Genomic DNA, 1,151,616 nt, shown 5'->3' with positions numbered 1-1,151,616 from the left:
AACATCATCACTCTCCTTAACTCACTCTGATCTCTCTATCTCAAGTGTTTCAGCAAAACTGCAAAGTACAAGATTACATGGGGGACTGGTCATTAGAATTTGGCTAACTGACCTTTCAATTTCTTTATCAATCTCTCAACTCTGTATTTCACAGCTCCAACAGAGGCCTCCCTGCAACAGTGGCTTAAAGCATCCTCCGTTTCCAATAGCTCACTGCTATTATTTTTAACTGCAGCCAAGCTGATTATTTCCAGAATTTTAACTGCCTTTTATGGCGAATCACGGTGGCGTTCTTTCTAGAAATCTTCCAGTTATTTTTCCTCTTTTTCACTTTTGTTGTATTTTGAATACCAGCTCCCATTCACAGGCTGCATCAAGGAAGATAGTTCCAGCATTTACTCTACTTAAGGTGTGGGCCCAGACTTTCAGCTTGCAAAGACAAGGTCAAAAATCATATTGTACCAGGTTATAGTCCAATAGGTTTTATTGATAACACGAGCTTTTGGAGCTTCTTACCTCCTTCAGGTGCTAGTGAGAGAGGGAGACCTTAGACACAAAATTTATAAGTAAAAGATCAAAGAGTCCATACAACTGATGCAAACAAATTGAGCACCCCTAAGATGGCTGTTAATTCTGGCTTATAGGTTCTGTGCCTATGGTCTCCCTCTCTCACTAGCCGCTGAAGAAGGAGAGAGGCTCCAAAAGCTTGTGTTTTCAAATAAACCTGTTGGACTATAACCTGGTGTTGTGTGATTTTTGATCTTGTCCAACCCGGTCCAACACTGACACCTCCACAGCATAGCTTCCAAAGAGTTACAGGTGCATAAGACCTAAAGTTCAGATTGTTCAGTTGTTTTTCAGAAGCAGCCAATCTTGCCTGCTGGCTATGCCTCAACTGAATTCACAAAGATAAACTCAAAACAGAGAATCTCACTAATCCACATCCATATCCATGGCAATGTTACAGGCACGGCATGTTCCCAGATTAGAATGCAAATTAGCTACCTTTTTAATTCCAAAACCTTTAATTCCGTGAAATCACATAAATAACATACCCTTTACTTGAAGAACTGCATTTGTCACATCTCCAGGTCTTTAGCTCAGTAAGCCGACCGACTATTTATCTCTTGATTTGGAGATGCCGGTGTTGGACTGGGGTGTACAAAGTTTAAAATCACACAACACCAGGTTTAATTGGAAGCACACTAGCTTTCAGAGCGACTCTCCTTCATCGGGTGATAGTGGAGGGCTCGATCGTAACACAGAATTTATATCAAAAATTTACAGTGTGATGTAACTGAAATTATACATTGAAAAGTTGATTGTCTGTTAAGCCTGTATCTGTTAAAATACAGTGCTATTTTCACTTCTTTCATGTCTAAATCACAAAACCTTTTTTTAAAGTTGCATTCTCGTGTTCGCTGTTAACAATGGTGATAGCTAGACAATATATTGAAGGTGTTGGCCCCCGTGTTCTCTGTCTATGACCTGATGTTTAGATTGATTCTAATCTAAAAAGTGAGATAACAGAGTTTTACATAAATTCATGCAGTTTTTGAGCAAAGTACAATGTGTAACTCTGCAAGTATAAATTCACCCCACAAAATATATGTGTGCATGTGGGTCTTTGTCTGTGTGTGTGTCTGTCTGGGGTGGGGGTTGTGAGTGTGAGAATGTGTGTGTGTAGTGCGTGCAGAGTGTCGTAAGTCTGTGTGTGTGTGTGTGTGTAATGGTGATCACCTGTAATGTGACATGAACCCAAGGTCCCGGTTGAGGCCCTCCCTATGGGTACCGAACTTACCTATCGGCCTCTGCTCGGCCACTGTTCTCTGCTGCCTGTCCCGAAGTCTAGCTTGGAGGATGGTCACCCGAAGGTCCGAGACTGAATGTCCTTAACCACTGAAGTGTTCCTCAATTGGGAGGGAACCCTCCTGTCTGTTGATTGTTGTCCGGTGCCCATTCATCCGTTGTCGTAGCCTTTGTTCGGTTTCCCCAATGTACCATGCCTCCGGGCATCCTTGCCTACAAAGTATAAGATAGACAACATTGGCTGAGTCACATGAGTACCTGCCATGTACAAGGTGGGAGGTGTTCCCACGCGTAATAATGAACACAGGTACATACAGACGCGCACACAGACACCCACACACACACACAGATGAAAGGCTTAACAGACAATCAATTTTTCAATGTATAATTTCAGTTACATCACACTGTAAATTTTTGCTTTAAATTCTGTGTTACGATCGAGCCCTCCACTATCACCTGATGAAGGAGCGTGCTCCGAAAGCTAGTGTGCTTCCAATTAAACCTGTTGGACTATAACCTGGTGTTGTGCGATTTTTAACTTTGTACTATTTATCTAGCTGTTAGCTCTCTAAGCCCCAACCTCTCTAAGTGTAATTATCTCCAAGCTTATTTAATTTTCATTTACTTCAGGGCTACATTTGGTGGTTTCTCAAGCAGCTAATCCTTCTTTTGTTAAAACTTTAAAATGAAAAAGCTGTATTCTAACAGATGAATTATGACAATAGATATATGTGGCAATAGCACTGTCAAACATTTAAAAATATCTTATCCTGTGAAGTGTTATGAGTGAGTCAGAAGAAACATTTGCAAAGAACGACCACATTACATTCTTTTAGGTCAGTGTTCATTATATAAGAATGTGTACAAAGAATACCTGAAAACCTCTTAGAAGAAAGCTCAAAAAAATAATATAGTCCACAAATAACAAGAATGAAACACAAAACAGGAACATTAGATATAGAATCATGGGGGTCGAACATTGAGCACAGAGACTTGGTTCAGCCCAGCAAGGAGAAAAGAAAACAGATGATTTCAGATTGGTCTAGAAATAAAATAGTCTTTTTGTCTTTGTACAAACAGAATAAGAAGCTACGAATCAAGAATGTATGGTAAAGCATGTAAAATAATGAAACAAAAAATCTCTGGGCATAAAATGGCAGGTGCCGATGTTGGACTGAGGTGGACAAAGTTAAAAATCACACAACATCAGGTTTATTTGGAAGCACTGGCTTTCCAAGCACTGCTCTTTCATCAGGTGGCTAGTGGGACAGGATCATAGGACATAATTTACAGTTAAAGATCAAAGTATCATACAACTGATGAGATGTATTGACCAAACCTAGATTGCTGTTAAGTCTTTAATCACCTAGAATGGGGATGCAGGTTTTGATTGATTAATATGTAAATCCCTGAACTTCTTTAATCAAATGGCAGAGCATTTTTAAGAGAATGCAACTAAACGTGTAAAACTAAACAGGTCTGGCAGCATCTGTGAAGAAAGAGTTACTGTTTGGTTTGGACTCAAAATATTAATTGTTCTTTTCTGCACAGATGCTGCCAGACCTGTTGCGGTCTTCCAGCCCTCTCTGTTTTTATTTCAGGTCTCCAGTACTAGCAATATTTTGCATGTATCACAGAGCTAAAAACTTGAAGAAAAAGTGGCTTTGAAACTGAAGATGACCAGGAAAAAACATGTCTTATTTTGTACTTGTGGGAGGAGAGAAAGGTCAAGCTAACTCTAACCAACTTAACTGTTTATTTTCTGGAACCAGACCATTTGGTGGGAAGATGAGTGCAGAGAAGAGGGCTGAGCCCGGAACTCGTCCACTTTTTCTTCTTTTCTCGTCTTTTTGCTTTTGTTGCTTTTCCTTTTTTTTTCCCTTTGTTTTCTTTTAAGCTTGGCGACTGGTGAATGGAGGAGGAGCCCTCTGGCGGTGGAAACAGCCAGGATCTTCTCGCGAGCGAGGAGCACGTTCCAGGTTGACTCCCCTGGCACAGACTCGAAGGCTAGGCCAAGGCTCCAGCTCCGCAGCTAGACTGAGGCCTGAAGGAGCAGAAGGGACAGACAGCGGATTGGCAACAGTGGATGAGGAACAAGAGGCTTCCAGAGGCCCAATGTGGTGGTCCTGATTCAGCATGGCTGTCTTTATCCCAGCTTCATCCTCAGGGTATTCCATCATTCCTTAATCAGCTGTCCCTGAACCCATGAGCCGTCAACTGAACTGTGATGAACTTTGTCTTAATAATAGAAAGTAAAATTATGTATGACTTCTGTCATTAATGTTGGCGCCATAGTGTGGCAACTTATAAAACTTTTCACTATCTTTTCATGTAAAAGTTCACATGACAATAAAATTTCTATTTCTGTTCTATATTAAGAAATAAGTTGATCTGCCACAAAGCAAAGAAAGTGTAAATTTATTTCACAGCATCTGCATTTCAATTTTCAACCATGTTAAAACAAAGAAATATGCCAGTGAAGATCAAGAAAGTAAAATGGAACACATTTAGCAGGTAATCTCTTTCCCCAAGGCCTGGAGTGGTCAGAAGCCCAACCAAATTAATCATGAAATATGATCAAAGCAGTATTTCCATAGTCTGTGCTCTATTAATGTAGAGTGTATGGAATCTAAGCTGAATTACAGGATCGTGGCAAAGATATTCATATAGACCTGTGAAGCAAAGCAGAAGAGAAAAATTGTATAGAAAGACAAGAAATCTATCACATGCCTATCAGGAGATTGCTACAGAAAAAAAGAGAAGCAGTTTTGTATAAAGTAAATGAGGAGAGGAGGCTGGATTCGAAACAATCTATGGCATCTGCAAGACAATGGTAAATAAAGTCAGGAGTTCAGACAAGCAACCCCACTAACACAAAAGATAGCACTCATCCACGAACATCACATCATTAGTTTTGGCATAACTAATGCTTCAAGTGGATGATAAATAAGCTAAACATATTAAAGATCAAAAGGCTCAGGAGACCAGTAACCAGCCTACTACAGAACAATGCAAATCCCTTTTCTTTTAAACCCAAGAAAAAACATTTAACTGGTGAAATACTTCCATAAAAGCTTTTTTTTAAAATCACCTGACATCTCACATACATAATAATCTCCACACAAATTGAAGAAATCAACACATCTTTGACTGAATGGATGTCCATACTGATTTTGCAAGACCCAGAGAATTAAAAAAAATTAAATGTATTTGCAAGAGCCAGGGATCAGTGACTCTAACGTATGTCCTAACTGCTATTAACTGAAATGGAACATAACAATTTTACTGCCCTGACAAACAAGGGATAATTCCATTCATCGTAGTTGAATTTAACTTTCAAGAATCTTCCCATCAATTAACCAGCACATGTTTGAATCCTTCATAATGGACATTAGTCAAGAGGACCATACCCTGAGCAGGAATGAGAAATTCACCATGAGCTTCAGTAAGATCTTAATGTTGAGTGGAAATTTGGACTTTACCCTGAATGGGAGTGATGAATCCTCCCAAGCAGAAATGTGACCTTCATCCTGTACTAGGTAACAGAATTTCATCCCAAAGGAGATCCTGACTGTGAATGAGGAACTCAACCTGAGCAACAGTGAGGGGAGGGAGAAGCTGTCAGAGTAGTGGCTATGTCACTAGACCATAAAACCAGGTTCATGTCCTCTGGGCAGGCGTTCAAATCCCACCATGGCAAACGGTGAAATTTGAATTCAATAAAATCTGGAATTAATAAGTTCACCCAATTATGACAATCCATCTGGTTCACTAATGCCATCCTTACCTAAATGGCCAAATGGGACTCCAGACGCATAGCAAAATAGTTAACTCTTTACATAAATGATTTGTATGCGAGCATAAGAGGTCCAGTTAGTAAGTTTGCAGATGGCACCAAAATTGGAGGTGTAGTGGACAGTGAAGAGGGTTACCTCAGATTACAACAGGATCTGGACCAGATGGGCCAATGGGCTGAGGAGTGGCAGATGGAGTTTAATTCAGATAAATGTGAGGTGCTGCATTTTGGGAAAGCAAATCTTAGCAGGACTTATACACTTAATGGTAAGGTCCTAGGGAGTGTTGCTGAACAAAGAGACCTTGGAGTGCAGGTTCATAGCTCCTTGAAAGTGGAGTCGCAGGTAGGATAATGAAGAAGGCGTTTGGTATGCTTTCCTTTATTGGTCAGAGTATTGAGTACAGGAGTTGGGAGGTCATGTTGCGGCTGTACAGGACATTGGTTAGGCCACTGTTGGAATATTGCGTGCAATTCTGGTCTCCTTCCTGTCGGAAAGATGTTGTGAAACTTAAAAGGGTTCAGGAAAGATTTACAAGGATGTTGCGAGGTTTGGAGGATCTGAGCTACAGGGAGAGGCTGAACAGGCTGGGGATGTTTTCCCTAGAGCATCAGAGGCTGAGGGGTGACCTTATAGAGATTTACAAAATTATGAGGGGCATGGAGAGGTAAATAGGCAAAGTCTTTTCCCTGGGGTCGGGGAGTCCAGAACTAGAGGGCATAGGTTTAGGGTGAGAGAGGAAAGATATAAATGAGACCTCGGGGCAACTTTTTCACGCAGAGGGTGGTACGTGTTGTAATGAGCTGCCAGAGGATGTGGTGGAGGCTGGTACAATTGCAACATTTAAAAGGCATTTGGACGGGTATATGAATAGGAAGGGTTTGGAGGGATATGGGCCGGGTGCTGGCAGATGGGACTAGATTGGGTTGGGATATCTGGTCGGCATGGACGGATTGGACTGAAGGGTCTGTTTCCATGCTGTACATCTCTATGACTCTATGACTCTTAACTAGCCTTTAAAATGGTCTACCAAGTGAATCATTTGTATAAATCTGCAACAAAGCCTAAAGAAAAGAATGAAATTGAGCAAACCATTGGGCATCGGCATAAGGACCAAAAACAGCAAGGACATACACAATCAAGCAAGGTCCTCTTCACTAACATATAGAGTCTCATGCCTAAATTAAGAGACCTATAAAACCAAAAACTACAGATGCTGAAAATCAGAAGCAAAAACTAAAATTGCTGGAAAAAAATCAGATTTGGCAGAATCTATAGAGAGAATGCAAAGTTAACATTTCAGGTCCAGTGACCATTCTTTAGAACTGATTGTGGCTGGGAAAAGATTGATATATGTGCTGAATACAGAGTGGGGAGGAGTAAATGATAGGTAAAGATGGAGAGAGAGAGCAGTAATTGGGCAGGCGAAGGAATGGGTAAGGGTCAGCCTAAGAGAATCAACAGTTGGTAATGGGAACCGTTGGTGGTTGACAATGGGTTGGTTGTGATAGCAGCTCATCTGATTACAAGCCCTGGTGAGTGGGCATTGAGGTAGGGACATGGGAGAAGGTGTTCAAGCCCTAAAATTATTGAACCCGCTATTGAGTCCTGAAGGTTACAGGGTCCCCAACTGGACAATGAGATGCTGTTCTTCCAGCTTATGTTGAGCTTTGCTGGAGCACTGCAGTAAGCCTGAGACAAGGACGTTGGCCAGGGAACAGGGTGGGCTGTTGAAGGGTAAAAAGATAAAAGATGTTGAGATGTTGAAGGGTAGGCAACAGGAAGCTCGGGGTCATTTTTGTGGACAGAATGGAGGCGTTTTGCAAAGTGGTTGCCAGGCTGCCTTTTGTTCTTGTATTTTTGCTCCCTCTTCAGTGTGTGAAGCTGCAGCATGCCATCACTACCCAATCTGAGACATCTCTCTGCAACTGTGTACTCTCCTCTCAAATGAAGTTATGAGAAAGCTGTTGCCTTTTTACTCTTTCCAGTGAGACCTGTGGGTGAAATGTTGTGGGCCTCACTGAGACTATTGCTCTCCTGATATCACACAGGAGAGTGTCTCTCTCCTCTCAGAATCCATGGAGTCTCAGGGAGGTATCAGAAAAGTGTGTGACCATAGGGGCCACTTGCCCATGTCAGCCCTGGATGCCAAAACACACTGCTGCTTCATAGCTTCAGGCAACAGCAGGAACAATCACAGCTGCTCTTTTTACATTTTAAGGTTACTCTCCATAATTAAGTCCTATACTGAGGTTGCTCTTGAAGCTGTCAGTTCAGTGTTAAAGTTACCCTCCAAACCACTTAGGACTTTTGCATTTGAAAATGCTGATGTAGTACAGGGTTAACTCACAAAAACATTCTTGCAGTTCATTCCCCACCCTTGATCAAAAATCCAGCACAAAATATTGGCCAGTAGCTAGATATGGTAGTCATGAGTCCTTTGAGTCAGAATTTTCAGAAAATAGATTAATTTTCTTGGCAGTAGATCTTTAAAGCAAGAGTTATTGTGATTTTATTTTAGGAGGAAAGAAAATGGATAGGTCAATAATTATGCCAGAAGCAGCTAAAGGATGAATAGAATGTTCATGGAACAATGCTGATAATTCATAACATTTATAGAACAGGAGACAGTTTCCATTTTGAGTCAAAAATGTCTGAGGGGAAGGAGGATTGTATAAAAATGTCCACTAAGACAGATGGAAATTCTGATATCGAGCTCCAGGTACAATTCATTTAGCATTGAGACTATGAAACTAGAAACAGTTAGGAACTAGGCAGCAACTATAAATCAGAAACTAAGCAGATGGTGGCACCACAGAGGAGGCTGTAAGAGGAGATACCTTGAGGCAATATAAGATGATGGAACGGTATATCATAAGACCAAGTAGTGTGTATGACAAGTCAATGTAGTTAGGAGTAAACTAATTGCTGGAACTGGGACAATACCACAGATTTCTCAGCAAATCTACAAACATCTTATCGGGGGCAATGGTGAGATATGTGGCCCAATTGGCGTCAAGTGGGACAAGGTCCACCTCAAACTTAGGATCACTTTACACCAGACATTATGCTTCTCATAATCAGTATAGTAATATTCTTGCTAGACAGTGGCCATTTGCCAACTGATGGGCATTATTGACTATTAAATGCTTTATTAATGACCCAACACTCTTCAGGGACCCACGTTTGATTCCAGCCTCGCATGACTGTGTGGAGTTTGCACATTCTCCCTGTGTCTGTGTGGGTTTCCTCCGGGCGCTCCGGTTTCCTCCCACAATCACAAAGATATGCAGGTCAGGTGGATTGGCCACGCTAAATTGCCAATAGTGTTCAGTGATATGTAGGTTAGGTGCATTAGTCAGTGGTAAATATAGAGTAATAGGGTAGGGAGATGGGTCTGGATGTGATCATCTTTGAAAGGTTGGTGTGGACCTGTTGAGCCAAATGGCCTGTTTTCACACTGTAGAGATTCTATGTTATCTATGAAAAACTCAACAAGAAAACCAGAGCAAGCACTGGTGGATTCAGCTCACTGCTCGATCTGAATGACTTCCATTTTGGACACTGGGGCACCAAGATCTTAGAGGTAAAAACAATGACTGCAGATGCTGGAAACCAGATTCTGGATCAGTGGTGCTGGAAGAGCACAGCAATTCAGGCAGCATCCGACGAGCAGCAGAGGGCATGCTCTATGAGCACTGGTCACACATACATTCCACATCAATGGACACATGGCATAGCCTAGAAAACCTCATGGCACATCTCAAATCCACTTAAGATTATGCTTCTGCATTTCAGTGTTGTACCTCAGGCTGCAACAACAACTATCATTATAATGGTGCAGCATGGATACATTGTGGTCAGGGACGTGTACTCCACTCTGCCTCTCTAGATTCTTCACTCACTCTTGTACAGCTCACTCACTCTGAGCCTATCTGGATGCTCACAGCATCCCTGCCGAGCATTGCTCTGCCTTACCTTTTTGCATTTTGTCCTATTGGCTAGAGATCTAGATTAGAGTGGTTCTAGAAAAGCATCATAACATTTATAGAACAAGAGATAGTTTCCATTTTGAGTCAAAAATGTCTGAGGGGAAGGAGGATTGTATAAAAATGTCCACTAAGACAGATGGAAGTTCTGATATCAAGCTCCAGGTACAATTCATTTAGCATTGAGGCAATGAAATTAGAAACAGTTAGGAACTAGGCAGCAACAATAAATCAGAAACTAAGCAGATGGTGGCACCACAGAGGAGGCTGTGAGGAGGAGATACCTTGAGGCTATATAGGATGATGGAAGGGTATATCATAAGACCAAGTAGCCTGTATGACAAGTCAATGTAGTTAGGAGTGGACTAAACTAATTGCTGGAACTGGGACAATACCACAGATTTCTCAGCAAATCTACAAACATCTTATCGGAGGCAATGATGAAATATGTGGCCCAATTGGCGTCAAGTGGGACAAGGTCCATCTCAAACTTAGGATCACTTTACACCAGACATTTTGCTTCTCATAATCCGTATAGTAAAATTCTTGCTAGACAGTGGCAATTTGCCAATTGATGGGCATTATTGACTATTATAGAGTCATAGAGATGTACAACATGGAAACAGACCCTTCAGTCCAACCCGTCCATGCCAACCACCAGATATCCCAACCCAATCTAGTCCCACCTGCCAGCAACCTGCTCATATCCCTCCAAACCCTTCCTATGCTGTGGTTCTGTTCGCCGAGCTGGAAGTTTTTGTTGCAAACGTTTCGTCCCCTGTCTAGGTGACATCCTCAGTGCTTGGGAGCATCCTGTGAAGCGCTTCTGTGATATTTCCCTCGCCATTTATAGTGGCCTGTCCCTGCCGCCTCCGGTTGTCAGTTTCAGCTGTCCGCTGTAGTGGCACTGAGGATGTCACCTAGACAGGGGACGAAACGTTTGCAACAAAAACTTCCAGCTCGGCGAACAGAACCACAGCAATGAGCACCCGAGCTACAAATCTTCTCACAAACATTGAACCCTTCCTATTCATATACCCATCCAAATGCCTTTTAAAATTTGCAATTGTACTAGCCTCCACCACTTCCTCTGGCAGCTCATTCCATACACGTACCACCCTCTCGGTGAAAACGTTGCCCCTTAGGTCTCTTTTATATCTTTTCCCTCTCACTCTAAACCTATGCCGTCTAGTTCTGGACTCCCCGACCCCAGGGAAAAGACTTTGTCCATTTATCCTATCCATGCCCCTCATAATTTTGTAAACCTCATGCTGGCTTTTTAACTCATTACGGGTTCATGAACAGGCCGAGATCATTCCGACTTCTCGAGTCTATTCCACCAGCGTAGCTGATCTGTGATGTTACTCCATCTATCCGCCTTTTCACACATATCCCTAATTCCTTTGGCTCACTATCTGTCTCTGATCCATCAAGCTTCAGTCCTTCACTCACACTGAGTCAAGGGTAACCTCTGATACCAACCCAGAGCCTGATTACAGCAATCTGAGACAGGATCTTCTCCTCAAATCAGTGAAGTGGCTGAATGATGGGCAGCAGACAACCCATTTACATGTTTCTGGCCAATTGTGGGCAATTACCTTCCTGGAACATGAGAGAGGCAGGTTTTATGAAAACTGAAAGTAGGAGGCACAGTTGTTACTGTTGGTGCAGGTGGGGATGATGTCTGAGTGAGTGAGTGGGCATGAAAGGGCAGGCAAGGTTAATGGTGTTGGGGTGGGTGAGAGTGGCAAGAGAGAAGTTATAGAACTCAGTAGTGAGAGTGGTAAAACATGAGTTTTGTTAGGAAGTGCTACAGTAGATAGAGTGGATCAAAAACAGTACTATCGTGGGCCAAAGGCAGTACTGTGTTGTACTGTTCTATGATCGAAAAACAGAAATTGCTGGAAAAGCTCAGCAGCTCTGGCAGCATGTATGGACAGAAACCAGAGTTAACGTTTCTGGTTGAGTGACCCTTCCTCAGAAGTGATGGTAGCTGTGAAAAAGTTGTTCTTATGCAGAAGCTGGAGTTGGGGTTGGGGTTGGGGTTAGGGAGTAGACGATAAGTGGAGCTTGAGCCCAAAGAGAGAGAAGAACAGTTAGGCAGATAAAGGAGTAGATAACAATCAGCCTGAGAGAATGAATGGCTGCTAATGGGAACTATTAGTGGCTAATAATTGGTAATGTGTAATAACAGACCATGTGGTAACAAGGCCTGGGGTGTTGAAGTGGCAACTTCAATGGATAGGATGAGTGTTAGGAAATGGAGAAAGGATAGTGGTACTTAGTGAAGTGGAGAAGGACATTGACCAGACTGAATATTCCTCCTTACCACAGAGACAGCTTCAACACAGGTGGCAACTTGGACAAGATTAGCATGGTCTGGTATCATAGGCTCAACAGCTGGTCCTGAGGGTGGAAGACCACCCTCATTGACACCACTCCATCCAGGAGGATCTCCAGCACCATGCCCGCAAAGCAGGCCATCAGTTTCTCCCATCTGCCCCATTTCCAGGGCAAATATCAGAGGGGTACAAGGCAGTTCCTCGCTGACTGTCTGGATGCATCACCAGTTTTCAAAGATGGTACATACCAAAGGGATGATGGGCCTTTGGCAGATATCTGCTGAATGGCGAGTTTGTCTGGGAGCACCACATGGAGAGCTGGGGTGAAGACTAAGTGTGAGACACGCCAAAGGGGTAATTAATTAAATAAGTTTGGGAAGATATGGCAAAAGACTCATTGTGTCTCACAGCGAAAGCCTTCCAAAAGCCTGATGCAATTGGACTCAACGAAAGTCACTGAAGATGACCTTTGGATAACACAGAAGTTGTGTAGTGCTGAAAAAAGATTTATTAACCAGTGCATTTTCCATTGCAATGCTCTACTAACGGGTGTCCACTTGAGAACCAATCAGCACTCTCCTCTCATAGATGGTAAATGGGTTTTAGGGAGTTGGGAGAAAGTTACTTGCAACAGAGGTCTTCGTCTCTGACTTGTTCTTGTAATCACAGTACTTATATTGTCCAGTTCAGCTTCCAGTAATCAGTAACACTCTCGGTATCAAGGTTGTAGTATTCAGTAATGGTAATGCTATTGAATGTTAAGAGGTTATAGTTAGATTCTTGCTTGTTGGAGATAGTCCAAGATGGCTTAGTCCCTTCACACCAGCCATGAACACTCTTCTGGTGCTAGCCTTTGCAAAATCATTAACTTGTGTCATAACTCTTACCACACACCACACTCTACACAGATGCTGGAGATCACAGCGGGTCAGACAGCAGCCATGGAGAGAGAGCAAGCTAACATCTCCAGTCTAGACACCTCTTTATCAGGGCTGAAGTGAAGTGTGAAGGGGCAGCACTTATGGTCTAGTTTTCTTTGGTGAGGGGGAGGGGGGTTATGGTAGTTAATGGGTGTAGGGTGCCGGTGAGGAAAGGATGTTGATAGTTCAGATGAAGTGATCGGAACGTGAGAATGGCAGAATGATGGTGTGTGCAACTGCCCGGACTGGAACAAACAGTAAGTAGGATGGGGGAGGGGAGGATATCATAACAAGCAAAAAGAAAGGAAAGGAAGGTTCGCAATTTAAAGGAGTTGAACTGAACATTAAGTCCAGAAGGCTGTAAAGTGCCTGGTCTGGAGGTGAGATGTTGTTCCTCCAGCTTGTGCTGGGATTCACTGGAACACTGCAGCATGAGCAAGACGCAGTGTTAAGATGACCAGCTACAGGAAGGTCAGGGTCCTGCTTGTACACAGGCAGATATTCTACAAAGCAGTCACCCAGTCTGCATTTGGTTTCTGAAGAAGGGCCTGTGCCCGAAACGTCGAATCTCCTGTTCCCTGGATGCTGCCTGACCTGCTGTGCTGTTCCAGCAATAAAGTTTCAACCTGCATTTGGTTTCTCCAATGTAAAAAAAAAATCACACGACACCGGGTTAATGTCCAACAGGTTTATTTGAAACTGCAAATGCCACTGTAGGGTAGGCCACATTGGGTGCAGGGAATACAATACTCAAGATTGGAGGAAGTACAGGTGAAATACTGCTTCACCTGGAAAGATTATTTCGGCCCTTGGATGGTGAGCAGGGAGGAGGTGAAGGGGCATGCACACGTTGGTCCAAAGGGTCTGTTTCTGTGCTGTGTACCTCCATGACTTTGTATAACTCTATTTAGCCTCATGATCCTCGACCAGTTACAGCAGCAAGGCATTAAAAACAACTCATGCTTCTTCCAGAATTATGCAAATTGAATATTTGGGACTTCAGTAAACAGACGGTACTAGTGTATACAGCAATGACAACATACATGTCTTCTGCAACTGTTCTGCTTCCCTCACCCGTCCTAACTATCAACGTTTCTGTTTTTCCTTCAGATCTTTCCCAACAGTTGTAGCCCCTGAAATCCATAGGTGGAAAATACTTTTAAAGAGCTTGTCAACACAGACTGGTACAGAGCTGGGTTCAAGGTAACTCAGTCTGTACATGGTAAACCAACTGGTGCTGCTCAACAATATCAACTGCTTGAGATAGGGAGCGTCCAAGAGACATTTCATTAGAAGGTAATGCCTTCTGAGAAATGCAGAGACTGCTGTCAGACTCTTTGGGTTTTTACATATTGTGGTATTGGTGAAAGCTCCATTAGCTGCCTTGTTCAAACCCACGCTTCACCTTGGCAGAGAAAATGGATTTGAGTTGTGGGGGGAAGTTGACATCCATCTTTGGAACTGGGCAAAGCCAGCTGCAATAGAAAGGCACTGATTACAGCACAAGTCAAACAAATTGCCCTTGCAGGATCTCAGCATGCTTGTTCCCTTGTCACCCCTCAGTCAATGTAGAGTATGGTGCCAAATGGCCAGAGCTATAGGGAGAGGTTCAATAGGCTGGGGTTGTTTTCCCTGGAGAGTCGGAGGCTGAGGGGTGACTTTATAAAAGGGGGAATAGTCTTCACGGAAAGCAGATAGGGGTGAGGAGGGAAATATCTCTCTGGTGATGGGGTCCTCCATATACATCGCATCATCCTCCACCATTTCCACCACTTACAAACAGACCCCATCACCAGAGATATATTTCCCTCCCCTCCCCTAGCTGCATTCAGTAACGGCCATTCCCTCCATGATTCTCTTGTCAGGTCCACGCCTCCCACCAACTCCCCTCCCCACCTGGCACCTTCCCTGTCACCACAGGAAATGCAAAACCTGCACCCATAACTCTCCCCTCACCTCCGTCCAAGACCCCAAAGGAGCCTTCCACATCCATCAGAGTTTTACCTGCACTTCCATACTTGTTATTTACTGTATCCCAACGCGGATACAGTATCTTGTTGCTCCCAAAGCAGTCTCTAAATTGGGGAGATAGGATCCCTACTCACAGAGCGCTTCAAAGAACATCTCCGGATCACCCGCCCCATGGCAGAACACTTCAACTCACCCTTCCACTCCACCAAGAAGATACAAGTCCTGGGCCTCCTCCATCGCCATTCCCTAATCATCTGATGCCTGGACGAAGAACGCCTCATCTTCCGCTTTGGGACCCTCCAACCCCAAGGCATCAACGTAGATTTCACCAGTTTCCTCATTTCTCCATCCCCCACCTTATCCCAGTTCCAACTTTCCAACTCAGCACCATCCTCATGACCTGTCCACTCTATCTTCCTTCCCACTTATCTGCTCCGCCTCCTCTCTGACCTATCACCTTTAACCCCACCTCCATCCATTGCACTCTCAGCTATCTTCGCCCAGGCCCCCCCCCCCCCCCCCTCCTCCCGCCCCCCTCCCATTTATCTCTCCACCCCCTCGGCTCACAGCCACATTCCTGACAAAGGACTCTTGCCCGAAACGTCAATTCTCGCTCCTCGGATGCTGCCTGACCTGCTGCGCTTTTCCAGCATCACACGCTCAACTCTGATCTCCAGCATCTGAGGTCCTCACTTTCTCCTAAAAGAGATTATGCAATGTCCTTGACCACGATGGTTAAGGAGAATCCAATGGCACTTTATACATACATAGGATCAAGAAGGTAGCTCAGGAAAAACTAGAGTCACTCAAGGATAAAGGAGGGAGGTTAAATGTGGAGCCAGAGGAAATGGGTGAGATCCTTAATGAGTATTTTACATTCAGAATTCACCAAAGAGAGGGATGTGAGGAATGCTGAGGTTAGGCAAAGGTGTATGAATATTCTCGAGTATGTCAACATAATGAAGGAGGAAATGTTGGTTTCTGTAAAATACATGAAGGTAAACAAGTACCCAGGGCCAGGTGAGATCTATCCTGGGATATTGTGGGAGGCAAGGGGGGATTAGCTGGGGTCTTAACTGATACCTTTACAACCTCTTATTCCTCATGTGAGGTTCCAGAGGATGATGAATGGCCAATGTTTTTCCTTTGTTTAAGCAGGGAAACAAAGGGAATCCAGGTAATGACAGGCTGGTGAGCTTGATGCCAGTGGTGGGGAAGATACTGAGAGACAAGATTTATTCACATTTGGAAGTGAATGGACTTGTTAGTGATGGGCAGCATGGGTATGTGTGGGGAAGGTCAAGTCTCAATAACTTGATTGAGTTTGAGAAGAATGATTGATGAGGGAAGGCCAGTGGATGTTGTCAACATGGACTTTAATAAGGCATTTGAAAAGGTACCTCATTGCAGAGTCTCATAGGATCGGGAATGATCTGGCTGGACGGATATAAAACTGGGTAAAAACAAGGACTGCAGATGCTGGAAACCAGAGTCTAGATTAGAGTGGTGCTGGAAAGGCACAGCAGGTCAGGCAACATCTGAGGAGCAGGAAAATCGATGTTTCGGGCAAAAGCCCTTCATCAGGAACAGAGGCAAGGTGCCTGCAGGGTGGAGCGATAAATGAGAGGAGGGTGGGGGTGGGGAGAAAGTAGCATAGAGTACAATAGGTGAGTAGGGGTGGGGATGGAGGTGATGGGTCAGAGAGGAGGGTGGGGGAAGGTAGCAAAAAGTTCAATGGGTGAATGGGGGTGGGGATGAAGGTGATAGGTCAGAGAGGAGGATGGAGTGGATAGGTGGAAAGGAAGATAGGCAGGTAGGACAAGTCATGGGGACAATGCTAAGCTGGAAGTTTGGAGCTGGGGTGAGGTGGGGGAAGGGAAAATGAGGAAACTGGTGAAATACACATTGATGCCCTGGGGTTGAAGTGTTCCGAGGCTGAAGATGAGGCGTTCTTCCTCCAGGCGTCGGGTGGTGAGGGAGCAGCGGTGGAGGAGGCCCAGGACCTCCATGTCCTTGGCTGAGTGGGAGGGGGAGTTGAAATGTTGGGCCACAGGGTGGTGTGGTTGATTGGTCCGGGTGTCCCGGAGATATTCCCTAAAGCGCTCTGCTAGGAGGCGCCCAGTCTCCCCAATGTAGAGGAGACTGCATCCGGGAGCAACGAATGCAATAAATGATATTGGTGGATGTGCAGGTAAAACTTTGATGGTAGTGGAAGGCTCCTTTAGGGCCTTGGATAGAGGTGAGGGAGGAGGTGTGGGCACAGGTTTTACAGTTCCTGCAGTGGCAGGGGAAGATGCTAGGAAGGGACTGTGGATTGTTGGGGGGCGTGGACCAGATCAGGTAGTCATGGAGGGAACGGTCTTTGCGGAAACCAGAAAGGGGTGAGGAGCGAAATATATCCCTGGTGGTGGGGTCCGTTTGGAGGTGGCGGAAATATTGATGGAAGATGTGGTTTATGCGAAGGTTGGTAGGGTGAAAGGTGAGCACCAGGGGCATTCTGTCCTTGTTACGGTTAGAAGGGTGGGGTCTGAGGGCGGAGGTGTGGGATGTGGACGAGATGCGTTGGAGGGCATCTTTAACCACGTGGGAAGGGAAATTGCTTTCTCTAAAGAAGGAGGCCATCTGGTGTGTTCTGTGGTGGAACTGGACCTCCTGGGAGCAGATACGGCGGAGGCGGAGGAATTGCGAATACAGGATGGCATTTTTGCAAGAGGTAGGGTGGGAAGAGGTGTAATCCAGGTAGCTGTGGGAGTCGGTGGATTTGTCAAAAATGTCAGTGTCAAGTCGGTCATCATTAATTGAGATGGAGAGGTCCAGGAAGGGGAGGGAGGTGTCAGAGATGGTCCAGGTAAATTTAAGGTCAGGGTGGAATGTGTTGGTGAAGTTGATGAATTGCTCAGCCTCCTGGTGAGGAAGCGGAGGAAGAGGTGGGAAGTGGTACCGGTGTAACTGCGGAAGATGGACTGTTCTACAAAGAGACAGGCATAGCTGGGACCCATACAGGTGCCCATGGCTACCCCTTTGGTCTGGAGGAAGTGGGCGGATTCAAAGAAGAAATTGTTAAGCATGAGGACCAGTTCAACCAAATGAATGAGTGTCGATGGAAGGGTACTGTTGGGACATTGGGAGAGGAAGAAACAGAGGGCTTGGAGGCTCTGGTCATGGCAGATGAAGGTGGAGAGGGATTGGATATCCATGGTGAAGATGAGGCGTTGGGGGCCAGGGAAATAGAAGTCTTGGAGGAGGTGGAGGGAGTGGGTGGTTTCTCAAACGTATGTGGAGACTTCCTGGACTAAGGGGGATAGGACAGTGTGAAGTAGGTAGAGATGAGTTCAGTGGGGCAGCAGCATGCTGAAACAATGGGTCGGCCAGGGTGGTCAGGCTTGTGGATCTTGGGAAGGAGGTAGAATCGGGCAGTGCGGGGTTCCAGGCCTATGAGGTTGGAAGCTGTGGGTGGGAGATCTCCTGAGGTGATGAGGTTCTGTATGGTCTGGGAGATGATGGTTTGGTGATGGGGGGGTGGGGTCTTGGTCGAGGAGGCGGTAGGAGGAGCTATCTTTGAGTTGGTGCCTGGTTTCAGCGATGTCGAGGTCAGTGCACTGCGCCCCCTTTATCCGCTGGCTTGATGGTGAGGTCGGGATTGGAGCAGAGGGAGTGGAGGTCTGCGCGTTGTGAGAGTGAGAGGTTGAAGTGGGGGAGGGAGGGTAGACAGGTTGAGGCAGTTAATGCTGGCTTGGTCATAGAAGATAGAGAGTAGCGGTGGAAGGGTGCTTTTCAGCTTGGAGATCAGTAACTAGTGGTGTTTCGTGGGAACCATGCTGGGAACTTTATTGGTTGTAACATATATAAATGATTTGGAGGACAATGTAGATGGTCTGATTAGTAGGTTTGCAGATGACATGGAAATTGGCGGAGTTGCAGCGTTAGATTTTCAAAGGATACAGCAGGATAGGGATAGATTACAGATTTGGGCAGAGAAATGGCAGAGGGTGTTTAATCCAGACAAATGTGAGGTGATGCATTTTGAAGAATCAAATTCAGGTATGAATTTTACAATAAATGGCAGAACCATTCAGAGATTAGATTAGATTACTTACAGTGTGAAAACAGGCCCTTCGACCCAACAAGTCCACACCGGCCTGCCGAAGCGCAACCCACCCAGACCCATTCCTCTACATTTACCCCTTCACCTAACACTATGGGCAATTTAACTTGGCCAATTCACCTGACCTAGGTAAAAACAATGACTGCAGAATGCTGGAAACCAGATTTTGGATTAGTGGTGCTGGAAGAGCACAGCAGTTCAGGCAGCATCCGAGGAGCAGTAAAATTGACGTTTCGGGCAAAAGCCCTTCATCAGGATCACCTAACCTGCACATTTATGGACTGTGGGAGGAAACCGGAGCACCCAGAGGAAACCCACGCAGACACGGGGAGAATGTGCAAACTCCACACAGAGAGTCGCCTGAGGCGGGAATTGAACCCGGGTCTCTGGCACTGTGAGGCAGCAGTGCTTGCCACTGTGCCACCTGCATTGACATACAGAGGATTCTGGGTGTACAGGTCCACCAATCCCTGAGAGGGGCAACACAAGTGGATAAGGTGGTCAAGATGGTGAACTGCACACTTGCCTTCATCACCTAGGGCATGGAATATGGATGTTGGCAAGTTAAGGTCCAGCTGTATAAAACTGTAGTTGGGCCACATTTGGATTATTGCATGCAGTTCTGGTTAGCACACTCCCAGAAGGACTTGGAAGCATTGGGCAGGGCACAGAGGAGGTTCATCAGGATGTTGGCTGGTCTGGAGTGCTTTAGTTATGAGGAGAGGTTAGATGAACTCAGATTGTTTTCACTAGGAGGCTGAGGGACAACCTGATAGAGGTCTACAAAATTATGAGAGGCATAAATAGGGTGGATAGCCAGAGGCTTTTTCCCAGGGTGGAAAGGTCAACTATAAAAGGGCACAGGTTCAAGATGAGAGGGGGAGAAATATGGATTAAAATTTTTCACACAGAGGGTGATGGGTGCCTGGAACGCACTGCCAGTGGAGGTGTTGGAAACAGGCACATTAGCAACATTGAAGGCATATCTTGAGAGACACACAAACAGGAGGCAAACAGGGAGGTCGCAACTACATATAAATAAGTAGTGGGTCTAAATAAGGATTAGGAATTGGTGTAGGCATGGTGGGCCCAAGAGTGTTCCTGTGTTGTATTAAGTTTTTGGTGTCGACATTGACTGGCATGTTTTACATGGTATACCTGATCAGCCAGTGATAAAACTGAGGCAGAGAGCAAAGCAAAACCCTGTGTGGCATGGAGTCTTATTAACAGATTTAAGTATCATCTACCAATTCGGAGCAGGTTGGTAACTCGGTACCTTTCCCCTCTCTTTTAAAACTGGGAATGGGCAGCTTTGAAACAAAAATAGGGTTAAATATTGAAAGTTTTTACTGTTTTGGTTTGCATGTGTTTTGGGATTAACATTTTCCTCATTGTGTCTTCTATGCTCCAAGGGTCAACCACATGTTTCAAACATGACTTTCCCAATGGATCAAAGGTTACAGTCAATTCTTCTTTCATTATTACCTTACACTAAGTTAATTGTAACATTTTCACCCCTGTAATTTTCTCCTAGCTGTTTGAATATCACCTATTATTCTTAAACTAATTACAGCTATGAACTAATAGTCAGAAAATTACCTGTTTATTTAATTGTATTGTATTTCAGCTGCTTAGGTACCTAGTTATTCACAAGCATATGTAAGCCTGCAAAACACAGTTAACAAGAGGTTCCAATTAAAACTAATTGTGAACCTTTCCCACAAAATGACTTGTGTCTTCAAAAGCAATTGCCATCAATCTATTCAGCAACTTGGGACGTTGTTAAATTAGTAGCTAATATAAACAGCATTTCAAACACAAAAGGCATCTATTTGAATATAACTAAAGAAATTCAGGATGAGATACACACATATCTGTAACTCACACTTGGCCACGGCATCAGTTGTTCTATATAGCTATCATCTCTTTGACAATGACATCAACTTTGAGTGCAAAGCTTCTTCCAATTACCATTTCATTATTCTGAACATCTTGTAGTTTTAGAATTGCTCTCTTGTTCATCCTTTGGTTTCAATTAAGTTTCAATAAGTCTAATTACACCAAACTTTTCAATTGTTCAGTTATTTATTCGCATACTTTATTCTTTATTCCTTGTGTTCTAACTATTTGTAACATGCATTTTTTTCTTAATTTTGCTGACGTTATTCCCTGAATTTATTCCCCTGTTTACAGTCTCTACATGTCTGTGCATTGCTTTACCAAATTGCTTGTACAGCTGTCGGGTTTTGATCTCTCTGCCCTGCTACTCCCTAATTTATATAGAACACTACAGCAGTTTTCATGTTCTGCATCAATAATTTAACTTTAAATTGAATTAGGGAAGCCCAATCTTTGTAAAAACATTCTAAAAGTACACTAACAGTTTATTTCCACTCATTGTTGTGATTTTGAACTTTATTGTGGATATTGCGATATATAAGCCAGAGAAATTGTAAAGATCTTTTTAATCTTATGGTACTGTAATTCCTCCACTCTTCAAGTAATTGAAGTATTATTGCTGAATGTCAGCCCACTACAAATGTGGGTAGTATAAAACCTCCAGTGCAGCTCATCCAAGGCAATGCAACCCATCAAATACTTTAAGTATTCTGTTTGGTAGCCTTAGTTGTGTACTCCACAGTTAATACCATAAACAGAGTTGTTTGTGCTACACTGAGGGATTTGTCTGTGGGTGTACATCATGTTACATGTGTCTACCTTCATTGTGGAAAGAAAATCTCTCACTGGATGTGAAATGATAAAGGTCTAAGACAGTACAGGAAATCAAATATTTTTGTGAGGAATTTAGTTTTGGCAATGTTAAAAAATGATTCAAGAGCCTAGCCAGTGTGCTTGGAGACTATTTAACCAGGGCAAATCATTACGATAACCTCAGTCAACAATTTTATGATGTACTTTGCTAAAGCAGTTTCTGTCTCACAATCTGCAGTAGAAAGCCTGACTGTTCCTTGCTTTCCCTATCCTCAGACTGATTGATTAATACAATATTGGGAAAGTCAGCCAGGATGCTCTGGGTTAAACCTACATTCCCATTCTGAGTCACTCAGTTCCACAGTAAATAGTGTTTGTCAGTGGAGAAGCGGAACATTGCTATCTGTGCCTGAATTCTCTGATGGAGAAAGTGAGGACTGCAGATGCTGGGGATCAGAGCTTAAAAATGTGTTGCTGGAAAAGCGCAGCAGGTCAGGCAGCATTAAAGGAGAAGGAGAATCGACGTTTTGGGCATAAGCCCTTCTTCAGGAATGAGGAGGGTGTGCCAAGCAGGCTAAGATAAAGGATAGGGAGGAGGGACTTAGCCTGCTTGGCACACCCTCCTCATTCCTGAAGAAGGGCTTATGCCCGATACGTCGATTCTCCTTCTCCTTTAATGCTGCCTGACCTGCTGCGCTTTTCCAGCAACACATTTTTAAGCTCTGAATTCTCCGATGGCCAGACAGTCATTACTGTACTAGAAATGGGAGATCCCCATCGGACACTGCTGAATCCCCAATGTAGCAGATTTAGAACAGCGTTATAGAATTACATTACAGAAGGAGGTACATTGTGTCTGTACCAGCTAGTTCCATTCTCCAGCCCTATCTCTGAGTCCACTCAACTCATCACTTTCAAATCTATATCCAGATCTCCTTTGAAACTTCCTCTGGAACCTGCCTCCACTGCACTCCCCAGGCAGCACATTCCAAATCCTAACAACTGAGTGACAAAATTTCTCCTCATCTCACTCATAGCTGTCTCACTTGCAATCATGAAATTGTGACCCTTAGTTACTGGCATTCCAACTAGTGAAAATAGAATATCTTTCTTTATCCTGTCAAAAGTTTTGATAATTTTGAACACCTCAATAAGATCACCTCCTAATCTTCAGTGCTCCAAGGAGAATAAGCCTGACTTCTCATTTTTGCTTGTATCTAAAATCCCTCATTCCTGGTGTCATTCTAGATCATCTCCTTTGATCCCTCTCCATGGCTTTAAGAATCTTCCTTAAATAAGATGCCCAGAATCGAACACAGTACTCCAAATGTTGTCTGATCAATGATTTGTAAAGGTGTAACATCACTTCCTTGTTTTTATACCTTATGCCTCTATTCATAAACCCAAGGATCTCATAATCCTCCCTAACAACTGTTTCAACTTGCCTGGCCACTTTCCAAGAATTATGCACCTGAATCTGGAGGTCCATCTGCTCCTGAACTCTGCTCAAAGTTGTACTATTGAGTCTGTATTATCTCTCCATGTTTCCTGCAGCAAAATGCACTCCCTCTCATTTCTCTGTATTCAAACTCACCTGCCAGGTATCTGCCCATTTAGCCAACTTGTCAGTCTCCCTCTGAAGTTGCTCAGCATCTTCCCCACAATTCCCTATTCTCCCTAGCTTAGTATCATCTGCAAATTTAGAGATTTTGCCCTCCACACCTATCTCCCAAATCATTTGTATAAACCAGAAGAGATAAGGGTTCAAATGCCAATACCTAGGGAACTCCATGTTCAACTTGTCTCTAATCTGAGAAATAGCAATCCATACTGCCCTCTGTTTCCTATCTTTTTGCCAATGTCTCATCCACGCTGCCAGGGACCCATCAGTCCCAAATGTTTCTCATCTGTTTACCAACCTATCATGTGGCTCTGTTTCAAATGTTTTCCAAAAGTCCAAATATACAACATCCACTTCTTTACCATTACCCATGTCACTTTAATTAAATTTGTCAGACACAACCTGCCATTGAAAAATTCATGTTGATTGTCTACTATTAACTGATTTCTCTTGAAGTATATATTCACCTTCTCCTGTGTTATGGCCTCCATCGGTTTCCCTATTTTCAGTGGAATTGTTCAGGAAATGGAAGATTCTGCTGAGCAATTCCATGGAGCCAGGAACACTCTGAAAGTTTCTATTTAAGAAAGACAATGTTATAAGTTCTGTTGATGTTCAGTAAACAGTTATCTAGGAAGCATTAGAAATTAATAACTCTTGGGTAACTATTAAACTGAAGCAGGAAAAAGTGAGGACTGCAGATGCTGGAGATCAGAGCTGAAAATGTGTTGCTGGAAAAGCGCAGCAGGTCAGGCAGCATCCAAGGAGCAGGAGAATCGACGTTTCGGGCATGAGCCCTTCTTCAGGAATGAGGAAATTGTGCCAAGCAGGCTAAGATAAAAAGTAGGGAAGAGGGACTTGGGGGAGGGGCGTTGGAAATGCAATAGGTGGAAGGAGGTTAAGGTGAGGGTGATAGGCTGGAGTGGGGGTGGGGGCGGAGAGGTCAGGAAGAAGATTGCAGGTTAGGAAGGCGGTGCTGAGTTCGAGGGTTGGGACTGAGACAAGGTGGGGGGAGGGGAAATGAGGAAATCTGAGTTCATCCCTTGTGGTTGGAGGGTTCCTAGGCGGAAGATGAAGCGCTCTTCCTCCAGCCGTCGTGTTGCTATGGTCTGGCGATGGAGGAGTTCAAGGACCTGCATGTCCTTGGTGGAGTGGGAGGGGGAGTTGAAGTGTTGAGCCACGGGGTGGTTGGGTTGGTTGGTCCGGGTGTCCCAGAAGTGTTCTCTGAAACGTTCCGCAAGTAGGCCTACATTTCAGAGAACACCTCTGGGACATCCCTTACCACTTGCTGCCCTATCCTGATGGCACGTTACCCACTCGGTTCCCCGGCTTCCTGGTTATGTTATATTACATAACTATCCTTTCCTAAACAATGTCCAAGTGACAGTGCGTGATGCCAGACATTGAGGTCACAGACAATGGCTTCACCCAATTATCCTGTCCCATGGGAGTTTGCTCAGCTTTAAGGTACATACTGCATTTCTTCAGGAGCTCTGATCAGATCCAATGGTCAGAAATCCAGAGCTCTCCCCTTAGCATCGGAAAGTAGGAATGGAATAGCAACCTGAGAATGATTGCCGCTTTTCAGAAATCACGGCCCGTGATTTCCACAATAGTCCCTTTGAGCAGCGTAGTGACAGGTGGCAAGGTAAGAGTTCTTACATAGAATTACAGCAAATATCTTTAAAGTTATTTATCTATTAATGTACTAGGGATAGTGTATCTCTAACAGGGAAACATTAAGTGAACGTTATTTGTTAGTAATTCCGCATTTTAGTTAATATCCCAATTGTTTACTTTTTTTAAATTTTCTTTTGCTTTAATAATACGTAATTCGCAAAAAGAAATTGCAAATTTCATCACGATTTAAATCCTCTGTTTTCCTCCTAAGTGGTCTTCTGAAGCTAGTGTTAAAGTCAGCAGCGTGAGCAGGATGGGAGAGATGGTAATTATTTTTTTAAAAAGCCAATAGCAGATCAATTCACGAAGATATCAGCACCAGCGCAGCCAGAAATATCAGTATTGGATGTTGCAAACAGAATTCTGCTGATTTGAGCAAGCTATAGGCTGTTACACCAGTGTTCAGAGTGTCCTGTGCTAATAGCCTGTCCTTAAAACAAAGTTCCTTTTGCCTTCGTGAGGGAGATGTTTGTGTAATAACATCAGTGCATTAGTAATCCAAATGCCAAGCCTATTGCTCTGGGAACAAAGGCAGCTGCGATGATTTTAATTTGATTATTAAATCTGGAGTCTCAATCTCTATGAAATAGTGACAGCAATCCTCACATGGTGTACAAACCTTGCTGTTTGGTGAATGTCCTTTAGGGAAGGAAGTGTATAACTCTTAAATGGTCTGGTTTACCATAAAACCACAGGACCACAAGATATAGGAACAGGAGTAGGCCATTCAGCCCTTTGAGTCTGCTTTGTTATTCAATAGGATCATGGCTGATTCCACATTCCTCACAGCCATTTTCCTGCCATTTTCCCATTATCTTTGATACCAGCATTTATCAAGAATCTACTAGATCAGCCTAGTTAGATAGTCATGGGGACAGCCATCGGGATTGTGAGATATTCATTGGGATAGTGAGATAGTCATTGGAATAGTGTAATAGCCACTGAGATAGTGAGATAGCCACTGAGATAGTGAGATAGCCATTGGGATAGTGAGATAGCCATTGGGATAGTGAGATTGCCATTGGGATAGTGAGATTGCCATTGGGATAGTGAGATTGCCATTGGGATAGTGAGGTCGTCATTGGGATAGTGAGATAGCCATAGGGATAGTGAGATAGTTATTGGGATAGTGAGATAGCCATGGGGATAGTGAGATAGTCATTGGGATAGTGAGATAGTCATTGGGATAGTGAGATTGCTATGGGGATAGTTAGTCATCGGGATAGTGAGATAGTCATGGGGATAGTGAGATAGCCATTAGGATAGTGAGATTGCCATGGGGATAGTGATGCACTCATTGGGTTAGTGAGATAGCCATTGGGATATTAAAATAGTCATTGGGATAGTGAGAGAGCCATGGGATAGTGAGATAGCCATTCGGATAGTGCGATAGCCATTCGGATAGTGCGATAGCCATTCGGATAGTGCGATAGCCATGGGAGTAGTGAGATAGCCATGGGAGTAGTGAGATAGCCATGGGAGTAGTGAGATAGCCATGGGAGTAGTGAGATAGACATTGTGATAGTGAGATAGACATTGGGATAGTGAGATAGACATTGGGATAGTGAGATAGACATTGGGATAGTGAGATAGCCATGGGGATAGTGAGATAGCCATAGGGATGGAGAGATAGCCATAGGGATGGAGAGATAGTCATTGGGATAGTGAGATAGTCATTGGGATAGTGAGATAGTCATTGGGATAGTGCGATAGCCATGGGGATAGTGAGATAGTCATGGAGATATTGAGTTAGTCATTAGGATAGTGAGATAGCCATTGGGATAGTGAGGACGTCATTGGGATAGTGAAATAGCCATGGGAATAGTGAGATGTTCATTGGGATAGTGAGATGTTCATTGGGATAGTGAGATGTTCATTGGGATAGTGAGATAGCCATTGGGATAGTGAGATAGCCATTGGGATAGTGAGATAGACATTGGGATAGTGAGATAGTCATTGGGATACTGAGATAGCCATAGGGATGGAGAGATAGCCATAGGGATGGAGAGATAGTCATTGGGATAGTGAGATAGTCATTGGGATAGTGAGATAGTCATTGGGATAGTGCGATAGCCATGGGGATAGTGAGATAGTCATGGAGATATTGAGTTAGTCATTAGGATAGTGAGATAGCCATTGGGATAGTGAGGACGTCATTGGGATAGTGAAATAGCCATGGGAATAGTGAGATGTTCATTGGGATATTGAGATGTTCATTGGGATATTGAGATGTTCATTGGGATAGTGAGATGTTCATTGGGATAGTGAGATAGCCATTGGGATAGTGAGATAGCCATAGGGATAGTGAGATAGCCATAGGGATAGTGAGATAGCCATGGGGATAGTGAGATAGCCTGGGGATAGTGAGATAGTCATTGGGATAGTGAGATAGTCATGGGGTTACTGAGAAATCATTAGGATAGTGAGATAGTCATAGGGATAGTGAGCTAGTCATTGTGATAGTGAGATAGCCATGGGGATAGTGAGATAGTCATTAGGATAGTGAGATAGTCATTAGGATAGTGAGATAGTCGTTGGGATAGTGAGATAGTCGTTGGGATAGTGAGATAGTCATGGGGATAGTGAGATAGACATTGGGATAGTGAGATAGCCATGGGGATAATGAGATAGCCATGGGGATAGTGAGATAGCCATGGGGATAGTGAGATAGCCATGGGGATAGTGAGATAGCCATGGGGATAGTGAGATAGCCATGGCGATAGTGAGATAGCCATGGGGATAGTGAGATAGCCATAGGGATAGTGAGATAGTCATGGGGATAGTGAGATAGCCATGGGGATAGCGAGATATCAATGGGGATAGCGAGATAGTCATGGGGTTAGCGAGAGAGTCATTAGGATAGTGAGATAGCCATGGGGATAGTAAGACAGACATTGGGATAGTGAGATAGCCATGGGGATAGTGAGATAGTCATTGGGATATTAGGATAGTCATTGGGATAGTGAGATATCAATGGGCATAGTGGGGATAGTGAGATAGCCATGGGGATAGTGAGATAGCCATGGGGACAGTGAGATAGTCATTGGGATAGTGAGATAGCTAACAGGATAGTGAGATAGCCATGGGGAAAGTGATTTAGCCATAGGGATAGTTAGATCGCCCTGGGGACGGGGAGATAGTCATTGGAATACTGAGATAGCGAAGGAGAAAGTGAGACAGTCACTGGGATATTGAGATAGCCATAGGGAAAGTGAGATAGTCATTGGGATAGTAGGATAGTCATTGGGATAGTGAGATATCAATGGGCATAGTGGGGATAGTGAGATAGCCATGGGGATAGTGAGATAGTCATTGGGATAGTGAGATAGCCATGGGGACAGTGAGATAGTCATTGGGATAGTGAGATAGCTAACAGGATAGTGAGATAGCCATGGGGAAAGTGATTTAGCCATAGAGATAGTTAGATCGCCCTGGGGAGGGGGCGATAGTCATTGGAATACTGAGATAGTGAAGGAGAAAGTGAGACAGTCACTGGGATATTGAGATAGCCATGGGGATAGTGAGATAGCCATAGGGAAAGTGAGTTAGTCATTGAGATAGTGAGATAGTCATTGGGATAGTGAGATATCGATGGGGAGAGTGGGGATAGTGAGATAGCCATGGGGATAGTGAGATAGCCATGGGGATAGTGAGATTGTCATTGGGATAGTGAGATAGCCATGGGGACAGTGAGATAGTCATTGGGATAGTGAGATAGCTAACAGGATAATGAGATAGCCATGGGGATAGTGATTTAGCCATAGGGATAGTTAGATAGCCGTGGGGAGGGTGAGATAGTCATTGGAATAGTGAGATAGCCATGTGGAAAGTGAGATAGTCACTGGGATAGTGAGATAGTCATGGTGTTAATGAGATAGCCATTAGGATAGTGAGATAGTCATGGGAATAGTGATGCACTCATTGGGTAGGTGAGATAGGCTTTGGGTTAGTGAGATAGCCATGGGGATAGTGAGATAGCCATTGGGATAGTGAGATAGCCATTGGGATAGTGAGATAGCCATTGGGATAGTGAGATAGCCATGGGGATAGTGAGATAGCCATGGGGATAGTGAGATAGCCATGGGGATAGTGAGATAGTCAGGGGTTAGTGGGAAAGCCATGGCGATAGTGAGATAGTCATTGGGATAGTGGGAAAGCCATGGCGATAGTGAGACAGCCATGGGGATATTGAGATAGTCATTGGGATAGTGGGAAAGCCATGGCGATAGTGAGACAGCCATGGGGATAGTGAGATAGTCATTGGGATAGTTACCAAGTCATTAGGATAGTGAGATAAGCATGGGGATAGTGAGATAGTCATTGGGATAGTGAGGTAGCCATTATGATAGTGAGATAGTCATGGGGATAGTGATGCACTCATTGGATAGGTGAAATAGGCTTTGGGTTAGTGAGATGGTCATTGGGATAGTGAGATATCCATTGGGATAGTGAGATAGCCATTGGGATAGTGAGATAGCCATTGGGATAGTGAGATAGCCATGGGGATAGTGAGATAGCCATGGGGATAGTGAGATAGCCATGGGGATAGTGAGATAGCCATGGGGATAGCGACTTAGCCATGGGGATAGCGAGATAGCCATGGGGATAGCGAGACAGTCCTTGGGATAGCGAGATAGTCCTTGGGATAGCGAGATAGTCCTTGGGATAGTGAGATAGTCCTTGGGATAGTGAGATAGTCCTTGTGATAGTGAGATAGTCCTTGGGATAGTGAGATATCAGTGGGGATAGTGAGATAGCCATGGGGATAGTGAGATAGTCATTGGGATAGTAAGACAGACATTGGGATAGTGAGATAGCCATGGGGATTGTGAGATAGCCATGGGGATTGTGAGATAGCCATGGGGATTGTGAGATAGCCATGGGGATTATGAGATAGCCATGGGGATAGTGAGATAGCCATGGGGATAGTGAGATAGTCATGGGGATAGTGAGATAGTTATGGGGATAGTGAGATAGTCATTGGGATAGTGAGATAGCCTTTGGGTTAGTGAGATAGTCATTGAGATAGTGAGACAGCCATGGGGACAGTGAGATAGCCATGGGGACAGTGAGATAGCCATGGGGACAGTGAGATAGCCATGGGGACAGTGAGATAGCCATGGGGATAGTGAGATAGCCATGGGGATAGTGATTTAGCCATAGCGATAGTTAGGTGGCCGTAGGTAGGTGAGATAGTCATTGAAATAGTGAGATAGTCATTGGGATAGTGAGATAGTCATTGGGATAGTGAGATAGTCATTGGGATAGTGAGATAGTCATTGGGATAGTGAGATAGTCATTGGGATAGTGAGAGAGCCATTAGGATAGTGAGATAGTCATGGGGATAGTGATGCACTCATTGGGTAGGTGAGATAGGCTTTGGGTTAGTGAGATAGTGAGATAGATTGGGAATAGTGATACACTTTTCATCTAGACTAATTTACCATCTAACTTTTCCAATCTATCTGTAGATTAAACTCTCCCAGGCAGTTATTCATCAGAGAATATATCTGTCAGTCAGGACTCCCTGATTGAGGCTATTAATCAGGGAGCCCTGGCTGACAGGTATAAACAGGAGTGTCAGAGGTTCTGTTCACTCTGAGAGCTGGCTCTGAGGGAGCTGGATCAGTGTCAAGGACTCTCCATAGGTGAATAAACAGGGACTTGGTGATGGAATACCGGCCTCTGTGGAGTTGTTTCAGTGGTGACTTAAGAAAAGCACACTCCTGAAGATATTGGCTAGCAACAGTTCTTTTGAGTTGGGGTAAGCATTTCTGGCATCATGCAGTTATTTGGGAAGCTTGACTTGTTTGATCCTGTGTTAATGCATCCTGACAGGGAGGGGGAGAAAGTAATCCATTTACAAAAACAGTTGCCATTGCATGTAAATTAATGGCTTGGCAGGGTAGATGTTGCAGAGAGGGAAATGTCTGCCTAATGCTCCCTGCTAAGTTGCATCCGGACTCCACCCTACTCCTTGACAATGACTGAAGCCTATTTATCAAACTGCCTGTCTCTGAGGGACCATAGCCATCAGTGCTGTGATACATACCACCCCATCAAGGTCTTCATTGGCCTTCCCTGAAGCAAAATATGTTTTCTCTCTCTCTCACACTCACTCACACTCACTCACACACACTCTCTCTCTCTTTCTCTGTTCCCATTCTCCAGGGTGTAGCCCCCTCATGCTTGTAGATCTGTCACATACAGCTCCTACTTCCACAGTCATCTCACAAGTATGTGGCAATCCAATATTGACATTGCTAGCTGGAGGTGTTTGATCAGGTGACAGACCCTTTCCAATAGTGCTCTGGTGTTGACCGCTCTCTGTCCTCCTGGGATCGCTGTAGTTGGATTGGCAACAGTTCTCGGGTGTTTGAAAGCAGGAGTTCAAAAGAGAATGTTGTTGGGTGGAGAAAGTACAGTAGGTAAAACGAGATGTCCATAGCCTTACCTTCCAGCAGCTTGCTTAGCGTGCCAGATAGCAGGGTGAGGGGGGACTGAAAGTTGGGAAGGGACATAAGGCTAGTGCTATTTCCAGCCCCCAAAATCTTCTCTGTTTGAAGTCTAAAGTTTGACGGCCTGAATAGCAGCTAGCTCCATGATGCAGAAAGCCATCTTTTCTGGGAGATGTAAGGGATGCGAGTATCCGTGACTCCCACTTGCTTTCCTTCATTTTAATCCATCCTGTTCTGCAAACCGAGAAGCCGGGAGTACTGTAACTGTGTTACAGTACGGTTGAATGATGTGCCTTATGGGCTGAAATTTGTGAGAGTTGTGGGAACTGAAGGTGCACAAAACTGAGGTACAAGATCTAAGTGTCAGATGTGAGTCTTATGAGTGGATGTGATTGGAGTGTGGAGGAGTCATAGGCTGGAGGTTTAGTGGTTAGATAGATTTTTGAAAATGCATTCACTGACCTGACCATTTCCTTGAGGTTATTGGACTGCTGGTGACTTTGCTAATAGGTCCTTGAGTCAGAGGCCAGACACTGACCATTCTACATACCTACACACAATCCCTTCTGATTATGACACTCCCTAACAAGTCAAGTGTGAGGTTGTCCATTTTGGAAGGACAAATAAGAATGCGGAATACAGGGTTAACGGTAGGGTTCTTAGTAAGGTGGAGGAGCAGAGGGATCTTGGGGTCTATGTTCATAGCTCTTTGAAAGTTGCCACTCAGGTGGATAGAGCTTGTAAGAAGGCCTATGGTGTATTAGCGTTCACTAGCAGAGGGATTGAATTCAAGAGTCGTGAAGTGATGTTGCAGCTGTACAGGACTTTGGTTAGGCCACATTTGGAGTACTGTGTGCAGTTCTGGTCGCCTCACTTTAGGAAAGATGTGGAAGCTTTGGAGAGGGTGCAGAGGAGATTTACCAGGATGTTGCCTGGAATGGAGAATAGGTTGTACGAGGATAGGTTGAGAGTGCTAGGCCTTTTCTCATTGGAACGGTGAAGGATGAGGGGTGACTTGATAAAGGTTTATAAGATGATCAGGGGAATAGATAGAGTAGACAGTCAGAGACTTTTTCCCCGGATACAAAAGAGTGTTACAAGGGGACATAAATTTAAGGTGAAAGGTGGAAGGTATAAGGGGGATGTCAGGGGTAGGTTCTTTACCCAGAGAGTGATGGGGGCATGGAATGCGCTGCCTGTGGGAGTGGCAGAGTCAGAATCATTGGTGACCTTTAAGTGGCAATTGGATAGATACATGGATGGGTGCTTAAGCTAGGACAAATGTTCGGCACAACATCGTGGGCTGAAGGGCCTGTTCTCTGCTGTATTGTTCTCCTCTGTCCATCTCCATGAATAAGACCTCCTCCAGGGCCAGATCCGAGAACCTGCAAATGTTTTCTCTTTCAATGACCCATTTTCCTTGTCCAGAAATGCAGCTCCAGAATTCAGCTGCAGCTTCTGTGATTCTCTTTAGTGCACCTTCCATTTAAGAGGGACAGACTTACTTTATGGTTGTCTGTACATTTATTCCGTGCCAATGCTAGATGGCCCCAGGAATGGTGCCCAGGCGGGCAGCACCAGGAACACCATCTGACCAAGGTTACTGTGCGCTAAATGAGGAGGCACCCCAAAATTTCAATCTTCAGGGGCAAATCACAACCAGCGACTCCCGTGCCTAAAGGGTGGCATGGGCCAATATCCAGCCAGAGACCTTCAACATTAGTGCCTTCAACATAAGAATGAAATGAGAGTTTAGGAGAATTGAAATTACTGGAAAGCATTGTTAGAACATGGTTGATATTATGTAGTGGATCTTTCAAATTCTGCCTACTCCGTATAATGGTTACAAAGTTAAAATTGGAGACTGGAACTGAAGTGGCAATGGTAGCATGGGATACAAAATTATTTAAGAATCTGAAAGCAGAGGATAGTTGGCGAGGACCTTTCAGGCAAATGAACACCACTTCTGGCTGCAATGCCAACCTTGCAGAGTTTGTGCTCTCTGATATGTTGGTACCTCGAGGAGGCATGCTGTCTTCCTGGAATGGTATATAAATCTCACCTCATAATAACTGAAACCCCTTTCACTGTAAAGTGAAAATGGGGCCCAGGTGGAAGTAAGTACACTTCCAACATTTACCCAGCAGGGCGAGGAGCCCACCTTTAGTGTATAATCCAGATATTGAAAATATTGGTAAGATAGTCCCACAGGAACTGCCTCTTCTTCCTGATCTGATGATCCTTCTATACAACAGAAAGTGGTGAAATGAAAAACAAACAGCACCATGATACATATTGCTACTGGACTGACTGCATACTGTGCTTTGGCTTGATTCGTGACAAATTACTGTCAAGTGAATGCTGAAGACTACCAATGGGCAAACCCCCAGGAGTGTCAGCACCTCGATAAATATCAGCATCCTGCTGATCCCCTGTACGGAGTTAGAGCTGGAAGTTTTCAATATGGTAAACAGTTTTGTTTGTGGAATCTCAACACTGGCCATCCTACACTGGCTCTTGTTGAAGGTCATTTCATCTTTTAAAAAATGAACAGGGCCCTTTATCTCAGACAAAAGAAGATTCGTAGCACATTGGGCATGTTGAATAGGAGAGCCATATATCAAAACAGTTGAATTTCAAACAACATTAAAGGGACATTATGTTTTAAATTCAAACTGTAAATAAAAAGTCAATCTTTTTCATGGACAGCTTTACATGTTTTAGTTTGAATGCTTCTGATATCTTCCAACATGTGGTTCACTTTTGTGCTTTGCTTTGGGTGGGTTACTGGGTAATTACAAATTTTTAATGATCTCTGTGGTTAATTCCCTCATTTCCCTGGATTGCAAATTAGTTCAGCATCTTTTTTCACATTGTGTGACTTCTCTTGTACAATCATCTTGCGTTGGCAGAGGGCAATACCACATTTTACCCAATGCGCTGTCTACTGTGTCATTTGAGGGTCATCCTTTTCACCTGAGAAAATACATTGCATCATTTTCTTTTTAATTCATTCATGGGATCTGACTGTCACCAGCTGGGCCAGCATTTATTACCCATCTCTAATTGCCCAGAGGGCAATTAAGAGTCAACCCCATTGCTATGGGTCTGGAGTCACATGTACTCCTAACCGGGTAAGGAGGGCAGTTCCTTCCCTAAAGGGGATTAGTGAGCCAGATGGGGTTTTCCAACAATCAACAGCCATTTCATGGTCATCATAAAGACTCTTAATTCGAGATTTTTATTGAATTCAGATTCCACCGTCTGCCATGGCAGGATTTCTTTGCATCTGTCTTCAACAGAGTATTAACAGTGAAATGAACCATTTATATTCTTTGTTTACTCTATTAGGGCTTACTTTTATAATATACAATACAGATTTACCATATGCATATTATTTATAGTATATGGCAATTTGAATGGTATATAAATATGCAGCATTATTGAAATAATTTCTCAAAATAATTATTGTAACTAATTTGAACTCCAGAAAAAGAGCACTGAATGAAGTCTTTTTGTAACTGTTTTCAAAGTTGATTGACATTCCATCCATTAATTTAGCAATTCACTTGTTCCAAAAAAAACATTGGCAAGCTGTACCTTCAGTGTATAATGTCTACAGGATGCTGCATTAACACCAGAGCTTCTCTCAAAGCACCTGCAAAACCCACAATGTTCATCAACCAGAAGGACCCGGGAAACAGATTGAGCTGCAAGTTTGTTTCCATGTGGCACACCATCACGATTTCAACATCTACCATTCCGTCCTTGCCCCTGATTCAAATCCCTGGAATTGTCCATCTCACAGGTAATTTCACCAAAAAGACTATAGTTTTTCAAGAGGTTCACCTCCACCATCTGAGGATGTGCAGGTTAGGTGGATTGGCCATGGGAAATACAGGGATGGGGTTGGTGTGGACTTGATGGGCCGAATGGCCAGCGACTGCATGGATTCTGATTCTGGACAATGAGGGAAGACCAAAAAACATTTAGTATGTTCTGAGAACAGATTTAAAAGGAAGAAAAATACACCCCATAAGCAAACTTGTGGTGATTGGAACCAGGTGGATCTTATTGACTCAGAGATCCTTGATTGGCCCAGGTTAACATCCCCAATCAGGAAAGCTCTGGCTGACAGATATAAACAGGAGATTGGGTGATAATAAAAAAAGAAAAAAATATATAAACAGGAGATTGCACATGGCCATACTAGTCTGAAAATTCCCAATCTCATTAGATCTCGGAAGCTAAGCAGACTCAGGCCTGGTTAGCACTTGGATGGGAGACCGCCTGGGAATACCGAACCAGCATTGCCCTCTGAGAAGGGCACTGCTTGTCACTGGCCACTCGGGTGTTTCCTTTTTTTTCCTGGTGGCGGAATATAAATAAAAAAGAAATATAAACAGGAGTGTCAGAGGTTCTGTTCACTCTGAGAGCTAGCTCTGAGGGAGCTGGATCTGTCCATGTGTATATAAAGGGGGACTTAATGACAGGACTGGGCTCTGTAGAGTTATTTCAGAATTAAAAAAGTGTTGAAGCCCAACTATGCTCAATTGCCTCTAGTCATAAAAATAAACAGAAGATTAGGGGGCCTGGGGTAGTCCGGTCAGTCCGTGGGGCGACTGGGAGCTGGGTGGTTGACGACCAGCCTGGAGGAAAGCGGGCCTGGGGAGGGTCGGTAGTACACAGGGTGGCCAGAGACCAGAAGGCTGGACATTGTCCTGTAGGAAGGCTAGCCAAGGACAGTCTGATCAATATGTGGTGCAGACGGATGTTTGGTGTCTTTTATAGCTGTGTTGGGTCTGTGCTCTATGCACTGTTTCCCATTTGGTTGCACAGTCTTGTCTGTGTTTGTTACTGTTACCTTTGTCTGAAAGTGGGACTTGAGGTTTGACTTAATTTCCCTGAAAACTGGTTGAACGGTGGGGTTTGGGGTATGGTTTTTCTCCCCATTCTCCTGTATATAGTGGGTTTTTTTTTGTGAACTGCTGTTTTCTGTTTATTGTCAGCTGTATTTTGTACTATTTATTAAAATTTTAAAAAATAAACAGCAGATTTAGAATCTCCCCACATCAGGGATTGACTCTGAGCTGTCTGACCACAGCCAGTGAACTGTGCATGTGTAAATAAAGGGGGATTTGATGATTGGAAACAGGCCTTTGTGCCGTTATTTCAAAACTCTTTAACGTAAAAATGAAAGTTACATCTCCCTCCTGCATATCCTGACTGTTCAACAGAAAGGGCATATTTCAAATAACTGATGACATGCCAGCAATATAAGATTTAAAACAAAAGTCCCTCTCAAACTTTGACTGGGGTGACATGATGGCTCAGTGGTTAGCTCTGCTGCCTCACAGCATCTGGGACCTGGGTTTGATTCGCACCTCGGGCGACTATCTGTGTGGAGTTTGCAGATTCTCCCCATGTCTGCATGGGTTTCCTCCGGGTGCTCCAATTACCTCCCACAATCCAAAGATGTGCAGGCCAGATGAATTGGCCATGCTAAATTGCCCATAGCAATAGGTGCATTAGTCAGGCGTGAATGGGTCTGACTGGGTTACTCTTTGGAGGGTCGGTGTTGACTTGTTGGGCTGAATGGCCGGTTTCCATACTGTAGGGAATCTAATCGAGTAAAAATTAATTAACACTCTAAAAAGATCCCTATCTAAGCAACAATGTGAGGTTGTAAACTTCCAGTTGGATATTCTCGGTGTAGATTTCCTCCAACGTGACACCCTACTGCAATCAAAGTCAGGCATTTAAAGGACATTATGGAAATGTAGCTGAGAATTGTAATTAAGAATTCAAGTTAGTTCTGCTCACAGAATCCACAGCTGGTACAGCAAATCTGAGACAACCTGGCATGCCAGCTTCCATCAACATGCCAGAGATAATGCAAATAGAAAACTGTTTATTTTGCTTTCACATAAGCAAAGCAATTTTTTTCCCCCAATTCAAATGGAAAATGCTGCAATTTGGAATGAGCAACGGTCTGCTATTTCAGTTTTGTCATTGCGCGTAAGAGTTTAGAGCTTTACAAGCCATTTGTACAGCAAAAAACACTTCATTCCATAAAATAAATCAGCTGCCTGCATTTCAAATGCACCTCATCTATATTGGATTGTGATCTTATCCCTTTGCTGTAGTAGTAAATCATAGCTTTACACAGTTGCTTGGCTTTCTTTCTGACAATATTTTTGCAATTGATAGCCTCCACAGACTTTCTCCTTGATACTTTTTTAGCATTATTAATTCTCTGGATTATTGCTGCCGATCTTTGAATTGCCACTATAATACCAGAAATACTGCCAACACTGGAAATCTGAAATAAGAACAGAAGATGTTTGACACCATTAGTGGTTAAGGTAGCATCTATGGATAAACAAACAGATATAAAGGCTTGGATTCTGTAGTAGAAGTAATGGCTAATAATTTTTGCACTAAGCATTATTTTTAAATAAATTAAATAGCCAACATTCAGCAACTGTGTGTATATTGTAATATGTGGACATTGGAAAGTTGCTGTCTGTATTGGTCTGCTCCTCCAGCACCTTCACTATATTGGTTACTCACCAAGTGGAGCATAATGGAATAGTGTGAAATTACAGCAATTACTTTATAAACATTACAGAAAAAGTTCGAGCAGGTGTATTCAAGTATAAAAGATTTCTGAACAGTGTGATTAATGTTAATTTTTATGATAACCAAGCAACCTCTCTCGCACTGAAAATTTACCTTTAGTGTTAAATCACATTCTTCCAGATCTTATTACCATAGAATATTTATGAGAACAAAATAATCCTTTGTTTCTTCTCTTTGTTAATTGTCTCTTTACTTCCCCCGTTTCGTTCACCTTCTGTCTTGAAATTTAATATTCAAATAAATATTCTAACTCTTTGCACACATGACTCCCAATAACAATTGGCAGACTAAATTCCATTTTGGTAGAGTTTGGTCTATACTCCATCCCTTTCCAACTTGCCATCGGTATATTTTCCAGTTGCTCATTTCATGTCCATCTCTGTAATAAATTTGACAAAATTTTATTGACTACAATTGACTGATTTTTTTCTTTTTTGTTGGTCACACACTTTACCATGGGTGTTCTCCTGCTCTCCTTTCAGCATCACGGGTAAATCATGTTAGGTAAGGGATAAATGTATGGGTGGGTTGCGCTTCGGCGGGTCGGTGTGGACTTGTTGGGCCGAAGGGCCTGTTTCCACACTGTAATGTAATCTAAATCTAATCTAATCAGCTCCTTTCAGCAGCTTTCTTGGTCCAGGTTTCAGTGCCCAGGTATACCTTGACATGTGCCGCCCACTGGCCCTTACCACCACTGAGCTTGAGTAGGGGTAGCTTCCCCATCTCTGGGTTTGGAGCACTTGGCTGGTTTCATGGTTTACTGTCTGTGGTTTCACTTCAGGCTCTTAACACCCACTTCTGATTCTTTGGGTGCGATCACTGTTGCCGCACATAGTAATGGGTGAACAACGATAGGTTTAATTGAATGTAAATATATATAGAGGATGGTAAGTGAGGACAATCTAACCTTAGAAACATAAAATCCTGAAGGGTCTGGACATGCTAAATGAGGAAAGAATGTTCCCGATTTTGGGGAAGTCCAAAACTAGGGGTCACAGTCAAAGAGTAAAGGGTAAGTCATTCAGGACTGAGATAAGAAAGAATTTCTTCACTCAGAGTTGTGAATCTGTGGAATTCCCTCCTACAGGAAGCTGTTGGGGCCACTTCGTTAGATATATGCAAGAGGGAGCTGGGCGTGGCCCTTGAGGCTAAAGAGATCAAGGGATATGGAGAAAAAATGGGAGTGGGATACTGAGGTTTCATGACCAGCATGATCATATTGAATGGTGGTGTGCAGGCTCGAAGGTGCGGGAGTAGACCATTCAGCCCTATTTTCTATGTTTCTAACTCTATAGATTCAAGCTTCAGTTCCCTGTGACCTACATCTCTGTGGCCTAATTCCCTTGATATATGTTCATCAAATACTTGCAGAGTAAAGGTTAGGTAGCTTTTATTCTGGAGGAACTTTAATACTTTTAATGCAAATGAAGTACTGATAGTTATCTGTATTAAAATTAAAATTTTATCAGCTTTTAGATGCAAGCTTGCCTTCCTAAGCTCAATTTTTGCTGATCAGAAAATGATGCTAACTTAAGGATGCCAACTATTTTGTACTGATTTTGAACTAACTCTGAAGTAAAATCTTATCCGTGGTTATTTTGATGGAATGATAAGTTTAAAAACTGACAGTTACAATTTCTCTAAAAACAGATTATTTTTAAAAAACGTTTCAAGACAATTTTTTCTTACGATAGAACTTCCACATAATCACAGAAAAACTCCAATTTCTTACAAAGCTACACTTTCGGTAGTTTTATTTTGTGTGAAAAAAAAAACACTAGATTAGAACAACTGAACCTCATAAATTACAGCAAAAATGTGACTGTAAATTTATGCTGTTTATTTCATTTATATTTGATACTTTGCTGCTTGATAAATTGCATGAACCGTCCAACAAGAATGGACATTTTTAAAGGCCTTCAGAAATAGCTGAAAATTAAATGATATGTCATTGGTTTTGTGATGACAGCAGGCAGATGAGGCTCATTTACTGTAGAAGTTGTCAACTTGTGATGAAGTAACAGCATACATAAGCCATAACGATTGAGGAAGAATGGTAAGCAAACAAGCACAAGCAAGGAAGAATAAACATTTAAATGGCACCTTTCATAACCTCAGGATGTCCCAGTTGCTTCACACCAGCTAAGTAATTTTAAAATGTAATCACGACAGAAATGTACAGGAACATGGTAACCAATTTCAGCACAGCAAAATTCCATTTAAGAAATGAGATAATGATCATAATAATAATGAAGTACTGCGGATGCTGGAAATCTGAAAGCAGAAAGTGCTGGAAAACAAATAAAGGGTCGCTGGACTCAAAATGTTAACTTTGATTTTCTCTCTACAGATGTTGCCAGACCTGCTGAGCTTTTCCAGCAATTTCTTTTTTTGTTACTGATCAGATCATGCATTTTTCCCATTCATTCAGAGTGTGTGTGTCATTGCTTGCAAGGCTGGCATTTCTTGCACTTTCATAATTACCCTTCCCTGCCGTCTGGGAAGGTCCATCCACTGTGCTGCTGTGAAGGGACTTGTAGGATTTTGATCCCAAGACAGTGAAAGAATAACATTCTGGTTCTAAATCAGGACGCTGTGTGGCTTAGAGGGGAGACTGCAGTTGATGGTGTTATCATGCGCTTTGTGTATTTGTTCTTCAATCTCAATGTAGGAGAGGTAATGGACTCATGGTATTATCACTGGACATTGAAAACAGTTTAGTGACTGGAGCACCATTGAGGTACTGTCATTGTTATAATGAATTATGAACTGTTCATAGGTTGTGAACAGATTCTGTTGTTGAGTCCATTTGCAAGTCAATTTGTATGGAAGTCAGAATACAACTCAGGACAATATAAAGTAGCTGTCTGCAAGTGTAGAAATGTTGCATGTCAGATCTGTAAAATTACACCCTTGTATGGGATCGCATTCATAAGTAGAAGCGTACATAAATTGGGCGTTTGCAATTCTGGGACCTCCAATATTAGGCATGGCTTGCCCAGTTAGCAGATGTACCTGAATTCCATCTAGTGTATCCTTTATCATGCATTTAGGAAACTTGTCGCCAGGATTAAAATGTGGCACCAAGAAAGGCCTCCAATAATAAATAATCAAAGGTAGTGCAACAGAAGATTAAAAAAATCTTAAGGAAAAGCTCAAAAAGAAGGTCAAAGAAAACAGACAGTGCCTGTTTCCAGGATTCTTCCTGCTCTGTTAGAGTGACAGTATGATGCTTTGACAAATCAGACAATGGGAGCAGTTCTGATGTACCTTAAAGGTCTAAGCTGTCTGCTCTAAATATGGAATGACTGGTCCTCAAGATTGGAAATGGAGCTTGTGTTTCACAGAGGAGGCTAAGAATTCAATTCCATTGTACTTCCATCAGTGATTTCAGGTTTGCATTATTTAAGTATACATTACATTTTAACTGGAGGAGAAAGTGAGGTCTGCAGATGCTGGAGATCAGAGCTGAAAATGTGTTGCTGGAAAAGTGCAGCAGGTCAGGCAGCATCCAGGGAACAGGAGAATTGATGTTTTGGGCATAAGCCATTCCTGAGGAAGGGCTTATGCCCGAAACGTCGATTCTCCTATTCCCTGGATGCTGCCTGACCTGCTGCGCTTTTCCAGCAACACATTTTCAGCCGCATTATATTTTAACTGCCAATAATGTGTACTAAGAGCTTAATATTTTCTTTAACTTCTCATTCGATGAACTACAAGAGCTTATATTTAGTGCAAGCAACATGCATTACCTAACTCTTTGTTGCCTTTCAATTGGTTTTCTCATGCTCCATGTTCCATTTTCCCTTACCCCAAACACCTAAACGTTTAAAGAAATGTTCTCATAGTTCATTTTATTGAATTAATTGCCAAGATGTATGTACCTAACAACTCCTCCATTCTAGTTGTCTATCCACTTATTTCAAAAAAAAATTTCTGAATATGTCATGCAACATTGAATCAATTCCCGGGGCAAATTAATTTCCTGGAGCTTTCTGTAGGTGATGTCAGTGACCCTGCACCTTGAGTAGAAACAGGCACATGATTCCCATTTGAATGTGCTGAGAGAGCAGTGCTAAAGCCTTCCACCCCATCTCCTCACTCTTTCAAATCTCTGGGTCAACAGAAGGAAGGCTGAAGGCGTGCAGTGAAACAGCCCACATGCAGGATCTGCAGTGTTCCTAGCAATAGTAAACTTTGTCAAAACATCAGCAAAATGTTACAAAACATCTTTTTAGGATGATCTGAAGACCTCAGAGTCATTTAGTTCCAAGCCTTTTTCAGGCTTGCAGCTTAGATTCTGTTTTCTACCTGATGTTCCAAGCCTTGGAAAAACCACAACATCAACATACATAACACAACTGCATTATGCAAATGCCAAGAAAGGTATGGAATTCTCTGCCATGATAGAAAATAAAGATCTTTAGCTGTGCTCCTAACCTACTTTAGCTGGAATCATAGTGTAAAATGAGGCCATTTGGCCAATTATGCATCTGTTGGCTCTTTGGGACAGCCATCTATTTAGTCCCACCCACCTTCCCTTCAATTGTAATCCTATATAATTTTTCACTTTCAATTATAAGCTTTTGAAATGTATTTTTGAACCTGCTTCCAATGCCCTTACAAGCTGTGTGCTCCAGATTTAACAAACACTGGGTCAAAAAGGACCTTTTTGAGAATGAAAACGTCTTTCTCATGCTTTTGCCAATTGCATTAACTTCTAAATGTATCCCCCCCAAAAAAATCCATTCCCATTTCCTTGGATTTGGTGGTAATTTTATTTATGCATTTTCTACATTTTGATGTCACAGGATTGTGCCAGTGCTATGGTTCCAGATGGTGTCAGACTTCACTGAATTTCCAATTCCAGGAGGGGTGCGTAAGGATGTTGGTGCACATTGAAAACTGCATTTCTGGAGAGAATCATTCAATCTTGATTTTTCTGGAGAGTAATGTAATTTTTAAAGAGAGTAAGGCAGGTGGGATCTGCAATAGCCTATGAGGGGATAGCTATCAGACTAGATAGACCAGGAACTGATTTTCAAATTGGGCATCAGCAAATCTAAACAGTTAGTACATGGCAGGGAGCTGCAAAATACACCAGAACAGTTTTTTTGTGGACAGAGGCTTGTTGTGAGATCAGTCAAAGTAGCATTTGGCTCATCACTTTAGCTAATTCCCTGAGTACTGAAGCTTCAGGCCTGACAGATTCTTGCCTCATCTCTTATATAATACAATGGCTTATCCCATTGTGGGGACAGTCTCCATTTGACATTTCTTCTCCAACAAACATATCCTGCCTTCTCACTAATTTGGTCTTGATCCCACACCCAGCACAATTAGAGAATTAACATTTCTGGAAATTACCTGGGATGGTACATTCCAGACTACAGTCTGAAAATCAAATCCTCTGTACTTTTCTTGACACTTATACAGGGAAACTTTCTGAACAATCACACTTCATTTTTGAAGCTATTTTCAGAAATGGTAGATATATTAATTTCTCATGTGAGGTTCTAGTTCTATTCCTTATAATTGAGGTTTTAAATGAAATAACAGTAAAGGTATTGAAGTTCCCAAATAAATCAATATCTCAGATGAACTTAAGCTCATCTTGGTCTTTCTTGTCTGAAAGGCCAATCGCTAGTTGAAGCACTGGGTTGTACATGAATGGTACCGTACATTCCTAAATGAAGTAACTTGTAAAATAAAATAAATCATCAACGATGAAAGAAGTACTGACGTTAGATAGCATTCACCCACCTCTTTCTTCTTTAACAGTCCACAGTATTCAAGAATGACATGCTTTACTGCTGACTGACTGGTAGGTCCAATACACAGTTTGTAGAGTTTACCAGATGTGGAAGAATCAGGAAGATAAGTCATTTGGAAGGTTTTGCACTCAATCTAATCCCTTGACTTTACCTCTGCAAGCTCACAATAAAATCTCCGGACATGCTTTGTACCTTCTAGGAGAAAGTGAGGACTGCAGATGCTGGAGATCAGAGCTGAAAATGTGTTGTTGGAAAAGCGCAGCAGCTCAGGCAGCATCCAAGGAACAGGAGAATCGACGTTTCGGGCATGAGCCCTTCTTCAGGGAGAAGATTCCTGAAGAAGGGCTCATGCCCGAAACGTCGATTCTCCTGCTCCTTGGATGCTGCCTGACCTGCTGCGCTTTTCCAGCAACACATTTTCAGCTCATGCTTTGTACCTTCCCAAATTAACCTTTGTCTGTTTTGGTAAGGCACAAGTCAGGGATTTGAGGATGTATAACCTCTTCGGCAATGGTATAAGGATGTCCCTAAAGCACTTCTGTGGAAAGGACTTTGAGTCCATAATGCTTGATGCTGGGAAACTAATCAGGAGAGAGGATGCTGTCTCTTGATGGGCCATCTTTAATACAATCAGTTTTGGAGGATTTTGCAATGGCATCACAAAGTCATGCCTATATCTCCTGCAGTCTTAAAGACCTAACTGGCAGTGTGGGGATCACCATCCTCCAATGTCTTACCCTGAGTGAAGTAAAAGCTGAGTTGGCACATTGGAGGCAATGATGAATTATATCATCTGTGTCTGCCTTTGTCAAGAGGAAAATCACAAGATGTGGAGGAAACTGCACATTTTCCAAGGTCATGCCATTGATTTTAATTGCTGATAATTGGTGGTGGGTGAGGTGGGCAATGGGAGTGGTGCAGAGAGGTAGAGTTGTGCTGTGGCAAATATTTAAAGAGGGATTTATGTTTTCCACTTGTTTAATGAAAGGCCTGCATTCTTTGCGCTTTTGACATGAGCACAGTGTTTTAGACAAGGTAGAAGAGAATTCCTAAAACCTTTTTTCCTTTGCAACGGGCCATGACCAGTGTGCTCTTCAGAGGAAGATTTGTTAAACCCTGAGTGTGTGGGTAATCAGAATAACAAGTATCAAGCATTTCATGCATTTATATAAAGAGCAGGGATGTCTCACTCCAACATCTAATGCTATGGCATTCACTCACACAGTTACATAAACATATTCAAGTGCTATTGAGGGGAATAGTGCACTTTTACAAGATATAAATGAAGGAACAGTTTTTAATTAATGAGATTGTCGTATTCATGAAAACACAGCAGTGACCGTATAACTGATTGCCGTGTTCATTTTGACACTGCACTTGCTGTTTGGATCACCCATGGTGAACACTTTGTGAGCCTGCTAGAAAGGATATTTACAATCCTGAAGGTTAGTTTAAGTAAATTCAACATCTGAACTTATATGCCAAAATTGTTTTAGGATTCTGGAAAGGAGAAGTGCTTACTATCTGTAGGCAAGTGAGTTGCTTGTATTCTCATTACCAGGATGTCAATTTGTTGTATTGGTGGGCCAGAAAAGGAAGATGCTTGCACACATTGTGACAACAGCCTCCAGTTCTTTGTAAAGCCGTGGCGTTCCTGCCTTTCCTGCTGCTATGTCTTTCTTTCTGCAGTGTGTAAAGATCACAGAGACAATCATGTTACATCTCTCAGTGGCACTTTCTTTTCTGTATATGTTAGTGGCCTTGGGTCCTAAGACCATAGCCTGGTTTATTATTTGAAGATATATAATCACTGTCAGTGTTTCAAACAATACCTATTCATTTGGAATATCTTTCAATGGCTTCAGGATATGTAATGTTGCACTGAGATGTACCTTTCTGTCTCTGCTAAACAGTGAGTTAATTTCTGAATATGAAAGTGTATCTGACCTTTGGTGGCCATCTTTGAAGCTTATCTCCTTGTTTAAGGAAAAGTCCATTTCAAAGAGGCCACATTGAGCAACATTTGTATCTTAAACATTAAGAATATATTGCACTTTTCCAGGTATGACAAGACACACAAGCATCTTTTGCATACAGAAGCTCAAGTTCTGACGTTGGAGTGATAGCAACATAGGCTAGTCCTACTGGAAGTAATTGGACAAAAGGCAAGAATAGTCAATGACTTTAATCTGATCACCCTTAGATGAAGAGATCATTTTCTTCTTCTTCTATCAGTAATCTTCTTGTAACAGGTGATTTTATTATTGATTGATATTATTGATGCATGTTGAAAAGTACCATTGCCTCCTTAGTGAATTCAAAAGCTCTTAAAGGTTGTTTGCTTGAAACAGTCACAGTTGGTGTTTCAGTGCGATCTTCTACAACATATTAACTCTCGAGCTACATTGAGTATTCATTGTATGATTCTTATCCATGAGACTAAAACATATCCACCATGAAAACGTTCTCCACAAGCAAACTTTGCTCACCCAGATGTTGATTTCCTGTTGAAATTCCGAGATAGCATCACCAAATCCTCTGTGGTTTCTGATGTTCTTGGGCCTTGCTTTCTGTTGTACCCTATCTATAGAATAGAATAGATATTTATCGTCACGTGTACACGAAAAATACAGGAAAAGTTTGTAGAGGTTGCCTCACTACAGCATCTACACCATTGACAGAAGTCATACATAATATAAAGTAAAATTTAAGACTGAGTTCATCACAGTTCAGTTCAGTTAACAGCTCCTGGGCTCGGGGGAAGCCAATTAAGGAACAATGGAATACCCTGAACCTGAGACTGCCCCACCAGGCCGCTGGAATGCTGAGCCAAAAGCCTGCACCAAACAAGACCACCATGCTGGGCCAATGCAACCTGCCAGTCCACTGGAATACCTGGACTCTGAAGATCTTGTAACAACATACCATGAATCAGTGATTATTGCCTATACCTTTGTAGACATGCCTAAATTGGCTGGCAATCTTACATCTTTTACAAAGAAAACCACTCTGTCTTTAAATGGACATAGGGAGTCTAACCAATGGTTCTGAGTCACAGGACATCAAATGCCTCTGTCACAAACTTCTTTCCCTTCCTTTATAAACTCCACAGTAAGCACAGCTAGGTCTCCAAAGTGAAAGCAGGATTGCAAAGTCAGGAGTTACACATGTAATAAAGAAATGCTGAGAAGTACCAACTTTAATTTCCACTTGAAGAAAAATAATGTAAGGAAGCTTACTCTTCACATCAAACCCAACTGCAGCGTGGCAGGAAGCAGAGGGCAAGGGACAAAGAGCGTTCTGTGATTGGAAGTCTATATTTGCAAGGATCAGGTTGGGGCCCTTCCTGCTTGTGGTATGTATAAATGATTCAGACTTGAATGTGCGAGAGTTGGTCAGTGAGTTCACGGATGATATGAAAACATTTGGGGGTGGTAAATACAGAGGAACCTCGATTATCAGAAGGACATGGGCGGGGAGTATTCCGTTCGGTTAATTGAATGTTGGATAACCTAGTTAGCCAAGCATCGGGACCTTGTGATCTTGTTCGGATAATCCAAAACTCAGTTAATCGAATGCCAGATAATCGAGGTTCCTCTGTAGTGAGGAGGATAGCTTTAGATTATAGGGGGATATAAACAGGGCTGGTCAGATGGGCTGATCAATGGCAAATAGAATTCAATCCAGATTAGCGTGAGCTGATGCACTTGGACAGGATAAACAAGGGAAAATTTGATGAATGGTTTGGCAGAGTGAAGCACCATGGATTAGAGGGACCTTTGGCTGCATATTCACCAATCCCTTAAAGAAGCAGAACAGCTTGATAATGTGCTTACAAAGGCATATGTGAGACTTGTCATAATCAGCTAGGCATAGAATTTAAGAGCAAGGCGGTGATGTTGGAGCTATATAACACATAGATTAGATTTAGATTACATTACAGTGTGGAAACAGGCCCTTCAGCCCAACAAGTCCACACCGACCCGCCGAAGCATAACCCACCCATACCCCTACATTTACCCCTTACCTAACACTATGGGAAATTTAGCATGGCCAATTCATCTGACCTGCACATCTTTGGACTATGGGAGGAAACCGGAGCACCCGGAGGAAACCCACGCAGACACGGGGAGAATGTGCAAACTCCACACAGTCAGTCGCCTGAAGTGGGAATTGAACCCGGGTCTCTGGCGCTGTGAGGCAGCAGTGCTAACCACTGTGCCACCGTGCCACCCAAATATATAATTGTAGGTTAAGCTACAATTAAGGTACTGTAGTTCTGGAATCTACATTATAGGAGGGATGTGATAGCACTGGAGAGGGAGCAGAAGAGATTTATGAAATGATGCCTGGGCTGGAGAGTTTTAGTTATGGAGAGAGATTGGACAGACTGGGGTTGTTTTCCTTAGGGCAGAGGGGACTGAGCGGGGACATGGCTAAGATGGATAAAATTTATGAGGGACATAGACACGGAAGAAACTTTTCCCCTTGGTGGAGGGATAAGTGATCAGGGGGATTTGAGACAAGAGGTCAGAGATTTAGAGGGAATGTCAGGAAACCTTTTCTCACGTGGAGGGTGGGAGGAATCTGGAACTCACTGTCTGTAAGGGTGGGTGAGGCAGGAACCCTCATCACATTGAAGAAGAAGTTAGATGGGCACCTGTGATGGCAAGACATACTAGGCTATCAGCTGCATGTTGGGAAGCGGGATTTGAATAATTTGGTGTTTTTTTTAAACTGGTGCAGATCTCATAGAATCCCTAGAGTGTGGAATCAGGCCATTTGGCCCATTGAGCCCACAGTGACCCTCCAAAGAGCATCCCACCAAGACGCACGACCCCTACTCTATAACTCTGCATTTCCCATGCTTATTCCACCTAATCTACACACCCCTGGACACTAGGTGCAATTTCCCATGGCCAATCCACCTAACCTGCATATCTTTAGACTGTGGGAGTAAACTAGAGCACCTGGAGCGTATTCATGCAGACACAGAATGTGCAAATTCCACACAGACAGTCCCCTGAGGCTGGAATTGAACCCAGGTCCCTGGCATTGAGACAGCAGTGCCATTGAGCCACCGTACTGCCTCTGATTCAGAAAAAAATGTTCCTGTTGCTTTGAATGCAATTGAATGCCTTACCACAGACTCCAAAGTGGCACCAATCAGATGGCACAATACCACATTGGCTCCAATAGGAAACAGCAATAAGATAGATATCCCGACACTAAAGATCAAACAGAGGCCTATTGCATCCAGGGTGTTAAAGTGGAAGAACTTGAATAAGACAACTTAAAACAGGGACATTGTCTACATGCAGGATGCAGATCCTTATTTTTTAATAGAAAATAAATATCAATCATTAAGAAGGTAGGAAACGGTGTCCTGCAAGGTTTGGATCTGAAATCCAGCACTGAATAACCTGGCTGGAGTTGCCATGGAGACAAATCTTCTCTTTGAGATCGTACATCTTTCTATTCATCCGAAGTGTTCTGTGGCTTTAAAAATCCTAACTCCTGATTGGTCAAGAGCACAGAAAAGCACATTTTTTTTGTATTCTATATAGAACCAGTAGCAAAATTTTCAGAAATATTGCAAGCTATCATGAACAGGAAGCTGGATTGAAGAACTTTTAATACAATGAAATAATGGAAAAATGGGATTACAGCATGAATTTGATATAAAAAAAATCCAAATGTTCCTTTCAGATATATAACCTTTATGATAATGTTCCTGAATATACCCAGTCTACATTTATTGCTGTTGTGTCTACTTCAGCAGTTAACACAATTTCACACCAATTACATGTTGAGTAGATGTGCTGGACTTGAAAACTGAAAACAGGGTATTGTCACGAGAGCTTCTTATTTCTGCTCTACTTTCTGGTGGTACTATATAACTTTCATTGCTAGTTATCCAGCATAAGGATGTCTGCTATTTTCAGTTTTCCAAATTCACACCTATGCTAAGGGATCTTGCCCACCAAACACACATTTTGGAAATTCATATGAAGCGTGAAATTAAAAACTCACTAATCTAATGCCAACTATAGAGAGCCATGCTCCATTGTGGTCTCAAAGCCCATGGCTCCCTCAACAAATGTTGAAGAAAATTCCAATTGCCAACACAGTAATAAACTGGAACAGAAACTTAGAAAACCTTCCAGATCCCATTTCACAGTCTCTTGACCTGTTTGATGTATAGTTCACTGTCTTTCATTCAGCCCTATTATAGTCTTTCTCAAATACCATGGGATCCATAAAATAATTTTCATTCATCATGTCAATATAACAGAATTCTTGTCCATGCTAAGCATCAAATATAATTTGTAATGCAAATAGCCAGACTGCAGAATTTACACTGGCAGCTTCACCTCAGGTTTTTTTTTGTAAATATCACATAAGCTAGTGAACTCAGAACACCATCTAAACTTTTTCAACAAACCATTTAACATCAAGTATATACTAAATGAATGCATGAGATAAATAGTATCCACATTGTGGAACTGTAATTAATTTAGCCTCACATCATTAATTTATTTATGTTTAATTACTGCCCCCTGTCATTTATTCAATACCTGAACCAAGCTTGTATTCAGATCTTCATTAGGATGAAATGTATTGAGAAAATAAGCCTCTTTCACTGTAAGATCAGTAGTGTCACACACAAGTGAGTTGATCTTTGCACCTCTTCTTTGATTTTTCACTCCTGGTAAGCAAACCTCCGGTGAATTGGCTGTAGTGATAGGTGTATTAGTCAGGAGTAAATATAGGGTAGGGGATTGGGTCTGGGTGGGTTACTCGTCAGAGGGTTGGTGTGGACTTGATTGGCTAAATGGCCTGTTTCCACACTGTAAGGAATCTAATCTTCTAATTTAATCTCACAAATGTTATTATGTCTTTGATTTTGAGGTGGTTAATATGGTTGGAAATTAATGCAGCCTTGCTGTACCAGCACTCTAGGTGTGAAGCTCTGAAATCTGCAGTTTTCCAAATGTGGACACATTACACCTCAAAATACCATCTGGAAATACCTGTGATAATTATATCCTGCACATACTCATTAAGGGTCAAGAGTGTAGTGTTGGAAAAGCACAGAGGGTCAGGCAGCATCCGAGGAACAGGAAGATCGACGTTTCGGGCAAGAGCCCTTCATCAGGAAGCACCATACTCTCGACTCTAATCTCCAGCATCTGGAGTCCTCACTTTTGCCTACAAGCTCATGAAGGTCTCATGTTTAAATACTAGAGAATGTACCCCGAATATATTTTCAACACTCAAAGTCAATATAACATAAGAACTACATGAGATACAATTTCCTTTCAGTTTAATCTTTGCTGATAACTTTTCATTGGTATTTATTCAGGTTTCTGTGTTGTCTTCTGTTTTTCATTTTGTTAGTTATGAAGAAAGACTGGGATTTATTTCACTGGAGCATGGGAGATTGCAAGGTGACTTGAAAGAAGTGTATAAAATAATGAGAGGTGTAGATAGAGTTAGTGGTTGTTGTCTTGTCCCTAGAATGGGTGATTTCAAGACTAGGGGTACACTTTTAAGGTGAGAGGAGAGAGCTTTAATAAACACATGAGAGGCAAATTTTTTGCAGATTTTTGCAGAGAGTGATTTTCACTGTGAAATGAACTTCCTGAGGAAATGGTGGATGTGGATACAATTGCAGTGTTTAAAAGACATTTGGATAAGTACATGAATAGGAAAGGTTTGGAGGGATATGGCCAGGAGCAGGCAGCTGGGACGGGTTTAGTTTAGGATTATATTCAGCATGAACTGGTTGTTTCCATGTTGTATGACTCTGTTATATTGACTTTGCGAAACAAAAGAAGATAGCAAGATAAACTGGAAATATATGACTTTTCAACTTATGCAATGAAATTGTTTGCCGTGCCTGTTTCTCCAGGGGAAAGTTGCTTTGTGCTATGTGGTGTAATGCTCACAACTGTGAATGCCAGAAAAATCTGAAGTCAGAAGACCAGATCCTCAAAATCTTAATGCTATAGAGTTCCCATAAAATTGCAACAGAGAAACAGGCAGCCCATTCAAGATTCCATGGTGGTGTTTAACCTCCATACAAGCAAAGGTCTCAAACTATGATCTGCTCAGATGATTTTTTAACTCTTCTCTTTGCATCTGATTCTTTAATCAGGGCCTAGTTTCTTATATTCCTTTCTGCTGCAGTAAAAAATGGCAGCAATCCATTCCACAGCCTAACAACCACAAATGAAAACAACTTCCTCCTGCCTTTTGCCCTACAATTCTTACATTGAATTGTACATCCTGATGCTGGGAGAGCCTGTGGGCAGATGGATGCCTGGCAGCTCCCTTTGCTGAGGCCTCAGGTTTGCAGGGGCTGGATGGTGGATAGCAAGGTATATATTTCAAGGGAACCCCCCCCCCCCCATATTAGGTGCCCTCAGGCTTTATGCCTATGTGGGTGCATCCTTCAACACCACACCTCTCCAGCCCTGTGAAGACTCTACCCACTCATGGCTGTGTTCCCTTCCAACCATTGTTTATCAGGTGATACTCACAGGGAATCTTCAGCTCTTCTAAACATTATCTGTGTGGTCTTTCATCTTGACTACGCATACAGTCTGATGACTATCTAGAAGTTGCTTTGTTACAGGAGTCTCCTGAGTGTCATCCATATGTATGTGCATCAAGGTTATAACTCTGCAAAGTTTGCTGAACTTTGTCGATGTGTCTAGTTGTTGAGCTTTGTGCTGAGTCTTAGGCTATTTCTGATTATTAGAATTTCTACACATTGTTCCGCAGTGCCCTACTGGAGCACACAGCTTGCAACTATCATAGAATTCTGAACACCACTTTGGGAAATGGAATAAACATAATACTTTTCCCCGATGACAAAGTGCCTGCACAACCTTTTGGTCAGGAACCAATCTGTAATTAACTTCCACACTTGGCTTCATGAATAAACAAACCAGCATTTGTTCAGTTTTGCCATTTATACAATCTGTTACCCACAGTCCAAATGTCATCTTTAGTTCCCAGGTCCCAGTTGCAAATCGTAATTGAAAAAATATAATGAAAAGTCAGTGAGGGATCTAACAGTCCTCTGCATGAACTTTTTCAGACCTCCATATAAAATACGCCACTGATAATATCGAGCTATATTACTCCTGCGATTTCACTGTCAAGAGAACCTTTTGATATTATCCTTTCATCACAACCATGGAAGTAACATGGGATAGATGTACTTGAACACAGTAATATTTTCTTGATAATAGTGGTGACTTTTCCCAACAGATAGACAGTAACCAACTGCAGTCACATTTGTAAAGCAGTGAGATCATCTCTGAAGGAGATATTTACAACAAATGGAATGCCAGACCTTGTACTTTCAGACAATGGACTACGGTTCACAGTGAGTACTGTAAATGTTCATGTTATTCACAAGGGTTTGTCCATGCTGCCCTCAAATTAATGGTGAAGTTGAAGAAAGTGTGTGTTCAGTGAGAACATTGTTGAAGAAGAAGAATGATATCCGATTTGTGTGGCTGAGCTTTCGTTTGTACTTTGAATGTTCTTGTGGAAGATGTACCTTCAGCTAATGGGAAGCACTGGGTCACAGTGAATTAAAACATCAGGTGGCATCTACAATTCTCCCAAAAGACCTTTGTTGTGCTTCCTGCCTGTACCGCATGCCGTCTGGTCATTACAAGCAGTGGCTCATTGTTGATCGCTAGGTTGGACAGGAACTTTTCAACTGTTTTACCACATTTGGGGAACTCAGTCATATAGGAACACATGAACCTGAAACAGGAGGTCATTCCATTCATCAAGCCTGCTCTGACATTTAATATGCTCATGGCTGTCTGACATGCAAATTGTGACAGATCCATCAGACACTGGTGCCAGGACTATCCTCAAGCACCATCTTGTTGGTTTATCAGCAATGAAAGAACCCTAAGCTTCAGTATTGAGCCAGTTTCCTCCCTTACTTTTCTGGATACATTGACTTTGACTTTGCTTTGGAAATAGATTTATAGGGATTTCTAACCCTGTGAACAGCTGCATAATTCAACTGTAATGTTTTCTGGCTTTTCAGTTCCTGCACTTTGCAGATCAGCTACAAGTCAGTCTTGCTGATCAAGACTCTGGTTCTGAATGGCATGCAGCATCTCTGATTTCTTTCACTCACTACTCAAGGTTGCTTCCACTAATCCCATTACCTCAGTTCTATCCCTCCCAGCGCTGATAGATTTCTTTCCCATATTGGCTGAAGACAGCTTCTCTCCAACCCAACCGCAATTCATCATCACAAAGAATCAAAACTGTTACACCGCTCTCCAACTTACATTTGTTCCTTGTTTCCCTCTTTGAGGAGGTCAGCAACAGTAAATTCTGTTTGATTCCTAAATCACTCTTCGAAAAGACTCATCAATATCATAGATGGCATCTACCTTCATGGACATTGCCATGGTTTGAACTTACCCTTGTACACATTCTGTACAAGTTTCTTGCTATACTGCACAATCTGGAAGCAATCAGCCTTTTATTGCATAAATTACATACTGCCTCTTTAGCAGTGTGTTTTCATGCCTACGTTTGTCTTTGCCACACCAATTACAGTTGGCTGTTAATGGATGCTCTTCCCATCTCCTCAGCTTTTTTTAATGACACTTTCCGTTAATATATTTGACAGAGTCAGCCGATTCTGAGGTCAGTCTGTCCCTGTCACCTTGACCTCAGCTTGTCAGCTTAGCTGAATTATCTTTGCGAAGGTTAGATCACCTCTTGGGTGTAAGTAGTCAGGCAAAGCATCATCTAACAATGCCTTGACTGTCTCTGATCAGTTTATCTTACAAGCTGCAATACTGACAGTCCTCTGTACCTCTTTATGGATGCCTCAAAATGTCTTTCTGATGTTGAGTATATTTATTTAAATCTAGCCCCAATCAATAATAATATTCCCTCTCAAACTGAAATATAGATTAAGAGCTGAGTTTCCTTAATCATTTGATTAATTTGATCATTTAATTTGATTTGATTTCTTCCTGTCACATACCAAGATAGAGAGTGAAAAGTATTGTTTTGTGTGCTCTCCAGACATAGCGTTCCTTATATAAGTACATCAAGGGTAACAGAACAAGATGCAGAATATAATGTTACAGCTATGGCTTTCTCTTCATTGGTATCCCCTTTAATGAGGATATTATCAGTGCCCTCACCCACAAAATAGTGAATGTGTCTGGGGGGACACTTGACACAGGAGTTTATCGAACATCACCCACGTCTCGCTTATATCTTCCATGAGGCTACACACGAAACCATATTGTGATGGTGCATCACTACCTATATTGCCTGGTTTAGTAGCATGATTAAATTACAAACAATTCTATTTGTCAAAGTATTAGGATCAGGTTAAGTTGGTTAGTTATGGTGCAAAAATTCAACTTGATTTGCAAGGCAGAATCATACTCATCTGCCTTGTATTCAGCAGCAAATGAAATATCATCTATCATGCACTGTGACCAAAACAAAGCTTTCTGCATGATAACATTTTCCATGTCTATGGTGAAAATTCAGTCTAATCTCCATATGTATGAGTGGGTAAAAGGGCAAGATATATTCAAGCATTTTTTAATGTATGAAGACAGAATATCAGAGTTCCAGGTGTATATGTCATACACATGATTCCCTAGCATTTACACTATCTTAAATCTAAGACAAACTGGAGATCTCTTCAGGCATCCCTCTCTATTTTCAAATTTTGGGAAAAGGAGAAGGAGGATTACAAGATGTATGTCTCATGAGATCAATGAGGAAGCTTCCTTCTGCTGCTCGGCAGGTGCACAGGCCCAGACATTCACAGCTGGACATGTTGGCAGATTTCTGTCTGCACAGATTGTGCTTCTGTGAGCAGGTTGTCACTGAAATTTACTGCTGCCAGAACGGCAAATCACTTCAACAGCTGAAACAACTCTATCAGGTGCAGTTAAGGTGATCATTGCCCTTAGCCTTTTAAATAATGGAGTTGTTTCAAACAACAATAAGAGGGAGCTGCAGAATCACTCGACTGCCACCACATACTTGTATCATTCAAGTCAGGGATGTCTTGTTTGCTAAAGCATCCCAAACTGTCCACCTCTCCATAGAAAACACACAGCAACATGTTCAGTTTTAATCTGCAAAGTGCGAGCCATCAGCATTGGCAGGCATCTGATAATACAGAGCTTTCATCTCACATTTTTTTCTATTTCCTGAGCCTGAAAAGGCACCAATCTGTGTTTATAGAATTACAAATCAGAAGAGGCCCTTCCACCAATCAAGTCTGCACTGACAAACCGACTCTAAATCTACACAAGTACCACTTCCCAGCTCTTGGCCTATAGCCCTGAACATTGTGACATTTCGAGTGCTCATCCATCATAAAGGTGGTAAAGTTTCCTACTATCTTGCAATGCATTTCAGATTCCAACCACCCTGTGGGTGAATATATTTCTCCTCAAATGCCTTCTAAATCTGCCCTTCATCTTGAAAATGATGTCCCCTCATTATTGACCCCTTGATTAAGGGGGAAAGCTGCTTTGTATCTACCCTGTCCATGGCCCTCAATTTTCTACACCTATCCCAGCTACCACACCATCCAACCCATCCCCATCCCCTGCCCCACCCTATCAGCCATCTCTGCTCCAAAGAAAACAACCTGAGCTCATCTAGCCTCCCTTCATCGCTAAACTGCTCCATCACAGATAACATCCTGGTACATCTCTTCTGCTTTACCACCAGTGCAATCACATTCTTCCTATCGTGCAGTGACCAAAACTGCATACAGTAGTCCAGCTGTGGCCTAACCAAAGCTTACACAGCTCCAACATAACCTCCCTGTTTTTATTATATATGCCATGACTGATAAGAACAATTATTGGTTATGCCTGCTTCACGATCCCTTTTAACCTATTCTACCACCTTCAGGGATCTGTAGCTCAGCTTCACAAGAGGCATCTGAGCTTCCTAGCTTCCTGCCATTCACTGAGTACTCCCTCGCCTTCTTGTTTTTTTCCCAAAGTGCATCATTCCCATTTGTCAAGATTAAATTCCATCTGACCCAAGCTGTTCATATTCCCTTGAACCTAAGACCTTCTTCCTCACTATTAACCACATGGGCAAACGTCGTGTCATCCACAAAGTTTCTTCGATATCATTTATGTACATATTGCATGAGCCTGGAGAACAGGTACTGCACCTGACCCGATAAGGCTCGCTGCTCTGGAAATTATCACGTTAATTAACTTTATGACAAGTACCTGTTCCTAAAGAACCAGGAAACACGAATGGATGGCAAATGAGAAACCTAGCGATAGAGAAGAAGAATTGCGAACCATTGGTCTTTTACCTGATTGTATCATTGGCATAATGGGCATGGTGATGTGTCTTCTGTTGCATGGGCAGTCCATCTGATCAACCTGGTTGATGATCCTTAGACTTATGGGGCCTCCCCTAATTGGGCACTTTGTGGCCTGTAGAGGGACCTCTGAGGCAGCCTTCTAAAGAAAGTTCATTGGACCCAAAATGTTAACTCTGTTTTCTCTCTTCAAATCCTGCCAGACCTGCTGAGATTTTCCAGCAGTTTCTGTTTCTGTATCTGATTTCCAGCATCGACAGTTTTTTGTTTTTCTTATGTATAGCTGAGGTATTTCTGGCCCTGCCCTGACAGAATGTAGCTTACTGTGTATCAGGACTGTGAGTTAAGATGTAAATGCTGACCAGGGTATACCGCTGGGGAAAGTTCCTTTTGTTGTTTTTCAAAGTTGTGCCACAGACAATGCTCCTGTTGAACTGGGTGCATGCACAGCACTGAAGCAGTATCGTGCAGATCTTGTTCCATTGAAATGTCGCAACTGCATAGTTAAGACTCTCACATTTAAAACACTGATTGAGCACAACAACATTTTAAAGGGAAATTGGCCATGGATCTTTTATATTAACCTAAGAGGGTTTATCAAGCTCTTAGCTTAGTACTCTCAAGCAGATAAAGCCAGTGACATTGCAGCACCTCTGAACTGAATTCATTCAATTCATGTGATTGTGAAGATCCTGTTCCTTATGTAACTCATGTCCTCCATTGTACTATCACTGTGTTGGCATCTTCCACACTTGGATGTTGAGTTGTCACCCCCTCCCCCACCCACCAATCTTCTTCATCACTGGTGTCTCTCTACCCCAGCATGTTTCCTCCAATCCCCATGCTTCTTTCCTCCCAGCCTCCCTGCCACAGTAATGGACCCTGAGAAACTCTGATTGAACAGATCTCCAGGATCGCCCCAACCAGCAAATGACTGAGATGGACAGCCCCAGTTGATGTATGACTGGTCCCCTGACTGACCTCTGTGCATCTCCCCAGTTGGCTATCCACATTTCCTGACTGGTCACACACTGAACCTGCAGGACTGAGCATTGCCCAGGCTCCAGAATTGAGTGAGATGGACCCCTGACCCTGAGGAGAGTTCTGACCAAACCTAAGCCCCTGGACCGATTGGCAACACTGCCCTTGACTGACTGCACTGGGTGCTTTCCATCTCATGATAGCCCTAACCCGTCGACTCAACTATGGACTATCCTGCTTCAACCCGAAGGCATGGCCCTTTGTTAGATGCACACTCAATGTTTGCTGCATTGGCTGCTGCCACAGGCTGAGAGGGTGAGATTGACATATCATTGTGTCATACAGCAACATGTTGCTTGGCTTTAATTCTACACTAAACTGCAAGACAAGACAGATACAGTGTAATCCTTAAAACTGCAGGTAAGCAAGCAAAGTATTGAAAATCAATTCCAAGCAAGGCAGGAATGCTGGGAGGTAAATGAGAGAGAGCTGAGAGTGCAAGCAGGCAGTCTTTAGGTACAGCCCAGTCCAATCTGTGAACTGGGTCCTGTCTCTATGTGCTAAGTGTCCTTGCAGCAGCACACCGATAGTTGCTGCAGTTCCAGGGTGCAGCGTTAATGTGCAGTTATGTACTGTAAGTGGATCAGAGATGTACAATGATGGTGCAGAGAGACTGACACATATCATGTAGGTTGTGAGCAAACACTGCTAATAGAGCATGCCCTGATACATTGCCGCTCTGTGTCTATGGTACGGGTCAGGAGGAGCACATAGAATACAGGAGTGTCCTTGTTCCACCCTGACTTTCACGTCAGAATTCCCAGTCTCTCGTTTTTGTCCAGCGCCTGTTCGATTAGGAGACCACATATAAATGGGGTGAGATCGAGCAGCAATGAGTGACAACACGTGTCAATCCCCGTTAAGAGGCTTTTGTCCACTCACTGGTGAGAAGTTTGTCTCCAACTCCTGAACCTACTTCATGAATGTGTCTCATTGCTCCCCACATCACAAAAATCTTCACTGCACTTCTCAAGTGATTCCCCCAAATTCCTCTACGCAGCATACATCAGACACACAGCAGCAATGTCTCAGGGCATGCACAGTCAGTATTTTTTTTTCCCTCACAGCCCATGCCATTTAGATTCTTGTGGTACTGAGGCCCAGGAGGTGTCGGTTCAAGGCTCACATGCTCCAGAGGTCATAGGTACATAGTCTTAAAGCACAGAAACACACCTTGAGTCCGACTCATCCACACTAACCAGGCATCCCAACCTGACCTAGTCCCATAGACCGGCATTTAGCCCATATCCCTCTAAACTCTTCCTATTCATATATCCATCCAGATGCCTTTTCAATGCTGTAACTGTACCAGCCTCCTCCACTACACCTGGCAATTCATTTCATATACACATTACCCTCTGTGTGAAAAAGTTATTACAGATTACAGATGACATTACAGTGTGGAAACAGGCCCTTCGGCCCAACAAGTCCACACCGACCCGCTGAAGCGAACCCACCCATACCCCTACATTTACCCCTTAGCTAACACTACGGGTAATTTAGTATGGCCAATCCACCTGACCCTGCACATCTTTGGACTGTGGGAGGAAACCGGAGCACCCGGAGGAAACCCACGCAGACACGGGGAGAACGTGCAAACTCCACACAGTCAGTCGCCTGAGGCGGGAATTGAACCCGGATCTCTGGTGCTGTGAGACAACAGTGCTAACCACTGTGCCACCGTGCCGCCCATCAGGTTCTTTTTAAATCTTTCTCCTCTCACCTTAAACCTATGGTCTCTAGTTTTGGACTCCCTCACCCCCGGAAAACTACTTCGGATATTCACCCTCTCCATGCCCCTCATGATATCATAAGCTTCTATAAGGTCACCCCTCAGCCTCCAACACTCCAGGGAATCAGCCCCAGCCTGTTCAGCCTCTCCCTGTAGCTCATACCCTCCGGTCCTGGCAACATCCTTATAAATCTTCTCTATGCCCTCTCAGGTTTGACAACATCCTAAAGAAAGGCAGCCAGGACTGAATGCAGTTTTCAAAAGTGGCCTCACCAATGTCCTATGCAAATGCAATATGACCTCCTAACTCCTATACTCAATGTTCTGACCAGTGAAGGCAAGCATGCCCAGTGGCTGCTTCACCACCCTATCTACCTGTGACTCCACTTCCAAGAAACTATGGGTACACGTTCATAGGTCTTTTTGTTCGGCAACACTACCCAGGACCCTACCCGTAACTGTATATGTTCTGATTTGGTTAGCCTTACCAAAATGCAACACCACATATTTATCTAAATTAAACTCCGTCTGCCAATCCTCAACTCATTGGTCCATCTGATCAAGGTCCTTTGGAACTCTGAGGTAACCTTCTTCACTATCCACAGTGTCACCTGTGAACTTACTAACCGTATCTCCAATGTTTACATCCAAATCATTCATGTATTATGCTGACACTATATCTTTAAGAGGTGTATTTTGTCCTGGTTTTTGTCTGAACTGCAGTTAAACTCTAATTTCTCTTCACAGGTGCTGCCAGACTTGCTGAGCTTTTCCAGCAATTTCTGTTTTTGTTTCTGATTTACAGCATCTGCAGTTTTTGTAGTTATTATTCCAATTCCTTTCTCATTTTTGCTTATTTTAGCTATAGTGTGTGAATAAAGTTATGGGAAAAGTATTAGCATGGATAGAGGATTGGTTGACTAACAGAAAGCAAAGATTGGGATAAATGAGTGCCAACCAGAATAGCAATCAGTGACCAGTGGTGTGCCTCAGGGATCGGTGTTGGGACCACAATTATTCACAATTTACATCAATGATTTGGAGTTGGGGACCACGTGTAGTTTGTCAAAGTTTGCTGATGACACTAAGATGAGTGGCAGAGCAAAGTGTGCAGAGGACTGTGAAACTTTGCAGAGGAACATCGATACATTGAGTGAGGGAGGAAAAGGTCTGGCAGATGGAATACAATGTCAATAAATATGAAGTCATACATTTTGGTAGGAGTAATAATAAAAAAGATTGTTACTTGAATGGTAAAATGTTGCAACGTGCTGCTATGCAGAGGCACCTGGGTGTCTTTGTGCATGAATCACAGAAGGTTGGTCTGTAGGTACAACAAGTAATTAGGAAGGCAAATGGAATTTTATCCTTCATTGCTAAAGGGATGGAGTTTAAAAGCAAGGAGGTCATGTTGCTGGTGAGGCCACACCTGGAGTACTGTGTACAGTTTTGGTCTCCTTACGTAATAAAGGATGTACTGGCTCTGGAGCAGGTGCAGAGGGGGTTCAGTAGGTTGATTCCAGAGTTGAGGGGGTTGGCTTATGAGGAGAGACTGAGTAGACTGGGATTATATTCATTGGAATTCAGAAGATTTTGCAGGAATCTTACAGAAACATAAATTTATGAAGGGAATGGATAAGATGGAAGTAGAGAGGATGTTTCCATTGGCAGATGAAACTAGGACAAGAGGGCATAGCAAAAGTGCGGACTACAGATGCTGGAGATTAGAGTCAAGAGTATGGTGCTGGAAAAGCACAGCAGGTCAGACAGCATCTGAGGAGCAGGAGAGTCGACGTTTTGAACAAAAGTCCTTCATCAGGAATGAGGCTGTGAGTCAAAGGGGTGGTGAGATAAATTAGAGGGGACTGGGACTGAGGGGGGAAGGTAACTGAGAGTGCATTAGGTAGATGGATGTGGGGATAATGGTGATAGGCCAGAGAGGAGGGTGGAGCGGAGAGGTGGGAAGGAAGGTGGACAGGTCATGAGGGCGATGTCGAGTTGGAAAGTTGGAACTGGGATAAAGTGGGGGAAGGGGAAATGTGGAAACTGATGAAATCCTCATTGATGCCATGGGGTTGGAGGGTTCTGAGAAGGAAGGTGAGGCATTCTTCCTCCAAGCGTCAGGTGATTAGGAAGAGATGATGGAGGCGCCCAGAACCTGCATGTCCTAGGCAGAGTGAGAAGGGGAGGTGAAGTGTTCAGTCACAGGGCAGTGGGGTTGGTTGGTTTTGTTTTAGATTAGATTCCCTACTGTCTGGAACCAGGCCCTTCAGCCCAACCAGTGCACACTTGGAAGAGTAACCCACCTAGACCAATTTCCCTCTGACCAATGCACCCAACCTACATCCCTGAACACTATGGGGAATTTAGCATCACCAATCCACCTGACCTGTACATCTTTGGATGTGGAAACCGGAGCACCCAGAGGAAACCCATGCAAACACTTCACTCAGACAGTCACCCAAGGTTGGAATTGAACCCGGGTCCCTGGCACTGTGAGGCAGCAGTGCTAACCACTGAGCCACCATGCCACCCTAAAGAAAATTGTTCTCTGATGTGCTCTGCAAGTAGGCATCCTGTCTCCCCAATGTAGAGGAGACCGCATCAGGAACAATGGATACAGTAAATGACATGTACGAAAGTGCAGGTAAAACTCCGATGGATGTGGAAGACTCCTTTGGGACCTTGAACTGTTGTAGGGGGAGGAGGTATGGGCGCAGGTTTAGTAATTCCTGTGGTGGCAGGGGAAGGTGCCAGGAGGGGCGGGTGGGTTAGTGGGGGACATGGAACTGACAAGGGAGTCGCCGAGGGAATGGTCTTTTCAGAAAGTGGATAGAGGAAGGGAGGTAAATATATCTCTGGTGGTGGGGTCCATTTGTAGGTGGCAGAGATGGCGGAGGATGATGCAATGTATCTAGAGGTTGGTGGGATGGAACGTGATGAGTGGTGGTGGGGTGGGGGGTGTTCTATCCTTGTTGTGGTTGGAGGGGTGGGGTTCAAGGGTGGAGGTGTGGGAAGTGGATGAGATGCACTAGAGGGCATAGCCTCAAGCCTCAAGATTAGTGGGAGGAGATTTAGGACTGAACTGAGAAGGAACTCCTTCACCCAGAGGGTTGTGAATCTATGGAATTCCTTGCTCGGTGAAATAGTTGATGCTACTTCAGAAAACGTTTTTATAGCTGACGTAGATTTTTTTTATTTGAACAATAAAGGAATTTAGGGATATGGTGAGAGGGTGGGTAAATGAATCTGAGTCCATGATCTTACTGAATGGCGAAGCAGGCTCGAAGGGCCAGACGGCCTACTCCTGCTCCTAGTTCTTACTGTCTTCTGTTTCAAAGTGTGCTTTGCTTCAAATATAGTAGTTTGATCAATCGAATTACATCTGGAATGTATTGCCTGGCACTTATCTTAAGAATAAGAAAAAGTTAGGGCCTGGACTAATTTCTCAGAAGGTTTGATCTGGTCTATAGTATATGATGAAAAGCAGTGGATCCAGTACTGATCATTTTGACGTACCTCTGGTCACAGGACTCCAGTCTGAAAAACATCCCACCTATACCACCCTCTATCTCCTAACTTTAAACCAATTTTGTATGCAATTGGTTAGGTCTCCCCAGGATCCCATGTGATCTAGGATTAGTGGTGCTGGAAGAGCACAGCAGTTCAGGCAGCATGTGATCTAACCTTGTTAACCTGTCTACCATGAAGAACCTTGCCAAACGCTTTACTGAAGTCCATATATACAATATCTACAGCTCTGCCTTCATCAATATTTTTTGTAACCATTTCAAAAAACTCAATTAAGTTAATGTATCACAATTTCCCACACACTAAACCATGCTGACTATCCCTAACCAATCCTCATCTTTCCAAATGCATGTAGATCCTGTCCCTCAGAATCCCCTCCAACAATTTACACACCACCGATGTCAGGCTCACTAACGTTCCCTGCCTTTTCCTTACAGCCTGCCTTAAATAATGGCACTACAATAGCCAACCTCCAATTTTCCAGCATCCCACCCATAGCTATCTCAACAGGTTGATTAGAAAGACATCTATTGTGATACAGTGTCAATTGTATTTGCTGAAAAATGATTCATGCAAAATAAAGCCCAAGTCATTCAGGGAATGGGAAAATTCTACCCGGAGATTTGATCATTGCAGATTGATCATAGCTATTTCTGTGGAGCAAAATTAGTCACAGGTGACCTCAAATTTATCACCTTCCATCCACATTTCAGAAGTTAAGCCATGATCTCTAAGACAGAATAAGGGTACAGAGCTGAGTCCCTCACACCATGAACTGTACATATTTATCAATGTGCTCTCACATGCAATGTTGCCTTCCTTGCATGCTGTGGAGATGGGACTGGGGATGGAGGACAAAATACTAGCAATCCGACCACATATGTGATGGATGCTGAAGAGCAGCAACAGTCTTCCGAGGGGGAAGTTAAGGACATTGAACTTAGAATCCCTACAATGTGGAAACTGGCCATTCAGCCCAACAAGTCCACTCCGACCCTCCAAAGAGTAACCCATCCAGACCCATTCCCCTACTCCATCGCTCTACATTTCCCCTGACTAATGAACCTAACCCACACATCCCTGAACACTATGGGCAATTTAGCATGGCCAATTCACCTATCCTGCACATCTTTGGATTGCGGGAGGCAACCGGAGCACCCGAAGGAAACCCACACAGACACGGGGGGGGAACGTGCAAACTCCACACAGTCATCCGAGGCTGGGATCGAACCCGGGTAGCTGGTGCTGTGAGGCAGCAGTGCTAACCACTGAGTCGCCGTGCCTCCCTCACCAAGGTCGGGGATTCTTCAGCATGGTCGAGTAGTGCAATTGGGTGTAACAAGTCAGACTGGACTCAGCTTACACCTGGTCCCAATAGGTATGAGCAAGAACTCGTGACCATTCCTTGACTGTTCGCCTTTTGCAAAGCGCATGCTGTATCGATGTGTTCCTAGAAGATAATGCAGCATATTTTTTTTTTGGCTTGTTTTCCTTCACCTTTGCTGTTGTTAAGTAAAAGTGAACCTTTCAACCATTTGAGAGTTTTCCAGAATGTGACATTACCACATTGAACAATCTGAGCTTTAGGGAAAGAATAGAATGAACCTTAGACAGGGCCCTCCAAGGTTATATGGTACTAAGGATGGTTAACCTGGGTAGTTTGACACTTGTAGCTTCCCTTACAATGACAGTCAATTCAATGGCTGATGATATAAGGCTTCTGCTGCAGACAATTCTGGTTGCCCTGCTATAGCAAGTATGTTAGTAAACTGGAAAGGATACAAAAATATTTACTGAAACTGGAAGGTTTGACTTCTAAGCAGAGCTGGGTAGGCTGGGATTTGTTTCCCTGGAATGTTGGAGGCTGAGGGGCAACCTTAGAGGTTGATAAAATCATGAAGGGCATAGATAGGGTGAATAGCCAAATCTTTCCTCCAGTGTAGAAGGAATAGGTTTAAAATGAGAGGGGAAAGACTTAAAAGGGACCTGAGGGGCAGCTTCTTCATACAGAGGGTGGTATGTGTCAGGAACGAGCTGCCAGAGGAAGTGGTAGAGGGGGATACAATTGCAGCATTTAAAAGATATTTAGATAGGTACATGGACAGGAAAAGTTTAGAGGGATATAGGCCAAATGCAGGAAAATAGGACTAGTTCAGTCTAGGAAACCTGGTGGGGATAGGTGTGTTAAGCTGAAGGGTCTGTTTCCATGCTGTACAGCTCTATGAATCGGACAAATGAAATCTGTAAAATAGCAGTGCATTTACAAGATTGATGTATCTTTGAAATGAGGTGTCAGCTATGTGTCCTCTGAAGCTTTTATTTTTCTATCCCCCTCCCACTACACACACAGTGTTTGGTCTGGTGCGTGGCTGGGCTATAAACATGGTGCCAGCACCGCGATCCTGGGAACTGCCAGCAAGGGGGAATATTTCTGCCATTGCTGAGTGTACGAGAGGATGAACAGGTGGCAAAGAGACTGGCTCACGATGAGGTCAGCTACAGAGAATTGTGTGAGAAAATGCACTGCAGCTGATGGAAAGAAACCTCCATCAAACTCCCCGGAATTGAAACTTGTCTGATTTTTGGGAATGTTTAGCCCTCTGAAACCCTCCACCTACCTACCAGGGTTATGAATAATCTCTCCTGCCACGTTGGTCACAGAAACATCAAGTAATGATGCCCCATTGCCTCTATCACACTCCCCCTGTTTCTCACAAACGCAGTTACAACCTGTGCACACCACCATTAATCTCACAGGCTTGACATTGCTGAAAGGTTCATCTCATCGACGTTCCCACTCCACCCCCCACCTACTTTCCTCTGACAGCATCTCCAACCTCAACTAACTTCCAGTAATATGTTAGCTCTAACATATTCAGTGCTCAGAGTGGTCCTTGTGGTCAGGCCATGCATCAGCTAAACAATGTGTAATAGGTCGAGCTTTATTGTCATAACCAAGCTCTGGACCAGTGCTGCTTTTGTTACTTGTGAATTAACAGGCCCAATGTTTTAATCATTGCAGTTTATTCCAGGTAGCAAGTTGTCAGGCAATAACATGATTCAAAGCAAATAGCTAAAACTGTTCTACGCTATTACTAATATCAACTACATTTATAAAGCCATATTTATTGGACATCAGAGAAACCATTATCTCCTTATTGGAAGGAAGTAAACATTGCCTTCGAGACCATTTTGTTGAACATCTCCAAGTTATAAAATAAATTACCATGGAACATGAGGTCATACATTTTGAATCAATTCAGTTGCAGAGTGATAGCATCAGCATTTCTGGAGTCGACAAAGATACCACGGGAAATGATTATTTCAGGCCATCACATATTAGCAATATCATAAACCTGACAGATAAACCTCCTCTGATAGCAAATGCAAAATATATTATTTGAGCAATTTCTTTTACAAACATGGGAAATATTCCTGTAATGCTTTTTTAATGTCAATATTGATTGGAGACCAGAGGGAATCACTCTCTCCATAACTCCAGAGAAAACTATTGCAAAGGAGTTTGATGAAATATATCATTGACTCTTGTAAAGCAAAGTCAGTTTTCACCAATTTGGTACAAGTTAGCAAACCTGAGAAATCATTATCAAAACACTGAGACAGGCATTGAAGTTGTACTCCCAACAAGACTGTGACCTGTAGATGGCTAAGATATATCAGTGGATGTGAGAATGAACATAAAAATCAGAGGTCATGAGTTTAAATAATATTTGTAAAATGTGTGAAATTAAAAATAAAAGTATGGTGATTTGTGAATTGGTACCAGAAAATAACCATGCAAGTTGCTCAATTGTTGAAAGTCTGCTTTCTATTTCTCATTTTCCACTTGGGAACCCTGCAACCCTCAGGACTCGACATTGGATAGAGTAACTTCAGGGCTTTAACGCCTTTGTCCAGGTCCTTTACTCACACCCACACCCCGACCCTGTTGTTGTGGTTCTGTTCGCCGAACTGGGAATTTGTGTTGCAGACGTTTCGTCCCCTGTCTAGGTGACATCCTCAGTGCTTGGGAGCCTCCTGTGAAGCACTTCTGTGATGTTTCCTCCGCCATTTATAGTGATTTGTCTCAGCTGCTTCCGGTTGTCAGTTCCAGCTGTCCGTTGCAGTGGCCGGTATATTGGGTCCAGGTCGATGTGTTTATTGATTGAATCTGTGGATGAGTGCCATGCCTCTAGGAATCCCCTGACTGTTCTGTTTGGCTTGTCCTATAATAGTAGTGTTGTCCCAGTCGAACTGATGTTGCTTGTCATCTACGTGTGTGGCTACTAAGGATACTTGGTCGTGTCGTTTCGTGGCTAGTTGGTGTTCATGGATACGGATCTCTAGCTGTCTTCCTGTTTGTACATCTCAGTCCAACGCCAACTCCTCCACATCACCTTAGAAACAAGACTGAATGATATTTATTAATATCCCAAGTTGCCCTGAGAGCACAAAGTGAAATACACCTGATGGGACTGGAACCATGAGAATAGTGAGTATAAAGCACTTAAAACAAAGAACTGTGAATGCCGAAAATCTGAAACAAAAACAGAAATTGCTGGAGAAACTCAGCAGGCCTGCCAGCATGTGTGGAGAGAAAGCAGAGTTAATGTCTGGGTCCAGTGACACCTGATGAGAGTCCAAGTAAAATCCTGATGGGTCTGGACAGTTGAAATGCGGGAATAATGTTCCCGATGTTGGGCAAGTCCAGAACTTAGGGTAACAGTCTAAGAATAAGGAGTTAATCATTCAGGACTGAGAGGAGGAAGAATTTCTTCAGAGTTGTGAACCTGTGAAATGCTCTCCTATAGGAAGCTGTTGGGGTCAGTTCATTACAAATATTCAAAAGGAACTGGACGTGGCCCTTGCAACTAAAGAGATCAAGGGATACGGAGAGAAAGTGGGAGTGGAATATTGAGATTGCATGATTATATTGAATGGGGGTGCAGGCTTGAAAGGCCAAATGGCCTACTCCTGCTCCTGGTTTCTATATTTCTATGATACTTCATCAGAACTGCAACAACTATAGAGGCATCCCTCTCCTCAACACTGTCAGAAAAACCTTTGCTCGAGTTATCTTGACTCACCTGCAGAAACTGCCAGAATATGTATACCCAGAGTCACAGTGTGGCTTCCGAGTTAAAAGGTCAACAGTAGAATTGATCTTCTTCCTTCACCAGTTGTAGGAGAAGTACAGAGAACAGAAAAAGCCCCTGTATGTTGCTTTCATTGACCTCAGCAAGGCGTTGGACCTGGTCAGCAGAAACGGCCTTTTCAAGGTTCTACTGAAGACCAGCTGCCCACCGGAACTGCCGTGCTCCTGCCTTTGGCACCACAATGGAGGGGATTTACCTGTGCACTAGATCAGACGGCAGGCTCTTCGACCTGATCCACCTCAGAGCCAAGACAAACGTACGTGTGGCACTCATCAGGGACATGCTGTTTGCCAATGATGCTGCAGTTGCAACACACACTCAGCAGGAACTCCAGTTACTGATAGACCACGTCTCTCACGCTTGCAAGGATTTTGGGGCTGACTATCAATCTGAAGAAGAAAAGTGTTATGGGACAGGACACAGAGGCACTGCTGGTCATCACCATCGATGATTATGAACTCACTGTTGTCCATCAGTTTATGTACTTTGGCTCTACCATCACTGACAACTATCCCTGGACACAAAGATTGACAAGAGGATCAGGAAAGCAGCCTCAACTCTTGCTTGTCTCATGACTCGAGTATGCACAAATCCCAAGGTGACAGTAAAGACAAAAATGTCAGTCTACAATGCCTGCGTCATAAGCACACTGCTGTATGGCAGTGAAACATGGACCTGCACCTCCACACACATCATCTATTGTATCCTCTGCACCCGATGTGGCCTCCTCTATATTGGGGAGACAGGCTGCCTACTTGCGGAGCGTTTCAGAGAACACCTCTGGGACACCCGGACCAACCAACCCAACCACCCTGTGGCTCAACACTTCAACTCCCCCTCCCACTCCACCAAGGATATGCAGGTCTTTGGACTCCTCCATCGCCAGACCACAACAACACGACGGTTGGAGGAAGAGTACCTCATCTTCTGCCTAGGAACCCTCCAACCACAAGGGATGAACTCGAATTTCACCAGTTTCCTCATTTCCCCTCCCCCACCTTGTCTCAGTCAAATCCATCGAATTCAGCACCGCCTTCCTAACCTGCAATCTTCTTCCTGATCTCTCCGCCCCCACCCCAGTCTGACCTATCACCCTCACCTTGACCTCTTTCCACCTATCACATTTCCGACGCCCCTCCCCCAAGTCCCTCCCTACCTTTTATCTTAGCCTGCTGGACAAACTTTCCTCATTCCTGAAGAAGGGCTTATGCCCGAAACGTCGATTCTCCTGTTCCCTGGATGCTGCCTGACCTGCTGCGCTTTTCCAGCAACACATTTTCAGCATGGACTACATATGCCAGACAAGAGAGATGACTGAACACCTTCCACTTGAGGAGTATCCACCGTATCCTGGGCATATCCTGGAAAGACAGAGTGTCCAGTGCAGCGGGCCTATCTCACGCTGGCCTTCCCAGTACGTACACTCTGCTCAGGCAGCAGAGACTGCACTGGTTGGGCCAAGTCCACTGCATGGAGGATGGCCGCATCGCAAAGGATATCCTCTATGGAGAGCTCGCATCAAGGAAGAGACCCATTGGGTGTCCCCAACTACGCTACAAAGACGTCTGCATGAGGGACATGAAGATGCTTGATGTCATTACGGAGCCCTCGGAAAGGCTTGCAGCTGACTGCACAATATGGAGAAGCACCCTGAACCAACACCTCAACACAGGGGAAAAGAAGCTGATGAGCACTGCAGCAGACAGGCGGGCACCAAGGAAGGTGTGCAGCAGCTCGAGCAGATCAACAACAAGATGCAGATGTGACCTCTGCGATCGGGACTGTCACTCCAGCATTGGTCTCTTTAGTTACAAGCGATATTACTTCAGGGAAGCAGAAAGCTGGAATAACGTGGATGCACCGCGTGGTCAGCCATGACCGAAAGGGGCCTCACTCATCAGAAATAGAAATTTAACAAATTTAACAGGAAATAGCAGTCAGATAGTCAAAACTTGGAAAGAAAAATAAACAAATAAGTAAGAAATTTGGAAGAAGAGAAAAGTTCTGAAAGCCAAATATAATACTATTGAGGATAGAATTCAACGCCATTTTTATTATACATGTCTCAATTTTATCGTTTAATTTATTTCAGAATGAATAACCCCTCTCCCATTAATTATTAATTCTATTATTCTTGTATTAATCATTCATTGTCTTCTACAGCCTTGTTCAACAGTCACACTGTCACTGGATTAGCTATCCAGAACCCCAGCTAACGGTCTGGGGCCAAGACCCCACCACGGCAGATGGTGAGACTCGAGTTCAATAAAAATCTGGAATTGAAAGTTAATCTAATAACAACCGTGTAAACTTTCTCAATTGTGGTACACAATCAAGATGGAGATGCTTTGAGAGTTCTCAATGTTGACCCTGGACTGCATGAAGTTTCATGACATCAGGTCAAATACAAATCCTCTTGCTGGTTGCTATCAAACACGCCAGCTCTCACCTTGGTTGATGAATCAGTCCTCCAACACTGAGGGTGACAACGGAACACAATGTACACTGTGTGGGAGGCTTCCTTGTTCATGTGGCTCGGTGGCACAGTGGTTAGCACTGCTGCCTCACAGCGCTGGAGACCCGGGTTCAATTCCCGCCTCAAGCGACTGACTGTGTGGAGTTTGCACGTTCTCCCCGTGTCTGCGTGGGTTTCCTCCGGGTGCTCCGGTTTCCTCCCACAGTCCAAAGATGTGCAGGTCAGGTGAATTGGCTATGCTAAATTGCCCGTAGTGTTAGGTAAAAGGGGTAAATGTAGGGGTATGGGTGGGTTGCCCTTCGGCGGGTCGGTGTGGACTTGTTGGGCCGAAGGGCCTGTTTCCACACTGTAATGTAATCTAATCTAATCTAATCACTATGACTGACCAAGGTAACTGACTCCTAAATGACACAACTATTAAATTGCATCTGCAACAGTTGATGAGGAAACAAGATGGAAAACTTACTTGACGTTCCCCTCGCCAATCTATGGATGGGTCTGTCCATGACAGTATTGACAGGAGTGATCATTTCAGTACCATCATGGAGAACGTGAAGGGCTGCCTTCATTTTGAGGATATCTTCCCATGACATTACCACCATGCTACTTTGAACAGATCTAGTAACTCAAAGACTAAGCATCAACGAGGTGCTGTGGCCCATCAGTACCAGCAGAATTGTATTCTAACAATCTATAACCTCATGGCCTGGCATATCCCTGGTTTGTCTTTCCCATCAAGCTAGACGAGCAATCCTGGTTTCGTGAAAAGTGCTGGAGGGCACACCACAGGAGCAGCACCAGGAAAACCTGGAAATGAGATGATCCAAGTCAATGATCCATCAAACCTCTTCACAATCTGAAAAAGATGGCTGAGGGTACTGGATACTGTAAAAGCTGTGGGTCCTGACAACATTCTGGCAATAGTCCTTAAAATTTATACTGAAAACCCAGCTGCATCTCGAGCCAAGTTGTTCCAATAAAGCTACAACACTGGTGTCCATCAGGCAACACATTCATATATTTAGAATTAAACAAGGTTTTCACCTTTAGTTCTAAATGATGAAGAACTGGTGTAAATCGAATCCAAAATTCACCCGTATCATCGGTGCAATCTGATTTGCATAATTATTGATTGTACCATCATGATCTCAGATGTATCAAAAGAGGGCATAGTGCCAGGAGAAATAATTCGCACACAGATAAAATTTAAACTCTATTACAGTGGAATATCACAATGGAATAATAAACATTCCGAGAGCCTCTGGGTAGCCTTTAAAGAATCCATCCTAATCAGCGGGCTTTGTCAAGGAGGAAAATAGCTGAAATTAAGGAATTGGCAGCAACAGAGAAGAGAAAGACAAGCTAAGATGCAGCTATGAACCTGAACACAGGGAATGGATCAACTCTGACTTTGAATTCACCCGGTGAACATGACCAATTCTAACATCGCAAAGACAGAAATTGCTGGAGAAATTCAGCAGCTCTGGCAGCATCTGTGGAGAGAGTGGAGTTAATATGTTGGCTCCAGTGACCCCTACTTTTCAATATTAAAGTCCCTCCCATTGTGTATAAATTGCTCCACCTCTTCACCCCTCCTATTCCGGCAACTCCAATCCAACACAAATCTCCAAGACATGGGCGGCACGGTGGCACAGTGGTTAGCACTGCTGCCTCACAGCACCAGAGACCCGGGTCAAATTCCCACGTCAGGCGACTGACTGCGTGGAGTTTGCACATTCTCCCTGTGTCTGCGTGGGTTTCCTCCTGGTGCTCCGGTTTCCTCCCACAGTCCAAAAATGTGCAGGTTAGGTGAATTGGCCATGCTAAATTGCCCGTAGTGTTAGGTGAAGAGGTAAATGTAGGGGAATGGGTCTGGGTGGGTTGCGTTTCGGCGGGCCAGCATGGACTTGTTGGGCCGAAGGGCCTGTTTCCACACTGTAAGTAATCTAATCTAAGACTTCTAATTTCTTCAGTTCCGGCTGCTTATGCATATGCAACTTCTGTGCTTGTCAGCCTACAGCTGTTTTTGTCCTGCGTTCCAGATTTCCCTTCATAAACCTCTCTGTGTCTCTCTCACTTCTTTTGGGGTTCAGATATTAACAGTCTTATCTGTGAACGGATGTTCAACACCTAATCCATCAGACTGAGCACACAGTCTAATCTACACTCTGCTGTATTGCTCAGCTGTACTACACTGTCAGAGGAGCTCTCTTTCAGGTGGAGAATATAAACCATCGGCATTCTCTGGAGGATGAAAGAACAAATTAACAATTATGATTTTGTATTATGCTTTAGTAATCAAACTGTTTGCATGTTGTGCTTTATTTTACAGCAAGATTTGAATGAGACCATAAACTTTTCTGTTGTTATCAACTGCTGCTGGTGTTAAGTGAAATGTGCTGTTACTTTGAAAGTGTAACTTTAAAAGTTAGCAAGCAAAAGTGTGGAATTTTTAACTCACTCATCATTAATGCTCCATTTTTGGAAATGGACAAATGCTAAGAAGAGTGTTAAACACAGATGGACAACTAGTTTGCGCATTCAATTAGTCAGTTGCCAGCTTGTATTAATGCTTATTTTCTCAATAATATTACTCAACAGAGGACAATATGGTCCTATGTAGCTGCATTTTAAAGAGTTTTACAGATTTTACTCAACAATAGATTAGATAAAACATATTGCCTCATTCATACGTCAATTTAATTTATGCAGATAATTTAACTACTGTCCATTGATTCAATCCACAATATTACCTAGTATTTTGTTTGCTAAACTCAGACCTTGAATCTTGATTTGTTTTGTAATATGCTTAGATTCAGAACCATGGTGCCTCAGTGGTTAGCACTGCTGCCGCACAGCGCCAGGGACCTAGGTTCGATTCCAGCCTCGGGCGACTGTCTGTATGGAGTTTGCACACTCCCCGTGTCTGTGTGGGTTTCCTCCGGGTGCTTCAGTTTCCTCCCACAGTCCAAAGATGTGCAGGTCAAGTGAATTGGCCACACTAAATTACCGATAGTGTTAGGTGCATTAGTCAGAGGGAAACGGGTCTGGGTTGGTTACTCCTCACAGGTTCGGTGTGGACTTGTTGGGCTGAAGGGCCTGTTTCCACACAGTAGGGGATCTAATGTAATGTAACATTTTACAGAGGGGTGAGTTTTGCAGAACCTGTTGGACTGCCAAATGTCCTATGTCTTTTCTATTTTATATATGAAAAAATTTGTCTGATATAAGATGTTGAAATGATAGAATTAGGCAACACTGAAAAGCACAATCTCTTTAGTCACAATCATGTGTTTGAGCTCATTATGTAAAGGAAGAACAAAGAAGCATATAGTTAAGCTGGAAAGGGTTCAAAAGAGATTTACCAGGATGTTGCCAGGTATGAAAAGTTTGAGTTATAAATAAAGGCTGGAGAGGCTGGTATTTTTTTCACTGCAGTGTGGAGGTTGAGAGGTGACCTTACTGAGGTTTATAAACTCACGAGGGGTATAAATAAAGTTAATGGTCAATGTTTTTTCCCTTGGATGGGGGATTTTGAAACTGGGAGGCATATTTGAAGATGAGAGAAAAAATATTTTAAAAAGACATGAGAGGCATTTTTTTACACAGTGGGTGATTGGTGCGTTGAATGAACTTCCTGAGGAAGTGGTGGATGTGGGGACAGTTACAACATTTAATATTCTCTGAGATAAATATATGAATATTCAAGTATTGGGGGATGTGGACCAGGAGCAGGCAGGTGGGACTAGTTTAGTTTGGGATTGTGTTCAGCACGGACTGGTTGGAATGGAGTGTCTGTTCCTGTGGCTGTATGACTCTAAGATGGAGGACTTTCAATTATGTAGAGTCTTTTGTGACCTCAGGATATCTGAAAATGCTCAACAGTTCATTTTTTTAAAAACTGTAGTCAATGTTGTAATATAAGAAACATGGAAGATAATTTCAGCATGACAAAGCATGACACAACAATGAAATAAGTAACAGGTTGCAAAAGAAAACTTGATTGAGGGGTAAGCATTGATTCGGACATCAGGGAGAATTTCTGAGCTCTACTTTAGGGATCTTTCAGCTTTAAAACTGAAGAACTCTGTTTAATATTTCAACCAAAAGACAAAACCCCTGGCACTCACCCCCTCAGTACAAAAGTACTCCCACAATTCAAAGATGTGCAGGTTAGGCAAATTGGCCATGCTAAATTGCCCATAGTGCTCAGGGATGTTTATGTTAAGTGCAGTAGTCAGGGATAAATTTAGAGTAATGGGGAATGGGTTTTTGTGTAATGCTCTTCAGAGGGTCAGTGTGGACTTGTTGGGCTGAAGGGCCTGTTTCCACACTGTAGGGATTCTAAAACAAAAGGTGCAAGCCGTAAGTTCAATGGGCACTGGAGCAGCGGCTGTGTGTCCCGGTAATTTGGCTAGAGTCGCTCAGTCGGCCTGGGAAGCCTGAAGTGAGGAGTGGGCCCCTGGGAGCAACTGGGAGTGCTGGGGGGGGACTCTCTCAGGGGCATGATGCAGCAGCAGAGATGGAAAAGTTGGACTCTCTTGAGGTTATCTTTATTTAAATGTTTTTTTTTACCGTAGATTAGATTACTTAGTGTGGAAACAGGCCCTTCGGCCCAACAAGTCCATACCGCCCCACCGAAGCGCAACCCACCCATACCCCTACATGTAGCCCATTTTACCTAACACTACGGGCAATTTAGCATGGCGAATTCACCTGACCTGCACATCTTTGGACTGTGGGAGGAAACCGGAGCACCCGGAGGAAACCCATGCAGACACAGGGAGAATGTGCAAACTCCACACAGTCAGTCGCCTGAGTCGGGAATTGAACCCGGGTCTCTGGCGCTGTGAGGCAGCAGTGCTAACCACTGTGCCACCGTGCCGCCCATGTTATTCTTAGTGAATGTGAATGACAGCTACATATGGTACCGATACACTCGTTTCACTATTTTGCATTGAATACATGTGACAATAAAGGATATTTTATTCTAGTTTATCAGCCAAGCCCCTAGAGTGAGTCTAAACTCAAAACCATTGAGACTCAAAGATGGTGTTGAAGCCTACCAAAAATGTATCCCCTTTGAAAAAGAAATATCATGAACTCTGCTATTATGTTCCATGTTCTGAACCATGTTCCATGTTCTAAACCAATGCTTGTGGTGAACATAAATTTATGCTATCTAATAGCAACTCACCAATCTTGAGTTTTGCTGAACAGAAGGTTAATTGGAGTGCTGCACCCTGTTTTCGTGTGTTTTCCAAGATACAAACTCAAGGGGAACATCGATATTTATTCTACATGAGAGGAGGGGGTTGGTTGGTTGGTGAGTCTAATCTGATTGGTAGAGGTATTGCCATGAAGAATGCTGATGGAAAGTTAACTTTGCTTACAAATGCACAGAGTGACTCTGATTGCTCCTTTTCGTGGAGTTGAAATCAGCACAGTAGGCATACGTGTTCTTCCTGTCTGCGTCTGTCCCCACGTGCTGATATACATAGATTCACAATGAAACAGATTACAGATATTCACTGATTCATTTCTCAGGGCGAGGTTGGATTTTTCTTCCCATGAAATTGCAGTCTTGTGAAATGCCCTGATGAGTGCAAAGATGAAAGGCTTTAACAAAATGTGTCCTTTTTCAAAACTATCCAAGTTCTTTCCTACCAAACATTCTCCTTATTTACTTCTCAAACTTTTGAATCATAGATCTATGCTTCGCCTTCTTTTTAAAAAAATGCAGTTTCATTACCTTCTCCCTTTAACTAAAGCCACTCATTATTGGCATTAGCTTAATGATTTTTTTTTTAAAATGGCCTCCATGGCCTAATATCTTTCCTAAAGTAAGATCCATATCTAGGCAAAACTGCACAGCTTTCTTCTATCTTTGGCAATGGGATGACTCTCATGCTCCAATACAAGGCCATTTGCACAGGGCAGGAAGAGCATAAATGTTAATTTTTCATGTCCCTAAAATAAGGAGAAAATCAGAATGCAACTACAGGATTAACTGGGCAGCAACAGCTTATTTTATTCATTTTCTATCTCTTACAGAGAACGTTATATTGAAAGTGCTCCAATCATATGTCACAACTTCCATGTTTGAATCAAGACTTTTATTTCATATCTGAGGTCTACAGCATCCTGTTAAACATATCTTCTGAATTGGACTTTGAGTTCATCATTTTTTCCCATTACTGTTTCTTTAGTTATCCGATCTAATTGTTCCAGATCACCGAGTTGAACCTTTCCATTTCTATTACTTCATTATCCTGTAAAATATGAGGCAAAGTACTCATCTAGAATCTCTGCCATCCCTTTTATTCCCTGTAAGAAAGTTTAATTCAAAGCATAATATATTTTCTGTTTCCCTTTGTCACTTGTCAGTCTTTCTTCAGAACACCTCCTGGATTTTATAATCATTTTGGCTTTCCTTTTAAATGTTTTATTCTTGCTTGATTTTCTTTTATATAGCTATTTCCAGATACATCATAGCCTATTTCATTAAATCTTATTTTAATTATTAGCTTTCCCAGTCATTCCAGGAGCTCAGACCTTTGATGCACTGTCAGTAGATCTTGTGGAAATGAGTCTCATATTACAATCTCCATAGATACCATTATGTTTTAAAAAGAGATTAATTTTCCAATGACTGACAGAAACACCAAAAGACCACATTTCATGTACTAAAGCTTCCTGTATTACAAAGAAACTAAAGTAAATTAAACAGTACTCAACAAACAGCTAATGCTCCAAGCTAAAGAAAACGTACTTCTGCATTTATTCAGTGTTGCAATTGAGATATACCTTACATTTTCTTTTGCTGTATACTGCTCCCTTTGACAGATACATAGAATTACAACAGGACCTCAGTTATTCAGAGCTATCTAGCAGACTCACTTCAGCCAATGGACCAGGGTTTCAATTTCCAGTGTTTGTTGAAAGTTGGTCCATTCAGTCTGAGTCTCCTTGATCTGACTTCCATCAGTAAGACCCATCTTGGGTCCCTTTTGTTTAAAACTCCAAAAGTTCCACCTGTCTACTTCTGCCTTTTTGAACAGCGGATGAGTCATCACCAGCATCAGGTTTGACTGTTAATGCAAACATTGTCTTTCTCTGCTCTTCTCCAAAATGAGATGCTGTCTTGCTCTCATTCTCTGTCAATCCATAATGTATAAAGGCCATCACATGATTTTCAATCAGTTTCAGTTATGTTTCATTTCCATGGCAACCAGACCACATAGGAATTCTTCTTAAACGTTGCTATCGTATCTACTTTAATCACTTCCTCTCAGAATGTGTTCCAGGCAACTAACACCCTCTATGCAAAAAAAACTTCCCTTGCAGAACTTCTTTAAACTTCCTAACCCGAGCCTTAACCCTAACCCTAACCCTATCCTTAGCCTTAACCCTAACCCTAACCTGAGCCTTAACCCAAGTCGTAACCCTAACCATAACCCTAACCCTATCCTTCGCCTTAACCCTAACCTTAACCCTAGCACGAGCTTTAACCTGAGCCCTAACCCTAACCTTAACTCTAGCCTTAACCCTATCCCTCATCCTAACCTTAACCCTAACCTTAGACTTAACCCTAGCAATAACCCTAGCTCTAACCTTAACCCTAACTCTAACCTTTAACCTTAACCCTAGACCTAACCTTAGCCTTAACCCTAGCCCTCACCCTAACCCTTACCATAACCTTTAACTTTAACCCTAATCCTAACCATTAACCCTAGCCTAACCCTAGCCATAATCCGAACCCAAGCCTTATCCCTAGCCCTATACTGAGCCTTAACCCTAACCCTAACCTTAGCCTTAACATGCTCATGCCACACTTCAATCAAGAATCAGAAAACTCCACCCATAGTGTTCACAAATATCACGCGTAGAACTTCTTCAAGAACTCCAACATTTTCTAATCTGTTTTTTACTGTCCCTCAGCAGAGTTCGGATGTTATATATCTTGAAGCATTCTTTCTTCAGCATGATAACAGAGCTGCCAATCTAGTTTGTTCAGGTTTCTTATTCAACTCTATAGGAAACTAAAAATTCAGTCTTTGAGACTAGGAGAAATTCCAAATCACCCTGAAATTCCCCTTTATCTCCACAGGAATGATTAGAGAGACAATAACACCTTCAACAGTCAGTATCTTGTACAAGGTTGCAGACTGAAGTTTTAATTATTACTTGCCATTTTTCACAGCTGCTGTCTGTCTTGCAGTTATCAAAATCCACTCAATCCCAGCTATGTAAGTGAGATGCCATGGTAAAACCGCTATTGTCTAAAATCTTTCTTTACATCAGGAGGTAGGGGAACAAGTAATTTAATGAGAGGTTAAAGTGGCAGCTGCTTCAGAGGGCTAGGGATAGGTAAATGGGTGAAGGGATTGGGTGAGTTGGGGGTGGTGACTCGCTGATGAGGTCAGCCTGTGGGGGGGAGGGGGTGTTGCGACAATGTGAATGACAGGTTAGCAGGAATTTTGGATCGGGGAGCTGGCGAGTCAGATTTGAGGGTGAAAACTAGTGTTAGGGAGGGCTGAGGGGGTTGCAGGGAGATGGGAAATGGTTTTGGGTCAAGTCTGTTGGGTCAGGGTTGTCAAAGTTGGAAAGTTTGGGTGTCAGTTTTATTTACCCAGGAGTTACAGCACGTTGTAAATCCTTTGATCTTTCCAGGGTACCTATCCAGGTAAGTAGGCCCGAATCCTCAGAGCTCTTCAACAATGAGAATAGCAGTCTTTTTTCAAAGGATTTCAGATGTCAGGCAATTGCCCCTTGGAATTTTAAACTTCCAAAAAGTTTAAACCCAATGTAAGTTTGAAGTGATCATTTCAGGTTAATGAAACTTACCAATTTGAGTAAGAAAAATTGAGGTTTCAGTTAAGAAAAGGAAGGAAACATATGCCAGGTACAGACAGCAGGAATCAAGTGAATCCCTACAAGATGTAAAGGCAGTAGGAGTTTATTAAGAGGGAAATCAGGAGAGCAAAAAGCGGACATGAGATAGCTTTGGAAAAATAGGATTAAGATGAATCTCATTGGATTCTACAAATACATTAAGGACAAAACAGTTACCAGGGAAGAATAGGGCACCTTTAAAGATCAGCAAGGCAACCTGTGTGTGGAACAGCAAGAGCTGGGTGAGGTTAGATTAGATTAGATTACATTACAGTGTGGAAACAGGCCCTTCGGCCCAACAAGTCCACACCGACCCGCCAAAGCACAACCCACCCATACCCCTACATTTACCCCTTATCTAACACTACGGGAAATTTAGCGTGGCCAATTCACCTGACCTGCCCATTTTTGGACTGTGGGAGGAAACTGGAGCACCCGGAGGAAACCCACACAGACACAGGGAGAACGTGCAAACTCCACACAGTCAGTCGCCTGAGGCGGGAATTGAACCCGGGTCTCTGGCACTGTGAGGCAGCAGTGCTAACCACTGTGCCACTGTGCCGCCCACAAACTGTGCCACCGTGCCGCCCACTAAACAAATATTTCGCATCAGTATTTACTGTGGAGAAAGAAATGGAAGGCATTGAACATGGGTAAATAAACAGCGACATCTTGTCCATATCAGAGAGGAGAAGATACTGGGCGTCTTAAAACACATAAAGGGGGATAAATCCTGATGGTGTACGCTAGAACTCTGTGGGAAGCTAGGGAAGTGATTACTGGATCCCTTGCTGCGATATATGCATCATCAACAGTCACAGGTGAAGTGACTGGAGGTTGGCTAATGTTGTGCCAACTACTTACGAAAGGTGATAAGGACAAGCCAGGGAACTATAGATGAGTGAGCCTGACCTCGGTGGCGGGCAAGTTGTTGGAGGAAATGTATTAGGAAAGGCAAGGACTGATTAAGGATAGTCAACATTGCTTTGTGTATGGGAGCTCATGTCTCACTGACTTGATTGAGATTTTTGAAGAAGTAACAAAAAGGATTGATAGGGGAATAGGGATGGATGTGATCGATATGGATTTCAGTAAGGCATTCAACAAGGTTCTTCATGGTAGAGTGGTTAGCAAAGTTAAATCACACAGCATACAGGGAGAGCTAGATATGTGGATATAGAAATGGCTAGAAGATAGAAGACAGAGATCCACCCTATCTCAGTCCCAACCCACGGATTCAGCACCGCCCTCTTGACCTGCAATCTTCTTCTCGACCTCTCCGCACCCACCCCCACTCTGGCCTATCACCCTCACCCTCACCTCCTTCCACCTATCGTATTCCCAGCGCCCCTCCCCCAAATTCCCTCCCCTCTACCTTTTATCTCAGCCCACTTGGCACACCAGCCTCATTCCTGAAGAAGGGCTTATGCCCGAAACGTCGCTTCTCCTGCTCCTCAGATGCTGCCTGGCCTGCTGTGTTTTTCCAGCGCCACACTTGGAGTGCAGGTTCCTAGTTCCTTGAAAGTGGAGTCACAGGTAGATAGGATAGTGAAGAAGGTGTTTGGTATACTTTGCTTTATTGGTCAGTGCATTGAGTATAGGAATTGGTAGGTCATGTTGTGGCTGTACGGGACATTGGTTCAGCCACATTTGAAGTCTTGCATTCAATTCTGGTCTCTCTCCTATAGGTAGGATGTTAAGCAACTTGAAAGGGTTCATAAAAGAGTTATGAAAATGTTGTCGGGGTTGGAGGGCTTGAGCTATAGGGACAGACTGAATAGGTTGAGGCTATTTTCCCTGGAGCGTCAGAGATTGAGGGGTGACCATATAGAGTTTTGTAAAATCATGAGGGGCATGGATAGAATAAAGATCCAAGGTCTTTTTCATTGGATGGTGGAGTCCAGAACTAGAGGGCATAGGTTTAAGGTGAGAGGGGAAAGATAAAGAAGGGACCTAAGAGGCAACTTTTTCACACAGCGGGTGTGGCATGTATGGAATGCCAGAAGAAGTGATGGAGGCTGGTACAATTGCAACGTTTAAAAGGCATCTCAATGAGTACATGAATAGGAAAGATTTAGAGGGATATGGGCAAAATGCTGGCAGGATTAGGTTAGGATATCTGGTTAGCATCAACAGATTGGACCAAGAACCAGATTCTGTGCTGTATGTCTCTATGACTCTCTGACTCTAAGAAACTCAGCAGTTGACAGTATCACCGAAACACACCATCATAATAAGATTTGTAGAAGGTGTGAATTGTTGCATACATGATAGATATGCCTGGCTTTCAAATCAACGTTGCAAGATATGTATTAAGAAACACTATTAGCACTAGAGCAAAGGCTAACGCAGTTACAATACACCCTGCAATGACCCAAACAGAGCACAAGCAAATAATAGATTCCAGAGACTATAAAGGTAATCTGGCATTCCACTGGAAGCATATAAAAATTATAATCTAGTGATGTACATGACAAGGGAAAGAGTGGGAAGAATGTTTTTCACGTTGTCAATCTTGTGGAAAATCTCAGTCATCCAAGTGGCTAAAGTGTTGAAAACATTCAAACAATCTATCCTCAGGACATTGGTGATTATTCACCTTATAATATAATTGACACAGGACAAGTGTCAATATACTACCCCAGGGTGAATTCTAAATGACACACATACCCGCAGGCATAAGAAATCCATAACAAAGTATAGAAATGTAAAAGTTTTAGCTCACACTCATTCACAGATTCTATGTTCAGGATCAGTAGTTCCATCAGCCTGGGAGTCACAGATGTTCTACACTACAGACACTGCCAGACCAGAAACTGCAGCTCGACACTGAACACCAGTCCCACTTCATGGAATCAGTCAAGCATCAGAGACATTGCAGCAAATGATTCAAAGAGATAATTGCAGAACTGAATGTTAAACAAGAACAGAACATTTAATTTTCCTCTAAATTAGTGGAGCTAAAATCGCAGCTCTCATCCGTCGAATGAGGAATGAAAGCTCAAGAAGAAAATGTTGAATAATTAGATGGAGACACTTGAGAATGGCATCACTGAAATGACTTAGGGGAGACTTCTGCTCTACTCGCAAAGAAAGGAAGGAGGAATCAAGACAAGCTCCCCAGTGTAGGCAAATAAAAAATGAACTATTGGCATCCACTCTTGGGTGACTGTGCTATGCTCCTTTCCCAATATTTAGATCTGGGATCGGTATTTCAGGTGCTTTGACATTCCCGAGCAATCCAAGGTTTTTCTACCCAGCTTGTTGCTCAGAATGCTAAGCATTTTCCTAAAGAAGGACTGAGTTCATTGAGGTTTCTGTATCTGCAAGAATTTGCACAGTGTCCTGAGGGCCTTTTTGTGTGCAGTGCAAATACCAGGATCTCTCTCCCACCATTTTAAAAAAAATACTCGCAGGACTGCATTTTTCAAAACATCTGAATAAACCTTTCAGTTCAAGTTAATTGTACTTCACCAATCAGTTCACTTTCAAATACAGGCAAACAACACACTAGCAAAGTACAAGGCTGTGAGCAGCATTATGCTGCAAGGATCAGTGCTTTTTATAATTTATACCAACAATTTGGATGTGAAGATAGGAGGTATGATTAGTAAGTTTGCAGATGAAACCAAATTTGATGATATAGTAAACAGTGAAGGTTATTTCAGAATACGATGGGATTTTGATCAGATGGGCCGATGTGTTCCAGATGGAGTTTAATTTAGATATATGTGAGGTGCTGCATTTGGGAAAGGCAAATCAGAGCAGGACTTATACACTTAATGGATAGGCCCTGGGGAGTGTTGCTGAACAAGGAGATCTTGGAGTGAAGGTTCATAGTTCCTTGAAAGTGGAGTCACAGGTAGACTGGGTAGTGAAGAAGGCATTTGATACACTTGTCTTTATTGGTCAGTACATGGAGTGTAGGAGTTGCAATGTCACATTGCAGCTGTACACATTACTTAGCTACTTTTGGAATATTGTGTGCAATTCTGGTCTCCCTGCTATAGGAAGGATGTTGTGAAACTTGAAAGCATTCAGAAAAGGTTTACAAGGATGTTGTCAGGGTTGGAGGGTTTGAGCTATAGGGAGAGGCTGAACAGGCTGGGGCTGTTTCCCCTGGAGCATCAGAGGTTGAGCAGTGACCTGATAGAGGTTTATAAAATCATGAGGGGCACGGATAGCATGAATAGCCAAGGTCTTTTCCCCAAGGTAGGAGAGTCCAAAACTAGAGGGCATAGGTTTAAGGTGAGAGGGGAAAGATTAAAGAGGACCTAAGAAGCAACTTTCTCACATGGTGGTACAATTACAACATTTAAAAAATATCTGGATGGGTATCTGAATAGGAAGGGTTTAGAGGGATATGGGCCAAGTGCTGGATTAATAGGACTAGATTAATATAAGATATCAGGTCAGCATGGACGATTTGAACTGAAGAGTCTGTTTCTCTGCTGTACAGCTCTATGACTCAATGAATCGAAATCGAAATTATTATTTGGTGAATGATTCATAGCTTAATGCTTAACAACATGCTTAAGTGGGCGGCACGGTGGCACAGTGGTTAGCACTGTTGCCTCACAGCGCCAGAGACCCGGGTTCAATTTCCGCCTCAGGCGACTGACTGTGTGGAGTTTGCACGTTCTCCCCGTGTCTGCGTGGGTTTCCTCCGGGTGCTCCGGTTTCCTCCCACAGTCCAAAGATGTGCAGGTCAGGTGAATTGGCCATGCTAAATTGCCCGTAGAGTTAGGTATAGGGGTAAATGTAGGGGTATGGGTGGGTTGCGCTTCGGCGGGTCGGCGTGGACTTGTTGGGCCAAAGGGCCTGTTTCCATACTGTAATGTAATGTAATCTAAAACATGATAACTTATAACATCTTAACAATTTTATCAAATTTAATTAAACGTTTTATGAACCTTTGCAATAATGAGCTAATCGATGAGGTAAGCAAGATTTGCAAAGTCTGCAATGGAGCAAACTCAGAAAGAGGATGGAGAAATAAAGAACAAAGGAATAAGTATACAGGTATTACATACAAGTTGCTGTATCAGGATGGCAAAGTTGGACAAGGTTTTGCTTCAGGCTAGCCAGCAACAGAAATCTTCAAAGCTTGAGTTCGTGCTGAGCTTTTCATGGGCAGTGTAGTGACTGAAACAACATCGACAAACTTAGAAATATTGGTTCTTCGAGATAATTCAAAGAATTTGGGAAACACATGATTTATGTCAAGCCTCTTCCCAGAATGACAAGCAGTCATGGTTTCGCAAACCTTTATTTTTTTAGGGATTCAAATGTTACTGTTACATATTTTGTTGATTAATCAGTATTTTTGCTATAAAGGGATATAAGCCATTATATTCAGTGTTTCAATCTCGGTAAATTTCAGATGGTATTCATGATTTGGAGATGGCGGTGTTGGACTGGGGTGTACAAAGTTAAAAATCACACAACACCAGGTTATAATCCAACAGAATTGATTGGAAGCACTAGCTTTCTGAGCGCTGCTCCTACATCAGGTGATTGTGTGCACTTGATGAAGGAGCAGCACTCTGAAAGCTCATGCTTCCAATCAAACCTGTTGGACTATAACCTGGTGTTGTGCGATTTTTAACTTGGTAAATTTCAGGCAACACATATTAGAGATATGCCAAAAGAGAGAGGCCCATGACTTTAACTAAATTGTTCCACAAATCTCATCAAAACAAATTGGATGAACTGCTGATACCAAATAAATACCCCCATGTGGCTCCCTGGCCATTGTTGTACAAGTTTACTCACAGTAGGGACCAAAGGGAAGACACTGAGAGTGGGTAATGGTAAGGGCCAGCAAGGGTGAGGTGGTAAGTACCCTAGATGTTTTGCAGACCTGGAGGAGTGTTTATATTGTGCAACCTTCAGCAATTCCTTTTTAGGTCATTGCATAGGAGCTCAGAACCTCGGAGCTCCAGTTAAAAGATGCACGTTGCAAGTTCCAATCATGGCCTAACAACTTAGCCAGCTGGCTCTGAAATTAGCACAATATCCTTGTTTCAGCATTGACCCAAATATATGTAAGTGTTGATGCCAATGCAGGATGCAGTTGAAATTCATGCATTGAATCAAAATGAAGAACTGGATCATTGGATTCAGCTGAGAGGATGGAAACTGTTTTACATAATCTCTACTTTCTTTTTGTACATTATTTAAAGCTGAGAAAGGGAAGAAAGTTAACTCATTCCTTTGATCTCGCAACATGAGATAAAGAAACCATTCAGTTTCTAAGTGGTCTAGAAACAGAGAGAAAGACAAAGTTCAGCCCCTCAAATTGAAGGTCTGGTTGATTGATGAATCAAGCATTGCTAGACCCTTGACAATGTCTTTGGCATTAATTCTTGTAAATTGGAGATTATTTTTAAGTAACATAGTATGACTTGCCTAATCAGGCAAGGGTCTATCCAAACTCAATCACAGTACTTTTAATATTAATTACAGTCTCTAAAACCTGTCAGTGCAACCCTAACATATGTGTAAATGATACCTAAATGTTGAAAACATAAGAACTTAAGAACATTACAACCAGGAGCAGGAGTAGGCTGTCTGGCCCTTCGAGCCTGCTCTGCAATTCAATATGATTATGGCTGATCTTTTCATGGATTCAGCTCCCCTTACCCACCCTCTCAGCATAGCCCTTAATTCCTTTACCATTCAAAATTTACCTATCTTAGCTTTAAAAGGGTTCAATAAGGAAGCCTCAATTACTTCATTGGGCAGAGAATTCCACAGTCATATATTTTCAAACAGTCAGATATTTTCAGAAGACTCTCAGTGAACTGAAGTAACTCTGTTGTGAACTCACCTCAAGGTATTCATGCATTACTGAAGAAGTGTTACACTGTCAGAGATGCAGCACTTTGGATAAAATGCTAAACTCAGCACCTATCTGCCTTTCACAGCGAAATGTTACAGATTATATTGATGATACGAAGGAGGAATTCCTGACAACTTTTTGCTGATCCTAAAATAGGCACACTGATCATTTATTTAATTTCAGTTTGTGAAAGCTTGCCCTGTGAAGATTGATTGTAGTGTTTCTACAAACAGAAGTGACTGAAGTTCAAAAATATTGACTTGGTTGTAAAGCACTTTGGAAACCCTGGAGTTGTCAAAGGCACTCTGTAAATGTAAGTTCCATGTTTCTTTGGGCAGTCTCAATGTAGTCTCAGAATTTTAAGATTACAGATCAGAAGTCAAGGAGACCTTCGGCTAAGCAAAACTCGACACTCTGTTCTCATGCTGCATAAATCTCCTCCCCATTCTCTTAAAAAACAGGAAAATAAAGCAGCTATACTGATTCCATGTTCAGATTATTTATTCAGTTACTGCACAGACATTTACAGGATGGTTACCTCACATGCTGAGCTTCTAACAGTTTATCGAAAGCCCTATCTAAAGATCAGACAACACAAGCAATGTCTACAGATCTACATGTATCTTTGTGGCATAATCTGTCCTTCAGTTTTCTACATTACCCATTTCTCGGCGATAACCTTTACACAAGGGTGTAAAGATAAATCTGTCTCATTATACACTTAAACAACTTTACATGCTCTCTGTGCTGAAAAGGAGTAATAGCATTGGGGAAACTACCAATAATGGGAATGACTTAGCCCTAGATGAATCTCAGATACTTGTTTTGAGTCATTTGTCTTGCTAAATGTCCACTTCCTGAAGGTCTACAGTAAATATATCCCTTCAGCAGACAAACTGCATGCTCAAGGAGATCGCATTAAAATGTGTTACTTTCTAAAATGCTTGTTATGATGATCTGACGACAGGCTATGAGATTGGATTCCTTTGATCACGTGTTTATGACGGTATTTGCTGGTGTTTCTGGTGAATGCAAAGCACACAAGAAATATCAATCTGGTACAGGTCGTTCCGCTATAACGCCACAGCTGTGTTCCTCTGTAGTGTCGCGCTATAGAAAATCATGCTGTAGAAGATCGTTAATAGAAAATCATTGTGTCTATTCAATAGAAAGTTTGTGTTATCCAAACAACATCCACAATTCGTCAATCACGTTATAGCCAATTTGCGCTGACAAAACATGCGTTATAGCAGAACGACCCGTATTTCCAATGTCACAAGAGAGCGTGATCACAGAACTTTCTACATAAAAGCAGAACATGTGAGAAACATGCAGCAGAGTTAAAGTCCCAGCGAGGGTTTCTTTCTGCGAGGCCAATCAAGATCTCTCGCTGCACCTCAATCATTTCGTTGACAAGGTATTCCACACCTACAGTGCCCCTCATGTCCAATTCTCGCCCATTCTTACCAATTCTGTTCCCAGAAGGACTTGCCACTCACCAGATGTCCGCTGAACGATTGGTATCCCTAATGCCTGACCCATCTTTAAATGTTAAAAATCACACAACACCAGGTTATAGTCCAACAGGTTTAATTGGAAGCACACTTAAACCTGTTGGACTATAACCTGGTGTTGTGTGATTTTTAACTTTGTACACCCCAGTCCAACACCGGCATCTCCAAATCATATTTAAAAGGCTACTGTTCACCCATACAAGCGCTGGCATTCCAACACAGTTCCATGGATGTCCATTCATGGGAAAATGGTGCCGTGTTTCACTGACATGGGCCTACAGGAGTCCTGGTACTATGAATGGTCCCTAGACAGGCTGTTCCTAGAGGGCCAGGCAGAGAAAGCAATTTCACCAAACTCTAGCAGCCGGGTCTGAGCTCACCACACAGTTCAATGCTGTATCGACCATTTAGAGGAATAGCCAGCAATGCCGCAGGGAGATCAATGACCTTCCCCACTCCAACAAGATTACAGGCAAACTCTCCTCTCTGCACTATCACTCTACCTCCGCTGCTGCACCAAGATTTACTTGCAATATTTTCCCTCACTTGCTGTCTCTCCCACCAACACCCTCCCAAAACTATTAACCCTGCATGACCTTTACACTGCCAACTCCTTCACCCGAATACCTTACCACCTATGGCAACCTGCACCAACACTACCAGTTGTGCCAGCCACTTTCACCTCAGTCAATCCCTCCCAGTACAATAATACATTCACCACCTTGACTGAGGACTGCTGACCAGCAAAATAAGCTGCCTGGTTGTAGGACTGCACACACAGGCAAGGCAGGGATACTGTGGGTACACTGCCAAGCACAAACTGAGCAGCCCTGAGATGCAGGCTGGTCCAATCCTGGATACTAGTCCCCACATGCAAAGTGTGAGAATATAACAAAGTCCTTGTAGGCAGCAGGATGTGAGGAAATGTACACAAGGCAGCGAAAAGAGTCTGTGGATTTACAGTAATTTCACTTCATGCAACACAACTTACTTGCTTAAGACCGATGGATTTCTAACTTTTGCAGTTCAGATGTACTGAATCACTGGGCAGAAATTTGTGGATGAACACATCATTGGCTAGCCACCCGACGCGCAACATAGCCATGAAGTTCTGCATCATGCTGAATGAGTGCAGAGTGTCATTTCTGCCCCTCAATAGAGAGGCGATGTCCCATTGATGAGCAGCTCCAACTGTCCTACAGCCTCACCGTGCAGTGGGCATAGTTGGGACTGCAGGCTGGCCAAGAATGGGGACCTGGAACCTGGGTTTAGGAATGTCAGGATCATCAGATAGAGGAAGTTGGCCACCTAAAGGAGAGCAGTGGGTATTGAGGGGTAGGTATTAAAGTGCACGTGAACAGAAAAGATACAGGGCAAGTACTATCACCTGGGGGAGAGGTCCCTGATTGGCATGGAGCACTTGGATAAAATAGTAACCTCTTTCTCCTGATTGTTTCAGGAATGTTTTTAAAGGATCAGAGTTGCACTGTAACCCATCTGTCTTTGCCAACCATCCCCTAATGGTGTGATCAGGATAGTAGTGGAGTCAGTTGAGCTTTTTCAAATATCTGAATATTGCAAGATTAAGGAATTATTAATCATGTCATTTTGTTCTGAGTTCAGTCAACTATTGTTTTGAACAAAGTTTTGGTGTAATTAGCAGAATGAATTGATTCGTAATCTTTAATTGCACAACATTTATAATTCCTAGATTGACGCCAGTAAGTTCACTTATCTTTATTTATTTTAGACCACTTACCCATTAGACACTTGGTAGTACAGAAGTTGAGTATTCCTGAAAAATACGCATTTTACTAAAAAGATATCGCACAAATGAACAATGTCACACATTCATTTAAATATTGGTATCCAGTTACATGGGTGATACATCCTGAAGACTAACAGATCATATCAAACAGCATATCCCTTCAGCTGTTTGGAACAAGCAAGATACTGATTGTATTCAACCAGCTCATGCAAGACTGGCAGCACAATGTCGAATGTTCAATGTGATTTTGCAATTAGACATTTGTCAGATTATCCTAAGTGTGTGAAGAATTAAACAGGCAATCAATTGAGGATTGTCAGTCCAGCTCACCTAGTGGTAACTGTAAATACTAGAAGGTAAATATATTAATACACAGAGACCTGTTCTTTGCAATAATAGTAACTCATTGTTGATGGTGGAAAACTGAAACAATGCAAAAACAAAAAATGCTGGAGAAACTCAGAAAACCTGGCAGAAATCTAAAGAAGAGTCATGTCAGACTTAAAACATTAACTCTGTTTCTCTCTGTTGTTCAAAGTTTGTGCGAAGATTTGTAGTTCGGGTGCTCATTGTTGTGGTTCTGTTCGCCGAGCTGGGAATTTGTGTTGGAGACGTTTCGTCTCCTGTCTAGGTGACATCCTCAGTGCTTGGGAGCCTCCTGTGAAGCGCTTCTGTGATGTTTCCTCCGGCATTTGTAGTGGTTTGTATCTGCCGCTTCCGGTTGTCAGTTCCAGCTGTCCGTTGCAGTGGCCGGTATATTGGGTCCAGGTCGATGTGCTTGTTGATTGAATCTGTGGATGAGTGCCATGTCTCTAGGAATTCCCTGGCTGTTCTCTGTTTGGCTTGTCCTATAATAGTAGTGTTGGCCCAGTCGAACTCATGTTGCTTGTCATCTGCGTATGTGGCTACTAAGGATAGCTGGTCTGTTTCTCTCTCCACATCTGCTGAGTTTCTCCACTTTCTTTTTTTGTGTGCATACACTGTGCCTGTTTCAACTCAAAAAAATGGGTGACAGCCATTTGGTTCATATTCGGTTAGTGTGTTGCCTCCCAGGTGCCAGGGTCTGTGATGTCTCGGATTGTATCTTTGGGGTCCTGAATGGAGAGGGTGACTAGCCCCATGTTCTAGTCCATGTAGGTACCAACAAAATAGGTAGAAAGAGGGATAGGGATGGAAGACAGGATTTCAGGGAGCTCGGGTGGAGGCTGAGAGCTAGAACAAACAGAGTTGTTATCTCTGGTTTGTTACCGTGCCACGTGATAGCGAGGCAATGAATGGGGAGAGATATCAGCTGAACATGTGGCTGCAAGGATGGTGCAGGAGGGAAGATTTCAGGCTTATGGATAATTGGGACTCATTCTGGGAAAGGTGGGACCTGTACAAACAGGACAGTCTTCACTTGAACCAGAGAGGTACTAATATCCTGGGTGGGAAATTTACTAGTGCTTTTGGGTGGGTTTAAACTAGCTCAGCAGGGGGATGGGAATCTGAGGTGTAGTTTCAATGCACAGGTGGATGAGAGTAGGGAGAGCATGGACAGGATTTCACGGTCACAGGAGTGTGCTGGCAGACAGCAAGCTGGTTTGAAGTGTGTCTACTTCAAGGCCAGAAGTATCCAGAATAAGGTAGGTGAGCTTTCAGCATGGATAGGTACCTGGGACTTCGATGTTGTGGCCATTTCGGAGACATGGATAAAGCATGATCAGGAATAGATGTTGCAGGTCCCAGGGTTTAGATCTTTCATTAAGAACAGGGAAGGTGGTAAAAGAGGGGGAGGTGTGGCCTTGTTAGTCAAGGACAGTATAACGGTGGCTGAAAGAACCTTTGACAAGGACTTGTCTACCGAGGTGGTATGGGGTGAGGTTAGAAACAGGGGAGGATAAGTCACACTGCTGGGAGTTTTTATAGCCTCCACAGAGTTCCAGGGATGTGGAGGAGAGGATCGGCAAAACAATTCTGGGTAGGAGTGAAAGGAACAGGGTGCTCATTACGGGGGACTCTGACTTCCCCAACACTGACTGGAAATGCTATAACTAGTACGTCAGGTGGATCAGTTTTTGTCCAATGTGTGCAGGAGGGTTTCCTGACACAGTATATCAAAGGGCTGACAAGAGTGGTACTTGGTACTTGGTAATGAACCAGGCCAGGTGTTTGATTTAGTGGTAGGTGAGCACTTTGGAGAGAGTGACCATAATTCGGTTGCGTTTAATTTAGCGATGGAAAGGGCTAGGTACATGCCACAGAGCAAGAGTTATCAATGGAGGAAGGGCAATTATAATTCGATTAGGCAAGACTTAGGAGGCATAGAATGGGTTAGCAAAATGCAGGGGATGGGAACAATCAAAATGTGGAGCTGGTTTAAGGAACAGATATTGCGTGTCCTTGATAGGTATGTCCCTGTCAGGCAGGTAGGAAGTGGTAAGGTAAGGGAACCGTGGTTTACTACAGAAACTGCATCTCTTGTTAAGTGGAAGAAGGAGGCTTATGTGACAATGGGACAAGATGGTTCAGCTGTGGTGATGGAGAGTTGCAGATAGCTAGGAAGGATGTAAAGAGAAAGTTAAGATGAGCAGTCTTTAGCATGTAGAATAAAGGAGAACCCTAAAGCTTTCTATAGGTATGTGAGGAATAAAAGGATGACGAGGGTAGGAATAGGGCCAGTCAAAGACAGAAGTGGGAAGTTGTGTGTTTGCCCTGTAGAAATAGGAGAGGTGCTAAACGAATACTTCTCATTAGTTTTCACTCAGGAAAAGGAGAATATTGTAGAGGACAAGCATGAGATAGGAGATATTAGACTAGAAAGGATCGAGGTTAGTAAGGAAGAGGTGTTATCAATTCTAGAAGGAGTGAAAGTAGACAAGTCCCCTGGGTTGGATGGGGTTTACCCGAGAATTCTCTGGGAAGCTAGGGAGGAGATGTTGGAGCCTTTGGTTTTGATCTTTGAGTCATCATTGTCTACAGGTTTCATAGTAGAGGACTGGAAGATTGCAAATGTTGTGCTCTTGTTCAAGAAGGGTAGTAAAGATGACCCAGGTAATTATAGACCAGTGAGCCTTATGTCTGTAGTAGGAAAAGTTTTGAAAAGGATTATAAGAGATATGATTTATAATCATCCAGCAAGCAACAATTTGATTGCAGATAGTCAACATGGTTTCGTCAAGGACAGGTCATGTCTCACAAACCTCATTGAATTTTTTGAGAAGGTGACCAAGCATGTAGATGAGGGTAGGGCAGTTGACGTGGTGTACATGGACTTCAGTAAAGCCTTTGATAAGGTTCCATATGGTAGCTGTTGGAGAAAATACAGAGGCATGGGATTGAGGGTGATTTAGTAGTTCAGATTAGAAACTAGCTTTCCATAAGAAGGCAGCGAGTAGTGGGTGATGGAAAATATTCAGCCTGGAGTCCGTTTACTAGTGGTGTGCGACAAGGATCTGTTTTGGGACCACTGCTGTTTGTCATTTTTATAAATGACTTAGACGCAGGCATAGGTGGATGGGTTAGTAAGTTAACAGATGGCACTAAAGTCGGTGGAGTGGTGGACAGTGTGGAAGAATGTTATAGGTTGCAGGGGGACTTGGATAAACTGCAGAATTGGGCTGAGAAGTGGCAAATGGAGTTCAATGCAGTGAAATGTGAGGTGATTCACTTTGGAAAGAATAACAGGAAGGCAGAATACTGGGTCAATGGAAAGATTGTTGGTAGTGTGGATGTGCAGAGCGATCTTGGAGTCCATGTACATAGATCTCTGAAATGTTCTATCTGTTTTATGTTCCCTGATCAATCACTATCAACCTGCCTCATTTGTCATCGAAACAAAGCCTGACAATTAATAGTATATCATCAAAAACTTCTGAATTCTTTTTTTTTCTTTTTTTTTCACTACCACCTAAGTGCGGTAGTGCTTATTCTTTCCCCCCAGCACCCATGGTGTGTGTGTGCGCAGGTGTGAGACACAGTGAAAGACACAAAATGCACCAATCTTTATTCAATTTCCACCACCAGGAAGATAGGAAAACACCCGGGTGGCCAGTGACAAACACTGCCCTTCACATCAAAGGGCAGTGCTGTGTGATCAAAACAGTGAAGGGGAGGGTAGGGACTAAATCAAAATAAACTTCTGAATTCTTAATTGTAATGCCTTTGTCAATCATTGGCCACTTCCAACAAATTGGCTCTCTGTTTTTGTACAGTAGAAATGTTAGTTGTTCCCTTTATTGGTATTCTTGTGAAATGTCCTGATCAATGCAGACAATAACATTTTAGTTTAGTAAAAATAAATGCAATGTTTATTTATATTTACAACAGGGTTTCACTAAATTAACGTAAATGAGGGAGAAGATAATTGGTTCCGATAGCAATCCCATTCCCATTTCTGATTGTGCTTTCCATTCATGTTGTCAAAAGTTTAATTTTCCCATATGAATTAAAGAAAACCAATTTCAAACCTAATCACATTTTCATAAGAAAATTACGTTGGAACAACACAATTCTTTCATACCGCACATTAATTTTGCACTGCATTTGGATAAACTTCTACAAGATAGGATTTGTGTTTTAAATTATGAGAAAGGCTGTCTTCTAATTAACTTCACTTGTAGATGCAAATCAGTCTCTTTTGCATAATTCATTGGCATTATCTCTAATAACATGACATTTATACTCTCCAACTGTTTTATTGATAGAATAAGCATTCTTTGGGGTACAGGAAGTGGTTACTAAAATGATCCAGTGTCAGTTAATTTTAGTGACAAATAGTTGTTAATAAAACTGCTTTGAAGAATTAGTGAGTACAGTAAGTTATATTTTGAAGCATGTTATAAGTCTCAGCTTTATTGTGTGTTCTTTACTCATTTGTTTTACTCATTAATGAGCTGAATTTCCCTCACATTGATGTTGTGATGGAAATGCAGCCATTTCCTTAACCTGTTGGCATTCTGTCCCAAGGACCTTGTTTCCAGTGCAATTTAGGATGGGGGCATCTTTCTTCATAGTTTCATGAGAGGGAGGGCAATACAGCAGTATAGCACTTAAATTGAGGAATAGGTCTACACTTCGATTATGGGATGTTGGGTTGATCACAGTACTAGAGAAGACAACAGTTTCAGGGGTTTGTCTATTTTGTTGAAACTTTATTGCTGGAACAGCACAGCAGGTCAGGCAGCATCCAGGGAACAGGAGATTCGACGTTTCGGGCACAGGCCCTTCTTCAGGAATGAGCAGAGAGTGTTCAGCAGGAGAAGATAAAAGGTAGGGAGGAGGGACTTGGAGGAGGGGCGTTGGAAATGTGATAGGTGGAAAGGGGTCAAGGTGAGGGTGATAGGTTGGAGTAGGAGCGTCTTATCTTCCGACTGGGAACCCTCCAACCGCAGGGGATGAACTTGGACTTCACCAGTTTCTTCATCCCCCCTCCCCCCACCTTGTCTCAGCCGGATCCCTCCAGCCCGGCACCGCCTTCCTGACCTGCAGTCTTCTTCTTGACCTCTCCACCTCCATCCTACTCCGACCTATCACCCTCACCTTGACCTCTTTCCACCTATCACATTTCCAACGCCCCTCCTCCAAGTCCCTCCTCCCTACCTTTTATCTTCTCCTGCTGAACACTCTCTGCTCATTCCTGAAGAAGGGCCTGTGCCCGAAACGTCGAATCTCCTGTTCCCTGGATGCTGCCTGACCTGCTGTGCTGTTCCAGCAATAAAGTTTCAACTTTGATCTCCAGCATCTGCAGACCTCACTTTCTCCTTTGTCTATTTTGTTATCAATTCCTGGGATATGGGCTTTCTTGGTTTGTCCAGCATTTTGTACTCATTCCTAGTTGCCCCTGAGAATGTGGTAGTGAGCTATTTTCTTGAACTGCTGTTGTAGAAACATCTACAATGTTGTGAGGGAGGAAGCTGCAGGGTTGTGACCCATCAACAATGAAGGAATTGTGATATATTTCCAGGTCAGGATGGTGAGAGGTTTGGAGGGAAATTTTCAGTTGGTTGTGACCTCCTGTATATGCTGCCTTTTCTTCTGAGTTTGCAATGGTCATGAATTTAAAGGGTGTGATCCAAGGAGATTTGATTAATTTCTGTAGTGTACCTTGTGGATTTTACATATTTCTGCTATTGTGTTGTCAGTTATGGAGGGAGCAAATGTTTGGGGATGTGGTGTCCATCAATTGGGCTGCTTTGTCTTAGATGACATCAAGCTTCTTGAGTGTTGCTTGAGCTGCTAGGAGGAGTACTCCATCATACCCCTGACTTGTGCCCTGTCGATGTTGGTCAGGCTTTGGGAGACAGGAGGTGAGCTTTTCAATGTAGGACTTCTAGCCTCTGACCTGTTCTTGCAGACATTGTACTTATTTAGCTATTCTAGTTCATTTTCTGTTTATTGGTAACCCCCAGGATGTTGATAGTGGGGTACTCAGCAATGGTAATCTAATTGAATGTCAACAGCAATGCTTAGATTCTCTCCTGTTGGAGATGGTCATTCCTTTGCACTTGTGAGGCAGGCATGTGACTTGCCACTTGTTACCCCAAGCTTTGAAATTGTCCAAGTCTCCCGATAGTTAGACATGTATTTGAGGAGTTGTGAATTATGTTGAACATTGTATAATATCAGAACACGTCACTTGATGGAACTATCAATCCCACCTTTGGTGGAAGGGGTCACACCACAGTAGGAACTTAGTGGCACCATATTTAAACCTCAAATGCACAGCAGGACTACAAGCCAGGAACTGCCCTTATGCTGTGGTTCTGCACCATTCAAATAGAAAAAAACACCAATAAGGAAGCCAACGGGAACTTAGAGGTCCTGGTAGATGGGTAGTGACGAGAAGGACATGACTGTTTCCTTCAGATTACCAAAGGAGATGATAGCACCAAATACAGCCAGTCCTGATGGAAATAGCAGCCTGGTTCCATGGGGAATCCCAGGTGAAGAGCAACATCCAGCATTGCTTCATACCATAAGACAATGGAGCAGTGAAACAGTATGAAGGCAGGAAGGAGGCAGTCACATCATTACCATTCAGCCAATCTTCCCACCTCGTAATCTGTCACCAAAGATTGATTAAAATTTTAGCTTCTAAGCTCTTAACATAGAATCTAATCACTTCTTGAATAATTTCTAAAATTTTGCACCTGTACACTTTTCTATTTATTGCTCCTAATTTAAAAAAATGCTTCAGTTTCATCAGTCTTCAATTTGTCTTTTAGCAGTTATTATTCATTTTTTCTTATCCTATATGACTCAACTTGTAACAGTGCTTCAAATTAACCTTTTATTCAATGTAGCCTCTTAACATTTGCTTTAATTTGTCTGCTTTCAAAGCCGAAGGGTTTCATTGTTCAGTTATCTGTAATGAAGTCATCAACTTCATATCCCATCTTCACACTGCATATTGGGGTTTTGATGGTTTCTCATTTGCTTATTTGACTCGACTCAAATGCAATACTCACACTGATGTCTGATCAGAGCATTTAGCAACTTCACTAGTACAGTCTCAATCTTAAGCCTTATTGATTTACTCATATAGCCTAGAAGTCTGCTTAATATGCTGATTGTTGGTTTGTAATGGCACAACATGATTGGTATTTGGTCTATTACTCTCAATTTTTTTTCTCAGCCTCTCTCCTAGGTAGCTGACACCATTCATTACACTTAGGCATCACCTTTCATGACCTCAGAATATTAAAAAGCACTTTACCTTCAGTGAATTACTTCTTGAAGTGCAGTCACAGTGGTAAACAAAAATTGAGAAACACAGCAGCCAATTTCATCCTTCAACACTATTATCCCTCGAGACTGATTACTAAACTTGGTGATCTCAGACTAAGCCCCAATCTCTGCAACGGGATCCTCAGTTTCCTGACCCACAGGCCACAATCGGTGAAGATTGGGGACAATATTTCATCCTCACTAACACTCAACATTGGAGTCCCTCAGGGGTGTGTACTCAGCCCCCTATAGTACGTGCTGTATACCCGTGACTGCGTCACCAAATACCAGACTAATGGCATTTACAAGTTTGCTGATGACACCACCATAGTCGGTTGAATCTCAGATGGCGACAGTCTACAGACAGGAGGTTGAAAACCTGGAAAAATGGTGCACTGAGAACAACCTAGCTCTCAATGCCGGCAAAACTAGGGAACTCATTATTGGCTTTCGGCGGATGTTACTCATGCCCCCCTACACATTAACAGCGCAGAGGTGGAACGAGTGGAGAGTGTCAAGCTCCTGGAAGTGGTCATCCACAAAAAGCTTTCTTGTACTCTTCATGTGGACGCACTGGTTACAAAGACCCAACAACATCTCTTCTTCCTCAAGCAGCTGAGGAAATTTGATATGACGGTGAATACCCTCGCCAACTTTTATAGGTGCCCCATCGAGAGCATTCTAGCTGGATGTATCATTACCTGGTATGGCAGCTGTACCATTCAAGATCGGAGACAGTTACAAGAGTGGGTGAACTTGGCCCGGACAATCACAAAGGCCAACCTCCCATCCTTAGAATTCATCTATCAGGCCCCCTGTCAAGGAAAGGCCACTAGCATTCTCAAAGATCCATTCCCCCATCCTGGCAATGTTTTTCTACAACCTCTACCATCGGAGAGAAGATACAGAAGCCTGAACACACTCACCAGCCAGTTTTGAAACAGTTTCTACCCTACTGTTGTTGGAATATGATTTGGAGATGCCGGTGTTGAACTGGGGTGTACAAAGTTAAAAATCACACAACACCAGGTTATAGTCCAACAGGTTTAATTGGAAGCACACTAGCTTTCGGAGCGTTGGACTATAACCTGGTGTTGTGTGATTTTTAACGTTATTAGAATACTGAATGGACTCACAAACCCTTAACATTCGCCTGTACCTGTGTTTTTGTTTTTGCTGCTGTTTACCTATTATTTGCTTATCTATGCTACTTAACTCTGTGATCTGTCTGTATTGCTCACAAGACAAAACTTTTTACTGTGCCTGGGTACACATGACAATAAACTCAATTCAATTCAAGACACAGCACAATTCTCCAAGCAGCAACAAGATAAAGGAGCAGATAATCTGCTTCAGTTATGTTGGTTTTGGTATAAATAACAGCTGGTTAGGTTGTGTGAATTATAACAAGTGTTAAAATGATTGTTGTATGAATGTAGTTGCGCCCTTACAATTTTGCAGCAATGGTTTTTTAACATTTAAAGTTATCACTGTTAGGCAGTGAACCAAACATGCCTACCTAATCAAAATATGTTTCCCATTCTTTATTCACAACATAGAAACAAAACAAACATGCTTCCTTCAGTGCTGTAATAAGGTCAGTAAACTTTAACAACATCTAAATATATTAATCAATATTAACTGTTATGTCTATGTAATTTAGGACTCAAGAAGTTACCTGGCAATATATGCGTCCCTTGACAATAATGCCAAGAAAATAGCACATTATTCTACTTGTTCCAATACTCAATAGGATGAAACATTTAAGCTATCTCTAGAATATTAACTTCTGTTATTTAGATACATAGAAGTATAATATATCAATGTTACAATTCACATCCAGATGATTACGGTGTAGTAAATCCTTCCATAATCTTTGCTTCGTATTTAACAGCAATTAACATTACAGCACTACATGGGAAAAACTCACAAAATTCACACAAAAAGCCAGATTTTCCTTCAAGGTGACCTTATCAGGATGTAAGCTTGCTCACTGAGTTGGAAGGTTCGTTTTCATGAAAACTAAACTTCCAGCTCAGTGAGAAAGCTTACAACCAGAATCCCAACCTGAGCCACAAATCTTTTCAAAACTCGCTGACATTATCAAATCTGGATGTGGTGGGCCCCTTGCACAGTCCAACATATAAAAACATCATGCATTTATATAGATGCTTCAGCATTGCACAATGTTTCATAGAAAGCATACAGCGTGGAAACAGGCCATTTGACCCAACAATTCTACACCAACCCTCTGAGGAGTATCCCATCCAGACCCACCCCATCCTACCCCAACCCTGTAAACCTGCATTTCCCTTGGCTAATCCAATGAACCTACATGAATCTGGGCAGCACGGTGGCACAGTGGTTAGCACTGCTGCCTCACAGCGCTAGAGACCTGAGTTCAATTCCCGACTCAGGTGACTGTGTGGAGTTTGCACATTCTCCCCGTGTCTGTGTGGGTTTCCTCCGGGTGCTCCGGTTTTCTCCCACAGTCCGCAGAAGTGCAGATCAGGTGAATTGGCCATGCTAAATTGCCCCTAGTGTTAGGTGAAGGGGTAAATGTAGGAGAATGGGTCTGGGTGGGTTGCTCTTTGGTGTGGACTTGTTGGGCTGAAGGGCCTGTTTCCACACCGTAACTAATCTAAGCCACATATCTCTGAACACTATGGACAATTTAGCATGGCCAATCCACCTAGCCTGCACATCTTTGGACTATGAGAGGAACCAGAGCACCCAAAGGAAACCAACACAGACACGGGGAGAATGTGCAAACCACACAGACAGTCACCCGAGGGTGGAATCAAACCTAGGTCGCTGGCGTTGTGAGTCAGCAGTGCTAACAATAGAGCCACTGTGCCACACAGCATTTTACAAGAGCATTAGACTATTTAATCTATTTAAGAAGATATTAAGACAGATGACACCATTTTACCAGATCTTTTGCTGCAGAAACCGTGTATTTTATTACATCTAGGTTTAATTCTTACATGTTCTCCCAGCAGAACTCACACCTTACATCCTCTACCAGCCTAAACTCATCCAATAGTCTGCTGCTTTTGTCTTAACTGGCAATAAGTTCTGTTCACTCATCATATCTATTCTTGCAGATCTAGGTCCTGGTCTGGCAATATTCTGCTGTTGAAATTCCTATGATTGATTATCAAATGATACACGATCTCATTCACCTTTAGTTCTGTGACCTCACCCACCCCTTCAACACATCAAGCTCTCTGTGCTTTTTGAGTTATAGAATCATAGGGACATACTGCATGAAAACAGACCCTTCAGTCCAACTAGCCCACGTTGACTATGTTCCCAAGCGAAACCAGTCCCATCTGCCTGCATTTGACCCATATCCCTCCAAGCATTTCCTTTTCAACTATTTATCCAAGTGTTTTTTAAACATTGTAACTGTACCCGCATCCACCATTTCTTCTGGCAGGTCATTCCACACATGAACCACCCTCTGTGTAAAATAATTGTCCCTCATGTCCTTTTTAAAATATTGCCACCTTTCATCCGAAAAATATGCCCCTGGTTTTTAACTCCCTCACCCAGGGTGCTGAAGGAGGTGGCTCAAGAAATCATGGATGCGTTGGTGATTATTTTCCAGAGTTCGATAGATTCGGGATCAGTTCCTGCGGATTGGAGGGTGGCTAATGTTGTATCACTTTTTAAGAAAGGTGGGAGAGAGAAAGCAGGAAATTATAGACCAGTTAGTCTGACCTCAGTGGTGGGAAAGATGCTGGAGTCTATTATAAAGGATGAAATTACGACACATCTCGATAGTAGTAACAGGATAGGTCAGAGTCAGCATGGATTTATGAAGGGGAAATCATGCTTGACTAATCTTCTGGAATTTTTTGAGGATGTAACTCTGAAGATGGACGAGGGAGATCCAGTAGATGTAGTGTACCTGGACTTTCAGACAGCTTTTGATAAAGTGCCACATAGGAGGTTAGTGAGCAAAATTAGGGTGCATGGTATTGGGGGCAAAGTACTAACTTGGATTGAAAGTTGGTTGGCTGACAGGAAGCAAAGAGTAGTGATGAACGGCTCCATTTCGGAATGGCAGGCAGTGACCAGTGGGGTACCGCAGGGATCAGTGCTGGGACCGCAGCTTTTTACAATATATATTAATGATACAGAAGATGGTAATAATAATAACATTAGCAAATTTGCTGCTGATACTAAGCTGGGTGGCAGGGTGAAATGTGAGGAGGATGTTAGGAGATTACAGGGTGACCTGGACAGGTTAGGTGAGTGGTCAGATGCATGGCAGATGCAGTTTATTGTGGATATATGTATGGTTATCCACTTTGGTGGTAAGAACAGGGAGGCAGATTACTACCTAAATGGAATCAATTTAGGTAAAGGGGCAGTACAAAGAGATCTGGGTGTTCTTGTTTACCAGTCAATGAAGGTAAGCATGCAGGTACAGCAGGTAGTGAAGAAGGCTAATAGCATGCTGGCCTTCATAACAAGAGGGATTGAATATAGAAGCGAAGAGGTTCTTCTGCAGCTGTACAGGGCCCTGGTGAGACCACACCTGGAGTATTGTATGCAGTTTTGGTCTCCAAATTTGAGGAAAGACATTCTGGCTATTGAGGGAGTGCAGCGTAGTCCACGACGTCAATTCCTGGAATGGCGGGACTACCTTACACTGAAAGACTGGAGTGACTAGGCTTGTATACCCTTGAGTTTAGAAGATTGAGAGGGGATCTGATTGAGACATATAAGATTATTAAAGGATTGGACACTCTGGAGGCAGGAAACATGTTTCCGCTGATGGGTGAGTGCCAAACCAGAGGACACAGCTTAAAAATACAGGGAAGACCATTTAGGACAGAGATGAGGAGAAACCTCTTCACTCAGAGAGTGGTGGCTGTGTGGAATGCTCTGCCCCAGAGGGCAGTGGAGGCCCAGTCTCTGGATTCATTTAAGAAAGAGTTGGATAGAGCTCTCAAGGATAGTGGAATCAAGGGTTATGGAGATAAGGCAGGAATAGGATACTGATTAAGGATGATCAGCCATGATCATATTGAATGGTGGTGCAGGCTCGAAGGGCAGAATGGCCTACTCCTGCACCTATTGTCTATTGTCTAATGTCTAAAAGGCTTTTGCTATTCACCTTATCTATGCCCCCCATTGTTTCATAAACCCCCAAAAGAGTCCCCCCTCAGTGCATCTATAGTTTTAATCACTTCACCAAGGGTGGCTATGCTTTTAGCTGCTAAGACCTGAAGTCCTAGAGTTTTCTGCCTAAATCCCTTCATCTCTCTTCATCACTTCCTGTTATTGTGATGTTCCTTAATACGATCTCTTTGACCAGGTTTTTGAACTTGTTAAACATTGTATTGACACTAGTATCTCTTTGCCCAAATCATGATACAGTTAATGTGGACAGCTGAGTAGACATCACAGCCCATTTCTTTCAGTTTTCAGAAATGCAGGAAAGAAGCGCTTTCTTTGGAGGGTACCTCGTGCTCATCAGGAATACATGTCCTCCAAAGGTAGTAACCTCCTTCCTTCACACATGTGTCAATGTTAAAGCCCATCCCTTCACCCACCCTCTGTTAAGGTGGTCAAACTCTCCACATCCAATGCTCTTTACCTATTTGGGTAAAGGCATCCATAGTGCCTTCTACTTGAGACAGGCTGCAGGGCAGCATGGTAGCTCAGTGGTTAGCACTGCTGCCTCACAGCGCCAGGGACTCAGGTTGAAAACCCCCCACCCTACTCAGGCACCTGTTTGTGTGGCATTTGCACATTGTCCCTGTCAGATTTCTCCATGTGCTCCAGTTTCCTCCCACAGTCCAAAGATGTGTGGTCTAGATAGTTTGGCCATGCTAAATTTCCCATATTGTTCAGGGATGTGCAGGCTTGGTGGATTCTATGATTCTTTGATTGAAACTGCCCATTCTGAAGCTCTGGTGCCTTGCAATGGCCAACAGATCCAGAGGGTAGAACTTGGTCCTACTGAGGGTTTGAAGTCCCACCATCCATCAATATAGTCCACCCACTTGTGTAGTGGATGTGGAGCAGGGCTTCTTCTGAGCCTGTTGGCTAGCCACAGACTTAGCTCCTGGGGAGAGAGCTTGAGGGAGCAAAGCCTATAAATGTTGATTTTAGCAGGTTGTCTTACCTGCTTAATCCAAATTTCCCAGGCTCCTCTATCACCAGCCTTGGTCATGGTCTATCTCATGAGCAAGACACACTGACCAAAGATAGCAGGTGAGTTGGGATGGAAGGATCCTGAGAGTCTTCAATACAGAATTCTGAGATTGTACGAAAATGGTTGAAATGCTAACAAGGAATTCTAACCAGATCTCCTCGGCAGATGAATGAGCGCTCCTATGTTAGGAATGCCACTTAGAAGAAGGATGAAGGTATGCAAAATGAACTCTATGTGGGCAACATCAAAGTTTAATGCTAAGAATTACTCAGTTACACCACTACTAACTGAGCTGACCAAGTCTTGAAGGACATGTCCACCAGACTGAGGCTGCAGCATGTATTAAGGAAAGCAACAAGAAAAAAAAGCATACTTGATCTCAATCTTACCAACCTAACTGTTACAGAAGTGTCTACCCATTGCATTATTGGTTGGAATTGCCACTGCTCAGTGTTTCTGGAGATCAAGTCCTATCTTCACTTTGAGGATTCCCTTCACTGTGTTTTGTGGACTACCACCATGCTAAAAAAGATTGATTCAGAACAGATCTCACAGCTAAAAATGGAGTATCCAGCTGGCACTGTGGTCCTCTGTGGTCAGCAGCAGAATTGTATTCAACCACAATTTGTAGCCTCAGGATGCAATATAGCCACATTTCCCTATTGCTATCAAGTCAGTGGGTCAACCCCAGTTCAATAAGCAGTGTAGGATAGCATGCTAAAAGGAGCATTAGACCAACCAAAATGCCTACTGCACTCATTCGAAAGGCAGAACTAGGAACTCCAAAACTGAAAATTCAGGTCAAAGCTCTGCAATTCTATCACATCCAGATGATGCATATGAGTCTCTTAATCAGATCACCAGAATTATAGTTGTTTTGGACAGATAGTTTTCCCCAGCCTTCACAATTAACAGCCGGGAATATCTTCCAATCAGAAATTGAAAAAGAGGGAGCAACCTAAGAAAATTATACTTACCAGGGATGTAGTACTGAGTACGTTGTTGGAACTGTGAGTTGACAAGTCCCCAGGTCCTGGTGGATCTCATTCTAGAGTCTGAAAAGAAATAGCCAGTGAAATTGTTGATGCACTGGTTTTAATTTTCCAAAACACATTAGATTCATTTGATGTTTCTTGAGATTGGAAAATAGCTAATGTAACTTAATTTAAAAAAGGAAGGAGGAAACTTAACATCTACCATAGGGGAAATGTTCAAAGAAGTCATTATTAAAGATGTTATGACAGAGCACTTGGATAAGTTCTAGGTAACCAAGTAGAGTCAATATGGTTTTGTCAAAGGAAATCATGTGTAACCAATTCTATGGAGATATTTAAAGAAGTAACTTGTACTGTAGCTAAAGAGGAATTGGTGGCTATGTTGTATTTAGATTTCCATAAAGTAATTAAGATTAGTAAGATTTTGTGAGAAAATTAAAGCTCATGGTATGGGGCATAGTATTTTATCATGGACAGAAGATTGGTTTGCCAGCAGAAAACAGAGAATAGGAACAAACAGATCTTTTTCAGGCAGGCAGAATGTCACCCTCTGGTGTGCCATAGGGGTCAGTGCTGGGCTCTCAACGCTTTATAATTTTTATAAATGATGAAGGGACAGAAGGTATGGTGGTTAAATTTTCTGATGACATAAAGGTACATAGGAAAGGGAATTATGAAGAGAGCATTATTTTTTAGTGAAGTCATTCATATTTTCTAATCAACCTATTCAGAGATGTTATTACACTTGAGCAGCTGGGACTTGAACCTGGGTCTTTTGGTTCAGGGCTAAGGTTACTACCACTGTCAAGAGCCTACAAAGAGATATAGATAGGTTAAGTGAGTGGGCAAAGATCTATCAAATGGAGTACAATGTGGGACTGTGTGAAATTGTCCACTTTGGCAGAAAGAATTTTAAAAAGCATATTATGTAAATGATAAGAGATTGCAGAACTCTGAGATGCAGAGAGATCTGGGTGTCATAGTACATGAACCACAAAGGTTATCATGCAGGTGCAGCAGATAATCAGCGAAGTTAGCAGAATGTTGTTTTATTTTGAGGAGAATTGAATGCAAGAGTAGGGAGGGTCTATGCCTCAGTTTTACAGGTCAATTATGAGACTGCATCTGGAGAATTGTGTACAGTACTGGTCCCTGTATTCTCTGAAGGATGTTAATGTGCTGGAAGCAGTGCAAAGAAGCTTTACTTGACTAATACTTCGAATGAGGAAATTTATATTTGCAAATTAGATAGTGCCACATTGCAAATTCAGCACCTTGGACAGCAACCAGTGGTGCAGCCCTCCTCAGTGAGCATGGTTCTTCCTTCCTCCTTTTCCTTTCGATAAAATACACCTCCAGAACAGGTGCGATTAAAACCCAGGTCTTCACAGACCAAGGCAGGGACACTACCTCTGCACCACAAGCATCCTATCAGTTAGCTCCAACCCACGGCTTCCAGACATAACTTCAACCCATTCGTCCGAAATTGAGCAAACCACTGGGGAGACACCAGGTAACAATTGATATTAAGAAACCATCACAGGATCATTAAATGATTACAACACAGAAGCAGGACTCAAAGCCCATCATAACTTGCAAGAGCAACATAGATGGTCCTTTTCCATGGTCATGCAAATTTTGAGATTTGTTTGCTGAAATCCATTAGGGAAGAATACAGCATTTTGGAATAGATATAAGGTGACTGTCAAAAGGTACAGTGTATGGATAAGTGCAGGAGATGTCCTTGCTGAAGGCCATCGAGTCCAGAAACTCAAGCCACAAATCAGCACAAGCAAATGTTCAACTGTCTCAACTATTATAGAAAAAAAAGAGGTACTTTCATTTGTGCAGTATCTTTTTGTACCGTCCTGTGAACTTCCTCAGATATGTGCTAGACACAAACTAACAACCAGGTGAAAAGCTGGCATTGCTGTTGCACAGGAGAGAAGCAGATATGTAACTTTTTCAATGTTACATAGGCTGTGAATCTAGGTGGAAGTGTAATCATATCATAATTATTGCCTTAAACTGGCAGTATTCTGTAAGTGTACAAAATTAACAGGTTGATCCCATTGAAGAGTTTAAAATACCTTTTAAAAGTTAATAGAGTAGATGTGGAGTTTCTGCTGCTGGGAAAATCAAGGACAATAGGTCATCATCTCAAATTTGAGTGAAACTATTCAGGAATTAAATCAGGAAGTTCTTACAGATGTAGAAATTTCAGATCGTAGAAACCTGGAAATCTTTCAGCACCTCCCATTTATATAATGCCTTTTACATTGTAAAGCCTCCCATGGAGCATTATCAAAACAAAATAAAACTGACACCAAGTCAAAGAGGAGATATTTGAACTGGCAATCAAATACTTGATCAAAGAAGAGGATTTTATGCAGCATCTCAAACAAGGAGAGGAACGTGGAGAGGTTAAAATAGTTTGTTCAGGCAATTTTAAACTTTAGTTCTAAATGGTTCAAAACAAGTTCACCAATGAGGGGGAAAAGGGAATTAGAATGAACAAAAGGTCAGAGTTACTGAAACGCAAATCTCCAAAAGTTGTAGGGCTAGAAAAGCTTTAAAGTTACGGACAGATGAGGCCATGGAGGAATTTGAAGAGATAAATGAGAATTTTAAATTTGAGGTGTGGGTGTTTCTGGAGCTAAGGTAGGTCAGAAAGAAAGGTGAAACACTTTCAAATGACAGCTCAGGTTTATGGAGGTTGGAACATTTCATGGTGGCCAGAAGAGTCAAGACTGAAATCTGAAGGAAATAAATACATACAAAAGGTTTCAGTAGCTGATAGGCAAAGGAAAACTCAACGGTGATTATTGTGTGCAGCTATACAGGTCTGGGATGCTGCGACAATTGAAACTCCCAGGATTAATATCAATCCAGTTTAGATAAACAAGGATATCACAGAATATAGAGCAAGCAAAGAAAATTGAATTTGGGTTTTGGATCAGTCATTATCTAACCAATGTTGAAGCAGACTAAAGGAGATAAATGAACTATCTTGCTCCTGATAGCCTACAGACTCTAATTTGCTTACAGCAATTTAATATATCCAAAGTGTCTAACAATGTCCTGGCCAACTGGTACTGAACAAACTGTACTCTTGAATAACCAATGCTATTTAATGCTACTTCCACAACCCCAACAATCATTAACATTAGAAACAAAATTAAATTCTCAGTTGAGCAATGTTAAATTGATTCATCTGGACAGCAATGAACAGCCAGAGAAAGGTTCCATTCTTCAGCAAATGATTCCTGACTGACTTCTCTCTCTGAAATCTCTCCTGCCTGTAAGAACCTGTGCTTCAATTTACCTTTTGCCAGGGGTATGTTTATGGGATGTTACAGGAATTGGAATGGCTCCTTAGTTAAGTTACTTAATCGAGTCAGTTGAGTTTTCAAATAGTTAAGTTAGTCTAAATTCTGTTGTTTTTTGTTTGTCTTTCAACCGTAGTGTTTAAATAAATTCTGTTTGCTTTAAGCTGAGTGGTTTGACCAGTTGCATCACATCTGGAATATCCACTCCACATCTATCTTTAAAATAAAACAAAAGTTCGGGTCTAGGCTACCTTCTTAAAATAGTTTGAGGGGTTCTGGCCTGGACTATAACATTAGAGAAACAGACAAGTGTTTCATCGATCTATCTCCAGGATGGTTTGTTTGCCCCATGCATGGGTCAGCAATGTTTTGGGACATTGTTCCTGGGCAGGATCATAGGTAAACACCATGTGATTAGGAAGGGCATGTGGTTCAGCAATCCGAATTTAGGGAGCTAGGTAGAAAATTAGTCAGCAAGCACTCTAAAGGGGGCGGCTCTGGATGACTCCCAGTGCCATGTGCAAGTGAGTACTGAAGTAGGAAGATGAATGTGTAGCTAGAAAGATGGTGGAAGAGGGAAGACTTTAGATTCCTGGGAGACTGGGACTGACTCTGAGAAAATATAGCCTGTACAAGCTGGGCACATGCACTGGAACATTGCTGGGACAATGCTCCCTGGAGAGTGTTCTGCTAATGATGTTGGGGAGAGTTTAAACTAAGTAAGTAGGAGTGTGAGAACCAGAGAGAGTATTAGAAATCCAAAAGAGGGAAATAGCAGTAAGTAGAGGATAATATGTTAATAGATGAAATCAGGGATCGAGCTGAATGAAGGACAGACCTGGGTGTGAAATATTCCTGGTTACAAGTTGTACAGAAAGTATAGAAAAGGCAACAAAGGGGGAATGGCTAGTTTTGTCAAGTAAAGCCTTACCTCGCTAGAGAAAGAGGATGTGTCACGGGAAAAAAACAGTCGCTGAACAATGGATGACCTTCAAAGGGGCAAGGTACTTTCCCTCAAAAAGGGAAGGTGGGACATACAATTGTACAGCTTCCTGGATGATGAAGGAAATAGAAATTAAGTTAAAGAAGAAAAATTGCACTTTTGGCAGGTATCAATCAATAGACAAGGTGAATAGAGGACACTCAGGAAGAGGGGGAAAAGCAAACAAGAGAAGCAAAGACAGAATTTGAGAAAAGACCTCTGAAATAACCGCACTGAGACTGGTATCCCATCACCATATCACCTTATATCTACATGTACAAAGTACATAACACTGACCCAGCTAAGGCAGAGCTGGGTCCTAGAGTGAGCAGAACCTTTGACACTCCTGGTTATATCTGTTATCCAGGACAGCTGGGTGTATATGTATATTAGACATGAAGGAGGGCAGGACAAATTGAGAGAGCTGTTAATAAAACATACAGTTTTCTAGACTTCAGAAATAGGGGCATAGTTTACAGGAGCAGAGAGACTTATTTAAGGCCTCAACTGGTGCACTGTGTGCAGTTCTGACCAACATGTAGTTTGAGGGATATGAATGCTTTGGAGAGGGTGCAGAAGAGATTTACGGGAACTGTTCTAAGGATGAGAAACTTCAGTGATGAGGATAGATTGGAGAAGCTGGGCTTGGCTTGCTTGGAGAGGAGAAGATTAAGAAGAGATATAACTGAAGTTTTCAAAAATAGGAGGGAACTGGACAGAGTGGATAGGGAGAAACTGTTCCCACTCATAAATGAATCAAGAATGAGAGGGCATAGTTTTAAAGAGTTTTGCAAAAGAAACTATGAGGGGGGAAAAAGCTTTTCACACAGTAAGGTTCACAGAGGGAGCAGTGAGTTTCTGGTGTGCACTGCCTGGAAATGTGGTGGAGGCAGATTCACGGACGTACTCAAGGGGCATTGGGGAATTATTTAGATGGAAACAAAGTACAAGTTTACAGGGAATAGGCTCAGGATTGACACTAAGTCAAAACGCTCAGAGACCTAATGCAAACACAATGAATGCCTTCTTCTGGGTTGTAACAATTCTATGAATCTGTGATCCTGTGCATTAGAGTTTCCCATCTGAAAACACTTCACAAAATTTGCTTTGTACTGATATAAACATTTGTTTTACATCCCAGTTTCAATCATCCTGTCTCTGCAGTATACGTGGGTGCTGATTGTCATGATTTATCTGATGCATAAGGCATTTATTTATTATGATATCTTGAGTCTTAAAAATGAATGAATTGGATAAACAAATTAAAATGTCAGTCGAAAGGTACCAAAATATAGTTTTAATGTTGATAGACTATTAATTCTGAAGACATTCAGAAATATCCCAACTAAGGTGGTTATATTAGTTTAAGGACATGAAGGGACTTGGAGCTCAGGCATATAGACAGATTTGATGTATACAATTGCTGTAATCTGAGCTGAAAGTGTGAATAACATATTCCTGTTACTATGTTACTAAATATGTCCACCTCAATCTGTAAACCTTATTTTGAAGTGTTGCACAAATGCATTTTTAAAAGTTTCTTTGCCTTCATACAATATTCTTAAAAACCAATAATTTATTTTCAAAGAGTCAAGTAATTAGAGACCAGTTATCACGGTAACCTAGTGAGGCACCAAAATACTATTCAGCTTTTCTGACGAATTTCCATGTCCTGCTGGAGAACTGTGTAATAGGGAAAGAGGAGAAAAATTCTGTGCAGCAATGAGCAGCAGTTCCTGCTGCATTATGAACTGACATTTTCTGCTGTATGTCCACTCTTTTGCTTCTGCTCCTTTGAAAATCAAACTGAAGATCTTACATCAGATAAAGAACTCAATTGTCAGTACATGCCTGTAAATCCTGAAAGCCTCCCAGTCATTTCAATGTAAGCATCTCTGCTACTTTGGCAGTTACATTGACCATGCCTCAGTCAACTAATAGATGGAAAGTGAACTGATCTAAATCAACAAAAGGAGTCAGAAATTGTTGACAGAAAAATTTAATTAAACTATAGCAGTTTGATGTATTACTCTTCTAGTGAATGGAGGCTCTGTTTAGAGCATGCACTTCAGTGTACAACAGTCTGACATATCTTTCATTTATAGTGACAAAATTCACTGCATGCCTGTTCCTATTACAGTAGAAGTTTGCATTCATATATACAGCTGTTAGCGTAGAAGTGTCGTTTTGCTGGTAGCATTTCATGGAAGTGTTATCAGACAAAAACTGGTGCAAAGCTAAAGAAGGAAACATTAAAACACATTTGTAAAAAAGATTGTCAAAAGCAAAAGAAAGATTCAGTGAGAAAGAAGTGGCTGGAATTCAGAACAGAGGGATTAGATGGCTGCAGGCAACGCTGTGAATAGTGGGACACTGGATGTGTGGGGTGCCCAAGAGGCCAGAACTATATGACCTCTGAATAAGGAAGGAAGACTTTACTTAGATAGAAGAGAAGGAACATAAGGTGAGAACTGGAACATTGCGAGACTGGGAGCTTCCACCCTGCAGGCACCCTGCCTTTTTTCCTGATGAAGGGCTTTTGCCCGAAACATTGATTTTCCTGCCCCTCGGATGCTGCCTGACCTGCTGTGCTTTTCCAGCACCGCTCTGATCTAAGGTAGGCATCAATCAAAATGAGTTAGGATGTGAGAGGGATGGGGGTATCTATTTGGGGGGGGCTCAGCAAGGTGGACCATGGCAGGAGAGTATTTCAGTAGTCGAGCCTTAAAAGATTATAGCAGGGATGGAGGTTTTAGTGGCAGATGGGCTGAGGCAGAATGGAACAGACACTAAAGTAGAAATTTGCAGGTTTTGTGTGGATACTGAGGATAGTAGACTCAGATATTCAGCTCCCGATCACATACGACAGCAAGGTTGTGAAAAGTCTAGCTCAGCCTAAGGCAGTGCTCAGGGAGAGGACATCAAAGATAATGACTTCAATAGATAATCCATACTAATAATTCTTTACTAGATACCATCACAAACTGAGTATCATCTTTCACAATTCAAATTCATGTGAAGACCTGTGAAAATAAACAAGCAAATTAACTTGTTTCCTGAAACCTATTGGTTCAAATATCCACACCTGTTACCTCTGTTTGCATTTATATCACTCACTCAAGTATCAGTTGATTATGCTAACAATTTTCCCTCACCTTCTCAACAACAACTGGCATTTATAGTGTAGGGTGAGGACTGACAACATTTACAAGATTCCCGGGAGACCCGGCAGAAAAAGATACATCTACTGTCCAACTGTTTAGTGGAGTCAAGTGAGCAAGAGATGAATATGGTAGTTAAGGTAATCTCAGAGAGGGCAGGAAAGGAGGTTAATTGTGATATGATTAAAAATCCTGTCCGTGTGGATAAAAAGGAATTATTTGCTTCTGCCAGAAAGTGGGGTGGGATGTGGAACACTTAGGCAATCTACAGCTTTCTGGGCACAATATTGAGTTCAACAATTTTAACACTTGAGGCACCTTCTCCCCTGTCCTTACCCCAACCCCCACACACCAAGCCTTATTATCACATGGTCTGCTGTTACACACTACCCATTGTTGATTTAATTTGATTTGATTGATTTATTGCCATGTGTACCTAAGTACAGAGAAAATCATTGTTTACGAGCAGTGCAGGCAGAGCATGGTAACTGAGGTCATGCAGATCATAGGGTGAAATAAAAACTAGACAGAGATGTACAGGTTACATTGCACAGAGATGCATGAGACAAGATCAACATTAGTAAGGTCAGTATTATTTCAGGCAAGAGAATCCATTCATCAGTCTAATAACAGCTGGGAAGAAGCTGTTCCTGAACCTGCTGGTGTGTGGTTTCAAGCTTCTGTACCTTCTGCCTGATGGTAGAGGTTGTAGGGGATCATTACCGGGGTGCGATGGGTCTTTGATGATGTTGGCAGCATTTCCATGGCAACAAGAGCTGTAAATGGAGTCCATGGATGCAAGTGTCACAAAACTGGTTTCTTTTTTCTAAAAACTTTTCCTTTTCTCAAGGAGACTATGTCCTTGTTTCTTTTCAGAGGGGTAAAAAACCGCTCTCGGTGTTGATGAGTCTGGTTTGGTACAGAGATTAAAGGGTAATGAGAGGTCTTTTGTTTATATGTAAACAGATGAAACTTCAGGTCAAAGTGGTCATGTTTTAGAAGTGACCTGTAGAATGAAAGGTCAGCTCTCTATCTGAGCAGTTTGATTCAGTCCAGAACTGGTTGGGAGTTCAATAGTGAGCTGTGTGGAAACTCTCTCTTCTGCCCTTCTACCTTCAACTTTTAAGCATGTGACCTTTTCATGTACTGTGTTTTAAAGGAGGTTTAAGGACTATTGAGTATATTCAGAACAGCATACTTAAGTCAAATTTGGATAGACTAAGTCCTGTAAGGGTTCTTTATTCTGTTTTTCATGTTTCATTGTGTAATTTTGTGATTAATATTTTTGTCTGTTTTAAACCTGGTAGTCAATCTAACGAGCTTACTCTGGGTAATTTTCACTGTACACTCACTGAACCAAATTACAAAGTTTTGCTATGGGCTGCCTGCTTAAGAATGTGTTGAGTGGTCTGGCCTAATCCATAACAGAAGGACTTCTGTGATGGTCTGGCTGTACACACAACCTTCTGTAGTTTCCTATGGCCTTGAGCATAGCAGTTGCCATATCAGGCCGTTATGCACCCAGACAGAATGCTTTTAATGGTGCATCTATAAAGGTTGTTGAGGGAGCTTATGGATATGCTGAAATTCCCGAGCCACCTGAGGAAGAAGAGGCATTGTTGTGCCTCCTTGACCATCACACCTACCTGGGAAGTCCAGGACAGGTTGTCGGTTATCATCACTCCAATGAACTTGACGCTGTCCACCCTCTCAAACCCCTGCTTCATTGATGTAGATGGGGCCATGTTCTCCTCCTTCCTTTTTGAAGTCAAGAATCATTCTTTAGTTTTGCTGACCTTGAGAGAGAGAGGTGGTTCTCATTGCACTACGTCACCAAGCCTGTGTCTCCCTTTTTGTATTCTGACTCACCATTGTTTGAGATCTGTCCTACCATGGTGGTGCCACCAGTGAACTTGCAGATGGTATTTATTCAGAATTTGTTCACCAAACAGGGAGTACAGTAGGGGCCTGACAGCACATCCTTGAAGGGACTCCACTGTTGAATGTTACTGTGAAGGAGCTGCCATCACCTATCTTCACTGATTGTGGTCTATGGGTCAGAAAACTGAGGATCCAATTGCAGAGGCCGGAGCTGAGACCTAGGTCACGGAGTTTTGAGATCACTCTGGAGGGGATAATGGTGTTGAAGGTGGAGCTGACGTCACTGAGCAGGAGCCTGACATAGGTGTCCTTGTTGTTCAGATGTTCCAGGGATGAGTGCAGGATGAGAGATAGGGCATCCGCTGTGGGCCTGTTACATCGGTCGGCAAATTGCGTAGGATTGAGTTAGGCTGTGAGACTGAGGTTGATGTGGGCCATGACCACGTCTCAAAGTACTTCATGATTATTGAGGTCAGAGCCACTGAGCAGTATTGTATGTGCTTTCTCAGGAACTGAGATGATGGTGGTCACCTCGAAGCAGGAAGGGACCTCAGTTTGTAGGAGGGAAAGGTTGAAGATGTCAGTGAATACCTCCACCAGCTGGACCACACAGGATCTGAGTGCTCGGCCGGGGACACTATCTGGGCCCATCGCTTTCCTTGGGTTGACTCACAGGAAGACCGATCTGACATCAGCGCCTGTGTCCAAGGTATGTCCGGGGCTGTTGGGCAGGGGACACCATGCTGCTGGTATTCTGCTCAAACCAACCTTAGAAAGCATTGAGTGTTTCAGGGAGGGATGCGTCGATGTCTACTAACTTCCTCTGTTTCATTTTGTATCCTGTAAAGTTGTTTAGGCCTTGCCACAGCTGTTGGGTGTCTGTATAGTTGGTTTGGGCCTCTAACTCCGTCCAGTACTGCCTCTAGGTATCTCTGATGGCTTTGCAGAGGTCAGATCTTGATTTCCTGTATAGGTCTGGGTTGTCCAACATAAATGCTGTACATCAGGTCTTCAGTAGGGAATGGATTTCCTGGTTTATCCAAAGTTTCCGGTTGAGGAACATTCAGATTGACTTATTTGGTATGTAATCCTCTGCATATTTGCTAACCACATCCATGACTGTGGTGGTGTCTAGATTTCCCATTGAGTACTTGAACACAGTCCAGTCCACTGATTCCAAGTAGTCCCAGAGACTCAGACCAGCATTGGACTTCCAATTGTGAAGGATCCTCCCATTTCAGCTTCTGCTTGTCGGCTGGGAGGAGGAACACAGCGCTGTGATCCGGGTGTGGAAGAACAGAGCAGGAGGCCTCTTTGCTGGTTGTGTAGCAGTGTTCCAGAATGTTTGGTGCTCTGGTGGGGCAGCAGGTGTGTTGGTGGTACTTCGGCAGCACCCTCTCTCTCAAGGTTGGCACGGTTGAAGTCACTGGCCACGCTGTATAAAGCCTCCGGGAATTTCATCTCTAGAGTGTTTGTGGTGGTGTAAATCATGTCTAGAGCATCTTTCACAATGTGCTTAGAGTGGAATGTAGACTGCTGTCAGGATGGTGGAGGTGAGCCCTCCCGGTAAGGACAGCATTTTACTGTAGGGTTTTCTCAGTCTGGGGGTCAACAGCTTGTCAAGATCAGCACGCCCGAGCACCAGCAGGTGCTAATTATGAAGCATACCCCACTGTCCTTCACCTTGCCTGAGGGTGACATGCAGTCCATGCGGTGTACTGAGAACCCCTCAGCTTGCAAGGCAGGTATGGAGGAGTGAGCTAAATTTCTGTGAAACAGAGCACACAGCTGTTTCTCCGTTTCCTCTGGAAGATGAGTCTAGATCTGAGATTGTCCATTTTGTTATCAATAGCCTGGACATTCTCTAGGAGTATGCTAGGAAGGGGGTTTCAAACTCACCTTCCGACCAGCAGATTGGCCATTAATAATCCCCATTAGCAACCATTCATTCTCTTAGGCTGACTGTTACCCACGGCTTTATGTGTCCAACTGCTTTTCTCTCTCGTTGGGCTCCATCGTTTATTCCTTACCCTCTCCCCCCACTGTATCTTCTGCATTTAAAAAATCATTTTTCCAAGTTGTCATCAGTTCTGAAGAAGGGTCACTGGATCCAAAGCGTTAAGTCTGATTTCTCTCCACGAATGCTGCCAGACCTGCTGAGCTTTTCCAGCAATTTCTGTTTTTGTGATGAACAACGATGTGCCTTGTTTGCCAGGATTGGCTCACTTCTCCTGTCGTTTACTTTTACCTTAATTGAGTGCATGGTTTCTGAAAATTCAGCTTTATTTCTCCAAATAGTAATCATTCCCTTTTTACTGTCAAGAGTTTTAATGTAATTTTCTAATTCACCGCATCTAATTTCCTTTTCATGTTTTCATAATTAACGTTTTTTTACATGTAAGACCCTAGTTTCAGATTGAAAAACATATTTTTCAAACAGCATGGGTAATTCTCTCATACAATTGTCACGCCTCCCTAAAAAGTTTATTTTGGAAGATTATTTCTCATTGTATAATTATGGACATAAAATAGCCTGTGCCTTTACTTGGCTCCTCAGCTTATTTGTCAGAAACCGTCCTCAATGCATCCCAGAACATTTTCCTCCACTCATCAAATTTATCCAGCCTATTTGTAAATTGAGGTCACCCATGATTATTGCATTCCACTTGCTACTGCACCTCCAAGTTCCAGATTTACACCATTTCCTACATTACTGCTACTATTTGGTGGTTTGCAAAACTTGCCTTCCAATAATTGGCCTTTGCAGTTTCTCAGCTCCACCTAAACAGATTCTACATCCTGTTCTCCTTCTGAAACACTGACCCACTTCCTTTTGTCCTTCCTACATGACAAATATCCCTCAACATTCACTCCCCAGTCTTGCTCACCCTGTAAAGACATCTCTGTTATGGTAACCTATTCAAAAGCATTTACAGCTACCTGTATCCATTCACCCATCTTTCTGAAAATGCTGCTGGACATTAAGAAGGAATGTTTTTAAATCTAGCTTTTAACACTATACTATCAATGACAGAAATTGCTGGAGGAACTCAGCAGGTCTGGCTGCATCTGTGGAAAGAAAGCGGAGTTTCACATCCAGTGGCTATTCTTCGGAACTCTGTCTTTGACACTGGTTGATTCGACGATTTGTTTCTGCTGGTTTCCACTTTCATTTACAGCTTTCCTACTTCCCCTAAATAGTTTGATTTTTTCTTGATCTGAGCTCCTTCTTGGGTTTCTATCCCCTGACAAACTACTTTCAACCTTTCCCGATAGCATGCAGAAATTTCCCCATGAAGATATTTATTCCTATATTGTTAATGTGGGACCATCCACCTTATACAAGTCTCACCTGCCCCAGAACCACATCCCAAAGAATATCTCTCGTGTGCTATTTTTCCTGCTGTTGTCCATTCCCTCAATCTTCCTATTTTTACACTTGCTAGCATGTGGTTCTGGGTAAAATCTAGAGATTATTGCCTTCGATGTTCTGCCTTTCAAACTCTTGTGCAAGGAGGCAACATACCATTCTTAAGTCATATCTAAGCCACAGAGACGACTGTCAGCTGCCCCAACTATAGAAATGCCGAGCACTATTGTCCTTCCTCTCTTGCTGCCAATCCCACCTGTCTAGATACATAACTGGTGACAACACAAATTTAGTTCTTGCTACAATCCTCTGATGAACCATTGCCCTCACCAGCAGTAAAACCAGGTAGTGAGTGAGAAATTCTTGGGGGACTATTGCACTACCTGCCTGGTTAGCCTAAACTGGCTAGTGGTCTTTCCTTCCCACTCTATCTACCTGGTCTGCATCAGCAATGTAGGTAAAAACCATCACTCTAATCTAGAGTCTGCATCAGCAATGTGACCACTTGGATGTTGTCAGCTTTGTGGATATGCCACCATAAGTCCAACCTCTCCTTGAGTTCAACAATCCAGAAGAAGACTTCATAGCTGGAGATATTTCCACCAGGTCAGGAATAAGTTTTGTGAATCTTTGTTGCATTTTGTTATGGAAAATATATCCTTTCTAGATAAGGTGAACCAAGCTGTGCACAATATTCCAGGTCTGGTCCCAGGAAAGTTCTGTACAGTTGGAGTAAAATATCCTTACTGCTGTGATCATTGTGATAAAGAGCTTGCATAATAGGAATGCATTTTCATTGACTTATGAATAAGATCAGTCAGATGCCTTCAGACATCAATATTTCCAAATTTATTACGACTTAAGAACTATTCTGCACATCTTTTCCTTTTACCAAAGTGGATGACCTCACGTTTGGACCCGACATCCAGATATTTCTAATGAACCTGCTCAGAAATGTTATTACACACCTCTGGAGTAGGTGGGACTTGAACCTGGATCTCTTGGATCTGAGGTAGGGACCTTACCATGGTACAACAAGAGCTCTACTCCCCACGTTGATCTGTTGTGAATGGGGGACCCTTAATTTTTGAACAGTGATCCTTAGTTCTGGATTCTTCCATAAGAATAAATAGCTCCTCCACATCTACCCAATCAAAACTCCTTGAGAACTTGTGGTTCAACCAAGTCACCTCTTACTCTTCTCACATTTTCTTATCAACCTGTTCAGTGATCTTGTTACACAACTCAGGAGCAGATGGGACTTAAACCCCAGGCTCCTGCATCACAGGTAGCGACCACAACCACTATGCTACACAAGCAGTATTCCCCATGTCCAAATATCTGCTCAGAAATATCATTACACACCTCTGGACTAGGTGAGATTTCAACCTGGGTCTCCAGGCTCAACAGCTAGTGACACTACCACTGTGTCACTTAATCCCTATTCTCCACAACGAACTCATTGGTGTAGACTAGGAACAGCTGGGACTCAGATCTGATGCTTATATGAGCTGACTAGTCACAATTTGAGAATGACGTAGTTACTCCTATTCTCTATTTTCTTTCCATTAACCAATTTTCAGTCCACGTCATTAAAGTATCCATGATCCCGGCTGCTCTAACCCACTATCCTCAGCTTCCGGCTGCAGAGCATTCTGAAAGGGAAGGGTAAACAGCCAGTTGTCTTGATGCATATAGGCAACGATATAAGTAGAAAATGAGATGAGGTCCTGAAAGAAGAATTCAGAGAACTAGGAGAGACATTAAAGGGAGGACCTCAAAGGTAGTGATCTCGGATTACTACCAGTGCCACGTGCTAGCCAGCGTAGAAATGAAAAAATAGGCAGGATGAACACGTGGCTTGAGAGATGGTGTAGGAGGGAGGGGTTCAGATTTGTTGGACATTGGGACCAGTTCTGGGGAAGGGGGGACTATTACAAAAGGGACGGTCGACATCTGAACCAGACCAGAACCAATGTCCTTGAGGGAGTTTTTGCTTCTGCTGTTGGGGAGGTTTTAAACTAATGTGGCAGGGGGCTGGGAACCAGAAGAGAAAACAAGTGGGCAGCAAGGTGGAAGCTGGAGACTGTAAGAATCATGAAGTTAGCTTTAATAAAGAGATGAGTAGGCAGAGAGCAGATGAATGCAAAAGAACTGGTGGCTTGAAGTACATATACTTTAATGCAAGGAGCATAATGGGTAAGGTAGATGAACTTATGGTTTGGATTGGTGCCTGGGAGTATGACGTTATTGCAGTCACAGAGACCTGGTTGAAGGAAGGGCATAATTGGCAACTAAATGTTCCAGGATATAGATGCTTCAGACAGGACAGGGAGGGAAGTAAAAGGGGAGAGGAGTTGCATTGCTGGTCAGGGATGATATCACGGCTGTGCTAAAGGAGGACACTGTGGAGACGTTGGTTAGTGAGGCATTATGGGTGGAGCTGAGAAATAAGAAGGATGCAGTTACATTGTTGGGGCTGTATTACAGGCCTCCCAACAGTGAGCATGAGGTAGAAGAACAAATAGGTAAACAGATTATGGAAAGATGTAGAGGCAATAGGGTAATGGTGATGGGAGATTTTAATTTTCCCAACATTGACTGGGATACACTTAGTGTCAGAGGTCTGGATGGGGCAGAATTTATAAGAAGCGTCCAGGAGAGTTTTCGAGAGCAGTATGTCAATAGTCCGAGGGAAGGGGCCATATTGGACCTGGTACTGGGGAATGAGCCAGGCCAGGTGGTAGAAGTTGCGGTAGGGGATTTCTAAAACTTCTTCTGTAAGTTTTAGAATACTCATAGATAAAGAAGAGAGTGGCCCTAAGGGAAGAGTACTAAACTGGGCCAAGGCCAATTATATCAAAATTAGGCAGCAGCTCAGAAATGTGGATTGGACACAGCTATTCGAAGGGAAGTCGGCATTTGAGAGGTGGGAGGCTTTCAAAGATAGGTTAAAGACAGTGCAGGATAGGCATGTCCCATTGAAGGCAAAGGATAGGAAGGGCAAGATTCGTGAACTGTGGATGACAGGAGAAATTGTACAACTAGCCAAGAGGAAAAGGGAAGTGTACATAAGGTCTCTGCCTACTCATCTGCTCTCTGCCTACTCGTCTCTTTATTAAAGCTAAGGAAGTGTACATCCCGGACGAGCCCGTGTTTTATGTGGGTGGCACGGTGGCACAGTGGTTAGCACTGCTGCCTCACAGCGCCTGAGGCCCGGGTTCAATTCCTGCCTTAGGCGACTGAATGTGTGGAGTTTGCACGTTCTCCCCGTGTCTGCGTGGGTTTCCTCCGGGTGCTCCGGTTTCCTCCCACAGTCCAAAGATGTGCAGGTCAGGTGAATTGGCCATGCTAAATTGCCCGTAGTGTTAGGTAAGGGGTAAATGTAGGGGTATGGGTGGGTTGCACTTCGGCGGGTCGGTGTGGACTTGTTGGGCCGAAGGGCCTGTTTCCACACTGTAATGTAATCTAAAAAAAAATCTAAAATCTAATGTAATCTAAAAAAAAATTTAAAAAAAAAAGGTCTAGGCAGCTAAGAACAGAGCGGGTCCTGGAGGAATATTGGAAGAGTAGGACAAGTCTTAAACGAGGAATCAAGTGGGCTAAAAGGGGTTATGAAATAGCTTGAGCGAGCAGAATTAAGGAGAATATCAAAGCATTATATTCTTATATAAGAAGCAAGTGGGTAACTAGAGAAAGGATTGGTCCACTAAAGGATAATGAAGGAAGGCTGTGTGCCGAACCTGAGCGAATGGGTGAGATTCTGAATGATTACTTTGCATCAGTGTTCACTGAGGAGAGAACATGATGAATGCTGAGATTAGAGATAAAAGTTTGATTAGTCTGGATCACGTTGACATAAGTTGGGAAGATGTGTTGGGTAGGCTAGAGGTTATTAAGATGGACAAACCCCCAGGACCAGATGGGATCTATCCCAGGTTGCTGAGGGAGGCGAGAGAGGAAATAGCTGGGGGCCTGACAGATATCTTTGTGTCATCCTTAAATACAGGTGAGGTGCCAGAGGACTGGAGGGTTGCTCATAGAACATAGAACATAGAAGAATACAGCGCAGTACAGGCCCTTCGGCCCTCGATGTTGCGCCGATCCAAGCCCACCTAACCTACACTAGCCCACTATCCTCCATATGCCTATCCAATGCCCGCTTAAATGCCCATAATGAGGGAGAGTCCACCACTGCTACTGGCAGGGCATTCCATGAACTCACGACTCGCTGAGTAAAGAACCTACCCCTAACATCTGTCCTATACCTACCCCCCCTTAATTTAAAGCTATGACCCCTTGTACAAGAAGAGTAGTAGGGATATTCTGGGTAAGTACAGACCAGTGAGCCTGATGTCAGTGGTGGGAAAGTTGCTGGAGAAGGTACTGAGGGAAAGGATCGATTTATATTTAGAAAAGAATGGGCTTATCAGTGATAGGCAACATGGTTTTGTGCGGGGGAGATTGTGCCTTACCAACTTAATAGAGTTCTTTGAGGAAGTGACCAAGTTGATAGATGAAGGAAGGGCTGTTGATGTCATATACATGGACTTTAGTAAGGAGTTTGATAAGGTTCCCCATGGTAGACTCATGGAGAAAGTGAAGTCACGTGGTATGCAGGGTGTTCTGGCTAGGTGGATAAAGAACTGGTTGAGCAACAGGAGACAGACAGTAGTAGCTGAAAGGAGTTTCTCGAAATGGGGAAAGGTCACCAGTGGTGTTCCACAGGGGTAAGTGTTGGGGCCACTGTTGTTTCCAAATGATCTGGAAGAGGGCACTGTTGGTATGATCAGCAAGTTTACAGATGACACAAAGATTGATGGAGTAGCAGAAAGCATAAGGGACTGTCAGAGAATACAGGAGGATATAGATAGACTGGAGAGGTGGGCGGAAAGGTGGCAGATGGTTTTCAATCCAGACAGATGTGAGGTGATGCATTTAGGTAAGTCTAATTCTAGAGTGAATTATACAATGAACGGAAGAGCCTTGGGAAAATTTGATGGGCAGAGAGATCTGGGAGTGTAGGTCCATTGTACCCTGAAGGTTGCTGCACAGGTGGATATAGTGGTCAAGAAGGCATATAGTATGCTTGCCTTCATTGGACGGCGTATTGAGTATAAGAGCTGGCAAGTCATGTTAAAATTGTACAAGACATTGGTTCAGCCGCTTTTAGAATACTGTGTACAGTCCTGGTTGCCACATTGCCAAAAGAATGTGGACGCTTTGGAGAGGGTGCAGAGAAGGTTTACGAGGATGTTGCCTGGTATGGAAGGTGCTAGCCATGAAGAGAGGTTGAGTAGGTTAGGTTTATTTTCATTAGTAAAAAGGAGATTGAGGGGGGACCTGATTGAGGTTTACAAAATCATGAAGGGTATAGACAGGGTGAATAGAGACAAGCTTTTTCCCAGGGTGAAGGATCCACTAACGAGAGGTCACACTTTCAAAGTTTAAGGGGGATACACGCGGCAAGTACTTCAAACAGAGGGTGGTGAGCGTTTGGAATGCGTTGCCAGCAGAGGTGGTAGAGGCAGGCACAGTAGATTCATTTAAGATGCATCTGGACAGATGCATGAGTAGGTGGAGAGCAGAGCAATACAGATGCTTAGGGATTAGGCAACAGGTTTAGACAGTTGGTTTGGATCGGCTCAGGCTTGGAGGGCTGAAGGGCCTATTCCTGGGCTGTAAAGTTTCTTTGTTCTTTGTTCTTTCTTTGTTCCTATGTGGGTCTTTGTCTAGTACACCACATCCAATGATCCCTCACCTTAAGTAAAAATCTATTTCACACCAATTATCTTTTGTACAGTAGAATTCCTCACTTTGACCACCCTTTAGATCCACACTCCCTACCCTCCCAACCAATTAAATAACAGTCTGCCACGAAACTCAGCACAGGGGAGTGCAGAGGATTCTGCAGCATGAGTCTTTTATCACCAATCAGAGTATGATAACATTATTCCAACCCTTTGTCTCCTGTTGCTTAGCCAATAACTTAACCATCTTTACTGATAATTAAAGAGGTTCCACTTTAGCTAACAGTCTATGAGTGAGATTATTGAACACCTTCTGAAATTACATATCAATATCTTCCAAAGGTCACATTTGCATGGTTGTCAGACACAAGCCACTTTCTCCAAATCCATGTCAGCTTTTTCGACTCATCTGAAAAGGTTTAAGGTGTTCTGTCACTCTACGCTTAATTATAGACTTGAGTGGATTCCTGATAACAAATGCTATGCTAACCCTCTATAATTTCTTGGTTTCTCCCTCTCACTGTAGTTAAATGTTAAAATGGCATGTACTATTTGCTAAATTAAAAGGTTATGGTTAGGAAATCTCTAATGTTCTTATCATCCTCTCTTCTAAACTCCAGAATGAAATTCCCTGGTCCAGGAGATGTCTGACTGCATCCCACATTTCCTTCATCATTGTTATTTTGCTTACATTAATGTTGGTGGGTTCCTTTTCTTGATTCAATATTCGTTTGGAATCTTTGGCACGTTATCCTCTTCCTTCTCAAAATAATTATCCAACATGTCCACAATATCCTAACTTCTTGTTGCAAAATCACTGTGATCAGTTATTAAAGGGCTCATATGATTCCTGTTCATCCTCTTTGCATAATATAATTATACAAACATTGTGTTGGTTTTTATTATCACTTACAAGTTTCTTTTCATCTTGTAGCTCTTTGGTTCCTCACCTTATGTTGAACTTTTCATTTCAGCAAGTTGCCAGGATCGGTGCTATTTTGGCTTTTTTTTTGTTTTGCCTTTCCTTTAGTTTTATGTAATCTGTCATTGCCTTTCTTGCCCCCACTCCTTTTTGACACGTGAAGTTCTTGCCCCGAACAGTTATAAACTAGATCTGTATCACTCAAAATTCCTCCTGTATAATTACACAGCAGAACCGTTTCAATAGGCTGAATGATCTAGTTCCCTGTTGTTATTTTTTTCCAAGCATGAATGGATAAATGTGCGGAGCTTTGAGTCTGAGAGGATCTGACCTACAATATATGAAGCAGTTCGCTACACTGTCAACAGCACACATGTATTCAAATTAATTATAGGCTTAGTTCTTATGTTATTAGGGGAGATGAAATTTTCTCCTATTTTTACATTGCCCAAGCAATCACTGCAAATGCTGTGAACGTCTGCGGATTGCAGTCAGATCTTCCGAACCATCTGGAGTTCGACCTCATGTCGCAGGAAGCTCCTGTAACTGTGACACTCACAATAAGTTCACTGTCACACCTGCCACGCTTGCCTGTCTGGAGGGAAGGAGGCAGACTTCGACTGAAACAATGTGCCACGTATATTTCTCTCCAAAAAGATGAGAGTACTGTTTGCCATCATTTAGAAAAATAACAGCTAAAGACTGTAAACACAGCGAACCTGTATTTAAAAATGAGAAGGCAATCACAGTTTAGGGAAGATTTCAATTTAAATTTGGCTTGGGCTTAATTAACACATTTTAAATGTATATTTCTACTTCAGGAAACAATGCGTAGGAAATCTATATCATCCGAAAGGCATGTGAAAGCATTAGCAAACTTGCTGTGCTTCGATGTGAACGGGCCAGTGTTGGACTGGGGTGGCCATAGTCAGACGTCACAGGACACCAGGTTATAGTCTAACAGGTTTGTAATCATTTTGGTGGGTTCCTTTTCCTGATCCAAAAATCCTTTGGAATGTTTGGCATGTTATCCTCTTCCTTCTCAAAAGCTTTCTGAGCACTGCCCCTTCATCACGTGCCTGACTGAGGAGCTGCGCTCCGAAAGTTTGTGATTTCAAATCAACCTGTTGGACTATAACCTGGTATCATACGACTTCTGGCTTTCAGTGCGGTCACTATTATGAAATTTGGTGGGTTTCTGAAGAGCAGGAATATTTTCTTCTACAAATAAACCCCAAATTGTTGTTAATACAGGACTAAAGGTGGTCTGGTTTTATTAGGGTGATAAGTTATTTCTGAAAAATCAGGCCTGCATTTTATTTCTATTTATTTCTTGATATCCTCTAAGATCCTGCTGATATTGAAATTCTTATTATTCATTGTTACAAGATAAAGAGGAAAAAGATCTGAGGAAGTGCTTCAGACCATTCCTGCTGGTTCACAAATTCTCATAAAAAGTGATGGTCTCATCTGCAGTAACAAAGCTTTAATATGAGTCAGTTACTTCCTGTTGAAGCATTCTATATTAAATACATAAAGCTATAAAATAATTTCATAAGCCAACGAGACAAATGCTAATTGTTGAATAAAAAATGAAATGAAAAATATTCCGTCTATTGTAAAACAATTGAAAAGGTGATTCATGCCCATTAAAGCCCCAGAAAATAAGAAATTTGGAAACTTAAGAGTTATTAATGGAGATAGGTTATATATTGAGAACTCAAGGAAAACAAGCTATTTTAATGATCATTTATAGTGAAATTTATTGGTAAGCTAATAATACCAAATTCCATATATGTGCTCAATCTTTCATTGATCTGAGGTTGATGTAGCTCTCAGGGTACAGATACATTACTGGTTTTGTGTCAAGGTAAATGGTTTCCAATAAGACTATAGCTCCAGAGTTTCAGAGGTGGGTGGCGCAGTGGTTAGTTCAATTCTCAGCTTTGGGGGACTGTCTATATGGTGTTCTCATATTCTCCTTGTGTCTGTGTGGGTTTCCTCCCACAGTCCAAAGATGTGCCGGTTGGATGGATTGGCCGTGCTATATTGCCCATAATGTGCAGGATGGTGGATTAGCCATGGGAAATGTGGGGGGAGGGTCAGTGTAGAGTCAATGGGCAGAATGGCCTGCTTCCATGCTGTAGGGAATCTATGATCTGTAACTGAACTGAATTTGAAATGTAAATAGAGGAAGCCATTGTTTGACCTGGACAAACTGGAAATTACAGATTTATCACCTGGACATGACTGCAAGCAATTGAGAGAAAGATCAAAGGGACATTAAAAGGCAATCCTTTCATTTGCTATTAATACTTTAGTTTAGAAGGTATAAAAGTATTGCAGGTAGAAAAAGTTGGTCTGCTCTGAGAGATAATTTGATGAAACGTCTAGTGATACGTCCAATACAGTCGGCAACTCTACATAGACTAATCTGTAAGATCCAATTGGACTTAACATATGATCAACTGAGTTGTTAATTCTCCCACAAAATAAAATACTGCTGATGCTGGAATGTGGAAATAAGAACTAAGAAGCCTGGAAAAAGGAGGATAGGCAGCATCAGTGGCAAAACCAATTTGGTTTGAGGCCAGTGAAAGTGCAGCAGGGATTGGGGAGGGGGAGCACAAGAAATACATTTGAAATTATCATTGATCATGAGCGATTAGTAAGCCTGTTTGGCAATCCACCCTGCAAATCACCTACTCCAAACTGCTTGATACTCAAAACTACAAGAGTGAAAGTCCCCTTACTGAGTATCATCCACTTATTCAGAAAGCAGTGGGTTACCTTTGCAATATCCATTGTAAATAATCAGTCTTACTAGTCATGAGAAAAGCATTTCTGAAATGCAAATATATTTTGACAGTGAAACCAAGGAGCTGGACATCCTGCAGCTAGTTGTGCTGAAACTATAGGGTGTTCACTGTGGGAAAATGGAAGGTTTTGTACTTGCACAAGGGCATGCAAGGCATAGAAACCCCACTGTGTGGAATTGGCCATTTGGCCCATCAGGTCCACTCCATCCCTCTGAAGAGCATCCCATCCAATACTATCCCCATGATGCTGCATTTCCCATGGCAACCCCACCTACCCAGATACACAGGAGGCCTAGAGAACTCCAGCCTTGACTTCATTTCCTGGGGATGTTTAAGGGTCAGTGCTGGAAGGCTCCATAAATCCTGGGACACTGTGCTGGGTTCTGGAGAGGGACATGAGGGCAATCGGAATGAGACAGTTACTGCGGTGCTCACCTTCTTTGGGAGCAATGGGGTGACCTGTGTGGGATTCCTCAGTCACAGACACATCCAGGTAGCACATGATGCCCATCTATGTGAGATCACAGCAGGTCCTATTGTTTCCTGAGGACAAGGTCAGTGCTGCAGCCCAGGGAATTAGATGGCTGGCATCCCCCATGTCCAGGGTGCCATTGACTATATACATGTAGCACTAAAAGGGCAGAAATACTGTGGAATTGTTCAGTGGGAAGGGGTTCCATTTGATTAATACCCAGGCGATCTGTGGTCAGCATTACCACTTCCTGGAGGTATGTCTCCAATGCCCTGACAGCGACCACAACTTCTACATCCTGGAGATCTCTCATGTACCTGGTGCATTTTGGGAGTCTGGGACCATACAAACTGGTTACCGAGGGACAAGGAATACTGGGGCCATTGATCACGACATCATTGCATACGTTCCTGACTGGTGCAGAGCACATATTTAATACTGTTTATGCATTAACCAAAGCTGAGATGGAGGAGGTGATAGGGCTGCTGAAAATTTGGCTTCATTGTGTGGTCCATTCTTGGAAGGGCCCTGCAGTGTAGAATGGGCTGAGTGTGCTTCATCATCCTGGCCAGTTGAGCTCTGCACAATTGGAGCAAGCAGCAAGGCTGGATGTGCTAGATACTGAGGAGCTGGAGATGATCGGTATATTCATCCCCGGAGGATGATGAGGATATAGGGGAGGAAGAAGGTTATGCTATCCATGATAGAGTTCAGCTGCAACGGGTGCTACAAGCCAGACAGATCCTGATTGACGTTAGAAAGGTACAATGGCATAGTGGTTAGCACTGCTGCTTTACAGTACCAGGACCCGGGTTCAGTTCTGTCCTCCAATAACTGTCTGTGTGAAGTCTGCATGCTCTCCCCGTGTCTGCTCCAATTTCCTCCCACAGTCCAAAGATGTGCAGGTTGTGTGGATTGGTCATAGGAAATTTCCCCATGGTGTCCAGGGATATGCAGGCTAGGTGGGTAGCTATGGTAAAAATGCCATGCAGGGTTTTGCAGTGGTTCTTGGTGGGATGTTCTTCAGAGGGTCGTTCTTCAGAGGGTCAGTGCAGATTCAATGGGCCAAGTGGCCTCTTTCTGCACTTAAAATAAAAGGAGTTTGCATATTGTCTGCGTGGGTTTCCTCCCACAGTCCAAAGATGTGCAGGGGTTAGGTAAATTAACCATGGGTAATGCAGGATTAGGGTGGGTATGATAAGAGGTATGGGTCTGGGTAGAATTCTCTTCAGAGGGTCGGTGTAGACTTAATGGACCAAATGACCTGCTTCCACATTGTAGGGATTCTCTGACATCCAATTCCAAAACAAGGGAATTGGGTACAGCATGCAATTGTTGATGTAAAATTATTTGCTCATGATGTCAAAATTGCCTTCATTTCTGTTTCCTTTTCCTTTCTATAAGTAAAAGCTCACTTTTCTGCTTGCATTTGTCAAACTGTCTATGCTGGTCCCCTACTGGGCAATGGGGTCCACAGTGGGCGTTACGCACAGGGGAGTGTTGACTTAGATTGTGTTCAGATGGGATGTAGCCAGGGACTCGTAAGGAGTTTGGCACAGTGGTGGAACAACAACTATAGTTGTGGAATGAGGCAGTATGTGCAAGGAAGTGTCAGTCATGTCATGAATGGTGTGTCTTTGTGACTATTGTACCATGGCATGATTGGTGGGAGGCAATGCAGCATTCCAAAGGCGGTATTAGTGCAGGGCCACCAGTATTTTGGCAGATAGCGGTTCAGTGGCAAGTTGTTCTGGGAACACTGTGGGATAAGATGAGGTGGAAGTCAAACATGAGAGATGCTATTGTGGCAAAATAGGCAATTAATCTGGTGAGGAAATCCACTGGGCATTGTGACAAAACACAACCTCCATGAAATCTAATACAACTTGAACTAGCTAAAAAAATGTAAGCTTCAATCTATTGAGTTTTATTCTTTATTTGGCTCACATAAATTTCTTTTTAATCACTTGCAACTTGAGCAGCTGGGGACACATTCCCTCCTATAGCTATCCACTCCTCTTCCTGTAGCTCCTTCAAAGTGATCTAAGGAGGATATGAGCTTTTAATCTTGTTCCTCCTTTAGCTCGTTGCCGCTGTCCTCCCTTTCCAGTCACTGCAGCTCCATCACCAGCAATCTGCAGCTGCTACGACTCATCACGGTGGCGCAGTGGTTAGCACCATTGCCTCACAGCACCAGGTACTCTGCTTCAACTCCAGCCTTGGGCAACTGTCTGTGTGGTCATTCTCCCCGTGTCTGTGTGGGTTTCCTCCAGGTGCTCCGGTTTTCTCCCACAATTGGCCATGCCAAATTGCCCATAGTGTTCAGGGAAGCGTAGGCTTGGTGCATTAGTCTGGGGAAATGTAGAGTAATAGGGCAGTGGGAATGGGTCTTCGTGGGATACACTTCAGAGTGTCGGTGTGGACTAGTTTGGGCGAAATGGCCTGTTTCCACACTGTAGGGATTCTATGATGATATTGTTCGTTACTCAATACCTAAACCAATGCAGTCACATTGCCACTATCCTGATGCAATGGCACAGCCTTCTAATGAAATGAATAAGCAACTCTCACCAGATATACTTCCCCTGTCGGTAGTGTTATAGTCAGGGGTTACAGACAGAAATAAACTGTTTATTTTTTCATGCCTTCTGACTGAAGCAGAGTGGGTTAATTTCTGAATAGGCTGTGATGTGTTTATAAACTTTTTTTGGTGATGTTAATTTTAAATTGAGTCACAGCTTAATTCTTTAGGCATACTCAAACTTTAGCAACTTCAGACACCCCCACACACACTCACGCATGCACACACCTACACTCACACACACCCAAACACACACACACATTCACACACACACACTCTCACACACTCACACACACACACTCACACACACTGACACGTACACACACAATCACACACACACACCCAAATACACACACACCCACACACTCATATACACACACCCACACACACACCCACACACCCACACACCCAAATACAGACACATCCACCCACACACTCACCGACACACAGCCTCATCTACACACTTACCCACACACACTCATCCTCACACTCACCCACATTCGCACACACCCAAACGCATACTCACACGCACCCAAACACACACACATACTCACACATGCACCCACACACACATATAGACTCACACACACACCTACACACACACATAGTGACTCACACACACACCCACACACTCACACACACCCAAACACACACACTCACACACACACTCACACACACACCCATACACAACCCCACACACACCCAACACACACACCCAAACACACATACATCCAAACACACCCACTCACACCCACATACATCACCAAACACACATACACACCCATACACACACACACCCATACACTCACACACGCACACCCAAACGCACGAAGACACACATACACTCACACATCCACACCGACACCCACACACACACTCAAACACATGCACACACCCACATACACCCACACACAACCACACACTCACACACACCCACACACACTCATTCACACGCGCACACCAACTCACAGACTCACACACACAAACACACACCCCCAAACACACACACACCCCCAAACACACTCACACACCCACACACACACACACCCACACACACATCCACACACACCCCCACATACTCACACACATTTGAGCACACACACACACAAACCCCCAAATACACAATCTCACACAAATTCATACACACATGCGTACATGCACATATACACATAAGCATCCATCCTCCACACACACATGCACACTCTCACACATGTGCAAAAGCACACACACACACACGAAATAAACTGTAAGTACAAGACTTTTGGAACTAGGATTTGATCAAGCACACACGTCAGAGTCCAGTGAGGCTTCTATCATTCAGGAGTATGGTTCGGGGATATCCTGATGGATGAATTAAGGGTGTTGCAGAATTCCTTTAAAGTTGGGGATAATGGATCAAACTGATGTTTGTAGACATGAATCAGGCAGCTTTAAAGGTAAACATGAGAATCTTTCTGGAAACCAGGCCTTGAGGATGTTTTGATTGGAGGCAAGCAAGTGTAATAAAGTTCAATGATTCTCCCTTTGTTACCAGCCCCTTGTAGGGAGACACCCTGCCTGCTGCTCCTTTATGTTTGCTGGCTGTAATGTCCACACAATGAAATGGTGTGATGTCCCAGAAGGAAGGGATTTAAGCTCTTGTCCAAATACTCATGTTGGAATTTTGTTTTTGTTTTATTTTCTAATCAACTCATTCAGAGATGCTTTCAGACACCAACAGAGCAGGTGGAATGTGAACCCAGGCCTCCTGAGCTAGAGGTAGGTGCACTACCACTGCGTCACAAAAGCCCTCTGTTGGAATTTTCTACAATTGGAGTAAATTTGCATAGTGTAATCTGTGGTAGTCATGTTTGGTTGCAATCAAGGTTAAATCATAAATAGACAAGACAGTAAAGATTAATTTATTCAGTTGATTTTGATCTCTTTCATGTCTTATCAGAAAGCAGTTGTGGTTACACAATATTTATTTCCACATTTCTATGAGATAGATTGAATCCATCTTGCTGTAATGTTCATGACTTGCTTTCATTAGTGGATTTCAGAACGTCTGTCAAATTAGTGAATCAAATGAGGGCCACCTACCACAAATCACATTGCTGCCTACTATTCCGGTCCCTCCCTGGGAACGTGGGTGAAGTCCCTGATCACGCACACCATGGGACTATGTCCAGCCTGGGATGGAGCTATGCCTGATCTCCCACAATCCTCCAAGCAGCCTAGGCCTGGTCTTCCACAGGCCTCTGAGCAGCCTGGGCCTGGTTTCCCACAGTTCTCTGAGCTGCCTGGGCGTGGTCTCCCACAATCCTCTGAGCAGCCTGGGTCTGGTTCCCCACAGTCCTCCAAGCAGCCTGGGCCTGGTCTCCCACAATCCTCCGAGCAGCCTGGGTCTGGTCTCCCAAAACCCTCTGAGCTGCCTGGGCTTGGTCTCCCACAGCCCTCTGAGCAGCCTGGGCCTGGTCTCCCACAGTCCTCCAAGCAGCCTGGGCCTGGTCTCCCACAGTCCTCTGAGCAACCTGGGCCATTTCTTCATTGGCCAGCTGTGGAGTTGTTGCAGTGAGGTGCCCACCAGGTTGTCCTACCACAATTTCTAACACTAACATTTCCAATGAGGTGTTAGTACCTGAGCTGGGAGAGGCTGTGGGAGGCAGCTTTGCTCTTGCTTCCACTGAGACATCTATACTGTGACCCTCAGAGATCCAGGAAGTGGCTTCAGAGGTGGGGGCATGTGGGATCTAGGCATTCCTTGGTGGAGGGGCCAGAGATACTGATCAAACCTGCAAGACACAAGCGATTAAGGCTTTGTGGTCAGTACGTCGAAGTGAAGTACAATGAATGAGACAGACAATGGGGTTAACATGAGTGATGCAGTGGAATACAGAATGGTATTTCCTCAGTTAGTGGAAGGTGGACATCCTGACATCCCACAGGAGTGTTCCTGATCTGCTCCTGCCAGGCCAATACTCTTACCTTATCTAGGGTGGGGAATCTAATGTTGGGCACCCATTCACCACTATGGGCCTAGCCTGTCTTCTCCTGCTTTGAGAGAAAGAGAGGGATTGAGTGAGGTGAAAAAGGATAGTGTAACCATCAGTGCTGGAGCAAGTGGGTGGATGCTTGGTGTTCTGAAGTAGTGAGGAGGCAGCACAGAGGACCTGCAAGGTTAATGTGCATCAGGTTGGTGGTGGTGGGTGGGGATGTGAGTTAGGGAAGATTGTGCCCACAATAGTAAGATGGCAGATCGTGGGTCTCAGTGAGAGGTGGGTGCAGGAGCACAGATGAAGTGACTGTGTGCAGTGGCAGAGAGATGAGTGTGGTAATTTCCTGGTCAGTGGAGAAGGTTCTTGATCTTCTTGCAACTTTGCTGGTTTCTCTTGCAGACTGTGAAGATGGCACTAACCAACTTGGTTGCTTGACACCTGGCTGCCAAAATTTGGTGGCATAGCCTCTTCTCCAAATCCACTCGGAGAATGACAGCCTTCCCCTGCATTAGGCCCTTAACCAGGATCTCCAGCTTCCTGGGGATAATCATTTTGCTATCGTTTGCCCTGTCTGTCGTTTTGAGACATTAGCCCTTGGTTGAGTAAGTGGAATGCCAGTGTCTGTCTGGATCTGTGGGAGCCAGGAATGATGGTCTACAAGCGGGTATCTGATGAGTTTGAGTGATTCTGAATGGTGCATTGTGAGATGGGGCCAGAATTGTACTTAATGAACATCAGAGGGATGGAATAGACATTTAATGTTGTGATTCTGGTAAGATACAGTGAGAAAACTGGTCTGGTCTTGCCTCAAAAATCCTTCCAAGATGCTCAACACAACTTAGACTGAACCAAAAAGCAGAAGATTAAGCCCTTTTCTTCTCACTTAAAGTCGTGTGAAATTCTACTTTGTGTTTATTGTAGAAAAGCCCACAACTGAAAGACATGAAAACACTTCTCTAAACTGCATCATATTACTGACAGCCAAGATAGTCAGAGAAAGGGGAAAAGTTATACCAATACTCACTGTATCTCTAACAATGTACATTAATTAGCAACATATCTCTCCCAAGGAGTTGCGTGAATGCAATTTAATAGACTCAAGAAAAAAGCGAAAGTCAGCAGATTAGAGCTGTTTTCCTAAGGTTCTGACACTTTACGGGGTTTTAACCTTCTATCTTCACCCAAACCTGTGGTGTCCTCTGAAATAACATTTCTGCCAGAAGTTAACTTGTGGCTCAAACAACCCTAATGCATTAGAGGTTTATATTTCTGGAGATAAAATATTTGATAGTTATCCTGATTTTTTAAAAAATCGTAAGCAATAAGTGGAGACACTGAATCTGTTAAATTTTACAATTGCTGCCCCTGTTGATTACAAGAGGTTTCACAAAGGAAGGCTGAACATTCTAACCCTGTACTTTCTTTTAGCTTTCGTTAAATATTTATTACCTGTATACAGATGGACCATTATAATAGACTTCTTATAGCACTAATTAAATATACATATACATTAAATATACATTTACTCCCACGCAGAAGATAATGTGATTAAAATACTGCATCCTTAAAGATTTCATTAAATTTATCTCACAGTTCATCAGTACCATAACCCAATCAGCTAAGGAAACATACTTTCGCAAATGCTGAGGCTAAGGGTCAATGTATACTCAAACAGAGAAAAAAACTCCTAACTCTGTCTTTGAATGTTTAGATTCCAAATTTACACATTGTAGTTGTCATGACAATGGGTCAGATATTTGAGGTACTGTGAACATTTTTAGCCCTTAATTCCAAAAGATTTTTTTATTTAAAGAGAATGCTACAGGGACAATACTGCAGGTGTAAAAAAAAATGCATGGGATGTGACATGTAAATAAAATTCAGACTGGAGCGTGATCTCTCATGACTACAAAGCATACAAAGGGCTGATGAACCCCTGTGATGAACTATGAAGGCTGATGAACTATGGAATATATCCCAAACTACAGTCACACTTTGAAGACTACACAAAGACAGGGATTAAAAACAAAGTCAGAAGTTGCTGAAAAAGCTCAGCAGGTTTGGCAGCATCTGTGGAGAGGCATCAAAGGAAAGGTCACCAGACCCAAAACAATAACTCTGATTTCTCTCTACAGATGCTGCCGGATCTTTACAGCAATCGCTATTTTTGTTTCTGATTTCCAGCATCTGCAGTTCTTTTGGGTTTTACAATAATGAAAAGATTGATTTCAACACTACTGGAATGGACTAATGGGACTGATACTGTCACGTGTACCAGGTTAGGTTCAAGTATTAGCAAGCTGCAAAGGTTGCAGTCAGAGCTATCCTCCTGTTACCTTGGTCTTACTCCAAGTGCTACAAACCAGTTTTAAACAAAGAATCAGTGAAAAGGAACTTCAATCAGCCTACAAACCAAGGATCTCAAAAAAATAATTGTTCAATGTCAACACTATTGGTATCCTAGGACAAAGTGAGGACTGCAGATGCTGGATTTACCAGAGTTGAAATGTGTGGTGCTGGAAAAGCGCAGCAGGCCAGGCAGCATCCGAGGAGCGGTAGAGCAGCATTCCTGAAGAAGGGCTTATGCCCGAAACATTGATTCTCCTGCTCCTCAGATGCTGCCTGGTCTACTGCACTTTTTCAGCACCACACTTTTCAACTATTGGTACCCTTCACTGTAACCTTTTCAGCATTAAATTATCAGCTCTTCGCAAACAATTGTGAAGTTGATTTCTTTTTTTTTACTATTATCTTTTTGGACTCACCCCTTATTTATAATTGGTGTGTATTTGCATTGCATTCCCAGTTCTTCTCACAGATAGTAATTAATAAATGCACTGCTTTTGTGAATTCAACAAAGTCTGGTTCAATTTGTTCTTTTAAACACATGCATTCATTTGGATCTGGTGTTTTAAAAATAATCTTATTGCCACCAATTGAAGGGCCAGGTTTTTTTTAGATTAGATTAGATTACTTACAGTGTGGAAACAGGCCCTTCGGCCCAACAAGTCCATACCGACCCGCCGAAGCGCAACCCACCCGTACTCCTAAATTTACCCCTCACCTAACACTGCGGGCAATTTAGCATGGCCAATTCACCTGACCTGCACATCTTTGGACTGTGGGAGGAAACCAGAGCACCCGGAGGAAACCCACGCAGACACGGGGAGAATTTGCAAACTCCACACAGTCAGTTGACTGAGGCGGGAATTGAACCCGGGTCTCTGGCGCTGTGAGGCAGCAGGTGTATACAGAAAGAGAGCCAGTTTGTCCCTCCACTTCCCGGAGCTTTCCCGTTGGCGGTATCCGTCTGGAACCATAACAACAAATGGGAACCTCGCCTGGGGTCTGATGGAAACGAGGAAACCCAAACCAATGCATTTTCTGATCAATGATTCAGGGCTTGAAAATGGAAAACTCAAGCTAAAGGCATCTTCCAAATATTTGAACTCAGAAAAAAAAGTTGCAATACAGTCCACAAAACAATCACATCCATCTCTTGCTGACATTGCAGTTTCAGCCAGTCAATAGAATAGCTCTTTGTGAGACATTCTTGATGGACTGTGGAGGTAATAAGGAAGTATCAATCCCCTCTAATGCTGTTTGTGTCTGTATGACCGTGGCACAGATGGTGGCAGAGTTGTCTAGAATTTCAAGCAAGGTTGGTAATATTGCGGAGAGACAATTTGGCATTGAGTACTTTGAACTACTTTGGACAGAAGTGCCTCAGCAGGACAGGAAGGTCCCTTTGGTAGTGTCTTGCCTTATGCCATCTGCTGCATAATTCTATTCTCTCCTATCTATCTGTTAATTCTGACAAAATTCAATCTATTGTCTTAATCAGCGACAGCAATTGCCAGCATGATGATTAAGAAACAAAGCAGGCTGATCATATTGCATCCTTAGTTACCCAGCTATTTTTACTGCCTAGTGGAAGTGAAGTGGCAACTTTCCTAAACAAGATTCCTGACTAAGATAATTCACAAACCTACTCATTTCTATCATAAAATATCAGGTTATGAGTTGCGTAATCTACTTATAGGTTGATGAATGCAAAATCATGGGTTTCCTGATAAGTGCAGCCAATAAAAGCAAGCTATTTGTTGATGAAGCACAGTCAGAGATTTACACTTTTTTGACAACATCAGGCAGTTTTCATCCTTTTAAAAATGGTAACCATGTGAAGCAAACAGCAGGATTGCACTTACAATTCCATTTTCACTGGCAGCAAGGCCACTTTGCTGGAGGATTTAATTTGGCCAGTCTAGATTCCAAGTTTAAACAGGCCGAAACCACAGTAATTTGTAATGACAATGGAATTGTCATGCAACTTTCATATATATCCATAGGTCTTGCTGTGATCATAGCATTCACCAATGGGGGCCTTGGGTAAACGGTCAACAACAATCTTTACCAACAACTTATTCAGATTTAAAATAAGCATCTCCATTAATGCTTTTCAAAACACAACTCCTTCCATCTATGTCAAAATATCTATCCCACTTTGCACACCAACTCCTTTTAAAGCTCCGTGATGAGGGGATAGATTTCCAGGAATTTTGTTGGATTTTCCAACAAGGGAATCAGCTCATCATTATCATAGGAGAAAGTGGGGACTGCAGATGCTGGAGATCAGAGCTGAAAATGTGTTGCTGGAAAAGCGCAGCAGGTCAGGCAGCATCCAAGGAACAGGAGAATCTATGTTTCAGGCATGAGCCCATTCCTGAAGAAGGGCTCATGCCAGAAACATCGATTCTCCTGCTCCTTGGATGCTGCCTAACCTGCTGCGCTTTTCCAGCAACACATTTTCAGCTCATCACTATCATATCAATGTCGCCAGACTAATAACACACTCCAGACACTGCTTTCAGGGAGACAACAGGCTCACTCAACTTGTCTCTTACCCAATCAACATGATTTCTTAGTTGTTGAACCTAGCGCAGTTTAATGATCTGTTTGGGGCAAACAGTCTTTCCACAAGCAGCCAATTAGAAAAGTCTTATACAGGAAGCTATTACAGTTTAATCTTTCATGACCAGCCAAAGAATCCTGACTTCAACTGGGTTTAGGACAAACATTGGTCTCTATTCACTTCCTAATATCCTAATCAAGCAGTTTGTGCAGTGCATTTGTCACCAATGCTACATTTATGTCCAGAGATGAAATATTGTGGTCATGTGGAAAAAACTGAAGTGACAATCAATACCTTTCTCTTCACCTTACTTCAATCTGAAACTAACATAACAATACAGTGGATACATTGGCTTCCTAGTCTCGATCTATTCTGAAGGTATAGTTGTCAATGACAAGGCTGGCATTATTGCCCATCTCTGGTTGTTCAAGAGAGTTTGTGGTGGGTAACATTTCCCTACATTTTCTTTGATGTGTGTGATCTGTTTATTTCATTCTGTGGTATATTTAACTGTGGAGAAAGTGAGGACTGCAGATGCTGGAGATCAGAGCTGAAAATGTGTTGCTGGAAAAGCGCAGCAGGTCAAGCAGCATCCAAGGAGCAGGAGAATCGACGTTTCGGGCATGAGCCCTTCTTCAGCCCTTCTTTAACTGTGCTGGGAAAAGGAATGCTCACATACAATATCTTAAAAGCAGCTGATATTGTAACACCACAGTTGCTGTATGGTCAGCCCTGTGTGCAGCTGTGAGGGAGTACCTACAATGTGATGTGTTTGATAGATAGAGATTTAATAGCAAATCACTCATGGTGTGCCACAAGAATCAGTGCTGGGTCCATGGCTTTTCATCATTGAAGTAAATGATTTGGATGTGAACAACAAGTGCAATATCTTAAAAGCAGCTGATATTGTAGCACCACAGTTGCTGTATGGTCAGCCCTGTGTGCAGTTGTGAGGGTCTACATTTGGTGGGTCACTTCTTGAACACTAGTAAGACCTTCCTCCATCTGAGTGGTTTGCTAGACTACTTCAGCAAACAGTTAACAGTCAACTCCAGCAAGGTGGGACTGGAGTCACATATAAATCAGTCCAGGTGAGAAAGGCAGGTTTCATTTCCTCCAGGGCATTCAGTCAATCAATAGGCCTCGACAACATTGGATGTACTTGGTTTGTCATCGGATTGGACATTACTGAAGTTGCAACTGAAACAGAATCACAAGACAGTCTAATAATTTATATAGCAACTTTCACTTTACACTAAGTTAAGTATTTCTGAGTTACAGCCACTGTTGCAACACAAAAAAATGCAGCACCAACTTGCACGCAGCAAGATCCCACAAACTGCATGCACGGCAGGCCCACTAACTGCTACACTCATCCTAAATAAATGTTGTGGAGGGACCTTTCAAAAGGCAGCCCAAGCCAGCTAAATATGGTCAAGGCAAATTTAGCAGCAGCTTAAAAACACCTACAAAATGAGTGCAGGCAAATCCAGCTGCTAAATTTGACTGCACTAAACGTGATGCCCCCAAAATTGGTAAGATGGAATAAAAATCTGAAAGTCTAAGTAAACCACATCCACTGGCTTCCCCTCAACAATTTTACGATGTGCATCCTTGAAACATTTCAGTAGACATGTCAAGTATAATTTCCTATTTGTAAATCTATGCTGACTTTGCCCAATCTTGTCCAAGTCAATCTTGTTTTTCCAAGTCATAGAAATGTATAGCACGGAAACAGACCCGTCAGTCCAACTCGTCCATGCCGACCAGATATCCTAACTTAATCTAGTCCCATTTGGGGCAGCACAGTGGCTGAATGGTTAGCACTGCTGCCTCACAGCACCAGGGTCCCAGGTTCGATTCCAGCATCGGGTGACTGTCTGTGTGGAGTTTGCACGTTCTCCCCGTGTCTGTGTGGGTTTCCTCTGGGTGCTTCAGTTTCTTCCCACAGTCCAAAGATGTGCAGGTTAGGTGAATTGGCCATGCTAAATTGCCCGTAGTGCTAGGTGCTTTAGTCAGAGGGAAATGGGTCTGGATGGGTTACTCTTCGGAGGGTCGGTGTGGACTTGTTGGGCCGAAGGGCCTGTTTACACACTGTAGGGAATCTAACCACTTGACCCACATCCCTCTAAACCCTTCCTAATCATAAACCAATCCAAATGCCTTATGAATGCTATAATTGTGCCAGCTTTCCGCACTTCCTCTGGCAGCTCATTCCATGCACGCGCTACTCTCTGCGTGAAAACATTGCCTCTTAGGTCCCTTTTAAATCTTTCCCCTCTCACCCTAAACCTATACCCTCTAGTTCTGGATTCCCCCACCTCAGGGAAAAGACCTTGTCAATTATCCTATCCATGCCCCTCATGATTTTATAAGAACACTCCTCAGCCTCTGACACTCCAGGGAAAACAGCCCTAGCATATTCAACCTCTCCCTGTAGCTCAAATCCTCCAACCCTGGCAACATCCTTTTAAATCTTTACTGAGCTTTTTCAAGTTTCACAACATCTTTCCGATACGAAGGAGACCAGAATTGCACACAATAATCCAACAGTGGCCTCACCAATGTCCTGTACAGCCGCAACATGTGATCACCCAACACCTCACTTGATGCTCCGAATAATGAAGGAAAGCGTACCCAACGCCTTCTTCACTATCCTATCTACCTGCAACTCCACTTTCAACGAGCTATGAACCTGCACTCCAAGGTCTCTTTGTTCAGCAACACTCCCTAGGACCTTACCATTAAGTGTATAAGTCCTGCCCTGGTTTGCCTTTCCAAAATGCATCACCTTATATTTATCTAAATTAAAGTCCATCTGCCACTCCTCAGCCCATTGGTCCAGCTGATCAATATCCCGTTGTACTCTGAGGTAACCTTCTTCACTGTCCACGACATCTCTAATTTTGGTGTCATGTGCAAACTTACTAAATCTACCTTCTATGTTCACATCCAAATCATTTGCTTCAATGATGAAAAGCCATGGACCCAGCACTGATCCTTGTGGACACCACGAGTGATTTGCTATTAAATCTCTATCTATCAAACACATCACATTGTAGGTTTCTTCATGCAAGGTAAGCAACACCCATGATCTCAGGTGGCAAGCATTTTATCCCAAAGTAACCTACCTGCTTTCTTGGCAATTCAGCTGGTCAGGCAGCATCCCAGGAGCAGGAGAATCAATGTTTCGGGCATAAGCTCTACATCAGGAATGAGGCTTGTGGGCCGAGCATGAGAAATAATTGGGGGCATGTTGAGGGAAGGCATCTGAGAAAGCAATTATTGGATGAAGGTTAAGCAGAAGGTGATAGGTCAGAGAGGGGAGTGGTGGTCTGGAGGGCGGTGCCAAGTTGGAGGCTTGGGCCTGGGATAATGTGGGGGGAAGGGAAATGAGGAAGCTGTTGAAATCCACATTTATCCTTTGCGGCTGGAGGGTCCCAAGGCAGATTATGAGGCTTCCTCCTCCAGGCGTCAAGTGGTAACAGTTTGGGGATGGAGGAGACCCAGCACCTGCATGTCCTTGACAAATTGGGAGGGGGAGTTAAAGTGTTCAGCCACAGGGCGGTGGAGTTGGTTGGTGCGGGTGTCCCAGAGATGCTGTCTGAAACAATCTGCAAGAAGGCGTCCTGTCTCCCGATGTAGAGGAGTCGGTGATGGAGAGGTCCAGGAAGGGGAGGGAGGTGTCTGAGATAGTTCAGGTGGATTTGAGGTCAGGGTGGAAGGTGTTGGTGAAGTTGATGAACTGTTCAACCTCCTCGTGGGAACACGAGGTGACACCAATATAGTCATCAATGTAGCAGAGGAACAGGTGGGGTTGGTGCTAGTGTAACTGTGGAAGATGGACTGTTACACATATCTGACAGAGACGGGCACAGCTGGGGCCCATGTGGGTGCCCATGGCTACCCCTTTGGTTTAGAGGAAGTGGGAGGATTGGAAGGAGATGTTGTTGAGGGTGATGACCACTTCAGCCAGGCAGATAAGGGTGTCGGTAGAAGGGTACTAGTTGGTCAGCCAGGCGGATGAGTGTGTTGGTGGAAGGGTACTGGTTGGGCAGGCAGAAGGGATTAGTTTCATTTGATGTCATGTTCAGCGCAACATCGTAGGCTGAAGAGCCTGTTCCTGTGCTGTACTGTTCCGTGTCCTATGTTCTATGTTCTATGGCTGGCTGGGTGAAAGGTAATCGTGCTCCACTCTGGCCAGAAGATAATTAAGTACATTCAAGGAGCAATTAGTGTCAGTTTTATGAGCAGTTTCATGTTTTCTGAATAAAAGCCGAAAGAACTGCAGATGCTGTAAATCAGATACAAAAACAGAGATTTCTGGAAAAGCTCAGCAGGCCTTGCAGCATCTGTGGAGAGAAATCAGAGCTAAGAGGCACCCAAACCTGATGAAGTCCTTCAATATAGCCACCAATGACCTCTGTATTGCAGTGTTGTGCTGTGCGTGACACATACTGACATGGAGAGGGGAGAAACATTGAGCAGTGAGCAAATCCTGGAGCATCATCCCTCCCCTGAGGATAAGGATTTGATGGGGACTGGTGGTCAGGCTCAACAGGATGAAGACACCAAAGGAAAGCCATGAGATAGACAAAACAGGGCTCGCAACAAGCTAATACAGGCTGTCTCACATGAGCTTTGCGAACAGATCCATTCAATCCAATAAAGCAACAACTTTGTGTGCCCCTGTTACTGTTGCCTTGATTGTGCTAACCATTTCCCTGTATAAATAAACACATCACACAATAGCATAGGGAATGCTCTGTCCTCAGTAACTGTGCTTGATTTGATCACACCATTTACATGAAGCAGTGAGGTTAATAGAAGCTGATTTTATATAACAAAGCAATGGATTCTCTTTGTACCATCCCAGCATTAATTTGAAGCAAGTTTAGAGGAAATATGACCCTGTGAACCCAAATGTAGCCTTTTGGACGTTTTATGTGTTGTCAGTGGATGGAGGAACAATTATAACATTTAAAAGACATTTGGATAAGTGCATGAATAGGAAAGGTTTGCAGGGGTAAGGTGAGGAGCAGACAGGTGGGAATAGGTTAATTTGGGATTATGTTTGACATGGACTGGTTGGACCAAAGGGTCTATTTCCTTGCTGTATGACTCTGACTCTATGACTATATAGTGCTCCTATACTATCAAATCTTTAATTATTTGGATAAAAGTAATGTACAAGGGTATCAGGAAAAAGGAGGAGATTAGCACTGGGTTGTGATGCTCATTTAATGAATCAGCGTTAGCGTAATGTGCCAAATGGCCTCTTTCTGTGCCATAACAATTCAGTGATCCTGTGATGTAGAGATGGGTTTCTGACCTTGCTGCTGTGTCATTTTCAATTGTTCATTGACTGTGTGAGGCCTGGGGGACCATGGTACGTGAAGGGTCACTGTGTGCCATTTCTGTAACAGAGGATCATGAGGCTATGGTGTCCCCAGCAGAGAGGTCATGCCAGGAGAAACAAAACTCCAGGCACTACAAACAGCCGCTGATCCAACATTTCAGAGTTTGTCCTTTTCCATCTCTGGTGGAGAGCAGACCCAATGAGCAGTTATAATGTTAAAACATTTCTGGAAATGAGGGCTTAAAATATATTTTTAAACAAGTCCATTACACTAAAAGGCAACAGAAGATGCCATCTCTAATTCTCAACGATTCCTTGGTGAACATTGGTCATTCTTCCAGTTTCATACATTCCACATGAGTTGGCTGGGCTTGTTAGGTGACCATAGCAACCACTGAAGGTCAATAGTATCCTTTATACAACTATTTTAAGTTCATGAAAGCCTTAGGTATTCAATTCAAATAATAAAAGTTAAATTTTGATCATTCATTTTCACTGCAATTGTAACATTTTAGTGACTCTACCATCTCTACAATATTCTCCTTCAATGGCTTCAACATGAGATAGAATAAGTTCCTGCATCTGAAGTAAGTCTGTGACCCGAAAGACCTTAACTCCCTTCAGGAACGTATTCACTCTTTTTTTAGCTTTTCTCTGAAATGCTGCAACTTCTTTAGCCAAGACGACATCGTTCTGTCACTCCACAATGTCACTTTCTTTCTTTAAATGGTAAACAATGAATCGAAGCTGACAGGGGTCATTAAGAAACGGCATTAATACAAACATAAGAGTTCACTCAAAATTGGAGAAAGCTACTCAGTTCTTGAAGCCTGTTTTACTCAGTCTCCATAAATAAGGGCTCCTTTACGGATCATTAGAGCCAGACCTGCTGCTAACCAGGGGAACCTAGAAAATCAGGAAGATAGGATGGATCCCCTATTAACTTCTCTAGTAACTGCCAATTCCTTACAGGTTTTATGCCAAGAGACCAAAACTGACTCTATTATGTTTCAAAAAACTGGGCATAAGAAATTAATGCTCCTGTTTCTAGTGTTTAATCCTCCTGTTTTCCTGCGAAATTGACACAGAATGCATAAACCATTTTCAGGTATACTAACAAAGCGTAATCTGTTGCCTTTACATTTTACTTTGTCCTTACAAAACATTTAAGACTTGTTTATTTGTAGTTGAATGGTTGAAGGAAAACAGGCACAAAAACATGCTCATTTACGCACTGGAGTATAAATTTTTGTTCTAGTTTGATTGACATTGACCTATTAAATGTGACAAGCTGAAGAACAACTAAAAGCCTCGTGCATGCAAGCGAACTATCTGCACAATGAGAAATATTAATAAAGTTCTCTTGTAACATTAATGATCAAAGTTTCCTTGACATTTGCAAACTATTTGAATACAATTTAAAGCTGAACTGTATGTGTTAATACTTGTTCACAGGAGAGGCACTGACTAGACTAATTTTTATTGCCCATTTCTCATTGCCTTGTGATAGTGGTGGTAAGCTGCCTTCTTAAACTACTGCTCCTTAAACTATGGTGAAGGTAGACCACAGTGTTGTTAAACAGGAACCACTGGTATTTTGATGCAGTGCCAACGGAGAAATGTTAAGATAATTCCAAGTCAGGACTGTATGTGATTTGACTAATCTGTGAGACAACACAAGCCCCCACAATTTGTTTAAAGGTCTTTGCAAGAACAACAGGGCTGGATTTCTTGCTCTCATTTCTTCTCTTTAAATCTTGCAGCCGTTTGATACAACTAACTGGTTTGCAAGGCCATTTCGAGTGCTGGTTTCCATGTAGGTGCTGCGTTTCCGCAAGTGATACTGATTCATATTTAGAAAGTGCTGTTAACACAATTACAGCAATGCACCTTGTGTATGGTATCTTGTATACGGTACCTATGCTGCTGTTTTGTGGTAGTGATTAAGGAAATCATCTGAAGAATGCAGTGCTAATCAACCAGGAGGTAAAAACAATGACTGCAGATGCTGGAAGCCAGATTCTGGATCAGTGGTGCTGGAAGAGCACAGCAATTCAGGCAGCATCCGACGAGCAGCAAAATCGACATTTCGGGCAAAAGCCCTTCATCAGGAATCATTCCTGATGAAGGGCTTTTGCCTGAAACGTCGATTTTGCTGCTCGTCGGATGCTGCCTGAATTGCTGTGCTCTTCCAGCACCACTGATCCCTAATCAACCAGAAGTTTTGTCCTCAATGGTACAACTACCAGGATGTTGACAATGGAGACTTTAATTTCATTGAGTGCCAATAAGCAATAGTTAGATTCTGTTTTGTTAGAAATAATAATTGCCCAGTGTTTGTGTGAGAAAAATGTCATTTACTATTTAAAGGTTGTCTAGATCCTGCAGTATGTGGACATGACCTGCTTTAGTATCTGAGGAATTACAAATGGTGCTGAACATGGTCAATCATTAGCAAACATCCATACTTCTGACAATATGATGAAGATCATTGATGAAATGACTGGGCATGGTTGGGCCTAGGACATTATCCTGTTGAACTCCTGTGGTGAAATCCTGGGACTGAGATGATTGACCTCCAACAACTACAACCATCTTCCTTTCTGCTAGATATTTCTCCAAATTGTGTACATCATTTCCTCTGATTTCCATTGATTTCAGCTTTACTCAGGTTTCTTGATGTCACAACTTGCTATTAAGAGGTTTGTTAAATGATGTCTTGATGTAGTTAGTAAAGCATACAGCAACCTGGGCTTCATTAATTCAGCACAGAGTCTAAGAGTGAGGGGGCTATGCTGAACTTACACATTTCATAGTTAGCTGGAGTACTGTGTACAATTCTGGGTGCTACACCTCAGGAATGCAAGGATGTGAGAGCGGGTGTAGAAAGGTATAAGAAAATAGTTCCAGGAATGAGAAACATCAGTTACAAAGTTCAATAAGAGAAGCTGGAAGATCTATGTTTTCAGACAAGATCTGATAGAAGTTTTCAAAATCATGAGGGGAGTGGATAGTGTAGGTAGGGAGAAACCTCCCTGCAGAGAAAAGGATTGAGAATGAGAGGGCATAGACTTGAAATGATTTGCAAAAAAAGAAATGTGATTTGAGAAAAAATCCCCTCAAACATTGCAAGTGAATTGAGTCAGAAAGAGATTCACTTCCAAAGAGATTCAGAAAGGCTGATTTCTGGGATGAAGAGATTGTTGTATCAAGAAAGGCTAAATAGTTCAGACCTTTATTCATTACATGGCATTTTGCTATAGCATGCGCTTCGTTAACCCGAATTCACTAACGTAATTGACAAACTGGGGACGCTGTTTCTAAAGCATAAATGTTTAAAACATCTTGGCTATAAGGTAATTACATTGTCAACACTTTAAGTGCTGTTTCTGAAGTGAGATCTTTCTATAATGTGGGGTGAACAAGATCGCAACCATTGCGTTATAGAAGAACCACCTGTACAGTTTATAAGAATGAAAGGAGATCTCCTGAACCATACAAGATTCTGGGGGGCTTGACAGGTTAGATGTTGGGAAGATGTTGGGACCAGGGAGGGAATCTTGAACTAAGGACATAGTTACAGAATAGGGGACACACATTTAAAACTGGGGTATGAAAGAATTTCTTCTCCAAAATGGGAATGAATGTCTGGAAATCTCTACCCAGAGAGCTGTAGAAGCTAGACCATTGGAAACAGTTCAATCCAAGGTAGACTGATCTTTGAAATATCAAGGAGTTGGGACCTGGGATAGATCAGCCACAATCTTATAGAATGGCAGGGGAAGCCGATTGGCCTATCCTGCTCCTATTTCTTTTTTTGTTATGTAAGTGCAGTGGATGTAGATTCAATCGAGGTTTTAAAAGGACATTGGATGGTTATTTGAATAAAACCAATATGCGGGGGTGCAGGTAAAATGTAGGAGATTGGCAGTAAGTCAAATTGCTCATTCAGGGGGTAACATAATAGTCTAGAGTGTGATGCTGGAAAGACACAGCTGGTCAGGCAGCATCCAAGGAGCAGGAGAATTGACATTTGGGGCATAAGCACTTCATCAGGACTTATGCCCAAAACATTGATTCTTCTGCTCCTCGGATGCTGCCTGACCTGCTGTACTTTTCTTGCACCATACTCTTGACTCTGATTTCCAGCATCTGCAGTCCTAACTTTCTCCATAATAATCCAAACAGCCTGATTCTGTGCCATTCAAGTCTCTGTCTTTGTGATTCTAAAAATACAATCTTCATTTTCTTATACCTCATGTATGTCAGTGAAGACAATATTGCAAGTTGTTTTCATTCAAGGGACAAGGGTGTCTCTGGCTAGTCCAGTATTTATTGCCATCCCTAATTGCCCACAGGGTGGTTTAAGAGTCAACCACATTGCTGTGGGTCTGGAGGCACATGTAGGCCAGACCAGGTAAGGATGGCAGCTTCCTTCTCGAAAGGGCATTAGTGACCCAGATAGATTTTTCAAAAAATGATTCATGTTCATCATTAGACTTTTACTTCCACATATTTATTGAATTCAAATTCCATTATTTGCCATAGCAGGATTCTAACCAGGTCCCCAGAACATTCCCTGGGTCTCTGGACTAACATACCACTAGGTCATTGTCTCCCTTTGAATATATCATATATTGTACCTCATTGATCATATCAAATAAGCTTTGCCAATTAAATAAACTAGATCTAACTTCACTTGTTCAGTTCTTCTTCAGGTGTATCAGTGCTGACTCTGTCTCATTTATATAATGCATAGTCATAGTGAGACCAGGTCCACAAGCTTTGTTCATGATATCACCAGCCACAATGAGTACACCACTTTTGTAGGTATACAGATTCTTTCCAGTCTGCAGGATGGCCATTGTTGGTATGAATATCATTTGTGAGCATGTTATATCAACATTTTTTTATGCTGTAACCAAAAAGATTCCAACTTCTCCATGTTCAGCTGTTATGGAATGATGGGGAGCAATTATACAGGTCAAGAGGCAATATCCCAGTAACAGGGGTCTGTGCCAGTTACATTTAAACTAGCATGGAAAACTATGACTTCCTACAGCAGACCATTTCATTAGGGTGTTGCCTCACCAACCTCGGGACAACTTCAGCCACCAGTTGTAGGATGAACAGAGTGCTGGAGCTAGAAGAGGAGGAGAAAGATGAAATATTAAACATTTTTGCCTGGGTTGTCCCAAAACCAATTTGATTTTGATAACAATAACCACAGCGGCAACTCCACAGTGACCAATCTGCCTTGGCCATAGTTGAATTAAAGTGGTGGCATTATCACCAGATTTGTAATCTAGATCTCTGGGCAAATGTTCTGGAGACATGATAGATAGTGAAATCTGAATTAAGTAAAATCTGGACTTTAAATTAAATTGAATTATGGTGGCCATATCACTATTATCAATTGTCAAAAAACAGATCTACTTCATTCTTGCCCTCTCGAGAAGGAATCCAACATGTTTGCTTGATCTGACTCCAGTCCCACAGTAATATGGTTGACTCTTAATTGCCCATCTGGATGGGTTACTCTTCAGAGGTTTGGTGTGGACCTGTTGGGCCAAAGGGCCTCTTTCCATACTGTCGAGATTCTATGATCCCACTCACAAGACAGACCTTTGAGAGATGGCAGAAAGTCATCTTTCTCTCAATGAGAGAGTTGCCTTGGGAGTCCACAAAACCTACTAAGGATTCCAAGACATTTCATGGTGTTAAGTGAAACATGGGCATGGAAAATGCCTACCAATGATAACCCCCAGCTGATGAATCAGTACCTCTCCATATTACTCATCTCTTCAAGGAAGCATTAATTGTGCTTTGGGGGGGAGACTTAAATGTCCATCACCAAGACCGGCAAGGTAGCCCCACTACTAACCAAGCTAACTGATTCCTAAAGGACATAGCTATGAGGTTGTCAGTGGCAATTGGTGAGGAAACTAATAAGAGGGAAAATCTTACTGACCTCATCCCCACCAAGTGAAATGTGGTGGGGATGTTGCATCTGTCCATGACAGTATGGGTCAGAGTGACCAGTGCTCAGTCATTGTGGAGATTAAGCACCATTTTCACATTGAGAATACCTTCCATCATGTTTCATGGCAATATCACGATGCTCAATGGGACAGACTTCAAATAATACATCGAACAACTTAAAACTGAAATATTGTTGACCATCAACGTCGATGATACTAGTTTAAACCACAATCTGTAACTTGATCGCCTGGCATTACTATTAAACCTGGGAGCTCAATGCTGGTTACATGAAGAGTACAGATAAACGTGTTGACAGCAGCACCAGGCATACCTAAAATGAGTTACCAACCTGGTCAAACACCAGCACAGGGCCACCTGCCAAAGCAGCATATAACCAGTTCTATACAGACTCCCAGCTCAAGTGTTTGTAATGTGGCACTGTGGAGTCCGTAGACCATGTATATTCAGGGTGTGGGCGTCAGAACTCCCTTTTTAGTTTTCTTAAGGATCTTCTTTTATATTTTTGGTTGCACTTCAACCCAACACTCCTGATATTTGGGTACCCGGCACAGAGGGGAATGACAGATTATAGGACCTCCTCATGGGTCTGCTCCTGGGCTTAGCCAGGCTGGCCATAAATAGGTCCAGGCAGCAGGCTGTGGAGGGGGTCATTAGGGCCGATTGCCTGATCCTCTTCTGCGGTTATGTCAGAGCCCAGGTGTCCCTGGAGAAGGAGCACACATTGTCTACCAACACCCTCGCGGTTTTCAGGGAGAGATGGGCACCGCGGGGTGTGGAGTCTTTTATTTCCCCTTCCAACTTTATTTTAATTTAATCCCTAACACCCTCCCTTCATTTTTTCGTTCACATAGGCCCTTTGTTGAGGAGGGCACTGCTTATCATTGGGCACTCAGGTATTTCTTTCTTCCTGGTGATGGGATATGAATAAAGTTTTCTGTTCTCGATAATAAAAAAAATCTGTTCTGAGCTCTGGAGTCCTGCCACATCTAATCCTGAATGACGGTGGACAATTAAACAAAAACCAGAAGAAAGAGATTCCACAAATATCCCCATCCTCATTGATAGGAGAGCCTTGCAGATCAGTGCAAAAGATAAGGCTGAAGCTGATACATCCATCTTCAACTAGATGTACCAAGTGTATTATCCCTCTCACATTCCTCCTGAGGTCCCCAGACACACAGTTGCCAGTATTAATTCAATTCGATTTATTCCATATAATATCAAGAAACAGCTGAAAGCTCTGAATACTTCAAAGGCAATGGAATCTAACGTCCTGACGACATCCTGAAGACCTGTGCTGCAGAACTAGCAGTACCATGCACCAAATTGTTTCATGGAATCACAAATTGTTACGGCACAAAGGAAGACAATTCAGCCTATTGTGCCTGAACCTTTTCTATTCCCTCGTGCCAATCTCCTGCCTTTTTCGTGACATTCCTGCACATAGTTTCTATCTCAATAAACATCCAATGCTTTTTTGAATAGTAGATTCGCCAATTTTAAGTACATTTAAGTCATTATTGGACAAGCATATGGACGTACATGGAATAGTATAGATTAGATGGGCTTCAGATTGGTATGACAGGTTGGCGCAACATCAAGGGCCTGTTCTGCATTGTAATGTGTTATGTTCTATGTTCAATGGAACCTGCCTTCACCACAAGTCCATGAAGTGCACTCTATACCTTAATCACCCACTGTTTCTTATATCACCCTTGCTACTTTTGCACATCATTTCAAATCTAATCCTTGGTCTTTAACAAGCAGGAGCAGCGTCTCCCTATCCACTCCACCCAGCCCACTCATGACTTTGAAAACTTCTATCAAATCTCATCTCAGCTTTGTGTCTCCAAGAGAACATTTCTTAAAACAATCCACATATCTCTGAAGTTTCTCATTCCTGGAACCATTCTTGTCAATAGTTTCTGTTCTCTCTCCAATGCTTTCACACCTTTTCCATAATAAAACAGAGAACAGCATGATGCTGAAGATCTGAAACAAAAATAGATTTAAAAAAAAACAGAAAAACAGAATTCAGTTCTGATGAGCAGTCACCAGACACGATAACATTAACTCTGCTTTCTTCTTACAGATGCTGCCAGACCTGCTGAGTTTCTCCAGCAATTTCCGTTTGTGTTTCATATCTTTCCCATAAGCTGGCTCCTGCAACTTTAGACAATTCTCTTGCTGATGTCTAACAAGTGTCTAAGACAGGTTCAACATCACTCCAACTATTCCCCTATTACTAAAGCCAAGGACACTAAATGCACGGATGTTCAGTTATTGTTCCATCAGGGCCACTTTGCTCCTGACCTTATGACTGTCTCAGTCCAAACACGGATGAAAGAGAAGAAAGAGTGGTGTGTCCATGGAATGAGCTGCCAGAGGAAGTGGTGCAGGCTGGTACAATTACAACATTTAAAAGGCACCTGGATGGATATAGGAATAGCAAGAGTTTAGAGGGATGTGGGCTAAGTGCTGACAAATGGGACCAGATTAATTTAGAGATATCTGGTTGGTATGGACAAGTTGGACTGAATTGTCTGTTTCCATCTCTATGACTCTTTAACTCAAGGCATGAGATATGAGCAACTTCAAGGGTTTTGATTTCAAGGCAGCATTTGATCACTTATGGAGCCCTAGAGAAACAGGATTCAATAGGAATAAAGGATAAAACCCTCTACAAATTAGATTAGGTTAGATTCCCTACAGTGTGTAAACAGGCCCTTCAGCCCAACAAGTCCACACCGACCCTCCGAAGAGTAACCCACTTAGACCCATTTACCTCTGACTAATGCACCTATCACTATGGGTAATTTAGCATGGCCAATTCACCTGACCTGCACATCTTTGGACTTCATATCTTACACAAATGAAGATGTTTGTGGTTTTTGGTGGTCACTCAGTCCAAGGACATCACTGCAGGAGTTCTTCAGGACAGTGTCCTTGGGTCAACCATTTTCAGCATCGTAATCAATAACCTTACCTCCAATATCAAGCCAAGGTTGGGAAGCTCACTGCTGACTGCACAATGTTAAGTACCATTCACAACTCATCAGAAAACAAAGTAGGCTGATATCGATTTACCCCAAGATCTGGGTGGATAAGTAACAAACAACAAGTAACATTCATGTTAACAAGTACCAGGCAGTGAGAAACTTAACAAAGGTCAAACCTAACTATAATTCTTCTACATTCAATGGCATCACCAATGCTGAATCTCCCACTATCAACATTCGGGAAATGACCATTGACCAGGAACTGAATTGGATGAGTCATATAAATATTGTGTTACAAGATCAGGTCAGAGGCCAGGAATTCTGATTCCCAAAGACTGTCTATGATTGACAAGGGACAAGTCAGACCTCTGATGAAAGACACTGCTCGTGCCTGGATGAGTGCATTTCCAACAACATTCAAGAAGGCTGACAACATCCAGTACAAAGCAGTCTGCTTTATTGACACCCATCTACTGCCTTCACACCCTTTGCCACCAATGCACACTGTACTATCTAGTGAAGAAGGTGTTTGGTATGCTTTCTTTTATTCGTCAGAGTATTGAGTACAGGGGTTGGGAGGTCATGTTGCGACTGTACAGGACATTGATTAGGCCACTTTTGCAATATTGCGTGCAATTCTGGTCTCCTTCCTATTCGGAAAGATGTTGTGAAACTTGAAAGGGTTCAGAAAAGATTTACAAGGATGTTGCCAGGGTTGGAGGATTTGAGCTATAGGGAGAGTCTGAACAGGCTGGGGCTGTTTTCCCTGGAGTGTCGGAGGCTGAGGGGCGACCTTATAGAGGTTTACAAAATTATGAGGGGCATGGATAGGGTAAATAGGCAAAGTCTTTTCCCTGGGGTCGGGGAGTCCAGAACTAGAGGGCACAGGTTTAGGGTGAGAGGGGAAAGATATAAAAGAGACCTAAGGGGCAACTTTTTTACACAGAGGGTGGTACATGTATGGAATGAGCTGCCAGAGGAAGTGATGGAGACTGGTACAATTGAAACATTTAAGAGGCATTTGGGTGGATATATGAATAGGAAGGGTTTGGAGGGATATGGGCCGGGTGCTGGCAGGTGGGACTAGATTGGGTTGGGATATCTGGTCGGCATGGACGAGTTGGACCGAAGGGTTTGTTTCCATGCTGTACATCTTTAAGATTCAATTACTCTAAAAGATACACTTTAATCCAGCATGGATTGTTTCAACAGTACGTACCGAATACACCTCTGCCACCTACAAGGACAAGAGCAACTGATGCACAGGAGCACCACCACTTTCTAGTTCCCCACCAAGCAATGCACCTATCTTGACTTGGAGCTAGAACAGTTTGCCTTCAGCTCATCACTACCTCCTCCCCCAGGGCAATTAGGGTTGGCACAAAATGCTGGGCCAGCCAGCCACACCCAACTCCACATGAAAAAGTGCACAAAATAAATGTTCCAAAGTGAGTTTATGGGTCGAGGCAAGCCATGTCATATTTAAAAGCATCATCTTTGTGCTTCTCATTCATTCTTGTCATTCCTGAACCCTTACCTGCGCAAGGTTATTGATATTCGACTTCAGCAGAATAGCTGACGGAGGCTTGGTAAATGTGAAGGGTTAATGGGAGGAGGGGGAGGGTGGAGATTGCAGATGGCTTTGGAGGACGACCACAAGCAGTTCTGGGCTTGGAAGACCTGGCTGTGTGTTGCATCATCTTGGCATGGGCTGCAGCAATCTGGACTGGCTGGCTGACAGGCAACACCAAGTGTACTGGCAGAGTAACAGGGGTAGGAGGATAACTGCCCCTATGCTGACAGGGCATGACAGGTGGGCACTCCATGGAACCACTGCTACTTCCCTGGGGCTGTGCCTCAGTAATCATAGTCATTTGGTGCTGGACTGAGCCAAGAGCCTGCAAGTCACTTTGAACATTGTAATCAACAGTTGTGATGGTGACAGTTAGACCTTATATAATGGCAAGCTGATCTTGTTGACAGCAGTCTGAGTTTCCAGCATTAGGCAGCTGTGATATCAGTAATCAGGCAGGTTTCAAGGCTGGATTCAGAGATCTGTGGACAGTCTAGATCACACCAGCTTGCTGGGATGGATGGGTGTCACACTCTGCACAAAACGTTAGAACTGGGCTCCTGCATGCTGCTTCACATTAGATGCAGGGTTTAGAACAGGCTTCCCAATACACCAAGCATTTTGTTGTGCATAATCCATCAAGTTTCACTTCACAGGTTGCTGCATTGGTCTCTGACTTGATTAGAGACAAACAACTTGCAGATGCTGGAATCCAAAGTAGATACGCAGGAGGCTGGAAGAACACAGCAAGCCAAGCAGCATCAGGAGGTGGCTTCAGGAACTCACCCGAAACGTGGACTTCTCCACTTCCTGATGTTGCCTGGCTTGCTGTGTTTTTCCAACTTCCTGCCTGTCTGCATTAGCTCTGGAGCAGATCCTGCATGTGACCTCAGCCTTCACTACCTGCTGTATGCATGTTCTGTGCCCTACTTTTGCCTCTTGCCCAGCTGGCTTGCTCGTATGTTTTGGTGTCTCATAATGCGCAGACCTCACTGGGAAAGTGCAGTATCAATATCTGAACTGGTGGCTGGGATATGAAATCAAGTGACAATCCGCTGTGTCTTCATCCTCACACAATGTGTCCCCCTGCACTGTTTGGCTCGATTATACTTTTTCACTAGCTAAAAGAACAAGGGTATGTTTGTCATGAGATAAAGTAGAGTGGAGAAAATAAGTAAGGCATGCTCACTCCATTTGTAGCTTGTGTACCAGAAGAAACTTTGAGATGAAAGAGCGTGAAAAATGAGAAAGATTGGATAACAGGATATCACAGTCTTTGAAGGTTTCTGCTGTCCCACTGATGTGACGCTCAATAATGGACATTCCAATGAAGGCCAGCATTATCTACTGCATAGGTGCTGGGAGATGCAGGCACACCTGACCATTCCGGCTTTTGCAGTACATGTTAATGTGACACTAGCTAGGCTAGCATTTATTGGCATCCCCTGAAGAAGGTTGTCTTCCTGAATCATTGCAGATTTTGGGGTGGAGGGAAGTCCGTACTGCCCTTTAGAAGGAAGAGTTTGATCCAGCAACAGTGAAAAAATGGTGATGTAGTTCCAAGTCAGGAAATCTTGTGATAACAAAACTAACATGGCATTGCACTTTTGTGCATCAAAGATAAAACTAACTCCAGTAAAACAGGCTTCCTTTTTTTAAATTTGTTTTTATATAGAAACAGTTCTCAGGCATTTTATGCAGTCTAATCTGTAAGAACAAAGAACAAATTAAAATGTTAACGGTGAAATATCTTTTTTGGCTTTTAATTAAATTATATAATTCCTTATCATAAAACCCCTACACTATGGAAGCAGGCCATTTGACCCATCGAGTTGACACCTACCATCTGAAGAGCATCCCACTCAATCCCTGCATTTCCCCTGGCTAATCCACTAGCCAATACATCCCTGAGCACAATAGAAAATTTAGCATGACCAAGCCACCTAACTTGCACACCTTTGGACTCTGGAAAGAAACCAGAAAACCCAGAGAAAACCCACACAGGCACGGGGAGAATGTGCAAACTCCACACAGATAGTTGCCTGAGGCTGGAATCAAACCCGGGTTCCTAGCACTATGAGGCTGCAGTACTAACCACTGCGCCACCCCTGAAACAGAGTGAATAAGATTGGGGCAAAAACATTTCATTAGCTAATAGAAAGTTACAATACTTCTCAAATTTGGTGCACACAATCTTATATTCAACTTGGCGCATCAAATTCCTGAATTCCTATCATGCCTGCATCAGGAATGAACAACTCATCAATTGCTTGACAGAAAAGTATGTAATGCTTTCTTGATACAGCAACATAAGAAATGTTTATTCTTTAAGAACATTGATGAGTTGAAGGTTAATTTTCTATGTCAGATAGGCATGATTAGCCATTAAAATTTCTGGCATTGTACTGGACCACATTAGTATGTAACTAACTGTTGACCTCTCTCTTGTTTTAAAGGTAGGCAGTTTTTGGTAACAACCATCTAAACTTGTTATGTTTATGTGTGATTGTAGTTTTAAAAATAAAGAGTGATGATGAGATTGAGATTCCCTACAGTGTGGAAACAGGCCCTTTGGCCTAACCAGTCCACACCGACCCTCCGAAGAGTAGCCCACCCAGACCCACTTCCCGCTGACTAATGAGATTTCCTACAGTGTGGATACTTTTAGACGTTTGGCTGTATTATGCTTTTAAGTAGGTAATATATATAGTATATAGAATTCCTGTTGTTTAAATCAATGTAACTGTGGCTTCTAAGTTGAACACTCATCTAAATCTATGTTTATTTGTAATAATCAAGATACTTAGCCACCCCCAGACAATTTTAACTCCCATGGATTACTGATGTTCTGCTAATAATGTGATGTGCAGTTCTTTATCTTCAAATGATGTCAGTCACAGCTAGTGGCAATGAACGGCAGATCCCTGAACTACATAACGCTATTTTGTCTTTGTGCCACACAGCTGCATGTTTTTTTTCCTTCACCATACCACATTTATTATTGCTTTTCCTAATCATTTCCTCATTCTAATCCTATTTTAGGATCCATGAGGAAATTGTTGAAAATTATTATTATTATCCAAGTAAGCGTATGCAATTGAATGCATCTGTTAAGATTACTAAAGCAAGCAACCCGAACAAAAATCAACAGAACAAACATATTTGCAGAAGAGAATTGCAGGAATTAGTTGAAATATCAGTATGGCTCTGCCCATATAATAACTCCACTCAAACTTTGTATACCAGATAAATAGTTTAAAAGGAAAGTGTTAGTCGAAAGAGCAAGAGAATACAGGTGAGATGCAATAGCAGTCAGGTGGTCTGCAGGGAAGAGAGCTGCAGAGAGTGCAAATTCTTTGGGAGCACATTAAAACAAGATTGCATTTGGATAGCATCTTTCAGAATATTGGGACTCTGAATTAAATATATTCTATAAAATGTATTTGAAGTGCAGTTGCTGTAAGAAACAGTGCAGCCAATTTGTGTAGAGCAAGCTCTCACAAATGTGTTATGACAGTGTACAGATGATCAGTTTCAGTGGCATTGGTGAAGGAACAAATATTGGTTAGAACACTTCGGAGAACTCACCTCTTATTTATCAGAAGTACTATGGGATCTTTTTTGTTCAAATTGAGTTTAATATTTCACCTAAAGGGTAGTATCTTCAGTATTCAGGGCTCTCTCAGTGTTGCATTGGGGTGTCACAGAGATTTTGTGCTCAAGTCTCAGAATCTACAGGCTTGTGACTCAGAGACAACTGAACCATATCTAACATGAATGCTCAAGCCAGCTCTCCATATGTATGGAAGGAATACAACAGCTGGTATAGTACACTACTGCATTTTGAATGAGTTCAAATTGTGTGTGAAGAAGAGCAGCAGATTCAGATATAATTTCTTCTGCCTGTGTGACTCTTTGCCAGATGGTATCATTTCCTGGAACTCTATTACTTGTATGCAAACAGTCAAAGCAGATTTCTCTCTCTCTCTCATTTGCTGCACCAGGATTGTGATATTCCTTACCGTGAAGTTAATACTTTAACAATATTCCTGCCAGTCTATTCATATTTTTTCTAATGGTGAGAGACGAGGGGTTGTAGTGAAGCAAAGTGTTTTGGGTGTCCGTGTGTGCAATTCATTGAAAACTAATGCACAGGTACAAAAAAGGTAAAAAAAAAAAAGCAAACAACGTCAGCTTTTATCATGCAGCATATGAAATAGAAACTGGAGGAAGGTACTTTTCAGTTGTACACAGCCTTGGTCAGTTTTGGACAACACACCGGAGGATGGATATTTCAGCACCATAAGTGCACACAGTATCAATTCTCTACAATGGCTAGAGTAATTGTAGTCAAGGCATGGCTTGGAAGTCAAAAAATTAAAAATCTGAAACTAGAACCAAAATCACTTGAAACCCACCGACATTTGGCTCAAGTGTCAGTGGGATAAACAGTAGGATTATAATTGTTTTAGGAGATGAGCTGATTTTTGAGACATCATGCCTCCATTTGAACTAAACATACCGTAACGTTATTGAACGATAATCAAATGTTTCAGTTGCTGATGGGGACTGCAGGAGTGAAAGAGAAATGTCAAAATGACATTTTACTTTGATTTTGTTTATTTAAATGCATTACATTTTTTTAAAATCACTTGAGTGTTACTCACAATGGTCCCTTGGAACCACTGAGCAAGTCCGGCCTCTCTGATCCCCGATAGTTCCCTGTAGTGGCCTTCAGGAATCTGTGGTACAGGTATATGTAGGTTGTGTGAGGGAGCACCCCCTATTACATGACGCAAAGCAACTGCTCCTCAAGTTTTGATTGTACTTCAGCTCCAGGCTGCTGACCTTCAGCTGGGCTGGGAATCAGAAACCCTTCTCATAAATCTGTTCCTGGGCCTGCCCATGGTCGGAACAAGCAATGGCCCGGACAGTACATTATTGTGGGTATCAGACAACCTGATTTCTTGCCTCACTTTTTTGATTTGATTTAATTTATTATTGTCACATGTAACTAGGTACAGCGAAAAGTCTTGTTTTGTATGCAGTAAAGCCAGATCATACCACACAAAGTGCATTAGGGTAATAAAACAGCAAAGAATGCAATGTTACAGATGCAGAGAAGGTACACAAACAGTTAGTTCAACTTTAAGTTTACAATTTGAGAGGGTCATTACAGCAGGGAAGAAGCTGCCCTTGAGTTTGTTAGTACACGTGTTTAAGCTTTCCTATCTTCTGCCTAATCGAAGGGTTTGGAAGGAATTATAACCGGAGAGGGATCATGTTGGCTGCTTTTCTGAGGCAGTCAGAATTGTACATGAACTCAATGGGTGGAAGGTTGGCTTTTGTGATGGACTGGGCTGTGTTCACAACTCTCTGTATTTTCTTAAAGTCCTGGGCAGAGCGGTTACTCCTCTGGATATGCCTGCACTCATTTCCACAGAAAAGGGGAACACTGTGACTGTCAGTGAGCAGTGCAGAGCTTGGAATGTATCATTTACCTCCTCACAAAATGTTATTTCAATTTCACTTTAAAATTTGTTTCTTGTGTTACGGATCAGACCAAACCTCTCCTCAAAACATATTAAGAAGGTAGACTAGGCCAAAAGATTTTGATATTTTAAGTGTAAGGATTTGCCTTCCAGATGTAAGTCGATTAGTCAAACTTCTCAACTTTAAGCAAAAAGTTCATTAAAATTCAGACAAAATAAATATAAAAGAATTGGCTTAACTGTAACTATCAAAATGATTAATAAAATAATACATATATTAACTATTACTAATTAACTGCTGTACTGTTGTAACATCCCATAAACACACCCTTAGTAAAGGTACATTTAGTAAAATAGATTGTCTCACAAGCAATTCTAGCAGCAGAAAGAGAACCCTAGCTTTTAGCTAGAACAAAGAGATGGGAATAAGAGCTTCCACATCCAGCTTCAAGACCCCAGGAGCTGCAAATAAAATCTAAAAACCTGGTTCTGTGGGGGTTTAACCCCCTGAGGCAGTTCTTTTTTGTCCCAACTTTAAAAAAAAAGACCTCACAAACTGTTTTTCTTTATTGGCCTCAAGCAGACTGCTCAACACCTCTGTCTCAGTCTTTCTTCATAAAAAACCAGGACAAAATATACTTCTTAAAGTGATGGTATCAGCAAAACTAAAGAGCTGATCATTGACTTCATTAAGAAAGGGGGAGGAGACATCACTATCTACATCAATGGAGTTGAAGTGAAGATGATCAAGGGCATCAAGTTTCTGGGAGTCACAATAACCAACAATCTGTCCTGGTCCTCCCACATAGATGTGACGGTCAAGAAGGCACAACAACTCCTCTTCTGCCTCAGATAGCTTGGGAAATTCGGCATGTCTGTCGGGATCCTCAACAACTTTTGTAGATGCACCATAGAAAGTATTCTACCTGAGTGCATCATGATTTGGTATGACAACTGCTCAGCCCAGGATCGTAAGAATTTTTAGAGAGTTGTGAACACAGTCCAGACCATCACACAAGCCAACCTCCCATCCATGGACTCATAGAAGAATACAGCGCAGTACAGGCCCTTCGGCCCTCGATGTTGCGCCGATCCAAGCTCACCTAACCTACATTAGCCCACTATCCTCCATATGCCTATCCAATGCCCGCTTAAATGCCCATAATGAGGGAGAGTCCACCACTGCTACTGGCAGGGCATTCCATGAACTCACGACTCGCTGAGTAAAGAACCTACCCCTAACATCTGTCCTATACCTACCCCCCCTTAATTTAAAGCTATGCCCCCTTGTAATAGCTGACTCCATACGTGGAAAAAGATTCTCACTGTCGACCCTATCTAAACCCCTAATCATCTTGTACACCTCTATCAAGTCACCCCTAAACCTTCTTTTCTCTAATGAAAACAATCCCAAGTGCCTCAGCCTTTCCTCATACGATCTTTCTACCATGCCAGGCAACATCCTGGTAAACCTCCTCTGCACCCGTTCCAGTGCCTCCACATCCTTCCTATAGTATGGCGACCAAAACTGCACACAATACTCCAGATGCGGCCGCACCAGAGTCTTATACAACTGCAACATGACCTCAGTACTCCAGAACTCAATTCCTCGACCAATAAAAGCCAGTACGCCATATGCCTTCTTCACCGCACTATTTACCTGGGTGGTGACTTTCAAAGATCTGTGTACGTGGACACCAAGATCCCTCTGCTCATCCACACTACCAAATATCCGTCCATTAGCCCAGTACCCCATCTTTTTATTACTCTTACCAAAGTGAATCACCTCACACTTAGCTACATTGAACTCCATTTGCCACATTTCTGCCCAGTTCTGCAGCTTATCTATATCCCGCTGTAACCTGCCACATCCTTCCTCACTGTCTACAACTCCTCCGACTTTCATATCATCCGCAAACTTGCTCACCCAACCTTCTAACCCTTCCTCCAGGTCATTTATAAAAATGACAAACAGCAATGGTCCCAAAACAGATCCTTGCGGAACACCGCTAGTGACGGCACTCCAAGATGAACCTTTGCCATCAACTACTACCCTCTGCCTTCTTCCAGCCAGCCAACTCCTAATCCAAACCTCCAACTCACCGTCAATGCCATACCTCCGTATTTTTTGCCGTAGTCTACCATGGGGAACCTTATCAAACGCCTTACTAAAATCCATATACACCACATCTACCGCTTTCCCCTCGTCCACCTCCTTAGTCACCTTCTCAAAGAATTCAATAAGGTTTGTGAGGCACGACCTGCCCTTCACAAAACCATGCTGACTATCCTTGATCACATTATTCCTATCCAGATGTTCATAAATCCTATCCCTTACAATTCTCTCTAAGATTTTGCCCACAACAGAAGTGAGACTCACCGGCCTATAGTTACTAGGGTTATCCCTACTCCCCTTCTTGAACAAGGGAACCACATTTGCTAGCCTCCAATCTCCTCCCTTGCTTCCCAGAGAATCCTAGGATAAATGCCATCAGGCCCAGGGGACTTATCTATTTTCACCATTTCCAGAATTTCCAACTCCTCTTCTCTACATACCTCAAAGCCATCCATTCTACTTAATTGTGACTCAGTACTCACATTGACAACAATGTCCTGTTCCTGATTGAATACTGACGAAAAGTATTCATTCAATGTCTCCCCAATCTCTTCAGCCTCCACACACAACTTCCCACTACTATCCTTGACTGGACCTATTCCTACCCTAGTCATTCTTTTATTCCAGACATACCTATAGAAAGCCTTAGGGTTTTCCCTAATCCTACCAACTAAGGACCTTTCATGTCCCCTCCTTGCTGCTCTTAGCTCTCTCTTCAGGTCCTTCCTGGCTACCTTATAACTCTCAATCGCCCCAATTGAACCTTCACGCCTCATCTTTACATAGGCCGCCCTCTTCCATTTAACAAGGGATTCCAATTCCTTATTAAACCACGGCTCCCTCACACGACCCTTTCCTCCCTGCCTGACGGGTACATACTTATCAAGGACACTCAATAGTTGCTCCTTGAACAAGCTCCACATATCAATTACGCCCTTGCCTTGAAGCTTACTTTTCCAAGCCACACATCCTAAGTCATGCCTCACCGCATCATAATTTCCCTGCCCCCAGCTATAACTCTTGCCCTGTAGTGCACACTTATCCCTCTCCATCACTAAAGTAAAAGTCACCGAATTGTGGTCACTGTCCCCAAAGTGCTCACCTACCTCTAATTCTAACACCTGGCCTGGTTCATTACCCAGAACCAAATCCAGTATGGCCTCACCTCTTGTTGGCCTATCTACATATTGTGTCAGGAAACCCTCCTGCATCTACACTTTTCACAACCTCAGAAAAGCAACCAACTGACCTCTCCCATCCCATTATACTCTTTTCCAATCTCTTCTGTCAGACAAAAGATAGAGAAGCTTGAGCACATGCAACAACAGGTTCAAGAATAGCTTCTTCCCTGCTGTTATCAGACTGCTGAACCACCTATACAGCCATAACTGTGTATGCCTTGCTCTGTTCACTCACCCTATGATCTGTATGTCCTTGTATGTTGTGATCTGCCTGTACTGCATACAAAACAAAATGTTTCACAGTCCTTAGGTACATGTGACAATAATAAATCAAATCAAATTAAATACAGTATATATTTATGTGGTGGTTCTTCTGGTAATAAGTTTATTTTATAATTGCTATACACAAAATAATATGGAGAAACACAGAAACAGAAGTAGAGTCACAGATATATAAAAATTATATATTTCCCCCAATTTGCAGACCCAAGGTGACATAAAGCACAGACTAAATACAAATTACTACATATTACAAAGAAATAGTCTGCAGATACAGGTAAATAATTATGCACAATTAGCATATAGGTCTACTCATTAAATCTCAAATATCCTTATAAACCCTCCATTACACATGCACACCTGTGCACACATACACTTACATACACAGTAAAATGGGTGTTACGGACAGAGGGAAAACTGGAAAAGAAGATCACTGCTGCCTGATCACAGGATCTGCTGAGATGGTTCTTGTGCTGACAGAGTGCCGCTTCCTAGTATTTCTTCTCCAGATGCTTTTGTTAGTTTGCAGGAGACACAGGGTGGATGTTTCATGCTTATAAAAGATCTCTGACTCATTAATTAAACCTTAGAGCTTAAAGTAACTGCTGAAGGGAAATTAAATTTGGTTTCTTCGGGTTTAAAGTTTTTTTTTACCAGAGAACAGAAAGAGCTCCTGAGCTGAAGCAGATCTGAAGGCTCCTCTCTATTTTGTTCTCAGTCCCACACTATTCAACTACCCAAGAACCAATCACATTGTTGTTGGCAGGCAGATGGACCTTGTCATTAATAACAGGTCACTGTTCCATCGACCAATCAATTACTTCCAGCTGATTAATCTTCATCAAACCATCTGCTCCCTCTCTTACTCCTGCCTGAACCAGCTACTGTGTAAACAGCACTAACAATGAGGATCGAGTTACCTGCTTACAAAGCCTGCAGTAATGTTTCAGCAGTTCTTTGTTTTTAAATCAGCTCTGTTTTCATTTCAGTCTGCAGTCAAAAATACAGAAAAACAACAGGACACAATCTTTACAAAACTATTGTTTCTTTTTTTAGATTAATTCTCAGAGTGCAGATATCACTGATAATCCCTTCTTCCCCTGAGAAGTTGCTAGCTGTCCTTTATCTTTGAGCTAATTTAGCCAACGTGGTGAAGAAACACCCATAACGCTGTGAGGTAAGGAATTCCAAGATGTTGACCTAGTGACCATGAAATAAATGCAATTGTGTACCTCTGAAGTGAAATTGTCGATGATAGTGTTTCCATATCTCTGTTGTTGTTGTCCTTCTAGATGGGAGAAAGTGAGGACTGCAGGTGCTGGAGATCAGAGCTGAAAAACATTTTTTCAGCAACACATTTTTCAGTCCTTCTAGATGGTAGGGTTTGTGGATTTTGGGTATACTGCCAAGTATCTTTGGTGATTTGCTGCAGTATATCCTTTCAACCATATTATTACTGCAATATACGTATTTAATATACGTATTTTCTCAGCATTATGGTCTATAAATAAAGAAATTGAACCTAGCTGGTTCAGAAAGATAATTATATTGTCATTAAAATAATGTTAATCCAATTCACTTTTTAAAAGTGTGAAATTTGTGCCAATAGCCCTTCAGAAGTATTTTAAACCTTACTCAAAATTTGATTTCTGGCATATAAATACAACACATTTAAAAACACAAAAGCATTAATACATCTTTCAGCCATCACACAACTTGTCATTAATTATATTTAATTGATGTTTTAATCATTGCCCATAACTTTGCTATAGATGGATAAAATGTAATGCAGCAAACATGGACTTCCAGTGTTTATACCAAAAGTAGCGCTGTTAACATTGGGATCGTAGCCCTCCCCTTATAACATTAGCATTCAACAACATGCATCAATCTTCTAATTGCATATAAATGTAGTTGTCAGAACCTGAGTCAGTAAAATGCTCAAAAAGTTATTATAATTTAGTTCAAACAAAATATAGTCAAGATATCATAAGATGGGAAAATATAGAGGTCATAGAGTCATACAGCAAGGAAACAGCTGACCATGTTCCCAAACTAAACTAGTCCCACCTCCTGTGTTTGGCACATATCCTTCCAAACCTTTTCTATACATGAACTTATCCAAATGTCTTTTAAATATTATAATCATACCAGCATCCGCCACTTCCTCTGGCAGGTCATTCCACACACGAACTATTGTCTGCGTAAAAAAAGTTGCCTCTCATGTCCTTTCTAAATCTTTCTCCTCTCACCTTAAAATTATGCCCCCAGTTTGCACTATGTTTCCCCAACTCTTGGAAAAAGACCCTTATCATTTACTTTATCTTTGCTCCTCATGATGTTATAGACCTTTATAAATTGACCCCTCAATATCCTATGCTTCAGTGAAAAAAGTCCCAGCTTTTCCAGTCTATTTTTATAATTCAAACCCTGGTTCCTGGGGGGCACCATCCTGGTAAATTTATTCTCAACCTTCTCCAATTTGATAATATCCTTCCTATAACAGGGTGACCAGAACTGCACACAGTAGACCAGAAGAGGCCTCACCAATGTCCTGTTCAACCTCAACATGACATCCTAACTCCTGTACTCAAAGATCTCAGCAATGCAGGCGAGCACAATAAACACCTTCTTAGCCACTCTGTCTACGTGTGGCACAAATTTCAAAGAACTATGTACATGAACCCCAGGACTCTCTGTTCGACCACGCTCCCCAGGGCCCTACCATTAATTGTATAAGTCCTGTCCTTGCTTGCTTTACCAAAAATGCAATACCTCACATTTATCCAAATTAAACTCTATCTGCCCCTCCTCAGCCCATTGACCCAATTGATCAAGATCCCTTTGTAATCACTGTCCACTATGGCACCAGTTGCGGTAACATCTGCAAATATACTAACTTGCCTCCAATACTCTCATCCAAATCATTTATATAAATAACAAACAAAAGTGGATGCAATACAGACCTCTGTGGAATACCATTGGACACAGACTTCCTGCCTGAAGAACAACCCTCCACTACCATCTGTCTTCTACCATAAAGCCAATTTTGTATCTAATTGGCAATAAATTAAAAGTGTAATAAATTTCAGTCTTTTTCAAAAAAATGGTTTGCAGTTCTCTTCCTCAAATGCATGAAGATACTGTGATAATTGAAGTTAAAAATCACACAATACCAGGTTATAGTCCAACAGGTTTAATTGGAAGCGCACTAGCTTTCGGAGCGACGCTCCTTCATCAGGTGATTGTGGAGCGTCATCAGGAGCGTCGCTCCGAAAGCTAGTGTGCTTCCAATTAAACCTGTTGGACTATAACCTGGTGTTGTGTGATTTTTAACTTTGTACACCCCAGTTCAACACTGGCATCTCCGAATCGTGATAATTGAAGTTTCCAAGAACAAATTTGATAGATTTTGGTTGCATACCATCAACAAGAGAAGTGGAGCAAAGGCAGATAAATGAACTTGAGAGTCTAGATCAGTGTGGTGCTGGAAAAGCACAGCAGATCAGGCAGCATCTGAGGAGCAGGAAAATCAACATTTCAACAAAAGCCCTTCATCAGGGAACAAATGAACTTGAGATGCAGGTCAGCCATAACCTGAACTGAATAGATTATAGAATCCATATATTATGCAAGGAAACCATTCTGTCCATACCTACCCTCCGAAGAGCACCCCACTCCCTGTTCCTGCATTTCCCATGGCTAATCCACCTAACCTGCACTTCCCTGGTCACAGTGAGCAATTTCCCATGGCCAATTCACAAAGCCTGCACATCTTTGGACTGTTGGAAGAAACCATGCACTCAGAACATTCATACAGGTATGGGGAGAACGTGCAAATTCCACACAGACAGTCAACTGAGGCTGGAATTGAACCAGGCCCCTGGCACGGTGAGGGAGCAGTGCTAACCACTGAGCTACCCTGCTGACCACTGGCTCAGCTAGTTCCAGGAGTTCAATGACTTATACGTGTTCAGATTTTCTTATATTCATGTCAGGATTAGTAAGAGCTCATGTGTAGTCACTGTTTACATTGAATCCATTAACAGGGGGATTGAGTTTAAGAATCTTGAGGTCTTGTTGCAGCTCTATAAAATTTTGGTTAGACCGCACTTGGAATACTGCGTCCAGTTTTGGTCCCCCTATTATAAGAAAGATGTGGATGCTTTGGAGAGGGTTCAGAGGAGGTTTACCAGGATGCTGCCTGGACTGGAGGGCTTATCTTATGAGGAGAGGTTGACTGAGCTCGGACTTTTTTCATTGGAGAAAAGGAGGAGGAGAGGGGACCTAATTGAGGTATACAAGATAATGAGAGGCATGGATAGAGTTGATAGCCAGAGACTATTTCCCAGGGCAGAAATGACTAACACGAGGGGTCATAGTTTTAAGCTGGTTGGAGGAAAGTATAGAGGGGATGTCAGAGGCGGGTTCTTTACACAGAGAGTTGTGAGAGCATGGAATGCGTTGCCAGCAGCAGTTGTGGAAGCAAGGTCATTGGGGACATTTAGGAGACTACTGGACATGCATATGGTCACAGAAATTTGAGGGTGCATACATGAGGATCAGTGGTCGGCACAACATCGTGGGCTGAAGGGCCTGTTCTGTGCTGTACTGTTCTATGTTCTATGTTCTAGATGTGCAGTTTTACCATTTCACACTGGTAAAAGGTCAAGGTTTTATTTTGACAGGAATAATACAAACTCTGATTTCCTCCCAGCTTTCAGGAAAAGCATTCCTAAAATTCCTATTCCCATTCCCTTCTGACCGAAATTCAGAACTGGCAATATGTGAGTTTTGCATCTATGGCAGTACTGTGCAAATATCTTTCTGCTCATACCAAATTAACATCACAAATGTGGTGTCTGGCTATTTTTGGATTTAATTTTTAGCCTGGGGACTATCTAAATTGGATTCTCTTTCCAGGGTTCTGGATTAGATAATGCTATGAGTTCATATGCAGTTTTGCAATTGGTTATGTAAATTGAGACCTGGCCCATCATCAGATGTGAAATAATATCATCCTAAAATACCTTTTTTCTTCTTTTGCTGAATGCTCATCTATTAAAGTATTGGAGAATTCATCAATGGTATACAAACTATATCATTGACTTCATAGCAAACTCAGTCGTTCATTCAGGTAAGGAGCAAAACAGCGTTTAACTGCAAAGTTACGACACAATAGTCTTCTGAAGACTGAAGTCAGCAACCAAAACTTGATGCAGGTCAAATGTTAACTCAAAATTAAACTTGCATTTGCTTCCAAGTGTAACAACTGCTTTGGTAACTGCATTATCAAATAACACTGGACACGCGCTGCCAATATACAGGACACACTATTGGGAAAATCTGAAAAGGCTACAGGTATAGAAAAAACTCTCATCTGAAGATGTTGAATGAAAAGAATAACTTTTCAATTAACCAGGAAAAGCAACTTGTTTGGGTATTCAGAGCGCAAATTCAGTTACCTATAGAGATTCTCAGAGAGAACTGCAAAGCTTACCATATCCAGTTCTTTTGCCATATTAAGCAGATTGGAAATCAAATCAGAATTTAGGGTAAGATCTCTCTTCTCATTTCTTTATGTTAGAAACATCATGCACAAATTTAAAATATTTTCTATAAATTTCAATGAAATCTAGGCCCCTTCCTTAGCATTTCTTGAGAATAGAATTCCTATTCTAAAATATTAACTTTCAACATCCCTCTCCTAACCTGAGACATTCCTTAAAATTGAATGCTATAACCATTCTCAGATGTTGCCTGACCTGCTGTGCTTTTCCAGCACCACTCTAATCAACCTTTTAGCGTGGCATTCTTTATTTTCCTCACACTACTCTACAAATCCTTTCCAGGTATCTCTTGGCAGTATTCTTACCTGTGACTCAGAACATATTGCTTTCAGGTCCTACTCCATGGACTTTAGCTCATAATGTGACTCACTGGGGCAATACTGAGGGAGTGGCATCTTTTGGATAAAATGCTAAACTGAAATGAATGCCCTCTCAGTAGAGGCAGATGATACCATGGCATGGAACAGCAGTTTTCCTCCATGTCCTAATTGTCTTCCTTCCATCCACTGATAAAAACAGATTATTTGATCAATATAACATAGGAAGTTGTTGGAGTTTACTGAGCACAACTTGGCTGTTATGTTTCTAACATCTCAATAGTGTCTACAGTTCAAACACCTTTCTTCACATTGGGTCATCCTCGGTATTTTTTTAGATTAGATTACTTACAGTGTGGAAACAGGCCCTTCGGCCCAACAAGTCCACACTGACCCGCCGAAGTGCAACCCACCCAGACCCATTCCCTTACATTTACCCCTTCACTTAACACTACAGGCAATTTAGCGTGGCCAATTCACCTAACCTGCACATCTTTGGATTGTGGGAGGAAACCGGAGCACCCGGAGGAAACCCACGCAGACACGGGGAGGATGTGCAAACTCCACACAGTCAGTCAGTCACCTGAGGTGGGAACTGAACCCGGGTCTCTGGTACTGTGAGGCAGCAGTGTTAACCACTGTGCCACCATGCCACCAACATCATGAATGATTCTGTATAAATTCAAATTCTAGATTCTATATAAATTGTTCATTTGGAACATTCATCACCGTCATCAGTTTTCCCTGTGGAAGGCAAGTTCTTGACAATTATTTGCTGAACCATAGCTTTTTATTACGGATAGTGTGAAAAGACTGCCCCCAAGTCTGTCTCAGTCAGACCAGGGATCAAAATCAGGTTGTTGCCATTAACCTGAGTCATACACTGACCACTTGACCAATTCAGCTGTCCCAGACCCACTGAAACAACAAAAAAAATTTTAAAATATTGTGCTGCAAAGGTGATTTTGTTTTCCTGCTAACTCTTAGGAAGAGCATTGGTGGGCAATTGGGTGAGTTACCTTGTCAGTGAGGGTTAGAAGCTACCGACCACACTGTACACCCAATTTTATCAAGCTTTCACCCATAGGATGAAAGGTTAATCATTGCCATCCAATTGCTGTCCTTCAGTTTTTCTCTGGAGGCTCAAATGCAGAAGTGGACTGCCAAGAATGAGGGCATCGTGACTGCTATTGGGACCCTGAATATTCACCAGAATGATGTACTAAATAGGCTTTCACACCAGTTGAACATTGAGAGAATGGAATACGCTTCTATTGTAGTACGTCTGAGCATTGGGAGAAAGTGAGGGCTGCAGATGCTGGAGATCAGGGTCGAGAGTGTGTTGCTGGAAAAGCACAGCAAGTCGGGCAACATCCGAGGAGCAGTGTCCGGGCCGAAACGTTGATTCTCCTGCTCCTCGGATGCTGCCTGACCTGCTGTGCTTTTCTGGCAACACACTCTTGACGTATACCTGAGCATTGGCATATCGCACCCAGAAAGCAATGTGTATCAAGACAATGGCACCCTGAAACCTGCATTCCATGTGAATCTGGAAATTCTCTCTGCCGACTTCTCTTCGAGCAGGATAGACTTTTTTTTTCTTTATTCACTCACAAGGTGAGGGAATCGCTGGCTAGGCAGCATTTATTGCCCATCCCTAATTTCCCAGAGGGCAGTTAAGAGTCGAACACGTTGCTGTGGGTCTGGAGTCACGTGTAGGCCAGGCCAGGTAAGGATGGCAGTTTCCTTCCATAAAGGATATTAGTGATTCAGACGGGTTTTTTCAACAACCATCAATGGATTCATGGTCATTGTCGGCTCTTAATTCCAGATTTCTCTTTTATTGCATTCAAATTCCACTATCTGCCAAGGCAGGATTCAAACCATGTCCCTTGACCATTACTTGGATCTTTGGATTAACAGTTCAGTGATAATACCATTAGGACAGTGCCTCCCCTGAATGAAATGTATTCCGTTCTCTTGGACTATAGAATCTCATAAACCTCCCATGTTTACCCACTGTGGGGGGGGGGGGGGGGACCGCAAATGTGAGATGGTGCAAATATTCTTTCAAACTAGAAGGAGCACAAGGCATTAACTTTTATCACTGTTATCATCTGCACAACCAGAAACTATTGGCCTCACTTTGAGGTTGTGGGTATCGTTGCAGTAATTGGCTAATTTAAAGTGAGAGTCTTTGTAGTGAGGTAGAGACATCTGATAAATTGTTCCTCACTGAGATTCAGGTTGGAGGACTACTGTCTGCAGATTCTAGCAGATGTAAGCTCCAGCAGAGAAGACCTGTTCCAGACGTTTAGCCTTTAAATAGCCCAAGGGGAAATTGTGTTATACAGGTCTATATCTGTTTGTACAGTGGAGATGCAAACCCAAGATGTTCTCATTGATTGACTACTATAATATCCTCCACCTTCCCCATCCATGTATTATATCAGGTCAGGAGTCTCGGACTAGTTCAATGTAAATTATGATGAAATATTATACAAGATCCAAATGATTCCTTACTCTGTCTGATACTGTAATTTCAAGTTCCAAAAAGCCTTTCTTTCTCCTTCGGTACACTATTGAGCTACAGTTTTCCTCAATCACTTAAGGTGCTACAATCATTTTTCACCCAGATTTTCACATGAAAATATAGAAAAATGTGCCATAAACATTTCAATCACATGTTGGATCTCAGAAGAAATAAACAAGTCTGTGTGATCAGTAATTGTCCACTCCTAAAAAGTCTTTCTCTTACTTGAGCTTTGTGTTCTGTTTCGAAATTATGAAAACCATCAACATATTCAGCAACTTTTTCTGTCAAAATGATTCCTTTCATATTGTACACATTAATGAATTCATCCATCTTACCCAAGCAAGTGGAAGTTGTTAAAATTGCAACAGATTTTCTATTTAGCTTAGTTATCATAGCTTTGGATAGGAGAAAACAAATCATTATACAAGTAAATTAACTGTCAATACATTTATATTAGTCACTTTACATGCATAGTATTTGCTCCAACACTATACTACCCAATACATCATCTGAAAAGGTTCCTGAATCAAAATATATGGGGTAACCATCAAGGCACATGAAATTATTCTATTCCTTCATTTAAAGATTGCTAAATTAATGTATGAAAAATTTATTTGATGAAAACAAATTGTTGAAATAACTTGCAATTAATTACATGCAACAGTGGTCATTCAGAAATCCCGATGTAAAGTTCAGTGAAAAGGTCAAGCTCCAGATATTGGAGCGTGACAAAAACACAATGGGGGAAGAATTCCTCTGGCTGCTTTATATTAGTTGTGTCATCATCAAGTCACATGGTTTTGGAGGACGATCATGAGCAGCTCTGTGATAGAAGGCTAAAAAAGCCCTTAACGTAGGCAGCAGCAGCCCACACGGTCAACAGCAAGAACAACAGTAAAATTCCAATGCTGAGAGGACACCTGCAAGTGGACTGCAGGTTAACTCTGCACAGAACTTTTGTTAATTCGTTGTGCAGCACCTCTCCACTTAAAAGTGTTGATTGTGTGCAGGATCCACTTGCTGTCCAAAATACAAGTATTATATATTTACATGAAATGCAAAAAAAGAGCAAAGAATGAAAAAAGAGAGAAAGCCGGCTAGAAATATAAACCAGATGGTAAGAGTTTCTATAAATATTTAACAAAGGAAACAGTTAACAAAGTGAGTATTGGGGTAGGGAGTCTAGAGAATTAATATTGGAAGACAAGGAATTGAACAAGTTATTTTGCATAAATCTCCACTAAATAACATTTCAAAGCAGGTACATATGAGGAAATGGAATACAGGGAAGGACTCAGGATTACTAAAATCACCAGAGAAGTGGTTACAGGCTGACAAGTGCCTGTTTCCTGTTGGACTGTATCCTATGGTCTGAAAATAATTGGTTACTGAGGTAGATGATGATTTGGTTTAATTCTCTAAAGCTCCTTAGATTTGGGGATTAGAAGATTAGGAGATTACTTGATTAGAATATAGCGTAACTCTTTATTCAGAAAGGGAGAGAGACAGAAAGCGGGAAACCACAATCCAGTTGGCTAAACATCTGACCCAGGAAAAATGTTCAAAGAACTTATAGCAGTTCAGAACTTCAGTACAGTCCCTGTAATTAGGCAGAGTCAATATGGTTCTGTGAAAGGGAAATTATGTTTAACCAACCTATTGGAGTTCTTTGAGGAAATAAAATGTGGAATGGATAAAAGGGAGCTGGTGGATATACTGTCCTTAATAAAGTGCCGCACCATGGATATTGTAAAATATCAAAATTCAAGGTGCAGGGGTAGTATATTAGCATGCATAGAAGATTCACTGCAAAATGGGAAGCAGAGAATAGGCATGAATGAGTATTTTTCAGTTGAAAGGATGCAAAGAGTGGTGTTCCACAGGTTTCGGACTTCAACAGTTCACAACTTTTATCAATAACTTGGATGATGGAGTAGAAGGTACGATAGCCCAATTTGCTGATGAAGCAAGGATGGGAAGGAAACTAGACTGTGAAGATGGCGTAAGAAGACAACACAGCGAGAGAGGTGGCTAAGTGAGTGGGCAAAGATCTGGCAAAATAGACATCACGTGGGAACATGTGCATTTGTGCTGCACGAAGAATAAAAAGGCAGATTATCTAAAAGATGGAAGATTGTAGAGCAGATGGAGGTGCAGATGGGTCTGGGTATCCTTATGCATGATAGGCTCAGATGCAGGTACAAAAAGCAATTCATTAAGCTCCCAGTTATCATGTACTGTGAGAGGATTTGATTACAAAATTACCCAGGTCATGTTTCAGTGATACTGTGGGACCACAACTGGTAAGTGGTGTACAGAATAACTACCTGATTTAAAGAAGGATTTAAGTATGTTGGAGGCAATTCAGAGAAAAGCTATTAGACAAATGCCTGGAATAGAGTGAGTAAACTTTGAGGAAATAAAGATGCACAGCACGGTAACAGACCCTTCTCTCCAACTTACCTGTGTCAACCAGATATCCTAAACTAATCTAGTCCCATTTGCCAGCCCTTGGCCCATATCCCTCTAAACCCTTCCTATTCATACATCCATCCAGTTGCCTTTTAAATGTTGTAATTGTACCAGCCTCCATCACTTCCTCTGGCAGCTCATTCCATACACACACCACCCTCTGTGTGAAAAAGTCACTCCGCAGTTCCCTTTAAATGTTGGATAGGCTCAGCTTATAACCACTGGGGTTTAGAGGGGTAACAGGTGACTTAATTGAAACATTTAAGATCCTTGGGGATCTGGATAGAGTAGATTTGAAAAGAATTTTCCTCATTCAGAAAAATTTAAAACAAGGAGTCACTGTTTGAAAATAGTGGCTGCCAATTTAAAACTGAGTTAAGGCAAAATATTTTCTCACTGAGGGTAATGAGTCTTTGGACCTCCCTTCAGGAAAAGGCAATGGAAGCAGCACCTTTGAATATGTTAATGCAGAATTCAATCAATTCTTGGTAAACTAGCTTTTGAGGGGTATGCATGAGTACGGACCTGAGATTCTAAACACATCAACCATGATTTTATTCAAAGACAGTGCAGACTTAATGGGCCAAATGCCCTACTTCTGCTCCTTGTTTGTATTAGATATGTTAGCAATATGTTATTTGACTCCTATTGCATCCTGCAAGCACCTTTACGTACTGATAGCCCCAATGCTGATGCCAGCAGCATGACGTTGTGCCACAGTAAGATAAACATTCCTGAATTTGGTTTCACTGTAGCCGTCAAACACTGAGCAATGTTTAATGGGACATGCAGCCTTATCTCTCTCTCCCATTGGCTCAGCACTTCTGCCTTTAATTATTTGCCTTTGTCCTGAAAGACAAAGTGTATCAGTGAGCACCATGCCATATTTTTGAATTATATGGAAGTCAAGTTTGAGTAGCTGACAGGATATATTATACAAGTTAATGGGAAGGGAATAATATTTCTGTGGATCCACCCATTTTACTGATGTCCCACACAATCTGATTTTGTTCCTGGGTTGGGTGAACAGAGATAAGAGAATCCCCAGCTCTATGGGCTCAACCTTTAGAAATGGCCACACGCACCACTCATTTTTGATCCATTGGGGGACAGGCTGTGTTGGGAATTGGGCTGGGCCACGCTGTCAGTTTGCATTAACTGGCGCTTGCTTCATGGCAATGACTTTACTAATCAGAGTCTACTTCCTAACCAATCAGCACTCTTCTCTCACATAGTTTAAATGTTGTTTTCCTTTTTCTTTTGGTATTTCTTCTGAAATGGCCTGATAATGCAGCCTTTGACAAAATGTGACTTTTAGCAATACTCAAGTTCTGTGAAACCAAACAACAATTTACATGCTACAGTATGTGAGTGTGAAACTTGCACCTGGTCCAAGTGAGGACACAAGGTGAAGCTATGACCATTAGGTATGAGCTACGATTGAGAGAGATTATTGGTAGACAAGTCATAACAGCGTTATGTATTGAACAGTATGTGAGGCTAGTGGTTTCACTGATAGAAGATGGTATTGTTGTATGCATCAAATGAGCTTGATTACTCATGTGAGTCATTGAATGTCTTGCAACAGGTCACTGGTCCACTGATTTCTCAATGTTGGTACAAAGGCCATGTTGGCTGTGTTTAGATAGAAGGTATCTCTTGTTTTCCTGTTCTGTAACCAAGGCCTCCAGTACCATGTTGGAAAGTCTTTCAGCCATTGTTTGCCATGCTCTGCCATTCTTGTGTCTTCTCCAGGTCAAAGTCACTTTTGCCCTGCATCTAAAATATATCCCTTCTTTTGCAAGCTGCAGTCTGATTTTTAGATATTCAGGCCAGTTTGAAGTTTTTCTGGGCTCTCAGAGTTTTGTTTTGTTATTATCAGATGGTCTAGCCCATGGCCTGTCCCACTCGATTGAAAATGGCAGGGAGTTGCAGAGAGTCATAGAGTCATACAGCACAGAGACAGACCCTTCAGTTTAAACAGTCCATGCTGAACATAATCCCAAACCAAACTATTCCCACCTACCTGCTCCTGGCCCATATTCCTCAAAACCTTTCCTATTCATGTACCTATTCAAATTTATTTTTAAACATTGCATTTGCATCCACATCCACCACATCCACCACTTCTTCAGGAAGTTCACTCCATAAGTGGCCTCAGTGGCCATTTCTAAAGGTTGGGCCCATGGAATTGGGATTTCTCTGTTCATCCAACCCAGGAACCAAAATCAGACCATTGTCTCCATACCCAGAGTGTGTGGGGAGGAGGAGCTACTGTCACTTCAGAACCATCAACTTAAACAACAGATCCTGTCAGCTATGCAAACCCAGGGAATTTATTTATTTAATGTATTCAGTATATTGCCACTTATACCTCGGCACAGTGAAAAGTGATGGTGTTCCAGTGCGATCTTTGATTACAGAGTAAATTACTGAACAACTTGTATAAATGGCAAAATACTGAAAAAATTAATATTAAATTGATATTAATAAAACTGAAACAGCTTCAAAAGTTAATCTCTCCCTCTCCACAGCCTTCACTCTACTCCTTCAGTCGCTGTCGTCCGACATCGTTCCTGGGCCTGGGAAACCTGCTCCTTCTCTACCGTTACCAGCACCATCACTTCCATGTCCACCGCCTCCGAGCTGGAGATGCTCTCACTGTGTGGATTCTGCACCTCCTCCTCCGACAGGATCCTGGCTCCAAACAGACCGACAGGATTCTGGCTCCTAACTGACTGACAGGATCCTGGCTCCAAACCGACTGACAGGATCCTGGCTCCGAACCGACCAACAGGATCCTGGCTCAGAACCGACCAACAGGTTCCTGGCTCCGAACCGACCGACGGGATCCTGGCTCCGAACCGACTGACGGGATCCTGGCTCCAAACTGACTGACGGGATCCTGGCTCCGAACCGGCTGACAGGATCCTGGCTCCAAACCGACCAACAGGTTCCTGGCTCCGAACCGACCAACAGGTTCCTGGCTCCGAACCAACCGACGGGATCCTGGCTCCGAACCGACCGACGGAATCCTGGCTCCGAACCGACTGGCAGGATCCTGGCTCCAAACCGACCAACAGGATCCTAGCTCCGAACCGACCGACGGGATCCTGGCTCAGAACCGACCAACAGGATCCTGGCTCCGAACCGACTGACGGGATCCTGGCTCCGAACTGACCAACAGGATCCTGGCTCCGAACCGACTGATAGGATCCTGGGTCAGAACCGACCAACAGGATCCTGGCTCCGAACCGACTGACGGGATCCTGGCTCCGAACTGACCAACAGGATCCTGGCTCCGAACCGACTGATAGGATCCTGGCTCCGAACCGACTGACAGGATCCTGGCTCTGAACCGATTGACAGGATCCTGGCTCCGAGCTGACCAACAGGATCCTGGTTTGTATTCTGACGCTGCCACCCAAGATGGAGTGCGGATGGAGACACATAGGGCCCCATCATCCTGCAGGGGGACATCAGGAGGAGGCCCCCGAGCAACCAAAACAAAGGAAAGGTGACCGAGCTGGAAAGACAACGATGAGGCGCTGCATGAGCCATGAGCGACTGTGCTCTGTGCTCTGGAGACAGACATTGCTGACCCAAATGCCGCTATCTTGGAAGTAGGGTGCAGCATCTCAACAGTACACTTGCTGCTGAACAACACAGTTATTTAAATAAGCAAGAAGTACAAAGTTTGTCTGCTCCCTATATCAGAAGCAATGGCCACAACTAACTTCAGCATCACAATTCCCCACAGGGCCACTCCAATTTTCATTGAAAAGATCCTCAGTGAGTGTGTTCAGTGTGACACTGTGTTACGGAGAGAGATAGTTACAGCTGAGCTGCCAATTCAGCATTTGAGCTGAAAATTGTCTTATACACCAGCCAATCATAAAAGTCTATTTATCTTGGTCCTGCTGTGCTGCAGTGAAGAGGCAAAAATTAAAATGCATATTTCATGAAATGAGAAGGAGTTTGGCAGTAGCACCAAACTCAGGCTCATTCTCATTAAATAGCAGTTTAACCTGAGTGTTTTAAATCTCCAGTCCCCTATATCCTCATCTCAAATGACAAGTTGACAGGTGAAGAGCATCATCAACCTTCAGCAGCAATATTCACAGGAGGGTTCACTCATTTGGAGATAGCAATTATTTAGACAATAATGAAGAAGAAGATGTATATTTTATAATGGATTTTAGACATGGACTTTGTATGAAACAAAGAGATAAAATATATTTTGTTATTATAAAAAATTAATCACATACATCACATCCTGATCATATCTGCTGTTGGTTTAGGAGATTTTTTAAAATTATCCAAAACTCCTGGGCACCTGTGAACACAATGTTGTTGTTGTTGTAGATTTATAGACCTGCTTCAGCCAATCAAGGGATAGACTGAAACCCGAGATCAATCAATTTCTCAAAGTTACAACCGATGAGGTTCCAAATGCAATTATCCAAGTTAGCTGTGCTATCAAGGAATCAGATCTCTACACAGCAACACAAAAAATTTTGAGAAATACCTTTGGAGGATTATTTCTGCTCGGTCAATTCTGTAACACAAATGAATCACATTTTATGAAATATTTTTCTGCTGCATACACCCATGTTATATTTTCCCCTTTCACAGATTACTTGTTGGAAATAAAATTTCAAATTGAATGGAATGTAAAAACAGCAGTCACAGCATCGTTACAGCACCAAATGAGACCATTCAGTCAATTGTATTTGCACCAGAGCTCAGAAAGAGCAATTCACCTCGTGTCACTCACTTGCGTTTTCACTGTAACCATGGTGAACCCAATATCGAAGCATGGAACCATTATAGTGTAGAAGGAGACCATTCATATTATCATGTCTGCACCAGCTCTGTAAATATTGGAATGTAGTGTTGATTTTCTGTCTTTTCACCATTAACCCATACATTGTTCCTCCCTAAATAATCACCGAATACCCTCTGAAATGCCACAGTTGAACCTGTTTCCACCAGATTCTAGGCAAAGCATTCAATACCCAAACTACTTACTGCATGAAAACATATTTTGCACTTTGCATTTGCTTCTTTCGCAAAGTGCTTCAGAACTGTGACCTTTGGTTCTTGATCCTTTTACAAGCAGCAACTGCATCTCCCTTTCCATTCCATCCAGACGCTTATAATTTTGAAAGCTCAGTGATATCTCCTCTCGGCTTTTTTTTTTACTCTCAAGGAAAACAAATTCAACTTTTTCAATTTGTCCCCAAACCTGAAGTTCTTCAAAGAGTCACAGAAAACCTCTCCTGCACTCTCTCCAGTGCATTCCAATCCATCCAGGAATGGCACCCAGAACTGAGCTGAAATCTTGGGAATTTGGTCTCGGGTTACCTGCCTCTGTGGAGTTATTTCAACTGCTTCCTGACTATTCCAAATTCCATTCAACCACACGGCCATCCTTCAATCTTCTGAACTCGGCAAAAAAAAGTAGAGCAAAAAAGGCAAATAATGATCTTATCTCAAGTTTGGGTTGACAGACACACCAACCAGTAGACATAGCCCCATAATGTCCTCATCTTGGGTGTGTTAATATAAATGGGAGAAAGTGAGGACTGCAGATGCTGGAGATCAGAGTCAAGGGTGTGTTGCTGGAAAAGCACAGCAGGTCAGGCAGCATCCGAGGAGCAGGAGAATTAATGTTTCGGGCATAAGCCCTTCATCAGGAATTATGTGTTAACATAAATGTAAATCCAATTTTTACTCTTTGTAAAATCTGCCACTGAAACAAGCATCATAAAAACTGCAAATGTTTAATAAACATAATTACAGAGATCCATTTGGCAACAGCGTACTTTGAATAATTCCAAGTATCAACAATAGCTAAGATAATTACATACCAAAAAGGAAATGGAAGTTTAATAGGGCACATTGATTTTAAAATGTAAGCAATTCCTTGCACAAGTTTTAGAATTCTATGATATTATTAAATAAAGGCAAAAACAAAAAAAATTGATATTTCCTCAAGAAAGAATTGAAATCTGTGCGTGATAGTGACTCCAACATTAGTCTACAGGAAAATAACATGGGCGACAATAAATGAAAATGGGGAATAGTGAAATGTTTGTATTTACTGATGTACAAAAATGCATGCAATAGCAAATCATCCACAAACTTTTCTATTTTTATTGATGTTAACCACCGGCTGTAAAACAGGCAGCCGATTTGCTGTCATTCATTTTTAGATGAACAATAAAAATTCCCTGACCCAATGTATGAGGCATGCAGAAACAGAAGGAGGAAGGAAGGATTAGCAATGATAGAACACTGAAAGGCAGAATGAAGGAACAGAATCATAGAATCCCTACAGTGTGGAAGCAGGCCATTTGGCTGTTCAAGTCCCCACGCCCCTCCGAAGACCATCCCACCCACAACTACCAAAACCCTGTAACCTGGCAATCCCCATGGCCAATCCAACTAGCCCGCACATCCCTGGATACTATGGACAATTCAGCATGGCCAATCCACCTGACTTGCATAACTTTGGACTGGAAGGAAACCGGAGCACCCAGAGGAAACCCACATAGACATGAGGAGAATGTGCAAACTCCACACAGTCGCCTAAGGGTGGAGTCGAACGCAGGTCCCTGGCACTGTGAGACAGCAGTGCTAACCATGCAGAAAGCATTAAACAATAGGAGACAAACAAGGAGTTGCAGGAAATGAAACACAATTTCGTATTTCGCTTCCATGAGTAGTAACTAGTGAATAGTTACCTCCTTAGGGGGAAGTGATGGCCTAGTGGTATTATCACTGGACTGTTCGTCCAACGATTCCAGTAATGTTTGGAAGCTCAGGTTCAAATCTTGCTGTAGTACATGTTGGAAGTTGAACTCAATATTGTAAAAAATAGTTTGGAACTAAGAGTGTGATGATGATCATGAAACCATTGTCTATTGTTGAGAAAAACCCCTCTGGGTCATTAATGTCCTTTAGGGAAGAAAGCTACCATCCTTACCTGGTCGGGCCTACATGTGACTCCAGACACACAGCACTGTGGTTGATTCTTAGTTAGTCTCTGGGCAATAAATGTTGGCCTGATCAACAATGCCTTTATCCTGTGAATGAATTTTTAAAAATCACTATTCATAAATCTGTATATCACTGAACTGATGTTTGGACTGTATAAAAAAAAATTCCCAGTTTCATTATTAATGACTGCCAAATTATTTTTTTCAGCTAATAATCCATCCATTTCAATCATCCATTAACATGTATTTCGGGCAATTGGGAATTCAGCACTTCCATGTTTCAACAGAAAGCCCAGTCAGAGAAATAAACTCAGTACAAAGGCAGAGGTATCATTCTAATTCTCTGTCAGAAAATATTATGACATAAGCCACCTAGATGTGCAATTATACATCTGTTGTTTAAACTCAAGAATAGACTGATCAGATATCTTTAAGTAAGACATTCAAAAATTGCTGTTTTAAAATTCAACGGACTTTATCATTGTTTCCATTTACAAGTTAATCCACTAAAAATATTCCTTAAACTGTCTCAGAGTAAAGATGGTTTAAATGTTTCAAGTATCTTAAAGGTAATAACTTATTGAAACGATGCCTTAAAGTAGTATCTGCATGGATTAGTATTGCCTTGTCTTTATTTGCATTGGCAGGAACTTGTCTACTTACGTCTTTGATACACCCAATTTCAAGGTTCCAAGGTTAAACATGGAGACACACAGAGCACACTAATAATGTGAGAACTGAAGCATTAAATTCTATAACAATTGTAGATTATGGAATCCTACAAATGGCATATTCTGCTTTTCTATCAGAGGATATTTCACCAGATTAAAATTAACTACAAAAACCTATTATCTTCATTGTAGTATCATAAGAAATAGTTTCTGATATCAAAAAAATTCTGAATGCCAACTGAATGAATCATAGTACACTTTTTCACTTCAGTATTATAAAAATCACTTTGCTTTGAAAGTGCTTGAGTTAATCATTTTCTTTTCACATTCAACAGCACCAGGGCAGAGCAGTAGCTCAGTGGTTAGCACTGCTGCCTCACAGCACCCAGGACCCATGTTTGATTCTACCTTCTGGTAACTGTCTGTGTGGAATTCGTGCATTCTCCATGTCTATGTGAGTTTCCTCCGGGTGCTCCGGTTTCCTCCCACAGTCAAAAGATGTGCAGGTCAGGTGGATTGGACTTGCGAAATGCAGAGTTACAGGGATAGGGTAGGGAGGTGGGTCTAGGTCAGATGCTCTTCGGAGGGTGGGTGTGGACTTGATGGGCCGAATGGCCTGCTACTACACTGTAGGGATTCTACAACTCTTTATGAATACCAGATTTTAAAAAAATGATTTCATGTACCATTTCCTTGTCTGACATGCATATTCCAATTAGTTTTCTCTCTAACATGTTCATATGTTTCTCTGGCAGATGAGCAATAATTGTGTGTTTAATTATATTTTGAATTGTGGATAAAGTTACTGTATAAGATGCTTTGGCAACTAAACTTCAGCATATTCCATAGCTATAATAGGTTAGTACACACAACAAAGATGCAAGGTCAAGAGTCACAACAAGAAAGGAATCAAAATGGGTTTGTGAATTCAATACTTTCACACAGATAAAATGAAATCTGTTGCAATTTCTCCAAGTTGCAATGGCCTACAAAGAAGATGAAATCCATTAGTTCTTACTTTGTGGAATAATCAAAGCCACTTTTCTTATCCAGTGCAAAAGAGGTAAGCGTCCTCCTGTTCTCAGAGACTGATGTTCAAAGAACATCAGAGTAGACAATAGGCTGAAATCTGTATACTTGTTTTCAGTAGGGAGAGCGCGTAAAATAGGTCAGGTGATAGGTGACCACTTTCTTAGCTAGCCTTGAACTGGCTTCTACAGACTAATGTTCTCTGGTGAGAATATCTGTTATCTTTACCTAATATAGCCTAAAAATAACTCCACAGTAATGCAGTTGACTACTGTTTGAAGTGGTCTATCAGTGACTCAATACAAGGGGCAATTAGGGATGGGCAAAAGATGCTGGTCAAACTCATATTCCCATGAATTAATAAAATCTCGAAATTGTTTGATAACAGAGACTAGTTCTGCCCAAAGTTGTTTTAGTTTCCATGTATTCAACTTGCAAGCTCTGAGGTTGGCCCTCAGGCTGTCTTTCTATCTGAGTTTGAGACATCCTACGCAGTGGATTCTCATCCTCAGCAGCTGAAGGTGCTGCCTCCAGTATCTGGGACTCCTCCATGTGACCAGCCCAGCTAAGCTGAGCCCTGGTAAACATGCTCTCCAGACCAGTACTACAGCACTTCCCAAGAATGTTGCTGACTTGATGTTGCAAAAGGATCACAGACAGCAAAAATGGAAAGCCTCGAGTCGCTTTATATGACGTTGGCAGGTTGTCCAAGTCTCACATCCGTAACGAAGTGATATAAGGACCAGTGCCTGGTAGGCTTTGAATTTGTGCTGAGATAAACTTGTTGGCTCTTGGCAAATTCAAGGAGACCCTGCCAAATGTTGAGCTTGCTTTTGCTAACCAGTAGTTTATTTTGTCACAATTAGCTTTTGTACTGGTTGGGATATCACAGTACTGAAGAATCTGATAGGCCTTTATTACAGCTAAGTATTATGTATAAACATTACATTCTTCAGAGACATAAGTGACTGTGCTAATACTTAAACTGGTGTTACAAAGAACCGCATACATCCCGAGTGCCATGCTTCAAGAATTCTGAATAGGGTGGATTATGAAACCATTACACCCTCAGGTCATGTGTTCTGATAAAGTGATGACAACATGATATATCTCTTAAACATAAACTGACATACTTACAGTAAGATGCAACACAACAGGGTACTCCTACAATTGTCTTGCTGAGGTCATTATGGAAGGATTCTATGACCTCATCTCTGTGTGTCATTATTGACATATTTGAGTTAATGAGTGTTGCTTGGTGGTTACTGGCAAGTCTTAAATGGGGAACTGTGAGTCAGTCACTGATAACTATGGAAGTGAGTCAAATTTGCTGGGAATCACATCCAAACACGAAACTCAAGCGTGACTGTCTTGACTGACCCTTGATCATGCTAATCCAGTGGACCACATATATCTTGTACCAACCTCCTTGAGTTAAAACTCCACAACAAGCCTTATTTTGCTTTAGCCAGCTAAGTTGATGGTTATCTGCCTAGCATTATGGCTATGCATGGTGTTTTGCATCTGGCCTAGTACTATTGACAGGAACTGTTCTGACTTAATTTACTGTCCTAACTGATGATGATACTGGAGAAGTCAGACCTCAGAATGAAACCTAATTTGATAAGGTTTACTTTTCAGTTTATTACCATGGTAACCCTTCTCTTAGAGGGTTGTGAGTTTGTGGAACTCCTTACCGCAGACAGCTATCGGAGCCAAGTCCTCATGAATATTTAAGGATGAGATAGATACATTCTTAATCAATCAGGGAATCAGGATGATGGGAAAATGCTGAAAATTAGGCATGAGGAACTTCAGACCAACCATGATCCTATTGGTTTGAAGAGCCAAACTGCCGACTCCTGTTCCTATTTCTGATGGTCTAATTGTGGTTTTTCATTGACCATATTCAGACAATGTTGCCAATGTTCAGTTAACAAAAGAACACAAGTTTACCTCATGAAAGAACAATGCGTTTATGCTGATGTGATAGTTCGGTAGTTAGCACTGCTGTCTCACAGCACCAGGTGCTTGGGTTCGATTCCACACACAGTTAACCGTCTGTGTGGAGTTTGCACATTCTCCCCATATCTGCATGGATTTCCTCTGTGTGCTCCGGTTTCCTCCCACAATCCAAAGACGTGCAGGCTAGGTGGTTAGCCATAGGAAATGCATGGTTACAGGGATGGGAGGGATGAGTCTAAGTGGATGTTCTTTGGGGGGTTAGTGTGGACTCGATGGGCCAAAAGGCCTGCTTCTACACTGTAGAGATTCTATGTATGTATCTATGCATATGACAATTTAGAAATATCTTACATAGAGTCATAGAGTCATAGAGCTGTACAGCATGGAAACAGACCCTTTCGTCCAACCCGTCCATCCTGACCAGATATCCCAACCCAATCTAGTCCCACCTGTCAGCAGCCAGCCCATATCCCTCCAAACCCTTCCTATTCATATACCCATCCAAATGCCTCTTAAATGTTGCAATTGTACCAGCCTCCACCACTTCCTCTGATAGCTCATTCCATACACGCACAACCCTCTGTGTGAAAAAGTTGCCCCTTAGGTCTCTTTCCCCTCTCACCCTAAACCTATGCCCTCTAGTTCTGGACTGTCCAACCCCAGGGAAAGACTTTGCCTATTTACCCTATCTATGCCTTTCATAATTTTGTGAACCTCTATAAGGTCACCCCTCAGCCTCCGACGCTCCAGGGAAAACAGCCCCAACCTGTTCAGCCTCTCCCTGTAGCTCAGATCCTCCAACCCGGGCAACATCCTTGTAAATCTTTTCTGAACCCTTTCAAGTTTCACAATATCTTTCCGATAGGAAGGAGACCAGAATTGCATGCAATATTCCAACAGTGGCCTAACCAATGTCCTGTACAGCTGCAACATGACCTCCCAACTCCTGTATTCAATACACTGATCAATAAAAGAAAGCATACCAAACGCCTTCTTCATTCTCCTATCTCCGTGTAACTCTACTTTGAAAGAGCTATGAACCTGCACTTCAAGTTCTCTTTGTTCAGCAACACTCCCTAGCACCTTACCATTAAATTTCATTTGCCACTTCTCAGCCCATTGGCCCATCTGAGCAAGATCCTGTTGTAATCTGAGGTAACCCTCTTCACTGTCCACTACACCTCCAATTTTGGTGTCATCTGCAAACTTACTAACTGTACCTCTTAATCTCGCATCCAAATCATTTATGTAAATGATAAGAAGTAGAGGGCCCAGCATCGATCCTTGTGGCACTCCAATGGTCACAGGTCTCCAATCTGAAAAACATCCCTCCACCACCACCCTCTGTCTTCTACCTTTGAGACAGTTCTGTATAAAGAGTAAATGCAAATATTCAACCCTTTTCCTAGCAATATCCTTTATACTATCCATATCCAGTGAAGTATCAAACCTCTCTTAACTTCAAGAGTTCTTATTCAATTGATTTCTTCCATTTTTATATCCTACAGTCTTCTTTCCAGATTTGATGGCCTAGATTTATTTTCAGTCCTGACAGCCTAAACATATTTTCAGAAACAAAAACAGAAGTTGCTGGAAAATCTCAGCAGGTTTGGCAACGTTTATGAAGAGAAATCAAAGTTAACAATTCGAATCCGGTGACCCTTCCTCAGAACTCATACCTGAAACATTAACTTTGATTTCTCTCCACAGACACTGCCAAACCTGCTGAGCTTTTCCAGCAACTTGTGCTTTTGCTTCTGATTTACAGCAACCGCGGTGCTTTCGGTTTTTAAATATATTCTCAGTACTCACAACCTCAGGATTCCACCAAACTACACAACTGGAAATAGTCCTTCTGAACTGAAACCTGAAAATGGCCTCAGTGTAGGTCATAAAACTCACCATTGTAAACTATTTTAAACTCCCCATTCAACAATTGGTTGCGCAAGTATTGCAAAGATTGACGCATTTAACTTACATCATAGATTTTCTAGGAAATGATGCTTTTTGTTCACTGTTTCAAATAACTTTCTGACCTGCTAAAAAGATAAGTTACCTACACAGAACACAAACCAAAATCTCCTTTCCTTCGACTTTAAAACGCATATTCCACAATGATGAAAACATGCTTTAATTTTTTATCACACACAACATGACAAAGAAAGGAATGTGAAGAGTCTACATCAAAGGAAAAAGAAGAAATCTTGGAATGATTTCGAAGGAAGACAAGATTACCCAGGTCATGATTAAGATGAGGTCTGTTAGTGTACACGGGCTGAAAATAAATGGTGAGCACTTGTGATTGGTTGGTACATTATTTCTAATTTGGCTTTGCTGATTCTCTCCACACATTCATAGAGAGAAAAGACTTGGGCTATGTTCACAAATTGTGAAAGTGGCTTCATCACAGCTGGTTGAGTATCCTTCCTGCACTTTACCCTGTCGTTTCCCTATCAGCATACAAAGTTTACGACAAAGATAGCGTTGTGGGCAGCCCATTCTCATGACTGTTATGCAACGCAGTTGCATGTTGTTTGAACAGACAGCACTCTTTCAGAGCTGAACTTTGAATGGTTATGTGGGAGGTTTTTTCCATGCACCTCTTTAGAATTGTTCCTAACATTATCTCAGCAATGACAGAATGTTGTGAAAAGAGCTGAAGGGTATCATTATCTCTAGGCGAGCAACATTTTGATTTCAAAGATACTAGCTGTGGCTCAATAGTAACACTCTCAACTCTGATCAGTAGGTCTTAGGTTCACTTTCCACTCCAGACTCTTGAGCATAAAATCATCACTGAAGTGCAGTGATGAGCACAAATTGCTCTTCTCCTTATGTGGTTTAATTGGTGTCATAATTTATTTTCTAACGCTCCTGAGAAGCTTGAGAGTTTTTTTTTACATTAAAGGTGTTATGTAAATATCATTCTCGATTTTCCATCACTTCTATGAAATGCTAAACCAAGGCTCTGCCTTCCTATTTAAATATTTCATCATGGTGTTCAGTAGAAGTAAAAGATTCCATGCCAATATTTTAAAGAAAAACATCAAAGTTCTCTCTTGCATTCTTCAACCAAATTTAGTGTGCTATGGAAAAATTGTCCATTGTGCTTTCTAAACTATAATACTTCAAAATGTACTCACAGGCTGTAACATCTGCAGGAGTCATACAGTCATACAGCACCTAAACAGACCATTCAGTCCAACCAGTCCATGTCAATCATATAACTAGTCCCACCTGCTCATATCCCTCCAAACATTTCTTCTTCATACACTTACCTAAATGTCTTTTAAATGTTGTAACTGTAACCACATCTACCACACTCTCTGTGTAAAACAATTGACCCTGATACCTTTTTGAAATATTTCTCTTCTCACCTTAAAAATATGCCCGCTAGTCTTGACATCGCCCATCCTAAGGAAAAGGCATCTGCTATTCACCTTATGTATGCCCCTCATTATTTTATAAACCTCCATAAGGTCAACTCTCAACCTCTAATGCAACTTCAGGGTCATACAGCACAGAAAAAGACCCTTCGCTCCAACTCGCCTATGCTGATCAAAGATTCCAATCTGATTTAGACCCATTTGCCAGCTTTTGGCCCATATTCCTCTGAATCCTTCCTATTCATATACCCATACAGATGCCTTTAAAACATTGTAATTATACCAGCCTCCATCACTTCCTCCGGCAGCTCATTCCATACGCACATCACCCTCTGCGTGAAAAGAATTACTCTCAGGTCCTTTTTAAATCTCTCCCCTCTCACCTGAAACCCATGCCCTGTAGTTTTGGACTCCCCTATTCTAGGTATGAAGGTTTTTTTTTTAGCTTACTTACAGTGTGGAAACAGGCCCTTCGGCCCAATAAGTCCACACCGACCCGCCGAAGCGTGACCCACCCAGACCCATTCCCCTACATTTATCCCTTCACCTAACACTAGGGCCAATTATTTTTTTGGGGATTGTGGGAGGAAGCGGAGCACCCGGAGGAAACCCACGCATACATGAGGAGAATGTACAAACACCACACAGAGAGTCGCCTGAGGCGGGAATTGAACCCGCGTCTCTAGCGCTGTGAGGCAGCAGTGCTAACCACTGAGTCAGCGTGCTGCCCAGCTCCCCTTTCTTCAAAGTCTTTGATCACAGAAAAGCTTTAATTTATTTTTAGCATGAGGTTATAAGTCTTTACAATTAAAATGTAATTGATTTAAATTGGTCACAGATTGGCTACATTTCAGGAAACCAATCTGAAATTAATAATAATTAATAATGGCAATTGTGATGGCCAGACCTTGACTAATAATTAGAGAAAATATTGTGGTATTGTCTAAGTTGGTCATTCTCTGATGTTCCTAGAAGGAGGGAGGCCTCCCTGTTGATATTCAGTTCTGCATTCTACATTCCATATCATCTGGTCTGCCAAAAATAAAGTTCCTTGAAATAGCAGTTAATTTGGATCTTCTACACCCGTTAAAGTTAGATTTCTGACCTGATGTTTCTAGGCAACTTTTTATCTCCAACATGTGAAAGCTCTACACTGGAGTAAATCAAAAAGGATAGGAAAACATTTTAATGCTTCCAATGAAGAACTTGCCTCATTGATTTTGTGGTCCTTGGGAAAATGTCAAATTCAGCTCAGACTGTGATCAAGTTTATATCAGTTTCATGAAACTTAGCCAGCCTATGTAGAATGGGTGATTTCTGTGGCTATTTTAAATCAATGCTTTGGTTAGATTCCTTACAGTTTGGAAACAGGCCCTTCAGTCCAACAAGTCCACACCGACCCTCGGAAGAGTAACCCACCCAGAACCATTTCCCTCTGACTAACGCACCTAACACTGTGGCCAATTTAGCACAGCTAATCCACCTGCTCTGCACGTCTTTGGACTGTGGGAGGAAACTGGAACACCCAGAGGAAACCCACACAGACACAGGGAAGAACGTGCAAACTCCACACAGATAGTCACCCGAGGCTGGAATCGAACCTGGAACTTTGGTGCTGTGTGGCAGCAGTACTAACCACTGAGCCATCCTGCCACCCCCCCATGCTGACCAGATGTCCCAACCCAATCTAGTCCCACCTGCCAGCACCCGGCCCATATCTCTCCAAACCCTTCCTATTCATATACCCATCCAAATGCCTCTTAAATGTTGCAATTGTAGTCGCCTCCACTACTTCCTCTGGCAGCTCTTTCCATACATGCACCACCCTCTGTGTGAAAAAATTGCCCCTTAGGCCTCTCTCATATCTTTCCCTTCTACCCTAAACCTATGCCTTCTCATTCTAGACCCCCCCCCCGCCCCCCCACCCCAAGGATAAGACTTTGTCTATATATCCTATCCATGTCCCTCATAATTTACCAAAGTTATCTCATGTCCCCTTTTTGCCCTCCTGATTTCCCTCTTAAGTATATTCCTACTTCCTTTATACTCTTCTAAGGATTCACTCAATCTATCCTGTCTATACCTTCTTTTTCTTAACCAAACCCCCAATTTCTTTAGTCATCCAGCATTCCCTATACCTACCAGCCTTTCCTTTCACCCTGACAGGAATATACTTTCTCTGGATTCTCGTTATCTCATTTCTGAAGGCTTCCCATTTTCCAGCCGTCCCTTTACCTGCGAACATCTGCCCCCAAACAACTTTTGAAAGTTGTTGCCTAATACCATCAAAATTGGCCTTTCTCCAATTTAGAACTTCAACTTTTAGGTCTGGTCTATCCTTTTCCATCGTGATTTTATATTCTTGTATTTTGAGTCAAGATTTTTAGACATTGTGAAAGTTCCTTCTTGTACTAGTATTTAGTCCTTTTTTTTCCCTCTGGAAACTCAATATTCAATTGTTGTGAGTAATTTTACCCAGTGTCAGTATATAATCAGCTCACAAATAATTAGATAATATGATATCTGGACTTACTTGTCATTTTGGAGCACTGACAATAATCTGACAACTAATATAGCTAAAAACCGAAAGAACTGCAGATGCAGTAAATCAGAAGCAAAAACAGAAGTTGCTGGAAAAGTTCCGCAGATTTGGCAGCATCTGTGAAGAGAAATCAAATTTAATATTTCGGGTCTGGTTGAAGAGTCACTACTGAAATAATATAGCTATCTGCCTGAGAGCTCTTTTAGATTATTTCCTGTTTTGCTAATTTGTCAGATATTATGCAAGTTGCAAAATTTTATGGGGTTCGATAGAGGAAATTGAGGAAAGTGGACAGTTAACCACAAGTCATAAAAATAAGAGAATTGGCAGATGAACTGCCAAGGAGAGGAGGAGACATTAGCTTTTAGACAGCTGTTAGAACCTGGAACGTATTGCCTAAAAGGTTGGTAGAAATAGATTCAATGTGACTCTCAAAGAAATCTGGATAGTTCCTTGAAAATGGAACTTTTGCAAGGCTCTGGAGAAAGAATAAAGTAGTGAGATTAATTGCATAGCTTTTAAAACAGACACAATAGCCAACTGGCATTCTATGTTGTCTGATGAAATCATTTCCACAATTCTGATAAATCTCTAATCGCCAATCCGGACATCTTGCATTTTGGTGAAACCTGCCATTATTGTTTTTGAAAGGCGTTCTCTCACATTTTTGTATTTATTCAAAAAGACAAGCAGATTTATTGATAAAGGTAATATCAGTCTGTGCAATTGGTGTCAAACCAAACATTGGGACAAATTGAGAGAAAACTGATTAGCAAAGCTGCATTAATTAAAAACAGAGTTTGAAGCCTCTTGTTCAGAGATAAATGAGCTGATAGCAGAAAGTGTATGATAAAGAGCTGATTTTAATATCTATGACTGAAGTTTAACCAATAACACAACAACAAATCAATTGTACATGTCATCTTTATGAATGGAATGAAAATATTACTTAATATAATATCCTTTACCAGTTAATGTGATATTTGGTCAATTTGATATTGAAAATTAAAACAATAATGAATGTATTCTGAAATGTTTAACTGTTTTTGATTCCATGGGGTATGAAGTGAAGATCTCGGCTTTATCTACGTAAGGAGAAATCTAGCAGACTGTAGCCAGGTGAGTTCCCCAGCATCTAAAATGCTACTGGAATAATTTATGTGCTGGAGATGGGAATATAATTTCAGTGAGGGTTATTTGTCCGGACCTCAAAATATGTTAACTCCTTTACATATGCCCGACAATGATTGATTGCTTAAAATATTGGTATGTTAGAATAATGTTTGTCTGCTCATAGACTCAATGGTTTTGAATATTTTCATCATCATAAACAATAGCAATTAGTTAATGATATGTTGTAGCTATTTTAGTAAGTTTTTATAAGCAGTCAATTCATTTTCTCCAAAGTCACTTGGTCCTTTCAGGATGAATCATGCAATGCTACAGTTTCACAAATGGTTGTCCTGCATGTTATTACCTCTCCATTGCTCAAAGTTGTTTATGGCTGATTTGTTCAGTTCAAAGGAAAGACATGAACTTGCAATTTTCAATCTATATTGCATAATTCACTTTCACTAAATTATACCTGTCTCAAGTCTTCCATCAAAAGCCTAACATTAACATTTTATTCTGAATTTTCACACTTGTACAAAGCTAAGAAATCGTTTTGTCAGCTCGCCACACAGAACATTTAATATTGAAATCACAGATAGATTTTTACGGCAATTATTAATGCATGCAGAATCCTAATACCATGATATTAAATCCCAATCATCATAATATGTAATTTATTTCTATACAAAATGATTAATTATAATGATACCAAATTCATGGAGATAGTTCACTTTTGGCTCATTTTTAATTCATAAGGAAACAGTGAATGGCAGAAACTCTATATCAATTCCCTTTCCTTTTTCCTTATGTTGATTGTTTTTACATCTCTAATAATCTACATCAAATAAATCTTCAAAGTTCCCTAATTGAAGCATTCATTAAAAAATCTCCCATGAATACCATTTGCATTAAACTTACATATTTCCCCTTTTCATAATTTTCCATCATATTAATAATCACAAAAAAATAATTCTTTCAATTTCAGGATTGCTTGTGAGGATGGCTTTCATGGATTACCATTCTCAGTCGCTGTTGTGAAGGTGCTCCTGTGGTGTTTTTTACAGTCACAACACCTCACCTGGAGCCATTAGGATGAAGCATAACTCTGAATAATGGCACGTTGTGCCGAGTTTTGTATGTTTAGACTTTAGCAGTCCTATTGGCTCTGAAAGGAAGAAAGCCACTCAAGGATGTCATCTTTTTCTCAAAAGTCAGAAATATAAAACTTATTTAGCCAGATTGTAATTTTCCTGGATATTGTAATTTTCCTGGAGGCTTAAGGCTTAAGGTTGTAGGTGAAACTCCTCAGAAAATATTCTGCCACCAAAGGCCACAAGTGTGGAGCTCACTGAGCAGTCAATACTGAAAATTTCACAAGACAATTTAAATTTTAAATAAACACAGCAATTTAATGTTATAATAAAGCATGCAAATTTAATTGTTATACAAAGATTGTAAATCTCAAAGCTAAATAATATCCTGGAAAGATAGCTCGTTCTTATTTCTGTGGAAGAATCCAAATTTTAACTTTCACTTAATATAAATATACAACTTTAAAAGAAACAGCAAAGTAATATTGTCTTGATCTCTGAGGAGGATGAGACTTGTTAGGTTGAGAATGAATCTGAAGTGGAAGTGACTGATATCAAGAAATATCCCCTAATTAATCTAATCATTTAAGTTATGTTGGAATGTTTAGAAGGAATTTCTTCATGTTGGATAATTAAAAGGTGACATGGAAGATAGTCATTTAATCAATCATAGAACATCCATAATCATTATCCCACATCAGGTGACCTGCCATTTCGGTTCAGTTACCTGTTCAATTTCCAAGGATGTTTTTAAAATGTATTCTTAAAAACTTAGGGCTAGGAAACAGTCGTGTTGGTCAACTGTGTGGCGATGGTACTAGTAAGATAATAGGTTTCCTTGTCTGATTTTGGTTTTACTTGCCTAATCTAGCATTACATTCTAGTTATCATCACAAGGATCCCCAGGATAGCTACTTTCACATGTGTGTAATCTTTAGCAATAATTTCCTGGTGTTGTGAAGGGAATTACACCATTGTTATTTGTGACTGTAGAAAAAATGCAGCTTGATGAATGTTTTACAGATTAGTAACTTTTAGGTTAATTTGTCATGTCCATCCCATTATTTTAGTTCTTGTTCCTGCACAGTTGTGGGTGATCTTCTTCAATTGCTGGTTCCAGTAGTGAAGAGTTCCCACAGTGTTCCACTCCAGTATTTCAATCCAGCCATGATTAAGGAACTGTATTCTGATTCAAAGTCATGAGGTCATGTGACTTGGAGGGCAATGTGGGAGCTAATGTGCTGTCTTTACACATCCTACTCTTGTCCTTCCAGTTGCAAGAAGTTGTAGATTTGAGATTTGCTATGAAAGAAGCCTTGATAAGTTTTGATTTGGAGATACCGGTGTTGGACTGGGTTGTACAAAGTTAAAAATCACACAACACCAGGTTATAGTCCAACAGGTTTAATTGAAGCACACTAGCTTTCGAAGCGCCGATTGTCAACCACCTGATGAAGGAGCGTCGCTCCGAAAGCTAGTGTGCTGCCAATTAAACCTGTTGGACTATAATCTGGTGTTGTGTGATTTTTAACTTTGATAAGTTTCTGCAGTGTAACCTGTAGACCAAGCATGCTGCAGCCATACAATGCAAACAGTGATGAGTGTGAAAGTCACGAAAAGCCTTTTCCCCACATTTCCTTTCTACAGCAATCACAGTTGATGTTGATGAATTACATCTTCCAGCTGCCTGTATTTGGCACCTCAGAGATCAGAAAACCTCCCAGAGTCATAGAAATCTGCATATTTCAGGTAAAACCTGCTCAGATTACTGTGTAACTAGACTCCATGTCAGAGAAGTGAGGTGGGATGGAGAGGTTACATTATCACGTGGTTTAATGCCAGATTCTTGAGGTTGTGTTCCTTAGAGACTGTTTGAAGAGAAGACAAAGTTAACAACTGTCTTCAAACTTAACGTAACACTATTCATTTACAAATACCTCTATACACAGGAACCATAGTAATAGCTCTGATCTTAGTTATATTGGATAAGGACCAATCTGTCTTCTTTGTGTGTTCATGTTTTTGTTATTCTTGTTTGTCCATGTTTGGTCTAGTTTTTGAAGATGGATTACTGGACTCAAAACGGTAACTCTGCTTTCTTTCCACTGCTGCTGCAAGACCTGCTGAGTTTCTCCAGCATTCTCTGAATCTGATTCATGTTATGGTGGGACCAGCCTTGGGAAGGGGAAGGGCTTTCCAATCCAGCTCTCCTGCATCAGGAAGACTTCTTGCTGTGGGTCCAAAGTGTTGCCGAGAGCCTTGGTTCAGTCTGAAAAGCATCCAGAAGAATGTGCAATGCATTGTTTCCTGAGCAAGTTGTGCTTATAAAGATCCCAGAGGTACCAGCTTGTGTTTGGTGACATCCGTCTTTGTGCAACAAAATATCAGACTGAAAGCTGTCTAAGTATTCCATAATTTGCCCTTTCTGTCTCTTGTTGAAAAACTAGAATTAGTGCCTTAAAATGTTTTTTTTCCTCAAAGTGAATCTGTGCAGAGTGAAATCCAATTTGTTCATTATGCAACGGGTTATTGTTTATTTGCATGTGTCTTATGTTTTGCATTATTTAAAGAGGTAGGTATATGTATTTTATATTACAAATTAAGTGGATTAGCAGCTTTATATTTTCATTGAATTGCTTTTGTTTATAATAGATTATTAACTCTGGATTTATTACAGAAAACCTGGTTAATAGGTTTTTCATTTCAACTCTAATACGGAAAATCATACATTTGGACATTTTCGAAACTGGACAAATCAATTAAATTTGTGTTGACTAGAGAAAGGCAGTGGCCTGAAGGTCTAACCATTTTCAACTGTTTTATCAATGACCTTCCCTCCATCTGGTCTGAACTTGGGACGTCCACTGATAATTATACAATCTCCAATACCATTCACATTCCTCAGATACTGAAACAGTTCATTTGTAAATGCAGCAAGACCTGAACAATATCCAGGTTTGTGCTGAAAAGTGACAAGTAACATTCATGTCACGTAAATTCCAGACAATGGCCATTTCCAATAAGAGACAATCTAAGAGTCGCCCTTTCATATTCAATGGCATCATCATCCCTGAATGCTCCACTATCAATATTCTGGGGGTTTCCTTGATCCAGGAACTCAACTGGACTCACCATATAAACACAGTGGCTACAGAAGCAGGTTAGAATACTTCAGCGAGCAACTCACCTCCTGACTCCCCAAAGCCTGATCATTCATAAGCCACAGGTCAGCAGAGTGAAGGAATATTCCCCACTTGCCTGAATATGTGCAGTGCCAACAACACTCAAGAAGCTTGACATCATTTAAGACAAAACAGCCCATTTGATTGGTACCATATTCTCAAACAGGGTAGGACATATACAGTTAAAGGTATGACCCTGGGTAGTGTTGTCAAATAGAGAGACCTAGGGGTTCGGTACATAGTTCTTTGAAAGTTGTGTCCCAGGTAGGCAGTGTGTTTAAGAAGACATTTAGCATGCTTGCCTTCATTGCTCAGATAAATGAGTGCAGGAGTTGGGGCATCATAGTAACTTTGTACACTATGTTGGTGAGGCCACTTTTGGGGTATTGTATACAGTTTTGGTTGCACTGCAATAGGAAGTATATTATTAAATTGGGGAAGGTTAAGCAAGGATTTACCAGGATGTGGCCGAGACTTGACGGGTTTGAGTTATAAGGAGATGCTCAATAGACTAGGAATTTCTTGACTGGATCGTAAGAGGTCAAGGTGACCTTATAGAGGATTATAATATTATGAGGAGCATAGATAACGTGAATAGCAAAGGTCTTTTCCCTAGGGTAGGAGAGTTCACAACAAGGGTGCATATTATTAAGGTGAGAGGAGAGACTTGAAAAGGACCTGAGGGGCAATTGTTTCATACAGAGAGTGGTTCATATGTGGATTGAACTGCCAGAGGAAATGATAGATGTCTGTACAGTTGCAACATCTAAAAGTCATTTAGACTTGTAATGAATAGGGAAGGGTTAGAGCAACATGGGCCAAATGCAGGCAAGTGGGACTAGTTTAGTTTGGAAAACCAGGCCGGCATGGACAAGTTGGACAGAAGGGTCTGTTTCCATGTTCTATGTCTTAATGACTCAATGTACCACCTATGCTCAGCAGCAGCAGTGTGGTCTATCGACATGATACAGTGCAGAAATTCACCAAAGATTCTTAGACTCACCTTCCAATTTTATCCAGAAGGATAAGGGCAGTAGGTACATGGGAACACCACCACCTGCAAGTTCCCCTCCAAGTCACTCACCATCCTGACTTGGAAATATATCACCGTTCCTTCACTGTTGCTGGGTCAAGATCCTGGAATTCCTTCCCTAAGGGCATTGTGGGTCAACCCACAGCACATGGATTGCAGCGATTGAAGAAAGCAGCTCACCCCTACCTTCTCAAGGAGCATCTAGGGACAGAGCAATAAATGTTGCTTAATCCAGTGATGCCCCCAAAATGAATTTAAAACACCTCCCATGTTATTACTGCATTACTCTTTAACACAAAACTTAACTTCCTTCTCCATGTCTGCTCCTGTGCCAAAATTCCTTGGACCACAAGAAAGTTGCCTCTGATCTTCTTCCCCTCCTCACTGTATCAAAGTCAACTTATATACTGACTGAGTTTTGAAAAGATTTGTATCTCAGGTTCAGGTTCTGGATGTGAGTTTGCTCAAACTAACCAACACACTAAAACAGCAGCTAATGAACTTGAAAGACCCTTTACAGACAACAAGCAAAACTAATATCATTTACAAAACAACTTGCAAGAACTGCAACAAACACTACATTGGACAAACAGGCAGAAAACTAACCACCAGGATACATGAACACCAATTAGCCACAAAAAGACATGACCCACTCTCACTCTCACAAAAAGACATGACCCACTACTTACAGATGAGGAAGGACACCACTTTGACTGGGACAACACATCCATCCGAGGACAAGCCAAACAGAGATACGCACAAAAATTCCTAGAAGCATGGCATTCCAACTGGAACTCTATCAACAAACACATCGACTTGGATCCCATTTACTACCCTCTGAGAAAAAGAAGTGGAAATGACATCACCAACCCAAAGAAAGCTAAATACATAAATAGAAAGTGGGTCAAAACATCAGTGCTTCACTGGAGGCTCACTGATGATGTAACCTAGTATGGTGATGAAATGTTTGAAACTGAACCTTCCAGCTCAGCGAGCAAACTTAAATTATATAATGCCCATTCTCTCCTGATCAATTCCTACCTCAAGCCCAAACACAGTTTGATCAATTAGTGGAATCGATTCCCACCATCACTCACTATCAACTCCCTCTCTTATTAATTAGAGAAACAGCAAAAACAATTGACAGCACAGAACAAGGCCATTCCTCTCATCATGCCTGGCTTACCAGAAAAGAGCTATCCAATCCAATCACAACTTTCTTAACAATTGGTCTATTGCCATGGTCCTTGGAGTGCATGCCTTCACATTTCTGAGCCTTTGCAAATTGCTATTTTGATTTCCTTTACACTGCTGTGTTGTACATGCCTAAATGTCACCCTAGATAAAAAGAAAACCCTCAGTACAGGGATTTCTCAACTGCTCACATCTAGCACCATAGCTCATACATTGCATGTGGAAAAGTACCAGAAATAAACTATTTCAATGAAAAAAAGAGTTGACATCAACTTGTCGATATTGCCTTCCTATTACTATTTTGAGAAGCCTAATTACTTCTGCAAGGCAATGCATAATATATGTTTTGTGACAGCAGGTATTTAGAATAAGTACTTCTAAGTGTACTAAAGTGATTTTTGCTTTCATCTTGACACCATAGCTGCAACCATCTTAACATCAATTATGATCATTATGGCAATACTGAAATGGTAATAATAACAATAATTACCCTAATGCAGCTGATGACTTATATTGTGAACACGTTAAGGGAACACAAAGATTCTTTTGTAAAGTTTTGTCTTTCTCAGTCACTTTTCTCAATCCAATCAAAATCACAATTTCCTATCATACAGCCATTTTCCTGTGTGTTCTGTATCACTTCCTTTGCCTCATTTCCTCCATTTACTCTGCATTAACATTGACTCTATGGTAGGGTTCTTACTGCTGAATTCAATAGGTGTAAATTCAGGTCCCACTCTAGGGACTTCAGTGCATAATCTAGACTGACACTTCAACACAGTACTGAGGTAGTGCAGCACCATCAGGGATGCTACCTTTGGGATGAAAGGTTAAATCTTTTAGGGCGGCACGGTGGCTAGCACTGCTGCCTCACAGTACCATGATTCCAGGTTCGATTCCAGCCTTGGGCGACTATCTGTGTGGAGTTTGCACAGTCTTCCTGTGTCTGCGTGGGTTTCTGGGTGCTCCAGTTTCCTCAGTCCAAAGATGTGCAGGTTAAGTGAATTGGCCATGCTATATTGCCCATAGTGTTAGGTGCATTAGTCAGAGGGAAAAGGGTCTGGGTGGGTTACTCGTCGGAGGGTTGGTGTGGACTGGTTGGGCCAACGGGCCTGTTTCTACACTGTAGGGAATCTAATCTCACTGTCAATGTAAATAAAACATTCTATAAATCCACTCAAAACAGAAAAGAAGAATTATCTCCCTGGTGTCCCAGCTCACATCTATCTTACCGCCAACATATAATACAAATGACTGAAAACAAAAAAATCTCAGCCAGTCGGACATGGAGAGAAAGCAAGATAACATTTTGAGTCTCAATGATTCTCCTACATAATGCAGCTGGCCTGGTTATTTATTCACTTGCAGTTTGTGGGGGTTTACTGTATATACATTCTTTGTATTGCCTCATAAGTCAAACCATTAACTATCTTTAAAAAGGACATAATTATGGTAAAACATGTTGCCATTTTTATATAAAATGTAAGTAAACCAACAGGTACTTCCAGATTCATGCTGAATAGCTAACCATTCACTTCTGGCTAGTCTGCAATGATGTGAGACTAGTCTATCAGTACATCTTCAATGTAAACTCCCACACCATCTATCACACTTATGTATTCTCTACAAATTATTAAAGTGGTACCTGTCAATCTTCTGCATGTCCTGCTGAGTGGCAATCCATGTTGTAAAAGGTAATGCTATAAAAACTAATGAAATACTGGAGTACATTGTACCTAATACAAATGGATGACAACAACGGTTATATATAACGATGCCAAGTCCCTCAAGACCAGGCTGACTGTCCATTGCAGTTCAAATGAAAACTGAGTTCCTGTGGGTTCCATTTGACTTTTGAGATATAAGGCCTCATCTATCCACTCATCTGGATTTTTTAAAAGTACAATTGCACTATATTGAGGAACATCAGGAGTGTTATCATGTATGCTGAATATTTATTTTGTAAGATCATAAAATTGGATTTTATTTAATATTCAACACCAACCACAACCCACCACTGAATCTCTGATGTCACAACTTCAGGCATTCAGAGAGAGAGTTACGTTCAGACTGAGAAGATTGGTAGATCTCTAGGTGAAGATTGTTGACTTGATTCAGTTCCAGAAAGCATGAGGCCTGAATATTTCTTTAATTCTTACGTTTCTCCTTTGGCTTACCCATTAAAACAGTGGTAGAAACTGGATCCTTAATGAGATGAGATTCCTGCAGTTCCTCTGTATGAGCAACATAGGATCACTGCTGATATGCAGCTGCAACAATGTTATTTCGTTTCCTGTAAGGTTTTTCCATACATATATTGTGTGAAAGGTGGATATCATAAGAGAGAGTCAATACCTCTGAAATTATGGATGGATCCATACGAATTCTTTCTCATTTTCTCGGGGACTGTGGTTTGTGATTTGTCTCTATGATCACTTATAGACCATGGACATGTTCTGAAAAATCTCTGAGAAGTTTATGTGACTGACAGAGTTACGCAGTCACAGCAGACTGTCTTTCCATGTTGACAAGGCCCACGTTGCATGACAGACTCATTAACCACACACGGTTTAGTGCACCTGGAAGGGCACTGTAGCCTGTAGCTGAAATGTCTGCAGTTGTGGTGGTTTGGAAAGGACTGATTTTGTGGTGGGCTAGAATATTCACAGATACAGTCAGTTCATGATCCTCTGAAAAGTACCTTCCTGCATTCCAAGCCATCTCTGTTTCTCCAGGAGGTAGGAGAAACTTCTGTAGTATTTGCCAAGTGAGGAAAAATGTTTGTCAACTGGTTTACCATCCCTAAAAATCTTTGTAAGACCCAAACTGATTTTGTAGTGGGAAAATGGCTTTGTCTTCCTGTGGGTGTACTATCATTCCTTTGCTATTGACAATGTATCCAAGAACTGGAGTCCAAGAAGAATTCTTCCTTGTTAATATGGTGGGTCCTTCCATTGTACGTACAGCTTAGAATGTACGCTAGTCTTTGTTATCTATTGGCTCTGAGCAATTCCTTAGGCTTTTCTTCTCTTGTAGCCTGTTTTCATTAACCTCTTTGAGAAGGTAGCTCTTTGACTTTGTGTGTTACTGTGAGTGTGATTTACTTTGGCAAGTTTCCTATTAGTGAGCTGTTGTATTACAGCTAAAACATTCCTTTTTGATAGCAGGGCACTGCTTGATAAATAAAGGATTTCTAATTTGCAGTAATAGCAGTGCTGCTTCTCTGTGCTGCTACCTTTTGCATTTATATGGAGGTTTCCTGTCTTTTGGAGCTAAATGAAGGATTCTCCACTTCTGCAGATAAAATTGAGATTTCTGGCTTTCTCATAGCTTCTCTGGATGCATCTCACTATCTGAAACCTAAATAAATTATTCTGATTCTCTTAATAACTTTACTGAATGAGTCTCACTGCCTGTGGATTCAATAACGATGTACACTTTAATCATACTTTTTATTTTTGTTTCCCACTGTCTGTGACTCTAATAAAAAAAACATTTCTTTCACAATGTTTCCGACACAATTTCCCTGTCTGTGGTTAAATAAATGCCTTGTGCCTTTACCAATATTTTGTTTATTTCTGGCTTTTCCAGCCTGTGAATCTGTGTATTTTTCAAAGTTTTCTCTTGTCTGCCGATGATTTTAACTTCACTGAAGAAACGTCCGATGTCCATTCACTCTCTGGCCAAGCCTCCCTGACTCAGAACAGTTCCTAGAGATCTCCAGCACCTGATGTGATCTACAAATCCCTGGAGTAATTGGTTCCCTGGAGTATCTAAATCTTCTACCAGATTTGAAAGGCATTGATCTTTTTTGTTTAAGTTCTTTCATAGGCTATGGGCAACACTAGGTAATCTGGTATTTATTACCTATCATTTATTGCCTGTCCTTAATTGACATTCAGAAATTAGTGATGAACTGTCTTCTTGGACCTTTGCAGTCCATGTGGAGTTAGTACAACCACGGTGCTGTTAGCGAGGGAGTTCTATGATTTTGACCCAGCGCCATTGAAGAAGTGACAATATAGTTACAGGTCAGGGTGGTGTGTGACTTAAGGAGGAGCTTGCAAGTGTTGGATTCCCTCTGCATCTGCTGCCATTGTACTTTCAGATGGTAGAGGCCACAGATTTGGAAGGTGCTGAAGGATAAGCCTGGGTGAGTTACTGCTGGTGTGAGTTTGCCTCAACTAGTATTTTACCTGATGCAGCAGTGTCAATGTGAGAATCCTATAGTGTAAAAATCTGGATGTGGATATTGCGGTATTACAGAATCCAATAGTACAATTGACTACCGTGTACAAATTTTACATTCCTCTTACACATCAGGGTCTGGGATAATATTAGGCTACAACTGAGAAGCATGCTTTCTGTAGAGTGTTATGCTTCAATTATCTAAAATAAGATGGAGAATGAGTTCTTTATACCTTCAGAATGTCAGGGGTATGATCTGAATGCCATGTGTATTGGTGGTTGAGTGATGGAGCTGTGATGCCTTGAGCAGTTGAAGAAGTTTGTTGAGTGTGAGATGGGATGTATAAACATAATCACTCTCTTTGGCCACCTGAGTAAGATCATTTTATTATATGTGTATATGCTGTACAGCAACCATGTCTTCAGAGTCATAATCTGGCCATTAATCATCCTTTCACCCTGTTTCCTGCTGAGTTTGTGCCCTCTAACCGGTTCCATTCTGGACAGGATTGCTAAAGCAGGGAGAAAGTGAGGACTGCAGATGCTGGAGATCAGAGCTGAAAAAGTGTTGCTGGAAAAGCGCAGCAGGTCAGGCAGCATCCAAGGAGCAGGAGAATCAACGTTTCGGGCATGAGCCCTTCTTCAGGATTGCTAAAGCAGGGAGTTCATTTTCTGGCACAGTATAACATTTAACTCGTGTTAAATGTTACACTGAGTGTTACAAAGTCCTTAATCCAGAGCCTGCAATCCATGAGTGCTGCTTCCTCTTAAATGGGTACTGGGTCTTTATAAAAGAAGGCTGCATCACACTACAATCATGGAAATAAGATAATTTTCTTTGCTGCCTATTTCATTTCGAACTAGTGATCACAACCCGTATATGCAAAAACCAGAGCAAAGGAATATCCCTTTCGCTGCCTCTCTAACTGCATTGTTAGTATTATTTCTCATTTTAACAGGGTGAAACTACGCATACAATTGTAACAATACCTATCATAAGGCCAAGTGTATTTGCTATTTACTGAAAATACCGTTATGACATTGACAAATTATAATCTATAGACTTTCAGTCAGAGTCTCTGCCAATGAGTCAACTATAATTTTTAAAACCAAAGAATGTTTTTAAAAAAAGAAATCATATTGTACTAGAGAGAAATTTCCATTTCATCTCTATGAATCCTGTTGTAATAGTTTTGATTGTATTAAGAGTTTAATGAGAAAACTGTGAGGTGATTCACTTTGAAAGGAGTGATAGGAATGCAGAGTGCTGGGCGAATGGTAAGATCATTGGTAATGTAGATGAGCAGAGAGATCTCGGTGTCCATGTACATAGATCCCTCAAAGTTGCCACCCAGGTTATTAGGGTTGTTAAGTTGGCATACAGTGTGTTAGCTTTTATCGGGAGAGGGATTAAGTTTAGGAGCCATGAAGCTAGGTGCAGCTGTACTAAATTCTGGTGTGGCCACACTTGGAGTATTGTGTACAGTTCTGGTCACCGCAATTGTGGGCGGCACGGTGGCACAGTAGTTAGCACTGCTGCCTCGCAGCGCCAGAGACCCGGGTTCAATTCCCGCCTCAGGCGACTGACTGTGTGGAGTTTGCACATTCTCCCCGTGTCTGCGTGGGTTTCCTCCGGGTGCTCCGGTTTCCTCCCACAGTCCAAAAATGTGCATTAGGTGAATTAGGTGAAGGGGTAAATGTAGGGGAATACGTCTGGGTGGTTTGTGCTTCGGCGGGTCAGTGTGGACTTGTTGGGCTGAAGGGCCTGTTTCCACACTGTAACTAATCTAATCAAATTATAGGAAGGATGAGGAAGCTTTGGAAAGGGTTCAGAGGAGATTTACTTGGATGTTGCCTGGTATGGAGGGAAGGTCTTACAAGGAAAGGTTGAGGGACTTGAGGCTGTTTTCGTTAGAGAGAAGAAGGTTGAGAAGTGATTAATTGAGACATATAAAATGATCATTGGGCTAGATAAGGTGGACAGTGAGAGCCTTTTTCCTCAGATGACAATTTGCATGGGGCAATTTGCATGAAGGCAAATTGAGGGGTGATAGATATGTGATAGATGTTAGAGGTAATTCTTTTACTCAGAGAGTAGTAGTGGCATGGAATGCACTGCCTGCAACAGTTGTAGACGCACCAACATTACGGGCATTTAAATGGTCATTGGATAGGCAAAGGGACGAGAATGGAATAGTGTCGGTTAGATGGGCTTCAGATTGGTTTCAGGTCAGCGCAACATCGAGAGCCGAAGGGCCTGTACTGGGCTGTAATTTTCTATCTTCAATGAGTTAAGAGCTTGCCTGCTACAGTCATTTAATGTTTCAATCTCAGATATGTACATCATCCCTGCTTAGAACTTACACAAGTCAGAATTTCAAATGTCCACTGGCTCTGATGAGCCTCTTAAATGGTGGACCCCAACTAAACAGTTTTGCTTTCTTCAGCAGTGCCTGGTTACTCAGCAATTAAAAATTCAATTGCATTTCAGTGGCACTCAACATTTTAGATATTTCTTTCAAAGTGGCAAGCATCATTCTAATCTTCATCTTTACATCTTGAAACATGTGGCTCAGAAATCATATTTCCGAGAGAGGAGAAAACAACAAACATTTAAATGTACAGGAATTTGAGTCTCAAAATGTAAGTGCTATTTGCTAAATGTCTCTTAAAGAGTCTAGTCAGTTTGTAAATTGCCAAACAGAGATGGCACTCTAAATATGTCCTAAGATCAAAGCCAGATTGTCTAGCCAGTATTGGTGAGAACAATGGGTCGAATGGTATTGAGTGGAGACAGCAAACGTTAATTCTTCAGCAAGAAAGTCCTCTTATATGACAGCAAAAATGAATGATGAAAGTAAACTATGAACAATAATGAAATATTATCCATTATATCTTCTAGTTGAGAACATTGCAATTGTTTTGCCCTCTTATAATCCATATCAAGGTCTTGCTCTAATCCATATGTGCCCTTGTAGAAGAGAAAGGAGCAGTTGCATTAGTGAATCAAACCAAAGAAATAAATCCAGTTATACAACCTGTCTCTATCAATCATTCACAGCTCACCTTGTTACTCAGTAGACAGCCTTGTTTCAATCAATGATCTTGCAGAAGTCAGCAAAACAAGGCAATTCTTCAAATCAAACAGAACGTTTTCATCCCTAGATTGGTTACATTTGGATTTAAAATTCTACTCTAAGACTTTAAAATGTTATTGAGTCTTCATCCTTATTTTGTATTTAAAGAGTTGACTGAAAAATAATGAGTAAATGTCAGCTAATTCTGTGCACATCAGGTGGCAATTTTTTTCTAATAGAATTCTTAAATGTCCCCTTAAATTGTTTAAATCTGAAAATCGTGTTATTAGTCTTACTTTACAAATTACCCCACAAAGATCAATAATGCAATACCGTCTTCTCAGGGTGTAAAGCTCATTATCGACCTTCGGTAGATATTCATTATCAAGCATATCGACCAACAGTGGCTGTCATGACATCTAGAATATCAAAGCTATGATGTTCAAAACAATCAACCCACTTCATAATTTTCTACATTTCAGAAACACTGCAAACACTCAAACTTCTGATAAAGAAACCAACAAAATTCACTTTCACAATTTGTTTAAACTGCTCGAAGGCACTGACATTAATTGTTCTCTGTTGTGACAAACCTTTGCTGAATTACCCCTGTAAAATGCACAATTATTGAGCTACACACATATTGAAAATTGCAAGTAAATGAAATATCAAAGGCAGGTTAAATGGCAAAATATTTAGTTGTACTGCACGGAACAAGTAAAAGTTGTCATAAATGAGTTGAATATAATGAACAACATGGAGAAGTTTCCACTGAAAATTAAAAGGAAGCCAAAATAAATTAAGTTTGTTCTTAGGTCAATTGCCTTTATAGACATACTGAATAAACCAGTACAGAGTCGCATGTTAAGAAATCCATCAATGTTAGGTCAGAATTACTGAGTTAATATTCTCGCACTTGTTCATTTTCATCATGTGGGTGTTTCTGGCAAAATATGTATTTTTTATTGCACATTTTTAATTAACAATGAAGGTGATGGTGAATTGGCTTCCTGAACTACTGCAGTGGTGTATGTAGACCCCATAATGTAGACTTATGGAGAAAGCTTCAAGTTTTTAATACAGTGAAGAAATACAATATTGTTCCAGATCAAACAGAGGAGAAAGTGAGGACTGCAGATCAGAGCTGAAAAATGTGTTGCTGGAAAAGCGCAGCAGGTCAGGCAGCATCCAAGGAGCAGGAGAATCGACGTTTCGGGCATAAGCCAGATTCCTGAAGAAGGGCTTATGCCATAAACGTCGATTCTCCTGTTCCTTTGATGCTGCCTGACCTGCTGCGCTTTTCCAGCAACACATTTTTCAGCCCAGATCAAACAGAGTATGACTTGGACGGTAATTTGGGGATAACAGTGCTTCATGCACCTCCTGTCCTGGTCTTTCTTAGTGGTGGAGATTATTTGTTTGAATTGTTACTTGTTTGGAGGTTTGTTAAATATGAATCATGAAAAGTTGATTTCATAATGTTAAAACAATTAGTTTAGACAATATTTATGAGTTGTCTATATTAATAATTCTATTTTGTTATTATAAAGAAAAGGAACATGAAGGTTTAAAGGCAAAGCATTATAGTTATTTAATTAAAATTGTCCATTTTATTAATGTCGGAGCGTATGTATGTGTAAAACTGCACAGAGCTCACCATGAAAGGGCAAAGCTATACGATGAAGCTAATGGGTACTTTGCAGGTGTTACAGACTACAACGTTTTGTAAAAGATAGAATATTTAAATGATTTAACGAATTAGATGCTTTGTGTATCAATATATTGAGTACTTGCTTTATTATAAAGTTGTTTGTCACGGCTATATGCTGTAAAAACTTTGTTTTGTCCAAGATCAATGGTAGAGGTAAGATACAGACATGAGCAGAAAGACAGGAAAAGATGACTGTAAAGCTGTAGAATTACAGAAGTGATCTATTAACAGAATTCTGAATGCTTGAATCTTTAGAAAAACAGGAAACATCTGCAAAGGTCAACATAGTGGGGCATAGGGAATCAATGGACTACCATAACCTCCGATGACCCAGTCTTATTAACAAAGTCAAACTATGGCCTAACATATATCATGGTGAGTTTCCTGATGGAGATAAATAAAGCTGCAACAAGACATTGTTGCCATACATCCAGAGGAAGGATATATTAACACCACCGGAAGAAAGGCAGAGAACAGAAGACTCTGCTTCAGACAGCTCAGAAACAGTAGCCATTGGTGCTGAGCTTCATTGTATTTCCATTGCTGTTGCTGGGTATTAACTTTGCATCACTTTTTGAAACTTAGTAGCCTCTCTGATTTGCTTGAAGAAAATTAATCAATACCTGGTAATCATAATTAGTCAAGAACTCTGAGTGAAATGGTTTGGGGTATCTTCTATCTCACATAGATTATCATATACTTGAATTCCTTCTCTAGCATAGGTTAGAAAATTGATTGGTTAGTTGGGCAGCTGGTTTGGAATGCAAAGTGATACCAACAGCTTGGGTTCAATTCCTGTACTGGCTGAAGTTATCACAAAAGACTGTCCTTCTCAACCTTTCTGTTATCTGAGGTGAGGTGACCCTCTGCTTAAACGTCACCAGTCATTTCCCTCTCTAATGGGAGAGAGCCCTACGGTCTGGTAAGATTATGATGGCTTCACCTTTATTGAAGAGTGACTAAGTATCATTAAAAAGAGAATTAAGAATGAACATTAAAGAGAGTTAAAAATCACACTACACCAGGTTATAGTCCAACAGGTTTAATAGGAAGCACTAGCTTGCGCACAACCACCTGATAAAGGAGCAGCACACTGAAAGCTAACCTGGTATTGTGTGATTTTTAACTTTGTACACCCTAGTCCAACACTGGCATCTCCAAATCGTGACACCCATTGACATATTAAAGACAGCACTGTGTTTGTTCTTTTATTATGAATGACAAATGCAAATATATGTGTGTGCGTGTTAAGAAAATGATGGGTGGGAGGAAATTCAATCAGGTAACAGAAGAAAACAATATTGATGGATCAAATTAAAGTCCTGTGGAAACAAAATCAAAAATAGAAATCATCAACAGCAAAATGGTTGAACAAGGCCATAACTGTGTTTCCATTAATGCTCTCTATTGGTCTTTAAATTCTAAACTAGTTTGACAGCTATAATAGTTCCTTATATAGTACTATTACATTCATAGCAATAGTTAATAACCACCTTAGAAAACAATCTTCCTTTCATCTTATTTTGGTTTTCATGATACTGCTATGCCTTGGGGAAAAAAAAAAAGCATACTAGACAACAGAAAGACACAATTGCAATATCTGGCAATTCTCACTAATTCATTTTATCATTTCATACAAACACAATAAAAATAGTATTGAAAATAAATGTTTTTCTATCCTTCTGACAGCAGCCATTAAGTGATTGGAGAGATTGATCACAGAATCTTGTTGCAATGATAATGTCAGACTACAAGCTGCTGGAGCTAGGAAGAAAAAGAAGAAAAGAAACCGAGAGGGAGACAATAACAAATTTGCAACCAAACAACATATTCCCAGAGTGTTTCCATGAGACTATGAGATATAGGAACAGAATTAGGCCATTTGGCCCATTGCTAATGAATAACATGAATAGTTGTGGCCCCAACACTGACCCCTGCGGATCTTCACTAGACACCAGCTACCAACCTGAACAAGACCCCTTTATCCCCACTCTCTGCCTTCTGCTAGTCAGCCAATCCTCCATCCATGGCAGTATCTTGTCCCAAACACCATGGGCTCTTACCGTATTCAGCAGACTTCTTTGTGGCATCTTGTCAATGAATTTCTGGAACCCAAACAGTTCACATCCGCTGGCTTTCCTTTAGCTAACTTGTTCATTACCTCCTCAAAGAATAATAACACATTTGTCAGACCTCCCCTTGATGAAGTTGTGCTGACCCAGCTCTATTTGAACCATGCATTTCCAAGTACTCCACAATCTCATCCTTAATAATGGACTCTAAAATCTTACCAATGACCGAGGTCAGGTTAACTGGCCTATAATTTCCCTCCTCCTGCTTCTTAAACAGGGGTTTTACGTTAGCTATTTACCCATCCTCTGGGATCTTCCTACTCCAAGATTCCTGAAAGATCACCACCAATGAACTATCTCCTTCAGGACTCTGGTCCATGTAGTCCATCTGGTCTTGGTGAGTTATCCACCTTCAGGACCTTTCAGTTTCTTCAGCATCTTCTCCTTAGTGATGGCCACTACACTCACGTCTGCCTCCAACTGTCCTGAACAGAGTCTGGTTTTGCTGCTGTCTTCCACTGTAAAAACTGATGTAAAGTACTTTTGCAGATCTCTGCCATGTTTTTGTTCCCCATTACTACTCCAGTCTCTTTGTCCAATGTCCATTCCTGCTTCTTGCTTACCTTTTAGATATCTAAAAAATAATCTTGCAATCTTCTTTTATATTACACGCTAGCCTACTCTCAAATTTCATCTTCTCCCTCCTTATTGCTTTTGTAGTTGGCCTCTGCTGGTTTTTAAAAGCTTCCCAATTATTTAATTTCCCACTAACCTTTACCACATTGTTTACTTTTCCTTTTGCTTTGACACTGTCCCTGGCTTCCTGAAGAAGGGCTCATGCCCGAAATGTCGATTCTCCTGGTCCTCGGATGCTGCCTGACCTGCTGCGCTTCTCTTGCCTCTAATCTCCAGCATCTGCAGTACTCACTTTCTTCCATTGTCGGCCAAGGTTGCCTCGTCCTCCCATAAATATGTTCCTTCTTTGTTGTGGTTACTTTAACTCAATTTGTTACATCTAATTCCAGCTTCCCACCACCTCTCAAACTCCAGGCTGAATTCTATCATGTTATAGTCATTGTCGCCTGGAGGATGCTTTACCTTACATTCTCTAATCAAGTCTGCCTCATTACACATCACTAAATCCATAATTGCTAGGATTACTTCGCCACCAATTAAGTGCTTTAGAAGTTTTACTTTGATTATATAGAAAATACAGCAGCCAATTACAGTACCACATGTTCTTGAAAATGGCAATGTAATAATGACCAGGTAATATACCCTAATGCTGTCGATTGAGAAAGAAATATTGGTCCAGACTCTGGGTGATCCACCCTGCTCTTCTTTCAACAGTGTTAGAAAATCTTTAATATTGACCTGGTAATGCGCTGATGGGACTTTGATTTTAATGAGCCTTTTTCCTCGGATGGTGAAGGCTAACACGAGGGGACGTAGTTTTAAATTCAGGGATGATAGATTTAGGACGGATATCAGGGGTAGTTCCTTTATTCAGAGAGTAAAGGGAGCGTGGGATGACCTGCCTGCAACAGTAATAGATTTGCCAATGTTAAGGGTATTTAAATGGGCATTGGACACGCATATGGATAATAATGGAACAGTGTATGTTCGATGGGCATCAGATTATTTTCACAGGTTGGCACAACATCAAGGGCAAAAGGACCAGTACTGCGCTGTAATTGTCTATGTTCTATGTTCAGAAAGACAAGAGCCCAAACAGTGCAACATTGCCTCAGTACTGTGTTAGTGTGCCTGAATTATGTGCTCAAATTTCTCCTGTGTAGTTCAAGCCTTTAACCATCCAACTAAGAGAAAAATAAAAAGTTGTATTATTTTTAATTATAGAATAGTTTTACACGTCGTAGACTCTTATGTTAGGTCACTAGCAAAAAATACTGACTTCAGATTAAATACCCTAATCTTCAAAAGGACTCCCCTGCTACCACAGTTAAAGTGAGTAAATGTACCAGCCTCGATCGATTGTATGCATGAGCAGCAGCAGAAATGTAATGTAATGGCTCCCTGGTGGTTCTGTCAGTGAATGCACCATTGTATCACTGGGTCATACACCCCAGCAAGTCTCTAGCCTGAGCCCTGGTCAATATTCGCTTAAACTGACTTCTATTCTTGTGGTTGTAAGGCCAGAACTTTTAACTTCCATATCTATATGAAACTGAGTAAATAAATACTCACTGATATTCCTTCCTCCTAAAAGCTTCCCTGGAAAGTGACCAATTATAGGTACAATTTGTCAACATTACAACTTGAATGATATGGGTGGAATCTCATATGTGTTCAGGTGACGTGGGTTAGTGCAATATGTGGCACAATCAGGTGATGAGTACAGTGAGGTCCTTCTTGACATCTCAACAACAACACCACACCATCATGTATGTTTTTCACCAGAGGTGTGGCAGCATCGAGTTCCAGAGTGATTGTGATTATTACTGCTTGTGAACAGCCCAAATCACCTCATGAAACCTCCCATCTGAGTTAACTTTCCAAGTCAGCTTAACATCAGCAAACTTGACAAGAAAAAGGTTATAGGGATAGAGTGGGATGTTCTTTGGAGAGTCAGTGTGGACTCAATGGGCTGAATGGCCTGCTTTCCACAGTGCAGGGGTTCTATAATTCTATGAAAGCAGAGCAAGTACCTGGTGGTTCCAGCTCACCATCTGCTCCAAACGGCCTCCATGCCGGAAATCGGACAAAAGAATCACAGGTTGCACTTGATGGACTGAGGATATGCACTCCACATACACAGGCATCGACAACTAATGTACACAAGCCTCGAAGAATCCTCCCAACACGTCTCCCGCCACAGCACGCTTCCACATTTCAATGCAGCATTGCGTAAATATCAGTGTAATGCAAGGACATTTTGTACTTAGGGACATCACCCAGCTCATGGACTGGACCAGGCTACATCTCCGGGCTGTTTGCATGCTCTCATAGCGACTTGTCTTCAGGTGCTTTGGCTTCTTGGCCAGAGAGACATATTACTTCTGTTCCTATTGCATCTGCCTTACCTCACCGTCCGGTGCAAACACAAAGCCAAGAAACTTGGTACATTTGTCAGCTGGCTTCAGCCACGTCACTGCACAGAGTTCCAGGCACAGCAAGTCACAGGCAGCCTCTGATATCTGTCCAGGTCCTGCTCGGGGCCACTCAGAGTCAGGATTCTCTCAGTGAGGAGGTGAAGTATGGGCAGCCCACCACCTGCCATGACTCTTCCTGCTCTCATGGGGGTTTTATTCTCCTGGAATGTGAGAGAGGTTAGTAAGGGAGGTGAAAGTAGGTAGCCCAGCTGTGACTGTCAGCGCAGGGGGTGAGATATCCTGAGTAAGTGAGCAGTGCAGTGAGTATGCTGAATTAATGGTGTTGGCTCTTGACTTCGGAGACAGTGACTCAGGAAAATATTGCAGTGAGAATGGTAGAGCGTGTGACATGGTGTGGTACCTCAGCAAAGACAGAGTGAATGTGAGGGAGCAGAGAGAAATCTTGCTGTTGGTATTATCAAGTAACGATTTGGATTGAAAATCGGGGCCACAGCTGGGAAATTTGTCAACGACAGAAAAATTGACAAAAAAAGGACTGTGTAGAAGATTACTCTGTAGTAGATGGTGTAGAGGATTGTTGAGTTGTGGAAACTGTAGAGGATTGCTGTGTAATAGATAGTGTAGAGAATCGCTGTGTAGTGGATAGTGTAGAGAATCGCTGTGTGGTGGATAGTGCAGAGGATTGCTGTGTAGTGGATAGTGAAGAGGATTGCTGTGTAGTGGATAGTGTAGAGGATTGCTGTGTGGTGGATAGTGTAGAGAATTGCCGTGTAGTGGATAGTGTGGAGGACTGCTGTGCAGTGGATAGTGAAGAAAATTACCATGTGATGGATAGTGTAGAGGTTTGCTGTGTAGTGGATAGTGTAGAGGATTGCTGTGTAGTGGATAGTGTAGAGGATTGCTGTGTAGTGGATAGTGTAGAGGATTGCTGTGTAGTGTAGAGTGTAGAGGATTGCTGTGTGGTGGATAGTGTAGAGGATTGCTGTGTAGTGGATAGCGTAGAGGATTGTTGTGTGGTGGATAGTGTAGAGGATTGCTGTGTGGTGGATAGCGTAGAGGATTGCTGTGTAGTGGATAGCATAGAGGATTGCACTGTGGTGGATAGCATAGAGGATTGCAGTGTGGTGGATAGCGTAGAGGATTGCAGTGTAGTGGATAGCGTAGAGGATTGCGGTGTGATGGATAGCGTAGAGGATTGCTGTGTAGTGGATAGTGTAGAGATTTGCTGTGTGGTGGATAGTGTAGAGGATTGCTGTGTAGTGGATAGCGTAGAGGATTGCAGTGTAGTGGATAGCATAGAGGATTGCAGTGTGGTGGATAGCTTGGAGGATTGCTGTGTGGTGGATAGTGTAGAGAATTGCTGTGTGATAGATAGTGCAGAGGATTGCTGTGTAGATGATAGTGTAGAGGATTGCTGTGTGGTGGATAGCGTAGAGGATTGCTGTGTAGTGGATAGTGTAGAGGATTGCTGTGTGATAGATAGCGTAGAGGATTGCTGTGTAGTGGATAGTGTAGAGGATTGCTGTGTAGTGGATAGTGTAGAGGATTGCTGTGTGCTGGATAGTGTAGAGGATTGCTGTGTGCTGGATAGTGTAGAGATTTGCTGTGTGGTGGATAGTGTAGAGGATTGCTGTGTGCTGGATAGTGTAGAAATTTGCTGTGTGGTGGACAGTGTAGAGGATTGCTGTGTGATAGATAGAGTAGAGGATTGCTGTGTGCTGGATAGTGTAGAGGATTGCTGTGTAGTGGATAGTGTAGAGGATTGCTGTGTAGATGATAGTATAGTGGATTGCTGTTGAAAATGTGTCGCTGGAAAAGCGCAGCAGGTCAGGCAGCATCCAAGGAGCAGGAGAATCGACGTTTTGGGAATAAAGTAAGTGTACCAAGCAGGCTAAGATAAAAGGTAGGAAGGAGGGACTTGGGGGAGGGGCGTTGGAAATGCGATAGGTGGAAGGGGTTAAGGTGAGGGAGATAAGGTGAGGGTGATAGGCCAGAGTAGGGGTGGGGGTGGAGAGGTCAGGAAGAAGATTGCAGGTTAGGAAGGTGTTGCTGAGTTCGATGGTTGGGACTGAGACAAGGTGGGGGGAGGGGAAATAAGGAAACTGGAGAAATCTGAGTTCATCCCTTGTGGTTGGAGAGTTCCTAGGTGGAAGATGAGGCGCTCTTCCTCCAGCTGTCATGTTGCTATGGTCTGGCGATGGAGGAGTCCAAGGACCTGCATACCCTTGGTGGAGTGGGAGGGGGACCATAGCAACACGACGGCTGGAGGAAGAGCGCCTCATCTTCCACCTAGAAACCCTCCAACCATACAGAATTGTGGTGTAGTAGATAGTGCAGAGGATTGCTGTCTAATGGATAGTGTAGAGGATTGCTATGTAATGGATAGTGTAGAGGTTTCCTGTGTAGTGGATAGTGTAGAGGATTGCTGTGTAATGGATAGTATAGAAGATTGCTGTGTAATGGATAGTGTAGAGGATTGCTGTGTACTGGTTCGTGTAGGGGATTGCAGTGTGGTGGATAGTGTGGAGTATTGCTGTGTGGTGGATTGTGTGGAGGATTGCCGTGAGGTTGAAAGTGTAGAGGATTGCAGTGTGGTGGATAGTGTAGAGGATTGCAGTGTGGTGGATAGTGTAGAGGATTGCTGTGTGGTGGATAGTGTAGAGGATTGCAGTGTGGTGGATAGTGTAGAGGATTGCAGTGTGGTGAATAGTGGAGAGGATTGCTATGTGGTGGATTGTGTAGAGGATGGCTGTGTAGTGGATATTGTAGAGGAATGCTGTGTAGTGGATTGTGTAGAGAATTGCTGTGTAATGGATAGTGTAGAGGATTGCTGTGTAGTGGATTGTGTAGAGGATTGCTGTGTAATGGATAGTATAGAAGATTGCTGTGTAATGGATAGTGTAGAGGATTGCTGTGTACTGGTTCGTGTAGGGGATTGCAGTGTGGTGGATAGTGTGGAGTATTGCTGTGTGGTGGATTGTGTGGAGGATTGCCGTGAGGTTGAAAGTGTAGAGGATTGCAGTGTGGTGGATAGTGTAGAGGATTGCAGTGTGGTGGATAGTGTAGAGGATTGCAGTGTGGTGAATAGTGGAGAGGATTGCTATGTGGTGGATTGTGTAGAGGATGGCTGTGTAGTGGATATTGTAGAGGAATGCTGTGTAGTGGATTGTGTAGAGAATTGCTGTGTAATGGATAGTGTAGAGGATTGCTGTGTAGTGGATTGTGTAGAGGATTGCTGTGTAATGGATAGTGTAGAGGATTGCTGTGTAGTGGATTGTGTAGAGGATTGCTGTGTAATGGATAGTAGTAGAGGATTGCTGTGTGATGGATAGTACAGAGGATTGCTGTGTGGTGGATAGTCAAGAGGATTGCTGTGTAGTGGATAGTGTAGAGAATTACTATGTGATGGATATTTTAGAGCATTGCTCTGCCGTGGATTGTGTAGAGAATTGCTGTGTAGTGGATACTGTAGAGGAATGCTATGTGGTGGATAGTGTAGAGGATTGTTGTGTCGTAGATACTGTAGAGGATTGCTATGTGGTGGATTGTGTAGAGGATTGCTGTGTAGTGGATTGTGTAGAGGATTGCTGTGTGTGAATACTGTAGAGGATTGCTATGTGGTGGTTAGTGTAGAGGATTGCTCTGTGGTGGATAGTGTGGAAGATTGCTGTGTAGTGGATAGTGTAGAGGATTGCTGTGTGGTGGATAGTGTAGAGGATTGCTGTGTAGTGGACAGTGTAGAGGATTGCTGTGTGGTGGACAGTGTAGAGGATTGCTGTGTGATGGACAGTGTAGAGGATTGCTGTGTAATGGATAGTGTAGAGGATTGCTGTGTGATGGACAGTGTAGAGGATTGCTGTGTGATGGACAGTGTAGAGGATTGCTGTGTAATGGATAGTGTAGAGGATTGCTGTGTGATGGACAGTGTAGAGGATTGCTGTGTGATGGACAGTGTAGAGGATTGCTGTGTGGTGGATAGTCAAGAGGATTGCTGTGTGGTGAATAGTCAAGAGGATTGCTCTGTGGTGGATAGTGTAGAGGATTGCTGTGTGGTGGATAGTCAAGAGGATTGCTGTGTGGTGGATAGTCAAGAGGATTGCTGTGTGGTGGATAGTGGGGAGGATTGCTGTGTAGTGGATAGTGTAGAGAATTGCTGTGGAGAGGAGAGTGTGGAGCATTGCTGTGTGGTGGATAGTGAAGAGAATTACTATGTGATGGATAGAGTAGAGGATTGTTGTGTCGTAGATACTGTAGAGGATTGCTGTGTGGTGGACAGTGTGGAGGATTGCTGTGTGGTGGATAATGAAGAGGATTGTTGTGTAGTGGATAGTGTAGAGGATTGTGGTGTCATAGATACTGTGGAGGATTGCTGTGTGGTGGATAGTGTAGAGGATAGAGTAGAGGATTGCTGTGTAATGGACAGTGAAGAGGATTACTGTGTAGTGGATAGTGCAGAGAATTGCTGTGTGATAGATGGTGTTGAGTTTTGCTGTGCCATGAATACTGTAGATGATTGCTGGGTGATGGATAGTGTAAAGATTTGCTGTGTAGTAGATAGCGTAGAGGATTGCTGTGCAGTGGATAGTGTAGAGGATTGCAGCGTGGTGGATAGTGTAGAGGATTGCTGTGTAGTGGATAGTGTGGAGGATTGTTGTGTGGTGGATAGTGTGGAGGATTGCTGTGTAGTGGATAGTGTAGAGGATTGCTGCGTGGTGGATAATGTAGAGGATTGCTGTGTGGTAGATAGTGTAGAGGATTGCTGTGTGGTGGATAATGTGGAGGAATGCTTGTTAGTGGACTGTATAGAAGATTGTGGTGTGGTGGATAATGAGGACAATTGCTTTGTGATGGGTAGTGCCGAGGATTGCTGTGTGGTGGATAGTGTAGAGGATAGCGTAGAGGATTGCTGTGTGGTGGATAGTGTAGAGAATTGCTGTGTGATAGATAGTGTTGAGTTTTGCTGTGCCGTGAATACTGTAGATGATTGCTGGGTGATGGATAGTATAAAGATTTGCTGTGTAGTAGATAGCGTAGAGGATTGCTGTGTAGTGGATAGTGTAGAGGATTGCAGCGTGGTGGATAGTGTGGAGGATTGCTGTGTAGTAGATAGTGTAGAGGATTGCTGCATGGTGGATAATGTAGAGGATGGCTGTGTGGTAGATAGCGTAGAGGATTGCTGTATAGTGGATAGTGTGGAGGATTGCTGTGTGGTGGATAGTGCAGAGGATAGCATAGAGGATTGCTGTGTGGTGGATAGTGTAGAGAATTGCTGTGTGATAGATAGTGTTGAGTTTTGCTGTGCCGTGAATACTGTAGATGATTGCTGGGTGATGGATAGTATAAAGATTTGCTGTGTAGTAGATAGCGTAGAGGATTGCTGTGTAGTGGATAGTGTAGAGGATTGCTGTGTAGTGGATAGTGTAGAGGATTGCTGTGTGGTGGATAGTGTAGAGGATTGCTGTGTAGTGGATAGTGTAGAGGATTGCTGCGTGGTGGATAGTGTAGAGGATTGCTGTGTGGTAGATAGTGTAGAGGATTGCTGTATAGTGGATAGTGTGGAGGATTGCTGTGTGGTGGATTGTGTAGAGGATTGCTGTGTGGTAGATAGTGTAGAGGATTGCTGTATAGTGGATAGTGTAGAGGATTGCTGTGTGGTGGATTGTGTAGAGGATTGCTGTGTGGTAGATAGTGTAGAGGATTGCTGTGTGTTGGATAGTGTGGAGGAATGCTTGTTAGTGGACTGTATAGAAGATTGCGGTGTGGTGGATAATGAGGACAATTGCTTTGTGATGGGTAGTGTCGAGGATTGCTGTGTGGTTGATAGTGTAGAGGATTATTGTGTCGTTGATACTGTAGAGGATTGATGTGTCGTGGATAGTGTAGAGGATTGCATTGCAGTGGATAGTGTAGAGGATTGCTGTGTAATGGATAGTGTAGAGGATTGCTGTGTAATGGATAGTGTAGAAGATTGCTGTGTAATGGATAGTGTAGAGGATTGCTGTGTAATGGATAGTGTAGAGGAATGCTGTGTTGTGGGTAGTGTTGAGGATTGCAGTGTAGTGGATAATGTAGAGGTTTGCTGTGTGGTAGGTAGTGTAGAGGAATGCTTGTTAGTGGACTGTATAGACGATTGCTCTGAGGTGGATAATGAGGACAATTGCTGTGTGATGGGTAGTGTAGAGGATTGCGGTGTGGTGGATAGCGTAGAGGATTGCTGTGTGGTGGATAGCGTAGAGGATTGCTGTGTGGTGGATAGTGTAGAGGATTGCTGTGTAGTGGAGAGAGAAGAGGATTGCTGTGTGGTGGTTGGGTAGAGTATTGCTGTGTAATGGATAGTGAAGAGGATTGCTGTGGTGGATAGTGAAGAGGATTGCTGTGTGGTGGATAGTGTAGAGAATTGCGGCGTGGTGGATAGCGTAGAGGATTGCTGTGTGGTGGATAGTGTTGCGGATTGCTGTGTCGTGAATAGTAAAGAGGATTGCTGTGTGGTGGATAGTGTAGAGGATTGCTGTATGGTGGATAGCGTAGAGGATTGCTGTGTGGTGGATAGTGTAGAGGATTGCTGTGTAGTGGATAGTGTAGAGAATTACTATGTAATGGATAGTGTAGAGGATAGTGTAGAGGATTGCTGTGTGGTGGATCATGTAGAGGACTACTGTGTAGTGGATAGCGTAGAGGATTGCTGTGTAGATGATAATGTAGAGGATTGCGGTGTAGTGGATAGTGAAGAGGATTGCTGTGTGGTGGATAGTGTAGAGGATTGCTGTGTAGTGGATAGTGTAGAGGATTGCTGTGTAGTGGGTAGTGTAGACGATTACTATGTAATGGATAGTGTAGAGGATAGTGTAGAGGATTGCTGTTTATTGGACAGTGAAGAGGATTGCTGTGTAGTGGATAGTGTAGAGGATTGCTGTGTGATAAATAGTGTAGAGTTTTGCTGTGCCGTGGATACTGTAGAGGATTGCTGGGTGATGGATAGTGTAAAGATTTGTTGTGTAGTGGATTGCGTAGAGGATTGCTGTGTAGTGGATAGTGTAGAGGATTGCTGTGTAGTGGATAGTGTAGAGGAATGCTTGTTAGTGGAGTGTATAGAAGATTGCGGTGTGGTGGATAGTGAGGACAATTGCTGTGTGATGGGTAGTGTCGAGGATTGCTGTGTGGTGGATAGTGTGGAGGATTGCTGTGTCGTAGGTTGTGTAGAGGATTGCTGGGCAGTGCAAAGTGTAGAGGATTGCTGTGTAGTGGATAAGTGTAGAAGATTGCTGTGTAGTGGATTGTGTAGAGGATTGCTGTGTGGTGGATAGTGCAGAGGAATGCTGTGTAATGGATTGTGTGGAGGATTGCTGTGTAGTGGATTGTGTAGAGGCTTGCTGTGTGTTGGATAGGGTAGAGGATTGCTGTGTAGACGATAGTGTACAGAATTGCTGTATAGTGGATAGTGCAGAGGATTGCTGTGTAGAGGATAGTGTAGAGGATTGCAGTACAGTGGATAATGAACAGAACTATGGTGTAGTGGATAGTGTGTACGATTGCTGTGTAGTGGATAGTGCGGAGGATTACTGCGTAGTTGATTGTGTAGAGGACTGCTGTGTAATGGATAGTGTAGAGGAATGCTGTGTTGTGGGTAGTGTTGAGGATTGCAGTGTAGTGGATAATGTAGAGGTTTGCTGTGTGGTAGGTAGTGTAGAGGAATGCTTGTTAGTGGACTGTATAGACGATTGCTCTGTGGTGGATAATGAGGACAATTGCTGTGTGATGGGTAGTGTAGAGGATTGCGGTGTGGTGGATAGCGTAGAGGATTGCTGTGTGGTGGATAGTGTAGAGAATTGCGGCGTGGTGGATAGTGTTGCGGATTGCTGTGTCGTGGACAGTAAAGAGGATTACTGTGTAGTGGACGGTGTAGAGGATTGCTGTGTGGTGGATAGTGTAGAGGATTGCTGTGTGGTGGATAGTGCAGAGGATTGTGTGGAGGATTGTGTAATAGTGTAGACAATTGCTGTGTGGTGGATAGTGCAGAGGATTGCTTTGTGGTGGATAATGTAGAGGATTGCTGTGTGGTGGATTGTACAGAGGATTGCTGTGTAGTGGATAGTGTAGAGGATTGCTGTGTACTGGGTAGGTAGAGAATTGCTGTGTAGTAGTGGGTAGTGTAGAGGATTGCTGTGTAGTGGGTAGTGTAGAGGATTGGTGTATGGTGGATAGTGCAGAGGGTTGATGTGTAATGGATAGTGTAGAGGATTGCTATGGAGTGGATTGTACAGAGGTTTACTGTGTAGTGGGTTGTGTAGAGGATTGCTGTGTGGTTGATAGTGTAGAGGATTATTGTGTCGTGGATACTGTAGAGGATTGATGTGTAATGGATAGAGTAGAGGATTGCTGTGTAATGGATAGAGTAGAGGATTGCTGTGTAATGGATAGTGTGGAGGATTGCTGTGTAGTCGATACTGTAGAGGATTGCTGTGTAGTCAGTAGTGTAGAGGATTTCTTTGTGGTGGATAGTGTAGAGGGTTGTTTTGGACTGGATTGTGTACAGTATTGCTGTGTAGTAGATAGTGTAGAGGATTGCTGTGTCATGGATTGTGTAGAGGATTGCTGTGTGGTGGATACTGTAGAAGATTGCAGTGTAGTGGTTAATGTAGAGGATTGCTGTGTGGTGGATAGTGTACAGGATATCTGTGTCGTGGATAGTGTGAAAGAAGGCTGTGTAGTAGGTACTGTAGAGGATTGCTGTGTAGTTGATAGTGCAGAAGATCTCCGTGTAGTGGATAGTGTAGAGGATTACTGTGTGGTGTATAGTGAAGAGGATTGCTGTGTAATGGATGGTGTAGAGGATTGCTGTGTAGTGGATAGTGTAAAGGATTGCTGTGTAGTTGATTGTGTAGAGGATTGCTGTGTTGTGGATAGTACAGAGGATTGCTTGTGGTGGACAGTGTAGAGGATTGCTTTGTGGTAGATAGTGTAGAGGATTGCTGTGTGGTCGATAGCGTAGAGGATTGCTGTGTAGTGGATAGTGAAGAGAATTGCAGTGTAGTGGATAGTGTAGAGGATTGCTGTGTAGTGGATAGTGCAGAGGATTGACGTGTAGTGGATAGTGAAGAGGATTGCTGTGTAGTGGATAGTGTAGAGGATTGCTGTGTAGTGGATAGCAAAGAGGATTGCTGTGTAGTAGATAGTGTAGAGGATTGCTGTGTAGTGAATAGTGAAGAGGATTGCTGTGTAGTGGATAGTGCAGAGGATTGATGTGTCATGGATAATGTAGTGGATTGCTGTGTCGTGGATAATGTAGATGATTGCTGTGTAGTGGATAGTGCAAAGGATCGCTATGTAGTGGATTGTTCAGCGGGTTACTGTGTAGTGGGTTGTGTAGAGGATTGCTGTGTGGTTGATAGTGTAGAGGATTATTGTGTCGTGGATACTGTAGAGGATTGATGTGTCGTGGATAGTGTAGAGGATTGCATTGCAGTGGATAGTGTAGAGGATTGCTGTGTCGTGGATAGTGTAGAGGATTGCTGTGTCGTGGATAGTGTAGAGGATTGCATTGCAGTGGATAGTGTAGAGGATTGCTGTGTAATGGATAGAGTAGATGATTGCTGTGTGGTGGGTAGTGTAGAGGATTGCTATGTAGTGGATTGTACAGAGGGTTACTGTGTAGTCGGTTATGTAGAGGATTGCTGTGTCGTGGATAGTGCAGAGGATTGCTATGTAATGGATAGTGGAGAGGATTGCTGTGTGGTGTATAGTGTAGAGGATTGCTGTGTAGTGGACAATGCAGAGAATTGCTGTGTAGTAGACTGTGTAGTGGATTGCTGTGTAGTGGATAGTGCAGAGGATCGCTATGTAGTGGATTGTACAGCGGGTTAATGTGTAGTGGGTTGTATAGAGGATTGCTGTGTAGTGGACAGTGAAGAGAATTGCTGTGTAGTAGATAGTGTAGCGGATTGCTATGTAGTGGATAGTGTAGAGGATCCCTATGTAGTGGATTGGACAGCGGGTTACTGTGTAGTGGGTTGTGTAGAGGATTGCTGTGTGGTTGATAGTGTAGAGGATTGCTGTGTAGTGGATACTGTAGAGGATTGATTTGTAGTGGATAGTGTAGAGGATTGCATTTCAGTGGATAGTGTGGGTGATTGTTGTGTGATGGATACTGTAGAGCATTGCTGTGTGGTGAATAGTGTAGAGGATTGCTGTGTGATGGATAGTGTAGAGGATTGCTGTGTAATGGATAGTGTAGAGGATTGCTGTGTGGTGGATAGTGTAGAGGATTGCTGTGTAATGGATAGTGTAGAGGATTGCTGTGTGGTGGATAGAGTAGAGGATTGCTGTGTAGTGGATTGCTGTGTGATGGATAGTGTCGAGGATGGCTGTGTAGTTGATAGTGTAGAGGATTTCTTTGTGGTGGATAGTGAAGAGGATTGCTGTGTCATGGATTGTGTAGAGGATAATTGTGTAGTGGATACTGTAGAAGACTGCAGTGTAGTGGTTAGTATAGAGGATTGCTGTGTGGTGGATAGTGTAGAGGATTTCTGTGTCGTGGATGGTGTGGAAGATTGCTGTGTAGTGGATAGTGTAGAGGATTTCTGTGTCGTGGATAGTGCAGAGGATTGCTGTGTAGTGTGTAGCATAGAGGATTGCTGCGTGGTGGATATTGTAGAGGATTGCTGTGTGGTGGATAGTGTAGAGGATTGCTGTGTGTTGGATAGTGTAGAGGATTGCTGTGCAGTTGGTACTGTAGAGGATTGCTGTGTAGTGTGTAGTGTAGAGGATTGCTGTGTTGTGGATAGTGTAGAGAATAGATTTGGAATGGATTGTGTAGAGGATTGCTGTGTAGTGGATAGTGTAGAGAATTGATTTGGAATGGATTGTGTAGCGGATTGCTGTGTAGTGGATAGTGGAGAGGATTGCTGTGTAATGGATAGTGTAGAGAATTGATTTGGAATGGATTGTGTAGCGGATTGCTGTGTAGTGGATAGTGGAGAGGATTGCTGTGTAATGGGTAGTGTAGAGGATTGCTTTGTATCGGATAGTGTAGAGGATTACTGTAAGCTCCACTGTGGGTTTGTGGAATTGGCAGGAATACTTTAGATATAGTTCAACTCTGATAAGTGTGATGTCGTGCATTTAGTGAGTTGATTGAGTAAAAGGGTATACACAATAAATGGGAATGTATTGACAGGGAAAAATGTTGCTGTCCAAGTGTGCAGGTCCAAAAATGTAGCTATAGGGGTTGGTAAGTTTTTAAAGAAGACATAAGGAATATTCTCCATTGGCAGAGGTACAGAATACAAAAATAACGATATAATGAAGAAACTGTACAAGACATTGGTGAGGCCACGATTGGAGATTGTGCACAGTTCTGGTCACCACATTACAGGAAAGACATAATTGCTCTGGAGGGAGTGCAGAAAATGTCCTGAAAAACGGTTACACATGAAACATCGACTTCTCCACCTCTTCAAGCTGCCTGGCTTGCTGTGTTCCTCCAGCCTTCTGCTTGTCTGTTTAGAATATTGCTATGGCTGGAGAATTGTGGCTGTGAGGAGAGATAGGAGAGGTTGGCGTTGTACCCATGTAACCGAGAAGGCTGAGGGGTGAGATGATTGTGGTGCATACAGTTGTGAGATGAAGAAATAGAGTAGTCAGGAGGAACATGTTGTTCAAAAACTAGGGGTCGTTGATTCAGGATAAGTGGAAGAAGGATTAGAGGGGACATGAGGAAATAATTTTTAACCAGCAGTTGTTGGCATTTGGTAGAAACTCTAAACTATTTTAAAAAGTCCCTGGATCTGCACCATTCCTACTGAAAGCTGCAGGGTTATGGGCCATATGCAGGAGGATGGAATGAGAAAGGGCATCTGGGTGCTTTTGAGTCAGCATGGACAAGATGGGCCAAATGGTCCCCTTCTGAGCTGTATCATTTCTATAGTTCTAAGGCTCTAGAAGGTAGTGGAACCTACCCTGGTAGACTGAAGAAGGCCAATGATCTTTGTTTGACAGTGCTGGGCTTCCCTCTAGATGATGAGATTGCCTGAATCTGGTGGCAATCTCAGAGCAGACTGGCCATGGTCTGGTGGAGTGGCCTCCACTGCTGGCCCTCGGAGAGAAGAGGAAATCCTGCATTGGAACCAACCCATCCGGCAGAATCTTTAAGACACTGCCTACAATTTCCCATCCACCCAATACAGGGCAATTGTCAGGAATCCTGCAGGGCAGCTCAGGCCCTCAGAATGGGTTTTAAGGTAAACAATAGACTTTTATAGATGACCAGGTCCTAGGTATGTCTGCCTCTCAGCGGATATCTGCTGAGTGGTGAGCTGTTTTGGGAACAGCGTATGGTCAGATGGGGTGGAAATCAGATATGAGAGACGCCAAAAAGACATGGCAGGTAATTAACCAGGGGACATTGGCAAGGGATGTTGAGAGAAATCACTCAACCTTGCAATGCCAAACCATCCAAAAAATCTTGATTGCAACTCAGACTTAGCAAAACAAATCACCCCTTTGTAACCAACATATCTTTGCAAACACAGAGACTCTCATTGAACCCTGAATTTTGCAATTGTAAGTAATTGCATCCAGAAGCTCATCATTAAATCTTTAATGAGGTCCAAACAGCTGGGTGAATCTGCTTGATAATCCCTTTGTCCCATTAAGGGCTTTTTAAATCGGTGAGTATAGAGTAACTAATCAATGGTCCTTGTCTGGCAACTTCTACGCTTCTAGAGGAAAGTGAGGACTGCAGATGCTGGAGATCAGAGCTGAAAAATGTGTTGCTGGAAAAGCGCAGCATCCAAGGAGCAGGACAATTGACGTTTCGGGCTTAAGCCCTTCTTCAGGAATGAGGAGGGTGTGCCAAGCAGGCTAAAATAAAAGTTAGGGGGCAGGGACTTTTTTTATTAGATTAGATTAGATTACTTACAGTGTGGAAACAGGCCTTTCGGCCCAACAAGTCCACACTGCCCCGCCGAAGCGCAACCCACCCATACCCCTACATTTACCCCTTACCTAACACTACGGGCAATTTAGCATGGCCAATTCACCTGACCTGCACATCTTTGGACTGTGGGAGGAAACCAGAGCACCCGGAGGAAACCAACGCAGACACGGGGAGAACGTGCAAACTCCACACAGTCAGTTGCCTGAGGCGGGAATTGAACCCGGGTCTCTGGCGCTGTGAGGCAGCAGTGCTAACCACTGTGTCACCGTGCCGCCCACTTGGGGGAGGGGCTTTGGGAATGCCCTTCCTAGACCTCTCCATTTCTATCTCGGGCGACCGACTCAACACGGACATTCACTATAAACCGACCGACTCCCACAGCTACCTAGATTACACCTCCTCCCACTCTGCCCCCTGTAAAAACGCCATCCCATATTCCCAATTCCTTCGCCTCTGCCGCATCTGCTCCCAGGAGGACCAATTCCAATACCATACAACCCAGATGGCCTCCTTCTTCAAAGAGGAGAAAATGAGGTCTGCAGATGCTGGAGATCAGAGATGGAAATGTGTTGCTGGAGAAGCGCAGCAGGTCAGGCAGCATCTAGGGAACAGGAGAATCGACGTTTCGGGCATAAGCCCTTCTTCAGCTTCGATTCCTGAAGAAGGGCTAATGCCCGAAACGTCGATTCTCCTGTTCCCTAGATGCTGCCTGACCTGCTGCGCTTCTCCAGCAACACATTTCCATCTCCTTCTTCAAAGACCACAATTTCCCCTCAGACGTGGTTGACGATGCTCTCCACCGCATCTCCTCCACTTCCCGCTCCTCCGCCCTTGAACCATGCCCCTCCAATCCCCACCAGGACAGAACCCCACTGGTCCTCACCTACCACCCCACCAACCTCCAGATACATCGTATCATCCTTCGTCATTTCCGCCACCTCCAAACGGACCACACCACCAGGGATATATTTCCCTCCCCTCCCCTATCAGCGTTCCGGAAAGACCACTCCCTCCCCGACTCCCTCGTCAGGTCCACACACCCCACCGACCCAACCTCCACTCTCGGCACCTTCCCCTGCAACTACAAGAAATGCAAAACTTGCACCCACACCTCCCCCCTCACTTCCCTCCAAGGCCCCAAGGGATCCTTCCATATCCGCCACAAATTCACCTGCACCTCCACACACATCACTTACTGCATCCGCTGCACCCGATGTGGCCTCCTCGACATTGGGGAGACAGGCCGCCTACTTGCGGAACGTTTCAGAGAACACCTCTGGGACACCCGCACCAACCAACCCAACCGCCCCATGGCTGAACACTTTAACTCCCTCTCCCACTCCACCAAGGACATGCAGGTCCTTGGCCTCCTCCATTGCCAGACCATGGCAACACAATGCCTGGAGGAAGCATGCCTCATCTTCCGCCTAGGAACCCTCCAACCACAAGGGATGAATGCAGATTTCTCCAGCTTCTTCATTTCCCTTCCCCCATCTTATCTCAGTCCCAACCCTTGGACTCAGCACCGCCCTCTTGACCTGCAATCCCGACCTCTCCGCCCCCACCCCCTCTCCGGCCTATCACCCTCACCTTAACCTCCTTCCACCTATCGTATTCCCAATGCCCCTCACCCAAGTCCCTCCTCGCTACCTTTTATGTTAGCCTGCTTGGCGCACCTTCCTCATTCCTGAAGAAGGGCTCATGCCCGAAACATCGATTCTCCTTCTCCTTTGATGCTGCCTGACCTGCTGCGCTTTTCCAGCAATGCATTTTTCAACTTCAGCAATACTGACTTGGAAATTCCACAAAATCAGAAATGGGTACAAAGACTAAACCCTCCTGAGCTCATATCCTAGATGTGGAGTTCAGCCCCACACATCTGAAAGCACATGCACCTACAAGACTGAGATTACAGACCCTGGCAAGGTGACAGAAACTATTGAACCTGCAGTGAAACGCTCCCCAGTACAGCTGGTCTCTGCCAACCTACTCTCTACACAGAGAATGCTAAAGCCAACAACACTGGCCCTGTAATAGGTGGGCAGAGGCTCCTCTTCCATCACAAGGCAGACCAAGAAATCTGAGGCAAAAAAAATTCAAAGAACTATGGATGCTGTAGATCAGAAACAAAAGCAGAAATTGCTACGAAAACTCAGTAGGTCTGGCAGCATCTGGAGAGAGAAACAGAGTTAACGTTTTGGGTGCAATGACCCAGTCACTGGACTCGAAATGTTAACTCTGCTTTCTCTCCACAGGTGCTGAGATGGAAATGTGTTGCTGGAAAAGCGCAGCAGGTCAGGCAGCATCTAGGGAACAGGAGAATCGACGTTTCGGGCATTAGCCCTTCTTCAGGAAACTGAAGATTCCTGAAGAAGGGCTAATGCCTGAAACGTCGATTCTCCTGTTCCCTAGATGCTGCCTGACCTGCTGCGCTTTTCCAGCAACACATTTCCATCTCTGATCTCCAGCATCTGCAGACCTCACTTTCTCCTCTCCACAGGTGCTGCCAGCCCTGCTGAGTTTTTCCAACAATTTCTGCTTTTGTTTCCAAGAAATCTGAGGATTGGAAGGGGCAGATTTCTTGATTTCACTGGATCTCCTGTTGAAGGTGTTCACAGAGGTGTTATTGCACACCTCTGAAGGCTGTGGAACCTGAACCTGGGCCTCCTGACCTCAGAAAGAGGGATGCTACAACTGAACCACAAACCCCCAAGCTCCTGTTTAATTGTCTGGTGTTTTGCTATGTGAATCTGTTTACTATTAAAGCTCCTGTACTCAGTTAGCTAACCCTGAGTGTCGACTCAAAGAAAAGTAACCACAGCGGTAAAAAGAACAGAAAGCCAGACATTTTAAAGGCACTTTGCACAAATGCAGCCAGAAATATTTCAAAAATAGTTGAATGGAGGCATCAACATTACTCCTAGTTACATCAGCAAATTAAACAGAATTTACTAAATGTACAGCACTGATGACTATGGACCTGCAATCAAAGTAAAACAACAGCAACTAAAATATTCTATACAATATCTCTGTTGGCTCAGGTTTTTATCTGCTGACTCTTCCTTACATCTTGTGTTTCAATACCCCACCAGCCTCCTGACCTCAGAGGTAGAGACATTACCACTACACCATCAGACCCTATTATTTGGTGTAAGATACTTCCTAACTAATTTTACCTGAACCCAGACCTCCTGCCTCAGAGATACTGAAACTACCACGGTGCCACAAGTCTCCCACAATTATTTAGTCAGATGGTTAAGGCTTTTATGAGGTGTAGCTGTTATAACTCAAAGTTATCATACTGGAGATGTGGCATCCTCAATGATAATTGTCCTTGTCAGAAACTCATTATCCTATCTTTATAAGAGAACCACGAACCTTCTTGCATTGTAATGATGCTGTGGTTGACCATAGCTCACATATACACCTAGCTCAGCTCTATCCTATACTTGTTGGTGGAGAAATTTCAATTATTTCTACACACAACTTCATGCCTTATTAAAAGCAGAACATAGTGGATGCTGTAGGTTTGAAAAAAAGTGAAGGAGATTTTGGGTAAACTCTGAAAGAGTTCATATCAGAACTAAAATGTTAATTCTCTTTCTGTCTTCACAAATACTGTCAGATCTGCTGAGTTTCTCCAGCATTTTCTCTTTTTATTTCTTACTTTGCTATGTTGGTTCTCTCTCAACACTGATTTGTCTATATCTTAAAGTCATTTATACCATGAAAAATGTTGCGAAGTCAGAGCGTACATGGAAATGAACGTGACCTTTGTTCACTCAAGCATCTCACAAGAGCCAGAGGAATGGAAAGCTTCTGCAAGAGTGTGGGATCAGAGGGCGACAGGAGATTACCAACTTCAAGAGAGGTAAGGCAACAGCCTTACTGGGAGCTAACGTTGATCAGGAGAGAGTGAGGACTGCAGATGCTGGAGATCAGAGTCGAGAGTGTGGTGCTGAAAAAGCACAGCAGGTCGGGCAGCATCCGAGGAGCAGGAGAATAAACCTTTCAGGCAAGAACCCTTCATCAGGAATGAGGCTTGTGAGCCGAGGGGGTGGTGAGATAAATGGGAGGGGGTGGGGCTGGGGGAAAGGTAGCTGAGAATGCGACAGGTAGGTGGAGGTGGAGGTAATGGTGATAGGTTGAAGAAGATGGTCAAGGGGATAGGTGGGAAAGAAAATGGACAGGTAGGACAGGTCATGAGGGCAGTACTGAGTTGGAGGGTTGGAACTGGGATAAGATGGAGGGGAAATGAGGAAACTGGTGAAATCTACATTGATGCCATGTGATTGGAGGGTCCCAAGGCGGAAGATGAGGTGTTCTTCCTCCAGGCGTCAGGTGGTTAGAGTGTGGTGACGGAGGAGACCCAGGACCTGCATGTCCTTGGCAGAGTGGGAGGAGGGAGTTGAAGTGTTCAGCCACAGGGCGGTGGGGTTGTTTGGTGCGGGTTTCCCAGAGATGTTCTCTGAAGCACTATGCAAATAGGCATCCTGTCTCCCCAGTGTAGAGGAGACCGCACTGGGAGCAACGAATACAGTAAATGACATGTGTGGAAGTGCAGGTAAAACTCTGATGGATGTGGAAGGCTCCATGGGACCTTAGATGGAGGTGAGGGGGGAGGTGTGGGCACAGTTTTGACAATTCCTGCGGTTGCAGGGGAAATTGCCAGGAGGGGAGAGAATTTACGGAATGCAAATAGGGGTGGGGAGGGAAATATATCTCTGGTGGTGGTTTCCATGTGCAGGTGGCGGAAATGGCGGAGAATGATGTGATGTATATGGAGATTGGTGGAAGGTGAGGACCAGGGGGTATTCTGTCCTTGTTGCAATTGGAGGGGTGGGGTTCAAAGCCAGAGGTGCAGGCAGTGGATGAGATGTGCTGGAGGGCATCATCGACCACATGGGAGGGGAAATTGCGGCCTTTGAAGAAGGAGGCCAGCTGGTGTGTTCTGTGGTGGAATTGGTCTTCCTGGGAGCAGATGCAGTGGAGGTGGAGGCAGAGGAATTGGATGTTGATCAGCAGACTCTGGAGTGATGGGTGGGCCCAAATTGATAAGGATCGTAAAAAGAGGCAGCAGACTTTAGAATGAGCTGAAGTTTTTTTGTGGATTGAGGATGGTAGGTCACCCAGAAATGCTTTGAAGCTGTTAAGTCGAGAAGTGCTCGTGGATGGCTCGTGGATGTGAAAGTGGACTTTGTGATGGAAAAGGTAAAAGGTTGTATTTTTACTTCTGGGGCGAATAAGGCACCAGTTGTGAACAGTTTGTTGGACTTGAAGGAAATTTCAACCTTTTCTGCTCACTGTAAACCCGGTGGAATGAGGGCTAAAACCCAATCCCTGGTCTTAGCCACTCCTTACTGACCTGGCGTTTATTTTAAGGCTACTGTTTTCATGGGTAGTTGAGGTGTTGACCCTTAAAAATGTAATTGAGGAGAGTGCTAACTGCAGAGTCTTCTTAAAATCTGGCAGGCACACATGCAAATTAGGGACAGGATAAGACCACTCGGCCCTCAAGCCTGTTCTGTACTTTGATAAGACCATGGCCCATCTGACAATTATATTGTTCAGGAAAGCTCTGATATGAACTCAGGACCTCTCACGGTTAAGTCATGTAATTTTATAACAATTGCTCCTCCTAGACTCACAAAGAATGTTTGGTTCACTGTTACCTTTTGTGTGTAGTGCAGAACCAACAGCACCATGGCACCCCAGGATGGGGTGTAGAGCTCCACCAACCCTCAGTTCTATACTGGGCCTGAGAGTCTTTCTGGTTAACAGCAGAGGAATCACTGTTGAGACTTAATAAGATGAAGCACTTGTATCAATAAGATGCATTATTTTTCATGATTACAATAGGTACAGGTTACATTAGCAAGTTAGACATAAACAGATTGTCAAGAGACTCTGATGATAAATCTGTTTTGACCAGGATCTTGAGTTGGACTCCCCTTTTCCCCATCCAAGACATTCTGACACTATCAGATTGGGTGAAGCATCATGTAGTCTCCAACATTAAAAATTCTATAACATTTTCCTTTAAAACACCAGTCCAGCTTCATGCCCTTCCTCATTGCACAACTTAGCCTAACCCTCCTTTCCTTCTGTGATTGCCAAAACTGCTGGCCTGACAGATACAGGGCCACCTAACCTTCATTGACTCAATGTTTGCCTCCAGTCAATGATTTCCAAATGGAACTTGTCGGTCAAAATGGACCAGGTCTACAGCCACAGCAGTAGGGCAGGTGGTCTTTACTTCCTGCCCCTCCTGGCTTCTTGCCGAGGAGATCAATACCCCTAAAGACTGGAAAGGGGAATGGAATCATCGGCAATGTTACAGTGTTTGTGGTGGAACCAAAAACAATGGTTTTGATCTTCCCAATCTTAGCTGGGGCAAAGAGTAGTCCATGATTACATGTTGGATAAGCAGTCTGAGGAGCAATGGAAGGAGTGGTGGAAAGGCTTAGTGTCAATATGAATGTGAAAGCTTTGCCATTTCTATGGATAAGGAATAGCACGTGTTAATGTAATGGGGGGACCAATGATATGTCTTTATGGGGGGCATTGGAGCTGTTTGTGCAAAGTTGGGAAGATAAAGAATTGCAGAAGATGGACTTAGTCTAATGTCAGCCTATGGGTTAGATAATATTAGTTGTACATCTCATGTATCCGGGTTGAGTGTTTCACTAGGAGTGAATGAGTTTCTCTTATTCTCCAAGAACAATCCACTGACTCAGTCTGGTGGAGGGAAAAAATGTGGCTCCTTAGACTGTGGAAGTATGTAAGAGTCATGACAGTTACTTGGATACCCAGACAGAGTTGCATTATCTTTTTGCAATGGTCACATTGCGCATTAAACAGGTAAAGAATAGGAGGGGGGAAGTCATATTGCAGCTGTACAGAACATTAGTTAGGCCATTTTTGGAATACTGTATTCAATGCTGGTCTCCTTGCTAGAGGAAAAGTATTGTAAAACTTGAAAGTTTCAGAAAATATTTACAAGGATATTGCCGGGGTCGGAGGGTTTGAGCTAGAGGGAGAGGCTGAACAGGCTGGGGCTGATTTACCTGGAGTGTCGGAGGCTGAGGGATGATGTTATAGAAGTTTATAAAATCATGAGGGATATGGATAGGGTGAATAGTCAAGGTCTTTTCTCCAGGATAAGGGATTCTAAAACTAGTGGGCATAGGTTTAGGGTGAGAGGGTAAAGATTTAAAACGGACCTAAGGGGCAACTTTTTCACGCAGAGTGTGGTATGTGTATGGAATGAGATGTGGAGACTAGTACAATTATAATATTTAAAAGGCACCTGGATGGGTATATGAATAGGAAGGGTTTAGAGGGATATGGGCCAAATGCTGGCAAATGGGCCTAGATTAATTTAGGATATCTAGTCGGTGTGGATGAGTTGGATTGAAAGGTCTGTTTCTGTGCTGTACAGCCCTCTGACTCTATGACCCAGGTGTTCTGATGTGTCTTCATTGCCACATGAGTGCCATCTCGAATTCCCCGAACCTGTAAAAATCCAAGCAGCCAAGCAAAGCTGACATTCTTTGCATTTTGCTAGTCATTTCTGACTCAAGGTGAATGTAGTTGGTAAGCCCTTGCAGACAAAATGCTGGTGATCTGGCTGATGCCATGTGGGCTGCAGGTTGCAAGGTTTTGTAGTTATCATCAACCAATTCTTCGATGGACTTGGACACAAGAAATGGATGCTTTGGTTAACTTGACAGCCACAGCCAATACGTAATGACCCACTTTCTTTGAGCAGAAGTTTTCTTCAACTATAAGCCCAAGATCTAGAACTTTTGGAAGCATTGCATTTCTGGGAGATTGACAAAACTGACCCTTGGCTTTTAAACTCTGTGATGAGTATTTTACCTCCATTGATCTGCAGTCTGACAACTGTCTGTTCTATTAAAGTCAGCTTAATGTATCTGTGGAGAAGGCACCATTATCACTGCTCAGCTCAACCACCCAGGCAAACACAGAATATCTAGACCCCTTATTACAGACAGGTCCCACAGGCTATTAAATGAAATTACCCTCAGTAGAATCCAAGAAACTAGATATAATTTGTACAGATTCACTGCCCCCAGTAAATCAATGATTTTGTACTGAAAGAACAATTCAGTCAGCACAAGCCTTTCACAGTGACTAACTACAGGCATGCCAATTTCGCCCTCTAAGTGGATCATATTAGGTCAGCTCCAATCTTCCACAGGCTCTCACTATGAATGTCCCTTCTCCAATCCAATCAGTTGCAGGCACCATGAGTAACCCATGCATTGCCGAGAAAGAAGGATTCTGTGGTTACGAAGGTTCAGGCTTGCCCTTTAAGATGCTTCGATTGCTATCCCATCAGACCCACAGGATCTTCCGCTGGACCTGGGAGCTGCCCGAGGGAAAGCTGGAGACAAGCAGGATCAGCCAGGCCAGAAACCAATGCTGTTTTTTTTAGACTTATCCTGCCCCGTAAACTTTGGAACCATTTCCACAGGTTTGGGAAAATTCTCTTCAAAATCTTACCTGCCTGAAAATACAGGGTTGACATTTCGGACTTAAGCCCTTCATCAGGAATGTGGAGGGGGGATGGGGCTGAGAGATAAATAAGAGGGTGGGAGGTGGGACTAGGCGTAAGGGAGCTGGGATAGGTGGATGGAGGGGGTAAAGGTGATAGGTCAGAGGGGAGGGTGGAGCGGATAGGTGGGAAAGAAGATGGACAGGTAGGTCAGGTCAAGAGAATGGTGTCGAGTTGGAGGGTTAGTTCTGGGATGTGGTAGCGGAACGGGAGATTTGGAAACTATTGAAGTTCATGTTGATGCCGTGTGGTTGGAAGATCCCAAGGCAGAAGATGAGGCATCCTTCCTCCAGCTGTCAGGTAGTCTCCCCACCAACCTATCACACCATTGCATCCCAGATCCAACCCTCCAACTCAGCAATGCCCTCTTGACCTGACCCATCTGTCCATCTTCCTTCCCACCTATCCGCTCCAGCCTCCCCATTGACCTATCACCATCACCCCTACCTGCATCCACCTATCACCTTCCCAGCCCTCTTCTCTCCCACCCCTACATTCCTGATGAAGGGCTTATGCTCCTCAAATGCTGCCTGACCTGCTGTGCTTTTCCAGCACCACACTTTTCAACTCTGATCTCCAGCATCTGCAGTCCTCACTTTCTCTGAGTTGCTGAAAATAGAGGGGGCATGCCAACATAAAAAAAAATCTTATTTTCATAAATACGTCTTCAAACTTGCAAGTGGATGTCTAGAACAATGATCCAGCATATAGTTTCATCCCTGTCTATACATTTTTGACAGAAGACAAATTAATTAAGAACTAAGATAAAAGTTGTTTTATTTATCTGACATCCTTCCTGGTAGAACACCAGCAAGCATCTTCTCCAATGGCATCATGGTTCCTTCAAAGTATTTGGTGACATAATTCAGAGCTGTCTATAGATCGGCCCCTTTCATTATCACATAGATTGTCCTTATTTCACAGAATCTTCAATGGAGTGTAGAAATATTGAATCACATTTATATTGGATGTCAAAAGCAATGTAAGTAAATTGTAACCAGGCAACAACAGCAGCACAACAAGGCATTGAAGTTGACACACAACTTTGCATAATAGTTTAATCTGCTGCTAAAAGCTCAACAGAATGGCATGGAGAATAAATCAATTTGGAAAAGTTATGTTTACTTTATATCTTGGGCAATTTTAGCAAATACTGGATAACAATGTCCACCCAGGTAAGGGAATTTTTAACGGTGCACTGGAGCAAAAACAGAAACTACTGGAAAGGTCTGGCAGCATCTGTGGACAGAAAGGGAAGTTAATGTTTTGGGTCCAGTGACACTTCTTCAGAACATGACATGAGCTCCCCACCCTAGGTCATCCCCCATCATGTTACCAGCTGTCCCACCTCCCAGACCAAAGTATAGAGCTGGGAATATTCAGCCCAAAGTTTTTTTCATTTGTTTCTGGGACAAGGGTGTCATTGACTTGACCAGCAAATTTGCCCATCTCCAATGTCCCAAAGAGGATGGAGGGGAGTCTCCTTCTTGAATAACTGCAGACATTGTGGTGCAGGGACACACACTGTGTAAATAGAAAGGGAGTTTCTGGATTTTGACAAAGTGAGAGTAAAGGAACAATGATATATTTCCAAATCTGGATAATGCATGGCTTGGAGAGACACTCACAGATGGTGTTGCTCCTATGCATCTGCTAGCCTTGTCCTTCTTGATGGCAGAGCTTACTGGTTGGAAAGGTGTAGTCAAAGGAGAATTGGTGAGTTGCTGCAATACATCTTGGAGATGTACATCAGTGGTGAAGGAAATGACGGTTGAAGGTAGTGGAAAGGGAACAATCGAACGGACTGTTTTGTCCTGGATCGTGTCAAACACCTTAAAGGCTATTGGAGTTGCACTCATTCAGGCAAACATAGAGTATTCCGTCACATTCCTAACTTGTGCATGCTGATGGTGGACAGGGTTTGAGGAGTGAGGAGATAAGTTATTTCCAACAAGTCTGTTCTTCCCACGGTAGCTAGTTCCTAACCTACTAAGTACATGCAGCATTTTATGGTTTTAGAGATTTCACTCACCTGTAGCATTCTATTTTTTGTAATAGAAACTTTGAGATAAGACAGGGCCATGTCATTGTCATGGTAATGAGTCCCTCCCGCCCCCCCCCCCCCCCCCCCCCCCCCCCAATTCTCCCATTGAACAAGCAATCGTGCACTTTTTATATGCAGTAAACAAAAACTTTGTTCTCTAAGAATGCCAAAATAACAAGACAATTCTGTGCTCATTCACACCGTAAAATTGTTCAGTGAAACAGTCTTTCATAGCCAAATGTTACCATGGAGGCTCTGATTAGTCTATTCCCTATATTATCATCACACTGACTGTCAGCTGGCTTAAAGCAAGACATAGATAAATCATTCATAATTCTTTGCAGATCTATCATAACAATGGTCATTAAGGACTTTATCTGTCAAAACCTCATTAGTATGACAGCCATTTACAGTACTTAGACGCAAACAGTGCTTGGAATCAGTTCTACATCTACTCGGGGTCAGTGTATTTAAACTGAACAGATCAACTATTTCAGCATACTAGTATAATCAATTGACCTTGTTCTTTGCAGCCAATTTTAATGGAAACATATATTAACCATCTTAGGTCAATTCTCTTACATTGATTTTAATCTCAAATGTAAAGTAACAAAAGGAAATAAGGACCTTCAGTTAAATAACGTCTTTCACAATGTTCGGAAGTCTGAAAGAAGTATAGCCAATGAAGTACTTTTGAAATGCAGTCACTGTCTGTAATATCGGAAACTTGGCAGCCCGTTTACACGCAGCAAGGTTCGACAGCAAGACTGGGATAATGGCAAAACTGTTAGCAAAGCCGGCTGTCATAGCCAAATGTTATTGTGGAGCCTCTGATTAACCTATTCCCTCTTTAATCGTCAGACTGACTGTCAACTGGCACAAAGCAAGACCCAGATAAATCATTCATAATTCTTTGCAGACCTAACATAACAATGCTCAATAAAGATTGAACTGCCAAAACCTCATTAGACCAACAGCCTGAGACAGTACTTAGACACAAACGGTGCCTGGAACCAGACCTACATCTACCATGGGTCATTGTATTTGAACTGAACAGCTTAATTATTCCAGCATACTAAGACAAGCACTTGACCTAGCTTATTTGCAGATACTGTTTGTTGCTCATTGTTCACTATTTAAAGTTCATTGAACTTGTAAGGCGATTAACCAAAACAACTTTAGATCGGTCCTTTTGGGTTCTCCTCAAACAGAAATGTGGCTTTGGTTTAATATTTCCTCTAATCAATGGTATATCTCAGACAGCACCTTCCAAACCCATGACCACTTCCATGTAGAAAGATAAGGGCAACAGATACATGGGAACATCACCCTCTGCAAGTTCTCCTCGAAGCCACTCACCTTCCTGAATTCGAAGTATATTGCCATTCCTTCACTGGCTCTGTGTCAAAATCCAGGAATTCCATCCCTAATGACATTGTGGACTGCAGTGATTCAAGAAGGCATCTCACCACCTTCTCAAGGGGCAACTAGGGATGCCCACGGCCCATAACTGAATAAAAAAATCTGACAACTCTCCTTCAGCATTGAATTGGGAGTGCCAGCCAAAATATTGGACTTGATTCTTTGGACTGAACCCACAAAACAAATGATGAGACAGAGTACAAGAAGGGGATTGAGCGCTCAGCAGTATGGTTTAAGGACAACAATCTCTCCATCAATGTCAGCAGAATGAAGGTGCTGGTCACTAACTTCAGGAAGTGGAGTGGAGGGTCTGCATCAATGGTGCTGAGGTGGAGATGGTCGAGAGCATCAAGTTCTTAGGAGAGACGATCACCAACTATCTATCCTGGTCCACCCACGTTGACGAAATAGTCAAGAAACACAACATCTCTACTTCCTCAGGAGGCAACTGAAACTTGGCACGTCCACAAAGGCTCTTACCAATTTATTATGAAAGTGTAAGGGATATTGTACCTTTAAGAGAGTTGAAAACTAACAAGGACTTAGAGAGGCACACAGAGTACTGGAGAATTTACAATGTAACAGTTGGTCCAGCAACTAGCAGTACCTGGGTTGCTATAAGACAAAAAAAAACTCAAATTCAGCCATTCAGTTTAAATTATGCCCCAAGATACAAAACTCCAATCAAGTTTGAATTTGGTATTTTGACAAGATTAAAACCAATGAAATGATCCAATGCTTTGGGGTATAAGACCAGGAAAAATTGAACAGTTGGAAGAGAACTGCCAAAAGACCAACAGATGTAGGTTGCTAGTCAGAACTCTGAGAGGTCCCTATCTGAAGAAAGAATTTGCTCAGGAAAAAAAATCAACACTGACCTGGCGAGAAATCTACAGAGGAAGATACAAAGAGAAGATTCAACAGCTGATTGGGTTTGAAATTTGAATTTTTCAGTAAATCTTAATTGGGGGTTTTATCGGACTAGCATTGTGGAGGGGAAGGTAAAAGGTAGGTTTAGATAATTGTGTTGTAAATAGTTGTTAGTTAATTATTCTCTGTTAGACTTTAAAACAAGTTGTTAATTTTTACTTTAAATAGTGACTTTTGGGATAGTTCTTTGCCTCTTGAATTTTCACAGATTATAGCACAGGGTGAATCTTTTCTGGGTGTGGGGTTTAAATTAGCAGAAGGGGTTTACCCTTTGTCATATCAAATTTTTGTAGATGTGTAATAGACGGTATTCTATGCATCACAGAGCAGTATAGCAAATGCTCTTCCCAAGACCACATTATAGAGTGTCCTGAACACAGCCCAGTCCATCACACAAACCAGCCTTCCATCCACTGACTCCATCTATACTGCCTGCTGCCCTGGAAAACAACCAGTATAATCAAAGACCCCTCCCACTCCCTATTCTCTCTATGTTCATATACTTGCATTTAATCCTGATTCAGATATTATTGTTTTTTTCCCCTTTCTATAACATCGCCTGTGAACTTACTATTCTCTATTCTCATGCCATCTTTCTCTCTCAGTGTTTTGTATTTATCTCTGATACTCTCTCCTGGTTTCTACTTCCCTGCTGAGTTAATTCAAAATCCTCCAACAGCTTTGGCAAAATGTTCCTTAAGGAACTCAGTCCCAGCTCTGTTTAGGTGGAACCCATCCAGCTTGTACCAATGCCATCTCTCCAGCAGTCAGTCCCAGCGTACCAGGAATCTAAAGCCTTCCCTCTGGCACCATCTTTCTAGTCACACATTCATTTGTCTTATTTTCCTATTTCTGTACTCACTTGCACATAGCACTGGGAGTAATCTGAAAGCTGTTACTTTTGAGGTCCCGCTTGCTAATCCTTTTACCTAGCTCCCTAACTTCCGATTACAGGACAAGATCCCCCTTCCTATGTGCGTTTGCTGCTGTCAACATGGACCATGATCTCTGGTTATTCACTCTTCCCTAGAAGATTGCCCTGCAGTCATTCTGTTACATCTTTGATCCTGGAACCAGTGAAGCCACAAGCTATCCTGGAGTCACAGCTGTAGAAAAATCAGTTTGTTGCCCTAATCAATGAATCCCCTATTAGTATTGCTCTTCCTTTCTCTTTCCTACTTTCCTTTACATTTTTGTGTGCCACAATCTTGCCTCTGACAGTGCTCATGGACCTAACCAACTCCCTCACCAGTATTCAGAAGGGAAATTAATTAATAAGTGGGATGTCAGGAGATTTCTGCATGAACTGCCTCGTTCTCTTGGGCTGCCTGGTAGTCACCTGCTCCCTTTCTGCTTGCATGTTCCCAGCCAACAGTCTAACCATCTCTCAAAATGTGCTATCTGCTTGCCTGTCAGCCTTGTGGAATTCCTGATTCGGAGATGCCGGTGTTGGACTGGGGTGGACAAAGTTAAAAATCACTCAACACCAGGTTATAGTCCAACAGCTTTAATTGGAAGCACACTAGCTTTCACCTGATGAAGGAGCGTCGCTCCGAAAGCTGGTGTGCTTCCAATTAAACCTGTTGGACTATAACCTGGTGTTGTGTGATTTTTAACTTTGTGGATTTCCCATAGTGAATCCAGTCTCCACTCTTGCTCAAAAACTAAGTGCTCAGGTTTCTACAGTGGCAGTATTTTTTGAACATGTGGTAGACTCAGGCACTAATGGAGTTTATGATTTTCTATGTGTCACAGGGTAGGTACTCCATATAACTGATCTGTCTTACAACGTTTTAACTTTCCTTATGTTAACATCATTTTACATTTGTTGAGAGCGTGTTGCTGGAAAAGCACGGCAGGTCAGGCAGCATCTGCGGAGCAGGAAAATCAACATTTCTGGCCGGAGCCTTTCATCAGGAATGAATCATTTTACATTGGTTCACTTATGCCAATTATTTTACTGGCCTTGACTTCATTACTCACCACTATTCCTGGTGTAAATGGCTACTACTTTTTAAAAAAATGAAAAGCTTTACTAATTCACAATATTTAAGATCACCCATGTTTGGACATCTATTTCCCCACATTGCCTCTGAATCACATTAAACAGTCAACCGACTATCAACATCCTGCCTCTGTAAAATTGTTCTATTTACTTATTCTATCAAAACCATTCATGAGTTTGAACAACCGTATTAAGTAGTCTCCTTTTCAACTTCTCTACTCTAAAGGAAATATGCTCAGCCTCTTCAGTTTCTTTACTGAACTAAACTCTCTCCCTGATACTGTGCTGCACCATAACTATAGCTTTGACATCTTCCTAACTGCAGCACCAAGGCTGAACACAATTCTATAGCTGAGGCATTACCAATGTTTAGCCTAACTTCCTTATTTTTATACACTACACCTTTATTAATAACACCAAAGATCCCAGCCTTCTGAACCTCTTCTGCTACTTCCCAAGATTTAACCAGGTTTGAGAAATGTTTTTAAAATTATACCATTTAGCCTATATTTCCTTTCCTCATTCTTCAAGGCAAACTGTAGCACTTTGTATTTCTCTGCAGTAAATTGCACATGTCATGTAACTGCCCATTTCACTATTTTGTCTCTGTTTGAACTTTCAAAAATCATTGGTTCAGCCTCAGCTGGAGCACCGTGGGCAGTTCTGAGAATTCAATGACAGGAAAGATAGAGAAGCCTTAGAAAAGTATGGGGGTGATCTACCAGGATATTACTGGGGATGGCGGTCTTTAGCTATGAGAGGTTTGAACAGTCATAAATTCATAGATCCATAAAGAGCAAGAAAGGCCCTTCGGCCCATTGAGTCTGCACTGACATAGCTACCACTAACAGTGCACTAATCTCAATTTCCTGCACTTGTCCCATAACCTAGAATGCCATGATATTTGAAGTACTCATCCAAATATCTTTTAAAGGTTGTAAGGTTGCCAGTCTCCAACCTTCCCAGGCAGTGCATTCCATATTCCCACCACCCACTGAGTGAGAATGTTCTCCTTTAAACAGAGAAAGGTAAGTGATAATCTAATATAGGGTTCCAGGATAATGTGGGAGAGTGAAAGAGTAGATAGTGAAATATTATTCCTTCTGACAAGCAGATTAACACCCAAAGAACAGATCTGCAAAGATGATCAAGAAATGTGTACATTTCAACAGTAGTTATGATCTGAAACATCTGATCAGAAAAGGCATTGGAAGTCCATAGATCCCTCAAAGTTGCCACCTAAGTTATGGTTGTTAAGAAGGCATATGGTGTATTGCCTGTCATTAGCAGGGGGATTGAGTTTAACAGCTGCAAGGTTATGCTGCAGCCTGGTTAGACCACACTAGGAATATTGTGATCAGTACTGGCCACCTCAGTATAGGAAGGATGTGGAAGCTTTAGAGAGGGTGCAGAGGAGATTTACCAGGATGCTGCCTGGAGTGGAGGGCATGTCTTATGAAGAAAGCTAGGGCTTTTCTCATTGGAGTGAAGAGGTCACCTCATTGGTGAGAGGTGAATTAGTAGAGATGTTCAAGATGGTGAGAGGCATAGATAGAGTGGATAGCCAGAGATGTTTTTCCCCAGGGCAGAAATGGCTATCACGAAGGGGAATAATTTTAAGGTAATTGGAGGAAGATTTAGGGGAGCTGTCAGAGGTAGGTTCTTTTCACAGAGCGTGGTAGATGTGTGGAATGCACTGCCAGCGATAGTAATAGAGTCAGATACATTAGGGACATTTAAGCAACTCTTGGATAGGCACATGGATGACAGTAAAATGAAGGGTATATAGGTTAGTTTGATCTTAGAGGAGGAAAAAAGGTTGGCACAACATTGAGGGCCATAGGGCCTGTACTGTGCTGTACTGCTCTATGTTCTATGTTCTCTGTAAGTTGATTCCATTAGCAATTTTAAAAGGGACCAGGTACCTGAAGATTAGGAATTTACAGCATTATGAACAAACATATAAGGATATGGGATAAACCACACTGCTCTTCCAAATATTTAGTGAGTGTGCATGATGAATCCAATAGCCAGTTACTGTGCGGTAAATTTCACTGATTCTCTGTCCTCATGAAATATGTTACTATCACCTTCATTCTTTACTGCATTACAGACTATTGTGTCACCTGCAAGGGCCTTCCTGCTAGCCCCTACACAAGGCAACCAACTGATATCACTGACATGTATGCACATATCTTTTTCAGACAATGAGAAAACAAGCGATGTACCAAGAACAGAGAACAATCCTCCCAAACACAATCTCCAGGCAACAAGTACAGAAAATTCGAGAACAGATCTACATGTCCTTGACTCAAGCTTTGGGTAAATCAGCCAATGATCATGACAGTTCTGAACACAGAAAAGACCTTGAGATGAATGTTTAAAATGTTCATTTAAAAGCTGAATGTTTTGTGTGTATAGTGCTATGGCTATCAACTTTCTTATCATCTGTAAGCATATTATATACATTAGATACATTTTAATTTATAACGTGTGGGATTATTATTTAATTGAGGAGAGATGTCTAGGATATTTATTTGTATGTCAAATATAAACATTTAAATACTTGCTGATGCTAATATGTATATCATCATGGGAAGCAACTCAATACCTTAATGATTAGGTACTTTACACCTGAGGTACATGATTGCCTGTTGTGAATCATCAAGATTAACTGAAGAATAAATTCAAATTACTTCCTCAGTTACACACTGTTAAAACTAAGACCAATGACCAGACCACACAATACTATCAGCCCATACTCATTGCTAGCTAGGTAGCATTTATTGCTGACTCTGATTGCCCAGGGGGCAGTTAAAAATCAACTATATTGCTGTGGGTCCAGAGTCACGTGTGAGTAAGGATGGCAGCTTCCTTCCCTAAAGTACATTAGTGAACCAGATGGATTTTTCTGACAATTGTCAATGAATTTCTGGTCATCATTAGACTCTTAATTCCATATTTTTAAAAAAATTGAATTCAAATTCCTCCATCTGCCGCAGCAAGATTCGAATGTGGGCCCCCAGAACATCACCTGTGACTCACTGATTACCACAATGAGAATACCACAAGGCCATTGCCTCCACTGGGCTTTAGACCCTGATGGATGGAACTTATCACATGATATCAGTTAACCATTTAAGGTTCCAACTGCCTTATCTGTGATATATGTTTATGTGAGGTTACTGTTTGACTAGGTTTTGCAAAAGCATTTCCATCTCTGGTACAAGTCCTTAAGAAGTTATTGAGATGGACATTGCAGGGTTCAATGGGTTGATATGTCATTGTCATGTGTGAATGTAATGCCAAGCCTGAAGCTAAGTGGTCCATCCGATGTTATTCTCATACCTTCTCAGCAATTTGATATAATCGAGGGTGTTGCTGTGTCAGTTCACATGGCTGTTAAAAACCAAACACATTAATATGGCTCGCATAAATGGCCATATTAATGTGTTTGGTTCCTTCCCTAAACGACATGAGTAAACTAGTTTTGATGTACAGCATTCCAAGTATGTATTTTATTGGTCACCATTACCAATATTAGCTTTATATTCCAGATATATTCAATTGTCTTTCCTACTCTTATTAGGTTTTTAGCTTTTTCTTGTATTCATCATTCAAATTTTAGTGGAGAATGGAATTTCAACTCAGAGCTCCAACTTAGCACTTGATATTGTGACTGTATTATCCTTTCACAAGAACTGCATATGTCTCTGTAAAGTATCAAGTTAAGAGAGGCTAAATTAAACTATTAAGGACTTTTTTATAATACAAAAGCAAAATACTGTTGTTGTTATAAAATTGAAATACAAGCTCGAAATGTTAAGAATGCTCAACTGGTCTGACAGCATCTGTGAGGACAAAAGCAACTTCACCATTTCACATTAATGACCAGGTCTGAGATACACCTAACCTGGGCCGACAATCCAATGTACTACTGAGATACTATAGTGTCAAAGATGCTCTATCAAGGCAAGGCAAGGTAGATGTAGTATTAGCCTCATATTTCTGTCTGATGGGACAAAGTGCACATAGGTTAAGGCAAGGCAAAACAAGGCAAAACAAGGATCCAGGTGGAGTTTAGAGAGAGTGAGAGCTGGGACAATGAGTGAAGAGCTGAAGATGCAGTCTGGTCCAGTCCGTAAGTTGGGTCTGAGTCCCTGAATAATAGCAGCATTGCAATGATAACTAATACTGCAACTTGAGGTGCAGCATTGAAGTAGACAAGTTATCTGCAAGTGGATCAGAGGTGTGTCGTGAGACGAGCATGTGTCAGATTCCAATCTCTGTAAACATGGGGTGCAGGTGGCCAGTGCCCACAGATTGGGCCTTGAAATGTTGGTGCCCCCCAGTGTCTAACATGGATGGCCTTTGGAGCAGCAGAGAGCTGAATTTGTCAAGTATTTGCTCTGACTTCCATGGCGAGGTTTCTCATTGTCTGGCTTGTTTAATAACATGGGATGCTGAATGATAGTGAGGGGAATTGTACCATTAATAAGGTGTTTATCAAGCAATAGTACCACTTACCAGGCTGCTGTCCAGCAAGAAACCAGCTTCAATGCTCAACAAAAGTATAAAAGATGGAGCAAGATGCTCCCAACATCAAGTTAGGCCTGGCCAGGCTTCTTGTCTGAGACTGCCACAAATCTCATCCTAGTCCACGTTGCTCGAACTCTTTAAAATGCTGCCCCTTGTCACCCTTCGAAGAGAACAATTGAGTTTTCAAAGACAAACAAGAACAGAGCTTGCTGGAAAAGCTCAGCAGGTCTGGCAGCATCTGTGAAGAGAAATCAGAGTTAATGTTTCTGGTCCAGTGACACTTCCTCAGAGCTGGCTTTCAAAGTCCTGGTTATTTTAATTTCTTTCACAAACTGCATCACTAAATTACTAGTGAGAGTGTTTGCAATCCAATGTAAAGTTTGTTACAACAGCTACTAACAACTCCACCAGACCCAAAAACTTCTTACTTAAACATGTACTAGATAGTCTGCTGAATCAACACTATTTTAAATTAATTCAATATTGACTGATATTTAAAAGCACAATAAACTTTGCAGGCTGATCTATACTGAGTGAATTCATGCCACTTATAATATAGAACAGTTTTCACGTTCCTGGAGCTATAGTTTCGAGAGCAGTATGACAATTCAATGCTTATATCCTGTTATGTGTTTAACTGATGCATGAATTACTAAGTTCTGAAATCATTTATGTTAAAATGAAAGCAGAAAAATGCTGTTAAAATAAAAGTGAAGAAATATTGAGAATGCTCAGAAATAAGGAACACAAATGAAGACAAAAAAATTCTTCACAACATTCAAACACGCTATTATTTCCAGAATCATAAATAGTGTTTTACAGTACACTGAGCCCTTACACGGCACTGAAACTAGCTGTCTATAATTGAATGTCTGAAATATATAAATTGAAGCTGCAGGCACTGAACCCAAGCCCGTCAATGCCTTGACAATGGTCACAATCAAGTTGCTACACCTAGACCCATGGTTAATTACAACACAGGAGGAGGTAATTCAGCCTTTTGTGTCAATGCTAATTCTTTGCTTGAGAAATCCAAATCTAATTCCCTGGTCCTGCAGTTTCTTCTGCTTCAAATGATTATATGTTATCTCCTTAAAAGATAAAATTAGCAGCCTTAACTGTTCATTATAGCAAATTGGGTAGCATGGTGGCTCAGTGGTTAGTGCTGCTGCTTCACAGCTCCAGGAATCTGGGCTTGATTCCAGCCTCAGGCACCTGCACATTCTCTCCGTGTCTGCGTGGGTTTCCTCTCACAATCCAAAGGTGTGCAGGATTGGTCATGCTAAATTGCCCTGTTATGTGCAGATTAAGTGGATTGGCTGAGGTTATGGGGATAGAGTGGGGTGCCCTTCAGTGTGTCAGTTCAGACTTGTTGGGCCAAATGGCCTTTTTTCACACTGTAGGGGTTCTATGATTCAAAGCTGAACCCTGCATGAAGGATGTTTTTTTCTGCCTTCTCTTTCACATGACGATGATTTAAAAGTGAAGATTCAATACAGATTCCTCAAAAAAGTTTTTTTTTCCCAAGTTCTTCTATCAAAATCCTTTATAATTTTAAAATCTCCATCAAATCTTTAATTAGAGTCCAACCATAGTCTTGTATTAAGTAAGAATGATCTTTTTGCTCATACTGATAGACCTAGTTAAAAAACCTAAAATGCTATGTGTTTTTTCTGGACTTTCCACCCTTTAACCCCATAGGGATTCAATATATTTGTTGTTCCTTTCTGTTAAAGCACATGCTGCAATATCTTTGAACTAAACATTTAAACTAGTTAAATCTTGTGCAACAGTTGTGAATGATGTGAAGTGTTTTGGTATTCTGACATTATGAAATGAAAGTCTTTCTTGATAAGCAAAAGATGGATTCAATTTATTCAAAAGATTGCATTTATCCTAATTTTAACAATACCAGTTAGTTACATGGCCATATTTATCAATGTAAATTAACACTGAAATTACTGCAGAATCATCAAATGAAACACATATTACTTTGACTGTCAATTGAAATTTGTTCACAACACTGTATAAGAAACCTCGGCAAGTCTAAACGTCACTTGGCAGCACCTAATAACTCAACACATGTTCATCTCTGTCTGCTTATCGTATTTGGAATAGTGTGCAAGTACAATGTCAGATTAGCTGTTGGAAACAAGTAAAAGGTTAACCTAAGTCTGAAGAGAGGGGTTGAGATCTGCAACATCAGTTTGGTTCAAGTATCCTTTGTCTAAGTAAAGCTTAATAACTTAAAACTTCTGACAACAAGGAATATGCTTTCTTTTACTTTCGAGCACTGGGAGTTAAATAAGGAAATACTTGTACATATTTATGTCTCTTAAGTCAGAACATCATGGGGTTAAGTCACACTTCAGAGATTGAAGCACATCACTTAGACTTCATTTTATATGCATTATATTAGAATGTACTTAAATATGAAAGGTGTTCTATAAATGCTAGCCTTTTTCTGATATTTGTAATTAGTTAATCAATCAGGCATAGTCATGGACAGGATAACATATTGTTTTGACACAGAGACAGACAGACAAACCAAATTGGTCTTTCTTGATTTCACTTATTACTGTCACATGTACTGACATTCAGTGAAAAGTGTTGTTTTGTATGCTAACCAGACAAATCCCACCTTACAGAAGTACATCAGGGTAATAGAACAGAATGCAGAATATAGTGTCACACCTGCAAAGAAAGGGCAGAGAAAGAACAAGGAGGAGAAAGTGAGGACTGCAGATACTGGAGATCAGAGCTGAAAATGTGTTGCTGGAAAAGCGCAGCAGGTCAGGCAGCATCCAGGGAGCAGGAGAATCGACGTTTCGGGCATGATTCCTGAAGAAGGGCTCATGCCCGAAACGTCGATTCCCCTGCAAATTTCCAGTCAATTTCCTGTCGATTTTCCAGCAACACAGAGAAAGAACAACTCTAATAGATGTCAGAAGTCTGATAATAGCAAGGAAGAAATTGTTCTTGAATGTGTTGGTATGTGTTTTCAAGTTTTTGTATCTTTCGCCCCGATGGAAGAGGATGAAGGAGATTATAACCGGGGTGGGAGGGGTCTTTCATTTCCTGAGGCAGCAGGAAGTGTAGATGGAGTTAACGGAAGGAAGGCTGGCTTTTCATGGTAAACTGGGCTGTGTTCACAACACTCTGCAATTTCTTGCGGTCTTGGGAAAGCAGTTATCATACCAAGCTGTGATGCATCCAGATAGGATACTTTCAATGGTGCATCTGTAAGAATTGGCAAGAGTTTTTGTGGACATGGTGAATTTCCTTTGCCTTCTGAGGAAGTAGGGGTGTTGATGTGTTTTCTATAGCCTCTGTACTTGCAACACTGTAAACTCAAACAATCAAAAGCCACTGTCACTCCAATGGTTCCAAACCGGACTTTTGAATAAGCAATCCCAAACTTTGCAAATAATTTCAAGACTCTGACTTTGTATCTTAAGCAAAGGTTTAACTATTTATAAAATACATAATACTTTTAGCAGACAGAAAATTAAACAATAAGGCAAGTCTGTGTTTTAAGGCAGAAACATTGGTATCAGCACCCCCATTCACAAAAAAGACAGACAAACTAACACAGTGAAGCGATAAATGCAAGAAAATAGCAAAACTGGCTAAATTACTTAAATAGCTTTCTTGATGTGTTCTTTTCTGAAAAATTGATCAGGGTCACCTTCACACCTCACACAAGGAAAGGCAGTGATATTTCTAACACAGCTTTCGACTCTTTGGGCTTCTCAAAGCTGGTGTATCAGACTAGTCAGAGACCATTCAGATCTTTATGCTGTCTCAGTAGCAGCCCTGAGCAATCTCTCAGAAACCATAGTTAAAAAAAACTTCAGTTGTGGTTCCTCCCTGATAGACTGATAGCTGCTTAATCAATTACCTTCCCCCTCGCCCCTCCCACCTCCCACCGCCCCCCACCCATCCCACCTCCTCCCCCCACCCCCCAACGCCCCACGCCCCTCCCACCTCCTCCCCTGGCCCACCTCCACCATAAGGTCAGAAGTGGGATGTTTGCTGATCATTGCACAATGTTTAGCATCATTCACCATTCCTCAGATCCTGAAGCAGTCCATGTCCAAATGCAACAAGAGCTGGACAATATCCAGGCTTGGGCCGACAAGTGACAAATAACGTTTACTCCACAGAAATGCCAGGCGATGACTGTCTCCAATAAGAGACAATTTAACCACTACTCCTTGGCATTCAATGATATTACCATCATGGACTTCCATGTTATCAACATCAACTGGACTATTCATATGAATGCAGTGTCTTCAAGAGCAGGTCAGAGGCTTGGATTTTCGAGGAGGGTAACTCACCTCCTGACTCTACCAGCTACAAGGCACAAGTCAGGAGTGTGGTGGAATACTCCGCACCTGCCTCCAGCAACATTCAAGAAGCTTGACACCATCCAGGACAAAGCCCACGTGATTGGCACCACATCCACAAATGTCCATTCCTTCCTTCAGCCAGTAGCAGCAGCGTGCACAGTAGAACCTCAATTATCTGAACAAGAGTAGCGGGCAGTATTTTGTTCGGATAATTGATCATTCAGATAATTGATCTGATTGTAAACAAGCGATAATTATGAGTGCTGGTTATCCGAACATTTCCTGGTTATCCGGCAATTCATGCCATAATGCCGATTAACCGATAACTGACATATCATAAACAAGTGGTAATTATGAGTACCAGTTATCGAACATTTCTCAGTTATCCAGCAGTGCACGCCATAATGCCGTTTAATTGATAACTGAATGCTGAGTTGCCTAACGCCGTTTTTACGGGACCTTGAGGTCTTGTTCGGATAATCCCAAATTCGGATAATTGATGTTCAGATAATCGAGGTTGTACTATACTATCTCCAAGATGCACTACAGAAACTCACCTAAGTTCCTTAGGCAGCACCTTCCAAAACCCACAATCACTTCCATCCAGCAAGATAAGGGTAGCCGATATACTCGCATGTAGTTTCCTGAACTTGTGGGTGTTAGCACACAACATCTAATGTGTTACCTCCGACAACCATGAGCTTTCATAATCTGTTACACCCTTTGGTTTGACACCTTACTGTGCCTTTCACAACAGGACCCCTCAAAGCAGGGACATTGTAGATGCTTAAGAAATAATGTTCCCAAAGCAACCCTCTGTTATAAGTGCAGAACTGCCCCTGCACCTTGCATTCAGCCTCAGTGTCATCAATGTTAAAGTCCAAACCTTGGCAGCTGCCACCAACGTGATGGTTTAAGGATCCTTGGGACCTAATGTAATCTGCAATCAAGGAGTCAGTTGATTGTGAGAGATAATGCATTCTTGTCCATTCTAACTTCTTTCATCGTTGTAATGTTATCTCTCATAGGCTTCTAACTTCAAAAGTTCGGACTGATGATGAGAGAGAAAGTGAGAACTGCAGATGCTGGAGAGTCAGAGTTGAAACGGATGGTGCTGGAAACACACAGCCAGTCAGGCAGCATCTGACAAGCAGGAGAGTCAATGTTTCAGGCATACACCATTCATCAGGAATGAGGGGGTGGCCCAAGGGGGCTGAGAGATAAATAGGAGGGGGTGTAGGGCTGGGGGGAAGGTAACAAGGAAGGCAATGGGTAGATACACGTGGAGGGTGATGGTGATAGGTCAGAGAAGAGGGTGAAGCAGATAGGTGAGAAGGAAGATGGACAAGTAGGATGGTTCAAGAGGGCGGTGCAGAGTTGGAGAGTTGGATCTGTGATAAGGTGGAGGTGGGGAGAACAGGAAACTGGTGAAGTCAATTTTGTTGCCCTGTGGTTGACTGTACAGAACCCAGAAGAAGAAGTGAGGACTGCAAATGCTGGAGAGTCAGAGTCGAAAAGTGTGATGCTAGAAAAGCACAGCTGGTCAGGCAGCATCTGAGGAGCAGGTCAGTCAGGAATGACTAAGGGCTTATGCCCAAAACGTCGACTCTGCTGCTCCTTGGATGTTGCTTGACCTGCTGTGCTTTTTCTAGTGCCACACTTTTAGGCTCTACAGAGCCCAGGTCCACTGGGAGTATCCTACCCAGGTACAGATGCACCTTCCTCAGCTTAACATCACAGTTAGTAGGGAGGTGGGATTTCCTTAGAGCAAAAGGTGAGATCGAGATCCCTGATCCCTCTCTTGCCTTCCCAGTGATGCTGAGCAGCTATAGTTATAGTGACGGAGCAAAGGTCTGTGTGCATAGCCAGCAGACACTGAGTCTGCTCAACTGTCTTTCTCTCTCTCCAGGCTCCATCTGCACCTACTGTTTACTCCTCCCCTGATCTCCTTCTTTAGCGTGTATACCAATCTTTCACCCAGCTACAATCAGTTCTGAAAAATGGTCACTGGACCTGAAATGTTAACTCTGCTTTCTCTGCACAAATGCTGCCAGACCTGCAGAGTTTCTTCAGCTATGTTGTTATTGAGTCTGCTGGACCTGGGTTTCCACAGTAATATTGATAGACTTCTCTATCAGTTCACCAGCTGCCTCTGACAAACCTGCTGGTCCTATTGCTGGGCATTTTAACAAATTCACTAATGGCAGGAATGTCTTCAGCCTGGGAAGGGCAGGTTCCTGGTCTCAAGTATCCTCTACGTGCCAGATAGTAGGGAACCTTCCTTCATTGACCAGCCATGGAGATGTATCAGTGAAATGCTGCTGAGTCTAATCTAAAATGGGAACCTGCTGATGTGAATGCCCCAGAGCTAATGGAGGGTGCAGGCAAAAGCCGTTCCCTTACATCTTCTGAGGATTGAGTGCCTTCCATCTCAGCTGCTGACAGCATGACAGGCAAACGATGGAGCAATTTTAAAATCTGCTCATTTGGGGCCAATACAGGTCAGTGAACATTATGTTCATGGGTCAACAGCATTTGGTGGCAGTTGGAAAGGGTGGTGCTGGAAAAGCACAGCAGGTCAGGCAGCATCCAAGGAGCAAGAGAATTGATGTTTCAGATATAAGCCCTTCAACAGGAATAACACTTTTCGACTCTGATCTCCAGTATCTGCAGTCCTCACTTTCTCCTATTCAGTGTGAGTTATATAGCAAGCAGCATGACTTAAGCTTGAATTAACTTTCATTCAGGATTAAGAGGAGAAAATAAGTTAAAACTGAGTTTGATTAGGACGGTGAATTAGTGCGACTTAGAGGAAATTGAGAACCATAGAGTAGGGAAATAGTCTGATTGCTATGGATCTTTCCGTGTCATGTATATTACACAGATTAAAAGTAGCTGAATGGGAAGGGAAATAGGTTTAAATGAGATGCATCTTTGAAACAGACTAACTTTCTTGATTGAAACTGGATGAGATCATAATTGATATTGCATGCGAATACTAGATATTTGTTCCAATTGATAAACATTCAGTAATGAATTGCAAGGATAGGAGGAGATGAGATGTTTTGTTGTTGTATTGAGTCTCACAGTTTTCAGCTGGTAGCTGTGTTAATTCTCAGTGACTGGCCTGAGGCCATGAGAAATAAATAATTTTGTTTTCAGGAAGAGAAGAGTAATGAAACATTAAATTCAGTTACTACGCAACTAATCTAAGGATAAAGGAGTTAAAGGGAGGAGTTTAGTGAGTGATGGGAGCTTCTTCTCTTAAACTATAAGCTGTCAAATTATTTATTGGAGAGAGCAGTTTTTCTGATCCACTTGCATTATTGTAGCTCTTTATTTGAAAAGGTCAGGACTATGCAGGCAAAAAACTTCCCCGTTCACAATTGACTTTTAAAAATTAATTCATGTGATGGAGGCTTGGCCAGCATTTATTGCCCTTGAGAAAGTGATGGTGAGCTATCTTCTGAAACAGCTACAGTTCATCTGGTGTAGGTTCACCTCCAGTACTGTAGGGAAGGAGTTTCACAACTTTGAGCCAGTAATACTGAAGGAACAAAGAACAAAGAAAATTTACAGCCCAGGAACAGGCCCTTCAGCCTTCCAAGCCTGAGCCGATCCAAATGTACTGTCCAAACAGTGACATTTTTCCAAATCAGGATGGCAAGTGGCACAGGGGAGCCTGTAGACAATGGAGTTTCCATGAATCTGATGCCCTTGTTCTTCAAGATGGAAGTGGTCATGGGTTTGGAAGACCAGAGAAGCTTTGGTGAGTTTCTACAGTGCACTTGGTAGATTGTACACACTGCTGTTCCTGGGCATCAGTGGTGGAGCGAGTGGATGGTGGGCAGACATTGAGAGTCAGGAGGTGAGGTACTTGCTGAAGCATTCCTGCCTTCTGACCTGCTGCCGTAGCCATGGTGTTGATATTGCTCATCCAGTTCAGTTTCTGGTCACTGACAACCACCAAGATGTGATAGTGGGGGATTCAGGGATGGTAGTGTCACTTATTGTCAAGGGTCAATGTTTAGATTCTGTCTTGTTGGAGACGGACATTGTCTGGTATTTATGTGTCACAAATGTTATTTGCCACTTGTCGCCCCATGTCAGGATGTTGTCCAGATCTGTATTTGGACACAAACTGCTTCAGTACCCGGGGTTTCACAAATTTTGCACTCATTGCCGATCATCCTGATGATGGAGGGGAGGTGTTGATGAAGCAGCTGGCGATGGTTTGGCCTAGGACACTCCTCTGAGGGACTGGTTTATTTCACTGAAGTCCAGGGAAAATAAACCAAGGGTCAAAGTGCAGTGAAATAACTGTACTTCAGTGTGCAGTACATCACACAAAGAGGTTTCATCATTTTAATAAAAACAACTCTGTGAAGGAAGTGTTGATTAATTCTGATACAAATTAGACATGTTTCTTTCAATAATTGTGCACAGTAAATGAAATCCAACCAATTTGTACACACCCAGTGATTTATTTGGTTAGAAATTGACTATTCCAAGATGGCGGCGGTGGTACAGTAGAAGTGTTTGGGCTCCAGCCCGCCAGCCATGTTCTTCTGTCCATTTCTCTTTTTTCTCTTACTTTCTTTGTGCTTTTATTTTCTCTACAGCTCTCTCTTTCCTTTCGCCCGTGGGGAGATCGGCTGCAGAACCCATGGCATCGGCGAGATGGGTCCAGCAGTGAGTGATGGTGCCAGAATGGGGTGACTTTGACATTAGTGGGAGCAGCAGAAGCAGCTTGAGGAGGTGGCATCAGAGGCTGGAAACTCTAGCCTTACATTATCATTCTCTGAGCTGTTAACCACCTCCTTGGTAGCCCAGGTGATATTGTACTTGGAGAACATTTCAAGGCTGAGGTGAACAGATTTTTTCATCAGTAAGGAAGTAAATGTAATGTGGATAAGGCAAGAAAAGTGGAGTTGAGAATTATAGGATCACCCATGTCCTCAGTGAACGCCAGAACTCAGTGGGTTAAATAGACTATTTCTGCTTCTACCTGCAGCGGTCTTGTGTGGAAGGTTCGTGATGAAGGGCTGTTGCCCGAAACGTCGATTCTCCTGCTCCTCAGATGCTGCCTGACCTGATGTGCTTTTCCAGCCCCACACTCTCGACTCTGATCTCCAGCGCCTACAGTCCTCACTTTCTCATTACGTGGAAGACTGTCACTTCTGGGTGCCAGAAGATGTTGCACCATTATTGTCTGAACTGCTGATGTGACCCCAGGATGTGAAACTTGTGCAGCATACATATGTACTTGTTCATCCTTCTGCAAATATGCAACATGAGGATATACACTGAAATCTACGCCAACCTTCAATTGCAGAGCATGTTGAAGTACTGGAGTGTGTTTGTGGAAACCTGTTTTTCGATCTGCTGGATTTACTGCACCCTCACAGGAAGTATGGGGAATTAATAGGCCTGCCTACATGCAGGCTGTAACACACAGGGCAAAACCACTCAATACCATAGTAGGCTGCCTGACAGGCTGATCAATCCACTCAATGCCTTGGTGTGCACGCCAATCAGCACCTTATGTCATCAAGGCCCTCAGCAGAGTTGTCTGCAAGTGAATCCATTTGTACCTTTGTGTTCCTGTAAGCTGCAAAATGAACAATCTTTTACCCCTGGTCTGACTGCAATCTACACATGCCGAGGTAACTCATTCAAGGTGATCCCAACATTACACTCGTCTCCAGGGTATAGTGCAGTGTCACTATTTGATCTGGTATTGCAAGTGTTAAACTGAGTGATGGGGCAACTTCACCAACACTGGGCAGTTCCTGCTTCTTTTTGTCACTGAATTGTGCCTGTGACAAATGCCAACAGTTTCTTTCTTTTGGGAGAACAAGCAAAGTGTCACACTGTCAGCCACTTCCTCATCCTGCTACAGTGGAGAAACTGAGGAAGAAGATGATTATACATATTTTTATGTGGATGAGTGCCACAGATTCAATCAATAAGCACATCGACCTGGACCCAATATACAGGCCACTGCAGCGGACAGCTGGAACTGACAACCGGAAGCGGCAGATACAAATCACTATAAATGCCGGAGGAAAGATCACAGAAGCGCTTCACAGGAGGCTCCCAAGCACTGAGGATGTCACCTAGACAGGGGACGAAACGCCTGCAACACAAATTCCCAGCTCGGCGAACAAAGCCACAACAGGTAATTAGAAAACCTCAGAAAATGATAGAATCAGCACTCTTAAAACCCATTCCCGAATTCGATGAAACTTTTACAAGAGTCTTAATTCATTGCATAGGACCTAGACCCACAACAAAAAGTGGGAGGCAGTATTTGTTCGTAATGGATGTGTCTACTAGATTTCAACATTTATATCACCAGTAATATATCTGAGACAATTGTATATACTGATCATAACCCCTTAAAGTTTTTGGAAAAGTTTAAGGGTAAAAGTTCCAGACTATTTAAATGAAGCGAATTTTTGTGGCCATTCAATTTGAAAATTATACACATGGCAGGATGAGAGAACGTGTTGTCATGATTATGATAAAAGATGGTGGAAGAACTAGATTGAAGTGGACTGTAGTATTGAATGTTTGAATGCTTAGAGTCAATGTCGTGTATACATATTGCTGTGTACGAATAGCATAAGACTAAAGATTTTTAAATTCTGGATTAGTGGTGCTGGAAGAGCATAGCAGTTCAGGCAGCATCCAAGGAGCTTTGAAATCGACGTTTCAGGCAAAAGCACCACTAATCCAGAATCTGGTTTCCAGCATCTGCAGTCATTGTTTTTACCTTCAAGATTTTTTAAAATGAAACCATCTGTGTATATTGATCTTTCATTTTCTAAAAGGGGCAAGGTGGGACAACATTATGGCTTTATGAGGTGTATTTTGTCTTTTTTTTATGAAAAGAGGTTAAGACAGAATGTTATGTTCCACGCCTGTAAAGGAAATAGTTTGTGAGGCCTTGAGTTTTTTTAAAAGTTAGATCAGCATTGTTGGGATTTGGAGATTGCTATATACTTCTCCCTGCTACAGCAAAATATCTGAGTTCTTTATCTCTCTCTTTCCCTTAGAATGTACTTTCCTCTTGTACTGGAGAAACCTCACATATGGGACAATCTATTTCACTGAATTTGCCTTTGTGAAGGTTGTGCTTATGCAATTGGGAGATGCCGGTGTTGGACTGGGGTGTACAAAGTTAAAAATCACACAACACCAGGTTATGGTCCAACAGGTTTAATTGGAAGCACACTAGCTTTCGGAGCGACGCTCCTTCATCAGACAACCATCTGATGAAGGAGCGTCGCTCCGAAAGCTAGTGTGGTTCCAATTAAACCTGTTGGACCATAACCTGGTGTTGTGTGATTTTTAACTTTGTGCTTATAGGAAGTTATTATCTTAGAACAGCTAATCAGTGGTAGTTAACATATATATTACCTTGTTAAATATTTCAGTAGAGTTACAGTTAGGTTATTATTTTAAATTATTATTTTGTCTGTACATTAACTTTACTGTAAGAATTAAGTCTGGAGTCAAACAGCCGAAACAAGGAGGCAGTGAGGGTGACTTAAAATTGAAATATCCTCTGAAGACTTAAAACAATGGCACAAGTAAGTGGGATTATCACTGTCAGCACGGAATCACACCCCCGGCCTCAGTGTGGAATCACACCCCCGGCCTCAGTGTGGACTCACACCCCCCGGCCTCAGTGCGGAATCACACCCCCGGCCTCAGTGCGGAATCACACCCCCCGGCCTCAGTGCGGAATCACACCCCCCGGCCTCAGTGCGGAATCACACCCCCCGGCCTCAGTGCAGACTCACACCCCCGGCCTCAGTGTGGACTCACACCCCCCGGCCTCAGTGTGGACTCACACCCCCCGGCCTCAGTGTGGACTCACACCCCCGGCCTCAGTGTGGACTCACACCCCCGGCCTCAGTGCGGACTCACACTCCCCGGCCTCAGTGTGGACTCACACCCCCCGGCCTCAGTGTGGACTCACACCCCCCGGCCTCAGTGTGGACTCACACCCCCCGGCCTCAGTGTGGACTCACACCCCCCGGCCTCAGTGTGGACTCACACCCCCCGGCCTCAGTGTGGACTCACACCCCCGGCCTCAGTGTGGAATCACACCCCCCGGCCTCAGCACAGACTCACACCCCCGGCCTCAGTGAGGACTCACACCCGCGGCCTCAGCACAGACTCACACCCCCCGGCCTCAGCACAGACTCACACCCCCCGGCCTCAGTGCGGACTCACACCCCCGGCCTCAGTGCAGACTCAAACCCCCGGCCTCAGTGCGGCCTCACACCCCCGGCCTCAGTGCGGACTCACACCCCCCAGCCTCAGCACGGACTCACACCCCAGGCCTCAGTGCGGACTCACACCCCCGGCCTCAGTGCGGACTCAAACCCCCGGCCTCAGTGCGGCCTCACACCCCCCGGCCTCAGTGTGGACTCACACCCCCCGGCCTCAGTGCGGCCTCACACCCCCGGCCTCAGTGCGGACTCACACCCCCCAGCCTCAGCACGGACTCACACCCCCCGGCCTCAGTGCGGCCTCACACCCCCCGGCCTCAGTGTGGACTCACACCCCCGGCCTCAGCACGGACTCACACCCCCCTGGCCTCAGTGCGGACTCACACCCCCGGCCTCAGTGCGGACTCACACCCCCGGCCTCAGTGTGGACTCACACCCCCGGCCTCAGTGTGGACTCACACCCCCGGCCTCAGTGCGGACTCACACCCCCCTGGCCTCAGTGCGGACTCACACCCCCGGCCTCAGTGCGGACTCACACCCCCGGCCTCAGTGTGGACTCACACCCCCGGCCTCAGTGCGGACTCACACCCCCGGCCTCAGTGCGGACTCACACACCCCCGGCCTCAGTGCGGACTTACACACCCCCGGCCTCAGTGCGGCCTCACACCCCCTGGCCTCAGTGTGGACTCACACCCCCGGCCTCAGTGCGGACTCACACACCCCCGGCCTCAGTGCGGACTCACACCCCCGGCCTCAGTGTGGAATCACACCCCCGGCCTCAGTGTGGACTCACACCCCCCGGCCTCAGTGCGGACTCACACCCCCGGCCTCAGTGTGGACTCACACCCCCCGGCCTCAGCACAGACTCACACCCCCGGCCTCAGTGTGGACTCACACCCCCCGGCCTCAGTGTGGACTCACACCCCCCGGCCTCAGCACAGACTCACACCCCCGGCCTCAGTGAGGACTCACACCCCCCGGCCTCAGCACAGACTCACACCCCCGGCCTCAGTGTGGACACACACCCCCCGGCCTCAGTGTGGACTCACACCCCCGGCCTCAGCACAGACTCACACCCCCGGCCTCAGTGTGGACACACACCCCCGGCCTCAGTGCGGACTCACACCCCCCGGCCTCAGTGCGGACTCACACCCCCGGCCTCAGTGCGGACTCACACCCCCCGGCCTCAGCACAGACTCACACCCCCGGCCTCAGTGTGGACACACACCCCCGGCCTCAGTGCGGACTCACACCCCCGGCCTCAGTGTGGACTCACACCCCCGGCCTCAGTGCGGACTCACACCCCCGGCCTCAGTGTGGACTCACACCCCCGGCCTCAGTGCGGACTACACCCCTAGCCTCAGTGCGGACTCACACCCCCGGCCTCAGTGTGGACTCACACCCCCCGGCCTCAGCACAGACTCACACCCCCGGCCTCAGTGTGGACTCACACCCCCCGGCCTCAGTGTGGACTCACACCCCCCGGCCTCAGTGTGGACACACACAGCCCGGCCTCAGTGCGGACTCACACCCCCGGCCTCAGTGTGGACTCACACCCCCGGCCTCAGTGTGGACTCACACCCCCCTGGCCTCAGTGCGGACTCACACCCCCGGCCTCAGTGCGGACTCACACCCCCGGCCTCAGTGTGGACTCACACTCCCCGGCCTCAGTGTGGACTCACACCCCCGGCCTCAGTGTGGACTCACACCCCCCTGGCCTCAGTGTGGACTCACACCCCCCGGCCTCAGTGTGGACTCACACCCCGAGGCCTCAGCACAGACTCACACCCCCCGGCCTCAGTGCGGACTCACACCCCCGACCTCAGTGTGGACTCACACCCCCGACCTCAGTGTGGACTCACACCCCCGACCTCAGTGTGGACTCACACCCCCGGCCTCAGTGTGGACTCACACCCCTGGCCTCAGTGCGGCCTCACACCCCCGGCCTCAGTGTGGACTCACACCCCCGACCTCAGTGCGGACTCACACCCCCGGCCTCAGTGCAGACTCACACCCCCCCGGCCTCAGTGTGGACTCACACCCCCGACCTCAGTGTGGACTCACACCCCCCAGCCTCAGTGCGGACTCACACCCCAGGCCTCAGTGTGGACTCACACCCCCGGCCTCAGTGTGGACACACACCCCCGGCCTCAGCGCAGACTCACACCCCCGGCCTCAGTGTGGACTCACACCCCCGGCCTCAGTGCGGACTCACACCCCCCGGCCTCAGTGTGGACTCACACCCCCCGGCCTCAGCATGGACTCACACCCCCGGCCTCAGTGCGGCCTCACACCCCCCGGCCTCAGTGCGGACTCACACCCCCGGCCTCAGTGTGGACTCACACCCCAGGCCTCAGTGTGGACTCACACCCCCGGCCTCAGTGTGGACACACACCCCCCTGGCCTCAGTGCGGACTCACACCCCCGGCCTCAGTGTGGACTCACACCCCCGGCCTCAGCGCAGACTCACACCCCCGGCCTCAGTGTGGACTCACACCCCCGGCCTCAGTGTGGACACACACCCCCCTGGCCTCAGTGTGGACTCACACCCCCGGCCTCAGCGCAGACTCACACCCCCGGCCTCAGTGTGGACTCACACCCCCGGCCTCAGTGTGGACACACACCCCCGGCCTCAGCGCAGACTCACACCCCCTGGCCTCAGCGCAGACTCACACCCCCCGGCCTCAGTGCGGACTCACACCCCTGGCCTCAGTGCGGACTCACACCCCCGGCCTCAGTGCGGACTCACACCCCCGGCCTCAGTGTGGACTCACACCCCCGGCCTCAGTGCGGACTCACACCCCCGGCCTCAGTGTGGACTCACACCCCCGGCCTCAGTGCGGACTCACACCCCCCGTCCTCAGTGCGGACTCACACCCCCGGCCTCAGTGCGGACTCACACCCCCGGCCTCAGTGCGGACTCACACCCCCCGTCCTCAGTGCGGACTCACACCCCCCGGCCTCAGTGCGGACTCACACCCCCCGTCCTCAGTGCGGACTCACACACCCCGGCCTCAGTGCGGGCTCACACCCCCGGCCTCAGTGTGGACTCACACCCCCGGCCTCAGTGCGGACTCACACCCCCCGTCCTCAGTGCGGACTCACACCCCCGGCCTCAGTGCGGACTCACACCCCCGGCCTCAGTGTGGACTCACACCCCCGGCCTCAGTGCGGACTCACACCCCCGGCCTCAGTGTGGACTCACACCCCCGGCCTCAGTGCGGACTCACACCCCCCGTCCTCAGTGCGGACTCACACCCCCGGCCTCAGTGCGGACTCACACCCCCGGCCTCAGTGTGGACTCACACCCCCCGGCCTCAGTGCGGACTCACACCCCCCGGCCTCAGTGCGGACTCACACCCCCCGGCCTCAGTGCGGACTCACACCCCCCGGCCTCAGTGCGGACTCACACCCCCCGACCTCAGCATGGACTCACACCCCCCGGCCTCAGTGTGGACTCACACCCCCCGGCCTCAGTGCGGACTCACACCCCCGGCCTCAGTGCGGACTCACACCCCCCGTCCTCAGTGCGGACTCACACCCCCGGCCTCAGTGCGGACTCACACCCCCGGCCTCAGTGCGGACTCACACCCCCCGTCCTCAGTGCGGACTCACACCCCCCGGCCTCAGTGTGGACTCACACCCCCGGCCTCAGTGTGGACTCACACCCCCCGGCCTCAGTGCGGACTCACACCCCCGGCCTCAGTGCGGACTCACACCCCCCGGCCTCAGTGTGGACTCACACCCCCCTGCCTCAGTGCAGACTCACACCCCCCGGCCTCAGTGCGGACTCACACCCCCGACCTCAGTGTGGACTCACACCCCCGGCCTCAGTGCGGACTCACACCCCCGGCCTCAGTGTGGACTCACACCCCCGGCCTCAGTGCGGACTCACACCCCAGGCCTCAGTGCAGACTCACACCCCCCGGCCTCAGTGTGGACTCACACCCCCCGGCCTCAGTGCGGACTCACACCCCCGGCCTCAGTGTGGACTCACACCCCCGGCCTCAGTGTGGACTCACACCCCCCGACCTCAGTGTGGACTCACTCCCCCCGGCCTCAGTGTGGACTCACACCCCCGGCCTCAGTGTGGACTCACACCCCCCGGCCTCAGTGCGGACTCACACCCCCGACCTCAGCACAGACTCACACCCCCGGCCTCAGTGCGGACTCACACCCCCGGCCTCAGTGCGGACTCACACCCCCCGGCCTCAGCACAGACTCACACCCCCCGGCCTCAGTGCGGACTCACACCCCCCTGGCCTCAGTGTGGACTCACACCCCCCGGCCTCAGTGCGGACTCACACCCCCCGGCCTCAGCACAGACTCACACCCCCCGGCCTCAGTGCGGACTCACACCCCCTGGCCTCAGTGCGGACTCACACCCCCCGGCCTCAGTGTGGACTCACACCCCCGGCCTCAGTGCGGACTCACACCCCCCGGCCTCAGCACAGACTCACACCCCCGGCCTCAGTGTGGACTCACACCCCCTGGCCTCAGTGTGGACTCACACCCCCCGGCCTCAGTGTGGACTCACACCCCCCGGCCTCAGCACAGACTCACACCCCCCGGCCTCAGTGTGGACTCACACCCCCCGGCCTCAGCACAGACTCACACCCCCGGCCTCAGTGTGGACTCACACCCCCTGGCCTCAGTGTGGACTCACACCCCCTGGCCTCAGTGTGGACTCACACCCCCTGGCCTCAGTGCGGACTCACACCCCCCGGCCTCAGCACAGACTCACACCCCCTGGCCTCAGTGCGGACTCACACCCCCTGGCCTCAGTGCGGACTCACACCCCCGGCCTCAGTGTGGACTCACACCCCCCGGCCTCAGTGCGGACTCACACCCCCTGGCCTCAGTGCGGACTCACACCCCCGGCCTCAGTGTGGACTCACACCCCCCGACCTCAGTGTGGACTCACTCCCCCGGCCTCAGTGCAGACTCACACCCCCCCGACCTCAGTGTGGACTCACACCCCCGACCTCAGTGCGGACTCACACCCCCGACCTCAGTGTGGACTCACACCCCCGACCTCAGTGCGGACTCACACCCCCCGGCCTCAGTGCGGACTCACACCCCCGGCCTCAGTGCGGACTCACACCCCCCGGCCTCAGTGCGGACTCACACCCCCTGGCCTCAGTGCGGACTCACACCCCCCGGCCTCAGTGCGGACTCACACCCCCTGGCCTCAGTGCGGACTCACACCCCCCTGGCCTCAGTGTGGACTCACACCCCCGGCCTCAGTGTGGACTCACACCCCTGGCCTCAGTGTGGACTCACACCCCCCGGCCTCAGTGTGGACTCACACCCCCCCGGCCTCAGTGCGGACTCACACCCCCGGCCTCAGTGTGGACTCACACCCCCAGCCTCAGTGCGGACTCACACCCCCCTGGCCTCAGTGCGGACTCACACCCCCCGGCCTCAGTGTGGACTCACACCCCCCGGCCTCAGTGTGGACTCACACCCCCCGGCCTCAGTGTGGACTCACACCCCCCGGCCTCAGTGCGGACTCACACCCCCCGGCCTCAGTGTGGACTCACACCCCCCGGCCTCAGTGCGGACTCACACCCCCGACCTCAGTGCGGACTCACACCCCCGGCCTCAGTGCAGACTCACACCCCCGGCCTCAGTGTGGACTCACACCCCCCGGCCTCAGTGTGGACTCACACCCCCGACCTCAGTGCGGACTCACACCCCCCGGCCTCAGTGCGGACTCACACCCCCGACCTCAGTGCGGACTCACACCCCCGGCCTCAGTGCAGACTCACACCCCCGGCCTCAGTGCGGACTCACACCCCCGGCCTCAGTGTGGACTCACACCCCCCGGCCTCAGTGCAGACCCACACCCCCGGCCTCAGTGCGGACCCACACCCCCGGCCTCAGTGCGGACTCACACCCCCGGCCTCAGTGTGGACTCACACCCCCCGGCCTCAGTGCGGACTCACACCCCCAACCTCAGTGCGGACTCACACCCCCGGCCTCAGTGCGGACTCACACCCCCCCGGCCTCAGTGTGGACTCACACCCCTGGCCTCAGTGTGGACTCACACCCCCCGGCCTCAGTGTGGACTCACACCCCTGGCCTCAGTGCGGACTCACACCCCCGGCCTCAGTGCAGACTCACACCCCCGGCCTCAGTGCGGACTCACACCCCCCGGCCTCAGTGTGGACTCACACCCCCCGGCCTCAGTGTGGACTCACACCCCCCGGCCTCAGTGTGGACTCACACCCCTGGCCTCAGTGCGGACTCACACCCCCGGCCTCAGTGCGGACTCACACCCCCCGGCCTCAGTGCGGACTCACACCCCCCGGCCTCAGTGCGGACTCACACCCCCGACCTCAGTGTGGACTCACACCCCCCGGCCTCAGTGTGGACTCACACCCCTGGCCTCAGTGCGGACTCACACCCCCGGCCTCAGTGCGGACTCACACCCCCGGCCTCAGTGTGGACTCACACCCCCCGGCCTCAGTGCGGACTCACACCCCCGACCTCAGTGTGGACTCACACCCCTGGCCTCAGTGCGGACTCACACCCCCGGCCTCAGTGCGGACTCACACCCCCCGGCCTCAGTGCGGACTCACACCCCCCGGCCTCAGTGCGGACTCACACACCCCCAGCCTCAGTGTGGACTCAGACCCCCGGCCTCAGCATGGACTCACACCCCCCGACCTTAGTGCAGACTCACTCCCCCCGGCCTCAGTGCGGACTCACACCCCCCGGCCTTAGTGCAGACTCACTCCCCACGGCCTCAGCGCAGACTCACAGCCCCCGGCCTCAGCACGGACTCTGACCTTTGGCCTCAGCACGGACCCAGACCCCCGGCCTCAGCATGGATTCACACCCCCCGGCCTTAGTGCAGACTCACTCCCCCCGGCCTTAGTGCAGACTCACTCCCCCCGGCCTCAGTGCGGACTCACACCCCCCGGCCTTAGTGCAGACTCACTCCCCCCGGCCTCAGTGCGGACTCACACCCCCAGGCCTCAGCACGGACTCACACCCCCAGGCCTCAGCGCGGACTCTGACCCCTGGCCTCAGCGCGGACTCGGACCACCGGCCTCAGTGTGGACTCTGACCCCCGGCCTCAGTGTCGACTCTGACCCCCGACCTCAGCATGGACTCTGACCCCCGGCTTCAGTGTGGACTCTGACCCCTAACCTCAGCACGGGCTCGGACCCACGGCCTCAGCACGGACCCAGCAAGGCATCCTCTTGGGCTGGCGTGGCAGTCTCGCTGCCCATGATGGTCTTTTGGCCCAGCCTGACCTCAGCATGGACCTCTGAGGTCTTCCAGCCTCGTGGTGAAGCCCAGTGCAGTCTGGAGTCAATGCCTGGCTCAGACTGGAGACCAGGTGCCAGTGTGGATTGAGTTGGGAATTCTGTCATTCTGAACATTTAATTCTTCTATTTTCTAATTTATTTTTACAGTCTGTAATGCTGGACTTTTCTAATTTTTTTCACACAAACCTGTACTGAAGAATCTGTACCTAGATACCTTGTACCTACAAAGGCGGCATAAGTGATGATTTATCACCATACTCACATGATTGCACATGACATTAAAGCTAATTCATTCATTCACATGGACTTAGACTGCTTCCTTTTGTGCTCTGAAATTTGACAATATGTGAGAGGGAGGATGGAGAGAAAACTAAAGTAGGGGAAAATAACAGGGATAAGGGGCATTAATGATCTGATTAATGAATTAAAGGCGTAAAAAGTGGTATTGATCTCAGTACATATTATAAATATAAAGATAGTGCAGTACTTTATGTCAAACTGGGTGTTGATCTGGTGCCATGAGGCAACCAGTCAGTGTGTATTGCTGGAGAGAGCTCAGTAATTTGAGAGTGATCAGCAGGAGGAGGAAACAGCTGGCACTGAGATAGCTGAGAAGAGATACAGATCTTAGGGATTCCTTGAAGCTAATTTACTCAAAAGGCCCAGAAGTATTCCTCCTCCTACTACTGCATGATAAATATTCTCAGATATACTCTTCTTACCCACATCAATTAAAAATTGCGAATGTCTATGTGCTTATGTGAAGTTGATGAAGTGAGAATTCCAAGCAAGACAGAATAAATGCCGAATGTTTACAGGATTTCTAATGCTAGTGGAAAAGAGACCAATGAACAAGAATTTGTAGTGTTCTCCAGAGACAGGATAGGGAATGCTGGAGGCAGTAATGTGAAGCAGCATAATTTGCTATGTTTTCACTGAGACAAGTGAAGGTTGAAATTTAGGATAACTGCACACAGATTCTGTGCAGTGAACTACTAAAGGTTGGAAATAGAGTTAATTTACTTCATACTGAGGATATGGATTCTTTTTATTGCACAAAGTATTTCAAACAGGTTAATAGGTGGAAAACACATTAACCAAAATTCATCAGGCAGCTCAACTAATGCAAGATAGGAAGGACCAGAATTCATGGGAGATTATTTACTGATTCATAAATAAGCATGAGCAATGCGCTATTGATTGCCAAATATATTTAATACTTTAATATTGCATACAAACAATGTTGAATGGAGGAAGACAATTGACAGATCAAAGTTGAGTTAGGAATGTAGCCTGGAGGTATGTTCTGGAAGTATTTGAAAGGTCTGTTTCTCATTAGATATTGCAGTTCAAGAAAACTGGGCAATGTCATTGAACTTCTAACTAAACAAATACTATACATAGGCATGATGCTAACTTCTATATTGACAACTCATACTTGCTAATTTAAGACAGAATTGATACTCATGACTCAATAGTCAAGAACAGATTCTCTGAAAATCTAAAATAGTTCGAAGTTATGTTTACTTGAATGTAGAAGCCTGTCTTGAAGCAGCAGCGATCCCAGACTGAATTTACCATTTTCATCATACCATTGGAAGATAAAAATCAAAGGTAATTGTTATAGCAGTCCCTGGTCAAAGGTGGCACAATATAGTTGCACATTGGCATAAATATAACTGCAGTAACAGAATTAGCTTGCCTGATCCAGCATTAACGTGGGGCCATAAATTAGCACATTGGTAGCTTTGAGATTGGAGTTATCCCAAGGTACCAGGGTCAATGTTGAACAAAGAATCTTACAAATTAATATACAGGAAGTTCTGGAAAAACAGTAGTTGCAGGTGAGTACAGGTGACAGTTTGATAACAGCTGTGTGATGTTCATAGCAAGCATTAAAAATAAAGACAGGATCCCACCATAAGAGAGAGATATGATAAGATTAGGATTATGGCTCGTAAAAATCTAAGAGTTCAGAAAATTTATTGAGCTGTGAAATTGAATGAGTTTTAGTCTTATCAATGAAAAAGTTATTGTCTTATGAGGTAAAAAGTTAATCAGAGTAGAGGCAGTAAGTTCAGCTCAGAACACAGTATGTGAGTGGAATGAGTTAAAATGGAGCCACGAGATAGAGGGTAGTGTCCACCTGACCATCCGAAGATCAGGTGGAATCAAAACTGCTCACAACTCATTAGCTAAAGAACACAAACAATAGCTGTGAACATAAAACTTTACACATAACTAACTTGTATTAGGATTCTTATAAGGAATTAGTAAGAACTAACGTCATTTTGTATCCCCTGTGATTGGGCCAATGGGAAATATAAGATGGGTAACAGAATGAGACAGGAATAGCAATAAATAAAGTGAATAACAGATTTCAAGCAGCCCCTAGAAATAAGCAAGTCTAGGAAATGTCTGAAAAACAGTAAAATAATTAACTTGTATAATGGGGTTCATTGTCAGAACTCAAGGCCTAATGATAATGATGTCTGGTAAACAACATGAGATCTTGGGGAAACCTAGAGTTATCTGCAGGGGGTATGCATCATTGATCAGTTGTTTCACAGGATTGAATGTATTGATTAAGGGGGAAGGAACAATGACAATGTTACAAATAATTATTGTAACGTGAAATGTATAAAATGTTGTATCCCATTGGGGAAATCAGAGTGTCATTGATCTCTCTTCCAATCCAAGCTGATATTAAAAGGGCGACTGGGCTCCACGTAAAGGCCAGATTCGGAGTGGTTTCTGGCATTTCCAACACATGTGGAAAAGAGCTCGAATAAAGATTGATTGTACTTCTGACATTGAAAAATTGATTGTTAAGCCTTTCATCTGTTAGAATACAGTGATAGCTTCACTTCTTTCATGAACTGGGTTGGGTTGGGGAGGGAAAGGGTTGGGGAGGGAAATATATGGTGGAGTGGTGGGGTGCGTTTGGAGGTGGCGGAAATGTCGGCCATGATCATCTGAGGACATTTCCACCACCTCCAAATGGACCCCACCACCAGGGATATATTTCCCTCCCCACCCCTTTCCACCTTCCGCAAAGACCGTTCCCTCCGTGACTACCTGGTCAGGTCCACGCCCCCCTACGACCCACCTTCCCATCTTGGCACTGCCCCTGCCACCGCAGGAATTGCAAAACCTGCACCACACCTCCTCCCTCACCTCCATCCAAGGCCCTAAAGGAGCCTTACACATCCATCAAAGTTTTACCTGCACATCCACTAATATCATTTATTGTATCCGTTGCTCCCGATGCAGTCTCCTCTACATTGGGGAGACTGGACGCCTCCTAGTAGAGCCCTTTAGGGAACATCTCTGGGACACCCGCACCAATCAACCACACCGCCCTGTAGCCCAACATTTCAACTCCCTCTCCCACTCAGCCAAGGACATGGAGGTCCTGGGCCTCCTTCACCGCCGTGCCCGCACCACCCGATGCCTGGAGGAAGAACGCCTCATCTTCCGCCTCAGAACAGTTCAACCCCAGGGCATCAATGTGGACTTCACCAGTTTCCTCATTTCCCCTCCCCCTACCTCACCCCAGCTCCAGCCTTCTAGCTCAGCACTGTCCCCATGACCTATCCTACCTGCCTATCTTCCTTTCCACCTACACTCCACCCTCCTCTCTGACCTATCACCTTCATCCCACCCCCATCCACCCATTGTACTCTTTGCTACCTTCCCCCACCCTCCTCCCCAAACTATCACCTTCATCCCCACCCCCACTCACCTATTGTACTCTATGCTACTTTCTCCCCACCCCCACCCTCCTCTCATTTATCTCTCCACCCTTCAGGCACTCTGCCTGTATTCCTGATGAAGGGCTTTTGCTCGAAACGTCGATTTTCCTGCTCCCTGGATGCTGTCTGAACTGCTGTGCTTTTCCAGCACCACTCTAACCCAGAATCTGGTTTCCAGCACCTGCAGTCATTGTTTTTACCTATAACGGGATGTTGTCTGATTTTTACGTTTGTACATGCCAGTCCAACACTGGCATCTCCAAATCATGATTTAATTCTGAACTTTATATGCAAAATGATGAAAACCATACAAGTACAAAGCAAATGCATCGATTTTTCAATTCTCTCATCTGGAATTCTATGTGGTTGAAATGAATGGAAATGATTAAGTGGCCTGGAGTTTGCCATAATTAGGTGCTGATCAGGGATTGGTGGAGTTGGTTAGACATATAGTTTTCCATGTATTTTACAAAGTCAAACTGTATCACCCATTCTGTCACATGAAGACAAAAGAAAAACTCACCAGGTCATCTGATGACTACAAGAATCCAAACAGAAAGTACTAAAATTAAAAATGTTTTTTAGGGTGTGTATAAAATGACCAAAACGAGATTTTGCTGTTTCAGTAGTACCCTCTGTTAATTATAATTTGGCATCTGCAGATTTCCTTTAAGGAAGTAGTTTATTGTTAATAGTCCACAATGGGATGAACTGATTTGTGGAATTGGAATCAATTCAGAAGAGTTTGCTTTGATATGACTAAATATGTTCCTTCACTCCACCCCGGCTCAATCCCAGACCAAAAAGGAAAATGATCTTCTGTTGTTAAAAGGTATTTCCTGATTTAACAAAAGTCCTGGCTATCATCACTCAACTATAAGTCAGCATCCAAGTTTGGAAGCAGCTGCTCCAATTCATGTGCATTAGGCTTCTTGGACTGCCAAAGTGATGCTAAATCTGGCAGCAAGTGCCCACCAGATCTCTCATGAACAGGCTGCTTCAGAAACAAAGATTAGTATTGAACACTTCGCATGACCCATGAACATTTTAAAGAACATTATATCTTTCCTGAAAGAATTTTACAATCAATGAAATATTTTTGAAATGTGGTCAATTGTGAAAAGGAGACATCCAATTTGTGCACAGGAATCTCAGCTTTGGCAATGCAGCACTTTCTCAGTGCTGCACAGAGGTCCCTGTTTATTTTATGTGTCTATGTCTCCACACTGGACCCCACAATCTTCAATAGCATAGCCAATTCTCACATCAGGCTTTCTATCTAAAAGAGGGAATTTGCTGTTTAGTAGCATTTTTGTTCCTTATATGTAAATATGGGCTACATAAATATGGACAGACTTCAACTTATATTTCATGACCTTTGAAAGTGCCTGCCTCTTTGAGCTATTACATTAAGCATGTGCTCTGCGCACTTTGAACCTTGTTGCAATCCCACACAGATCTTGGGGAAAAGTAGAGAAACACTGGAGGAAGCAAATAAAATTCTTGCTTGGTATTAATAAGTCAGATTCAAATTGATATGGATACTCGCATATATGAAACATAGATTTGTGACAAATAGCAAAACAGAATGAATGGTTGAGCAGAGGAGGTTTCAGCTATCCTGTTCAATTGAAACTTCTGCTGATTTGTGACAAGTGTTAACAGCTTTATCAAATGCAGAATGAGATGGGAAACCCTAACATTTATATGAAGCAACATTTTAAATTAAACTGAGCTTGTCAGAATTTACGTGCTTATAAATTTAATGAAGTTAATATTTTTAAAAAGTTATCTTGCAATATGCTGCAATAAAGGACAGATTGCTTTAACATCCCATCCATTGCCTTAATGTATTTGGCACTCGTACATGAGATGAGATTAGAGAGAGTGGAACATGGAAACATAGAAAATAGGAGCAAAATTAGGCCATTCAGCCCTTCAAGCCTACTCCACCATTTATTATGATCATGGCTGATCATCTAATTCAATAGCCTGTTCCTGCTTTTGTCCTGTATCCTTTGATCCCTTTCGCTCCTAAGCGCTATATCCAAATCTGATGTGAAATCATACGTTGTTTTGGCCTCGACCACCTTCTGTCATTGTGAATTCCACCACTCGCTGGGTGAAAACATTTGTCCTCCTCTCAGTCCGAAAGAGTTTATCCCATATCCTTAGACTGTGACACTGGTTCTGGACTCCCAGCCATCAGCATTTACCCTGTCCAGTCCTATTTGAGTTTTATACGTTTCTATGAGATCCCCGCTCATTCTTCTGATCTCCAGTCAATTTTATCCTAACCACTTCAACCTCTCCTCATACGTCAATCATGCCATCCCAGGAATCAATCTGGTAAATCTTCACTATGCTCCCTCTATAGCTAGGACGTCCTGTCTCAGGTAAGGTGACCAAACCACATGCAATATTCCAGATGTGCTCTTACTGAGGCCCTCTTTAATTGCAGGACTAGGAGAAAGTGAGGACTGCAGGTGCTGGAGATCAGAGTCAAGAGTGTGGTGCTGGAAAAGCACAGCAGGTCAGGCAGCATCTGAGGACCAGGAGAATCGATGTTTCGGCATAAGCCTTCACCAGGAATTTCTGATGAAGGGCTTATGCCTTTTTAATAGCAGTAAGACATCCTTGCTCCCATGCTCAAATCCTCTCACTATGAAGACCAACATATTATTTAGTCTTCACTGTCTATTACACCTGCTCACTTTTAGTGACTGATATACATGAGGGCACCCAGGCCTCGTTGCATCTCTCCCTTGCCCCAATTTATCACGAGTCAAATAATAACCTGCCTTTTTGTTTTTGCTACCAAAATGGATAACCTCACATTTACACACATTATAATGGATCTGCCATACATTTGCACACTCACCGAACTTGTCCAGATCAGACTAAAGCATTTCTGCATCCTCCTCTCTGTTCCCCCACCCATCCAGCTTTGTGTCATCCACAAATTTAGAGGAATTACATTTAGGACCACCATCCAAAACGTTAAGATGCATTGTGAATAGCTGGGATCCTAGCACTGATCCCTGTAGTACTCAATAGTTGCTGCCTGCCATTCAGAAAAAGACCTATTTATTCCTACTTTTCGTTTCTTGTCTGCTAACGATATAACTATCCATCTCAATACATTACCATCAATCCTATGCACTTTAATTTTACACATTAATCTTTTGAAAGTCCAAATTAACCATGATGTGGAGGGGCCAGTGTTGGACTGTGGTGGACAAAATCAGAAGTCACATGACAACAGGTTTATTTGAAATCACAAACTTTTGAAGTGAACCTCACCTGACATAGCAGCAGCACCCAGAAAGCTTTGATTTCAAATCAACCTGTTGGACTATAACCTAGTGTCGGGTGACTTCAAATTAACCACATTCACTGGCTCCCCCTCATCAATTCTACAAGTTACATTCTTGAAGAATTTCAATAGATTTGTCAAACATGATTTCCCTTTTGTATTCCAGGTGGCGTCTGTCCAATTGTTCCACTGTTTTCCAAGTGTTTAGCTGTTAATTCTTGGCTGATTGGTGTACAATTCCTGGTTTTCTCTCTGACACCCTTCTTAAATATTGGTGTTACATTAGCTATTCATCAATTTCTGCGAACTGTTCTAGAGTCTACAGAATTTTGGAAGATGACCACCAATATATTCCAGATTCTAATCATTCATTGTGTGGAAATGTTTCTTCCTCAGGTAACTATTGTTGCTTTTGCCAATTCCCTCAGTTTCTTGATCCTTCCATCAACAGGATTGGTTCCTCCTGAACTACTCTGTCCAGACGACACATGATTTTGAATACACATTTCAAATCTCCGTTCAAGTTTCTCCTCCAAGGAAGGCAATACCAAGTTCTCCAATCTCCAAGATATAGGCCAGGTACTCACCCCCCGTCTGACAGCCTTGCTCAACCCTCTTAGCACCTCATCAATCGACATGGAGGATGCTTCTATGATTTCAACCTGTAGTTGTGGGCATATTAGCAATGAGCACTGAAAGGTTCTGGGTGCACTGGTTTCCTCCCACAGTCCAAAGATATGCAGGTTTAGGTGGATTGGCTATGCTAAATTACCCTAGTCTTGATGCTCTTCAGATTGCTACTGTGAATTTGATGGGCTGAGTGGCCTGTTACCACACTGTAGGAATTCTACGACTCTAGGAAGGCTGTTGCAAGGACACAGTGTGCTCAGGACCAGGCACCTAGCTGACGGGTTGAACCAGGGCTGCATCTCAGTGCTGCTCACTTCCTCCATTACTGCTCACACTGGAGTATCCCTGGATTCTCACAATGTCCCTGCTTTGTGTTTGAGCTCTTTGTGCTGCTCCCCTCCTGCTCAGCCAGAGCGGCCAGGCTCACAGTCCTTTGGCTTTGTTCAGGGCCAATGCAAAGCCAGATGCTTATTGTGGTCATCAGCAGTCTTCAGTCAAGTGAGACAGACTTCAGTCAGGGGTCCAGACACAGTCAAACAAGAGCAATCTCCTACATGAGTTGGAGGAAGAGTGGGGTGGGTAAGAGTGAGTGACAGAGTTATTGCACGTAACAGTGAAAACTGTTATCATCCATTGCATTTAGAGCTTCTCTAAGCGATTACATTAATTTTCAATGCACCTGAAAGCTTTACGTTTTAGAAACAGAAACAGTTCCAAGCCAAGGACAAAAATAAAATTACTTTAAATGTACAGAAGGTCAAAGGTGCATCTGATTTGCAAGGAAACACATTCACATTCACAGCTGAAAATTATTTGCCTCAATTCCTAAAATCTCCACCAGTGCCTATCTGAAGATTAGTCACAGAAACTGCATAAGAGGCATTTATAACAATAATTTAAGTTGCAATTGTCCTGGCAGAGCCATAAATCTTATGAAAATAGACCTAAAAATTCCAAGTAAAGTACCCTTACTGAGTAGATGAAAGCCAATACAGATTAAGAAAGGCTACAACTTTTTAAATTTAAATTTTTATTAAAGTTTTCATGCAACATTCAGCGAATACAAAACATCTCTCCTATCGCATACTGAACATGGCTATCCAGGCAATCATCACCTTGCTGCAACATTGAATACCCACTGCTGTAAAAATATAAAAACAAGCACTCAAGGTTAAAACGGAAATTATCAACAGCAATTCAAAGCTTATTGGCAAATGGGACTGAATTAGCAGATCCTGAGAAGCACAGATGCTGGTGTAAATATCAATTAAAGCATGCTGTAAAAATGTAAGAACTTCCACTTACATTAAGAGGTCATATAGAATCTCATTGATGGATTGATCCTGTCTTTCATTATGTGTCTAAATCCCATCACATTGTAGAAATTGCCTGTACATTATGCAAAATAGTAGTTTCCTTTCTCTGCCAGAGCAATCAATTTGCCCAATCAATCAGGACTTGCAATGCCTTGCACAATTTTGGAAACTTCAATTAGAGCACCTAAACTCACCACTTTTCTGAAGAATAGTGACCCACTTCCATTAACTTTTCTGCATAACTTAAACTTCCCTGATGCATAGATTGATCTCAGTTATTCTACCATTTCAATGAGATCACCTCTAATCTCCAGAGAATATAGACCCAATAAACTCAGCCTCCATACTGAGGGTAACCCCCTCAGCCAAGGCATGAACCTTTGATGTATTGCCTCCAATGCAAGTGGTGATCCAAACTGGATACAATATCCTGATGTGATCTCTCCAGAATCCTGAACCAAACCACCGTATCCTTGTGCTCAGTTCCCTTTGCAGTGAGGGTCAGCATACTACAACCAGGTTCTGGTCAGGGTTCCCTAGTTTATCCTATTTCCAGGGAGGAGCAAATTACTGCAGATAGAGTCACAGAGTCATAGATATGTATAGCACAGAAACAGACCCTTTGGTCCACCCTGTCCATGCCGACCAGTTATCCCAACCCAATCTAGTCCCACCTGCCAGCACCCGGCCCATATCCCTCCAAACCCGTCCTATTCACATACCCAACCAAGTGCCTCTTAAATGTTGCAATTGTACCAGCCTCCACCACTTCCTCTGGCAGCTCATTCCATACATGTACCACCCTCTGCGTGAAAAAGTTGCCCCTTAGGTCCCTTGTATATCTTTCCCCTCTCACCCTGAACCTATGCCCTCCAGTTCTGGACTCCTCCAACCCAGGGAAAATACATTGTCTATTTATCCTATTCATGTCCCTCATAATTTTGTAAACCTCTATAAGTTCACCCCTCAGCCTCCAACACTCCGGGGAAAATAGTCCCAGCCTGTTCAGCCTCTCCCTGTAGCTCAAATCCTCCAATCCTGGCAACATCCTTGTAAATCTTTTCTGAACCCTTTCAAATTTAATAAGTTTAAGGGCAGCACGGTGGCTCAGTGGTTAGCACTGCTGCCTCACAGCGCCAGGGACCCAGGTTCGATTCCAGCCTTGGGCAACTGTCTGTGTGAAGTTTGCACATTCTCCCTGTGTCTGTGTGGGTTTCCTCCAGGTGCTCCAGTTTCCTCCCACAGTCCAACGATGTGCAGGTCAGGTGAATTGGCCATTCTAAATTGCCCATTGTGTTAGGTGCAACATTCAGAGGGAAATGGGTCTGGGTGGGTTACTCTTCAGAGGGTTGGTGTGGACTGATTGGGCCGAAGAGTCTGTTTCCATACTGTAGGCAATCTAATCTAATCTAAACACCTTTCCGATAGGAAGGAGACCAGAACTGCACGCAATATTCTAACAGTGGCCGAACCAATGTCCTGTACAGCTGCAACATGACCTCCCAACTCCTGTACTCAATATTCTGACTCATAAAGGAAAGCATACCAAACACCTTCTTCACTATACTGCGACTCCACTTTCAAAGAGCTATGAACCTGCACTCCAAGGTCTCGTTGTTCAGCAACACTCCCTAGGATCTTATCATTAAGCGTATAAGTCCTGCTAAGATTTGCTTTCCCAAAATGCAGCACCTCACATTTATCTGAATTAAACTCCATGCTACTTCTCAGCCCATTGGCCCATCTGATCAAGATCCTGTTGTAATCTGAGGTAACCTTCTTCGCTGTCCACTACACCTCCAATTTTGGTGTCATCTGCAAACTTACTAAGGAAGGACTTTTACCCAAAACGTCGATTTTCCTGCTCCTTGGTTGCTGCCTCACCTGTTGTGCTTTTCTAGCACCACTCTGATCTAAACTCTGGTTTCCAGCTTCTGCGGTCCTCACTTTTGCCTTGCATACTTACTAACTCTACCTCTTATGTTCACATCCAGATCATTTATATAAATAGCTCATTTCTGAAGGCTTCCCATTTTCCAGCTGTCCCTTTACCTGTGAACATCTGCCCCGAAGCAGCTTTTGAAAGTTCTTGCCTAATACTGTCAAAATTGGCCTCTCTCCAATTTAGAACTTCAACTTTTAGATCTGGTCTATCCTTTTCCATCATTATTTTAAATCTAATAGAATTATGGTTGCTGACCCCAAAGTGCTCCCCCACTGACACCTCAGTCACCTGCCCTGCTGGAAACTATTGAAAACAACAAATGATGGAGATTACAGTGGGTCAGACAGCATCATGGGAGAGAACAAGCTAACGTTTCGAGTCTAGATGAATCTTCACTGGAACTGAAATGAAGGTGGGCCATTGAGAGCATTCTGTCTGGATGTATCACTACCTGGAATGGAAACTGTACCATTCAAGGTCGGAGACGTTTACAGAGAGGAGTGAACTCAGTCCGGACAATCACAAAGGCCAACCTCCCATCTATAGAATCCATCTACCAGGCCCGCTGTCAAGGAAAGGCCGCCAGCATTCTCAAAGATCCATCCCACCCTGGCAATGTTTTTCTACAACCTCTACCATCAGGGAGAAGGTACAGAAGCCTGAACACACGCACCAGCTGGTTTTGAAACAGTTTCTTCCCTACTGTTGTTAGAATACTGAATGGACTCGCAAACTCTTAACAATCACCTGTACCTTGTTTTTGTTTTTGCTGCTGTTTACCTATTATTTACTTATCTATGCTATTTAACTTGTGATCTGCCTGTATTGTTTGCAAGACAACGATTTTCACTGGGCCTTGGTACACGTGACAATAAACTCAATTCATTTCAAATCATGAAGTGTGGGGTGGGGGGGGGGAAGCATTATGCAATAGTGTGAGAGTTGGTTGGAGTGCTAGGAAGAAAGAATATTGCAGATCAAGTGATCAGAATGTGAGAATGACAGAATAATGGTATGCCTGACTACCCAGGCTGGAAAGGACTGAGTCCCACTGGGGTGGGGAGAGGGGAGAGGGGACATGGCGACAGAGAATGTAACAGGTAAAGCTAAAGGGAAGGAATCGGAGTTGATTCACAAGTCAAAGGTATTGAGCTCAATATTAAGTCCAGAAGTTTGTAAAGTGCCTAGCCTGAAGATGAGATGTTCTTCCTCCAGTTTATGCTGGGATTCACTGGAACAAGCTGAAAATGTGTTGCTGGAAAAGCGCAGCAGGTCAGGCAGCATCCAAGGAGCAGGAGAATCGACGTTTCGGGCATGAGCCCTTCTTCAGCCCTGAAGAAGGGCTCATGCCCGAAACGTCGATTCTCCTACACATTTTCAGCTCTGATCTCCAGCATCTGCAGTCCTCACTTTCTCCTATTCACTGGAACAATGCAGCGTGCCGAGGACATACACATGAGCATATTCCAGATGGATACTCTGTTAATTTCCAGGTGAGCTGGGATAAACTGGCTTCCCTTCTTTAATCACCCATCCCCTCTGTTGGTTGCATATAGACTAAATTACAATGGATTCCCTCCTCTGTGAATACCTTTCTCCCTAACCCAAATGAACTTTGAACCAAAAGGAGCCAATTTAACCTGGCTTTCTCCAATTAACAAAGAGCGAGTCTTTTGATTACTAAAACACCGTAATCTATTTGTTTCAAAAATACACTTCATTCATAATTTATCTATAAATTAATACAGATATAAACCAGTCCAGGGCAAACTTTGCAGAAAATACAATAGAATGTTGACATTCCTTATTAGAGATTCAATCCAGTTGCAATTAAAAAAAACTTTTATAATCATGAAATGAAACGACTTACATTCCCATTAAAGCTATCAGTGAATCTTGAATCGAGACTCATCATCGTTTGGCAGAATGACGGTGGTCTTCCATTTTGTCTTGGCAGTAGCTGCCTGATGCTTTCGTGTTTCCCTCAGCACGTAGTCCTGGACCTTGGAGTATGCCATTCTGCAGCACTCGGCTGAGGTCAATTCTTTGCACTGAAAGACCAACAAATTTTGGGCAGATCGATGTACATCTTTCATCAAGTTGATGGTTCTCTAAGCACAGTCAATATTTGTCTCAGTGTGTGTCCCGAGGAACTGTCCATAGAGCACAGACTCCTGTGTCACAGAGCTGCTTGGGACAAACGTTGACAAAAATCATTGTGCTCTAACGCTCAAAAGCAGATGGGCCGTGTGCATAAGAACATTCAGGCCTACTGCAGCAGCTTTGAAGCTGGCTTTTTAACCACTGCACTTGTATACTCCTGAAGGGTAAGATGGACATAGCTACAAGAGATGGCTTCCTGCCAATAATGGAGAGATATTCTGAAAATAACAAATGCTGGAAATCACAGCAGGTCAGGCAGTACCCATGGAGAGAGAGAGTAAGCTAACATTTCGAATCTAAATGACTCTTCGAGAGATGGTATCTCCCTTCTCCTAAATTCTTGCCCTGTTTGAAGTTTCCCTGAGAATTTACGTGCAACACTCCACTGGCTTTAAACAGGACTTTCCCAGACAGTCACTGAACGTAAATGCTCGGGTTTTTCTATTCTGAGCAGTCCTTCTTTTAAAAATGATACATTTTAGAATTAAAATTAAAAATAATCACCTCCGGATTCTAATCCATTTTCATGAAGAAGCCGTGCTCCAAAAGCCTGTACTTTGTAATAAACCTGGACTGTAATCTGGTGTCATGCCATTTTTAACTTTATCCGACACCTCCACATCATATTACTTCCCAGCTACTTTCTGTATCTGCAAGAGACCTCCCCTTGAATGAGCATACCCAAATCTCTCTGAACATTAACACTTGCAAGTGTATTATTGACAAACTTAGATTCAAGATTCTTTGAATCTTCATAATATCATTAAGGTAGCATGCAAATAGCTATGATCCCAGCACTGACGCTTTGCACTCGACTATCTCTGTCTATTAGCTTGAAAATACTCACTTATATATCCACTCTCTGCTTCCTAACAATTAACCAATCCTTTATCCACACTAATGCATTGCCCCTAACTCCATAAACCTAATATCACACCTATTAAGCTTAACTTATCAAGACCTTTTTGTAAATCCAGATTTATTACATCCACCTTAATAAGATTTGAAAGTCAGGTTGATGATAAATATGTAAGTTAGCTCACTGATTAGATTCCCTACAGTATAGAAACTGGCCATTTGGCCCAACAAGTCCACACCAACCCTCCTAAGGGCAATCCACCCAGACCCATTCTCCTACTCCATATCTACCTGTGACTAATACATCTAACACTAAGGGCAATTTACCATGGTCAACTCATCTGTACATCTTTGAATTGTAGAGGAAACCAGAGCATCCAGAGGAAAGCCACGCAGGCACGGGGAGAATGTGCAAACTCCACACAGACAGTCGCCTGAGGCTGGAATCAAATCCGGGTGCCTCACGTAGTGCTAACCACTGAGTCCCCCGTGCCACCCATAAGCTGAGCTGGGAGGTTTGTTTTTCTCACCATTCTAATCAGAATTTCATCAATAAACACATCAATTTAGGCCCCATCTACCTTCCCTTGATAAAAAGAACCAGAAATGACATAATCCACCTTAAGAAACCAAGACCTATAAATAGAGAGGTGGGTCATACGCCAGCGCTTCACCGGAGACTCTCACTGATTATATTACCTAGTCATGGTGATGAAACGTCTGAAAAAAAACCTTCCAGCTCAGCGAGCTAACTTACAGACTTATCCACCTTAATAGTTACACTTTCAAAAAAAAACTCCAAGGAATTTATCAATGGGATTTTTTTCAAAATCATACCACCTTGTTGTGATCATATTGCACTTGTTAGAACTTACTAAATAATAGATTCCAGCATTTCCCCAATAATGGACTTTGGGCTGACTGCCCTGTAATTCTCTATTTCCTTAGACGCAGTGTAACATTTGCTAACTGTCATTCTGATGTTGCCATAGCTACAGAATTTTTGAAAATCATAGCTAGTACATTCACGATCTCTGCTGCTATGTCTTTTGGAACCCTAAGGTGTAAGCCATCAGGTCCCAGGGATTTTCAAAATCTCTCCAATACATTTTCTCTGTTGATATTAATTTCCTTAATTTCTACAGCTCTATTAGCGTCTGGGTTGCCATCTGTTTCTGGAATGAAACTTGCTGTAAAGACAGACACAAAATATATGTTCAATGTCTCCGTTACTTCCTCACTTCCCGCAGTGATTTCTCCTGTCTCTGCTTCTCAGAGAACAATATTTACTTTACCTATAGTTGTCATTTTTATATACCTATACAGGCACTGACCATCTGTTTATTGTATTTCTGGGAAGTTTATTCTCATATTGTACTTTTTCCCTAATTATCAACATTTGTTTATAAAACAATCCTGATCTTCAGATTTATTCCTGCTTTTTGCAATATTATAACCCTCTTCTATCAACGTAATACTCTTGTTAACATCCTGAATGAGGTCTTTCTAGTGGAGCTGTTGTTTTTTTTTGATGGATTTTACGTTTGTTGTGCAATTTGAATTGTTTTTTGAAATGTTTCTCACTGTTCATTTCCAGTCATATCTTTCTTTGTGGAGTAATTGGTTTTGTTCACGTTCAAAGGATGTTGTTTGACTTTGGTTTATGTCACGTTCAGATTTAACATGGATTTCAAGGGTATTCTGAACACAATTTCCCAAGATTCCTTTGTGACAATATTACTAATTAACCCTGCTTCATTACACTGTACCAGATGTGAGGTAGCTTGATCTCTCGTTGGTTCCAAATCGCACCCAGAAACTGTCACAAAAACATTTGACAAACACATCTCCTATAGCATGCCTGCCAATCCATATTACGATTCAGGTCCCCCACAATTGTTATGCTGCTGCTGTTACTAGTTTCAATAATGTGTTTAATGCTCTGTCTAATATTATAACAACTCTGCCTATAAGCCGCTCCGATCAGGGCTCGCTGACTCATGTCATTCCGAATGTCCACCCATAATGTTTCTGCTTCATGATCATCTGAGGCCAGATCTGATCTCACTCATTGATTTATGTCATCCCCAGTTGGGCTACACCTCTTCCTTTGCTATTCTACCCCTCTCTACAAGATATTGTGCATTCTTGAGTATTTATCGCCCACCTCTTAGTCATAGAGATATACAGCATGGAAACAGGCCCTTTAGTCCAACCTGTCCATGCCGACCAGTTATCCCAACCCAATCTAGTCCCACCTGCCAACACGCGGCCCATATCCCTCCAAACCCTTCCTATTCATATACACATCTAAATGCCTCTTAAAGGTTGCAATTGTACCAGCCTCCACCACTTCCTCTGGCAGCTCATTCCATACCCATACCACCCTCTGTGTAAAAGTTGCCCCGTAGGTCTCTTTTATGTCTTTCCTCTCTCACCCTAAACCTATGCCCTCTAATTCTGGACTCCCCGACCCCAGGGAAAGACTTTGCCTATTTACCCTCTCCATGCCCCTCATAATTTTATAAACCTTTATAAGGTCACCCCTCAGCCTCCGACGCTCCAGGAAAAACAGCCCCAGCCTGTTCAGCCACTCGCTATAGCTCAAATCCTCCAACCCTGGCAACATCCTTGTAAATCTTTTCTGAATCCTTTCAACTTTCACAACATCTTTCCAATAGGAAGGAGACCAGAATTGCATGCAATATTCCAACAGTGGCCTAGCCAATGTCCTGTACAGCTGCAACATGACCTCCCAACGCCTGTACTCAATACTCTGACCAATAAAGGAAAGCATACCAAATGCCTTCTTCACTATCCTATCTACCTGTGACTCCACTTTCAAGGAGCTAAGAACTTGCACTCCAAGGTCTCTTTGTTCAGCAACACTCCCTCGGACCTTACCATTAAGTGTATAAGTCCTGCTAAGATTTGCTTTCCCAAAATGCAGCACCTCGCATTTATCTGAATTAAACTTCATCTGCCACTTCTCAGCCCATTGGCCCATCTGGTCCAGATCCTGTTGTAATCTGATGTAACCCTCTTCGCTGTCCAATTTTGGTGTCATCTGCAAACTTACCTGTATTCCATGAGATCTAACCTTGCTAATCAGTCTCCCATGGGGAACCTTGTCAAACGCCTTACTGAAGTCTATATAGATCACATCTACTGCTCTGCCCTCATCAATCTTCTTTGTTACTTCTTCAAAGAACTCAATCAAGTTTGTGAGACATGATTTCTCACGCACAAAGCCATGTTGACTATCCCGAATCAGTCCTTGCCTTTCCAAACACATGTACATCCTGTCCCTCAGGATTCCCTCCAACAACTTGCCCACCACCGAGGTCAGGTTCACCTGTCTATAGTTCCCTGGCTTGTCTTTACCGCCCTTCTTAAATAGTGGCACCACGTTTGCCAACCTCTAGTTTTCCGGCACCTCACCTGTGACTATCCATGATACAAATATCTCAACAAGAGACCCAGCAATCACTTCTCTAGCTTCCCACAGAGTTCTTGGGTACACCTGATCAATTCCTGGGAATTTATCCACTTTTAACCGTTTCAAGATATCCAGCACTTCCTCCTCTCTAATCTGGACATTTTGCAAGATGTCATCATCTATTTCCCCACAGTCTATATCTTCCATATCCTTTTCCACAGTAAATACTGATGCAAAATATTCATTTAGTATCTCCCCCATTTTCTGTGGCTCCACACAAAGGCCGCTTTGCTGATCTTTGAGGGCCCTTATTCTCTCCCTAGTTACCCTTTTGTCCTTAATATATTTGTAAAAACCCTTTGGATTCTCCTTAATTCTATTTGCCAAAGCTATCTCATGTCACCTTTTTGCCTTCCTGATTTCCCTCTTAAGTATACCCTATTTCCTTTATACTCTTCTAAGGATTCACTCGATCTATCCTGTCTATACCTGACGTATGCTTCCTTCTTTTTCTTTACCAAAACCTCAATTTCTTTAGTCATCCAGCATTCCCTATACCTACCAGCCTTCCCTTTCACCCTGACAGGAATATACTTTCTCTGGATTCTTGTTATCTCATTTCTGAAGGCTTCCCATTTTCCAGCCATCCCTTTACCTGCGAACATCTGCCTCCAATCAGCTTTCGAAAGTTCTTGCCTAATACCGTCAAAAATGGCCTTTCTGCAATTTAGAACTTCAACTTTTAGATCGGGTCTATCCTTTTCCATCACTATTTTAAAACGAATAGAATTATGGTCGCTGGCCCCAAAGTGCTCCCCCACTGACACCTCAGTCACCTGCCCTGCCTTGTTTCCCAAGAGTAGGTCAAGTTTTGCACCTTCTCTAGTTGGTACATCCACATACTGAATCGGAAAATTGTCTTGTACGCACTTAAGAAATTCCTCTCCATCTAAACCTTTAACACTACGGCAGTCCCAGTTGATGTTTGGAAAGTTAAAATCCCCTACCATAACGGGGCGGCACGGTGGCACAGTGGTTAGCACTGCTGCCTCACAGCGCCAGAGATCCGGGTTCAATTCCCGCCTCAGGCGACTGACTGTGTGGAGTTTGCACGTTCTCCCCGTGTCTGCGTGGGTTTCCTCCAGGTGCTCCGGTTTCCTCCCACAGTCCAAAGATGTGCAGGTCAGGTGAATTGGCCATGCTAAATTGCCCATAGTGTTAGGTAAGGGGTAAATGTAGGGGTATGGGTGGGTTGCGTTTCGGCGGGTCGGTGTGGACTTGTTGGGCCGAAGGGCCTGTTTCCACACTGTAAGTAATCTAATCTAATCTAATCAAATAACTACCCTATTATTCTTACAGATAGCTGAGATCTCCTTACAAGTTTGTTTCTCAATTTCCCTCTGACTATTGGGGGGTCTATAATACAATCCCAACAAGGTGATCATCCCTTTCTTATTTCTCAGTTCCACCCAAATAACCTCCCTGGATGTATTTCCGGGAATATCCTCCCTCAGCACAGCTGCAATGCTATCCTTTATCAAAAATGCCACTCGCTCTCCTCTCTTGCCTCCCTTTCTATCCTTCCTGTAGCATTTGTATCCTGGAACATTAAGCTGCCAGTCCTGCCCATCCCTGAGCCATGTTTCTGTACTTGCTATGGTATCCCAGTCCCATGTTCCTAACCATGCCCTGATTTCATCTGCCTTCCCTGTTAGGCCCCTTGCATTGAAATAAATACAGTTTAATTTATTAGTCCTACCTTGCCTGCCCTGACTGTTTGACTCACTTCTGTTCTCAACTATACCAGTCTCAGACTATCGATGATACAAATATCTCAGCAGTGCTAACCACTGAGCCACAGTACTGTCCAATATGTAGAGAATAGTGTTACTTCCTCTAAGCAGAAGGTTAGGTTCAAATCTCACTCTAGGATCTGATGGCCACAGAAAGAGCAGTCGTCCCACAGTGAGACAGGTTTTGTATGCAAATCTGTAAATCTAGCAGCCGATAATTGGCGATAAGAGCTGGTCAGTCAGGGTTTTAGCCCCTCAAACTATAATCTCTGGCTTCAGGTTAGCAAGCTTTCAATGTTGGAATTCTTTAAAATTCAGTGTTTTACATCACACCAGACTGCCCATTCGGAGCAAGGAAAACAGACATGACGTTAAATGAAACGATGGTTTTATTGTGAGTTTTAAAACCAAACGCGAAGCTTTCATTATCCATATGTACAATATAAATTAAGTGCTAAACTTCAGAATTGCCAGGACAGAATGGAAAATAAATGGCTCCCTCATGTCAAGTAAACAAAGCTGACTGCATGGTAAGTCATTCATAAATGCACAGGATTCATTTTCAGTAAGTGAGTTCAGTTAGCCTAACAGATATAGATACTGTAGATCATGCTTATTTTATTTACAAAGGAAGAAAGGCTCTGAATTGCATTCCCATACTTTAGCGAGATAGTTTTTGTAAGCTTTTCCTCTGAATAAAGTCTTTCTTGATTTTGTGCAAAGCAAGTTAACATACTAATGAGTGAACAGTTTTCTATCAGTTCCAGGCTTCAGACAAAATGTAAATGTTCATATTCTGAAAGGTATGGTCATGAAATATTAGGATGGCGCAACGTCTCAGTGATTAGCACTGCTACCTCATAGCACCAGGGACCCAGATCCGATTCTAAGTGACTGGGAGTTTGCATGTTCTCCCCATGTCTGTACAGGTGCTCCAGTTTCCTCCCACAGTCCAAAGATGCACAGCTTAGGTGGATTGGTCATGCTAAATTTTCCATAGAGCCCAGGGATGTGCAGGCTAGGTGAGTTATCCATAGGAAATGTAGGAGTAGGATGGGTTTGGATGGGATTCTTGTCCAAAGGTTGGTGTGGACTCAATGGGCCAAATGGCCTTCTTCCACACTAGGGATTCTATGTGAAAAGTTGTGTTGGCAACTTTATTTCAATTCAGAAATTGTTAAAGAAAATAAGTCCTGTGATTAGTATTATTTGTGTATAAGTTGACTGGCAATATGTGTTGTGGCAAAGCTATCATTAATCCATCATTAAAGAAATTCCTGATGAAGGTCTTATGTCTGAAACGTCGATTCTCCTGCTCTTCGGATGCAGCCTGACCTGCTGCGCTTTTCCAGCAACACATTCTCAACCCTGATCTCCAGGATCTGCAGTCCTCACTTTCTCCTATATCTTGAGAATTTCACATTACAAGTTGTCAGCTGATCTGAGTGATTCCATCATTAACAAGGTAAAAAAAAGCAACTAACTGTTAACGTCTCCATCATTTTCAGAAAGTTGCTGTGTTTACCACTTGATTACACATTAAACTCACCACAGAAAGGTAAGTCTAATAAGTATGGGTATACTCATCATTAATGTGACCATTCTTAATTATTGAAAATCAACCTCTCTAATTTAGAAGATACAACATTAAACTGTGAATTTCTGTCCCTGCAGATTATGAATTGTCACTAGAATTATTTTCTAACCTTGTCTTCTCTATTTCTCTTAATCCAATCTTTCTTTCAAATGCTTTATTTCTCTTTTCATATCTGATTTGAAAATTATTTCCATCAGCTGGGGTGGCTCAGTGGTGAGCACTGCTGCCTCACAGCACTAGGAGACCCAGGTTCGATTCCAGCCTCCGGCAACTGTCTGTGTGGAGTTTGCACATTCTCCCCATGTCTGTGTGGGTTTCCTCCGGGGGCTCTGATTTCCTCCCACAGTCCAAAGATATGTAGGTTAGGGTGAATTGGCCATGCTACATTGCCCATAGTGTTAGGTGCATTACTCAGCAGGAAATGGGTGTGGGTGGGTTACTCTTCAGAGGGTTGGTGTGGACTTGTTGGGCCAAACAGCCTGTTTCCACACTGTAGGGAATCTAATCTACAATCCTCCTTTTTCATCTTTTCTCACTCCTTTAACCTCATTGGTAATTGGAAAAACTTGTTCACCACAGTCTGAGATGCCCTCCTGCTCTCTCTAATGATACCATCACCGTCATTCTCTATAAGCAATGCTTTGAAAAATAATTTTAAAAGTCAAATGGTCACAATAAGTCGAGCTAACAGACATGTCACAATATGACCCACTTGAGCAGAATTTGGACCATTGTGTTTCATTGCTCACACAGTATTACGCTACACATGTAAAGAGAAGAGTATGTACAGAGGAACCTCGATTATTTGAACGAGATGGGCGGGCACTATTCCATTTGGAAAATTGATTATTCGGTTAATTGATTCAACGCCTCTCCCCTGGGGCTCAGAATTTTCTGAAGTTTCCTTTATCCTCGCTCTGCCTGTTTTGCTCCCGTGCTCTGTCTCAGGGTTTGTTTCTGAGCAGGGACACACTTGTGTGTAAGGGACCTGCAGCATTGCTGAAGCCACCCCCACCACACCTCATCAGTTCAATGGGATTGGCACAGTGAGCAGTTGCTGTTGTCCCTGACTGCCCCCACCCCACCCCCGTCCGCTCCCATCCAGCTCCCCGTCTCCCGGGCAGGACACCAACTGTAAGACTGCTGCTGCCTTTAGGGGTCAGTCTCAAAATGGCGCACACACACACACGCGCGCGCGCACACACACACACACACACACACACACACACAACTTTTGACAAGTTCCACCTTTGCCCTGTACAGGAAAATTTTGGAGAGATTACCTGGGGAAGGGGGTTTAGGGTACACCCCTGTGTAGAACTCCAGGGAAAGTGTGGGGAGAGAGAGGGAGGGTGGGAAATAAGTCATTTGGAGACGGTGCCTGGGCTCCCATCGATGTCCAGGATTGTTCTCGGCAGCATTTCAGTAAGCCGAGTTCATTTTTAATCATTGTAAACAAAAGACTCAATCAGTGTTGAAACACCTCTTTGATGTAATGTTTCTATCACGACCTTAAGATCTTCTTCAGATAATCTGAAATTCAGATAATTGATATTCAGATAATCGAAGTTCCTCTGTATTTTGCATTCCTTGACATGTTTTGTTGAGTCTTGATTCATCACTTTTTTTTAATCATAGAAGACCATTCCTTGAGTAAAGTTATGAGACAAATATGTAATAGGCTGGATGATGTACCAAGAGAATGCACCCCACACCCCATTGTAAACACAAACTAAGAATTTGTCTCCACTTGAACAGCTCGCCTTTCTTTCAGCCAATGAACTGTCAATTGTTATGAGACAGGATTCCGGTCTCGCTCCAGGGATAAGTCCTGCCTTTTAGAGTTGCTGGAGGCCCGTGGACCTACAGCACCACCAGCAGAGCACCAATGACACTAAGGAGGCTCACATCAATGGATAGGACCTTCAGTATTACACCAGCATTGGAGTAAACATGCCCCATTGAGGTAGATAGGAGTCGCACATGGGGGCAGACTGGTGGTGGTTAGGGGGATGGGGTGATGATGGATGTGTGATGGGAATACTACAGGGGAGACTCCACTTGTCACCAGGATCCCAGAAAGGAGGTACTGCCTCTTTCATTGCTTGGTAACCCATAAGGATGAACCCACTGAGTTGCACGTTGAGCACTGATTTTCATGCCACCCATTAAATGTAAGAGACAGCAATTTTAGGTTCATTAGTTGGCATTAATCACTTTCTTGTGGCCTTCAAATGGACTGTTGACTGGAAATTCAACTGATGCCATGAACACTGGAAACTCATTGCTGATGACACAGCGAGCTATTTTATAAGACTACCTGCCAGTTCCCCCAACCATAGGTGCTGGCTTTCAGTTTTAAACTACATTCAACCAACCCATTTAAACATCTTATGGCACACCTTCCAAGCAGTGGAATGAGAAACCAAACCTACTGGCTCAGAGTCAAAGACACTACCATGATCATACAACTTTCTGAGCTAGAGTTAGATGTGTTACTGTTGGATGACAAACTCACTCAAGAGCAGCTCTTCTCACAAGATGATTGCTCCGAAAACCAGTTCAACTGTGTGCCCTGACTCCTTCATGTTTAGACTGCCATCTGTATCCTACATAATTGGATTGTGGGGTATTGTCCTACAATTGGTCAGTGTCCTATATCAATCATGATTGGGCAATGCCAAACATCATCTATGATTGGATGTCACTCTATCACAGAACTAGCTGTAGCAGCTTGGTTACTCAATTGGCTGGAGGGTGGTCTCTGACCCAGATGGCACCAGTTGTGTGAGTTCAATTCAACTTCAACCATGAAGATTTCAACTTCTCCCCTCACCTGAAGTTAAACCACCACCAGTTCTCTCTCTCTCTAATAAGAAAGCAACCCTTTACCTTTTTTGTTGCTAACCATAATTGGAGTGTCCAATGTCCTTTACATTGTTTTGCCTGTCATTGCACCATGGCCTGTATTTCAAATTAGTTTGTAAAATTTATAGGACGAGTCGATGCAGCTGTAGCAAATAGTTAATACAATTAAAATTATCATAATGCTTAAAATGTGAAATCAATATGGATAGTGCATAGCTAATCATCAGTATCTGAAAGAAAAAGTTAAGTTAACATTTACTTCAGGCTTTTTGTTCAACCTCTCTGTTTTCAGTTTTTATAAAAGGAAGCTTGGCTGTACACTGTTCCATAATATAGAAATGAAAATACTGTGTCCATTGAATAGCAGATTTACAGAGCTGTCTATGAAACCATTAGGGAAATTACAATACAGATGGCACCTCTGTTGGATGATGACTTCCATTAACCATTTCATTGGCCATGTCTCATCATGCAGAAGTTCCCAGTATGGCACTAAATTCTCATTAGAATGAAGTTATCGTTGAATGTTGCTTTTGTCTCTTAATTACTACACCTTCATTTTTGCTGGAATTGCAATTGAATTGTATTTAGTTCTTTCACAAAGTAGGGCACAGTTAGAGCACAAAATACCAAATGGGGAAAATGTTAATCACGATTCAAATTTTTGTTTGCATGTAAATGAAATACAGACTGCACTCAAAAAAAGTTAAATCATAATCTGACTTTAGTTCCAGTGAAATAAATTAATTATTTCAAACAAGGGTTTTCATTCTGTTGATGCAAGCCTCAATTTGCATCTAAGAAACATTTCTTGTTTCTGACTCTCAACTAGCTATGCATCTGATAGGCAAGAATAGAATCATAAATATTATACAAGATACTGTTACATGAGTCCAGGTCAAAGCCTGCAGTTGATATTAATGACAATGTAATATATAAATAAAAATACTGCTGTAGAAGTTCATATTACCTGATTTACATAAGCAATGTTTCATGTCTATTATGAATATTGATGTATCTTGAGATATGATGTAATTTGAAAAACACAGGGAAGCAGTGACAGCAACAAGAACTGAAATAGCCAAAACACTCCCTATTATTTGTCCAAGGGTTGGCACTTCTTTTTAAAATTATCTCCAAAATAAATGTCACAAAGGAACCCCCTATCTGCAGTAATTCTCTCAAGGTTGAGTTCCATCAATTGGGGAAATCTGTGCGGCATATCCAGAGTGAACAATTTTCACTCGTGATTCATCACCAGGACGTGTTATGCTCTCTTGCACAAGTGAGAAATCAATGATATCCAGGAAAACTCCTCTTTGGGAAGCTGGAAGAAAAAAAAGTCATAAATAATACACTATCTGTTCAGCAGGCAGCTTGTTTCCTGACAGCTTTGATTCGCAACAGTTTTTTTAGCTCGCCAGAAGAGTTTTTTAGTCCCTCTGAGATAAGGTTCAACCATAAACTACATTTGAAATAAAGAGGTTGGCAGGAGCTGGTTTAAGTTTTTATACTGAAAAGTTACAGCACCACTAATGGTCACCTTCACTGAGGCTTGGCCTGGAAAACCTATTAATTTCAGTGCAACAGGAGAATGACAACCTACAGAATGAACCATTATTGATAGACCTGAACAAATACATGAATGCCGACACATGAATATAAATTGTCTGTATACTAAAGTTCAGAGCACTGTTTATCACCGATAATGTTACTTCAGTAAATGAATATTGGAGGCAGAGCAAAAACCTAAAAATATAAAAGTCCAGCTGCAATCTTAATTAACACAGTTGTCAGCTATTTATTCATCATTTATTTTATCGCTATTTTGTTTGATTCAGTCAAATAAACTGGTTAAGTGTATGGAAGAGAAGAATAATTTCATTGTATATGGTGCGATGATCAGAGAGAAAATGATCTCATAATATATAACTTTCATCATTTGACTTCATTATCTCAGAATTTAATGCACTAAAATTTATTTTGAAAAAGAGGTTACTGATCTATAATACCTGATGTGAGCACCTGACAAGACCAGGCAACCTACATGAAATATACAAAACCCATATCTTTGAAGTTACCATTTTGATCATTGTACTGAAACTCAATGAGGCATTGAAAAATTCACATGTTTCGTTTTGTTCACATTTGTATGATAAGTTCACATGTTGGGAGATGAAACATCATTTGTAGAATATTCAGTTTGAAAATGTCAATGGATCTAGACTTGGAATATATAAACAAATCATATTTTGGTAGCTTGCTATGAGCAGCAAAGTGACAGAAATTAACTTAGTCTAGAACATAGAATATAGAACAGTACAGCACAGTACAGGCCCTTCAGCCCTCGATGTTGTGCTGACCTTTTATCCTATTCTAAGATCAACTAACCTACATACACTTCATTTTACTGTCATCCATGTGCCTATCCAAGAGTCGCTTAAATGTCCCTAATGTATTTGACTCTACTTCCACTGCTGGCAGTGCAATCCACACACCCACTGTGTCAAGAACCTACCTCTGTCATCTCCCCTATATCTTCCTCCAATCACCTTGTAATAGCCATTTCTGCCCTGGGAAAAAGTCTCTGACTATTCACTCTATCTATGTCTCTCATCATCTTGTACACATCGATCAAATCGCCCCTCATCCTTCTTCACTCCAATGAGAAAAGCCCTAGCTCCCTCAACCTTTCTTCATAAGACATGCCCCCCCAGTCCAGGCAAAATCGTGGTAAATCTCCTCTGAACCATCTCTAAAGTTTCCACATCCTCTCTATAATGAGGTGACCAGAACTGAACACAATATTCCAAATGTGGTCTAACCAAGGCTCTATAGAGCTGCAGCATAACTTCACGGCTCTTAAATTCAATCCCCTGCTAATGAAAGCCAACACACGATATGCCTTCTTAACAACCCTGTCAACTTGGGTGGCAACTTTGAGGGATCTATGGACATGGACCCCAAGATCCCTCTGATCCTCCACACTGTTAAGAATCCTGCCTTTAACCCTGTATTCTGTATTCAAATTCAACTTTCCAAAATGAATCACTTCACACTTTTCCAGGTTGAACTCCATCTGCCACTTCTCAGCCCAGTTCTACATTCTGTCAATGTCCCACTGCAACCTACAACAGCCCTCCACACTATCCACTACTCCACCAACCTTTATGTCATCAGCAAACTTACTAACTCAACCTTTCACTTCCTCATCCAAGTCATATATAAAAATCACAAAGAACAGAGGACCCAGAAAAGTGCACTGCGGAACGCCACTGGTCACTGAGCTCCAGGCTGAATGCTTTCCATCTACCACCACCCTCTGTCTTCTATGGCCCAGCCAATTCTCTATCAGGACAGCAAAGTTTCCCTGTATCCAATGCTTCACTATTTTCTGAATTAGCCGACTATGGGGAACTTTATCAAACACCTTGCTAAAGTCCATGTACACCACATCCACTGCTCTACCTTCACCAACATGTTTGGTCACATTCTCAAATAATTCAATAAGGTTTGTGAGACATGATCTGCTCCTCACAAAGCTATGCCGACTATCTCTAATCAAGCTATAGCTTTCCAAGCAATCATAAGTCCTGTCTCTCAGAATCCTCCTCAATAATTTGTCCACCACAGATATAAGACTGATTGGTCTATAATTCCCAAGATTGTCCCTATTCCCTTTCTTGAAGAGAATAACATTTTCCACCCTCCGGTTATCTGGCATTACTCCAGTGGGCAGTGAGGACACAAAGAACATCACCAAAGGCACAGCACTCTCTTCCCTTGCTTCCTGTAGTAACCTAACTCTATGTTTTTCAAAATTTTCAGCATATCCCCTTCTTAACTATCAACCTGTTTGAGCGTATCAGTCTATTTCACACTATCCTCACAAATATCAAGGTCCCTCTCAGTAGTGAATACTGAAGCAAAGTATTCATTAAGGACCTCCCCTATGTCTCTGACTTCAGGCACAAGTTTCCTCCACTATCCCCGATTGGCCCTACCCTCACTCTGGTCATCCTCTTGTTCCTCACATGAGTGTAGAATTCATTAGGGTTTTCCTTAGTCAGATAGCAGCAAGGATACTGAAAGCTCTTCTCTTCCCCTCTCTCACATTCACAGAAATTAACATCAGTGCGAAACCACCAATCAAAGCAAATCAAGATAATCTGAGTCATTCTTGAGGGAATTGGGCCTTGCGAAACAATCGGGATTCAGGTTTCACTTCTGCAATTCGGGAATACTAAAACTTTAAATGTTAATTACCTTTACCTTCCTGTATGAAGAGACACTTTCCCCTTTTTTTCTCAGCTCAGTACCCATGGTCGCATCTGTTTCTGGTGACAATTTTCACTATTTTTTCAGGGTTGTAGATATTAAGGTCCTCTGTCTTTTCGTTCATGAAAGCTGAGGAATAACTCTTTAACTTTAGTTCAGTTAGCTAAGTTTTAGTTGAAGTGTGGTAGCTGTAAGCAAAAAATTAAGATATGTGTTGTGTTATGACATGGCAGTGAACCCTTCTGTTAATTAAACCAAACATCCAGAAAAGCTCACCTTGCCTCGTAATCTGTTAAAATATGAGTGACAGAGAACTCCCAAATCCCACTATTTAACAAAAATAATCAATTTATTCTTTTACTCTAAAAATGAACATTAAACAACTATTCACAACTCTAAGCCCCCTTTCACTTAATTGCTTATGACCTGCTTCCAACTCTATAACAATATACTGTTCCAATAAAACACTTACAAAAATTACATCAACTTAATTTCAAAACCATACAGCGGCTGTCATCATGGGTGTCTGTCTTCCTGCTGAAGTCTCCCTGGGTCATCTTCTTTCTTTTTACTGTGAAGATGTTTCATTAGAAAAGGTACCTTTGATTGTGTTTCAATGGCAGTTACTCTCATGGCAGTTGCTCCGTCTGACTTTCAAAATGTGTGCCTTTTTTATATCCCCAACATCAGATCATCTTGTTGGTTTGATGTTGGCACAAACAATAAATTCAAACTTGATTAGGTTTTAGTTTCCTGGGGCATAATTTAAACTGATTGGGTAAATTCAAATTGTTGTCAAAACAGCAACCAACTCAGGTATCTATTTCATAGCCAAATGTTTCAATTTTCCAATATACTCTGAGACTGCTAGTTAGATATATGACAGGTGCTTGTCAACTCTCAGTGCAAAACACTCAGTCACTCTCTCTTCAACTTCATTACAGTTGTGAAAAACAAAGAGGAGCCAATAAGTGGGGAGCCAATTACATGGCCATAATAATAGCACTATTACTGGAATAAAATGTTCCAATACTCGCCACAGCGAGGACAGCTCTCAGCAGAGTACAAATTTCACAACAAAATAAACAACAAAATGCAGATGCTGGAAATCTGAAACAAAAACAGAAATTGCTGGACAAACACAGCAGGTCTGGCGGCATCAGTGGAGGGAGAAATAGAGTTAACATTTTGGGTCAAGTGACCTTTCTTCAGGACATACTGTCATTTGATGATGAAATGTATAAAATCATAGAATTCCTACTGTGCAGAAGCAGGTCATTTGGCCCATCAAGTCCACGAGGAGAAAGTGAGGGCTGCAGATTAGATTAGATTACTTTACAGTGTGGAAACAGGCCCTTCGGCCCAACAAGTCCACACCGACCCGCCGAAGCGCAACCCACCCATACCCCTACATTTACCCCTTACCTAACACTACGGACAATTTAGCATGGCCAATTCACCTAACCTGCACATCTTTGGACTGTGGGAGGAAACCGGAGCACCCAGAGGAAACCCACGCAGACACGGGGAGAATGTGCAAACTCCACACAGTCAGCTGGAGATCAGAGCTGAAAATGTGTTGCTGGAAAAGCACAGCAGGTCAGGCAGCATCCAAGGAACAGGAGAATCGACATTTCGGGCATAAGCCCTTCTTCAGGACCACGTCAAGTCCACACCAACCCTCCAAAGAGCATCCTATCCAAACCCACTCCATCCCTGTAATCCTACATTTCCCATGGCTAACCCACCTAGCCTGCACATCTCTAGACACTACGGGCAATTTAGCACGGCCAATTCACCTAACCTGCACAGCTTTGGACTGTGGGAGGAAACCAGAGCCCCCAGAGAGAACTCACACAGACATGGGAAGAATGCGCATACTCCATGTGGAATCGAACCCAGGCCCCTAGCACTGTGAGACAGCAGTGCTAACCACTGAGCCATCTTGTAACATCTGAAATGGTGCAGGGTTTTTGGAAGTGCACATTGAGTTGATTTGACATTGAAATTAAAATAAACTGTATTTATTCAGCCACATGTTTGCACTTGGTATGTTTGTGCAGCACCAAGACCTTGATAATGAGAAAGTAAATATGTTGACATTAGATTTTCTTTCATTCTAAATGTCCAGGTAATACTTCCTGCTTTTATATTCTTGAAAAAGAGTTTAATGTTGATGGCTGAGGAATATTACCTAAATGTCACCAGATAAATAAATGCAATTCATGAAAGTCTGCTTGTGTTGCCTGGATTAATGTCCAAGTCAATGCAGGGTAAATACTGAAAGGATGTTTCCCCTCATGGGAGGGTCTAGGACCAGAGGCCATCGTCTCAGAATAGAGGACACCAATTTAAGACTGAGATGAGGAGCAATTTCTTCTGTCAGAGGGTTGAGCATCTTTGGAACTCATTGCCACAGAGAGGGTGGGCACAGTCCTTGTGTATATTTAAGGGTGAGAGATAGATTCTTGATCAGCCAGGGAATAAATGTTTATGAAGAAAGGGCAGCAAAGTGGATGTGAGGAATGTCAGATCAGTCATGATCATATTGTACCATGGAACAGGCTCAAGAGGCCAAATGGCCTACTCTTGTTCCTATTTCAATAGTTTTGTGGGTTTAACAGATAACAGAAACATTGGCAGGTTTAGATTGGATTTTTAAAATCATGCACCAATCTTAGTTCTGGCACCTTTCCATCTAAGAAAGATGATGAATATGCAGCAAATAAATTACTTCAGATGGAGGATTTTCATTTGTTGCACCTTTGATGGTGCTGCAGAGACCAACCATTCAGAGACTTGTTCCTTCTACATGTGCTTCGTGTGAAGGAACTAAATGACATTGTGTGAGATGCTGCTTTCTGCTGCAGCCTCTAGTCATTGTGGATGTGCACGTCAGTTCACAAGAGATATCATCATTTTCTTGTCATCAGCTGGTGTCTCCCAGATGGGATAATTGATGTCTAGGGCCTTCATGTCAAGCAGAGCTCTCAGCATTCTGCAGGTTGGCTGGCTCCGGTTACCTTCCCATATAGAAAGTCCTTGGACTTACAATCATTTTCCATTCTGCCAATGTGACCAAATCAACAAAATCACCTCTGTTCAGTGAGTGTTAGCAATCTTGGAAGTTCTGCTTTTTAGAGTACAATCACAATTTTGATTTTGTCCTACCAAGCTATCTCCTCAATTTGCAGCAGATAATGAAAAGGGTAATAGCTGGCTTTCTAATCTTGATATCTGTATTTTAAGAGGCCCTTGTACACCATCTGCATGGTGTTAGGAGTCTGCAAGACATTATTTCATGCTAATTTCATAAATCAAAGGTAGCAAATGTTTTCCCTAAGTGAGATTAAACTCTGCATTGAGGGACAAGTTCTCTGTCGAGAATTTGCTAACCATATTCAGCAGGATGTTATTTTGTGTCATTCCTAGTGGAGATGCAATACCTTGTCCCATGATGGTTTCCTTGATGCTTATGATCAAGGAGGAGAAAGTGAGGTCTGCAGATGCTGGAGATCAGAGCTGAAAATGTGTTGCTGGAAAAGCGCAGCAGGTCAGGCAGCATCCAAGGAACTGGAGAATCGACGTTTCGGGCATAAGCCCTTCTTCAGGAATCGAAGCTGAAGAAGGGCTTATGCCCGAAACGTCGATTCTCCTGTTCCCTTGGATGCTGCCTGACCTGCTGCGCTTTTCCAGCAACACATTTTCAGCTTATGATCAAGAAAAACTAGTCACAGATGAGTCTGGGTGTCCATGTGGCTGACTAGAACAGCGTTATCATGATCAGAATGTAATCTGTGTTAATGTCTGCTTTCAGTGTTGATTGATTGTAGGCCTTTCTGTTTGACCTAGAGTTCAAGTAGACTCCATTTTATAAATTTGATTTTAATACTTTTTCAATGAACAATTGGGTAATGATCCACATTTAAGGAATGCAGACACTCTGTTTAATTTGAGCGATTTGAGTTCACCTTGCCTTAGGCAGCTCTTTGAAAGAGTGTTAGACCTCACTCCAATCACTCTTTGCCCATTTCCCACAAACGTTGTGACAAAGATGTTAAAAGATTTTTCTTTAAATGTATATTGTTATTTTCATGATATCGGCAGCACTGACAAGCTCGGGAAGTATGCCTTATTTCTTGCTGCCCCAGAAAAGATGATGATGAGCTAGACTTTACACTTATTGCTGTCAGTCTGGTATAGGCAGATTAATAATACTGCAATGTAAGGAGCTGCAACATTTTGGGCCAGTTGCAATGGAGGAAGGGTGGTACTTATTCAAGCAAGGATGATGTGTGACTTGGAGAGAAACTGAAGCTGGTGATCACAGAGAAATGCTGCTAAAAGAAACCTTAGTGACTTTTAGTACATCTTGTATACAGTACATACAAGCATTCCTTCAAAGAAGTCTGGAATACACTGTGGTAAAAACAATGACTGCAGATGCTGGAAACCAGATTCTGGATTAGTGGTGCTGGAAGAGCACAGCAGTTCAGGCAGCATCCAAGGAGCTTCGAAATCGACGTTTCGGGCAAAAGCCCTTCATCAGGAATAAAGGCAGTGAGCGTGAAGCGTGGAGAGATAAGCTAGAGGAGGGTGGGGGTGGGGAGAAAGTAGCATAGAGTACAATGGGTGAGTGGGGGAGGGGATGAAGGTGATAGGTCAGGGAGGAGAGGGTGGAGTGGATAGGTGGAAAAAGAGATAGGCAGGTAGGACAAGTCCGGACAAGTCATGGGGACAGTGCTGAGCTGGAAGTTTAGAACTAGGGTGAGGTGGGGGAAGGGGAAATGAGGAAACTGTTGAAGTCCACTGTGCTGAGCAATGAAAAGGTCATTCACAAGCAAGAAAAATTCAAGGGAACATTGAATGTACTGCAGTAACAGTGGCAGAGGGCATGGATGTTAATAATGAACGATGGGTTCTTTGCAGCTTCAAGAGCTGAATATGCCAGTGAGCCAAAGACCAGAATAACACCACAACATCAGCAGCCACTCCAAACAACAGCGTAGTAGGCTAAGGATGTGTGCATACATTGTTGCAGCTGCAAGTTAACAGTTTGCCTGTTAAGTAAACCTTTTTTTATATTTTCAAGTAAATTAAACCAACACCAGTGGCTAATCAAATGCAAAAGTGGCAATTCTATGTTGAGGAACACAATGCATGAAGGGAACAGATTGCCAATTGAATTAATTGCTTTGTTAAGCCATGGGAAGTCAGAAAGTGAAAGACTTGTGGACTATTCAGCCTCTGACCCTGGTCTGGTGGCCACAGCCTTTATGTGGCTGGTACAGATGATTTTGTGGAAGGAGTATAATTACTATTCTGTGCTCATCCTCAGTTTTGAGTCTATTTCTAGTTATACCTCCTTCTGATTATTTTCTTCTTTGTAAATCTGAAGACACATTTTACTGATATGGTTAATCAATTCTGTGACCTTTATTCAAGCTTTCTTTTTCTGTTGTAATAGTTTTCTTATATTCAATTCAGTGAGTCCCTTCTTTCTCCCACCCACAGATCAGTAATTATCCTGTATTTAATTACTAATTCATTTCAAATCACATTGATTTAGTCTGAGTTTGTCAGTTTGTGGGAATATGTTTATCCAGCATGCAGTTTTCATTCACTCATGGGACATGGACACCACTGACTGGATCAGCATTAACTTTCCATCCCTCATTGCCTCTTGAGAAGGTGGTGGTGAGCTGCCTTCTTGAACCGCTGCAGTCCATGTGCGGTAGGTAGATCCATAATGCCAATAAGGAGGGAATTTCCCTTGATCTGTTTGATTATCAAGGGAGTCAATGATTATTGGGTGTAGCTGAAAATGTGTTGCTGGAAAAGCGCAGCAGGTCAGGCAGCATCCAAGGAACAGGAGAATCGACGTTTCGGGCATAAGCCCTTCTTCAGGAATGAGGAAAGGGCTTATGCCCGAAACGTCGATTCTCCTGTTCCTTGGATGCTGCCTGACCTGCTGCGCTTTTCCAGCAACACATTTTCAGCTCTGATCTCCAGCATCTGCAGTCCTCACTTTCTCCTCGATTATTGGATGTAAGCAAGAATATGGAATTGTAGCCATTATCAGATACCCATGATCACCTATGATCCTATGGAATAGTGGAGCTGATTGACCCAGCATTGCTCCAATACATATGTACATCAGTGCATTGCTATGTTTAATTATGTTTTACTGAAGTGTAGATGAACCACCATTCCTGACTTATTTGCTTTCATTGTCTCTTCATTTAACTGAATTTACCGTGGTTTTAGGTATTTAAAACTACCAGATGCCATTAGAGATCGTTGCTGAAGCGTGATCAGGGCAAGCAGGATACAGGACAAGTCACACTTCCACTTCTTTGGCAAGAGACTAAGTTCTTTTTGAACTCTTGGCTCCCATTTAAACACATTGGCTTTGAGCAGGAGACAGTGCCAATCAACATAGTGTCAAAGCTGGCTAGCAAGTGCAGGAAATCACACTGTCAGTCAGCCAAGAGAGCAATCCAGCATCAAATTAGTATTGGGAGGGAGAACGCAAGTTCAAAATGCTGATGGTTGTGGGAGGTGAGGGGAATCTGGAATCCTTGTAAAACCTTGAGGACCATTTCTGCTTCTTTTTGTCTCTAGGAAATTCTTGCAATAATGATTCCAAAATCCTAACTTTAGCCTTCTCTGAGTCTGCTGCTACTGCTGCTGCTTCCCACCAGTTTTTGCCCTCTGGCTTAGCGATTCCTGGATTTTCTTTAATTTTACGTTAAAATCACAGCATGATGTAGTCAAACCATGTTAATTAGGAGTTTACTTGCCTCTTGGGGTTTGCTGCGACTCTGCTAAAATCCTGTTAACTGAACTGGTATGAGATGGGAATATTGCAGGAACACAATACAGTGTTTCTGTCTGACTGGCATTATAACTTTATGCCTTTATGACTGCCATTCCTGATGAACCGCTTTTGCCCGAAACATCAATTTTCCTGCTCCTCGGATGCTGCCTGACCTGCTGTGATTTTCCAGCACCACTCTAATCTTGACTCTAATCTCCAGCATCTGCAGTCCTCACTTTCACCTGCCATTGTAACTTCCCTAAACCTTACCTTTCTCACTGGGCAGGCTGGATTAAAGTTGCAGCAGTGTGTTCACTAATCCAGGGAGGAGCTCGGGCTGGAATTTTATCAGCAAATTCTGAATCTTTTAGATCCACAGGAGCACAACGTTTCACAACTGCCTTCAATCCTGGGTCAAGATATCATTATGGATTGCATTTACCAGACAAGTATCTGGGGCATTTGTATTCCCCCAGCTTGATTGAATTCTCCCATTATGTTAACTTTTGTTTGCATATAACCTTCAAATTCTGATGGAGCAAGTCTTACAGCCTCTACATTTGAAATAAAAATAAATAAACCAACCTTCTAGAACCAAGCATCCTTATTCAGTTTCACACAAATAAGCAGCTCACTGGTTAGCACAGCTGTCTCACAGCACCAGAGACCCAGGTTTGATTCCACCTTCAGATGACTATCTGTGTGGAGTTTGCACATTCTCCTTGTATCTGCATGGGTTTCCTCCCACAGTCCAAACATGAGCATGCTGGGTGGATTGGCCATGCTAAGTTGCCCCTGAGTGTCCAGGAGTGTACAGGATGGAAGTGAGTCAGCCATGGGAAATACAGGGTTACAGGGATGGGGTGGATCTGGGTGAGATGTTCTTTGGAGGGTTGATGCAGACTTGATGGGCTAAACATCCTCTGCCTGCACTCTAGGGTCTGCTCCTCGGATGCTGTCTGAACTGCTGTGCTCTTCCAGCACCATTAATCCAGAATCTGGTTTCCAGCGTCTGCAGTCATTGTTTTTACCTGTTTATGGTTCTATAAAATGCTTATATCTTAAAGGCTGTTTGGCTTATTTTGATTTAAATCATCAAAAGGTTCAAAAACAAGGACATAACAAGGTCTGGTCAGAACTGAATAGATATTCAAAGGCACTCTCCTCTTAGTTTCAGGGTTAACTGTGCGATATGATGTAGAGGGCTCTTTCATTTTTTTCAACCTTAGCCCATATTTCATTCAAAGCCTGACTTCTGCTTGCAGATAAGACAGCTGATCATTCAAAGTACACAAAATTTATTAAATTCTTAGCTCATTTCACTGTGCTGGGTTGTATCAGATTTTTTTCAATCTTTGAGAAGCACTTTTCATAAGTAGACAAGTCAATACCATAAGAAATTTATATTCCAGGCCAAACAATTTAGAACAATTGATTAAAATCTGAACCAAGGAAGCAAGTCATTTACCAGAGACAGAAAGGTTTTGTTTAGAAGAGAGAAAAATTAGGAGTTATATGAATGTTGTTCCTTAAGCTGTTTTATGCCTTACTAATGAACCCTAGGTTTGGTTTTGAACATTTTAGGCAATTTAGTTTGGTGATGAATGTTACTTTGCATTTGATTTAACTTCAGGCATGTATTAAATGAAGCTGGCCAAATGTCTCTGCTAGGTCTCAAACACATTTGTTAATTGTTAGCAATTCTCTGCTCTATTTGGGGGCAGCACGGTGGCTCAGTGGTTAGCACTGCTGCCTCACAGCACCAGGGTCCCAAGTTTGATTCCAGCCTCGGGCAACTGGCTGTGTGGAGTTTGCACATTCTCCCCGTGTCTGCGTGGGTTTCCTCCGGGTGCTCCGGTTTCCTCCCACAGTCCAAAGATGTGCAGGTCAGGTGAATTGGCCATGCTAAATTGCCCGTAGGTAAGGTGCGTTAGTCAGAGGGAAATGGGTCTGGGTGGGTACTCTTTGGAGGGTCAGTGTGGGCTTGTTGGACTGAAGGGCTTGTTTCCACACTGTAGGGAATCTAAAATTGTCACATGTAAGAAACAGAAGCTGTAATAGGCTATTCGGTCCATTGAGCCTACTCCTCCATTCCAGAACATCATTATGGAACTCCTCCATTCACTCCAATTTCCCACTAGATCCATTGATTTCAAATAACTATCAGTCTCAGTCTTGAATGTACTCATTGACAATACTCTTTGGAGGGTCAGAGTGGATTTGATGGGCCGAATAGTCTGCTTCTAACTTTGGTATGCTTTCCCTTATTGGTCAGTGTATTGAGTACAGGAGTTGGGAGGTCATGTTGCGGCTGTTGGAATATTGCGTGCAATTCTGGTCTCCTTCCTATCAGAAAGATGTTGTGAAACTTGAAAGGGTTCAGAAAAGATTTACAAGAATGTTGTCAGGGTTGGAGGGTTTCAGCTAGAGGGAAAGGCTGAGGCTGTTTTTCCGAGACCATCGGAGGCTGAGGGGTGACCTTATAGCAGTTTACAAAATTATGAGGGGCATGGATAGGATAAATAGGCAAAGTCTTTTCCCTAGGGTGGGGGAGTCCAGAACTAGAGGGCATAGGTTTAGGGTGAGAGGGGAAAGACATAAAAGAGATCTAAGGGGCAACGTTTTTACACAGAGGATGGTACGGGTATGGAATAAGCTGCCAGAGGAATTGGTGGAGGTTGATACAATTGCAACATTTAAGAGGCATTTGGATAGGTATATGAATAGGAAGGATTTGGAGGGATATGGGCCGGGTGCTGGCAGTTGGGACTAGATTGGGTTGGGATATCTGGTCGGCATGGATGGGTTGGACTGAAGGGTCTGTTTCCATGCTGTACATCTCTATGACTCTATGACTCTATTTGTATGCTTCGTCTCACCCTCATGTACTTTGTACTGCTACAAAGTCACACCCAGATCCCACAGGACTGCCATCTGTTAAACCATGAGAGCCACCAACAGAAAAAACAGATTGCATGACTCTCATTGGCCCACCTACCCTCTACCTTACAGGGCACAGGCAGTGGATGCTAACTAAAAGGAGACAGGTGTAACTGGATATTCCAGCATGCTAATTGAAGAGATGTTTCTGGCCATGAATGGGACAGCAATTGCTGAGACTATGGCCTGTGGAAGGACTGATACTATTATGAGAATATTCTCATACCTATTGGGCAGCACAGTGGCTCAGTGGTTAGCACTGCTGCCTCACAATGCCAGGGACACGAGTTCAATTCCACCCTCAGGTGACTGTGTGTGTGGAGTTTGCACATTCTCCCCATGTCTGTGTAGGTTTGTTCTGGTTTCCTCCCACAAGCCAAAACATGCAAGTTAGGTGAATTGGCCATGTTAAATTGCCCATAGTGTTCAGGGATGTGGAAGTTAGGTGCATTCGTCAGGGCTAAATGTAGGGTAAGGGAATGGGTCTGGGTGGATTGCTTTTTGGAGGGTCGGTGTGGGCTTGTTGGGCCAAATGGACTGTTTCCATACTGTAGGATTCTATGATTAATCCTTCTTCTCACATGACACTTCCCCCTCAGTTCAAACTCCCATCAATTTCCAATTGATGGTAAGGGTGTACCTCTTATTTTACCCCCTCTCCTTGCACTCTAACCTGGTCAGGCTGTGGGGGAACACCAAGGATAGCGTGATGGTGAAGACACAAAACCTGACCCAATTTCTTATCTGCGAATCTGCAAAAACCTTAAAGGAGAAATGATTTTCTGCAGTATCTGTGGAGAGAAATCGTTAACTCTTTCTCTCCACAGATGTGGCCAGACTTGATGAGATTTTACAGGAATTTCTGGTTATGCTTCCAATTCCTAATACTACTGGGCCAATCAGAGGGGAGTCCAACCAGAAAGGGAGGGTAATGCTGATGTTGGTCACATGATGCTGCTCAAATGGAGACGCTCTTGGAGATATAAACCAAAATGAGAATTTCAGACTCATTAAACCAGTGAGCACCTCTGGACAAGAGAAAACCCTTTCAGCTGAAGAACATAGAGTCATAGAGATGTACAGCATGGAAACAGACCCTTCGTTCCAACCCGTCCATGCCGGCCTGATATCCCAACCCAAGCTAGTCCCACCTGCCAGCACCCGGCCCATATCCCTCTTAACCCTTCCTATTCATATACCCATCCAAATGCCTCTTAAACATTGAAATTGTACCAGCCTCCATCACCTCCTCTGACAGCTCATTCTATACATGTACCACCCTCTGTGTGAAAAAGTTGCCCCTTAGGTCTCTTTTATATCTTTCCCCTCTCACCCTAAACTTATGCCCTCTAGTTCTGAACTCCCCAACCCCAGGGAAAAGACTTTGTCTATTTACCCTATTCATGGCACTCATAATTTTGTAAACTGCTATAAGGTCACCCCTCAGCCTCCGACGCTCCAGGGAAAACAGCTCCAGCCTGTTCAGCCACTCACTATAGCTCAAATTCTCCAACTCTGGCAGCATCCTTGTAAATCTTTTATGAACCCTTTCAAGTTTCACAACATCCTTCCAATAGGAAGGAGACCAGAATTGCACGCAATATTCCGACAGTGGCCTAACCAATGTCCTGTACAGTGGCAACATGACCTCCCAACTCCTGTACTCAATATTCTAACCAATAAACGAAAGCATACCAAACGCCTTCCTCAATATCCTATCTACCTGCGACTCAACTTTCAAAGAGCTATGAACCTGCACTCCAAGGTCTCTTTGTTCAGCAACACTCCCTAGGACCTTACCATTAGGTGTATATGTCCTGCTAAGATTTGCTTTCCCAAAATGCAGCACCTCGCATTTATCTGAATTAAACTCCATCTGCCACTTCTCTGCCCATTGGCCCATCTGGTCCAGATCCTGTTGTAATCTGAGGTAACCCTCTTCGCTGTCCACTACATCTCAGGCTGAGGGCAATCCTTATTGGCAGCAAGCCACTCAGATAGAATATGAAGCTTCCAATAGCGTCACAGGAATCCAAGGAGCTAGCAGTTTCCACATGCAGCAGAACTCCAGCTAATGGGAGTTTAAAGCTTGTTGATTAGTTGCCTGACTGTGCTCCATAAGCCATCAATCCACTTCCCAGGCCACTCCTGGGAAACTCTCCGAGTGCTGAGAAAGTGGAGTCGTCCACATGGTCTCCATACTGTGCTCCTGGCTCCCATCACAGCCTACAAAGTTCAATCTATCAATCCTCAGGTCGAAATATTGTCCCCAATCCTCCTCGACAAATATAGGTTCTTACTGAGAACCCTTGACCCATGCCCCCTTCTCTTCCCTTTGCCAGGTATTTATCATGCTTTGTACGGTGTTTCTTAATGTTTAAAACATGTAGAAGTGTACTTGGTTAAGACAGGACCTCAGCTGAAGCATTGAGCTGGGGCCAAATCAGCAATGACCCTCTGCTTGATGATCAGCTTGCTCTGCATATTTGTGTTACATGTTGACTTTACATGCACTGACAGCACTCAATGTGACTCATCACAAATTGCGTGCACGTACCATTTTGGAGTTTGAAGGGCATTTGTAACACCTAAACATGGGCATGTGTATCATATTTCTTGCCCAAGGTAGTTGTGAATCAACACAACATGAAAATCCAGGCAATCACATCACTCAAACAGTGATGAGGATATTGAACACATGACCATCAGAAGTGATTAAGTTTAAAAAAAACTTTGATAACTTCAAAAGGCAACTAAAAGAGCTCATGAAGAGAAAAGGGAATTGAAGATATGCTGAAAGGTTGAGATAAGGGAGCTGGAGTGGAAAGAGAGATATGTAGACTACAATTACCAGTACAGTCTAGTTAAGATTAAATGGTCTACTGCTCAAATGCTTAATGCATTTGTATGAAACACCTTTACTTTAACAGAGGTATCGTCTTTTAAAATTTTAATTGACTCAAATTTTGTACTTCAACCCAACATTTCTATTTCAGATCAAGTAATAGTACTTTAATTGTTCTTTTTTTTAATTTACGTCTTGTCAAAGTACCAACTATTTATCCTTCTTGTTGAAGGGGAGTTTACAATTTCATGTGTCTGGTTATCAAGGCTGGTACTGACAGGCAATTTCCTCAACTGTTTTAATTGTTTATTCAATTGCCCCAGATTGTCAAGTCTGACTGAAACTCAAGTGTACAGCCTCTCTTTATGGCCAGGTTATCAGGGCCTACTTATTTTGCAAAACATACAAGAACATTGATTACAGTAAACTGATAGTCAGGAGCTTGTCTCTGCCCTGCACTGTGATTATATGGGCGGCGCCATCTTATTTTCAGGCATCTGCCAGTCTATGACCATGTGTTTGTGTGCGTGTGCTCTATTGTGCAGCATCCACAATAAACACAGCCATACTGGATTGAGCAACTGATGGCACTGAGCATCTCAGGATGGCTGGTACCACCCAAAAATTGTAACAGTGTAACAGCATGCTTAGGCAAAGTGTGTCAAGAGAAGACTATGAACTGGTGCTCAAGCAAGAGTCACACTGGGGCTGTGAAATGAGTCTGTTGTTGGGTTCCAAAAGGTATGGCAAAATATGCTTTCCTCAGTTTGAAATTTGGTTCTTTACTTGATGAGTTTTCTAATATAAAGGACATGGAAGTAATGTTCATTTCTGACATTCTGACCTTTTATTTTACCTTTTATGATGACTTTTTGCTCCTCTTTGATGATCAGTTTTATATCCAAATGGATCCTTTTCATTTTTGGCAGGCCATCAATTTAATGTACATTTAAGTTTTTTTTTACTTCCATTACACATTGCATGCAAATGATATTTGGTTACCTACACCAGTTGTGTTTTTTAAAAAGCTCTGTCAGGTGGTCTATTTGGAACTTGGAATGAAAAACAGGAACATTTGGAGCTGCAAAATTGCAGGAATGTAGGTGAAATATATTTATGTAATGCTAAAAGAACAGAAATATTCAGACAGAGAAAAAGGTTTCAGGTATTTGTAAAACATTTCTTGTTTGCATCCTATCCTGTGCAAGACAGATAGAACACCTCCCAAGTAAGGTTGCAACATTAAGTCTTGGATAGACTAGGCCTTATAGATTTTTAAATGACAGGTAGACTATGCAACAAGCATTTTACACAAATATATTAATTTGTGTGGCATGGTGGCTCAGTGATTGGCAATGCTACCTCACAATGCCAGGGACCCTGGTTTGATTCCACCATCAGGCAAACTGTGGAGTTTGCACATTCTCCCCGTGTCTGCATGGGTTTCCTCCCACAATCCAAAGGCTTAGTGAATTGGCCATGCTAAATTGCCTATAGTGTTAGGTGCATTAGTCAGGGGTAGGTATAGGGTAGGGGAATGCGTCTGGGTGGGTTACTCTTTGGAGGGTCAGTGTGAAATTGTTGAGTCTCAGGGCCTGATTCCATACTGTAGGGAACCTAATCTAATCCGGTCATACTAAATTGCCCATAGTGTTCAGGGATGTGTAAGTTAGTTGCACTGGTCAGTGGTAAATATAGGATAACAGGATAGGGGAATGGGTCTAGGTGGGTTACTCTTCAGATGGTCAGTGTGGACATGTTGCATTGAAGAGCCTGTTTCCACACTGTAGGGATTCTATGATTCTACAACAGACCTGTTTGACAAATCAAGTTTCTTAAAACTAAAACTTCAGCATTAAGGAAATGAAATTAGTTGAAAAACAAATTTTCAATTATTGAAAGATGAGAAAATTCAACTGTTGGTAGAAAGAAATCAAGAATTGTGAAATTGGAAAATTGACCAGAGCAGAATTTGCATTGTTCCATCACAGATGTAAAGATTCTGCAACATGAGATGTTGCTGACATCCCGGACAAGCAGGTCCTGAACCTGCTCTTGTTTGGCAGTGATCGTCCTGGAGGCATACTCTCTCTGGTAAATCAACAGCTTCACTGAAGGGCCTTGGAAGTGTGAATCAAAAATATAATCAATCAAGGACAAAGCCAGAAATCCATCCAGTGCAGAAGGAAACCCACCCTCACCTCCGCCATCACACCCCCAACCCCACCCCAGGAGGAATTGTTAAGCTGTTCCTGCCCAGAGCCCATTAATGGGATATGAAGCCTCTGACTTTGGTGGCCTACCCATCCTGGCAGAGGCAGGCTATTTCCATTGAGCTGCCAGAGGCTCATTCTGTGAGTGCCAGAAGACTGGTGAGGTCACCAAAGCATCCCTAATTGGTCACTGCCATGGAGCAAGCAGCTGATCACATCCCCTACTCAACCCAGGAAGAGTCCCTGGTCATCCAACAGCCACACCAAGACAACTCCCCTCCCAGTTTGCCAGCTGCTGTCTCCAAGTCACCCACCACCGGCCCAGAAAATTTATGCTCAGTCTGCACAATCTGAAAAGAGTTAAAGAATGTAGAGTGGACTTATCAGACTTTAATAATCCGACAATAACTGGAGGACGGCAATGCTGCAAGGAAGGGACAGAGCAGAAAAGAGATCAGAAGCTCTTCCTGAGTTAATGCAAAGTAGTCTGAGGATAGCCTTTCAATCACAAGGTAGAAAGAGTAAAGCAAGAGGAAATTGGATCCTCCTGAAGTGAGGGTTTTGATGGAAGAGTCATTGACTTTTTGAAGATTTTGGTATCTTTAGTCAAAGATTTCTCATGATTTCTGGTATCTTAATCTAATAATACCTCGTTACAAATTTACGTATCAGAATCATTCCTCATCAAAATCTATTCATTGTTCAGCACTATATTTTCAATGCTCTCAGATTTATACGTACCTGACATCTGGTAACTTGCTGGTCTGCTAAGTTCACATTTCATTCAATTCCTCCTGTTTCTATACATGTATTGATTACCTTCTTGCTCAGCAGCTGTGGATAGTTTTCTCCTGTCAAGTGAAAACCCCCCCAGAGAATGATATGTGCTTTGTGGAGTGTGCTTGAAATTTCAGCAAAATGGAAACAACAGTTCACACATATTTAGTTTGGTTTTGTTCCTTCCTACACTATTGGACCTACACTCTGTGACTTTCCCTCGTGCCATTTAGAGTTTGTAATTGTTCAGCAAAGGAATCTGCTGCCTCCACAAACACAAGCCTTAATTTCCCTCCACTTCCACAATCAGTTTTTCAAATGAATGCCCATATCATTTCACTGTGCATCTCTGACTCACATGAATGTAAAACATCTGACTATCAACATATAAATATGTGCAGAGAAGTTCCTTCATTGACCTGATTTTAATTTATTAAAATAAAATGAAGTAACAGGAAAATAGACTTCAAGGAAATTACTGTTCTTCATTGTTAGTCATTTATTTTCATTTCAGTAATTTTGTTCCATTTAACAACCAGACAAACACAAAGGCTGCAAACAGACTTCACAGCTAGATGCCAGCAACAAATAACAGAAATATTGGTTTCCCGTGAAGATGTGATCTCAGCACAGCCACATGTACTGACCTACCACCTGCTTGCTCTCACCTCAATCAACCAGCACCAAAGCCATCAAACCTTAAACCCTGGTACACATTTTCACTCACGCTGTTCAATATTGCTTTGGCCTGCCACAGTTCAGACAGATTCAGTTCTCCACCACCTGTTTCCACCTTTCACTGTGAGGAAAACTGCTGCGAGGCTTTGTGCCTTCTGACATCTGTAAACAGGTGCTAACTAACCAAGTACACAGCCTTGAGATTCACAGAGCTGTCAATACTCTGATGGGAAGTGGAGTTAATAGAGGGAACGCGAAATAAAGATACCACAAGCAAGCTGAGAAATTGAGGGACAAATAGAGAACTTTAGAAGTGACTTTTCTTTATAAAATAATCTTCTATTTGTTGTTTATTTCATATGTTTGAAGTGTCAATGTATAATCCTCAATAAATGTGAATAGATCATTTTTTAGTCCCTTTGCCTGGTGTCAAAAGACTCAACACTGACCTTAGCATGATCCTGATGATGTAACTAGCTCAATTCTGAAACAAATATTGTGTGTCTAAAATACTAATATAAGTCGTGATTCCCTGTTAATATTAAAATCAAGGTCCTTTAGTCTCAATATTCTCTGTGAACACAGCATTTATTGAGGCCTCAGTCTCTGGAGCTCCATCAGGAATCCTGTTCTATGGCTCAGTGCTCACCTTTTTTTCTTTTATTCACTCATGAAATTTGGGTATCACTGACTCAGCCAGCATTTATTGCCCATCCCGAGGTGCCCTTGAGAAGGGGTGGTGAGCTACCTTCTTGAACCACTGCAGAGCATGCATGAAGGTTTCAAAATGACAGAGGTCTCTTCATTGCAAGAGAGAGTCAGGTAGCTGGCACAATTCATCAGTTCATCACCCAAAAGTCAAAATTGTTCCTGTACAACTTAACTTGCCATTAGCTTTCACATTTGGAATGAACTCCGAGGTGGAGCTTATTCCAAAATACCTCCTGCTCAGCATGCCTTTCGGAGACATGGCTGTGATATCATCATTGTATCATAGCATGTGACCTCAGGATATAAAAGTATCATGCTTCATTTTACCTTGGGTCAACTGAAGCATGACACTCGATGGAAATCATGCTGCTCTGATGTAGCTGAGTATTGTGTCTAAGGAATGCAATGTTGTGAACATATAAGGTGGTTATCATAAATGTCTGTTAGATTCTTCAATACCATGATATCCACACACTGTTTCTTATGATATGGAGATAACATAAGCATTGCCACATCGAGCAGAACAACTTATTGGTGGCAAAAGTACATGGTGACAATGTTGGCCATCAATAAATCATCTCTCATATTTTGGTGGCAGGTACTTGGACAACAGAAAAGTCAGACAAGTGAGAGTTTCCTTCCATTAAGCAGCATCACTTTCTGTTATTACAGACAGGATTACAGCAAAACTTCGGCTACATTGTAATCTCTCTAGCCCTGAATTTTTGGGGCCAGGTCATTTCTGCATTCTGGATTACAGAGTAACCTTAGAATACCTAGCCACATGTGTGTGAATAGGAAAACACCAGAGATATGAAAATGTAAAACAGTGACTAAAAAATATTAGAAAGCTGGAGTAAAAGTTATTTTACTCATCCAAGTACAGTATCTTCCATGTTTGTGATCAGAAGATGTTGAGGGAACAAAAAAATCAAAACACAGAATACTTTTGCAATTGCAAGAGTAGGCTGAGGTAATGAACGTTCAGACTCACAAGATACAGATTCAGATAGGTTTGTTCTTTACACCAAGAGTAATCAATGCTTGGTATGGACTCACAGGAAGAGAAGTGCAAATAAAAATTCTGGACTCACCAAGGAAAAAAATCAGATGAAAGCAATGGGAAGCCTGTAGATATTTGCGGAGAGATTGATCAGGGTAAAGTCAAGTTATTTGGGTTAAACTGAGAATTAAGAAAGGGATGATCACCTTATTAGGATTGTATTACAGACCCCCGAATAGTCACAGAAAAATTGAGAAACAAATTTGAAAGGAGATTTCAGTTATTGGTAAGAAGAATAGGGCGGTTATGGTAGAGGATTTTAACTTTCCACAATGGACTGGGACTGCCATAGTGTTAAGGGTTTAGATGGAGAGGAATTTATTAAGTGCATACAAATTTTCTCATTCAGTATGTGGATGCACTTACTAGAGAAGGTGCAAAACTTGACCTACTCTTGGGAAATAAGGCAGTGACTGAGGTGTCAGTGTGGGAGCACTTTGGGGCCAGTGACCATAATTCTATTAGCTTTAACTTAGTGATTAGGCAAGAACTTTCAAAAGCTGATTGGGGGCAGAAACTTGCAGGTAAAGGGACGACTGGAAAATGGGAAGCCTTCAGAAATGAGATAACGAGAGTCCAGAGACAATATATTCCTGTTAGGGTGAAAGGAAAGACTTGTAGGTGTAGGGAATTGAGGGTTTGGTTAAGAAAAAGGAAGAAGCATATGTCAGGTATAGATAGGAGAGATTAAGTGAATCCTTAGAACAGTATAAAGGCAGTAGGGGTATAGTTAAGAAGGAAATCAGGAGGGGAAAAAAGGGGACATGAGATAGCATTGACAAATAGGGTTAAGGAGAATCAAAAGGGTTTTTACAAATATATTAAGAACAAAAGGGTAACTAGGGAGAGAATAGGCCCCTCAAAGATCAGCAAGGCAGCCTTTGGGTGGAGCCGCAGGAGACGGGGGAGATACTAAACAAATATTTTGCATCAGTACGTACTGTGGAGAAGGAAATGGAAGATATAGAATGTAGGGAAATAGATGTGACATCTTGAAAAATGTCCACATTACAAAGGAGGAGGTGCTGGATGTCTTGAAACTCATAACAGTGAATAAATCCCCAGGACCTGATCAGGTGTACCCTAGAACTCTGTGGGAAGCCAGGGAAGTGATTGCTGGGCACTTTGCTGAGATATTTGTACCATCGATAGTCACAGGTGAGGTGTCGGAAGACTGGACGTTGGCTAGCATGGTGCCACTGTTTAAGAAGGGTGGTAAGGACAAGCCAGGGAACTATAGACCAGTGAGCCTGACATTCGGTGGTGAGCAAGTTGTTAGAGGGAATCCTGAGAGACAAGATTTACATGTATTTGGAAAGGCAAGGACTGATTAGGGATAGTTAACATGGCTCTGTGCGTGGGAAATCATGTCTCACAAACTTGATTGAGTTTTTTGAAGAAGTAACAAAAAAGATTAATGAGGACAGAGCAGTAGATGTGATCTATATGGACTTCAGTAAGGTGTTTGACAAGGTTCCCCATGGGAGACTGGTTGGCAAGGTTAGGTCTCACAGAATACAAGGAGAACTAGCCATTTGGATACAGAACTGACTCAAAGGTAGAAGACAGAGGGTGGTGGTGGAGGGTTGTTTTTCAGACTGGAGACCTGCGACCAGTGGAGTGCCACAAGGATCGGTGCTGGGTCCTCTACTTTTTGTCATTTACATAAATGATTTGGATGTGAACATAAGAGGTATAGTTAGTAAGTTTGCAGATGACACCAAAATTGGAGGTGTAGTGGACAATGAAGAGGGTTACCTCCGATGACAATTGGATCTTGATCAGATGGGCCAATGGCTGAGAAGTGGCAAATGGAGTTTAATTCAGATAAATGCGAGGTGCTGCATTTTGGGAAAGCAAATCTTAGCAGGACTTATACATTTAATGGTAAGGGAGTGTTGCTGAACAAAGAGACCTTAGAGTGCAGGTTCATAGCTCCGTGAAAGTGGAGTCACAGGTAGCTAGGATAGTGAAGAAGGCGTTTGGTATGCTTTCCTTTATTGGTCAGAATATTGAGTACAGGAGTTGGGAAGTCATGTTGAGAGGACATTGGTTAGTCCACTTTTGGAATTTTGCGTGCAATTCTGGTCTCCTTCCTATCGGAAGGATGTTGTGAAACTTGAAAGGATTCAAAAAAAATTACAAAGATGTTGCCAGGGTTGAAGGATTTGACCGATAGGGAGAGGTTGAATTGGCTGGAGCTGTGTCCCCCCGGAGCGTTGGAGGCTGAGGGGTGACCTTATAGAGGTTTACAAAATTATGAGGGGCATGGAGAGGGTAAATAGACAAAGTCTCTTCCCTGTGGTGGGGGAGTCCAGAACTATAGGGCATAGATCTAGGGTGAGAGAGGAAAGATATTAAAGGGACAGAGAGTGGTGCCTGTCTGGAATGAGCTGCCAGAGGAAGTAGTGGAGGTTGGTACAGATACAACATTTAAAAGGCATCTGAACGATCTATGAATAGGAAGGGTTGAAGGGATATGGGCCGGGTGATGGGAAGTGGGACTAGTTTGGGTTGGGATATCTGGTCAGCATGGACAATTTGGACCAAAGGGTCTGTTTCCATGCTGTACATCTCAATGAGTCTATGACTCTGAATGGCTTTTCTCATTTACATTGGGGTTTTGTTAATATTCCACCTTTAGCAGATGGGTAGACTCCAGGAAGAGATCGTTAGTTCTAAACTTGCTGTCTGTTGACCTCCAGGCAAAAATGACAGAACTTTGCAAAGCTGACTCCATAAGATCAATTATTACGCTCTGTGCCTGGATAACAGAACCACCAAAGTCGACAACATGTGCAGCTCAGACACAAAAGTCAGTCACAGACTCACAAAAGACTTCTCAGAAAATCACTACAATTACTTCTCTCATTCGTACATTTTGTAGGGGTACTGGAGTAGAATATAATGGTTCACTGATACACTCTTCAGCATGGCATAAAGGGGTAACTAAAGAGATACATTCCTCAATCTTGCCTCCCAAAAGACCTATGTTAGAGGTTACAGAGGAACTGAATTTTCCACTTGGGCAACTCCTCGATGCCTAGAACCCTCTGAAAGTTTCCATTTCATTTGGAGACTTGGGAGGATTTTGAGGAAATTAAGTAAAATAGTTATTCAAAAAATGTTAGACAATTAAAACCCCTAACCCCAATTACAACCCCTACAGACTATTGACGCTTCAGACCCTGGCCTGACAACCCCACCCCACTCCACCCCACTCTGGGACATAACCAAACCTCCCAGCTTCTGACACCTGACACCACCCCCTCCCCAAGTCACAACACTCCTACCACCGGGGCAACCCGACTGACCCTTCACCTGCATCCCCCCACATCTGACTGATTCCTCAACCCCTACTCCCCACACCCGATTGACACCTCACCCCCTTCGCCCCACACATGACTGACCCTTTACGCACTTCCCTCCCCTCGACTGTCGCCTCACCCCTTCCCCCCTACACCCAACCGACCCCTCATCCCCTCAATATTCAAAACATAGTACAGTACAGCATAGAAACAGGCCCTTCAGCCCAATATGTCTGTGCTGACCATGATGCCATTCTAAACCAATCCCATCTCCTTGCGCATGGCACATATCCCTCTATTCCCTGCCTGTTCATGTGTCTGTTTCAATGCCTCCTAAACATTACTACCATATCTGCTTCTCCCACCCTCCCTGGCAGCGTGTTCCAGAGACCTAACCACCTCTGTGCAAAACGAGTATCTCGCATATCGCCTTTAAACATTGTCCCTCTCATCTTAACCAATGCTGCCTAGTATTTTGACATTGCTGCCCTGGAAGATAGACTCTGACTATCCACCATATCCACAAATTTCATAATTTTTATATACTTCTATCACAGAGTCATGCAATGATCCATTTTCAATACCCAGATACCCAGCTATATAACTGCACAGAACTTTCACTCAGTACTGAATACTGTTCATTGAACTTGGCCAAAACCAGCTCCTCTCTAATTTCCTGAAATATTAGCCGTGGTATTTCAGACACTGACTGCATTAATACCACTTCCAGTTCGATTCCCTCCTTCTGAAACCCACTGTGTAGAGCACAGCTAGAGTACCAGTAATCATTGCTTGTGTGCTGTGCAATTGTCTCTGCACAGTGAAATTTAACACCACCAGAAACATGAGGCACAGTGATTTAAGTAGAAATCTGCTCAAGGAAGAGAAGGCATTGAAGAAAGCCAAAATAAAAGAGAAATAAAGAGAAAGAACATAGTAAAAGATACAATTAAAGAACGAAACTAAAATATGGAATCAGTAAGGGTTTCTATATATATTTTAAGAAATAGTTAACAAAGTGAGTGTCACTGAACTGAAATGTTAATTCTGCTTTCTGTCCATGGAAACCGACAGACCTGCTGATTTTCTCCAGCTATTTCTGCTTTTAATTCAGATTTCCAGCATCCGCAGTTTTTTTTGTTAACAAAGTGGAGAATTAATAATGGAAAATAAGGAAATGGCAGATGAATTGGGCAGATGTTTTGCAATAGTCTTCACTATAGGACAAGTAACATCTCAGAAGCAGTGCTGAATCAGCAAGTGAAAAGGAGATAGGAACACTGAAAAATCACAATCACCACAGAAATGGCACTGGGTAAAAGTTTGGAGGGGCAGGCTGTTAAGAGCTTGGATCCTGATAGACTTCATCCTTGGTTCATAAACGATGTGGCTTGTGACTTGGTTGATGTATTAGTTTTACTTTTCCAAAATCCCTTGTTTCAGGGACAATCACTTTGTATTGGATGATGCAGAATGTGACTCTTGCATTCAAAAAAGGAGCAAGACAGAAAGCAGAAGACCACAGAACAGTTAACATCTGCCATAGGGAAGATAATAGAAGCCATTATTAAATTAAAAAAGAGACCGAAGGGGCAACTTTTTCACACAGAGGGTGGTAAGTGTATTGGATGAGCTGCCAGAGGAAGTGGTGGAGGTTGGTACAATGACAACATTTAAAAGGCATCTGGATGGGGATATGGATAAGAAGGGTTTGGAGGGAAATGGGCCGGCTGCTGGCAGGTGGGACTAGATTGGGTTGGAATATCTGGTTGGCATGGACGGGTTGGACCATAGGGTCTGTTTCCATGCTGTACATCTCTATGACTCTATGACTATAACTTATAGCAGGTAATTTGTATAATGTCAAGGTAATCAGGCAGAGTCAAAATGGTACTGAGAAATGGAAATCATGTTTGACCAATCTTGGAGCTCTTTAGGATGGTGATACACGGTCTGGATAAAGGTAAACCAGTCCAATGTACTGTATGTAGATTTCCAGAAGCCATTTGATAAGGTGCAACATCAAAGGTTATTGAAGAAAACAAAAATGCATGAGTGGGGGCTAGGATGGATAGGCTAGCTAACAGGAAGTAGGGAGGGAACAGTTGGCAAGATATAAGGAGAAGTGTCACCTAAAACTGTTTACAATTACAATTATTTGCAATTTATGTAAATGACTTGGAAGGAGGGACAGAAGTTATGTGTTTACCTAATTAGCTGTGAATTCAAGGATCGATCAGAAAGTAGGTTGTGAACGCGGCATAAGGAGGCTGCAAAAGACATAGGTTAAGTGAATGGATATAGATTGCACAAGTGGGAAATTGAAAAATTGTCCATCTTGTTAGGAAAAATATACAAGGATGTTACCTAACTGGTGAGAGATTACAGAGCTTTAAGATGCAGAAGGATTTGGGTTCTCTCACGCATTTATCATGAAAGATTAGTACACAGCTACAAAAAGCAATCTGGAAAGTTAATCAAATTTTATCATTCACCACAAGAGAAATTGTATGTAATAGTATAGAGATTGTTTCAGTTATACAGGACATGAGTGAGGCCACATCTGCAATACTGTGCACAGTATTGGTCTCTTTCTTTAACAAAGGGTGGAAGTACATTGGGCATAGTCACAGAAGGTTTACTGGACTAAAACCTGGAAGGAAATAGTTGTCTCAAGAAAAAAGGCAGGACAAGTTAGGGTTATATCTGCTGGAGCTTGGAAAAGTAAGAGGCAATTTGATTGAAACTTTAAGATCATGAGAGGTCTTAACAGGCTGATGTGCAGATGGTAAATCCTTTTCTGGAAGAATTCAGAACTCGGGTTCACTGTTTAAAAATCAGCAGTTCCCATTTACAACAAAGATGAGGCAAAATCTCTTCTCTCAGAGAATTAAAATCTTTGGGACTATTTCCTTGAAAAAGTGGTGGGAGCAAAAGCCCTCACCCCCTTACAAAAGTAAAGACATAAGGCGAGATGTAAATAGATTTTTATTCAGCAAAGAGGTGATAAGCTGTCAGGAGCAGGAAGTAATATAGATTTGAGGTTATAATTAAAGCAGTTATGATATTATTAAGTGATGAAACATTCTTGTTGGGGGTGAATGCCCCATTCATTCCTGCCACTAATTTGTGCATTTCTTTGTCATTGGGAAAAGAATGATAACAAAAAGGGAGGTCTACAAATGAGTCTGACAGTTGTTTGTTATGCTGACCACATTAGTTATTTCATAACCTTGAGATTTGACCTGTCCCACAGGACACACTCTTCCCTCACACACAAAGTAATACAATCAGCAGCTACTCATTAGATTAAATTGGAAGGCATGCTTATTCCAGAGTAAATGAGCAGGGACTGCAGGTTGTACATGCACGTTTATATTTCTGTGTGCAGAAGCTGACATGCTGCCCCTCTGCATCGTACTTGTCAGCAGATGAAGGAGAATGTGGTAGGGAGAAGTGTGACATTCGGTAAATTGTATTCATCACACATTTAGCAGCCAAACTGACTCAAAGATACTCCTCATGACATTATGGCTCAGCAGCAGGAAAATTATTCATTTTCAAAATAGGGACACATGTTGGAGTATCAAAGCACCATATGATGGGGTGAAGAGTGCCAGGTTCCCCAATAGGAAACAGAGGAGTTAATATTTAAATAGAATCACAAACCTCAATAAATAATTATCCAGCAGATCAAGGAGCATCTGTGGAGGGACAAGCAATGTTTTAGATTAATGACTGTTAGTCAGAAAGGATTTGTTGAAAGGTTACTTCCAGAAATATTGTCCTTAATTATAACCGACAAAAATAAGTTGGTTTCGATCGGATGAGTGATAACTTCTCAAAAATTTGTTCCCCAACACAAACTTGTCTCCGACTCACTCACTTCCAGCTTTAACTGAGGCTGAAATGTGAGTGGTCACCAAGCCATTCCCAGAGAGAGAGAGAGAGAGGGAGAGGCTGGTGCTGATGCTGATTATCACAGGGCTCCATGCTTTGAGGAGTAATCAGGCTTGAGCAACATCACACCTCTCTCAAGAAGGCCTCACCCCTTTACAAAAGTAAAGACTTTAGGCCAAATCTATCAAAAACAGTTTGCTCTCACTGTGACAATGTTTTCCAAATCTGGGTCATACAAGGAAGTGAAGACTTTGTAGAGAGGCAGTTGTGAGCTAATGTTAATATCACTCGGTTAGTAATACAGAGACCTAGATAACTGCTCTGGATACTTAGGTTTAGATCCTACTGTGGCAGATGATGAAATTTGAATTCAATTTAACACATCTGGAATTAAATGGCATCTGGTTCTTTAGGAAAGGAAGTCTTCCATCCCTAATCAGTCTGACCTATATATGACTCCAGACCCACTGAAATGCAGTTGACTTTTAAATGCTCTCATTCATTGTATCAACCTGCTATGAAGTCTAAAGAAAAGAATGAAGCCAAACAAGTCACATTGTGTTAAGCTAAGCACTGAATAGTCCATCCTACTAACGTCTGAGGATCTCTGTCAAAATCAGGAATCATACTTTACAGAAAACATCCCAGATACCACCACCATCATCCATGATATGCCCTGATATGAACATATGCAAACATCTTCAGCTAGAGGTGCTGAATGGATGGTTTATTTCAGCCTTCCCCAGAGGTCACCCACATTACAAATGCCAATCTTCAATGAATGTGGTTAACTCCATATAATATCAAGAAACAGCTACAGACGCTGGACACTGTGAGTGCTAAGAGCTTTTACAGCACTCCAGTAATAATACGAAGACATATGCTCTAAAATTACTCATACCACTGGACATGCTCAGCGAGTGCGTCTAGATGAGTGACTGTCCTGGACATCAAGGCTGCATTCAACTGAGAATGGCACCAAGAAACCCGAGCAAAATTAGGCTCAATGGGAATCAGGGGAAATTCTGCATTGGTTAGATTCATATCTAACACAAAGGAAGGTGAATGCTGTTGTTGGTTATTTGTTCAATAACCCATCACCCTCTTCACAGAATGGCTATTTTGCAGTTGTAAATATTCAATCTTCCCTAGATTTTATCTTTGTCAAAACTACCACCACCACAGAAGCTTCCAAAAATGTTGGGACCTTGATCACAGTGGAAACTGTTACTCGAAGACTTATCATTCTTCTCTTACCCTGGCCCATTCTCTGACTCTGATTGTTTGAGGTTGGGACTGTCTTACGATGCTTAAAGTTACAGCAGCCCTTTAAGTGCAATGTTAAACTGAACTGCCCTTCTTCCCAGTGGCAGAGATTCATTCAACAGAATTTCACCTGAATGAATCCATGTTTCATGTTTAATTGTTACAGTTCCTCCACCTCCCTCTAACAAGTCACACAAAGTAAATACACCCAGACCGCAGAGGCAAGTAAATGTCCTGTCCCCCAGACTCAATTTTTAGATGAACTTAGAAATAACCAGTACAGTGCCTCCTGTTCCAGTGGTGACCTTTTATAACACACAAGTTCAAAATTAGGTAGACTGGTACATAAAAGTGCACTAAAGGAAATTAGATTCATTGGAATTTTGTACTGTAGGTTGAAATTTTGCCCATATTATGTGACAACATTCGCTCTCCAGAACTTATGTATGTGACCTTTTGTCAAAAATTTATCATGCACTCACATTATAATTATACAGAATATGTAATTAATTTTGTAAATCACTTTGAATTTAGTTATGGCTATAAACCCTGCAAAGGGCAGTCTGTCAGTTCTCAAAGGCTCCTTCCATTTCAGCTCGTGATTTGGGAAGCCTTGATTAATTTGGTAAGCAAACCTTCACAGACCTTGGCAGCAAAATATCTCATTAATTTTATGTGTTCACGGGGAAGAAGTACACTCTTTGACAGTTGCCCCCTAAATATTGGCACTGCCTTCAGCTTGTACCTGTTAATCACCTCATCGGACAATTGACCAATTCCTCCAATGGTTTCAGCCACTTTCCAATGACTCAGCTGGATTGTTGTTAGAGTCAACTTTTATGTGTTTTGAATCTGAAGGTATCAAGCAGGAATGATTCTATTCTATCATTCATCTCCTAGTCCTTGAATCATTTTATTTTTTGGAGAACAAGGACTATCTGGTATAATCAATAATTCATGAGGAATCCACATCCAAGCAATTTATTGAATGTTGGACAATTTACCACTCAAATCCAAACTTTCACAGCTTTTTTTCAATGCCAAAACTGGAGAAGGTGGGCGGGTTATGTAGGTGCCAAAGGCCAGTCTTTATCACGGCTCAGATTTTGCAGTCAGTTAAGTGGCCAATCTAATGACTGAAATTTCAGTAGCACCAGCGCCAGCAGTGGTCGCTGTGCAGGTGGAGATGAGAGTGTTCTTAAGAACACGACAAAACCAGCAGCAAGCCTTTTACATACATCAGAACGAGGAGCAGGAGTAGGCTTCTGGCCCTTCGAGCCTGTTCCGCCATTCAATACGGTCATGGCTGATCTTTTCATGGACTCAGCTCCGCTTACACACGCTCTTACTGTAACCCTTAATTCCTTTACTATTCAAAACGATATCTATCTTAGCTTTAAAAATATTTACTGAGGAAGCCTCAAACACTTCACTGGGTAGGGAATTCCATAGATTCACAGCCAAAACTACATACAGTACTTCAGGTATGGCCTCACCAGCACCCTAAATGCTGCAGCATAACCTCCCTGCTTTTAAACTCAATTCCTTTAGCACCCTCAAGGCTGCTTCACCATTCAATAACATCATAGATTATCTGATCAGGCCCTCAGTTCCATTTTGCTTCCTGCCCTCCCTAACCCATGACTCCCTTGTATATCAAAATTCTGCAAAACTCAAACTTTGAAAGTATTCAGTAAAAGTAAGCTAACCTCTGCTGCTCTCTGAGATAGACAATAGCTAAGATTCTCAAACTGAGGAAATCAATCCCTCTACATTTCTGACCGGGGTTCTTGAGGTCGGGTGAGGTATGTCTGAAGTGCTGAGATTTGTCAGACAAGCCCTAGTTTGTGGGCTAACAGTTAAAGGAGAGTCCATTGGCCCTCAAGTGGAGGTGGGAAGATGCTTTTGGTTATAGACTCCAGGGACTCAATTAGTCCCATTGTGAGCAATTAATCTGGCACCTTTCCTGCCTTTGGAAAAATGGCATTGGCTTTCCAGCCTCCTAGACCATCGCTAATAGTCTCAGAATGTTTTAGTCATTAGCTCTGTTTCTTTCTGCACAACTGTTGCCTGACATGTTTCTGGAATTTTTTGTTTTCCTTTTGAGAAAGAAAAATGGGATAAAGACAGCAAGTGAGAAAAGAGATAATAGAAGATTTTAAAAACACATTTTTAAATTATTAACACTAATTACATTTTGAAGGTATGGGATCTACACTTATAAAATGCTATTTTCAGATCAAGAAAGACTATAACGATGATTTACTAGCTGTTGCTTGCTCCTGAATATACCAGCCCCATCATTGTTGATTGTGTTACATCCTTAGCTAGTGTGTCTACAATGTAAATTTGTGCTCTTACAGTCATTTCAATGTCAAATCTATTAGGAAAGAACTATTGCACTTTACCTCACAGATGAAGTGGGTAACTTGGATTGCAACATCCTGATTTGTGTTTTTAATTGCGCGTATGTGTACTCCAGAAGTAGTTGTCCAACATAATCATTAATAACAGTGAGTGGTGTTACGTTTGTCAATATTCACAATGCAAAATCTGCACCAAAGTATGAACCATGTTCCTATGTTTATTGGAGGGTAGGAATAATAATCATATTTATAACACAAATTAACTAACATGTATAAGTATATTCATGTCATTTTAGTCATGAGGAAACTACAAAAGAAATGAAAATTGAATGTGATTTACAACAATACTATTTTGCGGACCAAAGACCAATTTCACTTTCATTGAAGAGTTTTGCGACATGGGTGTGGAGCTGCACACACCAAGAATACATTATCTTGATTCAGGTTTCAGAATGGGGTGAAACTCTCCACTGGCTGGAGTTGTACTTGGTACACAGCAAGGTGATTATAGTTGTTGGAAGTCAATTATTTTAGTTCCAGATCATCTCGGTATGAGTTCCTCAGGGTAGTGTCCTAGGCCCAACCATCTTCACCTTCCTTCCATCGTAAAGTCAGAAGTGGGGATGTTCGACAATGGTTGCACAACATTCAGGACCATTCAGGGCTCCTTCACATACTCAAGCAATCCACATCCAAGTGTAGAAAAATCTGGACAATATCCAGGCTTGGGCTGAAATGTGACATTTGCACCACACAAATCCCAGGCAATGGTCATCACCAAAAGTCATAATCTAACTACCGCCCCTAGATATTCAGTGTTTCCATCTCTGAATCCCATTCTATCAACATCCTGGGGATTACCATTGACCAGAAACTTAACTGGAGTCATCATATAAACACACTGGCTAGAAGGATGGGTCACAGGCTTGGAATATTGTCGTGAGCAATTCACCTCCTGAAACCCCAAAGCCTGTCTATCAATTATTACACACAAGTCAGGAGTGTGATGGAGTATTCCCCACTTACCTGGATGAGTGCAGCTCCAACAACACTCAAGAAGCCTGATAGCATCCTGGACAAAGCAGCTCGCTTGATTGGAACCACATCCACAAACATCCATTCCCTCAACCGATGCTGCTCAGTGGCAGCAGTGTGTACCGTCTACAAGATGCGCTGCAGAAATTCACCAAATAGCTTCAGACAGCATCAGACAGGGGAGACAGGCCACCTACTTGCGGAGCGATTCAGAGAGCACCTCTGGGCCACCCGGACGAACCAACCCAACCAACCTGTAGCACAGCATTTCAACTCCCCCTCCCACTCCACCGAGGATATGCAGGTCATTGGACTCATCCACCGCCAAACCACAACAACCCGACGGTCGGAGGAGGAGCGTCTTATCTTCCAACTGGGAACCCTCCAACCGCAGGGGATGAACTTGGACTTCACCAGTTTCTTCATACCCCCTCCCCCCACCTTGTCTCAGCCGGATCCCTCCAGCCCGGCACCGCCTTCCTGACCTGCAGTCTTCTTCTTGACCTCTCCGCCTCCATCCTACTCCGACCTATCACCCTCACCTTGACCTCTTTCCACCTATCGCATTTCCAACACCCCTCCTCCAAGTCCCTCCTCCCTACCTTTTATCTTCTCCTGCTGAACACTCTCTGCTCATTCCTGAAGAAGGGCCTGTGCCCGAAACGTCGAATCTCCTGTTCCCTGGATGCTGCCTGACCTGCTGTGCTGTTCCAGCAATAAAGTTTCAACTTTGATCTCCAGCATCTGCAGACCTCACTTTCTCCTCAGACAGCATCTTCCAAACCCACAACCATTGCCATCTAAAAGGACAAGGATAGCAGATACATGGAAAAACCACCAATGAAGTTCCCTTCCAAGCCACTCACTATCCTGACTTGGAGATGTGTCACCTTTCCTTCATTGGCATTGACTCAAAATCCTGGAATGCCCTCCCTAGTGCATTATGGATCAGCATATGGATTGCAGAGGCCCAAGCACCACTACTTTCTCAAGGGCAACTAGGGACAGGCAAGGACATGTTGTCTCAACCAATGACATCCTATGAGTCAGCCTGTGACCAAATAAACAATTTAGTAAGAGATTACGGAATGAGTCTGTTCACATGTACATATAGATTTCCAATAGGCCAAGAGTGTATGTTTTTAAGAAGTGACCCTTATTTGTTATTGACGTTAGTGTGTCCCTTTAGAGTTTGAACAAGGTACAGTCCCCACTACTTAGAACAAACTAATTTCTGTTAGTGCAGTTTTCCCAGTATAGACACAGGTAACAAGTAAAAGGAAGGCAGGGAGTAGCGTGTGATTCACATAACCTGTCCTTTCAGTATAACAGCTGAGAAAATAGTGCTAATTACATTCAAATTAATGCTATCATCCTACATAATCTTGCTATTGAAGTGAACTGGATTTTCGATAAGAATGTTGAATATTTCAACACCATTAATAATGTTTCTATTAGTCATGCACTTGTTAATTTATACTTTTCAAAACATATCTCTAAATGAGAGGAGCTGTTATATACCAAGTACATCGTCTGGTTTTAAATACATGTACTTGCTTAAGTTACAACCAACTTAATAAAATGCACAGATTCTCAAGCCACACTACTCCCACGGTTACCACAAATGTTAATGGATTTAATCAAATTACACAAAGTCCCCAATTTCCTGAATGATGGAATCAAATTACAAAAGAAAACTGATCAGCCTCATGTACCTATCAAGAACTATAGTACTTTATTAATGAGTAAATTCTAAACGCAAGAAAACAATTATGAACTACCAACATATGGCTTCATTAGTTTAAGCTCGAACCTTTTTAAAATACATATACACACACAGACGCGCACACACACACATACACACACAGACAGACAACACACACAGACACGCACACACACAGACAATACACGCGCACACAGACACACAACACATAATATACACACAAATACACAGACAACACACACACAATCAGACAACACACTCTCACACAGACAATACACACATATGCACATACGGATGATACACACATGCACAAAAACAGACAACACGCACGCAAATAAACACATACAACACTCCCTCATACAAATAATACACACACGCATGCATAACACACAGACACAGACACATACACACACACAGATAAACAAAAATCTTTGGTTTTATGGTGGAAAGAAAAAAAAACACAGGATTCACTGAGATGATCTTTTTCACTTACCAGGTCCTCCTTTTCTTCAATGTATTTTTTTTTTCCCAGATTCCTTCACTTTTCTAGAGGGGGCGCAGAGTAATCGCTACACCAACTGCAAAATCTCTTAGTTACCAATGAGTGCCACAGCTTACAACTGGCAGGAGGAAATGGTCAATTATCTTCAGACTTCAGATGTTTTTTTTCTACAGAGATGTCAGATGGCCTTCCTTCAGTCCAAAAGCTTCTCCATGGATCATTTACATTCATAAATTGTTGAGCTATCCAGGAACCAATCAGAGAGTTGTCATCTGACTGGTGACCTTTGGCGTCAATGACTGGTCATAATTACAAAACACAATGGGACCATAAGATGTAGGAGCAATACTAAGCAGTAACAATGCTGTTCCACCAGTCAATGAGATTATGGTTGACCTGATAATCCTCAATTCCATTTTTGTGCCTTTTCCTCAGAGTCCTTGATTCCCTGACAAATTAAAAATCTGTCTGCCTCAGCCTTGTATATACTTATTGGCCCACACTCGACAACACACTGTGGTAAATAATTCCACAGATTCACTCCCCTCAGAGAGAGGAAATTCTTCCTTATCTCTGTCTTAAATGTGCGAACCCTTATTCTGAGGCTATGTCTCACAATGGAAAACAACTCTTCCATATTTACCCTGTCAGGCCCCCTGACAAATCTTATATGTTTCAGTGAGGTCACTTCTTATTCATCTAATTCCCAATGGCCCAATCTACCCAGCCTCTCCTTATAAGATAATCCCTCCACACCCATTATCACACTCCATCTTTAAACAGAGACCCTTTATTGTCAAAATGTGTCCCACAGTTCTAGCCCCTCCCTTAAGAAGGAATATTCCTTTAGCTTCCAACTTCCTCAGGAGCAACATGCTTCAATAAAACTATCTCTCATTCTTCTAAACTCCAATAGATCCAGGCTCAGCCTATTCAAGCTTTGTTCATAAGATAACCCTCTCCATCCCAGATCCTCCACAATCCTGATACTCTAGAGGATGGGACATGGGCTTGTCCTATTGGCAATGGGCATAGTGTTGCTGCTGAGAATGGGAGCTGCCAGCCTCTGATTGATTGACAGCTCTTATCGGGCAGAGGAAACTCCAAGGGAAGATTACTGAATGGCCTGTAGCTCAGCAGGCTTTCCCTGGAAGAGATAGCAGGGATCTCTTTCCAGTTCTACATCCATGGTCAACTCCTCTGAGGCCTCAGCAAAATTTCCCTCACGGATGCTGCCTGCCAGAAGATGGTGGGTTGTCAGTCTTGCTGTGGGATAGGGACCCCAAAGCAGTTCTGACCTTACTGTCCCAAAGCCCAAAGAAAGGCCCAGGCCTGGTGTGTTGAAAGTGAAAAGGCTGCAATGTGGATAAAGCCCCAACACCCACAGGCAATCTTTCACTTCATTATGGTCTGTGATTCTGTGATCTCTAACACCATTTGTTTCTCTGGAAGACGTTGGTTGTGGGGTTAACTCTTGTTGTGTACTATCAGAGTAGCGAAGAGGAAGTGGAAGGGGCAGCAGAGGAAGGTTGGTGGAGGATGCTGCTGAAAGAAGGAGCTGCAGGATGGTAACAGAGAGGACAATAACGGAGGTACATGGGTGTATGTTTTTCCATCTTCTCAAAGAGAGGGACATAGGCTCAGCTTTCTTGGATTACTGAAGAATCAGTGTTTCAGGAAAGCAGGTGGGCATCAATCACTGCAACATGAGGATCTACTGCCAGCTGAAACTGGCCAGCCATGCCGTAGTAGTGGCACTTTTACCAATATTTGTCACTGTCTGTTAAAAGGCTACTTGGTGCCTCAGTAGTTGGCACTGCTGTCTCACAGCGCCAGGTTCAATTCTAGCCTTGGCTGACTGGTTGTGTGGAGTTGCATGATCTCCCTGTGTCTGTGTAGGTTGCTACTGGGTGCTCCGGTTTCTTCCCACAGTCCAAGATTTGCAAGTTAGGTGGATTGCCCATGCTAAATGGCTCCAAATTGTCCAGCCTTGTCCCTGTATTGTTGGTTAGGGTGCTTAGCCTTGGTAAATGTAGGAATTGGATGGGATGCTCTTCATAGGGTTGGTGCCAATCTGATGGGCCAAATGGCCTCTTTCTGCACTGCAAGGATTCTATGAGTTTTTCCAATTGACAATAAAAATCAGAAAAGGAAAGTGTTGATAAGTGATATGCAGGGTGCTATATGCTGCACAATTGTAGTCATCAGGAAACTCTTGATTATCCAGGAACCATAGTGAATTCCAATCCATTTACAGACATCCCATGTGTAACTACATTGTTCATGCAGGAATGGGCCCAATACACATGGAGCTGCCATGACAGTTAAAGTTGCATCGCCTGCCCCTACCAATACCTCAGCTGAAAATGTGTTGCTGGAAAAGCGCAGCAGGTCAGGCAGCATCCAAGGAGCAGGAGAATCGACGTTTCGGGCATAAGCTCTTCTTCAGGAAATACCTCACCCCAATACCTCACCCCATTATGTTTTATCCTGAGACCTGTCTTTGAGGATGCCTGCTTGGGACAAGGGACATAACCCTTCCATTATGGGGAATCAGATCAGATCAGCATCACTCAGCAGTTGGTACAACAGTCACCACATCACAGAGGGATCATCATAAAGCAAGTGATTAAGAAGCCAAGGTTGACTGTAGAGAGATTTCTGATTGATACAGGACCCCCACTCTTTCACTGATTAGTAGGTGAAAGGTTAAATGTTGGGTTCAGCCCATGAATGGAAAGGAGCTTAAGTGCTCACTATTGGGTGCCCAGCTGACTATGCATTGGCCAGCGGTGAGCACATTGTCCTAACGTATCAGTCTTCCTCAATGTTTCCCAGCTCTTGGGCGGCCTGTAAAATTCACTCTTATCAGGCTCTGATCACAAGTCCCTGAGTGTCACTGACTGACACTTGATCCACTTGACAAAACTTATTCCCCAGAATCAGATCCCACATTATTTTTTTCCTCATTGGCCAGCAACGTACTGATCAAGAAGGTTCTAATGAACATCCTTCTAAAGTAGTTCTCCATCTCTGGCTTTTACACTCTTACTAAACCCAATTATATCAGAATAATTAAAGTATTCCATAATGACTACTTTGTAAGTTTTGCACTACTCTGTAACTTCTCTGTAAATTTACACCTCTAAATCTTCCCATTAATTGGTGTCTCACTGCACACATCCAGTGGTACAATGATCCCTCTATTGTTCCTTAACTGGAATTAAGTAAATGTTGTTCTTGCTTTCTCTTGGACATCCTCTCTCTTCAGCGTTGTATTTATTGTCCAGTCAAAATTGCTACCCCACCTCCTTTTTCTTTCTTCCCTTTGTTCATGAACACCTTGCATCAAGGAATAGCTAAACTCGAGCCCTATAGCTTTTTAAGCTATTTCTCTGATATCATAGTACAGTGCCTCAGTGGTTAGTACTGCTGCCTCACAATGCCAGGGATCCAGGTTTGATTCCAGCCTTGGGCGACTGTCAGTGTGGAGTCTGCACATTCTCCCCGTGTGTGCCTGGGTTTTCTCTGAGTGATCCAATTTCTTCCCACAGTCCAAACATGTGTAGGTTAGGGTGGATTGCCGATGTGCAGGCTAAATGGGATAACCCTGGGAAATATAGGATGGGTCTGGAGTGGGATGCTCTTCCGAGGGGTGATGTGAACTCAATGGGTTGAATGGCCTGCTTCTGCACTGTTGGGATTCTGTGATACCCCATAGAGTCATATTCTCATCTCTTTGTGCTGACATCTCACCAGTTTTACTTACCATGCTTTGTAAGCTAATTTCAATATTCTTGCATTGCCTCTTGCTCTGGGCTCACCTAATATCTTGCTATTTCTTATTCTAGAGCTGGCTACCAATCCTTTCTGGATATTCCTTCTGCTTTCATATGCTACATTTGGGTTCACAATTCCTATTAAATTAGTTTAAACCTCTCCTCGGATCACAACAAACTTGACCACCTAGTTCTGTTCTGGTGAAAATTATTCAGCATGTTATGGTACTACCCACCCGATTTCCCAAGGATCGAAAGCCTTCCTTCTTGTCATGTAGTCATCTGTGTTATCCTCCCATTTCATTCTCATTAACTTTAGGAGTAACCTAACCATGCTAACGCCGAGGACTGAGCATGTGCAAGGATCAGTATACTATCCTGACTTGTACTGTTGGAATTGATCCAGGGAATTTCAAATATAAATGATGTAAGAGGGTTAAGAAAAAGTTAGATGGGTCACATTGTAGTAGATGGGTAAAGAAGGATATGTGTTACTCTAATTAAGTCAGTGAACAATTTCTGTCATTGGATGTAGCACCTTGCCATTGTGTTTCTACCATTTACATTCTCTGTTGCTTCCATCCCTGTCTTCATGTTCTAACAGCAGATATTTTCATTCCCTTATCAGGAGTATATTTCTCTGCACTCAACATAACCTGCAGGAAACACCAAAATAATCTGGAAACCATATTCCTTCTTTCCAGCCATTTGAGCACTTATTACCTTGTATTCCTTGTGATTCCCCCCTCTGTTCTTTTAACCTTCCTTGTGTGAACATTTAAATAGATGACAGGGAACACACCATGTCAATGGTCAGTATCACCATGATAAGGATTGCAAAAGATTAGATTAGATTACCTACAGTGTGGAAACAGGCCCTTCAGCCCAACAAGTTGAAGCGTAACCCACCCAGACCCATTCCCCTACATTTTACCCCTTCACCTCACACTACAGGCAATTTACCATGGCCAATCCACCTAACCTGCACATTTTTGGACTGTGGGAGGAAACCGGAGCACCCGGAGGAAACACACGCAGACACGGGGAGAACGTGCAAACTCCACACAGACAGTCGCCTGAGGCGGGAATTGAACCCCAGTCTCTGGCGTTGTGAGGCGACAGTGCTAACCACTGTCCCACCATGCCACCCATCGCTTTATCTTAATGATGGCTAGCTGTCAAAACCATTCAAACATTCACAAAGTAAAATACAGTGACATCATCATCCTCATATATCACATACCCAGTAAAATTCATCACAATGATATACGGTGTATGATATTTGGTATATGGTAGATTGGATCTATTAAAAAGAATTGTAAGCAATTCTTCAGTAAACTTACTGTACCATATATATAAGCACTAGATCCTCATGCATACATCTATGTCTATCATTCATACCTGTGCAAGCTTCAAGTGAAGCAAGGTTTAATACAAGAAATAATTGGATCACAGTACACAGAAGGAAATTAGTCACATTTTCAATTCATGCAATACATCTATTTTGCACCAATCATTGTCAATTCCAATGACCATATATCCAATGAAAACTGTTACGTAAACTTGTCACTCTGTAATCACATTCTGCTGTCACAGGCTGATTTGGGACAGCATGGTGGCTTAGTGGCTTCACCGCACTAGGGACCTAGGTCTGAGTCCAGCATTGGGTAAATGTATGTGTCAAATCTTCACGTTCTTCCAGTGTCTGTGTGGGTTTCAACCGGATGCTCCAGTTTCCTCCTACGGTCCAAAGATGTGCAGGCTGTGCGGATTAGCAATGGGAAATTGCCTTGTAGCGCCCAGGGATGTACAGGTTAAGTGGGTTAGCCATGGTAAATGAGGGGTTGCAGGGATAGGGTGGGGTCTATGTGGGGTGCCCTTGAGCGGGTCAGTGCAGACCCGATGGGCCGAATGGCTTCTTTCCATGCTGTAATGATTCTATTCTCTAGGGTTGAGGAAGTATGTTAAGGAGGAAGAATTATGAAGAGAGTGAGAAGAGGAAAGAGTAAGGCTGGAAGAGGGAGGTGAAAGACACTGGTATCCAAAGGGAAGAAGACAGGAAAGTGCACACTTTAATATCCATCCCCACACCTTGTCCAATCTTAACATCCATTAGGGAGCTGAAATAAAAATCAGTTCGTGTTAATCTATGTCTTCCTCCCATTAACTGCCAATAGGAAACTAACTCAGAAGGTGTGGGTTCAATTCCCAAGATAAATTAAGCTAAAAAATCACAGCTGCCACACAAGAAAAAAACCGAAAGAACTGTGGCTGCTGAAAAATCTGAAATGGAAACAGAAATTACTGCAAAACCTCAGCAGGTTGGATAACACTTCTGGAGAGAAATCAGAGTTAATGTTTCAGCTCCACCGACCCTTCTGAATGACTGATGGTAGCTTGGAAAAGGATGTTTTTTTATATAGAAGAGAGGGTGGGGGGAGGGGAGAAGGATAGAGCCCAAAGAGAGAGAAAAACAGTTGGATAGACAATGGAGTGAATAATGGTCAGCCTGGGGAATGAATAGCTACTAATGGGAATTATTCTTGGCTAACAATGGACAGAGTGTAATAGCAGACGAGATGATGACAAGGGCTGGTTTGTGGGGGTTGAGGGAAAATCCATCCTCATTCCCAACTATTCTTCTCTCTTTGGGTTCTATCTAACCTATCGCTTCCTGTCCTCCCTACCCCCCCCCCCCACCCTATCTTCTGTATAAAAACCATCCTGTTCCTAGCTTCCATCAGTTCTGAGGAACAGTCAATGGGCCCAAAACGTTAATTATGATTTCTCTCCACAGATGCTGCCAGACCTGATGAGCTTTTCCAGCGATTTCTGTTTTTGGTTCTAATTTCAGAATCTGCTGGGTTTTTTTCGGTTTTTATCTGTGGTTCTATCAAAGACAGTCCACACAAATTTGCTAAAGGAAAGTTGTGTCTAACTAATAGGATTGTATTTTGGGGGGCAGGTAACAAAAAGGATTACGTGGTTCATATGGTCTACATGGATTTTTCACAGAAGTATGACAGTCTGCTCAGAGAAGTAGAATCTCACAAGATCCAAGGCAACTTGGTGAGTGGGATCAAACATTGGATCAAAGGCAGGAAGCCTCTTGCTTTTGAAAGAGATATTAAACGAAGGAGCTGATCTCCTGATTGTGAACATTCCATGATTTGAATCAGAGAAATAAGTTTCTCTGGTATATTCTGGCAAACATTTCCCTCTTAAACAACACCACCAACAGCAGAATATCTAAACCATAATTCATTTGCTGTTTGTGAAACCACACCATGTTAACATAGCTATTGTGTTTGCCTTTAGAAGTGTCCTGAAGGAGGGTTACACTCGAAACGCTGACTTCTCCACCATCTGATGCTGCCTGGCTTGCTGTGGTCTTCCAGCCTCCTGCCTGTCGACCTTGGATTCTAGCATCTGCAGTTTTTTTGTCTCTAACTTTAGAACAGCAAAGGCATTATTGGTCAGAAAGTACTTTAGATCTCTGAAAGATCCTATAATTCCTGAAGTGAATGGAAGTGCTTTCCTTCCTTCTTTTTCCCAGTGTTCTTTGTCATTTTTTCACTTATTTTTTTCTTTAGGTATCTTAAAAGTTTATGCAATATGTTGCACATCACATGAGTAGTTGATCCTTTATGTAATATTAACTCCTTCAAAAAAAGAGCTGCATAAAAACGTTGAAACAAAATCAGAGTCTGTAAATAAGAGTGTTTATTGGGATAATCAAATTGACCTTTCACACATGAAGATAAGACTTGCAGATGCTTTACTCTGATTGAAACACAGGAAATGCTGGAAATACCAGCGTGTGAAGCTCATTGTCCAGCAGGGTTTGGGTGGTGCTGGGGGAAGTGAGGATTAGAAGTTGTTTTTTCTCAACAACAAACTATTCAGTTTGAATGATAGCAACAACACATTCAGCGCTTTTGCTCAATTATCTTTGGAAATCAGTGTGTTTCTGCAAAGCATTACCTCAAGAGGTTTGATGGGAAAGGAAACATATGCTCCAACAATTTCTCATTGATTGTTACACCATCTGAGTTTAAATACATGGAAGAAAATCCAATTTTTCTAAAATGTAATCACTTTACAACAGTTTTTTTGCAGTTGCACAATAAACATTGACACTGCAATGTCATGTTATTACAGTATGACCCAATGCAGAGGAAGGGTTTTACTGCCCTCAGTGCCTATGGCAAACATTTCAAAGACTAATATAATTAGCCCCAAGCTCTGTGAATTGTTTCTGTTAAAGGATTTATACCAGTCCTGTTCAAAAATGTTTACTGAATCAACTTCCACTATCCTTTCAGGTGGACTATTTCAGTCGACAGTTCACTGTGTAAGAAAGTTTCACTTGTCACCTTTACTTTTTAGGTAATTGCCTTATTTCTGTGTTTTTTTGTGGCTCCTGATCTGAGGCCGAAAACAGTCCTCCATAGTTATCTTATCAATACCATCAACATCATCCCAATGGGATTTTGAACGCTTCTATCAAACATCACAGAAACCTCTCTGCTCAAAGAAGAATAACTCCAACTTCTCACGTCTATCCATGTAACTAAAGTCCAATTCACTGGCATACATCACAAAAAAACAAGGGACCTAGTATGAAGTCCTCCAGTACACCAATGAATATATACCCTCGGTTGGAGCGTTACATCAGGCCACGAGAGGCACTAAGTGAAAACACACGGATGAATGTTTCAGCTTATTTTGTACTATTGGATGTCTTTGGATAGAGATTGAAATGTTTTTCTTAATGGCTCTTATTGCAGGATTTTTATGAAGAGGATACTGAGTCAGGACTTTGCAAGTAGATGGGAATGTGGGGAATTGTGGACCCATGGTCAGAAAGTGGTAATCTCCCAAGGGAGAACAAAGGGGTCCTGAAAGCCTCTTCATTGTTATCTCCCTTTTTTCTTGTAGAGTCAGAGAGATTCACAGAGTCCTACAGCACAGAGATAGGTCCTTTGGCCCAAACTACTCCATGCTGACCAAAACGTCCATCCATGTTAGCCCCATTTCCCTGCACTTGGCCCATATCCTTCTAATCCTTTCCTATCCATATATTTGTCCAAATGTCTCTTCTTTCTCTTTCTGAGGTCTTCTCTGATACTTTGCAAATTTATTAAATTTCATATATTGAATTCATCAAGGGGTATGGAGATAATGCAGGAATATGGCGTCCAGATAGAAGATCATACTGAATGGTGGAGCAGGCTCAAAGGGGAGAATGGCCTGTTCCTAGTTTCTATGCCATGTGGCAAGGTTTGAGCCCTCATAATTGTGATATTGGTGAGGATGTTCTCACTTGATTGATGGCGGTGGTGTGGTTGGAACACTGTGCAATACTTCTCCGCCCTGTATATCATGGTGTATTTCATCTCTGAGTAGCCACCTCTGGTTTTTTTTGTAATTGACCCAAGTTGGGCCAACTTTCCTACTTTCTCCAAGGGCATCATTTCAAAAATGTCCTAAGTATTGAACACAATATTTTATCTGAGTTTTTTATTAAAATAAAACAAAGAACCATGGACGCTGGAGATCTGACACAAAACAAAATCTCTGGAGAAACTCAATAGATCTGGCAGTATCTGCAGGGAGAAAATAGAGTTAACATTTTGGATCCAGTGTCCATTCATCACAACCAGTAGTAGCTATTAAAAAGTGGTGTTAATTCTTTATGCAGGTTTGGAATAATGCTTTTGCCTTCATGATCCATGGGAAGCAGTTTGTGGCCTGGTCCATGGCAGAACTTGATAATTTATTAGTTTAAAACCCAATTAGTTGATTTCTTTGAGGAGAAAGTGAGGTCTGCAGATGCTGGATATCAGAGCTGGAAATGTGTTGCTGGAAAAGCGCAGCAGGTCAGGCAGCATCCAGGGAACAGGAGAATCGACGTTTCGGGCATAAGCCCTTCTTCAGGAATGGGGAAAGTTTGTCCAGCAGGCTAAGATAAAAGGTAGGGAGGAGGGACTAGGGGGAGGGGCGTCAGAAATGTGATAGGTGGAAAGAGGTCAAGGTGAGGGTGATAGGTCAGACTGGGGTGGGGGCGGAGAGGTCGGGAAGAAGATTGCAGGTTAGGAAGGCGGTGCTGAATTCAATGGATTTGACTGAGACAGGGTGGGGGGAGGGGAAATGAGGAAACTGGTGAAATCCGAGTTCATCCCTTGTGGTTGGAGGGTTCCTAGGCGGAAGATGAGGCGTTCTTCCTCCAACCGTCGTTTTGTTGTGGTCTGACGATGGAGGAGTCCAAAGACCTGCATATCCTTGGTGGAGTGGGAGGGGGAATTGAAATGTTGAGCTACAGGGTGGTTGGGTTGGTTCGTCCGGGTGTCCCAGAGGTGTTCTCTGAAACGCTCGCAAGTAGCCGGCCTGTCTCCCCAATATAGAGGAGGCCACATCGGGTGCAGAGGATGCAATAGATGATGTGTGTGGAGGTGCAGGTGAATCTGTGGCGGATATGGAAGTTTCCTTTGGGGCCTTGGAGGGAGGTGAGGGGGGAGGTGTGGGCGCAAGTCTTGCACCTCCTGCGGTTGCAGGGGAAGGTGCCGGGAGTGGAGGTTGGGTTGGTGGGTGGTGTGGATCTGACGAGGGAGTCACGGAGGGAGTGGTCTTTACGGAATGCTGATAGGGGAGGGGAGGGAAATATATCCTTGGTGGTGGGGTCCGTTTGGAGGTAGCGGAAATGACGGCGGATGATGCGCTGTACGTGGAGATTGGTCGGGTGGTAGGTGAGGACCAGTGGGGTTCTGTCCTGGTGGCGGTTGGAGGGGCGGGGCTCAAGGGCGGAGGAGCGGGAAGTGGAAGAGATGCGGTGGAGGGCATCGTCGACCACGTCGGGGGGGAAATTGCGGTCCTTGAAGAAGGAGGCCATCTGGGATGTGCGTTTTTGGAACTGGTCCTCCTGGGAGCAGATGCGGCAGAGTCGAAGGAATTGGGAGAATGGGATGGCGTTTTTACAGGGGGCAGGATGGGAGGAGGTGTAGTCCAGGTAGCTGTGGGAGTCGGTCGGTTTGTAGTAGATGTCCGTGTTGATTCGGTCGCCTGAGATAGAAATATAAAGGTCGAGGAAGGGGAGGGAGGAATCTGAGACTGTCCAGGTGAATTTGAGGTTGGGGTGGAAGGTGTTGGTGAAGTGGATGAGCTGTTCAACCTCCTCGTGGGAGCACGAGGTGGCGCCGATACAGTCATCGATGTAGCGGAGGAAAAGGTGGGGGGTGGGGCCAGTGTAGTTGCGGAAGATGGATTGTTCCACATATCCTACGAAGAGGCAGGCATAGCTGGGGCCCATGCGGGTGCCCATGGCTACTCCTTTCGTTTGGAGGAAGTGGGAGGATTGGAAAGAGAAGTTGTTCAGGGCGAGGACCAGTTCAGTCAGTCGAAGGAGGGTGTCAGTGGAAGGGTACTGGTCGGTACGGCGGGAAAGGAAGAAGCGGCCCCAAAGGAAACTTCCATATCCGCCACAGATTCACCTGCACCTCCACACATATCATCTATTGCATCCTCTGCACCCGATGTGGCCTCCTCTATATTGGGGAGACAGGCCGGCTACTTGCGGAGCGTTTCAGAGAACACCTCTGGGACACCCGGACCAACCAACCCAACCACCCTGTAGCTCAACATTTCAATTCCCCCTCCCACTCCACCAAGGATATGCAGGTCTTTGGACTCCTCCATCGTCAGACCACAACAAAACGACGGTTGGAGGAAGAACGCCTCATCTTCCGCCTAGGAACCCTCCAACCACAAGAGATGAACTCGGATTTCACCAGTTTCCTCATTTCCCCTCCCCCCACCCTGTCTCAGTCAAATCCATTGAATTCAGCACCGCCTTCCTAACCTGCAATCTTCTTCCCGACCTCTCCGCCCCCACCCCAGTCTGACCTATCACCCTCACCTTGACCTCTTTCCACCTATCACATTTCTGACGCCCCTCTCCCTAGTCCCTCCTCCCTACCTTTTATCTTAGCCTGCTGGACAAACCTTCCCCATTCCTGAAGAAGGGCTTATGCCCGAAACGTCGATTCTCCTGTTCCCTGGATGCTGCCTGACCTGCTGCGCTTTTCCAGCAACACATTTCCAGCCCCAATTAGTTGATTGACAAGCTTTAACAACCCTTTCCCAAAGCCACAGCATTACCATCACACCAGTGGGTTCACCAACTAATTAGGGAGTGCAAGCAACATGATCTACCTAAACGTGCAATGCAGGGTCTCTTTTTAAGGGAACCCCAACTGAGTTTGTGATGGCGGCACAACTTGAAGCACTGAAGATACTAGCCGGGAAAAGGAAACTGGTGCAGAATGGAAGCAAGACATTGGAAGACTGGTCCCAGCCTCCCCCATCTTGGTTCACAGACGTAGTCAATAGAAGCCATGTTGATCACATTGAAAGCAAGAAATTCCTATTCTCCAAAGACAGTAGTCAGCTTCACCATCAGGTGTTTTTGTAAAGAGAAAAGCTGCTGAGTAGTAGGAGTACAATGCCAAGTCTTGGATCCAGGGCCATAAAAGGATGAATGGCCAGCATGGTGAGTCCCCTATAACTCAGTTGGCAGTCATCGTTCTCTAACCTTCCCAGATTCTGCTGCATAGCATTCCTCAACACACGTTCCTTTCTCTCCAGTCTCTTCTCTAGATCTCCATGACAGCAAATAACACTCACCTTCCTTCCATTGCCCTCTCACACCCATTGCTCACTGTCACCCTCCTCAAATAGCCTCCATTCATCCTTAGCCATCAATTATCATCTTCACAACTCTTTGGTCTTATCTCTCTAAATGAGAAGAGAGCCCAGACCTGCAGAGAATCAGGGGTGGACCTGGAGCTATAATCACCCTGACTGCAATGGAGAAGGAAGACCTTGAAATGTGTCAGGTGGCATTAGTGTTGGTCATTGATGGCAGTGAAATGGGATTGGCCCATAGTCCTGGTAACAGCGTTCAGTGAAGTATTGTCACCAACACTCATGATGAATCAATGTCGTCAATAAATTACGTCATGATCTGCATCATGTATTTTCACTAAGTTATATCTTTCATCTCCCGTTGATGCATGTGCAGGCCCTGATGGAGGAGATGGAGTCACTACACAAGGGTAGCTCACCATCAAGTAGCATGGCTTCATGGGGACAGAGATGAACCATGGCAATGGTGAGGAGCACACGTATCCAAGACAGGGACAACAGTGAAGTGTAGCTATTGGAGGACACTGAACCTCAAGCTCTACTCAGATGAACACCAATACTGAGCCTTGGAGGCCATCAATGACAGGGATCGGCAGTGAGAAACATGTGCAGGGAATAGTTATAGCACAGGCAGAGGCCATTATGTGTTCTCTGCAATCACAACTCACCTGGACTCAATGTCTCTCCTTTTCCCTGCAGCACTCCAAATATTTTCCCTTCAGATAACTCCCTTATTCCTTTTTGAAGGCAACAATTTAATCTGCCTCCATCACATCATCCTAACCTTAAATAATCCTGCATGACAATAAAACATTACCTCACATGACTGGGGCTCCTTTTGCCAATCACCAAAAATATGTACTCTCTGAATCTTGACCCTTCCTCCAGCGGGAATAATATCTTTCTATCTACTCTGACTAAACTCCTAAATATTTTGAACACATCTATCAGCCCTTCTCCAATAATTCCATGTAACTGAAAGTTCTCACCTCTGGAACCATCCTCATGAATCTTTTCTGCATTCTACGTAAAGTATGGTGTGCAGAGCTGCTCACAAGGTTTGAGTTAATACTGAATCAGTGTTTATTTAGCTTACTCTTAATATTTTTTCTATTATGTGCCCTTATTTACAAAGCCTAGGATCCCACTGCGATTTTGACCACTTTCCCAAGAGACTTGTCACCTTCAATGCTTTGTACCCATAGCTCCCTTTGCTTATGCAACTCTATTAGAAATGTACTCTATATTTTCCACTATTTCTCCTCATTCTTTCTATCAAAGTGTATCATTTCACAGTTGTCTGCATTAAATTTCAGCTGCCACTTGTATGCCTATCCTTCCACATGTCTGTGTCCTCTTGAAATGTATCACTGTCCTCCTCATTGTTTTAAATATAGTGAAGTCCATTGTAAAGTGAATGCTGTGAGTCCAAAAACCTAAACTATGTCACAGCTGGGTTGTGGTATAGCAGCACCACATTAAGATAATTCCTATTTTCTCCCATTTTTAACCAGAACCATGAGGATTTAAATTCAGATTTACCACTTGTGGAAGCCATGAGACACTCACACTATTCGCAAATTCAGGCTATATTGAATCACTTATACTGGGCTTCCAATTTTTATGCAATCTGCTAACTCTCAAATTGTTTTTGTGGGCCCAAGTTATTAATATAGATCAAGCAATGCAGTATTTCTGACACCAACCCCTGGAGAACCCCATGTGAAATCTTCCTCCAATCTAAAACAATCACTTACTGCCGCTGGTTTCTATCACTCGGTCAATATTTGCTGGTGCTGTCACTTTCCTTCTATTGCATTGGCTTTAAGTTTGAAAAGAAGACATTTATCAGATGTTTTTAGAAGATCATGTCAACTCCATCAACTGCATTACCCTCGACACCCTTCTCTGTTACCTTATTGAAAAAGTCAAGCAAATTAGTTAAATGTGATTTGCCATTAATAAATTTAGACTGACTTTCATTAATTACTTAATTAATCTATATTTACCCAAGTGACTGTTAATTTTACCTCAGATTGGTCCCTGCTCAGTCACAGTGAAAACAATTTGAACATCACACTCAAGTTCAACAGGGCACAGAAAACACCACAATGATTATTCTACTGCATAATCAGCGTCACATTGAATTCCTTCCTCATAAAGCAAGGTTGGATTTCTATTTACCTTGACTTCAGGACACCACCCCTCTACAGAGTTACTATTCGAAAAAGTTTACATGACCTGCTCCTTGGAAATTGACCCGACCTGATGTGTATGTAAATGGTCAACTATTAATGAAGAAAATCATAATGCGTGCAAAAGAATCTGCAATTAATTATAAAGACATGTTGTGGAAATAGATCTTTTCTATAATATCAAGCCTTTCAATGTCAAAGTTTCACATTAATGTTTTTTGTTACGTTTTATCTTGATCAAAGTGAGAGCCTGCAACATACATTTTAGATGAGACAATTTGTACGAAACGCTGCATGTACTTCACAGTGACAGTATTGTGTAAGTAAAATTTATTATAAATTCAACAAACAAGATTGCTTTTTCAAGATAGGTGGTAGATCAAAGCAGGCGTAACTGATTTCAAGGAAATTTCTTATACACATTCCAGGATCCTGACAAAAATTATGCAGCAAAGGTGATATTATTGAAACAGCATGAGATTTATGTTGACAAATGCTCCTTTGCACATTCAACTAAAAATTTCTCTAAAAGCTATGAGCTATGATTTCAGTTACTAAATGTTGAGGAGATGCATTCGTGTTTCAGAAAAAATAGTGTCCCATGAGAAGTAATGAAATGTCAAGATTATTATATAATTAATGGAGACAGTGATACTCAAAGGAAAACAATACTTGATCAATTGAATAAGCAAGGTCCCCATGTAGTTTTGCCATCACTTGAAATTATGAAGTCATTGAACATTTTAACTTAAAACAGTATTCTACAATTTGATTAATTCTATTCCCACTATAGAAACACTGGCTTCAAAATTTAGCTTCATTTTTCCTATAGTTTCAGCACTGTCAGTCCTGGTCAATAGCTAATATTGTGTCTGGGCCACCCACAGAACTTTCTGGTTCAGGCTGAGCTAGATGCCAGTCTGGGTACAGCACATCAGTTACCATGTAATGTTGACTTGTCTTGAACAATCTCAGCTCTCCAGCTAATGTCCTCTCTTAAACACAAAGCTGCTCATGGGTTCAACAACCTGCAGGAATCCTCAGGCACCCAATTTCAGGTTAACTGCTGATCAATTTCTACTGGTTTGGCTGAGTTATTGAAAGGAGTTTGTGATTTGCACCATCCCTGGTGAACGCTTGTGCAGCATATGGTAAAGGGCTTGATGCAGACTTCAAGCTTTCTGCTCAGTCCACTGACTCCCTAGCACACACAACGTGATTTCTGGTTGGCAGCAGGAAGGGAAAAATGAATGGGTGGAACATGGCTGAGGTGAGCTTCTCAACGAAGGAGGGGAAGAAGGTCAGTCTGCACAAGTCATTATTGCACAGAATATGGGTGAACCATCAGGAAGACATTCTCCCAGAATGTTGAGGGTGGATACTCCTACCTCAACCTCAACAGGGACCAGTGTATTAAACCTCTCAATTTCAGGCAGGTGGCATTCACTGAAATCAGTTAAAAATCACACAACACCAGGTTATAGTCCAACAAGTTTAATAGGGAGCACGAGCTATCGGAGCGCCGAAAGCTAGTGTACTTCCAAATAAACCTGTTGGACTATAACCTGGTGTTGTGTGATTTTTAACTTTGTACACCCCAGTCCAACACCGGCATCTCCAAATCTTCACTGAAATCTGCCACTTTTTACAAGCAGCCCTCAGAGCAGGGAAGGTTGGATGTGCCAATGGCTATGTGGGTGACTGTTGCCAAACATCTTCACATGGAGCTCTTTCTAGGCTGAAGCAGCTCGCATCCCAATTCACGATTGAGTGTTATAGAAGGGAGGTGGTGCGCTGCCCATTAAGAGAATGGAATAAACTGTCTTCTGTCCTTCAAAGTTTCTGTCTGCAATCGGAACATGCATATGACCTTGGCAGGTCTTATTGAGTACATACACATCGCTTTGTTTAAATTCTGAGATGCATTTGCAACAATGCAGCTCTGCAGTCTATATGCAACTCTCCTCAGTACACCATGCATGTGAATGGCTGCTATCCTGGTAGTAATCGTGATGCCTTCATTCTGTATCAATACTGCACCAGTCCACTGTACTGAATAAAAGCCCCTGCAAATAAATATTCTGCAATTTCATTCAGTTCATTCCATATTCTACATAACTTATCAGCTTTGTGCATTTCCATGGTGCCTGTTCCCACGGTGTGGTTGGCTTGGTTTGTGCACTTATGCAGTGCTAGTTCAATGGCTGTAATGACTCGCGGGTAGCCATTCAGAATGACCTTGGCCAGTTTGGTCTTAGATAAACAATGTGACAGCAGTCCAGGCTATCTAACCGACATCCCATAGCAAAGCACTGGCAAAGTGGCAGAAGTGGGAGAACAAATGACTGTGAGAGGACAGGAGATTCACAGAGCCACTAGCACTTCATGGGATAACATCTCAGCAAGTCTCTTCATTGTGGGAAGACAGGCTGCTGGACTTCTATGAATTTCTGGCAGCTCCTTTCAGCGCAGATGCCCACAGCCATTTTAGCAGCAGTTTAAGCTCGCATAACAGTAAGTCCTGAAAACAGAGGTGTCAACCATCATGTGCTGCCTCATGATTGCATGCGTTCACATGGTACTGACCACCCTTTCTGTGCTAGAACACCTGGCCTCCAAGATGTATGCAAAGCTCAGTTCCCACTCCTCAATACCTCTTCCTAGTCAGAGTGGGCTTTCTGGTAGGCTTGTCTCTATACAATAACTTTGTATGTGAATGACTAGAACACCTCTCCATCAAAGGCCTTATCTGAGTCTTCTGCAGCAAAATTACTGTGTGGCTTCACTCTCCAAAACGCTCATAACTGAGCAACCTTTGCCCCCTGCCCTGGCAGCTGGGCACTCACACATGGTGATGTGCCATGTGCAGACCCTGCCTCTAGGCTGACTTGTACCTATGTGCGAGATTGAGTGACAATGCTTCAACACATCAGTCTCTTCTGCCACTCGTACTTCAAGATCCTGCACCATACATAGCACACTGAGAAGCAGTTCTTGGACACTTGAGAAGACTAAGGCACAAGTGTAGTGTCAAATACCCAAATTGCCCAAATCCAAAATGTATTTTTTCCAGTGTCTGTGCCATCAATGAATAGCAGCAGCCCTTCCCTGTCTATTCCATTTAAACTCTCCCTGATCCAGAAGATCTTCAGCAAATCTCTCCTCAAATCCTCCAATTGGCTAAAGAGGCAGTCCAGGAACGGTGTCCGTTCTCAATCCAATATGCCAGGCGAAGCAAGATACAATTGACCATTGTCACTGAATAGGAAGCACAGAAATAGCTCGAACAGGCAGTGCACTCATCACAGTGAAGAGCAATTGTGTGTTACCCTGTCCTATAATAAAGCAGCACTGCATCAGAGCATGGTTCAATATGTTTGACTTATGAGGCTTCCATAGATGAATAGTTGGTAGTGGATGGAATGTGCGGTCATGAGAATTGCAGCAGACGAGTTCTGGAATCATACAATGATTACAGTATAAAAGAAGGCTCATATCAGCTCTAAACAAGAACAGGTCAGCTGGTCCCACTTCCTCACCCTTCCCCCACAGCCTTGCAAATACTTACTCTTCAATTGCTTGTCTAATGCCCTTTCAAAAGTCATGTTTGAATTTGCCTCTGCCATGGCAATGCATTTCCGCTGTTAACTCTTCCTTGTGCACAATGCTTTCCTTCACACTGTTGCCTCCTTTCCCAAATATCTTTAATCTGTATCCTCTGGTTGTCCGTACTTCCGCCAATGGTGACTTTTCTTCTCCATCTGCTCTGTCCAGACTCCTTACAATTTTGAAGACCTTCATCAAAACTTTCCTCAGCTTCTCATCTCTTGAAGTGCTACAACCCATGTCTCCACCCTATCCACTTGGCTGAAGTCACTCCTCTCAGGTATCACTCTTGTAAATCTTTTCATGAACCCACCATGCTGCTACCACTTTCTTTCTGAAGAGCATTGGTTCCATTTTTGGCCAATGCTCCAGTTCAGTTTTATTCAGTTTTTCATCAAAATGTCCAGTCTTTGTAATTTGTTATGAATCTCAGGAGCACATAAACCTTTTCAACCACTTTCTGAAACTGTCCTGGCACCTTTAACAATTTGTGAACATAGACATCCATATCTTAGTGTACTCCTGCCTTTAGAACTGTTCCCTTGAGTTTGTATTGCCTCTCTTCCTCTTTTTAACCAAAATTTGTTGATGATACAAAACTTGGAAATGTTGTGAACTAAAAGGGGGATAATGATGAGCCTTCAATTGGACACAGCCAGCTAGTGAAATGGATGGATTTGTGAGAGATGAGGTTCTCTTAGACAAAACTGAAGTTATATATTTTGGCAATACAAGGAAAAACACCGCATGGATCTGAAGGTGGTAGAGTAACATGTATCAAGAATAGTGGTTTTTTTTTGGATTGAAGGAAAGTATGTAGAGGGTTTATACTTGTTGTATAACTAAGACCAGTACTAGAACACGGTACTTTTAGGACCAATGCATTCCCTGGTCGTTATTAATGGTCTCGGCTTGGATTTGCAGACCATATTAGAGAACAATAAAAGGAAGCCTATAAAAAAATTCTTGAGGGTCAATATTTATCGAGAATAAATTCTAGGCAAATTAAAGAACGTCAATGTATAATTTTGATTCTAATATGAAGTGCTGCAATTAAAAAGTCAAAGACTCAAGGAAACAATAAACTCTAATTTTCAGAAACAATGTAAAAATAAACAAAATTCCTCTATGGAGTTATCAGATGTGAAAGAGTCCAGTGATAATTTCTTATTGTTAACATAATGGATATGAATGGAGTCGAATCAATAAAATGAAGAGCAAGAGAGTGGGACGCTTTGGTAAACAATGAGGAAGGGAAGGATGATCTAACAATCAATTGCATTGATCAGGGAGAGACAAATAAATATCTTTTAGCGAAAGTTGTTAATCTTAAAAGGATAACGACGAGCAGAGTTTTACTGGCTGCTCTGGAGGTTCAGATCGAAGGAACAGGTCAGGAGGTCAGGAGGTCAGGAAACCCACAGTGAGCCAAGTCAGACCATCCGTGACCATGATCCACCTTCCAGGAATTATATAGGACATACTAATTTAAATATGTTGTCTGAGTTTTGCCAATGTTGGATATAGACTCTCCCCATCCAACCAGCTGGAGAGGCTGTCAGCTAAATTTATTAAATTAATTGATCATTTGGAGGTCAGTGCCAACACGATGGGCCAAATGGCCTCCTTCAGCACTGTTACAATTCTGCGATTCCATCAAATGGACACCAACTCCAAATGGGAAGCAGGAAGGAAGGTTCTTTTATTTGCTCATGGTATGTGGGCTTCACTAGCTAGGCCAGCACTTACCGCCCATCCTCAATCACACTGGAATTAAGTGGCATGTTAGGCCATTTCAGAGGGCCATAACACCATAGAACCATAAGCCATAGAGTAGGCTATTCAGCCCATCAGATTTCCCCCACCATTTAATGAGATCATGGCTAATCTGATGGTCCTCATTTCCACTTACCTGTCTTTTCCCCAGAGTCTTTGACTCCCGAACTGATAAAGACCTGTCTCTCTCAGCTTTAATGACACCACTTTGACAACCCTCTGCAATAAAGAATTCCATAGATTCTCTACCCTCTAAGAGAAGAAATTCCTCCTCATTCCTCATTAAACCAATAATCCCTTATTCTGAGATTATGCCTCTGGTCCTAGACTCTTCCACAAGAGGAAACAATCTTTCTGCATTTACCCAGTCATGTCCATTGAGAATATTGTATGTTTCAGTAAGGTTACCTCTAAATTCCAATAAGCACAAGACCAAACTACTCAACCTTTCCTCATTACAGAGTCCCTCCAAATGCCAGGATCAGCTGAGTGAACCTTCTCTGCACAGCCTCCAATGTCACTCTATCGCTCCTTAGATAAACCAGCAGTTAGCACTGCTGCCTCACAGCACCCGAGACCCGGGTTCAATTCCCGCCTCAGGCGACTCTGTGTGGAGTTTGCACATTCTCCCCGTGTCTGCGTGAGTTTCCGCCGGGTGCTCCGGTTTCCTCCCACAATCCAAAGATGTGCAGGTTAGGTGAATTGGCCATGCTAAATTGCCCGTAGTGTTAGGTGAAGGGGTAATGTAGGGGAATGGGTCTGGATGGGTAGCGCTTCGGCGGTTCGGTGTGGACTTGTTGGGCCGAAGGGCCTGTTTCCACACTGTAAGTAATCTAATCTAATAAGGGGTCCAAAGCTGTTCACAGTATTCCAGTTGCAATCTGACTGTGCAGTGGTCTGCACAGTTTTAACACAACCTCTGAACATTTATATTCCACCCACTTTGAAATAAAGCTAATATTTTATTTGCCTTCACTATTGCGCCAGATTTTGATTCTAACTTTTTGTGATTCACACTCATGGATATCTAAATCCCTTTTCTTGCAGCTTTCTGCAATCTTTCTCCATTTAAATATTATTCAGCTCATCTATCTCTCCTGCCAAAGTGGATACCCTCACATTTTCCAACATATTCCATCTGCCCACACATTGAACCTGTCTATATCCCTCTGCAGACACTATGTGTCAGCCTCACCCCCTGCCTTCCCACCTATTTTTGTGTCATCTGCAAACTTAATTTTGTACATTCACTTTCCTCATCCAAGTCATTAATATACATCAGAAATAATTTTGTCCCAGCACTGATCCATGTGTCACTCCACTACATAGATCCTGAAAATGCCCCCCTTATCCAACTCCCTGTCTTCTAGTAGTTAGCCAATCCTCTATTCATGCTCATATACTCCCTCCAACACCATGGGCTCTTATCTTACTAAGTAGCATAACATATAGTACTTTATCAAACATCTTCTGAAAATCCACATATGGCTAAGAGTCACCCACATTGCTGTGGGTCTGGAGTCACATGACCCGTTGCTGCGGTGAGCCAGGCAACATCATCAAAGAGGAGAAAATGAGGACTGCAGATGCTGGAGATCAAAACTGAAAAAGTCTTGCTGGAAAAGCGCAGCATGTCAGGCAGCATCCAAGGAGCAGAAGAATCAACGTTTCGACGTCCTGAAGAAGGGCTCATGCCCAAAACGTCGATTCTCCTGCTCCTTGGATGCTGCCTGACCTGCTGCGCTTTTCCAGCAACACATTTTCAGCCAACATCATCAAAGACCCCTCTCATCCCAGTAAATATCTTCTACAACCTCTTCCATCAGGCAGAAGATACAGAAGCTTGAACACACGCACCAACAGGTTCAGGAACAGCTTCTTCTCAGCCACTATTAGACTGATGGATGGACTCTCTATCTTCAAATAATGCTGACCTTGCTAATGTTGCTGGTGCTGCGTGTGCGATGTAACCTGTATGCCTCTGTCTAGTTTTTATTTCACCCTACGATCTGTATGCCCACACTTACCATGTTCTGCCTGTACTGCTTGTAAACAATGCTTTTCACTGTACTTAGGCACACATGACAATACCAGGGATATATTTCCCTCCCCTCCCCTATCAGTGTTCCGGAAAGACCACTCCCTCCGTGACTCCCTCGTCAGGTCCACACCCCCCACCAACCCAACCTCCACTCCCGGCACCTTCCCCTGCAACCGCAAGAAATGCAAAACTTGCGCCCACACCTCCCCCCTCCAAGGCCCCAAGGGATCCTTCCATATCTGCCACAAATTCACCTGCACCTCCACACACATCACTTACTGCATCCGCTGCACCCGATGTGGCCTCCTCTATATTGGGGAGACAGGCCGCCTACTTGCAGAACATTTCAGAGAACACCTCTGGGACACCTGGACCAACCAACCCAACCACCCCATGGCTCAACACTTCAACTCCCCCTCCCACTCCACCAAGGACATGCAGGTCCTTGGACTCCTCCATCGCCAGACCATAGCAACACGACGGCTGGAGGAAGAGCGCCTCATCTTCCGCCTAGGAAGCCTCCAACCACAAGGGATGAACTCAGATTTCTCCAGTTTCCTCATTTCCCCTCCCCCCACCTTGTCTCAGTCCCAACCCTCGAACTCAGCACCACCTTCCTAACCTGCAATCTTCTTCCTGACCTCTCCGCCCCCACCCCCACTCCAGCCTATCACCCTCATCTTAACCTCCTTCCACCTATCGCATTTCCAACTTCCCTCCCCCAAGTCCCTCCTCCCTACCTTTTATCTAAGCCTGCTGGACACACTTTCCTCATTCCTGAAGAAGGGCTCATGCCCGAAACTTCGATTCTCCTGCTCCTTGGATGCTGTCTGACCTGCTGCGCTTTTCCAGCAACACATTTTCAGCACACATGACAATAAATCAATCAAATCAAATCAAACATACAGGCCAGACCAGGTAAGGATGACAGATTTCCCTCCATAAAGGACAATTAGTGAATCAAACTGCTCTTGATCGAATTCACTGACCTCCCTTTTGAAACAATGGCACAACAATAGCAGTCTTCAAATCTTCTGGCACCACACCAGGACCCAGACAGGATTAGAAAATGATACTCATAGTCTCTGCTACGTACTCCTGTGTTTCATTCAGCAGCCTGGTGTACACTTAATCTTTCTCTTGTAATTTATCCACTTCCAAAGATGAGAATGATTTAACATTTTCCCTCTCACTATACTTATCTCATCAGATGAACAGTTTACAGTGATTTTAGATGGAGGATAAATATTGGCTTAGTTCACAATTTTTCTCATTTAAAATAATGCCTTGTAATCTTTTTGCCCGTCTGTGAAGGCACCTAGTAAACTTACTGTCTGAGGAACTGTGCTTGAATTGTGCACTGTGATCAGAGCGAATCTTACTTTAATTTTTTAATTAGTCAAAATATGTTTCCAGATTGAGTTTAGGACATTATGGGTGAGTGCAAGGATCAAACAGGAGTACATTTTTACTGAGTTATAAGTTATTTTATGCTGCAAGTCAGTTACAAATTGCACGGAGGCTGTAGCAGCATCTTTTGACAATCAATTTGCCTTTTATGACTAAGTCGATTGCCAAGTCATAAAATATTCAGAATGGCACAGATATCATAACCAAGTGAAGACGAGACTCCACTAAATGGTGCCATTTTGTTTATTTACAGAGCAGAAATCAACTAGCTGGATGCAAAGCCATTGATGCCGAGAAAGGAAATCAGACCCCAAACCAGTTAAGGACTCAAGAGGTAGTGAAAAACACATTCTCACTAGCTGACAGCTAATCATTTCATCAATTATTTTTACACATCAGATTGGCAACACGTTTTTCTCACAACTTTATAGGTGCAGATTTAGTAGCATTCAATATCATTACCCAGCAAAATATAAAGCTCCAAACAAATACTTGTACTGGGCTTTGCAAGGCAAACCTTTCATGTAAGGACCTCAAAGTTAACAAACACATGCATTCAACCTTCCTTTTCCATTCATGTGGTGTGGACACAATTGGCAAAACCAGATTTATTGATCATCCCTAATTGGCCTTGAGATTTCATTTTCTTATACAGCTGCTGTTGAAGCTTCTTCCTCAGTGCCGTTAAGACAGGAGTTTCAGGATTTTAACCCCTTGACAGTAAAGGAGTAGTAATGTGTTTCCCAATCAAGGTGGTTTGTGACTTGGAGGCAAACCCAGATGAGGAGACAATCCCAAGTTTTGGCAGCCCTTGCCTTAAAAAGCAGTAACTGCTGTGGATTTGGAAGCTACTGTCTCAGGTTCTGAAGCTTTGATCTGTATTTGTAGTCCATTCTTGTGGGTGGTACATATTGCTGATGAAGTATGACAGTGGTGGAGGGAGTGTATATTTAAGGTGCCGAATGGAGCACCAATCCATCTCCTGAATGCTGTTGAACGTCTTGAGCAATTCACATTCCTGACTCATAGACTCTTGCATTGTCTTTCCCTTTCTATTAACATTTTGATGGCCATTTGCTGGTTTCTAAAACACATGTGGCTGACAAGTATGTTTTGGTGAAAGTGGGTCCTGCAGATGCTGGAGATCAGAGTCTAGATTAAAGTGGTGCTGGAAAAGCACAGCATCCGAGGAGCAGGAAAATCAACATTTCAGGCAGGAGCCCTTCATCAGGAATCAGTATTTTTTTGCCACATTGCAGGCCATTGCTAATTTTTCCTTAACTATTCTTCACTTGCTTATGAAAACACAGATGAATTTTTCTTTCACAGGTTTTGCTTCCTTTTATTTTAATGTATTTTTGTTGAACGTTTAAAATCATTTATTTCTCACTGTTAGTAGGGATACTATGATTCTATGAACTTTTAGTCTATTTTTCTCATCAATATCAAACAGTTCTTCGTTAACATGTAATTGGTTTAGTTTAAGTTTCTTATTTTCAAATGCTCTTGAAGTTGAGTTGTAATGGCCCTGCGTCTGGTCCCAAAGATTTCAGTTTAAGTCCCAAAGGCTCCAGAGCTGTGTCAAAATATGTCTGAGCAGGATAGATAAAATATCGAAGATTCTTATTTCAAACAGGGGCATGTTGATTTCAAGTTTAATTCTTTCTTTTATTCTCTTGTGGGATGTGGGTGTCACTGGCTGGGCCAGCATTTATTGCTGTCCCTAACTGACCTTGAGAAGGTGGTAATGAGTTGCCACTTTGAACCACTGCCATCCACAAGCTGCAGATTGACCTACAATGTCCTAAGGGAGGGAATTCCAGGATTTTCACCTAGCGACAGTGAAGGAATGATGATATATTTTGAAGTCAGGATGGTGAGTGGCTTGGAGCGGAATTTGCAGGTTACAGTGCTCACATGTCCCTGCCGCTCTTGTCCTTCTAGTTGGAGGTGATCATGGGTTTTGGGAAGTGTTATCTAAGGAACTTTGATGAATTTCTGTAGGGCATCTTGTTAGATAGTACACACTGCTGTTGCTGAGTATTGATGGTGGAGGGAGCGGTTGCTTGTGGATGTGGTACCAGTCAAGCGGGTTGCTTTTTCCTGAAGGGTGTCAAGCTTAAGTCTTGTTGGAGCTGCACCCATCCAGGCAAGTGGGGAGTATTCCATCACACTCCTGGCTTAGGGTCTTGCTGATAGTGGACAAGGTTTGGGAGTAGGACGGAAGTTACTCGCTGCAGTATTCCTAGCCTCTGACCCGATTTTATAGCCATTGCGTTTGTGTTGCAAGTCCAGTTGAGTTTCTGGTCAATTGTAACCATGAGAATGTTGATAGTGGGAAATTCAATGATGGTGACACCTTTGAATGTCAGGGGACAGTGGTAGATTGTCTCTTATTGGAGGCGGTCATGGCCTAGCATTTGTGTGGTACGAATGTTACTTGCCACTTGTCAGCTCAAGCCTGGATATTGTCCAGATTTTATTGCATTTGCTTCAGTATCTGAGGAGTCATGAATGGTGTGGAACATTGCGTAATCATTGGCAAACATCCCCATTTCTGACCTTATGATGGACAGAAGATCATTGATGAAGCAGCTGAAGATGGTTGGGCCCTAAACACTATCCTGAGGAGCTCCTACAGAGATGACCTGGAGCTGAGATGACTGACCACCAACAACCATAACTATCTTCCTAAATGGAAGGCATGATTCCAGCCAGTGGAGAGTTTGCTCCTGTTTTACCAGGGCTCCTTGATGTCACACTCGGTTGAATGCAGCCTTGATGTCCAGGGCTGTCACTCTGCCCTCCCCTCTGGAATTCAGCTCTTTTGTCCATGTTTGAACCAAGGCTGTCATGAGAACAAGAGCTGAGTGGCCCTAGTGGAACCCAAGCTGGGCGTCACTGAGCAGGTTATTACTGAGCAAGTGCTGCTTGAAAGCAATGTTGATGACACTTTGCATTACTTCACTGATGATCGAGAGTAGACTGATCAAACGGTAATTGGCCGGGTTGGATTTGTCCTGCTTTTTATGTCAACGAGATACCTGGGCAATTTTCCACATTGTTGGTCAGTGTTGTAACTGTACGCTGGGGAGTTCTGGAACACCAAGTTTTCAGTACTGTTGCCGGAAAGTTGTTAGGGCCTGTAGCCTTTGGCGTATCCAGTGCCTTCAAACATTTCTTGATATGAGGTGGAGTGAATCGAATTGGGCAGGAGAATGGTATCTGTAATGTTGGGGACCCACTGGAGGAGGCCAAGATGGGTACTTCTGAGTGAAAGTTTCTGCAAAGGCTCCAGCCTTGTCCTTTGTCCTGATCTCCTGGGCTCCTCCATCACTGAGGATGTGGATATTTGTGGATCCTCCTCCTCCAGTGAGTTAATTAATTGTCCACCATCATTCATGACTGGATATGGTAGGGCTTGTAGGATTGTTTAGCTCTGTCTATCAGCTGCTGTTTATGATGCTTGGCATGCACTTATTCCTGTTTGGTGTCTTCACTGGATAAACACCTCACCTTCAGGTATGCCTGGTGCTGCTCCTGACATGTCCTCCTGCACTCTCCATTGAACCAGGGTTGATCTCATGTCTTGATGGTAATGGTTGAGTGGGGGATATGCAGGGCCATGAGATTATAGATTGTGCTGGAGTACAGTTCTGCTGCTGTTGATGGCCCACAGCATCTGATGACTGCCCAGTCTTGAGTTGCTAGCTCTGTTCAAAATCTATCCCATTTAGCACGGTGTTGCACAATGTGATGGAGGGTATTCTCAATGTGAAGGTGGGACTTTGTCTCCATAAGAACTGTGCAGTGGTCACTCTTACTGATACTATCATGCACAGATGCATCTACAGCCTCTTGATGAGATCCAGTATGATTTTCCTTTTTGGTAGTTCCCTCATCATGTGCTGCAGACCCAGTTTGGCAGCTGTGTCCTTTCGGATCTGATCAGCTTGGTCAGTAATGCTGCTGCTGAGCCAGTCTTGGTGATGGACATTGGAATCTCCAACCCAGATATTTTTTATGTCCTTGCCACCCTCCGAGTGCTATTCAACCTGGAGGTGCACTGATTCATCAGCTGAGGGAGTATGGAACGTAGTAATCAGCCGGAACTTAGCTTGCATGTGTTTAGCCTGTCACAGGACAACTCCCTCCTGACTGTATACCCACTGTGTCACCCCCTCTGCTGGGTCTGTCTCGCTGGTGTGACAGGACATATCCAGGGATGGTGACAATGGTGTCTGGGACATTGTCTGTAAGGTATGATTCTCTGAGGTTGACTGTGTCAGGCTGTTGTTTGACTGGTCTGTGAGACAGCTCTCCCAATTTTGGCACTAGCCCCCAGATGTTAGTGAGGAGGACAGAGCTATTTCTGCCATTGGCTTTTCCAATGCCTAGGTCGATACCAGGTGATCCACTCATTTTCACTAATTTGTTGACAATTAACTACATTACAGTACCTCTGGAATCTGTGGGTAAGGAGTTTGGCAGATTTCCTTCCCTGAAGGGCATCAGTGAGGCAGACAATCCACAATGGTTTCATGGTCATCAGTAGATTCCTAATTCCAGATAACCTTTATCGAATTGAAATTTCACCATCTGCTGTGGCGGGATTTGAACCCTGGGGCCCAGAACATTAGCTGAGTTTCTGGATTAATAGTCTGGTGAGAATACCACTAGGTCATCACATGCCTTAATGTGGGATTCAATTGCTCAATATTCACCTTTGCCTGGCATATCTTTATCCACGAGAACATTAATTAGCCCTGTCTCATTGCATTGTAATAGACCTAATGTACCTTTATTCCTTGTTGGTTCCATAAAATATGTTCCAGTTTCATTAGAAACAGAGGGACGTACATTGACTCCTGATCTGAATGCAATCGGATGGTAGCAGAGATAAAACGACACTGTACGGAAAGGTTAGGTGTGAATAAATGAAGAAAAGACAGAAGAAGGATTTCTGATAGGTGTGACAAATTGGAATGTGCTTTATTAATGACATCAATCTTTCAGAAAAGAATTATTACACAGCGTGTAGACAGAAAAACGTGTAAAATCAACCGTAGCAGAATAATTTAAAACTTGTGGATCTTTCGGAAAGAAATTAATTTTCTAATGCAGTAATTTTTTTTTGCAAAACATCCTGTTAAGATTTGAACTGTTGCGCAAATTCTAATTCTAATTCTACTAATTCTAATTGATCAAATCCTTGAAGGATTGAAGAAGAGATAAGGGTCAGTGAACATTCACAGGTAATGGCTTTCCCAACTGCTGCTGTGTTTCAAATAGAGAATTAATTGTGAGGCCAGCCAGAACAGAGTGTCAATAACAGTTGAATTAAGCCATGGCAACCAGTACCTCATCATCTTCCCAGAGATCCTTCAGAGAAATAAACAAAATGGCTGGGAATATAGCTGGACCAGGGGTTAATTGACATAGGAATGTTACGATTGATAATTATTATGATCTGATGCGATTCAGAGTGGACTTTGCAAGAATTATTTTCTCATCTTAAACAGCAGTAAACCCTTCGCAGAAAATCTAGAATACAGAAACTTCCAATATGGTCGAAAGAACGTTGCAGATAATTCTGGTAAGATGGTGTTGGAGGGAATTCTGAGCCCAAGGCTCGTCCACTCTATGAACATTTTGTTTCTTTATTTTTTCTCTCTCTTCTCTCATTTTTAACTCTTCTATTTTATTTTACTTACCTCTTGATGAAGGGCTCAGTCATGGCGGTTGTGATTGGGCCCAGCAGCGTGGATTCACGGTGACGGCATTGGCGGTTGTGATTGGGCCCAGTATCATGAATTCACAGTGATAGCATTTATGGTGGTGAGTGGGCCCAGTAGTATGGATTCACAGTGAGGGCATTGGAGTTGGTGATTGGGCCCAGTAGCATGGATTCATGGTGATGGCATTGGCGGTTGTGAGTGGGCCCAGCAGCATGGATTCACAGTGGTGGCAGAGGAGTGGAGTTTGGGCGCAGTACAGGAGCAGGAGCATCAGCAGCAGCTGCATCAGTGAGGTGGGCCTGAAGCCAACACATGGCAGCAGTGGAGGCAGGTTTCTGCCGGTTTGGTACCCAGCAGAAACGGTGGTGTCTGCATTGGCAAGGACCCATAATGGCAAGGGTGCCAGTGGAGGTGAGAAGGCACCAAAAACCGGGTAATTTTCCTTCCAGCGGGAGCGGTAGCATGGTGAAGGGGACTCGTTCCTGTCCACCAGGCCCATAGCCCATGACAGAGCACTTAACAAGAAGGAAGTGAGGTCTGCAGATGCTGGAGATCAGAGCCGAAAATGTGTTGCTGGAACAGCGCAGCAGGTCAGGCAGCATCCAGGGAACAGGAGAATCAACGTTTCGGGCATAAGCCCTTCTTCAGGAATGAGGGAAGTGTGTCCAGCAGGCTAAGATAAAAGGTAGGGAGGAGGGACTTGGGGGAGGGGCATTGGAAATGCGATAGGTGGAAAGAGGTCAAGGTGAGGGTGATAGGTCAGACTGGGGTGGGGGCGGAGAGGTCAGGAAGAAGATTGCAGGTTAGGAAGGCGGTGCTGAGTTCGATGGATTTGACTGAGACAAAGTGGGGGGAGGGGAAATGAGGAAACCGGTGAAATCCGAGTTCATCCCTTGTGGTTGGAGGGTTCCTAGGCGGAAGATGAGGCGCTCTTCCTCCAACCGTCGTGTTGTTGTGGTCTGGTGATGGAGGAGTCCAAAGACCTGCATATCCTTGGTGGAGTGGGAGGGGGAGTTGAAGTGTTGAGCCACAGGGTGGTTGGGTTGGTTGGTCAGGGTGTCCCAGAAGTGTTCTCTGAAACGCTCCGCATGTAGGCAGCCTGTCTCCCCAATATAGAGGAGGCCACATCGGGTGCAGAGGATGCAATAGATGATGTGTGTGGAGGTGCAGGTGAATTTGTGGCGGATATGGAAGTTTCCTTTGGGGCCTTGGAGGGAGATGAGGGGGGAGGTGTGGGCGCAAGTCTTGCGTCCACCACAGGAGGTGCAAGACTTGCGCCCACACCTTCCCCTTCACCTCCCTCCAAGGCCCCAAAGGAAACTTCCATATCCGCCACAAATTCACCTGCACCTCCACACACATCATCTATTGCATCCTCTGCACCCGATGTGGCCTCCTCTATATTGGGGAGACAGGCCGCCTACTTGCGGAGCGTTTCAGAGAACACCTCTGGGACACCCTGACCAACCAACCCAACCACCTTGTGGCTCAACACTTCAACTCCCCCTCCCACTCCACCAAGGATATGCAGGTCTTTGGACTCCTCCATCACCAGACCACAACAACACGACGGCTGGAGGAAGAGCGCCTCATCTTCCGCCTAGGAACCCTCCAACCACAAGGGATGAATTTGGATTTCACCAGTTTCCTCATTTCCCCTCCCCCCACCTTGTCTCAGTCAAATCCATCAAACTCAGCACCGCCTTCCTAACCTGCAATCTTCTTCCTGACCTCTCCGCCCCCACCCCAGTCTGACCTATCACCCTCACCTTGACCTCTTTCCACCTATCGCATTTCCAACGCCCCTCCCCCAAGTCCCTCCCTACCTTTTATGTTAGCCTGCTGGATACACTTCCCTCATTCCTGAAGAAGGGCTTATGCCCGAAACGTCGATTCTCCTGTTCCCTGGATGCTGCCTGACCTGCTGCGCTGTTCCAGCAACACATTTTCAGCACTTAATAAGAAGGACTGTACAGTTGGGCACTCTCTCTATTTCTTTGATTTTCTGCCCTTATATTCTATGTTTTAGTTTAATTTTCTGTGTTTTAAGATGGCGCTGGAGAGAGGTGACATTATACAACATTTTTCACTGTGTTTGTAACAAAATACACATGACCATAAATAAATCAAATGAAATCAAACCAAATAGTGTGCACTCACCTAATAATTTAATACAAACATCCTGTGTTTAAGAACAAAGAACAAAAAACATTATAGCACAGGAACAGCCCTGCGGCCCTCCAAGCCTGCGCCGATCCAGATCCTCTACCTAAATCTGTCGCCTATTTTCTAAGGGTCTGTATCCCTCTGCTCCTTGCCCAAGCATGTATCTGTCTAGATACATCTTACATGACGCTATCGTGCCCACCTCTGCCACCTCCGCCAGCAACACATTCCAGGCACTCACCAACTTCTGCATGAAGAACTTTTCACACACATTTCGCTTAAACTTGTCCCCTTTCACCTTGAACTCGTGACTCCTAGTAATTGAGTCCCTAACTTTGGGAAAAAAGCTTCTTGCTGTCCACCCTGTCTACACCTCTCATGATTTTGTAGGCCTCAATCAGGTCCCCTCTCAACCTCCGTCTTTCTAATGAAAATAATTCTAATCTACTCAACCTCTCTTCATCGCTAGCACCCTCCATACCAGGCAACATCCTGGTGAACCTCCTTTGCACCCTCTCCAAAGCATCCACATCCTTTTGGTAATGTGGCGACCAAAACTATACACAGTATTCCAAATGTGGCTGAACCAAAGTCTTATACAATTGTAACATGCATGACCTGCCAACTCTTGTACTCAGTACCCCATCTGATGAAGGAAAGTATGCTGTATGCTTTCTTGACCACTCTACTGACCTGTGTTGCCACCTTCAGGGTACAATGAACCTGAACACCCACATCTCTCTGTACATCAATTTTCCTCAGGGCTTTTCCATTTAGCATATAGTTTGCTCTTGAATTGGATCTTCCAAAATGCATCACCTCACATTTGCCCGGATTGAACTCCATCTGCCATTTCTCAGCTGTACTCTCCAGTCTGTCTATATTCTGCTGCATTCTCTGACAGTCCCCTTCGCTATCTGCTACTCCACCAATTTTACTGTCATCTGCAAACTTGCTAATTAGACCACCTGTACCTTCCTTCAGATAATTTATGTATATCACAAATAACAGTGGTCCCAACATGGATCGCTGTGGAACACCACTGGTCGCAGTTCTCCATTTTGAGAAACTCCCTTTCCGCTATTAATCTCTGTCTCCTGCTGCCCAGCCAGTTCTCTATCCATCTAGCTAGTACACCCTGAGCTCATGTGACTTCACTTTCTCCATCAGCCTACCATGGGGAACCTTATCAAACGCCTTACTGAAGTTTAAGATACATACCATTAAGAGTAAGGGGCTGGTTTGATAGGTATCACATGATGATAACATCACTGGATTAATAATCCAGAGGCCTAAATGACTGTTCTGGGAATATAGATTCCATCTTCACAATGGCGGTTAGTAGAATTAATTGCCAAAGTCATTTCATAAATCTGGTACTAAACACTAGATCTAATGATAGCCATGAATTGACTATAAATTGTAGAAACCCATGTGGTTCACTCATGTTCTTTAGAGTGGCAAATCTGCTGTTTGTCCCTGATCTGCCTTACATTAAAGTCCAGATGCATAGCAATATGGCAGTCTTGTAAAAGTTTATTGAAATGCTCAAGCCACTATGATGTCCAAGAAAAGGAACATAACAAGATAAACTTGGCAGCCTTGACCAATGCACTGGAAATAATGACCACAAAGACAGCTCTGTCAACCTTGCAAAGGTCTTCTTTACTTACATATAGGGCTTAGTGCCAAAATTGGGAGTGCTCTACCACAGATTGGTCAAGAGACAGCCCAACATAATCATACTTATGGAATCAGAAACAATGTTCCAGATCCATCCATCACCATCTTGAGCATGTGCAGTCCCCACTTACAGCACAAACCCACCAGAAATGACTGGCAGCACAATGCTATGCAGTCAGGAGGAAATTGCCCGCAAGTCCTCCGCATTGACTCTAGACCCCATGGCATCAGGGCAAACAAGGACAAGGAAACCTCATACTGACCAACAGCTGCTATTGGCTCTCAGTTAATGAATTAGCATTCCTCCATGTTGCATAGTCAAGGTTGGCAAATGCACAGAATGTCCTCTAAGTGGGGGCTTTTGGCTGAGACAGGTGGTGAGGAAACCAACAAGAAACCAAAACAAAAATACCAAAAATGTCCATTGGGATCAGCTGGCAGAAAATTGAGACAAGTTATGAAACCCATGCAGATTAAAAAAACTCTCTGCACTGTATTTTTATTAAAGGAAGTGAAGCCAGACAATCGGGTAAGCATCCATTTGCATATATATGCTAAGAGATTAAGTGCTTACCTATCAGTTAGCTAGTCTGGACGGACAATAGAGTTAAACTTGGGAATACACATTTGACTATATTTCAACAGCTACATTTGATCAGTAAGACAGAGAATAGAACACGAATCCAAATTAGGAAAACCTAAAAGGCTTTCCGTTTCTCTTTACCTGGTTCATCATCTTTAAAAAATGTGTCAAGTGAAGAAACAACATGGGATATCAACCATTCACAAAGAAGTTAAAATGTCTATATATTCTGCAAATACTGCAAATATGAATCAATAATTAATTAACAGTAGTTTCAGGTTTAATATATAATACCTCAAAGACTCTAAAGACTACTGAACCACAAAACTTTAATTATCCCTGTCTCCTCCAGAGACCCTCCTTTTTTTAAACTTATCACCTGTATTTGTGTGTATGGTTGAAGTCATGTTTTTTATTATTTCTTTCATAGGTTAGTAGATAATAAAATGCCTCTTTCTTTCACTCAGGAAAATCTTGGTAACTGACTCCTTTATTTTCTAATGAACTATGCTTCAATAGAATTGGGAAAACTGCTTGCAAAAAAAAAAGTAAAAGTACTTGCTGTGACTCTCCGAGGGGAGTGAAGAGGGGAGAGCTGATTCCCACTCCTCAGCTGGTCATGGCACTATATTGGTAGGAGTGATCACCACGTCATAGCACATGTGAAGATGAAACAACATCTAGCACCTAGTTGCTTAAAACTGGGGATTCATGGAATACTAGGGATGGTCAGCAGCAGCAGAATCCTATTCAATCACAATCTGTAACCTCATGACCCAGCATCACACCCACTGTACCATTACCATCAACCTGGGGAGTCAGGCCTGGACTGGTGAACAGTGTAGGAGTGCATACTGGGAGCAGCACCAGGCAACCCTAAAACTGAATGATCAAACCTGGGCAATACTGAGTCACCCTCCATGTCTCGAAAAGATTCAGCATGTGATACACGGAGCAAAATGACCTACAATGGACCAGTCAGATCTAAGCATGCAGTCCTAGCCAATCCAGTTGCGAATGATGTTGGAAAAATAAACAGCTAATAGGAAGAGACTTCACAAGTATCCCCATCCTCAATGATGAAGGAGTCTAATAAATCGATGCTGGAGCATTGTATCCAAATTCAGCCAGAAATGCTGAGTAGATCAGCCCTCAGCCTCTCCTGGAGATTACCAGCATCATGTCGGTCTTCAAACAAATTATTCTACTTCACATGGTATCAAGACAGAACTAAAAAAGACTATGAGCACTGACAACGAAAGAACAATAATACTGAAGATGTGCTCCAGAAACAACAATCTAACCAAGCTGCTCCAGTGCAACTACATTACTATAATCTACCCAGCAATATATAAAATTGCCCAGGCATGACCTGGGTACAAAAGAAAAGGACAAATTAACATCCTGAGGGTTACCATTGATAACAGACTGAACTAGACCACTCAGGAATCTTGACACCATCCAGGCCAAAGCAGCACTCTCCCCACCAATTTCAACATTCACTCCTTCCACCACCAACACACAGTCACAGTAGTACCATTTAAAATATGCCCTACTGTGATGTCCTTCAAACTTGCTACCAGACCAATGGGAGCACCACCAACACCAAGTTCCTCTCCAAGTCACACACCATCCTGATGTGAACCTATATTGCTGGTCAGCCATTGTTGCTGGGTCGAAATCCAGGAATTGCCGTCCTAGTAGTAATGTCGATGTAACAAACCTAAACCCCACCTTCCCACCTCAGCTCACTGCTGCATTTTCAGGGGTAATTAGGGATGGGCAATGGATCCTGCCCTAGCCAGCCACACTCAAATCCCACAAAAAAGAGAAACAAATAGACTATAGACAGGTGGTTTTCCCTTTCTCATAGAGAAGTGAGCATCGAGACAATGTTTCCCATTAGTGTGTTCAGTCTAACACTATGCAGGTTTGATGAATTTTAACTGACACACTGATCATATCATAAATGTGGTTTTACAGATAGCACAGGATCCGTATGACTAATGGACTGGAGCTGATTAACTGAGAGTAATTTTGCAGGGCTTTTCTTGGCTTATTTGGTCCTGGGTACTTCTTGTCTCTTGCAAGATATTAAGTGGATGGCAATCTTGACATAATTGATTTTAATATCAGAAAAGTCAAATAAGTTTTTAATTTCCTGCACAAAATAGCATTCGTAATCCCACAGGCTACAGGCTCACTGTGGAAATTATGAACATCAGGAGCAGGTGGAGGCCATTTGGCCTATCAAGACTGGTCTTGAGCACCATTCAACAAGACCATGCCTGAACTCTGTAGCCTTCATTTCATGCCTGCCCCGATGACTGCTGACTTGCTGTAAATTGAGAATTTGCTCAACTCAGCCTTAAACATATTCAACAACACCTGCTCACCACCCTCTGAAGCAGAGAATTCCAAAGATCTATGATCCTCTGAGGCAAGTAACTTTTCCTCATCTCTGTCTTAAACAGGACATCCCTTACTTTAACACTGTGCTCCCTCAGTACTAAACTCCCTCTCACAGAAATATTTTTCAGCATTTATACTGTTTTGTCCTCCTTGGAAAATTATATCTTTCCACAAGCTCCTGTCTCAATCAAATAAACTCCAATGAGCACAGGCTCAAACTTTGATCACAAGGCAAGCCAGGATTCAAACTTGTAGGCTTTTTATAAATTCAAATATATCTATTTGCCCCTCTTTATCTAATTTGCTTGTTACATCCTGGAAGAAATCTAATACATTTTTAAAAACAATTTCTCTGTCAGAAAACCATGTTGAGTCTGTGCCATTGTATGATGGTTTTATAAATTCCTTCTACTATTTCCTTAATAATGAACTCTAGCATTTTCCCATTGACAGATTTTAGACAAATCAACCTACAACTTCCTGCTTTCTGTCTCCTTCCTTTCTTGAAAACATATGTTACATTTGCAATCTACTGGAGCCATTCCAGAACCTAGCAACTTTTAAAACATCACACGATCACTGCAACCACTTAGTCTAAGACCCCAGGATGAACGCTATAAGGTGCAGGGAGTTTTCAGTCTTCAGTCCCATTAACCTTTTCTCCAATGAAGTGCATTACAAATCATTTTCCATTGCAACAGTTCCCAGATGTCAACCAAACCAAAACAGCAATAAAGCAGAATTCTGAACATAATTAAAATTAATGTATTACAAATCAATATATAATACATCTTATAAATTATTTTAAAAATCTGCATTTTTAAAATACTTATCTAAAAATGTTAAGATTTTATGTACTCACCAAATCTGAGCTCTTCCAACTCATGGATCTTGGCCATGAAGTAGTGGATATTACCCACACTCTCATTTGCATTCAGCGTTACTGATCTTTTACAACATCACACCAAGGTTCCCTAAAGGCATTCTTGACATAATTGATTTTAGCATCAGAAAAGTCAAACAATCTTTTAATTTTCTACACAAAATAATATTCATAATCCTAGAGGCTGCAGTTTCTCTGTGGATTCTGTTACGTACAATACAGCTTTAAACGTGGATTTAATTCACAAGGCAATAACTTGAGAGAATTTGGAGCAATGATTTATGGGGGAATTATTTCTGATCAGGCATCGAATGCCACATGGAACAGTCATTAGCCACACTCATACACGCGCACAGACACACTCTCTCTCTCTCACACACACACGCACAGACACACTCTCTCTCACACACACTCTCTCACACAGACACACTCTCTCTCACACACACAGACATACACACTTTCTCTCTCACACACACAGACATACACACTTTCTCTCTCACACACACAGACACACTCTCTCTCTCACACACACACACAGACACACTCTCTCTCTCACACACACACACATACGCACACAGACACACTCTCACGCACACAGACACACATTCTCTCTCACACACACATACATACACGCACACAGACACACTCTCTCTCACACACGCTCACTCACTCACTCACTCGCACGCACACACACTCACCCACTCACTGGTGACATATAGTGAGCTTTGAGAGTCCTCATCGCAGGCTAAGACCATGCTGCAGGCATAATCAATAAATGGTCTTGAGGAGAACAATAAATATTCTGGGGCCAGGCTGCCAGTGTGAGATTGAATAAATATTCCTGCTCAATTCAGGGAATCAACTAGATAAAAACAAGGGCTGCAAATGCTGGAAACCAGATTCTAGATTAGAGTGGTGCTGGAAAAGCACAACAGGTCAGGCAGCATCCAAGGATAGTAGTAACAGGATAGGACAGAGTCAGCATGGATTTATGAAGGGGAAATCATGCTTGACTAATCTTCTTGAATTTTTTCAGGATGTAACTCTGAAGTTGGATGAGGGAGATCCAGTAGATGTAGTGTACCTGGACTTTCAGAAAGCTTTTGATAAAGTCCCACACAGGAGGTTAGTGAGTAAAATTAGGGCGCATGTATTGGGGGCAAAGCACTAACTTGGATTGAAATTGGTTGGCTAATAGGAAACAAAGGGTAGTGATAAACGGCTCCATTTCGGAATGGCAGGCAGTGACCAGTGGGGTACTGCAGGGATCAGTGCTGGGACCGCAGCTTTTTACAATATATGTGAATGATATAGAAGATGGTATTAGCAATAACGTTAGCAAATTTGCTGATGATACAAAGCTGGGTGGCAGGGTGAAATGTGATGAGGATGTTAGGAGATTACAGGGTGACCTGGACAAGTTAGGTGAGTGGGCAGATGCATGGCAGATGCAGTTTAATGTGGATAAATGTATGATTATCCACTTTGGTGGCAAGAACAGGAAGGCAGATTACTACCTAAATGGAATCAATTTAGGTAAAGGGACAGTACAGAGAGACTGGGTGTTCTTGTACACCAGTCAATGAAGGCAAGCATGCAGGTACAGCAGGTAGTGAAGAAGGCTAATAGCATGCTGGCCTTCATGACAAGAGGAATCGAGTATAGAAGCAAAGAGGTGCTTCTGCAGCTGTACAGGGCCCTGGTGAGACCACACCTGGAGTACTGTGTGCAGTTCTGGTCTCCAAATTTGAGGAAAGATATTCTGGCTATTGAGGGAGTGCAGCGTAGGTTCACGAGGTCAATTCCTGAAATGGCGGGATTACCTTACACTGAAAGACTGAAGCGACTGGGCTTGTATACCCTTGAGTTTAGAAGACTGAGAGGGATCTAATTGAGACATATAAGATTATTAAAGGATTGGACACTCTGGAGGCAGGAAACATGTTTCCGCTGATGGGTGAGTTCCGAACCAGAGGCCACAGCTTAAAAATACGGGGTAGACCATTCAGGACAGAGATGAGGAGAAACTTCTTCACCCAGAGAGTGGTGGCTGTATGGAATGTTCTGCTCCAGAGGGCAGTGGAGGCCCAGTCTCTGGATTCATTTAAGAAAGAGTTGGATAGAGCTCTCAAGGATAGTGGAATCAAGGGTTATGGAGATTAGGCAGGAACAGGATATTGATTAGGAATGATCAGCCATGATCATATTGAATGGCGGTGCAGTCGCGAAGGGCTGAATGGCCTACTCCTGCACCTATTGTCTATTTTCTATTGAGCAGGAAACGTTGATTTTCCTGCTCCTAGGATGCTGCCTGACCTGCTGTGCTTTTCCAGCACCACTCTAATCTAGAATCAATTCAGGGAATGTAAAAGTGGGCAGAGAAAATCAGTAGCTCACCATTGAACATGTCAATGATAATGTTGACACCAGATGGGAGTCTCCTCACTGACTTGGAGAGAGGGAGAGAAACTGAGAGACGAGTATATCCAGGGTCAGGTAGGATTTTGCTTGGCCCTTGGTGGAGTTGCAAACTCAGAGCAGGAAGCTTATGACTCCATTCACTGCTTCTGGTCCTGCACTGAATCACAGAATTGTTACAGTGTGGAAGAAGGCAACTTGGTGCATTGTGTCTGACTTGGCTGTGTGAGTATTTTTACTTAACACCAATCTGATACCTTTTCCCCATAATCCTGCAGTTCGCTCCTATTTATATAACCATCCCATGCCCTCTTGAATGTCTTAATTAAACCTGCCTCTAACGACATGTTCAAGCAGTTTATTCCAGACCTGAACCACTCACTGTGTGAAAAAGTCTTTTTCTCGTCTTGCATTTGCTTTTTGTGTAAGACACTAAGTCTGTCATTTCTGGCTCTTGATCTATTTAAGAGTAGGAACAGTGTCAGCCTGTCTGATCTGCCCAGACTCCTCATCATTTTAAAAACTTCTATTAAGTCTCCTTTTAGGCTTCTCCTTTTCCAGGAAAACAATCCCAACCTAAAACCAAAAGAAACAGGATCAGGAGTAGGCCATTCAGCCCCTCGAGTCTGCTTCGCCATTCAATAGGATCACGGTTGATCTGACATTGCTCACATCCAGTTTCCTGCCCTTTCCCTGTAATCCTTGATTCCCGTCTGATCAGGAATCCATTGTCTCAGTCTTCAATATACACAAAAACATAGACAGCTTCTTCTCCAAACTTGCCTTATACTTGGAGTTTCTCAACCCTGGAACCAATCTTCTGCAGTCTCTCCAATGCAGTCTCATCATTTATAACGTGATGTCCAGAACTGTACGCAATACTCCAGCTGAGGTTTATCCAGTGTCTTCTACAAGATGTCTTCTTCTATAACCTCCCTTCTCTTGGCGTGTATACCGCTAAATATAAAGCTGAGAAAAATGTCAGCTTTATTAACAACTCTATCTGTCCTGCCATTTCCTACTGCCATTCTGAACCTCATGATACAATGAAGCCTGCCCCCTACACATTCACCTGCTGTCACATGGTTGACTTGGCACACCCCACTCCCAAGAACCTGGCTGAGAGGTGCCTTCTCTCTTATTGAATTGGACACCCGCTGTCGTATCAAATTCTCCAAAACACAATCTAGGAATGCCTGCTCCTTGCTGCCCCTTACACTTCTGCTATCCTCCTCTATACAAGGGTAATATATATCCCTCATTATAACTATTCTATCATGTGTACACCATTCTGTGACATCCTTGACACTAGCACCAAGGAGGCAACAAACCATCCTGGAGTCACACTGACAGCTGCAGAAATGCCTTTCTGATCTGATAACTGAACAATCCCCTACCTGCACTGACCTTCTACATTTCCTCCCTCCCTTCTAGCCAGCTGGACCATTCACTACACCAGAGCTGAAAATGTGTTGCTGGAAAAGCGCAGCAGGTCAGGCAGCATCCAAGGAGCAGGAGAATTGACGTTTCGGGCATAAGCCCTATGCCCGAAACGTCGATTCTCCTGTTCCTTGGATGCTGCCTGACCTGCTGCGCTTTTCCAGCAACACATTTTCAGCTCTGATCTCCAGCATCTGCAGTCCTCACTTTCTCCATTCACTACACCACTGTGTCACAGAACTGGCTCAACCGACCCTCCCTCGCAGATCTGATGCATCTTATCCCCAGAGGCCAATAAATGTCACGAGCCAGAGTCTGAGATTCCCTGCTCCAATGGGAGCAATTGTCCATCTTCATTGTTCCTTCCTTCACTATGAGGGGTGCTGCAAATGAGCCAATGATACATGACCCCATGTAGGCCTTTAAACAAGCAATTAAGTGTCTCATCCCACCACCACACTGGTCCAACCTTGGTAAGAAAAATTTAAAATGGGGCAAATTGGTCAACCTGGGATGGGCTTAGCCCCAAGATTTATGCCAGAGGTTTGGGACACATGTTAAGAGCGAGCTTTCCATCACCCAACATAAAGGTTGGGGCCATAGCCCACCTTATCTTTCTGGGCGAAAACCTTCTGTCAGTTTCCTGGAGGCAGTCCCAGCCCAGGGGTCATGGGCCAACTGGTGGCCAGCAGCTCTGCATCACAATAGAATGAGAGGCTGCTGCCAACATCACAGGTGGCCTTGGGTAACCATAGGCACTTGCTGTGTTGGCAAGCCGCGTCAAGCAATGTGTGTGGGGGAGGGCAGAGGGGGATGGGCAGTGGATGTGGGGACATCTAATTGGCAGAGGGGTCCAGGAATGAAACATCCACTACCTCTAACCCCTTCGTTGACAAGCAGGACGCAAGGTTAATTAAACCTGAAGGATATGTGGTGATGTATCCTTTCTCATTGCTTATTAAATCATAGTAGCAGCAGAATTGTTGGATTTTATTGGACACTAATTACCTACCGAAGGGCCTCAGTTGGGGCATGGGCCTGTGGTCCGTAGGTGCTTCCCCCAACATGGGTAAACATGTTAGGACAACAGCTTGGCATTGTACACAAATGTACATGTCAACCCCATCTGCCGTTATAGGTGGCCAGTAAAATCCAGCCTGGGATTCACACAATCCACCTTCAGCATAACTCCACACGTGTGTGTATTGGGACATATTTAATTGCTTTATCTTGCCCTTCCTTTCACATGATTGCATGTACTCCACACTAATAAATATTGTCAATATGATAATTTAGAGATTATAACAGCAACATAATTATCAAACATCCTTTACTGTGATGAGTGTACCTCAGAAGCTAATGCCTAGGTACTTGTTTACAGATTCAAAAAGCCTGTACAATCTAACTCAGATAGAAATAAATTAATTGAAGAGCTTGTTTCAACATTAATTAGGAAATAGATACCGCAGTGATCTGACTGTCCTCGATATCTTCACCCTCCTTCATTGGTCTGAAGACTTATATGTTGATACAGGAGATGCCTGGGGAGAAATTAGTTTCTATTAATTGAAGAGACGATGTTGTTAACAATTTCTGAAAAAAAAATGTAAGAGATATTTTAAACTGGAACTGTGCTATGAAAAGATAGCTACATTTCAGGCTACAGGGAGAAGACTTTGCTTTCACTAGATTCACCATAGGAATCCTGTTTAATTAAGACGACCAGATGTTAGCGAATGAAACAGACAGAAGGGTTAAAGTGCATGGCTGAATAAAGGATTTCTCAAGAGGACATGAAGATATCACTCCATTCCTGGTTTATATTGGTCTGGATTTTTGTTTGACTGGATGAAAATAAGGATGAGTGGGAGAATGGAAGCAACGGGGCTGGCAAGATAAGTATCCTCATCGGATTGACATCACATTGGGAAACTGATGAAGAGATCCTACAGGAATGAATTTCATCACTTTCCTTCAGGACTGTCTGCTTTTTGATGTGTCGATATTATTGATGGAAATTACAATAAAATAATAAAAGTACACATTGAGTTGACTGAAACCACTGTCCACTCTTATGTCACTGGTGGTGATCAAAACTGATTGCAATTTTAGGATTGTGGCTTGAGTTTCCAACTTAATGGGGCCTGTCGGAGCAGGCGTAATGGCAGGAAGACCAGGAGAATCCAAAAGGAGTAAACAGGAGAACAAACAACCCACTCTTGTACCTAATCCTCAGCCTTCCCCTCCCTTGCCAGTAATTTCTCGCAAGGGCCTCCATTGATTTCACTCTCCTTAAGCAGCTTTAGATATTTTATTCTATTAAGTGCGCTACATAAATGCAAGAGTTTGTCATTGTTAATTTTGTGAGTTGCTATGATGAGTGCACATTTTAGTTCTGCATTTAAACAACACTAAGAACAAGAAAATATTGCCTATGTTTAAAATGTGGTACGTATATGGAATGAGTTGCTTGAGGAAGTGGTGGAGACTGGTACAATTACAGCATTTAAAAGGCATCTCGATGGGTACATGAATAGGAAGGGTTCAGAGGGATATGGGCCAAGTGCTGGCAAATGGGACTAGATTAGTTCAGGATATCTGGTCAGCATGGATGAGTTGGACCGAAGGGTCTGTTTCCAAGCTGTACATCTCTATGACTATCTGACCCAGCTAAGAAACGCAAGGCCAATTTTGTCTACACATACCTGAGATAGGAAGGAATTTCTTCAGTGGTGACTCTGTGGAATTCATTGCTGCAGATGGCTATGGTTTTTTCCCAACAATGGATTCACATTCATCATTTTTTTTAGATCTTTCAAAAGTCACTGGAGTCAGGGAAAGTCCCGGATGATTGGAAGATCGCTGTTGTAACCCCCTTGTTCAAGAAAGGATCAAGGCAAAAGATGGAAAATTATAGGCAAATTAGCCTAACCTCGGTTGTTGGTAAAATTCTAGAATCCATCATTAAGGATGAGGTATCTAAATTCTTGGAAGAGCAGGATCGGATTAGAACAAGTCAACATGGAATTAGTAAAGGGAGGTCGGTCCTGACAAACCTGTTGGAGTTCTTTGAAGAGGTGACAAGTAGGTTAGACCAGGGAAACCCAGTGGATGTTATCTACCTAGACTTCCAAAAGGCCTTTGATAAGGTGCCACACGGGAGGCTGCTGACCAAGGTGAGGGCCCATGGTGTTCGAGGTGAGCTACTGGTATGGATTGAGGATTGGCTGTCTGACAGAAGGCAGAGAGTTGAGATAAAAGGTTCTTTTTCGGAATGGCAGCCGGTGACAAGCGGTGTCCCGTAGGGTTCAGTGTTGGGGCCGCAGCTGTTTGCATTATATATTAATGATCTGGATGAAGGGACTGGGGGCATTCTAGCGAAGTTTGTCGATGATACGAAGTTAGGTGGACAGGCAGGTAGTACTGAGGAAGTGGGGAGGCTGCAGAAGGATCTAGACAGTTTGGAAGAGTGGTCCAGGAAATGGCTGATGGAATTCAATGTGAGCAAATGCGAGGTCTTGCACTTTTGAAAAAAGAATGCAAGCATGGACTACTTTCTAAACGGTGAGAAAATTCGTAAAGCCAAAGTACAGAGGGATCTGGGAGTGCTAGTTGAGGATTCTCTAAAGGTAAACATGCAGGTTGAGTCTGTGATTAAGAAAGCGAATGCGATGTTGTCATTTATCTCAAGAGGGTTGGAATATAAAAGCACTGTTGTGCTACTGAGACTTTATAAAGCTCTGGTTAGGCCCCATTTGGAGTACTGTGTCCAGTTTTGGTCCCCACACCTCAGGAAGGACATACTGGCACTGGAGCATGTCCAACGGAGATTCACACGGATGATCCCTGGAATGGTAGGTCTAACATACGAGGAACGGCTGAGGATCCTGGGATTGTATTCATTGGAGTTTAGAAGATTAAGGGGAGATCTAATAGAAACTTACAAGATAATACATGGCTTGGAGAGAGTGGACGCTAGGAAATTGTTTCCGTTAGGCGAGGAGACTAGGACCCGTGGACACAGTCTTAGAATTAGAGGGGGTAAATTCAGAACAGAAATGCGGAGACATTTCTTCAGCCAGAGAGTGGTAGGCCTGTGGAATTCATTGCCACAAAGTGCAGTGGAGGCTGGGACGCTAAATGTCTTCAAGGCAGAAATTGATAAATTCTTGATGTCACAAGGAATTAAGGGCTACAGGGAGAATGCGGGTAAGTGGAGTTGAAATGCCCATCAGCTATGATTGAATGGCGGAGTGGACTCGATGGGCCGAATGGCCTTACTTCCGCTCCTATGTCTTATGGTCTTTTGGTCTTATTAGACCCTTAATTCCAGATTTTACTAAATTCAAACTCCTCCATCTGCCATAGTGGGAGTTGAACTCAAGTCTCCAGAACATTCCCTGAGTCTCTGAATTAATACTCCAGTAATAATTTCACTTGACCATTGCCTCTGTATTTAACACAGAGTTAGTTGGTAAGTGGATCAAGGGTTACAGGAGAAGGTAGGACAATGGGGTTGTGAAACATATCAGCCATGATCAAATGGCAGAGCCAACCCGAAGAGCTGAATAACCTAATTCTGTCCCTGAATCTTACAGCAGTAAAATGGGAGTTATTCTATGGCAAAAGTGACTGTAATAACTTTACAATAAATTTCCAGCATCAACCTAAAATAACCTTCTTGACCTCTTTCAAGAGTTACAAATACTTGAGCTTTTTGTAATATAGTTAATTTGGAGTTTCAAAAAGCTTTTGGCAGTAGTTGACAAGAAACACTTAATTAATTAAAAGCCACTGAAATGAGGGTAGAACATCAGACTAGATAAGACATTTATTTGAAAAGTAGGACACAGAGATTATTTGTGACTAATGTCATCATGGAAAGAAATATTTAATAAAGCCCCATAGGAATCAGTGCTTTGAAGCATATTTTTTGTAATGTTTACTTAATAATGAAATTTTACTAATGATACAGAGGCTAAATGTACACTTAAAAAGTTTGTGGTGATACTAGCAGAGAGAATACAGTAAAAGTTTTGAGAAACAAATAGATTGGGCATAGCAATGGAGATGTAAAATGTTACATAATAATCAAAAAAGTGCACAAATATACAGTAAGCAGTGTTAACTCAGAAAGGAAGAACTGGAAAGGAACTTGTGAGTGATAGAAAATTCATTATTTTCCACATTCAGAGACAATACTGATGCCATTAATAAAGTACATTAAATGACAGCAACAACAAAAACAAAAATTGTTGGAATGCTCAGCAGGTCTGGCAGCATCTGAGGAGAGAAATCAGAACTATTCTGAGGAAGGATCACCAGACACAAAATGTTAGCTCTGATTTCTCTTCACAGATGCTGCCAGACCTGCTGAGCTTTTCCAGCAACTTCTGTTTTTGTTTCTGATTTCCAGCAACCTCAGTTCTTTCGGTTTTTATAAATTAGCTGCCAAGTTGTGTAGCCAGAAGAACAGAATACAAAGCACAACTGTTCAAACCATCTAGAATAATCAGCTGACAATTTCCTCTAGTGGCAATCCCTTTGGAGGCTTGAGGGGGGTAGGACTTCTGCCTACACAGTTGCAAAGCAACTGACTTACGAATTTCCTGGAGTTTGGTTAATTAACATTTCGACAGACTGTTCTTCGTGATCTTCCAGTTCGAACCATCAACATGTCCCAGGAGGCAGGGAACAGCTGCTGAGAACTTCAGGCACCTGCATATCACAGTGGATGCAGCTGCTTGGATAGCAGTAAAAAGGAAAGTATCCTACTGTGTTTGAAATGTAGCAATCCAAGGGTGTGGAATAGTGTGGTCCTATTACAACACCAACAGTAAAGATTCACATCTAGAAATGTGATTATCATTCTAACTTTTTTTGGAAACCTAAAATGAGAGATTGTTTCTTTATTTGTTAGATGGATTGTTTATTTAATATTGAGTCAGCATGTTCAAGAAATAGACTTTCATCACTACCATTATTTTAGCTCATTCTTCCCCAAGGTGTGACTGTTTTCACTGGTCAGGACAGTATTTGCTGCTACTGCCTATAGCTCTTGATAAGATGACCTTCCTGAAACCCTGCAGTCCATTTGTTGAATCACACCTAAACCTGTTAGGGAAAGAGTTCCACAATTTTAAACTAGCAACAGTGAAGGGATAATTAAATAGCTGTAAGTCAGGATAGTGTGTGGCTTGCTGGGAAATTCGCATACAGTGGTGGTCTTACGTGTCTGCTTACTGATAGAGGGTATGAGCCTGAAAGGTGTGGCCAAGAGAGATTTGGCAAGCTCCTATAGTGCAGCAAGTAAGACCAAAAGACCCTTAGACATTGGAGCAGAAATTAAGCCATTCAGCCCATCAAGCCTGCTCTATCATTCAGTCATGGCTGACAAGTTTTTCAATGCCATTCCCCCATAATCCTTGATCCCCTTGATACTTAAGAACCTATCTATCTCAGTCTTAAATAAACTCAATGACTTAACCTTCACAGCCTTCTGGTGCAGTGAAGTAGAATGCTGACACTGTGCGTCAATGCTGGAGGGTGGGAGTATTTAGCGAGGTGGATCCCTGCTGGTTGAGCAGGTTACTTACAACAGCTTAATGCTCTTGAGACCTTTTTAAAGCCACACTCATCCAAGCAAATGGAGCATATTCCATCATGCGCCTGATTTGTCGACGGTATTCAGGCTTCAGAGTCAGGAAGTGAGTTATTAACAATAGAAATCCTAATCTTTGACTTAATCTTGTAGCCACAGTATTTACATGGCTCATCAAGTTAGGTTTCTGGTCAATGCTAATCCCCAAGAATGTTGATTGTTGGGGCTCCAGTGATATTAATGTTGAATGTCAAAGGGGGTGGATACATTGTCTCGTGTTGGAGACATTCATTGTCTAGCATTTGTGCGCTATGAATTTTGTAATTCTCAGTCCAAGTTTGAATGCTACCCAAGTTTCGCTGCACACAGGGACACATTGATGCAGTAACTCACGCTTCACAAATATTACTGAGCATTGCGCAATCATTAATGAACATCCCCACTCCTGACCTTACCATGGAGGGAAAGTCATTGATGAAACAGTTGAAGATGGTTGACAGTGCTATTGATTTCATTACTTTGCTGATGATTAAGTGTAGATTGGTGCAAAGGTAATTGGACAGATTGAATTTTTTTTCTACTTTGTGTAAATAGGACATACCTTAGCAATTTTCCACATTGACATGTAGACATCAGTGTTGTAGCTATACTGGGATAGCTGAGTTAATGGAGAAAGTGAGGTCTGCAGATGCTGGAGATCAGAGCTGGAAATGTGTTGCTGGAAAAGCGCAGCAGGTCAGGCAGCATCCAGGGAACAGGAGAATCGACGTTTCGGGCATAAGCCCTTCTTCAGGAAGGGCTTATGCCCGAAACGTCGATTCTCCTGTTCCCTGGATGCTGCCTGACCTGCTGCGCTTTTCCAGCAACACATTCCTAGCTGAGTTAATGGAAGAACTAGTTTTGGAACACAAACCTTCAATACTACAGCCAGTGTGATGTCAGGATCCATCGTCTTTCCTGTATCCAATACACTCACCAGTTCTTGATATCTCATAGGGTGAATCAAATTTGTTGAAAACAGCCACCTTGGGAGAAGGCCAAGAGGGTCATCAACTTAGCACTACTGGCTGAAGGTGGTTGCAAATGAGTCAGCCTTGTTTTTGCCCTAATGTACTGGACTCCCTCATCATTAAGCTTCTCCCTCCAGTTGGTTGTTTAATTATCAACCACCATTCATGACTGACCATAGCAATCTGAAGAAGGGCTTATGCCTGAAACGTCGATTCTCCTGTTCCCTGGATGCTGCCTGACCTGCTGCGCTTTTCCAGCAACACATTTTCAGCATAGCAAGACTGCAGAGCTTTAATCTAATCCATTCGTATATGATCTCTAACAGCTCTTTTATTGCATCCTGGTTATGCTTGCAGCCCTGTGCTGTAGCTTCACCTAGTTCGACACTTTGTTTTTAGGTTTACCCGATGCTGTTCCTGTCATGTTTCTGTGCATTCTTCATTGACTCGGCATTGATCCCTGGCCTGATAGTAACAATAAAATGAAGGATGTGTTGGACCACAATGTTAAGGAGGGCGGTTTGTGATGATACTATTGTTTTAAGGGGTGTATTTTGTCATGGTATTTTTATTTGAAGAGAGGTTTTCAGACAGGTAGAAAGCGGTCTATTGAAAACCAATAAACAGCTTATGAGGCCATGGTTTTTGTTTTAAGTTGGAACAATAGAAGAAGGCTGAATGGGTGGGTCAAGCTCCCACAGACCAAGATTTTTAGTTTTAGTTCTCAGTAGTAGTCGCTGTGGTTTTGATGCTGGATGTGGAAGCTGTTTTTCCTCCCATTGTGTGGTGAAAAGCTTCCTGCTGAGAGGTTACATGTGAGATAATCCATTTTTCTGATTTTGTCTTTGTCAAAGATGTGTTTATAGAATGTTACTATATTGGAACAGTTACTGTTCATTGTTAAATAATCTATTACTCTGTTAAGTTTTCCATTACAATTTCTTCTTTCTTTTGTGGTATTTTAATTATAGTGTATGAATAAGGTGTGTTTTGCTTAAAGTCAAGTAGATTGACCAATCAAATTGCATCTGGAATTTCCTTTAAATTAGGAAACATTTAGGATCGAGACTATCTTCTGAAATTTGAGGGGATTTGGTCTGGTACGTAACGGATGGAATATGACCCTCCGCTGTTAATGCTCCACAGCGCCTCTTAGATGCTCAGTGTTTAGCTGTTTGATCTATTAAGAGATTATTCTGCTTCGCACGATGGTAGTGCCAAACAATAGAACGGATTTTATGCTCAGTATGAAGACAGCACGATTTAATTAGTGTTATTTTATTGTTGCAGTTTATAATTAGCTGAAAATATTTCACAGAAGTAAAATTAAACAATTCTAACAAATGCATTTCTGTTTGTTTTCAAAAGAAAAATCTGAATTCTCAACACATTTCAGGCGAATGAAGAACATCTTACATGTGCTTATCTTGTTAATGAAATTGGAAGTTTATGCTCTTAATTTATCTTTGTGGTTTTGGAAGTGCTTTTTTATCTCAGTGCAGCAACTTGCCCTGATGATACTAGAATTCTACACACTGATGATCCCTTTTGCCACAGAAATGTTTGCAATTATGTAAGTAATCTTAAGCTTATATCAATTTAGATGACATTTACAGTTTCAAGATTGGTCTGCAGATTTGGGTGCGTGGCATTTTCACCTTTCTTCTCTGTTAGATGTCATTGTACACACACCACTTCCCAGGCCAAAATGCAGACACCACCTAATTCCAAACACAGCCAACAATATTCTGTGGCCAGACCCGAGGCATCTCTTTGTTTAAGTTTTAAGAAAACACTTTTGCCAGGCAATCTAGCTGACACCAAAAACTCACTCTGGGGGGTAATTATGTATGTGACATAATTGTATTGTATTTGTATCTTGAGATAAATCCATAAGATATTCTCCATTTACAGCACCTTAAATTGCTGTAATAAAAGCTATATTTCACAAGATTTTTAAAACTATCTTTGTCATTCCATACTCTTGATCCACCAAATCTTGACTGCAATCTTTTACAAGTTTGTTTCTTCCAGTACAGCCATTACATTGAACCGTACATTTGCAGTCATTCCACAACTCGATGGATTTCAGCATGTGTGGAGAATTTTGGACAGGTTTCAGGAAAATCCAAAAAACTCTGTGAATCAGATATTGACAGTTTCAATATTTCTCATATATGGCAGCACAAAAGCTATTGTCACACAGAGATTGCAAAGCATCAAGTCGCACTCAAGAAATGAGTGCTATCACTAGAACGACAGGAAAATTGCAATGAGGATAGGACATGTTACACTTAGATTAATCGTCCTGCAGGATCTCACTAAATCAATGCTATTTGTACTTTATGAATAAGTGTTGATTATGTGCTATTACAGGACAAGCTAGCCACCATATTAGTCTGGTTTTTCACTTCTTTTGTAACCAGCTAAAAACTACAGATCTTGTGCCCATTAATATGTTTTCAACAGGTAGGCACTGAGTTAGTTATAAATGATCATTTTTTACCAACTCTCCTCCTTTCAGACTACAGTTCCATGAGTTGTATGCAAACTCTGAATGATTAATCGAGAGGCCACATTCTACAAGTGATCGGAGGCAGTTACTGCTGGAAGACTGACCACTGGGCATCATAGACAGCTCAACCCCATCCTCAGCCAAAATCTGCACTTGGACGTCATCTGCAGAGAAAGACAACTGCTATAATTTTGTTTGATTATCCTGTTCTGATTCAAAGGTACTGAGACAAATTTCTGCCCCTTTGTTAAAGCCAACTCATCGAGAGCAGATCAAAAAATGGATGTGACATTGCTTAGTCTGTATGGGGAACCTGGTATTATAATTCCTCCTGCTTTACTCCATATCGATTTAAAATGTTCTTTAAACAAATTTGATCCTGCTATTTCATGCCTCCCTGTGTAATTTGCAAATACCAAACTTATTGCACAAGAGCAAAATACCAAAATTGTTCCCTGGTTTTGTTTGAGAGAAGGGTAAGGCCATAAGACTGTAGGGACAGAGGTAGGCCCTTCAGCCCTTCAAACCTGCTCCATCAATCAATGAGAACATGGCTGATCTGATAATTCCCAGATTTCACTCCACTGCCTTTTCACAACAATTCTTGATTCCCTTATGATTGAAAGTCTGTCTGTCACAGCCTTGAGTATACTTAATGACCCAATCTCAACAGCCCTCTGCAGTAGAGAATTACACAGGTTTATTACTGTCTGACAGAAGAAATTCCTCCTCATTTCTGTCTTATACATGTGACCCCTTATTCTGAGATTTTGCCTTCTGGTTGCAAACTCTCCGAAAAATGGAAACAACCTTTCCGTATCTACCCTGTCAAATCCCCCTGACAACTTGTATATTTCAATAGGTCACCTTTTTCTTCTGTATTGCAATGAGTACCACTCTGCTCCTTTTTAAAATGTCTTCACAAAGTAGCCCCTGCTTCTGTGACTGCTTGTATCATCCTCAATGCACTGACTGAACAGAAATAAACAATAATCCTGAACAATCAAATACAATGGGATCTTGATCAGACAAGCCAATGGGCCGAGGAGTGGCAGATGAATTTTAGATAAATGTGAGCTGCAGCATTTGGGAAAGGCAAATCAGAGCAGGACTTATACACTTAATGGATAGGCCCTGGGGAGTGTTGCTGAACAAGGAGACCTTGGATTGCAGGTTCATAGTTACTTGAAAATGGAGTCCCAGGTAGACAGGATAGTGAAGAAGGCATTTGGTATGCTTGCCTTTATTGGTCAGCGCATTGAGTAGAGGTGTTGGGATGTCAGCCCTTCCTGATGAAGGGCTCTTGCCTGAAACTTCGATTTTCCTGCTCCCCGGATGCTGCCTGACCTGCTGTGCTTTTCCAGCACCACTCTGATCTAAACTCTGTTTTCCAGCATCTGCAGTCCTCACTTTCGCCTAGTTGATTTTAACCTTATTGTGAATCCTCTTGCAAGGATGCCTACCTTGAAGAAGTTCTCCTCCTCTCTCCACAAGAATCTCAGTGAGTCTCTCTCTCACTGCAACCCCCAGGTCATCTCCTCTGCCCTGAAGCTCTTCAACCATGTTCTGAAACAGACTCGCTACCACAGCCACATTTGCTTTCTCAGTGCCTGCCTCCGTAACCAACTAAACCCACACGGACTCCGGACCACCTTTAAACCAGCAGAGTTCGGACCCGAACAGGACAAACAGTACAGACTACAGATTCAAAAACACCAGAAACAGTTCTCCTTCAGGATCCTCCGCTCCACGCTTGCAGCAATGCACCAGCACCTAACCTCTCTACAGTCAGCCCTGCCTCAGCTGAGGGCCACACTCTCTCAGAATTGCAAAGGACCCACTCTGTACTACATCCTCAGGAGAATTCATACTCTCAACAAACAGTATTTCAACACCATCTCAAACATCAAAAACTGTAAGTACAACAAACTTTTACACACCCACCTCCATAACCAGCACTCCTCAAACATTCCAGAAGATTCCCCCGGCCTCTGGAACTGCTCGGACGCCATTAGCCAAGCGGCTGGTACAGCTACCATCCCCACGGTGATCGATGACATCACTTCCGCCCCCATCATGGCCACTTCCACAGTCACTTCCGCCCCTCACAATTCCTCATGCACCACACGTGACATCACTTCCGCCCCCCCCCCCACGTCATCGCTGATGTCGCGCGCTCAGTGATTTCCGCCTCCTCTACTGCTGTATTCACCACCACTTCGGCCCCCACCAAAGCCACTCACCTGCATTCTGCCAACATGCCCCTCACAGATCCCACTGTCACCATCCCCGGCCCCCAGAACCCTGAGGGGAACATCACCCCTGCTCATGACTCCACCCCCATTCCCCTTAATACCACACCCACTCCAGTTACAGGCTCCATCCCCACTCTCAGCTCCACACCTACACCAGGTCCTAGCTCTCAGCCCTGCCAAGTTTTCACCATTCCCCTAGACCTTTCCCTCACTGAGGACGAACGATCAGTCCTCAGCAAAGGCCTTACCTTTATCCCCCTCCGTCCACGCAACAATGAATTTAATACGCATCGTGACGTCGAACACTTCCACCGCCTCCGAGCTTACTTTTACAATCAGACTCCCGCCCACCTTCCGAGGACTCCTTCACTGACTTCCAACACACTCCATCCACCTGGACACCCCATGCTGGCCTATTACCCATCCTCGACCTCTTCATTTCCAATTGCTGCCTGGACATTAACCGCCTCAACCTATCTACCCCCTCCCCCACTCTAACCTCTCACCCTCACAAAGCGCAGCCCTCCATTCCCTCTGCTCCAATCCCAACCTCTCCATCAAACCAGCAGACAAAGGGGATGCAGTGGTAGTTTGGCGCACTAACCTCTACACTGCTGAAGCCAGGCATTCCTGGTGAAGGGATTTTGCCTGAAACGTTGATTTTCTTGCTCCTCGGATGCTGCCTGACCTGCTGTGCTTTTCTAGCACCACTCTGATCCAAAAACAAGAGTTGGGATGTCATGCTGTGGCTGTACAGGACAGTGGTTAGGCCACTTTTCGAATACTGAGTGCAATTCTGATGTCACTCCTGTCGGAAGGATGTTGTGAAACCTGAAAGGGTTCAGAAAAGATTTACAAGGATGTTGCCAGGGTTGGAGGATTTGAGCTATAGGGAGAGGCTGAATAGGTTGGGGCTGTTTTCCCTGGAGCGTAGGAGGCTGAGGGGCGAGAGGCTGTGGTGAATAGAAAGGTCTTTTCTCAGGGATAGGGGAATCCAAAATTAGATTGCACATGTTAATGGTGAGAGGGTTAAGACTTAAGAAAGACTTAAGGTACAACTTTTTCATGACAATATTTAAAAAGCATCGGGGCTAGTATATGAATAGGACGGGTTTAGAGGGATATGGGCCAAATGCTGGCAAATGGAAGAGATTTACTTCGGATATCTGATCAGCATGGACGAGTTGAAGTGAAGGGTCTGTTTCTGTGCTGTACATCTCTATGACCCCAATTACATTGGATTGTTATTGAAGTGCCCACATACTGGAACTCTGTAGTCCCTCTTATAACAGGGCAAGGGTGAAGAACTGATTGGATAGCTGTTTCAAAGGGCTAGCCTGAACATGATGGGGTTAATGGTCTCCTTCTGATCCTAAGGTAACAGCTTTTTGAAAGGATGTAATATATCAAATGTACAATTTCCCACAAGATTGATTGCCAATAAACTTCAAACATTATTAAAATAAATGTTAATAAATTTAGATTTTGACATTGTACACAGATGTACGATTTGGTGGAAAAGGTCATTGTACGTTAGCTCTTTATTCCAAAGGTGAAAAGTAATTCTCAATCTTGATTGCTGTGTATGCAAGAACATTGTGAGTTGGTTGATGGGGAGGAGTAATGTAAATGAGAACATCTGCTCTCAAGAATAACAGCTGGCATGAAAATTGTTCAAATTGCTTCTTAAACAAGAATGTTTTTGTAATTTTACTCTCATCACAAGTTAAATTGATGCCAATATAAAAGAGAGACACACTAAAACAAAAAGATTCTCAGAAACAGGAAGCTATTAAACTAATATTCTTAGAAATTGAGTTGCCTGTATAGCACGCAACAATAGGCAGGAGATTGAAAGGTTGGAACTCTTCCCTTTCAGAAATGATAAAACCAACCATAACTTGGTAAATCAATTGTTTAAACACTTGACTTAAAGCAGAAGATAATATGTTCAACCCTAAAGACAGATATCACTAAAATAGAATCTGATAAAGTACACATGTACTCTTTAAACTACAGTATAGACATTTCTATTATAAACCCACACTATTCAACAAAATATTCTTTGCAAGTTCCAATAAGTAATGCCCAAGGCTCACCAAAAGTAACCTGAGATTTTATAGTACATTTTAAGATCATTCTTAATATAGTAACTGTGTGGTATGGTTTCTTGGTAGCCTGTCACATATTGGCCGGCTCATGCAGTGCCAAAAGAATAAATGAGAAAGAGGAACCAGTAGTTTTCTAGTTTGAATCTCATTTGCATTTCACAGGCTCATCTCACCTAATGGTGTTCCAATTGGTGTCACTGAGAAAGGGGAAAACAGCCAGGGTTCTCATTTTTGATCATTACCTATTGATTACATCTTGGGAAGTGTGGATACTAAGTGAAGGTTGGTTCAGATTGAGCTGTGATACTCTGCTTCCAACTCTCAGTCCCATGGACCTTCGACATGAAGAATGGATATGAGCAAAATTCCAGAAAGGCTTTCTGTGATTTGCAAAATTTTTGCTTCTTGAGCCTTCCGAATTAGGACATCTGGGCCAGATTTTCAACTTACAATTACTCACGCTGCCTAGTTTAACACAAGTGGGATTGTCAAAGTAACCATTCCATTAGCAAACTATATCTCTGTAACATTTTGCAGATATCATTCAGCACACCGCACACATTACAGAAATATATGATCCCATAGATTTGGTCCTTAAAATGAATGCTAATAATGAATTTGACATTGTACACAGATGTATAATTTTGTGGAAAAAAGTATTGTATTCAGTGCACTCAGTCCCACAGCCTTTCATTGTTGCCCTGTATCCATTGTGCTACACCTTGATGCAGGTTTGACATCTCATCTGGCAACACATTACTACATTACAGAGCTGGACAAGTTAAGACAGAAAACACAACAGAATCTCAGCAGACGTAGATCATTCAATCCCTTAAGCCCATTCTGCAATTCAATTGGAATTTTGATTTGTATCTTAAATTCATTTACCTGCCTTAGTTCCACATTCCTCGATACGCTTACAAGATTCTATGAATCGCAGTTTTGAAATTTTGAATTGATCTAGCCTCAACAATGATTTGGAGGAGTCTCAGAATTCTACTTTCTCTGTGCAAAGAAGTCCCTCCCTGATATCACTGAACAGCCGAGCTGGAATTTTAAAGTTATGAACATTTGTTCTACACTCCCTCAACGGGGGAAATAGTATCTCGATATATAGTCTTGTAAATGCTTTAATCCTCTTAAATACATCAATTAGATCGTACTTAATCCATGTTTAATGGAATACTAGGCTGGTGTGTGCAATCTGTCTGTAAAACTTAACTCTTTGAGCTCTGATATCACACTGATGAATCTACATTGTAAATTCTATAAGGTTAGTGCCTGTTTATTGAGGCATAATGCCCAAAACTGAACGCAGTTTAACCAGATAGTTATAGAATTGTAGCGTAATCTCTAGTCTTCATATTCTGGCTCCCTCAAGTAGCACATTAACACTCCTTTAGAATTGTTTGTCATCCGTCCAATTCATTTTCATGATATCTATACTTGACTCCTGAAGCTTCACAGTTCCTGAATTTATGATTTATAAAATATTCTGATTGCGCTTCTCATGCCTGGATTAGATCACCGTACATTGTGTTACCCCCTCATTTAAACTCTCAATGTGCTGTTGCAAATTTCTTGGCCTAACTACATCATTCTTCATGTGTGCTTAATGTCACAAGAAGACTTTGTATACTGGCAGTTCGCTGTTGCAAACAGGTTACATTCTGGAGTCCGCTCGCAAGTCAATTTGTACACATGTTGGAACACAATGCAGGACAATATAAAGGATCTGTTCATAAATGCAGGAAATGTTCATATGTTGAATCATTAAAATTACATCCCTGTTTGTGATCATGTTCATAAGTTCAAGTGTTAATAAGTCAGATGCTCAGCAATTGGGGACCCCTGTGTATGCATTCTTTCAGAGTCGAGAATGTGGTGCTGGAAAAGCACATCAGGTGAAGCAGCTTCTTAGGAGCAGGAAAATCGACGTTTCGGGCAAAAGCCCTTCATCATTCCTGATTCTCCTGTTCCTCGGATGCTGCCTGACCTACTGCGCTTTTCCAGCAACACACTCTTGACTCTGATCTCCAGCATCCGCAGTCCTCACTTTCGCCTATGTATTCCTTTATCCAAGTCACTTATAAATGTGAAAAACTGAGACCAAAGTATAGATCAATGGACGGTACCACCAATAGGATCCTCCAAAATGGAGTACATATTAATCCTATTTTCTACATTCAACCTGTAGTCCTGTTATCAATTGTAAACTAATCCTACTGTCTGTTTTGTGTCCAACAATGGTTTGTTAATTAAAAAATAATCCCACTGACTTATTCTCTTTCAATTATCTGCTATCAATGACATTCTGATTTCATTACCCCATTCTGTCTCCATTGTCTGATCACAATGTAAGACCTCTCTGCCCCTGATATCTCTATTTCCCTCGATTAATCCCAAACTAATCTCATAGTCTGCCCACTCTATGTAGCCTTGCATAATATGCTGCTTTAAACAAATCTGCACTTTTAATTAAAAATACAGTGGTCTCTGCCCAATAATTCCCGATGGCAAAGCATTTCATACTGCAACAATTCTCTGTAAAAGCTGCAAAATATATATGATGTATATTTACAAACCAAGCAAAGGGGAAAGATTGGGTGATTACTTATTGAATAATTTAAAGATTTTAATAACTGTTGATTTTTTAAAACCCTGCTGTGATTATCAAACAAGTTTTTATTTTCTAATGCTAATTACAAACGCTGATTTCATTATTTAATAAGTTTGATAAGTCAGTGTAATTTACATATACCAAACCAACAAATGTATGATTTCTCATTCACATGCAATGCTGACAAGCAGCAGTTAGAATAAAGATGTCGATAAAATGGTGACTCCCAATTTAATGTATGGCCATATATGTATACTGCTAAGCTTTAAAGTGGTTGGCATGGATTCATTCCCCATATTAATTTGTGTAATTTAAAAACAAAAATATTCTACTGAATTATCTAAGCCACTAATAGCTAAAAACTCATGCACGCGTTACATTATCCCTTGGGCAATGTCGTGTACCCACCACGACTTGCCCCTGAGATGAATTTAATTCCTGGAGAAACTTATTGCTATAAATAGCAAGACAGATAACTGTAGATTTCATCTCCTCTTGTTACCATAACTTGCGCTGCTTCAAGAATGTCTTAGAGCAGTAGTTTTGCATGTAAACGTCCAATGATGTTACAGTTTTGAACAGCACATTCCGCATGGAGTATAAGGAATTTGGGTCAAATTTGATGCGATCACCAAATCTGATGTTCATGATGTTATACAATGGGAACTAAATATAAAATAACTATTCCTAGACCATCCCTCCAAAACAAATAAAGTAGTAACAATGGACAGATGGGAGTGAAACACACTAGTAAGTTCACATTAAGCTCTCTTTAAAACAATTAAAAAGAGTGAAACAATTTAGAAGAATGCACTTGTTCTATAAACAATTTCAAAAGATTAAAATTGGACCTGATCAGAACTGAAGGCCTGAGTACAGAGAGTAGGAACAAAGTTTTCAACTCGCAGTCCCTGGTGAAAGGAGGAAAGCTACAGCATCTCAGCAATCGGATTTCTACCAAAGCTGACTGTGCCCTGATTGCACCTCTCATCCACAGAATTAACATTGCGCTTTCAGATTTTTAGGCCAATCAGAAAGAGTGGATCGGATCATGCATCAAACCTGACGACCTCTGGCAGGGTGTGAATGACAAGAGGAAATCCTGGGAAGCTGCAGAATGAAAATAAAACTACAAGGGAAAGTTACCCCAATCACTCTAACGCATCTCTGATATCACGATGGAGACAGTGAGAGCCAGGAAATAAAGTCCTTTTTCCTGGGCAAGGGAGGAGAAGACTGGGCAGCTGTGCAAAACTAACAGGATTGGTCATAGTTAAAAATCACACAACACCAGGTTATAGTCCAACAGGTTTAATTGGAAGCACTAGCTCTCGGAGCGACACTCCTTCATCAGGTGATTGTGGAGGGCTCGATCGTAACACAGAATTTATAGCAAAAATTTGCAGTGTGATGTAACTGAAATTATACATTGAAGAATTGATTGTCTGTTAAGCCTTTCATCTGTTAGAATACAGTGATAGTTTCACTTCTTTCATGTGTAAATCACAAAACCCTTTTTTTTAAAGTTGCATTCTCGGGTTAGCTGTTAACAATGGTGATAGCTAGACAATATGTTGAAGGTGTTAGCCCCCTGTGTTCTCTGTCTATGATGTTTAGATTGAGTCCAATCTAAAAAGTGAGATAACAGAGTTTTACATAAATTCATGCAGTTTTTGAGCTCAGAATTCTACATGAATGTATGTGGTTTTTGAGCAAAGTGCAATGTTACTCTGAAAGTACCAAAAAAATTCACCACACAAAATATATGTGTGCATGTGGGTCTTTGTCTGTCTGTGTGTCTGTCTGTCTGGGGTGGGGGTTGTGAGTGTGAGAAAGTGTGTGTGTGTGTGTGTGTGTAGTGAGTGCAAAGTGTCTTACGTCTGTGAGGGGGTGCATGTGTGGGAGTCTGTGTGTCTATAAGAGTGTGTGTGGGTGTCTGTGTGCGCGTCTGTGTGTATCTGTGTCCGTGTGTATGTGAGAGAGTGTGTGTGTGTAATTCGGCATCTCCGAATCAGGTTTGGTCATGGCAGGGTTGGTCATGGCAGGGATGGGTACGGCAGTGATGGACATGACAGGGACGGTCATGGCAGGGATGGGTACGGCAGTGATGGACATGACAGGGACGGTCATGGCAGGGATGGGTACGGCAGGGATGGACATGGCAGGGATGGACATGGCAGGAATGGTCATGGCAGGAATGGTCATGGCAGGGATGGGTAAGGGATGGTCATGGCAGGAATGGGTATGGCAGGGATGACATGGCAGGGATGGTCATGGCAATTATGGACATGGCAGTGATGGGTATGGCAGTGATGGGTATGGCAGGAATGGTCATGGCAGGGATGGACATGGCAGGGATGGACATGGCAGGGATGGACATGGCAGGGATGGACATGGCAGGGATGGACATGGCAGGGATGGACATGGGATGGTCATGGCTGGGATGGACATGGCAGGGATGGACATGGCAGGGATGGACATGGCAGGAATTGGTATGGGATGGTCATGGTATGGGATGGTCATGGCAGGGATGGACATGGCAGGGATGGACATGGCAGGAATTGGTAAGGGATGGACATGGCAGGGATGGTCATGGCAGGGATGGACATGGCAGGGGTGGACATGGCAGGGGTGGACATGGCAGGGGTGGACATGGCAGGGGTGGACATGGCAGGGGTGGACATGGCAGGGGTGGACATGGCAGGGGTGGTCATGGCAGGGGTGGTCATGGCAGGGGTGGACATGGCAGGGGTGGACATGGCAGGGGTGGACATGGCAGGCGTGGACATGGCAGGCGTGGACATGGCAGGCGTGGACATGGCAGGGGTGGACATGGCAGGGGTGGACATGGCAGGGATGGTCATGGCAGGGATGGTCATGGCAGGGATGGGTCTGGCAGGGATGGGTCTGGCAGGGATGGGTCTGGCAGGGATGGGTCTGGCAGGGATGGGTCTGGCAGGAATGGGTCTGACAGGAATGGGTCTGGCAGGGATGGACATGGCAGGGATGGACATGGCAGGGATGGACATGGCAGGGATGGACATGGCAGGGATTGTCAGTGGCACAATTATGGTGCCTAGGATTTGGACCTAGTGCCAGTAAAGGTTTCACTGTCTCATTTCTCATTCCCTCCAGAGATGCATATGTCCTGCAAATCTCAGCTGGTTGCCATCACTGTCTCATCTTTTTTTAAAATTTATTTATTTTAGTGGGATATGGACACCGCTGACTGGGCCAGCATTAATAGCCCATCCCTTGCTCACTTGAGACAGTGGTGGTGAGCTGGCTCTTTGAACCGGTGCAGAAAACTTGCTGTGGGTTGACCTACAATGCCATTCGGGAGGGAGTTGCAGGAATTTGACCCAGTAACACTAAAGGAACAGTGATGGAGTATTTCAAAGTCAGGGAGGTGAGTGGCTTGGAGGGGAACAGGAAGGTGGTGGTGTTCCCATATATGTTCTGACCTTATCCTTCTAGTTGGAAGTGATCATGGGTTTGGAAGGTCCTATCTGAGCATCTTTGGTGAATCTCCCAAACGTTCTTCATGTAGGGTTCCTCTGACTGACACACGTGCAGTTACCCAAATCCCTTTCACTCCAGCATTACCTCTCAAACCGTCTCACAATGATTCAACATTTACTTCAATTTTTTTCCCTAAACCTCCTGGGTTTTTTTTTCTCTTTTAACATTTTCTTCTATTAATTTCGAGAGGGCTAGAATACAAGAGCGAGGATGTACACTGAGGCTGTATAAGGCTCTGGTCAGAGAGTATTTGGAATATCGTGAGTAATATTGGGCCCTGTATCTAAGGAAGGATGTGTTGGTAATGAACGGGTCCAGAGGAAGTTTCCGAGAATGATCCTTGAGAGGAAGGGTTTGTCATTTGAAGAGCGGTTGAAGATTCTGGGTGTGTACCCAATGGGGTTAGAAGGATTCAGGAGAATCTACAGAGTGCAGAGAGGCCTGGCTAGAGTGGATATGGAGATGATGTTTCCATGAGTAGGAGGGACTAGAACCCAAGGGCACAGCCTCAGAGTAAAGGCATGATCCTTTAGAAATGAGATGATATGGATCTTCTTCAGCCACAGGATTGTTAATAATGTGGAACTCATTGCTGGAGAAGACTGTGGAGGCCAAGTCATTGTGTGTATTTCAGACAAAGATATAGGTGGGTAAGCAGGGTAAGGGTGAAGGCAGGGGAAGGAGGCTGAGGAACATACCAGCTATGATCGAATGGTGGAGAAGATGGGTTGAATGGCTTAATTCTGTTCCTATTTCTTATACAGGATATAAGATACCCTATATAAGATATAGCATATAAGACTGAGAATAAGATCCTCAGCAATCATTTTACTCCACGCACTTATAACTTTCTTGCTTCTTTCAAAAGCTAAGCAAAGGTAAAAAAAAAACTCGGGATAGACCTGCAGCTCAAACTACAGTGTCCACCATGGAGGAGGATGTCCTGCGGATTGGCAGGGTGTCACAAGCCATGGGCTGGCCCAACACCTATGAACTATTGTTTTCTTTTTGTAAGGTGACATGGATAATGGAAAAAGGGTACACAGCTGTGGGGAACCTTGCAGTCCTCTGACGGAGCCTCCTCTCAACTTGCCTCCACTCCAATGAGGGAGGATGCCACTGTGCAACTGCTGATGCGATAACGTTTGTCAGGGCCCTCAGAAACTTCAAATGCAGAGGGTTGCACAGTGGCTCAGTGGTTAGCTGTGCTGTCTCATTATACCAGGGGCCTGGATTCGATTCCATCCTCAGGCAGCTGTCTGATTGGGGCTTGCACGTTCTCCCCATGTCTGTGTAGATCCCCTCCGGATGCTTCACTTGCTTCCCACAGTCCAAAGGTTAAATGGACTGGCTAAGGGAAATGCAGGGGTAGGGCTAGGGATTGGTCTGGATGCGATGTTCTTCAAAGGGTCAATGGGCTGAATGGCCTGCTCCTACACTGTAGGGATTCTATGATCATGCACATTTTGTATGTTCAGAGCAGGAAATCAAGTGCCTAGCAATGCTGAAGCCACAGTGCCTATATCATGTATGGTTTATAATAGACGTGAAAATTACTTACTAGCATTACAAGGGGATTCACTTTCACATGTGTAGAAATGTTCCTTATGTTATAATAATCTTTATTTCAATAAAAGGAGTTGTACTCGTTCTCCTAGCCTCTGCTTTGTTGTTCTTGTAAACAAGGTGCCAGTCAGTTAAGGCAATGTACTTGAAGGCAGCTCACTATGATATCCTGAATCTGTCTCCTGCAAATTCTGGAGGGAGCTGGAGGCAAACAAGTTCAATGTTGTAGTAGCTATGACACCCCCTGGGGATACATGACTACCTCATCCTCTCAATAGAAGATAATAGGTGTCAGCCAGAATACCCTGAGCTTCCTGAAGCACAGTGACTCTGTCATGTTTCGAGGTCCTTTAAACCTGATGCTGGGCTGGAGGTTTCCATCTCTGCTGTCTGTCCTGTGGAACAGTTTGTGCATTATGGCTGTCCTTGTTATTGCTGCTCCTAGTTTAAATCATGGAGTCCCCACAGTGTGGAAGCAGGCCATTCGACTCATCAAGTCCACACCGACCCTCTTTACAGCATCCCACCTAGACCCACCTCATCCCTGTAACCCTGCATTTCCCATGGCGAACGCATCTAGCCTGCACAACCCTGGACACTGTGCGCAATTTAGCATGGCCAATCCATCCAACTTGCACATCTTTGGGCTGTGGGAGGAAACCTGTACAGACACGGGGAGAATGTGCAAACTCCACACAGTCATCTGAGGGTAGGATGGAACCCATGTCCCTGGCACTGTGAGGGAGCAGTGGTAACCATTGAGCCGCCATTTGCTTGTTAATATTGCTCCTCCTTAGAACCCCAAGTGACCACTATATACCGTCTTTCCATGCTGCAGGGAAGGATAATGATAAGGAAGATGAGATATTGCAAGGCACTTGGAAGGGAATGCAAAAGCTGCAAACTGAGCCTCAGATTTCAGGTTGCCAGAACAAATCCTGTACGTGCATGCCTTTTGTGGAAGTTCTTTCAAGCTTGTAATTTTAGTCTCTAAAGCCTTCCCAATACCGATATGGCAATGACCTTCCTGTCACACCTCCTCCAGGTATGCCCACATTGAAGAAGTTCTGCTCCTTTCTACCCAACCAACACTTTTCCAGCTACAATCAGTTCTGAAGAAGGATCACTGGACCCAAAACGTTAACTCCATTTCTCTCTCCACAGATGCTACCAGACCTGCTGTGTTTCTCCAGAAACTTCTGTTCTTGTTTAAAAAAGAGAAGCAGGCCAATGATTACACCATGTCCTTGTGTATGGGAAGAATCACAATGGCTTCATATGTGCATCTGCTATTGGGGAAAGCTCACTGGTACAAAGAGAGACTTTTCACTAATTTGCCTCTAAACAGAAGCGGCTATGCCTTAGTTTTGCCATTTTTACAATTGGCTAACTTCGTTGATAGCTGACATGCACAGAAAACCAATCAGCCCTGAATAATCATTTTTGTAAAAAAAAGAGATGCTGGAAATCTGGAAATTAAATGTTTGAAATACTCTTCGGGCACTTCTCTCCACTTCACCTGATGATGGGGCAGAGATCTGAAAGCTTGTGATTTGAAATAAACCTGTTGGACTATAACCTGGTGACTTCTGACCACCCCAGTCCAATACTGACAGCAAGTGCTTTAATGTGTACAGTGAATAAGAGTGAAGTTTTGGGTTTGGTCCCAACTGGAATGGAAGAACCTGTTTTATGGTCTCCATTTATCGGCAGACTTGCTGACTAATTCCAAAAACCAACTATTCCAAGACCAATCTAACAATACCGCACTTCGATCCAGAAAATGGGCTAAACTGGCCCAGCAACAAGTCGTCCTTCAATAATCTTGATGTGGAGATGCCAGTGTTGGACTGGGGTGGATAAAGTTAAAAATCACACAACACCAGGTTATAGTCCAACAGGTTTAATTGGAAGTAAAAACTTTCGGTATCCTATGATCCTGCCCCACTAGCTCCCTGACAAAGGAGCAGCAATCCGAAAGCTAATGCTTCAAATAAACCTGTTGGACTATAACCTGGTGTTGTGTGATTTTTAATTTCAATAATGTGCCCCTCTCCTATCCCTGGTGTTGTATGATTTTTAACTTCAATAGTATTCCCCTCTCCTCCCACAGCTTTCCTGCACGGGAGGGGGGGGGGGGAGAAAGGTGATATATACACTATCTTCAGGCTTTGCTACTCAAATGTACAGTATCGGTGAGGAAAATGCAGAGAAGCTTCAGTGAGATTAGGACAGGCTGACTGAGTGGACGAATGCATGGCAGATGCAGAATAATGTGGATAAAAGGGAAGTCAGCTACTTTGGAAACAGAAACACGAAGGCGGATTATTATCTGAATGGCTATAAACTGAGGAAGTGGAATATGCAACAGGATCTGGCTGTGCTTGTACATGCAAATGCAGTGACTGGCAAAGAAGGTAAATTGTTGTGTTTGCCTGCATACCCACAGGATTTGAGTACAACAGCAGGGAGGTCTTGCTGTAATTATACAAGGCCTTGGCGAAATCACATCTGAACTATGAATGCAGTCTTGGTCTCCATTTGTGAGGAAGGATGATCTCACTATAAAGGAGGTGCAGTGAAAATTTACCAGACTGGTTCCTGGCATGGCGTGACTGGGGTATAAGGAGAGGTTGAATCGGTTAGGATTATATTAATTGAAGATCAGAAGAATGAGAGGAGATCTCATAGAAACCTATAAAACTCTAACAGGCCGAGACAGGGTAGATGCCGGGAGGATGTTCCTGATAACTGCAGAGTCCAGAACTAAGGGTTATAGTATAAGGACTATTCAGGGATGAGGTGAAGAGAAATGTCTTGACCCAGGAAGTGGTGATTCTCTGGAATTTGCTCCTACAGAAAGTAGTTAAGACCAAAACATTGTATGACTTTAAAAATGAGTTGGAAATAGCAACTGGGGCTAAAGGGATCAAAAGATATTTGGGAAATGCAGGAGCGCAGGCTATTTGGAGTTAGATAATCAGCCATGATCAGAGTAACTGGTAGAGCAAGCCCAAAGGGATAAACCACCTGCTCCTCTCCTCTTCTATGTTTCTATGAGATCAGCTTCTTGACCTTTTTTTCGCTCACTCTGTTCAGTTTAATGTTTGTGACAGGAGCAGATACCTTTCCTGTTTTTAACAAGATATATTACACAAGAGAAACTTACTTTCCCTTAAATAAAACAAAGAACTGCGGATGCTGGAAACCTAAACCAAAAACAGAAATTACTGGAGAAACTCAGCAGCTCTGGCAATACCTATGGAGAGAAAATAGAGTTAATATTTTGAGTCCAGCAACCCTTCTTCAAAACTTCCTTTTCCTTGTTATCCAGAGTTGGGACACCTGTGCCTATCTTCATACATGTTGTTCTACTATAACGCATGTTTCGTTAAAGCTATTTCGCTATAACATGATTGGTGAACTGCGGGTAATGTTTCTATAGCACAAACTTTCAAAGCACATATTGGTTATAATGGAATTCTGGCTCCATTAGTTTAAATGATGCTGCTATTGTGCAATTTTCTTATAACATGGGGTTGCACAAGAACGGAACTACTGCATTATAGCAGAACTGACCGTACAAGAAAACGATTCAGTGATAGCACCTTTCCTTCCATTGAAAGGCTGTGTTTCGGTTCCCACTTGTGTTTTGAACACATGCTCTTGTGCTACGTTGCTGGAGGTGCTATCTTTTGAGTAAGACATTTCAAGGAGGTTCTTTCTACTTTCAGGATGTAAAGAAGTCTTTCAAATTTTGAAGTCGTGTTGCTGGAGTGACTTTCCCCATTGCCTTAACATTTTCATCCTTCAACCAACTTCATGGAATCATTGAAAGGCAAAATGAGAATGACTTCGGCAGACATCAATGTTGCATTTGACAGAGTGTGTCAACAAGGAACCCTTACAATACTGCAGTCAAGGGCAATGAGGCTGAAAAATCTCTGCTGGTTGGAGTCATAGCTGGCACAAAGGAAGATGGTTGTGGGTTATTGAAGGCCAGTCATCTCAGCTCCAGGACATCGCTGCAGGAGTTCGTTAGAGTAGTGTCCGAGGCCCAACAACCTTCATCTCCTTCATCAATGACTGCCCCTCCTTCAGAAGGGGGGGGGGATGTTTGCTAATGATTGCACATTAAAAAATGCCATTTGTGACTCCTCAGGTACTGAAGTAGCCCATGAATAAATGTAGCAAGACTTGGACAATTTCCAGGTTTGGTCTGACAAGTTTCTATTGACATTCATGCTGCACAAATACCAGGCAAATACCATCTCAAAAAAGAAAATATCTAACTGTTGCCCCTTGACATTTGTTGACATTACAATTGCTGAATTCCTCACAATCAAGTGGTTACCATTAACTAGAAATGAATTGGACTGGCCATGTAAATACTATGGTTACAAGACCAGGTAGAGGATAGGAATCCTGTGGTGAGCAACTGTTTAGAGGGAGCAGATTTAGGACTGAATTGAGAAGGAACTCCTTCACCCAGAGGGTTGTTAATCTATGGAATTCCCTGCCCAGTGAAGTAGTTGATGCCACTTCAATAAATGTTTTTCAAGCTAAGGTCGTTTTTTAAAAAACAATAAAGGAATTAAGGGATACAGTGAGAGGGCGGATAAGTGGATCCGAGTCCACGAAAAGATCAGCCATGATCTTATTGAATGGCGGAGCAGGCCTGAAGGGCCAGACGGCCCACTCCTGCTCCTAATGCTTATGTTCCAAAGCCTGCACATGAAACACAAGGCATAATTCAGAAGTGTGATGGAATACACTGCACTTGCCTGCAATGGGTGCAGCTCCAAAAACACTCAAGAAACTTGACACATCCAAGACAAAGTAGTCCATGTGATAAGCACCACATCCACAAACATCTACTCCCTCGATCGCTAGTGATTACAGCAGCAGTGTGGACCATCCCTGTAAAAATTCATCAAGTCTTCTTTAACAGAATCTCTGAACCCACCAGCACTTCCATCAGGAAGGACAAGGGCAGCAGATGCATAGGAACATCATCCCCTGCTAGTTCCCTTCCAAGCCACTCACCATCCAGACTTGGAAATATATCACCATTCCTTCAGTGTCATTGAGTCAATATCATGGATTGCGACTGCTGCAGTTCATAAAGGAAGCTCCCCACCACCTTATCAAGAATACTTACAAGTGGGCAGTAAATCCTGACCCAGCCTTGAAGGCCACCTTCCATGAACGAATGATACAAGAAATTATGTCAGTTGGTCATTGTTGTTCTTGGGAACTTGCTGCACATAAATATGATGGCCAGCTTCCTGTTTTCGAACAATGACATGCTGCAGCAATCAATTGGCAATGAAGAGCTTTGCAACTTCCAGAGCTAGTGAAAGACACAATTACAAGTTTTTACTGATTGGGGAGGAACTGAACAGGGAGGAGATTATATACTCGGATAGATTTGCCAATGACAGTATAAATACTGGGATGGAATCGGGAACACAAGAACTAGGAACAGTATGTCATTCAACCCCTAAAACAAATTCCACCATTTGACTTAATCATGGCTGATCTTATCTTGGCTGCAACTCCAGTTTCCTGCCTGCTTTCCACAACTCTTCAACCTGTTAGGAATTCAAAATCTGTCTGTCTATCTCATCCTTAAATTCACTCAGTGCCTTAGATTCACTCTCCTAATTTCTGTTTTAAATCTGGCCCCTTCCCCTCCAATCCTAAAATGATGAAGAGGTGAATGTGATACAGGCACTATTGTATTTTGTGATATTACACACTCAGGTCAGGTCTCATTTCACGGTACACAGCACATTGTTTTAGGGCTCTGGCCACGTTGAAAGAACCAAAAACATTTGAATACAGCAGAGAGAAGCCGCAAGATGAGAGAGAACTGTAAATTCACCAGCTTCAAATGCATTGTAATGTTGTGCAGTAAGACAGAATGCCCTTGTAAATATTTAGCAAATTATTTAGAGTCATAGAGATGTACAGCACGGAAACAGACCCTTCGGACCAACTCGTCCATCCCAAATAAATCTCATCCCATTTGCCAGCATTTGGCGGATATCCCTCTAAAGTTCTATTCATATACTCATTCTGGTGCCTTTTAAATTGTCCTAGCCTCCACCACTTCCTCTAGCAGCTCATTCCATACACACACCACCCTGTGAGTAAAACAAAAAATGCCCCTTACCTTAAACCCACGCCCTCTAGTTCTGGACTCCGCCACCCTGAGGAAAGACCGTGTCTATTTACCATGTCTCAAAATGATAACAAAAGCAAAACGGAAGCGTTTTCTTCATTGAAAGTAATGAACCAAACCTGCGTTATAACCCTCAGAAATCCTAAGAAATGTATTTCCTCTTACTTTAAAAATCTGTCACCTACATCAGATTTAAAAGCAAAAGTTCTAACGTTTACCGGATACAACATTTGGAATTAAAAAAGGCCTCCAGCATTTGTAGGTAATTTTGTTATGGATATCTGTGTCTGTGAGACGCTGCTCCCTAGACTGAGGAGCACGAATTACATCGAGGAGGGACGATATCATTGCAAAGAACAATCCTCTGGCCATTCATCACGATTTCAAGCAGAGGACAGAAATCGCCCAAAATTCTCCTGACAATTTTTTTTTGCAATTGGACCGTGCAGTGGGATATCAGCCAATATATTAGTCACTGTGCACTTTAATTGCAAATCAAACGGCCAATGAATCCAAATGCGCCGTGGAAAGGGACGTTTAACGAACAGGAATGCGAGTTTTTTTTGTTTTTTTAAAATGAACTTGTTTGATCCGAGCAGCTTTCAATCGCCTTGATTTCCTAAGGGAACATCATTTTATGTTAAATCCACGCACGCAGCAGCCACACACAAAAAAAATACTCCAATGACACGTGAAGGTCTTTCGTTTGGAGAATCACTAATATAACTGAATGATATGACAGGGCAGCCTACTCTCGCGTTATGGAAATGGACTGCGGAAAATACAGGGAGGCAGAGGGGATAAGAACCTACAAACTCGAGCGCTGGGCTGGACGCGATTTTATGTATCAGAAATTAACTTGCATCCATTCTGTGCTGTGGGGCTCAGGTTTGGTGGGGAAACAAAGCGGCTGTCCTTGCATCGTGACATTTTGTTACAATTTAAATCCAAGCTTGCTCTAAGAGTCATCTCTTGCAATTAAAACAATGACAATGTCTACGCGTAAACAGAGGGATTTTATCTTTCGCTCTGTGCTGTGGCTCACTAATTACGAGTGTCATATTATAAATAAAAGCATCTGTGCACGCTTAAGTCTAATGGGTAGCCCCTCCTGCACTAATGAATTATAATTGATGGCGTCCAGCGTGCTTTTAGCTTTCTTTGATGAGGTGGATGTGCCCTTCTGCTCTCTGTGAATAGAGTGTATGCAGGAGAACTGTAGGATACAGCTGGTCACCATACAGAGCGACACACCGTTCGACATTTCTTATCATCAGTCACTTCCCGCCATAGCGTCCCTGTAGCTTACTAATCAACTGTGGTCTGTGCTGTCAGAATTACACGGACAATAGCTTAAAATGCACTAATCGATTAAAGATATTGGAAACCTCAAATGTTGTGCAGATGAGATTTTTTTTAATGGCAATGTTTGTTTGTGCATTAAAACTCTTCTTTTAAAAAATAGTTATATGTGTATGAATTTATTTCCTAATTTTCTGCATCATGAGAATAGGTGTCCAGTATCAAACGGCATAGTTTTTAAAAAAATTATACACGTTGCTGCATTTAGAACTGAGGAATCCGCTTCAGTCATACTGATTGGTTAAAAACAAGTACAGAATATCTGCTGCGTAATTCAGAACACTCCACTTCAATAATTACATTGTTAAAACTGAGAAGGAAAGTTACATAAATTTCACTGACTTGTTGCTGTCATCACTGTTCAATATTCAAACTGTAGAACTGGGCTAAATTTTAATAAAAGGCATATTTCAATTGCAAAAATCCACCTACACTACATACCTTTGAACTGTGCAAGGTAACTCACACAGACACAGGGAGGATGTGCAAAACTCCACACACTGACCTGAGACTGGAATCGAACCCAGATCCCTAAGCCTGGGAAGTAGCAGTGCTAACCACTGAACCTCCTTGAAACGAATTTCCTGCTAGCCTACCAGCTCTCGTAGTGGTAAATCTTATCATCCCGAAAGAGTCGAAATGGCACCAGAACGGGTTGAGAATTTTAATTCAGTTCTGCACCTCTGAGAATAAAACCGTGGTAGCAGTAAAAGTGATCATGAAGATGCCGGATTATCATACAAAACAAACTGGTTCGTTAATTGCGTTTGGAAAGGCAAGTTGCCAACATTACCGAAGTTAATCCATACCTGACTTCAGTTCGACATCAGCGTTTTTATTCGCTGATGTGGTTTAATAAGCAACTCAGCTTTATTAAAACAGTGCATCACTGTGAGGCCACCTTAACCATATACACTGCGGCATTTCAAGGTGAATACACATTCTCACCTCAAGGCCAACTAGATATGAGCGGGACATTCCAGATTAGCTGTCTGTGTGACAACAAATCAAAAATGTGTTTTTAAAAAAATAACTGCAATCATTCTGATTTCGCTTGTTAGACTTACATATATTTATTCAACAACTGGTGACTGAGTTGGGAAGATTCTGATTGTTTGCTAACTAACTGGTCTGATTTTCGATTTGATTTATCATTGTCACTTGACCCAAGATCTAGTGAAAAGTAGTGTTTTACATGCTGTCCAGGCAAATCATAATGTGAATTCCCAGAATGAATCAGTGAGCCCAGCAAGCTGAAGAGACCTCGAGATAATCATACCGCATCTCTTTTCCTACTCATCTCAGAAATCAGCCAATATCACTCGCCAAAGATCAAGATTACCTTTTGAACTGTGACCATGAAACTGCTTGTGAACACCCCCAGCATCTCCTGAAAACAAAGATAGCAGATAACACAGCTGTTATGATTTATTTAACCAAACAGCTATTCATCATTGGAGAACAGAGGCAATCTCTGGTATGGGCCTGAAATACTTGTTGATGAATGTGAACGCTCCAGTAAAATTGACACCTGGAAAATGTTTTGTCCTCAGTCTATCACTTTGCATTTATGAAAAATGCCACAGCCAGTATGTCTGAGACCAAGCAGATGGGATGTCTTTTGAGAAAACATCGGATGATACTGATTAACACCATACATTCTGATTTAAGCAGTGCAAAAACACAAGTTAAACCATTCAGCACAGTGAAAAATCCATTTCACTATAATAGTCTAGTGTGTTGAGAGTTCTGTATTATTCACTGTTCCCAAACTACACATCAAAATTCTTAATTGGCTGTAAACTACTTTGGGATGTTTTGAGGCCATGAAAGGCCTTATATAAAAGCAATTCTTCTTGTGTTTTTCTTATTGTATCAATATATTTGGAGTGTTAGCAATGTTGGAAAAGATTTGGAGCTCAGATTGAGCTTTTGGATGTGAGTTTGCTCACTGAGCCAGAAAGTTCAGTTTCAGATATTACCATATTAGGTAACATCATCAGTGAGTCTCCAGTGAAGCGCTGATGGTATATCCAGCTTTGATTAGGTTCCCTACAGTGTGGAAACAGGCCCTTAAGCCCAAATCGACCCTCCAAAGAGTAACCCACCCAGACCCAATTCCCTCTGACTAATGCACCTGACACTATGGGTAATTTAGCCTGGCCAATTCACCTGGGCTGCACATCTTTGGACTGTGGGAGGAAACCCACACAGACACAGGGAGAATGTGCAAACTCCACACAGACAGTCACCCGAGGCTGGAATTGAACCTGGGACCCTTGTGCTGTGAGGCAGCAGTGCTAACCACTGACCCACCATACCGCCCTGATATGAATAGGAGGGATATAAGCCGGGTGCTGACAGATGGGACTAGATTGGGTTGGGATATCTGGTCGGCATGGACAAGTTGGACCAAAGGGTCTGTTTTCCTGCTGTACATCTCTATGACTGTAGTGTATTTATGGGGTTAGGTTTCTGTGGGAGGGTGATATCATTTCCAGTTCTTTTTCTCAGAGGATGGTAGATGGGGTCCAAATCAATGTGTTTGTAGATAGAGTTCTGGTTGGAATGCCATGTTTCTAGGAATTCTCGGGCATGTCTCTGTTTGGCTTGTCCTAGGATGGATGTTTTGTCCCATTGGAAGTGATGTCCTTCTTCGTCTGTCTGTAAGGATACTAGTGAGAGAAGGTCATGTTGTTTTGTGGCTAGTTGATGTTCAGGTATCCTGGTGGCTAGTTTTCTGCCTGAGTAACGAATGAATAAGCAAATGTCATTTACAAAATACCTTGCAAGAACTGTAACAAACACTACATTGGACAAACAGGCAGAAAACTAACCACCAGGATACATGAACATCAACTAGCCACAAGATGACATGACCCTCTCTCACTAATATCCTTACAGACAGATAAAGAAGGACACCACTTCGATTGGGACAACACATCCCATCCTAGGACAAGCCAAACAGAGACATACACATGTATTCCTAAAAGCATGGCATTCCAACCAGAACTCTATCAATAAACACATTGATTTGGACCCCATCTACCATCCTCTGATAAAAAGAACTGGAAATGGTATCACCCACCCAAAGGAACCTAAACACATAAATAGAAAACGGGACATACCACCGGCGCTTCTCTGGAGGCTCACTGATGATGTTACACAGTATGGTGACGAAATGTCTGAAAACAAACCTTCCAGCTCAGCGAGCAAACTCATCCATATTTGGAGTGTGGTGTAATGAAGTTACATTGCATTAATAAACATTTGTCTGCACACATATGCAGTGTAGTTGTGTTCAAAAATATGATTATCTACTGAGTATCAGTGTGTGTCTGTATATGATGTAAAATTCTAGTCACCTTTGGTATCATATACATTAAATCTGGTGTAATCTAAGGTATTGATGCTGTAGAACACTTATAAACATATTCAGTTTCACTTCACTCAATATAAGCATTCACTCAAATGGAGTCGTTAAAATGTAAGTTGTAGTTTTTAGGTTAATAGTAACAGGAGTAAAATGTTTTGGCATGGTGTTAATGCTGTGGAAAAAATGTTATCACAATATCTGCCACTACTCCAGAACAAAACCACATCAACTTTGAAACAAAAAGAATGGTAATTCCTGTTACACAGGGTAAACCTTTGCCTGGTATATTGATGGTGGAGTCAGAGGCAGACAGTCTATGACATTCATTTAAAGAGGCAGGAAGATGCTAATCCAGTATTTATCTGACTCATGCTGGATTACTTTGGAATGGGGTTGCCAGTGAGGTGCAGAACACTCAAAGGTGAAACATGCAGCCAATTAGGATAACTTCAAAGCCATTAAAGAGTTTTTTTTCAAACACATTGCACGCTGTGCTGCCAGCTCAACAAATTAAGGAAGGCGTGCGCTTAGCAGGAAGTCATTGAAGACTCAACCCAACATCACAGACAATCAATAGACCAACCACAGTCAGCAGTGGCTGCATCCAGAACAAGGTGCTCGCCTGCACACAGGCTCGATCACAGGACAGGTATTGATTTATTCACCCTGTTGGAGCAGCAGTGCCTGTGAAGGCTGTCTATGAATCATTAGGTGGTTGTTGATCTGTGCACTCTGCAGGAGGCTGACATCATGTCATTAGAAGCAGGCCGACTCCTATTGCTTTGTGGGGGTGGTGACCTTGGAATTTGTGCTCCCAGTCCATTTCTGCCACAGATCACTGCAGAATTCAAAATACACAACACACAATTGCATTATCCAGGTCAAGGATGCCTTGATTTGAGGACCTAAAAAATATACATTTAATCATGGATACAGCACATCAAAGCGGAGGGTTTAAAACTTCGTTTTGATGACTCTAGTTCCTGGGCCAAGGGAATAAGGAACTGGACCCCTGTGATGACAAGACTCCAAATCTTCATCCAGATATGTTTGATAAACTCAAAGGCTAAATGTATGACTGGTGAAAGAGAATCTTGCAGGTATGTGCTAAGTTTTCAGGGAGTGGAGCTGTCATTTTTCCTCTTCCCTCAGATCTTCCCACTTCCAGTGGCTTCTGAGGATGGCTCCTGGGTTCTTAGATAATCTGCTGAAGATCTTGCCGAAGACACCTGTGCTAAACCGGATCACTGAGGTATGAGTGCTCCAGTACAATGCTTCCTAAATACCAGGGCCAGAGTGGAGGAAGCCAATGGTTTGTTCAAAATGTGGTTCAGGTGCTTTTTGAGAACCACCGATCACTGCTGGACAGAAAGATAAAGGAGTAGTAAGCTGTACCCTGGCACTTACAGTGGAACGAGACATGGCACTGCCCTTTTCTACTGGTAAGATGGTGGTGGGGTAGGGCTTCTGAGACTGTGGCTTGTCTGCTCTGTCTGCTATTGCTTTGATTTCTCTCTTTTCTCATTTCTTTCTTCTTTTTTACTTACCTGTTGTTGAAGAGCTCAGTCACAGTGATGGTATCAGTGGCGAATGGGTCCAGCAGCACAGACCCGAGTGCGCCCAGCAGCACAGACCTGAGTGGGCCCAGCAGCACAGACCCGAGTGGACCCAGCAGCACAGACCCGAGTGGGCCCAGCAGCACAGACCCGAGTGGACCCAGCAGCACAGACCCGAGTGGGCTCAGCATCAAAAACCTGATTCAGCCCAGCAGCACAGACCTGAGTGGGCCCAGCAGCACACACCCGAGTGGCCCCAGCAGCACAGACCCGAGTGGGCCCAGCAGCACAGACCCGAGTGGACCCAGCAGCACAGACCTGAGTGGACCCAGCAGCACAGACCCGAGTGGGCCCAGCATCAAAAACCTGATTCAGCCCAGCAGCACAGACCCGAGTGGACCCAGCAGCACAGACCGAGTGGGCCCAGCATCAAAAACCTGATTCAGCCCAGCAGCACAGACCCGAGTGGGCCCAACAGCACAGACCCGAGTGGACCCAGCAGCACAGACCCGAGTGGGCTCAGCATCAAAAACCTGATTCAGCCCAGCAGCACAGACCTGAGTGGGCCCAGCAGCACACACCCGAGTGGCCCCAGCAGCACAGACCCGAGTGGGCCCAGCAGCACAGACCCGAGTGGACCCAGCAGCACAGACCTGAGTGGACCCAGCAGCACAGACCCGAGTGGGCCCAGCATCAAAAACCTGATTCAGCCCAGCAGCACAGACCCGAGTGGGCCCAGCAGCACAGACCCGAGTGGACCCAGCAGCACAGACCCGAGTGGGCCCAGCATCAAAAACCTGATTCAGCCCAGCAGCACAGACCCGAGTGGGCCCAACAGCACAGACCCGAGTGGGCCCAGCAGCACAGACCCGAGTGGCCCCAGCAGCACAGACCTGAGTGGGCCCAGCAGCACAGACCCGAGTGCTCCCAGCAACACAGACCCGAGTGGGCCCAGCAGCGCAGACCCGGGTGAGCCCAGCAGCGCAGACCCGGGTGAACCCAGCAGCACAGATCCGAGTGGCCCCAGCAATACAGCCCCGAGTGGGCCCAGCAGCACAGACCCGAGTGGGCCCAGCAGCACGGACCTGAGTGGATCCAGCAGCACAGACCCGAGTGGACCCAGCAGCACAGACCCGAGTGGGCCCAGCAGCACGGACCCGAGTGGGCCCAGCAGCACAGACCCGAGAGGGCCCAGCAACACAGATCCGAGTGGACCCAGCAGCATGGACCTGAGTGGGCCCAGCAGCACAGACCCGAGTGGGCCCAGGAGCACAGACCCGAGTGGACCCAGCAGCACAGACCTGAGTGGGCCCAGCATCAAAAACCTGATTCAGCCCAGCAGCACAGACCCGAGTGGGCCCAGCATCAAAAACCTGATTCAGCCCAGCAGCACAGACCCGAGTGGGCCCAGCAGCACAGACCGGATTGGTCCCAGCAGCACAGACCCGAGTGGGCCCAGCAGCACAGACCCGAGTGGGCCCAGCAGCACAGACACGAGTGACCCCAGCAGCACAGACCTGAGTGGGCCCAGCAGCACAGACCCGAGTGCGCCCAGCAGCGCAAACCCGAGTGAGCCAAGCAGCACAGACCCGAGTGGCCCCAGCAACACAGACCCGAGTGGGCCCAGCAGCACGGACCCGAGTGGGCCCAGCAGCACGGACCTGAGTGGACCCAGCAGCACAGACCCGAGTGGGCCCAGCAGCATGGACCCGAGTGGGCCCAGCAGCACGGCCCAAGTGGGCCCAGCAGCACAGACCCGAGAGGGCCCAGCAGCACAGATCCGAGTGGACCCAGGCAGCATGGACCAGAGTGGGCCCAGCAGCACAGACCTGAGTGGGCCCAACAGCACAAACCTGAGTCAGCCCAGCAGCACAGACCCGAGTGGGCCCAGCAGCACAGACCCGAGTGGGCCCAGCAGCACAGACCCGAGTGGTCCCAGCAGCACAGACCCGAGTGGGCCCAGCAGCACAGACCCGAGTGGGCCCAGCAGCACTGACCCGAGTGGCCCCAGCAGCACAGACCCGAGAGGGCCCAGCAGCACAGACCCGAGAGGGCCCAGCAGCACAGACTTGAGTGGGCCCAGGAGCACAGACCCGAGTGGACCCAGCAGCACAGACCTGAGTGGGCCCAGCATCAAAAACCTGATTCAGCCCAGCAGCACAGACCCGAGTGGGCCCAGCATCAAAAACCTGATTCAGCCCAGCAGCACAGACCCGAGTGGGCCCAGCAGCACAGACCCGAGTGGTCCCAGCAGCACAGACCCGAGTGGGCCCAGCAGCACAGACCCGAGTGGGCCCAGCAGCACAGACCCGAGTGACCCCAGCAGCACAGACCTGAGTGGGCCCAGCAGCACAGACCCGAGTGCGCCCAGCAGCGCAAACCCGAGTGAGCCAAGCAGCACAGACCCGAGTGGCCCCAGCAACACAGACCCGAGTGGGCCCAGCAGCACGGACCCGAGTGGGCCCAGCAGCACGGACCCGAGTGGGCCCAGCAGCATGGACCCGAGTGGGCCCAGCAGCACGGCCCAAGTGGGCCCAGCAGCACAGACCCGAGAGGGCCCAGCAGCACAGATCCGAGTGGACCCAGGCAGCATGGACCAGAGTGGGCCCAGCAGCACAGACCTGAGTGGGCCCAACAGCACAAACCTGAGTCAGCCCAGCAGCACAGACCCGAGTGGGCCCAGCAGCACAGACCCGAGTGGGCCCAGCAGCACAGACCCGAGTGGTCCCAGCAGCACAGACCCGAGTGGGCCCAGCAGCACAGACCCGAGTGGGCCCAGCAGCACTGACCCGAGTGGCCCCAGCAGCACAGACCCGAGAGGGCCCAGCAGCACAGACCCGAGAGGGCCCAGCAGCACGGACCTGAGTGGGCCCAACAGCACAGACCCGAGTGGCCCCAGCAGCACAGACCCGAGTGGGCCCAACAGCACAGACCCGAGTGGCCCCAGCAGCACAGACCCGAGTGGCCCCAGCAGCACAGACCCGAGTGGCCCCAACAGCACAGACCCGAGTGGGCCTAGGAGCACAGACCCGAGTGGGCCCAGCAGCACAGACCCGAGTGGCCCCAGCAGCACAGACCCGAGTGGGCCCAACAGCACAGACCCGAGTGGCCCCAGCAGCACAGACCCGAGTGGCCCCAGCAGCACAGACCCGAGTGGCCCCAACAGCACAGACCCGAGTGGGCCTAGGAGCACAGACCCGAGTGGGCCCAGCAGCACAGACCCGAGTGGGCCCAACAGCACAGACCCGCGAGGGCCCAACAGCACAGACCCAAGTGGGCCCAGCAACACAGAACCGAGTGGGCCCAGCAGCACAGACCCGAGTGGGCCCAGCAGCACAGACCCGAGTGGGCCCAGCAGCACAAACCTGAGTGGGCCCAGGAGCACAGACCGAGTGGACCCAACAGCACAGACCTGTGTGGGCCCAACAGCACAGACCTGAGTGGGCCCAGGAGCACGGATTTGGGCTCCTGGTGATGTCTGTGTCTGATGCAGGTTCATTGATGTGGCAGTGAGATGATGCTGTATGTTGGCGACTCTTAATCGAGCGGCAGAGCTACGAAGGGGATTGGTGCTTGGCCACCAGACCCATGGCGGAGCATTTAACAGGAAGGGCTGCATGGTTGAACACTTTATTTGTTTCTTCATTCCAGGATGTGACCTTGTGAACCTACGCTGCACTCCCTCAATAGCCAGAATGTCTTTCCTCAAATTTGGAGACCAGAACTGCACACATTGAAAAATACCTTGATTGTTTGTTAAGTCTCTCATCTGTTAGAATGACCATGATAGTTTCACTTCTTTCATATGTAAATCACAAAATGTTTTTTAAAAGTTACATTCTCAGGTTAACTGTAACAATTGGTGTCAGCCCAGATCATCTTTTGAAGGTGTTAGCTGTGATTTACATCTGAAAGAAGTGAAACTATCATGGCCATTCTTACAGATGAGAGACTTAACGAACAATCAAGGTATTTTTAACTGTATAATTTCAGTTACATCACACTGGAAACTTTTGCTATAAATCATGTGCCTTACAATCATGCACTCCAAAACCACCTGATGAAGGAGCAGTGCTCCGAAAGCTAGTGTGCTTCCAAATAAACCTGATGGACTATAACCTGGTGTTGTGTGGTTTTTAACTTTGTACACCCCAGTCCAACACCAGCATCTCCAAATCAGGAAAAGAGACAGCTTTCCTGAGATGAGGAAGATGACCATAACCATTGACAGTTTCAGTGATGTATTCCGACAAAGACCTGCATGCCAACAAAGCCTGGGATACAATTGCAGAAACATGTTCGGTGCCACTCCTGAGAACTGAAGCTCTCTTTTCCATCAATGAAGACAGGAAATGGTGTAAAGTCTGGATTATAAGTGCAGTGACCTTTGATGAGCTTCTATAGATGGGATTCACAATGTCATCATCAGGGCTGAGTATGAGTGCTGTCTGGGTGAATGAATGGCCGGAAACAAACCCTGACTCTCTCCTTTTTGTTTCTGCCAAGAGTTTTTTTTAACAGCCTTCCTGTACAAATAACTACAAATGAGATGACACTCACCCAGCAGCAGTCCTTAAAGAGAACTGCATTGTATTCAGGTCCTGAAGACTTCACCTCCTTAGCTATCTGCGGTCTCTACTGTTTACCCACACTAATTGGCATTCTTCACCCACTCTCAGGAAAGAATGCCTGCCTCCCTACACTTCCACGATTACTTCCCAGGAGCTGCCAGTGAAACATGTTGGACCAGTGACCTGAAATCTTTACTCTGTTTCCCACTTCACAGATGCTGCCAGACCTCCTCAGAATACTGCAGCATTTTCTGCTTTTATTCCAGCCCTTCCCCGTCTTATGTTCATTACCCGCAGCAGTAATCCCTGTCATGATCCCAAAGATCCCAATTGGATATCTTCTGGAAGATTGAATGGGAGGATTTGCTATCTCATATAGAGAGGCACACTGGCTCAGTGGTTGGCCCGGCTGCCTCACAGCACCAGGGTCCTGAGTTTGGTTCCAGCCTTGGGTGACTGTGTGTGGAGTCTGCGTGTTCTCCCTGCTGGGTGCTCTGGTTTTCTCCCACTAGGGATGTGCAGGCTAAGTTAATTAGTCATGGAAAATGCAGGGTTGCAAGTATGGGGTGGGTCTGGGTGAGATACTCTTTGGAGGATTAATGTGGACTTGATGGGCTGAATGACCTGCTTCCACACTGTAGGAATTTGCTGTTTCGAATGCAGAAATAGCTTCACACACATGACATTAGTCAGCATAATTCCATGTGTTTTCAGTGGAGGGATTCAATGGAGGTGCAAGTTTCAATTTAGTAAGATGTTCTTCACAGAACTTGTACAATGTAAAAAAAGTCTACACTTAAATACCATAATTAATTTTTGATAATGCATGGGAGCTTAATTTCCTTTCATAGCACTCTGCTGGGATCTTGGTATTATGTTCCTATTGCAATGTTTTAAAAGATTTATTTTATTTCAAACAAGATAAGATGAACAGTAGATGTGTTGAAAATGACGTCCTCATGAGAATGTAGTAGACAGGAAATGAAACTATTGTGAGTTCCAAAATCACTGCAAGTAACTTGAAACTGTTTGGAACAGTGGTATTTTTGATTTTCAGTTTTGAATATATTTCTGATATTAATATGATCAAGTTTAAAAGATAGAATTCTTTTTTTATTTATTCATTCTCAAGAATATTCCATTAAATGCATAAATGAAAGGAAGCCAGAGATTAAATCCATCGCAGTGAAACCATTACTCCTGAGTGTGGAGATATTGACGTTTTTTTTTGCTGAGAATTATTCCATTCTTTGTAAAAATAACCAAGTTAACAGTTTTATGAAGTTCAGTCGGATTCTTTCTCTGGATAAATACACATAAACAGCCAAAACGACTCAACAGTTTGAAGATTAAAAAATAGAAAAGCAAATAAAATATTCCTTTGGTGTGTACTTGCTCAGCATGACAACTTACAGATATACAAAAGCGAATTTTCCGAGAGCAGAAATTGAAAGAAAAAGCTTAGGGTGCCAACATTTTCACGGTAGCTAAAAACTCTGGCAGCTTTTAAAAAATATATAGAGAGAGTTATTGACTGTATCACTGTGAACCATTTTCTTTAACAGATTGGAAGAAAATGTGCTTCTTATATTGTCAAAGTTCCCAAAGGATCTGGTCAGCTCAGAACAAAAACATTCAAATTGTGTCACTCTAAATGCAGAAGCTGAAACTGGAATTTTGGGCTCTGGAGATGGATAAGGAAAACAAAACAAGGCAGGAAGCAGGATGCAGATGACTAGACAGCCTTCTGATCAGACACATTTAGTCACTTTACAGGATAAGAACCAGGATGAATCTTAAACAATGGCCTAACAGGAAAAATTTTAACAACCATATGCATTTGCTTCCTTTCAATCAACAGCTTGGCACGTACGCTGTCTGATAATTCTATATAACTAAGTAGCAAAACATTCCTACAGATGAGTAGATCTGTAAAGGTAATCTCAGGAGAGAGCCTTGTCAATATGTAACAATATTTTAAAATAAGGCCGTTTAAAAGCTATTTGCTTGACAGACCCTCGAGACAGACACGAGAAGTAATTCAATTCCAAAGTATTCTAACAGGAAAACATTTCAAAATTAGATAAGTTTAATGGGTCAAATACATAACTGAATAAATGTGAGCATAAACCCATCAGATCCTTGAATGTTTGTCCAAGGACATTCCAGTATAAATAAATAGTTTAAAATATATTGACATATATGAACTTCCACACATTGCATGCCACGTTTTGCATGAATATTACTTGAAGTCTATTGGTGAACTCATTCAATTTATAGTCAGATCGAATACATCAGCCAGAACTCTCAACCCACTGAGTGCTGAGAAATACACTGGTTTTAAAATAATTGACTACATCCTTGTCATGGCGCCAGGTAAAGTCACAGTTTGTCAGAGGAATGTGCAGAAAACAGAGGTTTGAGTCTATGGGATCCAGTGACTTTGTAGTTCTGAGGCGCTGAGTGTTGGAGTCCCAGAGTCTTCCTTCACAGAAAAGGGAAAGATTATTGCGTGAAAAACAAAACTGCTATGTAATTATATTCAACCTTTAATGTAGGACAAAAGGTGCTTCACAGAGGTGTAATTAGATAAAATTGAATACTAAGCCAAAAAAACTGTAAAGCAAGGAATCTAAAATCTTTGTTGAAAAATGTTAAATCAATGTTAAAGGAAGACAGGGAACTGGAGAGGCAGAGAGTTTACAGAAAAATAGCAGAGTAGGGGTCATTGAGATTTGAAGGCAGAGCCACCAAAGAGAGAGCATAGGAATCGATGGTTGGTGGGGATTATGGTTTACACCCGAAAGGCAAAGAAATTCTTGTAGCTCTTGAGCGCCTTTTAGTGGTTGTTTGTAGATTGCAGCAGAATGCAAAGCATGCTGACAAACTCTTCATCAGAAGAAAATTGTGGGATAGAGAGAGAGAGAGAAGGATGTAAAATGAAGGTGTGCTTGTTGTGGGAGGGAAGTGGTTGTAGTGGGAGGGTGCCAGCTGACCAGTAGCAAGGATTTTAAAGAAAATAAAATCTGCTATTTCAGTTGCATCTTATTCATTTTTCATGCATTAATGGCAAAAGCCACTCTTAGTGTCTCACTCCTCTGACAATTCACAGATTTTTCTCCATTAAACTCAGCACCTGCCAAGATTGCAACATGTTTTTCATCCTGCAGTATACTGTGAGCAGGTTTGACCCCTTTATCTAAGGACGGATATGCTGACCTTGAAGGGAACCCAGAGGAGGTGTACACGTGCGATCCTGTAGATGAAGAGCTTATCATATGAGGAGCGATTGAGGATGTTGGATCTGAACTTAATAGGGTTTAGAAGGATGAGAGGGGATCTGATTGGAACTTAGAGAATACTGAGGGTCTGGATAGAGTGGACATGGAGAAGATGATTTTACTAATGGGAGAGACTAAGACCTGAGGGCACAGCCTCAGAGTGAGGGACAATCCTGAAGAACTGAGATGAATTTGAATTTCTCCAGCCAGAAGGTGGGGAATGTGTGGAACTCATAGCTATGGAGGGCTGTGGAGGCCAAGTCATTGAGTCTTTCTGAGGGAGATAGATAAGTTCTTGATTGGTAAGGGGATCAAGGGTGATGGTGAACAAGGCAGGAGAATGGGGTTAAGAAACAGCTGTGATTAGAATGTGGAACAGAGTTGAACAGAATCATCATAACCTTCCACGTAATATCCACAGCTTGAGCAGGAATAATGAACTAGATACTCACTGAGACATCAGCTCAGGTGACGTCTACTTTATTCCAGTGTACATTTCTCTTGACAATACCCACTATACACTCCACTCCATCGTGGTTGATGCACACATTGCTAATTGTTTTGCTGTCTTCTGACCATAATCCAATCCATGTCCCTTTTTTTTCATTTCAGTTACCTGTAAACGAAAGCTGACCAAGCCAGTGGAGAAATAGGAGAAATAGGACCCGATACCCAGCATGAGCAAAACCAATGTCGTGTACAAAATCCCCATGCAAGGACTGCACAAAACACTATATAGGACAAACAGGAAGACAGCTAACGATCCGCATCCATGAACACCAACTAGCCACGAAACGACATGACCAGCTATCCTTAGTAGCCACACACTCAGATGACAAGCAACATGAGTTCGACTGGGACAACACTACTATTATAGGACAAGCCAAACAAAGAACAGCCAGGGAATTCCTAGAGGCATGGCACTCATCCACAGATTCAATCAACAAGCACATCGACCTGGACGCAATATACTGGCCACTGCAGCGGACAGCTGGAACTGACAACCGGAAGCGGCAGATATAAACCACTATAAATGCCGGAGGAAACATCACAGAAGCGCTTCACAGGAGGGTCCCAAGCACTGAGGATGTCACCTAGACAGGGGACGAAACGTCTGCAACACAAATTCCCAGCTCGGCGAACAGAACCACAACAACGAGCACCCGAGCTACAAATCTTCTCCCAAAATAGGAGAAAGGCAGTGAAGGTACAAGACACCTTCTGTCAATAGGGTTGACTTGCAGCCATCAGCTCAGACAGTGGACCTGTGATGCTAGGACTTTCCAGGCTCCAGTTCTGGAGGTGAAGTACATCTGCCTGCTGCAATGTTGGCATTACTGTGGCTAATTGCGTGAATGGGAATTCCATGGACAATGGGGATTGTGACATCTCTCAATGTGCAACATGGATTTGGCATCAGCAGTGACAATTTTGACCTGCTCACTTCAACTAATGACCTCTAATGAAGAGTCACCTAGACTCGAAATGTAAGCTTGCTCTGTCTCCATGGATGCTGCCTGACCCCACTGTGACCATCAGCATTTGTTGTTTTCAGTACAGATTCCAGCATCTAAAGTAATTGACTCCTAACCTCTCACTAAATCTGTGCTGCAAAACGTATTCCGCATCAGGAGGAATAGCTTTTTGAAGAGATCGCCAACTACTTTCCAATTAGTTGCTCATTGATTTCTGTTGGCTCCCGCTGTGGTTTGATGGTTTGTACTCTTATTTAAAGTTGTAAATGTAAAGGAGGGGTGTTCCATAACAGAGGCCTTCCTTCTGACTTCAAGGACCCTTGTTAACTTGCCCCCAGTCATGAGTGCTGTATTAAGCAACCCCTTCATCAGCAGCATATCAGAGCAATGAGTAGGGATAACATGGACAGGGCCAAAGTGGGAAAGAGCAAATAACTACATTTACATGTGAAATGGAATCAAGCAGATCATTGGAGGTCATCAGCAATGCCTCTGCTGTCTGATTGTTCTGGAAACATTCTGCCTATTTCCCCCCCTGTGGTTCACTGGATCTTGCACAACTTTAGCACAATGAGCACAATAGATCTACAAAATGCAGCTGCAGAGAACGTAGCCTCCACATCCCCTTTCTGACTGACCATGGGTTACTTCTCCAGCCATACTATCTGTGATCACAACCCAAATTTTCCACTTTAGTCTCCAACTCAAAACTTACCCTCCATCTGTTCCTGACTCCTACAGTACCCCCTTGGACACAATGGCAAGATAAAAGCCAATACAACCATGAAAACATCATGTTTATCAAACATATCATCTGATATTCCATACTATTCCAACTGGTTAACATTATGCACTCCTAGGTGTCTTTCTTCCCTATATCATATCCATGTTATTGTTTGGCTGGTGTGAGACTGAAGGACAATCCAAAGAAAGAAACTGTTATTCTAGAAGGTGTTTCATTGAATTGCATCACTTGAACATGGAAAGAGCAGTATTAGCTGACCCTCTGAGTCTCACTAGCCATGAGGCAGTGGTAGGAGGATGAGGCTTGTCATTTCCAACTGCGTATAGCATGTTTATCTCCACAAAGTATTGCCACGGCTCTGGGCTGAGACTCAGAAATTCTAGTTATAGGTTGGAGGACATATAGCTGGACAGCTGTGTGTTTGTGGTCGTATATTTAAACAGCCTTAGCAGCTATATCAGAATGCATTTTCATAGTTATAAGTTGAGCTTACATGAATTCAGGCTAGATTTCCATTGCAGTTCCCAAATATACTGTGGATTATGTGGATGGTACAATAGAAACAGCATCATTCACCATCAGGTGCTATATCATTGGTGGATCTACATGTATTCTCACACATTTTATCCAATTGGAAAGGATGTGCTCCAAGCACGCTGTAAAATCCTGTGGCAAGTTAATGATAACTTCCTCCACTTTCTTTGGCCACAGGATTTGTTGAAGGCCTGCCAACATACCCAGCCTTTTTTCTGCATTGTTATGATTCCAGCTGATGTTTTGACTAGACAAGTTGATGCTAGACTAATACTAGTGAGAGTTTGTTTCTCTTTTATAGCTATAGGTTTAATTTAGCTGTGTTTTTTTTTTCACATTCTGTATCTTGAGAGTTTGGTAGCCTCTTCTTTGATTATGTATAACTGAGTTTAGCCTTTCTCAGGTTCAATTAACCCCATTAGGATTCTAACCTGGTCTGGAATTTTCAAACTAAAATTCTACACTAGGGTAACCTGGTGTATAGCATTTTTAAACCATCTTGTTTTTCCCGGAGAAACTGCTTCACACATTTAACTTCCATACAGACCTCTACAAACTAAACAACAAAAGCTTTCATGCAATGGGTTTTTTCCTTAAGTAAAAAACAAAAAAATCCTGATCATTCTAAACAGAAAGCAAGCTGGTATTTCTTAAATTTTACTGTGGTTGTTAATGAAACTTATCAATGCAAACAAATTGCCTTTATCAGGCCAGAGTCACCCTTTTAAAAAAATCATAGTTCCAAAAATACTGACAATTTAATCGTTAAAGTCCCTTATACACAGAGACCAAAATCCACATGCCACTAGTTCAAAATCCAAATGCTAAAGTAATTTTTATTGAAATATATATAAATCACATACCTCATAGCACAGAATGCCAACACAATGATGCCTTCATCTATGTCCACTGCAATAGAAATTACATCTGACCTCTCCCCCTGGAGAACAAGTACATGACTAACCCTAGCCCCCTGCCCTGGTTGCAGGCCACCCACCCACACCATTGACTCAGTACCTGTCTCACTGTTATCCTGTTAAGTGTGAGTGACATCACTGTGTGAGAAGATGGCTGTTGGTGGGCAATCAAGTAACAAACCTTTACTGTCATTGGGCATTCTTCCTCTCGCACTTCATGCTCTTCAAACATTGCCTTCCCAGTTCTTCAGTATCTGAAAGGAGAAAGGCAGGATTGTGGTTTTATACAAGAAAATATCATGGAGGGGTGTGTGTGTGAGTGTGAGAGAGAGAGAGAGAGAGAGAGAGAGTGTGTGTGTGTGTTTGGGAATGGTGGAACATTAAATTCAAGAAGGAGAATTTGAAAGACTAATGTGATAGCCCAGAATGTGCTGAGAAAGGGCTCATGTTTTCAAAGCTTTCATCTTGTATTCACCGGGAAAACTCACACGAATTACCAGGTAGAGGGAAAACAGCATTTAAGGAAGTTGAGTGCTCTTTGGTTGGCAGTGGGAGTCTGATTGGTACAGGGGTTGCCATGGAGTAATTACCAGTGAGATGATGATTGACCATTCATTGTCAAGCTTTGCTTAGTCCTCAATGTTAAAGCAAGCAGGTTGACTCTGATTGCTCAGGGCAATTCCTTGAAAAATTAAGCAGAGAATGGCTGTTCCCAATTTTGATGAGTTGAAACAATACAGTGCATGTACATGTTCTTTCTGTTTGTAAAGAACAGGCCCCTCACAATTATATATGGGGCTTCCAGTACATGCAAGTGCACCACAATGCAATCCTGAATTGGTTATCAGCATAATTCTTTGCACATTCAGGATGTTTTAGTAAGTATTGTCCAATTGTGGATTTACATCTAGTTCCACTGCATCTTGAATTCAGCAGGTGTGGGCTGATTGGACCTGGTCAGTTGTGTAGTGTGTTAAAGTTTGCAGATGGTCAGGGATGGACTGATTGGGCCTGGTCAGGGATGGACTGATTGGGCCTGGTCAGGGATGGACTGATTGGGCTTGGTCATGGATGGGCTGATTGGGCCTGGTCAGGGATGGACTGATTGGGCTTGGTCAGGGATGGGCTGATTGGGCCTGGTCAGGGATGGACTGATTGGGCCTGGTCAGGGATGGGCTGATTGGGCCTGGTCAGCCACCACCTACTGGCTGTGAATAACTGAAGGAATATCCTGTTGAATATGTCCTGCCAGTCTTTGGGGTACAGGTCATACTAGTTCTGAAATTCGCACCACATTACTCATTTATGAGATGGACAGAGGATTTTTTTGGCTTGATGGCAGCATCTTGTTAGTGATGAACATCACTCATGTAACTATTGGACAGTAGCGGCTTAAGTCAGCCAGCTTCACCTGTCTCTCAAACATCTGAGATGTCTCACACTAAATCTGAGGTCGATTCAACACTTTCAGGACCAAGAGCGACTTCTAAAAAGCCATTCATGAGTTTGTACAGTTGAAGAGTGATCTGATCTTACTGCATTATCCTGCAGGAAGGTTTTCACAAGCACTATTTCAGCATCAAACCCAGGAGAAGAACAAACTGCCGTCTGCCAACAATCAGCACTCCACAAGATTTAGGTTTAGGTATAGGTGTAGGTATTCATTGTCATCTGTACTCAAGTACAGAAGTACAGGAGTACAGCGAAAAATGTATAATGTCACCACCCCCGGCATCATCTGAGGTACAAAGGTACCTAAGTACAAAATCTTAGGTACAAAAGTAGAAAAGTAAAGAAATAAGTTAAAAAATTCAACACAGTAGCCTCAGATTAAATGGCAGCTCTCAGCTGATGGGACTTGGGCTCCTGCCAAGTTAATCTTGGGGCCATATGCTGCCATCCAGCTTAGTGGCCATTAGTTTGGCAAGCCTTCCCGTAAAGAGATGGGTCAGGACTCTGAACAGTTCTATAGCCTGTGAGTGAGACCCCCTTTCACCCCCATTGAATCGCACCCCATGTGTAAGTTGGAGTACACACCTGGAAATGGCAGTGCTAGCACCAAATATGGTGTTGTATATTGAGTGACCATTTTCTGCCTATTCAACCTGCCACCAGCAATCATTAGAAGATTCTTGTCGTCTAATGCAAACAAATAACAAGATGTTTATACATATTATGACACTAACCTCAGCCATCAGTATCATGACTAGGAAGCTGGGAATGAAGGATGGAATGGTCTGTATCAGAGGACAATGCACTTGCAGAGAACTATATTACATACAAGAATGTACATGAAAGGGTTTACAGAAACCTACTAGAGTCCAACACTGGTTAGGTTACTGGCCACAAACTGCCATTAATACAAGGATAGTCCTATCCCCAATATGCACAATATAACCCCAAGGCCACAAGTCTCAAAGCAATACAAACCACCCTTTACCAAGATGGCACCCAGAACATTTCCCATTCAAAATAAGGATCACATTTTCTAGCAGGAGGCCATGTAGTAGCTAAAAAATTGATACTTTTACTGCCCAAATTTACAACCTTATATCTGTATATCTATGTTTGTTTTTAAATTTTGCAATGAATAACAATCAATGATTCAAAAGATGAAGATAGATGAGGACCTGGAAACAATTATCAGGGAAGAGGTAGTGTTAGGCAAGCTAATCGAGCTAAGGATAGACAAGTCTCCTGGCTCTGAAGAATGCATCCCAGGGTACTAAAAGAGATGGTGGGAGAAATAGCAAATGCACTTGTGGTAATTTTCCAAAATTCGCTGGACTCTGGGGCAGTTCCTGCAGATGGGAAAACAGCAAATGTAATGCCACTGTTTGAAAAGGGTAGTAGACATAAGATGGGGAATGAAAGACCGGTTAGCTTAACTTCTGTAGTGGGGACCATGCTTGAGACTATTATCAAGGAAGAATTAGCAAGGCAGCGCAATAGAAATTGTCCCATTGGGCAGACTCAGCATAGGTTCATGAAGAGCAGGTCATGTTTAACTAATCTTTTGGAATTCTATGAAGACATTTTGAGCAAGATGGACAACGGTGACCCAGTAGATATGGTGTTCCTAGATTTTCAGAAGTCCTTTGACAAGGTATTATCTTAAGCTGCCGCATAAGATAAAGATGCATGGCATTATGGGTAAAGCATTAGCATGGATAGAGGATGATTGACTAACAGAAAGCAAAGAGTGGGATAAATGATTGGCAATCAGTGACCAGCAGTGTGCCTCAGGGATCGGTGTTGGGACCACAATTATTCACAATTTATACAGATGATTTGAAGTTGGGGACCATGTGTAGTGTGTTAAAGTTTGCAGAAGACACTAAGATGAGTGGCAGAGCAAAGTGTGCAGAGGACTGTGAAACTTTGCAGAGGAACATTTTAAGTGAGTGGGCAAAGATCTGGCAGATGGAAGATGATGTTAGTAAATGTGAAGGCATCCATTTTGGTAGGAGGAACAGTAAAGAGGATTATTACTTGAATGGTAAAAGGTTGCAGCATGCTGCTGTGCAGAGGGACCTGGGTGTCCTTGTGCATGAATCACAGAAGGTGCAGATACAACAGGTAATTAAGAAGGCAACTGGAATTTTGTCTTCATTGCTAAAGGGATGGAGTTTAAAAGCAAGGAGGTTATATTACAGCTGTACAAGGTGCAGGTGAGGCCACACCTGGAGTACTGTGTGCAGTTTTGGTCTCCTTACTTGAGAAAGGATGTACTGGTACTGGAGGAGGTGCAGAGGGGGTTCACTGGGTTGATTCTGGAGTTGAGGGGGTTGGCTTATGAGGAGAGACTGAGTAGACTGGGATTATATTCATTGGAATTCAGAAGAATGGGGGGAGGATCTTATAGAAACATGTAAAATTATGAAGGGAATAGATAGGATAAAAGTAAAGAGGATGTTTACACTGGCAGGTGAAACTAGGACAAGAGGCATAGCCTCAAAATTAGAGGGAGCAGATTTAGGACTGAATTGAGAAGGATCTTCTTCACCCAGAGGGTGGTGAATCTATGGAATTCCTTATCCAGTGAAGTGGCTGAGGCTTCCTCAGTAAATGTTTTTAAAGCTAAGATAGATTTTGTTTTGAACAAGAAAGGAATTAAGGGTTATGGTGAGAGGGCAGGTAGGTGGAGCTGAGTCCATGAAAAGATCAGCCATGATCTTACTGAATGGGGGAGCAGGCTCGAAGGGCCAGGCGGCCTACTCCTGCTCCGAGTTCTTATGGTCTTATGAAAGTTTCCTGTGGATGATTGAAAAACCCTGAAACATTAAGACTGCCGAATGTGGAGACCTACAGTTTTTTTTAGTAATGCATTAGAGATGTTAAAATAGAGCAGTCATGGACTTTGGAGACTCACCCAATCCCCACTAGCCATTTTGGTTTCCTTGCATTCTCCAGCTCCAGAATATTCAATGTATTCTGTCAGAGCTGAGGTTACCAATCCACCTGGGATGGAATTTAAATCTCCAGGAAATGACTGTGAGTAATCCTGGAGAAAAATCATTGAAACATTAAAACAATTTAACTGTGTTGCTATTTTCTTTCAACATTTCCCACTACCAGATATAAGCATATTGATAATAGGAGGGTGAAAACTATTGGTTCACAATAAACATCACCCAATTAGTTATTGAGTCTTTTTGCTTTCCAATTAGCCTATGAAAACAGTGTGTCATAAAGATGAATGTGTTGGTGGGCTAGTGGCTGGAGCCTGGGGCAAGTCATGACATAAAAGCTCCAGGAATACATTGAAATACCACTGGCAACTCTGATCGGAGTTATAACCTGGAGTAAGAACACGCTTGAAGCCTGTCCAATCTCAGACTAAGCTCTTCTCTTCTTCCGCCACTCTGAAATCTTCAGCAAATGTGCCCAACATTCTCTGACAACATCTACCTTCCACTAGTCACTTGTGGCATCATTTAAAAAACCACGTAAAATATCCAGCTTCTCCCTCAATGGTACATGTCTGAATGACGGGAGAAAGTGAGGACTGCAGATGCTGGGGATCGGAGCTTTAAAATGTGTTGCTGGAAAAGCGCAGCAGGTCAGGCAGCATCAAAGGAGAAGGAGAATCGATGTTTCAGGCATGAGCCCTTCTTCAGGAATGAAGAGGGTGTGCCAAGCAGGCTAAGATAAAAGGTAGGGAGGAGGGACTTGGGGGAGGGGCGTTGGGAATGCGATAGGTGGAAGGAGGTTAAGGTGAGGGTGATAGGCCGGAGTGGGGTGGGGGCGGAGAGGTCGGGAAGAAGATTGCAGGTCAAGAAGGTGGTGCTGAGTCCGAGGGTTGGGACTGAGAAAAGGTGGGGGAAGGGGAAATGAGGAAGCTGGAGAAATTCGCATTCATCCCTTGTGGTTGGAGGGTTCCTAGGCGGAAGATGAGTCGCTCTTCCTCCAGGCGTCGTGTTGCCATGGTCTGGCGATGGAGGAGGCCAAGGACCTGCATGTCCTTGGCGGAGTGGGAGGGGGAGTTAAAGTGTTCAGCCACAGGGCAGTTGGGTTGGTTGGTGCGGGTGTCCCAGAGGTGTTCTCTGAAACGTTCCGCAAGTAGGCGGCCTGTCTCCACAATGTATAGGAGGCCACATCGGGTGCAGTGGATGCAGTAAATGATGTGTGTGGAGGTGCAGGTGAATTTCTGATGGATATTGAAGGATCCCTTGGGGCCTTGGAGGGAAGTGAGGGGGGAGGTGTGGGCGCAAGTTTTGCATTTTTTGCGGTTGCAGGGGAAGGTGCCGGGAGTGGAGGTTGGGTTGGTGGGGGGTGTGGATCTGACAAGGGAGTCGTGGAGGATATGGTCTTTTTGGAACGCTGATAGGGGAGGGGAGGGAAATATATCCCTGGTGGTGGGGTCCGTTTGGAGGTGGCGGAAATGACGAAGGATGATCCGATGTATCTGGAGGCTGGTGGGGTGGTAGGTGAGGACCAGTGGGGTTTGGAGGTGGCGATTGGAGGGGCGGGGTTCAAGGGCGGAGGAGCGGGAAGTGGAGGAGATGCGGTGGAGAGCATTGTCAACCACGTCTGAGGGGAAATTGCGGTCTTTGAAGAAGGAGGCCATCTGGGTTGTTCGGTATTGGAACTGGTCCTCCTGGGAGCAGATGCAGCGAAGGCGAAGGAATTGGGAATATGGAATGGTGTTTTTACAGGGGGCAGGGTGGGAGGAGGTGTAATCTAGGTAGCTGTGGGAGCAGGTCGGTTTATAGTAAACGTCCGTGTTGATTTGGTCGTCCGAGATAGAAATGGAGAGGTCTAGGAAGGGGAGGGAGGAGTCTGAGACGGTCCAGGTGAATTTGAGGTCAGGGTGGAAGGTGTTAGTAAAGTGGATGAACTGTTCAACCTCATCGTGGGAGCATGAGGTAGTGCCGACACAGTCATCGATGTAGCGGAGGAAAACGTGGGGGTGGTGCCAGTGTAGCTGCAGAAGATGGACTGTTTCACATATCCAACGAAGAGGCAGGCATAGTTACGGCCCACACACATCATTTACTGCATCCGCTGCACCCGATGTGGCCTCCTATACTTTGGGGAGACAGGCCGCCTACTTGCAGAACGTTTCAGAGAACACCTCTGGGATACCGCACCAACCAACCCAACCGCCCCGTGGCTGAACACTTTAACTCCCCCTCCCACTCCGCCAAGGACATGCAGGTCCTTGGCCTCCTCCATCGCCAGACCATGGCAACACGACGCCTGGAGGAAGAGCAACTCATCTTCCGCCTAGGAACCCTCCAGCCATAAGGGATGAATGCGAATTTCTCCAGCTTCCTCATTTCCCCTTCCCCCACCTTATCTCAGTCCCAACCCTCGGACTCAGCACTGCCTTCTTGACCTGCAATCTTCTTCCCGGCCTCTCCGCCCCCACCCCACTCCGGCCTATCATCCTCACCTTAACCTCCTTCCACCTATCACATTCCCAACGTCCCTCCCCCAAGTCCCCCCTCCCTACCTTTTATCTTAGCCTGCTTGGCACACCCTCCTCATTCCTGAAGAAGGGCTCATGCCTGAAACGTCGATTCTCCTTCTCCTTTGATGCTGCCTGACCTGCTGTGCTTTTCCAGCAACACATCACCAGCATCTGCAGACCTCACTTTCTCCTCGAAGATTTCAACCTATTGCGAATCCTCTTGCAAGGATGCCTTCCTTGAAGAAGCTCTCTTCTCCCTCTACAAGGATCTCAGTGAGTCCCTCTCTCACTGCACCCCCCAGGTCATCTCCTCTGGCCGGAAGCTCTTCAGCCACGTCCTCAAACAGACTCACTACCACAGCCACATCTCCTTCCTCAGCACCTGCCTACGGAACCGAGTGACCCTGCACGGACTCCGGACTATGTTCAGACCAACAAAATTTGGACCCAACCAGGACAACCAGTACCTACAACAAATCCGAAGCCTGCAGCAACAGACCTCCCCCAGGATCATCCGCTCCACGCTTGCAGCCATGCGCCGCTACCTACATTCCCTGCAGTCAGCCCTACCCCAGCTCAGGGCATCACTCTCACAGAGCTGTAAAGGACCTCTACTGTTCTTCATCCACAGAAGGATCCATACACTAAACAAACAGTTCTTCCTAGCCATATCGGAAATTAAAGACAGTAAGTACCAAAAACTTTCATGTACTTACCCCTACACTCCGGATTCCTCAACCGTTCAAGTATCTTCCATCGGCCTCCGGAACCACTCAGGCGCCATTAACCACGCGGCCGCTGCAGCAACCCGCCGCCGCGAACCATGATGTCACTTCCGCCCCCACCGACCATGCAGCCTCCGTGATCGCCGCCCAGACAACCGCCTCCACAATCACCAGGAAGACCATCCCCGACATATTCGCGGCCTCCGCAGGGTACACAGCCACCGGGAACAACACCGCTTCTGCCGTCGCCACAACGACTTCCGCCCCCGGAGTTGCCGTCGCAGCATCTACTTCCGCCCCCAGTGACGTCACTCGCCTGCACAATGACCATGCCGCATGCGTCTCTGCCCCCGCTCCGGTCCCCACCCCTCGCCGATCCCCGCCCCGTGCCGATCTCCACCCCCACGCCTAATCCCGCCCCTGCACCGATCCCTGCCCCCTCGCCGATCCCCGCCCCCTCGCTGATCCCCGCCCCTGCACCGATCCCCGCCCCCTCGCCGATCCCCGCCCCTGCACCGATCCCCGCCCCTGCACCGATCCTCGCCCCCTTGCCGATCTCTGCCCCCTCGCCAATCCCCGCCCCCTCGCCGATCCCTGCCCCTTGCCGATCCCCGCCCCTTGCTGATCCCCGCCCCCTCGCCAATCCCCGCCCCCTCGCCGATCTCCGCCCCTGGGCCGAACCCCGCCCCTGCGCTGATCCCCGTCCCCACTCCCAGCTCCAGCCCAACACCAGGTCCTAGCTCCCAGCCCTGCTGTATTTTCACCATCCCTCCAGACCTACCCCTCTCTGAGGATGAACGATCAGTCCTCAGCAGAGGCCACACCTTCATCCCCCTACGCTCTCGGATTAATGAGTTCAACACGCGGCGAGACATCGAGCATTTCTCCCGCCGCCTTCGCCTCCACGCCTACTTCTTCACCCAGGATTCTCACCCACCCTCTGACAACCCCTTCTCACGCCTCCAACACACCCCATTCACCTGGACACCCCGTGCTGGCCTCTTACCCGCCCTCGATCTCTTCATAGCCAACTGCCACCGTGACATTGACTGCCTCAACCTCTCCACCCCTCTCACCCACTCCAACCTCTCACCCTCGGAACATGCAGCTCTCCACTCCCTCCATCCAACCTCACTATCAAACCGACAGACAAGGGAGGCGCGGTGGTAGTTTGGCGCACCGATCTTTACACCGCTGAGGCTAAACGCCAGCTTGCGGACATCTCCTCCTACTGCCCCCTTGACCATGACCCCATCTCCCACCATCAAACCATCATCACCCAGACCATCCATAACCTCATCACCTCAGGGGATCTCCCATCCACCGCCTCCAACCTCATAGTCCCACAACCCCGCACCGCCCGTTTCTACCTCCTGCCCAAAATCCACAAACCTGACTGCCCCGGCCGACCCATTGTCTCAGCCTGCTCCTGCCCCACCGAACTCATCTCTGCATACCTCGACACGGTCCTGTCCCCCTTAGTCCAAGAACTCCCCACCTATGTTCGGGACACCACTCATGCCCTCCACTTCCTCCACTGTTTTCGCTTCCCCAGTCCCCAACGTCTTATCTTCACCATGGACATCCAGTCCCTATACACCTCCATTCCCCATCATGAAGGCCTCAAAGCCCTCCGCTTCTTCCTTTCCCACCGAACCAACCAATACCCTTCCACTGACACTCTCCTTCGACTGACTGAACTGGTCCTCAATCTTAACAACTTCTCTTTCCAATCCTCCCACTTCCTCCAAACCAAAGGAGTAGCCATGGGCACCCGCATGGGCCCCAGCTATGTCTGCCTCTTCGTTGGATATGTGGAACAGTCCATCTTCCGCAGCTACACTGGCTCTACCCCCCACCTTTTCCTCCGCTACATCGATGACTGTATCGGTGCTACCTCGTGCTCCCATGAGGAGTTGAACAGTTCATCCACTTTACTAACACCTTCCACCCTGACCTCAAATTTACCTGGACCGTCTCAGACTCCTCCCTCCCCTTCCTAGACCTCTCCATCTCTATCTCGGGCGACCGACTCAACACGGACATATACTATAAACCGACCGACTCCCACAGCTACCTGGACTACACCTCCTCCCACCCTGCCCCCTGTAAAAACGCCATCCCATATTCCCAATTCCTTTGCCTCTGCTGCATCTGCTCCCAGGAGGACCAGTTCCAATACCGAACAACCCAGATGGCCTCCTGCTTCAAAGACCGCAATTTCCCCCCAGATGTGGTTGACGATGCTCTCCACCGCATCTCCTCCACTTCCCTCTCCTCAACCCTTGAACCCCACCCCTCCAATCGCCACCAGGACAGAACCCCACTGGTCCTCACCTACCACCCCACCAACCTCCAGATACATCGGATCATCCTTCGTCATTTCCGCCACCTCCAAACAGACCCCACCACCAAGGATATATTTCCCTCCCATTCCCTATCAGCGTTCTGGAAAGACCACTCCCTCCACGACTCCCTTGTCAAGTCCACACCCCCCACCAACCCAACCTCCACTCCCGGCACCTTCCTCTGCAACTGCAAAAAATGCAAAACTTGCGCCCACACCTCCCCCCTCACTTCCCTCCAAGGGCCCAAGGGATCCTTCAATATCCATCAGAAATCACCTGCACCTCCACACACATCATTTACTGCATCCACTGCACCCGACGTGGCCTCCTCGACATTGGGAAGACAGTCCGCCTTCTTGCGGAACGCTTCAGAGAACACCTCTGAGACACCTGCACCAACCAACCCAACCGCCCAGTGGCTGAACACTTTAACTCCCCCTCCCACTCCGCCAAAGACATGCAGGTCCTTGGCCTCCTCCATCGCCAGACCATGGCAACACGACACCTGGAGGAAGAGCGACTCATCTTCCGCCTAGGAACCCTCCAACCACAATGGATGAATGCAGATTTCTCCAGCTTCCTCATTTCCCCTCCCCCACCTTATCTCAGTCCCAACCCTCAGACTCAGCACCGCCTTCTTGACCTGCAATCTTCTTCCCGACCTCTCCGCCCCCATCCCCTCTCCACCCCAACCCCATCACCTTAACCTCCTTCCACCTATCGCATTCCCAACACCCCTGCCCCAAGTCCCTCTTCCCTACCTTTTATCTTAGCCTGCTTGGCACACCCTCCTCATTCCTGAAGAAGGGCTCATGCCCGAAACATCGATTCTCCTTCTCCTTTGATGCTGAATGACGGGAGGCCTGGTGACACAAATGGGTAGCATTCCTGCCTCAGAGCCAGAGGCTCGGTGTTTAGGTCCTGCTCCAGCTCTGGTTGGCCAGAGAAAGCAAATTCAAAATGTCGCCAAACTGGTCAAGTGTCAACTTGTTAATCCTACAAAGACATGAGATGGGAGGTGATGGTCAGCCATGTAATGGTGAGAAACTGGAACGTCCAATATCACTGTCTAAATCTGACAACATTTAAAATGTATATTGCCACTGCAGCTCAGACTCCCTCAGGGCCACTTGGCTCAGGTGACTAGATAGCTGGTGCTTATGAGGTTCAATTCCTGTTCCAGCTAATGGGGATTTAGGACATGACCTCTTGGTGTGGAAAAAATTAAATTCCCTACAGTGTGGAAGCAGGCACTTCAGCCCAACAAGTCGACACCCGCCCTCCAATGCTTTGGGAGACCTGTATTTGGACAAAGAACTCAAGGCATAGCAGTTTTGGAGTCTTTTAGACATATCCCAATTGATACTAACAAACAAATACTTTGCCTTTATTTTTTGAGATTTTCCTCATGCTCATTTTCATTTGGATAAGAACCTCCAGAATACAGCAAAGCAAATCATCTGTAAACAGTTTTTATTAAGATCACATTAATTATTACCCAGGTCCCTATTTCCCACTGACAGGAGTATCACAGTGCCTACATTGTTGCTCTTTACTTGCCTGAGAACAAGTCCATGAAGCAAGTACTGATTAAAAAAAGCCAAAAGGTGACACACTTTTAATTAAATTTTTCTGTTCATAAAGCTGATGAAAGCTCTCACTGGGGAATTAGGCCCAAATGACATTTCAGGGCTCCAATTCAATCAGTGTCAAGAAGCCCCATGGCAACATGTAAAACTCCACCTGTTCAACCACAACAGTCTGCTACAGTCAGCCACTCTCTGTAAAGCACTCAGCATGAATGTCCCCATCAATGACCTTCGTGGAAATTTCATTTCATGAGATTAATTTAGTACCCACTTTGGAATACATTTGCCCCGTGGGCCCTAAATCAATGAGGAAAAAACATTCAAACTCTCCCAGCTTCATTCAGTTAGCAAACCGTTAGCAATCCTAACTGTCTGATATATTCAACAGGTCAGGCAGTGTGTGTGTGTGGAGACAGAAAGTCAAATGGCTGAAGCTTCTGTCTTTTTGGCAAAGTGCGAGTTGCACCAATTGTGGTGGAGAAGCTGAGCACATTGACTGAATTTACAGCATTTCTTGTTGTTACTGCCCCTCAGGGATGTATCACTCCGATGTCTGCCCATATTTATCACATGTCATTCCTAAAACAACTTACCAGTCACCGGTTATCTGCTCTGAGACCAGAGTCTGCATCCATTGAGTCCATGCCATCTCTGAAAGCCCACAGGCACTTGGGGCATCATCTGGCAACTGTCGGACTCTTTACTGGGGAGTGAGAAGAGACAGTCCCATTGTTTTCTGAGAAGGGACCTGTAGGTCCTGGTCAACAGGACAATGCTGAGGAGGACTATCCGACTTCAAAAGGACCAGCAGGGGAGGCCACACTATGCCATCCTGCTCAGAAATCACTACCTGGGTCAGTGCCATCTGAAAGGGTGCTGAGGATCAGGCTACCATACTGAATGAAGGTCATTGGCCTTCTTCACCCTGGCAGGGTAAGTGCCACACACAGCTCCCTGCCACCCAGCTGCCACCGATACTGACGCTATGACACCCCTTCTGTCACTTGCAATGTCTTCTCACAACCATTCGTATCACCCCCCCAACCCCTATCCTTCCACGCAGTTAACCTTGCATTCCCTCCACACTGCCTCCTCACTCCCTCCGAAAGCTCACCCCCTTGCTCCCCCCCCCCCACTCACATGCATCTGCAATAACAGCTGTGCCATCTACTTACATCAAGTTCAGTCACCCCCTTTATGTAACTTTAGGAGTTGGCATCCCATAACCAGCTCAGAGCAATGCCCCATCTGGGTCGGGGGGGAGGGACTGATACGGCATCCTCACCCCGTACAAGAGAGGATACTTGGCCGGACAGGACAGGAGAAGACCAGGACCCCTCTGCCAGGGGTATGGAGATATCCAAGGCCCAGCAGCACAGCAAGTGTCACTTGTTGTTGCACTGAGACTCTGACAATAGACAGGCAGGGAGTATCATGCATCAGGCACCTCTGATATAACCAGAGGCTGCGATGCCTTCTCCCTCTTGTGCTTATGGATGCAGCCAGTGTCACAACCACATTAGCAGAGAGCCCCCATCTCCCCCACACAGCACACATCCTCAAATTCGCTGTCTGGGGCCTGGAGGAAGCATCAACCATGCCTGCCTCCTGAACACCCCCTTACCACCAGCTCCAATATTTCAATGCTAGTTGGTTGTGTTCGGTGAACCGGGCGTGGCACCGCAGGTGGCACAGCACTTCACTGTTGTGCCAATGGGCCAGGGAGAAACAGCCGAGGCCATTGTCACTCGGAGGAATGCTGGAGACCAAGGCCCTTGAGCTGGGAAACACATCGAAGCATACCCCCACCTCACAGCCTCGCTGCAGCCCACCTCTCCATACCTCCACACGGAGAGGTTGATGTGATACAACCCTCCGAGATATCGGCTAGGGCAGTACGCAGATCACCTTTCGGGGTTTCTTCCTGTGAGGTTTGGTGCAGCTGTCATCATTCCACCAACACTTGGTGTTGTTGGCCAGATGGCACTTTGTGGGTTTCTGAAATCAAAGTAGAAAGTTAGTTTGAGGAAACAGGGTGCAATGTGAGAGATTCATTGTTTCACCAACAACAGCTGACAGGTCATAAGTTAGAAATATAGTGTTATCTTGAATGGTTTCAGTAGTACTGGATGTCGTGACCTCTGCACCATGATGCAGAGCACAGTCAGCTGAGGTGATGGCTGTCCAACAAGTAACCACAAGGGGGCCACATCTTACCTTCGGTATGTGCTCAAACATTACAATAAAGAAACATCATCCCTTCATAACAAGATGTATGTAGCACAAACAATACGGATCTTAATCTGAACACCTCAGTGAATTTTCTCATTCACAAATGCAGCTATTGTGCATTATCTGCAGCAAATCAAAATAAGTGAGAAAGCGATGTATCACTTTGTGAAGGATGGGATAGAGATTTTCAGACAATGCAATGATGGCAATGTGCTTTTTGAAAAATAGATGCTTCCTAACCCTTGTAGAGATATTGCCATTACCTTAATTATTAAAATACAATCTAAAAGGACATCTTTCTTTTTGCAGAGTGTGTAAGTGAGGGACGTTCCCCAAACGGTGCTGTCTCCATTTTTGTTTTCGTACAGGTGACTCCAAATGTTGTTTTGAAGCAAACTGCACTCATCATTTTCCTCTCCCTGACCTTTCCTTGCCCATTGCCCCTCGCCTGACCTCCCTGCTCCTTGACCCTCCCACTGTCTCAGATTGCACTGACCCTTCTGCTGGGTGCTTGTGTTCCACTGGCAAGTTGGAGGAGATACAGGTATTCCTCACCTTCTGCTTCTAACCTGCTCCCTGGAGGTGTTGGGCACTTTGTCTTGCAAGAAAGAAAAAAAAGATGTTAATGAATGCGTTGAGGTTTGTTGAGCTGTCCAGTGACTCACCTTACATACCCACCATAGCTGAGCAGCTGAAGGTATGTAAATGTAGGAAGTGGTGGGGGTGAGGCTGAGTGAGTGTCTGTGGTGGTGGTGTTGAAGGTTAATAGTGTGATGGGCAGACAACTTTTGAAAATGCATTGACCTTGAATTAACCCTCCTGACCATTTACTGTAATTTCCTTTGTTACATGTTCCATTAAAGCGTCTCGTCTCCTGTGGTAACACGACAGTTGGAGTTTTACTGGAAACAAGACAGTGTTACCACCAGAAGTGACAGCAATGGCTTAGTCTCGCAAACATCAAATGGATGTGAGAATGACATGTTGTCAGTGCCATGCAGGGCCGTAGTCAGGGGTATTATGCATCATGGGTGAGGGAGTGTCTGCTCCTGAAATGTTTGTGCCATCTACAATGGGTCGCCAACAGAACTTGTTCACCGTTGGCACAGCTGAAGGGAGTTCAAGAGTTGCTCTAAGATTCAGTGATGCCATCATGGTGAGAGCTGCCCAGCTGTAAAAGGGACGTTCGGTCCCATAGCGATGAAGAGGAGACTGGTTCACCATACCAAGTAGGTCAGGTTGGAGATACCTGATCTACAGGGGCTCAGCAACTGTGGAGCTGCCCCTTCGAGCTGGTCGCAGTGTTAACCGAGAGTCAATGACATGACGGGGTCTGACAAGGCAGCTGTAATGCATAGAATTCAGTTGCAGTCTGAAACATAACTGGAGGTGAATAAGGAATCCACCAATCTACTGGGCAATGAGACCACACCCTTTTATGTTTAGAAGTCAAACTAGAGATAGACAGCTTAGGCCCCAAGCCTTGATCACCCCAGGGACATGAGTGGGGAGCTGGCCCAAGATCAGGCTTTGGGTTTCACGAGCAAGGGCCGTGTGTTTGCTTCTGGTTGTGCACACCATGAGCTGGTCTCACTGGAGCTCAGAGCCTGGGTTTTCTTCCTCTCCCAGCCTGCCTTGTGGATCGGGTGTTAGGGAGGGAGAGGAGGAAAGAGGCAATGGAATTTGTGTTGAAAGCCAAAGATTCTGGAGATCACAGTGGGTCAGGCAGTATCCATGGAGACAGAGCAAGCTAATGTTTTGAGTCTCGATGACTCTTCATCAGAGCTGATGTGAGGTGTGGAGGGAGCAGCATTTACTCAACAGTAAGGGGGAGTGCTGGGAGAAGAAAGGGAGTTGATAGTTCAGGTTAAGTGCTTGGAGTATGAGAATGAACCTGCACTATCAGCATCTTTTGTCCTCGAGTCATCCAGAGTTTTGTAGAGTCATCGAGACTTGAAAAGTTAGCTTGCTGTCTCTCCATGGATGCTGCCCGGCCCACTGTGATCTCCAGCATTTTTTGTTTTCAATATGGATTCTAGCATCTGTAATAATTCATTCCTGTGACAAAGCTAGACTCTTTTTTTTCCGAAAAGCTGTACCTTGGCTCAATGATACGCTGTCCTTGACTTTTTTTCAGAGGGGCAATAAACCCGGCCGGGCTCCGATCAGTCTGGTTTGGATACACTGCATTCTGTCGGGGTTCTTTATTCCTTTCTTTGTGTTTCATTGTGTTATTTTGTGAATAAATTTTTGTCTGTTTCAAAATCTAGTCGTCAACCGAGCTAACTTATTCCGGGTAATTTTCAGTGTACACTTACTGAAACAAATTGCAAAGTTATGATCTGGGCTGCCTGCTTAACAATGTTTCAAGTGGTCTGGCCTAGTCCATAACATTCCTCAATAATATATGTTTGTCCAGGCTCAGCCCCAGGTTAACACTCTTTCTTTCTCCCTCCTTCTCTCACTTTCTCATTGATTTCCTTCATCAGGTCCCTTCTTCAGAGACTCATTCCATACGTTACAGATTTATCTTTTCACACTTCCTTACTAGCACCTACATCCCTTCCTCCTCCACTTCCTCCCCTTGTATCTGCAGGAAAATTGACATATTGGGAATAGTCAGCATGGAGATGTTGTCTCATAAACATGATTGAGTTCTTTGAGGAAGTGACAAAGATGATTATGAGGAAAGGGCAGTGGATGTTGTCTAAACGAACTTTACTGAAACATTTGACAAGGGCCCCCATGGTAGGCTGGTCCAGAAGATTAAATCGCATTTGGATGAAAATGTAGGTGACCTGAGTCATGAAAGTTGGTGGAGTTGTGGATAGTGAGGAAGGTTGTCAAAGGATACAGTGGGATATAGATCAGTTGGAAAGTTGGGTGGAGAAATGCCAGATGGACTTGAATCTGTACCAGTGTGAGATGATGCACTTTGGGATGTCAAATTGGGAAGGTACACTGTAATGGCCAGACCCTTAGAAGCATTGATATATAGAAAGATCATGGGGTCCAAGTCCATAGCTCCCTGAAAAGGGCAATACAACGAGTTACGGTAGGTTAAAAAGGATATGGCATGCTTGCCTTCATTGAGATTGAGGCATTGAATATAAAATTTGACAAGTCATGCTGCTGCTGTATATGACTTTAGTGAGGCCACATTTGGAGTATGTGTGCAGTTCTGGTCCCCACACTATAGAAAGGATGTGGAGGTTTACCAGGATGGTGCCTGGATCGGAATGTATGAGCTATTTTAGAGGTTGGACAAACTTGGATTGTTTCACTACAGCATTGTAGGCTGAGGGGCGGCCTGACAGAATTATCTAAAACTATGAGAAGCATGGATAAGGTGAACGGTCAGAGTCTCTTTCCTGGGGTGGAATGTTGAATATTCAGGTTTAAGGTGAGGGGGGGATGTGTGAGGAAAGTATTTTTTACACAGAAGGTGTCAGGAGCCTGAAATGTGCTGCCAGAGGAGATGGTAGAAGCAGATATGTTAGCAACATTTAAGGCAGGTACATGAACAGGCAGGGAAAAGAAGAACACGGACCATGTGCAGACAGATGGGATTAGTTGAGGATGGCATCATGGTCAACACAGACATTGTGGGCTGAAGGGTCTATTCCTGTGCTGTATTGTTCCATGTTCTATGTGTTTAAGCTCTTGTGCCTAAAAGGATCAAGGAATATGGGGGGAGTGTGGGATTCAGGTAAGGGGTTCGATGATCAGCCATGATCAGATTGAATGGTGGACCAGGTTGGAGGGGCAGAGTGGCCTACTCCTGCTCCTATGTTTCTATGCTCCTGTTTTATTGGCTAGGTCCAATGAGTTACCATGGTTGAAACTTTATTGCTGGAACAGCACAGCAGGTCAGGCAGCATCCAAGGAACAGGAGATTCGACATTTCGGGCACAGGCCCTTCTTCAGGAATGGGCAGAGAGCTTCTTCAAGGAAGGCATCCTTGTAAGAGGATTCGCAGTAGGTTGAAATCTTCGAGGAGAAAGTGAGACCCATTCCTGAAGAAGGGCCTGTGCCCGAAACGTCGAATCTCCTGTTCCCTGGATGCTGCCTGACCTGCTGTGCTGTTCCAGCAATAAAGTTTCAACTTTGATCTCCAGCATCTGCAGACCATTCCTGAAGAAGGGCCTGTGCCCGAAACGTCGAATCTCCTGTTCCCTGGATGCTGCCTGACCTGCTGCGCTGTTCCAGCAATAAAGTTTCAACTTTGATCTCCAGCATCTGCAGACCTCACTTTCTCCCCAATGAGTTACCATGCACAGCTCCTTATATTTGCCCTAGACATGGTAGACTGATAGCAATCAGCACCATGTACAATGTTTCTCAGGACCCCTACAGGATTCTGTTCCATTGTAACCTTCTATTTACCAACAGCTCACCAACTGAGCGCACTTCCTGAAACTTCCACTCAGCCTCCTCCTGGCTTCCTCTTTCATCTTGGCTTCTCCTGGTGCCTATCCCACTCCCTGGCTGCCAACATTTTGGGCTCATTCCTCTGCCCATACCTGCCCCACTCACTTGCAGGAATCTCCTGATCTTGACTCACCTGCTCACTGTTTTCTCCAGAATGTCCTGTGAGTGAGAACTCTGGCAATGAATCTAGTCTGAGCTCTTATGCTAGTTAATATTATTAACAGTTCTCTCTCCTCACATTCTGTTGCCCCGACTTTACATCTGTCATCATCACAACCTCCTCAAAAACAAATCTTGCAAATTGTCGCCCCCCATCTCAAACCCCCTTTCCTATCCAAAGTTCTTAAATATTTTGTTGCTTCCCAAATCTACACAAATTTGCTTTCGAACTGCATGTCTGAATCCCTTAACTAAGATTTCTTCAATATCCGTAGTATCAAAATGGCTCTAATAAAGTTACAAATGACATTCTATAGGACTGTGAGCAGGCAAGTCAAGAGCAGGAAATTCCTGCAAGTGATGTGGCAGGTAGGGGCAGAGGGACGAGCACAAAATGTTGGCAGCAAGGGACAATAGACAATAGGTACTGGAGTAGGCCATTCGGCCCTTCGAGCCAGCACCACCATTCATTATGATCATGGCTGATCATCCACAATCAGTATCCTGTTCCTGCCTTATCCCCATAAGCGTTGATTCCACAATCTTTAAGAGTTCTAACCATCTCTTTCTTGAAAGTATCCAGAGACTTGGCCTCCACTGCCTTCTGGGGCAGAGCATTCCACACACCCACCACTCTCTGGGTGAAGAAGTTTCTCCTCAACTCTGTTCTAAGAGTGGGATAGGCACCAGGAGAAGCCAAGGTGAAAGAGGCAGCCCGGAGGAGGCTGAGTGGAAGTTTCTGGAAGTGCGCTCAGTTGGTGAGCTGTTGGTAAATAGAAGGTTACAATGGAATAGAATCCTGTAGGGGGCCTGAGAAACATTGTGTATGGTGCTGAGTGGGAATAGAGTCCTAAGGGAAAGAAATGGTTCTCATGGAATGAGTGAGCTTGGAAAGGGCATTGAGGGAAGATAGAAGAGAAATGAGGAAAAAAATTGCCATTTTATGTTTGGGCAGATGGTATTTTAGTCTACATTGGAAAGGAGTTTAGGTTGAAGGATAAAGTTGAAAGGAGAGCACGATGATTATAATTTTGAGTGGTGCTGGAATAAAGAGACTTATTTATCATGCTGGTACAGTATGAGGTTAAAGAGAAGTGGTGGGATATTGGGTGGAGAGGACATGAAGTGAGTTCCATAATATCATGCACTAAATTGCAAACTCCTGCAATTTTAGATTCCCTACACTGTGGAAACAGGCCCTTCAGCCCAACAAGTCCACACTGACCCTCCAAAGAGTAACCCACCCATTTCCCTCTGACTAATGCACCGAAAATTACGGGAAATTTAGTATGGCCAATTCACCTGACCTGCACATCTTTGGACTGTGGGAGGAAACTGGAGCACTCGGAGGAAACCCACGCAGACGCAGGGAGAACATGCAAACTCCACACAGATAGTCTCCCATGGCTGGAATTGAACCTGGGACCTTGGTGCTATGAGGCAGCAGTGCTAACCACTGAGCCACCGTGCCTATGAAATAGTGGAATCAGAGATCATCAATGGAAGCAGAGATGATAAATGATTTTGAAAGAAAATTAGATAGGCATTTGAGGGAACAAATTGACAGACCTACAGGGACGTGGGAAATGGGACTGATGCATTGCTCCACAGAGAATCAGCAAGAACTAATGGCCTGTGGACTTTCTGATATATTAACTTTATGACAGTGGATTCCATGGTATAACGCACAAGTATTACTAAAGGAAGTTCTTATACACTGTAATTTATTGCAGTAGGCATGGGTATAATTCAAAGTTATAATGTAATATATTATTGTATGAAATCGTGATAAATTGGGTAACATCCTGCCTCTGAAATGGAAGCTCCAAGTTGGAGTCCCACTTCAGGCTTTGATGTCCAAGGTAGATGCATTATATTGCAGCAAAACAGATTGAGTATCAATTCCTTTCAACGACACCAATGACAGGCATTAAGAGCGGGAAAGATTTCTGGTCAGACATGTGATGAAAAGAAACTGGAGCTTCTACCATTACCGTTCTTAGCTCAAAGCTACAACATGGTGAGACACATCGTGTTGCTGTTCAACTTGGAGTCCTTGCAAAACCAGTTGCCTGGACAGCTGGGGTGGTTCACAATGGTACCTCTAGGTCTCCCTGTATTCCATGAGATCGAACCTTGCTAATCAGTCTCCCATGGGGAACCTTGTCGAACGCCTGACTGAAGCCCATATAGATCACATCTACTGCTCTGCCCTCATCAATCTTCTTTGTTACTTCTTGAAAAAACTCAATCAAGTTTGTGATACATGATTTCCCACGCACAAAGCCATGTTGACTATCCCGAATCAGTCCTTGCCTTTTCAAATACATGTACATCCTGTCCCTCAGGATTCCCTCCAACAACTTGCCCACCACCGAGGTCAGGCTCACCTGTCTATAGTTCCCTGGCTTGTCCTTACCACCCTTCTTAAACAGTGGCACCACGTTTGCCAACCTCCAGTCTTCCGGCACCTCACCTGTGACTATCGATGATACAAATATCTCAGCAAGAGACCCAGCAATCACTTCTCTAGCTTCCCACAGAGTTCTCAGGTACACCTGATCAGGTCCTGGGGATTTATCCACCTCTAACCGTTTCAAGACATCCAGCACTTCCTCCTCTGTAATCTGGACATTTTGCAAGATGTCACCATCTATTTCCCTCAGTCTATATCTTCCATATCCTTTTCCACAGTACATACTGATGCAAAATATTCATTTAGTATCTCCCCCATTTTCTGTGACTCCACACAAAAGCAGCTTTGCTGATATTTGAGGGGCTCTATTCTCTCCCTAGTTACCCTTTTGTTCTTAATATATCTGTAAAAACCCTTTGGATTCTCCTTAATTCTATTTGCCAACACTATCTCATGTACCATTTTTTGCCCTCCTGATTTCCCTCTTAAGTATACTTCTACTTCCTTTATACTCTTCTAAGGATTCACTTCATATACCTGACATATGCTTCCTTCTTTTTCTTAACCAAACCCTCAATTTCTTTAGTCATCCAGCATTCCCTATACCTAGCAGCCTTCCCTTTCACCCTGACAGGAATATACTTTCTCTGGATTCTTGTTATCTCTTTACTGAAGGCTTCCCATTTTCCAGCCGTCCCTTTACGTGCAAACATCTGCTCCAATCAGCTTTCAAAAGTTCTTGCCTAAAACCGTCAAAATTAGCCTTTCTCCAATTGAGAGCTCCAACTTTTAGATCTGGTCTATCCTTTTCCATCACTATTTTAAATCTAATAGAATTATGGTCGCTGGCCCCAAAGTGCTCCCCCACTGACACCTCAGTCACCTGCCCTGCCTTATTTTCCAAGAGTAGGTCAGGTTTTGCACCTTCTCTAGTAGGTACATCCACATACTGAATCAGAAAATTGTCTTGTATGCACTTAAGAAATTCCTCTCTATCTAAATCTTTAACACTATGGCAGTCCCAGTCAATGTTTGGAAAGTTAAAATCCCCTACCATAACTACCCTATTATTCTTACAGATAGCTGAGATCTCCTTACAAGTTTGTTTCTCAATTTCCCTCTGACTATTGGGGGTCTAATACAATCCCAACAAGGTGATCATCCCTTTCTTATTTCTCAGTTCCACCCAAATAACTTCCCTGGATGTATTTCCGGGAATATCCTCCCTCAGCACAGCTGTAATACTATCCCTTATCAAAAATGCCACTCCCCCTCCTCTTTTGCTCCCCCTTTCTATCCTTCCTGTAGCATTTGTATCTTGGAACATTAAACTGCCAGTCCTGCCCATCCCTGAGCCATGTTTCTGTAATTGCTATGATATCCCAGTCCCATGTTCCTAACCATGCCCTGAGTCCATCTGCCTTCCCTGTTAGGCCCCTTGCATTGAAATAAATGCAGTTTAATTTATTAGTCCTACCTTGTCCCTGCCCTGACTATTTGACTCACTTCTGTTCTCAGCTGCACCAGTCTCAGACCGATCTCTTTCCTCACTATCTCCCACCCCCCCCACCTTACTAGTTTAAATCCTCCCAAGCAATTGTACCAAATCTCCCTGCCAGTATATTAGTCCCCTTCCAATTCAGGTGCAATCCGTCCTTCTTGTACAGGTCACTTCTACCTCAAAAGAGATTCCAATGATCCAAAAATGTGAATCCTTCTCCCATACACCAGCTCCTCAGCCATGCATTCATCTGCTCTATCCTTCTATTCCTGCCCTCAATAGCTCGCAGCACTGGGAGTAATCCAGATATTACTACCCTTGAGGACCTCCTTTTTAAATTTCTGCCTAACTCTCTGTAATCTTCCTTCAGAATCTCAACCTTTTCCCTTCCAATGACGTTGGTTCCAGTGTGGACAATGACCTCCTGCTGGCCCCTCTCCCCCATGAGAACATTCTGCACCCTCTCTGAGACATCCTTGATCCTGGCACCAGGGAAACAACACACCATTCTGCTTTTTCTCTGCTGGCCACAGAAACGTCTGTCTGTACCTCGGACTACAGAATCCCCTAACACAATTGATCTCTTGGAAGCCGACGTACGCCTCGTTGCATTAGAGCCAGTCTCAATACCAGAAACTTGGCTGTTCATGCTACGTTCCCCTGAGAATCCATAACCCCCTACATTTTCCAAAACAGCCTACCTGTTTGAAATGGGTATATCCACAAAAGGCTCCTGCCCTAGTTGCCAACCTCTCTTACCCTTCCTGGAGTTAACCCATCTATGTGACTGTATCTGAGACTTTTCCCCCTTCCTGGAACTGCCATCTGTCACATACTGTTGCTGTTGCAAATTCCTCATCGCTTCTATCTCTCTCTCCAACCAATCCACTCATCTGATATGATTCGCATCCAGCAGCATTTATGGCAGATATAATCCGCAGTAACCCTTAAACTCTCTTTGAACTCCCACATCTGACAAGAAGTACATATCACTGCAAAGGCCATTTTGCTCCTTCACAATCTACAGACCCAGAAAATAACACTGCCTTATTCCTCTACAAATACTGCCCCAGGTTAAATTATTAGCTATGGCTTACATTTTAAGTTTAATCAAGAGACTTATCTCCAAAAACATATAATCAAGAAAGAACCCACTGTACTCACTAATACAGCCTTTCTCTTGGACAAACTTAAAACAACAATTAACTTATCTGATTATGTGTTGCCCAAACCGATTCCTCCAAGATTAGTTGTGGAATTCACAGTTTGTTAATTTTCCCAGATGCACTCCGAAGTCCAGTGACACATGAATTCAAAAACAGCAAAGGCAGGAACTGTGCAGGTTCTCTCTCTCTCTCTCCTCTGCACTGTCCTCACTATGTGCTTCCTTTGTCTGCTCTTCTCCCTTTCAAAACTGCTGTTGTTTTGACTTTTTTTCCCCAAAGTTTCCCATAATATAATGTAAGTGATAAGAGTTGAGAGTATAGTAGATGGTATCCAATTTATAATCCTTTGAAAAGCAGGTTCTAGTATGCACTGAAAATGAAAATGATGGAAATCACGATGGATCAGGCAGCATCTGTGGGGAGAGAGCAAGTTGACTCGAGATGACTCTTCATCAGGATGCTGCCTGACCCCTGTGATGTCTGGTAAGTTCTAATATATATTTTATTCCAGTGTGTTTAAACTTTGACAGTAATGGGAACAGGCAGATGCCAACACCCAAACCTGTTTCTTGAGACCCAGGGATTTTGGAAGTTGGTCGCTGTGTACAAGGTAACTTGTTCCACACACACCTGCCCAATGGGATTTTTTTTACTGTGTGACACCAACAGCTGATGGTAACGGCTGCTTTCACCAGATCGACAAGAACATTTTGTACTTTTTTGTCAAAGCATTCCCTCTGTATCTGAAATGCTCACAGCACTATAACCTGAGGAGTCTTATGACCTTTAAAGATGAGATAAAAATTTCAATCATACAGAAGATGACCTAAAATGTTATAATTATAAAATATTCCCTCTAGTTATCATCCTAGCCAACAAACACATGAGGTTCAATGAACCCATTAGTGTACAGCTGTTATCTCTGACTCGTGGCCAAAACAAACTCTATGCAGAACATACGATTACATATGTAAACGTTTACAGTTTAAAAGTGAATATTTCTGGAGAACTTCAAAGACAAAGATCCCAGAATGATTCACAATAGTTGGCTTTTATCATGGTCAATGATGAAATACAATTACTTTGAGAATAACCATGAGAATAACCATGCATCCAAGTGCAGTGAAACCTTTGCCCTCTGGAAAATTCCAGATCCTAAGTGTGCCAGAGCTCATCATCTGCAGTTACAGAACTTCATGTATCAAATAATGATGAATGAAGTGGGAAAGCTTCCTGCAAGATAAAAACCCTCCACTTTTTTGTTCTCAGTCATGTACATGACTGTTTTACTCTACGTCCTAACTGCAAATGCTTTCATAATGACATAAATTACACATGTCCAATTTTTGTTTCAACTGTGCACAGGGACTCAAAAGGTTTCAGACTTTGTCCACTAAAGCTATGACAAATACATTTTTTAATGTTTGAGCTTTTACTTTGCCCAACTTTCCAAACTTGTTTTTTGGTGAGCTGAGGTTTTGTGCATTTGTAGTCAAATCTGCATTCAGTATACTGGACGGTCCTCCCTAGGCAGCTAGCCTCGGCAAAATCTATGGAGACCTTGAGCTGCTCAAATATTGAATTAGAATTAGAATCCCTACAGTGTGGAAACAGGCCCTTCGGCCCAACAAGTCCACACCAACCCTCCAAAGAGTAACCCACCCAGACCCATTCCCCTACCCTATACCTATCCCTGACTAATGCACCTAGCCAACACATCCCTGGACACAATGAGCAATTTAGCATGGCCAAAACATGATATCCTTCCTTCCCAACTTCCCTGTTTGAGATACAAAGGAATATACAACGTCATATTTGACATCTGCTTTGTTGTAGGGGTTGTTGGAAAGATTACTGAATTAGGCATTAGTTCAGCTTTGGGCTCTACTCCAGACTTTCTATTAAGGTTTTCACCTTAATGATGTTTTCAGGAAAAGACGTGGTTGCAATGAACCAATTCCATTTTTAGTTTGTCATGCATGAATATGTAATATACAAATCATGTGGAATGAGTAAATTTCAACCTGGAAGCCCACATACTATATTAATTTTAACCAAAAAATTAAGTTTCTCAATATTTTTAGCATTTCCAGAACTTCTGGATTCGGAAGCAAAACAATAAAACATTTACTAAAAGCTTAACAAATGTGGTTGTTGAAGAATGTGTGGAAAGGTAACAATAGATAAAACTAAGGTGGTTGGTTTCATAAGGAAAGGCTTTCAGTCCAGTTGAATAGGAGAACAAAGATTGTACAAACAGCAGATAACTTGTTACATAATGTGACAGATAAAATTAATTCCATTTTATCTCCAAACAGTGGGTGTTACCTCAGCTCAGATTTGCTTCAGATTTTCTATAGATAAGATACTTACACACACAAAAAAGTATCATATACTCAAGTTTCAAACGTACTTCTCTACTTAATGGAGAGTGAAGCATTTTACTTTTAATATCTAATGAGTTTTAAGTCCAATTTTCTGGAACAGGAAATATGGAGAAATTAATGTCCATTGGGAATTGAAAGATGACACCTAGAGATTAAATCTTGTTGATTTTTCTGAATTTTAAACAAAAAAAAATTATACAGGAATAGGAAAGAATTTGACAACATCCGGGAACAGAGTGAACTAAATACGTTCTTAAGCCTGGTTTTCCACTGTCATTTAGCAAAATCAGACACACATTTACAGAAAGTCATTCACATCAACCACAGTTTTCTGTATGGTAATGTTATTTTAAAAATATCTGTTAGTTTGTCATCACAAAACAAGTCAAGTGCATGCTAAAGTGTTCAATCAGGCTATTTATATAATGCAAATAACAACGCGATTAGCACAGTTAATATTTTAGAATTTATTTCTCCACATGATTAGTTGTGCCCATGTTAATGAAAACCTAATGAGGAAAACCTTTACAGAGGTTCTGCTGCAAAGCCTGACATTAGGCAACTGTCCCCGAATGTTCTTTCCCTGCATAAGGTTATTCTGTTGTACCTAGGGGGTGGAGATGATGAGTTGCTGGTCCTCTTACTTGATTAGGAATCCACAGTCCCAGGATTCTGAGGGACCTGGTTATGAATCCCACATGGCAGACGGCAGAATTTGAATCCAATAAAGATTTGGAATTAAGAATCTAATGATGACATTGTCGATTGTCAGAAAAATCTAACTTGTTCACTTTAGGAAAGGAAGCTACCATCCTGTCCTGGTCTGACCGACATGTGACTCCTGACCCACAGCCTTGTGTAACCTCTGGGCAATTAGGGATGGACAATAAATGCTGACTTAGCCAGCAGCGCCCACATCCTGGGAATAAATAAACTTGTTGCCTCTTGTCAAATGTCATATGAGAGTGAAAACGTATTATGTGACAATTGGGAGCATGATCAACAACTAAGTACCCAACATGCTTAAATAACAAATAAAAACTGAAGGAACTGCAGATGCTGTAAATTAGAAACAAAACAGAAACTGCTGGAAAAGCTCAGCAGGTCTGGCAGCATATGTGGAGAGAAATCAGAGTTAATGTTTGAGTCCAGTGACCCTTCCTCAGCTCTGAGGAAGGGTCACTGGACCCAAAACATTAACTCTGATTTCTCTCCACAGATGCTGCCAGACTTGCTGAGATTTTCCAGCAATTTCTGTTTTTGTTTGTATTTGCTGCTCAAATTCCAGGCAATTTTGGTATTTTAAAAGCCTCTAAGACATTCCCATGTCAAGAGTTGGCAAGTTCTCAACCACATTAGGAACTGCCAACACATAAAACAAATCTGCACGTGCTCCACTGGAAGTGTTTTGTGTACATAAAGCTGTTATTAATGGTGTGTCACATCTTTGGGTCATGTCTACATTTAAAATATTCCTTTAAAGATAAATTATGATTATTATTCATGGATCGAGACAAGAAACGTTCCCTGCCAAAGCCTGATAATGGTCTGTTGTGTTGTCTACCTACATTTCTTTCATCCACCAACCAGCAAGCAGTACTCATTTTTGATTCGCTGTATTTAACAGGATCATGTTGCTTGTGGAATGTGAAGAGTTGGTGCTGAAGGAGTCGTAGGGAGAATTTTGCTGGTGAGAGGAAGGGAATATAAATTGAACCTGATGCTTGAAGCCTGATGAAGTGATCATGTGATCTTGAAGCATGCGCAACCATCACCCATATGTAGAAAAAAAAGCACTTTTCTGTTATCACATCTTAATCGTTCATTTGTCTATTTACATATGGTGTCCAAATGATTAATTCAGATAACTGAACAGTTTGCACAATGTCAACTTCAAATAAAAAGAAAGATTTGCATGTGTAAAGTTATTTTCATGATGATACAATATCCCAAAATATCCTATATCAAATGAAGTATTTTTGAAAAGCAACACTAGAAATGTAGCAGCCAATTTCTGAATGATAAATTCCCACAAACAGGAATGTGTTAATGACTCGATAATCTGCTTCTATGGTGTTGACTGAGAGATAAATTTTGACCGACACATTCCCTGTTCTTGTTCGAAATAGTGCCACATGATCCTGTATATTCACTTAACGGAGCGAGATGTAGCCTTGGTTTGGTATTTCATCATTTCTGACAGTACAGCACCTCCTCAGCGCTGCACTGGAGAACTGGCCTAGATTTCAGAAGTCAACATCTGGAGTGGCACTTGAACCTACAACCTTTTGATTTAGAACTTCTTCAAGTATCAGAAAACTTCCAACCTAAAAGCAACTTATTTTTTCATATTTTAATCTGCGCTTGTCACTTTGAAAGAGATACACAATAAATAAATTGCATCCGCAGTTCTGATGGTTTTTACATAATAAATAAAGATTAGTGTTCTGTGTAAATATAAAAACGGATGGAAATTTTGTAAAGTGCCATACTTCTGTTATTGCAATGGAATACCTCAATGTACAGTGTTGCAATTCCAAAAACTGCAATGCAAGTGATTTATATTTTCCGAAAATCTTCTGGATCATTTATGTCTTTCTGCTGAAAGAATTACTGAAATCCTAAAAATACATCATGCAAATGTCAGCACAGTCATTCCCATAAAAGACTGGCAAATGTAGGAGAATGTGGGAGAAGAGAGGACACAACCTCCTTTTTATAACATTAGTTGCCGAAGATAAGTTTGTAAAGCTCTCAAGTGTTTTAATGGTCTGCTGAGTGAATGAGTGAATTGGTGAGTGATTTGGTGGTTAACAGAGCAAGTCTGTTGACTGGGGATTCAGTGGGTGACCATGTCAGTGTAAATAAGTGGGTGGGTGTGTAGTCGGTAGGGATAGATGGATGAGCGAGAGAGGTCAGATTGGGGCACGGTCAAGTGCAAGGATATTTGAGTTGGGGAGTAGATTGGATGAAAGTGTAGTCGGGTTGTGGCATGGGAGTTATTGTGTTTTGTTGTGTCGCTCAGTTCAGTTATCCTGGTAAATCAGAGAATTAGACGAGGTAATAACCAACACCACATTTCCAGGGTAAATACTCCAGTAAATTCCTATGTCTCTGAGAGCTTGCACATTTTAAACCCACAAAGAACCAATTATCTTAAATATAAATTTAATTAAATTACACTTTCATTGACAATCTTTGTTGAGATTTTCTTCTATTTAATACCCCAGAAAACTATTAAATGCCCTACTGTGTGGAAACAGTCCTTTCAGCCCAACTAGCCCTCCGAAGAGTAACCCACCCAGACACATTTCCCGCTGACTAATGCACCTAATGCTATGGGCAATTTAGCAAAGCCAATTCACCAGACCTGCATATCATTGGATTGTGGGAGGAAACCAGACCACCTGGAGGAAACCCACACAGACACGGGGAGAATGTGCAAACTCCACACAGATAGTCGCCCAAGGCCAGAATCAAACCTGGGACCCTGGTGCTATGAGGCAGCAGGGCTAACCACTGAGCCACCGTGCCACCCTATCTTGGGTTTACATCAAAACATAACAATGAAAATAACAATCATAAATAAAAGTAAACTGTGAAAGTGTGACATCTTGGCATGTGAAAAAAGGAACATGTACGTGATGAAATATGTTCACCTTCCCTCGCTTCGTGATATTATTCATGCCCTTTCTTCTTTCTGGAGCTCAGTGTTGGTATCTTTTGTGGAGAGTTCTGGGAAACCAGCCCATCTGAAGTTTAAACTTTGGAGCCAGTTTCAGTGCCTGTGTGTGCATCAGGGCTTCCACACGTTCCTGATAATTGCCCTCTGAGATAGTCCAGATTTCATTGATCTGGATACTAGAGAGTTTGGGCCTTTGTTTTTGCAAAGTTAAACAGAAAGCAACATATGCCTGTCATATTCTGATTTTGAGTTTTTGATTTTGATTTGATTTTTGATGTCCACATGTACCTAAGTCCAGTGAATCATTTTGTTTTGTATGCAGAACAGGCAGATCATCCCATACCCTTGACAAAGGGTCAGTTAGACTCCAAACATCAGCTCTTTTCTTTCCTTACAGATGCTGCCAGACCTGCTGAGATTTTCCAGCATTTTCTCTTTTGGTTTCATCCGGTACAAAGTTCATTAGGGTCATAGAACAGAGGCAGGAATATGGCTGCAGAGAAAGTGCACAGTGAGTGAAATCAACATTAAATTAAAAATTTGAGAGGTCCATTCAGAAGTCTAATAACAGTGGGGAAGAAGCTGTTCTTGAACCTGTTGGTCTGTGTGTTTAAGCTTTTGTACCTTCTGCCCGATGGAAGGGTTTGGAAGAGATTACAACCAGGGTGGGAGAGGACTTTAATGATGTTGCATGCCTTTCCAAAACAGTGGAATCCATTCACTCACTCACTCACTCAATCAGTCACTCACTCAATCACTCACTCATTCACTCAATCACTTACTCACTCATTCACTCACTCAATCAGTCACTCACTCAATCACTCACTTACTCACTCATTCACTCACACTCATTCATTCACTCAATCACTCACTCACTCGTTCACTCACTCAATCACTCACTCATTCACTCAATCACTTACTCACTCAATCACTCACTCATTCACTCACTCAATCACTCACTTAATCACTCACTCAATCACTCACTCAATCACTCATTACTCAATCACTGACTCAATCACTGACTCAATCACTCACGCAATCATTCACTCACTGACTCAATCACTCATTCACTCACTGACTCAATCACTCACTCACTCAATCAATCACTTAATCAACCACTCACTCACTCAATCACTCACTCAATCACTCACTTACTCACTCATTCACTCAATCACTCACACTCATTCATTCACTCAATCACGCACTCACTCAATCACTCACTCACTCGTTCACTCACTCAATCACTCAATCACTTACTCACTCATTCACTCACTCACTCACTCAATCACTCACTTAATCACTCACTCAATCACTCACTCAATCACTCACTCAATCACTCACTCACTCATTCACTCAATCACTGACTCAATCACTCACTCACTCAATCACTCACGCAATCATTCACTCACTGACTCAATCACTCACTCAATCACTCATTCACTCACTCACTGACTCAATCACTCACTCACTCAATCAATCACTTAATCAACCACCCACTCACTCACTCAATCACTCACTCAATCACTCTCTCAATCATTCAGTAACCCATTAAAAGACCTGAAATCTTTAAAAGCTTGCCTGAATATGACAGCTATTATCATTAAAAAAGGCTGTGTCTCAGGAATGACTGTGTTGAAAATTCCACAATATATTTTCAATTTCTGTATTTAACCACACATCTGCTGTTGACTGAAATTACTGCAGTGTTGGGTATAAATAATGGTGAGCATTATTAGCATTTCCATTATTTTGACAGCAACCTTTCAGACATTATGTTACAGTAGCTGTAATGTGATTGTAGATCTGGGGATAGGATTCATATGATGGAAGGGTTTTAAAATTAGAATTTGCTTTATAAAATAACACGAAGTTCATTTATGATGATGCATGAATGACATATTTATAATAGATGGTATAACTGCTGGTCTTCATTACAGATTTGTAAATATTACAGCACCTACGTCAGAATAAGTGAATACTAGGCAGAAAGGACATTAATAATATCACAAAGCGAGGGAGGGTGATCATATTTCATCACACATAAATCTTCTTCTTTTACATGCTAAGATATAACAACTTCGCAGTTCACTTTTATTTGTGATTGTTATTTTCACTGTTATGTTATAAATGTAAATCCAAGATAGTTTGATGGAGTCTACAAAGGTTCTTCACATCTAAATGAAAACTTTGCATTTAATTCATGTTATACATGAGATAACTGGTCTTTTATGGGCTTATAAAATGCAAGGAAAAGTTTGTTTTTGCTAATTATGCTTCCTCTAACCGCGATGTATTTAATCATTTCATACTTGTACTTCGTAAAAACATATGTACAGTACTATATTAAAAAAATAACTAATATCTAGTTAACTAATATCAGAATATCTAGTTATTATAGCAAATACACCTGTTGATTAAAAATTTAAGATTTCCCCGGATTATGAGTGCCATTACTAATATATGATAAAATTCCCAACAAATTACACCCAAATTCCCCTGGAATCATTATTAAACATCAACCAGTCTTAGTTAAACTTGCTCTTGCCCATTTCAAATCTATATTTTGTCCTCCAAGCAGCTGTAAAATGTAAGAAGGAAATTATGTCTCTTTTTTAACACAGTCTTTGAATGTGAGTGTCACTGAAAAGGCCAGCATTGGTTGTTCATTGCTAACTGTACTTCAGAAGGTAGTTGTGAGTCACCTTTGAGTATCACTGCAGTCTCTAAGGTGTCGATACACCCATAGTGCTATTAGGAAGGGTGTTCCTGTGCTTTAACCTGTTACCAGGGGAAACTGCAGCTGATGGCATTCCTATGTCTCTTCCTTCCAGGTGGTAGAGGACACAGTGCTGCATAAAGAGACTTGGTGAGTTGCTGCAGAGCATCTTATAAATGCTATGCACTGCTGCCACTGTGTGCCATTGGTAAAGGGAATGTAGGTTTAAGGTGGTAGATGGGGTGCCAATCAAGCAAGCTGCTTTGTCTTCCATTGTGTTGAGCTTCTCGGCTGTTTGTGGTGACTCATCTAAGTAAGAATATGTAATCACACTATTGACTTTGCCTGTGGGCATCAGACAGACCTCTGACGGTCGAGAAGTGAGCCCTCAGAGAGTCGAGAAGTGAGTTATACGCTGCAGAATTCCCAGGCATTCGTCAGCTCTGTAGCTACACTACCTATGTGACCAGTCCAGTTAACTTTCAAGTCAATGTTATCTCCCAGGGTGTTAATGTAAAGTGGGGAATAAGCAATGGCAATACAATTGAATGCCGATGAGTGATAGTTAAACTTCCTCTTGTGTAGTAGTCATGGTCTGGCATTTGTATGGCAATGATATGACATTTTACTTGTTAGCACAAATTGTTGACCAGACCTTACATATAGACATGGACTGTATCATTATCTGAGGAGTGAATGGTCCTGAGCTCTGTGAAATGGTCCTGAGCTCTGTGAAATCTTTGCCAAACATCCCCCTTCTGACTTTAGGAAAGCTCATTGTTGAAACACTGAAGATATTTGGGCTGACAATGAGATCCCGAAGACCTCTGGCAGCATATCCTTAGATTGAGATGACTGACCTCAAACACCACAACCATCTTCCTTTATGGTGGGTATGACTAGCCAGTGGAGAATTTTCTTCAATTCCCTTTGACTTCAATAAAAGCAAAATATTGTGGATGTTGGAAACTAGGAATAAAAACAAGAAGTGCTAGAGAAAGTCAGCAGGTCTGGCTGCATCTGTGAAGACAGAGACAGAGTTAATTTGAGCTTATCAAACTTAAAACATTAACTCTGTTTCATCCTTTGACCTCAATCTTGCTAGTACTCTTTGCTGTCATTCTCAGTTAAATACTGTCTTGATGTAAAGGCCAGTTACTCCTGGCTCCTGTTTGAAATTTTTAAAATTCAATTGTGGGACATGAGTGTCAGTGGCTGGGCCCAGCATTTTCTGCCTGTCCCTAGTTGCCCCTTGAGAAGGTAGTGGTGAGCTGCCCTCCTGAACTGCTGCAGTTCATAAGGCTGCAATCCAGGGGTCTTATTCCTGTTTGTACTCAGGTTGTGATGGGGTCAGAAGCTGAGTTGTCCTGATGGAATTGAAACGCAGAATTGGTGAGCATTCCTGAGTAATTACTGCTTGATAGCTGTCAACTTTGCTGTTCATTCAGTGTAAATTGATGGGGTTACTTGAGGTGCACTGATTCATCAGCTGAGAAAAAAACAGCAGGAGATTCCTCATGCATGATTGATCATGCCGTGAGACTTGAGGCAAATTTTCTCCCCTGAATGGCGTCATTGAATAAGTTGGATTTCTATAACAAGCCAGTAATTTCATGCTTATTATTCTTAAAAATTGTGCCTTTTCTAGATTTAATACTTAAACATGAAATTCACCATCTGTGGTGAGACTTAAATACATATCTCCAATGTGATAGCGCAGACCTTTGCAATTCTAACTCAGTAAACTTTACCACAATAATATAAAACAAAAAAACTGTGGATGCTGGAAATCTGAAACAGAAACAGAAATTGGTGGAGAAACTCAGCAGGTCTGGCAGTACCTACAGAGAGAAGGGAGCGTTAATGTTTTGGGACCAGTGACCCTTCTTTGGAACAGATCAGAATGATGCATGCATTTGGAATCTGAGTAAATGGGAGTAACCGCGAATCTTCTTAACCAACCACATCAAAGAATTGTAATGTGAACAACACAGGTTCTGAATCAAGAAGGGTAAATTAGAATTTTTAATTTAATATTATATCAACCAGAATTAAAGTTATACAAAGAAAAATTGGATGAAAAGAGAGAGAAAATTGTGGGGAAGGACTGAGAAGGTGGGGCGATGGGATGTTGGGAATGTGGCTAATTTTAAATATTAGGCAGAACCTAATCCAGTCACCCATTTGGAGCTTAATGTTGGGGGCATTTAATCAGGTGGGAGACTGTCAGGTTGGGGCCCTGTTGCCATTTTTAAAATTTATTTGTAGGACTTAGGCATCGCTGGCTGGGCCAGCATTGATGGCCCATCCCTATTTGCTATTGAGAAGGTGGGGGTGAGCTGCCTTCTTGAACCACTGCAGTCCACCTACTGATGGTTGACCCACAATGCCCTGAGGGAGGGAATTCCAGGATTTTGACCCAGTAACAGTGAAGGAACAGTGATACATTTCCAAGTCGGGATGGTTTGGAGTAGAACTTGCAGGGGGTGGTGTTCCCAAGTACCTGCTGTCCTTGTCCTTCTAGATGAAAGTGGTTGTGGGTTTGGAAGGTGCTGTCTAAGGATATTTGGTGAATTTCTGCAGTGCAACTTGTAGATAATACACACCGCTGCTACTGAGCGCCTGTGGTGAAGGGATTGAATGCTTGTAGATGTGGTGCCAATCATGTGGGTTGATTTGTTCTGGATGGTGTCAAGCTTCTTGAGTGTTGTTGGATCTGCATCCATCCAGGCAAGTGGGGAGTATTCCATCACACTCCTGACTTGTGCCTTGAGGGTGGTGGACAGGCTTTGGGGAATCAGGAGGTGAGTTACCTGGTGCAGTATTCCCAGCCTCTGACCTGCTCTTGTAGCCACTGTGTTTATGTGGTGAGTCCAGTTGAGTTTCTGGTCAATGGTAACCCCCAGGATGTTGATAGTGGAGGATTCAGTGATGGTAATCCCATTGAATGTCAAGGGGCAGATGGTTAGAGTGTCTCTTATTGGTGAAGGTCATTGTCTGGCATTTCTGTGGCGTGAATGTTACTTGGCACTTGTCGGCCAAGCCTGGATGTTGTCCAGGTCTTTGAGCACGGATTGCTTTAGTATCTGAGAAGTTGCGAATGGTGCCAAACACTGTGCAATCTTCAGAGAGCATCCCCACTTCTGGCCTTATGACAGAGGGAAGGTCATTGAGGAAGCAGCTGAAGATGGTTGGGCCTAGGATACTACCCAGAGGGACTCCTGCAGAGATATCCTGGAGCTGAGATGACTGATCCTCTACAACCACAACCATCTTCCTTTGTGCCAGGTATGACACTAACCAGTGGAGTGCTTGCTCCCAGATAAATTGATTCCAGTTTTGCCAGGATTCCTTGATGCTATACTCGGTGAAATGCAGCCTTGATGTTAAGGCCTGTCCCTCTCCCCTCCCCTCTGGAATTCAGCTCTTTTGTCCATGTTTGACCCAAGGCTGTAATGAGGTCAGAAGCTGAGTGGCCCTGGGGGAACCCAACTGGGCGTCACTGAGCAGATTATTGCTGAGCAGGTGCTGCTTGATAGCACTATTGATGACACCTTTCATCACTTTACTGATGATCGAGAGTAGACTGATGGGGTGGTAATTGGCCGGGATGGATTTGTCCTGCTTTTGTGTACAGGACACACCTGGGCAATTTTCCACATTGTCTGGTAGATGCCAGTGTTATAACTGTACTGGAACAGCTTAGCTACGGGAGCGGCAAATTCTGGAGTACTAATAGTCTTCAGTACTATTGCCAGAATGTTTCAGGGCCCACTGCCTTTGCAGTATCCAGTGCCTCCAGCCATTTCTTGATATCACGTGGAGTGAATCAAATTGGCTGGAGACTGGTATCTGTGACGCTGGGGACCACTGGAGGAACCTGAGATGGATCATCCACTCGGCACTTCTGACTGAAGATTGTTGCGAATGTATCAGCCTTATCGTTTGCACTGATGTGCTGGGTTCCTCCATCATTGAGGATATTTGTGGAGCCTCCTCCTCCAGTGAGTTGTTTAATTGTTCACCACCATTCACCACTGGATGTGAAGGACTGCAGAGCTTAGATCTGATCTGTTGGTTGTGGGTTCGCTTAGCTCTGACTATTATTTGCTGTTTATGCCATTTGACATGCAGGTGGCCCTGTTTGGTGGCTTCACCAGGGTGACATCTCATGTTTAGATCTGCCTGATGCGGCTTCTGTCATGCCCTCCTGCACTTACCATTGAACCAGAGTTTATTCCCTGGCTTGATGGTAATGATTGAGTGTGGGATATACCAGGCCATGAGGTTACAGATTGTGCTGGACTACAGTTCTGCTGCTGTTGATGGCCCTCAGTGCCTCACAGATGCCCAGGTCTTGAGTTGCTAGATCGGTTCGAAGTCTGTCCCATTGAACACGGTGATAGTGCCATGCGACGCAATGGAGGTTATTCTCAACGTGGAGGTGGGACTTTATCTCCACAAAGTCAATGTGGTGGTCACTTTTACCGATACTGTCACGGGCAGATGCATCTGCAGCCAGCAGATTAGTAAGGATGAGGTCAGGCATGTTTTTCCCTTGTGTTGGTTCCTTTACCACCTGCCACAGACCCAGTCTAACAGCTCTGCCCTTTAGGACCCGACCAGTTCAATCAGTAATGCTGCTACTGAGCCACACCTGGTGGTGGACATTGAAATCCCCCACCCAGTGTACATTTTGCACCTTTACCACTCTCAGTGCTTCCTCCAAGTGTTGTTCAACATGGAGGAGTAATGGTTCATCAGCTGAAGGAGGACGGTACATGATAACCAGTAAGAAGCTTCCTTGCCCATGTTTAACCTGAAGCCATGAGACTTCATGGGGTCTGGAATCAATGTCAAGGATTGCCAGGGAAACTCTCTACCGACTGTATCCCACTGTGCCACCATCTCTGCTGGGTCTATCCTGCCGGTGGGACAGGACATATCCAAGGATGTTAATGGCGGTGTATGGGGTGTTATCTGTAAGGTATGACTCCATAAAAATGACTAAGTCAGGCTGTTGCTTGATCGGTCTGTGAGACAGCTCTCCCAATTTCGGCACTAGCCCCCAGATGTTGGTAAGGAGGACCTTGCACGGTTGACAGGGCTGTTTGTGGCTTTGCCATTGTCTTTTCCGGTTCCAAGGTCGATGCCAGGTGGCCAGTCCATTTTCATTTCTTTGTTGTGACTTTCTTGTGACTGATACAACTGAATGGCTTGCTGGGTCATTTCAGAGGGTCTGGAGTCACATGTAGGCCAAACCAGGTAAGGATGGCAAATTTCCCTCCCTAAGGAACATTAGTGAACTAGTTGAGTTTTCCGACAATTGACAATGGTTTCATGGTCATCAGTCAACTCTGAATTCCAGATTTCTTCTATTGAATTCAAATTCCACCATCTGCCGTGGCGGGATTTGAACCCAGATCCCCAGAGCCTTATTCTGGGTTTCTGGATTAATAGTCGAGCAATAATACCACTAGACCATTGCCTCCCCTTGCCTTGCCTATTCACCTCCAGCCTAATTTCACTTATGGCACAGAGACCCAATGAGAGTCTTCCCTCTCTGTTAAAAGCTAAAGTAGACAAACCACTTGAGGGCTCATCCCCCTGCTGCCAATATTACCCAGCAGAGGGCATGGTGTCATCATGTGAGGAATGCTGTAAGAAGCCCATCTTCCAGTTGCTGGTGAATTCCTGGAGTAGAGGTGTCCATCATTCAAACACAAGTTGTGCCCCACTGAGGGAGCTGGCATCAAGGGAGTACCTACTGACAATTACCCCCTTGCATCTACAGTCACTCTTTTTCCTGTGAGACCTCCCCCTCCCCCAACCTTGCACCACTAATCTCCCTTATTCCCACCATCACTCCCTCCACCATGTGACCCAGCAAGAATCCTGGGACTTTCCCCAGCGCTCCCTGACTGATCAGCAGCTGTCCTTGTGCAGGACTTCAATCTGTGTGTGGTCCTTGGTCCAGGGGAAGGTCTGCTGTCATCCAGGTAAGTGACATTTCATTCTCTCAAATGGAGATGTGAGACTTCCACTGGCTTTTCAGACAACAATCAACCCCAAGAGCCTTACCAATGCCATTAAATCCAATTGATTAAAGTCAACATTTTCAGGAATGATGAGTGGTAAAATTTTCAGTTGACTTTTGTATAGAACAGTTAATTTTGATTGCCAGACTTGTGTTTGAGTTGAGATGTTAAAAGTGGAGTAGCTTCTACTCAGAATCAATCCACGCTTTGATTTGAATAAAAAAGTTTTGAGTATCTCTTACTTGCCACACAATTATAATTTATTCATTATTCTTCCTTTCTGGTTAATCTCTTGTACGCACAACTCCAACAATGTGAAACATGTTGTAAGATTTCTGCAGTTTGCGATGAATCACTGGAAAGCGCATGAAATTGGAGATAAAATATAATCCTCACTCTGCCCTAGTTAACCAACCTGAGAATAATATACTGGCAAGAGCTGGTGAATTCAAACAATGGGTCAATACTGTTAGAGTTACAGAACATTATAACACAAACAGAGAGAGAATTTGGATCCAGTTTAATGCCAGAAAGATATTTTTCACCTAATTAATCCATCTTAAATTCATGTTCAATTAATTATTAAGCAAGTAATTAATTATGGCATGGGTCCAATTTACAAAATAGCCAATACTGGCACATAGACCAACCTCCCTGCTTTGTGAGCTGCCACTATAAATGTGCTGTCCCAGAATCTCAATCTTCTTCCTTGGGTAGAAGCTGGATATGACAGTCAAAGCTGAAACCATTATGCTAATGTCAACTCTACACTGGGGATCACTTGGAAAGGGCGGTAGGCAGCAAAGGTGACTCTGAGGGATCTGTGCTGGGTCCACTCTTGTTTGTCATTTATATAAACAATATGGATGAGAATTTAGGAGACATAGTTATTAAGTTTGTGAGTGACACCAGAATAGTTGGTACAGTAGTCAGTGAAGAAGATTATTTGAGATTACAAAGGGGGTCAATGCGTTGAGGAGTGGCAGGTGGAGTTTAATTTTGATAAATGTGAAGTAGTGTATTTAGGAAAAACAAACAAGGGCAGGACTTATACAATTAATGGTAGGACCCTGGGGAGTTTTGTCGAACAGAAAGACCGAGGGGTCCAGAGATGTAATTCTTTGAAATTTGCGTTACAGGTAGACAGGGTGGCTAAGAACACTTGCCTTAATTGTTTAGACTTCTGAGTAAATAATTGGAATGGAGTGTTTGAGTTATAAAAACAGGCTGGATAGGCTGTGACATTTTTTTATTGGAGCATAGGAGGTCAAGGGGTGACCTTACAGAGGTTTATAAAATCATGAGGTGCAAAGATAAGGTGAATAGCAAAGGTCTTTTCCTGAAGGTGGGGGAGGTACAAGGAGAAAGGATGTGAGGGGCAACTGTTTTACACAGAGTGGTTCGTGTGGGGAATGAAATGTCAGAGGAAGTAGTGAATGCAGGTATAGTTACAACATTTACAAGGCAGTTAGATAAGTTCATGAATAGGAAAGGTTTGGAAGGATATGGGCCAGGAGCAGGCAGGTGGGACTAGTTTTGTTTGGAACATGGCTGGCATGGACTGGTTGGACCAAAGGGTCTGTTTCCGTGCTGTACGCCTGTGTGACAGGAACGAGTCCACCCTTCCTGATGACAGCTTGTTTCTATTCTGGATTTTCCACGTCCCCTGGAGCATTCCACAGCAGATGGCATGAAGCTGTTCCGTGGGCCTTCAAGTGGAAACATAGATAGAAGCAGCAGGGACCTGTCCTACCATCCTTCCCCAAAACATTACATTGGGCTGGCAGTGATGTTTAGGAGTGTCAGGATTTCTGCTCAATGACGGATCGAAACTCCAGCTCCTGATTGGAAATGTGGTTGGCTTCGAGGGAGCCTTGTGGCTGCTGGTGTTACCATGGCCTTTCCAGCATCAGAGGGCAGGGGTTTGCAAAGTGCTGTCAAAGTAGGCTTGGTGTGTTGCTGTCAATAGTACACATTGCTGTCGATATGTGCCAATGGTGGAAGGTATGATGTTTAAGGTGGCAGAAGGGATACCAATCAAATAAATTGTTTTATTGTGGATTTTGCTGAGCTTCTGTGGTGTTGTTGGAGCTGTACCCATGCAGGGGAATTGGATAAATTATTTCCCATCACCCCCTGCTAACTTATACCTGCACATGGACTGGTTTTGCAGTGTCAGGAAGTGAGTTACATGCCATGACATTAATACTGTTGAAGATCAAGGGGAGATGGTTACACACTCTCTGGTTATAGAAAGTCATTGCTTGGCACTTTTACACATCTACATATGTTACCTGCTACTAATGTGCACAAACTGACAACATCATCTGAAATTAGTTGAAACAAAACTTCACTTGCCTCTTATGGTTTGCTGCGACTCTGCTAAAATCCTGTTAACTGAACTGGTATGAGATGGGAATATTGCAGGAACACAATACAGTGTTTCTGTCTGACTGGCGTTATAACTTTAAGCCTTTATGACTGCCATTCCTGATGAAGGGCTCCTGCCCAAAATGTCGATTCTCCTGCTCCTCGGATGCTGCCTGACCCGTTGTGCTTTTCCAGCACCACTCTAATCTTAACTCTAATCTCCAGCATCTGCAGTACCCACTTTCGCCTTCAATCCCACACCAGTCTATTTCTTATGAAAGCTCATCGACCTGAAATGTTAACTGCTTCTCTCTCTAGCTGCTGCCAGACTTGAGTATTTCCAGCATTTTCAGTTTCTTCCAATAGGTTTTGTCCCTGAATCTTAAATTACATGTGCATCACTGCAGCATTTTAATACTTTGCAATTGGGATAGAGCTTCAATTTTTGATGTGAATTATGCCATAAAAATGCATAAAAAAAACAGAAAATAGAGGAATGAGTCACCAGTCAAAAACATGAATCTTCCTATTCTAAACCCAGTTTCCAGCTTTTGGCCCATAGTTTGGATCGAGTCAGAGTTTGGTGCTTCCCATGACTGGGCAGTCAAGGTCAGGGGTCACAGTTTAAGGCTACAGGGTCGGTCATTGAGGAAGATGATTAGTTTCTTCACTCAAAGAGTGGGGAGCCTGTGGAATTCTCTGCCAGGGAAAGTGGTTGAGGACAAAACATTGAAGGGAGGAGTTACATACAGTTCAATATGCTAATGGAATCAAAGGGGAGAAAGTGGGAATGGGTTACTGAGTTGGAGGATCATCCATGATATATTGAACAGCAGAGAAGTTCAAAGGGGCTGAATGGCCTTCTCCATCTCCTAGATTCAATGTTTCTTTGGGAATGAGTTGCTGAGTAATAACTCAGACTTTGTCTTGATCGCACTTGCTATTTGATACGCACTGTGGGTATTTAATTATAGTCTGTTACCCATATTAACATGGTCATTTTGGATAATCTGGTAGTATTATTGATGGACCAACCAGAGAAATGCAATTGGAGCACACTAGTATGTGAAAGTTTCACGTGGAGGACTGGATGGGAGTAAAATGTCAAGTAATGGTTGGATATAATTCAATAACTTGTGCTGCTTTTTCATTGGGCAGTTCAGAGTCAGGCACATTGCTGAGGATTAGGAGTCACACATAGAGCAGGTCAGGTAAGGCAATCAGGTTTCCTTCCCGAAAGGACATTGGTGAGCCAGATGTGTTCTTCTGACATTTGGCTTGTTTTTAATTCCAGACTTTTATTGAAACCACATTTCACCATCTGTTACAGTGGGATGTGAACCCATGTCCCCAGAACATTAACCCGGGGTTCTGCATGACTAGCCAGCAAGGTTACAGCCATGACACTGTCCAGGTACTGTAGCTCCGCAAATAAATGACATCCAAAATTCCCCAGTATCTTAAATCCTGTAATTTGCTTGGACAGTGGCAAACCAGTCAAAATAGGATAAGAGTTCCGAATAAAAGTCCTCAGTGCAGAGCTGCAGCTGATTGGGTTGTGTATTGGCAATTTGAGTATAAAGGCCACTTTGTGATTTAACATTCACATGATTTTTTTTCCGTCCAGTTAATTTTAATGGATGAAGTATCTCTCAGGTTATCAATGGGAGTTAATAATCTGTGTTCAAATTCTTGATATGCATTTTTGAAACATGTATCGCTGCAAAAGTAATTGGTTAACATTTCCCCTTTGATTCTTGTCCAAGCTGTACATTATTATGCTTTAGTCAAGACATCACCTGGGTTCTGGCCACAGAGACACAGCGAAGCAGTCAAGCCGAGATAGTGGTGCGGTGTAAACACTATGAGACATGGTGTCAGCTGGCGGGAGAATTAATTATGGAGACATTTTAGAAAAGCTGAGATTCTGAGTTGGAGACATGAGGATACAATTGACTGTGCAGAGATATACAAATTAAGTGGAACAGAAATGTCAATCTTGAGCATATTTCATTTTAAGCAACAAAAGAAAGACAAGTAAGTATAGTGTAAGACTGATATCGAGAAGCACTTAATTATCTGAAGGGCCAGATTTAGATAATGTGATCTGCTGGACATATGAACAGATGAGTTTGGAGCCAAAGTATATTTGGCACTTGAGCCAGCTCTATTATTTGATAAGATCATTGTTGATCTGATTGTGACCTTAACCCACCTTCCTGGCAATTTCCTAAATATGTCTTAGAAATATTCAATGACTGAAAATGTGTTGCTGGAAAAGCGCAGCAGGTCAGGCAGCATCCAAGGAGCAGGAGAATCGACGTTTCGGGCATGAGCCTTTCTTCAGGAATGAGGAAAGGGCTCATGCCCGAAACGTCGATTCTCCTGCTCCTTGGATGCTGCCTGACCTGCTGTGCTTTTCCAGCAACACATTTTCAGCTCTGATTTCCAGCATCTGCAGTCCTCACTTTCTCCTAAAATATTCAATGACCCCAACTCCATTGCTGTCCAAGGAAGAGAGTTCTATGGACCCACAGTCCTTGCAGCAAATAAATCTCTGAATAATCCCAGTTTGTCAGAACTTCATCTGATTCCACCAGTTCCTGAGCTTTAATGATGGAGAAAGCAGGAGTCTGAAAGGGAAGGGCTGGTGGATGAAAGTAGAATGTTTGGAAAGAATTCTCAGTGCTGCCATCAAGAAGTGGAGGATATGTTGCTGCATTTCAGTGAGGCACTGTTGTACCAAGGTGAGGTAAGGTGTTTTTCCATCCTATTTGAAATAGCAGATAGAGTCACAACTCATTGGCCAGCATATACCCACTTACATGTCCATGTCACAATCTGGTCAGGGATCAGTTAGCCTTTTTTTCAAAAATAGACAAAATGTGAGATCCAGAGGACTTTAGAAGAGAATAAACAAATACATTTCCATGGTTTTGAACAAACAAAAATAAAGTTGTCTATGCAAAGTTTGCTAAACTATTTAGAATTCAGGTATAACTTATATTCTGATATCCAAAAATGACCATGTTAATATGGGTAACAGACTATAATTGAATACCCACAGTGCATATCAAATAGCAAGTGCGATCAAGACAAAGTCTGAGTTATTACTCAGCAACTCATTCCCAAAGAAACATTGAATCTAGGAGATGGAGAAGGCCATTCAGCCCCTTTGAACTTCTCTGCTGTTAATATGATCATGGTCCTATCCACCAACAGTAACCCGTTCCCACTTTCTCCCCTTTGATCCCATTAGCATATTGAACTGTATGTAACTCCTCCCTTCAATGTTTTGTCCTCAACCACTTTCCCTGGCAGAGAATTCCACAGGCTCCCCACTCTCTGGGTGAGGAAACTAATCATCTTCCTCAATGACCGACCCTGTAGCCTTAAACTGTGACCCCGACCTTGATTCCCCAATCATTAGACACATCCTTCTAGTGTGTACCCTGTCTAGTCCTGTCAGTTTTTTTGAGTTCTATGAGATCCTTACTCATTTCTAAACTGCAGTGAATATAGTTCTAACAGATCCAGTCTCCCTTCATATGTCAGTCCTGCCATCCCAGCCAACACTCCCTCCATCACCAGAATATCCTTCCTCAGACAAAGGATTGAAACTGCACACAATACTTGAGGCCTGGTCTCTTCAAGGCTGGTACAAATAAAGAGGATTGATGAGGGTAGAACGGCAGATGTGTGAGTTATATGGACTTCAGTAAGGCATTCAACAAGGTTCCCCATGGGAGATTGGTTAGCAAGGTGAGATTTCATGGAATACAGGGAAAATTAGCCATTTGGTTACAGAACAGGCTCAAAGGTAGAAGACAGAAGGTGGTGGTGGAGGGTTGTTTTTCAGACTGGAGGCCTGTGACCAGTGGAGTGCCACAAGGATCAGTGCTGGGTCCTCTACTTTTTGTCATTTATATAAATGATTTGGATGGGAGCATAAGTGGTATAGACATTAAGTTTGCAAATTACACCAAAATTGTAGTGGACAGCGAAGAAGGTTACCTCAGATTACAACGGGATCTTGATCAAATTGGCCAATGGGCTGAGAAGTGGCAGATGGAGTTTAATTTAGATAATGTGAGATGCTGCATTTTGGGAAAGCAAATCTTAGCAGGACTTATACACTTAATGGTAAACTCCTAGAGAGTGCTGCTGAACAAAGAGACCTTGGAGTGCAGGTTCATAGCTCTTTGAAAGTGGAGTCGCAGGTAGTTAGGATAGTGAAGAAGGCGTTTGGTATGCTTTCCTTTATTGGTCAGAGTATTGAGTACAGGAGTTGGGAGGTCATGTTGCGGCTATACAGGACATTGGTTCGGCCACTGTTGGAATATTGCATGCAATTCTGGTCTCCTTCCTATCGGAATGATATTGTGAAACTTGAAAGAGTTCAGAAAAGATTTACAAGGATGTTGCCAGGGTTGGAGGATTTGAACCACAGGGAGAGGCTGAACAGGCTGGGGCTGTTTTCGCTGGAGCGTCGAAGGCTCAGGGGTGACCTTATAGAGGTTTACAAAATCATGAGGGGCATGGATAGAATAAAAATAGACAAAGTCTTTTCCCTGGGGTCCAGAACTAGAGGGCATAGGTTTAGGGTGAGAGATATAAAAGAGACCTAAGAGGCAACCTTTTCTCGCAGAGGGTGTACGTGCATGGAATGAGCTGCCAGAGGAAGTGGTGGAGGCTGATACAATTGCAACATTTAAAAGGCATTAAAAGGGTATATGAATAGGAAGGGTTTGGAGGGATATGGGCCAGGTGCTGGCAGGGGGGACTAGATGGGTTGGGATATCTGGTTGGCATGGACGGGTTGGATTGAAGGGTCCGTTTCCGTGCTGTACATCTCTATGACTCTAAAACATTCTTGCTCCTGTACTCGAATCCTTTCGCTCTGAAGAATAACATACCATCTACCTTCTTCAGCACCTGCTGCACCTGCACACTTATTTTCAGTGACTGATGTACAAAGGCACCCGGGTCTCATTGCTCCTCTCCCTTGCCCCAATCTATCACCATTTAGATCATAATCTATCTTCTGTTTTTGTTTTCTTGGGGTATATCCTCATAATTATCCACATTATTCTGCACCTGCCATGTATTTATCCACTCATTCAGCCTGTACAAATCTCACTGAAGCATCTTTGCATCCTCCTCATTGTTCACTCTCTCATCCAGCATAGTGTTCTCCGCAAATGTGGCGATATTACATTTAGTTCCCTTATCTAGATCATTAATATATATTGTGAGATGTTAATAGCAGACCTTAATAACACAGTGGGTCATTAAATTTCAGTAAGCTTCACATGGGTTTACAATTAGTAATGTTTGCCAATCTGACCTTAAAAACGCCTCTCCTGAGCCATTCTGTCACAGACTATTCTGTCAAAGACTGCTCCAGTTTTGGTCGATAACATCTCTTTCCTGTGTCAATGGAAAGTGTACTTCGACACTTACTCACTGCTAGTTGGCTTCATCAAGCTGAAATTACCTCTGGTATTTTCCCTGAGCTGTAATCTTGCTCCATTGCACCAAGCAAATACTGCCTGTGGGCTTTTCAAACTGACCCAGTTATTACCACAGGGATTTTTTTTTTGATTTCTTTGAGACCTAACTCCATAGTGCTATCCAACTGCTGCGGAACTTCTCTGAGTCCCCAAACAGAATCTAAGTCACACAGGTCTGAGGAAGGGTCACTCAATCTGAAGTGTGAACCCTGATTTCTCTCCACCTGCTGAGCTTTTCCAGCTATTTCTGTTTTTGTGCCCATGTCATGCAGTTGCCTTTCTAAAAGTACAGTTAAAAGCTTCTCTCTCTCTCTCTCTTTCTGTCTCTCTCACACACACACAAACTTTCTGACTTTCCCATATGCCCATAACTTTTAACTGCCTTGATCTGCCACGAGTGACTAATTGAAAACCTTGCAACTAGCTCCATCCCAGCTTCTGGACAGAATTGTATGTAATTTATAATTTGGAATAGTCAAGTGTGGCAGCCCTGGAATTGAATATGTTCTGAACATTTGGAATCTCACAGAATGCAACTGAGTTTCCTGAAGAGGGACTGACCAGGCATGCCTGAATCTCCATGTAGGTGGACACTGTTTATATGGAGCTGGGCATTGGTGCAAATGCAAGGAACTGCATGTGGACTGTCTCTGAAAATTCTGACAGGAACAATTGCATTTCTATTCTGCTTCGCAAATTCCCTTTTCATGGAAGGACCCTGGACCAGCTGCTGCATCGATCTAAGCAGCGTTTTGGGGTGATATTAGACCTCCCAGAGGATCGCTCCACTGCCATCCCCATCACTGCACATGCAATATACATCTCACCATGTAATAGACTGGCCTTCTCTACTCCATACCCACCGAATTGTCTATATTTGCACTGATGCAGCACATGCCCAAATTATGTGATGATGCATCTGCAGAGTACTTGTCCTCCTCCAAGGATCCCTCTATCACCTTTGAGAGGTCTGTGGGAAATCAAAGGAGATGAGTTCATGCTGACATGGGTTAAGTCTACAAACTCTACATTTGCATTTCATGGGATTTCAGTTTATGGTGACATCAACTTCATACGAGTTTATTATATGCCAAATGGAGTTGAAATATCTTGTGATATCATTCAGTGCAAGGGACCCCCACCTTATAATGGCTAATCCTTGGGAGTGTGACACTCCGTAGGTTCAGAACTATAGACCTGTTTGTCTGACTCAGTGATGGATAAGTTGGAGGTGATTCTAAAAGATAGTATTTCTATACATTTGGAGAGACAAGGATTGATTAGGGATAGTCAGCATGGTTTTGTGCAAGAGAAATCATGTCTCACAAACTTGATTACATTTTTTGAGCAAGTAACCAAAAAGACTAATGAGCGCAGAGTGGTTTACTTGGACTTCAGTAAAGTCTTTGGTAAGGTTCCACAGGATACACTAATTAGTAAAGTTTGATCACATGGGATTCAGGGTGAGCTTTGGATAGAAATTGCCAATTGGATAGAAAATTGGCTTAGCAACTGGAGATAGAAGGTGGTGGAGTGTTGTTTTTCAGACTGGAAACCTGTGACCAGAGGTGCTCCGTGGGGATCGATTCTGGGTCTACTTTTCTCATTTATGTAAGTGATTTGGATGAGATTTTAGGAGGCATGGTTAGTAAGTTTGCAGATGACACCAAAATTGGTGGCACAGTGAACAGTGAAGAAGGATATTTCAGATTACAAAGAGATCTTGATCAACTGAGTCAATGGGTTGAGGAGTGGCAGATGGAGTTTAATTTGGATAAATGTGAGGTATTTCAGTTTGGTAAAACAAACAAGGGCAGGACTTATACAATTAGTGGTGGGATCCTGGTAGTGTTGTAGAACAGAGTTATAGGGGTTCAGGTACATAATTCTTTGATATTTGCAATATATGTAGACAAGGGTAGTTAAGAAGGTGTTTAGCATACTTGTCTTCATTGCTCCTTTGAGTATAGGAGTGGGAATGTCATGTTGAGGTTATACAGGATATTGACAACGCCTCTTGTGGAGTACTGTGCACAGTTCTGGTTGCTCTGTTATAGGGACGATATTATTAAATTGGATAGGGTTCAAAATGATTTAACAGGATGTTGCTGGGAATGGAGGGTTTGAGTTACTGAAATAGGCTGGGACTTTTTCATTGGAGCATAGGAGATGGAGGGGTGACTTATAGAGATTTACAAAACCACAAGGGGCATAGATTAGGTGAATTGCTAAGGATTGGGGTGGTTCAAAACTATGGGGCATATTTTTAAGGTGAGAGGACAATGATTTAAAAAGGAAGGAAGGGGCAACTCGTTTACATGTTTGTATGTGGAATGAACTGCCAGAGGAAGTGGTCGATGCAGGTACAGTTACAACATTTAAAAGAAATTTGGTTAAATACATGAATAGGAAAGGTTTGGAGGGATATGGGCCAAATGCAGGCAGTTAGGACTAGTACAGTTTGGGAACACGGTCAGAGTGGACTAGATAGATGGAAAGATTTCTTTCAGTGCTGAATAATTCCATGACTCTATAACATCTGTTCCCACACAGCTGTCTACGTTACTATGATTTGTTCTAGCACTTGAGGTCCAGTTTCCCCCATTCTTAGTTTCTTCCTGAAGTTCTGCACTGTTCCCTCAAACAATTGGAGAAAGCAGAGCTATCAGTGTGGCAAGTGGATTATATCGAGAGAATGGAATGACAGTATTTATAGAGGGGTTACTGTGAAGCATGGGTGCAACGTGTTGATTGGTTGGATTAGTGGGCAAAAACCTGTCAGAAAGAGTAGAATGTGAGATAATGTAAAGTTGTTCTCACTGGCAGGAAGAATGAAAAAGCAGTGCATTACTGAAACAAGAACTACCAAACCCCAGATCCACCATTCTGCTTTGGTCTTGTAGAAAACTTTGCAGCTCATTTACAGGGCTCTCATGATTAATAATTCCATAATGTTACATGAGAAGGATCATAGACCAAGAAAGCAAAAGGATGCCAAAAGAAAATTTATTACTTTTGTGATTTTTTATTATGTTGTTCTTCTTATGTTTTACTTGAAGACAGTTTCAAAATGTAGGTAGGTATAAGCTGAAGATTTTGCAAGGAGTTGCTGCTCCTCTGGGTGTGTACTGCTACAGGTTTACTGACGAGCCTATCAGGAGCAAATACATAAGAACCCAGTCACTGATTGGAGGAACAGCTTAATGCCTGAAGCCATGGCAGTGAGTCTCTGGCCTGGCTTTGGGAATAGGAGAATCTCAGGGAGAGGAAGGAAATGAGAGCTCTACCATGGGGAGGAGGCCATGAGTCGAACGGCAGAGGGGAACTCCCAGAAATCCAGTCCAAAATGGCAGCAGAGTTGGGCTCCTCTGCCAGAGCTCATCTGCTCTAAGCACTTTGCTTTATTTTTCCCTCCCTTTTCTTGTTTTCTGACTTATTTTCCTTGTCCTGGCTTGGACAACATCGACAGTGGTGAGCCCAGTGCTTGAACCCCAAGCAGTCCCGAGCTGGGACAGGGTGTAGGCCTCAGGTGGGCCTACTGCAGACCTTGAGTGGGCCTAGTGGGGAGGGCAGTGAGCTCCTACTTACTCTTCTGGAGGAAGCACTGGACCTGGAATTGGGGGCTGCTCCAATGTTGACGAGACAGGCCAGCGGCAAAACATGGCTCAGGATCAGTGACTTTGATATTGGTTGGATCTGGTGTAGATGGTGGCAGAGAGTTGGTGACACAGGTGTCCTTGACGATGATGAGCTGGTTCAGGACTAACTGATGGATGCTGTTCAAGCTATATTGTTCTTTAATTCTTAAATTATTCAAAATGGCACCATTTCATGGCAACAAATGAAAGCTTTTCACTGTATTTTATTGCAGTCTTATGTAAAATACACATGACAATAAAATTAAAGTTAAACTGTGAGCTGGGTTGTGACGATGAGTTTGTGCGCTAGGGGCATGATTCCATTAAAGTTACTCTGTAAAAGAACACCTTGGCCACTTTCATTTAAATGTGAAATGTTTGCTGGTGGGGTCAAAGGGTGGGTGAACATTTTTTGGAGTTCGAAGCCCCATGAATTATTTTCTTGAAGTGAAAGAAGGCAGTGTAAGTCAGGGAGAGTGAGAGAAGGGGAAAACAGAGAGAGTGAGAGGGGTAAAAGAGAGGGAAGGGGTGAGGAGAATGGAAGGTATGAGGATGAGAGAACAGGATAAGAGTGTGAGAGAGGGAAAGAAGAGTCGGAGAGGGAGAAAGCATGTACCTGTATTGAGGAGGAAACCGATTGAAAACCAACTAACTTTGAACTCTCACTTTTAGGTGTATTTCACCGAGATTACCTCTGAGTGAGCCCACCAAGGGTGACCCAAGGTCAGCAATAGTTAAGCCTAACTCCTTAGCTCAGTCCCAGCTGCTGCTCCCTTTCCCTGGTGATCATGAATTGAGGCTAATCCTTTCTCTCTCTTGCTCTGTTAGTTGCTCATTTGACTGATCAATTTACAGCTTTTGAGTTCATCGAATGGAGTTCCATGTTACTGTTGGGGTAGCCTTACCTTCCTGAAATGTGTTAATCCCCCCCAACCACAAAGAGGTGAGAAAATTGAAACATGTCTTGATAGACATTTGAACAAGCCTGACTTAGACGGAGAACAACTGCAGAATTCTGAGGTGAGGAGGTAGCAAGGTGTTCTATTGTGTATCACAGAAAGTAGCATGCAGCTGCAAAAGGTTGGCCATTTTGTATTATGACAAGAAGTGAACACAAAAGTTCTTATGGTGTCATTGAATACTTTCAAGGCAGAGTTAAATGGATTCTTGTTGGGGCAAGGGAATCTAAGGTTGCGGTGGGTAGGTAGTAATGTGGCATTCAAAACAAAACAGACCATCCACAATCTCACTGAATGGTGGGGCAAGCCTGAGGGGCTCTATAGTCTACTTCTCCTCATGTTTCATTTTAGCTGAGGGAAGTTGGGAGATGACAATCATAAGGTTTTCTTATGCGTATTTAACCTGATATCATGAGACCTTGTTGAGTACAGAGTCAATATTGAAGACTCTCAGGGCCACTACCAGCAAATTATATACCACTCTGCCGCAAGCTCTGCTGGACCCTGGACAATTGGTGTCTACACGACATCCCTTCCAATTTCGGCCCAGGTCTCCATTTGTTAATGACTGAGTTGGTTGGGCCAGGCACACCGTTTTCATTTCTGGTGCATCAATCAGTGACAGATGCTCAATTGAGTTTTATTCTGAAGAAGAATTCCATCCAGAAATGTATTCAAATGCTGGCCTTTATATCTAGACCGCTGGAGTCCAGAAGTTATTCTGCAGTTATCCAAAATCCTGGCTAGACCCCACTTGGAGTACTGTGAGCAGATCTGGGAACCACACTTTGAGAAGGATACAGTGACCATGCAGGGAGTATAACATAGGTTTACAAGAATGATATCTGGATTTCAGGAGTTATGAGGAAAGATTATACCAATTAAGCCTGTTTTCCCTAAAATTTTGAAGGTTAAACAGTGACCTGATTGAAGTCTTCAAGATATTAACAGGAAAAGACAGGGAATATAAACTATTTCCACAGGTTGGGGTTTCTAGAACTAGGGGCATAGTTTGAGATTTAGGGCCAGACTGTTTTGGAGAGACGTTAAGAAGCACTTCTACACACAAAGGGTGGGAGAGGTTTAGAACTCTCTTCCACAAATGACAGTGGGAGCAGATCAGTTGCGAATTTTAAATCTGAGATAAATGTTTGTTAAGCAAAGATATTAAGGGATGTTGGCCAAAGGCAGGTATATGGAGTTAGGTCACAAATCAGCTGTGATCTTGTTGAAGGGCGCTGAATAGCCTACTCCTGTTCCTATGTTCCCAAGAGTTGTGAAGCAGAGTCTTATCAAATTTGAAACATTAACTCAGTCTACAGATGCTGTAGACCCATTGAGTTTCTCCAGCATTTTCTGTTATTTCGGATTTCTAGCATCCACAGAATTTTGCTTTATTTGAGCTTTGTTCTTATTGAACTTCTCTGAAGCAGTTTGATACAGACTGGTGACTTGCTAGGCTATTTCAAGCAGCAGTTAAGAGCCAACTGCATTGCTGCAGGCCCGGGTTCACATGAAAAAATATAGCCGGGGGTTAAAGATCAGCCATGACCTTATGAAATGCCAGAGTAGAATCAATTCCTGCTCCTATTTGTTTATGTTGTGATCCATATAGTTTGGGTCTTCTTATCTAAGGAAAGAAGTACTTGTATAAGAGAGATTTAAGAAGATTTGATTGTTTTCTTTTGTGCGTGTGTGAAGTTGGAGTGGAGAATGGGAGGAAGCGGTGGTGGTCATATCCTCTGACAAAAGATTGATGAGAAGGGGCATCTAATCATTGGAGTTTAAAAGAAATGGGAGGTGATCTCATCAAACCGTATCAAATTCTTACAAGGCCTGACAGGGTAGATGTTGAGTGGCTGTTCTCCCTGGCTACAGAATATGAAGTAAAGGGAAATGTCATCACAAGCGGGCTAAGATTCTTTGTCATTCTCAACTTGAGAAGCCTGTGGCTGAAATGTTGGACAAACAAGTGTTTAAGATCAAGATTAATACAATTTTTGGGCACTAAAGGAGTCAATGGAGAGTGAAGTTGTAGAATTTCAACAATTAACTCATTCAATGTTGGATTAAATGCGAAGGGCTGCACCATTGACTTCTCTCCTATTTTTTCTGTTCTTAAGTAGCAGCACAAGTATAATTTTAATGACATGATCATCCTTAATGACTGCCACACAGCTTCTTTTGTTCAAAAGGTAAACATAAATGCAGTCTCATACCTTCAGGTTGCTAATTATTTCTGGATTTTTAAAAATATTGCAGTTTCTCAATCAACACCTGCTTTGGCATAAATTCACTGAGTGAGATCCACCTTATCAGTCAGTGTATTTCTCTAGCTTATGATCTCATTTGTTAGGGAGATACACTGTTTATCCCATTATTAACCAAGACACCAGATGCTTCCTGCTCTCTTGCTCCATCAGTTTCAATACCTCACAATGCAGGCAGTGCAGTACAATCCCTAGTTACTCAATATCAACACCACAAGTGCATCTGCTACTACAGGACACATTAACTCTTTGAAGATTAATATAATTTCAATCATGATTATCTTTGCTTTTAGAGCCTGAAATAGTCTAAGCGCACTGCAAAACTCAAGTTTATTTGACCAGAAACAAGCAATGGAACTTATAGAATTGACCCTTAATATAAATTCCTGAAGAAGGGCTCATGCCCGAAACGTCGATTCTCCTGCTCCTTGGATGCTGCCTGACCTGCTGCGCTTTTTCAGCCTTAATATAAATCAGTCAATTAAATGATAACTAAGATTTTTTAGCTATTTCCTTAAAGGAACAAATACAATGTATCTGTATAAGTCACATTTTCATTATAGAAATATTTCAACCCTACATAATATGCCTCATCCCTTATTCCAGTGAGTAATTTGCTAACCACTGCTTTTGGCAAATGAAATACAGGAAATCAGAGATCAGAGCATCAGGTATAATGATAATATAAAGTCACAACTTTAGGTCTGTCAATATTTTCGTTCTACAATGACACAGATACAAATGTCATACATGGAACCATTCTGATACATTCTTGGATGTATTGCATGGAAAGTCAAGATAATTTGCAAATATTAAAATTCCTTGCAAAGTAATTTGTGTCGTCCATTACAGAAAGAATTGCATAATTTCCTCAGTAACATACTAACACATTTTAATAGAATTAAGTTTTTAATTTATTTTGTGGAATATATTTACATTTAAAATAGCAAATGACCAGGTGGAATTACGTATCAGAATTAATGTCTGGTCCCATATTTGTCCTAATAGACCAACTACTCACACACAAAAGCCAAAAAGGACTTTTATAACAATCAGCTATACAGTCCTTGATCATTGATTACTTGGTGTAGCATATACAGTGTACCTTGTTCCATCAGCACCAGCACTGAAAAGTAGTGAGTCGTCAGTATGGAGAGGGATGAGCAACCTGCTTCCAATGAAAACAATACACTTGTGCTACAAGATCCCAAAGGATGACCAATTAAGCAAGCAAGGTAAAATTCAGATGGGAAGCTTAGCAATCCTGGCCACTGATTCTGAAGACCTAGCTCCTAGAATACAAACTGAAAACCAGAACATGAGATGAAGGAGAAGGAAAATAATTGGAAATCAGGCTGAATATTTAGAAATAACATACAGAAGAAAATGCTCTGGAAATTATCTTTATATTCATATATATTCAATTATAATTGATGCCAAAGTGTCAATACAATGATGGTAACCAATACCTTTCTGAATGGATCATGCAGAAGATAAAAACACTTAAAATATCCAAAATAAATTTCTCTCTAACAATCAATGACTATAACAATTAATAGAGAAAATATATAATATGTTTTTGTGCATATGAAAATATTCTAGGGATAACAAAGAAAAACTAAAGAAACTTTTGTTCTACAAAAGCTGATAATGGTATTCTTTGGTATATAAGCAATCATCTACTGTGCAATACTTGATAAGCATATATGCCACTGTAGTAGAATTATTTTTGAGATATGTTGGTAGTAAAGGAGGGTATAGTTTGTACTGGGTGTCTGCTGGAAATGTCTGTGTCAGTCCTGCAAAGGCACAAACTATATTACTTTATAAATCAAGATGGTTACAAGTATTAAAAATAAAACTCACCCAATTCACATGGCAAACACCAAATAAGTTTTATATTTAACGTGCATCTGCACGAATCAAAATGCATCAATGAAGCATTCACTGTTGCAACTGAATTAAAATTTTCATTGTAATGCAAATATAAAGGTGATTAAAACCATGAAGCATCAGACAAATGGTCTGATATGAAATCCTACTGACTTCCTGCAAATGCACTCCATGTGTCATATTGTGAATTGAAAACATTTGATGCATACATAACCTGATTTAGGGATAAGGTATTGTGCAAACAGCAAGGAAGAAGGAAGTCAATTTGGATAAGTAGACTTCCCATAGAAATTGGGCAAATAAATGCAAGCACACAAAGCAGATACAGAATTCCTGCTGCTTTGCTTCACCAGGACTGAAAAATAGATTCTGAACCGTAACCTCGTATTTTGTTATTATAGGTTCACCTCTATTCACAAAATGTCTATACGAGTTGTTCGGAAATTTGTATCTGACAGTGTTTATTACATTATTCAGAGCAACTTTAATATTTTTGGCAGCTTTTAAGTCATAGTTAGATCTCAATGTTAACTGAGGTTTATAGAGCACGTAACCTAGCCAGGAGTGCTTCTACTTCAGGAACAGCATTATTCTCAGCGTCAGAAATAACAGTTCCCATCTCCTTCTTCCTTAGGTCTGAAACAGCATGTCCGTCCCATTTCCTGACAGCTTTACTCCTTGTGTTGGATGAATATGCTTCTGTTTCATAACTGGGCTCCTTGGTAATTGGAATTCTAGCTGTGTTCACGTGGATATTCTGACCAGAATGTGACCTTTCCAGTTCAGCCTTTTGATTTTCTGCAGTGAGAAAAAAAAATATAAAGGGGAATGAAGTTACAGAAGAGCTGAAAAGCAACTATGTAATGTGGGGCAAACAGCATGCAAGTAGCAGAGGTGCAAACTGAAAGCGTTAGAAATGACAAGAAATGTCAATCATGCACAGAGTCACATAAATATCACTAGTTAAATACAGATTGAGCATAAATCTGATGATTCCAACTTAGCAATCATGCTTTTCCTCTCAGTAAATGCAGCTCCGGGGGAATGATGCCAACAAAAGATAATGCATCTTTAATAAACTGATGAACATTTACATGTCGAGTGAGACAGGTGGGATGTACCTAATAAAAATGTCAGTCCATCAACTCCCATTAATACAACAAAACTTTTTTTTATTTCAAACTGCAGTGCAATGAGACCCACCTCAAAAGGCTTCGAGGCACAACAAAAGCACAATTAAATTTTCAAACACAATCTATTTTCTATCTATCTGATATATTTGCGGTATGTTACTAATAATTGACAGTGATCTTGACTTATCACATCTGCTATAGTCGTCAGCTGTACAGTCAATGATTTAATGGCTTTGCCTGATAGGAGCAAAGAACAGAAATTTTATCAGCTAGTTTGCAGACATCTTGCAAACAATATGAATTATCCTCTCTCATATCTTCAACTAAAAAAAAGGGACACTCCATATTCATGTAACCTTGAGCATAGCCTGAAAACTGTCTCAACAAACTTGACATGACATTTAAAGTTTTTGGTTATTCTCTGAAAGATGTTCTACCATCCAAACAGTAATGACTTTGGAACAGAAGCAGTCACTCATGACTGTGTGTTTTATGTGGAAGCTGAAAATTCCTACAGAAAACAGCTTGTACTTTAAAAGGCTGCTGCTGAAGATATTTACTGCACTGTCATTTCATGACCAGAGGGCTCACGGTGATGGATGAACACTTTACACAGCAGCTTGGACAATCTCAGCAAACCTCTGTAGTATGATCACCTCTAGACCAGAGGCAAGAAAATAAACGTTTTTTTTTCTAAAATATAGCGGCTTTCTTGGCTAGCAGTATTTCAGAATGGGTTTTTGAGAAACTGTTGGCATGCAGGCAGTGACATGATATATTGGACTATGATGTATTGTCTCTCCGTATTGTAGCAAAGCTCAACCCAGAACCTGATTAAAAGTTCACCACTTTGCATTGAGTTAGGAAGAAAATAGAGGAGGAACTACCAGCACAGACTCGTACATTAAAACTTTTATATCAGTTTGTCCAACTTATTTCTTCCTGAGTGAGTTTAAATTTAGAGGGAAAAAAACCCTCAAAAATAGTGAAGTGTCGATGTCAACACTTCAAATGCCAGCTGGATATCAAGTAGATATTTTTAAAATGAAAGCTTCCACCTGATATTATTGAGGTGATTTAATAATTTTGACAGTATTAGGCAAGACCTTTCAAAAGCTGATTGGGGGCAGATGTTCAAAGGTAAAGGGACGGCTGAAAAATGGAAGCCTTCACAAATGAGATAACGACAGTCCAGAGACAGAATATTTTTGTTCGGGTGAAAGGAAAGGGTGGTAGGTGTAGAGAATGCAGGATGACTAAAGAAATTGAGGGTTTGGTTAAGGAAAAGAAGGAAGCATATATCAATATATCGATCGAAAAGATAGATCGAATGAATCCTTAGAAGAGTATAAAGGTAGTAGGAGTATATTTAGGAGGGAAATCAGGAGGGCAAAAAGGGGACATCAGATAGCTTTGGCAAATAGTTAAGGAGAATCCAACGGGTTTTTACAAATACATTAAGGACAAAAGGATAACTAGGGAGAGAACAGGGTCCCTCAAAGATCAGCAAGGCAGTGTTTGTGTGGAGCTGCAGTAGATGGGGGAGATACTAAACAAGTATTTTGCATCAGCATTTACTGTGGAAAAGGACATGGAAGATATAGAATGTAGGGAAATTGATGGTGACATCTTGAAAAATTTCCATATTACAGAGGAGGAAGTGCTGGATGTCTTGTATCACATAAAAGTGGGTAAATGAATTTATTGTCATGTGTACCGAGGCACAGTGGAAAGCTTTGTCTTGTGAGCAATACGGGCAGATCAGAGTTAAGTAGCATAGATAGTAAATAATAGGTAAACAGTGGCAAAAACAAAAACACTGGTAGAGGCGAATGTTAAGGTTTGTGAGTCCATTCAGTATTCTAACAACAGTAGGGTAGAAACTATTGCGAAACCGGCTGGTGTGTGTGTTGAGGCTTCTGTACCTTCTCCCCGATGGTAGAGGTTGTAGAAGAACATTGCCAGGGTGGGATGGATCTTTGAGAATGCTGGTGGCCTTTCCTTGACAGTGGGCCTGGCAGATGGGATTCTATAGATGGGAGGTTGGTCTTTGTGATTGTCCAGGCAGAGTTCACCACTCCAGGACCTGATCAGGTGTACTCGAGAACTCTGCGGGAAGCTAGAGAAGTGATTGCTGGGCCTCTTACTGAGATATTTGTATCATTGATAGTCACAGGCGAGGTGCCAGAAGACTGGAGGCTGCCTAACATGGTGTCAATGTTTAGGAAGGGCAGTAAGGACAAGCCAGGGAACTATAGACCAGTGAGCCTGACCTCGGTGGTGGGCAAATTGTTGGAGGGAATCCTGAGGGACAGGATTTACGCATGTTTGGAAAGGCAAGGACTGATTAGGGATAGTCAACATGGCTTTGTGCATGGGAAATCATGTCTCACAAACTTGATTGAGTTTTTTGAATGAATAATAATGAATATTGATAAGGGCAGAACGGTGGACGTAATCTACATGGACTTCAGTAAGGTGTTCAACAAGTTTCCCCATGGGAGGCTGGTTAGTAAGGTTAGATTTCATGGGATACAGGGAGAACTAGCTATTTGGATACAGAACTGGTTCAAAGGTAGAAGACAGAGGGTGAGGTGTAGGGTTGTTTTTCAGATTGGAGGCCTGTGGACAGTAGAGTGCCACAAGGATTGGTGCTGGGTCCTCTACTTTTTGTCATTTATATAAATGATTTGGATGTGAACATAAGAGGTAGAGTTAGTAAGTTTGCAGATTACACCAAAATTGGAGGTGTAGTGGATACCGAAGAAAATTACCTCGGATTAGAATGGGATCTTGACCAGATGGGGCAATGGATTGAAGTTTGGCAGATGGAGTTTAATTTAGATGAATGTGAAGTGCTGCATTTTGGGAAAGCAAATCTTAGCAGGACTTATACGCTTAATGGTAAGGTCCTAGGGAGTGTTGCGAAACAAAGAGACCTTAGAATGAAGGTTCATGGCTCCTTGAAAGTGGAGTCGCAGGTAGATAGGATAGTGAAGAAGGCGTTTGGCATGCTTTCCTTTATTGGTCAGGGTATTGAGTACAGGAGTTGAGAGGTTAAGTTGCGGCTGTACAGTACATTGGTTAGACCACTTTTGGAATATTGTGTGCAATTTTGGTCTCCTTCCTATTGGAAGGATGTTGTGAAACTTGAAAGGGTTCAGAAAAGATTTACCAGGATGTAACCACGGTTGGAGGATTTGAGCTATAGGGAGAGGCTGAACACGCTGGGGCTGTTTTCCCTGGAGTGTCGGAAGCTGAGGGGTGACCTTATAGAGGTTTATAAAATCATGAAGGGCAAATAGCCAAAGTCTCTCCTCAGGGGTTTGCGAGTCCATAACTAGAAGGCATAGGTTTAGGGTGGGAGGGGAAAGATATAAAAGACCTAAGGGGCAACCCTTTCACGCAGAGTGTGGTATGTGTATGGAATGAGCTGCCAGAGGAAGTGGTGGAGGCTGGTACAATTACAGGATTTAAAAGGCATGTGGATGGTATATGAATAGGAAGGGTTTAGAGGGATATGGGCCGGGTGCTGGCAGGTGGGACTAGATAAGGTTGGGATATCTAGTTGGCATGGACAAGTTGGATCGAAGGGTCAGTTGCCATGCTGTACATCTCTATGACTCTATAACAAGACAATCCATTTTGGAGATGCCTGATTTTTGTGAGGTGGGGAGATCTCAGTTAATGTTTAAAAATGGCAGGTGGGACCAGGATGTAGGAGTGTCAACCCCATTTCTGACATATTCAATTTTTGATGGTAACAGAACTGGACTGATCACTCATGAGGCAAACCCAAAGTCCACAAGGCCGTTTAAACTTGGTGCTGAGCTTGACTGTTGGAAGGCTGTTTGGCTACAAAATGGGAGTCGAAAAGGGTGGTGCTGGAAAAGCACAGCAGGTCAGGCAGCATTCGAGGAGCAGGAGAATCGAAGTTTCAGGCATCAGACCTTCAACAGAAATGGGAGTCATGAAATGATGAAGTATACACAAATACACTTGAAAGGCAGATAAAGTCTGTACAAATGTCATGATCTGATTTTGTTTTTAAATACCTTGCTCTTTAAACTACTTGCAAGTCAGCAAACATAAGAATATAAGCAGGAGTGGGTCATCAGGCCCGTCAAGCCTGCTCCGTCATCAATAAGATCATGGCTGATCTTTTCATGGACTCAGCTCCATTTACCCGCCCTCCCACCATAACCCTTAAATTCCTTTACTGTTCAAAAATATATCTGTGTTTGCCTTAAAAATATTCAATGAGGAAGCCACAACTGCTTCACTGGACAGAGAATTCCACAGATCCACAACTCTTTGGGCAAAGAAGTTCTTCCTCAACTCAGTCCTGAATCTACTTCCCCCTTATTTTGAGGCTATGCACCCTCGTTCTAGTTTCACCCATCGGTAGAAACAACCTCCCTGCTTCTATCTTATCCATTCCCTTCATAATTTTATGTTTCTGTAAGATCCCCCATATTCTTCTAAACTTCAATGAATATAATCCCAGTCTACTCAGTCTCTCCTCATAAGCCAACCCCCCTCAACTCCGGAATTAACCCAGTGAATGTCCTTTGCACCCCCTCCAGTGCCAGTACATCCTTTCTCAAGTAAGAAGACCAAAACTGCACACAGTACTTCAGGTGTGGCCTCACCAGCACCCTATACACTGCAGAATAACCTCCTTATTTTTAAATTCCATCTCTCTAGCAATGAAGGACAAAATTCCATTTGCCTTCTTAATTTCCTGTTACAAACCAACTTTTTGTGTTTCATGTACAAGGACACCTTGGTCCTTCTGCACAGCAGCATGCTACAAGCTTTCACCATTTAAATAATCGTCCATTTGCTGTTACTCCTACCAAAATGGATGACCTCACATTTACCAACATTGTACTCCATCTGCCAGACCATAGCCCACTCACTTAACCTATCTATATCCCGCTGCAGACTTTCAGTGTCCTTTGCACACTTTGCACTTCCTCCCATCTTAGTGTCATCTGCGAACTTTGACACACTACACTTGGTCCCCAACTCTAAATCATGTGCAAATGTAAACAATTGCAGTCCCAATACTGATCCCTGAGGCACATCATTGGCCACTGATTGCCAAGTAGAAAAATAGCCATTTATCTCCACTCCTGCTTTCTGTTAGTTAACCTATCCTCTATTCAAGCTGATAATGCCATGCACCCTTATGTTCTGCAGCAGTCTTTTTGTGGCACCTTGTCTAAGGTCTTTTGGAAATCTAGATACACCACATCTACCAGTTATCCACCGTACTTGTAATGTCCTCAAAGAATTCCAGTAAATTAGTTCAATGTGACATGTCTTTCATGAACCCCTGCTGTGTCCAACTTTTGGGACAGTAACATCCTGTCATAATGATTCAATTGAGTTATTATTGAGAATTTCCCATAGGCTATCATGATGTCAATATGAATGCTTACTTGAGTTTCAAAAGCTTAATAGCTCTGTGGGGGTTCTAAGCTCCAAGTTTAATTGAGTCTATTAAAAGACTACGAGGAGAAAGTGAGGACTGCAGATGCTGGAGATCAGAGCTGAAAATGTGTTGCTGGAAAAGCGCAGCAGGTCAGGCAGGGCTTCTTCAGGAAGGGCTTATGCCCGAAACGTCGATTTTCCTGTTCCTTGGATGCTGCCTGACCTGCTGCGCTTTTCCAGCAACATATTTTCAGCTATTAAAAGACTAACTGACTTGGAAGGTCAGTTTGAGTAGAAGTATTTTTTGTTTAATTAAGCGCTTAAGGAGATTTTAAAACTTTGAATGTATTTTTATGAGTGGGAGGCTTTTTCATGATCAAATGTATAAGGGTGAGAACTGTATTGGACTGTAAGACCTTTTTTTATCTCCACATGGTTTCTGGGGTCTACTGATGGTGGTGAGAGTGTGGAAGGCATGAGTTGGGGTGGAGGGCTTGGAGGGCCATGGGGGTTATGCAGGTGATGGAATGTGAATGTTCAGGGCATGCGAGCCTAACAACTAAAACAACCAAAGTCCAAAAGAACTGAAATGGGCTTTCTAACCATCCAGCCTCCCAGATCAGGGAAACCCCAGTCCCGTGCCCATCTCCACTCTGTTTCAGGTGTTTGGCAAGCCTGCCTTTATATTGCAACAGTCCTCCCCAGATGATTTTGCATTTCAGGTGAGTTTAGTATGAGCTGGGATATTCCCTGATTCGAGATCCCTGACTCACTGACAAAAATTTGACCATTTATTTCAAGAATTATTCAGAACTGAATCAGAACACTGAAATTTTTAAGTAGGGACGTTTTAGCAGGATGAAATGATAGTAATGACTTTATAAAATGGCACACTCTGTGTGATTGAGAAAGAACAAAAGTACATCATTTGCTTCTGAAATTCATGCAAAGAATGTTAAACAGTAGAAATGATGAGATTGTGTAAAATCTATTTCAATTTCACTTCACATACTCTCTGCTGATTGTTCAGACTAGCATGGATTTTACCTAGACCAACGTTCGATATTTGAAAGAAAGGTTAGGTATCATCAAGGGATGTTAATTATGCAAAAGCAAGCAAAACGAATTTGATCAGAAAGGGGTAGGAAGGTTCTATTTCTTTCCAACAGCTGAGGTTAGAAAAACATTTATGTTAATACCGAAGCATCTGCTGATTACATCTGAAGCTGTGGGACATCGACATTAAATCACTGAACCATTTTGGCAGCTTCTAGGTTCCTTAGCTCTACAGGGGCCTCATTTCACTGGTAATTTGCAAAGAATTTCACCAAAGTTTGACAGATGGCCAAAAAGATTTTGTTATAAGAAAGATATTTTTGATCATTTAAATGTCACATGATATTTAAAATAAGGCATGTTAAGCCTGCTGCAAGTAATCACTGGAGTCCGGCCCTTGTAAACTGTAGTGCTGTGCTTTTCCCCCATTGTGACTGTTCAGTGAGCAGTGCAGGAGAGAGAAGACCTGTGAAGGCAATGAGGAAGAGTTGCCCCTTGCCGTTTGTGACCCTCAAATTTCGCTTGTGATCCCACTTGGGGTAGTGAGCTACACTTTACTAGCTCTGTGGCAGTACTTTACAGGAGTATCAAATATTAATATTAAGATAGGTTTTCAAATGTTGTGATGCTCATTTTGGTGATAGCTATATTTATTCATTTTAATTAATGGTGTTTGCATCAATAAGTTTCAACATTGCATTCAGAAGGATCGTTTATTTGCATTTTACTGATCAGCTGTTTTTGGAGTGGCTTAAGTCAACACCAGCAAATGGCAATGCATAGATCTGAATGTGACATTGCAGTTAGCTTTTTAACAGCTCCTGACATATGCTTAGTGGTGTGGTGAAGCATTGCTGAAATCAGTATATATTACTTTTTAATAGTCAGTGGCTGCAAAGACGGATGTATGAATTTATACCAGAAGTTGTGCACTAACATACACTTAAAATAACACAGAAAGGGATAATGATACCTGTATCTAAAGCCAAAAGTGGATTTATAAAACATCTTTTGCATGGTTTATAACATCAGAAAGGGCATGAATAGGATAAATAACCAAGACTTATTTCTACTGTGGATGAGTCCAAAACTAGAGGGCATAAGTTTATGATTAGAGGGAAAGATATAAAAGGGATCTGACTGGCAACTTTTTCACACAGAGAATGGAATGAGCTGCCAGAGGAAGTGCTGGAGGCTGGTACAATTACAACATTTAAAAGGCAATTGGATGTGTACATGAATAGAAAAGGTTTCGAGAGATATGGGCTAAGTGCTGGCAAATGGGACTACGTCAGATTGGGATATCTGGTTGGCTCGGACAAATTGGACTTAAGGGTCTGTTTCCATGCTGTATGACGCGATGACTCTCTGGTGGTAAAGCAGTTTTGGATATGCATCAGTGGGAAAGCATTAGTATAACTTGGAAATCAGGCTGTTGTTCTGCCTCTTCACTGCACTGAAGCCAAGCTACATGAAACCTGCTCCAGAAAGCACTGTCATAACACTTTGGACTTCGCAGCAGATTGATGTATACTTCCAACCTGGTGTGAAGCCAATTTTAATAAGTTCTCCATTTGGGAAAATGGACCTACCAAACAGCTCCTTAAACTTGGTATTTCTTCTAATGTTTAGAAATTGACCACACTTCAATCTATGTTACATTAACATTAAAAATTAATATTTGATCACATATCAGTATAATCATGGACATTTGAGGAGTTATGTAAATATGTTAATTAAATGCATACAGTGTCAACTGAAGGCAGGAATATGGAGGATATCTGACAGTATGGTATCAAATGGACAACAGGGTCACATTAGAGTCGAAGAGTGTGGAGTTGGAAAAGCACAGCCAATCAGGCAGCATCCGAAGAGCAGAATTGACGTTTCAAGCGTAGGCACTTCATCAGGACTCCTCATGAAGAGCTTATGCTTGAAACATTGATTCCCCTGCTCCTTAGAGGCTGCCTGACCTGCTGTGCTTTTCCATCACCACACTCTCCTGACTGATCTCCAGCATCTGCAGTCCTCAGTTTCTCTTAGGATCACATTAGATGCTATTTGGAAATATTCTTCTACATATCCATTCACTAACATTGCATAATATTGGGTAGCACTGTGGCTCAGTGGTTAGCACTGCTGCCTCACAGTGCCAGGGACCTGGGTTCGATTACAGCCTCGGGTGACTATCTGTGTGGAGTTTGCACATTCTCCCTGTTTCTGTGTGGGTTTCCTCTGGGTGCTTTGGTTTCCTCCCACAATCCAGAGATGTGCAGGTTAGATGCTAAATTGCCATGGTGTTAGGTGCATTAGTCAGGGGTAGAGGAATGGGTCTAGGTGGGTTACTCTTCGGAGGGTCAGTGTGGACTTATTGGGCCGAAGGGCCTGTTTCCATACTGTTGGGAATCTAATCTAATCTATTAGTTCTCTCAGCTAGCTCATAAATAACATGTAGCCAATAATACTAATATATTTTGAAGTGTGATGGCCAACACAGAACAAGCAAACATTTCACATGTTCAGAAAACCTCTGCTGCATTCTGTCCTGAAACCATAAAAGATGTTGACAGAGAAGCAACCAAAAAAAATCATGAGAAGAAATTAAGCTGCAGAACACGCAGTTGCCAACGGAAACAGATTGATGCTTGCAATTTCCTACATCCTGAGTTCATGATATGAACAGAGCCATTTGGGGAGATGGCAGTAACTGCCCCAAAAAAAGGAAGGGAGAAGGAAAATAAAAATAACAGTAAAAGGTCGGCAATTCTGCCCCTTCTGTTAAGTCTTAGCAATAGACTGCACTATTAACAGCCTCAGAGCAGACAGGTTTGTCATTTTGGTCTAGGAACAGACCACAATCCCTGGAAGCATAAACTAAACATAAACAAAGGATATGGATACTTAAAAAAAATGTCCTTGGCAAATAGAAGACCAGCCTTATTTTTTTTTATAACTGCAGTATCTTCGAGGCTTGAATGTAAATCTAAAATATGTATTTTCATCCAGCAAATAGCACTTTAGACTTGGCAACAGCTTAGCACTTGACACAAAGGTCTAATGGATATGTTACCAACAATCAATAACCTAAACAAAATGCACATTTATTGCAATTTGAAAAAAAGTGTTTAATTTCTTGACATTTATTGGCATATCATGTTTAGTCAGGTACAATCTAATACTGAAGAGACGCAATAGTTCAATGAGAAAACTGCTCTGCTAGATCGGGTAGTGTGAAATTACTGAGGGAATCAGTTAGAAAGTAAGTGCAATATTAAAACCACAAAACATTTTAGAGAGAAAATTCAACAGTGATGTTTCCTGGCATACATATCTTTATTTCAAAACATATGTCAGAAAAAAATCGTATTATTGTTCAAAAGGACTCTGTTCCTGATGTATTCGCATAAACAATGAAAAGGAAAGTTTGGGATTTATATCAATTTTTATTTTCAAAAGTAAGTTTTGACCAGATACACAAACGCAATGCTATTTATTACATTTATACTGAAATTATGGTCTCTAGGAACTGGTAAAATATGTAATTATTAGACAAATTATTTTTATGCTGCTGGTGGAACTTTGATTCCAAAAGTTTAAAGAGACCACTTGAATGGTCATAGTATTTGTAACAAAACAAATTAATTAACGGAACCAATCGAGGTTATTGGCCATCTTACTACCACTTTGGAGACATGGTTACAAAGAGATAAAAGCTGAGAACTAAATATTCATAGGTACGTCACTTTTCAAACATACAGGCAGGCAGGAAAAGGTTGCTTTGTATATGCAGATGTAAACAAATAAGATAGCAAGAAAGGATCTTGGATCAGAATATATAGAATCTATATGGGTATACGCAGGAAGTAACAAAGGGAATAAGACACAGGTGGGAAGAGTCTTTAGTCCCCTAACAGTACTTATGTAGTAGTACAGAGAATAAGTCAGGAGATAATGAGGGCATGTAAAAAACAGGCATTAAATTAAACATGGGGACTTTAGTCTTTGTGAAGATTGAGAAAGACAAATTAGCAGATGTAGGGGGCGAGGAAAAATATGCATGTATGTGAAGAATGCATTTGGAATAGTTTCCAAGAACAATATGTTGTCAATCCAACCAGAGATCAGTCTATTTTATCAAAATGCAATACCTCATATTTATCCAAAGTAACCTCCACCTGCCACTCCTCAGTCTATTGATGAGATAAACTTTAATCTGGATTAATGTGAGGTATCCATTTTGGTAAAATAAACAAGAATAAGGCTTATATGATTTATGGTAGGACTCTGGATAGAGTTGTAGAACAGAGAGACGTAAGGGTTCAGGTGCATAATTCTTTGAAATCTGCATCACGTACAGACAGGTTGGTTAAGATGGCATTTAGCATGATTATCTTCATTGCTCAGACCTTGGAGTATAGGAATTGGGACGTCGTGTTAAGGTTGTATAGGAAGTTGGTGAGGCTGCTTCTGGAGTATTGTGCGCAGTTCTGGTCGGCCTGTTATAGGAAGGGTATTATTAAATTAGAGAGGGTTCAGAAAAGATTACCAAAGCGTTGCAGGAAATGAAGGGTTTGAGTTATAAAAATAGGCTGGGGCTTTTTTCACCGGAGCATGGGAGGTTCAGGGGTGACCTTATAGAGGTTTATAAAATCAGGAGGGGGCATAGATAAGGTGAATAGCAAGGGTGAATCCCTAGTGATGGAGTTCAAAACTAGGGGCATATTTTGAAAGTGAGAGGAGAAAGTTTTAAGAAGAGCATGGGGGCAACATTTTTACACAGATTGGTGCATGTGTGGAATGAACTACCAGAGGAAGTGGTGGATGCAGGTAGTTACAATATTTAAAAGACACTCTGATAAGTACATGAATAGGAAGGTTTGGAGGGATTAGGGCCAACCATAGACAAGCAGGTCTAGTTTAGTTTGGGTCGGCATGGAGTCATTGAACCGAAGGATCTGTTTCCCTGCTGTGTGACTGTATTTTGAATCCGACAATATGATATAATTCAGATTTAATAAAAGTTATCAGAGTAAAAGATGCCCAAGAAAACAATAAATGTAACATGGTAGAGTTTAGCATTCAGACTGAGAGGAAGAAACTTAGATCATTAACCATTGTGCTGCAATTATACTCCAATTAGCACCTCCCTACATTGTCATGAAACAGCCTCTTTCATTATTAATGAGCATCAGTCATCTCCGAATCATGACAACAAAAAATCTGAAGATCACAGTGGGTCAGGCAGCATCCATGGAGAGACAGCAAGCTAACGTTTTGAGTCTGAAAGACTCTTCATCAGAGCTGAAGTGAAGTGTGAAGGGGACAGCATTTATGCAATAGTAGGAGTTGAGATTAGAGTGCAGGGGGAGAAAGGATGTTGATATTACAAATTAAGTGATCTGAATGTGAGAATGACAGAACAGTGGTGTGTCTAACTGCCAGATTTGAAAGAATAGACAGTCCCACTGGACTGGGTGACAGTCATGTTCTGATACACTATTGGTATCGTTTTCAAATGCTAACTTCCTACTCCTTGGCTGAAAGATGGGTGTGGAGGAAGCCTGATGGATCTCTAATCCACCTATTTGCCAGTTAATGAACCAGCTATTCAAAGCCAGTTTAAGTAAACCTAGCTTGGACTCTGACTTAAATGTAGCCAATGAGCTGTGAGCATCAAGTGGATGCTCTGCTCCAGGTTTTGATCCAGAGAGAATAAAGAAAATCTCTGAGCTGAGTTAGCCACTGGGCCCAGAGGGGAGAATGACCTTAGGTTGGCTGCAAGTCACATTACGCTTATGGGGCCGAAGGAGCTCTGTTGTTCCCCTGGCTCCTTAATAAAGATGATTTGTGGCCCTTCGGAGACCAGTTACTGGTGGTTTCTATACAGATTCTGGCTTCTCTGCTGACATACTTAATGTGTTACTGTACAATGTTAACAGTATTATGTACCTTCAGTGATCACCTACAATAGAGTTGTACAGTCGACAGTAAAGAAGCAGGAGTTTATCTTCATTAAGCAGGGTGATCTGAGAGCCCTGTGTGGTGCTGGCAGAGGAACACTGAGGTCCAGTAGCACTTGACTGGATCCACCCAATGCTGGTGAAGTTGTTTAAAGCAAATGTGCACTAGATCTGTTCATTCAGCCACTTGCAGACCGCTTTTTGGCAGCACAATTAAGAAATTATGTTTCCAGACATTTTAGTCAAACCAATATTCCAGATGAAAGTGAGTTGATGGACTTCCTACCAAGTAGATTCAACATAACACAGTGTCCCATCTTAAGCAGCAGTCTGCATGAAAACATTATTTAATTCACCCTATCATTGTGGCCTCCAGGTTAGTCAGTAATTTGCAAATCGATGTTTTCAATATTGGACTTTAGACTGTGGGATCTCATTTGAAAAATAAAATGAACATTTGCTTCCAAATGTTTTACATTGCAATCTCTCAGCAGATCTAAAACATCTAACGGATTCAATCAAGTCTACCCTCTCACTGATTAAAATGTCGTTGTTCCAGGACCCAACACATGGCTAGATTCAGCCTTCAACATGCCATCCTCACTCTCCTAATGTTTGTTCATATAGAATCATACAGCACAGAAACATACCCTTTGGAGCAAGTTTCTCAACTAAACTAGTCCCACTCGCCAGAGTTTGGCCCACATCCCTTTAAACCTTTCCTGGTCATGTGCCAGCCCAAACGTCTTTCAAATGTTGTAACTGTACCTGCATCTACTACTTCCTCTGGCGGTTCATTCCATCCATTCATCACCTGACCAAGCTGAACATACACTAGCAAAAGTCTCCTTTGGGATTCAAACAATTTGAGATAAATGCCCCCTTGCTTCCAGGAGGTTGATGATACCACAGCCCAGCTAAGCATTACTTGGCCCTCAACTTGCACCTTGGTGAAGTATGAAGATAAATAGAAGAACATAAGACTGGCACTAGGTGATACTCAGTCAAATCAATTTGTAACATGAAGCACTTTGTTCAAACATATGTCATTTTTTTGGTTAATGTGATGCTCGTAAGCCACTTTATTCCCATTAGCAAATCTTTCCTGGTTTGCAGACGCTGGTGAAAGGATACTTCAAAACTGATGACGTTATTCTTTGGTGGAGCTTTAATGAACATGATTCTCATTCACATTTCATCCTGCTCTTATTTTGCCTTCGTATTGTATGGACTGTTCATAGTGCGTCTCATTGTTAGTGCGCCTTAGTAAAGGGTGGGAACAAAACAGTTCCTTGCCTAAAAATACTGAGAGGCCACTTGCAGACCGCTTTTTGGCAGCACAATTAAGAAATTATGTTTCCAGACATTTTAGTCAAACCAATATTCCTGATGAAAGTGAGTTGATGGACGTCCTACCACGACACCCAGGTACCTGTGGCGTGTATTTTACAATGACCATAATTTAGAATTGAAAGCAGGAATAGACTATTCAGTCATTTTGCCTGCTCCGATCTTCAATACGATCCTGGCTGATCTGGTTATGATCTCAACTCCACAATCCACTCCCCTTCTCTGTAAGGTTCAACTCTTTTATCTTCCAAAAATCTCTTTAACTCAGCCTTCTTGAACCACATGCTGTAGGTAAACCCACAATGCTGATAGAGAGCAAGTTCCAGGATTTTGACCCAGTGACAGTGAAGGAGCGACAACATAGTTCTAAGTTAGGATGGAGATTAGCTTGGAGGGGAACTTGAAGGTGGTAGTGTTCCCATGTATTTGCTGCCCTTGTCCTTCTTGATGGAAATAGTCATAGGTTTGGAAGGTGCTGTCTAAAGATCTTTGGTGAATTGCTGCAGTGCATCTTGTAGATAGTATACACTTCTGCTACTGAACATCAGTGGTAGGGGGAGTAGATGCTTGTAGGTTTTGTGGATGTGGTGCCAATCATGTGGGCTGCTTTCTCCTGAATGGTGTCAACCTTCTTAAGTGTTGTTGGAGCTGCATCCATCCAGGCAAAGGGAGAGTGTTTCATCACACTCCGGACTTATGCCTTGTAGATGGTGGACAGGCTTTATGGAGTCAGGAAGTGAATTACTCACTTCAGTATTCCAAGCCTCTGACCTACTGTTGTACCACTGTGTATATATGGAGAGTCCAGTTGAGTTTCTGGTCATTGGTAACCTCCAGGATGCTGATAACGGGGACTCAGTGATCATAACATAATTGAATATCAGGGGGAATGGTTACATTGTCTCTGATTGGAGTTGGTTACTACCCTGCATTTGTGTGGTAAAAATGTGATCTGCCACTTTTCATTGTTCAGGATACTGTCCAGTTCTTGCTGCAAGTTAGCTGACAGAAAACAGAGAGTGGGATAAATTGGCTTTTCTCAGTTGGCAAGCTGTAACAAGATGAGAGCCACAGGGATCAACGCCGAAGCCTCAACTATTTATACTTTATAGGAATGACTTGAAAGCAACTAAAAACCATTGCAAGAAAATTAATCCTCTTCATCTACATCTTAAAAGTGAAGCCTCTTATTTTTAAATTAGGTCCTATAGTTCTAGTCTCTCCTACAAGAGGAATCACCCTCTCAGAGTCTACCTCATTTAGTCCCCTCTGGATCTTATCTGTTTCACTAAATTCACCTCACATTCTTTGAAACTCCAATGATAAAAGCCGAAGCTGCTCAACCTTTCTTCAAAAGATAAAGCTTTCATCCGATGAATGAGTTAAGTAAACCTCTATGAGTTGTGTCAAATGCAATTAGAGTCTTTGTCAGATAAAGAGACTAAACTTGTACACAGTGTTCCAGACGAAGACTCACCAAGGCCCTGTACAGCTGCAATAGAAATTCCCTCATCTTATATTCTACTGCAATAAACACCAACATCCCATTTGTCTTTCTAGTCATCTGCTGAACCTACAAACTAAGTTTTTGTGATTCATGTACCAAGACACCGAGGTAACTCTGTACCTCTAGGTTTTGCAATCTCTCTCCAGGTAAATACTTATTTTTGATTCTTCCTGATAAAATGGATAGATTCAGATTTGTTCACATTGTACACAGTCAAAACTTTTCACGTACACCTGAACTATTTATAATCCTATAGGGACACTCCACCTCCTCCTGACAACTTCCTTACTTCCTTAGTGTTAATGATAAATTTAGCTACCATACATTTGGCCCCGAGATTATACTATTTGTTCTTAAAGTCTGTCAATCTTCAGACCTAGCACTAACTTTTGTAGAATTGAACAGCTTTCCTTTCAATTTGAAATTATTTTTAATTTCCTCATGTAATCATATACAAGGCATCCTTCTCAGTCTTTCTCTTCCACAGTTATTGATAAACTTTTGATGTGAGTCATCAAAAGTCTCCTTAAAAATCTGCCACTGTATCTGTACTGTGAAACATTTTAACCATGTTTACTGATTCACTTTAACCAGTTCTGCCTTCACAGCACTACAGTTTCCTTCACAGGACTATAGTTTCCTGTATTTCGAATTAAAACATGAGTCTTATGGCCAAACTTCTCCCCTTCAAACTGAATGTGAAATTAAACCAAGTTATTTAGCCTCAAAGTCCCTTTATTGTTAGGTTGTTGATTAGAAGCATAGGAACTCAGGAACCAGAATAGGCTATTCAGCCCCTTAAGCCTGCAGTTCTTTATCAAAGCTATTTCCTGTGCTATCCTCCATGATGTCATCAGTAATGAGAAATATATCAAATTCAAGTACAATATTTAGTTAACCATTGAGTTTTCACAAACTCTGCAATTGAGAATTTCGAAGATTCACCACACTGAGTCAAGACATTCCTCCTCATCTCAAACTTAAATGGCTTGCCTTTGAATCTGAGATTGTGTCCACTGAGTCTGCACTCCACAGTCAGGGGAAAAGACCAACATTTGAACAGGTGCAATAGGAGCAGACGTAGACCAGTTGGTTCCTTGAACTTACTTCACCATGTGATAAGATCATGGTGGATCACTTTGTGTTTTGAATTTCATAATCCCATCTACACCTGATCATCAGTGCCTATTAAGAATCTATCCAATTCTGTCTTAAAAGTAGTTAATGACCCTTTTCAATTGCATTCTGAGGCAGAGAGTTCCAAAGTTGCAGATCTCTTTGATATGACCTGTCTGAATTTGTGTTCATCAAACTCAAACTTAGCAACTCACGCAGTTGAGATCAGTTTCAATGGCACTATGTGTGCCCAATTAAATGGCATTGCCAATGGATATCCTCTAGGTCCAGCCCTTGATAACACCTTTGTTGGTTACCATGAGAAGCCCAGCTTTGATGGAATAGAACACCTACAGTGTGGAAACTGGCCATTTGGCTCAACAAGTCCACACTGACCCTCTGAAGAGTATTCTTCCCATATCCATCCCCTTAAACCCATAACCCTACATTTCCCATGGTTAGAACATAGAACATAGAACAATACAGCACAGAATAGGCCCTTCGGCCCACGATGTTGTGCCGAACATTTGTCCTAGCTTAAGCACCCATCCATGTACCTATCCAATTGCTGCTTAAAGGTCACCAAAGATTCTGACTCTACCACTCCCACAGGCAGCGCATTCCATGCCCCCACCACTCTCTGGGTAAAGAACCCACCCCTGACATCTCCCCTATACCTTCCACCCTTCACCTTAAATTTATGTCCCCTTGTAACACTCTGTTGTACCCGGGGAAAAAGTTTCTGACTGTCTACTCTATCTATTCCTCTGATCATCTTATAAACCTCTATCAAGTCATCCCTCATCCTTCGCTGTTCCAATGAGAAAAGGCCTAGCACTCTCAACCTATCCTCGTATGACCTATTCTCCATTCCAGGCAACATCCTGGTAAATCTTCTCTGCACCCTCTCCAAAGCTTCCACATCTTTCCTAAAGTGAGGCGACCAGAACTGCACACAGTACTCCAAATGTGGCCTAACCAAAGTCCTGTACAGTTGCAACATCACTTCACGACTCTTGAATTCAATCCCTCTGCTAATGAACGCTAATACACCATAGGCCTTCTTACAAGCTCTATCCACCTGAGTGGCAACTTTCAAAGACCTATGAACATAGACCCCAAGATCCCTCTGTTCCTCCACCTCACTAAGAACCCTATCGTTAACCCTGTATTCCGCATTCTTATTTGACTTTCCAAAATGGACAACCTCACACTTGGCAGGGTTGAACTCCATCTGCCACTCCTCAGCCCAGCTCTGCATCATATCCAAGTCCCTTTGCAGCCGATAAGAGCCCTCCTCACTATCCACAACTCCACCAATCTTCGTATCATCTGCAAATTTACGGACCCACCCTTCGACTCCCTCATTCAAGTCATTAATAAAAATTACGAACAGCAGAGGACCCAGAACTGATCCCTGCGGAACTCCACTTGTAACTGGGCTCCAGGCTGAATATTTACCATCTATCACCACTCTCTGACTTCGACCGGTTAGCCAGTTTTCTATCCAATTGGCCAAATTTCCCTCTATCCCATGCCTCCTGACTTTCCGCATAAGCCTACCATGGGGAACCTTATCAAATGCCTTACTAAAATCCATGTATACTACATCCACTGGTCTACCCTCATCCACATGCTTGGTCACCTCCTCAAAGAATTCAATCAGACTTGTAAGGCAAGACCTACCCTTCACAAATCCGTGCTGGCTGTCCCTAATCAAGCAGTGCCTTTCCAGATACTCATAAATCCTATCCCTCAGTACCCTTTTCATTACTTTACCTACCACCGAAGTTCGACTAACCGGCCTGTAATTCCCAGGGTTATCCCTATTCCCTTTTTTGAACAGGGGCACAACATTCGCCACTCTCCAGTCCCCTGGTACCACCCCCGTTGACAGTGAAGATGAAAAGATCATTGCCAACGGTACTGCAATTTCCTCTCTTGCTTCCCACATAGGATATATCCCATCAGGCCCGGGGGACTTGTCTATCCTCAAGTTGTTCAAAATGTCCAACACATCTTCCTTCCTAACATCTATCTCCTCTAGCTTACCAGTCCGTTTCACACTCTCCTCTTCAACAATACAGTTCCTCTCGTTTGTAAATATTGAAGAAAAGTACTCATTCAAGACCTCTCCTATCTCTTCCGACTCAATACACAGTCTCCCACTACTGTCCTTGATTGGACCTACCCTCGTTCTCGTCATTCTCATGTTTCTCACATACGCATAAAATGCCTTTGGGTTATCCTTGATCCTATCCGCCAGAGATTTTTCATGCCCTCTCTTGGCTCTCCTAATCCCTTTCTTCAGGTCCCTTCTGGCTATCCTGTATCCCTCCACTGCTCTGTCTGAACCTTGTTTCCTCAACCTTATGTAAGCCTCCTTCTTCCTCTTTACAAGACATTCAACTTCCCTTGTCAACCAAGGTTCCCTCACACGACCATTTCTTTCCTGCCTGACCGGTACATACATATCAAGGACACGTCGTATCTGTTCCTTGAAAAAGTTTCACATTTCCACGACATCCTTCCCCGACAGCCTATGCTCCCAACTTATGCTCCTCAGATCCTGTCTTACAGCATCGTAATTACCCTTCCCCCAATTGTAAAACCTACCCTGTTGCACGCACCTATCTCTCTCCATAACCAAGGTGAAAGTCACAGAATTGTGGTCACCATCACCAAAATGTTCACCCACTAACAAGCCCATCACTTGTCCCGGTTCATTACCGAGTACCAAATCCAAAATGGCCTCCCCTCTGGTCGGACAATCTACATACTGTGTTAGAAAAGCTTCCTGGACACACTGCACAAACACCGCCCCATCCAATCTACTTGATCTAAAGAGCTTCCAATCAATATTTGGGAAGTTGAAATCGCCCATGACTACTACCCTGTGGCTTCTGCAACTTTCCAAAATCTGTTTCCCAATCTGTTTCTCCACATCTCTGCTGCTATTGGGGGGCCTATAGTAAACACCCAACAAGGTGACTGCACCTTTCCTATTTCTGACTTCAGCCCATACTACCTCTAAAGGCAGATCCCCCTTGAACTGCCTTTCTGCAGCTGTTATACCATTTCTAATTAGCAATACCACCTCCCCTCCTTTTTTACCACCCTCCCTAATCCTACTGAAACATCTGTAACCAGGAACCTCCAACAACCATTCCTGTCCCTCTTCTATCCACGTTTCCGTGATAGCCACAACATCGTAGTCCCAGGTACCTTTCCACGCCTTAAGTTCACCGACCTTATTTCTGATACTCCTTGCGTTGAAGTATACGCACTTGAACCCATCTCTGTGTCCGCAAGTATTCCCTGTCAGTGCTACCTTCTTCACAGCCTCCCCACACACTTGGACATCCTGACAAACAGCTAGCCTACTTGCTGGACTACAAGTCCCGATCCCATCCCCATGCCAAATTAGTTTAAACCCCCCCGAAGATAGCTAGCAAACCTACCCCCCAGGATATTGGTGCCCTTCTGGTTCAGGTGCACCTAACCTACTATGGACAATTTAATATGGCCAACTCACCTAATTTGCACATCTTTAGACTGTGGGAGGAAAGCAGAGTATCCAGAGGGAACCCACGCAGACATGGAGAGAATATGCAAACCCCACACAGAAAGTTGCCCAAGGCTGGAATTGAACCTGGGACCCTGGCGCTGTGAGGCAGCAGTGCTAACCACTGTGCCACCATGGCACCTTGACCATGAATATCGTACCCCCGAAATATTTTTGATTTGGTGATTACACGCTTGTGATATTTGAATCCACAGATGCATTGAAGAATTTCTTAACATAAATTCTATCTTGACTAAAAGTTACCATTGTAATGGAGCAATCAAATGATCTCTCTTTAGTTGATAAATTTGTCAATGGGTTCTCAATTACTGTCTACCCGAAGCCTACATCACTGGTCAATTTACAGGTTGAGATTCCCAAGGTCCAACATGGTACATGATCAACCTTACTGGCCACCTTGATTGTATATCTCTTGCCAGATGCTCACCATGGACTTGACATAGGTCATATCAAAACTATCCAGCATGACAACAGATACCCTAATCAAATCATTACTTACTGAATGTCAATCTAATGAAAGTACAACATGCAACTCTTTTGGTCCCAAACCACGTGTAGTCTACTATAGAGTACACTGGAAGGGGGAGAAATCTCATAAATTTGACCAACAGGTTAGACGAGCTGTCTCACATTGCTACTATGCAGTAAACTCAATGGGTGGTTTTCCTCACTAACAGAATGTTGCCATGAAGCTAAAAAGGCATTCTGCCGACCACACAAATGAGGAGCTGTCAGAGAAAGTGGTGGAGGCTGGTACAATTACAACGTTTAAAAGGCATCGAGATGGGTATATGTTTAGGGAAGGTTTAGAGCGGCATGGGGCAAATGCTGACAAATGGCGTTTTGTCAGATTGGGATGTCTGGTTGGCACGGATGAGTTTGACTGAAGGGCCTCTTGCCAGGCTGTATGAGTATTGTAATATAGGAACTTTCGGTGCCAGAGTGATGCCAGGTATGAAGATGTACATTCCAATAACTGGCAGACCATATCAAACAATATGTCCCATTGATCATTTTCAGCAAGTAGCATACTGATGTTGCTCAATCAGCCCATGTTTGTAAGCCTCACAAATGTATATCCACCATCAGATGTCATTCTGCAACTGGAAATAATATACTAAATAATCCAGGATGTGCTAAAAGTTGCATCAGAAGCCAATTTAAGACTATCAGTGGGACTCAGTGTCATGTATTTGCATGTGCTAGAAGCTACACATATGTTGCCTGTTTAATGCAGGCAAAAGGAATTTGCCTTTTTCATAAACAAGAGGGTTCATTGTTGGAGATGGCCAATCTCTGTTGCATCCCCATGGCAGCACGCTGGCCAATCAAAATCTGCCTGATCTGAGAATTAAGTTTGACATTTAATAATTCTTGCTACAATCCATGGCAATGATATCCTGATCTGTTAGCATCCTCATCTCATGTGGCACATAATGTGCGCCTTCTTTCAAGTCTATTTCTTGTGTCCCAGTTCTGATGAGTGCAAGATAAAAAAGCTTCAAAACCCTGTCTCACTTTAGCAATGTTTAAACACTAGCAGAAAGATAAAATTCTCAGCTTTGCTCTAAAAAGGCAACCCCTAATTTTAAAATAGTGTCCCTGAATTCTGGAATAACCCACAAAAGAAAACATCGTTTCCATATATACCCATAAAGCCACTCCACAGGTACCTTGGACAAGTACGCCACCACCGTCACAGACTTTATCAGCAAGTGTGTGGAGGACTGCATAGCGAGGGAGTCAATCCAGGTGTTCCCCCACAGGAAACCCTGGACAAAGGAGGACATACGGAACCTGATAAAAACCAGGTGTGAGGCTTTCAGATCAGGAGACTCATTCAAATATAAGGAATCCAAGTATGACCTTCATTAAGACAGCCAAGGAACAATACTGATCCAAACTGGGGACCCTGGCGACTATGGCAAGGACTGAATGACATCACAGGTTCGAAAAAGAGATAGTGCAAGATAACAGACGATGACACATCCCTCCCAGATCGTCTCAACACCTTCTATGCTCGCTTTGAGCAGAATTTCAGCGGAGAGGTAACATCTATTCCGACAGGTCCTGACGAACCTATCCCAACAGTCACTGCATCAGAGGTCAGATCAGTTTTCCTTCGTGTGAATCCAAGGAAAGCGATGGGATTAGATGGAGTACCAGGCCGTGCACTAAGAGCATGCACAGATCAACTGGCAGAGGTCTTCTCAGACATCTTCAACCTCTCCATGCAGCAGGCCACTGTGCCTGCCTGCTTCAAGGGGGCCAACATCATCCCTGTGCCTAAGAAGGCTCATGCAGCATGTTTCAATGACTACCACCCAGTGGCCCTAACTCGGTGGTCATGAAGTTCTTTGACAGACTGGTCATGGCATTAATCAACTCCAGCCTCCCCACTACTCTTGACCCACTCCAATTTGTCTATCGGACCAACAGATCCACATCAGATGACATATCACTTGCCCTTCACTCGTCCCTAGAACATCTTGACACCATTTCAGCCTTCATCATTATTATCCCCTCGAGACTGATTACTAAACTTGGTGATCTCAGAACGAAGGACCCGATACCCAGCATGAGCAAAACTAATGTAGTGTACAAAATCCCATGCAAGGACTGCACAAAACACTATATAGGACAAACAGGAAGACAGCTAACGATCCACATCCATGAACATCAACTAGCCATGAAACGCCACGACCAGCTATCCTTAGTAGCCACACACGCAGACGACAAGCAACATGAATTCGACTGGGACAACATTACCATTATAGGGCAAGCCAAACAAAGAACAGCCAGGGAATTCCTAGAAGCATGGCACTCATCCACAAATTCCGTCAACAAACACATCGACCTGGACCCAATATACCGGCCACTACAGCGGACAGCTGAAACTGACAACCGGAAGCGGCAGGGACAGGCCACTATAAATGCCGGAGGAAACACCACAGAAGCGCTTCACAGGAGGCTCCCAAGCACTGAGGATGTCACCTAGACAGGGGACGAAACGTTTGCAACAAAAATTTCCAGCTCGGCGAACAGAACCACAACAACGAGCACCCGAGCTACAAATCTCCTCCCAAACTTTGGTGATCTCAGACTAAGACCCACTCTCTGCAACAGGATCCTCAGTTTCCTGACCCACAGGCCATAATCAGTGAAGATTGGGGATAATACTTTATCCTCACTAACACTCAACACTGGTCCCCCACGGGATGTGTACTCAGCCCCCTGCTGTACTCACTGTACACCTATGACTGCGTCGCCAAATACCAGACTAATGGCATTTACAAGTTTGCTGATGACACCACCATAGTTGGTCGAATCTCAGAAGGCGACAGTCTACAGACAGGAGGTGGAAAACCTGGAAAAATGGTGCACTGAGAACAACCTAGCTCTCAATGCCGGCAAAACTAGGGAACTCATTATTGACTTTCGGCGGGATGTTACTCATGCCCCCCTACACATTAACAGCACAGAGGTGGAACAAGTGGAGAGTGTCAAGCTCCTGGGAGTGGTCATCCACAAAAAGCTTTCTTGGATTCTTCATGTTGACGCGCTGGTTACAGAGGCCCAACAATGTCTCTTCTTCCTCAGGCAGCTGAAGAAATTTGGCATGACGGCGAATACCGTCGCCAACTTTTATAGGTGTACCATTGAGAGCATTCTGTCTGGATGCATCACTGCCTGGTATAGCAACTGTACCATTCAAGATTGGAGACGGTGACAGAGAGTGGTGAACTCGGCCCGGACAATCACAAAGGCCAACCCCCCATCTCGCAGATACCTCCTCCTACCGTCCCCTTGACCATGACCCCACCCCCCACCACCAAACCATCATCTCCCAGACCATCCATAACCTCATCACCTCAGGGGACCTCCCATCCACCGCCTCCAACCTCATAGTCCCACAACCCCGCACCGCCCGTTTCTACCTCCTGCCCAAAATCCACAAACCTGACTGCCCCGGACGACCCATCGTCTCAGCCTGCTCCTGCCCAACCGAACTCATCTCGGCATACCTCGACACGGTCCTGTCCCCATTAGTCCAAGAACTCCCCACCTACGTTCGTGACACCACCCACGCCCTCCACCTCCTCCAGGATTTCTGCTTCCCCGGTCCCCAACGCCTCATCTTCACCATGGACATCCAGTCCCTGTACACCTCCATCCCCCATCACGAAGGACTCAAAGCACTCCGCTTCTTCCTTTCCCGCCGTACCACCCAGTACCCTTCCACCGACACCCTCCTTCGACTGACCGAACTGGTCCTCACCCTGAACAACTTTTCTTTCCAATCCTCCCACTTTCTCCAAACAAAAGGAGTAGCCATGGGCACCCGCATGGGCCCCAGCTATGCCTGCCTCTTCGTAGGGTATGTGGAACAATCCATCTTCCGCAACTACACTGGCCCCACCCCCCATCTTTTCCTTCGCTACATTGATGACTGTATCGGCGCTACCTCGTGCTCCCACGAGGAGGTTGAACAGTTCATCCACTACACTAACACCTTCCACCCCAACCTCAAATTCACCTGGACAGTCTCGGACTCCTCCCTCCCCTTCCTAGACCTTTCTGTTTCTATCTCAGGCGACCGAATCAACACGGACATCTACTACAAACCAACCGACTCCCACAGCTACCTGGACTACACCTCCTCCCATCCTGCCCCCTGTAAAAACGCCATCCCATTCTCCCAATTCCTTCGTCTCCGCCGCATCTGCTCCCAGGAGGACCAGTTCAAAATACGTACAACACAGATGGCCTCCTTCTTCAAGGACCGCAATTTCCCCCCCGACGTGGTCGACGGTGCCCTCCACCGCATCTCCTCCACTTCCCGCTCCTCCGCCCTTGAGCCCCGCCCCTCCAACCGCCACCAGAACAGAACCCCACTGGTCCTCACCTACCACCCCACCAATCTCCATGTACAGCGCATCATCCGCCGTCACTTCCGCCACCTCCAAACAGACCCCAGTACCAAGGATATATTTCCCTCCCCTCCCCTATCAGCTTTCCGTAGAGACCACTCCCTCCGCGACTCCCTTGTCAGATCCACACCCCCCACCGACCCAACCTCCACTCCCGGCACCTTCCCTTGCAACCGCAGGAGGTGCAACACTTGCGCCCACACCTCCCCCCTCACTTCTCTCCAAGGCCCCAAAGGAAACTTCCATATCCGCCACAGATTCACCTGCACCTCCACCCACATCATCTACTGCATCCGCTGCAGCCGGTGTGGCCTCCTCTATATTGGGGAGACAGGCCGCCTACTTGCGGAGCGATTCAGAGAGCACCTCTGGGCCACCCGGACGAACCAACCCAACCACCCTGTAGCACAGCATTTCAACTTCCCCTCCCACTCCACCGAGGATATGCAGGTCATTGGACTCATCCACCGCCAAACCACAACAACGCGACGGTCGGAGGAGGAGGAGCGTCTTATCTTCCGACTGGGAACCCTCCAACCACAGGGGATGAACTTGGACTTCACCAGTTTCTTCATCCCCCCTCCCCCCACCTTGTCTCAGCCGAATCCCTCCAGCCCGGCACCGCCTTCCTGACCTGCAGTCTTCTTCTTGACCTCTCCGCCTCCATCCTACTCCGACCTATCACCCTCACCTTGACCTCTTTCCACCTATCACATTTCCAACGCCCCTCCTCCAAGTCCCGCCTCCCTACCTTTTATCTTCTCCTGCTGAACACTCTCTGCTCATTCCTGAAGAAGGGCCTGTGCCCGAAACGTCGAATCTCCTGTTCCCTGGATGCTGCCTGACCTGCTGTGCTGTTCCAGCAATAAAGTTTCAACCCCCATCTATAGAATCCATCTACCAGGCCCGCTATCAAGGAAAGGCCGCCAGCATTCTGAAAGATCCATCCCATCCTGGCAATGTTTTTCTACAACCTCTACCATCAGGGAGAAGGTACAGAAGCCTGAACACACTCACCAGCTGGTTTTGTAACAATTTCTCCCCTACTGTTGTTAGAATACTGAATGGACTCACAAACTCCTCACATTTGACTATATCTGTGTTTTTGTTTTTGCCGCTGTTTACCTATTATTTACTTATCTATGCTATTTAGCTCTGTGATCTGCCTGTATTGCTCGTAAGACAAAGCTTTTCACTGTGCCTCGGTACACGTGACAATAAATTCAATTCAATTCAGTTCACTCAGGATCTTAAACATTCTTTTTGTGTCTATTCTATCTCGTTACACATTTTGTTTTCCGATGAGATTGTCTCAAGTTCTACTGAATGCCACAGAATACAGGCCCAGATTCCTCAATGTCTCTTCATAGGATAGTACCACCTTCCCAGGAATCAGTCTGGTGAACGTTCCCTGCAGCCCCTTTACGCAAACATATCTTTTCTTAACCAAGGGGATGAGATTGCACAAAATACTCCCAATGCAGGGATCACTAGGGTTCAATACAAGTGAAATGGTATTTCTCTGAGCCTTCACTCAAATTGTTTTGCAATGAAGGGCCATTTGAATTATTGCTGCACCTGAATGCCAACTTTCGGTGATTTATGAACAAGAATACCTGGATCGCTTTGCACATCAACACTTTCCAATCCCTCACCAGTTAAATAAATATTTTACATCATTGTACCTCCCAGCAAAGTGCATAATCTCACACTTATCTACATTATATTCCAACTGCCATGCTGCTGCCCAGTCATCCAGTGCTGTCTAAATCTCCTTGAAGCCTCTTTGTATCATCTTCACAATCATATTCCAACCAAGTTTCTATCAGCATCAAAGTTGGAATTGGTCCCCAAAAGCAAATCATTGATATAGCTGTGAACAGCTGGAATCTAAGCACTGATCCTTGCAGTAACCCGCTGGTCAAAGCCTGCAAGCCTGAGAATGACCCACTCATCTCTATTAAATACTATTAGCCACTAACAGTCTCCATTAACAGCTATTCACCGTCCCAGCCAAGTCGTTATCGATTCCTTTGTCTGTCCAACTGTTCTTCTCTCTCTGTGGCCTCTATCATAGAGCCATACAGCATGGAAGCAGATCCTTCGATCCAATTTGTCCATACCAATCAAGTTTCCAAACTAAACAGGTCCCACTTGCCTGTGTTTGGTCCATATCCCTGTAAACCTTTTCTATTCATGAACCGCTCCAAATGTCATTTAAATGTTGTAACTGTTGTAAACATTTCATCTGGCAGTTCATTCCACATACGAATCACTCTCTGTTTGAATAGGTTGTCCCTCAGGTCTCTTTTGAATCTTTATCCTCCAACCTCAAAATATGCCCTTTAGTTTTGAACTCAACCATCCTAGGGAAAAGACCTTTGCTATTCACCTTATCTATGCCCCTCATGATTTTATAAACCTCAATAATGTCACCCCTCAACGTTCTACGCTGCAGGGAAAATGGAAAAGCCTTAATTAAAAGAGAAAGCAGCAAAAATAATTCCTGGAATCAACTAGGGTCAGCTTACCGAATAATATTAAAAACATTGTGCTGTGTCTACATGCATACAGTATTAAGAACAATATCGGTGAATTGATGGTGCTAGTTAAAGGAAATGATTTAAATTGTCACTGCACAGACATGGTTGCAAGGTGACCAATACAAGAAACTAAATATTGAAGGATATTCAACATTTAAAAGGGATAGACAGAAAATGAAAAGGAAATGGATTTGTGTTGGTAATAAGGGTCTAGTTCAGTGTATTAGTGAGAGAGGTTTACTCGTCAGATAAACAGGATGCAGAGTGTGTTCAGATGGTGTTAAGAAAGGACAAGGAGCAGAAAACATTGGTAAGGGTGTTTTATAGACCACCAAACATGTGATAACATAAGGCATAATATAGATCCTGAAAATCAGAGGTGTATGTGCAGGTGGAATGCAGTAATCATGGGTGACTTCAATCTACATAGAGTCTGGATAAGGCATGGAGAATGTATTCCTGAAACGTGCTTGAAATAATTTTTTGAAGCAATCTGGTGTTAAAATAAATCTGGACAGGCATATGGACGTACATGAAATAGTGTAGGTGGGATGGGCTTCAGATTAGTATGACAGGACGGTGCAACATGAAGGGCCAAAGGGCCTGTACTGTGCTGTAATGTTCTATGTTCTAAAATAACCAGGACACAGGCTGATCCAGTATTAGGGAATGAATAAGGGCTAATTGACAAGTCTTGATTACAGGTGGTATTCAGAGCCTTTAAGAAATAGTGATTGTACTCTGATTGAATTTTCTATTGAGTTTGAAAAAATAGATTTCAACTTGAAACTAAGAACTTAAAGAAGAGAAATTATGAAGTTACAAGGAGGAAATTGGCTGTGGTGGATTATATTTAAAAAATCATTAAAAGGTTCAACAGCAAATCAGCAATGACTCGTGTGAGATTAAAACATCTGTCAGAGCCATGGCTAACAGCAGAGATTAAAGATAGTATTACATCAAAGAAGGGCACTTAGAAAATTGCCAAAGTGCAGAAATATAGGAAATAGGTGCAGGAATAGGCCATTCAGCCTTTTGAACCTGCTCCACCATTCAGTACGATCATAGCTGATCATCTAACCTCAGTACCCTGCTCCCTGTTTATCCCCATATCTTTTGATCAATTAATTCTGGAAGAACCACATCTGACTCCTTCTTGACTTCAATTGCTTTCTGTAGTAGAAAGTTCCACAAATTCACCGCTTTCTTGGTGAAGAAATCTCAACTTTAGAAGATTTGCAAAGACAAACACAGTTCCATTACAAGAAGAAACAGGAGCATTTATAATAGAAAAGAGAGAAATAGTGGTGAAGCTAAATTCCTACTCTGCACAGAGGACAGAGGTTTCTCGAAAATAATTAAGCTCCAAGGGTCTAGTGAGAAACTCAGCAGGCCTGGCAGCATCTGTGGAGAAACAGTTAATGTTTAGGAGGTTCTGAAGCAGGGTCACTGGACTCGAAATGCTAACTCTGCTTTCTCTCCATGGACCTGCTGAGTTTCTCCAGCAATTTGTGTTTTTGTTTCAGGTTTCCAGTATCCACAGCTCTTTGTTTTATTAAAGAATGGTTAGAGTTAGAACAGTACATTGGATGCTGGAAGCGCAGAATTCAACAAAATATCTGCTCTAAAATGCTCAGTTTAAAAGTACAAGACCGCAGCTTAAGCAGCGGCCTATAGTTTAATATCCAGCAATTGTGATCTATATCATAAAATCCTGAAGAACTCTTTTGGCCTTATTTTGGAATATTAGCATATAGAGTGCCAACTACAAGTGTTTTTTAAAGATGAGCCAGTTGTGACATTTAAGAAGGAACTAGATAAATTCTTGAAAGAATGAAAACATTACAAGAGGTGAAAGGAAAGAATATTGAAAAAAATAGCTTTGAGTTGAAGCCGGCACCTAATAGACACCGTGAGCTGAATAATTCTTTGTAATTCATTTTTATTTCAGCTTTGCATAAAACAAATGAAAACTCAGCTTGTGTTCCCTGATATACCTGAAGGGTAAAAATGCTCCCTTTGTTGATCCTGCTCTCAGACTGGGTCTTATGACAACGTGAAAACAGTAATAATGGTGAAATTTAGCAATAAGCGGATGGATGGTGAAATGTACATAATCTGCTGGGTAAAATGGACATGGCATTTGAAGTTATTATGTAGCAAACACAATGGAAGATAGATCGTGTGGGCATATGTAACGTTCCCTATGCCACAGCAACATAGAATGGTATGTGTAGGTCATGCACAAGTCTGCTCCCTTAGGTGTGAGTAAGGAGCATGGTCAATGCACATGAGACCTCAGCAGTGTGAAGTTAAGGCCAAATGAGTATTCTGACAATACTGTTGGAAATTTCATTCAAAGTTGGAATTTGGTGAAAAGGGGGACAGAGATCCTTTCACTAGGGTTTATTGCAATAAGTAAACTGTCCATGCTGAGAGGTAAATAGAAGGAGACAGAAGGTGTGGATCGAGAGAGCGACCTTCAGCAGTGGATTAATGTCACAAACCACAGCATGACAAGTGCAAGAGAAGAAGCTAATTAGTGAGTAGGATTTAAAGTCAGCTTTGAAGTAAAAGGTCTTCAGTTTGTCTTCGGCTTTCCAATGCTTAGACCATAAGACATAGGAGTGGACATTTGGCCATTCGGCCCATTGACTACACTCTGCCATTCAATCATGGCCGATGGGCATTTCAACTCCGCACTCTCCTTTTAGCCTTTAATTTCTTGCGAGATCAAGAATTTATCAATCTCTGCCTTGAAGACAATTAGCTTCCCAGCCTCCACTGTGCTCCGTGGCAGTGAATTCCACAGACTCACCACTCTCCGGCTGAAGAAATGTCTCTTCATTTCCACTCTAAATTGACCCCTCCTAATTCCCAGCGTCTGCCGTTTCTAAGCAATACATTATCTTGTAAGTTTTTATTAGATCGCCCCTCAACCTTCTAAACTCGAATGAATACAATCCCAGGATCCTCAGCGGTTCTTCATATGTTAGGCCGACCATTCCAGGGATCATCCGTGTGAATCTCCGCTGGACACGCTCCAATGCGAGTATGCCCTTCCTAAGGTGTGTGGACCAAACTGGACACAGTATTCTAAATGGGGCCTAAGGAGAGCTTTATAAAGTCTCAGAAGCACATCGCTGCTTTTACGTTCCAACCCTCTTGAGATAAATGGCAACATTACATTCGATTTCTTAATCACGGGCTCAATCTGCAAGTTACCATTTAGAAAATCCTGGACTAGCACTCTCAGATTCCTTTGTACTTCAGCTTTATGAATTTTCTCACTGTTCAGAAAATAGTCTATGCCTGTATTCTTTTTTCCAAAGTGTAAGTCCTCGCATTTGCTCATGTTGAATTTTATCAGCCATTTTCTGGACCACCGTCCTCAACTATCTAGATCTTTCTACAGCCTCCCCACCTCTCAGTACTACCTGCCTGTCCACCTAACTTCTTACCATCAGCAAACTTCACCAGAATGCCCCCAGTCCCTTCATCCAGATCATTAATATATAAAGTGAACAGCTGCAGCCCCAACACTGAACCTTGCAGGACACCACTTGTCACTGGCTACCATTCCGAAAAAGAACCTTTTATCCCAATTCTCTGCCTTCTGTCAGACAAGCCACTCCATAATCCATGCCAGTAGCTCACTTCGTACACCATGGGCCCTCACCTTACATAGCAGCCTCCCGTGAGGCAATTTATCAAAAGCCTTTCGGAAGTTGAGATAGGTAACATCCACTGGGTTTCCTTGATCTAACTGACTTGTTACCTCTTCAGAGAATTCTAACAGGTTTGTCAGGCATGACCTTCCCTTACTAAATCCATGCTGACTTGTTCTAATCCAACCCTGCACTTCCAAGAATTTAGAAGTCTCATCCTTAATGATGGATTCTAGAAGTTTACCAACAGCTGAGGTTAGGCTCGTTGGCCTATAATTTTCCATCTTTTGTCTTAATCCTTTCTTGAACAAGGAGATTACAACAGCGATTTTCCAATCATCTGAGACTTTCCTGACTCCAGTAACGTTTGAAAGATCACAACCAACACCTCTGCTATTTCCTCAGCCACCTCCCTCAGCACTCCAGGATGTAGCCAGGTGTTTTATCAATTTTTAGACCTTTTAGATTTTCTAGCCCTTTCTTTTTTGTAATAGCTACCATACTCAACTCTACCCCTAACTCTCCTTAATTGTTGGGATGTTATTCATGTCTTCCACTGTGATGACTGACACAAAGTACTTCAGCTATTTCCTTATCTCCCAGCACTAGCCTTCCAGCATCAATTTGGAGTGGCCCAATTTCTACTTTTGCCTTTCGTTTATTTCTTATGTATTGAAAAAAATGTTTACTATCATTTCTAATATTACTGGCTAGCATATCTTCATATTTGATCCTCTCCTTCCTTATTTCTCTCTTTGTTATCCTCTGTTTGTTTTTGTAGTCTTCCCAATCTTCTAATTTCCCAGCGCTTTAGGCCACTTCATAGCTCTCTCTTTTTCTTTGATTCATTTCCTAACTTCCTTTTTCAGCCATGATTGTCTAATCCCCCCCTCCCTCCACCCCTGGATCATATTTCCTTTCTTTGAGATGAACCTCTGTACTGTGTCCTTAATTACACCCAGAAACTTCTGCCACTGTTGCTCTACTGTCTTCCCCACTAGGCTTTGCTTCTGGTCGATTTCCGTCAGTTCCTCTCTCATGCCCCTGTAATTACCTTTATTTAACTGTAACACCATTACATCCGATTTTGCCTTCTCTCTTTCAAACTGGAAACTGAACTCTACCATATTATGATCGCTGCATCCTAAGTGCTCTCTTACTGTAAGATCTTTTATAAAGTCTGGCTCATGACATAGCACTAAATGGAGCTCTCTTATGGGCTCCATCACAAGCTGTTCCAAAAGGTCATCCTGCAAGCATTCCATGAATTCCCTTTCTTTGGATCCACCGCAACATTACTCACCCAGTCCACCTGCATATTGAAGTCCCCCATGATCACCATGACCTTGCCTTTCTGACATGCCCTATCTATTTCCCTGTACACCTTGCACCCCTGGTCCTGACCACTATTAGGATGTCTGTACACAACTCCCATTATATGTTTTTTGCCTTTGTGGTTCCTCAACTCCATCTACACAGACTCCACAGCCTCTGACCTATGTCATTCAGTGTCGTAGATTTAATTTTATTCTTGGAGAAAGTGAGGGCTGCAGATGCTGGAGATCAGAACTGAAAATGTGTTGCTGGAAAAGCGCAGCAGGTCAGGCAGCATCCAAGGAACAGGAGAATCGACGTTTCGGGCATAAGCCCTTCCTCAGGAAGAAGGGCTTATGCCCGAAACGTCGATTCTCTTAATTTTATTCTTAACTAACAAGGCAACCCCAGCCCCTCTGCCCACCGCTCTGTCTTTTCAATAAGTTGTAAATCCTTCCAACTGCCAATCCTGAACTTCCTGCAACCATGTCTCTGTGATGCCTACCACACCATAATTATTCACAATGATTTGTGCTGTTAATTCAGCTACTTTGTTATGAATACTACGAGCATTCAGGTAAAGTGACTTAATGCTAATTTTCTTATCCTCATGATTTCCAACATCTCTAGTAATATGTCCAGTTATCCTTCTTTTTGCTTCATTCCTAGTCTGCCTTGAACTTAAACCCTGCACACATGCTAACCTGCTGTTTTTCTTTATACTTGACTCCATACTCCCTGTCACTTTCCCTCTCCCTTCCCCCGACTCACAAGTTTAAAGTCCTAGTGAACACCCTATTTATCCTTTTCTTCTCTCTTTTCTCAAAAAATATTGCTTAAGTATTACATTGATGAAAACAAAATATTATTACAGTGAAATGCCAAGCGCAGGAAGCCTCAAGTTGTAAGCTCAAATAATATGATAATGATGGCAGGATGGGCGATGTGGTACTACTGCAACATATGGAAGCTGGTGGATGCCAATGTGATCCAGAGTAAAAAACATCAGAATATGTACCCAAGTTGAGGCGCAGGAATCTGGGATGCAGACACTATTCCATATCAAGTGGCAATTGTGAGCCATAATTGTTGATTTCTACATCATAGTCCTGCTCTCTCCCCATACCCGCTGATACCTTTAGAGACGAGAAGTGTAGTTCCTTTTCAATATATTCAGTAACTTAGCTTTTGCAGATTATCTATGGCAGATAATTCCATAGGGGCAGCACCTTGACAATGTACTCTCGTATTTTCCCTACTACTGATGTGAGACGACAGTCTGTAATTCCCTGCTTTCTTTGTCCCTCCTTTTTTTTTAACATTTTCTATCCTCTAATCTGTGAGGACTGTTCCAGAATCTACAGAATTTTGGAAGATCTTATCCAACTTATCCTTAAATCTATAGCCTTCTCCTTCAGTACCCTGGGATGCAGATTATCAGTTTTTGAGGATTTATCAGCTATCAGTCCAATTGATTTCTCCTGCACTATATTTTGCTAATCTGAATTTCTTTCACTTACTTCTCCTCCATACAGCATTGCTGCACTAGTAATTCTGAAAAATTATTTGTCTCTTCTTCTGTGAAGGAGGAACTAAGGTATAAGTTTATTTGCTCTGTAACGTCCTTGGTCTCCATTATCAATGCTTTCAGACAGAAAGGGACCAACATCATTTTTGCTAATGCTTTTCTTTCTCCATACTTTTAGAAGCTCTAAACGTCTGCTTGCATTTTTAATGCAAGTTTCTTCTCATATTCCACTTCACGTATTTTAATCAATCTTTTGAACACTCCCCCTCCCCCATTGTTGAATTCTGTATTGTAAATGGGAGCTTATGGGTCATAAGCTCAGCCAGTACAATGTGTGGGGACAAGGGTGTCAGGAGAAGGGGTGGCTTACAGCCCCACACACTCTTCCAGGCAGGGCACCAGGGTTTCCCAGTGAGAAACTAACACCTTTTCTGCCCATTGGTGTTGCAGGTGACCAGGTTGGAAGTTGACCACTTAAGGGCCTTAAATGTTACTAGGTTACCATTATCGATGAGGTATAAGAGGATGAGTTTCTCTCTTTACATACTTCCTCTGCTTCCGTCTCCCAGAAGGTGAAAATCACATCTTGTGAGAACAGATGGGCAGCTAACATAAAATAAAATACAGAAGTCTTCTAAAGGCATATTAGAGGTGGTGCTGATCAGGAACCAAAAAAAGAGGTGTATCCATGGAGACAAAGAGAGTTGCAACCTAAGTTGTAGTGAAGGAGGGTGAGTTAATCATTATTAAACAAGAGATTTAAAATATTAAAAGGTCTGACTATTGTTAAAGTTAATAAGTCATGAAAACACAATGATTTGCAGCCTTATTGAAGAAAGTAAGAGTTGGAATGATAAAGGCACTTGCCATTAGCTTTCAATCCTTCTGAGATACAGGGGTGAAGCCAGAGGCCTGGAGAACTGCAAATGTTGCAGAAAGGCTTGATGCACCTTCTCCCATGTCTCAACCCCCATACACGAGGCTGTGATATCACATGGTCTGCTATTACACACTGCACATTGTTAGCCACTAACCGTTCCTATTAGCAGCCATTCATTCTCCCAGGCTGACATCATCCACTCCTTCGTCTGTCCAACTGTTCTATCTCTTTAGGCTATATCTCCACTTATAGTTCATACCCGCACCCTCTCCCCCCACCCCATCTTTACATAAAACCAACATTTTCCTCACCATCATCAGCTGTGAAGAAGGGTTACTGGACCTGAAAGATTAACTGATTTCTCTCCAGATGCTGCCAACCCTGCTGAGATTTTCCGATTTCTGTTTTAGTTTCTGATTTACAGCATCTGCCGTTATTTTGTTTTTTCATTTTACAAATCTTACACCATCATTTGAAGAAGTGTCGAAGAATATACCCAGCAATTACATGTCACAATTATAAAATATGCAGCTTGCACAAAACCAGAAGTATTGCGAACTGTGGGGAGAATAATGGTAAAATTCAAGAGAACATACATAGACAAATGGAATGAGCAGACATGTGGCAGATGAAATTTAACATACAGAAGTATAAAGTGATATATTTTGGAACAAAGAGCAAGAAAAGGCAATATAAACAAAGATTACATTTCAAATGGGTGCCTCAGGTATGGATCAAAATACTTGAGATTTTCTTGATTTTAATTTTTTACTTTTAAGGGCCGTTGTGTCATTTAATGGGTCATTTTCATTCTCACAAACTCATGTATTTAGTCCTGTAGTTACACAGTAACAACACCTTCTGTATTTGGACTCTCATAGAAGCAAAATTCAAAGAATTCATCATGATCCTCAATAATTATCAGTCTTCCATCGAATTTAAAATCATAATGCACAAGGAAAACATTAATTTCTTCGACACAACATTTAAACTGGCACAATAAAATTGGTAAAAGTTTTTTTTTTCAAAACAGCTGCTGCACTTTTCTATATAAAAAAAAACCTAAAACAAAATCTCTGTGGCCTGGTGATATCACATCAAATGCATTTCCATTGCATATGTGCATTGCTGGACATTTTAACCAAGCAATTACAACCCTTTTTACTGCATCTCAGAAAAGTTTAACATTTGTCATAATTTTCATTTCAATAACATCCACTACATTTTCCCCCATACAGTAGTACTTGAACTTATGTTGCTTTAAGCTGGAGATTCCACATTCATTTGCAAGGAATTCATTAAGTCAGTGATTTCACAATTTCCTGACTCCCCATTAGCTGAATATTCCTTTGTTGGAAGGTTCAAAATTGGTTTCTTTTGTTTGAAGCCTCCCTCTTCCTCTACCTTGCAAGTTCCCTTTCGCTCCTCCTCCCCCAGTAGCCTCCTAAACTCACAATTTTGAGACTTTAAAGGATTTTAAGGGAAGCAACAGCAAGTAGAATTGAGGAGAATAACTTAAGATTGGTGAATTCAACAACAAAGTTGGTAGAGAAACAGGTTAAAAAGGAATAAAAAAAAGGATAAAGAGAGGAAGAAAAATGGAAACAAACGGGAAAAAAAAATCAACATAAAATTTGACATTTTCAACAGCACTCTGAGCAATTCAATACCTGGAGGAATAATACTCCATTCTTATAATTGTTGATTTTCAGTGCCAGAGAAATTGTTTGGCATTTAATAATGATCACATCACCACTAAAAACCAATTTATGTTCATTCTTAGTCCTAAATATATGAAGATAATTTATTTCCATATTTCCTCATCTAAGGTTGTTGTACTATTTATTCATAAGTAACAGTAATGAAACTTCATTGATATTTTGCAGCAAATTCTGCCTAGCAGTGTTATAGGCAGCAATAGTGTGTGGTCTTAGAGCTGTGAGGAAACTCTGTGAGGATCTTAACCCTTCCCATATACCAACATGACTGCCAAAGAGATTCAAACTGAAGCTGTGAAGTATTTCATAAACAACAGTTCTTATGCAAACCGAAGATCAAGCGCATTAACAGCTCCATCTTATTTTACTCACTTTTGAAATATGGGAAACTGTAGAACTGTAACCATACAAGCTTATTTCAAAACAATATATGACAGCATATCAATGCAGATTCCATGAGAAACATGATCTCTGCAGCAATCTCCATTTTAATTTGCCACCAAAAATTGCCTCTGTAATTATCTACAAATAATACTTTAAAACATACAGTACATGAAATAAATTAATGGTATACTAGGAACAGTAAAATAATGGACAGTAAAATACAGAACACAATCTTTTAAAATTTTCTTTGAGAATATTAACTCCAGTGACTTAGATAGTTAACTATCTGCTATATGCTGCATTTCATTTAGCTATTAATGAAGAATTATTCCTGTGTGCTCTGAAGTCAGTCACTGATCAAAGATTTGCACTGCAGAGAATGATGAACTGGTCAAGATCTAAGGTCATATATGCTCTTGCATTCAAAACAGCATTTTTCATAAGACTTAAAATATGTCTCAGCATGCATCCCCTATTAGAAAAAAAATTCTTCCTGTGCAGACTAAATAGGGGATCACTGAGATGTGCCACAATGTCTGAGTATTTATTTAAATTAGAATTGGCTAAAAATTTTAAATGATGGAAATGTGTTGCTGGAGAAGCGCAGCAGGTCAGGCAGCATCTAGGGAACAGGAGAATCGACGTTTCGGGCATTAGCCCTTCTTCAGGGCTAATGCCCGAAACGCCGATTCTCCTGTTCCCTAGATGCTGCCTGACCTGCTGCGCTTCTCCAGCAACACATTTCCATCTCTGATCTCCAGCATCTGCAGACCTCATTTTTTCTTTAAAAATTTTAAATGTTGTAGGTGTTTGAAAATTGTTTTGTCAAGCTTAAATAATCTAAACTAGAGCTGAAAACAACTAGTTACTTATATGAGACTCATATTAGATTCCCCAAATTTCTTCCTCAATTCACATGAGCATGTTCTTTCCCCAACTAAATATTGTGTGCCTCTCAAATTAAATCAGAACATGCTGGAGAAACTCAGCAGGTCTGACGGTATCTGTGGAAAAAGAAACAGGTAAGTTTTTGAGTGGGATTAGAATTTTTTTGGAATGGTTCCAAAATTGCAAATCTGGAACTGTCTGCCTGTAAAAGTGGTAGAGGCAGAAACCCTGAATGATGTGCACTTGGGATAACAATACATAAAAGGGTATGGGGAAAGTGATGGAAAATGGGATAATATTAGAATAGTTTAGTGCTTGCTTTGACCGGTGCAAACATGATGGGCTGAAGGGCCTTTTTCTGTGTTATACACCTCTCCAACTATGACACCTTGTGCCCTGACAAGGAAGTCAAGAAACTTGCACAACATCTTGCTTATGTTGACAGCGTTAGTGCTGAATGTTTGGCATGAATACCAGAACATTTGCTGCCTACTGCAAATTTTCAGGACTTGTTAAAAGACTGGATGTTCATAATTATGAGGAAACAAAACCTTTAGCAACACATCAAAACGTATTTCCTACAATGGACAAACAGCACCTTGTCCTAATTATTTTTTTATTAGTCCATTCACAGCAGCCCAGGTTGAGCAATCATTTCACCTTAGCTGCACAACTGACTGTAATCTGGGCTGACAATGAGAGAATACATCACTCTCAGAGATTCAGCTCACAAAATGAAATCAGTTGCAAATTCAGTTCCCATTGTTATGGACCAGGCCAAACTCCTCAAAACATTTGAAGAAGGTAGTCCAAACCCTAACTTTGCTAGTTTTGTTTTAAGCAGGTGTAAAGTGGATATTCCAGGAGAGAATCAGCTGGTCAAACCACTTAGTTTTAAACAAAACAGAATTTATTTACAAGGTTACTGAATAAAACACAAACAACAGTAAACAGAATACCAAATAACTTAACCTATCCAAAAACCCAACAGACCATCCCAACTTAATGATGCTGTTCCTATTACTTGCAACAATCCCCATAAACACCCTTTGGCACAAAAGGTAAAATTAAACATAACTTCTTACAGGATAGAAATCAGAGAGAGTACCACCTGCTTCTGTGGGTCCAGCAGCTGTTTTTTCACACGACAGCTAAAAACTAAACCAAACCAGAGAAAGGCTGAACCAGGAGAACTGGCCATTCCCCTTTCATTATACAAGTATTTTTTTTAAACTTGAAAGCCTGTGCCTGATGCAGTCTCTGTTAGCTATTATCAAACTGGTCCTAAAACTCTTCAACCCCCAGATTTTTCCAAGTCTGTGTTGTTTACAAACTTTCTGAAAAAAAACCTAAGGACTGCATAACCATGTTAAAGGAGCAGCTTTGTCACAACATTTACATGTTCAAGACAGAAAATGTTTTGTGGCAACTATCAGAGGAGGGTGGGAGATTTCCTGGTGTTTTGGCCAACACCACCTCACTACCAAACCAAATCAGTTTCTGAGGCAAAAGTATGTTTGTATTGTCTGTGTATAATTTTGAAAATTACTACTTTGAAATGCTGGAAGCATTGTATCAGGGCTTGTGCAAACTAATGGATCACAGAAAACCATTCTCTCAGAACAGACAAGTTGTTTCTATTTTAATTTATTCTTTTGTGGGATACGGGCATCGCTGGCAAGGTCAGTATTATTTGCCCATCCCACATTGTTTGAGGTGGTGCGGTCCATCTTCTTGAACTGCTACAGTTCATTTGGGTTACCAAGAGCCACAACACTGTTAGAAGGGGTGTGGCTGGTAAAGAAGCAGTACTCAAAAGCTAGTTCACCCCAGTCCAACATCGGCATCTCCAAATCATGACTTTCCTCATAAGACCTTCCCTCCATACCTAGTAAATCTCCTCTGAACCCTTTCCAAAGCTTCCATATCCTTCCTATAATGCGGTGACCAGAACTGAATGCAATATGCCAAGTGCAGCCGCACCAGAGTTTTGTACAGCTGCAACATGACCTCTTGGCTCCAAAACTCAATCCCTATACTAATAAAAGCTAACATATCATATGCCTTCTTAACAACCCTATCAACCTGGATGGCAACTTTCAGGGATCTATGTACATGGACACTGAGATCTCTTTGCTCATCTACACTACCAAGAATCTTACTATTAGCCCAGTACTCTTTACTCCTTTTACTCCTTCCAAAGTGAACCACCTCACACGTTTCCACATTAAACTCCATTTGCCTCCTCTCAGCCTAGCTCTGCAGCTTATCTATGTCCCTCCGTAACCTGCAACATCCTTTGGCACTATTCTCAACTCCACCGACCTTAGTATCATCCAAAAATTTACTACCTCATGCTTCTACATCTTCATCCAGGTCATTTATAAAAATGACAAACATCAGTGGCCCCAAAACAGATCCTTGCGGTACACCACTAGTAACTGAACTCCAGGACAAACATTTCCCATCAACCACCACCCTTTGTCTTCTTTCAGCTAGCCAATTTCTGATCCAAACAGGTAAATCACCCTCAATCCCATGCCTCCCTATTTTGTGCAATAGCCTACCGTAGGGAACTTTATTAAATATCTTACTGAAATCCATATAAACCACATCAACTGCTTTACTCTCATCTACCTGTTTAGTCACCTTCTCAAAGAACTCAGTAGTGTTTGTGAAGCATGATCTACTCTTCTCAAAATTGTGTTGACTATCCCTAATCAACTTATTCCTTTCTAGATGATTATAAATCCGATCTCTTATAAACCCTTTCCAACACTGTACCCACAACCAAAATCAGACTCATTGGTCTATAATTACTAGTGCTGTCTCTACTCCCCGTCTTGAACAAGGGGACAACATTTGCTATCCTCCAGTCTTCTGGCACTATTCCTGTAGACAATAAAGACATGAAGATCAAAGCCAAAGGCTCTGCAATCAACCTCTCTGGCTTCCCAGAGAATCCTAGGATAAATCCCATCCGGCCCAAGGGAATTAACTATTTTCACACTTTCCAGAATTGCTAACACCTTCTCCTTGTGAACCGCAGTCCCGTCTAGTGTCACACAACATAATGGATGGTACCCTCAAATGGAAAGATGGGATTTAGCCTCCACAACTGCACGATGGGCACTCCTACCGATACTGGATTAGTGGTGCTGGAAGAGCACAGCAGGTCAGGCAGCATCCAAGGAGCAGCGAAATCGACGTTTCAGACAAAAGCCCTTCATCAGGAATAAAGGCAGAGAGCCTGAAGCATGGAGAGATAAGCTAGAGGAGGGTGGGGATGGGGAGAAAGTAGCATAGAGTACAATGGGTGAGTGGGGGAGGGGATGAAGGTGATAGGTCAGGGAGGAGAGGGTGGAGTGGATAGGTGGAAAAGGAGATAGGCAGGTAGGACAAGTCCGGACAAGTCATGGGGACAGTGCTGAGCTGGAAGTTTGGAACTAGGGTGAGGTGGGGGAAGGGGAAATGAGGAAACTGTTGAAGTCCACATTGATGCCCTGGGGTTGAAGTGTTCCGAGGCGGAAGATGAGACGTTCTTCCTCCAGGCGTCTGGTGGTGAGGGAGTGGCGGTGAAGGAGGCCCAGGATCTCCATATCCTCGGCAGAGTGGGAGGGAGAGTTGAAATGTTGGGCCATGGAGCGGTGTGGTTGATTGGTGTGGGTGTCCCAGAGATGTTCCCTAAAGCGCTCTGTTAGGAGGCGTCCAGTCCCCCCAATGTAGAGGAGACCGCATCAGGAGCAATGAATACAATAAATGATATTAGTGGATGTGCAGGTAAAACTTTGATGGATGTGGAAGGCTCCTTTAGGGCCTTGGATAGAGGTGAGGGAGGAGGTGTGGGCGCAGGTTTTACAGTTCCTGCGGTGGCAGGGGAAGGTGCCAGGATGGGAGGGTGGGTTGTAGGGGGGCGTGGACCTGACCAGGTAGTCACGGAGGGAACAGTCTTTGTGGAAGGCAGAAAGGGGTGGGGAGGGAAATATATCCCTGGTGGTGGGGTCTTTTTGGAGGTGGCGGAAATGTCGGCGGATGATTTGGTTTATGCGAAGGTTGGTAGGGTGGAAGGTGAGCACCAGGGGCGTTCTGTCCTTGTTACGGTTGGAGGGGTGGGGTCTGAGGGCGGAGGTGCGGGATGTGGACGAGATGCATTGGAGGGCATCTTTAACCACGTGGGAAGGGAAATTGCGGTCTCTAAAGAAGGAGGCCATCTGGTGTGTTCTGTGGTGGAACTGGTCCTCCTGGGAGCAGATACGGCGGAGGCAGAGGAATTGGGAATACGGGATGGCATTTTTGCAAGAGGTATGGTGGGAAGAGGTGTAATCCAGGTAGCTGTGGGAGTCGGTGGGTTTGTAAAAAATGTCAGTGTCAAGTCGGTCGTCATTAATGGAGATGGAGAGGTCCAAAAAGGGGCGGGAGGTGTCAGAGATGGTCCAGATAAATTTAAGGTCAGGGTGGAATGTGTTGGTGAAGTGGATGAATTGCTGAACCTCCTCGAGGGAGCATGAGGTGGCGCCAATGCAGTCATCAAAGTAGCGGGGGAAGAGGTGGGGAGTGGTGCCGGTGTAATTACGGAAGATCAACTGTTCTACGTAGCCAACAAAGAGACAGGCATAGCTGGGGCCCATACGTGTGCCCATGGTTACCCCTTTTGTCTGGACAGTCAGGCACCGATGCAGCCATGACAAGTAGATTAGTGAGTCTGATACCAAGTATGGTTTTCCCTCTTGTTGTTTCACTCAGTCTGCTAAGAACACAGCCTAGCAACTATCTCCTTTTGGACTCAGCGGCTCAATCAGTGATGGTGCAACTGAAGCATTCTTGATGGTGGGCATTGAAGCATTCCAATCCAAAGTACATTCAGCCCTTGCTGTTCTCAGTGCTTCTTCCAATTGGTGCTTAATTTGGAACTGTATTGATTCATCAGCTGACATGAGATAGTAGGTAGTACTCAGCAAGAGGATTTCCTAACTGTGCTTGACCTAATGTAGTCTGACTCCATAAGGATTAGAATCAATGTTGAGGACTACCAGGTAACTCAGTCCTTATTATATACCACTATGATGCCACCTTTGGTGGGCCTGGCCCGCTGATGGCACAGGATATACCCAAGGATGGCAATGTTAGGGTCATTGTTTGTAAGGTATGATTCCATGAGTGTGGCTATATAAGTCTAGTCAATGGGATAGCTCTCCCAATAATAGCAGAAGTGCCTTGATGTTAATAAGGAAACCATTGCAGTTTTGACAGGGGCAGATGTGCCTCTGCTGTTTCAAGTGCATAAGTCAATGCTGGGTTGTCTGTCCAGTTTCATTTCTCTTTTTAACTTCAGAATAGAATTCCTAGTGTGAAAACAGGCCATTCAGCCCAACAAGTCCATACCAACCTTCCAAAGAGCATCCCATGCAGACCCAGCCCCCCCATCCTATTTGTGTAACCCTGCATTTTCCATGGCTAATGCATCTAACCTACATATTCCTGAACACTAAGGGTAATTCAGCATTGCCAATCCATCTAATCTGCACACGTATGGACTATGGGAGGAAACCGGAACACCTGGGGGAAACCCACACAGACATGGGGAGAATGTGCAAACTCCACACAGCCTGAGGCTGGAATCAAACCAGGGTCCCTGGCGCTGTGAGGCAGCAGTGCTAACCACTGATTTACCATACTGCCCCAAATATAATGGCTTGATATAATTGAATGGCTTGTAAGTCAGAAGGCAGTTAAAAATTGACAGTTGTACTCTGGGTCCAGACTTACACATGGGCCAAACCAAAACTAAGGTCAGATGTCATTCCCTAAACGATAATAGTGAATCAAAGGTAACCTTAAAGAGTGTGTTCCAATAGCCAATAAAATTGCATTGACTACTCTACGTGGGATTTCTTCCCAGTTATTATTTGTGTTATCAAAGATTGTCCATTCTGTTTATCTTAAAATGTCTCGAGTTTCACAAAATTTTGCTTTCTTCAATCCACCCAGTTTAGTAGTGGATCACTCAGGCTTGGATATCTTAGAGTTGGAAGAGACTGGTGGTGCTTGGTCAAGGGGCATCTATCCAGGCATGCACATTAGATCCACCTGGTAAATGAACTTACACCTAGTTGGCCTCACTTGGGTTTTCAAATGAGGATGTATGCAACTTTATTATCAAATAAAAAGCACCACCCTGTCTCCTTGCAGTAGATTAATTGCCTGCTTATCATTTCTCCTTCATTAAAACCAGGCATTAGTGGTTGGAGGTTTGGGATGGGATTCAGATTCTTTTTTAATACTTCAAACTGCAGTTCTATTCAAATCAGCTTTTGAGTTAAAAATTCCCATTTTGGTTTAACTTTTATTTTCAGGCTGTAAATACAAATGAGTTTGTGATCAGATTTGTGCATTGAGGTTGATATTAAATTCAATTCTTTATTCCTAATTGGTTTAGAATAAGTCTCCACAAACAGGTTTTAAGCAATTTTTACTCTAAAGACAACCTGAAAAATGTTGTTTTGCTGATTAAAATATAATGTTATTTTACAACACAATTCACATTCATTTATTCAATTGAAATCTCATAACATTAAACTGTTTTTGCAGGAATCAAATAAATTGGTGACCACATTATCCCTCTGCCTATTTCATTACAGCTTCTTCCTTTTATTACTAAAAGAAAGCAAATTACTTTATTAAGCTCCAGGTGAAGAGTGACACTCTTTAAAAAATGCTATATGTAAATTGAAAAGAAGTTATTTCAAGGAAAATGATAATTTTAATTTATTCTTTGAAAAGAATTGCATTAATGACCCTTTTTAAATAAGTATATATGCTTAGATTCTAAATGAAGATTCTACTAGTTATGAAGAGAGGTTTAGAGGATAAGAATTTGACCTTTTACTTTTGCACAGTAACTAACTTCACAACATTATGAGTTGAGTTTACTTAATGTAAAGGAAACAAAATCACTTCTAGATTTAATTATTTTCATTCTAATTGTCACTTTCCATTCAGTAAATCATTTTAGTGAGCCTTATCCTTTTTTCAATCAAATTGACTCTAGTGGGAATATGAACAAAATGCAATTTCACAAGGGACAACAATCTTCAGGTACAATTTAGTTTTCTTAACAATAAAACAAGAATCATATCCAGGAGCTTTATGTTAATTTAATAGCCTAGTAGCACTTAATATTTCCTGCTTGATTGTTAAAAAAATTACCAAAGCTAAAATGAACAACAGTGGCATTACGCTGAGCTCGTGAGCAAATATTCTCAGCAATGGGTTAAATTCTTAGAGATAAGAGAATTGCAAAATGTATGATTACAACCTTTACACATTGCATTTAACCTCTTTAGAAGTTCCATAAATATTTCTGCTTTCCTAAATATGCAAGCTTTGCCTATTTCACATGTAATGTGTAGGATTTTACTGCAGGCCTTACTGTCAAGGCAAATAGCTGTCATTGGAAATATTTTGCAATTTTCCTGGAGGCAGCTTGCTAATTGATCACCTGCGGGCTCACTGACCAGTTATGGAGGATGAACGAGATCTAGGTGGCAGCGCAAGATGGACAGGTGGGCACGCTGAGGTACGTCTTGAATCAAGAAGATACGCTGACAGAGTGAAGTAAAAAATTTAAAATAAGCAGCCAAGGAGGTAGAACCCTTTGGATTATCTATTCGAGCTGTGGGGGCATTTGTCCCTGCCTCTTCTTCCTCTTTAGGACATGGTACGAGTGCTAATGGTATCTCTGGCCGGAGTGAGACCATTTTTATGATGTTCGAGATAAGATTCCTTGGCAGCGGACTGCAATGTTGAGGATGCTATTCAGCTGTGGCATCCACTATTTCCCCATTCCTAATTCTCCCATCGACCACCTTGTGACTTCAGGACCAAGAAAACCCCGGCCAGACTGTTTGCTATTGTATAATCTCATTAGGGTCAGGGAGAGAAATAACGTGCCGTGTGGCTTCTCCTACTTCTGGGCCACTTACTTCCACACAGGGCACTGTAACAAAATCAAGTTTCCAATGAAATTGAGACATTGTGAAGATGACTGTATTTTGTTTTGCGATAACTGGAAATATTTCTGCATACAGATTCATCACAATATAGTTTTCTCATCAATGATCCAGAACATTAACAAAGCTGTCCTGTTTAGGATAATGTATGTCCCATTGTGTTCTCCTTCATGAAAACATTTTCATAAGACTGGTCACCCAGATGGATCCAGAACTCAAGCCCTAGCCATTCTGACACTTCACAGGCGATTCTTCTTGATTTCCTCTATCTCCTCCCACACAATTACATTTCCATGCCCCTCCTGCTTGACATTCCTCTCCTGACTGTTCACTTGGAGCAAGAGCTTGGATGAGGGACATCAAGTAAGATGGAGTGATTAGGTCTGTCTTTTAAGATCAAGTAGGGGCACTTTACCATCCAGAGTGGATCTGTAGACAGTTGACACAATGCAACAGAGGAGCTGGAGCATTGCATTAGGAAACTGAGGCAGAATGAGGAGAGGCTGATGCTTTACATTGTACAACAGGTCTGAAGAAAGCACTCAGTGAATCATCTGCCATTTGACCCTCGACAAATAGCACTCCCCTCACATCAGTCAAGCAGGTAAGGAGGGACTGCTGGATTTAGCACATCCTAATCAGCTCATGCTCGATACAGTTCTGGCACTGTCTAAAAGGATCATCCTGACTGACAGGCTACTCAGCCAAAGATTGCTGTTGTTCTGGCAATGCATGGAAAACATGTGCTTGAGCCTGGGCCCCTGAAACTTGGGCACCCTCCTATTCTGGGAATGCATCTCACCTTGAATTGATGTAACAGATTTCACTCAAACTGTTTAACATATTTTACAAAAAGAAAGGCAGCACATCACATAAAACTACTGGTTCAATTACATTTTATGATGTTAGCAGGGATCCAAATACCTTTAGCAAAAATATTAAATGTGCCTTCTTCACTAATTTTTCAGATCATCACATACAATCTGTAATTTATCTGAAAAGTCATGACCCAACTTGAATCTGTTGCTATTTCAATGTTTCAACATTCACTGTTTACGCAGTCAAGAATGAAGACAAAGGCCACCTAGTGATACAGTACAAAATGGATTTAAGGAGTAAATCAAAATTAATCTGCTATTTGTGGCAAAGTATTTTTCTGAAGCAGCTATTCTATGTCCTCCATGGTATAATACTCCCTCCAGCATGTAAATGAAAATCTCAGGCAGAGTTGTAATTACTTTCTTAAAAGGAGAAAGTGAGGTCTGCAGATGCTGGAGATCAAAGTTGAAACTTTATTGCTGGAACAGCACAGCAGGTCAGGCAGCATCCAGGGAACAGGAGATTCGACGTTTCGGGCACAGGCCCTTCTTCAGGAATGAGCAGAGAGTGTTCAGCAGGAGAAGATAAAAGGTAGGGAGGCGGGACTTGGAGGAGGGGCATTGGAAATGTGATAGGTGGAAAGAGGTCAAGGTGAGGGTGATAGGTCGGAGTAGGATGGAGGCGGAGAGGTCAAGAAGAAGACTGCAGGTCAGGAAGGCGGTGCCGGGCTGGAGGGATTCGGCTGAGACAAGGTGGGGGGAGGGGGGATGAAGAAACTGGTGAAGTCCAAGTTCATCCCCTGTGGTTGGAGGGTTCCCAGTCGGAAGATAAGACGCTCCTCCTCCTCCGACCGTCGCGTTGTTGTGGTTTGGCGGTGGATGAGTCCAATGACCTGCATATCCTCGGTGGAGTGGGAGGGGAAGTTGAAATGCTGTGCTACAGGGTGGTTGGGTTGGTTCGTCCGGGTGGCCCAGAGGTGCTCTCTGAATCGCTCCGCAAGTAGGCGGCCTGTCTCCCCAATATAGAGGAGGCCACACCGGCTGCAGCGGATGCAGTAGATGATGTGGGTGGAGGTGCAGGTGAATCTGTGGCGGATATGGAAGTTTCCTTTGGGGCCTTGGAGAGAAGTGAGGGGGGAGGTGTGGGCGCAAGTGTTGCACCTCCTGCGGTTGCAAGGGAAGGTGCCGGGAGTGGAGGTTGGGTCGGTGGGGGGTGTGGATCTGACAAGGGAGTCGCGGAGGGAGTGGTCTCTACGGAAAGCTGATAGGGGAGGGGAGGGAAATATATCCTTGGTACTGGGGTCTGTTTGGAGGTGGCGGAAGTGACGGCGGATGATGCGCTGTACATGGAGATTGGTGGGGTGGTAGGTGAGGACCAGTGGGGTTCTGTCCTGGTGGCAGTTGGAGGGGCGGGGCTCAAGGGCGGAGGAGCGGGAAGTGGAGGAGATGCGGTGGAGGGCACCGTCGACCACGTCGGGGGGGAAATTGCGGTCCTTGAAGGAGGAGGCCATCTGTGTTGTACGTATTTTGAACTGGTCCTCCTGGGAGCAGATGCGGCGGAGACGAAGGAATTGGGAGAATGGGATGGCGTTTTTACAGGGGGCAGGATGGGAGGAGGTGTAGTCCAGGTAGCTGTGGGAGTCGGTTGGTTTGTAGTAGATGTCCGTGTTGATTCGGTCGCCTGAGATAGAAACAGAAAGGTCTAGGAAGGGGAGGGAGGAGTCCGAGACTGTCCAGGTGAATTTGAGGTTGGGGTGGAAGGTGTTAGTGTAGTGGATGAACTGTTCAACCTCCTCGTGGGAGCACGAGGTAGCGCCGATACAGTCATCAATGTAGCGAAGGAAAAGATGGGGGGTGGGGCCAGTGTAGTTGCGGAAGATGGATTGTTCCACATACCCTACGAAGAGGCAGGCATAGCTGGGGCCCATGCGGGTGCCCATGGCTACTCCTTTTGTTTGGAGAAAGTGGGAGGATTGGAAAGAAAAGTTGTTCAGGGTGAGGACCAGTTCGGTCAGTCGAAGGAGGGTGTCGGTGGAAGGGTACTGGGTGGTACGGCGGGAAAGGAAGAAGCGGAGTGCTTTGAGTCCTTCGTGATGGGGGATGGAGGTGTACAGGGACTGGATGTCCATGGTGAAGATGAGGCGTTGGGGACCGGGGAAGCGGAAATCCTGGAGGAGGTGGAGGGCGTGGGTGGTGTCACGAACGTAGGTGGGGAGTTCTTGGACTAATGGGGACAGGACCGTGTCGAGGTATGCCGAGATGAGTTCGGTTGGGCAGGAGCAGGCTGAGACGATGGGTCGTCCGGGGCAGTCAGGTTTGTGGATTTTGGGCAGGAGGTAGAAACGGGCGGTGCGGGGTTGTGGGACTATGAGGTTGGAGGCGGTGGATGGGAGGTCCCCTGAGGTGATGAGGTTATGGATGGTCTGGGAGATGATGGTTTGGTGGTGGGGGGTGGGGTCATGGTCAAGGGGACGGTAGGAGGAGGTATCTGCGAGATGGGGGGTTGGCCTCAGCGATGTAAAGGTCAGTGCGCCAAACTACTACTGCGCCTCCCTTGTCAGCTGGTTTGATGGTGAGGTTGGGGTTGGAACAGACGGAGTGGAGGGCTGCGCGTTCCGAGGGTGAGAGGTTGGAGTGGGTGGGAGGGGTGTGGGAGTTCAGGTAGCGGTTAATATCGCGGCGGCAGTTTGCTATGAAGAGGTCGAGGGCAGGTAGGAGGCCAGCACGGGGTGTCCAGGTGGACGGGGTGTGTTGGAGGTGGGAGAAGGGGTCGTCAGAGGGTGGGTGAGGGTCTTGATTGAAGAAGAAGGCACGGAGGCGAAGGCGGCGGAAGAATTGTTCGGTGTCACTCCGTGTATTGAATTCATTGACCCGAGAATGTGTGGGAACGAAGGTGAGACCTCTGCTGAGGACTGATCTTTCATCCTCAGAGAGGGGCAAGTCTGGAGGGATGGTGAACACACGGCAGGGCGGGGAGCTAGGACCTGGTGTGGGACTGGAGCTGGATGTGGGGGCGGTGTTAGGCCTGGGGGCGGGGACAGAGGACGGCGTGGGGGCGGAGTTGGACATGGTGATGGAGACCGGCGGGGGGGGCGGGGTTAGGCGCGGTGATGTAACTCGGCCGGGGGGCGGAGTTAGGCGCGGTGACGGAACGTGGCGTGGGGGCGGGGTTAGGCGCGGTGACGGAACTCGGCAGGGGGGCGGAGTTAGGCGTGGTGGCGGAACGCGGCGTGGGGGCGGGGTTAGGCGCGGTGACAGAACTCGGCCGGGGGCGGAGTTAGGCGTGGTGGCGGAACGCGGCGTGGGGGCGGAGTTAGGCGCGGTGACGGAACGCGGCGGGGGGGCGGGGTTAGGCGTGGTGACGGAACGCGGCGGGGGGCGGGGTTAGGCGCGGTGACGGAACTCGGCCGGGGGGCGGAGTTAGGCGTGGTGACGGAACGCGGCGGGGGGGCGGGGTTAGGCGCGGTGACGGAACGCGGCGTGGGGGCGGGGTTAGGCGTGGTGACGGAACGCGGCGGGGGGGGCGGAGACACATGCGGCGATGTGGTCCAAATGTAGGTTGCTGACGTCACTGGGGGCGGAAGTAGCTGCGGCGACCACGGAGACAGAGTTCTTCCCCATAGCCGCGGAGGTCGCCAATCTGTTGGCGATTGTCTTCATGACGATCGCAGAGCAGGTTGTCTGTGCGGCGATCCCAGAGGCGGTTGTTTGGGCCGCGATCATGAAGGTTGCGAGGTCGGTGGGGGCGGAAGTGACGTCATCGGCGGCGGCGTCTGCGGCTATTGCCGCGGGCGCTGTAGCGGCCGCGTGTGTAATGGCGCCGGACTGGTTTCGGAGGCCGATGGAAGTTTCTGGAACGGTTGAGGAATCCGGAGTTTGGGGGTAAGTGCATGAAAGTTTTTGGTACTTACTGCCTTTAATTTCCGATATGGCTAGAAAGAACTGTTTGTTCAGTCTATGGATCCATATCCGCCACAGATTCACCTGCACCTCCACCCACATCATCTACTGCATCCGCTGCAGCCGGTGTGGCCTCCTCTATATTGGGGAGACAGGCCGCCTACTTGCGGAGCGATTCAGAGAGCACCTCTGGGCCACCCGGACGAACCAACCCAACCACCCTGTAGCACAGCATTTCAACTCCCCCTCCCACTCCACCGAGGATATGCAGGTCATTGGACTCATCCACCGCCAAACCACAACAACGCGACGGTCGGAGGAGGAGGAGCGTCTTATCTTCCGACTGGGAACCCTCCAACCACAGGGGATGAACTTGGACTTCACCAGTTTCTTCATCCCCCCTCCCCCCACCTTGTCTCAGCCGAATCCCTCCAGCCCGGCACCGCCTTCCTGACCTGCAGTCTTCTTCTTGACCTCTCCGCCTCCATCCTACTCCGACCTATCACCCTCACCTTGACCTCTTTCCACCTATCACATTTCCAACGCCCCTCCTCCAAGTCCCTCCTCCCTACCTTTTATCTTCTCCTGCTGAACACTCTCTGCTCATTCCTGAAGAAGGGCCTGTGCCCGAAACGTCGAATCTCCTGTTCCCTGGATGCTGCCTGACCTGCTGTGCTGTTCCAGCAATAAAGTTTCAACATTTCTTTCTTAAAATACAATCGTCCATTGTGATCCACGGTAGGAATGGTCCACTTGGACACAGCTTGCAAATTCTTTAAGTTATCATAAGCAAGTCCAATCATGAATGTGAGACTGTATCTAATCCAGGTGCCGGGGCCTCAGTGCTGATTGGAGAGGTGGTGAGAGCCCCATATTGCCTCTTTTGGGGAAGCTCCACTGTATCAAGTGCCAGTCAGGCATTTATCTGGCCAGGAGCAGACTTTTCAACACTTGACAGGCAACCTTTCTTGACTTCCTCTACCTCCTCCCGTACAACCACTCCTTCTAGTCCCTCGAGGACCAGGAGACAGAAGTCCCATGCTGACAGCTGCTGGTCCAAGAGAAGAGGTGGCAGCAGTCCAGTGTATGCACTGCCAGTGGAAAGTATGGTAGCTGTCAGCAATGCATCCATCTGAGGGTCAGGAGTGGCAAGGTAGCTCGACCAAAGGAGAGTAAGGATTGGACGGAGTTCACATGTGCAGAAGGCCACTGCCTGGACAGAGTAGGAGTGGGGCTGAAAATGTGTTGCTGGAGAAGCGCAGCAGGTCAGGCAGCATCCAGGGAACAGGAGAACCGACGTTTCGGGCATAAGCCCTTCTCAAATTAATTTCGGGCAAATTAATATGCCCGAAACGTCGATTCTCCTGTTCCCTGGATGCTGCCTGACCTGCTGCGCTTCTCCAGCAACACATTTTCAGCTCTGATCTCCAGCATCTGCAGACCTCACTTTCTCCTCAGAGTAGGAGTGGGACAGGCTCCACAGAAGGGCCCGAGTCAGCTCTCAGTAGATCCCCTTTCTGGTGACGGAGCCCTCAGTCAGCAACTGAGAGAGTTTGCTTTATAGGTTTCTTGGGTAGCCTCTGTCCCATTCGCTGCTGGTTGAATACCATGTGCAGCAGACAAAGGCAACAAAGTAGCCATTCATTTTCCACTTCAAAGGCCTCAATCAGACTTCATTGAGGCACAGGCAGTGCATGATGGAATATTCTCAGTTGAATATTCTCACGTCTACAAACTGGCCTTGGTAGGGGGTATTCAGTTCAGCTCATAATTTGCAACTTAGCTTTTAGTTGTCAGACTTTAATGGAGAGATTTTTATCTGCTAGGATCTAGTATGAATTGTGAAAAACATTTTGCACTTGATTTTAACATGTCTGTGCAGATATTTAGAATTTGATTGTGCAGAACGCTTTATAAAATGCACAGGTACAAATTAATATTACAATCATGATAAACCAATACTTCTCAGAGGTTAACACATTGCCATTTTTAGGTTTTTTTTGTCTGTTTGTGGTGATATTCATTGTTCTCATCACCTTGTTTAGTTACAATCCTTATCATAAAGATCTAACACACTGCCTCTGTACAAAACATTTGTGTTCAACTAATACGGAGGTGTGTCACAGCATGTCTGAACAAGTTGATTTAAGAAGAATCAATGTACATCTATTTTCTACTTACTATGTCTGATTTTGAAAGATTGCTGACCTTGGTGGAACACACTCATTCTTTGAATAAAAGTTGCTTCAATTTAAGGCAATACATAGAATGGCATAGTCTATATGGCACAGAAACTGGTCATTTAGTCCAACCAGTCCAGACTTATGTTTGAGCTCCATTTGAACATTTTCCACCTTTCCTCACCTAAATCTATCACGTAATCTTTTATTCCCTTCGCCCACATTGGCTGGTCTAGCATTTCCTTAATGCATCTAAACGAATCAATCCAACTATTCCCTGTGGTAGCTAATTCCACATTTTCATCAGTCTTTGGATAAGAAGGTTTCACATGAATTTCTGATTAGATTTCTTGGTGCCTATCTTACATTTGGTATCCTATAGTTATACTCACATGCAGGAATATTCTCTCTGCACCTGCTCTATTCAAACCCTCCATAATTTTATTTATTGCATAAGGTCACCCCTCGGCTACATTTTTCAACTTGGAAAGAGAGCCAGCTTGTGTGTCCTTATTTGATATACTCACCCATTTCTTGTATCATCCTTGCAGATCTTGTTTTCCCCTCTCTTTTGTTTCAAGTTCTTTTATAATATGGCAACTAAAGCTGAACACAGTACACAGTAACCGAGCTTTGAAACAATTGTCACACAATTGTTGCTTGTCTTGAGTTCTCTCCCTCCAGGTACAAAACTTAGTGACAGTTTACTTTTTTGTGCCCATAACGTGGCCCACTTATCTGCGCTTGGCCCATATCCCTCCAAAACTTTCTTATTCATGTATTTATCCAAATACCTTTTAAATGTTGTAACTGTACTGGTATCCACCAATTCCTCTGATACTTCATCCACACATAAATCAACCTCTGTGTAAAAAAGTTGCTCCACAAATCCTTTTTAAAACTTTCTCCTCTCACCATCTAGATTTGCAAGCTTCAAATAATATTCTTCCTACCAAAATGTACTCCCTTACATTCTTCTGTGCTGAACTTCATTTGTCAATTGTTTGCCCACTTTTAAAATGGGTCTCCTGTAATTGGTTGCTTTCATCTTCAATATTGATTATCCTATTATCAAAGACATTTTTACATTCCAGTTAAATTATATTTACTGCATATTCATTGTCCACTCCATTATCTTTTCAGAAAATGCAGTCAAGCAAGATTTTCCCTTTCGAAATCACTTTCTAATTCTCCATTCATCTTTAAAATTACTAGATGTTTTCTATTTTATCCTGTACAAAGGACTCCTACCACTAATGTTAAGCTGACTGGCCTCTAATTTCCTGGACATGGTATGTTCATCTTCTTAAATACAGGAATTGCATTGGAAATTTGCCAGCCGTCTCAAACTACACCTTTTCCTAATAATTTTAAAGTCTGTTTAGGAATGTCTGTTACTTCTTCCCTATTTTAAAATATATGGACACAATCCATCAGATCATTGGATTTTTATTAGCTTATTTAATTCTCACCTTTTTATTTCAAATGCATTTTATCATTGCTCATCCTATCATTCAATGCCTTGTCTATCTGTTCTGCTTCCCTGATAAATACCAAAACAAAGCAACTATATAATATTTTCAAAAAAATTCTCTTGCTACTTATGGTATTATCCTCTCTCATTATGTTAGTATCTGACAGATTCTGTTGACAAATGTTAAACGTTAAATAGTTGAAGGTAATAAGAAACACATCCTTAGGTATTGATTTGTTAATCACACTTAGATGTGTATATAAAGAAGAGCACGAGAGGGGATTGTTACTGTTGACATTAGCTCCGTGGCAAGCAATAAAGAGTCTCCACCAAAGCATTCTGGTGTTAGTATATTCTTCACAAATAGGCTTGGAGGTCTCCAGCTATGGCCCAAATCCCATCGCAGCCATCTGTTTTTTTTAGTGATGTGCCTGTAAGATATTTTATTATTTTGTTTCATCTTCCTTGATAATTAAATTTCAATAGTTCCTTTTACCATCCAATTTTTTTTTACTTGTCTCCTAATTTCTTCACATTCTCCCTTATCATGCACTCCTCTGCTGTTGATGTGCTAAATATATGCCTCTTTCCTGGTACCTAATTGTTCCCTTATGCCTTTATTTATGCAGAAAAATCTCACTGGCATTTATTCTGTTCTTTCTTGTGAGCTGGATGTATTTTTCCTGCAGTCTGTTGAATATCATTTAATTTTTTTCCTAACATTGTCCTACATAGTTGATTGCCAAAATTGCTGCCTATTTCTTCTACTTTTTACTTTTCTTATATGCTCTGCTTCAGTCCCCATTATTTGATCTAACAGTGAATCTTACCTTGTTGGGTTTTTTACATATTATTTTATAAAAGAAAATCTCGTTCACATTTTAAGTACTCTATTTTCTTATTTCTTTTACTTACTTCTGTCTAATTAATTTGAAGGTATTTGAAATTTCCAACAGTCATTATTATTGTTCAGTGACTTATCCAAGTTTGAGCAACTATAATGCACTTCCAGGTTATCCAGGACACAAGAAATGTCATGGAAGAAATGGGTCTTAGCTGTCGCATCACGTTTCTGAAAAAACCTTTTCTGATCTAATTAAGTATTCCCATGATATGGTGGAGACACTTACTTGACACATGCACAAAAAGAATTGGATGCTTGATACATTGGCAAGCCTGCCCAACAAACAATTCTCACTGTTAAGGAGCATAGAGGAGTCTGGCTTCAATTTGGTGCAAGGGTTTGCACAGAGTTTAGAGCCCACCTATCCACTTTTGGAGGGGTGTGATAGGACTTGTGGATCTATCCAAGATACAAAAACTTAGCGAGTTTTGAAAAGGTTTGTAGCTCAGTTGAGGTTTTGGATGTAGGTTTGCTCGCTGAGCTGGAAGGTTCATTTCCAGAGGTTTCGTTACCTTACTAGGTAACATCTTCAGTGGGCCTCAGGTAAAGCAATGCTGAAAATTCCTGCTTTCTATTTATATGTTTGGTGATGTCATTTCCTGTGATGATATTATTTCCTGTGGTGAAGTCACTTCCTGTTCCTTTTCTCAGGGGGTGGTAGATGGGGTCTAACTCAATGGGTTTGTTGATAGAGTTCCGGTTGGAATGCCATGCTCCTAGGAATTCCCGTGCGTGTTTTTGTTTGGCTTGTCCTAGGATGGATGTGTTGTCCCAGTCGAAGTGATGTACTTCCTGACCTGTACCTTGCATGGTAAATCCTTGTCCTTACAAAATACTGTGCAAGGACTGTAACAGACACTACATTGGACAAACAGGCAGAAACCTAGCCACCAGGATACATGAACATCAACTAGCCACAAAAAGACATGACCCCTCTCTCACTAGTATCCTCACATACAGATGAGGAAGGACACCACTTCGAATTCCGAGAATATTTCATCATCTCTTACACTAGTCAGTGAAGTGTCCATCAAATAACTATCGGCTTTTATAGAATCATAGAATCCCTACAGTATGGAAGCAGGCCATTCGGCCCATCAAATCCACATCAACCCTCTGAAGAGCAAACAGCTAAACCCACCCCTACGCTTTCCCTGTAACCTTGTATTTTTCCATGGTTAACCCACCTAGCCTGCACATCTATGGACACTATGGGCAATTTAGCATGGCCATGACCTGACCTGCACATCTTTAGACTGTGGGAACAAACCAGAGCACCCTGCAGAAACCCACGTAGACAAGAGGAGAGTGTGCAGACTCCAGAAAAGTAGTCACCCGAGGGTGGAATCAAATCCAGGTCTCTGGTTTTGTGACGTAGCAGTACTAACCACTGAACACAGCAAAGTCAGTATGAAACCAGATGGAAATTTTAATTTCCACTAATGCAAAGCTTGTAAGAAATTATTCTGTAGAACATAGAGACATTAATTCGATGTTAATTCTAAGAGTATGAGATACAATTTACATGGAAATATGTTAACTATTTGACAGCTGTATATTGTTACAAAATTGCTCCATCTTCTTGTATTCCAGCTATAGGACAATGATTCATCAGCATAAATACGCTGAACTTGACTCAATTTATGTTCATTAATGTAGAATCACAACATTACATTGGATTGCAATGTTCAATGCTTAAACTAAAAGAAATTGACAATATACATCAACTGGAACAGCTGGCATTCTAGGAAGAGGGGCCTGGAAGATTTCTACAGTCTTGCAATTTCAATTCTGTGGCAGCATTGCTTCTTATTAAAAAACTTGGGATGTCAAAATACTATCTAATTATCCTATTCATATTATAGAGAAGAAAGGGAAGGGATCCCCAGTGAATACTGTCAACAGAGAGTTATCATTTAAATTCATAATTTGGAATGTCTTGAAACTAGTGCCTTATTACAACCAATGTTATTATGTATTTATTCCCATTCTTTAACTATTTCGTTGCATCTTAAGAATATAAAAAATGTTCCTACAAGTAGGGCAATGAAAATTGGTAAGAAAATCATAATTAATCAATTTAATACATGCACATGTAATCCCATGGTGTTACTACTAATGAGTTTTGAATTATCACTGTCTGCAAACTGATCTTTCCAGACCATCTCTTAAACTAAAGTGTTCTATTAACATGATTGAAAATAACAATCCTGAATTTAACCACAATGGAATAGCAGCATTGCCTCATTTCATCTGACATTGCATAGTTAATTAATCTTACAAACTCGGTTAATTTCATTATGTATGATCTTCTCCATGCTCTATCATCAGACCCACTTAGAGAACTGGAATATTTTGGTTCAGTGGTTGGATAATATTTGCACTTATTTTGTTGTCGATGAGAAACAGTTTACCTTCCTATGTCAGCATAACATACACTAGGATAACAAGTCTTTTCTGTTTGAAGGCTGCAAAAATATGCAACATGGAGTTTTTGAGCTCATCTCTTAAAGTTATATCTATTATTCAGAATAAATTACAACCACAGCTAATAATACAACTTGGTATTAGAATTGAGACTTAGCCACTAAGGAAGCAACGTACAGGACAATCTTTTCAAACGACCAGGCTCACTGTATTAATAAAGGAGAAACTACACACATGATTTAGTCACAAATAAGAGTGAGCTAAATGGGCTCTGGTGGCCAACCTCTCATTATATGTGATGTTAACAATGTTAACATGGATATATATATAAGGGTTGAGAAGTTTAAATGATCTATGCGAGATGGGAACAGTGAAATTTCTAGAAAGGAATCTATTGGAAATTTTCAAAAATAATGAGTTCATCTTCCATGATATTGATTACACAAGGGAAACCTTGGAGCATGTGGCAATTCAAACACAAGGTAGAGCAGGAAATGAATAGAAAGCAAAGTTGAAACCCGTTAACAATCAGAAGTGATGGAAAGCAATAGGTAAAAGAAGTGAATGGCTCAGCCACTGTTGGCAGTTAAGGAGATGCTTGTAAGGAAAGTGCTGTTAGGCAATGCCATGACCATTAAAAATTGCTTGAATCTGAATGCCATCTGTTCTCCTCCTTTTTCCTGCTGGACCATACCATCCCAAACAGGGCTCTGGGGCTGCTTCTGTTTCTGGACCCCTTGTTCCAACCCCTACTTCAGTTATTCAACTTTCCTTCTTGAGTGGTGGTCAGGTGGAGAGAATATGTCAGTCTGGGAAGGCTGGGGTAGATTCAGAGGGTCAAAGGAGTATCTGAGTTGAGTTGAGTTGGATAGCAGGTCAGATCAGACCAAATTGGTGTTGTGGGAGACAATCAGATGGTGAGGTTAGGCGTCAGGAAAGGGCCTGGTGAATGGGAGGATCAGAGAGTGTTAGCTGCGGGTTGGGTGGGGACTTCAGTTATATTGTTATCCAGTCGGAATCATGTGAAATCTCTGACTCTAATTCAAAGTAGAGAAACTTTCAGAGGGCACTGGAGTGCAGGAAAATTGCCAATGGTAGGTCAAACCACCCAGCCAACTCCCATGGGGTAAGTGATTTGCGGCTTCTGTGAGGTCCTAAGATGTACCTTTGAGGGTATGACCAGTCTCTGGTAGTTTAGACTATTCTCTGACATTCTGTTGATACAACTTGACCCAGTCTCACCTCCTACAATCTGGAGATTAGAAGATTTTGGCCTTTTAGGGACCAAGACAGAGTTAATAGGAAGGACCTATTTCCCTTTTAGACAGATCAACTATCAGACAGCATCGTAATTGGCAGAGGTTAGAGACGAGCCGCAGATCACTTTTACCAACCATGTAGTGATGAGGTTCAAAGTCTGTGAGAAGATTTGTAGCTCGGGTGCTCGTTGTTGTTGTTCTGTTCGCCGAGCTGAGAATTTGTGTTGCAGACGTTTCGTCCCCTGTCTAGGTGACATCCTCAGTGCTTGGGAGCCTCCTGTGAAGCGCTTCTGTGATCTTTCCTCCGGCATTTGTAGTGGTTTTAATCTGCCGCTTCCGGTTGTCAGTTCCAGCTGTCCGCTGCAGTGGTCGGTATATTGGGTCCAGGTCGATGTGCTTATTGATTGAATCTGTGGATGAGTGCCATGCCTCTAGGAATTCCCTGGCTGTTCTCTGTTTGGCTTGTCCTATAATAGTAGTGTTGTCCCAGTCGAATTCATGTTGCTTGTCATCTGTGTGTGTGGCTACTAAGGATAGATGGTCGTGTCATTTCGTGGCTAGTCGGTGTTCATGGATGTGGATCGTTAGCTGTCTTCCTGTTTGTCCTATATAGTGTTTTGTGCAGTACTAATGTAGTGTACAAACTCCCATGCAAGGACTGCACAAAACACGACATAGGACAAACAGGACAAAAAGATCAGAGAAGCGCTTCACAGGAGGCTCCCAAGCACTGAGGATGTCACCTCGACAGGGGACGAAACGTCTGCAACACAAATTCCCAGCTCGGCGAACAGAACCACAACAGTGATGAGGTTTTGGAACATAGTGCCTTAAAGGATGGTGGAATCAAAAACTTCAATGGCATTTAAAACTGTACTTAGATTTGCACTTGAAATACCATAGCAAACAAGAGCCTTTTTTTTATTCACTCATGGGATGTGGGCATCACTGGCTGGCTAGCATTTATTGTCCTTGAGAAGCTGGTGTGACTTTCCTTCTTGAACCACTGCAGTCCATGTGCCGTAGGTAAAACCACAGTGCCCTAAGGATGCAATTCCAGGATTTTGACCCAACAACAGTAAAAGAACAGCAATATATTTCCAAGTCAAGATAGTGAGTTACTTGGAGGTGCATTCATGTTTCTGTTATATCTGTTTCCCTTCTCCTTCTGGATGAAGTGGTAGTGGATTTGGAAGGTGCTGTCGAAGGATTTTTGGTGAATTTCTGCAATGCTTATGGACAGTTCACACTGCTGCTACTAAGTGTTGGTGGTGGAGGGAGTGGATGCTTGTGGATGTGGTACCAATCAAGCAGGCTGCTTTGTTCTGGATGGTGTCTAGCTTCTTGAGTGTTGCTGGGGCGGAACCCATCCAGGCAAGTGGAGCGTATTCCATCACACTCCTGACTTGTGTCTTGTAGATGACGGATAGGCTTTGGGGAGTCAGGAGGTGAGTTACTCACTACAGTATTCCTAGCTTCCAGTCTGCTCGTGTAGCTACTGTGTTTATGTGTCCAGTTGAGTTTCTGGTCAAAAGTAACTCCCAGGAAGTTGATAGTGTGGGATTCAGTGATGGTAAGGGGTGGTGTTTTTGCTGATGGTCATAGCCTTGCATTTTGTGTGGCATTACTATTACTTGCCACTTGTCAGCCCAAACCTGGATATTGTCTAGATCTTGTTGCATTCAAACATGGACTGCTTCAGTATCTGAGCAGTCACAAATGGTGCTGAACATTGTGCAATCATCAGTGAACATCCCCATTTCTGACTTTATGATGGAAGGAAGGTCATTGATGAAACAGCTGAAGATGCTCAGGCCTAGAATACTACCCTGAGGAGCTGAGATGACTGACCTCTAACAACTGCAACCAATTCCCTATGTGCCAGTGCGAATCCAACTGGTGAGAGTTTGCCCCCGATACCCATTCATTCCAATTTTGCTTTGGCAAACTCAGTCTTGATGTCAAGGGCTGTCATTTTCACCTCACCTCCTGAATTCAGCTCTTTTGTCCATGTTTGAACTAAGGCTGTAATGAGTGGCCCTGGTAGAACCCAAAATGGGCATCACTGAGCAGGCTATTGCTGAGCAGGTGCTGCTTGATAGCTCTGTTGACAACACCTTCCATCACTTTACTGGTGATCAAGAGTAGACTGATTGGGCAGTAATTGACTAGGGCTGGGTTTGTCCTGCTTTTTGTGTATGGGACATACTTGGGCGATTTTTCATATGGTCAGGTGGTTGGCAGTGGCGTAACTATACTGGAAACAAAAACAAAAACAGAAGTTGCTGGAAAAATCTAGCAGGTCTGGCGGCATCTGTGAAGAGTTAATGTTTTGGTCTGGTGATGTTCCTTAAAACTCTGAACTTTACCAACAAATTGTTTTTGTTTGTGATTTACAGCATCTGCAGTTCTTTCGGGTCGTAACTATACCGGAACAGCTTGACATAGGGGAACAGCATGTTTTGGAACACAAGTCTTCAGCACTATTGCCAGAATGTTGGCAGAGCCCATAATCTTTACATCGTCCACTGCCTCCAACCATTTCTTGATATCACTTGGAGTGAATTGAATTGGCTGAAGACTGCTGTCTACAAGACTATAAATCAAGAGTTGGAAAATGGGATGTGACTGGAATACTGCATAGCTGGCAGAAATAACCTCATTCAGGTGTTAAATTTTAATGATTCTAGTTGGATTTAACGAATCAGAACTGGGGATGTAGCCTGCATTGAAAAGATATCAGAAAGTTTGGACATAAACTTGGGTTGGTTAATGTTAGTTCCTTGAAGAGAAAATGAGGTCTGCAGATGCTGGAGATCAGAGATGGAAATGTGTTGCTGGAGAAGCGCAGCAGGTCAGGCAGCATCTAGGGAACAGGAGAATCGACGTTTCGGGCATTAGCCCTTCTTCAGGAATGAGGAAAGTTTGTCCAGCAGGCTAAGATAAAAGATAGGGAGGAGGGACTTGGGGGAGGGGCATCGGAAATGTGATAGGTGGAAAAAGGTCAAGGTGAGGGTGATAGGACAGATTGGGGTGGGGGCGGAGAGGTCGGGAAGAAGATTGCAGGTTAGGGAGGCGGTGCTGAATTTGATGGATTTGACTGAGACAGGCTGGGGGGAGGGGAAATGAGGAAACTGGTGAAATCCGAGTTCATCCCTTGTGGTTGGAGGGTTCCTAGCCAGAAGATGAGGCGTTCTTCCTCCAACCGTCGTTTCGCTGTGGTCTGACGATAGAGGAGTCCAAAGACCTGCATATCCTTGGTGGAGTGGGAGGGGGAATTGAAATGTTGAGCTACAGGGTGGTTGGGTTGGTTGGTCCGGGTGTCCCAGAGGTGTTCTCTGAAACGCTCCGCAAGTAGGCGGCCTGTCTCCCCAATATAGAGGAGGCCACGTTGGGTACAGAGGATGCAATAGATGATATGTGTGGAGGTACAGGTGAATCTGTGGCGGATATTGAAGTTTCCTTTGGGGCCTTGGAGGGAGGTGAGAGTGGAGGTGTGGGCGCAAGTCTTGCACTTCCTGCGGTTGCAGGGGAAGGTGCCGGGAGTGGAGGTTGGGTTGGTGGGGGGTGTGGATCTGACGAGGGAGTCACGGAGGGAGTGGTCTTTACGGAATGCTGATAGGGGAGGGGAGGGAAATATATCCTTGGTGGTGGGGTCCGTTTGGAGGTGGCGGAAATGACGGCGGATGATGCGCTGTACATGGAGGTTAGTGGGGTGGTAGGTGAGGACCAGTGGGGTTCTGTCCTGGTGGCGGTTGGAGGGGTGGGGTTCAAGGGCGGAGGATCGGGAAGTGGAAGAGATGCGGTGGAGGGCATCGTCGATCACGTCGGGGGGTAAAATTGCGGTCCTTGAAGAAGGAGGCCATCTGGGATGTGCGTTTTTGGAACTGGTCCTCCTGGGAGCAGATGCGGCGGAGTCGAAGGAATTGGGAGAATGGGATGGCGTTTTTGCAGGGGGCAGGATGGGAGGAGGTGTAGTCCAGGTAGCTGTGGGAGTCGGTCGGTTTGTAGTAGATGTCCGTGTTGATTCGGTCGCCTGAGATGGAAATAGAAAGGTCGAGGAAGGGGAGGGAGAAATCTGAGACTATCCAGGTGAATTTGAGGTCGGGGTGGAAGGTGTTGGTGAAGTGGATGAACTGTTCCACCTCCTCGTGGGAGCACGAGGCGGCGCCGATACAGTCATCGATGTAGCGGAGGAAAAGCTGGGGGGTGGGGCCAGTGTAGTTGCGGAAGATGGATTGTTCCACATATCCTACGAAGAGGCAGGCATAGCTGGGGCCCATGCGGGTGCCCATGGCTACTCCTTTCGTTTGGAGGAAGTGGGAGGAAACGAAAGGAGTAGCACTTCCTCCAAACGAAAGGAGTAGCCATGGGCACCCGCATGGGCCCCAGCTATGCCTGCCTCTTCGTAGGATATGTGGAACAATCCATCTTCCGCAACTACACTGGCCCCACCCCCCAGCTTTTCCTCCGCTACATCGATGACTGTATCGGCGCCGCCTCGTGCTCCCACGAGGAGGTGGAACAGTTCATCCACTTCACCAACACCTTCCACCCCGACCTCAAATTCACCTGGACAGTCTCAGATTCCTCCCTCCCCTTCCTCGACCTTTCTATTTCCATCTCAGGCGACCGAATCAACACGGACATCTACTACAAACCGACCGACTCCCACAGCTACCTGGACTACACCTCCTCCCATCCTGCCCCCTGCAAAAATGCCATCCCATTCTCCCAATTCCTTCGACTCCGCCGCATCTGCTCCCAGGAGGACCAGTTCCAAAAACGCACATCCCAGATGGCCTCCTTCTTCAAGGACCGCAATTTCCCCCCCGACGTGATCGACGATGCCCTCCACCGCATCTCTTCAACTTCCCGATCCTCCGCCATTGAACCCCGCCCCTCCAACCGCCACCAGGACAGAACCCCACTGGTCCTCACCTACCACCCCACTAACCTCCATGTACAGCGCATCATCCGCCGTCATTTCCGCCACCTCCAAACAGACCCCACCACCAAGGATATATTTCCCTCCCCTCCCCTATCAGCATTCCGTAAAGACCACTCCCTCCGTGACTCCCTCGTCAGATCCACACCCCCCACCAACCCAACCTCCACTCCCGGCACCTTCCCCTGCAACCGCAGGAGGTGCAAGACTTGCGCCCACACCTCCCCTCTCACCTCCCTCCAAGGCCCCAAAGGAAACTTCCATATCCGCCACAGATTCACCTGTACCTCCACACATATCATCTATTGCATCCTTTGCACCCGATGTGGCCTCCTCTATATTGGGGAGACAGGCCGCCTACTTGCGGAGCGTTTCAGAGAACACCTCTGGGACACCCGGACCAACCAACCCAACCACCCTGTAGCTCAACATTTCAATTCCCCCTCCCACTCCACCAAGGATATGCAGGTCTTTGGACTCCTCCATCGTCAGACCACAGCGAAACGACGGTTGGAGGAAGAACGCCTCATCTTCTGGCTAGGAACCCTCCAACCACAAGGGATGAACTCGGATTTCACCAGTTTCCTCATTTCCCCTCCCCCCAGCCTGTCTCAGTCAAATCCATCAAATTCAGCACCGCCTCCCTAACCTGCAATCTTCTTCCCGACCTCTCCGCCCCCACCCCAATCTGTCCTATCACCCTCACCTTGACCTTTTTCCACCTATCACATTTCCGACGCCCCTCCCCCAAGTCCCTCCTCCCTATCTTTTATCTTAGCCTGCTGGACAAACTTTCCTCATTCCTGAAGAAGGGCTAATGCCCGAAACGTCGATTCTCCTGTTCCCTAGATGCTGCCTGACCTGCTGCGCTTCTCCAGCAACACATTTCCATCATCTAATGTTAGTTCCTAATTTACATTGTTTTCTTTTAAATAGTATTTAGTGCACACAAACAGCCATCACGGTGCCCTGTACCAAGCAAGGCGTTTGGGTCTTCCATTTATTTTTCAATTTAAAAACAGTATCACTTGATCTCTACTTTTGCACAGTTCTACATTATTCTTTTCAAACCTCTAATTCCTACAAAGGACTTGTTAATTTTCGAAGGAATGTTTGACGTTGGTGCATTGTCATCTAAGGTACAGAAACAACATCAAGGCCTACATATCAGATGTGAACATACAAGTCAAGTACATCACAACAAAACTGATGAGCAACAGGACCACATGAAATCACTAGTTTCAAAACAGATGGAAATAGGGTTCGTTCCCTGCACAGGCATTGAGCCCAATATCTGTTTCAGTCGGGTTTCCGGGAGCATTAAACTGCCTAATCACTGTGCAGCACATTTAATTGGACCTTCAGTGCCTGTTTTTCTCCTGACAAGTTGCTCATCGGTCACAATGCACTAAGCTCAACATGTCTGCTTCCAACTTCCAGGTTTCCTGGTTAATTCTGAGATGCTACTTTTGTTTCAGCTTGATAAATTCTAGTTTAAAAAAGCAAATACACTGAAGACAATACAGTCAAATATAGACTCTGGCTGTGGCATAAAAGCAGCACCACAGCAGCTAATTTTATTTAAGTTGAAAACAATTGTCAGTGGCCAGTGTTCAAACCAGGCTCCAGGGATAAGTGGCCTGCTCCTACATATCTGCCAGATTACCAGTCAGCTTTGAATTATTGAACAGAGCTATTTTATTGAAAATTTCCTAAGCTCTCTGAATCATGAAAATTCTGGTTAGAGTAAACAGCATGTCTGGACATCCCGCTACCTCAGTTTTTCTAAATGAGTACAGTGTGATGCAAACAGCATGAGTTCAAGTTTAAGGTTACCATGAAGGACTCTCCTTCTCAACCTCTTTTCTCGCCTGAGGTCTGGTAGCCCTCAGTTAAAGCGCTTCTCTCTAATGAGAGAGCAGTCTATGGTCTGGTAAGACTATGGTGACACAATACCAATGCAGTACCACATGGCAAATACTTGCTGGTACTACTCTGAAGACAGAGTCACTGGAACATCTTGCAGGACAGTAAAGAAGTGACTCTTTATTGTTGTCAGTGTTCTGTATCTTCTTTGTTTCAGTAAGATCACCTCTCAGAGGTTTTGGAACTCTCTTTCCCCAGAGAGATGAGGAAATTAGGTCATTGAATACGTTTGAGGCAGAGGTAGATTCTTGATTCGTACGGGAATCAGAGGTTATCAGAGACAAACTGGAATCTGGATTTGAGACCACAATCAGATCAGTCACAATCTTCTGAACTCCAATTGATGCAGGCCCAACTTGACCAAACTTTTCTCATATGATAACCTACTCCCCCCCACCTCCAACCAAACTCTTCTTAGATATAAGTAAAATAAACCTTTCCTGAATTGCTTCTAATGCAATTATATGCTCTTTTAATAAAGGAACTGAAACTATAGATGTGGCCTCACCAACAAACTATATAAATATAGCAAATCATTTCTACTTCCATATTCTATTCTTCTTAAAATAAACAACATTCTATTTGCTTTCCTAATCACATTTAGTAGCTGGATAGTGACTTTTTGTGATCCATGTACCAGCACACCAAGAACCCCCTCTGTGTTAGAATTCTGTAATCTCTCTCCATTTATATAATATGCTGCCTTTCTATTCTTCCTGCCAAATTGGACACATTTTCCTACATTATATTCCATCTCAAATATTGCTTTCCAAATCAATTAACCTATGTCCCTTCATAGACACCTTATGTCTTCCTCACAATTTATTTACCTACCTAATTTTGTGTCACCAGTAAATTCATCAATGATACATTTTGTTCCTTCATCCAAGGCTTTTCTATGTCTTGGAAATAACCGAGGCTCCAATCTTATGGTGCAATTCTTGTCATATGCTGTCAGCTGAAAAATTATGCCCACGAGTCCCCAATCCTCTATCTGTGGTAATTTGCAACATCTTGACCATTAGCTCTTATTTAGAATAAATTCAAAAATCATGCAAACTGTTGGACTTCCACCCAGTGGTGCGCGATTTTTGACTTTGTCCACCCCAGTCCAACATTGGCACCTCCACATCTTATTTATCTTGTATATGTTAATGTGGTATTTTGTCAAATGCTTTCTGGAATCTAAGTACACTACATCCATTGGATCCTTGCTTTTTTAATCTCTGTTGCTTGTTACTTCTTCTTTCCTCAAAGAACTCTATTAAATTAGTCAAACATGATTAGGCTAACCAGCTTATACTTTTCTGCTTTCCATCTCTCTCCTATCTTGAATAGAGGAATCAGATGTGGCCTTGCCAGAATTTAAGGAAGTTTGGAAAATTTAAATCAATGAATCGTGAACAGTCACTTCTTGTAACATTCTAGGATGCAGTCCATCTGGCTCAGGGAACTTGTCACATTTTAGTTCAAATAATGTTCTCAGCACCATTTCCATAGATAGTAACTATTTCAAGTCTGTCGCTCACTTTCATATTTTAATTCACAATCATTTCTGGGATATTATTTGTATCTACTACAGTGAAGGCAGTTTTGAAAGTGTGTTCAGTTGCCAATTCTGTATTTTCTCAGATTCTCTTTCGTGAATGAACACTCACTTCACCTACTCTTTTCCATTTTAAAGAACATGTAGAAACTCTGAATATCTATTTTTATTTTTCTAGCTAGCTTTCTCTCATTGTCTGATATCTCCCTTCTTATTAATCTTTTAGTCAGTCTTTATTGTTCTTTATATTCTTCCAATCCTCTGGCTTGCCACTCTCCTTTGTGGAACACATACTTTTTCTTTGAGTTTGATAATCTGCCTCACTGACGTGACCTATTCTCCAGAAAATAGATTAAACAACCTTGACAATGTTTCATTGATGTGCTTACTGGAATGCTGCTCTAAGTGTGAATATCCTATTCCCAGCCTTGTTTTTTAATGGCTGGCACTTTGCCCAACTGACCTGCTCTTTGGCACTGACACTGTAACTAAACCATCCTTTAGTTATCCTGTAAAGATTCAGAGGTATAGATAAGGTTGCATATCTCTCCACCACTGTTACAAATGATTGGCACTGTATCTTTTCAACGGTTCTGTAAAGGATTGGTGCTGTGTAGAAGCCATCAACTTTATTCACCTTAGCTGCTTTGTGAGAGATTATAAACACAGATAAGGCTGCAAGTACACTCGCCTTCTTTGTGAGGGACTGCCAGTGTCCCCAATTGCTTGTCTATGAGGGATAATATGTGCAGAAATCTGTCATGCCCAGTCACCTGCTCAGTGCAGGACTGCTGTTGGGGAGAAACATGCATCCCCATTGATCTGCTCTAGTTACTGTCAACTCTGCATGGGAATCTAAATTTCTCTTCAACTTTATAATAACAAACCAAAAATGAATCCTCAGCAGATTTAGGTTGTAAAAGAATGAAACGAGTAAAAGTTGTATGTGGGTCACAGGGCGCAATGCTAAATTTATTTGAATTTGCCTTATGAACTCAGAACAGTACTTCACTTTGGTCAAGGACAATCATTAATATATTTATATTATTCTGGTTACTTGCTATTTAACAATTAATTGTTTACAAATTATAAAAATAGTGCATAACCTTGAATGAAAAAATGACATGAGTTTAATCACATATCTCACCACTCTTTCCTATTCGGTTTTTAATAAAATTTTTCTGAATATTGTCCATGTAAAAATGTTGCTAACCTTTTTATAATGAGCACTTGAGAACTAACAGTTACAATGCTAAAACTGTAGCTCATTTATTTCAATTTGAACATATTTATTTGTACAGGCCTTTTTATGTTTCTGTGTTGAAGTTGCAAATTTCCGAACAGGTAATTACTCACATTCACTGTTGACTAAAACCTTTCAACCAGTTGGTATTGGTAATAATATCTATGTATTTTCTCATTCTACCTCAAAATAATTTCCATTTCTTTCTCTCCTATTAAAACAAGTAAATAAATAATTTGCATCTGAAGAAAAAATTCAATTTGCTTTCATGCTACTCCTTTGCTTTTTTGTTATTCATTCATGGGATGAGGGCAGCATTGGCCGGGCCAGCATTTATTGCCCAGGGGGCAGTAAATAGTCAACCACATTGCTGTGGGTCTGGAGTCACATGTAGGCCAGATCAGGTAAGGATGGCAGTTTCTTTCCCTAAAGGGTATTAGTGAACTAAATGGGGTTTTCCAACAATCGACAATGGATTCACTGTCATCATTAGACCCTTAATTCCAGATTTTACTGAGTTCAAATTACACCATCTGCCGTGGTAGGATTCAAACTCGTGTCCCAGGACATTACTTGGGTTTCTGGATTAAAAGTCTAGTGATAATATCCTTCCTTGATAATTGGCTATCTAATAATAATAATAATAATTGCTATTGGCTGTGGTTTCAGTCAAATCAAAACATCAAATAAATTAACTCAGATCTAAATTATCTTGCAGAGGTATCACTGAGAACAATAACTATTATTCTTGGTAGCTAACAGTAAAACAGTCTTTTGTTATACTGACATTTATCATGTATGAATCTCAGTTTTATCAGTCAAAAGTATCTGTTAGCATTACACATTCTGTCTGTCCCAAACAGGTTTTGAAAATTCTTGGAAACAAATGTCAGTAAGTTACTTGAACACAATAGCTTGATTAATGAGAAATAAGTTAACATTGCAGTCAGGGAACTTTGAATAAAAATGACATTAAACACAATTTCCTAGATCTTCCACTTGTTGGACTCTGCAACGTTCTACAGCAAAAGGATAACGAACAGGCACTGGGGAGACAGGAGGTAAATTACTTGCTGCCGAATTCTTAGCTTCACACTGACTGTTGTAGCCACAGTATGTATAAGCTTGGTCGGTTTAGTTTCCTGTCAATGGTAACCCCAGAGATGTTGACAGTGGCAGATTTAGTGATGGCAAAGCCATTGAATTTCAAGAGATGGTGGTTGGACTCTCTCTTGCTGGACATGGTCATTGTTTGGCAATTGTGTGTCATGAATGTCATTAGCAACTGATCAGCCCAAACCTGATCCAGGTTTCAGCTGCATTTGAACATGGATTGCTTCAGTATCTGAGGAGTCGTGAATAGTGCTGAACATTGTGCAGTCAGCAAGTATCACTACTTCTGACCTTATTATGGAGGGAAAGTCGTTGAGGGAGGAGCTGAAGATGGTTGGACCTTTGACACTCCCCTGGGGAACTCCTGCACAAATGTCCTGGAGTTGAGATGACTAACCTCCAAACACCACAACCAACTTTCGCTATGCCAGGTAGGACACATGCAGCAGAGAGTTGACTCCTGATTCCAGTTTTGTTAGAACGATTGTCATATCAAGGGCTGTCACTGTCACCTCACTCTTTCGTCCATTTTTGCTGTAATGAGGTCAGAATCTGAGTGACCCTACCTGAAACCAAACTGAATATCTTTATGCAGGTTGTTCCTTTGCAAATGCATTTATTAGCACCCCTTATATCACACTCAAGAATAGAATGATAGAGTAATAATTGGCTACATTGCCTTTGTCCTGCTTTTTGTGTACTGGATGTACCTGAGCAATTTTCACCTTTTTGGGTTGGTGCCAGTGTTGTAGATGTTCTGGAACCACTTGTATATGGGTGGGGCTGGTTCTGCAGTATAAATTCATCTAGGGCCAAAGGGCCTGTACTGCGCTGTATTCTTCTAAATGTTCAGTGCTATTGTGTTAATGTTATTAGGGTCTTTGTCTTTGTGGTATTCAATGTCAGGTGCTGTATCCAGTTTCATTCCTTCTTAGATTTTGCAATGGTTTAATGGGCCATTTCAGTGGACAGTTAGAATCAACCACAGAGTTGTGGATGTGGATTCACATGCAGGCCTGGCCAGGCAAGGGTGATAGGTTTCCTGCCCGAAAGGACATATGCTTACTCGATGGGGTTTTATGACAATTGGCATTTGGCTAGCTTTTAATTTCAATTTTGTTTTTTCAAATTACTTTTGAACCCATGTCCCCAGAACTTTGACCTGTTCCAGATAAATTATAACATTATTTTTCTATTAAATTCAAACTTCACCATCTCCAAATGGGATTCAAACCTATGTATCCAGAACATTAGCCTGGAGTTTTGGAGTATTAGTTCACTGGTATTACAACTACATTACTGCTTCCCTCTTATTGCTGGGACAGTTATCCAGGAAATTGGAGACAGAAAAATCCTAGTTTAATGCCAGTGTAACCACAGAACTGGCAGTCCCTACTAATCACACACACTACCCATGACTCCCCCTCAATATCCCCTGATTTCCCACAACCTGAGTGAACTCCACTACCCTAACTTCCCTCAACCCAACCCAACTAACCCTAGCCCGGACCTGACCAGCCCCCAACACAACCTGACACCCTCCAATCTGACTAACCCTTTTGAACTAAGGTGACTCTCCCTTGGCCTAACTACCACCATATCCAGTTGCCCAGTTAACTCACACATGCTAGACCCTCACACACTTGCCTTTGCTCATAGGAATTTCAAAGATGCCTTTGGGGCAAATATGTTCACTACTTACTGGAATACAGCAGCTAGGGAAAATGATGATACAGTGATATTAGTGATATTAGTCCCAATCTAAAACTCAACCGACTTGGGTTCAAATCCCACCATAGTGGCTGATGAAGTTTAAATTCAAATTAATAAAATGTGAAAAATAAAGGTAGTGTCTGTAATAGTGACCATGATGACTATTATCAATTTACTTCATTAGTGTCCTTCACAGAAGGAAGGACATTGTCCTTAACTGTCTAGTCTATATTTGACTCCAGAGACAAAGCAATGTATTTGACTTTTAACTGCTCCCTAAAATAGCTTTGGACACCAACCAGTTCAAGGGCAATTAGGGATGTGCAACAAATGCTAGCCATTCCAGCAATGCTCACATCTCATGAAAGAATAAAAAGAGACATGTTATAGTGAGAACTCTCAGTGTTGTTTATTCATTGGAAGATCTCTTGGAAAAACCAGACAGAACAGCAAGTGAGTACTTATTTCTGTCTGATTGTGGTTGTAAATGGGGTTTCTAATCCTGATCAGAACATTGGAGCTAATGTTTCCAGTTTTATTCTGATAAACCATACAGTAATTAACTTTGCGATTACCATTCGGTTGACTCACTGTAGTCGCAGTATAAACGTGAAGTTAAAGATTATGAATGTATATCTTCTTGGAATAGAATTTTCCTAGAGCCAAGTAAATTAATTTTGTTTTGCTCTGATAATACTTCAATAGTTGCAAATAACACAGAAAAGACAGGATAGCCATGGCATCTGCACTTAAGCCCTCTTGGGTGTCTATTGTGTTTACTGCTGTGTTGATGCCTCCTAAAACAGTTGTTCTAATTTGACACAGACTCATCTCAGAGGAGCTGGTGTCAAATTAATCTTCCTGTCATCAGTCTCTTTTCCCCAAAAGATTCCAAACTGCATCCATTTTCAAGTCCCTAATCAACAATTGGCAGGACTGAAGCCAAGTGTACTTCTGCCCACACAGCAGCACTGCAAGCAACGCCGGCTGCTCGTACAATTTTGAACAGAGCAGCCGGTTGCTTTCAGCAGAAATGCTTCTGGGGGCAACATCATGCTGTTAGCCTGGAGATTCAGGCAGCTCTGCAACTGCGCAAGTTAAAGAACGACAGAAGGAACAACAAATGGCTGCAATTAGCATTTGCCCTGTTTTTGCAGCAGAATTCTATCTCCATGGCAACTACACTAGCCAGACAGGACCCTAGCTGAGACATGGGTAGTTCTCAGGCTTCATGGTTTGCACAATCCTGATGTATGAACTGATAATGTTGTGATACAACTCATAATAGAGATGTGGTCATTCACGCTCTGCTTACAGCAACTCCAATCGGTTTTCAAGGAGCCATAAAATGAGGCAGAGAGATGTTAATTGTTATGACTGGGAGCAATTTGATACCCCTATCACATCTGTTGCATGAACACAGAGTAGGCTTGGCATTTAGCCAGTGTGCCTGATGTACAGCTCTACACAAAATGCAAATTTGTATTCAGGTGGTGTGCCTTTGTTCAAGCTAGTTTGGGGAGAGGGAGGAATTGATATTAAAGAGGCAAAGTCACAAAAGCAACTGCTAGCAGTGACACAATTAGCTTGATGTATGTGGGTGGGCAATGGCCTTCATGGCAAGTAAAGATAAGAGCAGAGTACAATTTAATTATCCTGAAGCAAAGGCAGCAATCAATTTGAAATGAAATTCAATTATTCACAAATATTTTCCTGGGATTTTGAAAATAGAAAGCTCCAGAAATGTACAAGAATGTGGTATTCAACTCCAAACTACAATCTGAAATTTAAGGGATGTGACATTCTTCAACATCATAGACATCTAGAGTCATAGAGATGTACAGCATGGAAACAGACCCTACGGTCCAACTCGTCCATGCCGATCAGATATCCCAACCCAATCTAGTCCCACCTGCCAGCATGCGGCCCATATCCCTCCAAACCCTTCCTATTCATATACCCATCCAAATGCCTCTTAAATGTTGCAATTGTACCAGTCTTCACCACTTCTCTGGCAGCTCATTCCATACATGTACCGCCCTCTGCGTGAAAAAATTGCCCCGTAGGTCTCTTTTATATCTTTCCCCTCTCACCCTAAACCTATGCCCTCTAGTTGTGGACTCCCTGACCCCAGGGAAAAGACTTTATCTATTTACCCTCTCCATGCCACTCATAATTTTGTAAACCTCTGTAAGTTCACCCCTCAGCCTCCAACGCTCCAGGGAAAACAGCCCCAGCCTGTTCAGCCTCTCCCTATAGCTCAAATCCTCCAACCCTGGCAACATCCTTGTAAATCTTTTCTGAACCCTTTCGAGTTTCACAACATCCTTCCAATAGGAAGGAGACCAGAATTGCACGCAATATTCTAACAGTGGCCTAACCAATGTCCTGTACAGACGCAACATGACCTCCCACCTCCTGTACTCAATACTCTGACCGATAAAAGAAAGCATACCAAATACCTTCTTCACTATCCTATCTACCTGCGACTCTACTTTCAAGAAGCTATGAACCTGCACTCCAAAGGTCTCTTTGTTCAGCAACACTCCCTAGGACCTTACCATTAACTGTATAAGTCCTGCTAAGATTTACTTTCCCAAAATGCATTTATCTGAATTAAACTCCATCTGCTACTTCTCAGCCCATTGGCCCATCTGGTCAAGATCCTGTTGTAATCTGAGGTAACCCTCTTCGCTGTCCACTACACCTCCAATTTTGGTGTCATCTGCAAACTTACTAACTGTACCTCTTATGCTCACATCCAAATCATTATGTAATTGACACAAAGTAGAGGATACAGCACTGATTCTTGTGGCACTCCACTGGTCATAGGCCTCCAGTCTGAAAAACAACCCTCCACCACCACCCTCTGTCTTCTGCCTTTAAGTCAGTTCTGTATCCAAATGGCTAGTTCTCCCTGTATTCCATGAGATCTAACCTTGCGAATCAGACTCCCATGGGGAACCTTGTCGAACGCCATACTGAAGTCCATATAGATCACATCTACCACTCTGCCCTCATCAATCCTCTTTGTTACTTCCTCAAAAAACTCAATCAAGTTTGTGAGACATGATTTCCGACGCACAAAGCCATGTTGACTATCCCTAATCAGTCCTTGCCTTTCCAAATACATGTACATCCTGACCCTCAGGATTCCCTCCAACAACTTGCCCACCATTGACGTCATGCTCACTGGTCTATAGTTCCCTGGCTTGTCCTTACCACCCTTCTTAAACAGTGGCACCATGTTTGCCAACCTCCAGTCTTCAGGCACCTCACCTGTAACTATCCATGATACAAATATCTTAGCAAGAGGCGCAGCAATCACTTCCCTAACTTCTCAGGGAAGAGTTCTAGGGTACACCTGATCAGGTCCTGGGGATTTATCCACTTTTATGCGTTTCAAGACAGCCAGCACTTCCTCCTCTGTAACATGGACATTTTGCAAGATGTCATCATCTATTTCCCCACAGTCTACATCTTTCATATCATTTTCCACAGTAAATATTGATGCAAAATATTCAATTATTATCTCCCCCATTTTCTGTGGCTCCACTCAAAGTTCGCCTTGCTGATCTTTGAGAGGCCCTATTCTCTCCCTAATTACCCTTTTGTCCTTAATATATTCGTAAAAACCCTTTGGATTCTCCTTAATTCTATTTGCCAAAGCTATCTCATGTCCCCATTTTGCCCTCCTGATTTCCCTCTTAAGTATACTCCTACTTCTTTTATACTCTTCTAATGATTCACTCAATCTATCCTATCTATACCTTACATATGCTTCCTTCTTTTTCTTAACCAAACTCTCAATTTCTTTAGTCATCCAGCATTCTCTATACCTACCAGCCTTCCCTTTCACCCTGACAGGAATATACTTTCTCTGGATTCTTTTCTGAAGGCTTCCCATTCCCCAGCCGTCCCTTTACCTGCGAACATCTGCCTTCAATCAGCTTTCGAAAGTTCTTGCCTAATACCGTCAAAATTGGCCTTTCTCCAATTTAGAAGTTCAACTTTTAGATCTGGTCCATCCTTTTCCATCATTATCTAATAGAATTATGGTCACTGGCCCCAAAGTGGTCCCCCACTGACACCTCAGTCACCTGTCCTGCTTTATTTCCCAAGTGTAGGTCAAGTTTTGCACCTTGTCTAGAAGGTACATCCACATACTGAATCAGAAAATTGTCTTGTACACACTTAACAAATTCCTCTCCATCTAAACCCTTAACACTATGAATGAAGCATTTAATATGCTGGATGGAATTTAAATATCCCTCTTTGGTAAGTTTGGCAGTGGGATCAGTATGTGATGGATGGAGACTGGAACAATCTCCCACCTTCACTCAGATTAAGTCTGAGGCATGAGGACCCCTGGATAGTTTTCCTGCCCTGTTGGCCACTGAAAGGCCTCATCATGCTGTTATTGTTATTAACCCAGTGATAGGTGGAACATTCTTTATGCAGAGCAAAACCTGTGAGGGAATATTCCCTCCCAGTCCGGGAATACTTCAGTGGTCAAGGAAAGTCAACTTCTGATCTTCGGGTAAGTGTCCTCCAAGCTGGCCTTCGAGATACACAACAATGCAGAATCACCATGCAGAAACTGATAGCCAAGTTCCATACTACCAACGAAGATGGCCTCAACCGTGATATTGGGTTCATGTTGCGCTACATGTGACCCCACCATACTGTTCCGTACCCATAAAATCTTTCTTATTGTCCTGTTTTGACCCATCACCTTGACAAATTGTTATGATCTCTCTACTTTAGTTCATTTGTACAGCTGGATTATTTATTACTTTGGTTAGACCCTCGGCATCTGACTCTTATTCCTGTCAAGTTATTCCAGTTATTTGATTTATCTCCAGCCCCACCTCATTTTTATTTTTTTGTAATTATCTCTCTGCCTCATTTAATTGGGTTTTAGGTCATCCCTTTGCTTGTTATTCAGCTATTAACACTTTACTGACGTTGTCTGACACTTTTGACCACCTCAGAGAAAGTGAGGACTGCAGATGCTGGAGATCAGAGTCAAGGGTGTGTGCTGGAAAAGCACAGCAGGTCAGGCAACATCTGAGGAGCAGGAGAATCAATGATTTGGGCAAGAGCCTTTCATCAGGAATGAGGCTCTTGCCCGAAACATCGATTCTCCTGCTGCTAGGATGCTGCCTGACCTGCTGCGCTTTTCTAGCACCACACTCTCGATTTTTGATCACCTGTAGGGACTTATTATTTAACAATCCACTCACACCAGTTGTATGATCTTTTGATCTCTCTGCCTATAAAAGTCTGCATCTGTGTGCTTCTCTCTCACTTCATCTGATGAGGCTACACTCTGGACTATAACCTGGTGTTGTGTAACTTCTGACATTACAATGATGGGAATGGGTGCCTTTTCACAAATACTACCACTACCCTTCTAACCGTGGGCCCCTGGTGACACAGAAATATGTAGAACAGTGAATACAATGTTATTCATTGAAGTAACTACAAATGAACCATAGTGTCACTTGGGACTATGGAAGGTGGGAACAAAGAACAAGGGACAAAGAAAATTACAGCACAGGAACTGGCCCTTCAGCCCTCCAAGCCTGCACCAATCCAGATCCTCTATCTAAATCTGTCGCCTTTTTGTTTAAGAGGCTGTATCCCTTTGCTCCCTGGCCATTCATGTATCTATCATGTCCATCTCTACTACCTCTACTGGTAATATGTTCCAGGCACCCAGCACCCTCTGCGCAAAGAACTTTCCAAGCATATCTCCCCGAAACCTTTCCCCTCTCACCTTGAACTCATGATCCTTAGTAACTGAGACCCCCCATTCTGGGAAACAGCTTCTTGCTCTCCACCCTGTGTACACCTCTCATGGTTTTATAGACCTCAATCAAGTCCCCCTCAACCTCCATCTTTCTAATTAAAATAATCCTAATCTACCCAACCTCTCTTCATAGCTTGCGTCCTCCTGAGAACAGAGGCGATGAACGGATAGGTGGTGCATCTCTTGTGCGTGTCTGAAAAGGAGCTGGTTTTCGGCATGACGGAAATGTGGACCAGGATAAGATGGAAATAAGAAGTCACTTTGGAATGTTAGAAATGGAGAGGAAGGGACATATGTTTGGTAGTGGTGTTGACGTGAAAGTGTTAGAAATGGCATGGAGATTGTGAGGGTGCAAAGTTACATTAAGGGAACCCTGTCATTGTCCCCACTCCCTTCCAACATGGTCTGAACCTCTGGACTCTCTTAGACCCTCCAAAACACTTCTACACTGATTCCTACTCCACCACCAGATTCAAACACCACCACCTCAGATGATCAAAACATCCCCACGTGGACAAGAACCTCAACCTTTACTACAACCTTCTCCGAATCCCCATAGATCCAAACAATTGTGGACAGGATCCTTCCCCCAACCAGATCTGCTGGATACCTCCCCCAACCACCCTGCCTATATGATTCAAATTTCAAAGAATAATGTACCTGAATCCCGAGATCTCCCTGTTCTCCAACACTACCCAGAACCCTACCATTAATTGTATAAGTCCTGTCCTTGTTTGTTTTACCAAAATGGAATACTTCACATTTATCCAAATTAAATGCCATCTGGAGCCTTGGAGGAAATACAAATAACTCCAGGGACAGAACTGTCACCTTCCCCATTTTGCTCTGGCCTTTTAGCAGGTTGGGAATGTTTACCAGCCCAAGTGATATTTCATTCCCCATTTTTAATAAGGATAATTTGGACATCCGCCTTCATTGTATTTTTCTCTGGTGATACAGGGTTTTGGAAGACTATTAAACTAAAAGGCAAGTGCAAAGTATTTTCACATCTTCAAAGATCACTACTAGGTGCTGTATTACACTGTAGATATATCTGTATGCATGATTTATCACAGGGAACTACGCTGCCATGGTAAATTAACCCTCACATTTATCAGCATTGTGGAATTGTTCACATGCATTGCAGTCATTTTCCAAAGGAGAAAGTACCATGTTGTGTTCAAGAAAATGCCCTTTGGCTACGTTTTTTTAAGTGCTCTGAATTAATTGGATTGGCAGATTTAGCTGCTTCCGAAAAAGCTTTTGAAGGCAATAAAAAGGTCTGTATCTGCTTCTTTTCCATTTATCAACAGGCAGTCTGCTTTAACAGGTAAATCGCTATCTGCTCTGCTCTGTCAATGGAAATCAAAGCTTATGTTATAACAGCTGATCTACTATGACTTCTTGGCTGGGTTTCAAAAGCTTCATCTCATCAGGTGGTCTTATTGATATTAAGCTTATAAAAATAAAATATGCCTTTGATGTGGTTGTTTTACAAATGTGATAACACTTTGAAGGATTAAAATGATTCTTCCCTTGGGTTTTTGTCCAACGTTAATGAGCTTGGATTCTGGATTTTTTCTGCAATCTCAGAAGGTTAATGGTTTTCCATCAATTGAAAATAATAGCCAGTTTTATTGCATTGTTACTGAAAACCATACATGGCTCATACTGGATAAGTGGAGGCACAGGAGTGGCGTGGGCAAATGTGAGATAGGATGTGAGAATGCAAAGGGAAATGGGAGAATATGAGCTGGCAATACGTTGGATTAGGGTGAGTGGGTGGGAGGGTAAGATGAAGGTTTAAGAGGCCTGCAAACAATTTGGAGCTGCACTGCAATACTGCGGTACATAAGTGGCTCCTTTAACTGGATCGCCTCTGCACTCACACTCTGTGAGCACCACACTGCAGCTCACAAAATGCTCAGTGATTCCCATGACGAGGGTTGTATGTGCATTTTGTGAGCCTCAAAAGTGCACAGGTTGGCTTTGAAGCCCAGATGAAATTTCAGCTCTAGATTTTCCATTACTTCAGTATAACCGGCATCTTATAAGGGACAAGGTACCGGCATGGTTAGAGGATTGGCTGACTGGCAGAAGGCAGGGAGTGGGGATAAAGGCGTCTTTTTCAAGATGGCAGCCAGTGACTAGTAGAGTTCCACAGGGGTCAGTGTTGGGACCAAAACTATTTATACTATACATTAATGATCTGGACAAAGGAACTGAGGACGTTGTTGCTAAGTTTGCAGATAACATAAAGATAGGTGGAGGGCCAAGCAATGTTGAGGAAGCAGAAGCTGCAGAAGGACTTGGATATGCTTGGTGAGTGGGCAAAGAATTGACAGATGGAATATAATGTAAGAAAAGGTGAAGTTATGCACTTTGATAGGAAGAATAGAGGCATGGGCTAATTTCTAAATGGGGAAAGGCTTCAGAAATCTGTAGCAAAAAGGAGATTGAGAGTCCCAGATCAGGATTCTCCTTAGGTGAACATGCAGGTTCAGTTGGCAGTTAGGAAGGCAAATGCAACATTAGCATTCATTTCAAGAGGGGCTAGAATATAAGAGCAGGGATATACTGCTGAGGCTGTACAACGCTCTGGTCAGATCCTATTTGGAATATTGAGAGCAGTTTTGGGCCTCATATCTAAAAAAGAATATGGTGGCCCTGGGAGAGTTCTAGAGGAGGTTTATAAGAATGACCCTGAGGGTGAAGGGCTTGTCATATGAGGTGTGGTTAAGGACTCTAGATCTGTGCTCAATGGAGTTGAGAAAGATGACTGGGAATCAGATTGAAATGTACAGAATATGACAGGCCTGGATAGAGTGGATGTAGAGAAAATGTTTCCTCTAGTGGGAGAGACTAGGACCTGAGATCACAGTCTCAAAATGAAAATACAACTCTTTAGAACTGAGATGAGGAGAAATTTCTTCAACCAGAGGTGAATATGTGGAACTCATTGCCACAAAGGGCTGGGAGGTCAAGTCATTGAGAGTATTTTAGACAGAGATAGATAGGTCTCTGATTGGTAAGGGGATCAAGAGTTACAGGGAAAAGGCAAGAGAATGGGGTTGAGAAATCTATCCTGAAGAAGGGCTTATGCCCGAAACGTCGATTCTCCTGTTCCTTTGATGCTGCCTGACCTGCTGCGCTTTTCCAGCAACACATTTTTAAGTTGAGAAATCTATCAGCACTGATTGAAAGGCAGAGCAGTCCCGATGGGCTAAATGGCCTAATTCTGCTCCAATATAGTATGGTCTTATGGTCTAATTCGTTGTAACTAAGATCAAGGCCATCCAATCAGGTTAGCCATGTCCCTCCCTTTCACTTGTAATGATTTCTCTGCCTGATCTTGCACTGTTACTTCTGGTGTCCTCCCCAGAGATATATCCTTGGTTTCGTCCTAATTTGAAACTACTAGTTATCCCATGTCAAGATAATTGAAAAGCTCAGCATTATTTCATACATGTATGCTGACAATGCTCTGCTCTATCTTTCTACTATCTTTTTTGACTCATTCACTGTTGTGAAATTATCAGATTGCTGTCTAACATTCAGTACAGATGTGTAAACGTTTACTCAAACATTGGGCAGATTCAGCTGTTGGGGGCCTATTATGAAAGTGTTGGCAGGAGGGCCAGCATTGACTCCCTTCCAGAAGGCCTCCTGAATTACAAACCAATGAACTAATTATTAGGCCAGTGCTGGGTCGTCCAAGATAATGGAACCCCTGCTTTTGTCATTATTGATTTTCAAACCTCAAAGTTGGGAATCGCAATGGTTCTCTGACCTCAGTGTGAAGAAATTCTTCCTAATCTCAGTCCTAAATGGCAGACACTTATAAAGAGACTTGTGTTCTTTAGTTCATCACAATCCAGTCAACACTGACAAGCTCTGTAAAAATGTAATGTTTGTCAATGACTATAGCTTATTCTTCTAATCTCTAGAGAATAAAGGCCTGGTTTCTTCTATCGCTCTTCATAGCTCAATTTCCAAGAATGAGTCTGGTGAACCTTTGTTGCACTTGCCCCATGGCAAGTATATTCTCTCTTAGGTAAGAAGATCTAAACTGTATACAATACTCCAGGTATAATCTCACAATCACATACTTGTGCTATAACTGCTTGTTAACATACCCTCACTTCACTTTAGCTTCAGTTCATCTGCTGCTAAAATTTTATTCTTGCCTTTGATACCTTTGAAACCGAATAGTTCCAGCTTTAATCCTTGCACTAACTGGTGTCTTCCATTGTCTGGGCCCTAGAATTCATTCCCTACACTTCTCTTCCTATTTACTTTGCTTTTCTCCTTTTGAGGTACCTTCCAAATTAACATCTTCGACCACGCTTTCAGTCACTTGGCATATTATTTCTTTAAATGGCTCAGTGTTACATTTTATTTCAGAATGCTTTTATGAAGGACCGTTTTATTAAGTTAAAGATACTATATATAGTTGATAGCCTGTATTTTAAATATTGAGCTTGTTAATGATTGCTTTTTTATAGAATAGCCATAACATAACTATTTATTGCAACACATGATGAAAACTAATTTTTTTCTCTAAACATTTAAACTACTGATGCTGAATGAATCTCAAATGGGAGTATTTATATGTGGTGCAAATTAATTCAACACATCTGTACCCAGACTATAAGGACCTGTAGGCTATGTTCTGGGAAACAATGACTGGCTCTATATTTGTATGTGACCTGTTGTAAATCAATCTTAACATAATCGATGATCGCAAATCACATGCATTTGTAACTGCTCAAACAGTTTATAAAGTCACAACTGCTTATTGCACTGTTTAAAGTTTATGTTGGGGATTTGTTGATTTGTTTCATGGAACAATAATTTTGTTAAATGTACTGGCTTCTCTAATGTGACTTTTGTACAAGAGTTATAAACCAGGGTTGCCAAACCTTTTCACACAGAGAGCCACATTGCAAATTGTCATTCGCTTTACTCAGGTCCCTAAGAGTAAATTTTAGACAGGTAAGATTGGCACAACAGTAATCATGAGCTTCAGGGGGAGAAAAGAAGCAAAGCCAATAACATCAATAAATGACTAATTAATAAAACTGACAATTAAAAAGTGCTTGCAACAGAGTTAACTAATAAAACATTTATTGCCTTCTTGATTAAGAAGCAGAGCTGGAGACAGAAAGTAGCGAGACAGGGTAGACCCAATGTTCTGATTATCAGGAAAGGGGAGGGGACCAGGGTTGAGTTAAGATATTAAGTTAAACTAATACTAGACTTGCATTAGCCTCTAGTGAGGCAGAATCCAAGCTGGGCTCTGGACCTCATACCTCATACACATTGCCTTTCAGCCTGTGGTCTCCTCCATTCTCCATCTGCTTTATGGATAATGTTAGGCTATGGGAGGAGTGGAAGGGGTCGGGGGGAGGGGGGGGTGGGGGGAAATTGCTTTGGCTCACTCTCAATCTCACTCACTTGTGTGCACATAGTCTCTTTCTCTCCTCATTCACTCAGACATGCTCTATTCCTTCCTCAATCATTCTCTTTCTCATTCATTCTCAACCCCTCTTTGACCCACATACTCCACATGCCCCCATCCCACATTCAACTCACTCATTCATTCATGGTCTCTTCCTCGTTCATACACTCTCTATCCCTCACCGACACTCACTCACTCTCCATCACTCCTTTACCTTTAATCCCTCCATCATGTAGAGACAAAAAAAATTGCAGATGCTGGATTCCAAGATAGACAGGCAGGAGGCTGGAAGAACACAGCAATCCAGGCAGCCTCAGGAGGTGGTAAAGTCAACATCGCTGGTGTAATCCTCCTTCAGGGCTTGGGTTGGGTATAAGGGGAGCTGCAGATAAAGGGGGTAGATGGGGGAAGAGTTGTGGGTGAGGAGGGGGCGGAGTGATGAGGTAGTGATAGGTGAACATAGGTAGAAGGTATGGCCTGGTTGGTCGATGGGAGGAATGAATCCGGTTGGTAGCTGGAAGGAAGGGTCAGTCAGAGGAATGGAAGGGGTGGGGGGTGGGGGTCTGGAAAGGGAGTTGGGTGATGGGATGGGAGGTCATTTGAAATTGGAATCATCTGGGCTGTAGGCTGCCCAGGTAGAAGATGAAGTGTTGTTCCTTCAATTTGCAGTCTGATTTGCTGTGGTAATGGAAGAGGCCGAGGATGGTCATGTTGGAAAGGGAGTGGGAAGGGGAAATGAAATAGGCGGTGACTAGGTGGTCAGGTTGGTCCCTGGCTGAGGTGCTCAGCGAAATGTGCCCTGAGTTTACATTTGGTCTCCCTGATGCAGAGAAGACCACATCGGGAGCACTAGATACAGTAAGCTAGGTTGGAGGAGAGGCAGGAGAACTTCTGACTCACCTGGAAGGACTTTTTGGGGTCCTGGATAGAGATGAGGGAGGGTGCCATGCCGGCATCATTTACACACATGCTCTCACAATTACATCCTTATACATTCCCTGCCCCCCACCTTACTTACACACTCTACATCCTTCAGTTTCACATTCACACTAGTTATTGCCCTTCTTTGAGACTCTCGCTTTGATTGCTATATGCACACTCACATTCCAACCCTCCCAGGCACACATTCTAAAACGCTCGCTCCCTCTGGTGCACACTCCCTCATGCTCATTCCCTCCTGCTCTTACAGACTTCCTCTTTCGCTCACCCTCTGGACACTCACTTTACCCCCCACACAACTTCTTATGATCATTCTACACACACTCTTTAAATGCTCGGATCCTCGTGCGCGCACACACACTTGCACCCTTCCACACATACTCATTCTCACAGTTACTCCCTCCTGCATACTCTCTAAATGATAGCTCCTTTCCCCACACACTCTCTAAATACTTGCTTCCTTCCATATTCTCTCACATTAACACTCCCTGCTGCACACTGTCTCACCTGTGCTTCCTCCTGGATACTCTCACCCTTTGGCTCTCCTGGACACACTTACTTTCACATTTGCTCCCTTCTACACACTCTGCCTCACAAGCTTGTTTCCACCTGGAAACTGGCTTTCTCATGCATGCTCCTTTCTGCATACACTCTCACATCCAGCTCCCTCTTTATTACTCACTCAATTGCACAATCTCTCATTTTCCCTTATTCAGTTTCACACACACACACACACCACCCCTAGGCCCAGCTGTTCTGTTCTACCATCCTGACTGCTCCTTCAATGGGGCACTGCTTGAGTGGAGTACCATGTCTTCCTCCTGACCCATTCTTCAACTTTTCCCTCCACCTGTTAGACGTCTTGGAGCCTCTTTTCCTTGCTCTGCACTGGCATTTCAGTTCCTCTTTCTCCTGCAGCTGCCTGGCAAACAGCTCATTTTTTGCACTCTCTGCCCCTATTCTCCACCCTCCAGCCAGTCTGATGGCCAATGTGGTTACCACTTCCCATGCACAGGCCTCAGTTTACTCATAAGTGCACTGCAAACTGCCCTTCCAATCAGAGGCTGTACTTTCTCCTAAATGAAACAACAATCTGCTAGAAGGCTGCAACAAAAACAGAATATGCTGGAGAAACTCAGCAGGTCTAGAGCATTTGTAGAGAGAAAGCACATTTCAGAACAATTCTTCAGAATGGTCACTCAAAATGTTAACTCTACTTTCTCTTCATAAATGCTGCCAGACCTGCTGAGTTTCTCAAGCATGTTCTGCTTCTGAGCTATATTTTCTCCTGTATTTGCTTGTGAGTGAAAATCTCAGCAGTAAATGCAGGAGAGAAAAGGGTCTGATTGGAAGAGCATTTCCTTGCAGATTTGTCCACTTGCCCCTCCTGTGTTTGAAGCCTGGGTGGCTGGCTGGAGAGGATCACTTGGCAGGCTAAGGGTGGCTTATTGTTGCCCAAATTTGTTTTAAAGCCATTTACAATAGTGACATAATAGAAAGCTGTAGTCACCCTCAATTGAACATATGAAAACAGAACTAAGTGATGGCAACGAATGAATTTTGACATACCAAACAGGGAGATGTCCTGAACTACTCAAAATTCTTTATGAACATTTCCTTTATCTCTGTCATTGTTGTGATGATAGTAGGATCTTTTGCTCCACTTACATCATGAATAAATAAAATAAGGTAGGCAGGTGCTTGCTTTGGCATTACACCTTTGCCAACTATGCCTACATTTTTTATTAAAATGCACAAAACTAGAAACATTGACACCAACTAAGACTTATTCATAGATAGTGGAAATTAATTTTAAAAAGCCATTAAGAATATTTTACAGTAAAATCTAAAAACCTTACAGTATTTGCCTGAAATCTACTCCAGTTGTGATTGGTAAACATAGAAAGAGCTAACCTCAACCAGCAGGGGAAGCCTAGAGGTAAAGCAGCCAGTCAGCTATAACCAGTATGGGAGAATGTAGTTCACATTCAGTGTATTTTACCCTCACACAGTGGGTCCTTTTGCCTTGGAAATGTGTACTGTAATTCCCTTAAAGGACTGTGTCCTTCACTTATTTATGCTGCCAGATGTTTGTAATAAAAAAAACTTTTGACTTGTTTTGAGAAAAGAATGCCATTTCATATCAGGGAAACAAAGTGCTTATCCAAAGTGCAAATTTATCTTTAATTTTAATTATTCACAGAGGCAATGATGGTACATCACTGGAGGATGTTCAACAACAAAAAAGTCCAGTATTGATTTTAATGTTTTCATGGGATGCGGGCATTACTGGGAAGGCCAGCATTCATTGTCCACCTGTAATTGTCCTTAAGGTAGTTGTAGTCAGCTGCCTCCCTGAGCTGTTGCAGTACATGTGGTGTAGGGACTCCATCAGTGCTGTCAAGAAGTGAGTTCTAGGACTTTGTGACAGTAAAGGTTCAGAAGAATAGTCCCAAGGCAGCATCGTCTGTGGCTTGGAAGGGAGCTTGCTCCACATGCCTCCCTCTCTTTCATATGCACTCACTCGTTCTCTCACAGTGTTACCCTCCTACAATCTGTCCCTCACTCACATGCTCTACATCAATTACTTCCACATTCATATTAGTTATTGTCCTTCTCTGAGACACTCACTTTTCAATCTGACATGCACAGCTATCTCAACTATCTGCTGCCCTTGTGCTTTAAGGTAAGAGAGATCATGATTACAAAGATGCAGCTAAAGCAGCTTTTGAAAGTTGGAGCAATGCAACTTGCAGACATTAATCTCTTTCTAAGTGATCGATGTCTCAGGTCTGGAAGGTCCAGTCATAGAAGGCTTGGTAAGATATTGCATCTTGTATCTTGTAGAAAAATTGATCCCACTATGCATCAGTGGTGATCTCAAATTCTTATACCACACATTGTAGATTTACTCTGTTCCTGATCCCATGCTTGGTTGGTCAAATGCTACCTTGATGGCAAGGGTGGTCACAGTCATCTCCTCTCTGAAGTTCAGTTCTTTTCTCCATATATGGATCAATGCTGTACTGAGGTCAGGAGCTGAATGACCCTGTAAGGATTTAAAATGAGCAGATTCTTGCTGAGTGCATTCCTCTTGATAGCAGTGTTCATGGATGCTACCATCACTTTCCAATGACTGATAGCAACTGATGGGACAGTCATTGATGTTTCCTGCTTTTTACATAATGGACATACCTGAGCAATTTTCCACAATGCCAGTAGATTCCTAAGTGCAGCTGTACTGGAACAGCAGGACTAGGAGTTCAGGCAGTTGTAAAGCACAAGCCTTTAGCGCTATTGCTGGAATGTTGTCAGGGCCCATAGCATTTCAAATACACTGTACTTTTAGGTGTTTCTTGATTTCACATCGAGTGAATTGAATTGGCTAAAAACAGGCATCTGTGATGCCAGGAATCTCAGGAGGAAACTGAAATGGATCATCCTCTTGGCACTTCTGACTTGCACCGTTGAGACCCCCACATCACTGAAGATGATGGCGTCTCTTAAGAGTCATTGAGATGTATAGCACGGAAACAGACCCTCCAGTCCAATTTGTCCATGCCGACCAGATATCCTAACCTATTCTAGTCCCATTTGCTAGCACTTGGCCCATATCCCTCTAAACCATTCCTATTCACATACCCATCCAGATGACTTTTGAATGCTGGAATTGTAGCAGCCTCCGTATTTCCTCTGGCAGCTCATTTCATACACACAGCACACTCTGCGTGAAAAAGTTGCCCCTTAGATTCTGTGCCCTCGTCATTCGCAATACGTCTTCCAATTGAAATTTAACATGGAGGAACTCTGCATCAACCTGGGTGGAGGATAAGAGAGTGGATGTGATCAATAGCAGGCTTCCTTGCTCATGTTTGGCCTCAGGCCACAAGATGTTGTGGGCTGTGGTGTTAATGTTGAGGATTCCCATGGATAAGACATGCCGGTTCAGACCAGGACAGTTCCTGAGTAAACCAGAACCATGTGATAGCTGGAGCACAATAGCTTCCCCGCATTAAAGATGTCATGTGCAGGTTCTTCCCATGAATGAGTATCATTCTCATTCTGAAGGAAAAACCACACACAGTTTCTTCATGCTGAGGAATATTATCACTATGAATAGAACAGTTTGAAGCTTTATTCAGTAACAGAACCTGAATTTCTACAGCAAACATGAATTGATGCACAGTAAGATGATCTGTCCTTTGCCTCAATGATCTCAATCAAACCTCTGAGCAGCCTCTTTTGCTTCACCATTACCAGTGTTACATGCCACATGGCCTACACATAAGGCCTTTTGCAAGGAGGTTTCATTCAGTGTGTGTTCGTGTATGTACAGTTTGAAAAGCATGTAGTTGGGAATTAGATTGGAATTTGCTAGCACAATTTCACTTCATGTGCTTACAGCAAACAAAAACAGGAATATTGTCCTATGAAGAAGAATGTAGGTTCCTGAAGTGACAGCATTATTTATGGTCCATATTTCTGGTCCATAGCTTGACTCATTTTGGTGCACTCCTTGTCGGGTCTTTTGTGCTATACACGTTTTATTGTATGCTGACATTGCATATAAGTCAACTAATAGAGCAATAAAGTGAAATACTGTGGAGACTGGATATTGGAAATAAAAACAGAGCGCGCTTGAGGGACTCAGCAGGTCTGGCAGCATTTGTGGAGAGAGAAGGTCAATGTTTCCTGGGAATCCTCCACATTGAATTCAGTTCCAAAGAAGAGTCATATTTGACTCAAAATGTTAAATCTGTTTCTCTCTCCCAAGATGCTGTCAAAATAGTTAAGTTTCTCCCAGTAGTGAAGAGTGCTGGCTTGAACTGAACAATTATAAATATCCATCAAGGCATTTCCAAACCTTAGAAATTCTTTTATGAAAGGAATGAAGAAATGTCATTTATTCCAAATGATCAGGAATTTATATTTTAATAGATGTTAATACAACAAGGGAAATTACAGGCATTTTTTTCTTAAAGTATTAACTAGGACAAAACAAGTAACAAAGCAAAAAATTAAAAGCAGTAATTTGTCCGCAGAACGTCCACAAAATGCCATACCATAAAGATTAAAACTTGATAGTGGAGCTTCAATGATGTTGAAATGAATACTTGTGTTGTGAATTTTGATCTTGAAGTTTCTGTGGCTGTTGTAGTAGACTGGACTGAGATATTCAAAATCTGGAGGGGTCTGTGCAGAGCAAATAGGGAAAACCTCCATACGAACATAGGAAGTCAGAGCAGGTGTAGGCCACTTGATCATTCAAGACTGCTCCATCACTCAATAAGATCATGGCTGACTCTGGTTAACCCACATACTTACATGTCCCTGATTATTCTTCATTTCCTTGTTTATCAAGAATTGATCTACCTCTGCTCTAAGAATATTTGAAGTCTCTGCTTTTATTACCTTTTGAGGAAGAGAGTTCCAAAGATGGACGACTCTTGTGAGGAAAAAATGTCTCCTCATCTCTTCTTAAAAGAGTGGCCACTTACTTTTAAACAATAACGCCTAATTCTAGGCATTCTCAGAAGAGGAAACATGCTCGCCACATCCACCTTGTCAAGACTCCTCAGGATCTGAAATGTTTCAATTAAATCACTTCTTAGTCTTCTAAATTCCACTACACAGATATCTGGTTTCGCGATTTTTGACAGGATTTGTAGCTCAGGTTGATGATAAGTATGCAAGGTAGTTTGCTGAGCTTGAAGGTTTATTTTCAGATGTTTTGTCACCATACTAGGTATCATTAGTGAGAGTCTCCGGTGAAGATAGGATCTAAATTGATGTGTTTATTGATGGAGTTCTGGTTCGAGTGCCATGCCTCTAAGAATTCTCATGCTTGTCTTTGTTTTGCCTGTCCTAGGATGTGTGTGTTGTCCCAATCAAAGTGGTGTCCTTCTTTGTCTGTATGTATGGAAACTAGAGATAGTGGGTCATGTCACTTTGACTGGGATAACACACACATCCCAGGACAGGTGAAACAGACACGCATGAGGATTCTTAGAGACATGGCATTCTAACCAGAGCTTCACCAATAAACACATCAAATTAGATCCCATCTACCTGCCCTTGAAAAAAGAACCAGAAACAACATCACCTACCTTAAGAAACCAAGACCTATAAATAGAGAGGTGGAACATACCACTGCGCTTCACCAGAGACTCTCACTGATGATGTTACCTAGTATGGTGATGAAACATCTGAAAACAAACCTTCAGGTTCAGTGAGCAAACTTACATACTAGTCTGGCTGACCTCGTAAACCAACCTGCCTAGCCCAGGTATTAGTCTAAAAAGGATTTCCTAAACTGCTTCCAATCCATTTATACCTTTGCTTAACTAAAGACATTAATACTTTAAGTAACACTTCAGCTATCATCCAGTGTCTTGGAATAACAATCCTACTTCTGTGTTAAATCCCCCTGCAAGTAACAATAATATCTACTAACTTTTCTAATTATTTGCTGCATCTGGATACTAACATCTTACAATTCATAGAAACATAGAAATTGTCATAAATCATGGCCATTAAGCCCACTGAGCCTGCTCTGCCACTCAATGTGATTAAAGTTAAGCTTCTATCTCAATAACATGCTCAGATTTTCTCCATAACCATTGACACCTTTACTGCCTAGAAATCTATTTATTTCTTAGAACATTTTCAGAGACTTGGCTTCCATTGCCTTATATGATGGAGAATTCCACAGGTTTATCACACTCTGAGTGAAGAAATTTGGCCTCATCTCAATCCCATATGGTCTAGCTCATAACCGGTGACTGTGACCCCCTTAATCTTGACCCCGAAGCAAAGGAAAAACATCATCCCTGCATCCAGTCTGGCCAATGCTTCAGAAATTTATACTTTTCAATGTGATTCTTTACTCAGAGGGAACTGAATCTGTGGACTTCTCTACCCCGGAAAGCATTGGGGGCAAATTCATTGAATATATTTCATAACGAAATAGATTTCTAGAAGCTAAAGATGTCAAGGAGTAAGGGCAAGGAGTTGGCACTGAATTAGAGGATCAGTCATGGAAATCCAGAAAGGACACAAATGGGTGAGTGGCCCCTTCTATTTTCCATGTTTCCTACGTTCTATGTTTTCTAGATTTCCTTTCATTCTTCTAAACTGCAGTGACAACAGGCCTCATTAAGTCAATCTTCCCTCAAATCACAGAAATCAATGTAGTGAATCGTCACTGTCATCCCTCAATGGCAAGTATATATTTCCTTTGGTAATGGTGGGTGTTCACCAAGGCCCTGCACAGCCACAGCAAAACATCTTGGCTCTTGTACTCAATTTCTCTTGCAGTAAGGGTCAAATAGCATTTGCCTTACTAACTGCTTGCTAGATCTGAAGGTTTGCTTTCAGTCTCTGCTGTATATAGGTATCAACATTTCCCAATCTATCATCATTTAAGTAACAGTCTGTCTTTTTGTACCGAAGTGGATAACTGCCAACTTACCCATATTTTATTGGAATCATGAATGTGGATACCAAGATCCCTGTGCATCTCAGAGCTTTGCAGCCATTCACCAACTGGTTAATATTTCTTTTTATATTCTTAATTTACCAGATCATTGCCTACTCAATTACACTACCTACAAACCTTTGTAACCTTTTTATATCATCATCACAACTAACTCTTCTGCTTCTCTTTGTGTCATCAGCAAATTTAACAAAAGCATATCTTTGCTCTCTTCATCCAAGTGATTGATATAAATTGCTAATATTTGAGCTTCCAGCACTGATACCTGTGGTACACTATGTGTTGCATCTTGCCAGCTAGCAAAGGATTAATTTATGCCGACTCTCTTTTTTTCTTGTAGCTAACCAATGTTAATCATAAAATGGCCCATACAAAAATTGTTCTTATTTAACACTTTTATAACTTCTCATACAAGGCATCATGCTTAGAAGATCTCCAATAATGTCTTGTAACAAGCACCCATTCTTTTCTTCAACAGTTTAACAACTGGTGACTTGTGTTAATCAACTTTCTTTTGCAAGTCTCTTTTTTCCTTTCTAATATTTCCTTCATGCTAGGCAGGTCAATCCTCAATCTTTCCTCAGTGACACCCTATGTCAAGGTTAGAAATGTATGAGTAACTTTATTGAAACATCTAAGATACTGAAGGGTTTTGGAAGGATAGATGTGGAAAGGATGTTTCTTCATTTTGGATTATCTTGAACTAAGGGTTGCTTTTTTAAATGGACAATGCTTATTTGCAAACACAGATGAGGTGAATGTTTTTCTAGTAGACTTTACATACTTGAAACTCTCTTCCTGGAAAGGCAGTGGAAGAATCTTTGAATACTTTTAAGGCAGAGGTGGATGGATTCTTGGTAAGCTCAGAGGTGAAAGGTTATGTGTCGGTAGGTTTGTGATTATAATGAGTTCAGTCACAATCCACATGAATCTAGATATGAATGTACACTGTACCAAAGAAAGTCTAAGGAAGTGAGAGTAGTAATTGCAGAATAACCTTTCAGTCTCCCCTGGTCGCAAGGATGGTGCCAAAGGACTTGAATCATTCCATGAGCTCTAACTTTGCTCACAGGTCTGCTGTATGGTGCTATTAAACACCACTAATCTTCATAAAAGGAAATTTGAGTTGTAACTAAGTTAAAGAAGTCTATGTGTGCTGCATCATGTGCATTGCTCTCTTCAACCCCCTCTGTTATCTCGTCAATAAACTCCAGCAAGTTTGTTGAACATGATTTTCTATTAAATCCATGCTGGCTTTCCTTACTTAACCTTCATTCTTTAACATGACTCTCAATTTTGCATCAAATTAATGTTTTGCTAGCAAAAGCAGAAAATGCTGGAAAAGCTCAGCAGGTCTGGCAGCATCTGTGGACAGAAATCACAGTTCACATTTTGGGTCACATGGCCTTTCCTCAGAATGGGATATTAGAATGTTTCTCAAAGTTTACCCATGACCAAAGTTAACCTGGCTTGTGGTTGCTCGGCTTATCTTTCCACCATCTTTTTTTGAACAAGCTTAATTTTAAACCATTCTAATGTCTCACCAGACTCCTCTGTCATATTGCAAAATGAAAACTCTAAACATTTAATGAAATATGATACCTGCCGAACAAGATCAATGAAATATGAGATAAATAATTGCGGCATTAAGGAGGTTTGGTTGACCATTAACTCCATGAAATATATTACCTATGGGGTTGAAGAGGTTTGGAAATAGCCTGATAATATAATTTAGCCCACAGATTTCTTAGTTTAAAATCCTTCAAAATCTCTTAGCACACTTGCTGAATAAAGTATATCTTACTAGACTCTGATGACATGAACAGTGAAATTGTGTTAATTGAAAAGTGATTTGTAAAGAAAAGGAAGCTTTGAGTAAATCTCTCTAGTGTATAAACATTGAATTATAGAAATTTACATAGGTTCATTTTTGAGAAAACTCCTGCAAATAATTTAGGTGAGTTAGACCCAAGCAATGAAAAGAACATGCATATTAATATAGAATTTCTTTTTTTACCCTGGTTCCAAGATTTCAAAACAGGCCATTGTGATCTTGGACTTGTAGTCTTTTGAGTATCTGTAAGAGACATGATACAAATAAATGAAATCGATATGTCTGTTTAGATTAGATTAGATTTTAGATTAGATTACATTACAGCGTGGAAACAAGTCCACACCGACCCGCCGAAGCACAACCCCTACATTTATCCCTTACCTAACACTACGGGCAATTTAGCATGGCCAATTCACCTGACCTGCACATCTTTGGACTGTGGGAGGAAACCGGAGCACCCGGAGGAAACCCACGCAGACACGGGGAGAACGTGCAAACTCCACACAGTCAGTCGCCTGAGGCGGGAATTGAACCCGGGTCTCAGGCGCTGTGAGGCAGCAGTGCTAACCACTGTGCCACCGTGTCACCCTGTTAATATGGAAATATGTGCCAAATATGAAAAAGTTTATTTTTAGGATATCTCTTGGCATTACAAATAGCATGGATAGACATTAATCACTTTACTTATTGAGTGACTTTGTAAATAACAAAGAAAGAAGAACAAAGAAAATTTATAGCCCAGGAACAGGCCCTTCAGCCCTCCAAGCCTGAGCCGATCCAAATCTACTGTCTAAACCCTATAATAAGGTCGCCCTATTATAAGAAAGATGTGGATGCTTTGGAGAGGGTTCCGAGGAGGTTTACCAGTATTCTGCCTGGAATGGAGGACTTATCTTATGAGGAGAGGTCGACTGAACTCGGACTTTTTTCATTAGAGAAAAGGAGGAGAAGAGGGGACCTAATTGAGGTATACAAGATAATGCGAGGCATAGATAGAGTCGATAGCCAGAGACTATTTCCCAGGGCAGAAATGACTAACATGAGGGATCGTAGTTTTAAGCTGGTTGGAGGAAAGTATAGAGGGGATGTCAGAGGCGGGTTCTTTACACAGAGAGTTGTGAGAGCATGGAATGCGTTGCCAGCAGCAGTTGTGGAAGCAGGGTCATTGGGGATATTTAAGAGATTCTTGGACATGCATATGGTCACAGAAATTTAAGGGTGCATACATGAGGATCAGTGGTCGGCACAACATCGTGGGCTGAAGGGCCTGTTCTCTGCTATACTGTTCTATGTTCTATGTTCTAAACCTGTCAGTCAATTCCTAAGTATTTGTATCCCTCTGCTCCCCACCTACTCATGCATCTGTCCAGACACATCTTAAATGAATCTACCGTGCCTGCCTCTACCACCTCTGCTGGCAACACGTTCCAGACGCCCACCACCCTCTGTGTGAAGTCCTTGCTGTGTGTATCCCCCTTGAATTTTCCACCTCTCACCTTGAAAGCGTGACCTGTCGGAATTGACCGACAGTAGATTTGGATCGGCTCAGGCTTGGAGAGCCGAAGGGCCTGTTCCTGGGCTATAAATTTTCTTTGTTCTTCGTTATTGAATCCTTCACCCTGGGTCTCTATCCACCCTACCTATATCATTCATGATTTTGTAAATCTCAATCAGGTCCCCACTCAATCTCCTTTTTCTAATGAAAACAAACCTAACCTACTCAACCTCTCTTCATAGCTAGTTAATTTGATAGTTAATTGTATTAAAGCAAGAGATGGGTTGCATATGTTACAGAACATAAAACTTGTCATTATGAACACGAAGTTTACTTCATTGCATTGATTTGCAAACAAGTGCTGACAATAGCCAAGTGGAATTAACAACTTTCTGACAGGAGCCATCTGAAGAAGAATATTAAGTTATCTCCTGACATTGACAGGTTCTGTGCCCTGCCATTTCAATCTATTTTTGAAAATTTATCTTTTCTGGGGAACAGTATGAGCACAATGCACCTTAACTCCCTTTGAAACAACATCAAATAGGCACAGAACTCACCTTTAGGCCTTGCTGTCCGTTTCCTTCGGTCTCTGAATGCTTCACCTGACTGCAGGGCCTCTAGCAGGCTATCCATCACTCCTGTCTCATCACCCTCTGTGGGAAAGGATTGAGGGAATTTTATTAGCCCCAAGGGTTACCATAGCAATGTCAAATCGAACAGGGAAAGACCACTATGTTATGACTAAACCCAGCAATTTCAGAACCAGACAAGCCCTTAACTTAATCAGAAATCAGTTTTCCTTTTACCAAGGTTAGTCATGTTTTAGATTTGGTCATAGCCAATAAATGAAGATCGAAGTTGAATTGATTCACCTTTGATTGTTACTTTCAATGGGTAAAAACAGTTAGATTGAACAGATTTTGTCACACGATGAGTTGCATAACATCCAGAACTGCCTGGTAGCTTTTTGCATGTTAAAAAGCTTCACTTGTAATGGACTGCAGTGTTCGTTGAACAATTGTCACGAAAAATGAAAAGACTTATTTCACAGATCAGAAATAAAGGTCAACACAATCTACTATTTATGCCACATTCTTGTCATGTTCCCTCTCCACTTCACCAGTCACATAGATGATGAGGCTGGCATTAACACAATCAATCATTCTTTAACACATCTCAAAAGCTAATACTTCCTGTATTGGCATTTTGTTTCACAGACAGGCAGGCTTATACCACAAAGCAAAGGTTTTATCTAAATAAATCACCTGTGAAAGGTTGAGAAAATTGTTGACCTTTATTTACTCTACGCAATTTTAAATGGGATCATTGTCTCAGGAATCATCTGTCATTCGAAGCAAACAAATTATCTAAATATTATTTGAATTCTATGTTAGCTGATTTTATTTGAAACCCTACACAAAACAGCAAGCAAAGAAAATGATGAAGCATACATTTCTCAAATGATGTAGTAAATGGAATGCTTAATAACTATCTGAATAAAATAAATCAAAAATGGAGTTTGACATTGATACATAACATTTGTGCAAATATTTGAACACAAGTTTGAAACAATAAATCATAAATATTTTATTCTAGCTAGGCTCACAGGATTACTTTATTTTATTCAGTACAAAACACTACATAGCAAAATATTATAAAGAAGAGAAGAACAGAAAACGAGATAGTAACAGAAAACAGATAGTAAGAGATTGAAGAAGTATTTACAAAGGAAAAGAGTAACTAAAACTAGTGTTGGTTGCCAAATGAATGAGTTTGGGAAAGCTGGAGAAGATACTTCTCCAAAGAGTTGAACTGTCAAGAGGTAAATGCGATGGAGCAATGTAAAATCATAACTCTCATCAAGGAAAAGGTGCTGGAAAAGTATTAGATTAAAAGGCTGACAAGTCTTTAGGACTAGAGGGCCCACATTCTACATTCTCAAAAGTAATGGGTGAAGATTAGTGAGCCTAATCTTCCAAAATTTGTTTAGACTTGAAAGGGTCCCAGCAGATTAGAAAATTGTGCATTTAAGAAAGGAAAGAAACAAAGAGCAGGAAATTATAAGCCAGTTACCCTTACATCTATTAGAGGGAAATTACTTGAATGTATTTTTTTTGAGATTATAGCAGATTGTTCAAAAAAACATACTGTCCTGCTTTTTGTGCACAGGACATACCCGGACAATTTTCTACATTGCCAGTGTTGTAGCTGTACTGAAGTAGTTAAGAGTGGTACAGGCGGTTCTGGAGCACAGGTCTTCAGTCCATTTCAGATGCTGTCCATTTGGTGTAAGCAGACCCAAAATGATGTTAGTGAGGGAATTCCAGGATCCAATGTCTTTGAAGTTATGGTGATATATTTCCAAGTTACAATGGTGAGTGTCTTGGAGCAGAACTTGCAGTCAGTGATCTTCCCATATATCCCCTGTTTTATGTGGTTGTGATCATGTGCTTGGAGGGTGCTATGTAGCCTTGAATAATTTCTGCAGGGCATCTTGTAGATGGTACACATCACTACAATTGCTTGTGGAAGAGTGAGTATGTGTAGATGTAGTGCAAATCAATTGGACTGCTTTCTTACGGATTGTATCAAACTTCTTGAGTGTAGTTGGAGCTGCATCCACCCAGGCAAATGGGCAGTATTCCATCACACTCCTGATTCATGCCTTGTAGGAGCCAGGAGGTGAGATTCCATGCCTCTGACATGTTCTTTTAGCCACAGTTTACTTATGACTAATCCAGTTCAGTTTCTGGCCAATGGTCGCCCCAGAATGTTTATAGTGGGGGAAATCTGAGATGACAATGCTATTGAATGTCAAAGGCCAATAGCTAGATTCTCTCTTTTTGTAGATGGTCATTGTCTGGCACTCCTTTGTTTAAATATTACCTGGCCCTGTCAGCCAAAACCTGGGTATTGTACAGATGTGGCTTTTTTTGGACAGGGGCTGTTTCTGTATCTGAGGATTACAAATGGTGCTGAACATTGTACAATCATCAGCAAACATCCCAACTTCTGACCTCATGATGGATAGAAAGTTATTTATGAAGCAGCTGAAGATGGTTGGGCTGAGGACACAGGCAAAAATGTTGAAATATTTTATATTAATTTTTAAATGGGTTTATGCATTTGTAATACTAATACTGCAAACAAACCAACAGCACACCCATGGGATCTCCGCTATCAGGATTCATAGCAGAAGCGGTAATGCAAAAACTAGAACAAACAGCCCGACCAACCATCATAACAAAAATCTGGGTCCGCTAAGTAGATGACACCTTTATCATCACAAAACGAAACAAGATAGAAGAGACATTTAACATCATCAACAACACCCTCACAGGCATAAAGTTCACCAAGGAGGAAGAAACCGACAACAAACTCGCATTCCTGGACGTCACAGTCGAAAGAAAGGACAACGGAGAACTACAAACCTGCGTATACAGAAAACCGACAAACACTGACCAAATACTTAACTACACCAGCAACCATCCCAACACACACAAACAAAGCTGTATCAGAACACCATTCCAACAAGCCACCACACACTGCAGCACAGACGAACTTCGGAAAACAGAGGAGAACCACCTATATAACGTATTCAAGAAGAACTGACACTCAAAATATGCAGTCCGCAGATTCCTCAGGAAGAAACCACGACAAGCAGACCTAACACAGCCAGAAACCCTAACCACCTTACCATACATCAAAGAAGTTTCAGAAATGACAGCCAGACTACTAAGACCCTTCGGAATCCTAGTAGCACACAAACCCACCAACACTCTCAAACAAAAACTAACTTAAAAGACCCAGTACAACCCATGGACAAAATCAACGTCATCTACAAAATTCCATGCAAGGACCGCTACAAACACTACGTAGGACAAACAGGAAGAAAGTTAGCCACCAGGATACACGAACACCAGCTCGCCACAAAAAGACATGACCCTCTCTCCCTCATGGCCCTACACATGGATGAAAAAAACCACCATTTCGACTGGGACAACACACCTATCCTGGGACAGACTAAGCAAAAACATGCCAGAGAATTCCTAGAGGCCTGGCACTCCAACCACAATGCCATAAACAAACACATAGATCTAGATACCATCTATCAACCCCTCAGGAAACGAACAGGAAATGACATCACCACAAACCCCAGGAACCCCATCCAGGACAAACATTTAAATAGAAAGCAGGAGACAACAGCTTCGCTTCACTTGGAGGTCGCCACTGATGATGTTACCGAACCAGGTAATGAAACATCTGGATATCAAACCTACAGCTCAGTGAGCAAACCTACACCCTAAACCTCAACCTGAGCTACAAACCTTCACAAACCTTGTGATAGATATAATGGATTGTGAAGCACTTTCCTTTCTAGCCAGATATCTACCTGGCTTATCTCCAAATGCAAACAACCTTTGTTTGGCAAAACAGACCTTTTTTTGCCACCTGTGTGTGCACTGAGTTGAGAGCAACCCTGAGAGCCGTGACCTGCTGCAGCTTGACCACTGAAGGCCTATTATGATGTGCTTCTTCAGCTACCTTCAGCCGGGCCTCCAGCATCTGTTGCTGCTCCCCCCTCTGCCTCTTTCTAGTCGTTGAATATGAAATGATCAGGCTTCGTAAATATGCCTTAGTGGTCTCCCAAAGTACCGAATGATTACTGGCTGTACCCAAGTTGATATCCCAGAAGGCCCTGAACTCTCTTGTAATGTACTCAGCAAATTAGATATCCCTTAACAGGAATGGGTCCATGCATCAGTGCCCTGCATCTATTGCGCCACCCTTGATTTTAACATCTAAATATAGTGGTGCATGGTCCGAGATAGTTATATTGCCAATTTTGCAACTAATCTTCTGTCCAAAGAGAACATGTCAACTCGCTGTGGCACTTGTGTGGGTTGGAATAGAAAGAAAAGTCTCCTCCACTAAAGTGAACATACCTCCACACGTCCACCAATCCCAACTCCTCACACAAGTCCACCAACTGTGCAGCTTGCATGGGTGTGCTCGCCAGGCCCCTTGGCATCCTGTCTACCCCAGTTAAAATCTGGGGTATGCTTCTTTAACATGGCAGGTATTGGCTCCAGTGCTGCCTCAATTTTTCTCGGAGTTTAGCAAACACTGAGATGGAATTAAAATCCCCTCCTATGATCTTATGGCGCACCCCAAAATAATGTGGCAACTGCATCAATTAAAAATTTAAGAGGGTGCACTGTGCTCTTCTCCCCGTATTAGAGCTTTAAGAATGATGATCTATCCATGTTCATCCTTAATTTGCTCAGTTACCTGGAATGGGAGGTTCCTTCTTACCAGTATAACCAGTCCTCTACTTTTAGAGCTAAAGGGGGAAAAGAATAACCTATTATAATGCCCCCTGCTGCAATTTCAAATGTTTCTTATCAGTTAAATGCATCTCCTGCAGCGTGACAATGTCAACCCTTTCCTTCTTAAAGCTTGAAAACACCTTCTTTCTTTCAAGTGGGGGAATGGCTCCCTTTTACATTCCAGGTGCACCACCTAAACAGATCACTAGCCAAGGTCGTTCAGAGCAGCCCATGGCTTCCCAAGAGGAGGAAGCTTATCTGCGGTGCAGCAAGTGAAAAAAAAACTCTATAAAATCTAAAAACTACTCCTATGAAAACTACAATAACTAAAAGAACTAATCACTACATTTAACTTAAACAATAACCCAAATAAACCCCAATTCACTAGAGATCTCTCCCCATGCCATAGGAGGCAATCCTCCCAATTCTCACTACCATCCTGACTCCTTCCAGCTGAGGGCGTGCCTCAGTCTCAGGCAATTCGCAGACAAGGAAAACATGTTATTCACATTCCTGAGAGTTAACAATTGACACCCAGCCTCCCCCTCCACACCTCATCTCCATACACCTTAACCACAGATATAGCCACCCCCAATCCAGAAAAGAACAGCAAAAAAAACCCAGATAATAATCAGCCGACCTAAATGTTAAATAAATCAGGTTTTACACCAAGGCAGTCCAAAATCTATAAAACCGATAACCACAAAAAGGGAGAGTTTAAAAAAGGGCAGAGAAAGTAAAGAAAAACTGTACCATTGTCCATAATGGTGCCCCTTCCCCCCGCCCTCTGACCTGAGTCCTTTATTTCAAGGCGCATAAGCAGCCTTCAAACTCAACCCAAAAATCCAATTCAGCACTGAGACTGAACAATCAATACTGGCCTGGACATGAGGGAGAACTCCCTTGGCTGTACTAACAATGACATCTTTCTTTCACAGTCATCTGAGTTAGCCCCTTGGTTTAAGATTTCATCTGAAATATGTGGCAGCTTTGACACTAACTCTGCCGTCCCATCAGCGATGATTGCATGACAGAGTGGACTCGATGGGCCGAATGGCCTTACTTCCACTCCTATGTCTTATGGTCTTATGGTCTTATGGAGTTCACAAAGTCTTTTGTCTTTTCTGCCGAATCAAAATTATAGACCATTCCTTCGTAAGCAAAACACAAGACCGCCGGGTACCTCAAGGAATATTGAATGTTTAGGTCCCTTAATTTCCTCTTGGCTTCATCAAATGCCTTTTTCTTCTTGATTATGCTCCAGAGAAGTCTTGAAAGAACATTATTCTTGAGCCTTTGTATGTTAAAGCCTGTGGATCTCTTCCCAGTCTTCATGCTATTTCAATCATTAATTGTTTTTCTTTATAGTGCTGGAGTCACACTAAGACTGGGCGGGGGCATGGATCCAACAGAGACCTGGGCATTGCGATCCAGTAGGCCCGCTCCACACTAACCCCCAGCCATAGGAACATCGGGAGCCACTTCTCTAGGAATCCAACAAGATCCTCGCCTTCCTCACACTTCGGGACACCCATCAGCATTTTTCTTTTACTTTTATTTTCAAGGTCGTCCACTTGTTCCTGAAGGACCCAAACCTGGCCTTCCAGCATTTGGATCTGTCCTCCTGAGTCCTCCACTGCAGTCTCCAATGCTGTTGTCCTCTGCTTGACCGCTTCCACTCATCTGTCCAGTATTTGGATCGTCTGTTCATGCTTCTTTAGCATAGCAGATATCGACTTCAGTGCTGCTTCAATTTTTCTCGGAGTTTAACAAACTCTGAGAGCAAATGCTGCTGCCCCGTTGAATCCAAAGGGGCCGCCATGGGAGTTTGAACAGTGGCTGCGGGCACCCCCGACATAGTAAGGGAGTGCCCTGCCTGCTGTACTCCTTTCACCCCTTTCCTTTATTCAATTTCATCCTGATCTTAGAGCTTTCAAATCACAGTTTTAGAAGCTCTAGATATTTGTCAACTCTATATTATCAATTTTCTCCTGGGGTGGTTAGCAAGGTGGGGGCGTAAAGGTCCACCTTGCCCAGGAAATGCCACAGAGCCCAGCACAGCAGACCTCTCAGATCACCGCCATCTTGGATCTCCGATCTACAATTTTGAAAGGTGTACTGGTTCGTGACTGTCTGTTTGACTACTACACCAGATATTGGTTATTTCAGTAAATCAATCATTATTTGCACAAGTATCATTTTTAAGTCTGACGGACATTCCCCATATATTACAAGTATGTGCCAACTGCAAGAATATTAATTATACAGGAAAATGTTCTGGGAAAGTTTAACAATATCTTTTTTGGTCTGGACAAACTATGTAAGTGTACGTAAAAAAGATACTCTATTTCAGCTGCAATTTTTAACGTTATGTTTTTAAAAATTTCTAATTGTAAGTGTAGAGAGATAATTCAGAATAATTCACTGTTACTTTCATTAGTCGCTACCAATGTTGTTTCCAAAGTGTGGCAAAAATGATTAGATTAGATTAGATTAGATTACATTACATTACAGTGTTGAAACAGGCCCTTCGGCCCAACAAGTCCACACCGATCCGCCGAAGCGCAACCCACCCATACCCCTTTAACCTAACACTACGGGCAATTTAGTATGGCCAATTCACCTGACCTGCACATCTTTGGACTGTGGGAGGAAACCGGAGCACCCGGAGGAAACCCATGCAGACAAGGGGAGAATGTGCAAACTCCACACAGTCAGTCGCCTGAGTCGGGAATTGAACCCGGGTCTCTGGCGCTGTGAGGCAGCAGTGCTAACCACTGTGCCACCGTGCCGCCCAATGATGTCACATTGATTGATTTTTCCATTACATTATGATATATTTTTTAATTTTTTAATTTGGTGGGCGACACGGTGGCACAGTGGTTAGCACTGCTGCCTCACAGCGCCAGAGAGCCAGGTTCAATTCCCGCCTCAGGCGACTGACTGTGTGGAGTTTGCACGTTCTCCCCGTGTCTGCGTGGGTGTCCTCCGGGTGCTCCGGTTTCCTCCCACAGTCCAAAGATGTGCAAGTCAGGTGAATTGGCCAAGCTAAATTGCCCGTAGTGTTAGGTAAGGGTTAAATGTAGGGGTATGGGTGGGTTGCGCTTCGGCGGGTCGGTGTGGACTTGTTGGGCCGAAGGACCTGTTTCCACACTGTAATGTAATCTAATCTAATATTTTACCACCACAACAGAATTATAATGTTCTTTACACTCTTATCATATCAGACCAACTGATTAGTATTCTTTGCAGAAATCTTCAATAAGACGTGAGAAAAGGAGTCACTGCCTACTGATATCTTGTAAGAAGAAATTTATAATTACCAAAAGAAATTCCACTGTCCAAATATTTCATTCAGAACCTGATCTTCTAAACCTAGAAATAATCTGGACAAACGTGAGTGACAAAATCTTTTTCATGATCATACTATGTTTTTTGATGTACAGCTTTTCAGTTTTCTCAGTTGGCCCCTGTGACCAGGGTGATGGGATGTTATAATAGTGCAACTTTTAACATGTTTTTCACAATATGTATTTTTGCCTCACTCTAATTTAAATTTCTAACCACTGAATAGGTCAGATAACTAATCTGATAAAAGCTCCAGACAGAAGGTGAACTGTTCTGTTTACTCCGCAGAGGTTGGGTGCCAGAACTGCTGAGTACTTCGAACATTTTTTGATTCAGATTTCTTTGTACGTTTTTACCCACTGGATCACCTGCTGTCAACCCTGTCAATTGTACTTGACATTGATCATTGCAAAGCGAATATTGGGCAAGTAGCACTCAGAGTTTGTCAGTTAGCTATTTCAGAATGATCCAGCATGGAATCAACAATACCACAATTATCAGTTCAAACTTCGTATTGGCCAGTATTGCTTTTTATCCTGAGACCAATGAATATTCAATGCTGCTTTAGTTCTGGGCCCACAGACACGAATATGGAGTTAAGGATGTTGTAAAGTGAACTCTAACCACAGCTCATCCCATGGGAAGATCAATCTGGTACATTTGCACAAACCATCGTCTTTTTTGGTACGGTTCTGCAGGGTCCCCTTGGTCTAGAGTGATTGAGGAAAATCATCTGGTCTCCTGACAAGATGCTCTTGTCTTAAACAATGTGTATTGTGTTAATTGGTAACAACTACGTAGACAGTGGTATCATAGGCACTGTTAGTGATTCTATGAGGGAATCGTCAATTTTAGGTCCTACGCCTTTAATATCTAAAGCTAGTCCTCTTTCAGGATTCTTGTAACATCCCATTATTGTTAAGGGTGTTGCTTAATAATCTCCTCAGCATGAACCCTTTTCGACCCTTACTTCCTTACATAATACCTTCCCCAAAACTGTTCACAGATTTGTGTTCACTAATATATTTATCTCCCCCAAAGTCTCTGAATTCAACACTTCAGGCAAACTGGCGTTCACTATTTTCCCAGAATTTATTATCTTCAGATTTAAAGATTAGCCAGTCTATGGGTTGAAGACTGTTGATTTCATGGACTCATTAAAGTTTACAGCACGGGAGGAGGTGATTCAGCCCAACGTGGCTGTGACAGTCAACCAAGATCTGACGACACTAATTCCATTTTTCAGCTTTGGTCCAAAGCCATGGAGACCATGGCAATGTAAATGAATATCTAAACAAATCTTAAATGTTACAAGAGTTTCTCAACCCTCTTTCAGAGAAAGAATTGCAGACCGCTAACACCCTCTAAGTTGGAAACATTGCTCCTCAACTTTCCACCCAGCTTGTCTTGAATCTATGCTCACCAGTTATTGACCCCTTTACGAACGGAAAAAGTAACTTGCTTTCCAGCCTATCTATGTCCCTCATTATCTGATACACTTCTATCAGGTCCTCTGTCAAGCTTCACTGCTCCAAGGAAACCAACTCCAGCCCGTTCAATACATTTTGTATTCATTTGTGGGATGTGGGCATCGCTGGCTGGGTCAGCATTTATTGCCTGTCCCTAGTTGCCCTTGAGAAGGTGGAGATGAGCTGCCATCTTGAACCACTACAGTCCACCTGCTGTGGGTTGATCCACAATGCGCTTAAGGAGGGAATTCCAGGATTTTGACCTGGCAAAAGTAAAGTAACTCCTATATATTTCCAAGTCAGGATGGTGAGTGGCATGGAGGGGAACTTGCAGGTGATGGTGTTCCAATATATCTGCTGCCCTTATCCTTCTAGATGGAAGTGGTTGTGGATTTGAAGGTGCTGTTTGAAGATCTTCAGTGAATTCCTGCAGGGCATCTTGTAGATAGTACACATTGCTGCTACTGACAGTCATTGGTGGAGGGAGTGGATGCTTGTGCATGCAAGTGGGCTGCTTTACCCTGGATGCCATAATATATTTTTGGGGTTGCACTCATCCAGGAAAATGGAGGAATTCCATCACATTCCCAACTTCTGCCTTGTAGATGATGGACAGGCTTTGTTGAGTTACCCATTGTAGAAGTCCGAACTTCTGACCTGCTCTTACAGCCACTATGTTTATGCGGTAAGTCCAGTTGAATTTCTGGTCAAAGATAACCCCCAGGATGTTGATAGTGGGGGATTCAGTGGTGATAACACCATTGAATGTCAAGGGCAATGGTTAAATCGTCTCTTATTGGGGATGGTCATTACCTGGCATTTGTGTGTCACAAATGTTACTTGCCACTTATCAGCCCACATCTGGATACTCTCCAGATTTTATTGCATATGGCTACAGACTGCTTCAGTGTCTGAGGAGTCGTGAAATTTGCGGAATATTGTGCAATCATTAGCGAACATCCCCACTTTTGACCTTCTGCTGGAGGGAAGGCCATTAATGATGAAGATGATTAGGCTGAAGATGATTCAGCCTAGGACACTACCATGAGGAGCTCCTGCAGAGATGTTCTGGAGCTAAAATGACTGACCTCCAACAACTATGACCATCTTCTGAGGTGTCAGGCATGATTTTAACCGCTAAAACATTTGCCCCCAATACCCATTGATTCCAATTTTGCTAAGGCTCTTTGATGCCACATTGGGTCAAATATAACCTATCAAGGGCTGTCACTCTCACCTCATCTCTGAAAGTCAGCTCTTTTGTCCATGTTTGAACCAAGGCTGTCATGAGGTCATGGGCAGAGTAGGCAGAACCCAAACTGGTCGTCACTGAGCAGGTTATTGCTGAGCAGGTGCTGTTTGATGACTCTGTTCCATCATTTTACTGACGATTGAAAGTAAACTGATGGGCGGTAATTGGCTGTGTTGGATTTATCCTTTTTTTATGTACAGGACGTATTGGCCAATTTTCCATACTATCAGATAGATGCCAGTGTTGTAACTGTACTGGAATAGCTTGGCTAAGGGAATGGAATGTTCTGGAGCACAAATCTTCAGAGCTATTGCTGGAATGATATCAGGGCCTATAGCAGAGAATAATTAACTAACAACTATTTACAACTCCTTCCTCTAACCTATCTTTTACTTTCCCTTCTATAATATTAGTCGGATAAAAGCCCCAAGTAAGATTTACAGAAAAATTCAAATTTCAAACCCAGCCAGTTGTTGAATCTTCTCTTGGTATCTTCCTCTGTAGATTTGCTCTCCAGGTCGGTGTCGGTGCTTTTTCCAGTGCAAACTCCTTTTCCAGATAGGGACCTCTCAGCGAGAGTTCTCAATTGTAGCCTACATCCGTTAGTCTTTTGGCAGTTCTCCTCCAACTGTTCAATTTTTTTCTGGTTTTATACCTCAAAGCATCGGATTGTTTCAGTGTTTATTAATATTCTGGATTAGTGGTGCTGGAAGAGCACAGCAGTTCAGGCAGCATCCGAGGAGCAGTAAAATTGACGTTTCGGGCAAAATCCCTTCTTTTCCTGGTTATTAATATTGTCAATATACTAAATTCAAACTTGATTGGAGATTGGGAGTTTGAGGTATAATTTAAACTGATAGGCTGAATTTGATTTGTTTTTCTTGTCTCCAGGCAACCCAACGCTCTTAAAGGTACAGCACCCCTTACAACTTCATAACACTTTGCAGTATCCAATGTCTCCAACTGTTTCTTGATATCACATGTAGTGAATCAAATTGGCTGAGAACTAGTATCTGTGATGCTGGGTACCACTGAAGGATGCCAAGATGGATCATTCACTCAGCATTTCTGGCTCAAGATTTTGCACAGATATATTGGGATCTTTCGTCCTTGAGTCTGGGATATTTGTGGAGCCTCCTCCTCTAGTGAATTGTTTAATCATCCACCATTCACAATTGGATGTGGCAAGACTTAGATCAAATTAGATCTGATATATTGGCTGAGGGATCGTTTAGTTCTGTCTATCACAAGCTGTTAATGCTGTTTGACCTGCAAGTAATCCTGTTGGTGGCTTCACCAGGTTGGCAATTCATCTTCCGGCATGCATGGTGCTGCTCCTGGCACACCCTCCTGCACTCTCCATTCAACCAAGGTTGATCCCCTGCTCTAAAAGCAATGGCTGAGTGTGAGATATACCGGGCCGTGAGGTTACAGATTGTCCTGAAGTGCAATTCTGCTGCTGTTAATGACCCATAGATGAGTCTTGAGTTGCTGGATCAGTTTGAAGTCTGTCCCATTTAGTACAGTGATAGCGCCACCCAACACGATGGAGGGTATTCTCAATATGAAGGCGGGACTTTGCCTCCACAAGGACTGTGCGGTGGTCACTCTTACTGATACTGTCTTGGACAGATGCACCTGCAGCTGGCAGATTGGTAAGGATGAGGTCAAATATGTTGTTCCTTTGAGTTGTTTCCTTCACCAGCTGCCGGAGACCCAGTCTAGCAGCTATGTCCATTTGAATCTGAGCAGCTTGACCAGTAACGCTGCTGCTGAACCACTCTTGGTGGTGGACATTAAAATCCCCCACCCAGAGTACATTCTGAGCCCTTGCCAACATCAGTGCTTTTTCTAAGTGTTATTCAACATGGAAGAGTACTGATTCACCAGGAGAGGGAGGATGGTGTCTGGTGATCAGCATGAGGTTTCCTTGCCCATATTTAAACTGAAACCATGAGACTTCATATGGTCCAGAGTCTGTGCTGAGGAATTCCAGGACAACTCCCTCCCGATTGTATACACTGTCTCGCCTCCTCTGCCATCTCTGTCCTACCGATGGGAGATTACATTTCCAGGGATGGTGATGGTGATGTCTAGGACACTGGAGGGTATGATTTCATGAGTATGACTATGTCGGGATATTGCTTGACTAGTCTGTGATATAGCTCTCCCAATTTTGGCACTAGCCTCCAGATATTACTAAGGAGGACTTTGCATGGTCAACAGGGCTGTTTTGGCATTGTCTTTTTAGTCCCTTTACTTGAGGAGGAATGTAGCTGAATTGAAGGCAGTTCAGAGGCAGGTTCACAAGGTTGATTTCAGAGATGAGGGGGTTTTGTCTTATGAAGAGGGTTTGAGCAGTTTAAGCCTACATACTCTGGAGTTTAGAAGAATGTGAAGAGATCTAATTGAGATTTGTAGATACAAAATAGGCATGGAGAGAATATTTTCTCATGCAGGGTAATCTGGAATGAAAGATCATAGTTTCAGAGCAAGGGGTGGCAGATTTGAAACAGAGATTAGGAGGAATTGCTTCTCTGAAACCGTCATGAATCTGTGGAACTCACTCCCCCAGGGTGCTGTGGATGCTGGGTCATTGAGTAATTTGAAGGAGGTTATAAACAGATTTTTAATTAATAATGGGTTGAAGCGTTATGGAAAGGCATGAAAGTAGAGTTGAGGCTAGGATGAGATCAGCATTGATGTTAATAAATGGCAGAGCAGGCTCAAAGGGCTGAATTACTACCTTACATTCCTAGTTCTTATATTCTAAAAGCAGCTATAATGTCATCAGCTCCCATCCCAATTTATTACAAAAGTGTGCTTACTTTTCAATTTCTGATTTAATATCTCGTTTGTAAGTAATTGTTTACCTGAAGAATTGCTATCACCAAGATGTCCAATTCTGTGTTCTATTTGACATCATCATATTAGTTGGAGCTTAATGCACTTCTCGACATTTAACCTTTCAGACCGTTATATCCTTCTCCACCAGGGACCATGATCAGATCAGCCATCAACAATGTGGAGCAGAACCAAAAGGTTGATGGCTATTCCTGCTTCTCTTCCTTAGATTCTTACTTCACATTTTCTATTCTTCTACGTAAAAATGTCGAGCTTTCAAAATAGTATTGTAAAATTGACATAATGTACATTTTAAAATGAATTATTGATGATTTAGCAAAGTTATATTGCTATTGATAAAACTCTGGCATAATTTCCTATTATTCAATATACTAATATTTAGTATTAACTTTGCAGTTAACTTTAGATGACAGTTAATGTAATATGCACTTGTTAATAATCTTTACCAGATCACCAGGTAAATTAAACAAATTGCACTGTGATACAATCTGTGAACATATTTCTTTCTGAACTGCTGAGCATGCTAACGTCATAAAGGTTATAATTTCCAGGTTTTTTTCTTCCTATGTGGTATCTTTTTTCTTTTTTCAAATTTGTTATATTTCAGGAAAGGCAATATCGTAAAAGACTGCATGCTGTGAGCTGATAAAACATGATGATCAGAGGATTAGATAGGGTGAACAGTGAGAGCCTTTTTCCTCGTATAGTGATGAATAGCACGAGGGGACATAGCTTTAATTTGAGGGGTGATTGATATATGACAGATGTCAGAGGTAGGTACTTTACTCAGAGAGTAGTAGGGGTGCGGAATGCCCTGCCCGCAACAGTAGTAGACTTCCAACTTTAAGGGCATTTAAATGGTCATTGGATAAACATATGAATGATAATGCAATAGTGTAGGTTAGATGGGCTTCAGATTGGTTTCACAGGTTGGCGCAAATTCGAGGGCCAAAGGGCCTGTACTGCCCCGTAATGTTTTATCTTCTATGAAATACAAGCTATTTTTGTCCAGCCATTAGTATTACGTATCAGAACTGAATGCAATATAAAGGCATCCCTGAGATAATGAGTTATCAGTAATTTAAAAGACCTTTGTAATGCTGATGTTCTGTTAATTTTACCTCTGTAGGCATATCGTTATTTTTCTATAAATGTAACAATATGTTGTTATAACAGATTTTCCAAAACATAGATTAAATCAGGTCACACAGATATTCCCAACTGACAGTGCAATAATCCAATAAGCAAAGTTCTGTGGATATTGGAAATCTGAAGTATAAACAGAAAATAGGGAAATACTCAGCAATACTGACAACATCTGTGAAGGGAGAAACAGAGTTCATGTTTCAGTTCATGACCTTACTTTGGAACAGCTTCAGGATTGAAGTTTTGAACAAATTGCTTTATTTCCTATACTCCTGGTTTACGCTTACCATTTTATTGCTATGCCTATTGCACTATATAATACATAACAACTTTTAAAAATAAGTTTCCTGCAAGTTATCAAACTACCTTTTCAAAACAACCATTACCATTTAAAAACAAAAAAAAACTTAATAATATTGTATGACTGACTATCGATCTGAGTAGGCCCAGAGAAGAGGGAAATCAGATAGGTGTACTTTGAGAGACCCTTTCAGTTATTGAAATAGGTGATTGAAAAAAGGGTCTCAGAGCAGAGCCATTAAAAACAACCATTAATGGGAGAAAACATAAAATAAATATGCATCGGGACAAATCATTGAATCCCTAGAATGCAGAAATAGGCCATTTAGTTCATTGAATCCTGCAGTTGCCCTCAAAGAGAATCCCATCCAGACCTAGGCCCCACCCTATCTCCATAACCCCACATTTACCATGGCTAATCCATCTATCTTAGTGAGTTTTGAGAAGATTTGTATTCGTAGTAGATCCCATCTACCACACCCTGAGAAAAAGAACAGGAAATTACATCACCACAGGAAATGACATCACCAACCCAAAGAAACCCAAACAAAAAAATAGAAAGCCGGAATCATCAGCAATGCTTCGCCCAGACTCCCACTGAAGATGTTACCTAGTATGGTGACGAAACGTCTGGAAATGAACCTTCCAGCTCAGCAAGCAAACCTACATCCATTTATCCTGTTCATCCCTAGACAGTCCAGGATAATTTAGCATTGCCCACCCACCTAACCTGCACATTGTTGGATTATGGGAGCACCCAACGGAAACCCATGCAAACTCCACACAGACAGTCACCACACAGCTGGAATCAAACTTAGATCCCTGGCGCTGTGAGACAGCAGTGCTAACCACTGGGTCACCATGCAGACCCTTTGTATAATATCCAATTTTGCAAATTTTCAAATCAAAATGACAAGGGAAACCATCTGATCAACAGCAATGAAATATCATAATATACAAAACAAACTTCATTATTTTTCATCTTCAATATCAAATTTCACAAAATCATTGAGTCTTGAGAAAAGTGTAGTTGTGTAGTTCTGTAGTGCACCAAGGCTTAGCCAATACAAGATATATTCCAATACTGTCATAATTTTGATTTGGGTCCTGTTTGCCTTTGAATGGCTGAAGACCATATCTGGTCAATTAACTTCAATATTTCTGATGCAAAGAAAACTGAAGAGGCCAAGCCAACCAAGCAGGTTAATTCTATTAAAAATCAATAATGAGCAATAAAAATATTCTCCACTTTGGAGACAAGGATACATCTTTCCTACATTAGTAAAGTGTACAGAAAGATGTGGTGCATAGGTTGCCCAATGATATGCAAAAATTGTGCCTCAATTCATGTCAAAGAATAGCACCAACTGCTATATATTATTTTGATGTTGCCATCATCCATATAATCAATATTCTCCAGATTTTTGTTCCCAATTCGAGTAGTGAAACTTAGATAATATCCTGGCTTGATGCACCCATGTCAGGAAAAGTGTCTTGAATGTCACAATTTTAGCTCTGGATGATGGTGGCAATGGGTTGAAGTTGAGTCTGTAGATAGTGCTTTGTATTTATATATAGACACATCCCTCCAGATATGAAACACAATGTTTAATTTGATTTCATAACAATCTTATGAACTTGCAGTACTAGTTTAAATGCTTTGTATATCTCTAGATCTAGATTCAATTGTTCCTTTATCACATTTAAATGCTTATTGTTCAAGCATCATCTTATTAGTGCACTGTCTCACTTTTCTACATTGAAATGCATATTATTTGATAAATCCACATCCATTTATGAATGCCTTTTGTATTCTGTTGAATTTTTCATTAGTAATAATTATATTTCCCAAATTGACCTTTGTAAGATTTAAATTGTACTTTTGATTTTTGCATCTAATCAATATTAATATAAATCTTGAATAACAGTATCCCACTTAAGCATCTGGGAACTCTTGCCCCACAAAAAAATACTGCTAAAGTAGGTAAATTAAAAACGTAAGAACTGAAATTTCATTCAGCCTGGTTAGACAGAAGTATTAAAGATTAATTAAAAGAGGGAAGATAAAGCTAAGATACAGATCACCCGTGGTTTAATTGAGTGATGGAATGAATTTAATTGAACAAATGGCTTGCTCCCATTTCCATGTTACCTGAACACCAGTTAGTTGTGCAAAGGAAAAATTTCTGTAATTAAGGTTTAAATAGGATGAAAGGACTGTGTGGCATTGATAGAATACAGAACCAATCAAAAGAAGATTCACACAGTCAAACAGAAATTATGTGCAACAAAAAAGAAATGAGCAGTAAGAATAAATACGAAAATGTTAGCTCAATAGTAAAGCCATTTGTCAGTGGCATGAGTATTCAGTTTTGTTATTGATTCTTACTTGGTTTCTTCTCTGCATGGAATCTAAGAATAGATACAGCACAGAAGAAAGTTTACGTGGAGTTGTTTTAACTTTAAGTGTAACCATATAATGTACAAGCATGGTGATTTTCACACAGCAGGGGTAAGAGAAAGGTAAAACACCTAATGTATTGTAAGGATTTGAATTCAAAGGTTTAGTTAATTATTGTATCCTGTCAACATAACTAACTCGATCAAGTATCTAATTATAAGCATGAGAAAGCAAGAATATTTACTTTTAATGATTTATGCAACGATTGACAAAATGGTTAAATGATTGGATACAAACTGACTTTTACTCAGCCAAGATAAATTTTTTTTGTTGCTTTGGTTGAATAATATTCAGAAGAAACCCCATTGAAAATATTCTTGACAATATAGCTCCATTACGTCAAGCACAGTACTCAACAAGTGCCTCCAACTTACAAAGTCTGAAATTGAAGGAGAAAGTCAAATAATAATGCCAAAGCAGAAGTGCTTCGTAGCTGAGCAAACCAGTTTTCTAAATTACAAATGGAATTCTAGGAAAATGCAGTGAAACAAAAATCGGGATGACTTCAGTCTATTTTTTCATGATAATTGAATGACTGTGATCTACAGTGCACATTCAAGCAAATTAACTGATGTCAGCCAAAAAGATTGAATGCTTCCTTTCTTTTCTTTTACTTTTTAAAGGTTGAATGTTTGTTACCTAAATTTTTCTCCAGTAGAAGTCTTTTCTTTTGTTGCCTTTCTCGTTTCTCTTTCTCAATTTTTTCTTTGGCTAATTTGGCGTGTCTCTGTTTCTCCTCTGTCTCTCTCTGCTTTATGTTTTCCTTGACAGCTTGCTTTAATGAAAAGAATAAAGATTAGAATATGATCATATTGGATGGAAGAACAGGTTTGAAGAGATGAATGGCCTATTTCTCTTCCTGTTTCTTAGAAAATGTGTCAAAGATGAAATTGCGAACAAAACTGGAGATAACATTTATTGCAATTTCATTTGTGAAGTAATAACCACCTCTGTCATTAAGAGTAGCTTCAATTACTTGGCAAGCTAAAGGAAAGACAGCTTTGTATTTGATTACTAATTGAAGATAAATTTTTACTTTATGTAAGTCAATACAACTATTGGTACATATGGTTTGGAGTTGAGAGTGTGGCGCTGGAAAAGCACAGTAGATCAGGCAGCAGGAGAATCGATTTTTAGGCATACACCCTTCATCAGGAATGAGGCTTGTGGGCCGGGGGCTGAGAGATAAATGGGGGGAGGGAGAAGGTAGCTGAGAATGTGATAGGGAGATGAAGGTGGGGGAGAAGGTGATAGGTTGGAGAGGAGGGTGGAGCGGATAGATGGTTAGGTGATGGACAGGTCAAGAGGGCGGTGCTGAGTTGGAGGCTTGGGATGGGGAAGGAAATGAGGAAACTAGTGAAATCCATATTGATCCCGTGTGGTTGCAGGGTCCCAACATGGAATATGAGGCATTCTTCCTCCAGGTGTCGGGTGGTAAAGGTTTGGCGATGGGTGAGGCCCAGGACTTGCATGTCCTTGGTGGAGTGGGAGGGGGAGTTGAAGTGTTTAGCCATGGGGCGGTGGGATTGGTTGGTGTGGGGTCTCAGAGATGTTCTCTGAAACAATTCACAAGTTGGCGTCCTGTGTCCCTGAAGTAGAGGAAACCACATCAGGTGCAAAAGATACGGTAGATGACAGTGGAGGTGCAGGTAAATTTCTATTTGATGTGCAAGGATCCATTGGGGAATTGGATTAGAGGTGAGGGGGGAGGTGTGAGCGCATGTTTTGCACTTCCTGCGGTGCAGGGGAAGGTGCTGGGAGTCGGGGTTGAGCTGGTGGGTTGGGGTGGGGGTGGTGTGGATCTGACAAGGGAGTCACAGAGGGAATGGTCTCTACGGAACACTGATAGGGGTGGGGAGGGAAATATATCTCTGGTGGTGGGGTTCGTTTGTAGGGGCAGAAACCGGAGGATGATGCGATGTATACAGAAGTTGGTGGGGTGGAAGGTGAGTACTGGCAGGTTCTGTCCTTGTTGTGGTTGGAGGGGTGGGGTTCAGGAGGGGTGAGGTTCAAGGGTGGAGGTGCAGGAAGTGGATAAGATGCGCTTGAGGGCATCGCTGACCATGTGAGAAGGGAAATGCCCATCTTAGCCATTTTCAAAGGTGGAATTGGTCATCTTGGGAGCAGATGCGGCAGAAACGGAGGAATTAGGAATAAGAGACTGCATTTTTACAGGAGGTAAGGTGGGAGGAGATGTAGTCTGGATAGCTGTGGAAGTCCATGGGTTTGTAGTAGGTGTCTGTGGTTAGTTGTTCGCCAGAGATGGAGATGGAGAGGTCCAGGAAGGGGAAGGAGGTATCTGAAATGGTCAAGGTGAATTTGAGGTTGGGGTGAAAGGTGTTAGTAAAGGTGATGAACTGCTCAACCTCCTCGTGGGAGCACGAGGTAGCACCAATACAGTCATCAATGTAACGGAGAAACAGGTGGGGGTTGGTGCTGGTGTAGCTGTGGAAGATGGACTGCTCCATGTACCCAACAAAGAGGCAGGCATACCTGGAGCCCATGGCTACCCCTTTGGTTTGGAGAAAGTGGGAGGATTGGAAGGAGAGGTTGTTAAGGGTGAGGACCGGTTCAGCCAGGCGGATGAGGGTGTCAGTATCAGTACTGGTTGGGACGTTGTGAGAAGAAGAAACGGAGAGCTTGGAGGCCTTTGGTGTAGCGGATGGATGTGTACAGGGACTGGATGTTCATGATGAAGATGAGGCGTTTGAGGCCGGGGAAATGAAAGTCTTGCAGGAGGTGAAGGGCATTGGTGGTGCCCCAAACATAGATGGGGAGTTTCTGGACTAAGGGGGACAAGATGGTGTCAGGGTATGCAAAGATGAGTTCAGTGGGACAGGAGCAGGCTGAGACAATGGGTCGACTGGGGAAGTCAGGTTTGTGAATCTTCCATAGGAGGTAGAATCATGAGTTGCGGGTTCAGGGACGATGAAGTGAAAGGCTGTGGGTGGGAGATCCCAGAGTTGATAAGGTTGTGAATGGTCTTGGAGATGATGGTTTAGCGATGGGAGGTGAGGTCATGGTGAAAGGGGCAGTAGGAGGAGGTGTCTGCGAGTTGCCGCCTGATTGGAAAAGGCGGAGCCACTTTTTTAATCAAGACTCCCCCCACCCACTGAGGACCCCTTCTCCTGCCTCCAATGCACTCCCCCCCTCCTCCCCATCCACCTGGATACCCTGTACTGGCTGTTACTCTCCCCCCGACCTCTTCATTTCTAACTGCTGCCGTGACATCAACTGCCTCAACCTGTCCACTCTTCTCACCCACTCCAACCTCTCGCCCTCATAACCCACAGCCCTCTACCTCCTCCACTTCAACCCCAAGCTCACCATCAAACCATCAGACAAGGGGAATGCAGTGGTAGTTTGGCACATTGACCTCTACATCGCTGAAGCCAGGCGCCAACTCACAGACACCTCCTCTTACTGCCCCTCGACCACAACCTCACGCCTCCATCAGCAAACCATCATCTCCCAGACCTCATACAAAATAACAAGTAAGGTAAATAAAATGGTTGTTTCATTATTTCCAGAATTTCATATCCCACATAAACATACCATGAACATGGATCGGAAGTTACTTATATCACTAAAAAACTCCTCAGCTGTGACTTTCTTTGGATTGATAACAAAATAGTGCATCAAATCATGGTAAAGCTTCTCCATGTTTCCGTGCACGATGGCCAGTTTGTGGTGCTGTTCCTGGGCATGACTGGCAAATCTGTGATCTACTGTTAAGGAAATGTGTAGTCACTATGACCTTAAAGAGAGAAAGCGTGAGAAATAAACAGGTGCTTATAATTTTTATAGTTTACATTCACCCCAAATTTTTTCTCTTGTGCATCCTTGTTGGAATGTGAGAAAAAGACAAACATCAATATCATAATAACACTTCAAGACTAGGCTCAGAGAATTTTCATGGCTAGATTTTCCACATTCCCCTTGAAGAATGAAAAATGACCAGGGTTGGAGGAAAAATAAAGGCATCCGCTTGTCTTTTGGGCTAATTGAATACATTAAGTGGCCAAATAGGACTTCCTCTCAGCCCTGCTATAGCTGTGCCAGTCCCACAATTATTTCATTGGATGGGGGTGGCTCATATCATGTGGAAATCAGCAACTGAAGCTGCACAGGCTAGTCTTGGGAAAGTAGAGGGCGGGTGCATGAGTGTAGTAGCGAATTTCCTCTTGTTTCCCTGTTCCCACTGGTACAACCTCATCCCAAAATCACACTTTCCCCTTTACCTTGCACCATTGGATTCACAAACTCAGACTCCAACCTCACATGCCAGGGCTGCCAACCTGACATTCCAAAATTCCTCCTCAGTTGCCGTGGTTTCCAGCTCCAGTGATTATCTCCGCTGGGGTCAGCCTGTACTTCTAGCATTGACAACTGCTCCTGCTGGGGCATAAATCTCACCTCCAACCTAATAAGTAACAGCATTGTAACCCCTCTTCCCAAGTGGGCGCCCACCATAAGAGCAGAATTAGGCCTTTCAGTCCACTGACTGTGCTCTGCAATTTGATCATGGCTGGTATGTTTCTCAACCTCATTTTTCTGCTTTTAACCCTTGAACCTTTGGGGTGGCACGATGGTTCAGTGGTTAGCACTGCTGCCTCACATTGCGAGGAACCAGGGTTCAATTCCCACCTCGGGCAACTGTCTGTGTGGACTTTGCACATTGTCCCGTGTCTGCATGAGTTTCCTGCGGTGCTCTGGTTACTTCCCACAGTCCAAAGATGTGCAGGTTAGGTGAATTGGCCATGCAGGGGGAAATGGGTCTGGGTGGGTTGCTCTTCGGAGGGTCGGTGTGGACTTGTTGGGCTGAAGGGCCTGTTTCCACACTGTAGGGAATCTAATCTAATCCTCTTGCTAATTAAGAAGCTATCATTTTAGCCCAGGTGCAGACACCAGGTAACATCTAACACCACATTTAAGGACTGAGAATATTTTTAAGATAGTAAAAATCCTCTGTTTTTAAAGGAATTTCCATTGCTCTCCCTTCTAAGAATTAATATTTCCAAAAAGGACTGCCTCTGGACAATTTGTTCAGATTGAAGAGCTCTGAGATGGAGCAGGATCTGGGTGACCTAGTGCATGAATCACAAAACACTATTATGCAGCTACAGCAATAAATAGTAAAGGCAAATAGAATGTTATCACTAATCGCAAAAGAAATTGAATACAAAATCTGGGAGATTATTCTTCAATGATAAATAGCGCACCTGGATTACAATATTGATCACTTTCTTCAAGGAAAGGTGAAATGCATTTAGAGAAGACCAGAAGATGGTCTTATGAAAAAAGTTGAACAGGCTATGTTTTATTAGCATATGTTTAGAGGAGTAAAAGGCAACTTAATTGAAACATATAGACTAGACATGAAGAGGCTGTTTCCTCTTATGGAGAATTCAAAACTAGGAGTCACTTGTTAAAAATAAGTGGTCACACATTTCAAATAGAGATCAGGTGATATTTTTTCTCACAGAGGTCATGAGTCTTTGGAACTCTTCCTGAAAATGCAATAGAAACAGAGGTGAGCAAGTCTAGGTCAGCAAGGAGGTGAAAAGTTATTAAGGAAAGGTAGGAATGTGGATTTGTGAGCACAATCAGATTAATGATGACTTTATTAAGTGACAGATTGAAAGGCTGCATGGCATGCTCCTGCTCCACGTTCATTTGTTTAAGATGTTGGTGAATGACAATCTGAAAACAGCCAACCAGGAATGGTGTAGAAGTCTCAAGATACACGCGTCACTAATATGACCCCAATTTGGGGAATTACTTAGATTCTTCTCAATTCCTCAATGTGGTGATGTGAAGACTTCATATGCAGACCATTACAACTGCAATCTGCAGTGTCTCTGATTTGAGACCCTGACAGGATTCAGCTAGTTTGACATTATTATTGGGGAATTGATCTGACAAATATTGGGGGTAGAGAGGGCCATCTCAAACATCACCACGCAGTTCCATTTTGCAGTTTGTAAAAAATATAAGCTTGGGTGGCAGTGGTGTCTCTCAGCGTCAGGGACTTAAGTTCAATTCCAACCGTGGGTGTCTTATGTAGAGTTTGTACATTGTCTCGGTTTTTGTGTGAGTTTCTGCTGGGTGCTCCAGTTGCCTCCCACAGTCCAAACATGTGCAGGTTGGGTGGATTGACCATGCTAAATTGCCCTGTACTGTACAGGTTAGGTGGATTCACCACGGTAAATGCAGGACTTTCTGCAAGTCACCTCTTCTTCCTTTTGTCAACCATCAAAATTTCACTTGTACTTTCACCCATATCATTTATTGTATCTGTTGCTCACAATGCGGTCTCCTCTATATTGGGGAGACTGGACGCCTTCACACTGAGCGCTTTAGAGGACATCTCCAGGACACACACACCAATCAACCCCACTGCCCCGTGGCCAAACATTTCAACTCCCCCTCCCACTCTGCCAAGGACATGCAGCTCCTGGGCCTCCTCCATTGCCACTCCTCACCATCTGAGGCCTGGAGAAAGAACGCCTTATCTTCTGCCTCGGGACCCTTCAACCCCATGGCATCAATGCGGTCGTCACCAGTTTCCTCATTTCCCCTCCCCCCACCTTACCCCAGTTCCAACTATCCAGCTCAGCACCATCCTCATGACCTGTCCCACCTGTCATTCTTTCTTCCCACCTATCCGCTCCACCCTCCTCTCTGACCTATCACCTTTACCCCCACTTCCATCCACCTATTGCACTCTTAGCTACCTTCTCCCCAGCCCCACCCCCCTCCCATTTATCTCTCCACCCCAGAGGCTCCCAGCCTCATTCCTGATGAACAGGTCCGGCCCAAAACGTCGACTCTCCTGCTCCTTGGATGCTGCCTGACCTGCTGTGCTTTTCCAGCAACATACTTTTGACTCTGATCTCCAGCATCTGCAGACCTCACTTTCTCCCATCTTAAGACTGTGTTTGCTTTTTATCAGCAATTCCTCTCTAGATTATGGCTTTCATGATCTTAATCATTCTAATCTAGTTTCCTCTTTGCCATCTATGTTCTAAAGAGAACAAAGCCAGCTTCTCTAGCCTATCCAAACACCTCAGACTCATTCCTGCAACGATGCTAGTAAATCTCTTCAGGCCTTAATCCAAAGCTTTCACATCTGAAAGACGAAACACACACACCCTGAAGGTCATGAAACAGAGATCCTTTTATTCTACTGGCATCAGATCATCACAAAATTGAAGGGGAATTAAAAGTGAAAAATGGAAGACACAGTACTTACGTGAAGTTACCCTGTGGTTTAAATCTCGTTGAGGAAATATTTTGACTATCTGACTCTTTAACCCATGTGGATTCCTTCACCCAACACTACTATCTCCCCAGAAAGGATGCATTTACCTATTCCAGCTTCTCTGCTTGGCACTCCTCCTCATAGTCACCGCTTGTAGCTGGAGGTCTCAGCACAAGTATTCCAGATACCTGGTTCAGTGCCATTCCCTCACCAACACCACCTGCTCCTGGAAGTTCCCTCACACATTCCTCTGCTTGAAACTTCCCATTCCAATAACTACACATATTACACAGCACAAATATACCCAAACAAATTCAATGGGCGATTAAAAATTACTCACACCTGGGTCTTTAATGAGCAAAAGCTTGTTAATGTTTTTTTAAAAACAGTGAGAACAGTTCAATTTTTACACCGTGTTGCCTTCTGAGATACTGGTGACGTGTGGTGAAATGAGCGACTAGGGTACAGCCAAACTTGAATTTGTAACGTCCAGTCCAATACTCCAGTTGGGATGGAATCAGCATTCTGTATAGGCTTACACCAACCTTTTTTTGTTATCAATGCCTCTATGTTTTCAATCTCAGGATCATTAGCTGTTTTGCTAATCTGTCCCATCATCTTCAAACATTTGTGTGCAAACTGCTATGACAATATTGACCTAATATAGATTTCCTCTACCTCGAAAATAAACTTTTGCAACAAGTTGTAATATTATGTATGCTCAATGGACTGCCACAAGTTACTCACCAGAGCAGCTATTTCCAGAGTGCTCTCTTTCTTAGATGAATGAAAGCTGTTTAAATCATTACTGTAACAATAGTTGGAACTGATTACATTTAGATTATTCACCGTTATTTAGCTTTACAGTAACAATATACAGTAGAATTGTTTTTAAAATACAAAGTATTTCACATTTTTGCCTGCTTGGTTCTTTATCCAAAAATATTTATACTTTGAACTAGGGGCAAGTGTTTATCACTGAGACCACAAAAACAGTAAGAGATGTCTAATTTCTTTTTCAATAAAAAGTAATGTTGCTTGTTAAGCTTGGAAATGGACAGGGAGAATTAATTCCAGCCCTCTGGTTGGTTATTCAATTTCCATCTTATTATTTAATTATTACAATCTCGCAGGACAAAACCACACATCAACATATTGCGCAGGTTAACAGAGGTACACAAAATACACACACAGTGCCAGCACCAGAATCAATAACAAACCTGTTCCCTTTCAGTTGTTGAGTCCATAAGCTCAATTGCACCATTTTCTTTTCAAATGTAAACTGCAATATACTCTAATTACACCTCTGCGGAAACATTTCAAAGGGCAGAATTCCATAATGAAAATGTCTGAATTCCACTGAAGGACTGAAAGAGCTCATCCTTGCAATGACTAGAGAACACAGACAAGGTTTCAATCAAGAGATGCAGGGGGAATGAGACAAACAATGATTTTATGCAACGTGTGACAATGACTAGGAACTCATTGTCCATGAGGTCAGCAGAGTGGGCAAGATCAGTATTTTCAAGAAGAACTCGAATGGATATTTAAAACAAATTAATATGTACAATTATGGGGAAAGGGTGGGGAATGGAACCAACTGGAACATCCAAGGGGAGCCGGTATAGACTCAATGGGCCAACTGAATTTCTTCAGGGGCTGCATGGTGGCTCAGTGGTTAGTACTGCAGTCTCACAGCACCAGGGACACAGGTTCAATTCCAGCTTCGGGCAACTGTCTGTGTGGAGTTTGCACATTCTCCCTGTGTCTGCATGAGTTTCCACAGGGTGCTCCGCTTTCCTCCCACAGTCACAAAGATGTGCAGGTGGATTGGCCATACTAAATTGCCCATAATGTTAGGTGCGTTAGTCAGGGGAAATGTAGATAAATAAGGGAATGGGTCAGGATGGGTTACTCTTTGGAGGGTCGGTGTGGATTTGCTGTTTCTACACTGTTGGGATTCTAAGTTCTAAAGTTCTTCTATGCCGTAATTGAATCCATGGGTGAAATCCTGCTGAGGTGTGGGGTTCTTGCCCTAATGGATAGAGAGCTGGTGGGAGGCCTGCCCTGTCTCTCTTCAGCAAGGTACAACAAACCACAAACCAATCAGGCATTGGCAAGAACATTATAGAGCCTCCCCTAGGAATCAAGATCCCAGTGTAGAGATCTCACCAAATGAGAGCTTTTGGCCAATCAGCGGCTGGCATAACTTACGCACGGCAGCGCAGTGGAGGCAGCGGTAGCTGCAGGAGAAACATCTTCCAGAGTGCCAGGATGAGGAAGTGATCCTGGCCACAGGTAAATAATGTGTGCAGAACTGTGGGAGTAATGCAGAGATGGGTGTGGGGACCAGCAGCAAGGGCAGGAACGGTTCTTAGTTGGCTCAGCCCTCTCCTCAATATAAAGTCTGTTGGGAAATCTCCCTCACCACCTTCCCTTGCCTCCTAAGATAACAAGCTGACCACACAGTTTTAGCTGCTTTTTATGCCGGATAGCAACAGACATGCCTACTAGAGGATTAATACTGATGGTGGCATAAGGCCCTGACTCATCATTAAGTGGCCACTTAAAGGTCTTAATGGGAAGCAGGCTTTGAAGCTTGACCATGGGTCTTCTACCCAGGACTTAGTTCAGGTGGAGCTAAAGAGATGACTGTCTTAATGGTAGCCTCTATCCTGCCCAATGTTATAACCTTCCCTCCAAGCTCACCACCAACAAACAGAAGATTCTGCTCTTGACTCAAACTAATGTATTGACAGAGCGCTTTGCAAATGTGTGTGTTCTTTTGGTAGGGCATGTCATGTTGCTAATATTGGTGCAGACGAAAAATAAAAAGAATGTCTTTCCATTAAAATAGTATGAAGAAAGGAAACTGCAGCTTGTTCTAAAGGACAAAACTGGTGGAAAATATTAATGGATACCTTAAAGGCGCATTTTTAAAAAGCTATAATTTTGAACCTGTTAACTTGTGACAAGTGTTTTAAGCAAATGGAAAGTGTTAGGGAGCCTGATACTATCAGGTATACAATCACTCACCTTGGTCATCAACTACTAATGTAGTTCTGATGTTTTGTTAATTTCAGTCCCTGGCATGGTTTTACTTAGTTTCTGCTCTGTCTGTGTTTGCTATCATCAATCCGGTGAACTCAATGAGACACCGATAAATATGAGTAGACAAATGAATAAAATGAAGTTGAGTGCCATTCTTATATTAATTAATTTTTAAAGATGGTGCTCAGATCATAAAATGCTCTTCGTAAAGGAGAAGCCCAAAATGATTCAAACACAAACCATCCTATACTAACCTTGTACAACACTTCTTTCAAGCATTGCAATTTTACCCTGCAATTTATTTTCTTCACAGTAAATTATGTCTTTTCTTTTCCCAGGGCTACCAGCAAGGAAGCAGACAAGGTGACCTACTTTCACTGACTCCAGAAATACAGTTCTGAGCAGGGGGTGTCTATGAGCTGATTCTTCCCCTGAGGTAGAGTCTCAGTGATATCAGTCTGAATCCACATCATACCTCTGCATACTGCTGCAATAAAATACTGTAATTTTTTTAAAAAATTTCAACGTCAAGGTTTTATGCCTTGCACTCTTAATGATTACAGGACTGTGTCACAAGAATACTCTTTCAAAGAAAAAGATTTTCTTCCTTGATCTGACTTGAACTAAGTTTATGTTGAGAGAGTCTGGCTGCTTTAAGTGATCTGAGCAATAAGCTGCTGACTGCAGAGTTGAACTATTTAGTTAATTGCTTAATAAATAAAAGATCAGATAGACTGCTGTTTGCTTCTTTAAACAATTATCAGATATATGCAGCCAGGGGTTTCAGGGGCGGGGGGGGGGGGGGGGGGGGGGGGTTCTTATACTAAACAATGTACATTTAATTCTTCAAAATAAACAAAAAAATCTTTTTATTGAAGATAATGATTTATGCATTCAATTTATTTGAAAACCTTAATGTTTAAATGTGAATCATGGCTGAATGAAACTCAAATGTTGTTACAAGTGTAACTGGAAAATTACGCAACTAAATCAGGGCAAACACTTAACTCAGGTTCCAAACCATAGGCTATCATCCCCAGTGGAGTGACAGAATAAGATCTTGGGGTCAAAGCTCAAAGGCCATGATGGCAATGGTGGAATGGAAACTCTATCAGGAAAATCCTGGCATTGTCTTCAAGACTCAGTGGTATGTGTACTGGTTTGTTTTCTGAGCTTGCTGGGAGGAGAGGGAAGCTTCAGAGTTTCACAGGTAACCTCATTGTCTTCATGAGGATATCTTCTTTTTAAGTTCATATTTGGGAGCAAAGCAGAGTAAACTCTCAAGTGACAGCATGCATGACAGGATCACATCAAACTGAGGGAAACTGGATTGGAAGGTCAGTTAAATAGGCTGGGAGATCAGACTGCAATTGAAAGCTTGGGATGAGAGGGATGAAGCCTACTTCCTGATCTCTTCACTGCCACGGTACTCCTCTGTAATAAGGAGCTGAGCAAGCTAAGAGTTATATTACATCTAGTTAAAATGAGATCCTTTAAGTTCCTTTAAGAGACAAGCCTATTACATAATCAGTGTATCAGAGAATGTTATCCACATCTGTCTAGTTCTTATGTGACAAGATTGAACATAAGTATTGCAATATCGATAGTAATACCCTACTGGAAACAAAGCCCACATCGTGGTAGCAGGCCAAGAGCCATTTTGATAATTACCAGCAACTTGTAGCTCATGCCAAGAACAAATTTCTTTACAGACCTTCTACTTACAGCAAGTACAAGTGTTTCAAGCTCAAGCTCAAATGGGTAAAATAATTTTGCAAAAATATTATCTAAATTTAAGAACACAGATTTTATGTGTTTAAAATGGAATGTGTGCACTTTAATAATTAAATACTGATGGTTACTAGCCTGCTATGTTTAATTTAAATATCCTCCCCATCCTTCCTCATCAACACCTGCAGGTCACTGTTGCCTGATCAACAACTCACACCAGTCTCAGAATAGAAAACCATCTTTCTTCAATGTGATTTTTACAGAAGCCTTCGAAGACCACTACGGGCTGCATTTGCAATTCATTCCAAACAATGCTCATTTTAAGGTGCTGATCTCAGTCCAGAAAACAATCATCAGGGTTGGGTATGTGTGTGTTGTGGGGGAAAGATGGGCAAAATCCATCCCTGCCCCTCCATTGAGCCAAAATAGCACTGTTTAAAATCTTGTTAAGAGCTTGTTAAAGTTACAAATTCAATTTTTTAAGAGGCAGTATATATTAACCATGCTTTCAGAAACGGATCACCTGAAAGGAGGTGGGTACAAAATTGGGAGTCAGCTACGGTTGCTCAAGGGTATTATACTGGCCCAATAATGTGGTCAGTGAAGACAAAGGGGACTGAAGCCTGGTAAGGGACTGCCCTTAATAAAGTCAAGAGTGTGGTGCTGGTAAAGAACAGCAGGTCAGGCAGCATTCAAGGACCAGGAAAATCAATATTTCAGGAAAAGCCTTTCATCAAGAATGAGGCTGGGAGCCTCGGGGATGGAGAGATAAATAGGAGGTGGGTGGGGCTGGGGGGAAGGTAGCTAAGAGTGCAATAGGTGGATGAAGGTGGGGATAAAGGCAATAGGTCAGAGGGGAGCATGGTGCAGATAGGTCGGGAGGAAGATGGACGGGTAGGACAGGTCATGAGGGCGTTGCCAAGTTGGAAGGTTGGATCTGGGATAAGATGAGGAAACTGGTGAAATCCACATTGGTGCCATGGGGTTGGAGGGTCCCGAGGCAGAAGATGAGGTGTTCTTCCTCCAGGCGTTGGGTGGTAAGGGAGTGGCAATGAGGGACGCCCAGGACCTGAATGTCCTTGGTGGAGTGGGAGGGGGAGTTGAAGTATTTGACAACAGGGCAGTGGGGTTGGTTGGTGCAGGTGTCCCGGAGATGTTCTCTGAAGCACTCTGCGAGTAGGCATCCTGTCTCCCCAATATAGAGGAGACCGCATCGGGAGCAATGGATACAGTAAATGACGTGTGTGAAAGTGCAGGTGTAAAATGTGGAAGACTCCTTTAGGACCTTGTATGGAGGTGAGGGGGGAGGTGTGGGTGCAGGTTTTGCAATTCCTGTGGTGGCAGAGGAAGGTGCCGGGAGGGGAGGGTGGGTTGTTGGCAGGCGTGGACCTGACAAGGTAGCCCTTAATAAAGTACAGGTGACAAAACAGGATACGTATTCATCTCCTGAGCTTTGAATAGGGTCAGCTGCTATGTCACTACAATTATATCTCTTTCTTCATCCCAGCATTGAAGGAGGTAAGGGTAAGGTTAGTAATCTCGGACTAAGCCCCACTCTCTGCAACGGGATCCTCAGTTTCCTGTCCCACAGGCCACAATCAGTGAAGATTGGGGACAATATTTCATCCTCACTAACACTCAACATGGAGCCCCCCAGGGGTGCATACTCAGCCCCCTACTGTACGTGCTGTACACCCATGACTGTGTTGCCAAATACCAGACTAATGCCATTTATAAGTTTGCTGATGACACCACCATAGTCGGTCGAATCTCAGATGACGACGAAACAGACTACAGACGTGAGGTGGAAGACCTGTAAAAATGGTGCACTGAGAACGACCTAGCTCACAATGCTGGCAAAACCAAGGAACTCATTATTGGCTTTCAGTGGGATATTACTCATGCCCCCCTCCACATTAACAACACAGAGTTGGAACGAGTGGAGAGTGTTAAGCTCCTGGGAGTGGTCATCAAAAACAAGCTTTCTTGGACTCTTCATGTGGTTACAAAAACCCAACAACGTCTCTTCTTCCTGAGGCATGACAGCGAATACCTTGCCAACTTTTATAGGTGCGCCATCGAGAGCATTCTGTCTGGATGTATCACTACCTGATAACTGTATCATTCAAGATTGGAGATGGTTACAGAGAGTGGTGAACTCGGCCCGGACAATCACTAAGGCCAATCTTCCATTTATAGAATCCATCTACCAGGCGCGCTGTCAAGGAAAGGCCGCGAGTGTTCTCAAAGATCCATCCTGACAATGCTTTTCGACAATCTCTACCATCAAGGAGAAGGTGCAAAAGCCTGAACACACGCAGTAGCTGGTTTTGAAATAGTTTCTACCCTACTGTTATGAGAATACTAAATTGACTCACAAACTCTTAGCATTCACCTGTCCCTGTGTTTTGGTTTCTGCTGCTGTTTACCTATTATTTGCTTATCTATGCCACTTAACTCTGTGATCTGTCTGTATTGCTCACAAGACAAAGGTTTTCACTATGCCTCGGTACACGTGACAATAAATTCAATACAAATTCAAGGAAGTCGACAGACAGCTTTGAACAGAACAGTAATGTAAATGAAAAACAATGAAATGGCACAAAATTTGGTATTATCTTAGAGTCATAGAGATGTACAGCACAGAAGCAGACTTTTGGGTCCAGCTTGTCCATGCTGACCAGATATCCTAAATTAATCTCATCCCATTTGCCAGCATTTGACCTAACTCCCTCTAAACCCTTCCTATTTTTACATCCATCCAAATGTCTTTTACATGTTGTGACAGTACCAGCCTCCACCACTTCTTTTGGCAGCTCATTCCATGCACACATCACCCTCTGTGTGAAAAAGTTTCCCTTTTACTTCTTTCCCCTCTCACCTTAAACCTATGCCCTCTAGGTTTGGACTCCCCAGGCCTGGGGAAAAGATCTTGTCCATTTACCCTATCCATGATCCTCATGATTTTGTAAACCTCTATAAGGTCACCCCTCAGCCTCTGAGGCTCCAGGTAAAACAGCCTCAGCTTATTCAGCCTCTCCCTATCGCTCAAACCCTCCAACCCTGGAGACATCCTTGTAAATCTTTTCTAAACCGTTTCAAGTTTCAAAACATCTTTCCTGTAGCAGGGAGACCAGAATCACATGCAGTATTCAAAAAATGGCCGAACCAATGTCCTGTACAGCCACAACATGGCCTCTAAAGGAAAGATTTTGTAAACAACTCACTGCTGTAATCAGGGTAGAACAGAGTGGCAACCTGTTCCAGAAGACATGCCATGAGAATGGATTGACTATCTGAGACATATCCTGGTCCGCAGCAACCAGCATCATTGTGACTATGCGCTATTGCTTAGTAGTTTAATCAAGGTGTACCCCCCGCTAAATGGAATGCTACCCAAGTTGTTGTATGCTCTTGATTTCTTGGTGAACCTTCAGACCCAGGAAGGCTTCTGCTGGAAATCAGACAGGCTCTCTGATTTTGGGCCCAGTGTCAATGAAGGGAAATATCCTTCACAGGAATGACAGAAACCTGAGCACCAAGTATGCAAAGGGGAGAAAGGAACGGCAGGAAAATAATGGTGCTCAAGCCTTCAATACTGTTCACTGCTGCCCTTATTGCCAAAGATGGACACAACACTCACTCAATGGTAGACACAGACATACAGGGAGAGGGGTCTTTGGGTTTTGTATGGATTGCTGGATTCCCCTAGTACAGGGCATCATAGATTGCATCCATATGCCCATCATGGCACCCAAGTATAAAAATCATCCATTGGAAGGCTTCCACTCTTTCATGTTAAATTAGTCTGCAACAAGAGCTTCCCCATCTGAGCACTCATAGTCCCAGCAGCTAACATAATTGTTTCCTTCATCACCAGTCTACACTTCTTCAAACCTTCACAGCAGCATCAAAAAGTGTGGGGATAGATCCCTTGAAAAGATGGTAATTCATACTTCTACAGGAGCTTCAGACGGAGACACACAGGTTAAACCCCAATGTGAATGTCTTAGTAGCACAATAACTGAGCAGGTCTTTGGTCTCGGGGAGTTGTAGGTGGTGACTTTCAATACTGTCTACAAGGGTTTTGGTCAGAGTAGCATGTTAAGTTGTGATAGAAAGTACTGGGATAGATTAGATTAGATTAGATTACTTTACAGTGTGGAAACAGGCCCTTCGGCCCAACAAGTCCACACCGACCTGCCAAAGCGCACTCACCCAGACCCATTCCCCTACATTTACCCCTGCACCTAACACTACGGGCAATTTAGTGTGGCCAATTCACCTAACCTGCACATTTTGGACTGTGGGAGGAAACCGGAGCACCCAGAGGAAACCCACGCAGACACAGGGAGAACGTGCAAACTCCACACAGTCAGTCGCCTGAGGCGGGAATTGAACCCGGGTCTCTGGCGCTGTGAGGCAGCAGTGCTAACCACTGTGCCACCATGCCACCCACAAAGCAGCCAACATTTGTAATCTTTATGATGTTACTTAAGGGAGATGTACTAGTCAGGACTTTGGAGGAATTGACAAGATTTAAAATGGACTGTATAGATTTTTAGGCGGAGGTGGGTACTACAGGTGCTGCAGATTAGAGTCAAGATTAGAATGGTGCTGGCAAAGCACAGCAGGTCAGGCAGCATCCGAAGTGCAGGAAAATCGACATTTCGGGCAAAGCCCTTCATCAGGAAGCCCTGATTTTCCTGCTCCTCGGATGCTGCCTGACCTGTTGTGCTTTGCCAGCACCACTTTAATCTTACATAATTTTTTAAACATTCAACTGTACCACGAGAATCAGAGCAGGGGGCCTCGATTCAACATCTCATCTGAAAGACAGTTTCTGAATTATCATTATGGAACGAGGAAATAGGAGTCAGGTTTCCTTTTGAACTCTCTATCAATGGGTAAATGCTAGAAGTCCTGGTTTTCTCAGGGATGAGCCCTGAATTGGTTTGGAGACAATTACCTTCCATTCAGAGTCGGTGGGTCTGGAACAGAGGGGAGCCAGGCAAAAATGGGGCTTATTTGGACATTCAAAGCAGCCATCACTAAGACTGTTGCCTGCTTTTTGGATGAAATCCACTGATAGTAAAAACGCCTGCCACTCTAGCAGAGGAAGGAGAAATGTTACAGAGTAATTGGTAGCTGGCACTCACCTTACTTCATTGATGCTGGAGGCTGTGATGAGACAAGGGTAATTCTCTTCCCAGAAGATAGCAGGAGCTAGGATCAATGCCTTGAAACAAACACATGGCCTAGTACGAATAATTTTAGGGGCTCTCTGCCTCTGTATTCATCTTCAGGGGAGCTGAAAATTCAATCATTTCTGATCACATAGAATCCTCTCAATAGTGGATTAAGATTTAGTGTTCAAGACTTGGAGCTTCAAGATCATCAGCAAACGTGTCATAACCAAGTTAGGCTAGCATTTCGGCAGGCTTGTTCAATGCAATGGTAAGAAAAAATGTCTGAATAGACTTGATACTCAGAATGTGAACCAACACGGAGGTGTCCTCAATAAAACTGATGAACTACATCAGTAAAGAAACATAAAGTCAAAACAGCCGACTTTGGCTCAAAAAGAAACGGGAGAAAATTAAATGTGTATCGATCAATTGTTCCACATTGCTTAAGTGTGAACAATGCTTCTGACAAACATGATTAACTGTTTTAATCATGAGTGAAGTCTCTACAGAATCCCCAAAAAATTATATAATCCTACTGTGCCTTCATTGTTCTAAGGTCAGAACAATTTATAGCAAGCACTGAACTAAAGCATGAATTCTCTGTTGCATTTTAGTTTTATGTTAGTATTTTGGTTTATGCTTATAATCATCATCCTTGCACAATCTTCTTTTATTTCACTAGAAGGCAGTATGTGGCTCAGAGTCTAATCTATTGAACAGATCTATTAACCAGTAAATGGATAAGTGAAAAGGAACAATGGCATGCTGTAAAATTTATAGCGGTTATACTCTTCATAATTCCTTCTTGGAAGAAAGAAAATAAACAGTTATGACCATGGAGTTAAACTGCAATGTGAACCAAATCAACAGAGACCACTAAAGCATCTGCGTTGAAATTAGTATCTTTATTGCAACAATACGTCTGTAAAATCCCTAATCCATGCCACTTCATCCTTTCCAATCCACGTCACATCCATCTCATTTATTTCATCCCTCTCATATCATCTTTGTTCTATTCCCCATTCCACCTCTTCTGCCTGTGCCATTTCCCATTCCATCCACCCCTATCATTCCTTACCAATATCATATGTCCCAGGTCACACCGACAATCTCCCTCATGCAATTGCTCTTCCCTCCATGCTGTCTCCTAACCTCTATGCCTCCCTTACTGCCTTCCTTCTTTCCACACTGTTCCTTCCTTCATGCCTCCTTTTCAGTCCTTCGCACGCTGTGTTATTGCTCCATCCTGGGTATGTTGTCTCCTCTCAGTTTACAATTTGCATTTGCCTCACCCTGCTCCCGCAGTTATTTCTCCTTTTCCACGCCATTTTCCTTTCCCTCCACCACCCTTCCTTGTCAAGAGAACTGAGACCAGAGAATGGTAAGAGTTGGCAGTCAGTAAGTGAAGCAAGACGCTGGTGGGCTTGGAAATCAATAACCGAGGCTGGGAAGTGGAAACAACTGTGCATTGGAACCCAGTAAGTAAGACTGGGGAGTGACTGGGGCTAGTAACACATAACATGTATAGCAGGCTCTGTTTAGCAAATCAAACAACAGACAAATTAGAAAATGCAGAAAAATCAAGAATATAAAGTGTTGTAAATAAACTTGGAGCCATGACATGTATCCTATGTAAGACACAAGGCTGCAGGTGCTAATCTTAATTTGGTTATTTGTTGAATACCCACAGAGTCTCACTGGTGTATATATTTGTCTCAAATAACTTCAAATTTGTTTTGCATTGTCATAAACCTCGTGATTCAGGTTTTATTTTACACTTTGGAAAAAGTTCTGTTCTTATCTCTACTGATAATTTTTGGCGTGTCACGGTTCACCCTTACCTATGAGTCACTACTGTCTGGTTCTTGTATGTTTCTGGAAACTGGTATTGACCCTGCAAGTACATTTCACACATGTGCAGACTATTCCATCTTTTCTTCACACTCTCTTGCACACGACTGATATCACTACTTCGTTTTTATATGCATCACTACCTCAATAACATATCCATTCTTATGATTTAACAATGCTCACTATTCAGTTATTAGAAGAATGCATTACCATAATTTGACTGGAATAAGGAGGTTGAATATCTTTTGCAATCATATGTTAATCAGACATATATTTAAATAAGACCCATCCTTGTTTTGCATTTAAGTTGAACGTCTTGCTAAATCCCTCTGATATCTGACGTGCCGAACCATATTCCTAGCCAGTTTGCTTCAAAACAAACTGGGATGTTTACTGTAAAATGACCTGTCTTTAACACTACAGTTTTTCTAACAGAAAGAAAGAAACAGTATCATGATATATCAAGAATAGATCGTCAACAATAATTTACTCCAAGGCACTTAAGGAGATGTAGCCTAAAAGCATGGTAAAGTTATAGATTTTCAGGAATATCTTCAAGAAGGAGAGAGATTTAGAAGAAATTGTGGAGTTTAGAACCTTGATAGCTGAAATTGCAGCCATCAATGGTAGAGCAATTGAAGTCAGGCATGGGCAAGAGGCCAGTTTTAGAGAACTTCAGAGATACTGGAGAATGGCAATGCTGGAGAAGATTATAGAACAGAAAAGCTAGCAAGGCCATTGTGTGATTTGCACAACAAGAAAGAACATGTCAAAAGTGACATTGCTGGACCGGGACCAAATGTAGGTTAGCCATTATGGGGGAGAATCAGTGAATTGAGTTTTGTACTAGTTAGACCTGCTGCGCTTTTCCAGCAACGCATTTTCAGCTTTGTACTAGTTAGCATAACAGTAGCAGAACCACAAAGAAAAAAAATACCATAAACCAGACTTAAACCTTCCAAAACAATGAGTTAGATTTTGCTGCTTAATTAGGTGAATAACTGGGTAAGTGAATTCTTCACCAGGTTTCTTAAGACTTGAACTATTTCCATAGGTAAGGATACATTGGGTGGAATTTTCCCTAACTGTCAGTGGTGTGGGAGAGGTGAGAAATGTGGAAAAAATGAGCAAAAATATAAAAACACTGCTCTTCAGGTTGCAATGGTGAGTTCAGAATCTTAACTACTGAACAGTAGCTACCTCATTCCCATACAATCAAATCTCATTACTAACCCATATCTCCTCAAATCTATGCTTCTAATTCTCCTGTCCTTTCCTGAGAAATTATGCAGCGCTAATTCCTGAAATGAAAGCAACAGTAGTTGCTTGGAGGCAACAACTCATCATTTGAACCTTTGGTACTTCATCCAATGCAGTCTTCATCAGAATAAACCTTCATGCTCCATGGACATCATTCTCTTCCACCCCTCATCTACACAGGTTGCTATCAGCAAACCACCAGTCACACTATATCATCATAGTTAAATATCACACAACACCAGGTTATAGTCCAACAGGTTTAATTGGAACCTGTTGGACTATAACCTGGTGTTGTGTGATTTTTAACTGTGTACACCCCAGTCCAACACCGGCATCTCCGAATCATTATATCATCATAGCTTTCTTTAACCAATTCGCACACCACTTTAGCCCTTCAGGACTTCATTTTGGAACCCAGGAATACCTACAAATCGTGCATCTCTGCCATTTGCTTTGCATGCAGGACACACATGTATTTACATAGGATACATCTCATGGCTCCAAGTTTCATTTTACAACATTTACCAACTTTACACTGACTTGGAGGTGTGCCTTACATTGCTTTTCGCTGCACAGGCTGTTCAGTGCTAGGTTACAGGCTGTCAGCCTCTGTGGCTACATTAGAAATGCATCAGGACAGGCAGGCAGCTTATCATGGTTCTGAGTATTAAACAGTAAAGGGAATGGACAGGTTGCAGTGGAGAACTGTGTTATGTCAGTGTCACACTTACAGCATGAGCCAAACACACTGCATGCGCTTTAACCAAAAACCATGTGTGGAAGTCAAAATGGGTGCCGAGTTCTTACTGTCCAAGAAATCAGATTAAAAATTATAACCTCAAGCATTCATGATTGTTGTATTATCTCTATCATTTAACTTAATTTAATCAAGTCTCACCTGGGCTTAGCATTTCAGATTTACATTTCACATTGGAAGACCACACTGTCGATCTGTCACATTCACTATAAGTTTGCATTAGTGTAGTCTGTGATATTTGAGGATGGTTTTTTTGTTGAGTGGCCATTAGAGATGGTCATGCCCTGGTATTTATGTGGCATGAATTTTACTTGCTTCTTGTCAGTCCAAGTCTGGATATTGTCCAGATCTTGTTGTACTTAGACATGGCCTGTCTCAATATCTGAGGAGTCACGAATGGTGCTGATCATTGTGCAATAATCAATGAACACCCCACTTCTGATCTTATGATGGATGGATGAACTGATGGAGCAGCTGAAAACAGATGAGGCTAGGACACTCCCTGCAGAGATGTCCTGGAGCTAAGATGACTGCTCTCTAACAACCACAACCATTTTCCTAAATGCTAGGTATGACTTTGGCCAGCAGAGAGTTTGCCCCATGATACCCACTGATTCCAGTTTGGCGAGGGCTTCTTGATGTTTCACTCAATCAAATGCAGCCTTGATGTCAAGGGTTGTCACTCTCACCTTACCTGTGGAACTTAGAGCTTTTGTCTATGTTTGAACCAAGGCTGCAATGAGGCCAGGAGCTGAGTGGCCCTGGTGGAACCCAAACTGGATGTCACTGAGTAGCCATTGCTGATCAGGTGCAGCGTGATAGCACTGTGGTTGACACCTTCCATCACTTTCCTGATGATTGAGAATAGACTGATAGGGCAGTAATTGGCCAGATTGGATTTGTCCTGCCTTGGTGTACAGACTCTTCCTGGGCAATTTTTCACAATTGTCAGGTAAATACTATGTTGTAGCTGTGCAGGAACAGCTTGGCTAGGAATGTGGAAAGTTCTGGAGCACAAGTATTCAATTATATTGTGGGAATGTTGTAGGCCCCATAGCCTTTGCAGTATCCACTGCCTCCAAAGGTTTCTTGATATCGTGTGGAGTGAATTGAATTGGTTGAAGACTGATTCTGGAGACCTGTGGAGGAGGTCGTGATGAATCATCCATTTCTGACTGAAGATTGCTATCAATGCTTCAGCCTTACCTTTGGCACTGATGGCCTCAGCTCTTCCATCATAGAATATGGGATATTTAGGAAGCTTCTCCTCCAGTGAACTGTTTGATTGTCCACCACGATTTATGACTGAATGTGGCAAGAATGTAGAGCTTAGACCTGATCCGTTGGGGTGAAGTCGCTTAACTCTGTACTTCCTAAATCATATATCATGCACAGGACAAAACAATTATTTTATGCAATGTAAGCAAAAGCTAGAGTTTATAAACAAAAAAACTTCACTCCTTAAGTTACTTTGTCGGTAACTATGAAAAAAATCATGAGATTAAAAAAAACTGACTGCATCTGTGGACCCCATAAACTGGAATAATGTATCATAGATCAAGGAGCTACCAATGAAGAATGGCAAAGTTAAAATTGTCATGATGAAGTACATTTATGTCCCTCATTACACATTTAAAAGCACCTAGCCATTACATTCAACATTATAGATACATAATTGGGTAAAGATATCCTACACTTATAACAATGAAATTTGCAATTACTGATTTCTCTCATTTTCTGCCCATTTTAATTAATGCATATAAGTTATGCCATTCAAAACAAATGAACTAAATTTGGTTTTAGTTAATATATCATGTTGTATAAAATTAGTCAAATATGTTACATCATTTTCAATATTGCCCAAAGTATTAAGCATAACAATGTTGTTCTGGTCATTAATAAATGATTGTTGACCAAGTGCAGCTTGGATCACATTATATTTTTCACCCTCCCAATCTATTTATTGCGATGAAAGTAGCCAGAAGTGTACATATAAAGCCACTTTTAAGGATGATGAATTGTTCCATTAAACTAGTCATCCTTTTTGTATTTCTGAGTCTATTCTGACTTCTGTTGATAGAGTTGCTTTCCAATTATCTTTGCTTGTCTATTTTTATTAGAGATCGGTCTCTTTTGTTAAATATTGTCAAATAAATATAGCACTGATCCACTGATCTGAACATGATTAATTTGAAAGCTACAATACTCAGCAAATTTACAAAGCACCAGCACGAGTTTCTACATGAATTGTTTATGTTATATCACTTCATCAATTGGAATCTGAGTTCAACAGAAATGAATTCTTTACTGAGTCATCACATTTTTCATTACTACTCTTTGAAACATGGGGTCTATAAGATTACAATATTTTTGGGACAATAGTTTTAAATTTAGGGTAAATTAATTTTATCAGAAACCAAATATTATTCTGTTGAAGGAAATTCAGACAGTGTGAAAGTGTCAGAACCATTGAACTGACGAATGGCAAGGAATCTTCTCTCCCTCCTAAAATCTGCTATTTTGCTGGTCTACCTACCTGAGCAAGAAAACATTAGCTATTCAACTACAGAAGTCATTGTAGCTGCTGAATTTGGCTTCAGGTTTTCACCTCTTCATTTCAACAACATGAAATTCAAACAACAGGACCCTATGATATATTGCAGAGAATTACTGTGACCTTCCTTTCATAACTATGCTTTTGTCTTATCTGTACTTTTTAAAATTATAGTGTCTGTAATTCTAGTTAATAGTCTTATCTCTTAATTCTTAAACAAACTTCACCAATAGCTTAAAATAGACTAACTTTTAAACTGCTTAAATAAAAGATTTGAGTGCTGGTCTACTTTCACTTGAATCAGTTCAAATTAAAAAGGGGATCAACCACAGCTATTGTAATTCACTTCATTGGATATATCATGGACATGCCTGGTGATTATGCTGTAACATTTAAAGCTTAAAATGGAATTAGTAATGAATTGTACTTTACTTGTAAATCCTCTTTGGACAAAATAGAACTACCATTATTCTATAAGATAAATCAATTTTTAAAATTCCTTTATAATATTCCAGTGTTATACTAGACATTCATTCATTCACTCACATATAAAGGTGTCTTAAGTTTACAAAATGATTAAGATCCGTGATAATGCAGCTTTGCTTATGCATTTCAAGGAGAAAATTAAAAAAGTAAGACTTAACCAAACATTGTTCCATGAAGTGTTTAGTTGACTGAAAGGATATGGACATCTTTGTTACAAACTTATCATGCAGGTCCTGTGGTGGTGGAAAAGTTTCCAAATCCTTTTCAAGCTGGTGAAGCTGCTTTTCCATCTGCTTAAGGTTCTTCTCCATGTTTTCTGCACATACTATGAAAAAAGACAATATAATATTAAATTTTTTAACCTTCAAGATATGGAAAATATAAAGGCAACTATTTTCACTTATAAGAATTACAAATTCTGTTGTACTTCAAGACTGCACAGTGCACTGTTAATGCGTCTTCTTTCTGCATTGAAGAGAAACAACTTGTGTGAGTATGAGGACTGCAAACACATAACTGATGTGGTATAATTGAAGGAGAAAGTGAGGACTGCAGATGCTGGAGATCAGAGCTGAAAATGTGTTGCCGGAAAAGCGCAGCAGGTCAGGCAGCATCCAAGCAACAGGAGAATCGACGTTTCGGGCATAAGCCCTTCTTCAGGAATGAGGAAAGTGTGTCCAGCAGGCTAAGATAAAAGGTAGGGAGGAGGGACTTGGGGGAGGGGCGTTGGAATTGCGATAGGTGGAGGGAGGTCAAGGTGAGGGTGATAGGCCGGAGTGGCGTGGGGGCGGAGAGGTCAGGAAGAAGATTGCAGGTTAGGAAGGCGGTGCTGAGTTCGAGGGATTTGACTGAGACAAGGTGGGGGGAGGGGAAATGAGGAAACTAGAGAAATCTGAGTTCATCCCTTGTGGTTGGAGGGTTCCCAGGCAGTAGATGAGGCGCTCTTCCTCCAACCGTCGTGTTGCCATGGTCTGGCGATGGAGGAGTCCAAGGACCTGCATGTCCTTGGTGGAGTGGGAGGAGGAGTTAAAGTGTTGGGCTACGGGGTGGTTGGGTTGGTTGGTCTGGGTGTCCTAGAGGTGTTCTCTGAAACGTTCCGCAAGTAGGCGGCCTGTCTCCCCAATATAGAGGAGGCCACATCGGGTGCAGCGGATGCAATACATGGTGTGTGGAGGTGCAGGTGAATTTGTGATGGATATGGAAGCATCCTTTGGGGCCTTGGAGGGAAGTAAGGGGGGAGGTGTGGGCGCAAGCTTTGCATTTCTTGTGGTTGCAGGAGAAGGTGCCGGGAGTGGAGGTTGGGTTGGTGGGGGGTGTGGACCTGACGAGGGAGTCACGGAGGGAGTGGTCTTTTTGGAACGCTGATAGGGGAGGGGAGGGAAATATATCCCTGGTGGTGGGGTCCTTTTGGAGGTGGCGGAAGTGACGGCGGATGATACGCTGTACATGGAGGTTGGTGGGGTGGTAGGTGAGGACCAGTGGGGTTCTGTCCTGGTTACGGTTGGAGGGGGTGGGGTTCAAGGGCGGAGGAGCGGGAAGTGGAGGAGATGCGGTGGAGGGCATCGTTGACTACGTCTGGCGGGAAATTGCGGTCCTTGAAGAAGGAGGCTATCTGGGTTGTACGGTATTGGAACTGGTCCTCCTGGGAGCAGATGCGGCGGAGACGAAGCAATTGGGAATATGGGATGGCGTTTTTACAGGGGGCAGGGTGGGAGGAGGTGTAGTCCAGGTAGCTGTGTGAGTCGGTCGGTTTATAGTAAATGTCCGTGTCGCTTCGGTCACCCAAGATAGAAATGGAAAGGTCTAGGAAGGGGAGGGAGGAGTCTGAGACGGTCCAGGTGAATTTGAGGTCGGGTGGAAGGTGTTGGTAAAGTGGATGAACTGTTCAACCTCCTCGTGGGAGCACGAGGCAGCGCCGATACAGTCATCGATGTAGCGGAGGAAAAGGTGGGGGGTGGTGCCAGTGTAGCTGCGGAAGATGGACTGTTCCACATATCCTACGAAGAGGCAGGCACAGCTGGGGCCCATGCGGGTATAATTGAACCCTTAAACAGTTCAAAGGGTTGGAGAAACTCTCATCTCCCGAGGGAAACATTTGAGTTTGTTTGCAGTTTGCCTATTGAGGAACAAAACTGAAACACCAGTACCAAATTAAAATTACTGTAACATCAGAGATAACTTTATGACTGTCGTACATCAACTGTAATTAAACAGCTAAAACATGAATTGTATGAAGTATTTACACAGTTCATTGCTTCTATTGCTTATCCTCTTTAAACATTTTAATTTTCCTCATTTCATCATTTATTAATTGTTCCACCTCTTTTTCGAACTATTATGGCCTAGATCCTCTGGTCACTGCTGATACCACATGCACTGTCATTGCCGCAAAGATTTCTGCAACACAAGCTCTTTCTGATTCATCAGCCTTGACTACCTGTCCCGAAAAGGACAGCCATGCCCACTGAAGACCAACAGGTACTGCAGAAGATGTACAAAGGGAGGATATATCTACTTTTGATAAGATTAGCTACTGTATTTAGATGTGTTTTAAAGGTCACAAATCTTTCAGAGTGTTAATGATTGGGTGAGTGGATGGATTGAATGTGTGATGGACTTGGACTGACTCAGGAAGGTAGTCAGATAGTGCCAGGAATGTGGTGGTGGGAGATGGGGTTGGGGCTGGTGGTGCAGTGTCTATAACCTGGTTGTGTTAGTACAGGTAGGGAAGAATGTTGAGTCAGACCAGGGTGAAATTGCATTGGTCTGGCTTGAGTGGGTGATTGGGAACATTGGTTGTGGTGTTCAATTGAGTTACATTTGCAAATCTCTGAATTAGACATTGGTATTAAACAGTGTAAAATTTCCTGGGCAAGTACCTGGGTAAATCCCTGCATATCTGGACCAGGTGTCTGACCCTTGGTTCACTTTAGTGGAAGGTCTAGGGAATTGGAAATCAACCCTTTGGTAATTTAAACTTCCAGGACAGTTTCAGCAGACTCGAATTCCAGATTTCCTGTTGGGCCCTGATGTGCATCTCACAACTTAAATTTAGATTTTGACCAAATTGGGAATTGAATTAACTGCAAATGGTGCTATGGAATCTGTTGAGGTTCTTAAAAATGAATGTGCTCGAAAAAAAAAACAATTACAGAAACAGGGGGAGAAGTCACAAGTGACTGGTAAACAAACAGAGAGGGGGTGGCCCTTGGCAATCCAGAACATGACTGCCTTGATATTACTGAATATCAGACTAAAGTGTGAATGAACTTAAGAGACATACCATTGCATGCGGGAGCTCGGTTGTTTATCGACGGGTCCTCCCGGCTGATTGAGGGTAAAAGGCATAATGGATACGCTGTAGTAGACGGGATAGAGGGAAGTGGTATCGAGGCTGAAAGACTGCCTAACGGCTGGTCAGCCCAAACTTGTGAACTCTATGCCCTAGAAAGAGCTCTTAGAACCTTAGAAAACAAAAAAGGAACAATATGTACAGACTCCAAATATGCGTTTGGAGTCATATAAACGGACATCAGAAGGGGAATGAACCGGAAGTAAGGGGAAGTAGACTGGTCGATGAGGTAGTTAAAGAAGTGACCCTGAATCCACAAGGAGCAGTGATATACTCCCTAATACCTACAATTTTAGATCTTCAGGGTGCCCTGTTGTTTACTGCAAAGGGGGAAAAGGGACTAAAACATTTTGGAGCTGCAAAGACAGCAGATGGAGCAGCCTTATAGTAGTTAGTACCCCCCACCCCCCCCCCCCCCCATCAAGTCAGAACTGTGTTAAACCAAAAGTCAGGGAGATGGTTGACGAGGCCATCCTGATGGAAGAAGATGACCTGGTGTTAGCAACAGACACCTATCTAAACCCAGCTACCTTCTTATGGAAGGGAGAACCTTTAGACAAACGAGAATTAGAACATGATTGTTTAGATATCATAGAGTATCAAACCAAAATTAGACAGGACCTGAGAGATCTACCTTTACATGACGGGGACAGATTGTTTATAGATGGATCATCGAGAGTAGTGGAAGGAAAAAGACACGATGGATATGCAGTAGTGGACGGTAACAAAAACCAAACAGTGGAGGCAGACCGGCTGCCAAACACATGGTCAGCCCAGACCTGTGAATTGTACGTGTTAAACCAAGCTTTAAAACACTTAGAGAATCGGGATGGGACAATTTTCACTGATTCTAAGTATGTATAAAATAATAAGGGAAGGCTCAAAGGAGGAAGGAACTCAGGAGTGATACTCTTCCAAAGTATACAGGTGGATTACACTGAACTACCCCCAGTGGGAAAACAGAAGTACCTGTTGGTCTTAGCAGACCACTTAACCCGGTGGGTGGAAGCTTTCCCAATGTCATTAGCCACCTCAAAAGGAGTGGTGAAAACCCTCCTTGAACATATCATCCCACGATATGGAATAGTGGAAAGTATAGATTCAGACCAAGGTAGTCATTTTACTTCCAAGATCTTACAAGAAGTAATGGCTAGAATTCCACACCCCTTTGGCACCCACCCTCCTCTGGGTACGAATGAATCAAATCTTAAAGAAGCAATTATCTAAGCTAGTCCTAGAGACTCGATTACCATGGACAAAATATTTACCTATCGCACTGCTACGCATTAGGACTGTTCCTAGACATGATATAGGCCTCTCTCCTTATAACGTGATGTTTTGGATTACCTTTTTTGGGTGGAAGAGGGGAATTACCAACTGTAGAGGTCAATTATAAGTTTTTAAAGAACTATATTGTGGCGCTCAGCTCTTCCTTGTCTGTCCTTAGGAAGGAGGGTCTGTTGACCCAGATACCTCCACTTGAGTTCGACAACCGGATGATTGGGTCCTGATCAAGACCTGGAAAGATACCAAACTCCACCCGAGCTGGGAGGGACCATTCCTAACTCTCCTGACTACTGAGACAGCTATCCGGATTGCTGAGAAAGGGTGGAGTCATCACACTCGCGTCAAAGGTCCTGTGACGCCCCATTGGCGGAGTGGCACGCTCATCCTATAGACAACCCTCTGAAAGTTAAGCTGAGAAAGAGGGAATGAACTAAGATAAAAGACTCTTTTAATGTTTGATGATATATATATTGTATTTATTGTAAGGGTTGCGTGAACTCACCTCTCCCTGGTGCCTAAAGGATTAAGATAGGGTGATAGGCAAGATTCAGAGATGGGTGAGTACTGGTGTAGTATTATGACGTTAGTAGTACTACTGTTCAAGGAAGCGGGAAAAATCACTTCACTACACTATGCCAAAATTATGCCAAACAAGAGGGACTTGCCAAGTGTTGGGTCTGTGCAGAGGGCCCACACCATGGCGAATCTGGGATCCCCACCTCCGTAATACCGCTCACCAAAAGAGAAATGTACGACGTACAACAATTTGACTCGGGCTTAAATAATACAAAGTAGGAATCTTAAAGGAGCAAATATAACTTTGCGGGATGGTTCCCAAGGCCAGCCCTGAAAACCCAGGGTGTTATCGATAGCCTTAGAATTTCCCCACCAAAAGGAGCAGTAAATACCACCTGTTTCTGTAATCGGAATGATGCTGCACCCTTCCAATTAGGAAAATCATCTTGCATCCATACCAACCAAGCCACTGCCACGAACACTCCCCAAATATTGAATGGGACATATTGGGTATGTGGTCTGAAGGCCTATCCATTTATTCCCGGGGAAAAATACATTCGTGTGACCAAATGTGTGGAAATAAATGCATGTAATAAAATTGATGAAGCATTGCCTTAAAACAAGAAAGGCTAGAGTGGTTGCTGTTATCTTGCTTATATAGTCCCTCACCTCCGAATAGAAAAACATGAGCCCAACCTAAGAAAAGAGGGGGGTGATAAGACGTAAGACCCGAGAGGTCCCCGAAGGAGACCGTCTGCTGTGGACACTACTCCCAAACTACAGCACTACAAGGGCAGGGGTGGAAATACAGAAACTGGCAGCTGCTCTTGAAAATTTAATTAATGATACCACCGGTGCAATGGGAGAAACTCAATCCCAGATATCAGCCATAACCACCGAAATGATAGCAACAAGACTAACAGCTTTGCAGAATCAAATGGCTTTAGACTATCTCTTGGCCAAAAAAAGGGGAACTTGTGCGCTGATTGGTAAGGGATGCTGCACCTTCATCCCAGACACCTCTTCCACAGTGGAAGATAAGGCAGAAATAGTACAATATAAGAGAAATTGCGGATGAACTCCGAAAGGATGAAAGATGGGGAGGGGGTGACTGGAGACTGACCAGTTGAGGAAAATGGTTAGCTGATTTAGGCATACATGTATTACTAATAATTGTAGGTTTACTGTTAGGATTCAATGTATTAAAATGGATAATGACTAAGCTGGTAATGTCTTTGGGAGGACAACACTACAAGCGCAAGAAAGACAGAGTAGCAGATTACTCCTGGAGTTTGAAAAAGATAGACTTAAAAGGACAGAAATGGCAAGATTGTGAACCTCTGCACCATAGAGTGAAAAGAGGGCACAAAATAAAATTGCAAAAACAACAAATGGTAAAAGAAAAGAAATGGGGAAGTTGTTAGAAATGGGGAAAAGTGTTGTTTTTGCAGATATAGAAAAAGGATACAAAAAAGGGGTACAACAAGAGAACTATTAACTCTGCAGGTATTTAGGGAAAAGTATCTCTTCTTTTCAGTGCATAATTATGGATAATTAAGAACTAACTTTAATGTAGATTTATTAAAGAAAATAATTCCTTTTACCATAATGTTTAAAATAACAGTTTCAGCAAAAAGCGAAGCATGAAAAAGATACATTGTTAAGATGTATGTACAAGAACGAAATGTACCTAGGGACAATGAAAGAAGTTACAAAGGGAACATCGAGATAAGAGTTTAGCCTTATGACAGCAAGTGCAAAGGGGGAAAATTACCAACTTGGAAAGAAGGGGGCAATGGGCGTGGAGCATAGATGGCAGAGGCGAAATAGTAAGAAAGATTGCGTAATGTAGGGATCGGAAGAGGTGACCTCACGTAGCTCAAAAGTATAACTGTGTAATAGTTTGAATAATCATCACTTCAATTGCTTTCTGCAATTGGGGTCCTTTGTTGCAAGATCGTAGAATAAATTGTATTGTTTCCAGCTTTGGTGGTCTCGTCTAAATTTTATTGAATTTTGTTTCTAACACTAATAGTCAGAGGGAAATTGAGAAACAAACTTGTAAGGAGATCTCAGTTATCTGTAAGAATAATAGGGTGGGTATGGTCAGGGATTTTAACTTTCCAAACACAGAGATGGAAAGGAATTTGTTAAGTGTGTACAAGACAATTTTCTGATTCAGTATGTGAATGTACCTACTAGAGAAGGTGCAAAACTTGACCTACTCTTGGGAAATAAGGCACGGCAGGTGACTGAGGTGTCAGTGGGAGAGCACTTTGGGGCCAGCGACCACAATTCTATTTAAAATAGTGATGGAAAAGGATAGACCAGATCTAAAAGTCGAAGTTCTAAATTGGAGGAAGGCCAATTTTGACAGTATTAAGCAAGAACTTTCAAAAGCAGTTTGGGCACAGATGTTCGCAGGTAAAGAGACAGCTGGAAAATGGGAAGCCTTCAGAAATGAGATAACAAGAATCCAGAGAAAGTATATTCCTGTTAGGGTGAAAGGAAAGGCTGGTAGGTGTAGGGAATGCTGGATGACTAAAAAAATTGAGGGTTTGGTTAAGAAAAAGAAGGAAGCATATGTCAGGTATAGACAGGATAGATCGAGTGAATCCTTTGAAGAGTATAAAGGCAGTAGGAGTATACTTAAGAAAGGAATCAGGAAGGCAAAAAGGGGACATAAGATAGCTTTGGCAAATAGAGTTAAGGAGAATCCAAAGGGTTTTTACAAATACATTAAGGACAAAAGGGTAACTAGGGAGAGAATAGGGCGCCTCAAAGATCAGCAAGGCAGCCTTTGTGTGGAGCCGCAGGAGATGGGGCAGATACTAAATGAGTATTTTACATCAGTATTTACTGTGGGAAAGGATATGGAAGATATAGAATGTAGGGAAATAGATGGTGGCATTTTGAAAAATGTCCATATTACAGAGGAGAAAGTGCTGGATGTCTTGAAACGCATAAAAGTGGATAAAACCCCAGGACCTGATCAGGTGCACCCTAGAACTCTGTGGGAAACTAGAGAAGTGATTGCTGGGCCTCTTGCTGAGATATTTGTATCATCGATAGTCACAGGTGAGGTGCTGGAAGACTGGAGGTTGACAAACGTGGTGCCACTGTTTAAGAAGTTTGCAGACGACACCAAAATTGGACAGCAAAGAAGGTTATCTCTGATTACAACAGGATTTTGATCAGATGGGCCAATGGGCTGAGAAGTGGCAGATGGAGTTTAATTTAGATAAATGTGAAGTTCTGCTTTTTGGGAAAGCAAATCTTAGTAGGACTTATACACTTAATAGTAAGATCCTAGGGAGTGTTGCTGAACAAAGAGACCTTGGAGTGCAGGTTCATAGCTCCTTGAAAGTGGAGTCGCAGGTAGATAGGATAGTGAAGAAGGAGTTTGGTATGCTTTCCTTTATTGGTCAGAGTATTGAATACAGGAGTTGGGAGGTCATGTTACGGCTGTACAGGACATTGGTTAGGCCACTGTTGGAATACTGTGTGCAATTCTGGTCTCCTTCCTATCGGAAAGATGTTGTGAAACTAGAAAGGGTTCAGAAAAGATTTACAAGGATGTTGCCAGGGTTGGAGGATTTGAGCTATAGCGAGTGGTTGAATAGGCTGGGGCTATTTTCCCTGGAGCGTCAGAGGCTGAGGGGTGACATTATAGAGGTTTACAAAAATCATGAGGAGCATGGATAGGATAAAGAGACAAAGTCTTTTCCCTGGGGTCGGGGAGTCCAGAACTAGAGGGCATAGGTTTAGGATGAGAGAGGAAAGATATAAAAGAGACCTAAGGGGAAACTTTTTCACGCAGAGGGAGGTACGTGTATAAAATGAGCTGCCAGAGGATGTGGTGGAGGCTGGTACAATTGCAACATTTAAGAGGCATTTGGATGGGTATATGAATAGGAAGGGTTTGAAGGATATGGGCCAGGCGCTGGCAGGTGGGACTAGATTGGGTTGGGATATCTGGTCGGCATGGACGGGTTGGACCGAAGGGTCTGTTTCCATGCTGTACATCTCTATGACTCTATGACCATTTAGATACTGGAAGACTGGACCATCAGAAATCTAAAATGCATTTTTTTTTCATGTTATGTCAATGGTAAAAGTGAGAAATACTCATAGCAAGTAAAAAATCCTTGCATTGCCTGGAAATTGTTTTTAATGACTGTTTTTCGAGAAATGAAAAGACTTGATTGTGAAAATTGGCATGTATTTAGAACAAGTCAATCCTTGATAGGAATATTATATCGACTTTAAAACAGACTGACAAGTAAACTCACCTGGGTCATCCCTGCTTTAATACTACTTTATCTGCAGATTGAGTATTAAATGTCATGGAGGAGAAAATGAGGTGTGCAAATGCTGGAGATCAGAGCTGAAAATATGTTGCTGGAAAAGCGCAGCAGGTCAGGCAGCATCCAGGGAACAGGAGAATCGACGTTTCGGGCATAAGCCCTTTAGATTAGATTAGATTAGATTACATTACAGTGTGGAAACAGGCCCTTCGGCCCAACAAGTCCACACCGACCCGCCGAAGCGAAACCCACCCATACCCCTACATTTACCCCTTACCTAACACTACGGGCAATTTAGCATGGCCAATTCACCTGACCCTGCACATCTTTTGGACTGTGGGAGGAAACCGGAGCACCCGGAGGAAACCCACGCAGACACAGGGAGAACGTGCAAACTCCACACAGTCAGTCGCCTGAGGCGGGAATTGAACCCGGGTCTCAGGCGCTGTGAGGCAGCAGTGCTAACCACTGTGCCACCGTGCCGCCCATTCTTCAGGAATTCCTGAAGAAGGGCTTATGCCCGAAACGTCGATTCTCCTGTTCCCTGGATGCTGCCTGACCTGCTGCGCTTTTCCAGCAACACATTTTCAGCTATTAAATGTCATGTCCACTACAAAGTTATTGAAAATAAAATGTGTATAGAGAGAAAAATCAGATGTCTCATTCTTAGAATCTAAGGACACCTCTTTATTATACATTATGTGTAATTATTTGTTTGAACGTTACAAAAGAATACGTCTTCATAAAGAACTTGTGAATTTTTCATAAATACTGAGATCCATTTACTATATTTTTGTACATTATAAATACTTCCTCACTATAAAACATGCGGTGCATTCTTGCAGAAACACTGAGTTTTAGGAGCAACAATAAACCAACACAAATTTAGTCTCCATTTCTCAAACACAGTTTGTATAATGCTCCCTGCAGGATACATCAATTGCTTCTCTGATCCATGAACCATTCACCAACACAAGGTTTGCAATAACAGAAAACGTTCAAAGAAAGAAATGCAGATCATCAGCAACAACAATTCATGGTAACTGGTTCATTGCACCCATGCTTGCAGAAGACATGAAATGGCAAGTACATAGGAATACAAGAAATACAACTAGGATGAGGTCATTTAGTCCATCAAGGCTGTTCCATCATTCAATAAGATCAATATTGGCCTTCTACCTCAGCCCCACCTTCTAAATTATTCTTGCAAGCTTCAATTCCCTTAGTACCCAAAAATCTATCGTTCTTTATCTTGAATATGCTCAATGACAAAGTATTCATCATCCTTTGGGATATAGACTTCTGGAGATTCATAACCCATTAAGTGAAAAAACCACTCTACAAGTCCAAAATGGATGACCCTTTATTCTAAACTGTGACACTGGCCTGAATTTTACAGTCCAAGGTGATGGTTGCAAGCCCAACCTTGACATGCATGAAATGCCGATGTCTGCCTCTGAGAAATGTCTGATAATGTCTGCGATTGACCAATCAATTGCTGCAAGGCAAAAGTGAGGACTGCAGATGCTGGAAACCAGAGTTTAGATTAGTGTGGTGCTGGAAAAGCACAGCAGGTCAGGCAGCATCCGAGGAGCAGGAAAATCGACGTTTCAGGCAAAAGCCATTCATCAGGGCTCTGTGGAGTTTGCATGTTCTCCCCGTGCCTGTGTGGGTTTCCTTTGGGTGCTCCAATCTATTACCACATCCACAATGCAGGTTAGGTGAATTGGCTATCCTAAATTGCCCATAGTGTTCAGGGATGTGTAGGTTAGATGCATTTGTCGGGGTAAATGCACAGTAATAGGAAAAGGGAATGGTTTGGGTGAGATACTCTATGGAGGGTCGGTATGGACTTGTTGGGCTGAAGGGCCTGTTTCCACACTGGAGGGACTCTATGATTAATAGGTGCATCGAAAAACTAAAGCTCAAAATGGAGGTTGCGCATGGAAACAACATTAGGCATTGACTGATGTCACAACCTGTTCACTGTGTATGGTTCAGATCATATGACAGAAGGGTAGAAGTAGACCATTCAGTCCATCACGTTTGCTACACTATTCACTAAGATGATAGCTGATCTAATAATCTTCAACTTCACTTTCCTGCCTTTGATTCCCTAAAGATTAAAAATCTGTCTGTCTCAGTGTTGAATAAACTTAATTCCTTAGACTCAACTGCACTCTGTTGTAAAGGATTTCACAGATTCACAACCTTCTGAGCTCATTCCTGTCTTAAATGTGACCCCTTATTCTGAGATTATGCCCTGATCCTAGACTCTCCCAGAAGGCGAAACCAACCTTTCCTGTCAAGTCCCCTAAGACTCAGTATGCTTTAAAAAGGTCACCTCTCATTCTTCAATATTCCAACCACTTAATGGTAAGGTCTGGGGAGTATTGCTGAACATAGAGACCTTGGAGTGCAGATTCATAGCTCCTTGGAGGTAGAGTCACAGGTAAATACAATAAAGAAGAAGGCATTTGGTATGCTTTCCTTTATTGGTCAGAGCATTGAGTATAGGAGTTGGGAGGTCATGTTGTGGCTGTACAGGACAATGGTTAGGCCACTGTTGGAATATTGCCTGCAATTCTGGTCTCCTTCCTATTGGAAGGGTATTGTGAAACTTGAAAGGGTTCAGAAAAGGTTTACAAGGCTGTTGTCAGGGTTGGAGGATTTGAGCTACAGGGAGAGACTGAATAGACTGGGGCTGTTTTTCCTGGAACTTCAGAGGCTGAGAGGCGACCTAATAAAGGATTATAAAATCATGAGGGGCAAGGTTAAGATAAATAGACAGTCTTTTCCCCTGGGTGTGGGAGTACAGAACTAGAGGGCATAGGTTTAGGGTGAGAGGGGAAAGATATAAAAGAGACCTAAGGGGCAACCTTTTCGCACAGAGGGTGGTGCATGTATGGAATTAACTGCCAGAGGAAGTAATGGAGGTTGGTACAATTATAGCATTTAAAAGGCATCTGGGTGGGTATATGAATAGGAAGGGTTAAGAGATATATGGGCCAAGTGCTGACAAATGCAACCAAATTAGGTTAGGATATCTGGTCGGCATGGACGAGTTGGACCAAAGCGTCTGTTTCCATGCTGTACATCTCAACGACTCTGAGTTCAGGCCTAAAATAATCAACCTCTATACCTGCTAACAGCCTATTGAACCTTCTAGGATTGCTTCCAATGCCAGTACAACATTCCTTAGGTTCACAGTATTCCAGCTGTGGTTTTCAAATCTGTCTCCTGCAAATTATCTGCTATTATAAGGATAACATCACTGTGTTCAGCCCAAGCAAATTTAGCGCTTCAACAGTTAGCATGCCTGTCATCTTATTCAGACCATAGTAAAGATTGTTAAAAAAAAGGTTTTTCATGAGTTCTGTTTTTGAAACTTGTTGTAAACGCTACATAACTTTAAAAATTAAAACAAACTGTTCAACTACTTGGATGAGAATATTCTCTTATTCAACAATAAATTGTGAAGTACCTAGCTTTATGCAACAATTAATGGTGAATGTCATGAATGAGAATGGTCCAAATTTTAGGACAGAAACAAGAAGGTCACCTGTACTTGTTATTATTGAGTAAATTGTTGCCAGTCCCTAGTTGCCCTTGAACTGATTGGCCTTCTTGGTCATTTCAGAGGGTAGTTAACAGTCAACCACATTTCTGAGAGTTTGGAGTCACTTCTACATCAGGCCAGGTAAGAATGGCAGACTTACTTCCCTAAATGTCATTCATGAACCGAATGTTTTTTACAACATTTGCTCCTGCCGTCACCATGTTACTATTTTACTTGTCTGTACAATCACAAGCTTTGGTAAACTATTAGATTCAACATTCAAGGACATAAAACTGCTATATTCACTCTGTTATTGCACCAAAGAGAGTCATTTTGGTGCATTTTGATGTAAATTTTTTTCAACATACTGTAAATACTTCCGAACAGACATTTGGGCCTGACAATGTAATTTTACACAGTTTCATTGAGTCATACAGTCATAGAGGTGAATAGCATGGAAACAGACCCTTCGGTCCAACCCATCCATGTCGACCAGATATCCCAACCCAATCGAGTTCCACCTACCAGCATCTGGCCCATATCCCTCTAAACCCTTCCAATAAAGGAAAGCATGCCAAACGCCTTCTTCACTATCCTATCTACCTGCGACTCCACTTTCAAGGAGATATGAACCTGCACTCCAAGGTCTCTTTGTTCAGCAACACTCCCTAGGACCTTACCATTAAGTGTATAAGTCCTGCTAAGATTTGCTTTCCCAAAATGCAGCACCTCGCATTTATCTGAATTGAACTCCATCTGCCACTTCTCAGCTCATTGGTCCATCTCACCCAGATCCTGTTGTAATCTGTGGTAACCCTCTTTGCTGTCCACTACACCTCCAATTTTGGTGTCGTCTGCAAACTTACTAACTGTACCTCTTATGCTCGCATCCATATCATTTATGTAAATGACAAAAAGTAGAGGACCTAGCACCGATCCTTGTGGCACTTCACTGGTCACAGCCTCCAATCTGAAAAACCCTCCACCACCAGCACCTTCTACCTTTGAGCCAGCTTTGCTTAAGGTTTTGATTATTGTTGCAGACTGAAATTCTGTGCTATTTTATCCTTTCTTGATCTAATATTTTCTGCTTTACTTAGTGTTCTTAGAGAAGAATTTCCACTTATTTCTGTCTGAAATTATGCCCTCTGATCCTAGATTCTCCCAGAAGGGGAAACAATCTTTCCACATCTACCCTGATATGTACTTCAACAAGCTCACCTCTTATTCTTCTATACTCCAAGTATTCTAATTCATTTTTCATTTTTATAGAATCCCTACAGTGTGGAAACAGGCCATTCAGCCCAACAAATCCACACCGACTCTCTAAAGAGCATCCCATCCAGACTCACATTCAACACTCCCACCCCCCACAACCCTATACCTGTTAACTGCAATTCCCATGGCTAATCCATGTAAGCTACATATCTGTGGACACTGGGCAATTTTACCATGACCAATTCACCTAACTTGAACATCTTTAGACTCTGGGAAGAAACTGGAGCACCCAGAGGAAACCCACGCAGACACGGTGAGCATGTGCAAACTCCACACAGACAGCTATCAGAGACTGGAGTTGAACCCAGGTCCCTGGCACTGTGAGGCAGCAGAGCTAACCACTAAGCCGCCCTTAACTTCTTAGTTTAGACTCTATCGCTCAGTGATGATTCTTTGAACTAATTGAAGTGGAGCCTCACACACACCACAGCTCTCCTGCCAAGCAGCTGAAAATGTGTTGCTGGAAAAGCGCAGCAGGTCAGGCAGCATCCAAAGAGCAGGATCCTGCTCCTTGGATGCTGCCTGACCTGCTGCACATTTTCAGCTCTGATCTCCAGCATCTGCAGTCCTCACTTTCTCCTCTCCTGCCAAGCACACAGCATTAAGAAGCTCCACAATAATATCCGGTGCCTTTCAAAAACACACACAAAAAAATCAATGGGCCAGTGTAAGCATAATAGCACCTGCTTTTCCTATGCCAGTGACAACCGACCAAAGTAACTGGACAATTATTCTCAATTACATATGAATGGAATCAACCACACTTGAGCTTCTTTTATGCAAACTACTGAATAAAGTTTCAGATTTTGTACCACATCATTTACTTATTGAGTAATGTTCAAATTGGTAAGTCCCATTTATTTTATATACTGTATCTTCTAAATATATTAAATGGACATTATATGTTCTCAAAACAAATTATTGGGATTTTGCCTGCAGAGAGTATAATCTTACTTGCAAAATGCAAGTTCTAATTTGAACAAATAACTAAATTTTAACAATATGATTAAAAATATCAAATAACTCAAAAAATTATTCAAAATGTTAAATAGTTGTGCCATAATATTTTGCATTCTATACTGTATTATTAATAAAAATCTTTCTCTCCCTGATTTTATTTATTATTTTCTTTGCATGTTTGATCTCTTTTACAACTGCCAACCAAATGGATTATTGTGAAGCACATCAATGGCACACTGTAAGCAACTAATAGAAGTGGCATTAGAGGAAACAGTTCAATACACTAGACAGCATCAGGACAGAACAGAGACAGCCCTGTGTATAACCTTGTATTCAAAAACATGTCTTGGTCTGCAGGTACAACATATAATTAAGAAGGCAAATGGAATTTTGTCCTTCATTGCTAATGGTATTGATTAGATTAGATTAGATTCCCTACAGTGTGGAAACAGGCCCTTCGTCCCAACAAGTTCACACCGACCTTCTGAAGAGTAACCCTTCCATACTGAGTTTAAAAGCAGGGAGGTTATGTTACAGCTGTACAAGATGCTGGTGTGGCCACACCTGGAGTACTGTGTGCAGTTTTGATCTCCTTACTTGAGAAAGGACGTACTGGCACTGGAGGGGGTGCAGAGGAGGTTCACTAGGTTGATACGGAGTTAAGGGTATTATGAGGAGAGACTCAGTAGACTGAGATAATATTTATTGGACTTTAAACGAATGAGGGGAGATCCTGTAGAAACATAAAATTTTGAAGGGAATAGATAAGATAGAAATAGAGAAGATGTTTCCACTGGCAGTTGAAACTAGGACAAGAGGGCATAGTCTCAAAATTATGGGCAGTAAATTTAGGACCGAATTGAGAAGGAAGTTCTTCAAGGAGGATTGCAGCGTTTCAAAAAAGTGAAAAGTCAGAAATGACATACTAATTGTCACAGGGCGGAATGCAGAATGAGGGCAGCAGGGCGATAGGCAGAAATCCCAATTCCTCCTGCATCAGCTCCCAGGAAGTCTAATTCCACCATAGAATATCCCAGATGGTCTCCTTCTTCAAGGACTGCAATTTCCCCTCCCACGTGGTCAATGATCCCCTCCACTGCATCTCCTCCACTACCTTCACCTCCACCCTTGAACCCCACCCCTCCAACCACAACAAGGACAGAACACCACTGGTCCTCACCTTCCACCCCACCAAACACTGGATACAACCCATCATCCTTCGCCATTTCCACCAACTACAATCAGACTCCACCACCAGTGATATAGTTCCCTCCCCACCCCTATCTGTGTTCCGTAGAAACCATTCCCTCCGCGACTCCATTCCTTCCATGCCCTCATCAATCCACCCTGCACTCCTGGCACCTTCTCTTGTCAATGCAAGAGGTGTAAAACCTGCGCCCACACCTCCGCCCTCCCCTCCATTCAAGGCCCCAAAGGATTCTTCCACATCCGCAGAGATTTTCCTGCACTCTGACACATGTTTCCATTGCTCTCGATATGGTCTCCTCTACATTGAGGAGACAGGACGCCACCTTGTGGAACACTTCAGAGAACTTCTCTGGGATACACGCACTAAACAACCCCATCATCCCATGGCCGGACACTTCAACTCCTCCTCCCACTCCACCAAGGATATGCAAGTCCTGGGCCTCCTCCACTGCCAAACTCGGGCCACCCAACATATGGAGGAAGAACATCTCATCCTCCGCCTTGGGACCCTCTAACCACATGGGATCAATGTCAATTTCACCAGTTTCCTCATCTCCCCTCCCCCAACTTTATTGCAAATCCAACCTTCCAACTCAGCACCACCCTCTTGAACTGTCCTACCTGTCCATCTTCCTTCCCACCTATCTGCTCCACCCTCCTCTCCGATCTATCACCATCACCCCTTCATCTGCCTATCGCATTCCCAGCTGCCTCCCCCCAGCCCCATTCCACTCCCATTTATCTCTCAGCACCCTTAGGGCCCCCCCTAAACTCCTGATGAAGAGCTCCCGCTCGAAACATTGACTCTCCTGCTCCTTGGATGCTGCCTGACTGGCTGTGCTTTTCCAGCACCACACATTTTGACAAGGAACCTCTTCACCCAGAGGGTTGTGAATCTGTAGAATTCCATGCCCAGTTAAGTAGTTAACACTTCCTCATTGAATGTTTATAAAGCTAATTTTTGAACAGTAAAGGAATTAAGGGTGATGGTGAGAGGGCGGGAAAGCGGAGATGAGGCCACGAAAAGATCAGCCATGATCTTACTGAATGGCGGAACAGGCTCGAAAGGCCAGACGGCTTACTCCTGATGCTTGTTCTTAGATTCCTCACACTTAGTGAAGTTTCAGCATTTTAATGTTTTATGCTACTTCATAATTTTATTTTTAATAAAGCACACTAAAGACAGTTGATAGTCAGCACTAATATAAGGAAAAGTACCTATAGAAGCGTGGATTAAACTGAGCTTATATGAATGGAGATAATTAGTTTTTCAGCTGGCTGTGGCACATCCTTATTTTTCACATCAGGGATATAATTACTCAGCTTCTGGGACTGGTTTCCCACAAGTTCTTAACCTTATCTTCCAAAGCTCTAATGGGTAGGATTTTGATTGTCTTGAACAAAATGCAGTCCAAGTTTAAGAGGGAGAAGTTGCATTGTATTTAATTATGACTGATTATGTTATAAAATTGTGAGAAAGTTTGTATTGATATTTATTACAACACAGAAATAAAAACTATGTACACATCATTAGTAGAGAATAATGAACAAGAACTGAAACTTTTATCTATTTAACAAATATAATCCCTTTCTTGAGAACAATGCCACACCCGACTGAATGAAACTGCAGCAGTCAGTACAGGTGGAATCTCATGGAGAAAACAGCAGCCTTGGTCACTATCCCAATACCATCTCTTTCAGGGAAGGCTTCGACACTTGAAAGGCCAATGGTGGGCATTTCCCTTGGATCAAGGACCCGAGCAGGGGGGTTCTGGCAAGTCAGCTGAATGGCTGCACCACTGGTAAGGCAGTAGTTGCTACCAATGCAACACCAATCTTAGACCTAGGACGGTCACTGGATCCCAGGCCAGAGGTGAGTGGTGCAGGCTGTTAAGGTTGGGGGGGGAGGTGCTTTTCAATCCCAAGTCCCTTCATCAGACGAAGGGGGCCTTTGAATGAGGGGCAACACTATTCAAAACATGAAACCCAGTAGTAACCCTGGATGGGTTTGCTTGTCAAGCACCCTGAATGGTAATTCATTCACCTGTCGTTAGGTAATAGCAACAGAGGTGAGCATGAGTTACCCATTTAAGAGTTCCATTTGGCACTGTACATGGGTCTTCCCACAATGCACTTAGTTGAGATGAGGTGGGAAGGTAGCAGGGTCCTTCTCCTGCCCTCCCCAAGACCTTCTTGCTTGACTAACACCCAGCATTTTCGAACACCCAGCATATCATGATTCTGCCATTTGTATCTAGATTTGTACAGGAGCCAAAAGTGACTCATTGATGATTCAGGTTATCATTTGGAGCTCAAATAGCCCAGCAAATTTCAATCTTAATCTCTTCAAAAGATGGCAATGGAACATAATGAGAAGGATTAAAATATCCCTCACATGAACAGATGCATTCAAACTAATTAAAATAAAGGATGTCTTGCAAATGTACCATAAAAAGGTACAGAATTGACAGAGGTGAAATACATCAAAATAGATTTAATTCTGATACTTTCTATCATATGAGTGGTTATGTACGGTTATTAAATAAAAAGAAGACACTGGGAAATTTTGTTTGTAATATATCCAGTGGAAGAAGAGGTACAGTAAGGGCGGAATTTCACAGTCCTCTCCAGGCTTGTAGATACTGAAGGCAGCCTGTAATATTTTCTGGAGGGCCTTCCCATTCCCGTCATGCCTGTCCCAATGTGACAACAGGTTTACATTGGGCCTGCTTGCTCTTGCTGTAATTGGGATCTTTCAGTGGGCAATAGCACCCAGAGCTGAAAAATGTGTTGCTGGAAAAGCGCAGCAGGTCAGACAGCATCCAAGGAGCAGGAGAATCGACGTTTCGGGCACAAGCCCTTCTTCAGGAATGAGGAAGGAGTGCCAAGCAGGCTAAGGTAAAAGGTAGGGAGGAGGGACTTGGGGGAGGGGCGTTGGGAATACGATAGGTGAAAGGAGGTTAAGGTGAGGGTGATAGGCTGGAGAGGGGATTGGGGGGGTGAAGAAGTCGGGAAGAAGATTGCAGGTCAAGAAGGCGGTGCTGAGTCTGAGGGTTGGGACTGAGATAAGGTGGGGGGAGGGGAAATGAGGAAGCTGGAGAAATCTGTATTCATCCCTTGTGGTTGGAGGGTTCCTAGGCGGAAGATGAGGCACTCTTTCTCCAGTCGTCGTGTTGCCATGGTCTGGCAATGGAGGAGGCCAAGGACCTGCATGTCCTTGGCGGAGTGGGAGGGGGAGTTAAAGTGTTCCACCATAGGGCAGTTAGATTGGTTGGTCCGGGTGTCCCAGATGTGTTCTCTGAAACGTTCTGCAAGTAGGCAGCCTGTCTCCCCAATGTAGAGGAGGCCACATCGGGTACAGCGGATGCAGTAAATGATGTGTGTGGAGGTGCAGGTGAATTTGTGATGGATCCCTTGGGGCCTTGGAGGGAAGTGAGGGGGGAGGTGTGGGCGCAAGTTTTGCATTTCTTGCGGTTGCAGGGAAGGTGCCGGGAGTGGAGGTTGGGTTGGCGGGGGGTGTGAACCTGACGAGGGAGTCGCGGAGGGAGTGGTCTTTCCAGAATGCTTATAGGGGAGTGGAGGGAAATATATCCTTGGTGGTGGGGTCTGTTTGGAGGTGGTGGAAATGATGAAGGATGATACGATGTATCTGGAGGTTGGTGGAGTGGTAGGTGAGGATCAGTGGGGTTCTGTCCTGGTGGTGACTGGAGGGGCGGGGTTCAAAGGCGGAGGAGCGGGAAGTGGAGGAGATGCGGTGGAGAGCATCGTCAACCACGTCTGAGGGGAAATTGCGGTCTTTGCAGGCCATCTGGGTTGTTCGGTATTGGAATTGGTCCTCTTGGGAGCAGATGCGGCGGAGGCAAAAGAATTGGGAATACGGGATCGCGTTTTTACAGGCCTACCACCCTCACCTTAACCTCCTTCCACCTATCGCATTCCCAACGCCCCTCCCCAAGTCCCTCCTCCCTATCTTTTATCTTAACCTGCTTGACACACCTTCCTCATTCCTGAAGAAGGGTTTACGCCCAAAACGTCGATTCTCCTGTTCCTTGGATGCTGCCTGACCTGCTGCGCTTTTCCAGCAACACATTTTTCAGCTCTGATCTCCAGCATCTGCAGTCCTCACTGTCTCCTAATAGCACCCAGGGGCTGGTTGTACTTGGCCTCAATTTTGAGGTTGGCAGCAAAGCTTCATGGACAGGATGTTAGCCTGGAGAGACTTCAGTTGGATGGGCACCTCCTCCAATTCGGTCTTTGTATGTTGGGGGCATTCATTCCACCTCCATTCCCCAGATGCTCCCTATCCTTGAATCTGGTTGGTCATCATCTCTCTGGACGTGGAGTTTTCTCACATGTGAAGTCATATCACACTTAAATGTTGCTTCAATTTCTTTCTTTATAGATGTTGCCAGACCTGCTGAGCTTCTCCAGCAGTTTTGACTTTTCAACAATGGCAGCTTTTTTCTAACATTTACAAGGTATTGTTACAGATTCCAAGGACCTGTCTGCATTCCTTTGAAACCAACTATGATGGATTACACACTATATCTGGATGGCCCGAATGTCCCTCCCTATTTGGTTCTGTTTTCTCAACTCTACAATGGAAAGAGTTTCAGCAGAGGACAAACAAAACACTACCAAGATTATCTGATTTGGAGATGCTGGTGTTGGACTGGGGTGTACAAAGTTAAAAATCACATAACACCAGGTTTATTCACAATACCAGTATGACAGGGTTATTCAGAACCACCTGAAGGCCTAGCTATGACATGTCCATCCCATGAACTAATAAAAAAAAACTTATCAATTCACCTTTGTCAACAAATAATCTTTGCGAATCTTTAGGCCTGATCTTTGGGGTGGCATGGTGGCTCAGTAGTTAGCACTGCTGCCTCACAGTACCAGGGTCCCAGGTTCAATTCCAGCCTTGGGCGACTGACTGTATGGAGTTTGCACATTCTCCCCGTGTCTGCATGGGTTTCCTCCGGGTGCTTCCGGTTTTCTCCCACAGTCCAAGGATGTGCAGGTCAGGTGAATTGGCCATGCTAAATTGCCCAGTGTTAGGTGCATTAGTCAGAGGGAAATGGGTCTGGTGGGTTGCTCTTCGGAGGGTCGGTGTGGACTTGTTGGGCCGGAGGGCCTGTTTCCACACTATAGGGAATCTAATCTAATCTTATATCCTCCAACAGCTTCTGGAACTCACTCTGTAATCACTCTTCCCTTTCAATTTCAATCAGGTATCAACACAATACCCAAGCTGTTTACAGGATATGATTAGACCGGTGCTGGAAAAGCAAAGCAGGTCAGGCAGCATCCGAGGGGCAGGAAAATCGACATTTTGGGCAAAAGCCCTTCATCAGCAATGAGGCCTCATTCCTGATGAAGGGCTTTTGCCCAAAACGTCAATTTTCCTGCTCCTTGGATGCTGCCTGACCTGCTGCGCTTTTCCAGCACTGCTCTAATCTTGACTCTGATCTCCAGCATCTGCAGTCCTCACTTTTGCCCTGTTTCCAGAATATGTTGATGGAACTCTCATAACTTTGCTTGATATCAGAAAGAGTCTCAGAGCATTTAACTCATTATAAAGAGGGCATAAGAAAAGTACAGTCTTGGCATTGATGTGAAAGGTGCCAGGTTTGAGCCTTTGCAGTATTCAGAGCTTGGTAATATTGTATGAAATAGAGCACAATCTGCAACTAATCTAACCCGTAAAAACTGGTCAATGTGAAGTCTTCAGTAGTTCTAGAAGTACTATAGCATGCATTGATGAGTGTTCTTCTGTACAACATCGATTTAATCTGCACTTGTCAATAGAGTTGCCGTGCCAATCGTGGTGTACAGGGAAACAATTGCTTTAGCACTGCACCACCAACATTGTGGGTTTTTTTTCTGCAGCAGGCGGGGAGAAACACCAGAATATATATTTTGGGGTAAAAGCCAGATTGAGAATGAGAAGTCTTATGTAGAATTTAATCAAGTGCCTGCAGCTGACCTTCAGTGAAGTGTTTTGGAATGTCTTCTGATTTAAGCTTCTCAACAGTTTTCAAGGATGGGCACTTGCTCTTCCACATTTGCATTACCCTTGACTCTCTAGCATCTACCACAGCCACACATACTTATAACAATGGCAGGCAAGGAAAGATCAGGTTGTCATCTAAGTGTTGTCATGACCAGCACATAAAAAAAACTATGTCATCTCATAGGAAAGGCAAACAAAATCAGGTCCAAGAAGCAAAAGAGATCTAGAGAAGATACTCCAAGCAATTGAAACTAGTTGAGAAGAACACATGGATTTTCAAAAATACACAATGTTCAGGACTTTTCTTGAGTCTGAAGTTATGCTTCCACCCATATGCTGACAACTCTTAGCTCTGCACAATTTAGTTCAACCATTTCTGTATGGTCAGGTCGCTCCCCTATGGTACTCTATGATGGTTTGGCAACTATGGCTGACACTAAATTTTTAGATGAGCCAAAATGACTTCAAATGGACTATTCAGATAAGTCTAGTTATCAGCTTATATTGCTCATAAAAAGAATTCTGGTTTCTTTTCCATTTAATTCACCTCTATGGGATTCACTCAGGTAGTGTTGATGTTCATTTGATCATGAGCTAAGCCTTGAAGTCCAAATACTATTCATGGCCATGACAGCTTATTTTCAACACGGTAACGCATTTTCGGCCTTGTCCAGTCTCCATTAAAAACCTTATGCATTCTTTCACTACTTCTGATATTGATTTAGAAAGCATCTACCTTGCTGGTCTTCCACGTCTTTTCCTAGGTAAAAACAATGACTCCATATGCTGAAAACCAGAGTCTAGATTAGAGTGGTGCTGGAAAAGCACAGCAGTTCAGGCAGCATCCGAGGAGCTTTTCCTCATAAACTCTAGTATTTTCAAAATTCCAAACTCGCTATATTTTACACTAAGTCACATCCAGTGCAACAAAACAATTCAACACTGCACAGCTTAACTAACTTCCACAGCTTCTGAGCTTTCAGCCTGGAGAAACTCATCGCTGTATTAATGAAAGCTTGAGAGCTTGGCATAAATTTTTTTTTTAAAAATCATGAATTAAATGGATTAAAAATAAATGATTTTATTTCTGAGCTCGAGGGATCTGCTGATAGACAGACGCAGATTTGAACGAGGCAAAATCTGAATCAAATAATAAACATAACAGACCTGCTGTGCAAGAAAATTTGATTTGATTTATTTATTTGTTGTCATGTGTATAGAGTCATAGAGTTGTAAAACATGGAAACAGACCCTTCGGTCCAACCCGTCCATGCCGATCAGATATCCCAACCCAATCTAGTCCCACCTGCCAGCACCTGGCCCATATCCCTCCAAACCCTTCCTATTCATATACCCATCCAAATGCCTCTTAAATGTTGCAGTTGTACCAGCCTCCACCACATCCTCTGGCAGCTCATTCCATATCTGTACCACCCTCTGCGTGAAAAATTTGCCCCTTATGTCTCTTTTATATCTTTCCCCTCTCACCCTAAACCTATGCCCTCTAGTTCTGGACTCCCGACCCCAGGGAAAAGACTTTGCCTATTTACCCTATCCATGCCCCTCATAATTTTGTAAACCTCTATAAGGTCACCCCTCAGCCTCCGACGCTCCAGGGAAAACAGCCCCAGCCTGTTCAGCCTCTCCCTATAGCTCAAATCCTCCAACCCTGGCAACATCCTTGTATCTTGTTACAAAAAAAAGAGAAAAGTGCTATATAGTGTAAAATAATCTACTATCGAAAAGTTCCATCAAGGGACACCAGAGAATTATTTTAGATCTAAAACAGATGCATCATGCTCCAATATTAACAATGCAGAAGCAATTGACTCTGGATGTTGGATTGGAATTCAGACACTAGGGTCAGAAAAGGTCCCTGACTTCTCACAGTATTGGCAGTAGTCAACTAGCAACGAGTTGCCCTGGGTTGGGCAACTAGTGGCCAGACAGCCCTTCAGGATGGAAAGCTGGCTTTTGAAGCTGAAGAGCCCATGAGACCCTGCAACATGGAGAGTGCTGCTGATGGCTATTGCAGGTAAGGGAGAGACAGGATACCTCCATCTTGAGACATCTGCTTGACAAATGTTACAACCTTTAAATGAGAAAATAGCCAAAGTTGCAAGCTCATCATAAAGCAGAGTCGGGCCACAGCACTGTCCAGAAAAGGGAGTGCCTAAAAGCCTGCCCTTAGCCCTGGCTTTCTTCCATGTACGATCAGGAGGCTGGCTCCAAGCAGCTGGCATGTCCTTGACCTCATTGTGATGCCTGAAGACCAATTAGAAAACTCCAGATAATTGGCATTAACTGATCTATTACTAACCTTCGTTGCCTATCCACCACTTGTAGGCAAATGGATCTTTGGCCTTTGATTCTGCCTTTGGAAAGGTTGCAGTCGATAATATGGTGCTGACAAAATGGCACATTACCTGGCTGTGGGATGCAACATGCTGTCTGCCTCTGTTCACATCCTTATGTTGGCAAGAAAATTCCACCTTACATACTTTTCATTAATTCAGTGCCGTGAACATTAGAGTAGTAGCACTACAGTAGAAGTTATAGTAACAAGTTTTACCAATACTAACAAAAATGATAAGCTCTAGTTACAAAAGCATACATAAAATGAGCAAAATGTGTGGTGTACAGTATATGCATTGTTGTAAAAGATAGCATAAAACAAACTTTGGTAAATAATATCTTGAACTTTGAATTATTTCATTCCTAAGAACACTAAATGTTTCCCAAATTGAAGTGCTGTTACGAGATATAACTTTTGAAGCAAGCAGACATTGAAAGCATTTATAGAAATGAAATGTGACTTGTTTTGGTTGCTTCAGTTTTACGCCTTGTGTGTGCAGTCTAAGATATTGCTTAACCATAAGCAGGTAATTTTATTCTATCTCATGAGTGGGTACAACAAAAACAGTGATATAGAGATAAGATGCAGCAAGGTTTTACCAAAACCTGAAAAGAAAAAAATAGTACGAAGTATTTCAGGCAGAGTGGGAGCAAATGATGCAAACTCATGCAGTTCTGTCCTGATAGGGTAAACTATATTCCCCATTCAAACAAATAAGAAGGTGAAGAACATCCCTGGGCAAACGAAGAGCTATTGGACATTGAGTCAGTGTTATAATTTTTCCAGTTACAGTCACCAACATCAGTGCAAATGCGTTTTCTTCTACAGAGGAGGAGAAAACTTAATTCAAAACACTTCAGGTATGTTTAATAATAAAAATCAACAAATTTAAAATAAACACTTTTTCAAAATCTGCTTGCATTTCAATAAATCAAAGGTACTGTAGGAAATGAGAAATGTAACGTACATCAATTTTTAAATTAAATCATTTTCGACTAAGAGCAAATAAGGCTTTGCATTACTGGGCAAGATAAATACTGTTGTGTCTCATACCAGAAATGCAACATACTTTAAGGAACATGCCTACAATGTCATTATATCATGGCATGTGATTTTGTGGTATGAAGCTCCCGGTCTCCACCTTACTGAGTTTTGTCCTCTTGCAGCATGACACAGAGAGAAGTGTGCTACAAAACAACTAAGCATGAGCCCAGACACGGAAATGCTTGTGCTTGGAATGTATATATCGAGAAGATATGGGATGATGTAATGAAAGTTCATTGACTCACAATTCACTCATTTGTACTGGGAGCTAACCAAATTCATACCACGATAGTTACAGATCACCAGGTATCACATTGCACAACAAAGCTACATTGGCAGCATGGTAACTTGTGTTAATAAGTGTGACGCTGGAAAAGCACAGCCGGTCAGGCAGCATCCGAGGAGCAGGAGAGTCGACATTTCGAGCATAAACTCTTCATCAGGAATGTGGGAGGGGGACGCAAGGGGGCTGCGAGATAAATGGGAAGTGGGTGGGTGGAGGGAAGGTAGTTGGGAATGCGATAGGTAAATGGAGGTGGGGATGATGGGATAGGTCAGAGTGGAGGGTGGAGTGGATAGGTGGGAAGGAAGATGGACAGGTAGGACAGTGCCGAGTTGGAGGATTGGATCTAGGATAAAGTAAGGAGAGGGGAGATGAGGAAACTGGTGAAATTGACATTTATCCCATGTGGTTGGAGGGTTCCAAGGTGGAAGGTGAGGCGTTCTTCCTCCAGGCAATGGGTGGCTAGAATTGATGGTGGAGGGGGCCCAGGACTTGCATGTCTTTTGCAGAGTGGCAGGGGGAGTTGAAGTGTTCAGCCACAGGGCTCCAGCGGATCTCCTCCACTTCCCGCCCTCGAACCCCACCCCTCCAATCGCAATAAGGACAGAACCGCGCTCCCCCGTCCTTACCTTCCACCCCACAAACCTCCCGATACATTGCATCATCCTCTGCAATTTCTGCCACCTACAGTCAGACACCACCACCAGAGATATATTTCCCTCCCCAACCTTTCAGCATTCCGTAGAGACCATTCCCTCCATGATACCCTTGTTAGGTCCAAGCGCCCCCACCAATCCACCCTCCTCTCCCGGCACCTTCCCCTGCCACTGCAAGAGGTGTAAAACCTGCATCCACACCTCCCCCTTCACCTCCATCCAAGGCCCAAAGGATCCTTCCACATCTGGCAGAGATTTTCCTGCACCTCCAAACACGTCATCTACTGTGTCCATTCCTTTCCATGTGGTCTCCCCTAATTGGGGAAACAGGATGCCAACTTGAGGAAAGTTTGAGAACATCTCTGGGACACACGCACCAAGCAACCCCTCCGCCTTGTGGTTGAACTCTTCAACTCCCCCCTCCGATTCTGCCAAGGACATGCACGTCCTGGGCCTCCTCCATTGCCAAATACGAGCCATCCAACATCTGGAGGAAGAACACCTCATCTTCCACTTTGGTATCCTCCAACCACACGGGATCAATGTCAATTTCAACAGTTTCCTGATCTCCACTCACCCACCTTAGCCCAGATCCAACCCTCCAAATCAGAACCGCCCTCTTGAACTGTCTTACCTGACAGTTCCATCTTCCTTCCCACCTATCTGCTCCACCCTCCAATGTATCACCATTACCCCCCCCCCCACCTTCATGTACCTATCACATTCCTAGCCACCCTCCCCCCGCCCGCCCCCAGCACCGTTCCCTCCCATTTACCTCTCAGCCCCTTTGGGAGCCACTGCCACATTCCCGACGAAGAGTTCATGCATGAAATGTCGACTGTCCAGTTCCTCAGATTCTGCCTGACCTGCTGTGCTTTTCCAGCACCACACTCTTCAACTCTGATCTGCAGCCCTCACTTTCTCCTGTATTATGTCTGAAATCATAGACTAAATGTTGACAGGTGCAATAAGTTATCTTGCTGTCTGATAGAATGAACGGTCTATTTTAAAGACTGGGCCTTATTAGCTTACAGCCCCAATTTGCATATAAAAGAATCTACTGCCTGAAACACACAGATGCTTCAGCAGCCCAAAGTGGGAATATGACCATGCTTCTTGCATATAAAAGGTATTAAATAATTTATTGGCTTCTACTGACCAATTTACATTGGGTAGCTTTTGTTTTTTTAACCCTGTGTCTATGAGAGAATTGCACAAATTCCAGTAAGTTATAGTTTTCTTTTGTGAATAGACCTCTTTCCACTTACTGCACTATTTTACGGTGCAATTCATTTACATAGCTATATGCCACCTCATTTTTTTTTAATAGCTTGAATGCATTGTTGTAACTTTATTTTGCATTCTTGCTCTTGCTATTGAAAGGTACTTTTACTACATCTCAGTACTGTCAAGTCCAGACTTGCAGGACTTATAAATATAAAATCTCTCCCAGGAAACAGCCATCTGCAATGCCACACTTCTTTCTGCCCTTTTGATCTTTTGTGGATGTTTTCATTTTCCCCATTGACTATTAAAGGCACTGAACTAATCTGGTAGGAATTGCACAATGATTAAATAGCAACAGGATGTAAATTGATAGACATTCTCATGTGAAATGGCAGGTTTTTTTGCACTATATTGTAAGTAGCTTATACTAACTTTGAATGCATGAGACTGAATGTCTAATTTTGGAACAGGCATGAATTGAAGCCAGATCTACTTTAAGACTTGCCTGTTAGGTCAGTCAGTTATCACATTTCTAACCCCCGAGCAAAGGTAAAAATTATGAAAGTTTCTAACAAACATCCTATTTCACTCAAAATATTGTGAATGGCCTTACGACTGAACGTTAAATTTGGTAATCAGGATATTTGCAAAATCTTATGATAATGAATCATTTTTACAAAGTTGGGTTTTATTGATTCCCTTTTCCATTGTTACTAATAAAACACAGCTTTACAATAAGTCTCAGTAGTAGTGCACAGGTCCCCCTATTGGTGTATGCAGATAAATGCACTATACAGTACTGTTCAATGGCTCTTGCTTTAACAATATTTTTCATCATTGTCAGGGGAAGTGAAACTAGTGATGATTGCTAGAAACATTTCATAAAAGCTTGCTGAAGGGATTGTATAATTCATATATATATTTTTGTACCTGATAAGAAGCTGGTCTGTATTCTAATGTCTCAGATCATTGTCTCCAGAATATTCTAGTTGACGGAGTTCTGCTTATTTATGAGAAGCGTTATTTGTACCTCAATTTACTCAATCTTTTCACTTGACCAGAACAGTTATAAAACCAGAGAAAGTATAGTAACTGTAAAATAGTTGATATGATGTTTACGTTCTACCAGTGATCATTAGCCTTCGACTGCCTTATTTCCCACTGCAATTTACCATAACGTCTCATATGTCAGCGTCATGACTATAGCAGCAGTTCTGATATGCTGTACTTCTGTTGCTTGAGGTTGACTAGCTGATTTGGTACTATGGTGTGAAAGGCAATAAGAAATCTGAACATTGTTATTGTGGACCAGAGCAGTCATGTAGTCATTTGCTCAATAGTATGATCAGCAATTTATCTCAATATTGAATAAACAACATAGGAAAATGACAGTTTAAAGAATGCAAATCCCTAAAGAGAGAGCTCAGAAGAGCCAGGAGGCCTAAAGAGAGAGCTCAGAAGAGCCAGGAGGAGACCTGAGAAGTCATTGGCAGATAGGATCAGGGTAAACCCTAAGGCTTTCCATAGGTATGTCAGGAATAAAAGAATGACGAGAGTAAATTAGGGCCAATCAAGGATAGTAGTAGGAAGTTGTGTGTGGAGGCAGAGGAGATAGGGGAAGCACTAAATGAATACTTTTCGACAGTATTCACTCTAGAAAATGACAATGTTGTCGAGGAGATTACTGAGATACAGGCTATTGGACTAGGTGTGATTGAGATTCACAAGGAGGTATTAGAAGTACTGCAGAGTGTGAAAATAGATAAGTCCCCTGGGCCAGATGGGATTTATCCTAGGATCCTCTGGAAGCCAGGAAAGAGATTGCCGAGCTTTTGGCATTGATCTTTAAATCGCCATTGTCTACAGGAATAGTGCCAGAAGACTGGAGGATAGCAAATGTGGTTCCCCTGTTCAAGAAGGGGAGTAGAGACAATCCTGGTAATTATAGACCAATGAGCCTCACTTCAGTTGTTGGTAAAGTGTTAGAAAAGGTTATAAGAGATAGGATTTATAAACATCTAGAAAAGAATAATTTGATTAGGGATAGTCAGCACGGTTTTGTGAAGGGTAGGTCGTGCCTCACAAACCTTATTGAGTTTTTTGAGAAGGTGACCAAACAGGTAGATGAGAATAAACCAGTTGATGTGGTGTATATGGATTTCAGCAAGGCATTTGATAAGGTTCCCCACAGTAGGCTATTGTACAAAATGCAGAGGAATGGGATTGTGGGAGATATAGCAGTTTGGATCAGTAATTGGCTTGCTGAAAGAAGACAGAGTATAGTGGTTGATGGGAAGTGTTCATCCTAGAGTCCAGTTACCAGTGGTGTACCGCAAGGGTCGGTGTTGGGTCCACTGCTGTTCGTCATTTTTATAAACGACCTGGATGAGGGCATAGAAGGGTGCGTTAGTAAATTTGCAGACGACACTAAGGTCGGGTGGAGTTGTGGATAGTGACGAAGGATGTAGTAGGTTACAGAGAGACATAGATAAGCTGCAGAGCTGGGCTGAGAGGTGGCAAATGGAGTTTAATGCGGACAAGTGTGACGTGATTCACTTTGGTCGGAGTAACTGGAATGCAAAGTACTGGGCTAATGGCAAGATTCTTGGTAGTGTAGATGAGCAGAGAGATCTCGGTGTCCAGGTACACAGATCCTTGAAAGTTGCCACCCCGGTTGACAGGGTTGTTAAGACGGCATACAGTGTTTTAGCTTTTATTAATAGAGGGATTGAGTTCCGGAACCATGAGGTTATGCTGCAGCTGTACAAAACTCTGGTGCGGCCGCACTTGGAGTATTGTGTACAATTCTGGTCACCGCATTATAAGAAGGATGTGGAAGCTTTGGAAAGGGTACAGAGGAGATTTACAAGGATGTTGCCTGTTTCGGAGGGAAGGTCTTATGAGGAAAGGCTGAGGGATTTGAGGCTGTTTTCGTTAGAGAGAAGAAGGTTGAGAGGTGACTTAATAGAGACATATAAGATAATCAGAGGGTTAGATAGGGTGGACAGGGAGAGCCTTTTTCCAAGAATGGTGACGGCGAACACGAGGGGGCATAGCTTTAAATTGAGGGGTGATAGATATAGGGCAGACGTCAGAGGTAGTTTCTTTACTCAATGAGTAGTAAGGGTATGGAATGCTTTGCCTGCAATGGTAGTAGATTTGCCAACTTTAAGTACATTTAAGTCGTCATTGGACAAGCACATGGACATACATGGAATAGTGTAGGTTAGATGGGCATCAGATTGGTACGACAGGTCGGCGCAACATTGAGGGCCGAAGGGCCTGTACTGCGCTGTAATGTTCTATGTTCTATGATTGTTTCTGAAAAGTACACATGCTTGATTGAGATAAATACAGGGTAAAAGCAAAAATAATTTCAAAAATCTTTTAACTCATAATCTTATTAAAATCTAAAATAATACTCATCTAAAATGAACTCAGTCTGCTCATAACCAAATACATATATTACTAGACCATGAATGTAGATTCTAACCTCGTGATAACACTCAACCCTATAAAGACCAGAGGTAATGAAGGGAAAATAATTTCATGGAAAAAATTCTAATGCTCTTCCACCTATTAGAAGTAGATATACAAAAACAACTTTCATATCTGCTCCAACAATCATTTCACTTGTGTTTTTTAAGTCAATAAAAAAAATTAATTATTTGCAATAATGACTCTGAGCAAGGGGAAAATATTGGGAGAAACCACATCCTGTCTCTCAGCCCTCAGATATTGCTGTAGCATTTAATCTCTTCCTCTGATTTTGGTGCATTGTGTGACTGAAGTGGGAGAATTACATTTTACTAGGAAAAGTGGGAGCTGTATCATTGGAAGGGTCTTCACCTGACTGGTGTTCTGGTTAGTTGTATGAGTAGGTGATAGAGAAGATTTTAAACAAATAGTGAGGGTCAAGGATCACGTGAGGAAGATGTGGGAAAAGGAACACAGGAACTAGGGAAGGAAAAGGCAAAAGAGTAAGGTAGCAATAAGGCACATAATAATCAGAACACAGTACACAAGTTTAAGATTGCACCAACAGATAAGACTGGAGAATGAGCAAACTGCACCTTGTGCAGTGTCACAGGAGTCAGTGTTGGGGATTCAACTATTGATAATCTGTACCAAAAACCTGGATAAAGGACTGATAAATTGATGTAACAATGATAAGTAGATGAAAATACTGTGAAGAAGGCTTAAGGAATCTGAAAAGGAATACAGATAGGTAGAATAGTGTATTAAAGAAGGATTTGGGAATACTGAGACATGAATGACAAAATGTTGTAGGTGTAGCAAATGATTAGGAAAGCGAATGGAATTTTGGTATTTACTGCAAGAGGAATCAAATCTAAAAATAGTGAGGTTTGACTACCATAGTACAAGGTGTTGATGAGACCAAAAATGGAGTGTACAGTCATGGTTTCCTTATTCAAGAAATAAATATTACCACATCGGAAGCAGTTGGGAAAAGGTTCACTTATCTGAACCACAGATAAAAGGGCTATCTTACAAGGAAAGGGTGATCAGGTTAGATTTATATTAATTCAAATTTGGAAGATTTAAAGGCAATCTTATTGAAATATGAAAGTTGGCAGGGTTGTGCTGAGAGGATGTTTTCCTCCAGTGGAAGTGACTTGAACTAGGTGGCACAGTTTAAAAAAAAGGAATTTCCCATTTAAGATGGAAACAAAAGTTCTTTTCCCACAGAAGGTTATTCATGCATGGAATTCCCTTTCCCAGGCATCTGCAGAGGAAGGTCATGAAACATTTTTAAGGCTGAGTTAGATAGATTCTTGACTGACAAGGGTGCCAACGGGTATGGGGAAGGCAGAAAAGTAGAGTTGAAGCTACATCATATATTTTCAAAAGGGAATTCGGGAATGAAAGGCCTCTTTCCAGTTCAACTACAGACCACTCAATTTAACTTTGGTTGTGGCAAAATCAGTGAAAACATGAGCTGGATTTTTGAAAGACTGGCAATTGCCTGCAGACAGCCGCTCTGGCCTTTTATTTTGTAACAAGGGAAGAGTGCTCCATAGTTCTGAGAGGAGATTGTGATCTGTGTCTATGTTCTTCAGAAACGTGGGTGGCACGGTGGCACAGTGGTTAGCACTGCTGCCTCGCAGCGCCAGAGACCCGGGTTCAATTCCCGCCTCAGGCGACTGACTGTGTGGAGTTTGCACATTCTCCCCGTGTCTGCGTGGGTTTCCTCCGGGTGCTCCGGTTTCCTCCCACAGTCCAAAGATGTGCAGGTTAGGTGAATTGGCCATGTTAAATTGTCCGTAGTGTTAGGTAAGGGGTAAATGTAGGGGTATGGGTGGTTTGCGCTTCGGCGGGTCGGTGTGGACCTGTTGGGCCGAAGGGCCTGCTTCCACACTGTAAAGTAATCTAATCTAATCTAATCTAATCATACTTCCACAGACAGTTCTTGTGCAGTGCAGAATAGTTGGAGGAAGGCAAACTGCCTCTTTTCACAGCTTTCAACTGCTGTGTTATAACAGCTAAAGGCCATGGCAGTAACTGTGACATCGTAGTCAAATAGCAACTATATAAGGCAAGGTGTAAGGGTGCTAGCTGGGTAGGGGTAGTGTGTCAGGTAAGTAAAGTGCCATCTGGAGAAGGTGTAATGTTCCAGAAATAAGATGCCAAATGTCAAGGCATACGATGACAGGTAAATAGGGTAGGGGACCAGGGTGCAAAGTAAGTAATGCAGTTCTGGATGTACGTTTTCTCGCTGAGCTGGAAGGTTCGTTTTCAGATGTTTCGTCACCATATGAGGTAATCTCTTCACTGAGCTTCCAAATGAAGCACTGGTGGTGTAGCCCCCTTTCTATTTGTATGCTTGTGTTTCCCAGGGTTGGTGATGTCATTTCTTGTGGTGACATCATTTCCAATGGTGATGTCATTTCCTGTTTTTTGTCAGGGGGTGGTAGATGGCGTCTAACTCAATGTGTTTGTTGATAGAGTTCTGGTTGGAATGCCATGCTTTTAGGAATTCTCGTATGTGTCTCTGTTTGGCTTGTCCTAGGATGGATGTGTTGTCCCTACAGGAAAACAACATATACGGACCAAATATTGAACTACAGAAGCAATCGTCCCAACATCCACAAATGAAATTAGAAAGTGGGCTACACCACCAGTGCTTCATTCGGAAGCTCACTGAAGATGTAACCTAGTATGGTGACAAAACGTCTGACAACGAACCTTGCAGCTCAGTGAGCAAACCTACATCCTGAACGTCAACCTGAGCTACAAATCTTCTCAAAACTCGTGAAGTAATGCAATGTTTAAGAAACGTGGGGCGTGTCCCATCAATGCTGTAATAATGACTCTCTAGCTGTTGGAAAATAATAAATAGTCCTATGGACAAATGTGAGTTAAATAAGAAGAACCAGCATGGGTTTCCTAAAGGAAAATCATGTTCAATTAACATGCTGAAGTTTGTTTTTAATAAAGGAGGGCTGGAACATAGAAACAGGAATAGGCCTTTCAGCCCCCTCAAACTTATTCCACCATTCAATGAGATCATGGCTCATCTGTGGCCTAACTCCATATACCTGCTGTTGGCCCATATCCCTTAATATCTTTACTTAACAAAAGCTTATCTATCTCAGATTTCAAATTAAAAATGATCCATCATCGACCGCCATTTGTGGACGAGAGTTCCAAAGATCTGCAACCCTTTGTGTGTAGAAGTGCTTCCTAACATCTCTTATGTAAGTTGTGGCTATAAGTCTCAGACTATTCCCCATGTTCTAGAATTCCCTAACTCATGTAAACAGTTTCTCTTTATTTACCCTGTCTTGTCCTGTTAATGACTTAAAAATTTCGACCAGATCACCCCTTAACCTTGCAAATTCTTGAGAAAACAGAACTAATTTGTATAAACTCTCCTTATAACTTCTAGCCCTTGAAGTCCAAGTATCATTATACTTCCTCCAGGGCCGATACATCATTCCTGGGGTGTGGTGCTGTGATCCACCCCATCCATGCTGACCAGATATCCAACTCAAATCTAGTCCCACCTGCCAGCACTCAACCCATATCCCTCTAAACCCTTCCTATTAATATACCCATCCAAATGCCTTTTCAATGTTGCAATTGTACCAGCCTCCACTACTTCCTCTGGCAGCTCATTCCATACATGTACTACCCTCTTTGTGAAAAAGCTGCCCCATAGGTATTTTTATATCTTTCCCCTTTACCCTAAACCTATGCCCTCTAGTTCTGAACTCCCCCACTCCAGGGAAAAGACCTTGTCTATTTACCCTCTCCATGCCCCTCATGATTTTATAAACCTCTATAAGGTCACCCCTCAGCCTCTGACACTCCAGGGAAACAGCCCCAATCTGTTCAGCCTCTCCCTATAGCTCAAATTCTCCAACCCTGGCAACATCCTTGTAATCTTTTCTGACCCTTTCAAGTTTCACAACATCTTTCTGATAGAAAGGAGATCAGAACTGCACGCAATATTCCAACAGTGGCCTAACAAATGTCCTGTACAGCTGCAACATGACCTCCCAACTCCTGTACTCAATACTCTGACCAATAAAGAAAAGCATACCAAATGCCTTCTTCGCTATCCTCTTTCAAATAGCTATGAACCTGCACTCCAAGGTCTCTTTGTTCAGCAACACTCTCTAGGACATTACCGTTAAGTGTATAAGTCCTGCTAAGATTTGCTTTCCCAAAACGCAGCAGCTCACATTTATCTGAATTAAACTTCATCTGCCACTTCTCAGCCCATTGGCCCATCTGATCAAGATTCCGTTGTAATCTGAGGTAATTTTCTTCGCTGACCACTACACCCCCAATTTTGCTGTCACCTGCAAACTTACTAATTATACCTCTTATGCTCACTTCCAAATCATTTATATAATTGATGAAAAATAGTGAACCCAGCACTGAACCTTGTGGCACTCCACTGGTCACAGGCCTCCAGTCTGAAAAGCAACCCTCCATTACCACCCTCTGTCTTCTACCTTTGAGCCAGTTTTGTATCCAAATGGTTAGTTCTCCCTGTATTCCATGAGATCTAACCTTGCTAACCAGTCTCCCGTGGGGAACCTTGTCGAACGCCTTGCTAAAGTCCATATAGATCACATTTACTGCTCTGCCCTCATCAATCCTCTTTGTTACTTCTTCAAAAAACTAAATCAAATTTGTGAGACATGATTTCCCACGCACAAAGCCATGTTGACTATCCCTAATCAGATTCTGGATCAGTGGTGCTGGAAGAGCACAGCAGTTCAGGTAGCATCCAAGGAGCTTCGAAATCGACGTTTCAGGCAAAAGCCCTTCATCAGGAATCCCTAATCAGTCCTTGACTTTCCAAACACCTGTAAATCCTGTCCCTCAGGATTCCTTCCAATAATTTGCCCACCACCAACGTCAGACCCACTGGTCTATAGTTCCCTGGCTTATCCTTACCACCATGTCTACATATACGTTTGTATACAAGAATGTATGTGTGTGCATGTGCCAGTGTGTGGGTGTGTATTTGTCTGGATATTTGCTGGGACCATGCCTCTACTGTGATGCTTCCCTGGGTATGAAGCAATTTATGAACTGCACGTAGAGCAAAATGCTACCTCATGGGGCCATCTACGTACCTAGCTTGTGTCACACATCATCTATTTCCCTGTCCCCCAAAATTGTGATGAGTATAGGTGATCTGAATACAGGAAATGGCTCATTCAAACTGACTTGAAATTATTGACTTCATTTTATTTGGATTTATGTTTTAAAACTGTGAAATAACTCCCCAAAGGCCGGTATCCCATCACTAAGTCACCCTTTATTTATGATTTGGAGATGCCGGTGTTGGACTAGGGTATACAAAGTTAAAAATCACACAACACCAGGTTATAATCCAACAGGTTTAATTGGAAGCACACCAGCTTTCGGAGCGACGTTCCTTCATCGGGTGATTGTGGAGGGCTCGATCGTAACACAGAATTTATAGCAAAAAATTTGCAGTGTGATGTAACTGAAATTATACATTGAAAAATTGATTGTCTGTTAAGGCTTTCATCTGTTAGAATACAGTGATAGTTTCACTTCTTTCATGTGTAAATCACAAAACCCTTTTTTTAAAAGTTGCATTCACGGGTTAGCTGTTAACAATGGTGATAGCTAGACAATATGTTGAAGGTGTTGGCCCCCTGTGTTCTCTGTCTATGACCTGATGTTTAGATTGATTCTAATCTAAAAAGTGAGATAACAGAGTTTTACATAAATTCATGCAGTTTTTGAGCTCAGAGTTCTACATGAAGTTCTACAGAGTTCTACAGGTTTTGCTCAAAAACTGCATACATTCATGTAGAACTCTGTGTTACGATCGAGCCCTCCACAATCACCTGATGAAGGAGCGTCGCTCCGAAAGCTAGTGTGCTTCCAATTAAGCCTGTTGGACTATAACCTGGTGTTGTGTGATTTTTAACTTTGTACACCCTTTATTTACACTTGCATATTATTTGACACTGTTTCAGCTCTCTCAGAGCCAACTCCTCGAGTGAACAGAACCTCTGACACTCCTGTTTATATCTGCCATCCAGGACTCCCTGACTGGATCAGTTAACAGCCCCAATCAGGGAACTTATATTCTGAGTTTCACCTGGCTGACCTCAGTCCAATCATTACATCACCCCCCCACCCCCCCTTCTCTAAATCCTGGGATGTAGGAGAACCCATGGGTTCTGACAGCCTTGCCTGATGTTCTGAAGTACTGAGTATGTTTTGCTCCTGCCATGTTTACAAGGATACAGCTTTCATGTGGTCCACTTGCTTGTTCCGGTAGCTTCTCCTGAGGCATTTTTGCAGCAGATCCAATTCCTCTGACTCTGCCTTGGATACTGGTGGCATGCACCGGATCACAGCCCATCTCTTGTGCCTGTAGTGTCTCAGCCAGAATTCATCTTCGTCTTCAAGTAATAGTGAAATCGAGGCTGTGACATTGTCCATCTCTATCTCATCTTCAGATGGTTCTTCAATGCTCGGCAAAGGGGAAGAACCCAAGGGTTCTGACAGCCTTACCGATGTTCTGAGGGGCTGGGTATGTTTTGCTCCTGTCCCGTTTACAAGGTTGGCAGTTTTCATGTGGTCCACGTGCCTCTCCTACCCGACCTTTGTTTGTCACAGGACCTGACCTCGGGCTGACTATGCCTCATACCCATACAGGGCCATTCCCGTGGTTTTGACACCAAACTTCATTCCCTGAAGTAAACTGTCTCTGTCACTTGGAGGAGTCTTCTGCCTGATATTGGTGTTCCATTAGAACTGGGTGACCATTTAACCAGATGTTCATTTTCATTGGTCCTGATTTGATGTTGCTAAGCAAGTTAACTGTTCCAATGCCATGTGCAGGCGTACTTTCCAGGGTGTGCATTCTCCTGGATACTGTCTATGAGTTCTATTACTCAATTCAGGCCTAGTGGGACTCTTGCTGTCTTGAGTCCACATACCAGCAGCAACCACAGCAGCTGGCCCAGACCTTGGCAAAAATTGCAACCGTTTAGCTGAGGATTGGCCTTGTTTTGGGGTTTTGCTGAAGGCCAACCTAGCGTCCCTCTGTTCAGGATATGTTCTGAGTGAGACTATGCAATTACCTTCATTCAAGTGGTGTTCCCCAAGCACAGTTGGCCTGGTGAAGGTGACCACTTCCGTCAGAATACCCTATAACATAGGCTGTGCTTGCTGCATTTTCTAATGACAAAGCTAGTTGCTGTGCCTGTTTGAAGTCCAAATGGGTTTTTCCTGACAATCAATAGTGGTCATCATAGAGTCTTAATTCCAGACTTTTTTTTATTGGATTCAAATTCCACCATTTGCCATGTTAGGAATCAAACCAAGGTCCACTGAACAATACTTGGGTCTCTGACTACTAGCCTAGTGGTAATAGCGCTAGGCCATCAGCTCCCCATTGTAAGGCTGTTGCTGGGTAAAAACAGTAGAGCAAATTTGATTCTTTTCTGATGTTGAGAATGAAATATTTTCAATTTTTGTTTTATCTAGTATCATACAGTTCTTATTTTTTCTTGTTTAATAAACATCTTTTTTTGTGTTAAAGATGCAGTGGTGGCTTATACTGAACATGTTCAGTAACTGACTTTCACGGTTATAAAAAGAAACAAAGTCAGGATCTATTAAGTTCTGAAGAAGGGACAGTGGACCCAAAGCGCTAACTCTGTTTTCTCTCTACAAATGCTGTCAGATCTGCTGAATTTTTCCAGCAATTCCTGTTTTTGTTTCTGATTTCCAACCTTCACAGTTTATTGAGTTTTCAGGTTTAGAATCCATACAGTGTGGAAACAGGCTATTCGGCCTAACAAGTGCACACTGACGCTCCGAAAAGTAACCCACCCGGGCCAATTCACCTATTATTCTACATTTGCCCTGATTAATGCACCTGACATACACACACCTAAACACTCTGGGCAATTTAACATGGCCAATTCACCTAACCTTTGGATTGTTGGAGGAAAATGGAGCACCCAGAGGAAACCCACACAGACTCAAGGAGAATGTGCATCCTCCACACAGACAGTCGCCCAAGGTGGGAATCAAACCCAGGTCCCTGGCACTGTGAGGCAGCAGTGTTTAGCGCTAAGCCACTGTGCTGCACAGTTTCATTCTAGAGTCTGACTTGTCCAGTATTAACATCAGCTGGTATCATAATAATGTTTTTTTGGGTCTGGTAGAAGTTTTATATTGGAATCCTTTCGGGTTAGGGTTTGGATCTTTGTTTTTTTCTGTATATAAAAATGATATGGACCTTAGTGTACAGAGCACAATTTCAAAATTTATAAATGTTACAAAATTTGGAAGCATTGTAAAATACTTGAAGCATAGTGTAGAACTTCCGTAGGACATAGATAAGTTGTGGAATGGCAGATAGCAGATGAAATTCCATGTAGAGAAGGCTGCGGTGGGAGGAATATGCACAAATAATATTAAACCAAGGCTACAAACACTAAATGGGGTTCGGGAGTAGAAGCATCTGGGTGTAAATGTCTAAAAGTCATTAAAGGTGGCAGGATATCTTGAGACAGCAATTAATAAGGCTTAATGTATCCAAGGCTTTATCATAGAGGGTATAGAGTACAAAAGCAAAGAAGTTATTTTGAACATTTATAAGACATTAGCTGGAGTTTTGTGCCCAGCATTGAAAGAAGTGCAGAAGCAGTTTAAGAAAATTCCAGGAATGATGAATTTTAGTTATGAAGACCATTTGGAGAATTTGGGACTTTCCTTGGGCAACACTGTCAAAGCCATGAGAGATCTAGACAGAGTAGATGGGGAGAAAATGTTGCCACTTGTGAAAAGACTGAGAATGTGAGAATGTAGATTTGAAGTAATTAGTGAAAAAACCCAAAATGATAAGAGGAAATACGTTTTCATGCATTATGCAATTACAGGTTAGAATGCGCAGCCAGAGAGAGGACTGAAGGCCGATCCTAACAGGGCATTCAAAAGAGAATTAGACAGTTGTTAGAAAGGGAACATTGTGCAACAGTATGGAAGGCAGGAGAATGGCACTAAATGAGTTGTTCAATTTTTAAAGCCAGTGCAGACATAATGGGCTGAATGGCTTCCTCTGCGCTGTAGCAATTGCGTGTTTCTGTTATTTGTTTATTCATATGATCAGTAAGCGAAAATGCAAATCATTCCATACATCAATCTGATTGAAAGAATAAAATTTGGCCTGATTCATTTGGCATAGCTGTTTGCAATTGTTTAATAAAACATGAATGTGTATTTCAGAAGCTAGAATGTACGTCAGTTAAGTGCTTTGTCTGTATTTGTAATTACAATACACATATAGTTAGATAACATGAGCATGTGTTCATGAGCAGCAGGAAGGGTAGATTTGGTGGACAGAATAACAGAATAGCAATTGACTTAGCAATGCGAATTAAAGTGAATTAATTAAATTATAAATTTAAATTTAAATTAAATTGTAAATCAAGTAAATTAAATAAAACTGCAAACAAAAATATTCATTCATTCCTCCAGAATACCCGAAACCAAGAGAAAAGCAATATTGTATCTTATTTAGTTGCATTTGTAAAAGAATGTACTTTCTTTAGCAATACTATATGTAGTCAACTTTTAGATGAACTCAAAGTGATGGATTTTGGCAGATTTTTATTCAGTTGTGATTTTGCCTGGAGTGTTTCCTGCAGCAATAGGATATTACTGAAAACCCAGCACGCATTCTCTGGACAGTCAGTTTAAATTAGTCAAATGATATCTTTATTGCAAGTGAAAGGGTTATAATTGCAATGTAAGTTTGTTTTTCCTATCACGTAGGCTTATACATACAGGATTCAAGTAGGTCTAAAGCTCCCATTAACATTACTGTGAAATGATGGAGGAGATTTTATAGGCTTGCTTGTCAATTTCATGTGCTATTGCATTCAGGTTGTTCAATCAGTAAGATCAGGAGATGGAAAATTGAACCAAGGTTGAAATGAAACTGCAAAATTCAGGGGTGAGAAAGAGACTTTCGTCCAGAAAGATGGCAGAGCAATGCTATACAGTTGGGGACAGGGTGTATTGTACAGTGAGAGCAAGGGAAGACATTGGATGTTTCTTAGGTCTCAGAGAGGAGTTTGAGAGTTAAGGAAGAGGCTGTACTTTTGGGCATATTTACATTAATGAGGGGGAGAAAGAGAGATGAGGAAGGAGATCAGGCAGCAGGTTGGAAAGACAGTAGATAGATTAGGGAAAAGTGGGATATGGTGAGGAAATAGGGAAGAATAAGGAAATGTGCTTGTTAGGAAAGGAAAGGTTGGGGATGAAGTGTCAGAGAACAAGGGATATATATGAAAGGGACATGAATGATAATGTTCAAATGATGCAGGTAAGGGGATAGCAGAGGCGCGTGGTTTTAGGGGACAGAGGGGGAAAAAGGAGTCAGCGTGGGAGAAATAAGTCAGGAGGGGGATCAAGGTTCAAGTGAAGTCAAGAGATGGGAATCACAGTCAGTGCAGCACAAAAAAGAGGAAGTGACGGGAGGAGAAATGTGGTTTAGAAGAGAATGTGATAGCCAAAAATAAGAATTGAACTGAGAAAGCATGAATAAAATGGAGATGGGTGGTTATTAAACCTAAAGGGACCTTGCATGGAATCGGTATAGAAAAACATACTAGTTAAAATAATTCAAGAAAGCTGGAAAAATTGGTGTAGCTGAAATAAATAACAATGTAGAGTTAGTAAATTGAAAGGGTAATTACCAAAGTCTCCATTAAACTGTGTGGATATGTGACTGCACAGCAGCCTGAAAGTTACTCTGTCCTGTGATGTATGCACTGAACAGCAAATATGTTTAAAGGGACTGCACATGGAAAGAAACAAGCTACACATAGAAATTAAGTTTTAAAGGTCAATAGTGGCCATTATGCAATTATAATCTGAATTCATGAAAAACATGAACTTCAGCCAACAAAATCAAAGATCAGTACAATATCATGCTGCGTTGGGCAAAATTACTTAAGCACAAGGCCATTGGGCACTGGATTTGCAGGGATGGGGTCAGAGAAACAACAACTGGCTTTCCCTTTTGACTAGATTATTGAAGGTGGTGCCATTCACCAACAGGGCTACAGTCATGTTACAACTGCGAAGTGGGCATAATTCTGAACAACAGCAACTAAGTAGTAAGGGAGAAGAGCTCAGTGGCTAGGCTATGTTTAACAAATATTGGGGCAGAAAGTAGATGAAGCAGCAGAGATATGCTGTTAAACACTATGAAGCATCAAAAAGAGAAGTAACACATTCATCCAAGTCTACCTGCTCGCCAAACAATGGAAGCAGCACATAATAGAGCTAAACAATACCAAAACCAACAGATCAAACCTAATAAGCTCTACAGCCCTGTCCCATTTAGTCATGAATGGCAGTGCACAAATGTGAGGTGCGAACAGCTTTTTCACAATGCACTATTTGGGAGTGTGGTGGAGGCAGTTTCAATTGAGGCATTAAAGACAACATTGAATGATTATTTACATAGAAAGAATGTTCAGTAGAGAAGAGAATGGCACAAAGTTGAAATGCTCAGAGACCCAATGTATTCAAATGGGCCTCACTCTGCATCATAACAATTCCATGATTCACTGAGAATTAAATGACTACTGGAAGGGATGAGTCCAGCAATATTCCCAGTCTCTGAGGTCCAGCACATCAGTGTAAAACACAAAGTTGGTGCACTTGTAACCATTTTCAGCCAGAAATGCTGAATGGATAATCCATCTCTGTATTCTCAGCAGCATCACAGATGCCAGTCTACAGCTAATTCGATTCATTCGATAAGATATCAAGAAATGGCTGAAGGCACTGGATGCTGCAAAGGCAATGGGCCAGGACACATTGCAGTAATAGCACTGAAGACTTGATTTGATTTGATTCACTATTGTGATGTCTACTGAGGCACAGCGAAAAGTGTCATCTTACATGCCGATTATACTATACAAGTCCATCAGGGTAATAGTACAGAGTGCAGGACACAGTGTTATAGCTGCCAAGAAGATGAAGTGGGAGATCAATATCAACATTAAAGAGGTCCATTCGAAAGCCTGATAATAGACTTTGTCCACCAGGACTAGCTGTATACCTGACCAAGCAGTTTCAGTACTGTTACAAAATGCACTTCTACTGGACAATGTGCAAAGATGTCCCACTTACATTCAGTACACAACAAAGCAGGGCAAATCCAACTTTGCAAAACTGCTGCCCAATCAATCTATTCTTAAACATCAATAAATTGATAAAATGAGCAAGTGCGACACCAGGTATGTGCAGTCAATGGGAATTCGGGGAAAAACTTTCCATGGGTTAGAATTCTACCTAGTACAAAGGACACTGTTGTGGCTTTTTAATGTCAATCATTTCAGTCCCAGGACTTCACTGCAGAAGATCCTTCGGCTGGTTTTTGAATCTCAAACATCAATAATCTTCCATCCATTGTGAAGTTATAATGGGAATGTTTCTTCATGAATGCAGTGTTCAGCACATTTTGTAACTCCTCAAATTCTGAGTAGGCTGTGATCATATGTAGCAAGACATGGATAACAATGAAGCTTGACCTCATCAGTGGAATTTGGTTCCAAAAATGCCAAACAACCATATCAATCAAAAGAGAACCTAACCACACTTCTTAGTATTTGGTGGCATTACCATCAATGAATTTCACACTAGAATTACAGTTGACCAGAACTGAACTGGACAACCACACAAAGGCAGGTCAAAGACTAAGAGTTTTGAGGTGATTAATTCACCTTCTGACTCTCCCAAATCTGAACCATCCATTCACAAAGTACAAGTCAGGAGTGTGATGGAATGTTCTCCATTTTCCTGGATGAATGGAGCCTCAAAATCATCACCCAGAACAAAGCAGCCTGTTTCTTTGGCTCCCCATCCACCAATTTCAACATTCACCTTTTCCACCACTAATGTATGTGGAAGCAGTGTGTACCATCTACAACCGCACAACAGTAAATCACTAAGGCTTCTCATAAACCCATGACCTCTGCCACATAAAAGTTCAAGATCAGCAAATGCATGGCAGTACTAGCACCAAGAAGTTCCCCTCCAAATCACATTTGGAACCATATTACTGTCCTTCACTGTGATTGGTTAAGAAGCCTGAAACTCTCTTCCTTACACCCCTGTGAGAGTACATGAATCACGTTGATCGTGCTGGTTCAAGAATATGGCTCACCCATATATCCTCCTGAGCAATTGCGGTTGGGAGCAATAAATGTTAGCCTTGCCAGTGGCACCTCCATATTATTAAAGAATTCAAACAACACTGGGTCAAACACAAGAATACAGGTTTCTGCACAGAGCTCAATGGACTTAAAATTGCCAAGATATATAACACTTTCTGGCAAAGTATTGTTGAAGGGCAAATTTATGAACAATATTAAGTACAACAATTAGAACTAAAATGACACTTTAGTCCAGTTGATTGATGGTAATGTAACATTACAATGCATGACCATGCACTCAGCACCAATACCATTGAACAATGAAGATACCTACTGGTTATTTAACATAGTAGAATATTGCACATTCAAATAAATAAAAAGGGAAAATACTAATAGCATGGAACCATATTACATCAGATTTGTATCTCTTTCGTGCACTCACAAGAACTTCCAGTGGGAAGGGGCGTTTCTAGATGTGATACTATTCCTGTTGAAGAGCTTTTGCCCGAAACGTCGATTCTCCTGATCCTCAGATGCTGCCTGACCTGCTGTGCTTTTCCAGATCGCAACTCTGATCTCCAGCATCTGCAGTCCTCACTTTCCCTTTGTGACACTATTCTACATCCTTCATAACCCAGTCAGCTTAACAATAATGGGAAGAACACTATCGAACTCCTGTAGTTCCAGGATTTTGAGACAGAAGTATTAGAGGAACAGTGACATACTTCTAAAGCAGTGGCTCAGAGGGGAACTTGCAGCTGGTCTATTCATATGTATCTGCTGTCCTTGTTTTTCCAGGTGGAAGTGATTATAGGTTTGGAAGGTGCTGTCTAACCATTGTTGGTGAATTTCTGCAGTGCATCTTGTAGACAGCACACACTGCTGCTACTGCTGGAGGTAGAGGGAATGAATGTCTTTGGATATGGTGCCAATTAAGTGGGCTGGTTTGTCCAGAGTGGTGTTAAGCTTCTTGAGTGCTGTTGGTGTTGAACTCATCCAGGTAAGTGGGGAATATTCCATCACATTCCTGACTTGTACCTTGTATGAGCTGTACAGGCTCTGAGGAGTCAGGAGATGAATTACTCACTGCAGGATTCCTAGCCTCTGACCTGGTCTTGTCACCACAGTGATAATATGGCTAGTCCAGTTCAATTTCTGGTCATAGTGGGGTTTCAGCAGTGGTAATACCATTGAATGTCATGGGGCAAGGGTTAAATCATCTCTTGGTGGAGATGGTCATGGTCTTGCATTTGTGTAGCACAAATGCTTCTGCCTATTTGTCAGTCTAAGGCTGTACATTAGGTAAAAATAATGACTGCAGATGCTGGAAACCAGATTCTGGATTAGTGGTGCTGGAAGAGCACAGAAGTTCAGGCAGCATCCGAGGAGCAGTAAAATCGACGTTTCGGGCAAAAGCCCTTCATCAGGAATAACTTTTATTCCTGATGAAGGGCTTTTGCCCGAAACGTCGATTTTACTGCTCCTCGGATGCTGCCTGAACTTCTGTGCTCTTCCAGCACCACTAATCCAGAATAAGGCTGTACATTATCTAAGTCTTCCTACATTTGGACATGGGCTGGTTCAGTGTCTGAGGAGTTGTGAATGGTGCTGAACAATGTGCAATCATCAGCAAAAATCCCCACTTCTGACCTTAGGATGGAGTGTAGGTAATTAAAGAAAGGGGTGAAGATGTTTGAGTCAGTTACAGCATCAATTGCCACTTTTTAAAGATTAGTTTGTAGTATATGTATGTCACTGTTAAGACTTTGCAAAGATTATGAGGAGGCATCATCTCAAACTGCTGCAGTTTGTGAAGTGAAGGAATGTGAAGTCTTGCGTTTCAAGATTTTAATACAATGGAGAAGTAATGGTGAAATAGTTCGTGATTTCTAGAGGATTCCACAGGTGGTAGTGCTCCAAAGCACATTTATTTTTATCTTTATTCCACCATAGGATATATGGATTGCATCAGCATTTATTGCAGTCCTGAATCACCATAGAGCCGATGGTTCTAAGCCTCCATCTTATACTGCTGCAGTTCATATGGCATAGGTACACCCAGAGTACTTAAAGGAAGCAAACTCTAGGTTTTGTCACAACACAATGAAGGAACAATGACTTACAAGTCAAAATGATGTGTCATTTGAATGGGCACCAACAATTGGTGTGTCTGGAGCCTTTGTCCTTCTGCACTGTTTCTTGGAAATGGGACATGATGTTGCAAAGGTGTGCTGGTGATGTATGGAATATCAATCAACTGGACTGTCCTGGATTGTGCTGAGTTTCATAAATAGTGTTAGAGTTGCACTCATCGAGGCAAATGCATTTATCTCAGTGGAGAAATTTGTTGGCAGAATGTCTCGCCTCTAATTTGATTCTGGTTTTATGTTTTAGGCCCAGTTAAGATTCTGCAGAGATGAGAGGAGCCAAACTCAAAAAGTTCTGATTATTTTTGTGAAAAAAGAATTATGTATACATTATGGTGCCAAACATACGGTCAGTTGAGGGAGGTTGTGGGAAGTTGGGGGGCAGGGTGCGGGGAAAGAAGAGAAGTGGAGAAGAGGGAGGGGAGGAAGAGAGAGGACAAAAGAGGTGGGAAGAAAGAGGGCAGAAGGAAGAGGGTGGTGAAAAGGACAAGTTGACAGACATCAGAGAGGATAGAGAAAGACAGAAGGGAGTAGAAACCCCACATCTTGGTGTGTAGGCTGCCTTAACTTCTCCTCTTCAACCCATTATTGTTCCACTTGTCACAGATTTTGCCTCTGGAGGAGCTGCAAGGTCAGGGAAGTCAGAATCTGTCATTAGAGAAACAGTTCTGTTTCTCCCAAGTTTATAATAACAGAATTTTTCAAGGTCTTTGCACTATCCATAAATCACAAGAGAGGAATGTGATTAATCCTGGAAGATTTGCTTGGAAGAATGCACCTCTAACAACCTCATCCAGGACACCAATTGCTTGATCAATACTCCATCCACCACCTGAAATTCAGAGTATCCTCTATTTTAGGAAAGCCAGAACAGGCATTTAAGATAGTGGATTTCTAAGACGTGAGAGTCAGTAAACTCACATTCTGGAAACTTTCCATCTTTGTTTCTGGTCAATGTGAATGCAGCATGTTTATGGAAGAGGATTCACCAACAATAATGTTATTGCAATGGGCAGATTACTTCATTTCCCAGCACTTAAGTGATAATAACATTCATGCCAGATGTTAGTCTATTACTGAATTCTCTTCTAGCCTTGCCACAAGTGGACATAGACTGCTGTATTATCTGGGGAATTGGGAATTACTTTAAATATTGTAAAATCAGTTGCAAACATCCCCACTCCTAACATTCTCATGAAAGGAAATTCTCACTGATGAAGCAGCTACAAAGATGGTTGGACACATGATACTGTTTGGATAATCTCCAGTGATGTCCTGGGGCGAAATGACTGGCTTCTGATGTCCACAAACGTTGTCCATTCACCTATGCACAACTTTGGTGTGAACCTTTAGGACTGAGATGATGAGAAACATCTTCACCCAGAGAGTGGTGATCCTGTAAAATACACTGTCACAGAAAGGGCTGAGGCCAAAACAATGTATTTTCAAGAAAGAGGTAGATATAGCTCTTATTGCTAAAGGGATCAAAGGATAAGGGGGCATTGGCGAGATTAGGGTATTGAGCTTGATGATCAGCCACGATCATATTGATTGGTGGAGCAGGTTCAAAGGGTCGAATGGCCTTCTCCTGCCCCTATCTTCTACATTTCTATCTTTAATATTCCCATTGATTCTAATTTTATTCTGGTTCTCTGATGTCACGACATGGACGGATATACGAGTTAGAAAAGGGAATAGGTCATTCAATAAGATCACAATTGATCTGATTGTAACCACAAATCCATAATCCCACTCTACCCCAAGAACCTTTCAGCCCTTCGCTGAAAAAGATTCAAATGACCTCCACGACCTCCTTGAATAATAAAATATTCAAGCACTCTACTTCCACCACCATTTCAGGAAGATTTATGACCCTCTGAGACAAAGCTTTTTGCCTCAACTCCATTTTAAGTGGGCGACTCCTGATTTGTAAATAGTGACTCCTAATTCTATCTTTCCACATGCACCTTTTCAAAAGTCCTTGTGATCTTACATGTTTCAGTTACATCACTTCTTACTCTTCTGAACTTCTGTGCATACAAGCCTGGTTGTCAAAACGTTTCTCATAAGGCAACTCTTTTAGTCCACTTATTACTGTGGTAAACCTTCTCTGAACAACTTTTATTGTATTTACACCCTTCCTTTAAGAAGGTGCCAATTTGTGCACAGTACTCCAGATACAGTCTCGCTAGTGCTCTGTACAACTGAAACATAACCATCCCACTTTTGCATTCAATTGACCTCACGATAAATGATTACATTCTATCAGCTTCATTAATTACTTGCTGATAACCAAAAGGTGACTGATGAAATAGCAATTGGGTGGATTGCCTATGTCCGATTTTGTGAAAAGGACAGACATGTGCAATTTTTCACACTGTCGGGTGAATGCCAGTTTTATAGCTGTACTGGGAACAGCATGGCTAGTGTGCAACAAATTACTGTGCAAGTCTTTAGCACGTTGGCTAACATGTTGTGAGGGCCAGTCGCCTTCAATTTCTTCCTATCATGTGAAATGAATTACACTGACTGAAGGACATCTGTGATGGTGGAAAACACGTGAGAAGGCTAAGGTGAATTATCTATTTGCCAATTGTAGCTGAAGCTAGTTGCAAATGGTTTAGCACTAGATCTTTGGAGAAATGTATTAATGCTCTGGAATCATTGAGGACAGAAATTGGGCCAGCCCCCAGGCCTTGCTTCCCATTAATTGTTCACTTGTTCATTAGGAAGTCCTGTGGCAGTGACAGCATCTTTGCATACTGGTCAGAAAGTACAGGTTCCAGCCACAGCTCAGGATTAGATGTCCATAGAAATGTGTAGTAATGCAGCCAAACAGGTTGTCAATCTCTAAATCTTTGTTATATCTGGCAGACGGCAAGAGCAACAGTATTCCTATTTAGTCAGAATCAATGGTAAATGTGGCATAACAGTCTCCTAACATGAAGACACCTCATGTATAGGTTCCTACCTGCAGCAAACATTATTCCCACAAGGGCCCACAAGAAAGATAGAAGTGTCCACCACCATTTACAACTAAATGTGGCAGACAGAAGAGCTTTAATCTGATCCATTCATAATGGGAACACATAAATTCTCAATAGCATACTGTGTTTAGCATTCATGTGGGCATTAGATGTGAGAAATCAGTTTCTCCCGATGAAAGCAGTTAGTTTAAAACTGTTAAGACAAAGGTTATCTAAATGTAAGGAAGTTAATTTGAAATTGCTGGATTTGAATTGCTGAGATGGAACCCTGATGAAGTTATTTGGAACTGATAAAGTCACGGTTCAGTTGTCTGACTATTCAAGATTGAGGCTATCAACCTCTCAAGACCGGGAATTGAAATAAACAGTTAATCTAAATTTAGAGTAGAGAAGGGATTCTCTTTGGTGTTCGAATGCTGAAAAGAGATGCTAATGGGGAAAATGGGCTGGAATTTTACTGCGCATTTCAAAAACTTTAAAATTGTATTATATGTAAATAGTTTGGATAATTCTATTTGAACTTCACTTCTTTTGTGAAATAAACTTCTATTTTATTACTAAAATCCATTTTACAGGATTATACGCACATGTACCTGTGAAAGACCAACTTATTATATGAAAACACAACAAAATATAGTCTGTTAAGCCAGATATCAGTCAGGGAGCTCACTTGTCCAGTTGTAACGTTAGCTAGGATCATAATACGAGAAATTCAAGTGTAATGGTGACAAACAAGAAACTTTAGTTCAGATCAAAATCATGTTTGCCATGATTTTGTTGAAAGACAGACTCGACAGGGTACACTTTGCTGGCTTTACGTATGTCATTTCTGGATCTTCAGCTGGTTTGCTTTATTCTTATTCAACAATTTGGAACTGTTTGATACAACTGAGTATGTTCGAGGCCATTTCAGAAACCAGTTCAAAGCCAACTGTATTCAATCAAATTACTGTTTTACCATTATGACATCTAGCATTACCACACTACTACCACCTTTATCTTCTACACTGTCTCTAACTTGTCAGACTACTTGTTAGCCGTCTCGTACCAGAGGAAGTACTCCCTCCAAATATTGGCAAATTTGAAGCCATTGTCTTCAGTTCATACTGAACAACAAACTCCATTCTCCAGTCATTAACTTGATCCTTCTCCCTGTTCAGAACCTTGGCAGCATTTGACCCTGAGGTAAGTTTCAGACTGAATATCTAGGCCATCTTTAGGATTGCCTAATTCAATTTTTGTATACTGCCATTGTCGCAACTCATATCCTATTCAAACTCCCACACGTATCTTTTCTAGTTCTGGATTTCCCTGTTACAATTCATTCTTAGTCAGCCTCCCCCAATCTAATATCCAGCGGCTTAGGATCATCGAAAACTCTGCTGCTTGCTTGGTAACTCCCACGAAGTACTATTCATCCATGAACTGAGGCTTTGCTGATCCACATCTGCACTCTATTTAAGTGGCACCTTAATTTTAAAATCCTCCAACAGTCTCACCTCCATTGTCATGACCATAGGTCCGCGTGTGTGGCTACTAAGGATAGCTGGTCATGTCGTTTCGTGGCTGGTTGGTGTTCATGGATGCGGATCGTTAGCTGTCTTCCTGTTTGTCCTATGTAGTGTTCTGACAGTCCTTGCTTGGGATTTTGTACACAAGCCAGGGACACAGCCAGACAGAACGGATTCAGGATGATCCAGCTAATGATTGCAGACGCACACAACAGACTACACAAATACAGACAAGAAATTGCACGCCAAAAATCGTTAATTTCAAAACCACCAATGAGGAATGGACTCGGACCATAGAACAGGCCGTCACCATAGTACAGAACAGCACCACAAGCCGCAAAAAAAAAAGCACTAAAAGAAAAAAATGGCCAAACTAACACACAACAGAGAGGACACAACAACACACTCGTGGGTTAGAAACCTCTCCCACAGACAGCTCACAGATACGGAAAGAACAATACTGGCCAAGGGACTCAACTACAACCACAGGGACACCAAGACAGCAGACTTCCTAGCAGCACTAGAATGCATGCACAGGAACAATGGACTGACAGAAGAGACACAACAAACAGTGAGACAAAGTATCATACCCCTGATAACAAGGAAAAGACAATAGACAATAGACAATAGGTGCAGGAGTAGGCCATTCAGCCCTTCGAGCCTGCACCACCATTCAATATAATCATGGCTGATCATTCCTAATCAGGATCCTGTTCCTGCCTTGTCTCCATAACCCTTGATTCCACTATCTTTGAGAGCTCTATCCAACTCCTTCTTTAATGAATCCAGAGAGTGGGCCTCCACTGCCCTCTGGGGCAGAGCATTCCACACAGCCACCACTCTCTGGGTGAAGACGTTTCTCCTGAGCTCTGTCCTAAATGGTCTACCCCGTATTTTTAAGCTGTGTCCTCTGGTTCGGCACTCAACCATCAGTGGAAATATGTTTCCTACTGCCAGAGTGTCCAATCCTTTCATAATCTTATACGTCTCAATCAGATCCCCTCTCAATCTTCGAAACTCAAGGGTATAAAAGCCCAGTCGCTTCAGTCTTTCAGTGTAAGGTAATCCTGCCATTCCAGGAATTGACCTCGTGAACCTACGCTGCACTCCCTCAATAGCCAGAATGTCTTTTCTCAAATTTGGAGACCAGAACTGCACACAGTACTCCAGGTGTGGTCTCACCAGGGCCCTGTACAGCTGCAGAAGCACCTCTTTGCTTCTATACTCAATTCCTCTTGTTATGAAGGCCAGCATGCTATTAGCCTTCTTCACTACCTGCTGTACCTGCATGCTTGCCTTCATTGACTGGTGTACAAGAACACCCAGATCTCTCTGTACTGCCCCTTTACATAAATTGATTCCATTGAGGTAGTAGTCTGCCTTCCTGTTCTTGCTACCAAAGTGGATAACCATACATTTATCCACATTAAACTGCATCTGCCATGCATCTGCCCACTGACCTAACTTGTCCAGGTCACCCTGTAATCTCCTAACATCCTCATCACTTTTCACCCTGCCACCCAGCTTTGCATCATCAGCAAATTTGCTAATGTTATTGCTGATACCATCTTCTATATCATTAACATATATTGTAAAAAGCTGTGATCCCAGCACGGATCCCTGCTGTACCCCACCGGTCACTGCCTGCCATTCTGAAATGGAGCCGTTTATCACTACCCTTTGTTTCCTATTAGCCAACCAATTTTCAATCCAATCTAGTACTTTGCCCCCAATACCATGCACCCTAATTTTACTCACTAACCTCTTGTGTGGGACTTTATCAAAAGTTTTCTGAAAGTCCAGGTACACTACATCTACTGGATTTCCCTCGTCTAACTTCATAGTTACATCCTCAAAAAATTCCAGAAGATTAGTCAAGCATGATTTCCCCTTCATAAATCCATGCTGACTCTGCCCTATCCTGTTACTACTATCCAGATGTGCAGTAATTTCATCCTTTATAATAGATTCCAGCATCTTTCCCACCACTGAGGTCAGACTAACTGGTCTATAATTACCTGCTTTCTCTCGCCCACCTCTCTTAAAAAGTGGTATAACATTAGCCACCCTCCAATCCTCAGGAACCGACCCGAATCTATTGAACTCTGGAAAATAATCACCAACACATCTACGATTTCCCGAGCCACCTCCTTCAGTACCCTGGGATGCAGAGCATCAGGCCCCTGAGACTTATCAACCTTCAGACCTAACAGCCTCTCCAACACCAAATCCTGGCAAATATAAATTCCCTTAAGTTCAGGTCCTTCAGCCACTGTTACCTCAGGGAGATTGCTTGTGTCTTCCCAAGTGAACACAGATCTGAAGTACCCATTTAATTCCTCTGCCATTTCTTTGTTCCTAGTAATATATTCCCCTGTTTCTGTCTTCAAGGGCCCAATTTTTGTCCTAACCATTTTTTTGCCTTGCACATACCTAAAAAAGCTTTTACTATCCTCCTTAATATTCTTGGCCAGCTTACCTTCGTACCTCATTTTTCCTCTGCGTATTTCCTTCTTAGTAATCCTCTGTTGCTCTTTAAAAGCTTCCCAGTCCTCAGTTTTCCCACTTATCTTAGCTATGTTATACTTTTTCTCTTTTAACTTTATATGTTTCTTTACTTCCCTCGTCAGCCACGGCCGCCCATGCCTCCTCCTGGGATCTTTCTTCCTTTTAGGAATGAACTGATCCTGCAGCTTCTGCATTATACCCAGAAATATCCGCCAGTGTTCCTCCACGGTCATCCCTGCTAAGGTATTGCACCATTGAACTTTGGCCAGCTCCTCCCTCATAGCTCCATAGTTCCCTTTATTCAACAGAAGTACTGTCACTTCCGACTGTACCCTCTCCCTCTCAAATTGCAGATTGAAGCTTATTGTATTATGGTCACTACTTCCCAATGGCTCCTTCACTTCGAGGTCTCTGACCAATTCTGGTTCGTTACACAATACCAGATCCAGAATTGCCTTCTCCCTGGTCGGCTCCAGCACCAGCTGCTCTAAGAATCCATCTCGGAGGCACTCCACAAAGTCTTTTTCTTGTGGCCCAATACCATCCTGATTCTCCCAGTCTACCTGCATGTTAAAATCCCCCATAACAACTGTAGTGACATCTTTGCGACAGGCCAATTTCAGCTCCTGATTTAATTTACATCCGACATCCAGACTACTGTTTGGGGGCCTGTAGATGACTCCCAAGAGGGTCTTTTTACCCCTGGTATTTCGAAGCTCTATCCACACTGACTCTACATCTCCTGACTCTAGGTCCCCGCGCAAGGGACTGAATATCGTCCCTTACCAACAAGGCCACCCCACCCCCTCTGCCCATCAGTCTGTCCTTACGATAACACGTGTATCCTTGAATATTCATTTCCCAGGCCCTGTCCACTTGAAGCCACGTTTCAGTTATCCCCACAATATCGTATCTGCCAATTTCCAAAAGAGCCTCAAGCTCATCCATCTTATGTCTAATGCTTCGTGCATTCATGTATAGTATTGTTAATTTGTTACTGCTCTCACCCTTCCCATCAAACCTTATTTCACTCAACCTTACAGCATGATGCCTTTCTGAGTTTTCTGCCTCATTAATACAGTTGTCTTTCTTGACTTCTCTTGTTCTAACTTTCCCTTCAATTTCCTTTTTAAACATCCAGCTTGTCCCCTCCCCCCTGCTACTTAGTTTAAATGTAGCGGTGTTGCAGTAGAAAACCTGCCTGCCAGAATACTGGTCCCTAACCTATTAAGGTGCAAGCCGTCTCTCTTGTAGAATTTATGTTTACCACAAAATATACCCCAGTGATCCAAGAACTTAAATCCTTGCTTCCTGCACTAGTTCCCCAACCACACGTTCAAGTCCATTATCTCCCCGTTTCTGGCCACACTAGCCCAAGGAACTGGAAGCAAACCGGAGATAACCACCTTGGACGTCCTGCTTTTTAGCCTTCTTCCTAGTTCTCCGAAGTCTCGCTGTAGTATGTTCCTCCTCTTCTTCCCGACATCATTTGTGCCGACATGTACCACCACCTCTGGCTCTTCACCCTCATCCTTGAGGATTTCCTGCACTCTGTCCGTGATGTCTTTCACTCTAGCACCAGGAAAGCAACACACCATCCTTAAATCCCGTCTGCTGCCACAAAAACCCCGGTCAGTTCCTCTCACGATGGAGTCCCCTATTACCACGGCTCTGTGTGATGTCCGACTCTTCCGCTCTGCCTCTGCGGCAACTTTTGATTGACAAACTTGGCCGCCTTGCGAACTGGCAGTGTCATCAGTCTCTGCTTCCAAAAGTTTCAACTTGTTCCTGACAGGTACTTCTCCCGGGGTCTCTTGCACCTGTCTCCTCTCTGCCTTCCTCATCATTTGCTCTCTTCTGCTCTCTTCTGGCATGATTGGTGTAATAACATCGCTGAAGGTCTTGTCCAGAAAGATCTCGTTTTCTCGGATGAGCCTAAGGTCTTCGAGTTCTTTCGTCAGCGCTGCAATATGCTCGGTCAATTGCTGAATGTGCACACTTTCCACACATATACGAGCCAGACACACCAGAGTCATTGACCTCCCACATCAAGCACGTAGCGCACTGAACCAGCTGGGCAGTCATGTCTTCACCCTCTTCAACTGTGGTGTAATCACTTCACTCAACCTCCTTGTCAAAGAGTCCTGAGCTGAAGCCTCACTTTTCGATCTAAACTTCCTTAGACCCTCTTTGTGGCACGTCTGTTGACTCTTAATTAAGGTTAGAGGAGGAGGGAGGGAGGGAGACCCTACTTAGTTGGACCTGGGGTTTAGAACACAACCACTCTAATAGTAATCACTTACCTTCCCGACCGGCTTTGCGCTCCGTCTGAACTTCCGCCCAGCTCCCGCCGCTCTCTGTTGCGAAACAGCTAACCTCAACACCAAGGAGAGGGAAGCACTAAAAGCACTAAGAAACAATAGAACATAATCATACTACCAGCAGACAAAGGCAGTATGACGGTCATCCTGGACAAAGCAGAGTACATCCAAAAAGTGCAACAACTACTTGCAGATACCAACACCTACCAAAAGAGGGAGTTTGACCCCACCCCACAGCTCACCAATAGGATAAACAACACACTGAGGAACCTTTAAAAAAAACGGACAGATAACCAGGTTTGACCTACAGAGAATGAAACCTGAAAGCAACAACACCCCCAGATTCTATGGACTACCTAAAGTGCACAAACCAGACATCCCACTCAGACCCATAGTATCACTACCCCAGGGACACCATCACACAAACTGGCTAAAGAACTCCAGCAGAAACTGAAACACCTGATCAGCGGATCCAGACACTCTATACAGTAAACACAGAAATTCTTGGAGGTAAAACGAGGTACTCTATGCTACTTTCTCCCCCTCCCCACCCCCACCCTCCTCTAGCTTATCTCTTCACGCTTCAGGCTCACTGCCTTTATTCCTGATGAAGGGCTTTTGCCCGAAACATCGATTTCGAAGCTCCTTGGATGCTGCCTGAACTGCTGTGCTCTTCCAGCACCACTAATCCAGAAACAGGAATTCTTGAACATCATCAGAAATATACACATAGACAAGGAAGAAACTATGGTCTCATTTGATGTAACGGCACTGTTCACCTCTATCGACAAAACCCTAGCCAGAGAAACAATAGCCAACCTGCTGGACATACAGAACAGACAACAAGACGGGGAACCTATCAACAAAGACTGCATACTCAAACTACTGGACCTGTGCCTCACAACACACTTCACATTCAACAACCAAATATATGAACAAATCAATGGCACCCTCATGGGCTCACCCATCTCTGGACTCATAGCAGAAGCGGTAATGCAAAGGTTAGAGCAAAGTCTTACCGCAAATTCAACCCAAACGCTGGGTCAGATATGTAGATGATGCCTTTGTAATCATTAAAAACACAGAAATAGAGAAAACACACCGGATCATCAACGCCACACTCACAGGAATCCGATTCACTAGAGACCAAGAAAAGGACAACCAACTCCCATTCCTAGACGTGATGGTACAGAGAACACCGAACGGAGAATTCACCACAAAGGTATACAGGAAAGCCACACACACAGACCAAGTCCTGAACTACAAAAGCAACCACCCCAACAGACACAAAAGAAGTTGCATCAAGACACTGTTCAAAAGGGCCACAACACACTGCAGTACACCAGAACTGCAAAAAGAGGAAGAAGAACACCTATACAATGTATTCGCCAAAAACGGATACCCCCGCAATTTCATCAACAGATGCCTAAGGGAAAGACAACGGAATGAGGACATGCCACAACCCAAAGGACTAGCCACACTACCATACATCAAAAACATTTCTGAACTGACAGCCAGACTACTGCGACCACTAGGACTCATAACAGCACACCACCAACAGCCACTCTCAGACAACAACTCACCAGAACGAAGGACCCGATACCCAGCATGAGCAAAACCAACATAGTGTACAAAATCCCCATGCAAGGACTGCACAAAACACGACATAGGACAAACAAGAAGACAGCTAACGATCCGCATTCATGAACACCAACTAGCCACGAAACGACATGACCAGCTATCCTTAGTAGCCACACACTCAGATGACAAGCAACATGAGTTCGACTGGGACAACACTACTATTATAGGACAAGCCAAACAGAGAACAGCTAGGGAATTCCTAGAGACATGGCAGTCATCCACTGATTCAATCAACAAGCACATCGACCTGGACCCAATATACCGGCCACTGCAGCGGACAGCTGGAAATGACAACCGGAAGCGGCAGATACAAATCACTATAAATGCTGGAGGAAACATCACAGAAGCGCTTCACAGGAGGCTCCCAAGCACTGAGGATGTCACCTAGACAGGGGACAAAACGTCTGCAACACAAATTTCCAGCTCGGCGAACAGAACCACAACAACAAGCACCCGAGCTACAAATCTTCTCCCAAACTTTGAACACCAATGTCAATGGTACCAGTAATCACTACAATGGCTGCAACTTCCAAATATCCACTTCTCATGAACAATACAGAGACTGATCCACAAAGCTATCTTTGATATTCACCGCTCATTTCTAGTTGGATTGTATATGTAGTGTTCGTGTTTTTCTTATGTGGTGACAAATAAACTTTCCCCTTCTGTTAATTGAGGAAGGACCTGCTAAATTGGCTACTTTTAAACCATAAGTTAATTTGGTCTGGGAGAAAGATATCCAGAATGGAAGTTTTTTTTTAAAATTAACCTTATCACAACCAACCCAAAGAGTGGGTGAAGAAGGGAAAGGGAACCAGTTCATTCCTCCTCACTTGGGAACATAGTGGTATCCTGTCTGGAAGCGAAATGTACTCAATTTAGATTTATTTAATATTGTCACTTGTACGACAGTGGTAAGCGGATAATGTCGGCACGTTCCAGCATCATCTTGGATTACAGAATAAATTACTGAACAACTTGTATAAATGGCAAAATACTGAATAAATTAATATTTAATTGATATTAATAAAACTGAAACAGCTTCAAAAGTTAATCTCTCCCTCTCCACAGCCTTCACTCTCTCTACTCCTTCAGGCGCTATCGTCCAACATCGTTCCTGGATCTGGGAAATCTGCTCCTTTTCTACTGTTACCAGCACTATCACTTCCATGTCCACTGCCTCCGAGCTGGAGACGCTCTCACTGTGTGGATTCTGCACCTCCTACTCCGACAGGATCCTGGCTCCAAACCGACTGACGGGATCCTGGCTCAGAACCGACCAACAGGATCCTGGCTCCTAACCGACTGACAGGATCCTGGCTCCGAGCCAACTGATGGGATCCTGGCTCCGAACCGATCGACAGGATCCGGGCTCCAAAACAACCAATGGGATCCTGGTTTGTATTCTGACGCTGCCACCCAAGATGGAGTGCGGATGGAGACACATAGGGCCCCATCATCCTGCAGGAGGACATCAGGAGGAGGCCCCAGAGCAACCAAAACAAAGGAAAGGTTGGAAAGACAACGATGGAGCACTGCATGAGCCATGAGCGGTTGTGCTCTGGAGACAGACGCTGCTGACTCAATTGCCGCCATCTTGCATTGTTAACTGCTGGGGAACCTCACCTGGGGTCTAGTTGTAATACTTCGTATGTGAGTAATCTTCTCCAATCTAAATCTTTTGAGATGTCTGTGTTTCCTAAATTCCAAGCTTTTCACTGTCCCGAATTTAATTGTTTCTCTATTGATGACAGTTTCCCAACTCTCTTTTGATGTCTTTTGGGATTTTTTCTTATGTTGAAGGTCCTACATAAATTTCTTCTGGTTTTATGAATAACATCACATTTTGTTCTTTTCCCGCTTTCGTTTATTACTGTATTAAATCTCTAACCTTTCATAGTTCTGATAAAAGGCTAACATCTCTCCATAGATATTGTCAGGCCTGAGAATTTTAGCATTTTCTATCTTCATTACCTGCTTCTGACGTTGATGTAACTCCATGTGTAAACAACAATTTATACACCAAATTGCTGTTGCCCATATATTCTGGTCATCACTTCATTTGAAATTAATGTTCCATCATTTTGATAATATTCTTTAATTGTTCTTGCAACATAAAAAGTAGTTATTACCTTTACTTGCTTTGTCCACATTTTGCAGATCATCTGGAAACTTCAAAAGATCTGGATATTTCTCCTCACAAATTTGTGCCAAGAAATGTAAAAATGTGGTTTTTTGATCTGCTGATTTGATATCCTTCAACTGTGGAATATAAGAAAAACTAATTTTAAAATACTTAACTCGTGATATTTTGGTTCTCTTTAATTAATCATTTCAACAAAGTAACATTTTCATTTTTAGCTTGTTTTCACTGTGCATATTTAAGTAAGGCAATATAATGACATATGAGCTCCTGATTAATTCTTAGGCCTTGATTTTAAATTTGAATGGCCATTAGTTTTTCTATCAGCTTCAGATTTTCCATTTAGCTATCAGAACCACTCTCATGTGCTCTGGGTTTTATGAAATCAACAATTAGGGAAATGAGTTTATGGGTTACATTTGTGCTGTTCCTTCAGTTTTACAGATCATGCATCATTTACAACAAACAATAACTTAATCGTGATAATACACAATATAATATTGTCTTCGTAATTGTGTTTCTCATGTACATCAAGATCAGGACTAAAAATTTGCAAAGATTATTTGTAGAAAAAGGTGAATTGATAAGTTTTTTAAATTAGTTCATGGGATGGACATGTCAGAGCTAGGCCAATGGTTATTGCCTATTACTACCTGCACAGGGGGCACTTAATAGTCAACCATATTACTATGGGTTTGGAGTTACAATAGGCCAGACCAGGTAAGGATGGCAGATTTTCTTTCCTAAAGAACTTTCGTGAACCACGGCTACATGGTCACAATTAGGGAGTCTTTTATTCCAGATATTTCCAAAGTTTAAATTCCACAATGGTTACATGGTCACTATTAGGGAGTCTTTTATTCTAGATATTTGTTGAGTTTAAATTCTACCATCTATCATAGTGGGAAGCAAAACTATGTCCCCAGAACATTAGTCTGGGGTTTTGGATTCCTAGTTCAGTGACATTGCAATGTGTTACTCCCCGTTATGTTTTAATTTTATGGCCCCAACACATATGACAGAAGACTAGCTTTATTCAAGCATATAGTTCATCCAGTTATTCTATACATCCACTATAGCCAGTTCAAGAATTTTACAAACCTTTTCATATGCAATGTAAAGACAAAGGAAGATATACGTTTACATATACACAGCACATCCAAAAACATTTCCCAGTCAATTAAGTACTTCTGAATTGTTTTGCTTTGGAATATAAGTACAGTAACAGAGGGGCAGTGTGCATAACATTCGTTTGTAGGCAGGAAGGCTTTTCCAATATATTCATGTGGTGGTCAGCTAATTCAATATACATCCATGAGGAGCATTGTGAACAATGGAGGGTGCCGTGCTGGATAATGGCCTTGGGCACAGTGCACTGTTAACGTGAAAATGTAAAACTGAATGCAGCCTCCAGGACAAAAGGAACAATGTAATGAAGCAAAATATGCACACCCATGAGGGAAGCCTACGCTCACTCAACAGAGGACAACAACCCATAGTTGTGTCAAGATAAGGTGATGAATCATTCAGCCTCAAAACTGGTGGTGATGTGCTTGTCATAGGCCTTTCAGCACCATTGTACCATTGTTCTGGCGTCTGTCATTGCATCCGCACCATTCCTTCCCAATTTGCTCATATCATTTTTCCTACCACTTATCAGAGGAGATATGTAAACATTACAAATAGCATAATGAGGTGGCTTGAGCTTCTCCATCATTCATTAACAACACGGCGCTTTCCTGGCAACCATCTATGCTTTTGATTCTCCTTATTCAAGGATCAATCGGATCCCTCACTCTTCACTTCTGTGAATACCTCCCTTCTATGCAAAGTAGAGGTGGTGGAGGGTGATGCACACCAGAATAATCTTAAAAATTTCAAGTTACCATCACGCTTATTCTGGAGACTATTGAAATAATTTGCCTGAGCAGTCCAGGGAATTAACTCTCAGCTCTAGCTGTCTGAAATGATCAAATGCTAAAGCATTTGCAACCATCTGCAGCTAGAACTGTCAACTGACTGATTCATTTCAGCCTCTTCCAGAGGTTCCCAGCTTCATGGATGGCAATTTGACTCACTTCATGTTATGTCAAGGGGTGGATGAAAACACTAGGTACCATAAAGCCAAAAAATCCCAACAACATTCCAGCGATACTAGTGAAAACATGTGCACCACTATTGACAGCAAACCTCACCACAATATCCAGGATAAATTTAATGCAATCAATTACCGCTCCATCAGTCTACTCTCGATAATCAGCAGGAACCTTTGAAGGTGGAATCAAGCAGTACTTGTTCAGCAATAACCAACTCAATTATCTCAATTTGGATTCTGTCAGGGCAACTCAACTTCTGACCCTGTTACAAGCTTGGTACAAATCTGGACAAGAAAGTTGAATTCCAAAGATGAGATGAGGTTAAAAGCCTCGAGATCAAGGCAACATCTGGAAGAGAAAGGCATCAAGGAGTCTTACCAAAACTGAAATCAATTAGGAATGATGGGAAACCTTTCCAGTAGTTGCAGTCATATTGAGCACAAAGGAAAATACCTGTCAGAGGTCAATCATCTCTGACCCAATACATCACTGCAATAACTCATCTGGGTAGCACCCAAATGGGTGGCATGATGGCTCAATGGTTAGCACTGTTGCCTCACAGCGCCAAGGACCCGGGTTCAATTCCTGCCTAGGGTGACTGTGTGGAGTTTCTCCCCGTGTCTGCGTGGGTTTCCTCCGGGTGCTCCGGTTTCCTCCCACAATCCAAAGATGTGCAGGTCAGGTGAATTTGCCATGCTAAATTGCCCATAGTGTTAGGTGCATTCTCAGGGGTAAATATAGGGTAGGGGAACGGGTCTGGCTGGCTTACTTTTCGGAGGGTTGGTGTGGACTTGTTAGGCCAAAGGGCCAGTTTCCATACTGAAGGGAATCTAAACTAATCTAATCTACCCAGGATAGTTTCAGCTGCAATATGCAGAAAATGGGACTGCTCAATGTTCACCATTTCAGAGATTCTTCAGATACTCTGTCCATGTCCATATGTAACAAAAACTGAACAACAGTCAGGTTGGGCTGAGTAGTGGCAAATAACATTCATGCCAGACAAGTTCCAGGCAATGACCATCACCAACAAGAAGGAATCTAACCATTTCCCCTTCATGTGAAATGGCATTACTGTAACTGAAACCCTACAATCAATATCCCAGGGATTTACCACTGACTGGAAATGAAATCGACTAGCTATATAAAAACAATGGATAGAAGAGCAGGTCAGAGGCTAAGAATTCTGCACAGAGTAATTTACCTTGTGTCTTTCCACAGTCTATCCACTATCTACAATTCTCAAGGCAGCCATGTAACAATATACCTTCCACTTGCCGAGATGAATATAGCTCCAATAACATGCAAGAAGCTCAGTGCCATCCAGGAGAAAACAACCTGCTTGACCTGCTCCACTACCATAAACATTGACTTCCTCTACCTCCAATGCACAGTGGCAGCAACGTGTACCAAATGCAATAGGCACTGCAGCAACTGACCAAAGCTCCTTTAGCAGCACTTTCTAACCCACAATTCTAACATTTTGAAGAAAACAGCAACAAGTGCATGAGAACATCAACACCCACAAGTTTTCCTCGAAGCCACACAGTCTTAAATTGGAAATATATTGCTGTATTTTCAATGCTGCTGGGTCAAAATCCTGCAACTCCTTCCTAACAGCAACACAAGTCCATCTACAGCAGATAGATTGCAGCAAATGAAGGAAACTCACTGTCAAGCTCCTCAAGTGCAGATATAGATGGGTGATAAATCCTGGCTGAGGCAGTTATGCCCACTTGCCATGACTGAAAATATTTTAAAAATTAATTAGTTAACTGTTTGTTGCTTTCGTTGGGGCATGGGCAGCACTGCATCTCTTTTTGGTTGCACTTTGCAGGTTATGCACTGGTGTTATCAACCAGGTCTTCTATTGGTTGTATCATTAATGATCCATCCCTGTGTGTGAAGAAATGGAGCAAACATTCTGTGGCACTTGTAACTAAAAGTATATAAAAGTAACTAAAAGTAGTACCCACACATCTGTAGAATTTGTTCTTTGAGATCACAGATCAGTAGCACGTCCAGAGAGTGAAATCCCTTTCAGATCATGCTGCTGCTGAACCTTAATCCTATTCCCCAAATGTGAAGGCATGAATTGGTCATTTGTGGATAACTTAATTGGAAGGAGAATTTGACTCTGACAAGTGGCCTTTTAGTGAGCATGTATGATATACAAACATATGCAACAGGGATTCCCTTTGCTTTCAGTCTAAAGCTCAATCCACCATTAGTGTATGGAGAAATTAAGGCCTCACTTTCATCCTGCTGATGTTTGTCCTTTTGCACAACTGAACTCCGCCACAGCTTTGTATCCTGCTCATGACACTATCACAAGATTGCATCTACAATCATGGTTATGGTGGCAGCCACCAATTTGCACAAAGCAAGGCACCATGAGCAGCCATGAGATAATGAACAGTTCATCTATTTCAAACATTAAGTTGGCTCGGGAACAAGGGGTAACTCTCCTTCCTTCTTTGAGTAATGCATGGGACCTTTTACATGCACCAAAATGACAGTAAAGCTTTGGCTTAAAGTCTCATCTGAAAGATGGCTCACGAAACAATGCAGCCCTCCTTTAGATCTGCACTAGAGCCACAGGTGAGATCTTATGCTCAAATCTCTGGCTTTGGGAATATGCCCACAGTCATTTGATTGAGAGGTGATAAAGCTAGTACTGAACCATGGTTGCCACTAATGCAACTAGAGTCACTTTATAATTAAAGGATTTTAGAAAAGTACATCGCAATTGATATGAAAATAAATAAGTTTCAACATGAACTAATAATTATTAACTGTTTATCTAGTTATGTCAACATCAGATTTTCTCTTGTAGACACTAAATTTATACAGCTGGTCAATTTCAGTTTCTACTCATTGGTAGCCCCCAGGATATTGATATTCAGGGATTCAATGATGGATATGCCATTGAAATTCTGATCTGTGCACAGATTCAGAGGCCCAGGACACCAAGGATGTACATGACTGGAAATAATTGCCTATGTGCCTGAATGAAACCCAATTCCTTCAATTTCCATCCTGTGATAATGCTAAGTACCATGTTTAGGAAGTGAGAGGTGTTGGGTTTGTTTAATGGACAGAGAAATTGAGCAGGTTCCCTTGTAACTGTAAGATTGTCTCTCTGCTTGAATTTGGTATACTCTACCTTCTCTGCCGAGTGCACGGTGCTTCCATTGCTTGGCCTTGGACAGACTTGTGAAGTAGCTTACTCAGGTTGACAACTCATTTTTCGGTACTCAGGATGGCCTCCTCTATCACCAAACATTAAAAACCTGACGCCTGGAGGAAGAATGCCTCATATTCCATCTTGGGACCATGCAACCACACAGGATCAAAGTGGATTTCAACACTTTCCTTATTTCCCTCCCCCACATTATCCCAGACCCAAGCCTCCAACTCATTTTTGGGTTTGCCTGATGATGCTCATGGAGGGCCTCTTTCCAAGGTTTTTTTGAACCAGGCTTAATACAATGGTCGAAATGCAGGTAATACACTGGGTCATGAGGTTAGTGCAGTTCCATGCAATTCTGCTGATGATGGTCCATTGTGCCTCATGGATGCCATGTTTTGAGCCTTTCACTCTGTTCTGAAAGGTGATGCTGTCAGACAACCCAAACTGAACACAGTGAATGAAGAAAAAGATTTGTGCTGCAAATGTTAAAAAGTAACATTTTCAAGAGTTTGTGATTATGCTGTTGATCTACTATGTACTACACATATTAGTGATAATAGTGGCAGCGATAACCTGCATCGTCCAACAATTTGCACACTAGACAAGCAACAGCCTCACCACATCATCATGGCACATCTCAAATTCACTTATGGTTCAGTTCTCCACTTCAAGGTTGCATTTTGCAGCATGTTACCATTGTGACGCTACCACCAGGTAACCTTGCACACAGGGACATGTACCAACTTGTAGGCTGGAGCATGTCTTAACTTGCTTTCTTCACACATTCACTTTGTGCCTACTTAGATGCTCATTTCACTTCTGCCATGCCTTGCATTTTTGCATTTCTCTATCTCATTCAGAACTTAAAGGTTCACAGTAATTCTGTTTTGCCTCACAGATGAAAGCCAGGCAGCTTGACAGGGTTGCCAACAATTATCTGTCATATTGCTATCCAGCACTGTACTATCTCAACCTCACCATTATGCCAGGTGCCAGCAGCTTATGCTGCAAGCACTCTACATGTGCTTCAGCCAAATGGCCACATCTCAAAGTGGGGATCCCCACTCCACAACGAGCCCTATCTGCAGCTCTCCTGTACACTCAGCCCTAGTCCTGAAGAAGGGTTATACCAGAAACAGTGACTTCTCCACCTCCTGATGCTACCTGGCTTGCTATGTTCTTTCAGCCTCCTGTCTATCTTCTTTGGATTCCAGCATCTGCAGTTTTTATGTTTCGAACAATCAGTCAAGGGCAGCGTCCAAGCACAGTCTGAGGATTTTCAACAACAGTCACAATCACCCTGGCTGCACATGTGGGGAAAATACATCACACATTGCTAAGTTGTAGGGTCAGGACTCACAGTAATATTGGGAGATGCTGACTTTCATGAAGACTGGGTGAGACAGTTTAGAAGCTCAGTCCTAATGGGGTTGACAGAAAGCGTTCAGGGAAAATGGTGCATGGAGGTTCAGGGCAGGCTGCTCAAAACCAGGCTGAGCCCACGACTCACTCTGCGAAGCGAGAACAATGCTATCTTCATCCTTTTCCAAATCACAAATGTACTCAGGAAATGGAAATTGTCCACGACTACACACAGAGTGAGCCACAGAAATTGTATTCCTCTCTAAACGAATAGAAAGGGAGGCCACCGCCAGAGTCATCCTCTGCCATTTCTGCCACCTACAAATGGACCCCACCACCAGAGATGTATTCCTCTTCCTACCCCTATCAGTGTTTCGGAGAGATCATTCCCTTCGCAACTCCCTTGTCAGGTCCACATCCCACACCAGCCCACACCCCACTCCCGGTACCTTCCCCTGCCATCGCAGGAAGTGCAAAACCTGCGCCCACACCTCTCTCCTCACTTCCGTCAAGCCCCCAAAGAATCCACATCTGACAAAAATTTACCTGTACCCCCACCAATGTCATCTACTGTATCTCTCTACTGCAAAGACGCCTACTTGCAGATTGTTTCAGAGAACATCTCTGGGACACCCGCACGAACCAACCCCACTGCCACGTGGCTGAACACTTCAACTCCCCCTCCCACACAGTCAAGGACGTGAAGATCCTGGGCCTACTCCATCGCCAAACATTAAAAACCTGACGCTTGGAGGAAGAATGCCTTATATTCCATCTTGGGACCCTGCAACCACACAGGATCAATGTGGATTTCAACACTTTCCTTATTTCCCTCCCCCCACATTATCCCAGACCTAAGCCTCCAACTCAGCACCGCCGTCTTGACCTGTCCATCGCCTTTCCCATCTGTCCACTCCAGTCTCCTCTCTGACCTATCACCTTCTCCCCTACCTTCATCTACCTATCGCATTCTCAGCTATCTTTCCCCCAATCCCACCCCCTCCCATTTATCTCTCAGACCCCTGACCCACAAGCCTCATTCCTAATGAGGGGCTTATGGCCGAAACATCGATTCCCCTGTTCCTCGGATGCTGTCTGACCTGCTGTGCTTTTCCAGCACCACAATCACTACACTTTCTCTCTAAACATGCAGGTTCTACTCGTGAGCAATGTGAGATCTTTCAAAGAGTAATTGGATTAATCAGCCACTTACACATTACAGGCTAGAACATAGAACATAGAACAGTACAACACAGAACAGGCCCTTCAGCCCACGATGTTGTGCTGACCACTGATCCTCATGTGAGGTAAAACTAATGTACGAACTCTCAAATTTCTGTGACCATATGCATGTCCAGCAGTCTCTTAAATATCCCCAATGACCTCACTTCCACAACTGCTGCTGGCAACGCATTCCATGCTCTCACAACTCTCTGCGTAAAGAACCCGCCTCTGACATCCCCTCTATACTTTCCACCAAACAGCTTAAAACTATGACCCCTTGTGTTAACAATTTCTGCCCTGGGAAAAGGTTTCTGGCTATCAACTCTATCTATGCCTCTCATTATCTTGTACACCTCAATTAGGTCCCCTCTCTTCCTTCCTTTCCAATGAAAAAAGTCCAAGCTCAGTCAAACTCTCTTCGTTAGATAAGCCCTCCAGTCCAGGCAGCACCCTGGTAAACCTCCTCTGAACCCTCTCCAAAGCATCCACATCTTTCCTACAATAGGGCGACCAAAACTGGACACAGTATTCCAAGTGCGGTCTAACCAAAGTTTTATAGAGCTGCAACAAGATCTCATAGCTCTTAAACTCAATCCCTCTGTTAATGAAAGCCAAAACACCATATGCTTTCTTAACCACCCTGTCCACTTGGGTGGCCATTTTAAGGGATCTATGTACCTGCACACCAAGATCCCTCTGTTCCTCCACACTGCCAAGAATCCTGTCTTTAATCCTGCACTCAACTTTCAAGTTCAACCTTCCAAAATGTATCACTTTGCATTTATCAAGGTTGAATTCCATCTGCCACCTCTCAGCCCATCTCTGCATCCTGTCAATGTCACATTGCAGCCTACAACAGTCCTCTATACTGTCAACGACACCTCCAACCTTTGTGTCGACTGCAAACTTGCTGACCCATCCTTCAATCTCCTCATCCAGGTCATTAATAACAATTACAAAGAGTAGAGGCCCAAGAACAGAGCCCTGTGGAACACCACTCACTACTGACTTCCAGGCAGAATATTTTCCTTCCACTACCACTCGCTGTTTTCTATTGACCAGCCAATTCTGTATCCAGACAGCTACATTTCCCTGTATCCCATTCCTCCTGACCTTCTGAAAGAGCCTACCATGGGGAACCCTATCAAATGCCTTACTGAAGTCCACATACACAACATCCACCGCTCGACCCTCATCAACTTGTCTAGTAACATCCTCAAGGAACTCAATAAGATTTGAGGCATGACCTGCCCCTCTCAAAGCCGTGCTAACTACATTTAATCAAGCCATACTCTTCCAGATAGTCATAAATCCTACCCCTCAGAATCCTTTCGAACACCTTGCAGACGACAGACGTGAAACTGACTGGTCTGTAATTGCCAGGGATTTCCCTATTTCCTTTCTTGAAGAGAGGAATTACATTTGCCTCCCTCCAGTCCTCCGGCACGACTCCGGTAGAGAGCAAGGATGCAAAGATCTTCGCAAGCGGCGAAGCAATCACATTTCTCGCTTCCCAAAGCAACCGAGGACAAATCTGGTCTGGCCCTGGCGACTTGTCAATCTTAATGTTTGTCAAAATTGTCAACACATCAGCTTCCTCAATCTCTATTCATTCCAGCATGCACACCTGCTCCTCATGGTTTTATTCACTACAAGGTCCTTTTCTTTAGTAAAGACAGAAGCAAAAAACTCATTTAGGGCTTCCCCTACCACCTCAGACTCTATACACAAGTTCCCTATGCCATCCCTGATCGGAGGAGAAAGTGAGGTCTGCAGATGCTGGAGATCAGAGCTGAAAATGTGTTGCTGGAAAAGCGCAGCAGGTCAGGCAGCATCCAGGGAACAGGAGAATCGACGTTTCGGGCATAAGCCCTTCTTCAGGCCTGATCGGCCCTACTCTTTCTTTGATCATTCTCTCATTCCTCACATACGTGTAAAATGCGTTTGGATTCTCCCTAATCCTTCCTGCCAAGCCTTTCTCGTGCCCCTTCCTGGCTCTCCTCAGACCATTTTTGAGCTCCTTCCTCGCCTGCCTGTAATCCTCTAGAGCTGAGCAAGACCCTTGCTTCCTCCACTTTACGTAAGCTGCCTTCTTTCTTTTGACGAGAAGCTCCTCCGCTCTCGTCATCCAAGGTTCCTTTATCTTACCCCTTCTTGCCTGTCTCAGAGGAACACATTTATGCATCACTCGCAACAACTGTTTCTTAAACAGTCTCCACATGTCGATAGTGCCCTTTCCATGGAACAATTGCTCCCAGTCCATGCTTCCCAATGCACGTCTGATAGTATCATAGTTTCCTTTCCCCAATTAAATATCCTCCCATTGTGCCTGCTTCTCTCCTTCTCCATAGCTATGTAGAATGTGAGGCAGTTGTGGTCACTATCCCCAAAATGCTCTCCCACCGCAAGATCTGACACCTGTCCCAGCTCATTGCCGAGCACCAAAATCAAAATGGCCTCTCCCCTTGTCGGCCTGTCAACGTACTGAGTTAGGAAACCCTCCTGAACACACCTTACAAAAACAGGTCCTTCCAAACCATCTGCTCGAAGGAGGTTCCAATCAATATTGGGAAAGTTAAAGTCACCCATTACAACTACCCTATTACATTCACACTTTTCCAAAATCTGCCGACCTATGCTTTCATCAATCTCCCTGTTGATATTGGGGGGCCTGTAGTAAGCCCCTAATGAGGTGACTGCTCCCTTACTGTTCCTAATTTCCACCCATACTGACTCAGTAGGCATACCCTCCTCGACAATGGTAACTTCTGTAGCTGTGATACCCTCTCTGATTAGCAGTGCTACACCCCCTCCTTTTTATCCCCCTCCCTTTTTTTTTAAATGTTCAAAACCCTGGAACATCCAGCAACCATTCCTGCCCCTGAGAAACCCACGCCTTTGTTATGGCCACAACATCATAGCACCAGGTACTGATCCATGCTCTAAGCTCATCACTTTTATCTCTGATACTCCTTGCATTAAAGCAAACACACTTTAACCGATCCCTTGGTTCTTTCCAAAGAAATTCCTTCCCACTGGCTGTGCTACCTCTTGCTATTGCCTCATCTCCATCAACTCTCACCTCCGGTATATAGCTCAGGTTCCCACCCCTCACCATACTAGTTTAAACCGTCCTGAACAACTCGAGCAAACTTTCCACCCAGGACATTAGTCCCTTTCCAGTTCAGGGAACATCTATAATCCTAGTATGTCAGTAATTTGAGGTCACAACTGCAATATAGTCAGCAAGAGAGCTAAGGGTGGAGTGAAGAGTTGTTAGGATTTGGAACACCTGCCTGGGAGTGGTGAAGGCAGAATCCATAGCAGGTTTCAAAGAGAGCTGGATATATATTTGAAAGTGATGAATTTAGAGGGCTACCAAGATAGAGCTGGAGAATGGGACACAAATCCTGGTCACAGGCGATTTTAACTGTGTCACAGGTCCTCACAAATTGATCACAGTCATTTGTGTAAAGCAGAGGTAATCACAAGCAATTACAAGCAGAGTGTCACAAAGCTGGTCCCTTTTTTCGAAAAGGATACTGTGTCCTTCATTGTTTTCAGAGGGGTCATAAACGAGGCCAGAATCCGATTAGATTGGTTTGGTTACAGAGATTAAAGGGTATTGAGAGGCCTTTTTGTTTACATGTAAACAGATGAGACTTCAGGCCAAAGTGGTCATGTTTTAGAAGTGACCTGTAGAATGAAAGGAGAGCGGTCAGCTCTCTAGCTGAGCAGTTTAATTCAGTCCAGAGTTCAACAGTGAGCTATGTGGAAACTCACTCTCTCTTTCTGCCCTTCTAACTTCAATCTGTCGGCATCTGTTCCATTTTTTAACTGTGTCTTAAGGGGTTTGCTTAGTGGGACTGTTGTGTATATTCAGAACAGCATAATTAAGTCCAGTTTGGATAGACTGAGTTCTGTCGGGGTTCTTTATTCTGTTGTGCTTCACTGTGTAATTTTGTGAATACATTTCTGTCTGTTTTAAAACCTGATAGTCAACCTAGCTATCTTACTCCGGGTAATTCTCACTGTAAACTTACCAAAACAAATTGTAAAGTTATGGGCTGGATTGCCTGTTCACGAATGTTTTGAGTGTTCTGGCCTTGTCCATAACAGCAGCACAAATCACAAAGATAATTTAAAGTCTCACAGGCTGTATAAGGGCACAAAGGTAACATCCTCTCCTCTAAAACAGTAATTATTCGACACCATGCCCTCATCTGCATTGATATGTCTCTTCAGGGATGTGGGAGGGTAATGTGTGGGGCAAGAAAGACTTCAATGATCATACCGCCCTTACAATCTGCTCCTGTGTTTCCATGGCATAACTTGTATCATTTACAGTGGAACAAGACCTACTATGTCTAACGTGCATGTAGCTGCATTCTGTTGGATTCATTGTCAGATCTCTCCATGTCCCATTAGATGGAGGACTATGTTAAACCATCAGCGTGTGCAATGTGAATGCTGAGTGTTCACATTAGCGAGAACTCGTTTGCTTTCAAATATTCTCCACATAGCTTCATTGGAACCATGACCACTAGATTCCACACTGCAGGGGTCATTGTTGCTATGGTCATGGCACTACATAGTTGCAGAGAAATTGAGGAGTGTGCCAGCTAGCCCAGAAGCAGCTGCAATTTCCAGAGTCTGTCAAACAGCCTTCACATGAAAAAGTCTCAGCTGAGGTTTCCCTCAGGATGCAGAAATGCTTCAGGAGGACGAGACTCTATTGTTCTTGATGCCATTCTTCCAGATGAGTGAGGCACAATGCTATCACAAACCATGAATGTCCCAAGACACTGTCATAGCACTATTCCATCTGCAAGCTGAAGGGCTGAGTGGCCATCCTGTCCCAGTAGCTGTCAAGGTGTCAGCTGTGCTCATTTTTTATGTCACTGGCTGCTTCCAAGAATCCCTGGAGGACCTGTATGGGATCTTGCAATTCCAACCTCACAAATGTATCAAGGCTGAATCAATTACTAACGTAATTCACACCAGATATTCCAATTCATCCTGTTTTCCTTAAGCAAGGTCAGTATTGTTTCAGACAGTAAGCTTTGCCAAAATAGCAGGTCAGCCCAAGTGCAGGGTGCTACAGACTGTTTACATGCTGCACTTACAGCACCATCTCATAAGACAGCAAACTCATCAACACAGGGCTCCATTCCATTAAAATACAAGTGTTATGAAGATATGGGTGTGCTTTTAAGAAAGTTAAAAGCTAGCAGAACTACCTGACAACACCAAGTGTTCTGAACAAGATATAATGTAACTTTTTGGTCCAGCAGCTAGGGTATCAGGTTTCTTGGAGACCAAAAACAATTTCGAATTCAGCCAATCAGTTTAAATTATACCCCAAAATACCAATGTCCAATCAAGTTTGAATTTAGTATATTGACAATATTAAAAACCAATGAAACAATCCAATGCTTTGGGGTATAAGATTGGGGAAAATTGAACAACTGGGGGAGAACTGCCGAAAGACCAACAGATTGCTGTCTGAGGGGTACTTATCCAGAGAAGGAGTTTGCATAGAGAAAAACATTGACATGGACCTGGGCCTGGACAGCAAATTTGCAAAGAGAAGATTTGACAGCTGGCTGGTTTTGAAATTTTAACTTTTTTCAGTAAATCTTTATTGGGGGTTTTATCGGACTAGTATTATAGAAGGAAAAGTAAAAGATAGGTTAGAGGAAGGAGTTGTAAATAGTTGTTAGTTAATTATCTTCTGTTATACTTTAAGAAATAAAGATGTTACTTTTACTTTAACTAGTTCTTGGCCTCTCGAATTTTCACAGATTACTGCAAGGAATAAATCTCTTCCGTGTTGCTAGTTTAAATTAAGCAGGAGGGTTTAGCCCGTGTCATAATACCAAGTTATCTGTGATTGTCAGAACCCAACTTAGAAGCATCCACTAGGCACCCTGTAAGATGCCAACATGCCATAACCTCAAGAACTATCATGTTTCTGCTTTGTTTCAAGGGTAGGTTGCTCTACAAAGATGATTAACAGGGAACAAGGGCTACACTCTGCAACCGCGATGATAACTCCTTTGCACAAAGCCCGGCCTAACGGCTAGAGTAGATACTATGCAGCCTATTCTTCTCCAAAGGCCATCACAGCACAGACGATAGGCCTCCTGAGGGTCATGTTTTGATGGCTAAATTGATATAGGAGTACTGTGTATCACAGTCCAGGCAGAATGTTCTGCACTGTCCTAGCTGTGTTTTGTCCAAGTTGTGCCCACAACGTAGGAAATGTGATGGACGCGAAGAGCTGGGAGAGAAGCAGCAGTCTTCCAAGGAGGAACATCACCATCTGCATGATAGGGTGTGCAGCACATGAACCTTATTGATACCCGGTTCCCATAGATGTGAACTGGCCGCATTGAACATTCATTAATTATAACTTGGTCATTGTTTGTTTCCAGATATAAAAGCATAATTTTCTGTTTCTCTTTTCTGCACCATTAATGTTTAATAAAAGCAAACATTTTAACTGTTTGAAAGCTTTCCAGTATGTGATGATTTGACAGTGAATAATGAGAAGATGTTCTGCCATGCTGGGCATTAGGGGCAGAATAGCACTCCCTTAGACATGGCTCTAAGATAATCTGGCAGTAAGGATGAGTAGCCTGTGTAGATTGACTCTTCTAGCTGTCGTTACGATAACTGTTGATCAGATAGGTAATGACATTTATAAACGTGAGCTTGGTTTTGCAATGAGGTCTCACCTGTGCCACCTATGTGCCCTCAGAAGCATTTCCTTTTCATTCCCCTCCCATTAGGTGCACTGTGGGAGGTAGTTTCTGGCTGGAAGTACGGTTGGGGGTTAAATATGGCACCGGCGTTCTTGGAAGATCCCGTCAAGGTAAAAACTTCCATCTTTGGGAGTGCACAATAGCATGTGCAAGGTGCCATAGAGGTGATTACATTAGATTAGATTACATTATAGTGTGGAAACAGGCCCTTCGGCCCAACAAGTCCACACCGACCCGCCGAAGCGCAACCCACCCATACCCCTTACCTAACACTACGGGCAATTTAGCATGGCCAATTCACCTGACCTGCACATCTTTGGACTGTGGGAGGAAACCGGAGCACCCGGAGGAAACCCACACAGACACGGGGAGAACGTGCAAACTCCACACAATCAGTCGCCTAAGGTGGGAATTGAACCCGGGTCTCTGGCGCTGTGAGGCAGCAGTGATGTATGTACATAATGAGGAGAGTAGTGTAAATGTGCAGAAGCGTACGCCATGGAACTCCCCCAAATTGTCAATTAACTGATTTTATAACTATTATCCCTTGATAACTATTATCCATTGCCATTCAAACTCTCTGATCCAGTCTGGATTCTCATTCCTTCAAATGGCAAATTGTTTTTGAAGATTTCCAAAATGTTAAATTTTATATTATTATTCCTATTTTATTCTTCTGTCCCTTTTTATGACCCTTTCCTTGTTCAAACCTGGCTTCCTCCTTTATATCTCTTTATGTGCCTGATTTGATCATGAATTTACTCTCCCTAATTCTCTCTCTTTATAGTCCTTCCTTTATGTGTTTGACACATTAATTTTATTGGTTAAGGAGATACATTTTTAGATGCCACTATTCACCAAGGTCTCAGACGCACTGTCATCCTGCAAACTATAGCACAAACATTTGTGAACTGGATGCAGAGTCTAACGTACGTCCCATGAAGTGAGCTTTCCTTCTCCAGCAAATTCTGATCTATTGTGTCAATCTGTATGTTTCAATATTTTAATTTATTTGGAGAGTTTGGGGAGAACACTCTAGAATGAGCTGCAGTTTTATCTATTTGATCGTGACAAGTCTGCACAGTATTGTATGACAGTTTTTTTTTCACTTTTATAGTTCTGCCTAAATATTTTGAGATATAGACTTACTTTGCACAGGAAGTTGATGTTGAAGCCAAACGTTTGAGCATTTCGAGACCCAGCATTCATGTAGTTTCCAATTAGTAACACCAGCTCCAGCAGGTTTCCAAATCTCTTACTTTTCTTTAACTCCTCACATGCAGTTGCAACAGCCATAATATCAGGTCTGATATTATTCACCTGTTCCTCAAACTGAAGCTTGAACAGAATAGCATTCAGCCGTGGACGAAGATTTTTAACACTGCTCATCTGGTTGGATAGAAGAAAAGAATGTAAGAAATAGAAGCTCTTGTCCCATTTTGGTACAAAACAAATTAATTTAATCAAAGCTGATTTATTAACATTAATAAGGTGTTGGAAGATCTTTACTCATAAAGTGTGAAAAAATGGAAGCAAGAATCAAAGACATTTGAGCAAGCAATTGGAATTCTATTTGCGGTTGCTAATAACAACTGCTTATTTTACAATAACTAATAAAAGATACAGTTCTACCATAGATCTGTCCTGACATCCAATATACTAAATCACATAAAAATAATATGTGCTTATGACCCAGAGTAGCAAAGCAATCAAAAAATGTTCATGTGGTAAACCTATTGGGTTACAGAAATATATTGCATGGCAAGGCATGAAAGATTTTTATTGACTAAATACAAATAAACAGGATCTCACTAACACAAAAATACATGCAATTACATCACTTACTACAAATCAGGAAACGTTTGAGATGAAAACTTAAAATTTGTAACCTTGTGCTAACTTCACCATGGAAAACTAGAAGATCAGACTAAAACAATGCAAACAATTATAAAAGCAAAATAATCCAAATGCAGTAAATCTGAACTAAAGACTGAGAGTGATGGATATACGCAGCAGGAATGTAGAGAGAGAGAGAGAGACAGGGAAAAAGAGGGGGCAAAGTTCTGCCAGCTCTGAATGATTTGGGCAATATTGAGACAGTTGGAAAAATATGGAGAGATCGGAAAAACTAGATTCTCAAGAAAAAAGTTTGAATTTCCACCCAGGTTTAGAACAACGAAATAGGAATCCCACAAGTAAATGGGGTGAAACCTATATGCTTGCATTAATTCTCAATCTTATCCATTCTCAACTCATTTATGTGCAATTTGCTAATATCCTCGCAATGGAGGAAACTAGATTATGATAATTCCCAGCATGAAAGGCAGAACATATATCTTACAGCCTAGGCTCACCACATGTTCCTCCAGGTGGAGTAAGTTTTTTTTCGAGCATGCGAGCTTTACTTGTGAGCACTGCAAAGCTGTTCATGGTGTAACCAAACTAGACAAGTGCTGATGTAGTACATTGAAGACAACTGTAATCACAGTAATCTGGATGTGAAACACATGCAGTGACCAAAATCCTGGCCAAAAGTAATACTGAACATGTCACTGGCTATTAAAAATTGACTATATCATCTCTGTGATGCAGAGGTAATCACGGATGAAGTTAAAAGTGTCACCTGTAGTCCACGTTTAACAAAGACAATCAAAGGTCTCATTAGGTGTACAAGAGCGAACCTTAACGCTGATTCCCCCACAGCACACTATGCCCCTGAATCCATCTCTCATGGTCACTCACAAGAACACAGGAAGCACAATAAGTACCCTTGGGACTTCTTTGCCATTTATCTGATGTTGTTTTCTTTCAGTGCAATTATCAGCACTACCCCCTTAATATCTTGAGCTTCTAGAAATGCTCCCTATGCCCCTCCATTGAGCTCCATGGACTCAAAGTCCAAGCTATATCATTTCCAGGTCCATGATCTACAGTATACTATGAACTAATGAAACAAGAAAATGTGAATTATTTTTTCCAAAATAAATTGCATTACTGTACTTTTATTTCAGGGCAATAGAAATAGCAATCTTCAGACCATTTCAAATCAATAGTAGAAACTGAAAGCATTCAAAATCTCTTTATTTTGTGTACATAAACATAGTACAACTGCCAGAGGAGATCAGAGAGCCACAGCTGCCAATCAAGCAAGCAATATTTGGTTGAGAACCCAGGTGTATCAGGTTTTATGCAAGTACAATGGTAGAGAAACCATTTGAAAAGGAAGAAAAGATGTATGGAATGTGGTGATAAAGTGGAAAGCGGAACTGATGAGATGGTAAAATAGATGATTGGTTAGCTAAAAAAAGTGGTAAAGTGATAAGTAAAAAAGACAAAATTGGGTCTACGGAAGTGTAAATGGCAACAGCAGAATTAATACCACAATGGCTGTCTCTTAAAAGGGAATCATATTTATGAACTGAAGTTGTGGTCACATTTGGAGGCTGTAAAAATGCTCATTGCTTAAGAATGCAGTCTAACAAATAATTTGCATCCAAAACATATTAAACCTTTTGTCATGTTGTGAGGGTTGTTTTTAAAAATCAGCTAGTCACTTTTTTCCTAAAATGACGTTATTCAAGCAATTGTCAGAAAATTAGAGCTTTCACAACAAAATAATAACACACATGACAATTCCGCACTGGAAATTGGCATATCAAAACTAGCAAAGAGTCATTGATATGGTTTTAGATTGTCTAATCCATTCAATAATAATGAAGCTGTCATTAGCTAAAAAGAATGCCACAGTTGTTTCCTTTGCTGGTGACATCTATACAACAATAAATATTTGATCATCTAGGTGGAAACAATATTTTTGTAATTTTTGCTCTACTTCTTGATTCCACAATGTTTATTTCTGAAGATTAGTATGAGTGAAATCATAAAGAACTTGACTTTTTGTCCAGGGTACACTAACAGAGACTGTCAAGTGAACCTACTCCTGCAATTCAGAATAAACAAACACTAAGTATTGGATAGTCATTGTGATAAAGTATTGGGAAATAATAGCTAAAATCCTCCATTTTATAAGTCTCCTTTTTGCAATAATAACTTGCCTTTTAAAATGGTTAAGCACAGTGACCATGAGAATGGAATAAGGAATGCATGAACCTTGGCATAATCAAGTATCTGTCTGTATTCCAGACAGTCGCTATAATATAATACTGATTGTAACCTAGGTATTACCTCAGTGACGCAAATAACATCATATTAACAGTATTGTTTATTTTAGTGTGAAACAACACTATTAATTACCTCATGAGAACCTAATTAAGACTAGAAACATTATATGATGGGAACTGTAGAAAAATGATTTGATTACACACATTAAGGGTATAAATTGCTGTCTCTTTACTCAGAATTATAAATCATTTATTAGCATATTCTAGGTCAGATCTGATTGATAATCTAGTCTTTTTGTCTATTGATCTCTCAGCCAGCTTGATAACAATAAAAGAGTGCTATTTTGCAACCTATGTGTGGTCCGAGAATTTCCAAGTTTACAATCGGGACCAAAAGACAGAATGAAGACCCCATGCAAATCAGAGACTGAAGAGAATGCCACCAAGATGTCATTGAAAATTGACAGAGCAAAACTTTATAGGTTTTGTGTACTAAATGAATGAAAAATGGAATAAATTATAGTAGCTGAGCACCAACCCCATTCATAGTTTCCAGCTGAAACCAAATAATCACATTGATGAGAAATTCTTTAAAAATCCCCATATTGAAATTGTCATGGGTTCTAGCTGCTTTTAAAAACTTAATAACTGATGATTAACAGGTACCAATTCACCAGATTCAGTTTGGTTATTTTCAATCCACAAATTAGCCATTAGTCAGTAGCAAGAAAAGGTCAAAACAGAAAGTGTAACAGTAATTGAATATTCTTGTCTGAGAGATTGGAAATCAATGGATTCCTTTACCAAAAACAGAATAACAAGCACACCATCTCCAGGCTCCATCCTGAATTTCAAAAGAATTCAAGGAAGCTGTGTGTGTTGGTTGTTGTAGGGAAGTGTTAGAGGAAAGAATGTAATTTTCTCTTTCATTACCCTGAAAGAGAATGCCCTGAAACTCAAGTGGAGTGAAATATCAGGAATTTAAATATCAATCCTGACATAAAAAGAGCTTTGTCAGTGGGACTGTTTCATCCTGTAGGCAAATACATTTTTCTTGGTTTAAATTTCCACATACATTGGTTTATTTCCTGATTACTGAACTCGCTGGTCTGCACGTTGAATACTCTGGCCAAGCGAGATATCAAGATCCCCACCATGTCCACAGCTATTTCTCCAAGAGTTGTGTTGCATCGATAGTACATTAAAGAGATCATAAGTTGTTTAACAAAAACAATACTCTCTTGTTTAATTTTAAAATGGACTATGTGGCATTAAAATGGCTGCTACAAATCACACAGTTCACGAGTAATAGAAACTTTCAGCGGTTAAAAACTGACAGCCTTGTGGAATTTCATGGACACTGCAAACACAGCAAAGGCACAAACCGTCCATCTCAAACTTGAACTGATACCAAAGGAAAGTCATTGAACCTCACTATATTTGCAAATGTGAGTGGCCCATCTATCTCCGAAGATGAATAATGGATTCTTGATCAGAGATATAGAAGCCAATTGTTAAATTCAAATGGACTCTGTGATGGGCCAGTGACATGACCAAAACTCCTCTTGTTTTGAAGTGATTCCAATTGTACATTTCTGAACCCTTTTCTCAGTCTACTTTTAATATTTGGCCTGACTACAATATCATCTAGAGACAGCGAGAGAGAGTCCAAGTGTGCTTAAAATCTCTTGACTAGAAAGAATCCTGTATTCTTCTTCTACCTAATTTTTAAGAATCATCTTGCTGTGTCATCACAACTTGGAAGAAATTCTATAAATCCTGAACAGTTCATGAGTTTCTGAAGAAAGTTTAAAAGGATTTATCAGCCACTTTTTTTTTCTAAACGAAGATCTGAAGAAAATTGGTAAGTCAGATAAAGAGAAAAAAAAAACTCCCACCATTTATAAAAACCAATTATAGCATTAAAATTATTTTCTATTGCACGGATGAGTTAGTTAGTCTTATTGAATTTTAATTATCATTGACTTGCTCTATAATGTTTAATAAATTTGTATGACAAATAAAATCTAAAAATAAGTGTTGATCCACTGCTTTTCAAACATAAAAGAGCATCCTGCAAAGACATGGAGTCAAAATTAAAACTAAAATAACGTGAAATGAGATTTTATTTTTGAACAATGCTGTGAATTCTAACTCTCAATTCGAGAAAGTAAAAAGTATAATTTGTTTTGATATCAGTTTGCTGTATGATATACTCACTAAATTATTTAGCTATACTAACTTAAATCAGTATTCCACTCTCCCAATATCATTGTTTAATTTAAATAAATATTCTGGACAAATCTTTGCCTTACTATTTACGATCATACATAGTTTGATAAGAACTCCTCAAAAAAATCTCTTTTCTCAGCTGGAAAGAAAGATCATAGCAACTTCCCTCAAATTTCAGGTTAACCTCAATGCTCCTCTGTGCAATGACTCCAGTGCATGACAGTCTCTTGCTTCATGGCATCCAGAGCTGAACATGATACACAAGATATAGTGTGTTCAGAGCATCGTACACATTGATTATTACTTATATCAGACTTATCACTCTGATAACTGTCAATTGAAAGTAAGGCCATCTCTGATAATTTCCCTCTCCATCCTCATGAGAAGTCATGCTAAATTATACTTCCTTAAGTATCCACCACCCTCAAAAAAACTCTGCCAAATCTCCTTATAAATTATCAATTTATCCATTTTCTAGCCTTTCTTCCATTCAGCTGAACAGCTTTGCAGGTCCCAATATGGTCAACCATACTCTCACCTCCACCTTTTGGTGTCATTGAGACAGATACTCGCTATCAAGCCATGGAGCTCGAGTCAAGAAATTTCCCGACTCAGCATGGCCACCTCTCTCTAAAGTGTCAGGTCACACACAACATTTGCTCTAGGCAGGAGGTTACAATTAGGTCTGCAAGCAGACCTTGTCAGGCTTGTTATCCCTCTCCCCAACTCAATTTTCTCTCCCTCCACAGCCCCTCAGTTTGGAAGGTAATAAGGAATAGAAGGTAAAAGTGGGAACCATCTAAAGGTCTTGAAGAGTTGCCAAAGTGTAAATCAAGAAATGATGGAGTTGTGTAGGAAGGGTACCACATTGACATGAATGATGTAAATTTGCATATTAACTGGACCAATCAGAGGTGTAGTGCTAACTACCTAAAGTGGTTGTCAGGACAATTAAATTCAGGATAGAGCAGTTGAGTGCTGTGAAAAACATGATGTGGTTTGCTGTCCACTCACAGTTCTACATGACAAAAGGATTGTCAGAATCAAAGTAAGGCTTCATGTTTCTGAAGGAGATAAGAGAGGAATCTCCGCCCAGAAACGTGGAGCTACTTCTTGTCAAAAGAAACAACCAGAATGGCAGTCTGCATGAGATTTCCACTCCTTGGAAAATCTGGCTCATAATGACTTGAAAATATTTTAATTCAGTGCAAAAAAAAAATAGTTTTTAACCATATAAGATAACAAGTCATGTTCACAGAACAGAAAATGAAAACCCTATTTATCTCCACTTTCGAACATAAATTCCAAAATGATAATATTATAAACCCTCACCTCACTACTATCCGTATTGAACCTTTTCATGGATCACCACCTTGATCTGCTGGAGAGACTCATGTTTCTATTGACTCTGAAAGTGAGGAGGTCTCAACTCTTGGCAGGGCCACCCATGACAGTAAGGTCAGAGAGGAGGAACCAGGCAAAGCACTCTCCAAAACAAGTGCTCAATGTAATCCAGGCAGCAGACATTTGTGTGACATCAATGGTAGATGAAGGCCACAGCAGTAGGGAGCTCTCCGTTCATAAAGATTTCCTTGCCACTGGAATTGGATCTAACCTCTGACAGCACAGTATCCCTGCTGCTGTGCAACAACATTCTCATGTTAAAAGATCTCCCACATTAAGGCATTCCTGTTGTCAGTAGCATGGAACACTGGAATATCAGAGATTAAAGCTATTGGAAGTGATGTTTCTTTCCAGGCTGCAGAAAAACTGGCCTCAACAATTTTCCTCGGCAAAAGTCAGTACTACAGATGCTGGAGATTAGAATCAAGAGTGTGGTGCTGGAAAAGCACAGCAGGTCAGGCAGCATCCGAGGAACAGGAGAATTGACGTTTCAGGCAAGAGCCCTTCATCAACAATTTTCCTTCATATGCTATTAGTTTTTATGTGGACCAGTTTGGTTCAGAAGTTATCCTTTCCCCAAAAATGTTCTTCACCCTTCAAGATACACCTTCATACTAGACAGGGAATAATCACCTCCTGCATAGTGTGCTCCAGGAAATTCTCAATTTCCTGTAAGCCCTGTAGTGAGTCTTGCAGTCCTTCAAGATGAGAAGCTTTGAATGAGAGTTCAGATATTCTTATTGAATATATGGTTATCAAGGTCCCATGAAATGACTGGAGTTCCCAAATGACATAGAAATTGCCCATACAAGGGTCTCAAGAGAGGTGAATTACAAGGGAAAGAAGTTATGATTCAGTTGCATAAAATTGTAATCAGATGTCATCTGCAATTGTGCTCAGGTTTGAACATTAACTCAGAACAAAAGAAAAATAAAATGTTCTGGAATTTTCAACGGATTTGGTGATAACTGGAGAGAGAAAGAAAGCTAAATATGATTCTTCAGTCATGAAGACATTTTACTTGATTCAAAACCTAATCTAAAATTTTAACTATTTCTTTCTCCATTGTGATGATGCTGTCCCTTTAACAAGTTTATTCTGTCCTTGGCCTTTTTCAAGAGGAGTCATAAAGGCAGAGGTTCTGATATGTCTGGTGAAATCTACTTGAGAAGGCTTTTTAAGTTTTTGTTTTAAAACACTTGTACAATGAAAGAGGAGTGACCAGTTCTCCCAGTTCAGGGCTTTTTCTAGTTTTGGGTTAGTCTTAGCTGGAGACTCAAAGAAACAGCTCCATGTTGATCCTTCCTCTGATATCTCTCCTGTAAGATCCTGTGTTTGATTTCACCTTTTTGCCAAGGGGGTGTTATGGGATGTTGCAGGAAATCGGAACTGCTCTTTGTTAAGTTGCGTTTTTGTGTCGGTGGGTTTTCAAATTGTTATGTTATTCTAAATTTGGTTTTCTTTTTCTCATGTGTAAATAAATTCTATTTTGTTTAAAATCGAGTACTTTGACCAGCTGTGTCGCTCCTGAAATATGCACTTTAAATCTGCTTAAAACAGCTAGAAAAGTTAGCTTCGGGGCAACCTTCTTAAAATGTTTTGAAGGGATCTGGCCTGATCCATAACACTATAGATGCTGCCAGGTTTATCGGTTACTTCAAGTATTTTCTGTTTTCTTTCAGATGGTCAAAACTCACAGTATTTTACTGTTACCACGGGGAGGATTAAAAGGATTGGAAAGAATGCAGCTTCTCCAGAATGCTACTGGGGGTAAGTGTGTCAATTTATGAGGACAGATTGCATAATCTTAGTTTATATTCCTCGAAGAAAGGGCTTACCATGAACCAGGCGTTTAAAATGTTTGAAGGTATCAATAAGATAGATAGAGAAAAATCATGGATTTTGTGGGGGCTGGGTGGGATAGGGAATTAAAAACAAGGTGACATAACATTAAATAGAGTTCAATTAATTCAGGGAAGAATGAAAAACCACTTCTTCTGTACCAGGGTAATAGGAATCTGAAATGATTACTCTCACACAGCTGTGCATGGCAGGAACAATGGAATTTTCAGCAAAAACAAAAAAATGCTGGAGGAACTCAGCAGGTCTGGCAGCAGCCATAGAGAGAAAAATAAAGTTAACATTTCGAGTCCAATGATCTTTCATCAGAATAGAAACCACTTGGAAAAGGGTGGCATTTGAACTCATGACATAGTATGGCATGCGTTTGTGTCTGCATATGTGCGTGTGCATGTGCCTCTGTGTATGTTTGCAGGCGTGTGTGTCTGTATGTTTGCGTGTCTGCATTTGTGCATGTGTCTATGTATGTGTGTGTACATGCATGCGAGTGTCAGTCTCTACATATGTATGTGTGCATGTCTGCATGTGTGTGTGTGTGTGTGTGTGTGTGTGTGCTGGGCGGAGCTCTTCAATACACCATCATGTTCCCATGCCAACATTTCTTGGATTTGCTGCAGTGTTCCAGCAAAGCTGAATGCAAGCTGGTGGAACAACACCTCATCTTGTGCCTAGGTACCTTACAGACTTCAAGATTCAACATTGTGTTGAACAATTTCAGAATTTGAACACCTCCATCCATGTTCATTACCAATCCCAAGCCCCGGATTCTATTCAATACTGGTTGCTCCCAGCACAGTTAACTCATTTTCAACTACTCACAGTTCCTATCATCACATATTCAGCTTTACCTTTTTCCTCTGGCTTACTATCAACAATTCCTTTGTCTGCTTCCCTTTTCCTTTTCTCTTTCTCTGAGCGTTGTTTCCAATTCTTCATCTCACTCCTCCTCCTTCCCACTCTGTCTCCCCCTGCACACCTCGTCCCCACCACCCTGTCATCAGCATAAATACCACCTTTTCCCAGCTGCTATCAGTTCTGACGAAGGAGAACTGGACTCAAAATGCTAAACTGCTTCTCTCTCCACAGATGCTGCCAGACCTGCTGAGTTTCTGCAGTATTTTTGTTTTTGTTTCAAGTTTTCAGCATCTGCAGTTGTTTGTTTTGTTACATTGAAAAGACTGTTATGACTGTTATATTTTGTCAGCAAAGAGACAAGGGGTATAGTATTACAAAGGGTAAAAAGGGCTCAGATAAGACTAACAAGGATGATACCAGGGTTGGAGGGTTTGAGCTATAATGAGAGGCTGAATAGGCTGGGGTTGTTTTCCCTGGTGCATCAGAGGCTGAGGGGTGACCTTATAGAGATTTATAAAATCATGAGGGGCATTGATAGGGTAAATAGACAAGGTCTTTTCCCTGAGATGGAGAGTCCAGACCTAGAGGGTGAGAGGGGCCAAATTTACAAAAAGGACCTTAGAGGCACTTTCACACACAGGGGTGGTGCGTGTACGGAATAAGCAGCAAGAGGAAGTGGTGGAGGTGGTACAATAAACATTTAAGAGGCACTTGGTTGGGTACATGAATAGGAAGATTTAGAGGGATATGAGCCAAATGCTGGCAAATGGGACAAAATTAGTTTAGGATAACTGGTTGGCATGGACAGGTTGGACCTAAGAGTCTATTTCTGTGCTGCAAATCTCTATGCTCTAAACATAGTTAGAATGCAGGTCAGCTATAATTGAACTGAGTAATGGAGCTGGCCCTAGGGGTTTAATGGCCAAGTCCTATTCCTGTCATATTTAACTCTAAATAGTGCAGAAGAGATTTTAAATTTCTAACAATCAAATTAGATTGGAAAAGAGGGGAACACAGTCTGAAGATGTCAATGTATTTCCATAATCCTGTAAACTTCCAGATTCAATCACGTAGCCAGATACCACTGCCCAACTGCAAAGCTTACCCATCAAAAGCTCTTCACGTCAATAGTGGTGGCAACAATAAATCATTTATTAATTTTGTGACAGTCTTTTCTGGGAAATATATGGCCTCTGTTCAGCATCCTCCAATTATTCTGCCACAACTGATAATTCTCCACTGAAAAGTCACATGCCATATTTGCATGACAGAATGCTAGATGATTGAATCTACCAGTTGTCTTGCAAGTAGTATGCTCATGCCTCTGGGAACAATCATATTTTGTAATAATACGTCAAGAGTCAAATTCAATTTAAAAACTTCCTAAAACAGATGGCTGATAGTGCATTAGAGGACTAACATGAGCTCATGATGCAAATGTTAATAAACTGATCTGAGTTATTTCTTGAGGGTTATGGCATGATCTGAGTCACTTGATTGCACTAGTTTCCATATATGTTTTTAGCCCATATGCTATTCTGTAAGAAAATAATTCAGCAAGTCTGGCTCTCGAAATGTCCCTGCAACAATATAACAGGTGTTTTTCAAAAAGAAAGCACATAAAATATAAAACTTCAGAGATGTCCATAATGATTAAAGTGTGTGGATCATCAATGCACAAAGGAAGCAGCAAACAAATAGAATTTAGAAAGTTCAACATCGCTAACACTAGTGTCAAGTGAATACCAATTCAAATGAACTGTATTTCCATTTCACCTGTGCTGCATTCACAAATAAAAATTAAATTGACAGCTCAGACATAAGAAATAAAAGATTAAAAACTTGCACAGAATTTCTAAACAATTAAGTTAATTTAGTATGCTTATATTCAACGCAACCAAGTGTATTGATGTTGTCACAAAATTAGATTAGGGTCATTCCTGAAGAAGGGCTTATGCCCGAAACGTCGATTCTCCTGTTCCCTGGATGCTGCCTGACCTGCTGCGCTTTTCCAGCAACACATTTTCAGCTCTGATCTCCAGCATCTGCAGACCTCACTTTCTCCTCAAGCTAAATCTAGCAAACGCAGTGGCATCATTTGCAGCATGTTTTAACCTTAGCTGGCATCCTTAACTTTCAATTTCATTGGTGCATGATCACACAGTTTGCGGACTAGGTGCATTTAAGACAGTTAGATGACATAACACGAAACATTCCAGTAAAAGATATTCACTTCAGTGGCCAGCAGTATTATTGTTGTTGTTATTGTGGTGACTGTATATTTGCTTTATGCAATCAGTAAGCACAGATCCCAGACTGTGTCTGAATTGAAGATCTTACAAGATTTTAAATAGATAATGCTGTTGATAAACTTTAAGACATCTGTCTCAACAAGTCTTCTTGATACATGTTACATGGGTTAACATATAGGGGAGCAACCAGACCATATTATACTGGCAATAGCGTTTGATCCATAATTGGTTAGTGTTTTTTATGCAAGGAATTATATCTGGTTACTTTTACATTTGGAGATTTTCAGGTAAGGTGAAATACTTTAAGAAGAAAGGCAAGGTTACAGTTTACAAGAATTTGTTTTGTTGTTGCTACTTAAAAGAGGTCTGCGTTCCATTCACACCACACATGTAAAGAAAAAGGATAAAGAAATATAGTCTCTATCTGGAAAGTAGGGTATCAGCTTTCCTTTCCCGGATGGCTGGTTTGCGAAGCAGAGTGATGCCGGAAGCATACGTTCAGTTTCCGCACTGGCTAAGGTTACCCTCAGATTAAAAATGTGTTGCTGGAAAAGCGCAGCAGGTCAGGCAGCATCCAAAGATGCTTTTATCTTAGCTTGCTTGGCACACTTTCCTCATTCCTGAAGAAGGGCTTATGCCAGAAACGTTGATTCTCCTCCTCTTTGGATGCTGCCTGACCTGCTGCGCTTTTCCAGCAACACATTTTTCAGCTCTGATCTCCAGCATCTACAGTCCTCACTTTCTCCTACCCTCAGATTAACGCAACACCACATCTCTTTATGGTCTGGTAGAACTAATGCAAGTTTAGTTAATTACCTCATGGGAAAGGATCCCTTTGGAGAAAATGGTTAGAACATGGTGGAATTTCACATTCAATTTGAGAGAGAGAAACTTGGGTCTAAAACTAAGGATCTGCCTTAAACTTAAATGAAGGCAATTACAACAGTATAAAGACTTAGCAAAAGTGGACTGGGTAAAAGATAAAACAGTTGATAATCTATGAAAGGCATTTAAAAGAACTTAAAATAATCACAATTACTTCAATGAAAAATAATAGGTGAACTAGTGGAACTAATTGCTAACGAGTCCCCTTGATCTGTTGGCCTACATTCTAAGATCTTAAAAGGAATGTTGCTGAGAAAGTGAATATATTGGTTATAATCTTCCAAAATTCCCAGATTCTGGAAAGGTCCCAGTGAATTGGAAAACTGCAAAACTCTATTAAAGATTGAAGACCGGAAACAGGAAGCTGTAGGCAAATTAGTCTCACATCTGTCATTGGGAAATGCTGGAAATCATAACATAACCAGGTAAGTCTTTATGGTTTTATGAAGGGGAAATCATTTGATAAACTCATCTGAATTTTCTTCAGAAGTAATAAATAGGGTGGATAAAGGGGAAACCAGTAGATGCTGTAAAGTTGGATTTCAAAAGGCATTTGATAAGATGCCAGATTGCAGCTGGAGACACTGGATACAGCAAAAGTCATAGGCCTTGACAATCTTCTTGCAATAATACTGAACACATGCTTGAGAACTTGCAACCCTCCATGTCAAGCTATTCCAACACAGCTGCAATACTGGCATCTACCTGACAATGTAGAAACGTGCCCTGGTATGTTGTGCACAGAAGAAAAGGGCTGATCTAACCCAGACAACTACTTCCGCATTAGTCTACCCTTGATTACCAGTAAAGCAATGGATGGTGTTAATAATAATATCATCAAACAGCACTTGCCTCCTTATTGACAACTCAGTTTGGGTTCTGCCACAGCCTTTCAGCCCCTGACCTCAGTGCAGCCTTAGTTCAAACATGGACATAAGAGCGGAATGCCAGAGGGGAGTTGAGAGAGAGCTTCCTGGACATCATGAAGTACTTGATAGTGGCATTCAGTAATATGAACAGAACAAGAATCAATAGGCATCTGAGGGAAAACTCTCCACTGGTTGGAGATATACCTATCACAAAGTAAAATGGCTGTGACAGTTGGAAGTCAGTTATCTCAGCTCCAAGACACCTTTACAGTAGTTCCTCAGCATAGTGGCCTAGGCCAAATCATCATCAGCTGCTTCATAGAGTCATAGAGAACTGAAGAGGACCTTCAGGCCACTGAGTCTGTGCTGATCTAGCTACAGTAATCCAATTTTCCACATTTGGCCTATAACTTTGAATGCTATGACATTTCAAATTGTCAGCCACATACTTTTCAAAGATTGTGAGATTTCTTGCCTCAGCAATGATCCTCTGCAGTGAATTCCAGGTTCCCTCTGAGTAGAACATAGAACATAGAACAATACAGCACAGAACAGGCCCTTCGGCCCACGATGTTGTGCCGAACTTCTAACCTAGATTAAGTACCCATCCATGTACCTATCCAAATGCCGCTTAAAGGTCGCCAATGATTCCGACTCTACCACTCCCACGGGCAGCGCATTCCATGCCCCCACCACTCTCTGGGTAAAGAACCCACCCCTGCCATCTCCCCTATACCTTCCACCCTTCACCTTAAATTTATGTCCCCTTGTAACACTCTGTTGTACCCAGGGAAAAAGTTTCTGACTGTCTACTCTATCTATTCCTCTGATCATCTTATAAACCTCTATCAAGTCACCCCTCATCCTTCGCCGTTCCAACGAGAAAAGGCCGAGAACTCTCAACCTATCCTCGTACGACTTCCTCTCCATTCCAGGCAACATCCTGGTAAATCTTCTCTGCACCCTCTCCAAAGCTTCCACATCTTTCCTAAAGTGAGGCGACCAGAACTGCACACAGTACTCCAACTGTGGCCTAACCAAAGTCCTGTACAGCTGCAACATCACTTCACGACTCTTGAATTCAATCCCTCTGCTAATGAACGATAATACTCCATAGGCCTTCTTACAAACTCTATCCACCTGAGTGGCAACCTTCAAAGATCTATGTACATAGACCCCAAGATCCCTCTGTTCCTCCACCTGACTAAGAACCCTACCATTAACCCTATATTCCGCATTCTTATTTGTTCTTCCAAAATGGACAACCTCACACTTGGCAGGGTTGAACTCCATCTGCCACTCCTCAGCCCAGCTCTGCATCATATGTAAGTCCCTCTGCAGCCGACAACTGCCCTCCTCACTGTCCACAACTCCACCTATCTTCGTATCATCTGCAAATTTACTGACCCACCCTTCGATTCCCTCATCTAAGTCATTAATAAAAATTACAAACAGCAGAGGACCCAGAACTGATCCCTGCGGAACTCCACTTGTAACTGGGCTCCAGGCTGAATATTTACCATCTACCACCACTCTCTGCCTTCGACCGGTTAGCCAGTTTTCTATCCAATTGGCCAAATTTCCCTCTATCCCATGCCTCCTGACTTTCCGCATAAGCCTACCATGGGGAACCTTATCAAATGCCTTACTAAAATCCATGTACACTACATCCACTGCTCTTCCCTCATCCACATGCTTGGTCACCTCCTCGAAGAATTCAATAAGACTTGTAAGGCAAGACCTACCCTTCACAAATCCGTGCTGGCTGTCCCTAATCAAGCAGTGTCTTTCCAGATACTCATAAATCCTATCCCTCAGTACCCTTTCCATTACTTTGCCTACCACAGAAGTAAGACTAACAGGCCTGTAATTCCCGGGGTTATCCCTATTCCCTTTTTTGAACAGGGGCACAACATTCGCTACTCTCCAGTCCCCTGGTACCACCCCCGTTGCCAGTGAAGACGAGAAGATCATTGCCAACGGTACTGCAATTTCCTCTCTTCCTTCCCACATAATCCTAGGATATATCCCGTCAGGCCCGGGGGACTTGTCTATCCTCAAGTTGTTCAAAATGTCCAACACATCTTCCTTCCTAACAGGTATCTCTTCTAGCTTACCAGTCCATTTCACACTCTCCTCTTCTACAATACGGTCCCTCTCGTTCGTAAATACTGAAGAGAAGTACTTGTTCAAGACCTCTCCTATCTCTTCCGACTCAATACACAGTCTCCCACTACTGTCCTTGATCGGACCTACCCTCGTTCTCGTCATTCTCAGGTTTCTCACATACGCATAAAATGCCTTGGGGTTATCCTTGATCCTATCCGCCAACGATTTTTCATGCCCTCTCTTAGCTCTCCTAATCCCTTTCTTCAGGTCCCTTCTGGCTATCCTGTATCCCTCCACTGCTCTGTCTGAATCCTGTTTCCTCAACCTTATGTAAGCCTCCTTCTTCCTCTTTACCAGACATTCAACCTCTCTCGTCAACCAAGGCTCCCTCACACGACCATTTCTTTCCTGCCTGATAGGTACATACATATCATGGACACGTCGTATCTGCTCTTTGAAAAAGTTCCACATTTCCACCACATCCTTCCCTGACAGCCTATGCTCCCAACGTATGCTCCTCAAATCCTGCCTTACAGCATCGTAATTTCCCTTCCCCCAATTATAAAATCTACCTTGTTGTGCGCACCTATCTCTCTCCATAACCAAGGTGAAAGTCACAGAATTGTGGTCACCATCACCAAAATGTTCACCCACTAACAAGCCCACCACTTGTCCCGGTTCATTACCGAGTACCAAATCCAATATGGCCTCCCCTCTGGTTGGACAATCTACATACTGCGTTAGAAAAGCTTCCTGGACACACTGCACAAACACCGCCCCATCCAATCTACTTGATCTAAAGAGCTTCCAATCAATATTTGGGAAGTTGAAGTCGCCCATGACTACGACCCTGTGGCTTCTGCACCTTTCCAAAATCTGTTTCCCAATCTGTTTCTCCACATCTCTGCTGCTATTGGGGGGCCTATAGTAAACACCCAACAAGGTGACTGCACCTTTCCTATTTCTGACTTCAGCCCATACTACCTCCAGAGGCAGATCCCCCTCAAACTTCCTTTCTGCAGCCGTTATACCATTTCTAATTAGCAATGCCACCCCCCCTCCTTTTTTCCCACCCTCCCTAATCTTACTGAAACACCTGTAACCAGGAACCTCCAACAGCCATTCCTGTCCCACATCTATCCACGTTTCCGTGATGGCCACAACATCGTAGTCCCAGGTACCGATCCACGCCTTAAGTTCACCCACCTTATTTCTGATACTCCTTGCGTTGAAGCATTTGTCCTTAAATCTCCCCTAAACCTCCTACCCATTACCTTCAAATTATGTCCCGTCATTATTGACCTTTTAGCTAATGGAACAGCTGTGACTTAGCCACCACATCCATGCCCTTCAATCTTATACAATCTATCAGGTACCCCTCAGCTGTCTCTGCTCCAAAGAAAACAATCCAAGCTTTTCCAGCCTCTTCATAGTTAAAATGTTCCATCTCAGGCAACATCCTGGTGAATTTCCTCAGCACCCCCTGAAATGCAATCACATCTTTCCTATAATGCGGTTAGCAGAACTGCACAGTACTCCAGCTGCAGCCTAACCAATGTTTTACACAGTTCTAACAATAACCTCCCTGCTGTTATAATCTATACCAGACAGGTAAAAGTAAGTGTTCCATATGCCTTCTTAACTACCCTATTAACCTGTCCTGCTGCCTTCAGGGATCTGTGGATAAGTACCCCAAGATTCCTCCATTCCTCTGAGCTTCCTTAAGTCCTATCATTCGCTGAGTACTCTTCTCGGAGAAAGTGAGGACTGCAGATGCTGGAGATCAGAGTTGAGAGTGTCGTGCTGGAAATTCCTGATGAAGGGCTTATGCCCGAAACGTCAATTCTCCTACTCCTTAGATGCTGCCTGACCTGTTGTGCTTTTCCAGCATAGCACTTTTCTCAACACTGAGTACGCTTCTATCGAGTTATTTCTTCCAAAGTGCATCACCTCACAGTTTTCAGGGTTAACTTGCACTGTCCTGTCCGTCTGACCAATCTGCTTATACCCTCCTGTAAAAGAGACCTTTTTCCTTGCTATTAACCATCAAGCCAAGCTTTGTGTCATCTACAAACTTTCTCATCATTACAGTGTGTAATGCTTGGAACAAACTGCCATTCGACCAAACACTGGAACTGGATATTGATTTACAGACAAACAATGCCAAAAGCAATGAAAGGTTAGAACATGAAACAGACCTCTCCCCATATGTAGTAAAATCAAACCAGGCCCAGGCACAACTCTGCGAATATGTAGCAATGCAAAACACAGATTGGCAAACATGGGTGACGTTGGAGGATAGCTGAGATCACTTCGCTCACTGCCCAATCTCTCCAATAAAGGGTTGGAAAACCTGTATGCAATGTCACTTGGGACAGAGAAAGGGCGAAGCAGAAAGGACAGATGAGCAACCCTCTAGAGCAGCCACAAGTTTGAACAAATCTCTTATCTCTAGTGAAGTTAAAGTGACACCCACTAGAAACTGGAGCATATTCGCAAGGGAGATTCCATGAGAGCATACCTTACATTTGAACTAAGTCTTCGTTTAAACAGGGTGTTCACAAACATTAAAGATTCAGATTTGATTTGGGAAAGAAATTAAATCATTGGGAAGACAAGAATCAGAAATGGTGTGAATTTTACTTTTAATTTGATTTAAATTTAAAAGAAACATCCATGCTGTTGAAAGTTACAATTTGCTTCCAAGCAAACTAATAAGCTGAAGTTTGGCAGATGTCCAATTGAACTCAGAATTTAGAAATTGTTTTGAGGTGGAGAGAAAATTGAACAAAAGACATATGAGAAATATTCTGTTCTGATGCTTGGGTGGCTTTTTATAAGCTATTCTAACAAAAATGATGATAAAACAGTTCCGAAAATCTTTGGAAAGCTTGAGCAAAGTCATAGGAAAGACAATTTGAAGAGAATGCTTCTTGTTTCTATAACAAAAGTCTATAAAATTACGCTATGACATCGCTCGACAATTGTTTGCTCTGGCGCTTAAGTCAGCAGAAATTTAACTCTTTCGTTGATAACTTTTTATATTTTTAACCAAAGTTTCCATATTGCTGGATGTGCAAATTACTAAATTTTACATTTCAAAGTTTACAGATATGTTTGGGCATTACTAGCCCATTGGGTTTCTAACAAGAGCCACGGGGGATTTTGTTTTTCTGCTTCATGCGTGACATTGCAATCTTTTGCAATAAATTCTGTGTCTTATGATCCTGTTCCACAATCACCCAATGAAGGAGCATCGCTCCGAAAGCTAGTGCTTCCAAATAAACCTGTTGGACTATAACCTGGTGTTGTGTGATTTTTAACTTTGTCTACCCCAGTCTAATACCAGCACCTCCACATCATGCCTATTCACAAAAAGCAGGACAAATCTAACTCACCCCATTACTGCCACATTGGTATACTCTCAATCATCAGCTCCAGAGAGGAAATGAGCATGATTATCCTTGATTTGAGATGTCATTGGACTGAGTGTAGTCTCACGGAGCCCTAGCAAAACTGAAAATGATGGGAATAGAAGACAGGGGAAATTCCTTACTGCTTGGAGTGATACCGAACACACACAAAAAAAACTTGTGGGTGTTCAAAGCCAATCATCCCATCCAGAGGATGTCACTATAGGAATTTCTCTAATTTATTTTCACATCAAAGATTTTATGGCACAATACTGGAGCAGGTAGGACTTGAACCTATGCCCTCTGGCCTCGAGATAGGGGCACTACCACTGTATCATGAGGTCCAGAATTCCTCCGGGCAGATATTTTCTAAACAATCTGTTCAGAGAAGTTAGTATATACTTCTGAAGCAGATGGGACATGAACTTGGGCATCCTGGTTCAGAGCTACTGTACCACAAAGAGCCCTAAACTTCCTTAGTGTTGATATTTTCTAATCAACCAGTTCAGAGATCATACATCTTTGGAGCAGGTGGGACTTGAACTGGGGTCTCCCTAGGCAAATTCCTCAGGGTAATGTCCTCAGCCTAACCATTTTCAGTTGCTTCATCAATGACCTTTCATTCATCCTAAAAAGAGAAATAGGCATTTTTGCTGATGTCTGCACAATATTCAGCAGCATCCTATGGCTGAAAATATTGAAACACTCTGTCCAAATGCAGCAAAATCTGGAAAATATTCAAGCTTAGGCTCATAAATGGCAAATAACATTTGTACCACATAAGTGCCAGACAATGGCCATCTCTAACAAGAGAGAAGCCAACCATCTCTCCTTGATATTCAATGGCATTACCATCACTGAATCCTCCACAATCAACATCTTGGGGTTCCCACTGACCAGAAACTAAACTGAACTCAATCCTGTGGCTATGACAGCAAGTCAGGCACTCAGATTTGGGCACTCATCTACTAATTCATTAAGGTCTATTCACCACCTACAAAGGACACATCAGGAGAACATCAAAATACCTTCCATTTGTCTAGCTGAATGCAGCTCCTATAACACTTAAGAAGCCCAATACCATGCAGAATAAATCAGCCACTTATTGGCATTTCACCTAATATCTTCAGCATTAACTCCTACCAGCACCAAAGCAAAGTGGCAGCAACAATTACTATGCATAAGATGCACTGCAACAACACCTCAAGGTATTTTAGATTCCACTTAGAATGAGAAAGACAGCAGATCTTTGAAAACACCATCACCTGCAAATTTGCCTCCAAGGTATACGTTACTCCTACTTGGAACTATATCAAAACAATCTCTTCCGAAAAGTGGTAAGAATGTAGCTACTCTGAGCCACTCTGCCTTGTTCGTCAAATCTGTTACAATCTCTCAGTTTCACCATTGTGAGTGGAGCAACTGGCAGTTCTGTTTACAATCACCTTTCATTTACACTGGTATTGGGAAAGGAGAAGTTGCAGTCATTGTTGCCTCTCACAAGTTTTCATCGTATCTCGCTCCTTTGTTCCAGTGTGTATCTCAGTTTTTTTCAATATTCCTGTGATCCTCTTCAGAATCTGTGTTTCTATATAACTCTTCAACACTCCATCGCAGCTTCCACATATGACACCTTGCTCCATGCTCACAAGACAGCATTCCTGTTTTTACTGTATCTTACTGAGGAGATTTTAAGATAGTTCTCTGTAGTGTGCGTGGTTCATGGGAGACCAGGAAGGACATTTGTACATGATTGCATTTCAATCCAAACAGAGGGCAATACGTTAGTTATTAATTGCGAAATGTTTATGCTCTAACTCTGAAAACCAAGTTCTACATACAAAACATTACAATTTGTTTACTCTTCAGACATTTCTCAGATCTTCCAAAAAAAACTCACATTTCCTGCTTTTATTTCAGATATACATTTTAAATATTTTCTTGCAGTTGAGCACTTTATTGACATGAACAAATAAGCTGCTTAGGTTGTAATCAATTAAGTGATTTTACATAATCACCAAAAGCTAAGATAATTTGAGAATACGCTAAACTTCTAGCACTACAGGAAAATGGAATCTGTCCAATTCTATATGGAAGAGTTGCATCGAGGGTCATTTTAAATTCATACTACATTATCTACAAACTTCTTACTGCTACCCAAAGGTTCACAACAACAGGACTTTTTGTCATCTTCAATGATGATTGAAAGTTCTGTTTTAATTCCTAGTAGGTTTATTCATGAATGGTTATGATGTATATCCTCAGCGGGTATAATTGAAAGCAGGTAAGTTCACAATGTCTTTACTGTTGTGACTAAGCCATAAGGCTTATCTGGCAGGCTTTATGGCAAAAAAAAGAAAAGAATGGAATTCACTTTTTAAAAGCAAATATGACATTTGCTGTTGATACACAAACTTTATTCCAGAAATCACTAGCTTTTAATGGTTGTGCTTTGTACAGCAGTTTCCAGATTTTGACAAATGGAAGTTCATGACTTTGCTATTTTTCATCATTTCAGTGACATTGGAAAAGTGAAAATCTATTCTTATTTTCATTTGTACTTTGTTCTATTCACCATCTACAAAACAGAAAAACATCATCTACTATCACATTCAACACTGAGTAAACAATTGGCACCAAAGTAGCTCAGTGGTTCGCACTGTTGCCTCACAGCGTCAGGGACCCCGGCTGAATTCTACCCTTGGGTGACTGTGTGGAGTTCTCACATTTTCCCCATGTCTGCGTGGATTTCCACTGGATGCTCTGGTTTCATCCAACAGTCCAAAGATGTGTAAGTTTGGTGGGTTGGCCTTGATAAATTGCTGAAAGTGTGCAGACTAGATGAGTTAGTCATGGGAAATGCAGTGTGACAGGGCTAGGTTAGGGGAATGGGTCTGGATGGGATGCTCTTCGGAGCATTGGTATTGGGCCGAATGGCCTGTTTCCCCAATGTAGGGATTCTATGAATTGTCTGAACCTTGAACATCCACCAGAACCACTGCATCATGCTCAACCAAAGTGCAAAGTGATTCATTTTGGAAGGTCGAATTTGAATGCATACATCGTTAAAAACAGGATTCTTGGCAGTGTGGAGGAACAGTGGGATCTTGGGGTCCACATGCATAGGTCCCTCAAAGTTGCCACCCAACTTTATAGGGTTGTTAAGACAACGTATGGTGTTTTGGCTTTCATTAACAGGGGGATTGAGTTTAGAGCCATGAGGTTTTGCTGCAGCTCTATAAAACCCTGGTTCAACCACACTTGGAATATTGTGTCCAGTTCTGGTCACCCCATTATAGGAAGGATATTGGACGCTTTAGAGGGGATGCAGAGGAGATTAATAAAGATGCTGCCTGGATGTCTTATGAAGACTGGTTGAGTGAGCCAGGGCTTTTCACACTGGAGAGAAGAAGGAAGAGAGGTGACTCGATAGAGGTGTATAAGGTAATGAGAGGCATAGATAGAGTGGATAGCCAGAAACTTTACCCCAGGGCAGAAATGGCTGTCATGAGGGGTCATAATTTTGAGGTGATTGGAGGAAGGTATAGGGGAGATGTCAGGGGTAGGTTCTTTACGCAGATAATGATGGGTGTGTGGAATACACTGCCTGCTGGGCCAGTACAGCCAGAGACATTAGGGACATTTAAGTCACTTCTGGACAAATACATGGATGGCAGTAAATTGAGGGGCTGTGTAGGTTAGGTTTATCTTAGATTAAGATAAATGCTCGACACAACATCATGGACTGAAGGGCCTGCACTGTGTTGTACTGTTCTATGTTATAGCCAACAAGCAGTGCATTTGCAAAGCTGCAGTACAGGCCTTTCTTCCAGCCCAAGGAAAAGCTTAGTGATCATAAAGGAAGTGGTGGAGGCTGGTACAATTACAACATTTAAGAGGCATTTGGATGGGTATGTGAATAGGAAGGGTTTGGAGGGATATGGGCTGGGTGCTGGCAGGTGGGACTGGATTGGGTTAGGATATCTGGTCAGCATGGATTGGTTGGACTGAAGGGTCTGTTTCCATGCTGTACATTTCTCTGACTCTATGCGTGGCCAAAACCTTGTCTCAACACTGGAGTTTAATTAAATACAATTGAAAGCTGCAATTTTAACTGAAGCTGCATCTGCTAAACTCACAAATCTAAAATATTTTAGAAACAAACTTTGCTCAGTGAATCCTGTCAACTTAACTTTATTATGAATTCATTTATTTTTTAATTCCAAAATGTTCTGACATAGAACTCAAGTGCAGAAATCTGGCTCCAAAAGTGAAGCCAAAACCAAACCAAACTATGCAATATCCAACAAGGGTTAAGAAGGTGTAAAGACACAAACTCATCAACGAGGTTCAGAGTCAACCGAGTGAAAAGCACTTTTCAGAAGATGTCCAAGATTTGCACATTGTTGACCTCAAACATCATGTTGACAGTGTAAGATGATCAGATACCTCTACAGTCATTCACATCAAGTCCTGAAAAGGGAGGATGATGCACAAAAACTCAATCTGACACAGGAACTGGTGCCAACATAATAGCACTATACATCCTGAAAGAAGTGCATCTCAGTAAGAGACAGTCCACAGTACAGACTGTGAGAGACTGCCTCACAGCACATAACAGAACACCATTTCTGTGTACTGCATTGTAAATATGCAAGCTCATTGTAGTTTCCTAAAATCTTCTGTCTAGCAAATATCAATGACCAGCTTTGGCTAGATTTACCTGTATGAATGGATTTCAGTACAGTCACAATACATGGCATTCAAATCACGATTGGAACATGCCACTCATGATGCAATTGAACCAATCAACAATCTCCAATGATAGGAGCTCTGAGGAAGGATCACTGGACCACAGACGTTAACTCTAAATTCTGTCCACAGGTGCTGCCAGACCTGCTGAACTTTTCCAGCAATTTCTGTTTTTGTTTCCAATGACAGGAGTTTGAATTGAGATTTAAGGGAAGGACTAAGATGAATACAACTGGCTTGATGAGCAGATTACCCAACACAAAGAACAAGATATTTTTCTTATCTAACAAAACAAAATATCTTCGGATCCTGGAGATTTGAAACAGAAATTGCTGTAGAACCTCAGCAGATCTGGCAGTATTGAGCCCACTAACCCTGCTTCATATATTTCCCATGATCTGTATGCTGATGGTTCTGAGAACCAAGTTCAAGACATTCTTAAGTGTAAAAGCAAAGTACTGCAAATGTTGGAAATCTAAAGTAAATGCAGAAAATGCTGAAGAAAGTCAGCAGGTCTGGCAGCTATGGACAGCAGAAGAGAATTAACGTTTCAAGACCAATGTGACACCTCTTCTATAGAAAAATTCTGCGTTTTGTTTTCCATGTTCAAGTTTGACCTGAAAGGTCGACCACTAGTTTCTAAACAGTGCTCCCTATTGTTAAGCATTAGGGATACACAATCCAGATCTTACTGCAGTATTGGAGAGTGGTGATGACAACTGTTAGGACATCTGTTGACCTCATGAAGTCTTTTTTTTCAAGTACTCACTACCTTAGTTAGTATAAGGCTGAGTTGGCACAGCTCATCCAGCGCTGGATCTCCTCTTTAATTGTGGCCTCGCAGAGTATTGAACTGTCACAGTTGATTGATATATGAGTTTTGACTTGGCAACATTCCAGGAGAGCCAGTGTCTCTTTTATGCAGAATTGGAAGAGATTGAGAATCTTAATTACCACACTCTTTGTGTTCATGTACATGCATGGAAAACTTAATTTAGACAATATTTCATTGTCACTTACTGTGGACTCCACTGAATACCATTTATTTCGTATTTTACTTGTATCTGTCACTCCTAATTGTTTCTGCCTCTTGTTTTTTATGGTTTCGACATCCCTCCTTTACCACATCCTGCATTTATTCTCTGCCTGCATTCCCTTAAGTTGCTGTGTAAGCACATCTGTAAAGGTGCCACCTCCAGAGCTCTCAGCCTTGGTTATGCACTGCAGTGACAGCAATTGATCCACATGCTCCAAAACCTGGAGACTAAGCTGCCATAGCAAATGATATTTTCTGTGATTCTCCAAAACAAAAGAAGTATCCATGAGTTCCCAAATAGAATTGGATGGGCCAATAGATTTTTGTTCTCCTCTCAGTCTCTACTGCCATCTTTTATCAATCTGTCCCAGACAGTATCATCATTGTCCCTGGGAATGTCCTGCCTCACTATTTGACAACCCAGCAAAGGAGGCAGTATAGTAGTGTACAGTCAGGAGGGAGTTCCCTGGCAGTCCTCATCAATGACTTGACACTCTGTAAAGTCTCATGGTATCAGATCAAAATTTGGCAAGGAAAACTCCTGCTGATTACCTCTTATCACTGTCCCTCCTTCCCCTCAGCTGATGAATCTGTACTCCTCCAGTAGATCAACATTTAGAGGAAGCATTAAGGGTGGCAATGGTGCAGAATGTACTCTGGGTGGGGAACATCAATTTCCACCATCAGGAGTGACTGGGCAGATCCACTAATCTTTGATCTAGTTCAAGAAGCCAACTTCAAGATGGCTCCAGATATGGTCAACTCCTTGTGAGCTCCTCCATGCAGATCTAAGTTTCCTATTTCCTACAATCGTGCTACACTCTTTAAACTTAATAGCATACTTTTAAAATTACTAATAACAATGTTTTACCTAAACTCACAAGGTCGAAACTCCTCTGATACTCACAAACTTTTAGCATTTGCCTGCACCTGTGTTTTTTTTTGTTTTTGCTGATGTTCACCTACTATTTACTTATCTGTGCTATTTAACAATGTGATCTGCCTGTATTGCTTGCAAGACAAAACTTTTCTCTGTGCCTCGGCACACATGACAATAATTTCAATTCAATCTAGTTGAGTCCAAAAGGATATAGCTGCAAGACTGTGACTGTGGCAGTGGAAATGGAACCAAGAGGGAAGAACCTTGACCTCGACCTCAACAATCTGCCCACCATCGATGTATCTGTCCATGAAAGTATCAGGAAGAGTGACCACCGCACAGTCCTTGTGGAGTTGAAGTCCCATCTTCACAATGAGGATCCTCATAGTGTGTTGTATAGCACTATCATCATGCTCAGTGGGATTGGCCTTCAATAGATCTAGCAACTCAAGACAGGCAACCATGAAGGGCTATAGGTGATCAGCAGCTACAGTCTTGTACCCAATCACAATCTGTAACTTTATGGCTTGGCATATCCCCAAATCAACCATTACCATCAAGACAGTAGATTGACCCGAGTTCAATAAGGAGTGTAGGAGGGTGTGCCAGGAGCAGCACTGGGCATATCGAAAAACAAGGTGTGAACCAGGACTACTTATGGGTCCAACAGCATCAACGTCAAGTGACAGACAAGGTAGCCAGCTCCACAACTGTGGACAGATCTAAGCTTTGCAGTCCTATCATATCCAGATACGAATGGTGGTGAACAACTAAACAACTCACTAGAGGAGAAGGCAAAAGGTAAGGTTAAAGCATTTACAACAATCTTCAGCCAGAAGTGACAACTGGATGATCCATCTCCACCTGCCGTAGTCCCCTATATCATAGCTGCTAGCCTTCAGCCAATTCGATTCACTCCACGTGATAACTTTAAAAAGCTGAAGACATAAGATACTACAAAAGCAATGAAACCTGACAACTTTCCTGCAATATTTCTGAAGACCTGTCCTCCAGAATCTGCTTTGCCCTGAATCAGTTTCAGTCAAGCTATGGCACTGGCATCTACACAAGACTGTGGAAAATAACCGAGGTACACCCTGTACACCAGAATCGGGAAAATTCAAGTGGGCTAATGACTACACTTGATCATCCGTAAAATGCCAGATGTCAACAATAATGTGCCCAAGTAGCACTTGCTCAGCACCGACCTGCTCGCTGATGCTCAGTTTGCACTATGCTCAGGCCATCAGCTCCTGGGCTCAGTAATGCTTTACTCTAAACATGGACAAAAGAGCTGAATTCTAGAGGTGAGATGACAGTGCCTGCCCTTGGCATCAAGGCTGCATTTGACCAAGTGTGACCTTCAGGAGCTTTAACAATACTAGAATCAACTGGAGTCTGGGAAAACTCTCTGCTGCTTGAAGTCATACCTGGTTCAAAGGAAGATGGTTGTGGTAGTTGGAGGTCAGTCATCTCAGGTCCAGGACATCTCCACAGAAGTTCCTCAGGATAGTGTCCGAGACACAACTCTCTTCAGCTGCTTCATCAGTACCATCCCTCCATTCTAAGGTCAGATGTGGGATGTTTGCTGATGATTATACAATGTTCAGCTTCATTCATGAATCCTCAGATGCTGAAGCAGTTGGGTTCAAATGTAGCAAGATATGGACAGTATCCACGCATTGGCTGACAAGTGGAAAGTAACATTTGTGCAACACAATTGCCAGGCATTGACCATCTCGAGCAAAATAGAAACTAATCATAACCCTTGACATTCAATGAGTCACTTCCACTGAATCCCTACTATCAACATCCTGGGAGGTTACTATTGACCAGAAGCTCAACTGGACTCGGCCATATGAATATAGTGGTTACAAGAGCACTTTAGAGGTGAGGAATACTGCAACAAGTGACTCACCTCCTGACTTCCCAAAACCAGCTACCATTTACAAAGCAGAGGTCAGGAGTGCAATGAAATACTCTGCACTTGCCTGGTTAGGTGCAGGTTCACGAACATTCAAGAAGCTTGGCACTATCCAGGACAAAGCAGCTTGCAGGTTAGTACCACATCCACAAACATGCATTCGCTCCACCATTGAGGCTCAATAGCAGTATTGTGTACCATCTGTTAGATGCACTTATTTATCAATACTGTTTAGAAAGAACCTTCCAAACCCACAACCACAATCATCTAGAAGGACAAGGGCAATAGTTACCTGGGAATGCCAGCATCTGAAATTTTCCCACCATCATTCCTCCTTTGTTGTCACTGGCCGATATTCTGGAACTCCCTTCCTAACAGCATTGTGGGTCTACCTATGTGAAATGGACTGTAGTGGTTCATAAAAGCAGCTCAACATTACTTCAACAGCAACTAGTGATGGGCTATAAACACTGACCCAGCCAGCAATCCCATATTCCGTAAGTAAATAAAATAAGTGTGAGCCAATGAAGGGAAGAACTATGCTGGGTAGAATTAACAAGTCACGAAGCTGGGTAAATTTCATAAAAGGAAAACCTCATAAACTCCATAGAATTCTGAAACATCTTCGATTGATACCAAGGTATAAAACATATAGTGATCCACTCAAGTAATTTATTATTGCATCTTCTGCCACCCAGAACAACCTGATTTCACGAAATATCATGTTTCAAATTTAATCAGCAGAAATTATTCCTACTCCGTATTACACACAAAAATGACATAACAGATGTTCACATGTTCTTATCAGTAAAACTAATATATTTCAAACTGGATATCCTGCCACCACCCATTCCCCTATCCCCAATAAAAAGAGCATTAGAAACCGGCAGGACTGAATTCCAAGTCAGTATTGCCCCTGCTATTGGTGGTGGGCATGTTGCTGGAGGGAATCCTGAGGAACAGGAGTTACACATATTTGGAAAGGTAAGGACTGATATGGGATAGTCAACATGGCTTTGTGTGTGTAAAGGAGAAAGTGAGGTCTGCAGATGCTGGAGATCAAAGTTGAAACTTTATTGCTGGAACAGCACAGCAGGTCAGGCAGCATCCAGGGAACAGGAGATTCGACGTTTCGGGCACAGGCCCTTCTTCCTGAAGAAGGGCCTGTGCCCGAAACGTCGAATCTCCTGTTCCCTGGATGCTGCCTGACCTGCTGTGCTGTTCCAGCAATAAAGTTTCAACTTTGTGTGTGTAAAAGCTTGTCTCACGAACTTGATTGAGTTTTTGAAGAAGTAACAAAGTGGATTGATATGGGTAGAGTGGTAGATGCGATCTATATGGATTTCAGTAAAGCGTTCGATAAGGCTTCTCTTGGGAGACTGCTTAGCAAGGTTAGATCTCAAGGAAATCAGGGAGAACTAGCCAATTAAATACAGAACTTGCTCGAAGGTAGAAGACAGAGGTTGGTGGTGGAGGGTTGTTTTTCAGACTAGAGGCCTGTGACCAGTGGCGTGCCACAAGGGTGCTGGGTCCACTGCTTTTTGTCGTTTATATAAAGGATTTGAATGTGAACATAGGAGGTATAGTTAGTAAGTTTGCAGTTGACACCAAAATTGGAGGTGTAGTGGACAGCGAAGAAGCTTATCTCAGAATACAAGGGGATCTTGATCAGATGGGCCAATGGGCTGAAGAGTGGCAGATGGAGTTTAATTTAGATAAATGTGAAGTGCTGCATTTTGGAAAAGCAAATCAGGGCAGGACTTATATACTTTGTGGTAAGATCCTGGAGACTGTTGATGAACAGAGACCTTGGAGTGCAGGTTCATAGTTCCTTGAAAGTAGAGTCATAGGTAGATAGGATAATAAAGAAAGCATTGAGTATACTTTCCTTTATTGGTCATAGCATTCAGTACAGGAGTTGGGAGATCATGTTGCGGCTGTACAGGACATTGGTTACGTCACTTTTGCATTATTGTGTACAATTCTGGTCTCCTTCCTATCGGAAGGTTGTTGTGAAACTTGAAAGGATTCAGAAAAAATTTACAAGGATGTCGTCAGGGTTGGAGGATTTGAGCTATAAGGAGAGGCTGAATAGGCTGGGGTTGTGTTCCTTGGAGCATCGAAGGCTGAGGGGTGACGTTATAGAGGTTTATAAAATCATGAGGGGCATGGATAGGATAAATAGACAAAGTATTTTCCCTGGGAGTCCAGAACTAGAGGACATAGGTTTAGGGTGAGACTGGAAAGATATAAAAAGGACCCAAAGTGCAATTTTTTCACACAGAGGATGGTGCGTGTATGGAATGAGCTGCCAGAGGAAGTGGTGGAGACTGGTACAATTACAGGATTTAAAAGGCATCTGGATGGGTATATGAATAGGAAGGGCTTAGAGGGATATGGGCTAAGTGCTGGCAAATGGGACTAGATTAGGTTAGGATATCTGGTCGGCATGGACAAATTGGACCAAAGGGTCTGTTTCCATGCTGTACATCTCTATGACTCTGACGGTTAAGCACTGCAGTTTTATATCAACTGAGCTGAATAAATCAATGTGAACAGAAAGTTTAAAGGGAACATACAACATTTTTTTGACAAATGTTCACAAATGTTAATAAATAACGTTCATGATTTGTACATTTCCAGTTCATGAAAGACTCACCACAACTCCAAACTGCTCTGGTTCGGACAAGCTATTGTAATCGTTCTTGAAACGTGCCAAGGAAGATACTTGCTCTTGTTCTGGTAGATGGCTTACCAAGTTCTGTCGATGTATCAAATATCCAGAATAAGGCATGGTTTAAAAATAATATTTTGTTGTCTATATTTGATTGAGACTTTGTAATATCTTCATTTAATACTTAATACACAGCAGGAAAGTTCTGGAGTAAATATGAGTCAAACATTATTTTTTAAATACACTCATTCAAATAGACACAATGATAATGAAATCGATTACAGTAAATTGATGTAATGAAACACCTTGTGACTTTGAATTAAAAAAATCAAGCCTTTGCAATAAACTAATTAATGCAATGATTCTGGTTCAAAAAAAAACAACTTCACTTTTTATGTGAGATGAAACAGAAACAGTGTGAAGCAATGCCTCAATCCGCAATGCCTCAATCCACAATGCCTCAGTTCAGACTGAGAAATTGCAGCATTGTTAGGGGCAAACTCAGGAAGAAGTGCATCTTTACAGAATCAATCAGTCAGTATTGCTGGCCTACTTGTAAAGAGGAGGATGAGTGACCACTTTGGCAGCAGAACAGAACTGAAGATCAATATGGGGCAAGAGCATCATTAAGGAAATTACATTTTACTCTCAAATAAATAAGGTTTAGGGTGGAATCAACAGATTTGTAGCTATGAATACTAGGGGTATATATTTTTGATCAGGTTAAACTAGAAATCAAGGTTCCGTAAGAAACAATGAAATCATAACATTCAGTGAGAAAGTGGACTCCCACATTAGCGTTCTGGAGGTAAACAAAGGTTTACCTTTGCATGAGGACAGATTTGACATGACTGAACTAGGCAGGAAGACTAAAAGGTAGGACATCTGATGAGCAGTAGTATATATTTACAGAGCTTAAAATGTGTTGCTGGAAAAGTGCAGCAGGTCAGGCAACATCCAAGGAGCAGGAGAATCAATGTTTCGGGCATGAGCCCTTCTTCAGGAATGAGGAAAGTGTGCCATGCAGGCTAAGATAAAAGGTAGGGAGGAGGGACTTGGGGGAGGGGCGTTGGAAATGCGATAGGTGGAAGGAGGTTAACGTGAGGGTGATAAGGTGAAGGTGATAGGCCGGAGTGGGGGTGGGAGCAGAGAGGTCAGGAAGAAGATTGCAGGTTAGGAAGGCGGTGCTGAGTTCGAGGGTTGGGACTGAGACAAGGTGAGGGGAGGGGAAATGAGGAAACTGGAGAAATCTGAGTTCATCCTTTGTGGTTGGAGGGTTCCTAGGCGGAAGATGAGTCACTCTTCCTCCAGCTGTCGTGTTGCTATGGTCTGGCGATGGAGGAGTCCAAGGACCTGCATGTCCTTGGTGGAATGAGAGGGGGAGTTAAAGTGTTGAGCCACGGGGTGGTTGGGTTGGTTGGTCCAGGTGTCCCAGAGGTGTTCTCTGAAACATTCCGCAAGTAGGCGGCCTGTCTCCCCAATATAGAGGAGGCCACGTCAGGTGCAGTGGATGCAGTAAATGATATGTGTGGAGGTGCAGGTGAATTTGTGGCGGATATGGAAGGATCCCTAAGGGGGGAGGTGTGGGCACAAGTTTTGCATTTCTTGCGGTTGCAGGGGAAGGTGCCAGGAGTGGAGGTTGGGTTGGTGGGGTTGTGGTCCTGACGAGGGAGTCACGGAGGGAGTGGTCTTTTCGGAACGCTGATAGGGGAGGGGAGGGAAATATATCCCTGGTGGTGGGGTCCGTTTGGAGGTGGCGGAAATGACGACGGATGATACGATGTATATGGAGGTTGGTGGGGTGGTAGGTGAGGACCAGTTGGGTTCTGCCCTGGTGGCGATTGGAGGGGCGGGGCTCAAGGACGGAGGAGCGGGAAGTGGAGCAGATGCGGTGGAGGGCATCCCCAGCCCTAACGGGCTACACCCTGGGTTCTAAAAGCAGAGTTAGTGGATCCATCGGTTATAATATTCCAACATTCCCCAGATGTGAGAAAGGTTCAACAGATTGGAGTGTTATATTAGCATTTTTCCAATCATACAAGAAGGGAGACAGAAAGTTGGAAACTATAGATCAGTTTGTTTAATATCTTTCGGTGGGAAATTGCTACAATCCATTATTAAGGAAATAATAACAGGACATTTGGAAAATCAAAGTGGAATCCATCAGCGTCAGCATGATTTAATGAAGGGTAAATCATTTTTGACTAATTTGTTTGAGTCGTAACAAGCAAAGTGGATAATGGGGATCCTTTAGATGTAGTATATCTGGACTTCAGGAGGCATTTGATAAGGGGCACAGGGTAAGAACACATGGGATCCTGGGTAATATATTAGCATGGATAGAGGATTAACTAACCAAATAGAAAGCAGAGAATTGGGATAAATGGGTATTTTTTTCTGGCAAGATAACTAGCAAGATGCCAGAGTGTTAGGTCAGTAGGACCTAACTATTTAAAATCTATGACTAGGATGCAGGGGTAGAAGTTACTGCAGCCAAATTTGAAGATGACAGTCAAATAGTTGGGAAACTAAGTTGCAATGAAGAAATAAGAAATTTACAAATAGATATGGATAGGTTGGATGATTAGATCAAGATTTGGCAGGTTGAGTTTAATGTGGATAAGTATAAGGTCAGAAGAACAGGAAGGCCATTTATTATCTAAATGGAGAGAAATTTCAGAGTCCTTCAGTGCAAAGGGAACTGGCATATGTGAATTGCAGAAAATTAATACCCTGGTACAGCAAATAATAAGGAAGGAAAATAAAAAATTGGCATTTATTGTGAAAGGAATAAAGTTTAAAAGTAGAAAAATGTTGCTGTAACTGCACAAGGCATTAGGGAGACCACATTCAAAGTATTGCATATAGTTTTGGTACCCTTACTTGAGGAGAGATGTAGCTGCATTGGAGATTCACTAGACTGATTCCAGAAATGAGGGGTTTGTCTTAGGAAGAGAGATTGAGCAGTTCCGGCCAATACACTCTGAAAGTTAGAAGAATGAGAGGAGATCGAATTGAGGTATAAAAGATGCTAAAGGGAACGCACAAAGTAGATGTGGAGAGGATGTTTTCTCATGTTGGGCAATCAAGATTAAGACATCATAGTTTTGGACTTGGGGTAGCCAATTTAAAACAGAGGTGAGAAGAAATTATTTCTCTCAAAGGGTTGTGAATCTGTGGAATTCACTCTCCAGAGTATGGTGCATGCTGGGGACATTGAGTAACTTTAAGGTGGAGATAGGCAGATTTTTCATTAGTAACGGTTGAATGGTTATGGATAGCAGGCAAGAAAGTGGAGTTAAGGCCAAGATGAGATCAGCCATAATCACAGTGACTGGTGGAGCAGAGTTGACAGGCTGAATTGCATACTCCTGCTCTTAGTTTTTAACTTCTTCTGATGGCTGTCCACCTTTTTTTTAATAGATATTTCTATTGAAAATTTAACATATTTTTACAAGTTTACAAATAAAAAAACCCAAGTATAAACATTAATATACAATTAAGTCTTAAATAAATAATAACCAAAATCTATCAAACAGAAAAAAGAGATACCGAGAAAAAAAAACTCAACTAACTACTAATCTAACCTATAACTAACCAGAGCGGATAATTAAGTCTCTTACATTATTCAGGGAAAAAAAATGACGGATAACACAGAAATTGAGTAGTGAGATATATGCTCGGAATGTGTTAACATCAAATCATAACAAAACCCATATTCATGCGGGATTCCTCTCCCAAGGGTCCCCGGACCAGCCAGGTTCGCCATCTCAGTTAAATAAAAGCCCTTGTTAGGATGGCCGAAATATCTGTATTTGTGTAATTCAAGAAGGGCTGCCATATTTTATGAAATAATTCGGTCTTTCGGTGCACCATATTTGGAAAGAAGTCAAGGGGAATACATTCCATGATTATTCTGTGCCAATTCAAAAGTCCAGGAGGGCCCTCAGCCACCCAGTTTACCAAAATATTTTTCCTTGCACAGAAAGAGAAAATGGAAAGTAATCTCTTCCCATGCACATCCAGGGAGGATAAGTTGAAAAAGCCCAAAAGGAGAGATATTGGATCCACTCGAATTTCCGTTCCTAACATTTCTGTCAGAGCACTTGCTACTTTAATCCGATATCTACGGATCTTATGACAGGTCCAGAAGCAATGTACAAGAGTGCCCACCTCTATTTTACATTTGGGACACATTGGAGATGCTACAGCCTTAAATTTTGCCAATCGGTCTGGTGCTATATGGACCCTATGAAGTATCTTCAACTGAATGGCCTGAGTTCTGTTGCAGATGGAGATTTTTCTGGCATTTTCCCAAATGTCATTCCACATTTCTATAGAGATTTCCAGTCGAAATCCTGATCCCATGTTTTAAGCAGATTGCCCATATCTCCCGATACTTCATCATGTAATAAATGACAAATAGTGCTGCCCGAAGATACTCCCATTGGCCACAACACTCTACTTTCTCTGTCTGATTTATAAAGACTATCCACGGCCGATTCTGCTATAGTCTCGGAGGTCACGGCCTTTAGCTCCGCCCCTCCAACTCGGCGCTTGATTTCCTCAATGTCTCGGTCGTGCTTGTGTAGCGCGGTCGAGAGTGAATTCCATCGGCTCCAGTACTCTTCAATGAAGGCATCGATCTTCGCGTCAAGTTTGGAGATTATTTCCACGAGGCTCACCACCATAGGTAAGTCCCCCGGGGTGGCTGCGGATGCCTCAGCTGCAGCTGGGAAGGGTGGGGGAAGGGTTACTGCCTGCTGAGAACTGCGGGCTCCCTTCCCTTTAGTCATTTTTACAGGCGATTAGATTGTTTAAATTCAGTACTGAGCAACTAACTACATTAAGTAAAAACTATTTTAAGTGATTTGGTGAATGTGGAGGAGGAGGGTGGCCTACTTTGCCCAAGTCTTGGGAGGAGCACTATAGACTCAGACTTGCTGGGTCACCGCCATCTTGGATCCCCTCGGCTGTCCACCTTAACTCAGGTATTTTTTTCTGTGACCAAGGTGAATGTTTCATTTTTAGTGAACAGGTGTTTCAAATTAAAGGTCTATTTCATATATAATGCCAATAGCTAGATTTCATAAGTCATAGTATGGCTAAAGGCCATTCACTTCCACAATACATGTTCTTAAGATCTTGGTGTAATTCAGGGCAAATTTATAGTTAATTTTCATTTGATGAATTTCAGATTTCTTTATGCAAAATATGGCAGGCAAGCAATAATGCATAAAATACCGTTCAACATGATTTTCTGACAATACATTGAGATGAATGGCCTTAAATTGGATGAATAGAATCTTTGCCTTTAGACTAACGCATGTAAGTGCTTTGAGGTGGGATAGTAATATTGAACTTTTGTTTTAATATTTAAAACTGATCATTAGTATAGTTTAATGAATTTTTTTTTAAAATCCAATATTTGTGCATTAGCATAATTTTTAACAGAGTAAGAATTAATAACATTTAAAAGAATATGACACATTAACAATGATTGATGTAGTGCATTATAATTTCAATTACTAAGTTATAGCTACTTGACACTTGGGCTATGCCTACTACATACAGTAAGAATTTTTACCAAGTGATTACAACCAAAATCTTTTATGGGCGGCACGGTGGCACAGTGGTTAGCACTGCTGCCTCACAGCGCCAGAGACCCGGGTTCAATTCCCGCCTCAGACGACTGACTGTGTGGAGTTTGCACGTTCTCCCCATGTCTGCGTGGGTTTCCTCTGGGTGCTCCGGTTTCCTCCCACAGTCCAAAGATGTGCAGGTCAGGTGAATTGGCCATGCTAAATTGCCCGTAGTGTTAGGTATAGGGGTAAATGTAGGGGTATGGGTGGGTTGCGCTTCGGCAGGTCGGTGTGGACTTGTTGGGCCGAAGGGCCTGTTTCCATACTGTAATGTAATCTAATCTAATCTAAAAACCAAATTAACAGATTAATTAATCAATATTGTTAAATGCCAAGCTAAACTTTTATCTTTTTTTCACATGACCAATATACATTAAGTAAAGAAAAATGTGTAGAGGTGCAAACACTTTCAAACATAGTTTCAAGTCATATCAGTTTTATAAAACCTAAAGGCTAAAAAAAAGTAACCCTCTGTCACTGTGATCAGTGTTATCAACTTTAATAAAAAACATTATGCACTCGAGGCAGAGTTGAGAAATAAAATTTAATTTAAGAAACCTGGATTATGGAGTCATTCAATTGTTCTTCATCCACTTCCAATATAATTCTTTTTATTTCCTCATAAGGCATCCGAAAAGATCCAAGAAAAATGGCTATAAAAAACATAATTGTAAATGTTAATGATCATTGTTACTTTGAAACAAAATTTAAACTATTAGGAAATTGAACATCACAACCGTCTTTACACTTACAGAGATTCTGTGCAATCTTTGGGTCTAGAACTTTAAGTTTTTTAACTCTTCTTTTGATATCTTTCTTTTCTTCATATTGCTCATTGTTGTTACCTGCCAGATAGAGATCAGTATGTTCTATTTTTGTATTTCAATAAAATGAATTTCATTGCATTCTGCTTGTTGCGTGCATCACTAAACTACAACTAAGTTTATATTAAGCTAATATAAATGGCAACATATCTTTTAAAAGTGGGAAATGCACTAGTGTGTTTCCCTTCTATCAGTTAGCACATCACTGTTACTGGAAGAAGGAACAACACTTTCAAATTTAATTGATGAATGTTTTCGCACAACAAAAAGAGTCAAATTAATACAAAATAAGAATCAAGTTATACCGTTAGTTAGACCAAGGAGATTTGTGGAAAAAAAAGTTCACAATAAATAAAACAATAATGATCGTTAATATCGTACAGGTATTGGATCAACACACATTCAATACTTTGCAATATTGCAGTAATTGATTTGAAGTACACCTTAAGCACTGTCGATTTATTTGATTCTTTCATCAGAAGAAAGTGCCATCGGCAATCCGTAATTGCTAAAAGTGATGATACAAGCTGTCTTCTTGAACTGCAGCAATTTTCTTTCTGATTCTGGAACTCAGGCCTCATAAATGGAGGATAGGTTATGGGAAATCTGGACAGGTGTTACATTCTGCAGAATTCACAGCCTCTGACTTGATCTTGTAGCTGCTCTATTCGTATAGCTGGTCTAGTTCAGTTTCTGATCAGTGACAACCCCCAGGATTAGAGACAGGGGAACAAGCACCGGAAATGCAACTGACAAACGAGTTTTTGTGGCCAAGTGGTAATGTCCCTACCTCTGGACCAGGACACCAGGGTTCAAGTCCCACCTGCTCCAATCTGTGTAAAACATCTCTGCATAAATTGATCAGAAATTATCTACCTGAGGAACTTCTTAAATGTCCTGGAACTGAGATGATCAGCCTCCAAAAGTCACCACTATCTTTGTGCACCAGAAATGCCTCCGAACACTGGAGATTTTTCCCTGATTACCACTGACTGCAATTTTCAAGGTTCCTTGATGTCAACTCAATCAAATGTTGCAAGGAAATAAACAGAAGCCTGAGCTTTTCCACGTTGCTCTTTTATCCATGGTAGGACGAAGGCTGCAATGAATCAGATGTCAGACTATTGAAACTACTAAAAACAAAAATGACCCTAAGTTTGTGAACTATCTGGTTCACCATCAGCTAGTTTATGGGGAAAAGGATGGAGTTGATAACTAAGAAATAGAACTTATACGAGAAGCCAAAGTCAATGGCTTTATTTTCTAAATTTCTATTTTGAGGGAATTTCTATTCATCCATTACTGAATGTCATGCAAGCCTGAGGCTGTGTTTTCAGATGATGTCAACAAATGTTGAAACATAAATGAGAAATAGGAAGGGAAAAAGAGTAGGTCCCTTGAGGAACACTGAATACAAAGATAAATGAGAGAAAAGATAAGGTATGGTAGGTGACACTAATGCTCTGATTAAATAGATAAGAATGTAAACAAGCAAGAGGTGATCCACTGGTTTGATGACAGTGGAGAGCCTTTGGAGGATGATGATAAAGGTCAATAGTGTCAAAGGTTAAAAACCACACAACACCAGGTTATAGTCCAACAGGTTTAATTGGAAGCACTAGCTTTCGGAGCGCTGCTCCTTCATCAGGTGGTTGTGGAGTACACAATTGTAAGACACAGAATTTATAGCAAAAGTTTCCAGTGTGATGTAACTGAAATTATACATTGAAAAATACCTTGATTGTTTGTTAAGTATCTCATCTGTTAGAGTGGCCGTGCTAGTTTGACGTCTTTCATACATAAATCACAATTTTTTTTTAAAAATTACATTCTCAAGTTAACTTTAACAATTGGTGTCAGCCCAGATAATATGTTGAAGGTGTTAGCCCCCTGTGTGCTGTTGTCTGTGCCATAATGTTTAGACTGATTCGAATCTAAAAATGAGTTAGCAGAGTCTTGTATGGATTCATGCAGGTTTTGAGCAAAGTACAATGTAACTCTGCAAGTACAAATTCACCCCACAAATGTCTATGTGTATGTGTGCGTGTGCGTATGTGTAGGAGTGTCCGCGTGTGTATATCGTGCAATGGTAGTCACCTGTCATGTGACATGAACCCAAGGTCTCGATTGAGGCCCTCCGAAAGGGTACCAAAGTTAGCTATCAGCCTCTGCTCGGCCACTTTTTGCTGCTGCCTGTCCCAAAGTCTGCCTTGGAGGATGTCACCCGAAGGTCTGAGGTCAAATGTCCTGGACCGCTGAAGTGTTCTTCAACTGGGAGGGAACCCTCCTGTCTGTTGATTGTTGTGCAGTGACCATTCATCCGTTACCATAGCCTCTGATTGGTTTCACCAATATATTATGCCTCAGGGCATCCTTGCCTGCAGCGTATGAGATAGACAACGTTGGCTGAGTCTCATGATTACCTGCCACGTACAAGGTGGGAGGTGTCCCCACGCGTAATGGCAGTATCCGTGTCCACACTTTGAAACGTCTTGCAGCACTTACTGTGACAGGGTTGTATGGAGTTGTAGAACATAGAACAATACAGCGCAGAACATGCCTTTCGTCCCTCGATGTTCCACCGACCTGTGAACTATTCTCCTACACCATCCCAAAATCATCCATGTAATGCCTGAAAGCCAGGCAGTTTGCTACGAACAATGATCTGTTTGAGGTTTGGTGTTTGTTTAAAGGCGAGCAGTGGAGGTGTGGGGAAGGTTTTGGCAAGGTGCTCATCCTCATTGATAACGTGTTGCAGGCCGCGAAGAACATGGCGTACTGCTTCTGGGAAGTACTGCACAGCAAAAGGTACCCTGTCGGTCGCAGCACGTGTCTGTCTCCTGAGGAGGTCATTATGGTTCCTTGCTGTGGCACGTCAGAACTGGCGGTCGATGAGTTGAATATCGTACCCCATTCTTATGAGGGCATCCTTGAGTACTTCCAAGTGCCCATCACGTTCCTCCTCATCTGAGCAGATCCGGTGTACGCATCGGGCTTGTCCATAAGGGATGGTTGTTTTAATATGTTTTGGGTGAAAGCTGGAGAAGTGTAGCATTCTGAGGTTGTCTTTGGGTTTGCGGTAGAGTGTGATGCTGAGGTGCCCATCCTTGATGGAGATGCATGTGTCCAAGAATGAGACAGATAGTAGAGAGTAGTCCATGATGAGTTTGATGGTGGGATGAAACTTGTTGATATCACTGTGTAGTTTTATCAGTGACTCCTCGCCATGGGTCCAGAGGAAGAAAATGTCATCAATGTACCTGGTGTACAGTGGTGGTTGGAGGTCCTGCAGAGAGAAGAAGTCTTATTCAAACCTAAGCATTAAGATGTTGATTTCAAATTTGGTCCCCATGGCTGTTCCATGTGTCTGGATGGAGAACAGTGTCAAAGGTTATACACTGATCGAACAGATCAAGGAGAGTTAGTTCATCTTTGTCACAGTGTTGTGAACTCTGTAGGGGCTGCTATCTTTTAAAAAGATTTTTGAGCTCCCAGTTGAGGATGACACAAGATTTCATGATATAAGAAAATCATTGCGACAAAAGCCTAAAAGCACCTAAAGCTAAAACACTATCTTTCGAGGCAACTCATACTTTAAACCACAAAACATTCTTCCTTTTCTTTCAGCCCAATTGAAGATAAAACTCTAAGAATATATTTAATACTGTCCTTTGAAGACATCCATTTCTCTCAGAGTGATCCTTCATCCCTAATAGTTTAGCTGAGGTGTTTTGTCTTTTTCAGCCTGGGAACTCTTAATCTCAGAATTGCAAAAAGAGTTATTCTCAAACCAGAGATTCTTCCTTTAGCACAAGCAAGACAAATCTGTCAATTTCATTTCAATGCCTAAAAAAGTTGGTCTTTCCTATTGTGATCTGTGAACGAGCTCTCATTGCATTTCTTCTTATTCACTCATGGGATGTGGGTGTCAATGGCTGGCCAGCACTTATTGCCTTTTCCAATTGCCCTTAATAAAGTGGGTGTGAGCTGCCTTCTTGGAGCACTGCAATTCATGTGCTGTGGATAGGCCCTGTTAGGAAGAGAATTCCAGGAATCTGACCCAGCGACACTAAAGGAACAGTAATATATTTGCAAGTGAGGATGGTGAGTGGCTTGGAGGCGAACTTGCAGGTGGTGCTGTTTCCATGTATATGCTGCACTTGTCCTTCTAGATGGAAGTGGTCTTGGGTTTGGAAGGTGCTGTCTAAGGAATTCTGGATGTTTGTGGATGTGGTGCTAATCAAGCAGACTTGATTATATGTCCTGGATGGTGTCAAGCTACTCATTGGAGCAACATTTATCAGGCTAATATTCCATCAATATCAATACTCTAAGAATATATTTAATACTGTCCTTTGAAGACATCCATTTCTCTCAGAGTGATCCTTCATCCCTAATAGTTTAGCTGAGGTGTTTTGTCTTTTTCAGCCTGGGAACTCTTAATCTCAGAATTGCAAAAAGAGTTATTCTCAAACCAGAGATTCTTCCTTTAGCACAAGCAAGACAAATCTGTCAATTTCATTTCAATGCCTAAAAAAGTTGGTCTTTCCTATTGTGATCCTAATATTCCATCAATATCCTGACTTGTTCCTGAATTATTATCGTGATTATTATTATGCTTTATTGCCATGTGTACTCAAGTACAGAAGTACAAGAGTATGATGAAAAGTGTACAAAGTTGCCATTCTCTGGCACCGTCTTGGGTGCAAAAATCCAAATTTTAAAAAAACAGCCAAACCAGAGACAAAAACGAAAACAACCATCGAAGATATGAAAACCATATATAAAAAACACAGAAAAACAAAAAGAAAGAGCCAAGTAGAAACAGAGGAAGCAACTTGATCACAAAGTCTGGTAGCCATTGCGGTACTGTTGTCATTCCAGCATGGTGAACCATGTGATAATACTTTGCCTTTAAGGTGCATACTTTGTCCTGGTTAATTTTTATGAAGATAGGTTGAGCCAGAGGCAATGACTGGTCTGCTCAAAACCAACAAAGTAAACAGCTTGTAAGGCCTTGTTTAAAATTTGTAACAATAGAAACTGCCTGAATGGGTGGGGTCAAGCTTTCTGCTGTTGCAGGGGTCTTAAACTGGATGTGGAAGTTCTTATTCCTCTCTCTGTTACAGCTCAAAACTGGGGTTCTCTTCCTGCTGCCAGAATTGCATGTGAGATAATCTGTTTACTGAATTTGCCTTTGCCAAGGGTGTGTTCATGGCAATGTGAATCATATGGGCCATGTATCCAGATAGAAATTCTGATCAGCTGCCCTTGCAAATCCAGCTCTTATAAACAAATAGACAGCTTAAAGCATAATGGTTTACAACTCAACATTCTCAAACATTTTGTGCAATTTTAGGGACACTCAATCCATCCACTTTTGATACACAGATTGTTGCCATTGTCTCCAAATGTAAAGACCATGCATGTTCTTTCAGTGAAACAATCTGGGCCACCTTTAATTTCCAACAATTAAAACACCTAGATTTGCTGTCAGGTATATTTCAGAACACATCATTTGATCCCCACATTTTCACACAAATCAAAGCCATAGTACTAAAGTATTGAAACTTTTCTAATCTAATAGTTGTAATAACAGTTAGAAAGAATGTCAATTTTGGTTTTAATTTTTGTAAGGGGCATTGTAGCGGGCTGAAACTCTCATCAGCTAGATTCATACATGGCGTTCTAGGAAAGATAGGTGATTATTTAGGAGTTTAAAAACATCTTCAAAGTTTTTGAAGAGGTAAGAGAAGATTGAGATGGACAATAATTTGCAAGGGTTGTGGGGTCACGGATTGATAGTTTTTGGTGGAGGCCTAATGACAACATGTACATTTGTGGTGCTGTAGATAAAACTGTCGGGTGAGGTTTCCTGGACTGCCCTGTAATTCTCCAGCATTCCTAACAGTGGCTCAAGAGAAAATTCACAGTGGTGCATCATATAGGATAGCAGCACCTTTAGTGGTCAGGAGTAATCCAATCACAAAATGAAAGATCTGTATGCTTTGCTATTGGCTTCAAAGATTGATGTGTGAGACACCTTGGGACAAGAGAGGATAAAAATGATTGAGGTGGGAAGTCATGTGTAAACCTCTCTGGAATACATCAAACTGAAGTTAGCAACCTTAAGGTTATGACATAAAAGGTCAGTCCAGTGGCACTTCTGCGTAGTTGCAGATGTTACAAGGGCAAGGACAGCAGCTTATATCAGCACAATGCTTTCAAAGTAATAAAACATTCTTTAGGCTTAAGACCAATGAGCCCTTTGAATCATTATTGTGGTGCACAGCCTTTTCACCTGAATGCACATTCTTTTTAAAATTTTTATGCAGTATACTAAAGGGCAACTTGTGAGCAGCCTGCATGGTAGCATCTTTAGCTGCCTGTCTGCAGTGTATACACTCAACTTAGAGGAAACATTTGATTTGACTGTGTACCAGGTAGATATACAACAGGGAGAGTCTATTGACATGTCACTCACTGGAATGACAGAATGGTGATGCCCTGATGTGAGCATATGACATACATAACAAATTCATTGTGATTCTTCAGAAAAGTGGATACCTTGTTAATAAAATCATTTTCATTTATTTGACAGCTGTGTTCAGCTAATTTTCACTACGAAAGATGAAATGTGATTTTTTTCAATATGCTAAACCAAGTGAAAATTAATATTTGTTAATAAAAGAATGATTTCTGCTGGGACTCAAATCTGTAATCATGAAAGTGTAAAACATCTATCTCACAACATGTGACAAAAATGAGTACCATCATTTTCAGGCAATTGGAACCATTAAGATTCAGGATGAAATTAAAAAGCAAACCTTTTCTTTTGCCCATTGGAGTACACAATGGTTTTTGTTGTTTAACAAATACAGTTATTAAAAATTATTGAGATTTTAGATAGTTGCATTTTATTAATAAGATATTTACTGAATGAAAGGCAAAAATTCCTCAAGGAACACGATGACCAGAAACATCATAAAACTCAATCTATACAAATTATTTATATGACTTTTCATCAAAAGTGCTTGCTTCATCTCTTCAGAGTAGATGGTAAAAAAATCAATGTAGTTTATTTTGTACTGCCTGTCATGTAGAACTCCTAAACAAAGGAGTCTCCAGGTTCCACATTTGCTCCTGAAGGAAAAAGTAATTGCCTTGAGACCTTTTTTATTGACGCGGAGGTGAATTTGGTGGTCATTAGCTGAAAATGCAATGTGGCATGGGCCCAGTTTAAATAAACTACAGCTGTCCATTTCAATGACATGCCACCTGTATGAGAGATGGTAAGGTCAGAGATGTGAAAAATCTCAGGAGAAGGAAATGCTTGGAACCATTATGTGGCGGGGTGAGTGGAGGTAAGCTCTCAGCTTTAAATCTCTCAATGTACAGATGTAAGTCTTGAGCTTCACTCGGAAGTCATAAGAGAGAGGGAGGAGACTCACTTAGTGGACAGTATTAGGAGGCAGCCACACTCCAAGATTGGCCAGTCGAGGAAGAGATGGCTGACACTGTCTGGAGGAATGTGGTGCACAGGAATCATATCACGTTTAGGAACAGGTTCAATGATCTGGCACACTCTGACAATACAAGTATTGTGCTCTTGCATTGACCAGTTATGCAGTACATCTTTAAGGCAGTTGCAATGACATCACAATGTGTAATATTTCAATTTAAAATTACCATCTCAGCTTCAGTCAGGTTCTCAGTGTATTGGGGTCAGCACAATGTGCTCTGGCAGCCAGTTGCATGAATGTAACATACACTATCATCAGTAAACATCAATCCTAGCGTGTGTGAAAATGTGAGATAGGCTAAGTGTAAATAGTGTTGCTAATAGTCCTCAAGGTCTCTGTCTCAACAAGTCGCCTTTGTGGTATATGTTACAAGAGCAAACCTATTGGACATACAAATGTACAAATTAGAGGCTGAGGTCAGTCATTTGGCCCATCAAGCTTAATATGCAATCCAATAAGAGTATGGCTGATATGCTAACATTTTGAATTCCACATTCTCATCTGCTCCTACCTGCAAGATTTTACCAAACTCTGCCTGAACAATTTTTAATGACTCTAACTCTACCAACTTCAGTGACAGAACTCCAGAATCGCGCAACACTGAGGGGAAAAAAATATTCACCTCATCTGTCCTAAAATGGCAAACCCTAACAATAAAACATTACCCACTGGTTCTGAATTCACTGATAAGAGGAAACATTTGTTCCAGTTCCTCATTGTTAAAGTTGTTCAAAATCTTATAGACTTCAATTTAGTCACCCCTCACTCTTCTAACTGCAATGAAAGCAAGTCCTGTCCGTCCAACCTTTCTTCATAAAGCAACCTACTCATTCCAGGTATCAGAGTCAAAAAGCACAGCAGGTCAGGCACCATCCAAGGAGCAGGAGAGTCGACGTTTCAGGCATAAGTTCTTCATTGGGAATGTGCCTCCTCGGCTGCTGCCTGACCGGCTGTGCTTTTCTAGCACCACACTTTTTGACTCTATCTCCAGCATCTGCAGTCCTCACTTTCTTCCATTCCAGGTATCAAACCAGTAAACCTCTTCTGAGACACCTCCACCATATCTAAATCTGTCCTTAAATGAGACCAAACCTGTACACTGCACATGAAATGTTGTCTCACTAATTCCCTACATAAAAGTAAATATGTTCTGCTTCATTTATGTGCAATTCCACTTGTAATAAAAGATATCGTTCTATCAGCCTTCTTAATTACTTATTGTAAATGCATATTAATTTTTTGACTAATACATGGGTCACGCCACTGCACTTCAAAATTCTGCAGTAATTCTTTGTCCAAGTAATACTCTATTTTTCCTATCAAAATGAACAACTTCACATTCCCCACGATAGACTCCAGTAGCAGATTGTTTTCCCCACTCACTGAACCTATCTCAATTGGGATACAATAGATTGATGTCCTTGTCACAACATGCTTTTCTCCCTACCATTATGTCATCTGCAAATTTAGCTGCCATGCCTTTGCCCCCCTCATCTAACTCATTGATATAAATTGTAAAATGTTGAGGCCCCAGCACAGATCAGTGCACAACACTACTCATTGCATCCTGTCAATTAGAAAAAAGACACATTCACACAAATTCTGTTTTCTGCAAGGCATCCAATCTTCTATCCATGAAAATATATTGCTCCCGACACTATAAACTCTTACTCTGCACAATAACTATCATGTGGAACCTTGTTAAAAGCTTTGTGAAAATCTGTTTCCAGTACAGTCTCCTCCTTTACTCCTGTGTAAATTACCGCTTTAAAGAACACCAATAATTGACTAAACACGATTCCTCTTGTTCAAACTTCTGCTAAGCACAGTTCATAGAGCCAAAGAGTCATATAGCATGGACACAGACCCTTCAGACCAACCAGTCCATGCCAACAATGTTCCCAAACTAAACTAGTCCCACCTACCTGCACTTGGCCCACATCCCTCCATACATTTCTTACTCATATACTTACCTAAATGCCTTTTAGAAGTTGTAACTGGACCCACATCTACCATTTCCTCCATACACAAATCACTCTGTGTAAAAAAACTTACCCCTCATGTCTTTTTTAAAGCTTTCTCCTTTCATCTGATGGTAGGAGCAGTGCTCCAAACGCTTGTGATTTCAACTAAATCTGTTGAATTATAAACTGGTGTTGTCCGACTTCTGTACTTGTCCACCACGCCAACCCCAGCACCTCCACATCACACCTTAAAAATATGCCCCTTAGTCCTGAAATCCCCCACCCTTTGAAAAGACTCCTGCCATTCATCCTAACTATTATTTTATAAACCTCCATAGGGTCTCCTCTCAACTTCCTCTGCTCTAGTGAATAAAGTCCTTGACTATCCAGCCTCTCTTTATAAAGTCAAACCCTCCATTCTTGGTAACATCTTGGGAAATCTATTCTAAACCCTCTCCAGCTTAGTAATATCCCTCCTATAACAGAGAGACCAGAACTGGACACAGTATTGCAAAAGAGGCCTCACCAAAGTCCTGTACAATCTCAACATAACATCTTCCTGAGTCCAAAGGTCTGAGCAATGAAGACAAGCTTGCTAAACACCTTCTTATCCACCCTGTCTATATGTGATGTATACCTCAAAGAATTATGTACCTGAACCCCTAGGTCTCTCTGTTCTGCAACACTGCCCAAGCCTAACTCTTCAGGATTACCTTGAATTTTTTGAAATGTACAGGGAGTACGATTCTTAATAATCAATGTTATTCACAGTTAAAAATCACACAACAACCAGGTTATAGTCCAACAGGTTTAATTGGAAGCACACTAGCTTTCGGAGCGACGCTCCTTCATCAGGTGATTATGGAGGGCTCGATCGTAACACAGAGGTCTGTGACCATTCATCTGACTTCCTACCGATCTTTGTGTAATTATAAGCTTTTTCCCTAAGTATGATACTTTGTTCAACTTGAGTTAAGCACAGCGAGTGAGTCCTCTGTATAAAGGGTTTTTTCCAGAGTAGGAATGTATTAATTCTGAGTATTCTGAAATACTCCCTTAAGTGTCTGCCACTGCTTCCAAACTGAACTAGATCCTAACATAGTATGTCAATTCACTTCAGCTAGCTCAGCTTTCATGCCCTCATAGTTGCCTTTATTTAGGTTTCAAATATTAGACCCACTCCTCCTTTCAACCTGAATACAAAATTCAATCATATTATAGTTCTTCTTATCTAGGGGTGCCTTTACAATGAAGTCATAACTAACTGTATCATTACATACTAACAAAGCTAATATTGTCTGCTGTCTGGTTGGTTCCAGAATGTATTGCTCTAAGAAACTATGTGAAAACCGTTTTCTGAATTCCTCTGCCAGGTTACAACTATCAATATGATTTTACCAGCTTTATATATCAATTCAAATCACTCACGATTATTGCTATCTTTTTATCAAAGCACCCAATATATTTTCTTGTTATTTTGTCCTTCATTCTGGTTACTCTTAGGGAACCAAAAATGCCTTTTGGCATGAACCTCATATGATAGTAAGGAACACCTTGTGGGGCCAAAGGTGCTGAGTTTGCACTTGACGTTGCCGTTATCTAGGTTGGTCCATCCCGGTTTCACTGCTTTGAGACTTCTATCATGGTTTGATGCAACTGTGGAGCCTGCCAGGCCATTTCAGAGGGCAGTTAGGAAATCAACCACAATTCTGAGAGTCTGGAATCACAGGTAGGCCAAATCATGTCAGGCAAATTTTCTTCCCTAAAGGATATCAGTAAACTAGATGCATTTTTACAACAATTGACAATAGCTTTGTGGTAACTATAAAGTATTTAATTCCAGGTATTAGTTCAAAAATTACTATTTACCACGGTCAGATTTGAATCCAGGTCCCCACAGCATCACATGGGTCACTGGATTACTTATCTTGTAATAATACTAGAGGTTAAATAATTTTAGACAAAGTCCAAGCATTCTCTTCCTAGCTAGTCACAATTTGGAGATGCCAGTATTGGACTGGGGTGTACAAAGTTAAAAATCACACAACACCAGGTTATAGTCTAACAGGTTTAATTGGAAGTACCCTAGCTTTCGGAGCGACGCTCCTTCATCAGGTGATAATGGAGGACTCAATCCTAAGGTACAGAATTTATAGCAAAAATTTACAGTGTGATGTAATTGAAATTATACATTGAAAAATACCTTGATTGTCTGTTGAGTCTTTCATCTGTTTGAATATCATGATAGTTTCATTTCTTTCATGTGTAAATCACAAAACCTTTTTTTTAAAAGTTGCATTCTCAGGTTAGCTGTAACAATGGGTGATAGCTAGACAACATGTTGAAGGTGTTAGCCCCGTGTTCTCTGTCTATGCCATGATGGTTAGATTGATTCTAATCTAAAAAGTGAGATAACAGGGTTTTACATGAATTCACGCAGTTTTTGAGCAAAGTACAATGTAACTCTGCAAGTACAAATTCACCCCCAAAAATATATGTGTGCAAGTGGGTCTTTGTCTGTCTGTGTGTCTGTCTGTCTGTCTGGGTTGGGGGTTGTGAGTGTGAGAGAGAGTGTATATGTGTGTGCATGAGTGTAGAGTGGTCTAAGTCTCTGAGAGGATGCCTGTGTGAGTGTGGGAATGTGTGTCTGTAAGGGTGTGTGTGGGTGTCTGTGTATATGTATGTGTGTGTGTGTGTATATGTGTGTAGGAGTGTGTGTGTGTGTGTGTGTGTGTGTAGTGCAATGATGGTCACCTGTAATGTGACATGAACCCAAGGTCCCAGTTGAGGCCCTCCCTATGGGTACCGAACTTAGCTATCAGCCTCTGCTCGGCCACTTTTCGCTGCTGCCTGTCCCGAAGTCCACCTTGAAGGATGGTCACCCGAAGGTCCAAGGTCGAATGTCCTGGATAACTGAAGTGTTCCCCAACTGAGAGGGAACATTCCTGGCTGTTGATTGTTGTGCGGTGCCCATTCATCCGTTGTCGTAGCCTCTGCTCAGTTTCCCCAATGTATCATGCCTCCGGGGATCCTTGCCTGCAACATATAAGATAGACAACGTGGCTGAGTCACATGAGTACCTGCCACGTACAAGGTGGGAGGTGTCCCCACATGTAATGGTGGTATCCATGTCCACACTCTGACACGCCTTGCAGCGCCTACCGTGACAGGGTTGTATGGAGTTGTCCTGAAGGCCGGGCAGCTTGCTACGAACAAAAATCTGCTTGAGGTTTGGCGGTTGTTTAAAGGCAAGTAATGGAGGTGTGGGGAAGGTCTTGGTGAGGTGCTATTCCTCATTGATAATGTGTTGCAGGTCACAAAGAACATGGTGTAGTTTTTCAGCTTCTGGGTGATACTGAACAACGAAGGGTACCCTGTCGGTTGCAGCACATCGGAACTGGCGGTCGATGAGTTGGGCATCATACCTCGTTCTTCTGAGGGCATCCCTGAGTACTTCCAGGTGCCCATCACGTTCCTCCTCATCTGAGCAGATCCGGTGTACGCGAAGGGCATGTTCATAGGGGATGTCTGTTTTAATATGTTTTGGATGGAAGCTGGAGAAGTGTAGCATTGTGAGGTTGTCTGTGGGTTTGCGGTAGAGTGTGGTGCTGAGGTGCATGTGTCCAAGAATGAGACAGATAGTCGAGAGTAGTCCATGGTGAGTTTGATGGTGTGATGAAACTTGTTGATGTCACTGTGTAGTTTTATTAGTGACTCCTCGCTATGGGTCCAGAGGAAGAAAATGTTGTCAATGTACCGGGTTGGAGATCCTGCATAGAGAAGAAGTCTTGTTCGAACCTGTGCATAAAAATGTTGGCATATTGGGGTGCAAATTTGGTCCCCATGGCTGTTCCATGTGTCTGGATGAAGAACTGGTTGTCAAAGGTGAAGACGTTGTGATCGAGGATAAAGCGGATGAGTTGTAGGATGGTGTTTGGAGATTGGCAGTTGTTGGTGTTGAGTACTGAGGCTGTTACTGTGATGCCATCATTGTGGGGGATGCTGGTGTACAGTGCTGAAACACCCATTGTGACGAGCAATATTTCCGGTTCAATTGGTCCGTGGGTGCTGAGTTTCTGTAAGAAATCCGTAGTGTCGCGACAGAAGCTGGGGATCTTCTGTACAATAAGTTTCAAGATGTCTTCAACATAGCCGGAGAGATTCTCACACAGGGTCCCATTGCCCGATACGATGGGACGTCCTGGCTTTGGATTGGTGTACCTTTGGAAGGCAGTAGAAGTCGCCTACACGAGAAGTACGTGACATGAGGGCGTGTAGGGAACTCCGAAGGACTGGATCCAAAGTCCTGATCAACGTGTTTAATTCACGGGTGCCTTCTTTGGTCGGATCAGCTGGTAGTTGCCTGTAGTGTTCCTGGTTGTTCAGTTGTCGGTACACTTCCTTGCAGTAATCTGACTGTAAATTTTTGCTATAAATTCTGTGTCTTAGGATTGAGTCCTCCACTATCACCTAATGAAGGAGCGACACTCCGAAAGCTGGTGCGCTTCCAATTAAATATGTTGGACTACAACCTGGTGTTGTGTGATTTTTAACTTCCTAGTTAGAGCATTATTTAACCTGACCACACACCATAAAACTCAGAATCTACAGGCTGATTCTCCTTTGTATAGATTTGGACATGTTACAAAACACCTCTGGAGCAGCTGGCATTGTCGAGCTCAGAGGGAAGGACACTATTGTAACAGCACAGGACACTCTTTGTACATTTTAATACAATTAAAATCATCACTCATCTTGCTTACATCAGCAAGTGCAGATCCCATATTTTTCAAGTCTGAGATATTAAACAATCTCAGAAATTTCAAGATATTTATTTCTACAAGAATCCAGTTTTTGTTATATGTATTATGTGAGCTAACAGATACTAGTAGTGGTGTTTAACTCAAGGAACCACATCACCAAGAGCAGTGGTAAACAATGTGACATGACAGGGATCTGGGTATTCACCCTCCAGCCTAAATAAATGAAATGTGGTTTGCTTGACCTTGACTTCAAACCCAGATATCTTAGTTTTAATATCTTTCAGTATTGCTCCCCTCTTATTTTTTAGAATAATGCATGCCTGATAATCGAGTAGTAGCATGCTGTACATATGCTCAATTTAAAATTGAAAAAGCTCCAAGCTAATTTGGTTGTCAAGAGGGAAAACTTTCAATGGCATCTTTACTTCTGCCAATGATCGAACTAGCTTTAAATCATTTAGATTATTAAAAGATCAAAATAGAAAACCAAATATACAGTGATGAAATCAGCTGCTGATAACTGTCTAGTTCTTTTGCCCAAGGTTCAAAATCATAAAACTGACAGCAGGTAGTCTATGTTTTCTCCTTAACAAAAAATAACCTTGAGTCTTACAAAGTACAAATTGCAGACAGCTATTGTAGCCTAATAATTTGTTTATCAAGCAGAATACAAGCAGTTCATTATTTTAATTACAATAAAGTGAGAAGCATATGTCTTTTAATAACCAACAGCTCTCTATGGGCAATTTACTCGATGAAAGATACAATGCTCGAGATTAAAGGCTTTTTATGCACATCAAATAGTTCCCCTTATTACAGTCAGCTTGAGTTTTCAGAAGCATAAGCAGAAAATGGAAGCACAATCACTGAATGTGGTATTTATCATGATAAACAGATCTGAAAACATGGAAAAGTAAATAACATAATAATTTTAGTAGATCAGATGTCTAAATTCTAAGCAGTTTCATCTTCAAGTAACCTCAAAGACTTTAAAGAATTATTTTGATCTTATGTTACTTCCACAATAAACCATTAACATGAGGAGGAACATGCCAGAGGTAGCTGCAGGCAGTTCCACTTGGATGATGGGGACACTCATAGCTCAGCTTAGCTGGCTATGAACGCAGGGCTGCAGATGCTGGAAATCAGAGTCTAGATTAGAGTGGTGCTGAAAAAACACAGGTCAGGCAGCATCCGAGGAGCAGGAAAATCGACGTTTCGGGCAAAAGCCCTTCGGCATACTCTTAGATCATTTAGTACCCAATCTACTTAAAGGTTTCTGAGGCAGTGCTAAATGATAGTCGGAGAGTGCAGCCTATTCAGCTCATGTGCACCAAAATGTGTCAGGGTTTTGAGCACGAGTTCCTCCATTGAGTAATTGGTCAACCTACTGAAGAGCCATATGCAACAACACTTGAAATGCCTGCAGAAACTGTGCAGTAACATACTCAGGATATTACACAATTTAGCACGAATAGGTCAGTGGCAATAACAAAGCAGGAAGAGAGCACAGTCATTGCCCAACTAATGACCTCTACGAGTCATCCACTGCCAAGAGCTGAGAATGTTACTGAGTAGGATGTGTGTGCCACCATTAACACAGGCGTCCATTTCCATCTAAAAGACAGAACAGTTGTGCAGCAAGTCACCATGAGAGACTCTGCCTCCACTATAATGCCAATGCAGCAACTCGTGGAGTGGATGGTCAGGAAAATAGTTATGCATTGGTGAAGCAGATAAAGCGTCTGTCGATAATAATGTTGAAATCTTTAGGAAGTTGTGTATCCTCCGTGACCAATAGCAATTTATGATTGAGCTTGCTCTTCAATGGTTATAATAAATGCACTCCCTCAGATTAAATTGCAAACTATGATGTTACTCCTGCATCAGAATGGCACACTCAAATCAAGCTGGAATTAGATGATCTATGAAGTTAATGGAACCTTAAAGAGAGCACCAAGCATAATTCACTAAGGCCCAGCAATCTCCATTCCAAATAGGACCATCTTGATGTTAAAATCTGCTTACTTTCAATCTCTTCTTTCATGCTTTCACCCGTAGAACTGTGACACTACAATGTTTCAGTCTCATCAAAGTCTACAGCTCTCTAAAGGGCCATGTTATGGAGAACGGAATATACTGGTCTTAGCAAGAGCCTTATAGGAGGGCATTGCAGGGCATCCCCTGCACAGGTAACAGAAAATCAATGGGCTACTCAATTCTGGTGAGCAAACAGCATTGGTTATATCTCTGTGCGTCTTAGTGTCAAATAGAGTGGGGAGCAACAATTATTTCAAGGGCACACTTGTCCCTGAGAATCCACTAGTGGAGTTTAAGGGGAGGGAACAGCTGCTAGTCTGGAGTGACAGAGGTTAAACAAACATGATATGTGAAGGAAAACTCTTGTTGAAACTTGGAGGATATTGTTGTTGTGGACACAGACCAGTTATGGCCAGTCACTGGAAGTCCTTATCACCATATGGATGTAATTGATGATATGTTACATTTCAGGAGTCCACAAATGGAGGTGGAACTTGCTGCACTCTACATCAAATGTGGAAAGATGCATTAGTTCATCGAGTAAAAGTGGAAAACAGTTAAATGGAAAATGTGAGCCCTAACAAAATAATGTAAGGTGACAGAATTAATTAATTACTTCAGAGTTAAAGGCAATCCTAGGTAACATAAACAATCATATAATTTAATTGTACATTGTTTGAAAGGGAGAGATTGAGGTTAAGACTATTATTTCAAACCTATATAAGGACAGTTATGCGAGCATGAAAGCTGAACTAGCTGAAGTGAGCTGATATGCAAGGTTAGGGCATATATCAATTGAGATAGAGTGGCAAACAATTAAGGGGATTTTTCAGAACATTCAGAATAATTATATTCCAACTATCAGAAAAATTCTAAAGGGAGCACCTGTCGTTAACTAAAGTAGTTGGGGAAAGCTTTAATCTTAAAGTAAAAACATAATGGCGCAAAGATGAATAACAGATGACATGTTTGGTCAGGAGATAAAAAATAACAGGGAATAATGAAAAAATCAGACATGAAGAAGATATTTGAGGTATGAGGAATCTGAAAACAAAGCAAGAAATTCAACAAATATTTTTAAAATAACACAAGCTAAAGTAGATGTGGGCCTTCTACAAATAAGTTTGTGGATCTGTTGAGGGGAAGGCATGTGAACTTAAAAGAAATCAAAGCTGTACATTTAGAAAATCTCCAGGTAATCTGGAAGAATCAGCATGGTTTAATCAAAGGGAAACAAGACTTAAACAATTTATTGGACTTCTCTCAAAGAATAACTTGCACTGTAAATAAAGGGGAGCTTAATGACTTACTATGCCTGCATTTTCAGAAGACACTTGATAACCTACTAAAAATGTTATTGTGAAAAATAAAAAGCTCATGTGTAATAACGTAAATAGAAGGTCAACTAGCTAACAGAATACAGAGTATGCAGAAATCGATCTTTATATAATTGGCAGGATGTGACGAGTGGAGTCCTGCAGAGGTGTGTGATGCATCCTCCAATTTTGCATTTATATTAACCATTTAAATGAGGGAGTAAAGGTATGGTAGCTAAATGCACAGAAACCAAGATAGGTAGGAAATGAGGATACAAGGAAGTTGCATACTGATGAGGATACATCAAGTAATTGGGCATAAAAACTGCTAGATAGAATATAACATGGGAAAATGTGATGCTGTTCACTTTGGTAGCAGTGATAAAAAAGTACAGTATCATTTAAACAGAACAATTGCAAAATTCTGACATGCAGAGGGATTTATTGAGGCAAAATAATGCAGATGCTGGAAAGCTCAAAATTAAAAAGAGAAAAGGTTGGAGAAACTCAGCAGGTATGGCAGCATCTGTGTACAGAGAAACAGAGTTAATGTTCTGAGTCCAAAGCCTCTTCATCAGACATTAAAGACAAAAGGGTACCTAGGGAGAGAATATGGCCCCTTAAAGATCAGCAATGCCACCAATGTGTGAAACTCCAGAGGATGGGGAAATACTAAATGGGTATTTTGCATCAGTGTTTACTGTGAAGAAGGATATGGAAGATGGAGAATGTTTGGAAAATAAATAGTGACATTTTGAAAAATGTCCATATTACAGAGGAGGAAGTGCTAGAAGTCTTAAAACGAATAAAGCTGGATAAATCCCCAGGACTTGATCAGGTGTATCTGTTAAGCCTGTGGGAAGCGAGGGAAGTAATTGTTGGGTCCTTGCTGAGATATTTGTTACACGTGAGGTGCTGAAAGGCTGGAGGTTGGCTAATGTTGTGCCACTATTTAGGAAAATTGGGCTAATTAGTGATAGGCAACATGGTTTTATGCAGGGAAAGTCATGTCTTACCAACTTAATAGAATTCTTTGAGGAAGTGACAAAGTTGAGAGAATGAGGGAAGGGCTATAGATGTCATATACATGGACTTTAGCAAGGTGTTTAATAAGGTTCCCTATGGTAGGCTGATGGAGAAAATGCAGTTGCATGGGGTCCAAGGTGCACTAGCTAGATGGATAAAGAACTGGCTGGACAACAGGGACAGAGAGTAATAGTGGAAGGGAGCTTCTCAAAATGGAGAACTGTGACCAGTGGTGTTCCACAGGGATCCATGTTGGGACCACTGTTATTTGTGATATACATCAATGATCTGAAGGAAGGTATAGGTGGTCTGATTAGCAAGTTTGCAGATGACATGAAGATTGGTGGAGTAGCAAAAAGTGAAGGGGACTGTCGGAGAACACAGCAGAATATAGATAGATTGGAGAGTTGGACAAAGAAATGGCAGATGGAGTTCAGTCCAGGCAAATGCAGGGTGATGCAGTTTGGAAGATCCAATTCAAGAGCAAACTATACAGTAAATGAAAAATCCCTGGGGAAAACTGATGTACAGAGAGATCTAGGTGTTCAGGTCCATTGTTCCCTGAAGGTGGCAACACATGTCAATAGAGTGGTCAAGAAGGCATACAGCATGCTTTCCTTCATTGGACGGGGTATTGACTACAAGAGTTGGGAGGTCACATTACAATTGTATAAGACTTTGGTTTGGCCACATTTGAAATACTGCATACAGTTCTAGTCACCACATTACCAAAAGGATATGGATGCTTTGGTGAGGGTGTAGAGGAGGTTCACCAAGATGTTGTCTGATATGGAGGGTGCCAACTATGAAGAGCAGTTGAATAGATTAAGATTACTTTCATTAGAAAGATGGAATTTGAGGGGAAACCCAATTGAGGTCGACAAGATCATGAGCGGTATAGACAAGGTGGATAGCAAGAAGCTTTTTCCCAAAGTGGGGAATTCAATTACTCGGGGTGACAAGGTCAAAGTGAGAAGGGAAAAGTTTAGGGGAGATATGTGTGGAAAATTCTTTACGCAGAGGGTGGTGGGTGCTTGGAATGTGCTGCTAGTGGAGGGGTAGAAGCCGGCACGATACATGAATGGGCAGGGAGCAGAGGGATACAGACCCATATAAAATAGGCGACAGGTTTAGATAGAAGATTTGGTTTGCCGCAGGCTTGGAGGGCTGAAGGGCCTGTTCCTGTGCTGTAATTTTGTTCTTTGCTAAAGAAAAGCCAGAGATCTGTAAACCAGTGAGCCTGACATCAATGGCGGGCAACTTGTTGGAGGGAATCCTGAGAGACAGGATTTACAGGTACTTGGAAAGGCAATTTCTGATTTGGGAGAGTCAACATGGCTTTATGCGTGGGAAATCATATGTCACTAACTGGATTGAGTTTTTGAAGTAGCGGCAAGGGGATTGATAAGGGCAGTGCGGTGGACTTCAGTAAGGCATCCGACAAGGTTCCTCATGGTAGACTCTTGAGCAAGAATATCACATAGAATACAGAGAGAAGTAGCTATTTGGAAACAGAACTGGCTTGAAGGTAGAAGACAGAGGGTGGTTGTTGAGGGTTGCTTTACAGACTGGAGGCCCTGACCTGTGCTGTGTCACAAAGATCAGTGCTGGGTCCATGCTTTTCATCATTTATATAAATGACTTGGATGTGAACATGAGAGTTTTGATTAATAAGTTTGCAGATGACATCAAAACTGGAGGTGTGCGGACAGCGAAGAAGGTTACCTCAGAGTACAATAGGATCTTGATCAGATGGGCCAATGGACTGAGGTGTGGCAGATGGAGTTTAATTTAGATAAATGTGATGTGCTGCATTTTGGGAAAGCAAATCTTAGCAGGACTTATACACTTAATGGTAAAGTCCTGGGAAGTGTTGCTGAACAAAGAGACCTTGGAGTGCAGGTTCATAGTTCTTTGAAAGATAACATAGGAAGGAGTTTGGTATGCTTGCCTTTACTGGTCAGTGCGTTGAGTATAGGAGTTGGGAGATCATGTTTCAGCTGTACAGAACGTTGGTTTGGCCACTATTGGAGTATTTCATGAAATTCTGATCTCCCTGTGATAGGAAGGATATTGTGAAACTTGAAAGGGTTCAGAAAAGAATTACAAGGATATTGCCAGGGTTGGAGGGTTTGAGCTGATAGGGAGAGGCTGAGTAGACTGGGGCTATTTTTCCTGGAGCGTCAGAGGCTAAGAGGTGATGTTGTAGAGGCTTATAAAATTATGAGGGGCATGGATAGGGGAAATAGACAAAGTCTTTTCCCCGTGGTGGGGGTGTCCAAAAACATAGATTTAAAGTGAGAGGGGAAAGATATAAAAGGTTCCAACTCCAGATCACGGTTCATGTGTGAGATTGTATGAAACACTTCACCTTCTGAAGCTGGTCCAACTCCAATAGAATTGAGAAGAATTTAAAATGTACACCTCCTGACTACAGCCAGCAAGGTCAGAAATGGTGGTTTGTGACACATAGCTGTATTCCACACTCTTAAACATTGTTAGAGATGGGATGGGAGCTGTGAATCCCAGAATCAGGACCTGCTAACCACTTTTAAAAACTATCTCACAAAATTTAGCCTCTCATTAGGATGGGAAAGTATAGCCCGAAATACCAGCATAAAATTGACTAGCATTTGGAAAAGTATGGTTGATAAATGAAAGTAGTAATGATTTGTGAAAACTAAGTTATATTCAGCTAGCCTAAAGGGACAGTGACAGCATGCATACAAAATCATATATGGTACAATAAGCAAAGATTTGAAGTGAATGGTTGTTCTACAAACTGAAGAAAACATATCCAATGTTCCCTACTTAGAACCATTGCTTTTTTAAATATATAGTCATGATCTGAACTTGGGTTTCTAGGTCATCATTTCAAAGTTTGCAGATGACACAAAACTCTGCAATGTATTTCATACTGAAGAAGAAAGTAAAAATAATACAAGATGACACTGACAGGCTAGTGAAGTGGGCAGACAGATTCCACAGAACTTAAAGCAAGGAAGTGTAAAATAATACACTATAGGAAGAATGGAAGGAAATAATAATAATGCAATATCACCATTCCATGGGGTCTCCAGAATTTTTTTAAAAAATCATTTTTTAAAAATGGAAAACAGATAGAACACAGAGCAACATTTAAAATAAAACTCTTGCAAGCTTCAACCTAATCAAGGAACATACAACCATGGTGGTAACATCACTGACAGGGAGGTACAAATAGTCAACCATACCAGCTGTTATGGTAATAGCAAAATATTGATTGTCTTTCCTGCTAATTTCATGCTCATTTTACATGGCAGCTCCATATCCTAAAGTGCAAATGAAAGCAAAATGACATTCATTCAAAAACAGTTATTTCTGTTTTACTTCACCTTAGATTTCCAGATGTACGTCAGAGGTCAGAATCGGTGTCTAATATTGGATATTGAAATTAGCAGAGATAACCCTTGAAAAAACTACATAGCAGCAAATTAGTGCAGATGCTGGAATCTATACTGAAAACAAGAAATGCTGAAAATCGCAGTGTACATGAAGAGAGAGCAAGCTAACATTTCGAGTACATATGACACTTCATCAGAGCTGCCTGACCTACTGCGATTTCTAGCATTTTGTTTTCACTTGAGAAACCAATATTTCACGCGGTAAGGTTTCCTTAACCTCCATAGTACTCTTCATTTTGTGAAAGAAAAATAATTCCTTCAGGTCAAGATTTAAAAACCTTCAATCTTGTGACGTGAACAGAAATTACTGTGCCAAGCAATCCTCCTTGACGGACTGCTTAGATGGCAGTAATCTGAATACTGCTGTAGAACGATAGAACTCCACAAAATTATAGCAGTGGATGGGTAAACATTTCTACCCATCCAGCTAGCAATTTATTTATAAATAAACAATAAAGTTATATTTGTTTTGGAAGGGAGGCATAAAACAAAGCTAGTCAGAGTTCACAATGACAACATCTTTTTGACATTGCTTCGAAAAGTTTTGTTTAAAGTTAAAAACTTAAGTTGTTTTGCTTATTTTCCATTTAATAACATTCACCAGATGTACATTTGAGTGAAGTCATTCTGTTTTCTAAAGACATGTTCTTGCATCTAAAGAAGTCTGACATTTTTGTCAAGGTTTGTTTTGTAAGTACTATATGCTTCATCAGACTTCATCAAACATTATCACTGTCCCCATCAGAAGTTATTAGACTACACAGATCAGAAAAAAAATTCCACAGGTTTTATTTCTTTTGATTCCACTGTTATTTCAGTGTCCTCAGAGTTAAAATATTGGTTTATTCAATTTTATCTTCACTTCTTGTGTTTAATAAACTTGTCTTCTTGTTAAAACCAAATCTGCAACACTGCATGCTTGTGCTTCAGTGAAAGATAATTTTGTTAAAACTGAAATTAAAAAAAGACATACTCAAGTCAAATATTAGTGCAGAAGACATCTCTACTTTGTGTATCTGCAAACATTTCTGTATCAACCACACCTGGACGGCACTGTGGCACTAGCAGTTGGCACTGCTATCTTACCGCGCCAGAGACCCGGGTTCAATTCCCGCCTCAGGTGACTGACTGTGTGAAGTTTGCACATTCTCCCCGTGTCTGTGTGGGTTTCCTCCGGGGGTTTCCTCCGGGTGCTCTGGTTTCCTCCCACAGTCCAAAAATGTGCAGGTTAGGTGAATTGGCAATGCTAAATTGTTAGGTGAAGGGATAAATCTAGGGGAATGGGTCTGGGTGGGTTGCGCTTCGGCGGGTCGGTGTGGACTTGTTGGGCCAAAGTATAGATTTGAGTTAATGACAAATTATTTTGAATGCAGGTCACAGAACAGCTCTTGAGTTTCACTTAAAGAGAGGGAATTCATTTTGGATAAGCTTTTCTCAAGAGATTCAATTAATTGGGTGGAATCTATGATTAAGCAGACAAAATGCAGCCCAGTCATGAAGAGGAACCATTATTATTGTTGCTCCAGAATAGTATGCCTTAGATTAAAGATTTGCACAGACAGATAGGGTTTGAAGAATTTTCCAAACTAGCTTGAGGGAGTTTTAACCCCTCACTATTGGTAGGAACATGAGTAGATAGGGAAGGTTAAAATTTTGGAAACCTGAAATGAGGCCCCACATTTCCAATGTTATTAGTCATAGAATCACAGAGATATCCAGCACGGAAACAGACCTTTCGGTCCAACCTGTCCACGCCGACCAGATATCCCAACCCAATCTAGTCCCACCTGCCAGCACCTCGCCCGTATCACTCCAAACCCTTCCTATTCATATACCCATCCAAATGCCTCTTAAATGTTGCAGTTGTACCAGCCTCCATCACGTCCTCTGGCAGCTCATTCCGTACACGTACCACCCTCTGTGTGAAAAAGTTGCCCCTTACGTCTCTGTTATATCTTTCCCCTCTCACCCTAAACCTATGCCCTCTAGCGCTGGACTCCCCGACCCCAGGGAAAAGACTTTGTCTATTTATCCTATCCATGCCCCTCATAATTTTGTAAACTTCTATAAGGTCACCCCTCAGCCTCCAACGCCCCAGGGAAAACAGCCCTCTGAAACAAATGACAATACACAAAAACATACTGTCATTTATTGGAAAGCAAGGAATTTTGGGAGAAGAGTCGAATGCAGCCTTTGAGTGAACTAAGAGATAAATTTCAAGACCCTTAATAGCTGGACAAACAGCCTTAGAAAGCCCATCTGCACTGTATGGCAGCCAGCTATTGTCTCTTGGCTAAGATTACTGTGCATTTTTACAGCTGTTTGTGAGGCTTGGAGCAGAAAACAGTTCTCTCTGTCTGTAAGAGACAAATCTTAAAGCAAAACTAGCTAAAAGCTCACTCTCTCTCTCTTAAGTAGTTGGACAAGCTGATAAACTTGCAAATATCAGGACTCCAAACTATTTCCAGTCAGAATTTGAAATCTGGTCTGAAAAGCTGCCATCAGTCTGTGACTGTCAACAATTTGAGCTCGTTGACAAGGAACTGGTGAGAAGTTGGCCCAATTTATCTTTTGAATTTATACCCTTGACCTACAGTGGTTTTTGTCCCTTTTCTATTTTGTTCAAAGTCATAATATCCGTGCAGAGTTGTGTTGTCTGTGAATGGATGTGTGTGCTTGGTTTTAAGGGGACACAGTTGAATTCTTTATAGTGGCTTAGTTGTTAACAATTCTATGCCACTTGTTTAAAAAGTAAGTCCTGTTTACCTTCACTGGAGTAGAATGCTGTAAATCAAGCTTTGCTACTCTGGAGTCATCGTGAACGTTAATGATTTTATGTATGTACACAAATTCCTTTAGACCCAGGTTGAAACAAAGCATAGACCAGGTTTCTGTATTAAACAAGAATTGCAAATTAATATATTCCAGCTAAAGATAAACAATTATGAACTGTTGACTTATAAACTCTACAGCCCGATACAACTCCCTCTACACACATACATGTCATTTTTGTGTGTCTGTCACGGATGGAGGGAAAGGCTGAGAAGACAGTTCAATGAGGTGATCTCTTTGGCTTGGCTTGCTGCTCCTAGATCTCCTTCACCATGTACTTTAACTTGCTTGCAGGAGGCACAGGGAAGCTGATTCACACATACACTGTCTCTGACTTGTTGGTTAAGAGACACAGTTTACAGCAACTATGGAGGAGAAATAAACTGGGTTTATTCAGGCTTGAGGAGTTATTTTACTGCAGGGAAATAGGCACTCTTATCCTTTATGAAGGAAATGGCTTCTAACCAACAGTCACACTCACAAGCTGTTCAGCTACCTACAAACCAATCATAAAACTGTTGGCAGGAATTTGTCATTGACAACTGGTCACTGCTCCACAGAGCAAGCAGCTACTTGTTGCCAGATTAATCCACTTTTGTACACAGCCCTTGTCTCCAGCTTGTCTAAAGTATACCTCCCCATCTGCTCACACAATCTGCATTGTAAATAGCACCCAGAAAGTGCATCTGGTTGCTTGCTTTTTTAAAAAAGTGCTGCAATTTTTCAAAGCTTAAAATCCTCCTTTTGCCATTTCAGTTCACAATCAAACTTAAAGAAAAATAAAAAGACATTATCTTTAAACTTATAATAAAGGAGACATTTAAGTTAATTGAAGAGGTCTGGTTGGCATTTCTTTCAGTCTGGATATAACAGGGAAAGACATTTGACCATTTTGGTCATTCAATGAAATATCAACACTTTTGGAATTATTTTTGGGTTTGATTACCAGCACACTCCTGTGTCATAGTTGTAACACAAGCAACAACCTTTATCAGGGAGGCAATGGCTTAGTGGCATCATTACTAGTCTATTAATCCAGAAACTCAGCTAATGTTCTGGAGACCCAAGTTTGAACCCCACCACGGCAGATGGTGGAAATCAAATTCAATAATAATCTGGAAATTAAGAATCTACTGGTGACCAAGAGACTGTCAAGAAAAAAACCATCTAGTTCATGAGTATACTTCAGGGAATGAAATCTGCCATCCTTACCCAGCCTGACCTGCATGTGACTCCAGACCCGCAATGTGGCTGACTCTCAACGGTTCCCTGAATTGGCCAAGCAAGCCACTCAGTTCAAAGGCAACTATGGTTGGGCAATAAATGCTGGCCAGCTAGCGAAGCCCAAGTCCCACATGTGAAAAATAAAATGACAAAAGTTACGCTTTAGCGAAACAGTTCCTGAGTGAAACCGATTTATCTGGAGCTCTGCTGTCAGTTTCCTACATGCAATGCAGTTGTCTAATAGTTCAATCCTGGATTAATACTTAGATACCAAAATTAAGGAAAACACTGCAAAGCTACAGTTTAAAGTCAAGGAAAGTGCAGATAGCAAAAGATGATAAATGTAGCACTGATCCTATTTGTTAGCTATCAATAAAAGAATAGAATTATCTGAATGCTGTGTGAACTACTAACGTGTCTGGTGACTTAAAATGCCAAATTAAGTTCGATTTAGGAATATTATTTAGGAATATCATTTACCCTAATTATGCAGTCATTCTGACCATTGGGTACTAGCTGTGATTGCCAGCCATTTTATCCAAGAAGGAATTGCTCTTTACACCAAAGGCTCGGCAGTTTTGGCTTTTTGTGAATGTTTTAAATTTCTCTTATGAGCAATCTAAGGTATCCCCTCTCTCCCTCTTTTGCCTGCATCTCATTAACTCTCAAAACTTCTGAAGCCCACTTCTGAATGTAAACATGTGTTCTGGTCAGCCCTATAAAAATCTCATTCAACAAGTTGACAATATAGCACAGGGTCAGAGCCCACAAACTGTCCCATCAGCTAGGTCCTGACACATTAAATAATAATCAACTTGTCATTTTTGGGCCTAGAAATGCCATTTAAAAAATCACCAGCACCAACATAGTACTGTGAACAAAGCATATGTCAAACTGTTTCAGCCTATCAAGAAGATGTTACATTATTGTCTTATAATACATTTTTATGTTGTACAAAATTTAACATTTAATGTAGCATCATTCAGTCCTTGGTGGACAAGCAACAGTTAAAATAAGTCAGATTCTCATTGTTGCGATCAACGTCTATGATTGGGTTCTCTGGCCTTCAAAGATGCGTCAGCCTCCCTGCCTTGCAGGTGACAGGAAGTCTATCTGCACGGCACAGTGGCACAGTGGTTAGCACTGCTGCCTCACAGCGCCAGAGACCCGGGTTCAATTCCTGCCTCAGGCGACCGACTGTGTGGAGTTTGCACGTTCTCCCCGTGTCTGCGTGGGTTTCCTCTGGGTGCTCCGGTTTCCTCCCACCGTCCAAAGATGTGCAGGTCAGGTGAATTGGCCATGCAAAATTGCCCGTAGTGTTAGGTAAGGGGTAAATGTAGGGGTATGGGTGGGTTGCGCTTTGGCGGGTCGGTGTGGACTTGTTGGGCCGAAGGGCCTGTTTCCACACTGTAATGTAATCTAATCTGATATATTTACCTTAACTTGGAAGTGCCGGAGTTGGACTGGGATGGACAAAGTTAAAAATCACACAACAGCAGGTTATAGTCCAACAGGTTTATTTGGAAGCATTAGCTTTCCTTAAATTGATGAAGGAGTGGCGCTCCGAAAGCTAGGGCTTCAAAATAAACCTGTTGGACTATAACCTGCTGTTGTGTGATTTTTAACTTTGCATATATTTTCATCTTATTAAAAATACTACTTGCCAGAATTAAGTGCTCACTCCCTGAGAAAGCCATCTCCTCAGATTCCTGGGTACATGGTCTTCAGGGTAAGCACTTGTTCCTTTGTCTTTCATCATGGCATTAATTTAAATTATGGCCATGTTGCATTGTGGAATCAGGGCTCCAAACACAGTCCAAGTGGCACTGGGGAGATGGGTAGATGTGTCCATGTGGCAGAGTGAAGTGAAAATGGCTAAGAGGAAGAAGTTGCATGCCTCTGTAGGCAAAATAAAGGTTAAGTGGCAAAGGAGTGGGGTAAGGGTGGGCACTACCCAGTAAAGACACTGAAATAACTCCATAGAGGCCAGTGCCCCATCATCAAGACACCCTTTATTCACACATGAACAGTTCTTGACTTTAGTACTGTCTCATTCAGAATGAAGTAGTTGAGTGTCAATGTCTCTGACACTTACCCAGTTTATATGTCAGCAAGGACTCCCTATTGAATCAGATTAACGGCCCTAATCAGGAACTCATATTCTATGAGGTCAAGTAGATTAACCTCTTTACAATCACTACAGGCACTGTCCAGGCAAGAGATAGGGCATTGTCCAGTGCTAGATGTTTTGAGGTAATGGCAAAGGACAAGTATAGGGAGCTGTATATCCAGAATGTATTCCTTGATGTGGAATGCTCATGTCTGGTGTGTGTGTGTGTGTGTGCGCTATGTATCTGGATCGTGCTGTGTCACTGTGTGTATGTCTGTTTCTATGTGTGTATGTTTACGGCTATGCCTGTGTGTGTATGGTCACATGGGGTCCCATGTTATCGGGGTGATATCGCTGCTGGAAATGTGTTGCTGGAAAAGCGCAGCAGGTCAGGCAGCATCCAGGGAACAGGAGAATCGACGTTTCGGGCATAAGCCCTTCTTCCTGAAGAAGGGCTTATGCCCGAAACGTCGATTCTCCTGTTCGTTGGATGCTGCCTGACCTGCTACGCTTTTCCAGCAACACATTTCCAGCTCTGATCTCCAGCATCTGCAGACCTCACTTTCTCCTATCGGGGTGATATGGCTTACAAGTCAGTCTGGGCTATAAAGAATGTGATGAATTAGGTGGATGTGAGGGGTGGGTCAAAAATATTTGTTCTAATAATGAAAGTTAAATGCACTAACTTGATAGAACAAGACAAATTTATTTCAGTTTCAAAAAAGGCAAAACACAAACTGGGACTCGATTTCTTTTTGGTGGGTGAATTAATGCTTAAAAGGTTTAGCTGACTGAACATGCATCTTTTAACCATAAGTCCAGTGGATGGAGAAGCAAACTCACCTGAGTTCCATTCCCAAATAGCCAACCTATCTCCAGAACTCATCACCTGGCATTCTGCACATCATGGGCTAAGACCCATCTCATCTCCTATTGACTGAGGTATGGACGCTGTCATGAAGTGAAGGAGATTGATACAATCTATGAAGTGTATCATTTACACAGGTCATCCATCAGAAGGACCATGCCTTTGAGATAGTAACACTATTGTCTGATATCCCTCTAACCTCCAGCCACAGGAATGCCTTATTAGATGGCCAGGCTCTGACAATTTGTGGGGGCCATGCACATTCCATAATATTGTACTGCTTGTATACTTGAAGGCTAATTGCACTCTGAAATATTCTGAATGGCTGCCCAATATGGACCAGCAGGCAGCCACCAGGAGCCTTATTTAAGGAAAATCTCCTGGACCTCGAAACATATTGCTTTGGTTCAATTTTCTAGGCCTCACTCTTCCATCTTCAAAGCTGTCTCTAAGAGTTTGGGAAGGTTCTGCCAATATTTTACCAACTAAGCACTGTACTGTAAATACTTTGTTTTAAATGATAAATGGTGCTATTAATATACTCTGTTGCAACACTGTCAAAATATATCTTGATGAAATGTGCTGCTTACAGTAATTATCAAGGTGAATGAGTTTTGGATGCAGGACTTAAATTGAAAAAGGTAAAAATAAATACTACTTGGTCTCCAGGTGACGGTACTACATTGAAAAGGCATACACTGCTACATGACATTTTCTCACAAATATTTATCAGACTTTTAGTCTGAAAGTTTAATTAATGACAAAAGATGGCTCAGACTACAAATGATAACATCCTGAGGAAGTTATCACAATTTATGCAATGGACTCAGAAGTTTCTACTTTGTACTAGAAGATATAGTTTTCTTTCAAAGTTTGTGTATCTGGGTGAGAATTTTCAAAACCTGTTGTGCAGCATATTGTGTAGTAGTTGTAAAACAATATTTTCCAAAACATATCTTTTATATTCTTATTTCTGCTCTGTGTTTCGGCGCCTAAGGGGCCTAAGCCTAATGCAGTTTCTGACAGGGAACTGTCGATGGAAGCATGAATGCAGTGGATGGATCTATTGTAATCCCCTATTGTGACTTTTCAATCTATTATACCTGAAAGAAATCAAATCAAAATCGGGCCTGAAGCTTTGTGATAAACCCTTCTAACACCCCAAATCTGTTAAAAACATCGATTCTGAAATTCCACAGGAGTCTGTTCCAAAAAGTCATGTGGTGCTTCATTTTTCAATGTGGCTTTGGAATGGAATCCCAAAAGAAAACATCAACATTGTCTGAAATGCATACCAAGTCCTTAAACCCTCAAGAAAGTTTTGAGTGTAAAAGTGCAACTGGCCTCTAAAGTTCAGAATATAAGTTCTTTTTAACATGGTGAGAATCAAAAACAACCAAAGATGATCCTTCAAGTATTAATTTTCAAAAGTGTACTTTTTTTAAAAAAGCCTTGATTGAATTATTGAAATACGATACGCATTTCATTAAAATTCAATTAAGAAGCGCATTCCACAATAAGGTCAACTTACATTATCATTAACTGTGTTTATACACACTAATAATCTTCACTCAGTAAAATCTCTTGCAGTCTATGAGCAATACACCATAAAAGCGGCATATTTTAGGAAACAAAAAAAAAACTGAAGTGGGACATTGTTCAATAATTATAATAACTCTGAAACAAAAACATCAGCACAAAATAAGCAAACTGAAAAAAGGATTCAAAAATCATTACTTATCTTAGGCACTGTGTTCCTTGTTTTAATAAGCTCACCCTTCATCTTGTAGTAATGCAATTCAAGCTGGAAAAGGGTGATGAAAAGAAAAGGCACAGGAGAGAACCATGTGGCACTGCTGATTCCGAGTTTAACGCCACGAGATTCATACAGCTTCCTTCATTTCAATTCAATAAAAAGAGTCTTCTTCTGGCTTGTCCTCATTAATGAAGGGAAAAAATATCATATATAGTGATAGAGGACTATGGCATAAAAACAGGCTCTTCAGCACATCAAGTCTGTGCTAGTCAAAAACAACCACCTAACTATTCGAATCCAAATTTTCAGAATTTGGACCATAGTCTTGTATGCCTTGGCACCTCAATACTTCTTAAATATTCTGAGGGTTTCAGTGCATACCACCCTTATAGGCAGTGAGTTCCAGATTCTCACTACCCATTGGGTGAAATTGTATTTCCGCTCATCTCCTCTAAACTTCCTGTCCCTGACCATATGTCTATGCTCCCTAGTCATTGACCCCTCCTCCAAGGGGAAATGTTTCTTCCTGAATATCTCTCATAATTTTACACATCTCAATCATGTCCCCCCACCCCAATTTCCTCTGCTCTAAGGAAAGCAAACCCAGTCAATACAATCTCTCTTCAATACTTTACAGTCCAGGCAATATTTTGGTAAATCTCTTCCATACCCTCTCCAGTTCAATCACATCTCATATAATGTGGATTCCAGAATTGCACACAATACTCTTGCTGTAACCTAACCAACATTTTGTACAGTTACAACATAACTTCCATGCTCTTAAACTCTTTCCATCGGCTAATAAAGGCATATTATCTTAAATATATTATCTCACATATTATCTTAAACATATTATTGACCAGTTCCTCCACCTTAAGAGACTGAAACACCAAAGTTCCTCTGATCCTCGGTATTTCCCAGGGTTCTATCATTCGTTGTATATTCCTTTGACTTGTTCTGGTTCTATTTCCAAAATAGGAATTTATAAAATGTCACAGCCTGCAGATTGTGTGCTTTTTAAACAAAATAGAGTGTGTCAGCAAACACAATTCAGCAAATGCAAATTCACCCCACAGACTTGTACGTGTGTGCAAGCATGTAAGGGGGAGGGAAGGGGAGGGAGGGGAGAGAGTGAGAGAGAGAGAGAAATAAAAAAGAGAGAAAATGTGTGTGTGTGTCTGAGAGTGCGTGCGAGTGTGTGCTTGTGTGTAACGGAGTAGAAACCTATGACAGGTTGTGTGTGTGAGTGAGTGTTGGGGGTGTATGCGTGTGTGTATGTGAAAGAGCGTGTGTTTGAGAGAGGGTCTGCATGAGTGTGCATGAGAGAGAGCGCGTGTATAGTGTAGTGGGGGTCACCTGTCGTATGACATGAACCAAAGGTCCTGGTTGAGTCCATCCTCATGGTATCAAATTTAGCTCTCAGCCTCTGCTCAGCCACTCTGCGTTGTTGCCTATCCCGAAGTCTGCCTTGGAGGATGGTCACCCGAAGATCCAAGGCCAAATGTCCCTGACCGCTGAAGTGTTCCCTGACTGGGAGGGAACACCACTATCTGGTAATCGTTGTGCGGTGTCCATTCATCTGTTGTTGTAGCTTCTATTTGTGCTCGCCAATGTACCATGCCTCGGGCAGCCTTGCCTGCAACTTATGATATAGACAACGATAATTAAATCACGTGAGTACCTGCTGCGTACATGGTGGGCAGTGTCCCCACATATTATGGTGATGTCCGTGTCAACACTCTGACATGCCTTGCAGTGGTTGCCATGACAGGGTTGTGCGGTGTTGTAGTCCATGTTGTCCTGAAGGTTGGGCAGCTTGCTGCAAACAATGGTCTGATTAAGGTTTGGCGGCTGATTAAACGCGTAGGGGTGCTCACCCTCATCGATAATGTATTGCAGGCTGCAAAGAACATGGTGTCGTTTCTCCACTCCTGGGAGGTACTGGACAACGGAAGGTACCCTATCGATTGCATCCCGTGTCTGTCTCCTGAGCAGGGAATTACGGTTTCTTGCTATAGCATATCGGAATTGGCGATTGATGAGGTGAGCATCGCATCCTGTTCTTGTGAGGGAATCCTCGAGTACTTCCAGGTCCCTGTCACGTTCCTCCTCATCTGAACAGATCCTTAGTATGTGTAGGGCTTGGCTGCTTTAATATATTTAGGGTAGAAACTAGAGAAGTGCAGCATTGTAAAGTTATCCGTGGGTTTGAAATAGAGTGAGGTGCCCATTCTTGATGGAGATGCGTATGATGAAATTTGTTGATATCACTTGTAATTGCTTCAGTGACTCCCAGCTATGTGTCCAGAGGAAGAAAATGTTGTTAATATATCTGGTATATAATGCTGGTTGGAGGCCCTGTGCAACAAAGATGTCTTGTTCGAACTTGTGCATGAAAGTGTTGACATATTGGGATGCAAATGTGGCCCCTATGGCTGTTCATTATGCCTGGATGAGGGACTGGTTGTCAAAGGTGTAGACGTTGTGGTCACGAATGAAACAGATGAGTTGTAGGATGGTGCCTGGAGATTGGCAGTTGTTGGTATTGATTACTGAGGCTGTTGCAGCAATGCTGTCATCGTGGGGAATGCTGGTGTAGAGTGCCGAAACTTTAATGGTGACGAGGAATGTTCCCAGTTCGACTAGTCCGTGGGTTCTGAGTTTCTGTAAGAAAGCTGTAGTGTTGCGACAGAAGCTGGGTGTCCCCTGTACAATGGGTTTCAATATGTCCTCAACATAGTCAGAGAGGTTCTCACACAGGGTCTGTTGCCTGACACAATGGGACATCCTGGTGTGTTGGCTTTGGGTATCTTCGGAAGTTAGTAGAAGCCCCCTATGCAAGAAGTACATGGGATGAGAGTCGTAGGGAACTCTGCAGGACAGAATCAAAAGTATTGATCCCTCTGTTTAGTTCACGTGTATGTTCTTTGGTCGGATCTGTCAGTAGTTGTCTATAGTGTTCCTGGTTGTGACATTTTATGAATTCCTACTTTGGAAATAGAACCAATCTGACTCAAGACTGGAATACAGACAGACTCTCACCTCAAACTTCTCAAACATATATTGTCTGCGCTGAGATGTCACCTTTTTTACTAAAACCTTAAGTTATCTCGGGAACGTGACTTGAACATAGTTCTAGGATTTACATATTAATGAATCAAAACCTACAACCATTTCTAAAAGATGAAAGATGTAACAGCAATTTAGTCGAAGAGTGTGGTGCTGGAAAAGCACGGCCGGTCAGGCAGCATCCGAGGAGCAGGAGAATCAATGTTTTGAGCATAAGCCGTTCATCAGGAATGAGGCCTTTGGTCCATGGGGCTGAGAGATAAATGGGAGGCAGGTGGGGTTGGGCGGATGGTAGCTGGGAATACAATAGGTAGATGAAAGTGGGGGTGAAGGTGATAGGTTGGAGAGGAGGGTGGAACAGATAGGTAGCAAGGAAGAAAGACAGGTAGATGGACAAGAACGTGGTGCTGAGTTGGAAGGTTGGATCTGCGATAAGGTGCGGGGAGGGGAAATGAGGAAACTGGTGAAATCCACATTGATCCCATGTGGTTGGAGGGCCCCCAAGGTGAAAGATAAGGCATTCTTCTTCCAGGCGCCGGGTGATTAGGGTTTGGCTGTGGAGGCGGCCCAGGACATGCATGTCCATGGTAGAGTGGGAGGGGGAGTTAAAGTGTTCGGCCACCGGGCGGTGGGGCTGTTTAGTGCGTATGCCCCAGAGATGTTCTCTGAAACATATCACAAGTTGGCATCCTACCTCCCTATCTCCCCGGTGTAGAGGAGACCACATCGGGAGCAATGGACACATTAGATGATGTGTGTGGAAGTACAGGTAAATGTCTGTCAGAGATTTAACAGCAATCTAGGTTTGTTCAATATATCCTATCAGTTGCATGACACTATGATCTTGTGCTATAAATTCTGTGTCTTATGATCCTGCCCCACTAGCTACCTGACGAAAGAGCACAGCTCCGAAAGCTAGTACTTCCAAATAAACCTGTTAAGGCTATAAGCTGGTGTTGTGCGATTTTTAACTTTACATTGGATAATGAGCAGCTTCCCAAATTCAAAGATGCTAAAATGTGTTTCTTGATGGAGTCACTAACTCCAGAAAAAAGGTTGTTGTCTCCATTAGTAAAGTAATTTACAGTATTCATGCGGGGCTTGACTGAAATTCCAAACCAAACAAAAATCGTTTAAGGCTTTCAAATTTAAATAAGGAGTTTACAAAATATACTATTAAGCTAATAATATTTGATTTCTTTAATCTTTCTACAGTAAAAAAACATGTTTATAATATGAAATCTTGTGACATAATTCATTTCAGTTAATACTTGGGACTCAAAATGTTTTTTAAAGTTAACAATCTCAAAAGTGATAACTTTTGACAAATTTCCCAAATAAATTTCCTAACATGCATATATTTTAACTATGTTAAAAAGTCTGAAAATTTCACTGACATCCACCAGAGTGTTGACATTTTCACCTTTAATTTATCTGATAGATAATTCAAAATCATACAGGAGAATGGAATTCATATAAAAAATATGGTACCTCAAAGGAAGGGAAGCCTAGGATATCCCATTAAGGACTGAGTATCAACAATACGGGTTGCAAGGCAACTTGCATTGAACTAAGTCAGAAAAATTGACTCAAGTTCTCTTGTTAGTTGTCAAGTGAGAAGAAAGCAATGTGTTCATGTTGGTGTCTTAAATGAAACTCTCCTGTAGCACTGGACACAAACAATGACCAAACTCATTGCTGACTTACTAGCTGCTGACATTTTTGGAAAAATGGATAAGTGTAAGTTGCCGAATATGATATCCTTGATAACTTCAAACTAATTCATAACTTAATTAATGATGACTTTGATAGGGCAAACCCTGGGATAAGGAACCACTGTCACCCATTCTTAACTAGTCAGAGACAGAAACAATGTTGATATGTTAGCACCGAAACAGTCTTGGTTGAACCAAGTAGGATAGCAGATATTCTTGTCTAGAAGCTGGAAAATTGATTGGAACCTTATTGTTAGTACAAAGTCTTTCTACATAACTGAAATGCAATGATAAAGCTCAGAAGATTTCTTTTCTCATAAAAGAAGTTCACTGTTCTCAAGGGAATGACAAAAAAAGGCTATTGGAAAACCAAGAGTTAGTCTATTTATACAACAATGGAGGTGATCTCTTCAGGGCACAGTGACTCATTATTTCCTTCAACAATTTCAGGCTTCCATTTTTTTCCAGAGGACAAATCAATATCATTTTTATGAATTACCCGTCGAGGACTAATACAAATAGAAATTCTTGTTCAGAAGTCTGATGAGTAGAAATAAAGGGCTGAATGTTTAAACTTAGAAATGCACTGATGATTGAGAATGCTTTTCCATTTTGTTATTAAACTTTGCAATTCTTCTATCTCAGCCTGATTCTTATCCACTGAGCCATTCATCAATTCAAGGATTAAAGGTAATCTAATGTTGGTCCTAGCTTTTCAACAAAAGTAAAGACAACAAGTCAAATGAATTTGTTACTTAGTCGATCTAGTCTAAGTGAAGTTGCTATAGTCATAGATCTAGATGAAGGTGATTTAAAAACCTTAATTTTTTAACATTACAATAACAAATAAGAAAACAAACAGTTGCAATACCAGAATAAAATGCACCAGTTCTGTTCACCATTGCCCATGATAATTTCATAATTTTTATTGAAATAATCTTGCATACATTGTACATACTAGGATAATAATTTTTGAGATTTAGATCTAAATTGATTTGATTTTGCATTGTCACTTGTACCAAGATACAGTGAAAAGTATTGTTTTGCATGCCAACCAGACAATTCATGCCTTACATAAGTACATCAGGGTAGCTGAACAGAATGCAATTGGATATTTAATGCTCAAAAAATCATTTTAATTGAAAAGACATTGTTTGTTTTTTCTTTGTATTATGAACTTTAATTTTCCAGTTTTGCATTTCTGATTGCTCTCACAGACAAGTCCTTCTTGTTTGAGGGTTTCCAAGCCAATTGTAATGCATGAAGGGATGTATGACTCCTATTCAATGAATTACCTGGTTCTGGATGATTACTATATGACCTCTCCCTTCCATGACCATAAGCTCTTTTGTAATTTCGACATAATTTCCGAGGGTCATGTTCACTTGCAGATTCACCTTCACAATTCACACAACCTTTGGTCCCTCCAAATCTTTATCAAAATTTACTAACACATGAAGCTTACCTCCTGTACCTCATTTAGTCAATGTTCGTGTTTACTTTTGTCGTGGTGACTTTTGTCATTCTCTCTAAGACTGTGGCATTCATCCAATCATTAGGTTTTTCTGACATATATGTCACTTTGATGCCTACTTTCAGTCGTTGTCCTCTGGGGTAAATAGCCTTGTGCTAAATTTCTTTCTTACTTGGTTCACCTTTTCACCTGCTATCATTTGGTTCCCATAATTGTCCAATATATGTGTTTGTGAAGTGCATGGTACCTCATCATTTTCTATTGTCATGGCCAAGGGTGAAGGAGTGCATCATTGCACTACTGAAGTGTCTCAATATAAATTTTGTTTTTCCCCAGTAACCAAGACCACCAATGAAATATCTCATATATTTCAGGTTTGAAACAAAAAAGATCTATCAAGCAGATTTCATAATTAATACAATAATGGGACCTTTATCAAAACAAAAAAAAAATGTAATTAAAGATGCAATAATTGGCTAACACACATAGTAACATAGAAGTATAAATCCTTAGAGAGAGAAAGAGAGAGAGACGCACACACTCACTCTCTCTCTCTGTCCCCCCCCCCCCCCCCCCCTCCTCCCCCCCCTCCTTCAGGACATAGGAAAAACATTTCTCTCCAACAACTGGTTTTCTGAAACAAAACACTATTTTTGAAGGCACAAAAGACAAACTGGTAGATGCTCCACAGTCTTTTGTTCTGATGTTTTGGTGCATGTGATTGTCTCTGAAGTCTTGGAGAGCCTGCCCACTCTGAAATTACTATCTGGTGATGTTCTTACAATCATGCTTTCAGAAGAACAAGTAGGTTTTACTCTTTACCAATAAAGAGGGTTTTTCTTTTCAGAAATTGGAGAGATCAGCTGGACAGATTGTTCTTATCAAGCTTTCCTTTGACTCAAATAATTCCTCGCAAACTTTCCTCCAACTCAGCAAGAACACTCCAGTCAACTTAATATTCAAGCAACCGAAGCAGGGTTTACAACAAAGCAAGTAGTTATCAACAGTCATATGAGTTCTAGGAAACCTTGTTAAAAAAAACTCTAACATCCATACTGAATTTTCACTGACCTGTTAAAGAAATGATGAAACACATGGCTGAGACTATGGAGAAGTGTGCGCCTGTACTAATTTGGGGTGGCATGGTGGCTCATAAGACATAGGAGTAGAAGGCCATTCGGCCCATCGAGTCCACTCCGCCATTCAATCATGGTTGATGGGCATTTCAACTCCACTTACCCGCATTCTCCCCGTAGCCCTTAATTCCTTGTGACATCAAGTGGTTAGCACTGCTGCCTCACAGTGCCAGGGATCTGGGTTTGATTCCAGCCTCGGGTGACTGTTCGTGTGGAGTTTGCATGCCCTCCCCGCGTCTGCATGGGTTTCCTCCGGGTGCTCTGGTTTTCGACCACAGTCCAAAGATGTGCAGGTCAGGTGAATTGGCCATCTTAAATTGCCCATAGTGTTAGGTGCATTAGTCAGAGGGAAATGGGTCTGGTGGGTTACTCTTGGGCGAATCGGTGTGGACTTGTTGAGCCAAAAGGCCTGTTTTCACACGGTAGGGAATCTAACCTAATCTAACCAAAACCTGCAACCCATTCTAAAAGGTGAAAAATTTAACATCAATCTAGGTTTGATCAATATATCATTTCAGTTGCATGACACTAATCTTTTGCCATAAGTTCTGTACCTTAAGGTCCTGTTCTACAGCTACCTGATAAAGAAGCACTGCTCCGAACGCTAGGGCTTCCAAATAAACCTGTTGGACTATAACTAGCGTTGTGTGATTTTTAAGTTTGTCCACCCCAGTCTAACACCGGCTCCTCCACATCATGACCACCAATTTTGGTGTCATCTGAAAACTTACTATATTCTCGTCCAAATCATTTACATAAATGACAAACAAAATGCAACCATCCATCACCACATTTTGCCCCCTGCCACTACACCAATTTTGTATCCAATTGGCAAGCTTACCCTGAATCCCATATGACCTAACTTTTCTAATTAGTCTACCATGTGGAACCTGTCGAAGGCTTTACTAAAGTCCAAGAAAACAATGTCTTCTACTCTGCCTCCAAATTTGTTTTATCACTATCCTCAATCCTTTTAGTTTTGATTCTTTTTTCATATACAGTCAGTTCTTCTACAATTGATGGTTGTGTTCTTGTGCAACCCTACATATAGAAAAATTGCGCTTTAGAAACAGCACTTAAAAGTGTTGGCGATATAATTGCCAACTCACGTTTTAAAACTTTGCGCTGTAGAAATAGCATCTCCAATTCATCATTCATGTTACAGCGAATTTGTTTTGATAAAACGTGTTTTATAACAGAATGACCTGTGGACTCTTGCACCTAAATCTGGAAGGGTCTATACCTTAAATCACCATTCTTTATGTTCTGCTGAATACCTGGTTTAAGTCATAGGAGTTATACACCACAGAATCAGACCCTTCGGTCCAATTTGTCCTTCTTGACCAATTTTCCCAAACTAAATGAGTCCCATTTACCTGCATTTGGCCCATAGTCCTCTACACTGTTTCTATTCATGTGCCTGTCCAAATGTCTTTTAAATGTTGTAACTGTATCCACATCTACTACATCCTCTGGCAGTTCATTCCATATACAAAGACCCTCTGTGTGAAAACGTTGCCTCTCGGGTCCCTTTGAAATCTTTCTCCTCTCACTTTAAAAATGTGTACCCCCCCGCCCCCCCCCCATCCACCCTAGGGAATAGATCTTTATTAGTCACCTTATGTATGCCCCTCACGATTTTATAAACCTCTTTAAGGTAATCCCAAAACCTCCTGCATTCCAGTGAAAAACATCTCAACCTATCCTGATAACTCAAACCCTCCAGTCTTGGCAACATCCCAGTAAATCTTTTCTAATTTAATAATATCTTTCCTATCATGGGGCAATCAGAACTGCACATAGTACTCCAAAAGTGGCCTCACCAATGTCCTGTTGAACCGCAACAAATGTAAGGACTGTTGGGAATGAATATTTTCCTAGGATCTTCTTTTGCAAGTCTTTTGAACTCTATTTCAAAAATGTGTTTCTTTCACAAAGTCTAACTCCACTTAGAGTCATAGAGTCATAGAGATGTACAGCATGGAAACAGACCCTTCGGTCCAACCCGTCCATGCCAACCAGATATCCCAACCCAATCTAGTCCCACCTGCCAGCACCCGGCCCATATCCCTCCAAACCCTTCCTATTCATATACCCATCCCAATGCCTCTAAAATGTTGCAATTGTACCAGCCTCCACCACTTCCTCTGGCAGCTCATTCCATACATATACCACCCTCTGCGTGAAAAAGTTGCCCCTTAGGTCTCTTTTATATCTTTCCCCTCTCACCCTAAACCTGTGCCCTCTAGTTCTGGACTCCCCGACCCCAGGGAAAAGACTTTGCCTATTTATCCTATCCATGCCCCTCATAATTTTGTAAACCTCTATAAGGTCGCCCCTCAGCCTCCGACACTCCAGGGAAAACAGCCCCAGCCTGTTCAGACTCTCCCTATAGCTCAAATCCTCCAACCTTGGCAACATCCTTGTAAATCTTTTCTGAATCCTTTCAAGTTTCACAACATCTTTCCGATAGGAAGGAGACCAGAATTGCATGCAATATTCCAACAGTGGCCTCACCAATGTCCTGTACAGCCACAACATGACCTCCCAACTCTTGTACTCAATACTTGACCAATAAAAGAAAGCATACCAAACGCCTCTTCACTATCCTATCTACCTGTGACTCCAATTTCAAGGAGCTATTAACCTGCACTCCAAGATCTCTTTGTTCAGCAACACTCCCTAGGACCTTACCATTAAGTGTATAAGTCCTGCTAAGATTTGCTTTCACAAAATGCAGCACCTCGCATTTATCTGAATTAAACTCCATCTGCCACTTATCAGCCCATTGGCCCATCTGGTCCAGATCCTGTTGTAATCTGAGGTAACCCTCTTCACTGTCCACTACACCTCCAATTTTGGTGTCATCTGCAAACTTACTAACTGTACCTCTTATGCTCGCATCCTAGATTCATCTACGTTGCAGTGCCCAACAATTTAATGTGAATACTGAGTGTGGAATCTCCAAGTGGAATTTATTTAGTCTTGTAGATAATCTGATAAATAGTTACATATATTCTTATAAAAAAATCCATCCTGCTTTCTTATTCTTTTTTTAAGTGTAATCAATGCCTCATTTTATAGGTGAACTATTTTAGATATATTTTGTCCATAAATATTAATAGATTTACCAAACTGTCTTCAGTATCTTGATCTTGAGCCTGCAGTTCTGAGCAGAATTTAGACCTGCTCCTGCTTCTGAGAAATAACAGTGCCAAGGTCAAACCTTGTTTTTCCTTTGGCAAGGACGCAACCTGTGTCCATATGTCCACTTCAATTTTCTAATGGAGGATACAGTGGCTCAGTGGTTGGCACTGCTGCCTCATAGCACCAGGCACCCTCAGCCAACTGTCTGTGTGGAGTTTGCACATTCTCCCTGTGTCTGTGTGTGTTTCCTCCAGGTGCTCTGGTTTTCCCCTACAGTCCAAAGACGTGCAGGTTAGGTGGAAGGTGTCATCAACAGTGCAATCAAATAGCACTTCCTCAGCAATAACCTGCTCACTGTTGCTCAGTTTGGGTTCTGTTAGGGCCACACCTGATCTCTCATTACAGCCTTGGTCTCACATTGACAAAAGTGCTGAATTCCAGAGGTGAAGTCTGACTTGACATTAAGGCTGCATTTGACTAAACGTGGGATCAAGGAGCCCTAATATAACTATTCAATGGGAATCATAGTGACAATGCCCACTGGTTGGAATCATACCTGACACATAGCAAGATAGTTTGTACTTGTTGGAGGTCATACCTCTCAGTTTCAGGTTTTCACTGCAGGAGGTCATCATGCGAGAATGTTATGCCTAACCACCTTCAAATATTTCATTAATGACCAGTGAAATACAACGATTACAAGAGCAGGTCAGAGGTTTGGAATACTGCAACAATATCAAAGCACAAACTGAATAGAGTCAAATATTTTCAGCTCCAGTATCACCTTCTCTCCTTTCTTATATTTTCTAATCATCTTGTTCAAAGATGTTATCACACACCTATGGAACAAGTGGAACCTGAACCCAGGTTTCCTGGTTCAGAGGTAGGGACACTACCATTACACCAGAAGAGCTGCCCCCAAGCCTGCTGTTCTCCTTTTTATATTTTACATTTCATTTATCAAATAACCTGTCAGCAGCTTAATTCTTGCTACACTGTAATCCACCACATTCACCACTCACTCCTTTCACTGCCATCGCACATTTGCAGCAATGTGCACTCTCTGCAATATGCACAGCAGCGATTCCCCCAGACTCAGTTGACAGCACCTTCCAAACCCAAAAGTGCGACCATCTAAAAGGACAAATGCAGCATATGCTTTGGAATACCACTGTCTTCAATGTCTTCACCAAGCCACATACCATCCTGACTTGGAACTAGATCACCATTCCTTCACAGTCAAGGGTCAAAATCCTGGAACTTTCTTCCTAACAGAACCCCTACCTCCATACTTCATCGATTCAAGAAGGATGTTCATTACTACTTTCTCAAGGGTATGAAAGTATAGACAACAAATGATTGCCCACATCCCACATGAACAGAAATAACAAAAAAAAACTTGAGAACCATCTTCATCACAGCCTTCATTCAGACTTTGATGAAACAGCTGAATTTAAGAGGTGAGTTGGGATGATGGCCCTCAACAGCAAGGCAACCTTTGATTTACTCTGGTATTTAGGATCCCCAGCAAAATTGAAATCAAAGGGTAATCAAAGAGAAAGCTCTCCATTGGCTGAAATCATACTGAGGAGAAAGTGAGGTCTGCAGATGCTGGAGATCAGAGATGGAAATGTGTTGCTGGAAAAGCGCAGCAGGTCAGGCAGCATCTAAGGAACAGGAGAATCGACGTTTCGGGCATTAGCCCTTCTTCAGGAATGAGGGAAGTTGGTCCAGCAGGCTAAGATAAAAGATAGGGAGGAGGGACTTGGGGGAGGGGCGTCAGAAATGTGATAGGTGGAAAGAGGTCAAGGTGAGGGTGATAGGTCAGACTGGGGTGGGGGCGGAGAGGTCGGGAAGAAGATTGCAGGTTAGGAAGGCGGTGCTGAATTTGATGGATTTGACTGAGACAGGCTGGGGGGAGGGGAAATGAGGAAACTGGTGAAATCCGAGTTCATCCCTTGTGGTTGGAGGGTTCCTAGCCGGAAGATGAGGCGTTCTTCCTCCAACCGTCGTTTCGCTGTGGTCTGACGATGGAGGAGTCCAAAGACCTGCATATCCTTGGTGGAGTGGGAGGGGGAATTGAAATGTTGAGCTACAGGGTGGTTGGGTTGGTTGGTCCGGGTGTCCCAGAGGTGTTCTCTGAAACGCTCCGCAAGTAGCCGGCCTGTCTCCCCAATATAGAGGAGGCCACATCGGGTGCAAAGGATGCAATAGATGATATGTGTGGAGGTACAGGTGAATCTGTGGCGGATATGGAAGTTTCCTTTGGGGCCTTGGAGGGAGGTGAGGGGGGAGGTGTGGGCGCAAGTCTTGCACCTCCTGCGGTTGCAGGGGAAGGTGCCGGGAGTGGAGGTTGGGTCGGTGGGGGGTGTGGATCTGACGAGGGATCCACACCCCCCACCGACCCAACCTCCACTCCCGGCACCTTCCCCTGCAACCGCAGGAGGTGCAAGACTTGCGCCCACACCTCCCCCTTCACCTCCCTCCAAGGCCCCAAAGGAAACTTCCATATCCGCCACAGATTCACCTGTACCTCCACACATATCATCTATTGCATCCTTTGCACCCGATGTGGCCTCCTCTATATTGGGGAGACAGGCCGCCTACTTGCGGAGTGTTTCAGAGAACACCTCTGGGACACCCGGACCAACCAACCCAACCACCCTGTAGCTCAACATTTCAATTCCCCCTCCCACTCCACCAAGGATATGCAGGTCTTTGGACTCCTCCATCGTCAGACCACAGCGAAACGACGGTTGGAGGAAGAACGCCTCATCTTCCGGCTAGGAACCCTCCAACCACAAGGGATGAACTCGGATTTCACCAGTTTCCTCATTTCCCCTCCCCCCAGCCTGTCTCAGTCAAATCCATCAAATTCAGCACTGCCTTCCTAACCTGCAATCTTCTTCCCGACCTCTCCGCCCCCACCCCAGTCTGACCTATCACCCTCACCTTGACCTCTTTCCACCTATCACATTTCCGACGCCCCTCCCCCAAGTCCCTCCTCCCTATCTTTTATCTTAGCCTGCTGGACCAACTTCCCTCATTCCTGAAGAAGGGCTAATGCCCGAAACGTCGATTCTCCTGTTCCTTAGATGCTGCCTGACCTGCTGCGCTTTTCCAGCAACACATTTCCATCTCTGAAATCATACTGAACAAACCAAGACAGTTCTAACTCAAAGCCAATCATCACAGCCTCAAAACATTGCTACATGTACACTTTGGGGCAATGTCTTTACATCCAGGTACATTCAGCTATATTATCAATGTCTTCCCCTCCAATATCAGGTCAGAAGTTCGTTGAAGAAGCATAATGTTCAGCACTGTTGATAATTCCTCACATAGTACTCCAGTTTGTAGCAATATGCAGCAATATCTGGACAACATTCAACTTGAGATTATAAGTTACAAGTAACATTCATGCTACTCAAGTGCCAGGCCATCTGCATCGGAAAAAATCAAGCCATCTTCTCGTGACATTCCAGTCCATTACTGCAACCCCTAGCATCAACATCCTGCGATGCACCAGAACTCCACAGCAGTTCAGAAGCTGAGTATTCTGTAACTTTAGCTCATCCCCAGATATCCCAAAATCTTTCCATGACTTACAATGAATAATTTAGATACGTAATGAAATATTCTTCAGTTCTTTGGATGTGAGCAGCTCCAACAACACTCGACACCATCCAAAATAAAGCAGCCCGTTTGACCTGCTTCCACTCAGCACTTTGAATATTCATTCTCTCCCCGCCAGTGTGACATGGCAGCAGTGTGTATAAACCACGGTATCTTTCCAAGGTCCTTTAACTGCACTTACATGCTCACAATCCCTACCACCTAGAAGATCAATGGCAGTGTACAGACAGAAACACCACTGCAAGCAGCAGGTTCCCCTCCAAGTTGTATATCATGATATAGAAGATATAGAATGATATAGAATGCCTACAGGCCCTTTGGCCCAATAAGTCCACATGGATCCTCCGAAGAGTAACTCACCCAGGCTCATCCCCTACTGCTCTACATTCACCCCTGACTAAAACATCTAACATACACAATCCTGAACACTATGGGCAATTTCAGCATGGCTAATGCACCCAACCTGCACATCTTTGGACTGTGGGAGGAAACCGGAGCACCCAGAGCAGACATGGGGAGATTTTGCAAACTCCACACGGACAGTGGCCTGAGGCAGGAATCAAACCCTGATGCTGTGAGGCAACAGTGCTAACCACTGAGCCACCATATCCCCCCAAATTCATCCTGAATTAAAATATGTTATTGTTCCTTCACTATCACTAGGTTGAAATTCTGAACCATACACCCCAGTAGCAAGGTGACTGCATTGTCTGTTATTGTTGAAGAAAATAGAAGCATAGAAAATAGGAGCAAGAATAGGCCATTCAGTTCTGTGGACCTGCACCATCATTCATTATGGCTGATCATCCAATATATTAAAACAAGTAGAATTATCCTATGCATCTAATGGAATGCTCTGAAGGTCAATGCATATGTAGACCTTGTTTAAATCAGTAAACAGTCAGATTTTATTTAAAAAATGAACATGCAAATAAATAACAATAATGTGATTCAAATTAATATACACAGTAAAAATCCTTCTCAAATTACTCAGAATACAGGATATAATCTGTTGTCAAGATCTTGTTTTGTAGAATACTTGCATGAATACCACAGTTTTTGTTTTGCTCCTTATAACTGCAGGACCTGATGTTGCCTTAAACTATTCTTTTCTGAATTCCCAAATGTAACTTCTTATATATCCTTGAAAACCTTTTCTGTGAATTCCTGAAATTGAAAAACTGTTAATTATTTTCAGAAAATCACAGAAATACATGGTCAGAAGTAGCTCAGTTTTTTCTTCTCAGCTTTGTCGACAGCTGAACAAAAAGGTATCCTGTTTCCTATTAAACTTGGTGAATGCTCTTGGCTTCACCTGGTCCTTAAATTCATTTCACACTGAGTTTGGATTAAAACAGTCATTCGGACAAAATTAAGCAATGAAAAATAATGAATTTTGATTAAGTAAAAACACATTTTGTTAAATATGCTCTTACATGTAGCATTATAGCAGAATCTTTACAAGCAGGCGATCAAAGTGACATTAATCAAAGTAGAAGGTTTCTTTTGAATTAACAATCTTTCTTTAAATGCTCAGTAAAACAATAGACATTTCTGACTTAATATATAATTTATGCAAAAATACCAAATGTTATTTGCAAAGTAATAACTACTCCAGCTTTTGTCTCAAATCTTTCACTTTACTGCACCTAAGTTGCAGATGTACTTTTCCCGCTCCAACAACAACTGTCGTTTATGTAGCTTTCTATACAAAAAATTATTGCTGCACATTTTTGGCAGAAGCATATTATAGGATTATGGAAACAAAGAAACGTATTGTCTCTTTTTCTCCATGTTAGTTATCTATTCGAATTATGCTCAACAGCCAACAGAAACATAATTGCAACTTTTTAAACTTTTCATAATCTTGAAGTGCTTCATTAGGTCACGACTTAGCTTTCTCAGCTTCAATGAATGAAACCCAGCTTAATTCTTTCAACACTATAAATCCTCATTCCTGACAGACTTTCAGTCTGAACTACATGTTCTCCACAGATTTTATGTTCTTCTTATAAAGGTTGCCTTTTCTTCTTATGTATCTGCACTACAAGACCCTTCTGCCCTTTCAGCATTTAAAACTCTACCAATGAAGATATACTTCCATTCTGGCTTGCCTCAAGAACGCACTACTGAACAGTACAAAGAACTAAACAAGTCGCCAAGCCTGTTAATGAATCATGTCCATCAGCAGCCTTTCACAATTGCTAAAATTTACCATTTCACACAATTTGGCATTAAGGAAAAAAAATATTGCTTTTAGTTATGAAATCCAAATCAGTTCTGTGCATACAATACACCAACATTTGCAATAGGTCTCTTGTATGCAATTCACTATCTGTCCTTCAACAAGCTTTTTGAATAACACACCCTTTTCTTTGCCATAACAATTTCATACAGTGCCTTATCAATTTTTTTTTGCAAGTCCTACATAAATAATATCCATTATGCTTTTCTGCTTTTCTCCAACCATTACTCCTGCTTTGGGCACACATCAATCTATTATACTGTACTTTATAATGATGAAAGGAAGAATTCCATTAAAAATCACATTGTAAAAATTCCCCAGAGTCTGTGTTACAAGTTAAGAAGTCTAGTGCGAGCCCTTGACAGTTTATGTATTAAAATTTACAACAGACAGTGTTCTTGGAAAATTTTGGTTTAAATTTTTGGACTCGCCAGTCCCTCATTTTCCCTTTCAGTGACTTAACTGCCAAGTTTCTTAAAGCAATGTAGCACATCCCAGGATGGTTCTTTCTATCTCCAAGCAATGTCACGTCAACAACTACATATTTGTCATTGTTAGTTATTTTTGTCTCTTTAACATTACACATAGACTGCAGATTTATTCTAACAGTAATATGGAAACGTAACCTTGAATCCATGGCAAAAGGCTAATGAGTGGACAGTTAAAATTACCCAACAGAAATGAACCGTCATGCCCTACATTAATTCTAAAAGTTTTGATTTATCCAGCAGAGCAACAAATAGGAAGACTGGATTCCAATGATTTCATCAAGGCCCAACCACTCTTTTAACCAGAAATTCCAGGTGCACATCTGTGATTTTCCTGCCACATCCACCAAGTGATGAAGTTAGAAGAGCCCTGTATGTTTTAAAATCATTTGTTGATTTGTATTATGTGGCCAGAAGGAGAAGGACTACTCTCTTGGCCCGACAGCGAGAGTTCAGGAATTTCCTGCCTCAGCCTTCCACCATACCCTGATTTTAAGAAACTCCTGAGCTCCACCTCTTCATTTAGCTGATACTGGAAATGGTTCCTTTCATGTTCTCTTGTTGCATGCCATTGCATTCCTGCCCAATGCCATTTCCTGCTGGCTGTGGATAGGATGACAGTCAGAATGAAAACAACATCCAGGAGTTAAAACCTGTCCGACCTCCCAACATCAAGGTTGAGACAGTTTGCCACACACCATAGCCTTCTAATACTCAACTCTTGTCCCAAATAAAAATCAAAGCTAATCAGGGTTTGAAATGCCCACAAACTGAAAACTACTACCAGCATTTTACATTATAACAAATCAATCAAAACTTCAGTGTAACAGGTAACAATGCAAATATAGATTGGATCAATTTAGCATTTTTCACGGCTTATTAAAACAGTGATTAACTTAGTAAAATCTGTATACTGCGATCAGTTTCTGTGTAACATGCTCACAAAACTTAACAATTACAGTCCATTGTTAAAAGCATGTTGCAACATAATTTATTAATAATTGGAAATTGGTAATAGATTTTCACAAGGCAAAGGTAACAAAGAACTGAAGTTCTTATTTTAATAAAATTTATATAATGATTTGATGCGAACACAGGTGGTATGATTAGTAAGTTTTAAGACAACACCAAAATTGGAGGTGTAATGGACAGCAAAGAAGGTTAACTCAGAATACAATGGAATCTTGATAAATTGGGCCAATTGCCAAGGAGTGGCAGATGGAGTTTAATTTAGGTAAAACAAGGAGCTGCATTTTGGATAGGCAAGTCAGGGTAGGACTTATACAGTTAATGGTAATGTCTTGGGGAGTGTTTCTAAACAAAGAGACCTTGGAGTCAGGTTCATTGTTCCTTGAAAGTGGAGTTCCAGGTAGACAGGATAATGAAGTTTAGTATGCTTTCCTTTATTAGTCAGTGCATTGAGTATAGGAGTTGGGAGGTCATGTTGCAGCTGTAGGCTGCAACATGACCTAACATTGGTTAGGCCATTTTTGGAATACTGAGTTCAGTTCTGGTCTCCCTGCTATAGGAAGCATGTTGTGAAATGTGAAAGGATTCAGAAAAGGTTTACAAGGATGTTGCCAGGGTTGGAGGGTTTGAGCTATAGGCAGAGACTAAATAGGCTGGGGCTATTTTCCCTGGAGCATCAGAGGCTGAGGGTGACCTTATAGAGGTTTATAAAATCATGAGGGGCAATGGATAGGGCGAACTCCCCGAGGTGGGGGAGTCCAAAACTAGAAGGCACAAATTTCTTTTTAAAAGGAATATAAGGGGCAACTTTTTCACGCAGAGAATGGTTTTGAATGAACTGCCAGAGGAAGTGGTAGAGGTTGGCCCAATTACAACACATAAAAGATATCTGGATGGGCATACGAATATGAAGGGTCTGGAGGGATATGGGCCAAATGCTGACAAATGGGACTAGATTAATTTAGAATATCTTTTCGGCATGGACCAAAGGAGCTGTTTCCATGCCGTAGAGCTCGATGACTCTATGAAACAATGCATAGTTGACTTCAATTAAGTATAGGAGAAAGTGAGGTCTGCAGATGCTGGAGATCAGAGCTGGAAATGTGTTGCTGGAAAAGCGCAGCAGGTCAGGCAGCATCCAGGGAACAGGAGAATCGACGTTTCGGGCATAAGCCCTTCTTCAGGAAGTATAAAAAGGTAAGTATAAAAAGGTAAGTATAAAAAGGACAGTGCCTCAGCTTATTTTTGAAGTCTAGCAAGAAACCTAATTATTTTGAGAAAATTGAGGGATACCTTGGCATTTTCTCTGATAGACCTATTAGTGTAAGTTGATCTTTTACAAAACACAGAGTGCATCCTCCCACTTAGTACAATTAAGAACAACTCAAGTTTAAATCCTTGATCAAAATACCGAGGAAAACATAGGCTTTCGAAAGGTAAGAACTGATCTATCACATTGCAGGGAAATAAATAGCAAGGGGCAAAAGTGCTAATTTGAAAAGTGTGAGGACACGTAAACCTCATCAGTTTGATCATTGTCAGCAGCCTGATAAATATGTACTACTTGTTGCTTTACATGAAGTCTGCCTGCTGTTAGTCTGTTTATTGCCTGCAGGCATCTATTAAGGGGGCTGATATCATGAATGGCTTGTATTGCTTAGAGACAGACTTCTCTTTTAAAGGAGAATTCATTGTGCAAGCAAGAAATGCTGTAAATAAATTGAAAACTATGCTGTTCTCTAATGTTCTAATCCAGGCTAACATTCTGGGGACATGGGTTTGAGTCCCACAACGGCAAACAGGTACATTTGAATTTCATTTTAAAAACTAGAATAAAAAGCTAGCCAAATAGTGACCAGGTACAGTATATGCTCAAGTAATAGTCGAAGTTTTTTGACTACATTTTAAGGTTAAGTTTATGGGGTTGACTATTACATGGATACTACTTTTGAGGGGCTGAAATTCATGCCTGTCAAAATTCATGCCTGTCAAAATTCATATTGCATCATTAGCAAAAGCTCAACTGCTCTCTAAATGAATAAAGAAAAAAAACAAATTAAGATAATTCCAAAAACCCAGAGCTGACATAACAGCCAGTGGACTGGAAGATCGAGAGTGCAGCGGAATAACTAGCAGACTGGAAATCTGGAGCAGAACATGACAGCTAGCATGACAGCTAAGGAAGGGCTTGTGCCCGAAACGTCGATTCTCCTGTTCCTTGGACGCTGCCTGACCTGCTGCGATTTTCCAGCAACACATTTTCAGCTCTGATCTCCAATCCTCACTTTCTCCAGCTAGCACACTGACTCACAAATGTTGATCTGTTATCTGTGAAGAACTAGGGTCGACTTTTACATGTGACATATGGAAAATTGCAGATTATTTGGCAAAAAATATGGGGTCAACCTTTACATGAGATCGACTATTACTCGAGTATATATGGTAACTACTGTTGATTATTGTTATCAAAAAAATCTGGTTTACTAATATCCTTTAGGGAAGGAAATTTACCTTCCTCACCTAGTCTGGCCTATATGTGACATCTGACTCACAACAATGTGCCTGAGTCATTGTTACCCTCTGGGTAATTAGGAATCGACAATAAATCTTAATGTAGCCAGTAATGTTCACATCCTATGAATCAAAATAAAAATGTTCAAGAAGCATGCAGCAAGTTTTACTGGAGGTCTACGAGGAAGTATTTTAAAAGAGAGACAGAAAAGCATGAGGCTCCCTGTGTTCAGGATATAAAGGAAGAATATGATGGAAGAGGTCAATGTCACAAGTGTTACTTCAAAAATATCGATGCAATGCAGGGAGAAAGGTAAGGATGGGACTTGTGCTTGACAAGACAAATGAATTCATTCATAAATGGCATATCTGGCCAACATCAACCAGTAACCACCTCACTGCAACTATGACTTGCATTTATAGCACATCATTAATATAATTAAACATCTCAATTCATTTCATATAAGCAATATGAAGCAAAATCTAATTCTGAACAACATGAGCAAGAAGAAGGAAAGACAACCGAAAGCTTGGTCAAAGAGATAGGCTTTAAGGAGCAGTTCAAAAGCAAGACACAGAGTGAGTGAGAGAGTGATAGAGAGAGAGAGAGATCTCATTGCCTTGATGGCTGAATCCACAGCCTCCAATCATGGAGCAATTCAAATTGGAGAGCTCAAGAAACCAGAATTAAAGGAGAACAGATATCTTTGAGGGTTTGAGTGGGAGGGGATTATAGAGGTAAAGAGGAAAATGCCACAGATGAATTAGAAAACAAAATAAATTTGGTTACATTAAAATCAAGCTTTTCCAGAAGCCAGTGTAGATCAGGGAGCAGATGCAAGGTAGGTAAATAGAATTGGTGCAAGTAAGGACACAAGCTGGCCAGACCATTTATTGCATATCCCTAATTGACCAGAGGGCAGTTAGAAGTCAATCACATTGATATGGATCTGGAGTCACATTTCCTTTCCCAAAGCACATCAATAAATCAGATCAGTTTTTATGACAATCAAGAGTGGTAACCATTAAGTTAGTTTTTTTTTATTCCAGATTTTCATTTCATTCAAATTCCACCACCATTTACCATAGGTGATCTCAAACTCGCATATTCAGAATATTAACTTGTAGCTCTGAATTACTAGTCCAGTGACATTACCACTACATGACAGTCTCCTCATGAAATGATCTCATGACGCATCTCATGATTTCTGGCAGCAGGATTTCCAATTTGGAATTTTAACTTCAAACCCTTAAAAAAGAGTTATCATGGAGAATGCATAGCACATAATACTATGATCAGAAATCATCTATAATACTGTTATAAATGATTGTTCAATAAATAAGTTACTACTAAAGATTATATGGATTATGAGTCAGTTTGAATCAGTGGAGAACCTCGTATCTCAGAGTCAAAAGATTATGGGCTCAAGCCCGACTTCAGAGGCTTTTTCTTTATCTGCAGACAGAGTTAACATTTTGAATCATGAATGATTTTTCTTCAGACCTTCATAGTTCCGAAGACATATTGGACATGAACTGTTAACTATTTTTCTCTCTCCACAAATGTTACCAGACCTGCTGTTTCTCCAGCATTCTCTGTGTTTCTTTCAGACTTCCAGCATCTGTGGTATTTTGATTTGAATCTTTTTTCATCTGTTCATGGGGTATGGACTTTGGTGACCAGCATTTATTGGCCTTGAGAAAGAAGATGGTGGTGAGCTTATTTCTTGAACTGTGGTAATTCTTGGGCCATAGGACTTGAGCACATAATTGAGTGACATCCACTGCAGTTCTGAGGAAATGCTGCACTGTTGCAAGTAACATCTTTTAGCTGACATGTGAAGCTGAGGCCCATAAAAGATTCCACAGCGCAATTCACGGCGCTGGGGATAATTCGTCGGACATCAGTTTTATTTGTCAAGAGTATCTAAAACAGATGATCAGGGTATTTATTTCATTCCTGTATTGGAGAACCATCTATTGCACAAATTGGCCAACTTGTTTCTACAGCAGTTTGTGAATTTGCAACTCATTAGGATATGGAGTAGTGGAAGAAAATAGCAGACATATTTAAGGTAAGATGGGTAAGCATATGAGGGGGGAAAAGGTAAAAAGGGCTATGCTGGTAGAATTAGATGAAATAGGGAGGAGGCTTGAGTGGAGCATAAACACCACCATGGACAGATTGGGTCAAATGACTTGCTTGTTTATTGAATATTCAATGCAAAACACTTTGGGATGTGCTGAGGTTGTGAAAGGTGCAATATAAATGGAACTTTCTTTATTGATTGTTCTACTTTATTGCCATCCTAGTTTATTGTGGTAGTAGAGTGGATAATTGCTCTTTGTAAGCTTAAACTAAATATTAATGGCACTTCTAATCACTGTCATCGACACAACCCAAACTAAAAAGATCACCGATTTGGAGTAAAAAGACAAAGCATTAATGGAAATTTATTGGTCATACATGATATCAGCATATATATTATGAAGCATTCCCAATTTCACCTCCATGGATGGATACAGTTGGTGGAGACACTATATAATTGAGCAATGGAGATCAGAAAGTTCCAGTTTCCATTCATTATTTGATGTTAATGTAGTTGATCCCAGGCAAAAAAAAGGCAGTGCAATCTGCTGGAGGCGAGGAAAAGAAAAATACCTTTAGAGTTCACAATCCTGACTCTAAAGTGCCATCTACTGGCAATGTGTGCACAAATGCATGTTTACGTGCACCATTCTGTGTGCAAATATCAAATTCAAAAGGATTTGCTTCAGTTTGATGTGCCACAATTAAATAAATAATCAAGGTAAAGTGTCTAGGTTAATACATAGTGAGCGCTCGTGTAGGTATACACCAAATGTATTTAGAAACATGAAACCATGGGGGAACTGTGGCCAATGTGCTTCTGGAAAGAGAGAGGTACATTAGTGGTTTCATAAATGAACTGGTTGCACTGGAGGACAGGGAATCTGTATTTCACAAGCTTAATATTCAAGCTTGCCATTTTCAAACTCCAACCTTCTCCCCATCATCCCACCCTACAGTGCTTTCTGAATAAGTACATCTACACTTCAAAATGACTCTAATGATTATGAAAAATCTTTGAACATGCTTTTATCATTCATTCTTGGGGAGTGGGCATTGTTGCCTATCAATAGGTTTTCTTCTTGAATCATCAGCAGTTTTACTGATTCAATAATTAATTATTTGCATTAGTATACTTGAGTTGCTTGCTGGATCCCTTTGAGAAGTTAAGAGTTGATTAAGTTAGCATGATGTAAGACTGGAGTTACATTTAGATCCGATAAAGCAAGGATGGAAGTTTTTTTTTGGTCAACTTGATTTGCAGATATTTCAAAATAGCGACACTGAAATTTCAAGATAAATTCTCTGGAATACTGATATTTATAAATACCAAAATTAATATTCTGAATTAATAATCCAGAGAATAATCCAGAGTGTATACACCCTCAACACTACCAAATACTAGAAGACCTGAAAGACTGTACAAATCTCAACTCAAGTATTGTTGAGGTTAATTGCAAAGAGAATGCAGTATGAAAGGATTTGTAGCTGTACAGGGCCATGCGGAATACTGTGTGGATACAGTTTTGGTATCTGTACAAGACTGCCATTTGGAGTATCATCAGCCTGTGCAATTTTTCGGCAAACCATGAAGAACATTTTACATGGTCCCTACTTATCTAGATGACATAAGAGGGAAGACCAATAAGGAGCACTTAGAGAACTTGGACATAGTCCATAGGCAGTTCACCCTATACCTTAGAAGGGAAAAAAATGTGTTCCAGGCATCCTAAGTGACATGCTTGAGCAACAGAGTCAACAAGGCCAGGTTACACCCATTGGAAGATAAAGTGAGGGTCATCCAGGGGTTTCCATGGCCAAAATGAAGCTGTTGGCATGAAGTTATGTCTGGTGGCTAGGATTTGATGCAGACACTGCCCTGAGTGCCAACAAAGACAAAAGGTACTGCCAGCAGCTTTCCCCACAACTACATTGTATCTATTGATCCATATCCATCTAGAGTAAAAAAAAAGACTTATAGTCACAGACAGATTTTTAATGCAACCATACATTATTTTTGTCACAATCTTATGCTACATTTTTATTGCAAATACCGGTGTCCAAATTTAAAATGGAAACTACCAAAATTAATCACAAAATTACATTCTTCTGTTGTTGTTTATGAAGGTTCCTTCAAGCCCAAAGCAGTATAGTTTAGATGAGGATAGTCATTATTCTGGTCTTACCAGAAGAGTTATTGAGTGAACAATAGGAAGTTCATTGCATTGCTATTTACATGAATATGATCCACATCATAGAAGAGATTGTTAAGAGCAAACTAGCCTCAGGCTCCTGCCAGCTCCTTCTGTACTCTGGCCAAGTCCTTCTGAAATCATCACAGACAGTGGGGTTTGCTCCACTAAGTCAAGTGTCTACCCTTTTAGACCCAAAGACACCTTACATTGATATGGCACATGTATTATATTATTCAGTTTCTCCAACTTATATTGGAAAGCATCCTTACAATTCAAACAATTCCATTTTTCTACTTACATAGTTCTTTCACCATAAAATTGTTCACTTCCACTTACGGTCCTTACCCTATAAAATCTAAGCCAAAATAGTGTCAACATATATGACTTGAAAATGGAGACTATGATTTGCCACAGCTAATTATCCAGAATACTCCAATGCTACTTCACTTGAAGATCGTGCTTGGTCTTGACTTTATATGTGCAACTCCATGAGATATTAAACAGAATTAAAACTTGTGGAAACGTACAGTTCCAAAAACTTAAAAGCCAAGTCCTCACAATTTTTGATGAACACAAAATATAGACAGAGAAAGATATTGCAGCCCCTCAAGCATGGGTATTTTTTCTAATGGAAATTTGTGACCTCTCCACAATGAGGGTACTTCATTGTTACAACTGATGGTCTCACTCCACACTACAATGTCAAAGGGCAAATTTAAACTATCAGTGTTAAAATGGCTTGGCAATGATAATGGAAAGACATGTTTACCATAAAACTGATCCAAGATTATAGACTCAATATTTAACCCAAAAGATGGGTAGGAGAAGGAAAGATAAAAAAGATTAAAAGAGAGTTAACATCCTCAACCCACCTGATATGAATTATGCTCCACCCTCCACGGCACATTACTGGTGTGGTTAAACAAGTTCCCAAATGCACATGGAAGTGCAATTTAAATTTTACAGCTGCTTATGTGGATATCCCTCAACAGTAAAACAGCAATGGAAGATGTTGGCACAACTAAGTAAATGCCTCTGGTGGAACACTGAGTGTAGAAATACAGGAATGCTTCTGACCTCTCCCAGCTCCTCAAAGGAAACCTTTGTTCTCTCCTCTGCTTATCATACCAACCATCTCTCAATCATGGTTGTTAACCAATCTCCAAAAATTCACTTCTCACTCCCTCTCAGGGCCGAGGTTATAGTCCTTGGCCACTGACCATCCAAACCAGCAGTTAGCTACTCTGTCAGTTAGACCCATTAGCAAGCTGGAAGGAAAAGAGAATTAAAAATGTAGTGTTATTGTACATCAGGATCTCTGCATCCCTGTCCTTACTGGGTTTGCCCATGTTGTCCCTCACCTTTGCACTTTCCCCATAAATATCAATCTCTGTGGTCTCAGGGCATGAAGTACTTAAAGCGCTATGAATAACAAAAGGACTTGCTGAGACCTGCACTCACTCCTCTTAAAAAGTACTAATACTTTTAAATGTCTTAAATGGACAATTACCATATCCAGATACATAAATTATTAGCCTCGGAAATTGGTAGAATTGGAAGCCCAAATTATATGAGAATACAGAACAATACTATTCACCAAATTTATCGCAAGCATCATTTTCAATCTGCTGAAACAGCAACAGGGAAAGAAGCGCTGTCCTGATAGGTGGCCACAGGTGAAGTTTCACCATAAGAAAACCATGAAGTAAGAACACAAATAGAAATGAATTTGTCATATCTGACATAAAACAAAGTAAATCAGTGTCTGAGTGATTCACAAAAATATATATGATTTTATGCAACAGTTGTGAAAATCAGTAACAGTTGACAAAATGAATGAATTCATAACATTGGTGTTAAGCAATTTGCAAGGAATAGATTAATTTGTTTAATATAATGAAATTCACATGGAATCTATACAATACCGCACAAAGTTAGGCAAATCAAAAGACTATTCCATAAAGAATTTAACACATTTCACTTAGTACAACGTTTGCCACAAGTATTATTAAATTTCAGGATACTTTTGGCAATTACTCATGAATGCCTTGATCACAATGAAGCCAAGCAAGCTAAGATCCACTCTGTATTCCTGATGAAGGGCTTTTGCCCGAAACGTAGATTTTACTGCTCCTCGGATGCTGCCTGAACTGCTGTGCTCTTCCAGCACCACTAATCCAGAATCTGATTTCCAGCATCTGCAGTCATTGTTTTTACCTAAGATCTACTCCCATCTACAATCTACAAATCCTGTTAAGACTGTATGGGATTACTATGTAACATGTTTACTGCAGACAGTCAGCAACAATTTCTTGATATAATGTTAACACAATGTAAATCACCATGCAATTCCTCAGCTCCAATGTCATGCTTACTGTGACTAAAACTGTTTATATTTTTCTTATATATACATGGTGTGTGAGCATTGCTGGCCATGCTAGCATTTGATTTCCATTCCTAATTGATCTAGAGATAGTGATGGTGGTTTGCTGCAATCCTTGGAATATAAGGACATCCTCAATGCTGTTAAGAAGTGAGTTCCAGGAATTTGACCCAGGAAAGAACAGTAATATAACTCTAAGATGTGATGGTGTTTTACTTAGACTGGAACTTGGACATGCTGTTCCCATGCCCGTGTCCTTCCAAGTGTACAGGTTTGGGAAGTGCTATCAAAGAAGTCTTGTTGAGTTAATACAATTCACTTTGCAGATGCCTTGGTGTACTGATGGATGCAAGGAGTTAAATTGGTAAATCAGGTGCCAATCAAGTGGCTTATCTTGGATAGTATCACATTTTTGAGTGTTGCTGGAGGTGCACTTATACAGGTCAGTGGAGAGAATTCCATCACACTCTTGGCCTGTGCCTTGTATATATGAATGACATGCAATTGTGAAACATGGCATAAGTTACTTTCTACAGAATTGCTTGTGTCATACCTGGTCTTGTAGTTATACGGCTGATCCAGTTCAGTCTATTGAACACATATTAAGATTTTAACTGAGTGTCATGTTCAAAAACTATCTCCCAAAGCTGTACAGTCAGAACCCAATGTTCAATTTCCATTTCTATTTTGACAAACTGAATTTGTATCAACTTGCACAAGGAAGAAAAATAATTCCAAAAATAATTCACATCGAAGCAATGGAACTTTTGCGGTAGTGGCACGAGTGGTATTTTCCATGAATAGCAGAGTGCTATCAAGCCATAAAGATGTTCTGCTGACCAAACAGATGGTGATGTAGTACATGGATTTCAGTGGTTGTGTGATGCCAAATATATAGAAATGCACTTTTATTTAACTATAGCAACAGACCATTTGGCACTATTTCAAAACATCTTTCTGCAGTTATTTTCAAATAAAAGCTTTGACAATCTTTGTAATTTGAACGTTATTTAGCCAATAATAGTTTCACATCCAAAGGGGCATGATTGTTGTTGAGTTGATGTCGTGAAATGAGAATGAGTGAGGCTTGAGATGCAGCTCTTAACTTTGCATCATTTTGGCTTCTCTAGCATTGTTTGTTATTTTACCATAAAATGATTGCAAACAGAATGGAGTGGGGAGCTTGCAGAGAGAGAAGGAATGTGTTTGCAACTTACTGAAAGGAAAGTCCATGATAAAGTGATTCAATATAGCATGAATTTACTTAGAGCATGGAGGTTCTCATCATTCCCAAGTGAGATGAAACTTTGTTTAAATCTTCATTTTGCTGTTTATGAGAAAATAGGAGCTTATTAATGTAGTCCAGTTATGATGTGGTTTCACTCTCTGGATCCCTACACCTGCATCTTTAAATGTCTCCCACAGTATATCTGAGCATGTGAGCGATAGGGGACATGGCTACGTTTGAAGTTTAGTACACCAGTAAGAGAAATGTTCCTGAAAACATGATGACAAGTGCTTTCGCAGAGCAAATAACAGAGGTTAAATAAAACAAAGAACTGCAAAAGCCAGAAATCTGAAACAAAAACAAAAATTGCTGATAAAACTCAGCAGGCGTGGCAGCATTTGTGGACAAAAAATAAAGTTAACATTTCAAGTCTGGTGACTCTACATCAGAATTGGTAACAGTTAGGAAAAGCTGTTATTACACTAAAGACAAAGTGGTGGTGGGAAAGATCTCCACCAGATAGGTGGAGATGGGGCCCAGAGAGAGAGAGAGAGAAAGAGAGAGAGAGAGAGAGAGAGATATCAAAATGATAAGTAAACAAGGGGATTATTGATAGTATGCCAGGATAAAAGAGAAACTGAATAAGTGATAATGAGAGCTGAGAGTAGGATATAATAGTTTGGCAGTGCTGAAAGCAACCTATGTCGTGACAGGACTAAAGCAAAGTCTGAAATGAATGAACTCATGTTACATCGAACATTACAGCGCAGTACAGGCCCTTCGGCCCTCGATGTTGCGTCAAACTGTGAAACCAATCTAAAGCCCATCTAACCGACACTATTCCATTATATGTTTATCCAATGACCATTTAAATGCCCTTAATATTGACAAGTCCACTACTGTTGCAGGCAGGGCATTCCACACACTTACTACTGTCTGAGTGAAGAACCTACCTCTGACATCTGTCCTATATCTGTCACCCTTAACTTAAAGCTATGTCCCCTCGTGCTAGCCATCACCATCTGAGGAAAAAGGCTCTCACTGTCCATCCTATCCAATCCTCTGATCATCCTGTTGAGCCCTAGAAGCTTCATGGTCCCCCAAGAGGAAAATGTGATGTTGTCCTTTGAGGTTGTGCTGAGTCTTGCAGGAACACTGCAGCAGGCAGAGATAGTTTCAGTGGCATATTTAAACATTAAGTAAGCAGTCATGCTTGTGTGGGTTTGCAGCTCAGCTCAGGATGCATTTACTAGCACTTTGACTTTTCCCCCCTATGTAATTACCCTCAGTAATATCATTGTCTGTTGTGGGTCAGTTACAAGAGCAGGTCAGAGGTTAGGAATACTTCTGTGAGTAACTCACCTCCTGACCCCCCAAAGCCTGTCCATCATCTACAAGGCATAAGTCAGGAGTGTGTTGGATTACTCCCCACGTGCCTGGATGAGTGCAGCATCAGCAACACCCAAGATGCTTGATACTATCCAGGACAAAGCAGCCCGTTTGATTGGCACTATGTACACAAGTATCCACTCCCTCCACCACGGAGGCTCAGTAGCAGCAGTGTGCACCATCTACAAGATGCTTTGCAGAAATTCACCGAAGATCCTCAGACACTACTCCATTGGTTAAGGAGGCAACACATTACCAAGCTATCAACGGCAACTAGGGATACGCAATTAATGCTGGCCAAACAGCAATCCCCACAACCGACAAATGAATAAAAAATTAGCCCAGTTGGGTGAATGGCTAATTTGCTATGCAAAGTAATGTCAACAGCGTGGCTTCAATTGCGTACTGGTTGAGATTATCATGAAGGTTCCACATTTTCAACTTCTCCCCTCGCCTGAAGCAAAGTGACCTTCAGACTAAACTCACCATCTGGAGTCTCTCTCTCCGGGAGGAGTTCTACGGTCCTCTGGACCATGGTGACTTTACCTTTAATCCATCATCTATAATTGCAATGTTAAAGTGAAATTCAATTCAGTTTCTTCTAAATTTGCCATCACTAAAATGTTGTTTGATTGTCCAACACCTTGCAGGACTCTTTGGAGAGAAACACAACCCCTTCCTTTGGGCAAGGCAGGGTGAAACACACTTTACTTTTCCGGATACTTCTTTACCGAGTTGAGAAATTGTAAAATATAGTTGATCTTGACATATTTTGGTTTACTTCAGAAATGTTTTTGTTAAACCTGTGAAGATCTAACACAGTCTTAGTTGGTGAACTTTAAGCATTTCAATTTGTCCTTCTAGCCATTCCTTGAGTAAAATAGTAATAAAATTTAAGAGGGCAGGTTGGTAGAATGGCTAAACATATGGCAAATGTGAGGTGAGACGGTTTGTAAAGAAAATGGAGAAGAGATAATTCAGGCTAAATGGTCCAGTTTTAAAGAGGGGACAAGAAAAGAGATATCTCAAATGCAGGTGCACAAAGTGGGAGGAAGGGTTAACAAAACTGATAATAAGCTTTCAAAATATAGGCATAAAAACAAAAACCAGCAAGTTATGCTGAATCTATATAAAATACCAGTTTGGAATGCAGTATTAGAGTATTTTGTAAAGTTTGGTAACTATATGTTAGGAAGAATGGGAAGCCTTTGGAAACGGTATAAAAGAAATCGTATGTGGGATAGTTTGCATGCAGGATTACAGTTCCAAAAATTGACTGGAATAGTAATAGTTATTCTCCTGAGAGCAAGAAAGCTAAAAGGAGATTTCATAGAGTTATAAAATTATTGAGGACTTTCAAATAAACAAAGGACAGGATGTGTAATGGCTAAAGGATCAATAACCAGAGGGTGGAGATACAAAGTCTGCTATTTCACCTCCTCCCTTTGCCCCCCAACACCAATTCCTAATAAAGCATCAATTTTTCAGTAATTCTTTCAATTAAGAAAACTTTATTTGTTGCTCATGAAATAGGCTTGTGAGATTTGAGACTCAAACACCAAGACCAAAGGCAACTCCCTGCTATTTTCCCAGCCTCCAACACATCTTCAAGCCCACCACTCACCAGGAGTCAACCCAGGGAGCCAACTTTCTCCCAGGGGTCCTCTTAACTTGAAAATCCACATTTGTTGTTCTTTTAGTGTCGGCAGACAATCTCTTGATGATGTCAGCCCCACACAGGATCAGCAGATCTAATAGCCTAGCAACTCCACTGAGAAAGGTGGAAGCTGATGAGGCAGGTGGGAAACCATGAGGGTGGTTTAAAATGGATGTATCATCTGAGGGATAAAAGAAAAGTACATTTTCTACAGGATTTAGGAAGTATAACCCTCAGTCCCAAAATGGAAAGGAAACCCCCAGAACAAATTGTTGGGTTACTCAGCAGCCATTCTTTCCTGTGGCCCTGTCAATGGGTATAGAGTCTTTGATCCTAATGATTCATCTAGCCTGATAGAGGGAAGCTACCTCCATCAAACTGGCAGTGTGCTATGTGACAAGGAGCATTCTGCCACCAGTGAAACTGATGAATCACCCCTTAGCTGATGGTATGTTGCCTCCCGGGTGCCAAGATCAGGGATATCTCAGATCGAGTCTACAGAATTCTTAAGGAGGAGGGAGAGCAGCCAGAAGTTGTGGTACACATCGGTAACAATGACATAGGTACGAAAAGGGAGGAGGACCTGAAAAGAGTGTAAGAAGTTAGGTTGGAAGCTAGAAGGCAGTACAAGCAGAGTAATAATCTCAGGATTGCTCCGGTGCCCTATGCTAGTGAGGCTAGGAATAGAGTGCAGATGTACACATGGCTACAGAGCTGGTATAAGAGGGTGGGATTCAGGTATGTGGATCATTGGGATACCTTCTGGGAAAGGTGGGATCTGTACAAGAAGGACGGGTTGCACCTGAACTGGAGGGGCACCAATATCCTGGGCGGGAAGTTTGCTAGAGCTCTTCTGGAGGGTTTAAACTAGATTGGTAGGGGAGTGGGAACCCGAGTTATGGATCAGTTGATGGAGTAGGTAGTGAAGAGCCAGACACAGCGTGCAGAGAGTCTGTGAGGAGGGATAGGCACTTGATAGGGCAAAGGTGCAGCCAGTGTGATGGGTCTAAGTGTGTCTATTTGAATGCAAGAAGTATCAGAAGTATCAAGAATAAGGGTGACAAACTCAGTACATAGATTAGTACTTGGAATAATGATGTTGTGGCCATTACAGAGACGAGAATATCACAGGGGCAGGAATGGTTGTTGGATATTCCTTGGTTTGGATGTTTCAAAAGGAATGGTGGGGGTGAGGGGAGGTAAAAGAGATGAAGGAGTGGCATTGCTAATCAGGGATAGTACCACAGCTAAAGAAAGGAAGGTCATCGAGGAGGGTTTGTTTACAGAGTCAGTATGGGTGGAAGTCAGAAACAGGAAAGGTGTAGTCACGTTATTGGGAGTACAGAACCCCCCCCCCCCCAATAGCAGCAGAGATACGGAGGAGCAGATTGGAAGGCAGATTTTCGAAAGGTGCAGAAGTAACAGGGCTGTTGTCCAGGGTGACTTTAACTTCCCTAATATTGATTAGAACCTTCTTAGTTCAAATAGTTTGGATGGAGCACTTTTTGTCAGGTGTGTCCAGGAAGGATTCAGGTGTCAGATGTCTTGGTAGGACAGCATTTCGGTGACAATGATCACAACTCCCTGACCTTTATTACACTCATGGAGAGGAATAGAAGCAGACAGTAAGGGAATGAATTTAATTGGGGGAGGGGGAATTACAATGCTCCTAGGCAGGAACTGAGGTGTCTAAATTGGGAACAGATGTTCTCTGAGAAATGCATGACAGAAATGTGAAGGTTGTTTAGGAAGGACTTGCTGATAGCGCTGGACAGGTTTGTTCCACTGAGACAAGGAAGAGATGGTTGGTTAAAAGAACCTTGGGTGACAAGGGATGTGGGACATCTAGTCAAGAGGAAGAAGGAAGCTTACTTAAGGTTGAGGAGGCAAGGGTCAGATGGAGCTTTAGAAGGTTACAAGGTAGCCAGGAAGGAACTGAAGAATGGACTGAGGAGAGCTACAAGGGAGCATGATAAAGCTTTAACAGGTGAGATTAAGGAAGACCCTAAGGCTTTCACACTTATGCGAAGAACAAGAGGATGGCCAGAGTGAGGTTAGGGCTGATCAGAAATACTGGAGGGAGTTGGAGAAAGTCGGGCAAGTCCTCAATGAATACTTTGCTTCAGTATTCACTACTGAGAGGGAACTTGGCGTTTCTGAAGACAGCGTGAAACAGACTGATATGCTAGAACAGGTTGATGTTAGGAAGGAGGATGTGCTGAAAAGTTTGAAAAACATAAGGACTTCTGGGAAGGTGAGTCTAACGGTTTAAAATCTTAGTTCAGGCATCGGGGCCTCCATTTGCCGAGAGGTGCCAGGGAGGAGCAAAGGACTTCTGGGGAGTTTTTAAGTGGGTGAGATCAAAACCTGAGACCCGACACCGTAGGCCTCCCTCCCACCCACCTCCTCTAACCTTACTAAGAATCTGTAAACTTGGTAAGTTTTCAGGTTTCTCTCTTTTTCTTCTCTTCCTTTGTTTAGTTCTGTGCGGGCTTTCGGAATAGCGGGATATGGATGTCAGGGCAGTTGCATGTTCCTCCTGCAGAATGTGGCAGGTGAGAGACACTTCACATGTCTCTGTCGACTATATCTGCGGGAAGTGCACCCAACTCCAGCTCCTCGAAAACCGAGTTAAGGAACTGGAGCTGGAGCTGGAGCTGGATAAACTATGGATCATCCGGGAGGCTGAGGGGGAAATTGAGAGGATGTACAGGAAGGTGGTCACTCCCCAGGCACAGGATAAGGACAGGTGGGTTACTGTCAGGGGGAGGAAAGGGAACCAACGGTCGGAGCAGGGATCCTCTGTGGCCGTTCCCCTCAGCAATAAGTATACCTGGTGGGAACGGCCTACCAGGGGAAAGCCATAGTTGTCAGGTCTCTGGCACTGAGCATGGCACTGTAGCTTAGAAGGGAAGGGGGTGGGGGGGAGGGAATAGAAAAGTGCTAGTGGTAGGGGACTCAATAGTTAGACGGATTGACAGGAGATTTTGTGGTCAGGAACAGGACTCCTGGAAGGTACGTTGCCTCCCTGGTGCCAGGGTCCGGGATGTCGCCGATCGGGTTTACAAGATACTGAAGGGGAGGGTGAGCAGCCAGAACTCGTGGTACATAGTGGCACCAATAATATAGCTAGGAAAGAGATTGAGAATCTGAAAAGTGACTACAGAGAGTTTGGTTGGAAGCTGAAGAGCAGGACGAGTACAGTAGTGATCTCAGGTTTGCTACCAGTGTCACGAGATAGTGAGATGAGGAACAGTGAGCGAATGCAGCTTAACATGTGGCTGCAAGGCTGGTGCAGGAGGGAGGGCTTCAGATACCTAGACCATTGGGATGCCTTCTGGGGAAGGTGGGACCTGTACATGAAGGACGGGTTGCACCTGAACTGGAGGGGTACAAATGTCCTGAGTGGGAGCTTAGCTCGTGTGATTCGGGAGGGTTTAAACTAGTTTGGCAGGGGGATGGGAATCGGAGCCACATGTTTCAGAGGGGGTCAGTTGCAGACAGGACAGTGACAGGATATATTGAATCTATCAGGAAGGTTTCTCATGTGATGAAACAAAGGGATCGGTTAAGTGTGTCTGCTTTATTGCAAGGACTGTCCGGAATAAGAGTGACGAACTTAGAGCATGGATCAGTACTTGGGGCTACGATGTTGTGGCCATAACGGAGACGTGGTTTTCACAGGGGCAGGGATGGTTGCTTGATGTTCCAGGGTTTAGAACATTTAAAAAGAACAGGGAGGGTGGAAAAAGAGGAGGGGGTGTAGCATTGCTAATCAGAGACTGCATCACAGCTACAGAAACGAAGGTTGTTGAGGGAGGTTTGTCTACTAAGTCAGTATGGGTGGGCGTTAGGAACAGCAAGGGAACAGCCACCACATTGGGGGCTTTCTACAGACCACCCAATAGCAGTAGAGAGATTGAAGATCTCATAGACGGGCAGATTCTGGAAAAATGCAGAAGCAGCAGGGTTGTTGTTATGGGTGATTTCAACTTTCCCAATATCGACTGGAACCTCCGAAGTACAGATGGTTTGGATGAAGCCGTTTTTGTCAGGTGTGTTAAGGAGGGTTTCCTTACTCAGTATGTAGACAGGCCGACAAGGGGAGAGGCCATTTTGGATTTGGTGCTCAGCAACGAGCCAGGACAGGTGTCAGATCTTGTGGTGGGAGAACACTTTGGTGAAAATGATCACAACTGCCTCACATTTAGCATAGCCTTGGAGAGTGAAAGGTGCAGTTACCGAGGGAAGGTATTTAATTGGGAAAAGGAAATTATGACGCTATCAGACAGGAGTTGGGAAGTATGGACGTGGAGCAATTCTTCCTCAGAAAGGGCACAGCAGACATGTGGAAACTATTTAAGGAGCAGTTGTTGCGAGTGATGCACAAATTTGTTCCTCTGAGACAGGTAAGAAGGGGTAAGATTAAGGAACTTTGGATGACGAGAACAGAGGAGCTTCTCGTCAAAAGGAAGAAGGCAGCTTACGTAAGGTGGAACAAGCAAGGATCTAGCACAGCTTTAGAGGATTATAGGCTTGCTAGAAAGGAGCTCAGAAATGGACTGAGGAGAGCCAGGAGGGAACAGGAAAAAGGCTTGGCAAGAAGGATTAGGGAGAACCCGTGGGCATTTTACACAAACGTGAGGAATAAGAGATTGATCAGGGAGAAGGTAGGGCCAAAACTGAAAATGTGTTGCTGGAAAAGCGCAGCAGGTCAAGCAGCATCCAAGGAACAGGAGAATCGACGTTTCGGGCATAAGCCTTTCTTCAGGAAATCGACGTTTAGGGCTTTCTCCTAGAAGGTAGGGCCAATCAGGGATAGTAGAGGGAACTTGTGCGTGGAGTCTGAGTAATTAGGGAAAGCCCTAAATGAGTTTTTTGCTTCGGTTTTCACCAAGGAAAGGGAACTTGTTGTAGATGAAAACTTAGAGGAGCTGGGATACAGTAAGATTGATAAGACCCCAGGGCCAGACCAGATTTATTCTGGGCTGTTCCGGGAAGCGAGAAAGGAGGTTGCTAAGCCACTGGCGAGGATCTTTGCCTCCTCACTCTCCATGGGAGTCGTACCGGAGAACTGGAAGGAGGCGAATGTTGTTCCACTTTTCAAGAAGGGTAATCGGGAAATCCCTAGCAAGTACAAACCAGTCAGTCTCACGTCTGTGGTCAGCAAAGTTGTGAAAAGAATTCTGAGGGATAGGATTTATGACTATTTGGCAAAGCATAGTGTGATTAAAGGCAGTTAGCATGGCTTTGTGAGGGGCAGGTCATGCCTCACAAATCTTAATGAGCTCTTTGAGGAGGTGTCAAGACAGGTCGACGACGGTCGAGCAGTGGTTGTGGTGTATATGGATTTCAGCAAGGCATTTGATAGGGTTCCCCATGGTAGGCTCATCCATAAAATCAGGAAGTATGGGATACAGGAAGAATTGGCCATCTGGATTCAGAATTGGTTGGCCGACAGAAGGCAGAGAGTGGTTGTAGATGGAAAGTATTCTGCCTGGAAGACAGTGTTGATGAGGTCCTGCAGGGCTCTGTTCTTGGGCCTCTGCTCTTTGTAGTTTTTATAAATGACTTGGATGAGGAGGTTGAGAGGTGGGTTAGTAAATTTGCAGATGAGACAAAGGTTGGAGGTATCGTCGATAGTATGGGGGGGTACTATAAGCTGCAGCGCAACATAGACAGGATGCAGAGCTGGGCTGAGAAATGGCAGGTGGAGTTCAACCTGGATAAATGCGAAGTGATGCATTTTGGAAGGTCAAACTCGAATGCTGAATAGAGGATTAAAGACAGGGTTCTTGGCAGTGTGGAGGAACAGAGGGATCTGGATGTTCAAGTACATAGATCCCTCAAAGTTGCCACCCAAGTGGACAGGGTTGGTAAGAAAGCATATGGTGTTTTGGTTTTCATTAACAGGAGGATCGAGTTTAAGAGTCACGAGGTTTTGCTACAGCTCCACAAGTCCCTGGTGAGACCATACTTGGAGTATTGTGTCCAGTTCTGGTCGCCCTATTATAGGAAAGATATAGAGGCTTTAGAGAGGGTGCAAAGAACGTTTACCAAGATGCTGCCTGGACTAGACAGCTTGCCTTATGAAGGAAGGGATGGATAAGCTCAGACCTTTCTCTCCGGAGAGGAGGAGGAAGAGAGGAGACCTGATCAAGGTGTACAAAATAATGAGAGGAATAGATAGAGTCAATAGCCAGAGACTTTGCCCCAGGGCAGGATTGACTGGTACGAGAATTCATAGTTTGAAGATATTCGGAGGAAGGTATAAAGGAGACATCAGAGGTAGGTTCTTTACGCAGAAAGTTGTGAATGCATGGAATGCGTTGCCAGTTGAAGTGGTGGAAGCGAAGTCATTGGGGACATTTAAGCGACTGATGCACATGAACATGGATAGCAGTGAGTTGAGGGGTGCATAGGTTAAGTTACTATATTTTACATTAGGATTACGTCTCGGCACAACATCGTGGGCCTCAGGGCTTGTTCTGTGCTGTACGCTTTTATGTTCTATAAATCTCCTGGGCCAGACGGGATATACCCAAAGTTTCTACAGGTAGCAAGGAAAGAGATTACTTCGCTTTGGTGATGATCTTTGCATTTTCACTGTCCACTGGAGTAGTGCCAGATGATTGGGGGGTGGGGGGGGTTGACAAATGTTATTCCCTTGTTCAAAAAAGGGAATAGGGATAATCCTGGGAATTACAGACCAGTCAGTCTTATGTCAGTGTTGGCAAAGTATTGGAGAGGATTCTGAGAAACAGGATTTATGATTGCTTGGAAAACCATAGTTTGGTTCAAGATAGTCAGCATGGCTTTGTGTAGGGTCAGGTCATCCGTCACAAACCTCATTGAACTCTTTGAGGATGTGACAAAACATATTGATGAAGGTGGAGCATTGGATGTGGTGTATATGGATTTTAGCAAGGCGTTTGAAATGTTCCCTATGGTAGGTTCACTCAGAATGTGAGGAGGCATGGGATACAAGAAAACTGTCTGTCTAGATACAGAATTGGCTGACCAATAGAAGACAGAGGGTGGTCGTAGATGGCAAGTATTCAGCCTGGAGCTCGGTAACCAGTGGTGTTCCACAGGGATCAGTTCTGGGACCTCTGCGTTTTGTGATTTTTATAAGCGATTTGGATGAGGAAGTGGAAGGGTGGGTGAGCAAGTTTGCCCATAACACAAAAATTGGTAAAGTTTTGGATAGTGTGGAGGGCTGTTGTAGGTTGAAATAGGACATTGACAGAATGCAGAACTGGACTAATAAGTGGCAAATGGAGTTCAACCTGGAAAAGTGTGAAGTCATTCACTTTGGAAGGTTGAATTTAAATGCAGAATACAGGGTCAAAGGCAATATTCTTGTCAGTGTGGAGGAACAGAGGGCCCTCAAAGTTGCCCCCCAAGTTGAAAGGGATGTTAAGAAAGCATATGGTGTGTTGGCTTTCATTAGCAGAGGGACTGAGTTTAAGTACCAAGAGGTTATGCTGCAGCTCTATAGAGCCCTGGTTAGACCACGCTTGGAATATTATGTTCAGTTCTGGTTGCCTCATTACAGGAAGGATGTGATTGCTTTAGAGAGGGTGCTGCCTGGACTGGAGGGCATGTCTTATAAAGAGAGGTTTCGGGAGCTCGGGCTTTTCTCATTGGAGCAAAGAAGGATGAGAGGTGACTTGATAGAGCTGTACAAGATTTATGAGAGGCATAGACAGAATGATAGCCCAAGACATTTTCCCAGGGCGGATATGTCTATTACAAAGGGGGCATAATTTTAAGGTAATTGGAGGAAAGCTGAGGGGAGATGTCAGAGGCAGGTTCTTTACACAGAGAGTGGTGGACGCGTGGAATGCACTGTTGGCAGTCCTAGTAGAATTAGATACGTTAGGGACATTAAGCGACTCTTGGATAGGCACATGGAAGATAGTACAATGAAGGTAATTAGTTTAGTCTACTCTTAGAGTAGGATTAAAAGGTGGCACAACATCAAGGGCGCTGCACTGTTCTATGTCATGCAAGCAGGGCCTTAAGATGGCTTCTCATGTCTATTCATCAGGCCAGTCAATGCACATCCTAAGAGGCTTTAATGACAGCAGGCATGCATCAGGAGCCATCCTAATGTGGCAGTTTTCTGGTCCTCTCCAACCCAAGCCCATCACCTTGAAGCATGAATATTTCAGCAGCTGAATGCTGTTTCTCTCTTCATGAATACTGCCTGAGCTCAACACTGTGTTTATATTACATATCATAGAGTCGTAGAGCACAGAAACAGACCCTTCGCTCCAACTTGTTCATGCCGATCAAATTTCCCAAAAACAAAATTCCATTTGGCTGCATTTGAGCCATATTCCTATAAACCTTTCCTCTCCATGTCGTGCCTGAATGTCTTTTGAATGTTGTAACTGTACCTGTATCTACCACTTCTTCTAGCAGTTCATTCCACAAACAAACCACCCTCTGTGTGAAAAGTTACTCCACTGGTCCCTTTTAAATCTTTCACCTCTCACCTTTACTGATTAGCAAACTAACAAAGTTGCCATAATTATATTAGATTCCCTACAGTGTGGAAACAGGCTCTTCGGCCCAACAAGTCCACACTGACCCTCCGAAGAGTAACCCACCCAGACCCATTTCCCTTTGATTAACACTATTGACAATTTAGCATGGCCAATTCACCTGACCTGCACATCTTTGGACTGTGGGAGGAAACCGGAGCACCCAGAGGAAACCCATGCAGACACGGGGAGAATGTGCAAACTCCACACAGTCAGTTACCCAAGGCTGGAATTGAACCTGGGACCCTGGTGCTGAGGCAGCAGTGCTAACCACTGAGCCACCGTGCCGCCCAGACCATAGGGATGCACTCTCATTAGAGAGAGATGACTGGAAATTGTTCAACCTAAGGGTCACCACGTGTAAGGCAAGGGGAGAGGTTGAGAAGGGGTGTCCTTTATAGTAACCTCAAACGGTGCCGGAGATGAACCCACACTCTTCGTATCACTCTGCATCACAAGCCAGCTATCCAGCCAACTGACTCCCATGCAAGCTAATGAACAAGATTTAGACATGAAAACAGTCCAATACAAGTGACAATTTGGCATGCATTCCTGAAATAAATGAAGAGGCTGATATCCCATCACCAAGTCTCCCTTTATTTACACGTGCACAGTACATGGGCTGTGACCAGCCAGCACAAAGCCAGGCCCTAAACTAAGGAGTCCTTCTGAATCTCCTGTTTATTTTTTTATCAGAACCTCTGACGCTCCTATTTTTTTTTCTTCCTTTCCTTTCTTTTTTTTTCTTCTTTTTTGACACTCCCATTCTTTTTCTTTTACCTCCCACACTACCGCCTAATTGCGGTAGTGCTTATTTAATCTCCTGTTTATATCTGTCAGCCAGGGCTCCCTGATTGATTTGGGTTGTTAACCTGGGCCAAAGTTAAAAATCACACAACACCAGATTATAGTCCAACAGGTTTATTTGGAGGCACTAGCTTTCGAAGCGCTGCTCATTCACCAGGTGGTTGCGGATTATAAGATTGTAAGACACAAAATTTATATAAGTTTAGTGTGATGAAACTGAAATTATATATTGAAAAAGACCTGGATTGTTTGTTAAGTCTCTCATCTTTTTGAATGACCATGTTGGTTTCAGTTTTTTCATATGTAAATTACAAAACTTTTTTTTAAAAGGTATATTCCCATACACTCACGCAGACCCTCTCTCATATGCTCACACATACACTCCCACACTCACCCTCTCACAGACTTATATCTCTTTACATTCACATTCACACACATACACATGCTCTCTCACAGACACTCACTACGCTTCCCCCCCCCCCCCAACCACTCCCACATACACACATTTGTGTGGTGAATTTGTACTTGCAGAGTTACATTTTACTTTGCTCCAAAACTGCATTGACCCATGTAAGATTCTACAAATCCATTTTTTTAGATTAGAATCAGTCTGACCATTGTGGCACAGACAATCTCACACAGGGCACCTCATACCTTCCATGCATTATCTGGGCTGACATGGCACCTATTGTTAAAGTTCATTTGAAAATGTAACTTTCAAAAAAGTTTTGCAAGTTACATATGAAAGAACTGAAATTAACATGGTCATTCTAAAAAATGAAAGATTTAACAAAAAATCCAGGTTATTTTCAACATATAATTTCAGTTACATCACACTAAACATTTGCTACAAACTCTGTGTCTTACAATCTTATACTCCACAACCACCTGATGAAGGAGCAGTGCTCTGAAAGCTAGTGCTTCCAAATAAACCTGTCGGAATGTAGGGGTGTTGTGTAATTTTTAACTTTGTCCACCCCAGTCCAACACAGACATCTCCAAATCATAACCCAAATCATAATCTCATCGTCAATGAGATCCATCTGGCCCTCATTCCAATCACTACAAGTCCCTACTAGGGTTGACAATATAGACTCCATAGCAGCCTTCAAAAATTAATTGGATACGTATTTAGAATACTTGAAGGCGAATAAAACTGCAAGAATATGGGTAAAGGGCATGTGAATAATTCTAACTGGATTGCTCAATGGAAGATCCACAATGGATTCAACAGGTTGAATTGCCTCTTTGTTGCTATGTTATTCTGATTGTAATACAATACAGTACAATCTATGAAGCCTGACTGCCACTGTTAAATTAGACATTCCAATCTGAGTTCTGTCTTAGTAGTGTCCAATTAATGTACACCTCCCAATCCCTCTGTTGTCAGTACAGCTCAGCACTGGGTAATGTTGCAATAAACTGTGCCTCTTTATATTTATCACAGACGCCACTGCTTTGCAAGATTGCTTTATCATAATTCCATCTGCAAACTTAATTTATTTTTAAAAAAGAAAATAATTAAAATATTGAGCCACAATGGGTGTTTTGTCTCTGTTCAAAAACTGCCAATGGCCTCCAGTTGAAAAATGATGAATGACATTGGTAATCAGTAGTTTGCTTTTTCTGAAGTCTGCATAATCAGCAAACTTTACAATATTAAGACGGGAGTAGAAAATATTAAGATCTAAGAAATTAGTAGGACCTGTTTTTAATTTTTTTTGCTGTGCGCAACAAATTTCGCAAAACAATTTAAAACAAAGCCCACTTCAACTTCGGAAACAACACTGCAGCTGCAATTCTCCAATACATCCAAAGTCAGCTGCACTGATACGCTATCAGCATGTGCAAACCAATTATTTACATAGAAACACTGAATACTGCATTATTCCCCATTTTCATGACTAAATCAAAAACTGTCAATCAGCAGCACTTGTTTGCATGATTTCATTAGGGCATGGATGCCTGGATCTGAAACAGTGAAGAAAAATGTGTTTGGAGAACATTTGTATCTACTTAACCTTCATCAATCTGTATTCACCGGGCTCATTAAAGTTCTTTATCTGTAAGCAGTGCAATGCAGCTCATACAGAAACAACGTTCTATTAATAATTGATCCAGACAATAGCTGGACAGGCAGGTCACAAAGGTGAACTATTCCACCAATTGCAAGACACCTCAATGTATCACAATTATTATAGAAGTCAGCTGCTTTGTATTCAATAGCTCTCAAAAAAATTCATTAGTGACACGAATGACCTCTTATATTCTTGGAGTTTAAGTATATAAAATATTCCATTCACAGAGTTAGAATTTACAAAGAGTTTTGAGGCGAACAAGCAGACAAGCAATATTCATGGATTTCTTCTTTAATGCATTCTGTAGCATTTTGGATGCAGCACCATTGCTCACAAGCCAATGGGAGCAGCAGCTTCACTTTTCATCAGAAGCCAATTTAAAGGCTACCTTGAGAATAAGGGAAGATTCTAAACCTTCCAATTTCAATCCATCTTTGTGAAGCTGCCTAATAAACGATTCCATTGCAGTACTTCCTTTAGCGAAATTAAATGTCATGGTTAAGTGGGACACCCAATGTGGAAATGCAGCATGTTGGTGAGCAGGTATGCCACATAAATTATTTTTCCAGCTCTCAGAGCATCTGGTGACTTTGAAAACATTAATAAATCAAAAGCAAACAGATCAAATGTTTTTGTAGTGCAAGTATGGATATTGTTAAACTTAATTTAAAACTAGTATGCAAATACATTCCTGGTATATACAATATATGGTTTATGTTATATCCATCCAGGTTACTATGCCAGATTTTTAAAAAACCAAGTTTAACAAATATGCAAAATCTCCACAGGAATTTGGTTATGGTGCATTTGAAGGATCAAAATGAGCCCTGACAACTGTGCTTGGTAACATCCTTTCGGCAATCTTATCGATGTAGGCAAACTTTAGTCAAAAACTTGTAGGAGTCAAAATATTTAGCTAAACAGTTTTCAGACAAGTGATTTTTATTTGAGACCCAATTTTCGAGCTTCTATGAGACAATGGCTTGCTTGAATTTTATTGACTAAAAAATGTGTTTTTCTTTATGCATATCAAAGAAGTAATGTGTTAATAGATCAACAAATAATTATGAAAATACCAAACTCCGATGTGCTCTAACTTTGAAAGCAACAATTTAAAGTCAATGCTCTACATAAATTCAATAATCTATGGTAATGTCAAAGACATTATTAATTATTATTACAACTGATGTCATTAACTGACATCCATCAATGCACCTAATATTTTTGAAGCATCTTGCTGTGTAACTTGATTTTAAATAACTCAAAGAACACCAATAATTAAAGCCTGCAACAGACTTTTCGAACTTTATTTTATAACATGCATGAGGCCTGACATCTGCCCATGGTGGATACTACATAAGTTGGCGTGGTAGGCATAAAGTCAAACGGGAATGGATTGTGGTGGGTGGGGCGGGGGGGCCTAAGTTGTTATTAAGTTACTATAGAGGCTCTGTGGAGGGACAGACGTTAGACTGGAGGATAATGGGGTCATTGGGTGGGGAAGAGTGGAGGGGTATATCTTGCCCGTGAATATGAGCAGCCATAGAGGGTGAGTGGGAGAATACCACTCCATTGAGGTCCATGGGATTGGAGACAGGAGGGGACCAAAAATATCATCTATTTATTTCATTATCAATAAGTTCCATCGGCAACACTTTCCAGAATTTGTTATTAGAAGTGAGATTATTTGGAATGTTTGATTGAGTTTCAAACTACTTATCTCTGTGGGATTTTGATTTGACAATTTTAATAAGTTAGCAAAGGATTGTCTGCCTCTGATATGAACAGTGAAATAGTTTGTTTTTGTTTTCCCAACAGATAGACTATTTCAGGGGATTTACACTTTTAAAGCTGATATATGAATGAGAAGGTGGTTGAGTGAAGACTCCATTACATTATGTGAAGAATATTATTTTGCATTCTTCTCAATTTCAAAGATATCGCTCCAGGGATATACCCACTTTGGGACTGTATGAGTAACTACAGAGATAAAATTAGGTGAATGACTATGGAGGGGGCATAGGGATTATAAATTGTCATGGAGCAAACTTAGAGCGATGAGGGTAAATGTGTTTTCTTTATCCATTCTTAGGATGCAGGTGTCAACAGCAAGGCAAACATTAATTATCCATCACTGATTGCCCTTGAACTGAATGGCTTGCTAGGCCATTTCAGAGAGCAACTAAACATCACTAACATTGCTGTGGTATTAGAGTCATATGTAGGCCAGACTGGGCAAGGACAGCAGATTTCCTTCCCTAAAGAATATTAGTGAATCAGATTTTTTGTATATGAAATAAACAATGTTTTCATAGTCACCATTACTGAAGCTAGTTGTCAATTCAGTGTTTTTGCAGTGAAAATAATTTCTACTGGTTGCCGTAGTGAGATTTGAACCCATGCCTCCTGAGTGACCTTGGCCTCTCAATTACTTATTCAGTGACAATACATCACTATTGTCTGGTTGCCAAAAGATCGGCCATTAGAAACAGTTCAGTTTCATTTCTTATGCAGACTCTCCATGTTCTAAACACCTCTACCAAATCTCATTCTTTTTCTTTGATCTTAAGTGAATAGCCTCCATGCTATGATTCCTGACAAAACCACCAAATATACGGCTTGGGGCCAACAACTTTTCTTTTTTAAAGTCAATGAAGTGCAAGAGCTCAAGTAATTACAGACAGAATAAAGATAGAAATTTTAATGATTTTAACAACAACTTTCCTATAGAAAATTAGAACAATGAAAGTCTACTTCATATATATGTTCAATAAAGATCTTCTAACTTTCCTAACTTATAAATATTTTCACTTTTTAAAAAATTCTTGCTTGGAATAGAGACATCATTGGGAAGACTTAAATAGAGAACTGCAGATGGTGGAAATCTGAAACAAAAAACTGAAATTGCTGGAGAAACTAAATAGGTCTGGCACCATCTGTGGAGAGAAAGCAAGGTTGTTAGGGGTAAGAGAAGAACTAAGTAAATAGATGGAAATGGAACACAGAGAGACAGAGAGTTAGGCAGGCAAAGGGAGTGATAATGGTAAGCCAGGGAGAAGGGAAAGCTGATAATGGGGACCATAAGTCAGTGAAAATGAGTTGGTTGTGCTGAAAGTGCCCTTGTCATAACAGGATTTGGGATGTGGGAGTGGGTAAAGGCCAAAAAAGAGGTTCAGGTTCTTAAATTATTGAACTTGATATTGATATAAAGGTTGCAGAGTCCCCAAGTGAAAAATGAGATGCTGTTCTTCCAGCTTGCACTGACCCTCACTGGAGCACTGCAGTGAGTATGAGACACAGACGTTGGCCATGTAACATGGTGGTGTATTGAAGTGGCAGGCAACTGAAAACACGGTTATCCAACCCTAATTGTTCTTCGTTTGCTAGGCTATTTCAGAGGGAAATTAGAAGTCAACCACACTACCATGAGTCTGATGTCACATGTCGGCTAGATTAGATGAGAATAATAGATTTTCTTTCTATTAGTGGACCAGATGGATTTTATGAAAATCAACAAAGGATAGGGGGTTCCCAGTTGATTAGCTTCGAATTCCAAATGTTTTCTTAACTGAATTCAAATTTCACTATCTGCCATGGAGGGATTCAAATCCATGCCCCCAGAATATTAGGAGAAAGTGTGGACTGCAGATGCTGGAGATCAGAGTCGAGAGTGTGGTGCTAGAAAAGCACAGGTCAGGCAGCATCCGAGGAGCAGGAGAATCGACATTTCGGGCATAAGCCCTTCCTCAGGAATATTAGCCCAAGTCTGTGGTTACTAGTCCAGGGATATTATCATTGTGCCACCACATTATTCTTAAATCCAGGATTATCATGACATAAATATTAGCAAACATATGAGCACTTTCAATGGTCAATGCAATCAAGACAGATCCCATCCAGATGTTGGTGGAACTATGAGGTGAATGCTTCATGAAATGCTTCATCAAGTTCAGGAATTCAAGTGTGTCACTTTGAAGATGTGTGTCACTTTGAAGAGGCTTCAGAAATGTGATAATACACTATCAAAGCCTTTCCGACTCTGACTGCCTCAATAACTGGTCTTCTTGGTTGTTCAAACCTGTCTCCATGAGCCACTTAAGACTGTTTCTAATCATTTTGCACCAAACTATCAATGTCTTCTAGTAATGCTTTCCACTCCAACTGCCTGCAAATTGTTGTCCTTAATTAAGTTTATTGAATGTTTTTCAGCTAATTTGTCTCGCTGTCTATCTGGACTGCAATTATTACAAAGTCTTTAGACACCACATCTCCATGTAAGTAAGCCACCTGCTATTTTTATATTCCATTTCATCTGTTCTGACCCTATTAAATACACATTGGGAGACTAATTAGCAGCCATTTGTTTTAGATCTTCTTAAGCCTAAAATTGGGGGGCTGTGATGTCATTGTGCACCAGGAGGCCCAGATTCAAGTCCAACCTGCTCCAGAGGTGCACAATGACATCTCTGAACAGGTTGATTAGAAAATATCTAAAGCCCAGAAGTTCAATTAATTCAGCTTCATAGCTGATTTCCGTTCAAGCAACATGACACCCAATACTGGAAGTGCACTAGATGCCAAGATGTTTTTGTTATCTTTATCCCAGTTTTTAACTGTTAAACTGTAGTTCCTTAAACTAAAAACTAGATACTGGACTACACACACCATGAGCTAGATATTCACAACACCAGATTGTCCAATCTATGTCGTAACCACAACAAATCATAAGGAACAAATACCAGAAATTTATGAGGAATAGTCCCTTTGGTACAATATCTTAAGTGGTAATCAGGTACTTTGGGGGTCTTTCAAATCATGCAAACAATAAATTTCTAGGACAACACACTTAGGTGACAGTCACAAGGATATTAAAAAATTGCGTACTCCAACGAAGTGGAGGTTTGGACATCAAATTCCCTGAATATTTGTTCTGTACGCAGAGTGAACAATTTTTGTGACAGTATACATCTTGTTATACTCTTTTCTGCATGCATATTTGATTATCTGATTTGATTTGGTTGATTTATTGTCATGTGTACCTAAGTACAGTGAAAAGCTTTGATTATGAGCAGTACAGACTGATCATAGTAAGCAGATGACATACAGATCATAGGATGAGAAAAAAACTAGACAGAGACATACAAGTTACATTGCACAGGACATGCGCTAAGCAAAATCAACATTAGCAAGATCAGCATTATTTGAAGTTGGAGAGTCCATTCATCAGTCTAATAACGGCAGGGAAGAAGCTATTCTTGAACTATCTGTTATGTGTTCAAGCTTCTGCATCTTTTGCCTGACGGAAGAGTTTGTAGGAGAGCATTGCCGGGTTCCAATGGGTCTTTGATGAGAGTGGCAGCCTTTCTGCAGGATTGGGCCATGTAAGTGGAGTCCTCGGATAGAAGTTTGGCTTCCATGATGGTCTGGGCTGCCAACTCGAGGACACCTCTTCCTACCGCCCCCTTGACCATGACCCCACCCCCCATCACCAAACCATCATCTCCCAGACCATACAGAACCTCATCACCTCAGGAGATCTCCCACCCACAGCTTCCAACCTCATAGTCCGGGAACCCCGCACTGCCCGGTTCTACCTCCTTCCCAAGATCCACAAGCCTGACCACCCTGGCCGACCCATTGTCTCAGCATGCTCCTGCCCCACTGAACTCATCTCTACCTACCTCGACACTGTCCTATCCCCCCTAGTCCAGGAACTCCCCACATACGTTCGAGACACCACCCACGCCCTCCACCTCCTCCAAGACTTCCGTTTCCCCGGCCCCCAACACCTCATCTTCACCATGGATATCCAATCCCTCTACACCTCCATCCGCCATGACCAGGGCCTCCAAGCCCTCCGTTTTTTCCTCTCCAGACGTTCCCAACAGTACCCCTCCACCGACACTCTCATTCGTTTGGCCGAACTGGTCCTCACCCTTAACAATTTCTCCTTTGAATCCTCCCACTTCCTCCAGACCAAAGGGGTAGCCATGGGCACACGTATGGGCCCCAGCTATGCCTGTCTCTTTGTTGGCTATGTAGAGCAGTTGATCTTCCGTAATTACACCGGCACCACTCCCCACCTCTTCCTCCGCTACATTGATGACTGCATTGGCGCCACCTCGTGCTCCCGCGAGGAGGTTGAGCAATTCATCAACTTCACCAACACATTCCACCCTGACCTTAAATTTACCTGGACTATCTCTGACACCTCCCTCCCCTTCCTGGACCTCTCCATCTCCATCAGTGACGACCGACTTGACACTGACATCTTCTACAAACCCACCGACTCCCACAGCTACCTGGATTACACCTCTTCCCACCCTACCTCTTGCAAAAATGCCATCCCGTATTCCCAATTCCTCCGCCTCCGCCGTATCTGCTCCCAGGAGGAGCGGTTCCACCATAGAACACACCAGATGGCCTCCTTCTTTAGAGACCGCAATTTCCCTTCCCACGTGGTTAAAGATGCCATCCAACGCATCTCATCCACATCCCGCACCTCCGCCCTCAGACCCAACCCCTCCAACCGCAACAAGGGCAGAACGCCCCTGGTGCTCACCTTCCACCCTACCAACCTTCGCATAAACCAAATCATCCGCCGACATTTCCGCCACCTCCAAACAGACCCCACCACCAGGGATATATTTCCCTCCCCACCCCTCTCCGCCTTCAGCAAAGACCGTTCCCTCCGTGACCACCTGGTCAGGTCCACGCCCCCCTACGACCCACCCTCCCATCCTGGCACTTTCCCCTGCCACCGCAGGAACTGTAAAACCTGCGCCCACACCTCCTCCCTCACCTCTATCCAAGGCCCCAAAGGAGCTTTCCACATCCATCAAAGTTTTACCTGCACATCCACTAATATCATCTATTGTATCCGTTGCTCCCGATGCGGTCTCCTCTACATTGGGGAGACTGGACGCCTCCTAGCAGAGCGCTTTAGGGAACATCTCCGAGACACCCGCATCAATCAACCACATCGCCCAGTGGCTCAACATTTCAACTCCCCCTCCCACTCTGCCGAGGATATGGAGGTGCTGGGCCTCCTCCACCGCCGCTCCCTCACCACCAGACGCCTGGAGGAAGAACGCCTCATCTTCCGCCTCGGAACACTTCAACCCCAGGGGATCAATGTGGATTTCAACAGTTTCCTCATTTCCCCTTCCCCCACCTCATCCTAGCTTCTAACCTCCAGAAACTCGATCCCCTGACCTGTCCGGACTTGTCCGACCTGCCCAGCTCCTTTTCCACCTATCCACTCCACCCTCTCCTCCCTGACCTATCACCTTCATCTCCTTCCCCACTGACCTATTGTACTCTATGCCACTCTCTCCCCACCCCCACCCTCCTCTAGCTTATCTCTCCACGCTTCAGGCTCTCTGCCTTTATTCCTGATGAAGGGCTTTTGCCCGAAACGTCGATTTTGCCTGTCCTCGGATGCTGCCTGAATTGCTGTGCTCTTCCAGCACCACTGATCCAGAATCTGGTTTCCAGCATCTGCAGTCATTGTTTTTACCACCGGGCTGTGTGCACAACCTTCTGTAGTTTCTACAGTCCTGGGCAGAGCAGTTATCATACCAGGTCATTATGTGCTCGTATAGTATGCTTTCAATGGTGTATTTGTAAACGTTGGTGAGGGGCCTTGTGGACATCCCAAGTTTTCTGAGCCACGTGAGGAAGTAAAGGTGTTGTGCCTTCTTGACTGTCGCACCTATGTGGGAAGTCTGGAACATGGTGTCAGTTATCTCACGCCTAGTAACTTGATATTCTCCACCCTCTCAACCTTAGCTCCATTGATCTAGATGGGGACATGTTCCCCATCTTTCTTACTGAAATCAATAATAAGTTCATTAGTTTTGCTGACATTGAGAGAGGGAATGTTCTCACTGCATGACATCACCAAGACCTATATTTCCCTTCTGTATTCTGACTCGTCATTATCTGATATCCGTCCTGCCACAGTGGTGTTGGCAGCGACATGTAGGTGGTGTTCTACAAGTGGTGTCTGATGCTCAGTTTGATCCCAATATAAGCTCAGAATAATTCTCATTTTTGAACTGTAGATGTCATCTTTCAGAAATGGGTCATTTAACTTTTGTTGATAAAATAATCAAATAATTTTTCATACTTAGCAAACTTTGTAGCTCAGGTTGATGAGAAGTATGTAAGTTAGCTCACTGAGCTGGAAGGTTTGTTTTCAGACGTTTCATCACCATGACTAGGTAACGTCATCAGTGAGAGTCTCCGGTGAAGCGCTGGCGTATGACCCACCTCTCTATTTATAGATCTTGGTTTCTTAAGGTGGGTGATGTCATTTCCAGTTTTTTTTAACCAAAGGAAGATAGATGGGATCTTGTCAATGTGTTTATTGATGAAATTAAGGTTAGAATGCAATGCCTGTAAGAATTCTCTTGCATATCTTTATTTTGCCTGTCCTAGGATGTGTGTGTTGTCCAAGTCAAAGTGGTGCCCTTCTTTGTCGCTATGTATGGAAACTCATGATTGTGGGTCATGAACACCATCTAGTCACCAAAAAACCCACTATCATGAGTTTCCATACAGCCACCTTAAGAAACTAAGACTGTAGAGAGGCAGGACACACCACCAGTGCTTCACCAGAGACTCTTACTGATGATGTTACCTAATCATGGTAACAAAAACATCTGAAACAAATCTTCCAGCTCAGTGAACTAACGTACATACTTTTTCATAGGTGATGAAACATATATAAATGTTCTTATTTGCTTCGAGGTGTTTATCACATACCGATCTTAAGCTAAATATGCTATCTCTTGTTTGTACGCCAGGTCTAAAATCAGACAAATATGTGCTTCAAAACTCAAGGAACAAAGAATAAAGAAAATTTACAGCCAAGGAACAGGCCCTTCGGCCGTCCAAGCCTGAGCTGATCCAAATCTACTGTCTAAACCTATCGCCCAATTCCTAAGCATCTGTATCCCTCTGCTCCCCACCTACTCATGCATCTGTCCAGACGCATCTTAAATGAATCTACCGTGCCTGCCCCTACTACCTCTGCTGGCAACGCCTTCCAGGCCCCTCTACCACCCTCTGTGTAAAGTACTTGCCGTGTGTATCCCCCTTTTCACTTCTCACCTTGAAAGTGTAACGTTTCATTATTGAATCATTCACCCTGCGAAAAAGCTTATCTCTATCCACCCTGTCGATACCCTTCATGATTTTGTAGACCACAAACAGGTTCCCCCTCAATCTCCTTTTTTGTAATGAAAACAATGCTAGCATACTCAACCTATCTTCATAGCTAGCACCTTCCATACCAGGCAACATCCTCGTAAACCTTCTCTGCACCCTCTCCAAAGCGTCCACATCCTTTTGGTAATGTGGCGACCAGAACTGCACACAGTATTCTAAATGCAGCCGAACCAATGTACAATTTTAACATTACCTGCCAGCTCTTATACTCAATACCCCGTCTGATGAAGGCAAGCATATCATATGCCTTCTTGACCAGTCTATCCACCTGTGCAGCAACCTTCAGGGTACAATGGACCTGAACACCCAGATCTCTCTGCTCGTCAACTTTTCCAAAGGTTCTTCCATTTACCGTTTAGTTCGCTCTAGAATTAGACTTCCCAAAATGCATCACCTCACATTTGCCTGGATTGAACTCCACCTGCCACTTCTTCACCCAACTCTCCAGGCTATCTATATTCCCCTGTATTCTATGACAGTCCCCTATGCTTTCTGCTACTCCACCAATCTTTGTGTCATCTGCAAACTTGCTGATCAAACCATCAGTGCTCTCTTCCAGATCATTTATGTATATCATAAGCAACAATGGCCCCAGCACTGATCCCTGTGGTGACCTTTCCCCATTTCGAGAAACTCCCTTCAACTACTACTCTCTGTCTCCTGTTGCTCAACCAGTTCTTTATCCACCTAGCTAGAACACCCTGCACACCATGTGACTTCACTTTCTCCATTAGTTTACCGTGGGGAACCTTATCAAACGCCTTACTAAAGTCCAAATATATGACATTTACAGCCCTTCCTTCATCTATCAACTTGGTCACTTAATTGATAAGACATGATCTCCCCCGCATAAAACCATGTTGCCTATCACTCATAAGCCCATTCTTTTGCAAATATAAATAGATTTTATCCCTCAGTACCTTCTCCAGTAACTTTCCCACCACTGACATCAGGCTCACTGGTCCGGCACCTCGCCTGTGTTTAAGGATGGCATAAAGATATCTGTCAGGGCCCCAGCTATTTCCTCTCTCGCCTCCTTCAGCAATCTGGGATAGATCCCATCTGGTCCTGGGGATTTGTCCACCTTAATAACCTCTAGCCTACCCAACACATCTTCCCTAATTATGTCAACCTGATCCAGTGTAATCAAACTTCTATCTCTAATCTCAACATTCATCATGTCCCTCTCCTCAGTGAGCACTGATGCAAAGTAATCATTCAGAAATCTCACCCATTTTCTCAGATTCGACATAGAGCCTTCCCTCCTTATCTTTTAGTGGACCAATCCTTTCTCTCGTTACACACCTGCTTTTTATATAAGAATAAAAGGCTTTGGGATTCTCCTTAATTCTGCTCGCTAAAGCTATTTCATAACCCCTTTTAGCCTGCTTGATTCGTCATTTAAGATTGGTCCTACTCTCCCGATATTCCTCCAGGGCCCGCTGAGTTCTTAGCTGCCTGGACCTTATGTACAATTCCCTTTTCCTCTTGACTAGTCGCTTTCTCCTGTCATCCACAGTTCACAAATCTTGCCCTCCCTTTCCTTTGCTTTCAACTGGACATGCCTATCCTGCACTATCTTTAAAAGCCTTCCACATATCAAATGTTGACTTCCCTTCAAATAGCTGTGTCCAATCCATATTTCCCAACTCCTGCCTAATTTTGATAGAATTGGCCTTGGCTCAGTTTAATACTCTTCCCTTAGGACCACTCTCTTCTTTATCTAAGAGTATTCTAAAACTTACAGAATTGTTCTCAAAGAAATCCCCCACCACAACTTCTACCACTTAGCCTTGCTCATTCCCCAACACCAGGTCCAATATGGCCCCTTCCCTCGGACTATTGACATACTGCTCTCGAAAACTCTCCTGGACGCTTCTTATAAATTCTGCCCCATCCAGACCTCTGACACTAAATGTATCCCAGTCAATGTTGGGAAAATTAAAATCTCCCATCACCATTACCCTATTGCCTCTACATCTTTCCATAATCTGTTTACCTATTTGTTCTTCTACCTCATGCTCACTGTTGGGAGGCCTGTAATACAGCCCCAACAATGTAACTGCATCCTTCTTATTTCTCAACTCCACCCATAATGCCTCACTAACCAACCTCTCCACAGTGTCCTCCTTTAGCACAGCCGTGATATCATCCCTGACCAGCAATGCAACTCCTCTCCCCTTTTACTTCCCTCCCTGTCCTGTCTGAAGCATCTATATCCTGGAACATTTAGTTGCCAATTATGCCCTTCCTTCAACCAGGTCTCTGTGACTGCAATAACGTCATACTCCCAGGCACCAATCCAAACCATAAGTTCATCTACCTTACCCATTATGCTCCTTGCATTAAAGTATATGTACTTCAAGCCACCAGTTCTTTTGCGTTCATCTGCTCTCTGTCTACTCGTCTCTTTATTAAAGCTAACTTCATGATTCTTACAGTCTCCAGTTTCCACCTTGCTGCCTACTTGTCTTCTCTTCTGGTTCCCAGTCCCCTGCCACATTAGTTTAAACCTCCCCAACAGCAATAGCAAAAACTCCCCCAAGGACATTAGTTCCAGTCTGCTTCAGATGTAGACCAACCAATCTGTAATAGTCCCACCTTCCCAAGAACCGGTCCCAATGTCCAACAAATCTGAAACCTTCCCTCCTAGATGTTCATCCTGTTTATTTTTTCATTTCTACGCTGGCTAGCACGTGGCACTGGTAGTAATCCCAAGATCACTACCTTTGAGGTCCTCCTTTTTAACTTCTCTCCTAGCTCCCTGAATTCTGCTTTCGGGACCTCATCTCATCTTTTACTTATATCGTGGCGCCTATATGCACCAAGACAACTGGCTGTTCACCCTCCCCTTTTAGAATGCTCTGCAGCCGATTGGTGACATCCCTGAACCGAGCACCTGGGAGGCAACATACCATCCGGGAGTCCTGTTTACAGCCACAGAACCGCCTATCTATTCCCCTTACAATACAATCTCATATGACTATGGACCTATGAGTCTTTTTCCCACTCTTCTGAACATCAGTGCCCAGCACGGTGCCATGATCTTGGCAACTGCTGCCCTCCCCTTCTGAGCCATCTCCCCTAAGAATATCCAAAACGGTATACCTGTTTTGAAGGGGGATGACCGCAGAGGACACCCGCACTACCTTCTACTCTTTTTCTGCCTTTCGGTCACCCATTCACTGTCTCCCTCAGCAATTCTAATCTGCAGTGTGACCAGTTCACAAAACGTGCCATCCACGACCTGCTCAGCGTCGTGGATGCTCCACAGTGAATCCATCCGCAGCTCCAGAGCCGTCATGTGGTCAAACAAGAGCTGTCGACACACTTCTTGCAAGTGTAAGAGTCAGGAACGTCAGCCACGTCCCTGAACTCCCACATTAAGCAAGAGGTACATGCCACAGGTCTGAAGTCCCCTGCCATTGTAAGCCTTAGCTTTATATCAACTAACTAAAACCAAATAATGCACTTAAATATATGAAATAAAAGAACTCCTAATATTTCTTTCCACTGTGATTTTTGAGATTACTTTAATGAGGTGACTCATCAAGCATATCAATCTCAAATGATTGCACTCCAATTCTTTAGGTTCCTTAGGTAATTTAATTAAATCATCTCGAGTTACTTGGAATTTATCGTTTGGCATGTATGTGCTCATAAATTTCCTTATGAACTTCTAATTCTAAATTTAGATTAGATTAGATTCCCTACAGTGTGGAAACAGACTCTTGTGGGTGGCACAGTGGTTAGCACTGCTGCCTCACAGTGCCAGAGACAAGGGTTCAATTCCCACCTCAGGAGACTGACTGTGTGGAGTTTGCACATTCTCCCCGTGTCTGCGTGGGTTTCCTCCGGGTGCTTCGGTTTCCTCCCACAGTCCAAAAATGTGCAGGTTAGGTGAATTGGCCATAGTGTTCGGAGAAGGGGTAAATGTAGAGGAATGGGTCTGGTGGGTTGCGCTTCGGCGGGTCGGTGTGGACTTGTTGGGCCGAAGAGCCTGTTGCCACACTAAGTAATCTAATCTTTGGCCCAACAAGTCCACACTGAACCTCTGAAGAGTAACCCACCCAGACCCATTTCCCTCTGACTAATGCACCTAACACTATGGGCAATTTAGCATGGCCAATTCACCTGACTTTTCACCTGATTTTCTGATATTTAAAAAGATATGGGCGGCACGGTGGCACAGTGGTTAGCACTGCTGCCTCGCAGCGTCAGAGACCCGGGTTCAATTCCCGCCTCAGGCGACTGACTGTGTGGGGTTTGCACGTTCTCCCCGTGTCTGCGTGGGTTTCCTCCGGGTGCTCCGGTTTCCTCCCACAGTCCAAAGATGTGCAGGTCAGGTGAATTGGCCATGCTAAATTGCCCGTAGTGTTAGGTAAGGGGTAAATGTAGGGGTATGGGTGGGTTGCGCTTCGGCGAGGCGGTGTTGGGCCGAAGGGCCTGTTTCCACACTGTAAGTAATCTAATCTAATAATTTAGAAGATGGCCTGGAATTCATTGTCCATCTCTAATTACTCTGGACAAGGTTGTGAAGAGTTGTCTTCTTGAAACATATGTCGACCCACAGTGCTGTTAGGAGAGAATTCCAGGATTTTAAGTGAATTACAGTGAAGAAATGGTGAGGCGTTTGGAAAGGAACTTTCAGATGGTGGAACTTCTTTTCCCGTACTCATCAATTTCACAGCATTCTTTACCTCAGCTCTGAATATTTCATCAGTCATTCATCTCTATATCTTGAATACCTTAATTTGGGTCATCATACAATTTTTGTATATGTTCTACCCATCTTTTACCACTCCATCTCTTTCTAACAATACTGCATTATTTGGTAATTATGCATCAGCCGAGTTGTTATCATCATTCTTTCCTTTCTTTGTCGAAAGTGTGGTGTTGGAAAAGCGTAGCAGGTCAGGCAGCATCCAAGGAGCAACAAAAGCCCTTTATCAGGAATGAGGCTGGGAGCCTCAGTGGTGGATTAATAAGTGGGAGGGGGGTAGGGCTGAGGAGAAGGCAGTTAGGAGTGCAATAGGTGGAGGGAGATGGGGGTAAAGGTGATAGGTTGGAGGGAAGGGTGGAGTGGATAGGTGGAAAGAAAGATGGACAGGTGGGTCAGGTCATGAGGGCGGTGCTGAGCTTGAAGAATGGAACTGAGATAAGGTGGGGGAGGGATAATGAGGAAACTGGTGAAATCCACATTGATGCCATGGGGTTGGAGGGTCCCGAGGCGGAAGATGAGGTGCTCTTCCTCCAGGCGTTGGGTGGTAAGGGAGTGGTTATGGAGGAGGCCCAGAACCTGCATGTCCTCAGTGGAGTGGGAGGGGGCATTGAAGCATTTGGCCACAGGGCGATGGGATTGATTGGTGCAGGTGTCCCGGAGATGTTCTCTGGAGCACTCTGAGTAGGTATCCTGTCTCCCCAATGTAGAGGAGACCGCATCGGGAGCATCGGATACTGTAAATGACGTGTGGAAGTGCAAGTAAAACTTTGCTGGATATGGAAGGCTCCTTTGGGGCCTTGGACGGAGGTGAGGGAATTGCAAAACCTGCCCCCACGCCTCCCCGCTCCGTTGCATGGCATCAATGTGGATTTCATCAGTTTCCTCGTTTCCTCTCCCCCAACCTTATCCCAATTCCAACTTTCCAGCTCAGTACTGCCCTCATGACCTGTCCCACCTGCCCATCTTCTTTCCCACCTCTCCGTTCCACCCACCCCTCCAACCTATCACCTTTACCCCCCACCTCCATCCACCTATTGCTACCTTCCCCCTAGCCCCACACCCGCCCCATTTATCTCTTCACCCCCAAGGCTCTCAGCTCCATTCCTGATGAAGGGCTTTTGCCCAAAATGATCTTCCTGCTCCTTGAATGCTGCCTGACCTGCTGTGATTTTCCAGCACCATACTCTCAACTGTAATCTCCAGCATCAGCAGTCCTCACTTTCACCTTGTTGATTTTTTCCTTTCTATGTGTCAAAGGTTGCATCTTGTTCTGCATAACCCTGATATTATAATGAATTTCCAAGTCCAAAACTTCATCCCTCATCTCAGTCCACCACTTCTTGTTCATCTCTACAAGCAATCCTTTATTCTCTTTTCAATGTTATTACCTTGGGAGCACGTCTTTTCCCTCCTCTTTTTTATAATCACTGCTCGTATCTCTTCCAAAGTCCACACCTGGTTTCTTTTTCATTGCCAGTTTGGTAATATTTCCTTTCCAGCATGCTGTATACTCTTTCATGATTTACCATTTGCCATCTATTTCTTGTTCTGAGTCCTTTGTTCTCATCCCTCAATCCTAAGATACTCATTCTTATTTCTCTACATTGAGAAAATGCCAAGGCCACAGAAAAACAATGGGCATTCCACCTCCTGCTTTTTTCTGACATTTTATATGCTCACTATCACTGCCTCCATGCCGATCTCCAGAGGATTGTTGAAATCTACCCAAGATCAATGCACAAGAATTCCAAAAATCATTTGACACTGCACTTTCTTTAGAATTGTGTCATTCAATCTATATGACAAAAAAACGATCAGTTCATATTTCATCTACCAATTATTTTCCTATTCTGATAGCCTATTTAGAGGCAAAAACACTTCAGATGCTGGAATCCAAAGTAGACAGGTAGGAGGCTGGAAGAACACAGCAAGCCAGGCAGCAGGAAGGATGCAGAAGTCGCTATTTCGGGTGTAACTCTTCTTTAAGACTATTAATAGCCTGTTGCAGTCTTTTTATCACTTTCACTGTTTGCTACTCTTCCCAGTTTGATACCATTGGCAAAGACTGAAATATTTCTTATTATCCAATTTATGTCACCTCTTATCAAAAACCACATTTACCAGCACAAATCTTGGGGAGCATTGCTGTCGACCGTGAACAAGTCTGAAAACAACCATTCATCAACAAACATACCCATAAAACCTACATTTTACTGATGCTTCAACTGATTTACCTATTCCATGAGTCTCAATTGGACCAGCTTTTATGTCGCAAATTGTCAAATGCTGTCTTGAAATTCACATAGACGACATACATGGTACTCCCTTCGTTAACATTCTTTATTATTTAATTTAAAAAAGTGAAAAAATAAAAAGCAGGATTTTTTAAAGTGATGAGAGACTGGGAAATTATTGTCGTAACATGGTCCTTGTACATGAATTATGAAATGAATATGCACATAACAGCAAACAATTAGGAAGGCATATTATATTTAATTTTGTCTTGCAAAGGATTTGGAGTACAATAACAGGAAAGTCTTACTATAATTATACAGAATAAAAACTGAAAGAATTGCAAGTCCTGTAAATCAGAAACAAAATCAGAAGTTGCTGGAAAGGTTCAGCATGTCTAGTAGGATCTGCAGCGAAATTAGAGTTAACGTTTCCAGTCAAGTGACTCTTCCTCAGACTTCAGAATATTGCTGACATCATAGCTGAAGTACACAGTGCAGATTTGGTTTCCTTACCTAAGACAGGACATACTTACTTAGGGATCACTGTGAAAGGACTTGATCCTCGGGACGACAGAATATCCAATCAGAAGAGGTTTAGTAGATTAGGTTTATATTCCTTGGAGTTTAGAACAATGAGGGGGTATCAAATTGAAACATATGCAATTCTAAAGGGCACGTCAAGTTACATGCTGAGCAAAGGTTTTATCTTAACTTGTGAGCTCAATACATGCTATCTCATTTCAGAATAAAAGGTCAGCTATTCAGGACTGAAATGAGGAAAATGCTTTTCAAAGAATTGAAAATCTTTGGAATTCCCTCCTTCTGAGACTAGACTCAAGGAATTAAGACATATAGAAAAGGCCAAGGAGTGTGGTCTTGTGGATGGAGATCAGCCATGATCTTCTCAATTGGCTGAGCAGTACTAAGAGGCTAAATGCTTGACTCCAATTCTAATGTCCTATGTTACATACCTCAGCAAACCTACATACTTTTACAATCAATATTATGTTGGTGACATTGGCTATTTAATTTCTTTTTCAATCACTCTGCATTACATTCTCATTAATGTATGTTAGCTGTGTAACACAAGTCTTGTTTATTATTATTCCTAGGGTTAGAATGCACAGGTTGCATTGTGTTTATATGCTACCATCATTTATACAGATTAAAATGTCAGAGAAGTGCCTGAAACATTGCACTAGGACTGAGTTATGTGTGAACAGAGAATTTGTTTAATGCATACTTAATAGTTTTAAATTGGTCGATATGGACCATATTTTTATGTTACTGCTGATTTCATCAATTCAAGAGTTCCACAACTTGGAATAAGCAGAAAGAATAGTCCATCTAATTTGATACAAGACATACAGCATTTTAAATGCCTTAAAATTAGCTGTTCGCATCTGTACAACAACTTATTATTTTTGCAAACCTGTGTAAATGAGTAATAGTGCCCATTTGGAATGATGACGATTGTGGGTACAAAAAGTGGGTTGCATTGTTGGGCCAAAAATTGTTGTATATGTGACTGAAAATTTTAATTCTGAGGAGTTCCATAAGCACCGCTTACTATGATGGTGTCATTTAATCTGGGGTCAGAACAGCCTAGGACATCAACTGCCTGTATTATCTAGCCCTCTTCAAAGACGTATTAACAATGCTAACAAGCATTTAAACTATATCTTTTTTAACTAGAAGAGAGCCTTCTTGTAAAATGAGTAAGCATTTTTCCTCTGTTGCAAGAGAACAAGCAGATCCTATAGTATCCTGCACTGAAAGAGGATTGTAGCAGCAACATTATTCATGAGCTCACACAGAATAGTGAGCTGCCATGGTTATGCAATTGGATAGACAATGGTGTGGATTTATTTTGACCGATCATACATCATGAAGAACAATGGTGTGACGTCAGACTCAGTTTTAAGTTATATTCATTGAGCAGAATCATGAACAAGGAAGAGGTGAAGATTCAAGATCCCGACAGGAGAAACCCTTATGGCAATCTTCAAGATGGAAAAATGTGACAGTAAATGGTACATATTTCAGACTTGGATCGAGCTGTGCAGCAACAGTACAGAATTGTAACTCCCTGATGAACAAGAATTATTCACTCTAAAGCAGATAAAGGTTGCATTGCAAGGCATTGGCTTGTGGCAGCAGTCCAGAGTCAGAGTTCAGTGGTAAATGAACAAACATCTGTGATTCTATGAGTAAAGCTTAAAATCCCTGCAGCGTCAGCAGAAACAGCGCAGAGATCCAGGTTGGAAAAGTAGCAAGTTACAATATTATTACTTACAGCACACAGCAAGTATTGCCACCACAGAGTATGAATACCATGAGACATGGCTGCAAAAATGAAAAAAAAGACCACAAAGGAAGTATTAATCTGAGAGCATTGCAAAGCCAGGAACAAAGAAATAGTATTGGGAAGATTAAAAGCATAAGAAGACCTGGTCTAATGTAGGGAGAAAGTTTTATTCAGATCACATAAAAGGCAGCAGATTATTCATAAAATTGCAACAAAGCAAGGATATGTAAACTGCAAGGAGCAGGAATCATTATGACCATGAGTAAAGTAAAAATCATTTATTAATGTCTCCTACAGCGAAAACTGTAAAAAGGGTGTGATCCTACATTTCAGCGACAAATGATGTGAAAGTTCTTCTGCAGCTGCAAAACATGAGAAAACCTACCAGTACAGCAAGAAAACAGCTGGTGAACTGCTATTAGTGTGAAATAAAAGTATTTTAAGCAAACAATATATATTATACATTTGACAGACATTTTGGAAATAATTTTGCCAGGAAGACTTAATTTCAGAGAGGAGCAAAAAGGAACTAGAAATATATGAGCATACAATTTCTGAGTTGCAGAGGACCTGCCAAATTTGATGCTAAATTAGAAGCTGATCAAGCCAATACACTTTGAGACACTACTGAAAATAAAGCTGATGACATTATAATTCATCAAGGAGTAAAAGAAGCATAAATTCTTTTGAAGATGGACTGAAAGGCTTAACCTCAGAACTAATAAATTTCTTGAAAGAGCAAGATTTAATACAAGAGTTCAACATCAATTGGAATCCACAGATGATTTACTTTACGATCCCTGCAGATTAGTGGAACAATATGACCATGGTGACTCCAGGTCATAAGAGAGGAATAGTTGCGGGAGTTGATATTAAACTTATTACAGCTCGAAGAAGAAATGACTCTAGAGAAAGCCATTCAGATGATGAGTGAAGCAGTGCTCTGGAAGCAATACAGGTCAATCTTAAGGGGAGAAGATTAAACTTGGAACAGGTTGTCAAAGTCCATTCAATTTTTAAGGTGCCAAACCAAAACATCATACATCAAGAACCAGTACTGCAATCGGAACAGGTACCAGACACAAAGTCTTTATCAACACTATGGAGCAAAGTAACTTTACAGGCACAGATAAAGCCTAACTTCAGATGCTTGCTATCATAATTCAATGCTTTATCTGCCACACAATAGGTAACTTCAAAAAATAAGAAAAGCAAGAAATCAAAAGGCAACCCAAACAAAATGATGAATGAGCTAGAACAATCTACAGCAGAAGAAACACTGAAAGTGTTTCAAGGAGGGAAAATAGGTTATTCAGATTTTACATATTGGCAAGCTAATATTGATAGGTAAAAACAATGACGGCAGATGCTAGAAACCAGATTCTGGATTAGAGTGGTGCTGGAAAAGCACAGCAGTTCAGGCAGCATCCAAGGAGCAGAAACCCTTCAGGCACTCTGCCTGTATTCCTGATGAAGGGCTTTTGCCCAAAACGTCGATTTTCCTGTTCCTGTGATGCTGCCTGAACTGCTATATTTTTCCAGCACCACTCTAATCCAGAAGCTAATATTTATGTCAATGTTTTCCTCACAATTTTCAATCAGACACAGAGACATTGCATTATCACAATAGTTAACAATGGGTAAGAAAACATTGTCTGTAACCATCAACAGTGTGACAACATGACTCAGGTCACGTCAAACTCAAGGTCAAAGGTATGTTATAAACAACTCTCCAATATAGATCATGCCATGTAGTAGGAAAGCTATATGTACTTCACAATCAGGAATTCATATACTTGAGGGGGAAAGAATTCCTTTGTTCAATCTTGTTCGAAAAGTGGACGAGGGCAAACAGCAGATACTAAGAAGTATCTTTGTACAGAAATACTCAAAATTATCTTTACATATAAAAATTCTGCAACTCTAATAAAGCAAGTTGAGAAGCAACTTGCATAAATGAGAAGAACAGGCATTATTTATGTAGTCCGAGTTGTGCTTAAGCTTGGTCACCGCATCCAAGCCAATATAAATACAAGTTTATATTGACCTTACACATCTTAACAAGGAAATGATAAGAAAAAGCCAACCTATGTCTACAGATGATGAAAGTTTAGCCCAACTATCCAAAAGCAAATTTTTTGCTTTAGCAAGCAGTGAATTCTGACAGTTACCATCGGACAAGCAATCAAGATTGCTTATTACATTCATAACTTCATATGGGCGAATTTGTTTCAACAGAATACCATTTGGGATTGTCTTGATCGCAGAGATTTTTCAATAGACTCTATACAATATTTTATAAGAGTCTTCACAGCATCATAGGCACCATGGATGTCATATTGTGTGTGAAGATGCAATTGCTTTGAAGAGTGTATTTTGTCCTCGGTTTTTTTGAAGAGAGGTTTTAAGACAGAAGTACCAAGTTACCTCTTCCAAACCAATAAAGTATTTAGCTTGTGACGCCATGGGTCTTTTTAAAGTTAGAACAATAAAAGCAGCATGAAAGGATGAAATCAGGCTCCCACAGAACCAGGGTTTTAATTCAGCTCTCAGTTGTTGAAGTTGGTTGTGAAAGCTGTTATACATCACTCTCAGCCACAGCAAAATGCTGGAGTTCTCTCTCTTGGTATTCTTTTCTCCTGGACTGGAGAAACATCACATGTGAGACAATCTAATTTACTGAATTCGCCTTTGCCTAGGGTGTGTTTATGGGATGTTACTACATTGGAACAGTTGCTGTTTAGTAGCTAAATAATCTGTTATTCTGTTAAGCTTTCTAACAGAGTTAAAGCATTACCAATTCTTTTCTCTAGCTGGGTGTAAAAATACAATGTTTTGTTTAAAGCCAAGTAGTGTGACTAATTTAATTACATCGGGAACATAGCATCTTATACTTGCCTTTAAATAAGATTAAAGTGCGAGTCAAGGCTATCTCCTTGATATATATGAAGGGGGTTTGGTCTGGTCCATAATAATTGTTACAAGATGAAACAGCTGAACAGCATGCTCAGAAGAGTGAATTTTTAAAAGTGTTGGGAAGTATTATCAACAGTGAAATTATGATGATGGCTCCTCAGAAGGCTAAAACCATATAGACTTTCCCACACCAGCCTGCCTAGAATCTTGAAATACTTTAAGAGATGGTAAGCCAGTTAGTAATTTTTTTTTCAAATACACAAAGGACTACAGATGTTGAAAATCAGAAACAAAATCAGAAAATGGTGGAAAAACTTATCAAGCCTGGCAGCATCTGCAAAGAGAAAGCAGAGTTAACATTTCAGGTCCAGTGACCCTTCTTTAGAACTGGTGGTAGCTAGGAAACTTTCTTATGCAAAAGGTAGGGTAGGGGGCAAGGAGTAAACGATAGAGAGATAGAGCCCAAAGAGAGAGAAAAGGAACAGTTGGACAAAGGAGTGGATAACGGTCAGCCTACGAAGGCTGTAGAGTTTCCAAGTGGAAAATGAGTTGCTGTTCTTCCAGTTTGCACTGCAGCCTTCTGGACTCAATGCTGAGTTTAACAATTTTGAGGCTTGGGGCAGTTTCTCCAATATCCTCCTCAAAACCTCACACACCGGGCCTTGTTACCATATGGTCTGCTATTACACACTACCCATTGCTAGCCACTAATAGTCCCGATTAGGAGCCATCCATTCTCTTAGACATGATATTTATACACAAAATCCTTCTCCTCTAACCAAAAAAAGGTTCTGTGCGTCAGTCGGTAAGGTGATAAATGTTTTCTTATGTGTTTCATTTTTTCAGCAGTCAATTTGGGAATTTAAAGTAGTGGGAATAAAGGTTAGGGCAGCTGAATGTTCCTCCTGCAGTATGTGGGAGGTAAGGGTCACCGCTAGTGTCCCTGCTAAGTTCATTTGTGGGAAGTGCACACAACTCCAGCTCCTCAGGAACCGATTTAGGAAGCTTGAGCTGGATGAACTTTGAATCATTCGGGAGGTGGAGGGGGTTATTGGGAGGGGTTACAGGGAGGTAGTTACTCCACAGCCACGTGAAGAAGGTAGATGGGCTACCATCAGGTGTAGGAAAGGGAACCGGCAGGCAAGAGCAGGGATCTCCTACGATAGTTCCCCTCAACAACAAGTATACTGTTTTGGATATTCTTGGAGTGTACGACTTACCAGGATCAGGTAATGGAGTACAGGTCTCTGGCGCAGAGTCTGCCTCTGTTGCTCAGAGGAGAAGGGGGAAGAGGAGCAAAGCGTTAGTCATGGAGGACTCCACAGTTAGGAGGACAGATAGGAGGTTCTGTGGGAATGAGAGACTCACAATTGGTGTGTTGCCTCCAAGGTGCCAGGGTTTGTGATGTCTCTGATCGTGTTTTCGGGATTCTTGAGGGGGAGGGTATGCACCCCAAAGTCGTGGTCCACATGGGCACAAATGACATTGGTAGGAGGAATGGTGGGGATCTAAGGCAGTAATTGAGGGAGCTCGGGTGGAAACTTACAGCTTGAACAAACAGTTGTTATCTCTGGTTTATTGCCCATGCCACGTGTTAATGAAGCGAGGAACAGGGAGAGAGCGGAGCTGAACACGAGGCTGCAGGGATGATGCAGGAGGGAGGATTTCAGATTTCTGGATAATAGGAGCTCTTTCTGGGGAAGGTGGGACCTCTACAAACAAGATGAACCAGAGGGGTACCAATATCCTGGGGGATGTTTGCTAATGCTCTTCAGGAGGGTTTAAACTAATGCTGCAGGGTGATGGGAACCTGAATTGTAGTTCCAGTGTACAGGATGTTGAGGGTAGTGAGGTCAGGCATAGATTTACAAAATTGTGAGAGGACACCAGCAATCAGGATGTTGGTTTGAAATGTGAGTACTTCAATGCCAGGAGCATCTGGAATAAGGTGGGTGAACTTGCAGCATGGGTTGGTGCCTGGCATTTCGATGTTTTGGCTATTGTGAGACATGTGTTATGAACTAGACCAGACCACTTAAAACATTCTTGAGCAGGCAACCGAGACCATAACTTTTCAATTTGTTTCGGTAAGTGTACAGTGAAAACTAACTGGAGTAAGATAGCTAGGCTGACTACTAGGTTTTAAAACAGACAGAAATTTATTCCAAAATTACACAATGAGACACAAAGTACAGAATAAAGAACCCTTATAGAACTCAGTCTATCTAAACTAAACTTAATTATGCTGCTCCATATATACACAACAGTCCCAATAAGCAAACTGCCTTTATACACAGTAAAAAAAAATGGAACAGGTGCTTACAGTTTGAAGTTAGAAGGGCAGAAAGAGAGAAAGAGAGTTCACACAGCTCACTGTTGAACTCCCAACTGCTCAGCTAGAGAGCTGACCACTTTCATTACGCAGGTCACTTGTAAATCATGACCACTCAGGCCTGAAGTCTCATCTGTTTACATAGAAATAAAATACCCTCTCAATACCCTTTAAACTCTGTACCAAACCAGTCTAATCGGCTCCAAGAGTGTTTACGACGCCTCTGAAAAAAACCAAGGACATAGTATCCTTGAGAAAAGGAACAGCTTTTAGAAAAAAAAGGAACCAGCTTTGTGACACCACCCCATATAAAAAAATAAACCATCAATACCAAAAGGTGGTTTTATTTTTAAAATTCTTCAAAAACCTGGTTAGTAGTCGATACACACTATGCTCACTATAAACATGTAAATATGAAGAACCCCATGCAAATTCAGGCCGTGGTACACTCGCCATCAATCACTCCGTATCTCATTCGAGTCTCGATAACACATCAGCAATCACGTTTTCGCGACCTGCCACAGGTACAATTGTCAAACTGAATAGGTGCAACAGCAAGCTCCATCTAAACAATCTGGCATTTTTGATCTTCAATTCTTACACAAATGTCAATGGGTTATGATCAATGTATATGATTGTCTCAGATGCATTGCTAGTAATATAAACACTGAAATGTTATAATGCCAACACAAAGCTTAAAGTCTCTTTCTCCACCATTGAATATTTCTTTTGATGAATGTCCATTATCCTGGAACAATACAAATTGGGTCATTCCATTGCGGGGGTATCCGTTTTTGGCGAATACATTGTAGAGGTGTTCTTCTTCCTCTTTTTGCACGAAACTAGCCACAAAACAGACAGCTGGAACTGTTTTTTCCCTAGCCCACTAACACTGTGATTTTGAGTGACCCACTTAATTACAATGAAAACACCGGAGCTTTTCAACTTCTTTGTCCCCCTCAAGGGTTTCTTTTTTACCCTCTGGTAAGTTATCCTTATGATCTTCGCTAAGATCTACCTTTGCCTTTCACGTGAGGATTTCTCTTTGCCCCAATTTCTATCCCTTATGGACTGAAATTGATTCTCGATGCCAAACCGTGTTTTATGGGGCCGCTCATAATCAGCCACTTCAGCTGCTAACCTTATCTTTTTAACTCTGCTCTTCCACATGAGTTTTCACTACTTCCTTGTTAAGGTTCCCTTCAGCCTTTATGTCCAGCCTTTTAAGCTGACTTTCCTTCTTAATTGTCAGTTTTTGAAGTTCAAAAGCTCTCTCTTTTTCCCTCTCTTCTGCCTTTAACCATAATTCAAACGGTTTCATTTCTGCTGCCCTTTTCTTATCTCTCACCCCTAATTCAAGCTGCTTCATTTGCAATCGAATTCTTGCCATCTCTATAGATTCTGATGGTTTGTCCAGCAAGTTTAAATGCTGAGCTCCTGCTGTAATGATCTCTCCTTTCCTCACAGAAGTAGGCAGGTCCAATGCCTGCTGATCTCCTAATTCCTGCAGCTTGGTCTTATTAATCTTTTTCAAAACTGCCAAAGTCATCACATTCACTGCCAGAAAACTTTTGGCGACTGAAAGAGCCATTCCTATCCCATGCTTTGTCTACCCAACCAAACCAACCAAAAGAAATAAAGACACTAACATCTACTACTCGCTGTTTAAAATCCCGGACGAGCCCCCAATCTGTTATGGACTAGGCCAGACCACTCAAAACATTCTTGAGCAGGCAACCAAGACCATAAATTTGCAATTTGATTCGCTTAGTGTTGCGTGAGAATTACCCAGAGTAAGCTAGCTAGGTTGACTACTAGGTTTTAAAACAGACAGAAATTATTCACAAAATTACACAATGAAACACAAAGAACCGAATAAAGAACCTCTACAGAACTCAGTCTATCCAAACTAGACTTAATATGCTGTTTCGAGTATACACAACAGTCCCAATAAGCAAACCCCTTAAAACACAGTTAAAAAAAAGGAACAGGTACTTACAGTTTGACGTTAGAATGGCAGAGAGAGAGAGAGAGCGAGAGCGAGAGCGAGAGAGCGAGAGCGAGAGCGAGAGCGAGAGAGCGAGCGAGAGAGCGAGAGAGCGACTGTTTTCACACAGCTCACTGTTGAACTCCCAACCAATTCTGCACTGAACTGCTCAGCTACAGAGCTGACCAATCCCTTTTCATTATACAGGTCACTTCTGAAGCATGGCCACTTTAGCCTGAAGTCTCATCTGTTCACATATGAACAAAAAGGCCTCTCAATACTCTTTAATCTCTGTACCAAACCAGTATAATTAGCACCGGGAGCAGTTACGACCTCTCTGAGAAACACCAAGGACATAGTATCCTTATTGGATTGGGTACTGGGGAATGAACCCAGTCAGGTGTTAGATTTGGAGGTAGGTGAGCACTTTGACGATAGTGACCATAATTCAATTACGTTTACAATAGCAATGGACAGGGATAGGTATATATCGCAGGGAAAGAGGTACAACTGGGGGAAAGGCAATTATGATGTGATTAGGCAAGATTTAGGATGCATAGGATGGACATACTTGAAATATGGAACTTATTCAAGGAACAGTTGCTGCAGGTCTTTGATAAGTATATACCAGTCAAACAGGGAGGTAGTTGTCGAGAGATGGAATCATGGTTTACTAAAGCAATTGTCAAAAGGAAAACGAAGGCTTATGTGAAGATGAGACATGAAGGCTCAGTTAGGGGCTTGAGAGGTCTACGTTAACCAGAAAAGATCTAAAGAGAGAGCTAAGAAGAACCAGGAAGGGACATGAGAAGTGGTTGGAGGACAGGATCAAGGAAAACCCTAAGGCCTTCTATAGGTATATCAGGAATAAAAGAATGACTAGAATAAGATTAGGGTTAAGAGTGTGATGCTGGAAAGTCTTCCCAATGAAAGATTTTTGCTCAAAACGTCGATTTTCCTGCTCCTCGGATGCTACCTGATCTGCTGTGCTTTTTTAGCACCACATTCTTGACTTTAATCCTCAGCATCTGCAGTACTCACTTGCGCCAAGATTAGGGCCAATTAAAGATCATTGTGGAAAGTTGCATGTGGAATCTGAGGACATGGGGAAATACTTAATGAATACTTTTCGTCAGTATTCACATTGGAAAAGGGCAATTGTTAGTGAGAATACGGGTGATACAGGCTATAAGATTAGATGGGATTGAAGTTGACAAAGAGGAAGGTGTAGCAATTTTGGAAGATCTGAAAATAGATAAGACCCCTGGGCCAGTTGGGATTTATTCTCTGATTCTCTGGGAAGCCAGGAGTAGATTTCAGAGCCTTTGGCTTCAATCTTCATATCATCATTGTTGACATGAGTAATGCCAGAAGACTGGAGGAAAGCAAATGTTGTTTCTTTGTTTAAGAAGGGCAGTCGGGACAATCCTGGTAATTATAGGCCAGTGAGCCTTACTTTGGCTGTGGGTCAGGTTTGGAAAAGGTTCTAAGTGATAGGATTTATAATCATCTGGAAAAGAATAATTTGATTAGGATTGGTCAACACAGTTTTGTGAAGGGTAGGTTATGCCTCACTAACCTTATTGAGTTCTTCGAGAAGGTGACAATAGAGGTGGATGAAGGTAAAGCGGTTGATGTGGTGTATGTGGACTTCAGTAAGGCACTTGATAAGGTTCCACATGGTAGGCAATTGCACAAAATATGGAGTTTCAGGATTGAAGGTGATTTAGCGGTTTGGATCAGAAATTGGCTAGCTAAAAGAAAACAGAATGTGGTGGTTGATAGGAAATGTTCATCCTGGAGCTCATCCTTGTGTTGCAAGGATCTGTTTTGGGGCTACTGCTGTTTGTCATTTTTATTAATGATCTGGATGTGGGCATAGAAGGATAGGTTAGTAAATTTGTGGATGACACTAAGGTAGGCAGAGCTGTAGATAGTGCCGAAGGATGTTGTGGTTTACAGAGGGACATAGATAAGATGCAGAGCTGGGCTGAGAAGTGGCAAATGGAGTTTAATGCGGAAAAGTGTAAGGTAGTTCAATTCGGAAGAAGTAACAAGCATGCAATGTACTGGACTAATGGTAAAATTCTTGCCAGTGTAGATGATCAGAGAGATCTCAGTGTCCAGGTGCATTAATTCCTGAAAGTTGCCACCCAAGTTGATAGGGTTTTTAAGAAGGCATATGGCGTGTTGGCGTTTATTGGTAGGGGCTTTGGGTTTTGGAGCCATGAGGTCATGCTTCAGCTATACAAGACACTGGTAAGGCCTCACCTGGAGTATTGCGTGCAGTTCTAGTCACTGTATTATAGGAAGGATGCGGAAGCTTTGGAAAGGATTCAAAGGAGATTTACTAGGATGTTACCTGGTCTGGAAGGAAGGTCTTACGAGGAAAGGCTGAGGGAACTGAGGCTGTTTTTGTTGGAAAGAAGAAGGTTGAGAGGTGACTTAATCGAGACGTATAAGATAATCAGAGGGTTAGATAGGATGGACAGCGAGAGCCGTTTTCCTCAGATGGTGAAGGCTAACACAAGGGGACATAGCTTTAAATTGAGGAGTGATAGATGTGCAGATTAGGTGGATTAACCATACTAAGTGTCCAGGCTAGATGGATTACCATGAGGAAATGTAGGGTTACAAGGGTAAGCTGGGATGTTCTTCAGTGTGGACTTAATCAGCTGAATGGCCTGCATCCACACTATATGAATTCGATACTCCAAACTGGGCATGCTTTCACCCACACTGGGCTAAGATTCACCAGACTTCACTGCTGCTCACAAGGCTACTGCCCTGACTGCCACGTTGCTGCCACCGCTATCTCTTACGGCCAGCACAGTGGACAATATTAATAATAATAATGAAAAACGTGTTTGTCTGTTTGAACAGTTAAGACTGTGAAGAGATACAAGCACTACCCATTATGATGATGTCATGTGAATTTGTAGGCAAAATAGTTTAGGATTTTGAAGGAGTGAGACTCAACAACTGGTCCTCCTCAAAGTCGCTGTAACAATGTCCATCATATCAATACAATTACCAATTTGTTGCCAACATCCTTTATTGGTCAGAGCATTGAGTGTAGGAGTTGGGAGGTCATATTGTGGCTGCACAGGGCATTGGTTAGGCCACTTTAGAAATAGTGTGCAATTCTGGTCTCCCTCCTATAGGAAGATGTTGTGAAAAGATTTACAAAGATTTTGCCAAGGTTGGAGGGTTTGAGCTAGAGGGAGTGCCTGAATAGACTGGGGCTGTTTTCCCTGTAGCATTGGAGACTGAGGGGTTATCTAATACAAGTTTATAAAATCACGAGGAGCATGGATAGGGTAAATAGACACAGTCTTAGAATAAAACATAGAACAGTACAGCACAGTACAGGGCCTTTGGCCCTTGATGTTGTGCCGACCTTTTATCCTACTCTAAGATCAGACTAACCTACATACCCTTCATTTTACTATCATCTATGTGCTTATCCAAGAGTCGCTAAAATGTTTCGAAAGTATTTGACTCTACCACCACTGCTGGCAGTGCAATCCACACACCCACCACTCTCTGTGTAAAGAACCGACCTCTGACTTCTCCCATAAAACTTCCTCCAATCACCTTAAAATTATGCCCCCTTGTGACAGCCATTTCTGCCCTGGGAAAAAAGCTCTGACGATCCACTCTACCTATCCTTTCATAATCTTGTACACCTCTATCAAGTCACCACTCATCCTTCTTCGCTCCAATGAGAAAAGGCTCACCTCCCTCAACCTTTCTTCATAAGACATGCCCTCCAGTCCAGGCAGCATCCTGGTAAATCTCCTCTGCGCCCTCTCTAAAGCTTCTACATCCCTCCTATAATGAGGCGACCAGAACTGAACACAATATTCCAAGTGTGGTTTAACCAGGGCTCTACAGAGCTGCAGCATAACCTTGCTTCTCTTAAACTCAAACTTCCAGCTAATGAAAGCCAACACGCCATACGTCTTTTTGCCATCTCTATCAACTTGGGTAGCAATTTTAAAGGATTATGGACATGGACCCTAAAATCCCTCCATTTCACCACACTGACAAGAATATTGCCTTTAACCCTGTATCCTGCATTCAACATTGACCTTCCAAAATGAATTACTTCACACTTTTCCAGGTTGAACTCCACCTGCCACTTCTCAGCCCAGTTCTACATTCTGTCAATGTCCCATTGCAACCTACAACAGCCCTCCACACTATCCACAACTACACCATCCCTCATGTCATCGGTAAACTTACTAAGCCACCCTTCCATTTCCTCATTCAAGTCATTTATAAAAGTCACGAAGAGCAGAGGTCCCAGAGTAAATCCCTGCGGAACACCACTGGTCACAGAGCTCCAGGCTGAATACTTTGCATCTACTATCACCCTCTGTCTTCTGTGGGCCAGCCAATTCTGTATCCAGAAATCCAAATTTCCCTTAATCCCATGCCTCCCTACTTTCTGAATGAGCCTACCATGGGGAATCTTATCAAATGCCTTACTAAAATCCATGTACATCACTCTACCTTCATCAATTTTTTTGGTCACATCCGTAAAGAATTCAATAAGGCTTGTGAGGCATGACCTGCCCCTCACAAAGCCATGCCGACTATCTTTAATCAAACTATGGTTTTCCAAGTAATCATAAATCTTGACTCTCAAGAGTCCTCCCCAATAATTTGCTCACGCCAGACGAAAGACTGACTGGTCTGTAATTCCAAGGATTATCCCTATTCCGTTCCTTGAACAAGAGAATAACATTTGCCATCCTCCAATCATCCTCCAATCACAGTGGACAGTGAGGATGCAAAGATCATCGCCAAAGATGCAGAAATCTCTTCCCTCACTTCCTGGAGTATCCTTGGGCACATCCCATCTCGTCCAGAGGACTTATCTATCCTTACGTTTTTCAAAATTTTTAGCACATCTTCCTTCTTACCATCAACCTATTCAACCATATCAGCCTGTTTCACGCTGTCCTCACAAACAACAAGGTCCATCCAAGTAGTGAATACTGAAGCAAAGTAGTCATTAAGGACCTCTCCTACCTCCTCTGACTCCACACACAACTTCCCTCCACTATATCTGATCAGCGCTACCCTCACTTTGGCCATTCTCATGTTCCTCACAGAAGTGTAGAATGCCTTAGGATTTTCCTTAATCCTAACTGCTACAGCTTTCCCCTGCCCTTTTCTACCTATCCTAAGTCACTGGGTTGGGGGGAGTCCAGAGCTAGACGGCATGGGTTTAGAATGAGAGGGGAAAGATTTAAAGGGGACCTAAGGGGCAACTTTTCAACAAAGGTTGGTGTGTGCATGGAATGAACTGCCGGAGGAAGAGGTGGAGCCTGGTTCAATTACAACATTTAAAAGGCATCTGGATGGGTACATGAATAGGAAGAGTTTAGAGGGATGTGGGCCAACTGCTGGCAAATGGGACTACATTAATTTAGGATTCCTGGTCAGCATGAAAGAGTTGGACCAAAGGGTCTGTTTCTGTGCTATACATCTCTATGCCTCTATAACATGCAACAAACTATATCTTGTTAATAAGATACTCATCAAGTTTGACCACAAAATGTTTTTCCTCTACCACACTAGTCCAGGGAGGCCTATTAGTGTCCTACACTTAATGGGCGCTGGTGGTGCAAGCTTCAACATGAGTCACAGCTCACAGTGGATTGAACTGGCATGCCCCTTACAACATTATCCAGAGGCCAATACAAAAATTAGAGAAAATATGAATTCAAATCTCTGAATTATTAGTTCAAAATTTCAGTTCCGTATAAAATATTAAAAAGAAGTCTTCAAGTAAATGGCTGGCATCAGTAAAAATGGCCACTGATGTTCTTCAGGAAAGGAAACTTGCTTTTTCTTAACCAATATATGGCCTCTATCTAATTCCCATTCCACACAAAAGCAGATGAACTTTTGATTGTCCACTAAAATGGATCAGCAAGGCAGTTACACCAAACTGCATCACAATCTGTTCAGCAATTAATTATTGATATTAATTTTCAGTGTCTCCCACATTCTGGTGTGAAGACAAAACATTTAAAATTTAATTGGCAGCTTGTTAAATACACAGGCAATTTTCTGTTCCACCTGCATCACAAGACGTTACCTAAACTAGCCTATTGCTTTGAAATTATCTGTTCTGTTATACTTTCAACATCAACTAATTTTATCATCATTCAATCAAGTGGAAGACAGGAACTGAATTAATCGAATGTTGATTCATTCCTGTTTTCTTCATTGTATCGCTCTTGGTGTTAATGTAATTCTTGCACAATTGGCTTAGTTGCACCTTCAAGCCGTAAGACCCTCTCTTGGAGCCTTTGCATCATAGATAGACAAAAACTGTTATTTCCATGTGATTCAATTACCTTGTGGTAACAAAGGGACAATCTGTTATTACAACCTCTTGAAACTAATTCATTCTCAAGTGAATGAATCACTTATTCTGCTGAAAATCATTCATACTTGAAAATCAGGCAAGCATTGATAATAGCCAAAGCTGTTCAAACGATAGGCTACTTTCTGGAAAGGAAAAACTTGAGGGTGCTTATTTAAATTTCAAAGCACAACACCTATCAATTAATGTAAGGATGCTTAGGTTTCTTCATGTAAAGATTTATTTTTGTGTCCAAATCAGTTTTTGCATAATTACTGCATAATACCCAGAATCTGAGTAACCAAAATGTGATAGCATTCTCCAAAAGTTTGAAAGAAATATACTCACACAGAAACTAATGTCTTTAAATCAAAACAAAAGGAACTATGAAGATGCGAAGGGCAAATTCACAATAGTGGATTTGAAATCTACATTTGAAGATATGAAGGTAGCCGCAATGAATAACATTCAAAAAGTTAAAACCATTACGATGAACAAAAATATATTCCATTAAGCACCAAAACACAGGAAGAAAATGTTCCAACCAGGATTAGTAAAATAAATCAATTATTGTATTAGATCAAAGGATCAAAAAAAGGTAAGCGTGCAGAATAGGAACATTTTAGAATTTTGCAAGGGAAGGTTAAAAAAAATGATTAAGAATGGGAAAGTAAAGAGTAAATTAGCATCAAACATAAAAAATGGAAAAGAGCAGCAGTCATAGGTACATAAAAAGAAGACTAGCAAAAACAAATATGCATCCATTACAAGCAGAGTCTGAAAATTTCTAATAAGTAATGAAGAAATGTCAGAGAAACAAAATGAATAGATTGTACCTGTCTTCATAAAGGAGAAGATGAAAAACATTTCAGAAATAATGGTGAATCTAGAGGCTAGACTAACAAGGAACAGCAAGATATTAATATTACTACAAAAAAGATTAGAGAAATGAATGGGACCAGATAAATCCCAATCTCTAGCAAAGGATGCAACAATAGTTGAAGGATAAGACACCATCAACATGGATTCATGAAAGGGAAACCATGATTGCCACATCTGTTCAAAATATTTCAGGAATTAATGAGCAGCATGGCTAAGGGATTACAATGTGTTTCGTCTGTTTTGATCTTCAAGTGTTGTTAGGTAAAAACAATGACTGCAGATGCTGGAAACCAGATTCTGGATTAGTGGTGCTGGAAAAGCACAGCAGTTCAGGCAGCATCCAAGGAACAGTAAAATCGATGTTTCGGGCAAAAGCCCTTCATCAGGAATACAGGCAGAGTGCCTGAAGGGTGAAGAGGTAAAAATGTCTCTCCACCCTTCAGGCACTCTGCCTGTATTCCTGATGAAGGGCTTTTCCCCAAACGTCAATTTTACTGCTCCTCGGATACTGCCTGAACTGCTGTGCTTTTTCAGGAGTGGTTGTCAAGTTCCAACATAAGTTCTCTAATTTTGTTAATTAACCTAGGACTTGGGGAAATGTATTGGCAGGGATCGATATGTGGTTAGAAACAAAATACTGAGTGGAAACAAATGGGTCAATCCAATCAATAATTTGTATTTGGGGATTAAATATAATATTTCTAAGTTTGTACATGATAAAGCCAGCCTATTAAATATCATCACATTCCACAAATATATGTTACAATGGAAGTAAAGCTCTAAACATTTTTAGTCAACCTGTTTAGATATGTTATGATACATCTCTGAAACATGTTGGACTTGAATCCAGGCCTCCTGGCTCAGAGGCAGGACATTAGCACTGTGCCAAAAAATCTCCCTACTTTTATACTCCATTCCCTTTGAAATAGAGGCCAATATTTCACTTGCCTTCCTTATTACCTGCTGAGTGGATGCTAGAACTTTGTGATTCACTCACAATCATTCCCAAATGCATCTGTTCTGTAGCTTTTTGTACACTTAGTCCATTTAAATATTTCTCAGTTCTTCTCTTCTTTCTGCCAAAATGCAGAACCTCACATGTTCCTCCATTATAATCTATCTGCTAAGTTTTTGATCATTTGATCAACCTGTCTATATTCCTCTGTGTATTAATTGTGCCATCTTCACTACTTGCCGATCTAGCTATCAATGTGTCATCTGTGAACTTAACTGTATACATTCCTAATCCAAGTCATTAACATTTATTATAAATAGTTGTCACCATATTCCCTATGGCACACCACTAGTTACAGAATATCATCCTGAAAATGCTCCCCTTATCCTAACTTTCTGGCATCTATAAATTAACAAATTTTTATTGATGCTAATATACTCCTTCTAACACTGTGGGCTCTTATCTGATTAAGTTACCTAATGTATTGTAACTTATCAAATGCCTTCTAAACATCCAAATATATTACATCCACTGCTTCTCCTTTATCTATCCTGCTTGTTACCTCCCTAAAGAATTCTGGTAAATTGTCAAGCATTAAAGCACTTTCATCAAGCCATGTTGACGCTATTCAATCAATGAAAGTGAGGGCTATGGATGCTGGAGATCAGAGTCAAAAAGTATGGTGCTGGAAAAGCACAGCAGGTCAGGCAGCATCCAAGGCGCAGGAGAGTTGATGTTTCGAGCATGAGCTCCTCATCCTGATAAAGAGCTCATGCTCGAAACATTGACTCTCCTGCTCCTCGGACGCTGCCTGACCTGTTGTGCTTTTCTAGCACAACACTTTTCGACTCTTTTCAATCATAGTATACATTTCTAAAAATCTGCTATTATATCCTTTACGACAGAGTTCAGCAGCTCAATCCTTTGAATATAGGAGTGAAGAAGTCATGTTGAGGTTGTACAGGACATTAGTGAGGCCTCTTCTGGAATTCTATGTCCAGTTCTGGTCACTCAGTTATAGGAAGGATATTATTAAGCTGGAGAGGGTTGAGAAGGTATGGAAGGTTTGAATTACAAAGAAAGGCTGGAAATTATTAACTGGAACTTAGAAGGTTGAGAGGCGGCCTAATAGTTTATAAAATAATGAGGGGTATAGATAGTTAATGGCAGTTGTCTTTTCCCTCGGGTAGGGGATTTCAAGAATAGGGGACACATTTTTATGGTGAGAGGAGAAAGACATTTAAAAAAGACATGAAGGGCATTTTTAGTTTAACACAAAGAGTGGTTTTCATGTGGAATGAACTTCCTGAGGAACTGGTGGATGTGGGTACAACTACAATGTTTAAAAGACATTTAGATAAGTTCATGAATAGGAAAGGTTTGGAAAGATATGGGCCAGGAGCAGGCAGTTGGGACAGGTTTAGTTTGGAATTATGTTTAGAATGGACTGATTGGACCGAAGGGTCTGTTTTGGTTCTGTATGACTGGATGACTATTTTCACAATAATAGACATTAAGATAAATGGCCTATAGTTACCTGTTTTTTTTTTGCTTCCTTCCCTGTTCAAATAAAAGAATATATTGGCAATTTTCCAATCTACTAGGATTTTTCCAGCATCTAAGCATTTTTGAAAGATTACTATCAGTGCATCCACTATCTCTGCAGCTATGTGCTTTAATAGCCTTGAAATCATCCCCTCAGGTCCATAGGACATATCGGTCTATAGCCCCATTAGTTTCCTAGCAATCTCTTCCCTGGATGTTACTAGTTGAGAGATTCCTAGGATACTAACAGTGACACAGGAAAGTACCAGAGCCAACAGGTCTAATATCCCTTTCATCCTCTCCAACAAGGAAACAAATCATGTCCTCTGAATATGGACCTCAAGGAGCAAACAACAGTTTGACTAAGATCTTTATGAAGTTTAATATAAGGTTTTCTGGACATATAGGTATTTTTGAGGTTAACTCAATCTAAGATCTTATGTTCAATTCCGGATTCTGAAGAAGGGTCACTGGACTCAAAACGCTAACTCTGCTTTCTCTCCACAGATGCTGCCAGATCTAATGAGGTTCTCCAGCAATTTCCAGCAGCATACTATCTGCAACAAACTATCAACATATGCCTACAAGTCACTCTTAGCTTTTATAGCCGCTTCAATTCAGAGAATAATTAGTTGTTTTCCTCTTGTCAAAGAGCACTACCTCACAATTATTGGCTTATTGGTTTACAATTTGTGAACGAACAAACAAGCAGAAGAAATTCAATACAGCAGAAGAAAATGTTGGTAAAGCAAATGCAGCATTAATAATGTGAAAATATTTAAAAATAAATGAAAAGTTCCACATCCTCACAAGTATTATAAATGTTTACCTTCTAAATAACTCAAAACATAGACACACACCAATGCACAAAGAGGAAAACAAAATAATTTATACTTTCAGAGATTCATTTCCAGAGAAAAAAAATCACTTATTAGCCAATAAATCATAATACTCAAACAAAAAAAAAGAATGTTCCACCCTCTGAACATTCTGTTGCATAAAGATGGATGCAACCAGACATGAAGAGATGCCCCTGGAGTCTTTGCCAATGCAGCTTGCTCAGGAAACAGTGTATTAAGGATTTTTCGTGTTCTCTTTGAGTAGTCAATCAGGACTCAGTCTTGATGCACAACATGAGGATTTTTTTCAGAACAGGGGAGTTGAGCTGGGAAATTCCTTACTTTCCTATGTTGGCCATGAACTGAAAAATCAAACAAACACACTCCAGGAGATGCAGAATCACCATGTAAATCCAGGTATTTTTGCAGTAACCAAAGTTATTATAAAATAGGTGACTTTGAGGAAATGTTCCATGTCTTTTCATTGCAGTCTTTCAAGAAAACAATTTACAATCCCTCAAACTCAAGTTCACAAACATATTAAATGTGAAGCATCATCATATCACTATGCAAAGCTCTTTTAAGATATTTAAATGAAAGAATAATCACCTAAATTTTAAAATCATCACAAATGAGCAAACTGTTGGCAAAGTGGCTCAATGGTTAGTACTGCTGCCTCACAGCACCACAGATCTGAGTTCAATTCCATCTCGGGCAATTGGAGTTTACACATTCTCCCTGTATCTGCATGGGTTTCCTCATGATGCTCCGGTTTCGTCTCACAGTCCAAAGATGTGAAGATGTGCAGGTTAGGTGGATAGGCCATGCTAAATTACCCAGTGTCTTGGGACATGTAAGTTAGGTGGATTAGCAATGGGAAATGCAGGGTTCTAGGGATACAGAAGGGGAATGGGTATAGGTGTGATGCTTTTTGGAGGGTCAGTGTGCACTCGATGGGCCAAAGGGCCTGCTTCCACACTGTATGGATTCTATGATTAGCCAACGGACGTTTGAAGGGCATTAGCACCAGAACTCACAGTGATTAGAAATTCAAAACAGTGCAGATCTTCTAAAAAAGATCTGGGTCCAATCAACATGTTACATAATGTTGCTTCTCCTTAAAAGAACTAATTAAATTAAAGCAACATTACTGATACTGATGCGGCACCTGTAAATATTTTAAGGCAGAAGTAGATAGATTCTTGATTATCAAAGGAATGAAAAATCATTGGGATATATTAGAATTTAGAGTTCAGGTTAAAATCTGATCAGCCATGATCACATTGATTGGCAAAGCAATGAAGGACCCAAAGGGCTATTCTTATTCTATGTTCACTTGTACAAGCATGGATCAGGGAAGGATGGTGAAGTCAAAACCAAATCACACAAGAAATTTAAATAAAAGAGGAAAAAAAGATAACAGAACTAATGTAAAATGGTAAATACGACAAAAAAAACTTTTAAAATCTCCAACAATTATAATCTCAAGTAATGAGGTTCCCTCCTTGTTAAACAATTTTAAGAGGTCATAACAGTGTTCAACAATCTCCATGTCTCGACAAACATCCACTGCTTTCATCAAGATCATCAAATAGCTACCAACATCTAGTGATCCTAAACTAGAAGCTGACTTTAGATTTCTTCTCTTCAATCACCCTGGCTTGAAGTCTCCATACTAATGGAGTTGTTACATCTGCAGGAAAATACTGAGACACATCTGCGCTCTCAGTGTGATAGACTTGAATCAAATGTTAGGAATATGATATCTGTGCAATTAGAAATTTGTAACCTGATTAGGTAAAGTCAACACAGATTTATGAAAGGGAAATCCTGTTTGACCTCTGACAGAGCTGTTTTCTAAGGTTATAACCAGCAGCCTTTCAGGGACAATCAATGGGTCTGGCAGGTTTGGATTTTCAAAAGCATTTGATAAAGCTAATATGATTGGTGACAACATATCAATATCGATTAGACTTGGTCATGAAGAGAAAACAGTCAGAATAAACATGTCGTTTTTAGGTATACAACTGTAAGTGGGCAGGACACTGGAAAGTTCAGGGCCTAAGCTACTAGCTGTCTGCATCAATTATGTACATGATGAGGAAACGTGTAATGAATCTAATTTTGCTGACAACTCAAAATTAGTGGGCAACTAAAGGGTGTAGAAGAGTTACAAAATGAAATAGACATGTTGCTGCTTAGCTAGTGTCAAACTAAAAGATTAGCTTCCAAGTCACTTGGGTAACCTGGTAGGAAGAGTGGGATCACAAATCAGGTTTTTGAAAGGAAATAATTTGGAACCAAGGGAACATGGCATGGGCTATAATCACTCACATACTCAGGGTTACTTGAGGATCTCCAGTCAAATGATTAATCTCTTCAAACTCGAAACAATGAACTAAAAGTATCCAAATCCTCAGCAGAGTGGGAAACATGAATAGCAGAGCAATTCAGATTCCAAGCTCCACATCATGACTTTTCCAAATTTCTCTATTGCCCTCTCACACCTACCTTCTATAAATGGTGTCTTTCCTCCTAAGCACACAAGTCATTGAAAGCACACAAATTCTGCATTATCTCTTTGAAGAAAAGAATTATAGGGAGAAGCATCTTGACTACCACTGGTAATGTGGGCCACCAGGACAACTGAAAAGTAGTCCGAGAAGTTGGTAACTGGTATTAACGAGCTGCCATGAAAACTCAAGCCTTTGTGAAAACTGGTGCTAGTCAAGAAAGGTGATCACCTGCCTTTTGGATCATATGTTAGAAATGTTGTCTTCCTCCAGCCATATCCCCCAGTCTATTCGCTCTGCCATATAAACCAGCATGTAACTTGCTGCTGGCAGTGTTTCACTGTTACTGATGTTACACTTTCCATTGCTTTACATCAGAAATGCCAGGACAGCCTCAAACTGCACCCACAAAATTGTAAAATCTAATAGCAGCTCATACAACTGAAGTTGGTTGAAATGCAAAACAGGGGACATAACTGTGAATGATTTGGTGTTCACCTGATAAGCGCAGATAGCACTCTAACAAGGCATTCTGTGAGCAGCAGGCTCTTCCCTGGCCATGGCTGGAGTTGTTGGGATGTACAGCATGGAAACAGACTCTCTACATGTCGACCAGATATCCTAAATTAATCTAGTTCTATTTGACAGCATTTGGCCCATATCCCTCCAAACACTTCCTATTCATTTACCCACCCAGAAGCCGTTTAACTGTTGTAATTGTGCCAGTCTCCATCAGGCAGCTTATTCCATACTTGCATCACCCTCTAGTTTTAGATCCCCTATCCTGAGAAAAAGTCCTTAGCTATTCACCCTATCTATACCCCCCATGATCTTATAAACCTCTCTAAGATAACGCTCAGCCGCCGATGCTCCAGGGAAAATAGCCCCAGCCTATTCAGCCTCTCCCTATAGCTCAAACCTGGCAACATCCTTGTAAATCTTTTCTGAATCCTTTCAACTTTCACAAAATCTTTCCTATAGCAGGGAGACCAGACATTCTAAAAATGGCCTGATCAATGTCATGTTCTTCGATTTTGCTGATCAAAGCTTTTCTGGCCTATTGGTTTCATTGAAAAATCTCTTTCTTTGGTGACAAGCAAGTGATCAATAACTTGTAAATTAGATCCACTGGCGATTAAAACAAATTCTTTTGTTAACAAGTACTGAATCACAAAATATAAATTATTTCCCCTGATAGTATCTCGGGGGTTCCTGGAAGTGGGTTAGATCATTCAAAGTAATGAGGTGGAAGTGCCAGTGTTGGACTTGGGAGGACAAAGCCAGAAGTCACACGACACCAGGTTATACTCCAAGGATTTCCTATTGGTGTCTCCAAGGATTTCATGTCTCCAAGAGTTCCCTGTTGGCGTCTCTGACGTTTTCCAGTTCACGTCTCTGAAGGTTTCCAGTTGGTGTCTTTGAGGGTTTCCTGTTTGTGTGTCCAAGAGCTTCCAGTTTGTGCCTTTGGTTTGATATCTTCAAGAGTTTTATTTTGATGACTTTGAGAGCTTAGATTTGATGCCAAGGAAAGTTTTGATTTGATGTCCACATGAAGAGCTTTAACAAATGGAGAGCTTCATTTTGTTGCCTTAATTGCAGAGAATACCTTTGAGCACTTCAAAATCTTAGAGCACTTCATTTATTCCAAATGAGAACATGTGTTGTCAAATGGGAGCTGCACCAGTTTTAAGAACATTGAAAGCAAAAGTGAGAGGGACTGAAAGGGGTTTCTGAAGCAACAGGCCAGATTTGAGGATGGCTTCCTGGTGCCAGGATTCAGGACATCGCAGACAGAGTGCAGGAAATCCTCAAGGGTGAAGGTGAAGAGCCAGTTGTGGTGGTGCATGCCGGCACAAATGACGTCGGGAAGAAGAGGAGGGACATTCTACAGCAGGACTTCAGAGAACTCGGAAGAAGGCTGAAAAGCAGGACATCCAGGGTGGTTATCTCCGGTTTGCTTCCAGTTCCTCGGACTGGAGAGGACAGGAACAAGGAGATAATGGACTTGAATGTGTGGCTAGGAAACTTGTGCAGGAAGCAAGGATTTAAATTCTTGGATCACTGGGGTACGTTTAGCGGTAAGGATAAATTATACAAGAGGGATGGGTTGCACCTTAATAGGTGTGGGACCAGCATTCTGGCAGGTAGGTTTGCCACTGCATAAACTAAATAGCGGGGGGGGGGGGTTAGGGGACAAACTGGAAGTTTAAGAAGGAAGTTAAAGGGAAAGTTAGAACAAGAGAAGTCAAGAAAGACAACGGAATCAATGGAGCAGAAAACTCAAAAAGGATCATGCCGTAAGGTCAAGTGAAATAGGGATTGATAGGACGGGTGAGGGGAGTAACAAATTAAAAATATTATATATGAATGCACGAAGCATTAGAAATAAGGTGAATAAGCTTGAGGCTCATTTGGAAATTGGCAGCTATGATGTTGTGAGGATAACTGAGGTGTGGTTTCAAGTGGACAGGGCATGGGAAATGAATATTCAAGGCTATACGTGCTATCGTAAGGACAGACTGACTGGCAGAGGGGGTGGGGTGGCCCTGTTGCTAAGGAATGATATTCAGTCCCTTGCGCGGGAGGGACCTAGAATCAGGGGATGTAGGGACGTAGAGACAGCATGGATAGAGCTGAGAAATTCTACGGGTAGAAAAACCCTAATGGGAGTTATCTACAGGCCCCCAAACAGTAGCCTGGATGTAGTGTGTAAGTTGAATAAGGAGCGGAAAATTGGCCTGTTGAAAAGATCATAACAATCTCCAGTTGTTATGGGGGATTTCAACATGCAGGTAGACTGGGAGAATCAGGATGGTACTGGACCCCAAGAAAGGGAGTTTGTGGAGTGCCTCCGAGATGGATTCTTAGAACAGCTTGTGCTGGAGCCAACCAGGGAGAAAGCAATTCTGGATCTGGTTGTGCAACGAACCGGATTTGATGAGGGACCTCTAAGTAAAGGAGCCATTAGGAGGTAGTGACTACAATACAATAAGCTTTAATCTGCAGTTTGAAAGGGAGAGGGTAGAATCGGAAGTGACAATATTTCAGTTGAATAAGGGGAACTATGAAGCTATGAGGGAGGCCAAAATTCAATGGTGCAATACCGAGCAGGGATGTCAGTGGAGCAACATGGCAGGTATTTCTGGGTATAATACAGAAGATGCAGTATCAGTTCATTCCAAAAAGGAAGAAAGATCCTAAGGGGAGGCAGGGGTGTCTGTGGCTGAAGAGGGAGGTTAAGGACCATATAAAGACAAAAGGGAAAAAGTATAAGATAGCAAAGATGACTAGGAAATCGGAGGACTGGGAAGCTTTTAAAGAACAACAGAGGAAAACTAAAAAGGAAATACGCAAAGAAAAAATAAGGTACGAAGGTAAACTGGCCAAAAATATAAAGGAGGATAGTAAAGGCTTTTTCAGGTATGTGAAAAGAAAAAAAATGGTTAAGACTAAAATTGGACCCTTGAAGACAGAAACAGGTGAATTTATTACGGGGAACAAAGAAATGGCAGAAGAGTTGAATTGGTACTTTAGATCTGTCTTCACTGGGGAAGACACAAGCAATCTCCCAGATGTAATAGTGGCTAAAGGACCTGAACTGAAGGGAATTTATACTAGGCAGGAAATAGTGTTGGAGAGACTGTTAGGTCTTAAGGTTGATAAGTCCCTGGGATCTGATGGTCTGCATCCAAGGGTACTGAAAGAGGTGGCTCTAGAAATTGTGGATGCATTGGCGATCATTTTCCAATGTTCTATAGATTCAGGATCAGTTCCTGCAGATTGGAGGGTGGCTAATGTTGTACCACTTTTTAAGAAAGGAGGGAGAGAGAAACCTGAGAATTATAAACCAGTTAAGTCTGACCTCAGTGGTGGGAAAAATGCTGGAGTCAATTATAAAGGACGAAATTACGACACATCTGGATAGCAGTAACAGGATAGGTCAGAGTCAGCATGGATTTATGAAGGGGAAATCATGCTTGACTAATCTTCTGGAATTTTTTGAGGATGTAACTCTGAAGATGGACAAGGGAGATCCAGTGGATGTAGTATACCTGGACTTTCAGAAAGCCTTTGATAAAGTCCCACATAGGAGGTTAGTGAGGAAAATGAGGGCACATGGTATGAGGGGCAAAATACTGACATGGATTGAAAATTGGTTGGCTGACAGGAAACAAAGAGTAGTGATAAACAGCTCCCTTTCGGAATGGCAGGCGGTGACCAGTAGTTTGCCGCAGGGATCAGTGCTGGAACCGCAGCTTTTAACAATGTACATTAATGATATAGATGAAGGTATTAAAAGTAATATTAGCAAGTTTGCTGATGACACAAAGCTGGGTGGCAGGGTGAAATGTGAGGGGGATGTTAGGAGAATACAGGGTGACCTGGATAGGCTAGGTGAGTGGACGGATGCATGGCAGATGCAGTTTAATGTGGATAAATGTGTGATTATCCACTTTGGTGGCAAGAACAGGCAGGCAGATTACTACCTAAATGGAGTCAAGTTAGGTAAAGGGGCAGTACAACGAGATCTAGGTGTTCTTGTACACCAGTCAATGAAAGCCAGCATGCAGGTACAGCAGGCAGTGAAGAAAGCTAACAGCATGCTGGCCTTCATAACAAGAGGAATTGAGTACAGAAGCAAAGAGATCCTTCTGCAGCTGTACAGGGCCCGGGTGAGACCGCACCTGGAATACTGTGCGCAGTTTTGGTCTCCAAATTTGAGGAAAGACATTCTGGCTATTGAGGGAGTGCAGTGTAGGTTTATGAGGTCAATTCCCGGAATGGCGGAACTATCTTACGCTGAAAGAGTGGAACAACTGGGCTTGTTTAGAAGGATGAGAGGGGATCTGATTGAGACGTATAAGGTTATTAAAGAATTGGACGCTCTGGAGGCAGGAAGCATGTTTGTGCTGATGGGTGAGTCCCGAACCAGAGGACAGAGTTTAAAAATAAGGGGTAGGCCACTTAGAACAGAGTTGAGAAGAAACTTCTTCACCCAGAGAGTGGCGAGTGTATGGAATGCTCTGCCCCAGAAGGCTATGGAGGCCAGGTCTCTGGATACTTTCAAGAAAGAGTTGGATAGAGCTCTCAAGGATAGTGGAGTCAAGGGTTATGGGGATAAGGCAGGAACAGGATACTGATTAAAGATGATCAGCCATGATCATAATAAATGGTGGTACTGGCTCGAAGGGCAGAATGGCCTACTCCTTCACCTATTGTCTGTTGTAATTTTCTGGTAGGGTGGCTTCACATGTGTACTTTGAAGTTCATTTGCATCCATTTGCCTTGTCAGTTAATCTATTAATATCTCTCGGCAATCTTACACTTCCATTTATGTTACTGACAATTATGCCCTTTTTTGTGTCACCATTAAAATGGACCAGGCAAAACATATCTCAGTGTTTCAGTCACTGCTGTATAAAGAGGAGTCACTACCATCCAAATGGCAGGGGAAGTACCTGCAGATATTATTTACTCTGGCCACAGATAAAGCAGGCAGAGCATGTATGTAGTTTCAGCAAAGAGAGTAGCATTCTCTCTTTATCCAAGAATGTAGGGAGGCTGTGGAGAAGGTAGCACTGACAGGGAATACTTGCGGACACAGAGATGGGTTCAATGTATACTTCAACGCAAGGAGTATCAGAAATAAGTTGGGTGAACTTAAGGTGTGGATCGGTACCTGGGACTACGATGTTGTGGCCATCACGAAAACATGGATAGAAGAGGGACAGGAATGGTTGTTGGAAGTTCTTGGTTACAGATGTTTCAGTAAGATTAGGGAGGGTGGTAAAAAAGGAGGGCGGGTGCCGTTGCTAATTAGAAATGGTATAACGGCTACAGAAAGGCAGTTCGAGGGGGATCTGCCTTTGGAGGTAGTATGGGCTGAAGTCAGAAAAAGGAAAGGAGCAGTCACCTTGTTGGGTGTTTACTATAGGCCCCCCAATAGCAGCAGAGACGTGGAGAAACAGATTGGGAAACAGATTTTGGAAAGGTGCAGAAGCCACAGGGTAGTAGTCATGGGCGATTTCAACTTCCCAAATATTGATTGGAAGCTCTTTCGATCAAGTAGATTGGACGGGGCGGTGTTTGTGCAGTGTGTCCAGGAAGCTTTTCTAACTCAGTATGTAGATTGTCCGACCAGAGGGGAGGCCATATTGGATTTGGTACTTGGTATCGAACCGGGACAAGTGATGGGCTTGTTAGTGAGTGAACATTTTGGTGATGGTGACCACAATTCTGTGACTTTCACCTTGGTTATGGAGGGAGATAGGTGCGTGCAACAGGGTAGGTTTTACAATTGGGGGAAGGGTAAATACGATGCTGTAAGACAGGATCTGAGGAGCATAAGTTGGGAGCATAGACTGTCAGGAAAGGATGTCGTGGAAATGTGGAACTTTTTCAAGGAACAGATATGACGTGTCCTTGATATGTATGTACCTGTCAGGCAGGAAAGAGATGGTTGTGTGAGGGAACCTTGGTTGACAAGGGACGTTGAATGTCTTGTAAAGAGGAAGGAGGCTTACATAAGGTTGAGGAAACAAGGTTCAGACAGATCGTTGGAGGGATACAGGATAGCCAGAAGGGAGCTGAAGAAAGGGATTAGGAGAGCTAAGAGCGGGCATTAAAAATCTTTGGCGGATAGGATCAAGGATAACCCAAAGGCATTTTATGCACATGTGAGAAACATGAGAATGACGAGAATGAGGGTAGGTCCGATCAAGGACAGTAGTGGGAGACTGTGTATTGAGTCGGAAGAGATAGGAGAGGTCTTGAATGAGTACTTTTCTTCAGTATTTACAAATGAGAGGGACCGTATTGTTGAAGAGGAGAGTGTGAAACGCTCTGGTAAGCTAGAAGAGATACTTGTTGGGAAGGAAGATGTGTTGGGCATTTTGAACAACTTGAGGATAGACAACTCCCCCGGGCCTGACGGGATATATCCTAGGATTATGTGGGAAGCAAGAGAGGAAATTGCAGTACCGTTGGCAATGATCTTTTCATCTTCACTGTCAACAGGGGTGGTACCAGGGGACTGGAGAGTGGCAAATGTTGTGCCCCTGTTCAAAAAAGGGAATAGGGATAACCCCGGGAATTACAGGCCAGTTAGTCTTACTTTGGTGGTACGCAAAGTAATGGAAAGGGTACTGAGGGATAGGATTTATGAGTATCTGGAAAGCCACTGCTTGACAGCCAGCACGGATTTGTGAAGGGTAGGTCTTGCCTTACAAGTCTTATTGAATTCTTTGAGGAGGTGACCAAGCATGTGGATGAGGGTAGAGCAGTGGATGTAGTGTACATGGATTTTAGTAAGGCATTTGATAAGGTTCCCCATGGTAGGCTTATGCGGAAAGTCAGGAGGCATGGGATAGAGGGAGATTTGGCCAGTTGGACAGAAAACTGGCTAACCGGTCAAAGTCAGAGAGTGGTGGTAGATGGTAAATATTCAGCCTGGAGCCCAGTTACAAGTGGAGTTCCGCAGGGATCAGTTCTGGGTCCTCTGCTGTTTGTAATTTTTATTAATGACTTGGAAGAGGGAGTCGAAGGGTGGGTCAGTAAATTTGCAGATGATACGAAGATTGGTGGAGTTGTGGATAGTGAGGAGGGCTGTTGTCGGCTGCAAAGGGACTTAGATATAATGCAGAGCTGGGCTGAGGAGTGGCAGATGGAGTTCAACCCTGTCAAGTGTTAGGTTGTCCATTTTGGAAGGATAAATAAGAATGCGGAATACAGGGTTAACAGTAGGGTTTTTAGTAAGGTGGAGGAGCAGAGGGATCTTGGGGTCTATGTTCATAGATCTTTGAAAGTTGCCACTCAGGTGGATAGAGCTTGTAAGAAGGCCTACGGTGTATTAGCGTTCATTAGCAGAGGGATTGAATTCAAGAGTCATGAAGTGATGTTGCAGCTGTACAGGACCTTGGTTAGGTCACATTTGGAGTACTGTGTGCAGTTCTGGTCGCCTCACTTTAGGAAAGATGTGGAAGCTTTGGGGAGGGTGCAGAGAAGATTTACCAGGATGTTGCCTGGAATGGAGAATAGGTCGTACGAGGATAGGTTGAGAGTGCTAGGCCTTTTCTCATTGGAACGGCGAAGGATGAGGGGTGACTTGATAGAGGTTTATAAGATGATCAGAGGAAGAGATAGACAGTCAGAAACTTTTTTCCCCGGGTACAACAGAGTGTTACAAGGGGACATAAATTTAAGGTGAAGGGTGGAAGGTATAGGGGGAATGTCAGGGGTAGGTTCTTTACCCAGAGAGTGGTGGGGGCATGGAATGTTCGGCACAACATCGTGGGCCAAAGGGCCTGTTCTGTGCTGTATTGTTCTATGTTTCTATTCCCCATGATGCAAAATTCACATCCTTGTGGGTGCTACAAAGTGTTCTACTTCCTGAATGTGCACAATCTGCACAAACTTGGAGTCAGAATCCTCCTCGTTTGGTAAAATAAATTACAAGCTTTCCAGAAAGCCCAACATACTAGACATTTTGCTGTCCACAATAACACAAGAGGTACATTAGTAAGTTTGCAGGTGACATTAAAATGGAGGTATAGTGGACAGCGAACAAGGTTACTTCAGAGTATTATGGGATCTTGATCAGACAGGCCAATGGTGGAGAAGTGGCAGATGGAGTTTAATTTGGATAAGTCTGAGGTGCTTCATTTTGGAAAGGCAAATCAGTGCAGATTATACACTTAATGGTAAGGTCCTGAGGAGTGTTGCTGAACAAAGAGACCTTAGAGCACAGGCTCATAATTTCTAAAAAGTGGGGTCACTGGTACAGAGGATAGTGAAGAAGCATTTGGTATGCTTGCCTTACTAGTCAGAGCATTGAGGAGAAGACTTGGGCAGTCATGTTGCGACTGTACAGGACTTTGGTTCAGCCACTTTTGGAGTATTGCATGCAATGCTGGCCTCCCTCTATAGGAAAGATGTTGTGAAACTTGAAATATTTTGGAGTGTTTGAGTGATGGGAAGAGGCTGAATAGTCTGGGGCTACTTTCCCTGGAGCAACAGAGGCAGAGGGGTGACCTTATAGAGGTTTATAAAATCATGAGGGGCATGGATAGGGTAAATAGGCAAAGTCTTTTCCCCGGTGTTGGGGAGGAGGGGGGATGGAGTCCAAAACTAGAGGCATAGGTTTAAAGTGAGAGGGGAAAGATGTAAAAGGGAGCTAAGGGGCAATTTTTCACACAGAGAGCAGTGCATGTATTAAATGAGCTGTCAGAAGAAGTGGTGGTGACTAGTACAATTACAACATTTAAAAGGCATCTGGATGGGTATATAAATAGGAAGGTTTAAGAGGGATATGGGCCAAATGCTGGCAAATGGAACTAGATTTATATAGGCTATCTAATTGGCATCGAACAGTTGGACCAAAGGATCTGTTTCTGTATCTCTGTGACTCTATAATAGCCTATATAAACACCCATCAAAGTCCTCATGAGTTATCTGCAGCTGAATGTGTCTGCCATCTAGCCTTAAGTTGCATTACTTGCACTCCTTCACCCTCTGCTGCACCATTGCAGGTCATACATATTCAGTGATTTACTATGTACAGATCCTACTTCCATGCTACGCTCTCACCTACATGCAGTGCCAGTATCTGAGCTAATAGTTATGAATGTTAGATTAAATTAATTCATAATCTCTTGCGCCTCTTGTAGTTTACCCTTCTACATGAGTTGCTTTCAGTAATGTTTGCAGAAAACAGATTACAAATGCACAATAGAAGCATGCAACATTCAGTAAGGATATTTCAAACAGTCAGTCATCCAAAACAATTTTTTTTCAAAGAATATTATCATTTCTGCAGCAAGTGACCTTTAAATATACCAAGGATCCATAATGTTCACATATTATTGACCTAGTTTAGGCACTAGAGTATAGTAATAAATCTTTACAGCATTATTGATCTATGCTATGATAAGTTCAATCCAAAAGATGCTTAATTAGCCATATCCCATTTGTTTTTTGGCTTAATTTAAGGTGCTGTTATTTATTCTTGAATATAAATGCTTCAGTATGGAAGTGTCATCGGGTTTAGATCAATACAAGCTGTCAAATGTTCATTTTTCCCCCAAATTAAAAGAACCTTATAAAATAAGAATAACAACTGAAAAAGGAATGGCTAACTTATGTCCGCATTTCTATTTCTCTCACCTTTCTTCATATGTATTCCATTTCCATATCATACACAGGTTACTTTTGTAACTTCATTCTATTCCTCAGCTACCTGAAAATTTATAAATGCTCAATATTTATTTTTTCCACTTAGAGGAACAAAATCTATATCTTCTATTGTGAATATTAAGTTCATAATTTACATGCTTTAGAGTTTAACTTCTGGTTTTAGGAATGAAAGCCTTAACTTTAGGGGTGGCACGGTGGCTCAGTGGTTAGTACTGCAGCCTCACAGCTCCAGGGATTCAGGGTCAATTCCAGCCTCGGACGACTATCTGTGTGGAGTTTACACATTCTCCCTATGTCTGCATGGGTTTCCTCTGGGTGCTCCAGTTTCCTCCCATAGTCCAAAGATGTGCCGCTTAGGTGAATTGGCCATAGTGTTAGGTACATTAGTCAGAGGGAGTGGCCCTGGGAGGGTTGCTCTTCGGAGTATTGATGTGGACATGTTGGGCCAAGGAGCCTGTTTCCACACTGTAAAGAATCTAATCTAACTGCAGAAAAGTGAAAATATCTGATTGAGAAATCCAGAACACAAATCCAGAACTACACATGCACACAAGTGCAGAACCACACAATATCAAATCCATGCATGTGCAGCATCACACAGAATTCCAATGACATCTTATGCAAAAGAACTACGCAAGCGCAGAAAACAGGCACAAAATTGAAATTGCACTCATCTGCAGGGAGTCAGGAGAGACAAGATTTAGGGCAGGGGAGTGTGAGGAGAGTGCTGGGGCCCACTTCCCTCTTCACAGCCTCCTTCTCCCCCTTCACAGCCCAATACTCCCTCCCACTATCATCTCCATCTCTCATGTAAGAACGCCATGTCTCAGGCCTCACTCCCTCATGTTAGTCATGCCTATCTGAATGCTATCATGTTTTATATCAGCGATGATCCCGTGTTTAAATTGTGTGCCATTCTGGTAAAACACATACACTCAAATTTTGAATTGATGCATAGTGCACATGCATGTACTGACAATAGACACAGCTGAACTGATATAAATATCAACATCAAAAATATAAATTTCTGCATTTATTGAAATATAACCTTGTAATGCAGGGTTTGACTTATCATGATTTCCAATACACTTCTTGTGACTTTGCTTAGAATGGTGTTGGTGTTGCTTCTGATAATTATTGTGATCCTGTCACAGTTAAATATTCAATGGTGTACTTAGAGCAATTCCACTGAAGCAAAAAAATCACAGAATTGCAAACACGCAAAAGTATTGTGGATCCAATGATCTGAAAAGATAGAAATCAAAAATGGTTTATCATTTTTCTTATATAGAACTCTATAGGGACAAATGACTTTATTCTTTCCTCTGTAAAATTCTGTCTTCCTGAAAAGTAACTTGCATTTATACACAGCCTTACTATATCTCAGAGCATCCCAATTTTGTCTGCAGGTGAGGAAAAACTTAGTAAGCCCAGTTGTGGCTGTAATTTTGCACAGGGCAAGGTCCCTTCGGAAACAATTATGTAACGAAAGCTTAGATCACTTATTTTGATGGGCCTAGGGTTGGTGCAGGTGTCACAGCTGCAGAAATTCAAAATTGCAAAATGAACAAAAGTGGAATTTGAACAAATTTCTTTATACTCAAATTAGATTTTCCACCTACAATCCTCAGTTCAATCAAAGTACATTATCCCTTCAAATGGGACTAACTAGTCATTTCAAAATAAAAAACATCGAAGAGTGTGTGAAATGAAAAAAATCTGATTAGGCTCATGTGGAGAAAAATAATGCAGAAGAACTGGGATAGCAATAGTGTGAAATAATTTGACTGGCTGAAATTTTTACATCCTGGAAAACTTTTTGCGCCAGTATGTAGATAGTCATATGAAGCAGTGCTAGACCTAACCTGAGGCAATGAAGTCAGTCAAGTGATTGAAGTTTCAGTAGGCAAACGCTTTCAGGATAGTGACTATGATACCCTAAGTTTCCAAGTTATTATAGAAAAGGATAAGGAGACTGCAGAAGTTAAGTGTCTAAATTGAATTAATGCCAATTTCAAAATGTAGAATGGGAGCAGCTTCTTGCAAGTAAGTCTACAGTTTAAATGTGGGAATTTTTTAAAAAAGGATAGTGATAATTCAGGGTCAATGTGTTCCTCATAATTAAGGGTAAGGGCAACAGGTCCAGGGAAACCTGAAGAATTTGCTAAAAGTACAGCACATTAAAAACAGGGGAGGCCCTTCAAAAGTGTACAGAGTGTGGGAGGTTGCTTCAAAGTAAATTATGAGGGCAAAGAGAGGTCACAAAATATCTTTGGCAGATGGGTTCAAGGAAAATCCCAAGACGTTTCCTAAGTATAGTAAAGCATTATCAGGGAAAGCGTGGGACCTATTAAAAACCAAAGGGGCAACATTGCATGGATCCAGTAGACATGGGTGAGGTCTTAAATGAATACTTTTTATCTTATTCACAATGACATTGTAGACAGGGATTTCAGTTGTGATGGTAAGGTTCTCAAACACATTAATAAGGAAAAGGTATTTATTAAAGATATTATATGTTTTAGCAGATACAAGACTTGATGAGCCATATCACAGGCTGCTATGAGAGGTTAGGGAAGAGATTGCTGGGGTGCTGGCGGATATGTTTAATATTTGCTGGCTTTCGCCAAAGTACCAGATAACTGAAGGACAGCTAATGTGGTTCCTTTGTTCAAGACGTCCTTTGAGTATAGGAGTTAGGAAGTCATGTCGAGGTTGTACATGACATTGGTGAGGCCTCTTCTGGAATATTGCATCCAGTTCTGTTCACCAAGTTATAGGAAGGACATTATTAAGCTGGAGACGGTTCAGAAGAGACTCACCAGGATGTTGCAGGTACGGAAGGTTTGAGTTATAAAGAAAGACTGGATAGATTAGATTACCTACAGTGTGGAAACATTCCCTTCGGCCCAACAAGTCCACACCGACCCGCTGAAGCAAACCCACCCAGACCCCTACATTTACCCCTTCACCTAACACTACGGGCAATTTAGCCTGGCCAATTCACCTAACCTGCACATTTCTGGATTGTGGGAGGAAACCGGAGCACCCGGAGGAAACCCACGCAGACACAGGGAGAATGTGCAAACTCCACACAGAGTTGCCGGAGGTGGGAATTGAACCCGGGTCCCTGGCGCTGTGAGGCAGCAGTGCTAACCACTGTGCCATCGTGCCATCCTGCCGCTTGTTATCTATCTCAATGATTTGGATGAGAATGTACAAGGAGCGATTAGTAAGTTTGCTGATGACACTAAAGTAGGCGGTATCGTGGACATGAAAAAGCTGATCAGAAATTGCAGCAGGACCTTGATCAGCTGGGGAAGTGAGCTAAGAAATGACAAATGGAGTTTAATATACTTAAGTGTGAGATCTTTCATTTTGGAATGTCAAATCAAGGTATGAGTTTCATGTGAATGGATAGGCTGGGACTTTTTTCACCAGAGGTTAGGAGGTTGAGAGGCAACCTTATGGAAGTTTATAAGATAATGAGGGGCACAGATGGAGTTAATGATAATTGTCTTTTGGGGGAATTTCATGACTAGGGAGGACATTTTTAAGGTGAGGGGAGAGAGATTTTAAAAAGACACGAGGAGCATATATTTTACACAAAGGGTGGTTTGCACGTGGAATGACCTTTCTGAGGATGTGGGTACAATTACAATGTTTAAAAGATATTTAGATAAGTATATGAATAGAAAAGGTTTGGAACGATATGGGCCAGGAGCAGGTGAGACTAATTTAGTTTGGGATTATGTACGGCATGAACTGGTTGGACCGACGGGTCTGTTTCTGTGTTGGATGACTCTCTGATTCTAAGAGCAGCAGGCATGGGCCAGGTAATTATAGACCAGCTAGTCTGATATGACTGGTAGGGAAATTACTGAAAAAAAATTCTGAACAACAGAATTAATCAATACTTGGAAAAGCAAGGATCGATCAGCACAGACTAGGGTTACTAAATATTATTCATAAGGGTAGTGCAGTTGATGTGGATTACGTTGACTTCATTAAGCTATTTGACAAGGTTCCATATGGAAGTTTGGTCTAAAAGGTAAGAGCTGAAAATGTGTTGCTGGAAAAGCGCAGCAGGTCAGGCAGCATCCAGGGAACAGGAGAATCGACGTTTCGGGCATAAGCTCTTCTTCAGGAATCCTTCCTGAAGCCCTTCATGAAGAAGGGCTTATGCCCGAAACGTCGATTCTCCTGTTCCCTGGATGCTGCCTGACCTGCTGCGCTTTTCCAGCAACACATTTTCAGCTCTGATCTCCAGCATCTGCAGACCTCACTTTCTCCTCTAAAAGGTAAGACCCCATGGAATCCAAGGCAAGTTGGCAAACCGGATCCAAAACTGGATTACAAATTTTCGTAAAGTGGAAGCCTGTGACCACCACTATAGATACTGGTGCTGGGTCCCTTGCTGTTTTTATGTACATTAAGAACTTGGAGCGAATGTGGAATGTTACATTAATAAGTTTGACATTAACACGAAAGTGATGCTGTTTTTGATAGTGAGAAGGAATAATCTCAGGTTCCAGTCTGATATTGATAAGCTGGTGAATTGGGCAGAGTAATGACAGGTGAAATTTAATTCCAGTAAGAGTGAAGTGATGCATTTTGGGAGGTTTTATCAGGGAAGGACACTCAAAATGAATAGTTGGTCCCTAGGGATTACTGAGGAATAAAGGGACCTTGGAGTACAAGTTCATAGATCCTTAGAGGTGTCAGCACAGGTAGATAGGGTGGTGAAGAAGGCATTCGATACTTGTCTTCATTAGCCAAGACATGGAAGAAAGGAGCAACTTTAAAATTGTTACACCTATGTAAACCATTGATTAGGCCACAGATGAAATACTGGTCACCACACTATTGGAAGGACATGATTGCACTGGAGAGACTACAGAGTGGATTTACCAGGACGTTTCAAAAATAGAAATTGCTAGAAAAGCTCAGCATATTCTTGGTCCAGTGGCCCTTCTTCAGAACAGGTTGCCTATGATGAAAAGACTCAGTAATGAAGAGAGACTGGATAGGCTGGTACTGTTTCCCTTAGATGAGTCTGAGGGGAACATGATTGAAGTATGCACAATTATGAGACGAATAGATAAGACAGATCATGAGTCTCTTCTCCATAGCCGACATGTCTAAGACCAGAAGGCATAAGTTCAAGGTGTGGCGCAAATGGTTTAGAGCAAATCTGAGAAATATCTTTTCACCCAGAGGGTGGTGGAAATATGGAAGGTGCAGCCTGAGAAGATGGTGGACGCAGGTACTCTCACAACATTTAAGAAGCATCTGGATGAGCACTTAAGATGCTGGGGCACAGTAGGCAATGGCCCAAGTGCAGGTAAATGAGACTAGAGTAGTTTGGTGTTTGTTTGTCAGCATAGTCATGGTGGGCCAAAGGGCCTATTTCTATACTGTATGACCATAATCCTATGACTAAGAAAATATACAAAAGGGCTGCTTCCATGCTGTGACATGCTATAATTGTACCACTTTCATTCCTTAAATAATTTATGTTTTAAATAAAAACATGTAATTGATGTGCATTTTGTTGAAATCTTTGAACAAAGCTTGTTTTTTCCCTCTAGTTCCCAGATAATGGTCATTCAACACCTGTGACCACAACAGCTTGCATTTGTAGCACACATCTGAACTAGTTAAACATCCCGAGGCATGTCCACAGGAGCATTACCTTTGAAGTAATAAAACAATCCAAGTGACTTCACAGTAGCATTATGAAACAAAATTTGGCAGCAAGCCACATAAATAAACATTAGGCCGACAGCCAAAAGCATATTTAAAGAGGTAAGTTTTCAGAAGCAAATTTAAAAAGGTAGGAAAGCAAAGAAGTTCTGAAGTCCAAGATATCATTGACAGCGCACAACCCTTCACGTAACGTAATTACCCTGCTATATAACGACCATTAACATATCCTTTAGCCGATGCTTTCATGACAACTGATACAATGTATTTCCACTAAAGTCAGTCAATCATCCATCCAACATTTGCTCTGTACAGCAAGGTACAGATTGGCTTCCCAAGTCATGAACTATGTCTTGAACAATGAGCATACACAGCATTTTTTTGAACCCTTGCAGCAGCAGCAGCAGCACATCAGCACTATTGTTCCACAGCAACCTTTGATCAGATTGGCCACCAAAGACATGAAACAACAATTCAGATACCTAGACAGACTTCCTGAAATACAACTCAGAAATAATCACACATGCTGTAACCTGAATGACTCTAGATTAGAACATAGTGTGTAATGCCAATGCCAAGATGGACAGTAAAGGTGACCTCATCTGCTTGTGCATACCGAGGTGACAACAGCATCATCAGCAAAACTGGGGAAATGATGGCTTTTTTTTATTCTTTCGCGGGATGAGGGCATCGATGCCTAGCCCAGCATTTATTGCCTATCCCTAATTGCCCAGAAGACAGTTAAGAGTCACCCAGATTGCTGTAGGCCTGGACTCATTTGTCGGCCAGAACAGGTAAGGATGACAGTTTCCTTCCCTAAAAGACATTAGTGAACCAGATGGATTTTTCCTGACAATCAACAAAAGCTTCATGTTATCATTAAACTCTTAATTCCAGCATTTATTGAATTCAAATTCCACCATCTGACACAGCAAGATTTGAACCAGAGTCACCAGAACATTATCTGGGTCTCTGGATTAACAGTCCAGTGATAAACCAGTAGGCCATTGTCTCCCCTTGTCACATGTATGCCTAGTAATATTATTGCTAGACTATTAATTCAGAAACTCAGCTGGTGTTCACGGGCTCTGGGTTCGAATCCTGCCACGGCATCTTCCATCCTCACAGGAATGTGATGGTCCTAAACTCTGGTCAACTGACTTTCTAAAAACTCCCATATCAGTTCAAAGTTTTCAGTTCCTGATTCATACTGTTGTAATTTGCCTTTCCCCAACTTATCATTTTCATAACTGTCTGAAAACTTAATGAATTATGATCTCGGTTGCCAAAATGCTCCTTCTGCTAAATCTTCATGTCTTCACTTGGTCATAGACATTGCTCATTCCCCAAATCTCCTCTGGTCTGATGTCTCTTTTCCTGCCCAGGACATCCTTTTTCAAGCTTATTTTTCAAAACAAAGTCTACAGAAACAGAAATAAACCTCCTTTGCCTTGCTATTACAAGGTATATATAACAATTAGAAATACCAATTGGAAATTATGTCACTTGATTATTCACCCCCACCACCAAAGCAGGTGAAATTCTCAATTTCTCTTAACTTCCCATGCTTAAACTCCTTTCAGACATAAACATTTTCACTCCAAGCTGGACTAAAGCAAGAAAAACATGGTAGGCTTGGTACTTAACTATTTTGCCTTGGTTCTACATCCAACTAGGACTCAAGTTCTGCTAAGCTGTTTATCTTCTAGTTCTCACACACCATTTGTATACCCTGTTACATTTCTGTTGAAGTGTGCCTTTCTACCATTTGATTCCTTTCAAAGCTTCCACGATTAAAACTATGTAATCAATGAAGCTCCAAGTGACAATTTCTCAGCAAATTAGATTTTGGTCATAGCAAGACAACCCATTGTTGGGGTTTCTCACACTTTATAAACTAATAGCATCTGACTACAAAATCCTTCAAACTAAACAGATATAGATCTTTACAAATCAGTGTTAGTGTCAAACATTTTGTTTCTAATTAGTCAGCTATCTTTGAAAGAAATGTTTGCTTTCCTCATGGAAAATACGGGCAACTTGGAAAGTTGAACAAGTCCCTGCCTCTTCCTTCATACAATGAATGCAAAATTCCGACAGGTTTTACACCAACAGACCAAAATGAATCCAGTGATATTTCATACATTATTATACAGAACACATACATGTTACTACTTCTGATGTTAGATAATGCTTTGGTGAGAAGTTACTGCACAAGCCTTGAAAAAATTTCAAGTACGCTGCTAAGTCAATAGGATATGTTTTGCACCTCCATTTAATTTGGCATTACAAAAATCTTAAAATTCTTTCAGTTAATTGATACTTGAGTGAAAACATGAACAAAAATATACTCATTTATGCAATGGAATTTGATGTTTTTTCTAATACTTTGATTGACATTGACCTATGAAATGTGACAGACCGAAGAACGCCTAAAATCCCATGCCTGCAAGCAACCCATCAACGCTATGGGAAATATTAATAAACATCCCTACAGGCATTAACGTTCAAAATCTCCTCTGACCTTTGCAAATTATTAGAACAGAATCTAAAGTGAAATATTTTTTTTTAATATGCATAACAACTTGAAAGTAATAATTCAAATCCACACAGAATCATAGAATGGCTGCTGGACAACAGGAGGCCATTCAGCCTATCACACCAATGCCAACCCTCTGGAAGAGCAGCATAAATAATCTCATTTCCCTAACCTCCTCTGAAGTCCTGCAATGTTTTCTCAAGGTACCTACCAAATTCCCTTTTGAAAGTCTTGTCTAAACCCCCTAATGTCACACATGCTCACGCAGCGCATTCCACATCTTTTTACCACCTTTGATTATTTTTCCAAACACTTTAAAACTATGTCTGCAGCTTCTCAACCCTTCCACTAATGAGAACAGTTTATCTACATAGAGACAACTCAAGATTTTGAACACCTGTATCCAATCTCCTCTCAACCTATTATTCTCTAAGAGGAACAATACATATTCTCCAAAATATCCAAAAAATTGAAGTTCCCCACCACTGCAAATCTTGTTGAAAGTCTTTCTGTTCTTCCTGAAGCTCAGAATTATACACAACACTCTACTTGAGACCAGAAACTGTTTTGTAAAAGATCATTATAACTTTCATGCTGTTGTCCCAGGATCTCATGTGGTTGAAATGCTCTCTCAAATTGCCCCGTCACCCTCAAAGACTTCTGCACAAGTACACCCAGGATTCTCTGTTCCGACATTCCTTTAGAATTAAGTCCATAATTTTATGGCCACATCTATTTTTGCCTCAATAAGGGAAACATATCCTGAAGGCGTAACCAGTGGCGTCTCTAAACTCTTGAATCACATAATGCATTTTTTGGAAGTTGTTGACTTAGTTCTGTAGGGTGGGAGTGATACGAAGAAGTGTATGAATTACTGGATAGCTAAGCATCAAAAATGGTCCATACCTTCACTGTAACACTTTGAGCCAACCAGAAATGCATCAGGAATAGTTGCGCGTTTTGGACACCAATAACTACACAGTGTCCTAGCACAATGGTTCCTGATGTCTTTGTAATAGATTCCAGTAATTAGCATATTTTATCTGGTCTGTTCATGTTTATAAATGCACTAACCCCTTCTGATACATCATCAGAAAATCTCAATTGAGTTAGCTAAACAAGTTACCTTTAATGAATAATGCTATTTTTCCTTAATTAAAATACATCTGCAAGTGAACATTAAGGTTTATAAAAGTTAAAATTTGTAAAAACCAAGGCTAAATTGACAGGCCTAAAGTTTCTGGATTTATCTTTGCAACTATTTTTGAATTGGAGCAAAACATTTCCAATTCCTCTGGCACCACACTTGTAACTAAGGAGGTGTAGTGATCAGAACCAGGTTGACCTCGATGACTAAGAGGTTGTTGATTAAGGTTGTTAACCTGGGCCAATCAGGAAAGCCTTGGCTGACCAAGAAACCAGGAGACTAGAATTTCTTCAGTTGAGGACTGACTCCGAGCTGCCTGGCCACAGCCAGTCTACTGCACACTAGTAAATAAAAGATGACTTGGTGATGGAACACTGGCCTCCATGCAGTTATGTCAGGAGGATTGGAAAATCTTTTGTAGTACTTTCACAATTTCCACCCTCAATTCCTTCAGCATCTTCAGATGAATCCTATCAAGACCTGGTGATTTAACAATTTTATGCAAAGTATGACTTTATTGTACCTCCTCAAATATATTTTAGCCTATTCAGTACAGCAACTACATCCTTTCACAATCACTTTAGCAAGTAACAAGAAGATGCTAAAGACAGATGCAAAGTACTAAGTTCATACTTCAACATGCATGCCTGGATGTTCATGATTCCATCTTAGTTGATCATTAGGCTGACCCCACCTCTTAATATTCATATGCCTACAGAAGACAGTAAGACCATAAGACACAAGAGCAGTTCTGTAGGTAATTCAGGAGACACAGCAGAATATTATCCCAAGGAAGAAGAAATGTTCAAAAGGGGAAGATGAGGCAACCATGGCTGACAGTGGAAGTCACAAATAGCATAAAAACTAACGAAAAATTAGACCTTTGGTGAACAATATCGGGAAGTCACAGGATTAGGAAGTCTTTAAAAACCAGCATAGGATAACTAAAAAGCAATAAGCAGGGAGATGATGAAATATTGGAGTAAATTAGCTCCTAATATAAAAGATGATTACAAGAGGTTTTCTTTTATATACAAAAAAGGTGAGAGAGAGGCAATAGTGTACATTGGATCAATGGAAAATGAGCTGGAGAAGTAGTAAAGGGGAACAATCAAATGTTGGAGGAACTGAACATGTACTTTACATCAGTTTTCACAGTGAAAGAAACAAGCAGCACAACATCAAAAGAGTCATGGGGCAGAGAGGAGTGTGGTGGCATTTATTAAGGAAAAGGTGATGGGGAAGCTGAAAGGACTGCATAGTGAGTGTAACAAGGTGGACCTCACAGAAAATGGGTTCCCTAATTGAGGCTATTAATCTGGTCCAAAACGGAGCCATGGCTGACAGATAAAAACAGAAGTTTCTTTCCCTTGTAAATTGCTGTTTCTTGTATACAGCTGCTAATGTTAACTTTGTTTGCAAAGCGTACTGGTTAATAAAATATAAAAAAAGAAGTCTCAGTCATCCTGTTCACTCTGAGAGCTGGCTCTGAGGAAGCTGGATCATTGTCAAGGACTTTCCATGTGTAAATAAAGGGGGACTTGGTGAAGGGATACTGGCCTCTGTGGAATTGTTTCATGGCGATGAGAGTGGAACTAACAATGCAACTATACAAAAACACCTATGAGCTGAAGCCCAACTGGACTTCAAATAGACACTAAAACAGGCTTTTTAATTGGAAAATGCAGCAAGTGGAGCATATGAGTTACAGGGTACTCTGAAGGAAGTGGACACCCTTGTCTGGTCTACTGAGCTTGGGGGACATCACTTGACTGAAGACAATTGCATAGTCTCACTCAGGACATACCCTGACCAGAGGAACTCCAGGTCAGCCCACAGCAAAATCCCAAAACAAGGTCAAGCCCCAGGCAAATGGTTAACATTTTCTTAAGGATCCAGGCAGGCCATTGGAGTTGCTGCCAGTATGAGAACTCGAGGCAGCAAAAGAGCCCCACTAAACCTAAATTAAGAACTCAGAACTGGTATTCAGGACAGTGCACACCCTGGAAAGTCCACCCACATTTTGTTTGGAACAGTTCAATTGCTTAGCTGCATCCAAATCAGAACCAATCCTATTAGAAGATAAAGTGAGGGTGATCAAAGATGTGCCAGCCCCCACATCTGTACCAGAGCTTAGGTGTTTTCTTAGGCCGGTGAATTATTATGGTAAGTGTTTTGTAACCTGGCCTCCGTCCTGGCACCTTTGCATCAACTCTTTAAAAAGGGTTAGCCTTGGAAATGGGCAAGTAGCCAAGCCACAGCTTTCAGTGAATAAACAGCTATCATCCTTTAAGGTGTTGGCACACTATGATTCCAAGTGAGATCTAGTATTGATGTGCAATTCCTCCCCATACAGCATTGGGGTAGTATTAATTCATAGATGGCACAATGCAGATGAATGCCCAGTAGAGAATTTATCCAGGACTTTGGCGAAGTGTAATTATGCCCAAGAAAAGAAGGAAAGTTTGGCATTCATATTTGGAGTTACGAAATTCCACCAATACCTTTACAGACATAAATTGGTACTATTAACGGACCACAAACCCCTGTTAGGTCTGCTTAAAGAGAAGAAGACTCAGGCTGAATTCAGTGGTGGATTGTCCTGGTTGGTAGTGATGTGGGAAATCTAAGTGCCGTCACAACCAGATTTGAAACTTTTTTGGACACGGAGAGACCAGATCATAGGAGAGGTTAGTATGTTGTTATGGAGCAAGAGTAATTGTCCTGAGCAAAGGCTGTCACCAGATATTGGCCGAACTCCAGCAGGGCCATTCAGGAGTTTTCAAAATGTCGATGTTGGCGAAAAGTCACCTCTGGTGGCCAGGATTGGATTCAGACATAGTCATGTTGGTGGGGCAGAGCCCAGAGTACCAACAAAGACAAAATTCACTGCCACCAGCTCCATGGGAATGACCAGGTAAACCATGGACTCAGTTACACAGTTACTATGCAGATCCCTTCAGGGGTTCAATGTTCTTAATCTTGTGGAAACCCAAAGTGGCTGGACATGTATAGAGTTCATTCGCTAAATAAGGGGACAACAGAGAAAAACTGTTCATGTCTTTGCAATATGCAGACTCCTGGAAATGTTGGTCACAGATAACAGGCTATCATTGACCAGTAGGTAATTTGAATATTTTCTAAAGTCAACATATATGGTATTCAATATAAGGTCAACTCATACCATCCATCATCCAATAGTTTGGCAGAAAGAGCAGTCTAAACTTTGAAGACAGGCTTAAAGAAATAGCCTACAGCTTAATTTGATACCCAACTGTCCCGGTTCCTACTTGATTAGAGGACCGCCCCTCAAGCAACTACAGGAATAGCTCCAGCAAAGATGCTAATGGGGTGAAGACTCCACAGCAGGTTAAATCTGTTCTTCCCAGACCTTGTGGAGGTGAGGGTGAACCGGTATCACGAACATCAATGCCGGACACAAGGCTCCGTTAAGCAAGACAGACAGTTTGCTCCAGGGGACGATGTTCTGTGTAGGAACCATGGAAGATCCCAGCACTAATAAGAGACATGATAGATGCGAATTCAGGACAAGAGACGTATAAGGTTTGGGCAGGTGCAACAATCCCAAACAAGTACGTGAACCACATAAAAGTTGCAAACTTGCAAATGGTACGGTAGGAAACTGTGCCCGGCTCCTCGACAGCCTTTCCAACTGTTCTGGAACCCATGGGTTCACCCTCTCCATCAAGCATTGAGGATACCACAGAATCTGAGATGGACCACGGCAGATGGCACTGTCTCGACACCTCTGCCACTTGGAGAAGAGACACTCCAGGCGCAAGAAGCAAGCTACTGTGCGTTACCCACCACCCGTACCAGAGGCAGAGTTGGAGGATCTGACTCTCTCCAGAAGGAGCTATAAAAACAAACTAGCCTATGTCCTTGGAGTCAGAGGGGGAGAAGTGCAATTATTGTAACGAGGTCAGCCAGGTGGACCTCATTAAATATGAGTTCCCTGATTTAGGCTGTTAATCTGGTAGTCAAGGAGCCCTGGCTGACAGATGAGGACAGAAGTATCAACAGTTCTGTTCATTCAGAGCTAGCTCTGAGGGAGCTGGATCAGTGTCAAGGACTCTCCACCTGTAAATAAACGGTGACTTGGTGACAGGATGCCATGCTCTGCAGTGTTATTTCAGTCTGAAGGCGGAATATTCACCTGAACCAGATGGACTGCCCCCCAGAATTCTGAAGGAGATAGTTGAGGAGATTTCAGGAATCACTGGAGTCAGGGAGGGTCGCAGAGGACTGGAAGATGGCTAATACAATACCTCTGTTTAAGAAGGGAGGAAGGCTGAAGCCTACTACAACCCGGTTAGCCTAACTACAGCCTAAGATTTTTAAATCCAACTTTTAGGATGAGATTGAGGAGCATCTCAGAGTACATGAGACTCAGTCAGCATGGCTTTGTCGAGGGGTGGTCATGCTTGACAAATCTGCTAAATTCTTTAAGGTGATATTAAACAATTTAGACAGAAAGCCAATCGATTTCCAGAAGGCCTTTGACAAAGTGCTGCACAGGAAGCTGCTAAATAAGGTACAAGGACAAGGCACTGGCATGGATGGAGAATTGGTTGACGAGCAGAAGGCAGAGACTGCGGATAAAGGGGTCTTTTTCAGGATGGTAGCCAGTGACAAGTGAAGTTCCACTGGTGTCCATGTTGGGACCAAAACTCTTCACATTGATAAGTTTGCAATGACACAAAGATAAGCGTTGGGATAGGTAGTGTTGAGGAAGCAGGGAGGATTTGGACAAGGTGGGAGAGTGAGCAAAGTGGCGGATGGACGAGAATGTGAGAAAGTGTGAAGTTATATACTTTGGTAGGAATAGAGATGTAGGCTAATTTCCAAATGGGAAAAGGCTTCAGAAATTTGAAGCACAAAGGGATTAAAGAGTCCTAATTCAGGATTCTATTCAGGTTAACACGCAGGTTTGGTTCGCACATGCAATGTTCACCTTCATTTCAAGAGGGTGAGAATACAAGAGCAGAGATGTACTGCTGAGGCTCTGGTCAAACCACATTTGGAATATTGAGAGTAGTCTGGGGCCCCATATTTAAGGAAGGATTTGCTGGCATTGGAAGGGGTCTGTAGGAGGTTTAGAAGGATGATCTGGGGTTGAAGGGCTTGTTAAATGAGGAGCAGTTGAGTACACTGGATCAGTACTTGATGGAGTTTAGAAGGATGATGGGGGAACCTCATTGAAACTTACAAAATACCGAGAGGCCTGATAGAGTGCACATGGAGAACATGTTTCCATTAGTAGGACCCAAGAGCACAGCCTCAGAGTGAAGGGATGGCCCTTTCGAACTGAGATGAGGAATTTCTTCAGCTAGAAGGTGGGTTAATCTGTGGAAATCATTGCTGCTTAAGTCTGTGGAGGCTGTCATTGATTACATTTAAGACATAGAGAGATAGGTACTTGATTAGTAAGGGGATCAAAGAACAGTGTTGAGATTCATTTCAACCATGATTGAATGGCAGAGCAGACTCGATGGACCGAATGGCCTAATTCTGCTCCTTTTTCTTATGGTCTTATGCTCTGACATGAGACCATCACCCTCATAATGTTTCTCTTTACTTGAGATTGCTCCTTGCCATTTTCAATAGCTAAACTAAATTTTGTGATGTGATGAATACTGTTCTCCAAATTTTCCCTTCTATCATTTGCCACCTTATTCCCTAGAACCACATCCAGTAATTCTAATTTTCAAATTAGGCGGGAAAAATCAAGAAAGTTGTTCTGAACACATCTCAAAATGCAAGTCAGTATGAAAATAACAGGAGATGCAAACTAAGACTGGAATGTTTACAAAACCAGATTTAATTGCTGTGTATCTGCATTCAGAATGAGGATGCTCAATATTAAAATTAAGAAGGTACAACATTGGGTGCAATCCCTGTACCAGTGTTTGAGTGCTGTCTGAGCCAGATTCCCTTATATTCTAGCTCCACTAAGATAATATCCAGCATGTCTTATAGACAATATGTTAAATTTCTAAACATTCAGAAGCATGCAGAAGTCTGAAGTAATTAACAGTTGCAAACTACCTACAAAATTAAAAGCAGGCAACAGGAAAACTTTTCAAAACAAATTGCTTTTGGCAAATACACAGATAATTTTCAAAGTGAATATGGTACCTCGTTTTTGCGCACCAAATCTAAAACTAATCCGAGTGAACAGGTCGGGGCTTTCATATTTCTCTTCATTTGCTTTTATCCAGAAGCAGTTCTCAGGCATTTCAAGTGGTCTAATCTGTGAGAACAGAGCACAAATCAAAACATTGGGGTTAAATAATCTGTGTTTGATGCTTGATTCAATAATTTGATTCCTTAAAGCTAAGTGGATGAAATTTAAGCAAAAATATTTTGGTAGCTATTAGGAAGTTACATATTTTTAATAAATGATGCATCACAATTCTACTCGGTTTTAAGTATCTTGATGCTTATACCAAATCATGGCTGCCCCGCCCAGACATAGCGTTGAACCCTCTTGTGATGAAGTGGTAGAGTACCTTCCTCTGGTTAGGAAGTTGAGGTTCAAGTCCTACCTGCTCCAGAGGTGTACAATAACATTGATGAACAGGTTTATTAGAAAAATAGGCTAAATCACAAAAAGTCAAGCCTATTAACGTTCTGGCAGAGAAGTGTGCAATGCAACATTTTTTTTTTCTACGGCACATAAGAAATGTTTCCTGATGACTGCTTTTTATGAATTGGAGATAATTTTCATTTCAGATATTTATGATTGATCATTAAAGTTTCAATAACACTCTAGATCACAATACTGTACTAACTGCTGACCTTTCTCAATATTGTGATGAAATTCATTTCCAGCATTCTGTGAGAGTATCCTACATTTGATTGTTTCAAAATGTTACTAACATTCAATTCTGCATCACAATTACAGTAGGTTTTCAACAGATCATTCAGGCGAGTTTGGGGTCACTAAAGAGGAATTCAAAGGTTGCATATTGGAGAAAGAGACAGAGTGTGAGAGAGGGAGGAGGGAGAAATAGAGAAAGAGAGAGACAGACAGACAGACAGAGACACAGAGATTGATTCCATGTTAGAACTGCTGCTAGCTGCACTGCTGGAAAGCCAACTGAGCAACACAGAATCGGAACAGAGTCAAGTGTGGCTTGAAGCAATGGTCTACTATATTATTGTAGAGACTTAGGCAATGTTCTGGGGAACTGGGGTTGAATCCCAACATGGTAGTTAGTGAAATTTGAAATCAATAAAAAGTTTGAATTAAGCTTAATGACGACCATGAAACCATTACCACTGTCAGAAGAACCCTCTTGGGTAACACAAATCCTTTAGGGGAAGGAAACTGATGTCATTTCCTGGACTGGCCAACACAGACCCATTGTAATGTGCTTGACTTTTAACCACTGTCTGAGCTGTTTTACCACTCTCCTCCTGGGCTATGCTGTGCTATACTCTGAAATTGCACTCTAGTACTTACTCAGTTCTTCAATGACAGCTAGTTTCACCAACTAAAATTGCTCTTAGGCTTTTCTCTGAGCTCTAATCTAGTTCAGTTGCATCAAGCAAACATTGCTTATGACCTTTTCACTTAATGTCTCTCAGCTACACTGAAGTATTGATGATCGTGACCAAACCCCACATTCCTTCCCCTGAAACAAAGCCAGCAACTTTCCTGATATTTCAGCTCCTCGTTCTAACAGTACAGAGCCATCCAACTATTTTGTTGATGTTCATTTGTGGGAGTGGAGGAATTGATGCCCATGATAGTTTCACTTCTTTCATATGTAAATCACAAAACGTTTTTATAAAAGTTACATTCTCACGTTAACTGTAACAATTGTTGTCAGTGCAGATAAGATGCTGAGATGTTGAGATTTACATATGAAAGAAGTGAAACTATCATGGTGATTCTAACAGATGAGAGACTTAACAAACAATCAAGGTATTTTTCAATGTATAATTTCAGTTACATCACACTGGAAACTTTTGCTACAAATTCTGAAAGATTGAAGCAGCTCTCTGATGAGGATTTGCTGCACATTTGTCTTGGATCTCAAGTGAGCAAGGCTGAACAGCTTTCCAATAATTGTGGAATGTAAATAAACAGCATCTGTAAATGATCTGAAGAGATATGACTGTAGCAAAGACAAGAATATGTCAAAGAGCAGCAATGCTAGAATACGGCTACAATGCAGATCTCAGTGGGTTCCAATGTTTCCCAGCATAATTAACCTACCCTACCCATCATCTGATCATAGAAAGCGATCGCTTTGAACAGCTTTGACATGCAGCCAATTTCCTCCAGCAACTTAAGACAGTCAGCTTCTACTCACATAATTGAATATCTTTGTGAGATCGATGAAGGCAATATATATTAGTCACATCTGTAATACGTGCTCATCTCTTCTCAGACTGAGAAGATCATGTCAACTAAGAATCTTTTACGATATGATTTTTACCTGGATGGCAGTATGACTGGTGTTCATTTAGTGAAAGCATTTCTACTTTTCACAAAACATTGCAAGGGTAATTTAACCCTGATACACTTGGGGGTGATCCATATCAGAGCCAGCATTGTGGTAGCTGTGTGTGTTGAGAACATTGTTTAAGAGTTATATCTCTCGGAGATCCAGCAGTTGCCAATGCCCTGATTTTGAATGTTTCCAAGACATCTGGTGACACTGTTTATTCACAAAGGAGGTAGTATCTACAAAAAGGTCATGCTAGCGGCAAACTGCAAGTTCTCATTTATCTTTATCTGGGTCATGATGTCTGAGGGCGAAGGGCTACGCCTCACGATCTATATCCACTCTTGTGTTGAAATCCTCCACTAAGTAAAGCTTTAGGGATTCTGCTGAAACTAGTGTCAAGATTATCATAGAACTGGCCTTGCATCCCTGGAGTGGAGCACACATTGGAAGATATAGATACTCCTGTGGTATTCAACTTAGGAGGTGGATGGAAAAACATGTTCTGGACGAGGTATGGGATGTTCCATCATTGAGAGTAATACTCACAATAAAGTCTAAATTTTTCTAACGTTTCTTTTTTTCCCGTAAATATGTAATGTTTTGTTTCCAGTGATCCATACCTAGCAGACATGTTCACTTGTAGGGAAACTATGGGAATATTCAATCTATCAAATTTCACATCAATCATAACCTATTTGCATTATCAACAATCAACCAGTTATATGTTATTCTCATGCATACAGTCCTGACATTCCATTTTGCCAATGTAAGATTTGACATCTTTCTTCTGTTGGTTTACCAGTGAGATGGATGCCATCCACTTGTTCACTGTGAGCTTTAAGCACTGATTGAAGCAAACAAATGATGGCAGATTAGCTCTTACTTTAGGAAGCCTTCCTATTTTAGATGAGCAGGGGCTGACAAGTATGATACAACCCACAGCTGGAAGCAGACCATAACAATAATTCTCTACCAAGTTCAGCTTATCCTCATAACTGCTATCTATTTAAGGCTGTGCAGCAAAACTAGAAGGTCTTCTCCATGTTACAAATCTGAGTAAAAAATCATGGGGATCCGAGGCTACCCAAATGTTTGGGTTTGTCTCCCTATCAACCACCGGAGTTCTTGATGAGGCAGAGGATCGAGGATTATGGGGAGAAGGCAGGAGAATGGAGTAGAGAAATATATGAGCCATGATCAAATTGTGGAGTAGTTCCAATTGGCCCAGTGTTCTAATTATGCTCTTATATCTTATGGATTGAGCTCAACTAAATAAAAATCACGACTTTTGGTGCCCACTTGGTCAGAGGAGTTGTCAGTAAGAAAAGCAGAAAGCAAGTGAGCTCTCCTTGGAGACATTAGAAATATCACATCAATCTGTTAGAAACACTTGAACAATCAGAAAAGTAATAAATGAGTTTTTAAAATTGGTGTTAAACACAGAATTAAATGCTTGATGCCAAAACAAAATACTACAGGAAGTCAAAAATAAAAACAGGAAATGCTATTAACACTCAACAGGTGAGGCAGAATCGAGGGAGAGAATCAGTTTATATTTCAAGTCAACGTGAAACAGTATTTCCAGTCCTCTGCACAAAAGCTATCTGACATGCTGAGTATTTCCAGTATTTCCTGTTATTATTGCTTGATCTGATCCTGCTTAACAGGATGTCAATGTACTGGTGTTTTTGCAGGCTCCTTGTAAAGGTCAATGCCTGCACAAACAAATGTTGAGATAACTTCAGTCATGGCATGTATAGGGATGCCATTAATGGCTATCACATCTCAAATGTTGAGAGCCCCAATCAAAACGCCAGACCACAAATGCATTCAATCAACAGCACATTTTATTTCAGTTGTTCATGCTTGGGTGATGCTGTGGGTCAACATTTAATGCACGAGCCTGCTGCCCTGAGTAAATTTAGTTGGTAATGGGTTATAGAGAGCAGGTAGGAAAGCATGGTTGAGGCCACGATGAGATCAGCTATGATAATATTAAATAATGAAGCAGGCTTGAGGGGCTGAATTGTCTCCTGTTGCTCCTAGTTCTTCAGTTCTTATGTAGGTAGGAAACAGATGAACTTACAGATTTGGCTCTGCTTTTCGTTGCTGCTGGCCAGTGTTTTAGGCCAAAAACAAAAAATTAAATTAGCAAATGACCAATGCCTGAAACAACCAGAGGGAGATGAGGAAGCCAAATAAAAACTGAGTGTACTCTGTTGTCATATATACCAAATCAGGTGCATTTCTCTTTGAATAGAGGTGGTGGCACTAAGATAGGATACAAATACCCTTTCTTCTATTATATTATTCTGTCTTCTTGATCAGATTTAAGACATTCATTTTAAGAACAACAGTGCTTTTTGCTTGCATTAGACAAAAAAAAAAGATTTTGACTTGGAAATAGATCACTTTCTCATTTCAGAAAATCAAGTGTGAGCACCAGAAACTATTTCACACATATGTAATGCAGCCGAGGCAGATAAAAAATATTCAACTGTAAACCAACCTACATACTTCAGCTCCAATATCAATCATTCCAGATTGTAACAATCTGATCCCAGTACCTTCACCAGACACCTACATGGATGGAATTTAATATCAAATTTTGGGAGATCAAATTAAAGCTCCATGATCACTTTGCAGTGGTCTGAGACCTTAAAAAAGTATGCTTACAATTCCAAACCAGCACTGAAAAAAAAGAGATCAGAAACTCATCAGCTTGGTTTGCCCCTAAATCCAAATTGTCGAATTATTCTCTTTAGTCTTCCACTTAATCCACGTTACATTGTGTTACTATACAAGAGTAAATGAAATAAGATTAGAAAATGCTAGAAACAAGCAGTAGGTCTGGCAGTATTTGTGAAAGGACAGTTAACGTTTCAAGGTTGATGATCTTTCATCAGTGAAAATAAGAGAATGCTTTCCCAATTTATGTTGCTAGAGAAGAAGCTTGCCACTGTTTTTCTGTTTCAAGGACTGTTTACTACATATCAATGCTTCTAATGAAGAAATCCGCTCTTGTTAGGGAACCACTCAATACCAATTTATAACAAGAAAAATGTTTTAAAACTGCTGGAAAAGAACTTTAACTTCAAGTTTAAATTTACTTCTTCAACAACCACAAATAAAATATATGTGTGGTGGTTATCTACCTTTATCAAAGTGTAAGTGGTTAATAAGCTTTAGAGATTAATAAAATCAAGTTTCACTCTTGCCTAACACCTGTCTTAAAAATAAGACTTTTTTTTTATTTTTTGACCTTCAGAAGTCTAAAAGAAATGCAATCATTCACTGGTTCATTTTTAAATGGATTTAACTAAATATTGTGAATTGCATTATGATTGTTTGATGCTTTATTTAGGCAGCAAAGAACCTCCATAAATATTAAATTAAAATAGACATAAACACCAAGCAGCCTCACATAGACATGTGGTACTGAAAAATACAAATCAGAATTTCTGACCAGATGTAAATCTTGCGCAGAGGTGATGATTCGGCAGTTAGCAACAGTGAAAAGAATGTGACTCCATGAATTTTGCAAAATAACTAAAGATGTGATATTACAGTCCCTGAGGTGGCAAGGATTTTCACTACCTAGGTAAACCTTCACAATTAGCCCTCCATCTTTAGGTGGCAAGATACCTTCTCATCATCAGAAGCTGCAACATATGTATTCATATCTCACTAATTACCCAGAATTAACTTACTACATGAGATAGGAGCTCATGGTCTGAGTGGTAATATATTAGCATGGATTGAGAAGTGGTTAAGACAGAGTCAGGATTAATGGATCTTTTTCAAGTTGAAAAAAATTAGTGGAGTGTCATGGGATTATTAATTACCAGAATTAACTTCTCCTTCTCAAGCAAGATATTCAATGTGCTCATGGCAAATTTAATCCTCTGCCTCCAAATGAGTACACAGCTTTTGTGAACATGACCAATCCTTTTGTAATGCTCTCTCCCTTTCATTGGAACTGCTACAACTGCAGAAGGCATCTGCATAGCGACCAAGGCACAATGTGTACCCATCTGGGCAATGACAACAGGGCAGCAGGAGCTTCTCAGGAATAACCTTAGCAGACACTATCAGCAAGTAGCTGTTCTCTCACAGAGGCCATGCAGCAGAAAGAGTCACGCAGCTTCGCAGATGGCAACTTTGTGCATAAGGCAAGATAGGCAGCTGCTGACAGGGAAGCATTAGCACTGAAGGAAAGACAGAAGCATGTGGCTGCATGGTATAGTAAACAGTCAATGTGAAAGGAGGAGACATATGTCATTTTATTGTAAGACTTAAGTATCACAGGTGGTTTATATGCAAGCAGATTCCATGGTCAATAAAGTGCATGTGGGTGAAAAGGAAAGGCAGGCATTGTGGCCCAAGGCTGGACTTAAGTGGGTCAGCAAGTAACACCATCATCAGTTCATGGGCTGGTCCAGTCAGTCCGACAGCTGGTCCAACTCAAAACTGGGGATAAGACAATGCTCAGCTATGGCCTTGCTGGTTACATGGTCCTATACGCAATCAGGGTTATCCTGCAAAGTCTGTCCAGGGGATTGGCCATGGTTAGTCAAAAGGGTGGGTCTCACATAATGCGGTAGGTTTTATGGGTCACTCCTTAGTGATGAAGCAGATTGGGGACTGTCCTGATAGTATTAGGCAACTGAGGGAGTGGTCACAGTCATGGGGGCAATTGAATATAGTAGGTTTGGATCTGATGGTATAGACAGGATAGACATGCATATATGGTATATATTTACATTTTTTGGGACAGCTTAAGAGGTCAAGATTACTAATTTGCATAGGAAGCAATCTTGTCAGGTTTGAAAGCAATCCTACAACATTAAAAGCCTACAAACTCCTGTGGCAAGAAGCTATCTCTCAAAAAACACAGAAATGGAAAATCAAATAGCACACATGTTGTAAGGGAACTTGGCAGATGCAATACTGCCCATTGGCAGGGGAGGAAATAATTAAGGCCCTAGGATTGATCCTTGTGGCAGTCCACTAATTACATCTTTCCAATGTAAAAGGAAACATTTTAAACTTTGATCAATCCTTAATCCATGCTAATTCATTACCTCAATGCTGTGAGATCCTATCTTCTACAGTCCTATCTTACCAAATGCATTCTGTATATGCCATTGCATAATATCAACTCTTCTTGTTACATCCTCAGAGATTGCTAGTAAATTTATCAAACATGATTTCCCTTTCACAAAAAGAATGTTGATTCTTTTTGATTATTGCTAAACCTTTCAAAATATCCTGTTATTTCTACCTTAGTGATTTCATTTTCCCAGGGACAAATGTTTAGCTCATCGGCCTACAGTTTCCTACTTTCTCTCTCCCTTCCTTCTTGAACAGGGGTGTCCTATTTGCGGTCTTTCAATCTGTTGAATCCCTCCCAGAATCTAGTGAATTCTAGAGTAATTCAACTAAATGTCTCCACGCTGTCTGTAGCAACTTCCTTTAAAACCCTTGGTTATATGCCATCAGGTCCCGGTGACCTGTCATTCTTCAGCTCTTTCCAAAGGGCTTCGGCCTGGACAAGGAAAGCAGAAATGCATGTGGTATTCAAAGCAAAACAAATGAACAAGTAGAACAAACCGAGATAAATAGGTTTGATCTCATGATCATTACTGAGATGTGGCTGCAGGGTGACCTAGTTTGGGACCTGAACATTGAAGAGCAGGTACAGGTAGCTGGAAAGGACGGAGGAGATTAAAGATGATATTGGTACAATCAAGAGGATGGCCTAAATTCAGGAAAACAAGATAAAGAAGCAGTCTGGGTAGAGATGAGGAGTGATAAAGAGAAGAGGTTACACGTGGGAGTTGTCTCAAGGCTCCTTAACAATAACCACATAAATAGGACAGGGTATCAAATAAGAAATAATGAGAGCTTGTCAAAAGAATACTGTGATCATCATGGAGGAATTTAACACAAATATAGACTGACTAAGTCAGATGGAAAAATATGGTCAAGAGGTGGAATTCACTGAATATTTTCAAGACAATTTCCTAGGCCATCTTGCTTTGGCACCAACCAGAGACCAGGCTACATTAGACCTTATTTTGACCAACAAGATAGGATTAATTACTGACCTCATAGTGAAAGCGCTCCAGAGGAGCAGCAAACTTAACATGATTGAATTATACATAGTTTAAGGGAAATTCCAGAAAGTACAGAATAGATATATTCCAACAAATAAGAAAAATTCTAAGGGATAACCCACCATCCATGATTAACTAAAAAAGTCAAAGAAAGAAAGAAATTGTGCAAAGATATTTAGGTCAGAGAATGGAAGGTTATAAAAACAAGTATAGAATTACTAAAAGATTGATAAGGAGGAGAAAAGTTAGCCAAAAATATAAAAACAGACAGTAAAAGCTTTTTCAGATATTTAAAAATGAGATGAGTTAACAAACTCATTTTGGTCCTATAAAAAGGAGTCTGACAAATTAGTAAGGATGAAAAGATAGCAGATAAATTGAGCAGATATTTTGCAGTGATCTTCACGAGACGTGGTACAAGTAATATCTCAAAAACAGATCTAAATCAGGAACTGAAAAGGAGGAAAAACTACAGGGAATGCTGCCACACCGCCCATCCATTATGCAAGCAATGCAAACCAACTAGGGCATCAAAATCAAATGACAATCACAAAAGTGACCTCCTGTGCTTCCACACTTGGAAGGAGCAGCAATGTTCTGGGTATTACAGGGACGTGGATCCAGAGGCAAACATGCAGCACTACCAATGGCAGTGTGATATTACAAATTACAACTTGAAGCAGTAATGATGCTTGATGACCAGCAGGAGTCTGAGGGGCTGCAGGGCTTCATTTCATACTGTAAAATTCTATCAAATCAATGTTCTTCATTTATTTAGAGAATAAACAGATAACTGCCAAACATTGCGAAAAAAAACATTTTGTAAGAGCCTTACTTGAAACTCAAACTAATCAGTATACTTCAGAAGTATACAAATTCAAGAGGAAAAGTCAACATTTATATGTATGACACAACAGTGCTGATTGGTAAGTTGAATCTGAGTGGCAGAAGTGTTGCCATGCAGAATACATCCAATAATGCTGACTCACAGTTAACTGTCAGACTTTGTTTAACATTTTTCATCAGGCAAGATGACTCTGAGTGGTCAGGCCATGAACCAGCGAATTGCTGTCATTTATTTTATTGAGCTGAAATTGGCGCAGTGCATGTGCATGTTCTTTCTGTTTGCAAAGGACAGGGCCCTGTATTTTAACGTAGCATATGAAGCTCCATGACATGTACGTAGCCCTTATGTCCCTGAGACAGGCATATTAAATGAAACAATATATCACATCAGTGATTCACAACAAGCAAGGGAGTGCCTATACCCAATCAAGTTGTGCTTGCAAAACACTGTCCAAAATTATTTGTGATTATGCAATTTTACAATCAATTTAAGATTGTCAGCTGGACTCAGTGTGTGTATTGAAAGCTACATATATTAAAACACAGGACCCTGTTCTTTGAGACAGACAGAATATTTACATGCACGGTAACTGTTTCAACTCAACAAAATAAGTAATAACTATTTGCTGACCCATTTCTCAGGGCAGTGCTTTGATCAATCAGAATCAATCTGCCTGATTTAAAAGATAAACAAAGCTTGACAATTAACTGCCTATCAGCAGTAATGGGTGTAATCTCCATCACAATATCTCAATCAGAGTCAACTTCCAACCAAACAGCATTCTCTGCTCATGCATTACTAATTTTTTTTCTCTTGAATTGATAATCTCGCAAAATGTCCTGAGTGCAAGATGAAAAGTTTCAAGAAAATGTGTCTTTTAGTGATACTCAAGCTATTTTTAAAGCCAAAAAACTATTTGTTTAACTATTAACTTTAAATTGAAGTTGTCAATAAGAATGGATACAATCATCTCATACAGAAATCAAATAATCTAACATTGCTTACTGTATCACATCTCTATGACACTGGACTCTTTTGGCTATAAATTTCTGTGAGCATTATCTTAACCTCCACAACCAGCTCATCAAGGAGAGGTGCTCTCAAAGCTAGTGCTTCCAAATAAACCTGCTGGGCTATAACCTGGCGTTGTGTGATTTTTAACTTAATCCACTCCTCAGTCCAACATCGGCACCTCCAAGTCAAAAATCAAATACTGCAACTCGATTTGAAATTCTAGTCAGTCAATATAAAGTGCAATACAAGTTTGATGGGACCAAGAATGAAGAATAGTAAATACATGATTTGGCATACAATGTGAGAAATTTGCAAGAAAGATGACTGTTCAGAAATACACATTTGTTAACTACATCACTGATCAGAAAACACAAAAATAAAGAAATTTATTCAAATTTTATATTCAAAGGAACGTAAGTTGCCATATTATTTAAACTATCCCAAAAAGACTGTTTTATTAGTGCACACAGAACAGTGCCCATTAAACATTTAAAAGCCAAAAGAACTGCGGATTCTGTAAATCAGAAACAAAGACAAAAGTTGCTGGACAAGCTCAGCAGATCTAGCAGCATCTATGAAGAGAAATCAGAGTTAACGTCCCAGGTCCGGTGACCCTTCCACAGAATGGTTCTGAGGAAGGGTCACCGGACTCGAAACACTAACTCTGATTTCTCTTCAAAATGCTGCCAGACCTGCTGAGCTTTTCTGCCATTTCTGTCTTTGTTCCATGAAATAATTCTTTTTCAAAAACACATACCTTACACCAGTTGACTCTTTTCATGCTGAGATCTAGTTTAAACTCTTTCTTCGGTTTTAATCCATGTGGGAGTGTAGCAGGAGGTGGAGACCAGTGTCCTCCCTTAAACCCTGTCGCAGGTGGTGGTGGTGGTGGTGGTGGTGGTGGTGGTGGAGGAGGAGGAGGGTAAGGCCCAGATGTAAGAGGTGGTGGTGGCACTCCACCTGGCACTGAAGATGTAGAACTACAGGATGTGACTTCACTTTGTGTGCCAATCAAGGTGGCCGTTACATTAGGTGGTAATGCTGAAAACTTGGAAGAAAAAGTTAGAAATAAATTCAAAACAAGAACAGAAAAAATAGAATTACAATCCAATATCACTCCTATTTCTTTTCCCCTAGTTTTCTCCCTCAGCTTTCTGAAGGTATGAATTCTTTGTTGGTTGTGGTTCCATTGATGCTGGTCATCGTCAAAAAATATTTCCAAGTAGCTGTTAGTGTGAAAGTTTGATATGCTGTTTGTCAAGAAAAATTTCCAAAAGGTGTCACTGGTAGGCCATCAAGAATCAAAGAGCCCCTTTAACTTACTCCTCCATAACAAAGGTGACCCTGTCACATTGCAAACCCAAGATACTGCAGAAAAACTTCCACATGAAACCTGAGATTTTTCTGGTTAAGCAGCTATTTCGGCCCCTGTGGAAACCACTGAACTATCAGTGGAGCATTTTTTATTTGTTTATAGGATGTGAGCATTGGTGGCTAGATCAGTATTTATTTCCAATCCCTAATTGCCCACAGGGCAGTTAAGAATCATCCCTATGGGTCTGGAATAACATGTAAGCCAAACCAGGTAAGGACGGCAGATTTCATTTCCGAGGGGACATGAGTGAAACTGGCAGGGCTTTTTTACAACACGTTGAGTGTTGCATAGTTACCATGCAAGCTTATTCCAGAATTCATTGAACTCAATTATGACAATCTGCCAGGGTGGAATTCAAACACATGTCCCCAGAATGCTGGCCTAGGGTTGTGGATTGCAAGTTCACTACGCCACCTGATTTCCTCTGCTTTTGCTTGCCAACCAGCAAGGAGCAATTTTGCATTAAAGTCAAGATTTTTCTTTCTTCACAAATTAAGAGGTTAAAAATGATGTCTGAAAGAATTTAAACAGACTGAAGCGTTTAAACCACAAAACTGAGAAAGTTACACAGTATAATGTAACATGGGAGGATTACCAGACTGAGTTAGAGGGTTATGGACAAACTAAAATTTCATCAAAATTGTCCATATTGCAAAGCAGAATGATTAGTCACTCTGGAAACAGATCATCATCAGCTCTAGGAGGGATGTTTTCATCATCATAATCATTTGAAATCACAAAATGACATCTCGTCATGTGTTTTGTCAAGTATTCTGCTCTAATAATAGGCTAAGATGCTTTAATTATCCAGAATAGCAAAATTTGTTTTAACCAGCATCTTATGAACCAGCACTCTCGATAAACTGGCATAACTTAAGTACCTGAAATACGAAACGTTTATTGTATTATCGCAATGTCTGTGATGTCCGTATAGTCAGTTAAGGGTGCGAGAGAGAAGGTTCTCTGCTGGTAGTTTTTATTTAAGGCAAAGTTGCATTATAATTTAAATGATTTATGCTGTAAATAAAGTATAACAGTGATGTGTATACTCCCCGGATTATGTTTCTATTATTTAGTGTTGTTTTTATATTGATTATACAGATCTCTTAATCAACGGCACACTCCTAGTAACATTGGTGCCAGCTAATAAAACGTTTATGGTATTTGTTTACCACTAATACATAAGTGTGAAACCACAACATACATACACAAAACATGAATCAACTAAAGTTGTCTAGCTACCCTGCATTAAACTTGGCATAGTCGCACCAAATTGTAATGCAAAGCAATGCCAACAGCATGAGCTCAATTCCTGCACTGACTGTGCTTACCATGCAGGACACTCCTTCTCAAGCTCTCCCTTTGCCTGCGATGGGGTGACCTTCAGGTTAACCATATCCAGTCATCTCTCTTTAATTACAGAGCAGCCCTATGGTCTGGTAGGATCATGGCAACTTTACTGTTACCCTGCCTTGATTTGACCGGCAGAAGGATAAAAAAAAATTCATAATACTGCACCTCCATATGTTTGTGAAATATTTGTCAATTACACCTCAGTGGGATACTTTAAAACAGCTTAACAATTCAAAAACACCATTAAAGTACATATCTGTATCTTTAATAGTTTTTTGACATTAGTATATGTTTTATTCAACTCTCTACCACAATGACAATAAGTGGGTGAATTTAGCTTAATGACATTCAACATTTGTTCAATGCCGCTGTTCTACACTTATTTCCCACTATAATTTCTCCTACTTGAGCCTCAAAGGAAGACCTTGTTTGCTTTCTCTTCCTTAATATATACTTTGAGAAATTATTTCAATTAGATTTTATATTTCTTTGCCAACTTATTCTCAGATTTCATTTCTGTTGCTAACAATTCCTTGGATATCCTCTGTTGGCTTTAAAAACCATTCTAATTCTTGAGATCACTACCCAGTTTGCATTATAAATTGATTCTTTTTGCCTAAACTTATCCTTAAACTCTTTAGTTAGCCACAGATCAATATTTCTTTCCCATGGTGTGTTTATTTCTCATCAAAATGTATATTTGTTTATAATTTTGAAATACTTTTAAATGCTCTCCATTATCTACTTATTATTTTATTAATCTAATCTTTTAGTCAAATTTGGGAATCTGCCATAACCAATTCAATCCCTACCAAAGTAATTGCCTTTACTTAATCTTAACAGTCCAGTTGCACATGATGCATGTCACCCTCAAGCTCAATCTAATATTTTTATATTGTGACAACCTGTGCCCCAGAGATTACTAAATAACCCTGTCTCTTTATTCACAATTAGATCGAAAACAGGCTTTTCACTAGTTGCGGAGAAAGTGAGGACTGCAGATGCTGGAGATCAGAGCGAAAATGTGTTGCTGGAAAAGCGCAACAGGTCAGGCAGCATCCTGAGCAGGAGAATCGAAGTTTCGGGCATGAGCCCTTCTTCAGGAATGAGGAAAGTGTGTCCAGCAGGCTAAGATAAAAGGTAGGGAGGAGGGACTTGGGGGAGGGGCGTTGGAAATGCGATAGGTGGAAGGAGATCAAGGTGAGGGTGATAGGCCGGAGTGGGGTGGGGGTGGAGAGGTCAGGAAAAAGATTGCAGGTTAGGAAGGCGCTGCTGAGTTCGAAGAATTTGACTGAGACAAGGTGGGGGGAGGGGAAATGAGGAAACTGGAGAAATCGGAGTTCATCCCTTGTGGTTGGAGGGTTCCTAGGCGGAAGATGAGGCGCTCTTTCTCCAACTGTCATGTTGCTTCTTCGGTGGATGAAGAACAGTAGAGGTCCTTTGCAAGTCTCAACTTCTCCACCCCTCTCACCCACTCCAACCTCTCAACCTCGGAACGTGCAGCCCTCCACTCCCTCCGTTCCAAACCCCAACCTCACTATCAAACCGGCAGACAAAGGAGGCGCGGTAGTAGTTTGGCGCACCAACCTTTACACCACTGAGACTAAATGCCAGCTCACGAACACCTCCTCCTACTGCCCCCTTGACCATGACCCCACCTCCCACCACCAAACCATCATCTCCCAGACCATCTATAACCTCATCACCTCAGGCGATCTCCCATCCACCGCCTCCAACCTCATAGTCCCACAACCCCGCACCGCCCGTTTCTACCTCCTGCCCAAAATCCACAAACCTGACTGCCCCGGCCGATCCATTGTCCCAGCCTGCTCCTGTCCCACCGAACTCATCTCTGCATACCTCAACACGGTCCTGTCCCCCTTTGTCCAAGAACTCCCCACATACGTTCGGGACACCACCCACACCCTCCACCTCCTCCATGATTTTCGCTTCCCCGGTCCCCAACGCCTTATCTTCACCATGGACATCCAGTCCCTGTACACCTCCATCCCCCATCACGAAGGACTCAAAGCCCTCCGCTTCTTCCTTTCCCGTCGTACCAACCAGTACCCTTCCACTGACATCCTCCTTCGACTGACTGAACTTGTCCTCACCCTGAACAACTTCTCTTTCCAATCCTCCCACTTCCTCCAAACCAAAGGAGTAGCCATGGGCATCTGCATGGGCCCCAGCTATGCCTGCCACTTCGTAGGATATGTGGAACAGTCCATCTTCCGCAGCTACACTGGCACCAACCCCCACCTTTTCCTCCGCTACATCGATGACTGTATCGGTGCTGCCTTGTGCTCCCACGAAGAGGTTGAACAGTTCATCCACTTTAGCAACACCTTCCACCCCGATCTCAAATTCACCTGGACCGTCTCAGACTCCTCCCTCCCCTTCCTAGATCTTTCCATTTCTATCTCGGGCGACCGAATCAACACGGACATTTATTATAAACCGACTGACGCCCACAGCTACCTAGACTACACCTCCTCCCACCCTGCCCCCTGTAAAAACGCCATCCCATATTCCCAATTCCTTCGTCTCCGCCGCATCTGCTCCCAGGAGGACCAGTCCCAGATGGCCTCCTTCTTCAAACACTGCAATTTCCCCCAGACGTGATCGACGATGCCCTCCACCGGATCTCCTCCACTTCCCGCTTCTCCACCCTTGAGCCCCGCCCCTCTAATCGCCAACAGGACAGAACCCCACTGGTCCTCACCTACCACCCCACCAACCTCCATATACATCATATCATCCGTTGTCATTTCCGCCACCTCCAAACAGACCCCACCACCAGGGATATATTTCCCTCCCCTCCCCTATCAGCGTTCCGAAAAGACCACTCCCTCCGTGACTCCCTCGTCAGGTCCACAACCCCCACCAACCCAACCTCCACTCCCGGCACCTTCCCCTGCAACCGCAAGAAATGCAAAACTTGTGCCCACACCTCCCCCCTTACTTCCCTCCAAGGCCCCAAGGGATCCTTCCATATCCACCACAAATTCACCTGCATCTCCACACACATCATTTATTGCATCCGCTGCACCCGATGTGGCCTCCTCTATATTGGGGAGACAGGCCGCCTACTTGCGGAACGTTTCAGAGAACACTTCTGGGACACCCGGACCAATCAACCCAACCACCCCGTGGCTCAACACTTCAACTCCCCCTCCCACTCCACCAAGGACATGCAGGTCCTTCGACTCCTCCATCGCCAGACCATAGCAACATGACGGTTAGAGGAAGAGCGCCTCATCTTCCGCCTAGGAACCCTCCAACCACAAGGGATGAACTCAGATTTCTCCAGTTTCCTCATTTCCCCTCCCCCCACCTTGTCTCAGTCAAATCCCTCGAACTCAGCACCGCCTTCCTAACCTGCAATCTTCTTCCTGACCTCTCCGCCCCCACGCCACTCCGGCCTATCACCCTCACCTTGACCTCCCTCCACCTATCGCATTTCCAACGCCCCTCACCCAAGTCCCTCCTCCCTACCTTTTATCTTAGCCTGCTGGACACACTTTCCTCATTCCTGAAGAAGGGCTCATGCCCGAAATGTCGATTCTCCTGCTCCTTGGATGCTGCCTGACCTGCTGCGCTTTTATAGCAACACATTTTCAGTTTTTCACTGGTTGCCTCCATAATGTAGTCTCATTCTAGGATTTTGCCTTGTATGTATTCATTAAACACCTTTTCCAAACTGCCTTTGCCAATTCATTTCTCCTGTTTGTATGATATTTGAATAATTGTTGCATTGTCTTTGTTACAAGCTTCCTGCATTGCATGATTAATGATTAATTAATTCAAAACTACTATCGAGAGGAGGATCCATAAACCACTCTCCATGATGTTTTCAATACCTTACGATTTCAACTCTCATCCACACTGATTTGACTGTTATTTCCAGCCAAGCTCCTTTCTCACAATTATTTTTGTGTCATTCTTCGGCAGGTCTACCACCCAACTTTTCCATTATGTCTGACCTTTCAAAGCGCCAACAGCCATTGATCGTTAAGTACGTAATTTTGATCATGTTGCAACATGTTTCTGTAATGGCTATTCTATCAAACATATTAATCATTAATTGTGTCATTATTTCATTTAATTATGAATGTTTTGTGCTTTCAAGCAAAGGTTATACAATTTTAACTTACTTTAAAGTCATTTTCTTAGATATACCTTCTTTGATCAGATACCATTAGATTAGATTAGATTACTTACGGGGTGGTAACAGGCCCCTCAACAAGTCCACATCAACTCTCCAAAAAGCAACCCACCCAGACCCATTTCCCTACATTTACCCCTTCACCTAACACTACGGGCAATTTAGCATGGCAATTCACCTAACCTGCACATTGTGGACTGTGGGACGAAACCGGAGCACCCAGAGGAAACCCACACAGACACGGGGAGAATGTGCAAACTCCATACAGACAGTTGTCTGAGGCGGGAATTGAACCCGGGTCTCTGGCACTGTGAGGCAGCAGTGCTAACTGCTGTGCCACCGTATCGCCCATATTACTGTTGGACAGTGACAAAGATTGATCCAATTAAGGGCCACACGAGTCAGAATTACTCATGCAACAAAGGGAAGGGACCCTTCTCCAACTATTTTGAACAGAAAAGGAAATGGGATGCATTAAAATGTGTGCAAGCTGCAAATTTATGTTGCCAGTACTACACTGGAAATGAGCATTTCAAACATCCGGGAATTTAAATCAAGGCAGCTGTATTTTAGAAGCCTTCCTCAATCATGCCATGCAGAGCCAGTGTGTGATCCATGGATTGGAAGTGGGAAGAGTTTTAAACAAAAATTATGTTGCTTCATTTACAAGTCATTATGAAAAGCTGTAGTCGAAATTGAATCAAGAGCGAATTATGGCAATGCTGTGATTTAAGACATAAGTTACTGTTAAATAATGTGGTTATCAGGTTGTTCCTTCTGACAACAGACATCCTAGTGAGTGAAGACTCTAAGCACTGTAAGAATCTAGACTAAGGGAAACTATTTAAAAATAAGGGAGTCATCCATTAAAGACAGAAATTAGGATTTTTTTTCCTCTCAGAGGGTGGGGAGTCTTTATAATTCCCTTCCTCAAAAGGCAGAAGAAGAGTCTTTGAAAATTTCTAAGGCAAGGGAAAATAGACTGCCAAAAGAAATGGCGTGAAAGTTTGTTGGGAGTTTGTCTATGGTCTAATCAGATCAGCTATGATCTTACTGTCTGGCAGAACAGGCTCAAGGGGCTCAGAGATCTTCTCCTGTTTGAATATGATTCTGCAGAGGATAACTTTTTAAAGTATGTGTTCAATGGGTATTTACCGACTAATTTATGAACTATAAATTCTAAATATTATTAAAAGGATTGAGAGTTTTGTTGTAAAGTGGATAATGGGTGATTGAGTTGGTAAGGTAGAGCAGATACAGGTAATCCACAGATTCGTAAGTGCAAGCATTTGTAAGTCTGACGTTTGTAAGTCAGGGACCACCCTTATCAGTAAGAAATGGCCTTGATTGCTATTTCAATTCAACGCAGAATTTGTTTTTTTAAACAACAATGGCAACCTTCTAGTTCCCCTTTTTAATAATGAAATAAATGCAAGAGTTTCTATGTTAGTGAACAGAACTGTTACAAAATAACCTTTTCCAATTTATAGCATTTGAAAATAGTTCAAAATAACAATCAAATACATGGCTGTTTGAATAAGGTATATCCTTAAGCATGTTCTCCTCAGAATTTATCTTGATCCTTCCATGAATTGTAGGACTTACATGTATTTATCATTAAAAATTGAAAAAATATTTTAATATTCTCACTCATTCCTATGTTATCTTTTTTCTGCAGAAACATAAAGCAAAAGGGAGAGCCAAATAAATAGCCTACGAAATAATTTCCTGTATTCAGATAAAGATCTGTAATGATGCACTGAACCAAAGTGCAGTGGACCCTCCATCCTCCTTGGTTAATTACTCAGGAAATGTGTGACATCAGGAGCTAACAACTACTGAAACAGAAGCAAAAGTTTAATTAACAAGAGTCCAAAAAAAACTTGAAATCAATCTTGAAACAACAGAGCTAATTAATATTGCACAACCATTGCATTACACAGCCTTCAGCATTTTGGGCAGAAGCTTGCAAGATGGCAGCTGGCAAATTTTTGAAAAAGCAAAACTGGAACAGAATACCAAACAATTTTTTTTATTTTACATTAAGAGTATGAATTGTAACCAGTTGCTAGATTGTAACCACCAACAGTTTGAAACCCGAAGAAAGCAGTTAGCAGACTTGATTACCTGTGCTTTGAGACTTTGCAACTCAGCTTCAAGCTTATTGATTTTTTCCTCTCTCTTCTGTATTTGTGCCTGTGCCTCTTGCCGGGCTGTAAATTCCTCATCAAACTGAAAGATAAAGGTGCATCAACCTAGGCCCTGTGGACTTCTGCATTATCAAGTGTGCTTTATTTTTGAGAACGCTGTGGTATCTATATCACGTGAAGGTACAACACAGAAACAAACCCTTCGGTCCAACTCATCCATGCTGACCAGATATCCTAATTAATCTAGTCACATTTGCCAGCACTTGGCCCATATCCCTTTAAAGCCTTCCTATTCAAATACCCATCCAGATGCCTTTTAAATGTTGTATTTGTACCAGCCTCCACCACTTGATTAGACAGTTCATTCCATATACGCACCACCCTCTGTGTGAAACAGTTGCCTCTCAGGTCCCTTTTAAAGCTTCCCCTTCTCATCCTAAACATATTCACACCCCAGGGAAAAGACCTTGTCTAACTAACCTATCCAGGTCCCTCATAATTTTATAAACCTCTACAACGTCACCCCTCAGCCTCTGACGCTCCAGGAAAAACAGCCTCACTTATTTAGTCTCTCCCTTTAGCTCAAAAGGAAAATATGTAGGACAGATAAAGGGGAACCAGTAGATGTAGAACATATTCCACTAAAATAAGATTAGCATATCGGTTAAGGGCACATGGAGTAATATTTTTGGACGAAGGAATGTTTAAGTAATGGGCAAGAAGCAGAAAGTAGGGTTAATGGGACAGTGAAGTTGGCAATTGAATACTCCAAGAAAGATTTCTGGGTCCTTCATTTTTTCAAATTTATATTGGATTTAGGCACAGAAACAGACAAAGTGTATTCACATCGACTGACTATCATAGAATCATTAAATCCCTACAGTGCGGAATCAGGCTCAAGTCCACACCAACCCTTCGAAGAGTAATCCACCCAGACGCATTCCTCCACCCTATTACTCTACATTTCCCCTGACTAATGCCCCTAACCTACACATCCCTGAACACTATGGGCAATTTAGCATGTCCATTTCACCTAACCTGCACATCTTTGGACTTGTGGGAGGAAACCAGAGCACCCAGAGCAAACCTATGCAGACACAGGGAGAACGTGCAAACTCCACACAGACAATCGCCCGAGGCTGGAATCGAATCTGGGTCCCTGGCGCTGAGTGCTAACCACTCAGCTATTGTGCCGCCTTATACACAGTTACTGGGAACATAAGCTGTGTGGACGTCACAAAGTCACTCAACGTGGTACAGGCAGATCGGCATTTAGTATTGCCAAAAAAAAAGCTTATTATGCCAAAACTTTACTTCTTGCAGTCAACAACACAATTTCCAAGAATACCAATTCAAGGGGAAAGCTCAGATTAATACGACATGAGAGAACAATGGTGATTGGTTAACAAGTAGACTCTGACTAGTGGAAGGTTTGCCATGGAGAATGTATCAGCTGATGCTGATTGATCATTAACTACCAGGCTGTATTTAAATTTTAAATGAGGCAGGTTAATCTGGTTAAGATAGGTTAAGGGTTTATGCTCGAAACACCGACTCTCCTACTCCTCGGATGCTGTCTGACCAGCTGTTTTTCCAGCACCACACCTTTTGATTCTCATCTCCAGCACCCGCAATTCTCACTTTCTCCTAGGTTAATCATTCATCAGGGTATTGCCTTGATAAAATGAACCAGTGAAGACTACCAACTATTTTGTTGTAATAAAAAAGGCATTGTGCATATTAATGTTCTTTCTGGCTGCAAAGAAGAGGGCACTATTGCATCCAGTACATGCAGTTGCACCAAGTTGCGAGCCTAGCTGACAAGCCTAAATTCGTTGTCAGTGTAGCTCTCCATACGCTCCGAACTATCAAGCAAATAAAGTCCAACTGCAGAATAGTATATGATGTTGTATTGTGAGTTTTGAAGAGCAGGCTGTTTGGTTACAGTCAGATCCTTGCTCATCATGAATAGCTGAAGACATATGCTGTTTGATACAATCAACCAGACTTTGGAATATGGGGAGAGGTTGATCCAGCAAGTTAAAATAGCCAGGTAAAGGACAGTACCTTGAGAATGAAAAATAGGATGAAGAGAGACTGACCTGACCAGTTAGAACGGAACGAGCCGCAATTTCTGAAAATCAAAATGTGATTCTGGGCCTAGTTTTAGGAAATCAAACTGAACAAGTTAAAGGGTAGCAATGGAGAACACTTTAGTAGTGGTAAATATCATAATTCAGTTAGTTTTTAACATAATTATGGAAAAGGACAAGGATTCAACAGGAGTTAACATTCTAAATTGGAGTAAGACTAATTTTACTAAATTGAGGAGTGATTTCAACTGGGGATGCATTCAAAAGAAAGATTCAAAGAGTTCAGAGTATGTACCTAAAATAAGAAAAGGATGGGATGGCCAAACTTAGAGATCCTGATGTCAAGATGCATATATGGCAAAGATGAGGCAGAAAACGAAAGTGTATGTTCAACACCGAGAACATAATATTTTAGAACGCCAAGAGGAATATACAAAGTGCAGCAGTGAAATCAAAAGGCAATTAGGAAATCAGAGAGAGGGCAAAGAAGAAAATTGACAAGTAAAATCAAGCATAATATCAAAATATCTTATCAACACATTAAGAATAAGAAGATAATTAAGGAAAGAGTAGATTCCAAAAACCTACTTATGTATGCCGACAGAGAATGTGGGAATAACTCTGAAAAGGTATACTGCACCAGGACCAGATAAAATGTACTCCAGGCTGTTAAAAGAAGCTATCAGGAAAGTATCAGACACTCTGACTCTTGTTTTTCAATCTTCACTGAATGCAGATATGATACTGGAGGATTGAAGGACTGGTAATGGTATCATTTTGTTTCAAAAATGGAACAAGAGTTACCCTGGAAAATTACAGCAGTGAGACTAATCTTGGTAGTGCCAAATTATTGGAATCAACTCTAAAAGACAATATTAACAATCATTTAGAGATGGACAAGGTAATCAAGGACTGTTGGTATAGATTTTTAAGGAAAGTTCCTATCTGACTACTTGATTTAATATTTTGAGGAAGTAATGCGAATTAATTAAGGTAGTGTAGTTGATGTGGTCTACATGGATTTTAGTAAGGCTTCTGATGAGGTCATACCATGGTAAACGAGTCTCTTTTTTTGAAAAGCCCATAGAATCCAGAGGAATGTAGCAAGCAGGATACGAACATTAATGGCTGATAAGCAATTTTAAGACTGGAAGGCTGTTCCCATTGATTTTTTGCACAGCTCAGTATTAAGCCACTTGCTTTTTTGATATATATATCAATGATCCGGAGGTAAATCACAAGAGGGATGATCAAGAAATTTGCAGATAACATAAAAATTGACTGGCTCTTTGATAGTGAGGAGAGATGCTTTGGACCACAGCAAGATATCAGTGCATTGGTCAGATAGACAAAAAGTGGCAATTGGCATTCAGCCTGGAGAAGTGTAAAGTGATGCATTTTGGGGAATTCAAGGGAGTGAAGAACCTTGAAGTGCATGTTCACAGATTCTTGAAGGCAGCAGGACTGGTCCATAAGCTGTGTTAAGAATACTTCTAAGAATTTTTCTCTTTATTAGTTTATGCACAGAATATAGGCACAGGGAGGTTATGCACATCTGCTCTTGAGGTGTGTCACAATATATATTAACGAGTTGTTTAAAAATTGTCAAAAACAGTAATTAATGTTAGCATCTAGGATTACCTGAAGGAATGCCAGAGACCTAATGGAATGAGGGAACAAATGATGGATTTATTGATTAAGGGTTAAGTGACTGTATAACTATGGGGAGCATATAATCAGTGGGATGGGAATTATTTGGAGTGTGATTAACTGAAATAAAGTTCTCACTAAAAATGTGGACTCAAACTCTATTTAAAACAGTTATGTTCTCGTGTAACAGTTAGGTCACAGCTTGAATACTGCATGCAGTTCTGTCGGCTCATTACAGAAAGGATGCAATTGCACTAAAGAGGGTTCAGAGGGAATTGCCAAGGCTGTCGCACAACCTGCAAAAATTGCTGTTGAGAAGAAAGATTGGAAAAGTTCAGGATATTCTCCTTTAAAAATAGGACGCTAAGAGGAGATTTGATTGGTTATGAGGGGTCTGGATAAGAAGGACTTGTCATCTTTCGCAGCGGGGTTTTTAAGTGACTGGTAGATGAGGAAAAAGTGGGGATCTGGAAATGATTGCCTGAGAGGATAGGAGAGACACAACCCCTAAATTAATTTCAATACAATCTGGCCACACCCCTAAAGTCCAATAAGCTCCAGGGAAATGGACTAACAGCTGGAAAATGGGTTAGGCTGGGTAGTTAATGTCTCAGCAGGAACAAATGTGGTGGGCAGTGTGGGCATCTCAGCACACATTCTAAATATCTGAAGAGTAGGAGTGTACAGGGATATGGAGAGTGGGTTGGAGAGCAAGACTATATGAATTGCTCCTTAGAAAGGATAGTGCAAACCCGATGGGTTAAATGGCCTTCTTCTGTGCTACAACAAATCTATGAAAAACAATTTTTAAAAATGCATGATACTTGTAAATTCATAGAGAGATATACAAAGAACATAAAGTTAGCAAGCAGGAATAACAAAAATCAGAAAAATAACTGACATCTTTTTATTGGAAGAAAAATGAAGGACAAGAACAAGCAAGTCTTGTATAATTACGCAGGGATTTGGTGACACCACAAAGACAATACAAACAATCTTGGTCTCCATGTCCATACTTGCCATGGATAGGCTGTAATATTGATTCATTAGATTAGTGTCTGGAACAGGATGCTCATCTTTCATGAGACATTGAATATATTGGACCTATGCTCATTGAAACAGGCAGTGTGGTAGCAAAGATTTTGTTTACCCTGCTGAGGAATCTAGAATATTGAGGCACAGCCTCAGGAGGATAAAGGCTCGGTGGTACAGTGGTTAGCACTGCTGCCTCGCAGCGTCAGAGACCCGGGTTCAATTCCCGCCTCAGGCGACTGACTGTGTGGAGTTTGCACGTTCTCCCAGTGTCTGCGTGGGTTTCCTCCGGGTGCTCCGGTTTCCTCCCACAGTCCAAAGATGTGCAGGTCAGGTGAATTGGCCATGCTAAATTGCCCGTAGTGTTAGGTAAGGGGTAAATGTAGGGGTATGGATGGGTTACGCTTCGGCAGGTCGGTGTGGACTTGTTGGGCCGAAGGGCCTGTTTCCACACTGTAAGTAATCTAATCTAATCTAATTTGAGTTTGAGATGAGGAAAGATCTCTTCAGTTAGAGGGCCTTTGTATTTGGACTTCTCTAACATTTAGATGCTCCATTATTGACCACATTCAAGGCTGAGAAAAACATAATTCTAATCTATTGAGGAATGAAAGGATATGGGAACTAAGCGGTCAAGTAGAGTTCAGGCCAAAAAAAAGTCATGATTGTATTTAAAAGCCTAGCAGGCTGCAAGGGTCATGGTCTACTCCTGCTCTTACTTTTTTACATGTTTTATTCACATCACTTTGGAATGAGGTTTCCTGCTGGTCCACAGTTTAAAAAAAAGCACTAAGACCATCTATCATCTCTTCATTTATCTCAATTCCACCCATAATTTCATTAAGACACATGTATTTTAGATTATAAAGCAAATTAAGGTGAAGAATGCTCCTTTCTCAACAGCATGGACGATACAATGGTATTACGTACCTTTCTAGTAAGTTCTGAAAGCTTTTGTTCACACTCATCGACTCTTGCTTTGTCAGCACAAATATCTGCAGAGAAAATAAGCATGTGATCCAGGTTCATAACCTTATTGACATCAAACTTTAAAACGTTCCCTATGTTGTTGTATCAATTAAATATGATTCAGCTTTTTCTCCAAAAATATTCTCACCAACAAGATGATCAAAGTTTACATCTAATCGTTTCCGGTATGTAAAGTCAGGATCCATGCCACTGCGGTGTAACACTATCTGGGAAACACATTCTTCTATGATCTTGAAATACTGTGGCCTGCAATAAAAAGAAGCAAATTAATTCATTTAGTCTGAATTGAACATGAAATTCACAAATTGTTGTGACTGTGTCCAGTATTGATACACAGATCTCATTTTGTTAGATGATCCATTTTTCTTCAGAAGTCAGATGACACCAGATTATAGTCCAATATGTTTATTTGAAATCACAAGTTTTCGAAGCATTGCCCCTTCGGCAGAAGTGAGAGAGAAGCATGCAGGGACAGAATCTATAGGAGGAGAGATCAAAAGATCACACAAAAGCTGTGAGTGGAGTGTCAACAGACTGTATAATAGGTCTGTGCAGGTGATTAAGACTGTCAGACGGTGTAAGTAAAATATCAACAGCTGAATAACAAGCAAAGGGATGACCTATAATCCGATTAAATGAGGCAGCGAGATAATTGCAAAATATTGAAAGTAAAGTGGTACTGGAGAAAAGTCAAACCAAATGACTGGAATAATATAATATGGATTTCTGTCTAATCAAGCTAATAAGTAATCTAAAACTGTACAAACTAATTAAGATAGAGTGATCATAACAATTTATCAAGATGATGGTGTCAACACAAAACAGTAAAATTTTACAGACACAGAAACGTGGTGGAGTCACATGTAGTGCGACATGAACTCAAGATCACAATTGCGAGTGTCTTCACGGGGACAGAACTTGGCTATCAGTTTCTGCTCAGCAATTCTCACTGATACACAACAATGCAGAATCGCTGAGCAGAAACATGAAGACGGCCTCAACCATGATCTTGGGTTCATGCCGCAGTACATATGACCCCACCAGGCATCTGTATCTGTAAAATATTTATAAGTGCCCTGTTTTGACACCATAACATTAATAAATTGTTATGACCTCTCCATCTTAATCAGTCTGTACAGTTTAGCATTACTTATTAGTTTGGTTAGACCCTCGGCATGTGACTCTTATACCTATTATGTTATCCAGGTCATTTGGTTTGGCTCCAGCACCACCTAACTTTTAATTTTTGCAATTATCTCTCTGCCTCATTTAATTGGATTATAGGTCATCCTTTCATTTATTATTCAGCTGTTGACATTTTACTCACACCATCTGACACACTTGATCACCTGCAGAAACTTATTATTCTGCATGTCTACACTCTACTCACATCATTTTTATGATCACTTGATCCCTCTGCCTATAAATTCTGTGTCTGTATGCTTCTCTCTCACTTCACCTGGTGAAGGGGCAACGCTCTAAAAGCTTGTGATTTCAAATACATTTGTTAAACTATGACTTGGTATCATCTGACTTCTGACCTTGTCCACTCCAGTCCAACACTGGCACCTCCACATTACATTTTCTTCCTTCCTTCGAAAGAAGTGCAACTTCTGTGTCGTGGTGAGAACTACTGTCATTGTGTGATCAGTTGGTAATACAGCAAACATTTTTATTAACCGGCATCTATCGGACCAGAAATGTGCCAGTCAATCAAACATTCCAGATAATCAACAGGTCCACATCACCACAGTAAACCCAACCAAGCAAAGCTGCAAGGCATCAACATTCTTTTTTTAAAAATCTATGCATAAACATCAACACACACCTCCTAAAATCAGTGTACAAACACACAGTAAATATTAGAAAGGTAATTCAGGGAATAGACCCATCACTTTAATTAAAGCATAAATACTGGCACATCTCAGTAGATCATGGTTTTGGAGGTATATAATTTTCATTGGATGGTGCTGCATTGATTGGTGCATTTATCTTGAAGAAGTTTTATTTCAGGACATGATCAATATATTTTTATATCTGTTTCTTTAGTGTTTAGTTTCTTCCTTTGTTTTATTGTTTATGTCACTCTTAATCACTATCGCTTGGCCTTTGTCAAATGTCTGTCTTTTCATACCACCTGCTGTTTCTGACTCTTCTCTCTCCCTTTTTTTCTAGTTATCTTTTTTATGGGACACTGACTTTGTATACATGTTTGGTCTTTTTTGTTGTGTTCACATTTTAAATTTATGTTATTTCCATTTCATTCAGATTTTTAACTCTTATTGTCAATTTCTAGTGAATGCATTAGGTTTCAGTTGGGCTCCAGCATCAATCATACGTATGTTTCATGTGTGAATGTCAGGCAGAAAAATAGTGCAGTTGAGGCAAAATTCAGTACAGTACAATTCAAATTTTGATTATTTAATTAAGTTTGCCCAATTCACAATCTGTAGGTCGGCGATGAGACAGTGTAATGCTAAAGCAGTTTCATATAATCAGGTTGAGTCGTCCATTTAATTAGTCATCCTAATTAATATCAAAGGGTTCCTGCACCCATTGCGAATATGTATGGTAAGTGTGTATAGTCAATTGACAAATGAACTGTGGCATTTATAGAATACATCATAAAGAACATCTAGGAAGAAAATGTTCCTAGATGTAATATTTTCAGTTGACGCAGCCAATGCTCCACAGATGGTGGAACTTATATTCAATTCATAAAATCTTAGTAATGGTAACATGAAACTCTCATTGATTGTTGCAAAAATCCATCTGATTCACTAATGTCCTTAAGGGAGGAAGATATGCCGTCTTTAACAATTCTGGCCAACATAGGACTCAAGACTGTGTGGGTCTGCAGAAAAATGTGGTTCACCCTTAAACAATTGCTGAAATGCCAAAGCAATTGCAACCGGCAATAAATGTTGGCTTCACCACATCCAATGAAAAATAAATAAAAGAAAATAAATCAAAACTTACCTCACAAAATAGTCATTCGTGATCAATAACATGTGTTGAAGAATGGAAAGGAAATGACTTTCAGCTGCCGTGTTCTTCAATGTATTGAACAGCATATTATAAACATCATTAATTTCAGTGCAGCAAACGTTAAGGGAAATACATTGCAGGAAGTAACAAATTAGCATACATTGATCAAGTTTCTAATCATTAGATTAACATTTCCAAGCCAGAACAGAAAGTATGCTGATAAATGTTACTTTCCTCTTCATCAATTGGTGAACGCTAACATGAGGGGACATAGCTTTAAATTGAGGGGTGATAGATTTAGGGCCGATTTTAGGGGCAGTTTCTTTACTCAGAGAGCAGTAGGAGCATGGAACGGCCTGTCTGCAACAGTAGTAGACTCATTAAGGGCATTTAAATGGGCAATGGACATACATATGGATAATATTGGAATGGTTAGGTGGGCATCAGATTATTTTCACAGGTCAGTGCAACATCGAGGGCCGAAGGGCCTGTAATGCGCTGCAATGTTCTGTGTTCTATATTAATTAGTATTATGGATAGCATTAATATGCCAAAGAACCAAGAAACAGATGACATTGTAAAAATAACACCTGAGGTAATGAAACAGGGATTTGTGATAACTTCCAATGCAAAAATCGTGGCTTTGTGTCTGCTACAACACGTATGTTTCACACAAAACCTCTTCCTATCCAACTTTCTCTTTCAGTTTTGATTTTTGCATTTATGGAAAATCTGGAAGTAATGAACATAAATTTCTTCACACTTTCCCTTCAAAGAGATTTGTTGGAGGCATTCATAGAAGGACGTCGTACGAATTCATCACACTTATCTAATTGCTGTAAATAATGAACATTATAAATTAACTATAGTTGATCAACAAAGATATAGTCAGGCAGAATTTGTTCAAACATATGAATTGGTAATCCACAATAATCAACATTTTTTAATCAAATGTACCAATCAGCAACCAGAAACTGCTACAGGACAGGTACTTAGGTAGGATTCCCTGATTTTTTTTTTAGCAGCCACATTGCTCTTCCAGCTGGCACACAGTATATACCCAAGAATACAGCTTATAACCTTCACACAGAAAAGCTTAAATATCATTTCTGTAATAACAGCAAACGTACACATAACAAATCCAATTAGAAATTTATCCAATAGATTTTGCCAATTTCCAAAGGCTTCAGTGCTGACCTTTGATCTCTTTCCACTGCTTACTTTCTACAGCTGTGACTTCCACAATCTTTTGTTACTTAGTATATACTATCTAACTCTCCTCCACAAGAAGCACATATGGTATAAAAATGGGTCATTCAGCCCAATTATTCTATGTTGGTCTTTATACATCACTCCTAACTTTCATCACGCAAATCTACCTTCGTAACCCTCTATTCCATTCTCCCTCAAATAATTATGTCACTCTCCCATATCTCACTGTGATAGCAAGTTTTACATTCTTCGTGAAAAGCAGTTTCTTTCGTATTTCCAATTCAATCTAATATTGATACCAACTGGTTATGCTCTTGTCTCAAGTACAAATAATCTCTCTCTCTCTCTTCATCCAATCAAAATCTTTCATAATTTTGAAGATCTCTATTAAGATAATCCTAAAACTTTTTTTCAAATAAAAGAGACCCAACCTGTTCATCTTTGCCAGTTTGGGTGGGGATGAGGGTGTGGGTCAAGTGGGCTGCAAATCAGAGAGTTTGTACAGACTTCATAGGCTGAATAGTCACTGTTGGGATTCTATGAATCAAGTTATTAATGGCATAGGGTCTTTTTTTTTTCCCCCACACTGGGACCTTGAGTGACAGCCCCAGCTTTCAGCAGTTGAACCGGTGCATAGCTGGGATTTAAAGACAGTGAGTCGGGAGTGTGGTGCTGGAAAAGTACAGCAGGTCAGGCAGTATCCGAGGAGCAGGAACATCGACATTTTGGGCAAAGGTACTTCATTCAAAATGAGGCTTGTAAGCCGACGGGGTGGATAGATAAATGGGAGGGGGTTTGGGGGAAGGCAACTGAGAGTGCGGTAGGTGGATGGAGGTGAGGGGAAAGGTGATAGGTCAGAGGGAAGGGTGGAGCGGATAGGTGGGAAGGAAAATGGACAGGTAGGACACGTCATTAGGACGTGCTGACCTGGAAGGTTGGAACTGGGATAAGGTGGTGGGAGGGGAAATGAGGAAACTGGTGAAATCCACATTGATGCCATGCGTTTGGAGGGTCCCGAGGCATTCTTCCTCTCGGCGTCCGGTAGTAGGGGAGCAGCGTTGGAAGAGGCCCAGGATCTGCATGTCCTCAGCAAAGTGGAAGGGGGGGTTGAAGTGTTCCGCCACAGAGCGGTGGGGTTGGTTGGTGCGGGTGTCCCAGACATGTTCTCTGAAGCGCTCTTCGAGTAAGCAGCCTGCCTCCCCAATGTAGAGGAGACCTCATCAGGAGCAACAGACACAGTAAATGACATGTGTGGAAATGCAGGTGAAAATGTGATGGATGTGAAAGGTACCTTTGGGGCTTTGGATGGAGGTGAGGGGGGGAAGCGTGGGTGCAAGTTTTGCAATGTAAAGATAGTGGCAGAGCAGGACTGCTGGAAATTCTGACAATGGCGAATAAATCTGTCTCTGGCAAGGGTACAAAATGAGGCATCAGTGAAGAAATATGTGTAAAACCCACTAATGCTCAGGAAGAGAAATCCTCCATGAAACTCCACAACATTGACACTGAGCTGATCTTTGGTCAAGTTTAACCCAGGTTAGAGTCATATAGATGTTCAGCATGGAAACAAACCCTTCGGTCCAACTAGTCCATGCCAACCAGATGTCCCAATCCAATCTAGTCCCATCTGCCAGCACCCGGCCCATAACCCTCCAAACCTTTCCTATTCATATACCTATCGAGATGCCTTTTAAATGTTGGAATTGTACGGGTCTCCACCACTTCCTCTGGCAGCCCATTCCATACCCGTACCACACTCTGTGTGAAAAAGTTGCCCCTTAGGTCTCTTTTATATCTTTCCCCTCTCACCCTAAACCTATGCCCTCTCGTTCTGGACTCCCCACCCCAGGGAAAAGACCTTGTCTATTTATCCTATCCATGCCCCTCATGATTTTATAAACATTTATAAGATCACCCCTCAGCCTCTGACGCTCCAGGCAAAACAGTCCCAGCCTATTCAGCCTCTCACTATAGCTGAAATCCTCCAACCCTGGCAACATCTTTGCAAATCTTTTCTGAACCCTTTCAAGTTTCACAACATCTTTCCGATAGGAAGGAGACCAGAATTGCACACAATATTCCAACAGTGGCCTAACCAATGTCCTGTACAGCCGCAACATGACCTCCCAACTCCTGTACTCAATACTCTGACCAATAAAGGAAAGCATACCAAACGCCTTCTTCACTATCCTATCTACCTGCGACTCCACTTTCAAGGAGCTATGAACCTGCACTCCAAGGTCTCTTTGTTCAGCAACACTCCCTAGGACCTTACCATGAAGTGTATAAGTCCTGCTAAGATTTGCTTTCCCAAAATGCAGCACCTCGCATTTATCTAAATTAAACTCCATCTGACACTCCTCAACCCATTAGCCCATCTGATCATGATCCCATTGTGATCAGAGGTAACCTCCTTCGTTGTGCACTACACCTCCAATTTTGGTGTCATCTGCAAACTTACTAACTATACCTCTTATGCTCACATCCAAATCATTTATATAAATGATGAAAAGTAGAGCACCCGGCACCGATCCTTGTGGCACTCCACTGGTCACAGGCCTTCAGTCTGAAAAACAACCCTCCTCCACCACTGTCTGTCTTCTGCCTTTGAGCCAGTTCTGTATTCAAATGGCAACTTCTTCCTGTATTCCATGAGATCTAACCTTACTAACCAGTCTCCCATGGGGGCTTATCTAAGTCCACATAGGTCACGTCTACCGCTCTGCCCTCATCAATCCTCTATTACTTTTTCAAAAAACTCAATCAAGTTTGTAAGACATGATTTCCCACGCACAAAGCCATGTTGACTATCCAAATATATGTACATCCTGTCCCTCAGAATGCCCTCCAGCAACTTGCTCATCACCGACGTCAGGCTCACTAGTCTATAGTTCCCTGGCTTGTCCTTACCACCATTCTTAAAAAGTGGCATCAAGTTAGACAATCTCCAGTCTTCCGGCACCTCACCTGTGACTATAGATGATACAAATATCTCAGCAAGAGGCCCAGTAATCACTTCCTTAGCTTCCCACAGAGTTCTAGGGTACACCTGATCAGGTCCTGGGGATTTATCCACTTTTATGCATTTTAAGACATCCAGTACTTCCTTCTCTGTAATGTGGATATTTTTCAAGATGTCACCTTCTATTTCCCTATAGTCTATACCTTCTATGTCCTTTTCCACAGTGAAGACTAATGCAAAATACCCATTTAGCATCTCCCCCATTTTCTGTGGCTCCACACAAAGGCCGCCTTGCTGATCTTTGAGTGGCCCTATTCTCTCCCTAGTTACCCTTTTGTCCTTAATGTATTTGTAAAAACCTTTTAGATGCTCCTTAACTCTATTTGCCAAACTATCTCATTTGCCCGTTTTGCCTCTTAAGTATACTCCTACTGCCTTTATACTCCTCGAAGGATTCACTCGATCTATCTTGTACCTGACATATGCTTCCTTCTTTTACTTCACCAAACCCTCACTTTCTTTAGTCATCCAGCATTCCCTGTACCTATCAGCCTTTCCTTTCACCCTAACAGGAATATACTGTCTTTGGACTCTCATTATCTCATTTCTGAATGCTTTCCATTTTCCAGCTGCCCCTTTATCTGCGAACATCTGCTCCCAATCAGCGTTTGAACGTTCTTGCCTAATACCATCAAAATGAGCCTTTTTCTAATTTACAACTTCAACTCTAAGATCTGGACTATCCTTTTCCATCGCTATTTTAAAACTAATAGAATTATGGATGCTGGCCCCAAAGTGCTCCCCCACTGACACCTCAATCATCTGCCCTGCCTACCTCTCTTACCTTTCCTGGAGTTAACCCATCCATATGACGGCATTTGTGACTTTTCTTTCTTCCTAAAACTTCCATCACACCCCCTTGCTCTTGTAAATTCCACATTGCCTCTAACTGTCGCTCCAAGCAATCCATTCGATCTGATAGGATTTGCACCATCCATTTATTGCAGATATAATCCTCAGTAACACATAAACTCTTCCTAAACTCCCACATCCGACAAGAAGAGCATATCATTCTACAAGGTCCAATTTTGCTTTTTCCAATCTGTAGACCCAGAAAATAGCATTGTCTTATTCCTCAACAAAACACTGCTCCAGGCTAACTTATGGCTTATATTTTTTTACGTTAAATAAGAAATATATCTCAATAAAACATGTAATCAACAATGCACCCACTCTACTCACTACTGCAGATTTACAGCAATGCCACACTTAAACATATTTACTTATCTGTTTCTGTGCTGTGACCTCTCTCAAACAGGTTCCTCCAGTTGTAAATTTCACTATTTGTTAATTTTCCCAGATGCACTCCGATGTTCAGCGATACATGAAGGCAGTAACTGCGCAGGTTCACTGCTGTGTCAGTTAGCAGTGTGGGTTTCTTTTTTTCTCTCTCTCTCTCTCTCCTGCACAGACCATGTGCTGCCTTTGTCTGTTCCTCTCCCTTTCAAAAATGCCATTGTTTTGACTTTTTTTCTCTTCAAAGTTCCAAAACAATGCAACAGCATATAAAACAGTAAGTGCTACTCCTGGAATTCGAGGAAATTCTTTATTCTTCGAGTTTGATTAGGCTACTCAACACTTCCCTCCTTTTTATTTGAGCTGCACGCATCCCATCAGTCATCTCATCATTCAATGTAGTATCTACTAAGAAGACAGAAATTATGTTCCCAATAATATGTGGAGCCCAGAACCAGGGGACACATTCTAACAACACAGGGTAGGCCATTTAGGACTGAGATGAGGAGAAAGTTTGTATCTAGACAGTGGTGTGCCTGCAGAATGCTCTGCTGCAAAAAGCAGTTAAGATCCAACTATTGCATGCTTCAAGGAGATATATATCAGTCTTAGGAATAAAGGAATCAAAGGATTTGGTCAGGAACGTCGGAATAGTGTATTGAGTTGGATGATCAGTCTTGAACATACTGAATGTTAGTGCAGGCTCCAAGGGCCAAAAGGCCTACTCCTGTACTTATTTTTCTCTCTTCCTATGGATTAAATGTTAAAATAAATAAATTATTAAACGTTTCTGCTACCCATTGTTATCAGTACATCTCTCAATGGTCCTAATCCTATTTCTAGTTGCCCTTATTTTAATGATAAGCTTGTAAAATACTTTGCTATTTTATGTTCCTTGGTAGTTAAATTTTGTTGCTGCATTCTTTGTCTTCCTAACTGCTTATTGATTTATCTCCTAAAACCTTTGTGCCGTCTCATATAATGCACAATTTTAAAATACTGTTTTAAATGCTTCCCATTATCTGCCTTTATTTTTCCCTGTTTTGTTTTTCCTAATTTCTATTTTCACCTAATTACTGGGAGCTTTTCTCCAACCAATTAACATCAGCGATCCATCAGGGTGAAATGTTGCCTCCATGGTGCTAGGGTCAAGGATGTCTCGGAGAGGATGCAGAATATTCCGAAAGGTGTACAGTGACCAGAGGGAGATCATTACGCATGTTGTACCAATAACATAGGTAGAGACTTTGATGAGGTTCTGCATAGAGAATATAAGAAATTAGGCAGGAGGTTAAAAGAAGGTCTTTGAAGATAGAAATATCTGGATTACTAATAGTGCCATAGGCTCATGAGAGTACAAATAGGAGAATACAGGAGATGAATATGTGGCTGAGGAACTGGTGCGGGAGGCAAGGATTCGCCTTTTTAGACCATTGGGATCTCTTTTGGGGTAGAAATTACCTGTTTAAGAGGGATGGTTCCACCTGAATTGGAAGTGGGCCTTGCAGGGAAATTTGCTATTGCTTCTCAGAAGGCTTTTGACTAGGAACAGAGGGGAAACCAAAGCGACAGTAAATAAGAGAAAAGGCTGAGGCCGGTACAGTAGATAAGGGAAACAAATCTAATGGTCAATGCAGACAAGAGCTTCGCAGAGAATGTGGTAAGACTGACAAATTAAACTGTATTTTCTTTAATGCAAGAGGTCTGACAGGTACAGCAGATGAACGAAGGGCAGAAACATGGGGCTGTGATATTATAGCTATTATAGAAACGTGGCTCAGGGATGGACATGATTAGTAGATTAATGTTCCAGGGTATAGATGCTATAGGAAGGATAGAAAGGGAGGAAAGAGAGGAGGGAAGTGGTGTTTTTGGTTAGGGAGAACATTACAGCTGTACTTCAGAAGGATATTCCTCAGAGATCATCCATTGAAGTTTAATGATGTTACTTAATAAGAAAGGGATGATCACCTTGTTGGGATTGTTTTATAGCCCCTCCAATAGTCAGTGGGAAATTGAGAAGTCAATATGTAAGGAGATCTCCGATATCTGTAAGGAAAATAGGGTTGCAATGGTAGGGGATTTTAATTTTCTATAGACTGGGACTGTCATAGTGTAAACACTTGGATGGAAAGGAACTTGTTATAAATATGTACAAGAAAACTTTCTTATTCAATATGTGGATGTATCTATTGGAAAAAGAGCAATACTTCTACTACCCTTATACTCTAGAGATTCACTTGATCACAGTTGACTATACCTTTTATTGGGAAATAAGGCAAAGCAAAGGACTGAGAGTCAGTGGGGAAGCACTTTGGGGCAAGTGATCATAATTGTATTAGTTATAAAATAGTTTTAGAAAAGGATAGACCAGATTTAAAAGTTGAATTTCCAAATTGGAGTAAAGCCAATTTTGATGGTATTGGACAGGAACTTTGAAAAGTTGATTGGGGAAGGCTATTCACAGGTAAAGGGACAATTGGGAAGTGGGACACTTTTAAGAATATGATACCAAGAGTTCAGAGACATATGTCCTGTTAGTGTGAAAGGGAAGGCTTAAAGGTGCAGGAAATGCTAGCTGACTAGAAAAATTGAGTCTCTGGTCAAGAATAAGAAGGAGATATAGCCAACAGGGATCAAGTGAATCCCTAGAGCATAAGGGCAGTAGAAGTATACTTGACAGGGAAATAAGGAGGTCAAAAAGGGGACATGAGATACGTTTGGCAAAAAGAGTTAAGGAGAATCCAAAGAGATTGTGTAAGTACAATAAGGGCAAAAGAGTAATTAGAGCGAGAGAATAGGGTCCCTTAAAGATCAACATGGCCATCTACGTATGGAACCATAGAAGATGGGTGAAATACTAAAAGAATATTTTGTGTCAGTATTTACTGTGGAGAAGAACATGGAAGCTAGGGAACTTGGAGAAATGTCTTGAAAAGAGTTCATATTTCCGATAAGGTGGTGCTGGAAATCTTAAGACGCATCAAGGTACATAAATCCCCAGGACCTGATTAGGTGTGCCCCAGAACTTTCTGGGTAACTGGGGAAGAGATTGTAGGGCCCCTTGCTGAGATATTTGTAACATCGATAGCCATGGGTGACATGCCAGAAAACTGGAGGTTGGTTAATCTGAGGCCATTATTTCAGAAAGATTGTAAGAAAAAGCCAGGAAACTATAGTTCAGGGAGCTTTATGTCAGTGGTGGGTAAGTTGTTGGGGGGGATTCTTGAGGTATAGGACTTACATGAATTTGGAAAGGCATGGACTGATTAGAGATAGTCAGCATTGCTTTGTGCTTGGGAAATCACATGTCACTAACTCGCATTGCAGAAGATGCTGTAAGTATACAGTGTGCGCAGCATATGCAGGGACATCAAATATTGTCAATTATTTTGGGTTTATATAGCAGTCTGGAATGTTATAATTGATCTGAAGACATATGCAAATCACTTTGAAAAACTCACATACATCGGTTGACCACTGAAGAGATTCTCTCGAAGACATTCAATATGGAAATTTCAGGGTTTAACCTGCATTGTGAATGCAGTGGCATGAATCCTCCAACTGCATTCAGCAAATATGTTTTACCTGGCAATGAGGTGAGAGTGACAGACCTTAACATCAAGGCTGCATTTTGCCTAGTATGGCATCAAAGTGCTCTAGCAAAACTGGAATCAATGGGTATCAGGGGGCAAATTCATGCAAGTTGTACCTGGCACATGGGAGCATGGTTGTGGTTGTTGGAGGTCAGTCATCTTAGCTCCAGGACATCTCTGTAGGGGTTCCTCAAGCAAGTATCCTAGGCCCTATCATTTTCAGATGCTTTATCAATGGCTTTTCCTCTATGATAAAGTCAGAAATTGGGATGTTCGCCAATGATTGCACAATGTTCAGCACCATTTGGGATTTCTCAAATACTGAAGCAGTCCATGTTTAAATGCAACAAGATCTATATAATATCCAGGCCTGGGCTGACAAGTAGCAAGGAACATCTGTACCACACAAAAGCCAGGCAATGACTATCTCCAATAAGAGACCATCTAACCACTGCCCATTCATATTTAATGGTTTACCATCACTAATCATATTCAAGGCTGGGATCGACAGATTTGTGGTATTTCAGGGAATCAAGGGACACAGGGAACAGGTGAAGAAGTTGAATTAGGAGTGAAGAAAGGAGTGAGAGGGCAGGAGACCAGAAGAGCAAGATAACAGTGAACTACAAACAACTAGCAGGACTTTAGTTATCGGATAAAGTACAGTTATAGCAAGTGATTTTGTGTTGCAAAGTGTTGGTGAGGCCACATTTAAAGTACTTTATAAAATTTTGATCAGGATATTTACAAAAGGATAGAAATGTGTTAAAATACTTCAAGGAACATTCACACAATTCATACATGGATTGTGTCATTATGTTATGAGGAAAGGTTAAACAGGCTGAGCCTGTATCTGCTCAACTTCAGAAGAATAAGAGATGATCTTATTGAAACACAAGATCCTGAGGGGGGAGGGGGGGGTTGGCAAAGTCAATGCTGAAAGAGTATTTTCTCTGATGCAAGAGACTAAAATTGGGGACATGGTACAAAAATAAGGGCTATCTACATAAGATGAACAGGAACGTCTTTGTCTCTACAAAGGTCATCAGTCTTTGGAACTCTTGTTGTTAGATAGCAGTGAAGGCTAGATCATTGAATACTTTTATGACTTAGTCATTATAACTTGGAGAAACAGGATACCAATCCTTAAGAATGGCAACAATTTGATCATCAAGCTACATCATGCTTGAATCACAATGTGTTAATGATACTGAAGAACAGTGGCAGAGAAGGAATGAAAAGGAAACAAATCCTGTACTCTGGATTCCACCATCTTATAGGGTTGCCTTGTCCCATGTGCCCAAACACTTGCCTGTTCAAGCACATAGCAGAAACCCATGACTCTCAATAAATTTAAACCTGCAAATGACACTCAGCAACATCAATGGCATATATTTAAAGCTCAGTCTCTGCTGTTGAACCTGGAACATAACTAAGAGTTAGACACCAAAAGCCAAGATGAAATACTTCAGTGGTCAGGAAATGGAAAGGCTCTATTGTGCTGTGCAGGTTAAGCATCAAATGCAGAGTGAAGCATCCCTGATCACCTTCAAAGGAAAAGGCCATTTGCACCAATGTTAGGTTTTGTTCTTAATTTCAACAACAGTTAACAATATATAGAGTGAACTGACAATTTAGCCACAAATAGCAAGATTTTTTGCATGAATTTTCATTCAGTGGGAACTATATTGAGGTTGCTCAAACCAAGCAGAAAAGAGACTTTCATTGCAACTGGAATGGCTCACTGTGCCATATGCTCTGCAGGACTGAATGACTGGAATTGAAACCACAGATATTTTTGCTTTCTACCCAAGAGTAAGCAAAGGCTACTGGTTAGAATCTATAAACTGGCAATGGGTCTTCGATTGTCTGTTTGAATCAGTAAGTTGCAGCATTTTTGAAGGTTAGTGAAAGCATTGTTTTATTACACAGTTTTCACTTCACGACAAAAGGTTTCTAATTTCCAGTTAATTTCACCTGTTACCACTTTTTTGCTTTACTAGTAAAGGACACCTTTAGAATAAAGAAAGAGTTCAAAAGAATTTCACTCATCAATGCAAGTCTTTCCTCCAAACAATAAATCTTCTCTCACCAGCTCATTAAATCTCAAAACATTCAGAATTTCAGCTTTAAAATCAAGAGTAAACTTTCCCAGTTAATTTTAGAAATAATGTTTTTGAAATTCATTTTTGCAAACTATTTCTGACCTTGATAGTATTTAATACTTTCAATGTTTCTGAAAATAACTAAAAACAAAAGCAATAGGCACATGGTGTCCAAAATATCTAAATTGTATATCCTGCCAGTCCTCATTTTGAGCTTTTAGTTTTGTCTAACAACTTAATATTACAGATTGGGACTACGACAAACTCAAACAGCAGTAGATTTACTCAGATTTAACAGTAGCAGACTCACCAATTTTAAGGGCATTTAAATGGTCATTGGATAGACATATGGACGTACATGGAATACTGTAGGTTAGATGGGCTTCAGATTGGGCTCACAGGTTGGTGTAACACCAAGGCCGAAGGACCTGCACTGCTTTGTAATGTTCTATGTAAAAAGCATCTTGCTGAGTAGACACTAGAAAGATTCGTGGCTGTTCTATTTTGTGAAATGGAACATAACCCTGTTTATTTTCCAAGAAAAATTTCCTGAATTCTTAGAATTTGATAAACCACTACAGATTCTTTTCACTTTCATTTGTACTATGCCAGCTTACAGAATGATTATGGAAATCTTGTTTTGCAAGAAAAGGATATTCTAGTTCAGATCGTACATCATCTAAGCGATGTGAAAACTCAATCATATCTTCTTCTTTGTGCTCATCAAATACTTTTAGTTGAATGTCCAATGCATCATTTTCAATTAATCTCAACTCCTGTGAAAATAAATTAGCAAAAATAACAATTTCAGCCCAATTCATATAGCATGAGAAAAAAATTAATATCCATGTGGAAATTAAATTATTTAAACTTGCAGTATTAAAGCAATAATCTGTTAGCATTTCAAAGATTTCTGTATGCACTTAAATAATTTAAAATTGTATTGCAAGTAACTGAGAATGCACAATTTGAATTTTAAACTAAATGCTTGTTTTTTTTAAGAATGTGTATCATTTTATTTCATGTTGGCTAAATGTTAATGTTACAAACATTGTTTACATATTAGAATGGGTATTAGAATGCATATGAGCATCTTATAGACAGATGTTATCAAGGTACACAATACTAGCTAAACCAACCTCTCAGCTGGATCAGTTGTATGCCATTAATATTACTGTTGTTTCGAAAAAAGGACAGCAACCAAAGAAACTTGACTTGCATATTTTGAGACTCATCCCAACAATTCATTTTTGCTTTCACTATTTTAATATAAACAATATTTACTACTTCATTATTAACTCCACTAATAAATATCTCTCCATTTCATAAAATTAAGATTGAATAATTTTTGTTTGGTAAAGATACTAAGGGTTATGGAACAAGTTGATGGAATTTAAGCACATGTTAGCCATAACCTAACTGAATGGCAGAACAAGCTCACTAGGATGAATACATAAGCGACAGTGTCCCATTTCCATCCTTTTGAGTTTTGGTTAACATATGAACAGAAGGTCAATCAAATACTACTATCATTGTAGTAAATGTTCTGTATCTCCAACTAGTGAAGAACAATTTTAGACAAGTATGTTGCTCTTATATTAGCTTTTACAAGAGATGACCATAACTATCATTATAATCTGTTCCACAGTACTTTCATTTAAACCAGTACTTTAACAAACTGAAAACTTTGATTTATTTTAAGTACTGTGTCACACACAATATCCTTCAAGCCTCAGTGCTGAAAGAAACATGGATTCACAAGGTATGAGGTGGATCAGAGAGCTCTCACAATGAATAAGTAGCAGAAAAAGCACGTTATCTCTTGGGACATCTGTAATGAGATGCACTGAACAGCATTTTAAATGACAGTATGAACTGTTCTTTATAAAAGCTCAAACAAGTTCCCTCTACTCAATTCATTTCCATTTCCTTCATTCACCCATAATGATTACATACTTACTACCCTTCCAGTAATGTTTTCTTGATTTAGTTCTTTTTAACTTTACAAATAATTTTTCAAGATCTGAAACTTAACAAATGCTTGTGTTCTCTTTCCAAAGACTTTTTGATTGTACTTTACATACAATTACATCAATTTACTTCATCACCAAGCTGTCTGACATTTAGTAAGTCAATATACTTATGCAGATTTCTTCAGAATAAACCAATATTAATTTGCACTATCCTTACCGGCAGGATCTCTCTCAATCCACAACGCACAAATTCATTCCGTAAGTGTATTCTCAAATCTAAATCATCAGGAGTGGTCACAAGTGCATTAATAAGCTGCATACAAGCCACCTAGATATGGGACAAAATATAGAGTTGGAATCGTGAAGCATAAAATTAATCAATGTTACATTAGCTGAATATCTAATAATGTTGAGGTCAGGGTTAAGGCACAAATTAAACAGAACAGAAATTTGGAACCAAGTATACAAATTTTAGTACGAGAGTGCTTAACATGGACTAGTCACATTGGAAAGTTCACATTCTGTTTTCCAACACAGATGTCCAGAAGAGGCAGTAATATTTTGAATGACTTAATAGTTGCTTTAATTAAAATTATTGAATATTGTGGAAGCTAATAAACTGAGGCAAAGCTTTGACTGTTTAATTTAAATTAAATTGGGAATGACAGAAATGTACTAGGTATTGTCATTGCAAAATGTTTCATTCTCATTAACCAATTATTCACCACTCATATCCGTGTACTTGCAAGGTCAGCAGTGACTCCATTGTTTTTCCTCATTGGTTCGTCCAGTCTGATTGCAACAACATTTGTGTTACATAGAGAGTTATACAGGAGCAGATCTGCATCTTGTGTTATTTATGTGAAGTCCGTACTGCTATCTATGTGAGTTTAGTAATCAAGAGACAAGGCTAATGCTCTGGAGTCAAGGGTTTGAATCCCATCTCAGCAGTGAAATTAAAATTCAATAAAACAGCTAGAATTAAAAAGTTAATTAATTGAATTAATTGAATCCATAAATCATCCTTAATTGTCCTTAAAACCTATCTGGTTCATGACTGCCCTTTAGGGAAGGAAATCTGCTACATTTGCCTGGTCTGACCTACATGTGACTGCAGACCCAAAGCAAGATGGTTGTATCAAAATCATTACAATGTCTTAAGAAAAGGTTTTCACAACCCTGCCAACCTGGCAAAAAGATCTGGAGGCTTGTGCCAACATTGGGAGAGTGATCCCGTAGGCTAGTCAAGAAACAGCCTAACACTGTCCATAAATCATGATTCTGTGAGTATGACTATGTTTAACAGAGCATAGTCAACATGCCTGAATATCTCCTGTCCCACTGGTAGGTCAGATCCATGAGAGATGGGAGCACAGTTGTATTCAATTAGGAGGGAGTTGCCTTAGGAATCCTTAACATGGACTCTTGATCCCGAGAAGTCTCTTGGTATCTACTACAATCTGAAACTTCTGGGTTCAGTACATACCCATTGCTACCATTACCATCAAGCTGAGAGCTCAACTTTTGACAATAAAAAGTGCAGGAAGGCACGTCAGGAGCAATACCAGGAATACCTACAAATAGTGTGTCAACCTGAGGAAGCAACAATGCTGGATTACTTGAGGCTAAACAGCAAAAGCAGCATGCTGCAGGGAAAAATATTGGGTATGGCATGTGTTAGCATGGATTAGAATGAAATAATGACGTTTAGTGAGCTTAACAAACAACAATCTTAACGTTTTTTTAAGATTCATTTTCCATTTATTCTTATTCAACAAAATTAGTTTGGTTAAAAAGAAGAGAAAGATACACAAGGCGGCTCAAGTTGAACAATATAGCAGACAGACAGAAGCTTATAAAAATACAATATGGTTGAACTAGCAGTGAACTAAGGCCTTATTTGGAGATGAAAGGTGAAGGTGACCCTCTACCACATTGAAAAAACAAAGCAATGGGATTTTTTTTCCAAAGATGGGAATAAAACACAGGTTCTATAAAATAGATAGGGAATGGCTGGGAACTGAAATATTAGGTGCCTCTGCAAATTTGGCATGTGAGAAAAACAAGGTATAAAATCATAGAATTCCTGCAGTACAGGAGGTGGCAATTTGGCCTATCCCTTGTGCAATGACTCTTTGAAGAGCATGGATCAAGGAAACAAAAATAACTAAAAACATCAGATAGGAATGAGTTCAAGACCAGGTTGTGCTCATAAGGAAAAAATAACCAAAGATTATTTTTGCTCTATAAAGGAAAAGGAGGGATCAGTGCCTAAAGTTAAAAGAATTAGCTGGAATATTTGAGGAGTAGAGAAGCAAGATAGTAGTCAATAAATCGTTAAGAGCTTTTATTTTATTTTTTTTTCTTTCTCGGGAAGTAGACATTACTGGCAAGATCAGCATTTTTTTTCCACAAACTCTAATTGTCATTGAGTAGCTTGGAAGACATTGTAGAGGGTAACCATGTTCCTAGAGGTCTGCAGGCACATGGAAGCTTGGCCAGCTGTGGAAGGCAAATTTCATTTCTGAAGGACACAAGTCAGCAGATGGGTTTTTACAACAATCCATGATAGCTTTGTGGTTTCCAGTTGGTTTCTTAGAGCAAGAGGTCAGTCAAATGTATGAGATATGTTAGGAGAGGAAAAGGGATCAAAGGGGAGAAACTAGCAAGTTCAGACTAGATCTAGGCAAGGAAAAGCACTGGATTTTATTTTTGTTCGCAAGAGAAGAGTGGCAACAAGGTTTGTATTTCTTGTCATTTCTATTTGCCCTTGCGAAGGTGGTAGTGAGCCACCACATTGATGCATCAAATCACTCAAATGATACTTCTGATGTACTCAAGTACACTAAACATTTTATTAGCCAGCACCTATGGGACCAGCAGTATTCCAATTGATCAAATATTCTGGATAATCAAAAGGTCTATATAAACAATGTAAAAACGCACACTAAGTAATAGAAACATAATTTGGGGATACACATATCATTGTTATATGTTAGTTACAGCACAAATCACTTAAAAATTAATGTAACTTTGCCTTAATTAAAACTAGCTAGCAAAGAGCCTTCTCACTTCCATCCTCAATTGGTTATTTGGACAGCATGGAAATCACGATATTGGAGGAGAAATTTACTTGAAATTGAATCAACTGTTGATATTTCATGTAGCCATTCTATTGAACAAGTATATTTACTTTGAGTTGAATAAATTTTTAAATTTATTGGACAGAGTAACAGTAAATGTCATGGTATTTGCGGTTTACAATTTTTGCTGGTTTATGAAGAGTGCCAGTTCACAGGGTGCTGTAGTTTGCTGTACTTCAAACGTGTTGCTTGCTCATGAGTGATGCATTTGTTTATTGCTGAAGATGAGCTATTTATTGAGCCTCCCCTCCTCCTTCTAGTTGTGGTAGAGGTACAAGTTCTGGATGTGGTACAAGTGCAGAGCTTAGAATTGATCCATTTTGCAGAATCCAATGGTTGCAGCTCTATTGCACATTTGCTATTTAGCACCTGAGTAGTCCTATGTTATGACTTCACCAGGTTGGCTCCATATTTTTGAGTAAGTCTGGTGCTGCTCCTGGCATGCCCTCCTGCACTATCCATTGAACCAAGGTTTACCCAAGAATAAGGGACGCGCCAGGACATGAGGCTTCAGACTGTGGTTAATTATAATTTTGTTGCTGATGGTCCAGAGTGGTTCATGACTGTCCAGTTTTGGTTGGCAATTTTGCTTGAAGTCCACCCGTTAGAGGACATCTACAACATGAAGACAGGACTTCATCTGTTAAATGACAGTGCAGCAGTCATTTCAATTGATACTGTCATATACAAAAGAATCAGAGATTAGTAGTTTGGTGAAGATCAGGTCAGGTAGAATACTCTCTCTTGGTGGTTCCATCACCATTTCCCACAAACCTAGTGTAACATCTACAGCCTTTAAGACTCAGCCAGCTCCGTCAGTATTGATACTCCCTAAACGACTCTTTGTGGTGAGCACCGAAGTCTCCAAGAGTATATTCTGTGCCTTTGCTACCGACAGTATTTTATCCAGGGTGTTCAACACAGCTTGTACCAATTCATCAGCTTGAGGTTTCCTTGCCCTTGTTTGACCTGTGGCCAATAGACGTTATAGCATCCTAAGGGAAATGTTAAGGACTCCCAGTGCAACTCTTCCCCAACTATATACAATGGTGCCATCAGTCTGTCAGTGGACCAGGACGTACCCAGCGATGGTGATGGTGATGTCTAGCACAGTCATACCTTTCCACAGTGTCAGGCTATTGCTTGACTAGTCCATGGGACAGCTGTCTCAATTTCGGCAAAAAGCCCCCAGATATTGACAAGAAGGAATTTGCTGGCTTTGCATGGCTGCATTTGCTATTTTTCTTTTTGCTGTGAGGTTGCTGTTTTGGTTTCTGTCCTTCCTTTAGTCTTTGTAATGCTTTCACATGGTTGAGTAGCTTACTGGGCCATTCTAGAGGGCAGTTAAGAGTCAGTCATATTGCTATGGGTCTGGACTCACATATAAGCTTGACCAGAAAAGCAAGTAATTAGATTTGTTTTTTTATTTCAGGTTAGCAACTCAAGCTCAGCATGTTAGTTTGGGAGAGAATGCTGCTTTTAAATGACTTCTTGTTTGATTTAGGGGATTTTACACAGGGACCAGTGTTGGTACTTCTCTGGTACTCTGAGATGCCTGTCGCAAATTGTTCCAAGTTTTTGAAACATCTAAGACTGCACAGATCATTGATTGCCCAGCAAATTATGACTTCATTCTCAGGGTGGAAATCCTAATCCTCAAATACGTTGTTGCTTAGCCAGCCAAAGACTGAAGTGGCAGAGTAGAAGCAAAGGTGAATTTTATTGTTTGTCAGCCTTTGTAGAGAATAGACTCTCAAGAGATGAAAAATAGTCCACATTTTCCAGGACCTCTAGCAATGAGATGAAGTATTTTGCTGTAGGAGTTAGCTAGAAGATGACTTTAGTCATAGAGGCGTTTATTGGAAGTTCCACTTTCTTCAGAGAAGTCAACAATGATCTGAAGCTCAACTTCTGAGTTATGGCACACCACAAAGATCACCTGCAAAACAAACCTCAGTGGCTGAGCTTGCACTAGAGTTAGGCTTGGTGATCCTGTTTTGGATTGTACAGGTTGGTCATGTTCACCTCTGTCCTATAGATTATCACCACAGATATGGGGAATTTGAAGTGAGATGTGATTTTGCCACCAGCCAAATGAAGAAGAGGGATGGCTCAATGACACAATCTTGTATGACCCCAACCTTCAGAGATAGACTCTGTGGCTTTTCTGATGGTCAGGATCACAGTTTCTAAGTCATTGTGGACTAAGCGGAGCAATGGTCAAATTTCTGAGTGCATCAAATTATTGAGTGCAACCAAATTTGAGGGAGATATTCCTTTAGTCTTTGGACTGACAGAGTTTGAGCTTTTTTTAAATATCAAAAACAGCCATGTACATCAGTCGACCCTGTCAATTGAACTTGACTTGTACTTATCATGCACCAAATATCATTCAATGATGCCTCTTGAAAAGCAAAAGTCACAATGCAACTCTGGAAGGAGTTCTTCAGTCACTAGGAGAAAAGGGATTGAGAAGAAAGTGGTGAATGTGGGTACAATTACAACATTTTAAAAGAATGTACATGAATCGGAAAGGTTTGGAAAGATAAGGGCCAGGAGCAGGCAGATAGGACTTGTTTAGTTTGGGAAAGGACTGGTTGGACCGAAGGGTCTATTTCTGTGCTGTATGACTCTATGACTCTGTAACTAAGCCACGGCTGTGAAACCTCTGGTCTATAACAGTAAATGTAACCTGGTGCCCATTAAATCAGAATTCACTAGATCCTAATGTCAACATGGATGAATACGTTCAGAACAAAAACAATACAATAGAGCAACATTTAAATTAATGATGGGGAATCAGCCTCTGCACTTCAATGTTCCAATCTTCACACCACCTCCCAGGGCCAGCAGCACTCAACTAAAGAACCATCTACATTCAGTTAAATTTCTCTTTCAATTTCTGAATTCCTGAATGCGTGACAGCACAAGCTTCAAAGTAGCCAGTTGAACCATGATTCAGTAAATAATTAACATTCAAGGTGAATGTATGCCACATCTAATTGTGCCATCTCAAGAATAAACAAACCTTTAATTGAACAGAGGTGTCACGTAGACCTTCCACAATGGGGTAAAATCTTGCCCATTTCCTTAATTCCCCTGCTGTAGTTATGGCTTCCAAAACATTTTCAAGGCTTAAAGATAAGTCAACAACAGTGTCAAATACAAAAACAATTGAGTACAACATTGTTGATCTATTATATATTATATAATTAAAGAAACTTTTAAAAATGGGCAACTAACTTGCAAACAAAAATTTTAATGACACAATAGATGGAAATATTGGAGGTGGAACAAACATGCCTTACACAGAGATACATTGGTCCAAATTTTCTGATGGCCAGTCAGTCATGAGTGCAACATTCCTGCAGAATCTCCATCACAGCACATTCCAAAAGGAATTGCCCATGGAATTGAAGATTCCACCGGGCAATTTCTCTATATCTGAAAACCTCCAGAAGTCTCCATTTAATATGGAGAATTCAGAAGGTTCCAAAGAAATTAAATGATTAATTACACAGGAATAGTTAGACTATTAACTATATAGTCTAATTCCTGAGTAACTGTACAGCTGACCCCATACTGTATCAACTCCTGGAAGTCAACCTGTCTTCATCTGTTCCTGAACAAACAGTTCTTGACCTATTCTGGACATAGACTTTGTCCAGGAGGAGCTTAAAAATGTGTTGCTGGAAAAGCGCAGCAGGTCAGGCAGCATCAAAGGAACAGGAGAATCGACGTTTCAGGCATAAGCCCTTCTTCAGGAATGAGGAGGGTGTGCCAAGCAGGCTAAGATAAAAGATAGGGAGGAGGGACTTGGGGGAGGGGCGTTGGGAATACGATAGGTGGAAGGAGGTTAAGGTGAGGGTGATAGGCTGAAGAGGGGGTTGGGGGCAGAGAGGTCGGGAAGAAGATTGCAGGTCAAGAAGGCGGTGCTGATTCTGAGGGTTGGGACTGAGAAAAGGTGGGGGGAGGGGAAATGAGAAAGCTGGAGAAATCTGCATTCATTCCTTGTGGTTGGAGGGTTCCTAGGTGGAAGATGAGGCGTTCTTCCTCCAGGTGTCGTGTTGCCATGGTCTGGCTATGGAGGAGGCCAAGGACCTGCATGTCCTTGGCGGAGTGGGAGGGGGAGTTAAAGTGTTCAGTCACAGGGCGGTTGGGTTGGTTGGTGCAGGTGTCCCAGAGGTGTTCTCTGAAACGTTCCGCAAGTAGGCGGCCTTGTCGACCCCTAAACCCCACCTCTCTGAACCTGAATTCTTTTCCCCACTCTGGAACAGACCCCACTTCACTTTCTTTGGAGCCAACCCTTGTTCACTTTCTCCAGACCTGAACCATTTCTTCCACTTTGTATCCTCCTCCCACTCTAGATTCATTCCTCTCGCTCACTGCCCTTGATCCCCTTGAACTCCTGGGACATGGCTGAAACTCACTTTTTAACCCTCCACCAACGCACTCCTGACCTGCCCCTACTTCCCACACACCCTCCACTTCCCTGTTCACGAAATGATCTGCACATATACTGCTCCATCACTGACCTCTTCTTACCCTCCACCAGCCTTGGTCCACCTCTTGGGACCATATCCCAACCTGCCCCACCAGACCCAGTTTCTCATAGCTACCCCACATGAACACAGTGCATCACTTGCCTGGCCTTTTGGTTGCCTGGCACTCTATCCCCAACCCAGATGGCATCTTAGCAACCTGAGCCCTTCCCGCTTGGCTTCCTATTTACTTGACACACACAGGCTCTCTGTGTGAGATTGCCATTCCTTGGCAATTCTGGCCCTTTGTTAGAAGTTAGAGTTAGAGAGACATGCAACTTAGAAACATTCTCTCTTTCTCTCAGTGTGTAACCATTAAAAGGACAGCAGTTTATCAAAGGGACATGTTTTAATGCTATACAAGAACTTATTTTCAACTTGTAGATTATGAGCGATAATCTTTCCTATTTGGAAGTCAAAGCAGTATATGAAGAAAAGTTAGAAATGAGAACAGGTATTAAGCATGTTATCAATCTCAATAATTCTCTAACAGTAAAATCTGATCTTACTTCAGACAACACCAATGTTTTGCGTTTGATGAGCTTGCTTCACAGTTTTGTCTTGATAGCCATTCCAATCTATTTTCCTTAATTCCATAATCTAAACACACTGAATTATACAGCGTTTTTAAAATTAATCACAGAAGTTTTCAGATAGGATGTTGACCTTCCAAATTCTTGTTTTCTTTTTCTTACTAGGTTACTGCGTCTGATTTTCTTCCAAACTATCCAAAAGAATATACTTCATGATTTTACTTGTTCTTGAGGAAGGTTAAAAAAATATGGTTTTGCCTTATATTCCTACTCACTTCTGACACTCAACTCCTCTAACCAATGCTCAGCTATTCAATTGTGAAAATAAAGCTATGAATATTTCCTAAAAGATATTGCACATTTCTTATGTTCCATTTTGTTTAAGAACGCTAAGACTAGGACCTTGAAAGGGACTTTCTATTTGAAGGAGTACTCACTGCTCTTCCTTTAATTACATATTTGCTTTTCTTTCCAATTTTTCAAATCACACTTTATGTCAAGATTGTACTTAAAATAATTCATGCCTAATTAATAACACATGAATAATAATTTATCAACAGAAAGCGTTAATATTGTATGTTGATTTTGTTTTCCATTGCTTTTTAAATGCTGAATTAACAACTATACATGTAACATTCCATTATCTTTTCTCTTTCAAATACTGAGCAGATAGTTAACATATATTTAGCATATTGTCACCATAAGCATGCTATACCATGATTTATTCAGTAAATTTTGTAAAATCTATAACTATGACTGTCAAATCCATTTCTGCTTTGTAGAAACTAATAAAATTACTCTTATAAATACTCTAAAGCAATAATAAGATCAAGATAACTTAATATGTGTATCACACGTCAACTTTCTCTCTCATCAATGCTTTATCAGCTATCAATGGTCAAAACTCATGAACTTTTATTGAGGTCAAACATTTTCGCAAAGTAAAGGCAGCAAGTGCATCTATAATGAATGGAAAGATGCTGTCGTGAATCAAAAGGACAGAAGACTCTTGGACCACATCCTAGGACTGGAAAATAAGTTGGTAAAGTAGACAAAGGAAATTTGTATTTTATCAGCCAAGGCACAGAGAGAAAGGTTAAACATGCTATGTCAAACTGCATAAATCACTAGTTGGGTCATAGCTGGAATGCCATTTGCAGTTCAGGTCCCTACACGATAGGAAAGATGCAATGCCTTTCAGATGGTGCATGTAGATTTCGGGCAATAATACCTGGACTGAAGAATTTTAGGTCTGAGGAAAGATTGAATGGGCTAAGGTCATTATTTTGGAGCAGAAGAGTTGAGGGGAAACCCATCAAAGAATGAAAAATTGAGGGGTCTAGATAGAGTGGACAGAATGCCCTATACCCCTTCACTGAAAGACTCATAACCAGGCCTAAATGGTATGAGGTTTACAGGTGATTTGAGGAGAAAGATTTCACCGGGATGTGATGAGGACTTGAAATTCATTGTCTGAAAGCTTGATAGAGGGTAGAAATCTGTATTTAATTTAATTGAACATGCACTTGAAATGTAGTAACCTACAAGCTATAGAACAAGAGCTGGTAGGTTGGATAAGGCTGGATGATTACTAGTAGCTGGCACACAATAGATCAAATGGCCTTTTTTCGTATTTTAAGTTTCTATGATTCTATACATAGTGAAGAAAACACTTAACTACTAATTGTGATAAATGGATGCAAACTGCAATAACATGCTAAAAGCACAACTAATGTGTTGACAACAAATATAATTGGAATTTAAAACAGAGCGGATGAGCATCAACTGCAAACTCTTCCAGTGGAGGAAAAACCAGTATAAAAAAATCACATTACCACAGGAATTAGGTACAAATTTTCTTCCCTCGTCCTTACATTGTGACAATGCATAATAAACAAGCCCAATTAACACAAGTAACATTATGTCCTCTGATGTTTGAAACAAATCTTCTGTTAAAAATAAATATCATATAACAACGTTTTCAGAACTGGCAGCAATTAATGCATATTATTTCTTCAAATGTCCTGTATAGCAATGCTGCCTCCTGTGAAACTCACATTCAATAGAGGTAACAAAAAAGATCACCCACTTACATATTTTCTTCTCCCACAATACAAATTGCTGACAGAAGCTTGATTGCATCTGTCATCATGGTAGGCTGCCTGGGATCAACAGCTCTGGCCAGCAAGAATATACTTCGTTCTTCTTCCAGGATTCTTTCCAATCCATACTAAAATTAGTGAGGTGGCAAATTTATTGCATATTAGTCACAAAGTTACGTTTTCAAATTCACAGAGTAATTTGCAATCAATACTAAATAAAGGAATTTGTTTTTTCTCTCTAATCAGTCAAATGGGCTTACTACAGACTATTAGTTGCAGCTCAAATTGTCTGCTGTCTTTGCATATGCAACAACTTCATTTTGACAACTAGGCAAAGGATACATAAATTGAAAGATTTGGACATGTACTCCATCGCATTCCGCTGGTCCATCATATTTTCATTTTAGAAAACATACACACAAAAACTTCAAGTCAATCTTTCCAGGCTTTCATGTATTCTTCTTTGTAATCAAAAGCAACACTCAATTTTTCAGGAAAAATTAATTGCTATTTGTAAAAAATCAATATCCATACATTCAATGAAAAGTCTGTATTAGAACATTAAACTTAACGCACTAAACAAAGAATTCAAAATGATAACTTTAAAATAAAGTTCATTATTTAGTACAAATGAGAAAACATAAGGCATCAAATCTAGCAAATCTGAAATAATATCAAACATCACAGCAATATAATGTCATTAAGTTACCTTGTTGTTCATGAATGCTCTCAAACACTGAATCACTTTATGTTGACTTTTGCGGTCATTTTGTTCTTGACTATGATGAGGATAAAACAAAATATTTATTTTAGTTCAGGAAACAAAAACGATTTCAAAAAGCAGATGATCAGGTAACTTAAATATGGCATTAGAAACTGCACTTACTTCCTTGTGAGTAATTTCTCCAAGACATCCAAAAGCTGCTTTAAACCTTCATTTCCAAAGCTTCCAACCCAACTGAAAACAGAACAGAATAAACTGAACCAACAAACTAAAACATTGGGAAGTCCAGAAACCTCAATCTCAGCAAAGTACTGAATTGGTTTCAAAGAAAAAAAAGATTTTATTTAATATTGAAGAATTTTTATTGATATTATTTTCCACTATCAGGTGTGAGTCGTAATGACTAAGCAGCATATATTAAAATAACTTGCTTCATGTGTTTTAATTGTTCATAGAAACCAGAGGTGAAATTCAGTTTACAAGCCAAGCAGGGGATGGGGTTGGGTTGGTGATAGCAATCAGCCTTCTCACTCATCCGTCAGCTTAGGGCCTTATTTTCTTGAACGTATTTAACAAATTCCTCCCCATCCAAGCCCTGAACATGATGGCAGTCCCAATCTATGTTCGGAAAGTTAGTCTCCTACTATTACAACGTTAGTATGCTTACAGATATTGGAGATCTCCTTACACATTTGTTTCTCAGTTTTCCACTGACTACTTTGGGAATGTGGGCGGCACGGTGGCACAGTGGTTAGCACTGCTGCCTCACAGCGCTAGAGATCCGGGTTCAATTCCCGCCTCAGGCGACTGACTGTGTGGAGTTTGCACGTTCTCCCCGTGTCTGCGTGGGTTTCCTCCGGGTGCTCCGGTTTCCTCCCACAGTGACAAAGATGTGCAGGGCCAGGTGAATTGGCCATACTAAATTGCCCGTAGTGTTAGGTAAGGGGTAAATGTAGGGGTATGGGTGGGTCGGCGGGTCGGTGTGGACTTGTTGGGCCGAAGGGCCTGTTTCCACACTGTAATCTAATCTAATCTAAATCTAATCTACTTTTTCTGGGGGGGGGGGGGGGGGGGGGGGGGGGGAGAGCTATAGTTCAATCTCATCGAGGTAATCATCCTCTTCTTATTTCTAAGGTCCACATATAGTTTCACCAAAAGTCTAAGATTCCCAAAGGAAGGCAAATAAGGGCCTGATTGGGATTTAATACTGCCATTAATCAAAGAAATGGTGCCTGCAGGATTGCCAGTGTCTGTACAGCCAGTAAACGGGGCCATAGGCAGTCATTAAATTCAGCTCCACACTTTAACTACAAATTATTTGTGCCAGGCATTGCCACAGCAAATGCTTAAGTCAGTAAATGTCAATATTTCTATATGAAACAGATAAGCACTTATCTATCTTTCAAAAGAAAATATTGCAATGTACAATACATTCTTTTAAAATAAAGTGTTAAATATATTTTCTCCTCATTGGAATGATTTTGCACCAATATCTTTTACATCAAAAAATAAGTTGTGGATAGAGAGGAACCCAATCTGACTTTGGGTCTGATATAAAATTGGGCAGACTTCTCATGTTCAAGTTCATATTGACAATGTCAAGCATTCAATACAGTTTTTAGACATGAATGTAGAGCAGGTATATCAAAAATGAACGCCTAAAATCATTTACCCCTGTAGGTAACAATTGCTCAATTATTACTTTATTTTCTCGTTAAAATCTATACATAATAATTTTTTCCAGACAATAATTTTTGTTGTAAAAAATATTTGACAAAACCCTGGGGCATGCAGAATCTCACTGCATACAATTGCAACCTATTGCATTTCCCAAGCTCAATAATCTGTAATTAATTTATGCAAAATATATATTGATACAACAAAGCCAATCTGGTGAAAATAGAATAAAACTATATAAGTTCTATTCTGTATTTTTCATGATTTGAGACATGTACTTATTCTTCAGTGAATAAGGGCAGGCCAAAAACATTGTTATTAGCTTTAGCTCGATGTAATAATATGAAAGTTATTGTCATTGATAAGCAATCACTAACGAGGCTGATGGTCCACCCAGGAAATCCTGTGTCATTGCTCATGGACTCTGTGGGTCCTTGTAGAGCTGATGAGCCTGGTCCTGGACCCACATCTCTGACCACACAGTTGGCAGGTGTTTCTGGGAAGTGGAAGTGGTCCTTAGCCTTGAAATTATTGCTATTCTTTTTTCCCTGTCCTTTCCTGTACTCCACTGAGCATTTTCAAAGAATCGTGTCCCTTCATACAGGAGTTTTCTCCAAGTTGGTTTCTTCCAAACGAAGGTCTCCCTTGGATTTCTTGAGGGAAGCCTTCAGAGTCTTTGAATTGCTTCATGCATCCTCCTCTCGCTCAAATGCCTTTCTTGAGTTGGATGAAGACAATTCACTGTGGCAATTGAAACTCAGGCATCCTAAGCACATGGACAGCCAGCGAGGTTGGTTTTGATTAATATGGCCTCAATGCTGATACCCTGGGCTGCTTTAAGGACCCTGATATTAGTACACTTGTCCTCCCAGTTGATGCATCAGACAGAATCTGTCTCAAATGGCATTGATCTTAAGGGCCTTGAGATGATATTCAAACATTTTTGGAACTGGCTAGAAGAGTCAGAAGGATGACTGCTTTATACACAAGGGTCCTGGTATCAGCACAGATGTCACAGTCATCGAAGACTCTCATTCTTCAGCATTCAAAGGCAGTGCCCACTGATTAGATGCAAAGTTGAAGCTCTGCATGGATATTAGTCTTAGATGAAAGGTAGCTCACCAGGTCAGGGAAACGTTCCACGTTTGGGAGAATTTCTCCATTGATCTTAATGAAGGAATGGACCGGAACTTGATAAAGGATTTTAGTCTTATTGAGGTTGAAGCCGAGAATAGTTCTTTGCTAGGCTTTCATGAAGGCACTAAATCAGGCTTGACGATTCTCTTCTGAGAAGACAGAGATGACCTTGTTATCCACAAACAAAAGATCCACAAGTGGGGTCAAATTCATTAGTTCTGACCTAGTTCTGACTGGTGTCCAGTTCTCGGACAGAAAGACTCAGTTGGATCAACTACAAGTTGACAGTTATTCTGGCATAGATAGATCATGTCAAGAGTTCATTCAGATACTTGGAGGTTATAATCACCAACAATCCAGTTAGGAGCAAAATCCTATATTGCCTTCCGTGATTTATATTACCTTCTGGGTGGGAGAACATTGCAATCAGTTTCTTTTTTGCACAAAGGTCTACGAGGTCCATCAAGGCCAAATTCTGAGATAAAATTTGACACAACAGATAGCATTTGAGAGGAAATTTAAAGGCTAATAAAGTAATAAATAATAATAGGGAGTAAGTACATACTCAACATGGAAATCAAAGAATCAAGGCATATTTCTCAAAATTAATTGAAATCAGGAACAAACTCAGATTCGGAGCAGTGAGACAAATCAACAGGGATTTTATACCTCAAATGTTCCTGTGATTCATGATTAAAGTCCTGAGGAACAGAATAAAGTTGGTCGAGTATTAAGTTAAAAATCACACATTATAGTCCAACAGGTTTAATTGGAAGCACACTAGCGTTCAGAGCGACGCTCCTTCATCAGGCGATTGTGAGTATTAGATAGAGTAATAGATAGGTCGAGTATTAGATAGGGATAATGTGCAGGAACATAACACAAGGCATAGAACTAACAAACCTAAAGGTCAATTTTCCAGTGTAACCTGGAACAAATGCAAGCACAGTCATAATATGGAAACTGGACTTGCTGAGAATCAAAATAGAGGAAACCTCAGATTTATAGGGGGCAGAGTGGGAAACAAGCTAGAAGAGCACTGAAATGAGTGAGTCCAGAAGTAAAAGAGGCATAAATGGGGGTTTCAGCAACAGATGAGCTAAGATGTGGACATAGGCCCTATTAGTCGTGGCACAGGATCAGACAGAACACCAAGGTTGAAAGCTGGCTTGATCACAAATACTTTGCAGGGCAAGTGCTGGAGTCAATAGTAAGGGAATAGAATCTGGAGCAAGGACAGAAAACCATGTATTTAATGTCCCCAATATTTAATTGGAGGAAATTCCTGTGCCTCCAATACAAGATATCAGAAAAGCAGTCTCAAAATTTAGCAACTTGAGGACTCCAGACTCAGAGTCCTACAGCACAGCCCAAACTGGTCCAGACTGACCAACATGTCTATCCACACTAACTCCATTTCCCAACACTTGGGCAATATCATTCTAAGGAGAAAGTGAGGTCTGCAGATGCTGGAGATCAAAGTTGAAACTTTATTGCTGGAACAGCACAGCAGGTCAGGCAGCATCCAGGGAACAGGAGATTCGACGTTTCGGGCACAGGCCGACAGAAGGGCCTGTGCCCGAAACGTCGAATCTCCTGTTCCCTGGATGCTGCCTGACCTGCTGTGCTGTTCCAGCAATAAAGTTTCAACAATATCATTCTAAATCTTTCCTATCCATGTATTTTGTCCAAATGCCTTTTAAAGGAAAGACTGAGACACTTGGGGCTGTTTTCATTAGAGAAAAGAAGGTTTAGGGGTGACTTGATTGAGGTGTACAAGATGATTAGGGGGTTAGATAGGGTTGACAGTGTGAACCTTTTCCCGCGTATGGAGTCGGATATTACAAGGGGGCATAGCTTTAAATTAAGGGGGGGTAGATATAGGACTGAAGTTAGGGGTAGGTTCTTCACTCAGCGAGTCGTAAGTTCATGGAATGCCCTGCCAGTAGCAGTGGTGGACTCTCCCTCTTTATGGGCATTTAAGTGGGCATTGGATAGGTATATTGAGGATAGTGGGTTAGTATAGGTTAGGTGGGCTTGGATCGGCGCAACATCGAGGGCCAAAGGGCCTGTACTGCGCTGTATTCTTCTATGTTCTATGAATGTTATTGATGTGCCTGCCTCAACCACTTCGCTACATACCACCCTCTGGGTAAAAAAGTTGTCCATCAGCTTCGCTTTTATTCTTTCCTCTCTAGCATGGAATGAGCTGCCAGAGGAAGTGGTGGAGGCTTTTACAATTACGCCATTTAAAAGGCATTTGGATGGGTATAGGAATAGGAAAGGTTTAGAGGGATATGGGCAAATGGGACCAGATTAATTAAGGATATCTGGACGGCATGGACGAATTAGACTGACGGGTCTGTTTCTGTGCTGTCCATCTCTATTACTCTATGACTCTATGATACCCTCTAGTCCTCGATTTTCCAATCCAGGAAAAAAGGCTGAGTGCATTCACCCTATCCATGCCTTTCATGATCTTTGACACTTCTAGAAGGTAGAAGACAGAGGGTGTTGGTGGAGGGTTGTTTTCCAGACTGGAGGCCTGTGACCAGTAGAGTGCCATAAGGATCAAAGCTGGGTCCTCTACTTTTTGTCATTTACATAAATGATTTGGATGCGAGCATAAGAGGTACAGTTAGTAAGTTTGCAGATGACACCAAAATTGGAGGTGTAGTGAACAGCGAAGAGGGTTACCTCAGATCACAACAGGATTTTGACCAGAGGGGCCAATGGGCTGAGGAGTGGCAGATGGAGTTTAATTTAGATAAATGCGAGGTGCTGCATTTTGGGAAAGCAAATCTTAGCAGGACTTATACACTTAATGGTAAGGTCCTAAGGAGTGTTGCTAAACAAAGAGATCTTGGAGTGCAGGTTCATAGCTCCTTGTAAGTGGAGTTGCAGGTAGATAGGATAGTGAAGGAGGCGTTTGGTATGCTTTCCTTTATTGGTCAGAATATTGAGTACAGGAGTTGGGAGGTAATGTTGTGGCTGTACAGAACATTGGTTAGGCCACTGTTGGAATATTGCGTGCAATTCTGGTCTCCTTCCTATCGGAAAGATGTTGTGAAACTTGAAAGCGTTCAGAAAAGATTTACAAGGATGTTGCCAGGGTTGGAGGATGTGAGCTCTCAGGAGAGGCTGAACAGGCTGGGGCTGTTTTGCCTGGAGAGGCTGAACAGGCTGGGGCTGTTTTGCCTGGAGCGTCGGAGGCTGAGGGGTGACCTTATAGAGGTTTACAAAATTATGAGGGGCAAGAATAAGGTAAATAGGCAAAGTCTTTTCCCTGAGGTCGGGGAGTCCAGAACTAGAGGGCATATGTTTAGGGTGAGAGGGGAAAGATATAAAAGAGACCGAAGGGGCAACTTTTTCACACAGAGTGTGGTACGGGTATGGAATGAGCTGCCAGAGGAAGTGGTGGAGGCTGGTACAATTGCAACATTTAAGAGGCATTTGGATGGGTATATGAATAGGAAGTGTTTGGAGGGATATGGGCCGCGTGCTGGCAGGTGGGACGAGATTGGGTTGGGATATCTGGTCGGGATGGGCAGGTTGGAGCGAAGCGTCTGTTTCCATGCTGTACATCTCTATGACTCTATAAGATCTTTCCTTTAGCCTATGCGCTAAAGGAAAAAGTCCTAGCTTGTCTGACCCCTCCCTATAACTCAGGCCCTTGAGTCCTGGCAACATCCTTGCAAATTTCTTCTGCCCTCTTTCCAGTTTAGTAATATCCTTCCTGACCAAAACTGAACACAATACTCAAGGTGCAGCCTCAGCAACATCCTGCACTACTGCAACATAACTTCCCAACTTTTTTCTCAATGTCCTGACTAATGAAGACCAGTGTACCAAAAGCCTTCTTAATTGCACTGTCTACCTGTGACTCCACTTTCAGAAAACCATACACCTGAACTCCAAGGTCCTTCTTTCCATTACACTCCTTAAGGCCCTACCATTCACCATGAAGTTCCTACCTTGATTTGACTTTCTAAAACGCAAGACCTCATACTTATCTACATTAAACTCAATTTGCCATTTCTCACCCACTTCCCCAACTGATCAAGATCCTGCTGCAATTTCTGATAACCATCCTCACTGTCCATTATACACCCATTTTAGTGTCATCTGCAAACTTACTAATCATGTTTTGTACATTCTCATCCATATCATTGATATAGATAACAAACAGCAATGGGCCCAGCACCAACTCCTGTGGTACACCACTAGTCACAGGCCTCCATTCTGACAAGCATCCTTCCACTATTACCCTCTGCTTCTTGCCATCAAGCCAATCGTATATTCAATTTGCCAGCTCCCTTGGATCCCATGCGATCTAACCTTCTAGAGCAGCCTACCATGTGGAACCTTATCAAAGCCTTACTAAAATCCATACAGACTTCGCCTACCACCTTGCTCTCATCAACCTTCCTGATCACTTCATCAAAGAACTATAACAGATTTGTAAGGCACGTACTCGCATGCACAAAGTCACGCTGACTACTCCTAATCAAACCCTGTCTTTCCAAATGCATGTATATCTTGTCCCTCAGTCTTTTCAAGTAACGCACCTCCCACAGATGCTAGGCACACTGGTCAGAAGTTCCCAGGCTTTTCTTTACAGCCCTTCTTGAATAAGGGCACAACATTTGCTACTTTCAGGTCTTCCAATACCTCACCCACGGCTAACAATAATGCAATAATATCAACCAGGGACTCCACAATTTTTTCTCCAGCCTCTTGCAGTGCTCTTGGATATGTCTGATCAGGACCAGGAGATTTATCCACCTTCATATACTCTAATATGTCCAACATCTCCTCTACTGTAATATGGACTGTTCTCAAGATATCACAATTACCTTTCCAAGTCTTCCTGTCTTTCTCCATGGTAAATAATGAGGACCCCACCCATCTCATCCGGTTCCACATATACCTGTCCACTTTGGTCCTTGAGGGGCCCTATTCTCTTTCTCGTTATTCTTTTTCCTTTAATATACTTAAAGAACCTGTTTAGACTCATTCTAATCTTCTCAGCCAAGGCTACCTCATGCCCCCTTTTCGCCCTCCTGATTTCCTTCTTCAGTAAACTCCTGTATCCCCTATATACCTCCAAGGATTCCCTTGATCCCAGCTGCCTGTACCTGAATCATGCTTCCTTCTTTTTTCTGGTCAATATCCCTCGTCATCCATGGTTCCCCCTTCCTGCCAACCTTGCCCTCACAGGAACATACAGACCTTGAACTCTAGCTATTTCACTTTTAAAGGCAAAAAACCTTGCCAAAGGTCCCTTTGCCTGCAAACAAATTACTCCAATCAACCCCTGCAAGCTCCTGTCTAATTCCATCAAAATTTGCCTTACCCCAATTTAGAAACTGAACGCATGGACCAGTTTTGCTTCTCTCCATAACTATTTTAAAATTAATAGAACTATGGTCACTGGTCACATAGTGCTCCCCCATTGTCACCTTCATCACCTGTCCTGCCCTATTTACCAAGAGTATGTCGAGTTTTACCCCTTCCCAAGAGGACCCTCTGTATAGTACTTGAAGAAACATTCCAAAACACACTTAACAAATTCCACCCCATCTAAGCCCTTAACACATTCGCAGTCCCAGTTTATGTTAGGAAAATTAAAATCCCCTACAATGACAACCTTATTGCTCCTGCAAGTCTCCCTAGTATCCTGGGTGGCACGGTGGCACAGTGGTTAGCACTGCTGCCTCAGCGCCAGAGACCTAAGTTCAATTCCGGTGCGGAGTTTGCACATTCGCCCCGTGTCTGCATGGGTTTCCTCCCACAGTCCAAAAATGTGCAGGTTAGGTGAACTGGCCATGCTAAATTGTCCGTAGTGTTAGGTGAAGGGGTAAATGTAGGGGAATGGGTCTGGGTAGGTTGCTCTTCGGAGGGTCGGTGTGGACTTGTTGGGCCGAAGGGCCTGTTTCCACACTGTAAGTAATCTAATCTAATCTAATCCTTGCAGATTTGTTCCTCTAATTCTTGTTGACTATTTAGAGACCTATAGCACAACTTCAATAATGTACCATCCCCCTCTTCTTGTTTCTTAGGTCCCCACAAAGCCTGACTGGATGATCCTTTAGTTACTTCATCGCTGACTACTGCTGTGATATTCGCCTTAATCAAAAATGCAACTCCCCCTCCCCTCTTTCCACCACCTCTGTCCTGCCTAAAGTACCTGTACCCTGGCACATTAAGCTGTCAGTCCTGTCCCTCCCTTAGCCCGTAATGGCTATAATATCCCAGTCCCATGTAGCTATCCACGCTCTGAGTTTCTCGGCCTTACCTTATCAGCCCTCTTGCATTGAACAGAGAACTGATCATGATGCAGAATTGGATGTTATCAACATACACATGAAAACTAAAGCTGTGCCTTTATTTAGGTGACAATTAAAAAATGGCTGACACTGGTTCATTACTCAGAGCAATGCCCTAACCAATCAGAAGGTTTGATTTAAATTTAAACAAAGCATAGCATTTGATTTATGGTTATCATCTATCTGGGGAATTCTCCATCTCATTGCCTCCATCAGAGTCCAGTTCTTAACCAATAAGAATCCTCCTGTCATACAATATTAAATGTTGGTCCTCTTTTACAGAAATGTTCTTGTGGAAGTCATGATGTATGCAATGAAAAATTTTGACAAAATGTGTTTTTGTTTCAGCAATACTCCAGTTACCAAACAGCTATTTACCTCTTGAACAGGGGCAGAAAAGATGATCATAAGACCATAGATATATGATCAGGATTAGCCAATTTGGCCCATCGAATCTGCTCTACCATTTGATCCTGATGTTTCTCCATTCCATTTTCCTGCCTTCTCCCTGTAAGCCTTGATTCTCTTACTAATCAAGAACCTATCTATCTCTGACTGAAATATACTCAAACACTTGGCCTCTATAGACCTATGGCATTCCACAAATTAACCATCTTCTGGCTGAAGAAATTCCTCCTTATCACAGTTTTAAAGGGTCGTCCCTTCACTCTGAGACTGTTCCTTGGATCCTAGTCTCTCCTAATAATGGAAATATCTTCTCCACCTTCATTCTATCTAGGCTTCTCAGTATTCTGTATGTTGCAATCAAACCCTCCCCTCATTCATTGACATTCCATCGAGTACAGACACAGAGGTCTCAACCACTCCTCTTATGATAAGGCCTTCATCCTCGAGATCAGTCTCGTAAACCTCCTCTAGACCTTCTCCAACGGCAGCACATCTTTTCTTAGGCAGGGAGCCCAAAACTGCTCACAATTTTCCAAATTGACCTCAGCAATATATCTCTACTCTTGCATACTAGCCATTTTTAAGAAGTCTGACAATGCATTTCCCTGCCTATCCAACAAGTGAACATGCATGTTAACATTAAAAGATTCCTAAACTAGAAATTCCAATTCCTGTTGAACTTCAGATTTCCATAGCCATTCCCCATTTAGAAAATAATTCACACTTCAATTCTTCCTACCAAAGTGCATAACCTCACATTTTCTCACATTGTATTCTTTGCCTACTCACCAAGTCCTTCTGCAGCCTTCCCATTTCCTCAACAGAACCTTCCCTGTATCATCTGCAAACTTAGTAACAACGCCCTCAGTTCCTTTATCCATAATGTTAATGTTTAATGTGAATAGTTGCAATCCCAACACTGATCCCTGCAGAACTCCACTAGTGACCAGTTATCATCCTGAAAGAGAGCTCTTTATGCCCACTCTCTGCCTTCTGCCAGTCAGCCAATCCACTATCCATGCTTGTCCCTTGTCCTGAACACCATGGGTTCTTATGTTATTTAGCAGTCTTGCATGGGGTACCTTATCAAAGGCCTACTGGAAATTCAAATACATTACATCCACTGGCTCTCCTTTATCTAATTTGCTCATTACCTTCTCAGAGAATTCTAACAGATTTCTCAGGCATAACTTCCTCTTGAAGCTGTGTTGGCTCAGTCCTTTCTCACCATGCACTTCCAAGTACTTTGCAATATCATCCTTAATAATGGACTCTAAAATCTCACGAAAGACAAAGGTCAGGCTGACCAGCCTATAGGTTTTGTTTTCTCTCTTCTGCCTTCCTTAAATAGGGATGCTACATTCCAGTCGCTTGATAACCTCCCTGACTCCAATGATTTCTGGAAGATCACCACTAATACCTATACAATCTCCTCAGCCCATCCAGTCCGGGTGATTTATCCACCTTCAGTCCTACCAGTCTCCCCAGCACCTGCTCCTTAGTGATGGCCACTCACCTCTGCCAATGAACCTCTTGAAGTTCTGGTATGCTGCTGGTGTTTTCCACCGTGAAAACTGATGCAAAGCACCTATTCAGTTCCTCTGCCATTTCTTTTTTTCTTATTACTACTTCTCTAGCCTCATTTTCCAGCAGTGCAATGTCCACTCTTGCTTCTCTTACTTTTGAAGTATCTAAAAACATCTCTTACAATTTTCTTTTATATTACAGCTAGCTTACTTTCATATTTCATCTTCTCCAATAAGCTTTTAGTTATCCTCTGCTGATTTTCAAAGCTTTCCAATCCTCTGACTTTCCACTAATTTTTACTACATTCTATGTTTTTTCTTTTGCTTTCATGCGGTCCCTGACATCCCTTGTTAGCAATGGTTCCCTTGTACCCTCCCCTCCCCTTAGTATGTTTCCTCTTTCTGTGCCTCCCAAATTACCCCCAGAAACTCCTGCCATTGCTGCACTATTGTCTTTTCTACAAGGCTTGCCAGCCAATCAACTCTGCCCAGCTCCTCCCTCATGTGTTTGTGGTTATTTTTACTCTGTTTTAATATCATTACATTTGACTCTTCTCCCTCTCAAACTGGAGGGTGAATTCTATCATGTTATGGTTACTGGTCTCTTCATCTTCAGCTCCTTAATCAAACCTGCTTCATTTCTCATCACTAAATTCAGAATTGCCTGCTCCTTAGTGGGCTCTACCACAAGCTCCACAAATCCCACAACAATTTTTAAGCCACATGTTTACCTCTTTAGATGGCGGCACTAGCTCATAGGTAGTGTTCAGGCTTGTTGGAGCCTGTCCACTCTCAACCAGTGGTATTCTTTGCTCTATGTACTTATCATCTTTTTCTTTCTTTTCTTTCTTCATCTTCAAGGCCAGCATGGTGTCAGCGGGGCAATGACTGCAGAGTTAGCAGTGGATTAGGGGTCGGGGTGGTGGTGGCACTGCCCGGACCCTGGGCTCTTGGCAGCAACGATGATAGGACAAGCCTGGACTCTTCGCAGCACCGATGTCAAGAGCAGAGACTACGGAGGGCAAAACGTCCGGAGCCTGGACGTTTGAAGGTGGCAGAAGCACCAGCAGTGCCCGGAATAGGGTCTCCTGGCAGTAATAGGCCCAGAGCCAGGACTCTTGGTGGCAGTAGTCCCTGGAGTAGGGCGTCTTGGCAGTGGTGGAGCCAGGACTCTTGGTGTCAGATGCTAGCAGAGCCAGAGTCTCCTGGGTCATTGGCATCATCCCTTGCTGTTCCCAGAGCAGGACTCCTTGAGGACCAGAACTCCTTCCAGTGACCTTACAGAAGCCCTGGAGCCCTGAATAAGACCACAATTTGAACAAAAGATGAAATCGTATTTAAATTTTTTTTTACACTTTTTGTAACTCAAAATGGCGCCAAATTGTGCCACAAAACACTTTTCAATACATTGTCAAGATATATGTGACAATCAAATCATTCATTCATCATTCATTAATCTTGTTGACCCTGTGGTAATTGGTTTGTGGGTCAGATAATAATTCAGAGATTATTACTTTTCTAGTTCTGTTTTTTTTTTTTAAATTTAGTCCTCAGCAGCCCATATTCCCTCAGAACTTCTTTCCCCTTTCTACCTATATCTTTGGTACCTATGTGGACCACGACAGCTGGATCTTTCCCCTCCCACTCCAAGTTCCTCTGCAGCCCAGATGAGATATCCTCAATCCAGGCACCAGGCAGACAACACAGTCTTTGGGTCTCACGATTCTGACCACAGAGAACAGTGTCAGTTCCCCTGACTATACTCTCCCTGATTACAATTACATTGCTCCTTTCTCCCCCATCTTGAATGGCTCCCTGTACCATGCTACTATAATCAGTTTGCTCATCCTCCCTACAGCCTCACTCTCATCCACACGGTGAGCAAGAATCTCAAACCTGTTATACAAGCTCAGGAACTGAGGCTTCTTCAGCATTACCTCCTGGATCCCTCTTACTGCCTCGCTCCAAGTCACACCTCCTGTTCCTGACCACTGACTGAATTTAGGGTAGTTAATATAAGGGGTGTGAGTGCCTCCTGAAACACAGCCTTCAGGTAACTGTTCCCCTCCCTGATATATTGCAATATTCGAAGCTCAGACTCTCGCTCATCAACTTTGACCCAGAGTTCATTAAGCAACTAACCTTTGCTAAAGGTGTGGTGACGATGAACTACAACGGGGTCCAAATGTTCCCACATCATGCAGTTACAATACATTGCCTGGCTATCCCTCTTTTAATTACTTAGACATATTGATTGGAAAAGTTCGTAAAATACCGGTCTTTGTACCTCGAAGATAAAATACAAATGGTCATGTGTTAACTATACAAAGTTCTGGTTACACCATACCTCTTGTAATAGTCACAGGTCTGGGCATCACACATTTGGAAAAATACATAGGTTTTGGAGGAAGTGAAAGGTAGGTTGACAAGAACTTTACCTAGCTGTCAAAGGTAAAATTTCGGTAAGTGTTTGAGAAAGTGTTTTAGTGGGCGGCACGGTGGCACAGTGGTTAGCACTGCTGCCTCACAGCGCCTGAGACCCGGGTTCAATTCCCGCCTCAGGCGACTGACTGTGTGGAGTTTGCACGTTCTCCCCGTGTCTGCGTGGGTTTCCTCCGGGTGCTCCGGTTTCCTCCCACAGTCCAAAAGATGTGCAGGGTCAGGTGAATTGGCCATGCTAAATTGCCCGTAGTGTTAGGTAAGGGGTAAATGTAGGGGTATGGGTGGGTTTCGCTTTGGCGGGTCGGTGTGGACTTGTTGGGCCAAGGGCCTGTTTCTACACTGTAATGTAATCTAATCTAAAAAAAAACTGGTTCTATTCACAAGCTGGAGATAGTTGTGGGGTGATTTGATTGAAGTTTTCAAGAAATTAAAAGGAACCAATAGGGTGGAGAGAAGAATAGGAGAGAAACTGTATCTATTGGTTGGGGAGTCTACAGCTAGGGGCTATTATCTAAAAATTAGAACAAGATCTTTTAGAAATGAAGTAAGGGAAAAACTACATCCAAAGAGTGGTAGAAACTTATAACATTTTTCCACAAATGGATTTGATACTAGGAAAATTAACTTTAAATTTATATTTGCTTTCAATGATATGAAGGGATATGGGGGCAAATGTATGTGTGTAGAGTTAGGTCACTGATCACATTCGATTATACTGATGCCTAAACATGCTGGTAGGGCTGAACGTTCCGATAACTATGTTTCTATTAACCTGGAAGGTATGAAATGCAAAAGAAGGGAAGGAGGATTTTTTTTTTAAATGGCAAAACAGTATAACATTCAGTCAGCACTTAATAAGGAAAGTCATGATGTAATTAGAGTCATGAAAGGATAGGAAAGAAATACAGGCTATGACAGTGAAACATCAGAAATATGAAATAATCTCACTACCTCAGCATTCATCCGGAAGACAGATCAATTGACATAACACCAAAAGATAAGATTAGAAAAGATATTAATACATTTAAAGTATAAATGAGACAGTATTATAATTATCCAATTATCTTTTGGAGGCCTCAACTGCATCAGTCTTCACTGTTCTTCAGCAGTGGAGATCCTAAACATTCACTGTATAAAAGATTTCTCCCGATGATAACGTTGGTGCTTTTGTCAGTCGCTTTGAACCAATTTAGAAAGTCATGGAATTAAAGCATTGCTGGCAGATCCAGCATCTATTTTCTATCTTTAATGATCTCAATCAGATAATGGTGAACCACCTTCTTGAACTATTGCAATGCATGTGTTGGAGGGAATTACAGAGTGTTACTTAGGAGGTAGCTCCATGGTAGAGACAAAGCATCATGAAAGAATTGCAATATATTTCCAAATAATGTTGGAGAAACTTGATAGTGATGATGTTCCCATGTCCCTGCTGTGCACTTCTTCAAGGTGCCAAACGACATGGATTTAAAAGGTACAGTTGAAGAACCCTTGATGAACTACTTCAACATGGAAAACAATGTAATCAAAATTCACTATGAGTTGATGGAATAACTGTTTACCCTATGATTTGTGTCAATCAAATGCTCTGCTTTCAATCACAGAGAATGCTGGAAAATCTCAGATTGTGGAGAGAGAAACAATTAACGTTTCAAGTTTGGTATGACTCAGAGTCATATTATACTAGAAAAATTAGCACTATTTCTCCCTCCATAGATGTTGCCAGACTCGCAGAGTTTGTTTAAAACTTCCAGCATTTGCTTTTATTCAAATAATCTGCTTTGCCCTAGTCAGCCTCGCAGTTCATTGCAATTGGTGGAGCTACACAGACACAGACAAGTGGAAAGCATTCTATCACTTTTCTGACTTTCTAGATGGTGAGAATGGTTTGGGAATTTAGAAATGAAGTTATCTACTATGGAAGCAGTAGCCTCTGCTTTATTTTTGCAGCCTTATTACATATGGGGCTGGACGGTTCAGTTCTTTTTCTGCAACATGGCTGTCACATTGTTCTTAGAAAGAGAGAGATGGCAGGGTATCAACAATGGCAGGGCTATTGAACGCATTGCAAACATGCACGAAGCTCCTGTTTTGGAGATAGCCATTGTTTAGCATTTGTGTCACTCAAATCTCATGGGGCTGAGTTCTGTGGGGCCCGTGCAAATATGTTGGGAGGTGGAAAAGGCCAGCACCAGGGGATTGGAGGAAATGTCTTCTGCCAAAGGCCAACTGTATAACTCAAGTGGCTGACAAAGGCCCTTTCCACACTACTACATTTTATTAGGGGGAGGGAATCCATGAGTAAGCAATTTGATGCAATCACCGATTGAAACTTGCCATGTGGACTCAAGAGGGACCTTCAAAGTGGCCCACAGGAGAGTTTCAGCTCCACTGCACAACAACACAACCATACAATCCTCTCCAACTACTCCCCATTCCAATACAAGGCATATATGACTGGCCACAGCCACATATGTAGGTAAATTGTGGACCAGTTTTAAGCTGATTCACCAAACGTTCAGGAAACAATGTCAACATAGCCACAAACAATCCTCTGATGCTCATCAAATTAGCTGGAGACCAATTTAGAATTGATTGTTGCATATCCATGGGTCAACAAAGAGTATGCATTTTTCATATTTAATGCATTACTATGTTAACATAGCGAAAAGCTTAACAGAAGAAACCAATTAATAGAAACAAACATACCTTGGCAAGAAATTGAAGAATTAACCCTAATCAGAAGAGTGGACATTGAACATTCATCTTTTTAGGTTTCACACTTATTACAGACTTTACGATTTCACCATTAAAGATAGTTGGATTCGGATATTTTAAAAATTACAAGTATAGTAAGTCCCTATTTAACAGTGACTTATTTATCAGTGTTTCACTTTAACATTGTTAAAGTCATGTCAATAGATCTTTTTAATGCTTCCAGTTTCACTTTAATATCATTTGCCATGGAGTTATTCTTCTGTGATAAGCCTCAATACATGACTATTCCCACTGTGCTCCTGCCTTTGCTAACAATCCATCTCCTCCCTACTCTTGGCCTTGTCCCCTGCATCAGTCCCTGTCCAGCCTTAACCCTTGGAATGGCTCACCTCCAACAACCAACCTTATCCCATCTGTTCTTATCTTATACACAAGATATTTTCTTGAGCTGCTCTTGGCTCCTTCTGAACTCTTACTGAAGACGTGGATTCCACTTAGTAGAAAATATTGGTCAATGCATGTAATTCTGGGACTTCAGCTATCAATTGCATTGCGCAACAACTACCATCAAATGGGGTCTAGTCAATCTAAAGTCACAACATGGTAGGTGAGCATATTTTAAAGAAAATTACATTTTATTATACATTATATTTCTTCTAATGAAATGGTGTTTTTTTTAAATCCATATTTTGAACTATGCTCAGATCTTGCTACATGCAGGCGTGGACAGTTTCATTATCTCAGGAAGTGCGAATGTAACTGAGCATTTTGGAAACATCAAAGAATATTCCCATACCTTATTACAGAAAGAAGGCCATTGATGAAGCAGCTGAAGATCTTTAGGCCTAGGTCACTACAACAAGATGTGCCTTGAGGCTGATTCTCTGAATATTTACATGACTAGCCTAATGAGTCAGCTCTCCAATTTCAAAGAAGTACCCAGATGTTAGCAAAGATGATTTTGCAGAGTTGGTGGAGCTGGGTATCCAATATCAGAATGCATTGTCATCTGGCATGTCATTTTATGCTCACACATTGTCGTGATTTGCTCAGCAATTTCAGAGGGCAGCTGAGAGACCAGCAAACTGCTTTGGTCTGGAGTCAAACATCAGGTAAACTAGGTAAGGACAGCAGATTTCCTGACAGAAGATATTAGTCAGCCATGGTTGACAATGGCTCAGAGTTGACAGCCGAGATTTGTGCGAAATTTCTTGCAGATGGGATTTGAAATCACAACCTTCAGAATCAGAAGCGAATACCACCATTAGCAAAAAACTTATTTTTTAGAAGAATTGATGTGCCTGTAATTTTTTTCTGCAGTTTAAGTGGCATAATTGCTTCAACAATGCTGGCAATATCACCGCTTGAAAACAATAGCTCTAAAAAAATGAAGTAATCATCTTATGTTATCTGTAAGTGCATCATTAAGGAAGCAATAACGATATAAGATCAAGAATTAAATTATGCTGATTAGCAAATGCAGCATCAAAATCTATGCACTGCTTTGACTTAATCGCAAATAGTGAGCCAATATTCAAGCCCTACTATTCCAGAAGCCATCACAAATGTGTAACTACTCAACTAAACCACCAAGTTGATCAAACTGCTTGACAAATCATGATTCAGGACAAGAGTAATTCGCACCAGGTTTCATCATTAACAAGAAAATAACTCTACTGTGAATGGCAACAAAATGGATTACTAATTTACAACAATGTGACTTAAGCTGTACCACTTTAAAATTCCAATACACACAGATTCACAAATTAGTCATACAATTTAACACAAGTTTTATGGGTGTAAGAATATAGATTGGGCCAGCAAGTTTAGTAGATCAAAGTACAGCCCACAAGAGTAGTTTTTGTTTTTTTTTATTTTACCAATATTGGTCATTGATTCCAGGAAGCAAGGTGGTGGGCAAGCCCTATCTACATCAATGGAGCTGAGGTGGAAAAGATCGGGAGCATCAAGTTTCGAGGAGTGATGATCACCAACAATCTCTCCTGGTCTACCCACATTGATGCAACGGTCAAGAAAGGATAACAACACTCTACTTCTCAGGAGACTAAGAAAATTCAGCCTGTTTGTAAATATTCATACCAATTTTTATAGATGCCGCATAGAAAGCATTCTATCCAGATGCATCACGACTTGGTATGGCAACTGCTCTGCCCAAGTAAGAAACTATAGAGTTGTGAACATAGACTTTCATCTGTTGACTCCATCTATACTTTTTTCTGCCTTTGAAAGGCAGCCAACATAATCAGAGACCCCTGCCACCCTAGTTATAATCTCTTTCAACTCTTCCATCAGACAGAGTTTAAACACATATACCAAAATATTCAAGAACAACTTCTCTACTGTATGAGTCTTATGATAGACCTCTCAAAATTCAAATTTAATGGTGACATCGCTCTTTGTGCACCTTCTCTGCAACCGTAACACCGTATTCCTCACTCTGTTACAATATCCTTAAGCACTTTGTATGGCATGATTTGCCTGTACTACACGCACGACAAAACTTTTCACTGTTCCTGGGTACATGTGACAATAATAAATCAAATCAAATGACGAGACAATTTTGGCTGCAGAGCGATGTCAATCTTCATTCTATAGATGATCAGATGGGCCCATGTCTTATTTGTGTTAGAATTCTTTCTTTAGACTCTAGTTTTTTTTTGTCTTTTTCACTCAAAAGAGAGATGGTGAGAGAAACTTCTTTTATGCAGGCATCTGAATATCTCGGAGTCCACTGTACTCTCAGGTCTGTAACTAACTGCAGTTATACCAATCTGTTTTTAAAAGTAATATAATCCTTTGCAAATTAACAACGCACCACACAATGCCATTTGGTCTTCAAGATACAAAATACTTTTGATAGTTTGGCTATAGACAGTGTTCAACTTTCATTTGCTGGTTTATAATCTGTTAGGGAAAATGTGGTCCTTACAGCATTTTAAAACTGACAATCATACAACAAAAACTGTAAATTACATATCATCACAAGTTACACAAAGTATTCATGAAGCATAATGTATTAATGAAGTACTCATTAATTAAAAGTTTGCATTGCCTGCACACAGTTTATTTGCTTTTGTACCCAGGACAAAAACAGAGGAACTAGTTAACCAGCCATGGAGAATTCATCTTTTTTTCCTTCAACTTATTCTTTTACCAACTAAAGTAGTAGATTTGTAAAATCCAACTAATACTATTCCATTGATAGGAAAATGATTCAAAAGACTGATCTCACTTCATGGAAACGATAAACACAAAAAATTTTACATGGTCCTAAAACAGAATTTCATAGGTTTAAATTCTAATTGATCTTAAATTATATAATGCATTCTAAATATAGATTATTTTGATGTCTGGTGACTTAATGCTTAAAATGTGAACCAACTGAACAGAAGTTCAGAATACACACTATGGACCTTGAGATCTGAAAGTACAGTATTACAGATATTAATTATCAAGGGGCAGCACAGTGGCTCAGTGGTGAGCACTGCTGCCTCACAGCACCAGGGACCCGGGTTTAATTACAGTCTCCGGTGACCGTGTGGAGTTTGCACATTCTCCCCATGTCTATGTGGGTTTCCTCCGAGTGCTCCGGTTTCGTCCCACAGTCTAATGATGTGCAGGTTAGGTGAATTGGCCATGCTAAATTGCCCATAGCGTTAGGTGCATTCGTCAGAGGGAAATGGGTCTGGGTGGGTTATTCTTCGGAGGGTCGATGTGGACTTGTTGGGCCAAGTAGTCTGTTTCCACACTGGATAGAATCTAATCTGTAGGAATGTAATCTAAAAATGTCATTGTAAATCTGGTTATTGATTTAAATGAAGTTTCAAACTTTAGTGGCACGCCAGCCATGATTGTGTTTATGTGATACTGAGTTAGTTATTTTCTCTATCGAGAAGTACAAGCTTTTATTTGGAAACAAGATCAAGATGGGGAACTCGAGTCCTGACACAAATTAGAAATGATGAAAGTGAATGACAGAAGAGGGTCAAAATAGTTTACTCCTATTAGCTATTTCCTGCCCTGGATAAAACCTGACTGAAAAAAGACCACAACACCCTAAGGTGTAGGAGCAGAAGTCGGCCATTTAAACCATTGAGTTTGCTCAACCACTCAATGAGATCATGGCTGATCAATTCCACTCTACTACCTTTTCCCTATAACCTCTGACTCCCTTACTGATTAAAATTTTCTCTATCTCAGCCTTGATTATACTTCACCCCCCAGCCTCGACAGCCCTTCGAGGTAAAGAATTCCATAGGTCCACTACCCTTTGAACTTATGAGGACCATCACTCATTCTTCTATATTCCAATGGGTAAAGGTCCAACTTACTCAACCCCTCCTCATAAATAAGCTAGTCCTTCCATGCCTATAGCTCTATGTTTCCAAACCTGGTAGCAGCCTCATGATACTCTGGATTGTCTCTAATGTATTTCCTCAGATAAGTGGTCTAAAACTGTTCACAGTATTTCAGCTGTGGTCTGACTAGACCTTTGTAGTTTTAACAGAGTTTTCCTACATTTATACTCCATTCCTTTTGAAATAAAGGCCAACATTGCATTTACTTTCCTTTTTACTCTCTGAACTTTGGTGCTAGCTTTTTGTGGTTCCTGAGTGAGTACTGCCAAATTCTGCTGTTCTGTAGCTTTCTGCAATTTTTCTCCATGTAAATGAACTCAGCTCCTCTATTCTTCCTGCCAAAGTGCACAATTTCACATTTTCCCCACATTATATTTCAACTTCCAAGTTTCAGCCCACTCACTTAACCTGTCTGTATCCCTGTCCAGACCCTCTAGGTCAACCGCACCAATTGCCTTTCCACCTATTGTTGTTTATCCACAAACCTGGACTACAGTATTCATTTGTTTTATCTAATTCATTGAGATATCATGTAAATAGTTGTGGCCCAGTACAGGAGAAGAACACGCCCCCATCTACATCAATGGAGTGGAGGTTGAGAGCGCTGAGAGTGTCTCAAGTTCCTAGGAGTCTTGGACAACCAACATGTCCTGGACTTCCCATGTAGATGCTATGGTCAAGAAGGTAGAACGATGCCTTTTCTTCCTCAGGCAGATTAGCAAATTCTGCATGTATACAAGGACTCTCACTAACTTTTACAGATGCACCATAGAAAGCATTCTATCTGAGTCATAATGAACTGGTACAGCAACTGCTCTATCCCGGACCATAAGAAACTACAGAAGGTTATGTGCACAGCCCAGACCATCACAGAAAACAACATTCCATCCATGGATTCCATTTACACTTCTCATTACTGCTGAAAGGCTGCCAACATCATCAAAGACCACTTCCATCCTAGTCATGTTCTACAACCTCTTCAGTCAGACAGAAGATTCAGAAGCTCCAACACACGCTCCAACAAGTTCAAGAACACCTTCTTCCCGGCTGTTATTAGATTAAAGAATGCACTTCCTAATTTCAAATAATGTTGTTCTTCTTAATGTTGATCTTGCTTCACACAGCTCCTGCACAGTATAATCTGTACGTCTCACTTTGTCTAAGCACCCTATGCTCTGTATATCCTCGCATACCATGATCTGCCTGTACTGCTTGCAAATAAAGTTTTTCACTATACTTAGGTACACGTGACTGCAATAAATCAAATAAAATAGAATAAAATTCCTGTTGCACACCACCAGTTACAGGTTGCTATTCTGAAAATGCTTCCCTGATCTCAACTCTCTTTCTTCTATTACTTAGCCAATCTTCTACCCAAGCTACAATACTACCTCCAACACCATGCGTTCTTACCTTATTAAGTAGCTTAATATGTTACCAATCACCTTCTGAAAATTAAGCTTTCATTTGGCACAGATAAATTAACACTCACTATCTCCTTGATCAGTACATACATCTCAAATTCTTCTCTGTTTAAATAATCCTGTCAAAATGCTGAAATACTACCCCATAGCATTTCTGGAGCACTATTTGAACACATATAGCAATGTTTCCAGAAACTAACCAAATGTCACTTTGTTAATGGCAACAAGGGATGGGCAATAAATGTCAGCCTTGCTAGCAATTCCCACATCCCATGAATAATATAAAATACTCAAGTTTAGCCAATATTTGTTTCTTATCGCTTGGAAAGGTGCCACAAATTCAGAGGACTTCAAGAACTGAAGTATCGATTGAATACATTAAGATTGCAGTAAGAACTAATATTTGGACAGTTCTTTACTCAAGAAAATTTAACCCAAAAACAAGTTGACAAGTCCAGATCATCTACACTGGCAAAAATAATGTTCATGTACATCATGTATTCACCTCATTAGTGAATTAAGAATATAGGAAATCCAATGAGATTTTGCTCCAAAATTAACTTCTACATCACCATGCTTTCACCAAGTCTCTTTAGACAGCACCTTCTAAATCCATGACCACTATTATCTAGGATTAGATTAGATTAGATTACTTACAGTGTGGAAACAGGCCCTTCGGCCCAACAAGTCCATACCGACCCGCCGAATCGCAACCCATCCATACGCCTACATGTACCCCTTACCTAACACTACGGGCAATTTAGCATGGTCAATTCACCTGACCTGCACATCTTTGGACTGTGGGAGGAAACCGGGGCACCCGGAGGAAACCCACGCAGACACGGGGAGAACGTGCAAACTCCACACAGTCAGTCGCCTGAGGTGGGAATTGAACCCGGGTCTCAGGCGCTGTGAGGCAGCAGTGCTAACCACTGTGCCACCGTGCCGCCCACAAGTACTAGGGTACCACTTCCAAGTTCCTCTACCTGAGGAACTATCCTGACTTGGAAAGATATTGCCATTAATTCAGTGAAGCTGAAATTCCATCCCTAACAGCATTGTGGTTGTACCCATACCAAATGGATTGCAGCAGCCAAAAAGGCATCTCACCACTACCATCGCAAGTGCAATTAGGGATGGGAAATAAATTTTAGAAATTTTAGAAAATGCATGCATGTATTTACTACTTACTGCTACTGGCATCTGATTCAAGGCTAATTTATTTATGAAAAAGATAGAATAGGGACGATATCCAAGTGCAGAAACTGATTTATATCCGTGGCACTACCAGTATAAAATTACCAAATAAAATAAGTTATCACAGTTAAGCTGCACATTTGTTTTAAAATGCTGAGCAAGGCATCAGTCACTGGAAAAATCAAATAACTATAGCCCAAACAGCCCCATAGACCATATGAAACTGAAACAAGAGTAGGCCATTCATCCCCTCAAGTTTGCTCCACCAATCAATAGATCATAGCTGATCCAATATTCTTCACATACACTTTCCTGCCTTTTCCCCATTAGCCTTGATTTCCCAAATAGCTGGAGGGAAAAACACAAAGTTTGAATGACCCATGCATTCAAAAGTTTCCAAATACATAAATAAAACTCTTGAGATAACAGTTAAGAGGGGCTCAATTTTACTTATTTTAATCTTGGCTTTAATGCTCTTGCAAAAATATTGGATATATCTGGATATGTTTATATGCAAATCCATGTTAAGTAATTTTGATCAACGGGTTGTTAAAAATAATATTACTCTCGCAGCAGAGTAAAGATTGGCATTACTTCACATTATTCGTTCTAAATGAATACAATTCACGACATACTAATACCTGCAAATTGAACAGATATTTCAGCAATATTTTGCTCAGGGTGAATTCTATTTCAACACTGATATGGAGATAGCTAGACATTTCTCACAATTCACCAAAAGTGAGTTTTGTAGGAGATGACAGGATCTTAAAACACTCAACTTATTAACCTACAAGCAGTAAGTGCATTTGTTCACAACTAATCAAACACAATTACAATATTTCAAATCATAGCCTGTAAACTTATATAGCACTAAGTAATTCATTACAAATTTTCACATAATTTTATCATTTTGACTATTTTTCTGAATGAGTGGTGAGCAAAGCACCTGTTATTTATGCACTACATTAGATACAATTACTCCAAAAGAGAAAATGTATACCACAGTATATATGACAAAATAACAAATTTGGTACCTTCAACTTGAAGGTCAGCTTCAATATAATATCAAAAACCAATTTCCACTCCTCTGTCAGAGTCATTTATCACCTAAGTTTAATACAATTATAGACTATGCCTAGCCTTCAATTGCGCATTCTCTTCCTTGAACTACTAGGTGGTAGAACACTTCATGTATATCCTTGGAGACTTTATGTGAAGTAACACTGATGCATAATAAATCAGAATGCAGAGATAATCTCACATTCGGAAGTGACATAGCAAAAATGAGAACAGTAATGACACTCAAACGCCAAGAGACCATGTCAAGATCTTTAACAAAATGCAAACATTCAGAATTGTTAAAACTCAACCCACTTCTTCAACCTGACTCACCCCCAACCCACCACCTCCTTCCTCCCCCCACAAAAAAAACAATTGCTCATCAAAAAGCTTGAGCTTATGCAATATTCCTTTCCATGGGTGAATCAGCAGGAGATTTTAATTTGACATCAATTAAGGCCCATCTATCTCTTTTCCATGATTCAAATATGCTGGCATGTAGCTTTTTATAATGAAACAGTGGACCACAAATATAATTGACACTAGTGAGCACCATCGGTACAATATTTGGTAAAGCACCAAAATTTAAGCAGAAGAATGAAAATAATATTGTTTTTACACTTTAATAAGCAATTCTCTGGAACATTCTTACCTTCCATATTTCACATTGTTATAAAATTAAATACAATTGCTCTGCACTGGGGTGACATAATGCAGACTAAACGAGCAGTGTGGAATAAATCACTAAGTTCAACATGAACCCCGGACTGACAGTGGCCTGCCTTTCTACTTCTCCACATTGCTCTCATGCCAACATTTCTGTCCGGACCAAACTACAGTGGTCTGATGAATCTTTGTGGGAGCTTGAGGAATAGCATTCCACCTTTCCATTAGGTACTTAGCCTTCTGGAATCAGCATTAAATATAAAATCCCATAATCTCTGTAATTATTTAATTTCCTTTTGTTTGCATATTCCATCTTAAAACTTTTTTTTTCTCGTTTTTACTTCTACACAACAGGTAATCATTATTCCAGTCCACCTCTGCTAGATAATTCTTTTGGGGTTTTTTCCCAAGTCTCATTACTAGTCTCTTTGACACTGCCCTATCAATTATGTCACTTAATGTTGCCCCTCTTCCTCCTTCTCTCAGAAATTCACTTTTGTACTTTTCCATCCTTCCTCAATTGACCTATTTCAAATCTATTACAATTCTAACTATTCCCAATTTTGAAGACTTAAAACATTAACTGTTTTTCTCTCCACAACTGCTGCTAGACCAAAGTATTTTTAGCATTTTATCTTCTTCTGCAGATTACCAATAACAGCTGCATTTTGCGGCACGGTGGCTCAGTGGTTAGCACTGCTGCCTCACAGTGCCAAGGACCCCCAAGTCCAATTCCACCCTCTGATTACTATCTGTGTGGAGTTTGCACATTCTCCCCATATCTGCAGGGTTTCCTCCGGGTGCTCTGATTTTTTCCCACAGTCCAAACACGTGCAGGTTATGTGAAATGGATATACTAAATTGTCCACAACGTTAGGGATGTGTAGGTTAGGTGCATTCGTCAGGGGAAATGTAGAGTAATAGGGTTGGGGAATAGGTCTCAGTGGGTTACTCATCGGAGGGTCGGTGTGGACGTGTTGGACGAAAGTGCCTCTTTCCACACTGTAGGGATTCTGAGAGTCTATGATTTGCTATTACATTTTCAAATTTACGTTTATTTGCTGGAAGAAAAACACTAAATGACAGTTAAATTAATTCTGGAATTAATTTCAGTAATGAAATTGTCTTCCTTTGCGTTTTATAGGTGGCAATTGATTGATACTTTCTGGTAAGGATATATGAAAACTGTTTCATTGGCATTTGCCAGTTGTTTTTGGCAGCAATTTGCTTGTGACATGTTAGCGTATTAAAATTGAGTTTATCAGATCCAAGTGTGGCACAGTTTAAAAGTGACCAAGAGTCTGGATTGTTAAAACTTGACTAAATATTGACTAATTATTCCACTGGGTAACCTGCAAAGCCTAGCCTATTTTAATAAAAGGGAAGCATTCATGAAGAGCAAAAATAAATGGTGTTTTGCAAGATAACAAAGTTGGCTGCATGTGTCCTCTACTTATTTTTCTAATAGATGGAATGAGGTGAGGATGTGAAGCAAGAAGGGGAATTGGCACCATGTGGGATACCTGAAACATTAATTGCAAATTCCTGAAATTCAGATAATTAATCTACTGAAATTATAAAGGGAGTACTTTGTGCTCTTAAAAAAAACACATTGTTCTGTCAAAAAGCAGAGTTTGTAATAACTAAACATCAATATAGTTTTGCAAAAAATGTAAATTCACTGTGGCTTCTTCATGGCAAAATGCTATAGTCCATCACTGCAAGCAGCAACAGGCTTCTGTCAATTATTAATGCTTTACAAGTCAGCAGACTAAAAGCATTCAACTGGAATAATTTCTGCTGTATAGGGCATGGCTGGTCTGGATTTTGTACAAGTTGCTGCTCATGAGAAATGTTGCCACCAGCCTCTTTCAGAGCAGGAAACTGTGGTCCAGTGCAGTTGAGAAAATAAAATTTCCTGATTTACCTAGAAAAGTCGTTTGGCGTTAACAAAGCATACCTTATTGTATATTAGCAACTAGGTAGAAGTGACATTGATATTAGATGGTATACTGATATTACAGGTGTTAGGTCTCAATCCTTTGATATCTGAGCTATTTTGCCCACATATTCACATGACATCATCAGAATGGGTAGTGTTTATAACATTCCTCAATATGTCTTTTAGTCATGTAAGTAAATCTTCCCACATTTGGACAAATTGCCTGTGGGTTAAAAAAAGAAATGGGCTGAATTTTACAGGGCAGAGAGGGGCTGATGGGATTTCAAAGTTTGGGCTTTATGAAGGCATCATAATTATAGGGCCATATTTTCTGAGGGGTTGGGGATCAGGACCATTGGCAGGGCAGAGGTGTCGGGTCCATAGAGAATAAGTTTTTTTTGGAGGTGAGAGGAGGGGACCAAGTTGGGTTCAGAGCAGAAGAAGTGAGGGATGAGGTCTGGAACAGGGGAATTTGGGGTCTATTGGCATAGGAAGGGGGAATCAGCTACTGAGGTGATAGGGAGAGTGCAAGGTCAGGGTCCAGGGGATGGAAGGGGTCCAGAGAAGGCATTTTTGGGAGGTGGATCAGATACATTGAGGGTTTCGCTGAATATTACTCAGGAGTTGGATAGGTATTTAATAGTCTAACTTCTTCTGAACAAATATTTGCTAAACCTTAGCAGAATATTCCAAATTTGGACCAAAGGGTCAGTTTCCGTGCTGTACATCTCTAGAACTCCATGATTCTCCAACTGAAATGTATATTTCTGGAGGGTTCTAACTGTAGGACAATTGCCTAATGGAAATTTCAATTTCCCAAGCATATATTCGGTGTTTGGAACTTTGGGGAGCCTGCAGAAACGATCATCTGGCCATCAGAAAATCCAGGTCAATTTTGTTTTTGTGGACTCGAGTTTGAAAGATTGTGAAGATTCCTGTACTATTTTCTTTAAATCAGGTAGATGAACGGACATTATAACATTTTGTTATCAAGGCATTTCTTGATAGTCCTAGGTTTCATGATAACCAGCTGGAGACCATTTGTCTAAGTTTACGACAGTGAGGCTTCAGCACCTGATTGAACTATTTATTTGGAGTAATTAGTCAAGCAGAATGCTGGATAAACATAGCAATCCAGGCAGTATCAGGAAGTGGAGAAGTCGACGTTTCAGGTGTAACCCTTCAAGACTGGGGGTGGGTGTAAGAGGAGCTGCAGATAAAGGGCGTGGTGGGGGCAGGGTGGTGAAGTGAGGATAGGTGAAGACAGGTAGACGGTACGATCTGGTTGGTCAATGGGAGGAATGTATCAAGTTGTTGGATGGAAGGAGTGGAAGGGGGTGTTGCTGGGAAGCAAGTCGGGGGGAAGGTAATGGAGGTTATTTGAAGTTGGAGAACTCAACGTTGGCTCTTCTGGGCTGTAGGCTGCCCAGGCAGAAGATGAGGTGTTGTTCCTTCTATTTGTGGTTTGGTTTGTTATGACAATGGAGAAAGCAGAGGATAGTCATGTCAGAAAGGGAATGGGAAGGGAAATAAAATGGGTGGTGACTGGAAGTTTCAGTTGACTCCTGCAGGCCCAGCTGAGATGCTCGGCGAACCATTCCCTAAGTTTACGTTTGGTCCCCCCATTGTAGAGAAGACCATATCGGAAGTACCTGATGCAGTAAACTGGGTTGGAAGAGACGCAGGTGAACCTCTGTCTCACCTGGAAGGACGGTTTGGGGCACCGGATGGAGGAGTAGGGGGTGGCATGCTAGCAGGTTTTGCATCTTTTCCAGTTGCAGGAAAGGTATCTGGGGATTGGTGGGGAGAGTGGCGCAAACCAAGGACTGGCGAAGGGAATGGTCCTTACTGGAGGGATAGAGGGGAGGGGAGGGGAAGATGTTCTTAGTGGTGGAGTCTACTTGGAGTTGGCAGAAGTGTTTAAGGATGATGCATTGAATGCAGAGACTGGTGGTAGTTGAAGGAAACCTGCTGAAGGAAAAGAGCGTCCCAGTTTAGCTCTGCTGTTATTGGAAATATTTGTGTTGCGAGTCTAGTGTGGCACCTGAAACCTAGGTCCAGCTGCTCTCGCATTAAAAGGCTCCAGAAAAGTTTGTCAATATTTTCTGAATGACTGCATCTGCAAAGGTCCCCACTGACAATAACATGCATTTAGTAACAAGCATCCTTGTACATTTGACCAACACCTATCTGAACATTCCAAACTTTATGATTTTTGCCTTCAGCAATTTTTATTGATCAAAAATGTTTTTCTCCAATGTGAATCTTTGCAAAAGCCAGAACTACAAGACTGAAACTGAAGCTATGCAGGCAGACTAGCCTGTCCAGAAAATCTGTTTTATCATGTATGATTTACAGCTCCCAATAAGTACAATTTACCTGTTACTTTATTGTAACTTCTAATGATTTTTACTCCTACTTAAGTAGAAATTGCAAAATATAGAAAGTTTTGGTGACAAGGTCTTTATTTTGTCCATCAGTAAATCAACGTTGTTATTTGAGTATTTGTTGTCACATACCCACACAAAGCAGAACACCAAAGCAAGGGACATCATCAGTTACTCAGAAAGAAAATTTGAAACAGAAACTCTTCATAATTAAGTTTGGAAGAAGTTTGTTCTCATCTTGAACTGGATGTCAGATAAGCAGTCTGATGATTTAACAATAATGAAGTCGCCAAGAGAGGAGGTGGTGAAGTAGAACTGGATGTCTATAGTGTAAATGTGAACAAATTACTGTACTTTTGGATAATGTTGCTGGGAGATGATATGTAAATAAGAAGGAGAGCACCAAAGACAGATCCTTGTTTGACACCCGAAATAATAGCATTGGAACTTGAAGAGGCTATTAGAAGTGTTAGTCTGGCAATAATTAGACAAATTAGAATAGAATCAGGTGAAAGCAGTTCCAAACAGCTGGATGGCAGTGGAAGGGCAAAGGAAAGCGATATTGTTGTTGAACACATGAAAACAATGCACAAGGCGCAATGACATTTTACTTTGCCATAGTCACAAAGGAAGTTCAGAGTTCAAGCTTCACCTAAAATTCAGGAACATTATCAAGAATGACATTTTGCTGCAGTGCTGAGATAATGTTTAATGATCAGGTGTGCTCCTTTGGATGAAACATTATACCTGCCTGTTAGGTTGAATAGGAGAAAGTGAATAGACAACACTATTTAAAGAGAAGCAGAGATTTCTCCTGATGTCCTATCAAATATTCAACTTCTAACCAGCAGCAACAAAGAAGCCTTAATTGTTCAATATCTAATTTGATTTCCACAGTCTCCTGTGTGCACATGAGCTACATTATCAATCTATAAAACGCAGTTCATCAGGATCAAAGCATTTAGAGATACTGAGAAAGTGAAAAGGAAGAATTTAAATAGAAACACTTCCAATATCTTCTTAATTACTTTTTCTATGATCAGTCTCTAGAACTGTTGCTTATTCTGGACAAGTGAGTTACAACAAGAATCTGTGAAATGTGATTTACAATCATAATGCCAAACAGCACATAAACAGATCCTTCAGCCCAACTTGTCTGCACCAACCAGACATCCCAATGTGACCTAGTCCCATTGTCCAGCATTTGGTCCGTAACTCTCCAAACCCTTCTTATTCATATACGCATCCAGGTGTCTTTTAAATGTTGTAATTGTACCTGCCTCCACCACTTACAATCACACACCACCCCTCAGGTCGTTTTTGAATCTTTCTCCTCTCACCTTAATTCTATGCTCTCTAGTTTTGACTTCCTCATCCTGGGAAAACTGCCTTGGGCTGTTCATCTTATCCATGTCCCTCATGATTTCATAAACCTCCATAAAGTCACTCCTCAACCTATGATACTCCAGGGAAAACAGCCATAGTCTATTCCATCTCTCCCTATAACTCAAACCCTCCAGTTTCAACAACATCCTGGTTAATCTTTTTTGCACCCTCTCAGTCTTGCTATAGAAGGGCGACCAGAACTGTACAAAATATTCTAAAAGTGGTCCCACCAATGTCCTTCACAACTACAGCATGATGTCCTAACTCCTATACTCAATGTTATGACAAATGAAGGCAAGCATGCCAAATGTTTTCTTCATCACCCTGCCTACCTGCGACTGCACTTTCAAGGAATATGCACCTGATTCCCCAGGTCGCTTTGCTCGATAACAAACCACAAGGCCCCACCATTAACTGTATCAGTCCTGTCCTGGTTTGCCTTACCAAAATGCAGCACCTCACATTTATCTCAATTAAACTCCATCTGTCACTCATCAGCCTATTGACCCATCTGAACAAGGTCCCATTGTATACTGAGGTAATCAGCTTCACTGACCACTACATCACATATTTTGGTGTCCTCTGCAAACTTACTAACTATACCTCCCATATTTACATCCAAATAATTTTAAAAATGATGAAAAGGAGTGGATCCGGCACCAAGCTTTGTGACACACCGCAGGTCACAGGACTCCTGATTTCCCTCTTAAGTATACTCCTACTGCCCTTATACTCCTCTAAGGATTCACTCGATCCCAGCAGTCTATATCTGATATTTGCCTCCTTCTTTTCTTTGCCTCGAACTTCAATTTCTGTAGTCATCCAGCATTCCCTACATTTACCTGTCTTGCCCTTCACAGTAACAGGAATATACGGTTGTTACCTCATTTTTAAAATTATAAGTCAAACAAGACCAGGTTGTAGTCCAAGAGGTTTGTTTAAAATCACCATTTTTCAGAACAGTGCTCTGAAAGCTTGTGATTTTAAATAAACCTGTTTGACTATAACCTGATCTTGTGTAACCTCTGAATTTTTCCACCCAGTCCAACGCTAGCATTCCCACCTCATTTTTAAAAGCCTTCATCTTCCAACTTCCCCCCTTTACCTGTGAATAGCATCCTCTAATCAGCTTTTGAAAGTTCCTATCTACTAACATCAAAATTGGCTTTACTCCAATTTAGAACTTTAACTTTTTGGTTAGTTCTATCCTTTTCCATAACCATTTGAAAATTAACAGAATTATGATCACTTGTGCCCTGTGATGCCCTGCAAGGATCTGCGATAGCGCCTTAATCATTTGCTGTATTCATTAAGAGTACACCAGAGACATCAAGAGACAAACTCTCTTCAACAACAAACCAACATTGTTTGAATAGCCCCTTGCCTTGTGGACACCTTGTCAGAGTTGAAGGCCAAATGATTAAATTCTTGAGGAAAGAAAATCTGGCAGCAGAGTCAAAATTTCTAGTGTTCACAGCAACTACGCCAAGCAAGCTTGCGTCAAACAAAGTGTTATGCATTCCTTTGGATTCAACCAGGGGAGTTTAAAGAGGATCCATGACATTTGAGCAGCTGAACTTTTCCATAGACCTTGCCCAGGCCTATGCGTTGGAAGTGGACAATTCAATTTCTTAGTTATCTCACACTTAATTATTCTTTCTTAATTTCTATGTGATGAAAAACAGAATGAGACTTAGAATCCTTCAACTGCGATGCACTGAGAGAGGCGTATATTGTTTATGAAATAAACCTAAAAATATCTACAACATCAGTAATTAAAAACAATAATATTCTAAGTAAGAACAGCTTTGAAGACCATCAAGAGGGATACAGTTTACAAAAAGATAGCAATAGGTTAAACAAGTGGACAAAAAGTTGGCAAATGGAGCACAATGTGGGAAAATGTGAAATCGTTCATTTTGGAATAGAGGACAAAAGAACAGTATTATTTAAATGGAGAGAACTGCAGAATTCTGCAATACAAAGGGACTTGTGGGCACTTGTGTATAAACACAGAAAGCTAGCACACAGGGACAGCAGAAAATCAGAAAGGCTAATAGAATGCTGGCTCTTACTTCAAACAGGTTGGAGAATAAGAGTAGGGATATCTTATTGTAACTAAACATGGTGCTGGTGAAACCACATCTGGAGTACAAAAGAAGAATAAAAGAGAAGTACAGCCTAGGAGCAGGCCCTTCAGCTCTCCAAGCCTGTGCCAATCATCGTGACCTAATTAAACAACAAAACAAAACTTCTGTCCTTCTTCAGTCCATATCCCTCTATCCCCTCCCTTTTCATGTAACCATCCAGATGGCTCTTAAGTATCACCAACATGCCTGCTTTCACCAAGTCTTCTAGTTCCAGGCTCCTAACACCCTCTGCATGAAAAACTTCATTCGCACATTTCCCTTAAATTTTCCCCCTCTCATCTTGAATCTATGCCCCCTTGTAATTGAAACCTCAATCCTGGGAAAAAGTCTCTGACTATCCACCCTACTTATGCCTCTCATAATTTTGTAGACCTCTATCAGATCTCCTCTCAATCACTGTCGTACTGTGAGCAGTTTTGGTCCCATTATTTAAGAAAATACATTATTTCATTGGAGGCAGTTCAGAGAAGGCTTATGAGGATGATCTCTGGTATTAGAATTTAGAAGAATGAGTGTGACCTAATTGAGACATACAGGATGCTTACGTAACTTGACAGGGTAAATGCTGAGCACATGTTTCCATTTATAGGACCAGACAGCATAATCTTGAAATAAGGAGCCCCAATTTAAGGCAGAGATGAGAAGGAATTTCTTCTCTCAAAATGCTGAGCATCTTTGGAACATCTTGCCACAGAGAGCTGTGGTGGCAGAGTCCTTGTCATATTGAAGGCTGTGATAGACAGATTCTTGATAAGTAGGAGAAGCAAGAGTAATAGGAAAAGGGCTGGAAAGTGGACATGGGAAGTGTCAGATCAGCCATGATTCGACTGAATGGCAGAGCAGACTCAAGGGCCTGAACTGCCTGCTCCTATCCCTATGTTTTATGGCTTTAATAATATGCTGTTTGCTGACATAGCTCTACAACATAAACATAAAATTAAATTTAATTTACAATGCAATGATTTCCAGAGATTTCTGCATAAATCATATTTGCAACATCATTGAATAACAGGAAAGCATCAGACCAGGGCATTAAAAAGGAAATTAAACATCCAGGCAGAGATTAGTGGATTTTAAAGGATTTATAAATCTTTTAAAATAGAAAGAAAAACTAATTGTCCATTAAACAATATCCTGATCCAGTTCTACATAGCAGCCATCTCTTGATAAACAAAAAACCTCAATCTTTATTGCGTATCATCAAAAAATGCATTTATTTGACTATTAAACAAATCACAGATTCCAATTTTTAAACAGGATTAATTTTATAATCTTAATCTTCTTTTTGATCAAGAGTGCAACATTAACTTCTTACAAAAAAAGTGCCGTTTCTTTCCTGCTGCGCCTCTAATTGTAAAAATGAAAACACAAATACCTTGATTAAAATTAGTACATAACCAAAGCAAGGTCAATCAACTGAACTTTCATCCCAAACCAAATCCTTACAGATTCAAAGTTATTAGTAGTCATCATGATTTATGACTTGATTCAAACTCGCTACTAATTCTTTTTATTCAGATACAAATGACAGCTAAATTGTAGTATTCAGCACCATAGCACTGTGGTAAAGATTGTTGAGAGCAGATGTGATGGCAATCAGGTTTTTTTAAGTTAAATTTATCATGTGGGACAACAGAATTCCAGATTATCTGAGCCTGATGAATTTATAGTCTGAAAAGGATCTGCATGATTATCTATACTCAAAATTTCCAAGGCACTCACAATTATGCTTCCTGCTATGAAGCCCACTGGTTAGAAAACTGGGAAAGAAGAAAAATAAGTCTCTCAACCATTTTTAGATTCGGATCTCTAAATTTGAAGCTTTATGACTCGGTTGTTCAAATTCTGATTTTGTTAATATTCCACTGGATGGCAAGACAAGCATCCTGATTGTTCGAAAAGAGTAAGTCATGAAATTCAGATTTTAAGATTAATTTGCAGCTCAAAGATTTCTGGCAGTAACAAAGAATAAAAGAGCGTACGATAAAAGTAAATGAAACTTGAATTTATCATTACCTCCCAAAGTACTTTACAACCAATGACTTGAGTTCAAATTCATACTGCATTTAAAAAGGAGGTGCACTTATCTGAAAGCTATATAAAATTGTTCATGGTAGAACCCATGGCTGGCATGATATATTTTCACATCAGCAGAATTCACTAAAAGATAATTAAACAATCCTGTTTCATTCCATGATTAATGAATTATCTCAATTAAGGCACCCTAGGTAGCAATAACAATAATATGCTTGTATTTTTCACTCAGTGTGAGGGAGAGAGGAGTGGACACAGCTTAAATTTAAAATGATACAGGGCAACTTCTGTGGCATAAGAGCAAAACTGGTTCAAGCAAATTTACCAACTACATTAAAAAGTTAGATCAAAGAAGATACAGTGATGAACATTCAAGGGTACATTGCAGAATACACAGAAAAGATATATTCCAATGAGTAAAAACAATTCCAAAGGTCAGACCCAATATTCATAGATAAATGGAAAGGTTAAAGGTAGCATCAAATTAAAACAAAATACAATTGTGCAAAGACAGATAGAATGTCAGAAGAATGCACAGAATATTTAAAATGGTAAAGAATAGTGAAAGAAGAAATAAGGAGTGAAAAACTAGAGTACAAGAGAAAGCAAGCCAGAAATACAAAAATAGATGATAAGAGTGTCTACATTCTACTTAAAAAAGTTAACAAACTGAGTGTTCTTTACAGAAATTATCTCTGGAAAATTGATAAATCATTATAACACTGTGGGTTGGTGTGCTGTAATTAAAATCCCACTCTTCCTGGAGGTGCCACAAAAGTTAAATATTTTAAGAAGTCCCCAAAGTTCCTCAATTTGCCTGACTTTCAGACTCAAATTGATAGAAAGCACAGACCAAGCTTCTATACTGAACAAGAACCCCTATTTATTTGAAGGAATTGTACTTTGGCTACAAGTGGACAGGCAGGTAGTACTGAGGAAGTGGGGAGGCTACAGAAGGATCTAGACAGGTTGGGAGAGTGGTCCAGGAAATGGCTGATGGAATTTAACGTGAGCAAGTGCGAGGTCTTGCACTTTGGCAAAAAGAATAAAAGCATAGACTACTTTCTAAATGGTGAGAAAATTAATAAAGCCAAAGCACAAAGGGATCTGGGAGTGCTAGTCGAGGATTCTCTAAAGGTAAACATGCAGGTTGAGTCCGTGATTAAGAAAGCGAATGCAATGTTGTCTCTTATCTCAAGAGGGTTGGAATATAAAAGCAGAGATGTACTACTAAGACTTTATAAAGCTCTGGTTAGGCCCCATTTGGAGTACTGTGTCCAGTTCTGGTCCCCACACCTCAGGAAGGACATACTGGCACTGGAACGTGTCCAGCGGAGATTCACACGGATGATCCCTGGAATGACAGGTCTAACATATGAGGAACGGCTGAGGATACTGGGATTGTATTCGTTGGAGTTTAGAAGATTAAGGGGAGACTTAATAGAGACGTACAAAATAATACATGGCTTGGAAAAGGTGGATGCTAGGAAATTGTTTCAGTTACACGAGGAGACTAGGACCCGTGGACACAGCCTTAGAATTAGAGGGGGTCATTTCAGAACAGAAATGCGGAGACATTTCTTCAGCCAGAGAGTGGTGGGCCTGTGGAATTCATTGCCACGGAGTGCAGTGGAAGCCGGGACGCTAAATGTCTTCAAGGCCGAGATTGATAGATTCTTGTTGTCTAGAGGAATTAAGGGCTACGGGGAGAACGCTGGTAAGTGGAGCTGAAATGCGCATCAGCCATGATTGAATGGCGGAGTGGACTCGATGGGCCGAATGGCCTTACTTCCACTCCTATGTCTTATGGTCTTATGGTCTAAGTAAACAGTTATGAACTGTTGACATATAAGGCAACTAATTGAAGTTCTAATCCCCTTATGAACTCACCCTTAGACACACAAACAGACAGGGTAAAATAGATTATTGACAGAGGAAAAAAATTGGAAAGGTAGTTCAACTGTCCTTGCTTCCAGGTTTTGTTGTTGGGATGATCCTTATGACCCTCCCACTGGCCAGCATATTGGTTTAATCATCTTCCTTCAAATCCTTCTGCAGGTTGGTGAGTGACACAAGTTGGTTGGTTACCTCAAAAATGTGTCTGATTTATTAGTTCAAAGCCAAAGCATACCACAACTATGGTTACAAGAAAGATAAATTAGTTTTCTTTATATTTATTGTCAGCTTTTACAGCAGAGACAGGGAAGCCATTTTGTGTTGGGCAAAAACCAAACACTTTTCTCTACCCATAGCTCCAAACTGTTCGACGAACTGAGAACAAATCATATAGCTGTTGGCTGACAGAAAAGGTCTCTTTAACCGATCCATTGGACTTCTTTGTGGAAGTAACATGTCTTGTGGATAAAGTGGAACTTGTGGGCGTAAAGAACATGAATTTCCAGAATTAGTGGTGCTGGAAGAGCACAGCAGTTCAGGCAGCATCCAAGGAGCTTCGAAATCGACGTTTCGGGCAAAAGCCCTTCATCAGGATTCCTGATAAAGGGCTTTTGCCCGAAACGTCGATTTCGAAGCTGCTTGGATGCTGCCTGAACTGCTGTGCTCTTCCAGCATCTGCAGTCATTGCTTTTACCTCATGAATTTCCAGAAGGTATTTGATAAAGTACCACAAAGGTTAATGTGGAGTGTAAAAGCTCATGGCGAAGAGGTCAGCATATTAGCATATTTAGAACATTGACTGGCTAATAAGAAGCATAGAGTAGGTATAAATGAATCTAGCTCCAGTTGGAAAGATGTAACGAAGGACGCGTCACAGGGATCAGTACTGTGGCCTCACCTGTTTACGATTTTAACAAAGGATTGGATGAGGGACAAAGTTATAGTTGCGAAATTTCCTGATGACAGAAAAATGTGTCTTCTTCATAACTCAATTTCATGCTGTGCTAAAGGGGTATGTACATAGGTTAAGAGAGTCAGAAAAAGACTCATAAATGGAGTGGGAAAATGTGAAATTGTCCATTTAAGCAGGAAATTTCAAAACATATTATTTAAATAATGGTAGATTGTAGACGTTTTGAGATACAGAGGAATCTGGGTGTCTTTGTACATAAATCTTAAAAGGCCAATATGTAGGTACAGCAAGTGAGTGCAAAAGCTAATAGAATGTTATTCTTTATTGAAAGAGCAATTAAGTACAAAAATAGGGAAATTATGCTTCAGTGATAGCAGGCACTCGTGAGATCACATCTAAGTGCTACGTACAATATTGGACTCCTTATTTCAGGAAAGATGTAAATGCATTGGAAACCGTTCAGAGGAGACTGACCAGAATAATACTTAGCATGGGAAAGTTGTCCTTCAAAGAGAGGTTCAAAAGGCTAGGCTTGTAGCTGCGTGAGTTTAGAAAAGTAGAACATGATTTGTTTGAATATCAAATGCTGAGGCAAATTAACAAGGTGGTGTGGAGAGAATGTTTCATCCTATAAGAGAATCTAGAATGAAGGATCACTGTTTTAAAGTAAATGGTTGCCCATTTAAATCACAGATGAAGCAAAAAATAACGCTCTCAGCTGAGTGGCATGGATCATTGAAACTCTCTTCGAGAAAAGAGAGTCATGCAAGCAGACTCAGAATAGTTTTAGGCAGAGGTGAATAGTTCTTGATAAGCAAGGGTTGGAAAATTATCAGAGGTTGTGAAAGGATGTGGATTTGAGATTACAACCAAATTTGCCATCACTTTATTGAATATCAAATCAAGTTTAAAAGACCAAACTCCTGCCAGCATTCATATATTTGTATAGACTGCTCTCTGGTTGATTCTAATGCTGCTGTTCTAAGCAACTACCTCACAACCATCTGATCAACTCCACATCTACATTACCTGAGTGCATACAATTTCTGAAGTCCATATGTAATTGAAAATTTCCCAAGAATTATATTAATGACTGCACATTCACTTGTTTCGACACAAAGCACAAGAATTCCCTCCAAATAATTCTGTAAATCACTTCTCTTTACCGTTTTTAAGTAGTCCTTTAAACTCTTTCTTTTTTAAAGGTTTTAGTCATTCAGCTCTTACACAATTATTTATCTTGTTACATTCCTGTGAAACATCTTGCCATGTTTTCTCATGCTCAATGTTGTTAAATTTTATAGCAACATTTAACAGTAAATGTAGTTATAAAACAAAGAACTGCTGGAAATATGAAACAAATACAGAAATTGTTGGATAAACTCAGCAGATCTGGCAGCATCTGTGGACAGAAATCAAAATTAATATCTCAAGTGACCCTTCATTAGAACATGTAAATGTTGTTCCTGCTTTGGCAAATGCATGTTGGTTACTTCAACTGCCTAGAACGCTGCTTTCAGAATTATAGTTTTATAATGCAAGGATTAAGTCATAAACCACAGAAACAGACGCTTCAGTCCGCCACGTCTATACTGACCAACAAGTTACAAACAAAAATAATTTAAGTAAAGAGAAACTTGATGAAATGCAGTTAAATACAACTTCTATTCTTTGATCATGGAAATTGCATGAAATAGCAACTAATGGGATTCCAAGTCCTGGACTGCGAAGATTTTGGGGAACAAAGCTGAACAAAAAGTACAAATTTTAGTTGGGGTGCATTTCAATGATTGTGACCATAACTCAGTAAGATTTAAAGTAGTCATGATTCGGAGATGCCAGTGTTGGACTGGGGTGTACAAAGTTAAAAATCACACAACACCAGGTTATAGTCCAACAGGTTTAATTGGAAGCACACTAGCTTTCGGAGCGACGCTCCTTCATCAGGTGACTGTGGAGGGCTCGATCGTAACACAGAATTTATAGCAAAAATTTGCAGTGTGATGTAACTGAAATTATACATTGAAGAATTGATTGTCTATTAAGCCTTTCATCTGTTAGAATACAGTGATAGTTTCTGTGTTACGATCGAGCCCTCCACACTCACCTGATGAAGGAGCGTCGCTCCGAAAGCTAGTGTGCTTCCAATTAAACCTGTTGGACTATAACCTGGTGTTGTGTGATTTTTAGATTTAAAGTAGTTATGGTGAAAGACAAAATTGTAGTGGAAATGATGGTCCTTGATTGACAATTTTAACACAATATGACAGGCTGGAACAAAAGTGGACTGTGAGAAACTACTTGTAGGAAAAGCAACATTAGAGCTGTGGGAGTCATTTGAAAAGGAAATGGTAAGAGTGCAGGACCAATGCGTTCCTGTGAAGGTAAAGGGGGATCAAACAAGTCCAGGGAAACTTGGTTGCTGGGGGACACACAGGAGTAGAAATGAAAGAAAATAGAAGCTTATTGGCAAACACAAAGGGTTAAAAAGAAGAGAAATCCTACATGAGTATAAACAGTGCAGAACAGAAAGAAATTAGGAGAGCAAAGAGGGCCATGAAAGCAAATATTCGCATTTAAAATAAAGTATTAATTAAAGGCATTTTCTCAATACATTAGGAGCATAAGAATAGCCAGGGAAGAATAGGTGCCATGACCACTTGTAAAAGTGGCCACTTGTAAAGGAGCCAGAAGACATAGGTATGGATTTAAATTATGGCTTTGTATCTGTATTCACTATCAAAAAAAACTATGTAAATACACAAATTACACAATCACACAAGTGTGATGGCATAGGAGACAATTCAGCTCATCATGTCTACGCCATCTTTCAGCTGAGAGTTGCCTAGTACAACTCTCTTGCCTTTTTACTGTATCCTTTCACATTTCTTCCACTTACGCACTCCTAACAGACTGTTTTGAAACATTTTATCAGACCTCCTCTTAGTCTAACTCCTCTCCAATTCTTCAATTTATCTTCATAACAAAGGTTCCTCATCCCTGGAACCATTCTCATAAATTGTTGTGGTTCTGTTCGCCGAGCTGGAAATTTTTGTTCCAAACGTTTCGTCCCCTGTCTAGGTGACATCCTCAGTGCTTGGAAGCCTCCTGTGGTGTTTCCTCCGGCATTTATTGTGGCCTGTCCCTGCCGCTTCCGGTTGTCAGTTTCAGCTGTCCGCTGTAGTGGCCGGTATATTGGGTCCAGGTCAATGTGTTTGTTGATGGAGTTTGTGGATGAGTGCCATGCTTCTAGGAATTCCTAGAAGCATGGCACTCATCCACAAACTCCATCAACAAACAAATCGACCTGGACCCAATATACCGGCCACTACAGTGGACAGCTGAAACTGACAACCGGAAGCGGCAGGGACAGGCCACTATAAATGCTGGAGGAAACACCACAGAAGCACTTCACAGGAGGCTCCCAAGCACTGAGGATGTCACCTAGACAGGGGACGAAATGTTTGCAACAAAAATTTCCAGCTCGGCGAACAGAACCACAACAACGAGCACCCGAGCTAAAAATCTTCACCCAAACTTTGAATTCTCATAAATTGCTTCCGCACTCTCTTCAACTTTCTAAATTAGATTCCCTACAGCATGGAAACAGGCCGTTCGGCCCAACAAGTTCACACCGACCCTCTGAAGAGCAACCCACCCTCCTCTGACTAATGCACCTAATACTATGGACAATTTAACATGGCCAATTTATCTGACCTGCACATCTTTGGACTGTGGGAGGAAACCGGAGCACCCAGAGGAAACCCACAGACAGTCACCCAAGGCTGGAATTGAACCTGGGACCCTGGTGCTGTGAGGCAGCAGTGCTAACCACTGAGTCACTGTGCCGCCCACATCTTTCTGATAACATCTTTACATAACATGTTTACATCTTTCTGACAATGTGCCACTCACAGCTACTATGTATGCCAGGTGCTATATCCAACTCCTTGGAATGATCCAATGTTTTGGCCTCAATGTAATCTGCCTGGACTTCAAGAAGGCTTTAGACAAGGTACTGCATGGGTCACAGCCCTTGAGATCTCACAGTGTATGGGAGTATATTGTGAATGATAGGAATCTGGGTAGTACTGAGGGTCAGTGGAACCTTGGTGTGCTTGTACATAGATTCTTGAAGGCTGCAGGACTGGTGGATAGGGTGGTAAAGAAAGCATCTGAGATAATTGCCTTATTTAGTCGAGGCATGGAAAACAGGAAGTTATGAAAGAGCTGTTTGTATAATGGTTAGGCCACAGCTGGTGTACTGTTCTGGTCACCACACTACAAGAAAGATATGATTGCATTGGAGAGAGTACAGAGGAGATTTGCCAGAATCCTGCCTGAGCTGGAGCATTTCAGCTCTGAAGAAAGATTACACCGGCTTGAGTTGTGTTACATGCAGTAGAGAAGCCAGATAGGGACTTGATCAAGATCTACCCCATTATAAGAGGTATAGATAGGGTCAATAGGAAGAAACATTTCCACTTGCTAGAGGAGTCAATTAAGAGGAAGTTAAAAATAGATTTAAGTTAAGCGGCAGTAGGTTTGGAGAGAATTTAAGGAGAAATTAGTGGTGGGTATCTGGAATTCATTGCCTGAAATGGTTACAGAAGTCAGAACTATCCCATCATTTACAGAATATTTAGACAAACATTTCAAATGCCAAGGCACACAAGGCTGCGAGCCAAATGCTGGGAAATGGGATGAGAGTAGATAGGAGTTTGATGACTGGCAAGGGCACAATGGGTCAAAAAGTCTCAATGGGCCAAATAACATGACACAAAATAGATAATTAAACAGGCTATGGTTTAAGTGATTAGGAAAATATGCTAGCAGGAATTGAGAATTAGTAAAGAGAACAAAAAGAATACCAAAATGGTGCACTTTTGGGCTTGCAGAGTTGAACAAGTTCTGATTGCAATGCAACCAATTTTGCTGATGACACTAAGCAAGGTAAGAAAGTAAGCTTTGAGGTAGTTGTAATATGGTTGCAAAGTGGTACAGAGTGGCTGCACGAGCGAGCAAGGCGACAGTGATCAAGTTAAGAAATATGGGAGATCATGTCCCAGGATCTTGATTGAGTTTTTTGAAAAAATAACAAAGAGGATTGATAATGGCAGAGCAGTGGATGTGATCTATTTGGACTTCAGTAAGGAGTGCGACAAGGTTCCCCATTGGAGACTGGTTAGCAAGGGTAGATCTCACGGAATACAGGGAGAACTAGCCATTTGAATACAGAACTGAATCAAAGGCAGAAGACAGAGGATGGTGGTGGAGGGTTGTTTTTCAGACTGGAGGCCTGTGACCAGTGGAGTGCCACAAGGATCGGTGTGGGTCCATTACTTTTCACCATTTATATAAATGATTTGGGTGTGAGCATAAGAGGTATAGCTAGTAAGTTTGCAGATGACACCAAAATTGGAGGTGTAGTGAACAGCGAAGAAGGTTACCTCAGATTACAACAGGATCTTGACCAGATGGGCCAATGGGCAGATGGAGTTTAATTCAGATAAATGTGAGGTGCTGCAATTTGGGAAAGCAAATCTTAGCAGAACTTATACACTTAATGGTAAGGTCCGAGGGAGTGTTGCTGAATAAAGAGACCTTGGAGTGCAGGTTCATAGCTCCTTAAAAGAAGAGTCGCAGGTCGATAGGATAGTGAAGAAGGTATTTGGTATGCTTTCCTTTATTGGTCAGAGCACTGAGTTTAGGAATTGGGAGGTAATGTTGTAGCTATACATGACGTTGGTTAGGCCACTTTTGAAATCATGCATGCAATTCTGGTCTCTTTCCTATCAGAAGGACATTGTGAAACTTGAAATGATTCAGATAAGATTTACAAGAATGTAGCCACGGTTAGAGGATTTTAGCTGTAGGGAGAGGCTGAACACGCGGGGGCTGTTTTCCCTGGAGCATCGGAGGCTGAGGGATAGCCTTGTGGAGGTTTATAAAATCATGAGAGGCATGGATAGATAGACAAGGTCTTTTTCCTGGGGATGGGGGATTCTAAAATGAGAGGGCATAGGATTAGGGTGAGAAGGGAAAAACATAAAAGGGACCTAAGGGGCAACATTTTCATACAGAGGGTGGTGTGTGTCTGGAATGAGCTGCCAGAAGAAGTGGTGGTGGAGGTTGGTACAATTAGAGCATTTAAAAGGCATCTGGATGGGCATATGAATAGGAAGGATTTAGAGGGATATGGGCCAAGTGCTGGCAAATGGGATTAGATTAGGTTAGGATATCTGGTCAGCATTGGACAAGTTGCACCGCAGGGTCTGTTTCCGTGTTGTACATCTCTAAGACTCTATAACATTCTACAAGTGCCTGATCCAAACATGTAATATATCTTCTTTACCTGATAGGATTGCTGGTCAAGGATACGCGGAGGGATTCCAGAAAACTGCAAAGTCTTTCATCTGCAATGCCAGATTTTAGCTCATGGATGAATTCATGGGGTAAGGTAGCAGTATATTGTCTGTTTTTCAAAGAGCCCTGAAAAATAACAAAAATCACACTGAGAACATGATTTGGTTTGGCAAATTTGTAAATAATAGTGTTCAACACAACTGTGAAAAGGGAAAAGAGTGTCATTATACTCAAAATAAAACATTTATTTAATACTTTTGAATTGTTCTCAAAATTAACAAATATTGATTGATTGATTTATAATAATATTTCATAATATTTCAAATGTTAAAGGATATATATCCTTATTCCACACATTACGTGTGCTGTATTGGGCTACACATTCTGTAGTTATGTCATCAAATTCTATGGCGAGATGGATCAAACAAATAATTATTTAGATTGACAGACAAAATCCAAAGTCATCTTCCCTTTGAAATCAGATTTCCCAGCTTTATTTGGGTTTATTTTTTAATAAATAAGAGACAACAAGACTGCACATAGCATCTTTACAACACAAATTAACAAATATTAGCTGGATACTATATGGTCACACTACGTGTGTTTTCAGGACGGTGGGGTAAATGTAAAATAGAGCAGGCACCTTGCCCACCATCTTTGTATCCATTTTGGAACTTTAATCTGTAATGTGAAGTATGGACTGGCATCAATATTGGTCACATCTAAATAAATAATTAAAAGTTAAATGAAACAATTATTACTCCACCAACTCCTTATCATGGTTGGCATGGGTGGGGAAGTTGAAGTGGACAATCTGTTTTTCTCACAAACATTTTAAAAGTGCTGGAAGGAAGGAGAAGTGGTATCTTCAGAAGATGCACTTTGCATATCAAAGATGCACCCGCTCAAAAGTCAGTTTGCCCCCAGAATCTCTGCTCAGTAATTACACTGCCCCTTGTACTGCACCAACTCACACATGACAGTACAGAGTTAAAAATCACACAACATCAGGTTATAGTCCAACAGGTTTAATTGGAAGCACACTAGCTTTCGGAGCGACGCTCCTTCATCAGGTGATTCACAATCACCTGATGAAGGAGCGTCGCTCCGAAAGCTAGTGTGCTTCCAATTAAACCTGTTGGACTATAACCTGGTGTTGTGTGATTTTTAACTTTGTACACCGCAGTCCAACACCGGCATCTCAAAATCATGACAGTACAGGGTAGACTTCATGGAGTTCAGGCATAAATTGCCCTAAACTTGATGGCTGTAGTTTCCCACCTTCACATTTCCTATTTATGGTAGAGCAGATAGTGATAACACACAATCAGGAAGGAGCTACCTGGAGACGCCCAAGATGAACTTCTGATTCCGTGAAGTCTTCTGGCATGTGTTCAAACAGGGGTAGGAAACTTTCAACTCACTGTCACCAAGCCCTGTCCTTCAACTAATGAATCGGTAATTTTCCATGTCGAACGCCATTTTGAGAAAGGACAATTGGTAGCAAGTGCACGGAATGTACAGAATGAGTAGGGGACTTCAAAGTCCACCAGCAAGAGTGACTCAGCAGCACCAATACTGACAAAGCTATTGAGTCTCAATGAACATAGCTGCTAAACTATATCTTGAAAGGAAGCAAGGGGAAAACTTATCTTTACCTGTTACAGATGCATCTGTTGAATAAAGCATCGATAAAAGTGACCATGACACATTCATTATGGAGGCCATGTCCTATCTTCATATTTAGGATACCATCGTATCAGGAGGCACCGCCATTTGTGCTACATAGAACAAAGTTTGAACAAATCTAACTCCTCAAAACTGGGCCCCCATGAGGTGCCAAATCAAACGGTACCTTCATGGTTTGGTATATCCCCCAACTTGACCATTATCTCCAGGCCAGAAGATCAACCCTAACTCAATAAAGAATGCAAAAGAGCACGCCAGGAGCAGCACCAGGCATACCTAAAAATATGGTGTCAATCTGGTGAAGCGATAACATGGATGCCATAAAGCATAAACTGCATGCAATTGACAGGACAAAACAATCCCGCAGCTAACAGACCAAATTTAAATTCTATAGTCCTGCCACATCAGATCATAAATGATGCTGAGCAATTAAACAAGAATAAGAACGGGAGAATACATAAACATACTCAGCAACAGGAAGCCCAGCTCATCAATGCAAAAGGTGTGGCAAAAACATTTGCATCCATCTTCAGGCAGAAGTATGGAATAGATGATTCATTTCAGTCTCTTCCAGAAGTTCCCAGCATCACAGATGCTGATTCACTCGGGTTGGACCAAAGGGTCTGTTTCCATGCTGTACATCTCTATGATTCTATACATGATATCAATAAACAGATGAAAGTACAGCATCCCAGAAAGGCAATGGAACCTGACAACATGAGGGCTTGAACTTCAGAAATAGCCGCAAACCTAATAAGGCTAAATTGATGACTGCAGATGCTAGAGATTAGAGTCACGAGTGTTGTGCTAGAAAAGCACAGCAGGTCAGACAGCATCCAAGAAGCAGAGAGTCAACTTATACCCAAAACATGGACTCTCCTGCTCCTCGGATGCTGCCTGACCTGCTGTGCTTTTCCAGCACCACACTCTCAACTGCAAACCTAATAAATCTGTTCCAGTTCAGCTACAATATTGACAGCTACACAACAATGTGGGAAATAACCTAGGTAAGTCCCATCAACAAACAGCAGGGCAAAACCAAACTTACCAATTGCTGCCCTTCAGTCTACTGTCAGACCTCAGCAAAGTGATAGAAGGAATCACTGATACTGCAATCAAATAGCATTTGCAAAAGAATAACCTGCACACCAATGCTCAGCTTAGGCTCCACAAGAGCCACTTAGCTCCTGAATTCATTACAACCTTGATTCAAACATGGACAAAAGGGTTGAGCTCTGGAGGGCAGATTACTGCCCTCAATATCACAGCACCATTCAAACAGGTGTGGTATCAAGGAGCCTGAGCAAAACTAAAAACAATCAGAATCAGGGAAAACTGTCTGCTGGTTGGAGTCATACCAAGCACAAAAGAAGATGGTTGTAGGTGTTGGAGGCCAGTCATCTCCATTCCAGTACATCACCACGTTCCCTTGACCCAATCAATTTCAGTTGCTTCATCAATAACTTTTTCTCCATTAGAAGGTCAGAGGCAGGATTATTCGTTGATGATTGTTCAATGTTCAATACCATTTGCAACTTCTCATATACTGCTGCCAAATGTAGCAAGATCTAAGCAACATTCACTTTTGGATTGGCAGGTAAAAAGTATCATTCATGCCACAACAGGTCTGGGTGATGACCATCTCCGACAAGAGAGAATATAACAATTTTCCATGACACACCAGAACTGAGCAATGACCATCTCCAAAAGAAAATATCTTCCATGTCATCAAATGCCATTACCATCACTGAATCTATCACTGCCAACATCCAGGGGATTACAATTGACCAAAAACTAAGCTGGACCAGCAATATAAATACTGTGGCTACAAGAGAAGGTCAGAGGCTGGGAATCATGCAATGAATAACTTTCCAATTGTCTCCCATTTCCTGTCCACCATCTACAAGTTAGGACTGTGAAGGAATATCCTCCATGTAATTGGATGTGGTCAACTACAAAAAGACAGTCAACAAGCTCACAAACAGAACAAGGTAGCCAGCTTCATCTATCAGCCACCAATGCAAAACAGATACTCAATTCCACAGTGACTGCAATATGTACTGTCTGCAGGGTATACTGCAGCACTCATTCAGACTCCATCAGTAGTCTACTAAACACACAAAGGACAAGGGCAACAGACACATGGGAACACCACCATTTATTATTTTCCAACCAAAAAATACAAGCAATTTTGACTTGGAACTAATTTACTGTTCCTTCATTGTAACTGTATCATCCAGAGTCTGGATATCTCGCATCATCCTCCGCCATTTCCACCACCTATAAACAGACCCCATCACCAGAGATATATTTCCCTCTCCACCTCTATCTGTGTTTCAGAAGGACCATTCTCCTCCGCAACTCTCTTGTCAGGTCCACGCCCCATACCAACCCACCCTCTCTCCTAGCACCTTCCCCTGGCACCCGAAGAAGTGCAAACCTGCGCCCACACCTTCCCCTTCATCTCCATCCAAGGCCCCAAAGGATCATTCCACATCCGACAGAAATTTGTCTGTACTTGCACACACGTCACCTACTGTATCCGTTGCACTCGATGTGGTCTCCTCTACATTGCGGAGACAGGACGCTAACTTGCGGATTGTTTCAGAGAACATCTTTGAGACACCCTCACTAACAAACCCCACCACCCGGTGGTTAGAAATTTTAAGTCCCCCTCCCATTCCGCCAAGGACATGCAGTTCCTGGGCCTCTTCCATCGCCAAACCCTAATCACCCGACAACTGCAGGAAGAATACCTCATCTTCCGCCTTGGGACCATCCAACCACATGGGATCAATGTGCAATTCACCAGTTTCTCCATTTCCCCTCCCCACCATCTTATCCCAGATCCAACCTTCCAACTCGGCACTGCCCTCGTGACTTGTCCTACCTATCCATCTTCCTTTCCACCTCTACGCTCCACCCTCCTCTCTGACCTACCACTTTCATCCCCACCTTCATCTACTTATGGTATTCTCAGCTGCCTTCCCCCCAGTCCCATGCCCCTCCCATTTATCCCTCAGGCCCCTTGGCCCACAAGCCTCATTCCTGATGAAGGGCTTATGCCTGAAACATCGATTCCCCAACTCCTCGGATGCTGCCTGAATGACTTTTCCAACACCACACACTTCCACTGATCTCCAGCATCTGCAGTCCTCACTTTCTTCTAGTAAAGACATGACCTTTCATAAGGTGCCTGCATGGCACTGAGCTCCACAGGTAGAAAGAAGGTTCACCCATACCATCAAATGCTATGGCTGCAATCACAATAATTGTTTTAAAAGAGTGGCTATCTTTAAAAAGCCAACATTTTAAAGCAGTGATCAACTGCTTCTAAAAGAATCCTTACAGAAAACAAACACTTTGCTGGAGACATCACAAAAACTGAAAATCAAATTAGAGCACTAACATTGAAGCTAACATCCATCATACATTTAAATTAGGCACAGAAGCAGCAGCCACAACACTATCCAATGAAATTAAACGGCTGTAAAGCAATTGTCCTATAGTCTCCATTTTAGCAAACTATAAGGTCCATCAATCCCCATGTCAAATGTCTGCTGGCACAAAGATAGGGGACATCTCAAAAATTGTGCATTTTATTCTCAATCAGCCATGTTTAATGCAAAGCAGGAAAACTTGCAAAGATCTCAACCTCATTCTCAAAGTAGAAGTCAACAAACAGGAACCAGCTCGTAAATTCTTCAGATGCCAATGATACTCACATCACTGCTGAGGTCAATATTTGCTGGGCGTCCCTAATTGTCCTTGAACAAGGTGGCTTGTGAGGAAATCACAGAGATAGTTAATAGTCATCTATGTTTCTGTGGGTCTGCAGTCACGTGTATGGTAAACTTCCTTACTTAAAGGAAATTTATAATTTATAGCAATTAATAATAGCCATAATCAAGATCTTATTTACAATAAATCTGTTAGGGCATGTAAACCTTTTCTGAACAATATCTTTTCTACATCGGGGAGACCAGAACGAGAACAGAATGTGGTATTCTAAAATAGCGCCCGGGACATGGGTTCAATTCCCGCTTCAGGCGACTCTCTGTGTGGAGTTTGCACATTCTCCCCGTGTCTGCGTGGGTTTCCTCCGGGTGCTCTGGTTTCCTCCCACAATCCAAAAATGTGCAGGTTAGGTGAATTGGCCATGCTAAATTGCCCGTAGTGTTAGGTGAAGGGGTAAATGTAGGGGAATGGGTCTGGGTGGGTTGCGCTTCGGCAGGTCGGTGTGGACTTGTTGGGCCGAAGGGCCTGTTTCCGCACTGTAAGTAATCTAATCTAAAAAACTCCTATACTCAATGCACTGACTAATGAAGGCAAGCTTGCCAAGTACTGTTTTCATTATCCTTTCTACCTGTAACTCCACACCTGCACTCCAAGGTCCCTTTGTTCGGCAGCACTCCCCAAGACCTTGCCATTAACTGCCCTGATTTGCCTTACCAAATGCAACACCTCACATTTATCTAAACTAAATTCCATCTGCCACTCCTCGGTCCATCTGATCAAGGTCCCATTGAACTCTGAGATAACGTTCTTCATTATCTACTACACCATCAATTTTGGCGTCATCTCCAAACTTAGTAACTATATTCATATCCAAATCATTAAATATAAATGATGAAAAGCAGATCCAGCACCAATCCTTGGGATACACCACTGGTCAGAGGTCTCCTGTCTGAAAAATAACCTTCCGTCACCATCCCTTAAATAAATTTAAAGACTGAGATTCCGATACCTTCTCGGGAAATACGGTCCTTCACCTGCTCAACCACTTCAACTTTGTCATTGACTGTTGAATTCAGTAGGAAGTCAATTTGCCAGAAAATCAGTTCAGACTAGAAACTTGCATTTAACTCACTTTGTTTGGGTCTGGAATTCTAAAAGAAGAAAATAAATGGAAGTTGTATAATTTACTGGCCCTGAGTGCTTAAGGCACAAAGGGAAACACATTAGCAACAAAACTATTTGTTGATTTCAGTCACAACATTGCTGGCTTTGCAATTTGTTTAAAACTTCAATAATGTACCTTCTACTTGTACCAAACGTATGCTTGGACTTTTCCACTCACCTCCATACTAAGTGCTTTGACTGTCTCACACAGCATACCTGCTGCATCTGATGAAAATGCACTTGCTAGCCTATAAAGTCAATGATACGCAAACCCATAATACAAATCTACTTCACTTCAAATAAATACTTGAAGCCTTAAAATAAAGAATTACAATTAAACAGTAGTCATTGTGACAAAACAGTCATTACTAACAACTTTGATAATAAGTATTAAATTTTGTCAATGATTGACCGCAGTATGAAGATATCTGGTCAATTGGCTAAAGTTGTAAAAATAAAGACATTAATTGTAATTACGACTGATCTTAAAACGTTATTCCTTCAGGATTTGAACTACTTTACTGAAACTGGTAGATGCTCATATTAGTAAAATTAAGCAGAATGAATCATATTAATTAGTGAGTGCGTCAAATTAAGTGCAGGAGCTGTTAGAAGTGGGACACAAGCAACATGAACTGTATTACTGTTAGAAACAGTATCCATCATCTTTAATCATTCATCTGTCATATCGAGCTTTTCATAGAGAAGCATTCTGGAAAGTCAAGGCCAGCATGGAATTGGTTTTCTTAATAACCTAACCTAAAGCCATTTGGGATTTCAAACGTTGAGGCTTTCAAAAATGATGTGCAGTAACCTTCTGCCTACACAATAAGTCTTCCCCAAAATAACCTCTAATTATTTGACTTCAAATGAAAATGTATGAACCACAAAATAAAATTTAAAAATTCAACTATTTTGAAGGGATGTTTATTCAGACAGATTCAACATTTTTATGTAAAGCAGTTTTCAAATAAAGAATCAGCTCCTTTTTTTTTGAAAATAAGGTTGTGTTTATTGTGAACGCCATCATGAGCCAGAGCAATGAGCATGTATAGGCAAGAACTCGGCACAGCAGTATAACATCACGACCAAGGTATAGGACAGCAGCAACAGCAGCAGCTGCCTGCTACAAATATGGCGCTGCAGTCTAATTATGCTGCAATTATATCGATGCTTCCCATCTTTCCAAGCGAGCATTTCTCCACCTTCCCAGACTGAATCTGTACAAGAAGCTGCAAGGGAGTGTGACAAGAATCTAATTGTCATTAAAAATAGATGAGTCACTGCAAAAGCACTGGCATCAGTATGGGAAAATAAGGTGATGCTAACAGCACATGCTGGTGAATGCTAAAGCCTGTTGCAGCCACATATTTAAGACAGAGAAGAAGGTGAATTTCTTCTCTCAGTGGATAGTGAATCTATGGAATTCTTTATCGCAGAGGGTTGTCAATGCTAGGTCATTAAGTATATTTAAGGCTGAGATGGATAGATCTATAATTAGTAGTGAAATCAAGGGTTATGAGGAAATTGCAAGAAAGTGGAGGTGAAGATTATCAAATCAGCCATGATCGCATTGAATGGCAAAACAGACTCAATGGAACAAATGGCTGGCTTCTGCTCCTCCATCTTGTGGTGCTATGGTCCAGACAGTACTTACAGGGAGAAACTACTTCCACTCATAAATGGATCAAGACCCAGATGATGATGCAGTTTTAAAGTGATTCACAAAAGAAGTGAGTTCAAGGTAAGAAAACAACTCATACAAAGTGAGTAGTTAGGATTTGGAATGCTCAGCCTGAAAGTTGGTGAAGGCAGATTCAATTGAAGCCACTGGATGATTAGAAACAATGTGCAAGGTTACAGGGAAAAGGCAGTTGATCGACACTCCGTTAAAATTCTGCAAAAACCAGTACAAAAAGTGGGATGAATAGTCTTTTTCTTCAATACAATAATTCAATGTTATTGTGAGGAGATGATTAACAAACAATGCCACTTTTCTCTTCAAAAGAAGGCTGAGGGATGATCCAATAGAGATCCTTAAAGTTATAAAGGTTTTAATAAAACAGACACAGAAATAATGCTTCTACTTATTGAATCATAGAACCCGACAATATGGAAGCAAGCTGTTCGGCCCATCAAGTCCACATCAACCCTCCAAATAGCGTCTCAACAGACCCACCCCCTACACTATTCCTGTAAGCCTGCATTTCCCACAGCTCATCCAACCAACCTGCATATCTTTAGACTGTGGGAGGAAACCGGAGCATCCAGAGGAAACACTACAGATCCGGAAGAATGTGCAAATTCCACACAATAACCCAAGGGTGGAATCAAAGGAATCAGCAAAACCATCAAAGTACGGTGGTCATCAAGAAGTTAAATAGGGAATCCAGGACAAACTTTTTTAACATGTGAATGGTAAGAATGTGAAGTATGCTTGCACAGGCAACAATAATAAGTGAATAATACCGAGGCAATTAAGCAGAAACTAGACAAGCATATGAGGGAGAAGGAAATACAGGATTTACAGTGTCAGACTTAGGAAATATGGGATATCTTCACCATGGACATCCAGTCCCTATACACCTCCATCCCCCATCACGAAGGACTCAAAGCCCTCCGCTTCTTCCTTTCCCGCCGTACCAACCAGTACCCTTCCACTGACACTCTCCTTCGACTGACTGAACTGGTCCTCACTCTGAACAACTTCCCTTTCCAATTCTCCCACTTCCTCCAAACCAAAGGAGTAGCCATGGGCACCCGCATGGGCCCCAGCTATGCCTGCCTCTTCGTAGGATATGTGGAACAGTCCATCTTCCGCAGCTACACTGGCACCACCCCCCACCTTTTCCTCCGCTACATCGATGACTGTATCGGGGCTGCCTCGTGCTCCCACGAGGAGGATGAACAGTTCATCCACTTTACCAAAACAGCTACCTAGACTACACCTCCTCCCACCTTGCCCCCTGTAAAAACACCATCCCATATTCCCAATTCCTTCGTCTCCGCCGCATCTGCTCCAATTCCAAACAACCCAGATGGCCTCCTTCTTCAAAGACCGCAATTTCCCCCCAGACGTGATCGACGATGCTCTCCACCGCATCTCCTCTACTTCCTGCACCTCTGCCCTTGAGCCCCGCCCCTCCAATCGCCACCAGGACAGAATCCCACTGGTCCTCATCTACTACCCCACCAACCTCCAGATACATCATATCATCCGTCGTCATTTCTGCCACCTCCAAACGGACCCCACCATCAGGGATATATTTCCCTCCCCTCCCCTATCAGCATTCCGAAAAGACCACTCCCTCCGTGACTCCTTTGTCAGGTCCACAATCCCCACCAACCCAATCTCCACTCCCGGCACCTTCCCCTGCAACCGCAAGAAATGCAAAACCTGCGCCCACACCTCCCCCCTTACTTCCCTCCAAGGCCCCAAGGGATCCTTCCATATCCGCCACAAATTCACCTGCACCTCCACACACATCATTTACTGCATCCGCTACACCCGATGTGGCCTCCTCTATATTGGGGAGACAGGCCGCCTACTTGCGGAACGTTTCAGAGAACACCTCTGGGACATCCGCACCAAACAATCCAACCACCACATGGCTTAACACTTCAACTCCCCCTCCCATTCCACCAAGGACTTGCAGGACCTTGGACTCCTCCATCGCCAGACCATAGCAACACGACAGCTGGAGGAAGAGCACCTCATCTTCCGCCTAGGAACCCTCCAACCACAAGGGATGAACTCAGATTTCTCCAGTTTCCTCATCTCCCCTCCCCCCACCTTGTCTCAGTCCCAAGCCTCGAACTCAGCACCACCTTCCTAACCTGCAATCTTCTTCCTGACCTCTCCGCCCCCACCCCCACTCCGGCCTATCACCTTCACCTTAACCTCCTTCCAACTATTGCATTTCCAACGCCCCTCCCCTAAGTCCCTCCTCCCTACCTTTTATCTTAGCCTGCTTGGCACACTCTCCTCATTCCTGAAGAAGAGCGCATGCCCGAAACGTCGATTCTCCTGCTCCTTGGATGCTGCCTGACCTGCTGCGCTTTTCCAGCAACACATTTTCAGCTCTGTATTAGTCAAGACATTGAATATAAGAGCAGAGAGGTTTGATGGAGCTGTGTGTAAAGTCAGTTAGGCTATAGCTGGAGTGCTCAATATAATTCCAGTTGTCGGGCTAAAGCAAAGATGTGACTGCATGATCCAGGGTGCAGGCGAGATTCACCAGCATGCCCCCTTGGCTGGAGCAATTGGACTATAAAAACAGATGAGACAGGCTGGCTGTTTTCTTACTGCAGGGAAGTCTGAGGGGCACCGGACAAAGGAGTTCAAAGTTCCGAGGGTATAAATTGTATATATGAGCAAAAACCTTTCCAGTTAATAGAGACGTCAATAACACCTGACTGAAGGGCTTTTCTCATGCTAAAAAACTATGACTATGGATCTCTAGGGAGCAGAAATGCATACAAATAAAATGAGAAACTGAGAAAGAAGCAAGAGCCCGGTTTCAGAAGTTAAGTGTTTCTTCTACCTGTTAGCAATGCCCATGGATTTTGAAAAAATAATCATCAACATTTTGCATGTCTCCCCATTGTCAAGACCTTGGCCCATACTTTCTGGATATTATAAACTGCAGTTTCCAAAGGTAAATCTGCATTATCCATGAAATGAAAATCTTCAATGCTCAAAGGACAGAAGCAGTATCCATCAGAACAGACAATAAATACGTCTTTGCATCACTGAGTTATTCAATAGAGGTCAGACAAAATATCCAGTACAAATTTCTTATCACTTTGAAAAGATGAAAAATAATCTTCAAGAGAATATACTTCAGACTGGATGTTTAAAATTCACCTTTGTTACAGGGAGATGACATGTACCCAAAGTAAAAATAGGGCAAGAGATAAATAATAACTGTGCTTAACGTTTACACTTTTCTCAAGATAGTCAACAGCCATTGGTCACTCAGTCAAGAGATCAGAAATATTAAAATGACAATAGTACAACTATTTTTCCCTGAGGTGACTTAAAATTCCTTTGTTTGTTCCCAAAGAAAAAAATGTAAATTCAGGGAAAGTAATTACCATTTCCTTCCCATATAAATGCACCTGTAGGAGGCACAAAGAGGGCACAAGTACAAGGAGATCAAATGAATCTTGTTTAATACTTTGCACATGAGCCATTTCTAACACTTGAAAAATCTGATAAAGTGATCGTGTTGAAGCAGCTTTCTTTAACAGTTTTATCTGCACCCACTTGGAATAAAACTAATGAAATCCTTCATTATAAGTTCCAATTTTGATCATCTTATTTCATTGATATCTAAGCTGAACAAATCAAAAACCTTAATCTCTGAACTCAATTTGATCAGCTGAGGCAAGATTTTGCCAAAGACAAAATATACACAAGGATGCTTCAACTAAAAATACTTCCAACTTCCATTTACCTTCCAAATAAATTGTCAGGTTTGTTCCACATTGCTGATAATGATTACTTTTCCTTAGCTATTACATGGATTTCCAACCTAGGCAAATGCCAAGAGTTAATGACATCATCTGCACATACATGGGAGGCAGCCATCTTTGTGGACCAACTTGGCATTTGCAGCATATTCCATATTGTAAGCACAAGAAATTTTTCATGCAGGATAATTGTTAACACAGTGATGGGGAATACAGAGTATAATGCATACAAATATGATTTTAAAATGTTTACTTTAAACAGTATCAGGCGATGCCAATTAAATTACATTTTAAAAAGAAACTAGGTGGTGGAATTGAATCAATTTCAAGAAAGTCCAAGTTGCATTAAATCCACCTGAAGATATTCAGCTGTCTTGATATCTGGAAAAGCTCTTTATCATCCAACTATGCTTGTTTCTTTCACTTTAAATGTCAACTGCATCGATAATCATACCATATATCAAAAAAACTTACAAATGGCTATATTTTACTTACGATATTAGAAGTCGCATCAATATATTGCACAACCATTTCTCTTTTAATACTCAAGTCCTTCTCTCGTAGTGGAGCCTTTCGTTCTTCATTTAAGTTCATATCTTCCTGTGAAGGTAATTAACTCAAGTTAACTTGATAGAAATGCATTGTTTTCTATGTCACCACTTAAAACATCTACTGAATATTATCTCAAAGCCTTTATTAGTTGATGTACTCATTTACCTACTGTGACCTTTAAACGTCAATATTAATCTAGGTTCAACTAATTCCTGAGGACTGCACAAAAGCTCACCGTCTAAATTTGAATAAGAAAATCTTCAAACTTCCCCAGTGCAAAGTTTCCCAGTGCTCTATCAAAAATGAGATCAGATAAAGGTATGAAGAACAAAAGCACTCCTATTTTTATGTCTTTCTCTCATTCGCAGAATGCTCCAAATGCTATATCGCCAATGAAGAATTTTCTTTATCATGTGATCAAAATGCATTCTCTGTAGCTACGTGTGCAAATCCAGCAAAAAAATCAATGTGCAACAAAATTCCACAACAATGAGAACCATTCACCTGCTGGATTTTGTTAGCTTAAGAAGTAAACACCAATCAAGACACAAGGAATACCCCTTTTTCTTTTCTCGAAGGTGTAAAGGAGAGAACTTGTAAACACTTAAACTGACATTTCCACATTTCAAAGCCTCATGTAAGAGGCAGCACATCAGATAAAGCAGCGATCTCTCAGAAAAACAACAAAATTCCACATAGATAAAAGTGACTTTAGTCTCTAGAGTACAAATTATATTCTCAACTTGCTAAACTGGACATGATTTGGAGGTGCTGGTGTTGGACCGGTATGGACTAAGTTAAAAATCACAATACCAGATTATAGTCCAACACGTTTATATGGAAGCACTAGCTTTCCAAGCGCCGGTCCTTCATCAGGTGGTTGAGGAGGTTAAGATCTTAAGGGCAGATATCAAAGGTAGTTTGTTTACTCAGAGAGTAGTAGGAGCATGGAACGCACTGCCTGCAACAGTATAGGCACACCGACTTTAAGGGTATTTAAATGGTCATTGAATAGGCATATGGACGAGGATGGAATAGTGTAGGTTAGATAGGCTTCAGATTAGTTTCACAGGTCGGCACAAGATCGAGAGTTGAAGGGCCTGTACTGCACTGTAATTTCCTATGTTCCATGTTCTAAATCTGTTGGACTATAACCTGATGTTATGTGATTTTTAACTAAATCGGAAATGGATGCAATGACAAGCCCAATTAGCAAAAATGTCATGACTGCACTGCAAGGGGGATGGAGTGTGAAGATAGGAAAATCTTGGTTACAACTGTACCGGGCACGAGAGACCTCACTGGAATTACTGTGCACAGTTTTGAATTCCTTGTTCGAGGGGGAGATAGTTGTATTGGAAGCAGCTAAGAGAGGGTTCACTAAGGCAATCCCGGAATAAAAAGGGTTGTCCTTGGAAGAACGGTCAAGTAAATTCAGCCTATACTCATTTGAGTTTAGAAGAAATCTGAAGACTCCAAGAGAACCTAACAGTGTAATTGCTGAAAGTATGTTTTCCTTTGCTGGTCACTCTAGAACGACAGGACACTTTAATATAAAGTAGCTTCCGATGTTAACTGGAAACAAGAAAGAATTTCTTCTGCTAGTGCGTCATTAATTTTTGACATTTTATGTCCTCCCCCAAGAGTAGTGGCTATGCAAAGCTTAGTTAGACAAATTTTTGATTGACAAGGAAGTTCAGAGTTATGAAGGACAGACAGGAAAATGGAATTAAGACCATAATCGCATCAGCCTTGATCTTACTGAATGACAAAGCAGATGCACTGAGACAAATGGCCTATACCTGCTCCTATTTCTCATGAACATATGATTGAGTATAATCAGGATGATCTTATTAATAATTAATTGTAGACATTTTCTGCATTAAATATGGCTCAAGGGACAGCATTACAGTGACATAATTTATTGAGAGTACCCTGAAGAGGAGGGCGAATAAAGGCACACATTTAAAGATGAACATAAAGCTCAGAGTTAATAAAATAAACTAAATATCATAACTACTCACCTGCACATAATCTTCTGCAACTTCTATTATACCAGAGTTCTATTATACCCACATGACTCATTTAGTTTATAAAAAAATTAATAAAAAACAACTTCCCAAAAAAAACTGCATATAATAAGGGTGGGATACTTTCCTCACCAGCAATTTCATACTACACATGCAGTAAACATTGAAACACAGCACCAAGTAAAAATAAAATTATAGCTGGTTACAACATTGGCATTTAATGTACTGAATGCTCTGGCTATCTGTAAAAGACTCATCACTATCTGGCTTGGTCACTTCAATGGGTGCAGCTCATGGAAGAAAAACTGATGGACTGTCTATGAAGTTCACAGGTACACCGTACAACACAGATGGCCGCCTCCTTCAAGGACCGCAATTTCCTGCCAGACATAGTCGACGATGCCCTCCACCGCATCTCTTCCACTTCCCGCTCCTCCGCCCTTGAGCCCCGCCCCTCCCACCGCCACCAGGACAGAACCGCACTGGTCCTCATCTACCACCCCACCAACCTCCATGTACAACGTATCATCCGCCGTCATTTCCGCCACCTCCAAACGGACCACACCACCAGGGATATATTTCCCTCCCCTCCCCTATCAGTGTTCCGAAAAGACCACTCCCTCCGTGACTCCCTCGTCAGGTCCACACCCCCCACCAACCCAACCTCCACTCCCGGCACCTTCCCCTGCAACCGCAAGAAATGCAAAACTTGCGCCCACACCTCCCCCCTTACTTTCCTCCAAGGCCCCAAGGGACACTTCCATATCCGCCACAAATTCACCTGCACCTCCACACGCATCATCTACTGCATCCGCTGCACCCGATGTGGCCTCCTCTATATTGGGGAGACAGGCCGCCTACTTGCGGAACGTTTCAGAGAACACCTCTGGGACATCCAGACCAACCAACCCAACCACCCCGTAACCCAACACTTTAACTCCCCCTCCCACTCCACCAAGGACATGCAGGTCCTTGGACTCCTCCATCGCCAGACCATGGCAACACGATGGTTGGAGGAAGAGCGCCTCATCTTCCGCCTAGGAACCCTCCAACCACAAGGGATGAACTCAGATTTCTCCAGTTTCCTCATTTCCCCCCCCCCCCACCTTGTCTCAGTCAAATCCCTCAAACTCAGCACCGCCTTCCTAACCTGCAATCTTCTTCCTGACCTCTCCGCCCCCACCCCACTCCGGCCTATCACCCTCACCTTGACCTCCCTCCACCTATCGCATTTCCAACGCCCCTCCCCCAAGTCCCTCCTCCCTACCTTTTATCTTAGCCTGCTGGACACACTTTCCTCATTCCTGAAGAAGGGCTTATGCCCGAAACGTCGATTCTCCTGTTCCTTGGATGCTGCCTGACCTGCTGCGCTTTTCCAGCAACACATTTTCAGCTCTGATCTCCAGCATCTGCAGCCCTCACTTTCTCTATGAAGTTCACACTCAACTTTTCTTGAAAAACCGGCCCATAGTTGTCTGCTTGGAAAACTTCTGCCTTTGGCTGTAGATTGCTCTAAAACATGTAATAGATTTATCCAATTCATGACAAACACTGAAGCTGTAATTCATCATGGGTTCCATGTCTCGAACAATTAGCTAAGGAAATGCAAAGCAACTAAGTAACTTACTTAATATCATTGTAACTTGCCAAATTACTTTGATCTCTTCATTGTCTCTAGCATTGTCATCTTCACTCAAAAGCCACGGTATTCTTAAGGAGAAATTCAAACCTGACACTATCAGACAAATCTTTTAAGTGTGTAGATAACCAAAGGTATTGTCTGGAAGCTTCAATGCTTTATGGACAAGTTTCCTTACCTTTGCAATGATTTTGAACAATAGGGCAGAAATAAGAAATAAACCAATTTTCAAAAATATTTCAGGTAACCTATGTTTTTTTGCAAGACCAATAGCATTAGCAACATTAATCACACGCTCACCTTGTTCATGACACCCAAATACAAGTAAGTTAACCTCCAGATGGATAAGTGAGAGAATTGAAGTACATTGTTGTTGGTATATAATTCAGGTAAATTCGATATGGTATAAACCACTTATTGTCAAAAACCAGAGAATTCAGCTAGATTCATAACTTGCAGTGAATGTCAAATTAAAATTTAAATATTCCAAGTGCAAACAAACCATCCAGACAGTGACATACAATCTTCACAGAATTTGTTTTTGCAATGTCAGCAATGAAAACAATTCGAGTGTGGTTTATAACACACGCATAGAGCTTTAAATCACAAAGTTCGCTGTATAGTGCAGTATGCACGTGTTACTTTTACACTTGTTCAAGGACTGAGGGCATACATTGCATGCTCAGAAACAGTATTTCAATCAAAATGAAAGTTCTTTTTCATTAAGGTGATCAATTTATGATTCATATTAGAACGTAAAAGGTTTTCAGGGTGTGCTTTAAATGGAAGCAACCAAATCACTGAATTTAAAGAGACACAGGCATTACTTTCCTCAACAAGCTCACATGCAATTCTAAAAATACCTAATATTTTCTCATCTTGTTCAAAGGAATTAAACAAATAAAACTATACTGTGCAAGCAGTAGTCCTTATTGCAAAAACAATTACCATCATCTTTTCAAAGAGTGAAATAACGTCCTTCTCTGGGAGCTGCTTTGAAGGATATTCATATTCTGCTGATTGTGCAGGCCAGCCGCGATTCAAGAGATGTGCTTGTCTGACACGTGGAAGAGCTGGTCTGCCCCGTTTGCTGCCTGGAACTCGGATACTGGCAAATCTGTCAAACTGCAAGACATTTTTCAGAAAATCAGGTATTTACAACCAGCTGTCTTTGTACATTTAAATAATTAGACACAAAACTTCAGACTAATAAGTAGGCATATCTGTATCAGGTCCAAGAAATACAAACGTTATGAGCTGTATACAGTTAGAAGAGTATGGCTCTAGGATCTTCCACTTTGACTACTGACTCCTTGAAGTCTCATGGCATCATATCAAACATGGAAAATAATTCAGGCTACCATCCTGCCTCAACTGATTAATCAGCTCTCCTCCCTGTTAAATACTACTTAGAAAAAACATCTGAGAGTAGCACGGGCACATAACATACTATGAGTAGGGGACTATCATGAAGAATGGCAGTGTTAAATCACCACTGTCCAAAAATCAGAAGGGCATAATTGAAACACTGATCCTGTTTGGTGAGAGAATCAACAAAAGGGAAAACATACTTGATTACATTGTCACCAATCCATTGTTAAAGATGCAGTATTTGTCGAGCAACCATCCCAAAACACTATGAAGACAAAGTCCTGTCTTGGCGTAGAAGATACCTCCAGCAAGTCATGGCAGCAATACAATTGTGCTGAATTGGGTGGATTCAGATCATATCCAAAAACTTGACATCCATGAGTCAATTACAATGGCTCATCTTTGTAATCTCTAACCTCACATTTTGGCATATCATTCACTCTACCATTACCATAATCTCAAGGGATAAACGATGGTTACATGAGAAATGTAGGGTAGTACGGTGAGCAACGTATGAATAATGCTTAAAACCCAACCCAACAAAGCTACAACAAAGGAGTTCATGCCTGGTAACAACGGAATCAGCACACATTGCACAGTACAAAACAAACCAAAATGAATCAAATCAATCAGATCAAAGCTCTCCTTTCCATCCACAAAAGATCCTGAATTGTCATGAGGAGTTAAATAATGAACCAGGATAAAGTATGACGATACTATGACTTTAAGAGGTATATTTTATCCTGGGTTTTTGGAAGAGATTTTGAGACAGAGGCCAGAGATGTTTATTCGAAGCCAATGAAGTAAACAGCTTGTGAGGCCTTGAAGTCCGTTTTAAAGTTGGAACAATAGAAGCCACATGAATAGGTGGTGTCAGGTTCCCACAGGTGGGGCATTTAGTTTAATTTTCAGTAGTTTTTGGGGTTTTGAGGCTGTTATACATCTCTCCCTTCTGAAGTAAAACCCTTGAATTCTCTCCCTCTGCCAGAATTTTCTCTTGATGTTATTTCCTCCTGGACTGGAGAATCATTACATGTGAGACAATCTATTTTACTCAATTTGCCTTTGCCAAAGTTGTGTTTATGGGATGTTACCAAATTTGAATAGTTACTGTTTAGTTAAATAATCTATTATTCTGTTACGCTTTTCCAATAGAGTTCAAATTATACCAACTTGTCTTCACTTGTTTGTATTCTAACTGTAGGGTTAGAATAAAGTGTGTTTACTTAAAGCCAAGTAGTGTAACCAACCAAATTATATCTGGACTACAGCGTCTTACACTTGCCTTTAAATAAGATAGAAGTTAGGATTAGGCTACTTTCTTGATATTTTTGAAGGGGGTTTGGTCTAATCTATGACAAGAGGCTCCATAGACATTCTATCCTCAATGTCAAGGGAGCTCAGAACATCAATGCAAAAATACCTGACGATGCTAGGAAACGCTTCAGTCTGAAATACTGAGCACCTGATTCACTTGGCCTCTCCGTCAGCCTCACAATCACAGACACAAGTCTTCAAGCAATTAAACCTATGCTAAATAATATTAAAACATGGCTATGCGTATTGGAAAAAGCTAAGAAAATGGGTCCTGTCAGTCAGAGATTTTATGTAGGCATGGGGTGTGGGCATTACTGGATCAGTCACCATTTATTGCCCATCTCTAATTGCCTTGGAGAAGCTGCTGCTGAGCTGCCTTCTTGAATTGCTGCAGTGAATGGAATATACAGACAACTACAGTGCAGTTTGGAAATGAGTCACAAATTAGAAAATGATATTGAAGGAACATCAATATAATTCCAAGTCAGAATGGTTTGTGGCTTGGAGGGGGAATTGCAGGTAGTAGTTTACATGTGTTTCTGCTGCTTTTGCACTTTGAGGTGGTGGAAGTCATGCATTTGAAACTAGTGTCGGAAAAACCTTGCTGAGTTCCTGCAGTGCACCTTGTAGAGACACACACGTTTGCTACCATGCATGCATGTTGAAGAGAATGACTATTGAAGGGAGTGAATAGATTGCCAATCAAACTTGCTGCTTTGCCACAAATGCAGTTGAATTCCTTGACCTGGTCTTGTAACCACGGTATTTACCATTTCATTGATCCAGTTCAGTTTCTGGTCAATAGTAATTCCAGGATGTTGACAGTGGATGAAGCGGCAATGCGCAGCAGTGGGCGGCACAGTGGTTAGCACTGCTGCCTCACAGCGCCAGAGACCCGGGTTCAATTCCCGCCTCAGGCGACTGACTGTGTGGAGTTTGCACGTTCTCCCAGCGTCTGTGTGGGTTTCCTCCGGGTGCTCCGGTTTCCTCCCACAGTCCAAAGATGTGCAGGTCAGGTGAATTGGCCATGCTAAATTGCCCATAGTGTTAGGTAGGAGTTAAATGTAGGGGTATGGGTGGGTTGCGCTTCGGCGGGTCGGTGTGGACTTGTTGGGCCGAAGGGCCTGTTTCCACACTGTAAGTAATCTAATCTAATCTAATCATGCTAATGCCTTTGAAAATCAAGGACCAATGGTTCAACTCTCTATTGTTTCTCAATGTTGTAACAACTAGAACAGGTTGGCTAGTTCTAGACCACAAGTCTACATTACTATTGCTGGAATGTTATCAGAGCCCATAGTCTTTCCAGTATCCACCGTCTTTAGCCATTTCTTAAAGTTACGTCAAGGTTTTTTATTCATTTGTGGGATGTGGGCATCACTAGCTGGCCAGCATTTATTGCCCATCTCTAGTTGCCCTCGAGAAGTGGTGATGAGCTGCCTTCTTGAACCGCTATAGTCCACCTGCTGTGGGTTGACCTACAGTGCCATTAGGAAGGGAATTCCAGGATTTTGACCCAATGACAGTGAAGGAACACTGATATAACTCCAAGTCAGCATGGTGAGTGACTTGGAGGGGAACTTGAAGATAGTGGTGTTCCTATATATCTGCTGCCCTTATCCTTCTCGTTGGAAGTGGTCGTGGGTTTGGAAGGTACGATCTGAGTTTCTTTGGTGAATTTCTGTAATGCACCTTGTAGGTAGTACACACTAGTGCTACTGAACGCTATTTGTCGATGGAGTGGATATAGTGAAAATCAAGTGGGCTGTTTTGTCCTGGATGGTGTCAAGCTTCTTGAGTGTTATTGGAGCTGCAGCCATCCAGGCAAACAGGCAGTTTTCCATCACACTCCTGACTTGTGTCTTTTAATGGTGGACAGCCTTTGAGTCAAGAGGTACATTACTCGCTGCAGTATTCCCAGTTTCTGACCTGCTCTTGTAGCCACTGTGTTTATGTGGTAAGTCTAGTTGAGATTCTGGCCAATAATAACTCCCAGGATGTTGATAGAGAGGGACTCAGTGATGGTAACACTGTTGAACGGGAAGGGGTGGTAGTTAGATTGGCTCTTACTGGTCATGGTCACAGCCCGGCATTTGTGTGGCACAAATGTTACTTGCCACTTGTCAGCCCAAGCCTGGATATTGTCCAGATCTTGTTGCATTTGAACATGGACTGATTGAGTGATTTGAGTGGTTTGAAGACTGGCATTTGTTTTGCTGGGGTCCTCAGGAGGCTAGGATGGATCACCTATCTAACGCTTCTAAGTGCTTCTGCCTTACCTTTTGCACTGACATGCTAGTTTACTCATTCGTGGAGGGTGAGTATCTATGGAACTTCCACCTCTTGCTAGTTGTTTAACTGACCACCACCATTCAGGTCTGGATGAGGCAGGTTTGCAGAGCTTAGATCTGATTAGTTGAGTGTTGGATCTCTTTGCCCTGTTTATTGAATGCTGCTTCAGCATATAGTGCAGAAGATTCAAGCTCCAAAACCAGTATAAACTCCACGCAGTATTTGTGGGGGATTTTGATCTTCACTCTGAGTAAATTAATTTTTTGCAATAGTAAGTTGGAGCATGAGTTCATAGAAAATAAATAAATTGCTTGAGATAAAGTATGTCGTATTCACCACTGTAACTGTATTTCTGCTCTGACTATCCTCCCTTCACAGTATCTCATTAACATATTGACTTGAAACATATATTCTGATATTTTAATCTCACCTGGAGCATTCACTACATAACTGACATCATTGGCTTAATAAGGTCCATTGAATCTCACATTAAATGGCTACCCAGAGACAGATGGCAATATCTATACCTTGTCCCAGGAACAAATTTCCAAGCTCTGGCTATTGATTTCACTCTAATTTTCATTGTTTGCCGAGAACATGTCAACTGATTTTTGGCCAATTATGTTTTGACTAGTTTTTCTCTGAAATGTGATGTATAGATCAGAAGTGCAGTGTCTGAACTTAAGTTAAAAGGTAAGTTATGAACTTTAGAGGTGCTCTCATCTCATGCCCTCTTAAGAGTTCAAAACAATTACATAGAACATTACAGCGCAGTACAGGCTCTTCGGCCCTCGATGTTGCGCCGCCCTGTCATACTAATCTGAAGCCCATTCTACCTACACTATTCCATGTACGTCCATTTGCCTGTCCAATGACGACTTAAATGCACTTAAACTTGGCGAATCTACTACCAATGCAGGCAAAGCATTCCATATCCTTACTACTCCCTGAGTAAAGAAACTACCTCTGACATCAGTCTTATACCTATCTCCCCTCACTTTAAAGTTGTGTCCCCTTGTGTTTGCTGTCCCCATACTTGGAAATCTAACCCTCTGATTATCTTGTATGTCTCTATTAAGTCACCTCTCAACCTTCTTCTCTCTAACGAGAACAGCCTCAATGCCCTCAGCCTTTCCTCGTAAGACAATCCTTCCATACCAGGCAACATCCTCATAAATCTCCTCTGCACCCTTTCCAAAGCTTCCACATCCTTCTTTTAATGCGGTGACCAGAATTGTACACAATACTCCAAGTGTGGCCGTATCAGACCTTTTACAGCTGCAGCATAATCTCCTGGTTCCGGAACTCAATCCCTTTATTAATAAAGGCCAAAACACTGTATGCCGTCTTAACCTGTCTATGGACCTGTCAACCTGGGTGGCAACTTTCAGGGATCTGTGTACATGGACACCGAGATCTCTGCTCATCTGCACTCCCAGGAATCCTACCATTAGCCCAGTACTTTGCATTCCGATTACTCCGGCCAAAGTGTATCACCTCACATTTGTCCACATTAAACTCCATTTGCCACCTCTCAGCCCAGCTCTGCATCCTATCTATGTCTCTCTGCAACCTACTACGTCCTTCGTCACTATCCACAACTCCACCAACCTTAGTGCCGTCCGCAAATTTACTAACCCACCCTTCTAAGCCCTCATTCAGGTCATTTATAAAAATGACGAACAGCAGTGGACCCAACACCAACCCTTGTGGTACGCCGCTAGTAACTTGACACCAAGATGAACATGTTCCATCAACTACAACCCTCTGTTTTCTTTCAGCAAGCCATTTACTGATCCAAACTGCTGTGTCTCTCCCACAATTCCATTCCTCCGCATTTTGTATAATAGCCTACTGTGGGGAACCTTATCGAACGCCTTGCTGAAATCCATATACACCGCATCAACCAGTTTACTCTCATCTACTTGTTTGGGCACTTTGTTTAAAACTCAATAAGATTTGTTAGGCACGACCTACCCTTCACAAAACCGTGCTGACTGTCCCTGATCAGATTATTCTTTTCTAGATGGCTATAAATCCTATCTCTTATAACCTTTTCCAACACTTTACCAACAACTGAAATGAGACTCACTGGTCTGTAATTACCAGGGTTGTCTCTACTACCCTTTTTGAACAAGGGAACCATATTTGCTATCCTCCAGTCCTCAGGCACTATTCATGTAGACAATGATGATTTGAAGATCAATGGCAAAGACTCGGCAATCTCTTCCCTTGCTTCCCAAAGGATCCTAGGATAGATCCCATCCGGCCCAGGGGACTTGTCTATTTTTACACTCTGCAGTATTTCTAATACCTCTTCCTCGTGAACCTCAATCTCTTCTAGTCTAGATGCAAGTATCTCTGTATCTTCCTCGCCAACATTTTCATTTTCTATAGTGAACACTGTTGAAAAGTATTTATTTGGTGCTTCCCCTATCTCCTCTGACTCCACACACAACTTCCCACTATTATCCTTGATTGGCCCTAATTTAACTCTGGTCATTCTTTTATTCCTGACATACCTATGGAAAGCCTTAGGGTTTACCCTGACCCTATCCGCCAACAACTTCTCATGACCCCTCCTGGCTCTTCTGATCTCTCTTTTTAGGTCTTTCCTGACTTCCTTGTAACCCTCAAGCGCCCTAACTGAATTTTCACATTTTGTCCTAAGCCTTCTTCTTCTTCTTCTTGACCAGGGATTCCACTTCCTTAGTAAACCACGGCTCACGCATTCTATATCTTCCTCCCTGGCTGACAGGTACATACTTAACTAGGACACACAGGAGCTTTTCCTTGAATAAGCTCCACATTTTTAATGTGCTCATCCCCTGCAGTTTCCTTCCCCATTCTACGCTTCCTAAATCTTTCCTAATTGCATCATAATTTCCCTTCCCCCTGCTGTAACTCTTGCTCTGTGGAGTACACCTATCCCTTTCCATCACTAAAGTAAACCTGACAGAATTGTGATCGCTGTCTCCAAAGTGCTCACCTACTTCCAAATCTAACACCTGGCCAGGCTCGTTACCCAGTACTAAATCTAAAGTGGCTTCTCCCCTTGTAGGTCTGTCTACATACTGTGTCAGGAAGCCCTCCTCCACACACTGGACAAAAACTGACCCATCTATAGTACTCATACTGTAGTCAATATTTGGATAGTTGAAGTCCCCCATGACAACTACCCTGCCTCTCTCACTCCTATCGAGAATCATCTTTGCTATCCTTTCCTCTACATCTCTGGGACTATTCGGACACCTATAGAAAACTCCCAGCATGGTGACTTCTCCTTTCCTGCTTCTAACCTCAGCCCATACTACCTCAGTTGACGAGGCCCCAAACATCCTTTCTACAACTGTAATATTGTCCCTGATCAACAATGCCATACCTCCCCCTCTTTTACCATTTTCTCTGTTCTTACTGAAACATCTGAATCCTGGAACCTGCAACAGCCATTCCTGTCCCTGTTCTATCCATGTCTCCATAATGGCCACAACATCGAAGTTCCAGGTACCAACCCACACTGCCAGTTCACCCACTTTATTTCGGATGCTCCTCGTTTGAAGTACACACACTTCAAACCAGGTTCTCGCTTGCCAGTGTCAGATACTTGATTTGGGAATTCCCCACTCTCATCCTCTTATGTACCTGTCCTACAATTTTGGTTCCCATCCCCCTGCTGTATTAGTTTAAATCCACCTTAATAGCTTTAGTGAATTTCCCACCCAGGATATTGGTACCCCTCTGATTTAGATGAAGACCATCTTGTTTGTAGAGGCCCCACCTACCCCAGAAAGAGCTCCAATTGTCCAAAAACCTGAAATCCTCCCTCCTGCACCATCCCTGTAGCCACATGTTCAACTCCTTTCTCTCCCTACTCCTCACCTCACTAGCATGTGGCCTGGGCAGCAAACCAGAGAAAACAACTCTGTTTGTCCTAGCTCTAAGCTTCCATCCTAGCTCCCTGAATTTCTGCCTCAAGTCCCCATCTCTCTTGCAACCTATGTCGTTGGTGCCAATGTGGACCATTGGGGTTGCTCTCCCTCCCCCCGAAGGATCCTAAAAACACGATCAGAGACATCACAGACCCTGGCACCCGGGAGGCAACACACCAACCTTGAGTCTCTCTCGTCCCCAAATGAATCCTGTGGACTCATCCTGGCATCCTTAATGGTAAAATTCCACTTCAAATTCTGAGGACAACCTTGATGAAAATTCTGGTTGTAAACTCTGATATCATCTTCCTAAAGCACATTCAGATTGTGGATGATAAACTGAAGACGCAAATTGCTTTACTCCCAAACCATTCATTATTTTCCCAATATTTGAGAAAAACGTTTTTACCTTTATCTGATTAAATTTCTTAGGGTATTCCTTACGTTATTCAAAAGGAAATAATTTTTCCATTACCAATTTTGTCATTTTTTTTCCCCAAAGGCACTGCTTCAAGAAATGCATCAGGGAGGGTTAAAGTTACCTGGATTATCTTCACCAAAATGCAGTTACACCTCTTGGAGAAGGCCTTCTTAATTAGAGTCATAAAGATGTACAGCACGGAAACAGACCTTAAGGTCCAACTTGTCCATGCTGACCAGATATCCTAAATTAATCTAGTCCCATTTGTCAGCACTTGGCCCATATCTCTCTAAACTCTTCCTATTCATATACCCATCCAGATGCCTTTTAAATGTTGTAATTGTACCAGCCTCTACAACATTTTCTTGATAATGTGTATAGGGATAAGCAGGCAGGGAAAGAGTTAAGTTCTGAGTGAAACAAGAGGTTCAGCTGAGCATGATTCAGATTACATAAGAACTTGCAGTTAACAATGGGGTGCTGGAGGCAAGGTAATGGGTTAACAAGGTGGAAGAGCATTCATTATGTAGAGCCGTTTAACAAAATCAAAATCAGAATCATTCAGTATGTAACATCAGTTAACAAGGTGAGAAGTATTCATTATGTGAGGCCAGTTCAGGTTTAGAACATTCTTTGTGGAACAGCAGATGGCTTAATCTTCACTGTTGATGCTCGCTGATTGTAATGGTCACCCAATCAACATGTATGTTGCCTTATCTGGATGCTCCTCCCTGTAAAATGACTACATAATTCAATCAGAAACTGCTATTCCACATGGGTGATCATTCTCTCTCCCTCCAGGGCCCAGAATAAAGATGGAGGAGGTAAAAGTACTCTTTGTATCTGAGCGCTTTGCTTCGAGTGAGGAAGGGAAACTGGATGACACTCTGGCAGCTCATTCCATACACATACCAACCTCTGCATGAATAGGTTGTCCCTTAGGTCCCTTTTAAATCCATCCCCTCTCTCCCTAAACCTAATCTGTGCTCAAGGACAGGAGAGTATGACCACAACTGAGGAAGATAAATGGGCTTGAGAAAGCAGAGGCACAGAGCCTCTTCCATACAAATGTCCAACCCATTTGAAGTTCCTTAAGCTTGTTTATATCAGAGAGGGGATTGAAGTGTGGATCAGCTTACTGACTATGGCCTAGACAGTGGATTGAGCAAAAAGAACTGCGATACGGAGAGGATATTGTAGCTTGAGATTGTGATGATACTATGGCTTTAAGAGGTCTATTTCGTCCTGGATTTTTTTACAAAGAAAGCTTGAGACAGAGGTTGAGAACAGCCTGTTCGAAAGCCAATAAAGTAAACAGCTTGTGAGGCCTTGATTTTTTTCTTAAAGTTGGAAAATTAGAAGCAGCTTGAATGTGTGAGGTCAAGCTCCCAGAGAACCAGGATTTTTTTTAGTTTTAGCCTTCACTTGCAGTTGAAGTAAGAATGCGTATGAGCAGGTGGGGAAAGAATTAAGTTTTGAGTTTTATGAAACAAGAGGTTCAGCTGAACATGACTCAGGTCAGATAAGAAGTTGCAGTTTACAATGGGGTGCTGGAGGCAAGGGTAATGGGTAAACAAGGTGGGAAAAATATTCATTATGTGGAGCCATTTACAAAATTGGAAGCATTCAGTATGTAAGGTCAGATAACAAGGGGAAAAGAATGCATTATGTGAAGCCAGATAACAAGGTTAAGAACATTCATTGTATAACAGCAGAAGGCTTAATCTCTACTATTGACACTCATTGATTGTTACAGTCACCCCATTCAATATGTAGGTTGCCTAATTTGGATGCTCCTCCCTTAAATAACGATATATTTCATTAAGAACCTGCTATTTGAGAGGAGAGAGAGAACTCATGTCTCTGTGCACATGGGCGATCATTCTCTTTCCCTACAGGAGGTAGGATTAAAGATGAAGGAGGTAAAACTATACTGTGTCTCTCAGTGGGTTTGCTTCCACAGAGGTGGGAACGGGAAGACAATAGAAGCTGGATGTGGAACCCCTTATTTGTCTCTCTTTTACAGCTAAAAGCTGGGGTTCGCTTCCTGTGAGAATTGCATGTGAGACAATCTATTTTACTGAATTTGCCTACACTAAGGATGGTGTTTATGAGATGTTATATATTGGAACAGTTAATTAGTAGTAGTTAATATATAGTATTTTGTTAAGCATTTTGATAGTTACAATTAAGCCAATTTGTTTATTTTGATTTTATCCACATTTTAATTATGGTGTAGGAATAAAGTGTGTTTTCTTTCAAGCCTGGTAATTTGACCAACCAAATTGCATCCAGAACACAATCTCTTCTGCTCAGCTTTAAAATATTAAGAAGTTAGAGTCTAGACTATCTTTTTAATATATTTTGAGTCCAGACAGGTGCACTCCCTGAATAGTTTCAGCATTCAGTACATTTCTCTGGACTGGAAAGAAACTTGTAGTAATGTGGAGAAGATCTAGTTCTCATAGGCTGTATAGCAAGCAACCTCACAGACAGGACAAAGGAGGAGATTCTGCATTATCAATATGAGAAGCTAGGTACAAAATTGAGAAGCAGAACTTCAAAGATCATAATCACTGTATTATTACCTAAACAATCGCCAAACTGGCAAAATGCAAATCAGATTAGAGAGATAATTGTACAGCTCAAAGCCTGTTTTGGAACAAGTGGTTTCTACTTCATGGGGAATTGGGACCAATATTGGGCGAAATGTATACCATACCATAGTATCATCTCCAGCTGAACAATACAGGGATCAGATTCCTTGTGATCTGCGTAGAAGGGGAAGTAGAAGGTCTTTCAATGAAATAGTGTGGTGCAATTGCATTTGTTTTATGCCTCAATCTATTCGATCTAATTCAGCTATTATAACATTTGCAGCTTATTATCTGGAATTTACATTTATGCAAGCTACTTCAATTTGACTATGGCATTGATTCAATTAATGTTTGTAAGCTCTGGTTAACGTTTAAATTATGACTTGTCATAGTTAAAACTGTCATGGCATTTTCATTAAAATAAAGTTCATAACACTGATTAGTGGGCCACAACAAGCTGGATAGACCTAAAGAGACAACCACAGAAATTTACAATTTTTTTTCTTCTTGGTTTCAAACCAACTCTAAGATACTGTCAAAGGTGGGTCTTCTTTTAGAATCAAGACCCTCATGCTGAATACTCTGGGAGAGTTCACAGAAAATCATTTGAGACAAAGCAGCCATGTTTCAGATGAACTTTAAAATTGTACTTTTTCATACAGTTCAAACCATCCCAAAAGTTCCTTGGAATGAGAGGGATGGGTAAAATATTTGTGCCTTTCCTGGTACTCAGGGCAGGAATTGAAAGAGATACACTGAAAATAGACCCGAAATCCCAGCACAGATCAGTCCCTGCAGAAAACTTTGTAATCCCTTCACTGATGCAGGTACTTACACAACAGTATCACTGGCCACAATTCTGAACTGTTAGGGGCAAAATAAAAGTTTCACTTCTAAGAAAAACAGATGGAATCGAATAGTGAAAATTTATTAGAATAAATAAATGCATGTGCCTGACACTTAAATCTTTGTTCTTATATACAGCATGAAAATGGAGGAAATCATGGGTAATTGTTATTTACAAAATGTCTCAATACTGGCTGATCATAGTGATCAAAGTCAGTGTCGCAGAGAATGTCCAAATATGAAGAATATCATTTGTAAGGAATTTAGACCAACAGTTTCACAAACATTTTTGTCTACAGTGTTAGTTTATTGGTCACTAGATATTATTTATCACATGTTGCAAATGCAGTATCCAACCTGGATATTGCTGCCATCTGCAGGACTGACAGAGAGGGACCTTTAATCTTAATTACATCCTAAACAAAATGTTTATGCAAATTACTTAATTATTCTAAGAGAATTGATTGACTTAAATATCTGTTGACAAAACAAATATTAATCCAACATTAACAGACAATTAATTAATGAGCTGCAGTACTAAATTACGGCTCTGTAAAATCAAAACATAAGGATGCTAAATATACATAAATATTCTCACCATATCATCTGTCAATGTTTTAATATTCAAGTTCTGCAAAAAAGAGAAAAAAACTATTACTACTTAATACTTATTCACAATACAATGTTGTTTCGCACAAATAATTGCTTGCTCAAGAAATATAACAAATATGACACAATTAACTTTTCAAGGTTTGCTGGTTTTGAAACCAACCTATTGTTTTTTTTTTAACATTCAAAAGATGAGACAATTGGACATTAATCACAGCAGTAATGAAGAAAACAATGTAGATTGGTAGCATTCGAGACACGATGTTGTAATTCAGATTAAAACTCCAGTAATCCACTATTTAACTCTTTCAGTTTGTACAGCTTTGTTGTTGATGGTCTAAGACCATAAGATCATAAGACATAGGAGCAGCATTAGGCCATTCAGCCTATCAATTCCTCTCCACGATTCGAGAATGGCTGATATGTTTCTCAATCCCATTCTCCTGCCTTCTCCCCATAGCCCTTGATTCCCTACCAATCAAGACCTATCTCGGTCTTAAATACACGCAATGACTTGGCCTCCACAGCCCTCTGGGGCAATAAGTTCCATAGATTAGCCATCCTCTCGCTGAAGAAATTCTTCTTCGTCTCAGTTCTAAAGAGTTGTTACTTCACCCTGAGCGTATGCCCTCCTAGTCTCTCCTACTGGTTGAAACATCCATGTCCACTCAATTCAATCCTCAGTATTCTGCAAGTTACAGATCCGTCCTCATTCTCCTAAACTCCAAGTGCAGACACAGAGTCCTCAACCACTCCTCGTATGTCAAGCCCATCATTCCCAGGATCACTCTTGTATATCCTCTCTGCATCCCCTCCAAAGTCAACACATCCTTCCTTAATTATGAGACCCAGAACTGCTTGCAATGTTCCAAATGCATCTGACCAGAGCATTATATAACCTCAGCATTACATTTTCGTTCTACTATTTTCCTGAAGATAAACTTTACCTTTGTTGACCTCCTCTTAATCTTTAGGAATATCAGGGGTTAATTACATCAGTTGGTTGGATGACTCGTTTGCAATGCAAAGCAATGCCAACAGTGTGGGCTCAATTCCCGCGTTGGCAGAGGTTACCATGAAAGACTTTCCTTCTTAAACTCATAGTTCATAGTTGTGAAGGCTTTTAACAGGATAAACTTAAGTCAGGATCAGCAGCCCAGTACAAGACCAAGAATGAACAAGAGATCGCCTGTAAAATAAATCTGGGGAGATAGTAATGCAGAAGAGGGAAATAGCAGAGGAGTTAAACAGATATTTTGCATCAATCTTCATAGTGGACAATACTTCGAACATTCCATTAATACCAAAGAATATGGGGGAAGAATTAAGTACCATCACCAATACTAGAGAAGTAGTACTAGACAAATTAATGAGGCTTAAATCAGATATTTGCACTGGCCCTGATGGCTTGCATCCTTGGATCCTAAAAGAGGTAGCAACAGAGATAGTGAATAAGACTATAAGACCAGAAGAAATAGGAACAGAAGTAGGCCATTCGGCCCCTTGCGCCCACTCCACCATTCAACAGGATCATGGCTATCCAATACTCCTCACGTCCACTTTGCTGTCCTTTCTCCATTACCCTTGATTCCCTAACTGATCAAGAATTTATCAAGGTCAGCTTTAAATATATACAAGGACTCTTCCTCCTCAGCTCTCTGTAGCAAGGAGTTCCAAAGGTTCTCAACTCTGAGAAGAAATTCCTCTCAGTCTTAAATTGTTGTCCTTTATTTTGAGACTACAGCCTTTAGTCCTAGATTCTCCCATGAGGGAAAACATCCTCTCAGAATTTGCCCTGTCAAGCCTCTTAAGAATCCTCTGTTTCAATGAGATCACCTCTCATTCTTCTAAATTCAAATGAATAGAGTCCCAATCTATTTAGCCTTTGCTCATAAGACAATCCCTCCATGCGGGGGGGGGGGGGTTCGTGGTAGTGAACCTTCTCTGAAACTACCTCCAATAAAGTATCTTTTCTTAAATAAGGGACCAAACTGCTCACAGTACTCCAGATTGGTCTCACCAGCACCTTGTATACTTGCAGTAAGACTTCCTTACTCTTATACTCCAACCCCCTTGCGACTCAACACTCCATTAATTTTCCTGATTACCTGCTGGACCTGTGTGGTAGCTCTCTATAGTTCATGTACAAGTACCTCCAAGCCCCTTTGTATTGCAGCTTTCTGCATGTTTTCTCCATTTAAAGAATTACTGCTATTACCTCCTTAATAATTGATTCTAATACTTTTCCAGCAATAGATATTAGGCTAATCAATCTATAGTTACCTTCTTTTTGTCTGACTTCCTTTATGAATAGGGTGTCACATCAGAGCTTTCCAATCCTCTGGCAGTTCAGCAGAATCAGAGGATTTTTGGAAAATTACAACCAATGCATCCACTATCTCTATAGCTATCTCTTTTAGGATCCTTGGATTTCCTTGGCAGAGACAGCTACAGGGACAAAGTCCTTATGTATATTGAACACTGAGGTAGATAGATTCTTAATCAGTAAGTAAATTAAGGGGTATGGGGAAAGGACAGGGAAGTGGATGTGAGGTGAGTTTGATCATCCGTGATTGTATTGAATGGTGGAACAGGCTCAAAGGGCCGAACAGTCTAATCCTGTTCCTATTTCTTATCATTCTATGATCAAAGACAAGTTGTGAGGATGACACTAAGACTTTGCAGAAAGATATGGACAAGTTAGAATGTATTTGAAAAAGGTGAGGTTATACATTCTCACAGGAAGAATGGGAGAACTGAATGTTATTTAAATGGAGCAAAACTGGAGAAATCTATAACACAGATTTGGGAGTCCTCACGCATAAGTCACAAAAAGCCATACTACTTGTTCAGCAGGTAAGGCAGAATGCAAATGAAAGTTGGTCGCAATTTCAAAGGGAATAGAATATAAAAATAGGGATACCTTGCTAAAACTTCATAAGGCACTAATTAGAACATGCCTGGAAGACTGTGAATAGTTTTGATCTCTTTATCTAAGGAAAGATATACTCGCATCGAAGGCAGCCTAGGGAAGGTTCACTAAGTTTATGCCAGGTATGATGGGATTTTCCTATGAGGTGAGGTTGAGCAGGTTGAGCTTGTATTCATTGGTGTTTAGACGGAGGGGCACCTTTGTGAAATGTAGAAGATTCTTCAGAAATTTGGCAGGTTTTCTCTACTTGTTGGAGAGTCAGGTGTCATATCTCACTGGAGTATAGCACTGGGAAATCAAGCCCCTATATTTCTAAAATCATCACAAAAGTTCAAGTTTTTAAAATAAACTTCTGTAAAAACTTGATCTTCTTATTTTTGCATCTTTAAAAACTGTGGATTGCAATGAGGAAGAACTGTTTTTAAAAACAGGAATTTACTAAGGTGACTGCATGATATCATAGCAAGGAATTTGATACTTATGGTACTGTGCTTTGTGGCTGAGTTCCCTCAAAGTGCAGATGATCAAGAGTTGTTTACAAGTGAAGTTGTCAGCTAACTGAACAGGTTGGAACTGGAAACATGTCACAGATACACAGGCACAGAGAGGAAAACACAGAAGTGTGTGCAATTGTTCTCTCCAGGAGCAGCTGCCTGTTCTCTGCAGTAAAACCTCAGTTTAAATTTGAAGAAAACTAGTTACTGATATGACATTTAGATTTCAAGCCAGCATAAAGCTACATTATACAATTATCAAAAGTTTAATACATAAAGCCATAACACATAGGAACAGAAATAGACCATTCAGCCCATTGAATCTAGGTTGCCATTTGATGAAATCATAGCTGATTTGATCATCCTTAACATGACTTACTTTCCTTTTCCATAATGTTTGCTTTCCTTTCTTATTAAAAATCTCTCTATCGCAGCCCTGAATATACTTAATGGCAGAACCTCAACAGCCCTTTGTGGTATAGAAATCCACAGATTCACTACCCTCTCAGAGAGAAAATTCCTCCTCTTTTCTCATTTCTCATCTAAAATTTCATGATATATGATAAATAGTGATTTCTTCTTTAAGGACAGAAACCTAGTCCATGCTTTCTATTAAACTGGATCTGAAAAGAGACAGTTTGAGGATTTTGTGTTGCGTACCATATGGTTACATACCATAAATAAAGTCTTGCTATTCCTGGAATCATACTAAATGTTAAAATTTTTCTTAAGGTATGCATAGCACCCTAATTTCCATAACATTTAGACCAAGGTTGATAGAAAGAACAAACCTGGTTTCTGTACTAAAGTAAATAGTCCATAGCTATAGGTAAACAGGTATAAGCCTTTGGTGTAAAACAGTCCTAACTAAAATTCTAATCCTTCACAAACTCCATCTTTTACATACATACATGCATATACAAACAACCAAACAAATAAGTAAGTAAATAAGGAAAACATATTATCTATACAAGTAGAAACAACTGGAAAACCAGTTCAGTAGCCTTTCTTCTCGATACTGATATTCAGACACTACTTCTGCAGTTTGCCATATCGCAAGTGTTCGGTTATCTTTCTCTGGAAATTTTCACTGGTTTGTAAGAAGTACAGAGTGACTGATTTACTTGAAAAATACCTGTCAAATCAAAAATCATAGCTGTCAATATCTGCGGGAAAGGTAACTGGTTTTCTTCAAATTTAAACTGATATTTAAACAGTGATTGTGTGGAGTTTGCACATTCTCCCAGTGTCTGCATGGGTTTCCTCCAAGCGCTCCAGTTTCCTCTCTTAGGTTAGGTGGATTTGCCATGCTAAATTGCCTATAGTGTCCAAGGATGTATTGGCTAGGTGGATTAGTCATGCAAGGTGGAGGGTTGCAAGGATACAGTGAGATGCTCTTCGGAGGTTTGTTGTGGACTGGTTAGGCTGAATAGTCTGTTTCCACACTGTAGAGATTCTATTGAAGCAGGATCGAGACAGGTGAACTCTAATCATGGCCTCTCAAACCTTCTTGGACATGGGAGTGTGTGTGACCAAAGCTGTAGATGATAGCAACGTCACATTTTTCAGAAAAAGGAGGAAGAAATCTTGGAACTTTAAGCAAGTCAGTCTAATATCATGAGTGGTAAAATTATCAGAGACCTTTGTTAAGAACATGATTGTCACTGGAGAGGTGTGAGTTAATAAGGGGTCATTGGCTTGAATTAAAGCTTGAATAAAAGTGCCGAGTTGTGGGGAAAGAATGGGACATTGGACGAGCTCAATCAATCTTCCAGAAAATTGACATGCACTCAATGGGCTGGATGGTCTCCTTCTCTGCCACACTATTCTTTCATTACAGAACTGAAAACAACTACATGTGAACATGTATCTCAGCAGGTGAACACATGGGAGTACACATTATATTCATATATAATAATTTTCTATTTCATTTTAAAACTCCTACAACCAAACTATATAAAAATGTAAGCCTCAAACACAAAGACATGGAAACTGTGCAGCCAAAGACTTCACAGTTGTTTATTTGTGAAAATATATCTTCACTAAAGGCACTCCTAGGCAGCAAATTCACCAACAACACCCCAAAAGACATTTTTTCCAGTCCAAGTAAATGCCATGTGCACATATAATGAAATTATGCATCATTAACAAAGCATACTCCATGATGCTGAAGGACAGTTACCTTTCTTTCTTATAAAACCTGTTGAACAACAGACAGAATCTGACCGTAGATCCAACAGCAGACTTCAATCTCCTCCATCAACCATGCTCACTAAGTCTAAAGATCCTTTTGTCCAAAATCTCAGAAACCAGTTTTTATTTTATATCTAGAAGTGCTCTGAAACTGAATGTTTCTTTCATCCTTCTGCAAATTGCCCATGGATATTTTTCATCTATTAATCACCGTCAATGTTTCTAACTGAACAATTTAGGTGCAAATTATTGCCCTATTAAGGGCAATAGAAACCCCTTTCTCACATTTCCACTCCGCATATACCAAAGTGCACACCTCAGCAATCTTCTTTCAGCTTTCACAAGCCACTTAAGGCTGCATTTCTAAATTGAAACTTTATTGCTGGAACAGCACAGCAGGTCAGGCAGCATCCAGGGAACAGGAGATTCAACGTTTCGGGCACAGGCCCTTCTTCAGGAATCATTTCTAAAGCCCCTGAGTCAGGACACCCTCAAGGCACTAAGACCTTCACATTCCTCTCAATTCATGCTCCCTGACCTTCCGCCTTGCATTTGCTCACCTTACAATCCTATTCTAGGATACCATACTTGTAGAGGCTCTCAATCCTCCTTTCCAATACTTCAAATCTAACACAAATCCCAATTAGTTAGTACTCTTGGTGCTGTCAATGTACTAAACGGTATGAATGACAACAATCCAGATCTATTGTAGAAGACAAAGGTCATCAACAGTGTGATCAAGCATGCAAACATACAATCAAAATATTTAGATGGAGTAGGCCATTTGGCCCCTCTGGCCTGCTTTACTATCTGATAAGATTATCGTTGATTGTGGTTTCAGCCATGTATTTTTGCCTTTAATAACCACTGATTCCCTTGTTAATCAAGAATCTATTCACCTCTGGAGAACAGAATGACAAAATTCATCACTATCTAAAAGATAACAAATTCTCCTTATCTCGGTATTAAATCTATTCTTAAAATCTGTCCTGGGTTCTAGTCTTTCTCACAAAGGAAACGGCTTTTCAGCATCCATCCAGTCAAGTCTTCTCAGGATTTTATGTGCTTCAATCAGATTAAGTTTCATTCTCACAACTCTAATGGATACAGAGGCAGTCTATCTAAACATTACTTATAAGATAATCCATTCCCATCTAAAATATCATTAAAGTCAACCTTCTCTGAACTGTTTCTAAAACATTGTCTTAATTGAGGAGACTAAGACAGCAAATAATATTCCAGGTATGGCCTCACTAAAGCTCAATGCATTCTTCACAACTTACTTCGGCATCATTACATTTAGCAACCACAGTCCCTTCATCCATGTCAATTGTATAACTTGTAAATAAAAGAGGTCCCAAAACCGATCCCTATTGTACATCATTTATCACATCCTGCTCGCACACAAATGGTAAATTTCTGTCCATCTTCTGGTTATTAGTCAGCTCATACTCTATCATGCTGATGTTATGCTTTAAACCACAAGCACTTATATTTCATACTAACCTTTGTTGCACTTTGTCAAATGCCTTCTAAAAATTGAACCACAGTGCATCCCCATAATCTACATTACTTGTTATTTCCCAAAAAACTGTAACAAATTAGTAATAGTCTTCTTTTTCACAAATCCATGTTCATTCTGATAACTGATTTTAAATTTTCCAAGCATCCAGCTATAACCTCCTCAATAATAGATTCCAAGTTATCCCTAAAATATTAGACTCATCAGTCTATTGTTTCCTTCTTTCTGTTTCTCTACTTCCTTGAATAGAAGAATCAAATTTGTTGATTTCCGATCTGATAGGGTACTTTCAGAATCTACAGAAGTTTGGAACCAAAGCATCAACTATCTCAACATCAACTTCTTTTAGTACCCTAGGATCAAGTCCACCAGGACATGGAGACTTATTAAATTATAATTTAAATAATTTTCTCAACAACTTTTCATGGTGTTTTAAAGTTCCTCACTCCATTTCACGTTCTAATTCACAATTCTTTCTGGGATGTCATTTGCATTTTCTTCAGACAGACTTAAAATATAAGTACAATTCAACTAATATTTCCTTTCTTCCATTATTAATACATCAGCTCAATCTCTAAATGATCAATGTTCACTTTTCTTATTCTTTTCATTTTAGATACCAATAGAAACTCATTGTTTTTACATTCCCAACAAGCTTTCTCTCATGTGCTAACTTTCCCTTTCTTGCTAAATTTTAAGTCATTCGTTGCTGCTTTTTAACTTGTGTCTAATCTTCTGAATTGCCACTAATCCGGAAGAATTAAATGTTCTACCTTTCAAAATAATGCTATCACTTGCCTTTAATTGCCAGTTACCCTTCCTTTGGCGTATTTCTTCATCGCTGGAATGCATCTTTTGTAAGTATTCTGAAGTATCTGCTCAAATGCTTGTCATAGTATCTCTATCAGCATTTCCTTCAATTTAATTTCAGAGTTCACTTCAGCCAGCTATCTCTTCATGCTCTCAAAATTGCCTTTAAACAAATTTAAAACACTACTCTGAAACCCACTCTTCTTTTACTCCAACTCAATTCAAAATTTTAGGATCATTAGATTAAATTAGATTACTTACAGTGTGGAAACAGGCCCTTCGGCCCAACAAGTCCATACCGACCCGCCGAAGCGTAACCCACCAGACATTCTCCTAACACTACGGGCAATTTAGCATGGCCAATTCACCTAACCTGCACATTTTTGGATTGTGGAAGGAAACCGGAGCATCCAGAGAAAACCCACGCAGACACGGGAAGAATGTGCAAACTCCACACAGAGAGTCACCTGAGGCGGGAATTGAACCCGGGTCTCTGGCGCTGTGAGGCAGCAGTGCTAAACACTGTGCCACCCTGCCGCCCACTACTACCTAGAGGGAGGCTGCATTGTTCAGTCATGAATCAATCATGTCTCATTTCACTTAATGAAATCTAATGCTCTACAGCCTGCTTTCTGGTTAACTAGAACATGGTGCTCTAAAAAATTATCCTGAAAACACGGTTTGAACGCATCATCCCGGGTACACTTGCCATTCAATTCATCCAATCCACTTGTAGATTAAAATCATTCATCACTGTTGCTATACCTTTCTCATAAGCCCTATTATTTCTTCCTGCATACTTCATCCTAGTGTGGTTGCTGTCAGAGGAACCATACACCATTCCCACAACTGATGCCTTACTTTCATTATTTCACACCATTACCCAAATTTCCTGCGCATCCTGATCTCCAGAATTTAGATAAACTCTCTCTATTGTATCATTAACATTCTTAATTAACAGGGCTACTCTTTTACTTTTCCTGACATTTTGTCCTTCCTACATGTCATGCGCTCTTCAATATTCATGTCTAGTCTTTGACATCATGTAACCATGTCTCTGATACCAATTACCAAATCGTACATAATTATTTGCACAAGTCCATTTATCTATTTTGTTCTAAGTGCTATTTGCATTCAAATAGAGCTTGTGGTTTTGTTTTTCCATATTTCTATAATCACTCATCCGGTCTGCTGTTGCACTCCAAGGTTTGTACACTCTGTCCTTTCCTGTCATAGTCAGATCGCTATTTTACTTATTGTTACTTTGCTGTCATGCTAGGAAGACATACTTTTGAATTGTGGGAAACTGGAATATGGTGATTTTGAGAGAGATAAAAGGTGAGTTTTGTGGCCCTTAATAGCAGGATGAAAATGTTTTGAAGAAGCTTTGAATCGATGCCATTCATTGCCTAGCAACAACTTCAGGGATCAAATTGCTGTGTCTTTCACATAGACCTGGATGTGCGAGTTGTTGGAGAAGCATGAAAAGAAAGCAGCCTTCTCACTCAATCAATAAGAAACAAACCTAAAAGCAATACCAACTGAAAACTATGAAGTAATTTGAAATTAGGAAGGTTTCAAATATCAGAACCACTAAATTTTGTCCATCTGAATCTAAAATCTACCTGAAGATCTTACATCATTCTGAACTGTCAGCAACTTGATCCTATTATCAGGGAACTGAACGAACTGCGGGAGGTCAAATCAGTCCATCTGTTCTCTTGATTGAAATGGGTATTCAGACATTTTTTGCCTATGTTATCTTTGGCGAGCTTATGTTATCTTGACTTGTCTGCATACAAATGTAGTGTTTGGGATAAAGTGGATATAGTTCATGGAGTCATAGTCATAGAATTGTACAGCATGAAAACAGACACTTCAGTCCAACTTGCCCATGCCGATCAGATATCCAAACCTAATCTAGTCCCTTTTGCCAGCACTTGGCCCATATCCCTCCAAACCCTTCCAATTCATAAACCCATCCAGATGCCTTTCAAACATTGTAATTGTACCAGCCTCCACCACTTCCTCTGGCAGCTCATTCCATACACGCACGACCCTCTGTGTGAAAAAGTTGCCCACAAGATCCCTTTTAAATCTTTCCCCTCTCACCTTAAACCTAATCCCTCTAGTTTTGGACTCCCTCACCCCAGGGAAAATATCTTGTCTATTTATCCTATCCATGCCCCTCATGATTTTATAAATCTCTATAAGGTTACCCCTCAGCCTCCAATGCTCCAGGGAAAACAGCCCCAGTCTCTTCAGCCTCTCCCTATAGCTCAAACTTCCAACCCCGGCAACATCCTTGTAAATCTTTTCCTGAATCCTTTCAAGTTTCAAAACATCCTTCCGACAGGAGTGAGTCTAGAATTGCACTCAATATTCCAGTTCAGTTCTGCATCAGTTCAGTTCTGCACAATGGTCAGTTTTACCACTTATTAGAAACAAACATTCGTTAGATAAGACATTTTTGATTCTAATGAGGTAACCTGGAGAACATATCTTCTATTCCAGAAAACAGGAGAAAGTGAGGTCGGCAGATGCTGGAGATCAGAGCTGAAAAATGTGTTGCTGGAAAAGCGCAGTAAGTCAGGCAGCATCCAAGGAGCAGGAGAATCGACGTTTCGGGCATAAGCCCTTCTTCAGGAATGAGGAGGGTGTGCCAAGCAGGCTAAAAGGTAGGGAGGAGGGACTTGGGGGAGGGACGTTGGGAAGGAGGAAGGAGGTTAAGGTGATGGAGTTGGGGTGGAGAGGTCGGGAAGAAGATTGCAGGTCAAGAAGGCGGTGCTGAGTCCGAGGGTTGGGACTGAGATAAGGTGGGGGAGGGGAAATGAGGAAGCTGGAGAAATCTGCATTCATCCCTTGTGGTTGGAGGGTTCCTAGGTGGAAGATGAGGCGCTCTTCCTCCAGGTGTCGTGTTGCCATGGTCTGGCGATGGAGGAGGCCAAGGACCTGCATGTCTTTGGCAGACTGGGAGGGGGAGTTAAAGTGTTCAGCCACTGGGCGGTTAGGTTAGTTGGTGCGGGTGGCCCAGAGGTGTTCTCTGAAACGTTCCGCAAGAAGGCGGCCTGTCTCCCCAATGTAGAGCAGGCCACATCGGGTGCAACGGATGCAGTAAATGTGCAGGTGAATTTGTGACAGATATGGAAGGATCCCTTGGGGCCTTGAAGGGAAGTGGGGGGGGGGGGGGGGGGGGGCGTAAGTTTTGCATTTCTTGCAGTTGCAGGGAAAGGTGCCAGGAGTGGAGGGTGGGTTAGTGGGGGGTGTGGTCCTGATGAGGGAGTCGCGGAGGAAGTGGTCTTTCAGAACTCTGATAGGGGAGGGGAGGGAAATATATCCTTGGTGGTGGGGTCTGTTTGGAGGTGGCAGAAATGACGAAGGATGATACAATGTATCTGGAGGTTGGTGGGGTGGTAGGTGAGGACCAGTTGGGTTCTGTCCTGGTGGCGATTGGAAGGGCATGGTTCAAGGGCGAAGGAGCGGGAAGTGGAGATGCGGTGGAGAGTATCGTCAACCACACCTGAGGGGAAATTGCGGTGTTTGAAGAAGGAGGCCATCTGGGTTGTTCGGTATTGGAATTGGTCCTAGCTCCCAGCCCTCCCATATTTTCACATCCTAGCTCCCAGCCCTGCTGTATTTTCACCATCCCTCCAGACCTCCCCCTCTCTGAGGATAAAAGATCAGTCCTCAGCAGAGGCCTCACCTTCATCCCCCTACGCTCCCGGATTAACGAGTTCAACACGTGGCGAGACATCAAACAATTCTCCCGCCGCCTTCGTCTCCACACCTACTTCTTCAGCCAGGATTCTCGCCCACCCTCTGACGACCCCTTCTCCCACCTCCAATACAACCCATTCACCTGGACACCCCGTGCTGGCCTCTTACCCGCCCTCGATCTCTTCATAGCCAACTGCTGCCACGTCATGAACCGCCTCAACCTGTCCACCCCTCTTAGCCACTCCAACTTCTCACCCTCGTTACGTACAGCCCTCCGCCCCAACCCCAACCTCACTATCAAACCGGCAGACAAGGGAGGTGAGGTGGTAGTTTGGCGCACCGAACTTTACATTGCTGAGTCTAAACGCCAGCTCACAGACACCTCCTCCTACTGCCCCCTTGATCATGACCCCACCTCCCACCATAAACCATCATCTCCCAGACCATCCATAACCTCATCACCTCAGGGGATCTCCCATCCACCGCCTCCAACCACCTCATCCCACAACTCCGCACCGCCCGTTTCTACCTCCTGCCCAAAATCCACAAATGTAACTGCCCCGGCCAACCCATTGTCTCAGCCTGCTCCTGCCCCACCAAACTCATCTCTGCATACCTCACATGGTCCTGTCCCCCTTAGTCCAAGAACACCCCGCCTATGTTCGGGACACCACCCATGCCCTCCACTTCCTCCATGATTTTCACTTCCCCGGCCGCCAACGCCTTATCTTCTCCATGGACATCCAGTCCCTATACACCTCCATCCCCCATCACGAAGGACTCAAAGCCCTCCGCTTCTTCCTTTCCCGCCAACCTAACCAGTACTCTTCCACTGACACCCTCCTTCGACTGACTGAACTGGTCCTCACTCTGAACAACTTCTCTTTCCAATCCTCCCAGTTCCTGCAAACTAAAGGAGTAGCCATAGGCACCCGCATGGGCCCCAGCTATGCCTGCCTCTTCGTCGGATATATGGAACAGTCCATTTTCCGCAGCTACACTGGCACCACCCCCACCTTTTCCTCCGCTACATCGATGACTGTATCGGCACTACCTCATGCTCCCACGAGGAGGTTGAACAGTTCATCCACTTTACTAACACCTTCCACCCCGACCTCAAATTTACCTGGACTGTCTCAGACTCCTCCCTCCCCTTCCTCGACCTCTCCATTTCTATCTCGGGCGGCCGACTCAACACGGACATTCACTATAAACCGACCGGCTCACACAGCTACCTAGATTACACCTCCTCCCACCCTGCCCCCTGTAAAAACGCCATCCCATATTCCCAATTCCTTCGCCTCCGCCACATCTGCTCCCAGGAGGACCAGTTCCAATACCGAACAAACCAGATGGCCTCCTTCTTCAAAGACCGCAATTTCCCCTCAGACGTGGTTGACGATGCTCTCCACCGCATCTCCTCCACTTCCCGCTCCTTTGCCCTTGAACCCCGCCCCTCCAATCGCCACCAGGACAGAACCCCACTGGTCCTCACCTACCACCCCACCAACCTCCAGATACATCGTACCATCCTTCGTCATTTCCACCACCTCCAAACAGACCCCACCACCAAGGATATATTTCCCTCCCCTCCCCATCAGCGTTCCGGAAAGACCACTCCCTCCGCAACGCCCTCATCAGGTCCACACCCCCCCCACATACCCAACCTCCACTCCCGACACCGTCCCCTGCAACTGCAAGAAATGTGCCCACACCTCCCCCTTTACTTCCCTCCAAGGCCCCAAGGGATCCTTCCATATCCGTCACAAGTTCACCTGCACCTCCACACACATCATTTATTGCATCCGCTGCACCCAATGTGGCCTGCTCTACATTGGGGAGACAGGCCACCTACTTGAGGAACATTTCAGAGAACACCTCTGGGACACCCGCACCAACCAACCCAACCGCCCTGTGGCTGAACACTTTAACTCCCCCTCCCACTCTGCCAAGGACATGCAGGTCCTTGGCCGCCTCCATCGCCAGACCATGGCAACACGACGTCTGGAAGAAGAGCGCCTCATCTTCCGCCTAGGAACCCTCCAACCACAAGGGATGAATGCAGATTTCTCCAGCTTCCTCATTTCCCCTCCCCCCATCTTATCTCAGTCCCAATCCTCGGACTAAGCACCGCCTTCTTGACCTGTAATCTTCTTCCCGACCTCTCCACCCCCACCCCTTCTCCGGTCTATCACCCTCACAACCTCCTTCCACCTATCACATTCCCAACGCCCCTCCCCCAAGTCCCTCCTCCCTACCTTTTATCTTAGCCTGCTTCGCACACCCTCCTCATTCCTGAAGAAGGGCTTATGCCCGAAACGTCGATATTCCAGAAAACAGCAATGAAGTGAAACTAATTGTGCATTTTGATGCTTACTAAGACACTTACTTTTGCTATAGCATGTGGAATAGTGGGGCTTGATAACCATCTCATCCTCCAGTCAGTCATGTCACTTGCCTATCAAACCTTTGAAAATGTGATCCTGCCAACACCACTTCCCCCAGCCTCAAACCGTGCTATATAAGGTCCTCTCCACTACCCCAGTTGGAGAACTTGCAATGATCGCACTACAGAGAGTCATCAGCATGTTGCCTTTTATGGAGCAGTTTAGCTATGAAGAAGCTGGGAATAATGGGGTTGTACTCCTTAGAGCAAAGGTAGCTGAGAGGGAACCTAATTGACATGTATAACATTATGAGGGATAGGAATAGGGTGAATAGAAAGCAGCTGTTCCCCTTAGCTGAAGAGTGAACAAGGGCGAATAATTTTAAGGTGAAAGGCAAGAGGCTGAGACAGAATTTGAGGAAAAAGCTTTCATCCAGAAAAATGCACTGCTTGGAAAGGTAGTTGAGTTGGAGGGGTGGGGACATCAGTGTTTAAGAAATACTTGGACAAGAACTTGAAATATCATAAAATTCAAGGCTATGGGGTCAAGTGCTGCAAAGTGGGACTCAACAATTTAGAGTACTTTTCTTTGGCAGTGTAAACTCAGTTCTGTTCTGTACCGCATGATTCTATGAATCTATTAATCTATAGACAGTAGTCCCAGAAAGGTTCGGATGCAGAGCACCTGAACAGTACCACACCAACACGGTGGCACAGTGGTTAGCACTGCTGCCTCACAGCGCCAGAGACCCGGGTTCAATTCCCACCTCAGGCGACTGACTGTGTGGAGTTTGCATGTACTCCCCATGTCTGCGTGGGTTTGCACTGGTTTCCTCCCACAATCCAAAAATGTGCAGGTTAGGTGAATTGGCCATGCTAAATTGCCCATAGTGTTAGGTGTGGGGGGATTGGTGTGGACTTGTTGGGCCGAAGGGCCTGCTTCCACACTGTAAGTAATTAAAAAAAAACATTTACCCAGTATGGAAATGTCTCATGTTGCCCGTTCAACAACCATGAATTGATTCTTCAACCAATTTATGTATTAAAAACACTTCACCAAAAAGAGTTCTTGTGACTGAGGCAGATAGAGGGGCACAGAATTTGGTTTTAGGTTTAATTCAATTTTATTAACAGAATATTCCTTATTATAAACACCTGTGAGCATTTCTGTGAATAGACAATATCTACTCTTTACCTAGCTCTGCCTGTCTATCACTCACAATCATCCACCTATTTGAACAGGACCATTCGAATCTCCTTTCTCTAATGTAGAGCTGGCTCTGTTCCACAAAGGTGGGTCTCACAGGTGAGGGCAGATCTTCTCCTGGGTCTTATTGGGATGCTACACAGTCTTCTGCCACAGGTAGTCAGCCACGGGTCTTCACTGAGCTGGGGCTTCAAGGTTTGTTTTTAATCCCCTTCACCCTGGATCTTCCAGAATGTTCTGTGGAATTTGGCAAATGGGGCCATGAGCAAGACTCAAAGCATCCAATGGGGTCTTGCCAAACAGATGTAAAGTGCATGGCCTCAAGTTCTGGCTAGAAGTCAAGGTGCCAGACTGCCTGATTAAAACCTCTCCAAACAGAACCCATAGCTGGTTTAACTGGTTCCCCATGAACCTTTGTAAACTCTTTGAGCTTGGTTTCCATTGTGCTGTGTAACCAATATCTGTTGGCTGTTTTTGATTTTGTTTGGCCAACCTTCTAGTCAGGTTCAATTTCTCCAGCTGTGGGTCAATCTAGAATGATATGGAGATGCCGGTGTTGGACAGGGGTGGATAAAGTTCAAAATCACACAACACCAGGTTATAATGCAACAGGTTTATTTGGAAGTACCAGCTTTTGGAGCACCGCCTGATGAATGAGCAATGCTCCAAAAGCTAGTATTTCCAAATAAACTTGTTGGACTATAACCTTGTGTTGTATGATTCTTAACTATTTCGTTAATGCAGATCAATAAGCTGAACAGCACTATATGCAAAAAACTTCATACATCAATTAAGAATTAGCCATGATTTACGTGTATTGGCTCACCCTCAAGCCTCTGACGATTAGCAGGACTTGATACAGTAAAATTTATACCCCGCAACAATTTACAGTTCCTTCACAATTTACTCCAGGTTTATTCATTTCTTGTCTCCTGCTCAAGGAACAGTTAGTCCTGGACGAGTTCCTTCTTCCAGCGAGTGAATTTAACCATGACGACAATGAGGTAGATCAAAGTAAACAGAATGAACAACAGCGGAGTATGACTGGTGACATTCCCACATGTGTATCTATATGTTTGAGCCCTAGTCCCAGACGTAAATCCCATCACTTAGTCATTTTGATTTCACAGAAACCTTTTTGAATTTACTGAATAACAATAGCATAAATTTTATGTGCACATGTCAATTGTGTCCAGACCCCTGCTGCAATTTTTCTAGTGGGAATTTGATGCCAGTGTCATACTTCTCTCAGTAATCCCTTAAAATTTGTCAATATCAGTGACGAAGTCAGACAAAGACGTGTGGACGTCTGACAGCGCAATTAGCCTATCGTGGCTGGTATTTGTGGTCTAATACAAAAGGTGATGTTTTGGAAGTTACATATGAAGGTCCTATACTACTAGTGTTTCAGAAGAGTTGTGATGCAGTATTCTCCCTTCGCACTACCCTGGTGATGTCTACGTTCAGGCTCCAACTCTCTACTGTCAAATTTAGACGGCGTTTATCTGAAAACCAGACAGGGTCTGTCCATTTGAATATGAGGAATGGGCACACAATTACTTCTTCGCTGACATTTATCCAGAATAGTACTTACGAGCCTTTTCATTCTCAACACATTGTGGAAGGGTGATGTCATATTTTAGTCATAGTTCTTCTCCGATAATGCCAACATTTTCCACCTCAAAGACTTGGAACCCACAGCACAAGAATAGGTCCTTCAGCTCATGATGTTGTGCTGAACATAATGCCAAATTAAACTAATCCCTTCTGTCTAACCTGGCCCATATCCCTCCATTCATGTGCTTATCTAAAAGTCCCTTAAACACCCCTATCATAATCAGCCTCCAACTTCACCCAGCACGTCCCAGACTCCCACCACTCTCACCTTAAATGCATGTCCTCCAAAATTAGAATTTTCAACTCTGGGAAAAAGATTCTGACTGCCAACCCTATCTCTGCAACATCCTGGTAATCCTAGGGTCCCTTAACAATCATTGTTAAACCAAACCTTGGTCAGTTGCCAAAAATGACAACTTCAAATATTAGGGTGTCTCTTCCAGTCAAAAAAGCACAATCTGCTCATCACTGATCCAACACAAGCCCGGTCTTTGCTTTGCATGCTTGAGGTTAAACCTCAACTGTTCAATCATCCATTCAACATAGATGCTCCCCAAGATCCTATTCTGCTGTGTATTACCATAATCTACCTTTCCCTGGTTGATACTTTTTATGATACCAGGTGTCGGTCTGCCCGATTTTCTTTTATTCCCACCTCAGCATATTACTGACTGCCCAGATTAATTTTATCTAAAGTCTGCTAAACTTGCTGGGTTAAAATTCTGAGCTTGTTATCCAAATTAGCCAAATATCAAGGGTATTGATTGTGAACACTCCTGCTCCATATGCTGCTGCCAAACCATTCCAACATGTCACATTTCCTACACCATGCTGGCCCATGTCTGGTCTCCCCAACGTCAATCCCAGTTTTCCATCCTAACAGTCGAAGTCAAGTAAGACAGTTCTGGCAGTTGCATTCCAGATATATCTTACAGCACAAATTGGTACCAGTGGTGTTATGCTTGTCGCACAGGGTTTTGCCTGTATGTTCTAAAACCACCCCATTTTGTGGTCTTGGAGTAGTCTTACGTGTTGTAAAGCACGAAAACAGACCCTTTGGTCCAACTCGTCCACACCAACCAAATATCCTAAATTAATCTTGTCCCATTTGCCAGCATTTGACCCATATCACATTCAAACCTTCCTATTTATATATCCATCCAGATGCCTTTTAAATGTTGTAATTGTACTAGCCTCCACCACTTCCTCTGGCAGTTCATTCCATACAGGCACCACCCTTTGTATGAAAAAGTTGCCCCATAGGCCCCTTTTAAATCTTTTCCGTCTCACGTTAAACCAATGCCCTCTAGTTCTGGACTACGGCACCCCACGGAAAAGACCTGGGCTATTCATCCTACCCATGCCCCTCATGATTTTCTAAATCTCTGTAAGGTCATCCCTCCGCCCTTGATGCTCCAGGGAAAATAGCCCCAGCCTATTCAGCCTCTCCCTATAGCTCCTTGAGCAAATGTGTAGTGGTACATATTTTAGCCCACTTCTAATTTCACATAGGACATAGATTCCACCCCCACCCCCCAACCCATGATCTTCACAGGGCATCATTGCTCTATTTCAAGTCTTTTCTCCAGACCAGTAACCAAATATCCCATTTCTGTATAACGGTTTGTGGAAAATCCCTATCAGTCAACCGTGGTGTCTATGCGCAGGAAGCAATACTCGACTTCCCATTTGTCCTCCTCTGCACAACCCGCTAGCTATTACACGCAAACATTATAGATTTATTGGAGTGGACAAAACACTGTCTTCACATTCAGCTGCCTATTGTTTAGCAAACCACATAGAGCCAGGATATGTGTACTCTTGACCAATTAGCGTGTCTGACAATTGCATCCTTGCAACTCAGCTTACCATGTAGACCAAGAGGCTCTAGGTCATCATGTTGGAAACATGATGCAACCAAGTCTAGATACTTTCCCACACTTTTCCATCTGTGGAGTTTTATTTCTAACTCTACCTTTGTCTCGGCCAAATTCCTCTAATTTGCTTTTATCAAATTCTCCCAATTCCCCTTTTGTCAGTCAATTGCATATGTGTCAGGGCTGACATTTTTAATCATCCGGACTGCTGACAGTGCTATTCCACCTACCCATTTCTGGTCCCCCTCATTTTGGATTAAAAGCTTAGGTAACAAGGTGACTAATGGCCAAAGACGAAAATGATAATGATAGCTATCTATCTATCAAATTGTATGATGCTGTTGTCATATATGACCAGGGTGGACTGGCACTTGCGGTTACATAGGTCGTATAAATTTATGATAATGTTCTTTTATGACCATGTAGAGCTCTTAGTGCCAGGTACTTGCTTCTCCACAATGTATCAGTGAGTGTGACAGAATGGCTGCCTTCATAAAAAGCTTGTCTTGGTCTCTGGGCTACAGCACCGCAAGCAAGTATCCTATCTCTAACCATCCCTTTGACTTCAAGGCTGCTGTGCATGGAAGCCTCCCTCTCCAGGCTGGAATTGGTGGGGCGACTCTGGCTCAGTTTCAGAGACTGGGCCCACAGAAGGAACAGTTTCCAGGGCTGGTTCAAGATCATGGCCTGGATGGGTAACTGGGGCTGATTCTGGATCAGGATCAGGAACAGGAACTTGAAATGAGTCTGGATCAATGAATGGGCAATGTCCTGGACAAGGACTTAGGTTAGGGTCCATTTCCCTCAGTTCCAGTGGACGCACACAAAGTCGGTGATTGTCCGTAGGTCTTTTACTGATTAGTGTGGTGCCACTCAGTTTTTCTATACCGAGCAAAATCCTGTACACAGATGGTCTGGCCTTGTCCACCACTGAGTGGAGACCTGAATATCTGGAAGACAAGCATGTTCCTATCTGAACAATTTGTAACATTACCAACCTCCGTACCTCATATTCCAGTAGATTCACTTTCCTCAAAGTATGCCTTGCTCCACTTTTTCCTTTTTTCCAATCCAATAACTGCTGCTTTATATTCAGTTTATATATTTGTTAATGGAATTTTCAGTTTTCTCGCAGCAGAGGGCTTTGAACTTGAGTTTATCAAGTCCAGTCCTACTAATGGTTTAATACCTTAGAACATGGGAGTGTGGGTGAATCTAGTTGAACTGGAAGAAGCATCAATTATGAATATGAAGACAAAGGGTAAAACTACATTCCAAGTTGAGTTGTTTTGCTGAACAACCTTTGAAGGTTTTATTCATCCTGTCTACAATCCCACTGGATTGGAGGATGGTAGCTGATGTGATGTGGAACACCAAATACATTCATCATCGTCTGCATTACATGGCTGTGAAATGGGTTTAATGGTCCAAACCTATATTGGGGAAGAAGCCTTCTAGTGAAAATGTGCTGAATTAAGACGCCTGCTGTAACTTTATTTGTTTGAATGGAGAACAATCTTGGTTTGGTCACAGTGACAGTATCTATTTGTTCCAGAATGGTGGGAGTGGGGGAAGAAGCTGCCATGGTTCTGCTCATGGGCACCTAGTTTAATCAATTAATCTGTACTTATGTGCCTAGTTGGGGGAGTTGGGTGGTGCCATATTCATGTCCTTGGGCAGTTTGGAAAATAAATTTGGATTCAGACAGTAATGGTTTTCTGCCTGTAGAGAGGAATCCTCTAGCAGTGACAGGAAGTCAATTAAAATGTTGCAGACGTACATGCTGTCTGAGTGTATAAATGCTGGCAAGGGAATGTTTTCAGCATGGCTGACCAGGTAGGTTACAGCTGCCAGTGCAGCAGCCCAAGTGCTAATTTTGTTGGGCAGCATCACTGCTACTGCTATTAGGGGTTTACCTTTGTTTCTCCACGTACAGCACATCACCACATCCTGTATTTTGGTGTCCATTCTCCACCTAAAGAATCAGTCTACGACTATTCTTACAGCTTTGGTGGAGGTGGGAAAGAGGGGTTAGTGGATTCTCTCTTCTGCTCCATAGGTTCTCAAGTCTTCCCTCATTTTATTTTGAGGCAAATGGGATCTTGGAATCATTTGTTGATATTCATGGGATTATCCGCTGTAGCTCAAACTGTCAACTCGGAAAGAGGGTACTTTGATATGCTTGACAGCAATATCTCAACCCTGTCACATTAGAATCCAGCACACTGTTGTTTTGGCTGAACACACTGTTTTTAATCCTACCATCAAGCAAAAGTTAACTGGAGTGTGCTCTGTCCACAGGGTTAGGAATTTCAGCTAGTACTGCAGCCAAAATGTTATACTGTCCAGAACACAGCCAGCAAGTGCTTCTCACATGTAGTCCAGGAACCATTGGTGTCCACAAGTACGTCACAATGCAAGGCCTGTGTCTTGAACTGGCTCCTGTGGCAGCAGTAATTGCCTGGGTACATTGCAGTCCCTTGTGAACTGGCCTGTGAGCAATTGTAGCAGTTCCCTTATGGCCGCAGCTGCTGCCTCAGACTTCCCCACCTCTCACTACGAGTTAAGTGTATGGAGCTGGATGGATCTTATAGTAACGCCCCTTGTTTCAGTTGCCCCCTTCAGTCTCAACATGGAACCGCAGTCTGGTGGTTTTAGTGAGTATGGTATCCCTTGCCTGATTTGGGACACTCTGATTCATAATTTTCTGTCCGAAACCCAGGACATCCTCCTTATTATTCATCATTCTTTCTGGGAGTCGCCTGTGGCATCAAAATTTTCACACGCTTTTTTCACACAGTAGTATGCAAGACAAGCATTTAGGTCCCGTTTGCCCAGTTTTGCAGTCCGACACAATCCAATCAAGGTTTCCGAAGACACATGAATGGTTTTCACAGCTACCGCACAAATGCAATTGGCTGCTCTCCCTTTCACTGCCTACATATTGAATCCCTCCAGGAGGTTTCCCCCATACTACCAAACAAGAGCTCGGATTGCCATTTGCCTCCAGCTCCCTGCCACCCACATTCTAAGGAATGGGCAAGGCAGAAAGGATTGTGGAGTTCAGGCACATAATGTTAATTTCACCTCCTCATTACTGTCAAGCCCACAGAGAACCCTTTGTGGGTGGGTGTTGTTAAAAACCATGAGGTCAACTGCAGGCTCAAATACAGGAATCCTTTGAGCACTCCTTAAACAGGTTGTATAACATTACATTGTTGTTCTGGCTGTCCTGACAGGTTGTCGGCCAGTGGGTTCCTCAGATTCATCCTGCAGGTGCTAAAGGATTGACTCCCTCCAGAAAGAAAACTTGAGGGTGTTGTTCCCAATCCTCACTGCTCTCAACGTAGTTACATCCCCATTCTTCCATTCCCTCACAGTCTATCCCATAATTGTTGTCGCCAACGGCTTCTATTGTCCCAGATGTGCATATTATTCCTTCTTGCACAGAAAGTTGGGACTTAAATTTTTCAATCTCATGCTGGCATTTTTAATTGCCCACAGCACAGGCTCTGTTTTCTTTGCCTACCTGGTGAAGGACTCTGAGCACCAGGCAGGCATAGTAGATTTCTGCAATTTTTGGTCAGCTCGGCCGCAGCTTTCTGGTTACATCCTGTTCACTGACCACACTGTGCCCTTGGTACACGCTATCACAGCGGGTCTCAAACTATCTGAAGTGTATCGTATGCACCTTGCTCCTCTGTCCCTGCTCTACTACTTCAATTCTTACTTTTTCCAATACCTGCTGTACTTCCTCCAGCTCCATATTTGCTTCACCTTCTTCAATATACCACCTTTGGGCTATTCCATGAAGCTGGCTATCACTATAGCCTTGATAAGTTTTAAAGCATGTTTCCCTTCAGCACTCCACACTCTATCCCAACATTTCTGTCGCACAGGCTCCGGACCCAATATTTGCTCACTACAATGGTTGACCCCCCCCCCACCCTCACCCTCCAAACAGATCACTAACTTAGCTATTTTCTTAGTAACTCCTCCCACTCTGGGTGCTGTGCCATTTCTCCTATTTCTTTTAAATCTTCTACTCTCCTTTGTTGTCGTGGGTCCTTGACCTTATCATCAACTGCTTTCGTGCTTCTCTACACTCTGGATCCCTAACCCCTTTTCACATTTCATGTATCAATAAACCTACTCTAGCTTCTCTGTATCTTGCTGGGTCGTCAACTCCAATATCTGCCTTCTCACCCCATCATGGGTCGTCTAATCCTATATCCAGCTTCTTTGCTTCAGTTTTCTGCAGGTTCCCATAGGTTTTGGCCTAAGCTAGATTTCCTTTTCTGTGGGCTCTTGACAATGTATTAAGTCTGGCTGTTTGGCCTCCTCACATTACAAGCATTTGATTTAATGGCCCAATTACTGGTTGGAAACCTTCATTGTCTTTCACCAGCTTGAATTCTGGCTGCCACACAGAGAAGCTGTCTTCTTTAATCAGGCTCAGGCTCGCTATCTGAGAGTTCAAGGTTTGTAGATTGGTTCAACTTTAGAGGCTATACCAACACTGAAGACCAGAGATTCCAATGTTCTCCATGCTTTGGACATTATCCAAACGTTGCTATCAGCAAGTTGGACACAAAAGGGCATGGAATTTGGCTTGTGCGTCAACTCAATTTTATTAACAAAATATTCCTGATTAAAAACATCAGGGAGAATTTCTCAAATTCCTACAATACTTGCTCATTATGTAGATCTGTCTGAGAATGGATATTATCCGCAATGATCCGCCTGCTCGAGGTGAACCGATCGAATCTCCTTCCTCAGTTGCAGGGCTGGCTCTCTTCAACAACAGTGGCTGTAATAGGTCAGGGAAGACTTTCTACTGGGCCTTCTTGGGATGTCACATGGTCTTGTCATGTGTCTTCAGAGGGGGTAGCTTCCACGCTTTTTTTTTCCCTCTCTCTTCTCCCTGGACCTTCTGGAGTGGCCAAAGGCCACAGAACAATGAGGTAATGGGTGGGTTTTGAAGCATCCAATGAAGCCACATTAACACCCTTCACTGTTGCCATGCCAAAAAGAGGTGTAAAGGTCACCTCGGGAACTAGCTGAAAGTCAAGGTGTTCGGATGTCTGATTAAAACCTCTCCTGAGAAGGTTTGTAGCTCAGATTGAGGTTCTGGATGTAAGTTTGCTCGCTGAGCTGGAAGATTCATTTTCAGACATTTCGTCACCATACTAGGTAACATCACCTATACAGTGTATTCAAAAAGAATGGGTACTCCATGAACACAGTTTGCCGATTTCTCAGCAACAAACCCAAACAAGCAGACAAAGCGCATCCAGAAACCCTAGCCACTCTCCCCTACATCAAAGACATCTCCGAAATGACTGCTAGACTACTCAGACCCCTTCGCACCATGGTCGCCCACAAACTCACCAACACACTCAAACAGCGGCTAACGAACTCGAAAGACCCGATACAGACAACAAGCAAAACTAAAGTCATTTACAAAATACTTTGTAAGAATTGTAACAAACACTGCATTGGACAAACAGGCAGAAAACTAGCCACGAGAAGCTTGACATTCCAACTGGAACTCTATCAACAAACACATTGACTTGGATCCCATTTACCACCCCCTGAGAAAAAGAACAGGAAATGAAATCAACTCAAGGAAACCTAAACACATAAATAAAAAGCGGGCCATACCACCAGTGTTTCACTGGTGGCTCACTGATGAAGTTCGTTTCCAGCATCTGCAGTCATTGTTTTCACCAAGTTGATTTTAACCCTACTGCAAATCCTCTTGCAAGGATGCCTGCCTTGAAGAAATTTTCCACCTCTCTCTACAAGAATCTCAGGGAGTCCCTCTCCCACTGCAACTCCCAGGTCATTTCCTCACCTTCATCCCCTCCCCCACTCACCTATTGTACTCTATGCTACTTTCTCCCCACACCCACCCTCCTCTCAATTATCTCTCCACCCTTCAGGCTCTCTGCCTGTATTCCTGATGAAGGACTTTTGCCCGAAACGTCAATTTTACTGCTCCTCGGATGCTGACTGAATTGCTGTGCTTTTCCAGCACCACTCTAACCTAGACTCTGGTTTCCAGCATCTGCAGTCATTGTTTTTACCTACCTCACTGATGAAGTTACCTAGTGTGGTGACGAAATGTCTGAAAATGAACCTTCCCGAACAAACTTATATCCTGAAGCCTCTCAAATACACAAGCCATGGCTGGTTATAACTGGCTTTCCATGAACCTTTGTAACCTATTTGATCTTGGTTTCCACCGTTCTCTGTAGCCAATAGCTGCTGTTTATTTCAGTTTGGTCACCTTCTGTCATGCCCAACGTCTCCGGCTGTAGGCCAATTTAGCATGCTCAATTTTGGTTCCGTGGTCATATGACCATACTCCGGAATCACAACCCATATAACCCCATGCTAATCTTTCAGCCATGCGTTCATTTCTCGAATCTTAATTAGCAAATTCCAATTTGTTCTCGATTCAGCTAATAAACCATAAATTACCACCTTTGAAGCTCTGCTCAGCATACCTCAGCATAAACTCAATGATGGACATTCAAAACTAAAAGAACTGTGGTTGCTGTAAATCAGGAACAAAACCAAAAATTCCTGGAAAGACTGAGCAGGTCTGACAGCATCTTTGAAGAGAACTCAAAGTTAATGTTTCAGGTCTGGTGATCCTTCCTCAGAACATTGATGGACATCCAGTTTGTCTTCCACCAGGATCACTCAGATCCTGACCCTCTGACAGCCTTGGTACAAAAGTGAACTAAAGAGCTGAACTGCGAGGACAGCTGACAGTGATTATCCTTGCCAACAATTTGGCTGGCCACAGCAAAACTGGAGTCTGGAGAATTAAGGAAAACAATTCAATGGCTGGCATTGTATCCAATACAATAGAAGATGGCTGCAGGTCAGTAATGTCATGTTCATGACATCACTGCAAGATTTTCTCAACGCAGTGTCCTCAGTCAAATCTTCTTCAGCTGATTCATCAACCGACATTCCACCTAACATAAGATCAGAATGGGGATAGTTGCACAATAGTCAGTACCAGAGCAAACTCCTTTGATTTGGAAATAGTCTAATATCCTTCAGGGATGGAAATTTGCCATTCTTACCTGGTCGTGCCTACTGCTGATACCATACTCTCAATAATGCTGTTGATCCTTAACTGCCCTCTAAAACAGCCTAGCAAACAAATCAATTTGACTCATTTAGAGATGGGAAACAACATTGGTCTTGTCAACAAGGTCCACATCACATGAAACTCTAAAGGAAGACAGTGCCATATGAAACAAGACCTACACAACTCCCAAATTTTGGGTGAGAAGGGACAAGTATCTTTTACACTAGACAAGTGACAGATTAGGGGTAGCCATGGGCTATGGCTGCCTCTTCATAGGGTACATGGAACAGTCTATCTTCTGCAGTTACAACAGCACCATCCCCAACCTTTCCCGTCACTACATTCATTAATGTATTGGCGCAACCTGGTGCTCCCACGAGGCAGTTGAACAGTACACGAACTTCACAAATACTTTCCACCCTGACCTTAAATTCACATGGACCATTTCTGACACCTCATTACTCCTAATTCCTCCTCCTCTACCACCACCGTATCTGCTCCCAGGATGAGCAATTTGACTCCCAGATAGCACAGATTGCCTCCTATTTCAAGGACCACAATTCCCCTTTACACATGATCAACAACACCCTCTAGCGCATGGCCTCCACTGCCCGCACCTCTGTCGTTGAACCCCATCCCTCCAACCACAACAAGGATAGAACCCCTCAGTCCTCACCTTCCACCCCACTAATCTCCGGGTAAAACGCACTGTCCTCCGCCATTTCCACCAATCAGACTCCACCACCCAAGATATATTTCCCTCCCCAACCCTATCTGGTTCTGCAGAGACTAATCCCTGCCTGACTCCCTCATTTGGTCCCCACCAACCCACCTTCCACACACATCACCTTCCCTTGCTGCTGCAGGAGGTGTAAATCCTGCGCCCACACCTCCCCCCTTACTTCCATCCAAGGTCACAAAGGATCTTTTCACAACCAGAGATTTTCCTGCACGTCCACTATGTCATCAACTGTGTCCGTTGCTCTTGAGGTGGTCTCCTCTATACTGGGAAGACAGGCGCCAACTCACAAAGCATTTCAGGGAACATTTCTAGGACATACATACTAAAAAACCTCATCAAATGGCTGACAACGAACTCCCCTGCCCACTCCAAGGACATGCAAGCCTCCTTCACTGCCAAATCAAAACCACCCGACAACTGGAGAAAGAACGCCTCATCTTCCACCTTCAGACACTTCAATCACACGGCATTAACATTGACTTCACCAGTTTCCAAATCACCCCGACCTCATCCTAGATCCAACTCTACAACTCAGCACCGCCCTCTTGACCTGTCCCACCTGCCCATCTATCCACTCCACCCCCCCACCAACCCATCACTATCACCAACCACCCCCACTGCATCCACATATCACCGCCCCCAGTTCCATCCCTATTCCCCTATTTATCTCTCAGCCCCCTTCCCACTCCACATTCTGGATAAAGGGCTTATTGGCGATACATCGACTCTCCTGTTCCGCGGATGCGGTGCTTTTCCAGTGCCACACTTTTTGACTCTAATCCTCCACCAACTGCAATTCTCACTTTCTCCAAATGACAGATAATGACCATCTCCAACAGAGAATCTAGTCATGACAAAACTGACATTTGTTCTCTGCTTCAGCCTATTTCCCATTGCTTTGGCCATTCAGGGAGCTCTGGTTTGGTTTCTTCTACCTTTACCTCTTTGCAGCAATATACCTGATTTTGTACCTACATTTTCTCCTCGTTAAAACATAGCTTCTTGTTCTGTTATAGTTTTGCTCATGAATCTTAGATTCAAATTTGCCAGGACAAGATTTGTCCTCACCAAATTGCGTTAGCCCTCCTCAAATGCATTACCTTTTATCCAGATTCCACCTTGCTCTTTTCTATAACTAACCTAGACCTTCTGATACTATGATCGTAGTCCCTTAAATGCTCCCCTCCTGACAATCCACCTTATTCTTAAGAAGCAGAGGCAGTATGATAAGCTTTATAACATCATTATCGCATGGGACTAGAGCTTTAAACCTTGGGATGAATGAGGGGCTTATGTGCTTTATTCTACAGTATACCTGTCAGCAAATCTGAGTGGTTTGATTGTTAGCAACAAAAAGTGGAGTTTGTTTAATTGACAAGGCAGCGCAAGGTGTAGAGCACTGATCCCTGAGTTTACAATGACTAAATTCTGAGTCTCCCAACTATCCAGAAAGGTGTTGTTAATTTCAGACTGTAAAGTTTCAGCTGTAAACTGTTCAGTTACTTCTAAGGTGGGAGGGAGTTTGGGTCATGAGTGAGTTATCAGCATTTCTAACTAAATGCTCAGCTCATGTGCATCATGTTGATGCATACAGTTCTGGTCACCGCATTATAGGAAGAATCAAGAAGCTTTGGAAAGGGTTCAGCAGAGATTTACTAGGATGTTGCCTGGTATGGAAGGAAGTCTTATGAGGAAAGGCTGAGGGACTTGAGGCTGTTTTCATGAGAGTGAAGGTGGAGAGGTGACTTAATTGAGACATACGAGATAATCAGAGGGTTATATAGGGTGGACGGTGAGAGCCTTTTTCCTTGAATGGTGATGGCGAGCATGAGAGGACTTTAAATTGAGAGGTGATAGATGCAAGGCAAATGTGAGAGATAGTTGCTTTACTCAGACAGTAGTAGGGAGGAATGTCCTGCCTGCAACAGTAGTAGACTCACCAAATGTAAGGGCACTTAAATGGTCATTGGATAAACACATGGTTGAAAATGGAATAGTGTAGGATAGATAGGGTTCAGATTGTTGCGCTGACCTGCAGAACCATCAAGGGCCGAAGGGCCTGTACTGTGCTGTAATGTTCTATGTTGCCTTGAGTAGGAGAGCAGAGGAGTCATTTTTCAGATCAGGCTGCAGGCTTGCCTAAAAATCAATATCTCAGACAACAGTTTGTTGTCTGCCATCATTAATGTGCTACAGGGAAAGAGATCTGCCATTCTCATCTGGTCTGGCCAAATTGTGACTCCAGACCCATAACAATGTAGTTGACTCTCAATTGCTCTCTGAAATGGCTTAACAAGTCACTCAGTTGTATCAATCACTACAAAGTCTCAAAGAAATGAAACTGAATGGATCACCTGACATCAACCTAGGCACTGTAAAAGACAACAGCAGAAACAGCCCTGTCAACCCTGCAAAGCCCTCGTTACTCACATCTGGGGCTCGTGCCAAAATTGGGACAGCTGTCACACTGTCTAATCCAGCAACAGCCTGACATGGTCATACTCATGGAATCATGCCTTATAGGCAATATCCCAGACACCACCATCATCATCGCTAGGATATGTACCTTCCCATTGGTAGGACAGACCCGGAAGAGATGGTTAGAGACAAAAATAAACTGCAGATGCTGAAGTCCAAAAAAGCCTTACACCCAAAACATCGACATCGCCACCACCTGATGCTGCCTGGTTTGCTGTGATCTTCCAGCCTCCTACCGATCCAATCCAGCAGAGATGGTGGCAATGTTGCGAGGGAGCTGCCTGGGAGTCCTCAACATTGACTCCAGACATCATGACATTTTGTGGCTTCAGGTTAAACATAGGCAAGGAAACCTCCTCCTGATTACCATGTACTATCCTCCCTCCCCTCTCCATATTGAGCAACACTTAGATGAAGCACTTAGGATGGCAATGGCACAAAACTCTGGGTGGGGTATTTCAATATCCATCAGCAAGAATTGCTCGGAAGCAGTACTACTGATTGAGCTGCACAAGGCCGAAAGAACGTAACTGTTAGACTGGTCTTCAACCGGTCATGAGGGGACCAACAAGAGGGAAAAACATACTTAACTTCATCCTTACCAATCCGCCAGATGCATCTGTGCATGGCAATATTGTCAAGAACAACCACCATGTAGTCCTTAAGACAAAATCCAGCCTTCGCACTGAGAATACCCTCCATCGTGTTGTGTGGCACTATCACCGTGCTAAATGGGACAAACTTAGAACAGATCTAGCAACTCAAGACTGGACACCCATGAGGTGTTGTGGGCCATCATCAACAGAACTGTCCTCCAGCACAATCTGTAACCTCATAGCCTGGCATATCCCCCATTCAACCATAACTGATTGATTGATCAAATGAATTTGTTGTCACGTGTACCAAGGCACAGTGAAAGCTTGGTCTTGCAAGCAGTACAGGCAGATCACACAGTTAAAAGCATAGATAAGTAAATAATAGGTAAACAGCAACAAAAACAAAAACACAGGTAAAGGAGAATGTTAAGAGTTTGAGAGTCCATTCAGTAGCAAAACTGGCTGGTGCATGTGTTCAGGCTTCTATAACTTCTTTCCAATGGTAGAGGTTGTAATAAAGCATTGCCAGGGTGGGATGGATCTTTGAGAATGCTGGCGGCCTTTCCTGGACAGCGGGCCTGGTAGATGGATTCTATAAATGGGAGGTTGGCCTTTGTGATTATCCAGGCCGAGTTCACCACTCTCTGTAACCGTCTCCGACCTTGAATGGTAGTGATGCATCCAGACAGAATGGTCTCGATGGTACACCTATAAAAGTTGGCAAGGGTATTCGCTGTCATGCCAAATTTCCTCAGCTGCCTGAGGAAGAAGAGATGCTGTTTGGCCTTTGTAACCAGTGTGTCCACAGGAAGGTTCCAAGAAAGCTGGTTGTGGATGACCATTCCCAGGAGCTTGACACTCTCCACTCATTCTACCTCTGTGCTGTTAACGTGTAAGGGGGGCATGAGTAACATCCTGCCGAAAGTCAAGAATCAGTTCCTTGGTTTTGCCAATATTAAGAGCTAGGTTTGTTCTCAGTGCACAATTTTTCCAGGTCTCCCACCTTCCATCCATAGTCTGCTTCATCGCCATCTAAGATTTAACCAACTAAGGTGGTGTCATCAGTGAACATATAAATGCTATTAGTCTGGTATTTGGCTACGCAGTCATGGGTATACAGCAAGTACAGTAGGGGGTTGAGTACAAAACCCTGGGGGGCTCCAGTGTTGAGTCTTGGTGAGGATGAAATATTGTCCCCAATCATCATTCATTGTGGCCTGTGGGTCAGGACACTGAGGATCCAGTTGCAGGGAGTAGGGCTTAGTCAGAGATCACTAAGTTTAGTAATCAGTCTCAAAGGGACAAAAGTTTTGAAAGCTGAACTGTCAATGAGTAGGATTCCTGCATTGATGTTCTTGGTGTTAAGATGTTCTAGGGAGGAGTCAAGGGCAAGTGATATGGCATCTGACGTAGATCTGTTGGTCCAATAGGCAAATTGGAGTGGGTTATGAGTAGTTGAGCTGGCAGACGAAGTGGTGGAGGCTGGTACAATTTCAACATTTAAGAGGCATTTGGATGGGTATATGAATAGGAAGTATTTGGAGGGATATGGGCCAGGTGCTGGCAGGTGGGACTAGACTGGGTTGGGATACCTGGTCGGCATGGACGGGTTGGACCGAAGGGTCTGTTTCCATGCTGTACATCTATGACTCTATTGGGGAGGCTGGAGTTGATGAATGCCATGACCAGCCTTTCAAAGCACTTCATGACCACCTAAGTTAGGGCCAGCTGGGTGGTAGTCATTGAGACATGCTGCATGAGCCTTCTTAGGCACAGGGATGATGTTGGCCCTCTTGAAAGAGGCAGGGAGAATGGCCTGCTGCATGGAGAAGTTGAAAGTGTCCGAGAAGACCTCTGCCAGTTGATCTACACATGCTCTGAGTGCATGGCCTGGTACTCCATCTGGTCCCATTCCTTTCCTTGGATTCACAAGGAAAACTGATCTGACCTCTGAAGAAGTGACTGTTGTAATAGGTTTGTCAGGATTGATCGGAATAAGTGTTACCTCTCTGCTAAAATTCTGCTCAAAACGAGCACAGAAGGCATTGAAACGATGAAGCCAGGGAATCAACACTAGTTGCACACCAGGAGCTTCACCAGGCATACCTGAAGATGAGGTGTCAACCTGGTGAAGCCACCAACAGGACTACTTTCATGCCAAACTGCATAAGCAGCAAGTGGTAGAGCTAAGCGATCCCACAACCAAAGGATCCACATCCAGTTGTGAATGGTTTAGACAACTCGCTGAAGGAGACAGCTCCACAAATATTCCCATCCTCATTGATGAAAGAGCCCAGCACATTAATGCAAAAGATAAGCCTGAAGCATTTCAAGCAACTTTCAGCCAGAAGTGCTGAGTGAATGATCCATCTTGGCTCTTCCAGTGGTCCGCAGCATTACATGTATCTGTCTTCAGCCAATTCAATTCACTCAACATGATATCAAGAGACTGTTGAAGGCATTGGACACTGCAAAGGTCACGGGCCCTGTCAACGTTCCAGCAATAGTGCTGAAGACTTGTGCTCCAGAACTTGCTGCACCCCTAGCCAAGCTGTTCCAGTATAGTTACAACACTGGCATCTACCAGACAATGTGGAAAAGTGCCCACATATACCTTGTATGTAAAAAACAGAACAAATCCAATCCAGACAATTACTGCTCCATCATTCTACTCTCAATCATCAATCAAGTGATGGAAGAAGTCATCAATAGTGCCATCAAGCAGCACCTCCTCGATAATGATGTCCAGTTTGGGTTCCGCCAGGGTCATTCAGCTCCTGACCTAATTCCAGCCTTGGTTCAAACATGGGCAAAAGAGCTGAATTCCAGAGGTGAGGGGAGAGTGACAGCCTTTGCCATCAAGGCTGTACTCAACCATGTGGCATCAAGGAGCCCTCGCAAAACTGGAATCAATGAGTATCATGGCAAACTGTCCACTAGTTGGAGTCATATCAGATACATATGAAGATGGTCATGGTTGTTGAAGGTCAGTCATCTCAGCTTTAGGACATCTCTGCAGGAGCTCCTCAGGGTAGTGTCCTAGGCCCAACCATCTTCAGTTACTTCAATGACTTTCCCTCCATAAGGTCAGAAGTGGAGATGTCCGCCGATGATTACACATCGTTTAGCATCACCCGGGACTCATCAGATACTGAGGCAATCCAAGTTCAAATGCAATAAGATCTGGACAATATCCAGGCTTGGACTGACAAGTGGCAAGTGACATTCACCTCACACAAATGCCAGGCTATAAACATCACCAATTAGAGACAATCTAATCATGGCATTTATTATTTAATGGTGTTACCATCACTGAATCACCCACAATCAACTCTGGGGGTTATCATTGACCAGAAACTCAAATGGACTCACTACACATACATAGTGGTTCCAACAACAGGTCAGTGGCGAGGAATACTGCAGCAAGAGCTCACCTCCTGATTCCCCACAGCTTGTCCAACATCTACAAGACACAAATCAGGAGTGTGATGAAATAGGAGTATACTTAAAAGGGAAATCAGGAGGGCAAAAAGGAGACATGAGATAGCTTTGGCAAATAGAGTTAAACAGAATCCAAAGGGTTTTTACAAATACATTAAGGACAAAAGGGTAACTAGGGAAGAGAATAGGGCCCCTCAAAGATCAGCAAGGCAGCCTTTGTGGAACTGCAGAAAATGGGGGTGATACTAAACAAGTATTTTGCATCAGTATTTACTGTGGAAAAGAACATGGATGATATAGAATGTAGGGAAAGAGATGGTGACATCTTGAAAATGTCCATATTAGAGGAGGAAGTGCTGGATGTCTTGAAACACATGAAGATGGATAAATCCCCAGGACCTAATCAGGTGTACCCTAGAACTCTGTGGGAAGCTAGGGAAGTAATTGCTGGGCCACTTGCTGAGATATTTGTATCATCGATAGTCACAAGTGAGGTGCTGGAAGACTGGAGGTTGGCTAACGTGGTGCCACTGTTTAAGAAGGGTGGTAAGGACAAGCCAGGGAACTATAGAACAGTGAGCCTGACATTGATGGTGGGCAAGTTGTTGGAGGGAATCCTGAGGGACAGGATGTACATGTATTTGGAAAGGCAAGGACTGATTCAGGATCGTCAACATGGCTTTATGCGTGGGAAATCATGTCTCTCAAACTTGATTTGAGTTTTTTGAAGAAGTAACAAAGAGGATTGATGAGGGCAGAGCGGTAGATATGATCTAGATGGCGTTCGACAAAGTTCCCCATGGGAAACCGGTTAGCAAAGTTAGGTCTCATGAAATACAGGGAGAACTAGCCATTTGGATACAGAACTGGCTCAAAAGGTAGAAGACAGAGGGTGGTAGTGAAGGGCTGTTTTTCAGACTGGAGACCTGTGACCAGTGGAGTGCCACAAGAATCAGTGCTGAGTCCACTACTTTTTGTCAGTTACATATATGATTTAGATGTGAGCATAAGAGGTATAAGTTTGCAGATGACACAAAAATTGGAGGTACGGTGGAACAGCAAAGAAGGTTACCTCAGATTCCAACAGGATCTTGATCAGATGGGCCAATGGGCTGAGAAGTGGCAGATGGAGTTTAATTTTGGGAAAGCAAATCTTAGTAGGACTTATACATTTAATGGTAAAGTCCAAGGGAATGTTGCTGAACAAAGAGACCTTGGAGTGCAGGTTTATAGCTCCTTGAAAGTGGAATTGCAGGGAGATAGGATAATGAAGGTGGTGTTTGGTATGCTTTCCAATACTGGTCAGAGTATTGAGTACAGGAGTTGAGAGGTTATGTTATACAGGACATTGGTTAGGTCACTGTTGGAATATTGCATGCAATTCTGATCTTCTTCCTATTGGAAAGATGTTGTGAAACTTGAAAGGGTTCAGAAAAGATTTACAAGGATGTTGCCAGAGTTGGAGGATTTGAGCTATAGGGAGAGGCTGAACAGGCTGGGGCTGTTTCCCCTGGAGAGTTGGAGGCCGAGGGGTGGCCTTATAGAGATTTGCAAAATTATGAGGGGCATAGATAGGATAAATAGACAAAGTCTTTTCCCTGGGGTGAGGGGAGTCCAGAACTAGAGGGCATAGGATGAGAGAGGAAAGATATAAAAGAGACCTAAGGGGCAACCTTTTCACGCAGAGTGTGGTACATGTATGGAATGAGCTGCCAGAGGAAGTGGTGGAGGCTAGTATAATTGCAACATTTAAAAGGCATTTGGATGGGTACATGAATAGGAAGGGTTTGGAGGGATATGGACCGGGCGTTAGCAGTTGGGGCTAGATTGGATTGGGATATCTGGTCGGCATGGACTGGGTGGACCAAAGGGTCTGTTTCCATGCTGTACATCTCTAGGACTATGACTGCAGCCCTAACAACACTCAAGAAGCTTGATATTATTCAGGACAAAGCAGCCTCCCCGACTGGCACTACATTCACAAGCATCCACTCGCTCTGCCACTGACATTCTGTAGCAGCAGTGTGTACTATCTAAAAGATGCACTGCAGAAATTCACCAACAATCCTCAGACAGCACTTTCCAAACCCACAACCCCTTGCAACTAGAAGGACAAAAAAATCAGCAGGTCTAGCAGCATCTGTTGAGAGTAAGCAGAGTTAACATTTCAAGTCCAGTGACTCATCTTCAGAACACTAGAGCTGAAACGTTAACTGATTTCTCTCAATAGATGGTGCCAAATCTTCTGAGATTCTTCCAACAAATTCTGTCTTTATTTCTGATTTCCAGCATCTGCAGTTCTTTGGTTTCTTCCTTTTAAAAGGTTCTGTCTCTCATATCACCAGTAAAGATTCCTCCAATAAATTTTAGGGAACGCTCTGGAGCATATAAAAGAAACTGCTCTTCATGTTATTAATATTCAAAACAGCTACCTGTCCTCCTTATCTTAAACATCTTATACCTAGGAACCCCATTTTGTAGCCCTGCCCAGTTGAGGCAGGTCTCCACTTTTCCTACAACATTCATATCTATACGTAGCTAGCCACAACTACAATTCACCAATGTTAGTCACACAATTCTGTATGTTCAGACCTGTGCATTCTCTTACTCAGAACCCACGTAACAACTTACTACTTCTTACGCTCAGATTCTTCTAATTCTGCATGCCTCCTGGTTTTCTCCTTACTGAAGTTAGGAACTAGTTTCCATTCCTCTGTCAAGCTCGTTTAAAATCTTTCCCAAGAGTATGTCCTTTCACATGAAAAAAAAATGATCATTTTGACTTGTTTAAAAACAAAAATCACATAGCACCAGGTTCTCGTTCAACAAGATAATTTGGAAGCACTAGCACCAAATAAACCTGGTGGACTATAACCTGGTGTTGAGTGATTTTTAACTTTTTCCATGTCAGTCCAAAACCGGCACCTCCAAGTTTTGACTTGAATGCACTGACGTCTGTGAAATAAAGTAAATTTACTTATTTATGCTATTTTACTATGTAATCTGCCTGTATTGCTCGCAAAACAACGCTTTTCACTGTGCCTCAGTGGGCGGCACGGTGGCACAGTGATTAGCACTGCTGCCTCACAGCGCCAGAGTCTCAGGCAACTGACAGTGTGTAGTTTGCACGTTCTCCCTGTGTCTGCGTGGGTTTCCTCCGGGTGCTCCGGTTTCCTCCCACAGTCCAAAGATGTGTAGGTCAGATGAATTGGCCATGCTAAATTGCCCGTAGTGTGAGGTAAGGGGTAAATGTATGGGTATGGGTGGGTTGTGCTTCGGCAGGTCGGTGTGGACTTGTTGGGCCGAAGGGCCTGTTTCCACACTGTAATGTAATCTAATCTAATCAGTACGTGACAATAAATTCAATTCAATCCCATCCCAAATAGTGAAAATTAAGATCCAATTTGAATAGTGAACAATTACTATCAATTACCCATTTGATCCTTATACAAAAAGATTAATACAGCAGATAGTGGGCATTTGAAATAAAAATGTGACACTGGTGAGAGCCATGCCAAAACATCAGCATTTTTTACTCTTTGATGCTGCCCAAAAATTTGAGGATGACAATTTTTTTATGGCACCAGACTACCAGATCGTTTCCACAAAGATCTATCACTCTGCAGCTACAGAGCATACAGCAGGCACACAGATACATGCATCTATCAAATCAAGGTATTTTACTGCCAAAGCAATGAAAATGGGAGCAGAGATAGTGACCTTTATTTGCACCCCACAAATCAAGACAATTATTTTGTAGCATCTTGTGCCGAGAGCACAAGAAACCCACAGGACACAACCAAAAATTAAGGAACAAAAACTTTGTTTAGAATTCATCTTGCAGGATAGCTTGCATACATAACTTTGAAACACCTCAAAGAAAATTTAGAATTTACTTTTCTTAGCCACTTTTCACAAAGCAAAGTTGCTCTGACATGGCTACATTCAATACTCAAACAAGCTATGATTGCCCCCTGCTGGCATATTTAGAACATTTGGAACATTTTCATAAATTGTGAGGTGAGGCTGGTTTACGGTACCACTTCTACAGACTGCTCACTAACATCTTCTGGCTAGGTGGATAAAGAACTGGTTGATCAACAGGAGACAGTAGCAGTTGAAGGGAGTTTCTCGAAATGGAGAAAAGGTGACCAGTGGTGTCCCACAGGGATCAGTGCTGGGGCCACTGTTGTTTGTGATAAACATAAATGATCTGGAAGAGGGCACATTGGTAAGACGAGCAAATTTGCAGATGACACGAAGATTTGTGGAGTAACACAAAGCATAGGGGACTGTCAAAGAATACAGGAGAATATAGATAGAATGGAGATTTGGGCAGATGGAGTTCAATCCAGACAAATGTGAGGTGACACATTTAGGAAAGTCTAATTCTAAAGCGAATTATACAATGAATGGAAGAACCTTGGGAAAAGTTGATGAGCAGACAGCAGGTCCATTATACCTTGAAGGTTGCTGCACACGTGGATAGTGTGGTCAAGGCGGCATATAGAATGCTTGCCTTCATCGGAAAGGGTATGGAGTCTATGACTTCATTCCAATCTTCTTAGATTCTGGCCCCCTCTCACACATAGACACAGCAAGGGGATAACAAAAAAGAGAGAGATCTAACTAGCCAGTTCACTTAAACAGTCTCCAATGATCCATAACATCGGAGACATGAAGGATTATATCTTCTTGATTGTCTGATTTCCAATAGGCTCCAAGGAATATTCACTTCATATTTATAACTGATATTCTATTTTCGAACTTTAAATAATTTGACAATGGGAGGACAATCAGACAACAATCAGTAATACCTGTAATTTGGGAGTCACAATCCTTCAGATAGTTCAAAAACTTGGATTTCTGTTTTTTTTTTCAATATTATTGCCCCGATCTCATTGTGATGGTTCATTAACATTCAAAACATCTGCCATCTGCTTCAGCATAAGGCATCTCCAGAACCGAAACACCGATAGTGTTCTTTGAACAAGGGTAATCTGCAATTAACTTCCAAACCTGGCCTCTTAAACAAATATCACTTTGTTTGTTCTCCTCTTTTTTAAAACAAGTTGCTGCTCACTGCTCAAAGGTCATTTCTAGCTCTCAGCTCTCAGCTCCAAACCAAAAATGATAAATATGAAAGAGTTCTACTCAGAGGCTAAGAAACAGCTCAACTGAAAGCACTGCCACTTTTCATTGTCAAGGAACCACAGCTGCATGGGCCCTTTACCAGACTATTGGAATTTATTTAACTATGTACTAGTCAAGAGTGTTGGAGAGAAAATACGCAAAAACAAAAACTATTGGCAGATTTGTATCATCATCAAAAACTTTACTCAATAAATATTAGTGGATTCAAGATTGTTATTTGTCAATTATCTTGTTTATTGCAGATCAATACTTCCATTTTGATCCTAATGTGACATACATGGCAATCAACATATATTTACAACAAATACTTCAAAATAATTTAGAAAAAGCAACTTGGATATTGTCCTGTGAGCTTGATACTTCAAGACACGAGATGAACTCAAAGCAAAGTGTGTCTTAAATCATAAATTACACAAACCAGTAGAAATAATTCTGTAATTCTGCTAACAAAATTAAAAATCTAATAATTCCACTCCACTTTTATAATTTTTCCAGTCCACAGTCCCAAATTAAATGTATTCATTGCAGCATAACACAATCAATCATTCAGGTTTGTGGCTCAGACAAAGTTTGCATCTGTTTATTAGAACTTCTATAGGTCTCAATGATGAGCCAACAATGTAGTACCCTAAGGATGACTAATTACTTGGGCTAGGTCATTACCTGTGACTCAAAAGCAAAAGTGCTTTTAATATATGTATATATATTAGAAATGCTAACACAGGACAAATTGTCACTTGGGCAAATGCAAATAAAGCCATTAAAGGCTTTATTAAGAGGAAATCGTGTTTAAGTAACCTGCTGGAGGTTTTTTGATGAGGTAATAGATGAATTTGATTATAGTAATGCTGTTAAATGTGGTGTAAAAGACAGTTGATGGACTACACAACAGAGCTCATCATCAATTAAAAGGAAGAGTCATAACATGAATACAAAATTGGCTTACAGACTGGACATAGGGTAGTGCTTCAAACATTTCTTTTGGATGAGCAGGAGGCTCATAGTGATATTTCCCTGAAATTAATATTGGTGCCCTTGCTTTTCTTGATACATGTTGATGATCTAGATTTTGGTGCACAAAGCAGAATTGTAAAATTTGAGGGAGATACAAGAAAAAAAACTTGGAAGCATTGCGGACTATAAGGACAATGTAGAACAACAAATGGAGTTCGGGTGGTGAAATAGGCAGACAAGCGTCGGATGAAACTTAATAGGCAGCTGTAAAGTGGTTTGGTAAAAGGAACGCCGAGACGATATGGAAAAAAATGTAGTTTTTGAGTGAGAGAGAAAAACAAAGGGACCTGACTATGTAAGTGTCATTGAAGCTGGCAGCATAGACTGACCGAGTTGCTAATAAAGCATGCAATATCTAGCCAGAGAGTATAAAAGCAAGGTAATTGCATTAAACCTGCATAGAACAATTAACTTCAACTGGAGTATTGCATCCAGTTTGGGGCACCACACAAATGAAAATATATAGAGGTATTACAGAGTGCTGCAGAAAAAGTTCACGAGAGGGATTCTCCGAGATGAGTAATGCAGATAGATTGGAGAAATTGAAATGGCTTTCCTTGGTGAAAAGAAGGGTGGGGGGTATTTGATACATGTATTCAAAATCATGAAAGGTCCGGACAGACTGGAGAAAGAATTAATGGTTCCATTAATGGAAAGATGGCAAGTAAGAACACATTTCACTTGATTGACAAAAGTAATAACGGCTACATGAGTATCAAACGTTATCACACAGCAAGTGCTTATAATCCGGAGTGTGGTGGAAACAGATTCAATTCAAGCAGAGAGAAATGGATTGTTATCTGAACTGCAGAATGGGCAGGGCGATAGATAGAAGACAGGGATATGGTACACGGTAAATTGCACTGACGGACAGCCAGCTCAGATACAATGATCAAACTGTCTCAGTTTTTGAGATTCTGCAAAAGTTGAGTTAACATGAATACTTTCTAAAACTGGTTAAATTTAGACATTATTATCAGCTTATTTACAACTCTCGACATAATTTTTGAATATCAATTGTGTGTTGAAAAGAGTCTATGAATATTAAAGCAATTTTACCAATCTTTCAATGCAGACTTCTTTCAAGTGTCTATCTTACACTTATATGTCTTACAAGTATAGAGTGAATAATATCCATCAATCTGATTTTAACAAATAGCAAGTACACCTTATGCTTGAGGATACTGATGTCCCTCCAGTGACAAAAAACCAGGGGGTCAGAAATGACTCCAACCTCTACCTATGTAACTCTGGTGAGAGGGGCAGCATGTTTTAAGACTGAGATGACCACCATCGAACATAGATCAGGAAACCAGAGTCTAGATTAGAGTGGAGAAAGTGAGGACTGCAGATGCTGGAGATCAGAGTTGAAAATGTGTTGCTGGAAAAGCGCAGCAGGTCAGGCAGCATCCAAGGAACAGGAGAATCGACGTTTCGGGCATAAGCTCTTCTTCAGGAAGGCGGCGTCCAGTCTCCCCAATGTAGAGGAGATTGCATCAGGAGCAAAGGATACAATAAATGATATTGGTGAATGTGCAGGTAAAACTTTGATGAATGGAAGGCTCCTTTAGGGCCTTGGATGGAGGTGAGGGAGGTGGTGTGGGCGCAGGTTTTGCAATTCCTGCGGTGGCAGGGGAAGGTGCCAGGATGGGAGGGTGGGTTGTGGGGGGGGGGGTTGTAGGGGGGGGCATGGACCTGACCAGGTAGTCACAGAGGGAACGGTCTTTGCGGAAGGTGGGAAAGGAAATATATCCCTGAAGAAGGGCTTATGCCCGAAACGTCGATTCTCCTGTTCCTTGGATGCTGCCTGACCTGCTGCGCTTTTCCAGCAACACATTTTCAGCTCTAGATTAGAGTGGTGCTGGAAAAAAACAGCAGTTCAGGCAGCATCCGAGGAGCAGTAAAATGTACGTTTCGGGCAAAAGCCCTTCATCAGGAATACAGGCAGAGACCCTGAAGGGTGGAGAGATAAGTGAGAGGAGGGTGGTTGTGGAGAGAAAGTAGCATAGAGTATAATAGGTGAGTGGGGGAGGGGATGAAGGTGATAGGTCGGGGGGGGGGGTGGAGTGGATAGGTGGAAAAGAAGATAGGCAGGTAGGACAAGTCATGGGGACAGTGCTGAGCTGGAAGTTTGGAACTGGGGATGAGGTGGGGGAAGGGGAAATGAGGAAACTGTTGAAGTCCACATTGATGCCCTGGGGTTGAAGTGTTCCGAGGCGGAAGATAAGGCGTTCTTCTTCCAGGTGTCTGGTGGTGAGGGAGCAGTGGTGAAGGAGGCCCAGAACCTCCATGTCCTCGGCTGAGTGGGAGGGGGAGTTGAAATGTTGGGCCACAGGACAGTGTGGTTGATTAGTGCGGGTGTTCCAAAGATATTCCCTAAAGCACTCTGCTAGGTGGCATCCAGTCTCCCCAATGTAGAGGAGATCGCATCGGGAGCAAAGAATACAATAAATGATATTAGTGAATGTGCAGGTAAAACTTTGATAAATGTGGAAGGCTCCTTTAGGGCCTTGGATAGAGGTGAGGGAGGAGGTGTGGGCGCAGGTTTTGCAATTCCTGCGGTGGCAGGGGAAGGTGCCAGGATGGGAGGATGGGTTGTGGGGGGGGGGGGGGGGGGGGGGGGGGCATGAACCTGACCAGGTAGTCACGGAGGGAATGGTCTTTGCAGAAGGTGGGAAGCGGTGGGGTCCGTTTGGAGGTGGTGGAATTGTCGGCGGATAATTTGGTTTATGCGAAGGTTGGTAGGGTGGAAGGTGAGCACCACGGGCATTCTATCCTTGTTACGGTTGGAGGGGTGGGGTCTGAGGGCAGAGGTGCGGCATGTGGACGAGATGCGTTGGAGGGCATCTTTAACCACGAACATAGATCAGTAAGTGCAGGAACAGGCTGTTCAGCCCACTATGTCTGTGATGACCATGATGCGATTCTAAACTAATCCCATTTGCCTCAGTGCAAACCACCTTTTGGCACAGAAGGTTGACAACGGTCAATTGTTCATATGTGTGCGTGTGTCGGGGGGGGGGGGCCTTCTTAAACAAACTTGGATTGTTTAAAAGTGGTGATCAGGTGTGAAGATGTCGATAATACATTGATTTCGGTATTTCAGTAACACTTTTAACAAGTTGTCACACAGGAGCCTGGTCAAGATGATAAGAGCCCATGGAATCTAGGGCAATTTGGCATATTGATCCAAGATGGTCAAAAGTCATTTTCCATACTAGTCGCCCGTGTTCAGAGCCACATTGTGATATTGACACTTAGCCCCTTATTGTTTATTGTATTTGATATATATCACTAAATTTGCAGATAACACAAAAATTGTACAGTGGTAAATACAGAAGAGGAAAGTCCTACTCTACATAGATGGGGTGGACAAATGTGCAGAAAAGTTTCAAATGGAATTTAATCCTCAAGATGTGTAAGGTGTTGTATTTTGAAAGGACTAACAAGGCAAGGGAGTTCATTAAGAAAAGTCAGGAAAGTAAACATAAATAGTGCGGTGAGGAAGGCATATGGCGTACTGGCTTTTATTGGTAGAGGAATTGAGTTCCGGAGTCCTGAGGTCATGATGCAGTTGTATAAGACTCTGGTGCGGCCGCATCTGGAATATTGTGTGCAGTTTTGGTCGCCATACTATAGGAAGGATGTGGAGGCACTGGAACGGGTGCAGAGGAGGTTTACCAGGATGTTGCCTGGTATGGAAGGAAGATCGTATGAGGAAAGACTGAGACACTTGGGGCTGTTTTCATTAGAGAAAAGAAGGTTTAGGGGTGACTTGATTGAGGTGTACAAGATGATTAGGGGGTTAGATAGGGTTGACAGTGTGAACCTTTTCCCGCGTATGGAGTCGGGTATTACAAGGGGGCATAGCTTTAAATTAAGGGGGGGGGGGTAGGTATAGGACAGATGTTAGGGGTAGGTTCTTCACTCAGCGAGTTGTAAGTTCATGGAATGCCCTGCCAGTAGCAGTGGTGGACTCTCCCTCTTTATGGGCATTTAAGCGGGCATTGGATAGGTATATGGAGGATAGTGGGTTAGTATAGGTTAGGTGGGCTTGGATCGGCGCAACATCGAGGGCCAAAGGGCCTGTACTGCGCTGTATTCTTCTATGTTCTATAACAAGTGTATGATCAGCCATGATCCTAAGGAACAGACTAGCAGGCTCGAGGGGCTGATTGGCCTATCTTGTTTCTATTTCATATGGTCTAATGGCCATATGCTTTGTGTAGTTCTGATTGCCACACTATAGGAAAGTGATTGCATTAGTGTGCAGAGGAGATTCACAAAAACGCTGCCTGTGCTGGAATATTTCAGCTACAAAGACAGAACAGATATGCTGGGTTTGTTTACCTTAGAACAGAGAAGGCTTTGGGGTGGGGGGGGGGGGGGGGGGGGGGGGGGGGGGGGGGGGGGGACACCTGATTCAGGTGTTCAAAATAATGAGGGGCACAGGCACCTATCCCCTTAGTAGGGGGTTCAATATTCACATATCATAGATTTATGCTACCAAAATAACAACACATCTCCTGTCCCACCAGGGGTACAAACATCCTTGACCATTACTATATAACTAAAGATGCCCACCGCTCCACTCCCTGACCACATTTTGGAAAATTAGATCGTAACGCTGCAATCCTCCTCCGAACACACAAACAGAAATTTAAGTGTGAGGACCCAGTACCAAAAGGAGTGTCATGTCTGAAGCAAAGGAAGGGCTTCTATGGAACTGCTTAGAGTTGGTAGACTGGCCCATATTCTAGAACTCAGCTGAGAGAGATATTGTATCATCAGCTATCTTTATAAATTCACTCACCAGCTCCATATATTGGTTAATACCGGGTTCCCATTCATTCATAACCCTTCACCAATCCATTATTTACTATAACATGGTTTCATCCATTCATTAATAAAACCATGGTTCTGTAGTATTCAAATTTAAATCATAGCTGTATTCAACATTAAAGACAATACTATTCCCATCATGTCTCCACGAAACATTATAATATTAACCTGTTAAATACCTTTTAAATGGGCCATGATTCCTTTAAGAAACTAACTGACAAAACAGTACTTATGTGAAATTGCATGAATGAAAGAAACATACCGGCAAATAGTAAATAAATCTCACCACACAGCTGCAGTAATCAGTTTAATATCCTTGAGTCTTTTATTATGATTTCTAACTTATTTAGCGAAGAAAGCCTAGTATTTTTACTAACATTTACTAATTTAAAAAGACAAAAGAACTAACACCTCGTATTATGTAAGACCAGACAGACATCACATCACAAGTAGCAGCCTGCAGTTAGCACATTCTTAACCATCTCCTATCTCCCAGGACAGAAGCTCTTCAAACCTCTGTGTACTATAGATGAAAAATGTAACATTATAGTAATGATAGAACAGCGTATACAAGGGGCTCTTGTAAGAACTGTATTTCAGGATTCTATTGCCACCTTTAACTTGTGCTGTGATTGCTAAATAAAGAGGCTATTTTCGCCACTCACTGATTTTGGTCATTATTTAAACACGATCCCACAGCGAGGAGAAAGTGAGCACTGCAGATGCTGGAGATTAGAGTTGAAGAGTATGGTGCTAATAAAGAACGGCATAGCTCTTCATTAGGAATGAGGGGGTGGCCCAAGCGGGCTGAGATAAAAATGGGAGGGGGGTGTGTGGCTGGGGAAAGTAGCTGGAAATGCGATCTGTAAATGAAGTTGGGGGTAAAAGTGATAGGTCGGAGAGGAGGGGAGAGTGGATAGGTGGGAAGGAAGATGGACAGTTAGGACAAGTCAAGGGGGTAGTGCCAAGTTGGAAGGTTGGATCTGGAATAAGATGGGGGGGGTGGGGGAGGGAAAAAAAAGAGGAAACTGGTGAAATCCACATTGATCTGTTGTGGGTGGAGAGTGCCAAGGCAGAAGATGAGGTATCCTTCATCCAAGCGTCAGGGTGGTAAGGGTTTGGCAGTGGAGATGGCCCAGGAACTGCATGTCATTGGCAGAGTGGGAGTTAAACTGGGACGACACGAGGTCTGTAGATGCTGGAGATCAGAGTAGAGTGTGGTGCTGGAGAAGCACAGCAGGTCAGACCGCATCCGAGGAGTTAGTGTTCAGTCACGGAGCATTTGGGTTGTTTCATTCATGTCTCCCGGAGATGTTCTCTGAAGCTTTCTGCAAGTAGACATCCTGTCTCCCCACTGTGGAGACCACATCGGGAGCAACAGATAGTGGATGATGTGAGTGGAAGTGTAGGAAGGCTCCTTTGGGGTTTTGGACAGAGGTGAGGGGAGAGGTGTGGGCAAAGGTTTTATAATTCTTGCAGTGGCTGGGGAAGGTGCCGGGAGGGGAGCGTGAGTTGGTGGGGGAATGGACCTGACGAGAGGGAATGGTCTTTACATAACGCAGATAGGGGTGGGGATGGAAATATATCCCTGGAGATGGGGTCCGCTTGTAGTTGGCAGAAATGGCAGAGGATAACGCAATGTATCTGGAGGTTGGTGGAGTGGAAGGTTGGGTTCTGTCCTTGTTGCAGTAGGAGTGGGGTTCGAGAGTGGAGGTGTGGGAAGTGGATGAGATACAGTGGAGGGCATCAACAACCACATGAGAGGGGAAATTGCAGTCTTTGAAGAAGGAGGCCATCTGGTATATTCTGTGGTGGAATTGGTCCTCCTGGGAGCAGATGCGGCGAATACAGAAGTATTGGGAATAAGGGATAGTGTTTTTACAGGAGGCAGGGTGGGAGGAGGAGTGGTCCGGATAGCTGTCGGAGTTGGTAAGTTTGTTGGAGATGTCAGTGTTGAGTTGATCACCGTAAATGGAGATGGATCTGGGGATTGGTGCAGTGGTGGGCATTGTCCTCCGACATTTCTGCCACTTAAAAACAGACCTTGCTTCACAAGATCTCTTTGGATTAACACATTTATGTGCATCATCAGCCACTTGAACGAATTAGTGTTATTAACAAAATTAGACAACATTTTGTTCTCCAGATCATCACTTATGCAAAATGTATGAACAGAAATGCCCTTATTGTCGACCACAAGACTCCAATTTGCTATCTATCTTTAAATTTAAGGCTCAACAATTCAGCTTAATACTGAATTATCCACAGGGCCTTCTTGGTCACACAAAATGGGTGGAACAATCAGACTTCTAGGCAGGGGGTGGAGATAAGAGTAATATATTTCCAAGTCAGACTGATAAGTTTAGAGGGGTATGTGTAACTCTTCACGCTCCTGCACACGTTGAATATTCCGAAGCAAAAACCAAAGACGACTGCACAAAATGCCAAAAGAACATTGACAAGTTAGTGAAGTGGATGGAAGGTGGCAGATGAGGTTTAATGCAGAAATGAGAGAGATGATGCATTTGGTTGGAAGAACATTGAAATAAAATATAAAATGGGGGATAAAACTTTCAAGAGGAGGCAGGAGCAGAGGAACCTCACTTTCTGTGTGCGCAGATCATTGAAGATTGAACGCCAGGTGAATGCAGTTCATAAAGCGCACTGTCGCCATCTTTATTACTAGGAGTATAAGGGCAATATTGAATTTATATTACAACTTAGTTGTGGTTGTCACATTATTGAAAAGATGTGAATGCATCAGAGTGTGCAGTCTCATTGCTGGAACTGTAATGTCAAAAGATTAAGTTGGAATATCCCTCTGGACATTCATGTAACATTAAAGGGTTAAACTGCACTGACTAAACATTCTGGAAGTGGGTGGGAACAACATTCACACAGGAATGCAGATGGCTCCCACTCCATTTAGACAGTCATTTGCTACTACTCCCCTACTATTATCAAATTAAACTATCCTTCAGTGCCTTCCACTCAGATATGCTTTCATAGCCATCCCCTGAAGGTAGGACATATCACACCTCCATTGCCTTCAGGAATCATTAAGTCAGGAAATCGTCTGCATAATGATTCCCCAGGATTATGGCAATTGCATGGTCTCTGAGACAGACCTCATCCTGCGAGCAGTTTAAAGTGAGTAATTTAAACATTTAGAATCAGAATTTTACATTACAACATCATCTGTACTTTGGGTAACATGTGACTGTGAGACAATAGACAATAGGTGCAGGAGTAGGCCATTCTGCCCTTCGAGCCGGCACCACCATTCAATATGATCATGGCTGATCATCCTTAATCAGTATACTGTTCCTGCCTAATCTCCATAACCCTTGATTCCACTATCCTTGAGATCTCTATCCAACTCTTTCTTAAATGAATCCAGAGACTGGGCCTCCACTGCCCTCTGGGGCAGAGCATTCCACACAGCCACCACTCTCTGGGTGAAGACGTTTCTCCTCATTTCTGTCCTAAATGGTCTTCCCTGTATTTTTAAGCTGTGTCCTCTGATTCGGCACTCACCCATCAGCGGAAACATGTTTCCTGCCTCCAGAGTGTTCAATCCTTTAATAATCTTATATGTCTCAATCAGATCCCCTCTCAGTCTTCTAAACTCAAGGGTATAGAAGCCCAGTCGCTCCAGTCTTTCAACGTAAGATAGTCCCGCCATTCCAGGAATTGACCTCGTGAACCAACGCTGCACTCCCTCAATAGCCAGAATGTCTTTCCTCAAATTTGGAGACCAGAACTGCACACGATACTCCAGGTGTGGTCTCACCAGGGCCCTGTACAGCTGCAGAAGAACCTCTTTGCTTCTGTACTCAATCCCTCTTGTTATGAAGGCCAGCATGCTATTAGCCTTCTTCACTACCTGCTGTACCTGCATGCTTGCCTTCATTGACTGGTGTACAAGAACACCCAGATCTCTCTGTACTGCCCCTTTACATAAATTGATTCCATTTAGGTCGTAATCTGCCTTCCTGTTCTTGCCACCAAAGTGGATAACCATACATTTATCCACATTAAACTGCATCTGCCATGCATCTGACCACTCACCTAACTGGTCTAGGTCACCCTGTAATCTCCTAACATCCTCCTCACATTTCACCCTGCCACCCAGCTTAGTAACATCAGCAAATTTGCTAATGTTATTACAAATACCATCTTCTATATCATTAATATATATTGTAAAAAACCTGCGGTCCCAGTATTGATCCCTGCGATACCCCACTGGTCACTGCCTGCCATTCCGAAATGGAACCGTTTATCACTACTCTTTGTTTCCTGTCAGCCAACCAACTTTCAATCCAAGTTAGTACTTTTCCCCCAATACCATGCGCCCTAATTTTGCTCACTAACCTCCTATGTGGGACTTTATCAAAAGCTTTCTGAAAGTCCAGGTACACTACATCTACTGGATCTCCCTCATCCATCTTCAGAGTTACATCCTCAAAAAATTCCAGAAGATTAGTCAAGCATGATTTCCCCTTCATAAATCCATGCTAACTCTGACCTATTCTGTTACTACTATCCAGATGTGTTGTAATTTCATTCTTTATAATAGACTCCAGCACCTTTCCCACCACTGAGGTCAGACTAACTGGTCTATAATTTCCTGCTTTCTCTCTCCCACCTTTCTTAAAAAGTGGTGCAACATTAGCCACTCTCCAATCCGCAGGAACTGATCCCAAATCTATCGAACTCTGGAAAATAATCACCAACGCGTCCACGATTTCTCGAGTCACCTCCTTCAGTACCCTGGGATGTAGACCATCAGGCCCCAGGGACTTATCAACCTTCAGACCTAACAGTCTCTCCAATACCAATTCCTGGCAAATATTAATTCCCTTCAGTTCAGGTCCTTCAATCACTGTTACCTCAGGGAGATTGCTTGTGTCTTCCCCAGTGAACACAGATCTGAAGTACCAATTCAATTCTTCTGCCATTTCTTTGTTCCCCGTAATAAATTCCCCTGTTTCTGTCTTCAAGGGCCCAATTTTAGTCTTTACCAATTTTTTGCCTTTCACACACTTAAAAAAGCTTTTACTATCCTCCTTTATATTATTGGCCAGTTGACCTTCATACCTCATTTTATCTCTGCATATTTCCTTCTTAGTAATCCCCTGTTGTTCTTTAAAAGCTTCCCAGTCCTCCGTTTTCCCACTTATCTTTGCTTTGTTATACTTTTTCTCTTTTAACTTTATTTGTTTCTCAACTTCCTTCGTCAGCCACAGCCACCCATGCCTCCTCCTAGGATCTTTCTTCCCTTTTGGAATGAAATGATCCTGCATCTTTTGCATTATACACACAAATATCTGCCATTGTTCCTCCATTGTCATCCCGAAGGTATTGCACCATTGAACTTTGGCCAGTTCCTCCCTCATAGCTCCATAGTTCCCTTTATTCAGCTGAAATATTGTCACTTCCGATTGTACCCTCTCCCTCTCAAATTGCAGATTGAGCGAGTGAGGGAGTGGCCAGAGTATCTGTGAACATTACCAACCGACCTGTATAAAGGGGATGTGTTTTCTTTGTTTGGGGCCTCCTTGACTAGACTTGGCACACCTGCGAAGAGGGTCAAAGTGGTCACCTCGTTTGTACAAGCATTAATAAACCTTATCAGTTGGCAGAGGTTGGTATGTGCAAATTGCATCTCGTGTGAAACCTTGGGAAAAGAATCTAATATATGATAGCAGCGGTGGGATTCCGAAATACACGGAGCTTCCAGGCAGACTGAATAAGCGATTGGCTGAGTGTTGGTTGCATGAGACAAATGGGCCCACAAGGTAAACTTCACCTTGATCTCTCTCCCTAAATTTAATCCCTCATCTTCTGGGACTCGGTGGTGACGGAATCTCCGAGGTAATTCGCACACTTGCACTCCAAGTTGCTTTGTGCGAACCAAGATTACATCGGGGTTACAGACCCCAGGGTTAAGTCGGGATTAGAGTCCCTGGACATGTAGAGTAAGAAAAGGGGTTCGAGTCCCTGTCAGAAGTGAAAAAAGGGGTCAAATTATCTAGGGATAAAGGAGTTTCGAGTCCTACAGACGCGAGGTTTGAGGTTCCGGAGCAAAACAAAAATTAAAATTTGGTACTTCTTGGAATTGTTGCCTTGCCCCACCAACCTCCCCTCATAAGTACTTTTAGGCAACATGGCGCCACTGGGAAAAGGGGGAGAAAGTGGAGCCGGTCTGCTCGGATCCCGACAGTGAAGTACATTAACTACCAGGGAAGCTTTGTTCGGGTTTTGTTGTGGTAGACTCAGTTTCTGGGCTATGGACTCGACTCAGTGAATCTTGCTTCTGGGGGAGGAGTGGCATGTACTGCGGTACCATTTGGTCCGCTGTGAGGGCGTTCTCTTTTTATAAATGTAATTTCATCAAACGGATGTGAGAAAAAAAAAAGAGAAACACTGAAATTAAGATTGTACCAGTACTTGGATGGAAAAGGAAGTTTCAATGTAAATTGTGCCATGCTGAGTGTTTGATATTTGAATATTGTTTGTTTGTTAACATACTGGTTCAAAGAATCCTTTTAAGTGACTGTTTTGCCTTGTTTGAATCAGGATCTCAATTCAATGTTATGTAATGGGGCAGATTTTGTTTTTACATTAATATTATACAACATGGTGTCCTTTTAAAATTATTAAACATGTAATCTTAAGGCAAACTGATTGATGATTTTGAGTTCCTGATTTGTTTGAAATTCTGCAATGCCTGTTAAAAAAAAAACAGTTGTGCCAGTGGTCATGTTTTAGCCAGATAAGAATATTATATTATAATATCTTTGCCACTGTGTTTTTAATACAGAGTGTTCACAAAAAGAATTGCGCATTTTAATTTTGATGGTTTTTTAAGATTTTATTAGAACTTGAGGCTGAGCCTTTTATAGAACATAGAAGAATATAGCGCAGTACAGGCCTATCGGCCCTCGATGTTGCGCCGATCCAAGCCCACCTAACCTACACTAGCCCACTATCCTCCATATGCCTATCCAATGCCCGCTTAAATGCCCATAATGAGGGAGAGTCCACCACTGCTACTGGCAGGGCATTCCACGAACTCACGACTCGCTGAGTAAAGAACCTACCCCTAACATCTGTCCTATACCTACCCCCCCCCCTTAATTTAAAGCTATGCCCCCTTGTAATACCCGACTCCATACGTGGAAAAAGATTCTCACTGTCGACCCTATCTAAACCCCAAATCATCTTGTACACCTCTATCAAGTCACCCCTAAACCTTCTTTTCTCCAATGAAAACAACCCCAAGTGTCTCAGCCTTTCCTCATACGATCTTTCTACCATACCAGGCAACATCCTGGTAAACCTCCTCTGCACCCGTTCCAGTGCCTCCACATCCTTCCTATAGTATGGCGACCAAAACTGCACACAATACTCCAGATGCGGCCGCACCAGAGTCTTATACAACTGCAACATGACCTCAGTACTCCGGAACTCAATTCCTCTACCAATAAAAGCCAGTACGCCATATGCCTTCTTCACCGCACTATTTACCTGGGTGGCAACTTTCAAAGATCTGTGTCCATGGACACCAAGATCCCTCTGCTCATCCACACTACCAAATATCCGTCCATTAGCCCAGTACCCCATCTTTTTATTACTCTTACCAAAGTGAATCACCTCACACTTAGCTACATTGAACTCCATTTGCCACCTTTCTGCCCAGTTCTGCAGCTTATCTATATCCCGCTGTAACCTGCCACATCCTTCCTCACTGTCTACAACTCCTCCGACTTTTGTATCATCCGCAAACTTGCTCACCCAACCTTCTAACCCCTCCTCCAGGTCATTTATAAAAATGACAAACAGCAATGGTCCCAAAACAGATCCTTGAGGAACACCACTAGTGACGGCACTCCAAAATGAACCTTTGCCATCAACTACTACCCTCTGCCTTCTTCCAGCCAGCCAACTCCTAATCCAAACCTCCAACTCACCCTCAATGCCATACCTCCGTATTTTGTGCAGTAGTCTACCATGGGGAACCTTATCAAACGCCTTACTAAAATCCATATACACCACATCTACCGCTTTCCCCTCGTCCACCTCCTTAGTATCCTTCTCAAAGAATTCAATAAGGTTTGTGAGGCACGACCTGCCCTTCACAAAACCATGCTGACTATCCTTGATCACATTATTCCTATCCAGATGTTCATAAATCCTATCCCTTACAATTCTCTCTAAGATTTTGCCCACAACAGAAGTGAGACTCACCGGCCTATAGTTACTGGGGTTATCCCTACTCCTCTTCTTGAACAAGGGAACCATATTTGCTAGCCTCCAATCTTCTGGCACTACTCCTGTAGACAACGAGGACATAAAAATCAAGGCCAATGGCTCTGCAATCTCCTCCCTTGCTTCCCAGAGAATCCTAGGATAAATGCCATCAGGCCCAGGGGACTTATCTATTTTCACCCTTTCCAGAATTTCCAACACCTCTTCTCTACATACCTCAAAGCCACCCATTCTACTTAATTGTGACTCAGTACTCTCATTGACAACAATGTCCTGTTCCTGATTGAATACTGACGAAAAGTATTCATTCAATGTCTCCCCAATCTCTTCAGCCTCCACACGCCACTTCCCACTACTATCCTTAACTGGACCTATTCCTACCCTAGTCATTCTTTTATTCCAGACACACCTATAGAAAGCCTTAGAGTTTTCCCTAATCCTACCAACTAAGGACCTTTCATGTCCCCTCCTTGCTGCTCTTAGCTCTCTCTTCAGGTCCTTCCTGGCTACCTTATAACTCCCAATCACCCCAATTGAACCTTCACGCCTCATCTTTACATAGGCCGCCCTCTTCCATTTAACAAGGGATTCCAATTCTTTATTAAACCACGGCTCCCTCGCACAACCCTTTCCTCCCTGCCTGACGGGTACATACTTATCAAGGACACTTAATAGTTGCTCCTTGAACAAGCTTCACATATCAATTACACCCTTGCCTTGAAGCTTACTTTTCCAAGCCACACATCCTAAGTCATGCCTCACAGCATCATAATTTCCCTGCCCCCAGCTATAACTCTTGCCCTGTAGTGCACACTTATCCCTCTCCATCACTAGAGTAAAAGTCACCGAATTGTGGTCACTGTCCCCAAAGTGCTCACCTACCTCTAATTCTAACACCTGGCCTGGTTCATTACCCAGAACCAAATCCAGTATGGCCTCACCTCTTGTTGGCCTATCTACATATTGTGTCAGGAAACCCTCCTGCACACATTGGACAAACACTGACCCATCTAACGAACTTGAGCTATAGCTTTCCGAATCAATATCAGGAAAGTTAAAGTCCCCCATAACAACCACCCTATTACTTTCACTCTTCTCTTGAATCATCCTCGCAATCCTTTCTTCTACGTTTCTAGGACTATTAGGAGGCCTGTAAAAAACTCCTAACAGGGTGACCTCACCTTTCCTATTCCTAACCTCAGCCCAAACTACCTCAGATGGCGAGTCTTCATCCATCGTCCTTTCCACAGCTGTAATACTATCTTTGACAAGCAATGCCACACCTCCCCCTCTTTTACCCCCACCTCTGACCCTACTAAAACATTTAAACCCTGGGACCTGCAACAGCCAATCCTGTCCCTGTTCTTCCCATGTCTCCGTAATAGCCACAACATCGAAGTCCCAGGTACTAACCCACACTGCAAGTTTACCTACCTTATTTCGTATACTTCTTGCATTGAAGTATACAATTTCAATTATTGTTAATACTTCATTGAATTTGCAATATGAAGGGGGCCAAAGAATGTTGATCTCTAACAAAATTGCCACTGTAATTACAAATGTTTTATTTGGGAAGTTTCATTTGGAGAATATATTTTAATATATTCTGCATTTATTTCCCACAAATATTTGAGAGTTAAATCTGAACTGAAACTGCCTCTTAAATGGCTAGAGCACAGGAAACATTTTGTTGTTTTCTTGTTGTTCAAGATTTTGGAAATACTTTTCCTGAGAGATTTCACTTTAGACAACTGTTTTGTCAAAGGAAAATAATTTTTTAATAACCTGTATGAGGTACCGAGGGTTTGGTTTTAGGACCATTGATTGTTGCTTGCAAATAACTGAATTGTTTAGGCAGTACAATTTAGAAGTTAATGGATTGTATAAAACTTGATAAAGTTATAAATATAGTAAACAGAGTAACAGATTTCAAGACGACTAAGAATGTTGAAATAGGCAGACACAACTTAGTGTGGTTAAATGTGTGACTGTCGTCCTACTGCTACCTACCTTGGCAAGGAAGAAATGAGAGAGGAAATTCAAAGATACTTTCAGCAGCTAACATCTTCTCTAGACTTTCTCTATTCACAGGTAAAGCATGCCTTCGGATCACTGCCCACCCTTCCACAACCTGATTCAATCAGCTCCTTCGTCATGAGCATGCAAAGTGAAGAAGCTAACAACAATGAAGAGGAGGACAGCACGCTTTTTGTCAGTGGCCTTCCTATGGACATTGAACCACGTGAACTTTACCTTGTCTTTCGATCATTTAAATGATATGAAGGTTCGCTGATCAAGCTAACATTACCACAGCCAGGCTTTGTTACATTTGAAGAGCAGAGTGGGAGCAGAAGCAGCAAAGAATGTTCTCCATCTGAAGCATCTCTGGAAAGATGGAAGACTCGTCAGTTTTGTTACTTCCTTTATCCAAGAATTCAGATTTCTCCGTGGAGTGGTGTGCAAGGACAGACTGAATTTTGTTTTCAGGTTGTATTTTACTGAAGGAGGTTTTGGATAACTGGCTTGTTTCCACTCAATTTGGAGGGAGTGGAGTGGTCACTAAGGATTGTGGATTTAAGAACTTTACTGGTGAATTATTTTTCCACGTGGGAAGATCTTAACTACTGCATGGACTAGTAATTTCTGGCGTTATAATAATTGTATGTTGTGTCAATAACTTGCTTAAACTGGCAGGAAGATTCTTATGAAGAAGGTAGTACAGGTACAAGATCCTTTATCCGAACATCCAAAAACCAAAAAGCTCTGAAAACCGAAGATTTTTTTTGTGAAGTTTTTTTTTCTCTTGTTAACAAGGTTGTTTGGTGAGCAAACAGTTAACCCAAGTTGACACCCATTCGATGTGTGTCACTCAGATGCGACACGGGCAGGGGGCATGGCCAAGCACATTCTTAGTTAGAAATCTGCTTCTCTGGTAAGAATTTTTAAAATTTCACCATTAAACAGTCACATTCTGAAAACCAAAAAATTCCGAATTCTGAAAAACAACTGATCCCGAGCATTTTGGATAAAGGATCTTGTACCTGTAGCCCCATCTAGGTGGTTATCATGGAATGATAAGCGTGGAATGTAATGTTAAAAGATTAAATTGGAATATCTCTCTTGACATTAATATTAAAGGGTTAAACTGCACTAACTGAACATCCTGCAAGTGGTTGGGGTCGACTCATGCAGGAATGCGGATGACTCCCACTCCATTTAGACAGTCATTTGTTACTACTCCCCTATTAAACTATCATTCAGTGCTTACCATTCAGAAGTGCTTTTACGGCCATCCCCAGAAGCTAGGACATATCACACCTATATTATCTTGGGGAACCACTGAGTCAGGAAATGGTCTACATAATGAGTCCCCAGAATTAGGGCATTTACATTTACATTCTCTGAGGATGACCTCATCCTATCATTGTACTTGGAGTAACAGAGATGGAAATGTGTTGCTGGAAAAGCGCAGCAGGTCAGGCAGCATCGAGGGAACAGGAGAATCGACGTTTCGGGCATTAGCCCTTCTTCAGGAAATGCCCGAAACGTCGATTCTCCTGTTCCCTAGATGCTGCCTGACCTGCTGCGCTTTTCCAGCAACACATTTCCATCTCTGATCTCCAGCATCTGCAGACCTCACTTTCTCCTACTTGGAGTAACATGTGACTGTGAGGGAACGGCCAGAGTATCTGTGAGCATTACCAACTGACCTGAATAAAGGGAATGTTTCTTCTTTGTTCGGGGCCTCTGACTTGACTTTGCATGTCTACGAAGAGGGTCAAAGGGGTCACCTAGCTTGTACAAGCTTTAATAAACTTTAACTGTTTGCAGAAGTTAGTGTGTGCAAATTGCATCTCATGTGTGAAACCTCAGGAAAAGGACCTAACAGAACCAGTGAAAAGGATAGTTTAAAGAGGTTGGGCCTGTTCTCCTTAGAGAGAAGGTGACTGAGGGGAGACTTGACAGGAAGTTTTCAAAATCATGACCAAGCTGGAAAGAGTACATAAGGTGCCCTCTCATAAAAAAAGAATGATAGGGTGTTGATTTAAAGTGATATGCAAAAGAAGCAAGGATTATATGAGAAAAACATTTTTACACCAAATAGTTACAGTATCGAATGCACTGCCGAGAAATGTCATGGAAGCATTCAAGAAGCATTGGATGATTATTTGAAACAAGAAAGGGTGCAAGTTTATGAAGAATAGGCAAGAGATTGGCCGTAAGTAAGAGAGCCACTGCGGGCACAATGAATCAAGAAGCCTTCTTCCGTGCAGTGAATTTCAGATTGTTTGGAAAGTGCTGTCTAAATAGTGTATACATTCATACATGTTTTAAATTCATTTTGGAGATGTGCCCTTTGCTGGCTGGGCCAGAATTAAATTCCAACCCTTCATTGCACTTGAGAAGGTAGCAGCGAGGTGACTTCTTGACTCAAGTTGGTACACCTACAATGTAGTCAGGGAAGAATTCCAGGATTTTCACACAGTGACACCGAACTGATGGCAATATCATTCCAAGTCAGTGACTTGTGGAGGCAAATGCAGGTGATGGCATTCCCACATATGTTACTGCCTAAAAATAGAACACTCGTGATGTGCCAGTGTTGGACTAGAGTAGGGTTGAGAGTGTGGTACTGGAAAAACACAGCAGGCGAGGCAGCATCCAAGGAGCAGAAGAATCAATGTTTTGGGGCATAAGCCCTTCATCAGGAATGAGGCTTGTGGTGCCAAGGGAACTTGGAGATAAATGGGAAGGGTTGAGGTTAGGTGGATTGAGGGGGTTGGGGAAGGCTGTTTGGAAAGCAATAGGTAGATGAAGGTGAGGGAGAAGGTGATAGGTCAGAGAGGAGGATGGAGCAGATAGATGGAAAAGGTGAAGGACAGGTCAGGAGGGCGGTGCAGAGTTGGCGATTTGAGAATGGGATAGCGTGTGGGGTGTGGAGGAAGAGGAGGGGAAATGAGGAAAATGTTGAAGTCCACACTGATCCCGTGTGGTTGCAGGCTCCCAAGGCGGAATATGTGGGTGGTAAGGGTTTGGCTATGGAAGTGGCCCAAGACCTGCATATCCTGACTGAGTGGGAGGTGGAGTTGAAGTGTTCAGCCATGGGAGGTGGGGTTGGTTGGTGCTGATGTCCCAAAGATATTCTTTGAAACGATCCGTAATTAGGCGTCCTGTCTCCCCAGTGTGGAGGAGACCACATCGGGTGCAACAGATACAGTAGATGTTATTGTTGGAGGTACAGGCTAATTTCTGTCAGATGTGGAAGGATCCTTTAGGGCCTTGGACAGAGTTGAGGGGAGTGGCATGGGCACAGGCTTTGCACTTCCTGTCCTGGTTGCATTGGAAGGGGTGGGGTTCAAGGGCGGTGGTGCAGAAAGTGGAGGAGATGCACTGGAGGGCGTTGACCACATGGGAAGGGAAATTGCGATCTTGGAAGAAGGACACCATCTGGGATTTTCTAAGGTAGAATTGGTCAACCTGGGAATAGATGCAGTGGAGGCATTGGGAATAAGGGATGGTGTTTTCACAGAAGGTGAGTGGGAAAAGGTGTAGTGTAGATAGTTGTGGGGGTTGGTGGGCTTGTAGTATATGTCTGTGGTTATGGAGACATCCAGGAGATAGAGGGGTCCAGGAAGGGGAGGTGGTGTCCAAGATGGTCCAGGTGAATGAGGTCAGGGTGAAAGGTGTTGGTGAAGTGGATAAACTGTTCAACCACCTCATGGGAGCATGAAGCGACACCATTACAGTCACCGATGTAGCGGAGGAACAGGTGTGAGTTGATGCCGGTGTAACTGTGGAAGGTGGACTGTTCCACATACCCGACGAAGAAGCAGACATAGCATGGCTACTCCTTTGGTTTGGAGTTGGTAGGAAGATTGGAAGGAGAAGTTGTTAAGGAAAGTAAGGACTGCAGATGCAGAGGACTGGAGTGGACAAAGTTAAAAATCACAACACCAGGTTATAGTCCAACAGGATTATGTGGAAGCATTAGCTTTCAGAGCACTGCCCCTTTATCAGGTAGCTGTGGAGCAGGATCGTAAGACACAGAAGTTATTGCAAACATTACAGTGTCATGCAACTGAAATGATATTCTGAACAAACCTAAATTGCTGTTAAGTCTTTCAACTTTTGGAATGGGTTAGAACATAGAACATAGAACATAGAAGAATACAGCGCAGTACAGGCCCTTTGGCCCTCGATGTTGCGCCGATCCAAGCCCACCTAACCTATACTAACCCACTAATGTAATGTCATTAGTTGTAATGACACTAATGTTTTGCTATAAATTTCTGGGTAATCCAAGATGGAGGATAGGAAAAAATTGTGGCTGTCATGAGGAATTTTAGGTGTTGGAGGTGGTCTCCTTGAATTGCAGGAGCAGCTTTACTGTTTTTACAAGCTGTTATGTTGTTTTGGAACTTTGGGGAAAAAGATCAAACAAACACCACTTTTGAAAGGAGGAAAACAGACAAAAGGCAGCAACCACATGGTTAGTGAGGGAGACAGAGTAAATCTGCACAGTTACTGCCTTTGCTGTTTGTGTTCATATACCTGTGGACATCGGAGCAAGTCTAAGAAAAATTAACAAACAGCGAAATTCACAGCTGACTTTGGAGGAACCAGTGTGGGTGAGCTCACAGCACAGGAACAGATAAGTACATAGCTTTAAACATGTAAACTTGCAGTAAGATTACAGTAGTGAGTAGACATTCTAGATTATATGTTTTATTGAGATCTGTCTCAATTAAATTTTTTAAATATAAACCATAACTACTAAGTTAGCTTGAAGCACTGTTTTTCAGAGCAAAGATAACAATGAGTAGTTGCTGAAACGGATAGTAATTTTTGTTGTTATAATCATTGTATGCTGTGTGTCAATAACTTGCTTAAATATTGGCAGTTAGAGTCTTATGAAATGCCATTGGTTATCATGAAATGATAAAAGGAGGGAACAAAAATGTGTATCGGGTATAAGCAGGCAGGGAAAGAGTTAAGTTGAACATAGAACATAGAGCAGTACAGCACAGAACAGGCCCTTCAGCCCACGATGTTGTGCCGACCATTGATCCTCATGTAATGTAAACCTAATGTACGGACCCTCAAATTTCTGTGACCATATGCATGTCCAGCAGTCTCTTAAATATCCCCAATGACCTCGCTTCCACAACTGCTGCTGGCAACGCATTCCATGCTCTCACAACTCTCTGCGTAAAGAACCCGCCGCTGACATCCCCTCTATACTTTCTGCCAAACAGCTTAAAACTAAGACCCCTCGTGTTAACAGTTTCTGCCCCGGGAAAAAGTCTCTGGCTATCAACTCTATCTATGCCTCTCATTATCTTGTACACCTCAATTAGGTCCCCTCTCTCCCTTCTTTATTCCATGAAAAAAGTCCAAGCTCAGTCAACCTCTCTTCGCAAGATAAGCCCTCCATTCCAGGCAGCATCCTGGTAAACCTCCTCTGAACCCTCTCCAAAGCATCCACATCTTTCCAATAATAGGGCAACCAGGACTGGACACAGTATTCCAAGTGTGGTCTAACCAAAGTTTTATAGAGCTGCAACAAGATCTCACGGCTCTGAAACTCAATCCCCCTGTGAATGAAAGCCAAAACACCATATGCTTTCTTAACAACCCTGACCACTTGGGTGGCAATTTTAAGGGATCTATGTACCTGCACACCAAGATCCCGCTATTCCTCCACACTGCTAAGAATCCTGTACTCAACATGCATCACTTTGCAGTTATCAAGGTCGAACTCCATCTGCCACCTCTCAGCCCATCTCTGCATCCAGTCAATGTCACGCTGCAGCCTACAACAGTCCTCTATACTGTCAACGACACCTCCAACCTTTGTGTCGTCTGCAAACTTACTAACCCATCCTTCAATCTCCTCATCCAAGTCATTAATAAAAATTACAAAGAGTCGAGGCCCAAGAACAGAGCCCTGTGGAACACTACTCACCACTGACTTCCAGGCAAAATACTTTCCTTCCACTGCCACTCGCTGTCTTCTGTCGACCAGCCAATTCTGTATCCAGACACCTAAATTTCCCTGTATCCCATTTCTCCTTACCTTCTAAATGAGCCTACCACGGGGAACCTTATCAAATGCCTTACTGAAGTCCATATGCACCACATCCACCGCTCGACCCTCATCAACTTGTCTCGTAACATCCTCAAAGAACTCAATAAGTTTTGTGAAACAAGAGCTTCAGCTGAGCGTAACTCAGAACAAATAAGAACTTACAGTTAACAATGACGTGCTACAGGCAAAGGTAGTGGGTTTACAAGGTAGAAAAACATTCACTATGTAGAGCTACTTAACAAGATGAGGTAGCATTCAATGTGTAACGGACTAGTAATTTTTGCTGTTAAAGAGTGTGAAGAATCCTCCCACATGGACAAAAAAATACACCAGTAAAGTTCTTAGATCCATAGTGCTTAGTGACCACTCTATCCCCTCCAAGTCAAGTGTAAACGAGCCAGTTCTCCAAAACCTCCTTCATTAAAGTCCAACCTGAAAAATAATTCAGTCTGCTCTTGCATTACTCCTCAGAGAAATCGGAATTCTTGGATAAGGGCAGTTAAGTGCTTCACAAAACTGACGTGTCTTCCATCCTTCCAGAGATGCTTCAGATGGAGGATATCAGCACATCTGATTGTGAAGTGCAGCAGTTGCACCTGCAGGCTAGGTGAATGCAGCACTCTTTGCTGCTTCTGCTCCCACTCTACTCTTCAAATGTAACAAAGCCTGGCTGTGGTAATGTTAGCTTGATCAGCGAACCTTCATATCATTTAAATGATCGAAAGACAAGGTAAAGTTCACGTGGTTCAATGTCCATAGGAAGGCCACTGACAAAAAGCGTGCTGTCCTCCTCTTCATTGTTGTTAGCTTCTTCACTTTGCATGCTCATGACGAAGGAACTGATTGAATCAGGTTGTGGAAGGGTGGGCAGTGATCCGAAGGCATGCTTTACCTGTGAATAGAGAAAGTCTAGAGAAGATGTTAGCTGCTGAAAGTATCTTTGAATTTCCTCTCTCATTTCTTCCTTGCCAAGGTAGGTAGCAGTAGGACGACAGTCACACATTTAACCACACTAAGTTGTGTCTGCCTATTTCAACCTTCTTTGAATTGCCTAAACAATTCAGTAATTTACAAAGAAAAATCAATGGTCCTGAAATCAAACTGTCAGGTACCTCCATTCAGGTTATTCAAAAATTATTTTCTTTTAACAAATTGATACTTGGCTAATATGAAAGCGGTGAGGATAACAAAAACGCAAAGATATTATAACATAATACTCTCAACTAGCTAAAGCATGATCACTGACAACTTTTTTTTTAAAAACAGGCATTGTAGAATTTCAAACAAATTTAGAGCTCAATGCACTCAGTCAATTTGCCTTAAGGTTACAAGTTTGATAATTTTAGAATGAACATAATATTGTACAATTTCAATGTAAAACTAAATCAGCCCCATTACATAGCCCACAAAACACTTTGAATTGAGATTCTGATTCAAACAAGGCAAAACAGTTACTTAAAAAGGAATTTCCGAACCAGTATTTTAACAAACGGAAATTTTTAATCATCAAACGCTCACAGCATGGCACAACATACATTGAAACTTTCCTTTTGCAACCAGAGTATTAGTACAACCTTAATTTCAGCGTTTTCTCGGGGGTTTTTTTGCATCCTCTCACTTAATTTACTCTTATAAAAAGAGAAAGCCCTCGAAGCGGACCACATGGCGCCACAATCGAAGCCAAACTCTTCCCCCTGAGCAAAGACTCACAGAGCCTCAAATTTCACCACGAGGGGACTTTAATCCTTTTCTCACTTTACTCCTCATGGGGGCTCGAATCCCACTTAGACAGAGAGCTCGAACCTCAGCACATTGTGGAGGACTTCAATCTCAAATCAAACGACCCAGTAGACCCGAGCCCCAATACCGTGCAGAGGACTCAAACCTCAACCAAACCCACCCCAGAGGATTTGAACCCCAGTACTGTGCAGAGGACTTGAACCTCTGCCTGTCAGAGCGCTTGTGAAACCGTGTCGCTCAACTGAACTAATTACCGTTTGAGGAATCTCTACCGTTTGTAGAATAGAGCGCAATCGAGTGAGGGGAAAGTCTCCGGCATACAGGAATATCGAGAGGTTTAAAATCTTACCTTGTGGGCCCTGCCTCCTTATACCCTAGACACATTCTCAATAGAAGGGAGGAGGGGGAATGCGTTTTTGATAAGGAATAGCATTACTGCTGTACTTCGGGAGGATATTCCTGGAAATACATTTAAACGATTTGGATGTGAACATAAGAGGGGTAGTTAGTACGTTTGCAGATGACATCAAAATTGGAGGTGTAGTGGACAACAAATTAAGTTACCTTGGATTACAACGGGATCTTGATCAGATGGGCCATTGGGCTGAGATGTTGCCAGGATTAGAAGATTTGAGCTATCATGAGAGTCTGAATAGACTTGTGCTTTGTGGACGGGTACTGGGGAGCACTCAGCGCTCCTAATTTCCTCAACTCTAGCCTGCTCGTCGTCACAGTACTTATTCGGCTCATCCAATCAATTTCCAATCAATGAAAACTCCCACAATGTTGATATTGGGGGAATCTAGCAATGGTAATGCCACTGAAAGGCAAGGGATGATGGTTAGATTTGCTCTTGTTGCAGATAATCATTGCCCAGCATCTGTTTGGCAAACTGTAAGTCGTCACTTTACAGCCAAGCCTGAATGTCGTTCAGACCTTGCTGTCAATATTGAAGCAGCTGAAAATGAAGACGTTTGGGTGTCGGACACTGCCAAGAAACTCCTGTAAAAGATGTCCTGGAGCTGAGATGACCAGCAAGCAAGAACATCTTTTGCAGAAGGTATGATTCCAACCAGCTCATAATTTTCCCCAATTTCCATCGACTGCTGTTTTGCTCAGCATGTTTAATACCACACTTGGTCAAATGCACTCTTGACGTTAGTGGCAAACACTCATTTCACCACTGCAACTTAACTCTTTTCTCCATGTCTGAATGAAGGCTGTAAATGAGGTCAAGAGATGATTTATCCCAGCAGAATTCAAACAGAACATCAGTGAGCAGGTTATTGCAAAGCAAATACTATACTTGGTGACATCTTCCATTCACTGATGATCAAGAGCACATTCACGGAGTAGTAACTGACCAAGTTAAAACCAAAACTACAGATGCCATAAACCAGAAACAAAAACAGAAATTTCTGGAAAAGCTCGAGCAGCATCTGTGAAGAGAACTCACTGGACCTGAAAAATATTAACTCTGATTTCTCTTCACAGTAATTGGCTTCATCCAATTTTCATCTTCCACATTGCTGAAAAGATGCCAGCATTGTAGATGTGCTGAACAGCTTGGTTTGATTCACAACATGTTCTGGAGCATATATCTTCAGTATTATTGATACAACATAGTTAGGTCTCACAACTTTGCTCTAATGTCTTCAGCTGATTTTTGATATGTAGAAAATAAATTTAATTGACTGAAAACTGGCATCTGTGATGCTACAGATCTCCCAAGGAGGCTGGGGTGGACCATCCACTTGGCATTTCTGCCTGACGTTGTTTGCAAAGGTTTCATCCTTGTTATTTGCATTGATATGTTGGGTGCCCCCATCATTTAAGATGGGAACATTTGTGGATCTTTCTATTCCAATAGGTCGCTTATTGACCACCACCATTCATATCTGGATGTGGCAGGATTCCAGTGCTTAGATTTGAGTTGTTTGTTGAGGGATCCCTGTCTACACTCGCTGCTTATGCTGTTTCACATGTGAACTCTCCTGTGTTGTAGCTTCATCATGTTAACACCACATTTGACTAAGAATGGTGGTGCTATTCCTGGCATGCCATCCTGCACTCTAATGAACCAGAGTTGATCCCCAAGCTTTACAGTAATAGAGAAACAGAGTATGCGCCAGGCTATGAGGTTTCAGAATATGTAGAAGTACACCAACATAGAGATTAGCAAAGGAACTTCAACACAAACTGAAATACCTTGCAGGAGACTCCTGCCACTCCACCAATAAACTCCTCAACAACAAAGACACCAAGGTAAAGGTCAACAAGGTCATGGTTTCCTTCGACGTGACAGCCCTGTTCACATCAATAAATGTCACCCTGGTCAAAGAAAAACTGGCGAACCCAAGGACACAAACACCAGACAGCACCAACTCCATCAGCAAGGACATGTTTCCAACCTGTACATCTCTATGACTATGACTATGACAGCATCCTCAAACTAGTAGATCTGTGCCTCACAACCCACTTCACCTTCAACGACAAGACCTACAAACAAATCAATAAAACACCCATGGAATCACCAATATCAGGATTCTTGGCAGAACCAGTTACGCAGAGGTTGTAAGGAGCAGCCCTCCCCAAGATCCAGCCCAAACTTTGGATCCGCTTTATGGAAGACATCTTTATCATCACGAAACAAAGCAAATTAGAAGAAACCTTCAAACACCTAACCAACATTCTTACTAGTATAAACTTCACCAAAGAGTAAGAGAACAACAACAGACTCCCCTTCCTCGATGTCACAGTAGAACAAAAAGCCAATGGAGAATTGCAGACCAGCATCTACAGGAAAGCGACACACACAGACAAGATACTCAACTACAGAAGCAATCATCCCAATACCCACAAATGGAGCTGCATCATAATATTATTAAATGAGCCACAACACACCGCAGCACCCATGAACTACAAGATGCCACAGAAAAGCACCTATACAACGAATGCAAGAACAACGGGTACCCGAGAAAACGCAGTCTGCCAATTCTTAAACAAACTTAAACAAGACACAACATGCCCAGAGCCTGTAGCCACACTACCAGTAAAGACATCTAGGAGATAACAAGACTACTCCAGCCCCTTGGCATCGTGGTAGTCCACTAACCTCCCAAACACACAAAGCGTTCTTGATGAATCGAAAGGACCCTGTACCAATAATAGAATGAACATCATATACAAAATACAAGGACTGCAATAAACATTACATTGGACAGACTGGCAGGAAACTAGCCACCAGGATACATGAGCACCAACTAGCCACCAAAAGACATGACCAACTATCACTTGAATCCTAACACACAGGCGATGAGGGACAGCAGTTCGACTGGGACAATATTTCCATCCTGGAACAGGCTAAACAAAGACAAAAACTTTGGAATTCCTGGAGACCTGGCATTCAAAGCTGGAACTCTATCAATAAACATCGATTTGAAGCCCATCTACCAACCTCTCAGGAAAAGCAGCAGAAGTGATATCACCTAGCACAACAGACCAAAACACAAATAGAAAGCAGGACAGAACACCAGCGCTTCAGCGGTGGCTCACTAATGATGGTGACAAAACGTCTGACAACAAATCTTCCAGCTCAGCGAGCAAATTTACAACTTTACCTTTCTGTGCCTACATGTATTTATAAAATCTCTTTAGATTTTCCTTAACCCTATTTGCCAAAGCTATCTCACATCTCCTTTTTGCCTTCCTGATTTCCCTCTTAAGTATACTCATTCTGCCTTCATACTTTTCTACTGATTCACTCGATCTCTCCTATCTATACCTGACATATACTTCCTTGTTTGATTTAACCAAAATATCAATTTCTCTAGTTATCCAGCATTCCCGACACCCACCAGCCTTACCTTTAACAAGAATATACTGTCTCTGCTCACTCATTATTTCATTTTTGAAGGCTTCCCATTTTCCAGTCATCCCTTTATCTGCAAAGATCTCTCCCTAATCAACTTACGAAAGCTTTGCTTATTACAATCAAAAATGCCCTTCCTCTAACTTAGAACTTCAACTTGTAGATCTGGTCTATCCTTTTCCATCACTATTTTAAAACTAATAGAATTTTGGTCACTGATCCCAAAGGGCTCCCTCACTGACACCTCAGTCACCTGCACCGTCTTATTTCCCAAGAGTGGGTCAAGTTTCAATGACACTTGAGCAGAGAAAGATGCTGTTAGGCCCAAATGGACCTAAAGTCAAATTTTGGAGTGGATAAGGAACTTCGATCTCTCCATCAGTAGATCCAGCGTTTTCTCCAGTGCGTTCACCTAATTTCTATTCCATCATCTACATTACCTTGCTTGTGAGTACATTCCATATTAGATTAAAAACTCTTCCTAAAACTCCTCTGCATTTATTAACACACATTCAATATTACACTAATAGCAATACGATCCTGTCCAGATAATTTCTTCAAGTAGTGTTGGCGTCATCTTCGAAATACTGACACGGTAACTTGTCGTTTTCGATTAACAGAAACTGATTAATTTATTTTAGTTAGCATTATCGTATGACTAAAAGAAACAAGTAATTCACGAAAAAGGCAGAATTGAGTCCGGCAATTTCCGTCCAAGTCAGCTGACATTTTAACATAAACAAAATTCCTTCAATTTCTAAAGACAGTGCCCCTCCCTCCAGATACAACATACACGTCAGATTAACGCAGACTCACAGGGCTCAGAAAACTCAATGTAAAAATCCAACACATCAAGATGTGGACAGCTTTTAGGTATCAACATCAATCTCACAAAACAGCAACTTCAAACAAATGTAACTTACTGCCTATAAACAAGTAACGGACAGAAAAATGTCTAAGCTGCCCCGTACTTTGCTGTTGCTGCAGTGTTTAGTGCTCAATAATGCGCAACAGGAGGTGATTCTCTATAAAGCCAAACTGTCTCCAGGTCCTGGCTGAAACGGACGAAAGTTTGCTGCAGCACTTACGAATTTATTTCTTCTCTCTGAATCCTCACGTTGTGGTCCGAGGGCAGCTTCCCGGTCGCAGGGCCCAGGAGCTGCCAACATTTTCTTGCGATTGGCATCGTTCTCCCCGCAATGGGCAGCATGGAGGTCGTGACGATGGTATCGCTCCATGTTTATTTAATGCACCGTCCGTTCACTTCGGTTTTCGTTTTAAGACAAACCTCTCGCTCTTGCAATCGCTGACCATCCACCCCGACGTGACAAACTCGATCTAATCGTGTTGAACCTCACTAATTCTGATCGAGGCAAAGCAGCCGGGCGGGAGTATCAATGGAGAACCTCCACCGCGCTCCCGACGCCGGCTTCCCGTTCGCGGTTATTTTTTCCAATCGGGAACGGCCGCCCTAGTTCGGACCAATCACAGGAGACGTGCGGCAGGTAACCAATCGGTGCGCAGGCAGGGCGGAGCACGCGTGCCTCGCCTTGACGTCACTGGCCAACGGTCGTCGTGTCTCGCAAGGACGTTATTGCGCTCTCTCGCGCCCTGTCCCGCCCTTTCCTCTCTGCCCCACCCAGAACTGGCTCGCTTTTCCTCTCACTGGCCATTCGGCCCCTCCAATGTGGTCCACCATTCAATGTGATTTTCGCTGATCATCCAACTCTCTACTTTCCTGATGAAGGGCTTCTGCCCGAAACGTCGATCTTCCTGCTCCTCGGATGCTGCCTGACATGCTGTGCTTTTCCAACGCCATTCTAATTTTGTCTCTACCTTGATCCTCCACCCCAAGGCTACCAGTCTGTTCCTCTCACTGAAAAGAGAAGATAGGAGCAGGAGGAGGTCATCTGCCTCTAAAACCTGCTCAAAATCCTAATGTCTCTTCCCCACCCACGTGGCTGGCTTACACCCTGTTTTGCTGAATAGAGAAACTTCGAACATAGGAGCAGGAGGAGGCCATTTGACCCCTCAAACCTGCTCTGCAATTCAATATGTTAATGGATGATCATCCAGTTCTACAGGCTAATTCTGCCCTCCCCCAGTGCGACTTGACCCCTATAGCCACTAGAGCTTTCTTTTGGGAATTAAACCGAGAAGGGCTTCTGTGCCACTGCTATGACTAAACAGAAAAGTAACTTCATATTTCAGAGATCACAATGTGTTGCTGTTGGTAAAACTAAAGGTGAAGAGAAGAAACCTATTACACCACATAACAGCTGTTGAATAAGGCATTTTTACTGACTGGATTAACTCGGAAGCTTTGGATTAGCTCTGCAGGCCGATATATAGATGACTGTCTCTGGTAGTGTGAGAAACGATACAATTGGTTTGATTGTTCGTCAACCTATTATACATGCATAATATTATAAATGAAGAACTGCAGATGTCGGATGTCTAAAACAAAAACAAATTCTTCAGTGAAGAAGTCACCGTACTTGAACTATTAACTTTGCTTTCTCCCCACAAATGCTGCCAGACTTGCTGAATTTCTTCAGCAATTGCTGTTTTTGTTTTAGTATATAAACATGTTCCATACATCTAATTACTTTCAGGAGATCCACAATAAATTTTACAGTGTCAATGCAGTTAACTGGTCTTACATAAATGTGCCCTATTGACGTCTTATGTAATAAACAATTTCTTGTCACTCAAATACATAGTGATAATCCTTCATCACGTAATACAAGTCAGCCCCAGAGACAAATATTACAAGAAGACTGATGGCACCAAATCGATCTAAAGGAGATCCAAGCAGAATCAAATGCGAGCTGCAGGCATAACTTAGAACACTAACAACTAATATTATATGTATCTTTGATGTAATAAAATGTCCCAAAGCACTTCACAAGATCAAAATATAACACTGCATCATGAAAAGAGGCATTGACTTGAACAGTATAGTCTCAATAGCAACAAACACAGTTGTATAGGAGGCCATGCTGACAGTTTTGGAAGGACCTATCAGTGTACAGGCATTTTCAAACAACTTGTTGAGACATGTTGTGGCACACTTTTGGAGCATGAGGTACTTGAACCCAGGCCTTCTGACTCAGAATTAGGATTATTATCATTCCCTCACAAGAGCCCTCCTGTCAGGATAAAAATATAGGCTGTTTGCCAAGTATGCACACTGTTATTTACAATGATGTATTTCAGGTAGTTGCCAGCTAGGAGTGCCTTTGAATCATAGACCTTTTCCTTTGAATCATTGAATCCGTCCAGTGTGGAAGAGACCATTCGACCCATTGAGTCCTCACCAATTCTCCAAAGAGCATCCAATCCAGACCAATCCCCCCTTCCCCTCTCCCAACCCCCTCTCCACCCCACCGTATCCCCATAACCTTGCATTTTGCATGGCTAATCCACCTAGCCTGCACACCCCTGGACACTATGGATAATTTAGCATGGCTAATCCACCTAACCTGCACATCTTTGGACTGTGGGAGGAAACTGGAGCACCAGGAAGAAACCCACGCAGACATGGGAAGAATGTGCAATCTCTACACAGACAGTCACCCAAGGGTGGAATGGAACCCAGGTCCCTGGTGCTGAGGGAGCCATGTTAACCACTGAGCTACCATGTGCCCTTTGCATTCATGATTTTCTATAAAACTAGCTGAGTTGCATTCCTATTTCCCATTACTATTTTCTCTGAGACCTCATTTCTTCCTCATCTCTGGAAGTACTTTGTTTCTGCAATACTTAACACATTGCTGCTGATTGATTTTTTTTACTGTTGTTACCTGCATGCCATGAACCTTCAACCACTCTTTCTTAAGCTTTTGCGTGGTCTACTCCATTTCACAGTTCAGTACTTACAGTCATTGAATCATAGAGCTGTACAGCATGGAAACAGACCCTACGGTCCAACTTGTCTATGCTGACCAGATATCCTAAATTAATCTATTCCCATTTGCCAGCATTTGGACCATATCCCTGTAAACATTCATGGACCCATCTAGATGCCTTTTAAATAGCAGCCTCCACTACTTTCTCTGGGAGCTCAGTCTATCCAACATCACCCTGTGCATGAAATATTGCCCCTTGGGTCCCTTTAAAATCTTTCCCCTCTCACCTTAAATCTATGTCTTTTCATTTTGGATTCCCCTAACCTGGGGAAAAGATCTTGGCTATTCACCCTATCCATGGCTCACATGATTTTACAAACTATCAGTTCACCCCTCAGCCTCTGATGCTCCAAAGAAAACAACTCCATCTACTCAGCCTCTCCCTATAGCTCAAAGCCTCCAATCCTGCAACATCCTTGTAAATATTTTCTGCATCATTTCAAGTTTAACAATATCTTGCCGAAAGCAGGGAGACCAGAATTGTATGCAGTATTACAAAAATGACCTAAACAATGTCCTGTACATCAGCAGCATGACATCTCAACTCCTATACTCAATGCACTGACCCATAAAGACAAGCATACCAAACGCCTTCTTTACTACCTTGTCTACCTGCGAATCCACCTTCAAGGAACTATGAACTTGTACCCGAAAGTCTCTCTTTCGGCAACACTCTCAGAGACCTATCACTAAGTGCATAAGTCCTGCACTGATTTGCCTTACCAAAATGCAACACCTCATGTTGTTGTGGTTCTGTTCTCCGAGCTGGGAATTTGTGTTGCAGACGTTTTGTCCCTGTCCAGGTGATATTCTCAGTGCTTGCGAGCCTCCTGTGAAGCGCTTCTGTGATCTTTCCTCGGCATTTGTAGTGGTTAGAATCTGCCGCTTCCGGTTGTCAGTTCCAGCTGTCAGTTGCAGTGGTCGGTATATTGGGTCCAGGTCAATGTGCTTATTGATTGAATCTGTGGATGAGTGCCATGCCTCTAGGAATTCCCTAGCTGTTCTTTGTTTGGCTTGTCCTATAATAGTAGTGTTGTCCCAGTCGAATTCATGTTGCTTGTCATCTGCGTGTGTGGCTACTAAGGATAGCTCGTCGTGTCATTTCGTGGCGAGTTGGTGTTCATGGATGCGGATCGTTAGCTGTCTTCCTGTTTGTCATGTTTTCATGCTTAGGTAAGCCTCAAAGTCCATTAGTAGCTGGTCACAACTGCTGAATTTGACTTTGGATATTGCCCATCTTGGAGTTTGTATTATTGACCTGGCCTCATGGTTTTCTGCCAATGGGTTTTACTTCAGGCCTTTCGTGTTCATTTCTGGTTCCATGTGTCTGGTTATTATTATCACCATGTAATAGTGTGAATTCTCTATTCTTGTGAGTGAACAGCAGTGTTCATTATGACTGTTGATACTACATTTGAATTTACCACAAAGTATTTTGGACAAAAAGACAAAATTAGAGGAACTTCAGCATTGACTGCTGTCACACCTAAACAGTCACCCAAAAGCAGAAAATCATTCTCATACTTCAGGATTGCTAAAGATTTTCTTGCTCGTGCATAATTTTGTTTCCTTCATAGAACATAGAACATAGAAAAGTACAACACAGAACAGGCCCTTTGGCCCACGATGTTTTGCGGAGATTTGTTCCTAATGTAAAAATATAGTAACTTAACCTACGCACCCCTCAACTCACTGCTATCCATGTGTATGTCCAGCAGTTGCTTAAATGTCCCCAATGATTCTGCTTCCACCACCACAGCTAGCAACATATTCCATGCATTCACTACTCTCTGCGTAAAGAACCTACCTCTGACGTTTCCTTTATACCTTCCTCCTAATATCTTCAAACTATGACTTCTCGTACCAGTCCATTCTGCCCTGGAGAAAAGTCTCTGACTATTGACTCTATCTATTCCTCTCATTTTGAATTAACCTATCAAGGCAATCTATATGCTGCCAGTTCAAAGATCATCGTGTCCACTGCATAAAGTAAGGACAACGGACACATCTGATGTTCTTTTCATTAACACTGCTGGTCATATGACTGGCTTCACCATAGGAGTATGTGAAGAATCCTGTTCTCACTAATCTAGAAAAGTTTCAGGGGGATCTAAGATGTGCTGCACCATGAACCGATGAGTGAGGAACCACAGAACATTCCTCCTGAAATGAGAAAATTGGGTCAGATTGTAATGTGTTATCAGGTTCACCCCCTTAATGTATAGCTTTGTTAAGGATCTTTTCCGACATAAGTGGAGGATTTTCATGCTGATTAACTCTTGGCAAAGCTAAGTAATTCTTTACAAAATGCCATGTACAGCAGGATCACACCAGGCTTTGGGTAACTTGGGCGAAGGCAAAATGAGTGGTAGAATCGAGCAAGATGGTCATCTCAACACTGAGATTATCTTTCCATAACTTTCCCACTTTGCTCAAGTTACTCGGCAAGATTCTCACCAGGGAGTGATATGTTCCTAATCAAGACTCTTTATTGATTGTTTAGAGGCTTGTTAACAGCCTCTAATGGTCTTACCAAACTCACCACACAAACTAGCCATAAGGTCAGTTCAATGTGAAAATCAGATTGGGTTCTTGGTGGACTCTACATCCCCTGACACTTGCATCCAACAGGTGCCAACCTCTATAAACCCTCTTGGCATATTTTCAATCTACCATACATACAGGATATTTCTGCACCTCAGTGCTAAAACTCAAACTGCACCAGCAAAGGACACTTTGCACCCAACTCATGGACAGCACCAGGCTATACCTCCAGGCTGTTGACTTGCTTTCATTCCATTAACTCAATCTGAGCCAACCAGGATGTTCGCAGCGTGCCTCTCTTGCATTGCCTTATCTTTTGATGCTTTGGCCTCTCGGCCAGAGGTACCTAGCTCATATTACTCCAGTCATGCCATGCCAATTAGCACAGACACAAAACCAGGAAGTTTGCCATGGTTGTTAGCAGGCCTCAGTCAAGTCAAAGGAGACCGCCTTTGAAACCCATCCTAGCCTTGCTTGGGGCAGTCAGAGTCACAATCCTGTACTCAAAAGGGGTAAGGAACCAAATAATAGTAGGACATGCTGGCATTCTAAAACAATTCTCAACTGTGTGATAAAAGATGTGTGATTTATATACTATATTAATCTTTTTGAGTTTTGCTTTGAAATTAGTGGCATCTGGGTCTTGATTTATTTTTGTGAAGGTCTTTAAAAATTAATTAGGTCTTTCCAGAACTGTGACTGAAGACCAGTATGTGTCAGAGAGCCTGCAAGTTACTAGAACATAAATGGACGTTTGATTATATTGTGAGCAATTGCAGCTGGAGGAAGAAAATATTAAGCCATTGGCTTTAGCACAATCTAGGGTGTTCAATTTTTTGTTAAATTTCTAAAAAACGCATGGTTCCATTCAAAGAAGAACTGACTATGTTCAGAAGCAAGTGGTACCTCCTAGAAATAGAAGTTGTTCAGGAAATTAAGGAAATACGTTACATTGGTGAAAGAGTATCATTTGTAAGACTTCCAGACCAGGAGAATTTGATGCATATTCTGTGGATTATTAAAATATGAGAAAGTCTAAGCTCCCAGTTGTTTAAGTATTCCATGAAAAAGACTTCACAGTTAACAAGATAGGAACTGAGAGAAGCGGTTAAACCTAAGGAAGGAAATTCCTGAATTTTGATGAACTAAACAGTGATGGTGTTGGGAATTAGGTGGAATTTTGTTTTGCTGCATATTTTGAAATTATTCAAACCGTGTTATATTTAGATAGCTTGATTGGATTATTTTATTGCTTCTTTTGCATACTAAACTTCAGCTTTCTTATTACAAAGCATGTCTGCAGCCTTTTGTGCTATATTTCAGTGAAATAGTGCCTGTTTTAATTTTAAAAATGGAGTGATTTTTATGAGGCAATCTTGATGTGTAAAACTGCTGAAGATGGCCACAGTGAAAGCATTGAGCAGATTCTGCTGAATAATCTTGTCAGTTGCGATACTTCCTTACTCCTCATTGCCAGCACACTTTCCCTGTTTTTGGCACCCTTTTTGTTTTTTCAGACAGACATTTGAGGGCCTATAAATAAAATTAAAATGTAAAATAGGTCAGTTCACCAAGAGCCAGCTTATGCAAACGAAACATTGAGAGCCTAGAGAAACTCAGCAGGTCGAGCTGCTTCTTTGAAGAAAGAAACCGTTCATATTTTTAGTCCAATATGACTTTTCTTCAGAGCTGAAGGTTGCAGGAAATCTATCTGGTGTGCTGTTGACAAAGGTAAAGGAGGAGCAAGTGGAATCTAGGGCAAGCATACCCAGAACAAAAGGAAAATGGCTTTTAATGGTGGTAAAGGATAGATATAAATCAGGAATAGGTGTGAGTTGCAGAAAATAGGTCATTTCCATTTAGAGCATGCCCACGCAAACAAAACAGAGTTGGGGGTAAGAGGCTGTGATCAAAATAGAGGAAAATGTTCATGTTCTAAAGTTGTTAAACTCAACATTGAGTCCCAAAAGTATAATGTGCCTTTAATGGAAATTAGGTGTTGCTGCTCCATCTTGCATTGGCTTCATTGGGCCACTATAGCAGGCCGAGGACAGAAATGTTATGGTTTGAGTAAGATAGTTTATTGAAATGGCAAATGGCTGGAAGTTTAGGATCATTTTTATGGACATACCAGAGATGTTTTGCAAGTGATCACCTAGTCTGTTTTTGGTCACAGCAATGTAGAGGAAACTCCATTCTGAGCAGTGAATACATTAGAAAAATTGAAAGAAGTACAAGTAAATTACTACTTCACCTGGAAGATAAATTTGGGCTCTTAACAGGACAGAGAAAGCAAAGCAAAAAGTGCTTAGGAAAGTTCCATAGGGGTGGGAGCGATGCAGAAGTGTAGTGGGCCAAAGTTTTGCAGAGGGAACGTACAGAGGTCCCTGAAGAATGCTGGAAAGGAAGGGGAGGGAAAAATGTGTCTGATTGTACCATCCTACTGGAGATGGCAGAAATTGTAAAAGATGATCTTTTGAATACAGGGACTGGTGAGGCAAAAATTGTGGACAACAAAGCCCAGTCATTGTTCTGGGAGGGAGGGGAGGGGATAACCACAGAAAAGTGGGAAATAGGTCAGACATGGTTGAAGGCCTCGTTAGCAGTGGTGGGAAATTGTTGAGGAAAAAGGACAATATGTTGGAAATACCGTTGGGAAAGGATTTGATAGGGATGGAGAAGTTGAGGAATTGATAGTCTTCTTAGTTAAGGTAAGTGTGAGAGCAAGTGAACAATGGATAATGGTGGAAAAAAACTATCTCCAGAAGTGAAAACATAGAAATCAAAGAAGAGAATGGAAGAGTCAAAGATGGACCAGGTGAAGCTGGGAAGATGGAAATTGACAGCTATTATTTTTTTCAATTCTGGACCAGAGTAGGAAGCAGCATCAATGATGTTACCGATGTACTCAAAGAATTGTGGGAAGTGGCCAAATTAGGACTGGAACAAAGAATGCTTCACATTGCCCAGAAAGAAACAGGCATTGGTACCCATATGTTTTACATAGGGAAAGTGAAACAGATTAAGTAATAAATTGTTTGAAAATAAATTCCGCCCGCGCAGGAGTGTGATGGTGAATGAAGAAGCAGAAGACCTTCAGACCACCCTAATGGGGATTGGATATGTAGAGGAATTGCATGGCGACATTGGGGTCACCAAGGCTGGGAAACTGGAAATTGTGGAACCGACGTAAAGGATCAGAAAAATTTTGAATGTAATCAGGAAAAGATTGGATGAGTGGAGAAAAATACAGTCAAGACAGGAAGAAATAAGTTTCTCTGGAAGAAGCAAACTGCAATGTCAGGTCTACCAGGGCAATCCTGTCTGTAGATTTTGAGAAGAAGATGGAAGTGGACTATGTGGGGTTAGGGGACTATGAAATGAAGGAAGGAGGGAACTGTGGAAGGAAGATCTCCATAAGTGATAAAATCAGTGGCAGTCATGGCGTAGCCCATTGATAAGCTGAGACTGAGAATTGGCATTGCATAGAACTGGGTCAGTGGTGCTGGAAGAGCACAGCAATTCAGGCAGCATCTGAGGACAGGTCCTCGGATGCTGCCTGAATTGCTGTGCTCTTCCAGCACCACTGATCCAGAATCTGGTTTCCAGCATCTGCAGTCATTGTTTTTACCTCATTGCATAGAACTGTCCCACAGTGACACCCTTTGTATTTGGTCTATTTTGATTGTTGGATCACCTGTTCAAAGGTTAGCTCTCATTCTGTCTGCAATAAATCAGGGAATATGCAATTGAGAATTAAAATAAACTCATCTCCTAAAGCCACACCTTTACATGAATTCATACTATATGTATCTTCATTGGAAAGTGTCAAGACCACTGGCAGCTGGGACCACTGGTTGGACGAAGCATGTGTTCTCAAGATTGAAATAAGGATTGGAGGCTGGTAGTACTGACTGAAAATCTCTTTCTGTACCTTGCCTGATGAGGATCTTATTGGAAATGGGGCTCCCTTTGTATTAGAAAGTACTGACCCGGGGTTGGAGTTGCTTCAGTAGGCTGCTCTGTTCCTGTGGAATTGCATCTTTCATATCTCCCATTTAACTGCTTAAATTGGTCCTTCAACAGCATTAAAGAGCTTTAGAAAGGATAGGCATTGCTGACCTTGTGTAGAATTGCTTCCATTTTGCTTTTATGTCTCATTTTGCCTCACTTTGATTAAGTTTTCAACAACTTCCCATCATTTCCAGTAAGCCATCATGTCACCATGTTCAGAAAAATCTTCTGAGGATTTCTTTCTCAATTCAACCACGTATTGAGGTTGTTCAATGTTGCTTTGTGGTTTCTCAGATTCCACTGAGAAAAATACCATCTACCTGAGACTATTGTGTCCACAGCTGCTATCATACGGGTTCTTTGGATCTTCCTTGAAACTTTGGCCTGACTTCTTGGTTCCTATTAAACAATTTTATGAACAGACAGCATGCTCTGTATAGGTACCAAACTACTTGCATATTATGAGCACATGACTAGTGAGGTCACAGTTATATCATAACTTAACTCAGAAACTCATCAACAGGTCCATTAATCCCTCTCCTGACATGGACTTTGGTAAAGTTGGAGAATAGGCACGATATGTGCCAGATTAGGGGGTCTGGAAGTGAGCAGCACTGCCATGACAGTCTTAAATTTTAACAGCACTGTAGTGCTGGCTCTGAACTTTAATAGCATTTCCATGTACACTTTAAGAAAATTGTCATTTTAAGTCAAGGTTGGAAATCTAAGGAAATTCTGAATGTTACTAATTTAGAACCAGCTTCCAATTAAGCTAAGCCTGTTGAAGTTTCAGACCGATTGACTAATTGAAGCTCAGTGGAATTTGAGCAGGTAACAATAAAATGAAAAGACAAATTCTTAAAAAAATAAGATATCAGAAGAGGTGCCTTCCACCTTCAGTCATTGGGGAAATTTAAAAAACGTGTTTAATGAGTTCCTTTCCTTTATCAAGCAAAGTTAATTCTGAATATTATCATTCCTGACATGTTATTTTCAATTTAATGATGTCTAAGAAATGAAATGTACCAAAGATTGGGACACCTTATCTGATTGCTCAGGATTTTACATACCTGATTAAGAACTTATGTTATGAAAATTAAGCTATGTAGGATCTACCTGTCAAAATGAGAAATATTATTTTGGAAATTGGAAGGTGAAAAGGAGGGCATAAAATTTTAAGGCTCAAGTGTTATCAAGTTGAAGGCTTGTACTGTACCTTTAAGAGAAAGTGAATGCTGTTCTGAACTAAGAGCTTACAAGCATTTGTGATGACTAGATGGCAGTCCCACAGTGTACTGGAAAATTGAAAATATGTAACATTTGGCTGTAAAATGGATACCTGAGTTTGTTGCTGTTTTGACAATAATTCAAATTTAACTGATCAGTTTAAGTTATGCCCCAGGATACTACAACCCAATCGAGATTGAATTCATTGTTTTGCCAACATCGAATCAATGAGACGATCTGACAGTGGGGAAATGGGAAGCCTTCAGAAATGAGATACAGAATCCAGAGAAAGTATATTCCTGTTAGGGTGAAAGGAAAGGCTGGTAGGTATAGGGAATGCTGGATGACTAAAGAAATTGAGGGTTTGGTTAAGAAAAAGAAGGAAGCATATGTCAGGCATAGACAGGAGAGATCGAGTGAATCCTTAGAAGAGTATAAAGGAAGTAGGAGTATACTTCAGAGGGAAATCAGGAGGGCAAAAAGGGGACATGAGATAGCTTTGGCAAATAGAATTAATGAGAATCCAAAGGGTTTTTTACAAATACATTAAGGACAAAAGGGTAACTAGGGAAAGAATAGGGCCCCTCAAAGATCAGCTAGGCATCCTTTGTGTGGAGCCGCAGAAAATGAGGGACGTACTAAACGAGTATTTTGCATCAGTATTTACTGTGGAAAAGGATATGGAAGATATAGAATGCAGGGAAATAGATGGTGATACCTTGAAAAAGGTCCATATTACAGAGGAGGAAGTGCTGGATGTCTTGAAACACATAAAGGTGGATAAATCCCCAGGACCTGATCGGCTGCACCCTGGAACTCTATGGGAAGCTAGAGAAGTGATTGCTAGGCCTCTTGCTGAGATATTTGTATCATCTATAGTCACAGGTGAGGTGCCAGAAGACTGGAAGTTGGCTAACGTGGTGGCACTGTTTAAGAAGGGGGGTAAGGACAAGCCAGGGAACTATAGACCAGTGAGCCTGACCTTGGTGGTCAGCAAGTTGTTGGAGGGAATCCTAAGAGACAGGATGTACATGTATTTGGAAAGGCAAGGACTGATTAGGGATAATCAACATGGCTTTGTGCATGGGAAATCATGTCTCACAAACTTGATTGAGTTTCCGAAGAAGTAACAAAGTAGATTGATGAGGGCAGAGCGGTAGATGTGATCTATATGGACTTCAGTAAGGCATTCAACAAGGTTCCCCATGGGAGATTGATTAGCAAGGTTAGATCTCATGGAATACAGGGAGAACTAGCCAATTGGATACAGAACTGGCTCAAAGGTAGAAGACAGAGTGTGGTGATGGAGGGTTGTTTTTCAGACTGGAGGCCTGTGACCAGTGGAGTGCCACAAGGATCGGTGCTGGGTCCTCTACTTTTTGTCATTTACATAAATGATTTGGATGTAAGCATAAGAGGTATAGTTAGTAAGTTTGCAGATGACACCAAAATTGGAGATGTAGTGGACAGCGAAGAGGGCTACCTCAGATTGCAGCAGGATCTTGACCAGATGGGCCAATGGACTGAGAACTAGCAGATGGAGTTTAATTCAGATAAATGCGAGGTGCTGCATTTTTGGAAAGCAAATCTTAGCAGGACTTATACACTTAATGGTCAGGTCCTAGAGAGTGTTGCTGAACAAAGAGACCTTGGAGTGCAGGTTCATAGCTCCTTGAAAGTGGAGTTGCAGGTAAATAGCATAGTGAAGAATGCACTTGGTATGCTTTCTTTTATTGGTCAGAGAATTGGGTACAGGAGTTGGGAGGTCATGTTGCGGCTGTACAGGATGTTGGTTAGGCCACTGTTGGAATATTGTGTGCAATTCCGGTCTCCTTCCTATCGGAAAGGTGTTGTGAAACTTGAAAGTGTTCAGAAAAGATTTACAAGGATGTTGCCAGGGTTGGAGGATTTGAGTTATAGGGAGAGGCTGAACAGGCTGGGACTGTTTTCCCCGGAGAATTAGAGGTTGAGGGATTACCTAATAGACAATTATAAAATCATGAGGGACATGGATAGGATAAATAGACAAAGTCTTTTCCCCGGGGTGTGGAAGTCCAGAACTAGAGGGCATAGGTTTAGGGTGAGAGGGGAAAGATATAAAAGGGACCCAAGGAGCAACCTTTTCAGACAGAGGGTGTTGCATGTATGGAATGAGCTGCCAGAGGAAGTGGTGGAGGCTGGTACAATTGCAACATCTCAAAGGCATTTGGATGGTTATATGAATAGGAAGGTTTGTGAGAAGATTTGTAGCTTGGGTGCTCGTTGCTGTGGTTCTGTTCGCCGAGCTGGAATTTTTTGTTGCAAACGTTTCGTCCCCTGTCTAGGTGACATCCTCAGTGTTTGGGAGCCTCCTGTGAAGCGCTTCTGTGGTGTTTCCTCTGGCATTTATAGTGGCCTGTCCCTGCCGCTTCCGGTTGTCAGTTTCAGCTGTCCGCTGTAGTGGCCGGTATATTGGGTCCAGGTCGATGTGTTTGTTGATGGAGTTTGTGGATGAGTGCCAAGCTTCTAGGAATTCCCTGGCTGTTCTTTGTTTTGCTTGCCCTATAATGGTAGTGTTGTCCCAGTCAAATTCATGTTGCTTGTCACGCAGACAAGTGGGCTGAGATAAAAGGTAGGGGGGAGGGAATTTGGGGGAAGGGCGCTGGGAATACAATAGATGGAAGGAGGTGAGGGTGAGGGTGATAGACCGGAGAGGGGGTGGGGGCGGAGAGGTCGGGAAGAAGATTGCAGGTCAAGCGGGCAGTGCTGAAACTGGGGGTTAGGACTGAGATAAGGTGGGGGGAGGGGAAATGAGGAAGCTGGAGAAATCTACATTCATCCCGTGCGGCGGAAGATCGAGGGTGGTAAGAGGCCAGCACGGGGTGTCCAGGTGGATGGGGTGTGTTGGAGGTGGGAGAAGGGGTCGTCAGAGGGTGGGCGAGAGTCCTGGTTGAAGAAGTAGGCGCGGAGGTGAAGGCGGCGGAAGAAATGCTTGATATCTCGCCATGTGTTGAACTCGTTAATCCGGGAGCGTAGGGGGATGAAGGTGAGGCCTCTGCTGAGGACTGATCATTCATCCTCAGAGAGGGGGAGGTCTGGAAGGATGGTGAAAATATGGAAGGGCGGGGAGCTAGGACCCCCACCCCCACTCCCAGCTCCAGCCCCACACCAGATCCTAGCTCTCAGCCCTGCCATATTTTCACCATCCCTCCAGACCTCCCCCTCTCTGCGGATGAAAGATTCTCGCCCACCCTCTGACGACACCTTCTCCCACCTCCAACACACCCCATCCACCTGGACACCCCGTGCTGGCCTCTTACCCGCCTTCGATCTTCCGCCGCACGGGACGAATGTAGATTTCTCCAGCTTCCTCATTTCCCCTCCCCCCACCTTATCTCAATCCCAACCCCCGGTTTCAGCACCACCCGCTTGACCTGCAATCTTCTTCCCGACCTCTCCGCCCCCACCCCCTCTCCGGTCTATCACCCTCACCCTCACATCCTTCCACCTATTGTATTCCCAGCGCCCTTCCCCCAACTTCCCTTCCCCCCTACCTTTTGTCTCAGCCCACTTGGCACACCAGCCTCATTCCTGAAGAAGGGCTTATGCCCAAAACATTGATTCTCCTGCTCCTCGGATGCTGCCTGGCCTGCTGTGCTTTTCCAGCACCACATTTTTCAACTAATAATATTGATTTGACTGGAAAAGACATTCTGCTGAAATACTTGAAAGTTAGGAGCTAAACTAAAATAAAGACCATCCAAAATAATTTCAGGATTACTACTATGTCATGGGTAAACTGGCACAGGGTGAATGAAGTCAAGGGTTTAGATGTGTGGCTTTAAACTGGTGAGGCAGGAATGAGTTTCAATTCATGGGGCACTAGCATCAGTACTTTAGTAGATTGAACTGGTTTTCGTCAGACATGCTTCATTTGAATTGTCTGGGCCAGTATCCTGATGAATCAAATAACTAGGACTGTAAAAAGGGCTATAAACTAATCAGCTGTTTGGTGAGGACATATGTACATTTACAGCAAAACTTGTTTGTAGGGCCTCTATTTTGATAATGCTATCCAAAGTGGGACAGAAAGGAACAATATGTACATTCGTAGGAAAAAACTGCAAGTGTGGTCAAAAGGGAAACAAAAGGTAAAAAGGTAAAAATTAATAGATCTTAAATGTGTGTAGTATTCAGAACAAAATAAATGAATTAACAGTACAAATGGAGGTTAATGAGGATAATCTTATAGCCATTGTGAAGACACTCCATTCATAAGTCTGATAACAACAAGGAAAAAGCTACTCTTAAATCTGTTGGTAAGTGTTTTCAGACTTCTGTATCTTCTGCCTGATGGAAGAGGATGGAAGAGAGTATAATTGGGGTGGGAGGGGTCTTTGATTATGTTGGCTGCTTTCCCAAGGATGCGTGAAGTATAGATGGAGTCAATGGATGGAAGACTGACTTGTGTAACGGACTGGGCTGCATTCACAAGTCTCTGTAATCCCATACCGTCTTGGCCAGAGCAGTTGCAATACCAAATTGTGACACATTTGGATAAGATGCTTTCTATGTAGCATCAGTAAAAATTGATAAGAGTCATTGTGGACATACCAAATTTCCAAAGCCTTCTGAGCAAGTTGAAGCTTTGGGATGTATTCTTAACTGTCACGTAAAAGTGGGTGGACCAGGATAGATTTTGGTGACATTTACTCAAAGAAACTTGAAGCTCTCAACCATCTCCACCATAACATCATTAATACAGACAGGAGTGTGTCCTCTATTCTGCTTCCTGAAGTTGATGACCAGCTCCTTCATTTTGCTGACATTGAGGAAGAGATTGTTGTCTTTACATGTGCTACTAAGCTCTCTAGCTCTTTACTGAACTCTGTTTTGTCATTGTTTGAGATCCAACCAATTACAGTGATGTCATCAGCAAATTTGTAAATGGAGTTAGAGCTGAATTTGGCCTTACAGTCATGAGCATATAAGGAATATCGTAAGGGACTGAGTATGCAGCCTTGCAGGGTACCGGTGTTGAGGATTATTGTGGAAGAGGTGTTGTCACCTCTCTTCACTGATTGCGGTCTGTGGTTCAGGAAGTCAAGGATTCAGTTCTGGAGGGGGCAACAGAGTCCTAGGTTTCGGAGTTTGAAGATGAGTTTGTTTGGAATTACGGTGTTGAAGATGGAGTTAAAATCAATAAATAGGAGTCTGACATAAGTGTCCTTGTTATCCAGATGTTCCAGGGATGAGTGGAGGGCCAGGGAAATTATCAGATCAGCTAAAATCTCCATAAACAGTGGAGCAAACTTGGTGGGTCAAATGGCCTACTTCTGCTTGTATGTTTAATGGTCTTACTAATATTACAGGGAGAAAGTGAGGACTGCAGTTGTTGGAGATCAGAGTCGAGAGACTGGTGCTGAAAAAGAATACAGCAGGTCAGGCAGCATCCGAGGAGCAGGAAAGTTGACATTTCGAGCAACAACCCTTCATTGGGAATGAGGCTTGTGAGCTGAGGGGGTGGAGAGATAAAAGGGATGGGGGGTGGGGCTGGGGGAAGGTAGCTGAGAATGCAATAGGTAGATGGAGGTGGGGATAATGGTGATAGGTCGGAGAGGAGGGTGGAGCGGAGAGATGGGAAGGAAGATGGACAGGTTATGAGGGCAGTGCTGAGTTGAAGGTTGGAACTGGGATAAGGTGGAGGGAGGGGAAATGAGGAAACTGTTGAACTCCACATTGATGCCGTGTGGTTGGACGGTCTTCAAGGTGGAAGAGAGGCATTCTTCCTCCAGGCATCGGGTGGTTGGGGTGTGGCAATAGAGGAGGCCCAGGACCTGCATGTTCTTGGCAGTGTGGCAGTGGGAGTTGAAGTGTTTGGCTATGGGGCAGTAGGATTGGTTGGTGCAGGCATCCCGGAGATAATCTGTGATGTGCTCTGCAAGTAGGCATTATGTCTCCCCAGTGTAGAGGAGACCGCATTGGGAGAAACGGATACAGTAAATGACAGAGGTGGAAGTGCAGGTAAAACTCTGATGGATGTGGAGCCCTTCTTTTAGGCCTTGGACAGAGCTGAGGGGGGAGGTGTGGGCGCAGGTTTTGTAATTCCTGCGGTGGCAGGCAAAGGTGCCAGGAGGGGAGGGGGGTTGATGGGGAGCATGGACCTGACAAGAGAGTCATGGAGGGAATGGTCTTTATGGAAAGCAGGTAAGGGGGGGAGGGAAATATATCTCTGGTGGTGGTATCCTTTTGTCGGTGGCGGAAGTGTATATGGAGGAAGGTGAGGACCAGGAGCATTCTGTCCTTGTTGCGGTTGGAGTGATGATATACCAGTGTGGAGGTGCTGGTAGTGGATGAGATGTGCTGGATTGCATCATCGAGCACATGGGAGGGGAAATTGCAGTCTTTGAAGAAGGAGGCCATCTGGTGTGTTCTGTGGTGGAACTGTTCCTCCTGGGAGCAGGTGTAGCGGAGGCAGAGGATTTGGGAATAAGGGATACCGTTTTTACAGGAGGCGAAGTGGAAGGAGGTGTAGTCCAGGTAGCTCTGGGAGTCGGTGGGTTTGTAGAAGATGTCTGTGTTGAGTCAGTCACCATTGATGGAGATGGAGAAGTCCAGGAAGAGGAGGGAGATGTCTGAGATGGTCCAGGTGAACTTAAGGTCGGGTGGAATGTGTTAGTGAGGTTGATTAACTGTTCAAACTCCTCGTGGGAGCACAAGGTGGCACCGATACATCATTAATATAGCAGAGGAAATAGTGGGGAATGGTGGTGGTGTAACTGCGGAAGCTGGACTGTTCCACGGAACTGATAAAAAGACAGGCATAGCTGCGACCCATGTGCCTCCCCATGACTACCCCTTTCATCTGGAGGAAGTGGGAGGATTCAAAGGAGAAATTCTTGTGTGAGGACCAGTTCAGCCAAATAAGAGTGTCAGTGGAGGAAAACTGATGGGGACACTGGGAGAGGAAGAAACAGAGGGACTTGACCCTCATCAAGGCAGATGGAGGTTATTAGAGACTGGATGTCCATGGTGAAGATGAGGCACTGGGGGCCAGGGAAACAAAAATCTTGGAGGAGGTGGAAGGCGTGGATGGTGTCCGAACGTAAGTGGGGAGTTCTTGAACCAGGCAGGATAGGACATTAGTACAAAATATAGAGGTGAGTTCTGTGGGGCAGGAACAGGATACGATGGGTTGGCCAGGGTAGTCAGGCTTGTGGATCTTGGGTAGGAGATAGAACCGGGCGGTGCAGGTTCCCGGACTAGGAGGTTGGAAGCTGTGGGTGGGAGATCCCCTGAGGTGATGAGGCTGTGTACGGTCTGGGAGGGGATGGGCTGTGAGGTCATGGTCAAGGGGCAGTAGGAGGAAGTGTCTTCAATTGGCACCTGGCTTCAGCAGTGTAGAGGTCAGTGCGCCAAACTACCACTGCATCCCCGCCACCCCCCCCCCCCCCCCGTCTGCTGGTTTGTTGGTGAGCTTGGGGTTGGAGCGGAGGGATTGGAGGGCTACACATTGCGAGGGTGAGAGGTTGGAGTGGGTGAGGGGCATGGAGAGGTTGAGGCGGTGCATGTCCCGGTGGCAGTTTGAAATAAAGAGATCGAGGCACGTAACAGACCAGCACGGTGTGTCCAGGTGGTTGGGTGTGTTAAGGTGGGAACATTACTCATAAATTGTTCTCAAGTAAAATCCAATTAATGACAAAATATTTGGGTATATTTAAATAGCTTCTATGCTAATGGTTAATTAGACTGAGAATCACTACATATACATTTCAAACTACCTCAGTTCTTTCTGCTAATTCATGTTTAATCTGAATATATTAATTGTGCTATCAGAGCTATTGAATAAAGCAGTCTTAAACAGTAAAACTGATTAATTTCATTTTAACTATGTCAGTAGGTAATTGCATACACATTATTCCATACTGTGCTATATTCCATGTTCGTTGTTTTGGATGACTTAATACAATTTAAGGATGTTGTTTGGATTGGAGGGATTGAGCTCTATGGAAAGGCTGAATAAGCTGGGGCTTTTTTTCCCTGAAGCATCAGAGGCTTAGGGGTGACCTCATAGAGGTTTATAAAATGATGAGGGATGTGGATAGGGTGAAGAGCCAAAGTTTTTTTTCCTAGAGTGGGAGAGTCCGAAACGAGAGGACATAGGTCTAGGGTGAGGGGGCGGTCTGAAGGACAACTTTTTCACGCAGAGGATGGTGCATGAGATGCCAGGAGGCGGGTACAATTACAATTTTTAAAAGGTATCTGGAAAGGTACATAAATAGGAATGGTTTGGTGAGATATGGGCCAAATGCTGCCAAATGGTACTAGATCAGTTTTGGATATCTGGTCGACATGGATGAGTTACTCTGACTCTACGACTTTATTAAGATGATGCAAAAATATGCTAATGTAGGCATTTCATAAACCCAGACTGTGAACAGTAAATTTCAGTCCAGTTTTCCAAGTATTTAGAACGCAAGGGTATAAGATATAGAAGCAGAGTTAGGCCATTTGGCCAATTAATTGCTCGGCCATTCGGTCATAGCTGATATATTGTTCATAGAATCCCTTCAGTGTGGAAGCAGGCCATTCTGCCCAAATCCACACCGACCCAAAGAGCATCCCACCCAAACCCATTCCCCTCATTTCCCTTGACTAATGCACCTAACCTGCACATCCCTGAACACTGGGCAATTTAGCATTGCCAATTCACTTAACCTGCACATCTTTGGAGTGTGGGTGGAAACCCACGTCGACACAGGGAGAATGTGCAAATTCCACACAGACAGTCACTTGAGGCTGGAATTGAACCCAGGTCCTTGGCATTGTGAAGCAGCAGTGCTAACTACTGAGCCATCATGCTGCCCCTGTTCAACCCCATTCTCCTGGCTTCTCCCCGTAATCTTTGATCTCCTTACGAATTAAGAATCTATCTATCTCTGTCCTAAATACTCTGTGACTTGGCTTCCACAGCCTTCTGTGGCAATGAATTCCACAGATTGACCATCTACTGGCTGAAGAAATTCCTCTTCATCTCCATCTAAAGGATCATACCTTCATTCTGAGGCTGTACTCTCAGTTCTAGTTTCTCCTACTCGTGGAAACATTGTGAGGGTAGCACGGTGGCTCAGTGGTTAGCATGGCTGCCTCACAGCGCCAGGGACTTACGTTTGATTCCAGCCTCGGGCAACTGTCTGTGTGGAGTTTGCACATTCTCCCCGTGTCTGCACGGGTTTCCTCCGGGTGCTCTGGTTTCCTCCTACAATCCAAAGATGTGCAGGCCAGGTGAATTGGCCATGCTAAATTACCCAAAATGTTAGGTGCATTACTCAGGGGTAAATATAGGGTAGGGGAATGGGTCTGGTTGGGTTACTTTTCAGAGGGTTGGTGTGGAGTTGTTGGGCCAAAGGGCCTGTTTCCACATTGTAGGGAATCTAATTTAATCTTCAATCCACTCTATCTAGGCCTCTCAGTAATCTGTAAATTTCAATCCCCTGTCATCCTTCTACTCTCCATTGAGTACAGAACCAGAGTCAACAACTGCTCCTCATGTGAAAGCCCTTCATCCCAAGGATCATTCTTGTAAACCTCGTCTGGGTCTTCTCCAAGGCCACCAAATCCTTCCTTCGATAGAGGACCCAAAACTGTTAACAATATTCCAAATGCAGTCTGACCAGAACTTTATAAAGCCTCACCAATACATAGAGTCATAGAGTCATAGAGATGTACAGCATGGAAACAGACCCTTCGGTCCAACCTATCCATGCCGACCAGATATCCCAACCCAATCTAGTCCACCTGCCAGCACCTGGCCCATATCCTTCCAAACCCTTCCTATTCATATACCCATCCAAATACCTCTTAAATGTTGCAATTGTACCAGCTTCCACCACTTTCTCTGGCAGCTCATTCCATACATGTACCACCCTCTGTGTGAAAACGTTGCCCCTTAGGTGTCTTTTAAGGCTTTGCCTATTTACCCTATTCATGCCCCTCATGATTTTGTAAACCTCTATGAGGTCACCCCTGAGCCTCCGACGCTCCAGGGAAAACAGCCCCAGCCTGTTCAGCCTCTCCCTATAGCTCAAATCCTCCAACCCTGGCAACATCCTTGTAAATCTTTTCTGAACCCTTTCAAATTTCACAACATCTTTCCGACAGGAAGGAGACCAGAACTACATGCAATATTCCAACAGTGGTCTAACCAATGTCCTGTACAGCCGCAACATGACCTCCCAACTCCTGTACTCAGTACTCTGACCAATAAAAGAAAGCATACCAAATGCCTTCTTCACTATCCTATCTACCTGCAACTCCACTTTCAAGGAGTTATGAACCTGCACTCCAAGGTATCTTTGTTCAGCAACACTCCCTCGGACCTTACCATTAAGTGTATAAGTCCTGCTAAGATTTGCTTTCCAAAAATGCAGCACCTCGCATTTATCTGAATTAAACTCCATCTGCCACTTCTCAGCCCATTGGCCCATCTGGTCAAGATCCTGTTGTAATGTGAGGTAACTGTCTTCGCTGTCCACTACACCTCCAATTTTGGTGTCATCTGCAAACTTACCAACTGTACCTCTTATGCTCGCATCCAAATCATTTATGTAAATGACAAAAAATGGAGGACCCAGCATTGATCCTTGTGGCACCCTACTGGTCACAGGCCTCCAGTCTGAAAAACAACCCTCCACCACCACCCTCTGTCTTCTACCTTTGAGCCAGTTCTGTATCCAAATAGCTAGTTCTCCCTGTATTCCATGAGATCTAACCTTGCTAATCAGTCTCTTAAAGGGACCCTTGTCGAATGTCTTACTGAAGTCCATATAGATCACATCTACCGCTCTGCTCTTGTTTTCTATCTCTGTCAAAATCAGCATGAGCATTGCATTTGCCTACTAAATTGCCCACTGAACCTGCATGTTAACCTTTGGAGTATGCTGAACAGGGACTAATAAGATTCTTTGTGCTTCTCAGCTAACTTGGCCCCAATGCCATGCCCCTCCCAATTACCTTCAGCCCCTCCCCGGCCCACAAGCCTCATTCCTGATGAAGGGCTTATGGCCAAAACGTCAATTCTCGTACTCCATGGATACTGCCTGACCCGCTGTGCTTTTCCAGCACCACACTCTCTACACTCTTAATTACCTAGAATTATCTTGCCATTATCTCTCTGCTTACATATTCTGTGCCTGTATGCTTCCCTCCACTTCACCTGACAAAGGAACAATGCTCCATAAGCTTGTGATTTTAAATAAACCCGTTGCACTATAACCTGGTGCCACGTGACTTCCGACTAACTTTTGTGAACAAAATTTTCATGTGTGTCTGATTTACTTGCACACTTACTGGGACTTGTTTTACACTAATAATGAGACATTGGTTTATTATCATTGAAACACAAGATATATACATGCAGTTCTATGAAACCTGTCTTTCTCTCTAATCTCCATATTTATTAACCTTACAGTTCTTAAAGCACTGTGCTTTAAAATCTGCTTTTGAAGTACAAGATGATACTACAGCAAACTTTATTTTAACTGGCACTCTTGCTAAACCGTCAAAACCTACATACGTGAATTACTGCAAGTGTACTGCATTATTGTGAAATCCAAAATGTGCAAGTAGTCACTTGAGGGTGTGAGTGAGAGGGCTCTCTGCTGGTAAGTTTTATTTATTGAAATGTTACATATAAGTTAAGTGACTTATGCTGCAAATAGAGTATAGCGGTGATGTGTATTACATTTTATTACTTAGTGTATGTTTTTATGTTTGTTATGTGGACTTCTTGATCAACCAGAATATTTGATCAACCAGTACATAGAACATAGAACATAACATAGTCCAGGCCCTTCGGCCCTCAATGTTGTGCTGTCCTTTTATCCTATTTCTAAGATTAGACGAACCTACATACCCTTCATTGTACTTCCATCCATATTCCGAACCAAGAGTCGCTTAAATGTCCCCAATAAATCTGACTCTACTACCACTGCTGGCAGTGCATTCCACACACCCACCACTCTCTGAGTAAAGAACCTACCTCTGACATCTCCCCTAAATGGTGGCATGGTGGCACAGTGGTTAGCACTGCTGCCTCACAGCGCCAGAGACCTGGGTTCAATTTCCACCTCAGGCAACTGTCTGTGTGGAGTTTGCACATTCTCCCTGTGTTTGCGTGGATTTCTTCCGGATGCTCCAGTTTCCTCCTACAGTCCAAAAATGTGCAGGTTAGGTGAATTGGCCATGCTAAATTACCCTTAGTGTTAGGTGAAGGGGTAAATGTGGGGGAATGGGTCTGGATGGGTTGCTCTTCAGAGGGTCGGTGTGACTTGTTGTGCCGAAGCGCCTGTTTCCGCACTGTAAGTAATCTAATCTAAACCTTCCTCCTATCACTTTAAAATTATGCCCCTTTCTGATAGACATTTCTGCCAAGGGAAAAAGTCTCTGGCTATCCATTCAATTTATGCCTCTCTACATCTTGTACACCTCTCTCAAGTTACCAGTCATCCTTCTTCGCTCCAATGAGAAAAGCCCTAGCTCACTCAACCTTTCTTAAAACATGCGCACCAGTCCAGGCAGCATCCTGGTAAACCTCCTCTGCACCCTCTCAAAAGCTTCCACATCATTCCTAATGAGGCGACCAGAACTGAACACAATATTCCAGGTGTGGTCTAATCAGGACTGTGTAGACCTGCATCATAACCTCGTGGTTCTTAAACTCAATCCCCCTGCGAATGAAAGCCAACACATCATATGCCTTCTTAACAACCTTATCAACCTATGGTGGCAACTTTGAGGGATCTATGGACATGGACTCCAAGATCCCTCTGTTCCTCTACACTGCCAAGATTCCTGCCTTTAACCCTGTATTCTGCATTCAAATTCGACCTTTCAAAGTGAAGGACTTCACACTTTGCCAGGTTGAACTCCATCTGCCACTTATCAGCCCACTCTGCCAATGTCTCATTGCAACCAAAACAGCCATCCACAACCTTCATGTCATTGGCAAACTCACTAGCCCACTCTTCCACTTCCTCATCCAAGTCATGTGTAACAATCACAAAGAGCAGATCCCTGCGGAACACTGCTGGTCACTGAGCTCCAGGCTGAATACTTTCCATATGCTATCATCCTCTGTCTTCTATTGGCCAGCCAATTCTGTATCCAGATAGACAGACAGTTTCCCTGTATCTCATGCCTCCTTACTTTCTGAATTAGCCTGCCACGGGGAACATTGTCAAACACCTCGCTAAAATACATGTACACCGCATCGACTGATCTACCTTCAGCAATGTGTTTTGTCACATCCTCAAAGAATTCAATAAGGATTGTGAGGCAGGACCAGTCCCTCACAAAGCATGCTGACTATCTCTAATCAAGCTATGGTTTTCCAAGTAATCATAAATCCTGTCTCTCAGAATCTTCTCCAATACTTTGCCCACCACTGACGTAAGACGGACTGGACTGTAATTCCCAGAATTATCCCTATTCCCTTCCTTGAACAAGGAAATAAAATTTGCTGTCCTCCGATCATCTTGCACTACTCCAGTGGACAGTGAGGATGCAAAGATCGTCACCAAAGGTGCAGCAATCTTTTCCCTTGCTTCCTGTAGTTACCTATGGTTTATCCTGACTGGCCCAGGGTTTATGTTTTTCAAAATTTCAACATTAACCTCGCAAATCCGTCTGTTTCAAGCTGTTGTCAGAAACGTCAAGGTCCCTCTCAGTAGTGAATAGACAATAGACAATAGACAATAGGTGCTGGAGTAGGCCATTCTGCCCTTCGAGCCAGCACCACCATTCATTATGATCATGGCTGATCATCCTTAATCAGTATCCTGTTCCTACCTTATCTCCATAACCCTTGATCCCACTATCCTTAAGAGCTCTAACCAACTCTTTCTTGAAAGTATCCAGAGACTTGGCCTCCACAGCCTTCTGGGGCAGAGCATTCCACACACTCACCACTCTCTGGGTGAAGAAGTTTCTCCTCATTTCTGTTCTAAGTGGCCTATCCCTTATTTTTAAACTGTGCCCTCTAGTTCGGGACACACCCATCAGCGGAATCATGCTTCCTGCCTCCAGAGTGTCCAATACTTTAATAATCTTATATGTCTCAATCAGATCCCCTCTCATCCTTCTAAACTCAAGCGTATACAAGCCGAGTCGCTCCAATAGTCCCGCCATTCCGGGAATTGACCTCGTGAACCTACACTGCACTCCCTCAATAGCTAGACTGTCTTTCCTCAAATTTGGAGACCAAAACTGCGTACAATATTCCAGGTGCGGTCTCACCAGCTGCAGAAGGACCTCTTTGCTTCTATACTCAATTCCTCTTGTTATGAAGGCCAGCATGCTATTAGCTTTCTTCACTGCCTGCTGTACCTGCATGCTTGCTTTCATTGACTGATGTATACTGAAGCAAAGTATTCATTAAGGACTTTCCCTACTTCTTCGGACTCCAGGCGCAAGTTCCTTCCTCTATCCCTGATCGGTCCTACCTTCATTCTGGCCATCCTCTTGTCCCTCACGTAAGGGAGGGTTTTCTTAATCTTACCCACTAAAGCTTTCTTGTGCCCCTTTCTCACTCTCCTAAATCCATTCTTCAGCTCCTTCGTGGCTACCTGGTAACCCTCTGAAGCCCTGTCAGATCCTTCTTTCTCTTGACTAGTGTAGGCTTCCATCTTCCTTTCGATTTGGAGATTCAAGTGTTGGACTGGGGTGTACAAAGTTAAAAATCACACAACACCAGGTTACAGTCCAACAGGTTTAATTGGAAGCTTTCGGAGCGACGCTCCTTCATCAGGTGGTAGTGGAGGGCTCAATTCTAACACACAGAATTTATAGCAAAAATTTACAGTGTGATGTAACTGAAATTATACATTGAAAAATTGATTGTCTGTTAAGCCTTTCATCTGTTAGAACACAGTGGACTTCGGGACAGGCAGCAGAGAAACGTGGCCGAGCAGAGGCTGATAGTTAAGTTTGGTACCCATAGGGAGGGCCTCAACCAGGACCTTGGGTTCATGTCACATTACAGGTGACCACCATTGCACTATGCACACACATAGATACTCCATACATACACACACTCTCACACACACACAGGCACTCCTATACACACATACACACGGACACACATACACACAGATGCGCACACAGACACCCACACACACCCTTTAGACACACACACACTTCCACACTCACACATGCACCCCCTCACAGACTTAAGACACTCTGCATTCACTACACACACACACATACACTTTCTCACACTCACAACCCCCAACCCAGACAGACAGACACACACACACACACACACACAGACAAAGGCCCACATGCACACATATATTTTGTGGGGTGAATTTGTACTTTCAGGGTTACATTGTACTTTGCTCAAAAACTGCATGCATTCATGTAGAACTCTGAGCTCAAAAGCTGCATGAATTGATGTAAAACTCCGTTATCTCACTTTTTAGATTAGAATCAATCTAAACATCATGGCATAGACAGAGAACACAGGGGGCCAACATCTTCAACATATTGTCTAGCTATCACCATTGTCAACAGCTAACCCGAGAATGCAACGTTTTAAAAAAAAGGTTTTGTGATTTACACATGAAAGAAGTGAAACTATCATTGTATTCTAACAGATGAAAGGCTTAGCAGACAATCAATTTTTCAATGTATAATTTCAGTTACATCACACTGTAAATGTTTGCTATAAATTCTGTGTGTTAGGATTGAGTTCTCCACTACCACCTGATGAAGGAGTTTCACTCCGAAAGCTAGTCCTTCCAATTAAACCTGTTGGACTATAACCTGGTGTTGTGTGATTTTTAACCTACTTCTTGGATACACTTCTGGTCCCATAGGTACCAGTTAATAAAAGCTTTGCTGTACCTCAGTTACAGCAGTCCAAGGTGCCTGCTTCTTGCTCTGACATTGTCTCTACTGCCATCCCCTCTGATTTGAGTGGCCCCTTTAAATAGAGTTCTCCAGGTCAACCCCAAGGACAAAGGCTTCCTATTGTTTCCTATTTTGGCATGGTAACTGACATGTAGAATCTTCCTACGTAGCTACAGTTTGATGCAGCTATGTAATTAGCATAATTCAGTTACTGCATGTTAATGAGTTTCTGTCTGTGGGAAAGGTATTACAAAGGACAGTATTGGATATTATAATTTCCCTTGGCAAAAATGAGGACTCGATTACAGTGGTGCTGGAAAAGCACAGCAGGTTAGGCAGCATCCGAGGAGCAGGAAAATCAACATTTTGGGCAAAAGCCCTTCAAAAAGAATGAGCTCATTCCTGATGAAGGGCTTTTGCCTGAAACGTCGACTCTCTTGCTCCTCGGATGTTGCCTAACCTGTGCTTTTCCAGCACCACCCTCTCTCGATTATAATTTCCCTATTGATTGAACCGACCCTAGGACCCCCAGACTGTCTCAAAACTCATTCTACCAAAGCTCCAAACTATTGTTCCATCCGAAACCTCGTAGCATTGACTCATCAACAACTATTCGATATCATCAATCAAGGTTAATGACTTGCATATCTGTCTGGCCCTGATCTAATTTAACAGTAAATTCTGCAAGCTTCCTGGTTTACTATCTCAGTTCCCTTCTCAGGCATGCTGAGCTGGCCAGTTTTCCCAATGTGCTGTTCAGTTGGCCAGTGTTGTTTTGGAGTCCCAAAAGAGCTGTTAATTTATTTAAAAGGGACATTCCATTACCCACACTTGCCCATTATCTCCTCAAACAATTGTAACAGATTCGTCAAGTATGATCTCCCTTTGACGAAGCTGTGGTAATTCAGCCCTATCCTGCCTTGCTCTCTGCAATTTCATCCTCAATAATGGAATCTAATATCTTTGCAACAACTCAGGTCAGGTTTACAAGCTTATACTTTCCTGTCTTCTGAGTCCCTCCCTTCCTAATCATTAGATTAGCCATGTTCCAGTAGTATGTGACCCTCCCTGACCTCAGTGATTCCTGAAATATCACAATCACCTCCTCTTCCACAATCTCCTAATCTATCTCTTTCAGAAACCTGGGGTGTGGTCCATCCATTCTGGGTGGTTTACCAGCTCATGCATATTTTATATATCCTTACATTGCCTGTTAGAAAAAGGTGGAAAAGACTTACGTAAAGTTCCTTAAATCACTTCAATTATCAGATAAATTTCAGATTCAATGGAATTTACTTGATTGTTTCAAATTTATTGGAGTTTTTGTGAAAATGAGTCTGTTATACATACATTTTCATTTGTAATGGTTGTGATTGTGTCGCTCACTCCCAAAACCTGTCCTCGAAAATTGACTCACTCTGTATGATCAAATGCTCTGAATTGGTCTCAGCAATGAATACTTATGGCTTTCATACATGTATACTTTCAATTTTTCTGAAGGCAGACAGAAGGAACTCTGAGGTGAGGTCAGACAAAGTTGGTGATTTTTCAAAGTAATGATAAAATAATTAATCACAAACAATTCATTCAATCCAATTTTCATTTTTCCATCATAAGTTACTCGTGAATAGATTATAGTTTAGGAGAGATTTGGAGTAGAAATGAGGTTTAGTGGACCTTGAGGATGAATTGTCATTGTTTTAATCAATATAAATCTGTATATGCACATAATGCAGTTTAAATGATTTTATGCTAAAATGAATCTTTTAAAATTTGCTTTGTAGTAGTGACAGTGAGTTGCATATTTCCCAAGTCCAAGAATTTGGAAAGCATTGTGGATTGCATCCTGCAATGTGTATAAGAATGTCAAACACCAGGTAGCTTGTTAGTTAAGAATGAAATTGAATCTATGGCACTGAATGACATAGGGTCAGATGATGTGGAGTCTGTGTGGGTGGGGATGAGGAACCACAAAGGCAAAAAAACCATAATGAGAGTTATGTATAGACCTCCCGGAAGTGGTCAGGACCAGGGGCGCAAGATGTACCAGGAGATAGATAGGGCATGTCAGAAAGGAAAGGTCATGGTGATCATGGGGGACTTCAATATGCAAATAGACTGGGTGAATAGTATTGCTGGTGGATCCAAAGTAGGGAATTCATGGAATGCTTACAAGTTGGCTTTTTGGAACAGCTTGCGATGGAGCCCACAAGGGAGCAGGCTATTCTGGACTTCGTGCTATGTAATGAGCCAGACTTTATAATAGGTCTTAAAATAAGGGAACACTTAGGAGGCAGTGATCATAATATGGTCGGGTTCAGTCTCCAGTTTGAAAGAGAGAAAGCAAAATTGGATGTAATGGTGTTTAAGTTAAATAAAGGTAATTACAGGGGCATGAGAGAGGAACTGGCGAAAATCAACTGGAAGCAGAGCCTAGTGGGGAAGACAGTAGAGAAACAATGGCAGGAGTTTCTGGGTGTACTTGAAGACACAGAGGTTCATCCCAAAGAAAAGAAAGATTATCCGGGGATGGGGGTGTGTGGTGGAATTTGACAGCCATGACTGACAAAGGAAGTCAGGAAATGTATCACAGAAAAAGAGAGAGCCTAAGGAGAGGATCAAATAGATTGCAGATTGTGTAATTTTTGAGCAAAATTGTATGTATCTGCAAATATAATTCTGCAAATGCAAATTCAACCCATAGACTTACGTGTGCATGCATGAGAGAGAGTGTGAGTGTGTGCATTTGAGTGTGAGTGCAAGCGAGAGAGTGTGTGTTTGTGTGTGTGTGCATGCTTGGTAAAGTGCGTGTGTGATGGAGTATAAGCCTGTGAGATGGTGTGTGCGAGTGTGTGAGTGGTGTATGTATGTGTGTATGAGAAAGCGTGTATATATGAGAGGATCTGCATGAGTGTGTGAGAATGTAAGCGTGTGTGTGAGAGAATGTACAGTGTAGTGAGGTCACCTGTAGTATGACATGAACCCAAGGTCCCAGTTGAGGCCATCCTCATGGATCCTGAACTTGGTTATCAGCCTCTGCTCGGCCACTCTGCGTTGATGCATATCCCAAAGTTTGCCTTGAAGGATGGTTACCTGAAGATCCGAGACCAAAAGTCCCTGACTGCTGAAGTGTTCCCTGACTGGGAGGAGCTGGCTGGCCACAGCCAGTGTACTGCAGATAAGTAGAGAGTTCCCTTGGATCGGGAGATGTTTGAAGAGAAGAAAAGAAATATATAACCAACAGGTACATTCGGCCCCGTGTGTTCCTCGAGAAGGAATACGCGGTGTCTACCAACACCCTCAAGGTTTTCAGGGAGAGCTGGGCACTGCAGGGTTATGGAGTGTTTTAGTTCCCCCTTTGACTCTATTTTAATTTAATCCCTGCCCTCCCTTCACTCTTTTGATCACTTGGCATTGCCCTTTGTTAAGGAGGGCACTGCCTGTCACTGACCACTCAGGTGTTTCTTTTCTTCCTGGTGGTGGAATAGGAATAAGGATTTACACACTCATTGTTCCTCACTGTGTCCAACACCTGCACACACATGACATGGGTGCTGGGAAATAAAAATATACAAACAGGGGATTCAGAGTTTTCTGATTTGAAGGACTGACTCCAAAAAAAAAGAAAAAAAATATAACCAGGAGATACATGCGGGCCTGGGGGTCCCTAAGGAAGGTGTCTACCAACACCCTTGAGATTTTCAGGGAGAAGTGGGCACCGCGGGGCATGGTGTGTTTTATTTTCTGCTCCGATTCTATTTTTATTTAATCCCTGCCCCTCACTTTCACTTTTTTGATCATTCAGCATTGCCCTTTGTTGAGGGCACTGCTTGTCACTGGACAAGTATTAGTGTAGGATAAAACAAAAGAAAAAAAAAGGAAAAAGTGTAACCAGGAGCTGTCACTGTGGCTTAGTTGGTTAAACCGCCCATCACATAAACAGAAGATGCTTTGTTCAAATTGCAGTGGTGCCTGTCCTTTATATTGACAGCTTATTGTTTAAACTTCTTGCAAAAATGCCATGTTGTTGATCGAGCATGTTGAAGGAAACAACTATAACCAGGAGGTAATGCTGGCCAGGCGAAAGCATTAGTCAGTACGCGGGGTGCTGAAAGGCCAGCAGCCCACCTGTAGGAAAGCAGGTCGAGGGTGGTTTGGTTGGTATGCGGGGTGACTGGGAGCTGGGAGGCTAATGACCGGGCCGGAGGAAAGCAGGCGTGGAGAGGATCAGACAGTATGCAGGATAGGCAGAGACCTGAAGACTGACAACCTAGTCATAGGAAAGTGGCCTGGATGGTCTTGTCAGTACGCGGGGTGACTGGGAGCTGGATGGTTGACAACTGTCCGGAGCAAAGTGTGTCTGGGAAGGGTTGGTCTGTACGCAGGGCAGCCAAAGACTGGAAGGCTAATGACTGTCCTGCAGGAAGGCTAGCAAAGGAGGGTCTGATCAGTACATGATGTGGACCAGTGTCAGGTTCTTGGTGACAGGAGTGTGGCAGAGAAAGTTGAGTTGTGCAATCAGTGGTTTTTTATTGATGAATGTTGTTGTTGGCTATATTGTGTTTTGGAGACTGCTTTCCTTTGTGCCTGGGTGCAGGCGATGTGCAAACCGTTTGCATTTGTATATTGTGGGCTTCAGCCTGCTGTAAACTTTGCCCTCAGGGGCTGAAATGGACTCTTTTCTGGATTTCTGTCATTGTGGTACCTTTAAGAGGACAGTGACTTGTGTGAAAGTTCTGTATGTGTTTTATGTAGTGCTGTTGTTTTGTGACATTTTGGGTACCTTATGGTTGTGTCCCTAATTCTCTTGTGTATTGTTATTGTTGTATTGTATAGAAATAACCTGGACATACCCCGTTTCTTTGTAGTTTTTTTGACTGTTAATTCTTAGTCAATTTGTGGAATGTTGAACAAAAATAACCAGAAGGTTTAGAATCTCCGAAGTTCAGGGATCTGACTCTGAGCTGGTTGGTAATAGCCAGTGTATGCTGTATAAGTAAATAAAGAGTGACCTCATGATGGGATATTGACCACTGTGCATTTATTTCATCTTTGGTGAATACAGACGCAAAGTACTCTGTCTTCCAATTCCACACACACTGTCGCTTTGGTCCTTAATGGATCCCACTCTTACCCTGATTATTCTGTTGCCCTAAATATATTTACAACATGCCTTCGGATTTTCCATAATATTGTCTGCCATGTTGTCTTTTTGCACTCCTAACTTTTATTTAAAATAATATCCTGCACTTTATATACTCCTTTCGAGCATCTACTGTTTTTGAGCTCTCCATATCTGTCATAAGCGTCATTTCTTTTCCTGACTCAATCCTTATGTCCCATGACATCCAGGGTTCTCTGGATTTTTTAATCTCATGCTGTCTTTATGGAAACATGCTGGCCCTGCACTCTCACTATTACCCTTCTGAATAACTTCCACATGTCTAATGTGGATTTTCCAGCAAGTAGCTGTTTCCACATTACTTTTCCATATCCTGATGCTGCCTGGCTTGCTGTGTTCTTCCAGCTTTCTGCTTGTCTACCCATACCACCTTGGCCAGATCTTTTCTTAACAAATTAAAATTTATTTTTCCTCAATTCCATGTCTTAATTTCTGGTCCTTAACCATAATTACCTTAAATTTGTTGAATGATGATCACTGTCAACAAGATGCTCCCCAACACATCTACTATCTGCCCAGCTTTGGTTCCTAAAATTTGGCATCTCCCCATATGTTGTCGAACCTTCTACGTACTGTCTGAAGAAAAGTTCTTTGGGTCACATTTTTAGAATTTTGCCCCTTTAAGCCCTTCACACTTTGTCTGTACTATCTATTTTTGGGAAGTTGAAATCCCCTACCATTATTATCCTGTTATTTTTATCTTTCTTGGAGATTTGCCAGCATCTGTCTTTATAGCTAAAACTTATATTAATGGGGGAAGGGGAAATGAACCATCAACCTTACAGGGATAAATCTGACAAATAAGTTTCTAAGTTGAGGGTGTATTTCATACACAATATTTGGAATGAACCAAACAATTCCATCATTCTTAACATTTAAGTCCATCATCTGAAGTCCTTCTGCTGAGGTACATCGAGTTTAAACAAATAAAAAACTAGAGATGCTGGAATCCAAGGTATACAAGCAGGAGACTGGAAGAACACAGCAAGCCAGGCAGCATCAGGAAGTGGAGAAGTGTAACCCTTCTCCAGGATTGGGGTGGGTGTAAGGGGAGCTGCAGATAAAGGGGGTGTGGAGAGCAGGGTGGTGAGGTGGGGACAGGTGAACACAGGTAGAGGGTACAACCTGGTTTGTCGATGGGGGGAAGGTATCACATATGCATGCACCTGCCCCACTGAACTCATCTCGTCCTGTCTCTACTCCATCCTCTTCCACATGGTTCAGGCACTTCCCCACCACATCCGCGACATCAACGACACCCTCCACCTCTTCAGCAACTTCCAGTTCCCTGGCCCCCAGCACTTTATCTTCACTATGGATGTGCAGTCCTTATACATATCCGTACACCACAAGGATGGCCCTCAGGCGTTCAGCTTCTTCCTCTCCAGCAGACCCAATCAGACCCCCTCCACCAATACCCTCCTCCACCTCGTCGAAGTCCTCACCTTTAATAACTTTTCCTTTAACTCCTCCTGTTTTCTCCAAATAAGGGGTATGGCCATTGGCACTCAGATGGCCCCAGCTATGCCTACCTCTTTGTTGGCTATGTCAAACGGTCCCTCCTCAGTACCTACACAGGCACTGTGTCCCAAATGTTCTGCTGTTACATTGATGACTGCATCGATGCAGGGTCCTGCACCCAGGCTGAATTGGAGCAGTTCATTGACTTCACCCACAACTTCCACCCCATCCTCAAATTCACTTGGCTCATCTCGGACACCTCCCTCCCCTTTCTTGGCCTCTCCATTTCAATCTCCAGCGACAGTCTCCAGACGGACATTTACTATAAACCCACAGACTCTCACAACTACCTGGACTGCACCTCCTCTCACCCAATATCCTGTAAGAATGCCATCCTGTTCTCCTAATTCCTCTGCCTCCACCTCATCTGCTCAGATGAGGAGACATTCCACTCTCAAACATCCCAGGTGTACACCTATTTTGAACAACGTGCGTTTCCTCCCTCTGTCATCAGGCAACCCTCCACCGAACCACCTCCATTCCCCATTCCACTGCTCTCACCCACCCAAACGCAATAAAGACAGGGTTCCCCTTGTCCTCACCTACCACCCCACCAGTCTCCACATCCAACACATCATCCTTAAATAGTTCCACCAACTCCAACTAGACCCCACCACCAAGAACATCTTCCCCTCCCCAGCTCTCTCTGCCTTTTGCAAGGACAATTCCCTTTGACAGTCCTTGGTTTGCACCATTCTCTCCACCAACCCCCTCGAATCCCCAGGTACCTTCTCCTGCAACTGGAAAAGATGCAAAACCTTCTGGTACACCATGTTCCTCACTTCCATCTGGGGTCCCAAAGAGTCCTTCCAGGTAGACAGGTGTTCACCTTCCTATCCTCCAACTTAGTTCATTGTAAAAGGTGCTCCCGATGTGGTCTTCTCTACATTGGGGAGACCAAATGAAGGGAACGTTTTGCTGAGCATCTCAGCTGGCCCACAGGGACCGACCTGACCTCCCAGTCACCACCCATTTTAATTCCCCTTCCCACTCCCTTTCTAACATGACCATCCTTGGCCTCCTCACCCTGAACAACTTCTCTTTCCAATTCTCCCACTTTCTCCAAACCAAAGGAGTAGCCATGGGCACCCGCATGGGCCCCAGCTATGCCTGCCTCTTCGTAGGATATGTGGAACAGTCCATCTTCCGCAGCTACATTGGCAACACCCCCCACCTTTTCCTCCGTTACATCGATGACTGTATCGGCGCTGCCTCGTGCTCCCACGAGGAGGTTGAACAGTTCATCCACTTTACCAACACCTTCCACCCTGACCTCAAATTCACCTGGACCGTCTCAGACTCCTCCCTCCCCTTCCTAGACCTTTCCATTTCTATCTCGGGCGACCGAATCAACACGGACATTTACTATAAACCGACTGACTCTCACAGCTACCTAGACTACACGTCCTCCCACCCTGCCCCCTGTAAAAACATCATCCCATATTCCCAATTCCTTCGTCTCCGCCGCATCTGCTCCCAGGAGGACCAGTTCCAATACCGTACAACCCAAATGGCCTCCTTCTTCAAAGACCGCAATTTCCCCCCAGACGTGGTCGACGATGCCCTCCAACGTATCTCCTCCACTTCTTGCTCCTCCGCCCTTGAGCCCTTCCCCTCAAACCGCCACCAGGACAGAACCCCACTGGTCCTCACCTACCACCCCACCAACCTCCATATACAGCGTATCATCCGCCCTCATTTCCGCCACCTCCAAACGGACCCCACCACCAGGGATATATTTCCCTCCCCTCCCCGATCAGCATTCCGAAAAGACCACTCCCTCCGTGACTCCCTCGTCAGGTCCACACCCCCCAGCACCTCCACTCCCGGCACCTTCCCCTGCAACCGCAAGAAATCCAAAACTTGTGCCCACACCTTACTTCCCTCCAAGGCCCCAAGGGATCCTTCCATATCCACCACAAATTCACCTGCATCGCCACACACATCATTTATTGCATCCGCTGCACCCGATGTGGCCTCCTCTATATTGGGGAGACAGGCCGCCTACTTGCGGAACGTTTCAGAGAACACCTCTGGGACACCCGGACCAATCAACCCAACCACCCCGTGGCTCAACACTTCAACTCCCCCTCCCACTCCACCAAGGACATGCAGGTCCTTGGACTCCTCCATCGCCAGATCATAGCAACACGACAGCTGGAGGAAGAGCGCCTCATCTTCCGCCTAGGAACCCTCCAACCACAAGGGATGAACTCAGATTTCTCCAGTTTCCTCATTTCCCCTCCCCCCCACCTTGTCTTAGTCAAATCCCTCAAACTCAGCACCGCCTTCCTAACCCCCAATCTTCTTCCTGACCTCCCCGCCCCCACCTTGACCTCCTTCCACCTATCGCATTTCCAACGCCCCTCCCCCAAGTCCCTCCTCCCTACCTTTTATCTTAGCCTGCTGGACACACTTTCCTCATTCCTGAAGAAGGGCTTATGCCCGAAACGTTGATTTTCCTGCTCCTTGGATGCTGCCTGACCTGCTGCGCTTTTCCAGCAACACATTTTCAGCTCCTCCACTGCCACAACATATCAGACTGCAAATTGGAGAAACAATACCCTATCTTCCGCCTAGGCAGCCTACAGCCCAGAGGACTCATCATTGAGTTCTCTACTGTCAAACAACCTCCCTTCCCATCACCTGACTCCCTTCTCAGCCGTTCCCCCTCCCTTCCATTTCTCTTATTGACCCTTCCTTCGAGCCACCAACCGAATTCATTCCTCTCATTGATCAAAGAAGCCATACTGTCTTTGCCTATTCCCAATTTACCACCTTGTCCCCACGCCCCCTTCATCTGCAGCTTTTGTTACACCCACTCCCAGTCCTGAAGAAGGGTTACACCCAACTTCTCCACCTCTTGATGCTGCCCAGCTTGAAGTGTATCAAGGGTCCAATGAGTTCTTGACCAAATAGGTGGATGAGGGTAAAGCCATTGAGTGGTGTATATGGATTTCAGTAAGGCATTTGATAAGATTCCCCATGGTAGGCTATTGCACAAAATATGGAGGCATGGGATTGAGGGCAACTTAGCAGTTTGGATCAGAAATTGGCTAGCTGAAAGAAGACAAAGGATGGTGGTTGAGGGGAAATGTTCATCCTGTAGTTCAGTTACTAGTGGTGTACCGCAGGAATCTGTTTTGGGACCACTGCTGTTTGTCATTTTTATAAACGACCTAGATGAGGGCATAGAAGGATGGATTAGTAAATTTGCGGATGATGCTAAGGTCAGTACAGTTGCAGATACTGCTGAAGGATGTTGTAGGTTACAGAGGGACATAGATAAGCTGCAGACTTGTGCTGAGTGGTGGCAAATGGAGTTTAATGCGGAAAAGTGTGAGGTGATTCACTTTGGAAGGAGTAACAGGAATGCAGAGTGCTGGGCAAACGGTAATGTAGATGGTAATGTAGATGAGCAAAAAGATCTCAGTGTCCATGTACATAGATCCCTGAAAGTTGCCACCCAGGTTGATAAGGTTGCTAACAATGCGTATGGTGTGTTAGCTTTTATTAGTAGAGGGATTGAGTTTCGGAACCATGAGGTCATGCTGCAGCTGTACAAAACTCTGATGTGGCCGCTTTCGAAAGGGTTCAGTGGAGATTTAAAAGGATGTTGCCTGGTATGGAGGGAAGGCCTTACGACGAAAGGGTGAGGGACTTGAGGCTGTTTTCGTTTGAGAGAAGAAGGTTGAGAGGTAAAATTGAGACATATAAGATAATCTGGGGTCAGATCGGGTGGACAGTGAGAGCCTTTTTCCTCGGATGGCAATGGCTGCCACAAGGGGACATAGCTTTAAATTGAGGGACGATAGATATAGGATAGATGTCAGCGGTAGTTTCTTTACCTAGACAGGAATAGTGGCATGGAATGCACTGCCTGCAACAGTTGTAGACATGCCAACATTACGGCCATTTAAATGGTCAGTTGATAGGCATATGGACGAGAATGGAATAGTGTAGTTTAGATGGGCTTCAGATTGGTTTCACAGGTTGGCACAACATGAAAGCCTGTACTGCGCTGGAATGTTGTGTGTTCTATCTATGTTTTACCCCTCGTTGCCTCAAATTGAATGTAAATAGCTCGCGCATGAGTAGAAAAAGTTTTTTTTGCCACAGCAGGGAAGTTCTGAGGAATGTCAAATACTGTACCAGTGATTTTGTTTTCTCAGCAAAGATTGTACAGACTGATTTAGTACCTTTGTAAGTACTTACATATATTTTAATGTAAAGATTATATTTTTGCAATTAAAAAATCATTCTTAGCATTTTGAAATGCAAGTGCCGGCACTGTCCAAGGATAAAGGAACAGAAATAGATCGCTTTCATTTCCTAATTGACCTGAACATGCTGATCCTGCTGCTGACTTGTTGTAACAATCTAACCCCGCCTCCCAGCCCTGATCACTCACGCCAGTTTATGAACGGCGGCTGGAGACCGGGTTTCCTGACGCCGATTGGTTAGCCGAACTGTCAGTCAGTGCACGCGACGTGGCCGTTGGCCCTTGCGTGTTGTGGAGGCGGGAGCTGGTGGAAGTGGCCGCGCTCAGTCCCCCCGAGCGTGCGGCGGCCGCTCTCTTACTATGAAGGTTCACCTCCCTCTCGCCGGGGAGAGCCGTCGTCGTGACTCGCAGCTCGGTTTCCTTTCGTGCGTCGGCCGCGCCGTGTTCGCTTGGAGGGTGCCCGCGTGAAGATGGCGGAGCCGGACCCGGCCCCGGCCCTGGCCCTGGCCCTGGCCCAGGAAGGCTGGTGAGTGAAGCTTGAGGGCGAACAGCCGGGAGGCCTGATTGGGGAAGGGGGGAGGGACAGCTGGACAGAGGTGGCCAGGGGCTCAGGCTGTCACGCCTGGACACTCCGCTGTCAGTGCATTGAAGTTACAACTACCTCTACCAACTTGGCTGCCGTTGGGTGTGCTAGGCCTCATCCCAAATCTGTTAATGCGGGTTTGTGCTCGTCTTTTATGCTCCCTTAGATTTAACATGAATATTTTGTAATATCGCTGGCTACTATGGGTTGGGTAACCATCAACTTGGCTGAAAGGTGACTCTGTGCTCAAATTGTGAGCTGAAGGACTCGATTTTCTGTTTCTAGGAGGTGTATTTGGTAAAATTTTAAGGCAAGCTTATTTGGCCACATTTATGCCATCACTAAGACTGCCTATCTCCACCTCTAGTATATTGCATTACTTCACTCGTCTCGACAGACAAACTCCTGAAGTTCTTATTTGCACCTTCATTTCTTTTTCAACTATTCCAATGTATTAGCCTTCCATATATTCTAGGAGAAAGTGAAGACTGCAAATGCTGGAGATCAGAGTCAAAATGTGTGGTGCTGGTAAAGCGCAGCAGGTCTTCAGGAAAGCTTATGCTCAAAACGTCAACCCTCCTGGTCCTCGGATGCTGCCTGACTGATTCTGCTTTTCCACCACCACGCCTTTTGACTTCCATGTATTCTGTAAACTTAAGATATTCTGCTCTACAGTCTAATCTTAACCTGAAACAATTCTCGCTTATTGTCCAGTGATGGCTTAAGGTCTACCTTACATTGGCTCATGTAACGTATCAGTTTTAAAATTCCTGTTCTTCTCATCTCTCCATGACATTGTACTCTAACTCTGAACCTTTTGTGAATTCACAATCAAAATTGTTGGTCATGCTTTTAGTTTCCATGCACTATAATTGTTTTCTCACACTTGTCTGCCTTTCTACCTCAATTTTTCTACTTAACTTATTTTCTTGACCAAACATTTGATCAGTTGACCTGATGTTTCCTTATGTCACTTGGTGTCATACTTCATACTGTTTTTGTGAAATTTCTTGGGATGTTTCATTCTTTAAAATTGTTGCTTCTTTGGTACCAGCTGGTCATTTAAAGATCTAAAGACAATTAGTGTTTTTTTTTTGTCTATTTGCTAAGTTCTGAATTTCCTTACTTGCACCTTTTGAGGTGTCTACCCTTTTAAAACTTGTCTTTTTAGTCACCAGTTCTAATGCTGTCTCCTTGACTCTGTTTTTACAGTAGGCTACCTATAACTGGCATGTTTGAGAAAAGCAAACATTATTTTGTTTTGGCGCACATTTGTCGATAACGTGGACTGCAACAAAATGAATAAACAGTCATTCATTACTGTTTGTGAAAATGCACAAATTGTAATGTCCACCTGCATACTGATGTTTTGGACATTTTCTAAGGGTTGGGACCAAGTGTTTATTTTCTTAATGCTCTGTAGTTACGCTTCGAACCTTTTTTGAAAATGTGTAAACAAATAACGGAGATCAGATTCAACCAATGATGGAGCAAAAATAATAGCTTCACTCTTCTGAATACTCTGTTGATCAAAATTTCTACTCATTTAATATTTGATGTTGGACGAGTGGTATGAAAATCAGTGTATGGAGAGGTGGTTACACTGCAGATTCAGACTCCACAGGCAGGAAGGGAATGAGTTACCACCAGGCAGAGCAGGAGGGTGAAGCAGGCGGTGCAAGAATCTCTGTGGCTATTTCCCTGTAAAACAGAATATATACCATTTCGGATACTGTTGAAGTGAAAGGCCTCAAATTCATGACACCAAGGTTGGTTGCGCTGCAGAGGGACTGAGTGATACACATACAAGTGCTGCAGTTATAGGGGTTATAAGAGGAATAGATGTGCATTTATGTGGCTGCAAGTGAGTGTCCAGAATGGTGTGTTGCCCCTGGTGCTAGGAGCAATTGCGGAGCATTCTGGAATGGGAGGGTATACGGCCAGTGGTCATGATACATGTTGGTACTAACGACAAAGGTTTTTAAAAAAAAAAAGGATGAGGTCCGAAAAGCAGAATGTAGAGAAATAGGAAGAACGTTGAAATGTAGGACCTCAAAGGTAGCTATCTTAGGATTACTATGAGTGCCATGAGCTAGTCAGAGTAGAAACAACAGCATGTATAAAATGAAAACATGGCTAAAAGATGGTGTGAGGGGGCAAGCTTCAGATTCATGGGACATTGGGGCTGGTTTTTGGGAAGGTACGACCAGTACAACTGGATGGATTACACCTGGGCAGGACCAGGACTGATGTCCTTGGGGGGTACTTGGTTGAGGGGTTGGGGAGGATTTAAACCAGTGTGACAGGGGGATGGGAACAGAAGGATGTGCCGAAATTGAGAGAGATGTAGAAACCAAGGCAAATATTACTAAAATCAAGAACAGGCAGGGAAATGCTGCTGAAAAGAGTCGGGGATGTTGGCTGAAATGCATGTGTTTCAATGTGAGGAGTAAATTAGGCAAGGTAGAAGAACTTAGCGCTTTGGTTAGTATTTGGAACTATGACATTATTGCGATTACAGAGACTTGGCTAAAAGAGGGACAAGACTGGCAGCTGAATGTTCCAGGACTTAGATGTTTCAGGTGTGATAGAAAGGGAGGTAAAAGAGGTGGGGCAGTTCGATTACTGGTGAAGGAGTATCTCACAGCTGTACTGAGGGAAGATACATCAGAGGGCTCTTGCAGCACGGCAATATGGGTGGAACTCGAATAGGAAAGGTGAAATCACAGTGCTGGAGGTATACTACAGGCCTCCCAACAGCCAACAGGAGATAGAGGAGAGAATACAGGTTGTTCGGTTTTAATGTGTTTTGTCAACACTGGTTGTGATGTGATTGACAAATTGGGAATGCTATTTTTACAGCAGGAATTTCTGAAACAAGTGTTGACTGTAACGCAATTACAGCGTCATCACTTTCAGCGCTGTTTCTAAAGCACAATCTTTCTATTTCATGGGATTGCACAAGAATGCAACTATCATGTTATCGATGAACTGACTATATTGGCAGATGTTGGGGAAAATTTAAAAACAAGATTGGTGATTTTAACTTCCCTGTATTGACTGCAATTCACTGAGCTAGGGGCTGGGATGGGGCAGAACTTGTAAGGACCATTCAGGAGGAAGTCTTGGTACAATATGTCAACAGTCCAACCAGAGAAAGGGTTATATTGGACCTGGTTTTAGCAAATGAGCCCAGCCAGCTGAGTGAAGTTTCAGTGGGAGTGCATTTCAGGAGTAGTGACCACAATACTGTGAGCTTTAATATACTTATTGGCAGGGATCTGTGGGGGAAGGTGAAGATGATGGGAAGGTAAACTACTATAATATCGGGCAGGAACTGGACAATTTTGATTTGAAACAGCTGTTTGAAGGTAAATCTACATCTGACACCTGGGAGTATTTCAAATTACAGTTAATAAGCGTTCAGGAGCGGCATGTTCTTGCGAGAATGAAGGATAGGTATGGCAAAGGATGTTATGACCTTGGTCGGAAAGAAAAACTAAGTGTACATAAGGTCTAGGAGGATGTATAAAAAGCAAGATAATATCCAAGGAAAGGGTTGTCCCACTCAAGGACAAAGGAAGGAATCTACATGGAGCCAGAAGAGGTATGTGAGGTCCTAAATGAGTACTTTGTTGGTATTCATCAAATTGAAATAATTGATGGAGGATGATCTCTGGATAAGGGAGTGTTGAGTTTCTAAGTTGCTATTAAAAAGGAAGAAGTCATGTCCAACTTAAAGTAATAAGGTAGATCCTATCTGGACCTGGAGACTTACCGATCTCAGAATATTGAGGGAAAAAAGAGAACAAATTGTTGCAGCGTGACAGACATCTTTGTATTGTCTCTGGTCACAGATGAGGTTCCAGAGCTCATAGCTAATGTTCCATTATTTAAGAAGGGCAGCAGGGATCTTCCTGGAAATGACAGGCCTGTGAGCTTTACGTCGGTGGTAGGGGAATTATTGGGAAAGATTTTCAGGCTTAAGATCTGTACGCACTTAGGAACAAATAAACTTATTCGCAATGAAGTTGTTGGTCTGTTTGCCAAGCCAGCTGATTTTTCTGAAAATGTTATACCTCCTGACTGGGTGACATCTTATTGGTGATAGCATTGCTTTGTGCAGGGGAGTTCTGCCTCACTAATTCAATCGAGTTTTTTGAGGTGATTGAGGGAAAAGCAATTTATGTTGTCTACATGGACTTCAGCAAAGCCTTTGACAAGATCCCTAATGGCAGACTGGTACAAAAGGTGAAGTCATGTGGTATCGGGGTGAGCTGGCAAGATGGATGCAGAAGAACTCGCGTAGTCATAGGAGACAGGGTATCGATGGAAGTATGCTTCTCAGAATGGAGGTCTGTGACTAGTGGTTTTAGATTACATTACATTACAGTGTGGAAACACGCCCTTCGGCCCAACAAGTCCACACCGACCCGCCGAAGCGCAACCCACCCATACCCCTACATTTTACCCCTTACCTAACACTACGGGCAATTTAGCATGGCCAATTCACCTAACCTGCACATCTTTGGACTGTGGAGGAGCACCCGGAGGAAACCGGAGCACCCGGAGGAAACCCACGCAGACACGGGGAGAACGTGCAAACTCCACACAGCCAGTCGCCTGAGGCAGGAATTGAACCCGGGTCTCAGGCGCTGTGAGGCAGCAGTGCTAACCACTGTGCCACCGTGCCGCCCAGGATCTTTCATTCTTGTCCTTTTCCATTGGCAGAAGGCCCAAGTGCAACAGATGCACCAGAACACTGGGGACCTGCAGGTTTTCCTTGAAGCCACACACCATCCTGATATGGAATTAAATCATTGTTGCTGGGTTAGAATCCTGGAACTCCAGACCCAACAGCATTGTGGGAGCCCCGACACACCAAAGACTGCATGAGTTCAAGAAGGCAAGTTACCACTTGTTCCAGAGTGAGAAATGCTGACCTCGTCAGCAATGTTGAAATCCCACGACCAAATGCTGCTCAGTGATGTCTTATGCTTCTGATTCCACATGTAGGCTGACGTCTCTCACTCTAGCTCAATCATTTGCATCGCTTCATACCAAAGAGCAAACAAGAACAATACAGCACAGGTACAGGCCTTCGACCCTTCAAATGCACTGCCACATTTTTGCCCTTCCATGTTACAACCGTCTTCACTGACAGGAGCCATCTCCTTCTATTCCCTTCCTATTCGTGTTTTCGCCCAGGTGCTTCTTGAATGCTTGTATTGTGTGTCTGCTTCCACCACCATCTCTGGCAGTACATTCTAGGAACTCACCACTCTTTGTTGAAAAACTTGCCTCACGCATGTTTTAAATATGACCCCTCACACCTTGAACCAATGTCCCCACGTAATTGACTCCTCTCCCCTGGGAAAAGCCCCATACTTTCCACTCTATCTGTGCCATTCACAATCTTATAAACTTCCGGTCAGTCTCCCCACAATCTTCTGCATTACAGTGAAAACAAACCCAGTCTATCTAACCTTTCTTCACAGATAAAATTTCACATACCAGGCAACATCCTGGTAAACCTTTTCTGTACTCTCTCCAAAACATCCACATCCTTGTGGTGGTGTGGTGACCAGAACTGTATTCAATATTCCAAGTGTAGTTAATTTAAGTTATTGAAAGCTGGAGAATAGCATGTCTATCCTTATTCTCAATGCCCCTTCCATTGCAGACAAACATACCAGAAGGCTTTTTTACTACTTCATTTAATCGGCAGTGGCACTTTCAATGATCTGTGAACCTGCACATCCAGGTCCCTCTGCCATTCGCTGTATAACTGCCATCAATATTTGATCTTCCAAAATTCATCACCTCACATTTGTCCCAATTAGACTCCATCTGCCATTTTTCTGCCCATGGCTCCAACTGACCTATATTCTGCTGTATCCTCTGACAAACCTCCTCTCTATCCACAACTCCACCAATCTTTTTAATCATCTGCAAACTAAGTAGACCAGCTGTGTTTTCCTCCAAATCATTTATGCAGATCATAAACAGAGGTCCAAGCACTGATCCCTGTGGAATACAGGGCGGCACGGTGGCACAGTGGCTAGCACTGCTGCCTCACAGCGCCAGAGACCCGGGTTCAATTCCCGCCTCAGGCGACTGACTGTGTGGAGTTTGCACGTTCTCCCCGTGTCTGCGTGGGTTTCCTCCGGGTGCTCCGGTTTCCTCCCACAGTCCAAAAGATGTGCAGGGTCAGGTGAATTGGCCATGCTAAATTGCCCGTAGTGTTAGGTAAGTGGTAAATGTAGGGGTATGGGTGGGCTTCGCTTCGGCGGGTCGGTGTGGACTTGTTGGGCCGAAGGGCCTGTTTCCACACTGTAATGTAATCTAAAATCTAATCTAAAATCTAAAATCTAAATCCTGTGGGAAGACTCTTGTTGCTGACAGCAATACATCTTGTAGATGGTACATGCTTCTGCTACCAAGTGTCACTGGTGAGTGTCCACAGACAAGTGGACAGCTTTATCCTGGATGGTCTTGAGTTTCTTAAACATTTTTGGAGCTGTCTTCATCCAGGCAAGTGGGAGTATTCTGTCACATTTGACTTTTGCTTTATGGATTTGGGCAGGCACAGGGGAAAATGGGAGATGAGTTACACACTGTAGAACTCCTTGCCTATGACCTGCTTTTGTGGTCACAGTATTTATTTGGCTGTTCCAGTTCAGTTTTAGTGAGAGGTACCCTCCATGATGTTGGTAGTGGGGTATTCAGTGATAGTCATGCCATTGAATGTCAGGGGGCAATTCTTTGTTGGAGATGATCATTGCTTGACACTTGTATGGGGTCAATATTATTTGTCACTTAACAGCCCAAGCCTAGATGCTGTTCAGGTATTGCTTATTTGGACATGGGCTGTGTCAGTATCTGAGGAGTCATGAATGGTAGCGGGCATTGTGTGAACATTTCCGCTTGTGACTTTACAAAGGAGGGCAGATCATTGATTGGGCTGAGAGCACTAAACCTGAGGAAGAATTTGGTGATGGGGGGAGAAAGAAGAATTGAGTTGTGTCGGTGCACTTCTGGATATTTAAAACAAAACCGTGAGGAAGGGGGCACTTGTGATACAGTGGCAGTATCCCTATTTCTGAGTCCTGAGTCCTGGGTTCCAGTCCTACTTGCTCCAGTGGTATATAATAGCATGTCTGAACAGGTTGATTAGAAAATAGGTAAACCTGAGAACTTGTGAAATAATACCTTGAAATTGAAATTGTTGACTTCCAGGACCATCTTCCATTGTAGTGGGTATGATTCTAACCAATAAGCAATTTTTCCCCCCTCCACCTGAGTCCCACTGCCTTCAGTTTTGTTGGGACTCCTTGCAACCACACTGTTGAATGCTGTGTTGATGTCAAGGACATTCGCTCTCACTGCACCTCTGTCATTCAGTTTGTTTGCCCATGGTTAGACCAAGGAGTTGAGTGCTGCGAGCAGAAGTCAAGCTGAGTAAAAGTGAGCAAATTATTCATTTGCCAGTGCCAGTTAATGACACTTTAGCCCCTTTTATCACTATACTGATGATCCCGAATGAACTAGTAGAAGGGGGTGGTTGACCAAATGGATTTGCCTTGGATTTTATGGACAGAACAAATCTGGACAATTTTCCACATAACAGACTAGATTTCAATGCTGCAGCTGCCTGGAACAGCTTAGCTTGTGATGTAGCCAGTAGTCTTCAGTACTTTAATTGTTATGAAGGTGTAGAGGTACTGTACATTTTTAAGAGAGTTGAAAAACTAGCAGAAGTACCTGACACAGTACAGTGTTCTGAACAAGGTAACAATCTAACATTTGGTCAACCAGCCAGAGTAGCTGGATTGCCTGGATATAAAACCAAATTTGAAATCGGCCAATCAGTTTAAATTATGCCCTAAGATACCAAGCTCCAAACAAGTTTGCATTTAGTATTTTAACAATATTAAAACCAATGAAAAGATCTGATGTTTTGGAGTATAAATATCAGACATTTTGAACAGTTACCTAGAGAGGCAAAGAGAACTGCCAAAAGACCAACAGATGTAGGCTGCTAGTAAGAACTCTGAGGGGTACCTGTCTGGAGAAGGAGTTTGCACAAAAAAAATCGACATTTGAGCTGAAGAAAATCTACAGAGGAAAATACAAAGAACAGGTTCGACAGCTGGCTGATTTTTGAAATTTGAATTTTTTGTAAATCTTAATTGGGAGTTTTATCGGACCAATATTGTCGAGGGGGAGATAAAAGATAGGTTCAGAGAAATGAGTTGTTTGTTAATTATTATCTGTTAGACTTAACAACTTTTTTTAAAAATTGTTACTTTAAATAGTGACTTTTGGGATAAGTCTTTGCCCCTCGAATTATAACAAATTACAGCATGCGGTGTATCTTTTCTGTATTGCTGGTTTAAGTTAGCAGAGGGGTTTACCCCATGACATGACAAAATATTGTAAAGGCTGCATGTGTGCTTCAGTCCGTAGGAAGACCTATAGGTGAGCTCTCATGAAAGGGAGAAAAAGGACAAAGATCAATCCTTAAGGAAAGCCAGAAGAAACAGTTTGAGCTTGAACAAAAGCTGTTGCACATGTTTCTCTTCACTATGCCAAGCCAGGGCAAGCCCATCCAACTGGATGAGGAAGAGACATTGGTATGATCGACTGTGCAGAAAGTTGGAAAGGCCAACTTACTTCACTCACACATGACTTTTTAAGTGCCTGGCCTGATATTTGCCTTGGAACATGGAAACTGATCTCAAGCGTGAAGGGTTAGGCTGAATGGGGGAAGGCTTGAACTTTACACTTGAGAAAGAAGATGCTTCAGAGATGTCATTTAAATATTAACTAAAGTTCATGCAGCTCAGCACAGATTACTAGAAAGTTGGCTAAGTAATTAACTTGAGGCATGAATGGAAATTAGTAAACATTGAAGTTATAGCATGACAATATCTTATGCATGAATGTGTTTGACAATGACTGGATGAATCTGAGGAGTATTTGCAAAAATGAGTATTGCACCCTGAGAGACAATCACACTTGCTATTTTGTTCCAAAATGAGAAAGCAATTTTTCTGTGTCTGCCTTGTACTGATGAAAAGATGAAAACAGCAACTTTTGTTGAACTGTTCAAGGTCAAAGTCGCACACGTCTGAATACTATTGCATCCCATGGCATAATAACTGACCATTAATATTTGATGATTCAGATACCAAACATCTAACTCTTAATTTGATGTATCTTGCTTCGTATCTTGTTTTGAATGCTGAGTTTGAAGGAGTTGGGATTAAATTTGAGTACTTGGTTAAACAAATGTACTGTGAGGCTTATGATTTCATTTTTTATTAGAAAAGAGATGAGATTACAGGATTAGTTAACCATAACTCATGAGAATCTAAGCTATTTAACCTCATATTTATCTGCCATGCATATGCCCACTCATTCAACCTGTCCAAATCATACCAAAAATTCTCTGCATTCTCCTCATGTTCACTCTTCCATCCAGCTTTGTGTGGTCTGCAAATTTGGTGCTAATACATTTAGTTCCCTCATTTAAATAATTAATGCATATTGTGATTAGCTGGGATCCAACAAATTGCTGGCTTAGGCTTGGAAAATGCCCCACTTATTTCTCTCCGTTGTTTCCTAACAATCTGTGGGCGGCACGGTGACACAGTGGTTAGCACTGCTGCCTCCCAGCGCCAGAGAACCAGGTTTAATTCTCACCTCAGGCGACTGTCTGTGTGGAGTTTGCACATTCTCCCAGTGTCTGCGTGGGTTTCCTCCCACAGTCCAAAAATGTGCAGGTTAGGTGAAGTGGCCATGCTAAGTTGCCCATAGTGTTAGATGCAGGGGTAAATGTAGGGGGGTGGGTTCTGCTTCGGCAGGTTGGTGTGGACTTGTTGGGCTGAAGGGCCTTTTTCCACACTGTAAGTAATCTAATCTAATCAGCCAGCTATCTATCCGTGTCAGTGCAGTATCCTCAATCCCATGTGCCTTATGTTAGCAAAGTATACATTTAACACCTCAGCCATACTTCTTACCTCAATGTGTAATTTCCTCTTTTTAATAGTCAGAGTCCTACTGCATGGATGCAGGCACTTCATCCCAAACTGGTCTGCGCTGACCAAAATGGCCGTCTACTCTAACCCCATTTCCCTGCACTTGGCCCATATCCTTCTCATCCTTCCCTATCCATATGTTTATCCAAATGGCTTTTAAATAAGTCCCGAATTCCTCTCTGTTTTGCTTTTTGTTTGAAGGCAACCTTTTATATGTTGAAACAAATTTAAAACCTCAATGAGTTGTTTGTTTTGTTTCATCAATTGAACCCATGTCAGAAATATGCTACCTGAAAGCAAGCTCTTTCTGTTTATTAGGTACCTTTCTCCAGAAGGAATTGAAGCTTGTACTACTACTACCACTAAAGTTGATGTAAAGGATATCATCCGTGTTGCTTTGAATGTAAGTGACGTAAAGGCTGATTGTCTTGTTTTGACCTCATTCGCTTACTGTGCAATTTCTGTTTCTTTTTTTATTTCAACCGTTTCTAAGTCAATTCTTCATAATATTACTTCAATTTCATCAAATGGATTTTATTTTCATAGATTTGAATTAACTGCATTAAATAATGTAATGATTTTTTAAGTGACTTGTTCCTGCTTTACTAATGGTGGCTTCTATGTTTTCGTAGCAACTTGCTTCAGGTTAGCTGGCCTGCAACTGTTTTTTCTTTTTCCCTCCTTTCTGAAATAACATTATTGTGCTTGTCACCTTCCAATTCAGTGGGGCTGTTAGAGAATCTGGAGAATTTAGGAAGAGTAGAAAATTGCAGCCAATGCATTCCATCTGTCTGCTTCTTCAGACTTCAAGGATGTAAGTAGGCAGATCCAGTAGATCGCCAGTTTCTCCAACATGGACTCATAGAATTAGACAACGCAGAGGAGGCCCATCAAGTCTACCCTGGCATATCAGCACTAATTCCACTTTTCAGTACTTGGCCCACAGCCTTGAATGTTATGACGCTTAAAAGTACTCATCCAGGTACTCTTTTAAATGTTGAGGTTTCCTATCTCAATTACCCAGTTAGTCCATGCATTCCAGATTCTCGCCACTCTCTTGATTTTTAAAAAAGCATTTTCCACAAAATCCCTTTAAACCTCCTGCCTTTAACCTTAGAATAATGCCCATTTGTTATTGACCCTTCAACTAAGGGAATAGCTGCATCCTGTACACCTGTCCATGCTGCTCATAATCCTAAACGTCAATCATGTCTCCCTCAACTATCTGACAAAACAAACCGAAGCTATCCAGCCTTTCTTTATAGCTAAAATGTTCCAATCCGGGCAGCATCCTGGCAAATCTCTTCAGCATGCCCTCCAGTGTAATCGCATCCGCCCTTGTGTGGCAACCAGAACTGCACGCACTACTCCAGCTGTGGCCTAACCGAAGTTTTGTACATGTTCAACATAACCTCCCTGCTGTCATAATCTATGCCACGACTGGTAAATGCAAAAGTTCCAAATGATGTCTTAACATCCCTGTTAATATTTCCTGCCACCTTCAGGGATCTGTGGACAAACACCACATGATACCTCTGTTTCTTTGAGCTTTCTAATGTCATTCGTTTGAGTTCATGCAGGTAATACAAGTTTTTCTTTAATGCTTGAGTTCCAGATGTAAAAGAGTATGTTGTTTGTTTTGGTATTAGTGATCTGATTTGTAACAATATTTTGTTTTCAGAGTGATTTAAGAGCCATTGGCAAGAAATTTCTTCCAAATGAAATCAATAGTGGACGAGTGGAACAGGTAGGACCAAAGAGTAGAGTTGTACCTGAGATGTGTATGTAGTTGGCTGAATTTCTGTTGCCAAGTCAACCTATTGCTTCTACAAACTTCACCTCCCCTTACTGAACGTAGCATTTTATTGCTGTGCTAGGATGCCTCAACAGTGATTGCAGTATGTGAATTTGAAAAGCATTGGTTTACGAATGGTAAGGTAGATGTCAGTGTTGTAGCTGCAAGTTCTGGAGCACACACCTTTTGGTACCATTGCCAGAATATGGCCAGGGCCTATCACTATTGCAGTATCCAGTCCCTCCAGCAACTTCATTACACTATGTGGAGTGAATCATATTGACCGAAGACTTTGATGCCACCTCATCCATTCAGCACTTCTGGCTAAAGTTTGTTATGGTTCCCTTATCTAAGTAAAGGTATATTGCCACTGGAGGTAGTCCAGAGAAGCTGCACTACATCAATCCTAGGTATAGATAGATCCCCATGATGAGGAAAGGTTAAGTATGTTCGGCTTACTCTCATTTGGAGTTTAAAAGAATGAGAGTTAAACTTTTTGAAATATCTAAGATTCTTGAGGGGCTTATTAGGATAAGCACAGAGAGGTTGTTTACCCCTGTAGGACTAGAAACTATAATCTCAGCATGGGTTTGCATTTTTAACTCTGATGAGGAGGAATTTCTTCTTTTGGAGGATAGTGAATCTATGGAATCAGCTATGATCTCATTGTGTGATGGTGCAGACTTGATGGGCTGAATGACCTGTTTCTGGTCTTTCCGGTCATATAGTCTTACAGGTCCTTTGATCTGCTTGCCCCATTCGCACTAGATAGCCACAGATAAGGGACATGGAGCTGAAGTGCAAAATGTGGAAGAGGGTTGCTTAAAAAACAGCTGCATACATTGACTCAGTGTTCCACACGAACATTGAGGCTGCAAAGAAGCATAAGTGGCTTTATAAACATGTTTTCAAGGGAACCTTGAGGAAATGAAAGGAGTTGAAGCAGAACCCTCTTCCAGAGAGTCTGAAGGCACTTGCAATACTATCCAGCCTGAAATCTAGCTGGAACTGGAACAACTGGTGTCCCTGGGAGGAATGGAATCAGTAACCACCAGTGAATGGGCCACTCGAATCATTTCTGTCTTAAAAACAGAAGGCGCAGTGAGGATTTGTGATGATTTTAAGGTCACAATCACCCCAGCCCTCGGTGCAGATCAATACTAGCTGCGGGAAAGAAATTCTCAAAAATGGATCTGTCACAGGCCTACTTGTAGATGAGGATCGCGAAGAAGTCCCAGCTACCACTGACAGTATGACACATGGAACTGTTCCGCTAGAAGCAAGTGCATTTTGACAGCACATCAATGTCGGCTTTATTCCAGAGTTGATTTGGAGATGCCGGTGTTGCATTGGGGTGCACAAAGTTTAAAAAAAATCACACAACACCAGGTTATGGTCCAACAGGTTTAATTGGAAGCACTAGCTTTTGGAGCATCGCTCCTTCATCAGGTGGTTGTGGAGCACAATTGTCAGACACAGAATTTATGGCAAAAGTTTACAGTGTGATGTAACTGAAATTATACAGTGAAAAATACCTTAATTGTTTGTTGAGGATTTTATCTGTTGGAATACTATGATAGTTTCACTTCTTTCATGTGTAAATCACAAAACTTTTTTTTAAAAAGTTGCATTCTCCGGTTAACTGTAACAATTGGTGTTAGTTAGACAACATGTTCTCTGTTCGCCCCGTGTTCTCTGTCTTTGCCATAATGTTTAGACTGACTGTAAACTAAAAAGTGAGATAAGAGTCTTGCATGAATTCATGCAGTTTTTGAACAAAGTACAATGTAACTCTGCAAGTCCAAATTCACCCCACAAACATATATGTATATGTGTGCATGTTGGTCTTTGTCTGTGTCTGTCTGTCTGTGTTGGAGGGTTGTGAGTGAGAGAGAGTGTATATGTGTGTGTACGTGAGTGTAGAGTGTCTTAAGTCTGTGAGGGGTGCGTTTGTGGGGTGAATTTGGACTTGCAGAGTTACATTGTACTTTGCTCAAAAACTGCATGAATTCATGTAAAACTCTGTTATCTCACTTTTTAGTTTACAATCAGTCTAAACATTATGGCAAAGACAGAGAACATGGGGGGGCTAACACCTTCAACATATTGTCTAACTAACACCAATTGTTACAGTTAACCTGAGAATGCAACCTTTTTTTAAAAAAAAAAGGTTTTGTGATTTATATATGAAAGAAGTGAAGCTATCATAGTATTCTAACAGATGAAAGCTTTGAAAAACAATCAAGGTATTTTTCAATGTATAATTTCAGTTACATCACACTCTAAACTTTTGCTATAAATTCTGTGTCTAACAATTGTGCTCCACTACCACCTGATGAAGGAGCGACGCTCCGAAAGCTAGTGCACTTCCAATTAAATCTGTTGGACCATAACCTGGTGTTGTGATTTTTTTTTAACCTTTTTTTTTATTCCAGAGAGCCATGGACTGGATTGCCACCTGGCCAGTGTTATCTGGATGGTTTTTTGGTTGCTGATTCCTCTGAAGAGGAGCATTTGAAAAACCAAGAAGAAACCCTTAAAAAGGTTGCAGGAACTCAACCTACTGGTAAAAAGGGAGAAATGCGGTTTTGTTTTAAAAAAGGATTTCTTGGAGTACTTGTGCGTTGTCATCAATGATGGACTACATAAGGTGCCCAAGAAGGTGGAGGCTATCATAATGCTCCTGGGCTGAAAATGTGTTGCTGGAAAAGCGCAGCAGGTCAGGCAGCATCCAGGGAACAGGAGAATCGACGTTTCGGGCATAAGCCCTTCTTCAGGAATGAGGAAAGTTTGTCCAGCAGGCTAAGATAAAAGGTAGGGAGGAGGGACTTGGGGGAGGGGCGTTGGAAATGTGATAGGTGGAAAGAGGTCAAGGTGAGGGTGATAAGTCAGACTGGGGTGGGGACGGAGGGGTCGGGAAGAAGATTGCAGGTTAGGAAGGCAGTGCTGAATTCAATGGATTTGACTGAGACAAGGTGGGGGGAGGGGAAATGAGGAAACTAGTGAAATCTGAGTTCATCCCTTGTGGTTGGAGGGTTCCTAGGCGGAAGATGAGGCGCTCTTCCTCCAACCGTCGTGTTGTTGTGGTCTGGCGATGGAGGAGTCCAAAGACCTGCATATCCTTGGTGGAGTGGGAGGGGGAATTGAAATGTTGAGCCACAGGGTGGTTGGGTTGGTTGGTCCAGGTGTCCCAGAGGTGTTCTCTGAAACGCTCCGCAAGTAGCCGGCCTGTCTCCCCAATATAGAGGAGGCCACATCGGGTGCACAGGATGCAATAGATGATGTGTGTGGAGGTGCAGGTGAATCTGTGGCGGATATGGAAGTTTCCTTTGGGGCCTTGGAGGGAGGTGAGGGGGGAGGTGTGGGCGCAAGTCTTGCACCTCCTGCGGTTGCAGGGGAAGGTGCCGGGAGCTCCTGGACCAGTAATAATAATAATCTCAACTGAGATTATCTTTGGGATTTATCAATGGCAAGTTTGTGTCTGAACGCAGTTATCAGATAAGACCCCTGCATGGCAAAAGGGCCACCATGGGAATGGACCCAGGAATGTCAGAGGCCTTACCGGGAGGTGTAGCAAGCTCTGAAATGGTCGGAAATGTTGACTCATTTTGATCCAAAGTTGCTATGGCAGTTGATAGATGCCTCCCCTTATAGGGTTGATTTTGATTTTATTGTCATTTGTACTTTGCATAAGAATACAATAAAATACTTTCATTTGTCACCAAGCTTTCATTTGTCACCAAGATACAACACCTTTTTGAATAATTAAAGGATAAGGAAAAAGTAAGATATAGTTTAAAGAAAGTCCTGAACCAGCTCATCACTATCAACAATGCCTGTGTCACCAACCCTCCAGCACCGCTTTGCTGCCACCTACACCAGACGCAACCAACATCAAAACCGCCAATCCTCAGACGCCATCTTTGCCACTGCACTGATGCTATCTGCCGCTACCTGCACTGCACCCAACCAACATCCCGCTGGGCCCACCTCATCGATATTGCACTGATGCCCTTCTGCTGTTATCACTGGACCCAACCAACCACGAAGTTGCCAGTCCTCGAGTGCCATCTTTTGCAGCTGGGCCTACCTCTGACAATGTAGTATCCACCAATTCCAGGACGTGCTTGCTTCAGAGAAGTAAGCAGGGGCTCGGCCCAGATGAGGTCTGTTGTTGGCCAACCTGAGGTCTTCACCCTTTCCTTGCTCAGGACTGCTCGAGATCCAGAGTAGGCCCACCCATGGTCCATGTCCCGGGTCCATTTTGAGACCATTCAAGGTCTGCACGCTGGGCTCTTGCCACTTCCAATGTTGTCCAAGCTCAGGACAAGGCAAATAAGTTTTTTAAAAAAGAGAGGGAAAGGAAAAGTAGTTTGAGCAGACGAGCTCCAGCACAGGGGCCTTATTCTGCTGCCATCTTGGCGCTGTTCTTGTTGAATGGAGAGGAAAGGCCTGTTGTGTTCGCATTGAGGTCACGAATGAAGACCAAAAAGTATGCCCACGTGGAAAAGGAAGTGGTGGGCATAATGTTTAGTGTTTTTAAAAAAAATGAAAATGGGTATATTTATTATGTTACTGACAAGCCACAGGCTTCCAACCTCCATTTTTGGCCACTGTATGGAATTACTGTCAATGATGGCAGCACACCTGCAGAGATGATGGGCACTGGCTCTGTCAGCTTACTCATGTGAAATCAAATGCTGACAGTTGGAGAAGCACAGCAATGTACATGTTTTGTCAATGTTACTACTACCAGGATATAAGGATGTTCCCAACTAGAACCTGATAATTATATACTATTCCCAGGAAGACAAGATACTGATGGCAGCAAGTCAGGTACAGAATGCTACCCAGAATGAGCCTGAGAAGAAAGATTTGTCATAACTACTAAGAATTATGCCCTTACCTATCCAGAAGGTGGGAGTTGTCTATATCAGACGGGTGTTTAACATAGGGAATGAGAGTTGTTATTACCCCCCCACCCCAAGGTAAGAGGAAAGGAACTGGAACAAGTGCACTCAGGGAACACTGGTTCACTTTGGAGCATCACATTTAGCAAGGTAGTCATGTTGCAGGTGAGGATTACACAGGCAGAAAAGGAATGGGTAACCACCAGACAAAGTAGAAGGCTAAGGAAGGAAGCGCAGAAGTCCCCTGTGATCAACTCCCACTGGGGATGTGGCCTTTCTGGGAAAAGCAGCATCAGCCACGTTCATGGTGTCAGGGGTGGTTCCACACAGAAGGAGAGGAAAATGAGCAGCAGGGCTATAGTGATAAGGATTTAGTGCTGAGAGGTACAGGGAGATGCTTCTGTGGTTGCAGATGTGAATCCATGATCTCTCCCCTGTTGTTAGGGTCAAGATGTTATGATGCAGCTGCAGTGCCTTCTGGAGAGAGAGGGTGAGTAGCCAGTAGTTGTGGCACACCGCCAATGACTAAGTAAACAAAGAAATGATGACTTGGAAGTTGGAAATAAATTAAAAGTGCAGGACCACAAATGTAGTAATCTCAGGATTACTCCCAGTGCCACGTGCAAGCAAAAGCAGAAATAAGAGGACAGATTAGGCGAATGCGTGACTGAAGAAATGGTGTACTAGGGTGGTGATTTATATTCTTGATGCATTGGGACCGTTGCTGGGGAAGGTAAGAACTGTACAAACCTGACAGGTTGCACCTGGGGAGAGATGGGACAACAATCCTCGCAGGAGCTTTTGCCAGTTCCACTGGTGAGATTTTAAACTAGTATGGCAGAGAGATGGAATTAAGGGTAATCCAAAGAGATTCTACAAGTGCTTTAAGAGTAAAAAAGCAACTAGAGAAAAAGTGAAGTCCTTTAAAGATCAAGGAGGTAGTTTTTGGGTTGAACCTCAGGAGGTAGGAGAGATATTAGGTGGATATTTTGTCAGTTTTTACTGTGGAGAAAGAAATAGAGGCTAGAGAACTCAGAAATAACTATTGATGTTTTGAAGCCGTTCATATTCTGGAAGAGCAAGTGTTGCAGGCCGTGGTGGGAAAAAAAATGAAGATGGGTAAATCTCTGGGATCTGGTCTTGTGTATCCCAGTACATTGTTGAAGTGAGGGAGGACATTGTGGCGTCAGTTGCAGGAGTATTTGAATCATCGATAACTACAGCGTGAGGTCTCGGATGATTAGAAAGTGGTTAATGGTGTGCCTTTGAAGAAGAGATGTACAGAGAAGCCTGAGAACCATAGACCTGTAAGTCTGACTTCATTGGTGGGTTAGTTGTTGAAGTCACCAAGAAGATTGAGGGCAAACCAGTAAGTGTTGTTTACTTGGACTTTAGTAAAGCTCTGACAAGTATCTGCTTGGTAGACTAATTAGTAACGTTAAATCATGTGGGATTCAGTGACTTGGAAATTGGATACCAAATTGGCTCAACGGCAGGAGACAGTGTACTGTAATGGTGAGAGTTGCTTTTTGGACAGGAGGCCTGCTATCAGCAGTGTTTCAGAGGGATTGGTGCTGGGTCCACTTTTATATAAAATGATTTGGATGAAATTTTGGACTGGTGAGTAGGTTTGTGGATGATAGCAAAATTGGTGGTATAGTGGACAGTGAAGAAGGTTATCTAAGATTACAAAGAGATTTTGATCAATCAGATCATTGAGCTAAGGAGTGGCAGATGGAGCTTAATTTGGGTAAATGTGAGGTATTGCATTTTGGTAAAACAAGCAAGGAGAGGACTTGTGCAATTAAAAGTAGGGCCTTGGATAGTGTTATTGAATGGAGACACTGAGGGAATTAGATACATAATTATTTGAAGTTTGTGACCCATGCAGACAGGGTAGTTAAGGCATTTAGTCTGCTTGCCTTCATTGCTCAGACCTTTTTTGAGTATAGGAATCAGAACATCATGTTAAGGTTGTTCAGGAACTTGGTGAGGTGTCTTCTGGAATGCTGTTTCCAGTTCATGTCATCCTGTTGTGGGAAGTGTTCTGCAGAAAAGATATACCATGATGTTGCCAGGAGTGGAGGGTTTGTGTTATAAGGAGAGGCTGGATAGGCTGGGACTTTTTTCACTGGAGCATAGAGGGTTAAGGGGTGACCTTTTCGAGTTTTATAAAATCATGAGGGCTCCAGATCATTTGAATGGCAGGTGTCTTTTCCTTCAAGTAGCGATTTCCAGACTAGGGGGCATATTTGTAAGGAGAGAGATTTTAAACAAGACGTGAGAGGCATTTTTTTTTTTTTTAAGTGGTTCATGTGTGAAATGAACATCCCAAAGGAAGTGTTAAATGTGGGTACAGTTACAATGTTTAAAAGACATTTGGATAAGTACGTGAATAAGAAGTGTTTGGAGGGATATGGGCCAAGCACAGGCAGGTGGGACTAGTTTATTTTGGGATTATGGTCAGCATAGACTGGTTGGACCAAAGAGTCCACTTCCGTCCTGTATGACTCAATGGGAAGCCAATTGTAGGCTCAGATGAATCCATATCAGATGAGGAAATGGGCGGTAGAACATCACTTGGTGATGTAGTCAAGGATGTGGTGGAATTGGGACTGAACATCATTAGGCAGATTGTCATTAAGTGCTGCTTGATAGCACTATTGATGACACCCTCCATCATTTATCACTGAACAAGTGAAATGATGTGTACTGATTGTCTGGATAGGGCTTATTCTGCTTATTTTGGATAGACCATTATTGGGAAATTTTCATTGTCTTTCTTATAGCTTAGCCATGCTCAAAACGCAATAACTTTTGTCCAAGAAAGTGGCTGGAGCAGATGTTTTTTCTGATACAGATGTCGATCGACAAAACCAACTTGACATTTTGTTTATGTTGCACGATTCACAATGTGCTGTTACTCCCATCACTGGTAAAACCCAACAACTGTGATACAGACGTGTTAATCCTCAACCCCAAAAGATGAGAAACGTGCATGGATCTCTTTATTTCACTTCACTTCAATGCTATTTGATATTTTAGTTGTCATTTATGTATCCAGTGGGAGTACCTAACATGCATCTTTATTCAACTTTATGAACATGCAAGCAGAAATGGGTCACAAATAGAATTTAATTGTTAAGCCATCGAGTCAGACATGTACAGCATGGAAACAGACACTTCAGTCCAACTTGTCCATGCTGACCAGATATCCCAACCCAATCTAGTCCCACCTGCCAGCACCTGGCCCATCTCCCTCCAAACCGTTCCTGTTCCTATTCATATACCCATCCAGATGCCTTTTAAATGTTGCAATTGTACTCGCCTCCACGACTTCCTCTGGCAGTTCATTCCATACACATACCACTCTCTCTCTGTGTGAAAAAGTTGCCCCATAGCTCTCTTTGAATCTTTCCCCTCTCACCTTAAACCTATGCCCTCTAGTTCTGGACTCTTTCCCCCCCCCCCGGGAAAAGACTTTGTCGAGTTATCCTATCAATACCCCTCATAATTTTGAGAACCTCTATAAGGTCACCCCTCAGCCTCCGACGCTCTAGGGAAAACAGACCCAGCCGATACAACTTTTCCCTATAGCTCAAATCCTCCAACCCTGGCAACATCCTTGCAATTCTTTTCTGAACCCTTTCAAGTTTCACAACATCTTTCTAATAGGAAGGAGACCAGAACAGCATGCAATATTCCAGCAGTGCAGCAGGTCAGTCAGCATCAAAGAAGAAGGAGAATCGACATTTCGGGTATAAGCCCTTCTTCAGGATTCTTTCTCCTTTGATGCTGCCTGACTTGCTGCGCTTTTCCAGCAACACATTTTTAAGCTCTGATCCCCAGCATCTGCAGTCTTCACTTTCTCCTAATATTCCAACAGTGGCCTAACCAATGTCCTGTACAGCCGCAACATGACGTCCCAACTCCTGTACTCAATACTCTGACGAATGAAGGAAAGCATACCAAACACCTTCACTATCCTATCTACCTGCAACTCCACTTTCAAGGAGCTATGAACCTGCACTCCAAGGTTTCTTTCTTCAGACACATTCCCAAGGACCTTACCATTAAGTGTATAAGTCCTGCTAAGATTTGCTTTCCAAAAATGCAGCACCTCACACTTACCTAAATTGCTCAAGTCTACTCCTTCATTCAAAAGAATCGGCTGATCTGATAGAAATCGAAATCTGCATTCCCTCCTACCCCTGAAAACCTTGCACCCTCCAATTTCACAAAGGTCTTCTCGAGTTCTGCTCTCAACCCCTGTAATCAAGAGCTCTTTTTGAAATGGTGGTGGAAACAGAGATCCAAGAACTGTCAGAGGAAAGATAAATGCCTAATCTTCATTTTAAGTGGGAAACCCTTAATTTTTAAATAGTGACACTAGTTCTAGATTCTCCCATAAAAAGAATTGTCATTATGCCTTCACCTGTCCTGAGGATTCCATTTGTTTAAATCAACACTAAAGCAACATTTTCTCATAACCTTCTTGTTCCAGGTAATTTGCTGGTAAACCTACTCTTTACTGCTCCCAATGCATTTATACTGTCCCTTAAAAATGTGACAGTTCTCTGGACATTGGTCTCACAGTGCCCTGTATAAGTAAAGAATAATCTCAATCTGTAATCAATTCCTTTGCAACACGTAACAACTCTATGTTGGTTTTTCGAATTATCTGCTATACCTGCATAGCAACCTATGTGATTCACCCAGATCCCTCCATAGCTCAGTTCTGCAATCTTTCACCATTTAACAACTATGCTTTTTTCTTATACTGCTTGCTAAAATGGACAACTTGACATTTTTCCTCATTCTACTCCATATACTGTATTTTTGCATATTCACTGAATCTAGTTAGATATTTTTGTAGCTTTCTAGTCTTCACAATTTAGTTTTCTACCTACATTTGTGTTGTCAGCAAATTTAGCAACCCTTCCTGTGTCTTAGTCTAAATCTTTCTGTCTTAACAATCTGAAAAAAAAATTAAGCAGAGGTGAGGGCTGCAGATGCTGGAGATCAGAGTCAAGAGTGTGGTGCTGGAAAAGCACAGCAGGTCAGGCAGAATCCGAGGAGGAAAATCAACATTTCGGGCAAAAGCCCTTGTTAATTTTTTATTTCTATGATTATTGATTCTAAAACTGTACTCTTTACTGTAATTAAATGAACCAACTTCTAATTGCCAGGACTGTCCTTACATCATTTTTAAAGAAGTGGCACATTTGTCCTTTCCAATCTTCTTGCTCTTCTCCCATATTGAGGGAAGATTTGAAGATTCTGCCAAACCATTCTTCCACATTCAACCCCCACTTCCTTTAGGAACCTGGAATACAAGTTATCTGGATCCAGTGACTTTTCTGTTTTAGGAATAGCCAACTTTTCCAAACTATCTTTTTTTTTTTCAATTTTCACTTGACCATTGTCTCTGCTGCTTCTGTTTTTATAGAAATCTCAGATTTGTCTTCCCTTTTCAACACCGATACTCCAAGTATTCAAATCTTAGTCTGCAAAGCAAAGCCTATATCATCCTTTTTCTTTAATAGAACTGGCTCTACCTTTTATGAAGATATTGGTGGATTTGGTGCAGGCTGACTTTGTCACAGATCATTTACAATTGCAAAAGGAACTAGAGTTAAATGGCCTACTCTTATTCATACGTTATGCTGTTTTCACTTAGAAGTGTCCTCATAACTAATTACTCATCTCTGATATGTCATCTTGAGAACCTCTTTTGATGTTTCTGCCATATCTTTGTACCTCAAAAATATTACATAATGCTGGACAATTCTCATTTGCACCTAACTGTCAAATCCAGTGACTTGGCTGTATTCAAATTACCTGTTAACTTCATATTCTATCGGCATATTTTGAAGTTGAGGTTCCATATTTTCAAGCTTTATCAACTTATTCTCCCTTTTTTTTATAAAGGTTGTCAATATGAACCCCTGTGTATTGACACAAAGGTTGAAGGAGTATGGAGGCTGCAGAAGGACTTGAACAGGCTAGAAGTGTGGGCAAAAAACTAGCAGATGGAATACAATGGTAGAGTGAGAGGATATGCACTTTAGTAGGAAGAATATGGGCGTGACTATTTTTTAAGCAAGTAAAGGCTTTGGAAATCTAGGTCACAAGGGACTTTGGAGTCCTAGTTCAGGATTGAGTGGGGATACATGGGTGTTTTTCTGCTTGGAGATCAGTGGCTAGCGATGGCCTCAGGAATCAGTGTTGGGAGCACTATCGTTTACAAATTACGTAGATGATTTGGAGTTGGGGACTAAGTGTAGTCTGTCAAAGTTTGCAGGTGAAAGGAAGATGAGTGGTAGAGCAAAGTGTGCAGAGAACACCAAGTCCACAAATGGATATAGATGGGCTAAATGTGAAGGCAAGGGTCTGGCAGATGGAGTACAATGTTGGTAAGTGTGAGGTTATCAATTTTGGTAGGACTAACAGCAAAATGGACTATTATTTAAATAGTGAAAAATTGAAGTATGCTGCTCTGAAGAGGGACATATGTGTACTTGTGCATGAATCACAAAAAGTTGGTTTGCAGGTACAGCAGATAATTAAGAAGGCAATTGGAATATTGTCTTTCATTGCTAGAGAGATGGAGTTTAAAAACAGGGAGGTTATGTTATAGGGTGCTGGTGAGGCCATACCTGTAGTACTGTGTACAGTTTTGGTCTCCTTGAGAAAGTTGTACTGGCACTGAAAGGGGTGCAGTGGTGGTTCACTAGGTTTTCAGATTTGAAAGCGTTGGCTTATGAAGAGAGAATGGGTAGACTGGCCATATTTGTTAGAATTTAGAAAAATGAGGGGGCATCTTAATGGAAACATTTAAATTATGGAGGGAATAAATAAGGGGGAGCAGATTTAGGACTGAACTGAGAAAGAATTTCTTCTCCCAAATGGTTGTGAATCTGTGGAATTCCCTGCTCAGTGAAGCAGTTGAGGCTCAGAAACAGTAATTGCTAGAAAAGTTTAACAGGTCGAGCAGCAACTGTGGGAAGAAATCAGTTAACTTTTGGGTCCTGTGACCCTTCGATCAGTTCTGAGGAATTTTACAGCATCTGCAGTTCTTTTCATTTTTATTTAAGTAGTTGAGGCTACCTTGTTGGATATTTTTTAAGGCAAAGATGGAGTTTTGAACAGCATAGGAATTAAACATTATGGTGAGCAGGGTGGGTAAGTAGCGTTGAGTCCATGAAAAAGATCAACCATGATCTTACTGAATGGTGAAGCAAGCTCAAGGGACCAGATGGCCTACTCTTCCTACTTAGGTTTGTCTTGATTCTCTTCCGGTTAACATGTGGGTTCATTTGGCAGTTAGGAAGGAAAATTAAAAATCTCAACGCCAGCTTTCGGAGCGAAGCTAGTGTGCTTCCAGTTAAACCTGTTGGACTCTAACCTGGTGTTGTGATTTTTAAGAGAAAGTGAGGGCTGCAGATGCTGGAGATCAGAGCTGAAAATATGTTGCTGGAAAAGCGCAACAGGTCAGGCAGCATCCAAGGGCTTATGCCCGAAACGTCGATTCTCCTGTTCCTTGGATGCTATCTGACCTGCTGCGCTTTTCCAGCAACACCTTTTCAGCTTGTGTGATTTTTAACTTTGTACACCCCAGTCCAACACCAGCATCTCCAAATCAGGAAGGAATATGTTTTCTTACCACCAGAGGGTGCTATAACATGCAGTATGCCCAGTCGTGAGGCTATTTTGAGCCACTGAAGTATTCTGGACTGATGGAAGATAAACTGGACCTCTGAAAAGGCTAATTAATTTAGCAGTAATATTCCATTTGACAAAGCAAAACATCTCAAAGGGTGGGGTCCTTTTCCTTAGATGATAGGGAAGTAGTATCTTTGAATATTTTGAAGACAGAGGTTAATAGAATTTTGGAATGATGGAAATTTTGTCATTAAACAGAACGTGGAGTGATCAGATCAGCTATGATGGTGGTGAACGATGGAGCAGGCTCAAGCGGATGAGTGGCCTGTTTCTGTTCCTAATTCTTATCCTAGTTAAATGTGTGGAACTGCCATCCAGCTTCGAGGTAAAGGGATGGCTGGAAAATGGAAGCCTTCAAAAATGAGATAATGAGAAACCAGAGACAGTATATTCCTGTTCGGGTGAAAGGAAAGGCTGGTAGGTGTAGGGAAAGTTGGATGACTTGAGAAATTGAGGTTTTGGTTAAGAAAAGGAAGGAAGCATATGTCAAGTAGAGACAGGAGCAATCTAATGAATCCTTGGAGTATAAAGGCAGTAGGAGTATACTTAAGAGAAATCAGGAAGGCAAAAAGGGGACATAGCTTTGGCAAAAAGGCTTAAGTAGAATCTAATAGGATTTTATAAATACTTCAAGGACAAAAGGGTAACTAGGGAGAGAATGGGATCCCTCAAAGATCAACAAGGCAGCCAATGTGTGGAGCTGCAGGAGATGGGGGAGATACGAAACGAGTATTTTAAATTGGCGTTTACTGTGGAGAAGGCATGGAAGATACAGAATGTTGGGAAGTAGATGGTGACTTCTTGAAAATGTCCATATTACAGGAGGAGGAGATACTGAATGTCTTGAAATGCAAAAGTAGATAAATCCCCAGGACCTGATCAGGTGTATCCCAGAACTCCGTGGGAAGCTAGGGAACTGATTGCTGGGCCCCCTGCTGAGATAATTGTATCATTGATAGTCATAGGTGAGGTGCCAGAAGACTGGAAGTTGGCTCACGTGGTGCCACTATTTAAGGAAGGTGGTAAGGAAAAGTCAGGGAACTTGTAGAACGGTGAGCCTGACATCGATGGTGGGCAAATTGTTGTAGGGAATCCTGTGGTGCAATTCTGGTCTCCTTCCTATTGGAAGGATGCTGTGAAACCTGAAAGGGTTCAGAGAAGATTTACAAGGATATTGCCGGGGTTGGAGGATTTGAGCTATAGAAAGAGGGCTGAGTCGGCTGGAGCTGTTTTCCCTGAAGTATCAGAGCTTGAGGAGTGAACATCTCGAGGTTTATAAAATCATGAGGGGCATGGATAGGATAAGTAGCCAAGGTCTTTTCCCTGAGGTGGGAGAATCCAGAACTAGAGGGCATAGGTTTAGGGTGTGAGGGGAAAGCTATTAAAGGGATCCAAGGGGCCACTTTTTCACACAGATGGTGTGTGTATGGAATGAGCTGCCAGAGGAAGTAGTGGAGTCTGGTACAATTATGGCATTTAAAAAGGTATCTGGATGGGTATGTGAATAGCAAGGAATAAGAGGGATATGGTCCAAGTGCTGGCAAATGGGACTAGATTAGGTTGGGATATCCGGTTGGCATGGGCAAGGTGGACCGAAGCATCTATTTCCATGCTGTATATGTCTGCAGCTCTATGACTGTAAGTGTCCTTTGAAAATTGATCCACTTGTCCTGAATCTTCCACATCTGACTTCCACAGACAAGGCTACATTGGGAGTTTTGTGTTCCTTAATTCTCAAAGGCACAATGGTCCGTCCCCTTTCCTTTCAAACAAAATAGTTGATACGTTCTGCTTCTCCATGACAGAAGTTGCTTTCTTCTCTCAACAGCAATGGTTTCTTTGTGTCTCCTTGTATGTTGAGAAGCAGTTGTCCCCTTTCACTGAGTGCTGTACAAGTGTGAAAACTGTTGATTTCAATATGTTTCTTCTGGCATTCCTCCCAACTCAACAACAAGCATGTTTCTGATGTGGGATATTTCTGGATTTCACAAATCTTTAGACTGATCACATAAATAGTGGCTACAAAAGCAGGTCAGAGCCTCGGAGTAATGCAGTGAGTAACACACCACCTGACTCCCCAAAGTCTGCTCACCATCTGTAAGGCATACGTCAGCAGTGTGATGGAATACTCCCCCCTTGCCTGGATGGGTGCAGTCCCAACAGCACTTAAGAAGCTTGACGCCATCTCTGATAAAGAAGCCTGCTTGATTGGCACTGCATCCACAAGCATCCACTCCCTTCATTTCTGGCACTCAGAGCAGTGGGAAGTATCTGCAAGGTGCACAGCAGAAATTCAGAGATCCTCACACAACACCTTCCAAACGCACAACCACTTCCATCCAAGAAGGACAAGGGTAGCAAATATATGCGAACATTACCACCTTCAAGTTTCCCTCCGCGCCACTCACCATCCTGACTTGGAAATATATCACCGTTCCTTCTCTGTTCAGTCAAAATTCTGGAATTCCCTCCCTAATGGAATTGTGGGCCAACCCGCAGCAGGTGGACTGCAGCGGTTCAAGAAGGCAGCTCATCACCACCACCTCAGGGGAGCTGGGGATGCGCAATAAATACTGGCTAGCCAGCGATGCCCACATACCACAAATTATTACATTTTAAAAAAAATCCTTTAAAAGAGTCCAGCTATCATGACAATTGGAAGGCTCTCAAAGGCTGACTGTGATGTACAACATTGAAGTCACCATGCAGCTATTTTGATATTAGGAGCCCATTCAACCTGCTGGACAGAACTTATTCGTTGAATAGCATAAGTCTTTGAAAACTGTGCTTTTAAGTTTCCATGAAGCTGATTGGAGAACGTTGTGTTTGCCACTTCCTTCCATCTTGTTAAGGTATGGGTTCAATTGGAAAATGCTAACTTGAACCCACCAGCATCATTTGCATTTGAAGCAAGCTCAATAACAGGATCTTTATGGGACACCGGACAGCATGACATTCGGGTCAAACCGTTTGCGAGCAAAGCAATGGATCTCAATTTTTTACAGCATAGAAGGAGACCATTCAACCCATCATGTCCATGCTAGCTCTCCATATAAGCATCTGCTTTGTGATTCTTTGATCTTCTCTTGAAACTTATGCGTGTTTATGTATGAAAATATCTTTCTCGTCACTTTTTTGCTTGTTTTACTTATTAATTTGGATCCATGCCCTCTCTTTCGTATGTGAGAATGCTTTCTCCCTGTTTGTTGTGTTCAGACCCCTCCTGATTTTGAATGGCTCTCTCCTCTTAACTGAGGTGTTAAACCCCGGAGCTGTTCTCTTTAACCTATCCTACGTTCTCACCAGTGCTTTCAGATCTGTTTTAAATTATGATACCTAGAACTGAATGCAATTCTTCAACTGACGCTGAAATTATAATGGTATACACATTCAATAGCATCTCCTTATTCTTGTAATTCGTGCAGCTATTAATAAAACGATTGACACTGCATGTTTTATTAACTGCTTTCTCAAATTGTCTTGCCATCTTTCATGACTCAGGCACTTCACATTCAGGGACCTCTGCTCTTCAACTTACTTTGGAATTATGCCTTGATTTTATTCCTTCTGGAGGCAGCAACCATACCCTGTCATGCCATAAGTATTTTGTAATTGTCATTTATATCAGTTTCTGTCAAAGAAACCCAAACATATAAATAGAAAGCAGAAATCATCAGCAGTGCTTCACCCAGAGGCCCACTGAAGATGTTGCCTAGTCGGGTGACGAAATGTCTGGAAATGAACCTTCCAGCTCAGCGAGCAAACCTACATCCAGAACCTCAACCTGAGCTACAAATCTTCTCAAAACTCACCAAAACCAGCTGAATGACAGAAAACAGAGCCCCCAGTTAACGAATGCTTTTGATTTATAGAGGAGTTTGACACTGGTCAATATTGCAAATCTTGCTTTTTCTGACATATGCTACTGATCTACTTAGTGTAAAAGGACACAATTTGAAAATTTGCAGCCAATATTAAGCATGGTTGCAATGTCAATTGTGACGTTGGTGCAGTGAGCAGGTAAGTAGCAGTTGAAGTTCAATGTGGACAAGTGAGAGTTGATACATTTTGGAAACAACCTAAAATCAAGGCATAATTCCAAAGTAAGTTGAAGAGCAGAGGTACCTGGATGTGAAGTGCCTGATGAAGGAGCTTTTAGTTCTTTCGAAGTTCGTGTTTCTTTTTATGTGGGAAGCAAACAAAAAATTCTTTTTGAATTACTTACTCTTTCGTAACCTACTTATTTCTAGCTTGAAGGTCCATGTGTCTTACAACTACAGAAGATCAGGAATATATCTGCTCCAAAAGATCACGAGGAATCTCAAGCTGCACCAAGAATGTTGCGTGTGCAATTGACAGATGGGAATGTGAATTGCATAGGAATAGAGTTTAATCATCTGTCTAAAATCAGGTGAATTTTACCCTTCTTTGAGCCAAAGATTACAAGTATCAACCATAAAGATGATATTTCAGAAGATTTGTTTATCCATTTTTGTGCTGTCAACAGTGAAAGTTTGAATAAATGTTGCATATTTTCATATTTCTGAGCACTAAATGTTAATACATAATTTCATTTGTGGCAGTTATCATCCAGTTTTGTCCTGAGGCACTCTGAAATATTTGTTTGTTGCTCTAACTGTACTGTTGGATTGGAAAGCTGCACACCTGGTTTTTGATATTTTCTTCATTTCTCACTTTTTCTCTCCTGAATTTACCAGACCATGTTTTATTTGGTAACAAAACTAAATTAAATGTTCTTGATGTGAGACTTGCAGGCTGTCAAATCAGTGTTAGCATATTCAAATCTCTCCTGAGCCAGAAACCAAACCCAGTTCCTTGTCTGCAGGCTAGCTGGGTAGCAATCATTTGAATTGTGATGCCTTTGGTTGATTTTAAACAATATGTGCTTATTTCCTTTTTAGCCCAAGACCTGTCAAGTTTGTGTTTGCATACAGATTAAGACTCCATAAGCCTTTGGATTGTTACTGTTAGCAGAATACATGCTCATGTACTTGCTGACTACCTTGAAAATAATTTTTATAGGATGGCAGTTCAGAGCCTTTTTGCATTAGTTTGAGAGTGCTACGTGAAAGTAATTTGTAGCAGTTTGATGGGAACGTTTGCAATCAATGGGTCAAATGACCTTTTTCTATTCATTCACAGGATAATTGTGTCACTGGCTCAGGCAGCATTTGTTGCCCTTGAGCAGTGAAAAGTAGGTATTGGCCATTTTTCCCTTGAAGCTTGCCCTGCAATTTAATAAGATCATGGACAGTCTGATTGTAATCTCAAATCCACATTCCTGCCTACCCTGTTAACCGTTGACTTCCTTTCTTATCAAGAACCTATCCATCTCTACCTTAAATATTCAAAGCCTTTGCTTTCACCCTCTTTGAAGAAGAGTTCCAAAGACATATGAACCTCTGACAGGAACAGTTGTACTTCATTTCAGTCTTAAATGGGAAACATCTTATTTTTATACAGTAACATCAAGCTCTGGATTGTTCCACAGGAGTCAACATACTTTTCACATCTACCCTATCAAGCCCCCTCAGCATCTTATGTTTCAACCAAGTTGACTCTTTTATAAACTCAAGTGAACCACTTTGCCAGTCCAAGAACTCCCCACAAGCAGCCTGCTCATTGCATTTATTAGCTTAAAAATGTGTTGCTGGAAAGTCGCAGCAGGTCAGGCAGCATCAAAGGAACAGGAGAATCGACGTTTCGGGCATAAGCCCTTCTTCAGGAATGAGAAGGGCTTATGCTGTCTCATTGCACCCCCCAAGTTATCTCCTCTCCTCACCTGCTGCACTTTTCCAGCAACACATTTTTAAGCTCTGATCTCCAGCATCTGCAGTCCTCACTTTCTCCCCATTGCATTTATTCGTCTCTCAAACACATTTCTACCCTTCATTCATTAAGGAGACCAATACTCTGTGCAGTACACCAGGTGTGATCTCAATAGCGTCCTGTATAAATGAAGCATAACCTTGCACTTGTGTATGCAATGCTCCTTGCACAAAATGGTGACATTGAATTAGCCTTACTAATTACTTGCTGTACCTTCATCAGAGCCCTTCGCAATTAACCTACAAGGAGAACTAAATCCTTGAAACTCTGGCATCTTAACATTTATCATAGAATTATCTTTATTATCACGTCTATTCAAATGAGTACAGTGAAAAGTATATGGGTCACCACTTGCAGCACCATCTTGGGTACAAAGGTACCTATGTGCAGATTCTTCATTTAGATAATATGCTTAATTTCTTGTCAAGGTGGACAATTTCACATTTTTCCACAGCATCTACCATTTGCCAGATTTTTACCTATTCACGTAATCATCTATGTCACTTTGTAGCCTTGTTTTGTCCTCTTCACACTTGCGTTCTGGTCTATGTCCCATCACTAACTTTGGCAACCGTACCATTGGTCCCTTTTATCCAAGTCAATAAGGTGAGGAGGTGAGGCACACCACTTGCTACATCATGCCAACCAGGAAAAGATCTATTGTTCTAATTGTGTCCTGTTAGCTAGCCATTCTTCTATCCATGCTAATGTATTAGCTCCATCACTACCTGCCTTATTTTCCACAATAATATCTGATGTGGCATCTTGTCACATGCTTTCTGGGAAACAAAGTACAGTGTCTCAACTGGTTGTCCTTCATCTGCAGTGAATGTTATTCCTTGAAAAAATTTGCATTTTTCTAAGTATCCTTCTATAACATCAGAACTTTTAAAATCCTTAGCGGTCGATGTTAAGCCTGCTAGCTATAGTTTCCTGCTTTTTATCTCCATCCTTTCTTGAGTAGAGGAATCATTTGCAAGTTTCCAATCAGCTATGACTATTCCAGATTTAAGGAGTTTGCAAAAATAAAACCAATGTATCAACAATGTCACCAGACCCCTATGATGAAGTCCTGAGAGGGGGGGAAAACACTGAAGCATGTGATGGATGTTGTAAAGTAATCCTCCAACATAGATCAAATTGAAGTTCTACAGAACATGGCCACTTATGAATGGTGTGGACGATTAAACAAAACCCATGAAATCTCCATCCTCACTAGTTGGAAGCCCACAGGATCAGTGGGAAAAAAAACAAGGTTGAAGCATTTGCAATTATTACAAGCCTAAGCTTCGGGTGAATGGGCTATAGCGAGGTTTGAGAAGATTTGGATGTAGGTTTGCTCACTGAGCTGGAAGCTTCATTTCAAGATATTTTGTCACCCTACTAGGTAACATCTTCTGTGGGCCTCAGGCGAAGCACTGTACATGATTCCTGCTTTCTATTCATACGTTTGGGTTTCTTTTGGGTTGGTGATATCATTTCCTGTGGTGATTTCCACAGGGAAATGACATCACCAACCCAAACATATAAATACAAAGCAGGAATCATGTACAGTGCTTCGCCTGAGGCCCACTGAAGATGTTACCTAGTAGGGTGATGAACTTCCAGCTCAGCGAGCAAACCTACATCCTGGATGGACCATCTCAGCCTTCTCCTGATGTCACATTATGATATGAGTCTGTCTTTGGCCAATTCAATTTAATCTGGGTGATAGCAACAGAATTGGATAAAGTGCAGATCCATGGTCCTGCCAAACTTCTGACTAGTGCTGGAGACTTGTGTTCCAGAATTAGTCATGCTCCTGGTCAAGCTTGTCCAGTGTATTGAATAGACAATGTGAAAGATCGTGCAGCTTATATCATGCTGCCAAAAAATTTAAAATCCAATCCAACCGGTTATCAATCCATCAGTCTGCTCTTGGCAATCAGCAAAATGATGGAAAATATTGAAGCCACTGCTGCCAATGACGAATTCAGTAATAACCTGTTTATTTAGGTTTAGGGTGGAGTTAAATGGTTCTTGTCCTCTCTACAGCCTTCAATGAATAAAAAAGTTGAATTCCTGAAGATAAGTGAGATAACTATTGTTGACATAATCTAATGCAATATTTGATTGTGTTGAATCAAAGACTCCTTGGAAAATAGAAGTCAAGGAAACCAAGAGGCAAAGTTCTCCAGAAGTTGGCGTTATATCAAGTATTAAGGAAGATGGTTTTGGTTGTTGGAGGCCAATCTTCTCAGCCACAGGACATCATTGCAAGAATTCCTCAGTGTACTTTTTTTTTCTGACTTAACCTGTTCAGATATTATTACATACCTTTGGAGCAGGTGGGACTTGAACTCGGGTGTCCCTGTTCAGTGCTAGGGACATTACCATGCACCACAAGAGCCCATAGTTCCTGAGGGTAATGTTTTCAGTCCAACCATACAAAAAGAATTGAATATCAATGACCTGCCTTACATCATAAGGTCAAAAGTGGGGATTTTCATTGGTGCTGAGTGTTTCTAAAATCTATAAAATTCTGAAGATGCTTTGTTGGCATTCAATGCATCAACTTTCATATTTTTATACAGTACTTCCAATGTAAGGTCCAAGCTTTCTCTAGGTAACGAAGAAGCCTAACCACCACACTTTATCCCTATTTAAAGTCTCGTTCAGCATATGAGGCCCTTCATCCCATGACTCTGCACCAACTCCAGTGCACTAATCCCACCTCCAAGCATTTGGCCCAGAGCTTTTAAATGTTATGATGCTTGATTTATTTTGTTGCATAACTGAAGATTGTGAGGTTTCCCACTTTACTACCCTCCCAGGCCTTGCATTCCAGATTCCTATCATCCTTTTAGATGAAACATACTGTCCTCAAATCCCTCTAAACCTTCTGCTCTTGACTTTAACTTTCACTCGCTCATTATAGCGACTGTCCAACCATAGCTGATTCCTCTTCACCCTGTGCATGTCCCCCAATCCAGTATGCCTTGATCAGCTCCCCCTCAGCCTTCTCTGCTGTATAGAAAAGAACCTGAGACTATCTAACCTCTCTCCATAGGTAAAATGTTCCATCGCAGTTGAATCTCACTTGCAGCCCCTCCAGTGCAACTACATCTTTCCCCTCATGTGGTAACCAGAACTGCAAACAGTACTCCAGTGTAGCCTAACCCAAGTCTTGTACAGTTCCAAAATAACCACCTTGCTTCTAGTCAAAAGACAGACACAGGACATTACCAATAGAGTACCCTTTGTCGTTCAGTACTTCCCCTTGAGCAGAGAAACTACGCCATGTTCTTAGCAGCCTTCAACATGTCATGAATGATGACTAACATCTCACCAAGATCACCCCTACACCTCCACTTCTCGCCTTCAAACAAGCACCAAACCTCAAACAGACCATTGTTCGCAGCAAACTACTCAGCCTTCAGGACAACATCGACCACAACACCACATAGCCCTGCCATGGCAACCTCTGCAATGCATGCCAAATTATCGACATAGGTACTAATATCATGTGGGAATATCACCCACCACCTATATGGCAGATTCTCATGTGATTTTGGCCAATGTCATCTACCTCATATGCTGCAGGCAAGGATGCCCCAAGGCATGGCATATTGGTGAGACCATGCAGATGCTACAACAATGAATGAATTTACACTGCGCAACAATCACCAGGCAGGAATGCTCCCTCACAGTCAGGGAACACTTCAGTCAAGGATATTCAACCTCCAATCTTTGGATAAGCATCTTCCAGGGCGGCCTTTAAGATACAAAACAATGCAGAATTGCTGAGCAGAAACTGATGATCAAGTTCTGTACCTCAACCATGATCTTGGATTTATGTTGTGCTATATATAACCCCACCATACTGTTCTGTATTTGTAAAATCTTCCTTCCCTTTTACCACCATCACCTTGATAACTTTTCATCTCTCTACCTTTAATTAGTTTGTATAATTTTAGATTATTTGTTATTTTGGTTAGACCCTTGGCATGCGACTCTTACACCACACTTGTATAAAACATGATTGGTCTATGTTTGGATAAAGATATTATTTGACTTCCTTTACCTACATTGCATCTAACCCCAAAGATGTCAGCCTTTCCAAGAAGAGAATGCTGAAGAAATGAGGAAGCAGGCCTATGATTGCTGTCATTACCATTAAAAAAGTATCTCTCTGATTTATCTACTAGCTCTTTTAATGCACAAAAAACAAATGCTACAATACTGGACATCTGCAGCATAAACCAAAAATGCTGTCTGTTCTCAACAACTTTGGAAGCATCTGTGAAAAATGAAACAATTAACATTTCATTTTAACCTTTCATCATGTCTGTCGCAATTGAACTTTGCATTAATTGGAACAAGGAACTTTCTAACAATTTGACTTAACTTTGATTTAAGGAAATCAATTTTTTGTAACATTTATTATTATTACTTGTTAATTATTTAAACTGTTGTTTCAAAATTCCATGAACATTATCTTTGGACTTCCTGCGAAATATTCAGTACAGGTGATAGGCCTGACATTTTCAGGGAACACTGATATTTGAGACATCATTTTTGCCTTCATGCTTATAATAAAGCTTGTCAATTTAACATCCTGTTTGAAGCTGTTAAAAATAGTATGTCGGAATTTTTGCAACGTCGTGTTGCACTTCACTCAATTTGAGCCAATTATTTGCAGTTTTGTTCATGCTTCAATTAAATTTATTTGCTTAATGAAAATGGTTTTTCCATTTGTTTCCTGTTAGCCTCAACACCCCACCTGGCACAAAAGTAAGATTATTTGGAACTGTTAAAATAAGGAATGGATTTCTATTGTTGAGTGATGCCAATATTTTTGTCCTTGGTGGTGAAGTGGATCAACTAATTGAGAAGTGGGCATTGCAAAGGGTGAGGAAACATTTAATATTTTCAGCTGGAATAATACTTTGATTTCAGGAAATTTATGATTTAGTTTTCCTGAGAAGCAAGTTGTTCATGAAACTAGAAACTGAACATTTCGCAAACAATTGGTTGAAATGCTAAATTATTTCATTCACATTTGGCTGTTTTCCAAACAAATTTTAAGTTTGCTTTTCAAAAACTTAGACCAGTGGTTTACACAATGATTATTCACTACATTTTGGCAAAACAAACAGACTTTGTTCTTGGTTCAGTATCTTTAGAATCCTTCTACAGACATAACAGTCAGCACCTTTCAGATTGATGCTGAGTACAACTTAACTGAATTTTTTGAAGAAGTAGCAAAAAGTTTTTTGATGAGGGCAGAGCAGTGGACCTGGGTCTATATGGACTTCAGTAATGTGTTCAACAAGGTTCTTCATGTTAGCCTAGTTAGCAAGGTTAGATCCCATGGAATAAAGGGAGAACTAGCCATTTTGATATAGAACTGGCTCAAAGGTAGAAGACAGAGGGTGATGGTGGCAGTGAAGGGTTGTTTTTCAGACTGGCGGCCTGTGACCAGTGTTGTGCCACAAGGATCGGGGCTGGGTCCACTGCTTTTCATCATTTTATATAAATGATTTGGATGTGAACATAGGAGGTATCATTAGTAAGTTTGCAGATGACACCAAAATTGGTGGTAGAGTGGATAGTGAAAAAGGTAAAAACAATGACTGCAGATGCTGGAAACCAGATTCTGGATTAGTAGTGTTGGAAGAGCACAGCAGTTCAGGCAGCATCCAAGGAGCAGCGAAATCGACGTTTCGGGCAAAAGCCCTTCATCAGGAATAAAGGCAGAGATAATCTCTCCACGCTTCAGGCTCTCTGCCTTTATTCCTGATGAAGGGCTTTTGCCCGAAACGTCGATTTTGCTGCTCCTTGGATGCTGCCTGAACTGCTGTGCTCTTCCAGCACCGCTATTCCAGAATCTGGATAGTGAAAAAGATTGCCGAAGAATATAACTGGATCTTGATCAGATGGGCCAGAGGACTAAGGAATGGCAACTTGAGTTTAATTTAGATAAATGTGAGGTGATGCATTTTGGAAAGGCAAATCGGAGCAGGACGTATACACTGAATGGTAAGGTCCTGGGGAGTGTTGCTGAACAAAGATTCCTTGGAGTGTTCTTTGAAAGTGGAGTCTTTGGTAGATAGGATAGTGAAGGAAGTCTTTGGAATGCTTGCCTTAGTGGTCAGTGCATTGAGTATAGGAGTTAGGAGATCATGTTGTGGCTGTCATGGACATTGATTAGGCCACTTTTGGAATACTGTGTTCAATTCTGGTCTACCTGCTCTAAGAAGGATGTTGTGAAACTTGAAAGGGTTAGAAAAGATTTACAAAGATGCTGCCAGTTTGGAGAGTTTTGCGCTATAGGGAGAGTCTGAATAGCCTGGGGCTGTTTTCCTGGGAGAGTTGCAGCCCTACAGGTAACCTTTATAGAAATTTATAAAATCATGAGAGATGTGAATAGGGTAAATAAACCAGTCTTCTCCCTGGTGTGGAGGAGTCCAAAACTAGGAGTAAACGTTTAAGGTGAGAAGGAAAAGATGTAAAAGGGCCCTAAGGGGCAACTTTTTCATGCAGAGGGTGGTGCATGTATGGAATGACCAACCAGAGGAAGTGGTGGAGGCTGGTACAATTACAACATTTAAAAGGCATCTGGATGGGTATATGAATAGAAAGGGTTTAGAAGGATATGGGCCAAGCTCTGCCAAATGGGACTGGATTAATTTAGGATATCTGGTCGGCATGGACAAATTGGATTGAAGGATGTGTTTCTGTGGCTGTACATTTCGATAACTGTCTATCGGAACACCCATTTTATTGCAGACAAATTTGTGGCTTAAGAAATGAGCTCCAAGGTAGGAGTTTCAACTGACTGTAAAGCTGGTGCAATCCTTGTTTGTACCTGTTCCCCCACATTGATCATCATTTCAATTTTGTAATGAAACACAGGCATTAGACTTAGGTTACAATTGTTTTGATTTGAATGCAAAATTAAAATGTTCTGCAATAGCTGAACATTAGTTCTGCAGTGCATTATTGGTATGCAATTTTAGGAATGAAAATGTAACTAACCCATTTCTGAATAGAGTCACACAACACAGAAACAGGCCCTTCAGCACGCTGTCTATGCTGACCAACAAATACCAAATTATACCAATTCCGTTTACATGCACTTGGTCCATAGCCTGCTATGCCCTGGCAATTTGAGTGCTTGTCCAGATTCTAAAACGCTGAAGAGTACCTCGACCATGCTCTCAGGGATCACTTTGCCAAATTCTACCACCCTCTGGGTGAAAGAGTTTTCCTCTGATCCCCTCTAAACCACTTAATCGTCACCTTAAACGAGAATATTTACGTCAGTTGGGGAGAATTTGCTCGAAGGTTTGTTATTTGTGCAGTATGAATTGTCCTTTTAGGATATTTAAATAAATTTAATTTGTTCTTGTCGTTGACTTTTTGAAATATGCTATTATTTGTACATTATTGTGCTACAGATTTGCTATCACTTTTATTGTTTGTAATGACAACCTCTTTAAATGTATGATCTCTCATCAAATACTCAAATTTCTAATGAATCCTTTGATTTGGTAAAGAATCCTATTGACTAGTTTGATAAAGTAAATGCCTAATTTTGATTTCTTCTGTTGTTATATTATTTATTAAAGGGTTATATAATGCTCTCTTTGAAAAGTGTATTTTTTTCCCCCCAGAGTTTGGCAAAATATAACAGAAGTAATATTGGAACTGAAGGTGGACCACCTCCTTTTGTCCCTTTTGGTCAGGTATGACAGATTAGACCTTGCTTCTCAGTGAATTATAAGTTGTGAAAGAAAAGAACTTTGCACTTGTGTTGTCCTTAACATGTCCTTTGAAGATCTCAAAGTATTATGAAACAGCATTTTTTTTATTCCTTCTCCTTGTTGACTTGTAGGCATCCAGGAATCCATTGTAACGTGCTACAGTTTCGGTTGCATTATCAATTCACATTTTGATCTGTGACTGTGGGGTAAATGTTGATCATGCTACTAGGGGAATGTGCTGTGTCAGAACTTCAATTTAATGTAGTACACTGAAATCTTAAATTATTTTCTGTTGTGAAGTCCTGCATAGAAACAGGCCCTTCAGCACACTGTCTATGCTGACCAACAAACACCAAATTATACCAATTCCGTTTATGTACACTTGGTCCATAGCCTGCTATGTCCTGGCAATTTAAGTGCTTGTCCAGATTCTAAAATCCCACATGAGTACCTCAACCTTGCTCTCAGGGATCACTTTGCCAAATTTTACCACCCTCTGGGTGAAAGAGTTTTCCTCCGATCCCGGGGACCTGGGTTTGATTCCAGTCTTGAGTCTTTGTGGAGTTTGTATATTCTCCTTGTGCCTGTGTGGGTTTTTGCCAGATGCTAGGATTTTTCTCCCACAGTCCAAAGATGTGCAGGTTGGGTGGATTGGCCATGTTAAATTGCCCTATAGTGTCCACAGATGTGCAGGTTAGATATGTTAGCCATAGTAAATGCAGGGCTGCAGGGACAGGTTGGGGGTCTTAGTGGAATGCTCTTCTGCGGGTCAGTGCGACTTGATGAGCCGAATGACCTCTTTCCACATTGTAGGGATTCTATCTCTGGCCTAAATCTCCATGAAATCAGCTGATCAGCTTCATTACTGAATAACCCAAGTCTTCTGATAATGGAAATGGTGAATGACTGAAGTGCTAGATGTGCCTTTGTACCCTGAGTCTTAGTGTGGGCATGGAGTCTCAGCATGCACATGTGAGCTGTACTTCTCAAGAAGCTTTAACTTTTGCAGATTTTTCCCTATACCGATTACACAGTTCAATACAATGGTGCAATCAGATGGCCAAAACTGTTAAAACTTGACTGTTTCAAAAATGTTTTAACATATGTACTTTAGGCTTTCAACCTGCTATGAAAAGTTGTAATCAGCAGCATAAAACAAGTAAATCCTCTCTAGTGTCAAAGCACAACAGTAAAATGTCCTTTGAAGACCAGTGAGCCTGACATCTGTGGTGGGAAATTGTTGGAGTCTATAATTAAGGATTGGGTAACTGAACACATTAAAAATTTCAGTTAATCGGGGAGAGCCAACATGGAGTCATGACCGGTAGATCACGCCTGACAAAGCTCATTGTATTCTTTTAAAGCGGTGACAACGATATGGACAGGGAAATATCTATTGATATTTACAGAGACTTCCAGAATGCATTTAATAAAGGCCTATGTAAAAGCCTGTTAACAAAGGAGAAGCCTGTGGAATTGAGGGCAAATTAGTGACATAGCTGGGAAATTGTTTGAATGGCAGGCAACAGAAAGTAGAGATAATGGGTAGGTAATCAAATTGGCTGGATGCAACCAATGGTGTCTCGCAGGTATCTGTGTTCAGTCCTCAAGTCACATTTATTAATGACTTGGGTCATGGCTTAAGAAGTCCTAAATTCAAATTTGCTAATGACAAAGTTAGGTGGCATTGTTGACAGTGCAGATGGTGCAACACAGTTGTAAAGGAGTATTGACAGACAAAATTGTGGCAGTTGGAATTCATTGAAAGCAATTGTGAGGTTATCCATGTTGGATTGAAGAAGAATAGATCAGGGCACTTTGGTATGAAGTTTTAAAAAGAAAGTGGATTAAAAATACACTGAGACTTGGGGGTTCAGGTGCATAGGTTTTTAAAATGTTAGGTACAGGTGCAGAAAATCAAGAAAGTTAATGGGATGCTGGCCTTTATCTAGAGAGCTGGAATACAAGGGTGAAGAAATTGTTTCAGTTATATAAAACCCTGGTTAGACCCCACTTGGAGTACCGTGAGCCAATCTGGGCACGACATCTTGTGAAGGTTATATTGCCCTTGGAGGAAATACTGTGTAGGTTTGCAAGAATGACACCTGGACTTCAGGGTAAAGTCATAGAGAGAGATTGCACGAATTTCCCTGAGAATTAAGGAGATTATGGGGTGATCTGATCAGGAGTCTTCAAGATATTAAGAGGAGAAGACGGAGCAGGTAAAGATCAACTATTTTCCCTGGTTAGGGATTCGAGAATTAGGGGATGTAGTCTGAGAAGTAGTCATAGAGATGTACAGCATGGAAACAGACCCTTCAGTCCAAGTTGTCTATACTGACCAGATATCCTAAATTGATCGACTCCCATTTGCCAGCATTTGGCTCATATCCCTCCAAGTCCTTCTGACTTATATACCCATTCAGATGCCTTTTAAATGTTGTAATAGTACCAGCCTCTGCCACTTGCTCTGGCAGTTTATTCTACACGTGTACCACTGTTGGGGGTGGGAAAAAAGAAATGCCCCTTTAAGTCCCTTTTACATCTTTCCCCTCTCAGCTTAAATCTGTTTCTTCTAGTTTTTAATTCCCGTACTCTGGGCGGGAAAAAGATCTTAGCAATTTACCCTATCCGTGCCCCTCATGATTTTATAAACTTCTATAAGGTCTCCCCCTCAGCCTCTGATACTCCAGGAAAAACAGCTCCAGCCTATTCAGCCTCTCCGAGTAGCTCAAACCCTCCAACCCTGGCAACATCCTTGCAAACCTTTTCTGAACCCTTTCAAGTTTCACAACATCCTTCCTTTAGCAAGGTGCCCAGAATTGAACGCAGTATTCCAAAGGTGGCCAAACCAATGTCCTGTAAGCTGCAATGTGACCATCCAACTCCTATACTCAATGCACTGACCAATAAAGGCAAGCATACCAAATGCCTTCCTCACTATCCTGTCTACCTGGGAATTCACTTTCAAGGAACAATGAACTTGCACTTCAAGGTCTCTTTGTTCAGCAACACCCCCAAAACTTACCACTAAGCCCTGATTTGCCTTTCCAAAATGCAGCACCTCACACTTAGCTAAATTAAACTCCCAGCTGCTATTCCTTGGCCTATCTGATCAAGGTCCTGTTGTAGTCTGTCCACTACACCTCCAGTTTTGGTGTCATCTGCAAGTTTACTAACCATACCTTTTAGATTCACATCCAACTCAATTATATGAAGTTAGGCCAGACCATTCGGGCAGATGTTAGGAAGCACTTCTGCACACAAGGGGCAGACCTTTGGCACTCTCTTCAACAGAGAAAGCTAAATTCAGCATCAGTTGTTAATTTTAAATTTGAGGTAGATTTTAAAAAATTCAGCAAAGGTATTAAGAGATTTGGGCCAAAGGCAAGTTATGCCACAGATCATCCATGATCCCTCTGTGGTGGAACAGGCCTACTCCTGTTCCTATTTTCTATCAACTTCTTGACCGTTCTTCACAATTTAGCATGTCATCTTTGAAATAGAGGAGCTTAATTGACTGTGGTTCGTGTTTATCATGGTTGTCTGGAAATTCCTGTTTGAAGTGCTTGTGTTGGTTCTGGACAGTATTGAATCTTAAAAATCACACAACACCAGGTTATAGTCAAACAGGTTTATTTGGAAGCACTAGCTTTTGGAGTGCTGTTCCTATATCAGGTGATTGTGAAGTATAAGATTTTATACTCCACAACCACCTGATGAAGGAGCAGTGCTCCGAAAGGTAGTGCTTCCAAATAAACCTGTTGGACTATAACCTGGTGTTGTGTGATTTTTAACTTTGCACACCCAAGTCGAATACCGGCATCTCCAAATCAGTATTGAATCTGATTCTGATAAATGCTCTTATTCTATTGTTTGCTACTATACAACATACCAGGGTTAGCAGAGGAATGGGCACTTACACCAGGCTACAGGTTCACAAAAAGTTTAAATTCTTATGGAAGAAAAAACTAAAATACAACTAAAGTAAAACTAGCAAACAAAAGTTAACTACTTTGTCCTATTTGCAGTACTGTCTGTTTCTGAGCATTAGATAGTTCTCACCTGTTTCTGTTTGCTTTGAATAGATTGCCCATTGCAATCAATACAGTATATTTTTCAGGGTGTGCACGGTAGTCTGCTGGACCTGTGATTTTCACCAAAAGAAAAATCTCACTACTATTTTTTTCTGATGTATTTATCCTTAATAATTGAACAAAAAGCAAGCTGAATTTCTCATTTTTTTTTCTTTTGAAGAATTTATTTTTCAGCCACCAAAATCATTGTGGCAGGTAAACTTTTTTATGCACTTCATTTGACCACCTTCATTTTGTATTCATTCAAATTTTCTTTTGCAGAAATGCTTAACACGTGATCAAGTTGATAGCAGAGATCTTGATAAGAGGAAAACATTACAGGTTTCTAACACACAAAAAACTGCTGGAGATGATGAATTTGAAAAGCAAAGGATTGCTGCTATTGCAGAAATTAGCAAGAATAAGGAGGTACAGTATTAGGTTCCTGACAAATATTTTTCTCCGTTGTTTCGACGTGATGTGTCATATTTAGAAATTGTGGTTGAAAGTAACTGCAGATGCAAATGGAGATTATATACCCGTCCAATTACAATTACTTCGGGCAGAATTAGGTTTGAATAGGTTTATTTTGAAGGAACAGTTTTTTTTATTGCTACTACTCACATGAGCTTCGGAATTCAGAATATCTTGAGTTATTGAACTTGTGTTACTGGCTTTTCTTCTGTTGCATCCTTTTGCAGCAAATGTCTTGGCTCATTTCACTTGACCAATTTCATATCAATCTTCATTTTGACTTCGCCCACAAATACATCTGATGTTTTCTAGCATCTTAACATTACTATCAGATTTCCAGTCTAATGGGTAAGGAACGTTTTGACTTGTTTCTACCATGGACTTGCATGTCTACAGGTATAATTCATCCAAAATCTTCCTTGTGGTCATTGTCTCTTTAGCTTACTCTATTTTTGGTTTTATTTTTGGCTAAAAGAAATGTTTGAAGGCAAATTCAAAGCCTTTATGGAAATCTACTTTATTAACAGGAATACTTAGGAGTTCAGTACCCAGTCACAAACATAATGGCACTTAATCACCAAACATCAGCTACTGAGAGATAACAGCGAGATACACAGAAGGCTATTACTTGAGGCAATATTTTGCTTCTGATGTACAGCCCAACAAGTTATGCCACCTTCACTGGAGAGCTGTCAAGATTAAAAAGATTGTCTCAGCCAGCTGCCAACAACTGAGAACTCACTTAAAAACAGTCATTTACAAAGAAGAATCGTCATTCACGCATGAAATTACCCTTTAATTTGGATATTTGATCCACCTGGAATTCTTGTCATGTTTGAACAGAGTAGCAGTTATGATCTTGGATGGAGGTTTGCTCGCTGAGCTGGAAGGTTTGTTTTCAGACGTTTCATCACCATACGAGGTAACATCTTCAGTGAGCCTCTAGATGAAGCACTAGTGGCATAGCCCGCTTAGTGGTTATAGCAGGCTATAGCACCAGTGCTTCATCCGGAGACTCACTGAAGATGTTACTTCGTATGGTGACGAAATTTCTTAAAACGAACCTTCCAGTTCAGTGAGCATGCCTGCATCCAGAATCTCATCCTGAGCTACAAATCTTTTCAAAAGTTGTGATCTTGGTCTCTTTCCGAAAGCTGATGTATTTTGGAGCCCACCGACATTGGAAACTCAGTTTATTCAGGATAAGTTACATTCATAGAACTCAGCAACTCTGACAACATTACCGTTGATGAATGTTGCTTCTTTAGCTAAACGTGTTCTATTTACAGAAATAAGTTTGAGCCTGCATTTTATCATCTGTAGTTGTGAAGAAATGCGTGCACTTCACTGCTTTATTAGGCAAAATTTACAATACAAGTGGAATAATTTTGAATCTGTTCAGATCCCTGCACTTAAATCAATAAGGTCACAAGCAATAGATTTTGATAATTTGCCAATTTTTTTTTTCTTAAAACCAAGGCAAAGATATTTGGTGGAGGAAGCAATGTCCGGAGCAATTTGAATTCGAGTGGTGCAGGCACCAAGAACAAGGATCCTTTCCAGAAAAATAGAGAGGAAAAGTATACAAAGGCAGATGGGAAACCTGAAGGAGTATATCGAGAATTGGTAAGCTTTTAGGGTTTATGTAAAATAATGCATTTACTTCAGTTTTTTTCCTTGTATTGATGGTGTTAATGTAATAATGCAATGACAATTCCTGTCAAACTGGGACTCTGAACCACTTGAGTATACTTAGAAATTCAGTGATCAGTATTCATAGAGTAAATTCCCGAGGAGTAGAATTTCATAATTGTAAACTGGTTGAATGGCTTAGAAAATGAAGTTGGTCAAGGTTTTAAAGTGTGTTTTGATAATTCATCATTTGCTGGAATTTATACAGTGAAGGCACTGCAGTTAACTGTGGACATGCATATATTAGGGGTAAAATAATTGACTTGGATTCATTTTCCCCCCAGTTAACGTCCATCGTTTTGTACATGTGTATATAATAGCTTGAATGGATGGGGTACACTCATTTATGTTGTTGCTACACTTCAGAGCATGAATTTTGTCAAATCTAAACTAATTTTGAAAAAAATCCACATTTTTTTTTGTTTTTATTTTCTATAAATTTGATTCCAAGACTTCATGTTATTACAGCAACTTTTGTTTTAACTGGCACCTTCTCAACTGGCATTCTTGATAAACTAAACTGGCAAAAAGAAAAACGTCGTTGTGATATACAGCGATGTCTGAATATTTATGCTCTGAATAAAGTGTCATAGTGATGTGTATATACCCTGAATTACTTTTCTATTATTTTCTGTGTATATTTACATTGACTTTAGGGGGTGTGTTAATGTTTTACCTCGTTTTTTTTTAAAGGATGTTGAGGTCATGAAGCTTGACTTGGTCAGGGTTTATTGCAGTTATGCGGACCTCTTGGTTATTCATAATACTTGAACAACCGGCACACTCCTGGCCATGGGAGCTGGTTAATAAAATATTTGCTATAATACAGATGCTTGTAAAGGGAGTGTCCCAACCATTTTGGTCTCTGTAAAACTTAATTAAGAATGAAGAGAACCAAGTGCAATTTACTTGCTAGTTGTCTGAGAGTTCTTCATTGGTGGCTTGATTATATCACTCTTGCCATGTTCCTGGTAATGCTTTTGACGTGGAGCTACATTGAAACTTCACAAAAGGTGTAATTTACAACACACATTGTTGTTATTTGTGAAAAACCTACTTAACTATTCGTTTGGATTTTACAATTGATATTAAACCAACTGCAGAAAGTAAAAAGGGGAAATGGCTTTGATTCATCTTATTTTTAAGTGTCCATTATCACTGTTCCTAATTATAGGAGCGGCACGGTGGCACAGTGGTTAGCACTGCTACCTCACAGCTGCCTCACAGCACCAGAGACCTGGGTTCAATTCCCGCCTCAGGCGACTGACTGTGTGGAGTTTGCACGTTCTCCCCGTGTCTGCGTGGGTTTCCTCCGGGTGCTCCGGTTTCCTCCCACAGTCCAAAGATGTGCAGGGTCAGGTGAATTGGCCATACTAAATTGTCTGTAGTGTTAGGTAAGGGGTAAATGTAGGGGTATGGGTGGGTTTCGCTTCGGCGGGTCAGTGTGGACTTGTTGGGCCGAAGGGCCTGTTTCCACACTGTAATCTAATCTAATCTAATTATAGTCAATTTTCTCCCAAAATTGACATTAATCTCAGAAATTGCTGGAGAAACTTAAGGTGGTGATAGTCGTACAGTATGGAAACAAACAGAACCTTTGGTCCAACTTGTCTATGCCAACCAGGTTTCCCAAACTCAATTAGTCCCTGCGTTTGGCCCATATCCGTCTAAACCCTTTCTATTCACATACCTGTCCAAATGTCTTTTAAATCCGGTCACAAAATGGAAATTTTCTACAGATAGTACTTTTTACCAAGAGCAATAGATATTTTGAAATTTTCTCAACAATCACGCTCAGTTTTTAAAACTGTGCATGGCTGTGCAGGTTGGATGGAGAGCCCACAGGATATATAGGGTTATAAAAGTAGGGTTGGGGAGAAGAGGAGGGAAGGAGAGGTGGGATGCTGTTCAGAAGGTCAGTGTAGACTTGATGGGCCAAATGGTCTGCCCCCACACTGTAGGCATTCCAGGATTCTTATACAATTTTGTAACTGTTCGTGCTTGTATCATTTCCTTAGGTAGTTCGTTCCATAAACCCACCACCATGTATGCGAAAAAGTTGCCCCTCTGGTCCCTTTTAAATCTTTCCCCTTAAACCTGTGCCCTCTACTTTTGAGCTTCTCTACCCTAGTGAAAAGACCTTCTGTATGCTCCTCATGATTTTATAAACCTCTATAATGTCACCCCTCAGCCTCCAATGCTCCAGGAAAATAGCCCTAGCCCATTCACCCTCTCCCTATAGCTCAAATCCTTCAATTCTGGTAATATCCTTGTAAATCCTCTTGCACCCTTTTCAATTTAATAACATGCTTCCTTTACAGGGTGACCAGAATTGTACACAGTACTCCCAAAATGGCCTCACCAATGTCTGGCAGCATCTGGGAAGAGAAAACAGAGTTAATGTTCTAAGTCTGATGACTTTTCATCAGAATGGCAATTTGTTTTTGTTGTAAATCTCCAGTTCTGCAGTTGTTTGTTTTGTTTTATTTATAGACGTTAAGCTCATTCGCCTATTACTAACTGTTTTCTTCATCCCACTTTTTTTATCGTGGGTAATGTTTTCTATTTTGCAACTCATGAATGCCATTCGCCACCTTGTAAAACCACAGGATTTAGACTGGCAATGGATTTGTCAGCTCTTAGTCCCAGTTTGTTTAGAAAATTATTTGGATTATTCTTAAATTCCCACTACATCCCAACAAGTGTTTTGTGGGGTTTTTTCTGAATAGAGATGCAATAATTAGCTAAGTGCTTCTCCCTTTCCTTATTCTGAATGGTCTGAAGGTGGATAAATCACTTGGACTGGATGGACTACACATCAGAATTCCAAGAGAGATAGCTGAAGAGATAGTGGAGGTGTTAGTGGTGATCATTCAGGAATCACTGGAGTCAGGTAGGGTCCTAGAGGACTGGAAAATTGCTAGCATAACATCCCTGTTTAAAAAAGGAGCAAGGCAAAAGACAGGAAATTACAGATTGATTAGCCTAACCTCGGCCGTGGATAATACCCTGGAATCCATCGTGAAGGATGAGATTTCTGAATACTTTGGAAGTGTTTGGTAAATAGGGCAAAGTCAGCATGGTTTCATCAAGGGGAAGTCATGCCGACAAATCTGCTAGAATTCTTTGAGGAAGTAACTAGCAGGATGGACTAAGGAGAGCCAATAGATGTTATACACCTAGAGTTCAATGTGCCATGCAGTCCTTTCTGGATATAAGTTGCTTGCTGCGCTGGAAGGTTTGGTTTCAGACGTTTTGTCACCATACTAGGTAATATCATCAGTGAGCCTCCGGTGAAGCATCAGTGGTATAGCCTGCTTTTTATTTGTTTAGGTTTCCTTGGATTGGTTATGTCATCTCCTGTTCTTTTTCTCAAGTGGTGATAAATGGGATCCAAGTCAATGTGTTTCTGAGAGTTCCGGTTGGAATGCCATGCTTCTCGGAATTCTTGCGCGTCCCTGTTTGGCTCATCATAGAATGACGTGGTGTCCTTCCTCATCTGTCTGTTAGAATACTAGTGAGAGAGTGGGTCATGTCTTTTTATGACTAGTTGATGTTCATGTATCCTGGTGGCTAGTTTTCTTTGTTTGTCCAATGTAGTGTTAGTACGTTACTGAGTAAGATAAGGGCCCATGGTGTGAGAAGCAAGGTGCTAGTGTGGACTGAAGCTTGGCTATCTGACAAAGCAGGGAGTGGGGGTAAAAGTGTCCGTCTGAGGATGGCAGCTAGTGACTAGTGGTGTCCAGCAAGACTGTTGGGACCACAACTTTTCACTTCATACTCTAACTATCTAGATGAAGGAACAGATGGCATTCTGGCTAAATTTACAGATGGTACAAAGATAGGTAGAGGGGCAGGTAGCATTGAGGAGGTAGAGAGGCTGAAGAAAGATTTGCACACGTTAGGAGAGTGGGCAAAGAAGTGGCGGATGGAGTCCAACATGAGAAAGTGTGAGATCATGCACTTTGGGAGGAAGAGTAGAGGCATGGACTCTTTACTAAATGGGGAGAAAATTCAGAAGTCTGAAATGCATAGAGACTTGGGAGTTCTAGTCCAGGATTCTCTCGAGGTAAACTTGCAGGTTGAGTCAGTAGTTAAGAAGACAAATGCAACGATGGCATTTATTTTGAGAGGACTTGAATTTAAAACAGGGATGTACTTGAGACTTTGTAAGGCTCTGGTCAGACCACATTTGGAGTATTCTGTGCAGTTTTGAGCCCTGCATATCAAGAAAAGTTTGCTGGCCCTGGAGCAAGTTCACAGGAGGTTCATGTGAATGGTCCCAGAAATGAAAAGCTCAATATGTGAGGGACATTTCAGGACTCTGGGTCTATACTCAATGGAGTTTAGAAGGATGATGGTGGGTATCTAATTGAAACATACAGAATACTGAATGGCCTGGACAGAGCAGATAATGGGACGATGTTTCCATTGGTAGGAAGAGACTAGGACCCAGGGCACAGCCTCAGAATAAAGGGATGACCTTTCAAATAGAGTTAAGGAGAAATTTCTTCAGTCAGAGAATGGTGAATGTATAGAATTGCCACAGAAAGCTGTGAAGGCCAGGTCATTGAGTTTATTTAAGACTGAAATTCTTGAGTATCAAGGATGACAGGAAGAAAGTGGGGGAAAGGAGTTAAGAAACTTAAACTTAGAAGCCATGATTGAATTGTGGAGCAGATTTGATGGGCTGAATGGTCTATTTTCTGCTCCTGTCTTATTGTCTTTGCAATTTTTCCTGCTCTGCCTTCAAAAAGTTATTTTGGCTAATCTCTTGAGAACAAAATTAATGGTGTTTTCATTCCTGGGGGCTATTTTGTTACCAAGTTATGAACTTAATACGGCACAATTTTTGATCAAAAATAGGATGTGTCTGATGACTTGCAGTACTAACCAAGAGCACTGTCTTGAATGAATTCTGTGAAATTATCTTCCATGCCTGACTCTAAATTTGTTTCCACTGGCCAGGAGCGTGTTAGAATAGACATGTATAAAATCTCAAAGTTATTGATGAGGGTTTCATAAGCAGATGAGCGAATGCAGGAGTAGATTCAGGCAGATTTGTGAAGATGGAAATAAGTCGAGTTACTGATAGTACAGATATGGAGTCAGTCACCTTGAGTCAAATATATCAAGGTTATAAGTTTTGGACAGGGATGGAGTTGATGGCAAGGAAGTGGCGTTTGTGACAGGACAATGAGTTATTTTCCCAATCTTAAATTTGATGTTTCTGCTCATCCAGTACACCCTTGTGGAGAAACAGTCTGATGCTTTCGGTCATGGGGCTGTCAAGAGATGTAGAGCTATGTGGTTATATACCTGATTTTCTGGGCGGTTTTTTGGACTATTTTACCTACCTATAACACATGCAAAAGAGGCATGGGTGAAAAGTAGAAACTTGAGTAGGTAATTCTCTGGCAATCATTAGCTGTGTACAATGGGTTGTGGTGTGTCCAGTTTGATCCAGCTGGACATCAATTTGAATCAGGTGTTAATGTTTAAGGGTTTCTCATGATTATGTTGTTCTGAGTGCTAGACATCACACATTTGGAAGTTATTGTTGAAGGAGCCTTGGTGAGTAATTGATTGTAGTTCACCTTCTCTTGCAGGATATACACTGCTGTCAGTGTGCGTTGATGATGGTGAAGGGAATGAACGTTGAAGGTGGTGGTTACGGTACCAGTCAAGATGTCTGCTTTGTTCTAGGCAGTGTTAAGCTACTTGAATATTGTTGGAGCAGCACCCATGCAGACAAGGAGAAAGTGTGCCATTATGCCTGGCTTGTCCCTTTTTAGATGGTAGATAGGCACTGGAGAACCAGGGGGTGAGTTAATTGCTGCAGAGTTCTGAGCCTCTGGCCTGCTGTTGTGGATCCAGTACTTATGTGGCTGATCAGTAGTAATCTTTGTGAAGGCTTCGCTGATACCAGTACCGTTGAATGTCAAAGGACAGTGGTTAGATTCTCCCTTGTTTGATATGGCCATTTCTTGATATTTGATTTGATTGACTATTGTCACGTGTACCGAGATAAATGCTGTTTTGGGTGCAAACCAGACAAATCATACCTCACGGTAGTGAAATAGAATGCAGAATATAGTGTTACAACTACAGAGAAGGTGTAGAGAAAGATCAACTTATAATATGAAGGGTCTGTTCATTAGTCTGGTAACAGCAGGGAAGAAGCTGATCCTAAATCTGTTAGTATGTGTTTTCAAACGTTGGAACTTCTGCCTGATGGAAGAGAATATGACTGGGATGGGAGGGACCTTTGATTATGTTGGCTGCTTTCCCAAGGCAATGCAGACTAAGTCAATGGAGGGAAGGCTGGTTTTTGTGATGAACTGGGTATCAGTTGCAACACTCTCTAATTTCTTGTGGTGTTGGCAGACCAATTGCCAGATCAAACTGTGATCCATCCGATAGGATGTTTTCGACAGTGCATCTATAAAATTGGCAAGAGACATTGTGGACATGCAAAATTTTCTTATCCTCCTCAGGAAGTAGAGGCATTGGTGTACTTTCCTGACTGTAACGTTGATGTGGATGGACCAGGATAGATCATTAGCAGTGTGAATGTTAATTGCCACTGCTCAGCCCAAGCCCAGATGCTGTTCAGGCCTTGCGACATAAGAATGTGGACTGACTCAATTTCTGAAGAGTTGCAAATGATGCTGAACATTGCACGGTCATCAGCAAATATCCTCATTTCAGGCATGACAGATAATGATGAAACTGATGAAAATGATTAGGCCTAGGTATCATGACAACAGATGACAGTTTCCTGGTGCTTACTGTTGAGTCCAATTTTGCTTGAGCTACTTGATGCCACACTCAGTCAAATGCTGAGTTGATATTGCGGGCAGCCATTCTTGTTTCTGGGGTTCAGCTCTTCTATCTATATTCAGACGAAGTCTGAGATCAGGACCTGAGTGGAACTGTTACAGACCAAACTGTCAGTAAGAATGTTATTCTTTTGCAAGTGCTACTTGATAGCTGTGACGAATGTATGGCATTAAGAAGTGTGTTTGGTTCTTTTCAAATGAAGTGTTTGAGACAGAGGTGCTGAGCATTCAGCTTCATGTCAGGTAAGCAGGTTGTGAGGTCTCGTGGTTTTATTATTAGAAGTTGGAACAATCAAGGCAGTCTGAATGGTGGAGTCAAGCTGCCACAGAATCAGAATTTTTTAAAATTTTAGCTTTCAGTAACAGTTGCTGGGGTCTTGAAGCTGGCTGTGGAAGTTCTTACTCCCCACTCTGTTGGAACTAAAAGCTAGGGTTCTTTTCCTGCTGCTAGAATTGCATGTGAGACAATCTACAGGTAGTTTTTCTAATCATGAATTGATTATAATGCAACTGATGAATTGTGGACGTTTTGCATAATCTGAAATTTCTGCTGAACGGGTAGAGCGGGTTTTACATAGCGCAATTTTCTGTAGCGTGAAATTGCAGAGGAACACAACAGATGCATTATAGAAGAACAATCTGTATTTTACTGATGAAAGGCTCTGGCCCGAAACATCGATTCTCCTGTTGCTCAGGTTCTGCCAGGCCTCCTGTGCTTTTCCAGCAACACACACACACTCGACACCAGTCTTGTAGCTGTATTGGAACAGCTTGGCCGAGGGCATGACTAGTTCTGGAGCTTGAGTCTTCACTGCCTTTGCAGGAACTTTGTCAATGTCAAAGGCTTTACATTATCTGAAGCCTACTGGCATTTCTTGATCTAACATGGCATGAATCAAACTGGCACTTTTGATGCTGAGGACATGAGGAGGGGGAGGAGGCCACTTTATAAACACCTGGATGTGGCATCTGTGACACACTGCTATCCTACCTTCACCTGTCTCATTCATTTAATTCAATCTTGCGTATTTGATCATTGACATTTTTGGTAAAATTGATCATTTTAACTCCGTTATTTTCGAAGTAAGTTAACTTAAATGTTAGCTTGCAATTTAGCCTAGAAGCTCATCTTATCTTGTAGCATCCATTTTTCTCCTGTTCCCTCCATGTTGCTGTTACATTGCTTCAGAGAGATATAAGCAAAGATTACATACAAAAAAAGTACTTCACCCAACAAAAGTGTGTGCAGTGTTTGCTTGTGCCAGATTTATGGAAATAATAACTAAATGACACACTCAGATATTTGCAAATAAGTGATACAGTGCATGTGCAACTTTATGCCAAGTGTTTACTACTACTCCCAATTTTTTGAATCATGAAGCAGTTCATGCTGAAACGCTATAACACTCAGGCTGCAAAGTGGACAATAAAGTGTATTCCACAAAAGTGTGGGACAGGTTCCACTTTTAATAAGAGAGGCCTAACCACTTGCTTTGTCATTTTTGTGGCATTACCTTCATCCATCCTCCAAAGATCACCAGGTGTTGAATCAAGGGAGCCGTTGGCAGCAGAGTAACAGAGCTGTGTGCTGGCTTGAGCCCAGGACTCATCCACTGCTGTCTACTTTCTTTTTCTTTTTACCTTTTTTTTTATTTCTTCTGTTTTTTCGTTCATTTTGTCTTTTTGTTTGCGGCGGATTAATCGGTGGTGGTGGCACACTGGCTCCTCCCCGTGGTGGCAGCAGCAGCAAGAACATTGTCCTGGCATTTGGGGTCAGCAATGGCCACAAAGCACCTCAAGCAATTGGAGGTAGTGGCAACAAAGTTATCAAGATGGCAGTGCCTGTAAGGCATTAGCTTGGAGGAGGGTGGTTGGAGTGGGACTCTTGGTGAGGCAGCAGCATCATCCTGGCCTGGCAGTGGAGCCAGAACTCCTGGTTGCAGTAGGCCCAGAGTGGGGCTATCTGGTTTTGGCGAGATGGTGGCAGCAGCATAGTATGCCTGGAACGTAGATTGCAGGCATCATTGAGGCAACAACAGATCTACAGATCCTGATTGTGGTGACAACAGGCCCAGCGAGGGGTCTCCTGGTTATCGGCAAGATGATGGAAGCAGCTCCTGGTTGCGGTAGGCCCGGAGCCAGAGACTCCTGGTTACGGGGGGTGAGCGTGGGTTCAGTACAGGAACTGGCATTGATGGCAGCGAAGTGGGCCCAGTGGCAAAGTGGTCGTGACTCCTATATTGATAGGTCTGGTGCAGGTGGCGGCGAGACAGTGGAAGAGGGGTGGAGGTGCAGGTATTGTTGGTGTGTCAGCTGAGGATTCTTATTATTATTCATTTACGGGATGTGGGGAGTGCTGGCTAGGCCAACATTTACTGTCCATCCCTTATTTCCCAGAAGACCTTTTGAGTCAACCACATTGCTGTGGACCGGGAGTCACATGTAGGCCAGACTAGGTAAGGAAAACCAGTTTCTTTTGCTAAAGGACATTAGTGAACCAGATGGGATTTCTCTGACAAAAGACAGTGGTTTCATGGTCAGCAGTAGACTCTTAATTCCACATTTTTATTGAATTCACATACCACCATCTGCTTTGGCTCGATTCAAACCTGGGTTCCCTGAACATTGTGGGTCTCTGGATTAATAGTGTAGCAATAATGCCATCCCTTCCCCAAAAATATACTCTTTCAAATACATCCTGTTGTTACTAAGCTGTTCAAAGGGTGCTGGATTGTGGTGACAGTTGAAGCTTTCCCTTGTTTTTTACTGTATTATTCACTGTAAAAGGCAACTGACAATCATTCAGTTCAGTTCAATTCAATTCAATTCATCAGTAATCAGAGACTCATGGAGTCTTCTGGAGTGAGAGCGGTTCAGAAGCTAGGTAACCTACATTATATGGTTGACTTTCTGAATCTTCCAAAACCAACATGCCATTTGTAGTACAACCCAAATTTAGTATTTACAAAAAGCTGCACTAGTTTTCTGCCTGTAGAGTGCTGATAATTATTTGCCTCTTGATGAATTAAATTAGCTTGAAATTTTATCTGAAATCAGGCTTTGAAATATAATGCTTTATCATTTATTGAATATGAAAATAGAAAATTATTCCTGTGTCTGATGCTGAGTGACAATCCTGTTTTCTTCATTAACCTAGCCATGTTACTGTGCCTGTAGTTGAGATGCTGTAAGGCGTGGGGAATTGGAACTTGCTTGCAACAGTGATTTTTGGATGCGGCACTCAAAACATTTCATAATACTGTGGTGAGCAAAGGCCTAAAAATGTAACATGATTTTGTACTTTTGGTCCCTGTGCATTTGAGCATTGGTTTGAAATTGATCAGGATTAATTTCAGAGAATCCTTTTACACATAGAGCTGAAGTAATGCCAGTGCCCCAACTGCATATGTGAAAGAACGCTTTCAGAGAAGTAATAACAACCGAAATCAGTGAATGGTGAACATAGCCTCTTATTCAGCATTCACAGCACAAGTTTGAGGCAGCAGTAGAATTCTAAACTACGGTCTTACAGGAGACCTTTTTATACACAGTTCTTACATATATTAAAATTCCATTAATATGGTGTTATACTTTTTATCTCTCGTACACAAAGGTTTGTAGGGCTTCTGTCCTGGGAGACAGGAGATGGGTTAAAACATGTTCTAAGTGCTGGCTGCTACTTGTGAAGGGATGTCTGTCTGGGCTGCTTGCATACTTAGAATGTGTTGTTAGTCCTTTTTGTTTTTTTAGGTTAGTAAATATTAGTAAAATGCTAGGTCTATATGATGTAAGTAAGTTAAAAATTGCTCCTATATGTAAAAAAAACATAAAGGATATTAAACTAATTACCTTAGCTGGGTTGTGAGATTTATTTACTATTTGCCAGTATAAATTCCATTCATTCATGCAATTTCATAAAGGACCGTTTTGTCAGTTAGTTTCTTAAAGGGATAAGGACCCAGTTAAAAGATATTTAACAGGTACTTAATCTGCTCAGATCCAGGAAATGGTTGGTATGGGTTGATTAATTTTATAATGTTTTGTGGAGACTTAGTAGAGATGGTATTTTTCTGTATGCTACACTGATTCAGAGGTAAATACTGTTTGTAGCAAAAGTAATACAAACTTGTAGTTTATAACAAAATGTAGTAATGGGTTTGAAAGGGATTTTGAGTTTGGATACTACATAACCATGGTTTTATGAATGAATGAATTATGAAACCATGTTATAGTAAATAACAGGTTAGTAAAGGGTTATGAATGAATAAACAGGAACCTGGTATTAATGAATTTGGCGAGCTGGTGAGTGAGTTAATAAAGGTAACCTATAATATGATATCTTATAACATAATATCTCACATAGAGCTAAGTGCCAGTGCCACAAGTGCAGGTGTGAAAGAACTCTTTCACAGACATTCTTTTGGAAAAAATGTCAGTTTCTGTTCCTTTAAAAATTGACATACATTGGTTTGATTAATTCTTTCCAGAGGAGATGCTAATATCAAAAGGAGGATTGAAATCTATTCAAGAATAGTAATTGATAATACAGCTGCAGTGTAATAAAATGCTGTCCAGCATTTCTATGTTGAGCATTAATGACCAAAAGTATATGTAAAAGCAAAATACTCCAGATGTTGGACGTCTGAAATAAAAACATAAAATTGTGATTCTGTGAAAATGCTGGAGCAACTCAGCAGGACGTTACAATAGTGCAGCATCTGTGGAAAAATAAAGAATGCTTCAGGTCTTTAAAGCAGTCTTTTCTATTGTAGGTTGATGAGCGAGCTTTACAGAACATAACTGAAATGGGTTTCAGCAAAGAAGAAGCAAGACAGGCCCTAATGGATCACAGCAATAATTTGGAAAATGCATTAAACTTCCTTATCAACAGCAACAAAGCACCACCAGCAATGCATAATCCACCTGCAAGAGGTAAAATCTGCATTATTGTGTACATGTATATATGTAAAAATAGCTGAAATGTAATTTGAGGCGACTGAATCTTCGTCAATAGCAGCAGCATCCCTTTATAAAATGTTTTTTGTTTCATTTCTACTTCAAAAATGATGCATCCTCATCAAATCTAGTTCTAGCCCTAAAGATATACATCGATATCAATGCTCACATGGCAGCATAAGGATGAGAATTGAATTTTTAAAACTGAAGAATTAGTTTATAAACTATCCCAAGTCTTGGTTAATCTTGGGAAGAGCTCTGATCAAGCCATATCTTTTTAAACCATCGCTACTTTTGGTCACTAAATCTTGAAGGAATCCTTCTGATGCTACAGAGAAGAGCTATGAGCTGGATCCCACAAGTCTGAGTTTGGAGGGTAGATTGGAGGGTCTTGAGTTTCAGTATTGGAGAGTTATATATGAATTGTAAATAAAGCCTCCCAGGAGGACCAGTTCCACCACAGAACACACCAGATGGCCTCCTCCTTTAGAGACCGCAATTTCCCTTCCCATGTGATTATAGATGCCCTCCAACGCATCTCGTCCACATCCCGCACCTCCATCCTCAGATCCCACCCCTCCAACCGTAACAAGGACACAACCTCCTGGTGCTCACCTTCCACCCTACCAACCTTTGCATAAACCACATCATCCAACGACATTTCCGCCACCTCCAAACGGACGCCACCACAAGGGGATATGTTTCCCTCCCCACCCCTTTCCACCTTCCGCAAAGACCATTCCCTCCGTGACTACCTGGTCAGGTCCACGACCCCCCCCAACAACCCACCCTCCCTTCCTGGCACCTTCCCCTGCCACCACAGGAATTGCAAAACCAGTGCCCACACCTCCTCCCTCACCTCCATCCAAGGCCCTAAAGGAGCCTTCCACATCCATCAAAGTTTTTACCTGCGCATCCACCAATACCATTTATTGTATCCGTCGCTCCCGATGCAGTCTCCTCTACATTGGGGAGACTGGATGCCTCCTAGCAGAGCGCTTTAGGGAACATCTCTGGGACACCCGCACCAATCAACCATCCACCCTGTGGCCCAACATTTCAACTCCCCCTCCCACTCGGCCAAGGACATGGAGGTCCTGGGCCTCCTTCACCGCTGCTCCGTCACCACCCGATGCCTGGAGGATGAACGCCTCATCTTCCGCCTCGGAACACTTCAACCCCAGGGCATCAATGTGGACTTCACCAGTTTCCTCATTTCTCCTTCCCCCCCACCTCACCCCAGTTCCAAACTTCCAGCTCAGCACTGTCCCCATGACTTGTCCTACCTGCCTATCTTCCTTTCCACCTATCCACTCCACCCTCCTCTCTGACCTATCACCTTCATCCCCACCCCCATTCGCTCATTGTACTCTTTGCTACCTTCCCCCACCCTCCTCCCTGACCTATCACCTCCATCCCCATCCCCATTCATCTATTGTACTCTATGCTACTTTCTCCCCACCCCCACCGTCCTCTCATTTATCTCCTACACCCTGCAGGCACTCTGCCTCTATTCCTGATGAAGGGCTTTTGTCCGAAGCATCGGTTTTCCTGCTCCTCGAATGCTGCCTGACATGCTGTGCTTTTCCAGCACCACTCTAATCTAGAATCTGGTTTCCAGCATCTGCAGTCCTTGTTTTTACCTTATAAAAGGTAAATAGACCAAGCTATGCTTCATGACAATGAAACAAATGGGGCATTTGTTTAACGATGCAAATTTCCGATTCATATTGAAAGGTTCTTAAGCCATCAGTGTGTGAAATAGATTTCCAAGGATGATTCTGGAGCCGCAAATGTTCAATGATTTAGGAGGTGCAGGAGTATTAGATGGGAGAGAAGAGTAGTGAACTGAAGGATTGGTACACAAGCGTCAGTTAGAATAGGTTAAGTGCGCGCTCTCCCACAACCACTCAGATAATTGCCGACTTGCATTGTCGTGAACTTCCCAGGAATGAAATGGAACAGAGCCAGAGTTGTGGGAGGTGACGGAATGTGTGGTTCAAGATGGACTTTGAGATTTGTGGAAAAGGAGGAAAGTGATGTCAAGGTTACAAGTTGTATGTAAAGAAAAAGTTGGGCTCAGATGACTGATGACCTCCATATTAGTACAGAATCCACTGGAGGCCGAAACTGGTGTAATAGAGGGCACATGCTGGGACCTAATGTTTCCAGAGGTGCTACATGTGGGTTGAAATGGAGATATTTGTAAGCAGAGACAACTGTTTTACTGTTGCTGTGAGTGGATGGGAAAGTATAATGGTTGACTACAAGGTTTCTCGCTATTTCTGCTTTGCAGCAACTATTCGTTCATCTCTTGTTTCGGTTTATAGGCTGATGAGAAACTAGGAATCTTCATAATTTCATCATATGTAAAATAGAATTTGTACAGCCCAGAACGAGGCTGTTCAGCCCAGAATGTTTCTGCTGGCTTTCCACAGGGACCATACTTGCCTGATTCCCTTCGACATGTCTCCTTCATCAACCATGCACCACACTCCCAAGGCAGTACATTAACCATTAATAACCTGAGAAAAGACTTTTAGCTTCACAGTACGTTTTTGTTTCTTGTATTCCTTCATTTAAATCTGTCCCCTTGTTCCTGACCCTTTAATAAGTGGAAGCCCTCGTAACCCTGTTCAAACCTCTCCTGCTTGTCAAGGCCTCCAGCAGACTTCCTCTTCAAAAAAAAGCAGAACAAGCTTCTCCAATCTATCTTCATTACTAAAATTAATTGTCTCAGGAACCATTCTCATAATTTCACATCCAATAATTTCACATCCTTCCTGAGAGTTGTCAATCTTGGACAACTATCAACAGATTTGTCAAACACTGTTTCCCTTTTGTACATTTGAGATGACTACCTCATTGATTTTCTAAGTGCCCTGTAACCATAAAAACTGATGCATTTATTTTGTGTCTCTGCCATTTCATTATTCTTCATTGTAATTTCTCCTGTTCTTTGCTTTAAAAGACATGTTTATTTTTCAGTGTCTCGCTTTGTTTTTGCACAGCTTTCTTAATTATTTTCATGTCTGAACTAATTAAGTCTGTAAGACTGATGTGTCGCTCTATGATAAGACCATAAGACATAGGAGTGGAAGTAAGGCCATTCGGCCCATCGAGTCCACTCCGCCATTCAATCATGGCTGATGCGCATTTCAGCTCCACTTACCAGCATTCTCCCCATAGCCCTTAATTCCTCTAGACAACAAGAATCTATCAATCTCGGCCTTGAAGACATTTAGCGTCCCAGCTTCCACTGCACTCCGTGGCAATGAATTCCACAGGCCCACCACTCTCTGGCTGAAGAGATGTCTCCGCATTTCTGTTCTGAAATGACCCCTCTAATTCTAAGGCTGTGTCCACGGGTCCTAGTCTCCTCGTTTAACTGAAACAATTTCCTAGCATCCACCTTTTCCAAGCCATGTATTATTTTGTACGTCTCTATTAAGTCTCTCCTTAATCTTCTAAACTCCAACGAATACAATCCCAGTATCCTTAGCCGTTCCTCATATGTTGGACCTGTCATTCCAGGGATCATCCGTGTGAATCTCCGCTGGACACGTTCCAGTGCCAGTATGTCCTTCCTGAGGTGTGGGGACCAAAACTGGACACAGTACTCCAAATGGGGCCTAACCAGAGCTTTATAAAGTCTTAGTAGTACATCTCTGCTTTTATATTCCAACCCTCTTGAGATAAGAGACAACATTGCATTCGCTTTCTTAATCACGGACTCAACCTGCATGTTTACCTTTAGAGAATCCTCGACTAGCACTCCCAGATCCCTTTGTGCTTTGGCTTTATTAATTTTCTCACCATTTGGAAAGTAGTCTATGCTTTTATTCTTTTTGCCAAAGTGCAAGACCTCGCACTTGCTCACGTTAAATTCCATCAGCCATTTCCTGGACCACTCTCCCAACCTGTCTAGATCCTTCTGTAGCCTCCCCACTTCCTCAGTACTACCTGCCTGTCCACCTAACTTCGTATCATCGGCAAACTTCGCTAGAATGCCCCCGGTTCCCTCATCCAAATCATTAATATATAATGCGAACAGCTGTGGCCCCAGCACCGAACCCTGCGGGACACCGCTCGTCACCGGCTGCCATTCTGAAAAAGAACCTTTTATCCCAACTCTCTGCCTTCTGTTAGACAGCCAATCCTCAATCCATCCCAGCAGCTCACCTCGAACACCATGGGCCCTCACCTTGCTCAGCAGCCTCCCGTGTGGCACCTTATCAAAGGCCTTTTGAAAGTCTAGATAGACCACATCCACTGGGTTTCCCTGGTCTAACCTACTTGTTACCTCTTCAAAAAATTCCAACAGGTTTGTCAGGCATGACCTCCCTTTACTAAATCCATGTTGATTTGTTCTAATCAGACTCTGCTCTTCCAAGAATTTAGAAACCTCATCCTTAATGATGGATTCTAGAATTTTACCAACAACCGAGGTTAAGCTGATTGGCCTATAATTTTCCATCTTTTGCCTTGATCCTTTCTTGAACAAGGGGGTTACAACAGCCATCTTCCAATCATCCGGACCTTTCCTGACTCCAGTGACTCTTGAAAGATCTCAACCAATGCCTCTGCTATTTCCTCAGCCACCTCTCTCAGAACTCTAGGGTGTATCCCATCGGGGCCAGGAGATTTATCAATTTTAAGACTTTTTAACTTTTCTAGCACTATCTCTTTCGTAATGGCAACCATACTCAACTCAGCCCCGTGACACCCTTTAATTTTTGGGATATTACTCATGTCTTCCACTGTGAAAACTGACGCAAAGTACTTGTTAAGTTCTCCTGCTATTTCCTTATCTCCCATCACTAGGCTTCCTGCATCAGTTTGAAGTGGCCCAATGTCTACTTTTGCCTGTTGTTTGTTTCTTATGTACTGAAAGAAACTTTTACTATTATTTCTAATATTACTGGCTAGCCGACCTTCATATTTGATCCTCTCCTTTCTTATTACACTCTTTGTTATCCTCTGTTTGCTTTTGTATCCTTCCCAATCTTCTGATTTCCCACTGTTCTTAGCCACTTTATAGGATCTCTCTTTTTCTTTAATACATTTCCTGACTTCCTTTGTCAGCCAAGGTTGTCTAATCCCTCCCCGGTTAATCTTTCTTTTCTTGGGAATGAACCTCTGTACAGTGTCCTCAATTATACCTACAAACTCCTGCCATTTTTGCTCTACTGTCTTCCCGGTTAGCCTCTGCTTCCAGTCTATTTTAGTCAGTTCCTCTCTCATGCTCTCATAATTACCTTTATTCAACTGTAACACCATTACATCCGATTTTGCCTTCTCCCTTTCAAACTCCAGACTGAACTCTACCATATTATGGTCGCTACTTCCTAAGGGTTCCCTTACTTTAAGATCTTTTATAGAGTCTGGTTCATTGCAAAGCAGTAGGTCCAGAATAGCCTGCTCTCTTGTGGGCTCCATGACAAGCTGTTCCAAAAAGCCATCCTGTAAGCATTCCATGAATTCCCTTTCTTTAGATCCACTAGCAACATTATTTACCCAGTCCACCTGCATATTGAAGTCTCCCATGATCAATGTAACCTTGCCTTTCTGACATGCCTTCTCTATTTCCCGGTACATGTTGCGTCCCTGGTCCTGACCACTGTTAGGAGGTCTGTACATAACTCCAATTATGTTTTTCTTGCCTTTGTGGTTCCTCAATTCCACCCACACAGACTCCACATCATCCGACGCTATGTCATTCAATACCATAGATTTAATTTTGTTCTTAACTTGAAGGATGATCTTCTTGGTCATCCTTCATTAAATTCTGAAATCCTCTTGATCTTCAAGCTTATTTATTTCTCGAGCGCTTTTTTAAAAGACTTTAATGTAATGTTAACTTTTAGTTTCTCTTGTTCGCCATGGTATTACCACTTTTATTAGGAACATAAAGGCAGGTGTTGGCCTTTCCTCCAGCATTCTAGATTTTGAACAATTCTCTATGGCAGTCATATTCTTGAACTATCCCCATAGCTCTTGATGTCAGTCACGATTAAAAATCTTTTCTTATCTTGCTTTGAGCCTATTTATGATTGAGCTTCCCCAACTATTTAGAAAACTCTCATGAATGAACTTAAACTCCACCCTAATAGTGCACATTTGTTTTACATCACCTTTGTGAAGATTAAAGCTCTGGTTTCCATATTATCCTGCATTCATAGCAAACCTCCTGAACTACACTTTAGATCAGGGAACATTGCAGCGCAGTTTAGGACCCTCGGCCCTTGATGTTGCGTTGACCTGTGGAACCAATCTGAAGCCCATCTAAGCTACACCTATTTCATTCTTATTCATATGTCTACCCAATGACCATTTTAAATGCCCTTAAAGTTGACGAGTGTGGGCGGCACAGTGGCACAGTGGTTAGCACTGCTGCCTCACAGCGCCAGAGACCCGGGTTCAATTCCCGCCTCAGGCGACTGACTGTGTGGAGTTTGCACGTTCTCCCCGTGTCTGCGTGGGATTCCTCCGGGTGCTCCGGTTTCCTCCCACAGTCCAAAGATGTGCAGGTTAGGTGAATTGGCCATGCTAAATTGCCCGTAGTGTTAGGTAAAGGGTAAATGTAGGGGTATGGGTGGGTTACGCTTCGGCGGGTCGGTGTGGACTTGTTGGGCCGAAGGGCCTGTTTCCACACTGTAATGTAATCTAATCTAATCTACTACTGTTGCAGGCAGTATGTTCCACACTCCTGCTCTGAGTAAAGAACCTACGTCTGACATCTGTCCTATATTTATCACCCCTCAATTTAAAGCTGTGTCCCCTCATGCTATCCATTGCCATCCGAAGAAAAAGGCTGTCACTGTCCAACCTATCTAACCCTCTGATTATCTTTTATGTCTCAAACTTTGCCTAACATGATCACTACTCTTTTAATCAAAGAATTTCTGTAGTGGAAGCAGGCCCATACAGCCCATCGAGAGTACACTGACCCTCCAAAGAGCATCCACTCCCTCACCCTCTCATCCCTGCTTTTATCCAAATATGTACAAGTTAGGTGGATTGGCCATGCTAAATTGCCAGGTAGTATTCAGGGATATTCAGGCTAGCTGGGAATGCAGGGCTACAGGGATAGGGTTGGGGTGGGTCTTGGTTAGATGCTCTTCGGAGAGGCAGTGTGGACTCAATGGGCCGAATGGTCTGCTTCTACGCTGTAGGGATTCTATGATATTTCGGATTGTGGGTGAAACTGTAGCGCACGGAGGAAATGCATGACATGAGAAAGTATGAACTCTATACCGACTGTCACCCAAGGCTGGAATCTAGCCTGGGTCCCTGGTACTGAGCCACTGTGCTGCCCCTTTTGGAGGTCTGTGATTTCATCACGTGTTTGCTTTCTGCTCCCTACATCTTATCTCCACTTAAATTGATTCTGATCAATTTTTTTTCATGTTAAGGCTCTTTCTGCTTCGTGTCTATCTCTTATCCTATATCTTCAGCCCATGTCCATCTTAATTTTGCATAAATGTTTGTTTTTAAAATGAAGTATCCTGAACTATTCCAACCTTTGTCACGACATAATCATGTCTCTATGATGACAGGTTAAACCTATTAGTTTTATCTGTGTTAATAAGTAACCCATTTTATCATGAATGCTTTGTGCAGATGAGCTTAACATTTTCCCCAGGATATTATGCCCCATAACCGTTGCTAAATTCTCTGTCCGATTCTCATGTAATTGTTCTGCGTAATTGTACTTAGATTGCTCTTTTACTGAAGACCATGACTCTTTTTTTATGGCTATTTTGACTCCTGCCTCTTATTTTTCTCTCCCCTTGCCCAGACCCCAGTTTTGTGCAAAGCTCTTATTTCCTACCTGAGATGTTTCAACACCTAGGTTCTCCAAACATGGATCCTTCCTTCCTTTATCTTTCCCACTGTTTCATCCTTATGCCTGTATCATGACTTTATTATCAGGGTTGCATCTGCCTCGCCACACTCTTTCATCAGATATACTGAAATTCGCGTAATTAAGACTGTAAGACCAAAGGAGTAGAAATTAGGCCATTCGGCCCATCAAGTCTACTCCGCCATTCGATCATGGCCGATAGGTTTTTCAACCCCACTTTCCCGCTTTCTTCCCATAACCCTTGATCCCCATGGCAATCAAGAACTTATCTATCTCTCTTAAATATACTCAGTGACCTGACCTCCACAGGCCCTCTGTCAAAATGAAGTCCACAGATTCACCACTCTCTGGCTAAAGACGTTTCCCCTTGCCTCTGTTTTAGTGGGTCTTCCCTTTACTGTACGGCTGTGCCTTTGGGTCGTCGTCTCTCCTGCCAATGGAAAGTCTTCCCACCTTCCACTCTGTCCAGGCCATTCAGTATTCTGAACATTTCCATCAGATTTCCCCCCCCCATATCCTTCTAAACTATAGTCCCAGAGCCCTCAAAGGCACATGTTAGGCTTTTTGTTCCTGTGGTCATTCTTGTGAACCACCTCTGGACCCGCTCCAGGGCCAGTACATCCTTCTTGAGGTATGGGGCCCAAATTTGCTTTCAGTGCTCTAAATGTTGTCTGACCAGCGCCTTCTAAAGCCTCAGATGTACATTGCTTTTTATATTCAAGTCCTCTCAAGATGAATGACAGCATTGTATTTGCTTCCTTATTACTGACTCAACCTGCAAGTTTATCTTAAAATCCTGGACGAGAACTCCCCCAAATCCTCTTTGTACTCCAGATTTCTGAATTTTCTCCCCATTTAGAAAATAATTCATGCCTCCTCTTCCTGCCGAAGTGCGTGATCTCAACTTTCCCACACTGTATTTCATCTGCCACTTCTTAGCCCACTTTTCTAACCTGTCTAAATCTTTCTGCAGCCTCCCTGCATCCTCAATACTACCTGCCCCTCCACCTATCTTTGTATCATCTGCATACGTAACCAGAAAGCCTTCAGTTCCTTCATCCAAATTGTTAATGTATAAAGTGAAAAGCTGTGGTGCCAACACTGACTCTTGTGGAACACCACTAGTCACTGGCTTTCATCCTGAGAAGGAC

General features: G+C 42.4%; 2 protein-coding genes across 5 annotated transcripts in view; one reads left to right on the top strand and one right to left on the bottom strand.

The window, feature by feature from the left end:
- Nucleotides 1-466,344: 466,344 nt before the first annotated feature.
- diaph3 (diaphanous-related formin 3) lies at nucleotides 466,345-1,048,806 on the bottom strand. Of its 2 annotated transcripts, XM_087987864.1 has the most exons (28): nucleotides 1,048,484-1,048,806; nucleotides 981,278-981,310; nucleotides 968,855-969,031; nucleotides 964,181-964,285; nucleotides 951,609-951,745; nucleotides 907,743-907,814; nucleotides 907,566-907,635; nucleotides 906,848-906,984; nucleotides 902,709-902,814; nucleotides 896,755-896,865; nucleotides 895,222-895,340; nucleotides 883,385-883,501; nucleotides 880,533-880,651; nucleotides 880,346-880,410; nucleotides 874,618-874,722; nucleotides 866,352-866,642; nucleotides 855,291-855,405; nucleotides 716,991-717,083; nucleotides 716,797-716,891; nucleotides 710,582-710,683; nucleotides 680,480-680,719; nucleotides 664,678-664,807; nucleotides 604,867-604,990; nucleotides 584,078-584,243; nucleotides 581,162-581,297; nucleotides 562,909-563,004; nucleotides 561,037-561,096; nucleotides 466,345-467,646 (listed from the first exon to the last, which is right to left on the bottom strand). In XM_087987864.1, exons 1-28 carry the CDS (start codon nucleotides 1,048,631-1,048,633, stop codon nucleotides 467,387-467,389), a joined length of 3,531 nt encoding a protein of 1,176 aa, XP_087843990.1. In that variant the 5' UTR covers nucleotides 1,048,634-1,048,806; the 3' UTR covers nucleotides 466,345-467,386. The 2 variants fall into 2 exon arrangements, with proteins under 2 accessions (XP_087843990.1, XP_087843991.1); XM_087987865.1 differs by lacking the exon at nucleotides 874,618-874,722.
- A 37,406-nt stretch (nucleotides 1,048,807-1,086,212) lies between these two features.
- tdrd3 (tudor domain containing 3) overlaps nucleotides 1,086,213-1,151,616 on the top strand; it is a 143,591-nt gene continuing 78,187 nt past the window's right edge. The window contains exons 1-9 of one of the 3 annotated variants that reach the window (XM_043691162.2): nucleotides 1,086,213-1,086,430; nucleotides 1,096,849-1,096,933; nucleotides 1,098,212-1,098,277; nucleotides 1,115,211-1,115,371; nucleotides 1,121,559-1,121,700; nucleotides 1,124,469-1,124,540; nucleotides 1,128,917-1,129,063; nucleotides 1,130,588-1,130,734; nucleotides 1,142,415-1,142,574. In XM_043691162.2, the coding sequence (XP_043547097.2) occupies nucleotides 1,086,375-1,086,430; nucleotides 1,096,849-1,096,933; nucleotides 1,098,212-1,098,277; nucleotides 1,115,211-1,115,371; nucleotides 1,121,559-1,121,700; nucleotides 1,124,469-1,124,540; nucleotides 1,128,917-1,129,063; nucleotides 1,130,588-1,130,734; nucleotides 1,142,415-1,142,574 (1,036 nt within the window). In that variant the 5' untranslated portion in view covers nucleotides 1,086,213-1,086,374. The remainder of the gene's footprint in view (nucleotides 1,086,431-1,096,848; nucleotides 1,096,934-1,098,211; nucleotides 1,098,278-1,115,210; nucleotides 1,115,372-1,121,558; nucleotides 1,121,701-1,124,468; nucleotides 1,124,541-1,128,916; nucleotides 1,129,064-1,130,587; nucleotides 1,130,735-1,142,414; nucleotides 1,142,575-1,151,616) is intronic. The other 2 variants (XM_043691164.2, XM_087987866.1) reach the window with 2 other exon arrangements.

This window comes from Chiloscyllium plagiosum, unplaced genomic scaffold (assembly GCF_037043375.1).
Source record: "Chiloscyllium plagiosum isolate Xiang-an unplaced genomic scaffold, Cpla_swu_hap1 HiC_scaffold_6, whole genome shotgun sequence".
Taxonomy (NCBI): domain Eukaryota; kingdom Metazoa; phylum Chordata; class Chondrichthyes; order Orectolobiformes; family Hemiscylliidae; genus Chiloscyllium; species Chiloscyllium plagiosum.
Note: the sequence above shows the minus strand (reverse complement) of the source record. Positions and strands in the feature narration are given on the sequence as shown.

What these genes read in the sequence shown, in the direction of transcription:
- diaph3 (XM_087987864.1), bottom strand. Translation starts at nt 1,048,633, where the DNA reads ATGGAGCGATACCATCGTCACGACCTCCATGCTGCCCATTGCGGGGAG. An exon ending in ATTTGGTGCGCAAAAACGAG is followed by an intron (nt 717,084 to 855,290) that starts GTACCATATTCA and finishes TCTATCTGGCAG; the next exon opens with GTAACAACAATGAGCAATAT. An exon ending in TCTACTGGAGAAAAATTTAG is followed by an intron (nt 563,005 to 581,161) that starts GTAACAAACATT and finishes CCTTTCCCACAG; the next exon opens with AGGGTGATGAGACAGGAGTG.